We start from the raw sequence: 1,084,668 nt of genomic DNA, 5'->3' as shown, positions 1-1,084,668 counted from the left end.
ACTTTGGTTTTACCCACTGGCTAACCACAAGTCACACAAGCAATTCCCTTAGACACTCCAGTTGCCCAGTATCACCACCAGTGCCACTCGTTATGGGGACAAATGGTTATGAAAACCAATACCCCAGTAAAAGAAAAAAGGTTCTTTCAATCCCCAGTCGCAGGTCAATATACAAATCAGATCTTACCCACAAATCACACTGTTGCCAAAGGTTTATTCATAAAAGGAAAAAGATATAGATGAGAGCTTAGGATTGGTTAAATGGAATCAATTACATACAGTAATGGCAAAGTTCTTGGTTCAGGCTTGTAGCAGTGATGGAATAACCTGCAGGTTCAAATCAAGTCTCTGGGGTACATCCACAGCTGGGATGGGTCTTTCAGTCCTTGGTTCAAAGCTTCACTGTAGCAGGAAGCTCAATTTGAATGGGTTTTAAGGTTCAGTGTGAATATTTCTCATAGTTCTTATTAACACTTAATTAACCTATTCACCTATGGTATTTTTAGCTTCAGATTCCTGTAACAAAACCATTAATACCCCTACATTACAGTCTTGCTTTAAAAAACCTGGACAGCAGCTGCAAAAGAAAAGAAAGAAGAATGTTACATTTAAGAAAGAATTACACATTGAAATGTCACTGAAAATAGCCTTCAAATAGTCTCCTGCTTCTCTTATTCACTGGAGTTTTCAGTGAAATTTCGTTAGTTCTACCCTGTGCTACTTTCTACCGCGATGGCAATCTCCGAGTTCCTTTATTTTTTCATTGGCTTTTCTGTTAAACCACGTTTTTGTACAAGTTTCAGAGTAACAGCCGTGTTAGTCTGTATTCGCAAAAAGAAAAGGAGTATTTGTGGCACCTTAGAGACTAACCAATTTGAGCATGAGCTTTCGTGAGCTCCGATGAAGTGAGCTGTAGCTCACGAAAGCTCATGCTCAAATAAATTGGTTAGTCTCTAAGGTGCCACAAGTCCTCCTTTTCCTTTTGTTTTTGTACAAGTGATTTTGGAAATTTTCTTGGATGTTTCCCTTCATCAAATTTAAAATTAACACCTCAGTTATACTCCAATTTTTTTAAAAAGACTCATGGTGCATTAATTATTTGTATTGCACTAGTACCTGAGCCCCAATCCTGGACCAGGACCCTACTGTCTTAGGTGTTGTACAAACACAGAGCAACATGATGGTTCCTTTCCCAAAAAGCACCTCTCCCCACTTCCTTTTCCTGTCTTTATGTTGTCATCTGTCTAGGCACTACTTCTGCAATGAGCTCTGCACAGAAGAGCCCCAGCACTTAGCCAGAGCTCCCTGAAATCAATAGTGCTCCGCCTACACAGAGCTTCTTGTAGGATGAGGACTGTACTACCTAGCATAGCACTTACTACAGTAAGCAGTCCTACTGAAGTGATTGGGACAGTAGCAAGCACTACACTTGTGTTTGCAGCTCAGCCTATCCACCATGTATTTTTCCAGACACGGACTTGTCATCCTATATGTCTATAGGAAACACTTGACACACTTTTGGTTGCTATATTAATAAACAAACACAGATCATTTTAATCCTTCCCTGCAGCAGTAAATTCCCATCATTCTGAAGTGGAAGAGAGGCCCTGTTGGCTGACAAACTTGTCAATGTTTTGAAGCTTAAAGGCTTGTCTGCTTTCTGAGTTTGGCAGTTTCTTGAGTGTGTTTTTGATTAACATAGGTGAGAAGCTGCTGCACACTAGAGGTGAAGGCCTGACATCATTATTTATAGGTAATAAAGGCCTGTGTCTAGACTGAAGCAGCTACTGAGCTACTGCTCAGCATGTCTCAGGTCCACTTGATTACAGTGATAGGGAATTCATCTACACAGAGTGTGAAAGTGAATGAGAGTATGCTTTCAGTGCCTATCATCATTCATTTTTATCTGTCTCCCATTTGAAAGTCCATTGGGAAAATGTGGCTGCTGGCCAAACTTTCTCATTGACTCTGCCTCTTTTCAATTGAATGGGAATAGTAGGCATGTGGCTCCTGTCCAACTTTTCTTAAGCAGCCTGCTTACATCCCAGTGAAAATAAATGAGATTAAGAGACCATTGACTAGAATTTTCCAGTCTGCCCTCTCTCTAACACTGAAAATGAATGTGATCAAGGGTTAGTGCCTCTCAGATAGGTCTGGCTATATCCAAGTTGTTGGCCAGTGTTTCTCAGTTAGATTTGATGATCCTTAATATCCACTTAGAATGTATACCTTACATTTGTTATTAATAAGAATATGATTCTGTCACAGAAGTCACAGATTCTGTGACTTTCCAGGACCTCTGTGACTTCTTCTGGGGCAGGCTGGAGCAGCTGTCAGACCTGGGGCCGCTGGAGCAGCAGCCCCAGTGCTGAAGCAGCAGCTGGGTTTGGGTCAGCACCCCTGGGGCTGGAGCAGCAGTGGTCAGACCCTGCTACAGGAGCAGCAGCGTGGCTGAAGCAGCGGCCAGCAGTCAACCCTGGTGCCGCCAGAGGAGGAGGAGCAGCCTCTGGGCTGCTAGAACAGCTGGCCAGTGGTCAGCCTTGGGGTCACCAGAGCAGTGGCCGGGATTGGGTCAGTGCCTCTGTGGCTGGAGCAGCAGCGGTCAGCCCCTGCCACCAGAGCAGCAGCGGGGCTGGAGGAGCTGCAAGTACCCAGCAGCACTCTGTTTGTCCTCCCCCCAGGGTATTTTTAGACAAAGTCAGGGACAGGTTGTGGGGTTCCATTAATTTTTGTTTATTACCCGCAACCTGTCCCTGACTTTGACTAAAAATAACCCATAATAGAATCTTAACCTTAGTTATTAATAAATGTTAACGAGATTATGGAGAATATGTTTTGCCATACAAACTAGATAGCATTTTTTAAAATATAGGGTTACGATAAGTGTTGACAAAAGGAATGCCTGGGGGTAACCTATTTGTATTTTAGTAAAGCATTTCAAAGTATAGCTCATGAAAACTTACATGAAACATTAATTCAAGTAGGCTTGGAGAGGAGCGCAATCACATGGCCTGAAAGCTAACTATGTCTATAAACAAAAGGACAAGAATAAACAGCAATGTATCAAGCTGGGAAGACATGTACAGTTGTGTATTATATGGATCAATATTGGGTCCTCTCTTCAATAATGACCTGGAAGATAGCATGCTAATTAAATGTCCAGGTGATTCTAAATTCAGAGGAGTTGCAGATGCTGTGGAGGGCAGATAAATGATGCAAACGGACCCAAATAGTAATGGAATGAAATTTAGCATAGTATAGGCTAAATATATGGAAATACTTCTTGACAATCAGATGTAATGAGCTGTGGAATACTCTCTGTAAAGAAAGTGGTGGAAGCTTCACCATATGGGACATTTAAAATAGCAAACTGGGAAAATACTGTAGTTTATCTACACTTCATTGAAATATGTCAGTAAACCAGTTACCAGTAAAATAAAATAGACTATCCAAAACTCAAATAATTGTCCACCATATAATAAACACAAAACAATCAGACGAACTCTCCATTCACCATGAAAGACATCCTGATCCCATTGAAGTCAGTGGGAATTTTGTCATGGACTTCAGTGGGCAGGATTTCACCCCATATTCTTAGCTGTCGAGAAAAAGAGATCAGCTTTGTAGTATTCCAGCAGTTTAACTATTCCAAGATCTGGCAAACCAAAGGAGGATGTATGGTGATATGGGGTGAGGTGTTTGGTTGAAGTTAACACAAGGAAGAATCATAATTTACAATAATTAAGCTCACCTTGATTTTTGCTGTAAATATGCAGACATGGCAACTACAAATTGGGAAGGACACCTGAGGGCAGAATAGAGAAGGGAATATTTCAAGATTTAGCATTTTAGAAAACCTGCATCTTTACCAGAACACCATCAAAATGGGCTGGTGCTTTGTATTAGGGATCAGGGATGTTTTGTTTTTACAGTTACGTGCTAAGAATCCAAGTGATATGAAACAGCAAACAATGTCCTGACATCACCTATGCCTATCAGGTCCAAATCAACTCTCACCGACTTCAGTGGGAGATGGATCAGGCCCATCTCTAATATAGCACATTATAATACGTAACTGCAGGCATTTGTAAGATTTGATGTTGGTGAGGGGAAATTCCAACCCACCCCTGCCTTTAGGCAACTGACTTTTCTCCCTATTTCTTCCTAACGTTCTCGCCTTAGAATCATAGAAGAGTAGGGTTGGAAGAGACCTCAGGAGGTCATCTAATCCAACCCCTTGCTCAAAGCAGGACCAACACCAACTAAATCATCCCAGCCAGGGCTTTGTCAAGCCAGGCCTTATAAACCTCGAAGGATGGCGATTCCACCACCTCCCTAGGTAACCCATTCCAGTGCTTCATCACCCTCAGAGTGAAATAGCGTTTCCTAATATTCAACCTAGACCTCCCCCACGGCAACTTGAGACCATTGCTTCTTGTTCTGTCATCTGCCACCACTGAGAACAGCCAAGCTCCATCCTCTTTGGAACCCCCCTTCAGGTAGCTGAAAGCAGCTATCATATCCCTGCTCACTCTTCTCTTCTGCAGACTAAACAAGCCCAGTTCCCTCAGCCTCTCCTCATGAGTCATGTGCCCCAGCCCCCTGATCATTTTTGTTGCCCTCCGCTGGACTCTCTCCAATTTGTCCACATCCTTTCCGTAGTGGGGAGCCCAAAATTGGATGCAGTACTCCAGATGTGACTTCACCAGTGCCAAATAGAGGGGAATAATCACTTCCCTCAATCTGCTGGGAATGCTCCTGCTAATGCAGCCCAATATGCCGTTAGCCTTCTTGGCAACAAGGGCACACTGTTGACTCATATCCAGCTTCTCGTCCACTGTAATCCCCAGGTCCTTTTCTGCAGAACTGCCACTTAGCCAGTTAGTCCCAAGCCTATAGCAGTACATGGGATTCTTCCATCCTAAGTGCAGGACCTCATCAGATTTCTTTTGGCCCAATCCTCCAATTTGTCTAGGTCACTCTGAACCCTATTTCTACCCTCCAGCATATCTACCTCTTCCCCCATCTTAGTGTCATCCTCGAACTTGCTGAGGGTGCAATCTATCCCATCTTTCAGATCATTAATAAAGATGTTGAACAAAACTGGCCCCTGGACCAACCCCTTGATACCGGCTGCCAACTAGACATTGAGCCATTGATCACTACCCATTGAGCCTGACAATCTAGCCAGCTTTCTACCCACCTTACAGTCCATTCATCTAATCCATACTTTTTTTTTACTTGCTGGCAAGAGTACTGTGGGAGACCTTATCAAAAGCTTTGCTAAAATCAGGATATATCACATCCACTGCTTTTCCCATATCCACAGAGCCAGTTATCTCATCATAGAAAGCAATCAGGTTGGTCAGGCATGACTTGCACTTGGTGAATCCATGTTAACTGTTCCTGACCACCTTCCTCTCCTCCAAGTGCTTCAAAAGGGTTTCCTTGAGGACCTGCTCCATGATTTTTCCTTCTCTATCAACACTATCAATCTCAAGAGTCTTAAGATACTTTTGTGAGATAACCACATGCAGCATCTGCAAGGACTGAAGGAAGCATGGCAATGTACTCATCGAGCAGCGGTGCCCCAAGTAGAATCGCACCATCTGCGGATGGGGTTGCAATCTTCTGTGCAAAGAACACCATTTTTCTCTACAAAGTGGCATCCTCCATGCTATTTGTGATTGTGGGAAGCAGTAAGTCTGAAAATGGGATCATGCAGGTAAAAAGTTTGGGAACCGCTGCCTTGGAGAGTAAAACACCCTCAGAGAGAGGGGGAGGGTGTTCTAACAAAGATGGTTTGTCATGGTTTTAGCTAGCAGGAGGAGACTAGTTTTCACTCAGTGTGCCAAGATTGTAATAACTAACAATACCACCCCTGGGACATATGTATTATTATTCCTATTTTGCAGATAAGGAAACTGAGACACAGAAAGAGTAAGACACAAATTTTCAAAACTGGTCTCTTAATTTTGGTTGCCTTTATTTCTGGGCACCCAATGTTAGACTCCAGGGTGAACTCCTGGCTCCACTAAAGTCAATGGCAAAATTTCCATTCATTTCAGTGGGGTCATGGTCTACCCTGAGGTCTGATTTTGTTGCTGAGCACCCACAAGTCCAGTTGAAGTAAACTGCAGCTGTGGGTGCTCATCACCTGTGAAAACCAGACTCTAGCGCTCTAAAGTTGGGCACCCAAAAATTGGGGCACCCCAAATTGGAGGCCACTTTTGAAAAGTTGGCTATCAGTGACTTACCTCCAATCATATAGGAAATCAGTGATAAAGACAGGCATAATTTTTTATCTCCTAGCCCTAGGACCACCCTAATGTGCCAGTATCCAAAGTTCTTCCTTCATCTCTGAAGATGGTCAATATAGTGGTAAAACTGGCTTCACCATTCATGCAAAATCAGGAATTGAAAAAACAGGAAGTAAAAAAAATAGTTGGGTTCAGAACTACCATATAAACTCAAATACCAAAACTGACATCTGCTGTTTTCATGGCACTAAAAGTAGTGACAGAAACATGCCACTTTAATATATTTATTATTATATTGAGATTTATATTTGGCATTATTGTATAGGTCATAAAATGCCAAATACAGTTATGAATGTTGGTAGCTGTCCATCTGTTGTGCGTTGCTATTAAAGGATTTTGTGAGAAGTTAGTAAAGCCAAGGATCCATATTGCTCTAAAAAGTTCCCTAGAGGTTCATTTGAAGATGCTTTTCATTTGAAAGACAATAAAATTGCTGAAGCATGTAAGTTAACACTCACAGAGATGATGGAGTTTGCTGTAGTAGCAGGGCATGTTTAAAGCTTCATGTAATGTATGACCTAGGTTAGAGGTTCTGCTGTGGGCTAGGGGAATTAAACTGAATGTATTGTCTCAATTTGACTCATCCTGACAAGTTCATCCAATTGCCAACTTGTTATGAAAAAACAGAATCCAGCACAAAAGCCATTTCTGTATTTATTCTAATCATAAATACTGAATATTGCCCAGAAATGTGAATTATAAAAGGAATATTTTGAAAAGGCAGGAGCTAGATAAATAAATTCTTATGTTAGTGTGCATTGTTTATATTACTAATCATGTTCCCAAAAAGTACCTGATGCAGGGTATTTTTGGAGTGTGTGAATGGTGAAAGGAAAAGACATGGATGGACCTTGTAAGATTGCATGGATGACCTTGCTGTCATTACCACTGAAAAACTCTAGGGAAAAGATTATTTATTAACATTAAAATTCAAGATGATTGTGATTTTGGAGCATTTTACCTGCACTTTGCACTGATGTAAATGCCTTTTGTAGGTTCACAGTAGTGGAAACCCAGGCCCAGTGGATTTGCAATAGGTGTAAAGGAGAGCAGAATGTGGCCTGCAGAATCTTGATGGTTGGTGATGGTACATGAGCCAGAAAAAACACAGGCTGAATTTCAGAACTCAACCTCACTTTTCAAATTAGATGCAAACATTTTCTTTCTTGTAAATTCAGCTAGTTCATCCTGGAAATCATAAAAAGAGACAAATTTTAAAATGGACTCTCGTAATGCCCTTTTTACAGAGTCAAGCTGCACATTATTTATTATTCAATTTTCATCTTTCCTGTGCAGTGAAAAAGCAAGAGGGGAGTTTATGTTTCCATGATCAGTTTGGTTACATCTTCTCCAAAATTACAACATTCCAAATGTACTGTAAAAATTCAGACCTATGTAAACAAGTTTCACTTCAGAGTAGAAACAGTGTTAAATGGTGGGACCAAGCCTGCACTCTTTTCTCAGGAAAATTCCCATTACAGCCAGTGAAAATTTTAACAGAATAAAGACTACAGGATCTTGCCTATTATGTTATTGGCAACCACAACACTCAGTGCTAGATTTTCTGAAAGCTGGATGTAATCCTCTATGCAAAGCGGAGTAATGTGTACTTCCAAACTGTTCCTCAGGCAGTTCTTGAATATGAGCCAGCCATCATGATAATTTAGGCAGTGAGCCTGGCCGATGTCAGCCCCAGATTGTGCTTTTCCATGAACAGGATTGCACTTTGAAGATGGTCTCCTTCCCCTGTCTTTGCTGCAAGCTGTGGAATGATATGCAGAGTGATGTAGGATTAGCCTACTGCTAAGCCCTATTGCCCTTTTGGATGCCATATTTTTCACCAGCCAACATTCAAAAAATAGCAGGGGTAAAAAAGGCTGGCAGAATTTGTCCATCTGTTGTGATTTGATTGTGATATAGGGACTATTTTGTTCTTTAAAGCATGTGTAGAAATTTCAATGCCTCTGAAAGGTGCTGACCCAGCCCTGGAACCTGAAGTCTTCTCAGAATAGGCTGAGCAAGGGCAGCGGCAGTGTAAGTTTTCTCACAATCCCTATCAGTGTGCCTTGGCCCATGGCATTTCCCCACAGTCCTCATCAACTCCCCCAGTGGCCAACACAGCATTTTTTATGTATTTAAATGGCACCCTCAAAGAAAGGGCAAGTGCATGGCCATTTTCTCAACCATGTAATTGCATTATACTCATTTGCAGCAGTGCACCTGTATTTAATAAGTGTCTTTCAGAGATAATTAAACACTCTTGAGACAAATTAATTCCCAGTGAAGACTTTATTTCACTAGAGTTATACTAGGAATGAATCTGACCACTGTGTCCTTTTAAAATGAGGGTCCCAGTCCCACATTTGGGATTCACTCAGAGGAATACTTCTAAATAAATGCATAAGCGTGTGCAGGATCAAGGCCTCAGAATGACCCCTATTACAATTTAGAAAAACAAGTGTACTGTATCCCTAACAGGATGCCAGTCAAGCACATCCAAATATGTAGGAATTACAGTGATCTGGTCTTTGTAACACTTTCCTGTATATTTACACTGGAAACCTTAAAGAAAACAAATCAACCTTATTTACAGCCCGGAAGAACTGAATAGCAATTACTCTGAAAGGGCAAAGCATTACAAAAATATGAGCCTTTATCATCTGGGAAAGTGTTTTACGATTTGTTCACATGAAAGTGAGGTTTCTAGCAGATGGTGAAAATGTCAGTCAGTCTGAGGCAGAATATAGATCTTCCAACTAATGAATAATTAATGAAAACACCCTACTCTCTCCCTCCCCCATGATAGCCATTCTAACTGCACAACTGTTCTAATAATCTGTGTTTAATAATATTGCTGCTGTGCATCTCTACTAAAACTCACCTGTTATCATTAGTTACGTTTTCTGTTGTGTGTGATGTACTGAGTGCTGTACAGAGTTTATTACTATTGCTTTCCTCTCCAGCCCTTCCCACAAAACAAATTCTATGGTCCTTAATCAAGTTCCACTGAACTCACTTCAAGTTAGCTTGATTTAGAAATGCAGCGTTTGGTCTTTATGTGTGAAATCCTGGCTCCATTAAAGTTAATGGGAGTTTTGCCATTGACTTCAATGGGGCCAGGATTTCACCCTTTGTGTTTTTCCTGCTTATTTGCCTACATCCTTATCCATTTTTATACTGACTCATATGGGAGTTTGCCTGGCAAGGGCTTTAAGATGTAACCCATATTTAGTTATCTGGATGAATTATTTTAGAAAGATTTAAAATAATATTGAACTTGAGAAACAAAAGTCCTGTTAGCAGCTGATATTTTAAGGAGATTATTTTATCTTAACATTTACATTTCCTTATAGTAGTAACTGCAATGGATCAATAACTCTCCATCTTTTTTATATAGAGGGAGGACAACACTGGACTTAAAAGAAGCTGGACAAACGAGTCTGTGGGGTAAAAAGAGGTTATGTAAAATAATGATAATCAGGCAGGAGAACAGAACAAGGGGATGCACCCTAATTGGTCACAAGTGAAACACACTTATCAGGATAATGTGCTTGGCTGACAGTGGGTAGAAACTTAAAACCACCAGGTCAATATCTGGCTGCAGTGATAAGAGTAAGCAGAACACTGGAACACACAGGAAAACAGCATAAATTGAAAGGATCATTGTGGTTCAGTACAAAGGTCTAATATGGCTCTGCTTAGGCTACACTTTTAAACATAATATTACCCAACATGGACTGCTATCTTCATAGCGCACTCAACCTCTGCAAACCCGAGGAATGAGGGATACATATTTGGGCCTGAACTCCACCAGGCATTGGTTGACACTAGAACACGGTTTCTCAAATGCAGCCACCATGGCTGTATGTGGGCACCAGGGGGTTTCCCTGTGGCCAAGGCAGTTTCCTGGGCGGGGGAGGGGAAAGCAACAGCCCCTCCAAGTTCCCTGTAAGCTGCAGGGCCGCGCAGCAGCCTATTTAGCACCATGCAGGTGCTCAGGGAACCCGCCCGGGGACAGGCCGGGGGAGGGGCACCTCTCCCCCAAGCCCCAACCTAGCCCAGCCCCCAACCTGCCATGGCCAGGACGCCCCTCCACCGGCCCCAATACTGCTTTGGCCCAGACCCAACCACAGTCATGGCAGCGCTGTCCTAGGCCTGACCTGGGCGCCCCTCTCCCAGCCCAAACCTGTTGGGGCAAAGGAGCACCTATCCTGCAGCCCCAGCCCCAGAGTTGCCACAGCGGGGAGAGGCACCTCTCCACCCCAGCCCAGGTACTGCTGCGGGGAGAGAGAGCTGGGGGGAGTCCTCTCTCCCTGTCATAGTCCCGGACAACGCTCCTGCACCCCAAACCCCTCATCCCTGGCCCCACCCCAGAGCCCACACCCCCAGCCGGAGCGCTCACACCCTTGCACCTCAGCCCACTGCCCCAGCCCTGAGCCCCCTGCCACACTCCAAACCCCTCGGCCCCACCCCCACCATATGAATTTTGTTACATGCACCAATATTAAGGTGATGAGGAGGCAAGCAGTGGGGGGCAGGAGCAGGAGGAGGCAAGCGGCAAGGTGAGTGGCGGGGGGGCCTGGCGGGGAGTAAGGAAACGAGTGGCGAGCCAGCAGCAGGGTGAGGAGGCAGGTGGGGGGGGGCCAGCTGCGAGCGGGGGGGGCAAGCGACAGAGGGGGTGAGGAGGCAAGGTGCAAGGCGAGTGGCGGGGGGCCTGGCGGGGAGTAAGGAGACAAGCCAGCAGCAGGGTGGGGGGGGCCAGCTGCGAGCGGGGGGGGGCAAGCGACAGAGGGGGTGAGGAGGCAAGGTGCAAGGCGAGTGGCGGGGGGCCTGGCGGGGAGTAAGGAGACAAGCCAGCAGCAGGGTGGGGGGGGCCAGCTGCGAGCGGGGGGGGGGCAAGCGACAGAGGGGGTGAGGAGGCAAGGTGCAAGGCGAGTGGCGGGGGGCCTGGCGGGGAGTAAGGAGACAAGCCAGCAGCAGGGTGGGGGGGGCCAGCTGCGAGCGGGGGGGGGGGGGCAAGCGACAGAGGGGGTGAGGAGGCAAGGTGCAAGGCGAGTGGCGGGGGGCCTGGCGGGGAGTAAGGAGACAAGCCAGCAGCAGGGTGGGGGGGGCCAGCTGCGAGCGGGGGGGGGCAAGCGACAGAGGGGGTGAGGAGGCAAGGTGCAAGGCGAGTGGCGGGGGGCCTGGCGGGGAGTAAGGAGACAAGCCAGCAGCAGGGTGAGGAGGCAGGCAGGGGACGTCCGGCTGCAAGCGGGCGGTGAGCAGTAAGGAGGTGAGCAGTGAGCCACCAGTGAGCAGTTCTCGCGGTGGCAGGGGGGTGAGGAGGCGAGCGGCGGATGGGGGACTGAGGACGGATGCAGGAGGTGAGCGGTGGGCACATGGGCAGCAGGTGGAGCCCCCCTTTGGGGAGGCTAGCCCCTGACTCCACCCCTTCCACCCACCCCTACCCCCAGCAGCCGGAGCCCCGAGACCCCTCTGCCCTCCCCCCCGCAACTGGAGCCACAAGCCCCCCGCCCGGCGAAGCCCCAAGCGTGTGTGTCCCTCCCTCCCCACCATGGCTGGAGGAGCCCTGGCTGGCTGAAGCCCCGAGTGTCCCACACACACACACATACACACACACACACACACCCCTACCTCTCTACCTGCCCAGGGGAGCCCCAGGTTGTCTGAAGCCCAGAGCGCCCACCCACCCCTCAGTCAGAGGAGCTCAGGACCAGCTGAGACCCTGAGCCCTGCCATTTGCCTGGAGGAGCCCTGGGCTCCCCTCCCCAGACCCAAGCCGCCCAGATATGTAATTATTTGGACCTCTATTATGTCAAAGCGTTTTTAATTGTCAGAATTGTTGTACAACCACTTTTACCAAAAAAGCAAAAGAAACAATAATAAAAAAGACAAGAACATTCAAAGCACCTTATTTGTGTTTCTAGTCTGTTAGGTCCAGTAAAGACTAGAGATAACTATGCATTATTTCTATTATTGAGTCTGCAAAAAAAAAAAAAACCCCAAACTTTTACATAAATAAATTACAATGATTTGGATGTATATATGTGCATAGTACTTTATTAATTTAGGAAAAATAAATAATTTTAGGAAAAAGTGTCAGGGTGGCCACAAGCAAGATTTGTTGCAAGAACCCCTGCACTAGAATACCATGCTGGCCCTTAGCATTTTCAGTATTGCCAACCCCACCAAAAAAATTTTTTAAAATCATGAGTCAGGCCCCCAAAGCCCTAAGATCATCTTAAAAATCATGAGAATTTAAAAATATTATATTTGGAGTCTTGACATCCTTTTCAACCAGGCCCAGAATCCCTCATGAGAGTTTACCCAGTACTTAGAGGAGGCCATAGAAAAGTTAAAACAGATTTGGACTGCATTGATTTTTCCATATGTACTTACAGCAGCAGAGCCCTCGCAGTTGCCTCAAGGGATTTATGTCAATTGTATCAAGAGATATGAACATAAGAATGACCATACTAGGTCAGACCAATGGTCCTTCCCCGTCATCCACTCCCTCGTCATCCGCTTCTGTTAGTTAGAGGTTTAGGACACCCAGAACATCCCTGATCATCTTGGCTAATAGCCATTGATGGACCTATCCTTCACCAACTTTTCTAATTCTTTTTAGAACCCACTGAACTTTGGGTCTTCACAATATCCCCTAGCAACAAGTTTGTTTTTGTTTGTTTTAAACTGCTGCCTATTAATTTCATTGGGTGACCCCTGGTTCTTGTGTTATCTGAAGGTTTAAATATTCCTTCCCTATTCACTTTCTCCACACCATTCATGATTTTATACATCTCTATCATATCCTCCCTTAGTCATCTCTTTTCTAAAATGAGCAGTCCCAGTCTTTTTAATCTCTCCTCATACAAAAGTTGTTCCATACCCCTAATCATTTTTGTTACCCTTCTCTGTACTTTTCCAATTCTAATATATCATTTTTTAAATGGAGCAACCAGAACTGCACACAGTATTCCACGTGAGCGTACCATAGTTTTACACAGTGATATAATGATATTTTCTGTCTTATTATCTATCCCTTTCCTAATGGTTCCAAACGTTGTTAGCTTTTTTGACTGCAACTGTACATTGAGCAAATGTTTTCAGGGAACTCCACAATGACTCCAAGATCTCTTTCTTGAGTGCTAACAACTAATTTAGACCCCATCATTCTGCATGTATAGTTGGAATTATGTTTTCCAATGTGCATTACTTTGCATTTATCAACACTGAGTTTCATCTGCCATTTTGTTGACCAGTCACCTAGTTTTGTGAAATCCCTTAGTTAAGTCCAAAGCAGATTACAATCTTGAATAATTTTGTAACATCTGTAAATTTTGCTAACTCATTATTTACCCCTTTTTCCAGATAATTTATGAATAAGTTGAACAACACTCGTCCCAGTATAGATCCCTGGGGGGACACCACTATTTACATCTCTCCATTCTGAAAACTGACCATTTATTCCTACCCTTTGTTTCCTGTCTTTTAACCAGTTATTGATCCATGAGAGGACCTTCCCTTATCCCCATGACTGCTTACTTTGCTTAAGAGCTTTTGATGAGGGACCTTGTCAAAGGCTTTCTGAAAGTCCAAGTACACTATATACATTGGATCAGCCTTGTCCACACATTTGTTGACCCACCCCCAAAGAATTCTAATAGATTAGTTAGGCATGATTTTCCTTTACAAAAGCCATGTTGGCTCTTCCCCAACAAATCATGTTCATTTATGTGTCTGGTAATTCTGTTCTTTTGAATAGTTTCAACCAATTTGTGCGGTATTTAAGTTCGGCTCACTGGCCTCTACTTGCCAGGATCACCTCTGAAACCTTTTTTAAAAGCTTGATGTCACAGTAACTATCCTCCAGTCACCAGGTATTGAAGTTGATTTAAGTGATAGGTTACATACTACACTTAGTAGTTTTGCAATTTTTTATTTGAGTTCCTTCAGAACTCTTGGGTGAATACCATCTGGTCCTGGTGAGTTGTTACTGTACAATTTATCAACTGTTTCCAAACCCCTCCTCTAGTGACACCTCAATCCATGACAGTTCCTCAGATTTGTCATTGAAAAATACCTCATGTATGGGAATCTCCCTCACATTCTCTGCAGTGAAGACCTATGCAAATAATGCATTTAGCTTCTCCGCAATGGCCTTGTCTTCCTTGAGTGCTCCTTTAGCACTTTTATCATCCAGTGGCCCCACTGATTGTTTGACAGCCTTCCTGCTTCTGATATACTTAAAACATTTTTTGCTGCTAGTTTGTGTGTCTTTTGCTAGTTGCTCTTCAAATTCCTTTTTGGCCTGACAAATATACTGTTACACTTGACTTGCCACAGTTTATGTTCCTTTGTATTTTCCTCAGTAGGATACGACTTCCAGTTTTTAAAGGATGCCTTTTTGCCTCTAACTGCTTCTTTTACTCTGTTGTTTAGCCATGGTGGCACTTTTTTGATCCTCTTACTATGTTTTTTTAATTTGGGTATACATTTAATTTGAGCCTCTATTATGGTGGTTTTAAAAAGTTTCCATGCAGCTCACAGGCATTTCACTCTTGTGACTGTACCTTTTAATTTCCATTTAACTAGTTTCTTCATTTTTTTTGTATAGCTCCCCTTTGTGAAGTTAAATGCTACTGTGGTGGCCTTCTTTGGTATCTCCTGTCCCACAAGGATATTAAATTTAATTAGATTATGGTTGTTATTACCAGGCGATTCAACCATATTCACCTCTTGGACCAGATCCTGTGGTCTATTTAGCATTAAATCAGGAATTGCCTCTCCCCTGTGGATTCCAGAACTAGCTGCTCCAAGAAGTCATTAATGGTATCTAAGAACTTTATCTCAGCATAGGTCCTGAGTCAGTATATCTGACCATCACACATTCTATGCATTTGGGAAGTTATTCTGCCTTAACCCTGCTGAGGTCACTTAAGGTTTTCCATTAGAGCACAAGTTTGATGATGGTGGGGTAAATGTTGCTTTTGGATATCTGTGGGAGATGGCAGTAAAACTCTTATGGAGTGTATTATTGACAGTGTTGCCGGCAATATGAAGGTGGAGAGGATTGTCAAGTCTTTCCACTTAACTTCTTTCCACTTTGCTGCTGGACATAAAGCAAGTGCAGCATCAGGTTCTGGGATTAATGCTAAGAGGCAGCACCATGTGGCCAACCCGCTCTCTGGATCACCAGCAAGCGCTGTGCAGACCACAGTCCTAGAATGAGCTAGAGCAGCAAACATCTTTGCTGCTCAGACAAAGCCTCCATGTTTCCTTGGACATTTACTTTAGATGTCCTCACTTGAGAAGTTATTCCACCTTAGAGGAATGTTCATCAAGCTTCATAAATATGTAATAATAATTTTCAGTTCTGCTCAAACATGGCCATCCTGAAAAACTAAAACATAAGAACGGCCATACTGGGTCAGACCAAAGGTCCATCTAGCCCAGTATCCTGTCTTCCAACAGTGGCCAATGCCAGCTGTCCCAGAGAATGAACAGAACAGATAATCATCAAGAGATCCATCCTCTCTTGCCCATTCCCAGCTTCTGGCAAAAAAAAAAGTGATACAGGCTATGCTTTTCCTGGCTTTGGAAGCCCTGGAGACCATTATTTCAACCACACCACATTAACAATCTTCCCTGTTAACTGCTGGGTGCCTGATGCTGCAAAGAGCTGACTGTGAGGGTTTGTGGAAGATAGGTGCCAGTGACCCTAGTCATTCTGGATTGGTGGTCAGTACAATATTCAGGAACCAGAGGTCCATGGGCAGGTCCAGAGTCAGGTGGTCACTGCTGAAAGTCAGACCTGGGGTCAGACAGGAAACAGGAGTCAAAGCTAATGGTCAGCGCTGAGTCAGAGGCCAAAGAGCCATAATCTAGGGTCTGAGCCAGAGTTGTCAGAAACTAGAGTGACAGGGTTCAGGGACCAGAACAAGACTGAGGGCAGAAGCCAGGAATAGGGCAGGATCAAAGTCAGGAACTGTGGACAAGGCTGGGAGTCAGGCAGCAGCTGGCACAGTCCTTAGCACCATCAAGCCAGAATCCACCTTGCTGGATAGACAACTTCCTGTGTCTCTTTCTGGCTTAAATAGCACACCTGGCCCAATCAGAGACTCTGTAGATCTTCCAGTCATGTCTCTGAGGGCAGTAGCTTTAGTGGAGTGTAAAGCTTTAGGACTCCCAATTCTCCAGTCACTAGTAGAGCCACAATGGTGTTCTGGATGCAGCAGCAGCCTGAAAGCCAGCATGCCTGGGTTCAGGACCTACTGATCTTCTGCTAGGAGGTGCTGAGAGCCCATTAACTTCATGGGCAGTTGAGCGTGCTCAGCACTTGTTGAATGCCTTGAAAGATCAACCCATGTATTATTTAACTAGACACAGTGGACCAAGTACATCCCTTGTGTAACTTCATGTATATGTTCAAAGAACTGTCTTGGTGGCCACTCTTAAAAAGGTGGATGGCAGCAGCACACACTCAATGCCTGCCAGGGTATGCCACAGACAGACTATCTCCTTTTACTCGGGCATGTTACTGCTCCACACCACCCACATTCATGCCTGTCTTATTCATGCTAATAAGACACAATGGAGCCCCTCACACTGCAGAAACTGTGGTTGTCTATACTATAAAAAATAGTCACAGCATGTTTTAATGCTGTGGATCACATAAATGAGTTTGCAGAAGAAAATGCAGACTCCAGGTTAATTCACACTTGTCTTTACTTGTCAGTGATTTGATCATGTTCCTCCATGTTTGCCAGATTCTCTCATCTTTCCTGTGGTGCAAGAAATTTCTTGGCACTCTACAGATGAACAATATGTTTTGTCCAGAACAATCCCAAAGCTGCCCCAAATGGTGTTCACAGGTAATTGTGAGCAGCACAAGCACAAAACACTTATCACTGAATCTCTCTATATCTGACTATTTGTTACAGTGTGAGTGCATTCAGCTACGAGAGAAGCGAAAGCATTTGATATAAACTGCTTGAGGGGGATTATTACTTTTACTTTAAAATGTGCTTACTTCTTTTTTTAATTAAACATCCATTTGTTTAAAGTTATTTAAAGATAGCATTTTCTATGTGTGGGGATACTGTCACAGGAAGTATGTACCTCATCCTCAGCAAAGGCAGGAAAGAGTTATTTCTGGAGGGAAGGGAAGTATAATACCTGCTCCACCCACAGGAAGTTACTATTCCTGGAAGGAAGACTGGCAGCTGGTCTTCTTCAGGGAAGCAGGTCTGTAAACGGAGGAAGGCAGGGTACTTGGTTCCAGGAAGAAACAAACCAATCTGGATATTGGATCAAGAGGGTTACTGTTTATGACGAAGATGTATAGAGAGTAAGAGACTCTGGGCTACATTTATCCCTAGTGAATACGTCATTATTAATGGAATTATTCCAGAGATGAATTTGGCCCTCTGTTTATTTTGGGTGTGAACCTACAGTTATGTCAATCCTTGTTATGTGAACCTTCCACTCCTCTCAACTCCAGTAACTGCTGAGGCTGTTTCAGAAAATGGTTCCTCCTTAAAACAAATAAATACCTGCTTGAGTATTTTGCATTAAATTATTTATAAGCGTGAATGCCTTTAGGTGCTAAGAACTACTTTTAGAATCTGCAGCTGGGTCTTTTATGTTTTGCTTTGTTTTTCCAAGAAGGGGCAAACCAACCACTGTAGACTTGAGCTGGTAACCTAAATAACATTTTCCCCTCTTAGGTGCTGATTGCTGCTGTTCTTTCCAGTCTTCCTTTTTTACTCAATTATACACACTTCTATGGAACTGGAGGACAGATAGGCCAAAATAAGATATAGGACTGTTTTTAAAATATGTGCCTTTTAAAACCTTTTTCTACTCTCCTCTGTTGACTACTTCCAGGTAAAGAGGAAGTGCCCACCCACACCCTCTTCAGGCAAACAAACATTTCATTCTAATGAAACCCAATAATAGAAAGAACAAGTAAGAAAGTGGAATTTGAACACAGACAAGTGAAAAATTATGACTGTAATTTTTGAGACATCCCGGGATTTGGATGCCTCATTCCGAGTTGTTTCAGTGGGAACTGGTGGCCAAACCTCTTAGGTGACTTTGCAAATCTCAGCCTAAGTGTTCAAGAAGCCTCTACGATGCAGACTAAATAAGCAACAAAGTATGTGCTGTTTAAGAGCCTAACCCTTAAGTAAATTAGAGTTTTGCATCAGACTTCATTGGGAGCAAGATTGGGTCCTAATAAAGTCAGTGACTGAAAGTGACTAGCTGCCTATTTAATAATGAAGTGGTGAAGACAGACCAAAGACCCCTCAAAATAAATATAAAAATATTACATCTGGAATATGTATGAAAGGTGGGGATGGGACAGCTCTGAAGAGACTTCTACAGTTCTACATATATGAGTATGTTGAATTCAGGTAAATGGCCAATAGAATTATCAAAACATAATAATCCTGTAAAGTATGGGAGTGAAGTCAGCAGTAAGGAATTTTTATGCTATTTAAACCCCATGCAGTATGTACTGGTACAAGATACTGCAGGTCAGCAAGGAGCATATGGCATGAGATCTAGGGTCGACTGAAGCACCATTTAAAAGACCATGATTTGCTTGTATTAGAAGAACTGACCAGGCCATCAAATAGACTATTTTATATGCAGGAAGATTTTGAGAGTCCTTGAGAAGGTCTCATTGACTCTCTACTTTACAAATCTAACCTACAATATGTCTTTCTTCCGACTTCGTATTTCCTCAGTATCTCCATCTGCCATTATTTATTAATTAACAATGTAATTATATTGCTTAAATTTCCTAAGCCATTTGAAATGGAGGCCCAAAGTTTTCACACCTTGTACTCATAGCTCCAATTATGTCAGGTTTGGGTTAGCAGGCTCAGGCCCATATTTTGTGTGGAAGATGCTTCACGAAATGACGTTGTGTTTTTATCTATAGGAAGTACTGAAGAAACATGAATATGCAAAAAACTAAGGGTTGAATTATGCTTTGTGCTGTGTGGATGAGTGGGGTGAAGGAGAGATCACAGGAAGCTAATTTCTGCTACAACACAACCATCCCCACTGCAGCAAAGTTGGATTCATACTAGAGCACAAGAGAGGATTAGGAAGAATCTGCCTATTGCTTTTGTTGGCACAGTCCAATCCCAAAAGGATACAGCCTGCTAGCTATGGAACAGCAGGAATGGACTAAGTAAAGAACTATAGATCCAGGCCAGGAGGGAAGTCCATAGATCCACAAAGTTTGGATCATTATGAGAAGCCCATTACCAGAGAGAACTGGGGTCTGCTGCAAGGACTGGTAAGCAAGGAAGACCAGTGGAAGGATAAGGGACTAGAAGCAGTAGGGTACAATCAAGCTGTCAGCTGGTTGATATGCTGAAAATGGTATTGTTCTATGGTAGGCTGGGAGCACACACTACTCCTTTTTAATACAGCAGCAAAATGTGTCCAATCATCTATACTGAGCCATTGTACCCTGCACCAACAAGATAGTTATTGGATCATACGTACAGAGGTTCTGCTTTTCCTCTTCCCACCCCATCTCTCCCCATGTCCCACCCCCTGTGCATGGATTATATGGATTTTTTTTTCATCCTACAATATGCCAAGTTGACTACATCATTGACGCATGGGCCATTCAGGCTCTGAGTGACAGCCACCCCAGGGCTCCTTCCATCTGTTGCCAACACAGTGTGTTGCATTGTGCTACTGATACTGTGCATACCTGACAATTAGAGTCACTTTGGGGTGAAACACTCCACTATTTCTGTTTTGTCCTGAAGAGGTCTTCAGTTCTACTAGCAACAGTAGGAACAATGAAAGTAAATGATTATTAAGTTTGGTAGAATTCTTTTATTAAACTTGGTAGAATTCTTTATTTATTTAAAGTAGTTTTTTTAGATTTTTATCCATTTACATTTTCAGAAAAATGTGGGAGGGAGGGGTCAGACAAATTTCTAATTACTGTAAACATTCAGATTCAAAAAGTTAAAGCTTTATGAATGCCACAATTATCTTCAGTACCAGCTTGGTTAATGCCTGAGCTGGCTATTTTAGAATAGTTGTAAATACATGCTTTATGTATCAATAATTATATACAGTACATTTTATACACATTAAGGTGGGACTCTAACTTGTTTTTTTTTTAAACTTTGCCTATCCATATATTTTGATTATTATCGATGGAAATATCTTTTTCATCAGCTTGTGTGTGTATAGTGAAATCGACATTTACGGATAAAAATCAAATCCTTCCGAGCCTAATGATTGTACACTCAGCTGATACCAGCTCCTGCACAGCAGCTTGGTTACAGTGTATGTCAGAGGTGGGCAAACTACATCCGGCCCTTCAGACATTTTAATCCAGCCTTCGAGCTCCTGCTGGGGAGCGGGGTCCGGGGCTTGCCCTTCTCCAGGACTCCAGCCGGGAGCTTGCCCCGCTCCACACAGCTCCCAGAAGCAGCAGCATATCCCCCCTCTGGCTCCTATGCATAGGGTCGGCCAAGGGGCTCCGCAGCTTCCATTGGCCAGGAACCATGACCAATGGGAGCTGCGAGCAGTGCCTGCGGATGGGGCAGTGTGCGGAGCAGCCTGGCTGCGCCTCCGCATAGGAGCCGGAGCGGGGACATGCCGTTGCTTCTGGGAGCTGCTTGAGGTGAGCACCGTCTGGAGCCTGCACCCCAACTCCCTACCCCGATCCCCCTCCCACCCTCTGAACCCCTTGGTCCCAGCCCGGAGAACCCTCCTGCACCCCCAACCACTCATCCCCAGTCCCACCCCAGAGCCTGTACCCCCAGCCAGAGCCCTCACCCCCCTCCGCACTCCAACTCCCTACCCCATCCCAGAGCCCCCTCCTGCACCCTGAACGCCTCATTTCTGGCCCCACCCCACAGCCTGCACCCCCAGCCGAAGCCCTCAGCCCCTCCCGCATCCCAATCCCCAATTTCATGAGCATTCATGGCCTGCCATACAATTTCCATACCCAGATGTGGCCCTTGGGCCAAAAAGTTTGTCCACCCCTGGTGTATGTGAACATTTCAGTTGCAGTGCCAAAGATTTTTCTGAGACATATTAAAAACAGTTACAGGTCACTCATCTTTTACCAACCACTGTAAGTATTTTTTTAGTGTGCCATATGAACAAACTAGTGGAGATTTTGTCCATCCTGAAACTTACAAGTTATTATAAATTACTTCGAAAAATGGAGATAGTGTAACTGCTTGAAAGAGTTCAATTCCTGTCCCTTACAAATATATAAAATAGACTCAAGCTTGATCCCCAGTACTTGGCACCTTGGGTTGTGCACAGTGGGTCTCAAACACTACCACATCCAAATGATAGCACTTTATACTCCCTTTTTACAGGCACAGATAGCTACACAAAGTGCAAACGAGAAGAAAATCAGGCTCCTTGAGAACAGCACAGTCAAAACATTAAGGAGTGTAATGGCGTTCCCGCAGGGCCCTCCTGGCTCCTGCCCCCGCTGGGCTGAGAAAGTCACACAGAGACCTTGGTGCAGTGCTCACCCGGTGCTTTTATTTACAGGCTTTGCTCCTACCACCTTTCCACCATACACATAGTCCCCTCCTTACAGTCCACCAGCAGAAGAGAGGGGGCAAGCTATCGCTCTCTGCTTCCCCTCACTGCCTTTCCCCTACTGTAGCTTCCCTCTTTCCAGCTCCTCCCCCTGGCTTCTTCCCCCTGGGGCTTTAATCCAGCCCCAGCCTGATGAGGCAGCAGCTGTTCCAGCTTCCCCAATCAGGGCCAGATGATCTACCCAGCTCCAATTCACCTCCCTTAATTGGAGCTGGAGTGACAGAGGGTTGGCTAAGCAGTTTCCTGCTTAGCACCCTGTCACAAAGACATAGCGTATATCTGCCTTGAATCTGCCTAACATAGCTTGAATGGCTTGGTATTTGAATAGATCGACTGATGAACATAGAGGAAGTGCAGCCTCTGGGACGTCAGTGTTTACTTCATCTAAATTACCATCGGAAAATGTTTAAGTGCAGGAGGAAGAAAGATGACTACAAAGGAAATAGATGTACATTTGTATATTTTCCACACAGAAATAACCAAAGAGCTTTATAGCTTGCAACGAACTGGAGAGAGGAGCATGATGTGACTTCAGAAGCTACGGTGACCCCTTCACCAGCTAGTTTGTTAAAGACACTGTATATTGTGATACAGAGGGCATAAAAACATGTTGTTTTCCAAAGGCTTTTGATACTCCAATGTTTCTCTGACACTAACTGATTTAGAGGTAATGAGTCATTTTTACAGACAGACATTATCCATTTAAAATATCTTGGAGTCATGAGCAAATAGTAAAGTAGCACTATGTTGATTATGTTTACTAGCAGACTTTTTAATTATTCAGAGCAGACTTTTAATTAGGAATTATACACACTGACATAGTCTATCAAACATTACTAATACTATTACAACTAGTAATATTAATAACTTTAAGGAGATTAGTCTATCCTTGCACTGAATGCTGAGTTGTTTGTTATTTGCCAATCACAAAAGGTTTAATACCTTTAGGGTTTGGGTGGTTTTTTTTCCAGCTGACAATCTCAGACCCCATAGTTATCACCTTTTCTCTCTCCCACACTGAAACTCCTGCTGGCTTAAAAATAATTGCCATGAAGCTCTTGATTCCCCTAAAGACTGGGGACTCTACGATTATTTACACAATGCCTGAAGAGTACATGATGCTACACATAACAAGTACAAGACAGGTGCTTGCTTCAAGAAGCTGACAAACGCCGCAAACACTTACATATGCACTTAGCTTTAAACGTGACTAAACTCCCATTGGGACCAAGTGACTTCAGTGGAACTACTCACATGTTTAAAACTTACAATTAAGTTTTCAGTTTCTTTCCCCATCTAACCAGCTGCTGCATACACTGACTTGTCACATGGACTCACATCATTTCTGTGACTGGACCGCCCTTATAAAAAGTTCCTTTTATTTCCCAGAAAAATAAGAGACTTAATATTTAAAATATCAATAAGAAATTGGTGCACTTTCTCCATGTAAATCCCCAAACAACTCAGCACAGACAATATATGGAGGGAAGCATGAAAATGAAATGAAAAATGAATTATTTTTAATTAACATATTAATGTTCAGAATTTAATATAGCAGGTTTTATGCTATTTATATGTTATATTTCTGAAGTCTAAATTCCATTGTGGATGCTAGTACAAAAACTCTTTCCAGCGTGGTAACAGATGTGTCATCTCTTTGCATTACAAATGTCAAATGTGCACTTTTCACACATGGAAAATTTTGCCACCTAGACGTAATGTTAATGTGATCTCTGCCCTTGCATGAAGAGTGGTAACAAAACAGAAAACTAGTCAACTGTAACTTATCAGTAGTATGACCACTTGTGGAAATATAATTTTTTGCTCTAAACATTTGCTTGGTTATGCACAATTTAACATGTACACCATTCAGCTCTCAGCATAGTTAATAGATCCTTAAGTACAGCAATGCAACATCTGCATGAGGCTCACTTTAGTTTACTGTACTTCTAATCCTGTTTTACCTCTTCCAAAATTCTATCAATTGGTGATACAGTAATACAAACATATGCTCTAAATTCATCCCAATATTTAGAAAACAAAGAATATATACAGTAAATCTCAGTTTTACTTAAGTATCAAGGGGTAGCCATGTTAGTCTGTATCCACAAAAACAACAAGGAGTCCTGTGGCACCTTAAGACTAACAGATATATTTGAGCATAAGCTTTCGTGGGTAAAAACCTCACTTCTTCAGAAATATCTGTTAGTTTTACTTAAATCACTTTAATCACAAGTCCCCGTTTGCATGGCACTGTTGTAGCCAGGGATGCAAGGTACTTATGTGCTAGGTATGCAAACATTCAAGTGCCCATTCACACTTCGACTTGTAGGCTCTAAAGTTTTACATTGTTTTGTTTTTGAGTGAAGTTATTTAAAAAAAATAATTATAATAATTTGACATTTGTAAATTGCACTTTCACGATAAAGAGATTGCACTACAGTACTTGTATGAGGTGAATTGAAAAATACTATTTGTTTTATTTTTTTACAGTGCAAATATTTGTAATAAAAAATAATATAAAGTGAGAACTGTATAAAAACAATAACTTATTTTGAATAACAGGGACTCGTGGTTAAAGTGATTTAAGTAAAACTGGGATTTACTGTATACTTTGTTTTCTAAATATTGGGATGAATTTAGAGCATATGTTTGTATTACTGTATCACCAATTGATAGAATTTTAGAAGAGGTAAAACAAGATTAGAAGTACAGTAAACTAAAGTGAGCCTCAAGCAGATGTTGCATTGCTGTACTTAAGGATCTATTAACTATGTTGAGAGCTGAACGCTGTACATGTATTCTGTGTTGTAATTGAAATCAATATATTTGAAAATGTAGAATGTTGGCATTCATCTGGTTTTACCATTTTAAACTTGACATCACTATTACAACAATTTGCACAAATATATTAATTTTTATCTAAGACTATCAAAGTGCTCTATGATGAAGGGTGGGTATTGCTATCTCCATTTTATAAATGGGGAAACTGAAGTCCAGAGAGATACAAATGATAAATGCAATATCACATAAGGAGTGAGGGGCAGTTGGAAATGGAACCTAGGTATCCTAACTCCTAAAGCTTGTTTACACAGGGTCATCCAGGAAAATTAATCTGGATTAACTAAAGATGTGAATTTTAAGTGGATTGATTGAACTGCATTAAATCCTTATGTGAACACTTTCCTTCAGAATTTAAGTAGCCTTAATTTAGTTTAGTTTCCTTCAGTTGCAAAGTGAATGAAGTTAAACTGAAGTAAGGCACTTTAATTCTGAATAAGAGTGTTCACACAGGGATCTAATGCGGTTTAACTAATCTACTTTAATAGTTAATTTGGATTAATTTTCCAGAGATTTGTCTACATTTGAAAATTAGTTTGATCCAGCTACACTACTCAGGGGTGTGAAAAACCCACACCCCTGAGCAACATACTTAAGTGGACCTAATTCACTGAATAAACGTGAAAAAACATCACTAGGTTGACAGAAGAATTCTTCCATCAACCTAACTACCACCTCTCAGGGAGACAGATTACCTATGCTGATAGGAGAACCCCTCCCATTGGCATGGCAGTGTCAACACTGAAGCACTACAACAGTGTAACTGCAGAGATGCAGCTGTGCTGCTGTAGCGTTTCAAGTGAAGACAAGCCCTGACTGTCCCCGTGTAGACAAGGCCTCAATCTTCTTCTGTTGCCACTGGATAACACTGGCTGCCAAATTCAGAGTTTACACAAGATTCTGTTCTCACATTCTACAGATACAATGAGCACATTCCTGAAAACTAAAGTTAAATCAAAAGGAAATTGGGACATGGGAGGAAATCATAACCCAGACAGCTCATCAGCTGCTTCATCATGGCAAAGGCCCAGAAATATTTCAGAGCTGGCACTTAGCCATTCAGAGAAGAAAACGGCAAAGCCAGCCAATGAAGCAATCACAAACATCATCTAGTTACTAGATCTTTACCTCGTGTTGTTTTCCACTGCAGGAAAATATGATTCCAAAGCTCAGCCCTGATAGCTGCCCGCCACACTCCATGCTCAGCTTCTGCTTTCCCTACCAAGTAGGTAAAGAGACATGAAAGGAGCACAAGGAATATTGACAAAAGTCAGTTACATACCCTGTTGCTGTGTTCATAGTAATCACTACACTCTATTACATGTAGGATGGGGAGAGTGAGCTTTATTTATTTTTTCCTTATATTTTGGTCCTATGCCAACAAAAATAGTGCAAAGATCATACATGGATGATGCATGGATGTGTCACTCAAGTTTAATGCAATTAACATGCAAGGAGTACACCTAGTAAAGGACATTCTTGCATGATGTAAGGATCATGTGTGGAATATGCACATGATCCTTGTACTTTAGCCCATGGTGGGAGGTGGTTGGGAAGGGTGAAACCTCAGGTGAAAGTTCGCTTTCCAAGTTTTTAGCAACTCTCCACATCACAGCAAGTTTTTTTAAATTACTTTGACACATCATTTCATTGTGTGTTTTATATGAGGATGATGTGTATGTATTAATATCCAGAATAAGCGTTTCCAAAAGAGAGCTAGAGAGAGTGGGATTGTGGGGAAGACTCGACTGAAGAGTCCACAGCATGGTGTCAGTTCCTAGCTCAGCCACAGATTTCCTCTATGACTCTGGGTGAATCACTTGACTTCTTGAGCCTCAGTTCCTCATCTATAAAATGAGGATAAAAATATTTCCTTTCCCCACACTTAGTTTTGTTCATTTAGATTGTACGCTCCAAAGGCTTAACACTTAGTACAGAGGTCCCCTTAGTACAGAAGTTCAGGGAACAGGGTGGGTCGGATAGGTGTGGGAGTCCTGGGAGGCCTGTCAGGAGGTGGGGGTGTGGATAGGGGTTGGGACAGGGAGCGGGGGTGAGGGGGAGTAGATAGGGGATGGGGTTCCAGGGGGGGCAGTTAGAGGGTGGGGTCCTGGTGGGGGGAGGTTAGGGGACAAGGAGCATGGGGATGGATGGATGGTTCTGAGGGGAGTGGGAAGTGGGAGGGGGTGGGGGCCAGGCTCTTTGGGGAGGCACAGCCTTCCCTACTCGGCCCTCCATACAGTTTCAGAACCCTGATGGGGCCCTCAGGCCAAAAAGTTTGCCCACCCCTCATCTAGATAATATTTAGTCCTGCCTCAGTGCAGGAGACTAGACTAGAGACGTATGGAGGACGAGGGCTGGATTTACACCTTACGTGCACCTAGGCACAGCCTCATCAGTGCCCCCAACACCCCTTCTGCCCCCCCCCAACAGCTGACCTTTGTGTTTTCTGTAAAAAAGGAAACTTTTAATCCACTTTTAACTTTAAGGTGCCCCTAGAACACCGGCACTCCTAGGCATGTGCCTACTGTGCCTAATCGGAAATCCAGCCCTGTTGAGGACCTTTCCAGTCCTACTATGATTCTACATACGACCTCACTGGCAAGAAGCAGACAACAATAGCATCATATCCGTGTTTCATATGCAGTAATATCTCTGGAAGAAGGGCTTGCACATGTCTCCAAAGTAGTGACTCAGTCATTGGTGGGCTGATTTGAGTGGGATCCTTGAGGTTCTGGGGCCTGTTGCTGTTCCTCTTTAACTGAATGGAAAAACTCCTATTGACTTTAATAATTCAGACATCATTTATTTAATTACCCTATCATTTTGAACTGTTAAATTCCCCTTCCATTCTCAATCCTGCTCCCTCTCTCAAATTCATTTGCCCTTGGGAATCTAAATTTGACCCCAAAATTTCGCATATATTGATCATCCAAACATTATTAACCGACGCTATTTGTAAAATGACACCAGCCTAGCTGCTGTGTTGGGCAGTAAACAACAAAAAAACGCATATACACAATAAATAATTCAAACAAATCTTAATTACAAAATTACAAAGAATAGATGCACAGCAAAAGCATATATACATGTAGTAGATTAAAGTGCCCTTTTTCCCCATCCACACCCGTGAGTCATACTGACTTGGAAAACATTTTATGAATGCTAGTAATTGCACTCCACCTTTTTAATTAGACATGGCCTAATTAAAAAAGGATAAAGCCATTTATAGTTCATGCCTCCCCAGTGCGCAGCAGTGATCCCCATTGTCATGTTGTTTGGCAAACAGGAAGAGCATTTGTATTATTTAATAGGTATAAGGTCATCAGCAATGTTTTCGTACAGGATTGTTGGCATACACCCTATTTAGCAGACACTCAGATCTCTAAATGAGATCTCAAAGCATCTCTAAATGAAAACTACACATAAGGAATATGCTGTATTCTCTGGCTCTTTTTTTGGCCACCAGCAAACTGGTGGGCAAACTGGTTCAGATTAAGTGAGAATTGGCCTAAAATATCAAAGCTAAATTCAAAATTAACCAAATTCAAAACCTGTTTGAGGTTTTAGTTTTTAAACAAATGACAAGTTTGGAGCCCCCCCCACCGCCCTTTTCAATTTGAATTGCCCAGTTCTGTGGAAATAACTGACTCTTAAAGGAATAGAGTCTCTCTGAGGAACCCCTCAGAGGGGTTCCCTGTGAATCTCCTCTGTGTCAGGAATGGGAGAGGTAAGAATTTCTCGCCTTAGTGCATGTAGATTCCAAATACCTCAGGCTGATTAACTTTTCTGTAGGGTGTGGGTAGTGGGGAGAGGAGAGAAATATGTTTCCCCCACAGGCCAACCACGGCAGGCTCACAGTCTCTCTCTCTCTCTCTCTCTCTGCTTCCCCAGCCATAGATCCCTGATCCTGCAAAGAGCCCTCTACAATGTTGGAGCTAGGCAGCACTGCCAAACGACCGAACACCCCCTCTTCAGCCTACACAGGGGAGAGCCACAAAAAGGGGAAACTGCATGCTGTGACGGGAGACTGATAAGGCAGGCCCCTTTGTCATTTCACATGTTTGCTGTAACACCTCGGTTCTGTTGGGACGGGAAGTAGAAATGTTACCAGAAGAGCACTTTGTGTGATAGTTCTGAGCTGGTAAAACCCAGAAAGTACTGGAAAGTAGACGGATGTATGTGCTGTATTATTTATTTCTCAAGATTATTTCTATTTCTGTCTTTTCTTGTATTTTTCACTGGTATTTTTAAAGTCACGGAGATTTAAATCATGTTAGCTGACATATAGTAAAAACCTCTCTCTCTCTTATCAGTGCATTATTTCTTGCCTACAGAAGGAAAATGAATTTAAAATAACAATGCTGAATGCAATAAGCTTTAGTAAGCAGTAGCCATGCATTCCTCTTGATATGCCAATATGAACAGGGATTGGCTTATGGAAATAATATAGATTCTAGCTTAAACTATAGTGCTAGCCCAACTCATGGATTCCTGTTAATCTTGCCTCACAAAATTAATTAAGCCAAAGTCCTAAAACATCTCCCTGATGATCTGCTGCTTACAGCCTCACCCTGATTTGGTCACATTAAACACAGCTCCTTGAATCATCCTAAATGTGTCTTGTGTCATCAGTATTGACTAGAAATGAAGATTCTCAGACCTCCTACTTCCATGACCAGCAAGTTTTTATACTGCTGTACAATTTGAGTAAAATAACATATTTGATACGAGTCAAAAGCAGTGGAAAAGACATAAATTTTGTTCTCTGATAGACTGTCAAGCCATCTATGAAAATGCCAAGCAAAGATTTTAGCAAAAGACTGCACTCCTACTAGGATAGCTAATCTTAGGTGCTTGGAAACCACTGTGGTGGGCACAATACCTCACCTTAGAGGCGGCGGGTGGAAGCACACTGCCTAGCTGGGAGCTCCAACAAGCAATGTGCCTACATTAGGAACCACATACCCTTAGAACTCTGTGTGATTGCTGCTTACTTGAAGTGGCCTTGATTGGTTGTTTTTTTCCCTCCTCCATACCTGGGCAGTCCACTAGCCAGTGGGTGTGACCCTTTCCCAATCCTTTCTGCCACCTTTGGAAAGACTAGCACCAGAAACACACCAAGCAGTCGTTGAACTCTGTGTAAAATGTGTACTTACGCCCATTCCCATAATTACACACCCACAATCTACTTCTTAACTGCTAGTCTTCTATTTTAGCCAACAGAATACGAGTTTTAACCAGCACAATATGCATGACCTAGCTCAGATAAGCCTGCTGAAATCAAGAACTGTATGCTCAAATGGCCTCAGCAAATCTGCCTTTGTGATGCCACAGTGACTGTAAGAAAGAATTACCACCAGGTTTGTACTCAGCAGCCATGACATGAAGAGCTACTTTCTGCTGAAGTAATTATAATTGTTCCAACAAATAATACACTGTGCTCCAGTGAGCTTCAACATACCAAATCAGGCAATAACAAGGAACCTTCCTCTCCATTTGATAATGCAAAAGCTATTCATCTGGTTTGTTAGAAAGATGTAAATATGCACAGGATTCTCCAGAATCTCCCATACCAAACTATATTAGATTATTAGTGTGTGTGTGCAGTGCCTAATGGTCACATTCAGCTCTGGTGTAAGAGGCCAAAAGCCTGACTTCAGTGGAGTTCTTCCCTTCCCCGCCCACCAATCCTTCCCTTTATTTCAGGGTTGAATTTGGCCACAACACAGCAATGGATATCAACAGCAAAAATATTCAAACCTCAGTGCCTACATCAAGTTCCTAAATCAGTATTTAGCCACCCAAATAAAAATGACCAGACTTTCAGAAATGCTGCATGCCCAGAGTTTGTATTGAAGTAAGTGGGAGCTTCAGGTTCTCAGTGTCTTTGAAAACCAGGCCACTTCTATTTATGTGCCCATATGTGGATATAGGCACATAAATATATATATTACTTTAAATACCCAGGTTTGAACATTTTGCCAAGAATGGCCCTTGCTGCATTTTGAATTTTAGCTCCTTCTAATATTCTGAGAGCTGATTTTGTCTTCCTAAAGGTTGGAAGTTTTCTTCCAAAGCCAGAATTTATTCAACTAAATTAAAGATAATTCCCCTAAATGGCTGCTGGGTTTATTAAAATAAGTGTAGGGATTATTCCCCAGAAAAATGAAATTAATTAATGGAACTATTATCATCACCACCCAGTTTCACAAAGCTACAGTTCTTCCCTCAGTGTCCAACCACCTCATAAAAACAGCTGATGTTGCATGACAATAGACTTCAGGGGCTGAAGATGCCACAAGAACCAGCCTTCTCATGGTATTTCCTGGCTTACAACTAGACTTCTCTTCCTCTTTCTGTCTGAGGTTAAGACTGAGCATCTTTTCCTGGAGTCATGAAAATGACCTCAGAAACAGAAAGAGACCAGGCCATCCATTAGTTTGTCAAACTCCATAGGCTATACAGGTCCATATGATTCCTGCCATTGCAGGTTATACTCGAGTTTGTGCAGGACCCCAATTACCCACTCTATCAGAAAACATTGCCCAAACACCTGATTGCTAGACCAAACTTTAGGTTCCTCGTATGCTGTTCCCATATGTCAATAAATCCAACAGCAAACACTGCTGGCCTTTGTTGGTAAATACAAGGAAACTATCTGAATTAATAGTCAGTTTTCTTTCTGAGAGGTAGGGCTTCTTTTCATTGTTATATATCGTATCACATCGCTCTAGGCTGTCATGGGAAGTGACAACACATTAAAATCAAATCAGTTTATTTTAGAAGTTATTGCTTTGGAATGATGTTTACTCTAAAATGGGAGTACAATTGGCTACATCGAATAATTTGTAAATTGAACCTCAGAGAATTCCTGAGACGTCTTATAGGCTGCAGGAAATGTTTTGATAATTCCATGTTATCACTTTACATTGAAGATTGTGTGTGACAGATATGGCAATTTCCTGCAATATTCTTGAAAAAACTTTATTGTATTAAGTTTATGTATTACTGTGTGCTAGGGTTGTATGTAACATCTCTGGTGGGGAGATGTGATTGATGTAACAGAGACTTCAAAAGCCTATTGAAAATGTACCAGACAAGTATGCACTTTTGGGATAACAAGCGTTAACTGGATTTCTTGGAGATTCCCTAGGGAGAAGTTAATGCAAATTACCCAACTCTGGTTATGCAAAAACCAAGCCCATTGAAGCTATACTCTGAGGAGAGGGTCTTAGTTTTCTGATTACCTGTTACTGAAGGCCAAGATCAAAGGCACAAGCAGTATAAAGAAACACCTGCTCTACCGAGCCTGTGCTCTGAATAGAGACAGCAATGAACCTGTAACCCTGGGGAAAAGCCAGTTGAGGATTTTGAAGGACTGATACCTACCAGAGCCTGAGGTTGGAGTTGGGGTGACCTGTGGTAAGCTTTTTAGCATGCATGTAGATTCTTTTAGTGTTTTTATTATGATGCAATGCTTTCGCCTTAAGAATAAATGTGCTTGCTTATAACGAGTTGTGTGATAACTTATAACTGTGGGAAATATACTAGGCACAGCCTCTAGAGAGAAAGCAAAGCCCAGATACTGGCCTTTTAGGCAGTCTGGTACGCTGGGAATACCACAGTATAAGCACTGAACAGTGCAGCCTGAAAAACCTCTGGTCAGGAGAGAGTGGCAGGTATCCACATAGGCGAGGTGATGGCTGTGAGCCGGAAACCTCTAGGAGCATCCCCTTGGTGGACCACAAGGTGGGAATATAGGTACAGTTGTCCTGAACTATGACAACATGTTCAATAAAAATCCTGAAGTCTCTGCCATCACTTTCTTCATTCTAGAGGACTTTGCAAACAAATGTCTGTTTTCTCTCAGCATGCTGGGCTTGATCCTGTTCCCTTTGAAGTTGATTGGAAACTTTCCTTTAATTGTAGTGGGAGTTGTTTTGGGTTGTTACTTAGAATCTGTTACATGATTTTCGTCATTTCCTTGTTTTAGGGAAACAAACATTCATCTATTTTTTGATAAAGTGTCAGATGATGCTTAGTCATCTATTGCTCAAGATATTAAAGGAATGTATCATAGAAGTACACATCAATGTTTTTGGTATAAAGTTAGGAATACTGTCCTGTCTATAGCAATGCCATTTTGAGAACCTCATTTTTCTTCAGAAATGTGTTTTCAGAAACACTAGTTACAGTGCCATCAATTACAGCTTCAAAATTTCCTTTTAAGTACTGATTGTTATTTATTATTTCTTTTCCAGTAGGACCTAAGAACCCCAATCAAGGATCAGGGCCCTATTGTGCCAAGCCTGTACAGAAAAGTAAAGAGATTATCACTGCCCCAGAGAGCTCACATACTGCATGTCAGACAGGCCGTACCAGCTGGATGAAACAGATAAACTCTGTGGGGCTAGGACAGGGTGGATGACACAATGATAAAATGAACACAGAGTTAGTAGAAAAGCAGAACTCACAACTCACCACTTATTTAACCAATGCCATGCAGGAGCATGTTAACAGGCATAACAGGAGACGAAGTTTTTAAAGAAGGATTGAGCTGGTGGCTTTATTAATTATGATGAACTTTTTCCCGTGCAACCAGGTGGCAGGGGAGAACATGTGCTTGAGGGAAAAGCAGACTGGTGGGTGATTAAGGCTGCCATGATTGGCAGAGCAATGGTTGGAATCAATGACTCCACAAGGTTGTAGATCTGCATTATTCTCTGAAGCCTTGAAAGAACAGATTAAAACAGAGATTTTAAAAAGTGAAACCTTTCAATCATTTATTTTAGAAAGTTGCCTGTTACTTAAAAGCTAAACCAGGTTTTGTCAAGACAGTAAACAGATATACCGTACTTCTCTGAACTCACCCAAACTGAGAACTACTTGGCCACTGGCCTGCATTAGGTGAGTGCACCTCCAGGTGGGTCTGGGCTGCAAGAGGGTTTAGTCCTCAAGAGGTACAGTGTTGCCCCAAGTTTTGCAGTGCACTTGAGAATACAGGCTGCACCATCCATTAGGCTAGTACAGCTTGCATTACTCTCTGCACTTGCACAGCTCCATGAACTGGGGTGTCTGGAGGGTGAAAGGACCTGCCCTTCTCCCGTCCCCACTTGCCTTAGGGTAGATTGAGCACGTGAGGGCACTGGAGGGAGAGAGCAGTCTCTGCACTTATCCAAATGTAATGACTGCAACTGTCCCTCTGCTTTTTATTGGCAGCACAAGGGCAGGGGCAGCGAGTTGTTTGGGCCCATGGTGCCCCGCATCCAGCAAATTCAGGGCTGGGGAGGGGCCCCCACGCCCCTGGAGCTCGCTGCTGCCGGTGTGGAGAGGGCTGGGGGCGGGAAGGAGCCTGCCTGCTGCACTCCAAACTCCTCATCCCTGGCCCAGCCCCATGCCCTGCACCTCCTCCCATGCACCAACCCTCTGTCCCAGCCTTGAGCCCACACCCAGCACCCAAGCTCCCTCCCAGAGCCTGCACTCCACTCCCTCCCAGAGCCTTAGGCAGATGGGGGTGGGGGGTTGGACCTATTCTGGGCACCACCAAAAATTATACAAACCTGCTGCCCCTGCATAAGAAGAGTGTCCAGAGGGTCTTTGTATTCCACCTTCGCTTTTCCCTGCATGTGAAGATGACTAAACTTCCCCTGGGGCCTCATCTGTTCCCTCTTCCTGAGTGACCACTCCATCTCTTGTATCTCAGAAGGGATATAACAAACTATGCCTGCCATAAAGAATCCACTAAACTTCAAGAGCTCTTTGCAGGGTTCCAGCAGCTACTAACACATGAACTGGAAGAAAAGTGCCATCTTGTTGCACTACTCATCTGGCTTTCTCAAGCATTCAGCTCTATCTCTTCTTTATATTGCTCTCATTCCCTAACTCATTCCCTGCCAATTATTTATATCCCCTTCTCCCTTGGGATTCAGGGGCTAGCTGCAACATCAGCATTCTCCTAAGGAACTCCTGTGTTCCAGCTTTGTCTAGCTGCCAGGTAGATTGCATCCAGAGTATTAGATGGCCGACTCCCTTTGCAATTCTGACTGTGGCGGCAAGGGCATCTGGGTGTATAGGACAATGATTTAAACACCAACCCCTGCTGCTTTCCACAAACCATGTACAGTTCCTCTGCCCTACCACATCTATTTTAAAAACCCAAAATTATCCGAGTAATAAATATTGTATTTTTAAAATAGTTAAAAATTTATCTGCCACTTTAAAAGCTGTTTAACATCTATCAAATTCTTATATATTATTTAACATTTTGGAAATCTTCACGTAAAATATATATTTATGCACATTAAAATTTAATTGTACTCTTTTTATATTCGTTTATAATCTTTTCAGTCCATTATGACTATCAGCCAGGACCCTGCCACTACTATGAAATGTTGACTTCACGTGATTTATATTTCATGTCTAAATTACCTACTTCCAAGTAGACAAAGATGCCCTTGTCAAACGCAATACACTTTCTGATGTCAGCAGCATCATTTGCTTAAATTATGATGGACAGATGGGACTGATTTAAGTTTCTCATCTGGATCCTTTTTTCCAAAAGTGGAAGATCAGAAATATGAAATGTGGACACTTACTGTTATGCGATTATAGACAAAATCCATGATTTTATTGTAAAACTACAGGACATTACCTTTGGGATTCTACAAGGGTAAAAGGAGGGTCTTAGATAGTACCTTTATGAGGGAGCATGGTACCAATGCTAAGACCACAGAGGCTAGACCTAAAGGTATATATTGTTGAAGCTGCTTACTTAAGTCCAATTTATGCCATCCTTAACTATCTTGAGTATTGCCTTACTTTGCAAGTAGAGTCCCACTAAAATCAGGGAGACTACTCAAGGAGTAAGGTACAAATCATCTTGAGTAAGATGGCAGAACCTGGCCTACTAGTTATGGGAAGAAAGTGACAAATATGTTCATACCATCTTTCTTATTTACTGTTGTAAAGAATTTCCAACGACTGGATGGGAGCAGAATTACTTGGCTCTGGGCCACAAGCACTATACTGCTAGTAAGTAATGGAGATATTCCTTTAGCTCAAGTGGCAAGAGCCTGTGCTTTTGGTGCAAAAGGATCTGAGCTCTTTACCTGCTGCAGCCATGAAGTTCTGAGTGGCTGTGGGGTGCAGCACAGGGACACATTTTCAGGCCTGGTCTACACTACAAAGTTAGGTCGACATAAACCGCGTTTGGTCAATTTAATAATGTATGTGTCTACACTACTGAGTCCCTTCCATTGACCTAAAGGGCCTGTAAAGTCGACTTCTGTACTCCACCTCCACAAGAGGTGTAGCACTTGATTCGACATCAACGGGTCACCATAGGGCTAGTGTAGACACTGTGTTGTGTAATTCAAATGACTTGGCCTCCAGGAGGTGTCCCACAGTGACCACTCTGGAGAGCGCTTTCAACTCCACAGTATGTCAGCCAGGTACATAGGAAACAACCACCCCACGCTAAAGCTCCAGGAACTTTTGAATTTTCATTTCCTGTTCGATCAGCGTGGAGAGCTTGCCAGCAGAGCTGATCATGGATGCTTAATGCCACAAACGTGCTCCAGCATGGAGTACACAGGAGGTGCTGGAACTTATTGTTGCGTGGGGAGAAGAGTCTATGCAGGCAGATCTCCGATCCAGCAAAAGAAACACTAACACTATGCCAAAATCGCACAGGGCATGGAGGAGAAGGGGCTACATCAGGGACATGCAGCAGAGACACATGCTTGCTGTGCTATGGTGTCTGTGTAGGTAATCCAGGCTTAGGGAAAAAAGGTGTGAAAAAAGCGTGGTTTCTTTGCTGTTGATTTCAGGGAGGGAGGGACGCAAGTGTATCATGGGATGCTAACGCCATGTTCCCATAACCACCCGTGCAAATGTTTTGGTCCCATGAGACATTGCAAACCCAACCCAAAATTCCACTCATCTACAAGCACTGTGGAATAGCTACCCACAGTGCAGTGCTCTGTGTGTCAATGCAAGCCCTGCTAGCGAGGATGCACTCCGCCAACACAATGAGCATAGTGGAGACATGCAAGATCGACTTGCTTAAATCGGAGGCTCAATGTTGACTTACATAAAATCGACTTAACTTTGTAGTGTAGACATGGCCTCAGACTCCTGAGTGGCTGCAGAGTTGTTACAGTACTTCTGTAGAACAATCAGATCTGAATTAGATATTGTCATCTTCTTTATATTTACTTAGCAATTTCCCAGCCCTAACAACACACAGCAAAAACATTAGCCAATCCTGTCTCCTTCATGGAATTAATCTGAATACAGTCATATGTTATGCTCTTGAATAGAAAAAATGTCCTATTTAATTGATTTTTGTGCCCATCCTCTTCTCCCTTCACTTTGTCATAAACACTATAGCTGCAATATAAAATACTGCTTATGTATTGGCTAGCATGAAACTGGTCTTGGATGGTTGGGTTTGTGGGTGGTTTCTTCCATGTAATTAAGACTCTTTTTAAACACAAACACGAGGCCCAATTCTCCTCTCTCTGATACCGAAAGTTTAAGAGTAATGTCTATGGAGTTACACTATTGTAAACTGGGTATAAATGAGAGGAGAACTGAGCCCATTATTTGGTAAGAAAGAAAAAAGACAATTTAATGTAAATTTCCAATATACAATTATATTTGTTTTACAAGTTAATTCACATTTAATTCTTTTTAAATGTACTTTAAACAGACTTTTCTATTAACCAGTATCGGGATGTTAGTAGAAGTTGAACCACCATCTGTCACTAATTCTCCTAGTGGGTATACCTAAGATTAGGCAGATCTGATTAATTTAGATCTTTAGCAGTTTGGCCTTGGTTTTCTGCATACTGCACCTTTTAAAACTTAAAAGCTCAAAAGTCCACAGAGGCAGGAATCCATTGTGTGTCTACTTCAATGCAGCCATCACAAAGGAGATACAAACACTGTGAGCCGTGTCCTGGAGACTGTACTTCTGTGCTTTCTTGTTTGGTTATAAAGCAGCAATCATTCTGACTGAAAATATCAGTTTGCTTTCTGTATATGGAAAAGCAGATCAGGATAGGCTTTTCCCACACTGTTTAAGCTTGACGTTGATACAGTATGATCTTTACACAACAGTGTCAGTAAACTGAATATACACCAGCTCACTTTCATAGGTCACTAGCCTCCACTGAATTCTACCTTATTTAAAATATTTTTACAAGGATGGGTAAACATTTTTGTATTCACCCCAACATTAGTAGATATGAGTTCTGAGTGTATGATTCAGATCTGAATTTGAAGCACAGAAAATCAGTATAACAGTTGTTTGCCATTAATGACAGGATCCTGGAAGGATACAATATTATGCAAACACCAGAGCAACCCAAATAGCATTACAACTACTTCTGGGAAGGATAAAAGGGAAATAGGAGTTCACAATGTAAATTTGGTCTAACTGAAACACCCAAAGTCCCACCATTAGTCATTTAGCCTTTTAAACCATTAGTAATTACTTTAACTGTCATCCCATAGAAGAAGTTCTTTAATTTCTGATTTGCAGAGGATCACTCACCATACATAGATGTACAAAAATGCATGCCTATGCTGAGTTATTGCATCTGTCAAAAAGATTGTATATAGCTTGTCTGCATCTAATTATGTTGTAAGACCTTTTCATTAAAAGGAAATTGTCCGTTGAGTGGTTTTCATGGTTTGAAAGGTCAGATATATTTTAAAAGTGACAGAAAGAGCTTAACCAATATGTTATAGAAAGAGAGGAGACAGAATAAAATAAAATCAAGATCAAGCTCCATAAGGTGTCTTTCTGAAGAAATGGATCATTGCTCAATAGTAGCAGGAGACAATTAAAAAAACAAAAAGAAAAGCCAACAACCTGTTAAGGTTGAGCTGTCCCAAATACCCAAAGGAGGTCTGAATTATGATGTGGGGTACTAGGAGCAATCCAACAACTGAAACAGTTTGAAGATTCAGCACTATTCCACCAAGAATAGTCATGAGAAATGGATGTGTAAGTAGGAGGCAGCTGAATACCCATTCAGGAAAAAATAAGGTTCCCAGCAAGTTTTCAGTTTGGACTGTATGCCATTATATTGCCTATAGCAACAGAACAGGGCAAGAAAGATCCTTCACAACCACCACCCAAAAGAGAAACTTGCTACTCAGGAAAAGTACTTTTTGTCTGAAGTATATGGGCTGAGAAATGTGTTGATGTCTAGGCAAAATGGGTTGGTTGCACTATGTATGCGACTCTACCTTTTATGGTATTTAACATTTCTACTGAAGCAATTCAAATTCATGTCTGGTATCCTGCCAATTTGTCTGCTTTCTAAGATGAAGGTCTTGAGTGATCATACTGGATTTGCTATGATGTTAATGCATAACTGTTCAATATTGAAATTAGCTATGGCTTGAGTGTGTGACACTAGTTACGGCTAAATGATTCTGACTAGGTAATTAAATAATAGTGTTTTTTCCTACAACACATCACATCAGAAGTTTAAATATGTATGAACTGTGGGACAAAGGAAAAGAGTTCAACTGTTTTCTGTACTGAAAAATCTCATGGAAATTACTATTTTGTGTAACTTTTGTAAAAAATAAAAGATATTTGGGGAGAGGGGAAAATAAGCAGGATAACTATGGACAGTGAAATGCTTTATCCATAAAGAATATTGTTTTCTTTCACTTCCCTTCCTTCTAAACAGCTGGCTTCAAGGAACAAAACTTAGCAAGTCTGAGGTGTAGGAAACCAGATAGCACATTCTGTAGCAGAACAGGAAATATAAGGCTCAATGTGTTTGAGGTTAAGATTAATTCCCGACTTCCTCTGGGGCTATTTTAAGCAGTGGCAAATGATAGCATGCTTTCTTGGAAGAAAAATGACAGATGATCAAACATTGAATATGACCTGTATGTCAAGTATTTGTACCACTGTGATAGGTCTTTCCTTGAGGCATTGAGCAGGGAAGTATTTTGACATAGTGTCTCCTACTTACCCTCATCTGTGTTTATTCAAAACATACTGGTAACTGGGAAAAGCTGAAGCACTGCCTGAGGATAATTGGCTGAACTAGCACATGCCTGCAAAAGAAGGGCAGCTGGAGCTGGCTTTGTTTTGGACTGTCAAAGGTTAACCTCTTACTGTCACCTCTGCCTCTTCGGTGTGACAGCAGGCACCTCACTCACCTCCTGTGTCATTCTCTGGGCAGACCAGATGCAAAGGGGGATGTAAAGCAGTCTAAAAATAAAGAAAAATACTCTCCCAACCCACTTGCTCTTGTAAGGGTGAGGGAAGCACTCTCTCAGTCCCCACAGGCAGTCCCAGGCCGGTCTGCACTGGGAACTCACATCAGCGTAGCTACATCTCCTGGGCAGGTGGATTACCTATGCCGACAGGAGAACCTCTGCTGTTGGTATAGGCAGAACCTACACTGGCACTATAGTGGGGCAGTGGTTTGACCTTCAGTTCCTGCTCCTCAGTGCAAGGAAAGGTCAGGGCTTAATCAACTCCCACAAAAATCAACTCTCGACTTGTATGGCAGAAGATGCTCAGTATATTGCAGTCACATTTAGGGCCAGATTTTCAAAAGAGCGCACCGCTCACAACTGGAGTCATATTTTCAAGAGTTCTGCTTCCATTTAGACACCAAAGTTCAGCACCCATTAAGACTCCAACTTGTGGGGTGCTGAGCTCTTCTGAAAATCTGGCCCCAATTGTGAGCGCTGACCAACAGAAAACCTGGCCTTTGGGGTGTTATTCCCATACAGGTAAAGCCAGATGTCTTTGTTGCAGTGATCTAGTTAAGTCAATACTACTATTTTGTATGATTGTAAAGAGCATAATTAATGTGGTCTTATTTTTCCTCATATTACGTTTTAAAAGCCTCCTTGTAGAACTAATTTAATTAGAGTGTGAGAAGAGGAGGGTCAGGAGCCTGGCAATGAAATCACACAAATGAGGGTCATTCTTGTCAGTTGCCAGCTTGTGCAGATCAAGGAGTGACTGGTTCACATTCTTTTCCAGGTGCAAGACACACTCCATTGCTGTCAACCCATTCTCCCAATCATCACTATCTGGTTTCTTGATGTCCTGCAAAAAGATGCAACCGCCCCTCTGGTTCTGCAGCTTCATGAGTTTTTCAGCATGTTCACGCTCCTTGTGGGACTGGTGCAGGAAATACTTGGCAAAGTTCTTTAGAGCCACATCATCCCGGTCAAAATAGAAAGACATGCTGAGGTACACGTAGGAGGCATAGAGCTCCAGGTTGATCTGGCGGTTGACGGCCGCCTTGCAGTCCTGGTTGTAGTTCTGGCCAACCTGGGATGGAGACAAAGACATGGCGCTGCTGTTCCTGCTGCTACGGGAGCCGAGAGGATACAAGGGTCGGAGGCAGAGGTGGCGTACTATAGCAGCCCACAGAAAAGAACAGAGTTTCACAAGTGATTTATTAAGTTTGTTGTGTCATTTATACAATTATACCTCTCAGAATTTACAAGGGTTCTTGGTTACTAGTGAGCACAACAAAAAAACCCACAGATCATAAAAAGTTAGGAGGTATTTTCTATAGTAATTTTGTATCAGGTTTCTCTCTATTCTGAATCTCCTTAGCACATCTGGAAGTCTCTGTTATGGGAGGTAGGAGAGTGGGAAGACTACTTTTTAATCTACTTCCCACTCTTAGTATTTATGACTTTTTTTTTAACTGGACTGCGAACATCCACAAACATCCAGGCTGAATGTTGCCATGCCAATAGAAATGGACATTACCTACCTTCCAGGACTAGTTTACTATCAGTTGATAACCATAAACAGTATAAGATTTTTACATGTACATATACTAATCTTCACACCAGAAGTGGTTGTACGCTTATCTGAACAGAGAACAAAAGCAATATCATGTGACTTGGCTGGCCACTCATAATTCGGGTCTTACCAAATTCACGACCGTGAGAAATGCGTCACGAACCATGAAATCTGGTCTCCCCCTGTCAAATCTGGTCTTTTGTCCCTTTACCCTATACTGTACAGATTTCATAGGGGAGACCAGCATTTCTTAAATTGGGGTTCCTGATCCAAAAAGTAGTTGCAGGGGTCACAAGGTTATTTTAAGGGGGGGGGGTCGCAGTATTGCCACCCTTACTTCTGCGCTGCTGCCTTCAGAGCTGGGTGGCCAGAGAGTGGCAGCTGCTGAGGGCCCAGCTCTGCAGGCAGCAGCGCAGAAGTAAGGGTGGCAGTACCATACCATGCCATCCTTAGAGCAGCTGCCAGCAGCAGAAGTATCTTCAGAGCTGGGCTCCCGGCCAGCAGCCGCTGCTCTCCAGCTGCCCAGCTCTGAAGGCAGCACCACTCCCAGCAGCAGCACAGAAGTAAGGGTAGCAGCACCGCCGTCCAGAGGAGCATCACCCAGCATCATGAGTCAAAAAGGTCCTGCAAGTGATAGTCGAGCGCCTAGCAGTAGCAGTATCACTAACAGCCAGAAAACCATTCATTTGGGTACTAAATTAGACATTTTAAGGGGTTTTGATGCAGGTGAGCATGCAGTAGACATTGGCATCACTCTAGATCTTACTCCTACCACTGTGAGAACAATTCAGAGTATTGCTGAAAAGATCAGGGCTAGTGCTCGGTGTGTAACACCGCTTAGTGCTACTAGAATAAGTCTATCAAGAAGTAGTTTGCTGGAAAACATGGAGCATCTTCTCTCACTGTGAATCGAGGCCCAAAGCCAGCGGAACATACCTCTAAATTGGCTAGTGATACAAGCTAAGCAAAAAGTTTGCATGACAATTTGAAGAGAGTCCAAGGTGAAGGATCAGAGAGAGAGACTTTCACAGCAAGTCAGGGATGGTTTGATTGGTTCAGGAGGCACTTCCACATGCATAACATCCAGATGTCTGGTGAGGCGGCTAGTGCTGATACTGCAGCAGCTAAAAAATTCCCTGACTATCTCAAGAAAATAATTGAGGAAGGTGGCTATTCCCCTAAACAAGTCTTCAGTGTCGATGAAACGGGCCTGTACTGGAAGAGGATGCCTGAGCGGACGTACATTTCCCAAGAGGAAAAGACAGCACCCGGATTTAAAGACCCATCTAACCTGGCTTCTAGGTGGTAATGCTGCCAGAGACATGAAGATGAAGCCGCTGACAGTGTACCAATCCAAAACATCACGTGCTTTCAAGGGATTTTCAAAATATAGCATTCCATTAAACTTGGCATTTCTGAAGCTCATGCTAGCAGCAACTCTCTGATTTGTAATATCATGTGTAAGTCCAGCTCTGTGGATGCCATGCTGAGGCAGCATAAAGGCTGCTCCCATTGTGCTTTCATACTAGCTTAACACCGCACAGGAGAGAATTAGACTGCAGAACATTGAATATGTATTTGAATTGGAAAGTGTGGATTCTCCTGTTAAGCTGGTAGGGAATCAGGAGGCGATTTTTGTTTGTTTGTTTAGTAATATAATTTCCATACACTGGGTGCTGACACTGCTGGAGGCAAAAATCATTTCACTTTTCATCAGGGTGCTATCAGGAGCCTTGGAAATGTCAGTGTTAAGTGCCATTATAAAATTCATGTTACCATTTATATAGTAAGAGATGAGTATCACGTGAGCCTTCACTATGCTGCACTGAGCAAAATGGGTACCGTTTCTTTGTAAGCATTAAGTCTTCTGGGCCCCACTGCTGTGTATGTTTATGGGCGACAGTAGAATACATAGGTTTCTCCCTATGTGAATCGACCTTCACAGGGACCATGCTGTACAGCTATGGCACAAAACAAGCTAAATACACTGAACCTTCCAGTCCTCCCTCTAAGAATAGGAAGAAACCACTGAATATAAAGCACTCTCTCTCGCACTCATTTCTTGGCAGGGATCTCAACTTTAGGGATCTCAAGTTCCAACAAAAGAATCCATGGGTCAATCCAAAGCCATCACACAGAAGCAATTTGGCAAGAGCAATGTGTGGATATTTTATTCTTATTCTGAATCAGATGGGAGTCCATTACGAAAAAGGACAAGAGCAATCCTACACAGCTAAGGAAGGTAAACCTACAAGACGACCAGACAGTTGGATTCAGAATATTGACCAGGGTGAAATGGAGAAAATACCCTGACAAAATACTGTGCCTTACTCAGACCCACTCATCTCACATATTGCAAAATGACCAGAATGAGCAATCCATGCAGGCTGACACCATTTCATCCCATGACTTGCTTTGTCCACATTTCAGATTGTCAGCTATTGACATTTCGGCATATACCATTTAAGCCAATGCTAATGGTGATGCAATTGCAAGACAAGGCATGAATATCACTGCCTTCATGTTTAAAATCTCATTACAAAATAAATGAACGAATGTTCCAGCTGTGAATGTTCACACCCAGACAACAAAAGTTTAGGCAAGTCTATCAGATCAAAGGGGAGGTATACAACAGATCAGATGCTATTATAAAAGGTACTAATCCCGGTCAGGCTACATAGGGCTAACATCGCTGATCCACTGGAGCCCTTTTGCACTGACTCCACCAACATAAAGAAGACAAGATACCACTCTAACAACTCCCAAGGAATCCTGGCAGGGACAGAGCTGGTGTAGTCAGGCCTACACCATCTCCTGCAGGACCCTCCATCTCAGGGGACGCGGAGGACAGATACATCAGAGGAAGGAAGGGATGTGTTTGGGAATTCCTCTGTCCTTGCTATTTCCAGCTTTGGAATGGATTATATAGGCCATTGCTGCTGGAGTCCAAGTTTATGGTGTAACCTGAACCAGGGTCAAAGCAATTCCAGCATGTCCCAGGCTAGGCCTACTACAGTGTCACCTTTGTGCCTCCACCTCAATCCTTGTGTAAAGCATCACTCAGGTTCATGGACAAAGCAGCCCTGTAGAATCTTCATAAGGACAAGGATAAAGGTGAGTTTTGAGCAATATATCACTATGAAGGTCCAATAGAAGTGGACTTCATTGTATTCACTAGAATTATGTCTCCATCACTCAGACAATTGAGATAACTACGAACAGTGACAGACTCACTAATGGCAAAAGTAAAGAATTAATTGACTTCTTAGTTAGTGCAGCCAGAGATAGTATTGCTGGGCTTTAAATTTAAAAACTGGGGCTATATGCAAATAATTATGTGCCAGAACTGGGTCTCTCTTGTATTTATTTAGATATTTAGGATATTTTTAAATGAGAAAAGGAGATTTAAAAATTAATCCTTTCATTATGTAGACTCTTTTATTGTTTGTCGGTTTGGCTAATGCAGAAACTTGCCAAGAGCTTTTGGAGTCAGTTAAGAAAACTGGTGGTGATCCCTTTGGCAGAGTACAGAATGTAGAGGCCTCATGAAGAAATTACATGTTTGGCATTGAATTGGATAGAGGAAACATCATTTCTCCCAGAGAATAGGAAATAAAACTTATGCTCAAGATTTGTGGTTCTGGCATCAGAGACTTTCAAGCTAATCATAACATTTGGGGAGATTGCTGTCAGTACATGGAGGTACTCACGTGGGGGTGAGAGTTTTCACACTGCTTGGATTAATTCACAGTATTTAAACATATTGGTTCTTGATTCTTGTCTCATGTACACTGATGTAATTTCAATAAAGTTACTCACAATTTACACATGTGAATGAGAAGAGAATTTAGGTCCACTGTCTACAAGAGCTGGACTTACCAGTCTTTGGTATGTTGGCTTTGGATCAGCATCTAAATAAGTAACACTATGAAACAAAAACATTGTTCTCTAAGGGCAGATCTACACTATGGCAGGGATTGATGCTCAGATCGATCCACCAGCCAACGATTTAGCGGGTCTAGTAAAGAGCCACCAAATTGACTGCAGATTTCTCGTCGGGAGTAGCGTACAGGGATCGACTGGAGAGAGGAGTAAGGTAAGTCGACGGGAGATTTTCTTCTGTCAACACCCCATGGTGTAGATCCCATGGTAACTCAACCTAAGGTACATCGACTCCAGCTACGTTATTCACGTAGCTGGAGTTGCGTAGCGTACGCTGACTTACCACAGTAGTGTAGCCATAGCCTAAAGGTGGTTGGCAGGTACTCAAAGAGTCTCACTCAGGCATTATAATATGATTCAGAATGGTATGTAGAAACTGGGTGGTTCTAAATACAGGATAAGATAAATTTGTAAAAAGGCACAAAAGTAATTGTGCAGGCTAAAGAGGATAACTGTGTGAGGCTTTAACTCACACTGAGCCTGCATCAATTAGAAGACTAAGCATGGGCATTATAGCATGGAACTCCTGAATGCTATTGCTAGTTCTGCCACTAACTCTCTGGAAAGCCATGGGTAAGTCACTTAATCTTTCTACCTGGGTTTCCCCATTGCTAAAATGGGAATGTTAATATTGACCAACCAGCTCATGGACATATTGTGAAGATTAATTAGTTAATTGTAAAGTGTTTTGAGGAGATTAATGCTTAGCATTTTGCAGTGCTTTAACTAATATTAAGCTAAAGTCACAGATGGAAAAATGCCAATTTCCATCAGTTGCATCAAGGCTGACCCTGGATTTAATGCCACGGATATGTGCAGTCTAGTTAAAAAAAATTAATATGATTATGAATAGACAGAGGAAATAAAATTAACTCTTTCCCATTTATCCATTTGGAATAGAAGAGAAACCTAAGTAGCTGCACTTTGTTTGGCCTGATAAAACCACAACCATATTAATAACTATGGGCCATATTTTGAGAGTTGCCAAGTAACTCCCAAGAAGCCCTATGTTTTCAGGTCCTGATCCAAAGCCTAACTAAGCCAGTGGAAAGACTCCCATTGACATCAGTGGGTTTTCGATCAGGTCCTCTGTGGGTTCCAAGGCAATCAGCACTAGAGCTGGTTGGAAAAATTCAGCCCGAAACCCATTTTTGGATCAAATTTGCAAAATCTAAATGTGCTGTGGAGGAGGTTCAATTTTGACAAAGTTCTGTCACAACACAGGCAGAGGACTGGCAGAAGCCTACCTGCTAGGCAAGGTCCAACGGAAATCTACCTGTTTTCCTGCCAATTCACCAAACTGCCTTGGAGTCAGGGATTCCCAATCTTCCAAGTCCATGGCATTGGGGCAGCCCACCAGTCACGCTGTCCCTGAGCCAGAGCTCCATTCCCTTTCAAAATCCTCCATGAAACAGAATTACCTTTTTGACCCAGATCTACTTAGCACCTTTCAGGATTAGGCCCCAACGACCTAGTAGTTGGTATTATTAATCTAAAGTTTTTACTGGACAGGCAATTCCACACCCAAGTGGCAAACCAAATGGTTTTTATATTTTATAAAACTACATTTTCCCCTGTGGGTCCGGGGACAGAATAGGCTCTCTGCTCCTCCTGCATGTCGTAAGAGGCGACTAAAAGGGGGCTGCCTGGAAAGGGATGGGCTCTGCCAGGTTAGAAATGTGCCCAAGACACACCATATGATGAGCAAGTCAACCATGTCCATACCAGATTGATCGCAGCCCGGGTTGATGATGACTGCACCATCCATCTCCCACCAGGGCGGACACAACAAGTATACTACTGGTGTAACCCCAACAAAGAGGATCCGTGGAAGAGATTACATTCCATGCGGCTATGGTGATGTTAGGACATTGAGACGAATAGGGAGACTGAAAGAACTCATGTACGAAATGGAACAATACATCTGGCACCTCCTAAGAATCTCTAAGGTCAGATGGAAGAACTTTGGAGGGGTACTAACAGAAGGAGGCCATATACTCTATTACAGTGGAGAGGACAAACACGTCAACAGCATAGGATTTCTTGTGCATAAAGATATCAAGAATTCAGTATTAGGTTGCTGCCCAATGTCCAGCAGGTTTATTTCCATCCATCTAAAGACAGTACCGTTTAATATCACAGTGGTACAAATCTACTCCCCTACAATAGCCTAGAACTATGAGCAAATTGAAGATTTTTACAATCAGCTCCAAATCATCATCGATAAGGTACACAAGAAAGATATCCTGATTGTACAGGGAGGTTGAAATGCTAAAGTGGGTACTCACGCACAGGCAGATTGGTGAGATTATTGTGGCCCTTTCTGTAATGCAGTAACCAATGAGAGAGGATTGAGACTTTTGGAGTTTGCCAGCTATAACAATCTGGTTCTTGCAAACACATTAGGAGCACATAAAGCATCCAGACAATCAACATGGCACATACTCAATCGACTACATCATGGTGCAAAACTGATTTCGTTCTGGAATTAACAGATCTAAAACAAGGAGCTTCCCCACTGCTGATATTGGAAATGATCACAACCCTATGATGCTAAATTTTTGGCTGCAGCTAAGGAAAATGGTCAGGCCAAAGTTCACCAGAACCAAAGTTTGACTTAGAAAGACTCAGAGCCTGAAACATTTCAGAGTTATTCCAAGCAAAGATTGGTGGAAAATTTGCCCCGCTGCTTGCTCTAGAGGAAGATGTAGAAACAACGACCAACAATTTCGACACTGTAATGAATGAGGCAGCACTGGACATCCTTGGGAAATATCATAAGATAACAAAACAATGGGTTACAAATGAAATACTACAAATGTGTGTGACAATAGAAGAGAACTTGAGAGACAAGAACAGCAATCAGGGAACTGATACATACAGAGTGATTGGTAGAAAGATCAAGAAAGGAATGAGCATGGCCAAGAAGATATGGATTGAAAAACAATGCTCTCAAATTGAAGAGTGTTTCAATAATAAGAATAGCAAACGAGCCTTTCAGGTTGTAAAAGATCTGACAAAGGAAAGACGGACCAAAACTAATGCAATTCAAGACAAAGAAGGGAACAGTTTTACAGAAGAAAGGGACATCATCAATAAGAGGACAAACAACTGCTCTGATCTAAACAGCCACCAGACAAATAGAGATTCTAGTGTCTTAGCCCAGATTCGACAGAGGAGGATGACTTTCCAATACTGTACTGCATGAAGAAATGGAGACAGCTGTGAAATCACTCAAGAACAGAATGCCTGGGATGTTGTCAATACCTGTAGCCTAACTGACGAAATTCAGAGGAGAAATAGTAATAGATGTACTCAGCAAGATCTGCAACAAGATCTGGCAGACGGGTGAGTGGCCCTCCATGTGGACACAGTCTCTACTCATCATTCTGACAAAGAAAGGCAACCTGCAATTGTATCAAAATTACCGGACCATAAGCTTAATTAGCCATCCCAGCAAAGTGATGTTGAAAGTCATATTGAACAGATTGAAGCCACAAGCAGAGAATATCATTGCCGAAGAACAGGCTGGCTTTTGTGCTAGAAGAAGTACCACAGAACAGATTTTCAACCTTCGTGTTCTATATGAGAAGTACTTACAACAACATCTACCACACTTTTATTGACTTCAAGGTGGTGTTTGACAGAATATGGCATGAAGCTCTCTGGGCAACCATGAAGAAGTACAATGTTGGTCGTAAGCTTATTTTTACCATTAAACAACTTGTATGCCAAGGCCACCAGTGAAGTTCTCATCAATAGCACAATAGGAGAGTGGTTTTGCACCACTGGAGGAGTCCGGCAAGACTGCCTTCTTTCGCCCACACTGTTCAACATCTACTTGGAACGCATAATAACTGATGCCCGAGCAGATCACGTATGCACAGTCAGCATTGGGGCGAACAATCTCAAATCTTCAGTAAGCTGATGACATTGATGGCCTGGCAAGCAGCGAAAATGAACTTGCCAACCTTGTGAAATGATTGGATGAAACCTCCGCAAAATACAGCATGGAAATCAGTGCAGAGAAAACCAAGCTAATGACAAACAAACATGACAGGATCAGCTCACATATCATTATCAGTGGACAAGAGCTGGAGACAATGAAACAGTTTGGGCATTTGCGGGCAATCACTGATGAAGGATCCAAAGACAGAAATTCTGGCAAAACTGCACAAACAGCAGCAGCAGCAAAGCTAAAGCCAATTTGGAGAAATAAGAACATCTCCCTGGAATCCAAACTGAAACTACTGCACTCATTGGTCATCTCCATTTTTCTGTATGCGTGTGAGACATGGACCCTTATGGCAGAACTTGAACAGAAAATACAGATAGTAGAAATGAGATACTTCCGTAAAATCCTGGGCATCTCCTAAGAAGAGCAAGCTGAAGTGGTACGGTCATGTAACAAGATCATCTGGCCTATCCAAGATCCAAGGGTCAGTACAGGGGAAGAGGTAGGCAGAAGAAGAGATGGACTGACAACATAAGAATAGTCAGGAATGGAATTCGTGGAGACTCAAGCACTGACACCCAATTGTCAGGGGTGGAGACAATTGGTTTATTGCTCATCAGTGATGGTGCCCCAATGACCAATGTGGTTATGGGAGTGATGATGATGATGAACTCTACATTATACATTTACTATCAACTGTACTGGGTCTTTACTTGGTTTATCTGCTCTACTATTCAAAGAAATACAGTGGACCTAATTCTCTGGGGCCCTGTACCTTGGGTAATCATTTCCACCCATGTGCAAAGTACTACTACTCTGATTTGGTACCATTGTACACCCACTAGACTCACATAGCAGCTGTGTACAAGATGGCACATGATTTAAAACAGAGAGTCAGGGTCAACAAGTGTAGGAAAGGAAGGGTACACTAGGTACTGAAGAATCACAGGGCATTCACTTGTAGTTCTTTAACTTTTATTTAACACAGACAAAGGTTCCAAGTATTTAGGCTATGCTGCTTATACCAAGATTTAAAATCCTACTGGAGACAAGGCACAGTAGTTTTCACCTTGATGTACCATCACCCCTGCCCTCCTGGGGCAGACCTCATATCCATCAAGGTAAAAACTACCTGTGTCTTGTCTCCACTATGATTTTACAGTATGATAAATAAAATTGATGTAAAAAGACACCTATATTTCTGATTGATCAAGAGAGTAACTCCAATAGCTTCTGAGAATTCTTCTCTCCAAGCAGTGGCCAACATAGCTCTGCCAGAAAGACCAAGTGCAACCATCTAAGAGTTTGCAAAAAGAAAAGGAGTACTTGTGGCACCTTAGAGACTAACAAATTTATTTGAGCATAAGCTTTCGTGAGCTACAGCTCACTTCATCTAAGAGTTGTAAGCAATTTCCACCTTTTGACCTAAAGCACTTGTAGACAATAAGAAAAGACAGAAGTGCCACTTCCTGAAGTAATAAAATATTGTGCAATTACGATATCTAATATGTTTCAATGCATTCCGTTTCCAGGTATTGATACGGTCCTCATCTGTATAGTTTTCAGGTACTTTCCATTATTTAAAAGTTGATAGTGGTATTTTTCCTCTCTCTCTTCCCTCCCACTGCCCCCATTTCCTGCCACAAAGAAGCAGGCTTAGTTTGCAGGGAGGTAGGACATGATAGTACAGACACAAAGATTCTGTGATTAAAATAGGTTTTAATGGGAGATATTTTCCCCCTGAGAATACAGAGAGCTGCATCCAGTGAGCCTGATTCTCCTTGACTCTAAGGCCCCTGTACACCACTCTGGCACCATAGAAGGACTTTAGCCCATATTAAGGGTCATTTACAATGCCAGAGTGGCGTAAAGGGGCCTTCATGTATTTGAGAGTTAGGCCCTAGAAGATACTTAGTGCATTTAATCCAAAATTGGCGTTCTTCAAATTTTACAGCAGTATCACTTAACTCTTCAGACACCTATTTGTGGGAAAAAATAGTATATGATCATGTAATTAAAGACTAAATCATAATGCACATGCAGAAGGTGGACAAATTAATGTGGCATAGGCCACCTTAGTTCTGGCATTTCCTAACTTTTGAGTGTTTGACTTTGCAACCTTAATAATATTCTTTTACTGCAGCCAGTGTGTACACACACACACACACACTCACTCTGTGCACTCCTGCACAGGGCTGTTTTCACTAAAATGGCATTTTAAAATTCTAATACTGAATCTTTGTCATTATGAACTAGGGCTCTGTCAGCTACTTAGTTATTAAAGTTTTAATGATACAGCAATTAAAGTTATTTCTGTAGACTTGAATATCTGTGTGGGGGAATTGGGGGGATTATTTGATTGTTTTACTCAGAGATGGGTGTTTAATGGTACATCTGGTCTCAGATTTCACTGAGCAATCTTAACTGTAACTTCAAGATTTTTGTTTTGCTATAAAAAAACTATGTAAAATATGTAATATGCAGATACACTAGCTAGGATAAAAATATCTAAGAAACATCATCCCTCATGCTTAAGGATATCACCCAGCCACTAACCACTTGGGATTAGGGGGCGGGGAAAAACTTCCTTTACAAGCATGTTATTGCATAACTATTAATTTGTGAATTTCACACTTTCCATTGTAACTTCTGGCCAACATTGGAGGCAGAACCCTGGACTAGACAAACCAAATTTGATCCTCTATAGTAATTCCTATTTTTGTAAAAAGAAAAGGAGTACTTGTGGCACCTTAGCGACTAACCAATTTATTTGAGCATAAGCTTTCGTGAGCTACAGCTCACCTCAGCTGTAGCTCACAAAAGCTTATGCTCAAATAAATTGGTTAGTCTCTAAGGGGCCACAAGTACTCCTTTTCTTTTTGCAAATACAGACTAACACGGCTGTTACTCTGAATCCTATTTTTGTATCATTCATATGTCTCAGATATATCATCTATAGTTACTTTTATCTCATGTTAAACCAGGCAGGGCAAAGCATGGTCTCTGATTGACTTTAGAGGTGAGTCCATTACATTTTCCTGCTTTTTCAAATATCAAAAGCCAATCACAGGCCAGTGACAACCTTGTGGATTTGTTTTGAGACAGTATGAGCCCCCTTTCATTTATAGGGAGAGTGATGGGGGCCAGAAAACTTCCTAAAGGCAAAGTTGCACATTTCGCAGTACCTGCCTGACTACAGGGGTAATTATTTTTTTAAAAATTTTAACTTATGGTGAAGGGTAGACACAGCTGGCTCAGTACCTTTCTCCGAGTCTTCTGGGGAGGAGGAGGAATGCTTCATGTTTTATGCCAAGGCATTTTAAGGATGAAAAACAGGATACCAAAAACAAGGCTCAGGTGGCAACAAATCTGAAATCAATAAAACCCTCACTATTAGTGCTTGTCAAATAATGAAAATCATTATTGACTAATAACTTATTTAACAAATGATAGAAAGCATTTAAATATATTAGTTGCAAATACTGTATTACATGGTCAGTTCTACTTGGTATTCACAAACCTTTGAAGGATTAAAATGGCTTGTAACTATATAATTTCTCTACTGTTCTACAGGAATTACAATCTCATTAAAACCACTACAGTTTCTAGCAGGCTTTGCAGGGAAGGAGTACTCCTAATTTCAAGTATTGTACAGCACAAGTGAGCAAGAACAGCACACTAAATTATTCCGAGGAGGCCTGGTGTGACTTTTAGTGGCTTAGAAGGAGCTGTTATAGCACCAGTTGGAAGGACTTACAGTTTAGTTCACAGTGTATTGGGCACAGAAGCTCTGCAGACACAGTAAAATGCCAATAGAAGTGTCATTTTCTTTGAGAGCAGCTCCTGAAGCCAAAAGAACTGTACCATTTCTATTCACAGCACGCTGGATCTAAAAGAAACCCCCAAACAGACAGAATTTAAGACACTCCTCTTTTTCTCCCATTATTGACTTTGAAATAAAAAGCTAGGGTTAAACACCTATGTAAAGCTGGTCAGAACTGTTTGAGTTTCAGCATTTTTATAAGAAAAAGATGGGGCAAATTTTCTCTCACAAAAAAATTCCCATTTCCAACCAGCTGACGCTTAAATAATATTGTTATGGCTTTTGAGTGCAGTTCTTAAACAGAAGCAAGATATTTGTTTGAGCATATTCTGATGTTACAATGTGTACTTGGCACTGTCTCTTTCTCAGTATTATTGGTCTGAGAACACTGCTGGAATGTAGGTAAAGTTACTTAGTTTAAGGGCATCTGCCAATGTCGTACCACACCAGGTGGACACATTTTTCCAATTTTTTTTTTTAAACAAAAACACCCTCTGTGTTTTTCACCATGGTCAACACCCAAAGGAAGATAGGTACAATCAAAGTGATGGCACATTAGTGCTGTGCAAAGGGTTCAGGCAGAACCCAGAACTCAACCCAATAAGCCCTAAAACAAGCAGTTAGGTCTAACATTTTCACAGACATGAGCTCATGCTCAAGTCCTGGTTCTCACTCTGCTAGGCTCTTCACTTGGAGCCTTCCTTAGAGGTCCTGGGAAGCTGCCCATCCTACCCTCATTGATTTTGAGAAGCCAGTGACCTGATGCCCCATAGATCAGATGCCACTTTCTTCTTTAAGGGCCATCTTGTTTCTTCTGTGTCTGGCAAGTAGCCCATACCCCACTAAGCCACTGGCTCTTCAGTGGGAGTCAAGAAGTGACAACTTCCACACCTCTCCCCCACTCATAGAAGCAGCAGGAAAGTAGACACATTCCTTGTCCTTCTGGAGCCACTGCTAGGTGTAGAAGCAGGGTCAGACAGTGCCCCTTAAGGATTAGTACATGGTTGCTAAGCAACATGAATGCTGTGGGGTGATTTACTGAGTTGGCTGCAGGTTAAAACTCTGTAGAACCTTAACCTCAAAGTGAGCCATCAAGGGTTGGCCTACTCCTGCTAAATCCTAGGACAGTGGTCCCCAAACTTTTGAGGGTCATGCTCCCCATCTGCACCCCACCAGAACCAGGGCTGGGAGCAAGGCTGTAGCTTGCGGGGGTGGGGGAAGACATGGACAGAGGTAAGAGGGCCGAGGCTGGGGCCAGGTATGGATCCGGGAGCCGAGGGTAGGGGTGGGAGTGGAGCCACAGCTGGGCTGCAATGGGAGCTGGCCGTCGGGCCCACAGCCAGGGATTGGAGCTGCGGCCGGTGGCCGAGGCTGGGAGCAGGGGCAGGGGCAGGGCCAGGAGCCAAGCCATGCCAAGGCTAGGGACAGAGCTATGCACAGGGCCAGGAGCTGGGGGCAGTTGGGGTGGGGTGAAGCGGGGCTGGGTGGCGCTCCCTCCCTATCCACTATGGGGGCTGGCCCATGCCCCACCACATCCCCCTGGACATTCCTCCATGCCCCCCAGGAGGGGGGGGGAAGAGTGCCAAGTTTGGGGACCTCTGTCCTAGAAAGAGACCATGGAAGGTTTGGGTCATAAATTCACATAGTCTGGACCCTGCAGAGGTCAAACAAGCCCTAGTTCCAGTAATATTAGGGCATCTAACAAACTTAGGCCCAGATACTCAAAGGTATTCAGGCACCTAACTCCCATTGATTTCAATGGAAATTGGGTGCCTAAATACCTTTAAGGATCTGAGCATTAGTGCCAAGGCTGCTGCTGTCCCATAATCAATGTACTATCCTGAGCCTAGATACTGTGTTGCATTAGATATGTGTGCTGTTGTGAGACACACAGGAATAACAGTGCTAGGAAAGGCCAGATCTGCAGGTTTAGCTTGGAATTTCTTAGCCACATTCAGTTTGTCAAACTGAGATTCCATGAAATACATGCTATTTAATCATAGAATATCAGGGTTGGAAGGGACCTCAGGAGGACATCTAGTCCAACCCCCTGTTCAAAGCAGGACCAATCCTCAACTAAATCATCCCAGCCAGGGCTTTGTCAAGCCTGACTCTGAAAACCAGAAAGGAAGGAGATTCCACCTCCCTCCTAGGTAACCCATTCCAGTGCTTCACCACCCTCCTAGTGAAAAAGTTTTTCCTAACATCCAACCTAAACTTTCCCCACTGCAACTTGAGACCATTACTCCTTGTTTTGTCATCTGCTACCACTGAGAACAGTCCAGATCCATCCTCTTTGGCACCCCCCTTCAGGTAGTTGAAAGCAGCTATCAAATCCCCCCTCATTCTTCTCTTCTGCAGACTAAACAATCCCAGTTCCCTCAGTCTCTTCTCATAAGTCATGTGCTCCAGCCCCCTAATCATTTTTGTTACCCTCTAATAGACTCTTTCCAATTTTTCCACATCCTTCTTGTAGTGTGGGCCCCAAAACTGGACACAGTACTCCAGATGAGACCTCACCAATGTCGAATAGAGGGGAACGATCACGTCCCTCAATCTGCAGGCAATGCCCCTACTTATACAGCCCAAAATGCCATTGGCTTTCTTGGCAACAAGGGCACACTGCTGACTCATATCCAGCTTCTCGTCCACCGTAACCCCAGGTCCTTTTCTGCAGAACTGCTGCCTAGTCATTTGGTCCCTAGTCTGTAGCTGCGCATGGGATTCTTCTGTCTTAAGTGAAGGATTCTGCACTTGTGCTTGTTGAACCTCATCAGATATCTTTTGGCTCAATCCTCCAATTTGTCTAGGGCCCTCTGTATCCTATCCTTACCCTCCAGCATATCTACCACTCATCCCAGTTTAGTGTCATCTGCAAACTCGCTGAGGGTGCAGTCCACACCATCCTCCAGCTCATTAATGAAGATATTGAACAAAACTGGCCCAAGGACCGGCCCTAGGGACACTCCACTTGATACTGGCTGCCAACTAGACATGGAGCCATTGATCACTACCCGCTGAGCCCGATGATCTAGCCAGCTTTCTATCCACCTTATAGTCCATTTATCCAGCCCATACTTCTTTAACTTGCTGGCAAGAATACTATGGGAGACTGTATCAAAATTCAAGGAACAACACATCCACTGCTTTCCCCTCATGCACAGAGCCAGTTATCTCATCATAGAAGGCAATTAGATTAGTCAGGCATGATTTGCCCTTGGTGAATCCATGTTGACTGTTCCTGATCACTTTCCTCTCCTCTAAGTGCTTCAGAATTGATTCCTTGAGGACCTGCTCCATGATTTTTCCAGGGACTGAGGTGGGGCTGACTGGCCTGTAGTTCCCAGGATCCTTTTTCTTCCCTTTTTTAAAGATGGGCACTACATTAGCCTTTTTCCAGTCTTCCGGGACCTCCCCCGAACGCCATGAGTTTTCAAAGATAATGGCCAATGGCTCTGCAATCACATCCGCCAACTCCTTCAGCACCCTCGGATGTAGTGCATCCGGTCCCATGGACTTGTGGTCGTCCAGCTTTTCTAAATAGTCCCGAACCACTTTTTCCTCCACAGAGGGCTGGTCACCTCTTCCCCATGCTGTGCTGCCCAGTGCAGCAGTCTGGAAGCTGACCTTGTTCGTGAAGACAGAGGCAAAAAAAGCATTGAGTACATTAGCTTTTTCCACATCCTCTGTCACTAGGTTGCCTCTCTCATTCAGTAAGGGGCCCACACTTTCCTTGGCTTTCTTCTTGTTGCTAACATTCCTGAAGAAACCCTTCTCATTACTCTTAACATCTCTTGCTAGCTGGAACTCCAAGTGTAATTTGGCCTTCCTGATTTCACTCCTGCATGCCTGAGCAATATTTTTATACTGCTCCCTGGTCATTTGTCCAGTCTTCCACTTCTTGTGAGCTTCTTTTTTGTGTTTAAGATCAGCAAGGATTTCATTGTTATACCAAGCTGATTGCTTGCCATATTTACCATTCTTTCTACACATCAGGATGGTTTGTTCCTGCAACCTCAATAAGGATTCTTTAAAATACAGCCAGCTCTCCTGGACTCCTTTCCCCCTCATGTTATTCTCCCAGGAGATCCTGCCCATCAGTTTCCTGAGGGAGTCAAAGTCTGCTTTTCTGAAGTCCAGGGTCCGTATTCTGCTGCTCTCCTTTCTTCCTTGTGTCAGGATCCTGAACTGGACCATCTCATGGTCCCTGCCTCCCAGGTTCCCATCCACATTTGCTTCCCCAACTAATTCTTCTCAGTTTGTGAGCAGCAGGTCAAAAAGAGCTCTGCCCCTACTTGGTTCCTCCAGCACTTGCACCAGGAAATTGTCCCCTACACTTTCCAAAATCTTCCTGGATTGTCTGTGCACTGCTGTATTGCTCTCCCAGCAGATATTAGGGTGATTGAAAGTCTCTCATGAAAACCAGGGCCTGTGATCTAGTAACTTCTGTTAGTTGCCGGAAGAAAGCCTCGTCCACCTCATCCCCCTGGTCTTAGGTCATATGTGGCATGTAATATTTTCTGGGTTTTATTGACATTTTTCATTGGCATGCAAATAAAATCTTAGTTTCTGAGAAGACTTAATCTGCTCCTGTTACAGCTATTTGTGCACTTGAAAAATGGGTTTAGATGGAATCAAAGAGGTACGAAGGCTTTGTGATAACCCTCAGCACAGGGGTGATTTTCCCAAAAATGATTTATGTTGAGACGACTATGGAAATCATATTCCCAAATTGTCCAAATATCAAAAGATTCTGATTGCTGGTAGATAAAATTTTAAATTAATCTATTGTCTCTCTTACTTTAGTAAAGTGTTGCCCGGTTGTGCTACTTTATCTATGGTTATAAACTGCTAGAATTACTATTGCTGCAGACTGGAAAAAAAAGAATGCTCAGCACATGGCTTATGAAAATCTGGGAAGTCATAACAATGGAAAAAATGGCTAGCCTTAAGAACAGTTTGTACAAAAGATATCTGATCACATAGCTGCCTTTCATCACCCATGCTGAATATGGGAACTGGATTAAAAAGCCAACACTCAAGAACTTTTCTCCTTATTACAGTCTCATAGAATATATACTGTTTGTCCAGCTCTGACCCGTGTTCCAGAAGCAGGAGATTTGACCCCCAAACCAGTGACTCCCCCAGGATCCTTATCATTGATCACCATCACAAAGGTCTCATGCCTTCACACTTGCTCCCTGCCCCCCAGTTATCTGATACAGATTTTCCAATTATGGACCCAGAATGTAACTTAAAACTGGTGAAGTCCACAGTATGCAATGAAAGGTGATTTATTGTTAGTTCACTCACAGAAGGTTTGGGATTGGAGGGAAATAGACAAGAAGCCCTCGACAGTTTAGGAAAAATAGCTCTCTGTTAAGTACCCAAGAGAGACTGAATTACTAAATGAGGAGTAAATCAGGATTGTGCAGTCAATTCTTAATGTGAAAGACAAAACATCCTCCATACTGCTACTAAAAATGCCAGAATTACCAGAACAGCCTCTCCCAAACCAAAAGAAACACTATTACTTCTTCTTGATGACTCTCATTTGGTAAGCTGAGGTTAACGCACAAGACCAGGTCTCAGGATATATGGGTTCTATCGCTGGTTGTCACAGATTTCCCTATGACATTCGTCAAGTTACTTCTCTATACATTAGTATCCCCCTGTAATAAAATGGGATACAATAATACTACCCGGCCACCATATCACTGAAGACTTAACTAATGTTTGTAAACTGGTTTGAGACCCTTGATAGAAAGTGATAGAACAGTCAAAAGTTTTAATACTACAGTAGCATACAGGGTTCCCTGCAATGCAAAATACTAATCAACCTTGTTATATCTGGCTTAATCTGGATATGATCTGAAGGGAGTAAAAAGGGGATTGTTTAAAAGTTACTACTTCATACTTATCTATGGGTGGGGGGAGAGAGAAAGCCAAATAACCTAAGGATGCACTTCATCAATCTGTCATTGCTTCACCCGCAGAACAAAGGTTGTTGTTTTAAATAGAATTAAAACCGCACACTTGCTCTTGTAATCCTCATAAATCTTTCTGTGACATTCATATTTGTGAGGAACCCTGTTCTCAGCTAAATACATTAAACAGTGAAAAAACTATCTGATAGGACTGAATGAGATAGATGTTCATAAGATGTTGTTGTCATTATGCATAGCAGTAAAGATCTGACCACTATGTGAATTACAGTGTCCAGATGATACTGTGATGAGCCCTGTATAGATACACCTGTAATAATAACTTGCCCCTAATTCCCTTATCATAGGGACAGCTTATGGGCAGTACCTTAGGGAGGAGGGCAAACCAGCTGCACGGGGAGTCTATGCGCTCTCAGTATAGGGGAAGAGGGATCTTTGGACCAGCACTGAATAAGCTGACAGGGAAAGGAGAATTAGGGAGGGACCACTTCATTCAAATTCATGAGGTTAGTGAGTAGGAACACCTTCACAGAGCATGTGATATGGCAGCAATTTCTGGTGCAGTCCCTAAGCAGATGAGCTAGACTGGGCAAAGTCGCGGAGAATAACGAGAACAATCCTGCAGTGGATGTACTCAATAACTCAATAACCTAGCAGATCTTTTCTGACTCTAAAAATCTACCATGTCCAACAATACCAGATGTTTCAGCTAAAACAATAAAAGGCAAAACAGCTTAATGTTAATATGTAATTTATCATTAGGCTTCAGAGTTAATATCCCATGTTGAATGAGGCAATACATACAGCTACTTTTTCAGCCTGTCTGCAGACTGAGGAAGGCATTGGATCGCAGTGGAAGATTTTCTATTTTGTTTTAATGATAGCTTGAATTCTGTGGGGACTGACAGAGGCACCCAAGAAATGCTGGATTTACACACTGGCATCCTTAAAGTCATGCTTATATTCTTGACATGAGGTTAGATGGAGCGGCTATGTAAACAACAAGTAGGTACATTTCTTTGACTTAGACATTATAGAAAACTCCAGACTCAAACAAACAACAGGCAACTGCAAATTACAAACCTGTAATTACATTGAGAGTTTCTGGTCATGTCATAAATCCAAAGAGCAAAATTGGAATGGTTTATGTGATCTCCCAAGCCTAAAGATGGAATTACAGCTCCATTACTCAAAACAAGCTTTTTTAAAATAATGAAATAAATAAAATAATAATAAATGTTGCATGGATCTGCCCTTCTTTTCTCTTCCCTTTTCAAACTACCACCAGAGTTGTTAGATCTAAAAATTGCTCCTTTTTAAGGAATAAGTAAGGTCACTCAAGTGAATTTCAGGATTTTATTAGTCACTGCAATCTATGTACTACAATGGGGTTTCTTAGTGTCTCCATAGTTGAGTTCTCTGTAAATGGATTAGATCTACAGCAAACACAGATTTTATATTATAGCTTCCTTGATAGTACTAGAAAGGAGTTCTAAGGTTTTCTAGCTGAAACATCACATTTCTTCACATTGTGTAGGACTTTCCATTACAGTTATTCCATTCCATTCAACCACAATCCCTTTAGAATCTAGCCAGTTTATTTTTAGCACTGCTAATGCAGGAATTTTAATTATGACTCTACTCATTTCATTGTAGATACCATGAAAGTACCTGCATCTGCAAACCCTCGGTGCATGGATCTTTACCGACTACAACAAGAGGCTTCCATGTGGACAGTTGGCATGAGTAGGCCCAGAGTGTATAATCATAGAAATGTAGAGTTGGAAGGGACCTCAAGAGGTCATCTAGTCCAGCCCCCTGCATTGAAGCAGGACCAAGTATCCCTCCTAGAGCAGGGTTTCTCAACCCATGGGTCAGGACCCAAAACTGGGTACCAGAATGTTACAAAGGGTCACATGGCAGCTCCTGTGGCTCCTTTCCCTCAGGGCTGGCTGGGCTCACCTTCCTGCTCCAGGCACTGCAACTTCTGGGGTCCCAGTGCCACTCAGGTTTAACCCAGCTATCATGATAACAGGAGTCTGGGTAGGCCAAATTTGAGTGAGTGGCATTGCAACCCCATGAGCCAGGTCACAACTCCGCTCACACAAATTTGATCCAATCAGGGGAGCAGGGCCAAACCTAAGCAGTGCTGCAACCCCAGAGGTTGCAACTCCCAGAGCTGACAGCCAAGTCCAGCCAGTCCCACAGCACAGGACCTGCCACTGTGGGGTGAGTGCCAGGCAGGACCCAAGCCTCCTGGGGGGCAGGACCTAACCAAAGCCACCCCACAACCTTCATCCCCAGACTATTTACTAGATCATGACAGGCTATAAACATTTACATATGGGCCCTGAGCCCAAAATGGTTGAGAACCACTGCCCTAGACAATCCCTCATAGGTATTTGCCTAACCTGTTTTTACAAACCTTCCATGATGGGGATTCCACAATCTCCCTGGGTAACCTGTTCCTGTACTTAACTACCCTTATAGTTGGAAAGTTTTTCCTAACATCTGACCTAAATCTCCCTTGCTGCAGATTAATCCCATTACATCTTGTCCTACCTTCAGTGGACATGGAGAACCATCTACTTTATAACAGCCTTAACATATGAGAAGACTTATCAGGTAGCTCCTCAGTCTTCTTTTCTCAAAACTAAACATACCCAGGTTTTTAACCTTTCCTCATAGGTCAGGTTTTCTACACCTTTTATCATTTTTGTTGCTCTCCTCTGGACTCTCTCCAGTTTATCCACATCTTTCCTAAATCGTGGCACCCACATTTGGGCACAAAACACCTGCTGAGCCTCACCAGTGTGAAGTAGAATGGGACAGTTACAACCCGTGTCTTACATACAACACTCCTGTTAATATACCCCAGAATATCTGAATCTTTTGCCGGCGCGACATTTTAATTTGTGATCCACTGTAACCCCCGATCCTTTTCAGCAGCACTGCCACCTGCACAGTTATTCCCCACTTTGCATTTGATTTTTCCTTCCTTAGGGAAGTACTTTGTATTTGTCTTTATTTAATTTATTCTTGCTGATTTCAGACCCATTCTCCAACATGTTAGGCCATTTTGAATTCTAATTGCATCCTCTGGAACACTGTGTCCAAATGCTAGTCTTTAATTTTTAAAAACCCAGACAGGTGCCAACAAGGTGTGTAGGAAACAAGTAACCTTTGTTCCACACATGGCCTTTTCCCCTTTGTTATTTGCAGTCCCTAGCTTCCCACTTGGGTATCTATAGGGCACCCATCACCTTGGAATCTGAGCACCAACAACTCTGTGTTGGCAGCCAGACTTCCTCCTAGGTGCTGTTTTGTGCCAGGAGGGGCATCTTGAAATTATTTTTCCTTGGCTTTACACACACCCCTTTCCTTGTATTTCTTCCTTATTATTTGTAGTACTGACTAGAGATCAGGTCCCCTGTGTGTTAGGCACCATTCACCCTCTCATCTATCTCATTATGATAGATAGTAGAGGGACAGATCCTGCTTAGTTACCCTAGTGCAATCTGAAGTAATTCCACTGAAGTCAGAGTCGCTGCTCCAAATTTACCTGCCATGTACAAGAGATTGTTTGGGTCTCTGCCCTGAGGCGCTCACAAAGCCCCACCCACATCCCTGCAGCTCATACTACAATGTATTCAACAGCACTTCGTCTAATTTTGAATATCCGCATGGAGAGATTCTGCTACCCCCTGAAGGACTATCCCATAGTGTAACAGATATTGTTTTTGGAGACAGTAAAAGAAGGGGGCGAGGGACACATACCACTGAGTTGCCTTCACCGCTTGTTTTCTTTGGGTAGCCTGTCTACGCATCTCAGAGCTTGTGGGAAGGGACTGTGTTTCTATGTACTGCACAAAGGGGTGAAAGTAAAATTTCTCTCTTATCAGTAGGGGGTAGGGCTGGGTCCCCACATCCTCCCTGGAAGGGGTGGGGCCTCAGGCGAAAGGGGCAGAGCTGGGGATCAGCATCCCCCAGCCAGCCCTTCCACACTGCCTGGCTTGCGCCACCTGGGTCTCCTGGGGCAATTTAAAGGGCCTGGGGCTCTGGTCACTGCTGCAGTAGCAGCAGCAGCCAGAGACCCAGGCCCTTTTAAATCGCCGGCTCCATGGCAGCTTCTCCTTTTGCCCCAACCCACCCCCCATTGGCAGCCTGGGGGGGGGGTGGAGGGAGACAAAAGGGGCAACGATGTTAAAGTCAGCTGTAGGGGCTGGTACCGGTGGCCACTTTTTACCAGTACGCCATACTGGCCTGAACCACCTTACTTTCACCCATGACTGTACAGCACAGTGAAGGCTGTTAGCACTTAATAGAGGAATGACCACCAGGCTGGGAGCCAGGAACCCCTGAGCTGAAACAGATTCCACCACTGACTTGTTGTGTGAAACTGGAGCAAGTCACCACCTCTGCCTCAGTCCTCCCTGGTAGAAGAGGGCTAGCACCTCCCTCCTGGGGGACTACTGTTTACACAGCTCTTTGAAGCACTGGGTAAGGATTGAGTGGCCTTGGTCTCAGGGCCTTTTCATCCAAGTGAATTTGTCAGAATCAAGGCTGTCAATTAATCGCAGTTAACTCATGTGATTAACTCAAAAAAAATAACTGATTAAAAAAAATGAATCGCGATTAATCTCTCTGTTAAACAATAGAATACCAAATTGAAATTTATTAAATTTTGGATGTTCTTCCATGTTTTCAAATACATTGATTTCAATTAGAACACAGAATATAAAGTGTACAGTGTGCATTTTATATTTTTATTACAACCTAATACAAGTATTTAGTGCAATCTTTTTATAATGAAAGTTGAACTTACAAATGTAGAATTATGTACAAAATATAACTGCTTTCAAAAATAAAACAATGTAAAACTTTAGACCCTACAGGTCCATTCAGTCCTACTTCAGCCAATTGCTCAAACAAACAAGTTTGGTTACAATTTGCAGGAGATAATGCGGCTCCCGTCTTGTTTACAATGTCACCTGAAAGTGAGAACAGGTTTCCGCATGGCACTGTTGTCGCCGGCATTGCAAGATATTTAGGTGCCAGATGCACTAAAGATTCATACGTCCCTTCATGATTCAACCACCATTCCATGCATCCATGCTGATGATGGGTTCTGCTCAATAACGATCCAAAGCAGAGTGTACCGATGCATATTCATTTTCATCATCTGAGTCAGATGCCACCAGCAGAAGGTTGATTGTCTTTTTTGGTGGTTCGGGTCCTGCAGTTTCCACATTGGAGTGTTGCTCTTTTAAGACATCTGAAAGCATGCGCCACACCTCGTCTCTCTCAGATTTTGGAAGGGACTTCAGATTCTTAAACCTTGGGTCAAGTGCTGTATCTATCCTTAGAAATCTCACATTGGTACCTTCTTTGCATTTTGTCAAAGCTGCTGTGAAAGTGTTCTTAAAATAAACGTGGTGGGTCATCATCGGAGACTGCTATGACATGAAATACATGACAGCAAGTGGGTAAAACAGAACAGGAGACCCACAATTCTCCCCCAAGGTGTTCAGTCACAGAGTTAATTTAAAAAAATATGTTAATGAGCATCATAAGTAGGTCCTCCAGAATGGTAGCCGAAGCATGAAGGGGCATATGAATGTTTACCGTATCTGGCACGTAAATACCTTGCAATGCTGCCGCAAAAGTGCCATGCGAACGCCTGTTCTCACTTTCATTGTAAATAAGAAGCGGTCAGCAGTATCTCTTGTAAATGTACACAAATTTATTTGTCTTAGCAACTGGCTGAACAAGGAGGAGGACTGAGTGGACTTGTAGGCTCTAAAGTTTTACATTGTTTTGTTTGAGTGCAGTTAAGTAACAACAACAAAATCTAACGTTTGTAAGTTACATTTTCACAATAAAAAGATTGCACTACAGTACTTGTATTAGGTTGCAATAAAAAATATAAAATGGAGCACTGTACACTTTCTATTCCGTGTTCTAATTGAAATCAATATATTTGAAAATGTAGAAGAACATCTAAATATATTTAAATAAATGGTATTCTATTATTGTTTAGCAGTGCGATTAATCATGATTAATTCTTTTTTAATTGTTTGACAGCCCTAGTCAGAACTCATGTTTTGAAGTCATCCATTTGAGATCTACCAATTCAAACAAGAGTGTCCATAACAGCTAAGACAGAGAAAGCAACATACTCTAAGAACTGTGAGCTATAGTATTGATTTGCCAGCTCAGAGGATTCATATAGCTGAGTTATAACTCCATACAAAAACACCATCTGTAGTGTAAGTGCTGCCAAGCCCAATGGCAATTCAGCCCTGCTCCAATCCTGCATGGGTCTGTCTCTCAGCAGGCAGAACATGCCACCATAAGGGACTGGCCCACTTCTCCAGTCTAGATAAGTGAAAGGAAGCCAGTACTATAGACGTTATGTCGCATTAAAATATGAGTAATTCTCCATGATCTAAGTAGGTCCCCAGATAGGTCTTGGGCTATTCAAATCAGGGATCCTCAAATTTCAGCAATGCAACAAAAGAGATAGAAGGTACTATTTAGGAGATGCTGGATAAAGAAGGCATTTAAATAGCTTTGCATTCTCCTATTGCATCAGAATGGGAAAATTTAAGAGGCATTGGCAGGAAGTTTGGCCCCAAATGTACGGTTTTTTTAAAAACTAATTCCTTTTATCACCTCCAAAAACCCCACATGTGCTATCAATAGAAATGTTTTTGATGACATTCATTAATTTCAATGAAACCAGTTTTGTCTGGATCTGAACTTTCTCCTGCAGTGTTTGCATCCCAAACATCACAACACTGGGCATGTGAGAACCAAAAAGTGCTAGTAAATAAAAGTGAAAGAAACCAGCTGCTTTCCATTGTCGAAGCTCACAGACACCAACAGTAAACAAGAAGTCCTGAAAACCAATGTAGATTTTTAAAATTCGTTCAGCTTAATAACCTGGGGTATTATCAGCAACATAGGATAGCAATTTTTTAAACAATGTGATTTTAAACTTGATGGTGGTCCTTTAATTTTTGGAAGCACCAACTAGAGACTGAAGCCAGGAGCAAATATTGTAAATTTTTTTGCCAGTACCTAAATTCCTTCTCATTATCAATTCTGCGCTCACTCACTTTCAGCCCATCTGATCATCCTACCAAGAGGTTATGATTTCTACAAGGGCACAAGTGTGTATGAATTTAACATATACAGTAGTGGTTTGTTTAATCTTTAACATTTGCCATTAAATGAAAGGGAAATAATTATCCCAACTAAGCAGCATGCTCATTAATACAGTCTTTAGGGAAAGATTTAGCTCAGCATCCTCATTCATTTTATTATTTGAGAAACTTTCCAGCTAGCTTTAGGCTGGGTTCTGTTTAGTATGATATTTTCCCTCAAGTGAAGACTATTCATGAATAAAGACCCAAAATGGAAATTAAAGTGCATATGAGCTTTGGTTCACAGCTCTCTCTCTCTCTCTCTCTCCCTCCTCCTCAAACCCACACGCCTGCCCATCACAACCTTGGGAAACCAGAAACCTGAAACCAAATAATCATAAACAGAAACAAAGAAAAATCCCCTAATTTATATTTAGTTGAGCAAAACTTTTTAAAAATCCCCTAGTTAAAAAAGTCATTGTATGGTAATGAGTAGGGAGTGGGTCTCTATTCTGTAGAGGGAACATGCCTGAATGTATACAAGGCAGAGTATATTGAAACATTGGCTGCTGACTGAATTTCCCGACGTTTTAATTTAAATTCTCAGTCAGTGAGAACTGCATTTCATGAGGGAAAATTCAAATATTTTTCTTACACAAAGATAATCATCATGCAGAAACCATACAGACCTCCCTCCCTTGATGTGAGTCAGTCTGAACAGAGGGTTGGTTTGTAAACTAAAATGCTAAAGGGAAGAAGCACGGTCCAGTGGTTAAGGCACTAGCCAGACATGCAGGAGATATGGGTTCAATTTTCTGCTTTCCCATGGAAAATGATCTTGAGCAAGTTTTCAGGCTCTGTGCCTCAGTTTCCCCCCCCCATCAGTAAAATGGGAATAACAGCACTTTCCTACTCATAGGTTGTCTACACTCCATCTGGGAGCACGCTTCCCAGCATAGGTAGACAGACACATGCTAGCTCTGCTTGAGCTAGTGCACTAAAATAGTGTAGCCATGGGTAGCGGCTTGGGCTAGCTCCCCGAGTACAAACCTGCTGGGGATCCCTGGGTATGTATTTGGGTGGCTAGCCCAAGCTGCTGACCATGCTACCTCCAGTTACGCTATTTTTAGTGTGTTAGCTCATACAGAGCTAGTGTGTAACTGCACTACATGCTCTGGAAAGCATGGTCCCAGCTGCAGTGTAGACATACCCTGTTGTGAGGATAAATATGTTTAAGATTCTGAGGTGTTCAGACACTGGTAGTGGGGGCCATATAAATACCGAAAACAGAAATAAGACTAGCATTATTAGAGGCCTTGTGCTGGAAATTCAGTGAAATCTTGTTAAATCTGGTGGGTGTAACAGCCACCCTTTAATAGAGCTCAATCACTTTTTGCATTGATCTTGAATGTAGAGCAGATAACTGAACCAATAAGAGCCTCCAGCCCAACACAGGCTACATGTAAGGCTGGAAGAGGGGCTGGGCCATGTGGCCCAAGGGGTTTCCCAGACATCTAATATCCACTCAACCCCCTCACCCTTGCATTTGTTTGCAGCTGTGTGCGAGCGTATGCACACAAAAAATATGAGAAAAAAAATGAGAATCACCACAGAGACACAGATAATGCAACAGAAAGCCAAGGACAGCCAGAGAAGGACATGTATCATGACCCCAAGAAAAACTTGAGGGGGAACTTTTGGGGAGATTGCGAGCTGGCAAGATTTGGCACTGTGAGCAAAGAATCGGTCTCCTGCTATATTCAGGGAAACAGGGCTTTATGTACATTCTTGTAAACAAGATTGCATCAAACAAATACTGACGTCATCATTAGTATCTTCTATTAATGGAAACAACCCACAAGACCCTGACTGTTGGCTAATCGCCTAGATCAAAAGGGGTAACAAGGTTTTTCTGCAGGTAGTGGTACCTCCAGAAAAAGTAGTTTGAGACATTTAAAATGACTGAAATATTCCATTTAGAACAGCTGCTGTTAAATATGCACAATAAAGTCACAACCATTTCATGAGGACTAGATAAAGTGTGGACTTCAGGAAAGACTTGCGGCAATGCACTGTCAGAAGACTTGGTCGATTTTACAAAATATGTAGCTACTGAGTTGTCAGTTCTCATGTTATTATTGCAAGCCTTGCAATATCGGGGGTGGGGAGAAGGTTAAAGCTGCTCCTGGTTTCATGATCACTCTTACTCTTGTCTTCCATTCTCTTATATTACCCTTATTCAAAATGGCTACCTCCACCCATTCTTCTCAATGGGACTGAAGATTAGTTGCCTTCAAGTTTCCAGTGAAAAGGTCACAGACCTGGCTGAGCTTCCCCCAGGCTGATGAGATTAGATCCATACATTGGTCTGGGTAGGCTCCAGCCACTGTCTCTCCCTTTGGCCTCGAGGCTCTCCCCTAGAACTGTCCAGTACCACTTCAGTACCCTAGATGTGGGACCCTGCATCCAGCTGCCCTAGCCCAAGACCAGTGCTGAACCCCGCCCAAGATTCCCCAATAGCTTAAGCATACCCTCCCCAGAGCTCCAGCCTTGTGGGTAGTCTGATTTATAATTTAACCCTTCAGGAATATGTGATAGTTGAAGCAAATAAGATGCAGACTTTAAAAAGTGATTGGTTTTAGAAATCTCTCTTCACTTTAGACAGCACCAAGAGATCTACAAATTCAGGCAAAATAAGAAACATAATTCCCTGCCTCAATTTCCTCACAACTCAAGAGTTCTTTGGAAGTTGTCACTGCTTTCTGAGGTCTCCAGTTCCCCTCTCCTGGCCCTCACTCCTCTGGCTCAGTCTTCTTCTGGTTGGTAAGAGATTGCTATTTAGTGGAGACCTGGTTTTGTTAGAATTTCCAATCCCCTCTGTCATGTGACACTCCTGGCCAGCCTCAAAGACTCCCTCACATGAGCAAAATTCCCTATCAGGTGGTCTGCTCCTGTTACCACCCACCAGGAGTCCAAATACAAAAAACTGATTTTACCTAGGTTGCAGCCACCCCATCATTCTGCTGTGCAAAGGCTTATTCACTTGTTGATGATCTTTAACTACTGTCCCATTCAAAGGCTGTCACCCAGGCACCAGTCTCCCTCTTTGCCTCCGGAAGTATGATGCAAAAATACAATAAAGATAACCATAAGGCATAAACAGACAGAGTTCATTATATCAAACAGAATTTGTAAGTGCGAGATGCCTGAAATCTCCTTTTTAAAAATTAGTTACAAAATAATACAAATCAAAATTGTCTTTCTGGTTTAAATCACAATACACTAGATGCATAATTAGAAAACAAGCCACTAGAGATCAACAGGAGATGGATGAATGCACATTTTATAAACTCTCTAAAGACAAGTATTAAAAATTATCTAAATATACAGTATTTCTAGCTAAAAAGGCACCTTCAGTCACATTTCAACTCTTACATTCTGACAGATGTTTTCTCTTTGTTTTAAAATGAATATATTTTTAAAGGAAGTTAAGCAACAAACTATATAGGAAGCAAATATAGGGCTCTGCCTTAAGGTGACAAAAAGCAGGAAATTCATTCTATAGCCCTTCTTTGAACCTCTACTACAGCTGTTAAGATCCTTTATCAGTGGCCTCAGAACTGAGGAAGATACTACATATTGTATTACATACGTCACAAGACTGTGGCACAGCAACATGAGCTAAGGATGCAGTTTATCCTGGACACTGCATTTCCCAGCTTTGGTCAGTTTTATTCATATATTACTTTAAGTTACTTTAATAAAAATATTCCCAGCATGGCTATGCTCAGATGTCAGTCATGCAATTAATAGTAATACTTCAACAAAAGTATATAACTTATGAGAAATTAATGAATCTGTCACTTTTTAAAGAATAAAAAATTCCAGTGACCCGCAGTAAATCAAGAGTGTTCTACATTTATGATAAAAAACCAACAAGTGTGTCATCTTAACAAAACGTTCGCAAATATATTGTAATGATCTGATTAGCGTATGTTTATACCACTGATCTCTAATTATAGTTAAGATTACTATTACTGAAAGCAATCAAAACGATTCAGTTGTATATCAGACTCTATATCCTCTAGAAAATCTTTTTTGCTCAAGAGGTAGGGGTCCGCGCCTTTGGAGCAAGAGGATACAAGTTCTAGCCCTTCTGTTCTTACTTCTCTTCCACGTGCCCAGAGGGTGTGGGATAGTGACAACTGTAAAGTCCTAAGGTAGTGCCAATTCCTCACAGCCCCCACAGCCAGAGGTCCCAGCAGTGAGCGGAGTTTAAGAGACAATTTATGCACTTCTATCCTCCCAGCAACAGGGGCTTCTTGAGACCAATGCTTAATTTGTAATGAAAGAGGTACTGAGATTCAAGCAATTAGGTGCCAGGGTTCAAGCAATTTTTTAAAAAACTTTCACAACTGATGCAGAAACCAGACAGGTGCTATAAACTGCCAAGTCTTGAATTGCTGGAGCTCAGCCCTGGCAAGCCCTGGAACAAATTAAGCACTGAGAGAGACTGGTTCATTGCAGCAGGCTCTCTGCTCTCCCCATCTGAAGACAAACCCAAAGGAGACATGGAGCGTGACAAGCAAGGAAGACCCCCACAAGGAGAGAGAGCGCTTCTGACAAACTGTCCAACATAATAAAGCCTCAAGAGAAACATGAGTGCAGGGGCAGTGAGCTGGCCAAGGAGATCAGAGGAGCAAAGAGAACTCTCAGGAGAGAGTGAGATGCTCCCATTGGAGATACTACTGATTTACATTGGTGTGAGGAGACTTGGGCTCATGTTTCTAAGCTGTGCTACAGCCTTAGACCAGGAAGAGTTTTAAATGGTTGGTTCTCTTTATACACTGTATTCTTCTATGTGCATCTAAGGGGAAAATATGAGGGGGTTTGGAATCCTGATATTGTTGTGTTTGCTTTCTTCTATTTCCATCCAACAGTGATCCAAAGCCTCCCCTACTTCTGCTTGTTTAGCTGTGGGTCTCATCTTGACACAGAAGTTCTCATGCAAGTTTCGTGAAAGGCAGGTTGAGAGACTGAAGTTCTGTATTGCCAGTCTAAATAAAGCACCACAAGCATCCTCAAACCACCCTACTCACATGCCTCAATTCACACCTGGAGAGACCACTTTTTAAGGCAAGAGAGTAGCTCATGTTCCATACCCATTCCAACCTCAGTCTTCTGTTAAGGCTGTCAGCAAGCTGCTAGTTAGTACTCATTGTGATGATGGTTTCAGTCTCCTGACCTTTAGGAATTGGACTGCCATGAAACCGATTTCACAATAGCTACTGAAGAGCCATCAGACAAAATAACTTTGAGTCAGTCTAAAGCCTGAGAACTCAGAGACTGAGGCCTAGATATTCCAACAGGCCAGATTACTGGAAAATCCTAATACTGACAATAGATTCACCTCCAGAAAGCACCTTCCAAAAACAATTGAAAAGAATGTCATTTGTAGAAAGCCTTTGAAAGCGGAATCTCTCTTTTTCAAAGTATAAGGTCCATTCTCAACAGATCCATTCCATTACAAACCCACTGAATATCTAAACTTCAAATACTAACGAGATAGACTTGAAAGTTAAAAAAGTCTGTAATTACAAGTTTCAAATATTTCTAGTAAGCCACAGTTCCTGAAGATTAAGGTGGCACCAGAGCATTGGTTTCCTATTGTATCTTTTATGACAAACTCCAGCCCTGGATGTCTTTGATTGGTATAAATCACCTTAGAGACAACTGTTAGACTTTTTAAAATCCCATATCTTCCAGAACTTTTGCCATTTGGGATCACAGTCTTAGAAATAAATCAACTGGCTTCTTTTAAATACCACAATTGGAAAGTTAGAGAAGTAAAAGTCAGAATTCCTCAAAAAGAAATTATTAATATATCAAAAAAGATGAAGTATTTAAACATGACTGAAATCTCAAATTATTCTCTGTGCATTCTTATCAGAACATATGTGGGTAAGAGCACGAAGTTGGACACATGGAGCTTTTTAGATTTGGAGCGTGGGCATTTCGTATCCCATTTGTTTGTTTTAACAAGATGTGCCTTGTCAGCGTTTAGGCTCTGACACACCAATTCTCAAGAATCTAGGAGGAGAATGGTATAGATTCAAGGGAAGACAATAATAATTCTGCATGATGGAGAAAAACAGTAGTCATAGACAAAGGCAAGAGATCTCTTAGTTCAACTCTAGTCAAGACACAGGCAGTACAGGATTATACTCTATCGCATGTCCTAACAGGTCTGATTAATTCCATCTTTAAATAGCATCCCAAGCAATGAGAATCTCTTGGGAGATTATTTCACTACCAGGGAAATGTTCCTGATTTTCAGCCTAAAATTTCATTTGCTCACTTTGATACCATTTTCCCCTTAGCCAACTCCCACTACTGGTACCAGTGTTCACTTTTCCTCATCCAACTTGGTGTTTTCGCCCTTCATATACTCTAGAGCTGGCTGTTGTATACATTTTATTAATTCTTTGAAACTTTCTTCCTAAATCCCTTAACCATTTTTGGATCCCTCCCTTGAGGTCCCTTCAATTTGCTGACCTTCATCTGTTATTAGGATTCCCTATTCCATACATAGCACAAGAGGTGCTGTCTCACCTGAGCCATAATATAGTTTAAATGGGATTCCTTGTGTGAGCACATACTATTTACATGAATAAAGGTTTGAATGATCAGGCCCTAAATTAGCCTGTCAGACATGACAGTAGAAAAAGAAAGGGACGAAAGTAACAAAAGAGAAGATGAAGAAAAGCAAACGTTAGATACAAACACTGAAAGAACCTGTTACTAAAACTGAGAGGAAGGGAGAGCAGAAGAAGAGGTGTGAGGAGCAGGAGCTGAGGTGAAGATGTTAGCTGGGCTTTTCTAGTCAGATGTTGTAGACCAAAAAAAAAAAAAGTGTGACTTCTCACTGGCCCTCTAGCCAGTAAAACAGGGGCAGAGATGGGTGCCCCGCTAGGATTTTTATTCCATAAGGCAAAATAACCGTGTTACACCCCTCCCCCACATAATTATGGAAGATGGAGGATATTTATATCTGGCCTCAGAGGTGCAGTGGTTTTTCTAAGTCATGGGGAAACATTAACAGCTTTAACAAAATACCCTCCAAGACCAGAGAGCAGCGATACTCAGACTGAGGCTCACAAGTGGCTCTTTAAAGCGTCTCCTGCAGCTCTTTGCAGCACTTGATATTAAAACACTGATGTAATTATTAACCACTCTAAGTTATTACCCAATCAGGATGCTTTTATTATGTTATTAACCAACTGTAGTTTATAAAATAGTTTATTATTCTCATAGCAAAATGACTAAACCAAGTATTTTCCCTGTTATGCTGTTTAAATATGAATATATAGTACTATACTAAATGAAACAATAAATTCACACTACTGTGGCTCTTTTGGGTAATGTTGATTGCTAATTTTTCTCTGAACCACAGAGGTCTGAGAATCAGTGCTAGAGAGTATCTGTTTTGGCAATTGTCTGTAGTGCAGAGCACCTCTCAGCACTGAGAAAGGTGTGCCACCTACTGGAAATATTAGGTAACTGAAGGCTGATTTTTTGCAGGGTAGTTTTGGTCCCCAAGAACAAGAACCAGAAAACAAACAGCTGGATGCACGGTAAAAAACATTTCCTCTCTGTGGACAGAACCCAAACACCGCAATATATAGGGCCCAACACTCCTCTGGTCTGCACCTTGTTGTCCTGATTCTTCACTATGCCAGAATGCGGATCAGATATGTAGAATGACCGCCACAGAGACCCACTTGGGAGTCCCTGATCCTTGTCCACTTGGCCGTGCAAGAAGTTAGAGCAGCAGAAGGGCTATTCTAAGTTCCATTCTTGGACCTCCTAGCAGTGGAAGATCAGACAAAGTGTACCTCAGCTCCACCATGCCCCCAGCTCACCTCTTACACCAGAGATATAGACAAGAGCTGGTATAGAAGGCAGCTACACTTGCAGAGATTCTCCCTACACAGTGGGGATTCTCCTTTGGGAAGCTGCCTGGTTTAATCCCAGATGATGATACTTGCTTTGTGAACCACTTTGAGGATCATAGATGAAAAATTGATATAAGAGCTAAATATTGTTACTCCAAACTTGCATCAAGGCTCATTCTCTTATCACTCACCTTTCATGTCTTTGTCAGCAAGGTCTCTTCATTCAAGAGACGTTCTGAGGGGTAAAGGACAGAGTTTATAACAAGAAGATAAGGTAATTCAACTAAGCAGGATATCTAACAACCTGCATATTAGCACATTGCTGGCACTTAAAATTATAATTTTAAAATGCTACTAATAAATAGAACATTCCCTAGCTTTAAATTCATCCCAGTCCTGGAGTTTAGGCCTCTACCACCCAAAGCACTCTTTCCCTTTCCCCCCCACACCAGACAGTTTTACAGACCTTCTCATCAGTACCAGTAAGGGGATTGGGAAACTTGAGTGGGAGTTAACCACACCCTTCCCAGGAGCCCAGTAGGGCCCAGAATTTCTCCTGTTATCTATGGGGATAATTCCAGGGTGTGAAAGAGGAAGGGGAAAGCTCCACAAGTGTTTTGGTAGCAGTATTATTTAACTAAGGCATTCTAGACGGAAAACAGCTCTACTATCATCTCCATGTAGCTGGCTTTTTGCAGCTGGCAAGGAGAAAGGAAATAATGGAATATCTACCTTCGTTTTATAAATGCGATATAAGTACGTGGCATGTTTTGTTTGAATGGGGGGAGGGGTGAAGTTAAGTTGCAATTCCCTTATTCCCTTCCCTGCTGTTCTGTGCATGCTGAATTCTGAACACCAGCTTGAGTTCTAAAACTAAAGTCCCTCTTAGACAGTGAAGCTGAATTTACCAATCATGAGAACATTAAATCCTTCCTCTCCTCTCTCTGGATGCTGAACATTTTTCCGCTGCAAGTAAGGTTTGCAACTCCAGTTCTCAGCAGGCTGATATGCTCCATATTGGGGATTAGGGTACATGGTTGGTTTGCTGTCAAATTGTGAGGAGCACTGCCGGTGAATTAAACAAAAAGGCAGTGCTAAAATTACCGAACAGGAAGTCAAATTCCTTTCTCTAGGTACAGTCTATGTCTACACTACAGTTTATGTCAGCACAATTTGTGTGAATAAACCACTCCTGAATGACATAAGTTACACCGACCTAAGCACCAGTGTGGACAGCACGATAGCTACCGCTCCTCATGGGGGCTGGATTAATTAAACCGACAGAAGAGCTCTCTCCTGTCAGTTTAGAGCTGCTACATTAGAGATCTTTCGGTGGTGCAGCTGCACTGCTATAAGCTCTAACATTGTGATCTGGTGGGATAGGTGCTGTGACATTCTATACTTCAGGGGAGCACCCTGTAATCCCCATATTCATCATGTATATATAATTGTGATATTTCATATAAAACATGACATAAGGTATCATGGGAAAGGTATGATTTTCTGAAAGCCATTGTTCTATCTAAATATGTATATCATTAGTGCATATGAAGTTATGAGATTGTGTTATATGGTTGTCACTAAAATATGTTGTGGGTTGGGGAAATCACCCAGATATTAGCTCCCCAGAGACAACAAGGGAGGTAACCAATGCCTGGGCAGGTGCCAAACAACCATCAATAGTCATTGTCCAGCAAGAGAGCTACAACTCAATGATTCACTTGCACAAGGTCACACCAGGGGAATTTCTCAACCTTGCCTGGTGACTCAGCAATGCCCACCAGACATGCCTGGACTTCTGTTCTCCAAACACATGGAATGAGGATATAAAATAGAGGACAGACACCACATGGTTGGTCCTGTCTCTTGCCCCACCTATACTGAAGGCAACAAGAATGCTGGAACTGAAGAGACAGGTCCCCAGGCTAACAGGGAGAGTCTGCATATGAAAGACTGTAACCAACCTGTAGTATCCAGTGGGGAGAGGAAAACTGCTTAGTCCAGATATTGCATAGTCTAATAAGGTTGAGAATTTAGACTGTGTGCTTATCTTTTATTTTCCTTTGGTAACTACTGACTTTTGCCTATCAATACACTTACTGTAATGTTTATCCTTACCAGTGAGTTTGACTGAAGTGCTTGGTAAATCTGCTCAGGTTACACAGGCTAGTGCATGTCCACTTTCCATTGATGAAGTGGTGAACCAATTAATAAACTTGCCTTCTCAAAAAGGGTCTTGAGCAGTGCAAGACAACATATTCCTGTGGTACAAGGCTGGTGGGGGGCGGGATTTAACTGATGCCTTTCTCTGTGTGATTCGTGAGTGGCTCTGGGAGCATCCATGCAATCTAGCTGGGCATGGGGCTCGACATGCAGTTGTACTGAGTGGTAACAGCACCTCAAGGGGTTTGAGAGAGACAATCCAAATTAGTGAGTTAAGGAGGCACCAGAATATTATTTGTTATTTGTATTCTAGTAGCACCAAAAGTCTCCACCCAAGATCAGGGCCTGATTCTGCTAGGCAGTGATCAAACACAGTGTAGGATTGTCTCATCTGTTTACACTGTAATCTAGTTGAGGCAGGGACTGAGTTTATGAGGGGAAAACAGGCACAGAGAAGTGAAGTGACTTGACAAGGTCACTGTCACAGCTGAAACAAGAACCCACATCTCCTGGACTCCCAGTCTAATGCCCTAGCTATTGGGTTATATTCTCTCCTAACAAAGGTATCACCCTGTGACAATGATTAGTGGCACCGGAGCATTGTCCAACAAACTATATGTACAGCAAAGTGTAGGTATTAGCTACCCACTCCAAAAAAAAAACAAAACAAGTAATATTGATTAAATAAATCTGCCTCCATCCTTTCTTCTTCCTTAATATAGTGAATTTGACTAAAATTTTACTGGTCAAATCATAAACTAAAAGGCAGATGTTCCCAGTAGGGGCATTGAACATGAATTTATGTCAACTTTAACATAACAAAGGGGATACAGAGATGGGCAGAGAGTGATTTAAAGTCAAGAAGAAGAATAAAGCTGAAGTATAGGAGAAGCTCCCTAGGGAGAAATGCTATGCTGCACTAGCCTATTCTTCTGTGCTGCACTGGTATCTGATCCCTTCCCAAACCATGGCTGGCTGGCAAATGCAAAATGAAATATTTATGAGCCAGATATCAGATACGAGCTGTGTGCGCCATCATTGATCCATCTGTACAAGCTGCAGGCCAGCAGACAGCTTGGAATCAGAATGCCTTATGTTTAATAACTGGGCCTACAGATTTACCCAAATTATGAGTTCAACTGTAGAAAGTGTATAATAGCTTACCAAGTGTCACAATAATCTATAATAATAAATGCTGATGGGAGAAGGTAGAAAAGGGAGACAGACTAAACTAATTCAGTCCTACACTTTTTTTTTCTTTTTAAACTTACGGCGTGATCTGAACAAAGTCCTTCAATTATATTAGTAGGCCTTTGTTTAGATTAAAACAAAAAAGGCCGAATATAATTCAAGAACTGTGTTGAGATCATGCTTGGTAAATATGGAAAGTTAGGACCCAAAAAAAACCACCCCAATAAACCAAAATTGGTGTGTTGGAAATTAGGCCTATTGCTGGACAAAATAATGAGAGGATGGACTATTCTGCCCTACACTTCCTTTTGGGGTTCTTAAACACTAAAAACTTGTGGGGGGGAAATTACCAGAAAAAGCAGCTGTCTGCCAGCACCTGCTGTGGGAACCTTTCCCATCACGGCTGCCACCCTCCCCATAGCCTGGAACTCCCAAATCCAGCATAACTCCCTTATGCTTTCATCATCCTGATCACAAAAGATATCCTGACCAGGTTGGGCCAGAGAGAGAGAGATCCAAATGACATCACCAGCTTCACAAACCTGGCTAAATCCCAACCCCCACCAGGGTGTAACACTTAATCCCCCTGCCTGTCCTTTTTCTTTCCCACCTTATTTCTTCTCTTTTCTATCCCTCTTCCCTCACCACCCAACATCTAACAGAAGTCTGGCTTAGCTGGCAAAGACTGTATAATTTGAAGCACTGCTGTTAGCCTGTAATCAAAGTTACAGCTAAAAGTAGGGTTACCATAGGTTCGTATTTTCCCGGACATGTCTGGCTTTTTGGTTCTTAAATCGCTGTCAGGGAGGAATTTTTAAATATCTAAAAATGTCTGGGATTTTGCTATTATTATTTTTCCCCAAAGAAGAGTTGATCATTCAAGAAAGAGTGAATGTTGATCACACGCGAGAGTGCCCACTTTTTCTCCCTAGCTCCCAGCACTTGCACCGTGAAACAGCTGTTTCGCGTGGCTGGGAGGGAGGCGGGAGAGGAGCGGGAAAGCGGCGCACTCAGCGGAGGAGGCGGGGCCAGGGCAGGGATTTGGGGAAGGGGTCCAATGGGGCAGGGAGGGGACAGAGTTGGGGTGGGGACTTTGGGGAAGGGGCAGGAGGGGCACAAGCAAAATTCTCCCCCCCCACCCGCGTGGAGTGTCCTCTTTTTTGAATGTTCAGGTATGGTAACCCTAGCTAAAAGCAATACCCTAAACAGCCCACACTGCACTAGTTTGCCAGGTCTCAGACTGGCTGATAAGACAGCGTGCTAAGCTTGTATTTTCCAGCAATGAGTTTTCAAGCGAGAGAGTCAACACCAGAGACAGCAGCTGTATTTTCTATCTTTCTAGTCTTCTTTCCCCTCTTGTATGTGTCTTGTTTTTCTTTTTAGGAAATGAAATCAGACTTTAACAACAACAGATCCAATCCTTTTCAACTAACTTCTCTTTTTCTGCAAACAAGGGCCGTTACCACCATCTAAAGGCCTGTCAAATAAGGTTTGGGGTTCTCCCTCCACCACATCCCTTCTAAAAAAAACAAAAAACAAAAAACCCCAAAACTCTCACCAGCTAAAGGGAAAGAAGACAGGGAATGTTATTAAAATAAAACCCTTACTTAATATAGGTCAAATTTATAAGTCAAATGCTTTCACAGTTTTCCCTTCTTTTCTTATTGTTTGCTGTAGTCTCAGCAAATTCTGACTGAAAGCAGTTTCTATCTGTAGCAAAACCGGTTACTGAGGGCATATCATTTTTGCTACCCCATCAAAAATACCTCCTGTTGTCCAGAGATGGGGTAGTAAATTCTGACAGAGGCAAGCAAAAGTGGATGGGAACCTGGGAGGCAGTGACCATGAAATGGTCTAGTTGAGGATCCTAACACAAGGAAGAAAGGAGAGCAGCAGAATACAGACCCTGGATTTCAGAAAAGCAGACCTTGACTCCCTCAGGGAACTGATGGGCAGGATCCCCTGGGAGAACAACATGAGGGGGAAAGGAGTCCAGGAGAGCTGGCTGTATTTTAAAGAATCCTTATTGAGGTTACAGGGACAAACCATCCCAATGTGTAGAAAGAATAGTAAATATGGCAGGCGACCAGCTTGGCTTAACAGTGAAATCCTTGCTGATCTTGAACACAAAAAAGAAGCTTACAAGAAGTGGAAGGCTGGACAAATGACCAGGGAAGAGTATAAAAATATTGCTCGGGGATGCAGGAGTGAAATCAGGAAGGCTAAATCACACCTGGACTCACAGCTAGCAAGAGATGTTAAGAGTAATGAGAAGGGTTTCTTCAGGTATGTTAGCAACAAGAAGAAAGTCAAGGAAAGTGTGGGCCCCTTACTGAATGAGGGAGGCAACCTAGTGACAGAGGATGTGGAAAAAGCTAATGTACTCAATGCTTTTTTTGCCTCTGTCTTCAAGGTCAGCTCCCAGACTACTGCACTGGGCAGCACAGCATGGGGAGGAGGTGACCAGCCCTCTGTGGAGAAAGAAGTGGTTTGGGACTATTTAGAAAAGCTGGACGACCACAAGTCCATGGGGCCGGATGCATTGCATCCGAGAGTGCTAAAGGAGTTAGCGGATGTGATTGCAGAGCCATTGACCATTATCTTTGAAAATTCATGGCGATCGGGGGAGGTCCCATATGACTGGAAAAAGGCTAATGTAATGCCCATCTTTAAAAAAGGGAAGAAGAAGGATCCTGGGAACTACAGGCCAGTCAGCCTCACCTCAGTCCCTGGAAAAATAATGGAGCAGGTCCTCAAGGAATCAATTGTGAAGCACTTACATGAGAGGAAAGTGATCAGGAACAGTCAGCATGGATTCACCAAGGGCAAGTCATGCCTGACTAATCTAATTGCCTTCTATGACGAGATAACTGGCTCTGTGGATGAAGGGAAAGCAGTGGACGTGTTGTTCCTTGACTTTAGCAAAGCTTTTGACACTGTCTCCCACAGTATTCTTGCCAGCAAGTTAAAGAAGTATGGGCTGGATGAATGGACTATAAGGTGGATAGAAAGCTAACTAGATTGTCGGGCTCAACGGGTAGTGATCAATGGCTCCACGTCTAGTTGGCAGCCGGTATCAAGTGGAGTGCCCCAAGGGTCGGTCCTGGGGCCGGTTTTGTTCAATATCTTCATAAATGATCTGGAGGATGGTGTGGATTGCACCCTCAGCAAGTTTGCAGATGACACTAAACTGGGAGGAGTGGTAGATGTGCTGGAGGGTAGGGATAGGATACAGAGGGACCTAGACAAATTGGAGGACTGGGCCAAAAGAAATCTGATGAGGTTCAACAAGGACAAGTGCAGAGTCCTGCACTTAGGACGGAAGAATCCCATGCACCGCTACAGACTAGGGACCGAATGGCTCGGCAGCAATTCTGCAAAAAGGACCCAGGGGTTACAGTGGACGAGAAGCTGGATATGAGTCAGCAGTGTGCCCTTGTTGCCAAGAAGGCCAATGGCATTTTGGGCTGTATAAGTAGGGGCATTGCCAGCAGATCGAGGGACGTGATCATTCCCCTCTATTCGACATTGGTGAGGCCTCATCTGGAGTACTGTGTCCAGTTTTGGGCCCCACACTACAAGAAGGATGTGGAAAAATTGGAAAGAGTCCAGCGGAGGGCAACAAAAATGATTAGGGGACTGGAACACATGACTTATGAGGAGAGGCTAAGGGAACTGGGGATGTTTAGTCTTCAGAAGAGAAGAATGAGGGGGGATTTGATAGCTGCTTTCAACTACCTGAAATGGGGTTCCAAAGAGGATGGCTCTAGACTGTTCTCAGTGGTAGCCTATGACAGAACAAGGAGTAATGGTCTCAAGTTGCAGTGGGGGAGATTTAGGTTGGATATTAGGAAAAACTTTTTCACTAGGAGGGTGGTGAAACACTGGAATGCGTTACCTAGGGAGGTGGTGGAATCTTCTTCCCTAGAAGTTTTTAAGGTCAGGCTTGACAAAGCCCTGGCTGGGATGATTTAGTCGGGGATCGGTCCTGCTTTGAGCAGGGGGTTGGACTAGATGACCTCCTGAGGTCTCTTCCAACCCTGATATTCTATGATTCTGAGTCTCCCTGTCCGAATTTGCTGAGTTACAGCTTTCTTTCGCCAGCCACTGGTCTCAGGGGTAGCAAAATATGACAAATATGGAACCCACCTCAGAATTTAGTACTCTTCACTTTTCCACATCCCTGTGAAACTGATGTCGCAAAGACAAAATAAATTTGACTTAACTCTGCCCCCTGAACCAGAAACAGCCACTGAGTGTGGTTCAATAACAGAAGCGCCATAATAAGTAGACATGAGAAAGGACTGACTCTTGTGTTGTGTTCCACAGATTGGAATGCATGCAAATAAATGCTAGAATTCACATGACCATTTGCAACAATACTGCTACATGGATGTTTTCCTGTCCAGATGATTTATATACAAGTGGGAACATAACTAAGATAACATGATAAAAATATAGAGTTTAAATGTTATGAGTAAAATTTTTACAAGCTCATAAATGACTTATCGCCAAATTGTTAAAGGTATTTAGGCACCTTTTCATACAGCATTTGAAAAGCAACAGGCTGAGACCTATAACTGAATCTTGAGATCCGAAAGCCATAACAATGCTTCTAGGGTAGCTAGATGGATGCCCCTGGTGCCACCATGTAAGTGATTGCATGCAGGATGGTTTGGTGTTGATAACACTGGACATGGCCATTCCCATGACAGTGGCCAGGACAGGATACTTAAGGTCGTGTTTTACATGCATCATGAGTCCATATTTGAGTTGATGGCTTGCAGATATGAGGACATATCCTTTGATTGGTGGCTTTCACGCTCCAGACATTCCTTGTAGTGCAAGGACATCAATGTTTTAAGTCAGCAGGATAGTTGCGATGTAATCGCACTTTGCTTTAGATAGTCCCTCAGTGCTGAGCTGCATAATGCACAGCAATTGGCCTATTTGAAAGAAAGTTTGGCCAATAACATGGGCTGTTATTGCTATTGCTTTTCTGACCAGGAGATCCTTTAAAGATGTTCAGTTGTCAATAGGACATTCACTGTGCTTTCACTCATAACTGGGGAGACTGTGTGAAGATTGTCATCTCTTCCCTTGGCACCTTAAGATGCAGATAGGTGACTAGTGGAATTTTCAGTTGAAATTCATGGGAGTGAGGCACCTGAGTGCTTTTGAAAACCTCATTAGGCACCTATCTGCTTCTTTAGATGCTTAAGTACCTTTAAAAATCTGGCCCTTAATTTCTTTGTGCTTCAATTCCCCAGCTGTAAGGTGCGGCTAATCACACTTCCCTACCTCACGGGGCTGTTGTGAGGCTAAATACGTTAAAACGGTAAGGTGCGTAGATACCATGGTAATAGGGTGTGATGTTTTGGGGTCCACCCAGACCAGTAAGGGGGTCTGTTACCACCTGCCCTGTAACTTTGCAGCTATGGTTCACCGCAAAAGGCCCCCAAACCCCTTGACATCAGCAGCCTGCCCACATGCAGAAGGTCTTACCCTGGTTCTCACCAACCTAATTACTCTTTGTAGGGTGATACCAACAACCCCTCCAGATCCAAGTCTCCCCCAAAACATCCTTTCTGAGTTCTTCATTACTAGACATTAGAATCATTCCCCTCTAGTTCATCAGCACCTGAAGGCATGAAATCAGTCCCCCTCCCCCCCCAGTTATCAGCTCACTTTGGCATACACACTCTGCAGAGTCTGCACACCAGAGATTTGCTTGGAATGAAAATAGAGAGTTTAATAGAAAAACTACAGAGTCAAAGATGAAATAGTAAAGAGCAAACACGCACACACGTTACAAAGAAAAACAATAAAAGAATAAATGGACACAAATCAGGAATGGTAACGTACAAAAGCCAGTAGGAGAACACTTCAATCTCCCTGGACAATCAATAACAGATTTAAAAGTAGCCATCCTTCAACAAAAAACAACTTCAAAAACAGACTTCAAAGAGAAACTGCAGAGCTACAATTCATTTGCAAACTTAACACCATTCATTTGGGCTTGAATAGGGACTGGGAGTGGCTGGCTCACTACAAAAGCAATTTTCCCTCTCTTGGCATTGACACCTCCTCATCAATTATTGGGAGTGGACCACATGCACCTTGACTGAGTTGGCCTTGTCAGCACTGGTTCTCTACTTGTAAGGTAACTCCCTTCTCTTTATGTGCCAGTATATTTATACCTGTATCTGTAATTTTCACTCCACACATCTGAAGAAGTGGGGGGTTTTTTTACCCACAAAAGCTTATGCCCAAATAAATCTGTTAGTCTTTAAGGTGCCACCGGACTCCTCGTTGTTTTTAGAAGAAAAACAAACCAACAAAGACAACCTCAGGCTTTACACTTTCCCTTTCTTAGAAAAGAGATTTAATCTAATATGAAACTTATTGTCTTTAATCAGTTTAACCAGTATACCCTCTAGCTATATGAGTGTTCCATTGTTCACGGACAACCTCCCACCTTATGACTGTCCCCCTAGTTCTGGGTGCCCTTCAGTTCAAACCTCTTCCATTTTAAAAGAGGTTACAGGTATGGTGGGGGGGTGTAGTTTTCCTTTCAGTCACTATAGATATTCCAAGTGTGTCAAACACCCTCATTTCTTTAGTGTTTGACAACTTCTGTTTTCTTTTCAGTTTCAAGCTGTTCCAATTTGTTTTGATGATTCCTCATTGTTTCTTTCCTGGGCTGAACAATGGCTATGTGCTTGAAGTCAATCTCCTTTCATTGGGGAGGTAGCCCTTTCCTGGGGGATTGCTTCACCACTGGTTGTGAGGTGATGCTGAAGTCACACCAGAGTTACAATTACAACATACACACCCTGGACATCTCATCGTGACTATTAAGTTCAATGCTTTACAAGTTTTCATAAAAGATCTTACTCAATAGACTTACAGTAACATAGTATGCAATCAGTTTCTTTAACTGCTTTTTGGGGGGTGGGGAGAAAAGAAGGGTTTAAACCTTCTGTCCTCACCTTGCAGGTCTGGTACTAACATGCATACATGTCACAGTGTGACATACAAGTACCTTAGCTAGAATTCTCCCAAAATATGTACAAGATAGTTGTTATAACATTTATATGCCTAGGTCCCTATATTTAATTATGGATCTATCGTTCTGCACAATCTTATTTTTAAAAAAGTTGAACAGCCACTATTATTGACTGTAAAGGGCTCCACCCACCACAGTTACACCTCCTTGTGTCTAGGCCCAGGAAGTAGCTGTTGCCTCATATGGCAACCCCTGTTGTCAGTTGCTCATGCTGTGGGGTGTGTGTGTGTGTGAAGTACTCCCTCTTTGAGACTCAGCCCTGTAGCTCACTACACAGTCCCTACCCCCACTTCCAGAGTATCAAAGTCCTCACCAAGCAAGCTGTCCAGACGCCACCTCAGACAGTCTTCCACTCCACCTCTAGATCCTGTGCCACTTCCCCACAGCTAGAAGGTGAACCCAGGGCCCCCACACCCAACAACTCTGGGTTCCAAACAAGGACACTATGACTGGCCAGTCAAATCTGCTCAGTCTCAGTCAATGTTTTCCTGGGCTCCTGTCTACCCCGCCCCCCAAGTCATGGCCTATCTCAGAACTTTTTCTGCTCCCTGTAGCTATTTCACCCCTCTCAGCCCCTTGCTGGACCAGGACATATTTTCCACTGCCACCCTCCTAATCCTAAATTCCCTTTGCCTCTCAGGAAAGGCTTCCCTACAGCCACTGCTTAGGTCTCACTTCCTAGTTTTATAATCCTACCCCCACTGGCTTCAGCTGCAATTAATCCTTATCAAGCTCTGGCTTCCCTTCAGGTGCAGCCTATAAAGTTAATTGGCCCCTTCTGGCCCCCTCAGTAAACCAGGCAGGGCTGTGTGGAATGAATATTCCTCACATTGGCCGAGTTTGCAAAGGTCTTAATTTGATAGCATTTCTTTAAGTATGTAACAACTTTTGAACACTATGCAATTTCAAAAGCTTAGGCAATGTTCTAAGGATCAGTGGCCTGAACCTTGTTAAATTTGGGGAAAACTGGAAAACCGAAGGAGGGAAGGGGGGACACACAGATCTTCTACCATCTGTTTAGTACAGCTTCAATAGCTCAGACTATATAGCAGGGGTGGCTAACTTCTGGCTCCGGAGCCACATGTGGCTCTTCAGAAGTTAATATGTGGCTCTTTGTATAGGCACAGACTCCGCGGCTGGATCTGCAGACGCCAACTTTCTAATGTGCCAGGCGATGCTCACTGCTCAACCCCTGGTTCTGCCACAAGCCCTGCTCCCCACTCCATCCCTTCTTGCCCCCTCCCCTGAGCCTGCCGTGCTCTCGCTTCCCCTCCCAATCAGCTGTTTTGTGGCATGTGGGGGAGGAGGGTGAAGCGCTGATCAGTGAGGCTGCTGGTGGGTGAGAGGTGCTGGGAGCGGGGGAGCTGATGGGGGCAGCTGATGTATTACTATGGCTCTTTGGCAATGTACATTGGTAAATTCTGGCTCCTTCTCAGGCTCAGGTCGGCCACCCCTACGATATAGCTATAGGTGCCATTACATTACACATTTGGTAGAGGACACCTGGAAAGTTGTGAGCAGTTCACTTTTTTATTCCTATACTGCAGTGTACCAGTAGATGGCATTGCTGGGTTTAAAGTCTCCATACATGTATATTGTGCAATTTAAACTCTGAAAAAGGGTTACAGGGACTTACCATGTATACAGTGATTGGCTGTTTTAAATGAGTTATTGGAAATAAAAAATATTGTAGTTAACCTTTTTTTCTTTAGTACTCCTGTGCCTTAGATGGAGGTGTACTGACAAGAGCTGAAAGACAGGTCAGGTACTGTAACTAGAGAGCCTTCTTTTATATATATATATAGGTGCCATAGTAACATCTTGCATTATAACAGTACCCCATGTCATCTCTGCTTCTCCTCCCTGTAGAATTTAACAGTTTGACACCCTGAATACCAGATTAAAAATAATGGGAGTGTGAACATAGCCAAGCCATGAGGGACCCCTGAATGGGAGGTACACAGAGCACCAGCTATGAAAAAGAATGGGGGACCCTGGTAAATGGGGGCACACAACCCATGGCACAGGGGAGATTAGGGGGAGTTGTAGGGAGTCCTTGAAAAAGGGGGTTGGGAGGATGGCACACAGGGGGAGAGATGGAAATGGAGGAATGCAAGAAACCTCTGGTGTGTGCAATGAGCTTAGCTGACAGAAGCTACGAAGTGTGTGACCCTGCTATTGGTCACTGCATCACCTTTTCAGTTAGAAGAAGAGGAGTTTTTTCCCCCAAGAACTCATACAAGTCAGCTGCCTGTCTTGCCGCTAGAATCCAATGCCACTTTGGATCACTACACATTGGCACTACCAGAGCTGAATATAGGGCCCAAGCAGGTCTGTTGCTGTGCTGCTACAGGCTAGAGTCCCTTTATTTTAACAAAGGTGAAAGTTACCTCTGCTGCTGCTGACATTTTCCACTGATGGTGGAGACCTGCCAGCTTCTTTCCCATTGTACAGCCACTCAGCTAGCTGAACTCTGTAGAACACATTACACATTTGGCAGAGGACACCTGGAAAGTTGTGAGCACTTCACTTCTTTACTCCTATACTGCAGTGTACCAATAGATGGTACTGCTGGGTTTAAAGCCTAGATATATGTATATTATGCAATTTAAACTCTGAGAAAGGGTTACAGGGGCTTACTATGTATACAGTGATTGGCTGTTTTAAATGAGTTATTGGAAATAAAAAAATATTGTAGTTAACCTTTTTTTTCTTTAGTACTCCTGTGCCTTAGATGGAGGTGTACTGACAAGAGCTGAAAGACAGGTCAGATACTGTAACTGTAATAAAGTGTTGCCCTCCATCCTTAGATTATTTCTCATTTCCTACATATAACGTAGTGTGGTGGTGGATATGCTATATCACATAATATTGCAGTGGGTCTAAAACATTCTTGCCTTGGTTTCACAGGGCTGACTATGGTTTGGGTAGCATAGTCACGTACTACCATATAGACGACACTTGTCTGCATCTATTGTCTCTTGCAGAAGCAGTGCCTGTATAACACTGGCCCACTCAACCCATAGGTGAGAAGGGTAGGTGAACTACTGCATTACCTTGCAAAGCTCGCTAAAGAAGCATTGAGGTGTTAAAGGAAGAGTTCAGGAAGAAGGGATGAAATTTAATAGGGAGGCTGCCTTTGGATGACAGTGTACACTTGCAAAGGCATATAGCTTCGGACATCTGCCACCCTGCTAACAGTCATTATGTGTCTGCTATTCATTTGCGAGGGAGGTGGAGAATATTTACATTGATGGTATCCACATTTTCTGCATCTTACAAGACAACATAAGGTCTTAGAGCTTAGCTAGAACTGTCCATATGCAATATCACTGCAAGTATTGTTCTTCAATCCTGGTTCAGGGACCACTCTTGTAAGGTGCCAAGTGCCTTCAGCTCTCAGAGTTCAGCTTCTCACAGAACTGGGGCTCTTACAGTCTACATTTTTCTTGTATACTGTTTAGATCAAAATTTCATATTATGATGCAATGCTTGGCAATGGTAGTTATGCCTTTTCTAGCAGGACTTGGGATCATAGTTGCCTCAACTTTTCCATAAAATATCCCTGATGGTATTTTGAATATTAAGGGTAGAGACATGCTGATCCTTTATCCTATCTCCCTATCTTTGCTCATGTTTACAGAGGTGTTTCAATGAGGCTAGTTTTTCATTATACAGTGATGAAGAAATAAAGCCGTGGAAGGCCTTTTTTTAATTCCTGGGCAAAGGCTTGCTCAGTTCACTTGTTTGTATTGTGGTATCATACAATCTGATCAGGGCCCTATTGTGGTAGGTGCTGTACAAACACATAGGAAGATCCATGCCTTAAAGAGTTTATAATCTTAAAACAAGACACAGTAAATGAGTGCAAGAAATACTAGGAAGGGAGGATAACACAAGGGCTTGTCACCATGAGGAAACTGACCAGCATAGGTATGGTTGCATGTGTGATAGCTCTGCTGGTAAATTCCTCTGTGTAGAGGAGCCTTAATATTAATAGGAGCCTACAATTTACATTGGCTAACAATGTGCACAATTGGATAGTTCTGAATCAAATGAAACTGTGGGGAAAGGTCTATGAATACATAGTCAGCCATCCCTGACTCCTCTTCAGTGTGAGCAGTATCTTATGTCAGATTACCTTTCTGATAGTTCTTTGTTAGATGCTGAATGACCTGCTCACATTGAAAGGAGGCTGCTGTTCAGAAATGATTGTTAGGAATACCACTGTGCCGTGCTCCTCTCTCAGAGCACTTTGCAGGAGAGGGATAGGGCTTTTACACTCACCTGGCCTTTGGTTGGCAACAACCAGGCACTCTGCCACAGAGGTCAAGTGGTGAGAGATGAAACACTTTACCTGGGTCTAGGATAGTCCACCCCTTCTGGGTTGCCAATGAATCGTCACACAGACATGTAGAACTCTTTCCTCAGAGAGCCTCTCATAAACTGTAGCCCCAATTAGGCTTGAGCTAATCTGTAACAATAGTGATTCAGAGTCAGGCTATCCCTCCCTTCAAGGAGGAACCAGGGGCTGTCAGGCAGTAGCCATTTGCAAAGCTCCAGCCTTTATGTAACCCTTCTCTAGAAGCTGAGCACTGAAAGCCTACTCTCCTCTGGTCTGCTCCCAACTATGCAGCGGTCTCCTGTTTTAAACTCCTCCCTCCAGGCCTGACATTTCTCACAGGTGTGGTGCAGCAGATTGAGGCTATGACAGCTCATTAATCCTGTGTTACCTAGCGTGGGGTTGGTATACCCCAGCACAAAAGCTGTTCATTGGAATCCACCTCCAGGCTAAACTTCTAACTAGGCAAATTAAAGAGGGGCTGTGCAGGTGGGAGAATTGTGTGAAGAGAGTTCTGCTGCATGGAACTGCCACCAACCCAAGAGTCTGAAACAAAATGGTGAGTAAAGACAGGGGTCACAATGGAAGGGCTCAAGCTCTTGCATGATATGCAGTTAATGTCAGGCATAGAGACAAACACCTCACAGCTCCTGGGTGAGCAAGTTAGAAGCCCATTGAAAAGCTGTGCCTTACTGCATCATTGGAATAGTGGGTGCTACTCATTCTGTTGGAAAGAAAATAATTGGCAAGTTTTTGTTTCACTGCATCGTGCTCAGTGATACATTACACTTCACATTAGCAGGGCTATATGAATCAATAGGCTCAAAGAAGCCAGGGCTAGGCTGCAGCAGTTGTGGAAGCTCCATTTTGGAGAGAGCTCTGAGGGAAGCAATGTGGACAGACTAAGGAGTGAGCAGCTGGCCAACACTCCTATTGCAGCTGTGCTGGCTGTCTCAATGGAGCTGTACAGACACCTTTTGATCACTAAGCTGTTCCTTCAGTGCCAGTTTAATGGTGTAGCAGGGGTACAGGGTAATGGCCAGACTCTGCACAGGTGCTTGAAGAGGCAAGGATGCAGGGATCCTTTCTCTTCCCTCCCTTGTGTGGCTCCCACCTCTCCTTCCAATTGAAGGGGCAGGGCAGAACTGGAATCCTTTCGCTCAGAAACACAGGGGGTTGGCTCTGCTATAATCACTAGCTTTAGCAAAGGAAGTAGGGAATAGATGTGTGCATGAGCCTTCCTTCCTACAGCAGACCAGCCAGGCAGGGTGGGCACACTGCAACTATTACAAGCAGCGTGTGTCTCAAAAGCCCAGGGCTGTGACTATAGGTCCAGCACATAGGGCAGTAGACAAGGAATCAAGGATTCTATTCCTAGCCTTGCCATTGATTCACTGTGTGACTGAATAAGTCACTTACCCTCGCTGTCCCTCAATTTCTCCATGTGTAAGATGAGAATAGTTACATTTACCCTTTGAGATCCATGGATGAAAAATGTTAATTCCACACTTTGGCCCCATGGAAATTGTTTGTATGAGTTATAGATATTTCACTAAGTTAATCTAACTGCCTCCCACCAAAATGCCTTAAAACTGCAAAGTGAAGTAATATCAGACGTAGTATATTTAGCAAATGATAATGTAAATAGACGTAGGAAGGAAAAAACACATTTTCCTGCGCTGCAGAGTTTAACAAAAGTTTAGATCAAGACACAGATAATTTGAGGAGTGGGAAGGAGAAAGATGTGTGCAACAACTATACCACTAATAATTTCAGGACTGAACTCAGTTATGTTACTTGGATCGTACTTTCCTTTAATAAAGACCCTCTGATCACTGTGTCATCATCAGTGGTGTGGAGTACATTGAAAGTTATGGGAGCAGGTATGAATAAATGGTTCTTGATTTATCATCAGTGTTCTGCTTCTCTGCGAGTGCCAGACGGTTTTAATGGGAGATGCTGGTCCAAATGTTTCCCTCTTAGAGGGGTGTGAACTTTAGTGGGCACAGTCACTTCTGTCCTGTCACTTTCATCCTGCCATCCCAGTCTTCTCTTTTCCACATCCTCGTTCGTTGTTGCCTATCTTCATATTCTTAATGTGGGTTTGGGTTTTTCTGTGACTAGTATGGCACTGTTCGCATTGTGGATCACTGCTATCTCAAAATCAATCATCATAAGCAGTCGTGTTCTCTTAATTATGATAGCTGTGGTATATCTGAAAATATCCTATCAGGACTAGATACCAGTGAGAATATTGTAGAACTCAGCCTCTCAGGGTAGCAGATTTAAAGACAAACAATGTTTTAGTACTAGTTTTATTTATGTACATTTTATACTGACTTGGACAACATGATTTATACAGCTTCCAACATCACATCCCTACACACAACTACCTTCTCAATTAATATTCAATTTCACAGTAGCTAGCAGGACGGTCTCAGTACAGAAACTGTGCTGTACGTTTCTTGCCATTACCTCCAAACACATCAGAAGGCAGGTGGCTCTAGAACTTTTTTTTTTCCTTTTCTACATTTTGGGCTAAGTCTTTCCAACAACAGTTCTGCACATGCACATTCTCGCCTTCTCTGAATAAAGAACCGAGCAGCAGACATGTTTGTTCAGTCAGGAATCATACACCCCCCCTTAGCTCACCATTAGGTTAAGAGGGGAATTGTACAGAATCGCTGTTTAGGTATGTATGATCTACAGTACTTTAGGGATTGAGTGACATTCAAATTTTGGGAGGCTTCTTCCCATAGAATTTCAACCTTTAGAAGGAGAAGAGTGATGTGAAAGACTGCGGCATCAAAAGGAATTCTTTATGCTGGCTATTTGTTCCATGCTTAACTGGACAAACAAACCCTTAAGTGTACAGTGGAAATGAAGCCAGTTGTTCTGAAAATGCTGTAAATACTGATCCTTCACTTTCTAAGCTAGCTTTAAATTAAAGACGGACAAGCACAAAGTTTACAACAAGCATCAGCTACGTTAAGTCACTCTTACAAATATGGCTGTCCTTTGACAAGTAAAATGCTCTTCCATCTTGCAGAGTAGACCATACCAAATCATGGTTTTACAGTGTCCATTGAACTGTGCTAAGGATCAAGACTTTGGATACTTTGCTTTTTCCCCATCTACATTGCAAGATGGAACAGTGTTAATACTTCAGTTGGGACTCCTGACAGTTGATTCTGTAGTGTAGCCAGGACACAGCCTTTAAATGCTAAAATAGGTGTTCAAATACCATTGTAATGGGTACAGGGTACACTGATTTCAGTACTAATTTTTGGCTAGAGCTGCTTTGTCTTTCATTTGACATTAAAGCACACACACCGTTCTGGAGTTAAGGGAATTGTCACTTTTGGACATCTGTCTTTCAAACCATGAAAAACATAATACATCCCAGACAGATTAGGAAACAAACATTTATTATAAACTGGTAGTTTTACAGATCTATAGAAGTGATCATCAGCTTTTTTCAGTACATAGACTAAGAATACATAATTTGAACACATCCCGTCAGAGGCACATGGTGAAAAGTTAAAATTCAACTGGTCTCATGTTCTTTGGCAGTTGAAAGTGTCCCCACCACAACTGAACACTCATAATGGCACTTATACAAAATATTAACCAAATGGACTGACTCTGCTACACAACAGGCGCTGCTTAGGTCATCTTTACATTGCATAAAGAATATATCTGTTACAGTCAAAGGGATAATTGAAAAACAAAACTGGATCCCATGAATTATATGCAGGTACAAAGGGATTGGCAAAGACAAAAAGAACATGGACAATCAGATCATAAAGACATTGTACATAAGCACCATAATACCTGCTGTAAAGCGATAGATTCTGGCTTTTAAAAGAAGTGCATAAACTAGAGGGCAGGTTAACAAAGGTAAACCCAAAGAAAGCTGCCATTTTATAGTATCACCAGATTAACTCACTGGATTTATAAGATCAAGAATGAAAAATGGTTACCCCTTGTGTGTGTCTTACATAAAAGGCCAAATTCTGTCTGTTCTGTCTGCCCACCCATGGAATTAGTGCAAATTAACGCTACAAAAACAGTTATATTGTGCCAGCGTTCAGGCCAGCAAGCAACTGAAGTATACCTTAGTGGGGAAGCCATTTACGAAGTGTCTGTACATTAAAATATCCATCCCATATATGGGAGAAACTGTGAAATAAATGACTTATCAAAAATGAGTTCTTGGGCTCTTTGACTGCTTTGTTTGTATTTTTCCACATTAATATAAAAACCAAGTACCACTTCAATGTTCTGATTGTGGTGTCCTGCCTAGCCCCTTGGCAACCTCATCTCATTTTCTGGTCCCAGTCTGACTCCCTGAGCCAGTGCTCTCAGCCCTTCAGCTTCGGTAGGTGGGGAGAGAGAGTGCCCCACACTTCAACAGTAACTACCCCTCCAGTATTACAACTAGAAGGATGTTGTTGAACTGCAACCATTCTGAAAGGGAAACAAATGAGTCCTCAGACTCTAGTAGGAGGACGACAGCATTCCAAACCCCACTGAGAAAAATCATTCAAAAGCCTCCCAATAATCAGCCGTGTGACCTTTGCTAACTCGCTTGTTTTGCTACACTCCAATTATTACAGCCAAGACCTAATGCAGCATCAATTTTATATTAGATACTTCCTTTATCCTGGAACTGTAACCTGCGCTTACAGGGAGTTTAGTGATCCAGTAGTTCTTTTCTGTTGCTATTATGATCCTATAAAACTTGCATTAAGAACCAAGGCAATCTTGGCTAATGCTGCCAGCATTTATAAATTAAGTGGAAAGCAGCCCAGTGAAATGAGCTATGAAGGTCATTGTGACTGTACCATAAAAACGTAGCATTTAACTCAGTTTGAGGTATTCTGATGTCATAGAACAACATCCCCTTGCACTTTCATTTCTTTAGAGGAAAAACAGAGGAATAAAAGCCAAACATTTTGTCATCCTGAAAGAAAAACTATCAGGAGACAAAGTTTAATATGGTGTTCTAGTCTTACCTGCCTCTAAGGCAATGTTTTCCCAGGACTTATTTTAACAGTTTATCAAAAAATCAATATTGCCTTTACAGATAGTAAGTGCAAAAGGATAGCTGTGAATTGCTTGAGTACAAGATGGTGACACAAATCTACGTGTTTTAATACCAATGCAGTAAACACTTTTCCCAAATGTGGCTTCAGCCCAATCTAATGCATATTTAAGAGAGCAGTAATTACAAAAAAAAAAAAAAAAAAAAAAAGAGCCAAGAGCTAAACCACAGGTGGTTTCCTGATAGTCTTTTAACTTGTAGCTGATTTAAAGATGCTGTGTTTTTTTTATTTTTAAAATCCATACTATATTGATAGCAGTTTGGGGATGGGGTTTAGAAACTAAGGAAGTTCCTTCCAACTTGGGCAGAAAACAAAACCACAGCTTCTTTGCACAGTGATCTGTTCTCCAATTACAAACAAGAACAAATCATTTATTTGAGAAATCCTTTTGGTTTGAATATTCCTGAGAAGGCTAGAGGCTTATCAGCTTTTTCCTTCTTTTCATGCTATTCCCAAATTTTGTTTCATTTTTTCATAAACCACATAGCTGATGCTGACAGCCGGAAGCACTTTCATGAAGTTTGGGCCTATGCCCCTATAAAGTCCTAGGATTCCTTCGTTAGCAATTATCCTTTGAAAGAGTCCAACCATGTTTAGCTGTGGGGCTCCTTCCAACAGTGCTAGAAAAGAAAAGGAAGATAGCAATCTCCATCATTCAGCAGTTCTAGTGATGTTAATATTCTAATCATATAAAGCTCCTCACTACACAGATGCACAACTTATCACCTCTAACCCTATGGGCTTGGTACAGTCTCTTCTCAATACTATTTCCTAGCACAGCAAGGTCTGCTCTAAGTTGCTAAGTTTGGGGCAAGTCTCTTTCAGCTGCAGACGTGGGCCTTGGAACTCACTCCCATGAAAGGTCCACAAGAATATCTTGCTGGTTGCCTTAACAACATGCTGGAAGTTCTATCTGTCCTGTTGATCTATCCTCTCCTGTCTGAGACCTTGCACTTCCATGCAGCTTCTACTACCTTTCTACTCACTTATTTGCAACAGTTAGTAAAAGTGACCCTTTTTCAGTGGTAGATTTATTTTCCTTGAAGGTCACAGAGCTTTCCTCTACACCAAATTCCTTGGTCTCCTCTGGCCATGCATTTGCTCTGGTGGTTAGTGCTTTCTTTCTTTCTTTATTTATTTTAATTTCAGCTTTGTCCTTTGATTTTACAATATGGTCTTTGCATAGTTTGTGATGGGAACTCCATAAATGGGTTAAAATACATAAGGTGATTGACACAAATCTATAAAATATAAATATTAAAAACACAAAGAATCTGGAATCTGTAACATGAAGGTTGTGTCAACAACCAACAAAGCCAATCAAAAGTTTAGATGGGCAAGGTCAGTATGGTATTAGACACCTTAAAAACCGGCCTACTAAGTAGGGAGCATTCTCCAAATTATAAATACCTTTAAAAGATATTCTTCCCAAACCCAAATCCCAATTCTCACCTTGAGCCTGCATGCGAGTTCTGATGAGAGCAAGAGGGTAGCTGGCTAACTGACCACAAGTGCTGGAGACAGTACCACATCCGAGCAACACAAAGACACCAGGGTTAGCAGAGTCTGATGCATAATGATCTAGCCAAGCAGTCTTCAAAGCCTGTCAGGAAAACATAAATGGATATGAATAAGAGGTATATTAAAATTTACACTAGATGGTTAAGCAGACTTTATAGCTATCAATATTAAGATGCTCCTTTGCCTCCATAAAAATATTCCAAATGCATTCATGGGCTTGATCCTGCTATGTGTTGAGTGCTCTGCCTCAATCCAACAAACACTTAAGCATATGCCCCCCATTCTCACCCCCCGATCGGCTGCCTTCTCCACTCACCTGCCTCCTGGGAAGGGCAGCGATTCAGGATTGCTGCAGGAAGCAAGCAGAGCTTGCTCTCTCCCCACCCCTCAGGAGCCAAAGTGGTTCTCACAGGAATGGAGAGGGACACAAAAAGCTCAGCAGCTCAGGATACTTCTGCTCTCTCCTCCCCAGTGTCCTTCCTCTAAGCAATAGCATCACTCCTCTGCTCCTCTCCCCTCCTATCTCCCTCCCTGCAACACCAGGCCTGGGAAGGAGGAGGAGAGGACTCCATTGCTGCTGAGTCCCCACAGGCCTCAGAGAAGGGGTAATGAACCCCTGGAGTTGCAGAAGGAGCAGATGTGGGTGTGAGAGCTCCCACAGTGGGAGCCAAAATCATCACAAATCCAGACAGACCAAACCACAATATAAATTTAAAACAAAAACCACTCATGATTCTGGGGGAATCTCATGATTTTGGTGGGTCTGACTCATGATTTTTGAATCATAGGGTTGGCAATACTGTAACACAGTAAGGAAAAAGATGTGAAAAACCAGCCCTGAGCATACTACAGCGGATATTTTTTAAATTCTCAAACAAGTATAACTACAAGTTAGTTACAGATGTGAGTGAATGATACATATTTTAAGAAGGTAATGAAGAGGGCAGATTACATTTTTGTGTGTCTAAAGAAATAATACATGCATCAAGTAAACAAACTGACCTCATAGACAGCCAGGTCTATACCAGCATAAGGAATTATGCCCAGAATGTTGGGTACATAACCTTTGTAAAAGGCTGTCAACCCTTCTCTTTTTAAAATCTTCCTAGCACAGTCAAACATCCCAGAGTATTGTCCTGTTTTACCCACTGCCAGTCTGGTCTTTAAGACCTGAAGGTAGAAGAAATGTAGAATTAATTATTTGACAGGTCACGACCCAGCTTACATATAGGCACAACAAATCTTTGCGTACTCATAAGTTTCTATTTCCAAAAAGTGAACCTCTTTACATTTGCTACTTAAAGTCTCCTTTATAAACAACGAGAGTTAAGGTTTGGTTAGCATTAGTTTTTTCAGAGTTTTATCATTTGTAAGAGGAATAGTCCACCTAACAAGCTTATGGTTGTGAAGGAACAGGGTATATTTTTTTAGTCAAAATCAGAGTAAGATGAAAGTTGTGATTTGCCTTTTTTCCCCTTCTCATGTTCAAGAGAGACAATTTTTTAAAAACAAATTACAAGATATCTAGAGCCTTTCATTAGGGCTGGTGCTTAGCCTAAGAACAAATGCGAAATTAGCATTTAAAAAGCAAAGACTATGCAGGAACATGAACTAATTCCTTCTAAGGCTTCATTGGATCAAGCTTTTCAACTGAGGATTGCAAATCATATTACAAACATTAAAGAAGACTCATGACATCCTTTTGAGATAATTAAGGGATATACAGGGATCACTTCACTCACTACTGAAATGCAACACAACAGCTGTTTAACAGTGCCTGTGACTTTACACCAGCATTGCAAAATAGGGAGCGAAGAACACCATGTTCAAATGAAACTGCCAAGGGAATTCCCTGAGCAGGAATTTGGCCTGCTTGGAAGTCTCATAAGAGATGGCTCCCATATGTGATATCTGGCACGTCAGCATACAATCTTGGCCAGGAACACCGTAAAAACCAGCTTTACTGCAATACTCTGGCACCGTTAGGAAGATGAGAATATCTTAGGGCTTTTCTATGTGACGAGTGCTACAGCGGCACAGCTACAGACCTGTAGTTATACCACTGCAGCGCCACAGTGCAGACGCTCTCTACAGAGATGGAAGCGTTTTTCTGTCATTGTAAGTAATCCACCTCTCTGAGCACCAGTAGCTATGTCAATGAAGAAGGCTTCCACTGACCTAGCCACATCTACAGCAGGGTTACATCAGCATCATTATGGCGCTCAGGGATGTGAGATTTTTACACCCCTGAGCAATGTAGCTATGTCAATCTAAATTTTAAGTATAGACCAGGCCTTATTGTAGAACAGGGCCTACATACCTCCACATCCATTCTTGTGTAGTACGCCACTTGAATATAAAAGGACCAACACTGTAACATTTGGTTGCTTTATTCTATGTGCTTAGCAACCAGCTGTGACTTGATTTTCTAAGGACAATAATGACTTAACTAAAAAAAACAAACTCCACCACAGTGTGTAGAATGCCATTGTTTTTTTTATCCCCACAGAGGGACACTCCTTATCAGAAAGAGTTCAGGGTGAGTCACTATTTATATCAGTTTCAAATCTTGCTAAATCCTGGTCCCAGCACACAGCATGGGCAACCATGCTGTGTGCTACAAGAGTAATTAATCTTTTAGGGAGAGGGAATGGATCTTCTACCCAGGCTGCAGAATGAAAAATAGTCACTCTGGAGCTATTATTCTATTCTTGAGGCTGGAAAAATTGTCGCAATACTGTTCTGCAGGCCGCTACCTGTTGAATGGAGGAATAATAGCAGTGACTCCACAGAGGAGCAGATCAATCTGCCAACCCTGCCCATAGTGCAAGGAAATCCAACAGAGGTAGCTTAACTTCATCTGCACGGGCTACCTAAATCTAACCCCAACTCTGCACAGCAGAACTATATTGGTTCTGTTGCAGGCAAGGCCTGCTCACCCCATGCCAGGGTCTTGGACCCAGTAATGGCAGGTACTCACCAAAGGAGTTTCCCCTGGTGGTCTGGTGTAGAACTTCAGTTACATTTCTGCCTCAGTTCCCCCTAGTGGTTTTTCAATGAGTTCAGTGATACTTCTATACAATGAGCAATGCCCCTTCAGGGATTTTGTTTATTTAATCAACCACCAAACAGTGTGTAAACAAGCCTTCTCCTCCCCTAAGTTCCCAGTCTTCTCCTTTGCCTGGAGTTGTGCAGTCTCTCCCCTGTGATCTCATGGTATCTCCCAGGCCTCTCTGCCTCAAGAGCTTTGTAGTCTCTCCCCTCTGGAGCTGTCTCTCTATGTTTTGGGGACTGTTCCTCTCTCCAGGAGCCTCTGCTACCACTGCACGTAGCTTCCTACCCAGCTCCTCTGAAGAGTTCTCTTCCCAGGAGCTTCCTTTCTATGTTCTCGTCTCCTGCCTGACCCTCAGAACCATTTATAAACCAAGTGTTCCTTTATTAATTAATTACCCCACACAGCTGCTCATCCAATTAACTATCCACAGGTGGATCTGGATTGGCTTGTTTGCCTTAGCAAAGCCTGTCGGGCTAGATGCCTGCCCCTTAGAGGACCAGTCCCAGTGGCAGGGCCACATTTAGGGAAGTATTTAAGCACACACTTAACATTAAGCATATGCTTAAGTCTTTTACTTCATGGGACTTAAATATACACTGAAATGTTCTGCTGAACAAAGATAATTTCCAGACTTAGAGACTTAGCATGCAATCTGTGACAACCAAATTTCTAATATTTTAAAAGAGAAAGAACACAACCCCCAACATGTATGCACATGGTGGTTTGGGTTTGTTTTTTTAAATGACATAATTTAAATTAAAAAAAAATTCAGAAAATAGAAAAACCGCACATAACCCTAAACACCAGAAATTCTAAGTATAGAACATGCCGTGTTGTATCCCAGAAAGTGTCAGGTAGCATTATGGTGTGATTCTGAAGGAGTAAATCTACAGAATGCAAGTGAAAGTTGTGATGTCGGCAGAACTCCTTTAATGTTTCCACAAAAAGTCTTATCTTGCTCTTGGTGAAGTCAACAGGATTTTTGGCACTGACTTCAATGGGAGACCAGTCCTCTCTTGCTTACCTCCATAGGATAAATAGAGGTTTGTGCTGTTGCCCCAGCCAAAGAACCAGATACAAATCTTTCAACGGTCCCTATCTTTCCATCTTCATTAGCAAATAGCTTCTTATACTGTGTAGGTAAAATACATAAAGACAAATATATCACACATCTTTCTGAGGCAGGTAGAATCCCCCAGCAGAAGCAGAAATATGACATGAGGTTTTCCCATGAAGTTTGCATTATAGATGTCCAATTAACACAACTTAAAAATATTTACATTCCAATTCTGTGTGTAATGATTTATAAAAACATAGATCTTCCAGCCTGTAAAAGTCCTTTACATTTGGTCCCACTGAGTGGGATCAATTCTGCCCATACTATAGTGGCAGAGGAGCACCACTATAGTTAAATTTGCCCCAAGACATTGGTTTAAAGGTCAACCTTTCTAAATCCTCTAAAATTGACTTGATTAGTCTTTGAAATTTGGTATGCCTCAGGAGCGTACAGGGTAGGATTAGGGACCCACATTTAGAATCATTTGTGCCAGGGGGCCCGGACATACAAGCCTGAGAAAAAACAGCCTTTTTAAAAAAAAGTTTGGGGGGGGTTGGGAGGGAGGAGAGCTAGAGATCAAGCTATTGATGTGATGAGGGTCAAAATGATCTCGATCTCTCAAGTTTTACCCAAGGTAGTGCTTTGCGTGCACACAGTCTTTGAGGGACCCAAACTGACAATGGTGTTTAAGAAAATACACATTTTTACTACGCACATGTACCAATACAGAAAAGCAGCTAGAGGATTTTAATTCGCACCATTTTATATGCTTTAAAGCTCAAGTCTTCTAAGTACTCTGAAATTTGAATGGTTAGTCAGGTTGGTTTGAAAATCTGGTGTCTCTCATGAGGGCACAGGGTAGAGCTAGGGATTCAAATTTGGGGTCATTTGACAAAGAGGTTCCCAGGTTGTCTTAAAAAAAAGTTTCCTTCTGCTGCTCTGTACTGTTAAACTGAACGTTACTAATCACTGGATGAATCAGAGATCATTCTGTTTGACTGCTGCAAAGTCATACTTCAATTAACATAACTAAGGATAAGTTAATCACAAGCACCCACATACCACAAAAGGAATTTTGAACTGAGCGGATGTAGTGCTACCATTTGAGAGTCATGAGTGGCAGTTTTATTTTGGGGGGAATATACTCAAAGTGGAATTAGACATGTGAATCCTTAAGAACATAAGAACTGCCACACTAGGTCAGACCAAAGGTCCATTTAGCTCAGTATCCTGTCTTCCGACAGTAGCCAATGCCAGGTGCCCCAAAGGGAATGAACAGAACAGGTTATCATCAAGTGATCCATCCCCTGTTGCCCATTCCCAGCTTCTGGCAAACAGAGGCTAGGGACACCATCCCTGCCCATCCTGGCTAATAAACACTGATAGACCTATCCTCCATGAATGTATCTAGGAAAGGAGGCATTAGGGAAAGGAGGCGCGGTACATGTGTTAATGGGATGAATTGGGGAACTGCTGAAGGAGGGCAGACTTAAAGGTTGAACGCCTTAACTCTGCATTTCCGGGTTTTCAGAAGTTTCAGTTTCGATTCACTCAACATTCTGCAATGGGATGGCATATCACTAAGCAACCCTAACTCAGAAATGTTGGGTTTTGGTCATTCAATACCTATATGGTTGCACTTTTATAACAGATGAGAACCCCGCATTCCTTGCATAACCAGAACTCCAACTTAAGTGAATGGGTACCCAAGGAATGGAGAATTAGGCCTTATGTGCACCATATCACTTGCTGTAGGCAGCCAAATACAACTACTCAGGCAGAACAAAGACTAGACTGCAGTATCAGTTACAGATAAGCTGAAGTAAGAAGTAACGTACTGAGGGAGGTAAGCAATAACTGCACATTAGAGCAAACTACAACCTCTCATCAGAAGTTGTAAATCAGATATCCTATACTCAAAGGATAATTTTTTAAAACAGATTTTGGGTTTGGGGTTATTTGTTTACAGCATAGAAGAGTTTTGATGTATTGTACATTACTTTGCTCTTACTTCTGGCCCTAGCAAGACTCTGCCATCTTCACAGATGAGAAAGCAAAGATCAGTCACCGGGTGTTCTAGAATTTCAAACTAAAACTGTGACCGCAGGGAGATCTCTATTCCAAAGGAGGATCAGGCCTTTAATATGTTGTGTAAAGCTGATTCAGAGGTAAATATAATGCTGAAATCCATGCTGAGGGCATCTTACTGCAGCACATTGACATTTGACTTTAAAGAAATCCTGTACATGGGTATGTGTTAGGCTAATACAACATGCTAGATTTTTATGTGGTTACCATTTAGAAAGTACAACTGAAGTATTTACAATTAGAGCACCTCTCCACAAAAAGTTATATAGATAAGTAGGTAGCTTTAAACTCATATGATGTGAATTTGATTTCTTTCCTACATTGTTCACAGTACAACAGTAATAATCCACATTACTCAAATATTTTATTAACCAGTCATAAGACTATTTTAACTGTGATCAATAAAACCATTATATACATTTTCATCATCATTTGCATTCTGTTTGTTTTTCAGTATTTAGTGTTCATCACCTTGATGTGACACATTACCTGTTCATATGCCCAGAACTTAACAGCTGTTTCAGGTGCGATTTTAATGACATTCACACCATTTCCCCTCCAAAGGGAACGGATGCCTCCTTCTTTCACCATCTGCTTAAGGCCATTTGATATATTCATTTTATTTGACTTTGAACTATGAACCTATTAACCACAGTAAGAAAAAGAAATGCTTAGATTGAATATAGGACTCATTTTTAAGCAACAAAGGATAACTGTTTTAGTAAATACTTAAGTCAAAAATCCCTAGAAGACAGACAGTATAATTACTGGTCTCATAACTGAATAGCTGTAGTCAATCTGAGATGCTGCAATATGACTGTAAACTAAGGATTGTTTTCACATCATTAACATTATCTGTTGTATTTCTTGAAAGCTAACACTATAATAACAATATTCCAATCTTTCGTTTGTGATATTTCTTCCAAATTAGCTACTGGCTCAAAAGGGAATATAAATGCTCATTATCAAGAGAAATGCAATATATTCCTTAAAAGGCATACTATAGAAACACTACATAATGTGCTTTTTAGATTGAGTAGTACTTTCTATATGGCAGACTCAGAAAACATAAAGCAAGCTACTGTTTAAAATCCTGTGATTTTGAAAAATGTCTGGAAAGCATGTAAAAAGTGTGAAATTTATTGCTGATCTTAATACACTATTGTAGTTTATACCAGCACAACTGATTTTGATAGGGTAGATGTATTTTTCAGTATCCGCCTTTTATTAATCATTTTAGATATCAAAAGGGAACATATTTAATATAATATCTGTACCACAACACACCACAAAGCAAGTCTCCTTACAAAAATGCATCATTTGAATTCTTTAAAAAAGCAGCAAAATGCATAAAACAAACATGTAAGCATCAGGGTGCAAAAGATATCTACAAATTAGGGCCTAACCCTACAAACCACTATGCCCACAGGACTAGTTAGGTGTAGTTTATCTTTGCAGATCAGGACCTAAGTCAATACAAATTATGAAACAGTTTTAAAAGCACAATGAGAGCCTCTCTAGAAGTAAGATGATATATTCTGCTATTAGTTTGCAAGAACTCCCAGCCAGCTGGAACTCCTCTAAAAAACTGCCACAAGATGGCCCAGATTATTCTAAATGGGAAAAGTGATTTACCAGAATTTAAAGTTGCTTAAGTGTTGCAACTCACCTGCATCATGACTTTAAGGCGATCTAGTGGTGCTGTACCTGTTCGAGAAACAGCACCAGCCACTCCTCCTGATAACAGCTGTCTCCACCACTGCCCAGACTTTTTCTCTTCCTCTGTGAATTCATCTGGGATAGTCAAGCTATCTCCTATATCCAACACCTGTCACAATGCAAAGCAGAAAGGGGCAATGACTATATTTCCTATTTCATCTACTTAGTGATTTTACTGATAGTTCTGACACAGGCTTGACTACAAATAGATACCGTACCAAATGACAGTGTATAAAAAAGTTACGTTAAAGACATAAAAATAGCCATCAATAACCTGTAATGTACATACTGTAATTTCATTCCATTGTTATAAATTCAAGTAAGACCAATTCTATACAACAAAAATCAAAAGTGACCCTTTATTCCCTTTAAATGTATTTAGAACACCACCACCCAAAACCCACCATTTCAAAGACAGCACCATCATCATTAAAAATTATGACAAACTCCTTTCTTGAGCATGGCTGTAATGAAGACATTTTGTCAAGCTCAGTAAAGCTTTCCAGACAGTGTCCAAGTCCAAAATGCTTACATGCTACTAACCTTTCATCCAGGCAGCCTTTACGGATTAGTTTGATAATCTCTTAAAGATGTTGTCAAGAGATTAATCATTCAAGGTAATTTATTCATGTATTTTACAGACACACACATTTGAAAATAGCTTTCTATTGATAAATTAATATAGCACCTAATTATATGATTCATTTCACTAATCCATTATGATCTTTCTTGTTCCAACCAACAATTTTACTGATTGTTTTGAAGAGACATGATGACTATCCTTCAGTTGTGAAAGTCTGAAATCTCCCTGCCAGATGTGTGTTTAGTTTAAAATACTTACTGTTCAACTTGAACAACAATGAACATTACCAAAGGCGACAGGGGTAAGGTTTCCCATGACAGAAGGCTATGGATTTTTATAAATAAACTTAAATACACACCTTCATTTTCATCATATCATATATGTAATAATAAAAAATTAGAGGGACTGCACCATTTAATACTACAAATCCAGTTTCCCATGAGAGTTACATTTGCCATTAAAAAGAGAGAGCGAAAAATCTTTCCAATAAGAGAAAGCAATTACTGCCAAAGTAGCTGGGGAGTGGGAGGATTAATTTTTTTCCTTTAATAAAGTGAGTTATATTTATACTGTTGCTGAATTTAATTTTAGATGCTACCACTCTTAATGCCGCAAGTCCCCCCCCCCCAATCTGTAAAATGGAGATAGTACACTATGTAGCGTTTTGTCTTGTTTATTTAGACTGCAAAAGCTCTTCTGGGCAGGAACTCTCTCTCTGCATCTGGATAGTGCCTAGCATGTTGAGACATACATTTTTGAAAGTGATGAGTGATTTTGGGTGCCTAATTAGAGACCTCTTAAAAGGGCCTGATTCCCAAAGGGTGGGTGCTCAACACTCAGAGTATGCCTACACTAGAAACACTATAGCGGCACAGCTACAGCTGTGCCACTGTAGCATAGACACACTTACTACAGCAACAGAAAGAGTTCTTCCATTGCTGTAGAAAATCCACCTCTCCAACCGAATTCTGTCGACCTACCAATGTCTACACCGGGGCTTGGGTTGGCTTAATTACATTGCACAGGGCATGAAATTTTTCACAGCCCTAAGCAATGTAGTTAAGCCAAGCTAACTTTTAAGTGTAGACCAGCCATGAAAATCTGGCCCCTTTAAGGGGTTTCCAGTTGGACACCCAAAATGGAGCCCCCCCAAATCACCAGTCACTTTTGAAAATGTTGACTGGGTGTTCTAGTTTGTGCCTATATTAATAGCACCTGCCAGAATTTGGCCTTATATGCACTGGACATTAATATCACCTTACAACTAAGCCTAAGAAAAAGAAAAAGCTAAAGTCACCTTTTGGGATTTTACTGTATAAACATTACAACAATAGCCAGCCCACAACACTCCTATGCTATTTAGATTCCTGCTCACCAGAGTCCAATCACAACTAAGAGCCTTCAATTTTAAAATAAAAAGAGTTTTCAAAAGGCTGTTACCATGAGAAACTGAAACAAGATTTCAAACATTTTGGCTACGTAGGGCACCCCCTGTATTGCTGTGGTAACTGGTTCCAAGTTCTCACAGTAGGCCAACTGCAACAATTGTAGATCTTATGGAACACTTCTAAACTGAATATTTAGGATTAGATGAGGAGGTTCCATAATAACCAGAAAAAGAACTTGTAATTTTCAGCATTTAAGAAACAGAAAAAGTCTTGGGCATTTTTCACTAAATAGTATAGACTCAGAACTATCCAATTTCATATATTTGCCTCATGTTTTCTTTTGGCGAGTCATCTAAGAGGATAGCTGGATGTTATTAACCATGTGATACTCCCACTGTGAATTCAACCAGGGCAGGCATATACGTTTAGCCTGGTTTTAAAATAGAAAACTATGAATCGTTGTTTTCTTCTTACAGTTTCATAGCTTAATAAAGGTCAAAGACTATTCTCCTCCAACTTTTAACTATAAAATTATTCTCAGGTTGGGACTATGTACTGCAAATCAACCAAAACTGTAAACACCTATAAGCAAGTTTTTATCATGAAAAGGCTGACAGATCCTTCAGGATTCAAATGATCTCATTATATTTAAAGTAATTACAGTTTTTAGCCATGTGGTCTTACCCTGATCATTTACAGGAAAGTTCATTCTGTCAAATTATTTATCTGTGCACATGCAATATTTCACTGGAGGGTTACCTATAACTTCGCATTGCTTGCATATCAAAGAATTATTAATAAAATAAGATCTCAACTCTTGAGGAATTGGACTTACCAAGGCTGAGACAAATGTAGTGCATTACTTCCTGCCATTACGTATTCTATTCTTACTTAAAATTCTGGAGAGAGCATGCACATGTATGTGTGCAAACACTTATCTAGAGTCTACATTAAAATAGCAATTTTGTGAACTTTATGATAAAATTGCTAGTTAAATGAAACTGCTAACACAATACCAACATTTTGAAACAGCTAAAATACTTCTCCAACTTGTATGATCACATGAAAGCAACAGTCCGTTATAAAATGCACATAGTAACTAGAAAAAGGATTTACTATTGTGTGACATTGTTTTGTGAGGCCTCTCCAAAGGGACAAAATTCTTATTTCTAGTCCTAATGGTTGGCAAGATACTGGACCTTAGACTTTTCACTGATCCAGGACTAAATACTCATACACACACAAGGATACTTGGGGCAGGAAGATGGGATAAGAACACCACATCTGGGAGGAAAAAAAACAAACTATACCAGCTGTCTAAAGCCTCTCAGAAGGCTTGAAGTTCTAAAATTAGTTCTGGCAGAGATGGATTTGGAAGCAGAATCCAGGTGAGGAGTCAAAGATGCAGGATAATCTCTCTCTCTCTCACACACACACAGCTACATAAAATAGATCTCCTTTAAAATACAAGCTGAACTTACAGTAGAATGTTTCCAATAACGGATTATTTCCTCAATGTCTGTTGCTGGGTTAAATAAAAAGTGATCCCGCCATTCATTCCAGTCCACTGACATTGTCCCATCAGCATCGATGCTGAAAATAAAACAAAACAAAAGTATGCAAAATATTAAATTATGTCTGGAAAATAGTAAAAATAAATAAAATATCTGGTCACTCTACCTGCAAACTTTTTCAGACTTGAAGTCCTGTGAACCCATGCAAACCAGTCCTCACACAAGAGTGTGAAAATCCATGTACAGCAGTGGATACCAATCTTATGAATGGTCAGTAAAACGAACCATTTTTCCCAACTGAGGTGGGGGGAAGGGTAAGTGGACATAACAAAAGTCACGTTAATGAAGAACAAGTTGACATCCCTTCACATTTCCAATGCCTTCCATGAACTGGAAATCATACTCTGCAGGACAAGAAAACAATGCAGTGCACCATACTACAACTTATGCACCATACCTACTGTAAATTTGAGATGTTCTGTTTTATGAATCTTTCAATTTTATGAACTCAAATACTTAGTATAATAGGGATTCTACTATACTATCACCTTTGGAAGGGTATGCATGGCTCTTTAGTTCACTAAGAAAGGAAAATAGATCATGTTTCTATTCTTAAACTGGAGGCCAACTACTGTTGGTTATGCAGATAGGTGTGATACCTAAATATTAGCATAACTCAGATTCAGTCTTAAATGCATATGAAAATAAAAATTAGACAGTGTTTTACTTTGCCAATAAATAGTTATCTTTGATTTAAAAAATTATCCTTTTACATCTGATCTGGAATTATGTAAACATGTTTATGAACAATCATTTGAAGAATACACAAACTCACAAACACTGACTAGAAATAAGAATGGTTTCTGACCTTTGTAGAATCTTTTCTGCCTGTTGTTCTGAAATATTTATACCCAATAACTTGAGAGACTCTACAATCTCTGATGCTTCAATTTTTCCTTAAAGCATTAAAAGAAAATATGTACAAGTTAAAAGCTTCTTCAGATCTCGTTATGTAAACTCACATGACAATGATCTTTGTTCTACTTAAAGATTTGGAAAGTCTTTAAACTATCATTTAGTACAAACAAAGCAGCACAGACCATTTAATACACTTTTACACTGAAGTCCTAAATGATATATAATTGGATTATATCTGCTCAATATTTGTAATACATAAGTGCATCACAAACACCTAGTGAGTCAGTCTCCCTCTATCAAAGAGGGAAAATATATTTTCTAACTAGAGACCTCCTCACAGCTCCTCCAGCTGCGGAGCAAAATTCCTTAGTTCTACCATCTTGAAGGGGGTTAACTGGAGGAGAATAATTAGTCATTTGGCTATGATGTGGATACTCAATCAAAATTATGAGCCTGCTCCTACTCCAATTGAAATTAATGGGAGAAGATACAAGTTCCACATTAGCAATACAAGTTCCCTCTCAGCAAACTTTATACTCCATTTATTACATACAATATTTACATTACAAACAATATATTTAGGTCCTTGAATGTTTTGGGGAAATAACCATTTTATACTGAATTATTCTGAAATCTAGTTCAGTAATTGGTACCACACATTTTTCTTTCAAGGTCAGGGAAAATAAAGACATACCATCATTGTTTTTGTCCAGACTCTTAAAGGCTAGTTTCATTTTCTTCTCATGGTCTTTAAGATACTGCATAAATTCTTCGAAGTCCAGCTGCCCATCCTTGTTAGAATCTCCAGTTTTAAAAATTTTCTGTTGAGAGAAAAATAATTAAGGAAATATTACTGATCAAAGAATGAATGAAAGAAAAGTGCTTTGTAATATTAAGATCTGCACAATCAACTGTGACAGGCATCTCACACTGGCAGAATTTGGGAAAGAAACACTTTTCCTCGCTCACCAAAACTGACCCCCAATTGAACCTCAACCCACTCATTCTGGGTAGGAAAGTATTGCTACTTCCATTTTATACTAAAATGACTGTCTGTAAGACAGTCATTAGGAAGCAATGATAAGACACATTGAGACAAATAAAACACACTCTTAAATGTAGTTCTACCTATGAAATTAGCCAAGGGTTAAATACAGCCTATATGAATTATGCATCTGCAACTCCGACAGACTAGAAATACATCTTTGAGACAGGGATGAACTGGATTCAAGTTGTGATCTTGCTTACTAGACATTTAGTCTGCATTCAACACCTTGCCCTGTTTGTGTCTAAAGAAGTAACAAAAATGGGGAGTTATAGCATGCTAATCTCTTAGAGCGGAGGTTCCAAACTGTGATACACGAGCTTGATGTTGACTTCACAAAAAAAATTTGAAGGTTGAATGTGAATGAATAAAGTTTGGGAATCACTGATTAGAGTATAGCATTTAAGGTGAAGTTCTGCTCTCATACTTCAGGATGGATATGAAAGCCTATATTCCACTCTCCCTACTCATGTAGAGTTCCTATAAGACAGAATACACAGTTAGAGATGCACTGGATGGATCAGAGACTGATTTGAGAGCAGAATTTTGAAGAATATATTTTGAAGCACCGCATGGTACATTTGAAATCTCTGCTAAAAAAATTAATATGTTTTTAGTTTAAATATTTTCATACAAGTGTGATGAATCAGGGCTATATCTGTACAACTTATGAATTCAGATTGATTTATGAAACTGTATTATGAAGAACTGCTGTATTATGAGTGCCTATATGCATGTGGATCCACTATTGCTGATAGGGCCTGTAGCAGATACACACAAGACCGGGAAAGTGGGAAATACTTAAGGTTAACAATAGTACTCAAACTCACAAAGGTCATGATAAAAAGTAGCTGAAGTTTTAGAAATCCAGTTTTAGCTTAACACCTCCAAAGATAGTGGGGGTGGTAGAAGCAGTGGAACAAAAGAGATCAGGTGACCAAGAGAGGTTAAAATAAAGAAATACACAGGAATAGGGGAGTCAGACAAGAAGAGGAAGCATGAGGCAAGAGAAAGAAGGGGTCAGAAGCTGAGTAATGGGCTCCAGGAGAAGGAGGTCACCCAGCATGTAGGAGCCTCATAGGGCAAAGGAGCCCTACCTGCTTTCCTGCACCCAGATGGCCCCAAGGGACTACAATCCAGCCCCAAAGAATGCCCTGAAGTGGTGAGGAAACTGAGGTGGGGACATGCGTTTAGTGTTTGTGGTTTGTATAATCTGTACTCTATTGTACTTTAACCATAAAAGAACATGAAGTTGTTAGACTCTGTGCATAGTTTGTGTGTGTTGACTGCTTGACAACCGCTGTGTGCCCCTAAGAGAGTTAAACTATAACCAGAAATTTCACACCTTTGGGATAGAACTCTTGGAGACGTGTGTGTTTGAGTAACTGGGGTATCTCACAGGCCAGCACTAATCCTGGGAGCCTAGGACAGGTGGGCTGAGGAGCCCCATTTCTGAGGAGTGATAGCAGACTGAGGGTCAGTACCCAGGAAATGTGATAGAAAGGCCCAGGGAGGAGCCAGTGCTGCAGCCTGCTGAGGCTCCAGAAGCTTAATACACCCCAGGAGAGCCCAAGCACAGAGGCTTTTGATTCCTCTCACACTGGTTCTAGTGGGTGGCCAGGAAGAATTGCTTGCTAGGATCTGTGACAACCAGTTATATCCAAATGTACTCATTGTATAAATACAACATCCCTGCCAATTTATTGTTGGTCTGCACTCTGGCACTCCCCATTGCCACTCCTGCTCCTGAATAGGACTGGATTATAAAACAAATGAACCAAGAACCTAACATAACTCAAGTAATTGCAAATCAGGATTTACATACACTAAAACAAAAATGGTCTCCCAAGAACTTCCCCATCAGTTCCATTCTACTTACCTTAGCCACCCACTCATATACTAATGATGTGTTATCTGTATGAATTATATTAGCCACAGGATCTTATGCAGGCCTTGTCGTAAAATACCTTGCACACCTCTGGCACTTATATAGGTAGGTAATCAATCTCAGTACAATTTGTATGGCTATTCTGAACGATGACATTTTACTGAAACCAAAATTGCTTACTTTGATTTGGAGACAAGATCACTCAATATGCAATAAGTACTCATTCTGCTGTAACCGGTTACAACTTACTGAAATAAAAAACACATTCCAAGAATGAGTAGCCCAACAAGATTCAGCCAAAGAATCTACTGAGCTTAGAGAAAACTAAAAATTTATCATGTGCTGGGTGTACAAGTCAGGAGGAGATCTCTAACACTTCTTGGTATGTTAAATGTCTCTTTCTTCTTCCCCAACCCTTCCACTAAAGTAATGTATGCTCATATTTGAAGTTTTAAACATTTTTGATCTTGTGAACAAAATTCATGAGATAAGACAATTGTGACTAAATATTTAGAAGGGAAAGGTCACATGGCACTCAGCCCTGGTCTACACTAGGACTTTAGGTCGAATTTAGCAACGTTAAATCGATTTAAACCTGCACCCGTCCACACAGTGAAGCCCTTTATTTCGACTTAAAGGGCTCTTAAAATCGATTTCCTTACTCCACCCCTGACAAGTGGATTAGCGCTTAAATCGACGTTCCCAGCTCGAATTTGGGGTACTGTGGACACAATTCGATGGTATTGGCCTCCGGGAGCTATCCCAGAGTGCTCCATTCTGACCGCTCTGGACAGCACTCTCAACTCAGATGCACTGGCCAGGTAGACAGGAAAAGAACCGCGAACTTTTGAATCTCATTTCCTGTTTGGCCAGCGTGGCAAGCTGCAGGTGACCATGCAGAGCTCATCAGCACAGGTGACCATGATGGAGTCCCAGAATCGCAAAAGAGCTCCAGCATGGACCGAACGGGAGGTACGGGATCTGATCGCTGTTTGGGGAGAGGAATCCGTGCTATCAGAACTCCGTTCCAGTTTTCGAAATGCCAAAACCTTTGTGAAAATCTCCCAGGGCATGAAGGACAGAGGCCATAACAGGGACCCGAAGCAGTGCCGCGTGAAACTGAAGGAGCTGAGGCAAGCCTACCAGAAAACCAGAGAGGCGAACAGCCGCTCTGGGTCAGAGCCCCAAACATGCCGCTTCTATGATGAGCTGCATGCCATTTTAGGGGGTTCAGCCACCACTACCCCAGCCGTGTTGTTTGACTCCTTCAATGGAGATGGAGGCAATACGGAAGCAGGTTTTGGGGACGAAGATGATGATGAGGAGGAGGAGGTTGTAGATAGCTCACAGCAAGCGAGCGGAGAAACCGGTTTTCCCGACAGCCAGGAACTGTTTCTCACCCTAGACCTGGAGCCAGTACCCCCCGAACCCACCCAAGGCTGCCTCCTGGACCCAGCAGGCGGAGAAGGGACCTCTGGTGAGTGTACCTTTTAAAATGCTATACATGGTTTAAAAGCAAGCATGTGAAAGGATTACTTTGCCCTGGCATTTGCGGTTCTCCTAGATGTAGTCCTAAAGCCTTTGCAAAAGGTTTCTGGGGAGGGCAGCCTTATTTCGTCCTTCATGGTAGGACACTTTTATCACTCCAGGCCAGTAACACATACTCGGGAATCACTGTAGAACAAAGCATTGCAGTGTATGTTTGCTGGCATTCAACCAAAATCCGTTCTCTCTCTCTCTCTGTTATCCTCAGGAGAGTGAGATATAATTCATGGTCACCTGGTTGAAATAGGGTGCTTTTCTTCAGGGACACTCAGTATAGCCCATTCCTGCTGGGCTGTTTGCCTGTGGCTGAACAGAAATGTTCCCCGCTGTTAGCCACAGGGAGGGGGGAAGGTTGAGGGGGTAGTCACGCGGTGGGAGGAGGCAAAATGCGACCTTGTAACGAAAGCACATGTGCAATGTATGTAATGTTAACAGCAAGGTTTACCCTGAAAGAGTGTAGCGACTGTTTTATAAAATGTCTCTTTTTAAATACCGCTGTCCCTTTTTTTTTCTCCACCAGCTGCATGTGTTTCAATGATCACAGGATCTTCTCCTTCCCAGAAGCTAGTGAAGCTTAGAAAGAAAAAAAAAAAACGCACTCGCGATGAAATGTTCTCCGAGCTCATGCTGTCCTCCCACACTGACAGAGCACAGACGAATGCGTGGAGGCAAATAATGTCAGAGTGCAGGAAAGCACAAAATGACCGGGAGGAGAGGTGGCGGGCTGAAGAGAGTAAGTGGCGGGCTGAAGACAGGGCTGAAGCTCAAATGTGGCGGCAGCGTGATGAGAGGAGGCAGGATTCAATGCTGAGGCTGCTGCAGGACCAAACCAGAATGCTCCAGCGTATGGTTGAGCTGCAGCAAAGGCAGCTGGAGCACAGACTGCCACTGCTGCCCCTCTGTAACCAACCGCCCTCCTCCCCAAGTTCCATAGCCTCCACACCCAGACGCCCAAGAACGCGGTGGAGGGGCCTCCGGCCAACCAGCCACTCCACCACAGAGGATTGCCCAAAAAAAAGAAGGCTGTCATTCAATAAATTTTAAAGTTGTAAACTTTTAAAGTGCTGTGCTTAAAGTGCTGTGTGGCATTTTCCTTCCCTCCTCCACCACCCCTCCTGGGATACCTTGGTAGTCATCTCCCTATTTGTGTGATGAATGAATAACGAATGCATGACTGTGAAGCAGCAATGACTTTATTGCCTCTGCAAGCGGTGATTAAAGGGAGGAGGGGAGGGTGGTTAGCTTACAGGGAAGTAGAGTGAACCAAGGGGCGGGGGGTTTCATCAAGGAGAAACAAACAGAACTTTAACACTGTAGCCTGGCCAGTCATGAAACTGCTTTTCAAAGCTTCTCTGATGCGTACCGCGCCCTCCTGAGCTCTTCTAACCATCCTGGTGTCTGGCTGTGCGTAACCAGCAGCCAGGCAATTTGCCTCAATCTCCCACCCCGCCATAAACGTCTCCCCCTTACTCTCACAGATATTGTGGAGCACACAGCAAGCAGTAATAACAGTGGGAATATTGGTTTCGCTGAGGTCTAAGCGAGTCAGTAAACTGCGCCAGCGCGCCTTTAAACGTCCAAATGCACATTCTACCACCATTCTGCACTTGCTCAGCCTGTAGTTGAACAGCTCCTGACCACTGTCCAGGCTGCCTGTGTACGGCTTCATGAGCCATGGCATTAAGGGGTAGGCTGGGTCCCCAAGGATACATATAGGCATTTCAACATCCCCAACAGTTATTTTCTGGTCTGGGAAGAAAGTCCCTTCCTGCAGCTTTTGAAACAGACCAGAGTTCCTGAAGATGCGAGCATCATGCACCTTTCCCGGCCATCCCACGTTGATGTTGGTGAAACGTCCCTTGTGATCCACCAGAGCTTGCAGCACTATCGAAAAGTACCCCTTGCGGTTTATGTACTCGCCGGCTTGGTGCTCTGGTGCCAAGATAGGGATATGGGTTCCGTCTATAGCCCCACCACAGTTAGGGAATCCCATTGCAGCAAAGCCATCCACTATGACCTGCACATTTCCCAGGGTCACTACCCTTGATATCAGCAGATCTTTGATTGCGTGAGCTACTTGCATCACAGCAGCCCCCACAGTAGATTTGCCCACTCCAAATTGATTCCCAACTGACCGGTAGCTGTCTGGCGTTGCAAGCTTCCACAGGGCTATCGCCACTCGCTTCTCAACTGTGAGGGCTGCTCTCATCCTGGTATTCATGCGCTTCAGGGCAGGGGAAAGCAAGTCACAAAGTTCCATGAAAGTGCCCTTACGCATGCGAAAGTTTCGCAGCCACTGGGAATCGTCCCAGACCTGCAACACTATGTGGTCCCACCAGTCTGTGCTTGTTTCCCGAGCCCAGAATCGGCGTTCCACAGCATGAACCTGCCCCATTAGCACCATGATGCATGCATTGGCAGGGCCCATGCTTTTAGAGAAATCTGTGTCCATGTCCTGATCACTCACGGGACCGCGCTGACGTCGCCTCCTCGCCCGGTATCGCGTTGCCATGTTCTGGTGCTGCATATACTGCTGGATAATGCGTGTGGTGGTTGATGTGCTCCTAATTGCCAAAATGAGCTCAGCGGCCTCCATGCTTGCCTTGGTATGGCGTCCGCACAGAAAAAAGGCGCGGAACGATTGTCTGCCGTTGCTCTGACGGAGGGAGGGGCGACTGACGACACGGCTTACAGGATTGGCTTCAGGGAGCTAAAATCAACAAAGGGTGTGCCTGTACATCAAGGAGTATTTCAGGCAGGACTGCACGGAGGGTTCCAATAAGAAATGGTGCACCAAAGTTATCGTTGTTATTGGAACAAGGAGGTTAGCCTGGCCTCTGATTGATACATGGCTAGATTAACCTCGCTGCGCCTTCTCTGTGACTGACTGCAGTGTGATCTAGACAGAGGAGGAGGAAAATGAGTACAAAACAAATCTGGTCTATTTCTTGTTCTGACCCACTCCATCTATCCTTTACATCTTTGGCTGGCAGCAGACAAAAAAGGCGCGAAATGATTGTCTGCCCTTGCTTTCACGGGGGGAGGGAGGGTGGGAACGGGGTCCTGACGATATGTACCCAGAACCACCCGCGACAATGTTTTAGCCCCATCAGGCATTGGGATATCAACCCAGAATTCCAATGGGCAGCGGAGACTGCGGGAACTGTGGGATAGCTACCCACAGTGCAACGCTCCGGAAGTCGACGCTTGCCTCGGTACTGTGGAAGCGCTCCGCCGAGTTAATGCACTTAATGCACTTAGAGCATTTTCTGTGGGGACACACACACTCGAATATATAAAACCGATTTCAAAAAAACCGACTTCTATAAATTCGACCTAATTTCGTAGTGTAGACATACCCTCAGTTATGAAATAAATAAAAAGTGACTTACATGCCTTCCTCTAGCATGGCAAATTGTGCATAGTGCAAAATAAAATGTATAGTTTTTAAACTATCTCAACTATTCTTAACTGACTGCAGATACAACTTCAATATTACTGCTCTTAACGCACTATAGATTATGGCTAAAACTTCATTCCTTTTAGCAACAACTGGTTGATGAGGGACACCCAAGCCAAGCTCACTCAAACACCCTTATCACTGTGGTTGGTCCTTCCAGATTCTGTCATTTCTAATAACACCACTCAGAAGTTCATCAATAGATTTCCTGTCACTGACTTTCTTAGCTAGGAGATAAAAGTCTAATTTCTGGATTAGTCCTTTATAGAAAGAGGTTGTTACACTGAAGTTCTGGTCAGAAATGTGACTATCTAGAAGTGGTATGCAGTGTTTTTGTAGCCATGGTGGTCCCAGGATATTAGCGAGACAAGGTGGGTGAGGTACTATCTTTTATTAGACCAACAAGTGTTCAAGCTTGGCCTGAAGAAGAGCTCTGTGTAAGTGCAAAAGCTTGTCTCTCTCATCAACAGAAGTTGATCCAATAAAAGATATTACACCTCGCCCACCTTGTCTATCTAGAAGTGGCACCGTCTAAACCAATAAACATGTTTATATTCCAAGTGTTTCACTGACTAAAATAAATAGTTACTACTCCATACTTTTGTGTGCACCCCCCCACACACACACACATACACCCCCATACACCCACCCCTATGGGAAAATGAGCAAGATTTTGTTCTGGCTCATAGCTGCAACAAAATGCTAACTAAGTTCCAATTACAGAATCTCTATTACTGGAGAACAACAAGAGAATCCAAGAGAACAGAGATTTCTGGTTGAGTTTGTAGGGCTTGAAATTAGAAAACATAATTTTACCTATAAACTCAACACATTTTATATGGAAGTCACTAGTAAGTAATAAATGTGGACTCCCTAATTTTGTCTTTACAATCATTTGCCACAGTTCCAGTCTCTCCAAATCATTTTGACATGGCAGAGGTGGAAGGGCTTGTCGGGGGATGTGGGGGGATAGGAGAAGGTGTGTTCCAAAAGAAGGATCATCTATTTTGCTCACCCTAGAATTCTGGAAGTTCCTAGGATGAAAATCTTCTTTCAAACTATACAATCTACAAATTATTTTTGAGACAAAGTTTTGGATTGAAGCCAACATTTCTGAGTTTCCTGCTGGTGGACGTCTTACAGCACATACTTTATTTGTGACACCAACTGTTTGAAAATCTGGTGTCAGTGATAATCAACTAATTTGCTTCTAGTTATTGTAATTTGTCAATTCATTTGTCATATAAGAGGAGCAATCACTCATGAGTGCGAGAACAATAACTGAATTATTTTCATGATGCCAGAATATAGAGGTGTGTGTTATTTATACACATATACATGCTATCATTTTTATAAATAATGATAATAAAAGGAAATTTTTAAAGACAACATTTATTTAGATGAATTGTGGAAAAGTGTGCCAATCAGATAGCTGCATGACTGATCATTATTTACACATGAAAAAGATTTCCCAACCATAAGCTTTAAAAAGAAAATATAGATAACCTGGTTTTTGATAGGCTGACACACATAATAGGTCAATTTATCCTCAGATACTGGGGCAAAATTCTCATTGACCCATTTGATATGCTCTCTAGGCTAAGCTAATTGCCATGTAGCAGGCCAATATACATACAGTGAGCAATTTTCATTCTGGCACACCAAACATCAGATAAAGGGACTCCCTATTATCTTCAGTGGAAACTGGCTAGTGTCCTAAATAAAAATTTAATTGCAATGACTTTTTTCAGAATTCAAAGCATGTGTTTGAAAATAAATAGGTAGTGAATGCAGTTAATTTACATATTTTTAAAGTGTGTTTTTAATTATTTTAAATGTGAATTTTGTTGTGTTTTTTTTAAATGTGTCAGACTATGAAAATAGACAGGGTGCATAGCGCTCTATTCCCCCAACCTAGCACTGGGAACAGACCCAGATATTTGATTGTGAAACTATACCACAGAAAACAAAATGACTTGATTATGACAGAAACTGAAAAACAACCAGAATTTATATTCCAAAACTAAAAGCTTCTTTCTTCCCCTCTCTGCCCTAAATTTAAAAACAAAAAGAAGAGAGCAGCAATGCTTGGAAGATCAGAAATTCATTATAGGCTGCAGCCCACATATTTTGTGAGCATAGCCAATGCAGTGATGCCTGCTTGAGTCTGCAGAGAACCTGAAACAATAACTCTGAGATATGAATTGCCCCTTCACCTCAACAAGGGCCCTATGGACTCTGCTATTCTGTTGTTGCAGAATTTGGCATTTTTCTAAGACATGACAGATTTCAACACTTTTGCCACCAAATTTTCTATTTTGTTGCAGGTGCGGACTGGTGCCAGATATTGTTTTCTATCTCCCTGTCCTTTTGGAGCCTGCCTGCTGCTTCCTCTTGCTCTCCAGCTTTCTCCATAAGGGGTCATTAGATGAATTACAGTGCAGGCTCCCCCATGTTACTCCCCAGAACCAGAGAACAGAGACTTAGGGAGGCAAATGATGAGGCTGGCAGCCTGAGCTGCCAGGAGAGCTAGCATGCTATTTTCTGGTATAGACTTGCTCACCACACCCTTGGTTAGGTCCAACAGCAAGAGAAAAAAATGTTGTTTGCATGTTTCCCCAAGACAGGCCATTTCATGTCTCACTATCTGAAACTTTGAACCCAAGCAATAAAGATATTACACAAGACATAGCAACAAGGCATATATACAAAGAACTGATAACTACTAGTTGAGCACACCAGCAGATTTAATGATACAAAAACCTTTAAATTGCCTTTTGTCTATTTGTATTTTAATATCAAGGCCTTCCATTTTTTGACTGAACATCCAGGTCTGACATGTTATACTATTCAAGCTGTGGTTTCTAACAAATTAACAGTTTGTCGCTGTTCTTCTGCTCCTGGTGCCTTTTGTACAAACAGCCAACTCTGTCACACTAACGCAACATAAGCCAAAGCATTTGGAGGTGGAATGAAACACAAGAAAAAATTCAAACCTTGGGTTGGGGGAATAGGCAAGGATGCTGCAGTGTTTAATTTTTTCCAGTATTCTCAGGTACATCCGCAGCTATGATTTGTTGTTCATAAATAAACAATATTCATTGCCAAACAAGGGAAACCTGCAATAAGCCACTAAATATTTTGCACATGACAACTGACCTGGCACATTGCTAGATTACTAAGTGGTACAGTTATGACCCATGGATATTTTCAACATGATGGTACCTACAGAGTAGAAGAGGGTAGAAGTTATTTTATATTTGTATGTAGATTTTTCTTTTAAATTCCTGAAAATGTCACTATTAAAGTATTTTAACCATGATTTTTAAAAAAGTTAGGGAAACTTTTTCACATTCAGAATTTATCATTGTTCCAAAACAAAGAAGTGGTGGGTGAGGAGGTTCGTTTTGTTTTATAAAATAATTCTCAATCAAATTAGCTTGTTAATTTAACTGATTAATTAAATCTTATGAATGCTTAAAAGTCAGAAGTCACCAAGAGATTGCTGGGTGTTTCCAACTTCCTGCCTCTTCATCTTGAGGAGAAAATAAGGACAAAGGAACAGCATTTAAAGACTCTTAATTGGTGCAATTAGTGACTCATGATCATTCTGTAAACTATGACTAGTAAATAGAGTGCAGTGCTGCAAGTGCATTACAAAAAAGCCAAAATCAAAACAGCACCACAATAAGAACAAAAAGAAAAGGAGTACTTGTGGCACCTTAGAGACTAAGTACTCCTTTTCTTTTTGCGAATACAGACTAACACGGCTGTTACTCTGAAACCTGACAATAAGAACAGTAACTATCTGCCCAGCTATGACCAGAGGTTTTCACACTGCATATTAAAACCAGGCAGGTCACATAATGACCAGTTGTTTCACAGGTTTTCCCTAGTCTGAAGAGGGGGTATAGCTGAAGGAAAGCTTGCTTACTGAATATCCCTTCATATGGGATCATCTAACTTTGCATCCTACTCTAACGTTACCTCTGTATTAGACTGCAAGCTTCTTGGACCAAATTCAACCCTGCTTAAGTGAGTGCAACTCCACTGTCTTCAGTGAATGTGTACCCCTAACACCAAGGCTAACTTTGGCCCCTTGTCCTATTTATATCTGTAAAGAACAATGCACACTTATGGATGAAGTGAGCTGTAGCTCACGAAAGCTCAATCTCAAATAAACTGGTTAGTCTCTAAGGTGCCACAAGTACTCCTTTTCTTTTTATGGAACTCTGTAAATGACAATATTAAATACACTAAATACAACACTATAAATAAATCAGTATTTCCACATTGTAATGGCTGAAGGATAGTTCCACTACAGATCCTTTCAAATCCAAACGAACCTGAGCCTACCAGTATTTTGAATTATTTCCCCTCCTTCCCAGGAGTATTGCTGTCATTTAAAATATATGGAGTGGCCTCTTCCTGCTCCCAAAATTGACATCCATCCATCCAAGAAGCTTGAAGGAACCATGATATATAAATGTGTGATGCTGATCACTACATGACAGCTTTGTCTCTGTTAGTACTTTACACCATTTATTGACCTGAAGCTCACCCTTCTTACAGTACCAGGGAGCAAGAGATCTTCTTTTCACCAGTCCATTCCAAGCAACAAAACCCACAAAATGAGCCTAGCTGAACAGATGCCAACCCCATCAGTTTACTACCTATGGCATGCAGAAAAGGCTATCGTAAAGCCTGGATTAATGCTCTCAACTCAGGGCAGGTCTACACTACTGCTTAAGTTGATCTAACTTATATTGCCAGGGGTGTGAAAATGATACCCTCCTGAGCAATGCAATTCAAAGAAACCTAAGTACTGTCCACACTGGCGCTATGTCGGCAAAGGTTCCGCCTCTCACGGAAGTGGAGTAATTATGCCAATGGGAGAATGCTCTCCTGTTGGCATACAGCATCTTCACCAGACATGCTGCAGCTGCACCGATGTAGAGCTTCTAGTGTAGACCTGCCCTCAGTCTCAGGATTGGGAGTTAAAAGTTGCCAAGAATCTGAAGCAGCACAGGATATGAGTTGTCTTTGCATGAGCTCTCCATCTGCATTCTTTGCAACTCCGGCCATATTTGGCAGGGTGATCTGTCCATCGCGTACGATGGCCTGTCACGTGGGCTTGTCTACATGGAAACACTCAAAAAAATTAATCCAAACTAAGGTGTGAACTAAAACTGGTTTAGTTAAACTGAATTAAACCCCTGTGTGGACCCAGTCATTTTGAATTAAAACAGTTTTAATTCAGTTTAGCTTAATCCACTTTGGAAGTGAATTAAATAAAACTGAATGCAGTTTAACTAATCCAGTTTTAATTCACACCTTTAGCTAATTTGGATTAATTTTTCCTGAGTGTCCCCATGTAGACAAACCCAGAATCATCCTCACTTTACAAGTCTTGGATGGATTAGAATCAACAGTTTTCCAATGGATTGGGCCCATTTGTGCTGACTCAAAACCATGATTCAGCAAAGAAGTTAACCACATGTATAAGAGCTTTGCTGACTTGGGGTCCATGTGGCCCAATTTCTGTTGCTATGAGCTGGAGCAAGAGGAAGAGTTATAATCACTTATGACATTCTTTCATAAAATCCTGACCTTACCATCAAGCATTACTTAAACATAGAACCAAAAACCAATGAAACCCAAATGTACATAAAGATTAATTTTCACTTTTCTGAGGCTTAAGGATGATAAGCACACTTTATATATCTTTTTAATGGAGACTCGGGGCCTGCTGCATATGGCAGGCTTTGATGGTCATCAAAATTATTTCATTTTAATTAATCTGCATATCCTATGAAAACTAAAATCAGATTATTACTGAGGAAACATTTGTGATTTTGGATCACTGAAGTTTACAAAATAAGACATTGGTTATGGTAAGGTTTGGGACCTTCTATGCCCTCTGTTGCAGGTTTGAAGAGAATTAATGGTTGCAATTTCATTACTCATTAATCAATATTTAGTTACTAAAAAGAGTATCTATGAACAGAGAAGGGGAATGAGACAGCTGACATTCAGAGCAACAGAAGACTTATCTGGCTTGGAAGAAGGACGCAAGAATGGAAGAACTAAGGAAATAGATCACAGTCATACAATTTGAATGGAACATAGGGGAGAGGGATAGCTCAGTGGTTTGAGCATTGGCCTGCTAAACCCAAGGTTGTCAATTCAATCCTTGAGGGGGCCATTTAGGGATTTGGGGTAAGAATTGGGGATTGGTCCTGCTTTGAGCAGGGGGTTGGACTAGATGACCTCCTGAGGTCCCTTCCAACCCTGATATTTTATGATTCTATAGGGGGGAATTGAGAGAGAAATGTGTGAGGAACTTCATGGGTAAACTCTGTAATATATGGATTCAAAATGTAGTTACCGTCTGCTTTTGGAAAGCTGTCCAAATTTCTGTTCAAGCAGTTGCTGCAGCTACAGTCACTTCTGAAATGTTATTATCCAGGTTACATCATAATGAAGAGGCACTAATTTAGATTAATTTGGCCTAAAACGCTGCTTACTTCACCAAGAAAATTAAGAAATCAAGAAAATTAACTGAAATTAATAACAAAACTATGTGACATTTATGTGGCTTTTAGGGGCGGGGTAGGAGGTTGCTTTTTTAATAGCTGAAATAAAAGGGGGAAATGCTTTCTACACTAGAAACATCTATGACAAGTTTCAATCTGATTACACACACACACACACACACACTAGCTTTGTGGCATTTTAAGACACTTAAAATAGACAATTATCAGATTATATACAGACTTAGCTATGCATTAATAAATATGGAGCTATAATTATGCATTTAAACCTCCTCTCAGACAAAAGGAACAGAACTAAAGAAAATGCAAACCTCAAAATGTTTAGTTTAGCTGAAAATATTTCTAAATAATTTTTTGTTTTTGTACTTTTTATGTTATATACATTTCAATGTTCTGTAATGTTTTCAGGTCTAGGAAAGAGGTATTTAGAACTAAAACTGGACTTCGGGTCACTTGCTGGTTTATTTTCAGGGCATAAAAGAAAAATCATTTACTTGATAAAATGTGGATATTAGTGCAAACCAATTGCTGAGAGGTAAATATCATTGGGCCTGATTCTCATTTATACCAAAGCTCCTTTACATCACTTTGAAAGTGTAAAGGGGCCTTCATGTGGGTATAAATGTAATTTACTCCCACCTTAAGGCCCCGTTACACTGTCCCAGCTATGTAAAGGGGCCTTAGGCCAAGTCAAAAATAAAAAGTGAAGCTGATCCAGCTGTATCTCTTAGGAAAAATCCACACCCTTGAACAACATAGTTAAGCAGACCTAACTCCTGGTATAGATAGTGCTTAAGTCGACAGAAGAATTCTTCTGTTGACTTAGCTACTGCCTCTTGTGGAGATCAATTAACTTCTCCCATCACTGTAGAGAGTGGCTACACTGAAGTGCTACAGCAGGGTTAAGTGTAGATATACCCTTAGTGTAAATGAGTATCAGGCCCATTATGTCAAAATATGATTTTAAATAAAAGTACTTCAACCCAGACCATAAACTGTCACTGGAACTTTGAATATTCAATCTGATAACATCTCACTAGTCTTATCTAGATATATAACAAACATCCGAATAATCTGCTATCATTCTGAAAACTAACACCTGAAAATTCTTGTCCATCTTCAGCTTTATCACAAAGACTGATATGCAATATGATGAGATGAACAAAAATAGAACTCGACATGTAAATGCACTATTTATGGGTTGCTAGTTTAACACCTTCCGTGTATTCTGAATAGATCAGATCACTGGAGCTACACTAACTTAAACCAGCTGAGGATCTGGCCCAAGTTTCTCTCTCTCATTTAAAAAAGAAATAAGTAACTATTTTCCTTTTGCTACTCTGCAAAAGGATTTTTTCCACTATTCAGAATGACTGTGCATTAATGGTATTATTATAATTAATGCTGTCTATGGAAAGCCATATGATACTGTGGCCATATTGCATTTCCTCTTTGTTTGACTTGAAATAGTGTGTCCATTTGGCTTTTGTGCAACTTTGTAATGTGATCTGTGCCTCTACTTGATTCTGGGAAGAAGCATATACTACAAACTATAATCAGTGACATTCTGGCAGCCTTTTGTATATATGCACATTTCCAATTTTTAAGAAGTCTGGGTTTGGTCTGTTGCAAATTGACAAGATGAAGGACAAGCAGACCATCAACTCATCATGTTTTTATTAGTGTGATCTATGGGATCATTTTGTGAGATAGAATAATTTATCTTTAAGGGCTGTGCACATAAATACTCATATACCTACAATGTTATTTCACTTGCCAGAATGTTCGATCAAATATTGGAACTGAATAAAGTTGAATGAGAAGACAGGGAAAGAGGAAATACCAGAGCATACCATATAGTTCATTATCTCAAAATCGACAGTGACCTTTATCTGATGCTTCTTTAGAAGAATCCAGATACTCTATCACTCCTTTTATGCAAGAGGCCAATTACATAATGCTTTAATATAAAAGGGAAATTAACTACTTGAATGGTTCAAGAAGAAACTTACACCATGAACCATGAGATTTACCATCTTTTCATAGGCCCCAATCCAGCAAAGACTTATATGTGCACTTAATTTTATGCACTGAATTTAGTGCCATTTATTTCAGCAGAACTAAACACCCACAAAAGTCTTTGCAGAATTGCAAAGATTGCAAGACTGTAAGGGCAAGGACTACTTCCCCACATACATTTGGATAAAATTGAGTACATTGTGCACACCACTGAAATAATATTTATGTAGGTATAAAATTAGCCAGCACAGCTGCAAATAACCACACAGCCAGAGTTAGTTCACAGAGATAAAACAGCACTAAACTTGGGTCATGTTAGTATGTAATAGGACTTCTCTGCAGACAAGTAGTGTTAGTCAGGAATAACATTAGGATTTTTGTGCAAGGAGGAAGTAATAAAATTCAATGACAATCTGGTCCTTTAAATTTTTTCAAAGTTGTTGCGTCAAAGGCATTTGAATTATTTTCCTTTTTCAATAAATGTATCATGTCTCTAATACAATTAATCTATCCTCCAAGCAAAATTTGGAAATAATGAAGATAGCTGTCTTTTCAATATCGCATTAACATTTCCTTACTCAGCATTTCTGTCATCCTTTACTGAAGGATATTGTGAGTGTGTGTTTCTGTACCCACAGATACAGACCATTATCATTCAGACTTCTAATTTTACTAGCAAGATCCAGTTTCATGAAGAAATTTGCTAGTAAAAGAGTGTAAAAAAAATCGAACAATATTTTTATGGAAGACTTCAAAAACAGCACCAGGTTGGATGAAATTTGCAGTGCTGCTTGTAGTGTGACATATGCAGCATCAGATAGAAGGTTTGTCTACACCTTGGGCATATCTACACTACAAAATTATGTTGACCTAAATTACATCAGCATACAGCCGTCACATTAATTATATCGCTTTTGCACATCCACACTATGCTCTCCTTCTGTCGGCAGTGCATGTCCTCATCAGGAGTGCTTGTACAGACTATACTGTCACTGCAGTGCATTGTGGGACAGCTTCTGAAAGCCGGTAGAAGTCGCTATAAGCAATGCAGAGTCTACACTGATACTGCATCGACCTAATTACAGTAAAAGCTGTTTTATCCGGCACTTCACCAAACGGAAAGATCTATAAACCGACATTATTGAAATTCCAGTTTATACTCCGGTTGGAGCGGGGTCGGCAGGGGGTTGGGGTGCAAGAGTGGGTGTGGAGTGTGGGCTCTGGGAGAGAATTTGGGTGCAGGAGGGGGCTAGGGGCAGCAGGTTATGGTGCGGGAGGAGGTATAGGGTGCCGGATACAGGTGGCACTCAGCTCAGGCAGCTCCTATTACAATATAACTGTGCCCCCCCACCCACCCCTCGGGTAAGCAGTTTAGCACTGTATGTTGCTAGCGCTTGTATATGTAGTGAAGTGTATTGTGGGAAGGGTTGACCAGGCCTTAGAGCTTGTCTACATCAGTGCAGCTGTGCCTCCGTAGTGCTTAGAAAAGATGCTATCTACACGAATGGGAGAGCTTCTCCCATCAGCATAGGTACTCCACCTCCCTGAGAGGCAGTAGCTATGTTGACTGGAGAAGCCCTCCTGCTGACATAGCACTGTCTACACTGAGGGTTATGTCGGTATAACCATGTCCCTCAGGTTGGACTGGTACACATCCCTGAGGGACATAGTTATACCAACCTACATTTGTAGGGTAGACCAAGACTTGAAGTGAAGCAAGGCACCAGAACAAGACAATTCTACTTTGTTTAGACTCGGAAAAGGGCAGATGAAACTGAGTAGCTACCTAAACACAGGAAAAGAGCTGGAGGTGAGGCTGCCTGTGGCTCTCTGAAGATAGCCTTAAGCCATTTCTGATTCACGCTATTTGCAGAGTAAGGATCTGTCTATACAAACAGCACTGCAGCAGCAGAGCTGCACCACTACAGCTACACAGCTCTAGCGCATCTGGTGAAGACGCTCTATGCTGATGGGACAGAGATCTCCTGTAGGCATAAAAAAAAAATAACCACCTCTGTAAGCAGCATAAGCTATGTTGGTGAGAGAATGAGCGTAGGATGGGCTTGCAAATGCAATTTAATTACTGCGGCAGCTGTATGCTGACGTAACTTAGGTTGAAATAATTTTGTAGCCTAGACATGCCCAAGGTGTAGGGAGAAGCTCTCTCGCTGTGCCCATGAATGCTTATGTCAGTGTATCCTGTGTCACTCAGAGGGGTGGAATGTTCACACCCCTGAGCAACATACATTTTGCTGACATAGGCTGTACTGTAGAAGTAGCCTAAGTTTAAAACAATGAACATACAGGAAATTGAGTGCATTCCATATGTATTTCCAACCCTTGCATGCATGGCATGGCTCATGGAAGGTACAGTTTTTCTGGTTCTGTTTTGTTTTTTAATTTTGTAGCAACTAAAGGAAGGGAAGACAATTTCTGCTCTCAGTCACATCACTGTAAATCCAGGTAACTCCACTGATTTCAATGGATTTATTTCCAATTTACACTGATGTAACTGAGCAGTACTTAGCAGAGAGATTCTCAATCTCTACATTTGGTTCAGCTTTTCCATATGTAAAAGTTACCCAGCAAAATTGGAGAGACTGACACAATTATTAGGAGGTTGCCATGATAAAACTATTTTACTTATAACCTTAGAAATGGCATTTTGACTCCCAGGGTTTTCAGTGCAGTAGGTAGGTGTGATGGTGCCCCCCCATAAGGCTTTATGGAAATATGCTTATGAATGTATATATGACATAACTGGAATACATTTTATGCTATATATGCCATGTAACATATCTATGTAAAGGTTATGATCTACTGCATATATTCATCCTATTTGTATGTATGTGAAATTGTTGTATTCGGAGTTATGAATATTGGCTGTATACTTGTCTGATTTTAAATAACCTTAGTAAGGCATTTGGTCAGCTTCTTTAGAAAGGAATTTGCAAGTTCAGTGCCCAATCAAGAAGCATTTAACAAACAATGGATGTTGCAAGGCTCCAATCCACATAAGAAGTCTTCCTGGAGACATTCAAGATACCATGTGTGAAGAGAGTGGTCACTTTGGATGGGCTATTACCAGCAGGAGAGTGAGTTTGCGTGGGGGGGGGGGGGGCGCGGAGGGTGAGAAAACCTGGATTTGTGCTGGAAATGGCCCAACTTGATGATCACTTTAGATAAGCTATTACCAGCACGACAGTGGGGTGGGAGGGGGTATTGTTTCATGGTCTCTGTGTGTATATAATGTCTACTGCAGTTTCCACGGTATGCATTCGATGAAGTGAGCTGTAGCTCACGAAAGCTCATGCTCAAATAAATTGGTTAGTCTCTAAGGTGCCACAAGTACTCCTTTTCTTTTTGCAAAGACAGACTAACACGGCTGTTACTCTGAAACATGTGGGCAATGGCTGCTGCCTGTAAAAACTGAGTCATGCATTCACTTTGGTGAACCTGCTCTGGATCTGCACCCTCACAGCTGAAAACAAAATCAATCCCTCTGATTTGGAGGCCATATGACATGTTTCCGTCTCAAAAGTGCACTTCCTGTGTTTTTTTCCTGTATGAATATTAATATATGCCTTGGGTAATGACAATATAGAATATGAATGAATACCAAGGACAGTCAAGAAGCTAAAAGCTCCTTTAAGTAATCTTTTATTTATTCAAGATCAGCTTGAAAGTGATGAGTTTTAAGAATACATACTATATGTAACATCATCATTAGGCCACTTTGTCTTGGTTTCCCATCCCCTTTGTAGGATAAGTGTGCACGCGCGCACACACACCAGTTTATTTCCGTAAGTGGAGTCCAAATCAATAATGCATGGCATTATTAAAAAACAAAATATTTATTTCACATAATAAAAATGAGAGAAATGCACGTTACACTATGGTTATGTTACATCAGGGGTGGGCAAACTATTCGGCCCAAGGGCCACATCTGAGTGAGGAAATTGTATGCAGGGCCATGAATGTAGGGCTGGGGTAGGGGGTTGGGGTGCGGGAGGGAGTGCGGGGTGTGGGAGGGGGTGTGGTGTGTAGGAGGGGGCTCAGGGCAGGAGGTTGGGGTGCAGGAGGGGTGCAGCAGGGAGCTCAGGGCAGGGGGTTGGGGTGCAGGAGCAGTGCGGCAGGGGGCTCAAGGCAGGGGGTTGGCGTGTAGGAGGGGTTCGGACTCTGGCCCGACACCGCTTACCTCGAGCGACTCTGGGGTGGCAGTGGCGTGCAGTAGGGTTGAAGCAGGCTCCCTGCCTGCCCTGGCCCTGTGCCACTCCTGAAAGTGGCCTGCATGTCCAGTCATGGCTCCTGGTGGTGGGGTGGGGCAGACAGCTCTGCCGCATGCTGCCCTCGCCTGCAGGTACCACCCCCAAAGTTCCCATTGGCCACGGTTCCCTGTTCCCGGCCAAAGGGAGCTGCGGGAGGTGGTGCCTGCAGGTGAGGGCAGTTCACAGAGCCCTCTGCCCCGCCACTGCCACCAGGGGCTGCTTCCGGGAGCGGCGCGGGGCCAGGGCAGGCAGGGAGCCCTACTGAAAGCCCTGACGGGCCAGATCCAGCCCACAGGCCATAGTTTGCCCTCCCCGTGTTACATAGAAGTCTGAGATATATGGTAACTCCCTACTTAACGCCCTCTCGCTTAACATTGTTTCGATCTTACGTCCCTGCTCCATTACAGAAAAATGGTGAACCTTTTAAAGTTTAAAGTTGTGCAACGCTCCCCTATAACGTCATTTGGCCGCCTGCTTTGTCCACGGATGGCAGCCCCCGTACACGCCCCCCTCCCAGCGCCTACCACCCGCCGGCAGACCCTGCGGATGAACGCCGCTAACCAGCTGATTGCCGTGGCAGGAGGCAGGGGAGGGAGGGAGGGGGAGGCTCTGTGCTGCGTCCTTGCTCCTCCCCCCAGCCTCCTGAACCCCGCAAGACAGCTGATTGCCGCAGGCAGGAGGAGCAGGGGGAAGGCGCAGCTCCTCAGGGTCCACTGGCGGGTGGGAGGTGCCGGGTGAGAGGCTCCTCTCTCTCCCTGATGTTTATGCCTGATCAGTGCATTGTGGGTAGCTATCCCACTATGCAACTGCCTGCAGGGTGCTTTGGGAAAGGTTTGCAATGCCTCATGGGGCAGGTACATCACACGATGCAGGTTTCTTAATCCCATCGTTCCATGGGCATCCTATTAGATTGCCAGCCGCTTTTTCAACTGAAGTGGGTGGCGGGGAGGAGAGTGTGCGACAGGGAGTGGGTGAAGGGGACGAGATAAAGTATGTGTTGAGGGAGCGTGTAAGAATGGAGGTAGAGTGTATGTGAGAGTGTATGTGTTGGAGGAGAGTGAGCATGTCAGCATATGGTCTCTAAATTCGGACAGCCGCCGGATGCCGGGGGCATAGGAGAGCTGATAGCAGGGCTGCCAGCCTGTTTAATACCTGTATTAAATTGCTTGTTTAAAATTGTTTAAAATATAGATAATGCTTTTGTCTGGCCAAAAAAAAATTCCCTGGGACCAAAACACCCCCTCCTCCCCATTTACATTAATTCTTATGGGGAAATTGGATTCGCTTAACATCATTTTGCTTAAAGTCACATTTTTCAGGAACATAGCTACAACATTAAGTGAGGAGTTACTGTACTGTGTATGTGACAGTGTATAGAGCTATTTATCTTGCCAAACTAATCTCAGGTTTGATAGCAAATTTGGAAAGTCAATACAAATTGAAGATAATAAAAACAAATGCAAACTTTTAAGATTAGCTATTCTAGTAAGGCCAATCTCACCAGCTTTGGCTAACAAAGAGATCTAATTAAAAGTCTCATACTTTGGACCACATGTTGCCTTCTCAGAACAAAATCACCTTACCATAGATGATTCTTATCCATAGAATTATGTATGATAAGCCATTTCACAATATACCCCTAGCCATGGCTAAAAGAGAGTAATAAATAGGAGTTTCCTTTTTACATCTATATGGGACCAGATTACCACCTGGTGTAACTCCAAATAGCAATATGAAACTCAGTGCAGCTAGGGTGATTTTCACCAACCAAGAATCTGGCCCTGGTATTTCTGTAATATAGTCAGATTTTTATGTTCATAAATGAAATTATATCACTGACAGTAAAGGGCATGCAAGTGCAATGGGCCAACAAGAACACCATAACACAGTGAAGTATGAATGTTTTGGGGTTGTGTGTGTGTGGAGTCATGGAATGTGTCCTAAAAACATATAAACTAAAAAAAGTATTTTAACTCTCCATTGCCCAGGCCCAGGCCAATCATTTCTACTTGCATCTCCTCTTCAGTAGCCAGTGCTAATGTTACACCTCTCTGACACCGAGGCTGAAGTGCTAAAACTTTTCTTACCTGCTGCCCAAGAGGAACTTACACTGCCATGACTCAGATAATGCAAGCAGAGAGATGCAGATTGTGCAGCCAGGGCCAAAATCAGCAATTCATTCTCATTATTATGCTGGGCCTGGAATGTGCTACCAGATATCATGCAAGAAAGGCCTGCGAGATACCACTGTGAGCAAGACCAAGCCCAACTGCCCACAGAATTACCAACTGCCAAGCTATTAATTAAATTTTGACTCAGGACATTTAATCTATTTACAGCCTTACAGAGAGCCTACATGATAGTTCCTACTATAAAAGCTGTATACTAAGGAATTAAATACTCAGTCCTGAACTAGATGCACACAAGCATACCACTATGACAGCACAGAGTCCCACTGAAATGCAGATCCATTTGCAGGATTGGGGTTATAAAGAGCTAACAACTCGAGCAGTCCTGGCACTTTATTTAAAAATCTGTCTGGCCTAAGAGATCTAAATTAGACATATTAAAAGGAAAAACAAAATTGTTTCCCACTGGAACCCTGACAAAAAGGTTTGCATATTTTAAGCCCGTCTCTCCTTTCACCTAGACTATTGTAATTCCACTGACTTCAAATGAGTTACTCCTGATTTGCACTAACACAGATGGGAGGAGGATCTAGCCATTCTTATACAAGATATATCTAAATGTAGCAAAATTCCTTCTGAAATGTAGCTCCATTTTGGTTATATGGCCTGCTTCTTCTAATGGGTTCGGCCTTGTACCCCACTGCAGGGCAGAAGGGATCTGAAATGGGCAAGAGAGCAAACAAATCAGCTGGCTTTAAGAGCAGGGAGGAGGGATTGCCGGTGTACCTTGGTGCAGGGCATCAGAGTTCAAACTGCTGACCAGAGTGGTCAGGATGGGCATTGTAGGATACCTCCTGGAGGCCACTTACAGGATGGAAACCAAGCGTGGTGTCTACACTGACACTTTGTCCAACTAACTTTGCCGCAAAAAGCGCTACGCCTCTCATCAAGATGATTTTATTTTGTTGGCAAAGCAGGAGGGTTTTGCCCGCGGGAGGAGCCTTGCAGTGTGTACACCTTCATCCACTGGTTTGTTGACAAAAAGCTGCCTTTTGCCAACAAAACTCTGTAGCGTAGACAGTCTCCTGGGCACGCTGGGCCCCGTTCTGCACACCGGCCAGAGGCGAGTGGTCACTGGGGACATCGCACTCACTACTGCAAAGGCCAAAGCCTGCTGCTCACGGCCTCAAAGCCCAGCGTTTTTTCACAGGATTCACCTCCTCTCACACACATCCCGGCCCCAGCCCCACCCAGCCCCTACCTCTTCTGCATCTCTGCCCAGGGGGATGCCCAGGGCTTTAAGGCCCACATGGAGCTCGGCGATGTCCACTCTCCCGTCTTCATTGAGGTCCAGCTTCTTGAAGAGGTTCTCGTACCTGGAGCTATTATTGTTGGCTTCCTGGCAGGCAGCCCCGGGGAGCAGCGCGCCCCGCAGGAACCGAAACATGGTGGCGGCGGGAAGCGGGCCGGGGACGCAGCCAGGCAGGCGGAAGGAGAGACCAGAGCCGAGCGGGGAGGCAGAGCCTGGGCAAGCCCGGCAGGAGCAGCCAGTGAGCGCAGCGGGAAAGGGAAGGGCGGCTCCCCCTGGCCCGGGCGCCCTGGCCACGGGCTGGGCGGGGCGTCGCTCCCCTCCCTGAGCAACGGAGCCGGCCGCTGGGCTGGGCCAGGCGAGCGGGGGAAGCCGCCGCGGTGACGGGTGGGGGGTGGGAGAGCTGCCGCGGGCGGGGCTGCTCGCGGAGGGGAAGGACCAGCCCGTGCCGTGTCCCCCCCTCTCGCCTCAGGCGGCTCGTGGCCCCCGGTGGGGGCGGCGGCCGGTATGAGTGACACAGGGAAAAGCCGGAGAAGAAGGATCGCTAGGGGAAAGCTGCGCTGGGCGAGGCTCTCCTGTCCCTGGGAGCAGGCGCCAGGGCCGGAAACCAGAGAGTGCTTAACATCACCTGTAGGCAATACAGGGAAACCCAGTTTAACTAGTTTCAGAGTAACAGCCGTGTTAGTCTGTATTCGCAAAAAGAAAAGGAGTACTTGTGGCACCTTAGAGACTAACCAGTTTATTTGAGCATGAGCTTTCCTGAGCTACAGCTCACTTCATCGGATGCATGTTTAATGTTTTGCCAGTTTAACTAGAGTTCACTGACACCCAGCTACAGCCCCCAGTACAGTACCAGTGTGTGCGGCGGGTCAGTGCTTAGCAAGGTGGGACCCTGCAAATCTAGTGGTTACTTCAAACTTTATTCGTCCCCCTTTTCTGCTGTCCTTGGTCTTTCCATTTATGGTGACTCTTTTCTCTCTTTTCTTCTGCATAGGATTGGAGAGGAAGGATGGTCCGGTAATTAGGGTGTCTTGGGACTCAGTAGGCCAGCGTTTAATTCCCTGCACACTTCTGTGATCTTAGATTAGCCTTGTACCTCAGTTCCTTGTTTGTAAAATGGATATCATACTTCACAGGGTGTTGTGAAGAGAATACATTAAAGACTGTGAGGCACTTAGATACTGTGGCAACAGAGCACATACAGTACCTCAGATGCATAGGCTTTTACATACTACACACATCAACATTGAATCTGAGCACTTATGTGATACTAATTTAAAATAAATATTATAAAACACAATGGGAAATAAATGGTTAAAGGGAAACTGCCAGGTTGAAGTTAATGCTTTACATTACAAAAATAAAAATAATTTGCTATATCCAGTTTACTTTTACTTTTTGCACTTTATGTAACTTTGACAATTAAGATAGTCAGTTTCATTTTGTTTGTAGACTGTTTCTCAGGCAACAGCAATCCTGCAATAGTTGCAAAAACTGTAAGGCATTATATCCAACCAAAAAACACCTGTTTACATTTCTTTCTATGAGTAGTACGTTTTATTATTTTTCTTTTTTTAGCTAAACTCTACATTTTAGGTCTAAATTACCTGCCAATTGACCAAATTCTCTCTTGATACACTCACATACCCTACTAAGGTTCCATGGCTGTAACTGAGGGCAGAAAACTAGTGTAGTTTTAATTAATAGGATGTACCTGGTCCCAATATAAATGACAGTTTTTGTCATTGATTTCAATGAAAGCAGGCTCAGGACTTGAGATACTAACCCAGGCTTATTTTATTTGGAATTTTGCTACTGCCAAGAGGCTGCAATTTATAAGTTAATATAGAGGGAACGTTGTCACAAGTTATGGAAGATCCAAATGAAGAATGACCAATAAGATCAATACTCAAACATGGTGACATTTACTGTTAAGTGGAGTGGTATTGCTTTTCTTACTCTTACTACATGGAGCATTCATCAAAAGGTCTTTCTTATAATCATTGAGGCCCCAATCCTGTAAATTTGTGCTTAACTTTAAACACAGCTGCTCATGTGATTAAAGTCAACCTTATGGCCAAGCATAAGTGTTTGCAAGATTGGACTTTGGGTAAATGTAATTGCAATGCTGTATCAACTAAGTATACTGAAATGTGTACTTGAGGAAGTAGTGTTTTCTTCCCAATTATTTCATATCTCTATTATATTCAAAAGTCACTAATGATAATTTTCTTACAAATAATGTGGTTCTATTTTGTGATAAGAGAAAACCCTGTCCTTAAAATTCTTTAGTACATTGGAGAAAGAATGGAGTAAGAGTAGTCAAGCAGAGGATCCACAAGCCATCTTGCTTGCTTATTCTGGAAGCAACGGGTTCAGAAACACTCCTTATTGTTATTCCAAAAGGGAATAATTTGTACACATATATCTCCTGAACCTGCTGCCAAGGGCAGCATATGGACAGAATGGCCAAGAGTCTGGCCATGCCACCAAAATAGCAGACCATATCCCACATGGATCATTACTAAGTCTATTAGCCAGGTTACTCACCTAGCACTGAAGGAAACACTGTAAACATTCTGTCTAGCTGCTGCATATATGTAGGGAAGGGGATTCCTGTACTGTTATCCACCCTGCTCCCAAGTACCACATGCACAAGAGAGTGCAAGAGTTGGCCCAGAGACTTCATTCACTATATTTGTTTAGCTTATTTATAAACAGAATCTGAAAAATGTGTTTGAGATTATAAACTAGCTTTAAAATAGAATCTTAGTCTACTGCAGTCTGCCCTGACATATTTATCCAGTCTGACTTGCATTTTAAGGTCATTTTCTGATTTTCTAACCTATGTGTGTGTGTTCTAACTTAGCTGTGTATCTGAGTACACAGCATGAACCATGCATCTGCCTTTTGGAAATCTAAGACACATTAGACCATTGTAAGCTCTCAAAGGCAATTCACATGGGCCAATGGCAAAACAAAATGTAATCAATCAAGTTTTTTCCTCCAAAGCTTCTATTGTCCGGTGAGGAAAATTAATCAGCTTTAACAAATCAAAACCACAATCAGAGAGAGGGTGAAGGAGGATGTGCTAACAAGAAGCATGAGCAAACAGAAAAGCCAAAGTCCCTGCTCAAGCTAAAAAGTTCCTTTAACATCTGGTACAACTATCTGCCTTGTACAGTACAATGCAATCCAAAAATGACTACAACAACACTGCATACTAAGGAAATATAGAACTCCAGGTTTCAGGGCTGGTTCACTCAATTACTGTTATTTATTATTTATATTCTGGTAGTACTCAGAGTTTACCATCCAAACAGGGCCCCATGGTGCTAGGTGCTGTGTAAGCAGAGAAGACAAGGTCCCCAGTTCAAGGCTCTCTAGGGGTTAAAGAGATCATTGGAGCCTTACATTACTAGGGAAACATGTTGAAATCACAGTAGAACATTTAGTACTCATGCTCCAGCTGTGGAGTACAAGATGTTTTGTGCTGACTGAGAGCTCTGTGGAGAGAGCATGATACCCAAAGGGAAAAATACACACCCCAGTTCTGGTCACATTCCTTATTTGCCCCTATCTGCTGTGGCATCATAGCAGTCTGAGGAAAGCTGGGGAGAAGGTCATACACTAAATCTCGAATACTTGGGTCCAACTGATTGTTTCTGCAGGGGGCCCCACATTTGTTTGAGTTGGCTCTGTTGTAGTTTACCCCATTTCATTTAACAGGGTACTTCGGCCCTTTCATTTTATTCTATCGTTCCATGCCAGCAAGAGACATGCACAATGAGTCAGCTCCCTGCCTGTTACGGAGGCTTTAGAGGGCCTCTCTACCCTGCCACAACCATTTGAGGTTGCATTTCAGAATTTAGGAATGGTAACACTTGTTGGTTTTGCCATCATCATTAATTGATTCTTTTTATTTATTTTACTTTTATTGTATCGTAAAGGCCAAAACAAGGACTGGGTTTCTATTGCTATTCATTAAGGAACACATTTAATTAGTCCTTCCTTTGATTATTGTTAATGTGCCCAGGTGTCAGGCCAACACCATGCTGCTTTAGCAAGATATGACTTTATTTCTTGCAACATTTTGGAGTGCATTACCACAGAAAATATATTGTCATCCCCAAAGCTTATGTAATACAACAGCCACAACATGCATTAACCTTTAAATACAAGTTATATGTTATTTATTCCATATTATCTATCATTTATGCAAAGGCTAATTATTTTTTGCACGATCACAGAATGCTCTACATCAGGTGTGAAGAACTTTTTTTTTTTGAGCAGTGCTACTAAACAATTTTTCTAATATGACAGACTTGCATCTGACCTCTCACCAGTTTTATACTGGTGTAATTCCATTAACTTTCATGGACCTACACCTATTGATTTACGCCAATAAAGGTGAGACGGGATTCAATCCCTCTATGTTTTCACTGCAGCAACAGAAGACGTTATAAAGCTATAAAGTGTTTTGAAGCAAGGTCATTGTTAGTTATTTCTTCTGGTGTACTGTGTAAGATAATAGAACAAGTACTGTGCTATATAGTGTATGAATTAGAGTTGCCCCAAAGTGAACACAGAAACATCTGGATCATAAATTAAAGTTGACCTCAGGCAACTTTAACTTACAAGCTGAGCCAATAAGTCATTCCTGTGCTCAACATCACCTAATCATTTCCATATGAGTAATAAAATTGCATGTAAATACTCACAGGAATCTGTTGGCATTGTCATTTTCCTAACGGTACAAAAGTAGACACTACATTTTCTTAAATTACTACACTTAGGACATATCTACACTACAAAATTATGTCGATCTATGTAATGTTGGCATACAGCCGCCACAGTAATTCACTTTTCCGTGTCCCTACTATGTTCCTTGTGTTGGTAGTGTGTGTCCTCATCAGGAGTCCTTGCACTGATTGTACTGTCAGCATAGGGCATTATGGCATGGCTTCTGAAAGACAGTAACAGTCGATGTAAGCAATGCAGTGTCTACATTGACACTGCATCAACCTATCAATAATGACTCTATGCCTCTTGAGGAGGTGAAGTTATTAAGTCCGCGTAGTGGGGGAGTTACATTGGCAGGCATCAAATTTTAGTGTAGACACTTACATAGTTAGATCTAAAACTCTGCAGTGTAGACCAGGCCTTAGACACTGATTTTTACACATGAAATGTTTTCTCCTAATGTATATTAAATCAATCAAATAATACTGTAGCTAATGAAAATACATACAGGTTTGTGTAGTAACAGCACCTTGCTATAATTTATTTAAAGTCCCGGGAACATATGAGTTCAAAGACACTATGGCACAAAAAACAGCTTTTGATTAAATTAAGCCAAAGGAGTTGACTAATCATCCTTACAATGTGGAACTTGCAATGTGGAACTTGAGTCAGACTTGAGTATCTACACTGCATTTTAACCCCGAGTTAAGAAATTTCTGACCTGTGTTCAAACCTATAGCTCTGGTGTACACACTGCAGTGTACAGACCTGAGTCAAAGTAAACATATCCCTAACTGCCGAGGGCCCCCGTCACACTCTAGCCCTAGGAACATGGTACACTGTGGGGAAACTTTACTGCCCATCCTGTTTCCTAACTGTGCTGGTGCTGTTGATGGGACTCAGGTGCCCATAAGAAGCATAATTAGTTCCTTTGGTGGCTGGCTCAGTAGAATGACTGCAGTTGGAGAAGACTTTATAGTGAACTACCATCTAATCTGAGAATTGGTCTCTCCACCTCTAGGCTGTCACATTGTCAGGAAAATGCCCGTGTGCACCTATTCTGAGGATAATTAAGACATCAGCCTCCAGCCTATTAAAATGAAACTTTGCAATTCTTAATTTTTGAAATAGGATATTAAATATTTTTGTTTGGTTGTTTTTTATTTATTTTTGTCTGTTTGTTTTGAAGTTTGACATAAAATGTAGGTTTCAGAGGAAAAACACACATACACCCCAGCCTGGCTGCTACTTGCTGCAGAGGGTTAAAGTGCATCCCTAGGGCTTGGAGTGCAATATGCTCCAGTACCCTCTGGGGATCCCTTATCCCTGCCCCTGCTGCACCCCAGGAGGCAGGGATACGGGATCTGTGGGAGGCTGTGGGGAAGGTTTGGGACTGGCTCCCACTCACCACCCTGACAGTCCATGCAGCCTGGGTGCCCCTGCCCACGAATCCCTAGGGAGGAGTGGGGGGACCCAGGAGCAAGGACCAGAGAGCAGAGCTGGGACCAAGTGCTTCCCTGCAGGCAGGGGGGAGCAGCAGGGATCCCGGTTCAGCACAGCTGGGTGAGGGATGACTCACAACATTCCATGTCCTCCTGCATATAAGCTTTGCTCCCTACTCCTGGCAGGGTTGAACCGCGCTCAGCCAGGCGGCAATGGTGCTGCTGGCTGCCTGCAGTGCTGCTCCTCTGCCACTGGGAACTCTGGGATACATCTGGAGGACTTCCAGGACCCGAGTCAAGCCAGGGCCATGTGCACACAGGAAAGCAATAGGAGTCAGATCCTAGGTCCCTGCTTACCATGGGCTTAGACCCTCTAGACCTGCAGGGTCCTGAGACCCTGGATCTGAGCCCTAGGTTAGCACAATTGGTGTGTGGAGGCAAGGAGGGTTTGGCTTCAGTCCCGGTCCAAGCTGGGCTTACATTGCTATGTAGACATACTCGCAGGGGTGGAGAGGCTGAGGCTGAATAAAGCCAGGACCCAAAGTTCAAGCCCTATTGCTTTGCAGTATAGATGCAACCCCACTGGACTTATGCTCTGAGAGCTGCCAAAAGTATTCCACGATCCCATGGGTCAACTTTATTTGTCCTCTGGATAGCCAAGTTTGGTGGACAGTCAAGTTTTCCCACACTATACCACAAACAAAGGGCTACAGCAGCCACAGTTCGGGAGGATGCTAGGAGGAAGTCTGGCATATGGGTGGTTGGACTCAGGCCTGCATAATGAAGTGTAGTGATGGTGAACTGGACTGGGCAGCAGCTGAGATGGTATAGCTAACCAAGTGAATACAGGCTAGTGAGATGTATGTTACAACTGGATCTGGTGGTGTGGGCTTTGCTGAACTGGAACGGAGCCAACCTCTTCACCACCACTGAGTCTATTTGGATTCATGAAAAAGGCATTGAGGGGGTGGGCAGGGATTGTTTTGTGATTATGAGTTCTGCACTGCAATAAATCAGGTAATAAATAGTTAGGATTGTGGGCTAAGCCATACCCCAAATACTGTTTGGGGTCTGCTCTTTTTATATAAATATGATTGTTGTAACTTTCCCAAATAAAAAGTATTTTTGGTTTCACATTCCCAAGGGCTCCTGTATGCTTGCAAGTGGGGAAAAAAGCCTGTAAAGGTGTCCGTGGGATTTAAATTTTTAATTCCCTAAATCCTGGGAGACAGAGCAAGGTTTGGTGGGGGCTTGACATTTTATTTATTTATAGAAAGGGTCCCTTGAACCCAACTGTGATGGGGTTTACCTACCCCGCACCAGCCCCCAAAGGGTTAACTATGCTTTGCAGTCTGAGGAAGCCCTGCCCCTCTGATTCTGGTGGGCATGCTCAGCCTTGAGGCAGAGTATAAAAGGAAGCAGCCCAACTCAGTCTGGGTGGTTTACTGAAGAGGGAGGATGTAGACTCTTTTCAGTGAGCTGTTCAGGCCTGGACTACAGCACAATGGCATACAGCACTCCAGATGGACCCCAGGAGAAGAGACTGTGCTGGCAGGAGCTAGGCTACTTGAGGACTCCAGAGACTTGGGGGAACCATGGAGCATTACTGGGGGAGAAAGGATAAGAGGCAGCCCAGGGGACTTAGACTTTTCTCCAGTAAGTGAACCAGTTAGTGTGTTTTGGGAGGATCCCTGCTGACTCAGTGGTGAGCATTCCCACCAGGGCCCTGGACTGGGACTTGGAGGGGCAGGGAGGGCCTGAGTCACCTTACCCTTGGTGCCACACACCTCTAGGTAGTGCCCCACTTCCTCAATGAGCCAATAGGTTACATGGTACCCCAGAAGTAGGTGCTTTTATTGACTCTGGCCATTGGGCAGTGCTGCCCTATCGTTTTATAGTAAGGGTCATCAGCATAGGATCTAAAAGGCTGAGTATTGCCTCTGCCCTTTACTTTGACCACATGTGACTTGACACCCCATGACACCAACCCTAGTTACTGTCATTGACAGATGGCAGTAAGGTTAAGTGCATTTTACCTCCATTTTATATCCACTTTGCACAGGTGGAAATAACTACACAAGATAAAGTAGTAGAGAATTAAGCCTATAGCTGCAAATGGAGTGATTCCAGATTTTCACTAGTCTAACTCAGGGTATGTCTACACTACAGAGGCTATACTGGCATAGCTAAGTAACCATGGCTATGCCAGCATAACCCCATAGTGTAGATACAGCTTACGCTGATGGAAGTTGTTTTTCCATTGCTGTAGGAACACCACCTCCTTGAGTGACAGTAGCTATGTCAATGGACACATTCCTCCATCAACTTAGCTGTATCTACTCTGTGGATTGGATTGGCACTTTAGAAGATGTGTTTTTCACACACCTGACCAATGTAGCTATGTTGACCGAACTTCTAAGAGGGGAATTGATACCACAGATTAGTGCAGAATGTCATTGAACCAATACATTGTGGTTTAAAATATTAATGCAGAATGGTTCTGTGATGGAGTGTACCAGTGTCTGAGGCCTTAGGCTCTTACCACACCCCGTCCAAGAGAAGAGCAAAAGAAAAGTCCTCCAAGTGGCTTAGAGTGGTTGCAGGGAAGCAGCCAATGAGGGAGCCTACAGGGAGCAGCCAGTCAGGGCCCAGCAGACTCGCATAAAGGGAGCTGCAGGGCCAAAGTCACTCAATTGCTGTCTGAAGCTGGAGTAGTGAAGATTGTGGCTGGTGGAGCAGCAGAACGGTGCACAGATGAGTTGCTTGCAGGGACTGGGGAATGAGAGAAACTGTGTGGCTGGCAGGACTAAGGGGAGCAAAGGAGGAGCTCCTAGCTGGCTGCTGGGACTGACTAAAGACTGAGCCCAAGGAGGGCTTCAGGAAGATGGTCACTAGGGTGGAAGCCCTGGGGATATGGCCCCATACTAGAGTTAGGACTATTTAAAGACTGAGCCTGGGGAAGGCTACAGAGATACCAACAGAGGGGTACTGGGATAGGGCCCTGGAGGACTGTATAACCCAGAAGAGATCTGGTCTTTCATTTATAGACTGTGTGAGAGTCTTGGCTGGAAGGCTGAATCACATAGGTGCGCAGGAACAATTTTTATGCAGGGGGACTAAAAGCCATTAAACCAAACTGTAAACTCTCTAAATAATAGAAACCACTTCAAACCAGTGAGTGCTGCTCTAAGTTCCCTCTAAGCTGCTTGGCTGTGCAGCAGGCTATCAAGGGCTGCCATGGCCGGGGGAGAGGCACCCCTTGCCCTGCCCTGCCAGGGCTTCTGTGGGGAGAGTCCTCTCTCCCTGCCACAGCTCTGGGACAGCCTGGCCCCCTCCCAGAGCCTGCACCCCCAGCCAGAGCCCTCATCCCCCTGCACTGCAATCTCTGCCTGAGCCCCTTCCTGTACCCCAATCCCTTCATGCCTGACCCCCTCCCAGAGCCTGTACCCCTAGCCGGAGCCCTCATACCCCCTGAACCTCACCTTCAGCCCCAGTTAAGCCCACTCCAAACCCCTCAGTCCCAAACCCATCACACCACCTCCATATTGGTGCACATAACAAAATTAATTCCACAGATGGATCTAAAAAATTAGAGGGAACACTGGTGCTGCTGCACTCCTAGTTCCAGCACCTATGCTGAGTCACTGAAAACCCACCTGAGAAACCACTGACAGAGGTCACCACAGACTGAGAGGGTACAAGTACATGCACCTGACTGGGGTGCTTGCAAGAGGTTGATGCCCCACTGTTACAGGCTTGTGTTGATTTAGTAGTAATTTACACTTTTAATTGAAGGATCTGAAACACTTTACAAACACTGGGCTAAGCATCACCAATATCCCTTTTGTCCCCATTTTACAGATGGGACAGCTGAGACGCTAACTAGGTAAAAGTGTAAATGACTTCCCTAAATTACTTTGTAATGAGTCAGTGGGCATAAATACAATCCTGGCATTCTAACTCCATTTCCACCCCTAACAATGACTGACTAAACATCAAAGGATAGATCCCTATTAATTCAGTGGGAAATAAGAAAACCTAAAGGGGTGAAATAGAGTACACGTGAAGCTCCTGCCAGCTCTTTAGCACAGCCATAGCCTCAGCACTCTTGCAACTAATGGAAGATCAAAGAATTGGTGGTTGGCACCCTGAAAAAAGGGGATGGGAGGTGTAATACAGGCTGGAGGAAGATGTTGGGATGTAAGAAGCCCCCAGGGTGTGCAATAAGCTCTGCCTATGGAAACTACAAAGGCCCATGACCCCCTAGCTTGCAGTACTAATTATCTTATAGTAAACATTTCCTGAGTGCAGCTCTGGCTATATGATTTCTAGGGCCCTAGGCTGCCTGAGAAGACCATGAGAATCAACACACAACAGGAAATCCCAATAACACTTTCTGGGACTGACACAGAAGAGGTCTGATATTTCACATATCTTAGCAGCATTGTAAGTATATAGTGCAGGAAGTGAAGACATCATAGACATGAAACCCAGATATGCCTTCGTAACTCTAAATCTGATCTGGAGAAACAGAAAGCTTGCTCTCCAAACTGAACTCTGAATATTTAACACAATCGTTATATTATATGGTGCAGAAACTTGACGGCTTATTTAAATCTTATTACCTATACTCAAGATTTTCATAAACAGCTACCTTAGACAAATCCTCAATATCAGATGGCCAGAAAAAAATCAACTCTGGAAGAGGAAGATACCAAAACAGGTAGGACAGGAAATTACTGAACAAAAATGGAGATGGCACAGGCATACATGGAGGAAAGGTCTAAATAACAAGACAGGTGATGGACTGGAACCTCCAGGCAAGAAGCAATGAGAGAGACCAAGGATAACATGGAAACCCAATAGAAACAGAACTGAAAGCTTTCAAAATATGGGAAGAAGATAGGACTGCAGCAAGAGACCATCAAAGACGGCAGTGGTGAAGGCCCTCTGTTGTGTATGGAAGAGAAAAGCGTAAGTAGAGGGAAGCTCAAGCAGTGAAGTGCCTCCCTGTTTAGATCTGTTGTTAGGAAGGAGTAACTGGACTATAAGATGAATCTGTAACTTGAATAACTCCTTTACCAAGGATAATTTATTTTTAGATCTATCATTTTATGAAATGCTTAATTTGCTGTTTTGAATGTAACAGGGTTTTAACACTGGATAAAACAATGTATTTCGTATGAGTCTGGCAGAATATACATTTAATTTAGTAAAGTAAAAGCTTTTAATTAGTGACTCCCATGGGAATTAATAAATTTCAAGTACATCAATACCACCCACTTTAGTATATTTATAGCTCTTCATCTAAAGACAAGCCTTGTATATCTTTTTAATAGCCTGGTGGTGGGGAGACAACTCAGCTGAATTTTATGATTCCATGTCTGCACCAGGTATCATGGCTCTTGTTGGATATGTAGGTTTTCTTGGTGCACTTTTTTAAACAGTTATGAAATGTGCCTATGCCATGAGCCAAAATCAGTCCTAGCCTAAATTCACTGACTGTCATGAAGTTGTAGCCTGCTTACACCAGGACTAAATTTGGCCCCATCTCTTAATTCTGCATTAGGCAAGACCCATGTTAGTCAGTCATGTCTGTTTCTTTGAAAATGCTTTGTTTTGTAATTATCCTGAAAACAGAGGGTAATTATAGTATGCAAAAATATTTTACTCAAAGTTATTAATAGGGAAATATTTGATTTCCCTATCATACACTAAATTCTGTGGTTTAGTTCCATCCAGTTTTCACATTCTAACACTTGTCACTGGAGTGTTTTTTTTTTTTTTAAGTGAGAAAGTACATGGCATTGTTGGAGTCGGAAAGGGAGTACCATTGTACTCAATATTTTATTTAATCACAAATTATTAATTGTACCCTTCCCCAAACCTCACTGGTGCTTTGTCTCCAAAAAAAGTTACATTACAAAACTGTTAAGAGAGAAACCCATTCCCTGTTACAAACATTGATTAAAAGCCTGGTTGAACAAATAAGTCATACTGTTGTGGAGGCTCACCAAATTACAATTCATACATTCCAATCAGAGCAGAGGACAGTCTGGAGCTAGGCAGACAGTTATCAAAGCCATCAGTCCCACGGTATAGTCCCTGGTTTACCCACTTACGTAGTGATCGCAGTCCAGCTAAAATAGAAATAAACAAAAACCAGTAGGTAAATAGTAAAATTGAAATGTAAAATTCATATCATCCTTAGTTTATGGTATTATAGGCTGAGTGGACCTGATCTTGCTTCCACCAAAGTCAATGGCAAAACTCTCACAGGCTTAAATTGTGCAGGATCAGGCCCTTACGGATTTGGGAGTTCCTAATACAGAAGATGTTCCTCTTGCAAAGCACTGTGTGAGGACACCTAGAACCTTGCAAGATTAAACCCTTACACAATTTACTTTTTTTTTTAGAAATAACTGCAAAACATTAAGGTCCTGATACTTCGGAGATTACTCAGGTGCTTAAAGTTAAACATGCATAAATGTTTGCTGGGTTGGGGCTTAATAGTGTACCCTTTAAAATGAGCTAAGAAGTTCAGTTATTAAGGCATATTTTACTTCTGCATTTACATTCATGCTTTAAATGTAATGAGGTTGTCCCTTAGCCAGTTTTCTTAATTCTTAGCAATTTCTTCAGCTGTCTCAAACTAAACTTCATTTTTATGGGGAATAGTATACTTAAAATCCATTACTATGTGAATACTGTTCTGACTTGCAAAATGTGCATAAACTTAGAAACATAGGCATTAATATGCTGCATCACATCAGTGTTCATCTAGTCTGCTATCCTGTCTGACAGTTGCCAGTACTGTACTAAATGCTTCAGAGGAAGGTGTGAGAAACCGAATCATGGACAGTTATGGAATAGCCTGTTTATAGAGGAAACTTCTTCCTGGCTCCATCACTTAGTGATTGGTTTAGATCCTCATGCTTCAGGTATATCTTCTTCCCCCCTCCCCTCTCCCTTTTTTTTTTAAAATCCTATCTAATATGACTGTGGGACTCTGGAGCCATTACATTTTTCTGGATTAGCCACAATAAATACCTGCTTGAATCGCATCCAATATAGTAAGCACTCATAAGGCTTCCCTAAAATAAAACTTTTGAGCTCTAACTGTTACAGATTATTAGGTGAAGCTTTAAATCAAATGTACATTTATATTGATCAAGTTGCTACATTTTGCCTACAGTATTTTTTCTTTACTTCAGATAAAGATCTCTCTTGCTATTTTAAGAGATTTCCTCACAGTTAAAGGTTATAAATACACTAGAAATCCATAGTTCTGACACTTTTAATGTTGAGCCTTTTGGCTAAGGTCATACTATGGGTATGTCTGCAGTGTTGGTCCAAAGATGTTAGAGATAAGGCAGGTGCGGTGATATAGAAGTTGGTCCAATAAAAGATATGTTAAAGAGACAGGTTTTTGAGCTACACAGCGCTTTTCCAGACCTGCAAAAGAGCTCTGTGTAGCTTGAAAGCTTGTCTCTTTCACCAACAGAAGTGGGCCCAATAAAAGATATAACCTCACCCATCTTCTCTATACTAAGGAAATGAAAGACACTTTCTCCAAGTCACAAATCTGAGAACATAAACATATGCTAGCAGTAAAGAAGCTGATTTACTGAGCTATGCTAGGCCTTGATCCAAAGACGAATGAAGTCATGGGGACATTTTCCATCAACTTCAGTGGGCTTTACATCAGGCCCTAGGAGCTTCTATAATATGGGGAGAAAATAATTATACTGTAGTTCTAACAATATTGTAGATTACTCACATCAGACCTACATGTACATCATTCAATTACAATAGAATTTTCCTTATCTTAATTTGCATGGTTTTTAAACAGAAACCTTTTGACCTGTGTAGGCTGCTCATCCCTAGCGCAGGAAGAATTAAACAGCAGACCTAGAGTCTGTTCAGGACCTCTCTTCAAGGCACCATTTCTTGATTGCACCAATAATCTTTAGCAAACTCAGAAATAAAACCGTTCAACATAAATGCAACAGCTTTCTTTACTGTATACCAGGTGCTTCCTTGCCACAGCCTCCCTGCTCCTTGCAGCTTTTACTCGGTTGTCCTATAGCAGTGGTTCTCAAACTTTTTTACTGGTGACCCCTTTCACATAGCAAGCCTCTGAGTATGACCTCCCCCTATAAATTAAAAACACTTTTTTAATGTATTTAACACCATTATAAATGTTGGAGGCAAAGCGGGGTTTGGGGTGGAGGTCGACAGCTTGTGACCCCCCCCCATGTAATAACCTTATGCCCCCTGAGGGGTCCCAACCCCCGGTTTGAGAACCCCGGTCCTATAGACTATCTGACTAGGAAAGTCCCCCTGCTCTGTAAGCCAACCTGCTTCCTATAGCTTCCAAACATCTTTCCAGCCAACACTTTACCCAACAGCACTCTAACTTTTGTCTCAGGGTTACCTTCTCTGGCTGCCCTTGGCTCTCTACTGCTTTCACTGAGTTTGGGATGATTTTCCCGCACACGCACAGAACTCCAGTCCTATCAATCTATCACTCCTGTGTTTGTTACCAGACTCTTGGTAAACTCTTTGGTCTCCCTGACTCAATTTCTACTCTACCCTTACATGTGGCCTGAGTTTGTGGCAGAGGCTCCTATTGTTCCAGCTCTCTATTTCCTAAAGGTGCTCAATTGCTTTATACATTTATCCTGGATGATATTACACCCACCAGCTTCAACTAGGTTTTGTTCAGCATAACATATTACAGCAGGTGTCGCCAGATGGTGGTGTTACACCATCTTACAAGTTGCTCTTCCTAGTGAGCAAATGTTCAGTCTTAAGAAAAAATATTGTGTGGTACAATTCCCTTTGTGCAGGGACCGATGTATATGGGTGATCAAAACAAGTTACGTAGCTTATACCTAGACTCAAATGTCACTGATTTCTCTTCCACTGAGAAGCCAACCAGCAAAGCTCTGGTATGTGTTACTGGTAACTTACTGCAGGAAGATAGGTGGTAGAGTCAGAATGGGATATAGGGGTCAGAAATTGGGGCAAAAATATATGTAGTTGTAAAGTGCCAGCCTTACACAGAGTAAGCTGCTATAGAAAGATAAAGAACTGGACTCTGCCAAGATTTGAACCTAGAGCTCCAAGGAGTCTAGATGTTTCAGAGTTGAAGTTTCAACTGCTAATCTGCTCACAAGAATAAAGTAAAATTGTGAACAATTAAACCCTCTAACTCAGTGTTTCCCAAATGTTTTTGGCCATGGAACACTTATAAAATTATTTTGTAGTGGTTTGTTTTTCAAATAAAGAATTACGTTACTTATGCTCAAATATATTTTATTTTATAAAACAAAGCAAAAATACAAATTTAAAATAACGTGAACTAACAATTTCTAACTGGAAAGTGCCTATAAAGTAGTACAAAAATCAAGTGTAAGAGTCAAAATTAAATTCTAGATTCTTTCACGTGACACCTACTCGCATTGTGTGGAACACCAGTGTTCCACAGAACACAGTTTGGGAAACGCTGCTTTAACTGAACTCAAATCTGTTTTATTTTTCTATAACTTCTACAGAATATTACATTTAAGAATTGTCACCATTAGGAAAATAATGGGCTTTGTTTCTGTGGTGGGGTCAGTGAGCTGCACCACACCAACAAAATGCCCTGGGAAACACTGAAAGAGCACCAGCACGTAACAGCGTGCTTTATGCTACTGAAAGGGATACAACCTGCTGCTTCCTCTGCAGCTGGTCAACTCTGCTGAGTGGTGGGACCATGCTAAATAAGACTTCAGTGGGTCTACTCCCAGGCATAAAGTGCAAGCATAGCCTTTGTAGGATGGTGGCCTGCATTTGGAAACACCAATGTTGTCGATGTGGAAAGAACAAGGAGTACTTGTGGCACCTTAGAGACTAACAAATGTATTTGAGCATAAGCTTTCATGGGCTAAAGCCCACTTCATCGGATGCATGTAGTGGAAAATACAATATATATATATATCTACAGAGAACATGAAAAAATATGGGTTGCCCTACCAGCTCTAACGAGACCAATTGATTAAGGTGGGCTATTATCAGTAGGAGGGAAAAAAAACTTTTGTAGTGATAATTAGGATGGCCCATTTCAAACAGTTGACAAGATGTGAGTAACAGTAGGGGGAAAATTAGCATGGGGAAATAGTTTTTAGTTAGTGTAATGACTCATCCACTCCCAGTGTTTATTCAAGCCTAATTTAATGGTATTCAGTTTGCAGATTAATTCTAGTTCTGCTGTTTCTCATTGGAGTCTGTTTTTGAAGGTTTTTGTTGAATAATTGCGACTTTTAGGTCTGTAATTGAGCGTCCATGGCGGTTGAAGTGTTCTCCACCTGGTTTTTGAATGTTGTAATTCTTCATGTCTGATTTGTGTCCATTTATTCTTTTGTGTAGAGACTGTCAGGTCTGGCCAATGTACATGGCAGAGGAGCCGTGGTGGCACATGATGACATATCACATTGGTAGATGTGCAGGGGCATGAGTCTCTGATAGTGTGGCTGATGTGATGACCTATCCCAGGGTTCCCAGCAGTGGCCAGAGCCCCTGGCCCTTTAAATCACCATCCAAGCCCTGCCACCACTACCCCAGGGGCTCCGGCAGCAGGGCCCTGGTGGTGCTTTAAAGGGCCTGGGGCTCCAGCTGCTGTGGGGAGCCCCAAGACCTTTAAAGTGCCAACCTGAGGAAGCTGGTCAGTTCCGACATGGCGTACCGGCTTACTTTCACCTCTGCGTGCTAGGTCAGTAGTTCTCAAACTTTTGTAGGGGTGCCCCCTTTCACATAGCAAGCCTCGGAGTGCGACCCCCCCCCTTATAAATTAAAAACATTTGTTTATATATTTAACACCATTATAAATGCTGGAGCCAAAGCAGGGTTTGGGGTGGAGGCTGGCAGCTCGCGACCCCCCCTGTAATAACCTCGCGGCCACCTGAGGGGGCCCAGGCCCCAGTTTGAGAACCCCTGTGCTAGGTCAAGCAGCTGCCAGCACTTTAAGGTGTAGATAAACACCCCCCCCACACACACCCTATGCTTTCCATTGCATACATGAAGCGATCACGGGGGCTCTGCAGGGGCGGGGACGGTTTTCTGTGGATTGAAGATTTCGTTGACCTCACACCCCGCGGCAGGTGCCCCCAGGCAGGGCTTCAGGTGTTAGGGCCGCGCGCAGCAGCCCGGCGGCGGAGCGGCGCGCTGCAGGGAGCTGAGGACGCAGGGCGTCAGCCGCAGGTGGAGCCCTGGGCTCAGTCTGGGGACCCCGCCGCCGGCCCTAGGGCAGCGCAGCACGCTCGGGCGGTTCAGCCGCCGCCTCCATCGCTTCCCTCAGCCCCGCACCCCGCCGTGTGTTTCGTGCGTGGAGGCGCCCTCCCGCTCTCTTTCTCCCTCCTCCTCTCAGCTGGCTGCGCGGCCGGCCCGGGCCGCTGGGGGCGCCCGCCCGCCAAGGGAGCCTCGCCCGACGGCCGCGCGGCTATCGGCTCGGCAGCAGGGCCGGGCTTTGCAGCCCTGGCTGGGGCTCCGCGCGGCGCTGCCCCCTCCCCTCGGACAGCGGAGGCGGGTTGGTTTGAAAGGGAGGCGGTGGCTGCCATGTAAGCGGCTCGGGCGGGCGGCAGGAGGAGGCGCCGTTGGGAGCCGGGTGGGCAGCACCGTGGGCAGGGGGCGGGCGTGCCCGTCCCAGCAGCCATGAGCGTTGCAGGCGGGCGGCGGCCGGCCGGGGCGAGGCGCTGAGGGCCCGCCCGGCGGCTCCCCGGCCCCCGCCCATGGCCTTCATGATGATGGTGAAGAAGAAGAAGTTCAAGTTCCGCGTGGAGCTGGAGCTGGACGAGCTCTCCTCCGTGCCCTTCGTCAACGGCATCCTCTTCTGCAAGGTGCGGCTGCTGGACGGCGGCAGCTTCAGCGGGGAGTCCTCCCGGTAGGTGCCTGGCCCCCTGCGCGCCCCGGCCCCGGGCACCAGTCAGGCGAGCGGTGCATGCAGACCTCCCCCGTCGGCGTGCAAGCCCGTCCGCGCCACAGAGACCGGTGCAGCCGCCTTGCTCCGGAGCGCCTTGCAAACCCGCCTGTGCAGCCCTTCTGCCTCCAAATAGCCTTGCGCCTCGGATGCCGGCCCCCCGCCCCAGCAGCCTGGCAGCCCTCTGTCGCTGTAGCCTTGCGATAAAAGCAGTATCCTCTGCTCAGAATTAAAAGCTTATCACCCCCTTCACCCATCAGCCCGCGCTGTAAGTACATCACTTACGAGTTGTCACTTTGCTGCTTTATCTCCAGTGCATGCATCATGGTAACTGTACGTTTGCCAAGAAGGTAACAATTTCATCCATCTCATAGTGTCTTTCTGTTTGTTCTTAGCAAGCTTCTGAACTTAGAAACACGGAAGAGCAAGCAGTTGAGCCTTTTATTGAATATACTTGGTGATTACTAGAGTCCTGCGCGGGTACCGCATCCGATCGGCGATCCGCTTATCCGCAGATTTTCAGGGCTCTACTGATTACTGTGCGTGTTGGCTGGGTTATGGGGGTGTACAGTGCAAAGTACTAAACTTAAGCATGCAATATACTCCTTTCCTTGCGCAAAGGTGACAGCAGCACTTTACCGTTGGAGCGTCCTCATTGTGGACTTGCTCTTAAATTATTTATTGCTTATGATTGGATTACCCATTTTGAAATAGCGATTAATGAACCACTGCAGAAAGATTAGATGACTCAGAAGTGAGGTGTCCATCCCTGAAGCTCTTGAAAAAAATGTTTCTTGCAAGTTTTGCTGGCATTTTGCAGTGGGTTTTAGAGCATCTCTTCCCATATAGACATGGCATTTAGGGTGATGCAACAGCTTGGAAGAAGCTAGCATAGGCTTCAGCTAGATAAAGGCTTGGATAGGCTTCAGCTAGATAAAGTGATTTGCCATAAATGCTTACCCAAATTTCTGTTTATTTCCTAGGTTAGAAAGTAATAGTGTACACACATACAGAGACACACTGTCTCTCTAAATAAGAGTCATGCTGTTCTAAAGCATGGACTCTCCAGTAAGGGCAAAGTTGTATTGACTTTAAAAGCTCACAGGAATGTAGACTTATTTACTGTAGTCACATTAGTGGGTTTTTTTTTCTTCAGTCTCTTCCATATCGATCAACAAGAATGTTAATGTAATAAGAATATGGAAGTCTGTCTGTCTGCAGAAACGTTGTAGACAGAAAGCCAAGAAAATTAGCGCCTAGTGTAACGTGACTATGTACTGTTTTTTCCTGTGCAGACGTTTTTAAACTAAATTCTGACTTGCGTTCTCTTGTCAGTGAAATTGATATATTACATAACATAATATGACTAGAAAGGAAGGACAGTTTTATGTAGAAGAGTGGAAATAAGAATATTTAGGCCCTTGCAACCCAGTTAGTGCAACACATGGTTGCAGTCAGCAGTGTCCATTAATGGAAAGACAGCTGGATTCCTTTTTGCCTCATACGTCAGCAACAAAACTGTCAGCTCAGTTCTGACTGTAGAATATTTATTTGCTGCTGACGGTATGTGAGATGGAACATAACTTGATTTTTATCTTTCCAGATACCAGGTTGAAGTTGCAGTGTTGGCAGTTATAAACTCTTTCTATTTTGGCTTGTCAACTTGTTCAGTAAATTCTTGAGAGAATAAATATTCAACCCCAATATATTATTTGTCCACATCATGGATTACAGCTTTGCTTTAATGTCATTACCAAAATGATTACTTGCTGAATTATTTCAAGGCTGGACAGCTAGAAATTAGTGTAAAAAATTCTATTGCTATTCAATACTTGTTATTAAATTACAATATATGTGAGTCACAGACTTCACTGAATTATCTGTTTTGATTCTGTGGATGGAAGTATTTTATGAGGATGAAGTTACGTTACCTGGAGTGGCTCCTGAGTGAGAATACCAACCTCCAGGCAGACTCTTGAGAAGCAGGGCACAAACCCCAACCTGTTTGTGAGTTCTGTACTTAGATTTCACTAGCCCAGTAACAAGTGTAAACACCTCAAGCACTATACAGCCTTAACATGGAGTTACAGACAGTCCCCTTGGGCATTCCGATCTATCTTGCCACCCAGGCAAGCTTGACTCTATGATAAGATGGTCACTTTACACCAGAAATCACAATGTTCAGGTTACTTCCAGTCCCAAAGGACAGGTCACTTACCCCAGGTTAATTGTACTCCGATCTCAAATCCAAGAGATTTGTAGCCAATCCTGTAATAAATTAACTAAAGATTTATTAACTAAGAAAAGAAATAAGATCCTTATTTACAAGGTTAAAACAGGAAATGCACACACACAAATGAGATACAGCCTTAGATTTTAAAGGGTTATATAAGCTATACAGACGCCCCCCGACTTACACAATTGTTCCGTTCTGGAAAGGCTTGCGTAACTTGAAGTTTGCCTACGTCGGAAAAGTATACCCATACGTTACACAAATATTTCCGCAACTCAAAAATCCTATTTCTGGCTTATGGAACCTTTTCCATAGGTGTGAATGTGCGTAAGTCAGGTCTTGTGTAACCCAGGGAGCATCTGTATAATAAGCAGCTCTGTATATCCATTAGGGCTGATCCATGCCAAGCAGCATAAGGCTCTCTTGCTTATGTTTAAGAATCTTTGTCCCTCGGAGTCCAAATAGCATAAAGAGACCCCAATTCCTTCTGTTAAGGGATTTTTATGCCCCCCCGTCCCCCCTCCATAGAGTTCAAGCTGATGGGATGAGCAGTTCTGCATATAAGAGCAGTTCTCTTTGGGGTGGAGCAATTGACAGAGTCTTTGTTCTACAGTGGCCCATTTGGATTCAGTAATCCTTCCTGATGGTCAGCAGGTGACACCTTCTGTAGGGTCTTCTGCATTTTGTATTAGGTAAAGTGTGTTTTTTAATTTCCCACCCCACCCAGTTGAGTTTCAGAACAAACATTTTACAGTTATAGAATACACACACATAAGTATTACCTTTTATAGCATGGATACAGATCTTATAAGTAGGATTCATACATGCAGTCTCCTACTAGCATTCCATGAAGTCTAAATACATTTTTATTACACTAATATCTGTGTTTACTATACTAACCCCCAAGTAAACCAGACTGGTTTCCACCCATGCATTTAATGGTGTTCTGTTAGGCCTGGGGCCTTGGCATGAGCTGGCACCGGGTCTGTCAGCATCACAGATAATTCCACCAAAATGGAGTTTTGGACCGTGCACTTCTGAATCAACTGTAACCTTACACAGAAGTGTAGTCCCAAGTAACTGGGGTGAGGGTTTTTTTGATGGGAGGAGGGACTTCAGACCAGCAACACTTTACTCTCATCTCATTTCTGTTTAACACACTGCTGAATGATTTTGCTTTAGCAGTAAGATGATAATTTTCATGTGCTGATTACTTTAGGTGCTTATATCCCACTAGTCTTATAGGCAGACGCTACTGCCTTAGGCCTGGTCTACACTTAACATTTAGGTTGATGTAGCTAAGGCACTCAGAGGTGTACATGATCCACATCCCTGAGTGCCATAGCTATGCTGACCTAACCCTGTCACTCGGGGTAAGGGTGTTCCTACAATGACAGAAAAACCCCTTCCATCACGATAGGCAGCTTCTACACCATGCAATTTTGCCAGCATAGTTACAGCACCGTAGCTATGCTGCTATAGTCTCTGTAGTGCAGACATAGCCTTACTCACTTTCTCTAGTTGATGTACAGTATATCATCTGGGAAATCTCTTTATGTTAAAAGACAATAGACTACAACCAAACAGACGCATATGTTGTTGTAAGCCTTGTCCTTCCTTTACCTCACACCCTTATCACTATGTGATGTCAAAGTGAGGCCCCAATCCTGAAAACACACATTCTTAATTTTCATATGTGAGTTAAGAATGTGTCTAAGTGTTTTCAGAGTGAGGGGCCTTAGGTCTTGATCCTGCAATGTGATGTACTTGGGCAGCTCTTAAGGAACTTAGTGGGGCTCCCTGGTGGGAGCAGGGATCCACAAGTATGCACTGAATTGCAAGATTGGGACCTGAGAGGATGAGCCTCCTTAGTTTTTTTTTTTTTTTTTTTTTTTTTTTCCCCCTCTTTGGAGTGTGGTTTTTAAATGGTAATGAGCTGTAAGTTATGTGCTCATATTACAGGAAACCAGAATGCAGGTCTCTAAAAGTTTGGCCTGCAGAGTTGGATGAATGACAAATATGTTGCTGTACTTGTAGAGGAAGGTATAGAATTCCTCTGCAATAGTCCTTTTTATGCCAATTTAGGGAGTGTCAGTGCTATTGGCTCCAGAATGAATTGCTTTATTCCTACAGAGGTAAACTCAACAAATCTTTTCAATAAGAATATAAGAACTACCATACTGGGTCAGACCAATGGCCCACCTAGCTCAGTATCCTGTTTCTGACCGTGACAAGTACCAATAAAATGAAGGGGTTAGTATGTTCAGCAGACTTTTCAAACTAGCTTAGTCTTTATTTTTTTAAATGAGCATTCTATTTGCATTTATTGTTTAATGTAATAAAATGCAAACTGCACTAGTATTTTTTAAGAATTGGTAATTGTGCTGAAAGTAGTTAACTTTATAGCATTTTAAGATGTTCAGGGAAGCCTGTTAAATGTTTCAAGGAATGATATACAAAATTTTCCAAATGTGTGATAAATTAACCATATTGTCTCCTATGCAGCTTTTTTTTTAAGTGTTCACCCAATGTCTGGTAACATAATTGCTTTGGGAGAAACTTAATGGGGTTAGGTGCTCCATTCCCAATGACTGGGTGCTTAACTGCCATCTGTGTCTTTGGAAATCTTCCCTTTTAAGAACAGTAAAACAGCTTTGTCAATGCCTTTCACTTCCTTCCCAACACTTATTTCTTCAAACATGAGATTACAAAAGAGCCAAATATATATCAACACCTTAAGATAGCATCTACATTTGTCAGCAAAATGTGACCGTAAAATACAACGTATATGTGTTATAAGCCAAATGGATCCAACTGGTCTTATATCCACAAACTGTCTTGCTAAATTGTATTATGTGACTGATTAAATCCCTGATCCTGCAAACACTTTCATATGTCAATAGTCCCACTGAGCTCAAGGGGAAAATAGACATGTCAGGTAAAAGTTCAGGCTGTTGGAAAATATTTATTCTTCAGCACTGTTATCTCTTCATTGTATATTCCTGGAGGCATTCTGTGCCAAAAAATTAAAAATTCTGTACACAATATTTTAAAATTCTGCAAATGTAATTTGTCAAGTTAACACTACATAATCATGCTAGTTTCAATTATTTTGGTAATTTATTTCAAAATACCTGTCAGCAAGTATATCTGTAAAAATACAGATGCATGCACACACATTCCCCCAGGAGTAGAGAGTTAAAGAAACCCCTATGACAACCTAGTTCCTGTTTCTCTGCCCTCTTTGGCCCCCCAGCTGGGCTCTGTGGGGAGTCACCCACAATCCCTCCCCCCCAGAGCCCAGCTGCTGTTCTCCCTCCAGCCAATATACCTGCACCCTCTCTTCCTCCAAAGCCCAGCCGCAGGCCCCCATCCAGAGCCCAGACACCCCTCCTCCCCTCCAGAGACCAGGGATCCAAGCCTAAGTTAATTGTGTCCAGTTTGCAAATTAATTCCAATTCAGCAGTCTCTCCTTGGAGTCTGTTTCTGAAGTTTTTCTTGTTGAAGAATTGCCACTTTTAGGTCTGTAATCGAGTGACCAAAGAGATTGAAGTGTTCTCCAACGGAGACAGGCCAGTCCTTGCTTACATACAGCCCCCCAACCTGAAGCAAATACTCACCAGCAACCACACATTTGCAAACTTGATACAATTAACTTAGGCTTGAATAAAGACTGGGAGTGGATGGGTCATTACACAAAGTAAAACTATTTCCCCATGTTTATTCTTGGCACACCCCCCCCCACCCCCCCATTCCTCAGACATTCTTGTCAACTGCTGGAAATGGCCCACCTTGATTATCACTACAAAAGGTTCCCACCGACCCGCCCCGCTCTCCTGCTTGGAATAGCTCATCTTACCTGATCACTCTCCTTAGAGTGTGTATGGTAACACCCATTGTTTCATGTTCTCTGTGTATATATATCTCCCCTCTGTATTTTCCACTGAATGCATCCTATGAAGTGAGCTGTAGCTCACGAAAGCTTAAGCTCAAATAAATGTGTTAGTTTCTAAGCTGCCACAAGTCCTCCTTTTCTTTTTACTTAATTAGTTATGACCTGTGAACAGTTTTGGGTTAAGTGATTTGCATAGCATCATATAGGAACTCTGTGGCAGAAGCAGGAATAGAATCCAGTTCTCCAGGGCAGCATTCAATTGCTGTAACCACAAGTCCTCAGTTCTCTTTCTGCAGTCGCCTGCCTCCTTGACTACACATCTTCCAGTTTCTGCAACAAATGAAACAGGAGACCTACAGACAGCAGTCTTCTTCACTGCATAACCTTGATTTATCTCCAGATTAGGTCCATCCACTGCACTGAATGGAAAAAATAATACGTTATCATGTAATTAAAGATTATCATAATACTTATGCACAAGAGGGCTGGATTAAGATTGCACAGGCCATTTTAATTCTGTCATTTAATAATCTTTTAATGTAGCTTTCTTATGTGCAATTTCCTACGTCTTTAAAAAAGCAAACAAAAAAATTTAATCCTGCAGCATCATATTGACATTCAGATGGTTCATCAGGAGGGTAGAAAACTTTAAATCCACTGCATGGTCCACTTGAGCAAGCAGTCATAGATTGTTATATTCTGTGTGGACCAGCAGTAGAGCAGGATGAGAGATGCACTATACCTCCTGGTTTCAGTTATTTGTTGACAATATTGGAATGGTGAGACTCAGGGAATCTTGGGTTTGCTCCTCTCCAGGGCTTGGAATAATTCTCTAGTAAGCACAGACTCTTCTGCTAGTTCCCACCATCCTTCACCCCTTCTACCTCCTCCTCTCCAATTTGTTCCAGTCTGTCTTTTCCAGTCCCATTCTATCATAGAGGAAGAAATAAGGCAGCCATCCCTAAAAACACTCATGAAAGGATTGCAGACTATCTCTAGGAATGTTTCATCATGATCTCTCAGGAGGATACAAGGGACACCCCTATGTACATAAACTGCTCTGGATGCTGCGTCCCCACTTCTCTCCCCATAACCCTACAGATACCAAATTCTGTCTCTATTTTTGTACTGCTGTCTCTTGACACCTATATGAATTTTCTCTGGGGACTCAGTATACCCAAAATTTCTGTGTGGAACACTTGGAGTAAGAACCATTCAAGTCAAATTGTTCTTTTTTTTTTTGGTTTGTTTGTTTTGATTATCTTGTTACTGGAGTGTAATGGAATGTTAGTGGTTTTCTGAAATGGATAGGTGTAACTATCTGAGGGAAATAAATGGTGCTTTTTGTAAATCCCTTATGGTGGGAATCCACATTTTTGTAGCCTTTAAACCTTGTAAAATCATCAGTTTAATGATACATATGTGCAACTGATATGGCACCTTTACCCCATCCTTTTATAACAACTTAAAAGTCTGGCAACTAGAGCTGTCAGTTAATCACAGTGAACTCAATTTGTTTTGAGTTAATCGCTTAACTAGATTTTAAAAATTATTAATCATGATTAATCTCAGTTTTAATCACACTGTTAAACAATAATAGAATACCAATTTAAATGTATTCAATATTTTTGGATGTTTTTCCACATTTTCAAATACAGTGTATATTTTGATTACAACACAGAATACGAAGTGTACAGTACTCACTTTATATTTTAATTACAAATATTTGCACTAAAAAGATAAAAATAGTATTTTTAAATTCACCTCATACAAGTACTGTATGTAGTGCAATCTCTTTATCATGAAAGTGCAACTTAAAAATGTAGATTTTTTTTTTTACATAATTTCCCTCAAAAACAAACAAAATGTAAAATTTTAGAGTCTGTAAGTCCACTCAGTCCTACTTCTTGTTCAGCCAATTACTAAGACAAACAAGCTTGTTTACATTTACAGGAGATATTGCTGACCACTTCTTACTTACAGCGTCACCTGAAAGTGAGAGGAGGCAGTCGAATGGCACTGTTGTAGCTGGTGTTGCAAGGTATTTACATGCCAGATAAGCTAAACATTCCTATGCCCCTTCATGCTTCGACTTGTAGATTGTAGATGTATCTTTTTTACAGTGCAAATATTTATAATTAGCCCTGTATCTGGTCGAAGAGGTCTGCGTACAACGGCAGGTTGCTATTCTCACGGATCTTGGCAAGCAGCGTGACAGAGACCTTTTCGTGATGAATATGGGGCAGTGCTATGTTGCTAAGTATCGATACAGGCACCTTTTGTTGCCATGGCTAAAGTCAGAGTAACAATACACATAGTTTTGTTAAGCTCTACGTCCACCAGCCTCGAGTGAGACGAGACAGGAGCACAGTAATCCGCTGTTGAATAGCAGAGGGCAAGGGCTGATGATCTAAGCATCCAGGTGCTTTCACCCCAGGTTGAACTGGCCAACTTTCTGAGCAGGTTGTTCCGAGTGCTGACTTCGGCTGCTGTCTTCCTTAAATGGTTGTGATATGTTAATGATCTATCCAGTCACACTGATGTAAACTGGGTTTGGATCATAGTAGTGCACAGTACATTTCATTAGGGTGTGCGCCCAGGGAGTCCTGCCCCCCTCAGAACTCCCAACCCCCCTGCTCCTTGTCCCCCTCCTGGGACCCTGCCCCTAAGTGTCCCCGCAGGACCCCACCCCCTATCTAAGCCTCCCTGCTCCTTGTCCCCTGACTGCCCCCTCCTGAGACGACCCTCCCCCCACTATAACTGCCTCCCTAGGACCCTATGCCCTACCTGTCCCCTGACTGCCCCGACCCTTATCCACACTCCCGGCCCCAGACAGACCCCTGGGACTCCCACGCCTATCCAGCCGCTCCCTGCCTTCCCCGACAGGCCCCTCCAGAACCTCCGACGCATCCAACTCCCCTGCTCCTTGTCCCCTGACCGCTCCCTCCAGAGACAACCCCCCTCTCCCGACTGCCCTGCCCCCTAGCCACGCCCCTGCCCCCTGACAGACCCCCTGGGATTCCCGCGCCTTATCCAACGCCCCCATTCCCCATCCCCTGACTGCCCCATAGACTCTCTGGCCCATATCCAACCGGCCCAGCCTCCTTACCAAACCGCTGCTCAGAACAGAGTCCCCACCAAATCCCACCCTGTCATGGTTCTCTCCCCACTCTGAACTCTAGGGTACAGATGTGTGGACCCGCATGAAAGACCCCCTAAGCTTATTCTACCAGCTTAGGTTAAAAACTCCCCAGGCACAAATTCTCTCTTGTACCTTGGGTTTAAGTAATTCTGCCACCATCACATTCTTTTAACAAAGAACCAGGGAAAAGGACCACTTGGAGTTCCTCTTCCCCCAGCAATGCCCCCAAGCCCTTACACCCCCTTTCCTGAGGAGGCTTGAGAATAATATCCTAACCAGTTGGTTACAAACTGATCAAAGACCCAAACCCCTGGGTCTTGGAACAATGGAAAAATCAGTCTGGTTCTTAAAAGAAGCATTTTATTTAAAGAAAAAGTAAAAGAATCCCCTCCTGTAAAATCAGGATGGTAAATACTTTACAGGGTAATCAGATTCAAAACACAGAGGATTTCCCTCTAGGCAAAACTTTAAAGTTACAAAAAACCAGGATAAACCTCGCTCTAGCAAAGGGAAAATTCACAAGATGACAACAAAAGGGGAGGAGGTGCTCCCTAATGCGCCTTGCCTTATTTACTTACTCTTTTTGTAATATCAGAGACTTGTACAAGATGGTTTATAGGAGGAGTTTTTTTGACCTGATGCTTCTCTGCTTTCCCCAGAGAACACACCACAAAGCCTTTCCCCCCAAAGATTTGAAAGTATCTTCTTTCCCCATTGGTCCCTTTGTTCAGGTGCCAACCAGGTTATTTGAGCTTCTTAACCCCTTACAGATAAGGAGGAATTCTAGGCTACCCTTAGCTGTATGGTTATGACACACCCCCTGGACATCCCCTTGACCAGTGACATGATGGCACTCACGGGGCAGGTGCAAAGAGTGCCAACCAAGCTGGAGCGCAGTGCTGGAAGAGCACTATGACTGATGTAAGTCAACAAAGGTCACATGTAGCGCTGGAGAGGCGGCGATTGGCTAGGCGGGCCTGGGTGGGTGGGGGGCCAAGAGGGGTCATGGTAGCAGCATGGGGTTCGCTGTGTGACACAATTACAACAACTTTGTGTAGCTGCTGTGGAAGTTTGTACAGGCAACAAATACATCCTGCGTGGGTGGGAGGGAGGGACCCTGTCACCAGGGGTGGCAGGTTTGTAGGAATTTTGGTGGTGCCCAGAACCTGCCACCGCCCAAACTCCACCCCAACAAACTCCGCCTCCCACCTGCCCAAGGCTCTGGGAGGGAGAGGTCTGGAGTGCAGGCCCTAGGCTGGGACAGGGGATTGGGGTGCAGGCTCTGGGAGGGAGTTTGGAGATGGGAGGGGGTGCAGAGGTGAGGGCTGTGAGGTGTGGCTGCAGGTGAGGGATTTGGGTGTGGGGGGGGCTCAGGGTGAGAGTAGGGGTGTAAGGGGTGAGGACTCTGTCTGGGGCTGGGAATGAGGGGTGTGGGGTGTGGGAGGGGCTCAGGGCGAGAGTAGGAGTATGGGGGTGAGAGCTCTGCGGCTGGGGGGGTTTGGGGTGTTAGGCTCAGGGCTAAGGCAGAGGGTAGGAGTGCAGGGGGATGAAGGCTCTGGCTGGGACTGGGGATAAGGTCTTTGGGGTGTTGTAGGGGCTCAGGGCTGGGGTAGAGGGTTGAAGGGGTGGTGGGGGGGTGAGAGCTCTGGCTGGGGGTATCGGCTCTGGGGTTGGGCAGGAGTTTAGGGTGCAGGCAGGCTGCTCTGGGACAGGGGCCAGAGAGGAGGACTCCCCCCAGCCCTTTTCCTGCCGGCAGCAGCAAGCTCTGGGGGAGGAGCCCCCCTTTTTTTGCCCTCCCCCCGCAGCACACTCACCCCCACCACTATCACTGCATGTGCTCCTAGGGCCCCTCTCAGGTCCAGGAATCCCTCACTTTCCCCCCGTGGTTGGTGCCAGGGGGTGCTGTGTGCACCTCCTCCCCTGCTGTTGCTCCTGTCTGTAGCCTCGCTGCAGGTGAAGGATGGGGCTGCCTCCTTGTCCAGCATGGGGCAGGAGTGGTGACTGCGGGCGGGGGGGCCCCCTGTGCTGGTGGAGGGTCCCGCCGGAAAAGGGAAGGGTCTGAGGTGGAAGGACAGGCCCTGGCAGTGGAGATGGGGGGTACTAGGACCCTGCGGCAGCAGTTGCTGCAGGGAGGCAGCATGGAGCTGCACGGAAGAGGCAGGGATGCTCTGCTCAAGGGCCCAGGGAGGTGTGTGGGAGTAGCAAGAGGGAGCTGGGGGAGCCGTGGGGGGGGGCGGCAGGTGGGGACACCCGGCCCCAAATATTAATGGAGCTGGGCCCCTGGGCCGACTCCACTCACCGCGTGCCGCTGGGGCCAGCAGCGCAGCAGCAATGTAAACACGGCTCTGCTGCCATCACTGCCTGCAACTGCTGCAGCCTCCTCCCCCTGCCCCCCCCCCCCCGAGCCTCCAGTGGATGAGGAGGAGGAGCAGCCTTCCCAGCTGGAGCTCAGGGCATTAGGGTGTGCCTGGACACACCCGTGCGCATGCCTGTGGTTTGGATCATGCTGCAGGCATTGACCATTGAGGAAAACTTTCAACTCGTGGCTTGCGCTTGCATTATGCAGGTGGAATACTATTATGTAGTAATGGTCTTAGAAAAGCTCGGCTGCAGGCACCATTGACTACAATAGTCTGCCAGGAGCTTCATATCTTCATTCAAGGCCTTGTCAATTTCTGAGAAGGACTGTGCTTGGTAGCTGCAGCAGATGTCATGGCATAGATAAACTAGCGCGAGAGTGTAGCTGGCAGGTGGTTGATGTACACATTGAACAGTATGAGGGGAGCCACTCATCTGACACTTCCAAGAGCTACAGCAGTTGCCCATGTGTATTCTAAACTGCCTGTTTTAGAGAAAGAGCTCTATTATTTCAACCGCCTGAAGTGGGGCAACTCGAGAGAGTTTAAATAAAAGCCTTCTGTGCCAAACTGTGTCATAGACTGTGGTCAAATCTAAGAAGATGGCTTCTGTCTTTAGATTTTCTTGAAAACCATTTTTGATAAAGATGGTCGAGGCCAGGACTTGATCACAGGTGCTGTGTCCTTTCCTAGCCTGCTCAACTTGGAAGACATAGTTCAAATCTGGAGCAATTTGTTGGCAGATCAAATGCTCAAACACCTTGAAACACAGCAAGGATATTGGGCAGTAACTCGACATGTTGTAGGGGTCCTTTCTCGGCTCAAGAATGGCAATAATCTTTGCTTGACACCAAGTGCATGGTAACTTCTTCTCGTTGATGTCCCCTATGTAGAAGTTAGTAAGTCACTGTGACCTCTAGGTGCTTGAGGAATTCTGGCAAGATGTTATCATAGCCCACCTTTGTGCCTAGCTTGATGGAGGTAAGGGTCTTATCTAGCTTGTCAACCATGAATGGCTCTGGTTAACTTCTACCCACATTCTGATGTTGAAGTTGGCTCCATTCATCATATACTTTGCATTTGAGTCGCTTCTCCAGCGGGATGTTTGCTACCCACATAAGGTGGCTTGCAACCTGGCTGGACTTAACCAGAGGGCGATTTTGACCTGGAGGTTATTGAACAGTGCCCAGCTGCTGGAATAGGTGAAGTCAAGCTTCTCAGTAGAGTCCTTCCAGAGACTGTCAGGCGGTCAGTGATATCCAGGTCACCAGATAATTCAAATGTTCTGAGCAAGGCTTTGTGTTCAGCATTCAGACAAGGAGTGTAAATTGGATGACAGTCCTGTGGTATAGCTAAACATGTGGCTTTATAAATGGCTCCTTGAAATCAATGGTAGGCTTCATCGACTGGGATACAATGTGATGGAATGGTAACCACGCTACATTCCAGTGCGTCACAGAACTTTTCTCAGTCTGCCTTGCAGAAATTCCACTAATGCTTGATTGAGTTTCAAATGATGTGTAGCTGGAGCCATGGGTGGCTGGTGACCTGGCTGTTGGGGGAGACTAGCCTATGGCCCCTCCCCCTCATCTTCTGCTCCCCTCCCCTGCAGAAGCCAAGAGCACTCTCACCACGGCCCCCAGCCCCAGTGCTGGGCGGCTGGGGGGGTGAGGACCCAGCCCCGGTGTGCTGGGGGGCAAGGACCCAGCCCCGGCATCAGCCACCCTGAGTTCCTGCGGGAGGTAGACTGCCTAGCCCCAACCAGCCTGGACCAGCCAGGGCAGAGTGTTGGGAACTGCAGGAGGGGGCCTGGCCTGGGGGCAGAGCATAGGCGAGGCCACACTAGGCTGTTTGGGGAGGCACCCATTGCTGGAGCCCAATATGAATAAGTGATGGTCTATGCTGGCTATGAGGAAAGTTATCAAGTACTATACCGTTCACTGATTGTGAATGGCCGCCTAGCGAACTGACCGAGCAAAGATCGGGCGAGTACTTTTTTGACCATCTAGCAGAAAGAAATGTGTTATGTTGTTTTGCACTGTGAATCAACACAAAGTCGTTGTTAGTCACTGTTCACCATCGTCACCCAAATCAGCGTACCCCCCACCTGAGAATGGGGGCTATTAAAATCACCAACCAAGATTGCACCTATCTCTCTCACCAACTGAAGTTGGTCAAATAGAGAAGGTGGGTCAGGTAATATCTTTTATCTCATATCATTGGACCAAAATGGCTACAACAATACTGCAAACGAATTATTGGTGCTCACTTAAAACAGCCTGCCAAAGTTCTTGTTTTATCTAAATGGCTTTCACTTGGGTATGTAAAAGAAAGAGAAGTAAATGTGTCTAGAAGAGAAAGTTTATTCTGACTATACAATTAAAAAGAAAAGAACACATTTAATTATTCATTTACTTATCTTAATAGTAACTACATCAGTACAAATGTAAAAAGCATCGGTGTGTAGCAGAGAAATGTATAAAAGCCATAAATAACTTTTTAAACTCCATAACCACCTTCCCTTCCCCCTAAACAAACCAGCCCAAGAATTTTTAATAGTAGAAATCTTAACTATTGACTGTGACACTGCACTATAACTAGTTAATTCTGTTTTCACGAGCTAGTTTTCATTTTCTTTTAATGCTTTCAAATTACTTTCATGTAAAAAGCATCTGATGACCTATTTTACTGACTGACAAGTTTGATGTTTTTTCCATAGTACCCAGCCTTGGCAAGTTCAATTCAAATCGCTCTCTAGGTGTTAAAATCAAACTTTTGTTGGGAACTTTTTTAGGACGTTACTGGCTGTTCATACAGATGATAAATATAAATCAGGTCCTGCTGAAACTCAAGGGATCTTACATAAAATAGAACTTGAAGCGGTATTCAATAAAAGGCTTACTAATTTGTATTAGGTAAGCAATACTTTTCTAAGTCTTCGTAGGTCAAATGTAAGTAGAGCTTTCATGTTTCAGATAATACAAAGTTACTGTATTTCTGTTTTGTTTTGAGGCTGGATTGCTTAGCAGAGCTTTGATGCATCACTACTCTGTTTTTGCACAACAGTGGAAGAAAATTAAGTAGCAAGATAAAAGAAAGCAGTTAAAACAAAGTCTTATTTGTCTTTTCAAAAACTAAACTATTCAAATAGCTTTAAATAATATAAGATGAACATTAACAAGATAAAACAGGAGTACTTGTGGCACCTTTGAGACTAACAAATTTATTAGAGCATAAGCTTTCGTGGGCTACAGCCCACTTCATCGGATGCATAGACTGGAACATATAGTAGGAAGATATATAATTATATATATACACAGAGAGAGCGAGAGAAGGTGGAAGTTGCCATACAAACTGTAAGAGGCTAATTAATTAAGATGAGCTATTATCAGCAGGAGAAAAAAACTTTTGTAGTGATAATCAAGATGGCCCATTTAGACAGTTGACAAGAAGGTGTGAGGATATGGGGAACATAGATTCATTAACATGGGGAAATAGATTCAATATATGTAATGACCCATTACACAGGACAGGCCCAACAAAGAAAATAACAGAACTCCACCAGCTGTCACCTTCAGCCCCCAACTAAAACCTTTCCAGCGCATCATCAAAGATCGACAATCTATCCTGAAAAATGATCCCTCACTCTCCTAGATCTTGGGAGACAGACCAGTCCTTGCTTACAGACAGCCCCCCAACCAAAGCAAATACTCTCTAGCAACTACACAACAAAAACACTAACCCAGGAACCTATCCTTGCAACAAAGCCCGATCCCAACTCTGTCCACATATTTATTCAAGTGACACCATCGTAGGACCTAATCACATTAGCCACGCCATCAGGGGCTCGTTCATCTGCACATCTACCAAATGTGCTATATGCCATCATGTGCCAGCAATGTCCCTCTGCCATGTACATTGGCCAAACCGGACAGTCTCTGCGCAAAAGAATAAATGGACACAAATCTGACATCAGGAATCATAACATTCAAAAACCGGTAGGAGAACACTTCAACCTCTCTGACCACTCAGTAAAAGACTTAAGGGTGGCAATTCTGCAACAGAAAAGCTTCAAAAACAGACTCCAATGAGAAACTGCTGAGCTTGAATTAATATGCAAACTAGATACCATTAATTTCCGTTTGAATAGAGACTGGGTGTGGCTGGGTCATTACACATATTGAATCTATTTCCCCATGTTAAGTATCCTCACCTTCTTGTCAACTGTCTAAATGGGCCATCTTGATTATCACTACAAAAGTTTTTTTTTCTCCTGCTGATAATAGCTCATCTTAATTAATTAGCCGCTTACAGTTTGTATGGCAACTTCCGCTTTCTGTTTCTGTCTCTCTCTCTCTGTGTGCGTGTGTGTGTGTGTGTGTGTGTGTATTCTTACTCTATGTTCCATTTTCTGCATCCAGTGAAGTGGGCTGTAGCCCACGAAAGCTTATGCTCTAATAAATTTGTTAGTCTCTAAGGTGCCACAAGTACTCCTGTTCTTTTTGCGGATACAGACTAACATGGCTGCTACTCTGAAACCTGTCATTAACAAGATATTTCAACACAAGGGCCCTAGATTTATCCCCCTCTTCTCTTTGTGATTAGGAACAGGTGACTTGATTGAACAAATGGTCACTAAGGTAATCAGTGCCATGCCTCCTGGCTTTGTTTTTAATAGAAATATTAAAATAAATGTCCATCTCTTATGCTACAATATTTATTTTGTTCTTTTTTTTGTGACTTCATCCATATGCTCATTACTATTTTGAGAGAAATGTGTAAATTCCCTTTAACATAAAGAGTTTGGTATCAGTCTGCCACTGCTGGTGACCAGGAAAACTCTCCTAAAGGATGAGCTAGAAAGACTGCATCCTTCCTATTCACTCAGACATGAAATCCCTGGTATTGCACCTAGACAGAAAGCTCATGGTTGTAATTCTCTGTTTTGGTAAGAAGGAACTATATTTTCCCCTGGCCATGTCAGGAGTGATTCACACGGGCAGGAGAGTGTAGGGAAGCTTCTACTTCCACTTCCTGTGCTGTATTTGTTTTGAGGTTAAATGAAGGAACCTTCAACTAACTGACATATTTCAAAGTCTTTAAAAACAAAATCAAATAACACTTTAAAAAAAAAAGCAAGAAACATATGTAAATGTGTAAGAGTCTCAGGTGGGGCAGTGGGTGAATGCATTTGTCTTCTATCTTTGTAACATAAAGATAAGGATTGAAATTCTGCTCAGGTGTCATCAGAGCTCCATTTACTAACTTCTCCGTTTTGTCAAATGGAAAGAGTTGTTTTTAGAGGCCACCAGTCATGTTAGAGCCCTCAGTGGAATGGCAGGGATGTTACATGTCAGGATTAATTAGTCTTGCACAAAACCGTATGGGGAAGCTTGTACAATTCCTCCTTGTGTTATGCCTAACTTAAGCTAGTTGGCTTTAGCTCTTCACTTTTAGGCACAGTAAATGAACTAATTTACATAAAATCCTTTCCCTTACTGCTGACCTAACAATTAGTCCAGTCATCTTTCTTCTTAGTGTCAAGTCTGTATACTCTTGCATGGTTGAGATGCAGCTTTTCTATGAAAATGAAAACTTAGTGGTCATTTTTTTTTTCCCACGCAGCATGTTGCGCTGTGCCTATCACAAGAGCTGTACTAAACACTGGAAGTACTGAACATGGTTAGACTCCTTTTTCTTTTTTAAAAAGGAAAAAGAAGTTTGTTTAATTTTTCATCACATAAAGACATTTTAACAAAGATTTTGATAAGTAATTGAGTTGAAGTGGCACAAGCAAGAATGTTTACGCCAATTTGTCCAGTGGTCTTTTGTGGTTTTGACTGCCTATGTAGTTTTCTAGATGTTTGTTTATAATGGCTGTCTGTCTCCTTTTTTCTTTTTTCTTCCCCGCCTCCTTTTTGCAGGGAGGTAGTGCAGGCAAACTCTGTTCACTGGAAGAAGAAGTTCTTATTTATGTGTAAAATGAGTGCCAGTGCCACTACAGGCATTCTGGATCCTTCCATCTGCCGAGTATCTGTACGGAAGGTAAAAACAGCATTTTTCCTCTTCTAGACCATAATTTTTTTCCCACAGTAGCTCTCATCATTTGCTACTCTCCTGTGTATTTTTATAGAGCTAGCAGACATTAGGAAATGAATTGTACCTGTAGCCACGTAAAATACTCATTATTAGTAAACATAGTTTTGTCATCTGACCATTGGTTACTTAATTCTAATTCACATATTGTAATTTGAGGGGGCTGTAACAATTAACATAATTTATGCAAGCTAAATGGCATAACAGCCAGCTATGATTAATTTTAAAATTAGTTCTGAACTAAGAACCACCTCCTGTGTGCAAGATCTCCCCTCCCCTCCCCTCCTGGTGATCTCTCTTGGCTTCCTAATGGGGTCCCTGGGTAGCCCTGAGAAGAAGTTGGGAGAAGCACACAAGCATACTCTCTTTTTAAGTGGTTTTGCTGGTTCACAACTTAAGCAGCATAAGTACATTGCTACTTTTGTCATATGATTTTTCAAGTATGATGTTAATATATGAAGCCCAAAGAATTTGTATGATTTCAAACGGAACATTCATAGTGTTTTATATATGCACTGGTATTTTCAGATAGCTATCAAACAAGATAACTTTCTTTTAATAATTTATGTTGTAATATAACCAAGGTAGGTCAGTGCAGATGCAGTTTCAGCATAGTTACAGAAGGATTAAACTCTCTCACGTTATAAAACTTATCTTCAATTATATTAAGGTACTAAATGTAGCAGAAATTTTTAGGAGCCAGCAGATTGAATGTGTTCAGTTGTACCTCTGGCAGTTGTAACAAGGTGACTGCATCTTTCTACTCTGCCAGAGACAGATCTTCTCTACTGCTGTGGGAATTCAGAGTTTTTTGAAAAGATTAGAGTGAGGAAACAGTAATGCCTTCACTTTTAAACAAGAACTCAAGGACAAGTAATATATTTAAACTGCTTATTCTTTCATCCAGTAACAGCTGGCTTCACTTCCTGGGAAACGCCCAACTCTTCCTGGTCAGTGACTGATGCAGTGCATAGAAGTCCAGAGCAAGAAGCAGCAAGCTTAGGGTATGTGTACACTGGAGCTGGGAAATTGCCTCCCAGCTGGGGTAGACAGACTTGTGTTAGCAGGGCTGAAGGCACTATGCTAAAAATAGCTGTGTGGACATTGTGGCTCCAGTAAAGACACAGGCTAGCTTTCTGAGCTCAAATCTAGTGGCTCAGATGGGCTTGAGCTTGGGTGATTAGCCTGAGTCTCTGCCAGAATCAGTGTCCACACAGCAATTTTTAGCATGCTAGCTCAAGTCCCGCAACCACAAGTCTGTCTACCTGAGCTGGGAAACTCATTCACAGTTGTAGTGTAGACATACCATTAGAGGCCTGAACTTGTGCCATGTACTGGCTTGATTTTCCTGATCTCCAGAAGGGCATCTCCTGCATCTCTTACCCCAGCAGCAGAAACAAACTGGTGCTGTAGTACTGAACAGCTGGCTGTCTCTCCTGAGGTGACTTTGTGAAGGCAGCAGGGATTTTTTTGTTTTGTTTTGGGAGCCATCCGACTGTATGCACTAGAAAATAAATTGGATGACTTTTGTATTTTTATTTAATTACCAGCTGGTTCCTCAACGTTCAGGGGTAGGTGTTAGAAATTTTGTTTTTTTGCAAAAATGCTTATTTCACAAACCAGGGTATGTAGTTGGTGAGCCCCACAGTGATGGAGGTTATCCACACCCTTTCACCATTTGGATGGGGAGAAGTTGGGTTTCTTCAGTTTACTTCTCCCCTCCCCTCCTGGTGATCTCTTTTGGTTTCCTGCTGGGTCCCTGGGTAGCCCTGAGAAGAAGCTGGGAGAAGCACACAAGGTCTGTTCCTGTTACAATTAGCAATACAACAGACTAATACTATGGCAATATTGTGTTCAGATATCTCTTAAAATATGTGTACGTGTTGGGTTCCTTCAAAAAGGCAATACAGACGCTCCCCGACTTACGCCATCATTCCGTTCCGGAATGCCTTGCGTAACTCAAGTTTTGCGTAAGTCAGAAATGTATACCTGACCATTACATGCAAAAACAAACAAACAAAAACCCCAAAACCCTCCTATTTCTAGCTTATGGAGCTTTTTCTGTACATGCGGATTTGCATAAGTTGGGTCTTGCATAACTCAGGGAGCGTCCGTATTTTAAATTTTTATGACTTTTTTAGTTACTAGTGTGTGTTTCTTTTTGCAGGAGTTAAAAGGTGGAAAGGCATATGCAAAGGTAAATGGACATAATCTATTCCATAAACTGACACTTCCTTCTTGCTGTCTTATGCTCGTTATATAATTTATCTTAATAATAGGCTAGAATACCTATCATTCTAATACCAAAAATGATCTTCCAGCTCATCTATTTTTGTAGAGGTACTGATATTTGAGCGGTAGCTTGGACATACTTATTTTGTATAGTAATGTCCCCCCCACACCTCCACCTCTCTTGGAGTTTGTTTTTCTTTGCCTCTCAAGAATGATGGAAGTCTTTACTTCTATATTTTTTGCGTGTATGGGATTTTAAATATTTAGAAAGCCTTCCTAGGGTTTTTTTAGGTGAAAGTTGAAACTAAGAGTACAGCTGAGCAGCATTTGGCATTTAATCATATTAAACAGTATCAATTCTAACAATATTTACAAGGTTTTGTAGACCTGATTTTTTTGTGTTTGTTTTTCTTTTCTAATGTAACTTCTTTTCTTTTCTTTTCTTTTTTTTGAATCCATCCCTTCTGCATGAATCCTTCTCATTCAAGTGTGATTAAAGGCTAATAACTAGTACTAATTATTGTGCATACAGTAACTGGCCCTGGATTATATTATGATATCTAACTCTTCCTTCTCTCTTAATAGCTGGGCTTTGCAGACCTAAACCTTGCAGAGTTTGCTGGATCGGGAAATACCACTCGTCGCTGTTTATTGGAAGGTTATGATACCAAAAATACCAGACAAGATAATTCCATTCTCAAAGTAATTCATGGTTTTTTTTTTTTTTCCATCATACTATTTGAGGTAAAAGTGTATTTTTATTAACTGCATAAGGGAAAAACAGGAACTAATATGTTGTGGAACTGAAAACCATAAACATTACAGCCAAGCATTTAACAAGGTTTAAAATATATTTGCTGTTGCTGAAAATCCTCTCTGTCAGTAATCACTCTTACTGGAGGAAGACTGGACATGTAAGTAATATAATGCAGTGAAAATCTTAGCCTTATTTTTGAGAACCAAGTGACATCCACACAAGCAACAAATTGGTGGATTATTTTTGCCAGTTTTGGAACTCTGATTAGTGAGCTATATAGGAGAACTATTTTTAAGTATTAAATTAATTTTAGTTTCTGATTCCAATAGGAATTGGGCAATGCAAAGTAAATTCAATATAAGAAGACAATCAAAGAGTCTAGCGTAGACATAGTTTATATAAATAATGTAACAGTTATATGTTCTTGTAACTATACAGTTAGTTCTTTTCAGGGTAGTTTTCTTTAGTTGGCTTGCCTAATTCTGTAAAGAATGAGCCAGCTTTAACATTCAGTCATGGATTGTGATGGATTCTACTCACTCTCTAACCAGTGCCAAAGAATTTGTGGAAATATTTGAAATCTTGAACCCCTGAGAGTGATCTAGAACCACCATCCTTTTCTGTTCTAATCCATTTGGATCAGTAGAATTTGGGACAGCTTTGTGTAATTTGATTAAATTGTGATGTTGGGGCACTGGGATTGATCAGTCACACAGGTAACTATACAGTTTAGGTCTTCAGTTTTTGCTTGTTTGAGACAGTCGTAGGCTTCTCCAAAACATGTTTCTTTAGTCCAGAAAACATTCATGAAAACATGGTGCTCACTTTTTGGTCAAATGAGTCCTGACTCGCCGTGTTCATGGATGTTTGATGTCATTATTTGCCTTTGTGGTTGCCTTCACTTGTGACTTTCCCAATGAGGGTAGCACAACCACTTTTGACAATTTAATAAGCAACTCTTGATAAATGATGATTCGGTGAAGTAAAGTGCCTGCTGCTGGTGTATGTACAAATGGAATTCCTTGTACATCCACATTGCTGATCTAGGGGGACAGATGAGATCTCCTACAGTCCTTCTCTTTCTTGAACCCCCTACTGTTGATACTTATTTTTATTGTATTGTCTAGTGTCCTTTTATAGAATCCTAAGGTAGAAATGAGATAATGTAATTGATTTCAAACACTAGTTTGTAGCTTTTGCTTTGTTTAAAAAACTGTCATGTAAGATTTATAGTGGTTTAACTCTCTTCTGTACCAGTATTATTTTGGACACGATTAGTTTTCTTTACAGAACCATGTGGCCATTGTGTGTGTGTGTGTAACAGGATTCCTTTGCTGACTTACAGTGTTTTCTTTGTTTTGCTCATGTGTCTTATTTTTCCTGATTTGTAGGTATTGATCAGCATGCAGCTAATGTCCGGAGACCCATGTTTTAAAACGTAAGTTTATGAACGCTATGCAGTCTTGAATTTCAATTGTAATTTAGTGGCTCAACTCTTGTTTAAAGTTGTGCATGCACAAATCCTTATCTTCAAAGTGACAATATTAAAGAAACATGAAAAATTTAAATGGAAGATGGATATTGACTAATAGAATATAAATACTGGTAGTTGAGAGGCAGTTTTTTCATTGCCTTGAAATACTTTATTATTCTCTACTTGAATATTGTATCAAATTTTAAAGGTGTAAAGGTATAGAAATTCAGAAAAACACTTGAGGCAAATACTGTTCCCTGCATAAAGCCTAAGTAAACTTGCTTGGTGGAGAGGAACTCCATTGATGCCTGTGTTCAGAAAACGTATTACTACATCTTTCAGTAACTAAACCTTATAGGTTTATAAATGATTTCTTTAAAATTCAAAAGTTTGTGTGGTCTGATTTCATATAAGAAAGATTTGTTACCAAGGACATTGTGTAAGATAGCAAAAAATGGCATGCATGCTTTGGGAAGGGAGGTGGTAGTGAGGAAAATACACTGCTTTGTTACAAGGATTCTGTGGCCTCGTATTTGATTTGTAGCTAAGGGAATATAATAGCTCTACTTCACTGTGTGTTTACTTCTGCAGCTAACCACATAGCAGAAAATCATGTGCTGCACCTTAGGGAAAAATGTAGTTATGAGTAAGATCAATTTTGCCTCCTTTCCTTTTTATTCTGAGTCATACAAGCTTGGCAGGTGGCCTAACTGTAAAAGTGCAATTGGGAAAATTCCTGTTTCCAGCAAAGCCACAGTCTGCTAAACACAATTTAGATAACCTGGTCAGTAGGAATGGAGATACTATGCAGCGTTACCAACATAAATCATATTTGTAAGACTCTGGAGGTTAGTTTTTTATTTTTAAAATGTGCTTTTCTGAGACCACTTTCATTAACATTAAATGGAAAAGCTTTTAAATATTAGATGCATCATTGTAAGACATACCATATTACCAGAACAGCACAAAACCTAATGCTACTTTTCTGGCTTGTGAAGATGTACAAAGCACTTACAGTCTCTTCAAAATGACAAGCTATCTTCAATTCTAGTTCCAAATGGCTTTTTGAAATTTGTGGCAAGATTTTTCTAATTGCACTTAAAAGCTATTAATTAGGCTACATTTTAGTCACGGGTATTTTTAGTAAAAGTCATGGACAGGTCACAGGCAATAAACAAAAAGTCACAGCTCCATGACCTGTCCATGACTTTTACTAAAAATACATGTGACTAAATCTTACCTGCTGGAAAGGGGACGTTCCTGAAGACTGCTGCTGGGGGCAGGGCAGCCCGGGGCAATGCTTCTGCTGGGTGGGGCAGAGGGGCAGCCCAGTGCCCCTGCTGCTGGTCCGGGAGGGGAGGTGCCTGGGGCAGCACCAGGGACCAGGTGCCTGGGGCAGCACCAGGGACCAGGTGCCTGGGGCAGCACCAGGGACCAGGTGCCTGGGGCAGCACCAGGGACCAGGTGCCTGGGGCAGCACCAGGGACCAGGTGCCTGGGGCAGCACCAGGGACCAGGTGCCTGGGGCAGCACCAGGGACCAGGTGCCTGGGGCAGCACCAGGGACCAGGTGCCTGGGGCAGCACCAGGGACCAGGTGCCTGGGGCAGCACCAGGGACCAGGTGCCTGGGGCAGCACCAGGGACCAGGTGCCTGGGGCAGCACCAGGGACCAGGTGCCTGGGGCAGCACCAGGGACCAGGTGCCTGGGGCAGCACCAGGGACCAGGTGCCTGGGGCAGCACCAGGGACCAGGTGCCTGGGGCAGCACCAGGGACCAGGTGCCTGGGGCAGCACCAGGGACCAGGTGCCTGGGGCAGCACCAGGGACCAGGTGCCTGGGGCAGCACCAGGGACCAGGTGCCTGGGGCAGCACCAGGGACCAGGTGCCTGGGGCAGCACCAGGGACCAGGTGCCTGGGGCAGCACCAGGGACCTGGTGCCTGGGGCAGCACCAGGGACCTGGTGCCTGGGGCTGCCAGAGCAATGGCTGGTGCAGCTGGCCCCGGGGCTTCCCCTGCTGCTGGGGTGGTCCTGAGGTCAGCTGCACTACAACTGCAAAATTCACTGATTATACAGGAAGTCATGGAAGCCCTGACTTCCATGACCTCCATGAATGATTCACAGCCTTAGCTATTAAACACTTTTGTCTTATTCAACCAGACCTGTCAGGCTTATGTTTAAACCATTCAAGTAATTTGAACTTTATTTGTACTGAGGTTTTTGTTGAATCCAGGCTGCAGTTCAAATGAAATTACATCCTGTAAATGCAAGGTTCTAGATATGACTTTTAGTTTAAATTTGAACATGGTTTTGGGAAGTTAATGTTTGATTACATGTACATCTCTCAAAATATTTTGTTGTCAAAAAGTAAAAGCAACTGCAAATCAAAAAGATTTACATGTTTAAAATCATGACCCTTGAGCCAGTTTAGCAATTGTCCAAAATAAAGAGCTGCTGTTTAGGGATAGGCGGGAGAAACACTAATCCTTCGAAGTTCATATAAAGAAGTATCTTTCCTTCCCTCCCATAATGGTCTGCTGTCTGCTGCTTTCTTTTAATATTCATTAGTATTCTTTTCAATACAAAATTATACACTTGCCTTCATTTTAAAAAAAAGACAGTATTTGAACTGGTAAGACTTTTGGATGTCATGTACACATTTGTAACTTCAAAGTAGGTGAACTAGATGTTAGGATGATTTATAAATCCCCTCCTCTCTGAACTGAAATCTTAGATTGCCAGTTTTAGGCTCAACCACTGTTTACATACCAAGCTATAAATCCAGAATAATGGGCACTTAATGGGGGAAGAGAAAGACAGATAGTCTAACTAAACTAGTTAAGGATGGGGTGTGATTCTGTTACATGATATGTTTTTATTAACAGTATATTGTGCTGAGCACCAACTCAAAATATTGTATAGAATTCTTCCGTTTATATTGTTGGCTACTATTCTTTTAGTTCTTTCAAACAATATCCAATGGGACAAGATAGAAAAACCTTAGGTGACACTCAAAGATTAAAAACTAGTCTAGAATAAAGAGGAGAATAATAGTAATCTGAAAAAATTGCTGTCTTCCTTCTTATTTTGTCAGTGTATCTCAGATGTCTTCTCCTTGAAGATTTCTAATCTTATTTTCCTACTTTCTGAGCCTTAATCTGGATCAAAGTTCAGTCCCCTTGTGAATAAAGTAGGGTCTGTCGATTAATCACAGTTAACTCAGGCAATTAACTAAAAAAATTAACTGTGATTAAAAAAATTAATTGCTCTGTTAAACAATAGAATACCAATTGAAACTTATTCAATATTTTTGGATGTTCTTCTACATTTTCAAATATATTGATTTCTATTACAATACAGAATACAAAGTGCACAGTGCTCACTTTATATTATTTTTATTACAAATATTTGCACTATAAAAATGATAAAAGATAAACAAAAGAAATAGTATTTTTCAGTTCACCTCATACAAGTACTGTAGTGCAATCTCTTTATCATGAAAGTGTAACTTACAAATGTAGATTTTTTTGTTTGTTTTTGAGTGCAGTTATGTAACAATGTAAAACTTTAACGCCTAGAAATCCACTTGGTCCTACTTCTTGTTCAGACAATTGCTAAGACAAACAAGTTTGTTTACATTTACAGGACATATACTGCTGACTGCTTCTTATTTACAATGTCACCTGAAAGTGAGAACAGGCGTTCACATGGCACTTTTGTAGCCGGTGTTGCAAGGTATTTACGTGCCCGATATGCTAAACATTCATGTGCCCCTTCATGCTTCAGCCACCATTCCAGAGGACATGCTTCCATGCTGATAATGCGTTAATTAAATTTGTGACTGAACTCCTTGGGGGAGAATTATATGTCTCCTGTTCTGTTTCACCCACATTCTGCCATATATTTCATGTCATAGCACTCTCGGATGATGACCCAGCACATGTTCGTTTTAAGAACACTTTCACAGCAGATCTCACAAAACGCAAAGAAGGTATCAATCTGAGATTTCTTAGGATAGATACAGCACTTGACCCAAGGTTTAAGAATCTGAAGTGCCTTCCAAAATCTGAGAGGAACGAGGTGTGGAGCATGCTTTCAGATGTCTTAAAAGAGCAACACTCCGATGCGGAAACTACAGAACCCGAACCACCAAAAAAGAAAATCAACCTTCTGCATCTGACTCAGATGATGAAAATGAACATGCGTTGGTTTGCTCTGTTTTTGGATTGTTATCGAGCAGAACCAGTCATCAGCATGGACATATGTCTTCTGGAATGGTGGCTTAAGCATGAAAGGACATATGAATCTTTAGCGCACCTGGCACGTAAATATCTTGCGACGCCAGCTACAACAGTGCCATGCAAATACCTGTTCTCACTTTCAGGTGACATTGTAAATTAAGATGCGTGGACAGCATTATCTCCTGCAAATTGTAACCAGACTTGTTTGTCTGAGCGATTGGCTGAAGTAGGACTGAGTGGACTTGTAGGTTCTAAAGTTTTACATTGTTTTATTTTTGAATGCAGTTATTTTTTGTACATAATTCTACATTTGTAAGTTCAACTTTTATGATAAAGAGGAAAGGAGTACTTGTGGCATCTTAGAGACCAACCAATCTATTTGAGCATAAGCTTTCCTGAGCTACAGCTCACTTCATCGAATGCATACTGTGGAAAGTGTAGAAGATCTTTTATACACACAAAGCATGAAAAAATACCTCCCCCCACCCCACTCTCCTGCTGGCAATAGCTTATCTAAAGTGATCACTCTCCTTCCAATGTGTATGATAATCAAGTTGGGCCATTTCCAGCACAAATCCAGGTTTTCTCACCCCCCTCCCAACCCCCCCATACACACAAAAACCCACTTTCCTGCTGGCCCAACTTGATTATCATACACATTGGAAGGAGAAGTGATCACTTTAGATAAGCTATTACCAGCAGGAGAGTGGGGTGGGGGGAGGTATTTTTTCATGCTTTGTGTGTATAAAAGATCTTCTACACTTTCCACAGTATGCATCCAATGAAGTGAGCTGTAGCTCACGAAAGCTTATGCTCAAATAGATTGGTTGGTCTCTAAGGTGCCACAAGTACTCCTTTTCTTTTTGCAAATACAGACTAACACGGCTGTTACTCTGAAACCTATGATAAAGAGATTATTAGGTGAATTGAAATAAACTATTTCATTTTGTTTTTTACAGTGCAAATATTTGTAATAAAAAATATATAAAGTGAACATTGTACACTTTTTATTCTGTGTCGTAACTGAAATCAATATATTTAAAAATGTAGAAAACAACCAAAAAGATTTAAATAAATGGTATTTTATTATTGTTTAACTCTGCGATTAATCACACAATTAATTTTTTTTTAGTCACTTGACAGCCCTAGTTTATTTGTTGTGCAGAATATAAAATGAACTAATAAAAATTTAAATATTAAAATAAAATATACTGGGAGATATTCTGGACTGGATTCTAAAAGATGCAGCACAGTATTCTCAGCCTAATATGAGGTGTGGAGCTGATGTGGCTTTAAGGCTACCATTTGCACCCTCCAGATTCTGGGTTGCTCCAAGGTTCAAAGCAGACTCTGATGTAATGTAGACAGTAGAAAGGACTGTGTAAGTTATGGCAACCAGAATCTTTGCAGAGTTACATGCTGTGGCCATATCCCCTACACTAAGGCTTGTGAGGGTGTCCTCAGAGGATGCCCTGCCTGCAATCTTCCTTGGTTCCTACAGTGCGGGAGTTCTCCCCGGTCAGATCCAGGGCTAATAGAGCCACTGTACACTGCTCGGGCCCCTTTTTTAACCTGGTATAAATGGGCCAGAGTGGAAGGATGAGGATTTCACCAACTACATAGTGGACAGGAGATGAAAATGTATTATCTTAGTTTGTTTAGCAGGGCAGAGTTTGTTTTACCTCTGTTTATTGCACACTCCTATATTTACTTTTGGCACATGTCTACATATGTCACTGGCACTAATTGCATTAACCTGATATTACTCAGAGCAGTGATTCCCAACAGGCTACTAAATTCTAGCCTGTTTGCTAATAAAATAATGCATTCCTTTTCTCTGTACACTAGTACATATAAAGTTGAAATCAACATTTAAATTGAGTTTTCTGTTTTTTGCCATAAAAAGTGTATCTGGGATTTATGGATAACGTTATCTCCAGAAAAAAATTAATGATCAGGCTCTTTAAAGCCCTGTTATAGGACTACTATAAAGTCTATTTCTGTTGTATAATTGATGTTAGGGGCTTGTAATAAAAGCAAAAAGAATCTCTCGGTTATGTGTTAAAGCTTGTATTTTACTTCACGATGGCTTGACAAAATTATTCAGTCTTGATCTTCTCTTCCAAACTGATGATCTAATTCTTTCCTGGAATACTAAAGTTTCAAATCAAACCCGGCAAATATTGTAGCTGATTGTGGGGTTTTGTTTTTAGTTTTGTTTTGGTTAGCTGGCTATTTCCTTAGAAAATTTAAACTTTTTTCAAATTTTCTAATCAAATGAAAATCAGCTACTGCCTATCTGGCTGGCTCTGGGTGTGGAACTGGAAGCATTTCAGAGAATGCTACCATGGGGGTCCTGGACTTTAATCTTTTACCTACCAGCCTAAATTTGGCCTCCACGCTCTCTCTCCTATCTTTGTCATTTTTGCCTATCTGTACCACCACCACCACCACCACCACTGGCTCCTCCCTAGCACTGCATGTAAGCTTATCTAGATGCCTCGAGAGGTCCGCAACCTTCACACCCATCAGGCAGCTCATCACGTGCTTCTCCCAGTCATCACAAACCCTACTATCTGTATTGCTAATAATCACTTTTACTATTACCTATCTCTTCCTAATAACTTGGATACCCTCCCCCAGAGGGGTATCCTCAGTGTGAGAGGATAGCATGACATCTGAAAAGAGGTTCCCAACTATGGGATAGTTTCCTTCTGCTCGTGCTTGATTATCTCCTTCCCTGAGACTTTCCTCCTCCTCTCCAACTGCACAGAGGCTCTCCAACTCCATGATTTTGTGGTAGATACCCATCTGTAGTGAAACCAGTTTGTGTTCAATAAACTCTATCTCCCTGAGTATAGTTGGTTGAATATTTGGTATGGGGTAGCTCAGTTATGAAATTTTTATATTTTGAACCGTTTCTGGTTGTACGTATCTTTATCCCTATTACTTGTGAGGGAGAGGGTGTGTGTAACCAAACCTATTGCTTAGGTATGCATTTGACCTAAAAAAAAATCCTAGGGAAGGATTAAGATTTTAATAGGAAATACGCCTGCTACCCATTGTCATTGTCCATAGACCCCATGTACGTGGGTGAGGTCATTGAGGCAGTTGTTAAATTATTATTGCTGTTGCAGGCCACGAAAAGCATTTCCAACTGGAAATGCACCAAACAACTCAACTCAGCTATTGTTTGACTAGCCTGCTATCATGTAATCATAAGCTTAGTGCTGTGGTATTAAATATCACTCATTCCACTTTGGCTCTCTTTAAGTAAAACAAATTAATAATGTCTTATACATGTATATTTTAAGTCAGAATTGGAGTCAAGTGTCTGGCTTTATATCCCTGCAAACAAATTTACATTCTAGTAATGTAAAAGGTTATGGAAAGGGGACACTGGGCACTTGGTTTATTCTTACTGAACCTGTGTGTTCTGCCAAGGATAGAAACATTTTTATACACTCAAAATGCCTATCCTGGGCTCAGAGTACTTTAATTAAAAACTAAATCCAAACCAAACACCTCCCCTTCCAATTAAAAAAATAACAACCAACAGTCAACTCTCAACAAGATGTATCTGCATCTTTCCATGGATCCTCCAGAAGTTTCAGTCCTCCCCAGAAGGCTGAGTAAATGGATGAACTTTGCAAGGAACCCTGAATTTGAACAGTTTTGGACAAAGGGAACTGGGGGAGTGTGTTCCTAAATTTATTGATACTACAGTCTTATTAAGTGCCAGTGAAGTCCAATGCAAATTGAACCTATGATTCCCCACCCCCAAATCATGATGATGCTTCCAAAAAGACAGAAGCACAGGTAAAGCAAACCCTGATCTCTGTGCATTTGCTTACAGGCCTCCTTCCACAGGAATGTCCATTGCAGTTGCTGGAGAATCAGAATCTTTACATGAAGACAGGAAGGGTGGAGAGAACTTGAAAGTGGTACATCTGGGTGTATCAGGTATAAAATAATGCTATTGGTTTTACTGTTGTTTGAGACCTAAGCAGCAGCAAATACATTTCATGAAATATTCTGAATCTTAAACAGACATGGATATTTTATCCAAAATCCCCTTTCTGCTCTGTTTGTTGAGCAATATTGCTCTTGGTACCACTATGTACATGCAGAGTAATTCCTTTGATATGCTGGGTTTACACTGGTGTAATGGAGCAGTATTTCTATTGGAAGTGGGAAAGAAAAGGAAATCGGATCAATTGCTTATGTCCCTTTTTAATATTGTATGAGCGTATTTGCCGCTACTTAAGCAAATCTCAGTGCCATTACTCTGGATTTATACCAGTGTACTTAAGAGCAGAATCTGGCCCTTAATCTTTAATTTATGAATGATCGTGCTTTCATGGGTATATTGGCCCTTAATATTAGCTAAACTTTTTTGTGATTTGGTGCATTATGGATAGATATTGAATAAGATTTTGAATGGTACAAGTTTAAGAATCACTTAGCATTTGTCATACTGAAAGCTGATAGAAATCAGTTCACTTACTATTAAAATTCTGCAACTCTAGGGTGAGCCTCAATATATTTTACTATATCACACAATATGCACATCAATATTAGACAGAGATTAGGACAGGAAATGGTATTCTGTCAACTGAAACTACAGAGAATTTTATAAAAGTATCTGACTGAAAAGTTGCCAGCACATCTGGGTTAACACTGCTTTTCTGGGGAAAGTGCCATGGGCTCTTAACTCAACGCCCAGCTGCCTGTGTTCATTAATGTATTTCAACCAAAAGCTGTCCAATTGTGTACCCTCTGATACTCTCTCCTTTGAATCAGTAATTATTTATAGTCCAGGAGAGTGTCATGTACTTGAATGCTGACATTTTTTCTTGAAGAATCTGGATTTTCCTTAGAGGTTTCTTATCTAACTGGTATCAAGTCCCATTCTGCTTATCTTGTGAGATCTGACATCTCAGTCTGATAATGGCTGTAGGCCAAAAACTGAGTGGTGGATTCAGCAATATTTTCTGATTGCCATTTATTGTAGATCTCTCAGCAAAGAGTGCGTCACTCCCAGATGAACTTGGTGCATGTGGACATTCCAGAACATCAAGCTATGCAAGCCAGCAATCAAAATTGTCAGGTAGAAGTTGATGTTGAATTCCTTTGAGTTATTTTTATTAGCTTTGGTATTTCAGAAGCTTCACAAAGCATTTTGATGTAAATAGGCTGCTTGTGTGTGTAAAGAAACATTCTACCTAGTTCGGGCTTTTGAATTGTGAACCCTTTTAAAACCAAACTACCAACGGTTTTGTGTGGGTTTGTTTTTTAATCAAGAAAAACCCCACCTACTGGTTTTTGGGGGACTTATTTTTTTGGAAAAGGGGGAGGTTTGTTTTTTTTAACTCTGCCACTTGGAAATGTTTACATGGACATAGTGTATATGAAAACAAATAATTGACGTTAGAACCTGTTTCTAATTTGTGACTAAAAGCTTCAGGCGTTTTAAAAAGTAAAAAGGGAAATGATGATGAAAACACCAGGATTGTTATGTCTATTAGGAAATGAGAATTAAAAGCCTAGGAGGCAATGGGTGGAGTTACTGGTGATTGGAGGCAGGGTCATGGCTAATGCATGCAATCAGTTGAAGAGGGGATTGGGTAGTTTATAAAATCAAGCCCTTGAGTTTTTTAGACTCTAGTAATATCTGGAAGGGTATCTAATAACATGGTTCTGCAGAAAGCTGGCTAGCTCACCTTATTTCTCATTCTTCAAAGTATTGAATTCGCTAGATGGTAAATTCTACTTCTACTTCTAACTGTAGTAGACATTTAAGCTGCTGATCATACCACAAATGAATGACTAGTGATTACCAGCCATCATTGTAGGACTTTATCTGATTCCACCTGCCTAATGTTGAAAGAAGTGACAGGGAAGAAGCAACTGAATAAAATCAAGTAATAGAAACTAGGAATTCTTCTTCTAAAGTAAAATGAAAACATTTCTAAGAGTTGGTAAATATGCAAGATAGAAAGGATTCATGCTCATTCCAAAGGCTGAAAACTAGATTACTCTGAGTCAAGATCAAATGTGTAAGTTGAATTAAGTTGTCTGAAATGGTGGAGCAGAACAATGAGGAGACAAACCTCCAACAGGAACTTTATTTTTTTGCAAGTGCATTATGTTCCTTTTCCAGCAGCTCTTCAACATCAGACACTGCACCTGAAATTATTTGTCTTCAAAATTCACAAACTGGCAAAAATCAATCCATGATAATGCCATAAAATACTGAAAGGGAAAGACTTGAACTTGATCAATTTTCATCCTTCTTTTACATGAACAAAATTACCAAAGCATGTTTGCTCTGGATATATGTCTCCAGATGCAGGAAGTGAAGAAATAGAAGAAAAAAATTTAAAGGAAGACCTGAAAAAATCCAACACTGAAAGGCAAAATTAGTCAGTCAGATATGAAAAAGATCTGATGATAATAGCTACAGTCATCCACATGGAAAAATGCATTTCTACTTAATACACTTCTTTCTTAATCTGAAAAGAAACCCCAGAATGTGTCCAAGCTGATGAAGATACCATCCAAGAAGGCAGAGAAAAGAATGATAAAGACGCCAAAGGAAAATATACTAAGTGAATTGGATAGAGTGTGAGAGTGTATGTAGCTTCTTAAAACCTTTGTAGGCTCTCGTCGGAGAAAAAACAAACCAAATAGTGGGGGGAAAAGCACAGCCCTGGCCATTAATAATTTAACTAATGTAGCTCTCTTCTCTTCTCTATTTTCCAATAGGCTATAGCACATGCCACTCCAGATCATCCAGTTTTTCTGATCTCTGCCATAGGAGAAACACTTCAGTGGGAAGTACGTCTACAGGAATTGGAAGTATTCTAGAGCCATGTGAAGAGACTGAACCAAAAGTAACTGATGATAATTTTTATACTCCTGTTAAAGAGATATCTTCAGAAAAACTTGGCAGGTACACTTAACATAACTTGAAAGGCTTCTTATAGTGACAGTACTCTGAATTAAATGTATTGACAATTTTAGTTTTTAGAATCTCTACATGTATTTATCCTGACAGGCATCCAGTGAAGCAAGACTCTGTAGAGTCACAATTGAAGCGGGTTGATGCCACTAGAGTAGATGCAGATGATATCGTTGAAAAAATACTGCAGAGTCAAGACTTCAGTTTAGACTCCAGTGCAGAAGGTATATATGGGGAAAACAAGTAAAAACTTGAAAAGATGATGTACAGTAGAGGCCCAAATGCACTAATTTAATTAACACACCCCTAGCTCCCACTCCCAGTGCGAGTAGGGAGTGTTTATAGACCAATCCAGGAAAACTCCTGGCTGGTGCTGTCTCCTGAGAGGCGGGGAGGGTTGCTGGGCTTTGTGCCCCTGGGGCCCATCACTTTAACTAAGTCTGTGCAGCAAAGGGCAGAGGCAATCCTACAAGAAAACTGCCTTCCCTGAAGCACAGCTTATTATGATTGGGTCCCAGTTGTTTTCAGATGCAAACATTTTTAAATGTCATTTACAAAGTTCATGGATTTAAAATCTTTTTTTAGAAAGGTTCTTTAGAGAATATTTGTTTGTCAACATTGAAGGTGTCATATTTAAACACGTTAACTTCTTTCCTTTGTAGAAGAAGGGCTGAGATTATTTGTGGGCCCTGGGGGGAGTACTTCTTTTGGAAGTCATCATCTACCCAATAGGTATGTAGTTTGAACAATTAATACTTGTTAGGTACCAGTTAGCAAAGGCATATTGTACTAGGTTTTTATGAGTACTTTGTCTATGTTACATGCCAGTCCCATTTTTTCAATGACTCTGATGATATGGATAATACAAGGCAAAATTTTCAAACCTGGATGCTTAAAGTTAAGTTCCTAAATCCATATTTAACTGATCTAACTTTCAGAGGTACTGAACATTTGGGAGTTGGGGTTGCTCAGCATCTTGGAAGTGACTCGAGTTTCAGTCTGGGTATCTGAATATGGATTCAGAAACGTAGCTGTAAGCATCCAGGTTTCAAAATGTTGGCCTTATAGACTTCCTTTGGGTCTAATTATTCCATAGGCTAATTGCTCTTAGGAAGCTTTTTCCTGTCAGTCTTGACTATTTCTTTAGTATCTAAACTCTCTGATATTTTCCTGATATTCAATTTGTTTTTTCCCTTCAATTTAATCCCACAGCTGCTACTCTTATTTCCATATAATTAATCTTTTTTTCTTCATCCTTCAAATATTTGCAAACTCTGAGACATACCCTTCCCTCTTCTTTCATTTTTGATCTCTCAAGCAGACTATACAGATATAGATGTTCTTATGTCTTAAATCTTTCTAGCCTCCCAGATAATTGTTGTTCTCTGAAACCTCTCCTGATTTCTCAAAAAGAAAAGGAGTACTTGTGGCACCTTAGAAACTAACCAATTTATTTGAGCATGAGCTTTCGTGAGCTACAGCTCACTTCATCGGATGCATACCGTGGAAACTGCAGCAGACTTTATATACACACAGAGAATATGAAACAATACCTCCTCCCACCCCACTGTCCTGCTGGTAATAGCTTATCTCTGTGTGTATATAAAGTCTGCTGCAGTTTCCACGGTATGCATCCGATGAAGTGAGCTGTAGCTCACGCTCAAATAAATTGGTTAGTCTCTAAGGTGCCACAAGTACTCCTTTTCTTTTTGCGAATACAGACTAACACGGATGTTACTCTGAAACCTCTCCTGATTTCTGGCATTTATACTCAGAGCTGAATGCAGTATTCCAGGTTTGGCTGCACTTGAGCAATACAGAATGGGACTTGCAGTGAAATATAGCGTCAACAATCAATCCCTGAATACGTGTGGTACAGTCCTGATGTTCGATACAGAGGTAGCAGTGATACAGACTGATGTTAGATTTAGAGATAGCAGTTCATCTGCCTAAGGTGTTATAAAATGGCAAAGTAAGCATTTTGTAGTAGTGTAGGATGCTGCTACCGAAGAGTAATTTTGAAGAGGTAAACCAATTGCAGATAAGAGATCATGCTTTCTCTTTCTGGTTGTGACAGTGTGCTCTGTAAAGGGGGAAGGCAGCAAGAGACTTAATTCTGTGTCTAAGGGCTACCTGATCCTGCAGTTCAGAGCTGTGAATTGTAGTGCACACTAGCATGCTGCCTTCTACCTGCCCTGTTTGGACACTGGTGGCATGAACTGAAAGGTACCTAATTTGCATTAACATAGTCCTGTTTTGAAAGAGGTCTATGTTAATGTGAACTAGCTACTTTTTAGTTCATACCAGCAGCATCCACACAGGATAACTAGAGGTCAACAATTTGGTTCATGCTGCAGTTCGCACCCCCATAGTCTGCACTCTGGGGCTGTGTAGACATAGTCAAAAACTAATCCATGATACCATCCAATAATTGACTACAGGTGCCTCCTTGTAACCAGATTGAGGGAACTGATGCTTTTATTTCTTCTCTGGTAAATAATACAACTTTACTGGCTGTGTGAGACTTAAGTGTTTTAAACTACAGGCTATACATAACCACTGCATACTAGGGAAATTATTTAACTTCCCTATAGTAAATTATCATCTGTTGCACTTGCCTGAAAATATAAATATATTATAATATATAAATGAAAACAATTATTGATCAATGGCATAAGGCATTTTCTAACCTGCATGTTCTGCTGTTGTACTATAACAGTTTTACACATTCAAATAGACATCTAAAAACACTTTTCATTTTGTGTTTTCTCTGAATTTGTAAACAAGCAAAAATTCCATTGTTCTATATTCAGTATTAATTGGTATCTTCCATTTAAATTAGAACTGAAAACTTGTTTGTTTTGCAATATTTTTTCAGGGTAGGTTCCGGAGCATACGAGCAAGTGGTGATTAAACGCTAGGACAGCAGAACTTGAACAGAAGAATAGTGGTAGAGTTCCTCCATCGATCATTAAGATGTGTTCATTTAATCCCAACAGTTATCAAAATTGATGTGATGAGATAGACTCTTTCAAGAGGCCAACTCACATTTGGTCTGAATTGTCTGAGTATCTCCTGCTCATAAAAGATCCTTCACGTCTACAGTGGTATAAAGGCAATTTTTAGTATCTATGCCTTGTACAAGTTTATAACCATTGTTGTGACTGTTACCTGATGTTAGTGGATTACTTGCTTTTGTAATTTAAGTGTAAAACAGTTTGTGGAAAACTGATAAATGGTGTCTATTTGAACACAGTTTTATATGGAAGTTCACTAATGATGATGATGTGCTCTGTTTGCAACTTGGCTTTCAGAAGAAGCCCCTTAGAAAAAGATTAGTCTTAAATTAATCTAGTCCAAAACTTAAATTCTACCATTAGAAATAATTCTTCATAAGTAACTTTTAAAATATTACTTGCCATTTCAGTGCTATAATGGCTAATTCCTTCTATCAGGCCATAATTAATATAAAATGGGGATTAATGCTTCCAAGAAAACAGCTGAGTTGTGCTTTAAGATGTCATATTATCTGCTTCAGTAATATTAACTGTAAGGTTGAGTAGCAGATGGTAGAGACAAATATATAAAAGCAAAATACAAGTGACTAGGTCTAATAACACCAAACAATATGTGCTGCTACTTTTAAATAAAATCTGGTGTCTTAAGTGCATCAGTGTGACTTCTGGCCCTATGTAAACGACAAAATATATTTAAAATTTCACATCAGAATTACCAAGTCACAGTAAAGCACTCAACAAGCAGGCCTTGTATGCCTTAGGATAGTATGATTTTATGGTTTGGGGTATAAAACTTTTTTTAATCTCTGTAAGTGAGATTTGTCTGTCTAAACAAAAAGTAAAGCTTCTTCCAAATGTGATTTCAATAACGCATGAACCTGAAAGCTCAGTGGATGAGAGTGTATGGTGAAAAGTAGTCAGCAGCTTAACACCACAATGAACACATTTTTCTAGCTTAACCCTTCACAGTTGGATAGTACATCCCTTAAATCTGAAGGTGCCTTGTTCCTGTGGGTGGGAGATGGGGAGGGAAGGATAGATTACCAAATGAAGCTTTTAAGAATAAATGAACATCTAGACTAACTACTGCCAATACAATTTACTAACAGAAGCACTTTATAGTATACATGCACTCTGCAGTCTGAAAAATCAATCTCTGGGCAAAGACCTCACCTTTTTTGTGTAGAATCACTAACAGCTTCACTATCTGTCCATTGTTACACTTTGACCAAAATGTACTGTACTTTAACTTGCACAAATGGAATAGCTTGGGCTAAAATGTATTCGTTTTAGACAAAAGGTGAGAATTAAAGATCTTTTAACAAAAGAATTGTTTTGCTGACAGCTGTAAAAGTACTTGCTTATTTTTTTAAAAAAGATTTCTGGTGGGATGACAATCTTATCAGTTGAGGTTTAGATGTATTTTAGTACTAAATTGCAGTAGAAAACCTAGTTTTGCTGAAAATTAGCCATACAGTTTACAGATATGATCTGATAGGTTTGAATGAATCAAAACAATATTGCGGCCATTTTTTTCTTTAACAGTCTGAAGGTTTCACATTCTTCTCTGAACCAGTTGGTATTTAGGATCCTTCTCTGGAAGTAAAATTCGAAGTCTTAATTCTTAGGCTGTATTACGAAAACTTTGTTTTATATGGTTTTTAATTGGTTTTACTTTTTCATAAGTATATAGTATAAACTGTTCATTATTGAACTCAATGTTTTATTTATATTAGCTTCAAGGAAACCTTAGAGTTCAAATTTTGTTGAATACTGTTAGATAAGAGCTATTTCTTCTTAATTATGGTATTTAAAAGGAATATTTTTCTATTTCCCATTGCTTGTGTAATTTTTTTAATTTGGACTGTTCTAATGGGTAAAATGTATTAAGTACAATTTGTGCTTAATAACTGCAGTTAAAGAGTGAGACTGTGGGGGAGATGACAAAATGCTTACAAGAAATGTAAAAATGATCCTTTCATAAAAAAAAGTTGCCATTAGTGTGTTTACATCATACAGATAAAACATGCCAGTTTCTGTTTTCCAAATTTTTGAATAGAAAGTATTTGATAAGGTTACTGGGTTTAAGTTAAAGCTGAGAAACCTCAGCAATGAAGTATGAAGGGTATTTTTATGAAATAGACCAAACTTTTTGCAGTACTAAATTGTTTATGGAGAGTGGTGATGGTGCCTAATACTAGCTTTTATAGCTCATTATAAGGGGCACACGACTTCAGAAGGGGCCCCATTTTTTTCCCAAAATTTAAGGATGTTGGTTTTGTACATACTGATTTAAACTGACTTTTACTCCTATAAAACTATCCATAATTTGCTTGTTGCCACAAACCAGTAACTCTAATTGGTAAATGCTTCTAGTTTACATTTACAATCTCTAACTGCAAGCTGCCTAATATCACATCTTGCTATTTCATCCTCTTCAGCATATTGTGCTTTTTAAAAAAAAGTTAAATCAATGAATCCAGTTCTTCAGCTAATGTTATTTGATAGACATTTACCAGACTTTATTAAAAACGTACAACTGTAAAAGACCACTTTTTAAGTGCAAAAAGCAGAACTTGAAGTGTCCTTAAAGAATTTGAGGAATAGAAGTTGGCTGCTACTGATTCTTTTCTTCAAATATATGGATTACATTTTTAATAATATAAAATATATATTTACAATTCACAATTTATAAGGGCAGAAGCTAACCCCATAATGTTGAGATTTAGAGGAAAGCAAATTTGTGGTTCCAAAGAGCAGGTTGGTTTCAGATAATTTATTTAAAATACTCAGAGACATTTCTAGTTAATCTAGTCCTCAAAAATGCCCCTCATATCCCTCTGGCCTTCCTAATGTTATTTCAATAGAACTGCTTCGTTCAGCAATAAGTGCCATCCTCTGTTAGTTCAGAGGAATCTTGAACATTTGGAATTTTCCATAAAACCTAGAAAATTGTTGCAAAATGTAGTTTTGATTGCATTGACACCAAGGGGTCCAGCATCAGTTACTACATATTGGTTTGTTGATTCAGTGCCTGGGAGCTAAAATAACATTCAGCATCGTTAATCCTTTAATGTACAAAAGGCACAGGTTTTAGTTACAACATTTCAAGTATGTAAGCCCTTGGTATCCTCTGGTTTCCATACCTAATTTTGACAAGTATTCATGCAAAGTCCATTAAGTGAGAAATAAGCTATTTGTACTCTGTTTCAGTGTGAAGAAATTAAGCTGTAATTACCTCTCCCTTCGTGTTGCAAATTTTTGCATTTTTATGTAACTTATTACTATTGTAGCAAGCTGTGTAACTGAAAGCCAAACTGCATATATAACTTGCAAATGTGGTTTTATTTACTCCCAAGTTGGATCTTGGTGCATGTATTGACAAACTTGTCAAAAACAAGAAAGTAGTTAGATGGTGACAGGCTGAAATTATTTTTTTTTTTTTACTTGTGGAAAAATGGGTAATTAAAGGCTGCCTTGTAAAAAATGCATTGTACGAACACTTATGCAGTATCTTATCTGGTAAATTCAGCTTTTAATTCTGTTTAAGTTCACAGATAACTAAAGCCTATGCAGTAGGCAGTTTGTCCTCCGGACACATAAGATCTTGTGGGGGGGAAACGTTGGTATGTAAGTCAAAATTTGAATAAATCTGCATTGTATTTTGTTGGTTTATTATTCACTTAACAAAACTCTCCATGAAGTGATTCCTTAAGTATGTCCCTTGTACTTGGAAAATGACCTTCATATTTAGGTACAGTACTTATTGTGTAAACTGTATTATAGTGAAATCTAGGGAGACTGACATAGTAAAATCTGTTTTTCTAATAAAATGTAAAATTTGTAATGTAAAAATGGCCTCATGTAGACGATTAAAAATCATGTCTTCAGCTTGGAATGTGTTTTTTAAAAACAAATGCTTGTTGAGATTAAAAGAATCTGGTCTACTATAAAGTAAGGAAAAATATAGATTTTCCTTTTTGGGAAGGACTACTAGAAAACCTTCTTAATGGTTTTGGGATGGAGTCCAGGTGTTCCCTCTTCTGACCAGGAGTAGGTAGATAATTATTTTGCTTTCTCTCCTGACTGTTGGGGGAAATACACACGTACCACTTGCCCAGAAGAATTCTGTTTGAGGGAGATGGTTGTTCAAGTATAATCTAATAAGCAAATGAGCAATAGGCTCAATGAGCTGGCTAAATCTCCATCTTATTGGGGCACAGCAAGTTCATTTTAGTGCCAAGCACATCACATTAAAGATACATTGCCACAGGCTGCATTTCTTTTATGCATCCATTTGCCACCTTTAAAACTATATTTAAACTGACTATTACGATCCTGAATCCCAGTGCTCACTACAAAAAAGAGCAGCACCATCTCCACAAATGACTGGAAAAGCTAGAGCTGTAGAGCTGAATGATGACTAAAACTAAGCCCGACTGTTTATGCATAAGTAAGCAGAAATTTATAGTGGGAAACAACTCAAGTTCCCTTTCAAGTAAAGGTAAATCAGTAGTTCTTTACCCAGCACTTGACATTCTTCACGTGCACAACTCAATTTGCTGTTTTTTTAAAAACCCTGATACTTTTAAAATTCTTCACATACCGGGCAGAAATCTGTTAATTTACTACCTCATTTTCCCTTCTTGACAAAACTTTTTCCTTACTTTTTCCCTTTTCAGTATAACTTCTTGCCATTCATATTTAATTTAAACAGTTAATCTTTGCTGGATAGATGATAGCTTACTAAAAAAGAGGCAGTTTTAAGTCTAGTGTTTCTTTACCTCTTTATTACTCATTCTGACAGCACAGTAACACTATTCTTGAATGTAAAACTTTGGCCCAGTTATAGGACCATAGATAACTAGCACAAATGGCTCATGAAAATATGCCTGGCTATTTTAGCAATAGGGTCCATTCCGTGCTACCCTTGCACAGTGAGGAATTAAGTCACTGCACCATAGTTGGCTATACCAAAAAAATCAAAAACAAATACATCCATTTACTTGTGGATATTATTAGCAATAAGGAAACTCAAACTCAACTCCTGTTAAGTGTTCTCTCAAGACACATTTGTAAAAAAAACAAAAACAAAACTTGAGTATGGACAGGATTGGTAGTTTGTGTAGTGGGGGTCTGTGTGGTTTTTTTCTTTTTCTTTTTTTCCCCCTACTACCTCTGCTTCTGTCCCTTGTCTTATTTACTCTCTCTCTTCCTTGGTGTTTTTTGTGTGTGTGTGTGTATATGTATATATATATAATATGTGTGTGTATATATATAGTAGGATGTAAAATTATCACTACTACGGTAAGTTTAATTCTGGAGTTAGGGAGGAAGAGACCACCTGTAAGGAACAAGAAATATGAATAAGTGTAAACACATTAGTTTGGTGGTGGGTAGGGCAAGGAAAAGATGGCTATGGCTGCAGGGAGGGGGAATTTTCCTTCTAATGAAAAAAGTGGGGGGGAGAGGAGGGAGATGTAGGAGAGACATGAAATACCAGATCTTACACCTTAGTACAGAACGCTTACATTTTACTATGTTACTGCATTCTCAGGTCAGACATACCACAAATGGATAACATTTATCATGAAGAGTGGGAAATGATTTATTACTTAACTGGGTTTGTGTGTTAAACCACACATTCTCATGGCAGAGCCTAGAAAAATCTAGTGATAAAATAAATACCTACATACTAATCCTACCTCCTCTGGAATTTTTCACAGTTAGAGCTAGCAAATATGTAGAGGTTTGCACTGCATAGGGCAGAGGATTCTCATATACTGTTGCACCTTTCCGTATCAAAGGCAGTAATGAGTAGGATTAGTGAGGCTATCTACTTATATTGTAAGAATTTATCCTTTTGTGTAGACTATAGTTTCTTTTTTGCTGATGTTCTTCAAAAGCTACATGACTTTAAATATTGTGTACACATCCTCAGACCAGTGCATTTTTATATATTAACCAATTAAGGTTGGTCCAAAGTGGAAGTTACAACTGTACGTACACTTGGTGACTACAAAAAAGATTGTTCTTACATTTGGAAACAGCAATGTCGTGTTCAGGGCTCACAACACCTCTTCCTTGCAGACAGATACATCAGAGAGTAAAGGAGAATACTGACTAACACTATGTGCTAGCACAAATTTACTCTTTTTGGGAAGGAAAATGTTTTCCCATTTAAATACACAGCTTCCAGGATATTAGACTTAGATTTCTGTGGCAGTACAGAACTAAAGCTAAGGATAAAGCATGATTTTTTCCATCCATTAGCAGATTCAAAGCAGGTGTAAACTGAGTTTGTAATAGATTTAAATTAATTAAAAATAGGAAGAGACCTATTTTATGATGGCGTAATACTTCCCACAGTGATTGTCATAATAGGAATACTGTTTAGCTCATATGGTGCCTTCAATCTATAGACCTCATAGCACTTTAATAAAAGGTAAAGATAATAAGAATACAGTATCAAGACAAACTGTTTTAGAGTCTAACATGTGAGTCCCAAACAATGACTGCTAAGAGAAGTGTGCCATCTCCTGGTCTATGACCGTGTCACATGACTGAAATTTTTATTCTGTACACTCTCCCCTTTGGCTTCCTAATTTATAGTATTAGGATTGACCTTTTGTATGGCCCTGATTTTAAATTGGTAAAGATAAGGTAAGTTGTCTAACTGCCTATATTTAAAACATCTAAAATCAAACTGTTTATTATGAAGAGTCCTGTTTATCATTACAGAAAATTCTGAGGGAAGGCTTTACTATACTAGAGAACTACACTAGTTTAATTTTAAAATTGCTCTACTTAAACCAGTACAAACCCCATAATGTAGATGTACCTGAATCAGTTTAACCTTTGCTTATTTCAGTTTAACTCAAAGCAGTAAGTTACCAACTTAAACTAAATTAATATAAGACTATGGCTGCACTCCGATGAGAGCTCTGTTGATTTAATTAATCCACCCCTAACGAAGCAGAGAAGCTAACTCCGGTCACAGCAGAGATAAGAAGCTACATCTTACACATCCTGGGTGTCAGTGAGAGCAGATGGACGGGATCAGGAAGATTAACAGCCTTGGGAGAAACTTTGCTGTTTTCTGGACGGGATGAAGGACAACACCATGAAGGTGTTGCCATCCTTTTGAAGAAGGGAGTGGAGCATTCCCTGCTTGAATGGAAATCCAGCAGCAGCAGACTTATGAGAGCCAGACTGAAAGGGAAACATAATATCACCCTGATTCAGTATTATGCTCCGACAAATGACAGTGACGAAGAAGTAAAGGACAAATTCTACCTTACATTACAGGTGGAGTTAGAGAGAGTACCACGCCACAATCTAAGTATTGTCATGGGAGACCGAATGCCAAGATTGGTAAGGACAACACAAACAACAACAGAGCAGTGGGAAGACATGGGTGTGGCACTATGATGAAAATGGAGAAAGGCTTGTTGATTTCTGTAATATGAATGACCTAGTCATCCGGGGAACCCTATTTGAAATAGTGAAATTCACAAGCTGACATGGTGTTCTCCAAAAGGCAAAAATAAGAACCAGATTGACCATATCGTGACCAATGGCAAATGCTGAGGCTCACTGACAGATGTGAAAGTGAGAAGGGGTGCAGATGTTGGCAGCGACCACCACCTTGTGACAGTCTCCATCAAGCTAAAACTGAGGAGTGTGTGTCCACCAAACAAGGGACATAGACATTATGATATTGACAAGCTAAAGTCCCTTGATGAAGAGGAGGGGAATGCATATGAGGAGAACAAGATATGGCACAAAGTAAAAGCAATTTATAAACAGAGCAGTGAAGCCTGTCTAGGCTACAAGACAAGGAAGGAGTAGATTACACCCAGCACCTGGAATGCCATAGAAACCAGAGGAGCTCTGAAGAAAGAAGTTTTAGACACAAAAGCCCAGAAGCTAAAGGACAAATACCACAAGCAGTATAGCAAGGCACACGGGGAGGTCAAACACCTTGTGAGAACGGACAAACTGCATTATGTTGATAATAAGGCAACTCAATCACAGGATGCAGCTGCTTGTAGTGAACAAGGAACCATCTACAAAATGATGCGGCTTATCAGTGGTAAATGGCAGACACCAACAAACACTCTCATCAAGAACAAACAAGGAGACCTACTAACAACAGAAAAAGAAATAGAAATACACTGGACAGAGCATTTCAAAGAATTGCTGAACCGAGAGCAACTTAAAGAGGAAGCAAACATCCAGAAGGCAGAAGATGATCTTGATATCCGCACAGACACGCCAACTAAGGAAGAGATCATTCAAGCCATCCTTAAAAAATGGGAAAGCTCCTGGCAAGAATAACTTGAATGCAGAATTGTTCAAGGTAAATCCTAAATTAGCAGCATCTATTCTGGCCCCTCTATTTACTTCAGCCTGGGAAAGGGAAAAAGTGCCAGATGTGTGGACCAATGGGGTTATAGTGAAGATACCAAAGACAGGAACTCTCAGTGATTGTAACAACTGGCATGGTATCACACTTTTATCTGTGACAAGCAAAGTATTGTGTAAGATCATAGTCCAGCGTGTATCTCAGGCAATTGACAGCGTTCTCAGAAAAGAGCAAGCTGGTTTTCGGAAAGGGCGTGGATGCCCAGACCAGATCTTCACTCTATGAAACATAATAGAACAGTTAGAATGGCAACGGCAACTCTACATAAATTTCATAGACTTTGAGAAGGCTTTTGATAGCATTCACAGTACCAGCCTATGGCACATTCTGCAGGCATATGGAATTCTTTTCCGTATAATCAACGTCATCAAAAGTTTCTATTTCAACTTTACATGCAGTGTTGATCAGTGAGCTCAGTTTTGAAGTCAAAACAAGAGTTCGTCAGGGGTATGCAATGTCTGCAATCCTCTTCAACGTTGCCATCAACTGGATAATGCAGAGTACAACAGAAGACATGCCAAGAGGCATTAAATGGACACTCTTCTCATCCCTTGAAGACATGGACTTCCCAGATGATGTCACTCTCCTATCACATACCAAACACCACATACAAGAAAAAAAAACTTGACTCAATGCATTCTGCCAGCAAATTGGACTGAAAATCAAGTGCAATAAGACCGATATCATGACCTTTAATAGTGCTTCACCATCACCAATACACATAGAGGATGTTCTCACCAATGTAGAAACATTCACGTACTTGGGCAGCACCATCAGCCAGGACGGTGGAACAAGCCAGGACATCCGGAACAAAATCAGTAAAGCCAGAAACACCTTCAGGAGTTTAAATATAATCTGGAAATCATCAAAATACAACATCAAAACCAAACTCAAGATTTATCAGAGCTGCGTGCTTTCAACACTACTTTATAGTGTAAAATGCTGGGGAATGAGAGAGTAGGACATGTCCAAACTGTCTTCATTCCATACAACCTGCGTCAGAAAAATTCTCTATCCTTTTGGCTTAGAACAATCTCAAACCAAGATCTATTGACACAGTGCAGCCAAGAGGATCTGAGCACCATCATTGCCAGGAGGCGTTGGGGATGGATCAGTCATGTGCTTCGGATGGAAACTGATTCCATCACCAGAGTAGCAATAAGATGGACACCTGAAGGTAAGCGAAAACGAGGCCGAAAACAAGATGAAGAGCTATGGAAGCCGAGCTGAAAAACGTGGGACACAGCTGGGAAACCACTGAAAGACTTACCAAAAACAGACAAGACTGAAGATGTTTCATCACTGCACTAAACGCCAGAGGCGTAATAGGATGTGATGATGATGAACGCGCAGCGGTAGCATTGTCGGAGGGAGAAGCTCTCTTGCCAACATAGCACAGTCCACACCTATGTTTACATCCGTGTAAACTAAGCTACCCACCTGAGTGATGTATTACACCCCAAAGTTACATAAGTGGTATTGCAGACATAGAGCCGTGGCTTAGGCTATCACTGATTTGCTGTAATAGCTTGGGCAAGTCACATGACTTCACCATGACTGAACACCTTTTTTACAAAGAAGCTTACCTATCTACCTACCTCACTGGGATTTATATGTCTTAACATTAATGAGGTAGTTTGAGGTCTTCCTATGAAAGGCACCACAGAAACACAAATTATTTATTCTTGGATTCTTTCTTCTCCCTTTAAGATGTTAACATCCAGTACTATTCCTAAAAGTCCAAGATTATAGAAGGAAAAACTAATCAATCCTGCTATGTGGAAGTGGAGTTTTTTGGAGGATATTATAAATACTTTGGGATAAAGGCAGCCAACCCAATATTCACACTGACCAATTTCCAACTGGGTTTACAGAACAAAATGTTAGGGGTCTGATCTTTCCAAGAAAAGTAATGGTATTTCTATGGGCACCCCTATAATTAGATGTAATATGACATCATATTCAAGGCAAATATTGTTCCAATTCTGCCAGAACCACCTGTTCCTTATTTTAAAATGACCAGGCCACAACGTACACTAAATAAAGAAATAACAAGAAAAAACAGATTGGGAAAGAAAGGAGGAAGGGGGGGGACGGGATAAAAAACCCTAACAGACATAGTGCCTTACACCTCTGAGTTGCAGGGATATTTTCAAAAAATGGCCAAGCTAATGGTTCTCAACTCTGCAGTAATTAAATAGTTAGGCTCATTATTAGCCAAAGAACAGTTTATTTACAAGCTTTGAATTTCATAAGTGTAACGTTTAAGGCATTTTACAAATTAACTGTACAGCCAAAAAAAAAACAAATGAAAAACCACTGAGGAAATAGTTCTAAATAGTTTTGATTACAAGTTAACATTTAGTAAGCATAGCTGTTTAACAGTGATAGAAAAATTCCACACAAAACAAAGTAAAAAGTATCAAGAACTCATAAAAGCATTTGGAGGGAGGTGGAACGCTTCAAAACATTAGTCTCTTTCAGAGCATTCGTCTCATCCTACTTAGATTCTGACCTACCCTCTGCTCTAAGTTACTGCCCCCCCTTTCTGTCTGGACTTTCACCATGAATGATTTGAGAGTTGAAGGAGGGCCAAAAGAGGCAAAAGCCTCTCTACCCACAGATTCTGAAGATGGAGCAAAGGCCATTCTCTGTCATCCTCTACGACACTAGTTAGCCTTTATACAGAACTGCTTTACATTTTTGTAAATATCTCACAAACATTAGGCCTGATCCTGCAGCATTTGCCCCCCCCAAATCTGCCAGTGACATCAATGGGAGCATCCAAGGAGTGAGGCCTGTTCACTAGTTAAATGCTAAAATGTTTCTCTCAATTATCAGATATTAACAAAAGAAAACCATGTGCCTTGACCTAGTCACATCAAAAATATTACTTATCTTAGACAAAGGATAAACTGAGGGGAAAATTTTGCAACATGTGTGAACATGCTATTCTTGTGCATACATAACAGTTTTAGTTCTTAGAGATTAATAGTCAGGGGTTTGTTTACTACACATTTATGTGTGTGATATATCCTTGCCTAAGGCAGGTCGGTCCACTCTTTCTAATAGAATCATCTCCTTGGCCTAAATCACACAGCTCCACTATCCCTGGTATTGCACAGCCTTCTATTTCTATTGAGAGTATTTAGGACTAGCATGTAGTTTTAGGGAACAATTACTTATTACTTTGAGGGTAATTTTTCCTTAAAGCAGATATTATATTTTATTAAAGATTTTTAAACGAGTCAGAGATATTTAACACAGAACTGTGGGAACACATTTTATTTAGTAGTACAGTACTTTTACATATTAATGCCTGCAACTTTCCCATCAGATTATTCTCATTGAACTTCTTCTGCCACCACTAACTAGCAGTACCATTTTTCCCATTAGCCTAGAAGAAGCATTTAACTTGCTCCAAGACTGACACTGTGCGCTGGGTTGCAATGACATCCATCAAAAGTGTTTTTTGTCAATAAACACCACCTAGAGGTGTGAGACTCATGTTAATGGGCATTGCACAGGTCCAGAGGAGGACATATCCCTATGTTTCCATGAAGTTATGTCCATGAGATCAGTCCTGTTACAGTAAGATGACCAAAAAAGGGAAGGAGAAAGAAAACATACAAGAACTGGTACAATAGCTATGTCCATCTCTCCATTAGTGGCTGATCCTACAGGAATATTTTTACTTCTGTATTTAGTCCAAATTTATGCTTTCTTCCCCCCTCTTCCCCGCATCCTGCTACATGTCTTCTACCTGCTGCTTTTATTTCTCTTCCAGCTACACTATACAGTGATCAATAAGATAGGCTTTCTGAATTTCCATTTTTCTTGTCTTTACATTCACCCTTACAAGCAAAAAAAAAAAGTAGATAAGTTTTACCAAAAATATTAACATTTTGGTCCTCCTTACCCAACAACTTGTTTTATAGCTGACATATGATATAATTAGAACTGTTGTCTAGGTTTTAGCATTGGAATCAATATGTGAAACCTATCTGCATCACCATTCACATGACTAGTCTTGGGGGACTCACTCACAGCTAGTGAAATCTGTATATATACACTCCCAACATACCTAAAAGAGTAATTATGATACTTGAGAGATAAATAAGGGGAAAGCAAACAAAACATGGCAAAATAAACTATTACCCTTCAATGGCAGTTGGATGCCTAACTGCTCCCTTTTGTGCCTTTGAAAATCTGCCCAATAATCCTTAAAGAGTTGTGCTGCTTTTAACAAGAGCCATATAGCAAAAATTCTACGTCCCGATGGAAATATTTAAAACTAAAAAAATATGAGTGCTGTAACTCTAGTCACTATATAGAAATAACATCAGCATGAATCTACTAAAAATGTTTTCTTTGTCACCACACTTTGAAGGATTTTCTAATTCTCTTGTTCTTCATTTTCATATTCGATAGTGACTATCACAGCAGAACCATCATTGCTCAGTGCTACTTTGCCAGCAATAAGCTTGCTTAACTTCTCAAAGGTGCCACAAAGTTGATTCACTTTGGGAATAGAAAAGATTTTTGCCAGAGGTATATAGACTGTGTTTTCATCAATGAATGGCTCCATGCTTCTCTCAGCAGCAAGTTTTTCAGTTTCAGCTAGAGAAAGGTTCTTTGAACACCTCATGAAATATTTACATGGCTGAAATTTGAGTTCCATCTCAAGGCCATCACTAGGCGCCTTACCCTCGGACTTGAAATCGCCCAGTAGTCTTCTTTTAATGATGTCTGCTCCAAAAATAACTTCACTGACCACTGCATTCTGCAGGTACTTTTCATCTTTAAGACTTGGGTACACTGCCTTGAAAACCTTTACAATGTGCAAAAACCCAAAATATTTAACTTTATGACAGGCCCAGAAGCAACATAAGTCTCTAAAACAAAGCACACAAACGTCACTGCCCAAAACAAAGGCCACTCAATAATTTGAACTATAGGGGTGGGCGGCATTGCTGAGTACTGTTTTGGATAAGAGCATGTGGGAGAGACAAGCAGAAGGCAGACAGTAACAGAGTTGGGCCTTGTCTACACGACAAAAAGGTCAGCTTTTGTCAACAAAACAGCGGCGGTACACACTGAAATGCTTCTTCCGCCAATGTAACTCACCTGCTATGCCGACTACTAAAACAACCTCAACAAGAGGCGTAGGGCTTATATCATTATAATGAGGGTGATGCAGTATCTGTGTAGCCACTGCATTCCTTACATCCACTGTTGGGTGTCATAATTGTCAATTTCATGACTCTGCTGGAGTCGTGAAATTGACAAGAAAGCTGGCTGCAAGCCAGGGTGCTACCCAGTCTCCACTCCAAGGCGGGCTGCCACCTAGACTCCCGGCTCGGTCTGCTGCCTGGGCTTCCCACTACCTGCTGGGAGCCCTACTGCCTCCCAGGGTCCAACTCCCTGTCAGGACCATGGCAGCTGACCAGATTCGAGGCACGGATCTCCCTGACACAGGCAAGAAGCTGTCTCCCGCTCCTGGAGGGGAGAGCTAAGGCGAGAAGTCCTAGGGGACAGCTGGGCTCCCGATGGGGAGCTGCATGGAGCCGAGAGCTTTGGCTCTCAGTCCCCAACACTGCCTCTCTTCAGTCGGTGGAAGCACTCCTGATGAGGACATGCACCACTGACAGAAGGAGGGTAGCGTGTACATTAGCCACCGCAGTAATTAATACGGTGGCTGTAAGTGGACCTAACATACGTTGACTTATCTTTGTACTGTAGACATAGCTTTAAAAAGGTCAGAAGACCAATACAGCCTGGATAAGCTGGGTAAGAGAGGCTTGGGGCTGTAAGCAAAGGAATTATCTCCTGGGTTTTTTTTTGATTCCTCCTGTGTTCAGTGAAATAGTACTTTGTTCATTCCTTGTAAATAAATAAAATTACATCAAAGATACCCAACTCCTTCATCAATTTCTCCTCCTAACAGCTATAACCTGAAAGACCCCAAATTTTTAGCGAGGGTAACACTATTTTCGTTAGGGTAAATTTACAAGGACACAAGATTGCCATCGGTCTAAAACTTGATACCCATTTTTCCCCATATATATTTGCTAATTCCATGGTGTTCTTCAAAGTACACATTCCCTCTTAAAAATGCTTAAACCTGTAAGTATCAATGCCAGTAGCCAACACCATTAGCAACCAAACAATAATAAACTAGTGAATACAATGGAAGAGAGTGTGTGTTGACAATGAAAGATTTTAGTTCTAAGGATTATATATAGTAAATTAAAATAACCACTTTTGTACAAATTGCTTTTCCACTATAAAAAAAATAAACTGATCAGCTCCATATCACAAAAAATAATGCTCAATCATTACATTAAACACTAGAGCCACCAAAGACAAGTTATTTCTACTTTGCTCTGCCCTCCTCCCCCAACTTTAGGAGTTGATACCTAGACCACTGTCAATTTTTAGGATTAAAATTTTGTTTACAAAGCACTTTAAAAATATTAACTACCTTTTGGAAGCTAATTTTCCAAGAAATCTTTATGTATTTTAAAATGTGGTTCTACTCTGAAAATTGTGAGGACAAAATTCACTTTTCCGTGTCATAACGTCAGCCTGAATGTTTGGTATTTTTAAAAACAATCACAGGCTTATTCTTTTCTCAATGCTCTTGAGTCTGAGCTGGTCTACACTGGGAACTTACATCAACACAGCTATGTCTCAGGACTGTGAACCCCTCCCGTTGGCATAGGCAGTATCTATGCGGAAGCACTGCAGCTGAGCCACTGTAGCATGTAGCAATAGTCAACTCTGGTATACACATAACCCTTATGATTCTGTCTCTCAAAACTGTCCCTTTTTGTTATTTATTGATCCCTATACAAAGTAAACTAAATGGATATGTAGAGGGAGAGCAGGAGATACTTACAGTTTTGTAAGCATGTTCTGTGTGTTTCTCAGAGTTAACAGTTTCACCACTCTTTGGATATTTTCTCACAAACACACCTATTTGGGTACAAAATCCAACATCCTCACTTCCAGGTGGTGGGGTCCCAAGTCCAGTAAATTCAACTGTATAATCATAGCGAGTAGCTGCATCTATTGCCCTAAGAAAAAATAATTTAATCTTATTACATTGAATAGTCATATTTTTAACGTGACGAAGAAATATGAACGACAGTGCAAGAAATAAGATCCTGATCCTGCTAGCTCTTATGCACTTGTTTAACTTCAGGAATATTTATTTCAGCTACTCATGTGCTCGAAGTTAGGCAATACATAAGCACTGGCAGGATCAGAGCCTTATTCTGTAGTACTGTGAAATAAGATTAAATCGAGGTAGGCAAACTATGGCCCTACAGCTCGTGGTTCCCTGTTCCCGGCCAATGGGAGCTGCGGGGGGAGCAGTGCCTGAAGGCAAGGGCAGCATGCGGAGCCCTCTGCCCGCCCCGCCCCACCCCAGGGGCCCCAGGGATGTGGCGCCGGCCAGTTCCGGGAGCGGCACGGGGCCAGGGCAGGCAGCCTGCCTGAGCCCCACTGCTGCCACCCAGAGCTGCTCAAGGTAAGTGGCGCTGGGCCGGAGCCCGCACTCCAACCCTCTGCCCTGAGCCTCCTGCCTCACCCCTCCTGCACCTCAACCCCCTGCCCTGAGCTCCCAGCCACCTGCCCTGAACCCCCTCCTGCACTCCACACCCCTCCCTGCACCCCAACCTCTTCCCTGAGCCCCCCCCGCACTCCGTCCTGCGCCCCAGACCCCTGCCCTGAGCCTCCTTGTACACCCCGCACCCCAACCCCTTGCCCTGAGCCCCTTCCTGTACACTGCACCCCCTCCCACACCCCGCACTACCTCCCACACCCCAACCCCCTGCCCCAGCCCTATATTTATGGCCCTGCATACAATTTTCCCACCCAGATGTAGCCCTTGGGCCAAAAAGTTCACCCACCCCCAGATTAAATTGTTATCGCTGTATTTTTAAATAAACCAAAATTCCTTTAATATTTCGCAAGCATCTGCTGGAAAATATACATATTCATTATTATACCCTCTCTCTGTCTTAATAGAGCAAACAGAATGAATAAAAATACAACAGCTTGTGTAATACATCAGCTTCTTGTACTTTGTCAAGTTTTCAGAATTTAATCACACTATTATCTTTTGAGACGAGTGCATTTAAAAAAGGCAATACTGGCTAAATGATAGAAATATATGCATGAATCTGGAAGTCTGCAGGCCCAGTATAGCTTTACTAGTATCTGAAAACCCATGCTGTTGCAGAGGTGTAATTTATGAAGTCAAAATGGTTGAGAACTTAAAATTTGGATGGTACCAGACCATGAATCCCAGTGATTACTGAACCTGGTGATATTCTAAACAAAAGAATCTTTAGAGTCATGCTGGCAGCTGCTTCCTTGCATCATACTTACTCAACATTCTAGGCTTCAGAGTGATGTTTGGGGTTAGAGTGTGCTGGTTATGTTGTGTGGGTGGTTGTGTTATACTGCAAAATTTGTATTTATTTGTGTAATGTAAATAAAGGGTGTGTGCTGTGGTGAGGGACTGTGTGTGTTTGGGGCTACTGTGTATGGTGGCTGTGTTTTTGTGTAGGTGGTTGCATTGATTTGTGTCTGGGGGAGATGTGCTGGGAGATCTGTGTTGATTTGCACATGCAGTGAACGAGGGATGTATGCTGCAGTGAGGAGCTGTGTGTGGTTAAGGTTATTGTGTGTGCTGGTTGTGTTGCTGGGTGGGTGGGTTTGAAAAACTGGCAGTTGGGTCATGTCTCCATCATCTGTGCAGTTTCCCTTATACAACCAATTAAACTTCTACATGCAATATAGCTGTATAGGAGGGGTGGTGATTTGTTTAGTTACCCTGATATCATAATGGTCTTCTAGGGACTCTTGGCATGGCACAGATACATGCCTTGCTGTCTAATAGATGTAATTTGTTAAGTCAAAATGGCTAAGAACTTAAAAACTGGACAGTAACAGGTTGCAAAACCAACCTGGCGATATTCTGAACAAAAAGAGAAGCATAGAATGGTAAGTCAGTGTGATGCAAAGAAAAAAGCTGCAAGCAGGCTTATAGCGGTTCCCATCACTTCTCACTGACTCTGCAGACATAGTAAGGCTTCAGAGTGGCAGTCTTGGAATCTTATTATACAGATGAGGAGAACGGAGGCATCTCAGGTCCATAACAGTGTGCATGGGGATCATATTAAGGTGAGAAAGAGATCTAAAAGGGCCACCTCTCTTCCTCTGCACTATTCCAAGAACCAATAGGTATGATAAAACTGGCAGACCTCAGAAGCAGCTCACTGGAGACAAAGCACCCAGCTGTAGAATTCTCTGCCACAGAAGATCAGGAATGCAAGATTCACACCACAAAATTTAAATATTTTCCTATATTTATTACACCAAATACAAGACAGATGTTGTGACATAAGAACTCCTCAATGCCAACTGGCAAGGGAGTTACAGGAGTATCCTAATTCTAGTATGTACATTCTGGTTTACCAAAAAAGGTCATCTGAGCCCTTAAATGAAAGCCAGGGTCACACGAGTCGTTAATATTGTTGTGAAATGTAGGTACAAATATTATGTAAGGAGTTATAGGTGTATACTGAAAATAGGTTCTTAGTGTCTGTAACACAGCAGAGGCGAACAGTTTTCCTGACAGAAAAGACGTTTATTCCTCTGTCTCTCTGTTGGCATGTAAATTAAGCACTGAAAGCTAACACAATGGAGGCACATTTACATACAAAATCAACAGAAAGATATGAAATGAACCACAAAGAGCACGCAATGCGGGGGAAGAGAACCTTATCTTGAACCACACTTCAAAGGTTTGCTGGACTATATTTGGGGAACAGAGAAGACACCTCACCTTCCTGCACTTAGGAAGTAAACAGGCAGTGTGTTTAGATTTATGAAAATAGGATCTTAACCATCCTTGACTGAAATACTTCAGAGGACATTTGGGGTGACAGGAGATTAGCCTGTTAAATTAAGTTTAGTCTCTAGAAAGCATGTTATGATTTTGTTTTATATGTAACCTTTTGCTTCCAATATCCTTACTATTTCTTGAATCTTGGGTCATAAACCTATCCTTGATTTCACTATAAATATATTAAACTAGGTGAAAAGAAAAGGAGTACTTGGGGCACCTTAGAGACTAACCAATTTATTTGAGCATAAGCTTTTGTGAGCTACAGCTCACTTCATGGAATGCATCCGATGAAGTGAGCTGCAGCTCACGAAAGCTTATGCTCAAATAAATTGGTTAGTCTCTAAGGTGCCACAAGTACTCCTTTTCTTTTTGCGAATACAGACTAACACAGCTGCTATTCTGAAACCCATTAAACTAGGTGCTGATCCTGAGTTGAATCCTACAAGTTGCTGTGTATACTGTTTCCTTGGGGACAGCAGACCTAGTATTTCTGTGAATGTTCAGTGGATAAGGGGCTGGTACTACAGGGGAATGCTTCAAAGGGATTCCGGACTGAGTCACACCTATTATTAACCTGTAAGGCAAAGTAAGGCTGGCATACCCTGTTGGATCATATTAAAAAAGTTCTGTATTAAAATCACAAATGAGTTTGATTCCCCATAGTTTAAATTCCAGGCTATTACTAATTAAGAGGTCTCTTGGTTTTTGGTACTGTTTCTCTCCCTCTATGTGTGAAACTTGCAAGCTGCTAATTGTGTTAGAACATTCCAAGACAGAGTCTGTTCTCAAAGCAATCTTTGTAACAACAACTACTCACACAGAGAGAGGCTCAAAGCAATACTCTGTAACAATAGAAACAGCACCCAGAGACTCCCCGCCTTTTTGTTGTATTCATCTTGCTTTGTTAACAATTGTGATTAAAATAGAGATACAGGATGTATGTTGATGGATGCTTGGCGTGGATAATAACTGAATGATCAGGGAGGTGCCAGCCTAAGAATCCAGTGTCCATCGGCTGAAGAAGGCATCAAGTGGAAATAACCAGAGGACCCCCGGAGGGCAGACTGGAATCCACCCAACAGCCTCAAGAATGGGAGAACCAAAGAACACCACAACATCTGGCAGCACGGAGCCATCAGGAATGTGCCAAATCTGCTGATTGATTCAGCAACAGCATGATGAAGCAATTCCCATAGACTTGCATAGGAAGAAATTCCTATAAAAATGGACTCTAGAAAGTGAGAACTTTGGGGTCTGATTCTGCAAACCAACTTCCAGGAGCATCAGATGAGCATCTGACAAGGCCCTGCTCCCTCCTCATGTCCAGGCCACCTAGCCAGTGGCTTGGCATGAGCAACTCTAAGGCTGGTAACTATGATAACAACCTTGCAGAACCTGAGTGTGTGTGTGTGTGTATGAATGAATGTGTGAATAAATATGAAATTGAATAGAATGTTATAGCTATAACTAACTGCTTACTATGATTCTTTCTGTATTCACAATAAATGTGGCATTTTGCCATTTCCCCTTTAAAAAGATCCTGCTGGTTTTTACTTTTTATTGGTATAACAACCCCAGAAGAGAGAGCATGTGTGACTAACAGGCTGGTACTGTCAAGCAGATGATATCCAGTTAAACATAAGCAAGCCTCCCTCTCACTGGAGGCGAGGGTAACAAGAAGAAAAGGAGTACTTTTGGCACCTTAGAGACTAACCAATTTATTTGAGCATAAGCTTTCGTGAGCTACAGCTCACTTCATCAGATGCATACTGTGGAAAGTGTAGAAGATCTTTTTATACACACAAAGCATGAAAAAATACCCCCCCACCCCACTCTCCTGCTGGTAATAGCTTATCTAAAGTGACCACTTTCCTTACAATGTGTATGATAATCAAGGTGGGCCATTTCCAGCACAAATCCAGGGTTTAACAAGAACGTCTGGGGGGGGAGGGGTAGGAAAAAACAAGGGGAAATAGGTTACCTTGCATAATGACTTAGCCACTCCCAGTCTCTATTCAAGCCTAAGTTAATTGTATCCAATTTGCAAATGAATTCCAATTCAGCAGTCTCTCGCTGGAGTCTGGATTTGAACTTTTTTTGTTGTAATATCACAACTTTCATGTCTGTAATCGCGTGACCAGAGAGATTGAAGTGTTCTCTGACTGGTTTATGAAGGTTATAATTCTTGACATCTGATTTGTGTCCATTTATTCTTTTACGTAGAGACTGTCCAATTTGACCAATGTACATGGCAGAGGGGCATTGCTGGCACATCATGGCATATATCACATTGGTGGATGTGCAGGTGAACGAGCCTCTGATAGTGTGGCTGATGTGATTAGGCCCTCTGATGGTGTCCCCTGAATAGATATGTGGGCACAGTTGGCAACGGGCTTTGTTGCAAGGATAGGTTCCTGGGCTAGTGGTTCTGTTGTGTGGTATGTGGTTGCTGGTGAGTATTCGCTTCAGGTTGGGGGGCTGTCTGTAGGTGCAGTGAAACTTTGTCCTTACCGAACGCGATGAAATGGGGGAGTTGCTGTTAGAGGGCTTATCCGTTCACCCTCTCAGTTCCCTGGTCCTTCTCACGTGAACAGAGAGCAGTAATACCCGAAACCCGAAGGTGCAAACAATTCAATGTTTATTGGGGTGAACTTCCAGCAAGAAATTATTCCAGTTTCCTTCCTCAGTGTCCCCCTTCCTAGCTCTGACGCCACAGAGCCTTGCCTGTGACCTTGTTCCCATTCCCTACCTTAGCAAAACATGATTCTAATTCCCCCCCATTCCTGATTGACTAAAGACTATATAGTAAAACTTGAGTTCTTATTAGTTATACCTTAACCAATCATTTTACTGTAACATGATTATCTAACCAATTATATCCCACCACCTTAATTGGTTTACACCCAACAAAATTAATTATACGGCAGGCAGAAACAATCACAGAACCAGACAGAGATTATACATACAAACAACCACCTTCACACATAAACTGTATTTATAAAGTAAATCTCTACCATTGCTTTTTACTGTTTTGAGTACAAATAATGTAATGTACAGTAACTAGCAAACTCACCAACTCTGAAATTGTGTTTGGTCCCATTCAAATTTATGGTCTGAATGTCTGAACAGTGTCACTCCTGGGAGCAAAGGATTAAATTCTGAGTTTGGAGTGCTGATTACAATCATGGCTGGAGCCATAAAACCAAATACCACTTCTGGAAACTTTTCCAGTTCTGCTGCTTCCAGGTGCTCTATTCTGAAAAAGATAGGATTACATGGGTCCTTGAAGTCTTACAGGGTCTTTTGACTTTCTCTACAATCAATTCAACTAAACTATGTATGTCCTAATATTTCAGTCATGTGGTTAAAATTACACCACTGCTGCAAATAGAATAAATATAAGTTGTCCAAGGGGATTCTTTACTATTTTTCACAATCTCTCCCTCTTTCATACTTTTTTTCACGCTTCCATCGACACACATTGCCCAAAGTTCCAAATATGATTACCTTCACACATTAGAAAGGTCAGCCACATCCCGCTAATCTTCCATTTGAATTATGAAAGTGTTAAATGTACAGGATTGAACAAGTTTGCTAAGAGTAAAGGCTTTGAACTCTAATTTCAACCCTCCTGACCTCAATGAGTCTTGCCACATTACAAAGTACGATGCAAAGGAAAAACAGAATGAAACATGGAATTCTGCTCTATGAATATTTATATTTACTATGTGTTTGATAAGAAAAATTGGAGAACATAAGCTTAATACTCACAATTCAATGCATGTTACCAAGTCAAAACCAAGCATGCAAGAATCTTTATGAGCAACTGAGCCATGATGCAGGGTCACAGTTAGAGATCTTTCACTTGGTTGCAGGTAATCAGCAGGAAGGGGAGACAACATATGCCTAGGAAAACATTCAAAATTAAACAATTGTTGACCTAAAAACTCTATATCCTTATATAGCCTATTAGCTTGGCTTTGTGAGCAAGTGTACCCATTGCTATGTAGTTGTGCTAAGAGGAGAAAAATGCCAGCTTGCTAGAAATTATTACCTCAAGAATTGTTAAATAAGAATAAATATTGTTAGCAATATTCTTCACTAACCCCAACAAGTACCAGATATTTAGGTTAGCAAAATACAGTAAGTAAATAACAGATGTTTGATCATACAGTTGGAGAGTTATTGGAAAGTTTGTAAATATGCTAAAAATAAGTCTGTCTGTGAAAAAGAGGAAATTAAAAAAATGAAACTGTAAACAATTCCTGTATAAAATATGCCAAGTTGTAAGCAAAATTAGAACCAGACAAATAGGTCAAGCTAATCATCAGGCTGCAAAGAGCAGTTCTCACAGACTTGACAATAACCAATTTATCTGAGCATAAGCTTTCGTGAGCTACAGCTCACTTCATTGGAAGCATACTGTGGAAACTGAAGAAGACATTATATACACAGAGACCATGAAACAATACCTCCTCCCACCCCACTCTCCTGCTGGTAATAGCTTATCTAAAGTGATATTAGTTTCTGCAGTTTCCACAGTATGCATCCGATGAAGTGAGCTGTAGCTCACGAAAGCTTATGCTCAAATAAATTGGTTAGTCTCTAAGGTGCCACAAGTACTCCTTTTCTTTTTGCGAATACAGACTAACACGGCTGTTACTCTGAGACTTGACAATGTACCTTTCTGTTATGCTCTAACAAATTATTTAATAAAATCAAAGTGACTACTCTGAGGTTTTTTTAAGTACTGAGTAAATTGGAACCTCACTCAATTTGCAACACAATACAAGAAGAATCTGGTTGGGACAAGATTCTTGTCCTTAGTCTGTCCTTAATAAGGGCCTCCTGTAAGAAGCTGTACATGCTTAACTCCTGTTTATTTCAATGGGAGTTGAGCATGTTCAGCAACAAACAGGTACAGGAACATGCAAGACAAAAGAATAAGTACGCATTTGTAATTGTTTGGTGCTGAACAATTAATATGACTCAATCTTCCTAAAAAACATTAAAGTTAACTTTTTACCGAGGATAAGTACCTCTTAACAGACAAAACAGTTTTCAGTACAGTTCTGAAGTCTTTAATTAAGACTTAAGATTAAATTTAATTTAATCATCCAGGAGATGATTTTTGAGGTTCTCCTGGATAGTTGCTTAAGATGGGAATCACTGTGGTCCCTTACATAGAAAAATATCAATAAATCAATAATCTTCTGAGTATGTCAATAGACACCCAAGTCTTAAAGGAAGCAAACAAAAGAAAAACCTACTATATAAAGACTAAAGTTAATTGAAATCTATAAATAAGCACACAGGCTGAGGCTCCATCTTTAAATTATGATAATGTTTAAAATCTGAGAGACCAACAATAAGTCCCCGACTGGAAAAAAAATCAGCTTAGATGTTTCGCCTCAATGATTTTAAACCCAAAACTTATTTATACTTTGTTTTTCTTTTGAAATTATGAAGATTCTACATACATTGTTCCTTATAACCCAATCACTGAAGCCTGGAGATATTAAAAAGATTAAAACATAACCAAAATGTCCTGTGTGGACTGCACAGAACAATGGGGATTTGACAAATGGGCACTGGTTGCTGCAGTAGTTGACTGATACAGGAAAAAATGGCAGATGAACCCTCAGCTTCACAACTACACAGAAAAAGTAACATTTAAGTTAAATTTGGAGCCTGAAACCTTGACTGTAATAAAGCCTCAACTAAGAACTGATACAGAATAAAAATTAAAAAAAAAATCTGAGCTCTTTTATGGGCCTGACCTTAAAGGGTCTTTCACCATGTATACTGCAGAAGAGGACCCCTGGGCCAAATCTCAACCTTGAAGAGAAGACTACAGCACTGTACTCTCCTGATTGGTGATAAAGTTCACACCAAACCTATTCAAGTGTGGGGGAAGGAAGCTAGCTTTGTTTCCAACTAATATACTGTCTTTGAAGTTCTTTCTGTGTTAACCTGTCATATTTCTTGTGAATTGATGTGACATTAAAAAAAAATGGCCAAAAAAAGCTTGTGATTTCTTCCCTTCATCAAAGGCAGTTTGACCTGGACATAGGCAGAACCCAGTAATTGAAAAATGAAAGTATGTGGTGTGTTTTTGGAATCTACGAAGTGCCTCTTATTGTCCGGAAGGAGGAATTGGACTTCAGCAATAGTCCTCCAAGGTTGCAAAAATCCAACTTTGCTGCCAGATATCTTTGAAGATAAGAGATGCTATTGTCAGCTCTGATAGCAATAGAGTTCCAGAAACATAGCAAACTGAGATGCTTACAAAAACCAAACCAAAATTTAAAAAAATCCTTATAATTTCCAATAAGAAAGTTACTATGAATGCATATTAACCTCCTTTCAAAACAAAATAACTAAAATAAATTGGTTATTGAAGACATTTGTAAATTTCCTTTTAAACATTTTGTTTATACATTATAAAACAACATATACAGTAATAAAAAAATAAATATAAAGCTCCTTCACCCCAGGTAAATAACAACCACCACGAAAACTTGTGTGTGGTACAATCTATATCCTGCAGCTATCACTGGAGCAATGGTACTTTCAACTTCAACTTCTCTGTTCAGGAAACAGAGCTTTTTCACCAACCGGTGCATAAATTTGGAACTCAGTCCTGAAAGAGCTCACATAACCACAAACCCCAGTGCCTTCTCAGCAAAATACAAAACCCAATTCTCTAACCTCACCTTCCCACAATAAAAACAAAAACAACAAAGTCTAATCCATATTGATTGGAAGGAAAAGAGAGCAAAATACAACTTATGCAACTGTCAATTTTGGGAAGTGCTCAGCTAACCGTAGTGATGGGTGCCACATAAAAACAAACAGATTTGATGCCAACAACAGCATGTGGCATACCAGTAGTTTTACAAAACCACCATACCAATTCCCAATATACTCAATCTTTACATACCAAATAGTTCTCAACTTTACATTATCTTTATGCTGAATCTCTTCACAACTACCGCTGCAACATGCTGTTAGGCGGAACCAAATACTGAATTATTAAGAAAAATAATGCAAAAAGCATCTTACATTTTCTCCTTCATCACATTTTCCCTGATATCTAGCCCGGCTAGCACCTCAATGCATTTGCAGAATTTCAGCATCCAGAGTAGTGTACAGTCAGCACATCCCAAGTCTGCAACCTATAAAGTAGGTTTGAAAACAATGGCATCTTAATACCCCATATTCTTAAGTTATTTGTGTGACTCACAAAATATGTTCTGCATTGATATTAAACAAACTTTTTATGAAATAGGAATTAAATGCATGGCATTTCTATGAAATTTTATAATTTAGTTTTACAAGCGGTACATGAATTGAAAAGATTCTTTACAAAGAAGGACATTTAGGCCCCAGTCCTGCAAGCTGTTCTACACAGGTTGGCCTTTATGCAGTTAATAGGGCTCCACATGAGCATAAGGGTTCACTCACATGCAATAGTTTAGATCCTGAGCCAGCAAAGACTTACACACATGCTCATAGGTGCTGCAACTGGGGGTGCTGCTGCACCCCCTGTCCTGAAGTAGTAATAACAACCCAAATATATGGTTTCAGCCTTCAGTAGCCCCACTATAAAAATGGTTCCCGCACCACCGCACATGCTCAACTCTTCTCAATGAATAGCTCCATTTTTTTCACTGGGATTACTCACAATGCATAAAGTCAAGAACCTGCCCAGCACCATCCAGATAGCTAGGCAGGGCCCTATCAACAATGAATTAGTAGGCTTTATCCAGCTTTTTTTTTTTTTTTTGGGGGGGGGGGGGCATCCACTGTAATCTCAAGGACAGGATGAGCATGCAAACTAAACAATACTCTACACCCAATACTCCGTTCAGATCAGGATTGAAGCCCACTGAAGCTCAGCTGATGTGGGGAAGCCTAAACTGTTTCTACTCAGGCTAAATCTGACCTGTTGATGAACAGAGAACTCCAGTTTTTACACTAAATTAATTTATCAAATAAATAAATAAATAAATAAAATTTTGTATTGCCAAGCCAGAAGCATTAAAGTTTTATAGATACAGATGCAACAGAGCTACTGAACAGATCCTGTTCAAAACCAGATCAAAATGTCATGATCTCATACAGTGGAACAGAAAAGTGCTTTATAAAGCAATAAATTAGCTATTGGTAATGTGAATACATAAGAAACACAAATGTCATTATACAACTGCCAAAAGCTCACATATTCCCTGAGACATTAAAACCTGTGTCACAGAGACCCAATGTTGGGGAGAACATGGAGATTAACCCTAGATCCCTACACTTTTTTTATTTCAAAATTTAGAAAATTAAAAAGGTTAGCACTTTTCATTTTTCATCTTCAAATCTTTTTAAAACAGTAAGTGCCTTGGCATCTTCAATTTCCAGTGGAAAAAAAACAGGATTCTCTTTTATTTTTGCGCAGATGATTGCATACTAACACTATCCCAGATTTTTAATGTCTTTCTTTTGTGTAAGTGTGCATTTTTGCTTGGCTGAGAGAGAGGAGCCTGGCACTATATTGGCACTACAAAACAGAGAGACTGAAAGATGTCTAGGGCTTGTCTTCATTGCAACAGTTAGCTTAAGTGAGAACAACCACTCCGCTAAGCAACACTGTACATAGTTACACATTGCATAATTTTGATTAGGAGCACAGGGTACATCTACACTGCAGCTGGCAATGTGCCTCCCAATGCAAGGAGATTTAAGCATGCTAGCATGCTTAAAATAGCAGTATGGCCATTGCAACATGGGTGGCAGCTCAGGCTAACCATTCAAGCTTGGAGGAGCTTGGACTCAGGTGGCTACCCTAAGCTGCCATGTGTGCTGCAACATCCATCACATTTTTTTTTTAGCGTGCTAGCTTGAGCAAAGCTAGTGTGTGTCTTTCTACCCACTTTGGGAGTCATGTTTCCAATTGCACAGTAGACATATAGGCAGAGTGATTGGTTTAACTGCTTCTGTGTTGTTGTAACTTGAGCTGCTGCATCCCCACAGCATTACTAGCAAGCATCAGCAGCACTTGAGTTTCAACCCCACAAGCTACCTTGAGTTTAAAGCACCACTTAAAAATCTCTAGTTTGAGTTACGTGTGGACAGGAGTTGGGTTAGGGGCAAAACCTGAGTTGGTTCAAGCTAACATTGCAGTGAAGACAAACCTTTAGGGGAAGGAGCTCGGACTAAGCCCTTCAAAGAGTCTTTTCAAATATATTTTTCCTCTAAAAAGAAAACAATAAAATGTTCAGAAAATCACCCACTGCCCAGCAAGAGGCAAACATACTTTTATTTGTGTGTTTTAAGCCCCAAAAAACACTTGAGTTCCAGTGTTTTTTCTTCAGTTGACTAGTTATATGAGCCTGGAAAAAGCCAAACATGGCTGTCAAGAATAGTTTGCCAAGGTAACTCAGCTTTAACAAAACTCCCTGAAGTGCCGGTTCTTGGCATTGTAAGTCAGACAACACTAGTATTTCCTGTTTCTAGATGTCTTGTGCAAGCATTTACTGTATCTTTTAAAATGTAAGCTCTGAAAAAACAAACATACCAACCTTCTTAGGTTTGTATTTAATCACTAAATCTTTAATGAACTGGTAACGTTGTTTGTACAGGGGAGGTATGAACTTAATTGTTCCTCTGAGATCATCCTTTTGAAGATTTGTATCCATCACACTGTCCACACTAAAAATTAAAAATAAAGTTTTCTGAAATATTTTCACAACAAATTTTGTCAGTTTATTGTTCTCTGTGGTATTTAATTCATAATATAGATGTGATCCTGTTTTCATATTAAGTCAGTGACAAAATTCTTACTGATGTCAATGGGAACAAAATGAGGCTTTATACCCCTTTCACCATATTTGACAATGAAAATACCCTTTACACAATCATAATACAAATCAGTCATTTCCCAACAGCTTATCTTTGTCCATCCAAATGGGGGGAGCAAGAAGGAAAAGGTGTCAAGCACAATCCACTGTAGCCGGGTCGGCTAATTTTTCAACCAATTGCAAAAAAAAATTACCTAAAATATCATTTTCATACCTTTGCTATTGCAACTGCTTTGTTTTATATTTACTGTTTGTGTATTTGTTTGGCTCAATATACTTTATGTAAAGTGGCAAATAACAGGAAGTGTTTTTTGTGATTAATGTTCCTATATAACATGAAAGGTTCAGTCAGCCTTTAGCTTTAGATTTATTACAAATTAGAGGCATATAATCAGTGCCTGCAGTAAAATTTTACATTACATTGCTAATAAAATGCAATGTCTTGCTGGAAAGATAATCATTACTGCACTTTCAATCTCTGCATTTCCCCCATTACTTAAGTTACATCCTTGAACAAAAAAATGTTTGGAAAGAAATATCCTCCTAAACCTAAAAACAAGGGTTTCATAATATTAATAGCATGATAAATTATGAATGAAGTCAGCAGGAATAGGGTAAGCTAGGCAGTGCAAAGTCTTTTGAATAGGTGTCTTTCTAGTTCAATGCTCATAGTTTGCATCTGTGGTGAACAGGTCCCTGGCAGGTCTAATTAGAAAGAATTGCTATCAAACATGTTTGTGACAAGGCTACTGACAATTTTGCCTTTGCATGGCCTTCAAAGCCTTCTAGGGCTGTCTCATCACTGAAAGAAATGTGATTTAGGATCTCTCTCAAGAAATACGAGAAATGAAGGGAAATACAGCTCTTTGTGCCGTGGGCCAGGCTCCAGGGCCAATGCCCAGGCTTGGCAATAGGGCATCTTCCAGCCATTCCAAGCGAAATACAGGACTGTTTTTGGTGGTATCACCAACTACTGAATTTGGAATAAAAAACCCCACTCATGTCACATCTTCCTCTGGAGCCCCAAATTCCTGGGCTCCCACCCCTCAGTCTGCACTCACAACACCCCCCAAATACTAGGATACGCCCCCACCTCATTCTGCAGCCCCTGCACCCTCGGGCCCTTGCCTACACCTCATTCGCTGAGCTCCAGATCCTCCCCCGGCACCGACCCCTGCCCCCACTCCTAAACCCTAGGGCTCTTCACGCCGCCTCAGCCCCAGGAGCCTCTCCTCCCCCCACTGACGGATACCTGTGGTCGCCCTGCCGGAGTAAGATGCCTCACAGGACCCGTGGCCGCGCGGGGACGAAGGCAGAGAGCGAGGGGCTCTAGAGCAGCCGCTCACGCGAGGACGGTTAGCAAGTGGCAGAGAGCGGAACGCCCCGCCCCTCTGCGTCCCACGGAACACCCAGTTCCCTCCTCCCCTCGGCTTGGCTACCCCACATCGGCTCTGCTCTAATCCCCCTCCAGGCTTTCGGTATGCCCCGGGCCCCTTCGTCTCTCCCTAGCCCCCAGCACTGGTCTGTTCCCCGCTCTTCCTCACCTTGACCACCCCCAGCCAAAGCCACCCTCTGTCTCTGCCTGGCTCATCTCCCAGTCCTTTCTGTCCCAGCCTTACCCTGCATATTTCCTTTACATTAGGGTTTTCCCCTCTGGGGGAAGAGTGAAAAGAATTAAGCAGTCCTACTGCAGGTCAGGGAGGATCACCAATGCACAGCGACTGAGCAGCTGTCACTTTCTTCAACACAGCCCCATGATTAAAAGATTCTGGACTTGTAAGGCCTAGTACCATGGGATTTATTTGGCAATGAAAGAATGAGTTATCAAATCCAAGTCACCACTCAGGTGCTGATGAGCTCCTAAAAGACTAGGTCTATTACTCAGCCAAAACCAGAGTCAGGCTTCTTCTCTCTGTTGGAGCCAGGTCTCAGATCTGTCTCCTTCACTAAGGACTGTAAAATAAGCCATGTTTGAAGTTTCTTGCTTCAGCCATTTTTTACTTATATGGCCACAACATTTTACTTTAGAATTCATGGGAAAAGAGCAAGAATTAACTTATCACATAAAAATAGCAGAGCCTATTTTGCTCAAACTTTTTTTCAGCAAAATCTGTTTTTCAGTCTGGAAAGTTTCAGCCCCAAAAGATTTTTTTTTTTTTAGAAGTTATGAGCAGAGACTTGCAAATCTGCAGATACCTTCTTTGTATCTATGGATACATGCACCAGTGGATGCAGATATCCATGGACCATTTTTGTGACCTGCGAATCAGATGCAGATACAAATTTTGTATCTAGAGTCCTGCAAATCTGCAGACATCTGGTTTATATCCGTGGACCATTTTTGCGTATCATGAATCAGATGTGGATACAAATTTTGTATCCACGCAGGACTCTAGTTATGAGCAAGTGAAAAAGTGGTGTAAGAATGGAAACAGCATCTTGGCATTAATGCAATTACTACTAGCAAAGTCTATTTATTTACATCTGGTATTCAAACTTTTTCATAGTATGAACTACAACAGTGAGATTTTGCAGACTTTGTGTATGTGTGAGATAGAGAGAGAGAGAGAGATTTTAGGAACAGCATCAGCTTGAATTCTAGTCAACATCCAAATACAAATTAAACTTAGTTTCAGGTCAGACACCTGCTCAAGCATCCTGGGAATTTTATTTTACTGTTTTTTCTGTTTTAAAAACTTTTCTCTCCTGTTGCTATATGAAAAACCTGGACAAACAGTGAAAACTGACTTTGATTAAAATGATGACATGTAAAGGACCTGGATCCTGCAAGATCCTTTTCGGGGTTGGACCTTTGCATTTGTTTACTCTGACTGCATAGTTCTTCTTGTAAGATCAGGGCCAAAGTGCTGTCAAATACGCAAACTGAAAACAATAGAGAAAATGTTTTTCCTTGTAATATCTTTTAGTTGTAGTAATTTTTGTATTACTTTTAACCATAGTAGGTTTTAAACAGCCCTCAGACAGAAGTGTGATTATTTAATTAATGGCATCCTTTTAACATATACTTGTCCATTTTTAAACAAAATCTAAGTTAAAATTTGTATGAATTTTTAATTCAAAAATTAAAAATAGTGTTTTTTAATAGGTAGGTTGTTGTAGAAATGCATTGGGATTACGGGCCAGTCACCAAGGCTCAGATCCACACAGGGACTTCCTGTCTAGTCACCAATCCCCAGGAAATGGCTTGACCATCAATTACTTATTTCATTATAAAACGGTTTTGAAGTTAGAACAGACATCTTTTAATACAGTTGTCAGTAATGTTGGGACCCTGTCCATACTTTTAAAGTTTTTGGATATCACATTTTTAGGTTGTTAATAGTTCCTGCATGTCTTGTAAATAACTGAGATAAGGTGGGTGAGGAAATCTATTGGACCAACTTCTACTGGTGAAAGAGACAAGTTTTTGAGATGCATGGAACTCTTTTTCAGGCCTGGGAAAGTACTCAAAGTGTCACAGCAAAATAGGAGGTGGAACAGATTGTTTAGCATAAGTAGTTAACATATATTCTAAGGGAAGTGCCCTGTTACATCTCTGCAGACAGGCCAAAAAAGACAGGTAAGTGGGTTACGGGTTGTTGTAACAAACCACAAATCCAAGGTATTTATTAAGACCAATATTGTTAATGTGTAGCAAAATGATTAATTTAAGCTCCCACGCTAATTGTTTGAAGGTGTTGTGCATAGGGTTGCCAACCCTCCCGGTTTCGTTAGGAATCTCCCGGAATCAGCCTCCATCTCCCAGAGGCTGCTGAAGCCAACCCGGGAGACTTTAGGCCGCTAAAAGTCCGGCGACGTGGCAAGGCTAAGGCAGGCTCCCCGCCTGCCCTGCCCCCACGCCACTCCCGGAAGTGTCTGGCACGTCCCTGCGACCCCTGGGCATGGGGGAGTCAGGGAGGCTCTACGTGCTGCCCCCACCCAGAGCACTGACTCCGCAGCTCCCATTGGTCGGGAACTGCAGCCAATGAGAGTGGCAGGGGCAGTGCGCGGAGACCCCATCCCGTCCCGTCCTGTCCCATTCCTCCCCCCCGGGGCCGTAGGGACATACCGACTGCTTCCAGGAGTGGCGTAGGGCCAGGGCAGGCAGGGAGCCTGCCATAGCCCCACTGCACCACCACCCGGGAGCCACCTGAAGTAAGTGTCGCCCAGCTGGAGCCCGCACCTCTCACCCCCTCCCGCATCCCAAACCCCTGCCCCAGCCCTGAGCCCCTTCCAGCACCCAAACTCCATCCAGAGCTTGCACCCCACACTCCCACCTGCACTCCAACCCCCTTCCCCAGACTCAGCCCAGAGCCCCCTCCCACACTCCAAACCCCTCAACCCCAGCCCAGAGCCTGCACCCCCTCTCGCCCCCCAACCCTCTGTTCCGGCCTGGTGAAAGTGAATGAGGGTGGAGGAGAGCAAGTGACAGAGGGAGGGGAGATGGAGTGAGCAGGGGCGGGGCCTCAGAGAAGGGGTGGGGCAGAGGTAGGACCTCAGGAAAGGGCATGACGGGGCAAGGCAAGGGTGTTTGGGTTTGTGTGATTAGACAGTTGGCAACCCTAGTAGTGCAGGATTGCCTTGAGGACAAGGACTGAGAGGTCAGATATGGAGGGATCATTTTGTGAAAAGTGTTTGCCCACAGGTGATAGGGTGTTTTTGTCTTTTATGCTAAATAAGCTGTTCCACCTCATATTTAGCTGTGAAACTCAAAAGAGGTACTGTGAGATTTTATTAATATTTGTAAAACACTTTGAATTATTTGGATCAAAGGTTCTGTATTTCCTGTTTTGATTCATTATAGCCTGGTAGAATCATCACTGGATATAAGAGTCAGTATAGCATTTGTGAAGAGGGGAAAAGTGAACCCACACACCTAAAATGATATTTTTGTAAAGGGGACCTTCTCCACAATTACTAATTTTGAGGTCACTTCTCCCCTACAAAACAAAAGTCATCACAAGAAAACAAAAAAAGAAAAGGAGTACTTGTGGCACCTTAGAGACTAACCAATTTATTTGAGCATAAGCTTTCGTGAGCTACAGCTCACTTCATCGGATGCATACCGTGGAAAGTGCAGCAGACTTTATATATACACAGAGAATATGAAACAATACCTCCTCCCACCCCACTGTCCTGCTGGTAATAGCTTATCTAAAGTGATCATCAGGTGGGCCATTTCCAGCACAAATCCAGGTTTTCTCACATTTTTCTTGATTGTTAAATATTAGGTAGTGTGTATAGAGGTGGAGATGGGAACCTTTGAAGATTGTCAGAATGAAAGAAGTAGGAAGTGCTGTCAGCAATTTTCAACTTTAGTGTTTTGCTTTGAAGAATTCAAAAGTGAATGCTTGATCTGCAAGTTTTGAAAACCTTTTCTGATAAGAGGGGAAACAATTTATTTTAGTTCCTCACTTCATAAAAGCAGAGTTCCTCAGATTTAGTCTGTTATCTAAAATTTTTGTTTTATTTCTGTCATGCAGTGGCAGATCCAGCCATCCAAGAGGGTTGTTCATTATAAGGCTATTTACACATTATAATCAGTAATTTCAGGCAAGGTACTCCTGCTTCATTCAACTCTAATAGCATCTAAAGGTAAGTGTAATTGTTCAAAGAACTTTTAAATTACCATAATCTACAGAAAGCAATAAATTGAATTATAATACAGATTTTTTTGATATCAGCGTAATCCCATATTTTGCATGCTGCAGGGATTTTTCTGTTCAATCACCTCCATCCTAGCTAAGGAGGAAGACTCAGACTTATTGCCAATTTTAGCTATTCTGTCAAAACTAGAAATTTCTGAGTTAAAGTAGGAAAATTTGCCAAAATATCACATGAATCAAGAAAGTCTAAGACTATGTCCACACTGTCTCCCGCCGACATAGCTACCACCGCTCGTTGGATGGAGGTGGCTTAATTATCTTGATGGAAGGGCTCTCTCCCATCTTAGAACAGCTACACGAGCGATCGTACAGTGGCATAGCTTGATAAGCTCACCAGTGTAGACATGGCCTAAGTCACTGGAATTCCATAAGATGCTTCAGTAACTGGAACAAAAAGCAGGTAAGATAGGTTAGAATGATAACTATTGCCCAGATCCTCAATGGTATTAAGATTCCTAACTTCCATTAATTTTTGAGGAACTAGGTCTATGTCCTTTGAAATCTGACTGCAGATTTGTGTACTGTTCTCTATTAATTTAAGAGATAATGCATCTTGAAAACCAGGTGCTATCACTTGTCACATATCTTCTCTTTAAATGTGAAATACATGTAATTGAATGTGATTGCAAAGGAAACACAGGCAAAGCAACACTGTCAGAGGACATTACTCAAGAGTAAGTAACATTTGACAAGAAAATAAATATGGCACTATTGCTCAACTTAAAATTCAAAGGCAAATGGACATTCTTCTGTAACCAGACTCAAAGGATGCTATGGTGAACAAGGTACTAAAGACTGCCATTTTTCTTTTCTTTTTCAATTGACAGACTAAGCCTGTCTAGAAAAGGAGATCTGAGTCAGTCTGTATTATTGTGTAATGAGGCTTGCATTGAACCACAGCACGTTTCTTTTAATGCAACTCCTCACTTTTTGCAAGTTAAAATCACCTTTCTGATTGGTTGGATTTGATAGTTTGAAGACCAGCTGAGATCCCTGAAGGAAGAAATCTAATTTTAGACAGAGAAATTTATAGCTTGCAGTTGTACCAAAGGCCTCAGCATCACCACCAAGGAGGGCCTTTGTGGAAAGCCAAGGAGATGCCACTTACACAAAGGGAGAACTTTATAAAGATATCAACTAAAAAATCCTGACAAGGACAGACAAATGCATGAGTAAATAACTTAGAGAACAGACAATAAAGTAAGGGAAAAGACAGTATTTTGAAATGATTGTGAATGAAATGGAAAGAAGAGGGAAGGAACTCAGAGGATGGGGGACAATTTTAAAAATAAAACACTCACCTTCAAAGAGAAATCTCTGTTCACAGACTACATTTTTTAATTTGCATGGGAAATAAGACCCTTCACAATTGTATTAGGATTTTTTAAAAAAAGGATACAAATCCTCATGTTTCCAGGGTAAACTAGTCGCTAATTGGCAGGGGTTAGAAAAAAAATGTATCCTTTGGGAAGAAAGGATAGTCTTTGATGTTTATAGCACTAAACTTGGTCTCAGAGGTATAAGTTAAGTTCCTGTGTCATCTTGGGCATGTTATCTTTTCTGTGTGTCCCTCAATTCCCCACTTGTAAAATGGGAATATTACTAATTCCTTTCTCCCACTTTGTCTTGTCTATTTAGGCTGGGGTTTTCAAATGAGCCTAAGGGAATTAGGTGACTAACTTCCATTAGTCTCCTTTGAAAATTCTAGCTATAGATTACAAGCTTTTTGGGGCAGGGATCAAATCACAATGTGTGTGTATATACAATGCCTAGCACCCTAGAGCCCTGACTTTGGTTCAGGCCTTTAGGTGCTGCTGTGCTATAAATAATTAATTATAATACAAAGCTAAGCTAAAAGAGCTTAGCTGAGCAAACCAAAGAAGTTCCCAGGCTGCTAGGACTGCCACAAGGCAAAGAAGTTATGGTTCTATATTCTTTCTTAGAGCAGTGGGTTCTAGAAACTATTCATCACAAGGACAGACTTGTTAATGTGGAACAGACATGCCATGTGCCTGATGGACCTCCACAAGAGAACATGATGGTTTTAAGACTTCAGTCCTTTGAGAAAGACAATGCATATTAGGGGTACCGTGACAGAAAAATAAATTATTCTGGAAGTCCCTTGTATACCTTTTTTCCCTGGCCAATTAACATAAGCAAAACGGTGAGTATAGAATAAATATGAAATTAAAGAATTAGAGTTAGCTTAAGTTTCATGAAAAAAATAAATGTGTTGTAAAAAAAAGCCCGGACTAGCAAGCAGAAGAAAGGATTGAAAATAATGAGTTATAAGGCCAGAAGGAATGAAGTAAGGAGGATGTCTGGTTCAAAAAATAATTAAATGCATAAGGGAATTTCTGAAAAGAAGGCCTCTGACTAATGGGGTGACTGCAAATGATTTTAAATTAGATAAAAAAACTGTCTTAAAAGGAGCCAACATGGACCATACCACCCCTCATATCTTAAAAGTATAGCCTATGTGAACCTAAATGCAATGAAAAAGCTGTTGGTCAGCTGGAAGGGAAGAGATAAAATTTGCAACCACCTTTATCCCCTTATTAATAAATTCAAGCATACAATTCACCATGTTAACGACCACCACATGTTGGAAAGATATCTTTATAGACCTTTCCATGAGAATACCAGATTTTTTTTCTCAGAAATTTATGAATGCAGAGACCATCACTGTATACACATTGTGCAAATTATTTTGTCCCACTCTGCACAACCTTGCAATTATCTTATTAATAGGGCTGTCAATTAATCACAGTTAACTCATGTGGTTAACTCAAAAATATTAACTGTGATTAAAAAAATTAATCATGATTAATCGCACTGTTAAACAATAGAATACCAATTGAAATGTATTAAATATTTTGGATGTTTTTCTTCATTTTCAAATATATTGATTTCTATTACAACACAGAATACAAAGTGTACAGTTCTCATTTTACATTATTATTTTTATTACAAATATTTGCACTGTAAAAATGATTAAAGAAATAGTATTTCAATTCACCTCATACAAGTACTGCAGTGCAATCTCTTCATTGTAAAGTGTAACTTACAAATGTAGATTTTTTTTTGTTATCTTGCATAATGACTTAGCCACTCCCAGTCTCTATTCAAGCCTAAATTAATTGTATCCATTTATTCTTTTATTCTCTACCTAAAAGAATAAATGGACACAAATCAGATATCAAGAATTATAACATTCATAAACCAGTCGGAGAACATGTCAATCTCTCTGGTCACGCAATTAAAGACATGAAAGTTGCAATATTACAACAAAAAAAGTTCAAATCCAGACTCCAGTGAGAAACTGTTGAATTGGAATTCATTTGCAAATTGGATACAATTAACTTAGGCTTGAATAGAGACTGGGAGTGGCTAAGTCATTATGCAAGGTAACCTATTTCCCCTTATTTTTTCCTATTCCCCCCGACATTCTTGTTAAACCCTGGATTTGTGCTGGAAATGGCCCACCTTGATTATCATGCACATTGTAAGGAGAGTGATCACTTTAGATAAGCTATTACCACCAGGACAGTGGGGTGATGGGAGGTATTTTTTCATGCTTTGTGTGTATAAAAAGATCTTCTACACTTTCCACAGTATGCATCCGATGAAGTGAGCTGTAGCTCACGAAAGCTTATGCTCAAATAAATTGGTTAGTCTCTAAGGTGCCACAAGTACTTCTTTTCTTTTTGCGAATACAGACTAACATGGCTGTTACTCTGAAAAATGAGACCTTGGTATCCCAGTTCACTCAGATATAGCACAACACATAGATGCTGCAACTAGAGGTGCTGGGGGTGCAACAGCACTCTTTGGTTTGAAGGGGTTTCTATCATGTACAGGGTTTACAGTTTTGTTCAATGACTTTCAGCACCCCCAGTATAAAAACTGTTACAGCACCCATGGCACAAAGTTTTATATAGTCTTGCTTCTATACTAGCTTCTTTTATTTTCTATTTTTATGCTGGTAATTCCCAAAGGTGCTACACTATTCCAGTTTGCGGACCTAATTTATTAGAGGCTGCTGCTAACAGGAAGCTTTCAGCTTAAAAGGTTTGGGTTAGCAGGCCTTTTCATGGAATGATGTCCGAAACCCCACAAGAGGGAATTTATTTCCCATATTTGTAGTCCTTGACTTCAGCGTATGCTCTCCACTGGTGCCAGAACCAGGGGCTCATAGCTCTTCAGCTAGTTTGTTCTTGGGATAGGCCCAAGCGGCATGAGACACGTACTAGGCCGGATAAAATCATTTCCTGCCAAGTTGGTTTCAAGCAAACGAAATTATTGCACAGTTCCAAAAAAAAGCGACAGCTAAGTAGCGAGGAGAGGCTGCCTTACGGATCCTCTGCCCGCTGCGAAAATTAGGGGCCCGGGGAGTCACTCGTCTCCCGGAGCAGAAGGGGGGCCCTAACTCTCAGCACAGGGAAACGGCGCCATCCCAGCGCTCTCACAACCGAAGGCTTCTGGGGCCATCGCGGCCGGGCGGATGGGCGATTGGTCGGCCGCGCGGTCGGTCCCGGAAGACGAATTCGTCACTTCCGCAGGGCCCGCCATCTTGTTGGCAGTTAGCGGAGACAGCCCCCGGCTCGGCCCCTCGCGTTTCGCTACAGCGAGTCAGTCCCCCGCCCCGGCCGGAGCACTGAGCCGCTGTGGCGCTATGGCCAACAATAGCCCCGCGTTAGGCACCGGCAACTGCCAGCAGCAGCAGGCGGCCCAGCACCAGGCCGGATCCGTCCCGCCGGCTCAGCCGCCGCTACAGAGCGGGGCCCCCAAACCGGCGGCCTCGGGCAAGCAGGGCAACGTGCTGCCGCTGTGGGGGAACGAGAAGACCATGAACCTGAATCCCATGATCCTCACCAACATCCTCTCCTCGCCCTACTTCAAGGTGCAGCTCTACGAGCTCAAGACCTACCACGAGGTGGTGGACGAGATCTACTTCAAGGTGAGGCCAGCGGGGGCGGGGAGGGCCCATCGTGGGAGCGGCTGGGGGCCTGGGCCGGCTGGCTGGCTCCCCCCAAAGGCCTTCCCGCTCGTCTGCGTGCTGCCCATTTCTTTCGGGGGAGCGGGACTGGGGGCGCTTCCGGCCTGCGGGTTCCTCCCTGCTCGCCCTCGCTCCGGGTGGCGGGGTCCCCTTGTCCTCTATTTCGGCCCAGTAGCGAGCGGCATCCTCCTTCGCTGCGCGTGAGCAGGGGAGGGCCGGGGCTGCCTCCTGCGCCCAGCTGGGCTCAGGGGAGCGGCCCCGCGAGAACGAGTAGGGCTTTCCGGTGCTGAGCGGAATGGTGGGCGCGGGAGCTGTGTCAGCGCTGCGGGGAGGAAATGGCCGCTCACGGCCTCTCTTCAGGCCCCGGGCTTGGGGAGCGGGGATCCGTGGCCTTCCCGCACAAGGGCGCGTGAAGCCGAGTCCGTGAATGTGGTGAGTAGGAGGCTGTAAAAACCATGTGCAGCGGTTGAAGCACGAGCGTACGTCTCCGAAAGGGAGCTTGTCTGCTCAGTGCTTAGAGCATAGGAGTCTCCTCAACTTGTGTCCCTTTTCCAGGGGGCACGGCCACCCCCCACACCTAGCGATTGCTAGTACGTTGTACTGCTGGGGTGCAAAAGGGATCGCGGTGCCAGTAGGAGCTTGCATGTGGCCTTCCTCTCCAGTTAGAGATTGGGGCATCCAGGTATTGAAACGAGATCAAATAATAGTGCTGCTGTTGGCATTAGTCTGGCTGTGCTGGGGAGATAAATGAACTCCTCGGTGCATCCTTGTCTCAGTTCTTGTTTCGTTAGCAGGATTGAATCAGTCTTGCAGCGAGGCTTCCATCAAGCCAGGGTACCAGGTAGAGGTATGCAAAATTAATGCTCATCAACACAATTACATGCATTGTCCTGCTAATGTGTACAAGTTTAGGGTTATTTCGGCCATTGTTTTCAGTCACTTGTACTCTGGAAAATATTGACGCTCTTCTGGCATGTATTGATCTTACTCCTCAATTCCGTTGTCACTAAGTGGGTGTAATATATTTGGAAATAACCTTTATTACTTTCTTGCTTGGCTTAAAACATTATTGATGGGTAGCTCCATTGCTTAAAGAACAGTGTTCTCAAAAGTGATTCTGTAATAATGGCTCTGTGGGATTCCATGTTTGTGTCTTGATTATTACTGAATCAAGTTTGCTCAGTTTACTGGTTAAAAAGGATGGCATTTTCTCCTAAATGCTAGAGTGCTGTTAACTTCCACCTGGTCTCTTGAGTCAAGATGGACTCTTTTCTTATCATGCATAATTTCCAGTAACACAGATTCTTGAGGCTAGTGTATTGGTCTCAATTACCTGTGTTACTCATTACGTTCAGTGAGATTGCATAGGAATAATCAATTGGAATTCTATAAACAATCCTGTTGATGCTCAAGAAGTAACAGAGCCCATTTCACTTTTCTGGAGCTGTGTTGAAAGTGTAGGACTAATAGAAGTGAAAGGGTGTAAAGACTATTTTTGTCACCTAAATTGAGATGAAATACTGAATAGCATATCTGGAATGAGAAGATGTTGTTTTACATAGTCACATTTTAGATGCATTCCAAATATTTTAAAATTAGTACATATAAATTGTTTTATACTAAATTTAAATACTCTCTAAAGTTTAATTAACTAGGGTAGTTGAAATAGTTTGCATACTCATGTTGAAAAGCAGTGTGTTCTGTAGTGTTGGACTCTTAGTCGTTATTTAACTTCCAATTTGTGAAAACCTGTAAAGGAAATATATTTTCCATTCTTCTTTAAATAAAAATGTTGAGTAGATTAATTCGACACACAGAAATGGGGCTCTTGATATTTAAAAATATTTAGAGGTTTATGGCATAGAGGTTCTTAGTTGGATTGAAACTAACAGAATTCTTACCAGGCACTTGTGTGTAAAGTGGGTGTGATTAAAAAGGATGTTTTTTGTGGTTAAGGCACTAGATTGGGGTGCAGAAGATTTGGATTTAATTCCTGCTTTGACACACACTTATGGCTCCATTTCCTAAAAGAGTTCTATTCCCATTTTGTTGTCAAAATAGTCAGATTTTTAAGATTTCATCATGTTGGGTGCTGAGCTATGGGCAAAACTGACTTGGAGTCATGCTCAGAACTACTGGCTGTTGAGCACTACTCAAAATCTGGCCTCTGTTTGGATTCCTGAATTAGTTAATTTTAAAATCTATCCCCTAATCTGTGTGTGTTTCAGTTCCACTTAGTAAACTCGTGCTCTTCCTTTCTCCTACTGTTTTATACATTTAGGTACTGATCCTGCACCTCAACTTTAGGTATTCTGAGTGGTCCCATCAAGTTAAGTACATGCAGTTGGGATCTGGACTTTATATTTTAAGCTTTTCAGGCTGGGGACTGTCGCCTACTATGTGTTTGTACCATGCCTTGCACAACAGGGCCCTAGTTTTGGTTGGGGCCATTAGCCACTACTGTAATACAAATCAAATTTGAAGAACAGCTTTTTGTGTTCAGTGTTTATTATTTGGTTCTTGTCCTTTGACTGAAAAGGGAACTACTTTATTCAGCCCATTAGTGCCTTACTGTGTGAGGAAAAAGGTACAATTCACAATGAATAATATGAAATATACTTTCAGTATAATTTATCTGGTACTTGCTATTTCTGAGCTCTTCAAATGTGCCGCTGGTAATATGTACGATAAGTGTGATAAAGCAGGTTGAATGGGTTTCCATATTATTGGTATATGAGGCAAGTTCACATTTTTTAGCGAGATGGCTACTGTCAACGGTAATTTAGCTGTTTGTAAGATAAACCATGGACTACTTCATTGGATTTCAGCATGCTTTATGCATGTATTCAACATTTTATTTCATAGGTTCTCTTAAATAATTCTGAATAGGGCTGTCGATTAATTGCAGTTAACTCATGCAATTATCTCAAAGTTAATTTGATTAAAAAAAATTAATCATGATTAATCGCACTGTTAAACAATAGCATACCAATAGAAATTTATTAAATATTTTGGATGTTTTTCTACATTTTCAAATATATTGATTTCTATTACAACACAGAATACAAAGTGTACATTGATCACTTTATATTATTTTTTATTATAAATAAAAGAATAGAATTTTTCAGTTCACCTCATACAAGTACTGTAGTGCAATCTCTTTATCATGAAAATGCAACTTACGTATGTAGGGTTTTTTGTTCTGTTTTTGAGTGCAGTTATGTAACAATGTGAAACTTTAGAGCAGGGGCGGGCAAACATTTTGGCCTGAGGGCCACATCGGGTTTTTGAAGTTGTATGGAGGGCCAGTTAGGGGAGCCTGTGCCTCCCCAAACAGCGAGGCATGGCCCGGCCTCTGACACCACCCCCCTCCCACCCCCACCCCCCCGGACTCCTGACCTATCCACCACCCCGCACTCCTGCTCCCTGACCACCCTGACTGTCCCCTGCCATCCCATCAACTCCTCCTTTTGTTCATGCCTGCTCTCTTCCCCCCCCGCCCCCATCCAACCACCCCTTCTCCCTGTCTCCTGACCACCTCCAGAACCCCTGCCCCTGACTGCCCCCATTCAACCCCCCTGTTCCCCGCCCTCTGACCGCCCCGACCCCTATGCACGCTCCTGTCCCCTGCCTTCTATCCCACCCCCCTGCTCCCTGCCCCCTTACCGTGCTGCCTGGAACACTGGTGGCTGGCAGTGCTACAGCCGCGCCGCCTAGAGCCCCAGGACAGGCAGCTGTGCTGCCTGGCAGGAGCCAGCCTTGCCACTACACAGCACAGAGCACCAGGTCAGGCTGAGGCTCTGCAGCTGTGCTGCCTGGCAGGAGTGCGCTGCCCAGAGCATTGCGCTGGTGGCAGCTGAGGCTGCAGGGGAGGGGGAGCAGCAGGGGGCGGGCTGGGGGCTACCCTCCTGGGCCAGGAGCTCAGGGGCTGGGCAGGAGGGTCCCGTGGACCGGATGTGGCCCGCAGGCCGTAGTGTGCCCACCTCTGCTTTAGAGCCTACAAGTCCATTCAGTCCTACTTCTTGTTCAGCCAATCACTAAGAGAAACAAGTTTGTTTACATTTACGGGAGATAATGCTGCCCACTTCTTAATTACAGTGTCACCTGAAAGTAAGAACAGGTGTTCACATGGCACTGTTGTAGCTGGCGTCACAAGATATTTACGTGCCAGATGTGCTAAAGATTCATATGCCTTTTTGCTCTTCAGCCTTTGTTCCAGAGGACATGCTTCCATGCTGATGACGCTCCTTCAAAAAATAATGCATTTGTGACTGAACTCCTTGGGGGAGAATTGTACGTCTCCTGTTCTGTTTTACGTACATTCTGCCATATATTGCATGTTATAAGTGCCTCGGATGATGACTCAGCACGTTGTTCATTTTAAGAACACTTTCACTGCCAATTTGACAAAACGCAAAGAAGATATCAATGTGTAATTTCTAAAAATAGCTACAGTATTCGACCCAAGATTTAAGAATCTGAAGTGCCTTCCAAAATCTGAGAGGAATGAGGCGTGGAGTGTGCGTTCAGAAGTCTTAAAAGAGCAACACTGATGCGGAAACCATGGAACCTGAACCACCACCACCAAAAAAACCCAAACAAAAAAATGAACCTTCTGCTGGTGGTATCTGACTTAGATGATGAAAATGAACATGTGTTGGTCGGCAATGCTTTGGATCGTTATTGAGCAGAACCTGTCATCAGCATGGACGCATGTCCTCTGGAATGGTGGTTGAAGCATCAAGGGATATATGAATCTTTAGCGCATCTGGCATGTAAATATCTTGCAATAGTGCCATGCAAACGCCTGTTCTCGCTTTCAGGTTACATTGTAAACAAGAAGCAGGCAGCATTATCTTCTGAAAATGTAAACAAACTTGTTTGAGCGATTGGCTGAACAAGAAGCAGAACTTTGTGGACTTGTAGGCTCTAAAGTTTTACATTGTTTTGTTTTTGAATGCAGGTTTTTTTGTACATAACTCTACATTTTGTAGGTTCAACTTTCATGATAAAGAGATTGCACTTCAATACTTGAATTAGGTGAACTGAAAAATACTGTTTCTTTTTTACAGTGCAAATTCGTAATAAAAATAAATATAAATTGAGCACTGTACACTTTGTATTCTTTCTAATTGAAATTAATATATTTGAAATATAGAAAACATCCCAAAATATTGGTATTCTATTATTGTTTAAAAGTGCGATTAATTTTTTTAATCGCTTGATAGCCCTAATTCTGAAGTGTAAAGTAAAATGTTACCACTTTATACTTGGACTCAAGCATTACACAGTGTCCGTGTAAGACCAGTGGATTTTTGTCTTCCAGTTTCTGAACCAAGTAGTGAAACTGACCCATATTAAATTGATGAGTTTATAAAATTTACATACCTCTGTATCCAAGTGACTATTCCCTCCTCTATGGATTGCTCAATTTTTAATGTAGCTTGAGCAGATCTTTGTGTCTGACTCTCATTACAAGAGTCCAAGGATGGTATTGATCAACTTAGTTCTAGCACTGATCATCAAATCTTGTTTTAAGATGTACTTGAACTATGCTAAAACCCTTCATAAAACTAAACCTGCCATTATTGTTTAGGATGCAGAGCAGGTCATTATCTCAGAGTATCATCACAATCTACAAAAAAGCCATTAGCTTTTTAGATTAAAATATTACGGTTCATAGTTGTTTTTTCTCATTGTCTTAGATTTAGGTTATAATGAGGAGAGAATAAAAAAATATTAATCTCTTATTAATCTGCATAAGTAGTGGAGTATGTATCCCCCATAGTCATGTGCAGTAAGTACCACAGACTAAAATGCTCTATTAACAAGCATAATGCTAATAGTATGTTTAAGTGAAATTACTCAGCATTGACCATAGTAATGATTGTTTTTATCCCCAGATAAATACTTGGGGGAGACTGCAGTGTAATATAAAAACAGTTACTTACTTGGACAATTTTTTTTTAAGTTTTGAGGAAAGGTTATTAAAATCTTGGGTAACGTGGTCACAAAAAGACCAGATATTTTGTTGTTTTGCTGAAGTATCCAGCTTGCCTTAAAATTCATATGAGTTGATGAGCACTACTGAAAACTGGTTTAGGAAATTTTTTTATGAACTTAATTGTATTTGTTTGGGCACATGATGATTGTTTTAAGTACTTGTACATCATCTTTGAAGCTACGTGTGATGGGTGTGATAGTAATCTTTTTCACACTTTCAGGTTACACATGTTGAACCATGGGAGAAAGGGAGCAGAAAAACAGCAGGCCAGACAGGGATGTGCGGAGGGGTAAGTAGAAGTACGTGCCTTCTTAAATACTTTTGTGTGGTAAATAATCACCTGTAAAATATCCCAGTCTTGTCTACACTTGAGTATTGGATCATAATGTAGATGACAAATTTCGAAATTACAGAGGACTGAGATACCCCATTTGACCCTGAAGGATGTGAGTTTGAGGAGGCAAGCAGTATAATTCTTGCTTTTTTCCAATAGAAAAGCTTCATTCTTTTTACGTTCTTATTCTTCTGTCACTGAAAATCTGGAGTAATGTTTTAGCGACTGTCTGTTAAACATCTGGTATATCTTTTTTTTTCTGTCACTAAAGGTGCGAGGTGTTGGAACTGGTGGAATTGTGTCTACAGCTTTTTGCCTACTTTACAAATTATTTACTCTGAAACTCACTCGTAAGCAAGTGATGGGCCTCATAACACATACAGATTCTCCGTACATTAGGGCTCTTGGATTTATGTATATTAGGTGAGTAGCAATGTATTTAACTATAAACTAGTTTAATACACAGAAAATTTATTAAATTTACACATTTTTTTGTACTTCAAGGTACACACAGCCTCCTACTGATCTATGGGACTGGTTTGAATCGTTCCTTGATGATGAAGAGGTATGTCGGCGAGGGTAATAATTTGTTTTCTTTTGTTTCCTTTCATGCTGCTTTTTTAGATTAAGAATTTTGATACATTTTCCTGTAGTTTGAGCATCTTCATGTTGTGATTTTTTCTTTTAATTTAATTACACTAATAGATTAATGTGGGGAGTGGGTCTGATCTGGAAACCAACTTTGTTTTTTGTATTCAAAAGATTTAGTTGAGTTTTCCACTGGCTAAGATTAGTGATCATTTTAAACTTATGTCATATGTTAGAAACTGACGTGAAATAAGTTTAAATAAATTCTTTAAGGTGAGACGTTTGGACTGCATGGTGGTGTGTCTAATGGCTTTATACTCTATACTGTTACACCTTTTTTTTTTTTAAAGGGAGGGTGGTGGAAAGGGATATGCTAAACAGACCCCAATAAATAAAAGTTTATGGCCAGAACTTTCAAAAGTGTTTGAAATATTAGGCTTCTAAATGTATGAATTGTGTATTACTGAAAAATTTAATCATGTACTTCGGATGGAGAGAGGTGTGTGATTGAAATCAACAATTTTACAGCAAAACTTTATCTGCTCATTTCTGTGGCAGTTATATCTCAAGTGACTAGAAACTAAATGTCACTAACTAGAAGTGAGCAACTTAATTACTGGATAGGATGGTGCCACCTGTACTTGTCTGAACATTCCTGTTGATCCATGGAGTAACCAGGCAATTTTAAGTGCTAAGTTCTGAACTCCTTCAGTCAAACGGACTGCATTATTATGCAGTAGGGAGCGAGAATGAGAAAATAGCATCATGGGAATTATTGTTGTGCCTTATCCCAAAGTTCCTGGTTAGAGAAATTGAGTGGGGGAATACGTAACACATTTCTAGGGTTAGAGGATTGAAATACACAATCCTCAAATTGCAGTAATATGTAGTATTTATTGAGTTTGAGTCTTAAGTTATTTACTAGATTTAAGAACATATTTTCCTTGACTGGTTGAGACGAACACCCTGTATTACAAGAAATATCAAACTTCATGCTTACAGAGAAGCCCTATTTTTAATAAAAATGCAGTGTAATACATACGCGTGACTACAACACAGTATATTTATTTTACACAGCTACTTTCATACTAAGCATCAAATACAGTACAAAGGAGACATTTGTTAATCCAGGTAAACCTGTGTTATTGTATATTTGTAATGTGATCAAAATATTCCTTAATTAAGAATTCAGCTGTGGGGTAATTGCATAATTAATAGTTAGCATCCCTCCTTCCCCTTACCCCCCCAAGTGGGTGCTACTTTAATTCTTGGATATGAACATTAACTACATTTCTATGAAGTGCTGCCTTGTAACTTTTTTTGGGGAGGCTTCAATTCCAGTGTCCTACAAGCTATTTCCTTCATAGGACAAGTTGAACAAAAAAATGATTGAACTTGCAGGCCTTAATCGGTGTCATTACTATTAAAGGCCTTACTTTGAATTTATACATAAGACCTACTACACAATTTTGGCTCTAATATTTTTAATAGCAGTATACATTAATGTCTCCTATCTCTCCAAAACTGTATGTTAGAGGAAGTGTTAGAACCAGTCTTTCTCAGCTGCTTCCCCAGTACTTTTTTATGTAGGAGGAAGTGCTTATAGCTGGTTTGTATGCACTTTTTTGCCAATGTTGCACAAACTCATTTAAAGATATGGTAAACATTTATGATAAGGATAATTTTAACCTCTAAAGTTTTTTCTCAAGTCCAGAAATCTAATATGTTGAAACTGTTCAACATTGTCACACTTTTCTGTAACAGAAGGCCTCTTTCTGTTCCACACAGTTATTTTTCTAAGTGCTTCTAATGTTTGTTCTGTTTAACCATGTAGATACTCGCAAGGTGCTACATTTAAGCTAACTCATTGTTTTCTTCTTTAGATCTCTGTGAAACGATAATATTTGGAAATACTGTATATCTGAACACTTAAATGTGTGTGAGTGCAAGCAGTTTTACATTTAGATTTTCTCTTCATGTTTAGATAACAAATCTCACTTTCCTTGTGTGCTTGCACTATAGGTTTGGGACTTGACAATAGCTGACTAACATGTCCTGAGCTGTGAGAGGGCATAGCAAGAAGGCCTTCATGCGGTAATGACCCTTTTCAGAGACAATGGTCATCATGGATTATGCGTTTCCAATTATTTGTTCATTTATTTATTTTTTTACATATTTCTAAATTAGAAACCTCACTGCTTCATGGCAGTTGGTTTGCTATTGCTTCCAATTTTGTTAGGACGCCATTTTATATTACAACTTTCTATATGATCATTTATAGAGAGGAAATGGAGTAGTTCTTATGTGGATAGGCCACAGTGTTGGCTATCACTGTGTACAGTCATGCACCCATAAAATGAGGTATTAAATATAGCCTTACAAAGAAATTCTCAGTTTTGTTGCATTTAAATAAGATACAAGATCATACCATTCAACTAGACCGAGTAAGAGGATTACACCTTAATTTGTTCATTGAGACAATCCCTTAACATCCAGATGGCTGCAGGCTTACTATGGACCTGCATGCATGTGTATTAAGTCCCACTCCCTATCTGTAACATTTATTGCCAAATCCAAAGGGTACAAGAATTGGAATTTTTTCAAGAACATTTATTAAAGTGTGAAACAAGTAAATTTTCATAATTGAGACTTCAAGATGGCAATAAATATATCAGCATTTGTTTAAAATAAGCAATGAACTTTTTTGACGGTCAGGATATTTTTTCTTTGTGTTTTGTAGGACCTGGATGTGAAGGCAGGTGGGGGTTGTGTTATGACCATTGGGGAGATGCTTCGTTCCTTTCTTACTAAGCTCGAATGGTTTTCAACATTGTTTCCAAGAATTCCTGTGCCAGTGCAGAAAAATATTGATCAGCAAATAAAAACCAGACCTAGAAAAATCAAGAAGGATGCCAAGGAGGGAGTGGAAGAAATAGATCGACATGCAGAGCGTAGACGTTCAAGGTTATACATTATCTTTTCAAAATAGTGCAATTGTAAAAGCCAGTATCTAGTGCCTTACACTTCATATTATCAGAAAAAATAGTGTCCTACCTTTGCTGGGACAACAAATGTTTCTAAACTAACCAGTCAAAAGAGTGGATTGATGGTAATACTAATGAATAAAATAATTAAATGAGATTGAAATAGATGCATGTTTGGCAATTCATGTGGAACGTGAAGATTCATAAAACACAAACTGGAAAAATCCAGAGAGCTCATTGTTAAAATTTCAACTTGTAAATCCTTTATTTTTAACGTAGGTCTCCAAGAAGGTCTGTGAGCCCCAGGAGGTCTCCTAGAAGATCCAGAAGCAGAAGTCATCATCGGGAAGGTCATGGATCATCTAGTTTTGATAGAGAACTAGAAAGGGAGAGAGAACGGCAGAGATTAGAACGTGAAGCTAAGGAGAAAGAAAAAGAAAGGCGAAGATCACGAAGTACTGATCGTGCATTAGAGCGGAGGCGAAGCAGAAGCAGAGAGAGACACAGAAGCCGTAGTCGAAGTCGTGATAGAAAGGGAGATAGAAGAGACAGGGATAGAGAGCGGGAGAAAGAAAATGAACGAAGCAGGAAAAAAGATAGAGACTATGACAAGGAAAAGGGTAATGAAAGAGAGAGATCTAGGGAACGGTCAAAGGACAGGAAAAGTAAGGGTGAAATAGAAGAGAAAAGACACAAAGATGACAAGGATGAAAAGAAGCACAGGGATGATAAGAAAGATTCCAAAAAAGACAGAAAACATAGTAGAAGTCGAAGCAGGGAGAGGAAGCATAGGAGTAGGAGTATAAGTAAGAATACAGGTAAGCACAGTAGAAGCAGGAGCAAGGAGAAATTAAGTAAACATAAAAATGAAGGTAAAGATAAATCAAATAAACGAAGTAGAAGTGGAAGCAGAGGAAGAACCGATAGTGTTGAAAGGTCCAGAAAACGAGACCACAGTCCCAGCAAAGAGAGATCCCGAAAGCGTAGTAGAAGCAAAGAACGATCCCATAAACATGATCACAGTGATAGCAAGGACCATTCAGACAAACATGATCATCGAAGGAGCCAAAGTACAGAACGAGAGAGCCAAGAAAAGCAACATAAAAACAAAGATGAAACTGCGTGAACTCAGTGAAAAGTGGATCACATTGAATCCTATAAATCTTTGATTAAATCCTGCTTATTTTTTTCTTAAAGTTGAGATTGTGCAGTAGTTGAGCACTCTTTTTTCAACCTCCCTCTAGGCTGCAGATTGTCATTTCCTATGTTGGGTAGGGAAGTGCCTTTGTAATCCCATTTAATGCATTGATGGTTTCAACCCATGTGTTTAGTTTAATTCATGATGCAAAGATTGTTCTTGCGTTTTTATTGTTCAAATGTTTCTGAAATGTACAGTCTGTACATATGTCCTGAAAATGTTTTAATTCCTTTGGCATGGTTGCCATGTTGGTTAAATTTGTATAAGGCAATAAACTGCCACTAATTCTACTTTTGTTTTGTAGGTGTGGAATTATGGTTTATATCTAGAAATTAGCATGGCTGTGCTTTGCATAATAGTATGACAGAAGCTTTGGGGGTGGGTCTTGATTGTGTATTATAGCTCAAATATTTATGTGCATATGATGTACATAAGGGCTGAAGATTTAGAATTAACTTGTGTCCATTGTATCTACTGTCTTAGAAAGCTTTTTAAAATGTATTATGTTTTAATCCCCAACAAAGTGTTATATTCAGAGTAGGTTTTCAAGCAGGTAGCAATTTTTAATGCAGGGATTTAGATTATGCTGAGGCTTATTTAGTAACCCTCTTAAAAATGCTACCTCAGAGGGACACTGTTAAGGTTGGTAGGCCTGTACCATAACTACCTATGCATTTTTTCTTTCTTGTTTAAAAAGTCCATGTAAATTTGCTCTTCTTTTCAACACAATTTCTTCAGTTTTTCATTTTAAAAAAATCAGTGCTGTTAACCTGTCATTCATCATAATCCTAGGCTAACAATGGCGTGTGAGAATGGAGGAGGGAGGTAGGAAGGAGAATTTTTGCCAAGAAACAGATTTTAGTTTCAGACTTCCAAAGCATTTTTATAAATGAAAAACATATTTAAAATAAGAAATACCTTGATAGTGTCCTTTTTTTAATTCATAATGTTTTCTACAAATAGTAAAGATTGCTGTTCTGAGCTGAAAATTTCATCTCCAGCAGTGGGAAAAGTAAATAAGTTTTTAAAACAGATTAGCTAGTAGGAGGTAATACCAAAATGCACTATTGAAAAATCATATAATAAAAGTCCAGTTCTGCTTGGTAGGTTGTTCTGATGTCTTGTATATTGAGTGAGGAGAACCATCAGTCTGGAATAAACACTGGATTAACTCCTTTGTGCTGGGTGTCAGCTTTTCCCCGTATGTTCATTGCCAGTTGAAAAGATGTATGTGTGGATTTTTTTATGCCTTGCTCTAAAGGAAAATGATACTATGTATGGACTGGGACTTCAAAGTAATAGGTCAATGTATAAAGACTAATCTGGTTAACTCAGGGTTTAAGACTGTTGAAATGTGGATCATTGGTGGTTTGAGTGACCTGAAAGTGAAAGAAGAGGTTTGTGTCGTCCCCTCCCCTCCCTTTGCTTTTGTATGATGTAGCACTTCTAGGTATTAAGTTTAAACAAGTGTTTAATGCAGTCACTTTCCTTCTCCTGTTCTTTCTTTCATAGTATATGTCAATAAATCTAGTTAAATTAATTTACTGTAGTAAAACAACTTTCTAGTTGTCCCTGATCTTGCAGAATAAATAGCGAGTGCCTGAATTACTAAGGCAAAAAGAAAATATTTTGGAGGAAAAAAATCAGCTTGTTTCTGTATTAAAGAAGCAAAGGTAGCTCAAGCTCAATTTTTTTTTTCTTCTGGTCACCTTTAATTCTAAATGTATTGTTGTTCTTCCTGGTGTTCCCCCCAGCAGCAGAGAAACACTTTCTAGTATTGAGGTGCTACTCCCTTACGTGATTTTTTTAAACCGATAGGTAATTGAGCTTGAAATTGGAGTTTGGGGAGAAACTGCTGTTGCCCTCTATCTTTTCCTCTTGCTTTAAAAACAAACAAACAATAAGCCCCAAATGTGTTCTATCAGAAAATTAATGTATGATCAGCATTTATTTGCAATTTTGATTACTTTAGTTTCTGTTTGCTTTATGGGGTGGGAGGGGTTAGCAACACAAATGTAGAAGGTAGTTCAGATACTTGGTTTTAAATGATTGACTGTTACTCCTCATTTTTACTGATCTCAGTAGTTGCCTGGTTCTTTGCAAAAAGTTTTACTTCTCTTAGTGAATTGGATATGGGGCTTAGTAGATAAGTCTGTTAACACATCTTTCCATTTATTTTCCTCCTTGCCTGTGCTGATTGAGACCAGATTTCTGTTGTTAATATTTGGTTAAATAATGTGACTCTTCAAATTTCATTCAGTAATACAGACATATTATGGTGGGTACTTCTGACAAATAAGTAAATGTCCTGCCCTGTGGAGCTTACAGTCTGTCTGGAGATATGATGTAATGAATGAAAACAACAAGTGGATGAAGTTCGAAAATAAGGAGACTGAGAGTTGCAGGGTTACACAGTTTAGTGAAAAACTGGGTGATCAAGGAGCAGGTAGGTCTATGGTGCCTCTTCCACAACTCAGCCACTGCTGCCTTGCTCCTAATGTTATAGTCCTGTGATTCTTCTGTGTAGATTATCTCAATCATAGTGAACTGGATACTTTATATGGTGGATAAAAGTTTTGTGGATGGTTTGGCTGTAGCCAGAAGTAAATAGTGGCTTAAGTTTTCAGAGGTGAAAACCTATGCTGCTTTGTAACTTAACAATACTGCATGCTGATTCATTGCCAGAGAAATACTATATCCTTTGTAACCATCAGCAGTAACAATCTTCCATGTAAATGTGAATAAAATCCTCAACTTTTGCTTTCAAGCGAACATGCAAATATACCCAAACTTCTAAAAGTGCAGCCTCACGCGTTCTTTCATTTCTCAGATTTTGGATTCACATTTTAATAGAGATTCTTACAGATAATCTCCCCTTCCACATGTGATCATAATCATCTTGTGCCAACTAAAGTTTTCTTGCATGGAAAAAAATGTTAAGTGTATTTTAGTAGTCTTAATGATACTTAAGAGCTGTCGCCCTCTGAGTCTCCTCTGCAGACCACCAGCAAATGCAAGAAGACTATAGTTGGGCAATAGCTCTCAGCTGCCCTTTTGGTTGCTGAGCATATGAGAACAAGCATTACACTTAGATTCAGAATCTTGACCTGGCATGCCATACCATAGAACTTTTACTTTATTAATGCAAAAAGTGTGTATCTGGGAGGATGGAAGTGAAAGAGAAAGTGATGTCTGAGAAGCTTTCTGTTTTCATGACTTGATTCCCATGTGCTCAGAACCCTGTTTTTCAGTTGGCATCCCTCTGGCTGAAGAAAATTGGTAAGAATTCTCTTCTACGTCTGAGGTTGCTGTTTAACTGTCTAGTCTAGTGATTGGTGTCCAGTAATGATGGGAATTTTCTCCTCAGAATATCAGTACAGTGCTGTATACAATAAGCATAGTATTTTTCAGTTAAAAATTCAGTGATTAGTGTGGTCTAAATGCCTAGAGTTAAATCCCTTAATGCAGTAATTTCTTACGTTTGTGTGGCAAGTAGTAAATTTCAGGCAGTTCTTCGAGTAGATGAAATGCCTCCTAGTACAATGGTTAATGTAAATTGGGGAAAGGTATAGAAGTTGAACCCTTGCCAAACCTAGAACAGATAAACATACTACAGATAAATCCTGCCGTCTTTTATGCAGTATCATACCCTTCCCTGGTAAAACCTGTGGGAGAGAAAAGGAACAAGGGCAATACAATTCTGTAAAACAAATATGACACTGCTTCTGATTAATACCTCACTTAAAAGGGGAATGGTTTTGGAAAATGCAGGTTCTCCAAACCCAGCTGAACCTAAGGGAATCAAAATTACAAGCCCACATTAATACCCAGTTCTTATATAGCCATATACAGACATCTCTTTGTGCCACCTTACTGGCACCATGACTTCTCAAGGAACTGTGTTTCCATTGGCCACATTAGCTAAGCCTGGGTTGTCCTGCCATGTGTGGAAGGGACATAGCCAGTGTTAACTCCCACTACTTTTGTTTGTTGTATTTCAGCTGGCTTGGTAAATAGCTGGAATATAAATTCTTTGTTTTCACTGGAGGACTTCTTGGGACATCTCAGAAGCATGTAGTGGGAGCTTACTCAACATTTAGGGTGCGTGAGGGTTTGAAACCTTAACAAATCTTTTTTCTTTCTTTTTTTCCTCAAGTGTATTTTAAATTGCTGTTAAAGGCAACTGGTTTTAAGTGGCTTGAATAAAGATCGCTCCCATCGGGTTTCATTTTCTGTGTATTTATGATGCCCTAATCCTGTACTGGTTGTCCCATTATCAAAAAGTCTTCTAGACTCAACTAAATTTCTGCTGTAAAAAGGCAAGAAGAAAAACCTTGTATGTTTATACAGCATAAAGAACCACAAAGTGCAAGTAATGTGGAGCAACAAGGAGCCAACTGTTGTTTAACTTATTCATGTGAATAGTGCTAAGTGAGCAGGATTTGTCCCACTGTCTGTACTTCTGTACTCTATTCGTGGAAGATTTGGCAGACACGTTCAAATGCCTGGCTTCTTTAAACATCCCTCTTCCTCCCTCCCCCAAATCTAGGTTAATGGTTTGGTGAGCCCTGCCAATTTTGTCTTGAAAGGCCTAGATTTTAAAAAAATGAGTTGCACAGAACCCCACTGACTTCAGTGGGGCTCGGGTAATCTTTCAGTATTGGGGCCTACTCTAGCAAGAGGTTTTGCAGATATATATACTGCCCTTCTATAATAGATAGAAGCAACAGATAGAAAGGGACACAGTAGATGAGGAATCCATAGTGTATGCACCGGGTGAAAAAACCCCAAACCCAATGGTTATGTACAGTAGTTGTTAGAAATGGAATCTGCATATTTCCAGTCATAGGGTGTCTTGATGGTGGAACCTTTTAACAGTAGTACCTGAGTGCTTGCCCTCTCCCCCCTTTGGTATTCCTGAAAGTTCTGAAGGCAAGGCTATAAAAGGAAGCATTGTGCCCCAGCTGCCTCAAGTCTGATTTAATTAGGAGTTGACATGAGTGGGGAGTAAGACTCTACATATATTCAATCTTGAAAAACTCTGCTTACAGGTAAATAACCTTCATTTCTTAAAGAGTAAGTTTATACAACTGGGTGCAATTATGTTGCTGTTTGTAGCTATTCGAAACCTACATATTTAATTAAAGTTAGCTCATTTTCTCTTAAACAGTCTTTTATTAAGTATGCTTGAGTTTAATGAGGGCTGATATGTAATTAAGATATGCAAATCTTATGCAGCTGGTTGTTCTGATTCAATGTAATTAATTTGATTTTTATCAAGGACCACCATAAAGTTATTCACTTACAATTAGTGTACCAATTAGTTTACAATTAGTTGTTTGTATGCCAGATAAAAGCTACAGCCCATGTTTGGCCCTGACCTCATTAGAAATTGATTGCTTAGGACCTGAAAAGCAGGCTCAAGACCACCTATGTACATGACTAAGTTTAGGGACCCATGTTTGAAAATGCTGTTATGACTATAAAGAGAAACCTACTGCATTAAAACCTGTTTGGGGGGAGCTGCAAACAGAACAACGCTAATTTCTACATTCTCATACCTTTTCAAACCCTAAATTGGAAATAAAAACTAGCTGTTTCTTAGTAAGTAGTGCAATTCATTTATTTAAAAAAAAATTCCTAAAGAGGGAAACTTGTATTTAACAGTGAACAAAAATCCTTTTTATTAAGAGACAATATTGTAGTACTGGTGTTATGAAGTGTCAGAACGTTCCATCTGATTGCTTTGTGTAAGTGACCTGAAGTGATGATTCATGTGCCCGATGGAGTTGCATAGCTGTATTCTGTGAAGACAAACTTAAAGAAATGTATGGTCTGCTTTCCAGCTACATAAATTAGTTTAAAGAAAGTCCTATTTTGTTACTGGTTGTGCATCAGCTTTTCTGAAGTCAGAACATGTGCTCTGTTTTTCTGAGAAGTGATGGTTCTCTCCCTCTATTCCTCCCCACTAAATACTGTACCTGTTACTTACAGCTAGGTTTATTAAACCTGAAAGAATGCCTATAATGCACTCTCTTCCCCCATTATGTGGGTGTTTACTTTTTAAATGTCACTTAAGTTGTCCCGTGAAACTATATACACTACCAGTTTCACTCTTGTTTCTAGTCAGTTTCATTTTTCCAGTTGTTAAGAACTAAAATAATGGTGACCTGCTGGAGTTTCCACATTACATAGGAATGGTTATTTTATAAATAAAATAAAGCTCCAAGGTTTCTCCATAAAGCCTCCAGAGAGAAAAGGAAATTCCAAGTTCTCATTCACAAAGCTTCCACAGCATCCTTATCTAGGAATGTGGAGGGATGGCTTCCTAACCCTGTTAGTCCAAAAGCTATATAGATCTTGAGGGATCCAAAGAGGCTAAGGCTATCCACAATGGCTGCTTGTATTCCTAGCCCTCCATGGCTACCTGGAACCTGCAGGAATTGTTGCTCCATCACTTTCCAGGCTATTGCCCCCAAGTTACCTCTAAGATGAGATCACTTCATTCATAACCATGAATTAGGAGAGCAAGGCTCAGCATTATTTGTGTGCTCTCCAATGAGGCAATGCGTGGTATGGATAACAGCCACTACTCCTTCTCAGGCTGCCAAGCCTGGTCCTTGCCATAGGATTACAGCAAGGTTGGGGGGGAAACTATGGTATGGAGATGGCATGCCTGCTCACCTCCCAGCTCCACAAGCTGAACAGTCACCTCTGCTCAAAGAAGAGATTGCTAAGGGGATCTGGCCTTCTATTTTCGTTTTAATTGGGTCAATCATCAAACATTTTAACATTAGGCCTTGAACCTTTTTGAGAGGTGATGGTTAAACTCTATTTTGTGGGACTAAACTGCTGCCAAGTATTTAAATCCAAATAGTTCAAGAATTTTAATACTGCTTTTTTTATTTTTACAGCAGTTCACTGACAAACTATTTCCAGAACAACTGCTGATATTGCACATAGACCTACTACTTAACATTAGCAACCCACACTTAGCACCCTCGCACAGCTCCTATTATTGACTGTATTATAGGGAGACTTATGGCCCCAGATAGTTCTGTGCACATTTCTAATGAATGTGTGTCCAGGAGGAGATGTCAAAGGTTGGGGCTGCTCACAGGTTGGGGGTATGGTTCAGATCCACATCTAGCTGTTCTAGGGCTGCCAAGGGGAGTTGTATGGGAAGCAGGGAGGGTTTGTGGCCACTGGCAAGCAGGACTAGTCAAGACTGCTACCTACAGTGACTCCATTGCCTTCAGACCAAATGCAGCATGGAGTGATACAAAGCAGAGGTACTTGGGAGGTGCGGCTTCCTGATTCAATTCAGCAGAGGCAGTAAGCAGGTGAGTGTGTGATCCCAAGTCTCCTCACCGGCTTGGAGTTATGGGGCTCTCAATGTGAAAGCAGCATGATATTAAGAAAGGGCTAATGAGGTAGAGAATGGCTCTCATTGAAGTGGGGATAAGAGTAGAATTATGCAGGGCAGGAGAACAGACCTCATTAGATCTGTGGTTGGACACAATAGAAGGTATCTCTAATGAGTATACTGGTCCTCAGGATGTTAAATTCACTCATGCTTATTAAACTGCATTATCTCTAGGGTCCTAAGGATTCATAAATGTTAAACATTTTAATTCATTTAGTACATCCCAATTACAGTTGTCATTCAAGTATAACAAACTCTTTCTTACCTGCTTGTCTGAACCAATGATTCCATCCAGAAAAATGTTATTCTGGACTTCTCTTTCCTCTATAGATCACTACAACAAAAATTCAGAGGGTTAGATAAATTCAAGTGAGAAAAAAAATGACAAACACACACAAGAAATGTTTATTTGAATAAGTTGCTTATGCAGGTGTCCCCAGCAGTTTCAGTCAGGAAATTGAATGGAAAGATTGTATTCATTTGAAACCACACAAAAAACTTAGAATGGACCATACAATGTCACCAATTTGTTAGCGGAAAGTAAGTGGTGCTTCAAAAATCAGTGGAACAATATAGCTAAATTTAATTAATTTTAACTTGGCCAGGCTCTAAAAGATGGAACATACACTTTCAAAAAGTTCCATGGGCTCTTTGCTGACTGAGTGGTTCAGACCTCAGGTTTAGGTCTCATGCAAGAGTATAAAAGTCTCGTAGCACCATGCTGGGCCACTGGGACATTACAGATTCAGAGGGTATAATGTTCCTTACACCCCTCCAGTAGCACTCTGTTTTTCAAGGTCTTCCATCGAAGTGCTGACTAGGCCTCACACTGCTTGGCTTGTAAGAACTAGTGAGATAACAGCCTGATGTGGTATGGCTGCAGGCCAAAATATAGGTAATATCTGTAAAACACTCATAATCTAATTTTTCAAAATATATAGAGATAGCTATTTATCTGTGTAGGCGGTGATTAGAGTCCCACTTAAGTCTATTTTTAGTTTAAAAATACATGATTTTGTGCTGTGTTAACAAGGCTTTATCTGAATGAGTTTGGAATGGTCCCAATACACAAGAGGGGTGAAGCCACAGATGGGCACCATCCTCAACTAAACACCAGTAAAACCTTTATACCACACCACACCAATCACGAGTTCTGTATGTGCCACATATGTTGGAAAAAAAAAATATTTTGGGAATGTTTGTGAGTTTTACAAAATTAGGACCATTTTTTGGTAACCCTATGCCTGTAAAGCTAGCTGCCAAGAATCCAACTCTGCAAGGCTCAAAGGAAGCCATCTCCAAAAGTGGGGTAAAATAACTTTTCTGTATATAAAGGTGACACAACTTTAAAGCGTAATGTCTCTAACCCTGGAAGGGCAGAGGTAAGTGCTGGTTCTGATTAGAAAGGAGAAAATCTCCTTAATGATATAGAGCTCTTGTTTCTTCCTCTTAAGGCTGTGAGGGCACAAACTTCACAGCTGTGGCATTTAGAAAATGCTGTTAGTAGCTCAAAGCTGAATCTTGCCTCTCCTGGGCCTCAGAGAAGTATAATTTGGAGGTGTGAATTGCACATTTGGGGAACAACTATGAAATATTTCCCTGACATGTTTTTTTTTTGTTCGTGGCTGGTTGAAATGCCTCAGAATTTTGAAAAGTTAGACATCCAGTCTTGATTTAAAGACTTTAAGTGAGAGAATACCACAACCTCAGGTAAGATGTTCCAATAGTTTTTACTCGTTAAAAATTTGCATTTTATTGGGCACTGGACAAACAGATACAAGATAAATGTATGACGTGTCTGTGCTGTTATGTCTCCAGTTAATTTCATGGATCTCACTTGGACATATGTGTAAGGCCAGATTCTCTCACTGGTTTAAGTCATTTTTTGCACAGGGTGAATACCATATTCAGGAATCCTCTGGTTTTCTAGAGCTGACATACAGCTGCTTTGCCAACCTCCCTCTTACAACTGTAGTAGGGGCTGTGGCCAGGAGAAAATGGACATGGCTAGGATTCCCCTGGACCTCAGCAACCCCTGGCTGTTATAAGAGTCCTTTGGGGCCTTTGGCAGGCATTGTACTTAACAGCAGCCTTCTGGCTGTTCTAACTTACACTGGAGGACTGGATTGGCACAGAGCAGCCCCAACATGAGGGGACCAAATCCATCTTTGCACACTCCCTCCTGAGTCATACTGTGTGCTTCTTAGCTCTAGCTGAGGATCTATCTAGGCCATGGTATATATGTTTCATACAATGTAACTTACAGACGTTGTAATACATATTATGTTGGGAGTAAATGTTTTATCTTTGATAGAATTAAGGGAGTCCTCCTGCCAGAAAATGTTATTTTAAAGTAAAGTACTTTTCATTCTAAGAGAAACATATCTCACTAGAACCACCATTTTCATGAGAGGTGAAATGCTGACAGCATTCTCATACCCATTCCAACAGAACTTCCAGAGCAGGTCACTAGAATGAAATACAAAGAAGGGGCATGAAAGTTAAGTGTATAATTATAAGCTGAAAAACATTAGCAATTTGTATAGTAAGGGCCATATTATACAACAAGGCAATTTCATTAAAGTTTAGTATGATTAAAAATGTCATCATGGATTTGAATGTCTACCATGAAAAAATAAATCACTGTTTGGCTTTTTGTTCAGTGCTTCCAAGGTAATTCTGCTAATATGAAGCATCACTTTTACAGGAAGATTGTAGAGACAGTTTGTTTTTATAAGGGTGGCTCATCAGTATTGCTTCTGATTTTTTTTTAATTAAAAAAAGAGCATTAGGGTATTTGAAAACCAGTACATATGAAGAATTACATTTGCTTTTTTTCTTAGTCTGCTTTTAAATTAATCAGTTTGGTACCCAACAACTAAAACTGAAGCCCCAAAAGAGTAAATCATGCTGCAAAAAGCAGCCTTGCTGTGCATTTTATTGTCATTCCTTTCCATCTACATACTAACCATTAGTATCCAGACTCAACACCCACAGCCCTTTGTTCCAATATAGATTATTCATGGCAGAATCCAGAGAAATCCATGTGAATTGGGGTGTGTCATTTTACTGCCAAGTACATAAGCAGAAAATGTCCTATTTTCTAGGCCTTGACCCAGACTGTAGCGGTAGTCTTTTTGTGGGTTATGTGGTGAGCCAGCACTGGGATAGAAAACTTCTGCTCCGTGCTGTATCTTTGTTTCCTCTTATTCTGGAATATGACTATACCCAACTACGAGCCAGAATTTGGCCCTATATAGTCTATAAATTACACTGATATGCATTTAACAAAATATACATAGTTGAAAGGACTATAATTGAGTTTTACCTGAATATATTTTTTTAGGGCAAAATGTAAGCTTTGATCCTTTCTCAGGAACTGGAGAAACTACCACTGTATAGACATCCCCACAAGGTATCTCGGTGACATCACAATAACTCAAACCTGAAGTAGGGGTACAGGTGAAATTGCCTTTTGATCCATATAGATCTGTACTATACTTTATCAACCCTGCAGAAGCTCGCCAGTATATTCGGATACCATTATTGCGCAGTCTATATAATTTCACCCCAGAAGGACAGCAAGCACCTAATAAAGAAAATAAACAAGATTAAGTCTAAACTGCAGATTATGCTTGTTCTTGAAAGGAAATTATAAATTTTTGTAACAGGTTTCACACCTGATACCTAAAGTCGACCTACAAAGGTTCATCATCCCACACAAAGTCAGGGAAATTGTACGAGGCAATGGTGGGGAATAAAGGAATGAAAGTTGCCCTCCAAACTCCCAAACTGGCTGTGGTGCTGGAATACAGCCCCTCTGCAGACACTGTTTAGTATCATACATTAGAATACTGGTCACTATTGCCCCACACCCACTATGGGGAATGTTAGGGCTACTGGATCCACACAATTGTAGAACCTCTGGCCTCTCTGTGTCCCTAGCCTCTGTTTGGCAGAAGCTTGGAATGAGTGACAGGGAATGGAACACTTGATTACCTGTTCTGTTCATTCCCTCTGGGGCACCTGGAACTGGCCACTGTCGGAAGCCCAGATACTGGACTAGATGAGCCTTTGGTCTGACCCAGTATGGCCATTCTTATGTTCTCTCCCATCTCCAAACTTCAAGTAGATATTGGCCTGGCTGGGTCTGGTGTACGGCCCCCTTCCATAGTGCACAAAGGGTGCAAAAGTGCCCTTGCACAGTCAGTCTGCCTCAAACACACAGCAGCCCTACCATGAAGTTTCTGTGATACAGAGGGCCTTGCATGAATTTCATCCTATGTATATTTAACTATTTAAAATGGAACTGCAAGGGTTTTAGCAATTTCTTTAATCTCACACATAACCTTGATATGAAAATAAATCATCTGCCTACTATACTCTGATTTTTTTTCTTTTCAATTCCATTTATCATTTACATACTGGAAGAATAGTCTTGATATGTGCAGTCTGAGGCCAAACCAGTTTCACTAATCACTTTCAGAGACACTGTATAGGTGGTGCCACATGTAATGCATCCCAGGAGACAGTGGTTTTGAAGTGTGTGGCACTTGGCCGGTCCTTTTGGTGATTCCAGTATTGTTATGTATGTCTTTGCACCAGCCCCAACCGACCAGCTGATATTTGTTATAGACTGCATCACTTGAGTTACTGTCAGATCATTAGGGCAACAAGGAGCTTAAAAGGAAACAAAGAAAGGGAGATCAACTTTATTGTGTCCACTGAGGTTCTATGCAGATATTTTTGTCGATGATTTTGTTTTAGAAATAGTTTATTTAAAATCTATTCAAAAACTGCCAGTTTTGTCAACCACATTTTTACTGATCTTAAGGCTTGATCCAGTTCTTGTTGAAGTCTGGGGGAGTCTTTTCATTAACTTAAGTGCCTAACCCATCTCGCACTGAGGAAGAAAAATAATCTTAGTAGCAATTTTTAAAAAAGGAAAACTAAGTACTTTTTAGCTAATGTTACCAAAATAGTCAGATATTTAACTTCAGCATTCTACAATAGCTAACATCTAATATATATATAATAACAGCATAAGATAAATGATTTATTCCTTCTTCACCCATTGTGTGAGATAGTTATTACCGCAGGATTATTATGTGATCTTGTTATTAAAAAAAATGTCTACAATGCATCATCAGAATATCAGTGATTTTCTCAGCCACATTAAGGATCAAAGTGCTAAAAAGGAAGCCATGTATTGCATAAAAAGATTATGCCATTATAGCTTAATTAGCAATGACCCAGGAAACATAAGTGCCTGGATTTGGGTTTAGCAGGATGTAGCTACTAAAGAGTAACATGATCTCTCTTTCTCACACACACATGCGCGCGCGCAGATGCCATTTCATCCAACAGGAAAGAGTAATACATGTAGATACATTGTGGGGGAAAAAAAAACATGAACATAAAGACACACACATTTACCACAGTATTTATATATATATATATAATTTGAAAAAGGTTATATTTTCAATTACATATTAATTGCTACGTACCTGTCTCTAAAGGGACACTGTAACTAGGTAAGCTCTGTCCTGCTGTTGTAATTGCCACAGCACTAACTGAGAAAACTGATCCACAGGGAAGATCAGTTATGCTACAGGAATTTCCGGAACTTGTGCAACGCCACAATCCAGCCTCTCCTCTAGCAGTAACAGTGTATATAGTTTCATCATTATTGGCCTGCCAGTGTACACTAATTATGGAAAGATCATCCTGTGAGACGCTTTTTATTTCAGGACTGCATGGAGCTGAAATATTTTAGACAGAGGAGATTTGAGATGTGTTGTTATCAGCACATAACTTCCATTTTATATTGTATAGCTGTGTCAATAGCTGCAAATTATTGTAGATATTTGACAAACTCATTCTGACAGTGATATCCTAGTCAATAATCTTTGACTAATTTGGAACAGTTTATGAACATACAGACTTTAAATGAGTTTTACAGGCAAACTCTTGAAAAACTGACATGTTAAGGTTTTGCATACAAATATACATACTGGAATCATAAATCTCATTTTCAGAAGTGCTGATTACATAGCAGCTTCCAATCTGACCACTTATTGAGGTGCCTGGTTATGGATTTAGGACAAATCTTGACAAATTTTCTTTTCATTTGCAACTATGAATTATAATAACTTTTCTTAGCACTCACATTATGTTTTCCACCTTCAAAGCACTTTACAACTGCTAACTAATTATTTAACTAATTACAACAATGCAAACAGCTAATTATTCTGTGTGTTAAGAGAAGTGAGAAAAATAGCCATATACCTGTTGCCACATATTTAGATACACATGATGTATTGCTGCCCCTGATTTCACTGTAAGAATACACAGTGATGTTATATTGGGTGTTACATTGCAATGCAGACAGGATGCAAATTGTGGCAGTGTCATTACACAATACTACACCAACTCCATCAACAGCTTTTGTTTCATACATTTCAGCACCACGGACAGGAGACCAGACAATCTCAACTGTATCACTGGACACAAACACTGGGTAAAAGTCACTGGGGCAACAAGGTGCTGAAAAAGCCAAAACAGAGAGGGAAATGTCAACAGCGCTCATGAACTAAAAAATACTACATATTAAACAGGGTAGTGACTTGTTTACACAAACACCTCTTATATGAAACCTCCATTATCAAAAATTTAAAAATGAATTATGTTCCCCACATTGAAGTCCTTCATTTTTTGATAGATTAAGTTTTGGATAAAAGTGCCGTGTCCCTCATCTTATCTGGACAAAGAATTCTATTGCAGAATTTTTATCGTCAAAGTGTATTCTTACATCTCTTTAGCGTCCCTACAATAGCATTCAGTAATAATCCATTAATCTGAAATAATACTGTATACTTATGTTGCACCTTCCATTTTAGGTTCTCAGACATTTATGAATCACCAAACTAAGCCTCATAATCAGATATTTCCCCATTTTATACATTGTGAAACAGGCACAGGGAAGGTTAGGGACTTACCAAAGATTACACAGCAAAGCTATGGCAAAGCCAGGACTAGAATTCAGATATACTGACTCCTAGTCCTGTGCATCCATAACACCATCCTTCCCCATATTTTGAACATGTTTTAGAATGACTGAATGATCAACCCTTGTAATTTATAAACTGGTGGCATACTTGACTGATAAACTGGCTATTCAAATAAACATTGAATACAATTTAAAGTTTAACCCTTTTCCTTTAAAAAAATATTTACTAAAGCACTGATAATCGTTAATTAGGGCTGGTCAAAATTTTTCATCAAAAACTTTCTTTTTCAATGGAAAATTGGGTTTTTGACTAATTTTTTTGGTGACAAGTATCTGCTTCTGTAGAAAATTTTGACTTTCTGTTGAAAAACTGAACACCAAAATATTTGCATCTATAGGCCAAGTTCCACAGCCACCCTATATCTCCCATGACACATCATGGCCAGGGACTTTGAAGATGTACTGAAGTAAATCAGGAAGAGGAGAATGTGGTATATTATGGGAGATGTAGTCCACCCAGGGAGCCCAATCCATACAGGAAAATAGGAGCATGTGTCACTTGCATGACAACTCCCATGGAACATCACGGCAGCACTTCAAAATCTAAATGCTCTGTTTTAAACTGAAAGTTTTCTGCCCAAAATTTGGGGTAGCAGCCAAAAATGTTCACCTTTCAATTCCTCACCAAAAATTGATATTTTCTACAGGAAAAAAAAACATTTTCCAACTAGCTCTATTGTTAATACTACTAGGGGAATCACCAAATATGTTTGCATAAACATAGTGCTACTTACCAGTAGTATAATTGAGTACATCCCCTAAAGGACTCTGTCCTGCCTTGTTATATGCGAAGACACTAATGAAGTAAGTGAAACCACAATCTGATTGGAAGTGGCATTGGGTACGGGATGTGTTGCAGTGCACTTCCAAGCCATCATCGCTTTTCACAAAAACCACATAATAATCTCCAAGATCTACATTAGACCACGAGACTGACAATTTACCAGGGTTGTCCTCTTCTATTGTTATACTTCCTGGTGCACAAGGGACTGGGAAACCAGATTTAAAACAAAAATGGGGCGGGGGGGGGAGAGAATAGGTTACAACTGTATTCACAAGATTTTATTTAAGCAACATTTTTACTACACAAACATCAATGAAAGATATATAGAATTTGTTTGATATGTTTAGCTTGAATAGTTGACACATGTCCAGTTAAGAAAAGAGCAACTTATCTGGATTTGTAAGGATACTGGGATGACATGTATGTGATTATTTTAACATGGTGCTTGTTCACAACATAAAATATGTGTGTGAAAAGACTAAAAGTGTGTATAATTTATAGGGCTGTCAATTAATTGCAGTTAACTCACACGATTAACTCAAAAAAATTAATCGTGATTAATTGCACTTATAACAATAGAATACTAATTGAAATTTATTAAATATTTTTAGATATTTTTCTACATTTTCAATATTGATTTCAATTACAACACAGAATACAAAGTGCACAGTGCTCACTTTTATATTATATTTTATTACAAATATATCACTGTTTATCACTGTAAAAACGATAAACAAAAGAGTATTTTTCAATTCACCTCATACAAGTACTGAAGTGAAATCTCTTTATCATGAAAGTGTAACTTACAAATGCAGATTTTTTTTGGTTACATAACTGCACTCAAAAACAAAACAGTGTAAAACTTTAGAGCCTACAGGTCCACACAGTCCTACATCTTATTCTGCCAATCACTAAGACAAATAAGTTTGTTTACATTTACGGGAGATACTGCTGCCTGCTTCATATTTACAATGTCACCTGAAAGTGAGAACAGGTATTCATATGGCACTTTTGTAGCCGACGTTGCAAGGTATTTACATGCCAGATATGCTAAACATTTGTATGTAATTCAGTGTATTGGCATCACTCTAGCTGGAAATGGAGACTTGTCAATCTTGTCACCTACCAATTTTGTATTACCATTATTAATCATCATCCTCTGTATTTGAGGTAGCACCCAAAGACCCACTCAGCACCCTGACTCCATTGTGGTCGGCATTGCACAAACAGGAAAATGTGGTCTTTGATTTAAGAGTAACCCAGGACAAAAATAACAGGAGCACTGGAGGTCAGAACTGGGTATGGGTCAGAACTTCATAATATTTAGCATTTATACAGCATATTTTTTAAGAATTTCAGTCCACTTTTCTAATACGCTCACATTAAGTCTTACAAACACTCCTGTGCAGTAAGTTTTGGTAAGGTGGCAGGCACAAATAGGTTAAATTATTTTTCCAAGTTGCAGAGTCACTCTGGGGCAGAAACAGGGACGGAATACAGGTCTGCTGACTCATAGTTCTGTGCTTTAATCACCAGATTATCTTTTCTCACTCAGTATGGGGAAGCTTGCACACCATCTACTTATATTGGGCCTATACTCCTCTTACTTCGACCAGTTTTAGACTGGTGTAACTCTATTGACTTCACTGGAGTTGCTTCTGATTCTCACTGGTGTGAGAGAAAAATCAGGCCTGTTATATCTGCCAACTAAATATGCCATTCTCAAATTAATTCAAAGAATAAAGAAGTTAGCACAGGATTCAGAGGGTAAATGTGACGCTTCATGCATGAAGTACAACAAAAGTTTCAGAATACACACTGTTAAGTGCCATAATAACATGATAGCCACGGAAACAGAGGCTTTATTTCAACATAGGGATTAATTTTCTTATAAAAGAAACACAATATCTCAATATTTAACAGGAGCAACAGAAGCCCCAGTAGAAGTCACAAGGGTCCTCCTACCTCCCCATAAATGATGGTCCAAGTTCACCCAGGGTCTGCATAGTTTTCAATGGCACAGATCCTGGCATATGGCCTTGGAAGTGGAAATTCTGCAGGAGGAGGAAATGGTGAAGGTGCCTACAATATCCCCTTCACTGAGGGACATGAAACCAACCCCCAAAAGAGGATGGCAGTGCCTAAGAATGGGACATGGCCAGAGCAGCCAGGGGATGCACCTCTACTAATAAACCCATAAGGAAATTTAAATTGACCTTCCCTGGAATAATCCCTAGGGGACAATGGTGGTAAAACACTGCCTGCCCTCCTCTGGGAGAGAAATCCCCAAAGCATGCGAGAAGCCGGGCTGATGAAGACAGGCACAATTTGTATTACCCGTAAAGATAAAATTGGCCCAATGCTGATTTCCCCAAACTTTCAAATATATAATAATTAAAAAGTTAGATATAAAAATAATATGTTTATATGAACACAATGGACCAGATTCTTCTCAATGTTACTTGACTTCAGTTGAGCTACTTCAGATGTATATTGGTGTCACTGAGAGCAAAATATAGCTCAATTTCTTTAAAAAATATTTGTCCATAAAGTAAAATGCAGCAGCGAAACAGTTTTTCAGTGCACTGCTTTATGGAAACATCAGCACTTAAAAGAATGCTGCAATGGACAACCATGATGAGGCAGTTTATATACATAATAATGGAATCTTTTAAAATAAGGTGTGAGTGTAATACCATGTGAGGGCCAGGCATTGACAGTATTTAACTGTTCTGAAATATTTTAATGATTAGTATAGCAAATTCCCCTAGAACTATTTAATATTAAGCTAAAATTTGGGCAACTTTTGCTTTCTTCTTTCATTTTATGGCAAAAGAGAAACAATATTATGGGCCATACAAGGGTCACTATAGTTCACGTACCAGTTTTTAAACTCACTGCATCTGTAGGTTTACTGGATCCAGCACCATTATTTGCTATGACATAAACAGAGTATTCAGAACCACACTGGAGTGAAGACAAAGTGCAGGAAGTGGAAGATGTGCTACAGTTCAGTTCGGAGGCTCCACTGCTGGCTGTCACACTGTAATTTAAAGTTCCCTCTGTCGGTATCCAAGAAACAGTGGCCCTCAAAGTTCCACTATCAAAAGCAACTTGAACATCTGATGGTGCATGAGGACCTACATTAGTTAGAAACAACTGTAAATACACTTAGTATCTGGCGTAGAGATGATCCTCAACCAGACCCCTGAATCCGAACATCATCAAATTTTGGGAAACATTATATCCAAATGTAACTTTTGTGACATAGGTGTAAGAAGATGGCTGGGGCCTATTACAGTTACACAGAATATTTTAAACAATTACTCTAATTTTGCTCTGACACAAAAATTTCTGTTGAAATTTCAATATTTATATAAAGATTAATGGACATATCCTAAATTCCTTCACTCAGTTCTTGCTCAGGCAAACCTTTAATTGAAGTCAATGGTAGATCTGCCTAAGTAAAGTTTATAAAATTTGACCCATGTCCTCTAGAACTTTCCTGAACCTAGAACTGACATAAATTGTCATAGCTCCAGTTGGACAATTTACACCAGCTGAGGATATGCCCGCAATGTGTCTTGTCAAAAACACACATACTGCTATCAATATTATTTTAACTTATAATTTTACACTAACTTTGGTTTCAGAAGAGAAAACAGTTCTTACTTGTTATTTGGTTGTACGTGAAATCATCTCCAGGTATCCCATTAACATTCCAGGCATGTGCCTTGATGGTATAGAGTGTTCCTGGATCTAGACTGGTAAATACCAAGGAAGTATGGGTGGTGTTCTCTTTCATCATACTGCCTAAACCATCTGATCTCATGATGGACACAGAGAATCCAACTGCCATATATACAGCTCCCCAGCTCACCACTATGGAGTCGTAACTTGGAGAACTTACAGACAGGACCGGAGCAGCCAAGACTGTTAATTACAAATATACATTAACAATTGGGATTTCCATTAATAGCTATGCTGCCTAAAAGTTAGAATAGCCAAATTCAACACAGGGTAAACAGAATCAACTTTTGACATCTCTGGGCCAAATGCAGTGGTCATGTAAATAGTAGTAAAAATTGATCAGAGAATAAAATCGTAAAGTTAGCATAGTTTCACCAATTTACTATTTAGTAGACTTGCATAGTGAAAGTGACTGGCACACCAAAGGGTGAAAAGTGGATAAGTACAGCATGAAAAGCAACTAAAAGGAGTGCGTGAGGTCAGTTAGATTCCCTTACTTTGTCCTATTATCTTACACCCTCCTTTCAGTTGCTTCCCCAACCCTTCCACCCCCTAAGAATGTCAGAGTACATCTTCTATTAGAAGGTAAAGCCACAAGTTTACACTAACTCACTAAACAATATATAAAGAAAAACATATAAAGGTTTTACTGTCATGGGTTTGGACAGCTATGTTACTTATGCCATGTGTAAGTAATGCAGGTCACCCTGAATGGGTTCCAATAATTTTTTTATACCAAGGCCAACTGTCCAGGCCTTAGAGAAAAATTACAACTCACACACTTCAGAAATCTATAAAATTTAACCAGCATAATTTCTCTATTCATAAAAATGTCCTGATTTTAAGGTCCAGTCTCTCAGTGCTGCGTCCCACAGGCAGACTGGGAATCTCTCTTTCCTGGATGTATAAAACTCCCATTTCTAGTCTTGATGGGACACTGGATATTAGGTTTTATCATTGGTCCAGGCCTGAATACTGCTCATCTTGACAAATTCTGAGAACTGGTCAAATGTGAGTGATAAATGCAATGTATCATATGGCACAGTAATCTATCAGCTGGGTATCTCCACTACATGCATAGTCTACTTTTCACTTATATAGCACCTTCCACCCAAGGACGGTAAAGCTGTTTGAAAACATTAAGCCTTAATGTCATTATTCACATAATACAGATGAGAAATGAAAGTATAGAGATGTTAAGTACAGAAGCAGAGCTGAGAACTGAATTCAGAAATCCAGTCCTATGCACTGGCCATGAGGCCACTACATCTATATACCTATAATTATATTCTTGAACACTGCAATGGTGATACGTTCAATATTTAAAATATAAGATTGCACTAATTCATCACCAGTAAATGCTTGAACTATTTTTACTTTCTGTACTAGAATTTTAAAAGATAGTTAGAAAATTCCATGAGCCATATATGTTATGCACTTCAGTAATATGACAGTTGCTAAATAAAATCAAAAGCTACCTGTCTTTGCCTTCTTTGAAGGCGAAGGTAGGCTTCTTCCTCCAGAGTTTATAGATCTGATGGTGATTTTGTACAATGTAGCAGCCTTCAATCCTGTCACTGTGCCTGGTGAATTTATGACTATAGTTTCAATGAAAGACTCTCCATCCTGTGCAGTCAGTAAATAACTGGTAGCCCCAGGAACAGCTGCCCATTCCACTGTGATACTGTTGCTCAGTTTTGAATAAGCTTGGTCAATAGCAGGTATCTCAGGAGCTAAAAATGAAATTATGGTAAGTTCAAAATCCATAATCATGTTCAAATATAAGGACCTGCTGCTGTCAGGTGCTAAGTGCATTGAGCATTTTGCAGGAGGTGCTCAGGAAAACTGGGATATAATTTCTTTGATACTTCTAATTTTACTTCTCTAAATCAAATAGCAAATTTAAATTGAATACAAATATAATTGGTTTTATTTGTGCCATGAAATAAAAGAAATGTTTGTTCAGTGTCCACAGTTCAGTTAGCAATGAAAAACTGCATATAGTTAGCACTGATGATATGCAATTTATATATGTACTCAGATTGCTCTTTAAAGGGGAATGGTGGTACGTTAACCAATTCAGTTGGTCTTTTGACTTTGGAGAATGGTTGTTTTGTATAGTCACTTGGGTAGTCCCTATCCTGCAAATTTGTCATTCCTCTCTGTATCTTACTGAGTGATGGAGCTGGGTTTTGGTCTCCCTAACTCTGAGCTATGTCTACTTTATCTTAATCTAATCTAATCTAATCCAATCCATCATGTGCCTAATGACCAGCTGCCAGAAAATAACATGTTTAAAAAGCTGTAAAAAGTGGGCTAAATTCATCTTTAATGCATTGACTTCATTAGAATAGCATCAGGGATAAATTTGGCTCAGTATGGCTTCAATCACCAGAATATTGCAGGTCCCTAAAGTTATCATCTTCTAAACTGAGGAAGAGGAGATGCTAAATTACTCGGCATCTTTGGGGACACTTGTGCCCTTCTACAGTCTTTCAACAAGCACTGTGACTTACCTGTGTAAAATGTGGTACTACTGCAGGTTTTAAACCAGTTTAAATAGTACTAACAGTACATGCAAGATTGGATTTATTTTAGATCATTATTGAAGTTACTAATGACAATACCAATGTTTTGATCATGGTCACACTAGTAATCTAAGTGCATCTTTCCCATGTTGCTCTGTAGCCACATCCAGCTCTGTAGTTCTGGAAGGTGTCCGTATTATAATCAACAGGAAATAGCTTTTCTTTCTACAGAACAATCTAAAATGGGAAGACTGAATCCTAGATACTACATGTTAAATACTGCAACTCAAGGAACCTTTTTCTAACAGCCCTTACTGTGAGCCATTCAGAAAACTACATGTCATGTACTACAGTCAGAAAAATACCTAGCTATAACTCTCCCAACTAAATTTCAGTAATCAGGATTTTGGGCCTTGAATAAGCACATATAGCAGGTTTGATATGTTGTAAGGCTACAAAAGACCAAAAAGAGCAGGAAACCTTACAAAATGGATGCAAGTGATCCAATTGCACTAAATATAAAATAAAAATGTATCCAGAATGTAAGCATGTACCTTGGAGCATAACTACCAATTTCAAGGCAACTAAACCACGAGTTCAGAGCCTTTGGCAGCAATTACAGGCGTAATATTTTCACAAGTATAAACTCTTCAACAATATCTCTACTGTATTAGGCCCAAAGATGTTTTCATTCCACATTAGCGAGGCACGTCCCCTTTTCCACCATTTGTAAAACTTACAAAAAACAGTATTTTCTACATTTCTACATTTTTCTTTTAAAATATTGTACAAATTTAAATTTAAATTAAGTCTATGGGAGTTTGTCTGATAAATGACTGCAGGATTTCACCCTTAATCGGGGACCAATCCTGCAAACCTTCCACATAAGGAACTCTTATTCAAGTCAAAGGGAGCTGTGTGTCCACCGGCTTGCAGGAGTGGATCCACAGTATATTATTTATTTCAGAACTGCATTACAGAACATTAAAACATTATGCTATTTCTCCCATGACTGAGGTAACCAAGAGGTGAAAAAGAGGTAGATTATATTCTAAACTTTCTTGACTATAACCATGAATTTAATTTTAGTTATTTCCTCAATAAGATGAAAATTTTGAAATTTTTGAAAAGAAAACAAGGATATTTCTAAAGTTTTTCAATTAAAATAATTTTTAAAAGGAATTTCACATGACTGATTTTTTCTAAAACTAAATATCAGTTATGGAACAGAGAAGAGGGAATACTGTCTATCTAGGTTCTTCTATAATGCCCAAGACTGACTTAAACAGTACAGAATCAGGTTCTAAATGGAAATAAAATGTCAATTTTTCACATTTATATGATCTCACTTTTGTGTTCTTCAATTAAAAACAAGGCAGCTAATTTTGAAAGTTGTGATTAGGTGAGCACTGATGCAAGGGATGCATGCACACACACACGAGAGAGAGAAAGGGCTGATCATGCTTCCACTGAAGTCAGTGGGAAAACTTCCACGGACTTCAATATGAGTAGGAGTCAGCCCTAAAAGTCAAATAAAATATACAGGGTGAAATCTTGGCCCTACTGAAGTTAATGGAAAGCTTGCTTAGCAATCCATCCCATACTAACCTGTTAACTGCATAGTTTGTGCTTCTGCCAGGATAATTCCATTCTTATCAATGGCTTCCACTTTTACAGTGTGGACAGTGTTGGGAGTTAGTAAAGTAAGAACGCCTATAACAGGAACATCATTGAAGTGCGCCAGCAAAGGGTGGCCTACTGTGTTCATGGGGGTTGCTGTGATTCTGTAGGAAAAGGCTCCTGAAAACTTGGACCATCTGAGATATATGTTTCTTGATGTCACATTATATATGGATATAGAGAAACCTACAAAAAATACCAAACAAATTTTAGTCTTTGAAACCTGAAATACACTACTGGGCAAACTGTTTGGACAAGACTCTTTAAAATGTTTAAGTAGCCTGATTTTCAGAGAGCAAGTATTAAACACTTTTTTGGAAATCAGGCCCCGTTAAGGGGCCTCAAGAAGAGTACCCAAAATAATCTCTTTTGAAAATTAAACTTTGCATTAAACTATAACTGAAATAATTTTTTCTGCTCATTTCTATCACCCATTAAACACTGTAGTGTACAGTGTCGCCAGCTCTCATGATAATATTGCAAGTCTCATGATAATTGCTATTTTACTCAAGCCCCAGCTACTGGGACTTTCTGAATACTTGAAAAATCTCATCTTTCATTTTAAAAAGAGTTTCTAGGTCTCATGGTTGCAGAAAAAAAGGATGAAAATGTGACCCAAGTATATCCTAAGGCTTAAAAACCAGAGGGCAAATAAAAAGAAGCCAAAATTTGGTGGTTGTTTTTAAAATTTCATTATTTTTAGAGGGCTGCCTCATGATCTTTTAACATCTGAGGTTGGCAATACTGCTATTATTTACATATGGCTTTTGTAATCTTGCAAATAGTGGGACTAATCCTGTGCATGGAAACCCCTCTGAAATCAATGAGAGTTCCACACATGAAGAGCTTGCACAATCAGACCTGTGGTTTATAAAATCTCTGTGAAAAGAATATGGTATGCTGAAGTAATTGCCCAAATACTGTAGTAACTTTATGGTAATATGTAATGGTTAGAATTCTAGAATATTGAAATATATACTAATATGTACTGCCACAACATATACTAAATGGATGACTTGTAAGAGCCCAATCCTGCGTTTGTTGCTCAGCCAAAACTCAGACTGCAGTGCACAAAGAATGCAAGATTGAAGAAAAGGAAAAGGAAAATGGTGTGGCGTATTTATCTTTAATTTTTAAACTCAAATAAAAATTATGCTATTTTAAGAGGGGCAAAATATCACAGAAAAGCATGCACACACTGAATAGATTGTATAGACAATGGGTATAGTCTAAGAAGGTACTGTTCAGTGCAAATTGCGTGTAGGCTTAGGATAGTGTCATATTGTAAGAAGTATGTTAGAAAGTTTATGCAAATATATAGTAGCATAGGTTACTATTTTTCAAAGCAAGTTTTTTGTAATTATATCATATAAAGAAACATATGATTCTTTACATTTTCTGAGTCTGATTTCATTTTCGTTAAGAAACTTTTGTTTGTAACATTACTTTAAAAATCAATTTGGATTAGTAATCAGAGATTTCTCTGTTCTCTTAGCGTCCACCTAAAAATGAACTGGTAAAAATACCTTTTTAAGTCTTTACCTGTGTTAGCTGAAACAATCTGAAAAGAAAGATATAGAACATTAGAATCACAAACTGAAAAATTATTTTGGGAAAAGGGAAAACATTTAACTTTTAGCAGTAATAACAATGACTTCTTTAAAATTGTATTTTGTGAACACAGTTTACTAACGTGCAGCTTTACTTATTTGTTCGGTTTGAATGAATGTACAGTAGTGAGGTAAATCTACGAGGTTGTTATTAGTGAATTTAACATAGTTATGCAGCTCACATTACTATTTCATTATCCTCTCTGAATCTGGCCATTGATCCAGAAGGGAAAGTTTGCAATTGCTGACAGACTTTGAAAGACACTGTGTTCTAAAAGTATAATAGCGTAGTTTTTCTGTGGGTCTGTTATGAGTCTGGGGAAAAGTAATTGTATAACTCTTACCAAAAACATAATAATAAAAAATAAGAATAAAAATTTGATAAATAGGTTGCTTTTGTTTTTTTTTTAAAAGGACATGTCATTCTTAAAAATGTTTGAGAACAAAATTGAACTCACCATTTCAAGACTGATGAGGATAAATCCAATAAGTACCGAAGATTTACCTTTTCCACTGCACATCTTGTCAGACAAAGCTTTTATTTCACACTTTGTGTCTGGATGTGATCAGTAAGATACCCCATATAGAGCAGTAATCACCTCACTATAGTTGTTAAGACTAGTCTTTGAGACAGTGAAAAGAAATATTTGTCTGTAGCTCCTCCTCCCCTGTTCCGGATGGCCTATAAGCAGCTGCAAGGAATATTTAGTGAAATGAAGCACACTGCATCCAACTGAAAATGCAGAAAATGTTACATGGGAAGACTGTGCTGTAGCTCACGAAAGCTTATGCTCTAATAAATTGGTTAGTCTCTAAGGTGCCACAAGTACTCCTTTTTTTTTTTGGTTCTTTCCTCTGTTACACAGGTGCAATTCCTGTATTGCACATATGTAACAGATAGCAAAATTGAGCTCAGTTTAAATACCTCCATTGGAATTTGGTCTTACTGGTTGAAGTTCACTACATATTGTGATACTATTTCTAGCAAATGCCATCTCTTTCTTTTTGTTCAGAATTATGCTTGGGTTTTGTTCTCTATTTTAATAGGAAAATGTCATACTATAGTTGTTAATTTGAGGAAGTATGTTTCTTATACTTCTTTGTATGATGCACACTGAAGTAGAAATTACTTTCAGTTTTAATGTTTCTAGTGTGGTTGGCACAGATGTTCATCTTTGGATTTCCTTTGGTCTCCAGATTATTATTATAATTTGTGATACATGACTCTTTATTTGTTAAAAGTCTGCCCTGTATTTTTCATATTTCACTGTGGCAAAGAATATGCTTGGGTAATCTTCTGTGTAGAAATCTATAGCAGTTTATCTGACATCACCATGATATCCAGGCACTAACAAAACTACATAAAACAGTCCATCTAAAATACTGTATCCTCCACTCTTCATTATTCTTTTTTGTTCAGTTAAAGTATGCATAAATAGTTTTAAATTACATTATTTGTTATGTTCAGGGAAGCAATGCAGAGTCTTAAGGCTATTTTTATGGAAAGCAATTGCAAAGAGATGAATCTTACATTTGTGTCTGAAAGTTGCAAACCCCTGGTCATTACCATTTTTAATGGAAAGGCATTCCACAGCCATTAGTCAGCCTCTTGCTCCTGCAGCAAGTGTAATCCTTGCTACTGACCTCATCCCTTGTAAATGTAATTGCTGTAATAAATCACAGAGAAAAATGCCTGAGATCATCTGGGTTCCCTCACTCAGAGATTTGAAGATCAAGACCAGGATTTTGAACTGAATCTAGTTTTGGACAGGGAGTCACTGTAGGTTTTGGAGCATTGGATTGCTGTGCGTGTATCACCCATCCTATGTTAGTAGACAAGTCACTCCATGTTTGACCAGCTAGAGTGTAAAGCCTTTACTTTCAACCCCGGGTACAATGCATTGGAATACATCAGCATGGCCCAATTTCTATACAATAGGACTGAATGCATCCCCTGGGCAGCTGGAGCTAATAAGAGGCATTTCTAACCATTATAGTTATTTGTGTACCCAGAAGAAGCAGAGTCCAGAAGAATCCCCAAGCCATGAACTGCCTTTTTGATTACACTGAAGACTTCTTCAGGTGAGGATGCCTTTTGTAGTTATGGCCATTTCTTTTGAGTAAATTCCCACACTTACATAATTGTCCATCTTGCCAAAGACTAGTTTCAGTCGGCTGCTTCAGGCAGGTGCATTTTGTTGTCAGGCAACAGGAAAACTGGATAATAGGATGGTTTGTGTTTGAGGTGAAGGGGATGAGAGAAGACATCTGGCCTGGCACCACGTGTGGCTCATGGAGTTTGATGCATGCTTCTCAGCTGCTCCTCTATTGCCTTTAGGTTCTGCAGTAGTGTGGTGAGTGAGTGCTACTCGATATTGGGGGGCTACTGGTGCAGGTGAGTCTGTCTGCAAGACTGGGACAGCCCAGGCCCAAGGCTGATCGGATGTGGACCATGATTCTGGTGTTGGTCCGCCAGTACTCTGTGGTGGAGGGGAGCGTAATGTCCCTCTCCTATGACGCCGGGCACGGTCCCCATTGGTAACGCTTGGTTTCCGTCAGTAAACCTCTGCTCGGAGCCGTGCCCGGGGGAGCCACTCACACCCGCCCCTCTCCTCCGGCTCGCCTTCTACCCCGCGGCCCCAACCGGCGCCCAGCTCCTCTCCCGCCCGCCGGGGCGCACTCCGGCCGCGCTCGGCATACGTCACGGCGCAGGGCCGGAGGGGCGTGGCTCTCAGACAAAAGCGCAGTTTCGGCGGCTCACTGGGCGGACTTCGAGGGGGGTAGGATGGCATAGATGAAGCGTAAACGGGATGCGGCTTGCGTAGAAGTGACGTCAGGGGGAGGTGGAGTTTGGGGGCAAGATGGCGCCTGCGGCGGTGGGGGCCGTGTCCGGGGAGCGGGGCCTCAGGAGCCTGGTGTGGCAGAGTAAGTCCGGGGCACCCATGTTCCCTTCCCGTCCCTGCGGGCTCCCGCTGCTCCCTCCCTCTCCCTAGGGAAGGGCTGACATGGCTCCGGCGCCGAGTTAGCGAGTCCCGGCCCTGGGGCACCAGCAGCTGCCTTGCGGCTGCCCCAGTGAGGCGAGCCCGGGCTGCGGTCCTGCCCTCGCTGCTTTAGGGGCCTTCCTCCGTGTGCCCCCCAGCCCGGTGAGTCACTGCGTTCCGCCTCTGCGGTCCCGGAGCCCGCGGCCCGCTGGGCGCCGCCGAGAGGGTGCGGAGCGGCAGGGTCAAGGGCTGGTTGCTGCGGCGGCATGGACCGTGCCTCACTGAATGGGAGACAGCCGCCGGCTCCACCGGCCCTGAGCTGCTGCCTCTGCCTAGTGATTCGGAGGCTGTGTAACGCCCTGCCGCGGAGCCGCGCGCTTGTTCGTGAGCGCCGGGAAGGGTCCCCGGTCAGTGAAGGCACGGGGCCTGTTAGAAATGTGCTGCGGAAGCGCAGTATAGACTGATGTTGAAAAATGTGTTTTTGCTCCATGGGGTTCTGTCTTCACTGGCCTGGGAAATCCTGTTGGTCTCATTATAAACTTACGCCCTTACAGAAGTGCTACAGATGCTGGGAAGTAGCACTGACTTATTATGCTGACAACAGGTTTTTATTCTTAAGTTTTCGTCTATGCTCCAGTTTGCACCAGTTTAATTAGTTTAGTCTTTGTCTTGATCATTATTTTTCATGGGAACGTTATAAGGGAGTAGTTCTGTTACAAAAACTGCAGCATTGACACTGTTCTAAGCACAGCAATTTCTAATCTCCCCCCTATGATCAGTGGTGACAACAGTTGTCATGGTGTTGACAGGGCTCATCAAGTGGAGTACCCATTGCAGGAAAAATGTGATAATGACAAATGTTGAAGTTAGTTGGCACTGTGTACTCTAGCTGAACAATCATCTTCTTCAGTGGGTTTTGAGGGAAATGGGAGGTTGCCAGGCTCTGGACAGAGGACACCCACTGTCAAATGCAGCAGTTTTTATAGTATGGAGCCAATGCCCCTGAAAGGGGATTTTCATCATATTTCAAGATAATCGTCATTTTTTTACTGAATATATTCAAGTAAATGTTGCTCTTCAAGGACTTCCACAGACTCATTTTTTACTTATTCTCAAATGTTAATTACAGAGTATTTCATTTTTTTTAATTGTTATTAAATGACCACAAGGAACATAGTTAGCACTGTTTATTATTAACTGCATATGTGAGCAGAAGTGTAGTGTTCTTAGCACACTTACTTTTGTCAGAAAATTGCTGTTTAAAACACCTTGTACTACTTTTCATATGGGTGTAGTGAACATTTGTCTTCTGGCAACTTGATACTAGTAACACAATGTATTTGGGAAAGTAGAAGTCCAGTCAGAAAACTTATTAAAAAAAATTTTTAGCAGCTAAAGATTTTTCTGTATATGATCGTACAAATGGATGTGCATTTCAGAAAATGTGAATAAATGAGGGAGACAAAGCACTTATTACCAATGGTTATTGTCAAATTTGGCAGCACTGGGAGAGTTGCTATCACAGAAGTATGTAGAGATTGAAAATTGAGTCTGTCATCCAGAACTTGAAAGAGTTACTTGTTTTTTCCTCACTGGTGACTGGAAAGTTTTCCTGGAAAATGCAAGGGAATTAAGCCATTTCTGCAGAATGTAAACTTTCCTTTGGTGTTGCAAGATGGCAGCTGAGTTTCTAGCCTTTACGGTTGTGAAAGTAACCGTACCTATATATACCCATGTAGTGTGGCATTCCTGAATCTTTCTTCAGTGCTCCCTGTAGATTTTCCAAAGCAGCAAAAAAGTTAAAATATCAAGAGACTGAACACTTCTGCTGCTATTCTGAGTCCTCTGAGTTTCAGTGAAAATAGCAAAAATTCTCTGTCATTCTGAGCAGCAGTAGAGGCAGGTGGTACTGTTGCTGTCCAAGCAAAGGACTTTTCCCACCCTGAGAAAATGAGGCTGTATATAGTAGATATGTCCCTTTCAGGAGCCAGAGTGCTGGTGGAAAGGTAAAATATCAGAAAATCTGTCTTGTGTGGGAGATGGACAGGGTATTGGAGGACCCCCAAACAGAAAAATAAGGCTTTGAAGCTGTCAGAAGGACTGTTTCTCCCCTTCCTTCCTGTAACAGGCAGGAAGGATTAGAATTGGGTAGTGAGGAAGAGTTCTACCATTCCAGAGAAGTGTAGTAGTGGGAGCTTTATATTTATCAGACATGTACTAGTTACAGGTTGGCATAAAAAAAATGGAGCCCTGACAATGATCCAGGGGCAACACTCTTTCCCCCTCCGGGGAAAAAGTGTTGCCCCTGGATCATTGTCAGGGCTCCATTTTTTTTATGCCAACCTGTAACTAGTACAACACCCTTTTTTTAAGGAAAAGGGGAACCTGGGCTTCTTTACAGTTAACTATCTGCAGGACTCTATAGTAAATTCTCCAACATGTGCTCTCTCCCAATGTACAGTTTTCTCACTGAGGCCTTCTCTACGCTACTCAGTTTTGTTGGCAAAAGTTGCCTTTTGCTGATGAAAGTGGGGAGCTGTACAGACTACAAAGCGGGGATGAGCAAACTACAGGCCATATCTGGCCTGTCAGACCTTTTAATCTGGCCCTTGAGCTCCCACTGGGGAGCAGGGTTGGGGGCTTGGCCCGCTCTGGCGCTCCAGCCGGGGAGTAGGGTAGGGGGCTTGCCCTGCTCCGTGCCTGCTGTGTATCCTAGAAGTAGTGGTATTTCTTTCTTCCAGCTCCTAGGCATGGGGCAGCCAGTGGGCTCCGCATGCTGCCCCTGCCCCAGGCGGTTGCTTTGCAGCTCCCATTGGCTGGGAACCATGACCAATGGGAGCTGCAGGGGCGGTGCCTGCGGATGGGGCAGTGTGCAGAGCTGCCTGGCTGACACCGCACCTCCGGATAGGAGCCGGAGGGGGGACATGCCGCTACTTCTGGGAGCTGCCTGAGGTAAACGCCACTTGGAGCGTGCACCCCTGACCTCCTCCCATGCCCCAACCTCTTGCTGCAGCCCTGATTCCCCCTCCCACCCTACAAACCCCTCAGTCCCAGCCTGGAGCACCCTCCTGCACCCCAAACCCCTCATCCCCAGAGCCAACACCCCCAGCTGGAGCTCTCACCCCCTCCAACATCCCAACCCCCAATTTTGTGAGTATTCATGGCCTGCCATACAATTTCCATATCCAGATGTGGCCCTCAGACCAAAAAGTTTGCCTAGACCTGCTATTAAGCTACTTTTTGGCAGCAAAACTCTGCTCTTTTGCTGGCAAATTAGAACCACCTCAACAAGAGGCATAAAGCTTTTTGCTGCGTAGTTAAAGCCACAAAGCATCAGTGTAGATGCTGCCATTCGTTATGTCGACATAACTGGCCTCCTCTGGTATACCACAATACCTGCTGTGACTGCTCTGCTCACTGTTTTGAACTGGGCTGCCCTGCAGGCATATGTCCTTCCTCTTTCAAAGCTCTGGGAAATTCAGACAGCTGAGCATGCCTTCTGCTCCGGCAAATCGTTACAGTGGAATCTCCCTTGCTCTAGGAACACCATGGTAGGCAGACTGCTGGTGGGGGGTGGAACTGCTGTGTTGTGCTGTGGGGACTGTCACACCCCAATGGCCCCCTCCCTCAGGGGATCCCCTGGGAGAGGCAGATCAGCATTGTATATTGCTAATGCTGTTGAAAGCTTCGCAAGGCATTTTGGAAAGGGTCAAAGGTGAGAGTATGGAGTGGAAGATTCCTTTGCAGGCTGTGAGAAGTCAAAGGGGGTGAGAGGAAGAGAGCAGAGAATGGGTTAACTCAATACTTCAGCTAGCTCAGTCCGAAGATAAGATGCTGGCCCCAGTCCAAGGTCACGGAGCCTGATGAGAAGTCTGTAGCTGTATTCATATCTTAACCAACCCTGGCCAGCTGTGAAAAAAGAAGAACTAAGCTGAGCAGGACTACAGAGATTGCAAAAAGGAATAAGATGGCAAAGGCCAGCCTGGGGGGGGACAAAGTTTGGTGTCCCTGGAAATGGTGTGTTTTGGGAAAGCTGAGTAGGCCACAGAGACCCAGTTTGGACTGGTACAAAGAGCACGGGGAAAAGAGGTTGCTGAACGAAACACCCCCAAAAGATCCCAGGACTTAAAAACCCTTCTGAGAGCCGAAGCAAGTTGGAGATCAACAGCGAACCCTGGACGACCTGTGCACAGGACAAGAACTCCCATCCACTCCTCCCCCTCTTCTTCTTACATTACACTGAGGCTTGGCCAGCCTTAGGTAGTGCGGGTGTGAGCATGAAAGTGGGTTAGGGTTGGGGCACTAACGGTTTCTTCCTTCCTCTGAGTGATGTGGGGAGCCCCAAGCGCTCTCCGCTGTTTTATTTTATCAATAAAGTTTTAAAATTCAGACACTTGGTGTGCTCTTCATCTCCCCTAAAAATCCTGTGGCCTCAGCCTGATCACTTGATGCCTCAGGCAGATTGGTAACATAAATCTGTCACAACTGCTGTGCTGTTTTGACATTCCTCCATGTAGAGAGCTCACAGAGCTGCTGAGGATGCTGCTCCTGTCAGCTGAGGAGGCTGTGGGAGAACTCAGAAGGAATCATAGAACCATAGGCAGGCAGAGCAGGCTTCTGCTGTGGGGGAGAAGAAGCGGGAGAGACTGCTGTGAGGGTGGTGATATCCCCCTGCTTCAGGATAGGTTTGTCAGGAAGCTGTCTGAACTTAGAGACCGCATGCCAACACACTTGCTCTTCCCCAACACACATTCTGTTTCTCTCCCCCCACACACATGTCCTGTCACACAGTGTCCCCTCCTGTTCCCCACCTCAGTTGAAAGCAGCAGACAATCTATGCGGATGCTCATGGAATGATGGGGTTGAGAAACCTGCATCATGTGATGCTGTACCTCCCCCATGAGGCATTGCAAACACTTCCCTAAGTACCCTGCAGCCAGTTGCATAGTGGGATAGATACCCACAGTGCACTGCTCTGTGTTGATTCAAGAGCTGCTAGTGTGGATGCACTCTGCCGACACGAGTATAGTGTAGACATGCAACAGCGGTTTAAAGTGGCGTAACTTTTGTCAACAAAACTCTGTAATGTAGGCATAGCCTGAGTCATTTTGGCTCTCAGTATGGGGGTAAACAAGAAGTGCTATATATACATTCAGTACATTATATGTATATCTAGCTAAGTTCTTAAAATTATTTGCTGTTTATACAGCAGTGAGGCAATTAACGTTACAATTAAGTGAATTTAATGTAATAAATCTTACAAATAAGACCTGGGTCTGAGGAGGTTTTAGTCATATACATGAAACCGCAAGTGAGGGTAACTGTGTATGGGGACAACGGAAGGAAGCGTGAGGGTTGCAAGAACAACTTTGAGATTTGACTTAAATAGAAACAGACAGCAATACCATTATGTAAAACAAGAATGGCGGTACTGGGTCAGACCAGTGGTCCATCTAGCCCAGTATACTTTCTGACAGTGGTTGGTGCTAGATGTTTCAGAGAGAATGACAGAATAGGGCACTTTAACAAGTGACCCATCCCTTGTCATCTAGTCTTAGTTTATGGCAGTCTGAGATTTAGAGATCCAGAGCATGGGATTGCGTACCTGAACATCTTAGCTAACAGCTCTTGATGGACTATCCTCCATGAATTTATCTAATTCCTTTTTTTTTAACCAGTTATACTTTTGGCCTTCATAGCATCCCCTGGCAACAAGTTCCATAGGTTGACAGTGTGTTGTGCGAAAAAGTACTTCCTTATGTTTGTTTGAAACCTGCTACCTATTAATTTCATTGTGGGGGGCGTCTCACGGGGTGTGTCTGTTTGTTATTATGTGACGGGGTGAAGAAATCACTTTCTCCACAACGTTCATGATGTTAGCCTCTATTATGTCCTCCCCCACCCTCCCTTTAGTCCTCTCTCTTTTGTAAACTGAACAGTCCTAGTCGTCTTAATCTCTCCTCATCTGGAAGCTGTTCCATACACACACCGTTTTTGGTCCCCTTTTCTGTATGTGTCTTTTCCAGTTTTTTTTCTTAATATGGCACCACCAGAACTACATGCAGTATTCAAGGTGTGCGTGCACAATGGCTTTATATAATGACACATTTATTTATCTTATCTATCCCTTTCCTAATGGTTCCTAACATTGTTAGTGTGTTTGACTACTGCTGCACCTATGTTTTCAAAGAACTATCCACAATGACCCCAAGATCTTTCTTGAGTGGTAACAGCTAATTTAGACTCCCATCGTTTTGTATATGTAGATGGGATTATGTGCTTAATATTTGGATTTCTTATAATCTAATCCTTAGGATTGCTTCTCCTTCACTACTTTCCTTTCTCTCACATTAAGTGGAATTAATTGGTCTTTTCAATGATATGGGATTCTTCTAGTTCTTCTAGAAGAAAATGGATTTTTAGGAGGTGTCTGAGTGAAGAAAGTGAGGGGGAATCTGGCATGCTGGTAGTAGGGTGTTCTAGGCATAGGGATAGTATGGATGAAAACCTCAGGATGAGCTGAGGATATGAAGGTGGGGGCGGGTGTGAAGGTGGCATCCTTGTTGGAGCAAGAGAGAGCATAATCAGATTAAAGATGTAGGTGGAAGTGGAGTTCACACTGAATGGTTTTGCATATTGAACTTGTAAAAATGAAGTATGTGAAATGGCATTGTAGAAATAATGCTTCTTTAGATATATGGAGTAGAACTGGGCAGATAACTGACTTTTAGTTCACTTACAGCAGTAAAAAAAAAAAAGGAGGAAAAATCAGTTTGGCTTGAACCAAATCTGAAAATTAATTTAAAAAAAAATTTTTTTTTGAGAAATTGAAAATGCATTTTTTTGGTTTGAATGAAACAGTTGTTTATATCACTGACACCATTCTACCAGAGGGGTGTGTGTGTGTGTGTGTGTGTGGGTCCTCTTGATTATTTCACAGAATCAGGTAGTAGGAGAGAAAAATGTCCTAAAAGAACATTTATTTGAACATAAACCTCTATCCTGATATAACGCGACCCAATATAACACTGGTTCACATACAACATGGTAAAGCAGCGCTCTGGAGGCGGGGCTGCTTTAATAACGAAAATGCTTGAGGCCAAAGCAAGTTCCATTATAATGCAGTTTCACTTATAACGCGGTAAGATTTTTTTGGCTCCCGAGGACAGCGTTGTATCGGGGTAGAGGTGTATATGGGGCGATTAGAAGGAGAAAGAGCAGTTAGGACAAACACACTAGGTGCTACCTAATTTAAAAAAAAATGGAAAAGCGTTCAGGAAAGGAGTGTGGACAAGGGTGCAATACTAGACATGATTGCATTTATGATTGATGCCTAGATCCTATGATGATAGGTGCATTTGAAATGCCTAATATAGATAACTAGAAAGACCAGAAGGCTTTTAGAACAATTCATGGTGAAATACTCAACTGCCTTGGCAAGCTAAGCCAGTGAATTTGGTGAAAAGTTACAGATCCAGGATCAGGGGATGTGACAGCTAGAGTGCCACAGGGGGTGATGTTCACATGATCTGTTGATGATTTGGAAGAATTGCTCAGATGTCATGAGTGGGAATGCCAACTAATACCAATAATAGGTAGATGAGATTTAGGATGTGAGCTAGCAAGTGGATTTAACATTTACTTTAAACATTTTGTTCTAGTTTTTGGCCAAGAAACTAAAATATTTCATTGAAAATTGAGATGATAGTAGCAAACATTTGCCAGGAATAAGTTTATTTTTTACAATGTGGTCTTTATACAATGCAAGATCTAATTTAAAATTAGATCACTGGTTGAGCATTCTCAAGAATGAAAATAGAATTGTTTCAGGTTTCATTGCACTTCAGGAATTCCCATCTGATCTTAGGGCAACAAAAATGATTAGGGGACTGGAACACATGAGTTATGAGGAGAGGCTGAGGGAGCTGGGATTGTTTAGCCTGCAGAAGAGAAGAATGAGGGGGGATTTGATAGCTGCTTTCAACTACCTGAAAGGGGGTTCCAAAGAGGATGGCTCTAGACTGTTCTCAATGGTAGCAGATGACAGAACGAGGAGTAATGGTCTCAAGTTGCAGTGGGGGAGGTTTCGATTGGATATTAGGAAAAACTTTTTCACTAAGAGGGTGGTGAAACACTGGAATGCGTTACCTAGGGAGGTGGTAGAATCTCCTTCCTTAGAGGTTTTTAAGGTCAGGCTTGACAAAGCCCTGGCTGGGATGATTTAACTGGGAATTGGTCCTGCTTCGAGCAGGGGGTTGGACTAGATGACCTTCTGGGGTCCCTATCTTCTGAAACTGAGATCTAGAAGAATGTATGGTAATAGTATAGTGTTATAAAAATGATTGGTCTGATACAACAATATGTTAGTGTGCTAGGTGCTGACCAGGGAAGGTCTCCTCTTATGCTAATAGCTAACAAACTTAACTAGTAGTTATGTTTCTGGCAACAAATATAGGGATGAAATGGATATTGACACATTAATAAGAGAACAAATCCACAGAGATCACTGTGGTTCTGTACAAAAGTCTAAGGAGACCACACCTGGAGCATTATGCACAACTTTGGATTGTGTAGTATGGGAGGGGTGTTGAATTATTAGAATTGGAAACAACCCAGAAGGTGATAGCAAGGAATGATAAAGGGCTTTAGGGATTATATAAGTAGAGAACTTGAGTTTTTCTAAACTCTTTAGTTCTGTTCATTAATAGCATGAACACAACATGCCAGGTTATGTCCCCTCTGAAACAACTGTAAACATGACATTGGGTGATCTAACTGTGCAGTACAGTAAGAGCTAAATTATGCAGTGTGGCAGAGCTGAGTTGTGTGACAAAATCATTTCAATTTCAGTGAAATTCTAAAAAATTCACACAATGAAAATAGACGGAGGCCTGGGTAAGGAGGAGGCAGCATCTGGCGTCCTTAAGGGATGCAAGGGGGGAGCTTTACTCCTGTACTACTTACAGATTTCTGTCTTAGTGAAAAGAAGAAAAATAGTTGGGGTGGGGACAAATTATACAGCCATGTAATCATGGCAGACATTGGGTGGTTGGCTCTAGCAGGCATGGTATATGTACAAACACTAAATGGATGGCCTCTGAGGTGCATGTCTTCCTACTATCCTGAAACTTTACCATGCATTTTGCAGTACTTCTGCGATAATGTGGGTTGAGATGTTGGTTCATGTTTTCAGACAACTCTGATTTTTTTTTCTTGCTTTTTGTTTTATTTTGACACACTTCTTAGTGGTTTTAAACATAGTGGATATTTATGTGACTGAAATAGAGAACAGAATAGTTTAGTCAGACTTCTTTATTTAGCATTTATAAAGTGGTGGCACTACCAGACTGGATCCTATTGTGCTATGTAAACGTGCAAGGGGGTGAGTTTATGAATTTGCCAGAGCGCCAGTTAGATTTTAAAGCTAAGGACTAACAAACTACATTTGCCGGTATATAATAGAATCCAGTAGGCCGACCCCTTATTTATTGTGTCCAGAGACTGTTAGCTTACTAGTTCTAATACTGGGTTCTTTTAAAATCAACTTTTAACTTGTACAGTATTTCTCAAATCAGGACACTTGCTTATTCTTAACCAGCCAGCAATTATTCCACCAGAACAACATTTAATATATCAACAGTTACTACTCAAATGTAGATACAACCAGTTGTGTGTATTACACACATACTATAAAATTGTGCAAGCAATTCTCATAGACTAGAGTTGAGGCTTAGCAGTCATATCAAAGAATAATGGACATTACTAAGATTTATTATTACATTTACTCGGGGGGAGGGATAGCTCAGTGGTTTGAGCATTGGCCTGTTAAACCCAGGGTTGTGAGCTCAATCCTTGAGGGAGCCATTTAGGGATCTCGGGCAGAAATTGGGGATTGGTCCTCCTTTAAGCAGGGGATTGGACTAGATGACCTCATGAGGTCTCCTCCAACCCTGATATTCTATGATAATCCATTCTCAATACTTTAGTGCCTAACGCAATTATCACACTTCCAGCGTGGCACTTGTTTTTAAGGCACTTTGAAGAATGTAGTTAGTACAGTTTGAATGGATCGGTCTCAAAAGGAGAAATTTAGAATATTAAAAGCAGTTGCTTAAAACAGTTTTTTCAGGCCAATTTGCTTGGATTAATAAGGGAGTTAAAATCTAAAATATGGTTACTTGAGGTCTCACTAGAGAGTGGAGACTCAGCAAGATAACCTAGTTATTTGTATTTCCCCTTCTATTATGTAATAATCTTTGAATACTTCTTATCCTCTTAACTTTGGGATTGGGGAGAGTCCTTTCCACACAGTTGGTCCAGGTGTCTGTCACGCTCAGGATTCTTCAGCTTGTTGGGTTCAGTCAATTCTCATGAGCATGTGGTGACTTCAGTTTATATACCTAGTTTCAGGACTTGTAGGAAGGGGCCACCCTCTTATTCCCATTGGACATATGCCAAGTGAGTGCTTAGATTTTAGCTCTTTCAGTTTTTGTTGCTTTCATCAGTATCTAATAGATGGTGATGGTATATAACTAATTTCTTTAATCCTTTCCTTATCGGAGGTTTTTTAAGTTCGATTTGTTTCAAGGATTGTATTTCATTATTCGCTCCTGCTATCAACTAGGATCCTCTCCTTTAAGCAATTTCTCTTAATATCCTAAGTTATACACTGGTTTATATTTTTTTTATATTTTTTTCCTTGTGTCAGACAATTCCTATTACTTCTGGAGTGCAACAGTTGTTTACAATGAAAACCAACAAAATCCTCAATCTTTTAAATTTGGAGGACATACTCCATATAGCAGTTTACATTGTATTGGACTTGCTATAGAACAAGAGACATTTTTCACATATAGAAGGATGTAGATCTGACTCACAAGGCAAACAAATGGGCAGGTTCTGATATGGGGTGAAAGATTATTTACAGTATATTTGAGTTACAAAGAAAGCAATATATAGGTTGGGGTGAACATTTTGCTTGGATTTCTTGGTGTAACAGTTATTTTGTTCAATTTGACCTTCAGTCTTACAGCAACATTTCTAATTTGCTTGACATGCATCTTCCCCAACCGTTTCTTGATCCACTGATAATGTGCAATGGGTCTCTTTGCATAAGACAGCATATCACCCTTACATGGTAACTTGGAGTTCTTTTTAGGTAGGTTGGGAAGGAGAAAGAGGTTTTATCCATATACAAATTATGAGAGATTCTTGCCTAGATGTAACAATATTCTCATTTAATAATTTTAATTGGAATTACGGACTTTGACTGTGGGTCCTTAGACAAAGTGTCTCTCACATGATGTGAACCATTTTCTTATTGTCTTCCTAGGTGGATCTTATTTTGGGATAAACAGTGGTAGATAGCTTTTCCAATTTTTAAGGGCCAGAAGGAATCAGTAGTTACTAATCAATCAAGACATATTTGTTCCGTATATCCCTTGCAGCTAGGCTCTGTTTGCAGGATCATGGTAATCCATTTGGACAGATTATATGGATCTGTAAATTTTGAAACTAATTAGTTTAAGTGAAAACTACAGCTTCAAGTTTTGCACTAATTTTTGTAAAATAGAGCAAAGTACTAGTTGCAAAAATGATACTTCTGGAGACTCACCTAGCAGAATATTACATCTTGTGCTTTTTGACATCTCCATAAATGTAACTGTAACTGAATAAGTAGTTATGGTGTTTGTTCTTGTATGTCTTTTAATCGACAAGTGTTGTTTTTTGTTTTTGGTTTTTTTACAGAGCTAAAATTATCAGTATTTGATGATTGTAAGAAGGAAGAAGAATGGAAGGTATATTTCATTTTGCTTTTTGTTACACTTTAGAATTACTTAAAGCATATTCTGTTTCATTAAATACACTATTTCTTAGCTTGCTTGAAATTTCTTCGCAACACTTTCATTAAATGACCCGTAGTAGATGGACAAATGGATATGTCTTCTGGTTTCCTAGTGATGTAAAAAAAGACCTGAAAGGTGATTCTGTTGGTTTTTAAACTTTAGAAATTCAGGTCTTGTCTTACTCTATTTTCCTGAAAGACACAACAGCCTCCTCACTCATGTCTCTGTAACTTTCCATTGATTGATTTCCACTGGTGGGAATGGTGTGTTGGCTTTGTATAATATGCTTATGCTGCAGTTAAAACCCCCCAGCTGGCCTGTGTCAGCTCACTTGGGCTCAGGGTAAGGGGCTGCTTAATTGTGGTGCAGAAGTTTGGGCTTGGACTGCAGCTCGAGTTCTGAGACCTTCCCACCTTTCAGGGTCCTAGAGCCTGGTATCCAGCCTGAGCCCGAACATCTACACCACAATTCAACAACTCCTTAGCCCAAGCCCTATGAGTCTAAGTCAATTGGCACAAGCCAGACACTGTTTTTTAATTGCAGTGTAGACATACTCTTTAAGTCTGTTGTGTGTATCTGTTTTGAGCAGGGTTAGATAATATGGTGCTTTAAATGCTGGCAGCAGTCTAGATCCTTGTGTACATTAATATGTCTATCATCAGTGGGACTGTACTGGTGGTAGCTTTGTTGGGATATTTTTGGCAAAAAGTCTAGTGTCTTTTATTCCCTATGACAAGTGTAGAACTGATAGGATTGACATTGGAGATTGACTGGGAATTAGAAATTATTTTTATTTAGCCTATTAACACAATCTAATTTAAAAAAAAAAAAACCTTTTCAGGTTTTTTTATATTTAATATCGAAGTTAGACCCAAATGCAAATTCTTCCTTTTAAAAACTGGTAAAACAGTAAATCCTTTGGGGTTGGGTCATGTCTATTTGAAAACAGCCTCTATCTACAATGTCCCATAAGCTAATACTTTTTATTTAGAATTTGGGGGATTTTTTTTAAATCACAAAAAAAATCAGGGTTATTATACAGACAGTAAAAATGCTCCCCTTGTGGCTATGCAGCTGTTCTTGCCATGAAAAAAGATCTGTAGAATAAAATTTGCCCAGGCAGATAGGGAGAGGAAGCTTAAAATAATTCAGGATAAACTGATCTGAAGAGGAAAGTTTTACACTAAACCAAATGTAATGAAACAGCCACTGCAGGACTCAAACAGATTTTCTGACATAGCAAATTCTGCAGATAGCTCTCTGAGCCACAAAGTTCTCAACCCAAGCAAGATGAAAGTTTGGAATGTTGAGTAAGACCAGCCAGGCTGATCTCAACTGTCATGGAAGACCTATGATGAGAAATGGTTAGAGTATTTTAGGCACAAATTGGGAGTTTAATGGTCTACTGTACCCTTTTTATATTTATATATGTTGCTTTGCAAAATCCATGTTACTTTTAACTCCTTAAAATAAAAATCGCAACCTTGCAGTAATAAAGTGAGCGATTGGGGAAAATAAATTGGTAAGAAAATAAATTTCAGTTTTAAGCTTCCACAGCTGCTTATCAATGAAAGAGAATCAGAAACATGAAATATACCTTGTCTTACAGTAACTGTAGCTGATTCTGAATTATTTGTCTAAATGCTGCTTCATTCGTTTTTATACTTAGATAATTATTTTAGACGACTTTACCACTAAACTACTGTCGTCATGTGGCAAAATGACTGATTTACTGGCAGAAGGCATTACTGGTAAGTGTAAAATAGTTGTTAAAGGTGCTTTTTTTTAAAATCTGGGGCAGATGAAAATGTTAGGTTAATAAATAAGGCTACTTTTTAGTCACAGGTATTTTTAGTAAAAGTCATGGACCGTTAACAGAAATTCACTGCTGGTCACATGTCCATGACTTTTACTAAAAATACCCATGACTAAAACATGGGTAGGGGACTGTGGGTGTTCCACGGCATGGGGGGCAGGGGCACTGCAGGTGCTGGGGGAGGTGGCTTGCAGGAAGGGACTGGGCAGCATGGGGGGTAGGGGGGGCAAGCAGCATGGTCTGGGACCCCCACTGTTGCTGGCGCAGGGCCCAGAACCCTGCTGTTCCTGGGTGGTGGGGGAGAGGGTTGGCGGGGCTGGCAGGGGCTCCCTTCCCAGCTCTGCATCCTAGGTGGCAGAGGGGTCAGGGGGCAGCTCCTAGGTGGTGGAGGGGTCAGGGTGCTTTGCGCCCCGCTTCCGCCACAAGCGCTGCCTGCCGCAGCTCCCATTGGTCGGGAACCACAGCCAATGGGAGCTGTGGGGGTTGGGCCTGTGGGTGTGAGCAGCGTGTGGCGCAGCGCTCGCCCTTTGCTGCTTAGGAGCTGCAGGGCTGTGGGAGCTGGGGAGCCCCCTTCCCTAGCCTCCCACTCACCCAAACTGCTTCTGCTGGCCCAGGGGCTGCCTGGCTTGGGCAGCCCCTGAGCCAGCACCAGCGGCTGCAGAAGTCACAACGGTCACGGAATCTCTGACCTCCGGACAGACTCACAGCCTTACTAATAAATATATGCACTGTAGATGGTATTACTATTATAAATGAGAAAAAGGTCATGACTGTTTCTTTATTTACTTGTTTACTATTCCATGGTTTAATTGCAAGCCTGAAAAATAGCATTTAATGCTGCTTTCTTGAAAGAACCTTGCAGCACTGGTGTTGCAAAGTGGCATGTAGGCACATATAATATTTGCAAATGCAGAAACTGGTCTGCCATAGCTGACTGGCTGTTTACTATTGAAACTTTATGCTGTCAGTTCAGAGATGTGCCCTTTGCCTGTCTGCTGTCCTTAAAATCTGATATGTTTGATCCAATTTGAAGGTCCAGTGTAGAAAGACTTGCTTGAAAGAACTTTACAGTCGGCTATTAACTTTTCTTCACTTGGAGACTTCACTTTTGGACGAAGTCTTCTTCAGTGTTTTTCATGCTATATAAGTGATTAGACGCTCCCCTGTACTTTCAGGGAAGCATCAAATCCAGTATGTGGTCAGACACAAGACGAACTTCTTGAGAATATCTGTCTGTCTTTTCAGATGTAGTTAGCTCAGTGAAAATGTGTTTAGTGTAGTGGTGATCAAAAAGAAACAAAGCATTAGAATGTATGAAGAACAGGATATAGTATTCTCAGCATTTTCTAACCCCACATATAAATCAATGGAATGCCCTCATCTTGAATCCTGTATCCAGTCTTGAGAAAGCAGAAATAGAAGAGGCCCAGAGAAGGGAAACCAAAATTGCTGAAGGCATGGAAAGACTTTCCTATGGAAAAGACTGAATCTGAATCCTTCCCATGCCGCCAGACATTGTTTAAGGTGTGGACAAGGCTCTGCAAGCCCTGTCCATCGTGCCACTAGAGTAGAACCTCAGAGTTATGAACACCAGAGTTATGAACTGACCGGTCAACTACACACCTCATTTGGAACCAGAAGTATGCAATCAGGCAGCAGCAGAAACCCAAAAAAATGCCCAGGAAGGATATTACTGGGTTAAATGTAAGCTACTAAAAAAAAAAAGAAGAGAACTTTTTGTGCTTGCTTCATTTAAAGGAAGGCTAAAAAGTGCATTTTTCTTCTGGGTAGTAAAGTTTTAAAGCTGTATAAAATCAATGGTCAGTTGTAAATTTTTGAAAGAACACCCATAATGTTTTGTTCGGAGTTACGAACATTTTCAGAGTTATTGAACAACTTTAATTTTCAAGATTTTTGTAACTCTGAGGTTCTACTGTACTCCAAATATTTGGTTGTGTTTCTATAACTTTTGTACAAAGATGGGTTGTTGTTCCATTGCTCAGCCCAACACTGGAGGACCAGTACGCTGCTTTTACTCTGATCCCTACACTTTGACCTGTACAGTTTGCGTGGCCCTATCAGTAGTTAAAACTCCTGCAAGCGTAGCTGTCAGGGTCACGAACACACAAGCCTTCCCTCTGTATCAAGGTGCAGTCTCCAGGGAAGGATAGAAAGACTAAGAACTGTTTAAGTTTATAGTGGAGAGAAGAGGAGACATGATAGCTGTGAATAAAATAATGAATGATATAGAGAACGAAGGGACGTTCAATGAAACTAAAAGGTAATGTTTAAAAGGGAATCCTTCTGTACAATGCAGAATTAACCTATGGAACTGTTAAGGCTGATTCTCCACTCTGGCACTTTGTGTGCAGAAGGTGGGGGCGCGCAAGGACTTCAAAAATTAATACTTGCCACTCTAGGCTTGTATTAAACTCCCAAGGTTACAGCTTTTCTCTGACCTTGGATTGGTAGGTGCTGCCACCACCCCACTGCAAAACCCCTTTGGGAACCCAAGAAGGTGCACTTGGGAATTCCTTCCTCTGGGGTACCCTCAAGCCCTTTCACCCCCGCCCCCCTCTCTGGGGAAGAGCTGAGAAAGAAAGAAAAGAAGGAAGGGGAAAAAAAAGGAAATCAGCTGTTGCCAGCAGCTAATTAAACAATGTGCACAAGCCTCTTAAGACGCACACATCCAATTCTGTTAAAAAGGAAGAAAATACATCTGGGAACTTAAGCTTTTGCTAGATTTAAAAAAAACAAAAACCTACAAGAATTAAGCCTCAAGAATAGCTCTATGGAGGTCCAGCTTAAACGTTACAAGCAAAACAAAAGCACCTGGGGTTAGTACAGAGGAATTCACAAGCCATAAAGAAATAAAAGGGATAAACCTAATCACGTCTTCGTAGACATTTCCTGATCTATCTGGGGTTTTAGATAAGTAGTTTCTAGTATGATACTGATGTTTTTTTTCATACCTGCCTCGAGCTTTTCACAGCATAACTGCTCCCTGTCTGCCTCTCCCCGAGAACTACACAGACAGACAAAAGGGAGTCTTTGTTCAATTTTTAAAAAATTCTAGCCTTCCCATTGGCTCTTTTGGCCAGATGTCCACCCACTTCCTTTTACCTATGCATAGCAGTGAGACTTTTTAACCCTTTATAGGTAGAGCAATTAGAGAACAGCTACTAAGAGGGATTTTATAGCGGCTGGCTGGCTGGGCATCCATAAAATGGAGCTACCCCTCTTCCCCCCTCATTTATCACAGGAACTCATTGTCACAATATGTCAGTCCAAGAGCTTTCCAGAATTAAAAGGATTAAAAATGGATAATGAAAATATTCTTGGTTACATTAGCTAGAGTAAAAAATGAAGGCTATAACTCCACATTCTTCAGGCAGTCACTTTCTGCAGCTCTTTAAGGAAAAGGACCCTGATGGGGAGTTCAATATCTGTCCATTATGGAGTTTCTTGCACCTTCCTCTGAAGCATTTGGTATTGGCCTCTGTCAGAAGCAGAATATCAGATGAGATTTAATTTGATAATGTAATTCCTATATGATATATTTGAGACTAGATTTACCTATATTCTTGAAGATGAAACACTGCAAACAAAAATTTTATAGCCTATAACAACTATTTATTAAAGGGAACGCCTACATTTTCTTTGGCTCAGCAGTCTTAAAGTTCAAAAAGTAAGAAGTACTTTTTGCTATAAAAATTATGTGAAGTGTGTTTAAAGTTAGCATTTCTGTGATGCCTGATGCCTAAATCATCTTGGTGAAAATTAACATTGAAATTGGTGAATATATTAAACTTTATGAAAGCAGTTTTCTCTAACAGATTTTTTTTAATCAGTGTTTTATGGTGAGACAGTATTTAAGATCGTCACTTCACAATTCTTGCTCACTTGAGTAGTCAATAGGACTACTTAAAGTAAGGAAGAGATTGTATGATTAGACCCTTAATATGTAAATTTAAACATTGATTTTAAATTTATCCTGCTTTAAGACTTATTTACTCTGATACTGTATTTCCATATGTCCAGTATCACACATGCCACTTCAAAAAGAGCAATAAGCTCAAATCTCAACTGTAATTCACTTTTCAAGTGTATTTTACTCATAGTAAATTGCTTTGCTGTTTCCATCTGAAACATTTTCAGAACAAATGGGTATAACTTTTCTTAACCACTAAGTAAGTAAAGTGCTGCTTAAAGTGCCAGACTGACAGTCCTGGAAACTGAAGTTCTCTGTTTATTTACAAAAGTTGTGGCATGATCAGAAGCAAGGCAAGTTTTCCCACCAATGCACTGCAACCCTATCTCAGGAAATCCTCTATATGTAATATCTGTAGTGTAATGAATAAGCTAAACAGAGAAGCCAATGGAAGGACATGGGTTACATGAAATTGTTGGTTTTTAAAAAATGACCAACTTGTGCATGCAGTTACATGTCTAGTAGGTTAATTGCATAAGAAATGGCCAAAGGACAGAAAAGGCTAGAGTTGTAAAAGTACTCTGCATTGGTTTTTTTTTTTCCCCCTTCCGATGTTGAATATAAGCATAATTTTATTAAGGTGGTGATCCTGTAAGCTGCTGTTCTCATGTAGGCCCCATATATGGAGCTACATTGACTTTACTGACCCTCTACGTAAGGGCAGAGGGTCTATCTGTGTAGAACAACTTACAAGATTGGGCCTAGAGGTTTAGTTAGTATGTAACTCTGTTCTACTCTTTGTGTTAACCTCCAATGTAAAAAAAGGGGGATTCTTTATAGATAAGGTAGCATCTGGCCCCTGATTTTGTAGGCTCACCCACAGACTTTACTTAATCAATTAAAAGTGTAATTCAGCTCTCTCCATAGAATTAGTTTTACACCTATTTTAGCTTATGGAAATATTAATGTAAAATACAATCATTGGTCAAATGGAGCATTATTAGAGGATACAATCCAGAATGCTTTAGTTTTCTTTTTTGTTTTAAAAACCTTGGTGTTCAATGTAGTTTTCCAAACTTAATTTCTTAAGATATATTGAGTATTGCATTTTGAAATGAGTAACTTTATATATTTTAGCTGTGGAGAATGTTTATAAAAACCGTGAACCTGTCCCACACATGAAGGCAATTTATTTCATCACTCCAACCGAGAAGGTTAGTATTTTTAAGGAAAAACTTTTTAGTTTTTTTTTAATCCTTTTTTTTGGTAGTACACAAAGCATGAAGCACTAAACCATCGTAACAATTTAAACTGAGCTATTACAAAGCTGCCACTCAAAATAAAGGCTATAGAAAAGAGTTGGCTCTACTGGTACTATAGAAATGTTCGGAAGAGACTGAATCTCCAATTATTAAATCATTTTCAATCTATAACAATATAACATAAGATTTTCCTTCTCCCCTTTCCTTCTCTTTCTTTTTGTTTCATAATCATAAGATTATGATTTTGTTTCAAAATCATAAGATTTTCCTTCTCTTTCTTTGCTTCATTAAAGCAATCTTTTGTACAACTTCTCTAGATGAGAATATTACTGATCTTCTTGCATTGTTTTGTCATCCTTGGACTGGATATATGAATATTATAGTTCAGTGTTTACATTCCCATGTGACTGATTACAGTATTTCTGGTTTCATACTGATCAATAAAAACATGAACTTTTCAAAAATATAGTCCAAGAAAAGTTTGTTCTAAGGGCAGGCAAAATAGACACTAATAACAGTTATTTTCTTTATAGTAAATTACAATTTAGCATTTTTATCTTAAGTCTGTAGATGGGCTTATAAATGACTTTGTAAGTAAATCATCCAGCAAGTACAAAGCAGCATATGTCTACTTCACTGACTGTAAGTAATTTTTTTTTTGAGTTTGCTAATGATAAACTAATGATTGAGTTTAAGTGGTTGTCAGTCTTATCTTGTTACTAATATATTTTGATTTTCTAGTTGGTGCATATTGGAGATATTAACTACTGCACTAAGCTATGAGGGGAGTTTTGAGACTCGGCTTGTTTACCAGAGTTGAGAATTTAAGCTGAAGTGTTTAAAAAACAGCAACAACCCATAATTCTGTCTTTGCCTGTTAATTATTCTGTAAGGCATTGTAGACAGAAATGGAAAGCCACAGGATGTGGATTAGAGTTTCTGTCCAGTGTGGCACCGTGGCTTCTTATTTCCCAGAATAGGTATGACCTTTAGTTTCCAATGTTACATGTTTTGGTTTTATTTTTATAACATGCTAACTCTATTTGTATGCTATAGAATGTAAAGGAAGAAGCTTTTGAGCAAAATTATGGGGTACAGAAACATATAATCCTGTGCAGAAATAACACCAAAAAATGACTTTCTTGGGATGACAGTTTCTGCTGCAAGGACAATGGTTTGAAGTTTGATTATATTTCACTTATTCACTATGAACTCAGTTTTGAGCTGGGCTCCACATGACTGTAGGGGAGTAAGGAAGTATAAGGTGCCCTCTTAATTCCTCTGCATAGTCTTCTTGCATCATAAGTTGCATGCAAAGGAAAGAACAGCTGTCATTCCATAGGTACTCCCTCAGTCTGTGTGGGTGTGGGAACTAAGGCTGCGCCCCCTCCATTATCAGTCAGCACAGCTGAAAGAGTGTGGAGAGGGAAGTAAGCTGTGCTAGGAAAAGGACACCTGTACTCTGGGTGTCCCTAACCCTCTGACTGCCAGAAGCTGGGACTAGATGACAGGGGTGGATCACTCGCTAATTGCCCTGTTCTGTTTGTTCCCTCTGAAGCATCTGGCAGACCCACTATGACCATTCTTATGCCCTTATATTCCAGTTCAACTTACTTCCCCCATGGGAAGCAGACACTGAATTTTGGCTGCATCAGTTTGGTCCCTGGTCTACTCTTGGACTGTGCAGCTGCACGCTTCCCCAGTTCTGTTTGTTTCTCCTTGATGAAAACCCGCCCCCTTGGTTCACTCTACTTCCCTGTAAGTCAACCACCCTCCCCTCCCCTTTTTGATCATCGCTTGCAGAGGCAATAAAGTCACTGTTTCAAATTCATGCGTTCTTTATTTATTCATCACACAAAAGGGGGATAACTGCCAAGGTAGCACGGGGTGTGGGAGGAGGGAAGGACAAGGCCACACTACACTTCAAAACTTATTGAATGCCAGCCTTCAGTTGCTTGGGCAGTCCTCTGGGGTGGAGTGGTTGGGTGCCCGGAGCCACCACGCTCTTCTCTTCTACTCCCCCCCACGTTCTTGGGCGTCTGGGTGAGGAGGCTATGGAACTTGGGGAGGAGGGCAGCTGATTACACAGGGGCTGCAGTGGCGGTCTGTGCCTTTCCTGCACCTCAACTGTACGCCGGAGCATATCAGTTTGATCTTCCAGTAGCCTCAGCGTTGTATCCTGCCTCCTCTCATCACGCTGCCGCCACCTCTCCTATTGCTCCAACCATTTATCCTCTCACACGTCCCTCCTGTCCTCACATTCATTTTATGCTTTCCTGGACTCTGACATTGTCTGCCTCTACGCATTCTGCTGGGCTCTTTCAGTGCGGGAGGACTGCATGAGCTCAGAGAACATTTCATCGCAAGTGTAGTTTTTTTCGCCACCTTATCTGTGCTAGCCTCTGGGATGGAGATGCTAGTTGCAGTGTTGAAACATTTGCAGCTGCGGGAGGGGAAAAAAGGGAGAGTAAAACTGAAAAAGACACGTTGGCCATTTAAAAGTAGGGGCTAATGTTTTCGGGTTAATGTGCAGCACAAACCCAACTAACCCCCCTCCCCCCACACACCCAATTTTCTGGGATGATCGCTTCACCCCTCCCCCCACCACGTGGCTAACAGTGGGGATGATTTCTTTTCAGCCACAGGCAAACAGCCCAGCAGGAATGGCTACCTCTGAATGTCAATGAAATTGCCTTATTTCAGCCAGGTGACCATGAATGATATCACTCTCCTGAGGATAACTCAACGGATGTTGCTTGAATGCCAGCAAACACTGGGACCACACGCTGCCATGCTTTCTTTTGCAGTGATTCCAGACTATGTGCTACTGGCCTGGCGTGGTAAAGTTTCCTACCATGGTGGAGGCAATAAGGCTGCCCTCCCCAGAAACCTTTTGCTAAGGCTTTGGGAGTACCTCCAGGAGAGCTTCACTGAGATGTCCCTGGAGGATTTCCGCTCCATCCCCAGACACGTTAACAGACTTTTCCAGTAGCTGTGCTGGCCGCGAATGTATCCCAAGTCTTCAGGGCAAATTAATCATTAAACACACTTGCTTTTAAACCATGTATTATATTTAAAAAGGTACCCTCACCAGAGGTGCCTTCTCTGCCTTCAAGGTCCAGGAGCCCGGGTTGGGAGGGTATTGGCTCCAGGGTGATAAACAGTTCCTGGCTGTCGGGGAGAACAGTTTCTCCATTTGCCTGGTGTGTGGTATCTTCAACCTCCCCCTCATCATCATCATCTTCTTTGTCCCCAAAATTCTCATCCCTGTTGCGTGAGACTCCCTTGCAGGAGTCCACGTACAGGTGTGGGATAGCTGTAGGAGCACCCCCTAGAATTGCATACAGCTCCTCATAGAAGTGGCATGTCTGGGGCTCTGACCTCGAGCGGGCATTTGCCTCTTGGGTTTTTTGGTAGGCTTGCCTGAGCGCCTTAAGTTTCACACCGCACTGCTGCGGGTCCCTGTTATAGCCTCTGTCCTTCATGCCCTTGGAGATTTTTTTTTTTTTTTCAAATATTTTGGCATTTTGTCTTTTGGAACGGAGTTCTGATAGCATGGGTTCGTCTCCCGATACAGCAGTCAGATTCAGTACCTCCCGTTCGGTCCATGCTGGAGCTCTTTTGCGATTCTGGGACTCCATGGTCACCTGTGCTGATCAGCTTGCCACGGTGGCCAAACAGGAAATGAAATTCAAAAGTTTGCAGGGCTTTTCCTGTCTACCTGGCCAGTACGTCTTAGTTGAGAGCGCTGTCCAGAGCGGTCACAATGGAGCACTCTGGGATAGCTCCCAGAGGCCAATACCATTGAATAGCGTCCACACTACCCCAAATTCGACCTGGTGATGTCGATTTCAGTGCTAATCCCCTGGTTGAGGAGGAGTACAGAAATCTATTTTAAGAGTCCATTAAGTCAACAAAAATGGCTTCATTGTGTGGACGGGTTCAGGGTTGAATCGATCTAACGCTGCTAAATTTGACCTAAACTCATAGTGTAGACCAGGGCCTAGTTAAAATAGGCTATAGAGCCCTTAAAATCTACTTGGGTTTTTGTGTCCATACAACACTTCTACAATAGGTTCTGATGTTCCAAGAGAACCATGTCTGCATGGCTTTCTGTTTGTGTATCTCCCTATTAGAGATTTACAGAGCTGCAACTTAAAGGTTTGTTCATTTATTTCATTTAAGGAAAACCCATTTGGCTCTGTCTCAGATTTGTCTGTTCAAGGAATTTGCTAAGTATCCATATGGTCTTATCTGCATATATTTACCAATCATTGTTTAAATTCAGTTTCTAGAGAAGAATCCAAGTTTAACTTCAGTATTGCAGAATATATTTCTAAGATAGGTGCAACCAAACTCTTGTATCTGCTTTATATTTTGTTTGGGGGTGTGTATTGCCTATTTTGGGGGTGGAGGAGAGGGCTATCTTCTCCTTTTTTGTAATATTTAGGAGGTACCTTGCAACTCGTATGAAAGGGAGGAGAAAGAACATACACAACCCTCTTGTTGTTTGTTTTTTCACTATTCGGGATGTGGTACATTACTTTTTCTTCTCATTATCGTTCCAGTATCTCTCTTAAATTTGTTAGAAATCTTTCTCAAGCTTCAGTGTCCAAAAGTTGGAATCCGCTGGAAAGTAAAGTACCTGTAACTCTTCTCTGAAGAGAGATTCTCAAACCTAGTGGATTAGCACTACTTATCTTTCCCTTTGGGAGAGTTCTATAATACTTTTTATCCATTAATAGTGATTGACTCTTGTTTCAGCCTTTCTCTTGAAAGGACCTGCTGCTGGAATTCTGTAAGCCATGGGCATGTTTCTGGTTTCAGAAAGTTCAGAATTTTCTAGCTGGGAGAGTTCCTGTCTGATCACATGCTGGCGCCACAGACTAATGTAGTAATTCTCTAAAACAAATCTGACTTTTAAAGAACAAGATTTATGAATGTGAATGAATTAACTGAAAGGAATAAATATAAAATGGCTTCATAACCTCTAATCTCTTTCCCCAGTTTGCCCTGACATTCTCTTTAATAAAATGAAGTCCTCCTGCTCATGGGCTATAAGAAGGTGCAAAGAAATAAATGTTTCCTTCTTGCCATATGAATCTCAGGTAAACTTCAGTCTTTATATTAGCATAACTCCAGAAATTATACTGCATTTTATATTTCTAAGTGTTGATTTATCCACTATAAAGTCTTGAAATGTAGCTGCTTTTTTTATTTTAAACATATTTTTCAGACATTGTGACAAACGGTACACAAAGCCTACCACCATTTTGGCTTATTTACAATATATTTGCAAGATGAAAACAAATTGCTATTGCTATCAAAGTTTATTTTCACTGTCTTCATTGCATGACTGGGTTCAGTTGACAAGGAAAGCTTTTGTCATTCAGTGCAGCAAATGAGTTTTGGCTCATCTTAAGCAATGCCAAACTGCACTACTCACTATTTTGTAATACTGTTCTTCTTACTTGTAACTGGATAGGATTAGTTAAGACCCCAGAATCAACTAGTCATAGGGATATGGGAAGTCAGCAAGAGCAAACAATTCAGAGAATTTAGGATTCTAAAAGCAAAAAAAGACATGGTTAAATCTTACATTTAAGAGTAGTAGTATGAAGACACTGGTGAGGATAATCACCAGCTAGTTTCCAGCCTCTTTCATTGGTGGTTTTCGCTCTATCTGCAATAGTAGATTTGTCACTCACGCACTTCATATCAAAGGGGAAAAAAAAAATTAAATACTACATCAATACTGGCCAATATAGGGAAGCACACAAGGCCAAGAATCCTTGCTCCACTGTAGGAAATTGTAGAAATGTCTGAGAGTTACTCTTCTCACATTACTTTTCCTTGTTTTTCTGTGTACCTTCCCTTTCTCTGTTTTGCACACTGCTAGGGTGTCAAACTCTTGTACCCCAACTGATATGTGAGTATAGGAGTGTAGTGCCTCCTATTATTTTCTGGTAAGGGAGCTTCGTAACTGAAGGACTCCTTTCCCTCTCCTCACTACTTTTTTTATTGGGTGAGTCATGGGGTTGTAGTCATGGAAAGAGAATCTTGTTCCTCATGTCGACTTACACAAAGGGCTTTCATCACAACTGTTTGTCAGAGGGTTGTTTTTATTAAACTGCTTTTACCAAAAAAAGTTTTTGATGAAACATCTGCAGCCAAAGTCAACTTAGGGCTGTGAAAGCTTCAGTCTATTGTGGGATTTCACTATCCTGATCCTTCAGAGAACCTCTATCTGAAACTGAGAAATTGATCATTGGTTTTCTAATGTAAAAAGTAAGCAGAATCTGTACCTCTCTTCCTTTTGCTTTTTTTTTTTTTTTTCCTATGCCTTGGGATCAGGGAACCCTTCAGGTCTTTGTGAATCATAAAAATGCTCTTTACTGCATATTTGCTTGCTTGGCTGGCAGATAAGAATCTCCTGATGACATTCACTTAAGCCCAGTTTGCATGGTGATAGAACTGGGTAGAGTCAGACTTCATTCTGAGACAGGTTTGAATGGCCATGTTTTGCAAGAAGGAAATAAGCATTTTGCGCCTTTATCTGCAGAGGGAATTCTTATTTGGAATTTGGCGAGAGAGCCTGTTGATACAAAGATTGTGTGAATCTCTGGCAGCAACTTGCTTAACTGGGGAGCAGCCAGAAGAGTGGTTTTTAATAGTGTCAGAAACAAGTAAAATCTTTTGCTGAAGTTCTACAATTGTATGTGTGTAGTTCCCACAGGAGGGGCCCCCTGCCCCGACTATAATTTCTTAAATGTATGTCAGATTGTGGGCCTAAGCAGGTTTAACTGTGTCTCTTATTATAATCACTTTGGCATTGCACTGTATTGCTCCATGCCAGACATTGGATGGTATTTAGTTCTGACTGCCTCAGGTTCCTCCATCTGTACAGTAGTGAGCAGGTTGAAACATACAGTAAAGTCTATAAGGGAGAAGAGATAATGGAGGAAAGTAATAGAGGAAAGGAGTGTGAGAACAAGAAACAAAGATGAGCTCAAGAGGACAGAGAAAATGAAAGAGGATTGAAGTAAAAATAAAATGGTATCATTAGGCAATGTTAGCTTAGATATGTATTTTCTTGTGCATGCCTTTTTTGTTACAAAATGAGGTCCTAATCCCTCTGACTGTTCTTACACCAGATGTTATTTCTAAAGAAATGTACAATGCTAAGCTCTTTCATGGCTATGCTTTACTTAGGTATTTACTCTCGATGTCCCAGATGCATTCTTCTGCTGTTACTGTCCAACTGTGGAAAAGGCAAAGGGTAAAGATGCCATCATGGAAGCAATGGCTGAACAAATTGTTACATTATGTGCAACTTTAGATGAAAACCCAGGAGTAAGATATAAAAGGTAGGGCAGAAAATAGTGTTAAATATATGTAGGATTTTCATCGTTGACTTCCTACTTGTGGTGCTGTTTTGAAAAAACAATGTTCCATCTTCTGATATGCTTTTAATAAAAACATAATATTTGATCCTTAACGATAATTAAATAGGTTGGTATGAGTCCACATAGAGTAAGTGTAGTGCAGGTTGTTTTTGCTTCCCTTGAGCATTTGTCAACTTTTAGTAAATAGTCAGTCTCAGTGCTTTTGTTGCTGGTCACTTGCACTTACTGTCTCATTTGCTAGTGTGACATTTTCAGTACTGCTTTTTTTGGTGGGGGGGCACTTGCATGCATCCTGTTCCTCAGGTTCTGCATGTGTTTTACTAGTAACCCAGCAACAGAACTTCTGTTATTGAATTTGAGCCTAGGAGAATGTCTCCTTTTTTTGGGGTCCCTGCATGGATTTGGGACGCAACAGGAGCCAGAGGAGAGGGGAAACAACTAAGGTCTGAGGTGGGGGGGGGGGCCGTGCGGCGGCTAAGGAGCAATTGGAGTGGAGTTGAGAGTCCCCTTCCCTTTCTGAACCTCTCCAGAGAGCACCGAACAGTTGATCCTTGGGGGTCCAAGAAAGCTCCCAACTTCCATTCTCCTGGAGTCCTTTGTGGGTCAAGGGGAAGGATTTACACAATTGCTGTTGGGGTGGGAAATAGAGAGGCATGCCTGAGCACATTTGTGTTTCAAGCTGCCCATTCTCCTTAGCTGAAAAGATGATTAAAAAAATAAACAGGAGCAGAAAAAAATCTTTTAAAAATTAAAATGTGAAAGTTTAAAGATAACACTTTTTAAAAGGGTACTATACAGAAACTCAATCTTAAAAAAATAAATAAAGTTGTCCCTTTAGTTTTCATTCTTTTCATTGTGCCCAGTTTGGTGTAGTGAGTAGATACTCTGAGCTCTAGCATTGAATTTTTTAGCTTTTTATGGATGTCCGTCTCACCGGTAATTTTAAATCCATTTTGGTTTTGTTCTAATGTTGGTTGGTCTGCTCAGAGATAATTACAGTACAAGCACAGACTGGTTGGAATGATGCCATTTATTTAGATAGTATTTCATTCTCTGGTAAAATAGTTAAGCAAAAACTGCCTGCCTGCTGGTTAGCTGCTTAGATCTAAAGAAGAGCTCTGTGTAAGCTTGAAAGCAGAAGTTGGTCCAATAAAAGATATTACCTCACCTACCTTCTCTTTAGTATCTACTTACTCTTTCTGGAGAAAGGAGAGCCAGGAGGTCTGACTTTTATTCCTGGATCTGCCATAGACTTGGTCTATATAACCTAAGACTATTCTTTTAACTTTTCTGTCTGTCTCCTTGGCTGTAAAATTGGTAACATTACACTCACAGGAGTGTTTAGGACTTGGATCAATTCAAGAAAGTATTTAAGAACATGTTTTAAGTGCATCCCTATTCAGTAAAGTACTTTAAGCATATGTTTAAGTGTTTTGAGTAAGGATGCTCTTCTGAATCAGGGCCTAAATGCATAAAAACTTCTCAAGCATCTTTGATATTTTCTGGTCAAAGGCATAATAGAAATGCAGATCCTTAAATTTCTCTGCCACTTCAGCATACAGTCTAAAAAGCTATAATTTCCTATAATATAGTGGGAACAAAGTACTAAACGAGTTTGTGTTTTAAATAGTAAATTAAAAGTAGAAAAAGTTTCCTGGTTTTTTGTGTGTGTGATGAGCACATAACTTTTTACACACATTTTCAACAAGCAGCATTCTTTTACAGTTAAATGCCTAAAGGATTTTGACAGTTGAACCATAAAACTAAAAGCTGTTTATTTTATAGCATCTAAGCTAAAAATTACTATAAATCTGAATATTGTATTGTGGAACAAATTGTTTGTGGTTAGCTTTGCAACTAGAATTATGGGGAGAAACACTGAAATTTTTCACTCAGTATTTCTGCAACCAGAACTGAATAACCATCCATTTTTGTTCTTTCGCTCTTCTTTTTGACTATTGGGTATGCAGGTGAGACTTGCTGTCCATTTTTTTTTTTTTTTTTTAGCTGTCCATTTTGGTCTTGCTTTTTTCTTTAAAAAAACACCTGTGTACTTTTGTTTTGAGTACAAGATCATTTACGGCTTGATCATACAGATATGTGGTCTTGATAGGAGAATAGGAATGAAATTATTCACGTTGCTTAAGTGTGTTTAGGATTAAGCTCTTAAGCTGTTTTATGTCATAGTTGAGGGAAAGTACTGTAAATATGCATTTTGGCAAAAATGTGTTTTGAAATGTTTTAAAATTAAGTAGGAGTTCTGAAACTACAGATGTTTGAAGATAAGTAGTTGCATTATAGAACACTGACACTAAAATGTCTTATAACAGAAATTTAATAAACAATATTTGACTTTTTTTATTTTTTTCCTCCAGCAAGCCATTGGATAATGCCAGCAAACTTGCAGAGCTAGTTGAAAAGAAGCTTGAAAACTACTATAAAATTGATGAGAGAAGCCAGATAAAGGTAGAGTGAAAACTACATCCCATGTTTGCTTTATTTTTGTAAACAAAGGAAATTGTTAAAGGATGTTAGAAGACAGAATGCTGTTTTTAAAAAAAGATTTGGTTACTAAATACTGTATAGAAAACTGTCACCTCAATTGCTTTTTGTGTAATTTAAAAACAGGTTGGAAGAGTGGAAGATAACTTGTGCAGTGAGAAAACAGAATTGATGCTCTATGTTCATATAACAAGACATGGAGACATCCCACCTGGAGGAGGGTTGCCAGACTAGTAAATGGGTGGTGCAGATCAGGGAGAAAATGCATGATTTTGACTCATCCCACCTTTTAGGGCACTGGGTAAAGCAGAGGATTATTTCAGGGGCACAGTTTTCCCACTTCGGGATTCATGGAACTCCCATTGATGTGGGAGAACAGGGCTCTTAAAAATATGCCTACCATCCTTCATTTCTCCCACAGTAGCACCTAATAGTTTGTTATATGGGGTAGGTCATGTGTACAGGTGGCTGCATCCTTAGGCAGTAGCCCACTGACCCAAGCATTTCTGATTCCATTGCATTCAGCTCAGCCACAAGAACAAATGCAATTGAGTCCCTTTTGCCCACCAGTAGATACTCTAGTGTTTGGGGCAATGAGGTGGGCACAACCACCAAGAGACTGGGAGCACAAACAAGAATATAAGAGAAAATGGAGGGGGAGGGGAAGAAACTACTGATCTATTGGGGGGAAGGAAGAGCCTCTGATAAAAGGGTTGGGAATCAGTCATACATTCTGGGACCTCTGGTGCCACCCTGAATGCTCAGTCAGTTTGGTCCTGTGTCTTTCTGACTTGATCAAAGCCCTGAGGTTTTGTGATGCTGGTCTTCTAGTGACTCCTAAAGAACTTAGTTTTGAATCCACATCAAGATCAGCTGATGATCACATTTAAAACTGTAAGTTCTCTTGCTTGGTCTAGGATTCAGATAATATCTGTTTGTGTGTCAAGCCTAAGACATGCTTGTTTTCTGTTGCATCCAGTTCAACAGGGACTTTTGCTTTTGAAGTGAAAAATTAAAGGATTGTATTGTGCCTGAAAACACACTACATAAAAAACATCCAATATGAACTCATATGGTCTTTAAACAGAAAGCTGCCTCTACTTCATGGCTGAGAAGTAGCTGGGCCAGTTTGGTATAGCTAAAGACAACTTAACTGTAATGGGGTTTTGAATTACAAAAAAAAAAAACCTTGCTCTTGATCAGAGAATAAACCAGTCTGGCACTCTCTAGGATTTTCCAAGAAGGCTTAGAATGTGATTTGGTTGCTTCAAATAGATTTGGAGTGTTGTAGCTTTGTACAGTATGTCTTAAGTTTTTCTTCCCTTACGTTTTTAGGGTAAAACCCATTCCCAGCTGTTAATAATCGATCGTGGCTTTGACCCTGTGTCTACTGTACTCCATGAACTTACCTTCCAAGCAATGGCGTATGATCTGCTACCAATTGAAAATGATACATACAAGCAAGTATAACTTTTTGTATCTAAGTACTTCATTCTGACTTGAGTTTAGGACCTGTCTTTGATATCTGTTTTATTTGTAGTTATTAAAGGTGAACTACAAAGGGAATTATTTGTTGTTTTACTACTTTATGCTATGTAAAGATGGCTTCAGTTTATTTAAAAACTTTTTTCTTCCATCCTCTCTTTGCCAGAGATATTTGATTGGTTACATTGTCTTGCTAACTGAAGCTTCTGAGTGGACCTTCAAAGATACAGCCCCAGTAGTAAGACTAATGTGGCAATGGGAGTGTGTCACAGACGTATGGATAACTATGGCAGGAGGGGAAAACGTCCATAGCAGCAACAATTTTTGGCTTATCCTGTGATCAGAAAAATTAAGACATCCTATCTGATGTAGCTATATTTACTACCCTAATCTAAAAGTTTAATTGGTGACTAGCAGAGCTGAATTTTTTTATATTTATTGAAGTTGAGATCCAGGTATGAGCTCTGGAACTTGGATCTAATTTAGTTCGAGTCTCTTCCATAAAAAGACTGTCTCCACATTATAGCATAAGTCTCATAAATCTTGAATCTGCTTCCAAATTTGTTTGTCACAAACAAGTCGTCATACTTCTGCCATGCTATCAGGCAACCTTTGTGGGATGCATTTCAGATACATAGTTCTTTAGCAGATTCTCAGATATCAAATGGAAATTTACAAGAGTTTCAGAAATAATGCTAAGCTTGCAACATATATTTATATTCTTACGAGTCTGAAACTTATTGGTTAGATTTTTTTTATCCAGTCGGTAGAGCCACTATTTGATTTTTTTTAAATTAAGTTTGTATTTTTCTGTTATTTCTACTGGCTTCTGGTTTAACCACTATTTGTGAGTTTCTTCAACTATATCCAAATATAAATGAAAGTGTTGTGTCGCGAGATACCCAATATGCATCATATTCCTTCTGTTCACAGAAAACTACTTAATAATTGAAGTCTGTGATGTTAAGCATGTTAGCTGTCAATTTGTGGAGTAATTAGTCCACAAAAGTCTGTTCTGTAGCTCTACATAGTTTGTAGACAGAAGTCCTTCTGCACTTCAAGAGGTATATAGACTTCCAATGCTATCTAGATTTTGTCACCTCCAAAGTGTTTGACTTTGCACTCAACTTCAATTCAAAAGGGAAAAATCAAAAACCTAGAGAAATGAAAGTGCATGTAAATCTGTGTGTGGGGGGTGGGGTTTTTTGTTTTTGTTTGATTTTGTGGGGTTTTTTGTTTAAACCAACAACCTACAGAATATTCAAAGGATAAGCCGGGATGGATTTCCAACCTTAGCTGAAATTACTGCAGAAGAAAATTATTCTAAAATGGATGTAATTTTGCCTTAATTATTAAGGACTTCAGATCAGCCTTAACTTTTCCTGAGTATTATGCATAAAATATGGTTAAAACAGTACCTATTGTTTCAGAACCACATTTCTTTTTTTAAAAAAGAAATAATCTTTGTGCATTACCTGCCAATGTTAAAAATAGTTATTTTAACTTTTTTATTCTACGTGTTCAGTTGCTTTATGTAAAACATGCATTGGAAATATCTAATTTCACAACCTGATTTCCTGTCTGTAGATATAAAACAGATGGACCCAGTGGAAAGGAAAGGGAGGCAATTCTGGAGGAGGAGGATGAGCTCTGGGTGAAAATTCGGCACAAGCATATTGCAGATGTGTTAGAGTATGTGACTACGTTCTTGATGTTTGATATTTTATACATTTCGGGGATATTATTTAATTGGAAAATACTACAGTAATAGAATTGACAAAGGTATAAAGACAGAATAATTATAGAAAGATTACAGATTTGTAAGGGGAAAAGATTAGCTGGTTTGGCCAGCTAGTAAGGGAGAATAGTCAGTATGTACAGCCCTCTCAGTGGTGTACACATTAAATTCTAGTATCCAAAAACTGATGTTTGCAAAATAACGCAAATGTACGTTAAGCATATACCAATATTTATTGAAATCCTTTATAAAAATAATTTTAATTTCTATCTTTCAAAGATGATGAGACTCCACAATCTTCATCTAAATTTTGAGGAGGAAATTTAGAATACAAGAAGCACTTAGCTTTGCCATAAATGGAGAAAAGAGACTTCATTCCCATCCAAAATGAGTATTTTTGCAGAATGGAATACCAAAATACCTCATTTTTCACTAAAAACAGTTATGATAATTGGAAACCATAAATCTCTTGAGTTTACTACTTCATCATACTGTTAACTTAATAATTTTAATTTATAAATTACTTGTTTCAGATTTTAAAGCATTCCTTTACTTTCTCCTAATCTGACAGGGAAATTCCAAAACTTTTGAAAGAAGTTTCATCAAAGAGAAAAGCAACAGAAGAAAAAGTAAGAAATAGTTACTTATTACTGACTTATTGTTAAAATATATATATATATTTTTAATATTATTTGCCTGCCCAGTGTATTTTTCAACTAGGTCAGTTAAAAGTTCTGTTTGGCTATTGGTTCTTAACCTGCCTGAGAAATTGATATGAGTTTCTCAGTTGTGAAGTTGGGAAATCCCAGCCTCCAGCAGTAAGGGAAATAAAATTTATTGAATGAGAAACATCAGTTGAGTTTAAACTGTGTCCTCTTTTCACAGTTATCACTAAGTAATCTGGCCCAGCTAATGAAAAAGATGCCCCACTTCCGTAAACAGATTACCAAGGTAAGCAGCATCCTGTACATTGCTATGCTTTTCTTGTCAACTGTTCTCACCAAATAGTATCTCTGGTTTTACAGGCTATATTTTTATGATTTTAATTCAAGAACCCAAGGGTGGAAAAATCTGTTTTTTATATTGAGCTTTTGTCGTGCATGTTTTCATGTTCGGTGCTTCATATTTTTCTCAGTGAATACATTTTTTGAGGAGTAAGTCCACTTCCAAGTGTGACGGCTTTTTTTGTCAATATGAAATGTTTAAGCCTTCTGTTGGATGCATTCATACTCTTTAAGTAAACTAATGCACTTGGATTATGATTGTAGATACCTGTCTGAACAGCTAATGCTTCATAGTATTGCTTTTACTTTCTCTTTATATAGCAATAATGAATGGAAGAAATGTTTCAAATTAATAGGATCAATACACAATTAGTATATTGTCAAACTGAACTTTACACAATGGTATTTTATTTACTTAGTAAAGATTCTAAAGTTAAGTAGTGTAAAATGCAGCAATTAAAACTGAAATGAAACCCCTATCTGCAAAAATACACATCTAAAGGAAACGACTGAAGCATGATCATGTTCTCACTTGACCTGTAACCATAAATTAACAGGTGTGGTTAATCACAAACCCACTGCAGAATCTTCATGCATTATGGAAATGAAAAACAAAGACTGAAAAAGATGTACTGCTGTTGCACACATTTCCCTTTAAAATGTTCTGGACTCCTGAGTGAGATCAGGTTCCAGCCAGTTGCATGTCACGACTTTATCACGTAAGCTGGTTGAGGGAAAGAGGTCTCGTATAGATGAATCATAGTACCTAGAAGTCGGATAAACCATCTTTCTTTGTGAATGGCACTCTCCTGGTGCAGACTTTGTTTTTCACTCCATGGAATAGAGTAGTGACATTGCAGATAGAGACTAGCAGATGATAGAACTTGAAATTCTCAAGTGAAATTATCTAATCAAAAACACCTAAAAAAGAACCTTCGGTTGTGGTTATAAAGCTTCTTCATCTTCTATTTTTGGTAATGCCTTCAGTCAAAAAACAGCAACATCCAGGGTCATAACTTGCATTTGATAAATTTTATTATTTCTAATATTTAGAAAATCATATTTTGTATCTTAGTTATTTGTGAGAAGACATTCTAATGGGCTAGAGTTTGAGATAATCCAGATGAATTTAATGCTCTGTAATGATCTCACAGCATTGAAATAGTCAAATTACTGGGAAAGATTGGTTTTGGTAAAGGCATCTTTCAAAATTCATAATCATAGAGTGGCCTTATACAAAAGCCTAATGGAATGGCATCAGCTTGTAATCAGTCACATTGTGCTTTTCTGGAAGGATGTAAGGGATTAGTCAAGTAGGGTGAAGCAGTCACCGGAAGCTAGCAAAATATAGAATCCTAAACTAATTCCCATATCCTAAGCGAAGGTCATAAGTCAACACTTCCCTATTTTAGGCCACAAGGTTTTTCACTTATTGTAGGCTGATAGACATTTTTCGAGAAATGAGAAATTAGTAAAGGGGGATGGGGAACCTCCGATTCCAATAATTTCATTGTAGACTTTGTAACTAGAATTTGATCATCAACATTAATTTAGACAGTCTCTTCCTCCTTGCACCTTAATCGGACTGATGGATGTTATGGAGATATGTGAAGACTAGGCTTCCTAAATTCCATGTCTTTGGGACTGATCTCCACCTTGTCAGGACACCGCAATTTCTGCTTAGTGTTTTACTGCCAAGACAGGTCATCTAAACTGTATTTGGCTGTAGCTACCAATCACACAGATTACCACCTTCCTTAACCTGAAGCTGTCATTTATAGTCTTAACAAAACAAACAAAAAAACCCACATGCAAAAATGTTTCTGCCTTTGAAAACCTGGAATTTGATCCTTACTGCATAACCCATCACTTGTTCTAAGTGAGGGGTAAAACACAAGCACAAGGTGGTTACAAAATTAAACTCAGCTAGTCAAAAGATGACTCTGTAACTAGTAAAAATGAACTAAATTGTACTCCTGCTAGGACTGAACTATGTGAAAAGAAGTAAGTTACGATGTTTGTTCTCTTACAGCAAGTAGTCCATCTTAACATAGCAGAAGATTGCATGAGTAAGTTTAAATCCAGTATAGAAAAACTGTGCAAAACTGAACAGGTATGTGAAAGTCATTTGTGTAAATAAAATCTAATGTTTGCAGACTATGCAGAAATAGTCATTTTCATAACACTAATTTTGTAGCTTGTATCTGCCTTTTTCATGGTGGATTTTTTTAAATTTTCTACTCTGAGTAATCATACTGTAAGACTTCATCCCCAAGGTTTCTATCCTGTCAATATTTAAGTCTCTGTTAAAAGACCTACTTTTGCCTATGAGTAATCTAGTTGACCTTCACATTTTAAAAAAAATCCCAATTTGTTTTTCACTTTCCCTAATTTCTTGTCCAGTTATGTCTCACCTTATATTATGAGCGCCTCAGAGCTGGTACTTTCCCTTTCTGAATGTCTAGAAAGCATGTTGTATACTGTGGGCACTACCATAAACAAACAAGCTAATGCTGTTAACCTGAAGTATGAAGTACAAAATCATATTTAAAATGTTGTTTAAGCTTATTCTTTAATATTATGAACATAAAGACTCTCTTACAATAGCAAAATATAACATGGATATGATGATTAACTTTTCTTATAGTGGTCTTTGGTCTGGAACTTGGTAATACAACATTAAACAAAATCTGACCAAACATTTACAATAGTTACAATGTAAAAGCTCTTTAGTTTTGAAAATGTTGATACTCAGGCTGTTAGTTTCATCTGTACAGACAGGGCCCTTACTGACAACTGTGTTTAATTATAGCTGAAATTCTTTGGCAGAGCTGTTTTCTATCAGGATTTGACTGGCCAGCGTGGACTGTCAAAATTGTTTTGCTACAGGGTTTAAAAAATACAAGCTCTGATACCACAGTTGCAATACACAACTATAATAGTTGTTTCAATTGTATAGACAAAGGACCTTTGGTTTAAGTTCAGTGTGAATAGTCATTAGTGAAACTCTTCCATCACAACCACTATGATGATGATGTTTGTAAAGTTAGTGGTAACTAGCTTTTTGCTGGAACTAAATACAGAAACACACACTGATGCTATTTGTTTTAATGACTGGTCAGTAAGACCACTTTGTTTTCTTTTAACTTAGGATTTAGCTCTTGGAACTGATGCAGAGGGCCAAAAAGTGAAAGACTCAATGAGAGTCCTCCTTCCAGTTCTACTCAACAAAAGCCATGACTCTTATGATAAAATAAGAGCTATCCTCCTTTATATCTTCAGCACAAATGGTATGATAAGTTGCTTTGTTTTTCAATATGTTATAGATTTCAATACTAGGTTTTAGTGCAGCGGCCAACACTGGGTATGGACCAGTCGTACTAGGCCATGGCAGGGTTAAAAGGAAATGCTGCCCATAACTTGTAGCCTCTTTCTCCCAGATGCCTCTTGAAGAGGTTGCTCATACAGGGCTAGAAGTGATCCAGCACAACGAGCAAGCACATTTATTTTTTACAATAGATTATCTGAGCAGCATCTCAGTACTTGGGATGTGGGATATTTTCTTGAATTCTTCCTTCCTTACCCAGGTCAGTGTTTAGAGGATTTGGGATGGGATTTGCTGTTAGGTGCATCCTGGGAATTGGAGTGGATGGGGAAGAGTGGTGACAGAAACTGGAGAGGAGAATGCATTCCTGAGCTCTCAATCATAAGCATTGAGTAGCAGAAACTTAGATAATGAGGTTTGACTTGCCTTTGCTTCCACCTCCATTTCCCCAAAAGTGAATTATTTTTCCAAATGGGACCTTGGAGCATCAAGATCTGCTGTACTGGACCCAGAAATGTACTAATTGCTGTTGGAGTAAAGGAAATAGAGGCTCCTATAGAAATTTGAATGTATTATCAAAGATTGGCGTGAAGTGACGACATTTGAATTTCCAAGTACACCTCTATCCCAATATAACGCGGTCCACAGGAGCCAAAAAATCTTACTGTTATATGTGAAACCGCGTTATATCGAACTTGCTTTGGCCCCCCTGCTCCTTGTCCCCTGACTGCCCCCTCCAGAGACCTCTCCCTACCCAACCCCTCTGTCCCCTGACTGCCCCGACTTCTATTTCCTCCTCCCTCCCTCCCTCCCCCCCTCCCCCCGACAGGCACTCACTGGCAGTGGCGGGAAGCGGAGCAACGTGGCCCTAGCCGCGGCGTTCCGCTTCTCGCTGCCAGTGAGTGCGGAGAGGTTGGGGAAAGGATGCTCGTCGGTGGCGGGAAGCAGAGCGCTGCGGCTGGGAGCTGGTGGAGTGGAGCGGGCTGAGGCCGGGCTGCTCTGGTTCTGCTGCTGCCGGTGGGGGGGGGGGGGGGGGGGTTGGGGGAGAGATCCCTTCCCCCGAGCAACAGGGCTGGGGTGAGGGAAGTGGAGCGGGCTGCTCCTGACCCCCCGCTAATCACCAGGGCCACTCTGGGTCTGCAGGGCCCCCAAAAGTTCCCACCCACAGCTCCTGCCTACCAGGCCCTGGAAGCCTGCTTTACTGCGTTGTGTGCGAACCCATGTTATATCTCCTTCAGATTCTGAAATAATGATAAATTTAAAAGGATGGATTTATTATGAACTATCAAAGAAATATATCCTAGTTTTAAATAATCAAAAATCGTATCATGTCTGGGACCAAGAGCTAATTTATCTTAAGTATCAGATGGACTTTTTAATTCAAAATCTAACTTACTCATTTTTTCTTTGTGGCAAAAGGAACTACACAAGAGAATTTGGACAAACTGATCCAGAATGTACAAATAGAAAGTGACAGTGACATGATAAAAAATTGGGAATACCTTGGTGTACCTGTTGTGGTCTCGGTAAGTGTTAAGTGCTGAAGGCTGGAATGTTGTTGCTGTGGTAATGCTATTTAGGGGCCACTTAGCTGTTCCAGGTACTTAGTGCTGCTTTTCTTGGAACTCTGATGATATTAGCCCTAGCAGACAATTCAGCCTGCTAATTCAGCAGGCCTTGGTGTTACTCATAAAGAAAGATCACAGGCATGGTTTGGTGACAGAGGCACTCGGTTTAGTACCTTCAGGCACAGTACTAGCATCTCATAGGAGCTATGGGTACACTAACACGAGTGCCCAGTGGCAAGGAATGGCTCAGTCAGCAGCAGGAATTTCTGCTGTCCCCTTGGCTGCACAAAGGGATAAGGCAGGGGTGGGCAAACTTTTTGGCCCGAGGGCCACATCTGGGTGGGGGAATTGTATGCAGGGCCGTGAATGTAGGGCTGGATCAGGGGGTTGGGGTGTGGAATGGGGTGCAGGAAAGGGCTCAGGGCAAGGGGTAGGGGTGCAGCAGCAGATTGGGGGCTCACGGCAGAGGGTGCGGGAAGGGGCTTAGGGCAGAGGGTTGGGGTGCAGGAGGGGTTTGGGGTGCAAGCTCGAGCCTGGCACTGCTTACCTCGAGTGGCTCCAGGGTGGCAGGGGTGCGCAGCGGGGCTAAGGCAGGCTCCCTGCCTGCCCTGGCCCAGCGCTGCTCCCAGAAGTGGCCAGCATGTCCAGCAGTGGCTCCTGGGGGTGGAGTAGAGCAGGCGGTTCCACCATGTGCTGCCCTCGCCTGTGGGTACCACCCCCGAACCTCCCATTGGCCGCAGTTCCCCGTTCCTGGCCAATGGGAGCTGCGGGGGGTGGTGCCTGCAGGCAAGGGCAGTGCACAGAGCCCTCTGCCCACCTCACCTCCTCCAGGGGCCACAGGGATGTAGTGCCAGTGGCTTCCGGGAACAGTGTGGAGCCAGGGCAGGCAGGGAGCCTGCCTTAGCCTCACTGTGTCACAGGGCTGGCAATCTCGTGGGCCGGATTGAAAGCCCTGATGGGCTAGATGTGGGCCGTAGTTTGCCCTCCCCTGGGTTAAGGCAAGGTTCCCCGACGTTTATAGACCTGAGACAACTTATGTACCACCTTACATGTTTCATGACAACTGCTTGTTACCTCCCCCTGTACTTTGCTCTAGATGTCTCAGGAAAAACATCCTTATTCATCACTTGTGTCAAACCCTCTTATCTGGTGTTAGACAGGATGCACCTGGGCTAAGTTTTTGGAATGTGTTTGTACACACTCACTCACTCAATCTGTTGCTTCTTAGGAATGCCTGCGTTTTAGCAACACTAACAGTATTTTTGTCAAGGTCACATATCCGTGAGTGTACTTGTAAGCATCTACTTTAATACATGGCTCGACTTTGGTTCACAGCCTCTAGTTCAGGCCTCAGGTCTTGCACCAGGTCGAGTGCTTCAGGCTCTCGCTCTCCCCTACAGTAAGAAATACTGCATTTTTTTCATTTAGCTCTAAGGCTTTTTCTGCAACTCTTAATGTGGCATTCCACACTTTTCTTGGGAGAATCCAGAAGTTACAGAAGTTAATTATTTTGTTAGGAATTCTTGAGAAATTCCCACTGCTAAAATTTGTGACATATGTAACTTTTAAAACAGAGTGCTGGTTTTACACTCGATAGTTTTCAAAGTAGTATCTAACATTTCTGCAAAAATCATCTTATTTTGATGCAAGTTGTTTATTCCATAACTCATCAAAGTTATGCAGGCTTTGAGTATCTAATGTCTGAACTCTACAGTTTTCTTACTTTAAATGATTAGATTCTTAAAATTAAGTATATGACAGGCAGTCCTAATAGTAACCAAAAAATGCAATTTTTTTGTTTTGTAACTTAATCATACTTCCTGGAAAACGCTCTTTATTCCTGTTTCACTGTTCTATCAAAGTATATAGGTGCCTTACAATAAAATCTAGTACAGGGAGGCAGACAGGAGGTAAAGAGTTTGGGGACCACTGCTATAAATCCTAGGCTCCAGCAGCTGGGCAAGAATGATATGTGGAGATCCATTAGCTTAGCAATTGTATTATATACACTTCAGTATTCAAACAATCACTTTTTTGGGTAAATATCAATATATCCAGCTCTTTTCTTCTGAAATAGAAGTTTTCAGTACTTAATTTTGAACATAGTTTGATACACATGGTGCAATATTTCCTTAGAACTTTCTATTTTGTTGGGATTGATTTAAAAGAAATAGTATAATAAAACTATAGCCTCTTTTAAAATAAATAAATAAATCTTTTTATTTAGTCTGCTTCTCAGCAACGTAGACAATCAAGGAAGGACCGCTCTTCAGAAGAAACATTTCAGCTTTCTAGATGGACACCTGTTATCAAAGATGTTATGGAGGTAAACTAAGAACATGGTTGTTTCCTAGGTGTAATATAGAAATACTCTTAAGTACTTTGTAAGCTAACAGTTTATCCAAGATCTTTTGAAATGGCAGTTTAGAAGTTGAGTTAATTACATTTTATGTTCCATAAAATTTTCTTAAGAGGAAAGTTCTTCAGACATGTGCACATAACCACTAAATTTCTAGTTAGTATATTAAAATAGAAAATTAAATTTATAAGGTAAACTTAGTTTTAAGTATAACTGGAAAATAGTTTAAAGCTAGCTGAAGCAAATTAAGGTAGAGAGAGACATTTGATTTTCCTCTCCAGTGGCTGATAGTTTTGATATTGGGTTCTTTAAATTAAACGTGTGTGTGGTGGATCTTTAGACTATAGTTTAAATGTTAAATTCATGTAATGGATGCCATTAGTGACCTGGGAAATCCATGCAAAGTCAGTAATGTACTTTGTATGTCCCAGGTTTCTAAAGACATACATAATTTCTTTGTGGAGAAATTAAGTAGGTTAATGCAGCTATAAATAAAAAATCAAAGTTGAAATCTGAACAATTAAATCAATGTGTTAAAAATTAGTTAGAAATTACTTCCTTCTGTTTTTCTTTCTCATCATGATACATGGAGTCTGTCACAAATTACTTTCAGCACTACAGTAATTAAATATAGATCTGGTGTGGTGCTTAGTCTTTTTCACAGTAGGAGCACTGGTTCTTGTGAAATCTGTTTTGACTTGATTGAAGTTTTAAACCAGACAGCCTTGTCAGGAGTTGAAACACTATACATATACAAAACCCCATAAATTTCAAGTTAACATAACTGGTTAAAATGAATGTTTTTTTTCCCTTCCAGGATGCTATAGAAAACAAACTAGATTCAAAAGAATGGCCTTACTTTTCCCAGTGCCCTGCAGCCTGGAATGGTTCAGGGGCAGTAAGGTAAATTGTTACAATTTACGTTCAGAATAATAATTTACTATTCTCACTGTATTTTCTTGCGTGCATTGTATAATTTTCATTTTGAGAAATAATGCACGCTAGGGGCCAAAGTAACTATTTAGTATAAAATCTACTGAAAAGCATTTCAGTTCATCTGAAATGATCTGTGGAGCTTAGCTGTTTGACCAGGGGTTCTCAAACTGGGGGTCAGGATCCCTCAGGGGGTTGCGAGCTGTCAGCCTCCACCCCAAACTGCGCTTTGCCTCCAGCATTTATAATGGTGTCAAGTATATAAAAAGGTGGTTTTAATGTATAAGGGAGGTCTCACTCAGAGGCTTGCTGTGTGAAAGGGATCACCAGTACAAAAGTCTGAGAACCCCTCTGTTTGACCTTCAAGCTAGTTACTTATATAGCTCATAATTGTAGTTTGAGTGCCTCTAACATATTTAAAATAAAACTAACCTCTTTCTCTTACTAGAATTAAGTCACCTTTTTGGAGAGTTAGCTTGAGTAGTTTATAAGTGGTGGTTTGTATATGAATTGTGTGTTGTGTGTGTCTGTATTAGGCTGAAGAAATGGTTTTTTTGCATTTAGTGACCACTCCCATCATTTTTTTTCTGAAAAGAGTGAAGTCTGTAGGCTAGGTCTGAGTTTTGTGAAAGTTCTGTCTCCTGTACTCACAAGCCTCTCCTTACTGAACAATTTAGTTATCCTAGTGGAATTTAACTCTTGTGGAAATTGGTGGCTCTCTAGAGAGAGAGAGAGGTGATCACTGGTAGCTAGGTCCAGTCCCATGGAAGTCTTCAAATAGCAGTGACCTTCAGATTAATTCTGTATTCAATGGACAGCTAGCATTGGGAGTATAGTGGAGGGGGGTGGTGCTGTTTATATGTTCAGTGAATCTTTGCATAGTACTGGTTAAAGCTATTTTCAATGTGTGGAGTCAGCCAACATTGATTATTGCAGCTCACATCTATCACAAATGTTGATCATTGTAGGCAGGGTCTTTGTCTGTAGGATAGGTAGGGGCACAATTTTCTGGCTAGTCACAGATTTGAAGTTGGGTGTCTGTTGGGGCATTAGTAGTTTGCTGACCTATTGAGGTCAATGCAGGGCAAATGTAGAGACTGAGACCTAATAGTCCTCCAGCAGCTGTCCCACAATGTCAGCAGTCTTTTTCAGTATTGGCCAGACACCCTTCATCATGGTGCTATTTATAGCTAGGTATTGAGAAGGCTAGAATGGTGATGTTTGTCTGACTTAAAGGAGATGAACCTTTTTTGGGGAAAGGTGTAATTGGATCATTTGGATTCAGAATTTTCAAGCTTCTCTCTGAGAAGTGTGTGTATGTATATATAAAAAACATTCTCACTTGTATTTACTTTTTCCTTTTGTGATAACTGTAGTTTTAGACTTGTATTTATGGTGTAGAACACTTTTTGTCAAAAAAAAAAAAATTAAGTAATGGCGACTTCCCTTTGTAAGTCCTCCAATTGTAATTTGAGTCAAAAGATATTTTACTACACAGCTGTGAAAAATACTTGTCTAATTTTCTTAAGTTTTCCTGAAATGGTTAATTGGTCAGACTTGCATGGAAATTTTCTGAGACCAAGTGGGTAAGATGGTATCATCTTGTTGGACAAGCCTCTGTTAGTGAAAGAGACAAGCTTTTGAACTGCAGAGTTCTTCTTCAGGTTTTGGAAAGGTAGTCAGTATCACAGCTAAATATGAGATGAACAGATTTGTTTAGCATAAGTAACTAATACACATTCTAAGGGACCATGGAAGGTGACATAGCCCATTAACACCTCTGCTGTCATAGGGCCAAAAAGGGGTTAGTGGCTTACAGATTGTTGTAATAATGAAGACCCTGGATTTATGGCTTAAGACCATGATTTTTTGTGTCCAACAAAGTTATGAATTTAAGCTCCCAGTCTCATCTTTTGAAAGCTATAGCAATACTGCAAACATGGAAATTTTCTGTCATTTTTTACTAGTACATTACACTATGTGGGTGATGAAACTAGATGCAATATATCACTGTGCTTTTATGTGCTCAGTTTTTTTTATGAACTATTTTACAGTGCTCGCCAGAAGTCCAGGACTAGTTACCTGGATGACCGAAAGAGTGGTTCAAAGCTGATCGTTTTTGTAATTGGAGGCATCACATACTCTGAGATGCGCAGTGCTTATGAAGTTTCTCAAGCCTACAAATCTTGTGAAGTTGTTATTGGTAAGCCTGTCTAGGGAAGAGGACATAGTAGATGAGGTGCTTCATTTGAGGCTAATGATGTTTAGTTAAGTGCATATTTGAAAAACAGAAGCATATTTTTCTGTGTCCCCTAGGTCAGGCTAAAAAAAGCATCAGATGGCTACTATGCTCTTTTGAAACTGCATCCAGTATCCCTAGATCTGAATTGGTCCTTTATGGCTGTTGTCCTTAGTTTCTTGGTCTAAAAAGACATGTTCCCTCAATTACCCTGAAAATCCCTAAAGAAAAATTTGTAACCAATGTGAGACAATTCAGACCTCAGTCTTGCTGCTGAAATGTAGTATCCGAATTTCTAAATTACTGAATCAGATGTATGACTCACAGGAGTCATGCCACTGAATCGCTAAAGGTATGCATTACAGTGAATCTCCTAACTACTATTTTTTCATATTTGCATTCACTTGCATCTAGCCCATTACTGAACTTGTTGCAGTTACTGTTACCAGCTGAAACTGGAAAACACAAACCAGAGTAGTGCAAAAATATTACTGACTTAGAAAACTTTTCTGCAGTAATAACTGAAATGGCTTCAGTTTGGCCCAGAATTTTTGGCAGCATTCTTCTAGTTCTAGCGAGGGGTCAATCATTTACTTCTGATGAAGTCCACATAACGCTGAGAATTGTAGTGGGTCCTGGCTGTTTCAAGACACATGCCAAGAATTGATCTTACCAGTATAGATGCTGCAGGAATTATTGGAGATAGTCCATCTACCAGCTGCTGTTACTCTGTCTAGATAGCCATTAAAAATCTTATCATATGCATCAGAGGAGTAAAACTTCACAGTTTTAAAATAAAAAGTCTGATGTCCAGAGCTGACTGAGCTGTTGCTCAGAGAGGGCATAATGGTGGCTGCTATTGTCCCAGACATCACAAGAAGGAAGACAGGACACCAGGAATGTGATTTAACTAGGCTGCAACTTTAAGTAACACATCAGGAAACCATCCAGCAGCAACTCATCCAGTGCAGGTCATTTGTCGTCTGTAATCTGTTCTACTTGATGAATGGCTGCCATCAGCTCCCCTCCCCCACACTCTGTTTAACCTGATCCTAGCACAGCTTCTGGGACTCCATCACCTCGCATGAGGGTTAAGGGAGTGGGGAAAAGGCATCTCCTTACTGTTCCAGACAGTAGAAGCCCAGCCCCATTCCCTACCTTCTTTAGGAGATATCTCCTAATTTGCTTCCAACTCGGGTTTATCAGAGAATCCTGTTGAACAATAACCTGCATTGGGCACCTGCAACATTGTGACAAAATGCGTTTTACAACCTAGCCAACCTGTTGCCTCCCTGGGCTACTGGGAGGCAGGCAAAAAAACTACTCCTCACTGCCCAGGCCACTCCTTCCTAGCCCTTAAAAGGGGACTAGCAAGGTACCCAGAGCACAGCCCCAAACCCTGGTCGTCCTCTAATACCAAAAGTGGGGGAGGGAGGAGGAGATCTTTTCTTCCTGGTGCTCAGATTATGGCAGCTGTGGGTATGTGGAAGCAAATAAGCTGTACAGAAGAGCACAGCCTATTGAGTACTGATTCTCCACTTCTCAAACCTATATGGCGGGGGGGGAGGCGTGGAATCCTTGAAAGGCCCCCAAGGTTTTGGTCTCCTGCTGACAGTCAAAGCCACCCCTACCTTGGGGTGGGAGGAGCATTTGCTTCCATAATCACTGCATGTGCAGCATCAAAATCATTAAAGTAAAGCATTTTAAACTACTTTAACGTATGAAAGGTGCAATAAAAATACTTAACATGCAATTTTGATTTGGTAGTGAGTCATGCTGATGTCTGCAAATCATACATAGTTAGCTGCATCCATCTAAAAGTGTGTTCTGTTTTACCAGGCTCCACTCATATTTTGACACCCAGAAGACTGCTGGATGATGTAAAGACGCTTAATAAACCAAAGGATACATTTTGCATTAAGGATGAAGAGAAACTGTAATGTTCACGCAGTACTATTTCAGTAATGATTAACTAAAAATTTATTAAGAGATCACATAATATAAATAGCATGTAAATATTTTAATGGAATTAACTTTTCTGGTGATGTATTTGGGACAGTACACACCCTCAACTAATGGAGTATCTTTTTATAATTTAAATTTGCTGCTTTTCTTTTGGGAGTTAAGGGCAGGAAGAAGAGGGGAAAAGTGTCTAACACTTTGTTTTTATATTGTATTGGGTATGGACACCATTTCATGGTAAAGTGCTTTCTGAAACTGGCATTTTTACCACTGCAACAAATCATTGTAGAATTTAAGAAATCCTCATGTTTGTGTGTATATGTACTAATGGTTTTTTCAGTAATTATGATAGCTTTCTATGCTGGAAACCGGAGAGGTTTTCTGAAACTGCCATAAAAGTACCTAGACTTAGAAGTTTCAGAGGCAAAAGCTGTAAATATAAGCATATGGTAAGATAAGTGCAATGTCTCTTGCAATATGTAAAATTCAATTAAAACAATTTATATTAAAAATGGAAATTTATATTGTCTTGTGAAAAATCCTCGGGTAAAATATGACTGACTGACTGGTGCTTTCAGATGGTAGATTGTGAGGGGAGGGGAATTAATTATGGAAGTACTAAAAGAAATGGTTTTACTTTCAATAAAGAACTCCGGAGAACGTGCTTGTCCATCTTATATGAAATGTTTCAGTGCATGAACACTACTGTTTAAGACTTTCCCCATGTTGTTCACAAAAAAAATAAGCAGCTTTGATTTATTAAAAAATTTCCCCACTATTGTGTGTGCATGGTACATCTATTTTGTAAATTGAGTTGCTTGTGAACTAATCTAATGAAGATTTCCTGGTGACAATTCAGATACTTCTAAGCCAAGTTTTGGGGGAAATCTCACTTTTTCTACCTTTTTATTGCCACTGCATTGCAAAGTACCCCCCTCTTGTTTGTTCGTGTCATGTGGGCAGTGAAATACTCCAGTGTATTTTTTTTAAATAAAAGAGTGGTTGTGAGTAGTTCGTCAGGGTGGAGAAAAATCATTGTTTGTCAATTTCAAAATTTAATTTTAAACAGGTTTATTTTTAAAAAGGAAAAGTATTTGAAGTGTAAACTTACTGTAATTAACCATTTGAATAAAAATATGCAGAAAAGCTTTTACTTTTGGTCTCCATTTAGTTGGCAGATGCAGAAGGAATACTTGTCTTTATTTGGTTTAGTTCATTCAAAGTTGAAAAAGTAGAAATGCCTATTTTTCCTTTTCCAGTCTATGAATGAAAACAAGGTTGGAGAGGATAAGATCTAACTTTTCAAGATTTAAGGACATGGGGCCAGATTTTCAACCTAATTCCCATTGGTTTAAATAGGAGTTAGGTCAGAGGTGGGCAAACTTGGGCCCACGGGACCCTCCTGCCTGGCCCTCGAGCTCCTGGCTGGGGAGGCTTGCCCTCAGCCCCTCCCCTGCTGTCCTCCCACCCCCGCAGCCTCAGCTTGCTCTGCTGCCAATGCTCTGGGTGGTGGGGCTCCGAGCTCCTGATGGGGAGTAGGGAGTGGTGGGGTTGGATAAGGGGCAGGGGACTCTGGGGGGAAGTCAGGGGGTTGGAGTCCCGGGGGGGCAGTTAGGGGTGCAGGGTTCCAGGAGGGGGCAGTCAGGGACAAGGAGCAGGGGGCGTAGGATGGGTCAGGGGTTCTGATGGGGGCAGGAAGTGGGAGGGAGTGGACAGAGGGTGGTGGCCGGGTTCTTTGGGGAGGCACAGCCTTCCCTACCCAGCCCCCCATACAGTTTCAGAACCCCGATGAGGCCCTCAAGTCAAAAAGTTTGCCCACCCCTGAGTTAGGCACTGGACATGCTTGGGCACTTTTAAAAATCCCACAAGGTGCCTATCTGCATTCTTTAGGAACCTAAATACCTTTGAAAACCTGGCTCACAGTGACCAGAGACAGTCTTGTCAATTCACTAGCTACAGTTAATGCTGCCTTTGCCTTTAAAGCTTTTTTTTAAACAAAACATGTTTGGATACACTTTCTTCTCCCTTATGTATCCAGCAGAAAGGTAGTTTTTATTTAACTAACACCAGTGTGTTTGTACTTTTTTAATTGAATTGTTTCCCTCCAATTACAGCTTGACATAAAATCTAGAGTAAAATAAAGCTAGTAAAAATCATTCACCATTTTCTATCAATGTAAAAGTTAAGAATCTGAATAAATGTGTATCGGTATAGTGCAGTCTCCAAATATAATATAATGTTTTGCAACTAATTTCAATGGTAATGAACTTTTCTTTAGAACAACTAATTTAAGTACAAATGCAAAATGTGATTAAAATCAATTTGAATCAAAATTTCCTGCTCCCTGACTTAAATCATGATAAAAGTTGATGTTTTAAAATAACTGCTGGAACAACTTGTATAGTGGGGGTGCTGAGAGCCATTGAACCAAACTGTTAAACCCCATATATGATGGAAATCGCTTTAAGCCAGGGGTGCAGCAGCACCGCTAGTTCCAGCACCTGTGTTTTAAAATGCTAATGTGAATCTGTCCTCTTGGGTTTGTTTAAATGATCTGCACATAACAAAACCAAGTGGTTTTAATAACCTAAATCTAGCATTCTGCTCTTAGAATCCTAGACTGTCAGGGTTGGAAGGGACCTCAGGAGGTAATCTAGTCCAACTCCCTGCTCAAAGCAGGACCAATCTTGCAAAAAAACCTAATCCAAACAGTGGCTAATAAGGATGATTGCCAGTTAACTGGCTGTATAGAGATGCTTGACAACAAGAAATCTGATTACTACACTATAGTCCAAAAATAATTATTGTAGTTTCTCATGTTTGAGTTGCTGCATGCTATGTAAACTAAACATTTACCTTTTTAAAAAAAGAATTGCTCAGCTTTACTGCTTCCTCTAGTCACTATCAGTGGCTAGTTTTAACTAATGGAGAAAATAGTTATGCTGCAGTTAAATTAAAAAAAAAAAACACACACAAAAAAACTCGCATATAAACCATAAACTGTTAGTGGCTCACTCCAAAGGCAAAGTAGGGGGTGTAAAACTTACATGAATTGTGACCATCTCCCTATCTAATGGGACATGGAATCATGGGACTGCAAGGGACCTGGAGAAGTCAGTCCAGTGCCCTGCACTCAGGGCAGGACTAAGTATTATCCAGACCATTCCTGACAGGTGTTTGTCTAACCTGCTCTTAAAAATCTCCAGTGACTAGGCAATTTATTCCAGTGCTTAATCACCCAGACAGGAAGTTTTTCCTAATGTCCAACCTAAACCTCTTTTGATCCAATTTTAAGCCCATTGCTTCTTGTCCTATCCTCAGAGGTTAAGGAGAACAATTCTCCCTCCTCCTTGTAACACCTTTTATATGCTTGAAAACTGTTTTCATGTCCCCTCTCAGTCTTCTCTTTTCCAGACTAAACACAATTTTTTTCAATCTTCCCTCATAGGTCATGTTTTTTAGACCTTTAATTACTTTTCTTCTCTGGACTTTCTCCAGTTTGTCCACATCTTTCCTGAAACATCACCCAGAACTGGACATAATACTCTAGTTGAGGCCTAATCAGCACAGAGAAGAGCATAAGAATTACTACTTGTGTCTTGCTTGCAAAACTCCTTCTAATACATCCCATAATGATGTTAGTTTTACTTGGCAACAGTGTTACTCTGACTCATATTTAGCTTGTGGTCCACTATGACCCCCAGATCCCTTTCTGCAGTACTCCTTTCTAGGCAGTTATTTCCCATTTTGTATGTGTGCAACTGATTGTGATTGTTCCTTCCTAAGTGGACTATGCATTTGTCCTTATTGAATTTTGTCCTATTTACTTCAGGCCATTTCTCCAGTCTGTCCAGATCGTTTTGAATTTTAATCCTATCCTCCAAAACACTTGCAACACATCCCAACTTGGTATCGTCCACAAACTTTAAGTATACTCTACTCTCTATGCTGTTGTCTAAATAATTGATGAAGATATTGATGTTGATGAACAGAACCAGATCCAAAACTGATCCCTGCAGGACCCCATGCATTATGCCCTTCCAGCATGACTGAACTACTGATAACTACTCTCTGGGAAAGGTTTTCCAACCAGTTTTGCACTTACCTTACAGTAGTTCAATCTATGTTGCATTTCCCTAGTTTGTGTATGAGAAGGTCATGTAAGGCTGTATTAAAAGCTTTACTAAAGGTAAGATATATTACATCTACCATTTTCCCCCCATCCACAAAGGCTTGTTACCCTGTCAAAGAAAGCTATCGCGTTGGTTTGATGCAATTTGTTTTTGACAATCCATGCTGTTACTTATCACCTTATTATCTTTTCGGATATAGAAGTTAAGATGACTGGTCTGTAATTCCCTTTTTATAGATTCGCACTATATTTGCCCTTTTCCAGTCTTCTGAAATCTCTCCTGTCTTCTATGACTTTTCAAAGATAATCACAAATGGCTCAGGTATCTCCTCTGTCTGTTCCTTGAGTATTCTAGGATGTGTTTCATCAGGCCCTGGTGACCTGAAGACATCTAATTTGTCTTGTTCTTTCCCTATTTTAGCCTCTGATCCTGCCTCATATTCACTGTTAGACATCCAATTGCCACCAACCTTCTTGGTGAAAATCAAAACAAAGCAATCATTAAGCACCTCTGCCATTTCCACATTTTCTGTTATTTTTCCTCCTTCATTGAGTAACAGGCCTACCCTGTCCTTGATCTTTCTCTTGCTTCAAATGTATTTGTAGAATGTTTTCTTGTTACCCTTTGTCTCTAGCTAGTTTGATTTTGTTTTGTCCCTTGACCTTTCTATTTTTTTCCCTACATACTTGTTTGTTTATATTCATGCTTTGTAATTTGACATAGTTTCCACTTTTTGTAGGATTCTCTTTTGATTTAATTGAAGATCTCCTGGTTAAGCCAAGGTGTTCTCTTGCCATACTTCCTATCTTTTCTATGCAGTGGGACAGTTTGCTCTTGTGCCCTTAACAGTTTTTCAAAGAGACATTATTAAGTGTCTTCAATTGTTTTTCCCCTTAGACTTGCTTCCCAGGGGATCTTACCTACCAACTCCCTGAGTTTGCTCAAGTCTACCTTCTTGAAATCCATTGTCTTTATTTTGCTGTTCTCCCTCCTACCACTCCTTAGAATCATGAACTCTACCACTTCATGATCACTTTGACCCAACCTGCCTTCTACTTTCAAATTCTCAACTAGTTTCTATTTGTCAAAATCAAATCTAGACACGGTATAGATCAACATTGTTCAGACATCTAACCCACCCCTAGACGGGGAAAAGTAAGAGCAATCTTCTTCCAAGTATTACTCAGTATACTTGACCTTTGTTTCTTTTAACTATGGTCACAATCTTTGAGGCCAGTTATGAGACCCCTTCCCCTTTACCCATGAATATTTGGGAGTTAACTTCACACAGTAGGGAGACTATATTTTGTTATTAAAAAGAATGCTAGTAGTATCTTTGTGTGATTAGTCCTTAATCGCCAAGCTTCATGCACTAAATCACTCTCACTGCATTTCAGAATACATATACAATCAGTTTACTAGTGACAAATTTCTGTACAGGCATAGGAGAAGCTTATCCCCTTTGTAATTTTTTTATTCATAATGCTGAAATAGCTGAAGATTTGTATTTGCTGTTTTATGAAAGCTAAATCCAACAGATACTAATGTCACTGTACAGATACTGACATTTTGGAATATAAACAGGAGTGATGAAAGAGCATTTATTGAGACACACAAAAGCGGATGCTTAACAATACAGCCTATTCTTTGTCAATTTTTGAAGGACATATTCAATGTCACAGCTAAAACTCATTTTTAAAAGATTATCCAGAAACAAAGGGTTTCAGTTATTTCCCTCTGTGATGTTCAGTAACAAGCAGGATACAGAGCTGGGCTGTGATACTGCTGAGAACACACTGATGAATGAGATGTTCTCCTCCTGGCCCCAAATTACACATGTTAGAAACTACAGCTAAGCTTGGTTACCTAGAGCAATTCTATAAAGAACTACCATTATTGAAGGCTGAGGGAAGTCAGCTCTATGGCCATTCTTCACTAACAGATGTGACAGCTTTCAAGGGCTCTTGGTTTATAAACCTGGCACTCTGTTTTTCTGCTCTTAACCTGTTGCTAATACCACACATAAGGGCAGCTGCTCTCCTAACTTTTGTACTATTTGTTAATCCAATTTTTCACAACTCAGAGTTCTGTCTCTACATTTCAGCTGACAAATTCAAATGTTTGAAACAGGCCAGCTAAAAAACTGCTTAGTTCGATGAGTTTTGACTTTAGCTAGATCTTCTGCAATTACTTGTACCATTCGTTCTGTAGTTTCCTTCAAACTGGTTGCAGTCTGTATTGCATGATCCAAAGTAGAGTTTAAAATCTGTTAGGCATAAAACAGTCAAATTGTAGGATACTTACTATCTACTTTATCCGATAATACACAGGCTTAAAGATAAATGTTCCCAAACACAAAAAAACAGAAGGGGAAGGAATGTTCAATCTGGGATCTATGTAACCTTTTCAACAAGTCTACCTTATAGTATTTGGAAAAGTGCTGCAGGTAGGGTTTTGGGTTGTTTTGGCAGGGCAGGTGCTTGTATTCTTCTGTGTGCAGCCTATTCAATGGCCACATATAAAGCTGTGTACGTAAGAAATCTATGCAGAGTTGGGGAGGAGGATGTGTACTGGAGCGTACCAGGTCTGCTATATGTCATTCTCTTCTACAAGTACAAAGAAACTCTTTTAGCATAGAGAAGGGTGGCCCTCAGCCATTAATCAAAATAAGGGGAAGAAATAGCAGAAAGGGCTAATGTAGCCTGCTGATGCAATGGGTGCACTATACTAAACTGAGGGGACACCAACCACCCACAGCATCACCCTCTGCCCCAGTCTCCAGGGGGGTGGGAGGTGGCTGGAGAGCTTGCGCCACAGCAACAGCTCCTGGCCCGCAGGACCAGACCTGAGTGTGCTGCGACCCCACATGCCACGACCCCACGTGCCACGTTGCAACACCCAGAGAGGGGAGCCGGGCAGAGTTCCACGCAACAGGAATTGCCACTATGGAGTAAGCTTGTTCTATAATCCACCACCGTGCCTCCCCTCAGCCCTGGACTTGGAGAAGCGTACGTCTGGTTGTTTTTGGATATTTGGTTTCATGATTTCTGTGTCTGCAAATGCACTCATGAATCCACACTAAAGCCACCCGAAGTAATGCACACAATCTTAATTGTAGTAAACATTAAACGTTTGAGAATGAATCTATTCCCTGCTGTTGGTTAAAAAAGTATGGTATGATACACCCACAAATAAGACATTGAGCATATCTAAAATAATACTTTAGGTAGTCGTGCAGTAAAAAGGTTAGCAAAGTATATCCTCAAATGACATTTTTAAAGTCTGAAACATCAATTATATTTTGCCAATAAATCTTGATGAAATAAATTCCTCAACTGAACCATAATGAAACTGCTTGTCCATGAGTGGGGATCCTTTTCTCCTCTGATAGGAACTGGAAGAAAAGGATTGGGGGGGCTGTAAGCTATTTTCGAAGGAATAGGGACCTAGTTAAGCATCTGGGCAGTAAGAGAGCTCTCTGAGGAACAGGAAAAAGAAGCAACAACCTGAGGGCTTGTGGGTATCAGGCTCAAGAAGAAAGCCCGATGACAGCCTGACAGCGAGAGCAAGCTGGAGGTAGCAGCTTAGGACTTGACTGTGAAAAGCTGAGTAGGAACACAAGCTATTGATAACAGGGAACCAGCAGTACCCTGTAGTTAAGAAGTGTGATGCAACTGCATGTACAGACAATAGACAGGACAACAGACAGGGGTCCTGAATGAGATCCGACAACAACACAACTGAATTCTGGCACCAGGAAAGGGGTGGACTGGAAGGACTAGGACTGAGAAGCCCTTCAGGTTACTCTGACGCTGGAGTCCCGTGGTGGACTGCCACAGGGCTGAGTTAGCTAATACTTTATATTTTTTAACTGTTTAAGCCATTGCACCCATGGGATTTCCACACTTCCATAGTGCTAGCCCTAAAGTATCCTTTTCCCACTGCATTAGTGTGGCATTTAGGAGCCACCTAGGACTACAGTCTGGTGCATGAAGTGCCTAGAGTGTGACTGCTTCTTAGCTTGTGGTATGTAAAGTGTAACAGCCCAAACTTTAGCCCCAGATCTCTGCCCCAGCTTTAGCCCCTTTACTCTGTAAAAGGACCCCTAAAATCCCTGTATCCACCCAAGGGAGGATTCGATTCCCCCAGTGCAGGTGCTGTAGGCAATAGCCATAAGACTGCCTTCCAAGGATCCTCTCCCAAGTTCTGGTGTAAGGGGCATACAGCAGGAGGGAGAGGTGTGTTGAGGGAGAAGCTCTAGATATAGCACTGTGGAGGTTCTGGGAATCCCAGGGAGACTGCTGTAGTATAGACAGGCCTCCAGGGCTGTCTAAATTACACCATAGGCAACAAAGCAGCCCCAGATCAGGAAAGTGTCTACCTCCTGTCTATCTAAGCTGCAAGTTCTGTACTGTGGATTTTAGAGGCATAGCACAGAATCTCACTCCAGATCTCTAAGAGTGACTGATGTATCTCAACTTCCTCACTGGCACCCTGCAGCTGGGTCAATGACAATACTTATGCCTTGTGCTGAAGTTTATTTAGGGATATATTGGTTTTATTGGAGTAAAATGGAACCTACTATTCTTCTTTGAGTGCTTGTTCATGTCCATTGGAACCAGGTGTGTGCGCACCACGTGCACACCAGCCAGAAGATTTTTCCCTTAGTAGAGTCCGTAGGGTCGGCCTGGCCGCCCCCTGGAGTCGTGCCAACCCCCCACCCCCTCAGTTCCTTCTTACCACCAGTGGCGGCTAGCTGGAACATTGCTCACTGTTGCTTGCAAGTGCTTTGGCAGGGTCCCCTGTAGTTAATTGTACAATAGTGTAAATAGTTAGTTAGAAATAGTTCTTGGAGTAGTTTAGTTTTGTTTGGGGGGTTCCCCTCCCAACAATGTCTTCCCCGCCTCTGGGGTATGCCCGGATCCCCAGGGTTCAAATTCTGTGAGGACTGTGCAAGTTTATGCCCAAGAGTGACCCACACTTCTTGTGTGCGATGCCTCGGGGAGAGTCACCAAAAGGACACATGCAGGATCTGCAAGAGTTTTTGACCTAGGACCATCAAAGACCGGGAGCAGAGACTTAAGATCCTGCTGATGGAAGCAGCACTGCGACCCCATTCTGACCCCGGATCCGCAGAACCCACGCTGAGTACTTCATCGTCAGTCCGCAGTGCTCCGGCGCCGACGGTGTGCGAACCAGCACCAAACAAGGACCCTAAGGACCCTACTTTGTCCCTTCTAAGGGATATGAACATTTATATACCCACCCATCCCCCGACTCACTGGTGGTTGATGCGGCCAATCAGTGGGAGCTTCCAGGGCCCCTCCCCTAAGAATAGGGAGGTGAAAAGACTCGACCTGTTCAGCAGGAAGGTCTATTCTACTGGGGAACTACAGCTCCGCATCGCGAACCAACAGGCCATCGTGAGCAGATATGCACACAACACCTGCGCTGCGATAGCCAAGTTTGTGGAGCTCCTGCCACAGGACTCTCGCACTGAGTTCTCTGCATTAGTGGAGGAGAGAAAGCTGGTCTCCCGAGCTTCCCTACAGGCGGCATTGGACACAGCAGATGCAGCCTCACATATGACCACCACGGGGGTTGTATGAGAAGGGGCTCCTGGTTGCAGGTCTCTGATCTGGCCCACGAGATCCAGCAAACAATCTGGACCTCCCCTTCGAGGGTCCGGCCCTCTTTTCCAACAAAACGCATAAGAGACTCCATAGTCTGAAGGATTCAAGGGTCACCCTAAGATCTTTGGGGCTCCATACACCAGCCACCCAGTTTAGGCATTTCCGGCCACAGCCTCCCTCCACGTTCTGCCAACCCCAGAACCACCAAGATGCTCCTCACAGGAGGAATAGGAACGGTAGGAGGTGGCAGCACCCCTCCTCGGGGCAGAGCTCTGGCCAGCCCAAGCCTCCACCCAGCCCCTGAATCCCTTTTAAAGGTGCGGTCGAGGATGGCACACCAGTACCACAACTGGATCCAACCCCTCTTACCTTCTCGTCCCATCTATCCCCTTTCTACCATGCTTGGTCCCATATCACCTCGGACCGCTGGGTGCTCCGCACGGTAGAGAGGGGATACTCCATCCAATTCTGGGCCCTCCCACCCTTCCACCCCCCTTCCCTGTCCCTCTTCAGAAACCCCTCTCACGAGCAACTTCTAATACAGGAAGTTCACACCCTTCTGTTGGTAGTGGCAGTGGAAGAAGTTCCTCAGGAGCAAAGGGGCAAGGGCTTCTATTCCCAGTATTTCCTAATACTGAAAGCCAAGGGTGGCCTCAAACCCATCCTGGACCTGTGGGAGCTCAACAAGTTTGTCAAGAAACTCAGGTTCCGCATGGTCTCCTTGACCTCCATTATCCCTTCATTGGATCCAGGAGACTGGTATGCCGCCCTCGACTTGAAGGACGTGTATTTTCACATAGCAATAGTTCCACCTCACAGATGATACCTCAGGTTTATGGTGAACAACAGCCACTATCAGTTTACTGTTCTCCCTTGTGGCCTGTCAGCAGCACCTCATGTTTTCACCAATTGCATGGCAGTCATCGTGGCGTTCCTGCGCAAGCGGCAGATACAGATTTTCCCGTACCTCGATGACTGGCTGATCAAAGGCCACTCCAGATCTCAAGTGGAGGAGCAGGTCGGCTTCATAAGAAGGACCTTCCTCAAACTAGGTCTCCTTCTCAACGAGGCCAAATCCACACTGTCCCCAGTGCAGAGGATACAGTTTATAGGCGCAGCGCTAGACTCGACTCAATCCAGGGTGTACCTCCCAGAAGCTAGGTTTCAGTCTCTGGGGGACATCATACAAGGCCTCAGACAGTTCCCTACGACCACAGCAAGAAACTGCCTGAAACTGCTGGGGCATATGGCCGCTTGTACCTATGTAGTACAGCATATCAGACTCAGACTTCGCCCACTCCAGTCATGGCTAGCATCGGTTTATTGACTGGCTTGAGACACTTTGGACAGCATTGTAACCCTGCCCTGCCCAATATTAGACTCCTTCCTGTGGTAGCTTGACCCACAGGTAGTTTGTGCAGGAGTGCCCTTCACCAGCCCCCAGCCAGTCCTCTCGTTAGTGACAGATGCCTCGGATCTGGGATTGGAAACACATTTGGGAGACCTCAGGACACAAAGTCTCTGGTCTCAGGCGGACCTAGCTCAGCATATCAGCATTGGAGAACTGAGAGTGGTGCGCCTGGAGTGCCAGGTTTTCAGAGCCCACATATCAGGCAGATGTGTATCAGTCTTTACGGACAACACCACGGCAATGTTTTATATCAACAAACGGGGGTGCACATTCCTCTCCCCTGTGCCAGGAAGCCCTCATGCTGTGGGACTTCTGTGTGGAGCACTCGATACACATGCAGGCATCATACCGCCCTGGGATACCGAATGAGCTGGCGGACCGTCTCAGTCGATTTTTTCATGGCCACGAGTGGTCCCTCTGGCTGGATATAGTGAGCTCAAATTTTCCATCTCTGGGGCTTTCCCCAAATAGACCTGTTAGCCACGTGCAGCAATAGGAAGTGTCAACTATTTTGCTCCTTTCTGAATCACAGCCCGGGTTCCATCATGGATGTGTTCCTTCTTCCATGAGGGGGCCGTCTGCTTTACGCGTTCCCACCAGTCCTGTTGGTCCACGAGGTGCTCCTCAAGAGCCACAGGGACCGAGCCCTAATCATATTGATCGCTCCGGCCTGGCCATGCCAGCACTGGTTCACATCACTCCTAGAAATGTCCGTGGAGACTCCGGTCACCCTAACGCTTGTCCTGGACCTGATCACGCAGGATCACGGCCGCCTCCGGCACCCGAACCTTGAGTCGCTCACAGCATGGATGCTCCATGGCTAAATGCCGTGGAACTGTTCTGTTCCGATCAAGTCAGACAAGTTCTCCTTGGCAGCAGAAAGCCCTCCACAAGAGCACTGTACCTTGCCAAGAGGAAGAGGTTCTCTCTCTGGTTGGAGCAGCACCATCAGTCACCGACGCTTGCCTCGGTGCCATTTATACTGGACTACCTCCTCCATCTTAAACAATAGGCTCTGTCTATGTCGTCAATAAGGGTTCACTTGGCCGCCATCTCCGCGTTCCATCAGGGCGCAGATGGCCACTAGTCTTTGCGAACCCTGAGGTTAGCCATTTTCTTAAAGGTCTTGATAGACTCTACCCGCAAACACGACAGCCTATCCCTGCTTGGGACCTTAATCTGGTCCTTTCCAGACTTACGGTCCACCATTAGAGCCACTGGCAACGTGCTCCCTGCTTTATCTTTCATACAAGGTGGCATTTCTGGTGGTGATAACCTTAGCTAGGAGGGTGTTAGAGCTCAGGGCCCCCTTACACGGTATTCCATAAGGACAAGGTTCAGTTCAGGCCTCACCCGGCTTTTCTCCCTAAGGTTGTCTCCCAGTTTCACATCAACCAGGACAACTTCCTCCCAGTGTTCTATCCTAAGCCACATTCCTGCCGTAGGAAGCAGAGGCTTCACTCATTGGATGTCCGCAGAGCGATGGCCTTCTATATAGAGAATTAAGCCGTTCCGAAAGTCCATCCAGTTATTCGTAGCAGTGACAGACAGGATGAAAGGTCTCCCTATATCATCCCAACCCATCTCGTCGTGGATCACGTGCATTCGGGAGTGCGAAGGTGCCCGCTCCGCTAATCACCACACACTCCACCAGAGTTCAGGCCTCCTCAGCAGGTCCCCTGGCGCAGGTCCCCACTCAGGAAATCTGCAGAGTGGCAACGTGGTCCTCAATTCACACTTTTATGTCGCACTATGTGATCACGCAACAGGCCAGAGACAATGTGGCCTTCGGAAGAGCCATACTCCAATCAGTGGATGACTCCAACCCCACCTCCTGAACTCTGGCTTGCAAGTCACCTGATTGGAATGGACATGAACAAGCACTTGAAGAAGAAAAAATGGGTACTCACCTTCTCATAACTGTTGTTCTTCGAGATGTGTTGTTCATGTACATTCCAATACCTGCCCTCCTACCCCTCTGTCGGAACAGCCAGCAAGAAGGAACTGAGGAGGTGGGGGGGTTGGCAAGGCGCTATATTGGGTGCCATGAAGACGCGACTCCAGGGAGTGCCCAGGCCGACCATATGGATGCTACTAAGGGAAAAATCTTCCGGCTGGTGTGCACAAAACGCGCACACACCTGATTGAATGTACATGAACACCACATCTCGAAGAACAACAGTTACGAGAAGGTGAGTAACCGTTTTTTTACCAAAGAAAAAAAAAAGTTAAGAATAAGCCAGTTTCAACATGACAAGTTAATAAATAACACACTTTCCTATTTAAAAGCCAACAAGACACCTTTAGCACCCCAGAAGGCACTGAACGCAAGACAAGTTGGATTATAATCATTAGCATTTATAGGTGAGATTTTCAAAAGTGCTACTGAAAGTCAGTGGGACTTGTTGCTCCTGAGTCACTTAGGCATTTTTTAAAATCACACTCTAAATTCTTACCTTTGTGTCAGTATCACTGATGTGTTTGTTTCTAATATTGATCATTGATTTACTTCCATAAACCTTCCTGCTGGCTAGGTATTGAGGTGAAAAGATAATTGTATCATGCATCCTTGAGTAGCAGGTTTTGGGAGCCTCTAAATTGTCTCTAGAAGATAATACATAAAATATACACAAAAACATTTTATAGTTACAAAACAAACAAAACGTATTTAAACAATGTGTATTCAATGTCTATTACTTTTTAGCATCCTTGCATCATAATTTCAGTAGAGTTCTTCATTTGTTTAATCATAAAATGCAACTGCATAGTTAGTGTTACATTTATAACATACATCTTATAGTCACAGACAGACAAACCTTCAGGGAAGGGGCAGGGAATCTGGCATCACTGAATTATCCTCATTAGAATTTTCAGCACTGCCTGCTCTGGAAGCAGGAGAGAAGCCCCAAAAGGTTTTCATTTATTTAATTTCTTTGCCAATCTTCCCTACCTCCCCACACATTGTCAACACTATAATTAAGAATCTGTCCTACTTCATATTCTCCAGATATAATTTAATGTTAGTAACAAGCAAAAATAGGAAAAGACATTTCTGAGATGGATAAACAGTACTGCAATATCATTATTCCTACAGACAACGTGGCTGTCACTACCAGGCTTGTTATCTGGAATGATAATGACACATTTAGTTAATGAAAAGAGACCTCTTGGGTGGATACTATACTAAAAGAATTAGCAAATTTTCTAGTTCTTCCATGTAATTGAAAAGTTTCAGAAAAAAATCTAGTTAAATCTGTTCAAGTTTGCATTTACATTATATATTTTACTTTCATTAGTGACCACTATTCTAATATATAGTACATATTGCACAGGTATGGAGTTGTGCCACTTATGACAATAGTGAATTTGGCCCACACTATATATCTTCAATAGTCACATCTTCTGTGGTACTAATTTATATAAAGCTACGGGTAACACTTACTTGTCAGAAAGTCTGTATACAAATGGATCTGGCTGCTTACTTGTAAAAACACTATCGGCGGCAATTCTTTTCTTCTGTGAAGAAGCTGAAATTTTGGAGACCATAATTAGAGTAAACAAAATAACACAAATATATAGAAAACTATACTTTCTTATATTTAGCACCAATGACAGAATAGGCTGTTTTTTACAAGTGTGTGCACTCAGTTACCCTGGCCAACTGCAGTAATGGAACAGACAAATTAGGCATGGAATTACGTGCACACAACGGTAAAAGATCAGAGCCAGTTGTCTGTTTTCAGGTATGTTACCAGAGAGCATCATACAGTCTTGACGCTGTACCTCTTTCACCCCTATGAATTGCAGTTAAATACTAATTGTTCATCAATACAAAGTGGATTTTAACAAGTTTACTATTCCACAGCCTTGGCTCTTAGAATCCTTGTGTGACCTGACATTTGCTAACTCAGCAGCTCCAGCCAATGGAATCCCTGCAAAAACGTCTCCAATGGAAATGCCCACTCTAGTTCTAATTTTCATTAGAAAAATACCAACAAAAATATCCAAAAGATGTATTTCTTTACTAAATCAATTTAATAATTAAACCCAACATTCTTTAAACATGCACTGTGTTGCCAACTCGCATGATTTTATCATGTCTTTATCATGACTGCTGTTTGGCTTAAAGCCCCAGTTGCAGAAGTTTTTTGAATACGTGAGAATCTCAGATTTCATTTAAAAAATTACCTTTCTAGCCCTTATAATTGTGGAGAAAGGAATGAAATTGTGGCCTAAGTGCACCCAAAATGCTTCAAAATGAGAAGAATTCAAAATTGTATAATTTTTTAAAATCTTAAGCTTTTTGTGGGGGCCTGACTCATAATTTTTAAATATTTGAGGCTGGAAAAACTGCATGCAAATGCATCAACATAATCTATAGGAATAAGCCCTGTAGGGCATGATGGTTCAAAAAAACTGATATGAGAAGGATAATAAATCCCGAAAAGGCAAAAGACAAAGGAGGAGGAGGAACACAGTAAAAAGATTAAATGAAATTGAAGTAAATGGCAGGGAAAGAAGGGGTAAAGGTGAAATATCTTGATCTGCCTCTCATCTTTTTTCCTTGCCCCCTCTCCTGTACCGAACATATTTCATTCATCTCTTCCACCTTTTATTATGTGTGCTATGTATAAGCTGTGGAAGTCAAGCCACTTTCTTTAACAGCTCCCCTCTCCCATGCTCTGTACAGACATTTAAGAGGTCCCCTAAATATCAAACAGGAAAATGGAAAGGAGCACCCATATTTTAGTTATAAATAAGTTAATAATGTTCTGAGGCACCCACTAACTGGAAGTCAAGACAGAAAGAGAAAACAGTCCTAGATTGTTCCTGGGGATCACTGTGCCATTCTTTTCCAATGTACTATGCAATTCCAAAGTGCATTTCATTGGTGCTCTATGTACATAGTTTGTGAAGCACTTTAGAATCCTGAATTAGGATAAAAAATAGCCCAGCCCTAGATGCATTTCTCGAATTCCCTGAGTACAATGTTTGCTTCTCATATAATCATTCCAGCAGTGTTTCAAAATGCTGGGCTCTCTTCCTTGTCCTTCCCTCTTTAGCCAAATCCATTTCTTGATCAGATCAGACTTCAGTTTGTTATTGTACATTTCATTATACTATCTATACAACATGTCTTTAAAAAGTTTACACATGATCTATAAGGCACAACTGCAAAATATTTTTAACATAATTAAGACCGACAGTCTGGGATCATTTACCAATATTATTCTTGTCAGATTCCCTGCTGCATTTGTTTCTTTGACAACTAGTGCAGAAATTTATATTCCAATCCCTGTATTGTAAGGCTGTTGAGAGAACATACTGTAATGACAACTTAGCATTATCATAATAAATGCATTAATACGATGTAGACTTACATAACACTTTACATTTCCAACCAACATGTAGAAACATTAGCTAATTTATATTCACTCTGGCCCTGTAAAACAGATAACTAACCTCATTTCCACTGTACAGATGGGGAAACTGAGGCAGAGATTTAAGAGACTTCAAAGGTTGCCGCGGGTGCTGGACATTTCTGAAAACCAGGCTCTCATTGACTTGCTGAAGTTAACACAAGTCAGTGGCAGAGGTAGCATAAGAACTGAGGAATTCCTGTTCATTGCTCTAGACCAGGGGTCGGCAACCATTCAGAAGTGCTGTGCCGAGTCTTCATTTATTCATCCTAATTTAAGGTTTCGCGTGCCAGTAATACATTTTAATGTGTTTAGAAGGTCTCTTTCTATAAGTCTATGATATATAACTAAACTATTGTTGTATGTAAAGTAAATAAGGTTTTTAAAATGTTTAAGAAGCTTTATTTAAAATTAAATTAAAATGCAGAGCCCCCCGGATCTGTGGCCAGGACCTGGGCAGTGTGAGTGCCACTGAAAATCAGCTCGCATGCCACCGTTGACACGCGTGCCATAGGTTGCCTACCCCTGCTCTAGACCATACTGCCTGGGGGGCCAACAGCAAATGACAGCTGGTATAGGGTGGTGCCTGTGACCGGCATTTTGAAGACGTTGGTGGAAAACTGGAAATGTTATCGCTCCCACCAAGTGAAAAATAGATAGTTCCACTGTGGTTGTGGAAGAGCTGAGGTGAGGCTAGAGTTGGGTTACTGCTCCTTATGTAGCTTTGGAACTAAATATTTAGTTCTTCTTCGAGTGCTGGTCCCTATGTGTATTCCACTCACAGATTTGTGCCATGTAAAGCTTAGCTTGTGGTTTGTAACCTTTTTGGCAGCACACTATACTCACGAGTTGAACTGAGGTTTTTATTTCTACATAAGGTGCAGGACTGAACAAATTCTTTATAATTCCCAAGTTTAAACCAATCTCTGTTTCGCCTATTGCACCTCCAGCTGAGACCTGCAAACAAGTGATATAGGTAAAATATTACACTGCAGACAACATTTCCACACAAACATGTTTTAGGAGCTATGAAACCACTATACCTTTGCTTTGTTCTTTTAATCCGGCTCTATGTGTTTTATAATTTTTAGTCCTTTGTTCCAGAAATTCATCACTGTGTGACTCATGAAAGGAATCACAGAATGAGATGTCTTCTGAATCACTGCCTAAAAAAAATTGTATCAAAGAGGTCTTACATAAATATTACAGCTCATAAGCTGGGTGCTGCAGCTTTATATCTAGGTACCCACATGGCTTCCAGCACTCTAGGATCTGAGTGCCTCACAAACATTAATGAATTTCTCCTCACAACATCCCTGTGATGCAGAGAAGTATTATCATCTCCATTTTACAGATGGGGAACTGAGGTACAGAGAGATGCAGTGACTTGCACAAAGTCACACAGGAGGCCTGTGTCGAAGCTAGGAACTGAACTCAGATCTCACCAGTGTCAGGCCTGTGCCTTTACACAAGACAAGCCTCCCTTGCCTAAGGTTGGACCCTGCCTCTCCAAAACCAGTGGAAACCAAGGGGACCACAAAAGAGAGTTGTCAAGGTTCCTTCCCCACTCTGAACTGTAGGGTACAGATGTGGGGACCTGCATGAAAGACCCCCTAAGCTTATTTTTTACCAGCTTAGGTTAAAAACTTCCCCAAGGTACAAACTTTGCCTTGCCCTTGAACAGTATGCTGCCACCACCAAGCGTTGTAAACAAAGAACAGGGAAAGAGACCACTTGGAGACGTCCCCCCCCAAAATATCTCCCAAGCCCTACACCCCCTTTCCTGGGGAAGGCTTGATAATAATATCCCCACCAATTGGTACAGATGAACACAGACCCAAACCCTTGGATCTTAAGAACAATGAAAAATCAATCAGGTTCTTAAAAGAAGAATTTTATTTAAAGAAAAGGTTAAAGAATCACCTCTGTAAAATCAGGATGGTAAATACTTTACAGGTAATCAGATTCAAAACATAAGAGAATCCCTCTAGGCAAAACCTTAAGTTACAAAAAGACACAAAAACAGGAATATACATTCCCTCCAGCATAGCTTATTTTACAAGCCATTAAACAAAAGAAAATCTAATGCATTTTCTAGCTAAAAGAAAAGGAGTACTTGTGGCACCTTAGAGACTAACAAATTTATTTGAGCATAAGCTTTCGTGAGCTACAGCTCACTTCATCGGATGCATACAGTGGAAAATACAGAGGGGAGATTTATATACATAGAGAACATGAAACAATCAATGGGTGTTACCATACACACTGTAAGGAGAGTGATCACTTAAGGTGAGCTATTACCAGCAGGAGAGCGGGGGGGCAGGAAGGAAACCTTTTGTAGTGATAATCAAGCTCACAAAAGCTTATGCTCAAATAAATTGGTTAGTCTCTAAGGTGCCACAAGTACTCCTTTTATTTTTGTGAGTACAGACTAACACGGCTGCTACTCTGAAACCTGTTATTTTCTAGCTAGATTACTTACTAACTTTACAGGAATTGTAAGGCTTGCATTCCTGATCTGTTCCTGGCAAAATCATCACACAGACAGACAGAACCCTTTGTTCCCCCCCCTCCAGATTTGAAAGTATCTTGTCCCCTAATTGGTCATTTTGGGTCAGGTGACAGCTAGGTTACCTTAGCTTCCTAACCCTTTACAGGTGAAAGGGTTTTGCCTCTGGCCAGGAGGGATTTTATAGCACTGTATACAGAAAGGTGGTTATCCTTCCCTTTATTTATGACAAGAGTAGAGGAGAGTGTTGAGTGTGCCACTCATATAACGCCTTGTACTAGCTGATCCATATAACAGCACTGGTAACAGAGTTAAAGTACCAGTTACCAATGTGTGTCTAAATGGAAAGGCATCATAGAGAAAAGAGGAGCAAAAGGCATCCCAGAACTCAGGTGGGACAACAAGCCCATATACTCTGATCATAGAATCATAGAATATCAGGGTTGGAAGGGACCTCAGGGGGTCATCTAGTCCAACCCCCTGTTCAAAGCAGGACCAATCCCCAATTTTTGCCCCGAACCCTAAATGGCCCCCTCAAGGATTGAACTCACAACCCTGGGTTTAGCAGGCCAGTGCTCAAACCACTGAGCTATCCCTCCCCTAATCTGAAATCAAAGCCAGAAACAGCTCATGCCTTCCAATTCACACATGGAGTACACCCACCTTCACAGTACCATCCTCGACCCAAGACAGTGCAGTGGGAAGGTGTGGAGTCAGGGTTGGCTGGAAGAAAGACTGCCTGTTGTCATTCCTCTGCCCCCAGAAAAGTTAACTGAACTTCTGAGGGACCTGGGAGTTGCCCTGCCCAATGGGGCAGGGGACATCCTTGGCAGTGTGACTCCATTGGAATGCGGCTATTAAGGAGTTGGGGAGGCCACAAGGGGTGTATGAAGGATCCATGAGGTTTAAGATGGCATTTCCACCCTCCTTCCCATCAGCAGAATGATGGGGAATAATCTCTACAAGGGATGCCAGGCAGATATTTTCTCATAAAAATCTCCACTTATTTTGATGGGGGAGGAAATAATCTGGCCCAGAAATTTTGAAACACTTTATGGGCCAACTTTTCAAACTACCCTCAAAGATATGCTGAAATTGGGAGTGCACTAGTTAGCATATACAAATTCCTGCACATGCATGAGCAAAATGGAATTTTGTACACATCAGTGCCCTTCTACACATGGAAGTGTCATGGGTGCTTTTTTGAAAGCCTGTTTGAAAATGGGATCCTAGTAGCTTAGCCAGTAAAGTTTGATAGAAGTCCATTAAAATCTTCATACTCTGCAGGTGTTGTGAGATGACATCAAATTACTACAAGGACTCAGTAGTAGTTAAATATAGTTCTGGCCACTGTAGACAATCTCTACTTACAAAGGTTAGTGCCTGACAAATCTAGCGCCACTGCTTTTTCTTGAATGAAGACTGAATACTGTCCACATTTTGACTTTTCACTATCAGTTTTTCTGTCCTCTGTGTTTTTATTTCTATGTGTTAAAAAAAAAAATAGTACAAGATCTGAATTAAATGTTACCAATTGTATGAAAAGTTTTTGAGCATATTAATACCTATGCTATTAATGTTGCCAAATTATTAATTCAGAAAAAATAGATTTATTCATAATATGAAATATATCCATACTAAATGGTCTAATCTTGGGGAAAAATCATATTACACCTTGAATTATAGTATGGATCATGGCATTAAGACCCTGATTCAGCAGAGCACTTAAACACGTGTTTAAAGTTAAGCCTGTGAGTAACCCCACCTCTATTCAGCAAAGCACTTAAGAAATTTTAGGTGTGTGTATTTATATATATGTGCACACATGAACACAGACAGGCACAAAGGTTTGAAAGAGACAGTTACTCTAATAACACCCTCTGGACTATTTTTGAAGTTTGTTAATGTTTTGTGTTGTTTTAGAGCTTAGGGTGATAGTCAGCACATGCTCACCTATTGACAGAACAGGAACAAAGTTCTTTGTTTGCATTTTTTGACCAGTCTATTTTCCATTTGGGATATAGAGCATCATCATGTGCATTTGAACAGTTTTCTACCCTTCCACAAAAACAATGATCTGATGGATGTGCTAAATTGCCTAAAATGATCGGGGGGGTGGGGGGAAAGAAAGAATTGGAAAGTGGGTGAGTTTTACCAGAGTTATGAAATGATACAAATTATTGAATAAAAGCATTTTCCTCTTGCTCCTACCTTGCTCTTGCCGCACATTTAGATTAATAATTTTGTGTTCCAAATTGCACATATTGTAAGGCTTGGTTTTGGGTGGAGATGTCATTTGCCAGAAGTTTAAATTCCTGAATAAACAAGACAGCATACAGAAGTATTGATGTGACAAAAGTAAGTAAAACAACCAAACTTAATGCTGAACGTCTACACAAATGTATCTTTTTGACTTGTATTTGTCACTGTTCAGCCAAGTCCCTTTTTTAATCTGGATGTTGGATTTTGTCTCCAATATTTTTAATATGATTGTAGAACTAATTTATTACTTAACTTTTAGTTACCAGGGGTGAAAATTCACTTCCGTGCAGAAGGCCAACACAAGACCTATGCTCTACTTGAGCCCTCAAAATAATGTGTAAGTGGAACTTAAGAGATTTAGAAGGCCTTGTGCTGGTCCTCTGGATAGGGTTGTATTTCACTGAGTGAAATGCTGTCATTGAAGTCACAGGGAGTTTTGCCATTTTTTAGTGGGGTCAGGATTTCATCCTGTGTGATTTATTGTCTGTGTAAAATGTAAAGACACAATAATCGTTTCCAACCAGATCTTCCCATGTTCAAAAACAACCAGCTTTACTTTGAGTTGAGCCTACCACAATGTATTAAATTTCAGACATCGTCAAACAGCAAAACTTGTATCCATGAATGCATACACTCATTTTGGCTGTTTACAAATATTTTTAATCAGCCAAAATACATAAAGCACTTACCCTTTTGGGTTTTCTTGATCAGCGTTAAATTTTTGACTTAATATAAGCTGCCTGTGGGATTCCAGGCCTCCAGACCCATTGTCTGCCTCAGGTGGAAGGAAGCACTGCTGTACCACAAACCAGAACGTAATTTATACATTTATTCACATTACCGTGTATTTCTCAAGAAATACAGTGTGAGCAACACAAATATTTGGATATAATTTTTCTATGGTTTTGACAATGCTTTTTCTTGCTTTATCATCCACTCACAATTCTAGGCTATGTAAAATGGACTGCACAGAGTCTGCACATTATCCCCATTCATTATCCCCATTCTATAGATAAGAAAAGTGAGACACAGAGGTGAAATGACTTTGTTAGTGTAGGTTTCAGTGGATCTGGCATGGATTCATGTTTTTTTCCTCACTTCCTAAACAAGCACAAATGATACTATTTAAAATCCAATAGTCGCCTGTGCAACTTCTTCCAGAACAGTTCCCCTCAGAATCAAAGCACATTATGAATGTTTCACAAGTTTTGACAGCAACATTCCTAAACCTGAATCATCTTACTTGGCATTTGTGCAGCAGTGTTCTGATGTACTGTAGTACCTCAACAATGACAACGGTTGAGTTGCTTTGTTGTGCAAATTTAACATTGGGACAGTAGAATATAATCTCATATAAATTATCCCATTGGATAAAATAAACAAAAACGCTCATCCAAAAAATGTAATTATGTATGAAAATAGACCTTGTACCATTACATCTGAAGAGTGCTTATTTGCTAGCAGTCCTGCTTTTTCCAGGGGCTCCATTCCTTTTACATAGACAGATGCATCTCTTTTTTGTAATCCCAATTGGCTAAGGGAAAAAAATATTTTTATTTTAAAATACTGTTTTTTCGAACACATTTAAAACACTGTTTTTTAGCAAGATGATCATCATATGATTCTCCAACAGGGCAGGACTCAACAGAGATATAACTCACAGAAATACTAATACTCTGCTGAGTCACCAAAAAATGGAATAGGTAGTGATTTTGGATATTGACATACCTTCAACCTGTTTTTAAAAAAATTACTGAAGGGAATAATTGTGCACTGGCAGGATGGTTGGATTAGGTCTCCCAATATGTCTTTTCCATCTTGAATATCAATGGTGACAATCGAGGCCATGCAGTGGCGTGATCTAACACTCAGCCAAATTAATGAGATTCTTTTGACTTCAGCGGACATTTGATCATATATGCTCAATAAATGTCTTCATATTTAGTAAGCAATTATAAATCTATTTTAGTAAATGACTTCAATACCTATCACAAAGTTCAACACTTACATTTCAGGAAAAGGATCACAATTGTCATCTTGTAAAGAAAGCTGACTGTTTTTCTTTGGGACCACATCAATAGCATGACTTCTCTTATCTCCCTCGGTCCTTTCATTATTATGAAAATTCACTTCAGTAGCAGACCTTTCTGGAGGATCGCTAATGCTTGAAACCACAGGGCTCTGTACAAAGTAACCATATTGTAGATAGCATAAAGACACTTACAATAGATTATCATTTACTGTATTCCCTAAAAATCTTGCCTCCTGCAACCCAAGATTTCCTGAATATCTATGCAATTCAGGATTCAAAGGAGGACTCATCAGAATTCATATGGTACGTCAAACAATTAGTACAGTTAGAAAGCATTTAGCAATCTATTGCTTGGTCACATGTACAACAGTGGGAAACCACCAATTTCCATTTTGCAAGCATATGATCCAGGACTTAACATTACCACTTCCACCAGCTTTCTGTGACACACAAGAATTTGATCCTTTGAGCCAAACTGTGATTTTTATGAATCTCACTGAAGCAGAAAGTAACCATTTTAATAATTTTTTTCTATTAAATGACAGTGATTCACTTGCAAAAACTGCTTTTCAATTTTTGCATAGATTAGAATATTTTGATTTTCTGAATACAAATGTTATTTTTTTTCCACTGAGACTGGGAATCTTTTCCCCCAACACAGCTGTAGTCATATATTTAGGTTTTGATCAACATGGCTAATGAGATATCTTAAAGTTTAAATTCAGGAATAAAATATATTACTTTCTTGAATTAACATTCTGCATTGTAGCAAGAAATTCACACTTAGAAACATAAGGGCAAATTCTCCTCTTGGGTATACTTGCACAACCCTATTTTAATTAATGGGGTTTGCATCAGTGTAACTGAAAGAAGAATTTGGTCTGTAGATTATAGAATTTGATGAGTTACCTCACGAAGATGAGAACAAGATGAACACGCAGATTCACATGGAGTGAGCGAAGGAGACGTAGGAAATGTTGTAAATGAAGATGGACATGGACTATATATATTGTCATCAATTTTCTCTTTGACATCTTCAAGTAGCATACCAAGCCTAAATATTTCCCCCTCCACCTTTCTAAATCCAAATACAAAACACAGAGTTATATAATCAGCCTTTTAATAAACTTTTGGCTTTTTGTATCTCACTGCAGTATCAAAGTTGCAGCACTGTCCAAAAATAAAACAATACCATTACAAAATTAAATAGATTAAATGAAACCACAGTTACCTGCTTGAATCTACAAAAAGGGAAATAAGGACAATGCGGGGAATTATAAACCAGTCAGCTTAACTTCAATAACCGGAAATATAATAGAGCAAATAATTAAGCAATTGGCAAACACCTAGAAGATAATAGGGTGATAACTAACAGTCAGCATGGATTTGTCAAGACCAAATTGTGTCAAACCAACTTAATAGCTTTCTTTGACAGGGTAACAGGCCTTGTGGATGGGGTGAAGTGGTAGATGTAGTATATCTTGACTTTACTAAGGCTTTTCATACAATCTCGCATGACCTTCTCTTAAACCAGTGGCCCCCAAATTATGGGGCACGCCCCTCGGGGGGGGGAGAGGAATGTTTGGGGGGGTGCACTCCCCATGGAAAGCAGGGAGGGAGTGCAACCCAGCACCGCTCCACCCCCAGCTCTGCTCCTGGCCCCAGCCTCAGCCTCGGCCCCCTTGCCCCTGCCCATGTCCGAACCATCCCCTGCTGGGAGCCATGGCCCTGCTCCTGGCCTGGTTCCCAGTGTGTGTGTGTGTTTGTGTGGACTGGGGTAAAAGGGGCATGACCCTGAAAAGGTTGGGGACCACTGTCATAAACAAACTAAGGAAATACAACCTAGATGGAGCTACTATAAAGTGGGTGCATAACTGGCTGGAAAACCATTCCCAGAGTGTAGTTATCAGTGGTTCATAGAATCATAGAATATCAGGGTTGGAAGGGACCTCGGCAGGTCATCTAGTCCAACCCCCTGCTCAAAGCAGGACCAATCCCCAACTAAATCATCCCAGCCAGGGCTTTGTCAAGCCTGACCTTAAAAACCTCAAAGGAAGGAGATTCCACCACCTCCCTAGGTAACACATTCCAGTGCTTCACCACCCTCCTAGTGAAAAAGTTTTTCCTAATATCCAACCTAAATCTCCCCCACTGCAACTTGAGACCATTACTCCTTGTTCTGTCAGTTGCTACCACTGAGAACAGTCTAGATCCATCCTCTTTGGAACCCCATTTCAGGTAGTTGAAAGCAGCTATCAAATCCCCCCTCATTCTTCTCTTCAGTAGACTAAACAATCCCAGTTCCCTCAGCCTCTCCTCATAAGTCATGTATTCCAGTCCCCTAATCATTTTTGTTGCCCTCTGCTGAACGCTTTCCAATTTTTCCACATCCTTCTTGTAGTGTGGGGCCCAAAACTGGACACAGTACTCCAGACGAGGCCTCACCAATGTCGAATAGAGGGGAACGATCACGTCCCTCGATCTGCTGGCAATGCCCTTACTTATACAGCCCAAAATGCCGTTAGCCTTCTTGGCAACAAAGGCACACTGTTGACTCATATCCAGCTTCTTGTCCACTGTAACCCCAGGTCCTTTTCTGAAGAACTGCTGTCTAGCCATTCGGTCCCTAGTCTGTAGCGGTGCATGGGATTCTTCCGTCCTAAGTGCAGGACTCTGCACTTGTCCTTGTTGAACCTCACCAGATTTCTTTTGACCCAATCCTCTAATTTGTCTAGGTCCCGCTGTATCCTATCCCTACCCTCCAGCGTATCTACCACTCCTCCCAGTTTAGTATCATCTGCAAACTTGCTGAGGGTGCAGTCCACGCCATCCTCCAGATCATTAATGAAGATATTGAACAAAACCATCCCCAGCACCGACCCTTGGGGTACTCCGCTTGATACCGGCTGCCAACTAGACTTGGAGCCATTGATCACTACCCGTTGAGCCCGACAATCTAGCCAGCTTTCTATCCACCATTCAACCAGCCCATACTTCTTTAACTTGTTGGCAAGAATACTGTGGGAGACCATATCAAAAGCTTTGCTGAAGTCAAGGAATAACACGTCCACTGCTTTCCCCTCATCCACAGAGCCAGTTATCTCGTCATAGAAGGCAATTAGATTAGTCAGGCATGACTTGCCCTTGGTGAATCCATGCTGACTGTTCCTGATCACTTTCCTCTCCTCAAAGTGCTTCAGGATTGATTCCTTGAGGACCTGCTCCATGATTTTTCCAAGGACTGAGGTGAGGCTGACTGGCCTGTAGTTCCCAGGAACCTCCTTCTTCCCTTTTTTAAAGATGGGCACTACATTAGCCTTTTTCCAGTCGTCCAGGATCTCCCCCAATCGCCATGAGTTTTCAAAGATAATGGACAATGGCTCTGCAATCACATCCGCCAACTCCCTTAGCTCTCTCGGATGCAGCGCGTCCGGCCGGCCCCATGGACTTGTGCTGGTCCAGCTTTTCTAAATAGTCCCGAACCACTTCTTTCTCCACAGAGGGTTGGTTACCTCCTCCCCATGTTGTGCTGCCCAGTGCAGTAGTCTGGGTGCTGACCTTGTTTGTGAAGACAGAGGCAAAAAAAGCATTGAGCACATTAGCTTTTTCCACATCCTCTCCTACTAGGTTGCCTCCCTCATTCAGTAAGAGGCCCACACTTTCCTTGACTTTCTTCTTGTTGCTAACATACCTGAAGAAACCCTTCTTGTTACTCTTAACATCTCTTGCTAGCTGCAACTCCAAGTGTGATTTGGCCTTCCTGATTTCACTCCTGCAAGCCCGAGCAATATTTTTATACTCATCCCTGGTCATTTGTCCAATCTTCCACTTCTTGTAAGCTTCTTTTTTTGTGTTTAAGATCAGCAAGGATTTCACTTTTAAGCCAAGCTGGTCGCCTGCCATATTTACTATTCTTTCTACACATCGGGATGGTTTGTTCCTGTAACATCAATAAGGATTCTTTAAAATACAGCCAGCTCTCCTGGACTCCTTTCCCCCTCATGTTATTCTCCCAGGGGATCCTGTCCATCAGTTCCCTGAGGGAATCAAAGTCTGCTTTTCTGAAGTCCAGGGTCCATATTCTGCTGCTCTCCTTTCTTCCTTGTGTCAGGATCCTGAACTCGACCGTCTCATGGTCACTGCCTCCCAGGTTCCCATCCACTTTAGCTTCCTCTACTAATTCTTCCTGGTTTGTGAGCAGCAGGTCAAGAAGAGCTCTGCCCCTAGTTGGTTCCTCCAGCACTTGCACCAGGAAATTGTCCCCTACATTTTCCAAAAACTTCCTGGATTGGTTCACAGTCAAGCTGGAAAGGCGTATTGCGTAGGGTCCCACAAGGATCAATTCTGGGTCTGATTCTGTTCAATATCTTCATCAATGATTTAGAAAATGGCATAGAGAGTACACTTATAAAGTTTGTGGAGGATACCAGACTAGGAGGTGTTGCAAGTACTTTAGAGGATAGGATTAAAATTCAAAATGATCTGGACAAACTGGAGAAATGGTCTGAAGCAAATAGGATGAAATTCAATGAGGATAAATGCAAAGTACTCCATTTAGGAAAGAACAATCAGTTGCATACATACAAAATGGGAAATGACTACCCAGGAAGAAGTACTGTGGAAAGGGATCTGGGGGTCATAGTGGATCACAAGCTAAATATGAGTCAAAAGAGTAACACTGTTGCCAAGTAAAGCAAACATCATTCTGGGATGTATTAAAATAAGTGGTGTAAGCAAGACACAAGAAGTAATTCTTATGCTCTACTCCATGCTGATTAGTCCTCAACTAGAGTATTGTGTCCCGTTCTTGGCACCACATTTCAGGAAAGATGTGGACAAACTGGAGAAAGTCCAGAGAAGAGAAACAAAAAATGATTAAAGATCTAGAAAACATAACCCATGAGGGAAGATTGAAAAAATTGGGTTTATTTAGTCTGGAGAAGAGAAAACCAAGAGGGGACATGATAACAGTTTTCAAGTATATAAAAGGTTGTTACAAGGAGGAAGGAGAAAAATTATTCTCCTTAACCGCTAGGGATAGGACAAAAAGCAATGGGCTTACATTGAAGCAAGAGCGGTTTAGGTTGGACATGTAGTCGCCTGTGAGCACAGTGTGACCCTGGGAAAAAGTGGAGAGCACTTTTAGGTCTGTTGTCTGAAGAAGCTTTGCTGTAAGCTACGAAACTGCTTCTTTTGTTCTGAGCTCCTCCTGTGTTTGGAGAAGCAGACTCCTTGCACATTCCTTGTAACTAAACAAGACTGCATCAAAGTTAATACCAGACTCCATCAATTTCTACATCCAACTGGAACATCCTCAGGGCCCCAAAATTTAACTAAGGTCGAAAATGTGCAACAATGAAGTGAGCTGTAGCTCACAAAAGCTTATGCTCAAATAAATTGGTTAGTCTCTAAGGTGCCACAAGTACTCCTTTTCTTTTTGCGAATACAGACTAACACGGCTGCTACTCTGAAACCTGTCAATATTACTTCTGTACCTCTCAGGGATACTGTGAGGATAAATAAATTAATGACTGCCAAATACTCATATACTATGGGAGCATAGACATGCTATTTAGCAGGCAGCTCTGACCTGTCGGGATCAAACTCGCCAACGCTTACGGCTTTGCGATTGTAGTTCTGTAGCAGTAAACCACGATGCTCCTCCTTAGTGGCTAAATATTTCCGTTCCAATGTTTCAAGGTATCCTCTTAGTTCCTTTAATACCTTCACCAATAAAAGAGATTTAAATAATGAATGACTTTGCTATTTAATTGGACAGAACAATTATTAACACTCTGTAGTCCACAGCAGATGTACAAATAGAGGGTTAAATTGTGGGGTCTTGATTCAGGTCTTGCTCAAACAAAACTCATAATAACTTCAATGGCAATTTCCCTGAGTAAGGGCTGCCTTCATAAATAGTTTGGGTTAAGATTTTCAAAGGAGTCATGGAGATTCAGACACATATTGTCAATCTCAAACTTGGCCTTTTTCATGCCTATAACTTAATTCTGGAACGGAGGAAAGGGTTTAATTTGTTATTAAATATATCTTTCTGAAGAACACTGAAAATTTCACTACAATAAATACAGGTCCAATGTCATTTAAAGCACATTTCAATTCCCTGCAATAGATGTGAAAAATATAATTTACCAAACAGCGATCTTGCAAAGGTAAGGCCTCCTGTATTACACATTTAGAAAATTCTTCCACCTTCAATAGAAAATTGGTAGATTTTATTTGGGATTTTAGATTTCATAAAAAGAAACAAGAGCATCAAAATTAAGTAGGTAGTGAAAAAAATCTCTTTCATATTACTTTAGCTTTCAGTTGCTCTGCCTGCTCCTTTAGCATTTGAGACATCTTTTCTCCTTTTGTTGTATTTTCCATCAAGTTATGATTTAAACAGCGTATTTCTGCTTCTGCACTGGCTGACAGTAATGATGAAATCATTCTCCCAGATTGTAATCCTATATAACATAATGAAAATAAAGAATAAAGTACCAACGGGAATTTCTGTATACAGTTTTCCAGATTATTATTCCATTAATCCAGGGGGACTGAACTAGATGACCTCTCAAGGTCCCTTCCAGTCCTATGATTCTATGATTATGGAACAGAATAACAAAGGGCACAATTATGTAAAATAAGGAACCTCTGTTATCTGTATAACCACTGTAATTTCAACTACCTGCAAAAGATGCTTGGGACAAATCAAGCATAGGCTGGATAGGAACAGTAAGGGGATGAAATATAAACTCTTCAGAAGCTGCACCCATACATCTTGAGTGACTGGAAAGGTTTGGATTAGAAGAAGCTGAATGAGGATATATCTGTTAAAAATATACAAAACAATATTTAAAAATAAAACAACAGCTTTATATATAAAATATTCACTTGGAATGCTAAAAGGAAACTATTTTAATACTGTATATCCTTACAGAAGTTGGTTAGAGTTATTTAAATTATACATAAAGAATAAGTTATTTTTCACTTTTTATTAACATATTAAAAAGTGTCAGAATATCCATGTTTATTTCCCATAAAGACACCAAGTTATGAACATGTATGTTTCTAGTTTGCCTATTCTCCCTGTATGTGTTTTAGACATCTAAATGTCTCAAGTTACTTAGCCAAATCTATCTTTAGAGAAGTTCTAAAAATAGGAACAACAATATAAAAGGTTGTTTAGTAGAATATATGCTTCATATCAGACCCTTCGAGAGAAAATATACTGTACTAAGAAAAAGATCTCCTAAACAATTTATCTGATTTTATAATATTCTGGTAGATTTACCTTAGGATCAAACCTCAAATGATCAATACGATTCTGAGCCTCAGCATGTTTTGTCAGCAACTTGCATTAATCCAGAAATAATAAAGAAAAAAGTATTAATGTGTTGTAATAAGTCTTCCTTATATACTAATGCCCTGATCCTACAAAGATTTAAGCATGTGCTTAGCTTTATACATGTGAGTAGTCCCAATGACTGAGTCTAAATATGAAAAGTGACTGTTAAGTGATCTAGTTACAACCAGAATAAAGGAAACCCTAAAATATTGGAACAAATCATTTAACGGAATCAGTCAGGTAGCACAGGTGATCCTCAAAGACGTTATAAATCTTAAAGATCCATTGGCAACATCACTATTGATGTAAATGGGATCTGGGTCAAACACAATATGAAAACAAACCTTTAATGATTTCTTTAAGATATTAAACATTTAAATTAAAATAATTTTGGTGGGATTTAAACATTTTCCTACAGTGTTAGAAACAACATTTTGCAAGTATGTGAGAATTAAAAAATGAAATTGACTATAGCCAATTTCATAATATTTTGAAGGGAAACTTTTAAATTATTAGTAATGAAGGTATCACTCCATAACATTATAAAATATGTCTGTTTATGGAAGTGAAAGCCCAATCCTACAAACCTTTACTCATGTAAGTAATTCTTAATTAAATTAGTAGAACCGCTGACTTCAGTGGAACCACTTTCATATAGGACTACACCTGTTAGGCTTTTCTGGACTCTCTCTTTCACTTCCATTGGCATTAATATTTTATTAAATCCTGAACGGATATCTGAAAAGATCTCATTTACCTCTAGCTGTTGTAAAAGTTCAGGAATTCTCATTTCTTCTTCTTGATTCTTTACTTCAACAGAATCAAAATAATTCATAGTTTCTAAAACATCGTTCACAATTGCTGATTTACCAATCAAATTAGGCGAGAATTTGGTTCTTTTCATTATGGGAGCTGATTTATCACTGCTATTTCTTTTTGGTATTTTGACTTTTGGAGCAACTTTAGAGAAGTCAGGAAGACAATAATTAACTTGGCCTTGGCCATATTTGAGTTCATGAGAGGAACCTGTTCTTTCAAACAAACCTTTTTGATGACTGTGATTTTTTCTTATGTTTTGGAAATTATTTGTATCTTCATTTTCAGCTATCAACTGTGAATTTTCTTGTATGCAGTCTTTCTCATCACCATAAGAAGTAGCTCTGTCATCTATAACAAATTTATTTTCATCTAGCAAATTTTTATCTTTGTAATCATCTTCAGATGTTTCTTCTTGTCTGTTCAAATAATAGTCTTCAAAATACTTTGCCCATTGTTCTGTTAGTAAAGTGGGCTTGGTGCATTCTGAAATCCTAGGTTTAGTGAGGACAGTTTCATCAACACTTTCAGTAAAGGATGTCTCTGGGATAGTCTCACAATCAATTAATTGGCTTGCGTTTGATAACTCTTCTTTGGAAAAATGACGCAAAAGAACATCAGAAATTTTTGAGTTGGTGAAATGTTCCTTCCTATCTGGGCTGCTAAAAGCTCCAACTGATAATTCTGTCTCGAAAGACATGCCACTCACAGGAGCTTCCATTGCCATTTCAATCATTATTCCATTTGTTCTTGTGGCAGGTGTACGGTGGCCGAAGACCTTTCCTTGAGATAGCTGTTGTCTTTCATCATTTATTTCTTCTTTTAAACTTTTGTTAATTTCAGAACAGGTCAAATTTAAGAAATTATCAGAAATGCTTTCTACAGAAGCACAGGCTTTCAAATTCTTTGATTCATTATTGTGGTGATACGTTTTTTCTAGGTCTCCATCATAAGGTAAGTCTTCTTGCTCCTCATCAGTTGCATCCTCAGGACAGTCAAAGTTATCTAATAATATGTTATTCACTTTGTTTTTCAGTCGGTCAGGTTGTCTGCTTTTACTTGTCCTAATCTGTACGTCTTGATTATACTCCATTAACATGTCATTAGTCCTCAGCTTTCATGTAGAGCTTTTACTATTGTATGTATTAAGTTCTGTAATACATGAGAAAACTAGCTCACATTTAAATATATCTAACAATATATTAAATAAAAGCATAAGCATATCTCTTAGATCTGATCCTGCAGTCCTTCTCCACACAAACTTCCACAGTCTTCAGTGGGAGACATGTACATAAAGGGCCTGATTTTCCTCTCGGTTACATTGGTACAAATCAGGATCAACTCTGTTTCAGTCAAGAGTTACCCAAATATCAAATTACTTGGGAAAGGATGTGGCCCACAGTCTATAGTACCAGGTTATGAGCCTTTATTAGTTTGTAAACTGCAGTGTTTACAAACTAAATAAAAATGAATGAAGTTAGTAATGGAGCCAAGAACAGTAAAAGCACCTATATTTTATGCACAACAAGGGCCAAGATCAGCATAACATGAAGCTGGATTTTTCTACACACATGGTTAGAGTCTGTCCCCACTAAAGCAGTAAAGGCATCTTACCCAGCCAACTACCCATATAGCAGCATTGGGAGAAGAAACAGCAATCTTCACATGATGAAATTGCATCTTGCTGGTCATTGTAGACAGCACAACTCAGAGCAGTTTAAGTGCAATGCGGTTTGCTATTGGTTACCTTAAGAAACATAGCTTTCCTAATGAGCTGGAATTCAAAAATTCCTTTAATTGCACGCTGAACACTTCATATGAGAATTTATGTGGTTGCTTTCACTTTTACAGGTATTATTTTATAGGTATTATTTCAGTGCTGACAGTGTGTTGTACAAACAGGTACAGAGATATTGAGTAATAAAAACTTCAGGTGCTGGAAAGGAAGAGAGGAAGTTAGGAGCCATCCCCCACCTTTATAGCCTCACATAAGTGTTCTAAATGTGTGAGGCTTATAATTCTCAATCACTTATTCTGAAAGGATTCTGGGCACATGCTGACTCCTCTATTGACTTCTCAAATCATAAAATGACTCTCTCTTCCCTGTCTCAGTGGGACTGGCACAGGAGGAGGTAACTCATCAAGTAATCCTCCCCTCTTCCTCTAGCAGCTTGGCCCCTCCAATTCTAAGGCCAAGCCTGACTATGGGTGGAACTTTAAAGGTACTCAGTGTTGGCATACTTTTACTCCAAAGGTAAAATTTCCAAGACCTTGGACTATAAACTCTTTGGGCCAAGGACCATCTTTTCATTATATGTGCGTATGGAGCCCAGCACAATGGGGACCTAATCTTAATAAGAGCCCCTAGCCATTACTGCTATCATGATACTTTACTAGGAAAGCACTCTTCCACATGCCTCTATAAATAGCAGAATAATGTATACACCAGAATAATACAATGCAAAACATATGTGTCTTCGGCTCCCTTCACACCAAGAACTGTTACTGCTGCTTTAAGGAAGGTTTCCAAAGATATTTTGAACCTTTGGGGGCACATATATCATCTATCTGCTAGAAACAAGACAAACATGGGGATTTAAACAGATAACTTTTCTTTAGACAAAATGAAATTTACTGTGCAATACAATTTCATTTCTCATCCTTCACCTCACAGAGCATAACGCGTTTCTCACACATCTGTACTCACGGATGATTCCAACAAAGCCTCTTTCTTTTTATCCATTCCTGTTCTCTTGTACTTTGCCACATAAAGTACTGTAGATTCTTTCAGTACACTACCCAGCAATCTTCTTAGCCTCACAAAGTGAGGAACGGTATTGTATAACTAATTCTCACACCTTATTTGAAAGCAACAGAAACTTCAGCAGAAACAGAAGCAAACTTACTTCAGTCATTAAAAATGTTGACTTGAACAGAATTGCTGCAATAAGTGGACAAAATCTGAAAAAGCTACAGTATAAATACTCCCTAATACCAATTGTAAATGAATGGTTACATTTCCTAGACCACTGCTAGAGTTATAGTAGATGCTCTGGAAATTTATACCTAAGGTAGGTATTAAATTTTCCAGTTCTAAATGCTTTAGTCTACACATGTGACATAGCTCTCTGTTTCACAGTGGGTGCATTTGGTTACATCGGTTGTAACCCTATCTCTAAGGCAGCCAGGTGAGTACAAGTGCAGTTTCTCAATAAGTGTAACCATATACCTTGCTATTTAATATTATTGTTCCATTCAGTTATGGTTCAGTGGTTTCAAAAAGGTTTCCTGCAACACAGCAAACAAACATTTTCCAGTTCTTGGTGGGGACAGCAATTTAGATATATTATTTCTATTTGTTTTGTAGATGTTATTTACTTTATTTTATATATTAAAATATATAAAGTGTTTTTAATTTATATTATCTCATTCTTAGGCCCCAGCCTATGGTGACCCAAGACCAGGAACAAATGTTTGTGGGGGTGGCTAGATTAGCATTTATAATAATTTTAATTAAGAGAAAAAAATAATTTGGATAACAGCAGGACCAAAACTCTAGCCCAGGCAGGTCTATGGAGGTTTGGTTCTGAGCCCGTGGAGTCAGCAGAAAACGGAAAGATTATAAATGTCATAGGGCTAGTCTACAGTGGGAATTTACATCAGCATAGCTAGTCTCTCAGGGGTGTGAAAAATCTACACCTATCAGATGTAGCTATGCCAATCTACCCCCCTGGTGTAGAAGACCCTAGGTTGATATACAAATTCTTCCTTCGACCTACCCACCTGCTCTCAGCCCTGGTCTATACTACAAATTTATGTCGGTATAACATCACTCAGGAGTGTGACAAATCCACACCCTTGAGAGACACAATTACACCAACCTAACTCCTGGTGTATACAGTGCTATGTCAACAGGAGGGCTTCTCTCTTTGACATAGCTACCGTGTCTCAGGGTGGTGGAGTACCTTTGCCAACAGGAGTAGCTCTCCCCATCTGCATAGGTAGCATGAGCATCTTCAATGATGCAGCTGTGCCACTGCGGTAGACAACTCTCACGAAAGCTTATGCTCAAATAAATTTATTAGTCTCTAAGGTGCCACAAATACTCCTTTTCTTTTTGAGAATACAGGCGAACAGGGCTGCTACTCTGAAACCTGTCAGAGAGGTGGAGTAACTGCAGCAACAGAACCCCTCCTATTGGCCTAGGTAGCAGCTACACTGAAGGCTACAGCAGTGCAGCAAACCTCCCTCCCTAGAGGGAGAGACATGGGGCCTAAACGATCCCACCCCCCGGCAAGCTCCTCACCTCACCCATGGCTAGAGCGTGGAGCAGGACTTCCCCCCAAATCCACTCAGGAACGGGCTCTTCCCCTCAACCCTTCCTCCCCCACGGAGGGAGGCTCCCCACTCCAACCCCTCCCACTGGCCTCCTGGCTCCCACACCCATCCCTGGCTGCCCCACACGAGACATCTTCCCCTCCCCACCGCACACTGACCCTAATCCCCACGTGACCTCCCATCCTAGAACAGGATCACACCGCCCCACTCAAACCCCGGGCTCCCATTGGTCAGCGTGAATGACGCAGGGCTCCGCGGGGCGTAAGAATAAGAACTGTGAGGGAACCCTCAGCGCACGCGCAGAATGTGCCAGTGGCGGAGGTGGGGAGAGCCGTTGGGTTTCTCAGCCACAGGGGGAGGGAGACGATATTTGTGTAAGAGCTGCAGCAGCAGGGCACCGGCTATTGGCGGGTTCGAAGTGTGGAGTGCGCGGGGGGCGGGGCAGCGTTTGTTGGCAGCGTCGGGCTTTCCCCTCCCTTCTCGCGTTGCGGCGGTCGCTCTAGGGCTGGCCCATCAGCGAGGGGGGCGGGGGGTGAGGCGGGAGCGAGGCCAGCGACCGGACCAGAAGGAGGCCGGCGGCTGCAGGCGGCCCCGGTGCTGAGGTGAAGTCCGGCAGACGGGAGAGTGGGGCCGCCCTCGGTAGAGCGGCCGTATGGGTGAGGGAGGGGGCAGGCCGGGAGCGTTGCTGGGGCAAGGCGGTGGTCTCGCGTAGAGGGTAGGAGTATATCGACTGAGGAGGCAGCAATATTGGGGGCGCCAGAGGCGCGGTGGGTGACTGAGGGGAACTCGCTGAAGGCGAGGGCAGCTGTGGGGTTGGCTGGAGGGGGGCGATGACCCGTGGGGGGGGATGAATTACTGAGGGTGGAGGGAGATGCTGACCTGAGGAGGTCGATCGGGGAAGGTGATGAGTTGTTTCTTGAGGGCGATGTATGCAAAGACATGCATGTGATGCTCTTGGGGCAGGATGCCCCCCAGTATTCTGACGTTCGTACCGGGGGTTGCGCGCATGGCGGCTGCTGTTCCCCTGTGGGTTTTCTCTAAGCCCAGCGACCTGAAGATGGTCCATGCCTCGCTGAGAGAAGCGTGCTGGGCTCTTGCTCCCAAAGAAATAATAACTGCAGTTAACTTCGCTGCACCAACCTTGCTGTTTTGCATCAGTCCTTTCCCAATCGCAACGTGAAATCAAACCCTGCTCTAGTGGTTGATGAAGAGTCCTCTGCAGTGCAAAGAGATAAAATGTCAAGGCAAAGCAATTTGTTTGGTGCTTTAAAATGATGATTGTGCTTACTAGCACTGCAGTGTTACTTGTTTGAATAATCTAACCCATGAAATGTCTTGTTTGTTGACTGTGTCTGGTTTACAATTAATGTGAAAAAATGATAGTGTTTAATTCCCAAATCCAAAGGATAGTGCAGTTGTTTTAAAGTGCTTTCAGTGTTTTGTGCAGTTGTTTAATATTATATTCTGCCTTACAGAACTATAGCTGCAATCAATTTCTTATAGTCTAGACCGCAAAACAAATGCAGCAAGGGATTATGGTAGTTTCATTGCTTGGGAGGGAAAATAGTCATTTGCTGTCACCAAACCAGCCCTTTAAAAAAAAAAAAATTGTTGAGGGATTAACTTCTTGATTTCTCCATTATGAGACAATAACACGATGACATCACATTAAGTATCTTGAGTCCTTACTCTTACTGGTTGTTTGAATGACAAATAGACATTAGGTCAAGGGAGAAATGAAACAACCAAGATTGTTGTTAAATATATCCTAAAACTAAAGAGAAGTGAACTATATGGACTTTGCTCCTTATGTAGTTTTTAAATTTGTTTCATAAATACATTTGAATAAATAGAAATGGAAACTTATGCTAGTTCAGGTTGTAGCAAATGTCTCTGACCTAGTCCCTCGCCCCTTAAAAAGGAGATACAGGTACTTTGGTATCCTTGCTTTTTGTTTACTCTTCTTTACCTCTTTGGCAATATAGAGCCAAACTTAGACTCCCACCTTCAAGTTGCAGTCCTCCTACTCCTAGAAGTTTCCGGCTCCTGACTGTTTGTTAGCTTTTAGCCCTCAAAGATACATAGATCAGGTATCTTGGGGTTGCCATGGAGAGCCAGGCAACCATTTCAGAGTTCTGATGGACCTGCCAACTCTTACATCACAAAAAGACTTTTAAAGGGACACTATAAGATTACCCTAATTTAAAAAGTTGGTAAGGAAACATGTTGCGCATGCTCTGGCCTTCTCATGTCTCCATGGATCCTTAGGCTTTTCCCCTTATGTGTCTCCATGGTAGTCCTTTCCTGAACACCTCACTGGGAGAGGACACCACTACCTATAGGCTCCAGAAACACCTTTTGTATTTCTTAAAGAGAAGGCTTTCACTCTCTCCAGAGGTGTTGCATGATACACCCACACAACTGTATTCTTAAAAACAAGATCTATTAAATATAGAGAATCAGATACAAATAAGTTCATAAAATCATAGAACTGGATGGGACCTCGAGAGGTCATCTAATCCAGTCCCCTGCACTCAAGGCAGGACTAAGTATTATCTAGACCATCCCTGACAGGTGTTTGTCCAACCTGCTCTTAAAAATCCCCAATGATGGAGATTCCACAACCTCCCTAGGCAACTTATTCCAGTGCTTAACCACTCTGACAGTTAGGAAGTTTTTCCTAATGTCTGACCTAAACCGCCCTTGCTGCAATTTAAGCCCATTGCTTCTTGTCCTATCCTCAGAGGTTAAGAAGAACAATAACAGTGGTGAAGAAGAATGAAATATGTTAGGTAAAAACTTTTTGCAAATGCCCAAACAGGCTTCTCTCTTCTTTGTTACAGAGAAGAAAAGACTCTACATTCCTAAAAAGCAGGTCTCATCTCATGCACTCCTCCCCACTACAGTCAGTGACAGCTTCTTGCTGCTGTGTCCAGAATGATCTCTAGTGTCAGTCTTGAACCCACTCATTATTTCCTGTTGATCCAGTACAGCACACCCCATTTTCTTAACTAGTTTTTTTCCAGATATGTATACACACCGTAGAAGTTGGGAGAGCAGCTGCATTCCCAACCCTTCAGGAAATGGCCTACTGGGGAGAAGAGAGCCTCTTCAGATGATTACTACTTGCCTTTAAAATGCTTCACTACTGAACTCTAGTACAGCTTTCCACAGATCCTTGTGTCTGGCTGCATCCAGTTTATCCAGTTCTTTGTTTCTTAAACATTTTGTTTCAGTTTCCTTTGCCATGAAATATAAATTATGGACAGACTCTAGGCCCTCTATCACAATATTTTTCCCTTTTAGTCAATTTTACTTTGTGCACTTGACAGCAGTTGTGGTTCAGTCAGTTTCACTCTTTCCTCTATATAATTTTGTAGGCCCTGATCCTAAAATCTCACACGTATTTATCTTTAAGTACCTGAATAGCATCAGTGTTTTTAATTGGACTACTTGTATTCTTAAAGTTAAGTATGTGTAAATATTTGCAAGACTGGTACCTTTGTCATTTTTTTTTCTTTGCTAGAAAGATGATTGTAAACATAAAAATTCCTGACACAACTTCTAAAGAAAAATAAAATTCAAGATATATTTTTAAAAGTTCAAGTTCAGTGTCACTGTTAAGGGACACTATCTTTCAGAAAGAAATATGATTTTTAAATTGACATTTACCTATTATTCTTATGAGTAACACACAGGATTCCTATAAATGAAAGATTAGAGACAGTATTTCTGAGGTGTTTTTTCCTGTTTTTGTCTGTGCATTTGACACTACTTCTATATTTGTGTGTACTGTTTTCTCTGTATAGTCATTCTATTTATGAAAGACCTATATAAACAGGAAGAAAATATTTTAAAAAGATAAACAAAGTCCCACAAAAACTTGGGAACAGGCATAATATCTGAAAAAAAATTTTTTAACGGATTAGCTTGATGGTGTCCTTCCCTTACAAACTAGTGTTTTCTTTTTTATTTTTTTCCCCCAATTTTTCCTTTTAGTTGATAAACTTGTAAGTAATAGTAGTGGCAGAATATAGTTTTATTTCCTTGTTTTTGTTCTAAATTAGTACCCTTTAAGTTTCTGGGTTCTAAGGGTCCAGATTTCCAGCATATAAAATCTGAATACTGACAATATTTTGCTTAATAAAGGCTGTGTTTCTGCTCAACTGAAGTATCCTACTCTTGCTTAAGCTGATCAAGCTTTGAAAACTTATTTTGGCATATCTGGGTGAGAACTGGCTACAATTCCCCTTCTGTTGCTTCTGTTTGGGCCAAAATCTAGTCTTGCTTTATCACTAGTGCCGGGGGAAGAAAATACCAGTGCCTACTTATTAAGTAACATTTTACAGTTATTCAGTATGATGTGAAGGTTCCTGAGATATACTTCACTTGATCACCTTCAGCTCTAATGATGTTCTCAAAACAACTTTGGAGTACTTCTGAGGAGTTTGGTAGCCTATCAAGTGACTTGGTGTGTGTGTGTGTGAATTGGAACTAATGGATCTGTCCCTCTATCACCTTGGAAAGATTGAGACAAACTTGGTCTCCCAACTTAATCTCCTACAACACTTATCTACATTTCTCTTCATACAGCTGCAAAAACATTCCTCTATCACCTTTGTGTTATAGCTGCATGAGCAATGGCATATTACCTTAACTATTGGTTTATGATTTTTGATAGGAAGCTGTTTAACACTTCTAGCAGCTCAGCCTAGGCTACTGTTAACAACACTTTGTGATTGTGTCCTAACACTTAACTCTGATCATGTTTGGAGATTATGGTTCTTTCTCACAGGTTGGGTGGTACCCTTAAAAGTAGATGTAGACGTACAATAAAGTTTATGTGCATGGCCTATGAACCTTCATCCGGTATTATGTTCTTAATAAAGAACCTACTTATAGCCATGTACATTTTCAAAAAGTTTCTCAAAATCCTTTTTGGCTGTCTCCTATTTATTGCATTCCACTCCTCAGTACCTACAGTGTGTTATGCTGCTTTTTTGTTTTGTTCTAATGCTCCAGAGTTTCTCCATCTTACCCTGCAAGCAAGGGTTTATTGTAGGAGAGGACAGATGATCCTATTGTGACCAAGCAGTATTTGTACAGTGATAAATACTAGAATGAATCTGATATATCAGATGGAAGGGGGAATGGAGGCAGAATGCAGGCCATACTATCACTTTGCTCTACAAGGAGGCCATGAGGGAAAGTAATTAGGTACTCTGTGGACAGATGTGCATCTGCTTCCCCAACATCATTGGAGTACACAGTTATTGAAAGCAAAGTATAATTCAACTGTATAATAAACTGTTTCATACATATCTCAAATATTTATTATTTATTATTTGCATAATCATAGGAGCCCCAGTCATGGACCAAGACCCTGTTGTATTATTATGTGCTGTACAAATGCAGAACAAAAAGACAATCCCTGCCCAAAAGAGCTTAGAATCTAAGTATAAGAAAAGAAACAACAGAGGGATACCGACAGGCTGAGGAGGGAGTACACAAGGAAACAGTCAGACTTTTTCCCCACACTCTATGTGGCAAGGCAGTTTAAATAAATGTTTTTTCCCTTTAAGTAAATTAGCACTAACTATTCTTGTGGAAAGCAAACAATTCCCGAATGTTTTCACTTACTTCAGTACATGTTCATCCTGTCCTTGCTAGTTCACCCTGTTCAACTGACCGTCTCATTGATGGATCTATCATCCATGAACTTGTGTAGTTCTTTTTTGAACCCTGTTACAGTCTTGATCTTCACAACGCCTCTGGCAAGGAGTTCCACAGGTTGACTGTGTGTTGTGTGAAGAAATACTTCCTTTTGTTTGTTTTAAACCTGCTGCCTATTAATTTCATTTGGCGACCCCTAGTACTTGTGTTATGAGAAGGAGTAAATAATTTCTTTATTTACTTTCTCCACACCTGTCATGATTTTATAGACCTCTATCATAGCCCCCTTAGTCATCTCTTTTCCAAGCTGAAAAGTCCCAGTCTTATTAATCTCTTCTCATATGAAAGCTGTTCCATACCTCTAATCATTTTTGTTGCCCTTTTCTGAACCTTTTCCAATTCCAATATATCTGTTTTTGAAATGGAGCAAGCACATCTGCATGCAGTATTCAAGATGTGGTCGTACCATGGATTTTTACAGAGGCAATACATTTTCTGTCTTATTATCTGTCCCTTTCTTAATGATTCCCAACATTCTATTAGCTTTTTTGACTGCCGCAGCACATTGAGTGGATGTTTTCAGAGAACTATCCACAATGATTCCAAGATCTTTCTTGAGTTGTAACAGCTAATTTGGACCCCATAATTTTATATGTATAGTTGGGATTATGTTTTCCCATGTGCATTAGTTTGCATTTATCAATGTATTTGTGGTTACTACTTGTCCTCTTGGCTATGCCCAGTTCTCTGCACTAACTTGATCACAGGATGATAAAGAGCTACAAAAGTAGTTAGCTGTCTCTGAGCTAAACATTGATTCTGCTGTAATACTGTATGTAAAGAGCAGTTCTGCTCTGAAAAGTTACTCTGTAGTAAAGGCATTGTGAGGTTTAGCGTTGATCCTCACAATGACTTCTATATTAAATATGCTTAATTAACAAGTAATAAGATGGCTCTTAGAACTACCAGTTGTGTATATTCAGCCTTGGATCTGAGAGTTTGATTGGGTTCCTTCCATGTGGATTATTGTTGTTGTTGTTAAAGGTTATACAGGCTAAATTGTGTCTTCAGTGAGTGTAGTTCTACGTTTTCAAGTCACTGTGTGGCCTGTAAATCTTGCCACATGCCTTAACTAAGCATTTTTAGTTAAATATCTAACATTAGAGAATACTGCAGCTAAGATTCAATCCATCTCATTGCAGTAAATGTCAATGGGAGTTGAATCAAGGTTATAATGAGGTTACCATACTTAATATCATATGTAAACTTGGCAAAATTTAAAGTTCCATTCCAAATGTATGTTAAATGACACTTGTATTGCACCATTCTCTTCAAGGTCCCTGAACTCTTCCTGTCCCCAACCTTGTTTTGCAGTACTAGCTGAATACTACTTTACTCCAGAAGCGATCCCATTGTTCATAATCTTTTCACATTGCAATGGAACTACCTTGTGAAATAGGGTATTACTCAATGTGAGTGAAGTCAGATTCTGGCTCTAAATTTGGAGTATTAAATGAACTGAAAGGTCCCCCCCCTTCCTCTCAGTTCTCCACCGTGACACTAACTGTCTCCACAATTTTGGTATATATGCATACTTTATTTTTCCTACTTGGGTGTTGGTTTTAGACATCTTACAGAAGTGAAAAGAAAGCAGTCCTTTTAAGAGCACTGGTGAGTTTCTTTCTGACAAGGTGGTTTCTGAGTCGGGAATTGCTTGTTTGTGAGGTGGATAAAATAACTTGATCTCGTTGTGTAGATAGGAGTGAATCAGTATATTAATTAATGTTGAGAGTAGGTCATGTATGACTAATACTAAGAATAATACTTGGCACTTGCATTAGCATTCTCTGTCATCAAAGTGCTGTACAAACATGAATCCTTAACAGGTGAGGGAGGGAGAAAAGGAAGCATTATCCAAATTTGGTAAAATGGGTATACAGAGGTTAAATGATTTGGTGTACAGCCAGGATTACAGTTTGGTAGTTCTTGGTTTCCAGTGCTTGTCTAGAAGACTGAGGACCACTTTTCCTCTTGTGGGATAGGGGAAGCTATAAAAGGAATGGTTTTGGCTCCCATATCTTGAATGAAATGGAACCTATACTGCAGCATCAGAGGGACACTCTGTATCTTTGATGGTGTGTTTTAAGCTATTTGTAATAGCCTTTGAATACCTATTCAAGAATAAAATCTTTCTTAATGGAGTGTGATGTCATATCCATGAATTATGACAATCCACTAATTAGTGGAAGGAGCCGACTTCCTTCAGCTCCCCACTGCTCAGCCATTGGGGATGGTGCAAGAGATCTTGTAAATGTAAGAGGAAAAGGGAAGGCAGCTATGGGAGTGAGTTGATTGAGACTCAAATTAATGTATTATTAAAAATTGTTTATGTATTCATTATTTTTCTGTCAAAAATGATATTTAAAAATATATTCTTTTAAAGGGGAGCTTATCTGTGGTGCAGCTACTACCTTTTCCCTTCTGTTGGGAATCTCCACTGTTCTGTGGGCTGTCAGAGAAGACACTACTAACTAAATAAAAGCACTTCAAAGGTCTGAAGAGTCCTGGATGCTGATAGGCTGTGAGGAGGTAAGAACTCAGAACTGTAATGCATCTTTATAGTGAGCTTTGCAAACTGGTTTTGGCTATTAATTTTGGTGTCTGCAGGTTCAGAAAAAACTAACCAGGATGAGGTGTAGAAATAGCTAATAACAATGTGCTTGCCTAGCCTTATTCTGTCAAGATGCTTTGTTTCTATTCCCAGAAGGAAAAGTTGTTCAGGGATTCTTACACATCAGTGGTCCTTTCCAAAAAATTTTTTCAGACCTATAATCATACACTGATGGAAATTCTATCCTTGTAAAGTGGCTGGTTGATGGAAACCCCTGTTTTGTTCAAGGAATAGGTAGTCAAAGTTAACATATTCAGAGTGTTTGAGAATCTTAGTGTGTCAGTCTTAGCTGAGACGTAGGTCTTTTCTTTCTTTTTTTGATTGTCTGCAGTGTTCCATAAAGTACACATTACTTACTTTAAAAATGTGTCCATCTAAAGCTGTGAGTGATTGTGTTTTAAAAAAAAAAAATGCTGGGGGAAAAAGCATGCAAGTTAAGATCCGTGTACAAAACATTTACACTAGCAATAGTCTACATGTAGGTTGGGCTGATGGTCCAGTGATAGCACAGTGCACCATTGGGCTGGGGCTTCTCTTCCATGTTCACAGTGGCTAGAAGATCTGTGCAACCTGCTTTCTCACACCTTGTGAAGGGGGAGTGCCTTGTGCAGTTGTCTAGTAAACCTCTGTCCCCTGCCCTTTCCTTCAAGCAAATCTGAAAATAATTTATTAGACTCTGGAGAGATCTGCTTCCTACCTGTTTGCTGGAAGAATAGTTATCACAAAATGAGTTTCTTCACAGTTAGCCTGTTTTTTCTCAAGATATCTTTCACCCTGGAGACATTTCATAGAATCATAAAATATCAGGGTTGGAAGGGACCTCGGCAGGTCATCTAGTCCAACCCCCTGCTCAAAGCAGGACCAATCCCCAACTAAATCATCCCAGCCAGGGCTTTGTCAAGCCTGACCTTAAAAACCTCAAAGGAAGGAGATTCCACCACCTCCCTAGGTAACACATTCCAGTGCTTCACCACCCTCCTAGTGAAAAAGTTTTTCCTAGTATCCAACCTAAATCTCCCCCACTGCAACTTGAGACCATTACTCCTTGTTCTGTCATCTGCTACCACTGAGAACAGTCTAGATTCATCCTCTTTGGAACCCCATTTCAGGTAGCTGAAAGCAGCTATCAAATCCCCCCTCATTCTTCTCTTCTTCAGACTAAACGATCCCAGTTCCCTCAGCCTCTCCTCATAAGTCATGTGTTCCAGTCCCCTTATCATTTTTGTTGCCCTCTGATGGACTCTTTCCAATTTTTCCACATCCTTCTTGTAGTGTGGGGCCCAAAACTGGACACAGTACTCCAGATGAGGCCTCACCAATGTCAAATAGAGGGGAACGATCACGTCCCTCGATCTGCTGGCAATGCCCTTACTTATACAGCCCAAAATGCTATTGGCCTTCTTGGCAACAAGGGCACACTATTGACTCATACCCAGCTTCTTGTCCACTGTCACCCCTAGGTCCTTTTCTGAAGAACTGCTGCCTAGCCATTCGGTCCCTAGTCTGTAGCGGTGCATGGGATTCTTCTGTCCTAAGTGCAGGACTCTGCACTTGTCCTTGTTGAACCTCATCAGATTTCTTTTGGCCCAATCCTCTAATTTGTCTAGGTCCCTCTGTATCCTATCCCTACCCTCCAGCGTATCTACCTCTCCTCCCTGTTTAGTGTCATCTGCAAACTTGCTGAGGGTGCAATCCACACCATCCTCCAGATCATTTATGAAGATATTGAACAAAACCGGCTCGAGAACCAACCCTTGGGGCACTCCACTTGATACCGGCTGCCAACTAGAAATGGAGCTATTGATCACTACCCATTGAGCCCGACAATCTAGCCAACTTTCTATCCACCTTATAGTCCATTCATCCAGTAAATACTTTAACTTGCTGGCAAGAATACTGTGGGAGACCGTGTCAAAAGCTTTGCTAAAGTCAAGGAACAACATGTCCCTTTAAAAAAGGGAAGAAGGAGGATCCTGGGAACTACAGGCCAGTCAGCCTCACTTCAGTCCCTGGAAAAATCATGGAGCATGTCCTCAAAGAATCAATCCTGAAGCACTTACATGAGAGGAAAGTGATCAGGAACAGTCAGCATGGATTCACCAAGGGAAGGTCATGCCTGACTAATCTAATCGCCTTCTATGATGAGATTACTGGTTCTGTGGATGAAGGGAAAGCAGTGGATGTATTGTTTCTTGACTTTAGCAAAGCTTTTGACACGGTCTCTCACAGTATTCTTGTCAGCAAGTTAAGGAAGTATGGGCTGGATGAATGCACTACAAGGTGGATAGAAAGCTGGCTAGATTGTCGGGCTCAATGGGTAGTGATCAATGGCTCCATATCTAGTTGGCAGCCCGTATCAAGTGGAGTACCCCAAGGGTCGGTCCTGGGGCCAGTTTTGTTCAATATCTTCATAAATGATCTGGAGGATGGTGTGGATTGCACTCTCAGCAAATTTGCGGATGATACTAAACTGGGAGGAGTGGTAGATACGCTGGAGGGGAGGGATAGAATACAGAAAGACCTAGACAAATTGGAGGATTGGGCCAAAAGAAATCTGATGAGGTTCAACAAGGACAAGTGCAGAGTCCTGCACTTAGGACGGAAGAACCCAATGCACAGCTACAGACTAGGGACCGAATGGCTAGGCAGCAGTTCTGCGGAAAAGGACCTAGGGGTGACAGTGGACGAGAAGCTGGATATGAGTCAGCAGTGTGCCCTTGTTGCCAAGAAGGGCAATGGCATTTTGGGATGTATAAGTAGGGGCATAGCGAGCAGATCGAGGGACGTGATCGTTCCCCTCTATTCGACATTGGTGAGGCCTCATCTGGAGTACTGTGTCCAGTTTTGGGCCCCACACTTCAAGAAGGATGTGGATAAATTGGAGCGAGTCCAGCGAAGGGCAACAAAAATGATTAGGGGACTGGAACACATGAGTTATGAGGAGAGGCTGAGGGAGCTGGGATTGTTTAGCCTGCAGAAGAGAAGAATGAGGGGGGATTTGATAGCTGCTTTCAACTACCTGAAAGGGGGTTCCAAAGAGGATGGCTCTAGACTGTTCTCAATGGTAGCAGATGACAGAACGAGGAGTAATGGTCTCAAGTTGCAGTGGGGGAGGTTTCGATTGGATATTAGGAAAAACTTTTTCACTAAGAGGGTGGTGAAACACTGGAATGCGTTACCTAGGGAGGTGGTAGAATCTCCTTCCTTTGAGGTTTTTAAGGTCAGGCTTGACAAAGCCCTGGCTGGGATGATTTAACTGGGAATTGGTCCTGCTTCGAGCAGGGGGTTGGACTAGATGACCTTTTGGGGTCCCTTCCAACCCTGATATTCTATGATTCTATGTCCACTGCTTTCCCCTCATCCACAGAGCCAGCTATCTCATCATAGAAGGCAATTAGATTAGTCAGGCATGACTTGCCCTTGGTGAATCCATGCTGACAGTTCCTGATCACTTTCCTCTCCTCAAAGTGCTTCAGAATTGATTCCTTGAGGACCTGCTCCATGTGGAATTAAGCCAAGAGATAGGGAAGATGATTATTATAAACAACAAACCAAAAAGAATCATTAGACTTCAAATCTACACTGTCCCAATTTAAATCCCAAAAGGATCAGATCATTAGTAAAAGTACCTCTCTTATTCTCTCTCAACCTACCAGCTGAGGAGAGCAAACCTGGAACTCTTAAACTGGTGCAGAGAAATTTATAAGAAATGAAAATTCCAGGAGAAATCATATTTCCTTTCTTAGTGTGGTGTTTTCTTTTACCCGGAATCCATAAAGCAGTGCAGAATTGTATCTACCTCACCCACCTTCTCTCTGTCAAAGCTAATATCTTTTATTAGACCAGCTTCTGTTGATGAAAGAAATGAGTTTTTGAGTTCAACGGAGAATTTCAAAAGCTTGTCCATTTCACCAACAGAAGTTGATCTAATAAAAGATATTCTCACCCACTTTCTCTCTCTCATTCTGGGACCGACACAGCTGCAACACCATCATAAATAACTGAGTCATGTGTAACCACCATGTGCCATTTTATGTTAATGGTTCAGAAAATCTGTGTTTTCCCAACACATTATTAACAGCTGTTTGAGTCCCAGTCATGGAATATCAGAAATGAAGAATGAATAGTGGATACTATTTTTCCGTTAGTTATTATACAAATATTTATATTACACTCAATGTGATGATGCTTCAAATGTACTGCACTATGCCTTTGGTTTAGTGAGCCCATTGTCTGCTTCATGTATTGGGATATGATTTATTAATTCAGGTGAACTTATTAAAAATACTTTGAAATTGAATTAAAAGCCAAAATCAAGCTTCTTCTAGTTCTGCTCTTTGTTATTCACACCATGGCCCATATTATGTGGAATTTTGTGTGTGCACAGGTCTGAAAATCTGGGCCTATGCTAACATCTAGATTGAAGAAAGAAACCTGTCAGTATATTTTATTACTCTATTTGGTATGGTTTTATCTAACTTTAAATTCGACAGTGCTTGCCAAAGATCCGTTTTTAGATTATCTGCTTCAAGCCTGCCCTTTCTCTTTTCTCTCCATTGTTACAACCCAAATATTCCATTTCTAGAGGAAAAATTTCTGTACTTAATTTTTTTTGCTTTGAAGAAAACGGTCTTGATTTAAGTGATCATTACACTGAAATATTTTAAACAAACATTTCCATCATTCCATCATCTTATGACTGTTGGTCTTCCATATTCTGCTAATAAATTAATTTCATAATAATCATATCTGCTGAATCATTCCACTAAAAATTGTGTGGAAATTGTTCTTCTGTATAGTTAGAATAAATGCAATTGATCCCAATTAGCTAGTATCTCCTTTTAAAATAAGCATTTTTGGTTTTCTTTTGATGTATATTTTAGGTAAGTACCTCTATTACTGCATACTGTCTACACCAGCCATATCAATCTGTTGTTCTATCCAAAGAATATCTCAGACCTGAAGAGATCTGTTAGAATCCACAGTTTACTGAAAATTTCACGGAGATGTCTACTTTAGTCATATAAGTTTGTACTGTCTCCTAGCCTGGGCAACTAAATCTTTGTGGTAGAAGATGCTGTATAGCATCAGAAACTCGAGTCTGGAAGATCTTGACAACCAGGTCAGTTTATAACTTAGCAGGCTTTTGGGAAAGAGCTGCATTTATTGTTATACGGTTCTCAGAGAATGTAGTATGTACTACTGGTTAAAGTGGAGGATTGGTAGTCAGAAGACTTGGATCTTCTTTCTTGCTTTTCCTTGGACTTGCCTTATAACCTCACCCAAATCAGTTGGAGTCTGATTTTTTTCAGAGTTGCTAATACACACAAGTCATTTGAAGTAAATGGAAGCTGGAGGTGTTCAGTGCCTCTGAAAATGAAGCCCTAAACCTAATTTTTCTCCTCATTATCCGTAGGGCAATACTTATACCTACCTCGCACCAAGCAAGCCCCAAGCTTCTATGCCCAATACTTAAATTTCAGTATAGTGCTGAGGAGGCAGAGGTGATCCTCCAGGAGAGTTCCCATCCTCCAGTGACAAGTTCAATTGAAGTAACTTCTTGTTTCAATTGACTGCCCAGGTAGAAGTTAAAGATCTTGTGGTCCTTAGGGAATAACTGGCATCAGATCAGCATTCTCTCTCAATAAGAAAGTTTGGTAAGACATTGTTCTTTTTGTTGTGGAGCACATACTGGCTGCTACACTTAATTATAGAACATAAGAACCACCATACTGGGTCAGACCAAAGGTCCATCAAGCCCAGTATCCTGTCCTCTGACAGTGACCAATGGCAAAAGGAATGAACAGACAGGTTATTATCAAGTGATCCATGCCCTGTTACCCAATCCCAGCTTCTGGCAAACAGAGGCTAGGGACACCATCACTGCCCATCCTGGCTAATAGCCATTCCTATCTTCCATGAATCTTTCTAGCTCCCTTTTGAACCCTATTATAGTATTGGCCTTCACAACACCCTTTGGCAAGGAGTTCCAGAGGTTGACAATGTGTTGCGTGAAAAAATACTTGTTTGTTTTTGAACCTGCTACCTATTAATTTCATTTGGTGGCCCCTTGTTCTTGTATTATGAGAAGGAGTAAATAACACTTCCTTATTTACTTTCTCTATACCGCTTATGATTTTATAGACCTCTATCATATCCCCCCTTAGTCGCCTCTTTTCCAAGCTGAAAACTCCCAGTCTTATTAATCTCTCCTCATACGGAAGCCGTTCCATACCCGTAATCATTTTTGTTGCCCTTTTCTGAACCTTTTCCAATTCCAATATATCTTTTTTGAGATGGGGCGACCACATCTGCATGCAGTATTCAAGGTGTGGGAATACCATGGATTTATATAAAGGCAATATGTTATTTTCTGTCTTATCTATCCTTTTTTTGATGATTCCCAACATTCTGTTCGCTTTTTGGACTGCCACTGCACATTGAATCTCTAAATCATCCTAGAAAATCTAAACCCATATGAGCATCTAAGGGTATATTTACACTGCACACCAAGCCTGGGCTCTGACTCAAGGTTTGAACCCAAGCCCCCCTTCCATGCACACACAAATCGGTCTAACTTGGGTCAGCAAGCACTCAAGGCCCAGGTCCTAGTACCCTGCCACGGGCGGTGCAGGTCAGAGCCCAAGTCCTGCTGACACTCTGGTCCAAGCCCTGTTATTTTGCAGTGTGGACGCAGGTCAAGCCACAAACCCGAGTCAGAAGGTTTGCGTAGTGCAGTGTAGATGTGAGACCTGGGTCCAGTAATTGTAAACCAACGTTTATAATGCAGTACAAGCATGGGCTTGGAAACAGAGTCCACAACCCCGGGTCCTGCAGACCTGGGCTTCATGTGCAGTGCAAACATATCCTTTGGGTTTCTTTTGTTTTTCCTTTATACATTTAGACTGCATTATGAACACAAAATTGTGTTTATTGGAATATGTGATCATTGATGTATGTTCAAAAATGCACTGATTTCTAGTTTACTTCTGCCTCTCTTTCAAAGCTTCAGTACACAAAATGCTATGATTCAGACATAAATGTAAAAATTAGATAATTTACAGTTGTGGGAAATCACAGGAACTATAAATTGGCCCCTTATGCATTGCTTGTAACTTTGTTAATCACTTTAATTTTTATGCCATTATACAAAAGCGTAGTGTGCATATACTGTGTAGGTTGAGAGGGTTCAGTTACCACTTCCGTGGAAGCTATAACTCCCTCATTCCTGTGCATTCAAAATCTTTAATCATATTGTTGCATTAGTAGGGCAGAGCTTTTTTGGCACTTGTAATATGTAGGTCGTAACTTAAGTCCTTCCCAATCCATGAAGACTGCAATTGAATCTTGAAATGTGTGTGTGTCACACCCATGTATTATTAAAAAAAATTCACACCCACTTATTGAGAGTGAGGCAGTTGTAACCAGTTGCATGGAAGGGTGAAAGAACTGTTTTACTAGAAGAGGGTTGATACTTTGGTTATGGGGTGCTGGCCAGAGAGGAAGTCTTGGCAGGCCTGGGTAGGGGAAAAAGCACTGTTGGAGGCAAATGGGAGCATTATGTTGGAATTGCAGGGTATAGAAGTGGTTGATGCTGGAAGCAGAAATGAGAAAAAATTTGGAGTAGAGCGAAGGGAGGATGCTATGTGGAAAATGTGGGTCCAAGACTAAATCTATGAATTAAATAAAGGTAGATTGAATTAGAGCTTCAGAATTTCCTCTTGGTGTTCTGGTGACTGTATAAAATGCTTGAGTTTTGCTGTCATGTTCTGACATCTCTAAAATCTCTTGCTGGAATGCATAGCCATGTAATTCACAAGTGCATGTTTATATGTAAATCATATTGACATGAAAGATGCTATATTAAAACCAAACCCATATATATTTATCCTTTAAGCTTGTCACTTGGAATTATACCCAGGACAAAAGACTAGCAACACAATGATAGCTGATTCAAAATCTAGCTGAACACAGAGTACTGATTTCTGTTGACACTTCTTTTTTTTCAGCTGCTTGCATGCAAAAATTCCCATGGTTACAGTGAAACTCTTTGCCTCTCTCACTTTAAGTGATTGATAAGATTTACCACTCGGCAGGGATAGCTTTGCGTTTTGCATCAGCCCAAGGTGGTTATGAGTTCTTTGAAAATGAGACTTCAAGCCAAGCATCTTGTGTTCCCTTTGCAGAAATGCAGCTGAATGGAACTGAAAGGGCCACAGACACAAGAACTCGGGACATGTTTATGGAAAGCTGTGTTTGGCACTGCTCTCTTTTACTTATTAAGAAAGAAGAGTATTTCAGCAGGAGCTTAGGATGTATTAACTCTAACTTGTTAATATAGTAACTGGGATAATGTGCTGACAACAATTTTCCATATTAAGGTACTTGTCCTGCCTGCAGAACACTTTTCTCTACTGATAATGCAATTCAATGGAGGAAAGTAATGTTTTGATAAGCATGCGTGAAGATCATTCCTTTCATGTTCGCTACAGGTAAGACTATGTACTGTTTTGGATAAAGCTTTAAGTACTATATTAACAATAGAAACCTTATGTGAATGTTCAGTACTGTTCTTTTTAAAGAGAAATAGCAACATTAAACATCATTTCAACAGGAACCCGTTTCTTAACCTGTGTTACTAGTGGCACTGTACCTTAAAACTGAAAGAAATTTTAAAATACCACTTACTTCTTACTGTTGAAAAGTTTTGCTCTTTTTTTGGCTTGAACAGTGAAAATAGACTAGTCAGTTGCCTAGTTGATTTCATTTCCTCCCCCCCACCCCCACTTACATTAGTACAGTGCAAACTTTGATGGAAAATATTTCCACTGGATGCGGGAACTTTCCATTAGAAACATTTCTAATGGTCTTAGGTTTTGTCAAAGCTTATTTTGCAAAACCTAAAATTTGGTTCAGATTTGACCTGACAGTGTCTCTTCTGGTGCTGAACCCAAGAATTGTGTAAGATGAGAAAATAATTTAAAAAAACCTGTCATTCCACACTTCTGTAAGTTTAGTACTGTTCTTTCAAGAAGTTCCACTTTTTATACCTTCCATACCTGTGCTCTGAGCTCACTTAAGCTTATGCTCAAATAAATTGGTTAGTCGCTATGGTGCCACAAGTACTCCTTTTCTTTTTGTGAATACAGACTAACAGGGCTGCTACTCTGAAACCTGTCACTGTACTGGAACTGTGTGCTGTTGCCAAATGAACTGGTGTATGTGATTTACTACAAAAATATTGCAGTGTTTATGAGGGTTTAGCATGCCAATTTGATGTGACTTTTTGTTATGTTCTAAGAAGGAAGTGGAGCATAATCCCAGTAGTGTAATTCATGTGTACCTCCCTTCATTGACTTCCAGTTAATTTCCTGAAATGGTCCACAGTATTTGACAGTCTTCTGCTGTATTGTGTTATCTTGCTGTACCCCCTTGACCGTACCCCCAGCACCCCCACAAACTATGCGTATTTTCACAATCTACTGACTATATGAGCTAGGGAGGGTGTGCCTGAGAGGTACTTCTTGCATAAATCTGGATGACAGTGCTTAAAGGTGTAAATGTGTAAAGGAGGAATGTTGGCTTGGAGGTGAAGTTGCTATATCTTGATATAATTTGACATACTAAACACTTAAAATCTGTTAAAGGTAAACTTGTTTGATATGCTGTTATTGAGGCAAATGCCAACTTCATTAAATGAGGATATTCACCTTCCTCGTGTAGATGTTGAAATTTGGTTATAAAGCACATTAAAGGTGAAGGACTATAGAAATACTTAGTGCTCTTGCTGTTGGGTGGTGGCAGGTCAGCATGATCACACCTTTTCTTCCCAGAACCTGTATTATCTGTTCTGTGGTGCCCCTTCAGCAAGGCTAATAGCAATGTTGTCTGCCACTGTACCACGCTACACAGGAGTAGTGCTAGTGTAGATGCCAATCAGGGACCTGACAACTGCACTGATGCAGTTGGTTCTCCCAGTGCAATTCTGGAATACCCCGCCCCACCCTTTTGTGACAGCAGAGGGTGAAAATTGTATTTAATCGTGATGGTTCTTAAATAATGGTCAGATTACTCTGTGCCTAAGGATCGTTGTGGCAATTATCCTAAAAGGTGGTTGGTTTTGGTGAGGTAATAGCTACACATTTTTAATTTCCAAGGAACTAGTATAAAGAAAAAGCTCATAAGTAACATTTAGATATTGAACTGATCTGAGGCTTTTATTTAAATGGATGTAGTTTAGAGTAGAGTTTAGTTCTTGAGTCAGTTAATTGTAGAGTGTAGAATTTAGAAGGTTTAAAAAAAAACCTCCCCCCCCCCATAACTTTATGTTCAGGTCATCTATTATTTGTGTGTCAGTATTTGTATATGCAGAAGGTGATCTCTCTTGCCTTTTGTCTCTTGAGCAGAATTCCCTTTCCAAAAAGATTCCTATAGCAAGGGTTCTCAAACAATTTGAATGGCGGGGCCCACATTTTAGTACAGAGATATGATTGTGGATCTGTTTTTGATTGTGTGGGCCATCACTTTTCGCACTCTATAGTCAGACAATATCTCTGTGGCAGCTACATCAATTGCCTACATGGAGAAACATATAATATATTTTGGGTTGTCTTCTATTGCTATTCACTGGCTGGAAATAAGGATGATGCCAATACCAGTGACTGCCCAGCTCTCCAGAGACCACCAGCAAATGCTCCTTGGAGCAACTACTGGCAAACTACCCCCACCACAGAACACTAAATTAGTGCACCAAACATCCCACAACTAAGGGGTTATCTTGAGTAGGATTTTTTTTAACTTGATGTAAGCATGTTTATAAAGTTCTAGTATAAACAAGGCAAGCTGTACTCTAGCATGTACTAGGTCAGGGGTGGCCAAACTGTGGCTCATGAGCCCAACGTGGCTCTTTTACAGTTAAAGTGTGGCACACAGAGCTCCCCATGCCAGCCAGACTAGGAGGGAGCTCGGGACTTCTGCCTTGCAGTGGGGTAGTGGGATAGGGCCTTCAACCTTGCAGGGTGTGCCTGCCAGGGCTGGGAGTTTCAGCAGGAGCGAGGCTGAAGCCCCAAGCCTCGGTAGGCACCTCCTGCGGGGCTGAAGCTCCAAGCCCCAGCAGGTGCGCCCCGTCTGTCGAACTTCTGAAGATTGTCGTATGCAGCTCAGAGGGCCAGTAAGTTTGGCCACCCCTGTACTGGGTGGTCAAGTTGAAACTGAGACTCCCATCAGGCTTCAACTCAGCCAGCTAGTATGTGCTAAGGTACAGTTTGCCTTGTTAAAACTACAATTTTACAACATGCTAGTTAACACATACATTGCTGGGAGGCACTAGTCCAGTAAAGGGATGTGTATGGAAAGGAAGGTTAAGGGACAGAGTTAAGGTGGTGTATAACACTTTTGTGTTAGTATAACATTTGTGCTTTTGATGGAGATTACCTTTCTTACATTTTTAATTTTTTTGTGTCAGATGTTCTGTGTAGCAGTTTCACAACAAACTTGTGTGTGTATTTAGTAGTAGTATAAATCTGATCAGGAGCCTTCAGAAATCCCATTCACAGGAATGAACAGGTTGAGTTTTGGTTGATAGTATTTCTGGACGCAGGTATGACTTCTGGTCTTGTTTTGTTCTTCTAACTTCTGGTTCCTTATAACAGTTTTCTGCAGCTTCACTGTTTGCAGACTGCAGTTAAAGTAAAAGTTTAAAGCAAAGATCCCAAATAGTGGGTAGGGGGGCGAAGGTTTATTTTATTAGTAGTAGAGAAAATTCAAAGGAGAAGGTTAAGAAAAAAGATTTTAAAAAGGAGCCAGATGAGATGAATTACTTTGAGTGACAAATGAGGGTAAGGTAGTTTTACAAATGAGAATTTATACAGAACAAAAACCTTTGGGAGAAAAGCAGGACCAGGCGAATAAGTAGAATAACAAAATGAAGCACTTGTGTGAATATTTCCACAAAAACATCTTAAAGAGCATTATCCTGTTTAGCTGGAACAGAATTTCCCTAGAATTACACAAATGAATGAAGCTTGTTCTCTCTTGGTCTCTACTGCTTCAATGCATCCTTTGTTATGCACTTGGTTAGTGAATAATGAAGTAATTCAAGTTAGACAATATAACAGACAGGAAGAATATGAAATTACTTTCTTGTAACTATTTAATTACTTCCTAAAAAATTGATAACCCAACCTCATCTTGTCTGCGTGCTTACAATTTATCCATGTTAGCAGCAGTAATTTAAACCTGATTTGAGAGCATTCAAAAAAAGGGGATGTTTTTGAAACTGAGAATAGTGTGTGTTCAGTAGCTCAGGCTGTTCCTGTCACTAACTTTGAAGGTTATGTGTAATTCCTTTTTTAATTACCAGATTTTAGACCCAGAGCAGAAGTCTGTAATCAGCCTGTTTGTCCAAAACTACATTGGCAAAATCTGAGAGCTGGGTAGCGATCTATAATATGGTATGACTAAAAATATGGAAAAATTGGTCAGTGCAGGCATCTGCAGTTAGTCTGAGACACGTACTTCCTTCTCTTCCTTCCTTTCTCACAATTAAGCTAGACCCCAAACTTGAAATAAGTCAATAAGAGAGTGATCCAAAGGGAAAGTAGTTCTTAGATTTTTTGGCATCCACTGGTTCCTAAAAACAGCTTTTATAAATCAATAGACTGTTTATATAAGACCAATTCAGACTGGAAATAAGGTGCACATTTTTAACAGGGAGGGTAATTAACTATTGGAACAATTTACCAAGAGTTGTGGTGGATTCTCCATCACTGGCAATTTTTAAACCAAGATTGGAAGTTTTTCTAAGAAGATATGTTCTACTTCTACCAGGAATTAATTCATGGAAATCCTATTGCCTGCATTGTACAGGCGGTCAGATTCTATCACAGAGGCCCATTCTGGACTTATAATATATGAATCAATATAGCTATGCTTGTGGTGGTAGTTTTTTTTTTTTAATCTTTAGTTTCCTGTGGTTTTCCCCTTTAATTGAAACTTTTATAGTTCCCTATCCTCACTTACCATAACTAGGGCCCTACCAAATTCACCGCCATGAAAAACGTGTCACTGACCATGAAATCTGGTCTCCCCCTGTGAAATCTGGTTTATTGCATGCTTTTACCCTATACCATACCTATTTCACAGGGGAGACCAGAGTTTCTCAAACTGGGGGTCCTGACCCAAAAGGGAGTTGCAGGGGTCAAAAGGTTATTTTACGGGGGATCGTGGTATTTCCACCCTTATTTCTGTGCTACCTTTGGAGCTGGGCAGCCGGAGAGCAGCAGCTGTTGGCAAGGCACCCAGCTCTGAAGGCAGTGCCCCGCCATCAGCAGCTCAGAAGTAAGAGCGGCAATGCCATACCATAACACCCTTACTTCTGCTCTGCTGCCTTCAAAACTGGGTGGCTGGAGAGTGGTGGCTGCTGACTGAGGGCTCAGCTCTCCAGACAGCAGTGCAGAAATAAGGGTGGCAATACCATTCCATGCCATCCTTACTTCCGCATTGCTGCTGGCAGCGGCTTGGCCTTCAGAGCTGTGCTCCTGGTCAGCAGCCGCTGCTCTCCAGCTGCCCAGCTCTGAAGGTAGCGCTGCTGGCTGCAGCAGTGCAGAAGTAAGAGTAGCAGCACCACAGCCCCCTGTACAATAATCTTGTGACTTCCCCATAACTCCTTTTTGGGTCAGGACCCCTAAAATTACAACACTGTGAAATTTTACATTTAAATAGCTGAAATCATGAAATTTACTATTTTAAAAATCTTATGACCGTGAAATTAACCAAAATGGACCATTAGTTTGGTAGGGCCCTAACCATAACTGACAGAGCTGAACTGAAATCTAACAAAAATTCTAGATTATTTTTAGTGTATTTCAATAAGCTATTCACTGCTCTTGCATTTTGATGAACTTTGACCAAAGAGAGAACTTAAATATACTTCAGCATTTCTTATCTTTTGCATGGTAAGAATAATTCTTCTTTGAGTGATTGCACATGTCCATTCCACTGTAGGTGTGTGCATGCCCTGAGCACAGTCGCAAGAAAATTTTCCCTTAGTGGTACCTGTCAGCTCAGCTCTGGCACCCCATTGTGCTGTGTGCTCATAGTGCCGGTATAAAGGTTCTGACCAACCCTGCGCCCCTCAGGTTCTTCTTACCACCCAGGACAGTTGCTGGAACTGCTCTCCTTGCTTCGGCAAGCTGTTCTCAGTGGTCTTTGTGGTTTCTTCTTTTCTTCATATTGTGTGTATATATAGTGAACGTATAAATAGTTCTTTGAGTGCTTGCACATGACCTTTCCATTGTAGGTGTGTGCGCGTGCCCTGTGCACAGCTGCTGGAAATTTTCCCCATAGTGGTATCCATTGGGTTGGCTCTGGCACCCTCTGGTGCTGCACACTCGTAGTGCCGGGATAAGGGGCGGGGACATGCTGAGCCCACACTCCTCAGTTTCTTCTGATCACCCACGACGGCTGTTGGAACTTCCCTCCTTGCTTCAGCAAGACTCTGTAGTGCAGTGGTTGTCAAACTTATGTACTGGTGACCCCTTTCACATAGCAAGCCCCTGAGTGCAACCCCTCCCCCCCCATAAATTAAAAACACTTTAAAATATGTTTAACACCATTATAAATGCTAGAGGCAAAGCGGGGTTTGGGGTAGAGGCTGACAGCTCGTGACCCCCCGTGTAATAACCTCGCGGTCCCAACCCCCAGTTTGAGAACCCCTGCTCTAGTGGTTCCTCTAGCCGCGGGACCGACACTCGCAGCAGGGGTCAGGCTGATCCCCGTACTCACCAGCGGTGGCAGGAAGCAGAGCAACCCAGCCCTAGCCCGCTCCACTCTGCTGGCTCCCTGCTGTGTCAGTGAGTGCCGGGGGGGGCGGACCTCTTCCCCCAAGTCCTCTCCCCCCGAGACACACGGCTGGGGCGAGGGGAGCGGAGCGGAGCGGGCTGGGGCTGCATTGTTCCGCTTCCTGCTGCCAGCGCCAGGTCCTCTGCTAATCCCCAAAGCGGCCCCCCACAGCTCCTGCCTCTGCAGGCCTTGCGCGCAGCCCAGACCCTCTGCAGGGTGGGGAGCTTGGGCTGTGTAGGGCACCATAATTCGTAGGGGTGGGGCTGCAAGTACAGTCATGAGATACACTGGAACCCAGTACCAACTGTGGGGAGAAGCCTGGTACCGACCACGGAGCCGAACCTGGCGCTGGACAGCAGGAGCAGACCCCTCTGGCAGAGAGAGGGGTGGACATTGCGCTAGCACTGCATGCTTCCTCCTCCTCCTCGCCTGATGAAGCGCTGTTGGCGAAGGAGTTGTTCCCAGTATGGGATGATTATAAGGCCCACCAGGACTTATTAAAGCGGGTGGCGTCCAACCTAAATATCCAGGCAGAGGAAGTAAGGGAAACTATTGACTGCTTCCTGGACATCTTAGGGACGGGAGGTCCCTCTAGGGTGGCCTTTCCCATACATGGCCAAGTGGACTGAGCTAAAATATTTTGTACCAGCCAAGGACTTTCTGTGAGTTCTTATTTTCTCACCCTCCCCCAGGGTCCCTCATAGTGGTGGCTGCCAGAGAGAGAGAGAGACTGTCAAGGCCAGGCAGGACTGATGCCTAAGGCAAAAGACCCTAAAAAATTAGACCTCCTGGGGAGAAAGGCTTATTCTATAGGAGAATTGCAGTTCCAAATAGTGAACCAGCAAGCCATGTTGTCTTGCTATGATTTTAATATGTGGGGGGGTCAATGGACAAATTTCTCGGCAAATTTCCCCAGGATGATAAGGGTTCTTGGCCCTCGTGGAAGAGGGCAAGACAGTGGTGAGGACTTTGTTGCAGGTAGCCCTGGATTCTGCGGCTAGGTAAATGGCCACGGCTGTCACTATATGTTGAGCTTCATGGTTGCAATGGTCAGGTTTTCCTCAGGACATGCTACAGACAATCCAAGACCTGCCCTTTGAGGGATCCTCTCTCTTTTCTGAACTAACGGATGTGAGGCTACATGGCCTTAAAGATTCTAGGGCGCCACTGAAATTGCTGGGTCTGCATATGCCCGCCCAGTCAAGAAGGTCCTATAGACCTCAGCAGTATGGATGTTATTACTCCCAACTGCCCAGGCAGGATCAGAGGAGGAGGAGAAACGGAGGGTTTGGGCACAGACCACCTCCGCCCTCATCCTCCATGGGACCTTCTCAGGTGGCTCCGAGCCAATCTGGCATCTTGAGATATTCGTTTTGACGAGGCACTTGACGATGGACTACCAACCCCCCTCCTCCAGGATCCAGTCAACCCTATCTTTTCCAACTGCCTTTCCCATTTACTCTAAGCCTGGGAACACATTACTTCGGACTGCTAGGTTCTAAGCTCTGTGGAATCCAGATATACCCTCCAGTTTGTTTCTACCCCACCTTCCCACCCTCCTACCCTGTTCCTCTTCAGGGACCCTTCTCACGAGCTTTTTCTGCAACAAGAGGTTCAATCCTCCTTCGGATGGGAGCCGTGGAAGAGGTTCCACTACATCTAAGGGGAAGAGGGTACTATCCCGGTATTTTCTTATACCCAAGGCTAAGGCAGGTCTCAGGCCCTTCCTAGACCTGTATGGACTCAACCATATGCACGGTCTCGTTGGCCTCAATCATCCTGTCACTGGATTCAGGGATTGGTATGCTGCCCTCGACTTGAAAGATGCCTATTTCCATGAATTGATATTCCAGGGCCAAAGGAGGTACCAAAGGTTTGTGATGAACCAGGCCCATTACCAATTTGCATCCCTGCCTTTTGGAAAGTCCATGGCCCCAAGAGTATTCACCAAATGCATGGCAGTGGAAGTTAGCTTTTCTGAGAAAGAAAGGGGTCCAAGTCTTCCCATAATTCAACGACTGGCTGATCAAAGGTCGGTCCCAAGTGTAGGTGGAGCTGGACATTGCTCTGATACAAATGACCTTTCAGTCCTTGGGTCTACCAATAAACATCCAGAAGTCGACCCTCATACCGGTGCAACACATAGAATTTATAGGGGCAGTTCTCAACTCCCTACAAGCAAAAGCTCTTCTACCCAAGGACCACTTCTGGGAGATTTCATCTCAAATAAGCTCCCTGCAGTCACAGCTGATCACGACAGTTCAAGTTTGTTTAAGCCTCCTCGGACACATGCATCGTGTACCTACATGGTTCGACATGCAAGTCTGAGACTCCATCCACCTCTCCAAGTTTGGTTAGCCTCTGTCTATTCCCCGTCCAGGCACCACCTGGACAGGGTTCTCCCGATACCTCTGCAAGTTCTGGACTCGGTAACGTGGTGGTTAGACTGCAATACAGTCTGTGCTGGGGTACCTTTTGCGAGGCCCTGACCATCAGCACATCTGGTCACTGACCTCTCAGTGCTAGGATTTGGTCTGTGGTCTCGAGAGGAGTTCACGCTCTATATCGATATCAGGAAACTGAGGGCTGTCCACCTGGCTTGCCAGGCATTCTTGCCTCACATCACAAACACCATGATCTCTGTTTTTATGGGCAATACCTCAGCCATGTTCTATATCAACAGATGGAGGAACTCTGTCAAGAGGCAATCTGTCTGGGAATTATGCATAGCAAATTCGATAGGCCTCGAAGTGTCTTACATTCCAGGGGTGCAAAATCTTCTTGCAGATCACCTGAGCAGGTCCTTCTCAGCTCACCACGAGTGCTCTCTCCGCCCGGATGTCACGAGGGACATTTTCTGCAGGTGGGGAGTTCCCCACATAGACCTGTTTGCCACCTGTACCAACAGGAAGTGTCAGCAGTTCTGCTCCCTGAGGGGCCACAGTCAAGGGTCTCTCATCAGCACTTTTCTCCTGTTATGGTCGAATCACCTACTGTACATTTTTCCACCCATCCCATTGATTCACAAGTTTCTGATGAAGATCAAGCAGGACCAAGCTTGGGTCATCCTAATAGCTCCACCGGGGCCCAGGAAACATTGGTACTCCCTGCTACTTTGGCTGTCCATAGAGCCTCTGAACAGTCTCTAGTTATTCCCAGACCTGATCACACAAGACTACGGGCCACTATAGGCAGCGAGTTATATGGGTCCGTGGTGTCCATGCTCCATCAGTATTCAGGAACGTGGGCCCGGCTCCATCAATGTTTGGGCTTATATTTTCAGAGCTGTCCCATACATAGGACGGACTGGGGCAACCACCCTGGGTCCTGCACTTTGGGGGGCGCTGTGCTTCAGGGGGACACAGAGTCCAGGGTGGCCTGGAAGGTTAGCAGAGGGGCTTGGCCTTCCCGCCCCTGCTCCACCCTGCCCCCGCTTCCACCTCTTTATGGCTTCCACCCCCTCCCCCAAGCAATGCAGGCAAAGCGGGGTGGGCTGAGACCAGGTCGCTCGCTGCTGGTGGTGCCAGGCTCCCCGGGCTGCCCTGGATCCTGTGTCCCCCTGAAGTGCGGGGCCCTCCAAAGCATGGGGCCTAAGGCGGTTGCCCCGGTCTGTCCTATCAACAGGATAGCTCTGCTTGGACCTGTTCTGGGCACCAACAAAAATTATACAAACCTGGCACCCATGCGGGTCACTGCTTCATCCAAACCTCAGCGCATTGCATCTGAAGGCCTGGAATCTTTATGGCTAAATCCTGAGGAACTAGCTTGCTCCAAACAAGTGCATAAAGTTCTGTTGGGCAGCAGGAAGCCCTCCACGAGGATAACTTACTGGGAAAAATGGAAGTGATTTTATGTGCAGTCATGACAGCAAGGAGTTCCACCGGAGTGCACATCCCTGCAAATAGTTTTGGATTACCTTTTATCCTTGACAGGTTTCAGAGTAACAGCCATGTTAGTCTGTATTCGCAAAAGAAAAGGAGTACTTGTGGCACCTTAGAGACTAACCAATTTATTTGAGCATAAGCTTTCGTGAGCTACAGCTCACTTCATCGGAGGCATACTGCGGAAAATACAGAAGATGTTCTTTTATCCTTGAAAGACCAAGGCCTTTCCCTATCTTCAGTCAAGGTTCATCTGATAGCTATCTCCGCGTTCCATCCCAAAGTTGACAATAAGTCCCTCTCTTCTCATGAGAAGGTAAGCTGTTTTCTGAAAGGCCTGGAGAAGGCATTTCCCCAAGTAAGAGACCCATTTTCTCCCTGGGATTTGAACCTTATCATCTCAAAGCTGACAAACTCGTACTTCGAGCCACTAGCAAAGTGCTCATTATTACAGCTCTTTTGGGAGGTTGCCTTTCTGGTGGTCATTACATTGGCCAGGAGAGTATCAGAGATTTGGGCCCTCACCGCAGAGCTTCCATACACATATTTTCTTTAAAAATAAGGTCCAGCTACATCCACGTCCAAAATTTCTTCTGAAAGTGGTGTCCCAGTTCCACTGTAACCAACCAGTCTTTTTCCCAGTCTTTTACTCGGCGACTCATGTGAACAGAGGAGAGCAGTGCCTGCAATCTTTGGACGAGGTGCGCTTTGGCATTCTACATTGAAAGGACTAAGCTATTCTGTAGATTCTGCTATTGCTATGAAGAGCTGAGGCAAAGGATGAAAGGCCTCCCTGTATCTGCACAGAGGATTTTGTCTTAGATCACATCATGATCCGAGCGTGTTATGACCTGGCAGGGACTTCCCCTTCACCAAACCTGACAGCTCATTCCACAAGATCTCAGGCCTGTTCTGCAGCTTTTCTGTCTCAAGTTCCAATTCAAGACATCTGTCGAGCCACCACCTGGTCTTCAGTACACACGTTCTCGATGCATTATGCCATCGCTCAGCAGGCCAGAGATGATTCACACTTTGGCCGCGCAGTACTACAGTTGGCTTGTCCTTGATCTCTGAGCCCACCTCCAACGCAATTGCTTGTGAGTTACCTACAATGAAATGGACATGGGCAAACACTCCAACAAAAAGAAAAAACGGTTAACTAACATTTCCGTAACTGTTGTTCTTTGAGATGTATTGCACATGTCCATTCCAAGACCCACCCGACGGCCCCACTCTTGGAGTGGTCAGTAAGAAGAAAATGAGGAGTGCAGGCTCAGCATAGCCCCTTATACTGGCGCTATGAGCATGTGGCACCAGGGGGCTCCAGAGCTGACCTGATGGATACCACTAGAGGAAAAATTTCCGGCAGCTGTGCACGGGGTGCACACACACCTACAGCGGAATGAACATGTGCAACACATCTCGAAGAACAGTTACGAAAAGGTTAGTAACAGTTTTTTAGTTTAGATAGCATAATTGGCGCTTCTCCATCAGTTAGCGGAGTTTCGTCCGTTCCTGGTGCCGAGGCATGCCTCGGTAACCAGGCTTCAAGCCCTGTGCCTCCTGCAACAAGGCTATGCCTTTGAGTGACCTGCACTCTAGCTGTCTAAAGTGCTTTGATGAGGCTCACATCAGGGATCGCTGTCGGATCTGCAGCAAGTTTAAATTTCATATGAAGAAAGATTTGGAGTCCAGGTTAAAGTTTCTATTGATGAAAACGGTGCTCAGACCTTCCTCTGAGCCAAGCTGGTTGAACTCAGCACCGAGCACATCAGCTTTGATGCAGAGTGCTCCTCCCACTGTATTGGAGTCCTGGCACCATTCGCCATCCTCAGTGCCGAGAAAGAGATACAAGGAGCAGCTGACCGAGATGGGTCATTCCCCGACACCAAAGAAGTCCAAGAATGGGGAGCAGCGTGCAGTGCAACCTAAGTCAGGCCACTCCTCTGCGTCGGCATTGCAGGTGGCACCGTTGACTTCAACCCCCTATGCAGGCAGTGCTGAACCATGTGCACTGGAGGGACAGTGTGGCATCAGCATTGTTGTGGTTCTGTCCACTCTGGAGGCATTCGCTGTGGCCAGAGACCTGGTGGCCCTCTTGGTACTGCCGTCGCTGGCAGTACAAGAGTCGGCAGTGCCGGGGCCTGCGGGCAGGAGGGATCACGTAGCACCCAGCTGCCATCCGGTTCTGGGCCCCATGGTACCGTCGAGAGCTGGCCCTGATGCATGCCTCCCCGCCCTGGCAGTAATCTCCAGCACCAGTGGGAGTCTCACCTCCACGGTCCCCAGAAGAAGGCTTGTTTTCGGAGTCGGAAATTGGGTTGTATTCTTCTCATCCGAGGAGTAGACTCTGCCACGCCTCCACGCATCCCTACCCCACCATGGTCCCTGGCACAGGAGTACCATGGCGCACTTGGCCTAGTGGTCACTTACCTATTCCAATGCAGTGGCCCTTTTGGAACCTGTGGAGATTCCCCCTGATGCCAAAACTCCATTTGAGATGCTCTTACTCGGTGATGTCCAAGAGTAGGGTGCCAGAGCTGACTTGACGGTACCACTGAGGGAAAAATTTCCAGCAACTGTACTCAGGGCACACATCTACAGTGGAATAGACATGTGCATCTCAAAGAACAACGCTTATGGAAAGGTTAATAACCGTTTTATCTTTCACTTGGTACATACTAAAAAAAGTCAAAAGTTTGTATTTTGTTTCTTGACGAGGTGATGTTTCATCAAATAATATTTTATTTGCTAAGGAACCTATATAGTGTAAAATTACTTGGATGTATGACAGCAGAGAAAAAATAGTTTAAGAAAATGTGATATAAAACAGAAAAACCATTTAAAATATCTCCCTTGTATGCCTCAGGCCTCTTTGTGCCTTTTTCTGTGGCTTTAATGCATAATTCCCGAATACATCACAGTATCCAAGCTAAATGTTCATTTACTGTGAAGGTAGTGATAGCTAGATTTCAGTTTATAGAACTGAAGTCAAGCAGTACACATTGCTTATTTCTCAAGAATATGAAACTCTAGTACAAAGTCCATTGCAAGTTAAAATCTAAAGAAACTTAAGTGATTGTGTAAGTCTTAGTACTGAGGAGCACCATATTTTCTACACGTCAAGTTAATTGGATGTGTCAGTTAACATGAGGTGCCCGGAGAGAACCTCTTGGGATAGGATTAGTTAAGATTACCCAATGAAGTGTGTTAAATCTTAAATCTTTTGTTGCTGATGGTATGACATACTGTACATAATCATTTCTGGCGTTTCCCAAACAACGTTTAACACGTACACTGTGCAATAAATTGAAAGAAGATGGCTCTGTGGAACAAATAGCAGTTCTTCAACTTCTCAAAACATAAAAGTACTGTGGGTTATGGATATCCAGTCTGGAAAGTTGGGCCTGGGAAGAACTCCATGGTTGACATACCTTTTTTCTTCTTCATCTTTGCCAGCTACCAGGCATAGGTTGTATTTAATTACAAAAGTTAAGTATGTCTATTATGTCACTCTGCTTAAGTTGTGGAATGTCAAAGACTACCAGGTACAGTACAATTTAGTTAACTCATTTTACTTATGGCCTACACTACTCTGGTTCTCCTGAAAAGCAATCCAGTGGAGCTTTCAAAATACTTTGTTCCTGCTCAGATTTTATAAAATGTTTTGTTACCTACTAATTCCTTAATCAGTGTTTCATAATATAAAAGTTACATTAACTGTTCTTCAGCTCAGTGTTTTGCCTTGATATCTATCTGCACTTTAGTAATGCCAGTGAAATAGCTGTTGGTGTTGGGGGATATTTTTAATTGCCAGTGTTAGTGATTTTGCTTTTCAGTGTTTTGACGTATTAATTCTCATTGTACTGGAGATTTGCCTGAGTGTTAAATGTTTTCTGCGTCACTAGGGTGTGAACATATAATAAACTGTACTAGCTGCTGTATGCAATTTCCATGCTTAAACTCTCCTCCCAGATTAGGTAAAATGTTATCTAATATTTTTGAGCTTTTATAGTACTGTGTACTAATTTCCTCAGATCTAGTTTTGACGTTTAATTAGGTCAGTGTCCTACCCAATAAAAACTTTAAATAATTCAGGTTTCAGAGTAGCAGCCGTGTTAGTCTGTATTCACAAAAAGAAAAGGAGTTCTTGTGGCACCTTAGAGACTAACAAATTTATTTGAGCGTAAGCTCTGAAGTGAGCTGTAGCTCACAAAAGTTTATGCTCAAATTTGTTAGTCTCTAAGGTGCCACAAGTACTCCTTTTTAAATAACTCGGAGGCCAAAGAGTTTTCCTTTTAGCCTAGAAATGCATGATGTTGCAGTTGTGCAGAATACTAAAAAATAGAGAACATCGGATGAAGAGTTATAAATGGTTGTCCTAGTGATGGAAAGGAACACTAATAATAGAAAATGTTTTAATTGCATTTAAAATGTTATGCTGAGAATAAGCAATTATTAGATTCTGAAAGATAGTTTTGGGGATGAAAGGCAGTTTGGTGTTGAGTAGCTGTTGTATCTACTTTGTAAACCAAGTTAAAGAACAATTTTTAGAAGTTATGGGTATATTTTAGTGAGTGGTTTTCCAGAATAAGACTTCAGGTTGTCAGATTTTTTTTCCCAAAGTATGGAATTCTATTTTATTTTTGGAATTTGTTAGCATATTACCTTTTTTAATGCTTATATAAATGTCTATACTTTTGAAAATAATGTGGTTATACTACTTTAGATGGAGAATCCTGACATTCTTGTTTGGGTATGGGTCTTTTGAGGAACAGTAGAAAATGTTCATGTGTAATTACTAACAATTCAGCAGTTTATAAGATTGAATGCACAAGGAGGGGGTCTTTGATTATTGCAGCTCTCCTAACAAAGCTGCTTTGTGCATGGCCTAAGCTCAAAATGTACTCTTGTTGCAACTTCACTTTGTACTACTTTATAAATTGATAGCAGTGCTATATTGTAAACAATGCAGAAAATATCTGTAACTATTCACATTCTTGGCTCACATTAGTGAAACATCTTCCAAGTATCTGACTGCTTCTTCTGAGTAAAACAACCTTAACTGAAATACATACTATTGTTGTTGTCTGTTTGTCGGGTAGTTGATTCACTTTGTTCTTTACAGTGCCGTTTAGTTTCCATAGAGTTGTATTGACATTACAAGGCCATCTAATGGCAAGTACCACTGAAGTGAGTCGGAAAATATTGTACCTAAAACATTAGAAAAAGTAGTGAATGTACTTGTTCAATAGTTAATTTAAATGTTTCTCTGTTAACTTTTTTTTTTAAAAAAAAGGCATGACATTTTGCAGGCAATTATGGTATCTAACTTTAAAATTAAACATCGTCTTTTTGGGACAGAACCTCAACTGGGGAAGTTATTGTAGTTCCACTGACTAACTACTAGCATACATCAGATGAGCGAGCACATGTTAAACTGGATCCTTTTTAATTTCTTAGCTACTGTAAACCATAAATCTATTAAAATTGAAACCATCAGTTTATATTTTGCCCAAACCAAATGTCAGCTGATACTTTTGACAGTACTGTAGAATTTTTTAGCTCACCTAAATATTGGAACTTTTATAACCTTTGTAAAGCATTTTAGAGTCCTTAAGGTTTTATATAAGGCCAAAATATCATAAATCTCTGGAAAATCAGTCTGTATAAAAAAGGCTAACACTTCTTTATCTCTTCAGAGCACATTCTGCATGGTAGCAATATTGATGTGGAAATAGGTTTCAGTATAATCAGGATATTTTAAAAATCCTTATTCCATGTTGAACAAATCCGCTTCTCTTCTCTTCACTTTGTTACATTTTCTAAGCAAACTTAGACTTCTGAGCTCTAAAGAGGGACTTGTTTGTTTGTTTGTTTGTTTTTTGTTTATTTGTGCTATAGTAGTGGCAGGAGGCATAAATGAGAAGAGAAAACACCCTGCCTCATCTATTATATTCTTCTGAGAGAAAGGTTTCAGAGTAACAGCCGTGTTAGTCTGTATTCGCAAAAAGAAAAGGAGTACTTCTGGCACCTTAGAGACTAACCAATTTATTTGAGTATAAGCTTTCGTGAGCTACAGCTCACTTCATCGGATGCATACTGTGGAAAGTGTAGAAGATCCTATTATATACACACACAGCATGAAAAAATACCTCCTCCCACCCCACTCTCCAGCAGGAGAGTGGGGTGGGAGGAGGTATTGTTTCATGGTCTCTGTGTATATAATGTCTTCTGCAGTTTCCACAGTATGCATCCGATGAAGTGAGCTGTAGCTCATGAAAGCTTATGCTCAAATAAATTGGTTAGTCTCTAAGGTGCCACAAATACTCCTTTTCTTTTTTCGGGTATATACTGTTAGTTTCTGAATTTACTGACAAAAACAGTTGTGCATTACTGTAATATTTACTCAGAACATGTTGGTCTACAGGACCTTAGTTTAAAATTTGATTTAAAAATATTTCATTAGTGAGTTGAAGATTATAAAATCACATCTCTAAAACATTCTTGCATAGATTTTTAGATGCACAAACATCTTTAGCCTTAAATGCTTGGCTCTTCAGAAAAATAGTTTTTAAAAGAAATCCTTCAAAAGACCACCCTTATCTAAAATACACATTTTAATTTTAATTACTGTAGTACAAAAAACTTGCTTCCAAAGTCGTCTTGTCCTTTCTGTCCATCCCTTTCTCCAGTTGAAGAGAGCCCTTAAAGGGACAACACCCCTTTCCTTCTAGATAGCTGGACAAAGTGTTTCCCTTTCTTTACTTTTGACTAGCTGATGAACTAGTTTTAAGAGAACCCTCCAACAAAATCGATACCTAGTGAGATATAAAATCCTTTGTTATGCCTAAAATCTTTGGAAACACATTTTTCAAAATTGGTGAAATTTCATAAACATGTCTGTTATGGAGGTCACACAAAGTAAATTAGTGTTCCCTTTTTCTAAAACCAATGAACATTGTTATAAACACATTAAACCTCTGTGACTGATTAATTTAAAATAACATCTTTGTTTCAGTGAGTTAAATATGTAGTAATCTGGAATGATAAGTTTATGAAGGCTTAAGAGTACATTTAAAATGTAAAATCAGTTTAGAAATACTGATTAAGAGAATGTAAAACAGAGAAGAGCTGCATCATGTATTCCATAATATTTAATGTTGTATTCAGCAAGACAGCTGACTCACCCTTCCTACAAAGTTTTTGCAACTAAATCTCTGACAAACTTCAGGGCATATCAAAAAACTTGTGACTGACATTTTTTATTTCCCAGTTTAGTGCTTTTAATTAGGTACCTTCTGCATATCCAGTCTTCACCATCTGGCATCAATGGAAAACGTGCTTTATTTTCTTTAGAAAGAAATTGCAGAAGTGTGTTTCTTCCAAATGTCATTTTGCTTCATTTTGGTTCAGGGATTTGGCTGGAAGGGGGTGAGCAGGGTGTGGGAGGGAAAAGAGGAAGGAGACAGTGGGGAGAGGGAGGGCCCTGGGTGGAGTGGGACAGGGCCTGGGACGGAGCAGGTGTATGCGAGCCTCCCCAAGCAGCAGCTTCACCCACTGCCCATGACAGCAGGTAAGAGCGGGTCGGCTCCCGCACACCCAGTGTGCACTGCAGTCTCCTTAGGCATGGGCCATATTCACAGAGCCAAATGCACCAGCGCCGCGCATTCTGCATGAGAGAGGGTACAGGGGTCTCTGCGGAGAACTGAGTGTCTCCGCTGCCGTGAGGCTGGCTGGGCGTCTCAGTATCCTTTCCTGCCTCGTCCCTCCCCCGCCCTGGGCTGCAAGCCTGGACTGCCATCGGGCATAAGGGCACCAGTTTAATAATACTGCGTAGGGCCCCATAACTCCTAAGGACGGCCCTGATTGGCTGAGACCTAGCCCAATATACAAATTTTTGGTTTTAGATATTGAGAGAGGATTTTTCTCTCTTGACTTTGTGTAGAACATTCTACATTCGTTACCAGCACCAGTTTATATAATGTAATAGTAGTAAACTTAATGCTTGCTTTGTGATAAGGAAACCTTGTTCCAAACAAACGTAGAGAGTTTTTAATGTGTATTTGTAGGTTTCTAGTATTCAGAGAAACTTCCTGTGCATAAATGTCTTCAGAATTCAGGCTCTTATGGAAAGAACTATATTTAGACTGAACGTTACCTTTTTCCCCCTCAAATTGTGCAGAATGGAAGCTTCCTGTCTGGAGCTGGCCTTGGAAGGCGAGCGACTGTGTAAAGCAGGAGATTGTCGAGCTGGCGTGTCTTTCTTTGAAGCTGCAGTTCAGGTTGGAACAGAAGATCTAAAAACACTTAGTGCTATTTACAGTCAGCTAGGCAATGCTTATTTCTACCTGCATGAATATGCAAAAGCCCTGGAATACCACCACCATGATTTAACCCTTGCAAGGTAATTTTGTATTCCATTAGGTACATCCTCAATCTCCGTTCTGTTCTTGTGAAGATGAGCAATGGTTTGTTCAGTGAAACATTCATTGTTAATGCTTGTTAGAGACATTGATGTGCTAGTGGTGGGAGATTGGGTGGCGGTTAGTATTCTGGCAAATAATTTGGCTATCACTTTACTGGGGAGATGTAGGGTTGCCAGATTTGTGACGGCTTCCTCTTTAAATCCATCAGTTCTTCACCCTTTCCTGTTTCTAAAGCTAACTCTACCTGACTTTCCAAAAATTAAGCTGCCATTATTGTTTAATAGACACAACTCACTAGTATATTTCTCTTTAAAACTAATAATGTGATGTGATTAAAATATACGAAGTATGTACATTTCATGTGGTGTTTCTACAGGTATCTTTTAATGTTTTAAGCTTTTCATTACATATATTTGATTCTTTTTTCCAAGCCCTTCTAGTTTTCAGACTTCCATGTTTAAATTTTAAGTTTTCAGCAGTATAATCTAAAGAAGCTGTTCCTATACAACAGTGAGAAAAAAATTATACCTTAAGGGCAGGAGGTCTGGATAATTATGTTTGACTGTTGCATTTGAAATTTTTCCTCCCTCATGAAGACAAATGTTCTAATAGACCTTAATTTAGGTTCCGGGGAAGGTGTGAACATAGTGCTATTACACCAAGTTGTGACACCTAACTATTCATTGCCAGCTTTGCATAGTAAAGATATCTAGAATTGACACATTAATTTGTATTGATTTTATCCTTGTCCCCCCAAAGACAAATTACAGCAGACAACAACTGTAGATTCAAGCCAGAGATTTCACATTTCCAGAAGAAAAATAGCTTCTTGCATTGACATTTTTCCCCTCTTTCTTTAGAGTACTATCACAATTATCTTCCAGGGTCCTGGGTTTTTTGGTGTAACATACCAATAAGTAAGCTGTGGCATATGTGACTGGTCCCCTCCAGGGTACCAACAGGAACCGGGTTACCAATGTGCCCTCCTGACCCACAAGCCTGGGCTTCCTTTTACACTGTATTGCTGTGACAAGCTGCAGAATCCTCTCTAGCCTGCTCTTTCACCAGCATACATACACAAAGGGATACATCCAGCTATAATTAAATGCAGGCAGGCTCTCTGACCAGCCCCTGTATGGGAAGGCTCCAGCTAGGGTACCTACCAGCTCCACAGGCAGACACCCCCTCTGGAGTATAAACCCAGAATTATTCCATTTTGTGCTGCACAGGGAACGGTATAGTGTAAGCTCATAAAATGCGCCCTCTCCCACAGTGTGGAGAGGAATATGCAGCAGCCTTTCACCCCAAGTTATGATTCTCACACCCTGGATTAGAGAAAGTAAAAAAAAATTTATTACCTACAGAAGATAAATTTTTTAATTGATTATAAGGGATAGCAAATAGATCAAAGCAGATTATGTAGCAAATAAACAAAATACGCGAACTAAGCTTAATATACTAAATAGATTGGATATGAATAGCAGATTCTCACCCTAAGTGATGATACAAGCAGGCTGCAGATTCTTAAGAGGCAAGCTGCACTTGCTTACAGCTTGGAATCCCCAGGTGTTCCATTCACAGGCTAAAAATCTCTTTAGTCTGGGTCCAGCACTTCTGCAAGTTCAGTCTTTGTTTCGTAGGTGTTTCCAGGAGTCTTCTTGGGTGGGAGTCAGTAAAGAACCTCAATAATGTCACTCCCCTGCATTATATAGCTTTTACATATGGTGGGAATCCTGTGTTTCAAAGCTTGGTTCCCACGCCAGTCAATGGGAAAAATACTAAAATCCCACGATGGAGTCCAGCACCAGGTGACCTGGTCACATGTCCCTATAGAGTCACAACATCCATCCCCCACTGTTTTTGGCAGGTTCACAGGAAGGCTCACCAGGTGGGAGACAAGCTTCTCCTAAATCCTATTGTTTCTTCTGAATGGCTCATTAACCTGAATGGGCCCTTCCCAGCCAGCCGTCTAGACCAGGGGTGGCCAACCTGTGGCTCTGGAGCCACAGGCAGCTCTTCAGAAGTGAATATGCAGCTCCTTGTACAGGCACCAACTCCGGGGCTGCAGCTGCAGGCGCCAACTTTCCACTGTGCCAGGGGATGCTCACTGCTCAACCCCTGGCTCTGCCACAGGCCCTGCCTCCACTTCACCCCTTCCCGTCCCTCCCCTGAGCCTGCTGCATGCCACAAAACAGCTGATTGGGAGGGAAAGGGAGGTACTGATCAGTGGGGCTGCCGGTGGGTGGGAGGCACTGGGAGTGGTGGGGGGGAGCTAATGGGGGGCTGCTGACTTATTACTGTGGCTCTTTGGCAATGTACATTGGTAAACTGTGGCTCCTTCTCAGGCTCAGGTTGGCCACCCTTGATCTAGACTGAGAGCATTTTGCCTAGTGGGCGTTGCCCAGGAATAGCTACCTGTGAAATAGATAAATAGTCAATATTCATAACTTCGGATACAAAAATGATCCATGCATACAAATAGGATAATCATATTCAGCAACCCATAACCTTTCCAGTGATACCTCACATGCCTTATCTTGCATAAAATACATCATAATATAATGATATAATTATATCCTACTAATATCACTATGAAGAATATGGGGTGCAGTGTCACACCATACACAAAGGTAGTAAATAGCAGTTCTAATAAAATTAAAATAAATGTCCCCCAGTTTCTGCTAAGCTGAATTCTACAATTGAACTGTGTGTGTGCATATAATTTATTTATAAAAGAAAAATAAACATATAACCTTATAAATTGTGAACGAAATGTGCACTTTATACTAGTGTAGATGTTATGAAGAGAAATAACCTTCCATGTAATTCTGTTTACAGTGCATTGAACATATATCTATTGCAAATGTACAGGATTTACTGGATTATTGTATTCTTTTAATTTCAGGACCATTGGAGATCAACTAGGTGAAGCTAAAGCTAGTGGTAATTTGGGAAACACCTTAAAGGTGCTTGGGAATTTTGAAGATGCTATTGTTTGTTGTCAAAGGCACCTAGATATTTCCAGAGAGCTTAATGACAAGGTAAGAATGGTGAACATTCAGTTACTGTCAATCTGGCTGTAATTTTATAGAACAATAATTATAGAAGTACTAGCACATACTGATGAGTCTTTGTATAGTGGTCTTGAGTGGTTTGTCATGTAACCACTTACATTATGAAGATACCTGCACGTTTGAGTGCTCCTACTTAGGATATTACAGGTGGAAGCACCAGAGGCACAGGCACAACTGCTTTGTTGGGATGCTCTGGGGGTGTAACTCTCCAAAATGATCATAGCTCCCCATTAATAGTTGAGAAACTTACTTTCTCTGCCTGATGGTTCTAATAGTTGATACAGCACAGAGCTGCACAGGATTTCAGAATCTTTCCAACATACTGATATTGTGTTCTAGGTTGGAGAAGCAAGAGCACTTTATAATCTTGGAAATGTGTATCACTCCAAAGGGAAAAATGTAGCCTGTGCTGGGACTCATGATCCAGGGGAACTTCCAGATGAAGTAAAGGCTGCATTACAAAAAGCTGCAGGTTATTATGAGTAAGTAATGATTTCAAAAGGCTGTGACTGAAAAGAGAAAAATCACTAGCTCAAGAAGCTTAGGAGCATATAAATAGCTTAAAATATTAAGAAACCTTCAGTGTTGTGAACTAAAGTATAGAGTAGCACCATTTAATGGTACCAGCAACAATATGTTGGCTTTTGGGATAAGATAATAAAACATGAAAGGAGTCATACCTGGGGATTTTTTTTAGGGTGGCTTTGGTTTCATTCCTGCTATTTGCTTCTCTGTAATACCACACAACTGTATCTATCTCTACCTATTATAAGTTTCAGAGGGATAGCCATGTTAGTCTGTATCAGTAAAAACAACGAGGAGGCCTTGTGGCACCTTAGAGACTAACAGATTTATTTGGGCATAGGCTTTTGTGGGATATAACCCACTTCATTAGATGCATGGAGTGGAAAATACAGTAAGCAGGTATAAATATACAGCACATGAAAAGATGGGAGTTGCCGTACCAAATGGCAGGTCAGTGCTAACGAGGTCAATTCAATTAGGGTGGATGTAGCTCATTCCCAACAGTTGACAAGAAGGAGTGAATATCAACAGGGGGAAAATTACTTTTTGTAGTGCTAACAAGCCCTCTGTTGATACTCACCCCTTCTTGTCAACTGTTGGGAATGGGCTACATCCACCCTAATTGAATTGGCCTCGTTAACACTGTCCCCCCCACTTGGTAAGGCAACTCCCATCTTTTTATGTGCTGTATATTTATACCTGCTTACTGTATTTTCCACTCCATGCATCTAATGAAGTGGGTTATATCCCACAAAAGCTTATGCCTAAATAAATTTGTTAGTCTCTAAGGTGCCACAAGGACTTCTCGTTGTTTTTACCTGTTATAAGTCACTCCAACATCTTGGGGCCCTGCCATCTGCTCAGAAACCAGGGTAAGAGATGAAAAGGTAAGACCTGTGCATCAGCAGATCTGAGTCGGCATTTGGTCTTTCCTTAAGTAACCTTTACCCACTTTGTGCTGGAAACGCCACAACTGTCACAGGAGAATGGATGTACTTTGAGTCTGGCTAGCAGGTTCTGAGCAGATGATCTTCCCCTGTTCCAAGAGTTGAGCCCACCAGCCTGCGGAGGATAAAACAGTCTAGTATCTGCTGGTATCAGACTAGATAATGCTTAGTGCTATGTCAAGGCCACTTAGCCAGTAAAGGGAAAATAATCTTTTCCTTTGTAGTAATGGGAAGACCAATTATTTTATGGCTTGTAGTTTCCTATGAACAACTTATTAGGTCTCTCTTTTTATTTTTTTTTCTTTCTTTCCCCCTCATCAGGGAAAACTTGACAATAGTGACAGAGTTGGGTGATAGAGCAGCCCAGGGACGTGCGTATGGAAATCTGGGGAATACACATTACCTTCTAGGCAACTTCAGGAATGCTGTTATAGCCCATGAACAGGTACAAGACTGTACTTCTATGGAATTTTGTTTATTTTAGCAGAACATTTTTCAGCTGTTGATTGATTGATCCTTTGTATGCATGTATTGTCTCTGTAGGCTTTTAAAATGCTAACTTACCATGCTTCATTGATACTTAATAGTACGGATTCAAGCACTTGTACAATCTTTTCAAGAGTTGTTTGCTTGAAGAACAAACAAATGTTGATATGAAGTGGTAAAGCCCTATAAATGTGTTCTTGCAGATAAATTTTGTGAAGTACAATAACTGAGTACATCAGTAAGATTCTGTGTTTTTCAGCGTCTCCTAATTGCAAAAGAATTTGGTGATAGAGCTGCTGAAAGAAGAGCATACAGCAATCTTGGAAATGCCTACATATTCTTGGGTGAATTTGAAACAGCTTCTGAATACTACAAGTTAGTTAATTTATTTCTTATATATAAACATAGTACCAATCCTTTTTTACATAATCAAAGTAGGCAAGTCTTTACCGCTGTTTAGTAATAATAATGTTTAGCATTTGATATACTGCTTTATAATAATCCTTACAACACAAATTGGGAGAGAATTAATTATGCAGTGCTTAACAGAATTTTTAAATTAATTTTCTAGTCATTTGACTGTTCAGCCTTTCCTAAAGTCTGGATTTTTGTAGTATGTCTTCTCTACCTTTTCTAGTAAGAGGGAATATTTAAAGGGGCACTTCTCCATAGTACAGGTTATTGCTTTCTGTTGACATGCTTTTACTAGCTTTCTCCTGTGTCCTAAGCATGTTGCCTTGATACCCACCAAATTCTAGGATGACGATCCACAGACTTTAAGTACTTGTATTGAGATCTGTAGTGCATTAGGAAATAACTGAAACATGCCAAAGGCAGTCTTGCATAGTGGGCTGTATACTCATGCTTTATTCATGAACATCCCTTTATCTGCTAATCTTCTGCACAGCAAGGCAAATATAGTTGCTGCACAGAGTTCAGGAAAATTAAGCTAAAGTATCTGCATTCGGTAGATTAGGTACATGGGCTACATATGAGTTCAGATTTCAGCTCTGAAGCCCAAGCCTCCTAATGTTTTCAAAACTGAGCAGAACTGACCTGAACATTGCTGACTCAGTTAACTGTTTGACCAATCAAGTCAATGCTTGTTGAGCATTAGGGATTGGCTGCCTTGATAGCTACAGAAGTATCTTAACACTACCTACTCCTATTGATTAAACATTTACTGTTTCTGTTATTTTCTAAAGTTGGCAGCAGACTTTGTAAATTGTACTCTGGATTTTTTTTTATACAGTGAAGAAAATCAGCATAAATAATGCAGTAATGAAGCAGCTGGCTAAAGTTAGAATATGCAGTTTAAGGGTCCAGTCCTCCTCCCATTGAAATCAGTGGGACTTTCCCCCATTTTAAGGTTTGAGATAAATGGGAAGTGGAAAAACTGTAATTATTCTCTTGTGGGATGATTATTAGCAGCTAATTTGCAAAACCAAGATTGGATTTTACCATTTTACCCAGACAAGTGTATTGATTTCAGTGGGGTTGCACAGGTATAGTGACAGATCTGAGAACAGAATTTTTCCTATAGTGATTTTGTGAGGCTAATAATCCACTCTCTTAGGAAGACACTACAACTGGCTCGACAGCTTAAAGACAGAGCTGTGGAAGCACAGGCTTGTTACAGTCTTGGAAATACATACACTTTGCTCCAAGACTATGAAAAAGCAATTGACTATCATCTGAAGCACCTTACAATCGCTCAGGAACTGAATGATAGGTAAGTCCTTTGGAGCCAATATTGTATATTTAACTTAAGGGATAATAGGATACCCTTCGTCTCCTATAGTTGTTCTGTATATGGAACTTGCATTGAAATCAATACGAGTTCCCAGCATGGATTGGCTATAGGATTACACCCTTCAGAGGAAAAAGTGGTAGTCTTAAAGGTATCACATTAGTGAATCCTGAGATGAAAGGTAGACTTTGTGCAGGTGCATTGAGATGAAGAGTAGCCTGTGACTTATGGAATCACTGTTACTGTTAGACTGACTTCCACCTCTGTCGGTCTTTTGGTTGGTTGTTAAGGGAAGACGCAGCAGCTCTCAATCTTTACTTTGAAACTAATGATTGCTATAATTTTGCAGCCTACTCATACCAATAGATACGCTTTTGTGCCTTCACTGGGGAGGAATGAATTGGAAAGAAAAGGACAAGTCCACTAAAACGATATAGTTTTTAAATGCAGATAATTTTTAAGCCCTGTATTTTAATATTCAGGGCAACTAAAATTGCTTTGTAATTTTTAAATGTTATGCTTATTGATTTGTAGAGAAAGACAAGTGTTAAAGAGAATACAATTCAAGCAAAAAATGCTTATGAACTGGGTTACAAAATGTGGTCCCTATGCACTTTTAAACTCTTGGGTCCTTTGTATCATTATCCGCATTTTGTCATTTGAGTCATAATGTTCACAACACTGAAGGAGGGATTTGTCCGTTCTGTAATGTAAAAAATCAAACATCTCACCTTCACAAAATTCCTAATTTAAATAGTAAATGTTTTAAATGAACACTGAATAGATGGTTTAAATACTTGGTTAAATGTCTTTCAGTAGTGACTATAATGTACTTAATATTTTGGTGTTTGAAATGGGAGTTTCCTATGCTTACTGGGCCCAGCAACAGATTCTGTCCCAGAAGTTACAGCATGAAATTCTGACCACCTGGGATTACAACTGAATATGTGCTTAAATGTATTACAGAATTGGTGAAGGAAGAGCATGCTGGAGTTTAGGAAATGCGTACACAGCATTAGGAAATCATGATCAAGCTATGCACTTTGCAGAAAAGCATTTAGAAATTTCAAGAGAGGTATGACTTGCGCATTCTTATGACTTGGCTGTTGGCTTTTCCTCTTGAAGATCTTTCTCATGTCACACATCCAGACTGCATGACACGCTGTGTTTGGAGGAAGAAAATAAAAAATCTGTGTCAAAGTAGTGTCATCTGGGCAGGGTTAGTTTACAGGGGCCCCAGTAAATCTGTGTGAAGAGGAAAAATAGTTGTGGCTTTGTGCATGTTTGCACCTAATGCATTAGTAAAAAGATTCAGGAACAATCTTTCTATATGGAAATGTCACCACTATGGTGGTGTCAAGGCCATAAACCCAAAGTAATCGTGTAATATTCTTGGAAAGCAAAAGGTACGGCATTCGTAGATTTTTCTTAAATATCAACAAAAATTGGCAAAAATAGCAACATATAAGTTGTCAGTAGACTAATTCTTCACTTTCTATTTTCTGTCACCTTATGAAATGCTGTTTCGCTTTCTCTGGTGCATCAGTCAACTTTGCCTAAATGCACACCAGATTTTAAGATGCTGAACAGAAACTTTAAATCCATAAGCAGTGTGTTCTCATTTTGCAGTTGTGGGTTGAGATGTATATATCCACCTCAGCCCACAATTGCAAAATGAGAACACACGCGCACGCATATGTATACACACACACATGCTTGCCATGTGTTTGATTTTGATTCATGGGATAGGTGCTCAGAGCATGCGACTGATACCAATAGTTACATTTTTAGAAATTGGAGGAAATAAATAATCAAATAAATATATTCAAATGTACTTGGTTGCAGGTAGGGGATAGAAGTGGAGAATTAACAGCTAGACTTAACCTCTCAGATCTTCAAATGGTGCTTGGTCTAAGCTACAGCACAAACAACTCCGTGATGTCAGAAATCCATGCTGTAGATAATAGTTTGAATGGTAAGTGATTCCTTCCAGCATATTTTTTTAGCTGAAGTTAAGAGGAAAAAATGATTGCTCCTTTATTGTGTACAGAGGCTTTTGAATTTGTGTTTCTCACTCCCCCATCCCCCTTCCTCCTCCCCGCATCCAAGTATCTGCTTGTTCCATTTGGAATATTGGGCCTTTCTGCTTTGATAAAGGGACCTTTGTATGTCTGGAAGATTTGCATCATGGTATCGGACAGCCTGTGTTGCAGGCCTGTCTCTCTCCTCTCCACAAGTTGAATGGTCTAAATCTGAATGTTCCCCAACCACTTCATTTATGGGGAGAAGAGAGGATGATGTTGCTATGCAGATCCTCCAAAAATGTCAGCCCTCTAATAAAGAGAGACATTTGAAGACCTGACTTTTTTCCAAATTAGAGGGAAAAAACGCTTAATATAATCCCTTTTTTAAAAAAATTAAAAGCAACATTTATATGCATCTTAATAGAGCTGGAAAGGATGCAAACAGTTTGATTTTTGCTTTATAGTCCATTGTTTTAATTTGTCTTTGTGGCTAATTTTTTTAAATGAGAGCAAATATATAACAGCTTTTTTTTTTTTTTTTTTTTAATTTGAGATACGACTGATTTTATGCACCAGCTTACAGGTTTTGCCTTGCCTCCTTTCTCCATAGCAGTCTTACTGGCACTGGGGAGCTGACGACAAAAATTGTGGGCTCTTCTGATGTCCCTTTTCCTCTGTCTAAGCTCCTTAATCAAACCTTTCTCTTCCTGCTCCCATCCACGGTTGTGTAGCCTCTTCAAAACTCAGCTGATTTTCTGTGACTTTGTAGTGTAGTGTAGTGTCAATTCTGTTTAGAAAGTGTGTGGTATTTTGATGCCAGAGCATAGCATTCCTGGATCAAAGAATCTTTATTACAAGGAGACAGTCTATATTTGTGTTTTAAGGTAAGTAGCCTTCAACTCTGAAGTGCAAAGCCAAGTGTTTTCAGCCTGGGTAATCTACAGATGTTTACTTCATGCTAATATTTTTTATTACATCATTTTGGAACTTAGAATTACCGTGTCTTAAACCTTAGATGGTATATACCACAACATAGCTTTGAAATGTAGAAAATGTATCCTTCCCCTTCATAGGCAACCAACTTATTTAGTCTTATTTCATCTCTTCCCAAAGGTGCAAGATCCAGAGTAGGACGCCGTCACAGTATGGAAAACATGGAACTTATGAAATTAACACCTGAAAAGGTTGGCACTTCCTTTCTTTTCTTTCTGTTCGGAGTAATAGAATTGCAGTAATGTTTCATAGCTTTCAGTGCACCAGTGCTGTGAAATGCCTAACGTGGATCATTCCAAATAAATTCTTCATTTAAATGATAGGAGCATGGGTTTTAGGGCAAGATCATCAGAAATTGTATACAAACCCCTTTAAAAGTGGCTAGTAAAATCTTGATCAATGAAAGGAAGTGTCAGGTACAAATCTAGAGAAGTCAGAGACGTTCAATAACTAGTTGTGGCAAAGAGTATTCATGGTCAAAAGCACAATGGTAGCAAAGTCAGTCCTGTGTAATGGTTTACTGGAGGATGTTTTCTCAGGGTTGTACAATTTATTTTCTGCAGTACACATCAGAAGCATGTAGGGAGTAGGTATTTGCCCTAAGAGCTTCAGTTTACCTGCGTAGTCAAGAAGTGATTCAGAATAAAATGAAAGGGAAGCTGTCCAGAGATTAGTAGAGCAATCATTCCTTGGCTATGAAACAATTCCATATTTTTATTTATGTATCACGTTTTTATAGTGTGTTTTGTTTGAGGCTCTCGGAACACTTTGCAAACAATCAAGCCTTTCATATCCATGTTAAGTAGATATATTTTAGAAATGTAAAAGCTGAGGCACTGGAAGGTTCACTGCAAGGTCACACAGGAAGTCTATCAGAGCTGGGAATAGAACAGAGGTCTCCTGACGAGGAGTGATGTACCTTAACCTCAAGGCAAGAGTTATCTAAAATGAACCTGTTTGCCTCACAAACCAAGTTGACAATTTTGTATAAATCCATGTTTCCCAAAGGATTTTAATGGGAGGTTGGAACTTCTACTTCAGTCTCCATCGTGGGATACTATTCATTCCCATCTCCTCCAATAGTACAAACCTGTTCTCTAGTTTTGCAGATAAGAGGGTTAAATCTCTTCCAGGATGGACATGTTGGGCGGCTGATGGTGCTGAAGTTTGTCACTTCTTGCACTCTGAGCCCCTGCTGGGACTGATATGCAAGATCCTAAGTTTGGCCTCCAACCTGCATCTCCCACAATGTACTGCTGAACATTCAGCTAGTTCCAGCTGAAGTTTTTTATCCTGTACAAGTGCGCTGATCACTTAAACCGTTGCTTAGGTGATACCTTTTAAAAATATAGATTCTGTATGTGACAGTATAGCCTGGGGTCCTGTGTAATGAGAGTTTTCCAAGGTGCCTTTATAATAAACCAAAACTAAATATCATAGCATAGCTGTAACAAAGGACTCCTTTCAAAATACTACTCTTACAAACTCAAGAGAAGGAGTTGAGGGATGAGGTTCCAAAGGCATAATGGGGGGAAAGCCCAGCTAAGGAGCCTGCTCTTTGGAGTTTAGATAAGGCCTAAACCAGAGGATCTGAAAGACCTTAAGATATGGCTAGAATATCCAACATGAAGAGACTGTACAAATAAGAAGGGGTTAGTGCCAGCCAATGAATGGCTTTGTCAGAACCAGAATATTTGTTTAGTCTTTATAAGCTTTTAATGCAGCTGTACATAATTATGTCAAGAGGGCAAAAAATATTGGCACACTAATCTCTGAGTAGGAGTCTGCCTTACAGCATTAACCAGACTTAGGTCCCTGATATCCTTCTGTTTTGGCAGCCACCTTTGCTTTCACAGCCATGCTGCTGCTGTTGTCTGGCATCTATGCAACAAGGAAGAAGTTTGATTTTAAAATTCAACTGCATAGCTTCCCTATGAAAAAGCTCTAAAAGGCTCCTATGTCACAAATATCAAGTGTCTTTTGGAAGCTGCCATTGATTTGTAATTATCACTGAATTTTTGTTTTAGAAAAGCATTTTGAGGGGAATTTGTTAGAGACACAAATGTGTTTTGTATTTTATTCTGTTATGTGAGGATGAAATCAATGAGCACTTAATTCCTTTTTTGTTGTTGCTTTTGTGTGGGACCACTTGGAGCTGCTCCCTTATCCACAATTCCTTTTCCAAGCCCTACTTCTGGGGGCTTTCTGTGTTCCCAGAGGAGGACTCAGTGTAAAACTGGCTGGGTATATGTTGAGTTGTCATTGTTGTTTTGCCAGACCATTGGGCTAGGCTGGGAATTTTTAATGACGAAGTGTGGAAAATGCCAGCAAAGTCTGCCAAATCTTCCTGCACACTTCAAGCACGCAAAGTAACAGCTTTCCTGCCTATTGCTATGTAGGAAATCCTTCCTGTTAGTTTCTAATGCAAATGTAATCAAATGGTATGTTTTGTCAACCAGGTGTCAAATTGTGATTCATATATATTAAGTATAGTGTGTCCTCTTGCTGATCGGCAACTGTGTTCTTCTGGGGAGACAGGATTTCAGGCTGGGGATTCCCAATGTCAAAGGTTGAACCAGACATCTAAATTCATCCCAGTGAAGCCAGTGGAGTTGCATGTGATGAATTCAGCCCATAAGGTTTGATACAGATTATCAAGCGTTCATTTCATAATCATCTACCATGTAGAATTGCTACGCTGTGTAAAAGGACCTTGTTCAAGGTCCTGGCATTGCTGGATATAATTATGATTTATTAGGGTTTTTATGAACATAAGTTTTGGGTGATTTATAACACTGCCAATACTCTAATCTGAAAAACACGTCAATGTCAAACTTGGTGTTAGTGGGACTGGTTTATGTGCACATTGAGGAGGAAGAGAGAAGGTACTGGTCTCCCTTTCAGGAGTCCATCCTTCTGCGGGGAACGAAGAAGAGCGGCCAGTTCTGGCTTGAGGAGCAGGTTCTCTAGGTGCTCGTGGCTCAATAGTACAGAAGACTCCCTGACAGCACATCCAATAAGGTCCTCGCTTGCAGTTCACACAGATTCTAGAAGTAGAGCCCTGCAAATCAGTGGATATCCGCTTTATATCCACAAATATCCACATGCGCGGACCATTTTTGCGGATCGTGACTGGATGCAGATACAAAATTTAATTTCTAAAGGCCTGCGGATATCTGCAGATTATTTTTGTGGATAGTGGATCAGATGCGGATACAAATTTTGTGTCCGCGCAGGGCTCTACGTAGAAGTGTGAAACCAATTTAGATGCCAGACGTGGGAATACCAATCTGTAACCTCAGTTTCGAAATACTAGGGGAGAGGAGAGTTTATATGTAGGTTTTTTTAAAAAACAAGAGACTAGTTTAAGGGGAAATCTGAATTGCTTTACAAAATACAAGAACTTGGAGTCACCAAATTAAATTAACGGGCAGCAGGTTTAAAACAAACAAAAGGAAATATTTCTTCACAAAATGTACAGTCAACCTGTGGAACTCTGCAAGAGGATGTTGTGAAGGCCAAGACTATAATAGGGTTAAAAAAAGAATGAAATAAGTTAATGGAGGATAGGTTCATTAATGGCTATTAGCCAGGATGGGCAGGGATGCAAAACCATGTGCTGAAGTGTCCCCTAGCCTCTGTTTGCCAGAAGCAGGGAATGGGCAACATAAGGTAATCATTAAGTGATCCATCCTTTCTATTCATTCCCTCTGAAGCACCTGTCTGAAGGCAGGATACTGGGCTAGATGGACCATTGGTCTGACCCAGTATGGCCATTCTTATGTTTCTTATGTTAAGGGGTTTGACTTTGAGGAAAAGACAAGTTTACTTAAAAAAATGCTCTAGCATTTTAATTTACAACTTACGTTACAGTTCTAAATTTCACTGACAATATTGAAAGATTTTAATTCTTTTCCAAGCCCTACTGCTGGGGGCTTTCTGTGTTCCCAGGGGAGGACTCAGTGTAAAACTGGTTGGGTATATGTTGAGTCTCTCTCTCTCTCTCTCTTACTTTTGCAGGCATCATCTGTATTTTGCAGCACTCTCTGAATGGAATGTTCTTTCTTTGATTCACTGACTTTGAGCTCATTTCTATTGTGCAGTATCACTACTGTATGTTAGAGATAATAGAGGACTTCATAGTCACAAGTCAGGTGATGTGACCTAGCAGTTAAATTTTGTTCATCCATCTACTGAAAAGGAAATATAACCTAGAGATTCTTCACTGATGGGGAGTGAAGCTAATTAGATGATAGGCAGCAGCATATGTAAAGAAGGGTTGTTTCATCTGACTCTTGTTTTCTTAGATTCAGAACTGGAACAGTGACATTCTTGCGAAGCAGAAACCCCTGGTTGCCAAACCTTCAGCAAAGCTGCACTTTGTAAATCGATTAAAAGGCAAAAAGTACAAAAATGGCACATCCTCCAAAGTTCTGCAGGATGCTAGTAATTCTATTGATCATCGACTTCCAAGCTCTCAGAGGGTATGTTTGGAGAACTAAAGCCTAAACAGGTTAAATTGTTTGTTTGGTGAAAATTTCTATAGCACAAATGAGTGCTCATTTCTGGAGTGTGTTAATTTCAGTTCTTATTGTTTACTTGATCAGAAAAAAGTGATTAAAGTACAGTAATTCCTCGCTTAACGTTGTAGTTATGTTCCTGGAAAATGCTACTTTAAGCGAAACGATGTTAAGCAAATCCAGTTTCCCCATAAGAATTAATGTAAATAGGGGGGATTAGGTTCCAGGGAAATTTTTTCACCAGACAACTTTTTTTTTTTTAATCACACACACACACACACACACACACACACACACACACACACACACACAGTATAAGTTTTAAACAAACATTTTAATACTGTACACAGCGATGATGATTGTGAAGCTTAGTTGAGGTGGTGGTAAAAGGATGGGATATTTCCCAGGGAATGCCTTACTGCTAAATGGTGAACCAGCACTTGGCTGAGCCCTCAAGGGTTAACACATTGTTGTTAATGTAGCCTCACACTCTACAAGGCAGCATGAATGGAGAGAGGATACGCAGCATGCCAGAGACACGGTGGGTCTCTGTGTGTGAGAGAGAGATGGGGGGGGTGAGAGAGAGAGAGAGACGCACATTGCCCCTTTAAGTACGCTGAGCCCACTGTAAGTACACTACCTTTTTAAGTAGATCAGCAAGTTGAGACAGCAGCTGCTGCCAGCAAGCTCCCTCTGTGTATTCCTCCGCCCCCGCTCTGTGGAGATGAGGTATGGGGAGGAGGGAGACAAACACCCTGACATAGCACCCCTCTTCCCCCCTGTCTCCCCCATGCTGCACAGAAAGCAGGAGGCTCCTGGGAGCAGCTCCAAGGCAGAGGGCAGGAGCAACACATGGCAGTGGGGGGAGGGACAGCTGAACTGCCTGGCAATTGACAGCCTGCTGGGCAGCTGCTGCAGAGGGAACTTAGGGGAGCTGATGTGGGGCTGCCAGTCCACCCTGGTTCCAAGCTCCCACCAGCTAGCTCCAACGGGCTGCTCTTTCTGCAAGCAGTGGACAAAGTAGGCTGCTGCCAAACAATGTTATAAGGGAGCATTGCGCAACTTTAAATGAGCATGTTCTCTAATAGATCAGCAACGAAATGACGCTAACCGGGACGATGTTAAGTGAGGAGTTACTGTACAGAACTAGCTTTGTCTAGATTAATATATGTTCAATTTCGTATTAAATTTGAAAGAAGTGAAGTAAAAAAAATTAACTTGATCAAGCTCAGAGGAGAGAATCTATTTGTGATAATGAGAACTAGAGCAGCCACTGGAAACACGTCTCTGACTTATACCTGGCAGTTTTAGTTTCCTGGTGACTACTAACTCTGCCATGTAATGCTCACATTTCAATTGTTTTAAAAAATCTTCCACAAGCAGACTTGTTTTGTTGACTTGATCTCCTTCCATTGTAACGTGTTTAAACAATATCCAAGTATCAAACATGAACAGATTCAACTGCCACAGCTTCTGCATTAGTTCAGTAGGAGACAATCATAACCCAAAGTTTCCCTGACTCTCTTGCCTATCTTTTCAGAAAAACAGTCCTGATATGACTGGAGATGAAGGGTTCTTTGACTTGCTGAGCCGGTTTCAAAGCAACAGGATGGATGATCAGCGATGCTGTTTCCAGGAGAAGAGCAGAATGACAGCTGCAGCATCCTCCTCCACCCCATCTAAAACAATGAGAAAATGTACGTGTTTTTTTTTATTGTTTGAAAAGATCTACCCAAATAATGTGCCTCTGGTTTGGGTTGATGTCAGTCTTTTAAACTGTTCTAACACACAAGATTTACTGTTCCAAGAGATTTCCAGACTAACTTGTTTGCTTTCTCCTTCCACCTTTAGCCTTCTCTACTTCCATGGTCTCACCACACACTGATGAATTTTTAGATCTACTTGCAAGCTCACAGAGCCGCCGCCTAGATGATCAACGAGCCAACTTTAGCAATTTACCTGGGCTTCGTCTCAATCAGCACAACAGTCAGTCAGTCCTTGGCCACCTAATGGCTAGCAACAACAGAGAATCAGATGATGACTTCTTTGATATATTAATAAAATGTCAAGTAAGTCAACAAGAACGGTATGTGGAAAAAATTCTGCTCAGTTATATGGGAGGGTCAAAAGAACTGGGTGTTCATGTAATTTGCCCCCACAAGGCCTCATTTACCTCATCTCAAAAATGGGGATAATGCCTATATCTGTAGAGCACTTCGAAATTGATATATGAAAAGCACTCAAAGTGCTGGGTGCTGTAATATGTGCAGAGTTGGAGAGAGAATTCAGTGAGTTTTTTTCATGTTTTTAACTTATGTCACTGCAATATTTACACTCAACATCAGTAAGACTCTTGATACTAGAAATATTAGGCTCTAATTTCAATCTGTGAATGAAACCTTCTAGAATATATTGAAATGATGCGTACGTTGACATTCTTCGACTGCTTGCTCATGTCAGTTCCATGGTAGGTGTGCATGCGCAACATGCCCAGTTGCTGGATGTTTTTTCCTTAATGGTAGCGATAGGGGCTGGCCCATCACCTCCTGGAGCCCGTGATTATGCGCCAGTATCAGGGGCACTGCTAGTCCCCTGCTCTCTGTTCCTTCTTATTGCCCGGGATGGTTGCTGGAATATTTCTTGCCTTGCAGGCTTTCCAGTGGGTTTTGGACTTTGTTGTTCTGTATATAGTTAAAAGTTTCGTTGTTAGCTGTAGTTAGTTAAAGTAGATAGCAGTCCCATATCGGGACATTGTCATAAGGATGGGGCATGCCTGGTCCCCAGGTTTCAGACCGTCTGCTGCCTATGTTAAGTCCATGCCAGTGAACAACCCCTATTCAAGCTGCTTAAAGTGCCTAGGGGAAGCCCACATTAAGGACAGGTGCAAAATCTGCAGGGCTTCAGGACATGCACACAAAAGGACAGGGACATTCGTTTGAAGGCCCTGTTACTGGAAGCAGCACTTAGACTGACCTTGGAGTTGTGCCGCTCTGATTTTGCACTGAGCAATCAGCTGTGGTACGGAGCACTCCCCTGGCACCATTCACAGTCTTCGATGCCAAGGAAGAGGCACAAGAAACTGCGCACCAAAAGAGGGCGCTCCGCAGTGCCAAAGAGGATAGGTGGAGAGTGACTGATGAGGTGATACCTGTGCCGGGCCATTTGTCCTCCCCAGAGCTGCGCTCTGTAGTGGCAACTCCACCCAGGGCAACAAGCCCAGTCCGGGACTCAACGCTGACTCCTGGGAGCACCCTACACCTATGAGTCCCATCAACACTGGAAGCATTGCAGGCAGCAATGGACCTAATGTCCCTCCTGGTGCTGCCCATGCTTTGAGATCCTCTCAACCGGCTTCCTCAGAGTTGTCGAAGGTGGCGCCCACCAGAGAGAGACCCTCCATGGGCCCACCTCAGTGGTCTCTGACATGCCACTGATCTGCTTCACAGCACCGATCCCTACTTTGTGACACACATCCACGGTCCCATGTCACTGGCTCCACAGCACCAGTCTCCAGCTCCCCCATCATAGCTGACAGGTGGAAGTGGTAATGGCTCCACCATAGTCTCCGCAGAAGGAGTTCTCTTCGGAGGCCAGGGATGAATCCATCCTGAGGAGACACCAGCATCAGCCTTACGCATCAGACTTTGGCGCCAGACCTTCTGCAGATGCTTGGCGACTGGGGCAGTGGTTGGTGTAATGGCAATCGGTTCCCTCAGATGCCAGAATCCTACTCCCAGCTGTCACCTTTGGTTGTATCCAAGAGGCAAACCACTGTGCCACCCCAGCTGGTGCTGGACGCAGGCTGCAACCCCAGTCCCAGTGGAGGCAACCCCAGTAGTGGAGGAGGAACTAGTCCCTCCTATGGTAATAGCCCCTTCTTCATCATCCCTAGATGTGGAGGTCACAGGTCCTGCCAACCCACTGCCACCATCTGACTTCAGGGTTCATCAAGAGCTCCTTTAAACAGGTTCCCACGAGCTGGAGGTGGAGGAGCCAAAGGAGCCCATGGACAGCCTGTTCAACATTTTAGCTGCAGCAGCCCCCTCCCCAGAGGCCCTCCCAGTCTATGAAGGGGTGTTGAAGGTGGCTAGGGCGCAGTGGCAGATCCTTCATAAGGACAAAACTTTAATACAGAGAAGCTATGAAGTATTTCTACTACTTAGTTAACATGAGTGATCTGAAACGTCAGGCTGGGTCCAGAACAGAAAGAGGATTAAATGAAATGTAATCATTAGTTCCTTTTCTTAACACTGAAGATCCTGAATTCTACCCTAAATCTGTTGCCGTAGCCACAGAAGTGCCACACTTTGCATCAGACTGATGGCAAATTGTGGAAATAAAGTTAGAGAATATTGTGTAGACTTCTATTCAGTTTTAAAAATAACTGCACACTCCTGTGCAGTCAGTACAGCATTAACAGTGTAGTTTACTGTTAATGTACTGTAACAGTACAGCACATTGCTGTAGTTTAAACCATTGCAATAGGTTAGATGCTTTAAAATAAGTTGGTAAAAATGTGCCTGTATCCAAAGGAAGGAAGACGTATAATAGGTAGCTGCTAGCGTGGTGACTCTTACTGATGATGTGTGTGTGTTTTGTAGAATTGCCTGCTTTCCATTCTGTATAATGTGTACTTTCATGTTGGAAAGGCAGATACATTTAAGGTGGTGCAGGTGTTTTTCTTATCAGGCCTTTGTGGGGTCTTACACTTAGTCCAGAAAAATGAGTTGGGTTTATCCAGTGTGAGGAAAATATTTACACTCCCTATTGGAGATAATAGGGATTGCACAGGCTGAAGTCCACAGCAGAATTTGGTGCTAGGAAAATTACTACTATTTAGTCCAGCACTACTAGGACACATTTTAAGTGTGTTACTGCCAGAGAGGGAGGGATGTAAAACAGTGTCCTCAGAATCATAAAAGGTTGGAAGGGATGGCAAGGGTCATCTAGATGCAGGATTTGTTGGGTCTAAACCATCCAAGACAGATGGCTATCCAGCCTCCTTTTGAAAACCTACAGTGAAGGAGCTTCTACACCCTCCCTAGGTAGAATGTGAAATCTGTTGTGATGAGAAGATTGCTGTAAGGAATTACTAAAGGGCATGGCAGCAGACCATACAGATATACTTACAGAAACTACTGTGAAGCCAGATAAGCTTTACCTCTTCAGTTTGCTCAATGTTTTACTGTGCTTTTAAGTGAATATAGCAAAACAAGAGAATCTGTAACCGAAAAAAGCTTAAACTAGAGGGTTCCACCCACCTTTCCATTGCTAGCAGTGGAGTTGGATCAGAGCCAGAATTAACTGGTTCTTCATCTTTTATGTTTATGCAAGTGTGCATAAACTAATCCTATTTAGGGATCCTGCTACAGGTTTGTTCATGGTATTTAATTTAATGTTTTTAAAATAAATGTCTCTTCTTCCATTCCTCTCCTGTTTGATTTTCCATTTTATTCCTGAGTTGCAGAGTTAAACACATACCTGAAGCCTTTTGCAATTGTATCCTATTTTATTAACTACAGGAGTGATGTCAGATACAGAAATCAAATTGGGAATGGAAATTAACTCTTTCTTACATGCCCTCATGTAATGGCACTAATAAGGTTGAGGGAGAGTCTAGTGTCCATATAGATAGAAAATAGGAATACAAAACCAAAATATTGTAAGGTTATTGCTCACCTTTCCTTGTCACCAACATATTCCCCTACGAAAAAGGTTATTCTTTTCATACTTACCACTCACACCTCAACGGGCTTACAAGAAACTAAACTAAATCACATTCTTAACTTCACACACAACTCTAATACAGGATGTTTTTGATGAGACATCTTCAATGGGTATGTTATAGTATTTCCCATTCAACTGCTAGAGGGGAGGGAAGGGTTTGAGTTGCCTGCACACCTGGTAAGCGGATGAGGCATTATACCCTTAGTATTAATCGTGCCAGTATTCTAGAGGCAGTATTACTATAATTTTATTAAAACCCTGTGGTTTTACTAATAAGAAATCCTGATGGCTTTTAATGAATCTGTTCCTGTGCATAAAAATAAACTTTCTGCAGTGAGAAAATACAGAATATTAGCAATGAAATAGTAATCGTATTATTGTATGAGCTTTTGCACTTCTGACAGGCACTGGTTAAATTTTTAACCCTTCTTAAATCTTTAGGGTTCCAGATTAGATGATCAAAGATGTGCTCCACCATCAACTGCCACAAAAGGACCAACTGTACCTGATGAAGATTTCTTCAGCCTTATTTTGAGATCACAGGCCAAGAGAATGGATGAACAGAGAGTCCCTTTACCCTCGAGTACAAAGAGACCAAATCCTATCAAAGACTTTTAGAAAGAGAAGCCTGGTTGGAATTTCAACTATAGAACAAAGATTAGGGGATCAGATTGTACTGTAATTTTCAACAAAGAGTCTATCACTTTCCTTTGTTTGCAGGGAAAACAATAATATACCTTTAAAGGAAAATGGGTTTTGTAGCACTAACAACATTTGGATATTCCGTTCAAAGTGTATTAGTTTTACTTTTTTAAAATAGTGCTAGTAAACTGACAGTTGTACACTCTTGTGATCAGTGTTCTGCAAAAGGTACAGTCTACAGTTACTACTACTGCTAGAGATTAACTGTATGTCAAGTTTAAATGAGTCACTGAGTACTTTAGATAGTTAAAAGAAAGTGGATAGCATTGTTATCAATAAGATGTAGTGTTTAAGGTACTCTGCTTCATTGATTAAAACACTACAAGTTTATAGCAGTTTAAATTAACAGTAATACAATTTTCATAGTTATATATGTCCTTTTAAAAAAATTTTTTATACCAGTTTTTTTTTTAAACCCACAAACTGAGGAATAAATTACCTCTGATTGTTCTCATTTGTGTGCCTGGAATCTACTGAAAATCTAACGGGGATTGGGAAAAGTCGTTCTCTGCAGAACTCAGGTCAGTAAAAGTCTTGTTATGATGAGCTATCTTGGTACCTGAATTCAGAAAAAGACCATTTCCTATTTAGCTTAGGACACAGTTTCTATTCAAAGTTATCTCCTAAACATCAAGATTGCTGGTTTCTCATAGCTCAAATTGAACATATCACACCTTGGCCACTTTTTTCTTAAAAAGCTACTTTATTTAAATTCAAAAATAAGCTCTTGCTTTACAACCAGGCTTGGTTTACTTTGAAATACATACAGTTGGCTAGTTCTCCATCACAAGACTTATAAACCGTTTCATGGGGGTAGCATTGATCCATAAGGAGCAAAAATCTGAACGATGAGAATTCACTTGGAATCCAGTCTTCTGGATTAAGGGACAAGCCACAGGTAGTGTCACTTGCCAACTGGCATTGATAAATTACTGTTTCTTTAATTGCTGCACTTTCACCTCCACTGGGGTTCCATTGCATCAGGAAGATAAAACCAGGGACCTAAGGGGTTTCTGGAAGATCTTCAGTAGTAGGCTGCTGACTTTGTTCCTGCAATGAGAAGGTTAAAATGTTTATTAAACAGCAAATGGATCCTGCAGTTCAAAACATTCAACTCTCCTCCCAAAACAATGTCATTACTCCAGTGAAGTGACCACCGTATCAGTACAGGGGCCCCATGGATAATGCATTTTTGAGCCATGTTAGATGGCACATTTTATTTGTTTTGCAAAATAGAAATTGATGTACTGGGTTAGATCAGAGGCTTCAAAACAATCCACAAATCCCACCTCGACAGCTCTAGAATAACCTGCTCATCACAAAGTAGCTGGAATTATGCTCTGAAACAGTTTTTAATCCTGTTGAATAACTGCTGGTGTCTATCTATAAATCCTCTTGCCTCCTAATTTCTGCAACTCACTGTCACTAGATTATGTAGCACAAAACCCATTCCCTGTTTAGCACTGAAGTTAGTTTCATTGTGTCCCCTTAATATTACAATAAGGGCCACAGTTATAGCTCCTGGCTCCAAAGAGCTTACTTTTGTATTGTAAGAGAGCAAACCACGCATTTTTAGAAAGGGGGCATGGCAACACCCTCTATATAAGTCAGTCAACTAGAAAGGGAAACTATCTGTCCCCCTTCTATTTCTAGATGAAGTGACCACAAATATATACAGTAGTCTAAAGGCTGTACCACTGGCTTATAATATGGCACTGTATTGTTTCTAGAACATTCTGAGCTGCAAAACAGGCTAATTCCACCCAACTTTTTTCTTGACAGCAGTATATGAGGAGTTCAAATTATGCCTTAACGTGATAGCTAACATTTGTCAGTTTTATCTATTGTGCTGTTACCCCTTTCCCTGAGTTTGTTAGGCAAACCCAATGTCTCTGGAACCTAAGTATTTTGTGGTATCTGCAGATTTTCTCAACTTCGTTACCCCCTTTTTCATATGTTAGAGAACCTTGCTGGGCCCCACATAACATTTCACAATGCTGAAAACTGGCCTATTCAAATCTTAGCCAATACTTGGCCCTCTTCCCATGACAAAGTTGCCCTAGTGACCTCCTGTAAAGGACTTTATCAAATGTTCTCTGAAAGTCAAAATAAATTATACTAAAGTGGATGAGTTTAAATCTAACCAATTTTGATCTTGTTTTGCATGTGTAGTTATAGTAATTTCCCTATAGATGAGTGGGTGAATTTTTTTGCCTGAGGGCCACATCTGGGTATGGAAATTGTACAGCAGGCCATGAATGCCCACAAAAATGGGGGTTGGGCTGTGGGCTCCACCTGGGGGGTACAAACTCTGGGCTGGGACATAGGGAGGGTTTGGCATGCAGGAGTGGGATCAAGGCTAGGTCAGGGTGCAGGTTCTGCACGCTGCCCATCTGCAGGTGCAGCTCCCAGTGGTGGGGAACTGCAGCCAAGGGGAATTACAGAGCTGGTGCTTGGGGTGGGGGCAACATGTGGAGCCCCCTGGCTGCCCCTATGCATAGGAACCGGAGGGGAGACATGTCCACCATGCCTCTGGGAGCAGTGTGGAAAGCCCTCAACTTTGCTCACCAGTAGGTGCTTGAGGGCCAGATTAAAAGTTCTAGATCTCCCTGCTGTAGATTGAGTCTCATCCGCATTAATCTACATACTGCCTTTTCATATAGGAATTTATTGTGTCTGAACACCTGGAGGGGGACAAAACACTGGTTTTTCAGATAACTGCTCTGGAGAGAGCACTTAAAGTGCACTACCTTTTTAAACATGAAAATTATAAAAACCTATACAATTAAGTTAAATAGCAAAAATTAAATTGTTCTAGGCTTAGCTATAATAGGTATTAAAACACACAATTTTTAACATACACTGGATGCTACCTTGTAATGCTCTTCTCTTTGTGGATCTGGTATATCACCGGCTGGCAGAACTTCAGGACTGCTGCTGCCATTTTGAAGTCTCATGTGAGCATCTCCTCTGTCATAAGGTCCTCTACTGAGGGGACTAACATTCCCTCTGTAACTGGCATCTGAATCACCTGCACTATAATGTATTTGTTCCCGGGGCTGTCTGTCACTTGGAGGAAGTGAAGGAGATGGTTGCTGCTCAGGACTTTTAAAATCTCTTAATGTAGCAAGTGATTTTCCTGCACCATAGCACAAACCCTAAAGAGAAGACACTGTCTCCTTAAGTATTCACTTTTGCAAACTGCCGTTTTCTTCTTACTTTCTACAGAGATACGTCAATAGCTCTGCATTTCAACACAATAGTGTGTAAAGGGAAAACTTCAGTATATGATTTACCATTCTCTCATGAGCTTTCCTACCTTAGAAAGTTACTCTTAAATTGACAAAGTGGTTTTTTAAAAGTACACAATTTCATTACTTTGGAACAGTTTAGGAACAAACTTCATGTGTCTGAACAAATTTACCTATTTTTGTTACAACCCCTAAGATTACTGTAATTGAAAGATTTTAAAAAATGGGATGGTAAACCTGTAAGTATTTTTTTCAAATCAATGGGACTTCACAGTGGCCTGCTCTCCACTAGTCAGTCAGTATGAGCATGAGCTGGTTGGAGGGTGGGTATGTTTTTTGGTGCAAGCCTCTCCAACACTCCCTGCTAATTCTAGCTCTGTCCTCTCAAGTACAAAGTGCCAGTTTCTGCAGAGGTTCTATTACGTGGTCCAACCAGAGCTGGTGTGAAACTAAACCCATTTTCATTGTAGTTTTAGTTATTTTCCTGAAGACTGATTTGCAATTATGTTGCAAATCAACATGTTTTAGTCAAGACAAGCCATTAGTGTATCTATACACAATGTAATTTCAAACTATATAGTTTTTTTTTTTTTACTTAATTTATGGTAAGCTCTATTTGGATGGGGATTGAAAAGCAGCATTTAAAAATTGTTTTAAATAGAACTACCTTAAATGTGCTAGCCTCCCATCTAGTTTACTTCAGCTGACTGTGGCAAACACAACCCTCAAACTATGCTATAGAAGAAGTTACATTTGAGCCTAAATCAAATCTGTGATACCAGCACAAAGTGGGTCATTACCTGGCCCTGAAGGGCTGGGTCACACACAGCATTTCAGTGCTTACCCAGGACAGGTTTTAAGAGAACCAAGTTTTATTTTGAAATTCTAGTTGAAACATTCTGGAACTTTATGTATTTAATCTCTACCTTCAAAACAAAAGTAAAAGTTTAAATTTGAGAGGGAGGGGGGCCCAAAGACCATGAACTGGAAGCTAAATTTCACCTGTGTAAAAAATGTACACAGTTTGCATTAGTTCAGAGCAAGTTCTTGGCCATTTAAAAGACAGCAATAGGATTATTATCCTTATTTAACAGATGTGGAAACTGGAGAACCTCCAAATCTGTAATGGTAACAGGCTCCACTATAAAAACAGCTCTGAGAAGTACAGCTTGTCAGTACTAGATATTATCAGATGGAATCTAAAAGCACAGGTGCCTGCGTATGGGGACCTATGTCCAACAAAGTAGTGTTGATTTTGGCTCAAAATGAGCTCACTCATATAGTTTGGTTTAGGAAGATTAGATTTATCATCAGTAAATGTCAAACATCAATTTCACTACAAACTGATGAAAAAGTATTTCCATCAATAATTGAAATTTACACATAGGCAAAGGAAGAAAATGCTGCTTGAGAACCTATATAAGGCTATTTTGACATGTTTATTTGTCTTAATGATTATAAAACTAACTTTAAATCTCAAGGTCTGTCAATCAAGAATTGTCTGACATTCCCATAACTTCCCACAACTGTGAAAATTTAAACTGATCATGAAAAAAGATAACTTCAGATATTGATTATTTTTAATCAAATTCTGCCAAGCCTACATCTAGTTCAGTGATTGTAACTGTAAAAATATAAACACAAAGGAAAAGCACACATGAATCAAAATTTAGACAAAACTTACAGCAGAGTTCAAAGATTCTTTAGTTTCCTCTGTGCCTTCCATTAATTGAGGTGGACTGCCCTTTTCCATCTTTTCAAGATCTCCTGTTTTATCAATTGAGTTTTGCTTATTTGTTTTCTCCTTTTTTGAGCTACAACTTGCTTGAGGTTCACAATTCTTTTCAGACTCTTGTTCAACTCCAAGCGTGCGCAGTTTATGTTTTTCAGGTGCAATCTCTTTATCACGGTTTTGATCTGCATTGGTTTTCACTCTAAAAATAGTTTGATCTTGAGACACAGGGTGCAATCTACACTGTAAAATAGATAATCTGTGTTATTCGGACAATTAATTGGATATATTAAGTGATTTAACCTGAGCAGGCAGCCTAAGACCTGCTGGTATTTTATGCAGTGGTCTAAGTTATCAGACTGAGAAGCAGGACTCCCCAAACCTATGAAGAATATCATAATTTGCATTTTTTGAAGAGTGTGAATAAATCTCTAATTTCAGGAAACGTTCATGAACTGAACTTGTTTCATGTACAATACACATTAAATCTGACATACAATTTACAGATTGGTCTAAATTCTTTTTTTCCAGTTCCTTTCATTTGCAATCCTCATTCATAGGCTGACTTGGGAGTGAACTCAGAAACCACATATGAAGAGTTATTTAGATCTACAGATACTGAAATCTTGCTAAGGTTTCAACTTTCAAAAACTTTTAAGCCACTTCAGCTCATTATCATTAAATAAGGTTAATACTCCATGGTGTTTGTTCTTTCAGAATTCTATATATTACCAGAAATATTAATCTACATACCATCCTTTCATATAGGAATTTATTCTCTCTGAACATCTGTAGGGGAACGGAATTAAGGTGTTTTTTCAGATGACCGGGTAACTGCTCTAGAGGAGCACTTAGTTAAACTACACCATCTTTTTAAACATGAAAAATCTGTACAGTTAAGTTAAATAGCAAATAGGCTTAGCTTGAATAGCTATTAAAATGCTCAATTGTTAATGTACATTAGATGGTACCTTGTGATGCTCTTCTCTTCGTGCATTTAGTGTACCACCTGGCAGCAGAACTTCAGAGCTTCTGTTGCCATTTTGAAGTCTCATGTGATCATCTCTTCTGTCATGAGGTTCTCCAGTGAGGGAACCAACATTCCTTCTGTAATTGGCATCTGAATCACCTGCACTATAATGTATTTGTTCCTGTTGTTGTCTGTCACTTGGAGGAAGTGAAGGAGATGGTTTCCGCTCAGGACCTGTTAAATGTATTAGTGTAGCAACTGATCTTCCTGCACCATAGCAGAAACCCTAAAGAAAAAACACTGTCTCCTTAAGTATAACAGACATTCACTTTCACAACTTGTATGGTTTTCTTCTTTTTCTACAGAGATACTTTTACATCTCTACATTTCCACACAATAGTGTTTAAAGGGAAAATTTCAGTGTATGATTTATCATTTTCTCAAGAGCTTTCCTACTTTAGAAAATTACTCAAGTTGACAAAGTGGTTTTTAAAAAGTACACAATTTCATTACTTTGGAATAGAGTTTAGGAACAAAGTTAAATTGATGCATCTGAACAAATTTACCTACTTTTGTTACAACCCTTAAGGTTACTAAAAAAAATATTTTCAGATTTTTACTGTCTCATTTTTTAAAGTCAATGGGAATTCACAATGTCCTGCTCTCCAATAGTCGGTCTGTATGGGTATGAGCTGGCTGCAGTATTGGTATGTTTTTTGGTGCAAGCCTCCGCAACACTACCTGCTAATTCTAGCTCAGTCCTCAAATACAAAGTACCACTTTCTGCAGAGGTTCTATTATGTGGTCCAACCAGAGCTGGTGAGAAACTAAACCCATTTTCATTTATCATGCAGCCTGGGATTTTGAACTATTTTAAATCAAATAATTTTTGTGCTTATACCAGTTGAGAAATAATCTTTAAAAATATAACAGCTTTTTTTTTTTTTTTTGCACTTTTATAGTTAACATATCTTGAATATGGAGAAAAATTCACATTGCTATGTTTTAAGTCAGGAGATCAACAAATAAATCACAGAAAAAATAAAATATCCAAGAAATAACAACTTTAAAATTTTAGCCTCAATGTTACCAAACTGTTATTGAGATCTATATACACAAATGCTTCTAAAACTTTAGATCAGTGATTTTTTTTGCTTTTAGTAATCTTGTGTATCATGGATATTTGAACTATTCATTTTGTTTTAGGTTTCACTAATGTGATCGAGAACATATACTGACCAGAACCGCCACAGCTAGGATGATTAACACTGGAATCTGTAGCATCATTGGTATCTCCTTCATAAGGGCTTTAATAAATTCACCAATTCCTTGCCCAATATGTTTCAATGGTTCTGTTACAAAATTGGTAAATGTAACAGCCAATGCCTAAAATAAGAAATAGTAACAAGACATGAGGATTCTTCTTCAGTTTCCAAATACAAAATGGAAGGGTGAATGGTTTCTTTACGAACTGCATATACCTTTGTTGGGGGGACTAGCCAAATGGGATTTACTAGTATTGTTTCATAGTACTTCTGACAAGGATCATCCTGGAATGTCCATGAACTTCTAAACCATTCTACAGTTAAAAGAAAGCAAAAGTAATACAAATATATGCAAATGTATTTTATAATGATGTAATTAAGCATTAGGTGGCATTTACATTTTATATCCAATAGAAAAATTCACTGAAATTTTTCATGCCTGGTTTCAGCTCAGAAGTTAATTATATTTTTTAAAAAGTCATCAATCTAGTTGAAAATTAAAGTTATCCAAGCAAAGAAGAGGGCTGGGGGAAGAAAAACTTTTCTTAACATTAAATCCTTCCTAGCCCTCTTTTAGACTTCAACACTTGGCACTAAATAGTCCTGAAAGAGGAAATGAGGTCTGCCAATTTTTACATTGTCTAAAGCAGTGGTTCCCAAACTTGTTCTGCCGCTTGTGCAGGGAAAGCCCCTGGCGGGCCAGGCCCGTTTGTTTACCTGCTGCGTTCGCAGGTTCGGCTGATCACGGCTCCCAGTGTCCGCTGTTAGCTGCTCCAGGCCAATGGGAGCTGCTGGAAGCGTCGCAGGCCGAGGGACATACTGGCTGCCACTCCCAGCAACTCCCATTGGCCTGGAGCAGCGAACCGCAGCCACTGGGAGCCGTGATCGGCCGAACCTGCGGACCCGGCAGGTAAATAAACCGGCGTGGGCTGCCAGGGGCTTTCCCTGCACAAGCAGCAGAACAAGTTTGGGAACCACTGATCTAAAGAGATGATGAAATATCTGGCACATGTTGCACACTGTCACTGGAGTTTGGGACATTTTCAGTGTTATTTCTTGCATATCCGTGCTGAACTGGGATTTGTGAGGGGTGCTTTAAAATGTAGTTTGTAGTTTTGTAATTGTTAGAAGGTTGGCTCTGTCTTCAGCCAGCTACTGGGCAAGGGTGATAGTGGAGGAGCATAAGTGTACAAGAAGGTAGCATTTGCCTAGTTCAGTACCTTAACGCAGTGGTTCCCAAAGTTGGGTCCCTGTAGTTCTGTGAGTCCACCCTGGGTTCTGCAGAGGTCGGTCCCCGAGTCAAAGCTGAAACATGCTGGAACGGTGTTCCAGAACTTTTGTCACACAGAGGATACCATTTTGTCCTCTGCTCACTGTGACCTCACACACACTATGCATGAAAGGTCATGCTGGACCGGGGAGTTCCCATGCAGGCGCAGGTGTTTCTGTAGTACCTAGTTTGCATTGGCACAGCCCTGTTTGAAAGAGGACTACATTAACCAAACTAGGCATCTTTTAGTTTGCACCAGCAGTAGCCATGCAGGGCAGTTAGTGTATAACACTTTGATGCGCTCTAAATTCTGACCCTTATAGTCTGTACTGTAGCACAATGTACACATACCCCTAGTCTCCGTATTAGTTTCCTACATGTTTTCAGGTGCAATTCCAGGGGTTGATAATTATCTTTTAAACTTTACATTATCTGCAACCAAACTTTCACCCTCACTCCACAATAACAATTCAGATCTCTTAGAGGCTACTGATGTTTGTTACTGAACTCCCCAGGACAAGTGGCAAGGCTTTGGAGTGCATTTTCCTCCCCTTAATAATCCATCACTGCTGTGCCTAGCAAGTTGCAGAGCTGGATGGACGCTGCTTTATTCCTAACAAAAAGATATGGTTGCTAACATTTCTGTAGGCAGCAAAAGTAATTCTTTCTTGCTATCCATCATGGATGGTTTTACAAAAGTGTATGCAATATTTTAAACTTGTAAGGTTTCTCAAGATAAATAAGCTCAGCCATTTACTATGTAAAGTAACTGGATGCATGCTGCAAAAATATCTAGTTATAGTTTGAAATAAAGAGAATATTTTTGTATGATTGTGTTGGTGAGTTACTGCAGCCCATGTATTCACATAGAGTGATATAACTGGAGTATAGAAAAGTGGAATCCAAGCCAAGAGGATTTTCCTTTCCTTAGTTTAAGATACTGTATACTGAACCGTACAGGACAGCTGTGGAACTTTCATGGGACAGAGAGAGATATTTCAGACACAGATTCTACTAGTCAGTGCAAGGAGAAGTTTAAACGCAGGAGGAGGTGACATACCATAAAATAGCTTGTGATAAGCCTGTATCTAATAATTTTAAAGACCCAATACAATAGCATGCTAATTATGTGTTAGATAAAGCAGTGGCTGGCTTACCTAGTTATAGGATAAGAGAATTTGTAATGCAAGATTAGTAAAAAATGAAATAAAAAAGCTACTTCTAGGGTGATGCCAGCACTGGCTTGTGTCTCATTTAATCATGGTTTGCTAGTTTTTCTTTAGATAAAAAGTATTAGAAGGGAAACGTAACTACAAACATCTCACCAAAAAGACTCTCACTCCAGTCCAGCTTCTCATCACATACTTTGTCATAATTTCCCATTTTGGCCACTTCAGCTTGATGCTGTGCAAAGGCTATCTGCAACAGAACCAGAATTAACCTTTGTAAAAGCGGTTTACACTGAATAAAAGACTATTATTTTAACTTTCTGCCATCAACCAAAAAGTTGCCTAAAATGTATTAAAAATAAAAGAATCTGCAAATGCAAAACACCACAGCAAATCAAATTCAGCAAAAGCCTATGATTCCTGAATAGGGAGAATAATAATAATTTTTAGCTAGTCAAAAGGCACTGACTGCTTCCTTCACAATAAGGAAGCGTTAGTTAAATATAACACAATTTCTGAAACTGGGCCAAACACTCACCACCCACACCAATATTACTGGATTAAGAGGCAGGTACAGAAAGAACTGAAACACCAAGAACTTCTTACCATTTTCAGAAACAAAACCAGGCACATTTCTATTGTTTCCAGAGAAACAATCAGTTTTTTAAATTATTTTCAAATTTTAGATGTTAACACTGCTCACATAATTATAGTTACAGTAAAAACTGTAACTCTGAAAGAAAGTCCCCCTAAGCTCCTGCATAAAGCAATGGGTTACCATACTGGATTGCAACACCGAAGTTGGTGAAACTGCATTTTGGGGTTTCTGGAGTGTTCTGCAGAATGTACACTTCATTAAAAAAAGTTTCTAGCTCCTCTGGCTGCAAGAGATCATTCTACTGTAAATAACTTTAATCTGGATGAAAGGTACATACACTGAATGGAAATTTCTATTTGTGATTATATGACCATGAATTTTACAAAACCATTATTTGGTATTACAACATTGGGGGGTTGGTGAAGATAGCACAAAGGATTCTGAGATAATAGTGTCACAGAAGGAAAGTAAGTTGCAGAAGCAAAAAAGGTTGAGAACCCATATTCTACTACATCTGGCTACACACGATAAAATAAGTTATAAACTAATTTAAGCTCCCAATTGTACCCAACATGCAGCACTGTTCTAGCAGAAAGATTTGTCAATGCATGCAGCATTCGGTTGGCTCAGTTCAAAATAAGCAACATCCTAATTGAGGCAGCTATATCTTCAAAAAGACATTACCCCAACAATATTTCTGAACGGAAGTGTACTAATCATACTTGTGCTAATTTTCATTGCAGTTTTAGTCTGCAACAATCCATACAATATTTCAATAAACGCAGTCTATTTTGAGATCTACCCTTTGTTGCTACATGTGATCAAATATAAGATTTTCAAAGTGTTATGGATATTAGCTACTTGAAATAATGGATACAATGCATAGTTTATTTTAAGAGAGATCAACAAAAGATTACTGAACATTGGTAGAAAGTGGACTGTGTTTTTCACCGTAGAATTAAACTCGTAATAAATAATAATAGTAGTACCCACTAAGTAATGGGCACTATTAGGGAATAAAAATATATTTTCTCTTTACTTCCACCCTCCTTTGGATCTATGGAAGGCCCCTCTACTGGTCAATTATCTGCAACATAGATTATACAGAAAATATGGAGACCCGTAACACACGTGAAAGAGCAGTGAAACACTTCTATGGAGAGGAGTCTGCAGCAAGCAGTAACCCTATTCATTTAGTGTGCTTTTCAAAGTATCCTTATAGCAAATTTGTTCCTTTCATAGGTCAACATAAATGGAAAAGTAGTTTATTTTCTTAACTGACTTCAGTTCAAAGAGTTTCATTACATTATTTTTAACTCTAGATTGGTGCAAAGAATTTTATTAGACATTAATTTAAAGGGATAGTTTAAGAGTGAAAAAAGTGTCTCAACTGCCCTGACTAGCCCAATTTTTGTGGTCTTATAACCATATTTTCCAATTTTAAAAATGTTTTTCTCCCTCTGCTGATGTGTAAAAGACCACATAAAATCCCAGAGAAATTGACTATACAGGGAAACATGCATAAAATGAACAAACTGGACAATGGGAGAATTTCCCTCTCCGATGAAGTGAGCTGTAGCTCATGAAAGCCTATGCTCAAATAAATTTGTTAATCTCTAAGGTGCCACAAGTACTCCTTTTCTTTTTCCTCTCCCTCAAACCTCTATTATAATAAATGTAGATGTAATTTGTAACAAGAGCAGGTAAAAATCTTTTGAATAAAGTGTAATTTTTAAATTGATGGGGTACCTCTAAAATGCGCATCTGCATGAGACTTTTCTTGACCAAAGACGCCAAAGCACATCAGAGATCGGACCATTTTGTTTTAAATTGACCTAACGATAAACTAAACTCTCAAAATCATATTAAGGATCAAAGCCTCATACCTGGGCAGAGCCGAAGTAAATGTGCTTTGTGCGGGGATTTTTAGGTAGGAGCTGAAGAAATAGAATCCTTACCCTAACACAACCCAAGGTACAATCGGCTGCTCTATGACAATTACTGAAGCTCTGGGCTTTAGCAGCAGCTGCTGTATAGTATACACCCACTATATAAGGTTTTAGCCAGTGAATCAATGTAGTACTCAGATCAATTAGCCACTTCCTAAATCCCTCCCACCATGATGCTTTGGAGAGTCACATACAGTCTTCAAATCCTCTGTAGTGGAATTATGATGGTGCCACTGCCTTTTGAACTCTGTGTTCCATTGCAGCGAGGAGAAGCAAGGATTTTAATCTAAATGTCATAATTTGTGCAATCTGAAGTCTCCATTACAGTATTCACTTTGGCAAACAAAAATAATCCCCAAACTCTCTGGATTATCATGGTTTAAAAGTTTACTATTAAAAAACAGAGCCAGGATTTCTGATTAATTTACCTTATATAAGTAGATCCAGTTCCATCCACAACTGATGAGAAAACTGATGAATAAAATGCGTTTTACCTGAGTACACCAACCAATGTGTGTCCATAGCTCAGTAGCTACAGTTACTGTAATGCACACCAAACACAAGAGTACCTGAAAAGGAAATGAGAGGGGAAAAGTCATGAACCAGATTTGGAGTTTTTCAAGCCTATTGCCAGTAAAATGAGAGAATTACAAACTTCTCTTTTTCAGCTTCATTTACCTAACTAGCTTGAAGACTAAGCTTGATAAGTTTATGGAGGGGATGGTACAATGAGACTGCCTACAATGGAATGTAGCCAATTTGAAACTGCTAGCAGCAAACATCTCCAACGGCCAGTGATGGGACACTAGATGGGGAGGGCTCTGAGTTACTGCAGATAATTCCCAGGTATCAGGCTGGTGGGTCTTGCCCACATGCTCAGGGTATAACTGATCACCATATTTGGGGTCAGGAAGGAATTTTCCCCTGGGTCAGATTGGCAGAGACCATGGGATTTTTTTGCACAGGTCACTTGCAGGTTTAAAATAGCAGATTCTCTGTAACCCGAAGTCTTTAAATTATGATTTGAGGACTTCAATAACTCAGCGAGATGTTAGGGGTCTATTACAGGAGTGGGTGGGTTAGATTCTGTGGCCTGAAATGTGCAGGTCAGACTAGATGATCATGATGGTCTCTTTTGACCTTAATGTCTACGTGTCTATGAGTTTAATTTAAAAGAAAAAAGAAAAAAGAGCAGAACAGCACTTTGAAAAACCAGGCCCCACAGGAAATGATATAAGCTGTCAGGGACCAATGTGGAATTTGCTAAAATGAAATTGCTGGATCTGGACACTACAGTGGATTTATATTGTAAAGGGGAAAGTGATGAGAGGATGAGAACAGGAATGAATGAGGAAAAAAAGAAAAAGGCACTGAGAAAGGAATGGATAGATGCCTTATGGGACTGAACAAAAAGGAAGGAACATCAGAAGGAACAGAAATCTTGAGAAAACAGGGAACAGATCCAATTCATCCAAATACATTCATGTTACGAGACTGTTGCCTCTTTTTCAGAGCACATCCTCTGCACTGTGGGAAAAGGAATTTTTTTCCTGACTTTAAAGGTCATTCCATCATATCGTCACAAGATCTTTTATATTTGCACAAAATCTCTCACTATTTTCAATTACATTTAACATTTTCAGTGTGATGGAATTGTTACAATGGCAAAGTACAAGAGTTAAAAAAAAAAAATCAGTGCTGGAGCAGCAAAATGTCTGGTGGTTATTAACAGATAATCACCACTCCAGCATCTGCAGCAGGGCAGTGAGGCAAACCTATTCTGCCAGTGGTTTAAGCAGAATAAGAAAGCAGCAGCAAGACTCCTCTATGGGACTTTGCAGGGGGAAAAAGAGAGGCATCGCAGGAAAAGACCATTGAAGAGGGAGGTTAAAGCACCACCGGGACATGATGAGTGGGATAAAGAATAATTAACAATCCAATACATGGATTTTTATTTTAAATTTATGGTTTATTAATTCACCACAGACCTTTAGTGGAATTATACCTCTCTATTCATGATTAACTCAAAATCTACATTTTAAAATTTCATATATGATTAAATCTAAAGATACAGAACTACTAAAAGTGGCAACATTTAAACTAATATTTCTCCTCTCTCACCAGGAGCAAGCACATTATATAGCTCAATCCCAAGGGCTGCATCAACAGAGTCCAAACTACTGCCCCTAAAGGTGTGTCTGAAACCCTATAGCTTAAGATCCAATATCTGGACCTGGAAATCTAGGACTAAGAAAGATGCCCAACTCAATGGGCCAATCCACATACAGATCCAAAAGATGGAGAATAAAGAGAAACAACTGTGAGGCCAAGTGATAATTTCAAGCAGAAAAAAGTTATAAGAAAAAGGTAGGAGGAAAAACAAAGTTAAAGATGCCTAATTTGGGCAGATATGTCATCTTCACCTGCTGAGATGGAAGAAGTGAGGAATGCTCAGGCAGCACTTTAGGAGGAGAAGAGCATCATAAATTTAATTTATTTTGATCCCCATCTACTGGTAGAAGGCTATACTCAGCGACTGGGCTGGCCTATTAAAGAACACTGGAGAATAAAAAAGTACAGGGAATCCCTTTTTTCTTACCATAAGCAAATTATATGGATCAACTCCAAAAGTGTCCTCAAACCTCCATTTCCAAACTTCATAATCATGATGTTTAAAATTAATCAGAATATCACTAACTGCATCATCCAAAGCGCCTGATTTCCAGTCCTCCTCATTCAGAAATCTGTTGATCGCCAAAAGAGCCTGACTTGTAAGGATGATCTCAGCATCATAATGCACATCACCAATGTTTTCATCAGGCTAAATGAAAGCAACACAAAACAACAGTTAAACAGTCGACCTGCAATACGAAATCTATCAGAAAGACAAAAGTATGGAGAATTACCTGATTTTCCTCAAACCTGCAGTATACCTCATCTATGCAAAGAGACCCATATTACCATATGGAGTCCTAAGGATGAGCCCTAATTATGCATGGTCATAAGTATCTTTCTGTATGGGTCAGTCTGCAAGATCAGAGTCACATTTGCTATCTGCAAAAAGAAAAGGAGTACTTGTGGCACCTTAGAGACTAACCAATTTATTTGAGCATAAGCTTTCGTGAGCTACAGCTCACTTGCATCCGATGAAGTGAGCTGTAGCTCACGAAAGCTTATGATCAAATAAATTGGTTAGTCTCTAAGGTGCCACAAGTACTCCTTTTCTTTTTGCGAATACAGACTAACACGGCTGTTACTCTGAAACATGTTAAATAATGTTTTATTAGGATTTCAAAATACCTCTCCACTTGCAGGTATTAACAGCTAATCTATTCTCAAACAGACTAGAAAGTCCAATTTGTAGCTGGAAGGATTGAGAGAGAAAAATGGCATTGTTCACTGGTGAATACTTTAGTACAAAAAGGCAGAAGCGCTCACTGCTCCTTAAGAAACGTTATCATGTGCTTCTTTCTGGTAATGCTTGGTGACTTTGCACTCCATATGATTTTATGAAAATATGATAATAAGGGTGAATATAATGTCACTGGAATATGCTTTATACAAAAGGTCTCTTGTAAGGTATCATTACAAAGTTTATAACCTATTGAGTATTGTCATTCTATTTGTATAAATGTATCATTCTTGTACCTGAAACTAGAAATACGAAATATAACTCTGAGGTCCTATTGTAATTATGCAAAGTGTGGCCATTAATGGTAGTTTGGAATCTTGATGGCTCCCATTAACCAGGACAATTGACTATGATGGCTTTGTTTACTTGCAACCCTTCCTGTGAGTCAGGCCAGGAAGAATGAAGCCTTGGGGTCTCACAGGACATGTGACCATGTCACTTGGTACTGGAATCCATCTTAAACTTGGTGCTTTTTCATTTAGAAAGAGGGGTGGGGACCCAGAGAAACAAAAGATTCCCGCCTGGTGCAAAAGCTATATAAGGGGGGTAGAACAGAACAAAGGAGGCTACAGAAATCCCCTAGCTACCACCTGAGCTGGAACAAGGGCTGTACCAGGGGAAAGACTGGGCCCAGACTAAAAAGGAATCTCGTCTTTGAAAGAAGCTTATTGGAACATCTCTGAGGATCAGATTGATCTGTAATCAGTTTCTTAATGTACGAGGCTTAGACTTGGGTGTTTTTGTTTTATTTTTCTTGGTAACTTACTTTGTTCTGTCTGTTATTACTTGGAACCAATTAAATCCTACTTTTTATACTTAATAAAATCACTTTTTGCTTATAAATTAACCCAAAGTAAGTAATTAATTCCTGGGGAAGCAAACAGCTGTGCATCTCTCTCTATCAGTGTTATAGGGGGCGGACAATTTAGGAGTTTACCCTGTATAAGCTTTATACAGAGTAAAACGGATTTATTTGGGGTTTGGATCCCATTGGGAGCTGGGTGCCAGAGACAGGAGCACTTCTTAAACTGTTTTTAGTTAAGTCTGCAGCTTTTGGGGGACATGGTTCAGACCTGGGTCTGTGTTTGTAGCAGGCTAGAGTGTCTGGCTCACAAGACAGGGTACTGAAGTCCCAAGCTGGCAGGAAAAATGGGCTCAGAGGTAGTCTCAGCACTTCAGGTGGCAGTCTCAGGGGGTCTCTGTGACCCAACCCGTCACAATGCTGTTAACTGATTGTTTTGCTTATACTTAAGAAAAAATTCTCTCTCTGCCTCAGAAGAAGGTAAAAGTTACATCCAAAAACATCAAAATGAAATGATCACTAATTGAGTGACCTTGTTTTATGCAAGCTCCTGTAAACAAGTGAGTTAATGTCCTGGAATTGTCAAACGACAAAAAGACTGAACAGAACTTGTCTCTTAAACCGCAGGGAACATGTGCATTGTCTCAGCAGTGGCTGCATCATAGCAGTGGCTGCATCATATCAGTGGACTGATACATAAGTATTCTGAACGTCAATCATCTCCTTTTGAATACTTTATAAATTATGTCGGCTATATTCTCTTCTCCATATGGCAAATCTTGCTCACATCTCCACAGGTGTAGAGGGCTCTCTGTTCATTGAAAGGCTTCAGTTCTGTTTCCAAACAGGAGGGCAGCACTTAGGAAGGCTGCATGGGGAGTGCACACCTTCAATTAGCATGCAGCCCAGCTTCATGTGGGCTCCCTCTGCAGCTGTGGACAAACTGGGCACGAGAGGGCTAGGGTTGCAGGTACATTATTTTACTGTATGTATTTTAATTTAATGTAGCGTAATTTAATCTGTAAAATGTCTTTTCACTATGATTCCCTTTATCTTATTTGTCTTAGTTTGGAGTAACTGGAATACTTAAATCACCATGTAGTTTTGATTTGTAATAATGAAAAATATATACAGTAGCAGTTAAAATTCTACCATATTTTCACTAACATTTGAATACTCACAAGGCCAAGTCTTCCAGCTTCAATTAAAATCTTATTCAAGTATCTCCTAAAAACATGAATGCTATGGCTTTCACTTAACTTGGTCTTCTCTTTCTTCTCATACTCTTCAATCTGGAGCAATAAAGCAAATTCTAAATTACGATCTTCCACTCATGACTCATTAGTTAAGCAAAGGATGAATACAGTTTCCAGTGAATGAAACAACTTCCTATAGCCTAATATAAACTTGTTACCGCTAATGTATCACATAAAATCATAGTAAAGTACTTAAGAACAACAGTTGGCACGCTACTTTCCATGGCACTTGTTTCAAAGTCATAAATGTTGTAGACTTTTAATCCTCTGATGATGTGGTCTGAATCTTAACCTCAGTATATCCCTTGGACTAGAAAAACTAAATATTTGTTCATCCCTCAATAGTCTGAAGTTTAAATCAGAAGAAAATCTGTATCAGTTTAGTTATAAAAATCAGTTATGTATTAAGTGAGATCTAAAAGGGCACAGCACAGAACTCTCAACCTGGGGTGAGATGGGTTGGGGAAGCATTTACATGGCCAACGTGGCTTTAAGCCATATTTGCAATTCCTGATGATCCTGAGCTACTCTGGATGGAAAGGCTCCCCGCATAATTTAGACAGCCCTGTGAGCTAGCCTAAGTTACAGCAGTCTTCTGGGGCTGCCCTAAGGGCTGCAACGTTGCCTAGAACCTCCACAAGCCTATGTGTTGTGACCCTGCTCCTGACAAACCGCTCACACCACTAGTCCTCTCCCCATTTTTCATATTACACACAGACACAGTGAAAGAGAGGTAGCTCAATTTTCCTTATTTTTAGTCAGTTTAACTTTTTAGTTCCCATAACTAACAATGCTCCAACTGTTTAGTTGCCAGCACTGATGGGAAGAAGATTTAATTCCAACCAAAAAATCTATTCTCCCATTAAAGTTTAAAATTTCATGTACATATTTCTATTAGGATTGTCAAAGTGTGTGTGTGTTCTGGGCTTTGTTTTGTTTTTTTAAAATAGGGCAATCACACACAAAGCATACATTTTGAGTGTTGCTTTCCTGTCAATACCTTTCTAAAATAAGCAAAAATACAACAGACAGTACATGGATATCCAGAGACGTAGCAGATGAGTCAAATTAAAACGCTGAAATATCAAATATGACTGCACAAAAAATTAATTGAATGGCTTTAATCAGCACCCCAACCCCCCCCCAAAAAACAGACTGATCCTCTGCTAATTCACCTTTTCCAAGCAAACATTTCTGATGATTATAGAAAAACATGTAAATGATGTAAAAAGATAGGAAATATTTTAGATTTCCTGATAGTGTTCTGAATGAATATAAAGCTATAAGCCAACCTTCTGAATTAAGGATTCTAATTTCCTATGGCACTCTGATACTGCTGCAATGCTTGGCAAGTTCATAACAGCATCTGGTACCTCCCTCTCCTCAGAGTCGTCATAATTTACCTGCAGATAAAGAAAAAATTATTCATATTATAGTTCTAGGCAAGATTTTGGTTAATGCAGGCTGATGTTATCTTTTAATCAATCAGGTCATCTTATCCAATACAACAAAATGTAAAAAGAAAAGAAGCCTAACTGAAGAATTGAAACCAACTGAATTTTAGTCCACACAGCCTTCCTATAAATCCCCTCAAACAAGAGCAGCAGAGACATGCTGAAAAAAGAGCAGATGGATGGGGTCGCAGGATAATCCTCTGTGATGTGTTCTGCCTCCCACTGAAGTAAGTAGCAAAACTCCCACTGACTTTAATACAAGTAGGAGCTCAGATTCTCCAATGCTTGACACACTTGCCAATATTACTTTAATTAAAAGGAATTTCACTGTAAAAATTTAAAGGCAAAATGGCAAATGTCCCCAAGATGTATATTCAGAACTAATAGCATCCTTGATTAAATACCATATTAGCTTACTAACGGCAGTTTGTATAAATATTTTCTGAAGTATTCGGATTACATTATACACTTTACAACATGAAGCTTCCCCAAACATAATTTTTCATGCCCAAAGAAATCTCTCATTTCTCAGTGTAAAGTAGCAGCAAAACATATTGCTGTTTCGTGTAAATCCAATGTCCTTGTTTGGAAACAGACTTACCCCCTCCAGTGGAAAAACATAGCCCTGGTCTACACTACGAGTGTAGGTTGAATTTAGCAGTGTTAGATCAATTTCACCCTGCACCCATCCACACAACGAAGCCATTTTTGTCGACTTAACGGGCTCTTAAAATCGATTTCTGTACTCCTCCCCAACGAGGAGATTAGTGCTGAAATCAACATTGCCGGGTCGAATTTGGGTTAGTGTGGATGCAATTCGATGGTATTGGCCCCTGGGAGCTATCGCAGACTACTCCATTGTGACCGCTCTGGACAGCACTCTCAACTCAGATGCACTGGCCAGATAGACAGGAAAATCCCCGCAAACTTTGGAATTTCATTTCCTGTTTGGCCAGTGTGACAAGCTGATCAGCACAGGTGACCATGCAGATGTCCTCAGCAGAGGTGACCATGGAGTCCCAGAATCGCAAGAGAGACCCAGCATGGACCGAATGGGAAGTACTTGATCTGATTGCTGTATGGGGAGACGAATCCGTGCTATCAGAACTCCGTTCCAAAAGACAAAATGCCAAAATATTTGAAAAAATCTCCAAGGGCACCAAGGACAGAGGCTATAACAGGGACCTGCAGCAGTGCCATGTGAAACTTAAGGAGCTTAGGCAAGCCTACCAAAAAACCCAAGAGGCAAACGCCCGCTCGGGGTCGGAGCTCCAGACATGCCGTTTCTATGATGAGCTGCATGCAATTCTAGGGGGTGTCCTACCACTGCCCCACCCCTGTACATGGACTCCTGCAAGGGGGGAGTCTCACGCAACAGGGATGAGGATTTTGGGGACGAGGAAGATGATGATGAGGAGGGGGAGGTTGAACATAGAACACACCAGGCAAGTGGAGAAATCATTCTCCCCGACAGCCAGGAACTGTTTATCACCATGATCCAATACCTTCCCAACTCGGGCTCCCGGACCTTGAAGGCGGAAAAGGCAGCTCTGGTGAGTGTACCTTTGTAAATACAATACACGGTTTAAAAGCAAGCATGTTTAATGATTACTTTGCCCTGAAGATTTGGGATGCATTCACAGCCAGTACAGCTACTGGCAAAAAGTCTGTTAACATGTCTGAGGGTGGGGCAGAAATCCTCCAGGGACATTATTAAGGGGACATTCAGAGGTGGCTGTTCCTGCTGGGCTGTTTGCCTGTGGCTGAAAAGAAATTAGCCCTGCTGTTAGCCACGTGGTGGGAGGGAGGGATGAAGCGATCATTCCAGAGAATTGGGTATGTGTGTGTGTGTGGGGGGGTTAGTGCTGCATGTTAGTGCTAACCCGAAAACATCAGCCCCTCCTTTTAAATGGCCAATGTGTCTTTTTCAATTTTACTCTCCCTTTTTTTCCTCCCACAGCTGCAAATGTTTCAACGCTGCGACTAGCATCTCCGTCCCAGAGGCTAGCGCAGATAAGAAGGCGAAAAAAACGCACTCACGACGAAATGTTCTCTGAGCTCATGCAGTCCACCCAAACTGAAAGAGCTCAGCAGAACGCGTGGAGGCAGACAATGGCAGAGTCCAGGAAAGCACAAAATGAATGCGAGGACAGGAGGGACACATGAGAGGACAGGTGGCGGGAGCAACAGGAGAGGCGGCGGGATCAAGAGGAAAGTTAGCAGCAGCATGATGAGAGGAGGCAGGATACAATTCTTAGGCTACTGGAGGAGCAAACTGATATGCTCCGGCGTACGGCTGAGGTGCAGGAAAGGCAAAGACCACCACTGAAGCTTTTGTGTAATCAACCGCCGTCCTCCCCAAGTTCCATAGCCTCCTCGCTCAGATGCCCAAGAACATGCCGGGGGGGCGCACGCACGCTCCGGGCACCCAACCACTCCACCCCAGAGGACTGCCCAAGCAACAGAAGACTGGCATTCAATAAGTTTTGAAGTACAGTGGGACCCTGTCCTTCCCTCCTACCCCACCCCTCCCAGGCTACCTGGGCAGTTATCCCCCTATTTGCGTGACGAATTAATAAAGAATGCATGAATTTGAAACAATGACTTTATTGCCTCTGCAAGCGGTGATCGAAGGGGGGAAGGGAGGGCGGTTGGCTTACAGGGAAGTAGAATGAACCAAGGGGGCAGGTTTTCATCCAGGAGAAACAAACAGAACTGCCACACTGTAGCCTGGTCAGCCATGAAACTGTTTTTCAAAGCTTCTCTGATGTGCAGCACGCCCTGCTGTGCTCTTCTAACCCCCTTGGTGTCTGGCTGCGCGTAATCAGTGGCCAGGCGATTTGCCTCAACTTCCCATCCCGCCGTAAACGTCTCTCCCTTACTCTCACAGATATTGTGGAGCACACAGCAAACAGTAATAACAATGGGAATATTGGTTTCGCTGAGGTCTAAGCGAGTCAGTAAACTTCACCAGCGCGCTTTTAAATGTCCAAACGCACATTCTACCAGCATTCTGCACTTGCTCAGCCTATAGTTGAACAGCTCCTGACTACTGTCCAAGGTGCCTGTGTATGGCTTCATAAGCCATGGCATTAAGGGGTAGGCTGGGTCCCCAAGGATAACTATAGACATTTCAACATCCCCAACGGTTATTTTCTGGTCTGGAAAGTAAGTCCCTTGCTGCAGCTGTTCATACAGACCAGAGTTCCTGAAGATGTAAGCGTCATGTACCTTTCCTGGCCACCCCAAGTTGATGTTGGTGAAATGTCCCTTGTGATTCACCAGTGCTTGCAGCAACATTGAAAAGTACCCCTTTCGGTTCATGTACTGACTGCCTTGGTGCTCCAAGAGAGGGATATGTGTTCCGTCTATCGCCTCACCAGTTAGGGAATCCCACTGCAGCAAAGCCATCCACTGTAATCTGAACATTTCCCAGAGTCACTTCCCTTGATAGAAGCAGCTCAGTGATTGCGTTGGCTACTTGGATCACAGCAGCCCGCACAATAGATTTGCCCACTCCAAATTGATTCCCGACTGACCGATAGCTGTCTAGTGTTGCAAGCTTCCAGAGGCCTATCGCCAGTCACTTGTGAACTGTGAAGGCTGCTCTCATCTTGGTATTCTTGCGCTTCAGGGCAGGGGAAAAAAAGCGACAAAGTTCCATGAAAGTGCCCTTATGCATGCGAAAGTTTCGCAGCCACTGGGAATATCCCAGACCTGCAACACTATGTGGTCCCACCAGTCTGTGCTTGTTTCACAGGCCCAGAATCGGCGTTCCATGGCATGAGCCTGCCCCATTGCCACCAAGATGGCCAAATTGCCAGGGCCCGTGCTTTGAGAGAAATCTATGTCCATGTCCTCATCACTCTCATCACCGTGCAGCCATCGCCTCCTTGCCTGCTTTTGCCGGTTCTGGTTCTGCATATACTGCATGATAATGTGCAAGGTGTTTACAATGCTCATAACTGCCGCGGTGATCTGAGCAGGCTCCTGCACACACCATACACGGCAAGCATGGAGAGCAGAGTGGCAGTGGAAGCGGTCATTCAATGACGATGGTTTGCAGACCTACTGCACCGTCTACTGCCAGGACACAACAGCTGAGCGGGCTGCACGCTTGCTGTGTTATGGCGAGACAAGAGCAGCTGAGCAGAGCTGCAGTGGAAGCAGCCCTGTGAGACCACCAGGAGAGCAGAGCTGTAGCGGAAGTGGTGGCTGACGACGTGACGGTGGATTCATGAGAGCAGGAGAGCAGAGTTGTAGTGGAAGTGGGAGCCCATGAGAGACAACATGGAGAAATCTGCTATTGAGACAAAAGCAGGAGAGCAGAGTGGCAGCGGAAGCGGTGGTTCGATGACGACGGTTACAAGTCCTACTGCACCGTCTGCTGAAAGCAGTATGGCACCCGCACAGAAAAAAGGTGCAAAATGATTGTCTGCTGTTGCTTTCACGGAGGGAGGGGTGACTGACGACATGTACCCAAAACCACCCGCGACAATGTTTTTGCCTCATCAGGCATTGAGAGCTTAACCCAGGATTCCACTGGGTGGCAGAGACTACGGGAACTGTAGCATAGCTACCCACAATGCAACACTCTGAAAGTCGACACTAGCCTTGGTACTGTGGACGCACTCCACCGACCTAATGTGCTTAGTGGAGACACACACAATCAACTGTATAAAACTGCTTTCTAAAAATCAACTTCTATAAATTCGACCTAATTTCGTAGTGTAGACATACCCATAGAGATCAGGAGGAGGAAAACTTTGCAGAGATTTGCTGAGATTATTCTATCATAAGTAACAGAGATGAAACAGACAAGGTTGTTCGGCCCTACCAAAACCCAGAGATCCCACCCCTCACTGGCCCCTTCCAACTCTTCTGTTCCTGCCTGCAAACTTGGTTCCAATGAAGTGTCTGCCTCAAACTGAGTTTTTTGGGAAATTTCAACTAAAACAGTTGCCCCATTTCTGAGAATGAGGCTAGGGAAAAATATGTTGTTTTACCCCTGTTAAGTCCTGACATCCTGTTCTCTGAGATCCCCTAGTGAACCCATGCTCTGGAGCAGGGACTTGAAATTTGGCAGGGAGGTGTCCTTTGTATCTGTGAAGTACCTTTTGCTGTGCCCATGAAAATCCACCCCAATTTGGCCAAGTTATAAGATGTTGAAAAATCACAGTTAGCACATGCTCAGCACACTTGCTAGAACTTTGCAGCTAAATCCCCCAAAGCTTCCTTTCTCAGTGGGCATGCTCCAGCCAGGGCATTTGCAATAGTCAGCTGTTGCAGGCTGGGCTGGGCACCAGAACTGAGAATAGCGGTCCTGTGGAAAAAAACAGTACGTAATCATGAGCATAATGCATACTCATAATGGTGCTGAATTAATCATGTTCTTCTGACATACATTCTTATGAGTAATATACAGAGACACAGACTCTTTTTTTAACCTTGGCAGGTCTTCTCATTGTTCCTGAAGCTGCATCATAATTGAGCATATCTGTGGGGTCAATCCATTCATCACCTTGAATTTCACCACTTCCTGTCATGAGAGCTGCACACAGTATCAAGGGAACCAGCATCCTGAGTACAACAACAAAATCCACAAATTTGATTAAAACTGCAAACTGCGGTTAGAAGTTGAATAATGTTATAAGACATCAACCTTTTCCCAAAGTAGTGTATAAACTTGTTTCCTATAAAACAGATTTGTCTAAATAACTGTTTTGGCCAAAAGAAAATAACTAATAATTTATACTGAGCATTCAACAGTGTTATCTCACCACAATGTTCTAACAGGTAAGAATTACTGGCTAAAAACACAGAGATTAGCATACATAAGAGTCCAAATTTGACAGATACAGGCAAAGAGTGTTAAAAAAAAATCAATACATTTTACTTAATTTATGGAATACAAAACTCCCTTTGACTTCAATGGGAGCAGGATTCGGACCATTATCAGTGAGCAAATATATGGATGAAGTCACAATAACTGAGAAAGGACTAAGATTCTACTGGAGTCCAGCTCAAAATATCTGCATTTAAATCCAGATGTCTCCTTATTTGTTAAAACATGGATTCAGCTGTATCACGAAGCTTTGTCTGATCCTGCAAACTCCAACTCTCATAAATGAACTTCACTCACTTAAGAAGCCTTGTTTTCAATAAGACTATTGCTATGAATAAGACTCTGCAGGATTGAACCCCAATTTTGCCTAGTTTTTCTCCTTAATTATATGGCATTGGCTTTACCCATGTTCTTTCAATGATTATGACATGAACATAGGAAAAAATCTATATTTTCACCTTGCCAACTACATAGATTTAACAAGATTTTTGGTTTTAAAGTAAAAGTGTTTCATTCAAGTGAATGAAAAAGATCCAACATTCACCATTTCCTTTTGTAAATATTAGTATTTCTAATAATTTAAAATCTTAATAAATTGCACCTTGTACAGTATGTATAACATATTGTAAATTTTGCATTAAACACATATTAAAAGGTAACAGGATATCCTACATAACCTCCTACAAAAGAAAGCACTCTGAAGATTAAATTAAGCCAATAAATGCTGATTTATGATCAGACCTTTATTTACTGAACAATGGCACAATATAGATCCCAGAGACCTGCAAGAGGATCCATATGCTTGGATAAAATTGCACGATTGCAACAACAATTTGTTAAAGTAAATTATCAAAAGGATTAAAATGTTACAAATCCTATTGAACAGAAAAATACTAGAAAGTCTCATAACTACACATTTTGAACAGTATCCATATAATATTTTCACTTTTCCAAATTCTAACCATGATAAGCACATCAAAGTGAGAAGTCAAGTAGTGAGAGTGGGATTTTTATTTTATAAATATACATGTGTAAAATAACTGGTTATGGATAAATATTGGTTGTACTATTATCCATATAGTGTCTTTGTGTGCCAATTTCTATCTACATTTGCTACTACTAATTAAGAAAACCTATTACTGAACAACAGACAAAGAACAAAACAGGAACGTCACTTATAACTGTTAAAATCTGGAAGGAAATAAAGCCTCCCCCTATTAGTCTTTTGATGAATCCAGCCACATTCTGCAAACAAGGTTAAGCCTAGGACTTGAGTTGTGCTACATCCAGCTACCCTCTTGTGCATGCTACAAATTGTAACCGTGTTGTAGCACCACCTAGTGGGTTAGTTTCCTGCAGTGCCACGGCCTTCAGGGAATCCCCCCCACCACCCACGGGAGCCTCCAAATCCCACAACCCCCGGCCAGGGAACCATCCCCCTGACTCCGAGTCCCACTAGCCAGAGACCCGCCCCCAGCAACCCCCAACGTGGGAGCCTCCCCCCCGGATCCCACAACCCCCGCGAGGGAGCCCCCCGCCCTCGAGGCGCAACCGCCCTCCACAACTCACCCCCCGCCCCCAACCAAGGAGCCAGCCCCTCCCCTCGACTCCCCGAATCCCACAACCCCCCGCGAGGGAGCCCCCACATACGCCCCAACCCCCTACAAATCCTCCCCAAATCCCCGCGGCGACGGCCCCGCCAGCCCGCCCAGCGAGCGCCCCAGCCCACCTGCCCTCTCCCTCGCTTGGCCCCCGGCCCCGCTCCGGCAGCCTCGAGCCAGGCCCAGCTCCCGCTCCGAGCCCTCCCCAGCCCCCCTGCCAGCGAAGAGTGAACCGAGCGGGTCAGCCTAGCCGCACGGAGAAGACGGGATCCCAATCCATGCGCTCGGCGCTCCTCTCCATCCGGGACAAAAACGACGCGGGCGGCAACGGAAACCAAGCTAAACAGGCCCTTCAAAACGGCGGGCCGCGGGCGGGCAATGTAGGACACGTCTCAAGCCTGACCTGAAAATACCATTTGCCTCCTTGCTGAAGCGAACAGCAAGGGTGCCATTACAGGGGCTTGCAGCATAACTACTGTAATGGACTGAGAGCAGACTAATTTCACAAAGACCGCTGAACAAGCAGCTGAATATTTCTACCAATATCAGATGGATTTAAAAATCAGAAAAGGTGAAAGGTTGTGTAGCCAGTCCTTGAGTGATCTAATTCTCTCCCCTACACCTTCCCGCCTACTGCGACATGTCATGCTGCAGGTTTCTGTATGGTTTCTCTTGTACCAGAATAACGGATTAGAATGTTTTACCTTTTCGAATAATTTGTGTGGAGCTGCGGACGAGACACCATTTTGGGAGGAAATATGTTGTGTGGGTATTCTCAGAAGCACACCGAAGATAAGCTTGGAATCTCTCAAGCGTTAAAAATCAGAATCTGTACAGCTGCAGTGCTAATACGAATCACAACAGGGAAGCAGTGATTAGGACACAGAAATAAAGAATGGAAGAGAAACTGAAGTTTTGTGGTAGTCAGGAATTCAGTTGAAATAAGATGCTCAAATTTTGAATAAGATCTATTGCAGGGAAATTGCTAGAATTTAACGTGCAATCAGTGTGTTACAATATTGTGTGACTGAGACCATAGATCACCAACCAGCTATACGTATGGAAACAAGACAGGACAGAAGAACTAAAATTCAGACTTAACTTCAAAATTGCATGGGGGGGGGTCTATATGTAGAACAAGAACAGGCTTCTATAACCAAGTAATTTACTGGTTTCAGAGTAACAGCCGTGTTAGTCTGTATTCGCAAAAAGAAAAGGAGTACTTGTGGCACCTTAGAGACTAACCAATTTATTAGAGCATAAGCTTTCGTGAGCTACAGCTCATGAAAGCTTATGCTCTAATAAATTGGTTAGTCTCTAAGGTGCCACAAGTACTCCTTTTCTTTTTGCAAGTAATTTACTATAATACATTAGCTCTGCTAAATCAGCTACTAAAAAGGATATGGAAGGTATAAAGTCTTCATCTTTTAATAACATGTAAACCTAGAGTTGAAACTTGGAGATTTATAGAAGTAGTATAAGAGAGACCAGACTATGAGTGAAATAAGTAGGAGTTGTGCTTTCAGGTGTCAGAGGTCTTTATTGAGATTATAGCAGAGATACACTTCCATAATAATCTTTTCACTTTTATACAATTAGTTAAAAAATGCTTGCTAGAGTGAACCGATAATTTAGTCGTTATTAAAACCAAATAACTGCATTTCAAATAAATAAATAACCTAAAATGTAAGGTTTTAATTTAAAAGGAACTGTACAATATGAAAATATAACAATACTTAAACATTAGAATCTAAATTTTCATAGAAATAAAACTGCAATTCTGCATTACATAAACAGTGCAAGAAAGAAAAATCCAAATATGCTTCTAGACTGGGAAGTTAAATGTTTTAATTTAAATTATCATGCAAACAGCATTTTAAGCCATGCTGTTGTCTAAGTGTTAATGGTACCATTTTTCTTTAAGAGTACAGCTAACCATTTAGCTCACTGTGATAACTGATGCCAATCCATGCTCTTTTCTACAGTACATTATACACAGAGGTATTCTGTTGCATTCAAAATGAAACATTACATGGTTTCTGGAGCAAACCCAACATTTTACTTTTTGTTTTCAACGTCAGCATGTTGAAAACAATATCACCTAGTAAAAACAGCAACACTTCCCCCAGTTTAGGTGAAAAGCAAAACACACTATATAGTGGACTATAATCAAGAAGCACTTACTGCCTAGTCACCTTTAAATTTTACAATTATATGTACTAAAAAAAAAAACAACACACAAACAATGCTGAAAGCGTGGAAAGGAAAAAAAAAAGTCTGACCTCTGGTTGACAAGTGATGCATACAATAGAAGTGTGAAACAGCAGAAGTAAATTTTTATCTTCTACATTTATGTGGAACTAGTTACTGAGTTGATTAAAAGTGTAATTCGGTTTAAGTTTCTATATAAAATTGTCATTGAGGCAAAGACCAAGGAATGCAATTAATACTAAACTGTAAACACATCATTAATCTTACTTTGAGTGCACATTGACAACATAAGAGCTCTTCCAACAGACTTTGGCAACAAGACTACAATAGGTCACAGCAGCAAGAGTTCACATGGAAGACTGAAAGCACTGCAAAATAATACTAACACACCAAGACCTCCTACCAATCAGAAAATCTGTGACAAGCGCCTCTTCTTGCTAAGACACTCTCCTGGTCAGATGCTGCTCTTTGAATCCCTAAATTATTATTTTTACAGTCCAGTAGTCTTATTTCTCTGTGCTTTATCTACATACATTGCCTTTAGTTGCACTCTACCCATTGTAGGTCCAAAGTGTTACAGTTCTGTCTGCAGAAGATGACAAGAAGGATAGATCTTGCGTATGCCATCTACACTGAATCACTTTGTCCTTATGTTCCCCTACCACCATAATAGGAAGTTGCTTAGTAAGGTCCCCTAGGAGAGAGGAATAGAAATAATTACTTGTTTCGTGAACACTTAAAATAATTTTCTTGAATAAACTCTACATATCTATTTCACTTGCTGAACAACAAATTACTTCATTAGGTGATAATTTAAAGATACCTCAAGAATATGCTTACAGGAAGAATGCACACAAACCTTTTCATTCACATTAAAGGGGGAAAAGTCTATTTTGGTTTGGAAGGCCCATGACAGTCTCCTTTCAAATTCTATAATCAATAAAACTGACTGCTATAAATAATTTTAACATTTATACTGTAGCAGTGTCTAGAGGCCAACCAGGCTGGGACTCTATTGTGTTAGGTACAATACAACTGTTTGCAACACTGGTATTTCCATAAACTACAGTTTAAATACAAATTAATGGTCCATAAAAATCAGGTTAATTGAAGGACTTTTGACTAATCCCTCCCACTCCCCCCCCACCAAAAAGGTAAGCCAAGCATGATTTTTTTCTTTGTGGGTTTGAGTTTTCTGCACACCACCTCAAAGCAGAGGTCCAGTGATTAAACAGCTGCAAGTTGTTTCCCATACTGCAATTATATTCCTTAATCATATTTATATGTCAGACTATAGTCTTGACTGCAATAAGAGCAATCTGTTGTGAGCTGACAAGAAACAATAGTCGTGTATTCTAAACCTTTTAAATTTCACTTTATAGCCTTAATAGATTTCAGATTTCTACATTTTCAGAAATGAATCTCTTTTGATCCAAACTTTCTTAAAACCGCTATTAACAAAACACACTTCACTGCTCAATTTTGCTTAAAACACTTCACATCTGATGAATTACCTTGCAAGTCTGTCACCTTTATTTTCATATCATAAGATCCTGTGAGCAAGTAGTGAGCCCCAGGAGAGAAGCGAACAGAACGAACATCACTGGAATGAGGATGATAGCTCTGTACCATTCGTCCTCCTCGAATATCATACAACATGCAACTGGAGTCTTCTTGCCCTGTAGCTAGGAGGCGACCACTAGGATCAACAGCTACAGATGCTACAGCACTACCTATAAGAAGAAAATGCCGACCATAAACTAATATAGACTTATGGATATGTTCTGCATTCTTTTGAACATAGAAAGGTTTGAGAGATGTTTGTAGAACTGTTAATATTAAAAAAGGTAAAGAACATATCTAGCCAAGTTAAATGTACTTTCAGCCAATTTTGTCTATATTAAAAGACAAGTCTTATGTTGTATTGCCCCCATTGTATAGTTTGCCTTGTAGCATATGTTGATTTCTAATTGTGGAGTGGTAGCAAAGTCACAGTTAAAGCTGCATCAGAGAATTGTGTTTAACAGTGGAAAAAGATTAGGAATATTTGCTCAATGTTTCATCACAGAAAAAGGGAATATCCAAGAGTGTTGGCGGGCTTTTAATTTTCTGCATAGTTAGAATCCATAGCAGAATAATTCATTTAGAAATATATTGGCAATAAAGAGATTGTTTTGAAAACAAGTTCTGTACCTGACTCACTTTTTTTCAAAACACTTCTTGTGTAGATTACTGTACATCTGTAGTTTAGACAAACACCATCCTTTGTACATTTGCATTTTGGAGTTTGAGAAAACATGTTATTATTTCTTGACTTGAGCTGTATCAGTTTGGAAGTGTTGCATTAACTATATATGGACATTTGCTAGGTAGAGTCCTATGTCCTTTACACGACAGTAGATTTGCCAAATTCCAGAAGCCACATTTAACTCCAAGGTTGACTTTTTTAACAGCCTAATATTCCTTGCAGCCACCATGTTTACATTTGTTATCAATAAAATAATATCACTGTTACAAAGCGTGTCATTCTTTGTAAGGCAGTTTGTCAGTCTAAAGTGTTGATTTTTTGGGGGTAAGGTTGTACGTTTTCTCTGTTTTAGAGCATCATGTAAGCTTATGGTGCTGTATAAATAGCTAATAATATCAAAAGGTCACAAAGCAAAGAACTAACCAGTTTTTGAATGAATACACCAAGTTTTTGTTGTTTTTTTAAAACGAGCAACTGGGGATTGTTTTGAACAAGCCATAAGTCCTCATTTTACAATGCAAGATCCCTGTTTTCAGCAAACCAATGACAAGAACAATCTTTAAAATATGTAATTGTGCAAGAAGTTTTTTAGTTGGTGCGAAAAGAGCAATAGTCTTACCAGTTCCATGAAATGTTGTTCCAACTACACGAACACAACTCGGTACTCTAAGATCCCAGAATCTTACAGTCTTGTCTTGGGAACCAGATGCAATCATCCACCCACTCCAGGTATAAAGTGCTAAAATATGACCTGTAGATAAGAACATGTTTTACTTTACTAGTATTACTCATTGTTTAAAGATCACTACTGAATTCTCTACATATTATTGTTCTGAATATGCACTTACACATTAAGTAGGGTCATCAGCAGCATACAATTAGTAGATTAAATGTTATATTTTGGTTTGAAGAAAGTAGTAGTCTTGGATGGATCAGAGAGTTGGAGATAATCAACTAGGTCTCTTCAGAGAGCCTTTGTTAGCAGATTTCTGTAGGTCTCACTTCATTATCTGTTACTCCAAATATATGCATCTCTTGGGAAAGGTTTCAATGTGGCAGGGACTGAAGAAGTGCCACCAGTACAATGGCAAGACCCTGCTCTACATCTTCCCTAGCATTCACAGGGAAACAAAGGGCTTAAAATACGTAATGGTCTAGATTAATGAAATAAAATCTCTCCTAAGCTCACTTTTGATAGGACAGAGGTGCTGTCCATAAGAAGAGCATGATTTGGTCGCTTGTTACCAGTGCATAGAACAGATTGTTACTGTTGCATTTTTATAAACATACCAGTATGGCCACTCAGAGCATGCAGGCCTTGACCTCGCTGGCAGTCTGTTGTGTAAATATTACAGTCTCCTGCTCCAGCGCTAATTAAAATAGCGCCACCACTTTCTGGGCCTTCCATAAAAGCAAGATCTCTAATTGTCCCATCATGCATACTGAACTCCAAGTCTGGTCCTGAAAAAATTTAAAATAAACCAAGAACAGAGTGAGATATACATTGTTTAGTATAAATTAATTATGTAATCGTTCAAGCCGTTATTGTGATAGTGCATTAGTATTAATTAAAAAGCTTGAGTTTGATACATGTAATAATTTCAAGGGGGAGAATATAACTTCATAAAATAGGATAAAATTTTACACTGAACGGGCAAACTGACAGGTTTCTGTGTATCAGAATATATTAACTTTCTGTTTCTTCAATATTAGTTAATCCCTCTGTGAGAGGTTCACATCTTATTAGGTATGTCTACACAGCAAAGACAAACCCATGCATGGCCTATGCCAGCTGACTTGGGCTCACAGGTCGGCCATGGGGCTGTTTCCATTGCTGTGTAGACTTCTGGGCTTGGGCTGTAGTCTAAGCTCTGGGACCCTCCCACCTCACAGGGTCCTAGGGCTGGAGCCTGGAAGTCTACAGAGCAATGTAACAGCCCTGCAGCCCAAGCCTCTTGAATCTGAGTCAGCTGGCACAGGCCAACCATCGGTTTTTTCTTTGGTGTGCAGACATACCCTTGATGTTCAACCAATAGTTGATTCTCAGTTCTGGAGCTAGACTTCAATATGTTTGTTCATGGTATTTTATTTCAGTTAACAAAAAAATCCCACACAGTTATCTAACTGAAATAATATTGTAATATTAAACCAGTGACATCAAAATAAGAAGCATATTTATGCTTGTGCTGAAAGACCAAGTCCCATAAGGTTATCTGTACTTCAGTGACTGGATTATCCTGGAATACATTTACCAAAGTTAAAAATAGGCTAATTATCTTGAAATTCCTTACCAAAACCTTCAGTCAGATTCTGATTATTTATTAATATTTTTCTTAAAGAAACCAAAAAAGTATGCCAGGTACCTCAAAATAAACTTTCTTTGATCTCACCTGCATACTAGTCATTAATCTGTTGCTGCTGAATATCTTCTAGTACTTCAAACTTCCAAGCAGCATTTCGCTTTCCCCCAAAATATGAGTAAGTACAAATCAGGTACTTAAAGTTACTGATCTGGAGCCCAGGTTTGGCAGCATTCTAATCTACAATTGGTTCAGGACTAGGTGTGATACTCTAAGGGTATGTATACACTGCCCATGTTACAGCGCGGAAGTGCTGTGATGTGAGCAGTGTAGACACGCTTTATCGCTGGGGGAGAGCTCTCTTGGTGATACAAAAAACAAAACAAAAAGCACCCCGAACAACGGGCAGTAGGTTTATCGCCGGGAGCACTGTCTATACTGGCGCTTTTCAGTGCTAAAACTTTTGTCACTCAGGGGGATGTTTTTTCACACCCCTGAGCGACTAAAGTTTTAGCGCTGAAAGAGGCAGTGTAGACACAGCCTAATACATCTCGTTACCATAATGACAGGCATAACTCAAGTTACTTTGCCATTTGTCACTAATATGACCATCCCAAATAAATGATAACATGATATACCAGTATATATACATACACCCTACCTGTTGCATTACAAGTTTCTGCATTAAAAGGTAGTACTTTAACATATTTATCATTAGAACCAGTAGCCAACAACTGTCCACAGGGACTCCATGCCACACAGTAGATTGACCCTTTGTGATGTTTGTTCCTTTTGAAACGAATATCAGGTTGTTTAGGAGTGTTATAAGCACTTGAAAAAAAAAAGAGAGAGAGATAAGTATTTCTATGTAAATATAGAATATGTAATCTAAAATGCAAGTCAACTGTATTATTTAATGTAATAAGAAATCCAAAGTAGGCAAGAAAGTTAATTTCTACTTATTTTTCAGTTTTCTAACGGTAGGCAATTAAAGTTAAACTAAAGTGTGAAAATATAGTGTTTTGTTGCCACACAGGAACTATGTTTCCCAAACACATTTTAGCTTCCATGCATTATGCAAACATCTTCCATACCAGACTTATTGTGGTCTGATTCCTTGCAAGCATAAGCAAGTGCTCTAAAGGGCAATGAAAATGGACAAGTGTGGGTGGCAATTTAAACTTTTGCTTTAAAAAAAGTGTTTGGTTTTAATGCTGGAAGGCAACTAAGGTAGAATATTAGGATAACAGAGAAACCACAAAAAAAGCTCCTCCTTGTTCTCCAATATTTCACTACAGAAACATTTGAAGTGTGACCTGAAACGATTTCTACAACACACACTAATTAAGTATTCTTGATGGGGGAAAAAACCCCAACAACCTTGAAACAAAATTCAGAAATGTCTGCCAGAGGTACCTGGTCTGACAAAGACAACACTTAGCTACTATTAAAAAGGCATTGTCTTAAAAAAACAAAACTCAAAACCCAACAACTAAACAAAAAGGCCCACCAAAATACCTTATTTTCAGAGTCCAAAACAAGTGAAAACCAGGAAGAAGTATTCCTTTTTGTATCCAACACTTTATACATGTGCTTGACTTCAGTGGGACTACTTGTGTACTTAAAGTTAAGCATTTATGTAAGTGTTTGCAGAGGCCTAGGAAGGAAGTGAGCCTTGGTTTTCTTAGGTCACCTTAAAGACCTATTCATATCAACATACCACTCAACCTCCATGTATTGGACATTAAAAAGTAAGTAAGAGGAGCAATATGACACTAAGAACATCTCACCCATTAACAAGAAACGAGATTGAATGAGGCAGTCTGTGGAAAAAGCACAGCTAGTGCACTTTCTCAAAACTTATTCAGTTATATATTATAGTCATAACCTTCCAAGCATTATTCCTGAAAATCCTAAATCAGCCTTTACTTACATCTGACTGAGGAGAAATTCCTAATTCCCTTTCTCTGATTATTTCTATGGGTTATTTAGACATGAGTAAATAAAATGCTTGTAGGAAATTAATGGGAAGTTACAAAGTATTTAAGATACAATTCAGCATCGAGAATAAAGCTCATTCTAATAAAGGCAAGAAGCTAATAGGGCAGCAACTAAGTATCTGACTCCTAATGCATTTTAAAAACTTGCCACAGAAACTGGAAAATGAGGATGACAAGAATGATAAGAGGGAAAAAAGCACAAAAAATGATAAGATCTCAAAGGATTTTAAATAGATATGCAACAGGGAAAGCAAATAATGTGGCCACTTTAAAGTTACAGAAGACAGGTCATAAAAGGAAATAAAGTTACTAGTTACTCTGTTGCCATCTTTACAGAGGAAGAAAGTGAAGATCTGCCTAGGTCAGGTATCAGTTTTCGAGGGACGACAGACGAGGAACTGCGTAACATATAAACACACAATTATAAAAAGGCTAAATGCACTTAAACTAGACAGAGTACTATGTGTACTATGGCGTTTTAAAAATGAGAAAGCAAATCTTAACTTTTAATGGGCCATTTTAGAATTTCATTAGATTCAGGAGATATTTCTCAAGATTAAGAATATGAACAATCTTTCACTATGTTTACAGCCTGACAAGACAATGGGTAAGGAGATGTACAGACAGACCTCAGGAAGAGGAGTGGAAAGCTCAGAACATTCCCTTTAGAAAATTACAGCACAGCAAGAAACTATCTTATCAAGTCAATAGTCACATCAAATTCACCAAATCAAATTACACACACTAACTAGGGTGTTAAAGGCTACAGGGATAATCTGTTTATAAATTAAAAAAAAACAAAACAGATTTTTCTAACTTCCAGCATAACAAGCCAAACCAATCAGGTGGGCGAGGGGGAGTGGGAGAGGAGAACACACTCCACATCTCCCCAACCCATGTCCTTTCTGCTTCATACATCAACATCAAACATTTTGGAACAACACCTTCAGTGGCTCCTTTGTTTATTATCTTTGAGGGAAAACAGAATGCATATTAGGCAAGGACATTAGAGGCTAAAGCATGCTTTTTGGCCAAACTGGGAAGATGTCCTGGACTCATCAGGAGCAGATACACACAAAAAGAATGCCATTTTAGAGTAATTTTTCTGAAAACTCTCCAACTTTTAAAAAAGTAATGGAATTGAAGCAATAACTAGAAAGTGAGTTTGACACCAAGATTTATTTCTGAAGAAAGAAGGAAATAATGGATATGAAAATTCAAGTAGCTGGAATTAAGACAAAAGAGGAAGAGGCCAGAAGCATTCTGCCATAACATCTTTTTCTGTTCCTGAATGTATATTCTCAGACACAAAAGATTCTTTTACAATGCCAGTGTGTCCAAGACTCTAGGGGAAGAATACTACCAAAAGGAAAAGTTGTAGTACTGACGTCAAAACAGCTTGGCAGTAGGGGAAAGAACTAGTCAAACTAGTCACAAACACAAAAATACCGCAGCTGGTCTTGGTAGTTACTATGTTCTCAAAGCAACATTGTAACAGTTCATTGTTGACAGGTTTAATCAACAAACAAAATGAAAGGGTAAAAGACAAGAACAGACTTGAAATATCTACAGACAGCTTTGGATATCCAGTGATCGGTAGTGGAACAGAAATGATTATGGTAGGACTGTATGTTCATTTATTTTTCTTCTTACCTTGGGTCAATTACTTCTGGATAGGCACACACCCTCAAAGTTTTGGAATTTGAGCCAACAGCATACAAACTCCCACTTGGATGAAAAGCCACAGCTCTGACAGCTTGTGTATCTTCTAGAGTATTAATACAAATGAACTGTTTTTTTGATTTATCATCCTGTTGTGTAAAAGTTTGACAGTCACAATAGGTTCACAAACATAACTACATTTTTAATAGCTTACACACATTTCCAAGGCTGAGAGAAGTTAAAATCCATCCCCATTAAAAAAATAATGTATTCAAATGTAAAGCTTATAGGGGAAAAGACTGGGAGGAACACTCCTTGACTGTTTGTGATACGGAGAGTAAAGATATCACAGCATCTTGATCTTAACAAAATCATGTAAGGAACAGTTTTTCAAAGATTCTTCTAAAAGACCTAAAAAAATGCTTACACAAAATCAAATTAAAACAAAGGTGGCATGACGTCACATTTTTCTGAGCAAAGAACTTGAAAACCTTTCAATATTTTAGTTGATAAAATATGAAGTGTTCTTCTTTGCAAGAGCTTGTTCCTATTTCTTCTACTTCCAAATTAGGCACCAGTAAAATGCTTCTCTTTCCTTCCTCAAAGACATCCAACTATTGTAGTTTTTTAAAATTCATCTTAATATTTTACATACAGCTGTAAAATAGTCAAGAGGGAAGACTCGTGGGTTAAGGGAAAGCCACCTAATACTGAACAGATGAAGTGACATTTCACAACCTCTGGTGCTATTTGTATTAGACTAAGGAGAAACTAAAATACACAGTAAAAGATATTACAGTGTAATGTTGCATGTTACAAGCATATAATTTTCTCTGCAGAATACTTGTACCAATTTATTTTCCAATTTAAATATATAGGAAAATATGAGAACTAAACAGAAAGACTTCAAGACTCTTGAGTAACGGATGGACAAAACTTTTAAAAGTTATATATTATGCAGTATTTGCTAGCATATACAAGCTGTTAATAAATAGTTTACTTTTTGTCTTTTTATTTAATTTTTAATTTTCATAATCACAAAAAATTACAAGTTACATTTTGAAGAGTCCTGTAACTCCACCTGCTTTCACAACTTACTTTAAAGACAAAATCCCCAAACATCTCCACCAAGATAACCTTCCAACCAAAAACCCTCTTTGAAATGACATTAAGTTCAAAAATTTTCAGACAAAAGGTAGTTTATGGTGAAAGTTAGAAGGCATTCAAAGTTGTGCTTATAATGGAACCAGTTCAAGCCACTCCCGTAATCCATAATATGGGGCTGTACATCTTAAGTCACTGATAAACGTGACCACTTTTAAGATTGATGGGAAAATTAAAACAGTTACTCACCTTCTCATAACTGTTGTTCTCCGAGATGTGTTGTTCATGTCCATTCCAATCAGGTATGTGCGCATGCGCGTGCATGGCAGCCGGAAGACTTTTCCCCTAGCAATATCCATCAGGTCGGTCCGGGCACCCCCTGGAGTGGCGCCTTCATGACGCTCACTATAGGGCTCAGTTTCTTCTTGCCAGCTACTCCGACTGAGGGGTAGGTGGGTGGGTATTGGAATGGGCATGAACAACACATCTCTAAGAACAACAGTTACGAGAGAGCGAATAACCTTTTTTTCTTCTTCAAGTGCTTGTTCATGTCAATTCCAATCAGGTGACTCCCAAGCCTAAGTTCCAGAGGTGGGGTCGGAGTTCAGATGTCCACTGACTGGAGCTCTGCTCTACCAAAGGCTGCGTCGTCTCTGGCCTGTTGGGTGATAGCATAATGTGATGTGAAGGTATGTATTGAGGACCACGTCGCTGCTCTACATATTTCCTGGGTGGGAACATGCTCCTGGAAGGCTGTTGAAGAAGCCTGAGCCCTGGTGGAGTGCACTGTGAGCAGGGATGGGGTGGGGTGGAAAGCAGACACCTTCGCCAGGTTCTAGCACTCACGGATGCAGGATGTGATTCATGACGAAATTCGTTGAGAGGAGATTGGAAGACCTTTCATCCTGTCTGCCACAGCCACAAACAGTTGAATGGACTTCCGGAATGGTTTCATTCTTTCAATGTAAAAGGCTTGTGCTCTGCGGATGTCCAACGAGTGAAGCCTCTGCTCTCTGCCTCTTGCGTGGAGCTTAGGATAGAACATTGGGAGGAAGATGTCCTGGTTGATGTGAAATTGGGAGACAACCTTCGGGAAGAAAGCTAGATGTGGCCTGAGCTGAACCTTGTCCTTACAGAACACGGTGTAAGGGGGCTCTGATGTTAGGGCCTTGAGCTCAGACACCCTTTTGGCTGAGGTTATCGCTACCAGAAACACCAACTTGTACGAGAGGTAGAGCAGGGAACAAGTCACCAGCGGTTCGAAGGGAGGACCCATCAATTTGGAAAGGATCAGATTGAGGTCCCAGGTCAGGACCAGTTGTCAGACATGCAGATATAGCCTGTCGAGACCTTTCAGGAAATGGCTGACCATAGGGTTGGCAAAGACCGACTGGTCCTCTGCACCTGTATGGAAGGCAGAGATGGCAGCCAAGTGAACCCTTACTGATGACATGGACGGTCCCTGCTGCTTAAGATGGAGAAGATAGTCCGTATAAGGGCTATGGACACAAGCGAAGGAGACTGACAATGTTGCACTAACCAGATCGAAAACCTCTTCCATTTGGCTAGGTATATAGGCCTGGTGGAGCGTTTCCTACTGCCAAGGAGGACTTGTTTGACCAGGTCCAAATAGGAGAGCTCCATTGGGTTCAGCCAGGGAGTTTCCACGCAGTGAGGTGCAACGACTCGATGTTCAGGTGCTGGAAATGGCTGTGATCCTGAGTTATTAAGTCTGGGAAGAGCAGCAAGGTGACTGGGGCTTCCACGGACATTTCCAGGAGTGATGTGTACCAATATTGGTGGGGCCAGGCTGGAGCTATAAAGATCACTGAAGCTTGTTCCCTCCAAATCTTGAGGAGCACCTTGTGAACGAGAGGGATAGGCAGAAGCATGTACAGGAGATGGCCTCCCCATCGGAGGAGGAACGCATCTGCGATGGAGCCCAGGCTCTGATTCAGGAAGGAGCAAAACCGCTGGAACTTCCTGTTGTGTCACATAGCAAAGAGATCTATTTGGGGAAAGCCCCACCATTGGAAGATGTCGTTTGTGACATCTGGGCATAGGGACCACTCATAGCCATGGAACAACATGCTGAGATAGTCCACCAACTCGTTCTGCACTCCAGGGAGGTACGATGCTTGTAGGTGTATTGACTGTTCTACACAAAAAAGTCCCACAGCCTGAGGGCATTCTGAAACAGGGGAGAGGAGCATGCTCCCCCATTTGTTGATATAAAACATTGCCATGGTGTTGTCTGTCGTAACTGATACACATCTCCCTGTCAAGTGGGCTCGGAAAGTTTTGCATGTCAGGCGTACCACTCTCAGCTCTCGGACATTGATGTGGAGAGCGAGTTCTGCCTGAGACTAGAGGCCTTGCATCCTGAGGTCTCCCAGATGAGTTCCCCAGCCCAGGGCTAACGCATCTGTCACTAGTGAGAGGGATGGCTGAGGACCGGTGAAGGGGGCCCCTGCACACACTACCTGCGGGTCGAGCCACCACTGGAGGGAGTTGAGGACCGAGTGAGGCTGAGTCACGACCCTGTCCAAATTGTTCCGAGCCGGCCAATACACCGAGATTAGCCATGATTGGAGAGGCCAGAGTCTGAATATGGCATTTTGTACCAAATAGGTACAAGCGGCCATGTATCCTAGAAGTTTCGGGCAATTTCCTGCTGTGGTAGTGGGGAACTGCCTGAGACTTCGAATGATGTCACCCATGGCCCAAAACCTCACTTCCGGGAGGTATCCCTTGGCTTGTGTCGAGTCTAGTACCGCCCCTATGATCTCTATTAGCTGAACAGGGGACAGAGTTGATTTTTCCGTGTTCAGGAGAAGGCCCAGTTTGTCAAACGTCATTCTTATGAAGTCAGCTTGTGCCTCCACTTGAGCCCTGGAGTGGCCCTTGATCAGCCAATCGTTGAGGTTACGGAAACACCCGTACCTGCTGCCTGCGTAGGAATGTGGCCACGACTGCCATGCACTTTACAAATACATGAGACACTGCTGACAGGTCAAACAGAAGAACTGTGAACTGGTAGTGGTTATTGCTCACCACAAACCTGAGGTACCTTCTGTGGGACAGTGCAATTGCTATACGAAAGTACAAGTCCTTTAAGTCAAGGGCAGCATATCAGTCCCCTGGATCCAAGGAAGGGATGATAGATGCCAAGGAGACCATGCAGAACTTGAGTTTCTTCATGAACTTGTTGAGCTCTTACAGGTCTAGGATGGGCCTGAGCCTGCCTTTGGCTTTCCGTATTAGGAAATACCAGGAATAGAAGCCCTTGCCCTTCAGCTCCTGAGGAGCCTCTTCCACTGCTCCCAGCGACTGGTGTTGCTTGTGAGAAGGGCCCTGAAGAGGGACGGGGAAGGGGGTTAGAAGGGTGGGAGGGCCGAGAATTGGAGGGAGTATCTTCTTTCTACCATGTGGAGCACCCAACAGCCCGATGTGATATGGGACCAAGCAGGGTAGAAAGGGGATAGTCGGGACAAGAAGGTAAGGCGGGTTGGATCCAGTTCGTTCACTGGTGCGCCATCCTCATGCACACCTTCAAAAGGCCTGTTTCTGGCCTGAAGGTGGCTTGGATTGGCCAGAGCCCTGGCTTGAGGATGGATGCGGTCTCTTTCTGCGTATTCCTTCTCAGGGAACCATCTTGACAGTTCTGTTGATAAAACCGCGGAGGAGGTTGCAGCCTGAAGTGCTTCCGCTGCATGGCGTGAGTGTGGAGGCCCAGTGACTTGAGGGTGGCTCTCGAGTCCTTTAGGCTATGTAGCCTTTTATCTGTCTTTTTAGAGAAGAGAGCCAAACCCTCAAAGGGGAGGTCCTGAATAGTCTGCTGGACTTCGTACTGCAGGCCCAAGACCTGTAGCCAGGAACCCCTTTTCATGGCTATCCCCACAGCCATAACCCAAGTCACTGCATCAGCTCTGTCCAGTGTGGCTTGCAGTATACCAAACCTTCTACCTTGTAAGGAAGATAGCTATGTGCTGCCTGACTCCATTCAGAATACTCCAAATATTACTTTATGAAGGTAATGGACAAAGTCCCATAAGCAGTATTTTGGGGGCCAGCATAGGAGAGCACCGATGGCAAGGACTTAAAAGCAAGTTGCAGTCTGAGTAGATTTCCATGGAGTAGGAATGGTTTTGGGGTGGATATGAGGGGAGCCTGAAATTTCACTAAATCCAGCCCCCTTGCACCCCCATTTAGTCTTAACCCTCATCTGCATTTTCTTAATTTTGAAACTTGGCATGTATTAGAAACTCATTACAAATACTGTTGCTCTTAACATCTAATATTATTAAGATATTATATAGTCAGATTCAAAGGTTGTGTCCTGTAAGGATAATGTAAATACCCTTTAAAAAAGTCTCACCTCATCACCTCTTGTCCTAGTTAGATTCCCTGAAGAATCTTCAAGTTGTGGCTGAATGATAGTGTGTTCTGACATACTGTTTGGTTTTTAAAAAATTAAAAAAAAAAAAATTCAGTGCAATACACAAAATAAGCAGATCTTTCTCATTTGTCTGTTTGATGAATGTATTCTGACTGGAACAACAATATCCAACCTGGCACTCAGAATTAACTCATTAATTTATAGGAGCAACACTAGCACTTATGACTGACACATTAACAATAAGCCATCGTTTTACAGAATTTTTAAAAATATTTTTGCAAAGTAAAATAAAATGTTAAATATATAACTAACATCGTCATCTTGAAAATTAACTTGTCTGGAAGTGTTGTTTTACTACTGCTACAAGCAACATCTAAAAAAAAGGAAAGAGTACGTCTCCCTCTCCCTGCCCCATTACTTTCTGCATTATACAGAAGGCGTATAGTCAGTTTTACTGTTTCCCTGTGTAGGCAGTCACTCAGTAAAACAGAAAATAACTGGTAAGACTTATACAAACTGGGAGCAAAAAAATATCAGGATATATTGTTTACAGGGTGGTCTATGAAAAGCAGAAATCTAAGTGAACTGAAAAAAAAAATAGAGTTTACATTGACCATTTAGCAGGAACTGTATATCACTGAAGGTCTGCTAGAACCTAATTTTTCAACCCAAGCCCATCAGACCTGACCTTGAGAGAGTTCAGTCATTTTACGGCCCAGCCCGGCCCCTTCTCCTCAAACCCGATACAGCCTGCTGCTGCTGGAGTGGGCTCTCTTCCTCCTGCTCATGGTGGCAGCATGGTGGCAGCTCCACGTGGTGGTGGCTGTGTGCGCTGCTCCTGTCATTCACCGCCCCCAGCTTCACTGTATGTGCTATAGCGTGAGGCCTTGTCCAAACTAAACGTGAATAACATAGCTAGAGTCAACTTAGCTTCGGTCAACTTACTGCGGTGTCTATACTACGCTGCGTTGACGGGACACGCTCTCCTGTTGACTTACCTTACTCCTTCTGTTCCGTTGGAGTATCGGAGTCAACCAGAGAGCGTTCTGCGGTCGATTTAGCAAGTCCGCTAAATCAACCCCAGCTGCTGCATTGATTGCAGCAGCGTTGATCCCCAGGGAAGCGTAGACGTGGCCTGAGAGGGCTACAACTCCTCGGCACATTCACTTCGCAGCATGCACAGTGCAACAAGGTGGCAGCAGACAACAGGAACGGGGCACGCTGCCTCCACTTCAATAACTCCACAGCAGGAGGAGGAGAGTCAAGCTAACCCACCTGTTTTCCCACCCGATCTGGACCTAACACTTTTAGTCAGGTCCTGTCGGATTCAGGTCGGGTCATAGGACTCTATACATCATCACAAATACATGAATTTTCTAGTTTTCAAAATACAATACCCATCCCCATAGTATTAACTGAAGATCAGCAACATTTCCAGCTCTGAACAATCTCTAGTGCTTACATTTTACTTCCATGGACAGGCGACTCTTCAAGAAAGGGTATCTGATTTGTTGATCCACGCTTTTGAGGAGTGCTCGTATTAACGCTTTGGCTATCAGTACCTATTCTCTGACTGACATCTGGAGGTGGTGATACGAAGCTAGTTGCTGGTGTGTTAGATGCATGCCCTTGGCTCCCATTACATTGCTGGCTGAGCGTCTGCACATCATTTCCAAGAGTGTCTATACCTATGTTTAACTCTCCCAACTTTTGAATAGACCTGCACAGGGTTGATGAAAACAGACAATAAAAGTTAAAGAAACAGTTTATAATATGGGAACTTGAAAAGGTTAAAAAAAAAAGTGAAGTTGTAACCACGTTGCCCTGTAGCATGATAGGTATAATAACTAATCTATGAAAAGTTTGATTATATTTAATTACAATGATGTTTGACCCAAAGATTTTTAGCAGTCCATTCACTTAAAGAGTGATATTTTTGACATGCTTTAACCCCACCCTGTCAACATGAAAGGAAGAGTATTTTCATATGAACAAACTGACAAGATGTCAAAATAAAACAATAAGTTTTCCTTTAATTTAATATCTATTTCTCCCACCATAAAATAATCACAAAAAATACTCCTTTACACTTTGTTACCAGAGTGACAACCTAATATCACACCCATAAGAGAACTGTAGAAAGTAACAAAGATAACTAGAATCAAACATTGAGCACCTTATTTTAGGTTATGTATTTACTACATAACTGAAATAATTACATTTTGGGGATTTCAAGCTTATGAGGTTTCTAGAGTGAATCTATTATGTGACAAAGTCAGACCAGACAACTGCAAGAGAGTGGTCTTCTTGGGGTCCAGGAAGTGGGCGGGCAGAAGCCCACCCATGGCAAAAGGCCCCACCCCCAGCCTAAGGGGAAGACCCGCTGAGCACGCGACTCAAATAAATACAGGGGACAACAGAAGAAAAAACAAGGACAAGTGTGAGGGCAAAGGGTCGAAAGCAGGGAACCTGAAGGGGACAAGCAGAGAACCCTGGACAGTGCCCATTGCTCCTCAAAGCTGTCAAGGGAGCCAGCGGACACAGCCCAAAGGGACTCTGCTTGGATACGTGAACGGAGAGAGGAACGGAAATAGGCTGCACAGTCGCAGAGCTCCCCCTCAGCCAACTTCCTCTCCCTGGTGTTATGGATGGCCACTTTGGCCATTGCTAGGAGGCGGCTGATGAAGAGCTTTGCTCAGCCCTAGAATGGTAAAGGTCCTCCCTTATGAGCTGAAAAGAGGTTACCTCAGGTCAATGAGGGACACTTGAGTCCAATTAAGGGCTGCCTGTGATCTTTAAAAAACCCTCCCTCTATCTCACCAGAAAAGGAGATAAACTGCGGCAGGGCTAGTGACCACAAGGAAAAAGGATTCTCCTAAGTGGAGGGCTGCACTCCTCCCTATAGGAAAAGCAACTATGCAAATGGACTATTTGGGGAAGTACTGGCACCCAGAGGCGAGCATAATGAGGCAACACCCCAGAGATGGGGAAGAGAAAAAAAGTATTTCCTCTTTTATGTTATTACCTTTTCTTTTTTGTTTGGCTAAAAGGTACTCACTCAGGCCTACCCTGAGGTCCACATTGGGACTGTTTTACTCCATGTCTCCATTGCCAGAGGGGGGAACAATGTGTCCAGCAAGGTGAAGGAGGTACCTTGCCACAGTTGTTTTATGACAGAATTGTGTGTTTGATAACAGTTCATACATGGTGCAGGTTATTTAGCATAGACCTAACAAACATTAAGAGTTTTCCTTTTAAAGGGCTAAATTCTGTCCATTTGGATTTTCACGGGTTTCTGATTATTGGGCTATACACTAGACACGTGCATAAGATTTCCATTAACATCAACAGGAATCCTCCATAAAAAGACAAAGTAACACTTGGTCTTAAAGGACACAAAATACTAGAACTGGGTAATAATACTTAATAGACTTAGTTGATGAATTTTGCCTCTGAACTGAATTTCGTCTCTTTGCTACCAGAGTTCAAATAGTATTCACACATTCATTCAAATAAGTCTTGGTCTTATGAACTAACGAAAATAAAAAAAAAAAATCCAGTTACACAAGTGTGATATTCCCTATTATGCCATGAGTTTAAAAAAAGACAAAGTCTATTTTACATGGCCAGAAAACGAATCTATAAGAATTTCACTTTTCTCCAGGAGGGCTAAAATTTAAACAGACATGAAACAGTTTAACATGAAGAGCCTGATTGAACAATACTTTCCATATGAAAAGCACAGCCAATTAATATAAATATTTCAAGGATGTATGTAGAATATTTTATTTGCCTGATGGCCATATTCAAGTCTAGTTTAAAATTCCCAAATGCTAGTTATCAGTAGTCTAAGTTACTATTTTTAAAATTATTTGGGTCTATAATTTTATTCCTTAAATTGAATAATCCTTGAGCCAGGTCAAATCATTTAGAGCAAAGCAAGGTGGGTTTATGCATCAGAACTGGGTACACAGCAGACTTGGTCAAAATATACCACAAGGAGTTAAATTCCCCCCCCCCAAAGAATTAATTATAAAAATGGCTGTACAATAAGGTTTCTTAAAACTTTCCTCAAATATATCCAGTTCTTCAGGTTCCAGAAGAACAGAGGCCCTGGTCCAAAGTACAGCACCTAGACCCATGCTTAAAGTTGACATACTTGAATTTAGGTGTGCTCAAGTGCTTTTCTGGAAAAAAGTCAGATTATAAACTGTAGTCAGCAGACATCAAGAAGTTAGTAAAATCCTTTTTGAGTGGAGGTGCAGGAGGAGGGGAGGAGGAGGAGGAGGATGGATGTATGACTTACAAAGTACCAAGATTGTCTTTGCAAAACTTATGTTTATTTACTCAAATTTAGACCAGTTAGAGGATACTGTATTTGAAGAGGGATTTGTAGCTTTAGAATACCAACACAATGAGAACGGTAATTATTTTTAGACCAAAATACCCAAACCCAGTTTTTTAGTTGCTGCTTGGTTTGAATTAAGTTCATTATAAAACCTAGGAAAAATGAAAAGTGAGCCAGTTGCCTATTTGACCTTCCAAAGAATATGACTATTAAAGCAAATTTGTTCTTGTTAGAAGTTAGTTGGCTTTCCTCATGATTTTCATATCAGTACCCAAATCTTAGTAATGAATTGTCTAAATATAAGCCAATATGGAGAAAAGCTCTCCCAATTACAGAGTTATCTTAGTATAAAAGATTTAAAGAAAGACCACAAACAACTTCAAATATCTGTATATAAGTTCACTGCTATTTCACTAAATTGTTTAGTGAGTTATTTTTCATTTCTGTTCATGACAGAGGAGTTTATTCTTCAGAAAAATGTATTGGCAAACATAATTTTAGTCCAGAAAATTATTTCTGGGAAAAGAAGTGATTCCATATTTGGCATTCTGACTATCTAAGCAGATTAGGATATAGGAGGCAATTTAGTACTGAAGCGCATAAGATGACACCAGTGGAACAGTCAACTAAAGCCAACCTGTTAAGAAACTGTTCAGTAAGATTCTGTTGCTGGTCTGTCCCATCTTCCTGGTTTACTCCTCCTTCAAGCAACATTTGCTGGTACAGTTGTCGTTGTTGTTCTTTCTGTTCTAAATGCTGCTGGTAACGTAATCTTTGTCTATAATATTCTTGAAACTGCTCCGTTGAATCACGAAGCTTAAAGAAATAAGGATTAAAAGGATTTGAATTTTAATGGTAAATTTCACGTACACACAAAAATCAATTTTTTTTATCAATAATAATTAAAATGTACAGATAGGCAAAGAAAATGCTCCTTGAGAACAGTTTGATTTAAGGATGTTTGCTTTGTATATTTTGACATGTGATGTTGACAGTTTGTGCTTTAATGGTTATAAAGCTTTAACTTTTTGAATCTGGCTTTGCAAGACTGAAGAATGAAAGTTGTTTTGTCACTACAGTAAGCAAGTAAAACTGAATATACATAAGAAATTGATCTGCTGCTAAAAGATGCCATTTCTGCCATCAGTTTTTAGAGGAGATTTTTACTTTAGTAATACAAGCAAAAAGCTATACCAATCCTACGGGACAAAGTTTAAACACCGGAATACCACAATTTAAGGTAAAAATAATTACTCAGCAGCAGAAAAAAGATTTCATTCTCTTTTTTTCAGAAGCATTACAAGTAGGACTTCTTTTGTCAACTAATATGTACACTTATATGAAACCCAAGGCAAAACACCCTCATAACCCTTGAAATTGTAGGTTAGAAGGAGATGTCTCAGCACAACTAGACAAGCTGGTGGATCTTCTATTGATACAGTAGGAACAAGAATCTGTACCTTGTACAATTAGTGTCATGGAACACAATCATACTGTAAAGTCTAAACCTTGTTTTCTTTTTTAAAAAAAAGTTTCTAACAGGTGTGAGTAAAACGTTGTATGCAATAATACAAGGGTGTCATCACAAATCTACAGACAGCTTAAAATAATAGCTTTGAAAGATGTGAACTATCCCCACTCACCTCATCCAGAGGTTAACTGTGATGCATGAGTTAAGTACAAATGGAAACAATGTTGTCTATCACCACCTGACCCAGTCACCCTTTCTGGACAGATCCCAGTCAACTGTGATTTTGATTCAACTGCTGAATCCCACGTGTTTCTAAGCCCCCTTGGTGTGGGCAAAACAAGATTCAAAAGCATCTGTGTCATATACATGATGAATTTCCCATCATAGCAGGCAAATTGTTTTGCAATTTATCAGAACAGGCAGCTCAAAAGGCCTTTTTATATGGAAATAATAAAACGTTACCTCATTTTTTTCTGGTTTGGCTGGTCCTTGATTCTGTGCTCCATTTATTGGCTCATTTTCTGGAACTGAACTCTGGCACACAGTCTCACTGCCAATGGAATGCTGCGGCTCCACAGGAGTATCACTTCTTTCAGTGATATGGAAAACCGAAGAGGTTATTTGAGAAATCTAATAGAAAATCCTCTAATAAGTAAAGAAATATATATTTATAGAATAAATCCTGAAATGATTATGTACAAGGCACTCCATTATATGAAGCCTAGAGATATTACTGGCAGAGCAGACAAAAATATCCCATTTTAACCTATTACACTAACAGCTGCTAGCCCTAAAATAGAGCTAATGTACTTTGTTCTCAGGTTTTTCCAAAAAGCCTTATATTTTGGAAGTCCCATTATGCTTTTATTTTCTATTTTTATGCCTTCCATGAAAGGCTGTCCATTCCTCCAACAATCCAAAATACCATCAACAAATTACTCAAGCTCTTTGTTAAATTTTCAGATCTCTCCCACTTTTGAGGAACACTAATTAGATCTGTTGGCTTCTCCCACTGTTCCCTAAAATCCTGGGAGGGGAGGAAGCCTCCATTCATCACAAGGCACCTCCGCAACTGCCTCCCATTCTGTATATGACAATATTTCTTTAAGCTACATTTAAATGACATTCAACATTGGGAAGCTAGAAAATTCCTGTTTTAGCTATATAGGAAAAAGAGTGCAACTAAAATCTGTTCCCACTTAATGTTGTGCTTTATAGGGGACTTACAAAATTAGGGTAAGAGAAGTATTTCCATCTGGAATTATTTTGGAAAACATTTCAGTAGCCAGTAAATATGCAAAATACATTAGAAAATGTTTGACTCTTTAAAGAGTACTCTAACCTCACAAAATTACAAATACTTAATGGTTTGGAGCAGCGATTTGTTGAAATGATTTTTGAGTTACTGGTGCATGTGTGCATTAGCAAAAACAATTTAATCTGATTAACAGACATTTAAGGATCTTTCTTTTGTCTACTGAACACAAGAGGAAATATCTTCTTTGCAGGTTAGGAGAGAACGGTAAGATAAGGGGTGCTGAGCTCTTGTGAAAAACGCCAAAAGCTCCCATTCTCAAAAATCTGGTCAGTTAATTTAGGTACCTAAATGGAAGCTGAACTCTTGAAAAAAATCTAACCTCAACTGGGGGTTCGGAGCATTTTTTAAAGTCTGGTCCTCAGCCTACTTCCAGCTTTCATAAGGTACGATAACTATATTAAATAAAAAAATAAAAGATTTTCATATTACTTGTCTGTTACTTTTTACGTCAAATCAAAAGCCTGATCCTTCAAATCCCTGTACAAAGTGTTTGCAAAATAGTACAAAGATAACTCATGCTAATTATTGCGATTTATAGCCTAGAAGTATAATTCACATAATAAATTCATTAAGTATAGAATCAATGACAGTAGCATATTAAAACAGAAAAATAAATAAAGTTATTCAAGTATGAAATCCTTAGTAAAGTATTTCACATTCTAGGATCAGTTTTAAAACATAGGGATATGGCAGATGTCCAAATGCCAACCTTTAGATATACAGGTGACCATACTTGGAAAAGTATTCAAATTTTTCTAAGGTTACTTCTACACTACACACTGCTGGTGGTGGCAGGTAGGCTATATGTAGCTACATGCAGCAGTAAAAAGCAGATTGCATCCACACAGTGGTGTGTAGCTACACGTCACTGAAAGGCTATGGCAGGGGAGAGGCAGTGGGGAGAAGTTTCAGCAGCTCCCTGATGGCAAGCATTTCACTGAGTCCAGGAAAAGCTCTGGCAGGGATCGGCAGTGGGGAAAGGCTTAGCCTTTCCCCACTGCCGGAGCCTTTTCCTATGGCAGGGGAAGGCTCCAGCAGTGCGAAGGGAACACAGCCTTTCCCTGTTCTACTCGCCTAAGTCATACCTCACCATCTACACTGCTTTTTATCCCCATGCTAGAGGGGCGATCAGAGTATGTACTCTGCATGCAGCTGAAAGAAGTGTGCAGTATAGACATACTCTAAATGTCTTAAACAGGTTTACTGTGCAAGTTATAAGAGCACTAAGTATATAAAATTTAGAGTTCATAAGCCATAAACCCTGATTTTAATAAGGATTAGAAAGGAAAAAGTTTAATATCATGAAGGTACCGGGGGGGGGAGGGGAGAAGCAAGTTTCCATAAGAGTTTTAATTCTTAATATGAGAAAAATCAGTTTTGCATACTACTGTGTACTAACACAAGGTATTAATTAACTCCTATAGCCATCAAAACCTGATTAGCTGGAATTTAAATAGAAATATAAGCAAATCTGAAAGTCTTGCTGAGATTTTGTCCGAAGATCAATTAGGTACACTATATCTAAGTGCAACTGTGGTTATAGTTGCACAAGTCTCTAATATTGGTGAATTTTTTTTCAGGCTCTGCTCCTGCAGATTTACACATGGGCACAGTTCCAGTGACTTCAGTGAGATTACTCATGAATACGAAGTTTAACGTTTACTTAATTCTTTGCAGGATCAGGATCTAAATTTGAAATAATAGTTGGTGTGGTATAGTGCCATTCTGTGGGCATTCCATTTATCTACAAGGAAGTGTGGAGACAGGGTTATTACACAGGTGAGAGAAAAGAAACAGAGTTTAGGAATTCTCCAAGACAGACACTGAATCTAGTTTTATTTGCTACATTGCTGACGTAATCATTTAAAAAAAATTCACAGAAACCTCAGAATTTCTGCTTCTTCAAGAATACAAAGAGTTGGAATGCTGTTATTTACAGTTTGATAAAAGGCATTCAGAATATTTTAAATCAACCACTGAAATATTTTACACTGCCAATGCATGCCACTATATACCTACATACATAGCAAGTTCCAATAAGAACTTCAGTAACTAGAATCTAGTGTATTAGATTTAGATTTAAGGTATTAGATTTAAGCCAGAACTTCATCTTTCTGCTACATTTTGGGTAAACTATAGATGGGCTTGAATAAAAGTGTCAGATTTGAACAACCCTGAACTTTGGGGAAGACTGAATTAAACTCTTGTGGGTCTCATACCCATTTTTAGTTTAAAAGTCAAAATTTCTTAGGGGCTTGAGGAGAGAAAAAAGAAACAGTTTGAACTGCAATAGGGTTTACACATCCAACTTTAATTACCATTCATGTAAGTCACAAGTGCACCTGGAAGAACATATGTTTAACATGGTCAGTTACCCTTCAGTATTAACAACTCTCTCTCAAAAAAAAATGTGGAGTTAAATGAAACTTACCGCTCAGGTGACTCTTCATAAATGCTATGGCAATCTGTATTTTCAAGCATGAGACTTCTGCTAAGATTCTGCACTCCTGGGTAATGGAAATTGGCAAAGGAGTGTGACATTGGAGAGGTTTTATTACCAAGGTCTGTGATTCGCTTATCATGATTCGTTAATCCACATGACAGCCCATCTAAGGCAGGGTTTAAGGAACGAGTCATGTAAGCATCAGCTGACTGAGGCCGTCTCATTGGGGATGATGGATAAGGAGAAAGTTTGCTGATAAGAGGTGTCAAAAGATCAGCATATGCAGCTTTTGTGGGCTTCAAGAGTTTATCAACATGAATATTAAGCATCTTTTGTTCAAAAGCACAAGAGAAAACAGAAGCTGGCAGATTCTGAAGCCATGACAATAAACTCAGGTCCAAGTCATCACACCCATTACCACATAAAAGATCAATGCCAAGCAATACTTCACTCTCTGTAATTTCTTCTCCTGTTGCTTTACTCTGACAGAATTCCACACAACATTCATAAAGCAATCCCTTCATTATGAGCTGAAATAAACGATTATTACTTGCTTTGAAACCAGCCTCACTCAGTTTCCTGTCGGCAGGAATAAACTCTGCAACCATTATGCAAGCTTCTTCGAAACAGTGAACTCGAGCAGTGCTAGGGTTCCAGTCTTTGAATTCTGCATGGTTGGTCAGACGGGGCAATGTGAGTAACAAACACAGTTTACTATAGTCTTCTTTAGAAGGACAGTATTCTTCCAGGGCATGTAGGCACTGTACAGCCTCTTGCATTGTAAACTCCAGCTATAGAAGAAATATTAAATACAAACAGGACACAGTTGACTTTAAAGTTACCAATTTATTCTTCACAAGCAGAGTTAGCTGCATTAGAACATGCAATAGGATTTCCCTCATTTTTCCTTTGTTGTTACTATTGTTTTCATTTTAATTAAATTAGCGTACACGGAGTCTGCAACAGCTTTCATGTCAGCAGTTCTAAGACCAAATTCTTCTTAAGGGACTCCAATTTCAAATCACTTGATCAATACAATGAAGGTCATGCTGATGTGGCTGTTTTCACAGAAGCCACTACATGTTTTAAGGTCTCAGAAGTTTAATATCTATAGTTAAACATATTTGCTACAACTGTAGGCTGAGAAGGCATTTCCACTTTAGGAGTCGGATTCTCTTTTCAGAGCCATAAAGAGGAGAAACTCCATTTAAGTTAAAAGTATCAAACTGGTGTAAGAGAATCAAGTCCTAAGTTTCTGTAATTTTCAGTCACTGGAAACTGAGAAAGTTACTTTTTGTGTTGAAGTTTTTCATGCTTATTCTCAGACTATACGTGATGTGTGTGTGTAAAAACAAGCAATGAAAATCTCCACAGCTCTTTGCAGATCACATATTCAAATACACACAGATGTGTTTGATAGAATTTGTTAAAAATTAAAAAAAGAAGGTAAGCTTAAATGCAATACTAAAATTGAGATGTTGGTGGAAATTTCAAAGTTTTTCCATTTTCTGCAGCTAACTGTCCCTCCTCACATGTGCATTATGATGACCTTTCATTAACCTATCATACAACAATATTCAGCATGTAAAATATCAAGAAATTGCACCTTTTTCTAAAGTGTTCTCCAGTAAGATTATATAAATACTATGACTAGAGTGCTATATGTTTTAACTACGTCCTTCTTCTAACCTTAAATGTTGAACTTTTTACTTCTCTCTGCATGCGGTCAGGTAAAGACCCTGCCGTAGAATATATGGCAATGGGACAGAGAATTAAAGTCACCACAGCAACGTTAATTTTTTATTTGAGTAATTAATATTTTTGTTTGAAATGTATTTTTATGTAAAAGTTTTATAATGCTTTTGTAGTTGTAATTTAATGTTCATATATGAGCAATATAAAGTAAAATATTTTACAATGAATAAGCCTACAGCCTATAAGCCTTATCATGCTACAGCTCTGGTTACCATTTAAAACCTTTTGCACACTAAAAACCTTATTCATAACTCCTCCTCCCTGCTTTTCACACATTCAATGAACCCAATCCTCTGTGACATCATTTATTCTCTACTAGCGAAGGAACATTGAACAGCATTGCATCTTTGTCTATAAAAGCTGCCATAGGCAAAATGCACTGAAGAATTTAAATTGCACACTAACATCTGAACGATCAATTTAAGCTTGAAATTGGAAGTTTAATTCACAGGTTCAGGTTCTATAACACTTCAAAAATATTAATCAAAGTTTCCTCTTTTAGGAGATAATGAAAACAAATAAATATATTTAGGGAGCCTAATAAGATTATTAAATATATTTACATATTCCAAGTTGTTATTCTAAAACAGAATGCTAGATGGTCCAATGGGCAGAGGTAAAAACTAACCTTTCACCTCTGAAGTCCTCTGTTAGGTCATAAGCATACACTAATTTAGAGGTTTCGGTTTAGTTTTGATATTTACTCACATCATGTAAACACTGCACTGTTTGGCACCACTGGATCAAGTAATGGCAAGGGCATTTTACGGCCAATTTGAAGTGCACAGTTAGAATTACATGGGCAAAAACTGCCCAGAATCTATCCAATACTATTCCCAACTGTAGTCCTTCACTTTCAGAAAAGGTTGGTAGTTCTTATGTAATACGTGAGAACTTTTAGCTAAACAAATGACTACCATAAGCCTTCCGGAACAACAATACTGTACTATGGACTTCCATAGTGTCTAATCAATAAGAGGATTTTAAAGCATTTAATTAATGTAGCCAAGTATAAAATCTTACGTGCTGAGGCTCATCTTCTGCTGACATTGCATTGTTCACACATAAGGCTTCTAAAAATTTCTGCTTCAGTATAATATAGCGAAATCTGCACAAAAGAAGTGAAGTATAAGACACTAAAGATCTTAAAGCAGTAGCTAAGTAGTACATTCCACAGATAACTACAGTGCAAAGTTTTTGCTCTCAAAATGTAACAAGCCAGGCAATAAAATAATTGGTTCTTTTCAGAAAAGATGTCTTTTTCCAATGATTTACTTCCAGAAATATTACATGTTAAAATAATTGCTGGTTCATAAGAGAAAGATATACAGCCAGTATCCTCCTTTCTTGAATACCTGGGTTACTCTGATATGATCTTAAAGAAAATAAATTTTAATTTTTTAAAATCGAGCACAATTCTTATAATATAAAGCATTTTAACCAGGCCAAGACACGTTACAGAATACTTTAAAGTCTGTAGTAAGTTCTAAAATACTTTCAAATAATTTTATACTGGATGTATAGATTGAAAAAAATCTATTAAGCCATACAACTGAAATTGTAAACTATTGTTCTCAGATTCAGTAGTTACAGTTTATTTTTCTAAAGACTTGAAAAAGTCTTATTCCAGAGATTTTCCACCTTGCCACATGACTTACGATGCTACTACCTCAAAGTTCATAATTTTACCTTTTCTTGTCAAATTTTTCCATACACTCAAGAGGCTGAATGAACTGAAGAACCTCATCCCACTGTCCATCAAGGATCAACTGTCTATACAAAAAGAAAGCCACTCATTAAATTTAGCTGGACATTTTTTACTTAACATTTTTACAAATGTAATTTACATATAGCTTGACGTACAGCTGATCAGCGAGCTTTGTAAAGTTAATGCTTTGCAAAGCAGACAAGATCGGATTTAAACAGAGATAAACGTAAAACCTAAATCCTTTCTCAATACTATCTTTGTAGCTACATACTCTAACACCAAGAGGACAAATGGTAGATATGTATGTATTTGTTAAGAAGTACAAGACTCTCTCTTCAGGTATCTGCTGCTTTTTATGTTTTTAGGGATTTCTTCCAAGATGCTTCATTCTTTCTCCACAAGTGAGATTTTAAAAGTCACCATACAAAACATGATTGAAGACATCCTGAAAAACACTGAAAATAAGCCTAAAAGAATTAACTGCCTACAGGGGTTGTGTGTGAACAGAGCAGTTGAGCAGCAGGGCTCCACATCTGCGCAGCAGGGCTCCGCATCTGCTTACAGTATTTATAGTATAGCACAATCAACTTTTCTATTGTGCTAGGCCCTGTACAAATACAAAGTGGACACAGTCCCAATGCTAGGGAGCAACGTATAAGGGAAGCATTTGTGAGAGAGCTCAGTTGGATCCGGTGGCTCAAAACTCCCAGGCAAGCAGAAGAGCCACTACTCCATCCAATAAGCTGGAATAGCAGGCAGGGCTGCATTTCAGCCTCATCCCCTGTTGGATGGGTAAATACCATTTCTTCATGCCCTCACAGTGTTTTCCTCAGAAAGCCTATTAACTTTGGTAGGGAGAGGAAAATTTCACCTTAATGAATACTTCTGCTATCACTAAGAACACACCCAAATTAAGGATGAAGAACCTCAATCCAGAATTTGTCAATTTACGTACCTATTTTTCATTATGCTTACTCAGCTTTAGCAGTATGTGCCAAAAACCCACAAGAACATCGCAATTGGGGGTGGGCAGGAAATGTTGTTAAGCAGATTTTAAAGATCACATTTAATGTTATTTAAATATAGTTGTATAAATAGTTTCCTATGCTTCCGGTAAGCTGTAAAATCCCTTAGTACGTATATTATAAATCTCATTTGTGCTTAATGATTTCATCATGCAAATACCTATTTAGTAAATGTGAGATATTAGAAGTCTATTTATTGTGCCTCAACAGTAGCCACTTTTCCAACTGGAGGGTAATACTATGGGAATGGTGACAGCCTCAAAAGGAGTGCTAGAAGTATAACTACAATACTGGTGAGGGCTGGTCTACACTAGGAAGTTTTACTAGAAAAACTTGCCTTTTTGTCAGCACGGCAAAACTCCCAACTTAATCATCACAAATGTTAGGTCTATACTAAAACTGGTAGTCAGCCCTATATTAAGTTTTAGCCTGAGGGAAGCTGCTCAAGAGCAAGGCTGGAATATCTGTTCAGCTACAGATGAAAAAAAGAGCCCCATTGGTCCAAGTCCAAACTACCAACATCCCCAACCTCACCCTCTCCCTTCCCCCTCACCAACCAAAACAAACAAAAACTCCTCCCTGTATGAACTTCTTCCCTACATCTGTTGTAGGGTTTAGTAACCTATCTTCATACTTGTAGTCACCCAGGTCCTTTCAGTAAACATTTTGCTGTACAACATATGCCATCAACCCTGTAGAGTCCACTTCCACAGTTTAATGTTAGAGAAAATCTGAGCATCTTTTTGAAAGGCAGATGACATCTTCTGGAAAACATTTGATTTAGAGACCTAGTCAATCACAGGGTTAGAAGGGACTGCAAAGGTCATCCAGTCTACCGCCCTGCCAAGATTCAGGATTTGTTGTGTCTAAACCATCCACGACAGATGCTCGCTCAGACAGTTACCAGAATATTTTATCAAAATATTTTTTGACATTTTTCATGAGTGTCTCAGGATGTTTTGAAAGCCGACCGACATCCTAAGTGCTTAAATGCTACACACAGGACAATTCACAATGGAGAAGCAATACCTGAAGAGAGAAAATGGTTATGGCAAAAATGACTCAATGCTTTTCATGGCAGTCAGCAATCAATTGGTTTGGCTAGTGAACACATGGCCAGCAGATATTAAGTTAGTTTCTATTGTACTAATTATATAATAATTTCTACCTCAGAAAAAGCATGTCATCTGAGAACAGGCCATTAATGACTCCACTTTCTTTCTCAAGAGCCAGCATACTGATATGAAGTTTCTTCGAGTTCAGGAAATCTAAGATTAGTTTAATTATTTCAACTTCTTTTACATTCACTGTTTCTTCAGCAGTCATGATGGTGGCCTAGAGAGAAAAAACAAAGTAAGTAATATGGTCAATATCTTGTCTTATGCCTTGTCATCAAATGCTGTTGACCAGAGATTGCAAATAAACGTTTGTTTTGACAATACTGAATATTGTAGTATTCCAAAATTGGTTAGTGGAATTTAGAAAATCAATCTCATGCATTTGAGCATGCAGCCATAACTCCGACTTGATCCTGAAACTGTGACTACCCATTTGTACCCTGAGTTCATGAAGTGGACCACTGAAATGAGCTGATCAAGAAGTTTTCAACTATATTTTTACCCTGGAATAAAATTTCCATTTGCAAGACTGCAGTCTCTTTCTCTCAGAAAAGGAAATACAAGATAACAGAATAGTATTTGAGTATTTAAGGTATGCATGAGATACTTGTAAGATTTTATAATTATACAAAAGATACATGAAGAACAATTTTATGAGAGATAAGAAGCACTATCTTGATTTGTTTTGCCATTCTGAAACAGTACATGGTAAGTAAGCCAGGACTTTCCATCCTTACTTTGTAAGGAGGCCTATTTCCATTGCAATGTTTTATGGGGAATCTAAATGTCAAACTTGACTCAACATATTTTACTGGGGTTTCCTCCAATATGTCAAGACCCCTCCACAGAAGCATGGGCAAGCAAAGGCATACATCTCTATTTGGAAATCTGGGATAGCTTCCTAGTTCACTGGCTCATTCCTGCAAGATGTTAATGCCTCAACTCTCTGATATCAGTTAGGGGTGAGGGTGCGCAACATCTTGGAAACTCTACTCTAGAGCAATGGCTCCCATACCATGTTCCACTGGGAACTTGCTGGTGGTCTGTAGAAAGCTTGCAGATCACACAGTACCATCTTTTCAGGAGCTCTTCATTGCAAAGAGGAGCCCAGGGTGAGCTGTATCGGTATTTCTACATTGCAGTGGCAATGAACCTTCCAGCCTGAGGGGATGGAGCTAGAGTACTAAAAATAGCGACATGGACATTGCACCTCAGGTGCTCAAGCCCACGTGACCCGCTGGATCTCTGCCAAGTCTCTGCAAAAGCCTCAACATCAAGACTACTATTTTCAGTGTGCCATTAGCACAAGTCTATCTAATCAGGCTCGGAGGCTCACTCCCTGGTGTAGTATAGACCAGGGGTTCTCAAACTGTGGGTCATGACCCCAAAATGGGTTGCTGAGGCTGGTGTTAGACTTGCTTGGGCCCAGGGCTGAAGCCCAAGCCCCACCCACCCGGGGCTGAAGCTGAAGCCTGAGCCCCACTGAGCGGGGCTAAGGTTACATGACCCCCAGTCAGGGCGGAAGCGTTTGGGCTTCAGCTTTGGCCCCTTCACCTGGGATGGCGGAGCTCAGGCGGGCTCAGTCTTTAGTCCCCCCTCCTGGGGTTGCATAGAAATTTTTGTTGCCAGAAGGCGGTCACTGTGCAATGAAGTTTGAGAACCACTGGTATAGACATACCCTAAAAGCAGCTGGCAACAACAGAGGAAAGTGAAGCTATTCTCAAGGACTGGAGCCATCAGTAGGAAAGAATGTCCAGGAAAACAGGGGACAAGAGAGCCAGGTGGCTAGTCTGCAGAGGACAAGGGGGTGATGAAGAGAAAAAGAAATATGAGTAAGGGAAGAAAAACAACCACAGAGAGTAAAATGAAAAATGTTGTCTGAAGTAGGGAGAGTTGTACTTTTTTCTCATTTCAAGAATGACAAAAAATATATTAGGCATATCTAAAATATACACTTTTCTAATATTACTTTTCTACATAAGTAAGTAATTGCAACTGGGATGTTAAATGACTGCTAACGGGAAAGGATGTGGTTCCCAAGTCAACTTCAAGATGTGGTGCATACTCTAGCGGTCCTCCACTTAGGGGCAGGTAATTACTAATCTACTTCCAATTTGGAAAGTATTGAAAATAGTAATCAAAAAGCAAGAGACAGAAATAAAAAGAAGTTTGCCATATCAAGTTTAAATAATCAGTTTAGCTTGATTTTCCAGGTAAAATGTGTTATGAGGGATTAGTGAACAGATGAACTATTTACCAGGCACAGTCAACAGGAAAAATGAAAGAATAAATACTTGAATCTGAAAGTTCTCGTTGTTCACAGTAAACTTATGCTGCTGAATTCTAACAGATATGAAAACTCAGACTTTTTTTTATATTATACCAGTTAAATCATAGTATTTTCCATATTCTTCCTTTAGCTGTATGCCAGTTTTCTTTAATTGTCCTCCCCTCCCCCCCAGAACACTTGACTGGAAAAATTATTCAGTTAGATCAGCCTTTTTTATTTTGGAGCAGTGTACATTTGGCTGTGCCACCTAGAATAGCCTGCCTTCTGTTAATATGACTAGTTTTAATTCATGTTTTAGTCACAGAAGGCTCTAGTCATCATTAAATATTCTAGTGGCTCCAATGGCAGGCACAACCATTATTTGGGCCTATGCTCTCAGCTGGCAAGTTTTTTTTTCTATTTAAGAGTCAGCTGGCTCACAGAACATTTTATGTAAATAATTACTCCTGGGAAAATTCTGCATCACTACATGTGCACAGAATTCATGTCCCCTGCAGATTTCTTTGCTTCCCCGCAGAAATATGACTTCTGACAGGGGAGCAAAGGAAAGCCACAAGAGCAGTCACACTCCCCTCTCTGGCAGCACAGGCAGGTCAGTTTGGGCACCTGAAGAAGCAAATAGGGACAAATAACCACTAGGGGTGTGTGAAGGGGTGGTCAGTCATGCGTGAAAGAGAGAGAGAGAGAGAGAGACTCTGTCCCTCTCACTCACTATTGCGGCACGCTCGGCATGGAGGAGAAGTGCTTCTGGGTGTGTCTGAGGAGGTAGGTGTGGCACAGGCTGTTCCCTCAGGCAGAGCAGAACGTAGCAGCCTGCCCGCTTAGTGAATTGTTCCTATTCTCTTTGTGAATTCCCCCAGTAGTATAAAACAGATGTAAAAGTTTTAAGGCTCCTTTACATGGCCAGAGTGGTGTAAAGTGCTTTAGTGATTAGAACTGGTCTAAATTTTTGGACTGAAAAAATTTCTTATCAAAATTTGCTCCATGAACTGTTTATTACTGACCTTTCCGGTGATGGTCAGTAGCCAATATAAATTGTGAGTTTGGTTCCCCAGCCCTCACTTGCTCTTCAGTAGCCTATGATGTAACACTGAGCATATGGCTGGATATATCTGTGGACTAATAACTAGAAATAAAAGGTCAAACCTAGTTACATTATTATTAGGCAAGGGGGTTTGGGGATTTCCTTCAATGCTCCCCACTCCCATTCTCTATCCATTGTATTTTAATTTAAATAAATTACCTACATAATTGAAACCAGTATGATTATATTGTGATATTTTGACAAATAAAATATGCAGAATTTTAAAATATTGTGTGCAGAATTCCCCCTGGAATAAAATAATGAAAGGAAACAGAGTTGCATAGTTTTGTGTTTACTTCAAAAAGCTGTTGAATGGTGAAATGTCATTCCCTCCCTAATGCTGACAGATGCTCTTCTTTCATCATTATCCTAATTCTCTTTCTACAACTGGGAAAGGGTTTTTTTGGTCCTAGAAGATAATCCAGTCATACCTTTAAGAGGGAAGGAGGAAACTAACAACCGTATCAGAACATATACTGTAATACTGAAGTGTCAACACCTTAATCCCCAACCTCATCTTCCGAGGTAGGTCTCTAGACTTCAGATTTGCCTTTTACTATGTTTTATGATATTAGGGCTTTTATTGAACTTCAAGTAATTTCCTAGCAGACAGGTAAAACTAGTACCCAACCTTAAAATGAATCTCTTTAGTAGGATATTACTAGTACAGTTCATGCAGAATAAGACCTCCAACTGAGCAATGGAACATTTAGCTTGGACTTTTGTTTGGATTGGATGGCACCACAGATCAAAGCTAAATAGGAGTACAGGCTCTACGTGCCTTCCACGATTGCATTAAAGTTAAATATTTACACACCTTACTGATGCAGAAACCAATGTGATATACAATACCATTCTTGGAAGTACAATTACATTAAGTGAAAGATCTAACAGCTGTGACAGTAAAAGAAGTTATCAGCACAAAAGACAACCACCACGTCTTTAAACCAGGAACAGTCCTGCTTCTGCAAACTTATTCTAGGAGAATTCTATGGCACTGCAACATGTAAAAGCAGCACTCATCTTCCACACAAGTAACTTCGATCTTTGAGGTGTAAATGCAGGTGTAAAGTTCTACAGCTATACAATTTTTTTAGATAGGGACTACAGAGGAATATTCATTCTGTATACCTTTAGAGGTAAGAGAACTAACAATTTCAGTGGACCAACAACAGCTGAGCCCCATTTTGCAAACAAAATTGTCACTGACAACAAAAACGCCACCATATAGTAATAAACTAAGCTACTGCATGAGAAATTTACATCTTATTACAGTATGCAAAGAGAAAATCTGAGGTTTCATATAATCCTAGTCAGTACTTTAGAGTGTCAATGGTTTGGTAAGCGTTTGACACCAAAATAACTAAAATAAATTTATAATTAAAATAAATCAATCATATCTGGAACTAAAATGAGGAGCTCAGAGTGTCTTCCTTTTGAGCCAGCTTCCATTGGAACCAAAACGAATTTTGCCAGTGACTTCAGTGGAAGCAGGATTAGGTCCAAAACAGTCCAGTCCTGCAAGAGGACAAGTATCATCTGTTTCCAGATTTCATGGTACTTTCTTCAAGAGTAGGTGCGTGCTCATTTAGTGTTCTTGCCAAATTCCAACATGGATAATTACATTTTGACTACTTACATTCTGCCTGCAATTGAAATAAAGACCACTCAGTACAATCCAGGACATCCTGAACATCTTGCAGGACAGGACCTAAAGACCGTTTATTGATTCATTATCAGTTATGGCAACATTTTTTGGGCCCCATTTTAAAAAAAACCCACTGTTGTGGGACATTGAATTTCTGACGAAAAGATACACCATGCTGGGAATTCATTAACATGACTCTGAAGAGACTGACTGAAAATGCAGATGATAGGGATACTGCACAATTGCTAGTCTAATGGCAATGAGCCAGAATAAATGGGAGGTCTACTACAGAAAAAAATTTCATTTAATTGAAGGTTTTTAAGGATATCAAGAAAAAAAAAACCCTCAGATTTACTACACTCATATGCATTATACAGTCAAGTTATGCACTGGAACAATGAGCTGTAAAGTATGCAATATGAAAAATCCAGAAGTTTGCACACAGGATCTTGTGAAATGTGTGTTTATATATTAGTTTTTGAAAACATTATAGGTATTAAACACAGAGTAGCAGGAAAACTCATAGTTAGAGCTCAAGCTGCATCTTCAAACCATCCCCCTGTGACACTGTATTGCCAGCACATATGGCACATAACGTCACCAATGATCTGATCAAGCACTAATACTCAAGAATGACTGAGGGGCAGTGTTAGGTTTAAAATTCCTTTCTTTGCATTTATATCCCAAGCTTTCAGATTTCTGTGCTGGTTTTCCTTTAAAAAATGTAAAACCAAAAAACAAAAAGAGTATTATAAGTATTGGTAGGGCAACAGAATCAGGAAATATCTATTCTTGGGGGCATAATTTAAACTTAACATTCTACACAAGGTGTTTGCCGATAAATGGAATGATAACTCCAATTGTGCAAACTTGCATCTATGGCCTTTTAGTAGAGGTTACATAAAGAACTTTGTAAGGGAGTTTTAAAAACACCAGATTTGTTCACATTTTAGATAGTGATGCATTTCTAAAATAAAATGTTAGTGCCCTCAGATAATGATCAATGACTGAGGGGCAATCATACTGGGAATTTATTTAGACTTTTGAAAGTCTAAAATAATGGATGTTTGTACTAGTTCTAAGCAACAGTTATTAAGGGATAAATAGACAATTAAAGAGAACATATTCTTAATTTTGTTTTGGTTTTTTAAAGACAATATTCACCCCTTAATTTGTGTAAGATGTTTTAACTTCTGGCCTAAAAATATCTCTGCCATACTCCTTTTATATTTTTTCATCATATTACAAATATTCCCAGAGTCTCTTCATATATCTCTGTACACAGAAGAGCAAAATGCATTCAGAAGTCTCGTTTTCCTAACTGGTGTAAATAACAAGCTGTAAAACTATAAGCCTTTTAAAATGCAGACACTTCTGAAGAGACTCTCTCACAATAATAACCGTTGCAGCATAAACAACTTCACAGAAAAGAGCTCTGTAAGTAGTATTAAGGGAAAAAAAGAAAATAAAAAAAATAATAAAAAAGTGTTTATTTCTTGGTGTGAAATATTAGACACATTTTTATTCATTCATTCTAGAGTAACCTAGCCCCTGATTCTGCACTGATAATCTCCATGTGAGCATAGGAGTCTGTCCATGCAGAGAGTTCATTGCAGGATCTGGGCCCAAGATATCAACTTGTGGATCCATTTTCACTCTGTCCTCAATTATTCTAAGATGCCCTAAACAAAAGAGGAAATATTTAAAAATTCATTCTACATTCTCTGAGCCAAGTTTTTATCTGAATTAATCCCCATGAAATAGGGATATATAGGGTGAAAATCACTGGAAATCACTTAGCCCTTAGCAACAGTGTAATATAAAAATTCATACAAACTACATTACAACACAGGTACTACGATTTTAATTAAAAAAAACAAACTTGTGTATAAGGAGGAATTATACAACGCATTTTCCCATACCTGGCCCCCAAATGAACAGCGTTAACTCAATGGCTCAACTTTTTTCCATTCCACTGATCAGTTGTTAAAATAAAGATTCTATCATGCACCATCCTCTCTCTCTTTCTCCACACCCCCATTGCTCAGCATCCAAGTGTTTCATATAGCAGACCACAAGGAGGTGCTCCAAGGCCCAGTTTAGAGAGACACAATATTACATACTTCATTAACATTTAAACTACTGTATTTGAAAACTAACTGGCAGATTTCCTTGCTTTTAATCAGTTTCTTTTACAACCTGAATGCTCTTTGTCTAGATTATACATGCACGTCACACAGAGAAGTGTATGATGGATGCCAAAAAAAAAAAAAGAAGTGAAATTAAACCACACAATACTTGTATGTTGGTATAAAGAGGAAAAAGGAAACAATTTTTACTAAGAAAAATAATTGACAATCTAGCAACTAGCTAATGTGTTTTGACTAAGTAGTCGCTGGCACGCCACTTTTACATATCAGCATACTTCATTAGTTTTTTCTCATGTGTATTTAAGAGTATTTTCTCCTTTTTGCTACTCAAAACCCTGAAACAATAAGGTACAGGTACTTAATGATACAGCATCAAGATACAGAAAATATTTCCAGAATGTTTACTCAGAAGAACTAAGAACACATAGGACTTCATAGTGAAATTACTATACTTAAATATTAAGTCTTAATGCACCATATTTATACATCCCATTTGTCAGCAGTAAAGGCACAAAAGAAACAGCATCTCGTTTATGTAAACACAAGTATGCTAAGAGTCGACACATTTTTATGTCCAAGGCACCTAATTATAGGAGACTTGCCCTGTGACGCTACAACAAAGGGAAATCCGTACTTAGATGCCAGGATCACAACAGAGGAATCAGGCTAGAACCACACTGTCCCTTTGCTATTCACGGGGGAAATGAACCGGGGCTGCAGGCCACAGAACAGGAACACGCACCACATTTAGACTGGAGGATACCGGGGTGTGGGGCGGGGTAGGAGAGAATGCCAAGATGAATGGGCTTTCGCCAAACCAGCATCAAAGCAGCCAGGCTGTTGTCTCGCCTGGTCCCTTCAGCACCACCCTCCGCTCCACTGTCTAGCAGGAGACCTCCTCCCCATGATAGGGGGTCCTGTCATCCCCTGGGGCTTCCCCGCTCCAGAGCTCCCGCTGTCACACACACACCCAGACTCTCTTCTACCCCCCACCCTTTCTCTGACAGGCCCGCCGCCACCCCACCCCGGCTCCTGCTCCCACTCCCCTCCTCCCGCCCCTCCACGGTTTCCTCCCTCCCAGACACTCCCCTCCCCCGTTGCCTTCCATCACCCCATCTCGGGAGGTGCCAGCCTGGCCCCCGCAGGAAGGGGTCCCCAGCAGGCCGGGACTCTCCCTAGGCAGCCCGAGGCTGCTCCCCACGACGCCACCGGGGACCCACCTGAGGGGGGTCCGGGGGGCCCGGACGCACAGATACGCACGGAACGGATGGGAAGGACGCAAAATGGCGGCGGGTCCCTGGCCCAGGAATAAGGGGGTCCAGTTCAGCGTCTGCCCCGACCCTACGGCTCCGCTTCTGGCTGCTCCGGCTCCCTGACTGCGGTTGTCAAGCGGCTCCGCCAATCGGGGCCCGGCAGCGCTGCCCCTCAGGCCCCGCCCCGCGCTGCCCCTCAGGCCCCGCCCCGCGCCGGTGCGGGGTGACCGCGCAGCCGCTGGAATGGAAACGGGGAGGGGGAGGGGGAGGGGCGGCTGCTGCGTGGGGAGGGGACAGGGCTGGAGGGGGCGGGGGGAGCCGGGTGCATCGGTTGCCTGCTGTCCTAGGAAGTTCTGAGGAGGGGCTGAGGCTGCTGGGCGCCCGCCTGGGGCCGTGACAGGAGCGTTGGGCGGGCCCCGGCCGGGCCCCTCTGACACCCGCTGCTGGTCCGGACAGAACCGATGGGGAAGGCGGAAAGAAGCGGGCCCCGCTGCAGGCGGCTGCGGTGGGGAAGGAGCGTTACCTGCACCCGCGGGCCCCCCGGAGTACGGACGTTGCGGCTGGAAACACGAGCTCGCCTTGAAGGCAGCTGCGAAAACGGTTCACGTTTTAGGGCAACGCAGAAGGAAAAGTTCTTCTGAAGTGGTCACCCGGCCTGGAGCTGGGAGAGAGCCGGGCAGCCCCAGAAACTAACCCTGGCTAGCAGGGACGTGTGCATGTTAATGAAGGAAACTCTGCCGGGTAAATTACTTAATGTGTCTGCCTACGCTTCACCACCTTGTAAAAGATGGTTCATTTTCCTAAATGGTTTGCCATGGCTCTGCCTGGATTCTGCGCTGCTGCACAGTTCACCTGCTCCTGGCACACCGCAGAGCGTCTCTGTAGCACTGATTGTCACCTTGAACATTTCCCATCCCTTGCATTAGTCTGGGTGTGCACCGACCGAGCAGGTTTAGCTGAGCCCAGACTTGTAGGTAGGAGTTGGAGACTAGTGTATCTGGAGGAGAGGCAGGTCTGCAGAGGTTTTGTGGCTAAGGTACTGGACTGGGGCTTAGGAACTCTGGATTCTGTTTTCAACTCTGCGATAGCTAGTAAGGGGTAGCTTTGGGCAAGTCAGTGTGTCTGTGCCTCACTTTCCCATCTGTAAAATGGTGATAAAAAAGAGTTTCCTGCTTTAGAGGGGTGTTGTATGAATAACTTCATTCATGTTTATGAGGTGCTCAGGTATGTGGTGAATCACATGGAAAAATATATAAATAACCTAGCAGCCAGGAACAAAAGATTCCTCCCATGTCAGACCCACTGCAATCAGCAAAGGGCAGGTGGATCACAAATAATGAGCTATCTTGCTCATAATTAAAAGTTGCTGGCACTTGGATTTGTTTTGATCTTCCTTGTAAAGTATCTTGTTATAAGACAAAGACCGGAAAGTGTCAAAAGGAGGGTATGATCAAAGCACAAGGCCTCTTAGCTAACTGTCCTTAAATATTCAATGAGTTGAACACCAGCCAGTCTGTGGGTGTAAATTGTTAGCAAAGCAGAGCAGTTTCTACGTAGAATACTGTGGTTTTTTTAATGTGTTGGCCTGGAGGCAGTGAACATCGGCAAAAATTAGGGCAGGGCCCATGGCATAAGCAAATTGCAATAAGGGATTGACAAGGAAGATAGATTTCAGGTCCAGTGACTGCCAGGAAAGCTCAACGTTATTAGACTATTTTATTTATTTATTTCTGTGCTGCATATCACCATAGTATTCTTTTTCACTGTCCACATATATAGAGTAAATATGTATACACTGATAGCATATGTATGCCTCCAAATACACATCATGAAAATCTAGTCTTTACTAGTTTTGAATGTATTTGCGTTGGGGATGAGTAAAGTATTGCCAGCTGCATGGTGAGTTCCTGGACCTCTCTGCCATCGCAGTAAGAGGTGGGGAATCACTTGCCTTTTCCAGAAAAGAACAATGCTCCCTACTACAATATACATATGTAGGGTTGGGAACCCTAGATGTCCACCAGTGCTCCACAGCTTTAAAGGCATGTGGTCTGCCAGGTTATCCATCCCACCTCCTTTGCGCTTGCTGTTGTATAAGAAGAAGAATGGCTGCATGCATGTGCAGGGGATGTGGGAATTAAGATGCACTCTATGTGTCCTCTTTTTTCACCCCCCCCTCGATAATGGCTCCATAAAAATGTGCCTTGAAACCTTTGTTTTATTACTATATAGCTCCTTAATCTTTTTGTGGTTTGGCTATATTACTGTAACACTGTTTTGTATGTATAATACTTGCTTAAATACCTTTCATACTACTGAAAAATCACCTACCATTAATATAGAACAGATGCACTTGTTTCCCTTGGGATAACACATTATGAACACCAAACAGTGACAGGGTGTGCTTACAATCATATTTCCCTTGCTCATGCAGTGGAGACTTATGGCTTATTGGCAATATATTTAATTACTAGATGTGAGCCCCTCGGTTTTCGGGTTAGTCTTGGAATGTTGTTCTACTGTCTTCTCACATTTTCTTGTGTGCTACAGCAAATGTGAATTATGAATTATGGTAATGATCTTTAAAATCTTGAACTGAGGCAGACCATTCTTGAGACTTTTAATTGGATGAAATAAATAAGTGTTTCCATTTATTAGAGATTTTCATTTTTCAGTGCCTCTTATGTATATTTCAATTTCTTAGTATTAAATTAATCAGTCACATGAGATGGGGTGCAGAAGGGAGTGCTTTAGAGTATTTAGTGCAGCATTTAAAAAACACAAACCACAAAATGTATCGACACCACATGAATAGTAATAGATATTTCTTACATCTAAGCCTTACAAAACGGACATGTATAACAACTCTGTGGTGAAGAGGGTAGAAGAATGGGAAAATATGACCATCTAAGAGTTTCATTGGAGTACTGGAAGGATTACCACTGATTTCAGTATAGTAGGATTGAGGCCTCCCTGGGTCGCTGATTCTGTGAGGCGCTCAATAGCGCACCGAGTCATACCCTGAAAGAAACAATTTGTTTCTGTTTTATTTAGAAACAGCCAAAATGTACAAGAAAAAATAATAAGTCTTTCAACCCTCTTATCCTATTCTCTTTATTTTCTAGAAAGGAATACATAAAAGGATGCCAAACTCCTTGTCCTGTGAAGAGTGATGCGGACAAAGTGCCAGCTACTCAGCAGTGACTTTGCAATTGAAGGGCTATGAATACACGACTTTCAGGTCCTGGAAGAAAAGGAGTACTTGTGGCACCTTAGAGACTAACCAATTTATTAGAGCATAAGTTTCGTGAGCTACAGCTCACTTCCTCAGATGCATATCGTGGAAACTGCAGCAGGCTTTATATATACACAGAGAATATGAAACAATACCTATTCCCACCCCACTGTCCTGCTGGTAATAGCTTATCTAAAGTGATCATCAGGTGGGCCATTTCCAGCACAAATCCAGGTTTTCTCACCCTCCACCCCCCCACACAAATTCACTCTCCTGCTGGTGATAGCCCATCCAAAGTGACAACTCTTTACACAATGTGCATGACAATCGAGTTGGGCTATTTCCTGCACAAATCCAGGTTTTCTCACATCCCCCCCACCCCCATACACACACAAACTCACTCTCCTGCTGGTAATAGCTCATCCAAACTGACCACTCTTCAAGTTAAAATCCAAGTTAAACCAGAACATCTGGGGGAGGGGGGTAGGAAAAAACAAGAGGAAACAGGCTACCTTGCATAATGACTTAGCCACTCCAAGTCTCTATTTAAGCCTAAATTAATAGTATCCAATTTGCAAATGAATTCCAATTCAGCAGTTTCTCGCTGGAGTCTGGATTTGAAGTTTTTTTGTTTTAAGATAGCGACCTTCATGTCTGTGATCGCGTGACCAGAGAGATTGAAGTGTTCTCCGACTGGTTTATGAATGTTATAATTCTTGACATCTGATTTGTGTCCATTTATTCTTTTACGTAGAGACTGTCCAGTTTGACCAATGTACATGGCAGAGGGGCATTGCTGGCACATGATGGCATATATCACATTGGTGGATGTGCAGGTGAACGAGCCTCTGATAGTGTGGCTGATGTTATTAGGCCCTGTGATGGTGTCCCCTGAATAGATATGTGGGCACAATTGGCAACGGGCTTTGTTGCAAGGATAAGTTCCTGGGTTAGTGGTTCTGTTGTGTGGTATGTGGTTGTTGGTGAGTATTTGCTTCAGGTTGCGGGGCTGTCTGTAGGCAAGGACTGGCCTGTCTCCCAAGATTTGTGAGAGTGTTGGGTCATCCTTTAGGATAGGTTGTAGATCCTTAATAATGTGTTGGAGGGGTTTTAGTTGGGGGCTGAAGGTGACGGCTAGTGGCGTTCTGTTATTTTCTTTGTTAGGCCTGTCCTGTAGTAGGTGACTTCTGGGAACTCTTCTGGCTCTATCAATCTGTTTCTTTACTTCTGCAGGTGGGTATTGTAGTTGTAAGAAAGCTTGACAGAGATCTTGTAGGTGTTTGTCTCTGTCTGAGGGGTTGGAGCAAATGCGGTTGTATCGCAGAGCTTGGCTGTAGACGATGGATCGTGTGGTGTGGTCAGGGTGAAAGCTGGAGGCATGCAGGTAGGAATAGCGGTCAGTAGGTTTCCGGTATAGGGTGGTGTTTATGTGACCATTGTTTATTAGCACTGTAGTGTCCAGGAAGTGGATCTCTTGTGTGGACTGGACCAGGCTGAGGTTGGTGGTGGGATGGAAATTGTTGAAATCATGGTGGAATTCCTCAAGGGCTTCTTTTCCATGGGTCCAGATGATGAAGATGTCATCAATATAGCGCAAGTAGAGTAGGGGCTTTAGGGGACAAGAGCTGAGGAAGCGTTGTTCTAAATCAGCCATAAAAATGTTGGCATACTGTGGGGCCATGCGGGTACCCATAGCAGTGCCGCTGATCTGAAGGTATACATTGTCCCCAAATGTGAAGTAGTTATGGGTAAGGACAAAGTCACAAAGTTCAGCCACCAGGTTAGCAGTGACATTATCGGGGATAGTGTTCTTGACGGCTGGTCCTGGAAGGAAGCCCTTCTGTATGATTACAGTTCTGATATCACATCGCATGTAACTTGACTCTCAGGTAAGATAATGAATGTGTCCATTTACATGTAAAAATATCACTCAGATTCAGAGCTCCCTCATCTCTCATTGGAGTGAATGGGCATTGCAGGTGTTTATCAGAAAATATAATGATTTTTAAAAGAATTAAATGCACCATTTAAAAGAAATGTACATATTCTGCAATACATCGTCAACCTGATAGTGCATAAGAAAATGAAAGTGACTATAAACAAATGGGAACTGGATCTGTTTAGTTTCACTGGCCAAGCTGAGAAAAATGCAAAAAGGTATCTATCAGCATAAATTTTGAAAAATACATTAATTTTAAATGTTATTTCAGTTTTAATCAGTCAAAGCATTAGCAAAAACACATATGAATTAAAGGAAAAGTCTATCTTGATTTTGTTTGTGGCTAATCCACTAATACTTCGGTGGAGTATGTGGAGGCACAGGTCCTTAGTGCAGATGATTTGTCTCCAGTGGAACCCCTGAGACTCAGTCTTTTGCATTGGGAATAAGCCTCCCCACCACGCACACAGAGGATGATGAAGAAATTCTGAGTTCAAAGTGGTTACACTTCTATGTGTGGGAATTACCCCTGTGTGGAGAATACAGGGTCCTTAGTCGGGATAGACCAAATCCCTGCAGACTTCTGTTCTTAGAGAAGGTGCAGTTAGCTTCCTTTGAGAGGTCAGCCTCGAAGAACAACAGAGCCTGGATTTGCAGTGTTGTTGTAGCTGTGTTGGTCCCAAGATAGTAGAAAGACAAGGTGGGTGGGGTGATTGGACCCACAGATATTGGTCCAATAAAAGACTTTCTCACTTACCTTCTCTTCCGCAAAGGAGGTAGAATTGCTTAGAGAGCCTTCAATGAAACTAGACAACCTTTAGTTCATCTTTGTATTAACAATTCCAGTTTCGAGGTAGATCAAACAACAAAAAATATTGAGCCAACAAAAGATAATCTGCATCCAGATCATTTTAATAACTGTTGACTTGTGTGCTCTTGTCAGGTCTTGTCATACCAGGAGTTAGGTCTGTGATGTTGTGGGAAGGATGAGGCAAACGCTGTTTGATGCATAAAGATTAAGAGCTAATAAAGTACATATTGAGCTTTGAAAGACTCCATTATCAGATTAGCAGTGACATAAAAACATATGTAGCTATTACTTCTTATTTTTGTCAGACTATGTATACATAAAGCTCATGTACCATAGACATAGTACTTTGTGATGCATCTTATGCGGGTCACAGAAATTCCTTTCAGGATATTTGCTGCCTTCTTGCAGATCCAAGTAATGACAATTTAAGGCTTGTCTACATGGGAAGTCATTCCAGAGTAGCTATTCCTGATCAACTGTATCTGTGGATGCTCATATTCTAGAATAAAGTGCTTTATTCTGAATTAGCTTAATCCACAAAATAGATAAAGCGCTCTTATTCCAGAATAAGAACATCTGCAGTTGGAGTTAATCAGGAATAGCTGATGTATTTTAAATTCACCCACTACCTTATTCCATATTAACTTTCATTTGTAGACGAGGTCTTATTCTTAAATATATATCACATCCACATGTTTAGTGAGTTTTGGGAAGAGCTTGGAGGGATTTCTTTTTGTAAAATTTCTTAGTAGAACTGTTTCAGAGTAGCAACTGTGTTAATCTGTATCCGCAGAAAGAAAAGGATTTAAATATTGTTAGTCTCTAAGATGCCACAAATACTCCTTTTCTTTTAGTAGAACTGTTAATTCCACTTTCCTGCCCTCTATCTCAAGGTCCCATAGCTTGATCAGTCTTTCTGGCCTATCATTATGTCCAGGGATCTTAGAAATCCATTTGCCACAGAAGAACGCACAATTTGCGTCTTTACAGAGAATCTTTAGTTTTTACATTTTGTGAAAAAATAAAAACATGTATTAACTAAATTTTACTAAAAGTACCAATGTCCCTTATTTAATGCATGCAACCTCCCCCTCTTGTGGTTGATTTTTGAATGTGCTTTAAATTTACATAGCTAAACATATAATAAACTGCTTCTGATATATACAGCTTAGTGTTTTAGCCAAGTGCAAACAGCCCAGCATGAATGGGGTCCTTTTACTGTTCCCTTACAAAAATTCTCCTATTTCAACCAGGTGACCACAAATGATATCACTCTCCTGAGGCTAACACAGAAAGATAAAGACTGAATGTTGCTTGAATGCAACTGAAACCCAGGACCATTTGCTGCCATGCTTTGTGCTGCAATGATTCCAGACTACTTGCTACTGGCTTGGTGTGGTAAAGTGTCCTACCATGGAGGACGAAATAAGGCAGCCCTCCCCAGAAACCTTCTGCAAAGGCTTTCAGAGTACCTCCAGGAAAGCTTCATGGAGATGTCCCTGGAGGATTCCTGCTCCATCTCCAGACACGTTAACAGACTTTTTCAGTAGCTGTACTGGCCGCGAATGCATCCCAAGTCTTTAAGCCAAATCAAACATTAAACACTATTGCTTTTAAACCCTGTACTGTAGTTACAAATGTGCACTCACCAGAGGTGCCTTCTCCATCTTCAGGGTTGGGGATCCTGTCTTGGGAGGGTATTGGCTCCAGGGTGATGAAAAGGTCCTGGCTGCCGGGGAGAACAGATTCACCGCTTGCCTGCTGCGCGTTCTCCTCCTCCTCTTCCTCATCCACAAAATTCTTCTCCCTGTTGCGTGAGACTCCCCCCTTGCAGGTGCCCATGGACAGTGGTGGGGTAGTGGTGGGTCCTCCCCCCCCCCCCCCGAATGCCATGCAGCTGATCATGGAAGCAGCATTTATGGGGCTCTGATCCAGAGCAATCGTTTGCCTCCTTTGTCTTTTGGTAGGCTTGCCTGAGCTCCTTGACTTTCACACGGCACTGCTGTGTGTCCCTGTTGTAGCCTCTGTCCATCATGCCCTGTGTGATTTTGGCATATATATTAGCATTTCTTCTTTTTGATCAGAGTTCTGTCTGCACAGATTCTTCTCCCCATACAGCAATCAGATCTAGAGTCTCCTGTTTGCTCCATGCTGGAGCTCATTTGCGATTCTGGGGGAACTGTATGGTCACCTGTACTGCTGTGCTCACCACGCTGACCAAACAGGAAATGAAATTCAAAAGTTCCTGGGGCTTTTCCTGTGTACCTGGCAAGTGCATCGGAGTTGAAAGCACTGGCCAGAGCGGTCACATTGGAGTGCTCTGGGATAGCTCCCGGAGGCCAGTAACATTGATTTGCATCCACACTACCCCAAATTCGACCTAGCAAAGTCGATTTTAACACTACTCCCCTCGCCGGGGAGGAGTACAGAAGTCAATTTTAAGAGCCCTTTAGGTCAGTGGAATGGGGTTGCTTGTGTAGACGCATTCATTATAAAATCGACTTTACGTGGCTAAATTCGACCTAACCCTGTAGTGTAGACCAGGGCTTAGATTCTCGCTTATTGTCAACATGTAACTTACACAGCCCAATGACAATGACTGTGAGGGAATCTTAGCTGGTGTAATTCACAAGAAGATAGGAATGTAGTTGCTTTTCTTTCTAGCAGGAAGGTGTAAGTTTAAAGTAGCCCCATCACTAATTGTAACTTACCTCTTCTTCTGGCTCCTCTACATGTGAGAAGCCCTCTTTAAACTACCTTTTACATCAGTAAGTGTAGGTGAGCAGGTCTAAGAGTCTGCATGTACCTCACTTTACCCATCAGCTTTGATTCCACAATGGTAATGTTTTGATCTTTTCCTAGAATTGCTGTGTTTAGCTATAGAAAAACTAAATTGTGATTTCTTTATAAGAAAAGAGAGAGAAGCTGTGGAGGTATAGAATGGTTTCCTTTAAATTGTTGGGCTTCTATAAAGTCCAAATTTAGAATAAGATAATTTGAAGTCTTGTTTAAAATGCAGGATACTTGGAATGTCACAGTTTGAAAAGCTTAGCTAACTAACCATAAGCTGACAGTACACTCGGAAGGGGTTATGGATCTCAAGATCACACTTTATGACCACACTTCTTTAAGGACTGCTTGCTCAGCTCTCAAAAACACTAGAAAGTGGCAAAGAAATGCTGTTTTAGTATCAGAGATGATACAACTAGATAGCTCTGCAAGGGCCAAGGTTTTAACATCTTTATTAAATAAAAATAATACAGTAATTGGAAAAAGGTATCTGCAGATAGCTAGGGCTAGATCCTCATCTACAGGCAAGATATGCTCTGCATAGCTGTGGGTCGGGAAATAAAGGTAGTTCTAAATCACCATGTGTTTCCCTTGATCCCAGGGCTGGTCCTCTCCCTGGTATAACTTAGAGCTGAGCCACAGTGGTGCGCTAAGTTACACTTAGCTGCCTATCAACCAAAAGGGTCATTCTGTCTGCTGAGGATCAGTGAGGTGTAGAGATGTAAGAATGGCCATACTGGGTCAGACCAAAGGTCCATCCAGCCCAGTATCCTGTCTGCCGACAGTGGCCAATGCCAAGTGCCCCGGAGGGAGTGAACCTAACATGTAATGATCAAGTGATCTCTCTCTTGCCATCCATCTCCACCCTCTGACAAACAAAGGCTAGGGACACCATTCCTTACCAATCCTGGCTAATAGCCCTTAATGGACTTAACCTCCATTAATTTATCTAGTTCTCATTTAAAGCCTGTTATAGTCCTAGCCTTCACAACCTCCTCAGGCAAGGAGTTCCACAGGTTGACTGTGCACTGTGTGAAGAAGAAAACCTGCTGTCCATTAATTTAATTTAGTGGCCCCCAGTTCTTATATTATGGGAACAAGTAAATAACTTTTCCTTATTAACTTTCTCCACACCACTTATGATTTTATATACCTCTATCATATCCCCCCTTAGTCTCCTCTTTTCCAAGCTGAAAAGTCCTAGTCTCTTTAATCTCTCTTCATATGGGACCCATTCCAAACCCCTAATCATTTTAGTTGCCCTTTTATGGACCTTTTCTAATGCCAGTATATCTTTTTTGAGATGTGGGGACCACATCTGTACGCAGTATTCAAGATGTGGGCGTACCATGGATTTATATAAGGGCACTAAGATATTCACCGTCTTATTCTCTATCCCTTTTTGAATGATTCCTAACATCCTATCCTCTTTTTTGACTGCCACAGCACACTGCGTGGACGTCTTCAGAGAACTATCCATGACGACTCCAAGATCTCTTTCCTGATTAGCTGAAGCTAAATTAGCCCCCATCATATTGTATGTATAATTGGGATTATTCTTTCCAATGTGCATTACTTTACATTTATCCACATTAAATTTCATTTGCTATTTTGTTGCCTAATCACTTAATTTTGTGAGATCTTTTTGAAGTTCTTCACAGTCTGCTTTGGTCTTAACTATCTTGAGCTGTTTAGTATCATCTACAAACTTTGCCACCTCACTGTTTACCCCTTTCTCCAGATCATTTATGAATAAGTTGAATAGGATTGGTCTTAGGACTGACCCTAGGGGGAACATCACTAGTTACCCCTCTCCATTCTGAAAATTTACCGTTTATTCCTACCCTTTATTCCCTGTCTTTTAACCAGTTCTCAATCCATAAAAGGATCTTCCCTCTTATCCCAGGACAACTTAATTTACGTAATATTCTGCCCCTTTCTTGCAGGAATTCCCTCTGCTGCAGGCAGTGGGGTTAGTGGGTGGCATAAAGCTGCTATGCCATCTGTGAAATCTCTGTGATGCTGGTGCGCATGACAGCTGCCCTTCACACAGGATAAATGCAAGAAGCAGTTAAGCGCCTTTTTGGAGTAGGATAGCTGAAAAAATAATTGCCATCCCCCAACACACATGCCTCATGCAAGGCTGGTGAGAAACTGAACTATGGGGGAAGAAGGGTTTTGCTGGGCATTGTTTGATGGAAGTGTTTCTAGGAGTAGGACTGCATCAAAGAAATATCTTTTGTATTAATCAATTTCTCCTCCTAACAGAAACAACCCATAGGATTCTGAATATTGTGTAACTGCTGGCTAACTGTTCAGGCCACAAAAAGCAACATCCCCCACCTAAAGGGACTATTTAGGAGGCCAGTTAAGATGGCTTCCTGGGTACTTGAGTGGAGCTAAGAATGAGGCTCATAGAATCTCTCTGTATTTAATCAAATTGTGAGGAGAGTAAGAAATTTTAACAGTGTAAGTACACTCTGAGAGCTACCAAGCATCCCATTTGCCCTTTATAGCCAATGAGATTTTCAGGGTGTTCAACATCTATGAAATTCAGGTATTTACAGTAGTTCTGCCAATTTAAAAGAAAAAAATTGACTTCAAACTTTTGGGAACAGTGATGTTCTTATTAAAATAACTTTATAGTGTTTAATTGTCTTCATTTTTTATGTTCTCAGGCTTCAAGAACTATCCAAATTGTATTAGTAGAGTTTCATGGTGGAATTAGAATTCCTATGAAACATGTTGAAATATATGAATGAGCATCCATTTGACCTGATTTAAGACCATTAAATAGATCAAATAAAAATTTGCCTATTTTAGAATTCATGTTTTTATGTGGGAATGTTCTCTGAATTCTAAGTTATAAAATTAAAATTTCAGTCATGAGAAATAAAAATTGTTTTTCAATTCTTTGAAAGTCATTGACAGACTGTCTGCTGGTAGTTAGCTAACAATTTGTCCCCCAGATTTGCAGATATGGCGGAGAACAAAAATATCCCAGGGCCCATTTATCTCCTCCACAGATTATTCCTTTGTATAAAATGAATTTCCTGGGTTTGTACTCAGTAGGCTTTTTTACCTCACTGTTGTGTTTAGAGAGTGGAGTGTGCTATCTTGAAGAACGAGTAGATGCCTCAGGCCAAGGAACCAAAATATCTCTTATGATTTTCCAGGACCATCATGCAGAGGTGATTTTGCTCTTTTTTGTAAAGATAATGGTCCCTGAAGAAAGGTTTTTATAGTGCATATTTATAGAAATAATTTCCGACAGACCAAAGATTAAATCTAAATTTCAATTTAGAATGTAAAAGGTCTATCATGGGCTGTGTGATTAAAATGTAATTGTGTTGGATAGGAAGTTTCTGACTCTTTGGTTATATGGTCAGTCATGCTGACAATTATTGTATGCAGTATGTAAGCATAGATACATTATTTCACCTGACGTGGCAGCCTGGCCCCATAATCAAGATCACGGGGATTTACCTTACTTTCATCTGCTGTAGTGAGAGAAGAAAATTATAAATGAATAAAAAGGATACAAGCACTGTAAATAAAAAAAATCCACAAATCACATGCTAACAGAAATGCATCCAAGTATTCTAGAGATGATTTGGCCATCACTATTATCATGTTAGGGTTTAATAAGCCTGGACAAGGAATCCACTGGCGGTAGGTTTAACAGTTGTCTTGATGATTCAATAGCAGTGACTTCACTTCCCATGGAATTGAATTTTCTGGAATATAATCACCACTTCTGCTTATTTTAAAGTCTTGTTTGAATGAGGCCAAGCATCACCTTTTAACTTTGTGTGGTAGGCCTCAGATCTGGAAAAAGGGGATGTGTGTGTGTCCCTTTATTCCAGTTCCTTATCTTCTTGCAGAATTCACTTTTTAGTCCATTAGATTGGTAAAAAGATGCTGTCCTATGGTGGTGAACCAGCAGGCTCTTTCTGCCATGACCAGATTATCTGCATATTTTGTTGGAATATCTCTGGTGTCTATTTCTCCAAGAATAAGATTAGATCATCTTTGTTTTTGTTTGCAATGCAAGAATTTGAATGTGATCCTGCAACTGGTTTTCAAGTTGTTGTAATCAAAGTTAAACAATTTATTTTCTGCATTTACAGTTTTATCATACTTTTCTTCTGCTTATAGCTTTGTCATCTTGAAGCACTGCTTGATCAAGGTGGTTTAGGTACCTTCTTACAACATTCATGCAGGAACTTCAGCCCTGATTCAGTGATGGACCAGAACATTTTTAAGTGCTTTTCTGAACCAGTGCCTTATTTTCCAATGTCTTATCTAGTGATGTAACAGCCATTAGATTTCCTGACTTCTCATATTTTTAGCAGCTCCATAAGCAGTTTCCTCTTGCTTTTTATGAACAGGTGACCTGAGGTATGATATATCTTGGTCAACAGGAGGGAGTTGGAACCTCAGTTGAGTCTCTAAATGTGGCTAGAAAAATCCATCAGAGAGTTCTAAATTTTGTAAATTTGGCAGCCTAGCCCCAAAACCAAGATCACTGGGATTCCAGAAAAGTATGTAGAACAAAGACCATAAAGCTAAAAAACAAATGCAAGATTCCATCAAATGGGCATAGGTTAGCTCAAAATATTTAAATTGCTAATTTACATATCTGGAAAAAGTTAACTTAATTTTTTGAAACTTCTTCTGACCAAGATATACACCACAGTTGGGAAGTACAAGGGATTTCACAAAAAGCGGACAACTTTTAAGAAGCCTTAGTTCATTCAAAAGGCAGCAGGCTTTCTGTGTTGCAACACAGATAACCGGGAACACTTCACCTCATGTTCTGCCCTTTGTACCATTTCCCCTTTAAACAGCAATCAAGTACAAGGCTTCATTTTATATTGAAAAACCCTCCACAGGCTGAACTAAAGCTATTGACATGAACACATTATGCTGAATGATAACCTCCCAAAATTAGACCAATCCTTTGGAACAGTGAAAGTTAACCATAAGACTGGGACTAGTGTGCCTGGGAGATGCAATTATTTTGGCAACTGGCCTGCAACTGTGAATTTACTTTTGGAAGAGATTAGGATTACATTTCATTCTTGAAGGCAAAGAGTTGTTAAATCCAGTTCTTTAACAGCCTTCTTCTGATAATAGAACACTGAGTTGCATGTTAAATAAAATAAACATAAATGGGGGATGAAGAGAAAATAGAAATCTCTATGTATTTTTTCTAAAATTTGTAAGGTGTTCAGCTACCATGATGAGCATGCTTTGAACAGATAAATTGATTAATCACACTTTCAGTTTATATTTAAACATAATACGAGAGAGCGCGAGAAAATGTATGGTTTTTGGTGCCATGCTTTTATTTAACTGAAAGGAAAAACTACACTGTACCACATAAGTAGCAATATGACAATATTTTACAGCACACTATTTGAAAAAATATGGAAGCAATGATCCACAGAAGTGGACAAGTAAGCACACAATACACTGTACATTTCTCAACAGTGCCCATTAAATCATAATTAAATAGCTGTATTTGGCTTTAAACAGCCAAACAATAAAAACAAACAGTCATACTAAAATTTTAAAAATGGTTTCAGTAGCAATTATGACTGTTAGAATTTGAAGTTTTGCTCTGGAAATTAAGATGAGTGTTTGGCAAATTCAGTCATAGCAACAATAATAATAATACCCCTGATGAAAGCACCAGTGTGTTCTGAAAAGATCAGTGATAAATGTTGGCCTTTATGAAAAGCTTTTTTCCTTTTTTATTTTTTTAAACATGACCCCAACCAAAGATACACTGTAATTAGAAAATTTGAAGGCTTAAAAAAGAAAAAGCATCTGTCTTCACTTTTCCTGTATTAAGAAAAATTTTAGACTGTGAGCAATGGACTTTTCAACTGCATTATTCATATTCTTCCTTTAGACACTACACATTTTTTTAACCTGTAGACAAATATGAACATAATATATTCAGTCATATTTTAAATGATTCAAAGAATCCCTATGGCATGTATTTTAACTCACTTTGTTTAGATGGATGTGCATGTACTAGTGAGTATTGCAAGTGTTCAGTCAAATCCTAGGTCAGTTTTAGAAAGAAAAAGGCTTCCCATGATTAACCTTTATAAACTTATTCACCATATCCACGTCTGTTAATTCCATCCACCCGCTCCCTACTCCAGCACTGACTTTTCTTGAACTCATTTTTACTATACACAAGTTCATATAACAGTAGTTGTAGGAGCTATCTAACAGGCAGAATGTGCAAACCCTCTTTCCCCTCTATATTTTTTATATAATATATATACACTTGAAATATAAGAGTTACATATCCTGATCATATACATGCAAACAGTAGGAATCAGCTAGCGACAAGTAGTTTTGAGCCACATACATTTTAAACATATATTTTAAAGTGTTTTTTCTTTTTTTTTTACAGTTTTAACAAATATACATAAATATAAGAACATAAATTATAGTAAAATATTGACAGCATTTGAGAAAATGTTGATAAACAACCCAATGCATTTATGCCTAAGGCCTTATAATAATTAAAAAAGTACTGTTCTAAACTGTTTAAGGACATCTCATTCCTGTGAATCTTTTATATAAGTAAATGAGTACATCATAGTAGTGAGGCATTATTTCTCTCGAAGCAGTTCAATGAGAGAAATGTACATAATTTTAGTCTCTACTCCCCATGAAACAGAATGAACTACATAGTTATAGCATAATACTGTCCTTATGTTTACACAGTTGTCACAACACAAACAGAACAGGATCATAAATCTTTCAAATCTTTTCCTGAGAATGAGTTTGCCCCCCCTCCCACCAACTAATCCTCTTGTACACGTTGCCAAAAAAACCACAGATTTGGGGGAGGTTTCAAGTTTGTAGTTTTTTCAGAACAGTGCCACACTGAAAATAATTATACAAAAGAAAAACACTAAGAACAATAGTGATAGAAACACTGTTATGAAATCAAAATGCAGCCCTTTGTAAATAATACTGAAATATGTTCCAATGGCTCTTTTCAAAAATGTTTATATTTGTTATAAAGATTGAAATGTCAACCAGGTTCTTTGCCATACTTATTTTAAATGGATAAGAGATTCTCAAAATGTCATTTGTCAGGGTATGTAAAAAAAGTGATTTACTTTTTAAAAAGCTGGACAGACTGAAACCCATAGCAGATGTCTATCCACAACAAAACTTGTTTAAGGCTGAATTGCGTAGAACTCAGGTGAAAAAAACAGATTTAGTTAGTGAATACTGTGACTCTCCTGAATATTTTAGTTGCTAAATAATAATTTAATCTGAAGGAAACCTCCCTTTAAGCAGCTCAAAGAATTCCTTTAATATTTAAAAAAAATAAACCAGTATTACAGAGTTGAAATGGAACTGGAAATACTCAGTGGGATGGGTCTTTCAGTAATGATTAGAACATACAATGAGGGTCTTTCAGAACAAGACCAGTATGTCTTAGAATAACCATAGAGTGTTCTGTACCTCATAATAGACAACTTTTTTTGTTTGTATTTCATGATGGGATTCATTAAGTAAAATTCAATGACACTGAAAATAATAAGAAAAGCGAAGGAAAAAACAGCAAGAAATTTAAATTTCAAGACAAGCACAAACACAAAAGCATAAGGCAAGAAATGTAAAAAATGTAATTGCAGTCACTGCAGATGAACAACATTCAGTGCTTATGTATCTAATCAAAATACAGAGCAAATGTACCCTATAGTCTGTATTAGCACATACAAATCTCCACACATGAATCAGATATTTCCAATATCACTTGTAGTTGTATCACCTAAGTGACAATCTTCTGTACTCCTAAATACTGTGTTTACATTCCAGTTGTATATGATAAAAGAACTTGTCCAATTTCAAGTTCTATAAGTCTTGTTGGCAACTAGAAACCTATTTTCTATAGGCAGTAAAGATGAAGTGCAAGTTTATCACATTGTCTGAAACAAATATTTTCCCCACTATGCCTTGGTAGGTAAGAGTTTTTTAGGAGTTACTGGTCTCTTGGTTTGCCACAAATGGCTGTGAATGGTAATTGCATCAACACTGGCAGACATAGTTTTAGCAGGTATGTGGCTAAATTGTTTCCTGTCAGAGTTGTATTTATATAGCCCCTCTATCATTTTCTTTGTGATTGACTTGGGGCCTATCCCAGTCAGCTTATTGATTTCTTCAGTGTCAGGGCAGTATGTATACAAAGATCTGAACTGGCAGCCAGAATCCCGGAATAGGATTAAGAAGTTATTAGCATCAGATTTCTCCATTTCCTTTAAAAGAAAAAGAAAAAAAAATGTTTACAATGTGAAATTTATATTACGTGTAGGAAACCCTCAACTCTAAGTTGTAGGGGGTTTTATTTTAAACACATTATAGGCTGATCTATAGTTCAAGTTGTATAACACTTTCCCTAAGACCCTGTTTTCAGTTAATTACAATTTTCCCAAACTTCAACTATTAGAGCTAAATTTTTGCATGCTGGATGTCTGCCTCAGGAAGAATTTTCATTTTTTTATAAAAATAAATAAGCAAAAACAGTGCAGTTGTTCCTAAGAAGGAGGTAAGGGGAATTTTTTTTTTTCTGCCCAGGTTAAAAATTATTACAGCTGTTTAATTAAGAAACTCTAGCACCTCCATACTTGGGAGCAGGGGTTTGCAATTTGCAAGGGAGGTTGCCTTAGTACTGAAGGTGTGCTTGTTGCCATTCCCTAAAAATCCACCCAAATTTGGCCAATCTATAAGTTTCTGAAAAATTGCAGTTAGCACACGTTCAGTAGAGGCTTCTTGGAGACTGTAAGCATTATGGTCTAAAGATTCCAGTTGCACAGATCATGATCCATCTGAATCAGCTCCTACATGCTGACTAGACTGAGCATGCGCAGTCCCCGACAAGTGACTGAGCCTGCTCCATTCTAGGGCTGCAGGAGCGGAGCATGACCTTCTCTGCAATTGCTCCTTCGTACTGCTGGGAGCTGTTATGGTGCCAGGCACCAACACTGCCAGCAGAGACACTGTTTTTCCTGTGCTCTTGGAGCCCCTTCTGCTTTCACCCAGATAGTATGGAGGAGAAGGAAGCATTCTGACATGAATAAAGAGCGGTGAAGAGCAGAGGGAGAGGTTGGGGCAGAAGGCCTTACCTACTAGAGCACACACACCTCCAGAATCTGGAATTGAACCCAGCACTCTTAAATCTTGACATTGCTCTGCTCTCAGCAAACAGCTGTAAACCTACTGGCAAAGCGTGTGTCTCATACCACTCTGGTGGCTATTGTACATTGAGGATAACAGTTTACTATTACTACCAATTACTCCATTAGGTTAAACAGTAGAGATCTGTGCTATGGATCTAAAGATCCCAACTCTGCTGATGATCCATATAGGTTCCACAAAATGGAATTGCTTTTTTTCAGTTTGCTTTTTAAAAAAAAACTTGGAAAATAATGTTTTCAAAACCTGTTAAAAGAAAAGAATGGTAGGTTGCTAAATCAAGCATTTAAAAGTTAGCACATGCCAGAATTAAGATTGCCTGTGCATATAATTAATTCAGTCACCTTCAGCATATGTATTATGATACTCTTTAATTACATGAGGCTATACAATTGTTTTCATAATACCCCTTGCTCTTTTGGTCCTTTACTCATAGAGGGGACAGGCTCAGGATCACTGAGACTACTCTAGCCATCCACAAAGCATTTACACAGCCTTGGGAGGAAGATTCCTTTACACTGTTCCCTCCACCCTGGCACGTCTCCCTAATGTTCAAAGGAGGCTGGATTTAATGTTTTTTTTTTTAATCATCAGAGGGAAAATATCCTTACCTCCAATATTTTTTTCTTCTGACCTTCGTTTACTTTTCCAGCCAAGCAACAATGAGCCAGAGCATTCTGAATAATATGCTTATTGGATTTTGCACTGGGTTCTTTGTAGAGCTTTGGACCTATGAAACAGAATCGACAAATCAGCTAAGTGATTCAATAAGCTATACAGAAAGCAGTCTCGAACACCATGAAACACTTTTTCCATGTTTCTTTTGTGTATGTAACAATACAATCCTAGCACCCACAAAGGAATTAAGTAGAAATCAGACCTGTTACACACATACATTGATTGACTGCTATTCTTCTGTTACTGTATCACAGGATTATATATGAATATAATGTGGTACAACTGTCAAAACTGAAAAAAGATTTTTTTTAAATATTGCTAGATCACTCAATGATATGTCCTTCAGCATTAGAGCATCAGAGGGCAGTTTAGGGGAACTACCTTGAATATGCCTCATAAACTGTTCACATGATAATCTACTCAAATACTTTGTATTTAAAAAAAAAATCCTTTGACCAACTAAGAGGAGGATGATTTTCATTTCTTCCTCTGCCCCTAGTTTTAAAGGGTGAAACAGAGAACAGTGAGTTGCTGCAGTGTTTAGAATTACTGGTCTCCTGCCTGCCTTCTGGGATTGGAGGTCTTGTGGAATCCCAACTGCGACTTGCCCACAATGAAGGCAGAAAGGCTTGGTGCTGATTCTGACAAGTCATTCAAGGCTGCCTGAAGGGCTTGTTCCATCAGGAATGATTAGAAACTGTCTCTGCTTTGGTTTCTGACAAGTGTGCAGTGTAGGGTTGTGAGCTGTAGAGAGGTTGATGGTATCCCCCCTCTTGCTGACTCTAATTGGTGACCCAGTCCTGTGGAAATGCCATTCACTAGAAGAAAATTTTACTGCAAAAAGTTTAACCAAAAACCTCTTCCCCCAGATGAAAAATGTATCAAGTATATTTTTGAATAAACTGTTCTTTGTGGTGGGGATATAACCTAATGGCATCAAAGCACCACGTGAAGCTTAAGAATCAGAGGCCCTCTAGAAGATGTTTGGCTCTTCACCCTCACAATTTTGAGGGATTGGGCAATGGAAAATAGATTCAGCAATTTATCTTCCTGTTTGAGTCAAGACACTTCGAAAGGAGGCATAGTTATGATGACTAATAAAAGGGAACATAATCTTAAAGGCCACCAATGATTTAAAGTCAAGATTAACTTTCACTGTCTCAGACTAACTAATTGACTGTTTGGATGGAAGAACAGAATCAATGGGAAAAGATGTAAGAAATCTGATTTATAAACCACAGAGTATTCAAAATTATGTGGCAAAAGACCCTGAGTTCCTTAAAAAAAATCACATTGCTTTAAAAACAAAGTCTGAAAAGTTAAAAAACAAACAAACAAAAAAAACCCCCACCAAACAAACCCCTCCCCCCCCTTTAGGCAATGGGTCTTATTGAGAGAACTAACGGAGACAACCTAAGTCCAGTGTTAGTACCTGTATTAGACTTAATCCTGAGGAGATGCGAGGAAGCGATTAAGTTGGTTGAAAGTGCTCTCAAAGATTGGTAGATAAATACTGTGCAGTATCCAGATTGTAAATTTGGCCTCTTCTGTAGTTATTGCAGTAGTGTTGAAGAGGAAAATAGTTTATTTTCAGAACATACAAATTTCCCAGCATAGCTAGAGCTGCACAGCCTCATAGATCAAAATTAACCTCCTTAAAAGCTTGTTTATCTACAATACCTGTTGATACTTCAGAGCTATTCTTTGCCAGACTGAGCGATATTACATGGACAAAAACACAGATTTTATTATTATAATGATGCAAGACATTTTGTAATATCACACGCTACACACACGGAAAAAGAGGATGAAGATGATGTCACTATTGTTAGACTCATAGGCCACTGAAATATTAGAAGTAAGGCAGTTGAGAGTTTTTAATAAGTCTTTAGTTTTTAAAGAGTGGTCTGTTTTGAAACAAGATGTAAACTATGGTGTATTGTTGGCTTTCAAACAATTCTTCAATTCTTTTATATTTAAACTTATATTACTGAATAGATTTTTTTCTCCTATGGCACTTACATTTTTCTCTTTGAAGCTTTTGGTTACAGACTGATCCTGTATTTTCTACACTCTTTCCTTCCCTTGCTATGGAAACAATTTTAATAGGACCTGCATAAAATTACTTATGTGTTTGTGGGATTTGGCCTAAATTTGTAGTTTAGTATGTTTATTTAATATACCACATTTCCTATTTTACCAATATTTTTTATTTTATATATTAAATTACGCCATTTTTAGACAGTCTAGACATTTGCTTCTTTATTATAGAAGATTAATTTCAAGTCTTTAAGGAAGAGTCCTTAGTCACGTTGTAGGAATTGCAAATAAAGGAGAACCAAAACTCTGCATACACAGACCCTTTTTATACCCAAACATTTCCCTGAGAACATTACCAACACTGACCTGTGTATTCTGTAGCAGAGGCCACTGAAGAAGTTGTAGATGCATTTTCCCAATCTTTTTCCCCATTGCGACTACCACAACGACTGGGAGATAAGAATCCTTCCACAGACTCAGACCTAAAAATGTACAAAAATATGTTTTCCTTTCAGAACTGAGTAGAACATATCTATGAAAAAGTCCCCTTATTTTCAGCAGAATGGCCTTTTAACATCAAAAGAAAACTTAGAATCAGATGTACCAAACCCACGAAAAAAATGCAGAAATTGGGCTTGTTTTTGGCTTGTAGCTTGTTTGGCTTGCAGCTTGTTGCTTCTTCTTTTTTGATTGGCTCCCGGCAAGGGGGGGCAAGCATGGGGAGAGAGTCAGAGTGCACAGTAGGCCCACCCCAGTCCCGGACTAAATGCTGCGGGGATCTAGTCACAGAGAGTATTGGGGTTCTTAGGGATTGTTTTGGCCTTGTTTTGAAATGGGATTAGCTTGATTTATGGCTTACTGTGAAAGTTGGGGTGCTTATTTACCACGTGAAAGTTGGCAACTGTGCTTAGAATATTTTACTGTGATAGAAGATAGCAGGATATGAAATGTAGACTAAAAGCCCAAAGCTGTAATGCTACCAGAAGAATTAGAGGAGCAACTCTGTACATTTACCTTCTGTCGCATGTATTATTTAAGGTGTTCCAAAAGCTATTACAAAGAGTAATAATAGTATGAAATTGTAGACTATATCAAGGAAACAGTTCTAATAAAATCTATTAGGCTGTAGAACAGTCTTACTGAATTTTGCTTGAATCATTTAAAACTACACTGAACAAACATTTGAGAATTTTCCATAGGGAGAAAGCCTGCTCTTGACAGGATGATTAACTAGAAGTACAAGGTTTGTTTTCCCATTTCTACTGATGATGGCATTATTATAGCAGCTGCCAGTAAGGACTGCTATAGTTAAGGTTGCAAAACAGTTTTCATTATAACCTTTTGTTTTCACAAACATTAACCATTGGGGCTGAAATAATAATGCTTTGTCCTTAAAATCATGGAGGTCATTTGCTATGGGGCAAGGAAGGGAGTTCTCCCCCTTGACCTTTATTTGCTTCCCCTGACTTTTCCTAGGCCTATAGGTCTTCCACTTTTTGCCCTCCCCAGACTTTGCAGGATATAATGTAATCACATATAATGTTCTATATGCTGATACCACCTTATCCTCTCCCTCAGTCCCCCTTGAATTTTTATGAAATGACACTCTGCTCCAAATGTGAATATTTTTATGTGTGGAAAGTGTGAGCAAAATCCCTTCAGCTATATTTTTTCAGTTAAATTCTAAATTTCTTTGAATGGGACTACTACAAAAATTGGTCAAGTTTGAAACTTGGCATGGATATGGTCCTGAACAAGCCTTGCTTGTTTGAAGAAATTAAGAAAAAAAGTGATTTTAAAAACACTTTCTAAGCACATTCAATTAACATCTGGTAAAATCTTAGCAGCTAATTAAGCTTCATTTCACTTGTAATATCACTGTACGTTTACTCTACTCAGCCTGTGCATGAGGGAGATTTCAAAATATCTTTATGAAATTCAAACAATAAAATCCTCGAAAGAAAACCCCTTTAACTCTCTGACATGAGGAAAAAGGAGAAAATTATGGCAATTCACCCCTTTCCTACCAAAAATAAAATAAAATCAATGATCCTGAAAATTCCATGCCTCATCAATTTTTACTGGATTCTACAACATTCTGAAAACTCAAGCTCTGAATCACATCTGAAGCCACAATAAGATGCATGCGTTCCAGTCATTGTTACTTCAGTGCAGCACATCTGCACTAAGGTTTTGCACAAGTACAGATATATCCATGTGGCTAACCTGGTGTAAATAAAACCATTGTAGACGAGGCTTTATTTTTTTCTGTAGAATAGCTAAATATAGTTACAGTACACCTCCTCTCAAATAAAACCGATAGTTTAAAGAGATGCCAAATACACAATACATTTAATTAAAAGAATTTATGCACTACTGTGACAAGCAATTAGCCAATGCTCAAACCATTGTGACAGGGTCAGGCCAGATGGCTACAGGAGAGTGATAGAAGGCAGATATATTTGCTCCAGATTAAGCAGGTCCTTTTTCCCTGGATAAGGTAACAGGAGCAGTCGCTGGTCTGTCCCCCGACCCACTAGGTGGACTGGCAGAGACTGCGGGGATTGTTCTCCTTCCTTTTCCCCCTGCTGGCCAGTGATGAGGTTAGCTGAGTGAATGGCAGGTTTGAGCCACTAGCAAAAGTGGCCACACTGAGGGCTGCCGTGAATCTCTGAGGTGAGCAAATCCTCCAATAAGCACAGGACCCACCAAGGCAGAGGAGGAACTTTGTCACAGCATGAAGAACAGTGAGGCAGTAGCTCATTAAAGCTACAGGGCTGCTCACAGTTGAGAAGTAAAGCATGGTGGCAGTAAATACAGGATGGAGTTGGGTTAAGTCTGATCTGAGCCTCAGAATAACTACCTTTCCTTTTCCTTCACTCCTCTCTTCTTGAATGTAATTGTATGAACTTCTATTTATTTAATTCAATCTTTCATAATATTATTTTCAAGTGAAAACACCACACTGGCTTTTAACTCACAATAAATTCTGGTATTCAGCCAAGGCTGGTGAAAAAAATGCCAGTTAAGTTCTGGTTAGCTCCTGGCTACTTTTGTGCAGCCACTAAGAAAAACAAAAAACACAACAATTCTATCAAATCAGCAAAAAAGTACTTTGGCATATAAACTGACAGCATGTGAACAAAGAATCTACAGGTTGAGCCCAAAGCTCAAGGAGTGAATTAAAGAGATAGCACTGATAAAAATCCAGTGGATGTGCTCTTTTGCACACATTCACAGCTGCACAATCAGCAGCATTTGTGAAAATTAACGCACATAATTCAGTTCTTCATCAGCCGACAGTGTGAAGGATCAGTGTTGCAGATCAGGAAAGAGTATCAGTTGTCAGAATACAAAATATACAACTTGCGTTCTTTAAGCATTTTAGTACGTATGCCAGTTTTCTGAAGATAAACACCAATTTATATTAAATAAAGGTGTTATTGCAGCTTTACCTTGGCGTTCTCTTGCCTGATTGCACGCTGTCATTGTCTCCCGTGTTCAGTGATGCCAATGAAAGACTAGATACTGAAAAAACACGATAAAGTTGTGAACCTGGATAAAAACAAAGTTAAAATTTATGAAAAAGCAGGCAAATAGCAAAGAGTCTGTTCATTAGACACAACACCAGCAGAAGGAAATTGATAAGTGTTCTTATTTCTATATACAGTATGCCTGCATGCATATGTTGCAAGGTTAATCCATGTATTTATAGACACAATAACAATGGAACTTACTTGAATCTGGAGTTTTCTGAGGCTAAGCATTAATGTGAAATGTAGAGCTGAAATCTGGGCACTAGATTAAAGTTGCAAAATCAGCAAACCAGATCTAGCTACAGTGGAATTAATTTCCCACTAGAATTTTGAATGGATTGTTATAGAGCATTTTAAATTGCACTGAAATAAGGTGGAGGGTAACAACCAGCCATGACAAAGCACACATGGCACGACAGCGAAGGATGTGGAAAACTTACTGCTAAAAACACAAATAAGGACACTGCACTTTCCTCTAACTGTAAATTGTTAATAGTTTCTTTGAAATCATTATTCTACATTCTTAAATAATTAATGACATGCTACACTTTTCCATAGGACTGTTCTCACAGGGATCACAAGTACACTTGCACTAAGTCAGGCGAGTGGGTGAAGTATTCATAATAAAAGAACACCAGAACATAAAGGTAACTTTTCAGATGTACTTTAGTTTTTGTCTATGATGAAGCAGCAGCTTAAGGACTCTTACCTTATAGTCACCATTTTATTTATTAATCGCACATCTCCCAAATGTTCTACTCATTGTTAGCTCTACAGGTGCAAGGAAGAGGTTAGTGAGTGGAAAGAATACAGAGCGTACACAAAATCATGCCAGACATTAGTGCTTTTGCTGGTGTTCATCGAGCAAACCTTTGCGTTTCTTCTTATATGCATGCATGCATAATATATCAGCAACATTTGTTATCATTAACTTCCATTTGTAAATTCTACTTTTTCCAATTCAGTGACATGCAGCTTCAAAAATTGTACATCAGTTTAGCGTGAGGCTAATCTATGAACATTTTGGTTAGTACCACAATTCAAGCTGGTGTTTTATCATGAACAGACTCTTTCTACATTGATATTTGTTACCTGGTGGACCTTTAACTGGAGTTTTGGGTGATTCAATATGATCTCTATGAATAGATTTTGGACGTGGCTTTTTTTGTTTGGATGAGTGTGGGCGTGGCTTTATTACAGTATCCATTTCTTCCATGAGCTTCAGCTGTTTCCGTCTCATATATTCTTGCTTAATAAATTCTCTACGTGCTCTCTCATCTTCTTTCTTTTGACGTTCTTCCTCTGTCTTGCGCCTAAGAAATCATGAAATAAAGTTTTAGTAGAAAACTTTCCCTCGGAAAGACTAGCAGTTGTAACCACCATAATACTGGTAACAGGGGAAAAAATGGCTATTCCAGAATTTTCCAGTTCTCATATACAAGTAAGATAAACTGATCTATTCTCAGTTTTCAAACAGCTGAAAACTTAACACACTTGAATGTTGTACTGGAAAAATTAGAACCATACTTCAGATTGTGGAATTTTTGGATTTAATGTTTTTTTAAAAAGTTTTCCATTTATCTACTGAGAGCTTGTCTTTCTTTTCACCCTAGATTTTGGACGTGTTTTTAATTGTGTCAGGGAAATCAGAAGATATGGGTCCAGATCTTCAGCTGATATAAATTTGCCAGTTTACATCAAAAGAGAAGCTAAACTCCTCACCCCCATTGTAAATGTAAATAACGGGAATAAAAAGGTTATCTACTTTTATAGTATAGTTCAAACCCTACCCTCAAATACATATGAAAAATTATTCTTTCATTCAAGTGGAATTGTGAATTGATATGACAGAATATACTCTTAGTCTTTAACTCAGTTTGCCAGTACCAGAACTCCCTGAAATCAATTTAGGTAAAAGGTTTAAATAAAGTATTGGGCTCACAGTGGGAAAAGGATTTGTTGCGGAAAACAAAGAAGGATGACCTAATTGCATTATGATTACAATTTTTATAATTTTAGCCATAGCAAAGGCTCATGTATATTATTTTTGCTTATGTTGCAATTAGCATATGCAATTAGCTTTACCTTGTCTCTTCCTTCTTATGTTCTAGCTCTGCTTCCAGTTGCTGCTTTCGAAGTAGAGTCTCTCTTTCCCTTCTCAACCGTTTCTCCAGTAATGCTGCCCGTTTCACTGCCATATCATTTTCTGCCTTTTGATCATCCTAGCAGCAACAATATTTAGGAAGAAATAGATCAGGAGATTTTAAGATAATTTGATTCTGCATATGGTGTACTTCAGGTCACTAAAAGTCTACATTTTTTAGATTGTGTTGGTATAATCTATTAAATATCCTTATTGAAAATCTTCCAATATCTTTCCCCTACCCTATGGAAAACAAACCAAACCAAACCTCCAAAACCAACCCCCAAAACCTTACCAGTACACACTTGGAGATTATTTAGGTATGTCCAAGAAGAATTTATACTTCACTTATATCAACAATGGTGGTAACGACTAAAGTGGTAAAACCTATACAGATCTAACTATCAAACCATAGCAGGAGGAAACGTCCACTTGAGGAGTACCACATGGAGACACAAACAGCTGCCTCCAACTTAAGCCACTGGGACCTGTTTATGAGGGCACCCCCCAGCTAGATCAACAGCACATCGCTCTGCCCTTGAAGACAAAAAAGCTTCAAAGATCTCATTCCATTCCAAAACAAAGGGGAAAAGAGCAACCAGGGGTTGATGGGGGGAGAGGGGGCATTACAAAGTTTATCCCAACATTAATTCAAAAAACTTGTTACCACCATTTATATCACATATCCTTACAAGAAAGCCAGTTAAGAAATTTTATTAATGTTCCTACAATGCATTGTCAAGTGCTGCACAGCTAAAGTGACAGTCTTGGTTATTTTTATGATGTATTGGTGCCTTAGGAACTTCTTTCATCATATTTCAGATGTGCCAGATTTTCAGTTCATCAATGTGAAAGTGGCTGTCTACTCAAAATTCACTGAAAGCTGCTCTGGGGTTTTGCATGGAAGCAAAGATGGTCAACAGGCTTAGAATGCAGGTGAGGAAGACTAAGGCATAAAATAAAGCACCAATCCTGAAAACGTGCTTATCTTAAGTTTATGCACTGAGTAGTCACACTGAACTCAGGAGTCTGGATCCAAAGCCCTTTGAAGTCAATGGGAATATTTTCATTAATTCAGTGGGTGAATCAGGTCCTTAGTGCCTGTTTGCAGGATTGAGGCCCAACTGATTTATTTCTATCATAACAAAAATCTAAACATTTGCAAAAGAATACCACAAAAAGGAAATAAGAAATAACTCACTATTACTTTTTCTGACATTCTACAGGGGGTTTATATTTGTTAAATTAAAGTCCATCTCACATTATCCCCTGCAATTACAGAAGTTAGTTTTCTTTACTTTTTGTTTTAATTTAACAATTTGCTGTAATAGAGTTTCTGTTTCTCAGTTAAAACATCAAAGATGATACTGAAGTTAGACAATGCATACAGTTAAGATGTTAGAGTTGTAGACCATAATCCTATTCAGATCCAACAGCATAAACCCTTGCACACTTGCAGAGTCCCATTAGCTTCAATGAGACTCTGAGTGGAGGTGTCCATATTAGTGGACCATAGTGCAGGACTGGTGTCTTACATTGCACTCTACACACTCACAGACTCTTAAAAAAAACAAACAAAAACAGAACAGGATTTGTAATGGGAAAGATCTTGATGCATGTGCACAAATTGCTGCTCGTCAGATGGATGCAAATAATTCTATTTTCTTTCCAAATGGCGGATTCAGAGCAGATTAAAACAGAAGATACAAAGGTCTGCCATTATTACTCTAAGTTAGCTTGTATAGTTGTACTATAGCAGTAACAAGGCACTATCATATGAAATTCAAGGGGTTCAGGAATGAACACAGTTAACTGTAGGCTGTGCACGTGGAGAGGATGACAGTTTTCCAGGAGGAGCATGTGACTATGCAATATATAAAGCAACCTCTGCTGGCCAGTTCAGTATATTTTGTTAGCACCATGGATTGGTTTCCAGAGGGAGATAGGGTATGCATATTGTGGATGCAGCAGTTTCAGTGATGAACGAAAAAGGGAATAAAATATGCTAAAACTGTGTTCCTGGGCCATGAGAAGGCAGTCTCAATTCGGTATCACTTTAAATATATGGTATTCAAACAGTGCAGTGCAAGATTTTGTGCACTCCAAGAAAAATTTTGAAGACTACATTCAAAACAGTAGTGGCTTTCAGCATCCAAACTGCCTTTTTAAAATGTACATTTTGATTAAAAGATTCTGCCTACACATGGGCATTTTAGTATACAATATATTAATTTTTTAACTACACATATAAAATGTGACACTTTTAAAATATGCAGAGTACTCTAAGGAGATGAAATTTCCGAAATCTTATAAAACTTTGTCAGGAAGTAAAGAACATGAAAGAAATTGGTTTGTGTGGGCACTAAAGCTTGTGTTAAAAGAAAAAAAATGTACCTATATTCAATATGCTTCTTCTTTACTCCCCCCTCCCCAAATCCCCAAACATCTTTTAAACTTTATGAATTGAAAGAGGTGGTGAAAACTGCTGGCAGATATTGACAATCCCTATGATCCCAAATCAATTAAGAGTCACAATGGCGGAGAGGTTTCAGAGTAGCAGCCATGTTAGTCTGTATTTGCAAAAAGAAAAGGAGGACTTGTGGCACCTTAGAGACTAACAAATTTATTTGAGACACACTTTTAATCACTATATGCAGTTGGCCTCAGTGGAAAGTGGTTATTGAAAAGTCATCTATGAAATAAAAGCCTCCCTTTGAAAAAGTAAAATGTTTCCAATAGACTCATGCATTGTTCTAGTTCACCTACCTTAAAAAAGAATCCACAACACACTTTTTGGTCATCCTCGAATTGTTCTCTATCACTCTCACCTTCATATTTCTCAACAGACACTTCAGCCTTTTCTGGTGGTTTCAAATCTGAGAGGGAAACTTCAATTAGGTTAGCTGTTTTAGGAATCAGTGTTGGCAAAACAGGTTGGCTTAGCTGATCTTCATTTGGGGTGAGGCAGACAGTTTCTGTGATGGGCTGAGATAATACTTCAGAAACCTTAGATTCAAAAGGCTTGATCTCCTTTTCCTTCACTTTTTGTTCACATTCTTCCAAAGTACCTTTTTGTTGTTGTTGTTCTTTTGCTACATCCTCTGTAGGTTTGACTTCTTTCAAAAGATTTCTTTTTAATTGAGGTTCAGATATACGTTCTCCATCATCTCCAAAACATACAAATGATCTAGTCTGAATGGGAACCTGACTTGGAGAAAATCTTCTCAAACGAGGAAGACTATCCACAGACCGTGGAGCAGTTAAGGTGCGATTAAAAGGTATTATTTTCAGTTCATTTGGCCTGGGAGTCCTTTGTATTTTAACAGGGAAAGAGGCATTCTTCCTATTAGAAGACTGTGGTGATTGATGAGTAGGGCGAGGAGGTTCCAAAGCAAATGCTGCAATGGGAGATGACAGTCCTGTTTGCCTCATTGAAGATTTAAGCTCTCGGATTTGTTTCTGAGGTGAAGGCTGAGGAGGTGAAATAACCCAGGCCTGCTGCTCCCTCATTTGCATCAACATCTCTTGCTGAAGGGATAGGCGTTGCATTTCCTGCTGTAGGAAATGTAGAGAAGCATTTAGCTTTTCAATAGATTTTGTATATTCTAAAATATCCCCTTCATTTAAGGTTTCTTCTGTGGGGCTTACTAAGTTCCATTGCTTTTCAGCATCCATAGGTGTATTAGGGGACTTTAACCACTTGGCCTGAGAATTTTCAGCACTTTCCTTTATTACCTCTGCAGTCTTATTAATTTCTTCAACTGGTTTTTGTATGTCTTTTTCTTTCAATCTGTTACTATCAGTGAATACTTTTTCATCTTCAGCTCCAGCTGCTTCTTCTCGAAGAGGTGATATTCCATCACCTTTCTTTTTCACTACATTAAGAAATGCTGTCCTTCCCATTTTCTGTCTCTGCTTAGTAAAAGCAGCTTCCACTTTCTTCTTCTGTGCTTCAATGGCTCGCCTCTTTTCCTCCAGCTTCATCCTAAGATGAACCATTTCTGAAGCAAGCAACTGTGTAGTGTCTCTTCCTTGAGGGAGAGGTGTTTCCTCAGGTATATGAGTCCAAGCAACAACATGAGGAATATTCAACTCAGAGCCTTCTGGGGTAGTTTTCTGAGAACTGCTTCCACTACTTCTGCTATCTGTGTGATTCAGTTTCCTGAATTTCTGCTCTGCAAAGCTGGTCATTTTGACTCCCGAGCTTGAAGAAGCACTGCTGCCAGCTTGCGATTTGGTACTTATTGAGCTTGGACAGGGACTTAATAGCTCTCTGTGGTTGCTAGCTCGTATATCATAATCCTGAAGACATTTAGGTGGGTCTTCCATGTCAGAGTCCATGCTTACAGTATAATCTCTCAAAGAAGAATCCTCATCCATAGTTTCTGGAATATCTTCTGAAGGAACATGTATTCCAGTGTCCACTTCAGTATTGTCAGTCACAGGACTTAGGGCAATTTTTGTGTCTGTAATGACATCAGGATTAGGTTGATTTAGTTTAATATTTGAATTCAAGATGCTAATTTCCTGATTATGAAGAAAGAACCCATTTGTAATTTGGTCTGGCTGGATAACACTTGGAGATTTTTCAGTATCATGAATTATTTGCAAAGCCTCTTCAATGCTTGGAGTCTCAATCTGATTGCCAAAATCATCCATAACTACCCTGTTTTGCAAAGCTCCATTTGGAAGCTTGTATTGGCAGTTTTCATTGGCATTCCTTTCATTTGTGTTAAGAGATGCACTGGCCTTTGGGTCGATATGAGATACTATGTCCTTTTCTTCTTCAATATCTTGAGTTTCCTCTTCTCCATTTACTGGCTTGAAGGACAGGTTTTTCCTAATGTGTTTGGGCATGCGGTTGATATTTAGCATAAGGCCCTCATTACTAACAGATCTAGTAATTCCTCTGTTTGGAGTAGATATCTGAATACTGTTTTCATTATCAAAAGAAATGTCAAATGAAACTCCATGCATCGAAGATCTAAATGGGATTAAAATAAACAAAGCTGTTAAACAATTCATATTTAATACAATAAACAAACTTACATTACTGTGAAAAAACAATCTAAAATTGTAGTACACTATGTGTACTAATGAGATATGATTAGCTTCATTTGCTAGCATTACGAAAATACAAAATTAAATAGAATATAACATCTTATTCAGTCTCATGCTTTTATTGTTTGTTCTAATTACTTGTATTAAATTATAACCACACATATGCTTGTATTTTCATATGAAAAATATGCTTATTCATTTTGGGTAACTTCAGAGAGAAAAAAAAATATTCCTGCCAATCTGTAATACACTTAAGCAATTTTAGGAATATAGGAACTGGTCATACTGAATCACATTAGCGGTCCATCTAATCCAGCATCCTTCCTTTCTGACAGTAGCCAGTACCAGATACGTCAAAGGAAAGTAAAAGAAGCCAAACAGTGATGGTTTATACCTACAACATAGGAGTTTATAGCCCTTCTATTTTGTTCTAAAATCCTCTCTCATCAGCCTATTCTCATTATCCATAGAAAAGTACCTTTTTTTTTTTTAATCCTACTCCTGATCTTGATGACTTCTATTGGCACTTCAAGTATATTGCGTGCAGACAAATATATTTAACACCACCAGTCATAATATGAAATATTGGAGTACCCAATGTTAACCTTTCACCAGGTTGAAAAACTGATCAATTATTCCTATGTTTTCTTTTCTATGAGCTAGTTTCTACTCAATAATATTTCTTTACCTCTTACTCTGTGACGACTTGGTTTTACTTAAAAGCCTCCTGTTAAAGGCTTTTTGAAAGTCCAAATTATGTTAAATATAGTTCAATACTGTTTAGTGGCTGATCCACAGTTACTTCTTAAACCAGCTTCTATGTAATGATAACTTACCTTTTCTCTTTGGGCCAAGTCCCTACATATCCATCCACATAAGACATAGATGAGGACCTTCTAATGGCTCCTAATTGGAATTAAAATAGAATACAATGTAACTAAGTTACAATGTATGGAAATACTTGGAAAATCATTTAAAAATAAACAAGTTAGTACAGCAAATCAGTTGCTTTCATTGTTTCAAATATTTCAATGGTAAATTATCAAATTTTTGGAGGTTTTTTGGTTTTTATGTAAAATGATCTTTATTTTAATGTAAACAAAAGTATGGCAATCATATACATGAATTATATCATGTGCACACAGTACCCATCACTCAGTAAAGAGATAAAGGTAAATTTATTACTGAATACAATATTAATTATTTTATAAATAACTGTTGAAAGCCATATTCTACTTAGAGTGGAAACCAAACTTCATAAAATGTGTACAGCCAGTAATTCCTCACAAAAACCACTGTCTTGAGTGTGTGCTTATCACAAGAAGTTATAGGTCCAACCTTGTAAGCTATCCACGTGTGGATCTCCCACGGAAGTCAATGGGAGTTCTGCATCAAGATATCGTGCAAGAGTATCAACAAAACAAGATAGATAATATTTTATCCAAAAAACCCAGTACTATGCTGTTACCTGGAGCAGCTGAGTAAGGCTGATGGTGAGTATGCCTAACAGGCAGAAGTTGATGGGATGGTGTAAAGGTTGGACCCTCCACACTGTAAAGCAAAACAAAGTAATAGATAGAGGCCACATTAGAAGAATGCAGCCAAACTTTGTATATTGGTACAGTACAAGAAGTAGTTTATTTCTGTGTGAGGGAACACAGCCAAATGTAATTTTGCTCTTGAAACATTATGAATTTATTAAATAAAAAAGTACAAGCATCTTAATTACCACCACTAAAGCAAAAAGAAACCTGCACAGAAATTAAAATAGAAAGCTTCTCTGTAGTTTTCAAAAAATGTCTACTGAAAATGTTTGTTTATTGGTAAAACATCTGTCTTTGCAGTTATTCCATGCTAATGTTCTTTTCATGAAAGTCACTTTAGGTTTGATCTTGGCAACACACACCACAGCACATAATGTAAAGAAACAAAGGCAGAGGTTTCCTGCTGTCCACAGCAGACAGTGGCCTGGTCTACACTGCAAACTTAGGCAAACATAAGCCATGTTAAGCTGATCTAATAATGTATGTATCTACACTACTGAGACCCTTCCGCCGACCTAAGTGGCCTGTAAAGTTGACTTCTGTATTCCACCTCTGCAAGAGGTGTAGCACTTGATTCCACATCCACAGGTTGACATGGGGATAGTGTAGACACTGCACTGTGGAATTTGAATGAATTGGCCTCCAGGTGTCCCACAGTGCTTCACTGTGACCACTCTGGAGAGCACTTTCAACATCATTGAACATCAGCCAGGTACACAGGAAAGAACCACTCCCCTGTTAAAGCCCCAGGAACTTTTGAATGTTCATTTCCCATTTGATCAGCATGGAGAGCTTGCCAGCACAGCTGATCATGGAGACTCAAGGCAGCAAATGCGCTCCAGTATGGAGTACACAGGAGGTGGTGGATCTTATTGCTGTGTGGGGAGAAAAGTCTGTGCAGGCAGAGCTCCGATCCAGCAGAAGAAATGCTGATATCTATGCCAAGATTGTGCAGGGCATAGGGGAGAAGGGCTATACTAGGGACACGCAGCAGTGCCGCATGAAAATAAAGGAGCTTTGGGAAGCGTACCAGAAGACAAGGGAGGCCCCACACACATGCTGCTTTTATGAGGAGCTGCACATAATCCTCAGTGGTGACCCGCCACTACCCCAAAACGCTCTGTGGATACTTCCTGGGAGCCCCGGGTGGCATGTCTGTGGAGCAACAATGAGGAGGACATTGTTGAGGAGGAGGAGAAGCAAAAGAATGTTAAGCAGGCAAGTGGACAGCCAAGAACTGTTTTTAACTCTGGAGCCCATCCCCTCACAGGACCAGTTGGCGGCAGAGCGGGATGCCGGGGAAGGCACCTCTGGTGAATACACATTCCCAATCAAACTGTAGGAGTTACATACTACTATTTTTTATGTTTAATCTGAACAAAAAAGCATACTTCAAAAAACATTTTTCATTGTGTTGTGTCAGTTCAATAGAGCTGACATGTAATCTAATTTATTTATATAATGTCCAGGGGCGGCTCTACCAATGTGATATATGCCATCATGTGCCAGCAATGCCCCTCTGCCATTTACATTGGTCAAACTGGACAGTCTCTACGTAAAAGAATAAATGGACACAAATCAGATGTCAAGAATTATAACATTCATAAACCAGTCGGAGAACACTTCAATCTCTCTGGTCACGCAATCACAGACATGAAGGTCGCTATCTTAATACAAAAAAACTTCAAATCCAGACTCCAGCGAGAAACTGCTGAATTGGAATTCATTTGCAAATTGGATACTATTAATTTAGGCTTAAATAGAGACTGGGAGTGGCTAAGTCATTATGCAAGGTAGCCTATTTCCCCTTGTTTTTTCCTACCCCCCCCCCCCAGACGTTCTGGTTAAACTTGGATTTAAACTTGGAGAGTGGTCAGTTTGGATGAGCTATTGCCAGCAGGAGAGTGAGTTTGTGTATGTGTGTGTGTCCCCGGGAAAAAAAGGGGGGGCGGTGAGAAAGCCTGGATTTGTGCTGGACATGGCCCACCTTGATTACCATGCACATTGTAGGGAGAGTGGTCACTTTGGATGAGCTATTACCAGCAGGAGAGTGAGTTTGTGTGTGTGGTTTTTGGAGGAGGGTGAGGGGGTGAGAGAACCTGGATTTGTGCAGGAAATGGCCCACTTTGATTATCATGCACATTGTGAAGAGAGTTGTCACTTTGGATGGGCTATTACCAGCAGGAGAGTGAGTCTGTGTGTGGGGGGGTAGAGGGTTAGAAAACCTGGATTTGTGCTGGAAATGGCCCAATTTGATGATCACTTTAGATAAGCTATTACCAGCAGGACAGTGGGGTGGGAGGAGGTATTGTTTCATGATCTCTGTGTGTATATAATGTCTGCTGCAGTTTCCACGGTATGCATCCGATGAAGTGAGCTGTAGCTCACGAAAGCTCATGCTCAAATAAATTGGCTAGTCTCTAAGGTGCCACAAGTACTCCTTTTCTTTTTGCGAATACAGACTAACATGGCTGTTACTCTGAAATCTACCAATTTTGCCGCCCCAAGCAGTCACTGCTGAATTGCCGCCCCCGCAATAGCGGCGGAGTTGCCGCCAAATTGCCGCCCGGCCCAGAACAGCAACAGAGCTGCAGCCCAAAAGCCACGGCAGTGGGAAGAGCGGTGGAGCTGCCGCCGAATTGCCGCTGCGGGACACGGATTGCCGCCCCATTTTAAATGCCGCCCCAAGTACCTGCTTGCAAAGCCGGTGCCTGGAGCCGGCCCTGATAATGTCTTATTTCCTAGGTACTATAGTGATAGGCTCTTTACAAATACCTCTGTAGATTTTTGCAACTTGCTTTTTAATGTAATGCGATACAACAAAGGTTACAACTACTTTTTCATTATTTAATTAAAAAACACATGACTAGCAATCAGACAAAGAGAACCCTGAACCGCAGGCACAATCTGCCGCTCTCATGTGATTTTTGCCTAATGTGTAGTGTATACCGGCATCTAAAGAACCTTCATGAGAAGGACATTACTGTGAGCTAATGGAAAATACGGATGAATGAATAAAGCATTTTCCATGGGTACATACAAAAATTGAATAAAAATTCCTGTTTGATTATTTCTGCAGATTTCTCTAAGCAGTGGATAACTGGCATAGAGGTTTATACCCTTATTTTAGATTTCAGTTAAAAAATGCCTATTCCATACGCCAATGTCTATATATTATTTTAAAAGAAAATGTCATTGGGAAAAGATCTGTAAAATATTCTGTCCATCAGAAAGAAAATCCACCTGCTTAAATCCCAATCACATCATCCACTCAGGAAAAGCCTGACAGTGGCATGAGCTATTAATTTTCTAGCATTATAAACCCAACTCCTTGGGTAGATGCCATCTATTTATTTGCCATGAAGTGCTGTGCACTATTACCAGACTGTACAAAGAACTGCATTTGATGATAAAAACAAGAGACCCTACAATTAGATAATCAGTTAGTGGGCTCATAATATTCCAACACAAAAACTATACTTAATCCTTATAGAGACAATAAAACTATTATTGCAATGATGAACCAGTACAATATGCTACCCCATATACAATATTGATGATGGTTTGTACTACAGTTCTGAACAGGTCTCAAGAAACAGATCCTACTACAAGTTCAGCATATGTGTCAAAGCATATAATTGGGGCAGCTTACAGACAATACTTAACTCTGAAGTCCTAATGATTGTAATAAAAGTAGAACCCTTTAAGATCTGAGATCTCTAGGGGCCTTCTACAAATGGAATTCAAATGTCTGTCTTAGAGCTTCCTATCTATCCTCTTCACTCTGGAAGCCAAAATCATCTACACAGACAGAGTCTCTTTTTATTCAATGTGGGGAATTCTGTTTGGTGTAACAAAGGTGCTTATGTCATTGAAGGACTCTGTCAGACCGGAGATAAATCCCTTATGAAGGGCTTCAACTCTGTTTTTTTATAACTGCAAGCTATATACTTCCTTCTCTTGTACTACTGATTCAGTTTTAAGCTAACATTTTCTTTAAAATATAAGGTAAATACAGTTGCCTCCATAAAAGCTCAATACTTTAAGTATAAGTGAAGCCATTTGCTGTCTTTTATGAAACTTATAAAGGACATCCCTGACCAGGGCTCCAATTCTTATCTCACTTATAATGGATATACACTGGTGTAGCCCCATTGTCTTTAGGGGAATAGCTCCTGACTTACATCAGTGTGAAAGGAGAATCAGGCCCTACCTAATGGTAGTAAGAAATATCATTCCCTGCTTGACAGGTGTAGTGTTTAGATGCTGCTTGTAATTATTAGAACTGGGAGCACTGGCTATAAGGAGTCTGAAAGGACAGGAAACAGGAAGGAGGGGGGAGGAGTTGAGGAGGCCGAGTGAGACCTACCGAGGGTCCAGCAGCAGCTTGGTAAAGAGGTTACCACTTTAAAAATAAAGTCCTGTTGAAGTTTGTTAGTACCTTGCCTGGTTGCTACAACATTTTGGTGATGAGGGTGGATCTTCTGCCTCTGAATCCACCTGTACCCTTTCTGCAAAGCCCAGGTGAGCCTCCAATTGTTTTTACTGCCTGGATCCATATGTCTGAGACTTATCTGCTTGCAATCACTGCTACAGAGATTTCTGAAGTAAGAAAGCATGCTCTGCTAATCCACTGTTTGGAGCAGAAGGGCAGCGTATATTTTACACTTTTCCCCTTGCAGATGATAAATATGAGACTGCACTCACTGCGTTAAAGAACATTTTTGTGCCAAAAATGAATGTAGTAGCTAATCGCTACAGATTTCGCCAGCGTGAGCAGAAAACAGGGGAGACAATAATGCAGTATACTGCTTCCCTGAGGAGTCTGATTGTAACTTGTGACTTTGGGAATATGGCAGATGAGATGATTAGAGACCAGCTCATTGAGAAAACAACCATGCTTCGTGTCAGAGAACGCTTACTTCTAGAACCACAGCTTACACTAGAAAAAGCAATAACCATTGCTATTCAGATTGAGTCAGCTACAGCTGAAGCCAAAATAATGAGCGTGGATACAGGAGGCATAGTCCAGGCTGTGACTCCTTTGCAGAAAAGTTCACCATCACTGCAGACAAATCATAGAATTATAGAATATCAGGGTTGGAAGGGACCTCAGAAGGTCATCAAGTCCAACCCCCTGCTCAAAAGCAGGACCAATCCCCAATTAAATCATCCCAGCCAGGGCTTTGTCAAGCCTGACCTTAAAAACTTCTAAGGAAGGAGATTCTACCACCTCCCTAGGTAACGCATTCCAGTGTTTCACCACCCTCCTAGTGAAAAAGTTTTTCCTAATATCCAACCTAAACCTCCCCCACTGCAACTTGAGACCATTACTCCTTGTCCTGTCCTCTTCTACCACTGAGAATAGTCTAGAACCATCCTCTCTGGAACCACCTCTCAGGTAGTTGAAAGCAGCTATCAAATCCCCCCTCATTCTTCTCTTCTGCAGACTAAACAATCCCAGTTCCCTCAGCCTCTCCTCATAAGTCATGTGTTCCAGACCCCTAATCATTTTTGTTGCCCTTCGCTGGACTCTTTCCAATTTATCCACATCCTTCTTGTAGTGTGGGGCCCAAAACTGGACACAGTACTCCAGATGAGGCCTCACCAATGTCGAATAGAGGGGGACGATCACGTCCCTCGATCTGCTTGCTATGCCCCTACTTATACATCCCAAAATGCCATTGGCCTTCTTGGCAACAAGGGCACACTGCTGACAAATGATTGATTACAAGAGGAAACCTAATGAAAAACTACTGAATCAGAAAATTAAAAATACAGTAAAAGCATGCTTTTGCTGTGGATCCCCACAACAGCTTGTAAGCTACACAGGATGAATGGCAAAAGTAGCTCAGTGCAATTATTGCAAAAAGATTGGGCATTTTGCTAAAGTATGTTGCAGCAGCCAGTTCAATCAACAAGTGCATGCAGTTACAATACCAGACGTTACTGTGCTGAGCGTGGACAAAATCACTACTGTACATATTCCAGAACAAATAAAGTGCACAATAAATGATTCCGCCATACCCTCAGGCAAACCACACTCTATTCAGCTAATGTTGGACACTGGCTCAGCATTATCTATACTACCTGATTCCATCTATTTGCATTACTTTAAAGATGTGCCTCTTACTGAACCCAAACTTCTCTTGGTGTGCTATTTGAAAAACCATAGTCAAGTACATGGCTGCCTGCCAACGATGGTTACTTTTGGTGATTGCTGTGTAACTGCAGAGTTCTACATTGTCCACAAAGGCACTCCTATCCTTGGCAGAGATTTATTGGCTGCTTTAAATCTCAGGGTAGTTAATGGATGAATTGATCTTCCACAGCAAAGCACTCTTGTGGTACACACACCAGTTTCAGCTGGGACCCAGCACCAGGTTGAGGAGAAACTCGGCTGTGCTTATGGGCTTCTGCATAAAGTTAAAATGCAGAATAATGTGATGCCTGTACGACAGAAGTTACGGTGCTTACCATTTTCAGTCAGGGAAGTTGCTTCAGAGGAACTTAGAAAACTTGTTCAAAAGGACATTATTGAAGAGACTGACTCCTCGGAATAGGTTTCACCTATAGTAGTGACGCAGAAGAAGGGTGGAGGCATTCGCCTTTGTGTGGACTTAAGGGAGCCACATAAAGCTATTGTGATTGACAGCCATCCTCTTCCTCACATAGAAGTATTTGCAGACCTCTATGGAGAAAAGATGCTTTCTACTCTTGATTTGCAGACTGCATACTACCAGGTTATGTTGCATGAAGATAGCAGAGACCTCACAGCATTTATTACACATGAGGGACTATTTCATTTTAAACGTGTTCCATACCGTCTCACATCTGCCCCAAGTGCCTTCCAAAAAATGATGTAATTGATTCTGAAGAATCAACATGGAGTTCAGTGCTATCTGGATGATAGTATTGTGTTTGGAAATAATTCTGAGGAGCATGACAATAACCTGCAGTCTGTACTAAACTGCATCAACAAAGCAGGACTCAAGCTCAATAGATCCAAATGCAAATTTAGACAAATTGAATTTTCCTTTCTGGGGCATACAATTTCACAGGCTGGACTAAAACCTGATCCAGATCATATCCTGGCAATTTCAAATGCTCCTCCTCCAACAGATTTGCAAACCTTACGTTCTTTCTTGGGTCTTACCTCCTGGTATGCAAAATTCATTCCCAATTATGCTTCTGTCATTGAACCGTTACGAGAATTACTATGGAGAAGTTCACCCTTAATGTGGACAATGGATGCACAAGCTAGTTTCGAAACGGTGAAAGACTTGATTGTACATAGTCCAGTACTTGCACTATTGAGTCCTGCATTGCCCACAATTGTAACTACTGATGCTTCTGATTATGGACTTGGGGCTTTCCTCACACAACTTCATGAGGGCAACACAGAGAGGACTGTTGCATTTGCTTCAAGGACACTAAGTAATGCTGAGAGAAAATATTCTACAGTTGAAAAAGAAGCACTTGCTTGTGTCTGGGCGACTGAAAAATGGAGAACTTACCTGTGGGGCTGCATGTTCAAGTTGCGCACAGACCACAGTCCTTTGATGACGTTGCTCACCATGAAAGGACTGGGAAGAGCACGATATCATATTGCTAGATGGTCTGCAAGACTACTCTCTGTCAATTATGAACTGGAATATAAGCCAGGAAACCAAAATGTGGTAGCTGATTGCCTTTCTCGCCTTCCTTTGCCGTCACCAGATGGTCCACCGGAGGATGAGGATGCAGTAGTTGTGCTTATTATAAGCACTCTTACTACAGTTACAAAAGAATAATTTCAAGCTGCTTGTTCAGTGCGTCCAAATCAACAAAAACTACGGGAATTTCTGACAAAGAGACGGCCCAGTAACCCTAAAAACCTTGACCCAGTTTTGCTGCCTTATTTTAGAGTTCGGGATGAACTTTCTTTGCTTGATGGCTGTGTGCTATGAGGTACACACTGGCTACTTGTGCCAGAAGATTTACAGTCAAAACTCATACACCTGGCACATGATACTCATCAAGGAATTGTCAGAACCAAACAACGACTACGGGATCTGTATTGGTGGCCAGGGATGGACTCTGAAACTGAAGCACTCATAAAGTCCTGTGTCACTTGCCAAATGCATGATAAAACAGCAGTGACATGTACCCCTCCATTACAGCCTGTTCCTCTTCCTGAATCTTCATGGGAAAAAGTGGTGATTGACATTGTAGGACCCTTTGATACTGCTCCAAGTGACTGCCGTTATGCCATCACTTTAATAGACTATTTCAGTAAATGGCCTGAGGTAGTGTTTACATCGCAAATCTCTTCTGCTACAGTAATTAAGTTCCTCTCTTCAGTTTTTAGCAGGGAAGGTAACCCCAAAGAACTGGTTTCAGATAATGGTAGACAATTTACTTCCCTGGATTTTGAAACTTTTCTAGCAGAGAGAAACATTTTACACAGAAGATCATCCCTATATTACCCTCAAGCCAATGGGGAAATCGAATGGTTTAACAGAAGTTTGAAAGAGAGTCTGCAAACGGCTGAACTGGAAGGGCAATTGTGGATACCCTTCACTACTGATTTCTTGCAAGCATACCAGGTTACACGACATGCCACAATGCAAAGATCACCCGCAGAGTTACTGCATGGGAAACAGATGAATACTAAACTGAACATTGCTGGATTGTTAAAGGCACGACCTGATGCCCCAACCGAGGATGATGTGAAAAAAACAGTTGAACAGAACCAAGCAAAGTATAAGGCTTTCACAGACAAGCGGCGGGGTGCTAAGGAACCAAAGTTTGAGTGTGGTTCCTTTGTTAGAATACGAAAACCTGGAATTTTATGCAAAGGGGACCATAAATTCACAGCTCCTCTTAAAATGATAGAGAAGAAGGGACCTTACACCTATGGACTTTCTGATGGGCAGGTATGGAATGCTTCTTATCTTGCATCTGCCTATGCACCAAGAGGAGATTATGCCAACACCCAGCCTGCATTAGATGACTTCACTGTAGTATCAACACACCAAGACAGCTGTAGTGGAACCTGGGCTTGAGAGATGGCCTGTCAGACCCAGATGACCACCTGTCTGGACTAGAGACTATGTTATGTAGTATCTACAGTGTTTTCAGTATAATATTTCTTCCAACAGTATAGTGTCTTATTTCATATTGGTTCGTGTGGTTAGAACAACAATGTTTATTTTAATTGGGAGAGTTTCTTAAGAGAGGAGGGAATGTGGTATTTAGATGCTGCTTGTAATTGTTAGAACTGGGAGCACTGGCTGTTGGGTGTCTGAAAGGACAGGAAACAGAAAAGAGGGGAGAGGAGTAGAGGAGGCTGAGTGAGAGCTACCGAGGGTCCAGCAGCAGCTTGGTAAAGAGGTTTCCACTTTAAAAATAAAGTCCTGTTGAAGTTTGTTGGTACCTTGCCTGGTTGCTACAACAACAGGTTTCTCTATTCTATCACTCAGAAGAGACTGAGCATGATTAACCAGGTTAGCTAAATAAAAATAATATGACAAATAGCCAATTACAATGCTAATTTTATCTTCCTTCTGTGCCCCGAAGTCATAATCAATAAACCTATTGCCCATATTGAAATGTGACAGTCATACAACACATGTTCCACTTCTGGTCAACTGAAGGCCTTCTCTGGCTCCATCAAACAAAAGATTAAGCAGAGATAAGGTAAACTTCTCCACAATCTCTACTGTACTGTGAGCAAGAGAACAAAATGAAAAGAAGACATACACTGACTCCACAACTGTAACGCAACTTAACTGGGAGACTAAAGTCAAAATGAATTTAAAGTTTTTAATTAGGGCTGTCAAGCGATTAAAAAAATTAATCATGATTAATCACGCTGTTAAACAATAGAATACCATTTATTTTATATATTTTTGGATTTTACTACATTTTCAAATATATTAATTTCAATTACAACACAGAATACAAAGTGTACAGTGCTCACTTTATATATATTTTTGATTACAAATATTTGCACTGTAAAAAACAAAAAAAATTTATTTTTCAATTCACCTCGTACAAGTATTGTACTGCAATCTCTTTATCATGAAAGTTGAACTTACAAATGTAGAATTATGTACAAAAAGCCCAACTGCATTAAAAAATAAAACAATGTAAAATTTTAGAGCCTACAAGTCCACTCAGTCCTACTTTCTGGTCAACCAATCATTCAGACAAACAGGGTTGGTTACAATTTGCAGGAGATAATGCTGTCTGCTTCTTGTTTACGATATCACCTGAAAGTGAGAACAGGCATGCACATGGTTGGCATTGCAAGATATTTACATGTCAGATGTGCTAAAGATTCATATGTCCCTTCATGCTTCAACCACCATTACAGAGGACATGCTTCCATGCTGGTGATGGGTTCTGCTTGATAATGATGCAAAGCAGTGCAAACTGATAGATGTTCATTTTCATCATCTGAGTCAGATGCCACCAGCAGAAGGTTGATTTTCTTTTTTGGTGGTTTGAGTTGTGTAGTTTCCACATTAGAATGCTGCTCTTTTAAGACTTCTAAAAGCATGCTCCACACATCGTCCCTCTCAGATTTTGGAAGGCACTTCAGATTCTTAAACCTTGGGTCGAGTACTGTAGCTATTTTTAGAAATCTCACATCAGTACCTTCTTTGCGTTTTGTCAAATCTGCTGTGAAAATGTTCTTAAAACGAACACGTGCTGGGTCATCATCCAAGACTGCAATAACATGAAAATATGCAGAATGCGGGTAAAACAGAGCAGGAGACATACAATTCTCCCCTGAAGGAGTACAGTTACAAATTTAATTGATGCATTTTTTTTTAAATGAGCATCATCAACATGGAAGCATGTCCTCTGGAATGGTGGCCGAAGCTGGAAGGGGCATATGAATGTTTAGCATATCTGGCATGTAAATACCTTGCAACGCCGGCTACAAAAGTGCCATGCAAACACCTGTTCTCACTTTCAGGTGACGTTGTAAATAAGAAGCATTCTCCCGTCAATGTAAACAAACTTGTTTGTTTTAGCAATTGGCAGAATAAGACTTAGGATTGAGCGGGCATGTAGGCTCTAAGTTTTACACTGTTATGTTTTCGAGTGCAGTTATGTAACCAAAAAAAAATCTGCGTTTGTAAGTTACACTTTCACGATAAAGAGATTGCACTTCAGTACTTCTATGGGGTGAACTGAAAAAAACTATTTCTTTTGTTTATCATTTTTACAGTGCATATATTTGTAATAAAAAATAATAATATAAAGTGAGCACTGTGCACTTTGTATTCTGTGTTGTAATTGAAATCAATATTGAAAATGTAGAAAAACATCAAAATATCGTGATTAATTTTTAAAATCACGATTAATTTTTTTGAGTTAATCGCGTGAGTTAACTGCAATTAATTGACAGCCCTATTTTTAATATCAACAAAAGCAAAACATATTTAGTGAACACACTACTCTGGACTCCCACTCTTTCACAATGTTAGGATTTCCTCATAATAAACTATGCCACATTTTGATTTTGCCTCAGTTAAGAATTCATGACTAACAGCTAGTATAAAGATGTGCCACTGTGAGACCAGCATTTGGTCTTTTCTGTATTTTTCCTTTCACTTCACTTTCTTCATAATGTTTAGAAATAACCACTTTGGATTTCAGGAAAACAAGCTCTTTTCTTGGCCTCATATATGCTGAACAAAGTTTAACATAGTTCAACGATGGCTGCCAGGCAGAAAAAGTCATGCCTGAGATTTTCTCCCTATTTCTTCAGTCATCATAATTTCTCTGTGTTAGTCTGTCTAAATTCCCTTCTGCTATAATTAATCTACCTGTTACCACCAGAAGTAGCATTATAAATGGTTTTCTAAAGGCACCCATCACACCAATATATAGGTGCACTACCAGTATGACAAGGAAAAGGCTTTATCCTTTTTCCATCTCCAAGAATGTGATCTCTAGTACTTCAAGAGGCTCTTCCATTGAAGCATTCATTCCTCTTCTTTGAATGGCTAGTTCTAAGGGCAAGTTTACACTACAGCGGGGATCGATGCTCTGAGACTGATCCAACAGCGGTTGACTTAGTGGGTCTAGTAAAGACCCACCAAATCGACTGCAGATTGCTCTCCAGTCGACCCCTGTACTCTACCCCTGATGAGAAGAGTAAGGTAAGTCGACGGGAGATTTACTCCTGTTGACTCACCACGATGTAGACCCAGTGGTAGGTAACTCGACCTGAAGTACGTCGACTCCAGCTGTGGTATTCATGTAGCTGAAGTTGTGTAGCATAGGTCGACTTACAGCGGTAGTGTAGACATAGCCTAAGTAACTATTTTAAGTGCAAATATTGCAAGAACACTAAAAAGCAACAAAAACAATTGGTTATTTTACATAGCATCTTACTGGGACAAGCTGTGAAGCCTGATAACATACATGCAAGTTTTGGGGCTGCTGGAGTTGAACACACTGACTGGTTTGCATGTTGAATCTCCAGATTCAAGGGTTCCTTGTGGTACAGTATGTTAGCGCACTGGTGACAGAGTTCAAATCCTCTATATTGTAGATCACAAGCAAATCAGAGTTTATTATTTCCATTCTGGTCTCCACTGTACAGAAGATGATGAATTGCAAACTCTCTGAATGGGCCCAATCCTATGAGGTGCTAAGTAGATTCAGTTCCCGCTGACTTAAATGAGAGTTGAGTACCTTCATGACTTGCAGGACTGAGAGATTATGAAAAAGTGAAGCCCAGAACCGGAAATGCAGATAATGAATCTCATTGATGAGGCACCCGTTCAGAGCTATGTGGGGCAGGCTTCCATATTACAAGCAATTCTGGTTCTAGTCAGAACTATTAGTCTGCACTTTCATAACTAAATTTATTTTCAGAATTTAACAAGGTTTCTCAATCTTTTCATATGTATTCTTACACAGAATGAAAAGGAATCAGTGGGACCAGGTTCAGAAAATTCTGTAATAGTTGCTAGCAGTCTTTTGCTTTATGTTTACAGAATCATGTATAAGAAATTTGGCTTCACCTATTATTTGGTAATAGACCCTCTGGACATTTCAAGAAAGGACATCAGAAAATAATCAAATATTTGTGCTTGATTTGAGTGGAAGGGAGAGAAATATAAAACGGTACAAAAGAAACTGATATTACCTGGTTATAAAGTCAGAACCACGTGAACTATCCATATAGTTTCTTCTATTAGCATTCAAAATAGGAACAGAAGATGCATCTTTCACAGGTTCAGCTGAAAAATAGAAGACAAAACCTCCACATTATTTTAGTTTATCATGCAGTTCAAAACCTTATCAACAAAGCTGGCTGAAATATTCTGAAGTAATTTTTATTCCATAAGCTTACACAAGTAAGTTTTAATTTTTTCAATTTTTTAAATGAAAAGTGTTCTTTTTTTTTTCTTAGCCCCTCTCCTCTCCCCTTTTCCCCATTTTGCCACTGAAAAGGGAGAGAGGAAGAATAGGAGGCACAAAGAAATGCTGATAAATCAAAAAACTGAAAAAGCCACCAAGTATTTTGTTTTCTGAGGAAAATTTCAAGAGGAAAAAAATGATTTTTGCAAGTTTTTCATTTTGAAATATTTGGGCTACATCATAACTTAGTTAGCACCATTTAAAATTATTTTTTCCAGATGTTTTGTTTATTATACAATATATGCATAAAAATATTAAGGCAGTAAAAGCCTACACAACAGAACTGTGATCCCAGGTGCCAGTGCTGAGACCATGGTACTATAGCACATAATTCTTGCCTTGCCTCCACAGTCTCTAAAAGGTCTGCCTGAGAGGCAGATTTATCAATCTGAAAAATTGCTGAAGAAAGATTGTGCCTGAAATGATTTTTGCTATGCAGGTGCAGAGTTTTGTCATTCCTCCCTGTAGTTGTTTGATCTGTTCACCACTCTGCTCTGAGTACTTTCACTTTTGTGTCTCTTTCTCACCAATAAAATATTATATGGGTCAAATTCTGCACTCAGGTATGTCTACAAAATCCCACTGCGTTTACAGGGTTTTCACAGATTATAAATGAGTGGAATTTAAGGCTTATCTAGATTACACCAATGTATTTACAGCTAAGCAAATTTTCCTGGTCTAGGGAAGACTTTAATCATCATGTCTGTTGATGATGTATGAGAAGGAAGAGGAATCTGCCTCTCAGCTTTGTTGAGAAATACATTCAAATTTCATACAAGGAAGGTTTCCTGTTTACAGTGTCACTTTTCAGCTCTTTAAGGGGCTGGTCTGTAGCCAAGCTCTGTGAACTGAATTGTAGATTAAATCTGTTTACACTATAGAAACCTGAACTCTATAGGGCTTGTACAGCACTGGTTAACATGAAATCAAAAACAAATACTTTGTTACCTTGGGGATTAATGACAACACGAGGCTGTACAAATGATGGCTTCACCACTTCAAACCACCAGAAAAGTTCTGCCATGAACACCAAATAATTACTCTACAAGAAATCAAGGAAATTTAGGTAAAGATAAAACCATACAAATCTTAATCCTAAATATAATAATCATATAACATTCAGAAAATGTCTCTGTATTTTGTCCAGTCTTCATTAGCAAATCTGTTAAACTACTTAGATGGTCAGATCAGCAGTGTATATATGTATAATAGGCTGGCAGCACAACCTATTATTAAGGTTGCCTGACAGTTCCCATTATAAGACCCTGCTTATAACTTTACCAAACTCTGTCTGGATTGAATTTTTCCATGCTGAATTTTCCTCAGGCTGAATTTTCCTGGAAAGTTTTAGCCAAAACAGTTCTCAGACATTTCTGAGAATGAGACTATTGAAAAATATTTTGTTTTGCCCATGTTAAAAAATTCTGGTGACCTTTTTTTTAGACCTCTCTAGCGCTTTCGTTCTTGAAGCAAGGACTTGAAAATTTGCAGGTGGTGGTCTTTGTGTCAGGGATGTGCCTTTTGGTTTCTCCTTGGAATTCCACTCAACTGTGGCGAAGTTACAGGCTTCTTGAAAAATCAGTTAGCATATGCTCATTAGAGACTTGCTAGAGTGTTGCAGCTAAAAGCTGTGAAGATTCCATCTACACTGGGGAATGCTGCAGTTCAGGGATGAGCAGAATATTCCCTGCAACTGCAGATTGGGCCTGCTGCAAGTATGTGCTTCAACTGGGCACTGGAACATTGAGCAAAGAGCTTGTCGATTTTGTGCTCTCAGTGTCCCCCCCCTCCCCCACCCCTTGCTGGAGCATGGAAGAGGAAACTGCCTGAATCGAATATGGAAGGGACAAGAGCCACACTGGAGAGAGCAGTGGAGGGACAAGGAAGGACACATGGCTGGTGTGGTGGAGAGACTGGGACTGGCTAGGGAAGGAGACTGGGATTGCAAGACAGTTGGATTGAAACTGGGACTGGGAAATGGAGGGGCAGCAGATTCATAGATTTCAAGTCTAGAAATCACCATTACATAATGTAGTCTGATCTCAGGGGAGACTGGGAACCCAGGAGGGAAATGGGGGTGGAGGTTCTGGGAGCCAGAGATGAGTGGTTTCAGAGTAGCAGCCGTGTTAGTCTGTATCCATAAAGAGAAAAGGAGTACTTGTGGCACCTTAGAGACTAACAAATTTATTAGAGCATAAACTTTCATGAGCTACAGCTCACTTCAGATTGAGATTGGATGAGTAGCTGGTGGGAAAGGCTGGGAACCAGTGGGGCAAAAGGAAGAGGAAGTGGACAGGGAGGGGGACAACTGGGACTTATCTAGACTGGAGAAAGAGATTGGGACAAAGAGCTGGGGGAAAGACGACTGGATGAGGAGCCCAGGGCGGGAGACTGGGAGCCAGTTTGGACAGGGAATGTACTTGGGCAGGCAGGCAGGCAAAGAGAAACAGACTGGACAAGGAGCTGGGATGGGGGCAAACTAGGACTGACAGACAAGGAGACTGGGGACAAAGAGCTGGGGAGAGGAGAAATGAAACTGGGAATAGCTAGACAAAAAGCTCATGGAATTGTGGGTGGAGGGCAGTCAAGCTTGGCAAGGGGAGAGGGAACAAGCAGAAGTGTCTCCTCCAGCGTCTGGAATGGAATCCATGATTTCTGAGTCTGACCATTCCTTTGCTACCAGCAAATCGTGAAACACACTGGCAAAGTATCTTATCTTCCCCACTCCGCAATGCTGCTCTACACAGATTATGACAACCCACTATTGCTGTAAGCTATTCCATTCGTGGCAGATGTCTGTGCAGTGAATCTAAAGGTTCCAACCTGATGACCCACCTGACACCTGATGGAATATGTTTTCAGTTTGCTTTGTTGAAAAGCTAGGAAATCACACAGACACACCTCTATGTTAAAAGAAATTAAGGTTGTGAAGTCAAACACTCAAAAGTTAGGAAATGCCAGAACTAAGATTATAGAGAAAATAATTTAAAAATAGTTAAAAATTCCATGTTTTCCTTTTAATTGCAGTGGTAGGATTGTTTATTATAATTTTACAAATGAAACTAAAAAGCAGCAGGACCACTCACTGTATTATAGAAATAATAAAAGTGGTACATCTATTAATGAGATCAACATTTTACCATAGACATAAGGCCACTTCACACACAAACCACATACATGTAATGAGTTTTCAGAGCTTAAAAGGATGCTTTGGGTGTAAATCAGCAAAATTATTTTTTTGAAAGTTTTGTTTTGTAAACATTTACATTGTTTTATCTACAGGCAACTTTCAGATAATTTGTACAAATAGATTTATAGAGCACGCTTTGCAAAAAGACTTGGCAAATGTCAATTCATGCATTGCTTTTCTTTTTTCACAAGCAATTAATCCATGCCTCATATATACATATATATCTGTCATCATATAAACTGACCACAAGATGTCAGTGTAGGGAAAAGCGAAGCCATCATCTTAGTATTTGGGTGCTCTGTGAATCTGTAATTTGGGATGATTATTCTTATGTTCTTCTGGTTATTAATTTCTGAGAAGCATCACAGCGCACTGGTTGCAACCCTGCTAGCACATCACATGATAGTGTACCTAATTTCTTCTTTGGGACTTTTTTTGCGTTTTTTTGGTTAATACCTACTGCAGAGTGAAGATAAAGAGGAGCACTATATTCTTGGTTGATAACTTTCAGACATGACACTGGATTATTATTTTTAACTATTATAGCTAAAAGGAGTTGTGTGCCCAAATGCTCAATCCAGCACCACTGGGGTCAATGGGAGTTCAGTGCCAGGGGTATTTTAATTTATTATTATTAATAGCACCAAGTGCCCCTTCTTTGGCCTCAAATCCTCAATTCTCTAGAAAACTTTTCATTTGAGTTTTATCCTTGCATTTTTGCTACCACTCCAACTTTCCGAGTCAGGCATATAAGCCTACTCTGCTGATTCCCAAGCCCTTGACAGAAACATTTTACAGACCACAGTGCGAGTTCCACTACAATAAATTGTACTTTTGGGAATATAACTGTAGTATCAGACACTATGAGTAACTATTTCTACTGTGTCTTTTGTACCACATTCCACGGACAGTACTTTTACCATGGCTGGCTGTTTGTATGTAAGTAAACCAAAGGTTAAGATAGGTTCAAAAGCACGTTGTTCTTTACAGGTAATGTATAGCCTATAAATCCTGGATAAAATTTTCAAAAGTGCCTAGGTCCTATTTTCTAAAGAAATTTAAGACACTTAGGAGCCTAAATTGCATTGAAAGCCAATGGGACTCAGGCTCCTAAGTGCTTCAATTATATTTGAAAATGGGGCTTAGGCACCTCTGAAAATGTTTACCCCTTAAAGCCATTGAAGTAATTGCAAACACTGTTCAAAAGATTGAGGATATTTTCATTATTCAAACAAGAACAGTTTGGTTATTTGTCTTGAAATTAATACAACAAAAATTTAAAGCAATGCTAATGAAACAAAGGATTTGTGTATTGATCATAGTCTGATATGAAAGTATTCATAAACATCTGAGTGAGTATATTTTGATCTTTAAGCAAATACTCAGCTTAAAAGGAAGAATCTGTAGTCTACCCTGTATTCATTAATAAAGACATCCAAAATGCAGGGCTTTTTGTCAAGGAATGGACAACCTCAGGAGGAATGTTGAATTCAAATTTAGATACAGAGTGTCCTTGTTATTTGACTGTGTATTTAACTATGGAGAGACAAGGTGGGCGAGGTTATATTTTTGGTTGGACCAACTTCTGTCGGTGAAAGAGACAAGCTTTCGAGCCCCTGATAGCTCTTTAAGACTTCAGTCTTCTTCAGCCTTGAAGAAGAGCTCTGTGTGGCTCGAAAGCTTGTCTCTCTCACCAACAGAAGTTGGTCCAATAAAAGATATTTCCTTGCCCACCTTGTCTTTCTAATATCCTGGGACCGACATGGCTACCACTACACTGCATTCAAACTCTGATGTCTAACAGCTCACTTGAGCACACAATATTTGGATTTATGCATGCAAATTAGGGACCCAAATTAAAAATGATGCCCCATAGTATGACTCACATCCTTGTATCACCATTTCACTAGCAAGTTGCTAATTTTATATAGCCTTTAAAATATCATATTCTGAGGAAGCCATGATTCTTGTCTCATTGAAAAATTTATTAGTTAAATTGTGGGGAGGGAGGGGGAATCAGAAAAAAAAAACAGTCAATTAGGACAGAAGTCTAAATAGAATATCATTTTAATTCACAAAGAAATGTGCTCACACTACACAATGACTGCAAACGTTCAAATAACATGAGAATATCTTAAAGAAAACAATTCAAATACAAAATCATCTAACAGCATATGGGACAGCCTATTTCTCCACCTGGCAGTTGACTTTAAAAAGACTGGTAGCTTGATTTTTCAATTTTGAATACCCTTGGCTTCATGGTTTTGGGGATCAATGTGAAAATCTCATGCGGTGACCCCATGGCTTCTTTATATTGGGTTGTGGTAAAGTGAATGAGAAGGAGAACATCACAAGTGATCTGGTGCGGCATGTAGAAGAATGCACATATTGATATTTGAGATTCTTCTCTGAGAGTTCCCGGTATTAAGACAGTCTGATGACAAATCATGCTTAATAAACAGTCAGTTTTTTGTACAGCATATTAACAAAAGTGAAGGCAGTCTGTTAGTATAGAACTACATCAGGAAAATATGGAATTATAGCTGCTGCCTTATCTTCCAGCACCTGGGACAAAATATGACTTCCGGTGCTTATTAACATAAAAATAAGCAGCATCCTCATACTCTCCCAGATACAGTTTAATAACTGCAGTTGAAAGTTGACACATCATTCAAACCATATGGAGAAAGACATGTTAACTTAATGGTACATTCAAACTCTTTAAAGTTGTTTCAGGATATATCTTCACTGCAGAATTAACTTGGGCTCTTATTTGGGTGTTGTCTCTAATTTGGCTCCCACCCACACATAAAAACCTCTGTCCTGAGTTTGGGGTGATTTTAATCCAGGCTAGCCATTTTATCTGGGGCTATAGGCTAACGCCCAAGTGCTGGTTTCATTCAAACTAGTAACCTGCACACTTTGCGGTGGGGATGCAGGCTAAATCACTTGAATGTTGACAGTCCTCTGATGTATCCCACAATTCCCCCAATGAGTGCAGAAGGGCACACAAGTTATTCCATTGTTTACTGGGAATAAATTATACAATGGCTCACCTTATTGAAGCACTAAAAACCACTGGATCTATCCAGAAGTCCTAGCAACACACACAAGTGCAACTATTAATAGTAAGAACAGAGTAACTAGTGGCTGCTCACAACCCGGGTTAGGAAAACCCAATGCTCAGATTTGGGAGCTGATCACAAGTGTTAAACTGAAAGCTGTTCACACACCTCACCACAGAATAAAAAGGTTCAGTGGCCAACAGCTGAGCCAGATGTTGTCATAGTTATGTACAAACTACAAATATTATTAGAAAAAAGCCCTGTCTTTCCATTCAGCATGATAATTAAATGAAGGAAAAATTATACTGAAAAATCTTTTCCATTGAAGAAAAGTGTTCTATTCAGCAATTCTGGGTTAGTATAGGGTATCTTTTGGACTCTAACACACACTAGAGGAAAAATCAGACCTAAAGTTTCAAAATAAATATGATTTTCTTACTTGGATAATTTCTGCACCAGGGATAAAACCCCAACTCCTACCTTGCAGATACACATTTTTACGGTAAATTAAAATGTCAGTTATTTTCCTAGTGATAGTTTTGCCCTCATTTGGAAGAGCCTTATAAGTTAAGTACTTACATTTTTATATACTGAAATATTGTATGAACATATTGTGAAGAACTCAAATGTTATGTCTGTAAATATTTTCTGTTGTGGGGGGGTTGCAGTACTGCTACCCTTACTTCTGCATGGCTGCTGGCAGCGGCACTGCCTTTAGAGTTGAGCAGCTGGAGAGTGGCGGCTGCTGGCCAGGAGCCCAGTTCTGAGGGCAGAGCCGCTGCCAGCAGAAGCAAGGATGGCATGGTATGGAATTGCCACCCTTACTTCTGTGCTACTGCTGGTGGGGCACCACATTCAAAGCCAGGTGCCCAGCCACCAGCCGCTGGTCTCCAGCTGCCCAGATCTGAAGGCAGTGCAGAAGTAAGGGTGGCAATACCGCGCCCCCCCTAAAATAACCTTGTGACCCCCCACCTCTACTCCCCCGCAACTCCCTTTTGGGTCAGGGTCCCCAATTTGAGAAATGCTGGTCTCCACTGTGAAATCTGTATAGTATAGGGTAAGAGCACACAAAAGACCAGATTTCACAGGTCCGTGATGTATTTTTATTGGCCAAGAATTTGGTAGGGCCTTAGCTATGGGTGAATCTTACAACTGGGAACTCTAGCCATCTGCACTGAGGAATCGTCAACAAAAGGACTCAAGACTCTTCATGTTCTGCTCTCTTCTCCAGGAAAATGAGTGATGCAAATGGATTCCTCCCATAAGCTGAGTTTGTAGCTCAGAACACATGGCAGGAGGGGGAAAAAACCTGAACCAAAGCAACTAGGTATCTCTATGCTGCTTGGACTCTCGGTGGGGAAGAGAGGTGGAGGACAGGGCCAAGGTTTTGCTAGGCAGAAGCAAGATATCCTCAGCTGCTAAGCCTGTGTTAACCCTAAAGGCCAAATAGAGCTTGCTGATTTATAGAAACCTAAATTACCTTTTGAAACCCAAGACTAAAGCCTCATCTACACTATTTGGTTAGATGTCCGAACTGTGGAAGCGTCTTCACTTAAATTTGGCTCCCACCAACATAAGTGCCTCTCGATGCTGATTTAGTAACACCATCTCCCTGAGCAGCGAAGAGTCACAGTTGACATAATTAAGTCGACAGAGTGTCTGTGTGCACACTAAGGTTGCCAGCCCTCCCAGATTGGCCATGACTCTCCCGGAATTGGAATCGATCTCCTGGTAGCTGCTGAAACCAATCTGGGAAATTTTAATAGGCCACTAAAAGTCTGGTTGGTGGCACAGTGGGGCTACAGCAGGCTCCCTACCTGTCCTGGCTCTGCGCAGCTCCTGGAAGCGACTGGCATATCCAGCTCCTAGGCGCAGGGGCAGCCTGGGGTCTCCACGCACTGCCCCTGCCCTGTGTACCGACTTTGCAGCTCCCATTGGCCAGGAACCGCGGCCAATTAAAGCTGCATAGGTGGTGCCTGAAGGCAGGGGCAGTGCACAGAGCCATCTGGCCGTCCCTGAGCCTAGGAGCCGGACATGCCGATCGCTTCTGAGAGCCACCCGAGGTAAGAGTGGCCCTGCCAGAGCTTGCACCCCTTACCCTCTCCCACATCCCAACCCCCTACCCCATTCTCCTCCCTCACCCGAACTCCCTCTCAGAGCCCGCACCCTCAGCCCCCTCCCGCACCCCAATCCCTGGCCCCAGTCCTGAGCTGCTGCCCACACCCAAACTCTCTCCCAGAGCCCACACCCCCTCCTACATCCCAACCCCCAGACCCAGGCTCAGCCCAGAGTCCCCTCCCTCACCCCAAACTCCTCAGCCCAAAGGCCGCACTCCCACCCCCTGCCCCGGCCCTGTGAAAATGAGCGAGTGAGTGAGGGTGGGGGAGAGCGAGCGACAGAGGGAGGGGGGATGGAGGGGACAGGGGAAGGGGCAGGGAAGGGCAGGGCAAGGATGTTTGGGTTTCTGCGATTAGACAGTTGGCAACCCTAGTGGACACTGCATTGCTTACATCAACTGTTACTGGCCTCCAGGAGCAATCCCCCAATCCTCCACACTGACAATACAAATCGATACAAGCACTCCTGGTGAGAACACGCACCACCGACACAAGGAGCCAAATGTGCACAGACACAAACACTTTAATAACTGTGGTGGCTGTACGCCAATGTAAGTTAGGTCGACATAATTTAGTAGAGAAGACATGGCCTAAGTCATTTGTTTGCTCTGTCTGCTTGCTTTAATCTTGTAATTAACTCTCTATTTCTTTTCCTATGTAATAAGTCTTCATATAGTTTACTATAGGATTGGCTACAAGCAGTGGCTTTGGTGTGAGACCTAAAGTGCAATTGACCTGGGGTGATTGGCCCTTTGGGATCAGAAGTAATCTGAATATTGGTGTGATTCTTGATGTAAGGGACCATCTATCACAGAGATAAGCTCACGTGGGTGGCAAGACACGCCCGAGTACCCAAGGGGGCTGTCTTTGACTCTGTGTGAAGGCTGTTATAGTGCCTGAGGAATTTGCACTTGATGCAGTTGGTTGACAAAATCTAAGTTTAGAACTCACAACCAATCAGGGATTTGTACCCTTGTTTCTAACAGTCTGCCCTGAGGTGAGCTGTAGCTCACGAAAGCTTATGCTCAAATAAATTTGTTAGTCTCTAAGGTGCCACAAGTACTCCTTTTCTTTTTGCGGATACAGACTAACACGGCTGCTACTCTTAAACCTGCCCTGAGGTTGTCACTCATGCTCTTGCCTCACTGCTGAGAGCATTACTCCCACAACCAAGCTTTTGGCTGCTTTTTATCATCTGCATGCTAATCTACAGTTAGTGCAGAAGCATGACATCATCTTAATGATGATTCATAACTGTGCTCTGAACACATTTCAGACTGGTTCAAAAATTACTTAACACTAGATGGTAGACTTGCAGCTGTAAACATTTGGGTTGATAGCTCTACTCTCTCATTTTCTAAACGATTCTGACCTTAGTTACTTCTTTTCCCTTCTTGACATTTCATGCCTACCTAAAGGCTATTAATTAACTTGATGATATAAAAATTAGTTTATTTTTAACTTTTGATAGAGTACAATGAAATAATCCTACTGTTCAGATATAGTAGTCAGCGTAAATGAGTACAAGTTTCTATACAAAAATCTACTAATTGCATTTCCTGCTTCTGTATAAAAGGCAAATAATGTAACGGTGGTTTTTATGGTTCAGCAAAATTTACATAAACAATCCTTTATGTTTCCTTTAGAATCTCTTTATTTCCCACACACAGTTTTAGGATTAAGATTAATTTTAAAGAATCCATATACTTAAGGCATTACATGTCAGTAAATTTCACATATTGCCCAGAAATAGTTTGACTAATCTTAATGTTTATAGAGAATCTTGGATGTCTTAATATTTATTAATTTTGGAATTACATATTTAAAAATTAAATATTTTAAATTGCACATTTCTTTTATAACCAAGCTTCAATCAACTTGTGTTCCGGAGGGAAAGTAGCCAGATGCAAACATAATCAGTCTTTCAAAAGCTATTCATGTAAAAATACATATTAACGAGCAGCCTCAAATTCAAGTAGATAGTTAATATGATCATACAACAGAGAGATTCAAAAACAGAGTGAAAGGGGTGAGAGTTGAGGTGTTTCAAACATTCTGTGGAGAAGGCCAAATTACATTTTTAATTATGGACTGTGGGCTTGGACTACAATGTTAGGCCCAATATACCACTTAGATCAGGGGTGGGCAAACTTTTTGGCCTGAGGGCCACATTGGGGTTACAAAACTGTATAAAGGGCCAGGTAGGGAAGGCTGTACCTCCCCAAACAGCCTGGCCCCCGTCCTCTATACACCCCTACCACTTCCCACCCCTGACTGCCTACCTCAGAACCCTCCACCCATCCAATCCCCCTGCTCCTTGTCTCCTGACCGCCCCATCCTGGGACCCCCCGCCCCATGACAGGCCCCCCCGGGACTCCCACCCCCTATCCAACCCCCCTGCTCCCTGACTGCTCCAACCCCTATCCATACCCCCATCCCCTGACAGGCCCCCCGGGACTCCCACGCCTTTCCAACCCCCACCCCCCATTCCCCGTCCCCTGACCACTCCCCCAGAACCTCCGCCCCATCCAACTGCCCCCTGACAGGCCCCCCGGGACTCCCACACCTATCCAACCACGCCCTGCTCCCTGCCCCCTGACTATCCCCCGGGACCTGCCGGCCCCGACCTCGGCCCCCTTACCATGCCACTCAGAGCAGCATGTTTGGAGCTGCGCCGCCCAGGCAGAGCCAGACACGCTGCCACGCAGCCCTGCAAGAGCGCGTGGCAGCATGGCTGTAGGGGAGGAGGGACAGCAGGGGGAAAGCTGGGGGCTAGCCTCCCCAGCCAGGAGCTCAAGGGCCAAGCAGGACGGTCCCGCGGGCCGCTGTAGTTTGCCCACCTCTGACGTAGATCAACAGTAGTTCTCCCACTGACATCAGAAGGAGAGTTGTACTAAGACAGAGGATAGAACATGGCCCTTATGTAGCAACACAACTATTAGGATTCATCTACACTGCAAACTTTTAAAGTATGAACATGATTTTGAGCCACTGAGGGCATGTGCATATGGAGACTTAGCGCATGGCAAACCAGGGCATGACTGTACAAGGCTCTAGCTTGCTGCACAGTATGTCACAGCAGGGTCCTCACAGCGACTTAGCATGTAGCAAGCTAGTGTGCGATAGATTTACATTCATGTGCCACCCACTATGTCTCTGTATGGACAAGCCCTGAGTTAGATGACATGATGCTGAACATGTTTTTTTTACTGGTTAGCAAGTCAGTCAGCATTACGTCAGGAAACTCAATTATTCAAAACTGTATTCAAATACAAATGAGCCCTTAGATACGGTTACTGCTGCATTTAACATTGCTTAGTGGGAAAAACTGATTCCACGACTGCTATTTCTGCCCTTTGCTTATCTGGCCTTTTGTGCATGCAATTACTCACTTTGCATGCTTAATTTAGTAATTACATGCAGAAATAAGGCATCCATTTCATGTGTGCGACTTCACATCTAAATTATTTGAAGATCTGCTCCATATTAGATTTCAGACCTAATATCCTGTTTAGATGACTGAGAGGAGTTCAGACCTTTCATAACTGTTCCAGGCTAAGACAATGTTAAATCATTTCACATTCAGAAGGTTGACTTCACAACATAAAGCTTCCACTCTGTTGGATCTGAACAAGTCAAGTAGGTCAGAAACATTTAAGATTCCCGATTTAAGAATATATTCTCTAAGGCCTGGTCTACACTAGGAAATTAGGTTGGTATAACTACATTGCTCAAGGGTGTGAAAAATCCACACTCCTGAACAACCCAGTTAAACCAACCTAATCCCTAGAGTAGCAGTGATACGTAGACAAGTGAATTCTCCCATCAACCTAGCTGCTGCCTCTCAGGGAGGTGGATTACTGGCGCTGACAGGAGAAGCCCTCCCGTTGGCGTGGTAGTGTCTTCACTGAAGCACTACAGTGGTGCACTAAGTGGTGCAGCTTACGTGTAGATAAGCCCTAAGACTCTACTAGAAGGAACAACAGTAGTAAAGGAAATAGGCTTCATATAATGCCAAAAACTAGACTAGTTGACCCAAAATGTCTTTTCCACTCATACTATGTACAAATATGATTCTTTTAGTAATACCTTTAACATGTCTCACCTGCCAGATGGGACATGTGATCTTTCGTAAGAGATCAAACATGTCTCCACTGATATATTCTTAGTATTAATTAGGCTAGGAAGCGCAAATTGTAGGATGCCTTAAACTCAACCAAGTTGACAACACTACATGGTAAGTAGAGATTTTTCTGTGACAGTTTAAGCGTTACCTGTAAAGGTTTTCTGTAAATTTTCACACCTGCATGGAATCATTCTTCTACCAGGTGGAACATGTGTCTGTGAGAAGACATAATGAGAGCTTCTCCTTTTTGCCTCTTTTCCAGATCAAAGTGATTTCCCAGATAAGAGTAAAGAAAAATATGAGAAAACCATCACAGGAGAAAACAGCTTGTAGGAGGTGGGGGGAGGGGGAGAGAGAAAAAGGGCAACCTGACATAATCAAACTTTGCTAAGAAGAAAAGAGACCCAAACACTGCTATTCTTGCTGGTTTCTTGTTTGATGGAAGGGTTGATCCTGACTAGGATAGGAATTTTTAGGAAAAAATACTTATTCCACTATCTGATTATTTTTTATTCCTCACCACTTCACCAGATTTTACCTACTATCTTTGTGTCTCAAAGTAAATCACCAGTACCTACTGGTCCACTGTGTAGTGCCTTAAACATCCATGGAACATACTCAGATATCTTCTGCAACATCACTAGCCATTACCTTTGTGAGTGTGCTGTGATGATCTTTTGGAATGGGGGAGGGAAAAGGATGTCTTTTTTCTTGGCTTCATATGCTCCAACTACTTCATAATTAATCCATCTGGAAATGGTGTCTTTAGAAGCCAACGTGCCTTTTATACTGTAAGTAAGCTAAACAAATAACTATCTGCTGAATCACTTGAAATGCAGTACAATGTGTACACACCATAAAACACTTTGGATGTTTAGTCACTGATGCCTACTATTTGTTTGACTTGGTTTCTATGATTGTTGATATCAGAGACAGAAGTGGTCACTACCTTCTTGGTTAAGTCAGACTCTGAATTCTTATTTCACACATATTCATGATCCACCTTGTCTTTGTGTAACTGAAGGATGCAATGTGCACACTAATGTAACCCAAAGTACACAGTTTCGACCTGACAAGCTTCAAGAGAAATAGGGTATAAGCTACTCCCTGTGCTCCTTTATTTATTTTAAATTAGAGATCATTTTCCATTGTTCTCAGCCAACCAGCTAGAGGGACTGCAGTCTTATGGGATAGGAACTTGATGACGGTGACTCTGATGCCCCTTAGGTAAGCAGTGAAGTTATCTGAGAACTGTTTGGGCAGACTGTAAGTCTGGCATGTGTTAGAAGTGGGTGGTGGGAATCTTTGAAATCAGTTAACTCTCAGGATATGTCTTCACTGCAATATAAGTCCAGGCTTAGTACGACTCAAGTCAGCTGACCTGTGTTAGAGAACCCTGGACTTGAGCATCCACATTGCATTTTAACCCTACGTTAAGACTTTTCCAATCCTTGCTTGAACTTAGGGCTCTAGTGTCCACACTGCAATGAGCAAACCCAAGCCAAAGTAATCTTATCCCAGAGACCCTAGTGCTCCTCCGCCAACCCTGAAATGTGGCCACTCTAGCCTAAACCGTGGTGCACTGTGGGAAAACTTTACTGCCTGCCCTGTACCTTGCCAGGAAGGCAGTTTGCTTTGCAAAAGGTTTGATCAATTTGCTCTCCGTTGCAAATCCAGGAGGCTGTCTGATAATGTGCTTGCAGATTGTTGATCAGAAGAGACTGGGTTAATGCTGACCTGAGCTGCTGCCATTTGCCAAGGGGAGGGGAACGGCTTCCGTTTTCATTACAGTGGATTGAAGACTTTTGAGAGAGAGAGAATAAAGGAAGTTGTCCCAGGGAATTGTGGAATACTTCCAGGTGACTCCCGGGACCTCAGGCAAGCGGAGCTGCATCTCTACTGCAAAGCAATAGGGCTTGGATCCTGATTCTTGGATTAACTCAAGCTCAGACCCTCCAGTCCTGCAGGGCCCTGGGACCCTGGATTAGCGCAACTGCAGTGTAGATACAAGGGGAGTTAGGCTTGAGCCCAGGCTCAAGCACAGGCTCACACTGCAGTGTAGACATACCTTCAGTAACTGAACATGACACAATTCTGAGTCCTCAGGCTTCATGGGGTATCACAGAAAAAGTCAGCCACAAGGGAGAACTGTTCTGGCGTCCAAAATGTAAATTAAGCACAAGGCTCTTCTACTTAGTTCTTCTCCAGATTTAGGCCGGATCTACACTAAAAAGTTAGGTCAAGCCAGCTATGTTGCTCAGGACTATGTAAAATCCACACACCTGAGCAACATAGTGAAGATGAACTAACCTCTGGTGTAGACAGTGTGAAATCATGCAAGAATTCTTGCATCAACCTTGCTTATGCCTCTTGGGGAAGTGGATTAACTACAGCAACAGAATAACCCCTCCTGTCGCTGTAGTGAGTGTCTACATGGAAGTGCTACAGTGACGCAGCTTCAGCACAGCAGCGGTTCTGCTGTTGCGTTTTAAGTGTACATAAAGCCTTACTCACTGGAATCTTGTTGATCAGACCTGCCCTGAATCTCCTGTTAAACTGTGAAGCCTCAGACTGTAACAGGATGGGTTGGAAAGGTGGATATATTTAATCACAACAGAGCACAGGAAGTCAGAGTAGAGTACTTTGCTTCCTTTCAAGGGCTGCACTAGAAACTCCATGTCCATCCTGGAGGCTCAACTGTGATTTGTGCCACTGCTTTCCCCTAAAATGCACTTTCTGTTGGCAGCTTGGTTCTTTTTGTTACTTATGGCAGAAATATCAGAGATTAACTGATTTCTGATAAGATAATATCACTACCTGCTGTGCAGTCTTATCCACTTGACGAGTTGCAACAGCTAGGCCATACACATCGAGGCCAGGAAATATAGTGAACCTTCTGCCCAACCTTCTGCCCTTTCACAAAGAAAGGTGTAAGCATGTTAGAAATCCTAATTTACTGCATTAATGATCGCTACTAAGCCCAAGGAGTGAAGTTCAACAAGTACAAGGAAATTATTTGCTGCTTCTGCAACTGATGGATGATGAAATCGGGAGGAAGCAGACTGCTGGATTGCATTAAGTCCTCTGAAGATATGTACTGTGACAGGGCAAGGCCAGATGGCTACAGAAAAGTAGTGGGAGATAGATATATTAGCTCCAGGCTAAACAAATCCCTGGTACCAGGTTAAGTGAAATGGAAGCTGCTTCAGGTCAATTAAGACACCTGGGGCCAATTAAGAACTTTCCAGAAGGCAGGGAGAATGCTAGGTTGATTGGGACACCTGAAGCCAATCAGGGACTGGCTGAAACTAGTTAAAAGCCTCCCAGTCAGTCAGATGGGTGTGCATGTCAGGAGCTGTGAGAGGAAGTTGTGCTGTTGGAGAGGCTGAGTAGTACACACCATATCAGGCACAAGGAAAGAGGCCCTGAGGTAAGGGTGAAGTGGAGCTTGAGGAAGTGAGGACTGCTGTGGGGGAAGTAGCCCAGGGAATTGTACATGTCATGTTTCTAAAAGGTCAGCTACCATAGCTGATACTATTAGGGTCCCTGGGCTGGAGCCCAGAGTAGAGGGTGGGCCCGGGCTCCCCCTCACCTTTGCCCCCTGATTAATCACTGAGACTGGGAGACAACAGAGACTATGCAAGGAAGGATAACTTCTCCTCACCTCCCTTGCTGGCTTATGATGAAAATGGCTCAGTAGACTGTGACTCTTGTCTCTAGAGAAAGAAGGGTTACGTGGAGGGTCACAGTGAGCCTTTGAGGCTAGCGAAATCTGCCAGGAAACGTGGGACCGACGGAGGCGAGGACAGAGCTTTGTCACAGTACATTACACATATATTAATGGTATACTTCACCTGTTAGCAAATTTTAAAATAACTATTCTAAAATGTATTATAATGAAGCATTTAATCCTGCCCTTAACATATATAATTTGTTTTTAAATCACTTTGCTTCTTATACAGAAAAGGGATCAAAACTACAAGCTAAAAGATAATCAATTTACGATAGTTTCCCTGAAGTACAAAGAAACCACACTGCATTTTATAAGCTAGAGGCAGAAATACATCAGCCTGGTGATCTGCAGGCTCTGTATACTACAGAAATGATGCAAACCATCCTCCTGCTGGCAAGTGGCAGTGCATTACTCAAAGCTCTAGCAGAAAGGAAACAGCATATTCCATTATACCCTTCTAGTCAAAGAGATACAATAAGGAAAACAAGCTGTATGAGCAGGACAGGGGCTAGGATACATTGATAAAATCAGAGCAAAAAGCTGCAAAAGTAGGCTATTATTTTAAATTTATACATTAATTTATACTATCATGTGGCAGTTAAATTTAAAAACTACTTTTTTCCACGAAAATTCTCTTTGGAAGAGTCAGCAAATAGAAAATAATTGTATAGGTTTGCATCACACACTGATATCATTCCTAGTCAGTTTCTAGAATGAGAAAACAATTTTCTGTACTATATAGCATTTTAATATGTTGTGCAATATTTAAGGTTTCTGCTCACAACATGAGCTTTTTCAAAGGGGTTCGTCAAGGGAGCATATATTCTTATTAGAAGTTACTCCCAATGGATGTCCTGGGAAACTTGGAAAGCCCTCGTCTTAACTGTGGATTTATTTTTAAATCAGATGTCTTTTCCACACATGCAGAACAGAGCCTACAGCACCAGCTAGTGTTTCCCTGCCAAGGCTTAGGAGGAAAACTTGGCAGCTTTTCTGTGTAGCATTTACATCTAAATAGGTATTTGTGCCACAAGAAGCTCGTGAAAGCATGGTCACAATGAGCTTTTTCAATTTACAAATGTCCTAAACCTATGAAAGACCTAAATCCACTCTAAACAAATTATTCAGAAGCAGGAAAATTACTTAGTCTGTAGCATTTTTAAAGTGTACAATATAAGAAATTAATTTATAAAGAAAATATTTATATTCAAATACTTGTTCTCAAAGCATTATATTGGATACTTATTTGAATCATTATACACTATGCACCTACTGTACAAAAATAGCATTACTCATTGTCATGGATTAGCTTAGCACAGCAATAAGGAGTCATGGATTCCATATATTCCAGATAGCCAGGGCTGGGGGAAAGAGATCAAAATATGGAAGAAGTTCAACTCAAGATGGGATGAGCAGAAATTTGACGTGGTGGGCAAGCCTGTTGTCCACATCCTTTTGTCTGCTCCCACAACACAAGCAAATAGATATTCTAAGCAATAAGAGATAACAGTATAACAAGCATGTCGATAGGGAGTAGTCTGTGATGTGGAAATTTGAAAATGCCAAAAGCTGACTCAAGCAGATGAAACTGGCTGCCTCGAGCAGCAACTGATGAAGTTTCAGTATGTGAAGTAACAGAATAATCAGCAAGAGATGACCATACTTATACATTAGGGGACTGATTCTGCAGCTCTTACTGACACAGGCAGTCTCATTAAAGTCAGTGTGACTACCCATATAAGTAAGGTTCCAGCAGAACAATATGCAGGCTTCCAGCCTTTTTGACTCAGCTTGAGAAACTGCTAGAGATCATAAGAACAGCAGTGAAGATGACCCAGTTATTCAGAAAACTGATTACATCCCATCTGCAATGGCTATGCTGATGCCACAAAAAGAACATTTAATTCTTTGAAGACATTCAAAGAAGAATCTTAAGCAAAAAAGGGAAATATTTTAAATAGAGTCTTTAAAAAAAGAACAAAACACAAAAAGGAGAGTTACATTTAGGGAAGAAACCATTTCAGCAGTTGTCTCCAATTCTCTACATTGACCTTAAAGAAGACACCTGACTAGGAAAATGAGGCACATTTTTTTCTCTTACTCTTGTCTCTTGAGAAGAGGAGAGTTCATTGTAAGAAAGCAGAGGTACCAAAGGAGTACCAAAAGCTCTGCTCAGTCTGTGAGATACCTCACTATGTTCAAAGGATAAGCCTGAAAATATCTATTATAGAATCACACTGGTCACACTATCATTACAATCACAATAGAACATAAGTCTCTGTTTTAAGCATATAACTTTCTGGAAAAAGACAGGTTTTGCCCTGATATGCGTTTTCATTTTATAACTTGAAGAAAATCTGTTCAGCTATTTTAATCACCCAAGCACAGGGAAAATGTTTTACAGTCACAGAAAATATTGCTGAGATACTTTTTGGCACTTGTAAACTAAAGAACAGTTTCATATTAAAAGTTCGAACTTGGGATTTATGTAGTCCTGCAAGAATTAGTGTTTTGCCAAGTTAAGAAGAAGCTGTTAAGAAATAAATCTATAAAATGAATAAAAACAGTACTCTGTATGCACATATCTATTTTCCTTAGTGCAATGGTTTAGCTAAATCAGTGTAGTTAGTCCAGTGCAATCCCCTGTATTGATATTCTAAGGGCAGAGAGAGGTGGTAGCTATGTAGCTCTCCCGTCAACATTGTGCTGTCTACGTGGGGGGGCTAAGGTTGGTATAACTATGTTGCTCAGGGGTGTGGATTTTTCACACCCCTGAGCCACATAGTTATACCAAACTAAGTGTGTAGTGGTGACCTGGCCTGAGGCTACTATGTCAGCGTAGCTATGCCGGCATAAAGCTGTAGAGTAGATGCAGCCTACCTGACAAAAGGTGTTTTTCTGTTGGCGTATGAACACCATCCTCCTAAGCAAAGTTAGCTATGTCGACAGAAGCACATTTCCGTTGACACAACTGGGTACACCAGGGAAAAGGTCAGGATAGCTATTTAGGTCAGGGTGTTGTTTTTTTCACATCTCAGACTGACACAGCTATGTCAACCTAACTTTTAAGTGTAGACCAAGTCTTATTTTGATTTAAGAGTAGCTTATTTCGATTTAGCTTAAATCTGTTTTTAATTTTCTTAGCCCTGGCCTACACTACGAGTTTAGGTCGAATTTAGCAGCGTTAGATAGATTTCACCCTGCACCCGTCCACACAACAAAGCCATTTTTGTCGACTTAATGGGCTCTTAAAATCAATTTCTGTACTCCTCTCTGACGAGGGAATTAGTGCTGAAATTGACATCGCCGGGTCGAATTTGGGGTAGTGTGCATGTAATTTGACGGTATTGGCCTCCAGGAGCTATCCCAGAGTGCTCCATTGTGACCGCTCTGGACAGCACTCTCAACTCGGATGCACTGGCCAGGTAGACAGAAAAAGCCCCGCAAACTTTGGAATTTCATTTCCTGTTTGGCCAGCAGGGCACGCTGATCAGCAGAGGTGACCGTGGAGATCTCATCAGCAGAGGTGACCATGGAGTCCCAGAATCGCAAAAGAGCTCCAGCATGGACCGAACGGGAGGTACTGGATCTGATTGTTATTGAATCTGTGCTTTGAAAAAAATCTCCAAGGGCATAAAGGACAGAGGCTATAACAGGGACCCACAACAGTGCCGCGTGAAACGTAAGGAGCTCAGGCAAGCCTATCAAAAAACCCAAGAGGCAAACGCCCTCTCGGGTCAGAGCCCCAGACATGCCACTTCTATGAGGAGCTGCATGCAATTCTAGGGGGTGCCCTACAACTACCTCACACCTGTACGTGGACTCCTGCAAGGGATTTTGGGGACGAGGAAGATGATGAGGAGGGGGAGGTTGAAGATAGCGCACACCAGGCAAGCAGAGAAACTGTTCTCCCTGACAGCCAGGAATTGTTTATCACCATGATCCAATACTCTCCCAACCCGGGCTCCGGACCTGGAAGGCAGAGAAGGCACCTCTGGTGAGCATACCTTTTTAAATATAATACACAGTTTAAAAGCAAGCGTGTTTAATGATTAATTTGCCCTGAAGACTGGGGATGCATTCGCGGCCAATACAGCCACTGGAAAAGTCTGTTAACGTGTCTGGGGATGGAGCGGAAATCCTCCAGGGACATCTCAGTGAAGCTCTCCTGGAAGTACTCCCAAAGCCTTTGCAAAAGGTTTCTGGGGAGGGCAGTCTTATTGAATCCTCCAAGGTAGGACACTTTACTACGCCAGGCCAGTAGCACGTAGTCTAGAATCATTGCATAAGAAAGCATGGCAGCATGTGGTCCCAGTGTTTGCTGGCATTCAAGCAACATCCATTCTTTATCTCTCTGTGTTATCCTCAGGAGAGTGATATTGTTCATGGTCACCTGGTTAAAATAGGGTAATTTTATTAAGGGGACATTCAGAGGTGGCCATTCCTACTGAGCTGTTCGCCTGTGGCTGAAAACAAATCATCCCCGCTGTTAGCCATGTGGTGGTGGTGGGGGGGTGATGCGATCATTCCAGAGAACTGGGTGGTGGGGGGGCTTAGTTGGGTTTGTGCTGCACGTTAACCCGAAAACATCAGCCCCTCCTTTTAAATGGCCAATGTGTCTTTTTCAATTTTACTCTCCCCTTTTTTCCCTCCCGCAGCTGCAAATGTTTCAACGCTGCCACTAGCATCTCCATCCTAGAGGCTAGCACAGATAAGAAAGCGAAAAAAAACGCACTCGTGATTAAATGTTCTCTGAGCTCATGCAGTCCTCCCGCACTGAAAGAGCCCAGCAGAATGCATGGAGGCAGACAATGTCAGAGTCCAGGAAAGCACAAAATGAACACAAGGACAGGAGGGATGCGTGAGAGGACAGAAGGCTGGAGCAATAGGAGAGGTGGCAGCAGCGTGATGAGGACGAGGCAGGATGCAATGCTGAGGCTACTGGAAGATCAAACTGATATGCTCCGGTGTATGCCTGAGGTGGAGAAAAGGCACAGACCGCCACTGCAGCCCCTGTGTAACCAACTGCCCTCCTCCCCAAGTTCCATAGCCTCCTCACCCAGACACCCAAGAACGCGTGGGGGAAGGGGGTTGGGGGCTCCGGGCACCCAACCACTCCACCCCAGAGGACTGCCCAAGCAACAGAAGGCTGGCATTCAGTAAGTTTTGAAGGGCAGTGTGGCCTTGTCCTTCCCTCCTCCCCCACCCAATCCATTGCTTCCCTCCTACTCCACCCCTCCCCAAGCTACCTTGGCAGTTATCCCCCTATTTGTGTGATGAATTAATAAAGAATGCATGAATTTGAAACAACAATGACTTTATTGCCTCTGCAAGCGGTGATCGAAGGGGGGAGGGGAGGGCGGTTGGCTTACAGGGAAGTAGAGTGAACCAAGGGGGCGGGTTTTCATCGAGGAGAAACAAACAGAACTGTCACACCGTAGCCTGATCAGCCATGAAACTGGTTTTCAAAGTTTCTCTGATGCGCAGCGCGCCCTGCTGTGCTCTTCTAATCGCCCTGGTGTCTGGCTGCGTGTGATCAGAGGCCAGGTGATTTGCCTCAACTTCCCATCCTGCCATAAACTTCTCCCCCTTACTCTCACAAATATTGTGTAGCACACAGCAAGCAGTAATAACAATGGGAATATTGGTTTCACTGAGGTCTAACCGAGTCAGTAAACTGCACCAGCGTGCTTTTAAACGTCCAAATGCACATTCTACCACCATTCTGCACTTGCTCAGCCTATAGTTGAACAGCTCCTGACTACTGTCCAGGGTGACTGTGTATGGCTTCATGAGCCATGGCGTTAAGGGGTAGGCTGGGTCCCCAAGGATAACTATAGGCATTTCAACATCCCCAACGGTTATTTTCTGGTCTGGAAAGTAAGTCCCTTGCTGCAGCTGTTCATACAGACCAGAGTTCCTGAAAATGTGAGCATCATGTACCTTTCCCGGCCATCCCATGTTGATGTTGGTGAAACATCTCTTGTGATCCACCAGTGCTTGCAGCACCATTGAAAAGTACCCCTTGCAGTTTATGTACTGGCTGCCTTGGTGCTCCGGTCCCAAGATAGATGGAACGCATATCCCTATCGCCCCACCACAGTTAGGGAATCCCATTGCAGCAAAGCCAACCACTATAATCTGCACATTTCCCAGAGTCACTACCCTTGATAGCAGAACATCAGTGATTGCATTGGTGACTTGGATCACAGTAGATTTGCCCACTCCAAATTGATTCCTGACTGACTGATAGCTGTGTGGTGTTGCAAGCTTCCAGAGGGGTATTGCCACTTACTTGTGTACTGTGAGGGCTGCTCTCATCTTGGTATTCTTGCGCTTCAGGGCAGGGGAAAGCAAGTGACAAAGTTCCATGAAAGTGCCCTTACGCATGCGAAAGTTTCGCAGCCACTGAGAATCATCCCAGACCTGCAACACTATGCGGTCCCACCAGTCTGTGCTGGTTTTCTGGGCCCAGAATTGGTGTTCCATGGCATTAGCCTGCCCCATTGCTACCAGGATGGCCAAATTGCCAAAGCCCGTGCTTTGAAAGAAGTCTGTGTCCATGTTCATGTCCTCATCACTCTAGTTACCACGCTGCCGTTGCCTCCTCGCCTGCTTTTGCAGGTTCTGGTTCTGCATATACTGCATGATAATGCATGAGGTGTTTACAAAGCTCATAACTGCCGCGGTGATCTGAGCAGGCTCCATGCTTGCCATGGTATGGCATCTGCAGGAGAGCAGAGTTGCAGGGGAAGTGGTGGTTGGATGACCAATTTTGCAGACCTACTGCACCGTCTGCTGCCAGGACACAACAGCTGAGCGGGTTGCACGCTTGCCGTGGTATGATGAGACAAGAGCAGCCAAGCACAGTTGCAGCAGAAGCGGCAGATGATGACGGTCATATAGAGGACCTATGAGACGACCAGGAGAGCAGAGTGGCAGTGGAAGCAGTCGTTCTATGAGGATGGTTTGCAGTCCTACTGCACCGTCTGCTGAAAGCAGTATGGCACCCGCAAGAAAAAAGGCACAAAATGATTGTCTGCTGTTGCTTTCACGGAGGGAGGGGCGACTGACGACATGTACCCAAAACCACCCACGACAATGTTTTTGCCCCATCAGGCATTTGGAGCTCAACCCAGGATTCCAATGAGCGGTGGAGACTGCAGGAACTGTGGGATAGCTACCTAAAGTGCAACGCTCCGAAAGTCGACACTAGCCTCGGTACTGTGGACGCACTCTGCCGACATAATGCGCTTAGTGGGGACACACACAATTGCCTGTATAAAATCGTTTTCTAAAAAATCAGCTTCTATAAATTTGACCTAATTTCGTAGTGTAGACATACCCTTAGTTAAACTGAAATAAGCCTGGGTTTAAACCAAAATAAGAGTGTCCACACAGCCTTTTGCACTGGCTTAACTGAAAAGGTTTAAAATCACACCTTAAGTTAAACTGGTGTAATGCTGTATGTAAACAAGCCCTTAGTGACTAAGGCAGGGGTGGGCAAACTTTTTGGCCCGAGGGCCACATCGGGGTTGCGAAACTGTATGGAGGGCCAGGTAGGGAAGGCTGTGCCTCTCCAAAACAGCCTGGCCCCCGCCCTATCCGCCCCCTCCCACTTCCTGCCCCCTGACTGCCCCCATCAAAACCACCAACCCATCCAACCCCCCCTGCTCCGTGTCCCCTGACCGCCCCCTCCTAGGACCCCTGCCCCTAACCACCCCCTAGGATCCTACCTCCTATCCTACCCTCCCTGCTCCCTGCCCCCTGACTGCCCTGTCCCCTGTCCACACCCCTGCCCCCTGACAGCCTCCCCCGGACTCCCACGCCAATCCAACTGCCGCTGCTCCCTGTCCCCTGACCACCACCCCCAAAATCCTCAATCCATCCAACCCCCCTGCTCCATGTCCCCTGACCACCCCCTCCTGGGACCCCCCGCCCCAACTGCCCCCTGGGACCCCACCCCCTATCCAACACCCACTGCTCCCTGTCCCCTGACTGCCCCGACCCCTGTCCACACCCCCACCCCCTGACAGCTCCCCCGGGATTCCTATGCCTATCCAACCGCCCCCTGCTCCCTGTCCTGACTTCCCCCCCGGGACCCCTTATCCAACCCCTGCCCCCTTACCACGCTGCACAGAGCAGCAGGAGCTCGCAGCCCCGCCAGACCCAGCCCGCACTGCCAGGCAGAAGCGGTGGGCCAGAGTGCTGGGGGCGTGGGGACAGCGGGGGAGGGGCTGGGGGCTAGCCTCCTCAGCCGGGAGCTCAGGGGCCAGGCAGGACAGTCCTGCCGGTCAGATGTGGCCCACGGGCCGTAGTTTGCCCACCTCTGGACTAAGGCCTGGTCCAGTCACAGATTTTGTGCTAGTATAACTATGTTGACTAGGGATGTGATGTTTTAGCATTACAGTTATGTCAGTACGACTCCTAGTGTGAACACAGGTATATTGGTACAAAGGTGCTTTATAGCTGTATAGTTTATTCCCTTTCCTCTAATGGAACAAGCCAAACCTATTAAAAGCATATTTATGCCAATATCAGTGCATCCACAATTGGGGCCATGGGGAAGGCACTGCCTCACGTTAACTACAATGTGTGTGTGTGCAGATGAGGCCTGAAGTAGACAGCAACAGCTCAAATCTGGAAGATGCTAAGTGCTCCTGTGAACTGCTAAACATCTTCATCTGGGTGAAGTCAGTGGGCGTTGAAGGTTCTCAACAATTAGCAGAAATGAGCCCTAAATGCAGTTATTGGGCCGGTTTTGTTCAATATCTTCATTAATGATCTGGAGGATGGTGTGGATTGCACCCTCAGAAAGTTTGCAGATGACACTAAACTGGGAGGAGAGATAGATACGCTGGAGGGTAGGGATAGGATACAGAGGGACCTAGACAAATTAGAGGATTGGGCCAAAAGAAATCTGATGAGGTTCAACAAGGACAAGTGCAGAGTCCTGCACTTAGGACCGAAGAATCCCATGCACTGCTACAGACTAGGGACCAAATGACTAGGCAGCAGTTCTGCAGAAAAGGACCTGGGGTTACAGTGGATGAGAATATGGATATGGGTCAACAGTGTGCCGTTGTTGCCAAGAAGGCCAATGGCATTTTGTGATGTATAAATAGGGGCATTGCCAGCAGATCGAGGGACGTGATCGTTCCCCTCTATTCGACATTGGTGAGGCCTCATCTGGAGTACTGTGTCCAGTTTTGGGCCACACACTACAAGAAGGATGTGGAAAAATTGGAAAACGTCCAGTGGAGGGCAACAAAAATGATTAGGGGACTGGAACACATGACTTATGAGGAGAGGCTAAGGGAACTGGGATTGTTTAGTCTGCGGAAGAGAAGAATGAGGGGAGATTTGATAGCTGCTTTCAACTACCTGAAAGGGGGTTCCAAAGAGGATGGATCTAGACTGTTCTCAGTGATAGCAGATGACAAAACGAGGAGTAATGGTCTCAAGTTGCAGTGGGGGAGGTTTAGGTTGGATATTAGGAAAAACTTTTTCACTAGGAGGGTGGTGAAACACTGGAATGCGTTACCTAGGGAGGTGGTGGAATCTCCTTCCTTAGAAGTTTTAAGGTCAGGCTTGACAAAGACCTGGCTGGGATGATTTAGTTGGAGATTGGTCCTGCTTTGAGCAGGGGGTTGGACTAGATGACCTCCTGAGGTCCCTTCCAACCCTGATATTCTATGATTCAGATGACAACACACACAGTAATTGCACTAATACATAGAATTCTGTATACCTGTGAAAAGACTCAAACACTTATTTGAATCTCATAGCATATGTTACAATGAACATACATACTGTGAAATTCAGTACAGTTTTCGGTTTTAAGGTAAGGAAATGAAATGCACACAACTACATATTATATGCATAAGTGTTATATTTAACTTTAATTCAGGAAATTCAAAGTTATGGTTTGCAGAGCAACCATAGCGTATCAAATAAATATAGCACATACACATGTAAAACACAGAATTTAACACTGTATATATTTTATATTTCTGTACAGATGGACAAGGGTAGATGAGTTAGTTATTCTAGAAACTATAACTTTAAATTACACTATGGTTTGAAAAACTTAGGAAGTCACAGCCATCATAACTCTCAATTACATTTTTAAAGAAATATTGCAGATTGTGTGTTTTTAATTAAGAGAGAACAAAGTTATGACAGTCTGCCCAAAAACTAAAGTTTTACGTGTTCTCCCTTTAAAAATATATTTACATTTCAAGTTTAATAATAACCATCAAAAATGAGGTGATAAGTGCAGCTCAAACATGCATTTTATATTCACATTATAATTTAATCACTGTGTTCCAACAAATGCAGTATCCTTTTTCGCTGAACCATATAGCAATAGACCTAAAAGCAGTTAAAATAGCATTACTAAAGCAGATCAGAAGAAATCACATGTTCAAAAAAAACACTTTTTTTTTTTTTTACCTTTACTGAAGCAGCAGCATAGAGCATATCTTCAAGAGCGAAATGGCAACACTGGTTCAAATATTCCTGACAAAATTCTTGGATGAGCTGTAGATTATATAGGCTATCAGCTAATGACATGGTCTCTTTCAAACAAATATCTAAAATGAAAGCGGAAACGGAAAAGGTTAGGCATAGCTACAGATCTGAAAATAAAAGCCTTACATATAATAAGTGCCAAGCATTTTGGAGGCAGATTAAAAAATGAAAATATTTTCTCAAAAGGAATTTTTTAAAAATCCAGTTTTGAATTAGATTTTAATTTCAGAATCTTGAGTTATGTCATCTTACATTTTATTCCATTGCATTTTTATAGGTTTGTTTTTATTCTATCAAAGTAGATTAACATCTTGAATACTTTCTAAAACACACTATGATTGGGCTTTTTTTGTAAATGGTAATTATAAATTATGATTTTTAATGACCCTTGATGAAAATAAATTATAATCTAACTCTTGACCCATTTATTATTTTGAGACCATCACAAACATTACTGTATAACTTAAATATATTTCACTGATTACAGTATCCCTCTTGCAACTAGGTTTTAAATGCTCAGATACTAGTAGTAAGTGAAATGGAATTGATCTTGTGCTTCACATATGAACATTCAAATCTAATAAGTGTCAAGAATAATACTGTTAGATAGAGTAAGCCTCAATAAAAACGTTATATTTTTAATGTTTTCCATGGTTCTCACAGTAGTACCTGATCACCTCTGACTTTATTTTAGAGACAAAAGGGGAAACTTTACATGCATATTTTAAAAAGGTAAATGGGATATTACGGTGAGGAGATCCAAACAATAAAACTGGTGATATTAAGCTAGGGATTCAAGGATAACATGAGCCCTGTCTTGCTTCACTGTTCTGAAAAACAGAGAGTGGAGGAATCTGTGGGAAAGCATACATGAGATTCCAACTCCAGGCCTATTCTGAATTCTGAAATTCTGAATCTCTGTCTGTTCTCAAACAGTAAGAGGGCAAGGTGTTAGCACTGGAAGCAAAGATCCAAGGAGTCAACATCCATGGCAGCCCTGGTTTCAACCCTTCTCTGATCAGACACACTAGACAGTAACAGCACATGCCTGGATTTGACACTTACATAACTTGAAAGCCAACTTTTTTCATCTCATAAGCCCAAGAGCAACTGGAATTTTGCTTTCTTAAATCTGGGGGCCTGTGCTACTGGAGGCATTCTGTGGAATAGTTTTGCATAGGGATTTCACACTTCATATCTGAGCAACCCTGAGATCCATGTGCATGATCCCAACAAGGCTGAAGCTTTCATGGGGAGAACAGAAGGCCAGAGAATGACCAAGGAAGGCTGGATGCCAAGACACTTTAGTCACTGAAGGATGTGCTCTCAAGAGTGAGGAATCTACCAAGACAGTTCCTTATTGAATTATCTTTACAAACTTATATTTGCTTGGTGATTTATAGATAGTAATGGTAAACATAATATTGGGAGATACCCTGGTAAGTGGTGCTCTCTCTTTAAAAAATGAAATTTTATGCAAGTGAGAGCTTTTAAGAAACTCAAATTTTACCTCTTATGTATTTATGCTATTCAATGCCACCATTTTAATGTACACTGAAGAAAAAGCCATTTAACTTGCATCACCATCTTTTGAATGGCAGAGAGTCCTCTAACATACACACTCACCCTCCAGTTTGACAATATCAGGACAGTAGAAGTGGATCAGAGCAGCTAAAGCACAACCATCTGTACCATCCTTCAGCAGATTTTCGACCAGTGGAATGCAAGGCAGCTGCTTAAGCAGTGTTTGCTCCTTCCTGTAACGAGCCTACCATGTAGAAAGAGGAGATTAAAATAGACATATGCTCAGAAACATATGTGAAAACAGATTTGTACTGTAGATTCTGTGTTCCATTAGTGAAAAGGCATTAAGTAATATCAAGTCAGTCACCATTTTGTCAGAGGTTACTTTCTGTAGATTAATATTTATGCTAAACAAATAGGCAAAATGTAAATCGATTTAAAAGGAAATAAGTCCATATGATAATATTGCAACTTTCATTCAAAACTACTGTGCTGTCAAAGTTTGATCAAATACATACAATATTCTGGTTTCAGAGTAGAAAGCCGTGTTAGTCTGTATCCGCAAAAAGAAAGGGAGTACTTGTGGCACCTTAGAGACTAACAAATTTATTTGAGCATGCAAATAAATTTGTTAGTCTCTAAGGTGCCACAAGTACTCCTTTTCTTTATACAATATTCTAATTCACTCTGAAATCAGACAATTCATTTATCACTATTAGGAGAATAACTTACAAATAGTGGCATTCAGTTTCATGAGCATTTAAAAATTACTTATTTGTCTAACATAATGGGCCAAATCCTCAGCTCGTGTAACTCTGCATTGCTCTTTGAAAGTGAGCTGAGCTAAGTCAATATGCGCCACATGAGGATCTGGGCCAATACGTGCTTCAGTTATAACAGACCTGACGCCAAATTCAAAAGTAGAGAAATCTGGATTTGATCAGCTCCATTTTCATTATTACTCTGTGTCATACAGACAACAGGGCATTTAGAAAAGGATTCATGGTCAAGATTACCAGGGTAAAAGAATTTTACAAAAGGAAAACATTTTGAAAAGAAACTTTTTTTTTGCTCTAATTTCATATTGGTCATTCTTAATGTCTCTTCTCACATCCCCTGGAGTGCCATATTGGGAGGGGGGAAAAAAAAGGACATATACGATGACGTATTTCCTAACTTGTTGATATGACTTATTGTGTAACTGACCTTTTAATTTTCAAATACTGCAGAAAGTTTACAATCTGTCTTAATACCTCAGTGCTAATTATGATGCTAATTATGATGTCAAGAATATCCCTGAGCTAACTAATTTTATGTTTAAGTTATGTATATATTTAGATGGATTCAGAGGGCTCTCTTTTGAGGTTCTGAGAATTCACTCACTGTAACCCTGAAAATTATACTTTTGGTGAGAACTGGATGGGATTCCATTCAGTGCATCTCAGTGTCTCTCTTAAATTGGCCAAAATGGTGGCTTGAGAAATGTAGAACTCCCAGAATATATTACCTTGTGGAGAGACACCAGTACTGTGAACTGAAGACAAGTCTTTCTTATAGCACACCAGAATGGCCCAGATAACTTTTAACCAGTTAATATTTTAATATTTAAAGAGTAAGATTTAAAGCTTTACTTCAAGCTTGAAATGTGGTGACACTATTGCATGAAGTATGTTGTATGAAGATACAAATGGCAGAAGACAGTGTCCCCTTGCTATGATAGACATCTGAAAATGCTTAACAAAATGTGTTAATCTTTCATGTATTATTAATATTTGATTTGCATATGTTAGTAACACTTTAAATTACCTATATTTAAGCAAGACATTTTTCATACTGTCAGAGCTTTTTCCTCCCCAGCCAAATTGCAATTCTTTACTCGTGACAATCTAATCTATTGTCATGGAAATCACAATACTGTCACAAATATAGAATTATGCTTTTCCTCCATGGAAATGGTTTAGAAATGAAGTGTGAGGAGAAATGTTTTACTTACATTTTATTTTATTATTCGACAACAATAGCAGAGAAGATATGGTAACACATAATATACAGATTGGCTCAAAAATCATAATTAAAAATTTCTCTCAAAAATTTAATATATTGTTTTAAGAACAGTCTCTCAATTTTGTTTAAAGAACATTTTAAAGTTGTTTTAAATATAGAGTACGATGGCTAGCTTAGCAGCATCTCACAATATGCCACCACACAATGACTTTCTGGGAGAAAGCTTCCTGTCATTTAAATGATGATTCAGGCTGCCTTAGGAACATTGTCTACAGACTTCTCTTGGGAACTACAGTATGTCAAACCTTTAAGGTAGACCTGGAAGAAGATGGTTGTTTGAGAGAGTAGAAATATCCAACTTGAGGAAAAAATAAAGTTAAAATATAGTCAAATCTACTAGGTTGCTCAAGGTATATTTTGTATCATGTTTTAATAGGAATTTACTCAGCATTTGATAAAGAAGGCAACATATGTTATGCTACTTCAAGTTACTGTATAGCCACCAGTGACTATTTTTTACTTTTAATTTGGAAGAAAATCTCTTTTAATCATTTAGAAAGTGTGATGATAAACATGGTCATAACAAAATATAACACCTCAACATGCTAGTACCATATTTATCGAAAGATTGGTACAGCACTGCTTTTAATAACTGCACTGCAAATATATATGATATTTCTAATATACTGGTGGGGAACTATCGGTAAACAAATACCTCATACAAAAACAGCAATAACAAAAGCTGTTTTATTCTGAAACAGCTCTTCACAAACTTTCTGGTTTAATGGAAATACTGTATGTCAGATTATGATGAGAAATGTACTTTATTTTCGTAGGTCTGTAATGACCATACACAGCCCACTTGTGGCTTTACTCCTCTCCCCTATGTTAGTTAGATTGTTGTCCTTTCATTCCTGAAATAAGAACATTTAAATGGTACTACATAGTCCAGAACTGAATATTCTCTTTAAATATACATAGATTGAAATGCAGAGGGGAAAAAAGACAACACTGCAGAGGAATTACTTTTATACTCAGACTCTTATGAAATTGGGTTCAATCAGCTAGGAATAGAACAGCTGTAATCGCTATTACAAATTGTTTTTTAATGCTGTTCTTTAGGCAATGGCCAAACTTCATTTACAGTAAGCAGTTGCCTAAGCTTATTTTTCTCTCTTTGCAATATATATGAACCATCTCTTATTAGTTAAAACAAAACTAGCTGAGGGCCTGCACAAGTGCTACATGTGTGATTTGATTGAAAAATCAAAAGTACATTTTTGGAAAACAGAACAAAATGCAATACAGCCTTTACTTGAACATCTACAGACTACAGTAAATCTCAAAGCAGCTCCATATCTATAGTATGGATTTACTGATGACAGAGAAAAGAGCATATTATCTTTATTGTTGAAGTGTAGCAGGGGATATGTTAATTAAACTACATACAATTTTAGTGCAAATTACAATATGTTATTAATTAAGCACAGAGTTACATTATTATGCTTTTATAATTTTAACAATAGGGGGACAGCCAATGTTTTGCTCCCCTCAATACTCATCACTAATTGAAAAGAGAGAAACTAGGATAAATGGTGTATGTGTGATACACACTTTTCAATAAGTGTCTAAAAACTTCAAGTGCCACAAAGGTTGGCTTCTGTGGATCAACTTTCTTAAGAAAGTACACAAGCAGCTCTGATTCACACTGAATAGGAGTTTGCATATGAACCAAGCAAAGAACCTTACCAGAGAGAGTACAGAGAGGGTATTTTATATACTGAGGTGAGGTAAGAGAAGACAACACGCTTCACTATAAAAAGTAAAATATCATAACCACTACAGATGCATGTCAACTGTTCTTAAAGCAACTTTTGATCCAATATCATACCTTAAATTTTAATTTTCTCCAGATTACCTTGAACGACTGGATTCTAAACTATGTGAACCCTATGGACAGCGATCTACTATACTATAATCTAATCTAGCCGAGATAAATTAAATGAATTGAGTACACCAGCATGACATGGACAAAACGATTCTCATTTTAAGCTATTAGATCAAAGGTGAAGCAGTCAGGCAAACTTACAGGAACCAGTTTCCAAAACCATTTGGTAGGAGACTTCAGAGGAAGCAGTAGAAAAAAGAAAAAACAAAAGCAAAAAAAATTTTTAAATCAGATTTTATAGTTTATCCTTACATAGCAATTTTGCTTTAAACTTCTCTCAGTTTTGTACAATAGCGTATTATAATTTCATAATAAATGCTATTGGCACTGTAACCTTCGTACAGAATAAAATGAAATTCTTTAATAGTAAAACTAATAACGGAAATGATAGTTTTCAGTCTCTGTCGATCAACAGAATAATTTTCCCATACTAAAAAGACACAGGTTTTTAAATCACTATTATTTTATTTGATGTCCTCACATATCTAATTGCACCCAGGATATGCAATCAATTTTGCCAACTGAGGAATTCATCTGAGACTATGATCAAAATGAAGTGACTCAGAACATAGAATATGCAAGCAAGCAAAAAAGGTAACGCAATGTATAATAACAGGTCTAAACATGCTTGTAATATTACAAATTCCAATGAGGTTTATAAAAGTTAATTCCAATGCCAGCCAGTAATGTTTCATACAAGTTTAAAAATATTTTGTAAATACAGTCCTATGACAATCTTCAGAAAAATGAAGGGTGCGGGCAATCATGTATTTACAAATACAAGTCACATTAGCATCAGCTACATGATGGGCAATGACCTGAATGTACAACCTAGTTTTCATGTGTGTAGTTTTCTTTCAGTTACTTCTAGGGAAGGGGTGAAAAAATCAGAATTGGTGGATTTAATCATAATCAAATAGTCTATAAAATATATATGATAAAAAAGAGAGACCAAATGATTAGATTTGCAAAGAATCAGAGAAACTCATTCTAAATGCTTAATCCCAAACTCATTGAAAAAAACCAATTGAAATTATTTCATTAAGTTCAAAGGGTTTTAGATTAGTCTTTAATTGTGCTTATAGGTTTCAGAAAAATATTTATTACAAAAAACCAGTTACCTACCTGTACTGTAACTATTTTTTTGAGATGTGGGTGCAGATGTGTATTCCACTCAGATGCGTGAGCACCCAGTGTATCAACACTGGAAACTTTTCCTAATAGTACCGGCAGGGAGGGCGCTTATGCCCTCTGGCCCTTAACCCCTTCCCTGGCTATTTAAGGGCAGTGCTGCCCCAAACTCTCTCAGTTCCTTTGCTCCAAATGTCAAGACAAGACACTCCGATGCAGAGGGGCTGGAGGTTGGGTTGTGGAATACATGTCTCCACCCGCATCTAGAAGGACAACAGTTACAGTACAAGTAAAAAGAAAAGGAGTACTTGTGGCACCTTAGAGACTAACCAATTTATTTGAGCATAAGCTTTCGTGAGCTACAGCTCACTTCATCGGATGCATAATGTGGAAAGTGTAGAAGATCTTTTTATACACACAAAGCATGAAAAAATACCTCCCCCCACCCCACTCTCCTGCTGGTAATAGCTTATCTATTATCTTATCTATCAGTACAAGTAATAATTTTTCCATTGAGTGGTTATAGATGGGTATTCCATTCAGTTAATTCACAAGCAGTACTTTAAGGTGGTGGGACATGGAGTCTACTTCAACAACTGCAAAACTGCCTTTCCAAAGTTTGCATGTGACCTAGACACAGTGCTAACAGCATAGTGCTTGATAAAAATATATAAAGAAGATTGGGCAGCAGCCCTGCCAATGTCCAATATCAACATGATAGATACGGCTAGATTCTCACTGGAACGTATGAAGGAAGACTATGCTAGGCTGGGGAAGATGCTTAAGGAAATCGAGACTCAGGTGATCTTTAGTGGGATTATGCCTGTTCCTAGAGAAGGGCAACAAAGGTGTGACAAGATTATGACTATCAACAGATGGCTTAGGCAGTGGTGCTATAAGGAGGGCTTTGGGATGTATGGCCACTGGGAGGCATTCATGGAAAGAGGACAGTTCTCTTGGGATGAACTTCATCTGAGTAGGAAAGGAAATAGACTTCTAGGATGGAGGCTAGCACAACGGATTAAGAGAGCTTTAAACTAGGGATTTGGGGAAGATGGTTGGGAGATGTCCAGGTAATCTCCACGCCGGATTTTAGCATTGAGAGGGAAGAAAACACAGTAAGAAAGGATACAGCCGTGGGTAGGAGAATGTATATAAGGACGAAGGGCAGTGTGGATACCAGTCTAATAGGTTATACTGGCTGTAGAATGACCGTGCCAAAAAGGGTACAGAATGTGAGCGAGGCCAAACAGCAAAAATTAAGATGTTTGTACACCAATGTGAGGAGCCTAGCTAACAAAATGGAGGAACTAGAGCTACTGGTGCAGGAAGTGAAACCAGATATTATAGGGATAACAGAAAGATGGTGGAATAGTTGTCATGACTGAACTACAGGTATTGAAGGGTATGTGCTGTTTAGGAAAGACAGAAATAAAGGTAAAGGTGGTGAAGTAGCATTGTATATCAATGATGTGGTAGAATGTAAAGAAATAAGAAGCGATGGAATAGATAAGACAGAGTCCATCCGGGCAAAAATTACACTGGGGAAGAAAACTACTAGAGCCTCCCCTGGGATAGTGCTTGGGGTGTGCTATAGACCACCGGGATCTAATTTGGATATGGATAGAGCCCTCTTTAATGTTTTTAATGAAGTAAATACTAATGGAAACTGCATGATCATGGGAGACTTTAATTTCCCAGATATAGACTGGAGGACTAGTGCTAGTAATAATAATAAGGCTCAGATTTTCCTAGATGTGACAGCTGATGGATTCCTTCATCAAGTAGTTGCTGAACTGACTAGAGGGGATGCCATTTTAGATTTGGTTTTAGTGAGTAGTGAGGACCTCATAGAAGAAATGGTTGTAGGGGACAATCTTGGTTCAAGTGATCATGAGCTAATTCAGTTCAAACTGAACGGAAGGATTAACAAAAATAAATCTGCAACAAGGGTTTTTGATTTCAAAAGGGCTGACTTTCAAAAATTAAGGAAATCAGTTAGGGAAGTGGATTGGACTGAAGAATTTATGGATCTAAAGGCAGAGGAGGCCTGGGATTACTTTAAATCAAAGCTGCAGAAGCTATCGGAAGCCTGCATCCCAAGAAAGGGGAAAAAATTCATAGGCAGGAGTTGTAGACCAAGCTGGATGAGTAAGCATCTCAGAGAGGTGATTAAGAAAAAGCAGAAAGCATACAGGGAGTGGAAGATGTGAGGGATCAGCAAGGAAAGCTACTTTATTGAGGTCAGAACATGTAGGGATAAAGTAAGACAGGCTAAAAGTCAAGTAGAGTTGGACCTTGCAAAGGGAATTAAAACCAATAGTAAAAGGTTCTATAGCCACATAAATAAGAAGAAAACAAAAAAAAGAAGAAGTGGGACCGCTAAACACTGAGGATGGAGTGGAGGTCAAGGATAATCTAGGCATGGCCCAATATCTAAACAAATACTTTGCTTCAGTCTTTAATAAGGCTAAAGAGGATCTTAGGGATAATGGTAGCATGACAAATGGGAATGAGGATATGGAGGAAGATATTACCATATCTGAGGTAGAAGCAAAACTCAAACAGCTTAATGGGACTAAATCGGGGGGCCCAGATAATCTTCATCAAAGAACATTAAAGCAATTGGCACATGAAATTGCAAGCCCATTAGCAAGAATTTTTAATGAATCTGTAAACTCAGGGGTTCTACCATATGATTGGAGAATTGCTAACATAGTTCCTATTTTTAAGAAGGAAAAAAAGTGATCCAGGTAACTACAAGCCTGTTAGTTTGACATCTGTAGTATGCAAGGTCTTGGGAAAAATTTTTGAAGGAGAAAGTAGTTAAGGACATTGAAGTCAATGGTAAATGGGACAAAATACAACATGGTTTTACAAAAGGTAGATCGTGCCAAACCAACCTGATCTCCTTCTTTGAGAAAGTAACAGATTTTTTAGACAAAGGAAACACAATGGATCTAATTTACTTAGATTTCAGTAAGGCATTTGGTACAGTGCCACATGGGGAATTATTAGTTAAATTGGAAAAGTTGGGGATCAATATGAAAATTAAAAGGTGGAAAAGGAATTGGTTAACAGGGAGACTACAGTGGGTCCTATTGAAAGGTGAACTGTCAGGCTGGAGGGAGGTTATCAGTGGAGTTCCTCAGGGACCAATTTTGGGACCAATCTTATTTAATCTTTTTATTACTGACCTTGGCACAAAAAGTGGGAGTGTGCTAATAAAGTCTGCGGATGATACAAAGCTGGGAGGTATTGCCAATTTAGAGAGAGACCGGGATATCATACAGGAAGATTTGGATGACCCTGTAAACTGGAGTAATAGTAATAGGATGAAATTTAATAGTGAGAAGTGTAAGGTTATGCATTTAGGGATTAATAACAAGAATTTTAGTTATAAGCTAGGGACGCATCAATTAGAAGTAACGGAGGAGGAAAAGGACCTTGGAGTATTGGTTGATCATAGGATGACTATGAGCCGCCAATGTGATATGGCCGTGAAAAAAGCTAATGCGGTCTTGGGATGCATTAGGAGAGGTATTTCCAGTAGAGATAAGAAGGTTTTAGTACCATTATACAAGGCTCTGGTGAGACCTCACCTGGAATACTGTGTGCAGTTCTGGTCTCCCATGTTTAAGAAGGATGAATTCAAACTGGAACAGATACAGAGAAGGGCTACTAGGATGATCCGAGGAATGGAAAACCTGTCTTATGAAAGGAGACTCAAGAAGCTTGGCTTGTTTAGCCAAACCAAAAGAAGGAGATATGATTGCTCTCTATAAATATATCAGAGAGATAAATACCAGAGAGGGAGAGGAATTATTGAAGCTCAATACCAATGTGGACACAAGAACAAATGGATATAAACTGGTCATTGGGAAGTTTAGACTTGAAATTAGACGAAGGTTTCTAACCATCAGAGGAGTGAAGTTTTGGAATAGCCTTCCAACGGAAGCAGTGGGGGTAAAAGACCTATCTGTCTTTAAGATTAGACTCGATACATTTATGGTGGAGATGGTATGATGGGATAACATGATTTTGGCAATTAATTGATCTTTAAATATTCATGGTAAATAGGCCCAGTGGCCTGTGATGGGAGTTAGATGGGGTGGGATCTGAGTTACTACAAAGAATTCTTTCCTGGGTATCTGGCTGGTGAATCTTGCCCATATGCTCAGAGTTTAGCTGATTGCCATATTGGGGGTCAGGAAGGAATTTTCCTCCAGGGCAGATTGGAAGAGGCCCTGGAAGTTTTTCGCCTTCCTCTGTAGCATGGGGCACGGGGTCACTTGCTGGAGGATTCTCTGCTCCTTGAAGTCTTTAAACCATGATCTGAGGACTTCAATAGCTCAGACATAGGTGAGAAGTTTTTCGCAGGAGTGGGTGGGTGAGATTCTGTGACCTGCGTTGTGCAGGAGGTCGGACTAGATGATCATAATGGTCCCTTCTGACCTTAATATCTATCAATCTATGAATCTAAAACAGCAATTAAGAACGCTATCGATCTTGGTTGTGCCCTCATCAAATAAGTCCATAATCTCTGAGGAAGCATGGTCTGAGGAACAGCTACTTTATATGCTATTGTAATGCAGGAAGTTATCCACCTGGAAATCTGCCTAGAGTCTGCCTGACCCTTCCTTTGATCTGCATAGGAGATAAAAAATGAGGTGATGAATGAAAAAGTGTAGTCCTCTCTAGGTAAAACGCCAAGCATTGTCTCACATCCAATGAATGAAGTTGCTGTTCATATGTATTTGAGTGTGGTTTAGGAAAGAATAGCAAAAATATTACTTGGTTAAGGTGAAATTGGGAAACCACTTCCAACAAAAATTTTGAATGTGGCCATAGGGCCACTTTGTCTTTGAAAAACTGCATATGTCATTATGGCCTGCAGTTCACTTTCTTTTTGCTGTAACATCTGCAAGGAGAGTAAGGTTGTCTTCTGGCACAGGGGGACAGAGAACAGGTTGCTAGGGACTCAAGTGAAGGCCCGATAAGAGCAGTTAACACAGTACACAGTATTAAGGTCTCACAAGGGAACCGGCTCTTTCACTGGTGGGTGGAGACTAATGACTCCTCCTAGAAATCTTGCTACCATGATATTAGAGAAAATTTACTTCATTTGGATCAAAGGATGAAATGCCAAGATCACCTGTTACTGGACTGTAAAGGAGCTGAGAGACAGATCAGCGGACTGAAGGTGTAGCAGATACTTCAAAATGTTCCAAATGCAGGTTAGCCTTGGTCGAATCCCCGGGCTAGCAATCACATCAAAAGCCACTTCCACTTGGTTGAATAGGTAGCTCTTGTGGACAGTTTTCTATTATTGAGTAGCACTTGCTTAACACCACTTGTGATTCTGGGAGAAATTCCTGCTGAGATGATTGGAGTAGTGATTCTGGACCCCAAGTAAATGAGCGGCTTTCCTTGATGCAGAACTGCCAAAATTTATTGCATCCTAAGCTCATAATACATTGCGGTGTCGTTGTTGGTGAGTATATGAACTGCTGCACCCCAATGTGATTCTGAAAGGCTGGGCAGGCATTGTAAATGGATTGAAGCTCCAGGATGTTGATATGAAAGGAAGTCTCCTTTTCAACCAAAAGCCCTGAATTTTCAATGTTTCTAGATGAACTCCCCAACCTATTGAGGAGGCACTGGTGACTAAAATCCTGTTGTTGGAAAACAACTGAAGGGAATACCCTAACATACATTGCTCAGAACTGTCCACCACTGTAAGAAATCCAGGATCACTGAAAGCACTTGGACAAGCTTGTCCAACAACTGACAACTCGGGCAATAAACCAACTTCAACCATGTTTGAAGAGGATGAAGGCACAATCTCATAGGCTGGACTACATAAGTGCACGCAGTCATATGGTGTAGAACTTCAAGCACACGTAGACTGTAGTTGAAGGTTAGGACTGAAGTGCCAGATACAGGTGACAAATTACTTGAAACTGTTTGTTTGGCAGAAACACTCTCAAATTTATGAGTCTAGTAGGGCCCTAATTTATCAGTTTGTTCAGTTAGCATTAATGTCAACTTTCCTTTGTTCAAAATAAGACCCAGATGATCAAAGAGACATTGTGTGAATTGGTGTTACAGAGGACTTGTTCTTTGGACTTGCCTCTCACTAACCAATTGTCCAGGTTTGGGCAGACAAGAATTCCTCTTTTTCTGAGATATGCTGCTACTACATGCATTTGGTAAATACCCATGGAGCGGAGGAAAAGCCAAAGGGAAGCACAGTGTACTGATAATGCTGACCTCCACTACACATCTCAGAAACCTCCTGTGCCTTGGGAAGATCGCCACATGGAAGTAAGCATCCTGAAGATTGAGGGCTGCAAACTGGCTGTTGTGATTCAAAGTGGGAGAATAGTCCCTAGGATACCCATGCACAGTCTCATGTATTTGATGTACTTGTTGAGACCACAGAGATTGAGGCTAGGTCTCATCCCTCCCTTGGACTTGGGGATCAGGAAGTACCCTTAGTAGAAATGCTTTCCCCGATTTTGAAGTGAAAACTCCTCTATGGCCCCCAAAGCCTGAAGAGTCTGCACATGCTGAAGGAGCAGAGACGAGTGAGAAGGGTCCCTGAAAAGGGAAAGAGTAGTTGAGTGGGAAGGGTGAACAAACTGGAACTGAATGGCATAACCCAGTCTCACAATGCTTAGTGCCCACTTGTCCATAGTTATTGACTCCCAAACCCTGTAGAAGAGGGATAGCCAGTTTCCAAACGAAAGGGAAATGGTATGAAGCTTGAGAACTGGAATGCCAACCTCAGGGAGAGTGTCGAGTAGGCTGCTTGCCCAAAATAGAAAAAGGACAGGCTGATGGGTTAAAATTGGGACCAGAAGACCTACTTCTATGAGACACATGCCCTTTTCTGGAGAAGTCCTGCTGTCTAGCAGGACAATTGGAACTAAAGAACTGCTGAGGGTGTTATTGCTGCTATTGTTGTTGCTCTGGGAAGCGATGATCTTTACCACTGGGGTAAAATCCCCCAACAAACACAACATACCTTGAGTCTTTAAGGGAATGTAATGTTTCATCAGTTTTCTCTGAAAATAAAGATTGACCATCAAAGGATAGGTCCTCAATTGTCAGTTGGACCTCAGGAGTGATACCAGCGTTCTGCAACCATGAAGTCCTTCTCATTGTTACAGCAGAGGCCATAACTCTAGAGGAAGCATCAGCCATGTCTCAAACTAACTGTAATTTTTGCCACTCGACAGCCCTCTGCAATGAAAGCCTTAAACTCTTCACTACAGGATTCTGGGCAACTTATCTGTTAATTTTGTCATTGCTTCCCAATTTACAAAAGTCGTACTTTGATAAAAGTGCCTGCTGATTGGCAACATGCATTTGTAAGGAAGAAGTAGAATACATTTTCCTCCCAAACACATACAGTTTTTTAAAATCCTTGTTCTTTTGTGTAAATTTATACCTCCCTGTCTTAACGTCTCATTAGCAGCCATTACAACAAGAAGTTGTCTCCAGGAGGAGAGGCTCCCAGCAGAATAGGAGACCTTGCTCTGGACTGCACCATGGATGAGAACCTAACTGACTGTGGAACATCCCAGGGATTCCAACAAGGCCATTGTGGGTAAGGGTACGGCATAAATGGCCAGTAGTAACTGGGCCAAGAAGTCCTCTCTCAACTATGAAAGCATTCACAATATCAGTACCAATGGTGATCCCCAGGAAGTCTCAGTGTCTTTCAAAAGCGATATCTAGAAGGCAACAGAGAGGAGGACGATGTCTCCAACCCTGAGGAATCTTCCAAATTGTCAACAGAGGCAACAGAATAGCCATCCCCAGTGGGGTCAGCAAACATCCCGCCTCATCTGAAGTTTAGCTCATCAGTACTGAGAAAGGTAAAGCACTCAGTACTTTAAGCATTGATATGGACCTTACACTCAGTACCAGAGCAGATATCTGCACTGAAGTTGAAGCCATTCCCATTCCTGCAGAAGCAGTGTGCTCTGCAATTGTCACTGGTATGGAAGGTAGTACTTGCGCTTACTCGCTTCTCAGTACCAAAAGGGTGGGTGACCTCAACCCTGCACTGGAAAAGGCACAGAAGACAGTGCCGACAACAATGAGGGGGTCTAAAACCGGTCCCGTTGGTGCCAAGGATACTGACAAAGAAAGCACTACAGCTGAGCATTCTTGAATCAGAGGAGAGTCAGGAACAGACAGGCAAAGGAAGGCCAATCCTCCATGATATGCCACCAGTGTGGACACACCTGTGCTGACATAGAAAAAGTTCTCCAGCTTTGGCACACTGGGCACACACACCTGAGTGGAATACATGTCTGCAAACACTCGAAGAACCACCATTGTTATTGTAGTATAGCAAATACACAGAGCAAGTTCTACCAAAGGGTAAATTAACTTGATTACGCAAATTAAAAAATTTAAGGAATGGTTATTTATAAGTGCAGATGAAGCTAATTTTCATATGTTTTATCCTGAAGCAGAAAATATACTCCAAAGGAAGTATATATTTTGTATGCTTATGTACTTTTTAAAAAGATCTAGACATGCTGCATTATTATAAAAGGTTTACTCACTGAAAGATTGTAAAAAAGTCTAAATATGTGAAAGTTCATTGTTATTTTACATAGTTTTTGCTGTACAGTACATTGTCTTTTCTACATACTTTTTAAACTGTGGAAAGTAACTGTAGCAAGGAAACAGATTTCATTTAGTCTGAATATGAAATAATTTTTTACTGGAGGAAAGGTTGTGTACCAGGAGTGGGAGTACTAAATGTATTTCCTCTGCAAAGCCACCGTGTGAGATTGGGCTTCTGTATTTGGAGAATCCCACAACCATTTAGAAGTGGTTAAGTTTTAGGTGGTACATGCATAACCACCCCTGGATCTGAACATTCCAACCATTCTTATTAAAACATCCCCTTCCAACTGGGTCCAGTTCCTTCCCGCCTCACTGAAATCTAATAAAACCCAAAGATGAGGGAAATGCACATGGATTTGCAAAGGCATTACATTCAAAGAACTCCCAGTTATATGTAATTTATGCTTACTGTTGGGTTTGTCTAGATTAGGGAATGAGGCAGAAGTTAGGTCTGGGCTGTTAGCTAATCGAGACTTAATCAAATTATTACCGTAATTCATAATAAATAATCATTTTAATGTTTTTTTCAACAAAACACTAATTTAGTTGTTTGCTCTCTAAAGATTTATTGTAGCATTTCTAAATGAACTAAAGTAAAACTGTCAGGCAGGGTTTGAGGGTTATATGCTCAGTTTTCTTCTGTTTCTGGCTGGAATGAAATTTATTGGAGTAGGAAATAGAAGAGAATTATAAAGTTTACTGAATAACTTTGCCTGTTTCTAGCATAATCAATCTTGCTTCTGTTTGGCCAGAAACTAAAATGAAAAATAGGTCTTCAGGTCCTTGAAATCTTTATAAAGTTCTTTTCTTCCCAGGCCTGCTTAGCTATTTGTGCTTATTGGGGAGATAGAAACATTCTCGCTCCCTGCTCCTTTTCCAGTTCAAACTCCAGAGAAAAACAGGTTTCCAAGATCATGCCCATCCCTGAGAGCTACAGCTTAAAAAACCTCAGGAAATTTGAAGTCTCAGCAGTATGTGGCTGGAGTAGCAGCCCACACAAACAGGAAGAACCTTCAATGATGCTTAAAGCTATAGAACAAGGTACTTTTGAACTTCAAACTATGCCAGTCACATGGAGAACCCACATTACAGCACAGGGCCTCAGTCTGGAAAGGGTGATGGAAAGAAGCAGAAGAGGTACAATGGAAATATTAACCCCCTGTTTTGTTAGGTTTCCAAGTCCTAATGGAAGCAACATGCTGAAGGATATAAGAAGCATCAAGAAAGGAGGGTAGTGATGGGCTCCAGATGTAAGCATAGAGCTAGAACTGCATATGAACACTAAGGCCAACATTTTCAAAATTTAGGTGCTTAAATTAAGGTCACTGAATAAGTGGCCTCATTTTAAAATGGTGATCATCCTGAGCTCTCAGTCCAATAGAGTCTGGGTGGTCAGCATTTCTGAAAATCATGCCACTTACATTTAGGTGCCTAACTTCAGTGTAAATGTGGAGTTCTTTCTATTTTTTATTTTGTTTGTTTAAGTATTTGGAACATTGCTTATTTAGAAAGGGTATTACAACAGCAGAATTCAATCTTGGGTGTTTGACCTAATTACAATGTCTACTGACACCAGTAACTTAGTTCCCAGGCAGGGAATGAAAATGACAGAAAAAAGTAACATCACACAGAGTAGTCACTAGTAACAGCTGCAATTGTATGTCAGCAGCTGTAGGATAGTGGCCCAAGAGAATAATTGAGTCTGTTGCGCAGCTGTCAGTATTAGATGTTGGGGGTCAACAAAGATATATACTGTAAATGACATCTCACTGGCACTGAGCTGTGAAAAAAGAAATGGAGTACAGGGATGACGAGTCAGAACCTGGAAAAAGATAAACAGTATGCTGCACCGAAGTGTGTGTGTGAATACTGAAAGACATTTGATAGTAGCAGCATTATACTGAACAGGTAAGCTGATCATAGCACCTTAATAGAAAGCTGATGGAAATTCCAGTCAACTTGATTAAAAGGGTGGCTTGAGTTACAATTTAAAAAAAATTAACTAAAAAAAAACACATTAGTATTCTGTAGAGTTGTTCAATATGTTCCATGTGACGAAAATATAATTTCTACCTGAGATTGTGATGAGTTTCAAAATCTCAGCAGCAGTGTCTACATGTGAGAGCTATTAACTTTAGTAATAAGTGATAGTCACAGCATAGTATGTGAGACACACTGTATTTAAGGAGTATGTTTCTAGTAGAAATGGGATATAACAGGACTAATGAATGGCAAAGACTCAAGTGTGGCAGCTTGGCCACTGGTCTAGGAGATCAGTGAGAGCTCAAGAGGTGGCGATATTTAAGTAACAAGCAATGGGTTTCGATAACTTGGGTAAAATGTGATACAAATGAGTACAAAATATACTATACTTTATCTTTCTGCATTTTACGTAAAAAAATAACCTTTAGATACTGCTCATAAATAGAGCTGGTTGAATGCCATTTTTTTTTCAAATAAATTGTTCAATTTTTTTAATTCTTTGCCCAGATTTACACATAAATGAAGCTAGCAGGCTCTTATACATTATAAAACTCAGGAAATACTTCAGGTGAATATAAATACACTGTAAAATGCTTTTATGTGAAACTTTTTAGGTACAAGCAATATTATAAAGCTCTGAACCTCATGATTAAAATTGCCAAAGCACTTCTATAAAGTGTGAAAAAGCTTTAGTTCTTCCATAAACGGATTTATGGGTCTCATGCAACACATTTGGAAGATCATGTCTTTAAACATTTATGAAAATCTAATTTGTGAGGTTTGTTCTGTGAATCTATGTTAGCGTTCAAGCAATGTATTGTGGGTAGATTTATCTGTGTAATCTGTGCTAAAACTCTCATATTTAGGTGCAAGGTTTATTTTTCCAGAAGCTGATTTAATTTTTCATAACAAATTGAGGCTTTAACATGTAATTAATATTTTAAACTCATTTTCCATATAATTTTACTGTCATTTCTCTTCATGCCTTTAAGTGTGAAGGATAGCACTTTAGTACAACAAGTGTTGCAGTGTCCCCCAGCAATCTCTAAAAGGTTAAAAAAATATCCAGGAGTATGCTGGAGCCATAGAGCTTGCCTGCACTGATGTAAACACCTAACATAAAGGCATTTACACTTTTACACTTACATTTACACTTACAATTTATACCAAAATAAATCATGTTACGCCTGCGCTGGTTCAATGGTGTCTAAAATTCCAGCGTAGACAAGGCTTTAGTTACAAAACCTTCCCCTTCCCCAATGAAGTATATGACAATTGGTAAAGAGTTTTGACGCATGTGACTGTTTGTTATTTTTTTCTACAGTGCCTACCACAATGGGGCCCAGATCCATCATTGGGTCCCTGAATGCTATCACAATGTAAATAATAATAATAAATAAAATAAATAAATATAAATAAATAAAATATAAAATAAATATAAATTTATAAATAAATATAAAATATTTTATACAAAATATTATTTCCACCATGCACATTTATATGATCAAATCTGCAGACAACAGTATCTTTAAATAGTTAACAATAACATCAAATATTTCTCCTGGTAAGACAAATTTCTGTTTCTATGCATCTTTTAGTCTATTCATTATTTAAAAAATCTCAACCACATTGGCCCCCCTCAGTATTTCAAGAAAGCTTAAGTCATGCAGTCCTTCCTGCTATTTAATTTCCTTTTTGTGACTATAATGGAAGACAACAATATATACAAATATTCAGCTTGTTTTAACTCAATCTGATGAGTGAGCTTTTCTATGGCAAGGACATCCCATACTCTAGAGCAGGGGTAGGCAACCTATGGCACGCGTGCCAAAGGTGGCACGCGAGCTGACTTTCAGTGGAACTCATACTGCCCGGGTCCTGGCCACCGGTCCAGGGGGCTCTGCATTTTAATTTAATTTTAAATGAAACTTCTTAAATGTTTTGAAAACCTTATTTACTTTACATACAACAATAGTTTAGTTATATATTATAGACTTATAGAAAGAGACCTTCTAAAAACGTTAAAATCTATTACTGGCATGCGAAACCTTAAATTAGAGTGAATAAATGAAGACGCAGCACAGCACTTCTGAAAGGTTGCCAACCCCTGCTCTAGCGCACTATGCAAAGAAAGCAGGGGAATAATTTAAGTCAAGATCAGATATGCTACCAGGCTACTTTTACTGTTGTAAGAGATCTCTCAGTTGTAAGAGGTCTCTCTTTCAGGGAGGCCTAATATCATTGTTAAGTTATATTATTTTTAGTAATTAGCCATAATTGTTCTCTAATTTTGGACCAGAAGCTATGAATATGGGCACAATGATTATATGTTGATAAAAAGTTCCTTTTACTCCATATTCCCTCCAGCATGCTGTTCCTACTATGAAAATATTGCATTTCAGTTAGCTAAGTGCATACCACTGCTAAGAATCTTAAGCAGTTTTCCATATTGGTAATACAAATACGAGATGACTGACCTTTCTACTACATTTTCAGCCATTTTTCCTATGCTATTTCCTATTAATATCTTTAATCCATTTGCTCATAAAACTTATACATTCCTGTATGTCAATTTCAATCAGTATTTTGTAGATGTTAGAAATTAATCCTTTATTATTTCACTGTTTTATTGCTATTGCTATAAATTTAAGCTGTTCCTGGGATAGCGCCTTATTTGCAGATATTGATAAAAGTGAGGGGCAGTTAGAATTATTTTTGACCTCATCAACAACACCACCCTTTTAAAGCATGAAAATGTCAAAGAATTTCTCTACCTGACATATCTTACATTATTTGAATGAAAAAATAAACAAGAGCCCTTCTCTCATATGCCAGAAAATTTTCTGTGCTAAACACTAATTTAATTTTACTATTTTTAAAAGCACATTTTCAATTTTTTTAAAACCAAATAATTCACACAGCTAGGCATCCTTATGACTCCTTCAAAACAGGGTGGGAAGGAAAATTACCCCTTACATTAAAAGAGAATGGGGAGGAAAGTAGGATTGGAGTTGTATGGTATCTATACTAGCCTCTTTTACGTCAATATCAAAGCAAGTCTAGGAATAAGAAAGAATCCTTCCCTCAATAATAAGCATTTCTCCACAGGGTGAATTGTGTCATTCAGAAGCAAGCTCCCAAACCAGCTTCCAGACTCGGGAATCCCACATAATCCTTCCTTTGTATCATGAGTTTGACTAAGATGCTTTTTAACTGAGTCAGTGCCAGGAACATCAGAGAAAACTCCTGACAGAAAAAAGTATAGAATACCATGTATTTGACTGTATTCATGTTTAGGCTAGTAACCAACTATTATTATGGACTGTAACCAAAGTGATGCTTCTTGCTATTCCACACTATTTGAATCTTTCAAAAAAACCTATGTAATAAAAGGGTGATATCTAAAAGCTAAGCCAAAAAGAACTTCTAAAAACGTATGTTACTTTTTAAGAGTTAGATCTGTTTGTAGCCTTTTTTTTTTTAACGTAGTATTTATTATATACTGTTCTTAGGACTAATGTGTCATATATATATATTGCCACAAAGATCTTTCCACATTGTCAAACTTTGCTTTGGCAAAAAGGACAACAGGGAATGCAAAGTATAAAACTCATTTTTAAAATGATTTAACTGAAGAAGTGAAACTTTCATAGCTTGTTGCAATTTTGAACTAAAAGCCTTCTCTCTTACTTTAACATACTCTACACCCTGGTCTCAGCAGACATATCAAGACTACAGCAGTGTTCATATGTGCTTGTTTGTCTTGTTAAAAAATAAAATGCTCCTAAGATCACCAGGAATCCCCAGAAACATTTGGTGTTCGGTACTGAGCACCATTAGAGTGCTCGATTCAACTGTAGTGTCTGCTAGATTTAATAAAGAATTTACAATGTAACTTTACATGTTATACAGAAGTAAGTCTTGTTCACATATATATGAGTATCCTCACATTTAAATATTTAAACTTGTATACCTACCTTTTGACCTCCTGGAGTTTCTACACTAGGATGCTCCTTTAGTTTTTGTTCCTGTTCCATAATGTCTTTCAAATGTTCATTTACCTAAAGAGACAAATTTTTCAAATGACCTATTCTGTTTTTAAAAGAAGCAGTCCTCTGACTGGGTTTACAACTGAAACGTGATAGTCAGTACGATCAGGGTCTGTTGAAGCCAACCTATGGCCCAAATCAAAGACACTAAATTGGACCACCTGGCTGCAAGGCTCGAGATTCAGGGTGTAACTTTATCCAACCCCATTTCCCCCCAGCCTCATCTGCCCCAAACTCCTAAGATGGTGGTGCTCTGTCCTAGAATCAGTGTATGTTTATGGAGAGAGTTAGGGCTCTGTTCCCCAACCACTGAGTCAAGGGAAGATTCTCAGTGGGTTGTGGACCCAGTGTAGAGGGGAGGCCCCAAAGGGCGTTTGTGCACGTGTGCGTGTGCTGGAGAGTGAGCCTGCCCCACCCACACTCACCCTGCAGTAGTGGCTCCTGTTCCACTGGACTGAGCCTGGCTTTCTGTGCTCCGAATATTACAACCTGGCAGAGGAGCAACCAGGCCAACCCTAAGTGGTGCTATGATCCCATGCACCACATTGCGACACCCAGGGAGGGGAGCTGGGCCCAAACCCACAGGACAGGAGCTGCTGCAGCAGCACGAGTGTAAGGCAGGCTCACTTTCCATTCCTCCCTGTCCCATTCCCTCTTCCCCTCCACACCCCCTCCCCCCCGGGTCTCTCTGCTGCAGCGGGCTGGCATTAGGGTCGCGATGCCAGGGTGGAGGGCGCTGCTGTGGTTGGTCTGTGCCCCCTCAGTGAGGTAAGGAGAAGGATGCTGGCCTATGATTTTGACCTTTCCCACAATTTTGGACCCTGGGTGGGTTGCAGAAAAAGACAAAATGCAGTTGGTGGGGCTCCTTAGTAAAAAGTTTGGGAATCCCTGATTTAGGGAATGCTGGGTTGAGGTTTCCAGTTAAACATGCTGAGGAGGAACCTGTGATATGCCCCAGCTATGATCAATATGGAAGGGAAAAATAATTTTTCAGGGGCCTCTAAATTATCATCATCATAGGACTCACCGAAAACATGAGAAATGTTTACTTCACATCAGACAAAACTGAAACAGAAATCTGGGTCCACCTGTACCAGCAGATCTGGCAATGGTGTGTGATCTGTTTCTGAATATGCTGGATGCTGATAGGTACATTTTATTACAGTAGGCTACTATTATATCTGTACATTTTGTTTATTATGTAATAAGTAAACAGGTTGAAAATCTCATACTCAAGATATGCTTAGGTACAGCAGAGACCCCAGTTTCAAACTGAGTTTCGTTACACTAGAGAAAGACAAGGACATCTATAGGTTCTGCAAAATGATTTATCAACAACTTTATCACATCATCAAAATTCATCAGTAACTGGTCAGGTTTCATCTCTCTCTTACATTCTTTTCTTTTCTTCATACTATACACTGCAGTCAAAATTTTGATTTCAATAACATGTTTTAATTGATTATGAAAACTTACTTTTTTCTTATCCTTGCTTAAAGGACAATGAACATGTTATCTTAGATGAAGTCTGGAATACATATAATTTACATTCATGGCTGCTGAATCATGTTGATTGTCTTTTCAATCTAAGCATACATTTGCTTTGTTCTTACCTTATTTATCCAGTACATGACAGCATCCTCAATCTCATAGGGCAGGTCTGTGGCTTGGAAGAAGGCAGAATACTGCTGAGCACATGCAATCACTTTTTCAACACTGACCATCTCTACAGTATATGCCATCATCAGGGTATCAATCATGGCCAAATGAGCACTCTACAAGAAAAAAGTTAAAGTTATTTTATAAGAGACCATTTGTTTATTTTACAAAATTAAACACTCTATTCTTTCTCTATTTTTCATTATATTTCTACTAGATGTATATGCACCTACAAAACCACCAAAAAAACTAACCTCCACAAGAAGCCTGATAACTGACTGCCAGCTTTAGGCCAAAGGATAATGCTGGAAACATGCATAACAGTTTTAACAAGGACAACACAAAGCACAAGGACATATGCTTGAAAAAATATGCTTTTTAAAAAATAAATGATCTGTACAACCAGATAATGAACATAGCAACAACAACAACAAAAAATATGAATGTGAGATAAGATGTAAAAGCAATGAAAAAAATATAGGAATCCTCACTAAGTTTTAATGTCACCACAATTATACATGCAATCATTTTAAAGTTCGTTATATCCTTAATAAAATAAATACCCATAAGTAAAAAATCTGTTAACCAATTTTATCTGTACTGGAAAAGGGTAGAGCTGGACAATAAACTCACTTTGATTACCTCCAAGATATAATTTAGAAATGGAAATTCTATTTTTGTATATGTTAAAATGCGTTTAAAATATCAAAAATACACAATTAAAATAAACCTTTCACTATAACCTAGTGCATTGTGAGAGAAAAGATTCAAGATGTCAGAATAAAATTATAGTAGAAATATCATTACATAGGTTACAATTAGGCTTAAACTTGAACATATGTGGACATAAACTAAAAGATAGCCTTCTGTGTTAATATGGAAGGGATCAATTTCTCCTCACTTTATGGGCTACAAGTTGAGAGAGTGGCAGTTTCATTATCAGTAACTATTAAAAAAAACAACAAAAAAACGAAAAAACAAACAAACATGCAAACAAACAAGAAAACTGCAGAGATTTTCATCTGACTCTTTTGATTAATGTGGGAGTTCTGGGAGTTGGTGGCAGCAGCGCTCATAATAAAACAGATTAATTTATGCCTTTTGTTGTAAAAAGACAGTAATCGTTTTCTAGAATTAGAACTGACATTTCTCACAAACTGGAATAAGTTCCAAATGATAATCTTTTTGCAGGCACATTACGGTATGTTAGATTTTGTATGATGTATGGTAAATTTTATTAAAAATACCATGGGGATCTGAAGCCCACACCCCTCCTGCGGCTTCCAAGTCAGAGCTTTAGCCCATGCCATAACTACAAAATGCTGTCTACACAGCTATTTTTAGAGTGCTAGCATGAGCTCTGATAGCCCAAGTCTGTAGATTAGGGTTGCTAACGAGACCTTTCCTAGATGGGCAGGGGTGGCAGACAACAAAGAGCCTTTTTCTGTGGTGGAACACCAGCAGGAAGGTGCTGGGAATTATGCACCCAGGCCTAACTGAGCAGCACCTAGTTATTGGGTCAGATTCCCAGCTGGAGGATATAAATCAAGATCCCAACTCCGTAAGGGGGCCGGGAACCAGGAGTGTGCTGAAAGCAAACTCTCTTGTGGCTGCAGCAGAAGGCTGCAAGAGGGCAAGGAGGCCCTCCAGATCACCCTTCCCCCCGCTAGGCTAGGGAGGTCCAGAGTCTTCAGTTACCAGAGGCCAGAAGTGGCCCCATAGCCTCAGTCAAGAGCAGAGCTGATGCTTTTGTTTTGTGCTGGAGAATAAACTGAGCCCTGGGGAAAGGGCTACAAACGTGTCTGTTTGTCCCAGGCTGGGGAGCTGATCCACCAGTTTACAACCGTATTTTAAAGTAATATCTCAGGATGAAAATGAAGATTCCGAGCACTCGGTACTGTTACCACTGTAACTCAGTTCTACAGTGCAGCATTCATACAAACATTTCATGAAGCACAGCAGTTAATATCTTGGCAACACTGATGAATAACAAGCCACAGAGAAAGATACTATGTAATATTTAAGAGCTATAGTATAGAGTAGCATATGTAAATCATTCCACATCTTATTACCATCTGTAGTATGAGAATGATGAATAAGTTTGCATTGTGCTGTTCTTTCCTCATGTACTTACTGCCTACTTCCTCAGATGAACATGTATATTATTTTCACACCAAAAGCATTATGCGTTTACAGTAATAGTGGCAGAAGAATATTTCTTTTCAATGCAAACACTACAAATCTAGAAATTCATGTTATTAAAATATTAATATCCAGACCAACTACAGTCACATGCTTTATCCCTCAAATGTCATGGCTAGGGCCCTACCAAATTCACAGTCCATTTTAGTAAATTTCATGGTCACAGGATTTTAAAAGTTCTAAATTTCATTATTTCAGATATTTAAATGTAAAATTTCAGAGTGTTGTAGTTGTAGGGGTCCTGACCCAAAAAGGAGTTGTGGGGGAATCGCAGTATCGCTACCCTTACTTCTGTGCTGCTGCTGCTAGCAGCGCTACCTTCAGAGCTGGGTGGCCAGAGAGCAGCAGCTGCTGGCTGGGAGTCCAGCTGTGAAGGCAGGGCTGCTGCATGCAGCAGCACAGAAGTAAGGATGGCCTGGTATGGTATTGCCACCCTTACTTCTGTGCTGCTGCCTGCAGAGCTGGGCTCTCAGTCAGCAGCCACCACTCTCCAGCTGCCCAGCTCTGAAGGCAGCACAGAAGTAAGGAGGGCAATACCATGACCCCCTGAAAATAACCTTGCAACCCCCACCCCCACAACTCCCTTTTGGGTCAGGACCCCCAGTTTGAGAAATGCTGGTCTCCCCAGTGACATCTGTGTAGTATAGGGTAGAAGCACACACTCAGAGGCTTGCTATGTGAAAGGGGTCACCAGTACAAAAGTTTGAAAATCACTGTACTAGACCCCAAAGCAGTCCCACAACAGAAAAAACAACTGTTCTAGTTGAGGGACTAAAAAGTGCTAAATCAGCTGCTGACTGAGAAGTGAGTTGTTATATATGTGCAAAAAGAAAAGGAGTACTTGTGGCACCTTAGAGATTAACAAATTTATTTGAGCATAAGCTTTCGTGAGCTACAGCTCACTTCATCGGAGCTGTAGCTCACAAAAGCTTATGCTCAAATAAATTTGTTAGTCTCTAAGGTGCCACAAATACTCCTTTTCTTTTTGTGGATACAGACTAACACGGCTGCTACTCTGAAACCTGTTATATATGTGGATTTTTTGGCACTGTCAAATGTGTCAGAATAGGTTTTGGTTTTATTTTCCTGGGTACCAGCTGAAGTTACTGAAGAGTCTAGATGGGTAAAACAATTACCTTATCTGGAACTTAGCCAGGAAACTGGAAATAACCCAAAATTCTGCAAGAGTTCCATGGGATTACATACCACATTTCTACTGGACAGAGGTCATCAAATAGGTCTTCACTATTGTAGTGGCGCATTGCTAAAACACTGACTCTAATGCAAAAACTGGTAGAAAAGTAAGTTAACTTCAGGCTTCTAAGATGGTACTAGGAAATATGGAACGTAAAAACTATAAATTAGTTGACAATATTCACAGAAGTACAGAAGTATCAGGCAAAAGTAGGGAAATTTAATTGTTAATTTTAATGTTAATTTTCTATATACTTTAAGCTAAGTTATTTGTATGGCCTTCATCACCATCGTATCTGAGCACCTCACAATCTTTTAATGGATTTATCCTCAGCACCCCTGTGAGGTAGGGAAGTACTATCATCCCCATTTTACAGATGGGAAACTGAGGCGCAGACAGATTAAGTGACTTGCTCATGGTCACACAGGAGGTCTGTGGCAGAGTAGAGACTTGAAACCAGGTCTCCAAAGTTCTAGGTTAGAGCTTTGATCACTAGACTACTTTTCCTACTTCAGTTAAGGGAAAACCATAGTGGTCTAACATCAATCTGTCAGACCTCTAGGCAACTCTCTCCTGTAGTATTATCAAGTGTCACAGTATGACGCTCCATTACCAATGTCTCACCACAGAACTTCTTCCAACACAAAAAATTTAGCGATGGGAAGAAAAAGTTATCAATCAGGCTCAACTTCAAATCCATTGCCTGTTTCTATCAAGACCATACTGTTAAGCAATGACACTTCTTATTTTGTGCAGCGAGGAAGGGGTTTTCCCCATTTTTCATTGGAAAGGTGAAACAGCCACATGAAGCCATTTGTTTTCATTTTCTTCTGACAAGAAACAGTTTTCCTCCCCATGCACCCCCCAAAAGAGAGAGAAGAGAGATGCAGCCTTAGAATCAAATCTTGCTTTTGTTCTCCATTGTAATTCTGTAATAACTCACCTGATTTACAAAAAGAAAAGGAGTACTTGTGGCACCTTAGAGACTAACCAATTTATCTGAGCATAAGCTTTCGTGAGCACGAAAGCTTATGCTCAAATAAATTGGTTAGTCTCTAAGGTGCCACAAGTACTCCTTTTCTTTTTGCGAATACAGACTAACATGGCTGTTACTCTGTCACCTGATTTAGTTATTCTTGATTTACACCAGTATGACAAAGCAGAATTTGGGCTTATTTCATTTTAATGAAGAACCAGCAACTCTGACAACTTACTTGTTCAGCAAGAATGGATGTTACTGAGTCATTCCAAACACACCACTACCATTACTATAACTAAGGCTACGTTTTAGTCACAGGTATTTTTATTAAGTCATGGACAGGTCACAGGCAGTAAACAAAAATTCACGGCCCGTGACCTGTCCATGACTTGTACTATATACCCCTAAACCTTCGGTGCTTGGGGGGGGAGGGACTACACGCCGCGGGTGCTCCATGGGGAGCAGCCTGGGACCCCTGCTGGTGCTCGGAGGGAAGTGGGTTGGTGGGGCTGGAAGGCTCCCTATCCAGCTCCATGTGGCTCCCTGGTACTGCATTTGCCTCTGTGTGTGTCTCTCTCTCTCTCTGCTGGTACCTGATTGCATTTGCCTGTGTGTGTGTGTGTCTCTCTCTCTCTCTCTGCTGGTGCCTGATTGCATACTTCCAGTTCCAAATGAGGTATGGGGTTGAACGGTCAGTTCATAACTTTGGTGTTTGTAACGCTGAGGTTATACTGTAATTTTATCTGAAAAGTTACTAAAAATCTATAGCCTAGAAAAACAAGAAATGGGAGGCCAAATCTTAATAACGGTCTTTCTCAATACCAGTTCAGGATGTGACTCCAACTATTTTAGTTACATGGGGTTCTTTCCCAAACACGTGACTAAAAATACAGTACAGTGTTAAACGTAAACTACTAAAAAAGTAAAGGGAAAGTTTAAAAAAGATTTGACAAAGCAAGGAAACTGTTTCTGTGCTTGTTTCATTTAAATTAAGATGGTTAAAAGCAGTATTTTTCTTCTGAACAGTAAAGTTTCAAAGCTGTATTAAGTCAATGTTCAATTGTAAACTTTTGAAAGAACAATCATATTTTTTTGTTCAGTTATGAATGACCTCCATTCCCAAGGTGTTTGTAATTAGTGATCAATTTAAAAACAGCCCTTTCTATCTCACACCGGTCTTGGGTCCTGCTTAAGTGTTTCTCTTCCAATAATGAGTCTTGTTGCTACACATGGTATAATGGGGGTGGTGAGAGAATAGATGCTTTAATTGCAATGCTGAATGCAACATATGGTGGAGGATTGCCCAGTTACTAGGTCTGATACAAGATAGCCTTGGAGATTGACTACTGGATGCAATTTTTTATCAGATTCTCCTCTATCTAAGACATAAGCTAAATATTTCACACAAAGGCCAGTGATTTTCTCCTTATAGTACCAATTTCAGATTAATTGAATACTGAATCTTACCTTATCATTAAAAGCTAAATTATAACTGTTAAAAGTTGAATTTCAAAACCCATGAGCAATGAGTAGTGGGAGAGACTACTCACTGCTACTCACTGTTCCTGTGATCTGTGAAATGATGCATTGAAATGTTAATGTACACATTAACATCAAAAGAGAAGTCCCATAAACTATAGCTTGTTCAGGCTCCATTTGAAGACACTACTTCATCTTCTGTTTAGCTGAAAAAGATACAGGTCATTTAAAAATCCTGTCCATTAAACTTGTTTTCAAATAGCTTAATCTGGAAAACAACCAGAATTTAGGAGAATTCTGTGGCAATTTGGCATATTATTTTCAAAGGTTCATAATTGTTGCTGGCAATTATTACAGTGCTTTACAATAACTTTTGAAAATTCGAAGTGATTTTTGTTTCATCTTAAAAACTCAGGTTAAGTTACACATGTGAATTAAAATAAGATAACATTTTAATGGCTAATATTTGTTATTTATACTGACACAACAAAGATGACCTGCAAAGGTTTTTCAAGTTTTTTTTCATTTTATGAAACTTACAGTCCAAGATTCCCTTCTACTTTACTTATTTTTGTCAAAAGCTCTTAATTATGATTTTTTTAAATTAAAAAAAAAAAGTAGCTCTGACCCCACCCTGCTCATTTAAAAACTTGAGGGAGAGGGACTTCAGCTTTTCCTCTCCTAACATCCTGGCTATCAGCATGCCAAGCAGATACCAATAGCTTTTCCCCTTTCTTTCCTTCTCTTTCTCTTGCTACATTGTTTTAGTAAAATTTGTTACATTGCTGCTTTCCAGTAGCGCGGAAAGGGAAAAGACTCAGAACTGGATTAGTCAGGGATGAACACATCCATGGGATTTGTGATGTCATTTCACAGAAAACAGGGTTACATGAGTTGCTGGTGGCAAAACAACGTGTCCAAGAGACAAACCGCAAGAAGGACAATTTCTTTCTAAAATTAGGATAGTTTAAAAACATGTGACTATGAATGCTGTTTACATTTTTTGTAAAAGCTAAAAAGCTTTGCAAGTCACGTTTAAACAGTAAGCATAAATAGGGCTGTTTAAATATAACAAGCTGTCATAAATATAAAGGGAAGGGTAAACCCCTTTGAAATCCCTCCTGGCCAGGGGAAAGCTCCTCTCACCTGTAAAGGGTTAAGAAGCTAAAGGTAACCTCGCTGGCACCTGACCAAAATGACCAATGAGGAGACAAGATACTTTCAAAAGCTGGGAGGAGGGAGAGAAACAAAGGGTCTGTCTGTAGTCGTCTTGGCCGGGGACAGAACAGGAATGGAGTCTTAGAACTTTTAGTAAGTAATCTAGCTAGGTATGTGTTAGATTATGATTTCTTTAAATGGCTGAGAAAAGAATTGTGCTGAATAGAATAACTATTTCTGTCTGTGTATCTTTTTTGTAACTTAAGGTTTTGCCTAGAGGGGTTCTCTATGTTTTTGAATCTAATTACCCTGTAAGATATATACCATCCTGATTTTACCGGGGGAATTTCTTTATTTCTATTTACTTCTATTTTTTATTAAAAGTCTTCTTGTAAAACACTGAATGCTTTTTCATTGTTCTCAGATCCAAGGGTTTGGGTTTGTGGTCACCTATGCAAATTGGTGAGGCTTTTTATCCAACATTTCCCAGGAAAGGGGGGGTGCAAGTGTTGGGAGGATTGTTCATTGTTCTTAAGATCCAAGGGTCTGGGTCTGTAGTCACCTAGACAAATTGGTGAGGCTTTTTACCAAACCTTGTCCAGGAAGTGGGGTGCAAGGTTTTGGGAAGTATTTTGGGGGGAAGGACGCGTCCAAACAGCTCTTCCCCAGTAACCAGTATTAGTTTGGTGGTGGTAGCGGCCATTCCAAGGATAACGGGGGTAATATTTTGTACCTTGGGGAAGTTTTGACCTAAGCTGGTAAAGATAAGCTTAGGAGGTTTTTCATGCAGGTCCCCACATCTGTACCCTAGAGTTCAGAGTGGGGGAGGAACCTTGACATGGTGGCACAGTGGTGGGATTAACCTGAAATCATTTTGAGATCCAGTTGAGATTTTTTGAACTAGAAATACAGATTTTAAAAAGGAATTTTTAGGAAGTCCAGAAAGCAGCTTTGAAACTGAAAGCAGCTTGGTTTCTCTCTGCTTTGTGGCCAAGCAGAGACAAAAGGGGATTATCTTGTGAATTGCAGGTTTTCTTGCCTGGAGGCAGGGTACTTAACTCCTGCAGGGAAATTCAGTCTTCCAACCCAGAGGTTTTTTTTTTTTTCTTTTCTTCCTAAAAGTAAATAGGGGGTGTGTGCTCTACCCATTTGCCTGGAGACAAAAGTGGCAGGGTTTTTTTTTAGGATTTTGATTTTTTTTTTTTTTTTGTTTTACAAGGAGCACAGGTTTGAAAAGAAATTTTTTTTTTCTTTGGGCTGGGTAAGCAGTTTTCCAAGTAGTTGGAGGTTTTTTGCTTTAATTTGGGCCCAGAGCAGAGACAAGGGAATTGTCTTTTTCTGTAGGCTGACAATCACTATCAGAGAATAGGTATTCTATTCCAGCACAGCAAAATTTTACAGCCAAGTTTTGTTTGTTTATTTCTAAACCTCGGGTGTAAAGTTAGTTAAAAACAGAGAGGTTAGAATGGCCAAATCCTCAGCTCGACTACAGCTGGAATTAGCCAAATTTCAGGCTGAGGAAAAACAAAGGGAACATGAAAGACAGATAGAACTCATGCGGCTGAAGGAGGAGGAGAAGGAAAAAGAGAGGAAGCATGTGGAGGAGATGGAGAGGATAAAGGCCCAGCAGAATATACCAACAAACCCTAGCAATCCTTCTCCAGGTACCACTTCCCATCCCAGAAAGTTCCCCACCTACAAGGCAGGTGATGACACTGAGGCCTTCTTAGAAAACTTCGAAAGGGCCTGCCTTGGGTACAACATCTCTACTGACCAATACATGGTAGAGCTGAGGCCGCAGCTCAGTGGACCCTTAGCTGAGGTGGCAGCTGAAATGCCTAAAGAACACATGAACAAGTATGAACTGTTTAAATCCAAGGCGAGAGTCAGAATGGGGATAACACCCGAGCAGTCTCGTCGGAGGTTCAGAGCCCTAAGGTGGAAACCAGACATGTCATTTACCCGACATGCCTACCACATTGTAAAACATTGGGATGCCTGGATATCAGGAGCAAGTGTTGAATCTCCAGTAAATTTGCCCTTCCTAATGCAAATGGAACAATTCTTAGAGGGTGTTCCTGAGGAAATAGAAAGATACATCCTAGATGGGAAACCCAAAACTGTAATTGAGGCAGGAGAGATTGGAGCCAGATGGGTGGAGGTGGCAGAGAAGAAGAAAACTGGTCGCAGTTGGAGCGGAGACCAGAAGGGACCACCCCAGACCACACCCTATTACCGGGGGCCGCCCAAAGCCCCACCTACCTCCCAAAGAACCCTCCAGACCCCTTATCGTCCCACCACCCCGTTCTCCAGCAACCCTTCTCGCCCCAGTGACCCGTCAGCTGGACGATGTTTTAAGTGTAACGAGCTGGGGCATGTAAAGGCCAACTGCCCCAAGAACCCCAACAGATTACAGTTCATTGCACCGGAATCACACCAGAGGTCCACAGGCCCAGATACCTCCCAGATACCCTTGGAGCGGAGGGAAACTGTGAGTGTGGGTGGGAAGAAGGTCACCGCGTGGAGGGACACCGGAGCTCAAGTGTCAGCTATCCATGCTTCCTTAGTGGACCCCAATTTAATCAACCCAGAGATCCAAGTGACGATTCAACCCTTCAAGTCCAACTCTTTCAATTTGCCTACAGCCAAGTTGCCTGTCCAGTACAAGGGCTGGTCAGGAATGTGGACTTTTGCAGTCTATGATGATTATCCCATCTCCATGCTGTTGGGGGAAGACTTGGCCAATCATGTGAAGCAGGCCAAGAGGGTGGGAATGGTCACCCGCAACCAGGCTAAACAAGCCGTGAGGCCTAGCTCTGTTCCGGAAACTTCTATCAGGACCCAGTCAGAGGTGATGGACCTGGACCCCAGGCCAATGTCTGCAACAGCAGTAGTGGATCCAGTCCCAGAGACCCAGACGGAACCAGTCCCAGAACCGGAACCAGCCAAACAACCAACACCAGACCCCGTGCCAGCACTGAATCCAGTACTTGCAACCTCAACACCAGAGGGCCCCACCGAACCTGAACTGGCAGCAGCCGATAACCCTACACAAGAGGCTCAGCCGGAGCCTGAATCCCAACATAGTGCACCAGCGGAGAGCGGTTCACAGTCAACAGAAACAGCTCCATCCCCTATATCGCTTCCAGAGGGACCAAGCCTATGTCCCCAATCCAATGAGGAACTGATGTCTCCAGCATCAAGGGAACAGTTCCAGACCGAACAGGAAGCAGATGAAAGCCTCCAGAGAGCTTGGACGGCGGCACGGAGCAACCCACCGCCTCTCAGCTCTTCTAATCGATCCAGGTTTGTTGTAGAAAGAGGACTTTTATACAAGGAAACTCTTTCTGGGGGACACCAGGAAGACTGGCATCCTCAGAGACAGTTGGTAGTTCCAACTAAATACCGGGCCAAGCTCTTGAGCTTAGCCCATGATCACCCTAGTGGCCATGCTGGGGTGAACAGGACCAAAGACCGTTTGGGGGGGTCATTCCACTGGGAGGGAATGGGCAAGGATGTTTCTACCTATGTCCAGTCTTGTGAGGTGTGCCAAAGAGTGGGAAAACCCCAAGACCAGGTCAAAGCTCCTCTCCAGCCACTCCCCATCATTGAAGTTCCATTTCAGCGAGTAGCTGTGGATATTCTGGGTCCTTTTCCGAAAAAGACACCCAGAGGAAAGCAGTACATACTGACTTTCATGGATTTTGCCACCCGATGGCCGGAAGCAGTAGCTCTAAGCAACACCAGGGCTAAAAGTGTGTGCCAGGCACTAGCAGACATTTTTGCCAGGGTAGGTTGGCCCTCCGACATCCTCACAGATGCAGGGACTAATTTCCTGGCAGGAACTATGAAAAACCTTTGGGAAGCTCATGGGGTAAATCACTTGGTTGCCACTCCTTACCATCATCAAACAAATGGCATGGTGGAGAAGTTTAATGGAACTTTGGGGGCCATGATACGTAAATTCGTAAATGAGCACTCTAATGATTGGGACCTAGTATTGCAGCAGTTGCTCTTTGCCTACAGAGCTGTACCACATCCCAGTTTAGGGTTTTCTCCATTTGAACTTGTATATGGCCGTGAGGTTAAGGGGCCATTGCAGTTGGTGAAGCAGCAATGGGAGGGATTTACACCTTCTCCAGGAACTAACATTCTGGACTTTGTAACCAACCTACAAAACACCCTCCGAACCTCTTTAGCCCTTGCTAGAGAAAACTTACAGGATGCTCAAAAAGAGCAAAAAGCCTGGTATGATAAACATGCCAGAGAGCGTTCCTTCAAAGTAGGAGACCAGGTCATGGTCTTAAAGGCGCTCCAGGCCCATAAAATGGAAGCATCGTGGGAAGGGCCATTCGTGGTCCAGGAGCGCCTGGGAGCTGTTAATTATCTCATAGCATTCCCCACCTCCAACCGAAAGCCTAAGGTGTATCATATTAATTCTCTAAAGCCCTTTTATTCCAGAGAATTAAAGGTTTGTCAGTTTACAGCCCAGGGAGGAGACGACGCTGAGTGGCCTGAAGGTGTCTACTACGAAGGGAAATGTGCTGGTGGTGTGGAAGAGGTGAACCTCTCCATGACCCTTGGGCGTATGCAGCGACAGCAGATCCAGGAGCTGTGCACTAGCTACGCGCCAACGTTCTCAGCCACCCCAGGACTGACTGAACGGGCATACCACTCCATTGACACAGGTAATGCTCACCCAATTAGGGTCCAACCTTACCGGGTGTCTCCTCAAGCTAAAACTGCTATAGAACGGGAGATCCAGGATATGTTACAGATGGGTGTAATCCGCCCCTCTGAAAGTGCATGGGCATCTCCAGTGGTTCTAGTTCCCAAACCAGATGGGGAAATACGTTTTTGCGTGGACTACCGTAAGCTAAATGCTGTAACTCGCCCAGACAACTATCCCATGCCACGCACAGATGAACTATTAGAGAAACTGGGAAGGGCCCAGTTCATCTCTACCTTGGACTTAACCAAGGGGTACTGGCAGGTACCGCTAGATGAATCTGCCAAGGAAAGGTCAGCCTTCATCACACATCTCGGGCTGTATGAATTTAATGTACTCCCTTTCGGGCTGCGAAATGCACCCGCCACTTTCCAAAGACTTGTAGATGGTCTCCTAGCGGGATTAGGAGAATATGCAGTCGCCTACCTTGACGATGTGGCCATATTTTCGGATTCCTGGGCAGACCACCTGGAACATCTACAAAAAGTCCTTGAGCGCATAAGGGAGGCAGGACTAACTGTTAAGGCTAAGAAGTGTCAAATAGGCCTAAACAGAGTGACTTACCTTGGACACCAGGTGGGTCAAGGAACTATCAGCCCCCTACAGGCCAAAGTGGATGCTATCCAAAAGTGGCCTGTCCCAAAGTCAAAGAAACAGGTTCAATCCTTCTTAGGCTTGGCCGGTTATTACAGACGATTTGTACCGCACTACAGCCAAATCGCTGCCCCACTGACAGACCTAACCAAAAAGACACAGCCAAATGCTGTTCAGTGGACCGGAAAGTGTCAGAAGGCCTTTAACAAGCTTAAAGCGACACTCATGTCTGACCCTGTACTAAGGGCCCCAGACTTTGACAAACCGTTCCTAGTAACCACAGATGCATCCGAGCGTGGTGTGGGAGCAGTTTTAATGCAGAAAGGACCTGATCAAGAATTCCACCCTGTAGTGTTTCTCAGCAAAAAACTGTCTGAGAGGGAAAGCAACTGGTCAGTCACTGAAAAAGAATGTTATGCCATTGTCTACGCTCTGGAAAAGCTACGCCCATATGTTTGGGGACGGCGTTTCCACCTGCAAACCGACCATGCTGCACTAAAGTGGCTTCACACCGTCAAAGAAACTAACAGAAAACTTCTTCGGTGGAGTTTAGCTCTCCAAGATTTTGATTTCGACATCCAACACATCTCAGGAGCTTCTAATAAAGTAGCTGATGCACTCTCCCGTGAAAGTTTCCCAGAATCAACTGGTTAAAATCGTCCTTGAGATGTGGAAAATATTGTTAGTCTTTATGTACTTGGTAGTATATTTAGAGATGCATGTGTCTTATTAACTCTGTTTTCCTAGAGCTCCAGGAAGAAATCCCAGCCAGTGTTTCACCCTAGCTGAGATTTGGGGGGCGTGTCATAAATATAAAGGGAAGGGTAAACCCCTTTGAAATCCCTCCTGGCCAGGGGAAAGCTCCTCTCACCTGTAAAGGGTTAAGAAGCTAAAGGTAACCTCGCTGGCACCTGACCAAAATGACCAATGAGGAGACAAGATACTTTCAAAAGCTGGGAGGAGGGAGAGAAACAAAGGGTCTGTCTGTAGTCGTCTTGGCCGGGGACAGAACAGGAATGGAGTCTTAGAACTTTTAGTAAGTAATCTAGCTAGGTATGTGTTAGATTATGATTTCTTTAAATGGCTGAGAAAAGAATTGTGCTGAATAGAATAACTATTTCTGTCTGTGTATCTTTTTTGTAACTTAAGGTTTTGCCTAGAGGGGTTCTCTATGTTTTTGAATCTAATTACCCTGTAAGATATATACCATCCTGATTTTACCGGGGGAATTTCTTTATTTCTATTTACTTCTATTTTTTATTAAAAGTCTTCTTGTAAAACACTGAATGCTTTTTCATTGTTCTCAGATCCAAGGGTTTGGGTTTGTGGTCACCTATGCAAATTGGTGAGGCTTTTTATCCAACATTTCCCAGGAAAGGGGGGGTGCAAGTGTTGGGAGGATTGTTCATTGTTCTTAAGATCCAAGGGTCTGGGTCTGTAGTCACCTAGACAAATTGGTGAGGCTTTTTACCAAACCTTGTCCAGGAAGTGGGGTGCAAGGTTTTGGGAAGTATTTTGGGGGGAAGGACGCGTCCAAACAGCTCTTCCCCAGTAACCAGTATTAGTTTGGTGGTGGTAGCGGCCATTCCAAGGATAACGGGGGTAATATTTTGTACCTTGGGGAAGTTTTGACCTAAGCTGGTAAAGATAAGCTTAGGAGGTTTTTCATGCAGGTCCCCACATCTGTACCCTAGAGTTCAGAGTGGGGGAGGAACCTTGACACAAGCAATATTATCCTTATTCTAAAAAAGTGTGCTAATATGCTGTGCTGTTCGTGGGGTGACCAGAACTGAGAGTCACCTTTGTTATCCCACTGCCTCCAGCCTGTGTTTAACTGGGAGTCAGCTCCCTGACACAACCAACCTGTTAGCCTCTCAAAAATGCTTCTCTGGGCTATGCCAGCTCTTACTTTGCCTTTCACATTAGTAATGTGTGTCCCCCAGTCCCCAAGTCCCTTTGAAGAGTTCCCCTGCAGCATCCAGCCCCATCCACTGACCACTCACAGAAATGTCTGCTGTCCCCAAGGAAAGAGTGTACACACCAGCTTGTATGATTCAACTCAGGATCTGCACCTCACTTAACACCACAGCACTGAGATACATTTATAGTGAAAACAACAATACATTTATTATCAAAGATTCAACAGATAGTGAGTAAGAATAATGGAAACAAAAAGGTTACATATAAAACAAAATCCTAACATGCTTTCCAGAGACTAAACTTAACAGGTTAACCTCCTGTCTAAAGGGGTCTTATATCACCCATAATATTTCGCAAGGTAGACAGAGATCCTAGAATGTAAATGTGTTGTCCATTTACTTTCTAAGTGCAGGATAAAGGGGTGTTTTTGCCTTCCTCTTATATCCCCAAGGTTCATTGGCTATACTGAGTCAAGATAACATCCGTTGTTTATTTTCCTGTGTATGGCTGCCCTGTTGAATTCACATCCACTGAGTTAGCGTACAATGCTTAATTTACATGCTGACAGAAAGCAAGGTGAATAAACACCTTTTGTCTGACAGAAATCCTGTTTGTCAACTCTGCCATGAAACATTTTAAAACACATTTTCAGTATACATACATAACTCCTTACATAGCATCTGTACATTCATTTCACCAGTGTGACCCTGGCTTTCATTTAAGACCTCACATGACATTATTTGATGAACCCACAATGTACATACCAAGATCAGGATAATCTTGGGGTGGTTATAGGATAATCAGTGAGGGGTTTTTGAGTCACATATGCTCACTAAAATGGCCCAATGCGTAAGATACTAAAATTCGGGCTGGGTGGGTAGATCTTTTTGTTTCAACAAACCAGTAGGAGTCTCAGAATGGCTATGTGAATGCAGTAACTTTTTGAATTTCATACTTTTTCTATAGGGATACATTTGAGTGGTAGGAGTTTCCACAAGGAGAGGAGAAATACTGATCTGGCACAGTTCTGATTCTTGGAACAACTCTTTCTATGTCCCAAACTAAACTGGAATGAATGTTGTTTAGCAGTGACTACAGACAACAGTTACAAGCTAATTTCTCTCTCTAGACATTGATGTATAGTTTGTTGGCTCTGTAATCAAGACTAGAAATAATGGGTACATGGGGTGGAGGATGGGAAAAGAAATCACCTCAAAGGAGTACCATTGTCAAAATAAATTAAACCACTTGCTGTGTTGGACAACTGGATACAACAGTAGAATATGACAAAAAACTCCTTTGTTTCATTAATATGGTTGGATTGCTTATATTTAAACTCCTAACACTGACCTTTAATATTCCAACAGCATATCAAAGATCAGTCACTAACATTTTCAGCAAATATTGCTGCGAGCTCTTAAAGCCATTATTTCAATGCTGGCAGGTTTTCTTCTCACCTCCAAAGCCCATCTCCATGGAAACTAAATGATTCTATGATGTGTTTATAACATCAGACAGCATAGCTGTCATTCCCTACGATAAAGGACTACATGTATTGAGCCTTCACTTTTATTACCATTCACATCATATGATTTTATCTCAGTGATATTAAGCTTAAAATAGCTAATAACAGAAGGTACTTAAGAGGAAGATTCACCTTTCCACAAATACGTGATTGAATTGTTTCCACACTGTTCCAGTTTTTTAAATGCTGCTCAATACTAACCAAGTTTTTGATCATTTCAGAATTTATTTAATTCTAAACTCACAGAAAAAGTGTAATGTTAAAAGGTAAAATAGTACATTCCCTAAAAGAGAAATCTACTTTTGAAAAACAGGAAATCTGTTTTCCTGCAGCTCCAACACTTTAGGCTGTGATCTCATCAGCTCTCCAACTAAAATATACCAAGTTAAGGTCAGTGCTTAAATATGAAACTTACAAGAAAAATCTAGGATGAAGCTAATACTCCTCTGATAGTGTCCGTACCCCAGCCTGGTGTAAAGGTGCACAGTGCTGCTTGCAGCTACAAAGTCCTGCTCTCTGCAACACTGTAATTCCAGACAGTGCATCCAATGAAGATAGGAGCAAATACAACAGAATTTGTCCAACTATAATTCAGTTGTCATATAAAACTGAGATCCTACCAACGGGTGGCCAAAGATCATTGAGTACTATCAAAAAGTGGGGATGTCAAAATCTGATGACCTGTCTCAAGGCCCCTGGAGTTTTGCCATTAACTTTAGTGGTAATAGGATCAGGCCCTAAATCCCAATTTGGGTAATTACCTTCTGTTAGACTAAATTCCCCCTGCAATTTTAATTGGATATAGTACTTTTCCGCTCCCTCTCTTAAGTAATTGTGTTCTGTTGCCGTGCACTGTTACGCAGCTGCTGTGTTCCACATATTTTTCACAGACACACATTTTGGGATCAAAGGGAATTTACAAATATTTTGTAGAACTCAAAATTTTTATTGTAAACTTGCTTTTGCAGATTTGAAACATTATAACCAATGCTCCATAGGGCACAATGAATGTGCAGAACAAAACACATATAAACAGTTCCAGAGCAATAATTAGTCACAAGATTGGAATGAAAAGCTGATACACTTGGGGGAAAAAAAATTGCTTTCTTTACTTTTTCTATTATATATACACGTCATTTTAAACATGTTTAATTTACTAACATTATGGTGAGGTGGCAGTGTGTCCATAGCTCTGTGACTAGCTTTCCATGGAAAGATTTTAACAACTGAATTCCACCCAACTTCCTCAGGAAACATGCTTCCAGTTGAAATTTTTCTCCTCTTGCCAAAGGAGAATATTGGAGAGAAGGTTCAGGTTAATCAGGCAAGGCAGTTTAAAAATAAGAATTTTAAACATAAGTGGATTTTACTTTTGCAAAAGTCATCTTAATTTTTTGGAGCATCATGTCCAAAAGCCCTGGAATAACTTCAGATTAGAGTTATTCATTCGGGTGAGCATTTATGCCTTTTAGTTGATAGAGAGCTTTAGTTTTAGAGTTACTGGTCTCAAAAATTTGAGCATCTCAGAACTATGAAGAACATCATTCCTTTATATACTAACTGTGACTAGGTAAAAATTTTAAAAAGCTGCTGTTCAAGGATATATGAAGAGTTATATTCATTTTTCTTTAACTGTTGATTCAGGAACTACTACTGTTAGGACAGGAAGACCAGAATCCCTTTTTAGGTTTAGCTTTCTTTGTTGCTCTAGGAAAATATTAGCTAAAGGAATTCAGAGTATATCTTTTCTGATTATGCCAAGGTACTGTCTTTAAAAAAGGGGAAAACTACCTTGAAGTATTTTTACTCCAAATTTTCAAATGAATCGACTTCTTAGGATTTTCTTATTTGCTCTTTTTAACAGCATGCACAGAAAAATGAAAAAAAAAAAATGAAAAAAGCTATCCCATTCATTGATGCAATGGCAATCATGTAAGCCATGATGATTATTTGGTTTTCTATATTTTTGGAGGCACAGGACCACACAGAATGATATAGCACTAGGAAGGGACGACAAGGAGACAACCTCCTCAAAGAAGAGTTTCCTCTTATAATGTGCTAGTCAGGAAACATTTCCCAGCCTCCTACTTAAAGGAAATGTATCAGTAGAATGAGAGAAATGAAAATGGACACTCAAAATTATACCAATCACAATAAGCTTGTTTCCCTTTTGTCATTACTGTAATAAAAACCTTGGCAGCAATAAGCTGCTGACTAAGAGAATTACTAAATCAGACAGCTGACCTATTCATTTCCATCTCGGAAATAAAGGGCTGTGACAGGCCAGCCAGAACAGAGGATGTTAGACAAAAGGAAACACTCTAAGACTGGGATACAGTTCAAGTAGTGGGGGGTAGAGTTGGTCTGTTTTATAAATATATTAAAATATCTTTCCCCTTTCTGGCCCATTAGTCCAAGCCTCCTAAGTAAAAAGCTTTTCTCAGCCAGAGACCAAACGTCAAACATAAATAAAATAGGCTTTCCTCAGCTATAATAATCCTCAAAGAGCAAGACATAACAGTTTGTGAGCCTTTCGACTTCACGTGCACCTTCCCCCATTCCTCCCACTCCCCCTCAAAAAATAGACTCCCTGGATGCTCTAGCGTAGTTGAAGGAAGAGGGACTTAGATTCCTCCATGGAGATCCTGCTGTACCACTAACGCTTTTTAATAGAGTACAGGCACGCTGGGGGCTCAATTTCATTTGCAAACATGCAGCGCCTCTGCTTATATGGGACAAAGTGTTAACTCCATCCCTGCAAGCTCCTATTTGAAGTCTGTTCACCTCATCACAGGAACATTTACTGTACTAGATAGAGATTGCTCAAACCTGTCAACAACATTTATTAAAATCTGGAAGGCTATGTAAAAGAGTAACTTAACAGTATTCAAAAATTCCAGTGTCAGACTGCAGCAGATGTAAGTGCCAATGGACTTACTAGAAAAATATATTAAGATCTTTTCCATGATTACAGACTTGATATACAGTTTCCAAGAGAACAAAATTTAGCTGGTCTCAATACTCTGCTTTCCTATGATGTAGAGTTCAGTTTATGCAATGGATAAGGGCAAACTACTTAAACAATCAAAAATAATCGAGGGATTTTTGCTTGTTTATTTTTAAACAAAATTATTATGCAGATTTATAAAAAGAAAAGGAGTACTTGTGGCACCTTAGAGACTAACCAATTTATTTGAGCATGAGCTTTCGTGAGCTACAGCTGACTTCATCGGTTGCATACTGTGGAAAGTGTAGAAGATCTTTTTATACACACAAAGCATGAAAAAATACCTCCCCCCACCCCACTCTCCTGCTGGTAATAGCTTATCTAAAGTGATCACTCTCCTCACAATGTGTATGATAATCAAGTTGGGTCATTTCCAGCACAAATCCAGCTTTTCTCACTCCCCACCTCCCCCCCCCCCCAAACCCACTCTCCTGTTGGTAATAGCTTATCTAAAGTGACCACTCTCCTTACAATGTGTATGATAATCAAGGTGGGCCATTTCCAGCACAAATCCAAGGTTTAACAAGAACGTCTGAGGAAGGGGGGTTGGGGGGGGGCGAGGAAAACAAGGGGAAATAGGTTACCTTGCATAATGACTTAGCCACTCCCCGTCTCTATTCAAGCCTAAGTTAATTGTATCCAATTTGCAAATGAATTCCAATTCAACAGTTTCTCGCTGGAGTCTGGATTTGAAGTTTTTTTGTTGTAATATTGCAACTTTCATGTCTGTAATCGCGTGACCAGAGAGATTGAAGTGTTCTCCGACTGGTTTATGAATGTTATAATTCTTGACATCTGATTTGTGTCCATTTATTCTTTTACGTAGAGACTGTCCAGTTTGACCAATGTACATGGCAGAGGGGCATTGCTGGCACATGGCATTGCTGTAGCTCACGAAAGCTTATGCTCAAATAAATTGGTTAGTCTCTAAGGTGCCACAAGTACACCTTTTCTTTTTGCGAATACAGACTAACACGGCTGTTACTCTGAAACCTATGCAGATTTATGTTCACAAGAGTCTCTTCCCTCCCTTTTAATTATGCTGAAATTTATATAATTTATCCTTCTGTCATTGATGGAAGCTTATTCTGATAAATAATTTTTTCCAAAAAAGTTTAACACAAAATTCTATTTTTTTAAATTAATTTTTTAAAATTATTTTAATAAAGGCATTAAATTCTGAAGTGATTAGTTCATTTAATACCATCTTCAGTAAGCACATTTTTTCCCTGAAGCCTTTCTTTGTTGAAAATGAAGGGGATAATTAGTTTGGGTCCACATGTTGTTTAAAAGATCATTTAAAAGAAGGCCTAAAACAACTAGAAGGCCTTTCTATTGTCTACGTAAGCAAAATAGAATTGAAGGAGATCTTAAGAAGTGGAGAAGGCTCCTTAATTAATTGGCCAACAAGGTGAAGCAGATGCCAGAGATCACACTTTGCCAATAGGAAGAATATGTAAAGTCTGTTTCTAAATAAATACTTTTTTGGCATCAGAATGAATCTGAAGAATCTAATTTTTCTTCTCTCTTCAGCAGGTGATATAATTGCCAATCTACCTATCTAGGACATGTATTTTCAAGATGAAAACATTAAAAAATAAAAATGAAGTCTTCCAGCCCCTTAAGATGCAGGTTATTCCTATGAGAGGTATTGTATGGAAAAAAACCATAAAATTACCATTGATAAAGTCTACCCCATGAAAAAAACAAAATAATCACTGATAAAGATGGTAAAGGACACAAAAAGTATGGAAGTAGTAAAAATGAAGAGGACAGGTCAATAATCCAGAGCAATCTGGATGTTTTGGTAAGATGGGTGCAAGCAAACAATAGGTGTTTTAATATGACTAAATGTAAATGTATGCATCTAGGAACAAAGAATGTAGGCCACACTTACAGGATGAAGGACTGTATCCTGGGAAGCCATGACTAAAAAAAGATTTGGGGGTCACAGTGGGTAGTCAGCTGAACAGGAGGTCCCAATTTTACACTGTGGTCAAAAAGACTAACACGATACCTGGATGCATAAACAGGGGAATCTCAACTAGGTGTAGGAAGGTGATTTTATCTCTGTATTTGGCAGTCATGTAACTGCTGCTGGAATAGTGTGTCCAATTCCAATGTCCACAATTCAAGAAAGATTTTGATAAATTGGAAAGGGTTCAGAGAAGAGACACACAATGACTAAATGATTAGAAAACACGCCTTATAGTGATAGACTCAGGGAGCTCAATCTATTTACCTTAATAAACTGAAGGTTAAGGGGTGACTTTATTACAATCTGTAAGTAACTACATGTGGAGGAATAAATATTTGATAATGGATTCTTCAATCTAGCAGAGAAAAGTATAACACAGTCCAACCACTGGAAGTTGAAGCTAGACAAATTCATACCAAAAATAAGTCATACATTTTTAACAGTGAAAGTAATTAACCATTGGAACAATTTACCAAGCATTGTGGTAGATTCTCCAACACTGGCAATTTTTAAATCACGAATGGATTTTTTTCTAAAAGATATGCTTTAGGAATAATTTTGGGAAAGTTCTATGGCCTGTGTTATACAGGAAGTCAGATTAGATTATCACTGTGATGCTAGCAGACCAGGTGTCAGGTCACACCAAGGCCTCTGCCTCACTGCACACTGACAAATGCACAGTTGGAAACGAGTCGAGTTTATCTGGCGGTTAGAATAGTTAAAATAAGTATTAGTGTTATAAGAATGTGTGGTGGGGTGGCTGCCCCACACGGGCAGGAGAAGGATTAAGGCAGCCTTGGAGAGGCTGTGCAGAACCCAGCCAATCAGGAAAGGGTTTATTGGGAGAGCCATCAGGAGAAGGCTTGCTGGAGCAGCCAATATATAAAGGGCTGCTCAGCAGAGCAAGGGGAAGGGGTTTTTTTGGAGGGCAAAGGTGAAGGACTATCTGCTGAAGAGCACTGGAGATACTGCAGTGCTGGGTAGGGTAGTGGAGCAATAGGGGAGCTCTTGGCTGACCATAGCCAGACTGAAGCCTTGAAGCAAGGGCAAGGAAGGTGCTAGGGCTACAGGGGAAGTGGTCCAGGGAAAGTAGACAGCGGGAATAGGAGGGGCAATAAGTGGCTGCCAGCTATAGCATCCCTGGGCCAGGACCCAGAGTAGAGGGCAAGCCTGGGTCGTCCCCTGCCACCCCTTTACCCCTACTTGCCAATGAGGAGCGTGGCCTAAATCCAGACTGCAGTTTACCCCTAAAGCCAGGGGCTAGACTAGAGACTGCAGTTGGCCACTGAGGCAAGTGGAAGGATTGAGGACCACCTGTCTCCTGAAAGTGTGGAGACAGCGGGCTGGGGATGGTGGAGACGGTGGAGGAAGTGGAACTAACAGCGAGTGAGACACTGCTAGTAAAAGGCACCCTGGCAGTCCAAGACAGCTAATTCCCAGCACGACCAGCAGGAGGCACCACAGTGGTGGGTCTGCTTATAGGATGCTGCATGTATTCGATTGGAATACTCAAAGGGAATGTCTGTGACTCTACTTTAAGGCTGTATAGAGCCTGAGGAGTTTACACTTGTTACTTGGTTGGTGAAATTTAAGTATAGAACTCACAACCAGTTTGGGGTTTGTGCCCTGCTTCTTCACAGTCTGCCCTGAGGTTGGTACTCATGCTAGTGAGCCACTCTAGACAAGGTAATAATCACAATGGTCCTTTATGGTCCCTAAAATTTCAGTGTTCTCCTGTGTCCCAAGTCACACTGTTTCTAATGCAAGTAATTATATGGTGTTTATATGTGTTATGCTGTATTATCTCAATGCTCCTAGGATTACAGGAGTCTTTTGAAACACAGGCTTTTGCAAATGTTCAAATTCTTACTTTCTATATCAGCTGCTGAATATTTATTCCGAACAGAGTAAGATACTATACTTTAACAGCTTTCAATTCATTTTTAGGCTTATCTCTTGGCTGCATCAAATTATAAATAGCTACTCATAGCAATTGCGTCCTTACCCAGTTGTCTGCAGTAATTTCTAGAAATATCTTGCCATGCCATGAGTCACAGGGAAAACTACTGATATCTTCCATTGCTTCAAAGATACTACATCCTCTGCTTCTGCAAAAAGGTTGATTGGAAGTAATGCAGCATCACAGAAAAAGTTAGTTCTCACCAGAATTTCTCAATTCCCCATCCCTGTGGTCACAGTTTGGGATGACAATCTATACCTGGCAGATATTTATACTGCTAAGACAATCCTATTTTTCTGCATGAGTTCCAATAAGATATTTTCAACCTTAATACTTAGCATTCGCTATGCTTGTTTGGCAACAGACAACAATATCCTCTAAGTGGCTAGCTACAAAAACTAACATAAAATTACTATCACTGCTTAATACCATTAAGTGAAGACCATCTCCCTGGTTGAAACACATCTTTCTTGCAGTAGTTTAACTCTTTTCCTCATCATACAAAGAACCTGTTCAGAACCTGGCAAATTATCTCAGTGCATGAAGTCCTGAGATCTGTCCAACTGTCTTTTCTCAGTAGTTACACATTATTCAGTAACTAAGTCTACATTATTTGGAAGGGACAAGACCAGGGGGATTACACTGATTCTCTCATTTTGTTACAACTCTATCTTTCATCTTGCACCTATAGAAGGACTACATTATCAGATTTTCACATTTTTAACACAGGTGTAATCAATGACATTCTTATCTTTGAGTCACATTTAAATGGGCTATTATATAGAAAAGGCATTATACTGTTTACAGAGTTTAGGAATATTCATCTTTGGTGTAACTACTGAAATCAATGTAACTGCATCATGATTGAATTTCTCTCTTAGTGCTCGCTTCTCAAATTGTTACTACTTATGTGGACATTCATTTCATTTCATTCATGCTGTTAAGTGTAGACAAGGCACTATTTTGAGAAAAATACTGCTTGAAAATTCTGATATATAGCTTTCTCTAAAATTACATTTTGAATGAATATATACATCGTTGGCTCCAAGAGTAGGCAAAGAGGACTTAATAAACAACTAAGCAGACTAAACAAGAGCCAAGTTTACCAGAGAAAGTGTGAAAAGTATTTTTTGTTTCCTCTTTCAGAATAGAGGAGCTCCCATTCTACATATTTCTTACTGGAAAATAGGTAATTTGGAATATATCTCGATTTGCTAGAACTGAATTATTCCTCTACAGCAATATTTCATAATTATACTGTAGATTCAAGAGGAAGTAGTTCAAGAGTGAGAATGTGCAACTCCCTAGAAAAGAGGAAGAGATTAATAGCTTTTTCAGGTCAGTTTCTAATCAAACCAGTCTACAAAACCATAGCAATTAATTGATAGAGTTAAGCTCTTATCCTAGAGGAGCAACTCCTGATCCTTTTAAATAGACGCCCTTCTTTTCTAGTGCACAGGAACAGTGATGTAGGGCATGCAGGGAAACACAAATTACTACAGCAGAAAAATACTCATACCCATTTTCTACTAATATTTTGGTCACTGGTTCAAACAGCTCAGGACCCCGGGCAAAAGTCATAGTCCAACAGCTGTTTTGTGGCCCATGCAAAATAAATTGGTCATCTCAGTATATTTCCTAGTGAATGGATATCCACCTCATAAAAACTGCCACTTCAATTCCCTTCTTGAAAATCGAAGCCAAATGGCCAATGACTGAATGGGCACAGAAAGCAGATTACTTTAGTAGCTAAGTCAAGGTTGAGATACATGGGCAGGGCAGTGTGAGGAAATAGTTACTGACTATGCTGTATTGGTTTTGTGACTAAACAGATGACTTCCACTTCCAGCAATTTCATATGCACTAAATTCATATCTTTTTTTAAAATACGTCATATAGTTGAACATACGGAGGCACAGAATTTAACTAGGTTCAGGTATACCACCTGCTGAATCCCATTTTAAACACAGAATATAACTCATTCCCTTCTTCTGAATGACCCCTCATTGAGAATCACTGTTTTACAGGACCAGACTGATGAAAGTCAGGAAGACAGATGGTTAAACTGGAGGAAGACAGTAGTCAAGACAGAGGAGGAAGCAGTGGGCTTCTGAAGAGGGTTGAAGAAGGATGCACAGATTCTATCTGGAACACAGGCGTCAACTGATAATCGAACACTCTGGAGGCCAACAAGGAACAGTGCAAGATACAGGAAAAACAGAGAAAAAGAAAGAAGTAAAGATGAGATACAGGCAAGACAGAAATGTCTGAGTTCAGGAGAAGGCTGCAGAGGCAGATGCAGCTGCAGAAGAAAGACTTCAAGCAGCTCTACAGAATAGTGAAAGACCTCTCAGGAAGAACTAGACCATCACAGGTGATGCTGATCAGGGACTCTGATGGACAAATGTTGAAAACTCATTAACAACATGCCAAATGATGGAAAAAACATTTCCATTCCATATCAAACTGACCAGAACTGATGATCACGAACTGGTTCAAGAGAAATGCCAATGCTAAGTAAGAAAGAGAAGAGGGACTGATAACACTCAGTGAAATTAAAACAGCCATCGAAGGCCTCAAACAAGAGAAAGCTCCTGGGGTTGACAGAATTCATAAAAGGTACTAAAGGTGGAAAGTGAAATTCTGATTAAGCAGCTAACAAAACTCTATAATGAAATATGGGTGAAAGAACAAGTGCCACAAGGCTGAAAAGATTGTATCACTGTGGCCTTGTCAAAAAATGGTGATCTTACTCTATGCATGAACTGGAGAGGTACTGTACTACTATCACTCCTGGGCAAAGTATTGGTTACCATTATGCTGAATGGAATGAAAAAGGTAGGGGTATGGAATATTATGAGAAGAACAGGCTGGGTTCTTTCCAGGTGGATAATATTATCAACAGATATTCACTTTTTGACAGATCATCCAAAAAGCTACTGGTTGGCAAAAACTCATTCTAACATTATCAACTTCAGGAACATATTTGAGAGTGTCCACAAACAGACTCTGTGGAATGTGGCTGGAAACTATGGGATATCAGACAAGCTGATCCATCATATGAACTCTTTATTATGTTGAAGTAGATGAGATACAGTAAGATCAGATATAGGTCTAGGTGAGTGATTCAATACTGTGACTGGAGTTACACAAGGGTGTGTGTTATCACCCATCCTCAAAGCATTAGCAATAGACTAGGTGATGAACTGGGTAACAAGAGACAGTATGGATGGTGTAAAATGAGTTAGTGGAGATGAGTTACATGACCTCATCAATGCTTTACTACATATGACATGGAATAGAATGATTACCTTTACATCAGAGGTAGAATAGGAAGCAACAAAAACTGGACTGAAAGTAAATGCAGAGAAAACCAAGATTATGAAAATAGAAAAATGGACAACAGATGCAAAGGTGTATGTGGATGGGAAAGAAATTGAATGGGAAGAAGAGTTCTGCTATCTTGGAAGGGATATTACTTTGAAAATGGCTGCTATTAAGATACTCATAAACAACTGGGAAAAGGAAATACCACTTTTGGAAGAATGAACAACATCTGGTCAAACAGAGGCCTCCACATAGTGGCACCAGAACAAGGGGGGCCATAGCCCTCCCACTTTTTGAAAGTGGATGTGCCTGGCAGCTCCCTTCCCCCGAGGCCCCGGCCAGGCAAGCATGGAGACCGGGAAGTTGTGGGAGCCTCACGGACCCTCCACCTGCCTGCGGTGCGGGGGTCCAGGGGGTGTTGAGAGCAGTCTCAGGTCCGTAGCCCCTGGCTCATGTCCCCACCTCCCAGGCTCCCTGCCCAGCTGGCAGGTGGAGGGTCCGCAACCACTTGCTGGCTTACCACAGCTCCCCTGTGCATCTCTCCCCAACCTGGCTCTGGCCGGCGTCGGGAGGGGTCTTGGAGCTGCAACCCAGCCATAGTAAGAGCTGCGAGGACAGCTGTGGGGAGCCGCGGATCCTCCACCTGCCCTTGGCAGGGAGCCTGGGGGGCGATGACATGGGCCAGGGGTTGCTCTTGGCAGCCGCCTGCATCACAGGCAGGTGGAAGGTCTGCCGCGGTTCCCCACAGCTGTTTGTGTGGTTCTTACACAGCAAAGCCAGGTCAGGGAGAGCTACACACAGCTATGGTGAATCTGGGTCCCTCCACCGACCCTGGGCAGGGGACTTGGGCGGTGGGGACACGGGCAGCAGCTGCTTTTGGGCTCCCTTCCCTCACTCCAGCTTCTGGCTTGGCTGGGGGTTAGGCCTTGGGGGAAGAGGACGGAAAAGGACGGGCCCCTGGGGGAAGAGAAAGGGTGTTGTGGGGGCAGGGCCTCAGGGGACCGTGGCTCCCCCACTTTTGGGAAGGCTCCAACACCTTTGTCTCCACACCAAATTAAAGGTCAGATTATACCATCCAATTGTGCTGAGCGTGCTACTGTACAGAGCAGAGACTTGGCCAAGAACAGGGGCTAACAAAAAGAGACTGGAAGCTGCTCATTACATATGGCTGAAGAAGATATTACACATTTCATGGAAAGACAAAATAACAAACGTGAGAGTAAGGGAGCTGACAGAGCAGGACATGTTAGAAAATATCATTGAAGCAAGAAGGCTAAGAGGTTGGGGCATGTACACTGTATAGGAGATGGAAGGCATGCTAAGCAAGCATTGAATTGGGTACCCCAAGGAGGAAAATGAAAGCAAGAAAGGCTAACAAAAAACTGGCAGAAGACAATAACAGAGGATATTGAATGTGCTGGAAACACCTGGGAAGAAGCACCACAACTAACAAGTGATCTTGATCAGCGGAGGAACTGGACTGCCCGATGTGTCAATGGCACAGGACGAACTAAGGTCTTAGGTCAGGTTGTAAAGTCAAGCGCTAAAAAATTAGACAATGCTTACTACAGCCCCCTTCTGCATATGCTTTATGATACAGTCTTTAATTTTATGATCACATACTATTTTTCCACAATTATTTTTTTTCTGTTACACTGATGTAGTAAATCGACCTCCCCTAATGGCATGGAACCATGGTCATCCTGCTGAGGTTAACATAATGCAAGTATACACAGTGAATGAACTATGCTGACCCTAACAGTCCTCTAAGCAGCTGACTGGCAATGCCCCATTCCCTACAACAGGGACTTCCCTGGTCACAATTGTAAACTCAACTGCCCTACGGATACAGAAACTGGACTTCCCAAAACCTCCCACGTTTTTGAAATGCCTTTTCCTGATTGCCCACCTTAGGGAGTACACCTACCAGCTCACCCTTGTTGCGTGCAACTGCCCCACTGACAATGCCAGCTCTATGCACTAGATGGGCTCCTGCATGGAGTAGACAGGAGGTATTGGATCTCCTAAGCCTGTGGAGAGAAGAAGAGGCCATGCAAGCACAGCTATGGACCAGCCACAGAAACATGCACATCTATGAACAGATTTCACTTGCTTATCTCTGCATCTTTCAAGCAAGAACCCTTCCTTTTCTATTGCTACCCTGAGATACCAGATGAGAGTACCTCCCTGCACTTTTTGTATTGATCATTATGGTGACATGATTCATTATGCCTGAAAAAGGACTACTTTAATTCTGAATGTAGTGTGCAATTTGATACACAGTTCCAATGTGCCATTTATGAGCTCTTACAAACTAAAAAAAAAAACAAACAAAAAACTTAAAAGGAAAAAAATGTGTCTAATCTTTTAATCTGCAAGTTAAATGAGCGACACACATACAACATACCAAGCCTGAAGAGAATCAGTGTAATGGTATTCCGTTTAATCACTATGTTCTTCAACTATGAAATTATTGCAAGAAATGACACCACACTTCTCTCTATTTCCTGGTATAAAACAAATGTAATTAGCTCACAAACTGGAAAATAAATCAAACCAAACATTATCCTCTTATCCCAATTTGGTCTTTAAATTTTACATCGACACTTAAAACTGCAGCTAAATACGTTCATCTGGACTGTGTAAGGTAGCACTACTTTAAATGCCAGCTATGGCATACAATTAAATTTACAGCATAGTAATTATCAGTAAAATTATTTAAAAGGCCAATATTTCAAATGGTATCTCAACCTATCCTTTAATTTTCTATGCACAAGAATTTCCATGTTTAAATTGCTTATGCAAATTCAGCCGACAGCAGCCGTTGAAAAGTATGAGTTACGACATATGCAAAAGGTTGCAAAAATGCTTCCGCAGACAGATACCATATTAGTCTAGGCCTGGGTAGAGTCTACTGTGATATCATTTTTCACTGCAGCAAGTATAAGACAAAACTCCTGGTGACTGAGTAATGAATGTCTTTCTACTCTAGAAAAAATATGTTTGAAATATAATATTAATGGTGCTATAATCTCAAAAACAAACACATTTTGCATAATGAGTTCAATTAAAAAATACTAAACCACAATCAAATACAACAAATAAATATAGTAGAAGATGAACAGCAAATCTTTGTTCTTACTGCCTAGCCCTCTTCATCCTAATTTACTCCCTAAACTAGAAACAAGCTACATACTGAGATAAATTTATTGGGAGCCAGGAACATTATGCTGCAACTAAAATGAGGTAGAATAGTAAATGTTTCACCTTTAAACAAACAAGTTAAAACACAAAGAAAGTAGGATCTACTTTTTCATGTTACAATACTAAAATAAAACTATTTAGACCACTCTATTAGCAAACAATTATAGCAGTATTTGAATTGTGCCAAGTTCAAAACTTTTTTTTTTAAAAGGCATTTCTGCAGGTGTATGGTGTTTTCATTTGGTTTGAGAAATCAATCCTGAGGTCAGTAATGAGGAATGAGGCTGAGGGCTCAAGTTAAAGCTACTCCAAACCACCAAAGAAACAATGCAGCAATATAGAAAATCTAAACCCCATTCTTTCTACTCATAGGACAGATTTGATTTAAGCTGTAAAGAAGAAAAGTAGTCCAAAGAAAATAGTCATTTTATAACAAAATTATTCCACTGCAGTGTTTGGATTTGAGACACTGTACAACTATGAACCTGAAAGAAAAAAAAGAAAGAAAAATGAAATCAACTTCACTGAGCATAAAGCAACAAGTTGTCTCAACCTCCCTCTTCCTGGGCACACACCTTGTTCAACACCTTATCTCTGGGTCACTACTATGGTCCTTTACGCCTCTAAGCTTCCTCTCAGGACATCTGCCTGTGAACATCTGATGATCTTGGCTGCTTTTCCTAACTCTATTTTGGAGGTTCTTCAGATCTCTTCATTTTAGTACATATCCAACTTCAGGGGTGGAAAAAACCACTAAATATTTGGTAACCAGTGTGAAAATTAAAACTTTCAGCGACCCTTCTACTTATTAGGCTTTTCCTCAGGGAGTAACCTTATAAAGCCCAGTAGTGTTGTGTCAGCTATGTATGCAACACATGTATTGCATGCCAAGAATTCACAAAAAAAAGTGTATTCTACAAAAATATAGAAGTCCTACATGTAATCAATTTGTTCATGTTGGCTATCTTCTTGTTTTGCTAGAAAAGTGTGCAACGCTCCAAGTTGCATCACATTGCCTAGGCAACAAGGCTCTGCAGGCAGTTGACTTCCTGACTGGCTGTGTGTTGGAAAAAGAAACTAAGACATGCAAGTGTAGATTTGAATTGCCCATGATAGAACAGAGCTAGAGGCACAACTTCTTCATGAGGATGGAAAGTTTAGTGCAAAATTTGTTCACTAATTCATTTAGTACAAGAGACTAGGCAATAAAAAACAGAAATAAGGAACTGAAGGCCAAAACTAAAAACGTAATTAGTGAGTACTTACAGAAAAGTAGGAGAAGAGCTGAAATGAGGTATACAAATGTGAATGAATCTATAGGTGTATTGGAAACAAGCAAGCTATATTGCTGGCCCTGTCTACTTTTCATCAGTGAAAAGAATTTGTGGAATAAAGCAGGATACAATGACCTAAATAACCTGCACAATTTCTGCAGATGTCAGGAAACTGGCCAACATCATCTAACAGCCTGTATGAAGTTACAAAGTTTTGGGCAAGATCCTATTTATCTTCAGTTAGGTGAGCAATAGAGAACTGCTGTGAAAAACACAATGAAAAAGTTTGCCAAAATATGGATATTTTGCAAAGACTAATTTGTGTTCTTTCTCATCTCTGAGAACAAGAGTTGGTATTTCATAGGCATAACAAATCAGATGATGCTCTGTTATACACTGGTGAGACCTCATCTGGAATATTGTGTGCAGTTCTGGTCTCCCATGTTTAAGAAGGATGAATTCAAACTGGAACAGGTACAGAGAAGGGCTACTAGGATGATCCGAGGAATGGAAAACTGTCTTATGAAAGAGACTCAAGGAGCTTGGCTTGTTTAGCCTAACCAAAAGAAGGCTGAGGGGAAATATGATTGCTCTCTATAAATATATCAGAGGGATAAATACCAGGGAGGGAGAGGATTTATTTAAACTCAGTGCCAATGTGGACAAAAGAACAAATGGATATAAACTGGCCATTGGAAGTTTAGACTTGAAATTAGACAACGGTTTCTAACCATCAGAAGTTCTGGAATAGCCTTCCAAGGGGAGGGAGCAGTATAGGTGCTGACTCCGTGGGTACTCTGGGGCTGGAGCACCCACAGGGAAAAATTGGTGAGTGCTCTGCACCCACCGGCAGCTCCCCGCCCCTCTTCCCCCCACCCCAGCTCCGCTCCGCCTCCTCCCCTGAGCGCGCTGGGCTCCGCTTCTCCGCCCAGCTCCCAGTATTTGCACTGCGAAACAGCTGTTTGGCTGGGAGGGAGGGAGGGAGGGAGGGAGGAGGGGGAACGTGGCACGCTCAGGGAAGAGGCAGGGCTGGGATTTGAGGAAGGAGTCCAATAGGGGCAGGGAGGGGGCGGAGTTGGGTGGGGACTTTGGGAAAGGGGTTGTAATGGGGGCAGGGCAGGGGGTGGGCCAGAGGGGTGAGAGCACCCACTGGCGCCGGGGAAAGTTGGCGCCTATGGGGAGCAGTGGAGGCAAAAGACATATCTGGCTTCAAGACTAAGTTTGATAAGTTTATGGCAGGGATGGTATGATTGGATAGCCTAATTTTGGCAATTAATTGATCTTTGACTATTAGCGGTAAATATGCCAAATGGCCTGTGATGGAATGGTGGGATCTGAGTTACTACAGAGAATTCTTTTCTGGGTGTCTGATTGGTGAGTCTCGCCCACATGCTCAGGGTTTAGCTGATCGCCATATTTGGGGTTGGGAAGGAATTTTCCTCCAGGGCAGATTGACAGAGGCTCTGGGGGGTTTTTGCCTTCCTCTGCAGCATGGGGCACGGGTCACTTGCTGAAGGATTCTCTGCACCTTTAAGTCTTTAAACCAGGATTTGAGAACTTCAATAGCTCAGACATAGGTCAGTGGTTTGTTACAGGAGTGGGTGGGTGAGATTCTGTGGCCTGCATTGTGCAGGAGGTCAGACTAGAGGATCATAATCGTCCCTTCTGACCTTAAAGTCTATAATTCGAGAGCAATTATATAGAAACCTTAGAATTAGTCAGAAAGTTCGATCCTTTACTCAATCAGCATTTGGAAACCTCTACTCTTTTTTTCTGGAACATCTAGCAGAATTCAGAATGACCTCACTGAAGCAGTATAATGCCCAACTTAATGTCATTGCCAAAGAAGTTGAGGAAACACCCTTTGTTGCTATTTTATTTGACAAAACCTCAGATATTGCCCAAAGTCTCAGCTTTCAATTGTACTGCGTTATATGATCAAGAATGGTAATGTTGCAGAACACTGCTGCTTTTACTGAGGTTAGTAACAATCTAACAACATCATCCTTTGCCAGCATGTTGTACCAGAAGTTTAAATTAAGTGACAAGTTGGCAGCTGAGACATATGATGGTAGAGTGGTAATGACAGATGATGTAAGTGGGCTTCAGAAACGTGTTCATTAAAAGTTCCCTGTGCACTTTTTGTTCATTGCTATGCTTACATTTTAAATCTTGTCCTTGGTTCCGCAGCAAACTGTATCAGAGATTTTCTTCAAAAATTTAGAAGGAATATCTGCATTTTTCTCTCAATCTCCGAAGTAGGCTGAACTTCTTCAAAACATAGTTAAACAAAGACTGCCTTCTCTTTGTGCCACATGGGGGAATTTTCATTCAAGGCTTGTGAAGCAGAGTAGAGAAATTCTGATTGAACTTCTCAAAGTGTGCAAAATCCAGTGTGGTAAAAAATCCAGCAGACTAGGACATTCAGGCTTTTTCCTCAGTCCAGGGTTTTCTGATCATACTTGATGATTGTCAGTTTCTATTTCTCCTTTGCCTCTACAGCAACATTTCTGAAGTGACAGAAGTGTTGTTTGACATTCTTCAAAGATGTATGATACTAGGTTTTGAATTCAGCAGATCTGAGACACAATAGAGCAAATTTGCTGAAAACAACATATTTTTGATGAGTTTTGGAAAGAGGTGTTCTGAGCTAGGTTACATGAACCTTGGGGAGAAAAAAAAAATCAGGAGAAGGCCAAACATAAGTGACTCTTCTTTGAGGTTATCGACAATATCAGCAAACAGCTATTAGTATGCTTTGAAGGTATGAACTTGAATTTGTCCAGATGCTGAATCCAAAAAGATTCAACAAGTTCCAGACACATTTTTGGTTGATGCTCTTGAATATCTGGAAGCATCTTAGCTGAATAATTTTGATATTAGTTGCTTTCTGAACTGGTGTGCTGTGTACAACTGAGAACATCTGCAAAGAGAAAGTGCATTTCACTTGCACAGAACTATTCATATGCTGTATTAACATATATGCCTTTCTGAGATCAACAAGTTGGCTGCCTTAATTCTGATTATCCCCTACTCTATGGCCATGGAGGAAAGATCTTTTTCAGCCTTAGAGCACATTAAGACAATCGCGGACACAGGGCAACAACTGACTTTCCAACTTGGCTTTACTAACCATCTCAAAAGGAACTGCTGCAGTATCTGCGCAGGTTACCAGATTTCTATGACCTAGTCACCAAGCAGATTTTTAAAAAAAAAATAGAAGAATGGATTTGTTATTTCAGTAGAAAGATTAGGTAATCAAATTGTGACAATAAACATCCCTATACTCACACCCTACACACTACGGTAATAATCTTTGTACAAAATATGCTTTGAATGGAAGCCCCATTTACATAGAAATCACATAGGGGGATGGGAAGCACACAGGAACAGAACAACATAAGGACATCCAGCCTCTTGAAACAAGGTAATTGAACTTTGCAAGATACAGGCAAGAACAGACGCCATCTTTGGCATCCATCACTAGACAGACACATGAAGCCAGAGCTCTTGCAAACTGAGAAAGATGGGTCCTTCAACCCAGGATGGAGGGGTTGAAGTCTCTGAAACTGAATATAAGTGAGGAACTTGCATAGGCAAAGATCTTTCACCTAAGACGACAAAGAAAGCCAGCACCTTGTACTTCTGTGGAAGGTCCAGAACTAGGAAAAAGTCAGCCATGGCTGGGCACTGGAGAGGGAAACCATCTTGAACAAAGCCTGTATCTTGGCAGATTACGTTTTAGATCTTAAAAGTGTATTTAGTTCTGTTTATTTAGTTCTGTTTTACTTGTACCCCTTTCTATCTTCATTCTTTATACCTGAAAGCATTTAATCCTATGTATAGTTTGTTAATAAATTTATTTCATTTTTACCATAAACAAATTTTCAGTGTGGCATTTAAAGGGAAGGGTGTATTTACCCCCAGTTAACAACCTGTGATGTGTTTTGTGTCTTTAGAGGAACAAAAACCTTACTATCTCTATGAACAGTCCAGGAGAGGGCTGGACATTGCAGAGCACAGGGTTTTGGGAAAATATGGGACGGGGAGTGTGCCGGTATCACCCTACAAGTAGTACAAGCTGCAGGGCTGCAGACAGGCTGCTGGGGTCGGAGCTGCAGAACCAGGGCTGTCTAGCATACAGACACTCTGAGTGTGACCTGCATGCTGGTAGGCTGGTTGAGAGTGGTCCAGGTTGCAAGCTACAACAGCAAAGCAATGTGAGGCACCAAAGGCTACCCCTCAGTGGTCTGGACTGAAACAGAATATTAATGATCAGTGAGTTATTAGTTTTCAAATGATACCTCACGAAGCATATTTTGTACGAAGATTATTACAATGGTGTGTAGGGAGTGACTAGAGAGGTGCTTAGTATCTCACACTTATTTGTATATTCTTAGCTTTCATTATATTTGACTACTAGCATTTGCCAAAAAAAAATTATTTGGTTTATCAATCACTATGTCTACATAAGAAAAAAAGATTTTTTTCTGTCATCTAAAAAGTCATTGCATGCCTTACGAAAAATGCCACAGCACACCACTGCTAACATAGCTTCCCTTTTTGATCACAGTCTAGCTCTCCAACCTGTTCTGTGGATCTGCCCCCTCTCTCCTCAGGAGCCAACCGATAACACTCAAATTCAAAACCCCCAAAGTCCAAGCAAACAGTCTGGGTGGAGCGCAAGTTTCTGTGTCTCTGTGCACCTAGTGACATATGTTCTTTTAGTTTTCACCCAATAACATATCCATCATACTATTCCACTTAACAATATTTATCTTATAGCATCATCTCTTATCATACAATTTCAAATTCACATAGTCCATTCTCTAAACAAGTGTACTTCTAATAATCTAAAGTTGTATTAGTAACAAAGAAATGTGTTTGTATCATGTGATTTTTAAACTGACAGTGTCCCTTTAAATGCAAAGTCACATAAGAACATAGGAAAACAATTTAGATGGTTAGACACCCAACTTTGTGCTTTAATCGTAAGAGTATCCTTCCTTGATATGTAACCAGAAAGATCTGAGTATAAATTCCTGATTTTTTTTATTAATTCCAATTTTGCAACAGTTGTATGATTTACAAATGTAGATATTTACATATGGAAAGTGAGATAGAGCAATGCTTTGAAAACCAGGGCTCAAACATCTTATCTTGAGAAAGTATATATGTAAATCTGCATTCACAACCTTTTAATATTCAATGACTCATTAGTATGTGTCATAAACATAATTATAAAGGGAAGGGTAAACACTTTTAAAATCCCACCTGGCTAGAGGAAAAACCCTTTCACCTGTAAAGGGTTAAGAAGCTAAGGTAACCTCGCTGGAACCTGACCAAAATGATTAATCAGGAGACAAGTAAGTACAGTACAGTAAGCTGTACTGAACAGGATGGTAAATACCTTACAGGGTAATCAGATTCAAAACATAGAGAATCCCTCTAGGCAAAACCTTAAGTTACAAAAAGACACAAAAACAGGAATCTACATCCCATTCAGTACAGCTTATTTTCTCAGCCATTTAAAGAAATCACAATCACATAAGACTCCATTCCTGTTCTGTCGTGTCTCCCCATCTCCTCCCCCCCTCCCCCCCCAAAAAAAGCATCACACAGACAGAGAGAGAGGCTTTGTTTCTCCCTCCCCCCAGCTTTTGAAAGTATCTTGTCTCCTCATTGGTCATTTTGGTCAGGTGCCAGCGAGGTTATCCTAGCTTCTTAACCCTTTACAGGTGAAAGGGTTTTTCCTCTGGCCAGGAAGGATTTTAAAGGTGTTTACCCTTCCCTTTATATTTATGACAGTATGTTATTAAGAAAGTAACCACTTTTTTTATTCACATTTACTCAACTGGAAAGGAAGGCATTTTCAGATATTAAAAACTTCAGATGAAAATGTATTAACTCTTGAGCAAACATTTGAAAACAAAGGGCAACCACAGATAATCCACAGTGTGAACAGAAATCTCTCTTAAGTGTTATCCACACAGCAAAGGAGATGATTTTCCTTTTAGTGTGTATGTGTGAAGTATTAGATATTCAATCCTCTTTGAATAAGTGTTGCAAGACTGAGCTTAAACTGATATATCAACTATATAAAGGGATCACCTCAACTCACCACTGAACTGCAGCCAGCCCTGCAGTGAAAACAAGTTTTTCAATTCACAACAACTCAATGTCAAAGATTAGGACATAAAGCAATGAACAGTTTATTTACATGAAACTGTAGAGTGAATTTTGTAAGGCAGAATACTATCCATTATAATCTGGTTAGAAAATAGGGTTCAACATCACCACCCATCCTGCAAGAAGTGCTGTAGAATCTTTGCTGATCACAAGCTAGGAAAATATTTAAGTATACAGCAAGTGCCTTCAATGTGAACATAATCCTTATAAACTGCAAATTCTCTGCTGGCACAGCTCAACTGAAGTCAATGGAGCTACATCAGTTTACAGAAGCAGAGTATTTGGCATATTTTTAGAAGAATCATTGATTTAAAAATATACACTACACTTCAATTGAATGAAATAGGCAAAAGGAAAAATCTTATACCAATGAACTCAAACATCTCCATAAGAATGGCCATACTGGGTCAGACCAAAGGTCCATCCAGCCCAGTATCCTGTCTACCGACAGTGACCAATGCCAGGTGCCCCAGAGGGAGTGAACCTAACAGGGAATGATCTAGTGATCTCTCTCCTGCCATCCATCTCCACCCTCTGACAAACAGAGGCTAGGGAAACCATTCCTTACCCATCCTGGCTAATAGCCATTAATGGACTTAATTTCCATGAATTTATCCAGTTCTCTTTTAAACCCTGTTATAGTCCTAGCCTTCACAACCTCCTCAGGCAAGGAGTTCCACAGTCTGACTGTGCGCTGAGTGAAGAACTTCCTTTTATTTGTTTTAAACCTGCTACCCATTAACTTCATTTGGTGGCCCCTAGTTCTTATATTATGGGAACAAGTAAGTAACTTTTCCTTATTCACTTTCTCCACACCACTCATGATTTTTATATACCTCTATCATATCTCCCCTTAGTCTCCTCTTTTCCAAACTGAAAAGTCCTAGCCTCTTTAATCTCTCCTCATATGGGACCCGTTCCAAACCCCTACTCATTTTAGTTGCCCTTTTCTGAACCTTTTCTAATGCCAGTATATCCTTTTTGAGATGAGGGGACCACATCTGTACACAGTATTCAAGATGTGGGCGTACCATGGATTTATATAAGGGCAATAAGATATTGTCCATTTTATTCTCTATCCCTTTTTTAATGATTCCTAACATCCCGTTTGCTCTTTTGACTGCCGTGTCATATACATGTTGCATATTTTCTACATGTTGCATATATTTTCTCTGCACAGCATAGAACTATATTAATCGTGGAATAACTATTTTAACTGATTACAAATATTGTGAGGTTATATTAAAGTAATACAGGTTTTGTAGTCACTCTATTGCTATGGTCGAGTTAACTTTCCATTATATGTCCTAATTTGAGAAGTTTAATCTTGGTTGTTGCAAATTAAATGGAGCAGATACCTGGAATATAAATTGCCTTGTTATATTATCTTTAAAAGAGTTTGAAAATTTCAAGCTACTAATTATTACAGCGAAAAAATGGTAATATTTTTTATTTGCAAAAATAGGTTCTGAGATGGTGTTAATTCTACTTCTGGACCAATCTTCAAGCAATTGTCAATGAGTAACTAACATTACAAAAACAACTCACGCTTCACTTTCCTAGTTTTTTCAAAAAGTTATGAAAATGGTACACTCTCTTCAAGGACACCCTCTCTCTAAACACAAACTCCTCCCTAGGAAAAGATACACATTATAAAGCAGGGAGAGTCCTCCAAGTTAGTAGATGCAAGTTACAGAAGCCATATATCCAAGTTAAGATGATAGCCAAAGCATTTCAATATGTTTCTCAGCCTGTCTGGGTGGACAGGTTTTGTGTGTCAGCTTTTCACTAAAAGTAGGTTGTTCAGGGAAAAAACCCACACAGAAGTAATCAGATTAACAATAGTATGTGGTACTGTGTATAGATGAATGAGCACATGCTTGGGAGTTGAAAGGTCTTGAGTTCTAATCCTGCCTCTGTTCCTCATTCACTACATGACCCTGAACTAGTCACTTTTGTCTTAGTTTTCCCATCTGTTCAATGGAGATCACAATATTGACCCTCTTACCCTGGGGTGTTGTGACAATTAATTAGTTAATGTTGAACATATAAAGTGCTATGTAAGTGCATACTATATAATCTAGACTAATGTCATTAACAAGTGACAGGCAGTGGAAGAAGTAGAATAAGTATTTGCATGCATATATACATCAGCTTTCATTTGTTTTGTATATGAAAAGATACCTATTTGAGCTCTGTTGTCCCTTTAAATACTTGGATGTATGCCTTTCTAGGCAGGGCAATGCAAGCAGCTCCCTTGGAACTGGAGACAGATCAGTATAGGGACACTTGGACTACTGCCACTTGATTATCCTAACCCTGAGTGAGTTTGGTGGATGAGTGAGGTGGTGTGATCAAAGGACCATTACCACTGTCCTGGCAGGTAGGAAGGGAATTAGATGGACTACTGCCAAAGTGACTGGGAGGGGAGAGGTATTTTATTTTTTTGTTTGCGTATACATTCTGTTGTTGTGTTTTCCTACGTTTATGACCATGCTGCCATTCCCCTAATAAAAATTTCCTTGCTTCTATTTTGCAGTGTTGGTCGCAGGATATTAGAGAGACAAGGTGAGGTAATATTTTGTACACAGTCTGAGAGCACTTCCAGGGGAGGAAGTTCTGCCTATTAAGGACACTCAGAGAATGCTTCCTTTTCCTAGGTTTCTGGGTGGGAGCTCCAGCTTATTTAGTTATTTGTCAAGAAGGACCTTAAATATATTGAACCTGACCCATTTTGTTGCCCAAAAGATTACATAAAAACAGATCTATTTCTCCTGTGTGAGGATATATTTAATATTTGTACAGTGCCATGTGTATGCAGGACATAGTCCCTGCCGCAAAACATCTTACACTCTGTGCTTAATTTGTGCCAGGGCTAAGCCCTGGTATCTCTAGGCTTGGCAGATCATAGCCCTGGCACCTCTGGGCAGTGCCTGATTTGTTCCAGGGCTTGCCGGGGCTGAGCCCTAGCATTTCTGGGCTTGCCATGTCAGTTACTGGTCCAGGCGCAGGCAGCAGGAGGCTCATGCTGTCCACAAAGTGCCCTTCCTCCACTGGGGCTCCAGCTGCTTCACCCATAGGTTAGAGCACTGCTGCTTCACTGACACCCCTGCACAAGGCCAGCAGCACGCTGAGTCTGCCCGATGCCCAGTGGGTGTACCTGTGGCTAAATCGGTGCAAGCTGAGCTCTGCGCCCTGGGCAACAAGTCCTTCAAGGGCAGGGATGACACCTCCCAGCAACGCTTCCACCAGTGCCCTTTTGCCTTCCTGGGGGACTCCTGCAAGGAGACTGCTGCCCCCGGGAGGCCCTGGAGAGACAGAGACTCCCCAGTGCTGGCAATCAGGAGAGAGGTACAGCGTCAGGGACTGGAGAGGTGACTGTGTAGCTGGGGCGCAGTGCGGGGCAGGAGAAGCTAGGCACCAGGGCAGGAGGGGGCAAAGGCTGCCCATCCCCTCCACCCCCCCCCACTGGGAGAAGGTGAAAGCTGGTCCTGATTCTGGACCCCCTTACATGAGGGGTGGGCTGCTCTTCCCTCCCAGGCGATTCCAGCCGAGCACATGCCCCGATCCAGGATGAGAGCACAGTGATAGGGGTTCAGGTGGTGGTCCCGTAGCCCTTTTATACAGGAGTGATGGAAAATTAACACCCTCCCCCAGGCATTGAGAGAGCAATGGGGATGGGGGTGGTTGGTGGGGTAGCGCTGCTCTCCCACATCCTCTGCCCCATTTGGAAACCAAAGCTCCCCCCCACCCCGGACAATAGCGCAGGGTGTGGGGGTACGTTCGGCATGGGTGTTTGTGATGGGGTGCAGGTTGCATGGAAGATAGGTGGGGCTGGGGGTGCGCAGGGAATGGGGGGTTGCATGCAAGGTGTTCAGAATGGGGGGTGCATGGGGGATAGACACAGTTGGGTGAATACACTGTGTGTGATAGCTGGTGCATCAGAGCTTAATTTGTGCTGGGGCTTGCCAAGGCTGAGCCCCGGCACCTCTTTCATTACAAATTAAGCACTACTTAAAACTATACCTACTCCTGTGGACAATGACAAAATGTCCTCTTTTAGTTTAAAAAATGTATCTGAACAGAAGAAATAGCCAACAAAAAGTGGGTGAGACACAGGTTGGACCAGGATTTTGATAAATAAAAGATGACATGACTAGTATTGCTATGTTGTATAAAGCTTGTAATTTCAGATCTATCACGGATCCACAGGATCTGTGCTATGCCGCAACTTTTCAACAGTCTGTTGGAGGAACCCCTTCTGTATGGCAGATCCTCGCCCCCCACAGGTATTACTCTTCCTTCAGGGTAGGCCACGCTGCCTCTGAAACTGAGCCTTTGGGCATTAGCACTCCTGCTGCACATTGAGCTCTCTCCAGCAGGTCCAACTGGGATAGACTCCTGGTCAGAGACTTGTACTCTTTTCAGAGACTCATGCAACTCATTCAAGTATATGTAGTGCCAGCTGGCAGCCTTTTCAAAATAGACACGGGTTTATTAGTCAACTGAAACAAAGCATCAGAAGACCTTAGGTTAGCAGAGAGAAATAAGGCTAAAACTTAATCCAGCGGTTCTCAAATTGTGGGTCGGGACCCAAAAGTGGGTCACAACCCCATTTTAATGGGGTCACCAGGACTGGCTTAGACTTGCTGGTGCCCAGGACCAAAGCCCGAAGGCTTCAACCCCAGGCAGCAGGGCTCAGGTTACAGGCCCCCTCTGCATGAGGCTGAAGCCCTTGGGCTTTGGCTTTGGCCACCCCACCCAGGGCAGTGGGATTCAGGCTTTGGCCCCTGCAGCTGGGGTAGCGGGGCTTGGGTGGGCTCAGGCTTTGGCCCCCTCTCCTGGGATTGTGCAGTAATTTTTGCTGTCAGAAGGGGGTCACAGGGAAGGAAGTTTGAGAACTCCGACTTAGTCCATCTGGCCAAGTCAGTGCCATTAGCTAGCCCAGCTGCTATGAATTCAATTTCCAGCTCTCTTCCCCTTTCTCAGTCCCAGGTGAGAGCTGTTGAGTCCCTCCCAAAAGCGTACTCTTAACCCCTTCTATCACCTCTATGTCCTTTATCTTTATTAGAGCCATGCAGAGTTCACATAACAGCAAGAAGTGCCAGCAGGTGGCTAAGTGTGGATTGTTCAGTGGTTGAGGTTTCCATTGTCAGATGTTCTGTTGATTTGGATCCCTTTCAACCAGTTCTTTAACGACCCATTCAGTCTGCCCCAGACAATGAGGTGACATACACTTGTTCTGTTCTGGTGTCTCCTGTTCTGCCCCTAAGCAGTTTCATCCTCTTTGCACCCACTGGGTAGCAATGAAAGGTACAGAGAGAAACAGACACGCATAAGAATCAAAAATATTACAAAAAATATTTCATCACACGTTTTTCTTAAATTGAGATAAGGGTAGAGAAAGATAGGAGGAGCAGAAGCACTGGAACAAAGACCAGCAGTGGAAAGCTAAACTCAAGTCAGAGTTCTCATGAGGGTTTGGAGGAGAGTGTGGCAGGGATACAAGGATACTCTCCTTGTGATCTGCTAGGTCACTCCAATCCTTGACTTTCCTTGTGTCCCTGCCTTGTGTCCCTGTACTGGGACAAGAGGTTATTCCAGGTGGTATTGGCAGCAAGGAGGACAGGGAACCAAAAACACAAAGGTGCAGTTTGGAGAAAGAGACAAAAGGAATAAAAACATTTTAAAAAAAATAAAAAAAAAATAAAAAAAATTAAAAAAAATAAAAAAAAATAAAAAAAAATAAAAAAAAATAGGGAGCATCAGTCTTTTCGAAACAGTATGAAACCACTGCTGTATTGTTTGGACATTTTGTCAACTTGAACACAGGGATCTGAGTTACTACAGAGAATTCTTTCCTGAGTGTCTGGCTGGTGAGTCTTGCCCACACATGCCAAAACTGACTAAGCTCTGTAAGGTGGAATTTCAAGAGGATGGTGTGTCAGACCATTCTATGTATCACAGAGTTTTGTAACTCTTGTGTAGAGACGAATGAATTATATTTTTAATTGCATCAATCCACAATGGCTTTCCCACTGTGACGTTCCCCTCTGGTGTTATCTGGACCGGTGATCTGCTAGGTCACTCCAATCCTTGACTCTGGGAGCCAGCCTTACCCTGCTCTGCTGTGAGAACCCCCACTCCTTGTCTGTTCATGCACAGCCTTTGGCATGTAAGCAGCTCCTTGGATTGTGCAACCGAATGACACTAGCCAATATCTCGGGTCCCAGACACAACCCTAGGAAACCTCTGTCTTGTAGCGTCCAGTTATGCCTGCTGCATGCTGCAAGCTTATGTGAGTTCATCAATGTAACAAAGAAATTGATATGTACCAGGCTTGTTATCCCAAGGGGAGTCTCTGACATACTTCAAACCAAACTCACTGCTTCAGATATAACAAATGAACAGATTTATTAACTATAAAGTTTGATTTATAATCACTTCAAATCTAAGCATAACAAGTCAGATTTGGTCAAATGAAATAAAAGCAAAATGCATTCTAAGCTGATCCTAACACTTCCAATGCCCTTACAAACTTCTCACCACAGGGTGGCCGGTTGCTCTTCAGCCAGGCTCTCCCCTTTGTCAGCCCTTCAGCTGTTTGGTGTGGTGTCTGTAGATGTAGGTGGAAGAGCATGGCAAATGTCTCTCCCTTTTATCATGTTCTTTCTTCCCTCTTGGCTTCACCCCCTCCTCCCCCCGACTTCAGAGTCAGTCCCAAACTGACCAAAAGAAGGGGGGTGAGTCACTCGAGAGTCCAACAGAGCCTTTTGTTGCCGCCTAGGCCAGCATTCTTTGTTCCTGTGACGCTGGACTGGGTTTGACCCATACATGCCCTGATGAGGTGTGAACTGCCTCTTAGCTCTTGGAGAGTTTTTGCCTGGGCTTATTTTAAGCCATGAAGACACATTTTCAGCCTCATAACCATCTACATGAAATTATAAACTATAACATTACTGTAACAACAGTTACTATTACATCACTATATGCGTCATGACTCAATGCATCATGAGCCTTCTGAAGACACCCGACATGACAAACTTTGCATTGGATACCACACAATCATTTTATAAGGAAGAATATAGGGGTGTAAGGTGTTCCCATGAGGTATAGAACATCACACCCACCAACTATGATGGGAGGTTTGCACAAAGTTTGAGGCTAGATTAAGGCAACTAGATAACTAAATTTACTGTTGAATCAAGCACCACTCACAGGGGCTGTAGGGGGAAGGAGTTGGTAAGACATTTGTTTTTTTAGGTACTTTTATGGTCCCTTTCATGACAGTGAAACCTTCATCAATTTTTCCTCAAAACATGCTTGCAAGCCAGGGAAGTATTATTATTCCATTTTCCACTCAGGCACAAGGAGATTTAATGATGGTCTCAGAGAAGCATGTGACAGAACCAGGAACTGAACCCAGATCTGAATCCTGTGTTTACAGCACAAAAGCCACCATTCCTCTCTCAAGAAATATGGCAAAGCCAATGCAGACAATGGGAAGAGGAGGGGGCTTTTAGACCAAAGATGTTTTTTCCCTTGGTCTGGCCATTTGTGCTTGCAACTTGCCATACTTATAGTAGTAGCATGTTTAAAATATGTGCGTAATGGCAAATCTAAAATTTTATATCTGCCTATTGAAAGGTGTCTTCATTTTGGCTAAGAATAAACGCTTCATTGAGATGAATGGGGCAATTCACGTCTCTATGTCAAGCTATCTAAAACAAAGCTACATAGTGATTTTATCCTAAGTACTGTGATTTTCCCCCCCTTAAAATTCCATTTCCTGGAGTCATTTGTTATATGAGACTCTCAGCTGTCATCTGGGGCAGGGGAGGACAAGTTTCTAGCCCTCATGGTTGCTGAGAACATCTTGAAATCATGAACTCTAAAGACTCAGAAAACAGAAAGTAACAGAACAAGGATGTAGGCACTAGTGGTGAGAGTGCTAACTTCCAAACATGAAAGTGGGAACTAAATGAAAGTTTCCATTCTGTCCAATATGCATCCGACAAGGAGGAACAGGGGTTTGACACTACTGCTTTATCAGCAATAAGAACACATATTCAAACCAAACCCTTGAAACTCAAAGCACAGTACATTCAGGATATTGCTACAGCTGCTAACATCAAGAGCCATGGCAAATACCAGAGCAGACACACGGAGTACAGAGTAGACTATGGAAAATACATTTCTAGAGGCCAGCAAGGTCCATACTATCCTGGGGAAAATGACAATAGTTGATAAGTAGTCCATTTCTACTGTGAAGTACTTGGGCTTTAGTACATTAAAGGGACTTAGGAACTGTAAGTTTTCCCCTCAGATAGAGTCAGAAATCTATTATGATTTCGTGCACGCATGCACGTGTGCACACACACACACACACACACACACATTCACCTGCAAGCTGTACTAGAATGCAAGACATTGAGCTGTTGCGCATTCACAACAGACATGTGGATTCAGACCATGACCACAATGTCTTTCCTGAGTCTCAGAAACCGCTCAGTCACAGAAGATTTTAACAGAAAAATTAGTGGATCTGTATTATAAGATATGAGACCAAAGGCACATAGTTCCCATCATACTGATTGGGTATCTGGGCATGATTAATAAGTGACAGATTTCCATGTGAATGGCACAGTAATCGTGAAAAACTATCAATTAAATAGCAACATTTGAGATGGCTCTCTCTCATCCTGCAACTTTCTACTAATGATGCATTATTAAAAGAAGTTTTAGTGAGGCATGCTTATGGTCATCCAGAAGCAACCATTAAAATGTATTTTGGTCTTGCTTGCAGACCAAACAGGAACTAGAAATGGACCTTGCCGTTAAACAGCTACTTCAACACATAGCCACAAGATGGAACTCTACATACAATGATGAAAAATGTGGTGGAGAACAAATGAGCTCTGATAGTTGCCTGCTACGAGGTGAAAACAGAGACAGACACAGACACAATGAAATATTGCAAAAATAAGCTTCCACATTTGAGCCCTCTGAGGAGTTAAATGGCCAGCTAAGCTCTTTAAATGTTTGCATATCTGCGGTGGTGCCAGCTATCAGGACTAACAGTCTGCCTCAGCACAGAAGTGCCAACTGATGACATCACAGTCAGAAAACAGAAATGTTAACTTCTGCATAGGAGCAAAAAGAAAAGGAGTACTTGTGGCACCTTAGAGACTAACCAATTTATTTGAGCATGAGCTTTCATGAGCTACAGCTCACTTCATCAGATGCATGCCGTGGAAACTGCAGCAGACTTTATATATACACAGAGAATATGAAAAAATACCTCCTCCCACCCCATTGTCCAGCTGGTAATAGCTTATCTAAAGTGATCATCAGGTGGGCCATTTCCAGCACAAATCCAGGTTTTCTCACCCTCCACCCCCCCCCCACAAATTCACTCTCCTGCTGGTGATAGCCCATCCAAAGTGACAACTCTTTACACAATGTGAATGATAATAAAGTTGGGCCATTTCCTGCACAAATCCAGGTTCTCTCATCCCCTCACCCCCCTCCCAAAAACCACACACACAAACTCACTATCCTGCTGGTAATAGCTCATCCAAAGTGACCATTCTCCCTACAATGTGCATAATTAAGGTGGGCCATTTCCAGCACAAATCCAGGTTTTCTCACATCCCCCCACCCCCATACACACACAAACTCACTCTCCTGCTGGTAATAGCTCATCCAAACTGACCACTCTCCAAGTTTAAATCCAAGTTAAACCAGAACATCTGGGGGCGGGGGGTAGGAAAAAACAAGAGGAAATAGGCTACCTTGCATAATGACTTAGCCACTCCCAGTCTCTATTTAAGCCTAAATTAATAGTATCCAATTTGCAAATGAATTCCAATTCAGCAGTTTCTCCCTGGAGTCTGGATTTGAAGTTTTTTGTTGTAAGATAGCGACCTTCATGTCTGTGATTGCGTGACCAGAGAGATTGAAGTGTTCTCCGACTGGTTTATGAATGTTATAATTCTTGACATCTGATTTGTGTCCATTTATTCTTTTACGTAGAGACTGTCCAGTTTGACCAATGTGCATGGCAGAGGGGCATTGCTGGCACATGATGGCATATATCACATTGGTGGATGTGCAGGTATACGAGCCTCTGATAGTGTGGCTGATGTTATTAGGCCCTGTGATGGTGTCCCCTGAATAGATATGTGGGCACAATTGGCAACGGGCTTTGTTGCAAGGATAAGTTCCTGGGTTAGTGGTTCTGTTGTGTGGTATGTGGTTGTTGGTGAGTATTTGCTTCAGGTTGCGGGGCTGTCTGTAGGCAAGGACTGGCCTGTCTCCCAAGATTTGTGAGAGTGTTGGGTCATCCTTTAGGATAGGTTGTAGATCCTTAATAATGCGTTGGAGGGGTTTTAGATGGGGGCTGAAGGTGACGGCTAGTGGCGTTCTGTTATTTTCTTTGTTAGGCCTCTCCTGTAGTAGGTAACTTCTGGGAACTCTTCTGGCTCTATCAATCTGTTTCTTTACTTCTGCAGGTGGGTATTGTAGTTGTAAGAAAGCTTGAGAGAGATCTTGTAGGTGTTTGTCTCTGTCTGAGGGGTTGGAGCAAATGCGGTTGTATCGCAGAGCTTGGCTGTAGACGATGGATCGTGTGGTGTGGTCAGGGTGAAAGCTGGAGGCATACAGGTAGGAATAGCGGTCAGTAGGTTTCCGGTATAGGGTGGTGTTTATGTGACCATTGTTTATTAGCACTGTAGTGTCCAGGAAGTGGATCTCTTGTGTGGACTGGACCAGGCTGAGGTTGGTGGTGGGATGGAAATTGTTGAAATCATGGTGGAATTCCTCAAGGGTTTCTTTTCCATGGGTCCAGATGATGAAGATGTCATCAATATAGCGCAAGTAGAGTAGGGGTGTTAGGGGACGAGAGCTGAGGAAGCGTTGTTCTAAATCAGCCATAAAAATGTTGGCATACTGTGGGGCCATGCGGGTACCCATAGCAGTGCCGCTGATCTGAAGGTATACATTGTCCCCAAATGTGAAATAGTTATGGGTAAGGACAAAGTCACAAAGTTCAGCCACCAGGTTAGCCGTGACATTATCGGGGATAGTGTTCCTGACGGCTTGTAGTCCATCTTTGTGTGGAATGTTGGTGTAGAGGGCTTCTACATCCATAGTGGCCAGGATGGTGTTAACAGGAAGATCACCGATGGATTGAAGTTTCCTTAGGAAGTCAGTGGTGTCTCGAAGGTAGCTGGGAGTGCTGGTAGCGTAGGGCCTGAGGAGGGAGTCTACATAGCCAGAGAATCCTGCTGTCAGGGTGCCAATGCCTGAGATGATGGGGCGCCCAGGATTTCCAGGTTTATGGATCTTGGGTAGTAGATAGAATATCCCAGGTCAGGGTTCCAGGGGTGTGTCTGTGCGGATTTGATCTTGTGCTTTTTCAGGAAGTTTCTTGAGCAAATGCTGTAGTTGCTTTTGGTAACTCTCAGTGGGATCATAGGGTAATGGCTTGTAGAAACTCGTGTTGGAGAGCTGCCGAGCAGCCTCTTGTTCATATTCCGACCTATTCATGATGACAACAGCACCTCCTTTGTCAGCCTTTTTGATTATGATGTCAGAGTTGTTTCTGAGGCTGTGGATGGCATTGTGTTCTGCACGGCTGAGGTTATGGGGCAAGTGATGCTGCTTTTCCACAATTTCAGCCCGTGCACGTCGGCGGAAGCACTCTATGTAGAAGTCCAGTCTGCTGTTTCGACCTTCAGGAGGAGTCCACCTAGAATCCCTCTTTCTGTAGTGTTGGTAGGGAGGTCTCTGTGGATTAGTATGTTGTTCAGGGGTATTTTGGAAATATTCCTTGAGTCGGAGACATCGAAAATAGGATTCTAGGTCACCACAGAACTGTATCATGTTCGTGGGGGTGAAGGGGCAGAAGGAAAGGCCCCGAGATAGAACAGCTGCTTCTGCTGGGCTGAGAGTATAGTTGGATAGGTTAACAATATTGCTAGGTGGGTTGAGGGAACCATTGCTGTGGCCCCTTGTAGCATGTAGTAGTTTAGAAAGTTTAGTGTCCTTTTTCTTTTGTAGAGAAGCAAAGTGTGCGTTGTAAATGGCTTGTCTAGTTTTAGTAAAATCCAGCGACGAGGAAGTTTGTGTGGAAGACTGGAGCATAGGAGCACTTCATTAAGAAAGTGAGGAAGCATACAGAGCAACTTGTGTATTGATATCCCTTTATCTCTCTTACCCATCAACAAAGAATTTTCTCCTGAACTATAATGAAGCCAAAAGAAAAGGAGTACTTGTGGCACCTTAGAGACTAACCAATTTATTTGAGCATAAGCGTTCGTGAGCTACAGCTCACTTCATCGGATGCATACTGTGGAAAATACAGGAGATGTTTGTTTTTATACACACAAATCATGAAAAAATGGGTGTTTATCACTACAAAAGATTTTCTCTCACCCCACCCCACTCGCCTGCTGGTAATAGCTTATCTAAAGTGATCACTCTCCTTACAATGTGTATGATAATCAAGGTGGGCCATTTCCAGCACAAATCCAGGTTTTCTCCCCACACCCTCTCCCAAACAAACCCACTCTCCTGTTGGTAATAGCTTATCTAAAGTGATCACTCTCCTTACAATGTGTATGATAATCAAGGTGGGCCATTTCCAGCACAAATCCAGGTTTTCTCCCCACACCCTCTCCCAAACAAACCCACTCTCCAGTTGGTAATAGCTTATCTAAAGTGATCACTCTCCTTACAATGTGTATGATAATCAAGGTGGGCCATTTCCAGCACAAATCCAGAGTTTAACAGGAACGTCTGAGGAAAGGCGGGGGGGAGGGAGGAGAAACAAGGGGAAATAGGTTACCTTGCATAATGACTTAGCCACTCCCTGTCTCTATTCAAGCCTAAGTTAATTGTATCCAATTTGCAAATGAATTCCAATTCAGCAGTCTCTCGCTGGAGTCTGGATTTGAAGTTTTTCTGTTGTAATATCGCAACTTTCATGTCTGTAATCGCATGACCAGAGAGATTGAAGTGAAGTGTTCTCCGATTGGTTTATGAATGTTATAATTCTTGACATCTGATTTGTGTCCATTTACTCTTTTACGTAGAGACTGTCCAGTTTGACCAATGTACATGGCAGAGGGGCATTGCTGGCACATGATGGCATATATCACATTGGTGGATGTGCAGGTGAACGAGCCTCTGATAGTGTGGCTGATGTTATTAGGCCCTGTGATGGTGTCCCCTGAATAGATATGTGGGCACAGCTGGCAACAGGCTTTGTTGCAAGGATAGGTTCCTGGGTTAGTGGTTCTGTTGTGTGGTATGTGGTTGCTGGTGAGTATTGGCTTCAGGTTGGGGGACTGTCTGTAGGCAAGGACTGGCCTGTCTCCCAAGATTTGTGAGAGTGTTGGGTCATCCTTTAGGATAGGTTGTAGATCCTTAATAATGCGTTGGAGGGGTTTTAGTTGGGGGCTGAAGGTGACGGCTAGTGGCGTTCTGTTATTTTCTTTGTTAGGCCTCTCCTGTAGTAGGTGACTTCTGGGAACTCTTCTGGCTCTATCAATCTGTTTCTTCACTTCTGCAGGTGGGTATTGTAGTTGTAAGAATGCTTGAGAGAGATCTTGTAGGTGTTTGCCTCTGTCTGAGGGGTTGGAGCAAATGAGGTTGTATCGCAGAGCTTGGCTGTAGACAATGGATCGTGTGGTGTGGTCAGTGTGAAAGCTGGAGGCATGTAGGTAGGAGTAGTGGTCAGTAGGTTTCCGGTATAGGGTGGTGTTTATGTGACCATTGTTTATTAGCACTGTAGTGCCCAGGAAGTGGATCTCTTGTGTGGACTGGACCAGGCTGAGGTTGATGGTGGGATGGAAATTGTTGAAATCATGGTGGAATTCCTCAAAGGCTTCTTTTCCATGGGTCCAGATGATGAAGATGTCATCAATATAGCGCAAGTAGAGTAGGGGCGTTAGGGGACGAGAGCTGAGGAAGCATTGTTCTAAGTCAGCCATAAAAATGTAGGCATACTGTGGGGCCATGCGGGTACCCATAGCAGTGCCACTGATTTGAAGGTGTACATTGTCCCCAAATGTAAAATAGTTATGGGTAAGGACAAAGTCACAAAGTTCAGCCACCAGGTTAGCCATGACAATATCGGGGATAGTGTTCTTGACGGCTTGTAGTCCATCTTTGTGTCCAATGTTGGTGTAGAGGGCTTCTACATGCATAGTGGCCAGGATGGTGTTATCAGGAAGATCACCGATGGATTGTAGCTTCCTCAGGAAGTCAGTGGTGTCTCGAAGGTAGCTGGGAGTGGGGTGGGGAGAGAGAAAACCTTTTGTAGTGGTAAACACCCATTTTTTCATGGTTTGTATGTATAAGAACATCTTCTGTATTTTCCACAGTATGCATCCGATAAAGTGAGCTGTAGCTCACGAAAGCTTATGCTCAAATAAATTGGTTAGTCTCTAAGGTGCCACAAGTACTCCTTTTCTTTAGGCTTGAATAGAGACTGGGAGTGGCTAAGTCATTATGCAAGGTAACCTATTTCCCCTTGTTTTCCTAAGGTTATAGTTTCTTGGTATACAAACTGAAATTATGTATTTCACTTTCAGAAAGAAGTAATAAGTTTTAGGCCTTGCATTTAACATACATTGCTAGCTATTTTTTTTGATGACACTTACTTTAAAGATTTCATCCTTTTTCAAAATAGGTCTTAACTATGAAACAACTTAAAAAACAGAAAAATTTAATACAAAACAATTACAGCAAGTACTGTACATTGGAAAACAGAAACAATCTTAAAAGAAGCGTGAGATTTTCATTTATCTTTTCTTTTTTAAATATTGGGACTACTAACTAATCCTCTATAATTCATTATTTTTATAGATTCAGTTGATGTTTTGGGAAAGGTTAGGAGTTGTTTGAAGGAAATTATCTAAAATATACATTATTTTCCACACTAAGATCTTGTGTACAATATAAGCATAATTGAGTTTATTTAAGTCATCTGAAGCGGTTACAACAGACTTGGTTGAGTTGTGTCCACACAAGATTTTTTCCCCATACAATAGACATGAGTCAATTATGTATAACCATACCTCCCATGCCACCTATCAGTAAATTCTGGGAAAATCTGGGCAGCTATCCCATAGTGCCTCAGCAGGTATAGAGCGACTAGAGGATATGCACAGAGTACCACCAGCAACAATGGCTCCTCTTCCCACCTCCCCCACCCCACATAGTGAACATTTGCCAAATGTATAAATTTCCTGACTTAGAGGATTCAGGCTTCACAGCTCTGACCAACAATAAGAAAACACTGGGGATAACCTGAGACAAGCTGAATGGTTTGACAGCTCATTTAGTCTGAGGCCTTCCACTGTCTGATGCAGTTACTAACTAGAGACTGCTTAAGCAATACTTGCTAGTTTTAATACAGTTTTCAGTAACTGGATTTAGCAGGCAAAGTGTGTCATGTGAACACTGGAATTTCTTTCTAACATTTTTTTTGTTGGTCTCTCACCATCTCTCTCCTTTTCCCCCCCCTTTTCCCTCAATTTTTCTTTTCCTTTCATTATTATGTCCTTTTCCATACTTTTTAATTTGTTTCCTCTCCATTAGCCTACTTTTATAGCTTATAGAGTCATCAATTCCAAGGCCAGAAGGGACTATTGCGATCTTATAGTCCGATCTCCTGTATAAACACAGGCCACAAAACTTCCCCACAATACTTACTGGAGCATATCTTTTAGAAAAACATCTAATCTTGATTTAAAAATTACCTGGGATCAAAATTCCTCTCTGACCCTTGGTAAATTGTTTCAATGGTTAATTACTTTCACTGTTAAAAATATATGCCTTATCTTCAGTCTGAATTTGTCTAGCATCAGCTTCCAGTCATTGGACTCTGTTATACCTTCCTCGGCTGAAAAGCCCCTTATCTAATATTTGTTCTCAGTGTTGGTACTTATAGACTAATCATAAAACTTGTTGGGTCTGGAATCTCATCATGTTTCTTTACACATGAAGTAAATGGCAGTGGACTAATTTTGTTCAATTACTCACATCAGCAGCATCTCAAAGTCAGTCACCTGTTGCACATCTTTTGCCCAGAGCCCTTCCATTTAAACTCATGCACAAGCTGAGCAGATTTTGTTAATCTCAACTTAATTATGGGGGACTCACTTCAACCTCTATTTTTTTCACTCTGTTTATACAGGCTCTCTTTCTACTTCTTTATCACACACATACATATGTAAAGGGACACTGGCCCCACCTTTGAAAAAAAGGATTTAAGTTATGTTTTGTTACAAAATGTGCTAGAAATTGTAAAATAGCATTTCTTTCCCAAACAGTTGTGTCCTTTATACGTAGGAATTGGATATTTTTCTTTCTGTGTCTATTAGAATAAAACTCTATATGGTCCTGCACTCCATTTGTTAATCTCTATTTGCCCAAACCATCCAGTATGTCACAGTCCTAGAAAATTGTGTTGGTTAATTAAACTGAGCTGCTTCTGTAAGCAGGTTACTTTCTCGAACAATAACAACACTACAGAAGTGTGCTATAAGAATTGCTATTGTTTACAGAAATATAATTTCTCTGTGACAGAGTAGGGGAACTCTAAAAGTATTAATTATATTTTAGGACCCATAAAATATGCCCAATCTAAGATTTTTCTAACATGGATATAATTATGTCTAAGAACTGCATTTTGGGATCTAAAACGACCAGATTAGGGTAATTTTGAGGTAAATTGTCTTTAGAGGTCTGAGAGAAAAGCAAGTCACTAGATGAAACAAGAATGGAAAAGCACAAACTAATTAAAATACTGTAAACTGAAGTTTTAATTCTTTCAGAAAGGAATAAATCAAAGTATCTAAAAGGATGACAGAACTCAAGTTTTTTGATATACAAAACAAATGAAAGCTGATGCATGTATGCATGCAAATACTTCTACTGCATGTCAGTTGTTAGTGACATCAGTCTAAGTGACACAATATGAACGTATTCAACATACTGCCTCCTTGTAAGTTTATAGGTGGCATTGAAGAAGCTCCTTTTAACCTTTAAAGTTCTAAATGGTTTGGAACCTGCTCACCCAATGGACTGAATCTCTCCCCATGCCATATTGCTTGATGGAGGGTTCAAGATTCAGCACACTCATTTTAAAAAAGAGATGGAGTTACTGGCAGGATATTTTCCACAAGAGGAATTTGACTCCGGAACGTGCTGCACTGTTTGGTCCAACAGTACTCAGATATGTTAAGTGACCAGGAAGGTTTTTTTCTGTCTTCATCAGTCCAGTAGGTTGCAATAATTTCTTTCAGATATAGACCTTGCTACCATATCTTTGTCAGACTTTTGAGGAAGACAGGAGTGTACTGAGGACTGAAATGTGTGTGCCAGGGCTGTGAATTGCAGCTGGAATGATTCTCATCTTGATTTTGGGAAGGCTGGTGGTCTTAATTATTTTTGTACAAATACAAGTGCACTGTAAATACACAACAAAGGTGCAGAGAGCCCTAGCTTTTTCCACCTATCCAAATGAAACACACACACACTTTTTTTATATATAAATTATATCGTTTTTTTAAACTAAGACAAATTGATTAAGATTTAGTTTATTCACGTAAGAAACTTAAGATAGTTGTTTTACTGTTGGAATGCAAAGAGAGAGAGCTGCCCCTTCATAAAAAAAAATTATGGTATTTTTATATTTGGAGAACAAAGCCAACAGTTTTCACAGAACAGTGACAGAAAAAGTTGCTAATAATTTTCAGGAAACAAATTTCAAGAGACCTATACTCCTACCTGCTACCACTTATTTGTATAGCAGCTCTGTTTAGACTGTATGCTTACTTTCAGTGCTATAAGGTTCCAAAACGATGCTGACAAGCATCAAACAAATGGTGACAGAGTACCTTATCTCAGTTTTATACACCTTTCAAAACTTCCAACTTCCTAACCAATGTTCTTCTGGAATTAATACAAATGTAAACACCAACTGACCATCAAGCATTGTAAGAGACATTAAAGTACTTCTCTTTAGATCTGTAACCATTAAGTTAATACAAACAGAGGGAGAGAGAAAGCAATATGGTCAAAATGGAGGAATCAGATATATGAGAAAGCAACTCTATTTTAAAAAGTCTTCCGATATAAACTTATGCACACTTTCATAAATGATCTGTATGTAACTCAGAAGACAATCCTTCTCGGTCAGAGGAAAGATTGCTACACTCAAATCATGACTTAAATGGTTTAAAAGAATCATTTAACAACCGTGGGAAATAAAATGATACATTGATGACTTTTGTATGTGTAGAAAAGACAAACACGCCACTACTGTGTTTGATTTTGGGGTAATTTACAAATCTGTTTACAACTATATTTTTAAAAGATGGTCAAGGATGCCCAAAGTATTGGGCCTTTTTATTGAGTATGCCCTTTTATTGTATGCCCTTTTATTGAACAGTAGTAAAAATTCAAATAAAATACTGTTTAAAACTTCACTAGCTCACATCAATGACTTGGAAGCCCATTACAATTTATTGCATTTTGTTAATTACCAAACAATGGAGCAAACAAAACACATCTCATAAAATTTACTCTAAAAAAAAGCTGTTTTAATTACTTATTGAACTATCTGCAACAGAGTTTGTAAAAAATGAGTTAATTCTATGAGATCTCATTAGAACGCTCTGGGCTACCACAGTAAACCTTTGCTGACAGGTGAGGACAAACTGCCAGGTTTGTGTTCGCAGATTAGCAAAGTGCAGATTAGCAGTATTCCATTGTGCAACTAATGAAGCAGCTGCTCCCGCCTAGATGCTATGTATTGTATTCCTTAAGCATTCAATATGGTTTTGACCCTTTACTGCTATGTGTACACATTACACAAAGCTGGAAGTGAAGCTCTGAACGTTTATATTATAGTTCCATACCTCTTACTAAATAAAGTTCATGATTTCCCATAATAGGAAGAAACCACTGCTCTTTTAACAAAGTCACTGCCAGTTACAAACGTTCAGGATTTTTAGCTTATTGATATTCATCAAAATTGCATAAAGCAGGGTTTCCACCAGAATTTTAGGAAAGAGTAGCATGCCAGCGTGAATACTGAAGGCACAAAGTAACACTGAAAAGGTCTTTTTAGATATGGTACAGGACAACCCAGGAATTTTTCTTTTAGAACAGCTATCACAGAATCACAGAATATCAGGGTTGGAAGGGACCTCAGGAGGTCATCTAGTCCAACCCCCTGTTCAAAGCAGGACCAATCCCCAACTAAATCATCCCAGGCAGGGCTTTGTCAAGCCTGACCTTAAAAACCTCTAAGGAAGGAGATTCCACCACCTCCCTAGGTAACGCATTCCAGTGTTTCACCACCCTCCTAGTGAAAAAGTTTTTCCTAATATCCAACCTAAACCTCCCCCACTGCAACTTGAGACCATTACTCCTTGTTCTGTCATCTGCTACCACTGAGAACAGTCTAGATCCATCCTCTTTGGAACCCCCTTTCAGGTAGTTGAAAGCAGCTATCAAATCCCCCCTCATTCTTCTCTTCCGCAGACTAAACAATCCCAGTTCCCTCAGCCTCTCCTCGTAAGTCCCCTAATCACTTTTGTTGCCCTCTGCTGGACTCTTTCCAATTTTTCCACATCCTTCTTGTAGTGTGTGGCCCAAAACTGGACACAGTACTCCAGATGAGGCCTCACCAATGTCGAATAGAGGGGAACGATCACTTCCCTCGATCTGCTGGCAATGCCCCTACTCATACAGCCCAAAATGCCATTGGCCTTCTTGGCAATAATGACACACTGTTGACTCATATCCAGCTTCTCGTCCACTGTAACCCCTGGGTCCTTTTCTGCAGAACTGCTGCCGAGCCATTCGGTCCCTAGTCTGTAGCGGTGCATGGGATTCTTCTGTCCTAAGTGCAGGACTCTGCACTTGTCCTTGTTGAACCTCATCAGATTTCTTTTGGCCCAATCCTCTAATTTGTCTAGGGCCCTCGGTATCCTATCCCTACTCTCCAGTGTATCTACCACTCCTCCCAGTTTAGTGTCATCTGCAAACTTTCTGAGGGTGCAATCCACACCATCATCCAGGTCATTAATGAAGATATTGAACAAAACCAGCCCCAGGACTGACCCTTGGGGCACTCCACTTGATACTGGCTGCCAACTAGACATGGAGCCATTGATCACTAGCTGTTGAGCCTGACAATCTAGCCAACTTTCTAACCAGCTTATAGTCCATTCATCCAGGCCATACTTCTTTAACTTGCTGGCAAGAATACTGTGGGAGACCGTGTCAAAAGTTTTGCTAAAGTCAAGGAACACCACATCCACTCCTTTCCCCTCATTCACAGAGCCAGTTATCTCATCATAGAAGGCAATTAGATTAGTCAGGCATGACTTGCCCTTGGTGAATCCATGCTGACTGTTCCTGATCACTTTCCTCTCGTCTAAGTGCTTCAGAATTGATTCCTTGAGGACCTGCTCCATGATTTTTCCAAGGACTGAGGTGAAGCTGACTGGCCTGTAGTTCCCAGGATCCTCCTTCTTCCCTTTTTTAAAGATGGGCACTACATTAGCCTTTTTCCAGTCGTCTGGGACTTCCCCCGATTGCTATGAGTTTTCAAAGATAATGGCCAATGGCTCTGCAATCACATCCGCCAACTCCTTTTGCACTCTCGGATGCAGTGCATCCGGCCGGCTCCATGGACTTGTGCTCGTCCAGCTTTTCTAAATAGTCCCGAACCACTTCTTTCTCCACAGAGGGCTGGTCACTTCCTCCCCATGCTGTGCTGCCCAGTGCAGTAGTCTGGAAGCTGACCTTGTTCGTGAAGACAGAGGCAAAAAAAGCATTGAGTACATTAGCTTTTTCCACATCCTCTGTCACGAGGTTGCCTCCCTCATTCAGTAAGGGGCCCACACTTTCCTTGACTTTCTTCTTGTTGCTAACATACCTGAAGAAACCCTTCTTGTTACTCTTAACATCTCTTCCTAGCTGCAACTCCAGGTGTGATTTGGCCTTCCTGATTTCACTCCTGCATGCCCGAGCAATATTTTTATACTCCTCCCTGGTCATTTGTCCAATTTTCCACTTCTTGTAAGCTTCTCTTTTGTGTTTAAGATCAGCAAGGATTTCACTGTTAAGCCAAGCTGGTCGCCTGCCATATTTACTATTCTTTCTACACATCGGGATGGTTTGTCCCTGTAACCTCAATAAGGATGCTTTAAAATACAGCCAGCTCTCCTGGACTCCTTTCCCCCTCATGTTATTCTCCCAGGGGATCCTGCCCATCAGTTCCCTGAGGGAGTGAATGTCTACTTTTCTGAAGTCCAGAGTCTGGATTCTGCTGCTCTCCTTTCTTCCCTGTGTCAGGATCCTGAACTCGACTATCTCATGGTCACTGCTTCCCAGGTTCTCATCCACTTTTGCTTCCTCTACTAATTCTTCCCGGTTTGTGAGCAGCAGGTCAAGAAAAGTTCTGCCCCAGTTGGTTCCTCCAGTACTTGCACCAGGAATCTGTCCCCTACACTTTCGAAAAACTTTCTGGATTGTCTGTGCACCGCTGTATTGCTCTCCCAGCAGATATCAGGGTGATTGAAGTCTCCCATGAGAACCAGGGCCTGCGATCTAGTAACTTCTGTGAATTGCCGGAAAAAGCCTCGTCCATCTCATCCCCCTGATCCGGTGGTCTATAGCAGACTCCCACCACGACATCACGCTTGTTGCTCACACTTCTAAACTTAACCCAGAGACTCTCAGGTTTTTCTGCAGTTTCATACTTGAGCTCTGAGCAGTCATACTGCTCTCTTACATACAATGCAACTCCCCCACCTTTTCTGCCCTGCCTGTCCTTCCTGAACAGTTTATATCCATTCATGACAGTACTCCAGTCATGTGAGTTATCCCACCAAGTCTCTGTTATTCCAATCACAATATAATTCCTTGACTGTGCCAGAACTTCCAGTTCTCCCTGCTTGTTTCCCAGGCTTCTTGCATTTGTGTATAGGCACTTGAGATAACTTGCTGATCGTCCCTCTTTCTCAGTATGAGGCAGGAGCCCTCCCCTAGTTTAAAGCCCTCCTCAATAGGTTAGCCAGCCTGCTTGCGAAGATGCTCTTCCCTCTCTTCATTAGGTGGAGCCCGTCTCTGCCTAGCACTCTTCCTTCTTGGAACACCATCCCGTGGTCAAAGAATCCAAAGCCTTCTCTTTGACACCACCTGCGTAGCCATTCGTTGACTTCCACGATTCAACGGTCTCTACCCAGGCCTTTTCCTTCCATGGGGAGGATGGACGAGAACACCACTTGCACCTCAAACTCTTTTATTCTTCTTCCCAGAGCCACATAGTCTGCAGTGATCCGCTCAAGGTCATTCTTGGCAGTATCATTGGTGCCCACGTGGAGAAGCAGGAAGGGGTAGCGATCCGAGGGCTTGATGAGTCTCGGCATCCCTATATCCAAAAATATTTTAGATTTCACGAGGTATTGAGAGGATTGATGTTTGTATACCATATTGAAAATGTAAAGCTGAATATACTGTCAGTAATAAGTATTATCAAGGTTGCACATACTATGCATTTATGCAGCCAAAGACGAGGGAAGTAAAAGACTTAGATACATTACTGTGTATATTTTCCAATGCTGCAGCTTCCCTGTGTGTGCTTTTTAAATGAGTGTCCACAGGGTTTGAGAGAAGAGGAAGTTAGGCGGCATCTGAGGAGGCAGAAGTAAATAAACAATCTGAGGGAGGTTTTTGGAGGATGCTCTTACCCTCAGGAGCTCTACTGAAGTACAGCCCTTGCTGCAGCAGGGTTTAGGAACCTGACAGGACAAATAGATTTCTCTACTTGTGGAGCTCCTATGTGATACAACAGTGGCTCTCAACTAGGGGTCCAGGGCCCCCTGGATGGCTGCCAAGCAAGGCCGGGTGTTAGACTCGCTGGGGCCCAGGGCAGAAAGCTGAAGCTCCGCCAGGCAGGGCTGAAGCCTGGGTCCCCACCACCTGGGGCTGAAGCCAAAGCCTGAGCAACTTAGCTTCACAGGGCCCCCTGTGGCATGGGGCCCCAAGCAATTGTCCTGCTTGCTGCCCCTTAATGGCAGACCTGGCTTTTATATGCAGAAACACCAGTTATTGTGGCACAGGTAGGCCAAGGAGTTTTTATAGCATGTTGGGGGTGCCTCAGAAAGAAAAAGGTTGAGAACCCCCTGCTCTCCTGGGAAGGTGCTCTAGTCCATGAACCATAAGAACTCTACCAGAGACAAGGCAAAATGGGCTATCAGGTCTCTCTTCTGCACATCTTCATTACTCCATGCTGAAGATGTGCTTACCCTGTAGAAATCCTTTGCTGCTTAGGCGCTCAGCAGGCAAGCATATCCTTTCGTAAGCCTTCCCAACTGATTAGTTTTAACAGCTCTTTTGCTGCAGCTCTCAGGACTCTTGTACCTTACCCCCATTTCAGTGGATCAGTCTCCCTACTGGCTGCTCCTATATTCTCCTGGAGAAGAAAGGACATTAGAGAAGACCTGTGGTGGCAGGTTAGGTTAGAATGTAGTGATGAATAGTGGCTTTCTTGGCTGCATTACTGAAAGGAGATTTTTAATAGCCAACTGACACTGGAAGATTTACCACACTAACGGGCCTTGCTGGTAAACCCAGGGACCCTGCTCTCTATATATGAGCTTCTTGACACAATCTCCAGGATACTACATTACTTATTAAGGCCCTACTTAATTCATGACATTGCAGATCCTGCAGTATTAGGCTTCCACTGCAATGGGTGGCAGATAGCTGGAGCCCTGAGCGGCCAAGGCAGGGGCTCCTGCTGTCAGTCCCTTCAAAATTGCCACAGATAATTAAGATCCATTATTACATTTCCATGATTTTCCATGTCTTGTCCGCAACTCAGTCACAATTATTTGACAATCATCCCACGATTCAGGTAGGGCCTTACTTATTATTCTTTTTTCTCCCCACCATTTGTCTCTCTGCTCTACCCAGTCTTTCTCCTTTTATTCCACCATTTTGACAGTCAATTTTGTCTCCTCCCTCATCTGCTCTGTCATTTATGCTCTTGTTCTCCATCTTACTTTTGGTTCTTTGCAAAGTTTTGCAGCATGCAGCATATGGAAGCATGCAAAGAGAAAGTGACTAGATTAGGATTCATCTGCAACTCTTCCATATGCAAAACACTGCTATGTTTGATGCAGACGTAAACTGACTTTCCCTGGCTAGACTAGTTTGGTTACTCCTGCATCACACACACAGCTGCAGAGGGGCTTTGATAAGGAATGAAAGATCTTATTTCTTGTCCTTTTTCCACTGGCTTACGGTGTAAAGAAATTCTGTGCTGGAACACTGCTGCAGATGTTGCCCAGGGTGTGTTTGGGTGAAGACTAGACAACTGATCAGATGCTACAGTGATGGAGGCCATATACAGAAGCATGGTAAAATGCAACATAAGAACCACTAGTGTCTTTATGCTATGGCAGACCACCAAATGCATGGCAGACATATGCCTAAGTGCCTTGAGAGAAGAGCTGCATGGATTAGTTTCTGGACTGTTACGCCCCCATACCTCCTTCCCCTTCCACCCAGGATGTAAGGTAAACTCTGCAGATGAACTTCTGAACTCTGGGGCTGCACTGACCAAGGACAGAAACTGTGGATGGGGTGACTGTTGGGTTGCTGGACTTTAGACCCTGCGGGGAAAAAGACACTGCCAAACTTACTTGGGGGTGGGTCTTTTGCACATGGTTTGTGTTATGAATCCTGTTTGTGGTGTTTCCCCAACATAATGCCACATAGTTTCCCTCCTTTATTAAAAGGCTTTTGCTACACCCAGACTCTGTGCTTGTGAGAGGGGAAGTATTGCCTCTTAGAGGTGCTCAGGGGAGTGGTATGTAACTGCCCCAGGTCACTGGTTGGGGACTCGAGCTGGTTTTGCATTGCGTTATTGAAAAGGAACCCCTAAATACCGAACACGGCCCTTGTTGCTTCCGACTCTGATGGGCAGAAGGGTTACAAATATTTTACATTAGCATTCCAGTAAATATATCTTAGTGCCCTTACTAAAGAAAAGAAACATAACACAATGGAATAATAATTGTATCATACCCAGGTTGTCGTGAATTAGAGAGCTGCAACCAGTTTCCTGCACCCCCTCCTGCATGCTACAATTTGGGCATAGTGAAGAATCATGACCAAATTACTGAAAGGCACAGCAGACCGAGTGGAATCATTTAGCTCACCCTTGAAAAATTCTAACAGATTTATCGAAGATAAATTAATTTTTTTTCCAGCACATGAATAAAAGTAATCGTCTCCCCTTCACTCCCCTCCCCATCATCATCATAGTAAACGGCAACAGAGTAGATTCTGTGCCTGGTCTGATAAGGTTGGTGTAGTGGGGTGGTCACCCCGCTCTGGCCCTGAAGGGGTTAAAACAGCCCTGGGAGAGGGCTGCTTAGGGAAGCCAATAGTTAAAGCAGCCCTGGAGAGGGCTGCGGCCGAGGGAAAAGGAGTTAAAACAGCAAAGCTAGGCTGATTTGGAGGAAGTAGCCACAGCTGGCCCTAAGCTCTAGCCCTGGAGTGGAAAAGGCTAGCTGCCTGAGAGTGAGGTACCTTAAGTGGAGCAGTGCAAGGGCAAAGGGAGCTCCAGCCTGGTAAACTCCCAGGCTGCAGGCCTTGGTAAAGGCCCAGAAAGGTATTGGGGCTGCAGAGGGGCAGCCTGGGAATAGGCCAAGGCAGCAGGTCCTAACCCCTTGTCAATGATGAGTGGCCATTACACTGCAGTCTGCCCCAGTGAGCAGGGGCTAGCTGATGACTGGCAGTAGCCACTGAGGCAAGGTGGGTTTAGAGGGTTGGGGGTTCCCCTGGGAGGGAAGACCCTGAGTGTGGGGATACTGTTGGGGCAGAACCCCAGGGTAAAGGGCACTGGAAGGGACATGGGGCCAGCTGTAGGCAAGACATTGGCCTGCAGAGGGTGCTCTGTAAGCTGGAAAGAGCTAATTCCCAGACCACCAGCAGGAGGCACCGCACTGGTGAGTCATCGCCTTGCTACAGTTGGTAACACTTTAGCTCGTACAGACTGGTGATGTACAGCTGCATATGTTGCGCACTTCAAGTTGTGAATTTTGTTTAGCCTTCATTTGCTTTTACACCCGCCAGCTAGCCCTAGTAATCCTCAAAACGCTACTATAAGGGTAACAAGTTTGAAGACAATATGGAAAATTCTCTATATGCTGCTAAGGCAGTTCTTAAACTTTTTATTTGTATGATGTTTCTTAGTCTTCATTCACTTTCAGTTCTACCATCTTCTGCTCATGTTAGTCTTAAAGTACTCAACCTACTACTGTCTGTCTGTGATACCTTTGCTGGAAACAAATCAATGCTGCAAGCCTTCCAACTCCTGTAAAGGTAGTAAGTAATTTAGCTAAAAAATGCGTTACATTTTATTTTGTTTTTTGGCTTGTAAAATTAGCTGTGCTGGAGGGAATATGTATTCCTGTTTTTGTGTCTTTTTGTAACTTAAGGGTTTGCCTAAAGGGATTCTCTGTTTTAAATCTAACTACCCTGTAAAATATTTACCATCCTGATTTTACAGAGGTGATTCTTTTACCTTTTTCTTTAAATAAAATTCTTTTAAGAACCTGATTGATTTTTCATTGTTAAGATCCAAGGGTTTGGGTCTGTGTTCACCTGTACCAATTGGTAAGGATATTATTATCAAGCCTTCCCAGGAAAGGGGGTGTAGGACTTGGGGGGGGGGGGGTTTGGGGGACGACATCTCCAAGTGGTCTCTTTCCCGGTTCTTTGTTTAAATCGCTTGGTGGTGGCAGCATACTGTTCAAGAACAAGGCAAAGTTTGTACCTTGGGGAAGCTTTTAACCTAAGCTTGTAAGAATAAGCTTAGGGGATCTTTCATGCAGGTCCCAACATCTGTACCCTAAAGTTCAGAGTGGGGAAGGAACCTTAACAGGAGCCTAGGATTCACCTCTACGAGCTAAATCAAGTAGCAATACAATTTGCCCATGCGACATTAGGGTTTTTATAATCGTTAAAAACTTGTATCCAACAAATTTAAATCCCTCCAGCACAACTCACTTTTTTTGTCCTCCTCTAGACAAAGCCTTAGGGTGTGTTAGATGTTGGAATGTATTTACTAATATCCTAGTTTAGAGACAAGGCAGGGTAGACTAATATATGCTGACCTGGTTGAGTTATGCCTGTCATAAGTTAGTTTTCACTTTCTGGTTCAATACTGCTTTGCTTGCCCATTTACAAGAAGGTTAGAAAAATAACTATTTTCATTGAAATTTTAATTTCTTATAAAATCTTAAGACAAATCAATTTAGACACATGGCTCAATCTGTTCAGCAGCATCCAAGTAAAGAGGAAAGTATTACAGTACTGCAAAGTGTCTAAACATCTACACAACTGTATTTCTAAGCCAATTTCTCCAAGAAAGGCTCATTCACAATTTATATAAATTTCAAATTCAGACTTTCTGGAGATGCAATGTATTTCATATAAATGAAATTATTTTGGAACAGTTCCATTGTAATGCTATAATTTTATTTGAGTTTTTCCCTTCAAAGTAGACTGTCAAACACACAAAATCTTCTTCATTGAATTTGTACATGGCAGTATTTACAGTGCAGAAAAAAATATTTAGTTTAATCATTTTGTTCAGTGAGTATACAATGCATAACTTCAGCAAGAAACAGACCAAGAATATTCTGCTCTTCAAGTCCTTCTTCAGCATAATATAGAGACTTCAATATCCAAACTGATCTGTTTGACTGTTCATTTGAATATATATTATAGATGTTGAATTCTAATTAGATATTACTGCAACATTCATCCTAAATCAACTACTCACATTTACACATGACAGAAAACTGCAACACATTTTCTATACAAGACACAGACACATTCAGAACCATGCAGCAATGTCACACGGTAAAACGCCCGGGGGAGGGAGGGGCACAGAGGGCACTGCTCCCTTGAGGCAGAGGGCACCACCCCTTGCAGCTCCCATTGGCCAGGAACAGGGAACCACGGGATCAAAGTGAAAGCAGGCTAAGGGAGCAGCCTGACACACTGCCCTTTAGGATGTTCATTCACTTTACAAAAAGGAGACTGACTGCATTCCTAAATTAGGTGAGATGACGTTTAAGTGACACTGCAAAGTCAGCAGAATTATACATGCTTGCTTACTATCCTTTTCAATCAAATAAGGATCTGACATGAAACATCTGTACTAAACAAAGAAACTACACGGAGAGAGGTAACAGCAGACTGAATTATCAGTGGTTAAGGTGGTGGATTCAACTCTGGAGAATCTAGCATGGGGTGGGCAAACTACGGGCCGAGGCCCGGATCTGGCCCATCAGGTGTCTAAAATAGAAACTAAGCAAAATGTGTAACAAATGCATTTTTTCAGCCTCAAAATATAATCCACTATCTTTAGCTATTCGAACGTGTGGTACATTAACTTCAGACACAGACTAGATCGACAGAACTCAAGTCTATTTTCACACACTAATCCTAGTTCATCGATCCACCATCTACCCCTTATTCTAATCCTTCCCTAAAAGCATTTCTCCCAAGATTGCCATACATGGTGAGTCAATAAGAAACAACCAGCTAGATTAACTAAGCCGTGAAGCATGTACACATCTTCAACTGAGTAACTTCACATTCTTGTGTGAGCCTTCATTCTTTCTCACCCCATTCAATCCCTCTAGTCAGAGACCTTTACTTGTCACATCACACTTAAAACTAGATTGTAAACTCTTCAAGCAGGAACCATGCCTTATTTTTCACTCCGTCAAATATCTGTTATGCTTTTTGATGCTGTAAAAATGAAACAAATTCAACAGCAATTTACACTGTTATATGAAACTCCAGGATCTGCAGCATGTAATTGCAAACTTACTGGGTGAGGGGTATATAACCCTTAGTGTCCTTTCCCAGGGAATGAGAAACAGATTCCTCTGACGAGGGGGAGAAAAGGGATGTCATTTCAAATGGAAACATTCTGTGAAGAGACCAAAATCTGCATTGGGCATAAATTTTCTTATTGGATTAGAGAGTTATAGACCCTAGCTACAGATACCAATACTGGCACATTCAAAGTTCCATTCCAGTTGGTAAACAAATGTAGTAATTTCTACATTGAAGTCTCCAGTGGTCAACATTTTAGCATACCAAAAGATAGTCTTAAATAAATCTAGATGGACTGTGTTGGGAGAATGGTTTTAAGCAGTTTTCTTCACAGAATGCACTTTTTAAAAAGGGTATTAAAAGAAGGTACGCGGCAACTAAATGGAGGATAACAAATATTAGAATGGTTGTTACAAAGCCTATTTATTTTAAAATCCAGCCTTGGTAAAACCAGCAGTATAGTATACAAATTGTGTGTGTTAATATCTTGCTTGGAGCTCAAAAGTATGCTAATTCAGAGAGAACCTTACCACCTTTTCCTAGCTATTAAAACACATTAAAAATGTAAAAATGATGGTTCTGTCTACTCTAGACATAAACAACCAATTTAAAAAATGAACAGTAGGTTAACAGGGGTTTGAATTGTTTTAATAGTATACAACCACTTACAAAATATAAAAAACTATGAACTAAATCTTATCATGAAAGGTAGTATAGAACACTGGAAATCAGGGAGTCCGGAGTTCTTATCCCAAGGCTTCAGCTCACTTGCTGTTGGTACCTTGTTTGATTCATTTAACCTCTACTTAGTTTTACAACTGCAAAAGTGGGACTACCCTTATAAGGATGTTGTGAGGATTAATGTTTGCAGAAGTGTTTACAGTTTTAAGTTAAAATATTTTATAAATCACTGTGCATATGTGAAAATTTGAGATTACTGTTGCAGTAAATAAAGAGCTGAGTAACTAAACAGTATCTTCCCAGATAAGGTCAAAATGTAGCCACCTTGTAAATACACTTATTAGAAGATACTTAATATGTTCTTCACATTCTTCGCTCCCATCTTCCTGTGTTTGAATGACTATACATAGAAACATTTGGAGACATGGCTCATTTTTTCTGAAGATAGGTGAAGTTAGATGCAGAGTATACTCTGGTCACAATTTTCTAGACTCCAGAATTTATTTTGAAGCCAAAATTGTCCACATTTCCCTATGCAGGAGGAAGACAGGTGGGAGGTGTTTCGAGATGATCCACTCTGTGTGGATCCTTTACTCCCTCCCCTGCAAAATGCCAGGCCTGCAGTAGTGGCACTTTGGGCTCTTTAACCTTTAACAAAACACATGCAATCTTGTCTCCCCTCTCTCCAGTGCATCTGCCCTGCACCTGGATGGACAATGGTTTAAGAATTTTTCTCTAAATCAGATACATGGGCAGATTCATATGAAAATTTTGCATTTTAAAAGTATTTGAAAACTCTCTTTCTATTTACCTGAGGAGATACACTATTATTTGACAGAACTGTAGAAAGTTACTAAGTCACATCGAGATGATTTGTAATACTGTAATATTGCATTATCACTTAATTATGTTGTCACAAAAATGGCATCATATAATGATGCCACATCATGCTAGAATATCTTTTTCACATCCCTAGAACTCCTTCCTGGATGCAGAGAGCAAAGGAAGGGATCCTTACTATAGTCCCACCCAATGGTGTTCAATCCCTTCTCACCTAAAGGAAAGAGGTTAGTCAAATGAATCCAAATGGTTCCCATGCTACAATTCTGCTTTCTCACATTGCTCATTTTGCTCCAAACATGTAAACTGGATAATTTAGAGATTGTTCATGTCTAGGATCAGACACAGCAAGCGGAGGACCAGTCAAATATGTGAACCTGTAAAGGACTGCCCTGAGGTTTTTTCTCCCAGATGATGGGAGAACCTGACCACAACCCAGTTACTTGCAGTGGGTGGCTTCACCTGGTTCCTTACTACTTAGAATCATACTGTTACAAGGGACTGCAGGGGTCATCTAGTTCAATCCCCTTCCAAAATGCAGAACTTGTTGTGGGTAAGCAAGCCAAGACAGATCGCTACCCAACCTCCTTTTGAGAGCCTCTAGTGAAGGAGCTTCCATAACCTCCCTAGGCAGTCTGTTCCATTGTCCTACTGCTCTTAAAGTTAGGAAGTTTTTCCTGAGATTTAATCTACATCTGCTATAATTTAATTTGAACCCATTGCCCTTTGTCCTGCCCTCTGTGCAAGAGATGACAACTTTTCCATTTTTTTTATGGAAGCCTTTCAAATTTTTGAAGACCACTATCCTGTCCCTCCTTAATCTCCTCTTTTCCAAACTAAATATACCCAGTTCCTTCAGCCTTTGCTCATATGACTTGCATTCCATCCCTCTTTGTTGCTCACTTCTGGATCCTTTCCAGTTTCTCTACATCCTTTCCATACATTGGAGACACTATAGCCCAGCTGAGGCCTAACCAGGGGCAAACAGAGCAGTACTATCACTTCCTGTGACCTGCATGCTATGCCTAAGTAAATGCAACCTAAAATTGCCTTTGCTTTTTTTGCAACAGCATTGCATTGCTGACTCCTGTGATACACCACCACTCCCAGATACTTCTCAACTGTGCTGCTGCCAAGCCAGTTATTCCTCCATTCTATATTTATGCATTTGGTTTTTCTTCCCGAAGTGTAGCACCTTACATTTGTCTTTGTTGAATTTCATTTTGTTGTCTATAGCCCAGTTTTCCAATTTATCAAAAATCCTCTGAATTTTAGCTTTATCCTCCAAAGTAGATTTCATCAGCATGCTCTCTATTCCTAAATCCAAGTAATCTGCTCCCGGGCCACTGCAGGTGGCAAGAGGGACCCCCTATGCTCCCAGGCCACTGTGGTCAGCAGGGGGACCCCAGCAGCTCCCAGCTGTGGTGGGTGGCAGGGAGGGGACCCCAGCAGCTTGGAGCCGCCAGCGGAGGGGGACCCTGGAGCTCCCAGCCCCTACCCCCCAGATTAAAGGGAAACAACTGAGAAAGCCCTTTTTTAAAACAATGGCAGCATTGGTGAGGCAAAAATGCAGCTCAATAAAGTTGTAGCCTACTACAGTACAAGAAAATATGTAGCTATTGTAAAGCAAAAACATCTAGAAAAAAAATTATGTATAACAAAGTTCCCATAGTCTACAATTATGAAATGTGGCATGCTTTCTGAAACCAGAAGAAAGGAAAAAATTCACTGAAGTTTAATATGACACGTTTCCTCAAACAAAACAAAATATACCCCTGACATGATCTCTCTGTGGAATAAAAAAAATCCCCTTACAAGTATTGTATTAATATAGACCTGAAGAATACTATGTTTTTCCTAGGAAAAAAATAAAGGCAAATACTATACATGTAAATAAACCAACCATTAAAGGGATCAAAACTAGAGAAAAGTCATGCTTAAGACTTTTTTGCAGAAGGCATTAAAAACAAAATGTCAATTTTCCTGTGATTTGTTCAACCAGTGGCTCTGCTTCCTGCTTTTAGTTCAACTGGTCAAAGACGATCATATAAATTAAACAAATGAACAAAAAAACTCCACTACATACAACAGAAGGCTCAGTTGGGTTTTAACTTCTTCCCTTTCTGCAGCTGTTCCCCCAATTAATTCTTTCTACCGTTGAAAACTGAACCAGGTCTAGCCTATTCTAACCTCTTCTGACTCAAATAGAGAAGAGCAACCACCACATGACTATTTCAAACACTTTTTGCACTAGAGCCCCTCTATCCTGGTGGAGGTGCATCACAGAAAACTGTTAAGAGAGAGGTGTTCTGAATTAAAGTCCAAGTTTATGGTGAGAGGTGACACAAAGAGTGTTGTAACAAGGAAAAAAGATTCCCATGCTCTCAAGCCTCCCACAGTTGAATTAGTCTACTGCTCTAAGCACACATAGCTGAACATCTACCACTTTATACATTTCCTAGACACAAGCCCTTCCCTGCTTCTCATTAACATGAAAGCCTTATACCTATTTGGGACTTCAAAACAAAACCATTAAAACCTTAAAGTACTGACAAGATTTTTTTTCCCTAAGATTTGAAGAATCCAGGTAGGTGACCAGATAGATTTTTCTGTCCTCCAGGCTCCAGTCACTATGTCTGTAAACTGAACATTTATGGTGCTGAGATTACATTGAATGGGAGGGAGAGGATAGGAAGCACCATTCATGTAGAATGAACAAAGGCCACTGACAATTAGTTTAAACACTAATATTTATGTAAGCTCCCTCAAGACTGTTAAGACCCCTATCTTTGGCTACTAGAGTGGTTCTCAGAGGCTCTATCAAGCTGTGGACATTACAAATGTCTTGAATCATGTCAGTTGCATGGCAGGGTTCATTCTTTATTAGTTTGTTTACTATATGGAGGTGGTGTTCATTCCTTTTGTCCAGAATACTGGAGGTGTCTGAAATAACCATCTTTGGACTTTGTGGGAGTTCCAGAATTCCATGACATGATCTTCCCTTGCTACTATCAGTGCACTGTTCAAAACAGCCTGTTGTCTTGCACCACATAACTCACTCCTTACTTCAGAGGAAGTTACCCTGAGCAGGAAGAGAATGTCAGAACTATTTTCCGCCATAGTATTAAAGGGTTGAGGATGATTCCTTTAATTCAATGTTTGCAAAAAGGACAGATGAGTTTATTTGTTTTCAGGTCTCCGTTAGATAGAAAACTAGCCAACATAAAAATTACCTTTTTGATTTCTGAGAGAAGGAGGTTTCAAGTACCTTGTCTGTATCTATGGCTATTTTATTTATGTACTGATTTTTACAAATACATCTGCCACACTTTTATGTAATTTTAGAAGTACAAAATATAATAAACCCAATCCATAGAGCCCTGCAAATCTGCAGGGAGCAGTTTTATATCCGTGGACCATTTCTGAGGATAGCAGGGCAGATGCAGATAACAATTTTGTATCCGTGCAGGGCTCTGACTTGGGTAAGAGCCAGGCATGCAGCTGTGAGGAATCACAGTGCAGACCCTCCACCTGCCCTGGGTGGGAAGCCTAGTGGGCAGGGACATGGGCTGGGGGCTGCTCAGGTCCCCTGATCAGGACAGGTGGAGGGTCTGCTACACAGCTCCCCACAGCTGCCTGCCCAGCTCTTACTGTGGCTGGGCTGTGGCTCCAAGCCCCCTCCCCACCGGAGCGTCACACTGGCAGCTATGGGCGAGCTTGGGTCCCTCCACCTGCCCAGGGCATGGGGCCCGAGCAACCCCAGCCTGTGTCCCTGCCTCCCAGCAGTGCAGAATTTTGAGCACAGGTATTGTGTGCTTGTTGTGATCCAGGTCACTGAGAAAGCAGGCAGTAGGCTTCTACAATAAAGTCTCTAGGTTGCTTTCAATATAGAACTCCTGGACCATCTAGTCCAGTATCCTGTCCAAAGGTGACCAGCACCAGATTTTTCTGAATGGACAAAACACTCCATAATGAGTGAACTGCACAAAAGGAGAAGTCTGTTGCTTATCCCAGTCAGATAGTTGCTCATGTATGCTCTAGGGAAGGGGTTCTCAACCTTTTTCTTTCTGAGGCCCCCCCGTCCCATGCTATAAAAACTCCATGGCTCACCAACTGTTTTTCTCTATATAAAAGCCAGGGCTGGCATTACGGGGTAGGAAGCAGGGAAATTACCTAGGCCCCCTGCTACAGGAGGCACTGGGAAACTAAGTTGGTCAGGCTTCAGCTTCAGCCCCAGGTGTTGGAGCTTCAGCTTTCTGCCCTAGGCCCAAGCAAGTCTAATGCTGGCCCTCCTTGGAAGACCTCCTGAAACCTGCTCACAGCCCTCCAGGGGGCCCCAAAGCCCTGGTTGAGAATCACTGCTCTAAGGTATGAGGGTTTACATCCCTTGTATGTTCTGTCATGAAATTTTGAATGTTCTCATTATCCATATACAGGTCTACAATCTGTCACCCTAAACTCCTCTTGGCCTCAGCAATATCTTGCTATGTATACATTGCGTTAAAAAAAGTAGTTTTAAATGTGTTGCCTTTCATTTCATTGAGATGCCCCCTTGTTCTTTGATTAGCCTTTGTTTTTTATTTTATTAAGAGAAATCAACAATGTCAACATGGAGTGAAGAAAACAAATCAACTGCATTCAATGTTCATTTTGTTCAGGAAAAAACCTGGCTAAATCCTTATCTTACTACAACCTGTGGAACACTGGTGTCTTCAAAACAGAGCGCTCTACAAGGTTGAAGGGAGTTATCCATTTTTTTTAAAAAAAACCCCTGAAGCCGCTTTGAGGAATTTAGTTCTGTGCATTTTTTAAAATAAGTAATAGGCCTAAATATTTGCTAGCAATATAAACATGATGCAGATTAAGTCATGTTAACTGCTTGCTCATAATCTCACACTTTAGAATAAAATTTTTTTTTAGCAACTTGGGTTTCTAACAAATTTATTGTGTAGATTTATTTCTATTCCCAGACCAGTGCTGCTCAGACCACAACAACTACCAAATGTAGTGCTGAGCAGATTTCAGAAAGTAGATTCCAAGTGAAAGAGATCCAGGAAAAATTGAAGCTGTAGGTTCAGCTATTGGGCTGATGACTTAAGTCATTTTCTTCACTATGCATCTAGAAATAGGAATTATGAAAAACAAAAGAGAAGGTTCCTTGTAGCAAATCTGCTCTATAAGTAGAGGGAGAGAAACAGAACCAACCTGTAGATTATCTTCGCTAGATCTATGGGCTGGAGGCAAAATCCTAGTCCCAGTGAAGTTAAGGGGAGTTTTGCAATGGACTTCACAGGGGCCAGGATTTCATTTAGGGAGTCCACAAATCCTACAAGGCATGGGCTGTGTTTACTCATTTATATAGCTTCTAGCACACTGATTGGGGCATGGTCACTAGTGGAATACAAATAAAGCAAAATGTCTCCAGCAGCTCAACTTTATGTATTGAAGTCACATTGTGATTATTTCTTTAATAGAGTTGCTTCTAAATTATCTTTTGTAGTGGACAGCCATGCTTCATCTCTCATTACTGTATTTTTAATATGTTGCATAACCAACCAACAGCAACTCCTTTCTCTCAGTCATATGTAAACAAATCCAGTGACAGAATAAGGTTTTAATATAATTATCTAAATGTATCCATTCTCCACAGGTGAGTGTATATACAAACACAGTTCTCACAAATCAAATTTTTTAAAAAAGGCTGTCTTCAGACTATAGTAACTGTTGGAACCAAAAGCCTTTGGTGAGCCTGGCTTTAATTAGTATTGTAGTTTGTATTAGGTACAGAACTAAATATTGACAATATCTGTTAACAGTTGTACCGTTGGTTTGTTCACTGGAATGTTTTATACAGATTAAATAACTGATAGGAATACTATGTATTGTTGTATTGGACTATGACATTCTGTTATGTCATTGAGAATTTTCTTTTTAAAAGGATCTCAATACTGTTTTAAAAACCACTAAAGAAAAACAGAGGAAAATTCCACTTGTTCAGGGCAGATTAGTAAAATTGATATCAGGGTGAACCTACTGGATTTAATCCAAACTCTGAACTTTGCCCTTCAAGACACTAGAGGTTGAAGAGTTGGAAAAAGGCAGTATTTCCTTTCATACACAAAATCACAGTAACATACCTACAAAGGCAGCTGTGACAAGGTACAAAGCACACCAGCTTCTTCTCCCCTTCCAAAGATAACTATTTAAATTGTAGCTCTTAAGCCTGATTAGGTGTCACTCAACATCCCTAAAAAAATCATCTTTATGTTACAAGTTAGTCTATAGGAATATTTTCCCAGAGTCATCCAGTCACAGATGTTCCTGAGAAATCCCTTATGCTAGCTGCTGAAGCACTTCCAGTATTGCTTGTACTTTCTACTGCAGTATTTTTTGGAACACCTCTGTAATAGGAAGGTCTAGGGTACACCCAACTCAGAGGAATTTGACAGACTAATGGTAACATTTACATTTACATTTTCATCTTATTTCCTCTATTTCAGAAATGACTAAGAGATAAAAGCCCAAGACCAGAAGTTATTCTTGACAAAAACTTTTTGTAGTACTCAGAGAATAAGCCACTCTGGGTGGAATCCTCACCCAGTGAAGTCAATGGCAAAACTGCCATGGACTTCAATAAAGGAAAGATTTCACCTTCTGCCTTTAAAGTCAACTTCCCATTTTAAGCTATATCAAGCTGTATTTCAATATATTTTTACAAAGTGAAAAGTTACAGCTGACCATGTTAATAAAGTTAAAATTTATATAAAACCTACAAATGTATAGAACTATTAAGTATTCCACAGTCAATAAGTTATGAGCTATTCTTTAGAGGTATAGAGAACTGGTGAAGAGGAAAGGGAATGCACAGACACAGAAAAGTCCTATTAGAACAGAAACACAGATGAAATGACACTTGAATTGTAGGAGGAAAATGTGTTTTGTTTTGGTATCTGAAAGAATTTCAAAGATGTGATCTCAAAATTTTGGAATCCTCCCTTACTCCCCATTTTGAAAGGGAGAGGCGGGGGGGGCAAGGGGGAGTCTTTAACCCTCCCACAAGTTAACTGAATATAGTTCTTGAGATAAAAGTAATGATGAGACTTAAGTCAAACATAAATAATTATACTGCTATTAGGAGCACCAAGGAAAAAAATACAGAAGCCACACTCACCATCTGAATGGGTTTCTTGTGCAGATCTCTTTCTGTTACCAACTTCTCTTGATCAGTGACATAAAGACCTTTCTGTGCCAAGGCCTGTATAACAGCATCATGACCCAAAAGTGGTTTTGCAGCGTCACTCTTGAGAATAAGACTTCCAGCACGACAGTAGAGTTCAGCAGATAGCAGTAAGTTAACAACAGGTGGTTTAATGTGTTCCTGGTCATACTGGTCTGTGTAAAATGGTTCTCGCAATTCCTCTGGAACATTTTCTGCAAGAATCAAAAGATATAATCAGATAAACAACACTTCACAGTACTAGGAAAGGTACCGAATCCATACACACTTTACATAAAAGTTGTTAGCTAGGAAGTATCCCTTTTTATATAATTATTTCTACATTATTTTAAACACATCTATGGGGAACCCCATTACAGAATAAGAATTGAACAATACAGTGAGAAGTGAAAGTTACTTATAAATGTAATATTGTTAAACAAAATTTGGCCACAGGTATTAGCATGGGGAGAAAACCCAGTGGTTTTACATTGCAAAGCACAACATGGCCAAGATGTGGTTTTAAAGCAGCATTAATTCAAAATGTCTTGGCTTTTCCAAGTTTATGGCCAAACCTTCTTTCTTTTCGTGTCATATTTCATAGCTCAAGCCACAAAGTCAAAATGATGTCAGTCAGCTGTGATTCAACACAATCTGTCTCATTCCAGAATTTTATGGAAATAGAATAATAATACATTCTAGTGTACATAAAACTTCTGGAGAATAAAGAGCCATACCCTTTTGCTGAAATATGTAAACGCTGTCTCAGGAAGTGTGTGTAACTGACTTCCTTTTAACAGAGTGCATTTCTCTTGCCAATGAATGGCTGCAGAGCCAACAAAAAGCTACACAAGAATTTGTCAAACTATGCTGAGATTTTCACACAAAATTGGCACAATGCTGTCTATCACAAGCTTTACAGGAAAAGCCATGACAACTTTCCCAAGTACCATACACCAGTTATTACAGATGCATCATTCATGAAAGACATAAGATGTACGAATCAAAAAATAGCCCATTTAGAAGTATACCTGAACAGCTATAAAAATTCAAAACGACATTACATCAAATAAAATAATATTGGCACTAATGTCAGATAGGACTTAGATCTTGCCTCAGGATTTCCACTCCCATACGTAAAAAAGCATTACAATGGCATTTGGTGATCGTCTATTCTTAGAAGTGCAATCTCAGTCACCCCAAAGCATGCTAGACTGGTATCATTTGTGGGACAAGACACCATATGTCCAGTCTTTGGGCTGGAGTTTCAGTGCCCATTCACTTGTGACAGGGAAGGGAGAAACAAGAGCCAAGGGCCAAGAAGAAACAGCAAGGAAAACTGAAGGCTCTTTCTAGCTTATGTGACAGGATAGGAAAGACCTGACTAGGAGTCTGAAGCACCTGTCATTATCCACTGTTGGAAGACAGGATACTGGTCTGGTTGTCTGGCTATGCCGAAAGAATGACACGAGACATTAGATATGGGTTTAATCAGGCCGCACCTTAACTATTAGATGTCTGGGACTAACCTGGTGGATAAAATGTGCAGTGCAAGTGAAAACCCCCACAATTCACCAGGGAAGGGGGGCGTGAGTGCTTTTTTCAGCCCCACCCCACCTTTCCGTTCATGTCCCTCCAGCAGATCCTCTACCAGGACACTCCAATTCCAGCCAATTCCACTTAAAGTCCAGGGTGGTGAATGGACCACTGGTCTGACCCAATATGGCCATACTTCTATTCTTAATCCACACAGAGGATGGGAGGGAGGTGGGAACAGAATATCATGGGATCATCTTTTCATTGATAACATCAAGTCAAAGTGCTTCCTTAATTTAGCTTTTAAAGAACTACCTTTCTTTTATCAATTGGTTGTGGGAGGAGATAAGGGGAATAGAAGCCTGATGTTTTTTCTAGGTTTTTAAACAAAATGTGTACCTAAATGCCTCCCTCAGTCCCCCACCAAGATAAAGGTAATGTTGGATGAGATGTTGCTTCTGATTTGCAGATTCAATATATCAAGAAGGAAGAGAGACTTTTCTAATTTAATAAATAGAAAAAAGTTACCATTAGCCTAAGTTTGGCTAGGAGTCTGACATCTTAGGCTTAAAATGCAGATCATAATGTTTTGTCTGCAAAACTAATTGATGCCCTTTAAATCCACTGGCAAACAAAAGTTACCTCTTCACAATTAAACAATTTATCTGCTGGCTTTCCCAATTTTAATCTAACTATTATCTTGCCAAAAAAAAAAAGTGTTTTTTATGCCTTAAAAGATAAGTCTCAGACCTACACTTATAGAAATGATTTTGTACAATACTGATGTCTGAACATTTCATACATAGCACAATGAATCCTATTTGACTGAAGCCTCAGTTTAACTGTATACATTAGTTTAGTGGATTTTGAGCCATAAGTTTCAAACATGAAACAATATAAAAAGGGTCCTTACTACTCGTGCTGTGACTAGTTTGACGTGTTAGTGGACAAATACTGTAAGATAATCAAAAACCAAAACTGAAGTTCATCACATCTTCAACTAAAACCCTCTACAGGAAAATGAGAGGATGCCATATGCATTTCTAGCTGGTTTGCTACTCTTTTTATCAAATGAAGGAAGTTTAGTTGCTATGTCATACATTTCTACTGATTATTCTCTGATCACGTGCCCTAAAATGAATCTTAATATATTTAAGCTGTCAAGGAACTTATCACCTTTACAAAATACCAAGTGAACTGTAAACTTTTACAGTTACTCTGATACCAATCTGAAATTTTAGGAATATTCATAGTTCAACACACACTGACAAACTATGTATGTTGATATGTGACAAACACTTCAGTAGCCATTTTGTAAAATAACTGCAATAACATTTCCTATCTCTTACCTCCACAAGCATGTGTTCTACTCCTATACTGCCACATACACCAGGAAATCCTTCCCTTGGACCCTCTACACATGGGTTCTCAGCTTAGATAACTTGTGAGGGAGGCAGAGGTGGTTGTCACAAATACCATGCCCTTCTTGTATTGCTAACTGGATAGACAGTCCCAGCATGGAACATGTTGAGAGCCACTACTGTACACCATGAAGCCTCCCTCACCACCTACAGATACATCAAACACTTGTTTCCTCACAGTCCTACACAGGACCTTCCAATTTGCTATTAAAAAAGCATTTACTCTACAACTAAGCAACCGAATAACCAGTTCCATTTATTCCTTCCACATGCCTCCTGCCTCCAGCTCTCTCGTCGTAATCCTTCTTTCCGTGTCTGTATATAGCCCATTTAAACTTTAAGCTCTTCTGAGAGAGAAACCTGTCCCATTCTGTGTCAGCAGAACACCTAACATTTTGGGCACTGTACAAATAAGGCAATAAAATAGTAACACAGTAATAAGCAAGAACATAATTCAAGATATCCTCTAGACTGGTGCATGCAAGAGACCATTACACATGGCAAAAGGAACAAGACTGTCATAAGTTTTATGCTTCTATCCAGGCATCAGTCTGGAGTCACTACTGGAGATTAACTAACAGGAGAAGCCAGAATATGCAAGGATGACAGAACTTGAAATACGGGATACAGAAGATTATTATGTTACTATACCAACCTTTGTACTTTTGTAATACTGAAAATCTTGAAGTGTTTTACAAATACCCAAGACCAATGAAATTTATCTATTGTATCCATTTTATTGAGATATATATAAAAAGAGAGCTACATTTCCAAAGTAGTCTAATTTTAGGGAAGAAACTTTAGCAACTACAGTCTGATTTTGAGAAGAAAATCCCTGCCAGTTGAAGTCAGTGGGTACACTGGGCATTGAGCTACTCTGGGAGAGCAGGGATGGGGTGGTGACACTATGGATGAAATTCTGACCTCACTGAAGTCAACAGCAAAACTCTTATTGACTTCAGTGGGCCAGGATTTTACTCCAGATGTTGAAAGCTGGACTCTGTGTGCTGCCTCCGCAGCTCCATTGGCCAGGAACCACAGCCAATGGGAGCTGCAGGGGCAGTGCCTGCAGGCGGAGGCAGTGCGCAGAGGTGCCTGGCTATGCCTCTGCCTAGGATCTGAGAGATGGGGATGTTACCGCTTCCGGGGAGCCCCACAGGTAAGCACTGCTCAGAGCCTGCCCCACCCCCACCCCATACCCTTGCCCCATTCCACTCCCAAAGTCTGCTGCAGTGGCCCAAGACTGCCCCAAGGGCTACCTGAGCTGCCCCTGAGCAAGGCGCACCAGCCACTGCAGAAATCAAGAAAAGTCACTGAATCCGTGACTTCTGTGACAAACTTGCACCCTTACCTAGAACAATAAATGATAGGAAAAGGTGAAAAAGGGAGACAGACTGAATTAGTCTACATGAAAAGACCTACTGATATAACTCAAGGACTGTATGGAGATCATGTCTGGTAAACAAGAGAAGTGTGCAGACCAGAAATCAGTGAACCACAGCTGGTGCATCAGAAGTCAGACTTAATTGGTGGACAAAATAAGGAGGGGATGGGCTATTCCACCCATCATTCCCTTTTGAGGTTCCAAAACACAAACAAACAAAAAACCTTGGGGAGAAAACATGTAGGGACAGATGCAAACACTGGGCAAACTCGACAAGACAAGGTGGAGGACCAAGCTTCACCATCATGGCTGCCACCTCCACCAACTCCTAGGACCCTGAAATCCAATCCCTGATCCTGAAAAATATCCTGGCCACACCAGGCATAAGAGGAAGGACCTAAATGACACCTCCAGCAACTCCAGCTAAATCTCAGCCACTATCTGGGATGTAAGACTGTCTCCCCTTCTCCCTCACTCCTATGTGGTCTTTTTCCTACCCCACCTTATTTTGTCTCCTTCCTCTCACTTTTTTTTTTTACCCCTTTCTGTCTAATAAAAGTCTGGTTTAGCCAGTCAACCCAGAATAATTTGCAACACTGCTATAAACCTGTCACCGAAGAGCAGCTAAAACCAATGCCCTACAAAGCTCACTGCTAGTAAAAGTTAGCCAGATCTTGGACAGGTTTCAGAGTAGCAGCTGTGTTAGTCTGTATTCGCAAAAAGAAAAGGAGTACTTGTGGCACCTTAGAGACTCACAAATTTATTTGAGCATAAGCTTTTGTGAGCTACAGCTCACTTCATCAGATGCATTCCAGATCTTGGAGTGACTGATAAGACTATGTGCTGTGCCTGTATTTTCCCCAGCAGTGAGGTTGTAAGGTGAGTCAACACCAGAGACAGAAACTGTATTTTCTACCTTTGCTGGTCTTCTCTTTCCCTTCATGTGTTTGCCTTGTTTTTCCTTTTAGGAAATGGAATAGGACTTTAACAACAACAGCTCCAGCCCATCTTAGCTTACTTCTTCCCCCCCACAAACAAGGACAGTTATTTAAAAGACTGTCAGGATTTTTTTCTTTGCCTTCGTCTAAAAACTTTCACCAGGGAAAGGGAACAAGGAATGTTGTTAAAATAAAGATCTTACTTAATATTTTACATTTCAAAGGTTTTCTCTGTTTTTCCTTTTTTTCTGTACCTTAAATATTCTTATAATCTTTTAATAAAAGGTGTGTTTGCCATGGTACTAAGCAGGCAGAGATCTCTGTATACCAAACCTCGAACCTTGTTTAAAACTGTTTAATGTTGGACAGTAACGTGGTCACGTTAATATCTTTGACCCCACATGCTCCATTTAAATTAATGCAACACAATTTTGAGGCTTACGGCTAAATTATTCCACAGGAACTCTGTCTAATCTAGATTTTCCTCATTTGTTTCTGTCTACAACAGAACTAGTTGCAATAAAAAAGAAAAAGAAACCAAATCACACACACCCCAACCACATTTTCCCCTGGCATAACAACAGTGTCTTGACACGAAGACCTGTTCAAAATTTTGGTTGGTTTAGTGCTCGCTCATTTGCTTTCTATAACAAAATGTTGAAGAGCTTTTCCATCTACTTTACTGACAAGGTTGACTGGATCAGACTTTTGTTCAGAGCCATGAGTTCACTGTCCGATAAAGAGGTAGGAATCCATCGAGCTCTCTGGTGGAATTTCATCCACTGAGCTCTTCAGCATCTTAGGTCTTTGGGGAATTGCACTTAGAGATCTGTGAATTGGACCCTTACTATTCATGGCATGAGAAACTCATTATTGATAGTACTTATGAGTACTTCTTTCCAAGTCAGGATGCTAGCCACATAGTAACATGGCCACTTACTGTTACCCTCACAACTTATTGCTTCCAACCTAAGGAAGAAGAAAAGGAGTACTTGTGGCACCTTAGAGACTAATCTATTTATTTGACCATGAGCTTTCGTGAGCTACAGCTCACTTCATCGGATGCATACCGTGGAAACTGCAGCAGACATTATATACACACAGAGATCATGAAACAATACCTCCTCCCACCCCACTGTCCTGCTGGTAATAGCTTATCTAAAGTGATCATCAAGTTGGGCCATATCCAGCACAAATCCAGGTTTTCTCAACCCCCCCCATACCCCATATGGGGGTGGGGGGTTGAGAAAACCTGGATTTGTGCTGGAAATGGCCCACCTTGATTATCATGCACATTGTAGGGAGAGCGGTCACTTTGGATGAGCTATTACCAGCAGGATAGTGAGTTGTGTGTGTGGTTTTTGGAGGGGGGTGAGGGGGTGAGAGAACCTGGATTTGTGCAGGAAATGGCTCACCTTGATTATCATGCACATTGTGAAGAGAGTTGTCACTTTGGATGGGCTATTACCAGCAGGAGAGTGAGTTTGTGTGTGGGGGGGGTGGAGGGTGAGAAAACCTGGATTTGTGCTGGAAATGGCCCAACTTGATGATCACTTTAGATAAGCTATTACCAGCAGGACAGTGGGGTGGGAGGAGGTATTGTTTCATGATCTCTGTGTGTATATAATGTCTGCTGCAGTTTCCATAGTATGCATCCGATCAAGTGAGCTGTAGCTCACGAAAGCTCATGCTCAAATAAATAGGTTAGTCTCTAAGGTGCCACAAGTACTCCTTTTCTTTTTGCGAATACAGACTAACACGGCTGTTACTCTGAAACCTAAGGAAGGTTACTGAAAGAGTGAAGTTAAAAACAGCTGTACTCATGTCACCTCACGTCAATCCGTTTTCAAGCGAGGGCATCATACAGAAAAAAGATGATTCTATGAACTCTTTTTAATGACTATATCCTTGTTGATTACTAGACAATCAGTCTTCAGTAGAAATGACCATCTTGCTTGTGGACTTTTGTGATAGTGGCCCTTTAGTAAATCAATCCTTTCTAAGAGAAATCCTACACCTTTACATGACCGTGAAGTAGAAAAGCATGTATTGGTTTCTACTGGCCTCTGTGCTGTCCCTGTTGCTGTTCAGGTATATAATTACAGCTGCTAGGAAAGACTATGAAATGTTGTGACCTTCATCATCACCAATATATAAATGACACTCAGATTTTTATCTCCCTTTTGTCAAACTTATATGGCAGTTTCTGCACCTTCTAAGAACTAACAGAGGTGAGAAAGCAGATGGAGGGAAACTAGCTCAGACTCAGTTCTGATAAGACAGAAGTGAAACAATCGAGGGAAGCATCTGGAGGAGTGGGCCAGACCGGCAAGTTTACTTTCCCAAAACATTTGTAGTTTCAAGGTCATACTGGATCCACTGCCTTTTATTTATGGTTGGTCAAGAGACTAAGATCACGGTCTCTGACAAGAACCTCTAAATAGTGAGCCATGGCTTTCAATCAATTCAGCCTTCAGGTTACAATACTGTACAATCAAAAGAGGTTATCCTTGAAAGAGTACCCTGAAGCTGCAACTAGTATAAACCTGACTGATGCAAGCTACTATATGCCCACAATATCAATATTCTGTACTCTGCATGGCTTCTTATTCAACTATGAGGGCAATTTAATATATTGATTAGAATCTATGAAGCGCTGAATGGCCTGGGAGCCAGTTATCTAAGAGATCAACTCCTGTGTTTTGATGCAGAAGTTACTTGTCCTTGTCCACTAGGATCAATCTCACCCTTCACTCTTTAGGTTAAACTTTAAGGCTGGGGGCAAAGTGGATATAGTGTACTTAGATTTTCAGAAAGCCTTTGACAAGATCCCTCACCAAAGGCTCTTACACAAAGTAAGCTGTCACGGGATAAGAGGGAAGGTGCTCTCATGGATTGGTAACTGGTTAAAAGATAGGAAACAAAGGGTAGGTGTCTCTGGTCAGTTTTCAGAATCGAGAGAGGTAAAGAGTGGTGTCCCCCAAGGGTCTGTTCTGGGACCAGTCCTATTGGACATATTCATAAATGATCTGGAAAAAGGGGTAAACAGTGAGGTGGCAAAATTTGCAGATGATACAAAATTACTAAAGATAGTTAAGACCCAGGCAGACTGTGAAGAGCTACAAAAGGATCTCTCAAAACAGGGTAACTGGGCAACAAAATGGCAGAAGAAATTTAATGCTGATAAATGCAAAGTAATGAACATTGGAAAGCATAATCCCAACTATACATATAAGATGATGGGGTCTAAATTAACTGTTACCTCTCAAGAAAGAGATCTTGGAGTCATTGTGGATAGTTCTCTGAAAACATCCACTCAATGTGCATTGGCAGTCAAAAAAGCAAACAATGCTGGGAATAATTAAGAAAGGGATAGATAATAGGACAGAAAATATCATGTTGCCTCTATATAAATCCATGGTATGCCCACATCTTGAATACTGTGTGCAGATGTGGGCCATCTCAAAATTTTATTTTTATATACATATATATATATATAGGAATTGGAAAAGGTTCAGAAAAGGGCAACCAAAATTATTTGGGGTATGGAATGGCTTCCATATGGAGGAGAGAGAAGACTGGGACTTTTCATCTTGGAAAAGAGGCAACTAAGGGGAGATATGATTGAGGTCTATAAAATCATGATTGGTATAGAGAAAGTAGATAAAGTGTTTACTATTTCTCATAACAAAAGAACTAGGGGCCACGAAACGAAATTAATAGGCAGCAGGTTTAAAACAAATAAAAGGAAATATTTCTTCACACAAGGCAGTCAACCTGTGGAACTCCTTGCCAGAGGATGTTGTGAAGGCCAAGACCATAACAGGGTTCCAAAAAGAACGAGATAAATTCATGGAGGATAGGTCCATCAAAGGCTATTAGCTAGGATGGGCAGGAATGGTGTCCCTAGCCTCTGTTTGCCAGAAGCTAGCAATGAGTGACAGGGAATGGATCACTTGATGATTAACTGTTCTGTTCATTCCCTCTGGAGCACCTGGCACTGGCCACTGTCCAAAGACAGGATACTGGGCTAGATGGACCTTTGGTCTGACCCAGTAGGGCCATTTATATGTTCTTAAAGAATTTGCAGTGAGGATCTCTCTGGAATTTATTCAGTGCACAGTATATACATTTAACTTGCAAACTGAGCAGGCTCTACCTGCTTTCCCAACTTTGTATGGAAGTCACTTGTATTTGGTTTAATGCTCTCCTAAACTGCACCACACTCAATGGTTTTTGGGTTGAGGAACCTGTAAGCTGCACTGAAGCTGGTAGATGTTCAAAATTTACACACACTTGAACTCAGAGCCTAGTAGATGCAAATCTTGGTGCACCTTACAAACTCCATTACATCAAGAGTTCCAGTTCAAGCATCAATGTGTTTCACATTAGTTCTTCTAAACCGTCTTACAGAAACTTAACCAAAAATAAACACACCACCACAGAAACTAGAAAACTAGGAGAACCTAAGTTAACATTACACTTAAATCATTTACAGGATTATTTCCATACCTGCCATTGGGATATTTTAGCTCAAACAATTTCAATTCTATAACCATAACGCCACATAACTTCTGCTCAGATGTATCAGAAAACTTTACACCAAGATACTTCACATCTTCTGCACTGACAACAAAGCCTCATAGCATACCTACTCTTAACACAGAAGTGTGTCCACTAGACATCTGGTACATATGTGCAACCCCACCCAACCAAAATCTGTACTCTTATACATAGTGTCATTCTTGTGTGGTTTCTTCATCTAAACCAAAGCTTTCAGTTATTTTACTGTATTAACTTTAACCCTTTTAAAATGTCTCCCATGGGAATAGTAGATTCTAGAATCTCCAACAAAGACCCAGACTGTTTATATTGACTCCCACCACATATTAGTAGAGCATCTGCAGCATAATTCTGAGAAAGTGAATTATCAGGTAAAAACTTTTCAGAACTCCTGCTTAATGCAAGCTCAAGAATAAAGTGCTTTGTAGTCTATTACTTCAATATTATAACAGCATGAATGAATTTGACCCAAAATTTTATACTGTATCTAATTTGTTTTTGCAACTTAGAGCTTAAAAAAAATCAGTCTGATTCCCCTTAATTGTGAAAAGGATTCCCCGCCCCAAATCTGTACTGTGTAGACCTGTTTTCACTACAGAGTTGCCTTTTAAAATTCTCTCAGAATAGTTCACTTTCTAATGTGACTATGGTTCTAAGAGAGAAAGAACACAAACTCTTGAGATGTCTTCAAAAGATTGGCAAAGATCTTAAGGGCGTAAGTCTCTTGTACACTGTCATAAATATAAAGGGAAGGGTAAACCCCTTTAAAATTCCTCCTGGCCAGAGGAAAAATCCTCTCACCTGTAAAGGGTTAAGAAGCAAAAGGTAACCTCGCTGGCACCTGACCAAAATGACCAATGAGGAGACAAGATACTTTCAAAAGCTGGGAGGAGGGAAAAAAACAAAGGGTCTATGTCTGTCTGTATGCTGTTTTTGCCGGGGACAGAACAGGAATGGAGTCTTAGAACTTTTAGTAAATAATCTAGCTAGGTATGTGTTAGATTATGATTTCTTTAAATGGCTGAGAAAAGAACTGTGCTGAATAGAATGACTATTCCTGTCTGTGTGTCTTTTTTGTAACTTAAGGTTTTTGCCTAGAGGGATTCTCTATGTTTTGAATCTAATTACCCTGTAAGGTATCTACCATTCTGATTTTATAAAGGTGATTCCTTTACTTCTATTAAAAGTCTTCTTGTAAGAAAACTGAATGCTTTTTCGTTGTTCTAAGATCCAAGGGTTTGGGTCTATAGTCACTTACGCAAATTGGTGAGGATTTTTACCAAAATCCCCAGGAAGTGGGGTGCAAGGGTTGGGAGGATTTTGGGGGGGGAAAGATGTGTTCAAACTATGTTTCCCAGTAAACCCAGTTAAAGTTTGGTGGTGGCAGTGGAAATTCCAAGGGCAAAGAGTAAAATTAATTTGTACCTTGGGGAAGTTTTAACCTAAGCTGGTAAAAGTAAGCTTAGGAGATTTTCATGCAGGTCCCCACATCTGTACCCTAGAGTTCAGAGTGGGGGAGGAACCTTGACCTACACCGTGTTACAATGTATTTCAATTCTTTTCACTAGTCAGGCCTACCCTCCTTTAAGGTACATAAGGAATATAATATCAGCAGATTTCAGCCATTTGGTATGGAAAGCAGATTTTCTAAACTAAAGGCAAGTTCTTGTTTTCTTCCAAATCACTAATCTCATGAGTAGTTTGTTGAATTAAATAGACTTTAGCATACATGGTAATTCTTTGTGGATTTAAACCCAAAGATTGCCCTTCCAAAATCTCAATCAAACTTCACTCCCACTCCCAAGATTTTGGAAGTCTTACTTTTCGTGATCATATCCCCTTTGAAATATTAGAAGAATAAAGCTACTTCTAAATCTCTTAAATTGTTTGACAGTTAAAACACCTCTGCTTCCCAGCACCTTGAACTTTTTAAGAAGCTTCCTTTCATTATGTTAGATGAAAATGCATCTCTAGTGCAGATTCTCTCCAAAAGAAAGTCATTTCATAAAGGTCTTTCTAGGGAAGAGTAGTTTTAAGTACAAACATAATGCAACAAATCAATATTAATATTTCCAAGTCTCTAAAACAAACACAAGAAGAAATCAAGCTCTCACTGCATTATGCTTATGTTAGGAAAGAAATTGAGCTAAATACATTAAACAAAATGTATTAAGTTCATTTGACCAACACATACTGACCGCTAGATTAGAACCATATTAAATCCTGAATAATCACTGTAAATATGGCTCATAAAAATAAGAAATACATATAATCTCAAAGACCATTGTCTGGGACATAAAGTTTCTGTATTTATGACTCAATTGTGATATTACCTGAATTCCACAACAGTGTCCCAAAATTTTAAGAACCAAAATATATCATATACAGTTATGTTAGAGAAATATCTTTTCCATTTGTCTGAGTCTAGTTACATAGTACTAGTACTTGCAGTTAAACAGTAGCCAGAAGCTAAAAGAATAGTTTATTTGCATTCATTTAAATTTGAATCTTGAACTTAACTCTCTCAAACAACGAGTACTTGTGGCACCTTAGAGACTAACAAATTTATTTGGGCATAAGCTTTCATGGGCTAAAACCCACTTCATCTGATGCCTGGAGTGGAAAATACAGTAGGAAGATATTTATACACAGTACATGAAAAGATGGGAGTTGCCTTACCAAGTGGGGGGTCAGGTCTAATGAGACAATTCAATTAAAGTGGGCTATTATCAACAGGAGGAAAAAAATCACTTTTGTAGCAGTAATTAGGGTGGCCCATTTCAAACAGCTGACAAGAAGGTCTGAGTAACATTCAAAAACCAGTTGGAGAACACTTCAACCTCCCTGGACACTCAATAACAGACTTAAAAGTGGCAATTCTTCAACACAAAAACCTTCAAAAACAGACTCCAATGAGAAACTGCAGAACTGGAATTAATTTGCAAACTGCATACCAAATTAGGCATGAATAAAGACTGGGAGCGAATGGGTCACTACAAAAACTAAATTTCCCCATGCTAATTTCCCCCTATTGCTACTCACACCTTCTTGTCAACTGTTTGAAATGGGCCACCTTGATTACCACTACAAAAGTGATTTTTCCTCCTGTTGATAATAGCCCACTTTAATTGAATTGCCTCGTTAGAACTGACTCCTCTCCCTCCCCCCACTTGGTAAGGCAACTCCATCTTTTCATGTACTGTGTGTGTGTGTGTGTGTGTGTGTGTGTATATATATATATATATATATATATATATAATCTCTTCCTACTGTATTTTTCACTCCATGCATCGGATGAAGTGGGTTTTAGCCCACGAAAGCTTATGCCCAAATAAATTTGTTAGTCTCTAAGGTGCCACAAGTACTCCTTGTTTTTGCTGATACAGATTCATACGGCTACCACTCTGAAACCTTAAATCTCTCAAGTACCATCAGGGCAACATAGGCTTAGGACTTATCTGCTTGCAGTTATATTATGTTGAATTAAGACTATGCATTGATGTACCCAGTTAAATTTCAGCTATGGTTCATAGGAGAAGATTGTGTTTCTTCCTAACTCTGAAAGAACTGAAAATGGATGCTACAGGAGATGGAATAAGACTGAAAGGAAACATAAATTCCTAGCATTATTTTTATATTCAAAGTTATTTCAATCTCATTCATGCTTCATATATGATGTTTTTAAATGACTATTTCCCCCATACATCTTCTGTTCTTGTGCTGTATGTTTGGCTCATATCATATGCAAATACACGGTTAAACAAAGTCTACTCTTATCCCTTCCCAACCTCATTAAAGTCCATGACATTGCACAGATGTAACAGAGCTGAATCTGGAACTGTATGTTTGTTTATTATCAGTCCCATAGACACCACTCCAACAAGGATAGCACTGACTCCTTGATTTTGGTAAAGCATAACTGCCCCCCACAGAATACTTCAGAAGTCCTCTTGGAGAGGACAGGTTTCTCTTCTATAGCACAACCAAGTTGTTAAGAGTCACCCACATTTTTGTTTGTGTTGCACCATGCATTTAAAACAAGGCACATCTATCAGACCCCAAATGTACATTTTTACATATTGCATGTGTGTACAATATGTCTAAAGAAGAAACTGAAGATGCTTTTTATATCACAAAAGAAACCATGTGAACTCGTCCAAAATGGACAGATGGTGGAGGGATAGGACTTTTCTCCAAGATAAGGAATTATCTGATGGAGAAAACAGTATTTTAACTTGGGAAAGCAGAATGAAGGGAGAAATGCAAGATAGTTATTGATCAGTATTTTCTGTGAATTTAGGACAAAGTTTTGAAACCCCTTATTTCATTAGTGATCACTTCAAAATCTGTCACTTCAAGGTTTTTTATATTTATATATATATATATATATATATATATATATATATAGGGAATGAGATATTCACACACACTCTAAGCATCCTTTGTAGTTCCTTTTGGGTAAACATATGACAGCAGGTAGGAGAAATATGGCTTTCTTTGAAGAAAAAGTTGTAATCTATTCCAGGGAGAGCTTTAAAAATATGAAAAGGAGATGGTCAATCCTCCAATTCTGCTTCTGTTTCATGTCTAAAGGTAATGTATGCATTTCAAACATACAAGTTTTATGTATACTTCCATGCTCTCACCCTCAAATTCTAATATACCACGTGGTAGTAGTTCCTGGAGTTGAACACTGACTTGAAATTAGTCACAAAATTATGATCTGGAATACTTTAATGCTGTATACAATTCTATTTGACATTATTTCCATTAGTTGCATTAAGTGGGTCAAATACTAACAGAGAATTTAAAAGGCAAAAGCAGAGAATATCTGCTCTTAACTGATTACTTGTTGCATTTGCTTGTGTATCTCTCAGAATGAAAACCATAGGGAGGGACAAGGAAAGTAAAGGAATTTGGTTTGGATTGGACTTTTACAGAAAGCTAAGTAGAAAGAACCCTACAGGTTGCTTTCCACATTCAGTCCAAACTCAGCTAATAAAAACCAAAATAGCTCAATCGCCTAAAGAATTTGCAAAGCTACACCAGAATAAAACTCTACCATATCTGAATCTACAGCCACAGTGCATATTCTATACCTCATATGATCATTGGGGGGGGGGGGGGAAGAAAGACCTGTTTAGTTCATATACATGCAAGCCTACAGAACTGAATCACCTAAGGACATTAAATTACATCACCTCTGAAGACCCCAAAGCAAATTATTCTAAGAATTTTCACTGCCTTAGCATTTTAGTGCTCAAATTTGCATTGATTAAAAAGAGATCATGAATCTGAGCTCTACAAAATATAAAAGTATTGTACAAAATAAATTGCTTTGCAATAACCAGAAATGGTTATTTCATACAGAAACGGCTAATATATAGCACAGCCAGTAGTCATGGATTTTTTTTTTTTTTAAAATATAAAGAGAAAGGCTGTTGTCGGGTATTACCAGCTCCTAATTACATCAAAAAGATACATCTTTTAGCCCTATTACAATATGCAACAGTACTCTGGCTACATATGCAACTGTTGCAGAATTCCAAAAGGAGAAACCTTTTCCTGTTATTCTACAGAGGACAGGGGGGAAATGATTGATTGTTCCTGCACACTCTTTCTTTCAAAAATATCAACAAAACTGTTTTATAAATTGAAAATTAAATAATGATATAGTTAAATCACACATTTTTTGTATTTTTTAAATGTTTGCCCTCAAAAGATATTCTTAGTAATATTTCTGATATAAGTCTGATATTCCTGAAGGCCCTGGTTTTTCGAAGCATAGAACTAATACTTTTCAGAAGCATTAAAATAAACGAATGTTATACAGTCAGACAGAGAGAATTCTATACAGGGTTGGGTGACAATTGACATTAAATGCTCTTTCTCCTGGAATCCAGGTTATTGCTTAATCTTTACCCATCTGAGTGACTATAGGCTTACCATCACACATATCAAAACTAACAGTGCACATCCATATCCCCCTCTACCTCCCAGCTCTTCAACGGAAAACAACTATTTTTGTATTACAACAAAAAATGTGAATGGAAAAACAATACACAGAGTTTTGTAAGGCTGAATACCCCCAAATAAACGCAATTAGACACACAAACATGACACTCAGTGACGGAAATAGCGTTGATACACGTAAGAAAAAAAGACAACAGGTATTCGAAAATAAAAACCACATGATCAAGCAACAGATCAAGATGATTTTCTCCTCTGCAATTCCCTTGGGAATGGCTCACGTCCGCAGTAGTGAAGCGACCAGGCAGGAACCAGCATCAAAGAAAGGGAAGAAGACGCCACCTACCTGTCCCAAAGGCTTTGGCCACCAGCCACGCTAGATTACAGGCGATTTTTGCTCTGGTGAAATCATAATGGTCAAAAGGTTTGACGGCAGGAACAATGAACGTCTTTCTCATTTCCTTGATGTCTGCAGCATCCCCCATCTTTTTACAGCACCTTCTCTTTTATTTACATGATTATTCTTCCCAAGTCCTCCCCCACAAAATAATAATAATAATAAAAAAAAAACCGTATACAAAATAGACGCAGCAGCAGCCGCCGCCGCCTCCGGTGATGATGAACTCAGCTGGCCCTATGGGGTGATGCCTCCTCTGCCCAGGAACGTAGCAGAGCCTCTGCTTTCTCCTTCCCTCGCTCTTTGTCTCAATTCATCCAGGCAAGGCCCCCGCCCCCCAAAATGACAAGTTGATAACCCCCGCTCCCTTTGCTAGGGAAACACCCCCCCCCAGCGAGGGCTGAGCCCGCGGGGATCCCCCCGCCCTCCGCCGGCAGGGACGGAGCCCCCGCGGGAGCTGGCCGTGATTTCCCCGCAGCGGCAGGAAGCGGGGACCTGGCCCTTCCCGGCCGCCGCTGAGACACAAGAGATGTCAAAATTCCCAGCGCAGGCTCCGGGCGCGGCGCGGCCCCCGCGCCTTCGCCTCCCCGCAGCGGAGACCCCCGGTGGGCGGGGGCGGCGGCGGCTGCCCTTGCTAGCGCCCCGGCTCCCTTTGGGGCTGCCGCAAATTAACGCCTCTCGGCTCCTGTCCTGTCTCGCCCAGCCGCTGCGGCTTTCCCCAGCCGCTGCCGCACTGGATGGCAGAGCAAATCCGCGCACGGCGCATGCGCCCCGCGCCCCCTCCTCCGCGTGAAAGGGCCCTGGCCTGGGCTGGGCGCAGCGACTGGCTAGGGGCGGGGCCTCCCCAGCCCTGGCGGGGAATGGCGTCACGTGGCCGGCCGGACAATGGGGCATTCTTGACGCCAGGCCAAGGCCGGGCAGCTCCCAGGCGCAGCCAGGCCTCGGGGGCCCAGTGCCAGGGGAGCGAGGGCGCTTCCCGCCGCGGGGAGGCAAGGAGCGCGTGCAGTGCTCCATGGACGTACCGAGAGGGACTGGAGCAGCGGCCGCACGAACCCTCCCTCTGCATAGGCCAGTCGCCAGGTGGGACCTTCCACAGGGGACACTAGGAAATCCACACGCTTGTCGACCCTGGTTGTTAACGTTTCTAGGGCACTTCCTGTCGTTGTGGGTTGTCCCAATGTCCTTGGCTTAAATCATTCCTCCCTATTATATTAGTAGCATTCAAGTGGTGCCTGAGAACCCCCTCCATTGACCAGTACCTCAGCGTGCTAAGCGCTGTACAAACCCATCAAAAAGATAGTCCCTGCCTCAAAGAGTTTACAATTCACGTAAGTTTACAACTCCTTTTGCTAGTGGGTGGTTGTTCTCAAGGAGGCTGCATTTGGGTAGGGTCAGCTGTCTGTAACTTGTAAAATGTTTTGGGGTGAAAAGGGATTATGATGGAGAAAATCTTATGCCAAGGAGTCTATAACTTTTTTTATTGTGTAGATTACATTTTAATTAAGAGATTCTCATGGACCATCTCCTGTCCAACTCATAAATGCATGGACCACCTTCCCTCATGACTGCATGAAATCTTTGGGACAATTTGCTTACATGGAACAGTAGTACCAGTAATGTTATTGTATTATTAAAATAAAATACACTATTGCATGTCTTTTAGTATGAATTATCAGATGGAAACAAGGAGCAAGCATTATTAGCCAGCTTTAGGTACAATAATAGCAAAAGATCTACAGATCAACACAACATACACAATTTGAGAACTGTATTATGCAATAAGAAAAATTTTACATCTGTATATATTTAAAGAAACAAGTGAGGACTCTCTGACCAACGTGTGTGTGTAGGCATACAATTTTTAATATTTTCTGTGCTGTGTTTTGTCAAAATATTTTTTATTGTTCTCTATCAGACCTTTTAACATTTAAATGCCAACAAACTGAAGAAGGCAAGAACTAGTTATATATAAATATATATTCCATAAAATAGAATTCCATACAAAAACATGCTACAGCTCCATTGTTTAACATCTAGAAGTCCAAAAATGCTATATTAAGGTTGCACACTAGCTGGGATGGGGATTATTGATGAGAAAGTAAACACAAAAAGTACTTACTTTTAAATAATTAAATCTGTCATTCCAATTTTATATATAACAGTTTTGATGTAATTCAACATTTGTGACATGTACTTGATAATGTTCCTGTATTGACGTACTGCCCCCTAGGCTTGGAATAGCCTCCCATCTCTGTCCACCAACCATTTTATCTTAATTCCTCTTTAAAATCAACTTATTTTTTAAATTCTTCCTCACTTAATGTTGCGTCCACACTCTCTACGTGAACTACTGTCCTGCGTTTCTTTTTATGCGAGAGTTAGATTCTAATACTGTTTTGGACTGGAACAGATTACTGTTTCATTATTTGCCCTGTGAGGCACCTTGTTTGCTTCTGATACAATTGCCTACATATCCATATTATGTATATATGATGGCATGGTGAAGTTTAAATTTGTATTGACATGAGTTTGGGATTATTAGTAATTGAGTGGAGAAGCCCTGAGTGAGTTATATAGCAATTCCAAAACAAATATCAAGAGATCATCACTTCCTTGTGTACATACAGTTCCTAACATAGTGGGTCCCGGATCCTGATTTCTGCTATATGAATTATTATTATTAGTAATAATGCCAAACCAACACAGAGACCCTGACTCAGGAGAGCAATCCCTATTCAGGAAGGGTTATTAAGCACAAGCTTAACTTTAAGACTTACTGAACAGAGATTATTATTTTTATGTTTTCATTATTATTTGTATTATTGTAGTGCCTAGGAGCCCTTTCGACATAAGCAGTTAGCTAATATTCAGGGTCTGATAGGGAGGGAAGTTGGTGATGGGGCCATGTATTTCTTTGATGCAGTCCTACTTATTAACAAATAATGTACATAAAGTCCTATTTCCCTGAACACAGCAGGGCTCAAACAGCAGAAGACCGTTTCTTTGCTCATGATTCTAAAGCCACTTTCCATCCAGGACTCTACCCAAAAACTCACTCTCTTAGCTTTTTCTCAGAAGCCCAAATACTGTAGCCATGATATAGCCCAAACTGGCTATACCATAATCCTTTTCACTTATGCTAAGTATCCCATAATTCCTTGCATTTGCTGAAGTAAGCATTTGTCATAAGCAGATAGAACAAATGTATCTTGATTCTGACAAGTATTCTATGTAATAATACAAGCTAGGGAAGTACCTTCAAAGACCAGTACCTAGAATGCTCGTATCCTAACAAAGGTAAGGGTGTGGCATGGCCCCACAGTACGCCAACATTTTTATGGCTGCCTTAGAACAGCGCTTCCTCAGCTCTCACCCTAACACTCCTACTCTACTTGCACTACATTAGTGACATCTTCATCATCTGGACCCATGGAAAAGAAGCCCTTGAGGAATTCCACCAGGATTTCAACAATTTCCATCCCACCGTCAACCTCAGTCCGGACCAGTCCACACAGGAGATCCACTTCCTGGACACTATGGTGCTAATAAGCGATGGTCACATAAACACCACCCTATACCCGAAACCTACTGACCACTATACTTACCTACATGCCTCCAGCTTTCATACAGACCACATCACACAATCCACTGTCTACAGCCAAGCTCTAAGATACAATCGCATTTGCTCCAATCCCTCAGACAGAGACAAACACTTTCAAGATCTCTATCAAGCGTTCTTAAAACTACAGTACCCACCTGCTGAAGTGAAGAAACAGATTGACAGAGCCAGAAGAGTACACAGAAGTCACCTACTACAGGACAGGCCCAACAAAGAAAGTAATAGAATGGCACTAGCCGTCACCTTCATCCCGCAACTAAAACCTCTCCAGCACATCATCAAGGATTTACAACCTATCCTGAAGGATGATCCCTCATTCTCACAAACCTTGGGAGACAGGCCAGTCCTCGCTTAAAGACAGCCCCTCAACCTGAAGCAAATACTCACCAGCAACCACACAACAAAAACACTAACCCTAACCCTATCCTTACAACAAACCCCGTTGCCAACTGTGTCCACATATCTATTCAAGGAACACCATCATAGGACCTAATCACATCAGGGGCTCGTTCACCTGCACATCTATCAATGTGATGTATGCCATCATGTGCCAGCAATGCCCCTCTGCCATGTACATTGGCCAAACCTGACAGTCTCTACACAAAAGAATAAATGGACACAAATCAGATGTCAAGAATTATAACATTCAAAAACCAGTCGGAGAACACTTCAGCCTCCCTGGACACTCTTCCTACTGTATTTTCCACTGTATGCATCCAATGAAGTAGGCTTTAGCCCACAAAAGCTTATGCTCAAATAAATTTGTTAGTCTCTCTAAGGTGCCACAAGTACTTGTTCTTTTTGACCTAAAAGTGGCAATTCTTCAATAAAAAAATCTTCAAAAACAGACTCCAACAAGAAACTGCAGAACTGGAATTAATTTGCAAACTGGATACCATCAAATTAGGCTTGAATAAAGACTGGGAGTGGATGGGTCATTACACAAACTAAAAACTATTTCCCCATGCTAATTTTTGCCCCTACTATTACTCGCACCTTCTTGTCAACTGTTTGAAATGGGCCATTCTGATTATCACTACAAAAGTTTTTTTTCTCCTGCTGATAATAGCCCACCTTAATTGATTTGTCTCATTAGAGTTGGTATGGCAACCCCATCTTTTCATGTTTGTGTGTGTGTGTGTGTGTGTGTGTGTCTTCCTACTATATTTTCCACTCCGTGCATCTGATGAAGTGAGTTTTAGCCCACAAAACGTTATGCCCAAATAAATTTGTTAGTCTCTAAGGTGCCACAAGTACTTCTCGTTCTTCTTGTTGATACAGACTAACACGGCTCCCACTCTGAAACCAGCAGCTGAAATGTATAACTTTGGGAGCAGACCTGCATAAGGTGAATGTAATATCACTGTACGAGACGGCTTCTCGGAGACTGGTATCATATAGAATCTTGTTCCTGTACTATATTAATCAACCTGACTGATATTGATTATTTGCTCTCTTGAGTATATTTTATAATCATCCAAAGTGTGGTCAAGCAATTGACTATACAAATTGTCAACATTTATCCTGAAAGAAGGGCAGTTGTTACACCCACAGCTTCAATAAGATTTCATCCAACCCCTAGCCTCACACCTGCACACACCATCTGAAATCAGCAGAGCAGCAAAATGTACATCAGCTGAGTATATACTATGGCACATAATTTTCTTGTGCTACGTACCGCAGTTATTAATCAAGCAAAACTCCTACTTAAGTTGATGGTGACTTCAATGAGAGGTTTGCTTAATTAAGGATGGCAGAATTTAGCTCTTTGTCCAGTATATTACTGTCAGTAATTATGCTTATCTACCTGACATTCTTTATCATTCCAGTAAATTAGGAGTGAATAAGTCTGCTTGAAATCAGCTATTCTTACTGCAGCTGTACTTGTGTTAATTTATTAAAGTTATAAAAAGAGCCCATCTGTTGGCAACTTTTGGTAAAGACAGACTTAATAAGCTGCATTATTAGTTCAGAAAACATTTAACTCGTTTAACGGATTACTGCTTTATGACCAAATTGTGGCTTGGTTTGTCAATGTGTGCAAGGGTATGTGAGAAGAAACCTCCTCTCCTACCCCCAATTGTGTTCCTATGCAGGGGCTAGCCATAATCCCAGTCCTTAACATCCAGAAAACATTAGAAAGGGGTTCCCAGACATGGTTGGCTTTTTTTTTTTTTTTTTACGCTTTACAAATTACACCTGTAAAACGGCACAGGCTTTCACCTACCCACATAATATTATATATCACTTTTTTTTCCCTATGACTTCAAAGCACTTTACAAAGGTGGTTAAATATTAGTATCTCCATTTAAAATATGAGGAAATTTAGGCAGAGAGAGCATAAGGCTGGTTTTTTCAGTGACTTCAACTAGAATTGTGAGTGTAAAGCACCTTTTAAAAATCTTGAGTTGAGCACTCATGAGCTAAGGCATACAAAATTAGTGGGCACATCTGAAAATTTGGATCTAAATGACTTGCTCAAGGTCACACAGTAAATCAGTTTCAAAGTGGGATAAGAAACAGGGTCGTCTGTCTATTAATGTCCTACTCTAATCATGACACCACACTGTGTAATGGGGTACACATGGAATACTATTCTTTTGCTTTACTGAGAGAGAAACCTCTGAAATATTTATTTCAGAAGACCTGTTTCATATTTTATTCCTAACAAAGTGCCTCCTGCTCTGTTTCTAGCTATACTGCATCTTGCTATGTTAGGTGTATCCAATTGTATGTTTCATTTAGATGACTGACTCAGAGAAGTGTTGGGATAGTGGAATAGCAGCAGCAATGGATCCCTCTTTTGCTAGGGGTCCATGAGTAGGGATTGAAGAAGGGGGAAAAAAAGTAGTGATACTTTCCCAAGCATCAAGTTCCACCCTCTTAAGAAGGCAACATGAGATTCCACTCTCGGTAAATTTTCATAACATAAAACTCTTTTCTTGTGTGTTTTGATGAGTAGTGAAACAGATAATGACATTTAATTTATCATTAGACTTCAGAACTAACAACCTCTTGATATTAATAGGGCAATCAGCAGCTCACAACTCTTTCGGAGTTGTTTTGAGGCTAACATCACTGCATTATAGTCTGTTCACATTTCATTCTCAACCATGTTTGTTTTAAATGATAGCTTAAATTCTGGAGCACAAGATGGCAGCCTCCAGAATATAGTATGTGTTCACCAAATCACTATGAAGTGACCCTCTCCACAGGCTTTTGAACTGGAAGGCAAAGAGACTTGTAGATAAAATATGAAATGAATTCATGGTAAATGTAACTGAACTACTATTAGTAGTAAAATAGCAAGAAGACAGCCTGAATGACATGATGGCTTTCAGCCTTTTTAAAACAGAAGACCAATAGAGTAAGGAGGAAAAAAGCATTCTAAGAAGCAAGAAGAGAGGTGCTCAAATGGTACAGGATAGATAGTTTTGTTTGATAAAATAACCATTGGGAGATTATTCCTCTAGACACAGGACATTGATGGAATTCTGTAGTGTGTAATGCATGGCCACATTACTGCCAGACAGCATTATCTGCCAGAATCAGGAGTGCAAGTAGACCCTGGATCAGAGAAGGTGAAAACAAGCTAAGAAGGCAACTGGGGTCATGCTGACTCAATTAGAGAAAGAGCTCTGTAACCAAGGCAGAGAGCTTATACCAAGTTCCCCACTCCTTTGCACCAGGGACTTCAGTTTGGTTGCATGGGTGTGACTGAGAGGAGAATCTGACTGCCTGGAACCAGAAGATAAACGAGGGGAGGGGATGCTTGACAGAAAACAGATAAGCAGTAAGGATTTAGAGTATTTATTCATTTGTTTGTGTTGTGGTAGCACCGAGAGGTCCCAGTCACATATCAGGGCCCCACTGTGCTAAGCACGGTGCAGACACATACAGAGTAACAATGACAGTGTTATGACATTGTATGGCTAGGTAAGTAGTTATAAGCAAGATTCTGATTCCATTACTTGCTCTCATTTCATTTCTTAAAAAGGAGGGCCCAGTCACCATCTTGGAACAGGCCTTCACACCTTGCAGATCCTGAGGCATCAGCGGAAGGTCAGGGTTGTCTACAGGGAGACCCAAGCCTCTATGCTGCTGTTGCATCTTTGGTAACCCTCCTTGCTCCAGTGGACCCATCCTGTAACAGCTTCCAACACACACCCCACTTAGAGGAAGAGGGCTCAGTGGCAGAGCAGGGAGCAGCAGAAATGTAGTTCAGCTTTTCACTGCATTACATTTCTGCCCTGAGCTCTATTGGTTGGTAGGGGGCTGAAGTGTGTTCCTCTTAGTCCCACTACTAACCAGCCCACTCTTTCTCCGGCCCACTCACTGCCTGCCTTCTCCCTCCATACTGATCTAGAGGAAGTGGGGAAATACTGCTGCAGAGGTAGTTAAAACCTCTTTTCTGGAAGTAGAGAGACATGAGAGGAGAGCCTCTTATTCACAGATCATGGGGAATAGCTGGATCCAGGCTGTGTGATGGTGGTGGTGATGATGAGGATGTTAAAAGGCTCCTGACAATTATATGGGAGTTGCAAGACTGTTTCAGTGTTGAATTGCTCAAGCATGTTTCTCCAGATTCATTCTGAATCCACAAATGACTTCTATGGGACTATTCATATAAGTAAAACTATGCGTATAGTTAAATGTTTTAAGGATCAGGGTCCTAAATTCAGAAGTGACTCAACAAGAGAGTGTCATTTTAAAAAAAGGGAGGGGAATGGGAGGGATAGTGGTAGGACAGTTATATAGTAAGGCATATATTGTACAAATTGTGATCACCCTATTACTAGAGCCCTGCATGGATACAAATATCCACAGGTATCCACAGATTTGCAGGGCTCTACCTATTACATTCAATTTAAAATAAATATTATTTTACCTTTCCCTTTTTTATAAGCTAATGGAATAGCATAGTTTCAACTGACGATTAGCCTATGACAGATGCAATATGTGTACTGTAGCGCACAGTCAATTTAAAGCTGTGCTGGAGAAAGCACTCTAGAATATTGCAGGGAACAATATTGCCACGGGAAAGAGCTTTACAAGGTGCCTCCTGACCTAACAGGTCTTTCCCATCTATGTTTTGAGATCCAGTCAACTGTTAGTGCTGTTCACAGCCTCAATCAACTTTGTTTAGACAATGAATGTGCATAGAAAATGAACTATATGATAAGCTGAAACAGTTTTGAATTAGAGTTAGGCCCTGATGCTCTAGACCAGTGGTTCCCAAACTTGTTCCGCTGCTTGCGCAGGGAAAGCCCCTGGCGGGCTGGGCCAGTTCGTTTACTTGCCGCGTCTGCAGGTTTGGCCGATCGCGGCTCCCAGTGGCCGCGGTTCACTGCTCCAGGCCAATGGGAGCTGCTGGAAGCGGTGGCCAGTACGTCTCTTGGCCCACGCTGCTTCTAGCAGCTCCCATTGGCCTGGAGCAGTGAACCGCGGCTGCTGGGAGCTGCGATCTGCCGAACCTGCAGATGCGGCAGGTAAACAAACTGGCCCAGCCCAGCCCACCAGGGGCTCTTCCTGCACAAGCAGCAGAACAAGTTTGGGAACCACTGCTCTAGAAGTTTAGGGTATTTCTAAACTGCAGCTGGACACATGCTCACAGCCGGTGTAGACAGACTTGCTGTAGATGTGCTTGAGTTAGCATGCTAAAAATAGTAGCATAGACATTGTGGCATGGGGGTCAGCACAGGCTAGCCACCTGAGTATGGACCCAGGGAGCTGGGCAGTCTTGTACTCAGGTGGCTAACCTTGCTGTAACATTCACACTTCTAATTTTAGCATGCTAGCTTGAGCAGAGCTAATGTGAGTCTGTTTACTTGAGCAGGGAGGCTCTACCCAGCAGCAGAGTAGATGTACCCTTATGTATATGCTTAACTTTATGCATGTGAGTACTCACACTGACCTCACTAGGACTACTCACATGTAAATTTAAGTATGTGTTTTCAAGAAACAGTGCCTAAGTTTGTAAAAACAATTGGCTATATTTATCTTTGCTGTAGCTTTACTCAAATCAGCGGAGTTATAGCAGGAATAGATTTAGTCCACTGAATTGTTTTAATGTTGGTGTCTTCTGAGCTGTTCATACTTTATAAAAAAAAATTCTCATGAAAATGTGCAGGGGTGGGGGGGGAATCCTGTGCTGTGTATACACAACACTCTCCTTTCAATCTTTAATACTTTAGGCTTTTTTAATCCCAAAGGGATTAGATGCCATATAATGGGATAATGGAATACAAAATTATTTTTTATCAAAGTTGTCTTAAAGTGACAAAACCACAAAAGACCATCTAAAACTGGCAAACATTTTACACTTATTTAACCCAAACATACATAATCTGTTTTAAATTTTGCAAAGAAAAATACTTTTGGTTTGGCTTTCTTAGAGTCAAGTTTGATCATGAAGCAAATTGTTGCAGCTGAGTTATAAATCCCTGTAAACCTCCCAGTGCTTGTTAGGATCCTGTTCTTTAGCAACACAAACAAAACTGCTGTAACAAGTACTCCTGAGAGGATTCTGCACCAAAAAATTAAAAATTCTGCGTACATTATTTTAAGATTATGCAAAATTATCCACATTTTATTTGTCAGATAAAGCATGGCACTGGGGAGCACAGGCCATTGGCTGCACAGAGATGGGAGATCACTGTGCAGCTCCCTCCTCCTCCTCCCTCCCCCCGACACAGTGCAAGGACCGGGCCTGCCCCAGAAACACCCCAGGGCCCTCCCCCTCCATTCCAGATGCACCAAGTGTGGGCAGGCTGGATCCAAGAGTGGAGGGGCTTAGTGTGGGGGAATCCAGGTGTGGGTTGAAAGAATTCTATGTGGGGCAATCTGGGTGAGAGTAGCTCAGTGGGGGATCTAGGTGCGGGGGGACCTGGATGCACAGGGGCTTGTTGAGTTCTTGGTGCAATGGTAATGGGACTCTCAGTGGGGGATCCAGATTCTGGGGGAGCGGGGCTCAGTGTGGTGGGGATCCAGGTGCAGCTGATTGGGGCTCAGTAGGGTGGGGGTCCGGGTGGGGGTGGCTTGTTGTGGTGGTCCAGGTGCAGGCGGAGTGGGGTTCATGTGTGGAGTTCTGAGTGCAGGAGGGGTGAGGCTTGACGGGAGGGTCTGGTCATAAGGGGGTCTAGATGCACAGGGGTTGGACAGATGGGAGAGCAGCTCCCTGTACAATGATTCCTCCTCTTGCAGCTGAGGAGCAATGGTTGCAGGAAGCATGGGGGCGGGGGGCATTTGCAGAGCTTCGTACAGCTGGGGGAGGAATCTGGGGATGAGTCTGACATGGTCCTGGATGCCGTGCAGGGGAAGAGGAAGTCCCATCTTCCCCCGTCCAGCTGGCACTAGCAGCTGAGCCTAGCGCAGAGTAGGAGCCACCAGTGGGGTCTTCCCCAGTCCAGGCCCCTGCCACACAGTGATTTACCTCTCTGCCGTCTTCCCTGGGCATACGAAACATACAGCTGGCGAAGGTTGCGTGACCGTTCTTGTGACTTCCATTTGCTTCCCTGTCAAAAAGTCATTTTTCTGTGGGGAAGCAAAGAAATCTGTGGGGAACGTAAATTCTGTGCATGTGCAGTGGTGCTAAATTCCCCCTGGAGTAAACAAGGAGGCATTCATGATTTTGGCTGCACTCTCTTTTATTACAGAGTCACCACCTAACTATAAGGCTGCTGGTGTTGCATCTTATTGAAAATATTCAAAGGCATTAGGGGTAATCAGGGGGGAAAAATACACATGGCACACTCTGTGATGAAGTGGGAATGTTCTTAATGTTTTCTCTGAATACTGTGTAGCTGCCTCAGTTTCCCCTATGCCTTTCTTAAGTATCTAGGTGGTGGGATAAGGGTTTGTGATTGTTGCAGAGCCCTAGAGGGCCAGTGTGATGCTCTCTGCACAGAGAAGGCCGACACTCTGTCTTCTGGCAACTGATGGCCTGGGCCCCTCCCCTGCAAGGTGCCAACTGAAGGTGTTGGAGAACAAAGAGATTAGGTAGCTTCCTGGCCCGGGAAAGAGACAAAGGCTAGAGGAGGGGCTGGAGGGGGTTTAAGTTTGGAGCTGACTGGGGAAACGGAGGAGGCCCAGAACCGGGTTCTGGGCTCACTACCCCCCAAGATGGACCTGATTGAGGGATCCTGTTTTCTGTAACTACAAGCTCTGTTTCAGACTGTGTTCCTGTCATCTAATAAACCTTCTGTTTTACTGGCTGGCTGAGAGTCAAGGTCAATCACAGGAAGTGGGGGGTTCAGGGCCCTGACTCCCGCACACTCCGTAACACACTCCTGTCACATTTTTTGTAGACTCAGGTCTCTTGTCATTAAATGATTTGATAACTACTGTGCTTCACTAAACTGAATGAATGACATGCCTACACACACCCACAACAAACCAAGAGAGTTTAGGGAACAGGCTGAAGTTCATAAGGACAAATGTGTTGTTCCAACTTCAGAGCTTCGGAGTCTGGAAGCATGTAACTAAAACACAGACTGACAATTTAGAGCCACCATGTCATGAGAAACTGGGGTTTGTCTTCTCAGCATTTGTAACAACTAATTGAAAAAATACCATATAGGAATCTGAGAAGGAAAAGCCTCAACAGAAAGTAAAGTACCTACATTTTTGGAATGTTTTCAGTGATCTGTTTATATCTGTTGCTTAGTTATATTGAATAGTGCAGTCTTCGGGTATTTTAAGGGCTGCAGTTTTATCCCACATAGGAAGATTGCAGTTATTGATTATTTCATATTTAGATTATTGGTGTTAAATAATAAAGAGCATACAAAGCAGAAAATTAGCAGAGAAGTGCTTTGCTTTACATAGTACATACTGTATAGTAAAAAAGGAGTTAAAGGCCATGGTCCTCCTAAATATACTCTCATACTGAGCTGCAAAAATACCCATGCCATCCAATCATGAGAATAAACATTTATAGCAATCATTATTTGGTATGATGAGCTATACTAACTGGCTGTCAAGAAGCTGTGGATACTGTGTTAGGAAAAGGAAGAGCATAGTTCTACTACACATGCTGCAACATTTGTAAATAAGGCCAATTTTCATTGCTGGCCAGAACTCTGCATGGGTATGGTTACCCTTATACTTTGAGAATATAATGAAAAAGCACCAATGATGAGTGTTGTAAAAATACTGCAGTGATGAGCATTATTAAAATGCTTAAGGTTATGGAGAGAGTGAGATATCCCTTCGTAGTTTTGGTTGAGGCAAACCTCCAATTGTAAAGCAGATTTTAATCTTTCCACTCTCCAACTTGATAGAAACAAAAACAAACCACATAGTGTATGACAGAATTTTTCATGAGCTTTCGGGAAATCAGAAATTTACATATGTTCCAACTTAGTTTGGTTAGCTGTGTTTATGCCATTCTCTGCAAACTCAAAAATACTCATTCTCTTTAGGTGAGATCAGGGCCATCCCTAGGGAGGTGTGGGGCCTAGGACATAGGCACTGAGTTTCTATCTGCTGGAGGGTGCTCCTGCCAGCTCCGCCCAGGCCCTGCCCCCACTCCACCCCTTCCCCCTGTGCCCCACCTCTTCCCACCCCTGCTCCGCCCCGCTTCTTCACTCTCTGCCCTGCCTCTTCCCTGCCCAGTTCTGTCCCCTTCCCAGAGCGTGCTCTGCCCCTCGCTCCTCTCCCCTCCCCCCCAGCACTCCCAGATGCCGCGAAACAGCTGATTGTCAGTAGGCGCTGGGAGGGAGGAGGAGATTGGTAAGGGGGCTCCTCCTTGCCCCACACACCCACCTGTCTTACCTCCCTGCCTGCCACCTCACAAAGCATGGGGCCTGGGGTGGTTGCCCTGATTAGCAGTACCCTAGGGACGGCTCTGGGTGAGATTCATCCCTGTACAGATGACCCAGACAAGCCTGTGTACCACTTAAACCTTAAAAGACAGCATAAGGGTATGTCTACACTGCAATTAAAACCTCACGGCTTGCCCTTACCAGTGACTTGGGCTTGCGGGGCTCAGGCTGCAGGGCTGTTTCACTGTGGTGTAGATGTTTGTGCTAAGGCTACAGCCCAAGCTTTGGGACCCTCTCACCTTGCAGGGTCCAGGCTTCAGCCCAAGCCCAGGCATCTACACCACAGTTAAACAGCCCCTTAACCAGAGCCCTGCAGGGATCAGTTCTTGGCCCTACAGTATTTAACTTTTTTTTTTTCAAGGAAGAAAACAAAATCACTGATAAACTTTGCAGATGACGAAGAGATTGGGGGATTAGTAAATAATGGAGAGGACAGGTCAGAGAGAGAGAGTGTTCTGGGTCATTTGGTAAGATGGGAATAAGCAAACAATGTCCATTTTAATATGACCAACTGTAAAGTTATGTCTAGGAACAAAGAATGTAGGCCATACTTCCAGGATAGGTGACTCTACAGGGGAAAGCAGTGACTCTGAAAAAGATTTGAGGAGTCATGGTGGATAATTAAGTGAACATGAGCACCCTTTATGGCGGTATAGCCAAAAGGGCTAACACAGTAGTTGGATTATAAATGGGAATCTTGAATAGGAGTAGGTAATATAAATACACTCTTTATTGATACTATTCCACTGCTACTGGAATACTGAGTCCAGTTCTGGTGTCCCCAGTTCAAGAAGGATGTTGATCTATTGGAGTGGTTTCAGAGGAAAACATTCCTTACAGTGATAGAGACAAAGAGCTCAATCTATTCAGTTTAGCACAGAAGGTTACGGGGAGACTTGATTACAGCCTGTAAGTACCTACACAGGGAACACAAGTTTGATAATGAGCACTTCGGTCTAGCAGACAAAGGTATAACATGATCCAACGGCTGAAAATTGAAGCTAGACAAATTCAGATGGGAAGGCACTAATATTTAACAGTGAGAGTAATTAGTCACTGGGACAGCTTACACAAGGTTGTGGTGGATTTTCCATCACTGGCAGTTTTTAAATCAAGATAGGATGTTGTAATGAAATACATGCTCTATTTCAAATAGGAATTAATTCAGGGAAGTTCTGTATGGTATGTGTTATGCAGGAGGTCATACTAGATGATCATAGTGATTCCTTCTGACCTCATAACTAGGGCCCTAAGAACATTGGGACTTCATGGATTTTTGTGAAATTAGCCCATTGCCCTGATTTTTCCAACAGCAAGACAGTGGAAGTGGGCATCTGCATGCAGAGTAGCCAATAAGCATGTGGTGTCCCTTAGGGGCAGCCCCCTGTTGGCTGCACATCTGCCTCCCTGGGCTTTGTCCGTTGCTACAATATTAATGAGCCCAGAGTGGGTGCATTGCAGGGAGAATTTAAAGCAGCTGCTTATGCCTGGCTGATCCATTCCACTCTGACCCATGCTGAGCTGGCTACTGTCTCTCACATTGTCAAGGTTCCTCCCCCACGCTGAACTCTAGGGTACAGATGTGGGGACCTGCATGAAAAACCTCCTAAGCTTATCTTTACCAGCTTAGGTCAAAACTTCCCCAAGGTACAAAATATTCCACCCGTCGTCCTTGGATTGGCCGCTACCACCACCAAACTAATACTGGTTACTGGGGAAGAGCTGTTTGGACACTTCTTTCCCCCCAAAATACTTCCCAAAACCTTGCACCCCACTTCTTGGACAAGGTTTGGTAAAAAGCCTCACCACTTTGCCTAGGTGACTACAGACCCAGACCCTTGGATCTTAAGAACAATGAACAATCCTCCCAACACTTGCACCCCCCCTTTCCTCGGAAATGTTGGATAAAAAGCCTCACCAATTTGCATAGGTGACCACAGACCCAAACCCTTGGATCTGAGAACAATGAAAAAGCATTCAGTTTTCTTACAAGAAGACTTTTAATAAAAATAGAAGTAAATAGAAATAAAGAAATCCCCCCTGTAAAATCAGGATGGTAGATACCTTACAGGGTAACTAGATTCAAAAACATAGAGAACCCCTCTAGGCAAAACCTTAAGTTACAAAAAAGATACACAGACAGAAATAGTTATTCTATTCAGCACAGTTCTTTTCTCAGCCATTTAAAGAAATCATAATCTAACACATACCTAGCTAGATTACTTACTAAAAGTTCTAAGACTCCATTCGTGGTCTATCCCCGGCAAAGACAGAATATGGACAGACCCACAGACCCTTTGTTTCTCTCCCTCCTCCCAGCTTTTGAAAATATCTTGTCTCCTCATTGGTCATTTTGGTCAGGTGCCAGTGAGGTTACCTTTAGCTTCTTAACCCTTTACGTGTGAGAGGAGTTTTTCCCTGGCCAGGAGGGATTTCAAAGGGGTTTACCCTTCCCTTTATATTTATGACACACATAAAACTGGCCATCAGGTCTCCCTGAACTGCTGTGATTTTTCCAAAAGCAGGGAGGTGGAAGTAGGCATCTTGCTCCAGTGGCCTATCTTTGGAAACATTGCAGCATTTGCGGTACAGGGTGGACCAGAGGGAGTCAGTGGCTGGTTTTCTGCAAAGGAATGCAGCGGTGACCTTTCAATGACTGCATTCTGTCACTATCCCATGAAAATCGCCACTTTATCTGTGACACTGCTGTGAATTAAAAAAAATCTGCTATTTTCTCAGGGCTTACTTTCAATCTATGAATCAATGTTATTTTGTAGTGAATAATGCTGGGTACTGTATTATTGATTTGCTGTATTTAACATTTATTCATTACATTGAATATATGGTTTTCATGTTTAGAAACTAGGTTTGTTATCTCTGTATGGGAGTTATTTTTGAAGATTTAAAGGAGCAGAATTAAGGCTGAGTGGGTGATAGTGAATGGTCAAGCCTTGTATGGTGATGAGGAATTGTCAGGGAAACCTTAGCTGTGCAATTCCAGGGTTTCTAGTGTTTAGAGTTTCTTCGAGTGTATAAAAGGGAAGTTAAAAATAATTGGTCGGGTGTGAAGTGCAGTAAGTGTTAACATCTTTTCAGTCTTAATTATCCCATAATTAATTTTTTGGTGTAGGGAAGACAGACAACCTTTTTACCTTAAACATAGTAACTTCTTGTTAAGGTAAAAGCCCACAAGCTTGCATGATTGTTCCAATGATACCATGAAAAACAAGAGTAAGATCTGTTTATGTAACATCAACTAGAGTAATCTCTTGAGGAACCACATGATGATGATTACTGATATCTGTAGCACTGATGGTGGTGGTGGGGAAAGCAATAATTTGTCACAGAGGTAATGGAAGTAACAATAAAACAGATAAATCTATTTTGAAAACAGAAGGCAATAAGCATTTGAACTGAAATTTATAGTACTCCTGGTATCTGATAAAACCTTGTCCTAACTTTATGTAGGTATTCCATATTAATGGAGCCTGAACAGAACTGGAACAACAATGGATTGAAGTATCCGTATCAGACAAATTGATATTATGTAGCCTATTTTGATTTCTCAGATACATTGCGTGAATCTGTTCTATACACCAGGCACAGCTACTCTTAGGTCTTTAAAGGTTCTCTTATGAAAACATTTAATAGATTTTTAATAGAAATGAAACCAGCAGGTTTCTATAGAAAAGGCTTCTTAATACTGTGTAAAATTTAGTAGGGAATTATCTCTGTTCAGGTTTATGTCCCCTCCATACATAGAAGTGGAAGGGATTAAATGTTTCTTTATTTTTCCTGTGTAGGATATATAGCACTGGATATATATTTCCTGTGTAGGATATATAGCACTGGATATATATTTGCCCTGATTCATCCCACATTTTTTATATCAGTACCCCTTTTTTTGTAGTCTGCATGTCTTTTGCAGATCTTGGACGAAAGCAATTCCTGCTGAAACTCAATTCACATCAGTGAAATTGCACTAGAGATAATTTGGCCCCTTCAGCATAAGATCATTTTTGTGTTGGAGCCTGATATGGCACGATGCCAAATAAGAGATTTTATCTTGTGTGTAGATTCTGGTGTCAGGGTTTGAAAAAGTAGCTACACTCTTCAGCACGCAAGTTATGTGAGCATATGGCCCCATAGGATGATTTTGTAATTATATGACAATATAAATACATTGAGCCAGCTTCTTACATAATCCTTTGGAAAGAACTTTGGTTGAAATTAAGTTATATGGGTACGTTGTTAAGGGCAAAAGTAGTTATATGGGTATGCTGTTAAGGGCAAACATTCTCTCTTATATCTTTATTCCATATTCATGTAAATCACGTACAGAACTCTCATTAATGTGGGAGTTCTTCACATTAAATTAATGCAGAATATGCAATAGATATCCAAAGTGAAGATCAGAGATCCATATTGTAACTCAGTGGAAAGAATTTTGTGCTGAAGGAGATTATTTTGGAAAGCTCTATTACGAGGTTTTACACTGAACACTCTACATACCAAGGGTGAAATTGGTGTATTATTTGAAGTCAATGGGCTAGATAATCACCTGTGTTCAAGTAGCACTCATCACAGAGAGACAGCACAAAGGACACCTTTGTGACCTCAGTCCTAGGGCTGTCTGGCCATCAGGGCAGTCCCTGGTAGAAAGGGGAGCCTGAAGGTTGCTCTATTTTATGACAGCTGCTGATACCCTCCAGGGGGAAATTTTGGCAGCTGGAGATAGCTGTAGGAACACCTTGGTCTTGCCCCCAACACAAAAAGGAGAATTACATAGCAGCTGCTATGACTTCTGTATGCCACCCCAGGACTATTTTATGCAGGGGATAGATTGGCCACACATAATAGTTCTAAATCTGCCCCGAGTAGTGCAAATTAGTCTTAACTCAGGGCAGAATCTAGTCTGAAGATTGATATCAGGGAAGAATTTGGCACCATGATTCTTAGAGAGTCAAGTGTAGGACACCTCCCACACATTTCTCCCAGATCAAACCACTCATTGAGTTTCAAGCCAGAAGGGACTACTAGATCATCTAGTCTGACCTAAGTACTGTGGTTTTCTGCCATTGCTGTTAAAGAAAAAAATTTACCCATCCCCTTCAAAGGTGTGCAATGTAAACCTTTCATTTGTCTGTCACACCAATAAATCATAACTCTGGGCTGCTTCTACCAGTCTCCATCTAATGCAGCTGAGATGGAGTAGATCATTAACTGCTAAATTAAATATGTTCACTGACTAATTAGAAATATTTTGCTCTCCTAAACACCAATAAGATTGGAAAGAGAGAGAAGGTTATTGGGGGGCAGTGGGGGATCACAAATCAAGCAAAGAGGTAATCTGCCACAATAGCACTAGTGATTGCTACTCTCTCATTTTTTCCTTCTGCTGTCCTAGTCTTAAGTGGAAAGATTTAACAAGTAAGAAATATATAAGAAATCTAATTTTTGTAAGAAAAAATAATTTCAGTAAGTGTCATTTTGGAATGTGTCATTCTTGTTTATGCCTCCAAATCAATTACACGGGCTATTGAGTTTGAATCTAAATGGCAAGCTATTGTGAAACATTTGAATGTAATGAACTTTATACAATTCCAGTGAAAAGAATAAGGCAACATGGAGATTTTGGAGTCCATTCATTTCCAAAATATCCACTACTTGCTGTTAAATATGAACCTACAGACTTGCATGATTGTGCTAATGATAACACGAAAAACAAAGGAAAGATCTGTTTATGTAACATCTAGAGTAATCTCTTGTTGAACCATATGATGATCTATTATTGATATCTGTAGCACTGATGGAAAAAAGTAATAGTTTGTCACAGAAGACTTATAGCCATGATTATGGGGCTGATAGATCTTGAAGCATGGTGTTTGCCATTACATGAGCATTTAACACTAGATGCAGTAAAAGAAAAAGCCTACAACTTGGTAAAAATAGCATAAGTAGGTGTCGGCCAGTTCATTTACTGTGCAGGTCATTGGCTCTGTGCGCTGCCCACAGGCACTGCCTCTGCAGCTCCCATTGCCCATGGTTCCCGGCCAATGGGAGCTGCAGAGCCGGTGCTTGGGGTGGGGCCAGTGTGCAGAGCCTCCCTGCGCCTAGAAGTGGACATGCTGGCTGCTTCCAGGAGCCAGGCGGAGCAAGGGCAGGTAGAGAGCCTGCCTTAGCCCCACTGTGCTGCCAACCAGACTTTTAATGGTACTGTCCGGAGCCGGCAGGGTCCCTTTTCGACCAGGTGTTCTGGTTGAAAACCGGATGCCTGGCAACCCTCGGTCAAGGGGACACTTTTTTTGTACCAAATATGAGGAATGCATAAGATGCCTGTGTGCTTTAAGCTACATATAATTCTGGTATATAGACATTTGCATCCTATGATTTTTTAAAACTGGATTTATATCTTTGGAGGATGCCTCCAAATGCATGACTGCCCATGGCTACTGTCTTCTACTATCAGGGTGCCCATGATTACAAGATACTTAGTCTAACATTACAGTAACTGCATCGTTTAAGTGCTTGTTTTTAACATATGCACACAAAAATACAATCTAAGACCTAAACCTATAAATGAAATGTCTAAGAATAGCTTACTCAAGTTAGCCATTTTGATGTAAAAACCCTTAAAAAAAATAGTTGAGACAAAGGATTTGGGGCCATTGATTCCACACAGATGTGGCTCTACTAGGACTCTTTACCATAGCTTTCCCTCAATGGCATCCTCCATAGTTGCCTACTTAAAAGTGATAAGGCATGGGCCATCATGGAGTGTTGGGTTTTTTTGGTAGAGGGAACTATAGACATTTACATAGAGGAGAACAGAAATGTGTGATGGAATTTACCTTCTAAGGCCTCAACTTATATTTTGAAAAATAGCACCGTAGGATTTCCTAATGCATGTAAGAAAAATCCTACTCACAGTGTAAGTTCTGACCTATGTGCCATTCTGTACTTAAAATTGGCCGATATGCAAATCCATGGATGTCTGTGGGAGTGGTTTGTGAACATTGCTGGAGGAACTAGCAGTCAGGAGAGAGATGATTCCTCTGCATGTGGAGCTTATTGCAATGATCAGCTGCTCCAGATTTTGGAATGATAGTAAGGAGCAGTGAGTAGTTGTTTAGTAACTTGGGGGAAGGGAGTAGTTTGCTTTGTTTATTAGTTTAATGATTATTAAGCTCTACCAATATTTTTTTATTGTTTGTTGCTAGCTAATTATAAACATTATTAAAAGTAACATGAGTCTAGAGGAATGAATACAGGGGTGAGAATTAACCCCCCCGCCCCCGCCCGAGGTCTAACTTTGCCACTGGGCAGTTGCCCAGTCAGGTTGCCTCAGTATTCCCTATGTAAAATAGGGGTAATAATAACTTACCTATCTGACAGTGGTGTTGTGAAGATGAATTAGTAAAGCTGGACAAATAATAAAATCTGGAACATTTATTTGGCCCTTTTTGTGTTTGCTTTCTGCCAACATCACAGCAATTGAGTTTGCCTAGTATGAATTAGCATGAAAGGTACATTCTAAACTTGCAAGGTTGAATACTCACAGTAAACAAATATTAAATTCACTTTCCAGGAGTGAAAACCTGTCTATATGAATTATATTTATCAAATCCAGGAAGAGGAAAGATATCAGGTAAGGCCAGGTTAAACTGAAATTTACACAACTAAGGCCAACTATTTCCCTTGCTGTAGGGGTGTGCTAGAGGGAAGTGAAAAGGATGTAAGAGCCTCTTCTTCTAGTGCAGTTGTGTAGTCTCTCTTAGCAAGCAACATTGTTTGTATATTCTTTATCCTATTTGTGGACTGTCTTGTATGGAGTGGGGACGATTGTCCTGTGTTCCAAAATAGAAATGGGACAAAATTGCATTCAGTTTATCTGAAACTGAGTACGGACCATGTTGTGCCACAAACTCACAGTTCGCCTATTCATGCGCCTAGAGAGCAGTTATGGTACAGGAAAATATCGCTGATAATAAAAACATAAAAGTTCTGACACAAAAATCCTCTGCACTGACCATGTGGTCAAGGTTTCTGTTCCCTGGCATATTTAAGCATGCCAGAAATGAAATTAATTGGCGAATTGAGATCAGTGATATAATATGTATATTTACCTACCAGTTATTGGCCAACAACAGATTTTATTAGCAATGTCTGTATTGTGCTGTGTCAGTGACTGAATGACTGTTGCAAGCATATCCAGCTCTGAGATCTTATTCTAAGTCCATGAATGAGTGTCCAGTGTCCTTAGAAAAACTTGATTTACAGGACAAGTTCTGGTGTACTGCAATCACAAAATTGAAACAGCTTCATTAAGAAGCAAGTGCAGGAATAATCCATCAGTTTATATCGATGTATACTGCTGAGTTTTATGATTTATATGAACAAAAGCATAAACCTAAAAAAAGTAATCAAATTGTCTCTAACTACTTGACTACTATTCTTATTAAATAATCAGTGGCATTTAACGTCATCTCATTTTGGCAGTCTTCGCCCTTTGGGTTCTTTTTTTTTTATTAGGCTTTAAGAATTTTACATCCATATTCTTGAAAGGATGAATTATTAAAATGACTGTGGAAGAGTCCTAAGAGTCTACAATATCATAATTACATTCTATATAGCTCTGGCCTGGGAATCAGAAAAATCTGGAATTTTCCATATTTGACAGATGAATTACATGTATTTTTTTAAATGACCACTTCATCATGTCCATTTGTGTACAAAAATGCAAATAAAATAGCCAATGATTTAATTTATTTTAAATTATATGTAAGCAAATGAATTTATATCCTATGTATGTATCTGTATTTAAAACACAAGAAACAAGACATTTTTCAAATTTTCATAAGTTCCATAGTGTAACTGTGTAAATGCTGAAGGCACCAATGATAAGGGGCCCAACAAGCCCTTAAATGTTAGAAAATCTAGAGGAATCCAGTTAATTATCTGCTGCCATGTAACAATTACCCATTCATTATCACCCAAACCAATTTCTACCACCCAGTCAATCTTACATTTGCCCCAGTCCCACAATCCTTTGGCCCCGATCTTGCAATCTATGAAGTATGAGTGGTTTCAGAGTAGCAGTCATGTTAGTCTGTATCCGCAAAAAGAAAAGGAGTACTCGTGGCACCTAAGAGACTAACAAATGTATTTGAGCATAAGCTTTCGTGAGCTACAGCTCTGTCCTGTCCCATTTAGTGGCGCCGAGACTACTTAGAGAGCAATTAACGAGTCTGCTCTACAGCCTTAGCTAACAGCCTGTTAGCTCATGCGGTAGAGGCTCATGCACTAAGCTCCGGAGGTCTCCAGTTCTATCCTGATGATCGGGGTCTCTCAGCATTACATGAGCAGATGCTTGACTAGGCTGCATGTGGGCACGGAGTCAGCCTACACTCTCTCAAGTCAGGATTAGGCTCTTTTGTTTGGGTATTGAATTGAATCATGTGTTGGATGCATCTGAATATGTAAGCTGTTTGTGGGGGAACTGGGTGGCTGAATCCTTAATGATGCATTTGCAGATTTTTCTGGTGTTCCATGTGGTAAGATTGTTATATGTATCTGACAGGGAGGGTAAAAAATATTTGGTTGGGTGTTAGCTATACTGCATGTCAACACCCTTTCAACCATAATTATATTTTATGGATGTTTCCTTGTGGGGGAAGATATTTGTGTACATCACTTGGGTGTTTTGAAACTTAATTAATGTTTCTAAAGTACCTTGATATTCTGTGATATGGAGGCATGATAGAAGTACACAGTATTACTGTTATCTCCACGGGTTATCCATTTCTGCTGAATAAGTCTTTTGAGCTGAAACGAGGGCAGTTTATTAGCTGCCCGGTGAAATTATAACCAAGAGAATTAGTTTGACTAAGCTCCTGCACATTGCGACCTCTTTCCAATGAATGTGACATTGACCTCAACTGGGCAAAGATTGCTACTGCTTAGAGCAATTAGGATTTGCAGAGAGTATTGTAATATCTACAGTATCTTGCAGGGGAATTATGAGGCTAATTTAATGTTTGTAAAGATTTAGCACCTCAGAGGTTGAAATGCTAGGTGCGTGCTATTATAAAGAATAATTAAAATTCAAAAATAAGGAATAATGACAAATCAAAGAGGTGCTCTGGGGGGAAAAGATGTTACTGGGTCTATCATATTGCATGGAAATTATTTATGTGTTGATCAAATTTCTACAAACATTTTAAAAGCTTGCTATTCTTTCTGTGGAAGGGATTTTTCTATCATATATAGGGATCTGAATCAGATTAGTTAATCTAAAGGTACACCTATAAAGGTAGATAAGTATAATTAAAGATAAGATTACAGTACTGGTGTCATGATTAAACATAATCTCAGTTATAGTGAATGTTCTTCATCTATTAATTTTGAAGAAAATTTCACACTTTTGAAAGGGGCAGCCAGCATGTGATGAAACAACTGCACATCACCTGTATTCTCCAAAATATTACAAGAAAAGTTACAAAACAGTGAAATATAAAAATAAATTCTTTGGGGTTGTGAAAACATTGCCTAGTTTTTCCGTTTCTGCAATGTGAAGAACTGATTAAATTAAACCCTTTTCGAAGTTCATTGGCTAAGAGTACCCCAAGCATGTGAGGTACATTCTAATTGGAAAGTTCTCACCATAGTTCAGGACAAATTGCACTTCCACGCAATCCAGCTATGAGATCCTATGTTAAGTTAATTATTTGTTAACAGTTTCCTATGATAACCTCTGAAACAGAGTGGAGGAAAGGTTATATAGTACACTGCAAAGTTGAAAGTCCTTCATTCATAACAAGGTGAAAAAGTCCTCTCCATCTCACTCATCTTATCCACCACTTCCTTACCAACCACCACTGCTGGGTGTCGGAGATGGCTCCCTGCCAGGTCCATGGTCCTCACTGCCACATCCCTCTTGACAGTCTCTACCCTAGCCTGGTTCTCAGACATGCCTTTTCTATCCTGCTTTTTCCAAAGGGGGCAATGTCTTTTTATATGGCCCACCTCATGGCATTGAAAGCAACCTCTTTGCCTCCCTTTGGCCATAGGCCTCCCATTGTCCTCCCTTTGCTCAGCTCTTTACCTGGGCTAGCCTTGACTCTACAACTCATGTGCGGGCACTCCGCTGCAGGTGCCCCGGTTGCTCACAGGCCCAACATGCCCATCTCCTCCCTGTTTCCTCACATGTGGGACTCTCCTGGGCTCTTTCTTCCTCCCATCCTCTGGGTAAGGCTTCTGTTCCCCTTCCTGGTAGGGGCTGTCTCCCTTCCAGGGTCATTGTCGCCCACAGGCATAACATGGCCCTGTTCCAGCACCAGCCTCCTGCCCTGATGCCTTGCTTCCCACTCACTCTGTGGCCTCTAGTGACCTGTTACCACAGGAGCCTGAATATATATAGCTGCTGCTCAGCTAGCTGGGCCATAGAGGGCTGCAAGTACTCCTGTGTCTCCCACTATCTGTTGGGTTTCGAGTACCTGCTGCAGCAGGGCCTGGAGTCACCCTTGCTGACTGTCAGCCCCTTTCTGCAAGGTCAGCGATTCTGGAATTCATCCTGGGAGGGTGTATGATCCCTCAGCAAAATATGCTTCCGCATATTGAGGTTCCATTGTCTCTCCACCTTCACAGTCTTTCAAATAGTCTATCATCCCCACAGTCCTCTAGCCTCCCCTTATAGTGGGGTGACCATATGCCAGCATTCTCCACCAAATTGTCACAGTGTTCATCACTCGATTGGCACCTCTAAGTCACTCTTGAAATTAGCTCAAGGTCAACATCCCCATCCAAATCTGCACAACATCACTTGATCTCCACCATCTGCCTGCAGCCCTGCTTGCCGCCTGAGGATCCACAGCATCCTCTTCATGGCTCCACCCTCCAGCCACATCACTCTCTGTCTTCCCCTGTTCCATTTGAGGTTTAGCTCTTCAGTAGTCCTTCCATTTCCCCAGTGGCAACTGCAGTCAGTTGTCCTTCCCCAGTGGCAAATGGGAGAAAACCCACGCCCACCCACTACTCCAGGTCCCAGCCCAAGGACCTTCTGAACCACAGTCACATTCTTTCCTTTTTCTCTACTGTCACTGCATTTCCTGGACCACTTCTGCATGGCCAAAGCACCTTTCTTGGTCTCAGGAACCTGTCCAGAGCTCCTTCTCCCCTCCCTGGCTTCCTGCCTGCACTACTCTGTCTAAGGTGCTCCATGAATGCAACCTACTTCAGACATAGTACTCCCTCCTCAAGCTCCAAACAGCTACTGACCATGCTCTGTCATGCAACTCTTCTTATATGGGCCTGCTGGTGCCTGATTGGCCACTTCTCACAGCCCCTCTCCTATTGACTGCTTTTCAGGCGGTCTCCCTAGGGCTCTGTTAACCCCTTACTGGCCAGTGTGAGGCAGATGCCCCATCACACCCTTCCAGATATTTTTGTCCCCTGCAGAAAATACATTCTGCTGGAGAGGCACTGAAATTATACCTTTTGCCCATCAGGGGTTACTGTGGCACCAGAAGAGAGGACAGCCAGCTCACAGGCCAGAGAGGGAGGGGGCAGAGGCCAGGTGAGGAGGCACAGGATATGGGGGGGATGGACAGAGCGGGGCACATGGGGCTGCTGGGGGGGTAACACAGACTGGGGTTCAGAAGGGCTAATGGAAGGGACAGACTGGGATGGGGGCACAGGAACCAGTGGGGTGACAGCATTGATCCAGGGGCTGAATGGAAGGAGTTGCAGGTCCACATGGGGATGTCGAGGAGAATGTGTCTGAGTGGAGGTGCAGGGACACAGGGGGAGGGGAGAGCAGGGACACAGGTGGGGGAGTGCAGGGACACACGGTGAGGGGGCAGATGTGCCTGCCTGAATGGGAGAGGCTGGGGGTCAGCCAGGGTCTGCATGGGGGAGGCTTCCCAATTCTCTAACAGTCCCTCCCTGCAAAAAACAAAACAACACAAACAAACCTGTTCCATACTTCTCCCACCCACAACCAACAACCCTCCAGGTCCCCTCCCATGCTCCTTCCCAGCAATTACTTCCCTGTCCCCTGTTACCTCTGGCTCCCCGAGTCTTTGCACTACTTCTGAGGAATGTGGGAAATACATATCTGTATTGTAGTTTAAATATGGCTAATAAGGAATTTATTTGTCAAAAAACATTTCTTGAATCTTTTTTGTTGTCTCTATTGTTACAGACACACGTGTTGACAGGTATTTGAAATAAATTACCAAAATAATTGAAAATGATGGGATTATATTGTGTTATTTTGACAAATAAAATATGCAGAGTTTTGCAGAATTTTAAAATATTGTGCGCAGAATTTTTAATTCTTTAGCACAACGGTTTTTTTTTTTTGGTGCATAATTCCCCCAGGAGTAATAATAAACTGCAAGTAGAGAAAATTAAGAAGCAGTATTGATGATTAAAAGTGCAGTTTGTGTGTACTTAAACTTAATGAGTCTGATACTCTTTTCACTTCTGATGGTTTTGCCCTGGGATAACTCTGTTGATTTTAATAGAGTAACTCCTGATTTACATCGGTATGAGGGGAATTCAAACCCTAAATTTTCTTACTGTAACTTCTGAAAGAGATGTATTAATGACTCAAAAGTACTGAAGGGAACAAAAAGATGGAACCACTGTATACACATTTTGTTTATTATTATACTGGCAAAGTAAAACCTACAAAATTTTCAAGAATACCATAATATAGAGCAGGGCTGAGTTGATTGATCCTCTTTTGAGGCTTTGAGAATTTCTTAGCTCTAAGAACTAAAGGTCATTTTGAACACTTCTTTAATTCAATGGTTTATGCTGTTTCATAAGCAGGAACAGTAACTAGCAGGTGTTGTGAAATGTTCTGAGACTGCATATTTGATGGAGATAGAAAAGCTTTGCTAGATATAGATTACAGGGAAACACTGTTAAGAGATTTGTTACCAAGTTCACTGCTTCATTAAGTGGATGAAAATCCGTAACAGTTGTGCTCTCTTATGCCAATAATAAATTTGGTCTTTACATTTTAAATTAGTATCTGATATAGTGGCAGTTTTCTCAACACTAGATTTTGGATTTGTTGTACTTAAACAAAAATAACGTAGGCATTGAAACTCTCTTAAAGGGTAAAATCCTGATTGACTTTCCCCATTTTTCCTTTCTTTAGCTGCACCCATTGGTTTTGGTCTGAAGAAGGACCCCAGGTTTTGGCCAGAAGTTAAATTTGGGCCCTGTTCTTCTGTATATAGAGTGTGTATTTCATTATAAATACAGATGATGCCTCATAATTTACACATAGTGAAATGTATGCAAAGTGCTATCCTCCAAAATGTAATAAGTGCTTGTAAGTAAGTTTGCAGGATTATCTCATGTTCTGTGTAATTTGTGCAAATACCATAGACTTTCAGTTTTCCAGTGAACCGGATGACTTGTGTAAGCCAGTAATATGCAGTTTGTGTCTGTGATATTTTTTGAAGCTACTTGAGGTATAAATATTAGCTGCCTTAGGCATAAGTTATTTATGCAGCTGCACAGAGCTTTATGCTTCCAGGGACACTGCTCGATCTGCTCTCAAGAGACAGCACCATCCCTAACTTTCCAGCTGCAGTACCATCTGACCCTGGTGCCAGCAAGCCATAACAGAATCAATCTCTTAACTTCCCTCCCTCACTTGGACAATTGCACTTTAGCACTACATCGTGGCTTCCTGAGCTATGTAAGGGGAGTAGGTGTGACAAGAGGACATGGGGCATTGCAAACAGACAAGAATGGTTTGTTACCATTTGAAGATGGTTGGAACAGGAAGGAAATTGTGTGTTGTGAGTGTACAGAAGTGGAGTGGCCTGGTCTCAGGAAGCTGGACGGAGCTTCATAATTAAAGAATTGTAGACATGTAGGACTGAAGGGAACATGAGAGGCCATCTAGTCCAGCCCCTGCACTTAGACCATCCCTGACAGGTGTTTGTCTAACCTGTTCTTCAAAACCTTCAGTGATGGAAATTCCACAACCTCACTTGGAAACCTGTTCCAGAGCTTAACAAGCCTTGTAGTAGAAAGGTTTTCCTAACATCTAACCTAAATCTCTATTGCTGCTGACTGAGCCAGATACTTCTTGTCCTACTTTCAGTAGACATGGAGATCAATCGATCACCTTCCACTTTATAACATCCCTTAATGTAATTGAAGACTGTTATCAGGTGCTCCCCTCAGTCGTCTTTTCTCAAAACTAAACATACACAGGATTTTTAAGCTTTCCTCATAGGTCAGGTTTTCTAAACCTTTTATCATTTTTGTTGCTCTCCTCTGGACTTTCTCCCGTTTGTCTGCATCTTTCTTAAAGTGTGACACCCAAAACTGGACATAGTAGCCCAGTTAAGGCTTTACCAGTGCTGAGTACAGCGGGACCGTTACCTCCTGTGTGATATATATGACACTCCACCCCAAAATGATATTAGCCTTGTTTGCAACTGCATCACGTTGTTGCCTCATGTTCAATTTGTGATCCACTCTAACTCCCAAATCCTCTTCTGTAGTACTACCACCTAGCCAATTATTTCCCATTTTGTATTTTTTTGCCTTTATTTTTTTCGTTACTAACTATAGCACTTCGTGCTTGTCTTTATTGAATTTCATGTTGCTGATTTCAGACCTTTCCAATTTATCAATTTACCATTTTGAATTCTAATCCTGCCCTTCAAAGTGTTTGCAACCCTTTCCATCTTGGTGTCATCTGCAAATTTTATAAGCATACTGTGCACTCCATTATCCAACGCATTAATGGAAATATTGAATAGTACCAGACCCAGGACAGACCTTGTGGGTCCCCACCAGATTCATCCTCCCAGTTTGACAGCAAACCAATGTTAATTACTTTTTTAATATGGTTTTTCAACCCGGGATTTGTGCACTCATCTTACAGTAATTTCACCTAGACCACATTTCTGTAGTTTGCTTGTGAGGATGTCATAGGGGACTGTGTCAAAAGACTTACTAAAATCAAGATATATCTGCTTCTTTCACTCTACTCCACTAGGCCAGTAACCCTGTCATAAAGGGAAATTAGGTGGTCTAGCATGATTTGTTCTTGACAGATTCATGTTGGATATTACTTATAACCCTATTATCTTCTAGGTGCTTACAAATTGATTGCTTAATAATGTGTTCCAGTATCTTTCCAGGTGTTGCAGTTAGGCTGGCTGATCTGTAATTCCCTGGGTTCTCTTAGTATCTGTGTGTAAAAAGGGGACCAATGTTTGCTCTTCTGTCCTCTGGGATCTCACCCATCCTCCATGAATTCCCAAAGATAATTGACAGGTTTCAGAGTAGCAGCCGTGTTAGTCTGTATTCGCAAAAAGAAAAGGAGAACTTGTGGCACCTTAGAGACTAACAAATTTATTTGAGCAGAAGCTTTTGTGAGCTACAGCTCACTTCATCGGATGCTAATGCTTCTGATAGCGCTGCAGCTAGTTCCTTAAGTAACCTAGGGTGAATTTCATCAGGCCTTGATGACTTGAATACATCTAACTTATCTTACTCTTTAACCTGTTCTTTCTTTGCTCTAATTTATCTTTTAAATTATGTTAATATTTGTTAATATTATGTTAAGCATCTGGTCACAATTAATCTTTTTAGTGAAGACTGAAGCAAAATAGGCCTTAAGCACTTTAGTCTTCTTGATTTTGTCTGTTATTAGCGATCCTTCCTGATTTAGTAATGATTCCACATATTCCTGTAACTTTCTCTCGCTCCAAATGTATTTACAGAACAACTTCTTACAGCCATTTATGTCCCATGCTAGGTGTAATTCATTTTGTGCCTTACCTTTTCTGATTTTTTCCCATACTTGTTTATCAGTTTGTCCATGTTTCCACTTTTTCTAGGATTCCTTTTTGATTTTCACTAAAGAGAGGCCACATTGGCCTCTTACCTTTCTTCCTACCTTTCCTTTATGTTGGGCTAGTTTGCTATTGTGCCTTTAATGTTGTCACTTTGAGAAACTGCCAGCTTTCCTGAGCAAATTTTTCCCTTAGATTTTCTTACCAGGGATCCTACCTCCAGTTCTTTGATTTGTTAAAGTGTTTTGTTTTGTTTTTTAATTGTTGTCTTTACTCTGCTGCTTCCTTTCTTCAGAATCATGAAATGTATCATTTCATGATCACTCTTATGCAAATTGCTTTCTACCTATGGATTCACCACCAATTCCTCCTTATTGGTCAGAATAAAGTTTAAAATGGCTGTGCCTGGTTACTTTCTCCACCTTGTGAAAGAACAAATGGTCGCCAACACATTTGAAGAATTATTTGAGATTTTTACTTCCTTACTTCCCGTAGAGTTTTGCCAAATTTGGAGTTACCCAAGTACAAAACAATCCAATATAATCTCCTGCCCTTCTGTAGTAGAATTTTTAATAGAGTGAAATTTTACCATAGGATTTCACTGTTTTCATGTTGTTAGAACTTGTGCACTGGAAAGTGTCTGAGTTTATTCCAAACAGGATCAATTATAAAAAGTGGTAATACAATTAGGTAGGGGACAATTCCCCAAATTAATATAATTTCTACATGAATTCATTCAAATTTGACTGCTTCCTCTCTTTGTACACACATGTAATTTGAATATTGGATAACAAAAATAACAAGATATCAGAAAATGTAGTTACATATGTGATTAAAACAGATAAAAGCAAACAGACCATATCTAAAAAAAAATAGAATGCCAAACTATATTGGAAATATCCAGCTGTCCATTTTTTGTGAGATACTCCCACTGCCTTCTTCATACTCTCCCCTCGTCCAAATGTTTTAATTGAGATATGAAGGGTGGGGCTTTACTCAGAAGAGAAGCAGTTCTGTACTGCAGGGCTGTTAGCCCAGCAAGAAGGGAAAACCCAGCTAATTCAAAATGCCTACGTGGAACCCACTCCCTTCAATAGAATTTTTAATGTGATGGAAATGCAGTTGAGGGGTCCCTGTTCTCCATCTGTTATTCAGGATATTTGGTGGAGGGGGGCCATTGGTTGTTCCCAAAAGATGAGCAGTTCTGCACTGTGTAGTTCTTGGCCTGGTGAACGCAGCTGTAGCCTCTCATACTCTTTCTCCCAACACCTCTGTTTCTGTAGACGGAAAAGCAGAGGGAGCAGCAGCTACTAGGGTCTTATCATAGTGTGGAAAAGATAGCCTTCAGTGTGACTTGTTATAGATTTAATTCTTCAAAATGGAGATTAGCATTTTACCTGGATGATTCTTTGTGAGAATCTGGGGCCTGAGCCAAAGCTCATTGAAGACAATGGAAAGACCCCTGTTGACTTTGATAGGCTTTTGATCATGTCCCTATTCAGGGAAGTTTTAAGTAGCTGAAGAGACTAGTAGATCTTTGTGGGTTGGTTAAGATGTCTTCCACAACTCAACAAGGAAGACAACGTCATGCTTTGCATGATGTACCATTTTAACTTAAGTTATTGGTAGTTATAGTAAGATCTTAACATGTTGCTATTAGACAGAAAAAAACAGTTATAATTCAGTTATAATTCAGTATCCACTCTTTCTCAAAAAGTAAATTTGCCACATTCTTAGATTCTATATTCCTAGATATATTGTCTTTATAATTTGTGTACAAAATAATATCTGCAGTTATCTAATGTCAATGGAGTTAGTAGCCTTTAAAGAGAGAACCACAGGATAAAGCTGATGTTTGCTCTTTTTGGAGCTCACAAATTCTATATAATACAGAAAAATGTATTATTTTTTGTTGTTTGCAAAAAAGATATGGCCACTTTTTTTATATCTATGAATGCTTCTGTCAAGGGGTAGGTACAGGACGTCACAGGGTGTCAGACTGTGGGGGTTATCAAAATGGCTATTTGGTTTTAGCTGGGGACTGTACACGATGGCTAAAACCTCTCCAGCACATTATCAACGATCTACAACCTATCCTGGAAAACGATCCCGCACTCTCGCAGACCTTGGGAGGCAGGCCAGTCCTCGCTTACAGACAGCCCCTCAACCTGAAGCAAATACTCACCAGCAACTACACACCACACCACAGAAACACTAACCCAGAAACCAATCTCTGTAGCAAACCTCGTTGCCTACTCTGTCCCCATATCTACTCTAGCGACACCATCAGAGGACCCAGCCACATCAGCCACACCATCAGAGGCTCATTCACCTGCACATCTACTAAAGTTATATATGCCATTATGTGCCAGCAGTGCCCCTCTGCCATGTATATTGACCAAACCGGACAGTCCCTACGTAAAAGAATAAATGGACACAAATCGGACATCAGGAATGGTAACGGAGAACACTTCTTTTTTCCTGGACATTCTATAACAGATTTGAAAGTAGCTATACTTGAACAAAAAAACTTCAGAACAGACTTCAAAGAGAAACAGCAGAACTAAAATTCATTTGCAAATTTAACACCATTAATTTGGGCTTGAATAGGGACTGGGAGTGGCTGGCTCATTACAAAAGCAGCTTTGCCTCTCCTGGAATTGACATCTCCTCATCTATTATTGGGAGTGGACTACATCCACCCGAATCAAATTGGCCCTGTCAACACTGGTTCTCCACTTGTAAGGAAACTCCCTTCTCTTCATGTGCCAGTATATTTATGTCTGCATCTGTAATTTTCACTCTATGCATCTGAAGAAGTGGGGTTTTTACCCACAAAAGCTTATGCTCAAATAAATCTGTTACTCTTTAAGGTGCCACCGGGCTCCTTGTTGTTTTTTTTAGCATATTGTGGTCACTAGTGAAAACAAATAATAAAATAGTAGTAGGGCAAAAAAGTGTTTTTCCCTCCCTCCTAATGATTTCATGTTCATCCTAAGTGTAAATGTGATATATCCCCAGTTCTGTGTGAATTCTGCTATGCATCATGTTACCCTACAAATTCTAGTTAGAAATTATATAGTTCATAAATTCTGGTATAGACACAGAGGAAACAATTAGGTATATGGATTCATGGTTTCTCATCTTCCTTCTACAGGCAGTAAAAAAGTTTTCAGCTCAGGAAAGATGAACAATTATGACTTCATAATCAAATCTAACATTCTAATATTGAACAATTTAAAACAGGTTTTTAGATAATTAAGCATGCTGTGAGAGCTAGGGGTATTTTACAGTTCCTTTTCGGATTAGTAATATAATCCCCCAGATTGGTCTCTGAGTACTCAGTTTCTTTTAGTCTCTAACTAGATTGAATAATATCTCTAACAAAGCTTATTAAAATGTTTAGATTTGAAATATTTCTGTAACCTGCTTTTATCTCTTGATGTAGTATATCACTGTGAGGGAAAAGTATGAACTCATCTACTAATTCATTAAACACTGAAGAAAAGAAAGCTGCTAAATGGATAAAGATATAGTTCTAGGCAGGATTTTTGATGGGGGAATCTCAATGTGTGCTATTATGTTGCATTTATAACTAACAAATGATGATCAAAAATGTCAAATCTAATCAAAGGACACTCATTACAAATGCATTAGTGTTCTCATGGAACAGCGTACAATACAGAGTCAAAAATGGAAAGGCATGCAACCAAAAATGAATCATTGCATAATATAAGAAGAATAGAAATACCCACTGATTAAATTATTCTTTCCATAGAAAGACACATATTAGACAAAGAAATTTCCTGTACTTTGCAGCTCAGAACAGCAAGATAATGTTGTGTGACAACAAAAACATATAATTTCTTTATCCTGTAGACAAGCAGTCAACAAGTCGATCCTGTAGCCTCTGACAGTCAATTGCGATCTCCGGCCACTAAAAGTCTGGTGGCACAGCGGGGCTAAGCAGGCTCCCTGCCTGTCCTGGCCCTGCGCTGTGCCCGGAAGCAGCCAGCATGCCCCAAGGCCCCTGGGGGTGGAGAGGCAGGGGTCCCTGCATGCTGCTCCTGCCTGCAAGCACCACCTCTGCAGCTCCCATTGGCTGGGAATGGGAAACTGTAACCAATGGGAGCTGCGGGGCTGCTGCCTGCAGAGAGGGGCAGCATGCAGAGCCATGTGCACCCCCCAGGGGCCACAGGGACATGATGGCCGCTTCTGGGAGTGGTGTGGGGCAGGGACGGGCAGAGAGCCTCCCTTAGCCCCACTGCACTGCTGATCAGGAGCCACCTGAGGTGAGTGCCACCCAGCGGGAGCCCGCACCCTAGCCCTGAGCCCCCTCCCGGAGCCAGCACTCAGTACCTCCTACCCCAGCCCTGAGCCTCCTCCTAGAGCCTGCACCCTGAACCCCCTCGTGCCCCCCAAACCTCCTGTCCCAGCCCTGAGCTCCCTTCTGGAGCTAGCACCATGTACCCCCTCCTGCCTGCCAACATTCTGCCACAGCTGAGAGCCCCCTCCTGCAACCCCACCCCCTGCCCAGCCAGGAGCTCCCTCCCACACTCCAAACCCCTCAGCCCCAGTCCAGAGCTTGCACCCCCTCCTGCATCCTAATCCCCTGCCCCAGCCCGGTGAAACTGAGGGAGGGAGAGCGAGCGACAGAGGAGAGGTGCATGTGAGTGGGGTGGGGCCTCGGGAGTAGGGCAGGGTAGATCCTAGGTTGCGCTTAAATTCAAAAAGTGATAGTGTGCATAAAAAGGGTGGAGACCACTGCTATAGACAGTATTATTCAAGCTTCTGAGTTTGAACCGAAAACTATCATTGACATCCAAAGACTCAACAACAAAGAATGCTGCTGCTGTTATATTGGATTTGTTCAAAGCTCAGTTTTCTGTAAAACAGTTATCAAACTCAGTCCTATGATATATTTGGCAATTTTCATGTTAGATGCTGTGATACATATTTTACTCTAGACTAGGAGCCATTATAATTGTTATCATGCCCTTCCTTTCCCTTTTCAAAGTCTATTACTGTTTTGACACCGGTACAGTGATCAAAGATCACCACTGTGTTTATGTCTCCCATTAGGATCTACAAGCATGATTCTCAGTCCTTATGAATTTCACAGATGCACAGCCTTTGTATTTCAGTGCCCCACACTCTGTCTGTGTTCTGGAAAGGTGCATTCCTCAGCATTACAGGACAACTGCAGAGATCCTAGAATTCTGAAAAGTGAAATATTTGAAAATTCTGTGAACTAGTAAACATTCTAAGTAAATCCTGGAAGAAACAAGAAACTTGAATTTGTTCATGAAGCATAATTTTGGACTCAATAATTTGAGTAAAAAAATATACTGGGCCATTACATTTTCAAGTCTGAAGTTCTGCCAAGATATTCAATTACAGAATATTTTTGTGGTCTTCCATACCATGATCATATGCACAGTTTGAGTGGATTGTCCTACTTCTACAGTGATAAGGTTCTTAGCTGTGAACGTTATCTATTGTAGTACACATGATTTCTAGTCTAATTTTGTAGTCATTTTATTATGTTCATTATACAATATTTGGTATCTTTGAAAATACATTTAAACAAAAAAACACAGGTGTGTTGTGTCCAAATATAGGAAATCTGAGCCAAGGGTTTCTGCATCAGTTAAAAAACATAACACATACACATCATGGTTATCCCACATTGTTACATTTTCTATTCCAAGACTTAGTCATCATAAAGGCACAGTTGTTGTGGCTATAGAACAGACAAATTCAACAATTCTTGTATTAATGAGTTCATCCTGAATACACTGTGGGCAACATATTCCCCCATTCTTCCCTCCAAATATAACAATCAACAGAATAGCCTTCTAAATATGCAGGTCACTGGTCATGTCAGCATGACCTCCCAGCTGACGAGAGTTGCTGGATCACCAGAAAATTAGTAGCAATAGGAAGTGGCCAGCATCTCCAATTACTTTGGTGAATTTCTGAGGTCAGCAGCAATAGGTACCAGGAACAGCTGTCCAATGAAGCTGATTATAGAGCCACCAAATGATATGCAAATCACAGCTATAGCTTGTTAGACTCTGTAGTTTAGTTTTGGTGCAGATTGGGACCAACAGATAAAATAATTTTAACTGGAGGAAGTTTCAGCTAGCCTCTTGCCAAACACAAAACGTTTGCAATATTGAATGTAGCAACAATGGTAGAGCCTTGCCTGTTGCAGTAAAGATATATATCTGTATATGCAGATTTCTGTAGAAAATGGGGATGCAGGTGTAGCAGATCCTAACCTGTTTTTTCTTAACCAATGTCTGTTTCTGATTTGCTTTTTCTAATATTATAGCCTCTTGGATTAAAAAGAAACTCCCAAATTTGAGGGAGAATTTTTATGAATGGATACTAAGAAAATTTGTTAATCTCCAATTTTGTAGTGGTCTGTTAACATAGAAAGCTGAAATACTGTATAATAGGCTTAGGCAGTTCCTGACCCCTTTAACAGAATGTCACTGCACCAGGCTGTTGTAGCATGGCATCAAAACTTGACTACTGCATCTTCAAATGACTCTACTGAGCTCAGGACCACAAGGATCTTCCAAATCCAATTAATGAAAGAGGAAAAGCTCTTCCTGGGAGAATTTATATTCTAAAAGTCTAATATAATTAACTATGCATGGATTGGATTACTGCATTCAGGGAGGGCACTGCAGAAAAAGATGCAGAATTGCTGAAACTAGATGGCAAGAAATGGTAGCAGAGCTTTTGATAATAATTCATAAGAACAACCATACTGGGTCAGACCTGTAGTCCATCTAGCCCAGTATGCTGTCTTCCAGTAGTGGCTAATGCCAGATGCTTCAGAGGGAATGAACAGAATGGGCAATCATTGAGTGATCCATCCCATCATCCACCCCCAGCTTCTGGCAATCAGAGAAGAGGGATACACCAGGGCATGGAGTTGTACCTCTGACCATTTGAGCAAATAGCCATTGATGGACCTATGCTCTTATCTATGAACCTATGAACTTATCTAATTGCTTTTTGAACTCCCTTATAGTTTTGGCCTTCATAGGTTGACTCTGTTGTGTGAAGAAGTACTTCTGTTTGTTTTAAACCTGATGCTTATTAATTTCATTGGGTGCTCCTTGTTCTTGTGTTATGTGAGGGGGTAAATAACACTTCCTTATTCTCTTTTTCCACACAATTCACAATTTTATAGATCTCTATCATATCTTCTCTTTGTCATCTCTTTTCCAAGATGAAAATTGATAGAAAATACCATATCGCATATATACCACGTGTCATCTAGGTACACCCCCATTGTATTTATTCAGTGACAAACTCACTTGGGAGCATACAGCTACCTGGTTATCCATACTCCATTTTTTTCTATTCCATTGTTTCCCCCTCAGCAAAGGCATGCGTTTCTCACTGAGGAGTGCATGCACATGCCATGTGTGAAATTTCAGTCCCATTTAAATTATTCCAGAGGAAAGAAGAAGAAAAAAAAAAAAAGCACCCCCCCACCCTTGTTTTTGAAACCCTGCAAAACAGTAATTAAGCATCAGCGAAATGTTGTAGAAAAGATGGAGGCCCAGGAGAAATTTCAGGCACAAGAAAGCTTTTCTATAGAAAGTTGTAAGGGCCTGTGAGGAAGGGCTGAGACTGCAGGAGCTGCCTCCTCCGCTGTAACTGCAGCTCTGCTGTACAACCGCCACCTGTCCGTCCACTCTCCTTTCCCCTCCTGGGCCGTGTGCTGCAATGGAGCCCGCTGTCTCTGTTTAATCGCCTTGCTGGGGTATTTTTGGGACGGGGACCGCGGCGTTGGGCGTCGCCGTCTCCCGTTCCCTAAGCGCTCTGCTTTTCGACATTTGATTCTTGCATGTCCCTCCCGGGGCTTTTCAACAGAACCCCCCGTACATTGGCCTCTCTTCGCTTTGCTGCCTGCTCCGCCGCCCCCCTCTGTCCTCAGGCCCTGTCAGGTTCTCCCTCCTCTCCCGCCGCCCTAGTCGATATCGTCCCTCTCCATCCCCATTCTCTCCTTTCCCGCCCACGTCACCCTACTCCTCACCCCCTGCCCCCGCCCTCTGTGATTCGCGGCTCCGGCGCATGCACTCTGGTTGCCGTCCCCGCGCGCACCGCCGGGGTGGGGACTGAGAGGCCGCCTGGCTTGGTCGCTGGCCGCTGGATTTTCTCGCTGCTTGTGGTGTCGCCATTTTCTACGGGAAGGTCGGGCCGGTGTCGAGGCGCATGGCAGGGAGGTACCAGTAAGTTACGTTACCCAGCAACTCCTCGCCCCAGGGGCGCGCTGGCCCCAAAGCAGGGGCGCCGGCGGGGCTGTGGGTCCCGTCTGCAGCGAGGCAGGCGGCGGGGAGCTGCGCAGCGCCGGGGGACGGGCCGGTGAGTGTCTGCACCGGGCAGCCCAAGCCCTGCAGCAGGGGGTCCCCTGGGCGGGGGCTGCATCCACCTTGCCGTGGGGAGCGCTATGAACGAGACCCTGCGCCGGTGGGCTCTGGAGAGGCGGGATGGCTGAGCGCGCTCAGACCCCTCCTGTGTCCCCGGGGAGAACGTAGGGGCTGGGCTGAGGCCTTGGCCACCCTAGCCGGGGTTTGCCCCATGGCTACGCAGCAAGTGAGCGCTTCTGCCAGACTGGTTCCGCTCCCTGGCCAGAGTAGTGGTTCGGCAGGGGCCTTCTTTGCCATTGTCACGGCACCTGCACTAGGGCTTTTGCCGGTATAGAAATGTCTCAAAAAGACAACCGCACCCCATAAGTGATGTTATCTAGACAGGCGAGTTACTAGTGTAGATCAAGCCCCAGTTTCTAGCTGCGCTGCCCCACCATCTCCTGTCCAGAACCGTGTCTCCACAGCAAACAACTTCTGTTGGCATAGCTAGGCCAGGGGTGTGATCCCTGGTTGACATAGGTATGCTGTCATAAGCCCCACGGTAGGTTTATTTTGGAGTGTGTGGGGTACGGGATGGTTGGCAAAAGCTCGGTTTTACCAATTTGTTGCCTGTGTGAGGAGCACTTTGTCATTATAGTTTAGGATCCTTCCAAATTCACTGTCCATTTTGGTCAAGATCACTGCCAGGGATTTTTTAAATTAGTCAATTTCATGTTTTCAGATATTTACACTTGAAATTTCAGTGTTGTAACTTTTGGGGTCCTGACCTAAAAGGCCGTCAGGGTGGGATGGTTGCAAGGCTATATTGTGTGTGTGCGTGCAGGGGTGGGGGATGTCATGGGATTGCCACCCTTACTTCTTCCCTGCTGCTGACAGTGTGCTGCCTTCAGTATAGGGCAGCCAGAGAGGAAGGCTGCTGGCCAGGCACCCAGCTCTAAAGCCAGTGCCTCCACCAGCAGAAGTGAGGGTCACAGGGTATGGGCTGTGTGTATGCGTTTTCCTGGAAGTTTGCTGCCCAAGAAGGGGGCTGACAGCTGGAGGTGCAACCTCTGTGCACTGGAAGGTGTGTGTGACAGCTGGCACCGCGGCCTCTCTACGGGGTGGTGTGTGTGACAGCTGGAGCCGCGGCCTCTCCACGGGGTGTGTGTGTGACAGCTGGAGCGGCAGCATCTCTGTGCGCGGTAGTAACAGCTGGAGCTGCCCAACCTTCTTCCACCCCGGGGAGATCCCAGAGGTGGGTCTGACCCACTCTGGGAGCAGCACCTGAAGGGGAAGAGTAAGTCTCATGCCTCCACATCCCCAGCTGGGAACAGGGGCTTGTCTACACCAGCCCCCAGATCAGCGGGCAGTGATTGATCCAGCAGGGTTCAATTTATCGCGTCGATGCGATAAATCGATCGCTGAGCACTCTCCAGTCAACTCCGGTACTCCACCAGAACAAGAAGCACAAGCGGAGTCGACGAGAGAGTGTCAACTGTAGACTTACCACGGTGAAGACACCGCAGTAAGTAGATCGAAGAACATCGACTTCAGCTACGCTATTCGCATAGCTGAAGTTGCGTATCTTAGATTGACCCTGTGCGGTGGTGTAGACAAGCCCTGGAGTCCTGCACAGGTTAGGAGCGCCCAGCTGCATGCCAGATTTCACGGGGGAGATCAGATTTCACAGTTTATGATGTGTTTTTTCACTGCCATGAATTTGGTAGGGCCCTAATTATACGATACCTTTAGGGGCAAAGCACCCCTCGTGTAGACATGGCCCAAGTCTATGTCTTCATTTGCATTTTTAGTTGTGTTTTAACACAGCTTGATTAATAACACAATTGTAAATTCTAATGTAGACAGGACAGCCTGGTGTTAAACATCACTAGCAACAAATGTTTGTGATGTGGAACATACTTGCTGCAAGTACTCAAAAATAATGAGTAAGGCCCCAAAAATATATGAGATTAATAAAAAAGAATGCAAATTTTATTATTTTTCCTAGTCTTCTGGGTGGGCATGTTTAGGGTTTACGTTTTTAAGCTCCTCACTGTTGTGCACAGCTGGGAGATGCAGTTTGAGTGGGGAGTCCAGCCCTTAGAGGAGAATGTAGATATGAGGAAACTGAACTACAGCTCCCAGAGGCACCACAGCAGGAGTATGTTTGGATTTTTGGATTTTTTTATATGTTTATTTTTTTGACAAAAAATTTAAAGTTTCTACAGAAAGCAGACACTTCATGAAAAATGTCATTGGGTTGAAAATCCAACTTTCAACTGAGAAACAATTTTGACTGAAAAATTTTGACCAGTGTTATATACCATTATAAACTACTGCAAATATCAGTGCACTCCTTGGATATTATCGTAATGCTGTTCTAAAGGAATCTTACAGTGGGAAAGAAGGGTTTGTTTAAATGTGAGTAAATATCTAGTAATCATGAGTTCTGATTCACTGAATGATTGACCTTTCTACTTAAACTATCGGTGCATACATTTCCCTATATGTAAAATTCAGATAATAGTGTTTTGCTTTATGTAGGTATTGTAAGGTTTACTTAATGTTTTGAAAGTGCTTTGAAATATGTGGACAAAAGGGTCTACATATATGTAAAATATTTTTACAATAAGAAAATATTATGTTATAAAAGGAGTGCGGAGAGAATAGAATCGTAGGACTGGAAGGGTTGAGAGGTCTTCTAGTCCAGTCCCCTACACCCAAGGCAAGACTAAGTATTACCTAGACCATCCCTGGCAGGTGTTTGTCTAATCTGCTCTTAGAAATCTCCAATGACAGAGATTCTACAACCTGCCTAGGCAATTTATGCCAGTGCTTAACTACCCAGACAGATAGGAAGTTTTTCCTAAAGTCCAGCCTAAACCATCCTTGCTGCAATTTAAGCCCATTGCTTCTTGTCCTATCCTCTGAGGTTAAGGAGAACAGTTTTTCTCCCTCCTCCTTGTAATGACCTTTTATGTCCTTGAAAAATCTTTTCATGTCCTCTCTGTTTTCTCTTCTCCAGACTAAACATATCTATATTTTTCAGTCTTTCCTCATAGGACATATTTTCTAGACCTTTAATCATTTTTGTTGCTCTTCTCTGGACTTCCTCCAATTTGTCCACATCTTTCCTGAAATGTGGTGCCCAGACTGGACACAATGTTCCAGCTGAGGCCTAATCAGCGCAGAGTAGAGTGGAAGAATTACTTCAGTGGTTCTCAAACTGTTGCACTGGTGACCCCTTTCACGTAGTAAGCCTCCGTGTGCGACCCCCCTTTTAAATTAAAAACACTTCTTTACGTATTTAACACCATTATAAATGCTGGAGGAAAAGTGGGGTTTGGGGTGGAGGCTGACAGTTTGCAACCCCCCCTCCCATGTAATAACCTCATGACCCGCTGAGGGGTCCCGACCCCCAGTTTGAGAACTCCTGAATTACTACTTGTCTTGCTTATAACACTCCTGCCTAATACATCCCAGAATGATGTTTGCTTTTTTTTTTTTTGGCAACAGTATTACACTGTTGACTCATATTTAGCTTGTGATGCACTATGATTCCTAGATCCCTTTCCGCGGTACTCCTTCCTAGGCATTCATCTCCCACTTTATATGTGTGCAACTGATTGTTCCTTCCTAAGTGGAGTACTTTGCTGAACGCCCGCTGCCGGTCTGGGGTCCCAGCCCTGCCCACATAGAGTGGGTACCTGCCTTCTTCCTGGTTCTAGCCATTCTCTTCCTCTCTCTGCACTGAGATGAGGGCGAGAGTGCGCTGAGAACAGGGCTGGGGGTGAAGGAGTAGGCTGGGGGTTAGGGTGCAGGGTCTGGCCAGGAGCTAGAATGAGGGAGGGGGCTCAGGGTTGGGTGTGGTTTGGTGTGGAGCGCTTACCTGGGCAGCTCCCATTTGGTGCGAGGGGTGCAGGTGGGAATGTGTGTGTGGGGTGTGTGTGTGCAAGAGCCCCAATTTGGTGCTCAGGGTGGGGGTGGGGATGTGGGGGGTGCAAAAGTCAGGGCATGGGGTGTGGGGGGCTGGGTATGTGTGGGGGGTGCAGGAGTCAGGGCAGGGGGCTGGGTATGTGTGTGGGTGCCGGAGTCTGGGCTGGGGTTGGGGGGGGGGTTCAGAAGTCAGGGCAGAGGGCTGGGGTATGTAAAGGGAGTGCATGGGTCAGGGCGGTGGGCTGGGGTCGTGGAGGTGCTCCCAGCCCCCTGCCCTGAGTGACTCACGGCAGGGGGCTGGAGGGGATATGCCGATTCCACCCCCTTCCCCAAAGTCCCTGGGGTTCTGGCTGCCAGCCCCTTGCCAGCCGGCGTCCCGGCCACAGGCCCCACTCAGCCCGCTGCCGGCCCAGGTGAATGGAACCCCAAGCCTGCAGTGGGCTGAGAAGGCCCGCGTTGTAAGATCAGCATTTTAATTTAATTTTAAATGAAGTTTCTTAAACATTTTGAAAACCTTGTTTACATACGACAACAGTTTAGTTATATTATATATAGACTTATAGAGAGAGACCTTCTAAAAAACGTTAAAATGTATTATTGGCACGTGAAACCTTAAATTAAAGTGAATAAATGAAGACTTGGCACACAACTTCTAAAAGGTTGCCGACCTGTGGTATAAACATTTTCAATATTGTTTAGAGAAAAGGAAGATACTGTCATTGTGTGTGGGTCCCAACAGTCTTGAGCTGTGCTGTATGAACCAAAACCTCTGTTAATTAACTCCTAGGTACTTCTGAATGTTGATTCAGTCTCTTGCCTTGAAAACACATTTCACTGTTTGTAATGTTTCATGGTAAAAATAAACCATGACAATTATTATTAATCATGTTTATTATAGTGGAGCCTAAGGGCCAACCGAGAGTGGGGTCCCACTGTACTATACAAAGTCTCCTCTGAAGAGCATACAATCTACATAGACGAGACAGACCCGAAATAGACAAAGGTGGGGGAAGAGGTATAATAAACGGCGTGAACAATGTGAATATATATATATATATATATACACACACACACACATACACATCTTTTGAGTGGATTTACTTAGAATGGGATAAGCTAAATGGAAAGAAAAGGGAGGTGGGAGACAGGCCAGGCCTCAAGAGCGTAAGAGGCCCAGGTGTTGAGTGAAACTGAGGTGAACAGACTAGGAAGGAAGGTGACAGAGAGGGTTGGAGCAAACAGCCAATCAGCACAGGGCAGAGAAAGTCCAGTCAATACTGCAGAAAATTCACTGATTGTCTAAAAGTCCATGCTTTGGCTGCTACTTCTACTGGCTGGAATCTTGGGTTGGCTGCTCTCTGCACTTTTTCTCCAAGGTCACATGGTGGGGTAGGCACCCCTGGAGTTGGGGTCAGTGGTCTCCCCTCCACACTTCTGTGTGCTGTGGGAGGGGTGACTCTGGCTGGACCCTATTTTACCCCTTGCTTCCTTGCTGCAGTGCAATAGTCCCTGCTTTGGCTACCAGCTGGAGTCTCTGGCTGGCTCCTCTCTGCAGCTTTTCCCCAAGGCCACATTAAAATACCTTCTAATAATTGTAATTATTTTCTTCACAGAATATTGAAGCATGTTTGTTCCAAGGTCTCTTAAAGTGAAGAGGAATGCTGATGATGACCTAAGCTGTACAGCAAAAATAAAAAAGTTGTCTTCTGGAGAACCCTCATTAGTGGAGGCCACAGACTTCAGAGATGTCAAGCCAGCTATAAAAGACGCTTCTGCTTCAGGATGTAATTTATATAAAGCAGTACAAGAATGTACAGAGCGACACACTTTTCCAGATTCAGACTTCCCCTTTGCTGATGAATCTTTGGGAAGTGACAACCAAAATGTTGATGAAGACAGCTCCTCTGTAGACGAACCCATTAAATCTTTCAGCAAATTCCAGCGCTGGGCAGAACCTGGAGAACCTATATGTGTTGTTTGTGGTCGTTATGGTGAATATATTTGTGATAAAACAGATGAAGATGTTTGTAGTTTAGAATGTAAAGCCAAACATCTTTTACAAGCTAAAGAAAAGGAAGAAGGGTTAAACTCTGACAGTCTTGTGAAAGTAGAATCAAAACCAGAAACTCTTTTGCCTGTCACGCTTTATACTTATAAAGAACATTCCTTTATTTTAAGCCTGCAAGATGACCAGATCAAGAACCTTAAATTACAGTTAGGTATTGTTGTCCAGGGCGAAGGAGTTACAAGACCTATTATAGAGTTTGAACACTGTGGTTTTCCTGAAACTTTAAACTATAATTTAAAGAATTCAGGCTATGAAGTTCCAACCCCTGTCCAGATGCAGATGATTCCTGTTGGACTTTTGGGAAGGGATATCGTGGCCAGTGCAGACACGGGCTCAGGAAAAACTGCAGCCTTCCTGCTTCCAGTTATTATTAAAGCCTTAGAAGAGGTAATTAAAGTTTAGGGAGGTAATTAAAGTTTACGTATATATTCAGAAAGAGGTGAGAAGCTTAATGAGTCCAGAGTTCTTAATATAATTAAGAATGGCAGTGATTTTGTATTGAAGCTCATTAGTTTATTTTTTTTAAAGAGCTTTTCCCCTTAATACTATGAATATTTTCTAGTTGGGTGGGCAGGAAATATAGTCTCTTAATTGACATTATTGTACTTGCAGTTTCATTTTGTTCACAAAAAGTGACCTATTGAAAGGACACTTTTGGTGTTTTTTCTCCCAGTAATTATGTAGTTTTCCCAGTAACTTAGGAGTTAGTTGCTAATGTTCCAGCATGCATCATTCTGTGACATCACAAATACTATGAGGGCTGTAAAGACATTCCTGGTATTCATGTGATTTCACAGATGAATTCAGGCTGTGATGTCTTCAGCCAACCAGCAAATATCCAGAGGAATTCAGAGGGTAAAATAATTTTTAAAGGGTAGGTAAAACTTATTTCTGTGCTGACTGCTCCCCACAACCTCATCAAAAGGGGCCCATCAGTGCATATTTTAATACTTAACTTCAATACCATTTGAAGTAAGGAAAAAGAAACTAACATGAATGCTTACATTTCATAGTGCAAGTTTTCAAGCAATGGGTGATCTTGCATACTATTCTGTACTTCAGTTTCAGGATACAGTTTGGTGACTTTTCAGTCCAGATTCTCATTTGAACATTGAAATTTTTTTTGGTGGGTTTAAATCAAAGTGTCTCTAATTTAGGAGGGTCTACCCCATCCCCCTTTTAATACACTATGGCTTATTTATATCCTGGTGACATCTGAAAAACTTTAGTTTGTCTCTATAACTTGTTAATTTTTAGGATAATAATTATTGGTTATTATGGGTGGGAGGGAAATAGCTTTACTTTTCCAAGTAATTAGTGGCAGTTTAGGATGATCCAAAATACAGTAGAATCACTATAGTTCTTTGAGTAGTATCCTTATGGGTGCTCCACTTCAGCGGCGCATGTGCCTCTCAATCAAAGATTTTCAGTTAGTAATGTGCTTTCATGTGCGTTATGCCTCCTTGTGTTGGACACTAAGTCCATATAGGTGAGTATGAACAAACTGCCCTTCAGTTCCTTCTCAACCGCCTCAGCCTGAGAGGGAGCCTTAGTGTGTCTGTCTCGAGCATGCTTCGTCTTTTCTATTTTTCTATAGTTGATTGATTAATTAGTATAGTTATAGTTAGTTAAGAAGTGAGAGGATTATTTTTCTCCTCTCCCCCCCGACAGTCACAGGGAAGATTCTTATTATTATCAAGGGTGATGGAGGGGCATGTAGGGTTGGTTCCAACTTCCATATGGGCTCCCTTAGTGGCCAGACTGGGACCCCTAGGATGCTTCTTGGCAGCAATTTGCCAGACCACCTATACTGCTCATAGGGAGGCTAGAGTTGCACAGCTCTCCTCCCCAATGAGCTCCCTCCCCACACACAAAGAGATGTTTGAAGACCAGGAAACCAGGGCGGATAAAGAGGCCACCCCTCAAACACTTATTTCATCCTCTTCTCTGGATGAAGTGGTTATGCCTCCACCACCATCCATTGCCAGAGATTTTCAGCAATTTCAAGAAGTCATAAAGTGGGTAGCAAATTTCTCTTGAAGTCAAGGATTCACAGCACAAACTGTTGGATATCCTATCGTCCGCAACAACCTCCAGGGTGGTGTTACCCATTAACGAGATACTCCTACATCCATCTAAGACTGTATGGCAGACACCTTCCACTGTTCGGACCACATCTAAACAGGCAGATAACCCCTTAAGGATTCTGACCTTTTGTGCTCCCCTGCTCCACCTAACTCCCTGGTGGTGATGTGTGGGGAGTAAATGAGCATGATAGACGGTACTTCTCTAAGTCTACCCTGTAAGACAAAGACACTGGATCTCTGGAAAAAAGAGCAGTGGCAGCAGTGGCGACTTACCCCTGACAAGAAGCAATTGTAGTTTTTCCATATCTCGATGACTGATTACTTAAGGGCAGCTCCTATGAAGCAGTGCTGTCTTCCACTCAGACAGCCCTTGTTCTGTCCCATGTTAACCCCTGCAGTTTTGCCTGAAACTGAATGTAAAAAAAATCTACTTTAACCCTGTACAGAAGATAGTTTATAGGGGTATATTTGGACTTGTTGGCAGCCAGGGACTACCTTCTCTTAGACAGATTTGTAACTTTGGCAGTTCTGGTACAGGCAATGCAGTGTAGCCCTCTACAATAAGGAACAGTTCCTGGGGCACATGACAACTTGTACCTTTGACCAGTCATGCAGGGCTACACCTCCACTGCTTCTGGGGTTGGCTCAGAATGATCCATTCTCCAGTCAGACACATTGGACAGACAGGAGAGTAATTCCCTACACTGGTGGAAGGATCAACTCCGTGTCTTTTCAGGGATTCCTTTCTGTCGCTTTGCTCCATTAGTGACTTTAATAACAGGTGGATCTCTGTTGGGATTGGGAGCGCACCTCAATATCCTCACAACTCAGGGAAGATGAACAACTCCAGAAAACAGTCTCCACATCAATCTGTTGGTGCTTTGGGCTGTCAGGAACGGTTACCTTTATTTTCTGCCCCTCATCGGGGGTACATCAATCAGGGTCATGACGGACAATGTATCTTGCATGTTCTGTTTCAATGAGCAAGAAGGAACAGGATCGTCCTTCTGTGTGCCAAGGCCATGAAACTATGGAACTGGTGGATAGATCATCAGACCCAAATTTCAGCAGTCTGTTTCCCAGGTATTCAGAACAACACATCTGATGATGTTGGTACTGCTCTCAAGACTACGAATGGGAGCTAAATGCACAAGTTCTCCACAGCATGTTCAAAAAATGGGGACTGCTGGGGATCTCTTTGCCAGAAGGGTGCCCTCTTCTCTGCTCAAGAAGAGGTCTGGGCCATCAATCCTGGGGGACACCTCTTTTCTGTCTTGTAAGAAGGGTCTGTTCTGTGCCTTCCCACAACACTGCTGATACTAAGGGTGATGAGCAAAATCAGACAGGAGAGGGCCAAAGTTATCCATATAGTGCTGACATGGCTGAGACAAGCTTGGTACCCTTACCTGCTTCATCTGTGTCCAAACACAGCTCAAGCTCCTGTCCACTCCTCATCTCCTCTCATTGAGTGTGGGCCATGTGCTTCATCCTAACCTAGCAGTTCTTGCCTCAGGGTGTGGTTCAGAGTTAGAATCCTCCTGCTCTATAGAAATACAACAGGTACAAGAGGTATAACAGATGTTACTGAATAGTGGAAAGAGGTCAACTTGTACTACTTACCTGCAGAAATGGAAGAGTTTCTTCCATGGTGGTGGTGTCACTCCTTCCTGCCAGAATTTCTGCCATCCTGCATTACCTGTTGGATCTGAAAAAATTGGGGTTATCAGTTAGTTTGATTAAGGTCCAAATACCAGCCTTTCATCCTTCATTAAAAGTATTTTCCATTTTTGCTCCCTTGATATTGACTAGGTTTATTAAGGGTTTGGGGAATCTCTACCCTCAGATTAGAGACCCCACCCCAACCTGGAACCTCAGTTTGGTACTCAGTTACCTTATGAGACCTCTATCTGAACCTATGGCAACCAGCTCTCTGCTCCATTTATCTATGAAGACAGTCTTTTTTACTAGCCATCATGTCAGTTCAAAGGGTTGGGGAGATTGGAGTCTTGGCAGATTCTCACCTCCCCCCCCACCCCCGAGCTCTGGAACCCCCACACTTTGCAGGTCCTAGAGCCTGGGTTCCAGCCCAAACCCAGAAGTCTACACAGCAGTGAAACAACCCTGCAGCCCAAACCCCTCAAGCCTGACTTGGCTGGCACAGGCCAGCCGCAGGTTATTCTTTGCTGTGTAGGCATATCTTAAAGGCTCTTTACACTGCTCTGGCGCGTAAAGGAGCTTTGAAGTTGGTATACATTACATTGCAGTCACTGCCAGAGCAGTGTAAAGGGACCTAAATGTCAATTAGAATCCTTTATCTTTCAGCTGAATATTAGAGTTGGCTCCATGAATGATTTTAGTAGGCTGTTTACTAGCTAATTAATCAAAATGACTGCACTACATAACTATGTCTCTGTAGAAAGATTTATGTTAGGTTTTCACCAAAGAATGAAAATTCGATGGTGGATAGAAATATTTTTTTTTTCTTTTTAGACTAAAACTCCGTCTGCACTTATTGTGACACCAACGAGAGAGTTAGCCATTCAAATAGAGAGACAAGCTAAAGAGCTGATGATTGGTCTGCCAAACATGAGAACAGTTCTTCTTGTAGGAGGTTTACCACTGCCACCCCAACTTCATCGTCTAAAACAAACTGTTAAGGTAAGAACCATTGTGTGAAAGAGTTCCTTGAAGAAAGATGTTTTTATGGCATGTGTAGGAAATAAAAACTGATGACTTAACCTTTGACTTGAATTTGCATGTTTTACATCAGTGGTGCCCAACCTCGTTACACAGGAGGGTCTTATAAATCTAAGCCACAACCTTGTGTGGGTCAAACAGATTATACATATTTTAATCAGATTTATAGTCCCCTGTACTGATATATATTTTAAGTTCAGCTTGTTTTGTATGTATTTAGATGGGTTGTTTCTACGTATAGCATTGTCTATTTAAAAACAAAGAAATCAGTGCATAAAATGTGTATCAGAATTACAGAAAATGGGGAAAAAACAGTGAAGAACACAAAACACGAATTAATCTGCTGTTGAAGCAGGCTGTGGGCGTTATGAAATGCTCTGGTGGGCTGTAGGTTGGGCACCCTTGCTCTACACAATGAGTCTAGACCCTTAGCAGTAAAGATTAGCTCCTGAATTTTTATAGTAACTAGAGCTGTCAATTAATCACAGTTAACTCACGCAATTATCTCAAAAGAATTAACTGCGATTAAAAAAAAATCACAATCACAGTGTTAAACAATAGAATACCAATTGAAATTTATTAAATATTTTTGTATGTTTTTCTACATTTTCAAATATATTGATTTCTTTTACAACACGGAATACAAAGTGTACAGTGCTCATTTTATATTATTATTTTGATTACAAATTTTTGTACTATAAAAGTGATAAAATAGTATTTTTCAATTCAGCTCATACAAGTACTGTAGTCCAATCTTTATTATGAAAGTGTAATTTACAAATTTAGATTTTTTTGTTACATAACTGCACTCAAAAACAAAACAATGTAAAACGTTTAGCGCCTATAAGTCCACTAAGTCCTACTTCTTGTTCAGCCAGTTGCTAAGACGAACAGGTTTGTTTACATTTACAGAAGATACTGCTGACTTATTTACAATGTCACCTGAAAGTGAGAACAGGCACTTTTGTAGCTGGCATTCCAAGGCATTTACTTGCCAGATATGCTAAACATTCATATGTCCCTTCATGCTTCCGCCACCATTCCAGAGGACATGCGTCCATGGTGATGATGCTCATTAAAAAAATGCATTAATTAAATTTGTGACTGAACTCCTTGGGGGAGAATTGTATATCTCCTGTTCTGTTTTACCCACATTCTGCCATATATTTCATGTTATAGCAGTCTCGGATGGTGACCCAGCACATGTTCATTTTAAGAACACACTCACAGCAGAGTTGACAAAATGCAAAGAAGGTATCAATGTGAGATTTCTAAGGATAGATACAGCACTCGACCCAAGGTTTAAGAATCTGAAGTGTCTTCCAAAATCTGAGAGGGACGAGGTGTGGAGAATGCTTTCAGATGTCTTAAAAGAGCAACACTCCGATGCAGAAACTACAGAACCCAAACTACCAAAAAAAGAAAATCAGCCTTCTGCTGGTGGCATCTAACTCAGATGATGAAAATGAACATGCATCGGTCCGCACTGCTTTGGATTGTTGAAGGGTTAAAATTCATTGCTGATGTAATAACCCGGTATATGGATTTATGTACAGGCCCAAAGTCCAGAGTTTGGTCAAGAGGTCAGAGGCCTAGCAAATAGTGATTAGCTAAGAGAAAGCAGAATAACCAAAGATAACTTGCTTTTGCTAGATATGCCTGGTCAGCAGAACGCCAGATGTTGGGGGCAATAATTGTGTCTTATTTAAAGTTACAAATAGAATCTGTTAGTCTCTAAGGTGCCACAAGTACTCCTTTTCTTTTTGTAAATAGAACAAAGAAGCCCTGTTTCTGTTGTTAGTTTCTTCTGTAGGGAGATGTTCTTCCCACACATCCAACCTTGAGTTTATGAAAGGTTCAAGCATGTCAGTATAAGATATGGCCTCCTCCCTTTCCCAGGGATCAGTGCCTGTCTTAAAACACAAATGAACAACTTGAAAGACAATCTTTATTGCCTTATACTTTCACTGTTTCTTTGCTTTTACACCTAGATATGTATCTGTTGGACAATCAAAGGAGCTACTTCATTCCTATGGATCCCAAAGCAGAATTCAACATACATATTTTATACTAATAATATTTATTAAAGTACTAATTAAATGTTAAATGTTAATTTGTTAACTTGAGACCATGGGCGGAGACATTATGTAACCTTGACCATTGGCTACTGTGCTATCATGTCTTGCAGCTAAACTTATCTGGGGGTGTGGGACTGCGTACCCTGTCACTTTCCCCTGCCCATGAAAATCCATATATTCCATTGTAATCAATTGATTGACAGTGTCTCTGAGCCTAATAAGTGAGGTGACACTCCCGTCAGCACTGTACGTAATAAACTCCTGTTCTTGATCTCTACACAATGTGGATTTATGTCCTTCAGTCGTTATCAAGCAGAACCCATCATCAGCATGAATGCATGTCTTCTGGAATGGTGGTTGAAGCATGAAGGGACATATGAATCTTTAGCACATTTGGCATGTAAATATCTTGTGATTCCGGCTACAACAGTGCCATGCGAACACCTGTTCTGACTTTCAGGTGACATTGTAAACAAGATGTGGGCAGCGTTATCTCCTGCAAATTGTAACCAAACTTGTTTGCCTGAGTGATTGGCAGAAGTAGGACTGAGTGGACTTGTAGGTTCTATAGTTTTACATTGTTTTATTTTTTAATACGGTTATTTTTTGTACGTAATTCTACATTTGTAAGTTCAACTTTCATTATAAAGAGATTGTACTACAGTACTTGTATTAAGTGAATTGAAATATACTATTTCTTTTTTACAGTGCAAATATTTGTAATCAAAAATAAATATAAAGTGAGCACTGTACACTTTGTATTCTGTGTTGTAATTGAAATGAATATATTTGAAAATGTAGAAAACATCCAAATATATTTAAATAAAAGGTATTCTATTATTGTTTAACAGTGTGAGTAATTACGATTAATTTTTTTAATTGCTTGACAGCCCTAATAGTAATATACATTTCTTTACAGATATGAAACATTTATATGTATCCTTCTGAATTTTACATATAAAGAATAAGATTTCAAAATGATTTCTTGTCTTTATAAGTTTGCTGCTTTCAAAGGGTATAATTTGCCACTTAAGTGAGGAATTATAATTTACAACAGGAAACACTTTAGTTCCTTGACTTTAGGATTTAGATTTTTGTGGCACGGAACACACTGCAGGCATTCATAAATTCCAGGTATCATCTTCAGAGGGCTAATTATTCCATTTGTTTTCAGGTACACACAGCTTTGGAGAATCATGTACAGGAATGTCAAGTCTCTTTGCATTTGAACGTGAATAATTACATAAATACAGATAATTGGTACAAATGTGCTGTAACTGTAACGTACCCTTGATAGTCACCCACCTTTTTCTGTCCCTACTAAAAACAAAAACAGAAAGCTTGCATTTTTGTAGTCCAATGCTTGCAAGTGCTAATGTCAAACATATTATTTTTCAAGGACTGCATACAATTTTCATATAGCTTTAACTCATATTAGCTTGCTTTTCTAATGTTTTGCTTTCTTCTGATAGGTTATAATAGCAACACCTGGAAGACTATTAGATATTTTAAAACAAAGCTCTGTTCAGCTCCATGGTATTAAAATCGTAGTTGTGGATGAAGTAAGTTCATATAAAGTTAAATACTGTAATTAGAAACAAGTGTTATCAAAATACAGTGATAATGGCCACTGTTAGAGCTCTCATATTTCTGACTGTTAAATAAAAGGTGGCTGCCTAATATAGGTCCTGATCAAGCAAAGCACTTACGCAAGTCCTAAACTTTAAGTTTGTGTGTAGTCCCACTGACTTCCTTGGAATTTAGCATATGCTTTAAAGTTAAGCACGTCGTTGAATGCTTTGCTGGATTAGGTCCATAGTGTCTAATAAGTGGTTTAACTGGAGTCCCAGGCGAGGTGGTTGATTGTCAACTAAACACAATGTTTATTAAAATATAGTTTATACTTCTCAGGGTTAAAAAGTGAATTTAGTATTATGTAAAAGATGCTTGAGTGGCTGTAGTCATGTCAGTTTACATCACTGATAGGAGCGCAAGCTCCGCCACAGCGCCCCACGAGTGTCAACAGAAGAAGTGTGTCTATCCCTCTTCATAGCTTTTCTTCTGACTACTCAAATCAGAACTGATTTTAATGTGGTGACAATGTCGCTACACTAGTGTTGATTATGTCAATTAAAGAATAGTGCATGATTGTCAGAGCTTCCCTGTGTCTTTTTGTATACTATACTTAAAATTATTAGGAAAAACATCATACTGTCTTAAATTAATATTTTCATTTAGGCTGATACCATGTTAAAGATGGGCTTCCAGCAACAAGTGCTGGATATTTTGGAAAACACCTCCAGTGATCGTCAGACCATATTGGTTTCAGCCACAATACCAGTTGGCATTGAGCAGCTGGCAAATCAACTTCTGCAGAATCCTGTGAGAATAACCATTGGAGAAAAGAATCTGCCATGTTCCAATGTTCGCCAGATTATCTTGTGGGTAGAAGAACCATCTAAAAAGAAAAAACTATTTGAAATATTAAATGTTAGTATAGTGTTTTATTTAGCAAATTATTTCTATGCTTGTAGTGAATAAAGTTTAATTTAGTTTAATTTAGCTCTTGCCTATCTAGTGCAAATGTGTGTGAGGCAAACGAGCAGTAATGGACAGTACGTTATCTGCCCCACCACATTCAAGAATGTCTCCGTGGGGGTTCCCTGATAAAACAAAAAGACGTGAGGGCCTTAATCCTCACAATAATTCTAGGTTTATTTTATGAGCATTCTGAAGTAATCTTAGCTGCAGTTATGTAAGAGATTAATATGTGCATTTAAGTGAAACTCAGATCTATTTCACATTTTAAAAACTCACCATTTTTGTATTTAAAATACATCTTCAAAAAGATTATTTCTGAAGTTGTTTCAAGGCAAACTAGGGACCTGATTTTACAAACCCTTATGCATGTGTTTAATTTGACTCATAAGTAACATTACACATGTGTGCAAGTATTTTCAGGATTAGGGCTTAAATCTTGTCCTTTTTTTATTAGGCGTTGGAGGATTTTTAAAAAAAATAAATATGCTTGTTTCAAAAAAAGTATAAAATCTACTGAAGAGAAAATGAGCAATTGAAAATAAATAGCTGTGGTTGACCAGAAATAAACTATGCTGATACAGTAGGTTTTACACAACTATTTTAATTTTACAGGATAAGAAACTCTTCAAACCTCCAGTATTGGTATTTGTGGACTGCAAGCTTGGAGCAGATCTTCTGAGTGATGCTGTTCATAAAATCACAGGATTACAATGCATATCGATGCATTCTGATAAATCACAAACTGAAAGAACAAATATACTGCAGGTTTGTACTTCCTAAAATAGAGATCTCTACGTCACTATGAAACATTCCATCTTATTTTTAAAAAGATAATTTAGTTTTAATGAGTTAGTAAAGTAGGCATCTTGTCGTTGTCTGTCACTTACATAAAAGCTGACTAATGCAATTCCAGAGACCACTGGATTTAATGTTTGTTTTTAAACTTCAGGCATAATTTTTATTCTTCAGAATATTGTTCTTTGGGGTGAAGTAAATGCATAGTGAAAGTACTTACATCTGTCTTGTATTACTGAGTTTTCACAATGAATGCTAGAGTTTATGGAAAACTGAAATGAGAGCACAGATTGTATTTCTACTAATACTTCAAGAAAGTGGCTATTTTAAATACTCTAGATTACTCTATTATTATTATTATTTATTTTAAATGGGAATTGACTTGAACATTAGTTAGTCTGTGACTGGTTTTGTGCCTTGCTGAATTGGTGTTTTGTATCATTTTAAGCAGGACTCACTGAATCACAAAATTTTATTTCTGTGTGTGCTACATAAATCAAGAGTACAGTAGGGCACTATTTTTCTTCTTTTTTCAGCAGCAGAATAGTCTGTTGTGCAAATTATGACACTGCCCTTTATTTGAACCAACAGTATCTTGCCCTTTTACAGCAGATCTCAAAAGGGGAATTGCAAGGAAATAAAGCATACATAGAAAGTAATTATAATTTATTTTGTTTCCCACCCTTCAGGGATTATTTCAGGAAAAATATGAAGTCGTAGTAAGCACTGGAGTCCTTGGGCGAGGGCTTGACCTTGTCAATGTCAAACTGGTTGTAAATTTTGATATGCCCTCAAGCATGGACGAATACGTACATCAGGTAAAGAGATACGTGTATCTTAAACATACATGAGATACTTGCTAAAACATTGTTGGAAAAATAAAACAAGACCATACATGATTTGAATTGAAAGATGCACGCATAGGGATGGACGTACCTCCGGAAAAGTTCCCTTTAGGAGGGCAGGGAGAAGGGAATTCTGAAGAATCTCTCCTCCATCCTATGCAAGAAACACCAAACCTTCAGTCTGAATTAATGGAGGAACACTAAAAAATAATGCCTCTATTTGCCAGTGGTGTTTATATAGCTCTCCCTCTCCACCTCAGTGTGAAGGAGTATCTCAGTTCCTATACCTTTTTAAAGCATATGTGTATACTAAACATTATTAGTTCTTTCATTTTTTGTTGGAAAAAACTGAAATGTCAATGAAATAATGAATGGGAACTCTGCTTACCCATATAGCAATATTTGATGTTTTGCTTAGTTCCAACCTATTAGACCTCGCTACTTTTGTGAAACAACTAAGAGCTAGTAGAGCATTCAGAGTACTCACTTGCCCATGACAATACTATATATTAGGGCTGTGGATTAATTGCAGTTACCTCATGTGATTAACTCAAAAAAATTAATCACGATTAAAAAATTGTGATCAATCACACTGTTAAACAATAGCATACCAACTTATTCAATATTTTTGATTTTTCTACATTTTCAAATTTATCCATTTCAATTACAACACAGAATACAAAGTGTACAGTGCTCAATTTATATTATTTTTTTATTACAAATATTTGCACTGCAAAAATGATAAATCGTGTTTTTCAATTCACCTCATACAAGGACTGTAGAGCAATCTCTTTGTCATGAAAGTGCAACTTACAAATGTAGGTTTTTTTATTACATAACTGCACTCAAAAACAAAACAATGTAAAACTTTAGAGCCTACAAGACCATGCTACATTGCCATGCAAATGCCCGTCTCACTTTCAGGTGACATTGTAAACAAGAAGCGGGCAGCATTATCTTCTGCAAATGTAAACAAACTTGTTTGAACAATTGTCTGAACAAGAAGTAGGACCAATTGGACTTGTGGGCTCTAAAGTTTTACATAGTTTTATTTTTGAATGCAGGCTTTTTGTACATAATTCTACATTTTTAAGTTCAACTTTCATGGCAGAGATTGGACTACACTACTTGTATTAGGTGAGTTGAAAAATACTATTTGTTTTGTTTTTTATAGTGCAAATATTTGTAATCAAAAATAAAGTGAGCACTCTAAACTTTGTATTCTGTGTTGTTATTGAAATCAATGTATTTGAAAATGTAGAAAATGTCCAAAAATAGTTAAATAAATGATATTCTATTGTTTAACAGCGCAATTAATGATGCAATTAATCGTGATTAATTTTTTTCATCACGCATTCATCACAATTAATTTTTTAATCGCTTGACAGTCCTACTATATATCCAGTTTCATGTAAGAACACCCAATGTACAGTATTGCTGCAACAAAAATACATTTTTAAACTATCACACAATGGAGTTTAAGCAGTCTTCTTTTATTCTGAAGGGAGATAGATTACTAATGCCAATTTAAAATAAACTTTGTTTTCATTTGCAGGTTGGAAGAGCAGGAAGGCTGGGTCACAGTGGAACTGCAATTACTTTTATCAATAACAACAGCAAGAAGCTTTTTTGGGATGTTGTAAAGAGAGTAAAACCAACAGGCACGATTCTTCCTCCACAGTTGCTAAACTCCCCTTATCTTCATGACCAAAAGAGAAAAGAACAACAGAAAGTTACACAATCACAGAACAGTCTTGTAACAGGTGATAATCTTATGGACATTATTAGAAAACATGACAAAAGTAATTCTCAGAAGTGATTAATGGTATTATATTTATAAATGTGTAAATATAATGAAAGCACTGTATTTCAGTAATAATTAAACATGAATTTATATCATTGGTATAAGATCGTTCGAAGTTATTTTTTAAAACGTGTAACCTTTTTTCTGGAGAAATCCTGAGTCTGATTTTCATCTCCATCCCCAAATAGTGCCTGATCTAAAAGGACATTCCAAATTTAAAAAGTGCACTTCAGTCTAAAAGTACAGTAACATCTAAAAGCATTTTTTCAGTTTGTTTACTTTGTGTAGGTGACATCTTCTTATATAGTTATTTTCTTATATAGTTATTTTCACTGTTCTTTCCTTGTTGTTTCTGTGGGGTTTTTGCACCGCAGTGGAGGAGAGAGGAATATTTTTAAAACAGAAAAATTTGGTTGTAAAACTAATTGGCATGGACATGTTTACTATCTGCAAATATTTTTAACTCTTGTTAAATTAACAATGTTTAAGTTAAGAATGTCCCTTTAACCCTCAAATCAATAACTAATTATCCTCAATACTGGGCACCCCCACAATTTTCATTTATGGGTCACAATGAATTATTAAAAATGATTGGTTTCTTCTTGCCATCACATGTCTGAAACCAGTAAAAAAAAAATCCTGCTCCAGTACTCTACAACATAAAGAAGATTTTTTTCCCGGTTGTCATTTGGGCTAGCAAGGACTGTGGTTTCTTCAACTTCATATTAGAGAAGTGAGAAAAATTAGATCTAGTAATTAAAACATGAAATTGTGATCTCATTCTGTTAATGGGGGCATGATTGGGCTGTTAGGGTGGAATGTTATACTATAAAAAAAAAATAGGGCTGTCAATGTACTGACATGATTAACTCAAAAAAATGAATCGCAGTTTTAATTGCACTGTTAAACAATAGAATACCAACTGAAATTTATTTAATATTTTGGATGTTTTTCTACATTTTCACATCTATTGTATTCCGTGTTGTAATTGAAATCAAAGTGTATATTATTTTTTATTACAAATATTTGCACTGTAAAAATGATAAAAGAAATAGTAGTTTTCACTTCACCTCATACAAGTACTATAGTGCACTCTTTGTTGTGAAAGTGCAATTTAAACAAATGTAGATTTTTTTTGTTACATATCTGTACTCAAAAACAAAACAACGTAAAACTTCAGAGCCTACAAGTCCACTCAGTCCTACTTGTTCAGCCAATTGCTAAGACAAATAAGTTTGTTTACATTTACAGGAGATAATGCTGCCCTCTTCTTATTAACAATGTCACCAGAAAGTGAGAACAGGCATTTGCATGGCACTTTTGTAGCAAGCATTGCAATGTATTTATATGCCAGACATGGTAAACATTCATATGCCTCTTCATACTTCGAGCATTCCAGAGGACATGCTTCCATGCTGATGATACTAGTTAAAAAAAAATGTTAATTCAGTTTGTGACTGAACTCCCTGGGGGAGAATTGTATGTCCCCTGCTCTGTTTTACCCACATTCTGCCATATGTTTCATGTTATAGCAGTCTTGGATGAAGACCCAGCACATGTTGTTCATTTTAAGAACACTTCCGCTGCAGATCTGACAAAACGCAAAGAAGGTACCAATGTGAGATTTCTAAAGATAGCTACGGCACTGGACCCAAGGTTTAAGAATCTGAAGTGCCTTCCAAAATCTGAGAGGGACGGGGTGTGGAGCATGCTTTCAGAAGTCTTAAAAGAGCAACACTCAGATGCAGAAACTTCCGAACCTCAACCACCATAAAAGAAAACCTTCTGCTGGTGGCATCTGACTCAGAGGATGAAAATGAACATGCGTTGGTCCACGCTGCTTTGGATTGTTATTGAGCAGAACCAGTCATCAGCATGGACATATGTCCCCTGGAATGGTGGTTGAAGCATGAAGGGACATATGAATCTTTAGCGCATCTGGCACGTAAATATCTTGTGACGCCAGCTACAATAGTGCCCGGAGAATGCCTGTTCTCACTTTCAGGTGACATTGTAAACAAGAAGTGGGAGGCATTTTCTCCTGCAAATGTAAACCAACTTGTTTGTCTGAGTGATTGGCTGAACAAGAAGTAGGACTGAGTGGACTTGTAGGCTCTTAAGTTTTACACTGTTTTATTTTTGAATGCATTTTTTTGTACATAATTCTACATTTGTAAGTTTAATGTTCATGATAAAGAGATTGCATTACAGTACTTGTATTAGTTTAATTGAAAAATACTATATGTTTTGGTTTTTTACAGTGCAAATACTTGTAATCAAAAATAAATACAAAGTGTACACTGCTCACTTTATATTCTGTTTTGTAATTGAAATCAATATATTTGGAAATGTAGAAGACATCCAAAAATATTTAAATAAATGGTATTCTATTATTATTTAACAGTGCGATTAATCACAATCAGTTTTTTTTTAAATGCTTGACAGCCCTAAAAAAACCCCAACAGAATCAGATAGATCATGCAGGGAAGCAGTTTTCAAATGCTCTTGACCTCAACAGGATTGAATCTGGTTCTCTAGGCTCTGATCCTGCAATCTCTTAAAGAAATGCTTACATTTAAGCACAGTAGTCTCATTGGGCCAGATCCTTAATTTGTTTAAATTTTTGTAGTTGCATTAAAGCAATGGAGTTTGACAATTTACATCAGCTGGGGATGTGGCCCAATCTTCAAGAGCACTACATATGAACTTAAATTTAGCGTGTGCATAGCTGTTTGCCGGCGTGTGGTCCTATATGCTAAAACTATTGCAAGAGATTCTGTCAACAAAGCCTTTTAATTCCCTTCAATAAAAACCCATCAATTAATATTTTAAATTTATTTTGTGTATATTGCCCAAACCCTGCAGTGTCTTTTAAAAACCAAGTTCATTACAGAATAAAGTACCATCTTCCCATCATTAATGAAACTTCAGGAGAGAACAGTCCATTTTTATCCATCCTATTTTAAAAAAACACAACTCTTATCCTACTCAGGCATTTTTTCTGAGTGAGTCAGACTACAGAATGAATGCTGAATAAGTACAGGAAAATTGAAGTCTTATGTAAACTTGTATAGGCATGTGGATGGGTGTGGAATTATACAGTACATGAAAACAGAGGTTTATGGAAACATGCCTTTTTCCTCTGGAAAGACAACACATATTTGCTATGTAGGCAGATCTTTATTTAGTGTCTGCATTCGTACTAAAGTAACCCGCTGGTTGAAGATAGCTCAAAAGTAAGTTGTTTTGTGTTAGATATATATAATATATATATATCTTTTGGTTTATAAAAATGCATCCTTTGCAAGCGTCTGGACACATGTAAAAACACAATTAAAACTAATGTTGATAAAAGCAAAAAAACAAACATAAAACCTATTTCACACCGACCACAGCTCACTCCGTGTCATCGCAGCAGCCCACGAATGGAATAAATAGAGCTTTGTACTATACCCTGAATCTCAAAAGATTGGCTTTTTCAGACCTATCCTGGAAACAAATTTAAATACAGCCTTCCCTCCAGGCCACTGCAATTCAAATCTAAGATCTTTTAGCAGAAAGTGCACCCACTTATCTCAACTGAGATGATAAAGAGGGAGAGAGTAATCTCAGAAATTATCAGCAGCTACATTATATAGTGCTTTATTGAGAACACAGCACCTTTAAATTGCAGCTGGAGACTAATTGGAAGCCATTGCAATCTCTGGTGATAAAGTGACACATGTTCCATGTCCATCCTAATGCATTATCTAAAACTTCCGGATGGTCTTCAAGGAAATCTCAGACAATAATCCAATATGGAATTCACAAAGACATCGGTTCCTTTTTATGTGGTATGCAAAAAAACAGAGGAACATGTCTTCCCCAATCCTGCATCCCCTGAAATACTGTAAAGAACCTTTTCTTAGTGGACCTCTAAAACTGGAGTTATGGAGTGGCATAATGGAGGTAAGGGGTTATTGTCCACATGTTTCACCAGCTGGCCACCTTGACCTGCTATAGATGTTGCTCCTAGGCACTGCTACTGTGCTATTTATTCCTACTTATATATCAGTAGTTCTCTAATTTATAGTATGAACCGCTTCTTAGCAGTTGTCTTGCAGACACCTACCCTCCCAGTCATAACATAACATCCCTGTGGCAACAAGAGTATCATTAGGAAATTATGTAGTTTTAGCTCTCTTTAGTGCATTAAATATTTTGTCCTTTTTGAAGAAAGTTGTCATTCTCTGTTTGTGCTCTATTTCATTTCCCCCCACTAATCTATTCCATTTGTCTCATTTCAAAACAAAAACAGCTGTTATATGATCACCAGTGGTCCATGGGCCACAGTTTAGGAACTTCAGAAGGGGTGCCCTCTTCAGGTTAACAGCCAGAATACCAATACATTATCAATACTGCTTTTGTCTTGTATGAGGTTGTTTATATGAGGACATGCAGGAAAATTAATCCAAATTAACTAAATGTGTGAATTTGAAGTGGATTAGTGAAACCACATTAACCCAGTCTGAACATCCTCATTCAGAATTAAAGTGACCTTAATTCAATTCCAGAGTCAATTAAACTACACCAAATTAAGGGCACTAATTCTGAATAACAGAGAATGTTTAATTAACCCATTTCAAATTAACATCTTTAGTTAATTCAAATTAAGTTTCCTGGATGTTCTCATGTAGACAAGATTTGTGTGAATGTGCATATGCACGTACTGGAAATGACACAGCACTGTCTGCACTTACCAGAATTTAACCCTTCCAAGTTTGAATGCTATGTTTACATTTTAAATTATTTTTCATTTGATCAGTGCCAAATACTAATATTTATGCTAAAATATTGTATTTAATATTTCATCCTGATTTGTACCGTGTTCCAGATACTGCTTTGTTAACATAGTTTGATTAAGATTAGGAAAACAGTCATGTCTTGTTTTACTGTGCTGCTGCTTTTGAACTTTATCCTTCCTTTTGTCTCCCTCTGCTGGCATATTTTTACCTTGTCTTGTATTTTAGTTTGGCCGATGTACAATATTTCTGAATACCAGCTGTTTTGTTTTACCTGCCCTATAACAGAGCTGAATGCTTTAAGACCAACTGGAAAACTACTCAGAACATATAAGATTATGCAACTGATGAATATTCTGATAACCGAAACAGCTAACAGTATTTTTCTAGTAAAGAACGTGGGTGGGATATTGTATTTGCATATAGTATGTATAGAACACAGCTTTACTGTCCTGTTTTTAGGATTATTTTCTGTGGAAATTTTGTGGGAGAATAATTGGTAATTTTGCTCAATATGAAGCAATAACTAAATTAAAAAAAACCCTGGATTATAATGTTTTCTTAATGTAGAGAAAGAGTAGAGTAGTGGAAGGGTTATTATTCTTAATTGAGATAGATTATATGATTTGTTTTGTCCCCCAATTGTCGGCCAGACACCAGATCAGACATAAACAATTAGACAAGCGCCGTACTGCATCTGGTGGCTTATCCTAAAGCCAAGTCTTAAACAAAGATCCTTGTGGTCTGAAGGAAGCAGCTCTATTTATCTGAGCCAAAAGAAATCTTTGGACAATTGATTCAGTTTGAGCTGAACTAGGTTTGCTTCAGATGGAAGTTGCCTCTTCATCTCTTGTGGGATGTAACTGATATATGACAATGACTTTATATTGTCAAAATGATTTCACTGGAGCCCTCTGAAGAAAATGTTATGGAGTTGATCACGCCTGGCAAAGGCATATCAGTTTGAATTGTATGGCACTTAAGAAAAGGGAATTTGCAAACAATAATAGGATTATTGATTAATAGGATTATTTCCCAGATATGGGAAAAAGCAAAAACAAACCACTGAGTTCATTTGGAAGGGAAGGATAGAATCTTTCAACAGAGAAGGTATCAGTTAAATTGGTACACTATATACTATACTAAATGTTAAGGGTATGACATTAACTCACAAAAAGAAAAGGAGTACTTGTGGCACCTTGGAGACTAATCAATTTATTTGAGCATGAGCTTTCGTGAGCTACAGCTCACTTCATCGGATGCATACCGTGGAAACTGCAGCAGACTTTATATACACACAGAGAATATGAAACAATACCTCCTCCCACCCCACTGTCCTGCTGGTAATAGCTTATCTAAAGTGATCATCAGGTTGGGCCATTTCCAGCATAAATCCAGGTTTTCTCACCCTCCACCCCCCCACACACAAATTCACTCTCCTGCTGGTAATAGCCCATCCAAAGTGACAACTCTCTACACAATGTGCATGATAATCAAGTTGGGCCATTTCCTGCACAAATCCAGGTTCTCTCACCCCCTCACCCCCCTCCAAAAACCACACACACAAACTCACTATCCTGCTGGTAATAGCTCATCCAAAGTGACCACTCTCCCTACAATGTGCATGATAATCAAGGTGGGCCATTTCCAGCGCAAATTCAGGTTTTCTCACCCCCCCACCCCCATACACACACAAACTCACTCTCCTGCTGGTAATAGCTCATCCAAAGTGACCACTCTCCCTACAATGTGCATGGTAATCAAGGTGGGCCATGTCCAGCACAAATCCAGGCTTTCTCACCCCCCCCCCTTTTTTTTTTTCTTCCCCAGGGACACACACACACACACAAACTCACTCTCCTGCTGGCAATAGCTTATCCAAACTGACCACTCTCCAAGTTTAAATCCAAGTTAAAATCCAAGTTAAACCAGAACATCTGGGGGGGGGGGGGGGGTTGGAAAAAACAAGGGGAAATAGGCTACCTTGCATAATGACTTAGCCACTCCCAGTCTCTATTTAAGCCTAAATTAATAGTATCCAATTTGCAAATGAATTCCAATTCAGCAGTTTCTCGCTGCTACATTAACTCAGAAAGCCCTTCCTTTTGTGGATTAATATCTTGTCATCCATAATTTCAATGTGTGTGTGTATATATATATATATATACACTTTTAAAAAAAAAGTATGACTCAAATCTAACTACTTTTTATCTCATAGGTACTGCAAAATCTTAGTAATGTTTATATTTTTCTTAAAATCAGATGCAAGGTAGCAGAAGTAATCTTTGACCATTCAAAAAAGATTTATTGCCTAACCATTTGTACATGCTCTGAATACTCTTCACCACTAGTTTTAAGGTCTCTGCCATTTGCAGGTTTTTTTTTTACACACACGGCTTTATGAATCACAGTGGGGTAACAGCACAGGCTTTCAGTAGCTAGTTATAAATGAAGTATCAACTATCTTAATCAGCAGCTCAACCTAGCAACTAGTAATAGATTGATTTATTATAGGATTTGTAGCACAGGGAGGTCCTGAGCACAGATCTGAAAGAGAAGGCTCTGGCCTTAGGGGGCCAGCTCAGAGAGGGTATTTGTGTATGGAGCAGCCTGGAAGCAGGTGCTAACGTTTGTGTGAGTTGCTGAAAATGGTGCAGAGCAGGGGAGATGGGATAAGAGCCAAGAATGGCAGGTTTCAGAGTAGCAGCCCTGTTAGTCTGTATTTGCAAAAAGAAAAGGAGTACTTGTGGCACCTAAGAGACTAACCAATGTATTTGAGCATAAGCTTTCGTGAGCTACAGCTCACTAGCTCACGAAAGCTCATGCTCAAATAAATTGGTTAGTCTCTAAGGTGCCACAAGTACTCCTTTTCTTTTTGTGAATACAGACTAACAGGGCTGTTACTCTGAAACCAGTGGGGAGATATGTATACATAGAGAACATGAAACAATGGGTGTTACCATACACACTGTAACCACAGTGATCACTTAAGATGAGTTATTACCAGCAAGGGGGGGGGGGGGGAGGGAAGAAAACCTTTTGTAGTGATAATCAAGGTGGGCCATTTCCAGCAGTTGACAAGAATGCTTGAGGGAACAGTGGGGGGCAAAGGAGGGATAAATATGGAGAAATCGGGTTTTACTTTGTGAAATGACCCATCCGCTGCCAGTCTCTATTCAAGCCTAAATTAATTGTATCCAGTTTGCAAATTAATTCCAATTCAGTAGTCTCTCCTTGGAGTCTGTTTTTGAAGTTTTTTTGTTGAAGTATTGCCACTTTTAGGTCTGTAATCGAGTGACCGGAGAGACTGAAGTGTTCTCCAACTGGTTTTTGAATGTTATAATTCTTGACGTCTGATTTGTGTCCATAAAAGACACCCCCCCGCCCCCCCTTCCTTAGACGTTCTTGTCAACTGCTGGAAAGGGGGCCCACCTTGATTATCACTACAAAAGGGTCCCCCGCCCCCCCTCCCCGCTGGTAATAGTTCACCTTAAGTGATCGCTCTGGTTACAGAGCTGTAGCTCAGGAAAGCTTATGCTTAAATAAATTGGTTAGTCTCTAAGGTGCCACAAGTCCTCCTTTTCAAGACTGGCAGGGACACTTTCAGGTGGGGAGCTTTCTCCCAGCTTCCAAACGGCTCGTTAAAAAGAAAAGTGAGAACAAATATTCAAAGGAAATTCTTAGCGGTTGCTTGAGGGTGCCCTGCCTCTCTTGCTCCTAAACCTTGCACGGTGCGAAGGAGGGTTTCACCTGCTTTCCCACGGAAGGCCAATTGCTTCAGCGCGCAAGGTCATTCTATCACAAAGCCCTTGGGAGGAGCAGGACATTCGGGCAGGGGGTTCCCTGGGGGCAGACTCCGGCGCGCTGGGGAGCCCCCCGCCCTGGGGCCGGCAGCGATCTCCCGGCTCCCCAGAGCATGAGCGCCCAGGCCGCAGCAGGGAAGACCGTTCCCCAGACAACTGCTAGGGCCCGCCCCGGCCGTGCTGCGTATGACGCGACCAGGGCTGTAGCCAATCGCGGGCGGCGCGGCGCATTCGAACAGGGCGCCGGAGGGCGGCGGCCGCTGGCGCGCTTGCCTGGGGGCAGGTAAGTGAGGTAGCTGTGCGGAGGCCGGGGGTGGGCTAGTCTCCCAGTGGAGGAGCCCTCCTCTCATTCCCCCCGCAGATGGGGTTTGGTACCCCGGGAGCTGTCCGCTCTCCCTCCCTAAGCCGGGGCCCTTCTCTAGTGGTGCGGGGGCTACGAGTGGGCTAGTGGAATAGACTCTTCCCCCTGTTGATATGGGGAAGTACGGTCATTTGTGCCTGCTTTGAATGCCTCGGGGCCTTGCTAACGGCCCCCTGACGCACCCGGCCAGGTGCAGGGCAACTGCCTTGAGGCCCTAGTGGGGCCCTGTTTTGCCGAGCCCAGGGAGCCCGCGCTTAGTGCACAGACTACCCCGTTAGCCACCGGCAGCCGCAGCGTCTACAAGTGGCTGGAGTCAGCCCCGAGCTGCTGCCTTAGGGCCTGCCCTTCCAGGGAGCTCTGCCTTCTAAAAGAGGGCCCCAAACGGACCCACCTCAGATCTCGCCGTGCCTCGCAATGCGGTTGGCTAATGGGTTACCTTCTCCGGAAAAACAGGAATGCATGAAAGTTGCTGTTCCGTGGGCGAGAGGCTGTTGACTCCATTGAGACAGCTGTGAAGGGGGAAAGGAATGGTTGCCTGGCCTTCCCAAACCAAGCACTCTCAGCCAACAGAGTATTGCATCTGTTGCCAGTATTGGGATCTTTATTTTGTTAAAATTACATTTGGGGAAATACGGTAGTCTTGACTTGTTATGGCCAAACGTATCTTTACAAAATGCGTACTAGTACTGGCGATAGTTCATAGGCTTGCACCACTGCATTTGTGCAGGGCTGGGGATGCAGTTGAATTTGGGGCATAAAAGTGAAAGTTTGTGACTATACAAAAATTGTAACCTTATCTGACAGGCTTTTTCTGAAGAGAATAGATTTGGTGAATATAGTAATAGCTCATTGATCTGTTTAAGCTTTAACCTAATTTTGAACACTTGAATTTTATATCTAAACAAATAGCTCAGTTACAAATGTATATTTTCTTTATTACTTATTTTGTCAAAAATTCATAAAATGAAAGCAGCAATAAACTGAGAGATTAATCTTGCTGCAGAAGTAATATTCCTTAAGTAGTTACAAATTATATTGGAACAAGAAAGATCATGTATCTTCAATCTTAAGCATTTTTAAAGCCAAATCAAAATGAAATAAGGATAATTTAGAGACCATAGTAGTAAATGATCCAAAAGCATATAACATAAATCATTGCTCAAAGGGGACACTCTCAAATCTCTTTGTTGTGCAAACTCCAAATACTATAGAAGTAGTTTCTCACATCAAGCTGATGGCTGGCTAATAGGTTTTGTTTTGGCATTTTACTCTCTTTGCAGCATTTGAGCTATGTAAACTTTGTCCTGTAATGAAAAGTGCAGAACTGGAGAGAGCAATTAACTATAGGAAGAAAATTAAGGTTTTTCTCACTATCAAATTCAAAAACAAAAACCACAGTTAAAAAGGGATGGATTTTAAACTTTTAGTCTTAACCAACCCTGCTATCATGTCAACCTTCCTCACTCTCTGTATACAGCCCATCCACCTCAAAGATATATTAGCAATATATTTAGATAGAATACAAAATACATGTTGATAAAATACTCTTTGGCCTGTGTTGCTAGGTAAAATATCTGCAATTTTCAAAGGGACCTAAGGGAGTTAGGCATCCAGCTCATATTGACTTTTAATAGCAGTTGGACACCTAAGGTGGTTGTGCCTCTTTGAAATTCCAGGTGATACATCTGGATGATTGAAGGCACTATATAATCAGATCACACCTAAAATGTTGCATAATCAGGAGTGACACACATCTGAGTGTGTCTGATCTGTCAAATCTATGTGGTAACTTACATCATGGACCCCAACACTATAGTGCTTGAGTGCCTCCTGAGTCTTTTAAAAAATAGAAAAAACAAAAATTGTCTACCTTTGCCATCCTAGGAGACATAGCTTGATTAATTGGAGGCGTTTTTTCCCCCTTCTCTGTTGTGTATGTGTGTGGGACATAGGGAGGGGGAAATAAGCTATATAGATCTGCATTTGATTCTGAACATAGTATAGTTACTAGTCATTCTTATTTTTTCTGGTTGTGAATTGCCTCAAGTACTCCTTTTCTTTCAGTCTAGGTACAGTTCCTGTAAAAGATCTACTTCCTACATTCACAGGCTTCCTCCTTTTGATTGATAGTGCCAGTGGAATTTAGATGTGGGAAAATATCATGATAGCGGGAGAGGCAGTTTCTTAGGTTGCTAGAGGTCATTCCATGGAGGACTTTGACTATCAGGAGAAGAGCCCTTAAATTGGATTTTCTTCAACTGGGAACTGGTGTAAAGAGTAGAGCAACAGGGTGACATGCCCATGGTGACCAGTGTTACTAAGTTGGACTACTGCATTTTGTACCATCTGGACCTTGTTTAGGATCTGTGTTTAATTTTTAGGATACATCTACACTACTCTAAGAGGTGTGATTGTAGCTCATGTAGTCGTACCCACAATAGCTTTAATCTAGCTAACACGGCTAAGAGCAGCTGTGAAGAAGTGGTGCTATTGGCTTCAGAATGGGCTGTCTAAACCTGCCCAGAACCCTGGGTACCTACTTGTGTTCCTAGCCTGTGCTGAAGCCTGCATCACTGCATCTTCCCTGCTATTTTTAGTGAACTAGCTAGATGAGTAGCTCTCAACCTTTCCAGATAACTGTACCACTTTCAGGCATCTGATTTGTTACACCTCACTTAAAACCTCCTTGCTTACAAAATCAGACATAAAAATACTAAGTGTCACAGCACATGATTACTGAAAAATTGCTTACTTTCTCCTTTTTACCATATAATTATAAAAAAATCAATTGGACTATAAATATTTTACTTACATTTCAGTGTATAGTATATAGAGCAGTAGAAACAAGTCATATGAAAGTTTAGTTTGTACTGACTTCGCTAGTGGTTTTTATGTCATCTGTTGTAAAACTAGGCAAATATCTAGATGTGTTGATGTACACCCTGGAAGACCTCTGCGTACCCCCAAGTGTACACGTACCCCTGGTTGAGAACCATTGAGCTAAATTAAAGCTGATACAGGTATGCCTACTTGAGCTTCAAATTATACCTCCGATTGCAGTGTAGACATTCTCTTAGACGTGAATTGCAAAAATCACAATTTGTCACAAATGTGTGACTCACTCTAGCCAAACCTGCATCCAATAGGGCAGGAGTTCTCAAACTGGGGGTTGGGACCCCTCAGGAGGTCATAAGGTTATTATGAGGGGGTCGCGAGCTGTCAGCCTCCACCCCAAACCCTGCTTTGCCTTGAGCATTTATAATGGTGTTAAATATATAAAAAAGTGGTTTTAATTCATAAGGGGGGGTTGCACTCAGAGGCTTGCTATGTGAAAGGGGTCACCAGTATAAAAGTTTGCACCTCACCCTATTGCAATGATTCTCAATGTTGTGGCCAGTAGCATTTTAATCAAATGTGTGTTTTGTGTGTGAGGTAGAAGGGGGGGATATCATTTACTTTAAACATTAGACTGAATATATATTACCCAACAAAGGACTTGAATACATTGTAGTAAAAATAACTTGCATTCTTCAGGATAAAAATAAATGTTTGCTTTACTTTTACAGATTCCATGTAAAAGCTGGATGGTGGCTCACTTGATTGTAGAGAAGATAAAATTAAAAATCAAGTTAATCTCTCAGGAAATGCTTGGGTGTATATTTTAAATCCTAAAATTAAAACGTGCTTGAAGCCAAAATGCCCATATACACAGTTCCTACTAGAAACCACACGGATGTGCTTGGTGTTTCTTCTTTCCAAAACAATCCTCCACAAAATACCTTTCCTAAAAGCAACAGGTTTGGACAGCAGCTTAAATCACAGGGACCAGAAAATGAAAAAGATAATTCTCTCTCTCTCTCTCTGACTAAGACCAAAGAAATAAATAGGACCTATGTGATTTCTGCCTGTAAAAATGCAGGTGATACTTCAGTTACATTTAAACCTGAAGGTAGGTTAACTCTCCAGAGAAGAACTGGAGCAAGCAAAATATCCACTTCTATTGATAAACAGTTGGAGAAGAACACAGCACAAGACGTTGAAAATACCCAAACAGATGGAAGACTTACCCTGCAGCGACGTATGCGGACTGGATCAATAGAGAAACATAAAACCAATAAGAACAGTGAACCTGGGACAGAAAATAGTGATTTTGTTGTTGCACAGACAAACAACAAAAATGTATTTCCACCAGGCATTAGTACTAACAACACCCATTACATTAAATCTAGTACTCAGTTAGTTGAAGGTCAGATGAATGGAAAGAGATGCTCTGATCTGAAAAATAAAGATTCCCTTGCTAATCTTAATGGTTCAAGTGGAAATGAGAATAGTAAATGTTTGAAATATAGGACAACTATTGCTGATGCCAAAATTCAAAATGATGTTCCTAGATCAGCACATTTAATAGCAACAAAACTTGTTAACAGGACCCCAGGTGTAAAGCTGAATGAAAAAGATAATTTTAATGAACTGACTGGAAAGGAAAGGATAGGAAATTCAGTTGCTAAATATGGCAGTTTGGAAAGACAAAGAACACCTAGGAACGGTGGTACAACAGAAGGAATAAAGGCTACACCAATGCGTGGCACTCTTCAGGATGCCAAAAGTCCAGCTTCGTCTACTCTTAAGAACAGGACTCCTTGTCTTCAAGTTACACAGAAAAAGAACACCAATGCATCCAACTCTTTGTCCATAAGTAGAAGTGCCAGGGCAGAAGAGAGTCAAATATTTATGCAACCTGCTGCACTTAAAATAAAAACTGTAGCTCAGAACACTTGCACAGACGAAAATCCTCTCAAAGTAGAAAACAGTAAAGTGACTGTGGCTGTGCGAGTAAGGCCCTTCAGTGACAGGTTAGTAATCAACTGTTTTCAGAGATTGATTTGGACAGTTTAAAATAGTTTCTACAGTATATGTTCAAAAGAATCGTTATTATCTTGGTAGAAGCAATGTAATATAATTTTTAATTTGTTAGTTATGTTTAACTGCTAAAGTTTCCTGAATCATTTCAGTTGATCTACTAGGCAAACAGTTACAGTGCATAGTTAGAAAGGATGTAGCAAGTATTTTATTTAACCATATTAAAAATCTTCAGCTTTATTTTAAAGTCAATCTTTCATTTTAGCGTAGGTCTATTTTATACACTGAGCTGAATTAAATGTGTGGTATCATAAACAACCTTTTTATACATATCAGGTAGGCAGTATGGTCCTTCTATTAAAGATGTTCATTCGATTGACACATAATGTATGTGAAAAGATCTGATTTCTTTCTAAATAAAGAAAAAAAAATTAAAAAGCACATTAATGTAGTTCAGGCTAGGATGGGCAACCACTGGTAGAAAATGTTATAGGTCACTGCTCCATGTAAAAGACTTGTTTATTTTTTTTCTGCAAAATTAAACAGTTCTTTCTTAGATGATAATGTTCTACATAAAGGTAAAACACCTTGGCTCTTTAGAAAATAATTGATCACAAAATAGATTGAGTTGACCACCATAACATACTTTGTTTTTAATGTTACATTTATCTGTAAAGTTTGTTTTTGTGTCTTATGCAGAGAGAGAAAAGAAAAAGCATCCCAAGTGGTCTCAATGAGTGGCCAGGAGACAGTCGTGCGACATCCAGAAACAAAACAAGTGTACGACTTCATTTATGACTTTTCATTCTGGTCTTTTGACCACTGTCATCCTAACTTTGCCAGCCAGAAGACGATATATAAGGCATTGGCAGTACCGCTCCTAGAAAGAGCCTTTGAGGGATACAACACCTGTCTTTTTGCTTATGGACAGACTGGTTCTGGAAAATCATATACGTAAGTTTCATTGCAAGTGTTATAATTTGGAAATGTTTCTGTTGGAGCCGAATTTATAAATCACCTGGGTTTGCTAAAAGAGGCCTAATTTAAATAGGCTTGTAAATGATTGAGTTGTTAAGCTTTTGAAAATCTGCTATTTAACACTTATAATAGAAATTAAGATAATCAGAGCTGGACAAATACTATTAATTGAATATGTTATTATGCTATTATTTCAAGGGCTATGTTACTTCCATTTTTTGATCTAATGAATTCAAGTCTGGGGCACTTGGTTCAGCTAAAGCAGAATTAATATTGTTTGGCTGGGCAATATTGAGAAAACCATACTGAAAAAAATGTTATCTTAAAAGCAGTAACAAACATTTGCCAGAAGCTGTGAATGAGCGACAGGGGATGGATCACTTGATGATTACCTGTTGTGTTCATTCCCTCTGGGGCACCTGGCACTGGCCACTATCGGAAGACAGGATACTGGGCTAAATGGACCTTTGGTCTGACCCAGTAGGGCCATTCGTATGTTCTTAAATGTATGTCTTCTAAGGATCTTCAATTTGAATTCCAGCGTTGTATGTGTAATAAAATCAAACATGTATCAATGTGCCTAGAGGATATTAATAGCACTTGGCAGGCAGCTTTATCAAACCCACAGAGGCTTTAGTCCAGAAATGCCTCAAACCCCAAAAGATTCTTCTTTACATAGTAAAGTAATGTGGGATTATCAGAAGAGGTCAGCACTGGCTTAACTTGGCTCCCAGTGAAGTTAATGGGAACTTTTAGGTTAAGGTTAAGGCTGAGTGCTTCTGAAAATCCCACCCTTTTTGTTTGTTGTAGTTTAACAATTTTTTGTGAAATGGACATCATAGCGAGCATGCTGCTTACTAAAGAAGCCCTATAAGCAGAAATAGTTACGTCTATAGTTTCTCAGGAATGAAAGGAAGGAATGTTGTAAGGTGATCCTGATCTTCTTTTTAAAAAACACACACTCCCTCACCCCCCAATATTTAATCTAAAGGAAGTCAATGGGAATTTTATTTTAAAGAGACCTTTTCAACTGGAAATCTAGTAAATTTTTTTTAAAAAAGTTTCACATATGTATCTCCCACTGACTTCCTCAGCCCATTTTTGTGGTTTTACAGTCAAATGTTAGGCTGTCTTCACTAGAAATGCTGCAACAGCGCCACAATAGTACTTCAGTGTAGACACTTGCTACAGCGACGGGAGGGGTTCTTCTGTCACTTCAGTTAATCGACCTCCCAGAGAGATGATAGCTTGGTGAACAGAAGAATTCTTCTGTTGACCTAGCGCTGTCTATAATGGGGGTTAGGTCAGCTTAACTTTTAGTGCAGTCTTAGTCTATGCAAAGTTTTGGCAACATAGTTATATTGGCTAGGGGCTGTTTTTTGTTTTTCAATACTTTTAGACCGGCAAAACCCCCGATGTAGATGCAACTCGGTGTAGATGCAAAAAAACTACAACTGTTGGCACATGCTGCACCTACAGTAGAGGTTCTTCTGAGATAGCTGTGCCAGTATAGCTAGATCAGCCAAGCATTTGTAGTGTAGACAAGCCTCAAGTTTGCCTAACTCTTTTTCTTTTTTTGTAAAGTATTTTTACTGTCTTTAACACCCAAATCTTCTCCAAACACCCACGCATCAATCCAGAGAAATGGACTACAAGGGAAGAGTAAAAATGACTACATGCGAAATACTGCCAAATGCACAAAGTAAACAAATGGGGGGGGGGGGGGAGATTATTTTTCCGCTAAACTTTTCCTGTTATAATTGTCTTGAGCTGTTGTTTGCAGAAGTTGTAACTGAAAATATTTAGACAGAAGTGTGTTGTTTTTTTTTAATTTTTGTCATTCTTTTGAAAACCCAATTTTGACTTGCAGTATTTAGTAAAGGTGGACTAAAACAGACACATTCAGTACTTTCTATAGTATAAAATTGTCATATTTCTAGCATCCTTCTTAAAAGCTTAAAAATGACTTGTTCTCTCCCAACTGTCATTTTTCTCTCTGGCAAACATTGATTTGTACCTCTCTGTACTAGGCTTCACAGTTCTCAGATGTTGGCACAACACTTGTGCGGGACTTCGATTAATTTATGATTCCTCTATTGCATAGCTCTTCAGTAGAAGTATACAAGATGCTGTACTTCCTACTTGAACAATAACTATTCTATGTGATTTTTTTTTAAACAAGTTTTTCAGTAGCTATGTAGGGGAGGAGAATGAAGAGGACAGTACTCATTTTCATGTTAAACAAGGTCACATTTTACAGCGTTTTAATGTTTGACATAAACTAGTACTGTGCTGGGATTGTAGTTTCAGAACAGATTTCTTTTTACTACTGCAGCTATGAATGTAAACATTTACTAGCTGAGTTAATGGCTGTTTTTTTCAAATTGAAACTGAAATTAAATTGAACTAAAGATGAAAAACTCAAATCAAGAAGGGTATGAACTGGAGATAATGAGGTGATTAGTATCGGAACAACTATGCCAGATTTATTTTTGAACAAACTTGTGATTTTCAAGTGAATTGGCCTCTATGCATTGATTTTTATAAATGTTGGTATACTTTGAAATGTGTTAAGTATGACTTTTTCATAAAATTAGTAGTAATGAGTTCAAGAAGTTGGACTGGTAGACAGGACTTTAAAGGGAGGCCCATAAACTTCAATTTGGAATCTGAGGATAAATTGGTTTGTATACACCAGGTCAGGTATCGATAACTTTTTTTCATGAGAAAAAAAAAGTCTTTGATTTGTTTCTATAATTAAGTATTTGTATAATTTAGAAATGCATCTGGGATTTGAACTGTAATATGGTCTTAACTACAACATAATTAATATTTACATTAGGCAGATAAATGTAAACATCATCTTTTAAAAAACTACGTGTGTGTGTGTGTGTGTATACATTCTTTTGTAATTACAGGATGATGGGATTTGGTGAAGAACTAGGAATAATTCCAAGATTTTGTGAAGATCTTTTTACTCAAATAGCACAAATGGACACACAACAGGTATTGTGTCAGAAAGCTTATTTCTATTGTGGATGTATTGTATTAGAGTATATTGTTATCAAGGATTTTGATATTAATTCCTATCATTCTACTCTTTAGTGCTATTTTACTTCCTCCTAGTTTCTGTACTCTGCTGCTGCTTTAAATTTTGTTTTTGCTAAAACTGACAAGTAACGTTCTCTAGACAATCCAAATAATATATTTTGCTATAGTCCCATATCAGGAATAATGCAAAAAGAAATTTATACATACTATTGGTACCGTACCAAAAGGCTAGGTATTATTTTATATATACTTTTTGTATGTAAAAGATAAAAATTTACAGAAAAAGGGGTAAATAAAAATCCTAGCAGATCTGGTGTTGATGTATAAAAATGAAACTCAGTAATAACTGTTAACGATATAGCCTAATGGTAACTATTTTTACTCTATTTAAAAACAAACATTCCTCCTCTCAACTTTTCTGATTCTGAAATTTTGAGAGATTTAAGAGATCCGCAGTGTAAATGGCAGAGGTTATTCTGGGTTTCCCTCTCCCTAGTCTTGGCAATGTCTTACTATTGGACAAGTCCGCACTGTATAGCGGCCTTCTTGTTTACTCAGAGCATAGCTTATTTAATGTCAAGACCTCCGTTTTCTTGCTATGGTATGTGCCATTGAAAAGACAAATATGCAATCCTTTCCTAACTTAATGAATGTAAGCCCTTCTTCATTAATATTACTTTTGGGATAAACACAGGTGAGCATAATATGAAAAAAGGAAACCATGAAAAAGAACCAAAGTTTGAACAATTAGATGAACTGTCTCTGGTTATATTAGTTATTGTGAAGTCATCTTTTAATTCACATAAAGCTCCGTGATTACTTAAGAACAATCTTTTAGGCCTGATCTACGCACACTTTTTGTATCAGTCTCTTTTACAAAAATAGTTATACTGACACAACCCCTAGAGTGGCTGTAGTTATCAGTGTAAAGGTTTCAGAGTGATAGCCATGTTAGTCTGTAACAGCAAAAAAAACTAGGAGTACTTCTGGCACCTTAGAGACTAACAAATTTATTTGGCTTGCCCTCTAAGGTGTCAGAAGTAGTCCTAGTTTTTTTTTAATCAGTGTAAAGGTGTCTCATACTGGAGTATAACTTATTCCCCTTCCCATATGGGAATAGCTGTACCATTATAAGCACCTTTATACTGATAAAATTGCATGCCCACTAATGGGGTTGTACCATTTTAGCTATTTGTATTATCATAGTGCCTAAGGGCCCTAGTTATCAACCATTGTGCTAGGGCCTGTGCAAATGCAAAACATAAAGACAGAGAGCTTGCAACCTAAATATAAGACATCCGATGGATAAAGACATACTAGCAGAGGAGTACAAGGAAACAGTGAGACAATACTAGCCGAATGATAGGCAGTGGTGTTGGTACACCAGCATCTTAACTCTTGTCAAGATTTTTGTAGGTATCAAGACAAAAGAACATTTAAAGGAGGTATTTCAAGGAGGATAATTAGATAGCTTTGTGGATGGGGGTGGGTTGGCTGTGAAGGGCCTTCAAAGTGAAAACAAGTAGCTTATGTCTGATGTGATAGAGGAGAAGGGAAGACAGTGAAAGGATGTAAAAAGAGAGGTGACAGTTTCAAAGTGCTGAACTAGGAAAGTGATCTTTGCAGCAGAATTCTAAATGGATATCAGTGCGGCAAGATTGCATTTGTCATATCCAGAGAAAAGGATGTTGTACTAATTGAGATGCAAGTTGACAGCCTGGATGAATGTTTTAGCTTTGTGGATGGATGAGAAGCTATACCTTAGATGTTATGTAGAAAGAATTGGCAAGATTGAGACACAGCCTGGTTGTGAAGATCTGAGAGAGGTCCAAGTCGAAGATGACACCTGGAGCATGGGCCTGATCGATAGGACAGGCAAGCTGGTGGTGGTGTCTACAGTGATTGTAAAAGAAAATCATGTGTGGTGGGAGATTAAGAGCTCTTTTAGCCATGTTGAACTTGATCTGACAGCTGGATATCCATGAGGAGATATCAGAGACAGGCTAAGATTTTAGTTTGGACAGAAGGAGACAGGCCTGTGGTTGAGAGACCTGAGGGTCATCAGCACAAAGATGCTGATAGAACTTGTATTTACAGATGAGATTATACAAAGATAAGATTTAGAGGGAGCAAAGGGGACCAAGGACAGAGCCCCGTGGGAACACGGAAGGGGGGATGAGGGGCATACTTTAAAGAACACACAGAAGGCGCAAATAGAAAGGTAGGAGAATAACAGGGAGAGTAAAGTTTCATAGAAGCCAAGGCAGGACAAGACTGCAAGAAGAGCCTGGTTGACTATTTCAAAGTCGGCTGACAGGTCAAGGAGAATGAGGATGGTGTACTGGTTCTGAGATTTGGCTAAGAAGAGGTAACTGGAGACTTCGGTGAGAGCAAGGTCAGCGGAGTTTTGAGGGCAGAAGCTGGATTGAAGGTGGTATAAGATGGAATTGGAGAAGAGGAACTCCAGGCAGTGATTGTAGACAGTGTGTTCAATGAATTTACAGATGAAAGGAATGGTAGTTGGAAAGACAAGTAGGATTAAAGGTGGTGGTTTTTTTTTTTTTTTTAAGATGGGAAAGACTAAAGCATGCTTGTATAACTTTTGTGTTTAGGCAAGCACTTACTTTTAGTTGATCTACTGAATCCACAGTTGGAAGAGCATTCCATAAAGTCTCTAGGCCCTCAAGCATGGATTCATTATCCAAAGAAAAAGTGGCAAAAAGTAGAGTCCCAGAGCGCAGATAGAAACTTGGAGGACAAAGATAAAATGCAAGCTTTGTCCCAAAGTTTCTCTCAATACTCAGGTACATCATATATGTTTGGTACAGTAACTTGCATGGTCAAATGGAGACAGCCTTTCAGTTGTTTGAAGTTCAGCACCTCAAATGTGTTTTATCATACAGTTTATATGGGTGATATCCTTCAGTATAATAACCTTTTCGATTTCTCAGGACAACAAATGGCTGTTTGTTGTTTTGTTTTTGTTCCTCTATGATACCTTGTTTGCTTCTTTCAGGAAAGGATCAATTATAATTTAGCGGGAAGTTTTTTCAATACTCCATATTGGAGCCTATGTTATAAACCTAGAAGGCAACATTGTTACATCTGTTGCATTGGTGCTACCTAGAGTAATGTATCGGGGTGGCCATGTTAGTCTGCATCCGCAAAAACAACAAGGAGTCCGGTGGCACCTTAAAGACTAACAGATTTATTTGGGCATAAGCTTTTGTGGGTAAAAAACCCACTTCTTCAGACGCATGGATTGAAAATTACAGATGCAGGTATTATTATACATTTGTAAGGTAACTCCCTTCTCTTCATGTGTAATAATGCCTGCATCTGTAATTTTCACTCCATGCATCTGAAGAAGTGGGTTTTTTACCCATGAAAGCTTATGCCCAAATAAATCTTAGTCTTTAAGGTGCCACCAGATTCTTCGTTGTTTTTCTAGAGTAATGTAGGTCATGCCGGCTGAAGAAAGCAGTTGCATATGCTGGAGTTTGTGGAAGAGCAGGACAGTCCCATTATTCCAAGTTAGCATGTTGGAAATGATGCTAAAGCTGAATTGTTTGGTGAGCCAAAAACCATTTCAAGGAGAAAAATTGTGGTGCTCATGTGGAGAGGAACATTTATCAGATGGAGAGATCAACAAGCAAGAAATGAGCCAAACTGAAGCATCTGCAATTAGTTGGAAACACGTACTACAGCTTCTATAATTTTGCTTTGGAATCTTTGTAAGGAAGTCTAGCAGAAGGGTCACCAGGGTTGTTGAGCAGGTTAAGATGCATTCAGACAATGGCTAATCTGTATGTGGTTGTGATGGCAACTTGGTATGTATACACCGTGTATACCTATGCTTTCTAGAGAGAAGGATGGTTTGGGGTTTTGTTGAGTGATTCTTATCACAAGAAGTTCCTCCAGAGATGTGCTTTTCTTGTTTTTATGGTTACTGGGATTCAGGCTTTGCTAAGATTGAATTCCTAATAATTTGGTAGAGAGCGCTGGTTTTTGGTATTGTACTTCTTTTTTACCTAGACCAGAGAGCCTGAGAGAGGACTGAGACAACTAAATCTTACATTGCTACAAATACAAGATACTGTCCTTGGTAAGAATGGTATGGATGCTCCCTAGAAAGAATGTTTTGAATCTTTTTCTTCAATTTATAAATCTGATTTTTAAAAGTTTATTGAAGGAGATATTAAATGTAAAACAGAGGGACATCTTGCTTATTTCACATCTTATTTGATGTTATTGTCCACATATGTAAAGATAAATTAGAGATCAAGAACATGTAATTGCTTTCTTATAGGACAGAAAAGGCTGCATACAAGTGTTTGGTGACTAAATTTTGCTGATTATAAAATAGTGAGGGTAATTTTGAGTGAAGTTTATACAGGAAGGTTTCTTTGTTTTAACTTGCTTAAATTTCTTTATCTATTGCCAAAGTATTCACATCAGCATACATAAATATATTGGTATTCACAACTACGAAGCTTATAAATCATTTTGCTTTACTGTGAGGCACAGAAGTTATAAAAGTTTTGTTAGGCATTGAGGAATCTAAGTAGTATACGGCTGAATTTAGCAATAAAGAGTATCAAATTATAGTTTCTAATGAATGCCAATAGAGTGGATATAAGTGACTGTCTATGCTTATGTGCTGTGAATAAGTGATTCTGTTGCCATAAATCATCTAAGTTCTATTTTTCTCTGTATTGTCATTGTTTTACTTCAGTCTTCTTTGCTCCTTAAACAATACATTTCAATTTTATAAATACTATAGGAGTCTGGGAAGGGGTGAGTACTGTCATGGAAAAATCCTCATTCAATAAATTAAGATAATTGTGGATACCAGTTATGACAATGCATGTCCTTTTTCTGAGGCAAGGTAAAAAATCACCTAAGTGTGCCAGCTCCACCAGTCAGAATCTTTATTTCATGTATTGTATTTATCATATTGTGGAAGCTTAGTCCATAAAAGAATATGGGACTCCTGCAGGAGTGAATAAAACTTTTTTTAATGTATTAGAAGCACAATGCTGACATGTCATTTTTTTTATTATTTTTTTTTAAATCTCAGAAATTTCACAGCTGTGGAAAGCAGTGGATAGAATTGTAATAAGTTTGTATACTTAAGATTTCTTGTCTAGGATCTTGCTGCTGTTGGAAGAGGACTTCAAAATGAAAGCTTGCACCAGTGGTGTAGAATACCTGCAGCTTCCATTAAATGTGTTGGCTGGAAATGACAAAAGAAGTCTGGGAGAATATCTGACTCATATTTATTTTTTTTTTAAATTAGATTTTGTACCATTTTGAAATGAGCTATTTTGAAGTCTACAATGAGAAAATTCATGATTTGCTCATCTTTAAAGCTGAAAATGGACAGAAGAAACAACCTGTAAGTTACTACTCATAATATAGACACTTAATATATCTGTCAATATACAAGATGTAGTGGCACCTGTCTCCTAACTGGAAGGATATGGTAAGCTTCCTGTCAGGCAAGCTTGGAAGTTGTTGTATAGGTAGATTATGTAGCAATATTGTTGTGTGATAAGCAAGAAGAAAGAAATGAGCACATCTCCTAATATTTTACCTTTGTTATAAATGCTCCTACTAAATAAGAGTTACAGAGAAGATGGTACACACATTGGACTGCTATGAAGCATCTTTAGCTATGTACTCAGTGCCTAGAATTTATACTGGTACGAATTTTAAAAATACATTGTTATGCCAGTTTCAATAAAATATTGTCAAATTATAAGGTAGTTTTTAGATTTAAGGTTGTTAAATATTAACTGAGTAATATTTTGCAGACTAAATTTTATTTTTCTCCACTACTGCATGACCAAAAAGTTTTCAGCGATAAAATGAAGAAACATACACTGATTTTGGGAGTCTTGGTTCACCCAAATGCTTTTACTAATCTGTCCACCTTTCTGCTACTGATATTGATGATGCCCCTGCATAGAAGAAGTTAAAAACAGAGCCAGGGTTATTTCTAATTAAAGTAACATTGTGAGAAAGCTGGAATCTGCAGATAGGGCTTTAATTTAATTTTGCCCATCAGTCTTCCTCCAAGTGGAGGAATTTACTTTTTTGAGGATTGCTCTCGGAATGCCTTCTTTGTAGGGAGGGTTGCCATCCCTCTAGGATTAATACCTGGAGACTCTAGGACAAAGATTAATCATTAATTAAAGATTGTCATGTGATGAAACTTCCAGGAGTACGTCCAATCAGAATTGGCAACCCTACTTCATACCAAATTAGTTGAAGCTGTTAGCATCTGAAAGAAACAGACAATTAATCCCTTCCCCAAAATTGTGATTTGATACATTGATTTTTCTATCTATCATTTCCCTAACTCCAATTCTAGGATTTTGGGGGTTTTTCTCTTTTTTTGGTCCTTGTCTACATTTACATTTTGGGGTTTCTCATGTATACCTTCCCCTGCCCCCCTGCTTTGGAGGAGCAGAGCAGAGGTCTCTGCTTGATACAGACTTCAGCCCTAAAGCTGTGTTTTAAGTAGGATTTAAAGGTGTGACTTTAGATTGAGTAGCTAATTAATTCCTTTTGAAACTCTATGGAGGCAAGGCAAGTTGCTAAATTACTAAATTGTGTTAAAGAACAACTTGTCCTAGAAGGCATTTGTTAGATTGGTTTAGCTAATATGATCTAATAACACACCTTTAAATCCTAGTGTACATAAACCCTAAGGCTTTGTCTTAACTAAAAAAAAATGTGTTTTACGTTGAGAGAGATCTTGGTGTAAAATCTTAGTGGAGACAAGGTACAGGTAATTTTCACATTGATGTAGCTGGTCAAGATCAGTCTTATTTTTCCCCTACCTAATATTGACTTTGACCAGCTACACTGGCATAAAAACGACAATGCCTTGCTTCCACTAGGATTTTACATCAAGATAGTTACCTTGATGTAAAAACACACCTCTTTGCAGTGAAGATGTAGCACTATGGAGTGGGGCTGGGGAAAGCAGAACGGTGAAAGAAAGTTTAGAAGGAAGCATTGAACAAATTGAGATCAAAGGGGAAAAACAAACATGAAAGAGGACAATTCAGGTTCTTGTGCTGCCAGTAAAAGCAGAAGATCATAAACAGATAAGAGAGAGAGAGTAAATTAAATGACAGGAGTGGGGGGAAAACAAAACAAAGAGGAGAGGGAGATTACTAAACCAAGAAATGCTGAAGAGAAGAAGAGCCCACTACCCCCCCCCCCAATACACAGCACTTATTAGTGAAATGCATTCATTTATATGCAGCACTTTTTTATTCTAGTTCTCTGCAGAGCACCCTACGGCTCTATTAAATTGGGAGGGTTAGGTTGGATGGTGATTTTGGCAGAATACGTTTGCTGATGGACTTGGGCTAAATTTCTGTTAAGTCTTGGGCAGGTAATTAAGTGTGCAGGTATTTTTAAAACTTCAGTGTAAAAGTAGTAAAGAGAGTTTATAGCAAATCCCAGTTATGAATTTTCCTCAATTTTATTTTGTCCACACATTGTTACATCTTCGGTTCTATCTGGTAAGTAACAGTATATTCCAGTTTGTAACCTATTTTGGCCTGGTTATTTTTGTAATTGAGAACTCATTTTCAGTTATCCTGGTAAAATAAAGGTTTTATTATTCTTGTAATGATGTTACTCTGGAGCATTTATTGAATTTTTTTTGTAAGACCTCCCACCCACCCACCCCCCAAAAAAACCCTTCATACCATGCCATGTAGAAAAATCATTTTTCACTTATATTTTCATTAGTTTTTTTTTTTTACTTTTAAGAGATGGTTGCATAATGGTTATGACAAATTCATATATTTGAATCGCTTTTTCTTTTACAATTATTCTCAACAGCTCCGTGTTAGAGAACATCCAGTATTGGGGCCATATGTGGAAGACTTGACAGCGTAAGCCTTAACTATTGTAATTCTAGTAAATACATTGGCCTCATATGGCAATATGCTAGTTATTGTTCTTATGCCCTTGTGCAGTACCATTGACTTAATAAAGGCTCTGCAGATGTAAAGGTCAACCCTAGCAGGATTGGGCAGGACCCTTTATTTTGCAAAGACTTGCACACATGCTTAACTTTATGAACTGTAAATAATCTCATGGAGGCCATGGAAACTGCTCAGTGAGTAAAGTTAAGCACATGTAAATCTTTGCCGAATCAAGGCCTAAGATCCTGCCCAATCTCGCTGGGGTAGACACTTAGGCTTGTATGGTGCCTCGATGAAGTTCAGCTTTAGTGTATGTATTTGTCTATAACTCAGTAAATTTTTTCAAAAATTAAACCATTAATGACTTTTGTAGAAACAAAATGAACTGGTTTGAACTAGAACTATTTATTTGTTTTATAGGAACATGGTCAGTTCTTATTCTGATATCCAGGTAAGATGATGATGATGATGAAGTTTTTAAGTAATAAAAATCAGTCTTCTAATAGCTGTAAGTAAAAATCTTTCTCTTGCCTCATGATTGCTCCTTTCTTCACTCCTGAATGCTTGTTTTCAGTGATGATAAACATGAGCTTACAAAGCCTAGTCTGTTAGCCTATGACATCTTATCTGATCTTGCAGCTGATTACGTGTGGGCAGACCCTTGTGCCCAGGTGAAATTACTTGCAGGATCGGGGCCTAAACTTCTCATTTTAATTTCTCATTTAAGTTTAGACAAAAGTAGTAGTGGTTCCATTTTTCCTTGTGGTAACACCAAGGTCTCAAAAAGTTTGCCCCATTTTGACCCCTGTGTTCAGAGGAGGAAAAAAAGTATCAATAATGCTCAAAACATTGATTAATGTTGGCATCCTACATAATTTACATCCCCAAAGTATTTTGTGGGCTACCAAAATTTTCCTTTTAGTGGCCCACGCTACTGCTAATACCAGCATGTAGATACAGTATATTTGTTCATTTTTGCAGAGCTCTTTAAACTTTTGTTAGCTGTTCACAGAATCCTTTCGCTTAATATCCTGTCTCTTATCTCTATTATCAGAGTTGGCTCGAGCTAGGAAATAAACAGAGAGCAACTGCTGCCACAGGCATGAATGACAAGAGCTCTAGATCTCATTCTGTCTTCTCCCTCGTGATGACACAGACAAAGGTATAGAGTACCTTTTTTTTTCTTTTTAATCATTGCAATAATGTAGTGGTAGAAAATTCAATTATTGTGTGCTGCCTAGAAAAGAATGAAGTAGGGGAGGGTTGTGTTAAATATACTGGGCTGAATAAAGAAGTAGTAGTCCTGCTTTCTAAGTAGCCAGGTCTGGTTTATTTTATATACTCACAGTAGTATTTTTTTTTTAAATGCACATTGTAAACATGTCTGAGTCATACTGTAAACTTTTCAGGACACTGCTTTTCTAATGTTTCTGCACTATATATACTTATTGCACTATAGAAATATGTTCATGGTTCAGTTATAGCAAGGGGAGAAAATTCTATAATACACAGTTTTGAATGTTTATGTCCCAGTGATGTCTCCAACATACCTGACCTGGGTCAGAGATAGGATAATGCAAAGTGTTCCAGGGACTGTTAAACGAGAAGCTACTGAAACACACCTGTGCACTCAGGTCAGTGGCACCTATCCCTAGCAGACATGAGTCTGCTCTTCCACCCTATCAGTTTGTATATAGGAGACAGAGACCCTCCACAAAGAGACGAGGGTGGAGAAGAAGGCGAAGTAGAGCTCTTCCCAAGTCTATGGGCCTCCAATTTTTCCTCCCACAGATTTTTTTTCCCCTGATTTTCCTCAGTTGCTGCCATCACCATGCTTTGCTCTGTCTTCCCCATCAGGGCATGTAGGTCAGTGTCCTTTTCATTCACCAGTGGTTTAGTCTTGCACCAGTGGAAGTCAAAGACAACTTCTAGTGATTTCGATGGGTGCTGGATTGAAGCCCAAGTGAGTAGTAGTCCTGATACGCTCCTGAGCTGAGGTACCAAAATGTACTTCTAGGCTGCCTTTCACTTTTTACGAATTTTCCTTGTGCAGGTGTGCTACTGGAAATCCTCAGGTGTTTGTCTCTGATACTATTTACTATCCTCGCCTTACTCCTTTTCTTGTTGCAAGTTATACTATATCTTAAATGACGCTCTCATTAAAAAAATAAAATGAGAAAATGTTTAACATATTGTTTAAAAGTGAATAGTGTGATAGATTTGACTCTTCACGGGGTTTTTATTTTGGTGATGAGTCATAGAAAAACATTTAATTTTGCAGACTAAGTACAGTAATCTCTTTTTTTCTCTAGACGGAATTTGTGGAAGGAGAAGAGCATGATCATAGGATTACCAGTCGCATAAATCTAATAGATCTAGCAGGCAGTGAACGCTGCTCTCCAACTCAGATCAGTGAAGAGAGGCTGAAGGTAAACTGCATTTACAGTTTTGTGACATATGGTTTGTCCCAAAGAGTACAGTGTTGTGAGGCCATGAAATGAAAATGCTTTAGGTCTACACTTGTAAGAGAAGATCTATTGGTCTCAATGTTGAATGAATCTTGATGTAACGGTGTCTTTTGCATTGCTGCTCTGGTCTTTTCACAAGACTGGAAAAAAATGTCTGTAGTGTCTGCTGAATATTCTGTACTATTCATAGTTAAATTTAACTTCTTGCTTTAGTTGCTTAGCAGTTTCACTGTTTAAAATGTATATGTATGTAAATTATTATCAATCTGAGTCTCAATCACAGGTTCAGTTCAGTTCACAGGAGAATGCTGCTAGCCTGCTAGCAATTTGCCCATTTAAAAAAAAAATCTAAGTTGTAATATTTTATGTTCAGAATGAGGCTGTGCATTTATTTTTATTTCTGCTTTTATATAGGAGGGTGTGAGTATTAATAAATCACTGCTGACTCTGGGGAAAGTTATTTCTGCGCTTTCTGAGCAATCGCAGAACAGAAAGAGAGCTTTCATTCCTTATCGGGAATCTGTCCTTACGTGGTATGTATATTTCATGAAGAGCTACTATAAAGTAATCTTGGTTCTGTGGAAAACAAAAAAATGAGACTTTTAGCAGACTGTAGATTCATGCATCCGTAGACTCTCACTTCTATAAATTGTATGAAATAACTATTGGATGAAGTAACGTAAACTTGAAAAATATTTTTATTTTCATGTTCTGCTAATTGTGGGTGCGTTTGAGGACTGGTATATTCTTCCTCGGTGGTTCTGTACTGTATATGAAGAAATGTGTTTCTGATGCCTTTTCTTCTCTTAACAGTGCCCTCATCTCTCTGCTGTTCCCTTTTTCTTCTGACTCTGAAGAGACTGCTTTCACATTTTTAGCATCTGTTGAATACTAAAATTCCACAAGAGAGGAAACAATCTCCTATTCCCTGCCTATATTCTGTTATTTGCTGGCCTTGCCTTTTTGGCTCCATGATGGTTCTTTCTCTCCTAAAGACAGATTTTTCAGCAGGTTGCTGGCCTGATCGAACTAGTGACGGGTGGACATGTCACACTAGGCACAGAGTGCATGAGAGGAGGCATGGGTGGGACTCTGTGGTCTTGATCCCATCTCTGCCTCCCAGCAGCCAGAATCCGTCCTCTCTCCTTGACACAGCTCTCTCTCAGCCCTCATCACTGGCACTGAACTATTCCACAGTGTCATGCACCTGGGAATCGGCTAATTTTTTTAAGATTAAGGACAAACCCTAAAACTATGAATTCCTGGTCAGCTGAGTAGTTCTTACAATACCATTCATCTGTCTCCTATAGATCAGCGGTAGAGGCAAGTGGCCTGGGGGCTTATGCATGCCTGACACCTGAGTTTATTTTAGTCAGAATAGGGCTTTCTGTAAATAAAGGACTTTAGTTTCCATTTCTTCATTCTGGCAACTGTCATAAATACTAAATGTGGAGTGGGAAAAATGTAAAAAGGCACAGGGAGAGAAGCTTTTTTTAATTCAGGAATGGAAAAGAACTTGGGCAAAGTAAAAACTATTTCTCCTTCCGCATTCCCCTCTCATTGTCCACTCTGTAGCTAGGTGTACTGTCTTGCAAATTACTCTAAGAACTAGAATTCGTTGGCAAATTTAGATGAGAAGGCAACAAGGATTGTGTAATTTGGTATGAGATCATCATGAGATAGAAAGTTAATGCTATTAGAACTTGCTGGGGAATGTCATCTGAATTATAGACTATTTAAATCCATTTTAATGCAGTTTTGTCACTAAAAAATGAAAGCATCATGTTGATTGCACCAAAAATTGATTTATGACCTATTCCCATAACTCTTAAAACATATTCATCTAAAATCTTCCATAGTGTTGGTACACCAGTGAAAATATAAACAAAGGCAGGCATGTTTTTTCTGCTATATTTAGGCATTTGCGATCGATGCTTTCCAAAAAAAAGGAGGGCATAAATGGAAAGCAAAGAAATGCTTGTATGTAAGAGTGTCTATGGTTTGTAAGAGTCTTAAAGTATAATAGGGTGAAGTTATTTAGGTGTATAAGTAGTTGATTGAATTTTCTCTAAGTATAAGAAAAACTTGTTGTGTATCTATAAGCAGGAACAGGCTCATGTTCTGGATTTGGATATCTGGTTGAAAATCATCTTGAAATAAATAGTAAATCACACAGGATTTTTTTGTATTTAATCCCTTATGAACTCTGAGAAGTTAATTTGGTTTTTATGGTGGAAATAATTGTTTCATTTTCTTATCAATGAAGGTTATTAAAAGAAAGTCTTGGTGGAAATTCAAAAACGACCATGATTGCCACAGTAAGCCCTGCTGCCAGCAATGTAGAGGAAACCCTTAGCACTCTTAGATATGCTAAACAAGCTCGTTTGATAATCAACACTGCCAAAGTAAATGAAGATGTGAATGCTAAATTAATTAGAGGTAAGGTGGGATTTTTTTATTTGCAAGCATTTTTAACTTAATTGTTTGATAGATGTTGATATTAATACCCTCTTGTAATGACTGACAGCATATTTGAGGTTTATTCATTTTAACATTAAGAGTTTTCTAAATAACTGGCTTTAAACAATTTACAGGCCTACTCATACTTTTAAACTGGAGATACTCTTTTCTTTGATACAGTTTCAAAAACTTTTACATATCAGTGTTTTTTATAGGTTGTTTTGTTTCTGAGCTTGAACCTATACCCTGTTTACAGTAATTAGGTACCGTATATATATTTGAATGTACACAATCGTATAGATATCACAGCATCCAGTTAAATGTGTTAATTTCAGTTGTGCATTCAAGCAAACCTAAGTTTTCCTTCCGTTTATTTTTGTTTATGAAACAAGGAAATTAACCTTAGTTTTTTTTACATGTAATTCAACATTATGGTTGTGATTTTAAATAAGAGTCAGGAAATTCAGTACGATTCCTACAGCGATACACACTATAGTACATGAGTGAAAGGTGGTCAAATTAAAGATGGATTTCCTAAGGTCTGTACACTTAAAAATCTTAGCTATAATGTTGCTTTTACATAGTCAGATTGTGATATACTCACACATGATAAAGAGCACCGTACTGCACTAGTAGTCATTGAAATCAATGGTACTACTAAATTGCTATGCTGTGTGAACAAGGAGATAAAATTCTGGACCTTAATTCTCCACACAAAATAGTTTTATTGTTCCAGCTGAGTGGGGTCAGTAGCAACCTGCTTAGACACATGCTATTGTACTCTTTTATTTAGGACATTGTTGTATTTTGTAGACTGTAAGTGTTCATTCAACCTGAAGTTTCCCTTTTGAAGAGAAATAGCTTCTCTGGCATTTAGTCGTATAGTGCTAACTGAAAATGGAAGAGGAAAGTCTCTTCTTGCAGAAAAGTGGAGTCAGACAGATTTACTATTATAATTCAGACTGACTGAAGATCATGAAATAATTTAGAGCTGCATATATAATCATTGTATTACCTGTGGGGAACATTAGTACTGCAGCCAATAGGCAAGTGCAGATTAACTTGCAGTCGTACTAGAGATGAGTACTAAGAGTAGTGTTGTAGTAACTGGGGTGTAAAAACTGGCATTACCCTCATATTGCTACTCTGTCTCCTTCTTGTTAGGTTTACTGAGGGGATTGGGTTACTACCACCTCCAGTGGTGTGTGGTATTCATGCTGATGTGGTTTTATGTAGAGATATAATGGGATTGATTCACAAAGTAGCATTTGTTTTACTTATTAAATTAGAGTACTTGTTTATTTTGTTTATATTTAAAAATAAAAACAAAAGTAGGTGATAATTCAGCAGGTGTTGCACAGAGGAAATAATATAAATGAAAAAGTGCTTAGATGGAATGGCAAACAAAAGAACCATCGTGTAATATGAGAGAGCAAACCAGTTGTTGTGTTTTAAATTAGCAGCTTCCTGAAAAACATTGTATGCAGATTGAAAGATTGAAAATCTGGCAGTACTTAACTGGAATCTGTCTGTGCTGTATAATCAAATGAAATCAGATGTATAGTGCAATAAGCTATTGTCAGCACTCTAGTTGATCAGTTAATTTAGCTAATGCTTCCTTGGTGTGACCTGTGTGTTTCAGAGAATAGCATGATCTAAAAGTGACCTGTAGACTTTAGCCAAAAACAATCGGTTTGCCATATATAAAAGCACAATTCAGTGTGCAGTTCAGCAGATTATTTAATGTCTCACATTTCAAGAGTAGTGAAATAAAATTATTTTCTCTATTCTTAAAAGTAACAAATGCAGACTTTTGTAGCTAGATGGGTGTGTTAAAGCTTAGATGCAATGCTTTCTATTTAACATAAATTCAACTGGATATTGCCAAAGTTAGGAGAAAATCCTCAGACTTTACTGTTCAAAAAGAATGTTTTTTATTTATTAAATACCTGCTTAATGTAGGATCCTATGTTTAGTGTAAAAGCTGAGTTATGTTTTTTTTCAAATGTAGAACTGAAAGCAGAAATTGAGAAACTGAAAGCAGCTCGCAAAAGTGCTCTAAATACAGATCCTGAGAAATATAGACAGTATCTGCAAGAAATAACATCCCTAAGGGTAAAACTCCACCAACAGGAGAGGGATATGGCAGAGATGCAAAGGTGGGATAGTCATTAATGTCTTCCGAATAGTAAGTAGTAGTCTTTTATAAATACTGGAATAAAGTATCCTTAAAGTAATTATTTTGATTTTTTCCCCTAATATGCTAAGGGCCTGGAAAGAAAAATTTGAACAAGCAGAACAAAGGAAATTTGAAGAAACAAAGGAGTTACAGGTGCCCTTTATTCATAAGAATTAAAGTAGTATAGAAAATGCTTAACACCAATAAACCCCTTAATGCACAGAATTGGGGTTGTCCTAAGAATCCTCTTTCCTAGTCTACGTTCCTCTTTTGCAAGAAGCAGTTAATATTGTTCATTCTCTTCAGGTCAGTGCTTTCAAATAAATTACTTATGGCAGCGGTTCTCAAACTTTTTAGCAACCCGTGGACTCCCATTTTGGTTTAAAAGTTTTTGTGGACCTCCAAATCCCCCACTCCACATCTTCCCCGAAGATCCCACCTCTTCCCACCCCCGCCCCTCCTCTTCCCTGCCTCTGTCTGCCCCCTCCCCCGAGTGCACCCCATTCCCTCTTTCCCAGTGCCTCCTGCATGCCGGAGAACAGCTGTTCTGTGGCAACCACAGGGCTGGCCTTAGGGAAAATGGCACCCTGGCAAACTTGCATTTTGGTGCTCCTGGCCCCATGGGCATGGTGCACCCCCCTGCACCATTGACCCTGGCGCCCATAGCCTGCCCACCCTCCCTTCATCCCAACCCCTACACTGTGCCCCTAACCCCTGCACTGTGCCCTCTTTACCCCAACCCCTGCACTCCCCTCCTGTGCCACTAATCCCTGCACCCACTTCACTTCTACCCCTGCACCTGCTTTCTGCTCACCAACCTCTGCACTGTGCCCCAACCTCTGCATTCCCATCCTGCACCCACATGGGAAAACTGACGTGGATGCAATGACTGAGCAGCTGGCAGTGCTGCTCGCTCCCCCACTGGACTGATGCTCATCTGAGCCTTGCACTCCCAGGGGGCTTTGAGGGGCGAGCAAGGAGTGACATCAGGGCTCCCTGCATCCAGGTCACTTTCCCCACCTGGGCTGTGTAAGGAGAGGGCGGGAGAGCAGCAGCTCCTTGTGCTCACCTCTCAGCACAGCCCAGGTGGTGAAACTGACCTAGATGCAGGGAGCCCTGGTGTGTGTGTTTGGGGGGGACTGTGTGAGGGAGACTGGTGTGTGTGTTTGTGTGTGTGCGCACGCGCACCTGAGTGAGTGTTGAACACACTCTTTTTAATAAAGCACTCAGGTTCAGGGGCCTGAAGGCTTGTTCAGACACAAGCAGCTGCCAGCAGCTTCTGACCCAGAGAAGCAGCAACACACACAGATTTCCCCCTGTCCCATCACCCCAGCTCAATGGAGACCGGGTACATGGGTGGGGGACACCCAACATCAGCCTCCTTCTCGTCTTCCTTCTTTCCCGCCCCCCACCTCGGGCTCCAGGGGGGCTAGAAGCAGCGATGGCTGCATACGGCAGTGGATCGGGGGCAGGATGGGCACCCCTGCTTCAGAGAAGAGACCTGGCTTGGCTTTTCATCAAACTGCCCCCCTGCAGCTCAGGTCCTCCCTCTCCCCCCTCCCCTCCAAATGCTGCTGCTTGGCCTGCTTGCTGCCTCTGCCAGCCCAACTGGCTCTTGGCAGACCAGGTAGGAATCAGGCAAACATTATATATGGTGCTCCCTTTGGCGAGCCACCCTGGGCTGTCCCCTGTACCATCCACCTGCTGCTGCGCAGGAGGCACTGGGAAGGATGGGGAGGAGTTGAGGGAGGGAGGGAGAGGAGTTAATCAGCATGGCCTATGGACCTCCTGGAGTATCCTTGCGGAACCACAGCGGTCCACGGACCCCAGGTTGAGAAACACTGACCTATTGTACAGTAGGCAGACTTTAATGATGTATTTTTGATAAATGCATACAAATAAATCTCTGTTTTCTTTCTGAATCCATCACCTAGAAAGCAGGAATTACATTCAAGATGGACAATCGTTTACCAAACCTTGTCAATCTCAATGAAGATCCCCAGCTCTCTGAGATGCTTCTGTATATGATAAAAGAAGGACAAACTACAGTTGGAAAGTACAAACCAAATTCTCGTCATGATATCCAGCTCTCTGGGGTGCTAATTGCTGATGATCACTGGTATGTGATACCCTAAAATGAAAGATCCTTCGTGTGGCTATGTGAGAATGGGCTACCACCTTTCTCTCTCTCTCTCTCTCTCTCTCCCCTCCCGTCCACCGAGCCTGCATTTTTCCAGTTTAATTATCAGACTGTCATGTGGGACTGTGTCAAAAGCCTTGCTGAAGTCCAGGTGTATTAAGTTCACCGAATTCCCCCTATCCACCAAACCAGTTACCTGTCAAAGAAGGAAATCGAGCTGGTTTATCATGATTTGTTCTTAGTACATTCATGCTGGCTGCTAGTGATTACCCTGTCATCTTCCAGGTATTCGCAAATTGGATGTTTTATACATTGCTCTAGTAGCTTTCCAGGTATCGAAGTCAGCTGACTGGTCTATAGTTCCCCAGCTCCTCCTTTTTCCTCTTTTTAAAGATGGGTACTACATTAGCCCTTCTCCAATCTTCTGGGACCTCTCCTGTCAATTATGAGTTTGCAAATATTATTGCCAGTGGCTCTGAGATTTCTTTGGCTAATTCCTTCAGCATCCTGGGGTGAATAGCATCGGGCCCCGTTGACTTGAATTAATTCAGATTTGTCAGAAGTGTTCTTTACTTATCCCGATCTGTCTCCCTTCCCCTTTATTGTCTATGGTAGCTTCGCTAGTTGTCCGGTCACATTATATTTTGTGAGAAGACTGAAGTAAAGTAGGCGTTGAGTAGCTCTGCCTTCCTGTCATCTTCTGTTACCAGCTCGCCTTCTCCATTGAGCAGCAGACCCACACCAACTCTGATCTTTCTTTTTTGTCTGTCATATTTGAAGAACCCCTTCTTGTTCTCTCTAGTATTCCTTGCCTGCTGTAACTCGTTCTTTGCCTTGGCGTTCCTGATTTTGTCCCTACACACTCACGCTATTCCCATGTATACTTTCTTTGTGACATTACTTGTATGTATCCCTTTAGCTTTTTAGATAGCTAAAAAGCTCCTTGTGCAACCACATTGACCTCTTGTGACTGTTCTTATCTTACCTCTATTCATCAATCCAATCACAACAGCCCTTCTTATGGTCTGATGTACTAACTTAAAGCTCAAAACTAAACATAAAGCTTTCCCTTCAGCCAGGTGCAGCCCAAATGCTCCTGATCTGGTCAGAGTCCTTACTGCCTTAGCAGGCTACACCCTGCCCTTCTTAGCTGCAGCAATTCCCCCTTGCCTGAGGGTCTTCCCTGCAGGAGCCTCTCTCAATCTCTGCCATTTTACTGCAGCCACCTTCTGCTTTTTATAGATTAATAGATTCCAAGGCCAAAAGAGACCATTGTGATAATCTAGTCTGACTTCCTGTGTGACACAGGCCACAGAATTTACCTTTAAAAAACATCCAATCTTGATTTAATTATTGTCAGTGATGAAGAATCCACCATAACCTTGGTAAATTGTTCCAATGGTTAATTACTCTCACCGTTAATTTACACCTTATTCCCAGCCTGAATTTGTCTAACTCAACTTCCAACCATTGGATCATGTTATATCTTTCTCTGATAGACTGAAGAGCCTATTTATTAAATGTGTTTCCCCCTGTGGATACTGATACTGTAATCAAGTCACCCCCTCACCACCTTCTCTTTGTTCAGCTAAATAGATTGAGTCTATCACTATAAGGCAGGTTTTCTAATCCTTTAATCATTCTTGTGGCTCTTTCCTGAACCCTCTTCAATTTATCAATGTCCTTCTTGAAGAGGAAATTGCCTGATTCCTCTCAGGTGGGGTTCATTCTGTAGTCAGGATAGGCTTGGGCGGGGGAGGAAAGAGATTCAAAGTCACATTATCTAAGTCATGAATTTCATGGATAGCCGGAGTTAAGTTACATAACTTGGTTTTTTGTTCATGATTAGCTATTGCTGTCACATCTGATGTTTCTCACTTTCAGTGTTATCAAAAATGTTGATGGTAGAGTGAGTATTACGCCACTCAGAGAAGCAAAGACATATGTTAATGGGAAACACATTTCAGAGCCAACAGTTATGCATCACGTAAGTTATCCATCACTGATACAAAAATAAATATATTTATGCATGGCTTTGAAAACACCTGGCATGAACGGTAAATTATCTGTTGACTGCAGATTTTGAGAAGGCTCTTGAATCGTTCATCCTGACAGAACACTGGATATTTTGATGTATTATATATATATTTGATTGTAAGATTAGAGACTGATAGTGTCTGTATTTTGCAGGGTGATCGTGTGATTCTTGGTGGAGACCATTATTTCAGGTTTAATCATCCAGTAGAGGTTCAGAAAGTAAAAAAGCCATCTTGTGGGACTACCCTTTCATGTGATGGGCCAAAAGATTTCGAATTTGCAAAAAATGAACTGTTGGTTGCACAGAGGTCACAGTAAGTATTGTGGCACCTTCCAAGTTAAAAATAAACTGCTCATCTGCTAATGCAGCATGCTGTCTTCTAGAAATGTATAGGCATATAAACTGCATAAGAATAAGTGAAAGTGTGTGTAAAAAAAAAAAAAAAAAAGTCAGGCTTTACTTCTCATAAAATCCAAAATTTTAATAAAGTTGAATACACACACAATGATATTGGAATGTTTTTATAACCATGAAACATTTATTTTTGTAATCTCTGTGCACTCTTTTGATTAACTGTTTGGAATTCACATAATTCTTATTATGACATATTTCCATCATAAGCCTGAATTCTGCTAAAATTGTCTTCTCACATGGAATCTTCTTGCTTGCCAAAAGATTAAATTGAAAGTTTATTCCACTACAAAAATCCAACACAATATTGCAAAATTCTTCATATTTTATTTGTCAGAATAACACAATATTATCACACCAGTTTAAATTATTTTGGTAACTTATTTCAAAATACCTGTCAACGAGTATTTCTGTAACAATACAGACAACAAAAAAGATTCGGGAAACGTTTTTTGACAAATAGATTCCTTACTAGGCATATTAATACAGAACTCTGAGTAATAATTGATTTAAACCATATTTCCCACACCCCTCTCGAAAGCAGTGCAAAGGCTTGGGGGAGTCAGGGGTAATGGAGAAGCTGAAGGAGAGGAAAGTAGTTGCTGGGAAGGAGCTTGGGTATGAACTTGAACAGTTGTTGGGAATGGGTGGGAAAAGTATAGAACAAGTGTTTTTGTGGGGGGAGTGGAAGGTGGTGTTAGGGAGCGTCCCCCATGCAGACCCTGCCTGACTCCTAGCCTCTCTCATTCAATTAGGCACATTTGTCCCCATGTGGTCCTGCACGCCCTCCCCCTCTGCCCATGTGGCCCTGCACCTCCACTCCCATTCAGCCCCTGCCCTAGTCTGTCATCACCCACTAGCCCTTATGAGCCCCTGTCTGACCCCCCTCAGCAGCCCCACACTGTCTGTCTCCCCATATCTCCTGTCTCCTGACATGGCCCGACAAACGCTGTGAAGAAGGCAGACTTTCTCTTCCCTATCCTAACTGGGGCTGGCAGGAGCAGCTGCTGTGTTCTAGCACCACAGCACCCTCTGGTGTGCAAAAGGCAGCACTGCATCAACTTTTCAGTAGAAGCTATTTTCTGCAAACATTAAATAAATAAATTTTTTAATTAAAATATATATGCGGCACATGAAATATGCATGCACAGTGGTGCAGAATTCCCCCAGGAGTAATAGTTTTCTGTGCCTGGGCTCTATGTCATGGGAAGCACACATGAGGAACAGTGGTGACTCTTCCAGGATCTGCAGCTAGACAGGAAGGATGCAGCTATTCTAAAGCTCCCTATGCCTAACCCCCAATATAGTTTTGGCTGCAGGCTTTCTCTTCCCACTCTGATTAGATCAGTGTAGGAGCACAGAGTACCTTACCTTTTATAGAGCAGCAGCAACAACACAGAGGATGGTGAACAACATTTGTATCCAGCTGTAAGTGGTAGTATAGGTGCTAAGGGACTAGTGTGTGTGATGTGGCACCCTGTTGGCCCATAGAAAGCATGCTATCAGCCCACTAGGGCCACCCATGGCACTTGGAAATCTGCAGTCCTCACTGACTTAAAGTTTGGCTCTTCTAATCCACGTGACTGTAGATTTGTGAGTTTCTACAGCAGATACTATTTGTGAAAGATTCTCAAAACAGTTCTTGAAATCAAATGTAATAAAATAGACATAAAATGTAGCAGCTGTGGCTAAAAAGTCTCAGTCTCTCTCTCTCTCTCTCTCTCGATTTTTTTCCATTGGGGGACGTGAGAACCAATAATCAATAAACTACAAAACACTTAGCACACCCACCACAATTAAAATGAGAGGTTTTTAGACCTAAATTTCACTTTTGACAGAAGCAATAAAGTAATTAATATAGCATTTGTTAGTCTTTTTAACTCATATACAACATACTAAAAAAGGTTAAAAGCTAACATTTTAATTTAAGTTACTCACTACTTCCAGACTTGAATCAGAAATTGAAGAGGCACGACTGAAAGCCAAGGAAGAAATGATGCAAGGTATAAAGGTTGCAAAAGAGATGGCTCAACAAGAACTTATTTCTCAAAAAAAAGTATATGAAAGCAAGATAAAATCACTGGAAGCAGAACTGGTAAATTGCTTTGTATAATTAAACCAAAACGTGGATTGTGTAATCTTTCATGCTGTCTCGCGTGCCTGAACAGCTGAATCCCTGGCTCTATCTCTCCTCTCCTTTGAAACACTTATAAAAGTCCACCTATTGTATGAAGTATTCCAGCTATAATGCATTCTTTTTGCACGGCGTTTTCATTCTTTCTTGCATTTGCTGTTCTGCTAGCTTGCATGTTCTTTGGGGCAAGGACTGTTACAAGCAGGATAAAATTTTCACAGTGTGCTGGCTTGATATAATTAACAGAGAATAATATATGGTGGCAAAGTGATAAATTTATGATACTTTACTTCTCTGCAAATGTACTACAGGGTATAATAGTTGATGTTCATTGACTGGGATATAACCTCCCATTGCTGCAAAAGTGAATTTATCTCTGTAATCTATAGTGGTAATAAATCTCTTATGGACTGAAAGAAGAACCGACTCTAATATCTATCTTCACCGAATGGGTTGGATGAGCTGAAGCATGTGATGTTTTTCCTATATCCCATACATTCTGTCCTTTGTTTTTTTAGAGAGAAGAATCTCATAAGAAACAAATTCAGGAAATGAATAACCAGCAGACTACTAACAAAATAAAAGAACTGGAAAAAGCAAAGCAACATCTTGAGTTGGAAGTACATTTCAGCAAGAAGCGTCTGGAAATGGAGACATTCGCCACCAGACAGGTAATTTTAAAATGTGTTTTGTCTGATCAAACATCTATTTAAACACACCATTATAGTATTATTTAACTTCATTGGCTCTCTTAAAAATAGTCCTCTCCAAAATGATTTTAAGATAGACACGTCTCATTTACTGTCCTCCTATTAAATCAGCTGCTATTTGGGGAATCAGAAATAACAAGCTATAATTTTATGTAATGAGGGCTGGGTTGCTGATATTCCAAACTTAGGGGAATGTTGAGCTCACCAAAAATGATGGACTCAGGCATAAGTGCAAGCAATGTCTAGAATGTTAAGTATTTGGGGAAATATCTGAGGGAGCCAGAATACTTTCAAAATTTGTTTCATCAGATAAAAACATGAAAGGAGACTTGACAGCACCCCTGAAAACGAGGAATTATTCCTAAAGAGTATTAATAGATGTAATACCTTACATTTTGACCTAGATTAGGTTTCTACATTTGCTGACTGCAGTAGACACCAAAACTTCATTATTTTCCATGACTGCTAGTGCACATTTTTTTCATCTTTAAATTTCTATGATAGAGATTTTTTCTTTTTAAAATAATTGATAGAAAATTCTGTTCCCTTTTTCTTGAATTCAGCAGTCCCATCTAAATAATAAATGCTCCAACATATACATGTGAGAATTTAAGCAAGCAATAAAAATTGGTAGAATTTGTGTCTTCTTAACTGATGTAGTAGAGGGATCAGATCAAAAAGAAGTTTATTGTAAAGCTTTTACCCTCAAAAGATAAAATAACCTCTCGCCCTGTTTTATCCTTTTGCTTTTTGTAAAAACATTGTCATGGATGGATCTATATGTCTTTTCTTTAGGCTTTAGAAGATCATACTATTCGTCATGCAAAGATTCTTGAAGCTCTGGAGGCTGAGAAGCAGAAAATTGCTAAAGAAATAGAAATTCTCCAACAGAATCGTGGAAATGGGAATAAAACAATAACTAGTATGTGGGGAGGAGGGAGGTTGTGTACAGTATAACTTTCAATTCATTATTTCCTCTGCCATCAGGCAATGGAGAGCCTTTCTCCCCTTCTCTTCCCGCTTGCTGGGATGTTTACTTTCTGACAGACACACCTCTTTAGTCTCTGTTTTCACCATTCTTCTTGTGAGAAAATTGCTGCATTTCTAGCTGAGATGGGATCCTAGTAGCTTAATCTCTTACCCCAACATGTTATCTTGGTGGAATTGAAGTTATATGATCTTCATCTTTACTGTTTGGATGCAATCCTTGCCCTTCTTGAGACATGCACATCAGGCAGCGCTAGAGTGATACTTTGTTCACATTTAGTTGATCTGGGTGAACAAACATGTAGATTAGCATGCTTCCTCAGCAGACCCAAAGGTTCTCCCATTATCAGGTGGTCTAGGCTTTGTGGGAAAGAGCAGGAAACACAGTTGTGGAGACTGGAGGACCAGAGCAGGAAGGTAAAATGTATTTGTTTCTGAAACCATTCAAATGTGATACCTGCCATGATTTAAATGGCATTCCAGTTTTGAAATATCCTTTGAAAGTGTTATCTGTCTTTTAGTGTTTTCAGTAAATTGGAAGTCCGTGTGACTGCCTTGCCCACCAAACTCCTTTAAAGGTCTCCTTTTTTGGTCTGGGATCATTTCAGTATGTTTGATCCAGTCAATCATGATCTTATGTGTTTTTTATTTAGTTAAGCCTAACTGGAATTCTATGAAACTCTCTCTGATGATCCAGGAGGCCAATACCATTAGTAGTAAATTAGGAAAGCACACAGTCTTCTGCAGGTGAGTTTCCTAATTCACACACAAGGCACGTGTAAAAAATAACTGAACTTGATGTTAGATGTGGAATGAGCTTTTTCTTAGAAAACTTTTGCTTATTACTCTTAACTCAAAACTGTTGGTTTGCAAGCTATTTTGAGTAAACTCACTTATAATAAATACACAACAGAGAAACTTCTATTTAAGGCTTCTCAAGAGCCAGGATCTTGTATACTATTTTGGAATTTCTCCCTTGAATCTGACTGTATTACAAGAAAATTTTACCGAACCAACCTGATTACTCCTGTATTAGTAGGAGTTGTAAGCAAGACACGAGAAGTAATTCTTCTGCTCTACTCCGCACTGATTAGGCCTCAACTGGAGTATTGTGTCCAGTTCTGGGCGCCAGATTTCAAGAAGGATGTGGACAAATTGGAGAGAGTCCAGAGAAGAGTGACAAAAATGATTAAAGGTCTAGAAAACATGACCTTTGAGGGAAGATGGGAAAATTGGGTTTGTTTAGTCTGGAAAAGAGGACTGAGAGGGGGACATAACAGTTTTCAAGTATGTAAAAGGTTGTTACAAGGAGGAGGAAGAAAAAATTTGTTTCTTAACCTCCTGAGGATAGGATAAAAAGCAGTGGGCTTAAATTGCAGCAAGGGAGGTTTAGGTTGGACATTAGGAAAAACTTCCTAACTGTTAGGGTGGTTAAGCACTGGAATAAATTGCCTAGGGAGGTTGTGGAATCTCCATCATCGGAGATTTTTAAGAGCAGGTTAGACAAACACCTGTCAGGAATGGTCTAGATAATATTTAGTCTTGCCATCTAGTGCAGAGGACTGGACTAGATGACCTCTAGAGGTCCCTTCCAGTTCTATGGTTCTATTATTTTAATTATCCCCTTGATATTATTTGTTACTTAAGCAAGCCAAATTTCTCAAAACTAATCTTTGTCTACTATTGGCAAACTATTAGCCTCATAGTGTTCCACTAGTGCACTCTTTTGTTAATTTTGGTGATCATAGCTTTTCTATTTTTTTTAAAATTAGACATGATATATCAGAACAAGGAAATGGCACTGGACCTTCTGTTAAAGTGCTGGTTCGTAACCTCAAGCTGGAAATTGCAACTTTCTGGAGCCTGGAGAAGTTTGAATATAAGCTAGCAGCAATGAAAGAACTCTATGAGGTCTGTAAGAATTGAAGAAAAACTTCACTAATTGTAAACATTTAATTTACGCTATATCGATGAAATCAAACAGGAGTTAGAGTCCAGATTTTGACAGATTTTTAATGAACTAAACATCTGTGCTTTTTATGTAGGTAGGGGAAATCCTAGTTTTTACTCAGTTTTATGCATTTTACATTTACTCCATCCTTCCTCAGGTAAAGCTCTCATTTACTTAGCAAAAACTGAGTGATGCCTTCTGGACCTGGACTATGTTTGTAACTGGGTGTGTGCGTGCATGCGCGTGTGCTCACACATTTGGAGAAAATATCGATTTTAAAAGTTTTATGGATTTTTTTTTTCAAATTTTCACTAGTTTTTGGATCTTGCTAGTCAAACACACAATTTGACATTCAGCTAGATCCTTGTTTTCAAGTGCAATCTTAGATGTTGAAGGGTTGGAGAAGGGTTTAAAGACCTTTTTTCAATGTAAAGCATCTGTCTCCTAATAAACTGTTCTTTAAACTATATTAGTGAAATGCAGCAAAAATTTCCATCACTCTAATTACATCTCCTTTAGACAAACTATAGAATTTATACCTTGTTCCCTTTGTACATGCAGTGTTTTGTATTAGGGTAGATGGTGTTAACATTAATGCTTTGTACATAACAAGAGCACGTGCAAAGGAAGGGGTGGGGGGGCAGGAAAAAAGAAGAAAGGTATCTGTATTTGACTCCACAGTTGTACATTATTTAAAAAAAAACTTTTAAAATTTGAAATTTCATGAATGCAGACAACACCTTCATAATTATATTGCCCTTTTTATTTAGTCTTGTATGTATGCAACTTCTTTTCCCACGGCGTATCAAAGTTAAAATGGTAGGCCTTGGTCTGTGCAGGAGGAAAATGTGTCAGAGGAAATAAACCCATCTTTGTACAATTCTTTATAAACATATAAGCACAGTGTAAATTGCCCATGTTCTAGGACAATATGTCCTAAAGAGCACCATGGATTTATACATTGTGTGAAGTTTTAGAACTGGTAGCTTACAAAGCCTAGTAAAAAGTTCACCCAATCTGCTGGGCCTCTTCAGATTCCTTCCATTTTTAGGAGGGCACAAAGAGTGGTCTTTCTGCTGCATTCCCGTTCTCATTTCAGGAGCTTTGCAGAGTGCAGTATCTTTTCTTCAGTGTGTGCAATATGTGAGGGTGCAATCTAATTGCATACTAAAACAAACATAGTAGATGGTATTCAGAGGTGAGAGCTGGCTGCAGTGCAGGAAGGGTCCAAAGCTATCAAGTGGGACCATAAAACAGTTTGTCTTAATTAGTTTTTATGTACTTCAGTGTGTATATTCAGATGGTGTGGATATATGCACACTTGTTCTTTTTTCCTTTCAGCATTTATTTTGTGCACAGCCTCATGCATTGTTGAAAAATTAATAGAAAACAATGTGCTATGTCAAGGTTATAATCAAACATTTTGATTTTTGCTGTTTCTAAACTAAATTCCTTCAAACATTTCAAAAACACTAATTCTGATGGAGCATTCAGGCTGTGTCTACACTACAAAGTTTTGCTGACACAACTTATGTCAGCATACAGCCACTACGGTTAGTATATCTCTTGTGCATGTGCATACTTGGCTCCTTGTGTCGGTGCTGCGTGTATTCACCGGGAGTGCTTGTGTCACTGTGCAGTGCACCATAGGGAGGTATCCCAAAGTGCAACACACTCAGTGTGCTCTCTTTTGGGTAGTTTTGGCAATGCAAGGTGGGGCAGAAATGGATAGCATAGAAGTGACTAAGAGCAAGGGGTCAACTTCCCATAATGCAGTGTACTCCATTCCATAATATCTGTATCCTATCATTTTTATTGCCTATTTTCAATTTCCATGAATGTGTGTGAGACTTGTCACTGTCTGTCATCTCTGACAGAACAGGGTGTCTGAACAGCTCTGCACTGTTGTCCTGGGTGTTGCAAGCACAGGACGCATGATTCTCTGGTATTTGCAGAGCTGCAAAGAAGAACCGTGGGGATGATTTCCTGGCAGTCACTTTGCTGTGAGACATAGCAAGAACCAATTCAAGGTTGTTGGTGGCATTCACAGAACTGCTGCAAATGGTGGAGTGCCACTACTGGGACCAAGAAATGAGCACTGAGTGGTGGGATTGCATCATAATGCAGATTTGGGATGATGAGCAGTGGCTGCAGAACTTTTGGATGTCCAAGGCCACATTCCTGGATCTGTGTGCTGAGCTCGCTGAAGCCGTCTGATGCAGGGGCACCAAACTGAGAGCTGCACTGACAGTAGAGAAACAAGTGGTGAACACACTGTGGAAATTTACAATGCTGGATTGCTACCAGTCAGTAGGAAAATCCACTGTGGGGGGCCATTGTCATGCAAAAGTGCAGGGCCATTAATCATGCTGTGCAGGACTGTGACTCTCTGCTATGTGCAGGGTATAGTGGATGTCTTTTCAGTTATGGGGTTCCCAAACTGCGGTGGAGCAATAGACAGCATGCACGTTCCTGTTTTGGCCCTAGTTCACCTTATTATAGAGTACATCAACAGAAAGGGAGGCTACTTCTTTGAGCGGTTGCTCATGTGCATTCCATATTAGGTGTGTGTGCTCGCCACATGCACCGGTGCCAGAAGTTTTTCTCTTAGCGGTATCTGCAGGGGACTGGCTCTGTTGCCCTCTGGAGTGGTGCCCACACGGCGCAGTATAAGGGGTGCCACCAGCTCCCTCCACCCTCAGTTCCTTCTTGCAGTCAGTGGTGGTGCTGGAACTTCTGCTTCGGCTAGCATTGTTTCGTTCTTAGTTCTTGCAAACTTTGAAAACCTGTAATGTTGTGTATTTAGTTAGTAGTTCTTAGTTATCCTTAGTAGTATTTCCCAACTCTTTGATAGTCCTGAATGGGACTTGGCCAGGGGACGGGGATTGCCCCAGTCCCCAGGCTTTAAGCCCTGCGAACGCTGTAAATGGCCTATGCCCATCAGTGATCCACATACCAGCTGCCTAAGGTGCTTAGGTGAAGGGCACAAAAGTGACAAGAGCCGTATCTGCAAGTCCTTCAAACCTAGGACGAAGAAGGAGCGCGATATCTGTCTGAAAGTGTTCCTGATGGAGTCAGGACTCACTCTGGCACCGGAGCAGTGCGGCCTCTGTGTGCTCTGCTGGTGCCATCCAGGAGCCAGCACCGGTCCCCCTCCACTGCTCCAGTGAAGAAACCGAAAAAGATTGTGAGCGGAAGATCTCCTACGTCCCATAAGGGAAAGGAGAGGGCTGGGGGAGAGCCACAACCTGTGCCAGGTAGCTCAAAGCCCCTGTTGGGAACTCGGGTCCCAGCTCAGGTAGAGCGGTGCAGCCTACCCCAGATAGCCGTGCAGGCTGCAGCCAGCTTCAGGTGCTGTTCACGCCCAAAGGCCTTCAAGCAGCTCAGGAGGTCCTGATCCTCAGTGTCATGCTCACCAGCTCCAGCGGTATCCCAGTCTCGGGGAAAACCCGCGTTGGGATCCATACACGTGTCCCTGCCTCAGCGGCACCATTCCCCATAGAGAGGGACATCTCACCATTGCTCACCTGCCCGAAGCAGTCACACCTCAGGACTAGAGAGGCAGGCTCAGCTGAGCCCTCTTCGGTCCCTGCATGGGGGCACTAATCAAGGGACTCAAGGTGTACCTCGCCCGTGGATTGATGCAGACTCTCTGGGGCACACACCACCCAGCAGGAACTCTAGGACCAACCCCAATTGTCTCCAAGTGCCCGGTAATGATCCCGGGGCTGATCAGACACCAGAGACTGTGAATTGCAGGGCCGTCATGACCCGTCTCCAAGAAGGATATTGCCCTACTGAGGACGGTCCTCCTGGCAACCGGCCCATAGTAGCTCACAGTCCTGTTCGGTTTCCCGGTACCAGTCGAGTAGCATGAGGCATGGATTTCTGGGTATCCGACGCAGATACTCTGAACATCATCAGTCCCCAAGACCCAGACCAAGACAATGTCGCTTGGACAGGTTGGCTTCGGGATGCAGCAACAGGCACCGGTCGGACAAGAGCCACCACTCAGCCCAATCCTGGTCGCCTGGTACCGACTGCTCCGCTGGTAGCTCTGGCTCAGAGCGAGGTTCCCTGACCGCGGGACAAGCCCCAGTAGTGGCAGTGCTGACTATATTATCAGCACCAAAACCTGCCCCAGTGGTCGGCAGTATATTATCAGCACCAAAACCAAGCGCAGTGGCCAGCACCCTGGGGGTTCACTCAACCTTCCCAGGATGCCCAATTGGTGTGGAGAGCCTCGGAGAGGCTAGCAGCCTCAGTATCCCATCCCCCTCCGATGCTCGAGGCTTCAGGGGGTAAGACCCTGCGTGTCCAGGAGAGCAAGCTGCTGGACCACCAATGGGCATGGAGATTCCTGCAGCACTGGCATCCTTGCCAGATGAGGCTATCATGGGGGCCCCCCTCACCCAGTTCCTCAGGATGACACCAAAGCGCACCAGGAACTTTTGAAGAGGGTCGCTTCTAACCTTGGGCTTCAGGCAGAGGAATTGGAAGAGCCCTCGGACTCTCTGTTTTGACGTCCTCTGTTCCTCTGCTCCCACCAGGGTGGCCCTATCCCTTCATGAAGGGGTCTCCAAAATCAGTAATGCCCTGTGGCAGACCCCCTCTTCCCTGGCCTCTATCTCTAAAAGGGCCAAACCTAAGTACTTCATGCCAAGACAAGGGCACGAATACCTATACTCCCACTCAGCCCCCAATTCCCTTGTGATCAAGGTGGTTTACCACAAGGAGAGGCAGGGACAACCCGGGGCCACCCCCAAAAATAAAGACTTGAGGAGGCTGGATCTTTTCGGACATAAAGTTTTAGTCTTCCAGCCTTCAGGTGAGAGTAGCCAACCACCAAGCCCTCCTTGACCGATATGACTTCAGTATTTGGCAAGCAATGGCCAAGTTCGAAGGGTCGCTCCCCATGGCTTCTAAGAAGGAGTTCCGAGTGATCCTCTATGAGGGCACGACTGTGGCTGAGGCGGCCCTCCAGGCAACATCAGATGCTGCTGCCTGCACCAGGGCTTCTGCTATCTCCATGCGGCGAGTCTCTTGGTTGCTCCTCTCTGGGTTGTCCACTGAGGCCCAGCAGTCATTGCAAGACCTGCCCTTCGACCGGGGGGGGGCCCTATTTGCAGAGCAAACAGACAGCAAGTTGCATGGCCAGAAGGACTTCCGCACCACCCTGAAAATCCTGTGTCTCTACATGTCAGCCCCGGCACATAAGCAGTTCAAACGGCAGTAGCCACAAGTACTCCTGTTCTTTTTGTTCATAGATGTGGACACTTCTACAGCTGGTTCAGAGCTGTGCCTGCACAGTCTTTTTCCCCGCAGCCCCAGGAGATCCAATAGCTCCTGTCTACTCCAGGCAGGAGTGCATCTGAAGTGTGTAGCTGACATAGTCAGCTGGGAAGTTGCATACAGCAAGGGAGAGCAGATGGAGTTGTGCTCACCCAGCTGGACAACTAGGAAAAGCCATTTCAAAATACATGAGGGGTTTTAAACATGGAGGGACTTCTGATATGCATGACCCCTGGAGTTAACAATTGTGACCAGAGCAGTCAGCGTTAGGCATTGTGGGGCAGCTGCTGGCGGACTTTTCGGGTCGACATGGGTAACTCATGTCTTCACTTGAGCTGTGTCGATTTCTACACGTTGACCATAGCGCAATGCTGCTCAGGGAGCTGGTGTTTCTATGTCAGTGTAATGGGGCACACACATCAGTGGCAGAGACATTTAAGTGTACAACCAGGTTGACACAGCGACCTAACTTTTTGTAGTGTAGAACAGGCCTAACTCAAGCTTGGAATTTGAAAAGACAGTTTGAGCCCCTGGAGCCCCAAAAATACCATTTGAAAAAAATTTTCTCAATGGAAAAAATACTGGCTTTTCATGTTTGGAAAATGTTATTCTGTAATATTTATCAAACCTTTAAAAGAAAATTGCCCCTCAAATGGTGAAACATGAAACCCTTTCATCTGAAAGAATAATTTCTTCAGACAAATGTGGGTATCTGAAATCAGAAATTTAAAAAGAAAGCTCCAGAATTCTTCTTTCAGTATTATCTGGTTCAAATTTTGTAAACGGATGTGTGGGGAGGGAGTTGGGGGAAATTCTGTTTCTATGTATGTATATCAAATAAAAAAAGTGAATTTAGGTATATTTACTGTTAGGAACTGCTTTGGTCTTAGCACCTAACCTCTAGTTTTGCCATTACATATGGAAAAATATGGCTAGAATTGTTATGTAATTCTAAATGTTGTTATAATGCAAGAAACTTTAGTGAAATCTAAATGCATTGAGTCTTTATTGTTCTGCTTTAGGGAGTGAGCTGTAAAGTAGTTTTGTCCTTGGCTTCCCCAAATCCAGGAGGCTGGACATTGTCTTCCCTAAACTTTTATCTCGTTTGTAAAGGCTAGTGTGGACACTCAATAAAAGTTTGTAGCCTGCAACAAGTCTGTGGAGATGTTTCTGCATTAGCAGTTACAAATATATTAAGTACTTCAAGTTAATTACGATCAGTTAACTTGAGACACAGAGGTCTAATGTAGACATAACCTTAACAAGCAAGCCAACAAACATTTATTTCAAAGGCAAATGCTAATGTTAAAGACCAGCCTATTTTCTTTACAAATAAATTGTAAGCTTTTATTACACCATTCCTCTTTTTAACATAGCTAAAAGAACTGGATTTTCTTCTCCTTTCAGAGTAATGGTAGTAACAAAGCTGATGTATTTTATGATCCTGCTGATGAGTGGGAACCTGACCTTACAACTACATCCATTTCTTCCTTTTCCAGAAGGAGGTAAATAATTTATTATTCTAATTTTTTATATTACAAATTACATTTTCAGAAACTTGTTGATTGGTATAATTAAATGTCTCAATAAATTTACATTTATTTTATTTGCCTTATTACAGTGCTGACACGTTAAAAATTATTCGCCATTCAACTTGCGTATTGGCAAGGAGGGTGGAATTGTACTAATACAATACCTTAGAAAGCTCTGAGGCTCTTTTGTACACATTATGCCAATAGTGATAAAATAAATATAATTTCATGTATTTTTGGAATGGCTGAAGTATGCTCTTCATGCATATTAATGACTTTCCTGTTGTGAATGTGATGCACTTAGCAGTGATTTTTTTCTATCTTTTCTTAAGTGACCTTTTTAAAAAAAAAAAATATATTCCCCATCTTGTTACTTTATGATGTACCTAGGAGGCCTGAAAGGTGTGGGTTTTTCTAATACCTTTTTTTCCTTATGTTTTCCCTTGGAGATATCAAGAATGTTGAATTTTTTGCAGTACTTTTGCTGGAGGTCTATTTTAAGGCTTGTCTGCAGTAAATTTTGTACCTAATTGGTTGTCAATTAACTTAAGATAGTTTGGAGAGTGTCTCGACTTACCTTTATAAACTAGCAATCAATTTAATTCCTGAGATTTAAAAAAAAAAAAAAAAATCCTCTAGATAAATGGTCAGAGGACCCAGTCACATGGACTTGACAGTGGCTATACTAACAGTGGTTTGCCAGTATATCTATTAAATGTCCAAAAAAACCCTTGTACTTTAATGCAGAGTTAAGGTTGCCTGATGATAGCTGACACCCTTCCAGAACATCGAGTTGAGCAAAGCTCAAACTAGTGAAAACCAGGAAATACAGAGTTACAGTAAATGCCAGTGCAGTCTTAAGTCAGCCCCAATAAGCCCATAACAGATATTCTCACTTGCCTTTGCTATGTATTGCACAGGAGCTCCCTACACTTTCATGCTTTTCTTATTCCACAGAGAGAACTCCACATATACTAAATTTTACAACTCCTTCAAACCCTTTCACAACTTCTTCACCGTAGGCACACTAGATCGTCAAACATTATCCTTTCACTTACCCTTCCTTAAAATCACAGACCATGTTCTTTGCCCACCTAACTGCTGACCATCCCCATGGCAAGCCCCCAGGCCCTGCTAGTGACACAGTCTACACAGCGCAGTGATGCAATGAGGCATACTGGGTCTGTCAAGGGACAAAGGCAACTTTTTTTTTTCCCCTTCCTTGCACCTCTTTTATGTGATTACACACCCAGGCTCACACCACCCCCAGAGGGCCACAGTCTCCCAGGTTACCTTGTATCACAATCACAGCTCTTCCAAGCTACTACAGCTTCCTCCACCATTCAGTACAGTTATACCTAATACAGTGAATAAAGCTGGAGTTACATGCAGATAATTCCCCGTGGCTATTGCCAGCTCTGAAGGGCAGAGTTACGGTTGTGTGGACATGAATTTGTACCTGAACTTCAAAAAAAAAAAATCCCCCCCCCCACCCACCTCAGGCCACATTCATACATCATGGGGAGAACTAAAAAAAAAAAAGGGTAACTTTAAAGGCAGATTTAGTGTATATAGGTACAGTATAGTTTTTATGGCTTTTTCAGTGTGCATTGTAAAGCTATAATATCCAACATTGTGGACTATCATCAAGTAAGCAGTAAATTTAACTAAAGAGAGTAGTTATCTAAAGAGAATAGTTATCTTTCATTCATAGCAGTTACTTTATAATCCTAAATTAGGGCTGTCGATTAATCGCAGTTAACACACATGATTAACTCAAAAAAATCACTATTAAAAAAATTAATCGCACTGTTAAATTGAAATTTATTAAATATTTTGGATGTTTTTCTCTTTCAAATATATCGATTTCATTTACAACACAGAATACAAAGTGTACAGTGCTCACTTTTATTATTTTTATTACAAATATTTGCACTGTAAAAATAAGACAGTATTTTTCAGTTCACCTCATACAAATACTGTAGTGCAATCTCTTTATCATGAAAGTGCAATTTGCTAAAGTAGGGGGTTTTTGTTACCTAACTGCTCTCAAACATAACAATGTAAAACTTTAGATCCTACAAGTCTGTTCAGTCCTGCTTCTTGTTCAGCCAGTCACTAAGAGAAACAAATTTGTTTACGTTTAAGGGAGATAACGCTGCCCACTTCTTAATTACAATGTCACCTGAAAGTGAGAACAGGCATTCGCATGGCACTGTTGTAGCTGGCGTCGCAAGATATTTACATTCCACATGCACTAAAGATTCATGTGCCTCTTCATGCCTCGGCCATCGTTCCAGAGGACATGCTTCCATGCTGATGACGCTCATTTAAAAAAAAAAATGCGTTAATTAAATTAGTGACTGAACTCCTTGGGGGAGAATTGTAGGTCTCCTGCTCTGCTTTACCCGTATTCTGCCATATATTTCATGTTCTAGCAGTCTCGAATGATGACCCAGCAAATTTTGTTCGTTTTAAGACCACTTTCACTGCAAATTCGACAAAATGCAAAGAAGATACCAATGTGAAATTTCTAAAGATAGTTACAGCATTTGACCCAAGATTTAAGAATCTGAAATGTCTTCCAAAATCTGAGGGATGAGGCGTGGAACATGCTTTCAGAAGTCTTAAAAGAGCAACACTCTTATGCGGAAACTACAGAACCCAAACCATCATAAAAGAAAATCAACCTTCTGCTGGGGGCATCTGACTCAGATGATGAAAATGAACATGTGTCGGTCTGCGCTGCTTTGGATTGTTATCGAGCAGAACCTGTCATCAGCATGGACATATGTGGTTGAAGCATGAAGGGACATATGAATCTTAAGCGCATCGGGCATGTAAATATCTTGCAATGCTGGCTACAACAGTGTCATGCGAATGCCTGTTCCCACTTTCAGGTAACATTGTAATTAAGAAGCGGGCAGCATTATCTCCTGTAAATGTAAACAAACTTGTTTCTCTTAGCGGTTGGCTGAACAAGAAGTAGGACTGAGTGGACTTGTAGGCACTAAAGTTTTACATAGTTTTATTTTTGAATGCAGATTTTTATTGTACTTAATTCTACATTTGTAAGTTCTCTTTTCATGATAAAGAGATTGCACTACAATACTTGGAGTAGGTGAATTGAAAAATACTGTTTCTTTTGTTTTTTAAAGTGCAAATATTTGTAATAAAAAATGAACACTACACTTTGTATTGTGTTGTAATTGAAATCAATATATTTGAAAATGTAGAAAACATCAAAAATATTAAATAAATCATTATATTGTTTAACAGTGCGATTAATCACAATTAATTTTTTTAATTGCTTGACAGCCCTATTCGAAATCTTGAAGCTGTGGGGGAGGGGGGGTGTTAGGGAAAAAATACCAAAAATGTATTAGGATCTAAAACAGATTTTTTTTTTCAAATGTTTGTAGGTATCAGCAATACAAAATAGTGTCTGGTTCGGAAGGTTTTATTTACACTTCTATAATTTAAAAGCATCATACTTAAAAAAATAAATTGCAGCTGAGCCAAGACCTTGTACATGAAGTTTTAGCCTTGTAACAGTGTTTACGGCTGAATTGCAAACTCCTGCAAATAGTAGCTTATAATGGAAATGCTGACAGATCCTTAATTATGGCTTTGCTACGGGGCACAGATATGATACTGTTATTCTGCAGTAAAGCAGTTTGGTTCAGCTGATTGTAAATCTTTATATGCGTTGTTGACAGCCCAAAGTAAATTCTACCCTGGGGTTAAATAAAAGTTCTTTAAAAGGAATCTGACAGGCAGTTTCTTTATTTCTAGTCTAAATATTAGTTTAACAATAGAATAATGTTGGAATGGCAACAGCTTTCCTGGTCTGTTGCTTGCTGGGCAGTAATTGGAATTCTATTTCTGTGCACTGTCAGAGTCTCAGTTGTGTATTTAATCTGCCTAATTTAAACAATGTCCTGTATAAAAGTGAATTGAAAGAAAAAGCTTTTGAACTGTCAACACCTGAGTTCAAGGTTCTTTGTTTCTTCTGTAACACTTGGTGACATCATTAATTGTGAAGGAAATTGAATTTAATATGCTTTGTAGGAGTTTGTGATGTTGATTATAGCAGGGCAAAAAGAAAATACTGAACCTCATGGAATGGAGTAGGGTGAACAGACAGCAAATGTGAAAAATCGGGATGGGGTGAGGGGCAATAGGAGCCTGTATAACAGAGGTGGGTAAACTACAGCCCGTGGGCCACATCCGGCCCGTGGGACCCTCCGGCCCGGCCCCTGAGCTCTTGGCCCAGGAGGCTAGTCCCTGGCCCCTCCCTTGCTGTTCCCCCTCCCCCGCAGTCTCCGCATGCCACTGGCGCAACACTCTGGGTGGCCGGGCAGCGCAGTTGCAGAGCTGCGGCCTGACCCCATGCTCTGGTGGCGCAGTATGGGACGGGTGGGGGTTGGATAGAGGGCAGGGGAGTTGGGGGTGGTGGTCAGGGGGCGGGAGTGTGGCTAGGGGGCAGGGTGATCAGAGCGGGGAACGGGGGGGTTGGATGGGGCTGCAGGGAGTGGGTTGGGTGGATGGGGCAGGAGTCCACGGGGAGCCGTCAGGGGACGGAGTTGGATGGGGCAGGAGTCCCCGGGGAGCTGTCGGGGGGGAGAAGCTGGAGGGTTGGATAGGAGGCAGGGCCAGGCCACGCCTGTCTGTTTGGGGAGACACAGCCTATCACCAGCAGGAGAGTGAATTTGTGTGTGGGGGGTGGAGGGCGAGAAAACCTGGATTTGTGCTGGAAATGGCCCAACTTGATGATCACTTTAGATAAGCTATTACCAGCAGGACAGTGGGGTGGGAGGAGGTATTGTTTCATATTCTCTGTGTGTATATAAAGTCTGCTGCAGTTTCCACGGTATGCATCCGATGAAGTGAGCTGTAGCTCACGAAAGCTCATGCTCAAATAAATTGGTTAGTCTCTCAGGTGCCACAAGTACTCCTTTTCTTTTAGCCTCCCCTAACCGGCCCTCCATACAATTTTGGAAACCCAATGTGGCCCTCAAGCCAAAAGGTTTTCCTGCCCCTGCTATATAAGAAAAAGACCCAAAAATCGGGACAGTCCCTATAAAATCAGGACATCTGGTCACCCTAGCGTGGAGAGCGAGTAAGAGTTCATTTTAAAATGTGTGGATTTGGGTAATTAGCAGTTTCTGTTTTTGAAAAAGCATTGTGTGTCCTTGGATGCCACCCCTGACACGTGGTGTTAGATTGTTCAACCAGCAAATAGATACCGAGAAAAGGAAAGCTATTGTCACTTATTCCCTTAAAAAGGGTGGGTGGCTGACTGTATGAAGTTATTTTCTTCTGACAGGGTCCAAAAATCAGCCTTTTCTCTAAAGGGGCAGGCCCAGGTTTCATGTTCATAAACCCTATGAACCGGGGAGGAAGCAGTCCTTTGTTTTCTCCAGGTTTTAGAAAGGAAGGATAGTCCAGGGATTAGGGCACTAGCCTAGTACTGGGGAGACCTGGGTTGAAGTCTCTGCTCTGCCACAATCTTCGTGTGTGACCTTGGGCAGGTCACAGTCTCTGCCTCAGTTCCCCATTTGTAATATATGGCTAATAGTACTACCATACCTCACAGAAGTGTTGAGAAGAGAAATACATTAAAGACTGTTAGATGCTTAGATAGTAAAGTAATGGGGGCCTTACAAGTTATTGAAATAGATAAATTGAGCATCACTTCGTCTAGTTTCTGTTCAAGAATTTCCATCTCAGTCAGCGGCTCCTCCAGAGGAAGAGCTTTGAGTCTGACAGCTATTCATCAGGTATGGCTACTGGGCTTTGTTCTGTTGCAAATCCCCTTAGCTTGAGATTTTCAGGTACTGTCTATATCTCAAGTTTACTTAATTGAATTTACCCCAATCTAAGGTCAGCTAAACTGACCACCTTCAAGATATGCAGGTGTTTCCTCATAAACTCTGATAACACTATGGTGGTAGTATATTTGATCTGTCTGGATAGCACCGGGAACCTCACATAGCTAAGGGAGGGCATACTACTGTTTTAAGAGAATGTAAGGAAATCTGCTATCAATAAGTCTGACGCATCTGCTAAGCAGAATGTCTACGTAGGTGGGAGTTTTTACCTAGTCAGGAGGGACTCGGACCAAATGAGCATGGTGCTTAGAGTTGCCCTCCCTTAGGGAGCTGTCTGGTAGAGGGATAAGTAGAAGAACATGGCATCCCATTTGTGTCCATGCCACTATGGTCCTATATCTTTTCAGGGTATGCCCACTGTAGGAAACAGAAGGTGGAAGGTTTTTTGCGGCGTGTTAGCTAGGAGGTAGCCTGTGGTTTATATTGCCTAGCAAACGGTTGTGAAAATTACAACTCCCTTGTTGGCACTAGGATTTTACCTCATGGTAGATACCATGTGTTAGTTAATATTTGGTTTTGGGGGGGTGATTTTTTTACTGAAGAAAAGATCTCAGTGGTTAGTCTAGTCTCTTCCCTGGATGTCTGCTGAGGTACCACTGTTCTGAACCTAAGGTCTGTGCTGTTCAGGCACAGAAAGAGAATTTATATTCCCATTTTCTGTGGCTGAGTCAAGACAGCCCACCCTCTCAGAGGATTCTAGGATTGAGGGTGAGACTTGTAGATAGGGTGATGTGTAGGCTAATGCACGTGGTCTCAACCTTTTTCTTTCTGAGGCCCGCCCCCCCAATGTGATTAAAAACTCAGTGGCCCACCTGTGCCACGACAACTTGTTTTCTGCATATAAAAGCCAGGGCCAGCATTAAGGAGTAGCAAGCAGGGCAATTGTCCGGGGGTCCACACCACAGATAGCCCTGTGAAGCTAAGTTGCTCAGGCTTCTGCTTCGGCCCCGGGTGGTGGGGCTCAGACCCCAGGCTTCATCCCTGCATGGCAGGGCTTAGGCTTTCTGCCCTGGCCCCCTGTGAGTCTAACATTGGTCCTGCTTGACGGACCCCCTGAAACCTGGTTGAGAACCACTGGGAGAATGCATTGTTCATTCATGTTGGAAGGAACTGAACTTGGAGGAAGCAGATACTTGAGGAGGGTAAATTCTGTTATATTAATTGGTCATCGTTCCTGCTTATATAATCAAATTGAAGAGGGTCCAGTGTTATAAGAGTGAGTCACACAGGAGTTCTAGTTGAAGAGTAGGGGCAGATCGTCAGCTCATGTAAACTGTCATAATTCCATTGACTCAAATGGAAGTATGACACTTTACATTACCTGAGGATCTCCCCTGATCTTTATTTCGGGGCTCATATGTAAGGGGACAGTGATGACTGGTACACCTATGGTCTGTGCTGTTTTGATCCAGTCACTGAAAAATAAGTGGGATTCTCACTAATCTTTCTGAGGGCAAATGTCTTCAATTTTCCACTGACCTTCTGGAATAAATATAAATAAAGACCTGTCTCTCTTGTGTTTCCCCGCCATGCCCTCATATTCTAGGAGCAGAAGTCTCATGAAGAACAGGAGAATTTCTGGATGTTTGTCTGACATAAAATTGCAGCCAATCCAGGATCTACATATGTCACACTTATCAGGTGGTTTTTCTTTTGTATGGCAATTACCTTTTTTATTTCATACTGAGAAGCTGGAAACGTATAGCTTATTATTATTAATAGTAATTTATGCCTGTGTAATAATTTGAGAATTTATTGTAAAGAAAATGAGGAGCACGACATTTTACAAGTAAAATATTCATATTTGTTGTTGGTGTTCCTGTGCCTGCTTGTAGACTTTACAACATTTCTTTGCCTAATTCGGTGTCCTCCTTCTTGAGGGTAAAACCCTCTTGAACAAAGCTCCTGCCGATCATGCTGAGGGTTTTGGCTTGAAACTTGCTACACTTAGCCATTGAAGGTTAACTAGGATTATGCTGTCACCCGGCGCCTAGTGTTGGCTGTACCAGAGACTATTAATTCCAATACAGTCACTGAGTAATTCTTTGCTTGAGATGTTGCTAGTTACTCAACTTCTCTGATATTGTCTCTGGTTTGTTGGTTACAAATTTCATAAATTAAAATTTTAAAACATGTTTTTCAGATATAAGAAGTTACTTGAGTCTCCCAAATATTTATACTTATATTTATTGCTCATTTTAGATCAGCTGTGTTTTTATTTTATCATAGCTACTGATAAGTGCAATTGGAAAGAATAGTTTTGTGATGGCGTATATTACTATCTATGTCACTTTAAAATATGCTTATTTTCTTTTTGTGCTTTTTTCATTTAACTAATAGAAACTTTTATGTGTATTAACTTTTCTCATCAGAAGGATGTCTAATTTATTTTTCCTAATTCTTTTCATCCTTCAAGTTAGATCATAGAAACAGAAGGAACCAAAATTAAACTAACAGACCTATTACTTTTGTAAGGAACTTTTAATTCATGTTGCTCTTCTATTAATACAGGTTCAGTCAATAAATCCGGCAGCATATGTTCAAGTTCTTCTGAATCATTTCTACCTGGAATTTGCAAAGAATTAATTGGTTCAGCTTTGGATTTACTAGGACAGAATCATGAAGAAAAGAGTATAGCAGATAGTCTCCTAACTAATTTGTTTACTATTTATACTGGAGTAACTGCCATTTCAAATGCCTATGAACAACAAGATGAAGAAAGTCAAGAGAATTGTAAGCTTAATTGTTACTAACATAAACAAAATATTCTACACTGTTTATTCTGTCATGTCTTACACATAATAAGTATAAATGTTCCTGTTTTCATTTGCAGACCTGAGATTCTGATTAATATTCCTTTTTTTTGTAGTTTTCTCTCTTGATCGTGCTACTCAGTCCTGCAGCATAAGAATTACCTCTGCCTTTGAACAACTTGTGGTTCTAACAAAACATTGGCTTAATAGTTTCCAAAAGTGCACTGATTCCCTAAAAATTGATGAAGAATTGAGACAGGGTGTAAAAAACTTGGGAGGTTATTTACAATTACTATTGCAGGTAAATTATATCCCCTATATTTTCATGTAAATAATTGAAAGAAAAAATAATCTAGAGCTGTGTAATGTATATACTCTTATTATATTATTGGCCATAGACTTTGTAACAACACTCTGGCACACAATGCATATGATCACAAGCTGACTTGGTAAGATGTATGATAAAGATGCCTACAGCAATTTTAATTAATCATCTTCTCCGTGAATACTTTGCTGGATGAATAAGTATATTGCACTTTCCACAACTATGCTCCGTAGTTATTTTCTTTTAAATGGTTCTGTCTCTTTAGATATTTTTTAATTTGATAGACTTGTTGTTTTCTGTTCAGTGCCATTTTATATAAACTTATTGATTATGAGTTTTTTAAACCCATTTATTATTTCTTCTATTCTAGTCTAAGATGTATTTGCAGTCATGGTTTTTAATCCTGCAGTGTAATTGTAATAATTTTTCTGTATGTGGTTGCGAGGTTGGCTCCCTTTTTATTTGAGACAGTGACTGAGCCACTTATTAGTAATATAAGGATATGATATTGGTAATGCTTCAGGATAGTTTAAACACTGTTTTATATGTGCAGTTGAAAACATTTACACTTTCATTGCAGAAGTTTTCTAACTAAATTATTATTTTCATTTCTCAGGGTTGTTGTTCAGATATATCCTCAATGGTAACAGAAGCACACAACAAAATAATCCAAATAGTGAAACAAGCAGGAAAACATGTAGGACATTTGACAGCACTTACAGGATCTGACCTACACCTTTCTGAAGACACCAAAGAAGATGCAACTATTTCACAGGTAAAAACAATTTAGTTGAATACAACACCTTTAAAGATTAATATCAGAATTTTTTATGGACTGTGACTATTCCACTGGATCAAAATAAAGGTATCTTCTCAATACTATAAAAGTATATTCTTCACAGTAGTAGTGTGAAGGAAAGATTTAAAATAATTAAAATGTCTACACTCAGATTTTCATAGTTGCACATTTAATACACTAACACAGTGTATCTTTGTCACATCAATGTAATATCTGTAACATAAAATTTGGTCCTACATAGCACCTTTGGAATGTAACAGAGTGTTTCTCAAGTCATTGACTTAAACCCTGAAACCCTGTTTATAACCCTAAGTCATATAAGTATACTGATATAGTTAAAGTGGAACAACCTCCCTAGCGTGGCTGAAATTATACTGATATAAGGCATCTTTATGTTTGTATAACTTATTGCCATATGGGATGAGGAATAAACTGTCCCAGTATAAGGTACCTTTATACTGATATAATTATCCACACTAGGGTTGTATCACTAGAGCTATTGTGGTAAAAATCTTACCTCTAATCAAATAGATGTACCAATACAAAATGTGTGCATAGACCAGGCCTCAAGGCAGTGATATAGCAGGTTTTATATGTTTACACTGAGTCCTGAATATTAAAAATTGTTTTACCATGAAAAGATAAAACATGTCAATAGAGCTAAGTTTAAAAAAAAAAAAAAAAAAGTTGAATCCTGTGCTGACAGCCTGTATGCAGAGTTTGAAATTAAAATAATTTGTTCTGTGTGTGTTTTTTGCCACTAATATTCTCACTGTAAAAGTCTGTAACAAAAAAGAATTCTCAGAAATCTGAATTAGAGCTGAAGATACAGATTTCTCAAAGGGAAAGCATTATCAGAGCCCTATTGACTACATTAGGTCTAATTTGGGCGTAAGGGTTGGTCTGTCTGTGTTGGTCAATTTGCCTAATATAACAAAATGTTACAAATTCATTGATGCAAATGTCAGTTTTTTAAACCATTATTTGAACATTAAAAATATTGAATATTTTTTAGGAAGATTTTATACTTGCCATTTATGATGGAGTAGGTTCAGGACTGAAGAGTCTCTTGGATTCTGTACAGAAAAAAACAAGAGAGATGCAGAAAGAACTTTTGAAACAGTATCAACAAAATGAGGTGAGAGAGAGAGTTTGTGGCTTGAGGGTCAGTTTTTAGTGATAGCTGCTAATACTTTTATGCTGTAACACATATGGGTTGGAAACTTATACCTTGCTTTGTGAAATCCTGGAGTTCATGCAATAATAATATATGATATGGTAGTATAGACTGTATATGCATCTGTATTTGTTATAGATAAAACCTCTGCAAGGTGTATCTTTGTTACTATAATTGGACCCTTTTAAAGATACAATATCAACTTAACAAAATCTTGTCTGAAAATGTTTTGCCTACTATTATGAAAAAATTTTCAATTACTGTTAACTTGACATAATGGAGGGGAGAAAATATTGATTTAATCCTTCAATTAGTTCTCCAAAGTTGGTCCCTTTTGCTCAAATGGATTCCACTGAAGTATTCGGTGTATTTTCAGTTTACTTTGTGCATTTGACAGTGCTAATTGTATGGAGTCTCACTGTATCCCCTGAGTATCCACTCAGCTTCCCTTGTTGTTTGTGGGGATCTTTCACACACCAAGAGGGAGAGAGAAACTTAGTGGAAAAAGGGAAAATATCATAAGACTTCAAAAATTGGCAGGGACACTCAAGGGCTGGTATGATGCATGAAACTATTTTTAACTTATTTTTTGAAACTGACTACCTTTCATTGTACTAATAGCAAGCACATCTGCTATTACTGCACTTGCTGTTAGTGTTACAAAATCCTCTCTCTATGCATCTTTAGAGGGGTAAGATAACTGTATTTCCTACTTTCTGCTGTTATAATTTTAGCTCCATTCAGCATTTTTAAGCTTGTACATAAATGTGAGTAAGTTTAGTATAGTCCAAGACTACTCACATGTTTAAAGTTAGGCATGCACTTAAGCACTATGCTGAATTGGGGCCTGTAAAAGGATAGTGGCTTATTCCAAGTAAGCATCTAAAAGCATGAATGCCAGAATGTTGTTGTTCATTTTCATGGTAGCAACTGGAATCAGGAATAACCTTCAAAAGTTTTCTGGGTTGCTAAGCAGCATTGGTACTTCCATTTTAGCAGCTGCTTTATTAAGTTATAGAATAAATACAGCAAATATATTTGACATTTCAATGAGTTGACCCTGCCACCTCCCCAGACACACTGAAACGTAAAAAGAAGTGACACCAGTGTTCTGTTTAACTTTACATAAGACCTCTGAGTTTGTTTAATCTTTATAATATAAAAGAGAATTTTCATATTCACTTAGAGCAATTGGGGTAGTAGTTTTTTTTCTGGTGGCAGCTGTGATATTTTAATTATACATTAGGCAATAAAAGTTTTGCATGAAAGCATATGTAACAGTATTCACACTTTTTTCAGAGCAATGTTAAAAAGTTGGGGTTTGTATCTATTTTTTTTAATTAAGGCTTTTTGATTAAGATTTGTAGCAGAAAATCATAGGCTGACGATTTTAATTTAAGATAGACACAGTTGTCTGGGAAATGGTAGAAACAGTGTTTTGTCACTTCAGTTAAAATAGTTCAAGCCCTTCTTGCATGCAGAGATTATTTTTAAAGCAAATTGAAGAGAGCCCACCTAACAAATTTCTCTAAAATAAGGTGCATGGTCTTGGTATTCCCCTATTATATATATTGGTTAGGTAAGTCGAAGGAGATACATGGTAGGGAGAGTTACATAAAAAGGAAGACAGAAACAAAGACTAGACTCTGCAGCTAATTTTTTTCCCTAAAATATGTACCCAGAAAAGAGTCTGAAAATTCAGGAATGCAAGTTACAGTAGCCCTGGGAAAGATGCCACTTACACAGTGGGTAATTCATGTTGACAGTGAGTCTGGTAGCATTACAGGTAACGTTTTAAAAGGATGAAAAGTTATTTTAAAAAGTATTAGGCTGCACATAGTGTACATATCTCTTTTCAGCCTCAGGGTATACCTGCATTCTTCTTCTACCTCTTTTCTTCTGAGAATAAAAACTTGTATCTTGGACAGATAGTGTGCAAGGCAAATCCTACTCTTCATTTGTGTTTGAAGCTCTCTTGTCTTTTGTTTACTTTGTATGGGTCTTTCCAGAGTACGACAGAGCTTGTATAATCTATTTGCTAGTAGAAAGTAAGAGAACTTCTTTGGCAAATTTGGGACATCTAGAGCATACAATTCTGCAAAACTTAAGTTTCCATTTTAATCAAAATGTACGATTCCTTATGCTTGTGCAGTAAACCTTCCAAATGTGACGCAGAGCAGTGCTCAATGGCTCTTTGAGCCACCAGAGAAAGCTCTTAGCTCTTGTTAGTTCCACTGCTGCTATTCTTAACTCTCTGGACAGCAGTAAAACTGGACCAGTGTCTTTTCAGTTTCATCGTTGTTGCTTGAGAAACGTGAGAAGAATGGTAAAAATAGCCGTTGGAGCTATTCCCAGTGCAGGAGAAATAAAAAATGAAGACTAAGGTTGAGAAGTGAAGAAACCCACCCTTGCTCACCTAGGACCAACTCCCAACATCTCATCCACAACACTCTCCCTTCTTTCTTCCTTTCTTTCCCCCTTATTCTTTCCTCTTTTTCACTATGTTCCTGTAACCAATCCCTTTGTGTTCGTGTGCCCTACATTCTTTATCCTGCCCTTCTCCTCAAAATTTCACTCATCTGTAATCCTCTTCCCAGCTTTGCATCCTCTTTCTGAGTGCACACTCAAGCCAAAAGAGGGAATGAAGTGGGGGCCAAGCCTCTGTTATGCCATAGGGAGTCAGTGGCCATGGGAACAGGCTCCAGGGCTGCAATGAGTGCTATACAGCAGACCACCCCCGGAGCTACGGATGCATTTTGGAAACCTCTGTGATAGCCTTTGTGGAAGGAGCACTACTATATTGATAAGAAATTGGATAGTTAAATTGTTTAGCCCATGGCATAACTGGGGCTTGAAAACAAACCTTTTGCCCAAAATATGCAAATACTTACAATAATTGAATCTATTTTTACACTAATTGGTGCTATCGTGCCTGTGTTTTCCCTCACAACCAGCCCTGCTCCCAGAGATAAGGATTCACTCTGCCTGCCTCTTCCTCTCCACGACCCAATGTTACACTGGACCTCCCACAACTGGCACTGTTCCCAGGGAACTCAAATTCTCCCTATTCCCAGCAAATTAAATTTGTATTTTTAGTTTTTTGCCAAGGGTGGGGATTGAACAGCCAACCTGGTAAATGCTATTGTGTTTGCTTGTAGCAGAGACCTATGGAACCATAAGGGTCTTAGCTTCACTGGAGGGCAGTGCATATAACAGGAAGCATCAGAGAGAAGCCAAATGGCATTGCCATAATCCTACTACTGAGAGTTATGATGGTGGTGGTACAATTAAAGTGGTCACTTCCTTTAGAAAAAGTTGAAAGAATAGTGTCTTCTTACTTGCACCTAGAATAAAGTCTACTGTAGATTTATTCAAATTTTTGCATATGCAGTATGAACACTATAAAGTGATAACTTTTTTATGAAATGGTTGAGAATTATGATAGAAAATTCACCTTCCAACTATTGCTTGTGCTGTAATTCTCTTCTGAACACTTTCCTCCTTAATCACATGTGCTCATTGTCCTGTCTCTGGGATATAGGTTTACACATTTTTCTTTCTCAGTGCTTTGAATAATGCATGGAAAATAATAATTAAAATTCCCTTTTTGTAGATTCAAAATCAAATAAAGAATAATGCAGTGGCTTTTGCCAGATGCCTTGAAAATACAATATCTGACTACAAAAAGGTAAGGGAACCCATTCACAAAATTACATTGTTTAAATGTTAACTTCAAAGGGTTTCTTGTTTAAAAGTTTAGCAAGGAAGAGGGATAAAAATTAGTACCTGTATGCATTGTGGCCAAGTTAATCTTGCTATAAGAACTTTACATTTTGCATTTCTTTACTTAATTATCTTAACTATCTTATGATTGTATAAATATAATTTTTGTGTTTATTAGAACAGAATTTGGTTCATTCTTCTGCTTTACAGTTTTTTAAAATAACCCTCCATGCTACTTGAATTCTTTGTATGTGTCATCAAAATGGTGAGGAACAAGATATAATGTATTCTGACTTTTTAAAAGCCTTGACAAAGTCCCTAACAAGAAGCTAGTAAGGAAACGAGGCGGTTGTGTGATCAGAAATATAGTATTATCATGGCTTAGAAGCTGGTTCAATGACAAAGGAAAACTAGGAATAAATTGTCACTTTTAAAAATGGCCAAATTAAGTGAGGTGACCTAAGGTTCTGGGGGTGCCTGTTAATAATCTGATAAAATGGATGATGTAGAGATGGCAGAATTTGTTGGCAGAATTTTTGAGGCCATTTCTGGCTAGAAATGAGTGAGCATCTCCAGAGGGACTTAGTTTTAGATGTTTGATTATTGTGTTGTGGATTGAAATTCAGTATTGACAAATGAAAGATAATATACATTAGATGGTATAATTTGAATTGCTCATAGATTTTTTTTTGGTTCTAAATTGACTGTAATAACTCAAGGAAAAGACCTGCAGAGACTTTCGAAGGGCAGATAGGCGCCTAACTACTATATGTGCCTTTGAAAATCACCCCCTGACCCCATGTCACTCTGGACAGCCCAGTGAATACATCTGCTTGTTGTTCTGGTCGTCTCATCTCTGAAATTATACAGCAGAAATACAAGTGGTTCAGAGACCAACAAAACACTGTCAATTATAAATTAAAGATTATATTCATTTTATTTTCTATTTGATCTATCTGAAATCGTTGATTTACATAAATTTAACTTATCAAACACATTTTTATTTATTTCAAAATGTCGTGTTAGATACTAGTAGAACATTCACTGTGTACGCAATAGCTTACAGCCTTGACTATTAGCACCGGGATTTACTTTGAATCGGGAATGGAATATTGACCAATTTATTGGTGTTATCTATCCCTTGAATGTCAAAAATGTTCTAGGATCTTACAGCTCCAGCTGGTGATTTTAAGACTGGCAGAAATTGCAAATCTTGCCAAAATTGTATTTTGAAACATAACATCTTCAACAACCCAACATCCCCATAATACATTGCAATAGTGAAGTGCAAAACTATGAACGCTGGTGTGACATTTGAACCCATGACCACATTTGCTATCAGAACGCAAACCACTAAGCATTACAGATGTCTCATAGCTTTCAAATAAATTGCTCTTTATTAATACAGAGAGAAATGGGAACTCAATTAACAAAAGAAGAATCTGCCCACCAGGAACTAAAGAAGGCAACTAATCTTGCTTCTGAATACTTGGAATTAGAGCAGTGCATAGATAAAGTCTGTCAGATTATTACTACTTCATTACAAGGTATGTAGCTCAGCTTCTGTGTGTGTTGTACCAGAAAATTGTACACTAAAGGAGACCGGTGAAGTTAGAGGTTTGTGCTTTTTTTTTTTGCTTCTTTATTTGATGTATGTTGGAGGTTAGAAAAACTGATGGTTATTTTTAATCTGCCTGGTTTTTTTAGGTGGTTCTTCGAGTAGATGTAGACATGTATTCCACTTAGGTGGGTGCATGCCCAACGCAACAGAGCTAGAGAAATTTGCCTAGCAGCACCCATAGAAGGTTGGCATTTGCGCCTTGTGGCCATAGCCCCTCCACTGGCGACATGAGGCAGTGCTGCCCCAACCGTCTCACAGTTCCTTCTTCCTGCCTGTGCCTGGAGTCACAATTCTGCGTGATCTTAACTTCACAACATATCAACTGGTTTTGTTTTTCCCCTTGTATATAGTTAGTAGTGCCATTAGTGTCAGAGTAGCGTTCGTTGTAGTAGTTTGTTTCCCTCGGTGTTGTCCTCGCTGGGGTTTAAACATTATCCTTTGTGTGGGGGGTAATCCCCACATGTGGTTCTTCCTCTGCCTTGGTGCTGCATGACCTGCAGATCGTTTAAGGCAGGGGTGGGCAAACTTTTTGGCCCAGGGGCCACATCGGGGTTGTGAAACGGTATGGAGGGCTGGGTAGGGAAGGCTATGCCTCCGCAAACAGCCTGGCCCCTGCCCCCTATCCATTCTGTCCCATTTCCTGCCCCCTGACTGCCCCCCCTCAGAACCCCCGACCCATCCAACCCTCCCTGTCCCTTGACTGCCCTGACCCCTATCCACACCCCCTCCCTCTGACAGGCTCCCCTGGGACCCCCAACCAATCCAACCCTTCCCCTCCCCCACTCCTGGTCCCCTGAGTGCCCCCTCCCAGGACCCCTGTGCCTAACTGGCCCCCACCCCCCACTCCTGGTCCCCTGAGTGCCCCCTCCCAGGACCTCCTGCCCCTTATCCAGCCACCCCTGCTCCCTTACCATGCCACTCAGAGTGGCAGGACAGGCTTCTTGGAAAGACTGGGAGGTGGGCAGGCGCAAGCTGCGCTGTCCACACAGCGGCATGGCGGTGGGGGGACAGCAGGAGAGGGGCCAGGCAGGACAGTCCCGCGGGCTGGATGTGGCCTGCGGGCTGTAGTTTGCCCAACTCTGGTTTAAGAAATGGACTCAAGTGTCTTGCGACCTTCGCCTGAAGCAGCATCTGCTCGAACAGGCCATGTGGCCTGCTTCAGTATCGAGGTCTTCATTGGGTCGGAGATCACGTTCAGGTTCCAAGAGTGCTGCAGCTTCACATTCCAGAGCAGGCTTTTCTTCAGAGACACAGATGAGCCATTCCCTGTCGACTGCGCTGAGGAAAAGTTTGCATAAGATCAATCAAGACCTCTCCAGGTGAATCTTCTGCTCCCCCAGGAAAATGTGGACTGGCATGGAGTTGGTGCTGGTGCACCTAATGAAGCAGATACTTCTAATCCTTCCCTGGTACCAAACAGAAAGATTAAAAGCCATGTACTGTTGACTCCAGTTCTGGCCTCCGGACATCCATTGAGTACAGTACCAAAGAGGCAGATGCAAGTACTGACTGTTTCTATGTCGGCAGCATACCAGGCAGTTACAGACTTCCTCCACCTTTTGGTTGCGATCTCTCCTCTGGTCCAGGACTGTCATCTATAGCTCTGTTGACTGAATGAGCCGCTGAACCCTCGGGTCTGTCTGCATTGCACCCCAATGTTCACCCCTCACAGGTTATATAAGCAGGGCTGGTACCGGCTTCAGTATGGGGGACGTCAGTATCAGGAATCTCCTTGGCACTGCTGTATTCAGCACTGCAAATGCTTCTGTGGTGCCTTTCACCACCCTCAACATCAGTACTGTCAGACACTCCAGTACTGCTTCTCGCTTCCAGCACTGGCATGCTTTGTATTGATGGTACCACTTCCATCGGCACTGCCACTTCCTGCCTCGTTCTGGGCAATGAACAAATCGGACCAGATACTTGCACTCTCTGGTCTCACTCTGCCTTGATCTCAAGCCTCCTCTGCATCTGAATTGGGATCATTATCCTCCTGTTCTCCATCACCTGACCAGCACTGGGAGTCGTTGATGGACCACTATGGGTACCAAGATTGGCACACGTCCTGTGGTTGGGATGGAGGCATCTGGCCTAGCGTCTACTGGCCACCAGTGCCTTATCCATGTCTGTAGCCTACATGGAATCCGTGGGATACCCCTCAGTTGCAGAGGTCCTGCTATTTGTCTTGCTTAAAGGTGAGCTCACTGGTCAGGTCTATGGTGGTGACCGTTGACCTGCCACAGGCCCAGGCACTGGCGGTCCTTCTCCCTGTTGACATCCAGGGCCTCATCTTCATCTCTGCACAGTTCTGTGCTGGCCAGCTCATCCTTCCCTTCGTACACTGCAGTCCTTGGGGGTGGCCATGCCAGTATTGTGGGACAGATTCCACAGGAGAATGTAGTCAGGCTTGGAGTTCAGCCAGTCCACATGCCCTCCCCTCAGTGCTCTCCAAGTACCCATTTGGTCTCCTTGGTGCAGAGCTCTGTTCCTGTTGTTGCTCCTCTCCTCATCTTCCCCCCTTTGCGGGACAGGCTGGCCTGCTTTCACAATGCTTGGGGCTCGATCACCACTGACAGCTGAGTCCTAAGTGCTCTCAGATCAGGTTATGCCATCCAGTTCCTCTCCACACTTCCACCCCATCCATCCTCCCCATTCCTCTTCAGGGTCCCCCTCACAAAACAGTGCTCCTTGAGCAGGTCTGCTCTCTACTGGCTTTGGGAGTGGTGGAAGAGGTTCAGCTGGAATACCAGCGTCACGGCTTCTACTCCCAGTACTTTCTGGTACCCAAATTCAAGGGAGGGGTAAGACCTTGACCTTCATGGCCTCAACAAATATATCAGGTCTATGTCACTCTTATCGACTATTCTCCCTGCATAGTCTCAGAACGACTGGTGGTGTGCTCCGAACCTTCAGGATGCCTACTTCCATGTGGCAATTTTGCCAACCACAGAAAGTTTCTTCAGTTTATCGTGGCGGAAGGCTACTGTCACTACACAGTGCTTTCATTTGACCTCTCTTCTGTACACCAGGTTTTTACCAAGTGCATGGTCATTGTTACAGCATATCTCAGGAAGAAGGGAATTCACATCTTCCCATATGCGGACGACTGGTTACTTAGGTGCAGATCCAGAGAGGAAGTTCTTGCTCACATCAGCACCACACACTGTTTGCTCGACTGTCTGGGTCTCATAATAAACACCTGGAAATCAACCTTTGTTCCCACTCAGAAAACAAAGTTCATTGGGGCTCTGTTAGATTCTGTGATGTTGAAAGCATTTCTGCTGACCAACCGTTTTCAAACAGTTCTCTGTCTTTGCCTCATTCTGCAGTCTCAGCCTTCCATGACCGTTCAGATGTATCTGAGGCTTTGGGCCATATTTCCACTTGTACACAGGTGGTCCAGTTTGCAAGGCTGTGCCTTCACTCCCCTTCAAATGTGACTAAGAGTGATTTACTATCCCAGTCTTCACCCTCTAGACAGACAGGTCAGTCTTCCTTTACAGTGCTAGACTCCTTGCAGTGGTGGATGTGTCCAGAGAACATTTGCCAAGGTGTTCCCTTTGTCCGGTCTTTGCCAACCAGATTGTTTTTTACTGATGCCATGCTGATGACTTGTGGGTGGTGCACCTGGGGGCCCCTAAAAGTGAAAAGGCTGTGGTCGGAGTAGGAGGCCTCACTCCATATCTACTTGCTGGAGCTTCAGGCCATCTACAATTCATGTCATGCTTTGTGAGACTGTATTAGAGACTTGGTGTGCATATTTACATCATGATGCTATTGTCTTTATTATGTGCAGCAAGCAAAGGGGAGCATGCTGCAGGTTGCTCTGATTAGAGGCAATCAGGCTGTGACTGTTCTGCGTCGAGGAGAACGTTGCTTTGATAGTTTTCACTTGCTGGGGGTTCAGAATGATCTTGCAGACCATCTCAGCAGGCATTTTTCCCTGAAGACACATGTCCTGGGTCATCTTCACAGCTTGGGACATTCCAATAATTGACCTGTTCGCTACAAGGAACAACAGGAAACATCATCTGTTCTGCTCTCTAGAGGGCATCAGTCCAAGCTCCCTGCCAGCGCTTTCCACCTCATCTGGCAATTGGCTCTCCTGTATGCTTTTCTCCTGGTCATCCTTTAGGCTTGCTCAAGATCAGGCCAGGCTCATTCTCAAAGCCCCAGCATGGCACGACCAGTGTTTGGTTCTTCTTCGAGTGTTTACTCATGTCGATCCCAATGAGGTGTGTGCGTGCCACATGCACAGAAGCCAAAGGTTTTTCCCCTAGTGGTACCCGTCGGGTCTTTTCAGGCGCCCCCTGGAGTGTCACCTCCACGGTGCCATATATAGGGTCCTGCCAACCAGCCGCCACTTCGGTTCTTCTTACCTCCTGTGACAGTTAGCTGGAACACTCATTTTCTCTTGCTTCAGCAAGCCCTCTCCCTAGTAGTCCTCAATTGTTCTTTGTAAATAGTTAAATTAATTAGTAGTTTTAGTTAGTTTAGTCACAGTATAGTTAGAATTCCAGTAAGGAATTGTTCTGGGGGTTACCCCCTCCTCTTTTTTCTCTACCCTCTCCCACCACCGGTCCCTAGGGTTTAAACCCTGCTTAGCTTGTAACAAGCATATGCCCAGGAGTAACCCTCACACTTCCTGCTTGAAGTGTCTGGGGGAATTTCATCAGAAGGACAGTTGCAAGATCTGTAGGGGATTCCACCCCAGGTCTCAAAAAGAAAGACCAGTGGTGAAAAATCCTTCTGATGGAAGCTGCCCTCCATCCTCACTCGAAGCAGAGTTTGGCCGAACCTCAACATTGATGTGCAGTGCCCCGGCATCAACATGGGAGACTTCGGTGCCGAGAAAAGACTCTCATAGAGACACTCAACACCAGCAGGGCACTCTGAACAAAGGCTCCATACATGGTAGCACGTGGCACCACTTCCAGTCCCCAGTGCTCTGCAAGAAGACAAAGCCAAATAGGGGACATTCACCCACACTAAGACCAGGACGGAAAGACTCAAGCGCAATGAGACCCGTGTCCCAACAAGGGGTCAGTCGAGTTCAGCTCTGCAGGACTCCCCTCCTGGGAGAGTCGCAGAGAGGCTTTGGAGCTGCCCTCCATGCCATAGACCTTTTGAGGCAGCAAGAGACCTCATTGCCTTCACGGCAACACTTCCACGCCCAGGCAAGATCGGGCACCAAGCTCAAAAGCAACAGCTCCCCAAGACCCTCGGTGCCATCCAGAGGCAAATCACGTTGGTCACAATCATCTCAGCACTGATCCCCGTTACCTTCAGGCAGCAGACTGGCAGTGGAATCGCACTGGTTCCCAATGTCCTGGCACTGCTCCCCTGCACCGGTGGCACTGCTTCCCCATGGTCCTCTCAGAGCAAGTCCTCACAATTGGAGGTGGAGTCCTTTTGTGTCCAGGCAGAGCCGGCACAAATTGGAGCGCAGACGCTCGAGGTCAGACAGGGAGAGACAGCAATTTTCCCCCATGCCATAGCCTGCGCAGTGGCAGGCTCCAGCCCAATGGTCGTTTTGGACCCCCTGGCCATTCTATTAAAGCCAGGGGTCCTATTCCAGGAGTTCGGTGTCGGTGGCTTTGGAAACCCTCATATCTTCTCCACCTCCCTTGGTGCAGGACTAGCCACCCCATGCTGCACTGGAAGACCCAGTACCGTGCAATCCTCTCGGCATTATAGAAAGAGCTGGTCCCCGTTAGAGCCTCATCATCGCCAGACAAAGCAGTGGCCGGAACCTCCACAGCTCCTGTACTCAAGGAAGGTAGGGTCCACCAACAACTCCTGAAGAGAGTGGCCCAGAACCTGAGGCTTCAGCTTGAGGAGGGGTCTGAGTCCTCGGACCCCATGATAGACATCCTGGCCCCCTGGGAACCCTCCTGAGTAGCCCTGCCACTCATAGAGACCACACAGGATACCACCAAAACGTTGTGGCAGACCCCCACCTCCATGCCCCCAATAGCGAAAAGGACAGAGAGGAAGTACTTTGCCCCCTCTAAAGAGTTTGAACATTTTTATTCACACCCACCACTGGACTCCTTAGTGGTGGCAGCAGTGAACAAATGTGAACGTCAAAGGCACCAAGGATCCTCACCTAAAGCCTGAGACATGAAAAAACTGGATCTCTTCGGGAGGAAAGTCTGTTCTACTGGGAGGCTCCAGCTTCAGATTTCGAGCCAACAGGCGATCCTCAGCAGGTGTAGCTTCAATTCCTATGGGGCTATGTCAAAGTTCATGGAGCTTCTGCCAGAGGACTCAATGGCAGCGTTTTCTGCCGTAGTGGTAGAGGGTAGGCTTGTGGCACAGGCTTCACTACAGGCAGTCCTGGATGTTGCCAATTCAGCCACTTGGACCATGGCTTCAGCAGTGGCCATGAGAAGGAGCTCCTGGCTGCAAGCATCAGGGCTCCCATATGAGGTCCAACAGACCATCTCTGAGCAAATGGACTTGTGGCTTCGTAGCCTTAAGGACTCAAGAGCCACTCTCAGTTCCCTTGACCTTCACACCCTGGCAAGGACCATTTTAAGCCCCCGCCTTGATTCTACTAACCTCAGAATAGGCAGGACTATTCTAAAATGTATAATAGAAACCACAGGAGGAGGCCTCCTCCTTCATCTCAGGGCTCTGGGCAGGTGAAACAGCCCTCTGGACAAAAATAAACCTTTTGAACTGGTGCACCCGAGGGCAATGCACCAGTTCAAACACCATATCCAATGATCCAATCCTTTTTGTGCTGACTGTCCAACTTCTACCATGTGTGGGCCCAGATCACGTCAAATCGCTGGGTGCTCCACATGGTAGAACTGTGATATTCTCTCCAGTTCAGCTCCCTCCCATCCTCTTTCTCCGGACCCTCTTCAGGGACCTCTCTCATGATCATCTTCAAATTCAGGAGGTGCAGTTGCTCCTAAGAGCAGGAGTGGTGGAGGAGGTTCCTCGGGAGCTAAGGGGCAAGGGATTCTACGCCTGTTATTTCCTAATCCCGAAAGCCAAAGGTGGTCTCAGACGTCTCCTAGACCTGCCAAACCTCAACAAGTTTATGAAGAAGCTGAAGTTCCACATGGTTTCTTTGGCCTCCATTATCCCTTCTCTGGATCTGGGGACTGGTATGCAGTCCTTGACTTGAAGGACGCATACTTTCATATATCCATAACCTTGTCTCCCAGAAGGTTTCTCAGGTTTGTGGTGAACCACAATCACTATCTGTTCACGGTACTCCCTGTCAGCAGCATCTTGGGTGTTGACCCAGTGCATGGCAGTTGTGGCCACTTTCTTGCAGAAGCACCAGGTGCAGGTACCTCAATGACTGGCTGATCAAGGACCACTCCAGAACACAAGTGGAGGCGCATGTAAACCTGATAAGATCAACTTTCAATGAGCTTGGCCTACTAATGAATGTGCAGAACTCAACACTATCCTCCACACAGATGACAGAGTTCATAGGGGCAGTGTTGGACTCCAGACAGGCTAGAGCATTCCCAATGGAATCACGGTTTCAGAGCCTATGCAACATCTTACAAGATCTCAGACAATTTCCTACCACTACAGTAAGGAATTGCCTGAAGCTCCTTGGTCACATGGCCACCTGTACTTACGTAGCGTAGCATGCCAGACGGAGACTCCAACCCCTTCAGGTGTGGCTAGCCATCGGTGTATTGACCAAACCAGGACAGTCTAGCAATGTAGTCAACTTTCCTGGACGGTTCTCAAGTCTTTCCTATGGTGGCTCAACCTGCAAGTTCTGTGTGCGGGGATTCTCTTCTCCGGACCTCAACCATCACTTTCCCTGGTCGTGGACGTGTCAATGATGGGGTGGGGAGCGCATCTGGGGGACCTCAGGGCCTCTGGTCCTAAGCAGAGCTCTCACTTCACCGCAATGTCAGAGAGCTGAGGGCAGTCCGTCTGGCATGCCAGACCTTCCAAGCAGGTATCTTCAGCGGCATTCCTGGTCCAGGTTCTGACCCAGGAAATCTGCAAGGCTGCAACATGGTCCTCAATCCACACTCTTACTTCTCACTACGCCATTACCTAGCAGACTAGGGACGATGCAGACTTCAGCAGAGCGGTGCTTCAACCAGTGAACCCATGAGCTCCGCTGCTGCCTCCATGTTCCTGATTGGGAGTCAACATGACCAAGCACTTGAAGAAGAAAAACAGTTACCTGTCTTTCGTAATCGACATTCCAAGACCCACCCACCTACCCTTCTGTCAGAGCAAGAAGGAACTGAAGAGGCAGCAGGTCGGCAGGACCCTATATATGGCGCCATGGAAGTGCAACTCTAGGGAGCACCTGAACCAACCCCACAGGTACCACAAGGGGGAAAACCTTCTGGCTATTGTACATGTGGAAAACTCTCACATAATTGGAATGGACATAAGCAACACATCTTGAAGAACAACAGTTACGAAAGGTAGGTAACCATTTTTTCTCTGGCCTTCTTGCACTGTTTAGTCAGCCTCCTATTCTGCTTCTTCTCCATCCCAACTTACTCACTCAAAACCAAGTCTGTGCCTTGCATCCTGCACTCAAGTCCCTGCATCACGTGGCATGGATGAATGAGGAGGAAGAGCAGTGTTCAGTGGCTGTTCAAAAAGTTGTCCTCAACAGTAGAAAACCCTCCACCAGGATGGCCTGTTGCTGAAAATCACTTCCATTTCACTGTGGTCACTAGCCTGAGGAGGCCAGCATTGCTTGGATTCTATCCAGGACATTTTGGAGTACCTGCTGCACCTTCAGCTGGGGCTTGTGTTTAGTTCATTGAAAGCGCATCTGGTAGCAATTTTTGGCATTTTATTCCCCCCCCATTCAGAGAAGATCAGTCTTCTCCAGTGCCATGGTATCAAAATTCTTAAAAGGGCTCCTTCATCTACATCCCTCCAGCCCGGGAGCCAATTCCTCTGTGGGACCTTAACTCAATCCTTGCAGCCTTAATATAATCTCCATTTGACCCTCTGGCATGTTGTCCCTTTTTGCCATTGTGTTAGAAAATTTCATTCCTGGTAGCAATAACATCCACACAGAGAATGAGAGTTGCAGTCTCTGAGGGCAGAGCCTCCTTATACACAGTTCTCCAAAGACAAAGTGACTTTACAGCCACACCCAAAATCTTTATCTAAAGTGGTTTCTCAATTTCATTTGAACAAGGTGGTCTATTTACCAGTATTCTTTCCTAAGCAGCATTCATCTATAGATAAGCAGCATCTACACACCTTAGGTGTCAGGCAATGTCTAGCCTTCGATGTGGACAGGACTAAACTGTTTTGTGCTTTGCCTCATTTGTTTGCATCATATGCAGATTACATGAAGGGTCAAACAGAATCTTCACAGAGGACGTCCAAATGGGTAATATCCGGTATCAGGACTGCATATGAAATAGCTTACTTTATGCCCCAACAGCACGTGCAAGCAACGTCTGTAGCATTCCTCAGTGACATTTCCATATTGGACGTAGGGCTGCTATGTGGTTGTCGATACATTCATGAACCATTATGCCACAACCATTATGCCTTCCAGGGTGGATGCAGGCTTTGGTAAGTCCTTTTTTCCCTGCAGTCCTTGTTTAGGTAGACTTTGAGCCCTGCTTCCAGGGCAGTGGGAGGTGTACTGCTTGTGAGTCACCTAAGTAGAATGCATGTCTGCATCTACTAGAAGAAACAGTTACTTACCATAACTGTGGTTCTTTGAGATGTGATGCAGACTTGTATTCCTCAATCCACCTTCCATCCCCTCTGCATCAGAATCTTGTTTCTGGGTATTCGGTGCAAAGGAACTGAGGAGGGTCGGGGCAGTGCTGCTTCGTGTAGCTAGGGGAAGGGCTACGGCCATGAGGTAGAAGCGCTTCCCCTTTAAGGGCGCTGCTAGGCAAACTCCAGCTGTGGTGAGCTCGGTGTGCACATACTTAAGTGGAATAAATGTCTGAATCACCTCTCAAAGAACCATACTTACAGTAAGTAACCGTTTCCTGTGCCTATCAGTATCTTCCTTGTTTCTCGTGTCTTCTGGAAGTGATTTGGGGTCTTCCTCAGCCCTTACCTGGAGGAACACAGTGTTGAATCTTTAATGAAATCTTCTCTTCCCACTCTTTGTTAGGCATTCAAGTTAAATAGGTTTTAACAATAACAATATTTTAAACTGTCTGATTAATATCTCACCCTTCCCCCCCAACACCCCCGAACAAAATTTTTTCTTTTAATAACAAGGGTGTCATAAATGTACTAGTTCTCCAGTCACCAATATAATTTTTTTAGGAAAAGGGTAAACTAGAGTTGAATTTGTAAGGTGATGACAAGTAGGAGAAAAACTTTTTGTTGAAAAAACAGTTCCAGGCATAAAGAAGCAGGTCACCTTTAACAGAATTTAAAGTATTTGTTCCATCACTTCAACATTAATAAGAAAGAGAATTTACAAGTTTTAAGTCATTTACAACTGCTGACATAGTTAATTACTGTGTTTTCACATTCCTGGTTTCACGTGACCTGATAATCCTAAGGTAACTTTCCTTTGCATCCAGCCTTCCTTATGTTTAATTTTCTGTCATATAAGTTACAGGGTAAGGGACCAGGCACAAATAAGCAAATTAAAACCATTGTTCCCATGATACTCTAGGTTGATCTGGTGGACTATATCAGCATTTCTTTGGTGGCTCTTGAAGAATTTAAAGATTCATATGAAAAAAAATAAGTTTTGTTACTACACATGGTTGAGGAAAGAACTTTACAAATAGTGAACCAATAGGATGCTATCCTACTGAGTCTAGAGACAGACTAAAACAATATCTTTATTCCATTCATATCAATTCATTGTTGATTCTGAAGCCTAATTAAAAAAAACGAAATGTCAAATTTTAACCATTTCACTGCTGATCATGTTACAGAAAACTCCCACTAGCTTCTTTTGGATTATAGGAATACCTGCTGATTGCGTCAGCCTGAGACTATAGGCAAAGTCTTGAGCCTTTTTTTTCCCCAACTGACTCCTCATGTTAACGTCATAGTCTCACAATAGATTTACTAACATACTTTCAAAATACGGTATTGTTTCTAACAGAAATGAAAGAAAAGATGTGCATGGAAGTCACATGCTGCTTAGCAAAGTAGTAGCATTGGTTCTTTTTGCTTTTGTACTCCACAGGATCATACAGAAATACAACTCAACTCAGAAGCTATACAGAAAAGATTTGCATCTTAGTTGGGCATTTTAATAATTACTGCACTTTATTTAGCTTGCCTTCTGCTTCAGCAAACAGTCCTCACAGAACAACCAAGTCTTTTATGGTCACTTCTGAATTGGATTCTCTCGCCAAGTCACTCATTATAAGTTTTGAACTTGAACAAGGACATAATTCATTGGCATCTCAGACCATTTGTATGCAAAATAGCAAGACTGAAGAAAAACAGCTTGAAACTGGTGAATCTACTTGGAAACAGAAAGGGGTTCCAAAATGCGAATATAAACCTCAGCCTTCAGCTACAAGTTCAGAGAAACTTTCATCCAGTGGGATACAGTGGGTATAAAATTAAGGCATTAAATATAGTAGACTCCTGCATGTAGGAAAAAGTAAACATTATGAGCTATCTTTTTTTAATGAAAGAGAGACAAGGAGGGCATCTGTTTTTGGGGGGGGGGGGGTTGAGAAGGAAAAATAATATATCTCGGAAGGTTGAAATGTGTTGGTAATTTTATCAAGAGCATGGACAGTGTTGTGTGAAAGTAGAGGACTTGGGGTACAAGAAGATATGGTACATTGAATTGCACAGGAACAAATGTAAATCCAGAAGACTTTACATTAGACTTACACTTAAGAAAAGTACAAACATGTGAGTATTTTTATTCAAACCTATATCTAACTGTAGTAAATTATAGAGCAACGTACAAGAAGTAACCAGACAGTGGGTTAAAATCTAGTCCAAGAATAATATGTAAATAAAACAAAATTATTGAGAAAAGCTAGGAAATTCAGTGTTAAAAATGGGCACTTTATCCTCCATTCATAATGTAGCCTCACTTTAATGCATGATGATTTATTAAGGGTGCAGTGTCATCCTTACCACTATATTTCCTGGCTTTTTTATTTTTGGTTTGCCAGCTTTAGTATTTTTGAGAGAGGTTTTTGGTATCTGTTTTCTTAGGAAAGATGTGAAAGGCTACAAAAATTATTGGGTAAACACACATTTAAGGGGATAATAGGTTTATAATCCCTCGGAGTAACGGCGGGGGTTACAGAGCTCAGATAACATTAATGCAGATTGACTATAATGATTCATGTTTCAAAGTATATAACAAAAAACAATTTTCCTTGGTTTTAAATCATTTTTAGTGCTATGCATAGAAGTTTAGAGGCATAACACTTTTCAAATATACAAATAAGTCACCATGTGAGGCAGCTGAGAATTATGTTGACATGCAGCCTACACTTAATATGTTCATACTGAAATCTTAAGGCCAGGTTGAGCCTAGCTCTTTGCAGGTGCACAAAGGAGAGGGAAGGATACAAGGCATCTTTCCCAGAACCTCATGCTCCTGCATAGGTACAGGGCAGAATCTCAGACTTCAGGAAAAGCAAGGATTCTGGGTGAAATCCTGATTCCATTGACTTCAGTGGGGCGAGGGTCTTTCCCTCTCAGTCCAATGCTGGCAATGGGCTTACCAAAGTGGTTGAGGACATGGCTATCTTCTCCTCTACACCAGTCACTAGACTAGCCCACTGCATCCCAACTGATATTGGCTGCTTCTGGGAGCTTTGGCTAGCTACAGTCTGGCCCTAGTTGTACTAATGTTGAAAGATTTATAAGAATATCTTGGTGACTTGTTCTCAGATCACTTATTATAGTGTTTACTTCCTTGTTCCTTTGTGAAATATACTCAGTTGTGATTCTCTGCAAGGATAAAAGCAGATACCTTTGAGACTATTTCATTTTTTATAATAGCTAGAGTAATAGAAGCAAACGTGGACTAAATCTAGGCTACAATGTGTCAAACTGATAAGCAGCTTTTCTCCTTTCCACACCCCTTTTGAGTTGGCTGTAGTTTAAAAAAGCTATAGTACTCCTAGGTAGAGCTAATGATTGCTGTGAAAATCAAGGATAATGGTGCATTTGAGAAGTGTTTGTTCTTGAACACTTGGAACTGAGAGATCATAACACAACATGTTCTAATCAGAGCAACTGATTTGCTCAGTGGTGTTGTCCATCCTAGTAATGAGTGACATTTACTGCCTGTTGTCAAACCTTTCAACCAAGTATTCAGGGATAGCGTGTCTCTTGATAGATTCCCCCCACACTCCCTTTTGGAATGTAAAACTTCCTCTCAAAGATAATTACCTCTCTTGATTAAATTCAGTCACCAGATCCATGCCATTTTTGTTCTTTGTTCCTTTCTCAGCATTTCACCTGGTCTTGTTAGTCAATGCTTTATTTGGTTATAGTGTGATGGAGCAGAAATGGTGCTATCCAACTTTGGACAGAGCAGGTGAAATCCTGGCCCCATTAAAGTCAATGGCAAAATTCCAATTGACTTAAGTGAGGCTAGAATTTCACACAGCAAGTAGTAAAGTCTGAGTACACCAGAAATTATCCTCATTTAAGTGATATAAGTGAACAAAAAGACAATAACAATATAAAAAACTTATCCCCTGTGACTTTAGTAATTGGATGTTAAGAATTATTATAGGATGAGGTTTTTGTATTTGGGAAGCTGTAGTTATATAATAAGCAAGCAAATATACTATATGCCAGTAAAAGGATAAAATGCACTCCTTTTGCAGTCATTTCTTGAAGTCCTCTTGAATGAAGTAAAAGATCTGCAAAATGTGATTTTATACTACAGCAACTGGAACACTAAGTGACCTGAAAAATTGGCTGTAAGTTAAGTGACTAGAAAATCAATCACCTGTTTTGTCAACTAGAAATTTTTGTTTTCCACTTTAAATTTTGTCCAAATATTTTGTGAACAGTAATTCAGTGATTTTGGCAACCACTGTATAAACTGTATTTCTCTGGTCTTTGCTATTGGGGAAATAAAAGCTTTGCTTCAGTTTGTAGTGCACATACAGTACTCTCCTTAAAATTCATATAATTTAATATCTTTTCCAGAAATGTTTTGCAGTGCAGTTATGTTTTGTCAATGTGTTTTTCAGAAACATTAACAGAACATTTTTATTGCTAGGAGCATTTGTCATTGTATCACATAAAATGTGATATTGACTCAGTTAATCACTTTCCATTTTCATTGAGAAGAAATGTAAAAGTTTATTCATAGTTTGACATAATCTGCTATTAGGAACCTTTGTGTGGCTTTAAAAAATCAAAAAGCGGAATCAAACATATGTTTACACCTTGTGAAAAAGTGCTATTTTGTATTTGACTGAACTTTTAAAAATGTAATTTGCTGTTCAGAATCATGTACTGTGTATATAACTGTAAACTATTGTAAACAGTAGAATCAGATTGTTGAACTGAGATCAAAATTGCTATAATTTAAGACACTAGTAAACATCCTATTAGTTTCCATTTTTATAGTTGCTTTGAGACCTATCTATGGTACACCTGCTGAGAACATAATAGTGTGTTGCAAAATGATAAAATATTCCACAGAAAGCTAAACAAATCAAATGTCTGGGGTGTTTTTTTAGGGGGACTATTTCACACTGAAACAAGGTTCTTTAGTTTTGTCTCTGTTAACACACAGTATCGTTACACAGATGCGGGTTGGGGAGACAGAGTTCGAAGTAATACTGTAAGTTAGTGTATGATGAAATCAGATCTCAGTTCAATGTAATAATACACAAGCTTTTTACTTTTTGAGCCAAGATTGGTGGCTTTATTGTAGTCTCAAGTTCACATGGCAAAACCTTCCTGGAAGGTTTTCCATGGCACGTCTGGGAAGCTAATTAAATCCTTGTTTGTTTGACAGCTCGATAATAGATTCCTTTCTCTGGGAAAAGTTTCTTATCTTGTCAGAAATTCTATAGCTAGGACAGGGCATTTTGAGCACCCACAATTCCCACTAAAGTCAAGGGGAGCTACAAGTGCTTAGCATCTCTGAAAATCAGGCCCAGTATGTCTGTACTGGAGTTATCCTTTTGCAAACCTAATATGTAGCATTTCTAAAATGCAGTCACCAATGGTATGAGAGGACAGCAATCATGTAGACAACTGACACAGCAAATTTTGCTATGGTGGGGAAAGTGAAACTTTGGCCAATATGCTGATGCTAGGCAAAAAAAACAACACAGTGCGTTAGTGCTGTGTTTGGTTTAGCCCATTATCTTAACTAAATCTCTTGTTACAGTTATACATCACCAAACTGCTTTACTTTTAGGTTATATATTGCAATTATACTGTATGTCATCAGGGTGAACTAGTGTTCTCAGGACATATTGCATTTATACATCATCAAGGTAGCTGTGACTCTAGTAATGTATTGGTGTAATATATCATCAGGGAGAGGGGTTTAGGGTCAATCTATGGATGTTAAGGAGTTTGGATCCTGGCAGGCAGATTTTGGGATGGACTGATGTAGCTATGAATGGTGTCTTATTAAACAGCGGTAAACCTAGAGGGTGGGTAAGGTTTAGGTCAAGAGAGATGTCTATATGGGTATAGCCTGCCTGATATATCGCAGGAATGAAGTAGAGACCGCTATTTTCTCCTTTGTTTCTGTGATGCAGAAGGTAACATAATGCACCAGGCCTTTGTAAGATCAGCTACATGTAAAGCAAAATAGGCATATAAGTGACAGCCGTGTTAGTCTGTATTCGCAAAAAGAAAAGGAGTACTTGTGGCACCTTAGAGACTAACCAATTTATTTGAGCATAAGCTTTCATGAGCTACAGCTTATGCTCAAATAGGCATAGTTAGTCTTGTTTTTGTGATTGTGTTGTCCTCTGAGATCCCTGGCTGGGTTGGGCCTTGAATCTACCTGACCAATTTTCTGTTTCTCTCTCAGCTCTGGGTGAGGGGGCAGAGGGACAGGGTAGTATATGAGAGAGAGTAATGAACGGCTGTATCATCAGCTGGGAATATTGTTTGCAGTCTAGTGATGCAGCTGTTTACATCAGCATCCTTATTGTCTTAACGTTCCCTGCCGGATGCATGTAGATCACAAAACCACCTTATAGTTCAGTGCAGTTGCTGTTCTCTAGGTAGGCTCAATACTATGGGTGATGCAGATGAAGACAAAAAGGGACTAGCAGAGCTGTGTGAGCAATCCTGCACCATGCTAATACCCTGGTTCTAATGTATACTGGTAGGTTCTCATCTTAAATACTACCAAATCCACATAGGCATGGGGTGAGGTTGACCGCTCTGCAGTAGGCCCCTACAAGGCCCTGTGCATCACTTTTAAGGGTGTGAGGCATAAGTGGTGCATAGGGCCTTGTGTATGCTGTTTGCTCAAGGATGAATTTCACCTTAAATTTTTTTTAAATTATACATGTCTATAGTACCTGGCCTAGCTGCAGATTATAAAACTATTGTTAATCAAGACTCACTCTTCCTTCTCCACCCAACACTATATGACTATGAAGGGCTTAGTAGACTCACCCACATCACACTGGACGTGGTATAATCAGGGAACTTAAGTACCTCCATATGTCCATGCATTAATAAAAGCATTAATAGTTTGAGTCCCTTGTGGCAGAAAAAGGACAGTATTTGGCTGTACTGAATACAAAGATTATTCATTTCTGGTCCTGTAGTTCTCCCTTGCTTTTGTATTTCCAAACCTAAAGTCTGTGCTGAAACATATTGGCACATACAGGGCCTTCCTAAATCATGGCCCACAGTCAGGGAAGGCACTGCTATGTTCCTTGGATGCAGGCGAAAGAACCATTAATATAAACAAAGGGGAGTTTTGTTTGTTTTTTTTTGAATTTTGCACAGAAATGAGAAGTGGAGTATTATTTTTGCAACATTGTTTAGATTGGAATTTCTCTCACCTTGAGACTGTAACTGCTCTTTTTACAGGGGTAGCTGTTAGTCTATATCAGCAAAAAGAACGAGGAGTACTTGTTGCACCTTAGAGACTAACAAATTTATTTGGGCATAAGCTTTCATGGGCTAAAACCCACTTCATCAGATACATGCAGTGGAAAATACAGTAGGAAGATAGATCTATATACACAGAGAACATGAAAAAATGGAGGTTACCATACCAACTCTAACAAGACTAATCAATTAAGGTGGGCTATTATCAGCAGGAGGAAAAAAAAACTTTTGTAGTGATAATCAGGATGACCCATTTCAAACAGTTGACAAGTAGGTATGAGTAACAGTAGGGGGAAAAAAGAAAAGGAGTACTTGTGGCACCTTAGAGACTAACCAATGTATTTGAGCATAAGCCATCCGATGAAGTGAGCTGTAGCTCACGAAAGCTTATGCTCAAATACATTGGTTAGTCTCTAAGGTGCCACAAGTACTCCTTTTCTTTTTGCGAATGCAGACTAACACGGCTGTTACTCTGAAACTTGTTAGTAGGGGGAAAATTAGCATGGGGAAATAGTTTTTAGTTTGTGTAATGACCCATCCACTCCCAGTCTTTATTCAAGCCTAATTTAATGGTGTCCAGTTTGCAAATTAATTCCAGTTCTGCCGTTTCTCATTGGAGTCTGTTTCTGATGTTTTTTTTATTGAAGAATTGCCCCTTTTAGGACTGTAATTGAGTGTCCAGGGAGGTTGAAGTGTTCTCCAACTGGTTTTTGAATGTTATAATTCTTGATGTCTGATTTGTGTCCATTTATTCTTTTGAGTAGACTGTCCAGTTTGGTCAATGTACATGGCAGAGGGGCATTGCTGGCACATGATGCCATATATCAGATTGGTAGATGTGCAGGTGAATGAGCCCCTGATGGTGTGGCTGATGTGATTAGGTCCTATAATGGTGTCCCTTGAACAGATATGTGGACAGAGTTGGCAACAGGCTTTGTTGCAAGGATAGGTTCCTGGGTTAGTGTTTTAGTTGTGTGGCTGCTGGTGAGTATTTGCTTCAAGTTGGGGGGGCTGCATGTAAGCGAGGACTGGCCTGTCTCCCAAGATCTGTGAGAGTGAGGGATCGTCCTTTAGGATAGGCTGTAGATCCTTGATGATGCGCTGGAGAGGTTTTAGCTGGGGGATGAAGGTGATGGCTAGTGGCATTCTGTTACTTTCTTTGTTGGGCCTGTCCTGTAGTAGGTGATTTCTGGGTACTCTTCTGTCTCTGTCAGTCTGTTTCTTCACTTCAGCAGGTGGGTATTGTAGTTTTAAGAACGAGATCTTGTTTGTAGGTAAGCAGAGCGGTTAGTAGGTTTCTGGTATAGGGTGGTGTTTATGTGACCGTCGCTTATTAGCACTGTAGTGTCCAGGAAGTGGATCTCTTGTGTGGACTGAGGTTGATGGTGGGATGGCAATTGTTGAAATCCTGGTGGAATTCCTCAAAGGCTTCTTTTTCATGGGTCCAGATAATGAAGATGTCATCAATGTAGCGCAAGTAGAGTAGGGGCGTTAGAGGATGAGAGCTGAGAAAGCGTTGTTCTAAGTTAGCCATAAAAATTTTGGCATACTGTGGGGCCATGAGGGTACCCATAGCAGTGTTGCTGACTTGAAGGTATACATTGTCCCCAAATGTGAAATAGTTGTGGGTGAGAACAAAGTCACAAAGTTCAGCCACCCTGTTTGTAATGACATTATCGGGGATACTGTTCCTGATGGCTTGTAGTCCATCTTTGTGTGGAATGTTGGTGTAGAGGGCTTGTACATCCATAGTGGCCAGGGGGGTGTTTTCTGGTAGATCACCAATGGATTGTAGTTTCCTCAGGAAGTCAGTGGTGTCTCGAAGGTAGCTGGGAGTGCTGGTAGTGTAGGGCCTGAGGAGGGAGTCTACATAGCCAGACAGTCCTGCTGTCAGGGTGCCAATGTCTGAGATAATGGGGCATCCAGGATTACCAAGTTAATGGATCTTGGGTAGCAGAATACCACTGGTCAGAGTTCTAGGGGTGTGTCTGTGCAGATTTGTTCCTGTGCTTTTTCAGGGAGTTTCTTGAGCAGATGTAGTTTCTTTTGGTAACCCTCAGTGGGATCAGAGGATAATGGCCTGTAGAATGTGGTGGTAGAGAGCTGCCTAGCAGCCTCTCGTTCATATTCCGAACTATTCATGATGGTGACAGCACCTTCTTTATCAGCCTTTTTGATTATGATGTCAGAGTTGTTCCTGAGGCTGTGGATGGTGTTTTGTTCTGCACGGCTGAGGTTGTGGGGCAAGTGATGCTGCTTTTCCACAATTTCAAAAACCACATAAATAACATTCAAAAACCAGTCGGAGAACACTTGAACTTCCCTGGACACAATTACAGACTTAAAAGTCACAATTCTTCAACAAAAAACTTCAAAAACAGACTCCAACGAGAAACTGCAGATCTGGAATTAATTTGCAAACTGGACACCATTAAATTAGGCTTGAATAAAGACTGGGAGTGGATGGGTCATTACACAAACTAAAAACTATTTCCCCATGCTAATTTTTCCCCTGCTGCTACTCATACCTTCTTGTCAACTGTTTGAAATGGGCCATCCTGATTATCACTACAAGTTTTTTTTCTCCTGCTGATAATAGCCCACCTTAATTGATTAGTCTTGTTAGAGTTGGTATGGCAACCCCCATTTTTTCATTCTCTCTCTCTCTGTATCTATATCTATTTTCCTCCTGTATTTTCCACTGCATGTATCTGATGAAGTGGGTTTTTGCCCATGAAATCTTATGCCCAAATAAATCTGTTAGTCTCTAAGGTGCCACAGGTACTCCTCATTCTTTTTGCTCTTTTTATAATTCTGCTAACGGTAGTACTAATACTTTCCCTTTAACTTCAAGAAAACCTTATTAAAATTACAGACCCTGACATCATCTTAGCTGGTAATAACATGACCTGAGCTGAACTACAGCAAAAAGACATCAAGGGACAAATTAATCTCTGGTGTAACTCCAAAGAAATCAGGGGAGTTAAACCAATCATGATTCTGGCCTACTGTGCCTGAAAAGGCCACTTAAAATTTTTTGACATGTGGACTGTATTTCTGAAGTCAAGTGTTGTGATCTCTCAGGTGTCGATTCATTTTAGCTGGAAGAGAACTCTGAGCATCAACACCAGATTGGTTTCAGGTGACTCCATATGTATCTTAAAATATTTTGCTTTTTCTCTGTAAAAGTACAGCACGCAAACACATTTATAAAAAGACCAGTTATAATCACACCTTTTATAGAACACTCAGCAAGGTTTTCAAATTAGGGCAAACCATTAATGCACTCATTGATCCCTAAGAATATTGAAGATGAGGTGAATCAGCAAGTTGCAGCTTTACTTTCCTTTGGTTCAGTAATAGCACCCACAGGTAAAAGAGGAGATTACAGCTACTTCATCTCGCCAAATACAACACTAAGCTTTTGTGGACTGGGCTCTGCCTCTTTTTCATTTCATAATATACTGTAAATAGGACTGTTCTATTACTTTTAAAGGCTGTCTTTTTCTTTTTTTCTTTCTAAATCAGTAATTCATTGTACCAGCAGCTTCCAGTAAGGACTGTAAGATCATGATGCTAGAAATGGTTGTGTGGGTTTTTTTTAAACAATAGATTGTTCCTGCCACAATGTGTTTGGCACAAAAGGTTCATATTGTGTGTAGTCTCTCATTTGTTATTTTCAGCCTTGTCCTCAGAATCAATTCAGTTTTGTTGTTACTGTCAGCCATTTTTAGAAAATGTTACTTTGCGCTCTGTTATATATATTCTCATGAGAGCATTGGAAGCTAGAATGGGAAATGGCATAAAATCCAGTCCATGTTCACATCAATTTGACTTGCAATGAAAAGAGAAGAGAGCCAAAAAGGCATCCATTCTCCTGAGAGGCTGGCATTTAATGAGCAGAGAGCACCATAAGAAGTGAATCTATTCCTGTGACAAGATAAAGATTGAAATATTACATATATTTTTTTGAATGTGATGCCTTTATTCTGAATTACCTGTAATGATTAGATAAGCCCAGGTGAAACCCCAATCAGACTGGTGTTCAGGTAGAGGGGAAGATGTGAAATGGGGAATATCTGAAAAAAGAAATGTTGCTTTTAGAGGGCATTATAAATTTTGTGGCATTTACCTGTAATAAGAAAAGTGTTATATGTTGTATTGCAGTATAGTGTGTCCCTTCCAGATATCTCAAGCATGTCACAAATATTACCTAATGAATCTTTACATGGCTTCTATGAGGTATGTATGGTAAATGGTAGGCAACCACTGAGAGTAAATTGAGTTTAATTCTAATATATGGGGGTGGCCAAACTTACTGACCCTCTGAGCTGCATACAACAATTTTCAGAAGTTTTGAGAGCCGGCGTGTGCCTGCCAGGGCTCACGGCTTCAGCCCCACTCCTGCTGAAGCCCCAGGCCCCAGCATCATGTGCACCCCGCAGAAGCCCCAAGACCCTCCTCCTGCTGGGCAGAAGCCCCTATCCCACCACCCTGCTGCAAGTCAGGGATCCGAGCTCCCCCCACCCAGTCTGGGAGGTGGAGAATCATGGGATTGTGGGGGGCTCTACGAGCTGCACTTTAATGGTAAAAGAGCCCCATGTGCCTCACAAGTCAGTTTGGCTACCCCTGTAATATATAATGTATAAATACCATTTTAAGAAGAACCTAAGTGAATTAGACTCATAAGACCCATTTTAAAAATGACACAGGTATTTAGGATCCTAAGGGCTTGTCTACGCAAGAAAATTGTGCTGCTTCCAACTATACCGGTACTGTTAAAGTGGTACAAAGTGCCCCTAGTGTGGACATTGTTATAGTAGTATCAAGCTGCTTTATATTGATATGATTATCCCTGTACGAGAAGGGGGAATAAGTTATATCAGTATAAAGCACCCTTATACCATTATTATTGTGTCCATACCAGGGTTTAGAGTGGAATAACTATATTGTTAAATAAATTACTCCTATCGGACCCAGTTATATCAGCATAAACCAGGGCTGTGTAGACCAGGCCTAAATTTGACAAACTAAATCAATTTAAGCCAGGTTTAAACTGAATTGGAGTGTTCACACACAAAGTTGCTGGAGTTTCATGAATTCAGTTTAACATCACACCTTTATTTAAATTGGTGCAACTTTGTGTGTAGACCAGGCCATAGTTATAAAGTAGAATTTCTTTTGCTTTCTTAAAGCTCAAGAAATATTCTTTTGCCTGCTCCTTTGGACCTCCCCAAAAGAAATGCAATAACAAATATATCTAACTTCTTTGACATTCATGTTCTTGTATCTTCAAATCAGCTAGTCCATTGTTGTTAAGTACCAGGCCCATGGGACAGATTTGCTTGCTGTAAGATATTTACCCACTATCTGGGATGGGTTCTACAGAATGAAACGTCCATTAAAAATACATTTTTCCCACTAAGGTCTGTTCGGTTTTTAACTTATCCCCACCCTCTATCTTCTTGTCTACCTGCCTAGGCTATAAAACTCCTTGGGCAGGAACAGTTCCTTTTATTTGTCCGTATGCTGCCTAGCACAATGGGAGTTGGATCCTTGTTTAGGGTTCCTAACTGCTACTATAACAGCCCTGAAGACAGCGAAGATGTGAGAGTAGCAATCGTGCAACCCCCTACAACAGCTTTGACACCTTTTGGGGTTGGGACCACCACAGTTACAACACCATGAACTTTCAGATGTAAACATTTGAAAAGGTTAAATTGACCAATTTTAAAGTAGTCTGGCTGTGAAATTGATAAAAATGGACCGTGAATTTGGTAAGGCCCTATATGGACAATAAATGATCCGAAGATGAAATGTGAGGCTGTGAGACTACAACCACATAGAGCTTTGACTCCAGCCACGGGTGGTGAGGACAGAGGGGGTTGGGGTAGTACTGCCTCATATAGCTAGGGAAGGGGCCACAGCCACAAGGCTAGAGCACTGCCCCTCTACAGATACTGCTAGGCAAAAGTGTCTGGCTCACGGGCTCTGGGTGTGCACACACCCAAGTGGAATACACCTCTGCATCACTTCTCAAAAAAACACAGTTACAGTAAGTACCCTTTTCTTCATAGTGCTTCAGCCCCTTTACCGTAATGAGACTGGTCAGAGTGAAATCCAGAATGGACTATAGGGAGCCTTTGGCTCTTTTCCCATACAGGATTAAAGAAAGCTCTGCTGGGTAGGCTGGGGTTTTTTGGGAGGGTAGAGAAAGGGTGGCTGATGATGTGGCTATTCATATTATGGTTATGGATGTGGAAAAGCTTGATCAAATAGCAAATGCTCTAGTAAGTCAGTATGATGGACTGAAATCTTGGCCATCTGTACTCTCAATTTCAGTAGTGTGTAGTTCTCATATTAGCCACTAGATGGAGGTGTTTCACAAGTCTATGCTAATTACAAGGCCTGTTAAGAAGTGTCTGTATTAACCTCCCTCATGGAAGGGAATCTAACGACAACTAAAAGTTAACATTTGTAACATACCTGAAAGCAGCTTCTGTAAAAACCTGTATTTTTATTTTTTATTAGGATGGTTCTTTTCTGTGTATAGTTTTCAAGTAATTACATGGACTAGCAGGGTATACATGGAACAGTCAACTATTAGATGGAAAAATATACTGTATAGAATTTATACTCTGACTACAACAATACGAAAAAAATCCTAGTGCTCTTGCTTTCTATTTTGTTTCTATCATAATTACTTGACTGTGTATGTCTATAATAATTATGAGAAAAGACTGTTCACCAGTATCACATCTTGTATCAGATTTCAAAATGTTAAGCACTCAATTCAGTAAAGTATTTAAGCACATGCTTAGCTTTAAGCTCTTGCTTAAGTCATCCTTGTTCAATAAAGTGCTTAAGTATGTCCTTCAGTAGTTTGCTATACTGGGGGGTCTAGGTTTTACCCGCTCACACAGTAAATCAGTGACAGCTGGAAACAGAACCCAAGAATTCTGGTGACAAATCCATGTTCTAACCACTAGATAACATCCCCCCTGCTAAGAAATAACATAGAGGAGTTTGTGAGCAGTCTTGGACAGGTCACTACTGTAAACAAGAACTTGTTCTAAATGTTTTTTTTTCCTGGTGAAATAAAAGTTTATAAATGATTGAGTAACACAGAAATATTATGAGCAGAGACAACGGTGTATAAGTCTCACAAGAAAGATTATTACATAGATCTGTATCTTTAGTAACCTTTCCTTTATTCTTTACCTAAACGTAAATTAAGACATCCATTAATTTAACTTTGCATCATAATTAAATAGTCTATCCTTTGGAGCTACAAACGTTTGAGATAAACTGTATGGATCTCTTCCCAGCCTCAGCTATTCTCCTCAGGAGATTGAGACTATAAATGGGAAGCAGTCTGCGTAGTTGAAGAGAGCGAGATTCCTCGATTAGTGAGCAATCTGCATTTATCCACATTCTGCCCCTTGAATAAAAGTGGGCCAGAAGTAATCCAACGTGTCAATTACTGTGCTTGCAAAAATTTAGACCAGGGGTTCAGAACCTGAGTTGTTAATTGTATTGTGGTAGTATGGGATTGTTCAAGTATTTTTTGTCTGCATTTAACATCAGTCCTATGAGATGAAAGGGTTAACCAAAGACAGAAATGAAATGAGATTGACATAAAAAGGTGAATGGCGTTGTGGAATTTCTCTTCTTGAAGGGTCTATTTGCCACTTAATTTGCAGAGTGTTTTGCAGACAGATCAGTAACATGCACAAGTAGATACATGTGTGCACGTCTGGTCCACAAGAACTTTGTCCTGTATTTGTTACTAAATCAAGAGCAGGCACGCTTTTTGGCGCTGATGGTGTACGGAGAGAATTTCCCACAATTTTTACAGATTATGAATATACTCTGGTCATTCTTCTACACAGATGGAATGACCTAACCATACATTAAGTGGTGAGGGCTGTTGTCCGGCTTGTAGGAAAAGAACCCCCCTTCAGGGTTAGATGGCCAGAGACTACCTTGCTGAAGTGACTTCAGACCAGGTGAGCGTGGGGATGCTGACCCATCTTCCTCCCGGAAGAGAGCAGAGACTGTTTAGGTCCACACTGGCGCTGGAAAAAGCCATCTTTTACCTGGACCAGACAGAGCAGCACCCACCTCCCGCTCATGGGTGTAGTTAAATACCAGATTTTGTCATGATCTGCTGGTTGTTACCCTAGTTGCTCCTTTCTCAAGGGGCTGGGAAGGACTTTTCCCATCACTGACAGACTGGCCAAGATGAAGTGGGGTTTTCTGCATTCCTCACAATGAGTTGGAGGCTTAGTTGGGGTGGACATGAAACGGGGTTTAGGCTGTGATTGTCAAACTCTTTGTAAATGTGGGGCAGATGTTCAATGCAGGTACACTGTAGGGAAGGGATACGTGATCAGATAAAATGGATTGGTAAAGGATTTAAAGAAGGTATTCTTTAAGGTAATGGAAATGTGGGGGAGGGTGTTGGGGTTACTATGACTGGTTTGGCAGTAAAAGCCCCCTTAACCGTCATTCAACGGTGGGGGTGAGGTCCCAGCAGTGGGTGGGCTGGGGATGAGGATGGGTAAAGGGCAGCAGCCTCCCCGTTCTTGCTATATGTACATGATTATGAAATTACCTGTGCTGTATGCTTTTTTCTGCTGGGTACTCCCAGACATTTAGGAATAAGGTTGCGGCCTAATTAAACCACATCTAGTGTCTCTGGTCTTCCTTCCAGAATAGCCAGAGAATGCTCCAACTTTGTGTCCCTCAGTCAGCATCAGATTGTCTCCCTTTCTCCACAACAGGGTGGGAGGTTGCTACAGTGGGAATCAGACAAATAAAAAAAAGTGTAGCATTTTTCATCTGTAGATCTCAAAGTGCTATACAAAGATGTGTAACTATCTCCATTTTGTAAATGGAGACACGGAGACAGAGACATTAACTGACTTGCACACAGTTACACACTGAATCAATGGAAGAACTGGGAATAGAATCCAGGGCTAATGACATCTTTATGAACAGCCCCTGTTACAGGCACAGGTTCTTTAGTTCACTTTTACTCTACAACATCTTCTGATCTTCACTAGGACAATTCTTATGTTGTATCCTCATAAGGCTGGTCTATATGTGGTTTTTGTACCAATTTAACAATATCCATTTAGAAACTGATACAAGTTAAACTATTGCAATCCACCTAGTTTAGACATGATTATATTGGTACAAAGGTGCTTAAATCAGTATAGCTTATTTCCAGAATCTGTGTATAGAACAGCCCTTAGCTACTATGGTGATGGGTGAAGTAGAAATTATTTATTATATGTATTACCATATTGCCTATGAATCCTTCACATAGATTAGCCCTGCAGTTTAGTTCGAGAGTGGTCTAGTAGTAAGACTAGCACTGGTCCTGGAATTCTGCTATTACAGTACCAGGAACTCCAACACACTATTGTGAACTTCTTTTTGATGGCCCTTTTTTCACTGTATCTGAGACTAGACTTTATTCCATACTATTAGCTTTCAGCAATGGTCCAGGAAAGATGAGACTTCAGTGAGATATACAATACATAAAACACATTTATGACACATTGCAGTGGCAATGCTGTGGTGGTAGGTTTTGATGTCCAAAGAATAAAGATAGTTCTATGTTACGTGATATAGGCAACCAATGCTGGGTCCTCAAGGAGCATCTACGCGTCCACAGGAGCCATCTACATCCAGAAGTCTACACATCAATGATCCACTTTTCTCAAATGCGCGCACACATATGCAAAACATCTCTTTAGAGTGCTTTTCTTCTTCCTTCTCATTTCTCTGCAGTCAGATAACTCAGGCTTTCAGAGAGAAAAATCCTCTGGCCTTTTAATATTCATAAAGAAATCCTTAAACATTTTATATTCTCATTAAAGTAAAATGTATTAGCAGACATAATGAAAGTTCACAGCATTGGATAAATATTAAATAATATTAAAATAGTTGCTTGGGGGACAGGATCTTGTAGATACACTAAATAACAAAGAAAGTTGGTTAGGACATCAGGGAATAATGTGATTTTTTTGCTGAAAGGCTTCTCTCGTGTTTAGGCTTCTGGATATGAAACCTATGTAATACCAGTATGCTGGCAGTTGGTACTGTCACACAATAATGACCCTAAATATGGATAACAGAAATTCCCTGTTGTGGGAGGTCTGCGTATTCTTATATCTGTTGTGGGGAAGGACTCAGTTGCAAGGAATATTCAATGGGAACTTAACAATTCTGTTGATGATGCTTGAGTCAAATAAGAATCCATTGCTTTCCCATAGCTGCATTGGCTTTGCAGTCACAGCAGGAATAAGAAGTAGTAAAACTTATTTTTGCCGCTAAAAATGCAAGATAGACTGAATACGCACAGGGAGCTGACGTGTTGAGTAAAAGTGCCATTTTTACAGTCACTTTTCTGTTCATAACAGCACTTGAACAGGTCTGCGTTTCCGTAAATCAAAATGTATCAACATTTCCCTTAGGAGCATAGTGCTGTTCTTTTTATAGCCAAAAATGAGGTCAATAAAAGCCATATTCATACTGCATAGTAGTTTATGACTGAGTTATTAGACCCTTGTTAGATTCATCCAATCCTGGAATGCAATGGATCCCCAGTGGCATTATGTTTCTTTGTAAATAAAAAATAAAAAGCATATATTCCTCTGTGTGTGTGTGTACACAAGTGTGCACATTTGTACATCTGATCTCCTTTCTATTACTTCCATATTTCCAAATGTCACAATGTTCAGAGCATATTGTTGTACCCTATATTCCCAAGAAGCAAATATCTAGGTTCACATTATCTGTTGTTTTTAGTCTGTGATTCATCTGCTGGAAGCAATATTCTTTGAGGTTTTTCATATTTTTTTTATATCATAAATGTATAAGAATTCCTATTTTAGCCAAAAAGCAAGATCAGCTCTTATATTTGGGTCAGGAGGGGGTGTCCTTTAGTGTGCTAAGGAATGTCACATGCCACTGCGACAGCTCTGTTAACACAATTCCTTCAGACTGAGGATATTTTTATTAATTATTTAAATTGAATTAGTGCCCACCATGTGCTATGTATTTTCCAAATACAGAGGAAGATATCATCTCTGCCACAGAGTGCCCAAATTTAAAAAAGATGGGAAAGTGGTGTGAGAGCAGAGTTGAAACTCCTTGGCTTTTCTTCCCAGATCTGCTTCTGATATGATTTTATTCCTAGAAATACCAGCCTCAGGAATGATGATAACCTGAATCGCATCAGCTACCAGTTTGGAGATGGGTTAAGGAGGCAAAATCTCCCAAACAGTTTGCAGTTTGGTTCTGGAATGTTACTTGCCTATCTGCTCACCATAGCCATTCATTTCATTTTTAACGTCTTTTTCAGATTCGTCAGACACCATATTATTATCATTTGTTATTTTTATTATGGTAGCACCCAGAGGCCTCAACTGAGATCAGGACCCTATTGTACTAGTTCACGTGTGCCCCCGTAGTAGAAGACAGTCCCTGGTCCAAAGAATTTATAATCTAAATAGACTAAGGAGGAGGAAATAGTAGTATTGTTATCCCCATTTTACGGATGAGGAACTGAGGCACAGATTAACTAAGAATTGTTTCCAGGTTTCCTGTTCCAAGTGCAGTGCTTTAATTTCAAGATAATCTTTCCTCTTTGCTATGATGATGTTTCCTAGGTAGTCAGATGGAGGTGCAGAAACTACTTCTCATTCAAATTTTATAGCTAAAGAGGTTGCCTAATTTATTGTACTCCTGGTTAGCCCAGCTCTTCACCTCCCCCTATAACACTTACTTTCTAAACCCTTGTCAGCAATTACTCTGAGATATTCACAAGCGTAATTCTCTTCAAAGATACTGGTTAAATGCCAAAATTGAGATCAGATACTTGAGTGCATCTTGAGAGCAGTAATAATACTTAGAGTGCCAGGAGCGTGCTGTACATGACATGGAAGAAGACACAAAGGGATAAATGCATTAGACAGAACAATACTTAAAGTTGAACCTATGGCTTATTACAGCAGAGACCCAATTCTATTTTCAGTTTGAATATAAGGGTGCAACTCCAATTCTGGGCTCTGTCTTAAGCAGCTGGGACTGAATAGATGACTGCAGCTCTCACCTTGGCTAGGAGAGGAAACTAGTGAGTTAGAGGTGATCACTTGTTGTTCTGGGTCCCTCTTGCCATCATACATGCTCTCTCTAATTGTTCCTCTCTCCATGCTTTAAGTGCTTCACAGCAGGGAGAGGAAGATGTAACCTCAGTTCCTGTCCCCAAAACTGGCCTTCTAACCAGACCACAGAGGTACAGCAAGTCATGACAGAAGTGGATTTTAACAGGGTAAACTTGAGACAGATGGAGATGGCCTGCAAAGATGCCAGATGGGAGAAGCAGAGCTGCCATCCATATCCCAGAGACAGACACTAAAGGGAGGAAGAAAGCGTATTGTCTAGGTCCCCCCACGACACATGGATGAGCAAACAGGCCATAGAGCCGAGAGTGTGACAAAAGGTAAGGCGGTGCCAATGTTTTTTGTGGTGATGGTTGTGCTACCTGACGAGTCTTCAACAGGACCCACAGAAGTGCCTGCAAATATTACACTGTGTATTTGAGTAGATCCCAAACTCTGAAATTTGGGGGTTCTCCTTGCTACCATGTAATGTGTATCTTCACAATGCAGAGGTATGTACTGTGCGCTTCTGATATATTTCTTGCCACTATTATTGTGATAAATCAACATTACATACTGAGATGACATTGCGTATTGCATGTTGGATCTAATGGAGTTTTGGCCTGGTAGGAGAGATGGATTAGCCTGAAAACTGGGTCAGTTCTGAGGTCCTGATAATTTGAGACATTTGTATTAATAAAAACCTAAAATTCACTAGGATGCATAAACAACTCTCCAGTGCCTGGCTCTTATGTGGCGTATTGTTCCTGTGTAAATGGTACAAATGTTGCTGACCATGATCTGTGCTATTTTACAGTAATTATTTCACCATCTTCAATTTGCTGGTGTATCAGAACATGCTGTATACAGTGCTAGTGTTGATGCTATGTAAATAATAGGAATTATCAGCTAAAGCATGTGTTGAAGTTCTATAAATTGCAGGAATATTGGAAAGTACCCATGCAGTTTTGTGGAAACCAGGGCAATCCTCCAAATACTGCCACAAGACTCTACGCCATTACAACATATGTACTCGTTTACTCATATAAGGAATGATAGCTGAATAAAGGAGGACATGGTAAGTTACAGACTTATTATAGATGGGGGAGATTTTTAAAAGTAGCAAAGGTATTTAGGACCACAAGTCACATCAAAAGTTAACGGGACTTGTGCTTCAAAATCCCTTTTGTGCTTTTGGAAAATCTCCCTCTGTTTTAAACATGACACTTCAGAGATATTCATAAAGTGCATTTAATCCTTCCACGTGTGATCTCAAGCATCCAGGCTTCTGCCTAAGTGCTTTCCTTGATACTCAACATCAAGTTTGTCAACACAAGGCTGAAATCTGTTCCGTGCAGCACAGCGGCAGAGGGCACAGGGGCTCTGAGTTTATAACAGTCTCTATTCCTTACTCTGAGTTCTGAGCCCATTCTAACTCTTATTACAGTTCATGGAAGTCTTTACCTTATTGTCCTGGAACTACATGAAGAACTTATGTCCACATTGCATCAGTGTATGGCCCAATGGTTGCAAGATAGAAATATGTTTACAATAATTTTCTTTTGGGTCTCTGATTTATAACATTAGAACATCATTAAGGTCCTGATGCTGCAATTGGCCTGGCATGGGCAGACCCTGGGTCAGCATAGGAAGGGCCTAAATCACATTAATGATGGGGAAATTAAGGAGCAAGCCAACAAAAGATGGGGCTGCCTGCATGAATGGTACTTAAAGTGAACAAGTGTGCCGTAATTGGGTACTGAGTAAACATCAGGCAGTTAGTTCAAAACCTGCTTACGTATCAGTGTTGAGCCTAGTATGTGTATGGTCACTGAGGATGGGTGTCCTTTTATTTCCTTGGTGCAGAACGTAATTCCCATTCATATCAGCGTTAACATTAATGGGAAGTACACGCACATGTTAAGGAGAAAACAGACCCACCATTATCTAACACATTCAGTTATGATTTGGTTGATACCGTTGGTAGGTAATTCTGTATATTTTGTGGCATAATTTTCATAGCATGATTCTAGTGTGTTAATGTTTTACATAGTTCTAGGAGGGTGGGTTTTTTCAATGACGCTGTCAGAGCTTAACTATTGCATTGGCTACACTAAAGGTTAGATTGCATTTCAATAGCAATAAATAGATGAGAAGTTTGGTTGTCTAAAATGAGTATCTGTAGATTGGCTTACAACAGAAAGCAGAGGTAGAATATGATCCTTTCATTTAGAATGATACAAAACATTTTAGTAAGTGAAATTTTAACAGAAAATAAGATATCCAAAAAGAAAAGCCTGTGGCTGTTTTAACTGTTACTTCTATTATTTTTATATTCCCAACTAATTTTAATTTTAATAAAGTAAACACACTGTCCCTCTGACATTTTCCTCAGATGAACAATTTTTCAAGAGGATTATAGGGCTGAGTAGTCCGTTTTTGAGAGGTGGAGTATGGTTTAGTTGGTGGGCCTGCTGTGATTGGAATTGATTAATGGGTGTTGTGATAAGCATGGAAACAGATCAGTGGCAGCTTATCCTGCTTTCAGCTGTCACAGCTGTGCCTCTTCACTCTTCTTCTAGCCCTATAACACTCCCTGGCAGCCTTTAAAGTACCTCCTTCCCTGTGGAATTTCTGCAAATCATTTACTCAGATGCCAAGATACCACAGAAGCAGCTGGTTCTGAGAAAAATTTGTTCAGGCTTACATATTTGTTGTGGATAAGAATATTACTTAGGAGAATCTCTTCCTATAGAAATAGAAAACATGAAGTGTCATACCCTTCAGAGCAGGTCAAACTATATTTCTAGTGGGCTGATGCACTCCTAGTCCAACAATTTTCAACCTTGCCACACTGTGAGTTTACTAGCAAGTTGACTAAATAATGTCACTGTTCCTGCTTGACAGGCACTGTAAAAAATCACTGAAAGTTAATTTTATTGTTAATGGCTTGATAGAAATAACATTACAACCTTATTAAATCCTTCTAGTTGCCATTTCTGAAGCAATGTTCAGTAAGTTTTATAACTTCTTCACAACTTGACATTTTGAAGGTAGTGGGACAATATTTGCTTGATTTATTTGTTGTGAACATTGGCCAGTAAAACCATCATATAAGTTCCGGTAGATGGCTAAGTTTATTGTGGCGTACGAAAAGGCAGAATTAGGTGAGTGAGAGCTACAAATCAGGGTAAGGACCTGAGTCTGCAATATGCAGATGCTTATCTTTACTCATGTGAGTAGTCCCATTGACTTCACTGGGACTACTTAGGTGACTAAAGCATGCATAAGTGTTTGCAGGAATGGGGCCTAAGAGTCTCAGTGAGCCTTTCTTATTGGCCTTACCCCCAAAAAGGATTGAGGAGCATGAATAAAATATGTAACTGAATAAGCATCAAATATGAGAGTAATTGTAGCATTGTTCTGTATTCGTTACACTTCAGCCTTGTTAGTATTTACATAGTAAATAATAAATAGTTTGCAGGTGAAATACTTGGGAGTGATGCAATAATTTGATTTAATATTTTAAATTGCTGAGCTCTTGTGATCCTTCCCTTGTGGATTCAAATTTACCAAGAAATGCACACTTTTTAAACAGGAATGCTTTTGCAGAAATCTGGGTAGGTTAAAATTTGATTTAAAAGCAAATGATGCAAAATAAAAAGGCATTAATTTTTGAATGAATGGATTTTGATATTCAGTCTGTAACTAATTTATCTACTCAGAGTTTGGGATAGTCATGTATATGAGTACATATAAGGGACTTCTTGCAAATCTATTTATTTAAGAGATATTTGGTAATTTTCCATTGCATGTGCGTGTTCTGGTTGTACTTGGATTGGCTGTTTATAAATGACCAACACACATTCAGTGGAAAACTCTTTCTCCAACAAACAAATACATTTTGTTAACTTTTTCATTTTAAAAAAATTACTGAGAGGAGCATATTTAAGGATCTTTTGTTTTAAATTCATACTATTTATTTATTCTGCAATTTTACCGTGTGTTAGCTATATCTTGTAATGCCTCGTGTCATACAAAAGCAAACAAAGTCATGTTACATTAATGACTTGTCTGAGATCATATGACTGACTGGCTATAATTCCATGCCCCTTTGCTATAAAAAACATGACCCTGAATCTTAAACAGCTTTTGAATAAAAGCACCTAAAATTATGATATGGTAACAAAGTTCACGGTATTTATAAATTTGCTATTTCAGTTATTTTCATTTACTGGTTTGAACTTCAATTGTCATTTGATTTTTACCTGATATTTTTAATACATGTTTAAAGTCGCACACAGTTTTTTTTTCCGGAGTTTACACATGATTAAAATAGCAGACAGAATTATTTTTCCTAGCTTAAATATAAACAACAGCAAAAACTTATTTTACTGTAAAAGGAATTAAATATTTGTAAAGAATTGCTTAATTTGTTAGGTACTCGATTTCAGGTCCATTCAGGAACACCTTGTTTGCACGACAACCTAGTGTTGCTAAAGAATGTGTTAAATGAAGATTTTAGTCAAAATGTGACACAAGTGATAGAGTGAATTTGATCAAATGTTATTCACATGAAATGTGAATGTGTGGTTTTCTACATTTTGATCCCTTGATGGGGGACAGGTTCTTTATGGCTTCAGCATGCACTTTTGTCCTTCCTGTGATTTCTTATTTCAGGCTTGATAGAGAAAGCCTCCACTGTTGTATCATTTCCTTCAGTGCTAACAACTTTTATTCTCTTCAACAAGTGTTTACAGAAAAGTGTTGATGCTTATTAATCTGTTTCTTGTCTTACAAATGTGCTTATGCATGATTTGTGGTAAAATTGGCATTTCTGACAGCTCTCAATGTAATCTGCACAGCACTACAAGATTGTTACATTGAGCAGATGTGGCTTGGAGTTGTTATTCTTTGTAATTACCATCATTAAGTGAAAGCATGTGTCAATCAACTTTGTACTTTAAACATACCAATCATTTGCAAGAATCTTGCATCTGTATTTCAAATATAAATATATTCTGTTGGTTTTAATTTTAATGTGATATTGTATTAAACATACAAATACTCGAAAGAATGCTACAGTAACAAATCAACAGGTTCAATAAAAGGCCTCATTTTGGGGTCATTTGATCATTATTATTATTATTATTATTTATTTATTATATACACATGTCCTGCCTTTGCTGCAATAGAAGTGGGTATTTGCATCTAATTTTAACTGCTGTTGTTTACTCTCTGCTACATATCCTCAAATTTACTGTGTTTCTCCAACTATAGAATTTGACTGCTCATTTTTTTTCAGGGTCCTCTCAATGAGTCTCTCACCCAATATCTTCTAGAATTTTTTTTCAAAGTCTGATGGGGGCGGGGGGAGGGAGAAGTAGTAGTATCCGTAGATTAAGATACTGTATTTTGGGCACTAATGCCTAATTCATTACCATTGCTCAGTGCCCTCTCTCAGCTTTTTAGGTGCGATCTTTCTCCCACTGAACTCACTAGGAAAGCCTTGTTTGTAAGCCGGATCAAGGCATGAAACTACAATTTGAGTGGCTGAAAGCAAACATCTCTCTTATGATGACACAACAAATGACATTAAAGGTTTGATTTAAAACTCCTTTGCTTTTGTGAGTTTGATTTTCTCTTGTCCTTTGCCCTTACCACATTCTACCTACTATATGTATGGCAAGGGCCTGAGGTCAGTACATCATGCTATCCACCATGAGCCTTATCCTGTGCTGAGCACCTTCAGCTCAGGACCAAGCACGATCAAGTTGTGCATGAGCAACCATACCTAGTTTAACATGAAGTGGGATGGTGCTAAATTTGTAAGGGACACTTTAGCCTGTAGGTTTCTAATAGAGTAGTTATTCTGCATTTGTATTTTAATGATATCACTCAAAATACTGATTTCATTAATGTGTGTTCCATATACTGCAAGGTATAAAATAACATAACACATTACATAACATCTTACAGCGGAGTATGTAACCCATTATAGAAGCTTAATTTTATTATTTATTTGTTGAAAGGTTATCCTGTTGCAGAAAGAAAGAAGACCAATACTGTACTAAGGCAAACAGCTTTTCTTTCATCTCAGAGAGAGATATCAATAACCTTTCAATAGAGACAGAATATACTGTGGCTCTGCAAAGGAGGATATATCCATAGATAAAAGGTATCCTACAGTGAATGGTCCATATTAGGCTGAAATTCAAGGGATACAATAGCTAAGCCAAAGAAGTTTAGTCACTGGAGAATTGTGGACAAAATATTCTGTATGAATAGATTTTTAAGGTCATAAGAGACCATTATGATCAGCCAGTCTGACTTTCTGCTTAACACAGGCCATAGCTTCTGCTTGAATTAGAACATATCTTTTTATAAAGACATCTAATTTTGATTTAAAGACTTCAAGTGAGAGAGAACCTTACTAAGGGATGGTGGTTCTAGTGATTAACTCCCCTTACAGTTAAAACTTTGAATTTTATTTCCAGTTTGAATTGGTCTAGCTTCAACTTTTGCTCCTTAGATCTTGTTATGCCTTTATCTGATAAGTTAAAGAGCCCTCTATTATCAGCCCTTCTCTGCTTTATCTGTATCTGTCTTATTACCACTGTTGAACATTGTGTAACTACTGTCTTGGGTCCTTCAGTGAATAATGTTACGTATGTTTAGCCATTAGGAGTCTGGAGCTTCATCTGAACACTGATTGTTCATTGGATATTGATATTCTAAATCTTAGGGAGTGAAGAGCCAGGGCCGTTGCAGCTGAAATCATTGACTAGGAAGTCCATTCAGAATTCGAAAGCTAGAATGAGGCACATTGGAAGAACAAATGCTTAAGAGCTAGCAAATGGCTATTTGGTTTCTCAAGGAAAATACTCTGAGAAAGAAAACCTGCCCTTCACCCAATCTACTGGCACAAACTCTCTAAGAAGCAAACTCAGAAAACCCCAGAGCTGACCTAGGTACTAGCCTACATGAAAGTACTGATGCATGTGGCTGCAGGCTTCCTGATTTGGTGGACATAGAAATGTATGTGCTAGCCACAGCTAGCCCTCCTTCTGGTGGAGAAAGCCTTGAAAATAAATTGAACAATAGATTCTGAATTATTTTTACTGGGATGCATGAAAGCCATGTCCAAATGTCACTTGATCTTCATTCCGGATCAGTTTGTGGCTGTGGGGGAGCAATGGTAGTAGGGCTGTGGAGTGCTTTCGGCCTGCTACTGGCTGATGAGCCACGTCTGCTTAGCAGACACTGTGATCTCTGATCCCTAGGATGGGCATTGTAACAGAGGTGAGCACGGACTGAGTACAAGGCTCCTGTGTCTTAATTCTGGCTCTAACCTCCTCCGTGACTTGAATCAATTTAACCTTGCTGCCTTAATTTCCTAATCTGTGAATGCAGTTAATACTTATCTGCCTCACTCGGGGGTTATGACAGTGTTTGAAAAGTGCCTTAGAAGTGCTGAAATTCACCAAAATGCACATTACAATTTTGGTGACGTGGGACCTAGCAACCCTAATGTCTCTGGCTTATTTGGATAACTGTCCGTTGCACAAGCTATTTTTCAACTCTGCACAGACCCCAACATGAACAGCTAGGCGCCCTTTCTTCTGCAGCAAAGGACAGTGAGGGGAGGTGGTAGTAGGAATTAAATTTGGCTGTACCCCAATGAATTATCTTCCTAAACCATCCCCAAATTCTATGGCCAGCTCATCACACAGTGCAGAATCATGGTGCAGAATAAATGGTTATGTTGATAAGTGATTTTTTTTCCCCACCGGCCCACCCAAAAGTCCTAACACGAGCACCAAATACTGCCTTCGTGCCAAATGGATATCTGAAGACTTTAGCTCCTAGATATTAAGTTGTATCTAATGAGCGAATGGCACATCCTTAAGGCAATGGTGCACATTAGGGACATTCACATTTTTAAACTGAAGCTGCTTTGGGTAATGGGAGAGCAGAAGAGAGTCTCATACCCCCAACACTACTACAGTTTGTACTCAAAGGACCAAATCCTGCCTGGGTTCACTTTTAGAGGTATGCCAGGGCTGAATTTGGTCTTGTTTCAAATTAATTTAAATCAAATTTAGTGAAAATTTTCCTTCATTCTTGAACTCAGACCATCTTCTGGTTGCATTTTAAGTCCTTGTAAGCAAGCTTCTTTAATGGAAATGCTGGTGACTCTTTAACCATAGAGGAAACAGTACAATAGCTGGTGTAAGTGGGGAAAGGACCCCTGCCCCCCCCACCCAAATTGGGATATGGAGATGTCCAATTTGTAGAATCAGTGTGTCACTTCATTTGATACTTTAAAATTTTCCAGCATCAGAATCTAATGTGGATGAAGTACAGCAAGGAAAAATTTCATTCCTAAGTTGCTTTATAAAGTGCCATAGAAACTGGAGTCTGAAAACACCTATTGAGCTAGATTTTCTAAGCAGGATACACCTGTTGGGCCTACAAAACATTAAAAAACAAAAATCACTTAGATGTGTGGAAAGGTTCTTGCCCATGCAGCTCGGGTACTTGGGCTCACTGCTGTTTGTTTATTAGTATTGTAGTCGTGCTTAGGAAGCCAAGTCAAGGGCCAGGACTCCATTGTGCTAGGTGCACAGATCAAAAAAACTTATCCCTGCTCCAAAGCGCTTATAAGCTAAGTACCAGTTGGGCATGCAGAAATGCCTGTTTGGACATTTGCATTTTTGTAGAGGCCTGCTTTGAGAAGTTAGCCCATTTGTCTATCTTACCCATTCCAAGGAGGCTAGTTTCAGATGTTTTTAACTAGTCCAGTTTTAAGTGACATAGAAATGGGTTTCCAGTCTGTAAGAGATTACATTGCCTCTGTGGTCAAAGTAGGGAGGGGTGTGATTGAATAGGGTTGGGCACCAGTCCTGTAGTTGCAAGACCTGGATTCTATTCCTGGCACTTGCATTGACTTGTTCTGTTCTATTAAGGTTTCAGAGTAACAGCCGTGTTAGTCTGTATTCGCAAAAAGAAAAGGAGTACTTGTGGAACCTTAGAGACTAACCAATTTATTTGAGCATAAGCGTTCGTGAGCTACAGCTCACTTCATCGGATGCATACTGTGGAAAATACAGAAGATGTTCTTATACATACAAACCATGAAAAAATCGGTGTTTACCACTACAAAAGGTTTTCTCTCCCCCCACCCCACTCTCCTGCTGGTAATAGCTTATCTAAAGTGATCACTCTCCTTACAATGTGTATGATAATCAAGGTGGGCCATTTCCAGCACAAATCCAGGGTTTAACAAGAACGTTTGAGGAACTGGGGAGGGGGGGGGGTAGGAAAAAACAAGGGGAAATAGGTTACCTTGCATAATGGCTTAGCCACTCCCAGTCTCTATGCAAGCCTAAGTTAATTGTATCCAATTTGCAAATGATTTCCAATTCAACAGTCTCTCGCTGGAGTCTGGTTTTGAAGTTTTTCTGTTGTAATATCGCAACTTTCATGTCTGTAATCGCATGACCAGAGAGATTGAAGTGTTCTCCGACTGGTTTATGAATGTTATAATTCTTGACATCTGATTTGTGTCCATTTATTCTTTTACGTAGAGACTGTCCAGTTTGACCAATGTACGTGGCAGAGGGGCATTGCTGGCACATAATGGCATATATCACATTGGTACATGTGCAGGTGAACGAGCCTCTGATAGTGTGGCTGATGTTATTAGGTCCTGTGATGGTGTCCCCTGAATAGATATGTGGGCACAGTTGGCAACGGGCTTTGTTGCAAGGATAGGTTCCTGGGTTAGTGGTTCTGTTGTGTGGTATGTGGTTGCTGGTGAGTATTTGCTTCAGGTTGGGGGGCTGTCTGTAAGCAAGGACTGACCTGTCTCCCAAGATCTGTGAGAGTGTTGGGTCATCCTTCAGGATAGGTTGTAGATCCTTAATAATGCGTTGGAGGGGTTTTCGTTGGGGGCTGAAGGTGACGGCTAGTGGCGTTCTGTTATTTTCTTTGTTAGGCCTGTCCTGTAGTAGGTGGCTTCTGGGAACTCTTCTGGCTCTATCAATCTGTTTCTTCCGCAGGTGGGTATTGTAATTGTAAGAATGCTTGATAGAGATCTTGTAGGTGTTTGCCTCTGTCTGAGGGGTTGGAGCAAATACGATTGTATCGCAGAGTTGGCTGTAGACAATGGATCGTGTGGTCTGGTCAGGGTGAAAACTGGAGGCATGTAGGTAGGAATAGCGGTCAGTAGGTTTCCGGTATAGGGTGGTGTTTATGTGACCATCGTTTATTAGCACTGTAGTGTCCAGGAAGTGGATCTCTTGTGTGGACTGGACCAGGCTGAGGTTGATGGTGGCATGGAAATTGTTGAAATCATGGTGGAATTCCTCAAGGGCTTCTTTTCCATGGGTCCAGATGATGAAGATGTCATCAATATAGCGCAAGTAGAGTAGGGGCGTTAGGGGACAAGAGTTGAGGAAGTGTTGTTCTAAGTCAGCCATAAAAATGTAGGCATACTGTGGGGCGATGCGGGTACCCATAGCAGTGCCGCTGATTTGAAGGTATACATTGTCCCCAAATGTAAAATAGTTATGGGTAAGGACAAAGTCACAAAGTTCAGCCACCAGGTTAGCCGTGACATTACCGGGGATAGTGTTCTTGACGGCTTGTAGTCCATCTTTGTGTGGAATGTTGGTGTACAGGGCTTCTACATCCATAGTGGCCAGGATGGTGTTATCAGGAAGATCACCGATGGATTGTAGTTTCCTCAGGAAGTCAGTGGTGTCTCGAAGGTAGCTGGGAGTGCTGGTAGCATAGGGCCTGAGGAGGGAGTCTACATAGCCAGACAATCCTGCTGTCAGGGTGCCAATGCCTGAGATGATGGGGCACCCAGGATTTCCAGGTTTATGGATCTTGGGTAGTAGATAGAATATCCCAGCTCAAGGTTCCAGGGGTGTGTCTGTGCAGATTTGATCTTGTGCTTTTTCAGGGAGTTTCTTGAGCAAATGCTGTAGTTTCTTTTGGTAACTCTCAGTGGGATCAGAGGGTAATGGCTTGTAGAAAGTGGTGTTGGAGCGCTGCCGAGCAGCCTCTTGTTCATATTCTGACCTATTCACGATGACAGCACCTCCTTTGTCAGCCTTTTTGATTATGATGTCAGAGTTGTTTCTGAGGCTGTGGATGGCATTGTGTTCTGCACGGCTGAGGTTGTGGGGCAAGTGATGCCGCTTTTCCACAATTTCAGCCCGTGCACGTCGGCGGAAGCACTCTATGTAGAAGTCCAGTCTGCTGCCTCGACCTTCAGGAGGAGTCCACCTAGAATCCTTCTTTTTGTAGTGTTGGTAGGGAGGTCTCTGTGGATTAGTATATTGTTCAGAAGTGTGTTGGAAATATTCCTTGAGTCGGAGACTTCGAAAATAGGATGCTAGGTCACCACAGAACTGTATGTTCGTGGGGGTGGAGGGGCAGAAGGAGAGGCCCCGAGATAGGACAGCTGCTTCTGCAAATCATTTCAATCATGCTGTGCCTCAGTTTTCCCATATGTAAGATGTGAATAATAAGTTATCCATCTTTCTGTCAAGTTCACTGAGGAGGTTGTGAAGGCTAGGACTATAACAGGATTTAAAACAGAACTGGATAAATTCATGGAGGTTAAGTCCATTAAGGGCTATTAGCCAGGATGGGTAAGGAATGGTGTTCCTAGCCTGTTTGTCAGAGGGTGGAGATGGATGGCAGGAGAGAGATGTCTTGATCATTCCCTGTTAGGTTCACTCCCTCTGGGGCACCTGGCATTGGCCACTGTCGGCAGACAGGATACTGGGCTGGATGGACCTTTGGTCTGACCCAGTATGGCCATTCTTATGTTCTTATGTTATGTTCTTTGATCTACAGTTGAAAAGTGCTATTTAAATTTCAAGTGCCTATTTATTGATTTATTTATTACTCTCCAGTAAGGAAATCTCATTTAACTTTCAAAAGTTTCTAGACCTGTACTATTCCAGATCAGTAAGCTTTTTTTAAATTTATTTTAGCAGGAAGATAACTTTTTAAAAATTTTGGGGGGTTTGAATATTTTTTAAATGAGTTTTTGTAAACTCTTTTGTTGGATTAGTTTGTTTTTTAGAGCAGCTACAATAAATACCCTATAAACAAAGCCCCGATTCTGCAATGAACAGCACGTGGGCAAGGAGCTGTGCCAACATGGAGCTATCCCTGATGCCAATACGGCTCCAGGCAGGCCCAGCTGTCCACCCACATGTAATCAATTTTAGTTTTGGGGCCTTAAAACAATTCAACATCTGGCCTCTTGTAAGAGAGATGGTAACTTCATGTTAGTCATTTCTAGTCAGTGCTTTCTAGCAAGAGACACTGAGTCCTCTGTCTGCATTATTTGAACTTTATAAAAGTTGCTGAATGCAAATGAAAAAGATGCTTAGCTTTGAGCAGTGGTACCTTACAAGTAAATTGTTTATTTTTTGTTTTGATGGTGTATGTGTTCTCAGAAGTTAGTTTACTTTGTTTTAGACTCTGCTTTATATTTGGATGTCTTGCTTTTTAAAACTGTTATTAAAAATGAAAAAATATTGAACAGATATTTTTCCTCTGAAGTAACCCTATTTTCAAATTGATGAATCTGAAAGATCGACAGAAGAAAAGAAATTGAGTTACATGTTAATACAGCAGGTGACTTATTCACTACAAGTTTTAATATACGATATTAAAAAATTTTAATGTTAGAGACTTTATGACAACATTAAAGAACATGCTATTTCCTAAAATGACTGAAATAAAATACTAAATTTATTTTCATGTAGAAGAAGGCAGGTAAATTGTTACACATTTGGTTACTGAGTCCCTTTCGAAGTAGAAGCAGCAGCATGGAAAAGCCTTTTCTTTTTACAGGTGTTACAAAAATTAAAAGACATACAAACCTATATTGTTTGTGGTTGCTTAAATCAAGCAGAGGGCCAGTTTCAGAGACACTGAAAACAAGGTTGGCTTTTAGTTCATAAGAAGTGATGTAACACAAAGCTTAATTTGACAATGATTTATAATGGTTAAACTTTGTAAATTGCCTTGAGATATAGAAAGGACGTGTATCATTAAGTGGGCTTGACAAGTTAGAACTCATGGGAGTGAGTTCAGAAGGGAAAAAGAGACACATACTCCACCCTTGAGTTTGCATAGACCAGAGGAATCCACACTGATTATTTCCAATTTTCCTGGGAAAGAGTCCTAATAGATTCCATAGTGAAGGTTTTGGTTTCATGTGCTTCTCCTCATTTTGCATTCATGGTATTACTTCCGGAAAGCAAGTGAAAATATTGTTTTCAAAGACCTCATACAGAAGCTTTTTTTAATATATATAAATACCCAATTAGGGTAATTTATTGAACTCCTCTACCTCCACTGTAAGTGATTTTAAAAAGAATTAGTTGTGGACTTTTTGTTTTGTTTTGTTTTTATTTTGCTTTTCAAAAATATTTGGGAGTCCCCAAGGTTAGCAACTCTTCAGCTTTGCTGCATAAGAAAATGGTGCCATTTAACTTCTTTTCAATAAAACACACAGGTAATTGACAGATTGAAAGGAAATGATTTACTCTGCTCCCCTCCCCAAATATGTACATTTCTTGGGTTCTACTCCAGTGTAAGAAAAAGCTGCTAGTAAAAGATGTTGCTGTTCTCTAGTCTTTGTTGTATTCAAAGATAGAATGATGTGTGGAATCACTTTTTCTCATACACATTTTGTTTATTCTATTTTTAATGTATAACCACAGACAAATTTAGCTACAACCAGATAGGACTGTTGTGTGCCCCTAAAAGGGGTGTGCTTGAAATGTGTGGACCAGACAAGTGTTTATGGTGTAAAAATCAACACAGTGGGGCATTTTCTCCTCCTGAGGTGCATATATAACTGCCATTAACATTAATGAGAATTATGGAAATGTAGCTAAAGAAGGCTATAGCCCAATGTATATACTGCATACAGGATATTAACATCCCAGAGGACCTATGCACATTCCTCTACACATTAGAGTCCAGAGATACACAAAAGACTATCCAGGACCATGACACTTCTTTTGTTAAATCTGAGAGAACTCTGCTTTGACTGTAATTAGAGCCTTTTGACAAGCCAGTCTTTATGCCCTTGTTGCAGTAGGTTAGATGCTTGTTGATAGGAGTACATGGTAATCAGCAGTAGTTGCTAAACATGAATTGAAAGTTTAAAAAAAAAATTTCTGATGTGATGTTTTACCTTCTATGTTAAATTTAATATTAGCAAGTATTTTAACTTTGGGGTGGAATTTTTTTTTGTTTTTCCGGGATCTGAATTTTGGCCTCATTTTGCTTATACGCTGAAATTATCTTCAGAAAATCAATTGAGTGCTCTGAATTCTTTATTTAGTATCTATCACTTAGACAGCTACTTGGTTTAAGATATATTCCAAAACGTGAAGGAAGTATTTTAGCTGGAGATAATGATACTTGACAATATCTGTGCTGCAGGAGGAGATGAAATCACTATATTTAGAAAATAATATTTTTGCTACATATTCAGGTTAAGTGTGTGCACATCCTGGTAGCTGGAACATCTGTTTCTATAGCTTGTTGTTCCTCTTGGCTGCTTTTCAATTGGATTTCCTCAAGCAGGTCCAAAGCTTGTCACCTTAGCCAGGGTCTGTTAACTATCACCACTGGCCCCACATTAAGTAGGAGGTTCAGGGCTAAGCTAATAACTCTCCTGCCTTTCTGACTGATCACAGTGATTCTCACTGTGGATACTTATCATGCTGGGCTCCTTTGGGAGGATTATCTTCTTTGTCTATACTTCTGGGTGGAATTGTTTTTGTTTTCCCTCATTCCTAGGGTTACATATGAAAATATTGAGAGCATTATTGCTTTTATGAAGCAGCTGTTTGATTGTTGTCCATTGTTTTTCCCATCACGAGGATCTAAAATAACACTGTATTTTACATCTACATTGCTTATTTCTTTTTATCCTGGGCACAGGTATAGCTGCTTATTCTGAGAGGAGAGACTGTAACCAGAAGCACATTGCAGGGTGGCATCATGAGCAGTCCTTCGTAACTCTCATTTCATAGAAACCCTGACTCCAATTTCATGGTAAGTTTACAGGTGAACTGACTTTGATGGTCTTGGCTTAAGTAGACAATGGCACACGTTATTTTATTAAGTCTTGCATAATTTGGCGGGCTTGACTTTGTCAATGCTCCCTGTTTCACTAGTTAACAGAGCTCAAATCTGAAGGCTGAGGGAGAAAAACTGATGCATGAAGAAATGGAGACTTTTCACCAATGCATGAAGGAAGACTATGAATCAGGCGCCCTGGTCCTTCCAAGCTATAGGGCTGATCCAAAGCCCTTTGAAGTCAATGGAACAACTCCATTGGAACAGGTCCAAAGCGAACAGGTTACTCTTGTCATTCCCCAAGTGACTTCTCAGAAGCCGCTCTTGCCACTCTTGCAGCACTGCTCTGTGGAGTGACCAACCAGTGGTGCTGGTTAGTCCATGCGTCTTCTAGAGCAGATGCGCATCATCAGGAAAGAACAAAACACATGAGGAACAAATCTTATGTAGTTCCCCTCTGTTGTGTTTATTTTTTTAAGACTTATCTGTGTGTTTGGTCATATAAGTTGGGGCAAAGACCTGTCCTTTTTCTTTTTTTAATGTGTTTGCAAAATGCTATGCACACCTATAGCAACAGAGAAATAATAAATCTGACATTCACCCAGACAAGCAGACTATGTCAATTAGCGAGTTTTCAAACAGAATAAACAAAGACTTTCTTAAAAAAAAAAAAAAATCCCAGATCCCACAAAACTTCTTTCTGCTTAAAGATTATAACAAGTTAGAAACAAAAGAGCTAATTAGTGTTGTGGTCTGTCAAGGCAATTTGTTGACTATATTACTCCTTTTGGTAACTCTCTGCCTTCTGTTAATTTACAATGTTAATTATATCCCTCCATCTTATGAGTCTGATAGAGAAGTAGTTCTGCCAAAGGGGTTGAAGTGTACTGTGCATCGGCCTGCAGCAGATTATAACCTGTGCTTGAAGGTAGTGATAAACTGAGTGTGCTATCTCACTGTTACCATCTTCAAGGGGGAGGAGATTCTGTGTCTGAGCAGGGCAAATGAAACAGGCTTTCTAGTCAACCTTCAGAGTGAAGTGGAAAATATCCTAATGTGAAATTGGTCCAGAGAAGATTGGGTGTATGAGGGAAGAAATTTGGGAGACATTAATTTGATGAGGAGTACTTGTGGCACCTTAGAGACTAACCAATTTATTTGAGCATGAGCTTTCGTGAGCTACAGCTCACTTCATCGGATGCATTCAGTGGAAAATACAGTGAGGAGATTTATATACACAGAGAACATGAAAAAATGGGTGTTTATCATGCTCACTGTAAGGAGAGTGATCACTTAAGATGAGCTATTACCAGCAGGAGAGTGGGGGGGGGAGGGGAGAAAACCCTTTGTAGTGATAATCAAGGTGGGCCATTTCCAGCTGTTAACAAGAACGTCTGAGGAACATTGGGGGGGGGGGAGGGAAATAAACAAGGGGAAATAGTACTTTGTGTAATGACTCAACCACTCCCAGTCTCTATTCAAGCCTAAGTTAATTGTATCCAATTTGCAAATGAATTCCAATTCAGCGGTCTCTCCTTGGAGTCTGTTTCTGAAGTCTTTTTTGTTGAAGAATAGCCACTTTTAAGTCAGAAATTGAGTGACCAGAGAGATTGAAGTGTTCTCCGACTGGTTTTTGAATGTTATAATTCTTGACATCTGATTTGTGTCCATTTATTCTTTTACGTAGAGACTGTCCAGTTTGACCAATGTACACGGCAGAGGGGCATTGCTGGCACATGATGGCATATATCACATTGGTAGATGTGCAGGTTAATGAGCCTCTGATAGTGTGGCTGATGTGATTAGGCCCTGTGATTTTGTCCCCTGAATAGATATTCACAGTTGGCAACGGGCTTTGTTGCAAGGATAGGTTCCTGGAAGCCCGTTTGAAATGAACATTTTGACATTTTCAGAACTTTTACCTAGTTTTCTTCAAAAATGAAATTCTGGACAAATCTACCCAATTTCACAACATGTTTAGATTTTAATGGAACTGCATATTCCAATGGAATTTGTTTCAGTTGAAGTTTCTCCAGCCAGAATGTTACAATTGCAGTCAGTGTCTCTGAACATATTTGGTGTTTCATTGCGCTAAAGGCTTTAATAAGACATGGTCCTGGCCCCAATCCTGCAACTGCTTAACCATATGTGTAACTTCCCACATGGGAGTAGCCCCGTTGACTTCAATTGGAGATGAAACAGCATCTTCCACATGTTTGTACAGCCCTTGGCACAATGGAACTACTTCCTTGAGTAATGTTGCTCACAGACTTAAGTATTTACAGGACTGGGGCCTAAGAAATGCAGTAGTGCCCATGAGAGTCTACAGAAGCACTTTTCTCCCCCTCTTCTTTCAGTTTTACTCTCCTAACATGTTACTTTGGGATAAGGCCCTAAATGTAACCCAAAACTCAGTATAAACAATGACACTGAAACGTGGCAGCAAAGTGGATAGCGCTAGGGCTCAATCCTGCCTGTTGCTGAGTGCCTCCTATCTCTCTCTCTCCAATAGGCCAATCACTGTGGTGCCTCAGCACTGAGGAATTTTGTGCTCTGAGGGCTTCTGTAAGATTTAAAGCTGGGAGCATTACCATCTCCTAAGTGACAATTACAGCCTTGGACCAAGAAGCCAACCCTGCTCACTTCCCTCAACTCCCATTGGCTTCAATAAGAGGCAAAGTTGCTTGGCACCTTGCAGGATTGTTTCCCTGGTGCACAGCTATGGGGAGAATGGAAATTTTGGCCAAGGACTCTGGGGCAAACCCAGCTCTGAACAGAATACCATGGGATCTTTAATGTATATGCAAAGGAGATACGCCCATAGTATTTTGAGGATTTCTCTGAGAGCCACCCATAGAAAACTCAGTTTGTCTGTCTTGGGGAAAACAAAGAGCTGAGGAGACCCTCCTGGGGTTTGACCTCTGGCCCTTGGGCAGGCACTCCCAACCTGTAGGGCACACCTGCTTCTCTGTGCCATCCCAAGCCCTGTGTCCTCTCCCTTCCACTACATGGTGCTACGTGGCATAGCTCCCTGAACACTCTATGGCTATTGCTGGGAAGGAGAGGGACAAAAGGCTGTACAGCAGCTTGCCAGAAGCTGGGAATGGGCAACGGGATGGATCACTTGATCATTACCTGTTCTGTTCATTCGCTCTGAGGCACCTGGCATTGGCCACTGCTGGAAGACAAGATGCTGGGCTAGATGGACCTTTGGTCTGACCCAATATGGCCATTGTTATGTTCCTATGTTATGTAACAGCTATGCTTCTAAAAGGGAAGCTGCAGGAGAGAAGAGCATCCCCATTGGAGTGGGGCAATATTGATGGGGATAACAGCCAAATTCTGAGTGGGAGGAGTGGCCCGACAAATAAATGTCTCTGAAGTGGGGGAGATACAGCAGGGGGCAATAGTAGACTGCCAGGACAGCACGGGACATGGACAGTGAGAGAAGGGGCGGGAATAATGGAGAGAAGAGTGCTCAGGGGAAGAGGCTATTGGAGAGAAAGCAAGAATAGAATATGGAGAGCAACATTTAAGAAATGAGACAGGTAAAAAGAAAAATGAGAAGGGGAGGGGGGGAAAGCTGTGAAAAAATGGGCAAAATACCCCCAGCATGTGAGACATGGCAACTGTGTTAGTGCAGCCCAGCTGCTGCTATGTAATATGGCACAAGTGGAGAGTGGGAGCTGTTGTTCTAAGGAGCCAGATTCTAGTGCTGACTGAAACAAAGTAGAATTTAAGGGGCAGGGGGTGGGTAAGAGGGAAATCCTATTTAATTTTTTCCTTTAAATTAGAAGACTAAAAATGAAGAAATATTGTGCAGAGTATTAAAAAGTTGCAACCCATATCAGAAAAGAAATCAAGTTCTATTTTAACTCTTTCTGAGCCTGTTCTGAATCCTTTTGAATCAGGATAACAATCTATTTGGATCGGGCACTGCACAGAAATAGAATTTTTTTTTTTTCCTTTTAGAAACTTGCTGGAGAGTTGGGGCCAAACTCAGACTTGGTGCAATGGGTGCATCTCCATTTAAATCACTGGGATTTCACCATCTAATATTGGGTTTGGATTTGGATGTTTGAGGCTGGGAAGCTTGTATTTCTTTTGCATCCTCTTAGGTGATCTATGGACTTAAAATAAATCTAGTTTAGTGGGCTAGATAGTACATTTAAAAACTAATAATAATGAAAACTAAGTGAATGGAATATGCTCTTACTGATGCTATTTCCTTTGTGCAATTGTTTGTCTTTTAATTTAAACATACAAAATACTGAAAATATGTTCAGAATAAAATACTAGGTTTATTTGTACCTACTCTATAGATGTCTATGCATTTGTGTCTCTGATCATGTAGAGGAAAGAAAGGAAGGGGAATAGGGATGAAAAGAAAAGAGAGAGCAAGAAAAGTTATTAATAGGTCTGTAATGGTATGAAGTTTATTCTAGGGGTGAGGTAAAACTTAATGGTTCATAAATAGCAAATTCATTATGTTTTTAATACTCAGGTTATATTAACACCATATAACATCTTTATGGTACCATTAGTACCGTTTAATCCCAACCTCAATTTGGAAATAAATATTTCCAAATCTTTTTCATGGAACAATTGGCCAAATAAATTTGAAAAAAAAATTATTTGATTAGTGCATGGTTGGTTAGATCATAAACAGACTTATAAATGTTTTATGTCAGCTGTTACACAGAGTTCTTAAATGTTAACAAATTAATTTATTTTAAAGGCCATATCAAGGTGAAAACACCCAGGGCCCTAGGCAGCAGGACAATACATCACACAGCCATTTCTCATTCAGTCACAGTAATGGCAGAGGATATGTTAAGACATAAAACGTGATATGGTTTGTTAAATATTCATTTATAATTTGCATTCATTATTAAATCATGTGTTAGAACTAATCTTTAATCTTAAATACATAATATGTCGTAAAGCTTATTTGAAAACATAACTATAAATATTTAATGTTGTTCATGTTGCTTTTTAAAGGTTGACTAGAATACACCAAAATACTTGTTTGTTAATGCTATTTAATTATTCCAAAGAGATTTGATCTGCATTGATGTTGATTTCAATAATTCATTTCCGCCTTTAGGTCAATATAAAATAAATACCTGTTTGGGGAGACAACCTACTCTATGATTAATGGTAATTTAGCTCCCCAAACACTCCATAGCAATACTGTCACTCACTGCAGTACACTGAGAAGGCTTCAGACAATATTTCCAAGGCTCATTTCATACTGGTCTGTAATAGTTTGCATGATGACAACAAGCAAGCATGCTTTTCTAAACATATTGTTGTGGATGTTGGAGGTTTTCAGTTTAAATTATTAAAACTGTGCTGTTGAGATGGGATGGATTACAAAGTCATTTTCACTATTAGGAAGTACACCTGTGTAACCTAATACTTGCTGAGGTCTCTTAGAACTGCTATTCAATTTGTTTTTTGTAAACTAAAAAGTAAAGGCTGCATGAGAAAACTGAATGTGACAGAGCAGTGATTTGTATTATAGGAGACTGGGAGCTACCCAATGATCCATGTAAAAACAGTTCATTAAAATGTTTATGTGCTTGGCTGGTTAATGCAAAGAAAGCTTTACTGCAGTCTTATAAAACCTTGGTAACTTCAGGTTGAAGTCAAATCAATGCATTCGTAATCATTCAGAGACATGCTCAATCTGGGGTAAGAATTTTTGAGAAAGGTACAAGAGACCGTGCATCATCTTTGCTTTGTGTCATTTTTCTTTTTCCAAATTAAAATGTGCATGAGTATTTTCTTTCTCACAAATAGCTGTTTTCAGCTCTTCACCAGAGCTTCAAATTCTGATGAACAAGCCCCCAAGCTAGCTGTTGTTTGTCCAATAGGTTGATCCCAAAGAGTGACTTGAAAGTCACATCAATGAGCTGTTGAACCAGTTGAAAGTATCATACCTGCTTTTGGCAAAGGAGCTGCTAAAACCATAAGATAACCTCAGCACTATCCTACAATTTATTTATTGCGATGAGAGGTTCAAATCCAACAGGGAAAAGGCAACAATAGCACAGCATGGTTACATTCTGCCAAAATAAGCTAAACAGATACTGCAGCAATCCATCCTGGATTACAAAGGCACCAGCCATGCAAAAATGTCAAATGCCCAGTTCCAGAATGGATCATATTAACTCTACTGCCCAAGTTACAGTACACAAACAAAAAGTCAGTCCTGGGATTTCAAGTACAATAGTAAGAGAGTTTCCTAGCTTGCAATCAAAACAATTCTGGTGAGGGAAGGTGGGGGTCTGATTTCAGTGCTGGCCCCCAAAATTTGACACTTAAGCTGATTTTTACAATTTGCGATCATTTGCTCTGCAGCACGAGCTGAAATTGAGGTTGCATGAAATAGAGGAAATAGGACATCCTCTTTCAAATACCTCAGCAGAAAAGCAGTAAAATTGAAACTTATCAGTAATCTCCAAGGCATTTGGCATAATAAGTGAGAAAAGAGACCTCTAAAAAGGTCTTTGGTCAGAAAAAACATAGTTTCTAACTGGCTGCCATCTCTCCTCATCATTTTGAAGAACATGAACTACCAATTTCCCTATAAGATGAAGGGGATGTAAAGAAGTGCTTTAGCATCCTATACATTATCTCATCTCTATGATTACAAATAGAGCACTTATGTGTATTGACCCGTATCTCATACCAGCCATCAGTAGCCAGATCCAGACTTATCCCATTGTTCCAGCATTGGATTAGGCCCTAAAGTGAGATCAGGACCAAATTTATCTAATGTGATCACTTGATTGTGACATTTTTGTTATTGGCACTTGTATGTATGCATGGGCAAGGCTTGAATATCTGAGAGAATGGGAGATAACAGTGGAGTATCTTGGAGCACCAACTGAGCAAATGTCAATACTTTTTCATAAGTGTGGGCTGAGGGAACTCTCTCTATTGAATTTAATTGTCTCCTCTTTACTTGCAAGCTTAAAAAAAGAAAACAGTTTGCTCCCCATATGGGTTTCCCCAACTTTCAGCTATAATTGTTAAGTTTAAATGACCCTCAGTTCTGCAGCATATCAACTTGATGTGTATAATTGATAACCAAACATTTTTTACAGCCTGTTAAATGGTGAGGCTAAAATATAATATATATAATGTTGATTAAAGTGCTTTTGTAAAAAGGGGTCAGAGACATTAGCTAGTTAAAAGAAAGTGTGAGCTCTGTTGTTGTACTTTTAACCTGTATGCTTTTAGTTTCCATAATTGATACCACATGTCCACTCTAAGCACTTCTTGTCAAGTTTCAGACTGCAAATGTTAAATACATTTGGAATACAACACACTTATGGTGAGGACACTGTGCAGAGTGCTCAGCAATGTAGATTGCTGGTATTATAATAGTGACTATGAAAAAATAATTTAAATGACCATAGTAATTTGTAATTGTATGGTAAAATATAAAAATTTTAGGTGTAAAACAGTGCAGAGTAACAGCAAATCTGAAATGGATTAAAACAGACATTCAAATGATAATTGCCATGTAATTTTATTTTGGTTATAATTTGTGGTGTTATTTTTATAACTGACATGATACATAATATGTTTTTCAGGGTTCTGTGATAGCGAACCAACAAATGGAATCTGTCACAAAGTATTTGCAACTCCCCTTAGTGAAGAAAGTTGTAATGTTGTTAAAGTACAAGCACAGACTGAAAAATTTTCAGCATATACATTGATGAAATATTTTCCGAACAATGTAATGACTACAGACATCTGCAGTATAACAACTTCTTTTGCCGTCTTCTAAAAAAATATCCTTTTGTTCTCATAACTAGTGGATGCAGTGCTCAAGGATTTTTTCAGTAAATCTTTTTTTAATATGCTGAAAGCTGCTAAAGACTCATTTAAAAAAAAAATCTATACAACTCATACAACATGGGCTCTAACAGTGCCAGCCTCCCCATGGTGCCCTGTCAAGGTAACTCAGCCCTAAACTAGAGGGACCAACTAAAATATTAGTTTAGCCATTGGTCTTTCTGGGTCCAGTTAAGAAGGATGATTACTGTGATGTGTACACATGTCTGTTGGGAACTGGACATAAACCAACAAATTATTTAATGTAGACTACGGAAGAGCCATCAGATTAGTAACAACTTTCAGTCACTGCCAGTCTGGACTGAATTTGAAATAGTGGTATGGGGTGAAAAGGTCCATATTTCATTTTAACAATTCCTTGATGCATCCAGTTCCTCTGTTAGACCACTCGAGTCAGTATCCCAAACAGAAAAGCTTTAAGACCTTGAATACAAGGATAAGAGTTTACTAGTTAGTATAGCAGCATCATTGTGTTGGGTCGCTAAAAATACATGGTTTCTTAGAACATATCTTTCCTTTAAAATTGCACATTTGCATAAGATTTTTTTTAATTTTTAATTCTTTGGAGAAATACTGATTCAAGTTATATTTCCATGTACCTATACAATTTTGAGTACAGATTTCTTTTATTTCCATATATAAATTGTTGTAAACAGGATTAGAATATTTTTGGTGAGAGGAGTTTTGTGATTAGTATGACTGGTTGGCCATTTTTTAATTGATAAAGTCATTTAACAAAAATATATACCCTGGACCTAATATCCCATATTTAGATAGTCAATACTAGATTAGGACTATTGATTTAAAACTTTAACAGGAAAGATTTAAGTTCACTTTTGTAATGCTAGGTAACCTATTTTCCATGTAGAGGAAATTAAAATTCTGATTACTTAATGTGGTTCCAGTGTTTTCTCCCCATATCTGCATCTTTAACACAGTATGGAAAACAATTTTTATAGATAAACAGATGTAATTCAAAATAAAACATTCACTATTCACCTATTAATTACTATATAGAGAGTGCCATAGGTGTGCCTGGCACTTTACAGATGTATAAAAAGGAAAAATTAGATAAATAACCCAGTAAATAATTCCCCTTATGGTAAGAATATGGCAGGAAGTCTGACAACAGTAAATGATAGGTAGTGAATACTTCTCTTGGAGGGGTGTCTTTTTTATTATTATTTTTTTAATTTCACAGAAAACTGATCATGTAGGTCCCAGATCACTTTTCTCCTTTGTTTATTCTGTGTTATTTTGGCACTCTCACTCACTGGAAATTAGCTGTGATTCTGTCTGAATAATTTTCATCTCAGAAGCTTATTAACTCAGAAATGTTTGAGAGAAATTTTATTTAAGAATGCACAACAACGCTGAAGTTAGAAATGGTTTGTCTTTTTTTTCTCTTCACGACTAGCCCATGTCTATTCTCTATGAAATTGATGTCAAAAAAGTATTATATATTTTCAGTGGGAAATAGAAGGCTGCCCTCTACTATCCTTGTCAGGACGTCGTATCCCTTTAATCATACTTTTCATTTCAGTACATTGAAATTTCCGTTACCAAGGACAACATCATAAATAAAAGTGTTTGAGAAATTTTTACCTGCAGCTTCCTAACTTTGTGCATTAAGCATGAGACTAGCAGAGAGGTGGTCAAATGTGAAAATTTATAATCATTTATTACGTACGGCTGAAGCGAGAAGGGAATAAAAGCGTGAAGGCATACATCTATAAACTGGAGCAGAAAAGCTTAAATGAAAAGTAAAGTGAATTTCTGTGTCTTGTCATAAAGTAATGAGAAGCTAGAGCTTTTATTCATAGCAACCCAAGATGCATTTACTCTCAATCTAGCTTTAGCAGTAAATGCTTCCCTGATGTATTGCTTTGGATTTACAAAGAAATATTTGTGCTCTACATAATAGTATAGTTAGGAGAATTACTGCATGGTTGAGAAGATTCTATAAAGGTTTATAGCTGGTGGTGTTACTGTAATTTAATCACAATGTAGCTAATGTAGTACTTTAATATCACAGGTTACTTTTTTATTTAACGTTTATTAGTTACTGGCAGAGTCAATCATCACTACATCATAAACAAATCACAGAGAATTCCATAGGACCTCTAAAATTCCAGAACAGACATACTGTAGCTGTTTTATACAACATGTCCATAATGAGTTAACCATCAAATTATTATTTAACTGGGTAATCATAAAAGTCAAGGTTCTTGTTCTCAGTCCATCAGCCAAAGATGATGCTGTGGACATTTCATGTCATGAATACAATTAGTATTGCATATTGTGTACACATACAAGAAATAAGTCATCAATCCATTACCAGTAACACTGGGAGATGAGTTCCCAAGAATATTCAGAGCACTCAGGTAAAGATTGCTATGTACACTACAGTCTCATTGTACCCTGTTTACCTACACAGGTCAACAATTATGCTTCCTCACTCTAGCATACTTTCTTTCAACACTATGCTAGGTTTATATTTCAAGGAGGGTAAATGTAAGTACAATAATAAGTAATAAGGTAATAAGTACACAACATCCATCTTTGATGTTCCAAAGGGAATATAATTTTGTGCTGCAAATGCTAGAATTTGGATATCTAATAACAAAATGCTGCATGTACCCATAGATCAGGCAGTTAAATGTCTAAATTCAAATTTAGGCAGAAATAATGAGTCACAATATTGTACCTACAGTTGATCAGGGATCCAAAATTAGAAGCCGGTTTGAAGACCCTTTGAAAATGTTGCCCTTTTTGTGTAAATATTGCATGAGAAAGGAAGGATTGAGAATTCTATCACCACCCTAAAAGGTTAAATTTTATTCCTCTCAGACAATCGGATTATTTAATTTTAATTTTTTTATTAGCTTTTCAGTACTTTCTAGCTGTAGCAGAATGACTAATCACCATCACCAGAATTCCTTATGGATTAACATACAGTAGCAGTAAACCACACAAAGACCCACAGGCTGTTGGCATATATCCTGGTTTCATTGTCAAGAAAAAACCTGAAGACCAAGTGGCTTCAGCTGCCTGAAAGGTTTATCAATAAGTCTACTGGTACACATCCTAGTATGGCTGATTGCTATTAGAATATGTCTCTTCAAATTAAAATTTCATGCAGTATAGCCTTCCACTATAAAAAATGGTTCACAGAAGAAAGATTAGAGAAAATAGTAGTGGAAAGGATATGAATGCTATTTGCCTACTGTTTTAAAAATATATTTTTTTCTTTAGAGGTCCTCTGGCCTACTTGGACCCTTTTTTTGATTAAATCAAATTTGGCTTTAAAGGGATACTGTCAACTTTATTTTTTTTAATTGACTAGTTTTTTTTTAAATCCAGTTTGATAGAGTACCTTTTAAATACTATTCCCGAAAACTATTTTTTAAAAAACACCCTACTTTAAAAAATGCATAAGGGTTTTTCCGCTTCTTTGATGTTTATAGGGGTCTGTCAGCACGAGAGAACTGGAATCACTAATATTTGGATCGTGTACCTACTCCACTCCTGTGCCCATGTGGATCCCAATGGGAAAAGGGCTAGAGACTCTTTAAAATACAGTAACAAGTAATAACTTGAATTACGATAACCAAAAAGTCAGTGAGAAACCATGTTTGTCTTTTTTTGGTTTTACTTTGTACGTTTGACAGCACTTTGTGTGTAGTCAGTTTCAGTGCTCCCCTGCATAGTCATCTAAGCCCCAGTACAGCAAGTCATACTGCATGGGTTGACTTCTATGGCTGTGTGGAGCGCCACTTACTTTTAGACAGAAGTGTGATTTCTTTTTTCAAGCTGTCATTGTCCTTTTTAAGTGTATTTTTCTCTTTTAGTTAGGCTAACAATGGCAGAGCTGCAATCACAAACCACTACCTCAAGCTGAGGGTTTAATATTTACCACATGAAGTCAACCAATACCTTACTTTTTCAAATTTCCTATTGATAGCTAATACTTCCTTTTGGACAGTGTAGAATCATTTTCTTTTCATGATCGGCCTTTTAACATTCATCTTGTTGTCTGGGTCTAAGACTGATAACATTTCTGACATCTTAACCCAGCTGTGATCTATCCCTTTTATACTGCACCCATCTGAGCACCCTGATGCAGTTCCCTACTTCACCATCATCACCTTTCTTCCTCTCTTGTCGTCTGACCATCTTCTTTACCTTTGTCTCCTCCTTTCTCCTCCTGTCTTCTGAGCTCTCCCTTGTACTCCTTAGTATGTGAGGTCTCTTAATGTTGCCCCTGCTACAAGGCACCCATGGAGTGATGATTTTTCCCTCTTGCTAACCGTGAGAAGACTATTTTGGGTGGTGTCCTTGTACCGGGCGATGAGATAGACTGTTGGAAACAATGTTCCATGACAGTTGTCCAAGGATGGGGTTGTTCAGTTGTGGTGATAAGGGCTCAATGGGGAAAAGAAAAATAGAGAGAGAGGATCCCAGCAGAGAAATAGGCAGAATGTGAAACCCACTGAACTCCAGCTTTCTCTCTCTCTCTCTCTCTCTCTCATTCCGTACTGAGCATGAAATACTACCTGACTTGTCTCTTTTTTTAAATATAAAAAGAGTAATGAGGTCTCCAACTTGTACTATTTTTTTATCTCCAGATAATTTTGGTACCTTTCTCCTTGCTCCAAATGCAGCAGATTCCTGTCCACTTTCATGCATGGGTCCAAAATAAGGATTTTCAGGAGAGTTAGTGAGATGATTCTTTAGTATATGCCTGAAACTTAGCTGACAAATTTTACATTAAAATCATGGTGGAGCTGAGGAGTTTTAAGTCTCTTCCGTCCCCCACCCCACAACTTTCTGCTGTGCTGGCACTTATAAGAACTTTATCTGTAAACTGAATACATTCGTATGGAAGAGACTTTGAGAACGTAAACATGGAACCCCAGAAAACCATTTTCAGATTAGAATCTCATTTTAAGACTAAAGTGAACACATCAAATATCTGTTTAAGAACATTGTAGTGTAAATTTTACCCTTAGAGAAAGCTTTGGGATCATCAGTTTTCATGTGCTACTGGAATTATTGTCCTTTACAAAATATAAATGCCAAGTCTCCACAGAAGTGTAATATTGGGGTTTGTAATTATGACTTTATAGTAGTTATGAAAAATAGGGCCCACTCTTGTAAGGAGGATTCTGCTCATGCTGCCGGTCACAGTCACGTGGTGAGTGCAGCTTTTCAAAGCTCAGGCTCATTAAAACACACCTTCAGTCGACGATGGCCAATGAGAGACTGACATTTGCTATTTTATTGTTTGAAAATGGCATTGGCCAGTCTTTCGATCTCTCTTCAGTGAGATTGCTCGTGTCAGTAAGTGTTGGAGAACTGGCCCAATAATGTAATAGAAGAAAATTACTGAAAGGTTTTTAGGGATTTGATGAAAATAGTATACCAATATAGGCCTGCCAAATATTAGGAAAAGTGTCCTTCAGCTCTGAATCATGAATGAACTGGAGAACTTGGAGTGGAGAGTCTTCCCATGTTGCAAAATGTGATGGATGTTGTCCAATTCGACACAGAGGTCTTTATCATTGATGTCCAAACATTCCCATGAGTCAGTGTCTGGTGAAGGTCTATACAATTATTCAAGAGTGTTTTCCTGTCTGCTGGTAGCTTACTAAACTCGTACAAAAAAAAAAAAACACCCAGGTTTTTTCATGGTGCTTCATTTGTCCAAACCTTTCTTCGATGGACACTCAAGCATGGTGTCCACAAGTAAGCAAAAAAACTCCCTCGTGAATTTTTTTCTGAGCTTCCCATCACCTCATCTCTGCCCTTGAAACCAAACTCTCTCTTCTACCAATGCATATGAGTTTCCTTGAAGACAGGCTCAACTCCTAAGTTTTCCATCATTTCTTTGGCAGCAGTGATGGCATCTTTAAATCCTTTGTCTCTGTAGGCCACAATGAAATCAAGGCAGCTCCTCATCAAGTAGTAGTGGTCGCAGTGTCCATTGACTGAGTGTGTAATGCCTTGATTACAATGTTTACTTGGAACAGGATATTGTGCTAAACCATTATTGAGACCAGAAATTTGAAGTCAGTGATCTGGTTTGCCAGGCTTTCGGCCTTGTCGGATTCTGGCCTCAGCTTTACTGACTGCGCCAGTTCCATCAGAGTGTCGTAAATCTCAGTCACTTGGTACCTCTCTGGCCTTTTGCTGTCAATGCAGCTCTGCCAGTGAGTGTCACTTAGCAGCTTCATGGTCAGATTTGTAACATTGTCCATGAGGTTCTTCCAACTGATAGCTGATGCTGAAAACAGGACTTACATCCTTTCCCATACTCCAAAGACAGATACTGAATCTAAAGAAGATGACACTGCATCTGACACAACGAGGTTGAGGGAATGGCAGCCACAAGGCACAAAAAAAGCTCTTGGATTCAGTGCAAGGATCATTGCCTGGATGCCACTGTTTCAACGTTCACACCATTATCGTAGTCTTGGCAGTCCTAAAGCTTTGTTTTATTCTCATTCAAAACATTCATAAAGAGTTCTGGTAGGCCTTTTCCAGTAGAGTTATCCACAGACTGGAAACAGAGAGTGTTCCTTTACTTGGATACAGCCATCATCATTGTCAACAAATCTTACTGTTAATGACATCTTTTCATTGCGACTAGTGTCGGGACTGCAGTCCGTTATTACAGTGTAGTACTTTCCTTTGCCAAGCTGCATCAATATGTTATCAAACACCTTCCTTGCCATAAGGTCAGTCAATTCATTTTGATTGACTGTAATGATCCATAGCTTCTTTACGAACTACTCCATGTAGGTGCTCACACATGATGTTGTCTATTTCCCAAGGAGTTCTACCAAACCAAGGAAAGTACCATTATGTCGAGTGACTCTGGGAAGCCAAATTGTTGTTTGTAATTGAAATCAGACGCTTGAGCACATTCTTCCAATGCTGGGTTTCCACATTAATAATGTGCTGGTTTTCTGCAACTATGCATTTATTCAGCTTGAGCCTGGACTCGACCTCCATCCATTTGGAGTAGGCCATAAAATGGCTGGGTGACTTTTCATGTTGCTTCAGAGCATCAGCTAAGTTATTCCAGTAACTGTACCCAGAAAGCGCAAGCAATGATTTGGCATTCTTGTTAAATATTTTGCAACAAAAACAGAACACTTTTTCACTTGAATTCAAGGAAACTAGCCAACACCGGGTCAGTTTCTCACCATTCTTGAGCACTCTTTTGCAGTGTGACTTTGAAAACTCTCTCTTCTTATTTACTGGAAAGTCATATCCTCGATTTTCCCCAGCCTGTTCAAAATTATACGATCAATATCAGCAGAGTTTAGGACTGCTCACCATAAAGCAGGATCCGACATATCGATTTGTGATACGCAATTTTTTTCACTGCTGTTTCTGTTATCATGCAAGGCTGATTCTTCTTTATCATTTCTCTCCTTTTCACGTAAACCAGACATTTCTTTCTTGTTACTCTCCTTTTCATGTGAGCCATGTTCTTCTTTATTATCACTCTCCTTTATGTCACCAGAAAAACTGGACAATTCTCCATCACTTTCCTCAAGTTTCCATTCCTTATGTTCAGGTAAATCTGCTAATTACTCAGTAGGATGTCCATCATTTACACTTCGCTCCTCAATTTCTTCTGCACTGGGACAATTACAACTGCCTAAAGCCCAGTCTGTGTTCTGTTTCAGTATTTTCCCATCAAATTTGCCTCTTCCTGCAACCTTGATTGCAATGGAGCTTTTGACTTCCTATACTGAGGTCCTGAAGGGTTCTTCGGGTTCTTTTATTTTCTATGGGGGAAAACAGACAGTATTAAGGAGAGCAAAAGTCTATGTTTTGCAGTCTTAGGAAGTCATCAAATATTACGTGTTAAGCCTGAGAAAAAAAGTAACAGTATTTCTAATGACAGGTTTCAGAGTAACAGCCGTGTTAGTCTGTATTTGCAAAAAGAAAAGGAGTACTTGTGGCACCTTAGAGACTAACCAATTTATTTGAGCATGAGCTTTCGTGAGCTACAGCTCACTTCATCGGATGCATACCGTGGAAACTGCAGCAGACTTTATATATACACAGAGAATATGAAACAATACCTCCTCCCACCCCACTGTCCTGCTGGTAATAGCTTATCTAAAGTGATCATCAGGTTGGGCCATTTCCAGCACAAATCCAGGTTTTCTCACCCTCCACCCCTCCACACAAATTCACTCTCCTGCTGGTGATAGCCCATCCAAAGTGACAACTCTTTACACAATGTGCATGATAATCAAGTTGGGCTATTTCCTGCACAAATCCAGGTTTTCTCACATCCCCCCACCCCATACACACACAAACTCACTCTCCTGCTGGTAATAGCACATCCAAACTGACCACTCTCCAAGTTTAAATCCAAGTTAAACCAGAACTTCGGGGGGGGGGGTAGGAAAAAACAAGAGGAAATAGGCTACCTTGCATAATGACTTAGCCACTCCCAGTCTTTATTTAAGCCTAAATTAATAGTATCCAATTTGCAAATGAATTCCAATTCAGCAGTTTCTCGCTGGAGTCTGGATTTGAAGTTTTTTTGTTTTAAGATAGCGACCTTCATGTCTGTGATTGCGTGACCAGAAAGATTGAAGTGTTCTCCGACTGGTTTATGAATGTTATAATTCTTGACATCTGATTTGTGTCCATTTATTCTTTTACGTAGAGACTGTCCAGTTTGACCAATGTACATGGCAGAGGGGCATTGCTGGCACATGATGGCATATATCACATTGGTGGATGTGCAGGTGAACGAGCCTCTGATAGGTTTCAGAGTAACAGCCGTGTTAGTCTGTATTCGCAAAAAGAAAAGGAGTACTTGTGGCACCTTAGAGACTAACCAATTTATTTGAGCATGAGCTTTCGTGAGCTACAGCTCACTTCATCGGATTCCGATGAAGTGAGCTGTAGCTCACGAAAGCTCATGCTCAAATAAATTGGTTAGTCTCTAAGGTGCCACAAGTACTCCTTTTCTTTTTGCGAGCCTCTGATAGTGTGGCTGATGTTATTAGGCCCTGTGATGGTGTCCCCTGAATAGATATGTGGGCACAATTGGCAACGGGCTTTGTTGCAAGGATAAGTTCCTGGGTTAGTGGTTCTGTTGTGTGGTATGTGGTTGTTGGTGAGTATTTGCTTCAGGTTGCGGGGCTGTCTGTAGGCAAGGACTGGCCTGTCTCCCAAGATTTGTGAGAGTGTTGGGTCATCCTTTAGGATAGGTTGTAGATCCTTAATAATGCGTTGGAGGGGTTTTAGTTGGGGGCTGAAGGTGACGGCTAGTGGCGTTCTGTTATTTTCTTTGTTAGGCCTGTCCTGTAGTAGGTAACTTCTGGGAACTCTTCTGGCTCTATCAATCTGTTTCTTTACTTCTGCAGGTGGGTATTGTAGTTGTAAGAAAGCTTGACAGAGATCTTGTAGGTGTTTGTCTCTGTCTGAGGGGTTGGAGCAAATGCGGTTGTATCGCAGAGCTTGGCTGTAGACGATGGATCGTGTGGTGTGGTCAGGGTGAAAGCTGGAGGCATGCAAGTAGGAATAGCGGTCAGTAGGTTTCCGGTATAGGGTGGTGTTTATGTGACCATTGTTTATTAGCACTGTATTGTTGCATAGATAGGGGTTCGATAGATATCTTTGGTGTCTCAGTAAATATGTCCTTTATTAGTTGCTACTTACACCCTTCAAGTCTTAAAATACAAGTACACTTTCACAATTACACAATAAAACAAAGGTTCACAATATCATAGCTGGACTCTCACTTCACTTCACTTTGTTCTTGTATCTCATGGACCTACTGGCAATGCCCTGCCTCTTATATACCTGCAAGGGCACGGCTGACAACATTCCAAGAAGTTCAGGGGAAATGTAGTCCCCATAAGGTCTGGAAGGTTCCGTGAGATTCCACAAAGGTCCAGAACATTCTAGGAGGTTAGTGATATCCACATATGGAATACCTGAAACATTTTACTGCACAAATTCTATTTTCCCTTTTGTTGCAAAGAACGAAAACAGCACCCTGAGCCTGGTGCCTGCCCCAATAAGCCTGGTAGCCCAGACAGTCTTCTGGGTCGCCTGCCCCTAAATCCAGTGCTGACTGCTTCTAATCCAACGAAAGTCTATCTGATTTGTGAAAAATGAGGAAAAGAATGTGGCAGAACTGTTGACTCACATGACATTAGCTCTACAGGCAACATCTAGCATGAATTCAGTGACTGGGTAGAAATTAGATGGAAAGCTTTCATAGGTTATATCTATAACTCACTAATAAAACATAGGATAGATAACTCCCTGTATGATTTGTTAGACAGTAAATTCATATTTCTAGATCTTCAAGGGATGTTTTAAACCATCTGAATTCTGACCAAAATCACTAAATTATATTTCAGACAATGTAGTTATACAATTTGCACTAGATCCAATTTACTGTCTCATCAGTCCTCTAACCCTTTAGTTAGTCTTTGCAACATTTTTGTTATAGTAGAATGAAAGTTCTTATATTAAATTAGTTTAATCCAACCTCTAGAGATTAAGGACCTAATCCAAAAAAACATTCAAATCAATGGAAAAACTCCCATTGACTTGAATTGGCCCTGGATCAAGCCCTAAATTATTAGGCAACAAAAGGAAGGGCAATAAGATATATAAAACTATGCTAAAGATCATGGTAAATGTACACATAGACATTTTGAAATGGCTGCTGCAACTTGATATCTTGTCAGAACCTATTGCAGAAAGTAAATTTATCTGTAGGTCCAATGTAAACGAATACCTGAAAATGTAGAATTGTACCTGACAGAAACACTTGGATCACATTTTGATTGCATCCCTGTTTGCTTACAATGTTACATCTGTATCTCTAGGTAATAATTTTAAACCTTCCATTTCCAATGAGCCAAAATTTGTCTCCCTTACACACATTAAGCAGTACTTACTTCAGGAATTGTCTCATTGAAATTAATGGCGTTAATTCTGCTGTAAGGTACTACTAAACATGAGCAAGAATAGTAGAATTTGGCTGTATGTGGTATTTATGTTAATAGCCTGGCAAATGTGCTTACCCCTCATTTATAAATATCTCAATTATTTCTACTGGAATTTCTATGAGGCTCCTTAGCAGCACTTGTTCCTGAGGAAGATGTTTGCTACAGCAGCCTAGAGAATTGTTTTTGTTTAACTTTGAGTGGTATGGTAGTAGATCACTCCCTGCCTCGGTTATAACTCAGGTCTCTTCAACAGTTGCTACCTCTTTTCCTTTGGATGGCTTCAATCAACCTTTAGTGAAGAATCATGGACTGAAGTTGTCCTTTGTTGTAGGCAAGGCTCTTTAAAGTTATTTGTTCTGCTTTAGATCTTCTTGAGTACGAGGTAGATTTGTCCCCACAGCAATATGCACAGGACAGAGTTTGGAGGGGGGAGGAAAAAAAAGTGGCCTTATTCTTCCAGTGGGAAAATGAGCCAGAATGCCTATTTTACTTCGGATATTAAATCTTTAATAATGTTTAAAAGTTTCTAGTATTTATGGTTATGAAGAAAACCTTCTGAATATGAACCAAAGCCATGCTATCTCCCTGCATTTTCACAGAATGCAGATAGATTTGAACAATAGCTAAGAGACGTGAACCGTTCCTATGCATGTCTGAGGCGCTAAATTTGAAGCTTTTTAATGTAATTTTAAATGGCAACATGGTTCTGTCAAAACAAATACTTTGGACAAGCTAATGGAAATAGTTCTTTGAGTGATAAAAGCCTGTACTTTTGGAGTTGAGGGTACTTAGTTCTATCCCTGATGCTGCAAGGCAATATACAAGCTGGTGTCTATGAAGCCTTTGAATGGTAAAAATTTTCTATACCCTTGTCAAGGACAAGAGTTGATGTAATTCATCTATTATTTTCGGGAGATTGCTCAGTCTCACCATGTAATTTTTGCAATCCATACATGCCTACTGCCACAAAACATGCACCCATTTCTTACACATGGAATAAATAAGCATAATTAATTCTGTGTCTGTAGGTGAAGTGTTCTCTCTGTTTCCCCACTGTATATATATTATAGAATGTATTTTACAACACAGAGACTTATTTCTGTAAAGAAAGGTTTTAATAAGTTAATACTAGATGCATGTGTTAAAATATTTGTGGTCATGTCAGGAATTTACATAGTAAAATGACAATTCAGGTATTTTAATTCCTTTACACTGCATCAAAGTGATAAACTTAAATTTACAATTTATTTTCCAATATAGTTAATTGATCCACTGAAGTATCTCAGGCTGTATTTTTAGTACTTGGGAATTTTTAGCTGTTCATTTTTATGTTGAGCAAATGAAAGTGCAAGAGCCTCAAAAATGTAACTATTGAAGGTAAACAGGATTAAATAATGCTATACATTCTGAAGGATGATGATCCAAAAAGAAAAGTCCTGATACAGGGAATATTTAAAACAATGTTGACATAAACATACTTCATATTCATTTTTTGATACGCAATGTTTAACAGATGTTGATACACTGCATATTTTCTTTCAAATCTTACAAATATATTGTCAATAAAAAAAAAGCTTTTAGCAAATTTCAAATAGCAGCAGATTGAAGGAACAAATGATAAATCATGGGGTGAATGTTCTGATAAAGGAACTGGGCCTCAGGGCTTTCTTGCTCTAACTCCAAATGGACTTTTAATACGTCAACTGTTACTAACCAAGGTAGAACAGATTTTGAGGAATAGTTAAAGGTTAAAACTGTCCATGGGCTGTCTTATAAATGGTAGGAAGGACAATTTTGATGAGAACAGTTGAGGTTTAAAGATAAACAACTGATTTACACCCAAGAGAGAGCCCCAGTTAAAGAGGTTTTCTGAGTAAACACTAGACAGAGCAACAATGGTTGTGTTTTTCAAAGTCCAAAAGGCAGAGTAGTAGCCCCTAGCTGATCTGAAGGACTGGTGGGAACTTCTAGGTAAAACAACAGAGGAGAGGTGTCAAACATTTCTGTTGAACTCTTGGAAAATGAGACTCAGCTCCGCTTGTATGTTCTACCCTTTCCCCTACCCTTTGTCTGTCTTGTCCATTTAGACTGTGAACTTTTCAAGGGAGGGACTCTTATTCCGTATTTGTACCGTACTTAGCAGAATGGGATCCCAACCTCACTTGGGGTCATTAGGTGCTATTGTAATACAAATAATAAAATAAGTGTGTCTTCTATGCCTATTAATGAAGGGACTTTTTAGATGAGTATCTGTACTAAGAGAGGCACAATTCCTTCCCTGTTCCCATGGAGTAGTAATCTATTTGTTCTTACCAATAACAGCTTACTGCTTTCCCTGTGTCAACTCATCTTTCCTGCCCCGCCCCACCCACTCCCTGTCCACCTATCTGGAAAGAGAAGTCCCAAGAGTTCAGCTCCTGCTTTTACACCTGCAACAGAGATGTGAGGAGGCCATACAGGTGTGTATCTTACTCCTCCTCTTAGTCCTGTGCAGTTGCATATGTTCAGTCCATATGTGGCCATAAATAATAATGTTCAAATTTATTTAAATTTATAACTTTTATCTTAATGTTAATTGTCAATGTCAGTCTTCAATACTAATTGGCATAAGCTTGATTGACCTTCAGGTCTGTATAAAGGATCCATGTTTATACAATAATTCTCTGTACAGAATATTAGAAAAAAGTCACATAGTATTTCAGCTTTGTAATAACAATTGTGCTACTGCTTGGATTACTGTGTATCATACTAACTTCATTTGATTATTGGTTAGTAAAGTTTGAACATTCAATTTAAATTTCATACATTATTATTTATTTCTTATTACTACCTATCATATAACCATAATTATTTTACTTTCTGTAACTATATTTCATGCATCTCTGAATTTTATTTCAGTTACTGAAATATGTAAATTTAGGCTAATCTACTCCTGTAGTCTAAGCAACATGGATTTCAAATTCTTCTCTGAGAGAAGCTAATGATATACTAAAATTAATTAATCCTTGTGTTTTACACTATATGTTCCCCATAAGAAATTTTATGCTCCCCCTTATTTGAAAGCAAAATTAGGACCCAATTTTGCAAACACTTATGCACGTAAGTAACTTCACTTACATGAATTGCCATGTTTGCAGAATTTTATTATTTTGCAAACAAGAAGCACAATATAAAAGTGCAGAATGTTCAATACTAAGTGTACAATATAGCCCGAACCAGATGTCTGTCCTTTGTATCAGTCTATGTATCATTAAATAAACTGCTTTCATTATGAAAAAAACACCCCAGAAAGGTGAACTGGAGTTTAATATTTCTTAATTATTTTATTATAAATTAATTAATCTTATTCTCCCCCTCAAGAGTTTAACTTCCATGCTGTGTAACCTGGGGAAATACTAAATGTGCATAATCTCCCTTATAGTTCAATATTTCTTGATACAGTAATTCTGATGATGTAACAACTGCAAGAATACCCTAGCTGTGTTTAAATAATTTTTATATAGAACTTAAAATCTGTAACTTCAGAAAACCCCAGGTGTCATAGTGTTACAGGCAGCTTGTATATGCCAATGGAAAAAACAAAACAAAGTTCTTACAACGTAGGGTAGGCCCACATATGAATTCAAAATTCTGGGTGCAAATATGAGACTCCTTTTTTATTTCTTCAGGGTAATTATACCAGAGGTGTTGAACTCAAGTTACTGAAAAGTTTCCCTAAGAAAGTACTTCTACAACTTTATAACGTTTTTCTGATTTGCTTTGTTCCTAATTGATGTATTTTGCTCATATTTTGAAGGATCTTGCCTGTAATTGGTCTTTGGAAGAATTAACAGTATATTAACTCAGCCCTTGATATTGCAAATAGATCCCTGTGAAAAGACTGCACAGAGCCCCCACAGAAGTCCAGAATGTCTTTTTGCTTGTTTGTCTGATGCTAGTCAGATTTGAAGAAGCTTATAAATATATTGGCTTTGATAAATCATGGTTAGAATCTACTGTTCTGTAATATTTTGTATTGTCTAAGTCTGCCTTGAGAGTTCATACTCCCTACTGTCAAGACAGAGATCTCTGATTAATGAAATATTGAACAATTTAGCTATTTCATTTAATTGTTGTTACTTTTCTCTATACTTTTCCTTATAATCCTACATCTCTCACTTTATTGCTATTTTAGTTTCATTTTAAAAGTTGAATATTTGTGATTTTAGGTGTGTATGTATCTATATATCAAACACAAACATATGTATGCATGCATACATATATTTTTATTATAGAACATGGTAATAAACGATAAACTTTTTACTGATTGCATTTTAAAAGATATTTAGAAATATAAATATTTGCTCTTTTCTTAGTTTGTTTTAATAGCATTTTTGATGTTTTTTTATTTCATGTTCAAAAGACCATTCAGGTGTGACATAAATTTTTCTAATTTACATTTTAGATTCTTTAGTCCTGAATATTTTATTGCCAAACAGTTGAATAGCACAAATATTGTAGGCAATGTACTCCCACATTATCAAATAAATGCTCAAGGTACAGCTTATAATGTTGAAAAATAGAAAAATAAATTGACCTTGATGAAGTGTGTCTTCTTTTGTCTGTTCCCAGGAAAGTTTATTTCAGGTATTTCTACTGCTGAAATGATTAGAGTTAACAGCTTTTTCCCTCCATTTTATTTTACAGGGTCTCTTCATCTTCCTGATATATGGGGTGTACAACACAGAGGTAAGTCTGCTTAGAGTATCTCAAGGCTGACAGAGTGAATGAGAGAAATGACAGGTTTCTTATCTTGATAACTGAGGGACAAAGTTGGCTTTCCATATGAGTGTCCTACTGCCCTTCATGCTTGGACTAGCTTATATGCATCCCATCTTACCATTAAACATAGACACCCTGAATAAAGGGACAGACTCATTTCTCATAGGCATTGACTAATATTTTACTGCTGCTTTTAAGTTTTTGAATTCCTAGTCTTTTTTTTAACACTTAGTTACACTTGACAGTCTTAAACTTTCACAATTCAAGTTGGTTTTTATATATAACTAAGTTTTAGTTTGCATGCTGTTTAAATGGAATTGCATTTAGAGTTACATGAAATGTAGCAAGAACTAGTCTATCTTAATAACTGACTTCAAAATTCTGTAGGGTATAGAAACATCTTATATCCCAGGTTTAATATTTACATCTTTTATATATTTTGGAAGACTTTTAAAATCTACTGCAAGACTTTCTAATAGCTGCAAATAGGCCTCTGGAAATTACTTCATGATCTTTAAAGGTGATAAAATATATATCATAAATATATATATATATATGTGTGTATGTGTGTGTGTATATATATACACATAGCAAATGGAATGTAAAAAAATCCAAATGTTGTTGTTATAGTTTGTGCCCTTACAGTTCCATTCATGGGAAAAAAAAGTTTTAATCAGTTCAGTAGGAAGTTACTAATACACCTGGGTGCATATTATATTTGGGATGCCATATTAAAAACCCATCGAAATAAATAAATAAATAAGCTTTGGGAATCAATGGTTGGAAATTAAACATAATTTTATTCAAAAGTTAGTAGTAGTCAAGGCTGCATATCTAGTTTAACACTAGTGAAAATGAAGAAAAATGTCAGCTGTAATCTTTCATGGAGAGGTTTTTTTAAAAAAATTAAAGTGGTGTGATTGTGAATGTGTTTCTGGAGTTGCATCAGTCCATTATAATTACATTTGGAAGGATTAGATTTTTACTAGTAAATGTCAGTTAACATTGATTTCACCGAATACACACACACTGACAAAATCTCCATCAATAATAATAGAAATGTACAGATAGGCAAAGAGAAATGCTGCTTGAGAACTTCTTAGTTTAGTTTAATATTTACTTTGTAGATGCTGATGTGATGTTGACAATTTGTGTTTTAATAGTTATAAGGCTTTAACTTTGTATACCTGTGTGTACTGTCATTAATGGTAATTTTCTGCAACTGTGAAAATTTAAATAGATAAAAGTTGAAAAAAATGCTTGAAATATACATTTATATATGTCAAAATTACAAAAAAAATTAAAATCAAATTCTGCCAAAGCTAGTAATAGTGAAGGGATTTTCATCTATGCAACTAAAATGGCAAGCAGCACCATTAATCAGGCATGTGCATATCTGTTACAACTGTGTGCTTAAAGTGTGTTGCAATTGGGCTGTACTGATCTGAGAGGAATTATGTAGTGGTCTTCAGGTATATTAATGATCAGTTCTCTAAATGTACAATTAATTTGCTTGCACAGTTTTCTTTAACTGCGCTCTCTTACTCTGTGCTAATTTTTTTCGAAAGAAAGGGTGAACTATCTGGCTGTGCTTTCCAATTTGCACTTTTCAGATTTCAGAGGAAATGCCCACAAGCAAGTATGCATGTTATGAATGTATACACATATACAATCAATACGCCAAATTTGGATATCCTTACTCTTAAGTAATATTTCAGGAGCGGTTCTATTAATGTCCATGAAGTCAGTGCAATATGATGCTAACGTGCTAAGGATATCGGAATCTGGTTTCTTATAAATACATAAACTATTAATTTCTTCGTGTGTAGAAGGGGATTAATAAATGCACGCATGTCAAAGTAATTATTTTTGAGTCTGACGACAAAAACAATACGCATTTAGATCTCTATCCCAATCCTACAGATACGTTGCAGGAGTGAAGATGCACACGTGGTTTTACTTGGATTAGGCCTAGTGTTTGTTGGTGGGAGAAAAGCGGTGCGTGTCGTCGTCCCCCGCCGCCTCGTATCAGTTCGGCTGAGTTGGCTGAACACGCCTGAGGCTCCCGAGGGAGACCTGTCACACCCCGCCACACGTGGGTTACACGAACAGGTCTGAAACACCGTTAGCTGCCTGTGTTCTACCCTGGGCTACGTAACGGGGCACTTCGGCCACAACACACAGGGGCAACGTCACACATGCTCGCTTGTGTCTTCACGGGGCTTCTCCAGCGGGCTCGGCTCCCTGCACTGCGAAGCGCAGCCTGCGGGCTCGCGCTGGGACCAGCGCCGGCGGCGACGCACAGGTGCAGGACCGCGTGCTCTGGAGGGTGGCACCCGGCTGCGTGTGGCCACGGCGAGCGCCCAGTCCGTTACCCGTACTGGCTGCAGAGCAGGGCTGGGGCAACGGCAACCCCTGCCCCGCTCTGTGTCACTCCGCGAGCCCAGGGAGGGCAGCTGCACCCGGGCCTCCCCCAGCAACGAGGTGCAATCCCCTCCCCCTCGGCCTCTGCCCCCGGGCGCAGCCCAGGCGGCCTGAGGGGCTGCAGGGCAGAGATGGCTGATGGGTGCGAAGGGGGGCAGGGTGGTGGGGTTCTGTTACGCCTGCGCACTGGCTGCCCAGCGCTGCCCGCCCAGCGCGGCCCTCTTGACTGGGTCGTTCCCAGCATGCCGCGCGCCGCACATGCGCAGTGTCGCGCTCGGGGGCTGCTAATTCCATTGTGGAGCGGACGCGGCGTTATTTTTGACTGGAGGCGGCGGCGGGAGCCGTAAGTGCAGCCAGGGCCGGGTGCTGCCCGTCGGCGCGGGTGGGGCGGTGACGATGCGCCCGGGCGGGGCCGGCTCGGTGAACCGGCGCTGAGCAGCACCCTGAGCGAGCGGCGTCCGGCTGCGGGCGAGCGGCGGGTCCCGCAGCCCCTCTGGGCCGCGCCTCCTCCCCGGCCCGGCTTCCTGGGGGATGAAACTCGGCAGCGGCTTCCTCGGTGGCGGCAGCAAGAGGGCGGCGGCCATGGAGCCCACCTTCCCCCCCAGCATGGTCATGTTCAACCACCGGCTCCCGCCGGTCACCAGCTTCACTCGGGCGGCCGCGCCCCCGCCGGCGGCCCAGCACCCCTCGCAGTGCGTCTTGCCGCCGCCCCCCTCCGCCGCCGGCGCCTCCGCCTCCTCCTCTGCGGCGGCCGAGCCTCCCGCGCCGCCCCCGCCTCAGGACGTGACTTTCAAGAAGGAGCCGGCTGGGGCTTTCCCTTCCTCTTCCTCGCAGAGGAGCCACTGGGGCTTCCTCCAGTCGCTGGTGAGCATCAAGCAGGAGAAACCCAGCGAAGAGGAACAGCAGCAGCACTATGGGGGGCTGTTTGGAGGGGCTGGGGAGGAGAGGCACCCAGCCCTGAGCAGTGGCAGTGGGGAAGGAGCCAGCCAGAGTGTGATTCAGGACCTAAGCCTCCTCCACCACCTGCACCACCATCCCCACCGGGACCTGTTACTGAGCGGCAGGAGCGAGAGCACCCCTGGGGGCTCCGATGAGCCAAAGCACGACACCCATGGCAAGAAGGCAAAGAGGCCAAAGCCAGAATCTCAGGGAATCAAAGCCAAGCGCAAGCAGAGCGCCTCATCCAAACCCCCACTGGTGGGAGACGCAGAAGCTGCCATCTTGTCCTCAAGTCAGAAACCTCATGTCTGTGAACACTGCAGCGCTGCCTTCAGGAGCTCCTATCACTTGCGCAGACATGTGCTCATTCACACTGGGGAAAGGCCTTTCCAGTGCAGCCAGTGCAGCATGGGTTTCATCCAGAAGTACTTGCTCCAGAGACACGAGAAGATCCACAGTAGGGAGAAGCCATTTGGATGTGACCAGTGCAGCATGAAATTCATCCAGAAGTACCATATGGAGAGACACAAGAGAACACATAGTGGAGAAAAGCCATACAAATGTGACACTTGTCAGCAGTATTTTTCAAGGACTGATAGACTGTTGAAGCACAGACGAACATGCGGTGAAGCCATAGGTAAAGCAGGTGCTGGAATGGAACCTGGATCATCAAATCATAACATGGGGAGCCTGGCTGTGTTGTCTCAGGGAAGTACAAGTTCTTCAAGGAGAAAAAGTAAAACAAAAAGTATATCCATTGAAAACAAAGGACATAAGTCTAGTAATAAAGTAACTGAATCACAAGTTGCAAGTAATATGACCATGCAGAATTATGCAGTAGAGATTCCTGTTGTGTCTTCCAGTGGTAGCTTAGTTGGTGCTGGCATGGAAGAATTACAAAAAAAGGTGCCAAAGTTGGTCTTCAAAAAAGGAAACAGAAAAAATGCAGACAAAAGTTACCTTAATTTTGTGTCACCATTACCAGATATTATTGGGCAAAAGCCATTGCCTGGGAAACAAAGTGGCTCTCTTGGTATAGTAACCAATACTGGTGTAGAAGCTATTGGTCTTCTCCAAAATGCAGGTGGAAAACCAGGTCAAATAAGTAGCAATTATGATGATGCCATGCAATTTTCAAAGAAAAGAAGATATTTACAAACTGCCAGCAGTAACAGTGCCTTTTCTATAAATGTTGGACATATGGCCTCCCAACAGTCTGTCATCCAGTCTGCAGGTGTCAGCGTTATGGATAATGAAGCCCCATTATCTCTCATTGATTCAACATCTCTAAATACTGAAATGAAGTCTTGCCATGACAAGTCTGGAATTCCTGATGAAGTCTTGCAGAGTCTCTTGGACCAGTACTCTCACAAGTCAGAAGGCCAGAAGGAAGATCCTTTCAGTATAACTGAACAACGTGTAGACTTGCACACCTCGGGAGAACATTCAGAGATGGTTCAAGAAGAAAATTTGAGCCCAAACTCTCAAACAGCTTCAAATGATAAGGCAAGCATGTTGCAAGAATACTCTAAATACCTCCAACAAGCTTTTGAAAGAACGACCAATAGCACTGGTTTTGCTTTTGGACCCAGTTTCCAGTTTGTTAGTTTGTCTTCAACTCTCCATAACCACAGTTTGTTTCAAGACAAACAGATATACACTACATCTCCTCTTGAGTGTGGCTTCAGCCAGTCTGTTACCTCAGTGTTGCCAACTGCATTGCCAAAGCCTCCTTTTGGGATGTTGCTTGGATCTCAACCAGGTTTTTATTTATCTGCTTTGGAGGCTACTCATCAACAGTTGACTCCTTCTCAAGAGCTGGATGATCTGATAGATTCACAGAAAAATTTAGAGACTTCATCAAACTACCAGTCTACATCTCAGAAATTGAGTAGCCAGAAGGAACAGAAAAATTTAGAATCTTCAACAAGCTTTCAGATTCCACCTCAGGAGTTAGCTAGCCAGATAGATCCCCAGAAGGATGTAGAGCCTAGAGCAACATACCAGATTGAGAACTTTGCACAAGCGTTTGGTTCTCAATTTAAATTGGGTAGCAGGGTGCCAATGACTTTTATCACTAACTCTAATGGAGAAGTGGACCATAGAATAAGGACTTCAGTGTCAGATTTCTCAGGGTATACAAATATGATGTCTGATGTAAATGAGCCATGTAGTACAAGAGTAAAGACCCCTACCAGCCAAAGTTACAGGTAAGGTCCCAAGTGTGACCAGGCTGTGGGGTCTTTTTAATGTAATTTTGTTTTATTTTGATAACACTGCCATTGGAATGTTTCTACATGGTCCTGTTAAGAATAATGTAACATGCCCTTTCAATGCAACTTTTCATATTTAGTTTATTTTGTTAGTGTGATTTTTTTTTTTTAAGGTCTGTTTATTATGGGTTTTAATAAAAAAAATCAATAGCTTAAAATAGTTCTTTTTGCTCAAATGACAATGTTTAGCAATCCAATTTACATATATAGAGTGTCAGGGAATAGCCCAAAAGTTTAAAATGCAAAAAATTAACTTTGTTCCTAGGATTAAGGTTTATTCTAATTGCTTTACTCTCAGGAAAGTGTAACGAAGCATGGAAATTCTATGCACCATTAGTGTACTGGAACTTCCAATTTACAGATCGTGGCAAATATACTTCAACATTTAAGGAAGGGATCTAAAACATTTTCAGACTGCTGTCTTATATCTAGGGTGATCCAAAATTCTGAGAATTTTGCTACCTACATCTTGCTGTAGCTTTTAATATACTCTTCTTCCAGGTGATTCATTCCAGATTGGTGGGGCAAATGTTCTTGGATCCATGGTAAATGCCTGGAATGATAGCTTTAATATAAACAATAATGTCCCCCGAACTCCTGTACAAGGCTGTAATTCCATAAAGAGATTCTAGTGACATAAGCCCTGAGAACAAAACTTAAGTGGCTTGTTCATGTTATTAGAACCCCAACTTGAAGCTACAGTCATAACTTATATACACTTTTGGGATACATTATTTATTATACATGGTTTAAAACAGATCAGTGTTTTGCCCTTCCTCTGTTAGTATGCTGGGTCCTCTTTCTGCATATTTTGTCGTCCTCTCTGGTTCAATCCTACATGGTTTGTGGTCCTTCCCTGGTTATTTCCCATCTTAACAGTTGGAATTTGAAAAGATTTACATTCCAGAAAGTGCATAATTTATTATGTACTTACTGATGTCTTATGATATCAAGTACAGAAAAATAAAAATGTAAACACCCATGTATTTTATAATTCTATTAAGGTTTCCATGTACAATAAGAAATAATATACTCCCAATTGTACATAGTAAGGCCCTGATGCTGCCTTGGGATTTGCTAACATGGACATCTGTGTCCAGCAGATCCCAGTAACTTCAGTGGGTCTCCATATAGGTGCCCGGGTCCACAACATCATCTCACTGCAGGCTTGGGGCCTATGGCTGCAATTCCATTAAAGGTTTCTGGCGATGACAGACACCACAAGGGTGGAGCTTGAGTGGTCTGTTAATGTCACCATAACCCTTTAATGGAATTATTGCCATACTTTATGTATATTTTGTGGTACATTATTTATTATATGTGAATCCTGATTAATGCCTGTGGAGCTACGGAAACCCAGAATTGTTCGTGGCCATTTGAAGCTGCTGAAAGGCAGTGGCACTGCTCTAAACCACTTTTTTGAAAATGTTTTTTTCTGCTTAGTTTTTTTTATGTAATTTTTGGTGATGTTTATGCTGATGGTTTTTTATGTACTCTTGGTGATGTTTCAGTCTTACGTACTTTTCTAGTGTCAGAAAAGTACCAGTGGTTGTTTGCAGTCTTCTTGTGTAATCAGCCTATTACAGGTTTCCATGTATAATAAAGTAATTAACATTGTGCAAGTGTAAAACACTTCTGATATGAAAGTCGTGTTTTGAAAACTATGGAATTATTAAACAAATTGTTAAAAAAAAATTGGGTAATTTATCTCCCATTATCCACCCTCCCAAAAAACCCAAACCTAAACCCTATTTCTCTAAGTGAACTATCACCTTTTTACTGTTAGCAGGCTTGCTTCCACAGAATTAATCTAATCTCATTAACTTTTTCTCTAAACTTGATTATGTATTTCATCCTTATTTCAATTTAGTGAGGTAAGCTTCCTCTGATCACCAGGCATGAAGCCCAGTCTGTCATCAAGGGATGGAGTAGACCATAACTTTTGTAGGCCTCGTACTTTTTATCATCTCTTGTTTTGCAGAGGTTATGATTTACTTTCTTTATATTGTGTGTACTGGATATTGCATATGTATTCTGATTGTTTGCTTTAGCTTAATAATAAAAAACTATTATTCACAAAATCATAAAGAAGATATCACTTATATTATCCAGTCACACTTCTGAGACATTTTTATTAAGAAAATTCCATAAAATGTTTTAAATAGCATTGCAGAAGCAACATTATAGCTTGATGGTATATTTTAAGGTATTTTTATTGTAAGTTTATGTTCTTTTAGATCAATAAAAATACTCTTGGTATTTTAAGTATGCAGACTTAAATAGATTATTTTTTACTTTTAGATTATTTTTTGGTTTGGAAATTCTTATTTGAATACACTATTAAAAAAATTGAGCCACATAACACCTTTAATGTTTAACTTTCCATTGAGATTAGTTAGATTTTGCTTAAACTAGTTGACCAACATGATCCTCTATGTTGCGTATGGCTCTGCACAGTGGTAGTGCACGTACTGTAATTTGACAGGTTTCAGAGTAACAGCCGTGTTAGTCTGTATTCGCAAAAAGAAAAGGAGTACTTGTGGCACCTGAGAGACTAACCAGTTTATTTGAGCATGAGCTTTCGTGAGCTACAGCATCCAAGCTCTAAGTCTCTAAGGTGCCACAAGTACTCCTTTTCTTTTTACTGTAATTTGAATATTTTGTAATTTACTTGTTGAAAATTGAGAGCTGGAGTTTCTGTAGATATTATGCAGAGATAATTTTGTTCTAAGATTTTAAACATTTTCTGTTAACTGGTTTTTGCTTTGAACCCATTGCTTTTATTTGCGTTTAAAGAAGGACCTACCAAAAGTAAGGTTGTATCAAAACCATTATTCAGACAAGCAGTAGGTAGCATTCGGGTATGTCTATACTTAAACTCCCACAGCGGCACAGCTGAGCCGCTGTAGCGCCTCAGTGTAGATGCTCCCTATGCTGATGGGAGGGGTTCTCCTGTCAGCGAAGGTAATCCGTCTCTCAGGGAGGTGGTAGCTTTTTTTCCATTGACCTAAGGCTGTCTACACTCGGAGTTAGGTTGACATAGCCACCTCTCTTGGGGGTGTGGATTTTTCACACTCTGTAGAGACATAGCTATGCTGATGTAAGTTCCTAGTGTGGACCAGTCCTAAGTATATGTTCTGTGCTTCCTTAGTAGGTTTATCTAGTGTTTCGTAAACTTGTAGAAAATAAGTGCAGTTGTGCTAAAAGTCCCCAAAACAGTTTGAAAAGGGAAGTAGGGAAGTTGAGTAGTTTTTAGGTACAGACTATAGTTCCGTTTGCCTACATGAATTTATCTGAAAGTCAAGGAAGAAGATACCTGTATGCCAAAAAGAAACAGAATGGTAACTGGCAAAAAACAAACAGTTACATAAACACAAAGTACTTAAGGAATTAATGTAGATAGTATCCAGGGGATTGACAGGAGCCCTTGTGGAAGATTGGGAGATGCAGACTGTTACACTTCACACTCTGGTAATTGTGCAATCACTTGAAAATGTGTTTCTAAGTAGAACACAAACAGATATTTTTCCCAGCTAACCACTGACTTCAAATTATTTGTATCCAGGACAGTACTCAGTGTGCCACATCTATTTGCTTTGGGTGCTTAATGTTGAGCACCTGGTAAATATAGGAAGCTGGTCTTTCTGCTATGTGCTGGAAAGAACTACATACTGCAAATATAGATTTTCCTTAATGTGTATGAAGCAGTAGTATAAATATAGCAAACGAACAATCCTATGGGTAATTTGGGAGTATAGGGAGGGGAAGGAACATAGTTCTCAAGGTTAAATTAACTTTCTCATGTGTCATAACTTTTAGTGTCTGGAAGTATATTTTAAAAAGGGGAATGGAAGGGAATTAAATTCTGTTTCCGAACCCGAAATGTAGAGTCTAGATTGAAGGTACTGAAGGGGAATTATTTACAAGGAAGTGGCCATTAAGAAATAATATACATGATAAGAAGTTGGACATACGTAAATTGAAGCATTTATATTACCATGATATGTAGCTCCCATCTCAGAACTGATGTTGAATCAGACAAAACAATGTGGTTCTTCCTCCAGATTATGGGTGGGTGACTGTAAACCAGCAAAAACTCTGTGTGTACTCCAGAGCTGTTTGAAAACTGGAAATTAACACAGGTGGAAATGATATTTGAATGTAAATTAAAGCAGGAGGCACTTTTGGAGCAGCAAATTGAGGGGGAGACTTAAGAAAATGAAAATATAATAGTTTCAGGCTTTTATGGAATCCTGAAGAAAGCTTGTACTTTCCAAAAGATTTTCCCCACTGTGCAAGAGCAAATTTATTGTATTAGCTGCCTATAGTTCTCAGCCCCTGGTAAGTGGAATCGTCATCTAATTCTAGGTGAAGTAATGAAGTGCTCAATGTTAAGTATCCCATCACACATATTTAAATCAAGAGCAGACAAGTTGGCACAAAAGGCACAATTTTGTGCTGCCTTGAGGATTTTGTCTTTTCTGGCACTTAAACAGAGAACCCCTGCTACAAACATAGTACCTCTTAATCAGGCTGGAGGGAGGGTTCCCTTATAATAATTCTAGTCTCAGGATATTTGATAATGTAAAATAGAAATTCAGTTACTGCTTGATCAACTTAGTATATTTTTTCATATTTACTTTTGTAGTAATGCCTTGGTTTTTAAAAAATCTGTGTGATAATGCTATAATGGGGCACTCTGGTATGTCAAAAAGTCTTTATTTTTGTTATAGACGATCCCTTGGCTTTGTAAAAGGGAAATATGGCAACTCACCAATTAGCTTTTGCTCCCATGAGATGATAAAAAACTGATGATGCCTCATGAAAACCTTGAAAAGATTTTGAAACAATTCAGCTTGTCATATTTTCTTTAGTCTTATCTCTCTTTTTGTTACTAACATTTGCATGAAAACAATTTTTGTTTGGTTGCACTCTGCTTTTAATATCCTTCCCACTAGAAATGAGTCTTCTAATTGTAATGTTACAGTTGATGATTGTGGAAATCTGTGTTGTGAATAGAGGGCATGCTTTTAATAGTGTAAAAGGTATTGCAGCCTTTACTTCCTGCATTCTCTACTTTACTTTTTATTAGAGGCATGCAGTTAGCCAGATACTTTTCATTATAAGACACTCTTTTCAATTTCTTATAAATTCACCAAACTTTAACCATTTGGGCTGAAATTTTTCTGCTGGGTGCCTGACTCGGGCTGAATTTTTCTGGAAAATTTAAGCAAAAACAGTTTAACTATTTCCTAGACCAAAAAATAGGGGAAAATGGTCTCTTTACCCACATTTAAAAAAAAAAAAAATCTTACAACCATTTCATTGAAAAATTGTAGTACTTCCATGCTTTATAGCTGGGGCTCTACATTTATTGGGGGATTGCTCTGATGTCAGGGATGTTCCTGTTGTCATCCTTGTAAAATCTGCCTGAATTTGGCCTAGTTACGAGCCTTTGAAATCTGTTTGCACATGCTCAGTAGAGACTTGGGAGTTTGGCAGCTAAGCTCTCGAGATGATTCCAACTGTGCTGGATGTGATCTAGCATGAGACTGCAGGGGCTGAACAGGACTTTTCACTGCAATTTGTTCTTTGGCTGCAAGGAGATGCTGTGACACATCACAAGAACTGTGAGAGCAGGGAGACTTGTTCTCCTCTAATCGGTGTTCCTGCTGCTAACACAGGCAGTGAGGAGGAGGCAGCCTGACTGAAATGCAGAGGAATGGGGAGCTGGGCCTTGAGGTCTGGACTGGAGGCTGGGCTGAAGAGCCAACTGCAGGCAGTCTGGGACAAGGAGAGGCTGGAGGTCCAGGGGCAAAAGGAGAAGTCTGTATCCACTAGAGTATGTTCTCCTCAGAACCTGGAATAGAACCCAGCATTCCTGAGTCTCAACGTTCTTCAGCTGTCAGGAAATAAGCTGTGAAACCCTCTGGCAATGTGTATGCTTCATCTTCCTCTAATGGCTCGCCCGCATAGCACATAGTAACCTACTATTGCTATCAGTTCTTCTTAGCTCAGGTGGCAGAAGTCTGTGCTGTTGATCTAAAGGTTCTAGTCCTGCTGAAGAATCATGGGATAGTCAGCATGGTATGATGTGATGGAATTTGTGTTTTTCAGTTTGCTTTTATATAAACAAGAACATTGCACCTTTAACATTGCTAATATAGTTGGTTTTGTATGTAAAGTTGTACTTTAAAGTTAGGAAATGACAGTATTAAGGTTGCCTCTGCAACCTTAATTTGATCCATTTGTGCAGATGCATTATGATGTAGTATTTAATTACATGATCACATACTTTTTTTTTTGGTTCTACCAGGGTCCCTGTCTTTCAGTGCACGGAATAGATAGTGCTGAATGAGCAACTAGTCAGTATTTTGTTTTATCCTCATTGTTCAGTTTGTGGTCTCATGCCTTATTTATTGCACACCATTCAAATCCTGCTCTGAATACGGAGTTCTTGATTTCATTGCGGGCTTTTCTGTGGTGTTCATCACTGTAGCATCTTTGTGCTTCACAACCATTAATGTATCTTGACAGCACCCTTGTGAGGTAGAGTAATAGTATCCCCATTTTACAGGTGGGGAACTGAGGCACAGCGAGACTCAAAAGTGTAGACTAATTTTGAGGTCCATTTGGATATGCTTATGGCGTGATTTTTTAGACAATACAGTATTATATAGTACTTCATATGTTCACAGCTCAGCTCTTCCTGAGTCGCAGGTCCAAGGTCTCAACACTTACCAGACCCAGAAGTTGGGTACCCGGAAAATGAGGAAACATGAGGAATATGGCTGCCTGTGAAAAGTTTAGTTCATGTGGCTTGTCCATAATCACAAAGGAACTTTGTTTGCAGTGTTGTTGCAGCCATTTTGGTCCTAGAATATTAGAGAGACAAGGTGGGTGAGTTAATATCTTTTATTGGACCAACTTCTGTTGGTGAAAGAGACAAGTTTTCGAGCTACACAGAGCTCTTCTTCAAGGTGGCAAAGCCAGGGATAGAATCCAATCTCCCAATGTGACATTCAGCTGCCTAAACTTCAAAATCATCCTTTCTCTTCCTACACCCCTTCCATCTTCTGCAGCAAATGAGGTAGGGGTCCTATAGACAACCTGGATTAATTCCATGAGCATTGTACATCCTGTGCACTGACAGATGGGTCCCATGGAAAAAATAGCATGTAATTGCATAACTAGAGACTGTCATAATGCATATGCACAAGGCAGCTGAATGGAGATTCTACAGGCAATCTTAATTCTGGCATTTTCTAACTTCTGAGTACTTTGCAGCCTTACGTCCTTTCAGTGTAACTCTGTGTAATATAATGCTTAGATATCTAATTTTTGGTGTGTCTAGATTGCGAGTTTATTTTTTTATTACATTTACTACAAGTTTGTTTAATTTACACTTAGTCTTTAGCCTGTCTTCCATAGTAAATGTTTTTCTAATGGTACGTTAGAGGGCTGCCTACTTATATAGTAATTAGGTTTTAAATTTGATCAGATATCCAGTATGTAATCAAATGGATAAGAATTAGGATAGAATTGGGGAAATATAACTTTGGAATATTTTTCTGTGTGATCCATATAACTTTGGACTTTCCAATTAAGTTTTTTGTAGCCCCTCACTTAGTCCCAGGTATCTCAAAACACTTTGTGAACTAATGAGCTAAGTAGGGGTAGTACAGTTTACTGTTAAGGCAATTTCAGCAGCTGTTAGGTTCACACACAGCCTTTGACATTAAAGCATGTTTTACAGAGAGCTGTATTAGCTTTTAGGGTTATCTCTGGTGCTTATGAAAAGTTCCCCAAGATCTTTAATTTCTATGTAGACCATCAACAGCAATTGGCAAAAGGATCCTCATTTTGATGTCTCCTCCCAGGCCAAAGAATAGTCTGTCTAGGTTAGCATTCTCAAAATTTCTCCCTGTCACATGCACTTTTCTGCCCACCTATGTTACATTTCGATTCAGTGGATCTGGGTCTGGAGCTAAGTATCCTGTAAGCTGTGTGGCTACACAGCAGCCTATTGAGCTCTGCGTAGACGCTCAGGCAACTTGCCTGGCCAGGAGGTGGGTGCCTTGGCTCCAACTCAGCCTTGGACCTGCTGCGGTCAGGGGAGGGGGGCCCCGCCCCCCCCCAGCCTGAACCCAGCCTCAGCCCCGACCTGGACCTGCTGTGGCTGGGGCACCCCTCTCCTGGCCCAAACCTAGCGTTGGACCAGCTGGGGGAGCAATGCCTATCCCATGGCCCCACCCCTGGAGAAATAAAAATAAACAATCCCCTCCCCGATAAATAGATTTGCTTGTACAAAGTTAAAAGGATAATAGATTATAAGCACTTGGGGGCAAGGACTCTATTCTCTAGAAATAGGTGTTTTTTAAGTAACATGAGGTAAAATTATAGGGAAGACATGTTGGTTACCAGGGCACAGATCCACAAAGGGACCTAGGTGTTGCTCAGGTGCCCTTAATTCTGGGATTTCCTGACTTTTGAGTGCTTGACTTTGCAGTCTTAACATTCTTTTAATGTGGTTTTTTTAATGTAATTTTCTAGGTTTTTGACAAAATTGAAAAAGGGAAATTTCATACTGACACCGTCTTGGGCTATCAACAGGGTTGGAATTTTTAGATCCACTGCCACTTGAACTAAAAGAATAACTGATAACAGTAGTAAGATATCATACTCTATGTGGACCAGCACTACAGGGGGATGAGGCACACTTTGTCTGTGGATTTCACAGATATTTGCTGACAGCAGAAAAATGGTGAGACTCAGGAATCTGGTGCAGAGTGTGCTCCAGTGGACACGGACTCTTCTGCCTGTTTTTACCAAGTTTGACATTTTCTGCCCCATCACCTCCAATGTATCACTGTGCCAGTCCTGTCTCTTACCTCCCTTGGTTCCTTGTCCCAGCGCTATTGTCCTTGCCTACTCAGTCCCAGTCTCCGCTTCTCATGTTCTCATCTCAGTCCCAGTCTTCTTGCCCAGCCATTCCCACTCTCCCTGTCTTTCTTCCCTCCCCATACCTAGTTTCTGTCTCCTAGCCCAGCCAGTACCAGTCCACTATCCCAACTCCTGGCCCCAATCTCTTTGGCTAGCCAGTTCCAGTTTTCCTCTTCTGTTTTCTCATCTAATCTTTCTCTTCTCCTCTCCCCTCCCACTGGCTCCCAGTTCATGCCTCCATCTCCAGACACCTTACCGAATCTCAGACCTTTCCCATTCTTTTTGCCTAACCAGCCCCAGTTCTTTCCCTACACCCAGCTCCTTGCCAGAAGTGTCTCTCCCTACCAGCAAGTCCCAGTGTCCTCCTTACCCTCCCCCACCCAGTCATCATCCAAACTCAGTGTTAGTCATCCTCCCCTGCCAATTGGCTTCCTGTTCCCCCTCTGTTTCCATAGCGGCTCCCAGTCTCCTTGCCAAACCCGTACCAGCCCCCTGCTTCCTCCAGTTCCCAATCTTCATCCCCCATTCCCAGTCATGCTTTCTCTCCAGTCCCAGTCTCAGTAGATTCCTTGTCCCAGTCAACTCCTTTCCTCCCATCATGTCTGGGTTTTGTCTCCTCAGCATTCAAATCAGTTGGCTTCCTGCTTCAGGCTGCCTAAGTGCCTACAGTGGGGTCATTGAGAGGAATGAGAGCACAGGAGAGACAGGCTGGTAGCAGCCATTACTGGGGAAGTCTGGCTTTCTCCCTGCATCCCTGGGCTGTAGGGAGCACGTTCCCTCACTCTGTAGGGGCACTGCATGTGCAGCCAGCTGGGAGGGGCAAGAGTAACCTCAGATGGGATGGAATCTTTGGAGATTTAACTGCTAAAATCTAAGAACAGAGTGTGTATGAGCTAAGATCTTTCAAAGACTTGGCCAAATTTGGGCAGATTTTTACAGTGACCACAAAAGGCACATCCCTGGCCATCTGCCAATTTTAAAGTCCCTGCACCAAAGCATGGGAGTGATAGAGTTGTTGAAAGAAAATGTCTCAAGCATTTTTAACATGGGCAAAATGACATATTTTTCTCTTGTTCTTGTAAATAACAGAACAGTTTTGGCTGAAATTTTTCAACAACATTCAGCCTGAGGCAGCCATCTGACATGGAAAAATTTAGCACAAATGGTTAAAGTTTGGCACAGTGATAAGCAACTGAAAACAGGGTCTTATAATGGGGAAATGACAGGCAACCCTACCATATGTGTGCTGCCAGCCTGGCCTAGAATATACAGTATATTAGCTAACGTAGTACTAGATAGGTGTGTTGGGTTTTTTCAGTTCTCTTTGAAGCATCTGGAATTCCACTGCCAGAGGCAAGTTATGTGCCTAGAAGGACCATTCATTTTATCTGGTGTGGCAAGTGCTATATTCCTTTAGATGAGCTATTACTACAAATTATCTATTTACAATAGAATAATCCCTCAGACATCTGCTCTTAGTGAAGGTTGTTACTAAATAGAATGAGATTTAGCATAAAATAATTGTATAGTTGCAGTATATATATGTCATGAGGAAGACTAGCCTTGGAAATTTCTGGTGAGACTATATCTCAGTGCAATAGATGGGTTACTATATATAAAGATGGGAGAGCTTTTAGCAGAAAGTTTCATTCTAGGAGCCATTTGACTCTTCTAGGTTCATTTAATTTCTATAAAATAAAAGGCTAAAATCTATTTTTGACCACTTGTGATGGGTGGGAAAGGTCGTCTTTCCCCTTAGCATTAAATGGACAAGGGGAACCAGAATTTAGTGCTAATTGTAGTTTTACTCTCTTTTTTTAATCTTCATTGATGTCCTTATTCAACAGGGCTCAAATTGGGCTGGTACTAGAGGAAAAAAAAACTAGATCTCTTATTAGGAGCCAGATCCTGTGTTGGTGGAAATTTGTGTAACTATTTTGATTTAAAAGGAATCGCATCATGTCCAATATGACGACTGCTTACTTTGTACAGTTTAGTGAATTTCATAAAGAACAAAGGAGGTTGTTCTAAATGTTCACATGCCTCTGTAAATGGAGACCTCACCAGAGGTTTCTTACATATTTGTGGATCATGTGGCACAGACTCTGTCTCTATGCGAGCCGTCCATTTATTTTCATGGAGAGACCTGTAGGGCCTTATCCTGCAAATCCTACTTTGCACATGCATAAGTGTTTGCAGGAAAGGGCCTTGTACTGAAAGGGTTTGTACTCCTAAAATTCTGAAATGTCTGTAGTTAGTATAGTGATGGAAGAGTAGTGAATAAATAAATACTATTCTTTTCAAAATCAAACTGTCTATCCCTATTGTTTTCAGTGAATGTTCTGTTGTCTAAAAGTTTAATTGCCTTTATTAGAACACAAAGGTTTCTAATTGTTTTAAGTATGATCCAATTTAAAATTATATATGTAAAATGGATATAAAAACCAAATATCCTTACCTGTTTTACAAGTAACACCTTAAATTACTAAACTGAAAGATTATTTAATGTGCTTTACACTGTTAATTCTATTTGCTAACTTTGCACAATACATTGCACTTTGGGTTATCACAGTTGATTAAGTTTCACTTTCTTTTAATGTTCAGTTTCATTTTCTGGTTGTCATGCACTAGCACACTATGATATTTGGGATTGCAAGCATGGGAATATTTAAATTCAAATAAACTGTTTACACTGAAATTAGGAAAAAAACATTTTTAATGTTAAGTTTTGTAAAACTTTTTTTTTTGTTTTTGTTTAAACAAAAAGTAATTTTGGGACCTAAAGCACCTGAAAGAACTTCTTTCATCCAAAAATCATAAATAGCAGCAATGAATTGTTTTCCAATCTGATTTTTTGTAGTATGCAATATTTTTTCCCAAAAGATTGTTTCTTGTTAAATACTAGACTCTCTTGGCCATTAGTATTCTTTTCTTTGTATGAAAGTATCACATCCTCTCTCTGATTGTGCAGTCATAGCTGAGGTGAAGATCCAACTTTAAACAGTGCAAGATAAATCATTTCCACATTCTTGCTTAACAGGCTATTTTAGTGTAGAATTGTGTAGGGAAGCACATTTTCTGTTGAGAGCTAATGCCACTGTCTCCTTGACCCAAGGTCTTAACAATTTTTGAGCAAGGTAGGTATGGTGATTAGTCTAGGAAATTGTTTTGTAAACAAAACAAAATTGTCCTGTAGAAATTTCTCTACCTTGCAGGGTTGTTGAGTGACAAAAGCTTTGACTAGGTGTAGTGTTTTATGCATGGTATTAACAAACTTATGTTCTTGTCCTTTCTTATTTATAGAAATACTGGCTCAATATTTAGGCTTCACACTGAGGATCTGGCAAAAGGAAACCTGTTTCTCACCCCTGTATTGTGCGCAACTGCTTTACTATTGTGGCCACTAGGGCCTTATTCACTAGGGAAAAAGAGTATATTGTTAACCCTGCGTTGCAATCCTAGTGGAGACAAGGCCATTTTGGTTTTAAGATGTGTTATCTGGATGAGGTAAGCTCTAGGGATTCACTTATTATGATCAGCAAAATGTTTACCTGAATCAGTGAATGCGGGTTAAAACTTTAACAGTCTCCTCTAGGATCATAACATGGGGTTAGCTAAAATGAGTTAGTTTAGCATGGATTAAAGCTATGTGTTTTCCTAGTTGAAGGCACAGCATCATGGGCCTTCTATGCTAGGACTTGGGCCTTCTGGATATGTCCAGTACATCCCTTGCCTCTCCCTAGCTTGCCCCCATAATGCTCCCAAATACTTCTCCACATTGTCACTATTCTGCTCCAGAGCATATGGGGATTGCTGAATCCCCCTGAGAGGCCTCTCCTTGGTCTTCTCGCTCATGCAGCAGGCCATGACAGTTCCACTGTGTTTAGAGTCTTCTGGTGGGTCCACAGAGAAGTGACAGCATTTCCCCTTATTACTGTTTTTTATAAAAAGGCATAAGGAGGCCTTGAACACCTGAAAATCCCCCTTTTAGCTTAAAAACACAGGGAATTAATGTACATTTTAAAAGAGAGAAACATTTATACATAGTTACTTTAATAAAGTTTCTAATCTGTTTTAGGTATTTCAGATGCACTCAGTGCTGGATTGTCTAGGTGCCAATTGTTATGCACTAATATATGAATTTTATGCAGTACTATGAATTCACACTTTTAAATTACTCCCTGCCCCTCAGAATTGAGGCAAGCTAATTGTTCTCGTCATAGATAGCTAGATAATTTTCATACTCTCTTCAGCTGGTCCCCCTGAATTGTTTATTACATGATCCTTGTTCTCTGAGGGCCTCATCTTGCACCATTGACATCGGTGAGAGATTTGCCATTAACTTCAATGGAGGATCTATGAGAAAAATTCCTTTGGGAACAGCTCAGACAACATACTGATGGGGTTTGAAACTGTCTAGTTTAGCAGGTTGAAAAATGGAGAGAAAAATTCCACCAAAAATATTGATTTGTTTCTCTTTTTCTCATAGAAACTTGAAATTTTTCAGCCAACTTTATTTATAACCTGGTTTGAGTCAATTCCTGTATGTTTTATAATACAATTATGTGTTGCTCGGGAAGGATTAACCCAGTGAAGTCCTGCTGTTACTTGGCTCTACAGTTGGGATGACAAACACAAGGAGATAAATTATCAAGTTTTGTTCATTCTATGTTGGATATTAGCTAGTTAATGTTAACTTGCCTTTTGTTGTTCAGAGGTGTATGTTATCACTGCTTTTAGGGCTTATTGACATTGTTTGCTTTTTTCCCCCCTCTGAAGTAGCTACATTCCCACTAACCTTATTGTAGACGTATTGCAGCATATGCCAGTTGAGTAAGCTTTACTGATGCAAGACAAATATCTGTGTGCAGCAAGAAGCGGATTCTCTGGGATTCTGAACTCTTGGGAGAAGACTAAAAAGGATATGCAGGATAAAGAGATTCTTGTCTGATTGACTTGCTTTTGGAATGTATGTATCACTCATTTTAATAACTGTAAGTTAATTCTAAAGACTAAGGTTGCCAACTAGGCACAATCCTGAGACGTGGGAGTGTGGAGCTACAATACCGTAGGCGAAGAATTGGAGGCATCTTGCCTCGGTGATGCAGAATACCTCTCAATGTGCAGCCAGAGTGCACACACTGCTGCATCCCTTTACTGTGTGCAGCAGCTTCTCTCTCCCCTCCCCCATGAGGCAGCCTGGCTCTGCTGACCAGAATGCAGGGAGGGTGAAAGGAGGTGTCTGTGCCCCATCTCACCTCTGGGAGAGTACTGGGGGAGCAGTCTCTTCAAATCCTGGAATGCAGGACCTGCAGTTCTGCTTAGCCCTTGGAGTCATGCAGGGAGTATTGAGAGAAGCATCTTATTCCCTTCCCCTCCGTGTTGTGCACCCATTTTTAAGAGTTAAGCAGAATTCAGCCCTAAGCGAATTCCACCTTCTTACCTCAAGCATCAGCGTTAAGGAATGCTTGTCAAAGTGTCGGACATGAAGACATTTAAAATGAGGCAATCAACAAACATAACGTCAAAGAGCACACCTACAGGAAAACCTGTTATTAAAGATGGGTAAGAAATAACATGGGGATGTGTGTGTATGCCACTTGGACTCAAATATTCCTAAGTAAAAGAGTTACAGTTGAACTGGAGGGCTAGAAAATTAGTTCATGTTGGAAGAAGCTGGTGTACCTCTAAGTATAATTGAGCCTAGTTACTGTTGTTATAGACATTTTAGTAATGTTAATAGTAAAAATATGTGCAGCAATGACAAAGATTAGCAAGCCCAGAAACATTTTCCAGCTGTGGGAACTGAAGGACAGACAAACTGTGGAATAACCATAAAGTATTGTTCGTGAATCCTTATCTCTTACTTCCTTCAAGCTGTCTGTCAATCAGTTACCTGTACAACCTGATCTTTGATGCCTACAGTTATGAGGTTTCTTTTCAAAGCAACGCACTGGGCACACAGCCACATAAGATTCCACCAGTGTTAATACAGATAAATACCCATGCATTGGTTTCAAAAATTTCCCCATTAGCTTTCCAGAATCATCAAAGTGAACAAAATTTCTTATTTCAGAGTAACAGCCGTGTTAGTCTGTATTCTCAAAAAGAAAAGGAGTACTTTGTGGATGTTGGACTAGGTATGCTATACAGCAGCAGAAAACATGAGGGCATTGTGGTACTTGGTTGTTGATTCCCAGCCCTAAAGTAAAAGCAGGTATTGCACATACCATATGCACAATATAATTGAGTATTACTTCGGGTGAAGGATCTGTAGCAAAATCACCCAAGGCTTTTTTTTTTTTCTTTTTGCATGAATTGCAGTTCAATGGTAGGTGAGGAAAAAATAATGAATTATTACTTGGAAACGTGTTCAGTGACAACTGCATATTTAATTGTTTCGTATTTCTATTCCTCCTTTCTTTGCCTGAATGGCAAATCTTTACAAAACGTCTATTCATACTAAATTAAACAAATTCAGAATATCAGACACTGGCCTTGATGAGCACTAAATGCAGTGATTGATCTGTACATAACTGGAAAATGTTTTTAAATTTTGTATGACAATATGAGACTGATTGCATTTGACAAGAAATTAAGGTTTGCAAATTCTACTGACTAACAGGTAAAGATCTGACATTACTTGTATTACCTATTTATTTCTAAATCAGAAAAGCTGCTTTGTATAGTTGATAGACAAAGCAAGACTGTCTAACACTTAAAATAATTTTTGTGTACTAAGGTACTTATTAGATTTTTTTGAAAAGGGGGTGATCAAATACAATGCACTACAGTACTTATCTAATTACATGGAGTCCGGTGGCACCTTAAAGACTAACAGATTAGTCTTTAAGGTGCCACCGGACTCCTTGTTGTTTTTGTGGATACAGACTCACACGGCTACCCCCTGATATCTAATTACGTGAATTATATAAGTGAAAACAAAATGTACGTGGTTGGCTCATGTCCTTAAAAGATTTAAGCTTTTTTCTACAAGTGATTCATAGCAATTAAATATTTTTTCCACACTGGACATACAATACTATTGACTCACATCAGACAAATATAGCCAAATTCAGTGTTAGTGAAAATTAGGTTATTAAATTGAAAGTAAATGTGTAAGCCAAAGGTTTTTTGGTTTTTTTTGTGTGAATAGATCATTGAGGATAGTATAGTGCAGTGGCTCCTAATCTGTAAGCTGTGGAGCATTTACTGGCATGTAATATGCATCCGATGAAGTGAGCTATAGCTCACAAAAGCTTATGCTCAAATAAATTTTAGTCTCTAAGGTACCACAAGTCCTCCTTTTCTTTTTGCGAATACAGAGTAACACAGCTGCTACTCTGAAACCTGTATGCTTATTGTTTCTTTAGGTATCTGGATGCTTCTTTGCACAGGGGTCTGGTACTGTTTTTGCCAGTATTTCAGTTAAACATGCTGAAAGTAATTCTAAGTGAAATGATGGTAAAAACAGGTCCAGTTGCAGGAGGAGTTTACATTAAGGCTTTCAACATTGCTGGACAGGGTCTCAGATGGACAGGGGTCAGTACCAGTGGGAATATTTTTGTAAATGTTCTCAGTGTAGAGAAGAGTTAATAGGGGAACAGCAAAACTAACTATCCACAAAGTGCTGTTGAATGCTCAAAGAAAAACTGAAAAAATAGAGAATTACTTTTTCCTAACACTTTAAGCTAGAGTAATTTTGGGTGTTAACTTGCAACTCGAGTAGGTACTGAATTTTCGGATACAAGTGCAATATTTTAAAAAGTGGACTGTGTTGTTTAACCAGTGCTTTATAAAGGGTATTTCTTTGAACTAAACTGGCAACATTAAAATCTGAGTTAGGGTACGTCTACACTGCAGTTAGACACCTGAGGCTAGCCCAAGCCAGCTGACTCGGGCTTGCGGGGCTTGGCCTGAGGGGTTTAACTGTGATGTAGATGTTTGGGCAAGCTCTGGGACCCTCCCACCTCACAGGGTCCTTTTAATTGCAGTGCAGACATAGAACTCAGCAATCTTTAGTGGTGGTAGTTACTTAGCCCTCAGGAGCACAGATAGTTCTAGTAATAATTAGTGGTAGCAAAATACAAAATGTTTTCTGTCAAACTTCTTTCTTACTATAACACTAGGTTTTGATCTATTTAAAAATTAAGCATGGGATTTACAAAAGGCAGACATCCTCCAAAATATGAAGTAACCTTTTGTATTTATTTCAAAGAACAAAATATAGACACTTTGCTAATTAGAATATTATGAAAGCTATTTAGCATATTTAAGAACCCTTGAGACTGCCTAAGTCCTTATTCAGTTTTAAAAAAATTTTGTGCAGTATATGCTACAGTTTCCTGGCAGAATTTTATTACAGATTCAGGTGGCATGCAATGATCTTGATACAAATCTAGAAGTTGAGATTTTTCCCTCGGCCTTCTCCCTGTTTAACTTTTTGTCTCCTTACCATACTTTTGCTATCTCTTCCACCCCATCTGCTTCTTTCTTTTCTGAACCCTTCCCTGTTAATAGCCTCAGCTCTGCTTTGATTCCTTTGCTGGTCCAACAGATCACTCGTATGATGACTTTTAGTGTGTACAGTATAAGGGCCATCTCTTTTCTCCTGTTTTTACCTGTGGGTCTAGGCATTTCATTCCATTTATTTTGGGAGAGGAGCAAGCTTTTCCCTTTGCTGACTTTAGTCATTAAGAGCTATGTATTGTTTTTAAACATTGCAGATAAGCTCTGAGACTTTTATAATTAGACATCTTAATAAATGAAATAATAAATAACCACTAGCATTGCTAAACCTTACTGCTACCTGCTGATACAGCTGTCTCATTTTGCCTGCACCATAGAAATCTTATATTCTGTAAAGCTTTCACTATTGGAGGTGACTCTGATTACATTTCAGAGTAGCAGCCGTGTTAGTCTGTATTCGCAAAAAGAAAAAAAAGGAGTACTTGTGGCACCGAGCTGTAGCTCACGAAAGCTTATGCTTAAATAAATTGGTTAGTCGCTAAGGTGCCACAAGTACTCCTTTACATTGCATGCCAAAGGGGGAAGCATTATGGAGCATAGCATCTCGTCCGTGCTGGTGGGTTTTAAAGCAAAATCAACTGTGGTGGACTACAGCAGCTGGCACTGGTGATTATTAATATTTTATTAGAGGTAAGAAATGTTGGAGGAGGATCTGGGGAGGAGATGGTAACTGGTGAGGGGGATATCTTATCTGAAGTGATCTGGAGACATAGTTGAATGACTAAAGTAGATATTTGTTTAATAGGTCATGGAGCCAGTATGACCCCCACCTTAATTAAGGCGAAAATGCAGATAATGCAGTTTACCAGAAATGAAATAAACGTGCTTGGATAGACTGAAGGGCCAGAGAGGCATTCAGCTTCTCCTATTTTAAAAAAGTATTTTTAAAAAATCAGAGTACTTCTGGCTAGCTCTTGATTGTTGGGATGCCCCAGAATGTGTCATTCAATGTGGGTAACTGATATCAGAAATGGGACAAGTGGAGCTGGCTTCTTATTTCAATAGACAGTTTTGAAACATTTATTATTTTACATAGCCTAATCTATCTCAGTACGGATGGACCAGCTCTGCTGGAATTGCTCCTATATGTGATATCAGAGTTCTGGTCTGTCAGCACGTTTGGGAGCTGAATGGAATGCTTGTTTAAAATAAAGGTTACAGTGAAATTAGTTTTGTGTTGAATTCTCCTATGCACTTTACAACTGGGGAAATCAACATGTAGTTTGAGCTTCTAGCTGCAGTTCACCACTGAAGTCTTGCAAATACTGTGTAGAAAATAGTTTAGATTTTGATGTATTTAAGGACTGAGGGCTTGTGTACACACTGGGTTAACTTTGGTGTGATTTTAAACTGATTTAATTACACCAGTGCAAAAGGCTGTGTTGCTATTCGTATTTCAGCTTTAATGAGTTTGTCAGATAGAAAGAGGTTTAAGTCAAATTGAAAAAAGCAATTCAAACAGAAAGAAGGGTGCCCACACATGGGTTTCCACTGATTTTAACTGACACAGTTTAATTAGATCAGTGCAGGTTTGTGTATAGACAAGGCCTTAAGATAAGGTTACACACAAAGGATGTTGGAAAATGGCTGCTGAGTATAAGAAAATTAGCCCCTTTTTAATTTCAGGATTTTTCTAAATAATCTTTTTCTGAGAGATTATTTGCTTTTCCCATTGTGACAACAGACTTTACAATGCAAACCTTGCTTAAGCTTCAGTTTTGCTTTTGTTTAACCAGCGTTGCTGAAAAGCCAAACAATAGTTACAGCAAAAGTGTAAATTATTCTCTCAGCCTGGACAGATTCTGATCTAAATTATACCACTGTAAATCAGGAAAAAGAAACACGGCTGCTACTCTGAAACCTGTAAATCAGGAGTAATTCTGTGGGTTTCAGTGGGATTTCTCCTGATTTACACAGCAGTATGTGAGATCAGAATCTGGACCCTTGCATGCCACTGGGAAGTGCTAAGTGAAGCGATTAAGTGAACAAGCACTCCTATTAGAATACAAAAACCAAAAAAACCAGCCACTCTGAAGTGTTTCCTGAGAACACTCTCCTTGAAGTAACAGGCAGTTTTTCCTGATTGAGACATTCTCCCTCCACTTTTTTCCATGTATAGGCTCTCTACTTGTGTGTGTTTTCCAAGAGATTGGAAAAAATTCAGTCACATTCTTTCGCAATTCTGTAAGGATTGCAAGAGAGGACACAAACCCGTTTATCTCTACAAGCTGCTGCATCAACCACATAGGAGTTTGTGCATTAGAGATTAAAAGTTACCTCTGGTGATTCAGCAGATAATTCTGCAATGACCGATCTCATTAGAGATCAGCAACGTTGAAGAAAAAATGGGCTTGTGTCTTCCACTTTGCTGCCTGCTGTTGCATCATTTGAATTGCTTCAGGAATGATTAGGTGTACTTACTAATGAAGCAACATTGTTAGAGCCACCTTTGTGTCATTTTTCACTTATCTTCATTCAGAAGCATACCTGCAAGAGAGGTTAAAAATTGGTCCATTCTTTGAGGTTAATCATCTGCAGAATTTCGCAGATTTTGAATGAAAATCTCGAAGGAATTTCCCAAAGCGTTCAACAGATAACAGTTGTCCCTACAGTAAGACACAAACATGTTTAATAATTTAATAAAAAAATCAAATATATATTAGGTGAGAGATGCCCCCAGAAATGTCTTGGGGAAAAGGGAGAAATTTCTTGCAGTCCTCCCCCCCCCCCACTCCCCCAAGAGGAATTTAGGGGCTTGTCTAAACTTAAAACTCTACAGAGCTGCAGCTTCAGTGAAGACAGGAGGGGTTCCCTTGTCAGTGCAGGTAATCCATCTCCCTCAGAGACATTAGCTAGGTTAATGGGAAAATTCTCCTGTTGACGTAGTGCTGTCTATACTGGGGATTAGGTCGGTTTAATGGTGTTGCTCAGGGGTGTGGAATTTTCATACCCCTGAGCGACGTAGTTATACCAACCTAATTTCCTAGTGTAGACCAGACCTAAGTAGTAATATATTGCTAAAGTGAGTCTCTAGTCATTTCTTCAAAGTGCTTTCCCCTGCCAACCAGCTTGACTTCTGACTGAAACTTGTACCAGCTACTTTTCATCCAAGTCCTCACTTTATTTGGACATGCTGTCATCAGGGAGACTGCATCAGCCCCATTTGTTAAAGAGGCATATGGCTTGGTGATACGGTGTTATGTATTGGTGATGTTGAATGCATTAGCATCACACAGTGTTTCACTGTGTGCTACATAAAAAAAGCTGAAAAGATTGAGCCCCAAGGGACACAATAAGCTTCATGGAAGATCCAGGGAAATTCCTACAATACAGCTTATTATTTACTGGAATTGTAGTTCATTGTTTCAGATTATCATCATCATCCCTATATTCTCACACATCATATCTGATGCAATTCTTACTATGTCAGACTAATTTAGATCATAGTGCAGGGGTTCTCAAACTGGGGGTCTCGAGGTTATTACTTAGGGGTTCGCGAGCTGTCAGCCTACACCCCAAACCCTGCTTTGCCTCCAGCATTTATAATGGTGTTAAATATATTAAAAAGTGTTTTTAATTTATAAGCGGGGTCTCACTCAGAGGCTTGTTCTGTACTGGTGACCCCTTTCACATAAGTTTGAGAACCGCTGTCAGTGTTATCAGTTCAAGGATTTCTTGGGGTTTTTTGGGTCTTCTGATTGCTTCAGTGATTTCTTCCATATGAATGATGACATAATTGTATCTGTAGTACAAACGAATCATTAGATCCAAATAAGGTAAAAATGTAGTTTGTTTTTCCAATACAACTATCACGTTAAGCATTACTATTTATACTATTAACATGTTACTACCGCAGAATAAAAAAAACACACCTTGCAACTTTTAGGGGGTGTGGTGATGGTTTGTGAGGATTCCAGGCTTTGTAATTAAACTGAAATAATGAAATTTTACAAGTTTTATAAAAAAAAAGAATAGATTGCTATAAATTCTGCTCTTTTTTTTTTTAAACCAGTATTTATACTAGTTTCTGGAAAATGTATAGGAAATTATATCCATAATTACTTGCTTAAATATATGGATGATAGGATATTTTGTAGGAGGAATTGAGGGAGCAGCTAAGTATCAGAGCCTTCCACTTTCCTGCTCATTGGTAGGAGAAAGGAAACTAAGCCACAATATCATCCTACATCTAAATTAAACAAGCTTCTTAGGAAATGGAGCACAACAGCTGGAGGAATGAAGAAATGAACTTTTTTTAAATATACAAAGAAGACTAAGACTTGATTTTTTTTTTTTTTTTAAAGTGCAAGAAACAACCCTCTGGTACAGTTGAATCTTGTTTAGCCAGTAGTTAGCTCTGTGATTCCCATCCTGTTTGTTGAAGCCCTTGTGATACAAAACGTGGACTGGTAGATGCTTTGTGAGCCTTTATCCTTATGCATGATCGGCTCCTTTGCCTAATGTCTTAGGGATCACTGCAGAAGTAGAGAGGAAAGGTGAGTTTTAAGAAGCTGTTGACTACTTTATCCTCAGCAGCAGGTTTGCAATTGGAAGTTAGAGGTGATCCATGATCTGTCTGTCTCCAAGTTTTTATGATGTCATCTCTCCCTGTGGGTATTTGAGCCTTTACCAAAGGGCTAACAACCTCATTAGCAAATAACAACCTCATTTTTCTTCCTACTGTCTCCTAGAAAGATGGGCAGTTTTATTTAGTGATTTAGTTCTCACTTTTCCCACTTTCTTTCACTTCTTTTCTACACCTCTCTTTGCTCCTCTGCTGGATCCAAAGGTTGGGAACCAGCAATATAAGCCGTAAATTGTTTCATGTTTTACTGCTTGTAGTTCTAAAATAGTTGCAACCGTTTAAAATAATTGTTCATTACTGTTTGCAAAATAATGCATCCTGAAGTCCTAAGTATGTGTTTCAAAATCCTATAGTCCTTAGTTTTATTTTTCTTGAGTGAGGAGTGCAGAATTGACCCAGTGTTTGTGACATTGTTGTTCTATTTATTAAAGAGGCAAATATTTTATTGTGTTCTACACTCTGGTAAATGTATTCTTTCAAAAAGCATTCATTCACATTTTTAAAAGTATAAGTTTTGTTGTTTATTATGTATATGCATTGGACATACAGAAAGTGCGTTAATTGAAGCCTCATGTTTCTTTAGCGTTTACTGATTTGATTTGAATTTCTGTGTGTCCTAGAGTGGATACTGCATCAGAATTGTCTATTTCCAGGCCAAGCATGCTTAATATATTGAAATCAAAGAAGTTATGCTGCATAGGATTAGGTGTAGCAAACACCAAGGAACTGAAATTTGTATAAGGCTTGGAAAATTGTTTACGTGGCAAAATCATTAGTCTAAAGCACAATCAAGAAGAGTAAAATCAACAAGAGCTTACACTGAAAGACTTGTATCTAATTATCTACAGTATGTTGACAATTGTGTGTGTGTTTTTGTAAACTTAAAAAGATTTTGTTGGAGCTTCCATAGTATTCTAGTTGGAGTACTTTGCACTGTCATGCCTTGGGTTTCATTTCTAGTCCTAGTCATGCTTTCTGGAAGGAAAATGATGTGTAGCAAACACCTTGTGTCTTTTAAACAGCCATCTCTCTGGCTAAATGACAAACTGCAAAAGGCATCCTCTTCCATCCTCTTTGGTCAAAAGGATGATGGATGCTATGCAAGGCCACTGCAAAGGGGGAGTAAAAAGTGTGTAAATTTGGGGGGTCCTTTAGTCTACCCTGAGGGCTTGGAGGGAAAAAAGAGGAGGTTTTAGGCATTTGTAGACTGAACCCAGAATGTGGTCTTAAAACTCAATTTGTGTTCTATCTGTGCATGTTTGGATTTGATTGAATGTTAGAAAATGGTCTGCATTGCTTTCACCTTCATAAAATGTTTGTAGATGCCAGTATTCAAGAATCTCCTCTAATAGTGTTGTTTTTTTTCTTTGTCATGTTGCTATCAGGTATTACATATCTAAAATACCTGGAGAGACAAGGTGGGTGAGGTAATATCTTTTACTGGATCAACTTCTGTTGGTGAGAGAGACCTGAAGAAGAGGCGTGGGGGTGTGTGTGTGTGTGTGTAAGCTCGAAAACTTGTCTGTCTCACCAACAGATGTTGGTCCAATAAAAGCTATTACCTCACTTACCTCGTCTCTCTAATAACCTGGGACTGACATGTATTTAAATACAGTGTCATAATGCATATGCACAAGGGGACAGAATTAAGGTTGCACAGGCAACTTTAATCTTGGCATTTTCTAACTTCAGAGTGCTTGACTTTGCAATGTTAATAATGTTCTTTTAACATGTGTGGGTGGGTGTGTATAATAGTAATCTCTGAGTCCCCATGTGGCATTCACATTGTACATATGATAGTCTTGTGGTTTCCATTGGGTCCCTTGCTATTTCCTGCATTATCCTTTCAGGCTTCTTTAGATCAAAAGACTTATCTGGTGGGCAAAACCATGCAGCCCTTACACAGATGAAAATTTTACAGTGAAGTCAATGGGCGTATTACCTGACTAAGACTTGTCGGATTTGGACCAAAGTTTTTAAGGGTATGCCCAATAAATTTCTTCTTCTAATTTTGACACATGTAGTGTTCTGTCTTTCTGAACAGCGGCCTAACATCTGTGAAATTGATGACATTTGGGATGTGAATTTAATATTCACAGAAGCATCTGCAGCCCTTAACTGATCAAAATTATAAATATCATTATTATTTTGGTGCAGTAGCTGTGTTTTGCTTTCCTGCATGCTGCTTCAGTAAGTTTGTATGCAATGCTAGCTTTTTTTTCCTCTGCATTTTAATTATGTTTGCTGTATTAGCATTGTCTTCAGTTCACTATAACTGTCTGCCTTTTGTGGGGAAAAGTCAGTCAGCCCTAATCATTATTTAAAACTGCTACTTTATGTCAGCTCCCTAAATTGTAATTCTTTCTCTGTAGGGTTTCAGGAATAGTATATATCCTAAGGTATTCCTGTTAGTCTGCATGTTAGTTCATTGTATGACTAGATTAATGCAAAGAATACAGCTGCCGTGGAAAGCTCAACTTCTCTGAAGATCTCTGTGGATGTTACTGTGGGGCCACAGGTCTGATTGTTAGTACAGAATGTGACTCAAACTTCAGTTATTTCACTCAAGAATCCTTCACACATATGCTACTGCTGAAGCGTTCTTCCCAGAGACATCACCTCTCAGGCTTTATTTGAATGTAAAATAACTGTAAGTCTATTTGGGGGCAAGAATGCTACTTGAAATGAAACATAAGGGGTTTTCTATACTTCATTTTGAACTTCAGTAGTTATCAAGAATACTTTTCAAGGTAGTGCACATAGCTGCAGTTTAGCATGATAACATCCAAAATTGACCAATTTATATATTCCATATAAGATTGAATTGACTATATCAAACATCTTCCAGAAGTCCTTCATCCTTAATTAATTTTTCAATCATTTATCATATTAAACTCATTTGAAAAATACTCTGTAAAGGTCCTCATTGGTAAGAATTACTTTGACCCTTCTGACTATTGCAAGTTACTGTTCATTCTGGTGGCACGTTTGCAGTGCTTTCTTCGGTTTTAGCCCCCAAATGTCCATGAGGTTCTTTGCGAATGATCTCAGTATCAGCATGGTTCTACTGAGTGCCAGGGACTCACCATAAAAGTGTTTTAACACTGATATAAAACCAAACATACATTTGTTTACCCTTTTCCAAATGCCGAGCACCCATCTGCAAATAGAGGTGTGGTTTGGAAATCAAATATGTTGTAGCTTTTATTTAAATAACCAATAGAACTGGATAAAACAAAGTTAAAGGCAGGTAGGAAGCCCTTAATGAATTTGAATCTTATTCACTAGCATCCAGCACTGTAGAGGGAACCTGCAAGTTATGTTAGGTTTGAAATGCTTGGATAGAAGCTGCCGTAAAAGGGCAAAGTGGTAGTGTTTCTATTCACCTTTTAATATCTCTTGATATTTTGTTTTTAATGACATTTGTCTTCACATCTTAGTTGCAGACAGGTCTAATGACTCCTCTTTAGATGAAGTGGCAGTGTCCAGTTTAAGGGAGCATGTTCAGCTTTCTTCCTCTTCCTGGGATCTAGCTCAGGAAGGTTGATAGGACCAAAGTTTCCCAAGGGCTGAATGGGTGTGTTTATGTGAAGGGTGGTTGATGGTCCTGGGTGGCTGCTTCGATGGTCATGGGTGGTTGGGAGGGATTGCGTAGTAGTCCATTTGACCATTGATCATATAGCCTGGTGCATGATTAGTTGCTGCAACATATTTATGTGCTTAGACCCGCAGTATTCTCTCATGTGTTGGTCAGTTTCACAAGGACAGAAGGAGACCGTCTGAGAATGCTTACTTAGAAGATCTCAAGTATTTGAACACCAAGAGGCTGGAGTTATTTTAATATTTTCAGGGAGTCTGTTACAAAGCAATTTATACAGCTGCATTCTGGGTCTGATATCTAAATTACATACAAAACACATGCAAAGTCTTGCCTCTGAGAAACAGTCCCAAAGTACCTTAATCCTTATATCGACAACTGCACTATTGGGTTACACAGTTTTAATCCCAGAGGAGTTGTCTCTTGACATTAAACTGTCCAAATAGTATTTATATCTGCTGCTGCCCTGCAAGATCACTTAACCCTGCACAGCAGTTTAAAAGTAGTTAATGACAGACCCAGCATGACTTGCCCCTTATGAATGATCACATAAGTTCGACCTGTGCTGTCATGGTTTATGGAGGAAGGCAGTTTGTCCATAGCCTGCTTCAGCCACAGCAGGTAATTTGAAATGAAATGAGACAGTTCCTACAAGCAGATTGATTTGGGAATCTTGCCTGTTCTTCCCTTTGACCCTTGACAAGTTGACACTACAAAGATTGTGACTTTAAAAAATGATTGGGTGCAAATACATTTAGGTAGATGATTTACTGTGTGTTAAAGCAAGGACAGTGCATTTAGAGTGAAGCTGTGAGGGAAGGTAATTGTAAACTTTAACAACTCATGTTTTATATTTCTGTATCTTATTAATTATCTGACTAGGTGAATCTAGTGATAACAGTGGATCAAGTACTTCATCTAACAGAGTCCATATAAGAGATCATGGTTACCAAAATTCAGGTATTGGTTTTTTTAAAAGTCAATTAAAAATACTTAACCTTTGTTTTCCAATCAAAGTAAGTCTAAAGATAATGAATATGAGTCTTTATTTGAATATATAACCTTTCCATCCCACAGATGTCCTATTTTTGTTCCTCTTTTATAAATGCAGTTATGCAAACATAGATCTTACATTTTCAATATTTAACATATGATAGGTTAGGGCACAGGGAAATACCACAACAATCAAATTATGCCAGAAAAACAGATAAAATCACAATTATGTATCAATAAATATTTTCTTCTGGCCTCAGAAAACACATCCTTTTCAGTTAAAATATTCATGCAATATCTTGTAAAGTCCACACATTCCTCATTATTTAGAGTTCATTCTTTTGATATACATTACTGAATTATTTCCAAAGCTAGGATGTGATCGCTTTTAGTGTCATTCTAAAACAAATAACTACAAATAGGTTGTTTCCTAAAAATTATCCCATGATGTTTCAGTCTAGTAGTTAGTAAGCTGACATGCAGGTAGCTTTGAAGGAAAGTATTATACAAAATTTGATGATGATTTTAAATTTAACACATATTAAAGCACAGTCCTAGAGAGCATAAATGTAGCTTGATTTAGTCACTTAGAGACATAATTGTAAATGTCGATACCTTGAAAATGCGGCAGTAAATGCACTGTACAAAACAAATGTTTGCACAGAGTAAGTTGATCTTTGTGAAGGTTTTTCTATTTCTCTTCTTTCTAACTATTGTATTTGAAGCATAATTTTGAAGATGCTTGCAAAACAACAATAATTCCTTATTGGTTTCGGTTTAAATTATTTACTATCCTTTTGACTCATATCTTCCACTGAACTATGTTAAAAGTATTTTGCTGAAATGTTTCTTTATACTGTCCATAGGGTTTAATAGACGTGCCATTTAATAAGCTCTACCTGTAAGGATAGACTGTTTGACCTTTGTGACCTGCCACTGGTAGACATAGTATAAGATTGCTTTGTGAAATAAAGCTGTCGGTAACATCAACAAAATAAAAAATGATCGTATTCCAATACTCTCTGCTGAGTACTATGACAGCACTGAAATATGGAATAAAATTGAAAGTAGATTAGTTTTGGGTCCTAAGTCATGTTTTGACAAGATATAAGAGAGGCGAACATATCTTTGAACTTTTAGTTTTAAAGTTTTTTAATGAAAATATTTATCATTTTGTAAGGTTCCTTCTTTTTTTATCACAACTGGGCTGTATAACCTTAAAACAATCCATTCTCTTATTGTGAGGGGTATAAATACTGTACTCTCTTTTATATTAAACATCTTAAAGGATACATGCACAGTAAGGAGTTGCTTGACACTTGTAAGTAACGGACTGTCATGTTAATAAAATAGCTTATTGGGAAGGTTGAAAAACCAGTCATTAATAAGCCACATATTTTTAAAGTATGTAAAGCATGTAAATACTGTAGACAAGAAGGCTGCTTTTGCCGTATTTTCTGTTCAGTTTTTGAAGTGTTTTGGATCTGAAGCAATAGTGAAAATAGGTGCCTTCAGATTAAGTCTTTTCTGTGAATGTTTTCAACTTTAAATAAATTGAAAATCTGTATTATTTTAATCATCCCTGATGAATTCATTAATCAGATCAAGAGGATATGAAGAGGTAACACTGATGTGATTGCGAATGGCAATGAATTTTATAATTTTGGCAATCTTTTCTTTGAACTTGGCACAACAGTCACCATCCTTCCTTTTCTTTATTTTACTATGTAAGTTAAAATGATGTAGCTTTCTTGCTTGCATTAAAATGCATAATGAATTGAAAGTTGTTGACATTAAATTAAGTAGACCTCTTTATCCAAGGTTAACTTCAATGGCATTTTTCTTTCCTCAAATGTTTTTAGTAACTAACCTTTTTTTTTAAAGTTAAACTAAATTATTAACAGAAACAATTTCGCCCCCCCCCCCAATAAGTGTTACAAAAGAAGGTGATAAATACCAAAGGTAAGAGAATACAGCAGAGCTGGGACAAGATAATAAGCTACAGTAGATATAGAAATTGTTTTCAGAAAATTTATGTCAATGCTTTTTTTAAAATCAGTTCATCCCATTGGGCTCATCTTTCTTCTAACAGTTCAATTGTTAAGCTAATACAGATGTATGAAAGTCACTCCTCCAGAAAACATTTAGGTACAAACTGAGCAGCAAATTTTATAAGATATCTGGGAATTCAAATCTCAAACAACCTAGAACTCTGATTTAAATGTCAAACCATTACTTCAGCAAATGAACTGGAATGCTGGGGGAAGTATGCAATTTCTTGGTTGGGAAGAATAGCCACAGAAGTTGATCCAATAAAATATATTACCTCAAAATCAAAATAAAATATTCTGCTAAGGATATCTATCTTGTTTCCAAATCTTTTTGGGATTATCCTAGATAAAACCCTAGCAGGCATACAGAGGCTGTTCTTAGAATTTAGGTGGAATAAGAAAAGATCAAGACTGAGAGCAGATACTTTGTACAGACCCATTAAACAGGGTGGACTAGCTGTTCCAAATATTCTATGGAACCATCAAAGCCAGCCAGCTCAAAGCAGTAGTGGATTGTGGGCACTCTAACCCAGCCAAACACTGGGTCTTTATTGAACAAGAACACTGTAAACATCACTGGGCTACCACGAATTTAAAAAACAATAAAAAATCAGACCCTCCAGAAATTGACACACATCCTTTAGCAAAGGCTACTCTATAGGTTTGGAATAGAACTAGAGATAAACTTTTTTCCCTCGCCAATGACACCCATTGCAAATAAGCCAGATCTTAACCTAAATCTTGAACCAGAGAGCTTCAAAGATAGTGAGAGCCATGCAATACACGTGGTTGGCTAGCTATTCAAGTAAAGAATTTTTTCTAACTTATTTAGAGATCAAAAGTAACTTTAACTGGCCCACTCTCTGCTGGTACCAGTACTTTCATTTCGGGCATTATATTTCTCAACTTTCTAGAAAACCTGTTTTATATAGAAAACTAATTTGAATAGAAGTGATGCCATCTGATCAATTGGGAAACAAAAAATTATGACTAATTGATATCAATCTTAGCAGACAATTTTCCTAACATCTCCCTCCCCCCCCCCAAAAAAAACCAACAACCCATGCTGGGAAAAGGACCTGTATAGACAAATTAGCCCAGAGGAATGGAGTTTGAACTGAAAAAGAGGACCAGAAACCTCAGTGTGTAACAATAAAATAAAATTTCTTAAAGATACTGCTTCAATGGTACCTCATTACCAGACAGGTTCAATATATGTAATATACACACTGATTCAACAGGGATAAATGTTGGATAAATTGTGGTAAGGGGAGATTTTATGCATATATGGGGGACTTGTCCAGTCATTAGAGAATATTGGAATCCTTAACCAAATACCATAAATTGTTGGATATTTTATGACAGGGGTGGCCAACCTGAGCCTGAGAAGGACTCAGAATTTGGCAATGTACGTTGCCAAAGAGCCACAGTAATACGTCAGCAGCCCCACATCAGCTTCCCCACCCTGCTCCCAGTGCCTCCCACCCACCAGCAGCTCTGCCGGTCAACACCTCCCTTTCCCTCCCTATCAGCTGTTTCGTGGTGTGCAGGAGGCTCTCTGTGGGAGTAGTGAGGACATGGCAGGGGAAGGGGTGGAGTGGGGGCAGGTCCTGTGGAAGAGCAGTGAGCACCCCCCCAGCACATTGGGAAGTTGGTGCCTGTAGCACCAGCCCCGGAGTCAGTCCCTATACAAGGAGCTGCATATTAAGTCTGAAGAGCCGCATGTGGCTCCGAAGCCACAGGTTGGCCACCCCTGTTTTATGATATAAAATGATCCTCTGGTAATCCTGCTGGGGCTTCATAGAGGAAACCCTCATACAAGAGGAAACGAAGAATTAATCTCTCATCTGCTCGGCTATTGGTAGGCTATCGATGGTAAAAGAAAAATAACCCCACCATAGAGGAATGGTTGAAAAAGATTGGAGGTTATGGCAAAATTAATACACCAGTTACATACCCAGCAAAATAGAGGGCAGATAGATGCTTAGATATTTGGTTACTTTTTATTCCACACTCTCATAAAGTACATTCACCTGCAAAAAACCAAAACAAAACAAAAAAAACCCCACGCCAGCACAGTTGTCCAATTTTCTTGAATATTGACATTTTGATAGACGCATCAGGTCTGTTCAGTATATATATAGAGAGAGATTTCACTCAATTTAATAAAATCCCTAGACACAACATATTATAGACATTGTAATGATGCTCACTCTGTAATATGGTAATACCCTGTTAAATAAAATATATGATTATAGTCCTGTATTATGTCTCTTTAAACAAAAGCTAACTGTTATAATGATTCTTTTACAGGCAGTCCTCGGACTTACGACACAATTGGTTTCTGAAAATTGCATCGTAAGTCGTAACGTCCTAACTCGGAACTGCAATCTACTCCATTGCAGGACCACGTATCGTAATGTCGAAACCAATTGTCATAAGTAGAATCAGGGTGTCAATTCAGAAGTGATGTAAGTGCCATTCATCATAAGTCAAACCATAAGTTAAGCCATTCGTCATAAGTCGTAAATTCGAGGACTGCCTGTACTTCTGATATTTACATGACAAGGATTTGTTAGCTTGTTAAACTTAGTAAATAAATAGTTTAAAAAAGTGGAGGCCTAATACAGATGCATGTGGTTCCATTTCTTTCAATACTTTTGTTCTGGTCAACCACATTTCCAGAGTTTGAGTTTGTTTTTGCAAATGATGAGAATGATGGTGACTGCAATGATGAGAATTCTAAGCAGGTATTGGTCTTTGTTTAATTTGAGCAAATAAGGACATATTCATAATGCTGTAGGAAATGGATGCATGTTCTGTGTTTATCTCATAAAAAATCATTAGTTTTCATGTGAGAGTGGACTGAGATGCATGGACTTCAAATGTACCCTTAGTCGTCAGCGACATTTACTTATGGGAATGGAGGGCACCTTCCTGTGCTCTCTGATACTGCAGGACCAAGACATAAGGTCTATGGATTTTCTTCTAGCCCCGCACACACTTTGAGATGTCAGGACACAAAGGGGAAGTTATAGTGTCTTACTCAATGGGTCAGATTCTCTCCTATTTAACAATAGCTTCTGTGGCTGTAAACAAGCATGCAATGGCCCCGGCAGCAAAAAGTTTGCCCTAAGGGAGGTTTTGGTGGCTCAAGACGTTGTGTTTTGTTGAAGGCAGGAAAAATGGCTGAATTATTTTAAAGCAGGGAGCAAATGTGGCCCAAAAGGTGAAACAATATGTTGATCCAGTCAATTCACTTGGCAGATTCTTCCATGGCTCCTCTGGAGGCCCCAGCAATATCTATGGAATAGCCCACCCAAGAGAGGGCAATGACGAAAACTTCACCTGCCTCTCTCAGTATGAATGCCCTCTGAAACATGGCACAGCTCTTAGGCACAAGCAGGTGCAATTTACTTCCCTGTGCCACCTGGAGTGAATCTAGTCCAATGTGCCTATGCAAGCATATGGTTATTGAACAGAGTATCGCACCTCAGAATTTACCTGATATGGCAAAATCCTTTGCAAGAGAAATGTTTTGTTTTCCAAGGCTAAGCCCAGACTCTTTATAGCAGGTCAGATCCAGTTCCTCCAAAAATGCCAGTCATTTACCCGATTGCTCAAAATAATGCAACACCCCCACCCAATATTTGTGCTGTTGATTGCAACACTGTCACATAATTTGGTCTAATAGACAGTAGTAACCTTGGCCTTGTTAAATAATCTCCTCAAATGTGACAGTGAATAACTATGGTCATTACTTGCTGTTATTTGTCATTATTTGTGCTGTTCTGACACATAGATACGAGTGGTTATAGGCCAACTTGTTTCCTCCACAGCTGTGATGAGGGGATGAAAACTGGATAGATCTAAGCATGAGAGAGGGTTATATTGATTTTGGGTTATCTTCCCGCCCCCTTTCCCCTGACTCTACAGAAGTCTGTCCCACTGGAGCTGTGGAGGGAGAGGGGAGCTGGGGCAGCAGCATAAAGAGTCACTTTCTGTTGCTCATCTGATGGTTCCCTTCCCAGGTACTTCCCACCTGTGTTACTGCAATACCGATGTGACACCCAGGAGAGCTAGGAAGAGTTGGATCTTTATTTGCTGGTTCTCCTTCACCTAGCAAAACATTATGGCTAGTATTCATTCTGCTAAGATATGCTTGTTTTACTGTGGCCGCCTCCCTGTTTGTTTAGTTTGTGCATCTGGTTGGCTTTATTTTGTAACGTAAATTTCAATCTCTTTTGGGGTAGGGACAGTCTTGAGAAGAGTTTGCACGATGTTTAGTGCAAAGGGGCTGTCAAGGCTGATTCCCCACTCTGGCACTTTGAGTGAAGAAGGTGGGGGCTCAAAAGGATTCTAACAATTAATACTGGCCTCTCCAGGCTTGTGTTAAACTCCGAAGGTTTCAGCTTTTCTCTGACCTTGGATGGGTAGATGTTGCCACCACCCAAGTGGAAAAACCCCTTTGAGAACCCAGGAAGGTGCACTTGGGAATTCCTTCCTGTGGGGTACCCTCAAACCCTTTCACGCCCCCTCCGGGGAGGAGCTGAGAAAGAAAAAAACGAAATCAATTGTTGCCACCAGCTAATTAAACATGTGCACAAACCTCTTAGGACACAAAAATCCACTCCTGTTCTTCAAACAGGTAAATTTTATTAAAACAAAATGAAAGAAAATACATTGGAAACTCAGGCTATTGCTAGATTTAAAAAGAGCAAATACAAAGATTAAACATCAAGAATAGTTCTTCGAGTGATTGCTCATGTGAATTCCACAATAGGTATGCGTGCTCGCCATGTGCACCGGTGCTGGAAGTTTTTCCCCTAGCAGTACCCGTAGGGGAGAGCGCCCCACCGCACAGTGCCTGCCTGGCGCGGTATAAGGGGGCTGCGCTCTTCCCCCCCCCCCCGCCACCCGGTTCCTTCTTGTCGCCAATGAAGGTGCATCAGAACTGCTCAGCTCCAGCTTTGCTGCAGCTCGTTTCCAGAACTCTCCCTTTATTCAGTAGTACCTGTAGTTAGTTAGCTTATTCAGTTAGTTTAGTCAGTCATTGAGCCCGGGTCAGGGCATGCCCCAAGCCCCAGGCTTTAAGTTGTGCGGCTCTTGTGGGTTCTCTATGCCAAGGAGCGACCTGCACGCGGATTGTCTGCACTGCTTGGGAGAAACCCATATCAGCAAAAGGTGCAAGATCTACAAGTCTTTCAATCCCCGGACTAAAAAAGAAAAGGACATTAGGCTCTAGGCCATCCTGATGGAGTCAGTGCTGGCCCCGACCCCGGCAAGCCACTTCAAACCGGTACCCAGCACCGTGGTGTCGGTATGTGGAGACCCTCCAGTACCATCATGCAGTCAGCACCACTCCCCGTCCACAGGGCATGCCAAGAGGACCGGAAAGACTTCCTATTCACAACGGCACCGAGGGAAGTCTGGGACAGAGGCTAGGCCCATGTCAGGTAGTCCTCAATCCCCATTAGGGATAGGCCTCCGATTCACATTGAACGGAGTAGCCTGACCCCTTCGGAGCATGCCTCTCCGGATGTCGGGATGCCATCTACACTCGAAGCCCTCCAGGCAGCCAGGGATGTCATGTCCGTGCCAGTGCCCGGAGCTCCGCCGATGTCGGCCCCACACTCCAGAGGCAAGTCACCGCTGGGATCACCGCAGTCGCCACCAGCCCAGTACCAGTCTCGGTCGAGGGAACGTTCCCGACACTGCTCACCACCCAGTGACTGTTCAGGGCTCAGTCCATGTGGATCACCCTCGACGCTGGCCAGACTGTCCGGATGGGTGCCGTGTGACCAGGACTCCCAGCACCACTTGTCTGAGCGAAGAAAATATCAATGGGACCATGGCGGATGTCACCAACGGTCCTCGTCTCGCAAGAGATACCGCAGTTGGTCGCAGCACGATTGTCGACGCTGTTCCTGCTCTGACTCCCGTTCCAAGTCTCCGCCAAGGCACCGTAGTCCTGGGCATCAATCACTGGCATCTCGCTGACATGGGTCCGCCTGTTGAGGCCATTCGCAGAGCAGCTACTACCGTCGGTGCCACTCCTCTGTGTCGAGATCATGGTCCCGTGGCCAACGTAGGTCCCGGTACCGTTGATACTCCAGGTCCAGAGGCGGCAGCGGATCATACGCCAGCCTGGCCTCCCCTTGCAGCCGCCCGTCTACAAGCCAAGCTAGCCAGCCTGAACAGCCGGCCCCACCGGCACCTCAGCAAGCGCAATGGCACCAAGCGTTGTGGCCGGCCCAGTGGGCACCGTTGCCTCCGGCGCAGCCCCCAGTGGGGGCTCGCTTGGTGGCCGGGGCCTTGGAAGCACTGTCGATGTCCATCTTTAGACCGCCAGAAAAAAGGTCGGTGGGACTTGTGTCCTTGGTACCGTGCCGGAGTCCAACCAGGTGGTGGATCCTCCAGTGCCGGGATGACACCCAAAGCACTGCACCATCTTCGTCCCGTCCAGAGGAGCTGATTTTTGGCTGCCTTCGTGGCCCACGTCCCCATCCAGGACATTTGTAGGGCTGCCACGTGGTCTTCGGTTCACATGTTCAACTCGCACTATGCGATCGTCTCCCAGGCCAGGGATTATGCCGGGTTCGCCAGGGCGGTACTCCATCCTGAGAACTTGTGGACTCCTACCCACCTCCAACAGATATAGCTTGGAATCACCTATTGTGGAATACACATAAGCAATCACTCGAAGAAGAAAAGACTGTTACCTTTTCCGTAACTGGTGGTCTTCAAGATGTGTTGCTCATGTCATTCCACATCCCACCCTCCTTCCCCTCTGTCAGAATTGTCTGGCAAGAAGGAACTGAGGGTGGGGGGAACGCCAGGCAGGTGTCACAGGGGGGTGCTCCCCCCTACGGGTACTGCTAGGGGAAAAACTTCTGGCACCAGTGCACGTGGCGAGCACGCACACCTATTGTGGAATAGACATGAGCAACACATCTCAGAGAAGACTAGTTACAGAAAAGGTAACTGTCTTTTCTTGAGGTCCAGCTTAAAGGTTACAAGCAAAACAAAAGCACCTGGGGTTAGCACAGAGGAGTCAACAAGCCATAAAGAAATAAAAAAGAGAGAAACCTAATCACGTCTTCCTAGACATTCCCTGATCTACTTACATATCTGGGGTTTCAAATGAGTAGTTTCTAGGTATGATTCAGATGATTTTTCATACCTGGCCCCAAGCTTCTTATAGCATAGTTCCAGCCCTGTCTCTGCTTCTCCCTGAGAACAATAACAGACAGACAAAGGGGAAGTTTTTTCCCCAATTTTAAAAAGTTCTAGCCTTCCCATTGGCTCTTTTGGTCAGGTGCCCACTCCCTTCCTTTTACCTATGCATCACAGGGAGACTTTTTAACCCTTTACAGGTAAAGCAAGTAGAGAACAGCTACTAAGAGGGATTTTACATCTAACTGGCTAGCTGGGTCCATAAAAGGGAGGTACCCCCCCCTTTTCATTTATCACAGGGGCCATGATGCTTGACTGAGACCACTGGATATTGCCATATCACAAACAAATATCATCAGTAATATCAGATGACGGGTCAGTATCCATTGACTCCAGTAGCTACTGTTACAAGGCAAGTGACTGCAAATTCTGTGAGGTGAAATTTATGGAGTTTTCAGAGCCTTGTGTTCGCCTCTCAGGGCTGTCCTTACCCATACGCAAAATATGCAGCTGCGTAGGGCACCGGGAAATTTGGGGCACCAAATTGCCCCAAATTTCCTCATGCCCTACGCAGCTGTGCGCTGCTCCAGTGGCCAGCCTGATTCCCTGCTGGCTGATCTGCCCAGGAACATTGCCCCCGCCCCTGCTCCGCCTCTTCCCCATGGCCTCCACTGCTACTCCACCCCAGCCCTGCCTCTTCCCACCCCCACTCCAACCCAGCTCTGCCCCCGCCCCACCCCTTCTCCAAAGCCCCCGCCCCACCTCTTCCTGCCCCTGCTCCTCCCCAGCCCCGCCCCACTCCACCCTTTCCCCTGAGTAACGTCCCGGGGGACTGCAGCAGGGGTTGGGTGTGCCCTGCACTCGCCGGGCAGTGAGAAATGGAGTGACCTAGCCCACTTTGCTCTGCTGGCTCCCAGCCACGCCGCCAGTGAGTGCTGGGGGCAGTTCCCCCCCCGCCCTTCCCCCAAGGCCCAAGGCTGGGAGCCAGTGGAATGGAGCAGGCTGGGTCTGGGTCACTCCACTTCCCGCTGCCGCATGAGTGTGAGATCGGGCCTGCCCTGCACTCACCGGGTGGCAGGAAGTGGAGCGACCCAGTCCCAACCCGCTCTGCTCTGCTGGCTCATTCTGGGGGGTGGCTGCCCTCCTGCCCTCCCACGGAGGCCTGAGACCAGCTCCCTCCACCCCCCCCCCCGCAGGGGGCGGGCTGCGTAGGGCACCAAACTGTCTAGGGACGGCCCTGCCCCCTTTCATTGTTTTTTCTGACCCATTTCTTTTTCTGACTCATTTTTTTTGACATTGTTTTTTCTGATTACTAATGAACAAGGGAGGTTTCACACATTATGAGAGAGATTTTCCAAAAGTGCCTAAGATATTTAGATGCACATACCCCATTGAAAGTGAATAGGACTTCTGCTCCTAAATCTCTTAGGTGCTTTTGAAAATCTCCTTCTCCATCTACTTTAATTCAATGTTTTTTAACATCAAATTTCAGGATGCCAGATGAGGGAAAGGGCCCCAGATTTTCCAGAAGAGATCAGAATAACTTTGACTCACAGGTGGAGAAGGGTTGGAAGAGTAAGCTGTGTGAAACCTGATCTTGAGCAAAGTTGTGAAGACAGAACGAAGAGAAGAGCTGGGTGGGGTTAGGAACAAGAAAAGGAAAGGGCAACTGCATGGCTCAAGGGATTTTTGAATAGTCTATAGAACCTTTCACCTCTAGGTTACTGGTAATGATTGAAAGTTACCAGATGATGATTGTTTTGGTGGCATGTTTGAAATGAATGTTGGCGTCAGTCCAGTTCTCAGTCAGTACAAATCACAGAAACCAGGCCAGTTGTCCTACTGGCTGCACAGACTTAGCAGTAATGCTAGAGACTTAATAGATGTGGCAAATGGACCATTTATTCACATCTAGACACCGAGCTTCTAGTTCAGGGGATAGGTATGTTGGTAGGAAGGTATGGAGAAGCTTGAACTGTTGCTGCATGTACTTTATCTTTTCTAATAATAAAATGAGCTCAGTATCAAACTAGCACCTTATATGAGCGCTAAAGTCATATGTATGCACAACGTGGAACAGCCATGCAAAACAGATAGATGAACTCTGAACTATTCCATGGGCCATCCACTGCTTACAGGCAGTTAAATTATTTCAGTAGGATGGGAGGGAGTCCTAAGGAGCAGACTCATCCTGCCTAATTTCAAACTCATGTATATTGTGAATTTGAAAGTTCAGTTCAGTCTTGAGTGTTTGGTTCATATTTCACTTAGGAGAGGCTGACAAAAATAGCATAGATTGGAGTGTGGGTTTGGGAGAGGCAATATGTCAGTCACTCACTTGTGCTGGCTTAGCTTTTTGGTGGTTGTTCTATCCTTAATACATAGTACAGACTTTCTGTTTGCTAGGAAGACTTTTTTTTTTTTTTTTTTTTAAAAATGGATCCTCTTCTGAAAAAAGTGCTTGAAAAACAAACCCCCTCCTCCTGAACTTAACATAGTTTTCTGAATGCAAAAATAGTTTGATGGGTTTCTGTGAAAGTGACTTTCCCCAAAATATGCCAGCCCCTAGTCCCAAAACACTTATATTGTTAGGAATAATTCTTTTTTCTATTAAAACTACTTCCCCAGAAAGGTCTGGTATGTCTTCTTGTAGGAACTGAAACAAGGGAAAGTATAGCCTTGTTTATCATTTTTATCCATTTTGCCAGCAAGCCTCTGATGTAAAAAAACAAAAAACAAAACCCTGCCTTTCAGCCATAATAATTGCACTCATTATGTTCTGGCTTTCAGAAATGGTAGTGTAGTGCTTTTGTTACTCTGGAGGTAGTCTACCACTATCCCATGTCTAGGTCAGATATTGGTGAACTCTGATTTCTCAGCACTCTGAAGACTTTATAGCTCTATCTATTTACTTAATTCAAAATCTTTCCTTTACATCATGTGAACTAAAATCATTGATATACAGTATTGAGACAAGTAGCATAAAAGCATCATTGACTCATTGAAATGTTGTTGTTATTAATAATCATTTATCTTTGGTATCATCCAGAGCCCACAATCAGCATTGGGACACATCATAATGCTTACAAAATAAAACTAGTTTCCAATACGGATTATTTTAATGGGGAAAAATATTGCTGTCTTTTCTATGGCGCTGTTTATAGAGATGACCAAAAGGTGGCAGCAGTCTCTCCATTGTCATAGTCCTAACTGTTTATATCCACTTTTGTACATGTATGTTTTTAAAAAAAGTGATAAAATGAAGAACATGTCATTAGTGACCATTTTTTAAAAAGAAAATAGATAAAATGGAGAACATATTGTTAGTCGCACTGAATTTTATTCCACTTAACATAACACTAGGACTATCATGGTGTTTTTAATTGTGCAAATAAAAAGACAAGAATCATGTTGCAGATTCTGTCTGTTATGCACAGAATCTAGACACACAAATGTAATGATTAGCTGAATGAGTGTATGTCTGGCAGTATAAAATAGAATATTTTTTCCCCCATATGTAAGATGGGTTGCTTATTATAGAAGTTTAAATCAGCTACCTTAACCCAGAATTTTACTTTGGACAGATAAACACTGTAGCTTCTGTTAACCAGAGACAGAGAGATGAGTCTGTGGAATTTTTCATTGGCTGTCTGCCATTCTCTGGAGGGCTGTTGATTAATAACTTGAAGGGAAAAAACAAACTATTTTGTAGTGATGGTTCATCTTCAGTTATTTTCAAATGATTTTTTGTGTGAGAATATGACACATTTGAGAAAATGTTCTACATTTTGAATGGTCCAGATCACTTTAGAGGATGGCCTTTTTAATAACTGTTATTGCTACATATCACTTTTATGACCACTGTAAAATCAACTGAAATACAACATATTTATGTAGTATAGGGTTTATTTGATGCTATATCTTGATCTGTACATTTTTCCTTTCTGGGAAAACCTGTGTGTTTCTGTCTGAATGCTGAGGCTCTGTTCCTTTCTCCTCCATATTAGCCCACTTCTTCCCCTCCGTTCTTGAGTCCTCTATATTATGAATACCATCTTTTTTGAGGAAGAAGCTTTAGACATGATTCTATTCAAAGCCCCCCCCCCCCCATCACCAGTTCTTAATTTTCCATTGGCAATGTATAATACAGTAAATCTACTGCAGAGTGCATGTAACTCCATCCTAGCTAACTCCACAGTTTGCTCCACTGTTTAACTTGCCACCCAGATGGACTGTGCTAGTGCTCAGAGAAGTTTGTTAGCAAGTTGGAAAGTAACTGCTCTTGTGGGTTCCTAATAAAAAGTCTTCACAGCTCTCTTGTTTTCTAAGAGTTATGAGAAAGGGATTATACTTGCCAATGAGAACCATAGGACATTCGTCAGCAGCGAGAAGCAAGCTGTCCCACCCGGGCTGAATGACTTATTTTCCACTGTGGTTTGAGCCCCAATTGACTTGGAGGGGGAGACGATGATGAATGAACCTGGGTATCCTAAATGGCCGTGCAGAGCACTACTGCTGAGCTGCCAGGTTGCTCACTTATAAAGTACTATATATTATTTATTAATTTAGGTTACATCAGTGTATTATAAACTACTTCTCACACATCTGACCTACAGACACCGTAGCACAGGTCAGTGGTTCTCGGGTCCAGGGCCCGCTGTTGGGGCTGTGAGTAGGTTTCAGGGGGCCACCAAGCAGGGCCAGCATTAGACTCACTGGGGCACATGGCAGAAAGCTGAAGCCCAACTGCATGGGGCTGAAGCCCAGGGCCATGAGCCCCGCCACCCTGGGCTGAAGCCGAAGCGCATGGTGCCCCTGGCAATTACCCTGCTTGCTATCTGCTAATGCTGGCCCTGGCTTTGACATGCAAACAAAAACCCAGTTGTTGTGACACAGGTGGACAGTGGAGTTTTTATAGCATGGTTGGGGGGCCGCAGAAAGAAAAAGGTTGAGAACCCCTGGCATAGGTCACTTTAGAAGTCACTCTCTTATGGCTTTCCTCCTCCCGCTGCCTTAATTGAAAAATCGTGTTTGGAGGTGATGACAAAAGGCATCTATCTGACCAGTACTAGATATGCTTGCACAGCTCTGTGTATGCTCCCATAATGTACAAAGCAGCAATTGTGTGTCAGCTCCAAAACGAAGTTTACGATGTTTTTGAAGACTCTGTTAGTGCCTGTCAATGTTAATCTAGAAATGGCAATTGCAGTACAGCATGTTGAGAAGTTAGTTTATAGATCTGGTGGAGCTTGCCAAGAGGACTATATCCCAGAAGTGGTGATATCCTAGACGAGAGGAATCAAAAGCGAGGGAGGGTTTTTTGATTGATTTTAAAGAGCTGCAATATTGCATTGTGTCGTCACTAGGAAAGTGGCCATGGAACTGCTGCCTAATGCTACCAGTAAGCCATCAGGGAAGTATATCTTTATTAAAATACAAATACATATGGAATAGTTAATCCTGTGACACATGTCTACATAGACTTGCTAAATCTCGCTATTCTCAAAGTGATTTCTTCAGGATGAATTTTAAAAGGATTTTAAGAATCTCATTTAATGATGAATTTCCAATATGTTTCAATGAAACATTTATCCCTAATTTATTTTTTTAACCTCAAGCTTTTTTTCAAATTATTACAGCTCTATTTGTCACTTTTGTATTATTCCAGTAAGTGAGAAACCAAGAAATGGGTTGGAATCCTCAATCTGAGCATGTACAGTATTTGTCTAGGCCCATATGTGGCCTCATCATCAGAGTATATTGAACATCTGATGATAATGAATGGACCCTGTGAGGTTAGAGAAGTATTATCCTGACTTCACAGAAGAGGAACTGAGGTGCAGGGTAGATTGTCACTTATATAAGATCATTTAGGGAGTCTGTGGCTGAGCCTGGAATTGAACGTAGGTGTCCTGAGTCTAAGTCCAGTGCCCAATAGACCATCCTTACTCCCTCTACAATACTGCCATGAAGGATCAGTTTTTGAAAGGAACTCCAAACATGCATGCGCAAAATTTGCATGCAAGCATTTGGACTAGGGTGACCACACAGCAAATGTGAAAAAATCGGGACGGGGTAGGGGATAATAGGAACCTGTATAAGAAAAAGACCCAAAAATTGGGACTGGGGACATCTGGTCACCCTAATTTGGACATTTCCACTTGCAAGTTATGTGAATAAGAAAAGATTTGTCTGCAAACAGGTACTGGTATACAGATAGTCCAAGCTGTGTGTGCAAGTGCAGAACTATTTGCATGCAAACAAGTGTATGGACAAAAATATTTGGTGCATTTTTAAAGTCTCTTTGGAATTTGTTTCTGAGTCTAATCCTTTGAAGGGAATGTGCCGGGTGCTGCATAGTAGAACTGGTGTGGAGACTCAATAGGACCATGTTACCCTTTACTTACTCTGTAGAAACATCTGTAGTATCAAATGGCACTATTGCTTGTTGCAAGAGCCGTTTGTTCGTGCAGTTGTTCATCTTGTCCATACTTAACCCTGACTTTTGTAGAATGGTTCAGTGTGACCGCACCTAATAGTCCACTGTAACTCTTTCAAGCGTGCTGAATGTTCTTCTGAAATGAGTAAGTTATTGCAGTACCTTAACAGGCTATTTGCAAATATTCTGCTATTCAGATCCTATTAAAACTCCAGATTTCTTGCAAGAATTGTTTCTATTGTTGGGCTGTCCTTTGTGTGATCTGTGCTTCCCTAACTCTGCTGTCCTACCATCATTTGTGCAGAAATGAGAGAAGGAGAAACACTGGTACTCCCCTGGACTAAGTGTGGGCCTTTATTTTGATGAACCCTCTCCCACTGGGTGCTGGGGGAGGCAAGTCACTTGCTTCTAATTGTTTTGGAATGTTTTAAACTCTCAAACCCCCCACCCCCACCTGTTTTGTAGCTGAACAGTTTCATTCTCTCATATTTTCCTCCCTAGGATCCAGTGACAGATGTTGGCAGGATTGTTGTCTGGAAGGGATGGGTGTATGAAGGAGAGGTGCTCTGATTCAACTAGATTTCCCCCCTACCTGCTGCTGCATGACATTTAGTTGCCTGCCCTGGAAATGATCTGGGGGATAGCTGATTGCAGGTGTATCCATTGCTGTTACCCTATGCTAAACTCTGTCTGACTGATCTATCTTGCGTTCATCATCATGGCATCTGACTACATTTGCCATGGGTTATGTTGGGAAGTGGATAGGCAAATGAGGTGTTTGGAGAGTGCCACGGAGTAGTGAGTATATTTGAACTGGAATGTAAGAGTGCATAGTGTGTGTGTTTGTAATTTGGATGTCACTTTCGGCCAAATTTTGCAGCCCCTAATCAAGTAAAACTTCCTATTTACTTCAATCAGAGCGTTGATTGATATAAAGGCTGCAGAATCTGGTGCAACATTCCTTCTTGTTGTTTTCCTTGCAGATATCCACCATGTAGGAGCTGCTGCTAAAGAAGTTCTTTGAGGAATCTGTCAGCCCTAGCTCCCAGTAAGTAAGTGGCTGTGGTACAGTATCCAGCCCCTCTTCTCCCCTCCCTGTTGTTCCTTTTTGGTGTGTGGCATCTAAATGGGGTTTTGTTTTTCATTTCACAGGAGAAGATAAAGGAGAGGTTCCTACTGGGAGGAAGGGTTGGCCTTACAATTTAAGTGCTGCTCTGGGACTCAGGAGCTCTGTGTTCAATATCTGGCTTTGCCACAGGCTTCCGTGTGACTGGCCAAGTCACTAAATCTCTTTGTGCCTCAGTTCTTCATCTATAAAATGGCAATAATAGTACTGCCCAACCTCCAAAGAGGTGTTATAAGGTTAAATCCATAAATACTTGGTAGGTGTTCATATACTACAGTGATGAGAACCATACAAATACCTAGGTAGATAAAATGTTGTTTTAATTAGTTTGATTTTATTAAAAAGTATTTAAATAGTTTGTATTGCATTCAGTAACTCCAATTTTTTATAAAAAAGCACTTCTCAAGTATAACCAAGACCTGCTGATGGCCCTGGTTGTGGTATGCCTGCTTGAATCAGGGCAGGGAACTCAGTTGCTGACTGCACCAGGGAGATAAAATGACCACAGTGTTCTGTGGGATGGAGCTAGAAGGACCACCTGTAATAGTGCAGCTACAATGCTTGTTGTTACTGTGCACACACGGTGGTATCACACTATTGTGTGACGAGCGAGGGCAGGTGGAGGCATTGTGAAGATCTGTGACAAGAAGGTAGGCTTACAGTGATGCTCGTGAAACCCGTGGAAGATATAGTTACATACTCAGTTCTGGCCCAGCACCCCTCTGTCCTGAATAGAACAGAGTATTGTCACCCGCCCTAAATGTTCAAAGCTTAGCCACCCCAAAAAATTATGAGGTTGACTTAAAAATCATGAGATTTTTTTAAAAAAGCATTTTGGGTTTTTTTAATTTGCCCTCTGGTTTTTGAGCCTTCTGGATACACTTGGGCCTTGTTTTCAAGATTTTCTCCACAATCATGAGAGCTAGAAACTTACTTTAGTTTTAAAATAAAAGCTGAGGGCTTGTCTACACATGGAACTTTCTGGAATCTTTGAAGATGGATTAAATTAAACAGGAACAAGGCTCTCATTTCAGAATAAGAGTATCCACACATTGAGTTACTCTGAAATAGTTCTTTTGATTTTATATTCACACCCTGCTTAATCAGAATTTTCAGGTGTAGACAAGCCCTGAAATTCTCCTCTCATTATGTGACTACAGGAGTGGGGACTTTAAGTAAAACATCATATATCACAAGATTCACAATAATATTGTGAGAATTGGCCACATTGGAAGCGCACAGCTGGATTTGTAACCTGCCTTAAAGGGCCAGTACAGCTGGTGACAGTAAGCAGGAGCTTGAAAATATGAAAAATAAATCAACTAGTTGAATTGTTAAAGATTTTCTATAGTCAGACCCCCAACTCTGACACAGAAACAAAACATAATTCTTCTGTCTGCCCCTCGAGCCAGGTAGAGCTGAAATGCCACATTACAATTTTAACCCTTTACCACTTTTTACTTCAGCAGGCTTTGTCTGAGTCTCTAACAGTCCCAAACTGCTTCCAAACACAGAGGCATTGGCCACCAGGTAACCTAGCAAATGATCTTTGCCCCCACAAAAACACTGTCCTTTAGTGATTAGCAGAGGGAAATGATAAACACTTGACACGGGTTTGACATTCTATCCAATAGAATAGGTCAACAGCAGATGGACAGGGGTACATGCACTCCATTACAAATACATTATTCCAAGAAAAGCAGGCAAGCTTGAACTGCCTAAAAGTATGTTTCATATGATTATATTTTTTAACCTCCAGTGGCAGGATGTGGGGTTGTAAGATAAAAGCAGATGCTTTGAATATATTGCCTGAAACAAGAAATGGGCTGTCTGCTTCAACGTGATATTTTATTAGAAAAGTTCCTTCACCCATGTATATATGTATGTATCCTGTCTATAAAATATCTAAAGAAACTCATGGAAGATATAGTTACATATTCAGTTCTGTAGATTTACAAAAGCTGAATGAGTAGAGTCTCCATAGATTTTCACAGTATTTTCCAAAAGTGTGGGTGTTCTAGCTGTTAAATAATTGTTTTCTGATTCTGTATTTTGAATTGGAATTATTTTTCTGCCCTACTTATACAGAATTGTACATATGTCTGTATTTTATTAAGCAAATTTACAGATAAAAATTTTTGCCTTTGGAAAGGGGAAAAAAAAAACAACCTTTGCTAATATCTGAGAAAAGAGAGTTGTAGATAATTGGGAAGAACAGGCTGCTCACTTCCTTATTCCCTTTATCAGCAGGCTAAATTACAATGTGTTGCAAAATATTTTTCTACTGAAGTAGAAATTCACCTTCTGTGTTTAGGGGCCCAATCCCATTTTTTACTGAAGTCAGTGGCAAAACTCGCTACAACTCCAACAGGAACAGGATCGGGCCCTAGGATGCATCATGGCATTTTTATTCTCCTTGACAGAATAAAATGAGAGAGGATATTTTAGATTCTGTCAGTTATATATTTTGTAAATGATGTGACTTCACTAGAGACAAGAGAAATTTATAGGAATTTCCTTCCCAAATGTATGGAATTCTGTTCTCCCTGGGTATAGAGAATTAGCCTTTCTATAGAGTTTTTGGAGTAGCAGCCGGGTTAGTCTGTATCCGTAAAAAGAAAAGGAGTACTTGTGGCACCTTAGAGACTAACAAATTTATTAGAGCTTTGAAAGCTTATGCTCTAATAAATTTGTTAGTTTCTAAGGTGCCACAAGTACTCCTTTTCTTTTTATAGAGTTTTGGCATTTGAATGTTCCTTTTCATGTCCGGTCTACCTAGCCCTACTCTGATATTTTGATAGCAGTATTCTAAGACAAAACAAGAGACCATTCAACAGTATCTATTGATGCTGGACCAAGTTGTATAGAAAACCCATTGTACTGCACACTGCACTTCGGGAGTTACACTTCGTAGCACACTTGGTATATCCCACCTTTCTCCTGAACCATTGTTATGGGCTGTCCTTTCTAATCACTGGGCCATCAGGATGTCACAGACATACTCAGTTCCTCTGAATACACAGTAGTGGGTTAGTTGGAACAAGGAGCTTTCTTCCTCAGTCCATCTCTTTTTATTTTCCCCATTCTTGTGCTTTTGCTTTTTAGGCTCTCCCCCCAGCCCCGCCCCACTCACTTATATTATAGCTGCCCTCTGTCATAGTTAATTCATCATTATTCCTGGCAGCATAGACAGGACCTAACTAACTGTGTAGTCTATCCATGCTACAGCTTTGTTTATAAAAAATCCTCTATTATGCTTTCACATCTATATGCAGTTTTCTTGAGCTAGGGTGAGCAGCAATGTGGCTGGGCATTTGCGAATAGCCTCTGCTCAATCAGGTGTGCTGATAGTGTCAAACAGGAAAGCCATTCCAGTTTTTTTCTGGATGAGGATACAGCGTGTTTGTCTCAAGAGACCTTTATTTTGCTAGTTAGGGTCGTGCTAACTTGACATCTTGCTCAGGTTAGCTTGCTTCCTGAAAATGGTTTTAATAAGTGTTACTCATCATACCAGAAGCACAAAAGATGCAGAATGTTTAGACTAAATTCCAGTTCACCTGTACAGTGGGCGTGCAGCCTGGCAACAAGCTCCATGCCCTAGTTAGGCTCCTAACCTATAGAGCAATGCTGCATGCTGAAGGGGAGGGGCTGCTCACCAGGGGCCATGGAGCTGCTCTTGTGGCCATTTAGCCCTGCCCCCTTTCCTCAGAGGCAAAGTCCCTCCCAGACTCTACCTTCCTTGTCACATATGACAGTGGGGGTGCACTGGAGTGATGGTGAGGAGGTGGTGCCTCCTTTGATATCTTTGGCTTCCCTGGCTGACTGACAAGTTGGAAAATGGCGATAAAGGCCAGTGGTCTTCTCTCCCTCTTTCCACTCAGCATCAGAGCTGGCTGACTGGTCCAAAACACAGCTGTTGACTAGGAGGGTGGCCCGTCAGCACCAAACATGCACCCTACCGTGGGAAAAGGAAGAGTGGGTTGCCAGCACAGGCTTCCATTCTTTACCAGCCTCTCAAGTGCTGTTCTTGGGGGAGACATACTGGGACCTGCCCCTGATGCCCTCTCTATCCTCTGAGCAGGGCACCCTGTGGAAGCTACTGCTGCCCCTAGACAGGAATAGCTTTCTGGGCTACCAGGCGAGGTAAAAAGGGGTTGGGATAGCATGAGCACTCTGCCCTGTCCTGGTTATAGATCAGCCCCTCTTCCCTTCCTGCGCTCTCTGACTATCCTTAAGATCAGTTAGGACAGCACAGGCCTCCCCTGTTTCAAGTAGGGTACTGCATGCCCCTTAACCCCTAAAATGTAATCAGTGAATTCTCACTAAGTATAATAGCTTTAATAGCTTGGTGATAATGTGTGAGGGACAAATGAGGTGTCTGCTGCACTGAACAGAATACTGTAGAATCCCGGACAGTGCTACCCAAGCTGGGAATTGTAATTGAGGTCCTGTAGTAGCAAGTTTCTGGATCTTGTCATGCCAGGGAAATAGACTGATTCTCTAGGCCCAAAGGGAGCAAAACCTGGAGGAAGATGTTCCAGATGGCTGAACATGGTTCATTTGGCTCACTTTGTTGGAATTACACTGAGCAAATGACTGAACTCTAATAAAAGGCTTCAGTGGCAGCTGGAACAAAGGAGCTGAAGAGCGTATAAGGTAGGACAAAACAATTAAAACCAGGACTACTTAACCACTTACAGCCTCCAGGAATAATCACGTCGTTTGCTGCATCTGGGATATATCGCTTCCGCATTTGTCAGAGGCTTGTGATTTAAATAAGTAAATCGTAGATTAGGTTACAAATAAATATAGTTTATTTGCTTGTGGGATACTTTTTCAAGAATGAAGCGGAGATGATGCATATGCAGAATTCAAGTAATCACTGGATCAGTCAGGTGTATTCATGTCACTGGAATTGGAGATGGATCAGGAGTTTTGAAATGCACTGCAGCTCCTATAGGTCCCTATTCTACAACCCTTACTCACATGGAGCATTATTTACCTGCATGAATAGCCTAATTGTACTTATTTGCAGGGGTAATTGCTACTCAGTATACGCAAAGGTAGCAAAATCAATCCTTAATTTAAACAGCTAGAACTTATGTGAGAGATTTTCACTTTGCTGCATGTAAATAAAAAGTCTTCAAAGAACTGAGTAGGCAAATTTGACTTTTCCTATTTTTGGCATCTTCTGTCTGCTTCTATGGTACTAGAGTAAAGAGTTTCTAGGATAACATTTCTATGATATATATGTTTATTTGTCTAGCTTGTTTAAGAAGAATATATTTATTTCTCCTTTGGTAAGAAGCAAACTTTAGTTTCTGTTCGTTGCTGTGTTTTGAAACTATTTCAGGTCTTAAAAAGACTGATTAAAAGGAGAAATGGAAGACTCAAGCACAGATTTATTCTATAGTTTTTCAATAATTAGGTTAGAGTTCCACTCAATATTAAATAAATGCCAAAGCTACAAACACATAGTGGGTCACATCAGTGGTCCATTTTGGCTTCCAACAGTGGCCAGGGCCAGATGCTTCAGAGGGAATGAACAGAACAGGGCAATTATTGATTGATTCGTCCACTGTCATCCAGTCCTATCTTCTGGCAGTCAGAGGTTTAGGGACACCCAGAGCATTGGGTTTCGTCCCTGACCATCTTGTCTAGTAGCCATTGATGGACCTATCCTCCATGAATTTATCTAATTCTTTTTTGAGCCCAGTTATATTTTTGACCTTTGTCACATCCCCTAGCAATGAGTTCCACAGGTTGACCGTGTGTTGTGTGAAGAAGTACTTCCTTATGTTAGTTTTAAACCTGCTGCCTATTAATTTCATTGGGTGACCACCTGATTCTTGTGTTTATGTGAAGGGGTAAATAACACTTCCCTATTCACTTTCTCCACACCATTAATGATTTTACAGACCTCTATCATACCCACCTGTAGTCGTCTCTTTTCTAAGATGAAAAGAGACAACTTTTTAATCTCTCCTCGTATGGAAGCAGTTCCATACCCCTAATGATTTTTGTTGCCCTTCTCTGTACCTTTTTCAATTGTAATATATCATTTGTGAGATGGGCTGACCACAGCTGCACACAGTATTTAAGGTGTGGGCGTACCATGGATTTATATAGTGATATTATGATATTTTCTGTTTCCTTATCTATCCCTTTCCTAATGGTTCCTAACATTCTGTTAGCTTTTTTGATAACCGCTGCACATTGAGCAGATGTTTTCAGACATTTTTCGTGACTACAAGATTTCTTTCTTGAGTGATAACAGCTAATTTAGACCCCATCATTTTGTATGTATAGTTGGGATTATGTTTTCTAATATGGATTACTTTGCATTTATCAAATTTCATCTGCCATTTTGTTGCCCAGTCATCCAGTTTTGTGAGATCGCTTTGTAACTCTTTGCAGTGAGCTTTAGACTTAATTATGAGTAATTTTGTAACATCTGTAAATGTTGCCATCTCATTGTTCACCCCCTTTTCCAGATCATTTATACATCCGTTGAACAGCACAGGTCCCAGTACAGATCATTGGGGGACCCTGCTATTTACCTCTCTCCCCTGTGAAAACTGACCATTTCTTTCTACACTTTGCTCCTGGAACCTTAACAGAATCTCCTTAAGCATTGTCATATAGTCTTTATCACATATTGCTTCTCAAATAATAATGTAATGTCATACCATTTTTGTCTCTTTATCTTCCATAGTATGTGTAACATCTTCCAGCTATGTCTGGTGAGCTTAATTTCCACTCCCTCTTTGCTCTGGATGTTTATGAATACACCAAATAGTGAAAGGCACATTTTTGTTTCTTTTTATTCTTTGTAATATTTCGCACATTTTTCCTGAAGGAGCCCTAAATACTTCATAAGCTTTCAGGACCACTGCAATGCAGTCACCTGTATGAGGGTGATGGCAGCCAGCTAGTACTCAGTTTATCTACCTTCCAAAGCAGGGGCGGGCAAACTTTTTGGCCTGAGGGCCACATCGGGTTTCTGAAATTGTATGGAGGGCTGGTTGCCAGGCGTGGCCCGGCCCCTGCCCCCTATCCGACCCCCACTGCTTCTCACCCATGGACTGCCCCCCTGGAACTCCTGCCCCATGCACCTCTCCCTACCTGCCCCCCGCCGCTCCATCCCACCCCCCCTTCCTAACTGCACCCCCCCGGGACCCCTGCCCCATCTAACCAACCCTTCTCCCTGACCGCCACCCCATCCAATCCCCCCCTTCCTGACTGCCCCCCGGGGACCCTGCCTATATTCAACCCCCCTGTTCCACACCCCTGCCCCCTGACCACCACCCTGAACTCCCCTGCCCTCTATCCAGCCTCCCCCGCCCTGCTCCCTCTCCACTTACCCCACTGCCTGGAGCACCGATGCATGGCGGCGCTACAACCGTGCCACCCAGAGCACCAGGACAGGCAGCCGCGCCGGCCAGCTGGAGCCAGCCATGCCACCGCACAGCACAGAACTGGCGGCGCAGTGAGCTGAGGCTGCGGAGGACGGGAAACAGCAGGTGAGGGGCTGGGGGGTGAGCCTCCCGGGCCAGGAGCTCAGGGGCAGGGCAGGAGGGTCCCATGGGCCATACTTTGCCCATCTCTGTACCAAAGGATGGAATTGGCCTTGCCAAAATTTGGACCTTTGATGCCAGGGCCTCTGTGTATTTCAAACCTGATACTTATAGCTACTTCCCTTGGCTATAGAGCACATTTGAAAGAGGACAAATAGCTTTGAATTTTAAAGAATTCCGTAGACAGAGAATTTTTTATAAAGCTCCCAGGAGGGAACAAAGACCTGCATTTAGTTTTGAACAATCCTTTCCAAAGCAGCCAAGTGTATGGGAAAACCAAACGCCTGTACTCGAAACAAGCAGGTGAGATGATAAATGATGAGGGTAAGAATGTGACACATTTTGTCCTGGAGTCCTGTGATAGGGTGTATCAGGCCCTTTGAGTCCCCCGGCTGGAGGCCCTGTGGTCCTACCACACCCTGCCTCAGGAAAAAAAGCATTGAAGGCAGGTCCTCCAGGCCTACCTGGAAAAGATGCAGGGAAGCAGCCAATCACAGCCCAGCAGACTCAGTTCAAAGGGGCTACAGGGTCTGAGCAGGGCAGTTGCTGGCTGGGACTAGAAGGGTGAAGAAGGGCTGGAAGGCTGAGACACTCCACAGGTAAAGAGACTGGGCAGAAACTAGGGTTGCCAACTTTCTATTTGCAGAAAACCAAACACCCTTGCTTTGCCTGGCCCCTTCCCTTCGCTGTGGCCCCGCCCTCACTCACTCCATCCCCCCTCCCTCTGTTGCTCGCTCTCCCCACCCTCGCTCATTTTCACTGGACTGGGGCAGAGGTTGGAGTGTGAGAGTGGGTGAGGGCTCTGGATGGAGGTGTGGGCTCTGGGGTCGGGCCAGACTTGAGGGGTTTGGGGTACAGGAGGGGACTCCGGGCTGGGGGTTGGGGCCAAGGGGTTTGGAGTGTGGGAGGGGGTTCTGGGCTGGGGAAGGGGTTGAGATGCGGGTGGGGGCTCCAGCTGAGGGTGGTGGGCCCTCGGCTGGGGCCGGGGATGAGAGGTTTGGGGTGCAGGAGGGGGTTCAGGGCTGGGGTTGGGATGTGGAAAGGGGTGCAGGCTGGGGGTGTGGGCTCTGGGGTGGGGCAAGACAAGGGGTTTGTGATGTAGGAAGGGGCTCTGGGCTGGGGGTTGGGGCCAAGGGGTTTGGAATGTGGAAGGGGGCTCCCGGCTGGGGCAGGGGTTGCGGGTATGGGTGCAGGCTCTGGCTGGGTGTGTGGGCTCTGGTGTGGGGATTGGGATGAGGAGTTTGGGGTGCAGGAGGAGGCTCTGGGCTGGGTCAGGGGGTTGGGGTGTAGGAGGGCGTGAGGGCTGCAGGCTCCAGGCCATGCTTACCTCAGGCAGCTCCCAGAAAGCTGTCAGCATTTCCTTCCATCTCCTAGGCTCTGCGCACTGCCCCCCCCTGCAGGCACCGCCCCACCGCCTCCCCCTGCAGGCACCGCCTCCGCAGCTCCCTTTGGCTGCAGTTCCTGGCCAATGGGAGCTGCAGAGCTGGCACCAAGAGCGGGGAGCAGCATGTGGAGCCTCCATGGCCACGCCTAAACTTAGGAGCCAGAGGGAGATGCCAGTAGCTTTCTGGGAGCCATGTGCGGCCGGGCAGGCACCCTGCCTTCCCCACTGCGAGCAGCCAACCGGACTTTTAATGGCCCGATCAGCAGTTCTTACTGAAACCGCCAGGGTCCCTTTTCAACCAGGTTTTCTACTTGAAAACCAGAGGCCTGGCAACCCTAGGAGAAACACTGCTCAAGCAGAGATAGGACTGTGAAGCTTTCCAGGTGCAGAGACCTGGGAGAGAGAACCCTGTCTAAAAAGGGGGCATAGCCAGTTACAAGCTCTCCAAGCAAATGAGGCCTGAGAAAGACCCTGCTCAGCGAGGGAACAGAGAACCCAAGACGGTGGTGGGACAGAGTGGGAAACCACCCAGGAATGCAGCAGTAGCAACAAGCAAAGAAAGCAGCATGTGGCTGCTACTTGGAGGGTCCCTGGGTTGGGACTCGGAGTAGTAGACGGGCCTGGTTCCCCCCATGAGCCACTGGTGAATTGGTCAAAGCCCTGAGAAGGGGACATGTTTTGTTTTGAAGCCTGAGAAAGGAGCTAGAGTTTAAACAGGCCCAGAGACTGGGCTGAAGACCCTGGAGAAGGCCAACCCTTTGTTGGACTGCATTACCACAGAAGAAGTTTCTTCATACATTTAGTCTATATGTGGTTTAGCCAGAGGGCTGAGCCACTGAAGACCCTGCTGATGAGGGCAACAGCCGACAAGGGGCAGCGCAAGCAGAGAGCGTGCAGGTTCGCACGCAACCGACAGCAGGAGCTCATAAGAGGTGAGTGCGCACTGTCACAGGTCCTCAGGAGAACTATAAGGACTATAACAACTGTAATGGTGTCGCTATCATATTTAATTAGGTGAAAGCTTTTCATGGCAGGGACTGTCTTTCACTCTGTGAAATATCCATTGGTAGCTTACACCATTCTTATGTGTCACCTCTGAAAGGGGCCTCCTATGTTTACAGAGGTATAAGATGGAATGATATAGATGGCGAAGCATATTTTCCACAAATAAAACAGGCTTGTCATTGTCCTCATTATGCTCAAGACTTAATACTAAAGCAACAGGGCAGTTTGCACAAGGCCTGCATACGTTCACATCAACTCTTAAAGATAAACTAGAAAGAAAAACAAGGTAATTGTACCTTTTTATTCCTTCTTTATGACCAATAGAGATAACTTCAAAGGTTTGCAGTTTAAAATGTTTATAGATTAGAAATATCTGGTCCTGAATTTTCTGTTTTTGTGGGAGAGCCGAGTGGAGGCTAGTGAAATAATGACATCACCTTGAAATAAAACCTTAGCTGCAACTTTTGCATACCTAAACTGAGAGGGGAGGGATGCTTAGACTGTTCAGACTGTTATAAATGTTGTTTGGTTCTTTTTGCTAAGACCTGCTTAATGACAAACAGAATAAAATGCACTTTGTGAAAGTTTCACTGTCCCCTTCCCTTTGCAAAGTGCAAAGGAATGTTGTAGACCAGCTTTTAGTCTATTGTGAGGTCACCATCCCATTTGAGCCATCCAGCCCGCCAAAGGCCATCCAGCAGAAAAAGAGGAGCCCAGATTTGAAGGTCTTGATTTTTCTAAGGTAAAAAATAGAACCCACCCTCTCCTCCCAATTTTCTTGTGTAGAGTTTGTTTTATCCTGATTGAGAAACAAACAAAAATAATAACCCACTTGGATTGCTAGTGTTGTAATTTCCCTGCAGTCAATGGAGTTACACCTCCTGAGAATTTGGCCTATTTCTTTTCCTGTGCAGTTCACCTGTTAAGAAATAAACATTCAATTTGCATGTGAATGTGCTTAGTATTAAAGAATAAGGTACAAGAAATGCACAAAAATAGATAAGTGTAGGCCTGTTTCTAAATAAAATATTTTCCAAAGTTTTCCTTGAGGCATCAGCAGCTCTTTGACACGGAATCTGATAAAAATACAGAAAGTAACTGCAGTGATCCAGCTCCCATTGCCCTCGACTTGTGGTATTTATTCATTTAATAAAATATAGTGTATATATTGTATCCTAAGTTGGAATGAATTATTTTAATTGTAAATGTCTGAATGTTTGAATAGACTGGGATACAGCGAGACAATGGTATCCATGACAGAGGGAGCCAGTCAATTTAAAAAAGAAGTTGTGCTCTTGAAAACTGTTAGGTTCCCAGTAATTGAATTGCTCCATTCTCATGGCAGGTACAGTGCAGTAGCAGCAGTGGTGGCTTCCCCATGGGCTTTATTGATAAGTTTTTAAATACAGCTGTGCATAATGCTCACATAAAACCCAGAACCCAGCCTGAATCAGGATTGTTTCAGGTTCTGTTATGTTTGTTGCCTAATCTGGATTGATTCTACCCATTGCACAGAATTTCTTCTTCCATAGGCAGCTCCAAGGCTCCACTTCACCTGTTGATACATTTAGAGGTGGGCTGCTTACTTGGCTTCTGAGGCTGGGTGACTTCTTTTGCTCTGTTTCAGTTCTTCAAGGGGCTCTGGAATTTTCATGGCTGTGTTCCTTCTCTTAAGACAGTGGTGTACCTGTTGTGATGTGAACGTTTGTTCACTGGGAACTGAACTGTATTGAAACCACCAATTCATTTCCACAGAGGTCACCAAAATTCCATCAGATGGTAATGACAGTCACTACTGATGTGGGCTGGATATGAGCCAGTGATCTAGAAGTGAAAGGCAGTGTCACCCATTACCAATTCCCCTGAGCCATCGAGTCCCCCTGCTTTTCACTCATCTTTCTGCTCCTACAGCTCTCATAAGTTAATCTTTCTTCTTCTATGTCTAATGTGATCATTTTTCTTCTCCTACTCATCTGCTTTTGACTTTCCTGACAGTAGGGCTGACAAACACCTTTAGCATTTTTCCTTCTGTTGCCGTAAAGCATTAGTCAGTAGTACAGTGTGTAGCAGGGATTTAAATAAAAATGGGAGCAGGGAACTCCTTATATTAACCTTTCACACCTATAATAGTCCAGTAACTGTTATGTTTTTAAAACTCTGAGATCTTCTGATAATGAGTGCTGGCTGGCAGGCTGCAGCCTATAAACTGTACAGGGACAAAAAAAGGATTCATCTGATACAGGATCCCCAGAAGGGGACCTGAATCTCATCAGTGGGACTACAGATGATAATATCCTGCTCTACTGTAACTACCTCAGTTTCTTTTTAATGAAATAAAAACAGCCAAATATAGAGTCAAGTCCCTTGGGGAGTTGTTCTTTCTGGCCTCTAGTTTTCTGCCTTTTTTGGGGGTAAATCTATGGATAAGATCAAGTTTTGGGCCAAACATGGGGCCCAGTCTGCACAGTCAAATCTGCCGTGTTGTGGGGGATCATAATGTTCCCCAAAGGTGTCATAATGTGGCTTGGTCTTGCCTGTGTAGATGGGACTAGTCTGGGGCGCTGTGTGTGCAGGGGGGTAGCATGGATTATAACTGCATGTCACTGAGCCATGTAATAAAAATTCAGACTAGGACCTAGGACTGGACCTGGGTGAATATTGCAGACCCTGTTAGAATTCATTCTTCTGACAAGGTACAGATCCCTTTTACTTGTGTTTTGTATACATTTGTTCAAGTGGATATTTGCAAATATGTATTCACATGAATATTTACTGTGGAAAGGAGTTTGGATGGCCATTTTGAGATTGCTTTGTGGCTGCAGAAGTTTTCCAGTTAGGGAAAAGAAGCAGAACCATGTGACTAAGTTAACCAGTTTACAGTAATAAATTATGAATAGCATCTACTCACAGCAGTAGTTGCAGTAAATCAATTGAGAGTGATCTATCTGTCTGAAATATGTTCTCATAATTTATCTGTTGAATAAAAACTTTGCTAGAGTTTGGCTAGCTTGACATTGGTCAGTTTAATGTTGCCCTTTAATGTGTGGTGTTTGTATGAACTAATACTATAGGGAAACCTCTTCTTCTACCCTATGCCGCTTCTCCACCCGCAAAATTAGAGAGACTAGGGCCTACTGTTTCTATTTAACATTTTTATTTAAGTTAGCCAGGAGGTGTGATTTCTTCTATAATCCAGTGCTTGTAGGCGTATGATCCTGCCAATAGAACAGTGCAACAGATATGAAACAGAGATGTGCCAGGAATCATATTGTCTATAGCACAAAGTAAGAATAATTGAAAGGTCATATTTCAATGTCATAAATTTGTTTTCTTCACCTCGCTTTTAAATTAACCTTGAAATAGATGGCATGCTTTCTATTCTTCCAAAAGAAAACTGGAAATTTTAGGAATTGTAACTAAAGCAAATAGAGTAAACCTTCTCTTACTGCATAAGTGGACTGTAGTTGGGAATCCCCTATAATTTATATATGAAGTCTTAATATTACTGTAAATTAGCTGGTGTAAAAATCTAATATTGTTCTGCTGCTTCCTTCCATGTATTTTATTACATGCTGTATCTTTTCAGAAACAGTTTGCACTTATCTTAGAGTTTTAAATACTGCCCTGGAGAATAAACATTTCATTTCAGTAAACAATCCTCAGCAGTAGATTTTTACCACAAGTAGTTTGTTTTCAATAACACGTGCTGGTTCTTGGAGTCAGATTCCTAATGGAACCATAAAACCTATGTCTATCCCCACATCTCACTTCCCCTCTGTCAACTTTGTAACAGATGTGTCGTATTTTCTGTAGTTACAGGTCAGCTTCTGTAAATAAAATATGTTTAACTATCATTGGTTCTGGAATTGTAAACTGACATTTACAGTTCCAGGGCAATTTTTTCTGGCAGCAGTGCCTGCTCATTAACTTACATGCCACTGATTTTAAATTGTAGAAGTTCTGAGTAAAGATTGCTTTTAGTGTAGTCAGCATTACAATACTGTTTGGTATTGTTATAGTTAATCAACAGCTAGCATTTCCATTATGAACCTTTTTTATTTTTTTCAGAAAACAACCCACATTTTTTGTAAGAGGCTGATTTAAAATATTTGCTTCTGCATCAACCATCCGACACGCCCTTACTATACAGGACTATTGATGTGTACGGCTTATGCTAGTCATGTTTGATTCACATGTGCAAGGCATACAGGTATCATGATGATGTGAACAGTGTAAGAATCTGAATAGAATATGCTGTCTTATGTGCAGCACTTTACCTTATGATATAGACTGTACCCATGGCATATTAGAGGAAGGTGATGTAGGAGCATTAGGGACCAGAATCAAAGTCCATTCAAGTCAATGGAAAGATTCAGTTCAATGTACTTTGGATTTGGCCGTAGATGTGGGCCCATTAGAGGGCTGTGCAACACCTAGGGTCTTCAGAAAGAATTCTGGTTGATTTAGTAGTCAGTTAAGCTACTTGAGATTTGGGGGTCAGATTTTTTTTAACAGTGCCTCTCTTACTGAAACTACGTTATGAGTATGTCTAAATAGCAAAGAAAACCCTGTGGCTGGCCTGTGAGGCTCGGTTTGCAGAGTACTTTCATTGCTGTGTAGACTTCCAGATTTGAGCGGCAGTCTGGGCTCTGGGACCCTTCCACCTCACAGGGTCCTCCAGCCTGAGCTCGGAAATCTACACAACAATGAAGCAGCCTCACAGCTTGAGCCCCACAAGGCTGAGACGATTGGCATAGGCCAGCCACGTTTTTTTCTTTGTATGTAGACACACCCTTATAGGTGCTGGAACTAGAGGTGTGAGGGGAACTGCACCCCTAGTTTGAAGCGGTTTCCATTATACACTCAGTTTACAGTTGATTCAATGGCTGTCAGCACCCCCACTATAAAAATTGTTCCAATGCCCCTGCATACCCTATGTGTGCCCAAGTAATTTCAGCTTTTGCACTCAAAATTAATTGTGGGTGTCATTTAGGCCATTTAGATGTTTACGTACTTGACTCTTAGAGCTGGTTGAAAAATAGGAACTTTTTTTTAAACAAAAATGTCCCCTTCTTTTGTCTAACTCTACTGATTTTGCCTGCATAATAGAAATATATATGACTAAATGATCTAAATTGCACCACAATCAGTTGTGAATGCAAAATTGTGCCCACTGTTGTTTATACCTGCAAAATTGAGGGTGCATAAAGGAATTCCTGGTTTAGGCTAAACTGAAGATCAGGCATTTACACCAGTGTAACTGAGAACAGAATTTGGTCTCCAGTATTTTATATTTCAGTATTTAGTTTCTTTTTATATACATTTACTGTTCTGCCACAACTTCTATTTATGTTACTAAGTACTTGTTGTTGTACTTAGATAGTAGGTTGTATTCTAATGTCAGTTACACAAGTGCAAATCACAGCAGAATGTAGCTGTATGTGCGTTAATTGGTATATGACCTAGGGTTGCCAGGTGTCTGATTTTCAGCACTGCTGGCTGGGCTGTTAAAAGGCCGATTGGTGGCACAAGCAGGCTCCCTACCCGGCTCCCTGCAGCGGCCGGCATGTCCCTCCAGCTCCTAGCCGTAAAATGAGGTGAAAATGAGCGAGTGAGCGATGAAGGGGGAGAGCAAACGATGGAGGGATGGGAGGAGGAGTGAGTGGGGATGGGGCATTGGAGAAGGGGCGAGGTAGTTCATTTTTCTGCAATTAGAAAGTTGGCAACCCTAATATGACGCTGAATGGGCATCTGGGAATTTTCAAACACCTGTTCAATGATGATTCCCACATTGTATTCTAATGCTTCTCCGGCGAAGTTACTCTTGTGTTGTGAGGGCCAATTCTATGACCTGTGATTTGAGTGTCAAGCTAACTAAAATATTTAGTGTTGCTGATATGCCTGCAACCTGTCATGTCTACATGTCTACCTGATCTGTGGGTGGAAAAATTAGGGGCAGGCTATGAACACTTTGGGCCTATAAAGGTATTTTCTTAAAGAGAGATAGAATAGATATGGGCACAATAGTCCTGGTCCTGCAGTCCCCATTCATGCCAAAGTCCCATTGAAGCAAATGGAGTTATGTGTAGGGACTGAGGATTAGGCCCTATGAAAGGTATATATTCATATCAGGTATTCCCAAAACAAAACAAACACCTTCAGCCTGCAGTTGTGTTAAAGGATATGGTTCTCGGAAAATATGTTGGCTAGTCATTAATTTCTTCTCACAAAAATTTTAGCTACATTGTTTTTATGAAGGGGGGAAAATCATCAATTTTACATGGGTGCCTAATGCTTGTAGATGAGGATTAGGTGAACATTGGTTTATGCATGTAAATCTCCCTGGGCTTCAGAAATCCCTTTTTGCTAAGGATAAGGTCTGATTACACAGTTCACAGACTCAGTTTTATATCTCTTTTATAAAAGAATACTGGTGTCTGCATCATCAACACAAAAACAAAACAAATTAAAATAAATAAAACCCGACAAAAACTCTCTGAACCAACCAACCAATCAAAAAACCCTCCAAAACACTGCAAACAAATGAACAAGCAAGTTAAAGCAAACAAACACAAAATCTCAATGTAACTTTCACCCTATACTACTTTTATCCTTAAGGGAAAAAATAGCAACAAAACAAGAAAAACTCTAAAAGTAATTTGCCTGGAAAAGAATTAATAACAATGTCAGTTCGCTTAAACATTTATTGCTCAAAATAATCCTAATGCATAGAATTTCCCAGTACACATCACTAACCATTAACAGTTTAAATTAAATCAAGAGTATTTCAAAGGCAGCATGTTGTACAGACATTACAATGGTGGGTAGTAGATGTTAACTATTGTCTATAGTAATCAGTGTTATCTCCCTGTTTTTATGTTGATTAATATTGCAGAGCCCTCCTAATCTAAAGTGTTAATGTTTCTCTAGAGGAACAAAGGGCCCATTTTTAAAAGATGGTAGATTGTTTGAAATCCTCCACCTCCCTTCTGTAGTTACAGAGGGACATAAATACAGAGGGACATACACGCATGGTTAGACAATGCCAGGAAATGAAAAGACTGAGCTAGAGGGCTTCACGGTTCCCTATGTGCTTCAGAGCTCTTCAGCAGTGCTCTCTGTGAGAACATAGGGTTTGTGGTCAGTATAAGAGTGGCAGTGGTGTGACTAGTGGGTCCATGAACTGAACAGATCCTCTGGATGCAAATCTTGTGTGTGGGGAGTGGGGTATGCCAAGCCATAACAACCAATTCAGCTAGGGGGCTGGAGCAGTCACTGAGGCCTGTCTATGCAGGTCTATGCTCTGCCTCCAGATTAGGAAGGAGGACTCTATCCTCTCTCAACAGTTATCACTGTTCCCCCTACAAAGCTAATTCTTGTGAGCATTGTACAGAGGATGTGTAGTTCACCTGACGTGTACCAGGTTTTTAGCAGTATATGCTATGAGGAATCTCATGTTTTATAGCCATTTAAAGTCCTGTGCTGCCTTGTGAAAAGAGCTACTACTGTAAAAATGGGAACAAACTACGTTGCTAAAGGGTGCAGTTCCTTCCAATGAGCAGATCTGGTTCCTGTCCCTGCTCCCCCCCTCTCCCCCACACAGAGGCAAAGCATAATCAGTCTAGATTATTTTAATTACAAATTAAGGTAAACAAACAAAGAACACGGAAAAGATAAGAATGGGCCTTTCCTTCTGTAAGAGCTTCCATCTCAAATCCCCTCACAGCCCTGATACCTGGTTGACTGGCAGGCAAACTTCTTATGTCTAATGTTGCACTTACACAGAAACAGAATCACACCTGTGTGCCCAATGCAAATTCATAAACATGCAAGAAAATGTTCATGAATGTGTTTGCCAACAAAAGGGTATATAGGCTGACCTTGATTGGGACAAACCTGGTTTGTGCTTGTAGTCGTTAACCACAGTTCATGCTGTGGTCGATAGCCCACTGCTTGTCAGAAGAGTCATTGTTGGTAGTGTGCAGGTAGCTGGGTGTTTTTATGGTTTTGGTTTTCCTTTTGTTCTTGAATGGCAGTGGGGAATGTCCACAAACATGCTCACTATTAAGATGTGGTCCAGACCAGTGGCTCACAACCTTTCCAGACTACTGTACCCCTTTCAAGAGTCTGATTTGTTTTGCATACCCCCAAGTTTCACTTCACTTAAAAACTACTTGCTTATAAACTCAGACATAAAAATACAAAAAAGTGTCACAGCACACTGTTACTGAAAAATTGCTTACTTTCTCATTTATACCATATTATTATAAAATAAATAAATTGGAACATAAATATTGTACTTATATTTCAGTGTATAGTAAATAGAGCAGTATAAAAAAGCCATTGTCGGTATAAAATTTTAGTTTGTACTGATTTCGCTAGTGGTTTTTATGTAGCCTGTTATAAAACTAGGCAAATATCTAGATGAGTTGATTACCCTCTGGAAGACCTCTATGTACCCCAGGTTGAGAACCACTGGCCCAGACTATCAAACAGTTTGTGAACCTCTGTGTTGCTAATCTCAGCAGTTTTACCAAATCATCATCTGCTTTTGATATTATGGATCTTTTCCAGGTGCACATGAAAGAAAGCACCTGTAGGGGGAATGTCTTGTACTTTGTACTGTCTTTAAGAGGAACAGTAAGTCGTCTTAGTTTCATGCAAATAATTCCTTTCTATCTTTTTCTAAATGAACACATTTTGTGAGAAGAAATGCTATGATTAGTTATATTTGACTAGAGTTAGGACTTTTAAACTATTGATGCATTAATACCCTTCCTTTGCTGGATTAAGGAAAAAGGCCCCATTTTAATTCCCGCTGTGATCATATAATTTTCTGTGAGATACAAAGGCTGATGAGAAATGGATTTAGAATGTGGGATTTGATTTTATGACTTTGATATTCCCCTTAAAAGAGAGTTTTTTAAATTGTGTTTTTTGTAGAGGTTCTGAATGGACTAGTGTTGTAATGGTAAAGCAATTGGACACAGCTTTATTGGTTAGGATCATTATCTTGAGGATGCTGTACCACATGACTGTGTGGGGTAAAGAAAAATATAATTTATTAGCTGTTTGTAGTAATTGAAATTAACCAATTAGGGATGAAATTGTCACATTGAGATGTAATGTATTTATAACCTGGAAAATGAGAGAGAAGATCTAACTCCCAAACAAGACCTAGGGATGATGATGATGAAATTCAGCAGGTGGAGCTTCATCCCAAGGGCAGAAATTTGGTGTTGCCACAGACTGCTTTGAAACCAGAATTAATTTGCCTCTTGTACCCTGAGGTGGAGTGGCTGAAATATTGGTATTTTAGAAGTAAATTAATAAGTGATCTCTGGTTATTGTCAGTAGTTCTGTTCCTTTCAATTGTATTCAATAGTTTATAGTGGAAGACAAAGGAGATTTTTGTGGAGAATAAAAATCTGCAAGATTAGGGTCTTCCTAACAGATATTATGGTAATCTCTAGAGTCTAAATTTCCATGGGCCTTCAAACATGCTCTAGTATCTTCAGTATTAAAAATCCTATCCCTTGACTTCAGCTGTCTCTTCAACTACTTCCCCATCTCCTCCTTTCAGGCTCAAACATTGGCCGATCTCCTTGGCCACATCTTCTCAATCTGTTGATGCCTTTGGCACAGCTGACATGCTTTCTTCTGGCCTTTTTTTGTCCTTTGACTTCCAAGACTCTGTGCTCTCCTACTTTTCTTCTTTCTTCTCCTACTGCTCCTCCATTTTCTTCTTTGGTGGCTCCTCTCCTGCCCCGTCTACCAGTATTCTTCAAGGTTCTGACCCTTGCCCCTCTTTCTATGCTATGTTCCCCATGGGCAAAAAAAGCTTGTAAAGCTTCAAATGATACCTCTGTGCCGCTGACTCCCAAATCTCTGTGAACTATCCCTTCATCTCCAGCTGCCTTTCCAATGTCTCATACTGGATATTCTGTCACTAACTCAAACCCAACACCATCACTGTTAACATCACTAGTCTCCCTGTCACCTATTGGAACTTCAGTATTCATCTTGACTCCTTTCTTTGTTACCAAATCCTTTTGGTGGTGGTTCTGCATTTCACAAACTCCTCTTCCTTCCCATCCCCAATTATACAATGCTTGTCTTTGTCTTGTTAACCTGCCATTGTGACTAATATAACCTCCTCTCTTCTCCAGCCTGCTTGCTTCTCCCTTTACGCCATTCAAATCCATACAAAATGCTGCTCCGATAATGCTCTACCTATGCCTCTTCTCTTGCTTTGGATACACTACCTCCCACCTCTTCATTTCCCTGTACTGGCTTCCTTTACTGTCCTCATCAGTTACATGCTTATTGTCTTTACCTTCAGGCTATGAGCAAGTCTACTCTTGCTTACATTTCTGCTCTCATTTCTTCCTAACTTCCTTTTGTTTCCACCAGTCTTCTCATGTAATTATTCCATTGTTGTTTCCTTTCCTCCATTCTCAATTCTTGTTTTTGATTGCATCTTCTTCCATTCTGACCTTTATGCCTGCCTTGTGGGAGGTTGGACCAAAGGATGCATGCAGTAATCTATGAAGTAAATGTCTTATTACCAACAAAGGACGTCTATGTTATTTTAAGTTATGGATGGGCTGTACATTTCAGGAACCAGAAGTTATATTTCAGAGTTGAACCCAGATATTATAGTTGGGAAATGGTGGATAAACTGGAGAATACATGTGAATGATAATGTAAACTCCAACTGTTTAAATATTATTCTGGTTGTATATAAAAGAATAGATGAATAGCACTGAGAATACTTTATCAGCTTGCTGGAGGTCATTAGTGCTGGGACCTGTTCTCCATTATTTAGAATGCATTTAATGTTGATTTCCCTAGGTTTAAAGGGTTTTATACACTTGGTTTAGAACTAAGAGCCTTTTCAGTCATTCCTTTCCATCCTTGATAATGCCATTTCTCTGGAATGCATGTTAAAAAATTGAAACTACTTTGGATCTAAGTGCCTCTGTGGTATATTGACCATTTCTGGTTGCTGGTTAAAATATAAAATAGGTTTATTTTGCGGTTTACTTCTATATTGGAACCTTTCTTGCTATCATTTGGTACCATTGTTTGGCATTGCCTGGGCCCTCCTCTAGTGTTTACCTTGATTTACTAACACATGTGTGAACTGTAAACTGCTTTGTCCACACTTGTTTGTGAGGAGTTGTAGCCATGTTTGTCTCAGGATATTAGAGAGACCAAGTGGGTGAGTTAATATTTTTACTGGACCAACTCCTGTTGGTGAAAGAGACAGGCTTTTGAGCTATACCAAGTTCTTCTTCAAATCCACAATAGCATTTTGCTACATGTTCTACTACTCCACTTTGGCACAGGAAAAAAAGTGAGAAAGTGCATAGATATTCCTAGCTGATTCCCTTACTGTCATTTATACAGCTTTACATCACTCTGGCAATGTAGGGGCCCTAAAACTTTTACAGGTTTTTATGCTCATGAGGGAATTGACTGAGAATGGAAACAGTTAACTAACAATAGAATAATTAACAATGCTACTATGCAGACAGGTCGCTACATTTCTGCCTCAGAGAATGCGATCAATTAACTATCAACAGCAACATTAACAAAATGTGTTTTTTTAACAAAAGCTATTTTCTTTAACTTAAAAACAAACAATTTTCAGTAACATGATACTAATATTTAATTAAGTGTTTTTTCAATTCTCAAGAAATTACATTTTACTAAGCAGGCAGGCTGCTACATTTCTGCCTCGAGGATAGAGCCTTCCTCCTGCATAACAAAAAGACCTACCCTCCTCCACACCCCTCAAGCCACAGTATCAAGAAATATGGAGCGAGTCTTTCTCGCTTGTTGGCCAGCCTCGCCCCCTGACAGTGATCAACATCTCCCCCGCAGGTACGCATGCACATGGAGCCCTCCTTCCCCCGCAGTGATTTGCGTCTCTGGAGTTGCTCCAGGCACACTGGAACAGATGTGCTGCCTGGACTGCCGGGAAAGATGCGTGTCTCTCTGCAGATTTCTTTTGCATTTTTCTGTGTGGGGGGCACAGAAATATGTGGGCCACATGAATTCTGTGCTCCTGCATGGGTGCAGAATTCTGCCAGGAGTAATGTTCTTTACCATGTGTGTATTAGCTCATGGTTAAAAAAAACCACCCTTTTCCTAGTGAGGGTTAGGAACTATTTTTTTTTAAAATCAAATAATTGCTTGATTCTCAGAGCTGGACCTTTAAGAAAAGAGACAATATATCATGAGAATTGCCTATAAGCTGTGCAAATTGGCAACCCTGTTAAAGCATCATGATTTTTCTCAGCAATCATATTTCCTAAGTAACCCTGATTTTTAGGCTATGTTGATGGCCCTCATTTCAGAGCAGCTATTTTCATGTTAAGCAATATGAAGCAACAAGGGTGGCAGCTTGGAACAAGTGACAATTACTAGAAAGATCTGGGAGTGCATCTATTGAAAAAAAGATTAACTCCTGTGTGACCAATGCAGGAAAGTACTCTTACCAAGGCCAGCCACCACCAAAGCTAGGAGATCCCTTAGTTCACCCAGCGCTAGTTTAATCATCCATCCAACATATTTTGATCCAATGAGTCATATACAGTGCAATTATCCACCTGGTAGGTATCCATGATAATTGGGGAATAACTGGCTCACTGATGTGTGTGCTAATGGGCCAAGAAGCAACAGTTTTAGTGCAATGTTTAGTACAATGTTCAGCAAATGAATTCAAAATATCCCAGCACATCATTTTAACAGATAATCAGGAAAACCCAATATTGTCTGTTCACTGTTGATTAAACTGAAATATTGCTAAAAGGTTGGATTTGTCTCACCTTCTCATCTCTGCAATTTTTAGTAGATAATGTTTTTATTGACACTTATGCTTATTCCATTTTTTTCTGGCTTATGTTCACTTTTTATGTATTTATACTGGAACTAACTGTGCAAATTGCACAGCTGCCAAATGCTATTCCTATCCATTTGCTTTTTTAAATACAATTTTATCTTGCTTAAGAAATAAAAGTGAAATATTCAGTAAATAACATTTATTATTCACCTCAACACATTTTTTAAAGGGAAGTGTTAGATTCAAACAACCCATACATACTTCAGCTGCTATCATGCACTTTTTCACAAAGATATGAGGCTAGATTATTCTTGATCTCTATTTGGGCGCATAGGAAGTTTCCCCATGTGTGAAACTTGACTCATAATATCTACCCCAATTGGAGTGAGGATTAATTCATTAACTTTTTTTTAATGATTTGAGAAGTTGAGATGAAAGATGCTAAACAAGTGTAAAGTATTTATAATTATAAGTAGGGCCTTACCAAATTCATGTCCATTTTGGTCAATTTCATGGTCATTGGATTTTAAAAATTGTAAATGTCATGATTTCAGCTATTTAAATCTGAAATTTCATGGCATTGTAATTGTAGGGGTCTTGATGCAAAAATGAGTTGTGGAGGGGTCACAAGGTTATTGTAGGAGGGATTGTGGTACTGTTGCCCTTACTTCTGCACTGTTGCTGGTGGAGCGCTGCCTTCAGAGCTGGGCACCTAGGCAACAGCCATTGCTCTCTGTCTGCCCAGCTCTGAAGGCAGCGCAGAAGTAAGGGTGGCAATACTGCGACACCACTAAAATAACCTTGTGACCCCCCTGCAACTCCCTTTTGGGTCAGGACCCCCAATTTTAAAAAATGCTGGTCTTCCCCATGAAACCTGGTCTTGTGTGCTTTTACCCTATACTATACAGATTTCATGGGGGAAGACCAGATTTCACAGTCCGTGATGCTTTTTTCGTGGCCGTGAATTTGGTAATTATAAGGTCTATCCATGAATCCTTGTCTGATGATTAGCAATTGGCTCTTACTTAATATAAAAGTCAGCAAAAAAATAAGATTTCATAGTCATTGTTCATTTCCATTCAGTTAGATCTGTTAAACTGTGCTGCTCTTTCTATATTTGTGGTGGCTTTGAAAATGGTGTGGCTAAGAAATGACACTGTAATAGTCCTAAATGGTACCCTGTGATTATGTCGGTGTGAAGATATCGTGTGTGTACTTAACAAGTCAGAGAATTTAAGAATTCTTCAGGGCATGGAGTACACCAGCAACATACCCATAAGAAACATTGGCATGACTTAATATGGGAGAGGAAAGGGAAGTCTTGTGGATATTTAATCCCATATGCCAGTGATTTCTTAACTGCATTTAAAAACAAGAATGCCTGTAGGTTTCAAACTGTGGGGACAATCCTGCATTGGCCCAAACAAAGCAGAAATATGTGGATGGTGGAGGGGAAGATACACATCTGAGCACCTGGCACTGTTGTTCTTCATCAGTGTCATTTGGCTCAGGTGAATGTTTTTGGTTACTCTTGTGGTGAAGAGGGAATAAATTAGATAAGACCACAAAATGGTCCCTGTGCACTCCTGCTTGGGGGACAAGATTTGTCATAAGGAGATCTGCCTATGGTCACCCTAAAAAGATTCCTACAAAAAGTAGAAACATGGAAGAATTGCTTAGAAGACGTATAGAAGTACAGCACAATCATGTAGGGACAAAATCAAAAAGTTTAAGGCACTGAATAGGTTACACCTTGCAAAGAATATAAAAGGCAATAAGAAGAGGTTTTTGAAATACATTAGGAGTAAGAGAAAGATGAAGGGAAATGTAGGTCCTTTTTATAGACTAGAGGTGCACAGGGGAAGTTCCAGAAGACTGGAAGAAAGCTAATGTGTCAATTTTTAAAAGGGAAAACTGGATAACCTGGATGATTATAGGTCGTTCAGCCTGATGTTAAACCTGGGCAAGATAATGGAAAGGCTGATATGGGACTTGATTAATAAATAATTAAAGGAAGGTAATATAATTAGTGCAAATCAACATGGATTTATGGAAAATAGATCCTGTTAAACTAACTTGATATCTATTTTTAACAAGAGTACAAGTTTGTTTGATAAAGATAATAGTGTTGATGTAATATACTTAGACTTCTGTATGGCATATGACTTGGTACCAGACAACATTTTGATTAAAAAAAACCTAGAATGATATAAAATTAACAAAGCGCACATTAAATGGATTAAAAACTGGCTAACTGATAAGTCTCAAAATGTAACTGTAAATGAGGAATCATCATTGGGTAGCTGTGTTTCCAGTGGGATCCTGCAGGGGTCAGTTCTTGGTCTTATGCTATTTAAAATTTTTATCATTGATATGGAAGAAAACATAAAATCATCACTGATGAAGTTTGCAGGTGACACAAAAATTGAGGGAGTGATAAATAATGACAAAGATAGGCCACTGATTCTGAGTGACCTAGATCACTTGGTAAACTGGACGCAAGCAAACTATAAGCATTTTAATACCTGTAATGTGAATGTATATTCTAGGAACAAAAAGAATGCAGGCTATACTTACAGGATGGGGGACTCTATCCTGGGAAGCAGTGAGACTGAGATTTGGTGGTTGTGGTGGATAATCACCTGAAAATGAGCTCCCAGTGTGATGCTGTGGCCAAAAAAGCTAGTGCCATTCTGGGGATTCATAAACAGGAATCTTGAGTGGGATTAGAAAGGTTTATTTTACCTGTATTTGGCACTGGTATGACTGCTGCTGGAATACTGCATCTAGTTCTGGTGACTACAATTGAAGAAAGATGTTGATAAATTGGAGCTGGTTCAGAGAAGAGTCACAAGAATGATTAAAGGATTAGAAAACCTACCTTAGAGTGAGACTCAAGGACCTCAATTTATGTAGCTTGACAAAGAGAAGGTTAAGCAATGACTTGATTACAGTCTATAAGTATCTTAAGGGGGAACAAATATTTAATAATGGGTTCTTCAGTCTAGTGGAGAAAGATGTAACATGATCCAATGGCTGGAAATTGAAGCTAGACAAATTCAGATGGAAAATAAAGTGTAAATTTTTAACAGTGAGAGTAATTAACCATTGGAACAATTTACCCAGGGTCATGATGGATTCTTCATCACTGACCATTTTAAAATGAAAATTGGATGTTTTTCTAAAAGCTATGCACTAGTAATTATTTTGGGGAAGGTCTGTGGCCTGTGTTATACAGGAAGTCAGACTAAAGGATCACAGTGGTTCCTTCTCGGTTTGGAAACTATTAATCTTTGTGCACCAACTCACCAACCTAGCGAGGAGGTGTTTAAACTAGATTCAAAGGGGGCAGGTGACAAAGCCCCACAGGTAAGCATAAAAATGGCAACTGTAACAGAGGTCTTGATGTTGGCGGGATATGGAAAAGTCCAGTAGGGTCCTAGGAGCAACAAAAAGGAAATCAGTGTGGAATCTGCTCTATGTTAGAGCCGATATTAGAGCAGGCTGTGGCAAAACTCCTTACTGTGTGGGTTGTACCCCAAAGCAGCACAGGGAGATTTAGGTTAGAAATTAGGAAAAACTTTCTAACTATAAGGGTAATTAAGTTCTGGAATAGGCTTCCAAAAGAGATAGTGGAATGCCCATCATTGGAGGTTTTAAGAAGAGGTTGGACAAATGCTTGCTGGGGCTGGACTAGGTTTATTTGGTCCTGCCTCAGTGAAGGAGGCTGAACTTGATGATCTCTTTCAGTCATGCATTTCTATGATTCTATGAATAGATTATATCAATAATACAGAAGATGAAAGATTAGTTATTTAAAACAGCATTGAAAAAGGTATTAAACGTCTGAATCTTTTACATTAAAGATTTTGTTGCGCTCCTTTCCTTTAAATAAGCTCTGTCTTATTGAATAAATTATGTACAAGCAGTTTTTATGTTACAAACTACTGGATAATTTTCCAGTAATACTCTTCTAGTTACAGTCTGAATTGGAGTATAGAGGTCTGTGTCTTGGTGTATCACAAGCAAACGTACACACTTTGCAAAGGATATTTCACTCTGGTATGTACCCAGGAAGAAATGCTGTGCAGTGTTTTTCTAGAATTTTTTGGTCTAACTCCTGTGACTGTAAGTGTCATTCTGGCTCCAGTAAGTAATGCCAGTAGCACAGGTAGATGGATCTGACAGGACTGAGAACTAACAGCATGTCAGACGCTTTTCTCCAATGAAGTCTATAGATCAGAGCTAGGAATCTGCTGGAGCCGAAGAGGGTGACAGGGGAATAACATCCCTTTCTCTTCCATCGACAGGAGTAATAACTCCTGGCTCTCTAGGGACAGATTGTAAAAGCCAATAGCCAGAAGCTGTGAAGCAGGGAGGGTAGAAGAATGGAAAATTAAAGAGGGAGTGAAAATTTTGTGTAAGGCTTTAGTGAAGTGTTGGAATAAACCATCAAATGTCATTCTTTTAATAGCCTTATTGTTGATATAAAGGGTTCTTGAAATTTTAATTTTTATTACTTTAAGATGTTAAAATGTTAGTAAAATATTAGTTAAAATGCTTAAGTAGCAGATGCTATGAATGTATTTCTGTATGGCTGTTTTCATGTATTCTGTAATAGCTTGAAAAAAATTTTAAAAGAGAAAATGTTTAACTAATAGCTCTTTAAGATTAAAGGTCTACTAAACAGTGGTAAGTTTGTTAGTTTAGTTGTTGTACCCAGGCACATCCGAGTTTATGTAGGACACACTGTGTATATAAATACTTTATTATAGTCGAATGACTATGTATGAAATATGCATATATTAATCTACTTCCATATGCGGACGTTCACATTTTTCAATCTCTAAGACCACTTATTTTTAGAGCGTTTCATAGCTTCAGAAGCATTTAAAATTTACCTTTTTATGTATCTGATGGGAAGTTTTCACAGTGTTAAATTCAGACATACGCTAATTTTTATGGTATCTGCATTTTACAATGAGTCTTGCATTCACTTCTTCATAAAGTGTCTTTTAAGAGTTCAGTAATTTACCAACAAACATTTAAACAAGCAGAAGCATAATAAAAGGTATAACTTAGGGAGTTTAGATAGGCTTTTAAGAAACTGGTGTGCGCTATCTTCTTATGAGATGTACTTATTTAGTTTTTAAACTGTGACTGGTGTTTAGTTAAATCTTTTACAGACTCAGTTCACTGAAGGTGACAGAAGTACTCACTTGAGCTCAATGAAAAGTAGACATGACAATAAATTTTTCAGTCAGAGACAGGAGATCTTGTTATAGGAGTCAGTATGAGGGTCAGGGCAGAGCCTGTTGATGATTGAGGAAAAGAGAAGTAAATTCATTCTGCTTCAGGCACTTTGTCAAGTGCCAGTAGCTTACCATTGAGAACTAGTCACCCGTTCTAGTCTTACGGCCCTAGAGGTCACTCATTTGATATAAATCATAGCACTGCATAGGCTCAGCAACCTATTGCCATTCCAGATGAAATAAAAAAGAGGAATGCTTCATTCTGCATTGAAATGACTGTGAATACCCCACCACATGTTGCTGTTTAATGCAATATGTAGTTAGATATTGATCTCCAGAATCAAGTCATTAAAATGTGCAGTTTTTGTTTATTGGAATGGAGCAATTAAATGGTTCAGTTATGCCAGACCTTACCTTTTCTGATGAAAAGTATTGATTTCTTGCCACAGCTTTATAAGCGACAATGTTTTTGATTACTCTTGACAAACCTCCTTGGAGTGTTAATTAAAATTGTACCAGATGAGCAGGTGTGGGAGATCATTAGATCGCTCGGATCACACACTACACTTCATATTCTGCAGCCTTGCATAATGAATAGGGCACAAGAGGGGAAAAACAATATCTTCATCAGCAGAATTAGCATCTTCACTTTTTTTAACTAGGTGACGTTAAATTGTACAGTACACACATTTATCTATTGAATAACTTCTGCATTTGATTGTTCACTTTCTTTGTTAACATATTCTTTTTTAGTGAAAGACCAGCTGTTTTCATTTTTAAGATTTAAAATGTTTTGAAATGTAATATTACAATATACATTTAAGAGATGAAGTATTAGGCTGTTTACACAAGAATGCAAATAAACTCATGAATACCAACATTTAACCCTCCCCCCCAAACCTATTTGTGTTTCCCAAATAAGAAATATATATAAATATTTTCCCCATATCTTTCTTTTGCTTAATGACCTAGAAATATAAATATAGTATGAGAGCTATTGATTTTGTTGGCTAAACTATGTAATGAGATTATTAATTTACAAAAAATATTTTGTCTTGTACAATATTAATCAGTTGATAATTTTTAAAAACCTCCACTGTATTAAGACAATTATTCTGTATAGTGTTAGTAGCACCGGCATTATGTGTAGCAAAAATGTAAACTAGGGTGCTGCTGGTTTTGAAGTTTGTTGTGACAGGCATTTTTGTTTAAAGAACATGTAGAAAACAAATTAACATTTATTTTGGAAGGGAAAGAAATAAAATAAAGGTGTAATCAAAGTAAAGCTAGGATTTGTGTTTAGAGCAGTGTAGAGAAATGTGTAAAACATCTGCTTACAAAATACCTGGCTTGTAAGTAAATAGAAAGCTTCAGTTTCCATTAATGTGATCTGCGAGCAGTAGTCAACAGTAACTAAAAGCTTGAGTGCTTACTGTTCAGCCCAAGTCACACTGGAACAGGCAATTTGGGACTTGGCTGTTTAATTTATTTTAAACGTACTATTTTACAATGCAAATATCAACATAGGAAAAAGTAGGTGAGTGAGGATTTGCAATATTTGAAATGTGTTCTACTGCCTAGAGCGAAGAACTAGTTTCAAGTTGCAGATGTGCCACTGAATTGCTGTGTGGTTTTGAGCAAGTTGCCCTGTACGTATCTTAGTTTACCCTTCTGTAAAGTGAGTATGATACTTACCTGCCTTTCAGGGATGTTGTGGGATTTAATTAACATTTATAATGTTCTTTGAAGTCCTATAATGAAAAGTGCTAGAGAAATTCAAATTATTCTTATTTTATTATGTACACCCCTCCCACGCCCCAAAGAAGAAATAGTGGGTTGAAAAAGGAAGATCCTACATTAATTGGTTCAGCTACAGGTTTTTAAAAAACTGGACTCTTTATTACAAATATTTTTAGGTATAGTGCTTAGATAGAAGAAACTAATTAAAGACTACCTACACAATGGAAATAGATATATTGCTATTCTCCAGGGCCAAATCCTTGTGACCGATCTCATGTGAGGAATCCCATTGACTTCAACAGGACTACTCATATGAGGCAGGATTTTACTTTTAAGTTGGTTTCAAAGCTCTAACTGAATACTGATTCCAAAGAGTACGACCTAATGACTCCTATGCAGTCTTAACTTCTGTTTCAATATGGCAATATTTAGCACTTTATATTATGCTTTATTGGCCTGATTCCACAATACACTGAGCACCCTTTCAGTGTATTGTGGAATCACCCTTTAGATTCAGTTGATTCCAAAGGGAATTGAAGGCACTCACTGCAATTTAGGATCAGGTGCTATATCTTTTAAAAAGTGGTATACAAACTTACCTCCTGCTGACTTCAGTGAGAGCAGAAGCAGGTCCGTAAAGAATCACCTTGTAGAAAGTGTAGTTGAAAAGGACCATGTTGGTTCAAATTCTTACGTTTAATTTGAGGGGAGTCTTTCTAGGGGTCAAAGATAATTCATTCAGAGGCGTCTATCTCTAACCTTTGAGGAAGTGGAGATTCTCCTTTTTGGAGTGTTACTTCTTCCACTCTAGCTCTTTTTAAAAAGATGATTACCAATCAGGGGACTAGATAGCTCAGGGATTGGGATATAGAGGCTCTAGGTTTCCAGTTCAAATGAGTTTGATATTCTCAGGCCAATTCCCTGTGGTTAAATGTCCACATTATAGAACCTCCATCACAGATCTACTGATTGGTACCCTTTTAGCTCTCTCAACAAAGGCACCAAGGACTGAAATGGCATGGAAACTGACCTATCGTCTCACCTCTAAAGATGGTCTGACTATTTCAAGCCTGATGTACTAGATTTTGGAGGGCATAGATGGAAAGCGCCTGTTCCGTAGATAAAGAGATTACTAGAATAGTTTCTCAATAAGCCATTGTGAATATCTAAGGCTGCTCAGACATCAAAATGATCTATGAGAAGCATATTAAATGTTCTAATGACTATAATTAGAAGAGGAAAAAGGGGAAGGCATGTACTCTGTGGGTATGTCTACACAGCAAAAACAAAACAAACAAAAAACCACTCCTGTGGCTGTGCAGACTCTTGCTTGTGGTGTTTCTGCTATGGTGCTAAAAATAGCTGTGTAGACATTCAAGCCTGTGCTGAAGTTTGGACTCTGAAGCCCTGGAAGGGGAGTGGTTTTCAGAGCCTGAGCCCAAACATCTCCACAGCTATTTTTAGTGCCATAGTCTGAGCCTGTGAGACTGAGTCTGTAGACCTGGGCTCTGAGACTTGCTGCTGTGGGTTTTTTTTTGCAGTGTACACGTACCCCTCCCCCCCCGTCTAATACGTTTTATTCTATGTCATGCAGTACTTTGTTACTGCTGATTTTAAAATACAGCAAAAAATGGCTGGTGATACATGACTAAGACCCATCTAAATTTCTGCTGTGATATGAAATTTATTATATAATTATCTCCTATTTATAGACTCGTGTGTAGCAAAAGCCAGTGTGTCTCCATTAAGTTTTCCAGTTCTGCTTTAAAATGAAGCACTTAATGACCAAAAATCCCAAGGTAGTGATGATCAAAATTATTCAAGTTATGTACAATAAGTCTGACTGTTTTTTGTGTTTCTATATGTAAGCTTGGATTTCTATCTGTTCTGTTTTTTGAAAAGATTTGAATGCATAAAACACTGTCCTTAACTGGTTATTTGAAGCTGTATATGATAATGTTTTGTGTTTATGTAGTGCTTTCATTCAAGGATCTCAGAGCTTGACAAACATTAATTACGCTTCAAGTGGCCGACACTTCTGAAAGGTAGGTCTGAGTTTCATGGGCGTGCATAGCTCACCGCCTAAAATTTAATAAAGAAATAATATACCACATAGATTTTTCCAGTTGCACAAAGCAACGTGCTTTTAAATGTTAATTTCCTATCTTTTTTCAGAACAATAACATCATGTTTGTGGTAACTTTTTCTTTTGTTGCGTTCTAAAGGCTTGTTTGTTCAACACATTGCATGTTAAGTGAGTGAAACCTGGACTCTCTCAGGATTTAGTGGTTCTCTTTATTCTTTGCTCCATATTGAAAATCATTCCTGTCAGCTGATGCTCTCCAAGCTGCCTGGAAGAACTTTGGCATAGTTTTCTTAACCTTTCAAACAGTAAAAGCAAAACTCTCCTTTGATAAAAAAAGCCGGAGGACTTTGGCACAGAGCCATTAAGGATGTAGGTGACTCTGCTGTGATCTGACAGAATATTCCACAAAACACTGAAAAGCTCTCCTAAGAGTCCCTGGAGTGGGCCGCGGCACTTTGCTTGTACTTAACATATATCAACTGTCACCCGACGGCAGTCAGTGTTGAACTGAACACAATGGAACATCCAGATGGTCTAAACAAAGCGAACAAATGTTCACTGCTATTAAAAGCTGTTTACATCAACTTCCAGTATTTCATGTACTGAAGTTTATATTGTGTCACTACTGAGGTGCTTAGCTCCATTCTAAGCTCATATCAGGCTTTTATAAACTATTGTTGCTTATGTGTTAAAATAGCATTATTAAATATCTTAAATACGTGCCATTGAGCATTAAAACAAAGTAAGAAATCGGTCATTGTATGCTAATCATACATTTTCATATATTTTAATTGATTGTCCATTCTAATTTCCCTTTGTTGTTCCCCCCCATGCAACCCTTCCTTCCAAAGCCTCCCCCCACCAAACACACATACAGTGTGTACAACTCCATGCTGTCTTCTCTGATTGTGGTGCGTAATGAATAGCTGCTTAACTGCCTATCTGCCTTTGCACACTGTGCCAAGAATTCTCATTGGCCATTTGATGGGGATGTTTGTGCAGGGAATAGTTTGTTTTCTTCTCCAGCAGGCTCCGAGATATCTACTGCTGTCTTATTAGTGATTAAGATGCATGAGTGACAAATGGACATTTTACATCTCCTTCCTCTGACCCTTGTTCCTGGTATCCACTTTGCAAATTTCCAGGTCCCTGCCTTCTACTTGTTAAATAAATTCATTGATGGGAGAAATGCCCAACTCACTGTATTGTTTTCAAGAAGCTACAATGAAATTCTTCGGAAGGGAGAGGGGGAGGAAGACTCTTTAAAAGCTGTTCTATATTTTGCAAATATCTGATTTATGGTTTATTGCATAATATGCCTGAAACAGTAGAAAAATGAAGTAGTAAAAATCATTAACTGCACTCATTTTATTTTTATATTTAACTGAGAGAAGTAAAAATTTGTAAGATATATGAGCACAAAGATGGCATCAAATCAAAATTTTATAAATGGGCAGAATGTTGCTGTTTGCTAAATATAGATCAGCTATTTCCCCCTCCACCTTGTTTTAAAGGTGAAGCAAAGTGATTTAAAAGTAAATATATACAAAAAACTGCTTCAGGTCCTAAATCAGTAAATCAACTGGATTGTCAATTCTTCGGGAGAGGGACCACATTTTTGTGCAGTGCCTGTAGCGTGTGGTCCTGGTCCAGGGCTGGAACTCGTAGGCACTACCATGTTATAAATAATAAAATGAGAAGAATGAAATGATACACAAATACATATTAAAATAAAATATTTGAAAATGGTTTCTGATCTATCAGGATCTATTTTTGGACTTTTTTCTCCTTACGATGTCACTAGCACCTAAACCAGCATATGGCATGCAGCTTCATGTTGTTGGTGTTAATGATGTCATTTCACATTCAGAAAAAATAGAACCCTGAACTCACATTCCTCCTATGAAACAAATTGTATAAAGTTTTATAGGGACTAAATCTATAGAATTCTGCAGCATCTAAATAGAGGGTTCTATGGAAATGCTCTAAAACCCTGTATAGAATTTTATAGGAAGTGATCGTCTTTCTGAAGTGTTTTTACTATGCAGAAGAATGCTATAGCAGGATTATAATTCTCTATTAAATTCTATTGCATGATTTAAAAAAAACTGTAGAATTATTTATTTTTTGTGTTAAATTGACAGGATTTTTTCAATAAGTGTTGTTTGTTTGTTAACCTGCTAAGAACTCTGAGTCATGTTTAAAATGCATTGAAAAACTATTCTACACGTGTATTATGTTAATTGTACTGCAGTTTAAAAAACACACACTAAATAGTTCAGTTAATCTTTAAACCCAGTAATTGGAACTTTAAATGCAAAATCTAGATATACAGGTACTTTATTTATATTGGAGTTTCAAGGAATACAATGTGACTTGTTATTTTGCAAGTGCAATTTAAACTACCTATTTTTAAACATAAGAATGAGTGGTCCATGCTCTCTCTGACTTGCTTAATATAAGTTTAAAAAATACTATATCGGCAGCTTTATTTTATAATGTCTTGTTTTGGGGAGCAGCTTTCTTCTTGGACAGCAAACTTTGACATTACATACTGTATAACATTGTTTTTAAAATTTTAAATGTTTTAATAAGTATTAGTAGTAGTAAGAATCACGATGATTCAATATCCCCTTTGTCCTGCAGTAGATGTCTGACTGATAAATTTTTGTGCTAAATCCAAGTCCAAGATTTTAAAAAACAGGCGTCTAAAGCTAGGTTCCCAAATCCATATTTAGGCACCTAAATAAGTGACCTGACTTTCGAAAGTGCTGAGCAACCAACAGCCACTATTGAAGTCAGTTCCATTTACTGGATGCTTGGTACTTTTGAAATGGAAACCAGTTATATAGGTCCCTAATTATGGATCGAGGAGCTTAACTTTAGGCTGCTGATGTTGAAAATCTTGACCCCATTTTTTTTTTCAGGAATATATTGTGGAGAGTGGATGATAATTGTTCTTGTGTTGTATGGAACTCTTTTTACAGTGTTCTATCTATTCTTTATATTATGTGGTAAGATCACCTGAGTGTGCTGTATAAGGGCCAAATCCTTAACTCGTCACACAACCCTAGTGATCTCCTTTGTGCTCTGCAGCCTGTGCTGCAGCCTTAGGGTTGAAATTGCTCCTGGGCTCCTGCATGCCTCTTCCATGGGGTCGGATGAGGGGTAACGCCCAGTGCATCTGAATAACTAAGGACCTGTGGCCCACCTCCTGCTCCTGTGCTACCCTGCCACTTCCTTACTCCCAAAATCTCCTGCCCCCGATACAGAGCACTACACTGTTCCCATTGAAACTGGTGGTGTAGGCTTAGGTCCTGCAGGCTCTTTGTAGGAAGCCAAGCTATTCCCTACACTACAGTATGTTGGAACATGGCAATAAGAGAGTCAGATGTTATTTCTATATGACAGAAAGATTAATTGCTGACCTTTCCAATCTTCTGGTGTTATCACATGGACTGTATGGCGAGCTGGGATGAGAAAATATTTAAAATAAAATGTGATTTTGTTACCGTAAACAATTCCCTGATTTAACAAGTCCCATTTTCCTTAGTCATTCAGAGTAACGGAGAAGGAAAGATTTCTTTTATATGGAGGAGCTTAGAGGTGTCAGGACATAAAACTGTTACAAAACCTTAGTTTTCGTGTTTGACAGGGGTCAAGCTTCGTGCCCGCTTTAGATGAGCCATTTGGAGCCAGATTGTCAATCCAAATGCAAGCTGCTCCATTTCCTGTTTATGCCTGTGCAGAGTTACACATCCTGACTCGCTTGCCTTCAGCTGCAGGTTTTTCCGCACTCCCCGGGAGATTTCTTCCTTAAAATGGCTCATTATTTATCATTTAAGTAAGCCATTGGAATTTTGTTAATTCCTGTTTTACTTAACACATGCAAAATGCTATCATTAGCTAAAGGAAGATAATGTTAAGGTAGTAACTGTTACTGATAGTACTAATTAAATGACCTTTGCAAAACAAAACCTGATCAGAGAGTGCATGAAATGAAGAGAATTGATGCCAAGTTTACTGCCTCACAGAGACCCTGCCTATTGTATATCTGACCTGAGGTTATCAGCAATTAAAACCTGGTCTACTAACTTAAAAATAAGCTTTAGGGAAATTCATATATTTCGTTCATTACAGTTTTAGAACTTTTTACGTAATCTGGTGTACTTTGAATTAAGTCTTTTCTATTTAGAAGAGGAAATTAACAGTGAAAAGTAGTTCTGATGTATTCATTTAAATACAGGGTGTATATATACTGTTGCTGAAATTGCTTGGGATTTTTCTGTTTTTCACTAATAACTTTTCTGGGTCATTATCCTTTTTAGTGAGCTGAAAAATGAACAAATCTGGTTAATTGTGATTTTCTCCGTCCCTTTTAATCAAATCTTATTTTAAAAAAAATTCACAAACAACCATGTCACCATTGTAAGCTTTTGTTATTTGTACATATTCTACAACATGAGGTACTCTGTGTCTTTCTTTACAAGCCAAGATTTTTCTAAATATAGCGCTAATGGCTGGAAATTTGGCTTGAATGTTCTTCAAAATAGCCATTACATGCAGTCAAGTTTATTGCCTAAGTACTGTCAAAGTCAAATGGGTAGTCATAGTCTGCATGCACAATTCCTTTCCATCCATTCCCTGGTTTCTTGAGAATTTTATTTGATAATAGCTGGTGCGATTATTTATATTTTGAGTACAGGAAAGTATTGTTTGATTATCATCTAATTTCATTTTTCCTTATTGTTTGCTTCCTATAGAAGATCTTGATTTAAAATGCAGAAAGTAGCAATTTAAGCCATTTTCCTCAGTCAGCCCTTCAATAAGCATAACCTCATACAAATATTGTTCTGTACCCAGGTTAACTATAGAATGACTATGCAACTAATTCCCTTGATGATCATGTTCAGTGTAAGATGTATTAGCACACATTTTGTTTATCAGACCAAAAGAACATCCCATTTAGGGGTTTTCCCCATAGTAATCAAGGTTAAAGAGAGAGCACGACAGCATTCCCTTCAGGGGATACATGAATAAAATGAACTCAACAGATGTTTAAGGCTAACCTGTAGAACCAATTCATTTCTATGATATACTTCTAACATGATCTGACTTTGTCAGTGTAGCTAGACAAAATGAATATTTGTTCAAAACCTGTAGTTTAATTTGCCACAAGATCGTTCCTCCACATAATGTTCTCAAGGGTCAGATCTTTGCCTGGGGTAAATTAGTGATACTCATTTACTCTACCTGAGGATCTGGCCTATATTGTATACCTATGTTGATATGCATGGGAAGCATTTAACTTCTCATGTTCTAATATATAGAGTATGCTTTTACTTACTTTCTTTCTTGCTGTGTCAATAAGTGTTACATCACAGTGTGAATCTTTTTTTTATTTTACTTACTTCTTGGGTAAAAGGTTGATTGAGTCCAAATCCAGAAAGGACCATTGTAATCATGTAGTCTAACACGGGCCATAGGACTCTCCCAAAAACAATTCCTAGAACATATCTGTTAGAAAAACATCCAATTTTGATTTTTAAATGGCCAGTGATGGAGAATCCAGCACAACCTATGGTAAGTTGTTCCAATGGTTAATTATTCTTACTGTTAAAAATTCCTTATTTCCCGTCTGAATTTGTCTAGCTTCAACTTCCAGCCAATGGATCATGTTACACCTTTCTCTACTAGATTGAAGAGCCCATTTTTAAATTTGTTCCCCAAATAGGAACTAATAAACTGTAATCAAGTCTCCTCTTAACCTTCTCTTTGTTAAGCTAAATAGATAGTGCTCCTTGAGTCTATCACTATAAGGCACGCTGTCTAATCCTTTAATCTTTCTTGTGGTTCTTCTCCAAACCCTCTCTAATTTATCAACGTATTTCTTGAATTGTGGACACCAGGTCTGTGACCACAAAAATGTCTAACATTCCAGATATTTTTCTTTACAATTACAGTGAATGCTGCTTGATAGCATCCCTGATATTAACAAGTTCCAGTTAATAGCAACACTTTACTGGGACCCAATCCTGTCCCGTTGACTTTCACAGTAATGGGATTTGGATACTGGTAACAATGTGCCACAAACTGAGAACTCTTTTTGGGAGAAAGGCCCCTGCCTCAGGCAGGTCTGTGGGGCTGTATATGGCGAAGGAAACACTGGGACGTGCCTTCCTTGGCTGCAGCTCTGCAAACCTACCTGCACCTGGGGACTGCAGAAGAGTTAAGGGGTTGGGGCACCTGTATCCCCTCCTAATGGGGGAGCCCCTGTTGGAGTCTTGGTGCCATGGCCTTGGGGAGGGGAGAGGGAAGGCTATGGGCAGGGTACCAGTGGGGACAGGTCTGTAGCCTGGATGCCAGGCTTTCTGCAGGGAACAGGGACGCTGAGGGTTGCAGAGTTGCATAGTCGCTCTCCCTGCTGCTGCCCTGCCCACAGGCAGGTTTGTGGGGCTGCAGCCAGGGAAGATAGGTCCCAGTGCTTCCTTCCCTGGCTGCAGCGCCTCATATCTGCTGTCGGCTCATTGGTAAATGCCAGATAATGGCAATTCTTTGCTGGCAACTGAGGGGTTGCTAATCAGCAGAATGTACGGTGTTATTTCCCCCTTGTTTATTAGAATTCTCATTCTTGCCACAATGAGGATGTACCCTGCTATGCCCTGGTACAACTGACTGGAATGGAAATGAGCATTCCACCCAATTTGGCAAGCAGGTGAGCACAGAGAAATTAGTTGTTGTTAGCCTCAAGGGATTCCTGATAAATGCTGTCATTGATGATGGAGCATCAGAGTATACCTATAGCTGAGAACTGTGGGTTATACTCTCACCGTGGGGCAGCATGTGGGGGATAGATGGAACCCACTAATGATATTTGTGGGGTGGGTGTGCGCGCGCACACACATCTGCATGTATTTATAGTTCTATTAAAAAAAATCCCCTTATACAAGGTGGCAGGTATGGAGAGGAAGGGTGGTCCAGTGGTTAGGGCACTGGTCTAGGATGGGAGCGACTCAGACTCAATTCCCTGCTTCAGCCAGCTTGGCACCATCCACCTTTCCATATTTTCTAATAGGGTATTTTTAAATTATTGAAAAAAATGCCGTTCTTTTCCCTGCTGCTTTACGTCCTCTGGCTAACAGGAAGTCAAAAGGATAACAATACCACCTATCACTGGAGAGAAAAGACAACAAAAGGAAAATAAAGAAATTGAACAAACATGAGTCGATATCCTTCTATAAATGACTACAGCGTTGTGCAGTGATTGTTCAAAGTCCTACAGCTAACATAGTTTAAGGCAATTTCTACAGAAATGTCTGTGGAATACTTCATCTCAGAGCGCCTCAATACCACTCTGAGGCGCTGTAGGAGGCTATAGGTCAGCAATACTCCTAGTCCTGCTCATATGATTCCAAAATGGCATTCTGTAATTGTGACCATGACCCAGATGATTATGTGTGCCTGAAAACTGTAACTGGATCAGCATTCAAGGCTTGTCCTGGTGTCCCTGATTGTTTTACAAACATGGATATTTTGTCCCTGTTTTTGTAATCCCTGCAGACCCCGGTCACCTGTCGGGTGGCTGAGCACGTATGTATGAGCAATCAATATATATTGCTACTTTTCCTCTGTACAAAGCCAACCAGTGAGTTCCCTACTCCTCTCCTATCAAAACTCTTCCCCGAGTTGCCCGTACAATGCTATGCTCCTATTCCCAAACCTCTATCAGAACTGTCCCCTGAACTGGGTAGGGGAAGGACATTTATGGAGTTCGTGCATGGGTTGAGTTTTCTCTACTGCCCGGAGTATGGTAACAGTTTTTGGCTGTTTTTGATAGTTGTGAACAATTGTGGTGACTGCTTCTCATTATTCAGATGCAGCATGTATTGTTGCTTATGTTATTCAAAATGTGGCTTGTTTTATTTTTAAAAAGTGAGTCCATCATTTTTGTCCTCTCTCCTGGTGACATTAGTAATGTATTACATAACAGTTATGCCTGTGTATTTATCCTTGAATAAAAGCATGCTTTCTCTAGTATATATCTGAAACATTTTTTGTGGGGTAAAGTTTCTTAATTTATAATGTGATGGTCCTCAAAAAGCCATTGATTCTCAGTTCTCTGTTTTCCTCTTTTTCTCAAAATTGAATTTCTTTATTTTATTTTCTTAAACTCTCTATTTTAAGTTCACAGCCATGACAGATGAAGATACAATCAGAGACTTCTATCAGTACTAACATCTTCACTCTAGACTTTGGGGATAAATAGACTTCTCCATTTACCACTGAAGTGTGTGAAGAACAGCCTATAACATGATTGAACTCCATTGATTTTTCATAAAAATTTAATAAGATGATACAGGTCAAAAGCTTTGCAAAATTTGTAATAAATCTCTGTGGCAATCTGTACAACGGGGGGAGGGATAGCTCAGGGATGAGCATTGGCTTGCTAAACCCAGGGTTGTGAGTTCAATCCTTGAGGGGTCATTTAGGGATCTGGGGCAAAAATTGGGGATTGGTCCTACTTTGAGCAGGGGGTTGGACTAGATGACCTCCTGAGGTCCCTTCTAACCCTGATATTCTATGATTCTAAGATTTAGTTGGGAAAGCTGGCATAAAAGGAGTGTAAATACAAGTTGAGTTATATTGAGGGAAATGAGGACTATGAAACTTTTTGTTTAATCATTTTGAGCCTTGTATATCAGATGCTGCCAAAATAACATTGTGTTGATTTCAGTATATTTTTAGGTGTCTAATTTTTATAGGGGATTTTTGTATTTTTTCCGTACATTATTTATCCTAACTGTCCATCCACCCAGGCTTTTATAATTGCACCCACTGCTATAGTATCTGAGCACCACACTTAGGTTAAAAACCAAATGTACAAATTGCCTGAGACCTTGTTTTCTTCCCTATTTTCCCCTGAGGCAATTGTTCAAACTTGAACACTTGAGTTTACTAAAATCATGTTGGGTTCCAACCACAGAACAACTTTTAAGCCTGTTGCAACCATGTCAGGATACAACTCTGTTGTATTGAGTTCCATGCACTGGTGATAGTTGTAGTATAGATGTGACCTAAGAGTTGCAAATTGTCTATGTGAGGAGCAGCATCAGTGGTAACCTTTTGCATGTGTCCTTCTGTATATACAGCAGAAAATCTCTCTGTGAAGGGTACTTGTAGCTCCCCCTAGAGGTGGTAAGTGTTCATAGACCCTCGCCTTCTCACTGCGTGAGAAGTCACAACTGTCCATGGGGATAAACAGTGGGCTACTTCTGCTACTCATCTTCTTTGTTTGTGTTTGTGGCTGCAGCTCAGATTCACAGACTGAAGACTGGCCAAGTTGGTCTGAGGATTCTGTCCTTCAGCACCTGAGTTTGTTGCGTGCCGCAAAACCCTTTTTTGGTTTTATTTTGTTCCCTAAACATTCATGCTATACAGAAACAGGATGTTTACTAACTGCCCCAGTTAAGAGGGGCTGCCTCTATTTTTCTTTTTACTAATAGAATTAAAAGGTGTTTCCCTATTTTCTCCCTCACTCTCAGTACTTAAAGCTTTTCAATGTTGGCAGATATGTTAATTACTAAACTCTCCTTGCCGAGCTCCATAAACATAGGGTCCTTGGTGTATAGGCCAGGAATTCAGAGTTCAGTTCTTGACACTGCCAGTGAAATACTGTGAGATCTTGGGCAAATCACTCACCCCCTCGATTAACTCCTTTGTAAAATGGGGATAACGTTTACCCACTAATCCAAAGACTCCCACTGATGTCAGAAATCTTTGGATTAGGCCCAGTGTGAGATTTCACTGATAAATAACTGCACTGCGATTGTGGTTGCATAGAATTTTCCAGAAACTTTTACGTTGTTTTATTTGTGAATAAAATAAAATGCTAGTTTTAGTGCTACTTTATGTAAGTGTCACTATTTTTAATCAAATCTGAGCTCAGTGCCAGATGCTGTTTCAGATGTCTGGTTTTGCAAAAAAACTCTGTTCCTACTAATAGCTTCGTATCATATGCACTATTTACAGTAACTTCAGAATAAGATGCAGAATTTTCTTTTATGATCATATGAACAACATAGTTTAGTAGAAATTGCAATAATTTTTTTGTCATAGTTTTTGCAACCTTTTTATATTAAAGATAAAAAGGCTTGGTAGAATTTGATTTTTATTATTTTAGAATTTCAACAGATATCTGTTTTTAAAACAATTATTTTTATTAATTTAAAATTTTTCACAATTATGGGAAATTATGGAGGGGCCAGACAACTATTTAATGATACTAGATGTTAAGATTCAAAAAGTTAAGTTTTATAAATTGTTTAAACACAAATTGTCACATAATATGTCAAAATATACAAAATATCCTTAAATCAACAAATCATACCTGTTTCTACTATTCATTCACTTGTCCATTTGTAAAAAGCCTAATTCAAAAGTATAAATCACTGGATTTTGACTCTAAAAAGTTTTCAAGCAGAACTTGATATGCCTATCTGTAAATTTTGGTTATTGATGAAAATATTTATTCATTGCTTTGTGTGTGTATGGTGAAAATGATATTTACTGACATTTACTGACAAAAATCTAATCCTTCCAAGCCTAAAGATAACCTAGAAAGGAAACCTTCACATTGAGCCAAGCACAGAAAAATGAGCTCACTATCTCCTTACTGGCCAGGCAGTGTGGGGAGAGGAGAATTCAATACATAAAATAAGTCTAAACAATCCTCTTAAAAAGTTCTTTATAGCTCCAGTAAAATCAGTGTTTGCTACTGACATCACAGATACCAGAACACTCCTCAGAAAACTGAGGTGGCCCATAAGGGCACCAGAAAGACTTGAATGTTTTCCTGCACAGGGCAGAGTTTTCAAAGGTTTTTGTTTGTCATCTTCATGACTGCTTTATGTATGAAACAATAAGCATTTTCCTCTGGGCTTTATGGGCTGACGCAGCTGAGCTGTGCTGTCCTACAATGGTGCACTCTGGGTTGTCAACAGTGAATCCAGAAGAAGCAGGAGTAATAAATTGCCTCCTTCCGAAAGGTTATTTCTGGGTTGATTTTTTTTCCATATGCACCCTGGGCACTTAGAACTTCTTTCTGTGCTTGGCTCAGTGTTTAGGTTTTCTTTGCAGGTTGCCATCTATTCTAAAAACTCAATTGAAATCCTTCTGGTCACCTATTAAATGTGATGGTCTTGTGGATTATACAATATTTGTTTTCTTTGGAATTATAGTTTGCTAAGAGAAACAGCTATTTCCATTCTAGCTTTCTGTTCCTCCCTATCATATGCACAGATAGTCATAGACTTGAAAAAGAAAGTCCAAATAAGGTTGATGTGCTGGAGACTTAGGCTTAATTTATAAGCACTAACTGAAAATGGAGCCCATCTTGTCAGGAGAAGGTTGGGGCTTGTATAAAGCCAGGAAGTGAGAGCAGAAGGGGCTGCAGTGTAGAGGTCTGCAGTCATTCTCTGGGCCTACTGAGGAGAGAGGGAGGAAACCTGGGGAAAAGAGGGGAGCAGAAACCTGACCTGGAGGGAAGGGCTCATCCACAGGCATGGTGGAGAAGAAAGCCTCTGGAGGGTGGAGTAGGAAGAATCCCAGGGGAAACAGCTGCAAAGGTTGAGACTGTGCCAACCAAGGCTGCTGATTGTAGGGTTCTTGGGCTGGAACCCAGAGTAGTGGGCAGGTCCGGGTTTGTGTACCAACCATGAGGAAAGTGGCAGTCTTGAATGGGAAGACTGCCTAGAATGGCACCTGGACAGCTAGTCCAGTGAGACTTTGTTACCCTGGAAGGGGAAAACTTTATAGTGACCTGGCTGAAGAGCTGAGTCACAAAGGGGAAGCATTGTGACCCCTAGAGAGCAAGAGGGGCCATAGTATGAGAGAAGGAAGGGGGCATCAGACCAGGCAGAGCTACTCCCCAGATGCAGCCACAAAGGGGTCCCTGACCCGTGAGTAAACCCTGGTACATTGCTATTAAGAACAGTCGCTGCTGGCGTAGTTTCATTTTATGAAAACGACGTGTTGGTCCCTTAAGGAACTTTGGACAACATCTGTTATTGCTTCAGGTTCCTTACTTGACAGTGCAGTCTGGAGGTAGCATTTGTACACTTAGTAAGAGGTTTCAGAGTGGTAGGCGTGTTAGTCTTATCAGCAAAAAAACCGAGGAGTACTTGTGGCACCTTAGAGACTAACACATTTATTTGGGCATAAGCTTTCGTGGGCTAAAACCCACTTCATCGGATGCATGCAGTGGAAAATACAGTAGGAAGATTATATATATACAGAGAACGTGAAAAAATGGGGGTTGCCCTACCAACGGTAACAAGACCAATTAATAAAGGTGGGCTATTATCAGCAGGAGAAAAAAACCCTTTTGTAGTGATAATCAGGATGGCCTATTTCAAACAGTTGACAAGAAGGTGTGATTAACGGTAGGGGGGAAAATTAGCATGGGGAAATAGTTTTTACTTTGTGTAATGACCCATCCACTCCCAGTCTTTAGTCAAGCCTAATTTAATGGTGTCCATTACCATTGGCCAAACTGGACAATCTCTACGTAAAAGAATAAATGGGCACAAATCAGATATCAAGAATTATAACATTCAAAAACCAGTCAGAAAACACTTCAACCTCCCTGGTCACTCAATTACAGACCTAAAAGTTGCAATTCTCCAACAAAAAATCTTCAAAAACAGACTTCAACGAGAAACTGCAGAACTGGAATTAATTCTGCTAATTTTAACTGCAAATTTCCCTCTCCCACACACACACTGTTACTCACACCTTCTTGTCAACTGTTTGAAATGGGCCATCCTGATTATCACTACAAAAGGGTTTTTTTTCCCCTGCTGATAATAGCCCACCTTAATGAATTGGTCTCATTACAGTTGGTATGGCAATACCAATTTTTCATGTTCTCTGTGTATATAGATCTATCTTCCTACTGTATTTTCCATTGCATGCATCTGATAAAGTGGGTTTTAGCCCATGAAAGCTTATGCCCAAATAAATGTGTTAGTCTCCAAGGTGCCACAAGCACTCCTTGTTTTTTTTGTACACTTAGTAGTATAAGTAGTTTATATCTCCTGTGTAGATATGCTGTTTGGAGATTATATGGTTTCCATTATCTCTGTTTATTCTGATAGAATGTACTTATTGTAGGACCAAGTCCTGACTGCTTATGCAGGGTGTCAAAGGGCCTAACACCTGAGAAACTATAAGCTTCCATTTTGTAGGTGAGACAAAGCATCTGCATAGGATGACTCAGCATCCTCTGTGGGCTCCAGATGGACACAGAGGAACATGCAGTGGAGGAGGGGGTGTATTGCCTCCAAATGAGGGTGTAGCTGCTGGGTCTTCACACGATGTGGATCCATGTGAAACAGGTGGGAAGCAGAGTGCTGCCTTCAGTGCTCCCTCCACCTCTGTCTCCAAGAGTAGCTGGAAATGGAATGGTTGTGTGGGTGCCCTGCCACTACAACATGTGCCAAGGCTGTGATTTTGTTCCAGGATTTTGGTTCCAGGGTGTGGGTCCAGGATTCCAGGATGTGGTCCTATGTACAGAATATGAAACCAGGAGACCTTGGTACTATTCCCTATTCTGCCACTGGCTGGCTCACTGTGTGACTTTAGCCAAGGCACTTAACTTTTATTTGCCTTAGGTGCTCCAGCTGTAAAATGGGAATAATGACATGTACCCAGCTTTGTACAGTACTTGGAGATCTACAGGTGAAAGGTGCTACATAAGAATTATTATTATTCCTTCAGCCCCATGGTGGGGCAGTTGATTTTTGTGCAAACAAAGTCCTTTTCATTAGGCCTTTTCTCATCTTTTCAAAATGGGGTTCATGGTTCATTTGCCTTTGCTACATTTTTAGGTGAGGAGCTGAATCATTCTCTCTGGTTACATTATGAGAGATCTCTGTGCATGGTTTTTTTACTAAAATTCGTGATTTTCAAATGGGCCTAATGCATCCCTTATGTGCAATAACGGTTTTACTTTGTTTGATTTATGCTTCTGAAGGAAGCAGCCCTACAGGAATATATGGAATGCTGTATGCCAAAAACAACACAAAAATATTCATGTATTTAAAGGAAGAACACCCCCCCGAACAATAAACAAATTCAAATCCAGACCTATGTTTGCCAGTAAATTATTAGGAAGTTATGTAACAGCAGTTTAATACAGAGTAACTTACTGTAGCTCAGTAGAAGTACACTGCATCCTGTGGGCATACAATAGATTGTTTCCTTGAGAAATACAGTTATTAATGTGTCATGCTAAAGGACGTCCTCTTACGGGTTATGCCAAACACAGTTGGAGATGTCAAGGTAGGGAATCTTACAATTAGCACACAGCAGTAACAGGTTGGTATGCATATTTCCCCCACTCTTTTTGTCCCACCTCATCACCTCAGGAGTCAGTGTTCACCCAGAGGTTCCCTATAAAAGTCCCCCTGCAAATTAGATGGCTACATTTTAAAAATTAAGAACAGGGACACTTCTATAGCAATAGACCCTGCTACCCTGGCACACTTACTCCCAGCAGCTTCACTTCCCCACACAGCTCAGCACCAGACTCTTCAGATGGCTTTAAAGGCCCAAACAACTACTGGAAGCCACAGCTACAGCATAAGCTGGGGAAGTACTGTTAACCCACCAATTGGTTAAATCATGAAGCACTAACCACCTCCTGCCTCTAAGTCCCCTTTCCCTCTGTATCTTTCTTTGCCAGCCCTTTGTCTCCATCTCTTCTTCCTGCCTCCCTTCTTTCTCACTTTCTTCCCTCAAATGCTCTTCTTGCCCCCTTCCTGTTGCCTCAGAGCTACTCATTTACCTGTTCTGATAGATTAAAGGGCCATCCAATGGTATTGACTTTCTACAGAGATTGAGCTCAGCTGCAAAGGGTCTTCCAAATATAGCAGTTTGTTAATGTTGAGCTGAGGGTGCCCACCACCAGCAGACTTTGGTCCTCATCTTTCAGACATAGTCACTGGCCCAAAATAATGTTAATTCTCCTGAACAGAACTGTAATCATACCACAAAGACAGTCAGAGATCACAGGAACCTTTGGCCTACTGAAAATCATGATACTGGCGAGAGATGCTTTTCTAACATGTACCAGAGAAAGTGTGTGAGGTCTTTGCAGTAACCTGTGCGTTACATAAAGTGACCTGTAAACAAGCAAAGGATACAGGATCACCAGGAAGGAAGGCCAAGAAGAGGCTGGAGCTGTTGGGAATCAGCTTTGTCAATAGATGTAGAGACTGTTTTCTGGTTTCAGAGAAATGTTTGCATACAGTACAAAGATACACTTTGGATGGGCTATCACCAGCAGGAGAGTGAATTTGTGTGGGGGGGTGGAGGGTGAGAAAACCTGGATTTGTGCTGGAAATGGCCCACCTGATGATCACTTTAGATAAGCTATTACCAGCTGGACAATGGGGTGGGAGGAGGTATTTTTTCATATTCTCTGTGTATATATAAAGTCTGCTGCAGTTTCCACGGCATACATCTGACGAAGTGAGCTGTAGCTCACGAAAGCTCATGCTCAAATAAATTGGTTAGTCTCTAAGGTGCCACAAGTACTCCTTTTCTTAGTACAAAGATATGTGGCCTTAGAAACATCATGCTACTGCCCCTGTGTCTGTAACTTCACTCCTGAAAATAACGAAAGGTTTTGATGTAGTAAAATCACCTAGGAGAGACCTATGTAGTCTACATAGACAGTGGAATGCAGTTTGTTTTACAAGAGGAACTGTAAAGTGACTTATTTATATAATTGTTAGCCACGTTATCAGGTAGACCCTGGCAATCTGTGTTACTGTCTGCATCCACAAAGGTGCTATAGCATTTGATTAGCCTAATCCAATATCTGAAAAGTTGTAACATAGGTGAAGCGAAAGAGAGCAGTTAACTGCAGAAGAAGGGAGGAGAGAATAACAACCCTCCCCCCCAATCTCTCCATATCCAAACCACCCCCCTTCCCCCAACCAAACTAAAAAACACACAGTTTTCAGAGCTTTTGCTTGGGACAGTTCTTTTTTTTTTTTCTAAACTGGCTCATACCTTTCTAGTTGGCTTTGTGAAGGTGAGCTCTGCAAATCTGTTACTGGCAATTTAACATGTAGTCCACTCTTTGGGCTATATTCTATTATACTGCCATGAAGATGAATAGATAGCTAATTAATGTTTATTTCATTAAGAAAAGGAGTACTTGTGGCACCTTAGAGACTAACAAATTTATTAGAGCATGAGCTTTCATGAGTTACAGCTCACTTCATTAAGGTTATTTGTAAATTGCAAGCATAAAGGAGGGACTAGTGGATTGTGTACTTTATGGGTGTGAATTATACTTTGATGGTTCCACACATCTTCACTAAATTTTGTATGTGCACTGTAACCAGGGGGGACAAACAGAGGTTTTAAACTGGGCATGATCTGAATCATATCGTTCCCCCCTTTTTAGAAAAATAAGAGTTAGGAGGAGTGGATCTTTAGGCAATCCTAATAAAATGTATTTTAAATCTGGTATACATTTCCCATTTGTTTTAAGATACTTCAGATTAGGAGTTATTTACTGATCATAATGGTCTTATGTTTCATATTTCATTAGAAAAGACTATGATCAATAGTAGACTTAGATTCCTTCATGTTATATTCTAGTCTAGGGATCGGCAACTTTTGGCCCACGGCCCACCACGGTAAGCCCCCCAGCGGGCTGGGCTGGTTTGTTTACCTGCCGCTTCTGCAAGTTTGGCCGATTGCAGCTCCCATTGGCCATGGTTTGCCACTCCAGGCCAATGGGGGCTGCAAGAAGCCATGGCCAGCACATCACTTGGACCGCGCCGCTTCCCACAGCCCCCATTGGCTTGGAACAGCAAACCGCAGCCAGTGGGAGCCGTGATCGCCAGAACCGGCGGAAGCGGCAGGTAAACAAACCGGCCTAGCCTGCCGGGGGGCTTACCCTGGCGTGCCGTGTGCTGACGGTTGCCGATCCCTGTTCTAATCTATAGAGGTGCTCATCAGCACGGTGTCTGAGCAGCTTCCAGTAGTGTCTTAAGCAATGTGACTAACATCTGCCATGCATTTGTTCTCTCATCCTCTCCCCAAGGAAGAGAAGTGGGTGCAATGGAATGTTTTGTTTTGGAATGTTTAATATATAGATACACACACAGAACCTATACAAATGTTAAGGGATACTGAGAGATTCCAGAGAGAATTTCTAGTTCCAGAGAATGGTGGGAAGTTCTGGTCATCGTTATTCTACTGGGATTTTCAAATAAACTAAGGAATTTAAGCTAGGTGCCCAACTCTCCCTGAATTATTGGAACAATTAGAACAGAAGAACATAAGAATGGCCATACTGTGTCAGACCAAAGGTCCATTTAGCTCAGTATCCTGTCTTCCCACAGTGGCCAATGCCAGGTGCCCCAGAGGGAGTGACCAGAACAGGTCGTCATCAAGTGATCCATCCTGTTGCAAGCTTTTGGTAAACAAAGGTGAGGGACACCATCCCTGCCCATCCTGGCTAATAGCTACTGATGGACCTATCCTCCATGAATGTATCTAATTCTTTTTTGAACCCTCTTATAGTTTTGGCCTTCACAACATCCTCTGGCAAGGAGTTCCACAGGTTGACTGTGCATTGTGTGAAAAAATACTTTTTTGTTTGTTTTAAACCTGTTGCCTATTAATTTCATTTGGTGGCCCCTACTTCTTGTGTTATGAGGAGGAGTAAATAACACTTCCTTATTTACTTTCTCCACACCAGTCATGACTTTATAGACTTCTATTCCTGCTTCTGCCACTCATGTGCTGTATGATTTTGGGCAAATCAGTTTCCCATTTTGTAAAGTGGGCATAATGATCACCTACGTTTGTGAAGTGCATTAAGCTTCTCAGATGAGAAAACACTATAGACTAGTTTGTGGCTTATCCTCCGTGCCAGCGTAAAGAAGTAAGGGGGCTAAGTGCCCTGCCTTGCACAAGTGGGTGTGGGGTGTAGAAAGGATGGCTGTGCCAGTGCATTGGGGAGTGAGAGGCAATGAATTGTTGGAGGAGGAGGGAAGACTCTGAGTTGAGGAGTCACAGAGCCCTTTTGGGCTGTTTTTGCTCCAACAGTGTGTTATCTCTCACAACAGTCTAGACTGCAGTCTGATAATCTCACCCTGAATTAGCACTAAGTATTATTAGTTATTTTTATAACAAAAGAATGAAATGAAAAATAACCCAAACCCATATGCTATGAATGTGTAAAAACATGGCTGACTGTAAAAGGGATAGAATATGACATCAAAGTGAAGAGCTCTGGCAAACTGTCAGAACTGTTCCTTGAGCAGCTGGAGGTGTCTTTGCTCATTTATGCTGTAAAGATTTTGGGGGTGTGTGTGTGTGTGGGGGGGGTGAATTGGGCAGAGAAATGTGAAGGGGATTCTAGGGAACCTCCACATTTATCAGGTGGCACTAGCAATCTCCTGTCCACAGGGAACACTTATTTTATTTCTGAAACTTAAAAAAACCCTCATTGTGTAAATAAATTGAAAAAAAATACAAAACTTATCTTGATCTTTCTAGCCATTGCTATGTTTTTGAGTAATATATTGTCTAAGCTATGGCACTGCTGTGATGTATTAAACTAATATATCATAAGAATGCCATAGCTTTGATGATGTATTCATGTAATACATCATTAAGGCGCCATTGCTCTTGCGACGTATTATTCCAAATATTACCAAATGCTTGGGTCAATGCACAGGGATCTATGTATGTGGGACAGAAAAACAGGAAGTGTTTCTAAGTACGAAAATACAATAGAACTTAACAAAAATGCTTCACATGCAGAAACAGTTTAACAGGATTTGGAACCACCTGGCTTGTGCAGGAATGTTTGAGTTGAATAGGAACTTAAGGACCAAAACTTTGATTTGAATGGCAAAATTTATGTTTGAAACATAAATATAACATTTAGGAAGATGGAGCCTGGTCCTACTCCTGTTAAAGTCAATGGCAAAATTCTCTTTGACTTTAAAGGTGAAGGATCAAACCAGTAGTCTCTAGGGATGGGCAAAATGATTTGGAATATCTATGAACCTACCTGAACACCTCTTCAGAACTTGAATTCAACATGCAAAAGTGAAGGAATTTTTTGAATTTTTTGTACAGACTCTTTACAGGACACAGTTTTGCACTCCACTGTGTACACCTAGCTCCCATTGACCTCAGTGGGAGTTTCATGGGTGTGTCTGAGAGCAGAATATTTCCCTTGCCTTTTACTTATTTTTTTCATTGCTTCTGCAGTTACTGGTTTCAGCTGGATGCAGAAGTGAAAGTACTACAGTATGCGAGAGAGGTTGTTGCTGTCACAGCCTGACAGACATTGGGAAGTAGGGAGTGTCTTTCATGACAATATGATCTCACAAAATTTCCAGCCTTTGCATAAGTTTCTGAGACGCATCCAAACCATTAATGTGCCTGAGGTCCAGCCCAATCTAATATTCTCCTCAACAAGTCCTGGGAGTTAGGTACACATGGAGATGAATGTACTCAACAGCATCTGAAAAGCTTAAAAAACTAACCTAATTATGTGATAACTACGAATTTGACAGTAGCACGTCATAAAATGTATTAATATAGTGATGTAAAATCTTACTCTGGTAAAAAAACAAAACAAAACAAAACCCAATCCACAATGTTTTTCTGCCAACAAATTTTTTTTGTGTGAAATTTGCAGCCATCTTTGTTACTCTTCTATTAGAGAAATAAAATTTATTTCTGTGGTATTGTCATGGGCTTTACAGACTCCATCCTCTCCAAGCCTCTAAAAGGTTGACAGGGGGCCTCCTCAGCGGGGGCTGAATGGAGACCCTGTACCACCTTGGGAGATGTCATAAATATAAAGGGAAGGGTAAACCCCTTTGAAATCCCTCCTGGCCAGGGGAAAGCTCCTCTCACCTGTAAAGGGTTAAGAAGCTAAAGGTAACCTCGCTGGCACCTGACCAAAATGACCAATGAGGAGACAAGATACTTTCAAAAGCTGGGAGGAGGGAGAGAAACAAAGGGTCTGTGTCTGTCTGTAGTCGTCTTGGCCGGGGACAGAACAGGAATGGAGTCTTAGAACTTTTAGTAAGTAATCTAGCTAGGTATGTGTTAGATTATGATTTCTTTAAATGGCTGAGAAAAGAATTGTGCTGAATAGAATAACTATTTCTGTCTGTGTATCTTTTTTGTAACTTAAGGTTTTGCCTAGAGGGGTTCTCTATGTTTTTGAATCTAATTACCCTGTAAGATATATACCATCCTGATTTTACAGGGGGGATTTCTTTATTTCTATTTACTTCTATTTTTTATTAAAAGTCTTCTTGTAAGAAAACTGAATGCTTTTTCATTGTTCTTAAGATCCAAGGGTCTGGCTCTGTTGTCACCTAGGCAAATTGGTGAGGCTTTTTACCAAACCTTGTCCAGGAAGTGGGGTGCAAGGTTTTGGGAAGTATTTTGGGGGGAAAGACACGTCCAAACAGCTCTTTCCCAGTAACCAGTATTAGTTTGGTGGTGGTAGCGGCCAATCCAAGGACGACGGGTGGAATATTTTGTACCTTGGGGAAGTTTTGACCTAAGCTGGTAAAGATAAGCTTAGGAGGTTTTTCATGCAGGTCCCCACATCTGTACCCTAGAGTTCAGCATGGGGGAGGAACCTTGACAGGAGACCAAAAGGCTGCAGGTTGGAAAGGAGGGGTGGCTGCCAGAGCAGGTGAGGAACCACTGAGAGCAGGGGCCTTCAGCAACAGACTGGTCAGAAACCTCCCAGATAGTTTGACTTTCAGAGGAAGAGGATCACAGAGTGTGCACCTGGGAAACAGTCTACATGAGAGGCGTAGTGGGAAACAATAAGAGATGAGGTGGGAGGGGAAACTGCTTTATACAGGATCTCTAGATTCAGGGGCTGCAGAGCACCATTTAAAGTGGAAAGGCCATAGATTTGCCTTTGATCCTCCTGTTCCCTTCTCAGATGCCCTCTCCACCAACAGCCTGATCCCCTGGTTCATGAGCCCCTACACCCACTGCCTCCAAATTCCATTCTTATATAGGTTTTTATACCACGCATATCACCATAGTATCCAGGTGCCTTCCAGTTGTGCATTAAGCAACATGACTACGCATCTGTCACGTTTGTTCTCTCATCATCTCCCCAGAAGCAGCAGCATGTGCAGTGGAGTGTCCTGTTTTGCTATGCTGTTTTTTTTAAATATACCTGTTTGCGATGGATTTACATTAGAGAAGGCAAGGTCAAAGGAATTCGCCTTGAATTTGGAGAAAAAACAAGTAAGGTTTGTGATAGTCCTTAATTCCTGGGGGAGCTCATTCCATACTCTTGAGCCATCCCTGGAGAAGACTGTGTCCTGCAGAGACCAGCTTTACTTTTATTGTTGAGATTTCCATTGTGCCAGAGGAGCAAAGTTGTCGAACACAGTCTTTGTTCTGGAGCATTGAATGGTCTTTTAGGTATACTGGGCCCAGGACAAAGAGCACTTTGAAGATAAAGATTGAGATCCAAAACTTGATTCCAAATTGTATGGGAAGCCAGCATAGAGTGCAAAGAACAAGTGTGATGTCTTCATGGTAGTCTGTGTTGCTGAGGAGATGTCCTGCAGTGTTTTGTACTAGCTGGAGTTTCCTAAGTGCTGAAGGTTTCATGCTCAGGTATATTGCACTGCAGTTGTCCAGCTGAGGGGTGACAAAGGCATGAATAAGTGAGGCCAAGTCTTCATCTGCTAGGATGGGACGGAGTGTCCTAGCCAAGCGGAGATGGTAAAAAGCATTATTTGTGGCTATTGCTGTAGCATCAGTGAGGAATCCAAGAGTACTCCTGGACTACAGACTGCATTGACCAATTGTGGATGTGAACCTTCAAACAAAGGAGACTGCACTGTGGTTGCAAATTCCTCTGCCCAACAGTGTTTTGCTTCGGTTCAGCTTCAGGCAGCTGTCCTTAACCCATGAGCTTATCTAATCCTAGCACTGGACCATCTTGATGGTGGTGATTGTGTTGTATGTGATGGATAAGTAGAGCTGTGTGTCATTTGCATATTGCTGGCCCTTCAGTCCATATCATCTAATCACTTCACCTAGTGATTGCATGTAGATATTGAAAAGGACCAGAGAGAGAATTGATCTTTGTGGAACCCCACAAGTGAGGGATCTAGTGGTTAAGTTAGCATATTCATAAACTATCTGGAAAAAGGGGTAAACAGTGAGGTGGTAAAATTTGCAGATGATACAAAACTACTCAAGATAGTTAAGTCCCCAGCAGACCGTGAAGAGCTACAAAAGGATGTCACTAAACTGGGTGACTGGGCAACAAAATGGCAGATTAAATTTAATGTTGATAAATGCAAAGTAATGCACATTGGAAAACATAATCCTAACTGTACATACACGATGGGGTCTAAATTAGCTATTACCACTCAAGAAAGGGATCTTGAAGTCATTGTGGATAGTTCTTTGAAATCATCCACTCAATGTGCAGCAGCAGTCAAAAAAAAGGAACAGAATGTTGGGAATCCTCAAGAAAGGGATAGGTAAGACAGAAAATATCATATTGCCTCTATATAAATCCATGGTACACCCACTTCTTGAATACTGCGTGCACATGTGGTCGCCCCAGCTCAAAAAAGATATATTGGAATTGGAAAAGGTTCAGAAAAGGGCAACAAAAATGATTAGGGGTATATAATGACTTCCGTATGGACCTTTGGTCTGACCCAGTAAGGCTCTTCTTATGTAAAGTTGCAGTTTCCCATCACCTCTCCTTGTGTGCGTCACTCTCAGACCATGTTGGCACTTTACCTTGGGCTCCTTCCTCCACTCAGGTGATACAGCAGTACCTCCTGGTCAATGGTGTCCTCATAGAAGTCCAGGAGAATGAGAACAGATACCTGCTCTCTGCCCATTGACGGGGGGAGGTCATCCATCAATGTCACTAAAGAGGTTTCAGTTCTGTGCCTAAATGCAGATTTTGCCAGGTCTAGAATGTGGTTAATAGGTCTTTGGCGAGAGCCGCTATGAGCTTGCTCAGAAATGACAGGTTTGACACTGGGCAATAGTTGGCTAGGACTGTAGTATCCAGGGTGGGTTTCTTCAGTGTTGGCTGGATGATTGTGTATTTGAAGGAGAAAGGGAATATTCCTTCTCTGAATGAAGCATTGGCTATTTTAGTGAGGACTGAGTAAGTAGCATTACAATCTGGTACATGGGGTTGCAACGCCACTCAACTCTGGCCCAGCCAAAAAGGTTGGCACGATGGCCCAAGTGGTTCCCTCCCTCCAGTTCTGTAGCCTATGGGATTGGAGCCCAGAGGAGTGGGTGTGTCTGGGTTTCCATACCAACTCCAGCAAGGAGCTATTAAAGCCTGCTGAGCAAAGTCTGGACACCTAGATGGAGATACTAGGGTTACCAGCCTGTTGACTCACTAGAGGGTAGAGACTATTAACTTTACTGCCCTGAGAGGGTGGAGACTATTAACAATACTGTTGGAGGGCTGGAGTTACTTTGAGGACCTACCAGACAAGTGGCTGAACTGTGATTGGCTGAACAAAAGGGAAACCGAGGCAGAATTGACATAATACTTGTTTGACTGCAGAGGGTGCCACTGGCTGAAAGCAGCCCCAGACCAGCATATATCATAAAGACAAAAACAAAGTACAATTCCTTGCGAAGTCTGAGAGGGACTCATAAGAAAGTCTACAGGGAATAAGCAATAACATTTTAATTACAAATCACTGTATTTCTTGCACTCAGGGACTTATGAACCTACTGGAAGCATTTCTCTTTTCAGTTCTTGCCACTGTAATATCTGCAAGAAGATCTTACACCTTTTAGTCAATTTCTTACATCATATTACCCTCACCTCTAGGTGGTATTGGTAATGTACTTTGGTGAGTAACACAATTTGCATACCATCTCCCCTCTTTAACCCCCAATCCAAAATGTATGGAATTGATGCTATTACAAATTCTTGACTACTAGGACTTCACAGTTGTCTCTTTGCAGCATGGTCACTTCGCACTTCACAGCAGCTGCAGGGATAGAACCCAGACACTCCTATTCCTAGAGAGCAAACTCTGTTCCTTGAGCTTAAGACAAATCCTGCTGTCTGTGAGCAGTGAAAGGGCTATGATATACAGTTGCGCAGTCCTGCTTCTAACTAGTAGAAAACCTGTATGTTTACTACTGGTTTATTCATACCAATATACTCCATAGATTACTTTTTCACCAGATAGTCTGTATTCTGATACCACTCCATCTACAGTCTTTGTTTGAGAACTCTTTTGTATTGTATCATATGATCTCACGAGGTGGTGGTGGAGGATATAGTCAGAGTTGTTGGATGAGGCAGTCACTTGAAAAGTGTCATTTCCCTGGAAGTATCTTGCACGTTCCCTGGATTTTCATAAGAAGAGTGAAAAGAGGGCTTCGGTTTTGAAGCTAATAGCCTAGCGTATGTTAATTTCATCCTGCAAACACAGAAATGACCAACATTCTATTAAAAGATTCTGGGTACCGTAGTCAAAAGGCATTTCCTGTACTAAGTAGAATTTAATTGGAACTACCATTAGAGGGCAATAAATCAAAATGCAGTGCTATGTGCATATATTATAGCATTGTTTTTCCAACCCGATAGAACTGAGCAGTGTTTTGCGCAGTCATGTGCCCATGGGAGTAGGAGCTGTAAAAACTTGGCTGCCATCTTTATCATTGCTGTTTCTAATCTTGGACACCTTTACGCTGTTTTCTTTTACAAAATTATGTTTGAACATATATTAGGGCTAGGTCGGTGGCTGGTTGGCTTCAACTCCAGGTGACTGTGGCCTAGCCAGCAGTGGGATCTTCATCCAGCCTGGGTGATGTCAGGCTGAGGGTAGAGAATAGAGGTCTGGAAGACTGAAAAGACAGACCTGTGGAGAAAAAAATGCCAATGGGGGATGAAGAACTAGAGGAGAATTCCAAGGGCAGTAAAGGAATTTTCATTATAAGAAACACCTATGGACATAGTCATGTTCTGGATAACAAATAATTTTGTGTAGCTGAGGTTTGATTAGTTGAGGTACGACTATAGTAAAAATGAAATTTCTAAACTATTTCCAGAAATACTTGCCACTGTTTCTCCATTTCTGTTGCTGTGGATGCTACTGTTGTGCCATTTTACTGATATTTCCCAGCAGCAGACCCAGTGTGGTGGAAGGAGAGTTTAATAATTTTCAATTAAGCTGCATGTGACTAATAGCTCCGAGAGCACACTGCTAAAATGGTGCACTAATCATTGCTGAGGGTCACAGTAAACATACAGAAATCCGAACTGGGCATATATCCTTCAAACTCATTTTGCAGTTTTCACTACATTTTTCTGAGCGTAAGTGGATGCACATATGTTAACTGTGAAGCTAAATTATTTGCCTTGATTTTGTCAAAAATCTAGCTCACTATTGCCCTGATCCTGCAAAACCTTAAGTTTACTAACTTTAACTTCTAGGGTAGTTCCACTGAAGTCAAGATCCCATTGATCCCATTTGCAGGACTGGGACCTAAGTCAGTTATAGATTCACGAGGCTCATATTTTCTGACTTGTGCATCTAGAAATGGAAAACGCAGCTAAGTTTCTTGGTAGCTGAAAGATGGCAAACCTTATTTGTGCTTAGGTTGGAAGACAATAGTAATCCTCTGCTGATTTTTGCAATACAGGGAGACTGTTGTACTGAGGCAGAAAAATGTATAAGCTGTTTTTTGCTGTTTGGGGTTATAGGTCTTGTTTTCTAAGTGCTACACCTTTATTGATGTAGATTTTTTTTTAAAATAAATGCACCTCTCTGCCAATAGGCTTTTCTTATATGATGGTTCCTGAGATACTTGTTTGTTTTGACAGCAACTCAAATCGGGTGGGTATGTTACAAATGGTTGCTGTAATAGGTCACAGACAGCTTGACAGTTTGGCACATTTTGTGACAAGAAGCAGTTCTCAGACCTAACAGATGCTACTTCACTATTCTCTTTGATCACTACATGCCTTCTTAAGAGGTACTGCTGCTGTAAGTATGTCATTTTCAGTTCAGAGCTTGCTTACTGATATCAAGTGACTGCTGCTGGGACTGAGACTGTAGTCTGCATTACATGGGAACTTAGTGTCTCCTTGGGTATACGCTAGACATAATAAAAATTTCTTTCCATCAGCCGATACAATTTCTTCTGGGATGTTGGTGTTAAAAAGGGATTTAAAAGCTATCCAGATCTGGTGACTGGCTAGGAGGAGATCACTAGTAAAAAAACATACTGCTTTAAATATACTAGGTGGCTTTTTTCCTCCTTAGATTATCTCATAATTTGCATTATTGATGGAATTTACATATCATAAATAGCAAATGAATTGTTTATGAAACAATGGCGTGTACTTCCTTTTAATACAGCCCTATTTATTGCTGTAGTAAATGTGTCTTGGAGTGGGAAACCATTCATAACCAGCCATTAATGGAAATTATTTTAATGGTCGTTTAGTAATATGACATCTTACTTAGCGCTACAGGGAAATGCATTTCAAGAAAAGTCCATCTTATAATTCTTAATTGTTATCCAACTTTTTAATAATTAAAAATTATGAATAAAGAGTATGCATAGAAATGAGAGCAACAAAAAGTGAAAAATTGCAATGAGTCTAGGAACTCTGCAATGCTGCTTGATACGAGTGGAAGAGTGGGGATTTAATGCCACTGCCATCTCTTACACTCCATTCCTTTAATTAAACAGCCACATTATTTAACGTTCTCACTTGTATTATTCCTGAGGGAATTCTGTGCCAAAAAATTAAAAATTCTGCACACAATATTTTAAAATTCTGCAAAATTCTGCATATTTTATTTGTTAAAATAATGCAATATAATTATTTTGGTAATTTATTTAAACTACAATACAATGGATGAAGAATGGGAGTGGGGAGCATTGGAGGAAATCCCCAACCCCCCTCTGTCTAATAGTAACGTAGCTAGTATTGACCCCTCACTGCTGGTTATTAGTCAATAAATATATACAGCCATATGCTCAGTGTTACATCATAGGCAACTGAAGAGCAAGCAAGGGCTGAGGACTCAAACTCTCAATTTATATTGGCTACTGACCATCTCTAGGAAGGTCAGTAGCAAACAGTTCATGGAGCACATTTTGATAGGATATTTTTTCAGTCCAAAAATTTAGACCAGCACCATTAGTATTTATAAGGCTACACTGGCCTTTACAATAAGGCTCGTTTACACCACTCTGGTAATGTAAAGGAAACTTAAAATTTTTACACCTGTTTTATACTTCTGGGGGAATTCACTAAGAACAATGGGAACAATTCACTAAGCAGGCAAGCTGCTACATTCTGTTCTGCCTGAGAAGACCGAGCCTGCCCTATGCCTACCTCCCCAGAAACACCCCAAAGCTCTGCCGCTCCACACCGAGCGTGCCGCAATAGTGAGTGACAGGAACAGAGTGGTGTTTCTCTCTCACATACATGACTGCCCAGCCCTCCCATCCCAGCAGTGATTTATGTCTCTGCTGGCTGCTCCAGGCACCCAAACTGATCTGCCTGCACTGCCAGAGTGGGGAGCATAACCGCTCTCGCAGCTTCCCTTTGCTTCCCAATCAGAAGCCATTTTTCTGCAAAGAAATCTGTGGGGGCCATGAATTCTGCTCATGAGCAGTGACGCAGAATTCCCCCAGGAGTAAAAATTAATATTGTAGTAGTGCCCACAGGCTTCTGGCAGATCAGGATTCCATTGTGTCAGATGCTGTATAAATACTTATCACATTCTTCACGATGGACCAAATTTGGTCCAACACTCTTTCCGTTAGTATATAGAGAAAATCAGTGATGTTACAAGAGGAAAATGTCCCCCCAAATTCGGAATGACATCCTTTTTCAACCTGCCTGGCCCAAAGTGAATAACTTTCTTTGCCGTGGAAAGGTGGTACAGTAACCTTTTCTTACTATGTTTCGAATTAGGCACTCTCTTCATCATTAATATTTCCTGGGGTGTAAGTTCAGCCTGATTTCTCGGCGTGCTAAAACACCTCCATTCCTTGACACGTTGCTTTCTTCATTCCAAAGAACCCTAATACCCACAGCTTATACTGGGTGGCTTTACCCCCACACTAAACTACTTAGCATCTGGGTCACAGTTGCATTCACTTTATATCTGCGCATTTGAAATGCCAAGTATCCCATCTTAGGCTACAATCTTCCTACAGATTCCTGTCATATTCCTTGTAGATATTTTGATCTTGCAGGACTTGGGCACCTTTGAGATCTACTGAAAGAACCACATAAGAGCTAGATATTATTAATACCTAGGTATTATTAATGATTATTTATTGTAATTTTGTGGGCTTTTCTAATTGCCTGCAGCTTTGCTCCCCAGAAACCCACAAATAGCCAGCCCTAAACACAGAAAGAAGGAAGGATTAGCTAATTTTTGCCTCTAACTGAACAGAGCTAAAAAGCCCAGAGGTGGGGTGGAGCCTTTCATTAGCCTTGACTTTCTGGCTTTGTCTCCTTACTATGAAAGTGAAAGAAAAATTATACCAGTAAAATGACTTATTTCATTCTTCTGTCTCTTCTCCCACAGTCAAGCTGGGTTTGGTTACAGTATTGTGAAACATACATACATTGCCCTTCTCTCCATGTTTTCAGAGTTCTTAATGTTTCTGAACAGCTACTGGTCATTCCTAAAAGCTGTGCATTGTGCTGTGATTCTTCTTCTTATACCCAGGCTTTAGATCAAATTGTAGCTTAATTGTTACCTGTTAACTTTTCCAAATGTGATTCAAAAGGGTGCAGAAAAAGTGGGGAGCTTTCTCAGATCCTCTTCATGTGCAAGTCTCAGTTGGGTAGCAGAGGACAGTAGGATATGGAAATACAGGAGTGGGCTCCTCCAGGACCAAAGCGCAGCCGTTCTGTGTGCCTGCTTATTTTGAACAATAAGTAACCACAATAATGCAGTACTTAACAAAGTTAGGTTAAAGCCTGATAAAAGCAGAGTAATGAAACAGATTATTGGTTGGCTAATGTGTGCTAAATCATCTGCTGTTGGCCATGTTCTTGGTTCTTATGTCAGAATTATGATTCACCAATCCAGGGGCATTTATACTCTAAACATAAACATCAAACCAGAAATCTACTACTTAGAACAGAGTTAGTCCCATTGGCTTTAAGGTATGAAGTGCATGTGGGATCCTAAGAGGAAACAGATTGGGATTGGCTGGCTAGAAAGACAATAGGAAAACCAGGAAGCATGGGTCTCTAGTAACTTTATATGGGGGTAAGAATCTCACTTTTGGGAAAATGTAATATGTGCCTAATAGTTTTGCTCAGCCTTTCAGCAATCTTCAATGAAGTTTGGAGGGATGATTCTTGAAAATCAGCTAGAGCCTGAGAGCAGTTGCCGTAATCTCAAACTACTAGGAAAAGTAGGAGAGTGGTAGTAAAGTTTTATTTTAACAAATTCATTGATGGCAACAGTGGCTGTAAATGTTCTTTGTTACTGGCCTAAATATTATTGAATCTCTTGCAGTAGCAGTTTGTACTCTACTTAAGTGTCAGAACTACTTATATGCATTACAATAAACTGTCAAGTACCCCACTCTAAAAAGAGAGGCTGGTCTTTGAAATCAAAATAGCTAATTTTTTTATCTATTAGCTTCACAAGGAGTTGCTTATGACTATAACCACTGACCCAATGAGCCAAGCACCTCCATCAAATACTTCACTTAATGGTGTCTTTTATTACAGTTCAGCGACCCAGTAGACTACATATTTGGTTGGTGTGCTAAGTACCTCTGAGAGCTCAGCATAAAACTTGCTGCACATCAACTGCTGCAAAATGTTCTCTTGTGACTCTGAGCAGGTATTTCTTTTTACTTTTGCTTAGAAATATCAAATGACAGGAAAATAAATCAGGAAAATCAGTGCTTGCAAACCTCCCATTTATAGTCTGAGATCCCTATTCTGGTCAATAACTTGATAAGGTATAAAATTTATAGAATAAATGAAGAAAAAATGAAATTGTCTTTCTGATTCTCTTCTTGCTTACGTTGTTGTAAATCAGGAGTAACTTCATTAAGTCACAGCCATGTAAAACTGGTATAGGCAAGGGGCAAATCAGATGCTTAGTTTTCAGTGTAAATTGTCGTTAGGCTAAGTCCATCACAGCAATACAACAGTGAAGATTTCTTTGTGTGTGTGGGCGGCACCTCTATTCTGTTATGTTTAAAAGTGCGGTATCATCACTTGTTTATCACAAAGTTCTGTTGTTGTTATAGGTTCATCCAAAATTAAATTTAAAAATAATTAGTGAACTTCCTGATAGAAGAAAGGAATAAGGATAAATCAAACAATAATTAGTAATTTAATATTCAACATACCGTGTCCTCATGCAGGATCATACACCCCCCAAAGTCATCATCCAACAAATACATGATGAGATCAAATTTCTGAACTAATGAGTGGGATTTTATTTCCAAAGAGGCTATCACTTTGAACTCTAAATTCTGGCTGGCTGGCTTTTTTTTTTTTAATGGCACCATAAAGTATATATCTGTACCTTTCAATGCTGTGCTGTCTTGGATTGATTTTCTTGGACCTAAGATTTTGCAGCCGTGGGATTGACCAGCAAGCAAATAAGATATATTATGCATATTAATTCTGGCTTTGTAAGATAGTGAAGTGCACAATACTCCCCCAGCAGAGTCATCTTCAGATTGTTTTGTACAGAGTTGAAGGAATTGCTTTGGTTGGACTTAGATCGGTAATGAAGCTATCATAGTGTTTGATAGGTTGGCATGTAACAACTGCTCCATGTATTTCAGTTCATATTATCTCTGCAACATGTCTTGGTCTTTTAACAGTTCATTCAGTAAAGGAGAGAGAGGATGTTAATCAACAGTATATCATTGGTATTCTCTGTGGAAGGGCTGCTTGTAAACAGTTTCTGAAAGGGCACATACTGTAGTTTCCAAGGTGAAATAGTATTTAACATTAGAACGTGTATTTACCATTGGAATTAGACATGGGTAGTATCCAAAACCCAAGATCCCCAAAAATCAGAGACATATGGAAGTTCAGATCTGAATTTTGAAGCTTGAGATTAGTTGCTGGGAGATGACACTGTCTAATTTCTAATGCTAAAGACTAACCCACTGAAGGAAAAAAAAACCTAAAGTGCTGGGTTGACAGGAGTTCTGCAAGATAAGGAAAGAAAGAAGATAAAGATATTTTTTCCTAATAGGTTATACTATTAAGGGCAAAAATGTCAAATTCTTTGTGTTGTATCTGATTGAAATTTTGTTGTCATTACATTTTGTAAGTGTATAACCAGGGTGCTGAAACAATTTATAAAGTGAGGGTGCTGAGAGCCAACCAAACTGTAAACCCTGTACATGATGGAAACCACTGCAAACCAGGAGGTGAAGCAGCACCCCTATTTCCCACACCTATGCAGATTACCCTCCCCAAATAAAACAACAAAACCCACCTTTCAAACAAAAACAAAGAGATGTTGTCATTATTTTGGTTGCCTATTGGAAGATGTGCTTACTTCTTTGGTCCTTACTCTTTCTTGTTCAGTAGCACATCAGAAAAGAGGGAGTTAATCAGAGACATGTCCAAAAAACTCAACTTCTCTGGGGTCACAAAGGAGTTGGTGACAGAAGAGGGAGTGGAATTTAAGACATAGTGGCTCCCAGTCCTGTGAGAAGGACCATTAGACCACATCTCTTTCTTGAAGAGTGTCCTAGATTTTAGCCTCTTGACTAATAGAACTGGTGGAAATGATTCAAAATGTTAACACATTCCCCTCTACACCCCAATTTCTGTTTTTCATACACCTTATGAAACTGGTCAATTTTTTTCTCTGAAAAATGATTAAATTGTTTTTTGAAAAAAATCTTCACTATATTTTGACTAGCTATGTTGGTTAGTATGACCCTTCTTATAGCTTTGAAACTTGGAAAGAGTTAAATTACAAAGCAACTATTGGGAAGATCAGCCTAGCTTTCACAATATCCTTGGCCTTAATTCTATCACCCTTGCAAATCTGACTTCGCTTCCTCTTTGGAATTTTGTTCTTGTTTTGCATAATTACTTTTTATGCAACTGTAGCCTTCAACCCCCTGAGTTCTCTTTATTGAACTTCATTTTGCATATGTAAATATACTATGAATTTATTTAAGAACCATGTGCTTCATGATACATTCTGTGTCTATTGAAGAAATAAGTAAAATGTGATACAATTAAATGAATTCCGTAGTAGTTTTTAAAACTCTGCTTGATGGTAGGGTTTCATATATGCTGCTTTCTCAGTTGACCATAGTGTTGAAAACATTTGTGTAGATGAGTCTTTGAATGCTCCTAGGGCTAAATTCTGTTCTGGGCTATTTGTGCATGTGTCCTGTTGCTTTCTTTTTAAGGTCTGATTTACTAGTGTAGGAACCACTCACGTGAGTATGATTTGCACTGCAAGAAATCATGTGACTTTTTTTCTGCAAGACACACGATAAGTGTCGTTATAACAAAGTTTAGGAAAGCAAACAAAAATCCATATTAATATTTCCTCACCTCTAGATGTCCCATCTGTCCTTATTGTAAACTCTTTGGGGAAAAGTCTGTCCTCATTTGTGGGAACTGGAGAAAGCTAAGCACATTGTTGGTGCTAAATGAATTAATTATGATAGTAATAAAGTGGTCTCAGTGTTACTTCTGAGGACCAATAACCGTTCATCCTGAGATCCAGTTCATGAACTAAAATTCTCAGCTGTCATTTTTTCTGAAAACAAATTTACTAAATACAGATAGTTATTTGATTCTGTAAAATAGTTTCACTTGAGCCAAGATGCAGCAGGCTGACCAATGACCTTGTCTTTGCTGTTGGCCGGATGATTCTTCAGGCTGATCTGACCAGGGCCAGCTGTTGCTTTTCCTGTTTTGACATGTTTTGGTCATTTTGCTGCTTTATAAACACAGCAGGCATGTTATTTTGAATCCTTGAAACTATTTTCAGGTCACATAGGTAACATTCATGACACCTTTCACACATTTTGTTCAGTTGATTTGTAAGCTTTCTTTGAGACACAGAAAAAAGAGGTTACAAAGAGAGAAATGATGTAGAGATTAGATAGAGAACAGATTTAGGGGGAAGACTGAGGGGAGAGAGAAGGAGGTGAGAAGGCAGCAAACAGGAGACAGAAACAGAAGTGTGTTCATGTTAAAAAGGACTTTGGTCTGAGTAGGAGAGCCTGAGTGAATTAATCATTGGAATTAGAGTGGAATAGATGGGCAGAGATGAATGATGAACAGAACTGGAAGTTAAAAACAAGCAAACAAATTTTCCAAAAGGAATAGAAACAAAATAAAATCATTGCATTGATGAGTGAGGTGTCAGGAAACTAAGTAATGAGAGAGTTAAGAACTTGAGGTAGATGTCCCATCTAGTACTGTGACAGGGTTGGGCCAGATGGCTACAGGAGAGTAACAGAAGGCAGATATATTAGCCCCAGGTTAAGTAGGTCCCTTTCCCCTGGGTAATGTAACAGGGAAGGTTCCAGAACAATCAGGAACCTTCTGGAGACAAGACAGACAGGCTGATTAGAACATCTGCAGCCAATCAAGAAGCTGTTAGAATCAATTAAGGCAGGCTAATCAGGGCACCTGGGTTTAAAAAGGAGCTCATTTCAGTTTATGGTGTGCGTGTGAGGAGTGGGGAGCAAGAGGCACTAGGAGCTGAGAGTGAGAACACGGACTGTTGGAGGACTGAGGAGTAAAAGCATTATCAGACACCAGGAGGAAGGTCCTATGGTGAGAATAAAGAATGTATTGGGAGGAAGCCATGGGGAAGTAGCCAAGGGAGTTGTAGCTGTCGCACAGCTGTTCCAGGAGGCACTCTAGATGGCTGCATTCCACAGGGCCCTGGGCTGGAACCCGGAGTAGAGGGCGGGCCCGGGTTCCCCCCAACCTCCAAACTCCTGGTTAGACACAGGAGTCCACCTTGACTGTGGGTTCAGAAAAACGGTCAAGCTGAGGGCTGCCGTGAAGCTCCAAGGTGAGCAAATCCTCCAATAAGCGCAAGACCCACCAAGGTAGAGGAGAAACTTTGTCACAGTACATATGTCTTGGTGGTAAGTCATGCAAGGGGCCATGGATGGGGTCTCCACAACTGGTGAGTTTCTCCCTTAGGCCACAATCCAGCAAAGCTCTTAAACCCGTGCTTAACTTTAAGAACACAAGTAGTCCCATTGACATCAACAGAACTATTCATCGACTCAAAGTTAAAGATATGCTTCAATGTTTTGCTGGGTCATGACCTTAATGAACTTGAATTTATGAAGTTCTATTTACAATGAAGCAGAACAAGAGTTCCGTGCTTTGCAAAATGTGAACTATACATCCAGTTACAGTGAACTTTTACTCACAGAGAAATTGTTCTGTAGAAAAAATGACTTCACTGTCTTTTGATCATACTTTGGGGGCTTATATTCTAAATGGAAAACAATCCTTTTACAGTTTGCATTTTCTTAATAGTCTGTGAGACAATCATACTATATGATTTTAAATAAAAAACGGTCTAATTTAATCAGAGGCTTCAGTTTTCACAGCATGATCTGAACGAATTGATTGAACGTATTTAATCAATTATGCAATGCTCTGGTTTTCTTCATCATCAGTTTGTATTGATTGGGTAAAACAAAGCTTAGATGTATTAGATGTAAATTAATAATGTCACTTTATATAGCAGCTCCCCGAAATACATAAACAATAATTTATACAAGACTTGTTAACACTTCAAAGCAATAGTAATAATCCAGCATTTTATTTAGTTTTATTTCTTCTAGATTAAAAGTGAATTAAGTTTAAATATTTATGAAACATATATGTCATATTCAGCATCTGTGCTTCCTTCTAATTGTATTGTATTTTTATTCTAAGTTCTTTCTCTGCTCTTCCCTTACCCCATCCCCTTCCTGTTACATTTTATGGGTTGTGTTCACAATAACATAGACATGGACACAACTGCATATTTCTTAATATGGAATGCTAATGCAAATAGTACTCCAGCTCATCTGTTAGCTCAAGTAATTTGAGAGTACCCAACTGGAGACGAGATGATCAGTACCTCTGAAATTAGACTGCACCAATAGTTATCTCAAGATAGGGAGATTAAATTAAATTTTAATTTAATTTAGGGAAATTAAATCCTCTAAATTAGAAGACACTTGAAACTTTGTCCCTTTTATTTCTTTCTGTCTCAATTTCCCCATATATAAAATGGGGATAATACTTATCTACTTTAATAAAAATACTTTTGAGCCTTGCATAAAAGATGCTACAGAACTGCAGAGTATTAATTTCATCAGTCTGTAGTGTGCATTGAAGAACTTCTTTCATCCTTTGCTGCATGTAGATCTAGACAGAATCATGAAGTTCCACAAGGTTGTGATCTTCCAAAGGAACGTGGCACCAGGTGCAGTTGGTTGTATATGTTATACATGTATGGTAATAAGGAATCAAGAACTGACAAATTACAGTCCTGAACTAGCTTGGGCCCATGACACACGCTACAAGTCTGAGATCCTTTGCTCTTGAGGACCACAGTGCTACTTTTGCGCTGTTTATGAGGCTACGTTGAATGACTGACTTGTGTTCTTATGCTCTGTTGAATTTTGGAAATTCAATTATTTGGAAAACTTTTCCTCAGTACTTGAAAAACAGGAAACTGGCATGAGGGAATGTAAATCACAGAGCAAGTGGAAATCTCCATCTTCTCACTTTTGCAGTACTTCAAAAGCAAAGTCTAAAGGCTTGGTGGATCTGAGCTCAAAGGAAGAGAAGTCCCACTCTGAAAGCACGCTCACATGGGAAATTAACATCTATCCTACAATGAACCACTGAAATAAAACAAATAACCCAAATTTAAACCAAATTAAATATAACAAAGAGAAACTAGTTTTCTTTAAATTCTGCATAAGGAATTTCTCCCAAGCTGAGATGGCATCATATCAAACTTTATCTCTGAAAGAATTTATTATAATTGTCTGAAAACAGGAGTTTAATAATGAAAATGCCACTTTAACTTCACCTGTAAGATACCTACCACTTCACTCTTATATGGCTTCTGAGAATGATGAGTGGCAAGGAAAACAGCTTGTCACCTGGAATTGCATGATGGGAGCCTTTCAACTTTACCTATGGAATTGCAATATTTTGTGCTAGGTACTATAATATCTAGAATCTGCACTGGAAATCTCCAGATCTAGTTTTTAGGTCTATCTGTGACCTTTTACAAGTCAGAATATGACGTGCTTGTATGGCCGTCAGTTTAAAGAAATATGCAATAGCCACCTATTAATAGTAGGTTAATTTAATAAGATTCTGGACCCTCCTGGAGCCGTGGGGTGGAATGAAAACTCTGAAACTACTTTTATGTTGCGATGGATTACAGCCTACCTGACAGCTGGAGAAGAGAATCCCCCCCCAGTCTGTATTTCTGGCAACTAAGGCAAGAAAACACACATTTTACCAGAACAGCCAGTTCTTCTTCTGTCGAATCTCTTTACTTCTAGGTTGATGCTGAATGACTTCCATCAATGTTGCTTATGTTTCTGAAGACTATACTGAAGGAAGATGGGAGAACACTAGTTAACTCTCCAGGAAACTGACCTCACTTCATTATATCCAGTGGTCACAAGAACATTCTCCCCCACTCTAGTGATGCAGGGCTATGGGAGTAGAAGAATGTACTGGTCAGTAAAAGCACTGGTTAACAACACTTGGGGGCTTTTATCATGTTTTCATCTTTAAAATACTTACACCACTCCTGTAAAGCGCTGCTGAAATTTCCATTTTATTTCTTTTGAAAATATTAAAGGCAATATATACAACAAATAGTCAGTCTGGAAATGTCCTACAAATAATTAAAAGAAAGTGATGATGCATATTACAAATACTGTGCGTTATTGCCGACATTCTCAAAATGCTTTCCAAATGTTAAACAAGGGAGCGTATGGACCATGGGTAAAGCCAATTTGCGGCTCTTCCATTCACCCCTCCTTAATAGAACCTCATCAGAATCTGGCCTGGGTGTGAAGCTGCATGCTAGGGGTGGAGTCTTTCCATACAAAAGTAATATTGACTGATATCACTAGGGAGGTGTTGATGGATAATGTCTCAATGCTAGCAGCATGTTAAATATAATTATTGATAACTAACAGATTAGACCTGTTATCAAAGGAGAAGGTATCTATTTTGGAAAGAAGACAAAGTACTCCATCTTTGGGACAGCCATTTCTAAACACATTGTGAAGCTGACAGTTTAGCACTCAGTTTATGAATATGCACTTAGCTCTCACATGGACGCTGGCTGCTAAACAGAAGATAATGTGGTAAACCTTTTCTGCCACTGCAACTCTACTCTAAACATTTAATTTGATGCCAATGGTTCTCTTTCAGTTTTATGCTAACTATATATTATTGATGGAAATTAGTAATAACAGCTCTCTGTACATGACATAAAAATTGCCATTTGTGGCATTTGGGGTGTGTGCATGTATGTATACAGTTACTGGGTGACATCTAGAAATGTATAACACACCGACTGCAACTTCTTCTGGGCCCTTCACACAATTTTACTTTCATCTCTCTAGTGCAGGTTACTATTTGCTATGTTATTACAAATGACATTGTGGATTAATACCATCCAGGGAAACATTCTGAAGCAACGGTTACTGTGTGACTGACATCAGCTCTACCAGAAAGTTCCTGTTTCGTTAAGGCTTCAACTGAGGCTCCTGAACTCTGAGATCTATCATGCACTGCACTGAATGACTCAACTTCTTTTGAGTGGCTGCAACAACATAACAATGCTCATTAGTGTTGCTGGGAGCATTCTGAGAAATGTTCTGAGCCTCAGTTTGAGAATTGTTTCCCTCCTTTAGAGTGTGAATTTAGTAATCACAAAAGTAAAAGAGGGGGAGCAGATACTGATGTGCAGCATTTCCCCATGTTGCCTTGCTAACGTGTGTCAACCTGTGTGGCGTTATGGAGACAATTCCTGCTGTCCCTTTGCTGTTCTGACTCAGGGAAAGTGCCCACTAATTTCAATGTGCCACTATTGCCTTTGGCCTATGACAGCAAGATTGAGACACAGGATTGGTAAAGAGCTTTTATAACGCCGACAGATCCCGGTTGTCGGCATTGAACTTGGGGCCTTTGGAGCTTAGTGTATGAGCTTCTACTGCATGAGCTAAAAGCCAACTGGCTGTTAGCTAAGGCTGTAGAGCAGACTCATTTAACTCTCTTTAAGTAGTCTCAGTGCCACTAGATGGGACAGAACACCACACGCAGAAGGTGTGTGGGTAACACTTGCATACTACCACCCTGTTGCTTTTGCTTTGTGACTTCTTCATTATACCCAGAGTGTAATAGCTGGAGGGCCCCTTGAAGCTGATGGTTACTCTGCAGCTGGCTCTGTTAGTAAACCTGGGACAGGTCCTCAGCTGGAGTAAACTGACATAGTTCCATTGACATTAATGGAGTTGCATCAGTTTACGCCTGGTTGTCCCAAGACTGCCAGTTAGCGCATCTCTCTTATATTAATGGCAAATTGCTATACTTAAACTAATATGAAAGCCAGGGTCTGAGTGAGCTCTCCCCTGCCATCTATTGATGAACTGGGGGAAAAGACCTACCCACAGACATCACTAAGAGCTGAAACCACTAAGAACTGGGCTAAGTGGTGGAACTGCTGAACACAGCATTGCAGTTAGAAGCAGAGGTGGCACTGAGCAGCAGCAAAGATGGCAGTGACAAAGGCAAGCAGTGGCAGAGACCACAGCGACAGTAATGAACAGGAGCAGAGGCATTGCTCAAACCATCTTCCTCCTTCTCCCATTCAGGGGTAGGAGGTGAGCTTACATGCAGATCCCTGAATTCTGGGACTTCACTGACCTCAGACAATCAACTGTGAGTGGGGTGTGGTGGAGGGAAAGAGGCATGGCATTTTAAAGGGACATTTGTCAGACTTTGACACCACAATGTGAGAAACTGAGGCAAAGGTCTATTGCCCATGATACTAAAGGGTGGGTGTTTACTTATGGTTTGCATACTTTTGAATAAGTGGTGCAGTAGTTTCCCAAATTAATCCTGAGTTCCTCCTGTTCTTAATACGTTTCCTTTTGTTACACACAGACTCAATGCTTGCGAGTGGGGAAGTATTGCCTCTTAGAGGCACCCGGGGTGGTGGTTAGTTTTCCCAGCTTTCTGGGTGAAGGTTTAAGCTAGTTCTGTTTTGTAATGTTAAAAGTAACCCCTCAATATTGGACTTGGCCCTTGTTGTTGAGGACACCACCTGGCAGAAGGATTACAAATATTTTTTTTATCCAGCATATATGCAAATAGCAGAGTGCTGCTTTGACACACAGGTGATCTGAATCATTCCAGCATCACTAGGGTACCTCTATAAAACTGTCTTAATACTTGTCCCTAATGCTGTTGTAACTTGGCTGAACCACGCTTTGATCATTGTTACTTTAACACTCTTGGACCTACAAATATTGCCAGCTTAGATATTAGCATCTAGTTTCTACACAACAACTTTTCCTATGAAAGGTAGTAGCTCATTGTGTAATGCTGCACACAGCAAATGCTTTGGTGAGAGTGAAAATATTGTTACTATATCTTATGTTAGAGATTGAACTTCATGCTTCCAGTGAAGAGTTAAAAAAAACTGTTTTTTAGCATGCCAGGAAATTGTCAAGATCACTAAGTGTTGAACTCCGTTGACCTGAATTACATTGAACTCTCTCTTTGCATGTTTCCAATAAAAACATACATCAGCTTGCTTCAGAACCAATGTCAAACTTAGTTAAAGCTAAAATCCCCTCCTAGTTTGTGTGTACTGTGGATACTAAATACATAACTCATATATATTAGGAAGTTTTTTCTTAAGTGATGCTAACTTGATAAACTTGACATCTTCTTTGCGGGCTGATCCAAAAGTTTCTTGTAATATGTGTGCCTTCAAAATAAAAACATATTCCTCCAACATTTAAGCCACACAATATTATCTTTAATTTTTGTGTCTCTTTTGTGAATTTGTGTTTCTTTTAAGCAAAATATTTGTACACAACTAATTCTAGACTTAACATTGACTTCAGTGGGAGCCTGATCAGGGCCGAAGAGGAAAAAACACTTTAAGCTAGAAAAGGTGTGTTTGATCTCATAGTGGGATTCTACTGACAAATCATAGTGTACCACTATTCCTCATGTTCTTGAAATGGCAGGCAAAATAATTTTTCTAGTAGCAGCAACATCTGTCTCTTTGGCAGAGTCCTCTGGCAGTTGTGTTGGAAGCTCTGGCCTTGTCATGTATTTACATTGCTGACAGGTTAGTCTGAGCTCTGCTGTCCTCCTGAATGCTGTTAATTGATTCTCTTTTGTCTTTGTAGGTAACACTGAATATCAAACTGCTATTCGAAGACTAAGAATGCTGTTAAAGAATACATATAAAACCATGTATCTATAAATATGCTATTTTGAAAGGAGATTTATCTTACCCACTCTTTCAAGTCATGTGTATTGCTTTCAGCATATGCATCTACACCGTGTTCATCATGATATCTGAGGTTCTGAACGTAATGTTTCATACATGCAAATTTATATTCCTTTCTGCATCAAATTTTCTTTGGCCTCATCTTCAGTATTTTTTAACTCCTGCTTGAGTAACTGACTTTTCTTTGACTAGGACTTAATTTCCAATGCAATGGGATTATTATAAAAACAATTTTAAAATAATCAGGATGGGCATATCAATATTTATTGAAATACTGAAAAAAAATCCATTGGTGATGCATAACTCCTGGCAAGAACTGACATGACAATAGGTATTTCACTGATACAGTAAGAGAACTTCAACTTCAACAAGTAACTAACTGCACATTCTAAAAGTTGCATGGATTTAAATCCGAGGCAGCTGCAGAACGTCTGTAATACAAATATTCAGACATTACAGATCGTCTGCTTACAAATACAGAACTATAATAAACCAGGCAAAGCCAAAACCTTTGTATTTCAGTCTGCTTTTACTAATATGTCCTGCAATCAATAAGGCAGTCACAAGTAAATGTCTGGTTACAAAGTGGTTAACAATTAACTTAGGGAGATTTTTGTTTAGAAACTTTGGGCAATCTGGAGGGATTCTTGGAACCACAGATACTGCTAATATATGTTATAGTTTATCTGAAACTGTTTCCATTAAATTGTATGCAAATTGTTGCTTGTCTTTTACATCCTTATATTAGTACTCTTGTCCTGTACATAGATAATGGTGCTGTGCATTCAGTTAGCAACACATTTTTATTTATTTTTTAAGCTTTAATATTCACTGAGGTTCACTGTAGAGTTTCCATAAAAACAAATCAAGAATTTACAGAATCTGAACACTTGAAAAAGAAAAAAGAAATATTATACCCATGTTGTACATATGTGACCACAGCAACTTCACTACCACCCTCAAATGCCATTCACATCTTACTTTCTGTAAGTTTAGTTGTTTTGTTTTTTTCAAGTGATACTTCCATCCCTATTGATTATACAAGATACTCAGGTGAAATATTTTCATATTAACATTTGATCTGTAAAACAGCGTGAGTGGTGTTCCATGATGTGAGACAGACATCTACGTGCTGCTGACACTAGGCTTAGCTAGGTTTGTACCCTACACATGGACAGAATATTAGAGATTATTAATACAGGTGATTAAAATAATCTGTTTTATACTAATGCAGAAATAACTGATGTCTTTGGTATACAATGTACAATGTTTGGAAAAGAATTTAAGATAAGAATGCACCTTGTTAAATTCACATAAACCAGAAGAAGCTACAAGTCACATAATTTACAATAGATTTAAATAAACTACATTTAGGATTATGAAGATTTACAGACATTTATCAAGTGAATGGTTTTAATTTGTAAAGACCCTTGTATGTCCCTGAACTATGTTCCACTAACTTGAAGACATGCTACAGTAAACACATATATTTGGCTTCTTCATTCTGGCTATATCTTATATAAAGATGAAACCAAGGACCAATAAATTAGCATCATAATTGTCTACAGTGGAAACTATGATATACAATATAAATAAACTATTCAAAAGCCAGCAACTGTCATGAAAAAAAATTAAGGGATTAGGAGTTTATACAGTTTCTACAAGTGATTGTGCAGCCGATAATCTCAAAAAATTAAAGTTTAAATGAGATTCCCTTTTTGATTTTAGTGTCTCACGACATACAGTAATTCAGTACTGGTAAAATAATTACCAATCAGAAAGCAACACTAAGGGAATCACTTCTTTGCAATCTTATCACAGATTTTTTTCCCACAGGACCTAAAGAATGTAAACACTAGGGTTCTTTTTAACGTAAAGTATTAATACTCTTATTTTAAACATACGTCGATCCACATTTGCCCAGTTACCTTTTAGGATAATGAAATAAGGCAAGACTTTCATAACTGGGGCACTACATGTTATAATACTGATATCTTCATTTGGATAGAGATGTAATTATTTGTCCTTCTCCAATATTTGTTCTGCAGCAGACTTTGGTCTACATAGACATGGCAGTATCACTCTTCTTTACCCATGGAGAATATTTTAATTACCTAACTTTTTTTTTAAAAAAAATATTTGTTTTATTTAAATTATGTGTTTAAAACTTACTTTCTTTTCTTGATAATTTTAAAGATCACTTCTTAGCAAGCAGTTTTACTTCATCAGCTCATACATTTTGATTGTTGGTTTTTTTCCATCGCTAAATGCACTTTAGATGTTGACTTGCATTATTTAGCAATGTTACCATTTGAAATCTGAGAAGATTTTATTTATTTTTAAAAGAAACTAACTTTAAACAGGATGGCTAAAAGACTGAAAAACTTCAGCAAGCTTATTTAGCATGAAAATCTTAGACAATGCCAGAGCCATGTTTTTGACACTGTAATTGAAACATGGTTGAATTGGCAAATTTACTTTGGAGCAACTATTTGTGATGTTTTATATCCATCTCATGTGATACTAGTAGAAGAGGGATACTGCCTGATTTAATTACATGAACACACAAAAAACAAACTTCAGAACATATTAAGAATGTCAAGCTAACTTATTAACAGACTCTTCATATTATCTATTTGCAGGCCTGAGACACAGACATTCAAAACCAGGCTTTTATGATTTGGTGGAGTTACTATACAGTATGTGGCCTACTCCAGACCTTTATTACAGATTGAATAGGTGTCACAACATTTATCACAGGCAAAGTAAGTGTTGGGTCCTTGGAAGGATGATAGAAGATGTTGATGGTGCAGTTTTGCATCCTTTAGAGTTGTTTTAGAAGTCCTGCTGTACAGTGAAGGATTTTAGTGCACTCAATTTCTCCGCTATATTAGCTTAATAACACAGATCAGTTTGTTTCTAAATTTCTTCATAGTGGCGATCAGAAAAGTTAAATATACAAGAATTGTTCCGGTTTTTTTCATGTTGACATTGGTGATAGATCCACTTGTAAGCTTGTTTCATTCCAGTACAAAGTCCTGTAAAGATTCCTTTGGGGATGTGTAGCATTTGATTCACAGTTTGCAATACAAATACCCTGATACATCACTTATTTACTATTAAGTATTTGATTATTATACCATTTTGCAAAGTCTTAAAACCAAGTTTTTAATTAGCATTGCTTGGAGCTGTTCAGAGTATTTTTTTTTCTTGAAAGCAGAAGCTCTAGTGGGTATAATTTATGCTCTCTTTGCATGCAGCATTTCAATGAGAAGGTTATTACATGGCACATCCCCATTCAGGTGTTTGTAGTAGAGGTATTCTTCGGCCTGCATACTGATGGCCCGGATTTCTGGTAGCCGCAGGAGAAGCTGCCCAAATTTGTCTGTCTGTTGTGGATAGTTGCACATTGTATAGTCCAGCAGAGCAGCATTCACTTGTTCCTGAACACCTTCCACAAGCTGGAAGTTCTCAAGGTTTTTGACATCTGAGGGGGGGAAAAAGAAAGTAACATTTCAATTGCATCTGAATTCCTGTTTACTAATGCAATGTTTTACTTAAAAGATGTTTTTTTCTCTTGACAAAAGCATACTTTACATGCTGCTGAATATTCAGCAAATCCATTCCCCAACTTTCCTGGGAAAATGATCACAAAAGAACTCTAGCAGAGTGTCTTGTTGAAATTTTGCATACACCTCAAATCAATTAGACACCAATGGATTTTGAGCAAGGTCAACTCTTTTCATAGCTTACAAAAGGAAAGGTTGAAGATTTCTGAAGTAGATGACCATAATATATTGCCAGCAAATGAGTCCCCAGAGGGAGACCTATCTTTAACCCAGTATATTAAACAATTCATATAATTCTGTATTAATTTTTCTGACCCAAGGTGAAATCTTTGTCCAGGGTATGATGTAGTTAATTCTAATAAAAAGTGACAGGGTTCTTGTTTCTGTTTGACATTTTCTAAATGATTCTGAAAGCCTTTGACTTGTCTAGCCTATGCTAATGAGCCATCTGGTACACTCCAGTGACTGCCAAAATAATCTTACCTACTAGAAACTCTCTAAAATATATATTTCAATGACTAATGATCTTTATAAAATAAAACCCATGTCCTTTGGACAGAATAAAAGATAAGAAAAGTGCCCTTTAACCTGAATATGGTTTATAAATTCTGATACATTGATCTTCTTTGCTATTGGACAACTGTCATTCACACTGGTGAGGTGGGCACTGACAAATTGTTCATTCTAACAACATACCATTATCTATAAAGCACCTCTGAGCTCTCTAGGAATGTTGAAGTAGATGGTTTACTAAAAGGTAGTTTGGTGGCATACTTATTTTGATGTGTCTATATTGCAGTATTATATAGTCCTTAACATGAGATGCTGAACTTTTTTTATTATTCAAAAGAGTGTAAATTAAAGTTCTGTTCAATGCAAAAGACAACACTATTGGAAAGCTTAGTTAGAAACTAAAACACAAAAAGATCTAGAAATTCAAAATTTCAGGATAACTAAAATCATCCTGCATACATGTATACACCAGATGCTGTTAAATTAACAACTTTAAATATATGTATGCAGTGATCAAGGTACAGTTGCTGTGAGAACGTGTCTTGGTTGTCAGCATAACATTATGACACAAATGAATGTTAGCAAGAAACACAATAACAATGTTAATTAACATGAACGTAGAGGCCAAATTTTCTCCTGTGCAGATTTTTCCAGCATAGTAGGCAGGGAACTTGCTGAATTCCCACCTGTGGAGTCTCCTTCAAATTTTATTGGTGAAGGGAGGTGAATGGAGTTTTTCATTATGAAGAGCAAGAATGGGTTTTGGCCTGGGATACAAGTGGCACTCACTTGAGCCCAAGCTTTGACCTAATTTATTTTAAGCTTTAGGCTATTAATGCTAGAATGTGTTTTAATGCTTTTAATAGGTAAGAGGATAAGAGTGCTTGAAACGCAAGTAGATGAACACACGGTATAAATTACAGGCTTGGCAAAAAGGTGAGACCTAGTAAGGCCTATTACAAAGTTGGCATAACTAAATCAGGAGTAAGCATTAATAAGTCACCTAGGGTCACCAGTTCTGGGGACTTTTTGTGATTTGTATCTTGTGACAAGCAAGTTAGCCACACAAGTGAAAAACAAGTTATATAGTAGCTTTTGGGGGGATTTGGGGTACATCTATCCATGGAGCTGACTACACTGATGTATCAAAAGTAGTGGGAAAGGGGTTGACCTAACAGTGAGGCCAACTGTAGAAAGTTAATTATGGGTAGCCAGCATACCAAAAAAGGTTTCCCAGAATATCACAAATGGGTTGGGGCTGAACCATTGTCAGATATGGTCCCAGTCATGTGTAGATATAAGGAAAGAAAGGGGTATAAAGAAGGCATGTATCTGATCTTTGGTGAGCACCTGAGAAGCTGATGTAAACTGGACCGTCACTTCCAGATTATGGTGGACTCCACTGACTATATCTATTTTTATCTGTTTCCTATGTTTTCAGAAGTTTTAGTATGACAACACTAGGACTGGCTGTTTCTATGCATCTGATTTTTGTTCAGTTGCATGAATGATTTGTGTGCTTTGGTTATTAAATAAAAACTCTATTAATGTGATTCACCAATCTCATTTATTAAATAATAATGTATGTAGCTGGTAGAGAGGGAACCTGCTATCTGTGATTGGTATACTTTGCACCCCAAATCAATTTTTCAGCCTATATGCCAGAGATCAGGTCCATCGGCACCTATTCCTAAAAGTACTTCTGATGGAGCAAAGCCTGGTTCCTGCACAGAGCCCAAATAAATTCTGCTGTGTGCAGGAAGACGTTGGAGGTGATTGAAGGACAGAATTTTCCCATTCCAACCTGGCAACAAGGTCTGAACCACTCTGAAGTTTCTGCATGGCCATTAATGCAGACTTGGGACTACAGTAGCATACGCAGCTCTTTGCATGGGTTGTCCCATAGCCACAAATCCCTACTATGTATGCCTGCTGTAGAGACTGACATGCAGCAGCTGCACTCTTCAGCATGCTGAAAATATGAGGTTTCCCTCCATGGTTACTCTGCACCTTGCTCCTTCAAAGTGCTAGTTTGACTGTGTGTGTGTGTGAGGCCTCCTGTGACCAAGGTGTATTTGGCCCTTACACTCTCTGTCTGAAGAGAGGAACAGCCTATGCCTCTACATTGAGCTGAGTTCATGAATCAACCCTGGGCAATCCACTTGCCTCCTTTTTATTGTGCTGCAGTCCTGAGCAACTGGGAGCACAACCTCCTCATGAATTGCTCGCTGGCTTTAAGGAAGCCAGTGGGAAATCCCTAAAATTGGAGCAGGTTCTATTCATAGCTAGGGGTTCCAGAAACTAGACTTCAAAGCCTGATCAGCCACCTCCCCTAGTTATCCAAACCCTCAGTTATCCAAAGTTTTCTGGTGTTCCCAGAGATCTTTGGATAATCAGGTTTGCATTATATTATAAAAATATACCATGCATTGTTTTTAAAGACATTGTTTCAATGCTCATAATTGCAAACTATGTGGCTGTAATTAGTCCTCCAGGAGGCTGTAATTAGTCACTTTTGCTCTTTGCAATGTCTTGTGTGGGAAATGGCATAATTTCATTTTCTCTAGTCTACAGAAAACAAAGTGCACAGAATTAAATGTGAAAAGTTGTACTGCTCTGCATAAATTACCACTGCCATTTGCTTTTTAGAAGAATAATGACACTCACAAGGTATTTTGCAATTCTGCAATGGTTTAAAAATCTGTCTAAAATATGTTTCTGGGAGGTTGTTAAGAATACTAACATTACTAACTATCACAATTATTTAAAATGGGTTACTTTCAAATGTGAAATATAATCACTAGTTTGCTGCTATAATGTAAGAAATTCCCACAGACACTGCAGGTGAAGTAAAAGACAAACAGATAAACAGGGAGTATACAGTTTAGACTATATTAAATGAACAATGATATGTTACAAAATCAGTATGTCAAACATCATCTTATAAATGTAACTTTTGAACTGCTTTCAGCTACTGTGGACCTGATCCAAAACCTATTAAAATTGATGGGCATCTTTCGACTTCAATAGATTTTGGATTAGGCCCTATTTTAGGTTAAATTATTATAATATTTTTATAATAAGTTTAATCCTGACTTCTGCTCTATGTTCTTAAATATTACTCATGTTTTCAACTGTAACTTCACAAAACCACTCAATTCTTAGCAGAGATGAAGAACAGCCAAAGTCTGAAAATACACATACTTCTTAAGTTGGTGTTTTTTCTTCTTGTTTTTTGTTTAAGATATGGAGGCAAAGTATGTGCTGTTGAGAGACATATTCTGCTGTCAGATGTGCTGGTATCATATTGGAGTCAGCTATATACTGCCCTCAGTTAAACTTGTGCTACCTGTGACCTATGACATTAGTTAGGCCTGTGTGACCCTTTGTGAGTTCAGTGGCTCGATTTGATTTAATGGAGGATGCATGGAGGTGAGGACAGAATCTGTCTCTGTGATATTTTCTCACTTCAGTGCACAGAGCTTTAAGCATTCCTATAGAACAGTGATGACCACTCTAGGAATGCCATATAAATAACTTCAATTAACAATGACATTAAATACCAATGCTAGTATTGTGGCTAAAATGCAACATATTCAAGTTGAAAATACACTTCTTAATGCATTTGCTTTAGAGAGGTATTCTTAATAAAGTATTACCATTGCCTGTGGTCTCGGAAAACCCGCTGGGTCTCACAAATTATGCACAAAACAAATGTAGAAAAACACAGGAGATAATTATGAGGCATTGATATAATGGGAACACATGATTTTAGGCTTCATTGTGAGGCCCAGTACCCCTATAAAATATAACATTTACTTCATAATTTTTTTTTCTTGGAACCCTTATGGATTTACTTAAAAGTAGTCACAGTAATAAATGTAAATACTTTTAAAGAGATAGACAAGGTGGGGAGAGGTCCACCTCTGACGAGGATGAGTAACAAGGAAAAATAGAAAATGTAAGGTATTTTTGTTGGCTTCTTCAGCTTTGCAGGTTAGAGCAAAGGAGATTATAACACTATTGGGCCCACTGCTGCTTCCTGATGCTTGTGTATTTAGCTGATTATTCATAATGTGGTACTTAACAGTAATTTTGATTTTCTTTTATTTTAGCTATTCTAGGATTTTTTTTTAACATTTGTGGTTGTACCTCTGGGTAAAGCGATTTGATTTCATTATAAAAATATTTATCTTCTGACTAAAGATTCTATGACCACTAATGTTTTATGTGGACAAAGCACCAGTCAACATATTGAGATCAGTTGGGATGAAATTCACCTGACAAGTATAGTAAGAAAATCTGTAGTGCTTTTTATAAAATTATTCAACCTATTCCAGTTTTTTTTGCAGTCTATATGTCTGTCTATCTTTGTATCTCTTAGTGAGATTTTAAAGTACATATGTTTAAGCTTAAAGTAATAAATTCGTTTAGAAGATTTAAAAACTTGTAAAATAAAATGAGCAGAAATAGCCCCCCCCCCCCGCACCCATACACCCTTTAAATTCTAGCAACTAGAAAACGCATGTTGTGTTGCTACAGTAAGTCCAATCTCTTATCTCATCTACTTTATTCACTCAGGGACTAATTACCAACTTTTTACATGAAACAGCCTTACTGTGAGCTCACAGTGGGGCGCACATCTTTTTCCATCCTTATTGGAGAGTACACCCTTAGGTCTTCTGGAATATATTACATGTTTTACAAGAACTAGCAATAGCTGTTCTGTCAAACATAGACTTTGTGTTCTCTATAGTTTACTTCTGAAGATGAAGACAAAAAAATTATTATAGTGGTGCCAGTAGCAGCCCTATAGTCACAGTAAAGGTCTGTCAGTATTCTCACTAAATCCTCAATTTTCACGGGTTCATACCTCTGTCATCAAATTGTGCTCTAAGCTGAAATTTTGCATACAAGATGAGCACACTTGGGTTTTGAAGAAAACACTTTTGCATATTTTCCAAAAAATGGGTCTGGCCTTTAGAGGGGGGAAATATTTAGGTTTCAGAGAGATTTCCTCCCCTCATGTTCCAAACTTGAAACACTGAAATTTGGTGTGCTATTAATCTATAGAGAGCTCTCACTGGTTTGGGAATTTTGAAAAGAAAAATGAAAGGGAATGAGAGATTTAACTTTGAAAAATGGTTACTGTGCAGGAGCTGTGTAAATACTTTTCAAAGAATGTTAATTAATTTTTAGTACTTCATTTCACCAGCCACTCCTGTCTGTATTGCATGAACCAACTGGCCATGCACATGCACAGAACCCATAATTCCACTCCCTCCTCTCTGGACTTTGGAGTTCTCAGCTCCTAATCTAGTTCCACAAATGAGAATGCTAATGTTCTCAATATTTTAAGGTATGAGAGGAGAATTTTTCCAGAAGATGTCAAAAAGTGAAGTACTTTAGAGATGAAAATTCTGAAATGGTTCCTTTTTTAAATGTTTACATTTTCCCCAATGTTTCCTTGCCTCTCTGCTCTTAGACTCCCAAAAATCACATTGGGCTGCAAAATTTGAAAGAGAGAGATTTCGACAACATTTTGTAGTAATAGGTTTTGTGCTGTATTTACAATACTTTAAAGTAACTTGCTATTCTAAAAGACCATGATCCATACTTCCGCAACAGATCTGCTCCCTATAAGTGTTCAGAATCATATCTACTTACTTTTGTGTCAAAATATTTTATAACTGCTTCATACTTCTGTTAAGTTCTGGAGATAAATATGACTAGGAGAGAGTGAGCTGGATTCTGTTCCTTCCTTCCTTTGTGCATCAGCATATTTACTAAGTTCCTATCACATCTGCTTGTGCAACCCCAGAAGACAAGGAGCTTTGTACAGATTCACCTAGGCCTAATTTGACCTCCAGAATCTTTATTACTGGTGATGATACATGAAAAGAAATGAAGCCAGCTTGACTCTCAGATCCCAGGTTGAATTTGCAGGGCTGGCAGATAAAACAAAAACCATTACTACTTTTAAACTGAGGACATTTATCATTGAAATAATTGAGACACAATAAAAATGGAATCCCACAGCAGCATATTTACCAAGTCACTTTTCAAAGTAGAGATTAATTTAAGTCCTGCTCCAATCCCTATTGACTTCAGTGGGCCATAGATAAAATTCTTAAATTTATTATATATTAAACTCTGTTTCTCAAAGGACTCAGCTGTAGGGAAAACATATGGACAAATACAGTAGTATACTTGATGTATACAAACTGCTTGGGTGCCCTATTAAAGACCTTTGTTCTCCTCTGCCTCCTCACCACATTTGCAGCAGCTGAAGCACCCTTCAGCCTCAGCCTCCTGAGGTCACAACTGACATTTACACTTGGACTTTTTTGGCCTATCAGCTGTCAGATGCCTGAATCTCCCACTCTCTCCTCCTTCTTTCCTCTTCTCTTTTCTCCTCATGCCTTCATTTCTTCCTTCCCTTCCTTCTGTCCAATTTATTTCTTCATTATTCTTCTACCTGCCCATCCAAAGAATAAAAAAAGCAACTCTGGAACTAATAAATCATGTGCCATCCATTCCGGTGACCACATGCTTGTAATTTGCATCCTTTCCCTACATTATTTATTTTTGTCTTTTTAAACTATATATCCTTCAAAAGAGGGACTGTGTCTTTCCATATGCAAGGTTGAATAGCAACTATGATATTTTGGGGTCTATCAAAAATAAGACTCCTCATAGGTTTCTAAAGTTGAACACGCAAAATTATAGGATATTTTGGACAATTTGGGCAGAAGTGACTTGCTGAAGGTCATATAAGGAGTCTATGGCAGGGAATAGACTATATCTACACTTATGGTGGCGTGTACACTACAGGCAGTACACATGTCACTACCTGCCACAAGGAAAGAAGGCAGGCAGGGTCCATACTTGTCACTGCAGTGTGTAGCTACGTGCTACAGTGAAAGGCTCTGGCAGTGGGGGAAGGATCTGGGAGCAGGGAGGTAGTGGGGAAAGGCTCCGGCAGCAGGGAGCTGCTGCCAGAACCTTTCCTCACTGTCTTCCGGCTGCCAGAGCCGTTTACTGTGGTGGGGAAAGGGTCTGGCAGCAAGGCTCTACACTGCTAAAAATAGATGTGGGAGGCTCTACTTTGGCATGTAGAGAGCTGTGTGGACAGTGTCAGGTATGTACACTGGGGGTTCAGGCATGTGGGGCACACTACTCGTGTAAGTTGTGTCTCGCTGTCTGCACTGATATTTATAGTGCTGGCTGGGTGTGCATTGTCTGTACTCTACATGTTGCCATAAGTGTAGAACATAGATTAGAACCCATATTACTTGACTCCTAGTCAAGTCCCCTGTCCACAGTATGACTAATGGCTAGAAATATTCAGCTTACCAAATATGGCAAATACTTGTACTTCTAAGCGAGCTAAGGATTTCATTGGCCTAATAATTCTTTCTTCTCAGAGCCTCTTTGTTTCAAGAGTTGTTGACTGAACTAACCGTAGTCATAGGAACCTGATTTGTCAACATATAATGTTTACAATTTGTAGGTTATGAATATTCAAAATCAGTGTAATTTTATATGAAATTCCTGGAAATGGTGGGTGGGGCAATCTTTCAAAAGACTTGAAGCTGAGAACAAAGGTAAATAAGGTGTTATATTTAGATAATGACAAATCACAATAAAAGAGGAATGTGGAAATACACATTCCTTGGATGGGAAGGTACTGAAAGTCTGGAATAAAGAAACAGGGGTTTTTAGATAGGCATTTTAGGGGGGGAAGTTGGAATATTATGTTTCCCCTTTACTAATTAAACCCTGTTTATTAGAGGAATAATGGGCAGATTAATTTCAGGTGTAGTTCCACTTTAGTCAGTGAAATTACACCAGGAATGAATATGACCAAATAGAAGTACAAATATTTTTTGAAAATATAGCCTATATAAATGTCTACTGTGGTTAAAACACAGAAGTGCAGCTGTCACTGAAACCCTCTTGAGTAGCAGGCTGTATCCTTTTATAAAGCCCATCTGTCTCTATGAAAAATGCATGATCATAAAAAGCAGTGTTCCTTAGGGAAAAACCTCTCTGTGCTAATCTTGTAGACACTTTACAAAACACTTTTTTAAAACTTAAGTTTGCTTTTGATTTTCATTCTGGAACTTTTGTGTTTTTGCGAAGTTTTCTTATTCTAATAGAATAAGATATGAGGTTCAGTTTGTTCAGGTGGCAAGTCCAGACTATGAATAAGCTATGTTATAATATGAAAGAGAATTAAACAGGCAGATCCAAGTGGGGATATATTAAGCCAAATTTAAGCTCCAGTTGTTGAATTTAGCCTGTACTGGATGTCTGGTTTGCCTCGGGATAAATTCAGCTTTTCAGCTAATCGAATGAGGAAAACTGCCTCCGGTATGATAAAATTTACAAGAGAGCTCAGTCAAACAGTTCTTGTTATAAATATTAGCTTAAAGGCATTCTTCTGGTTTTTGGATCAGGAGTGTATGTAAATTTAATTATTACATTTAAAACTTTTATCAACTTGGCTAAAATGTTAGGTCAGCCAGTTATATTATGATGCTCTATAGGTAAGAGAAGAGCTTCATACTCCTTTTACTTTTGTATTATTCTGTGAATCTTGTTTGGCTACACAACACCATTTGGTTTCAGTGTAACCAAGTCCCAGCAAGAACAAGAATTGTAACGTCTTTTCTTTAAAATGAGAAAATATAGCTTACAGTAAAGATGTTTTAGTGATTTACTAATTTCAGAGACCCTGTACAGTGCCATGTTTTTCTGCCAACATAATAGATATGTTGGCAGAAAAATTACCTAATTTAGTAATTAAAACAAAACAAATACAGATGAAGAACATAAATATTTAGCAAAAAAAAAAGGAGGACTTGTGGCACCTTAGACATCTGATGAAGTGAGCTGTAGCTCACGAAAGCTTATGCTCAAATAAATTTGTTCGTCTCTAAGGTGCCACAAGTACTCCTTTTCTTTTTGCGAATACAGACTAACACGGCTGCTACTCTGAAATAAATATTTAGGTGTACTGTGGAATCTAGTTGATAGGTAGCTGTAAGTTTGTATAAGTTTTAAGTGCTAACCATAGCAACATGTTCTGTATGGTATGGTAACACACAGCCCTCTCCTAATGGAACACAGTCATAGACCGTTTGTACTTTTTTGAAGTTTTGCACACTCTACAATGTGAGTGGAAATTCTTTTTCCATTAAGCAAATGACTTTTCTTGTTTAGTTTTTTTGTTTGTATTCACTTGAACATTTTAGCTCTTACCTTAAAGGGCTCAATCCTGCAAGAGGCTGAGCACTCTGGTCTCAACCCAGCAAAGCAGTTAAGTGTGTGCTTTACTTAATGTGTGTGCGAAGCGCTTTGCTGAATCTGGACCAGAGTGCTCAGCAGGATGGAGCCCACTGTGGCAACAAAACAGTGCAGACACACTCACTATGATCACAATTCACTTTCCTGGGCCCAATCCTACACCACTGAAATGAGTGGCACTTTTGCCATCAGTTTCAATGGGATGAGGGGTCAGGCCCTGACATTTCCATATGGCAAGATTACAAAACCAGGGGCCAAAATGAAGGAAAATAATCCAGAGTCCAACCAGCATCTTATTTCTGGGGGGAAAATATCCATTGTCAAAGTGATTTCCTAACAAGGTCATTAAAGCCAAGTTCTTATCAATAATTTTTTGACATTGTTTAAATTATTAATTCATCCAAGTGCTTGGGGAAATGTATTTTGTGTATGACGGACAGTAAATCCATAGTGTGATTTTTGTCTTCTGCACTCCAAAGCATGTGGCAGAGGGAGCAACAGGGATACTGACCAAAGGAATCTCAAAGTACATTAGCCATTGTAGCTCTTACTTTATATATATATTATATAGGTACAATGAGGTGTGTTAAGAATAGAATGACAGCCTCACTCTTTTCCATGCATTCAGTGCTAACAGTAAGGGGTTTTGTTGTTCATAATATCTATTTTGCTATATCTGGCAAGTAGTTACCATAATGAGAATAAAGATTTGTATAATTGTTATGGTTCAGTAATGTGCTGTGCAGTATGGTATGATAACAATAGTGGTAATAAAGTTTGACTATTTTTACATAATATCAATGAAAAACTTGAGCTTTACTATTATTACATATGGGATAGTCTTTATTGGGAGCATCTGCGTTTTTCACAATGTAGACTTTACAACTACAAAGATGGTTGGAGATTGGTAATGAAATATGGGGTCTTCCCATCTAGGCGACTGGTTCAAATCCATCCAAAATTAGAGCTGATCAAAAGTCATCTGATGCCAGTTTGGTGGAACTATGTAAAATGAAGGGGTGGGAAGTGCCATTCCTCACTGGCAGATGTGGATGTCACAAAATCCACCATCAGGGCCGAGTGTGAGAATCTGTATCTGTGCAGATAATAGGTACTGCTGTTGGCATTCTTGGCAGAGAGGCCAAGGAATGAATGGGCATGGAGACTTTTCACCTTTCCCCCCTTAAAGTGGTCCCTCCAGGTCAAGGCAAGGCACTGCTGCTTCTTGTTCCATAGATAAAAAGCAGGCTTCACTTTCAGAATCCTTGACCTTTCACTACCATTAAGTGCAGTTTAACTATGTGATTTACTACTAGAATATTTCAAACCATCTTTCTTTTTACATAGCCTTGTTACTTGCCTGAAAAGTGGTAACATAATTTTTCTACCAAGACTTTTTGTCTACGCTTGGATATAGAAGTGGTTTGGATACTTAAATTACAGAGAGAGATTTCATCCTGTGGCTTCCACATGTGCAAAGGCACTTTGCAGGTACAAATGCTTGCATATGTACTTTAAAAAGGTTATATACCTGTGCACATGCAAATGTTAAAATCTGTATTAATTATTTCCCCCCATTGGGTCTTCTGTATCAGTTGCTAACTTGCATATGCAGATATTTACAATTTCATGCACACACGGGTAGTGGATGGGTAAAGACTCCACTGAAATTTTACCCCACAGTGTGATGCTTTCCATAGCACAACTTAACTGTAGATTCATGTCTGTAAATTATATTATTTATTTGTATTCCGGTAGTGCCTGTGGGCCCCAGTGGAGATCAAGCCCTACTGTTCTAGATACTGTGTAAATAAATAGCGAGAAGCAGTCCCCGCCCCCAAGCACTCACAGTTTCGACAAGGCAGGGATGGGGGGAAATGAAGTATTATTCTCCCTATTTTACTGATGGGGAATTGAGGCATAGAGAGATGAAACTGACCTATCTAAGTCAGTGGCAGAGCCAGGACTTGAACTCAGATTCTTTGAGTCCCAGTTCAGTGTCTTAACCAAAATCCCATCCTTCCTTTCTAAATATTATTTTATTTTATGCTTGGTGGCCATTCTGTTTTGAACACATGACATTCTCATGAAGTGAGCTTTAATTCTCAGTCACCACCTTCATTTTCCTAGTCACAAATCTATTCAGAAAGGCTTCTATAGTGTAGCAGCAGAGCACATTTTAAAAGTTTTCCCTGGTGTAAATATGAGGGCTAATTAGGGATGGGTGGGCCAGGTTAAGTAAATCCCAGATCTCAAATCAAATTTGAACCATTGCTGTGGATAAACAGCTTGATCCTGTTTGTTGCTGAATGCCCTCAAGTAAGTCAATGTGAGTAAAGGGTGCTCAACACTCCAGAGGATCAGACCCTTAATTCTGCCTCCACTATCAAATCTCTGTAAAGACTTCTAATCCTAGTTCCATCTCCCACTACTGTTTCCTCTTCCACAGGGCTCTGGTGGGCACTAGGCTGAGCTCAGGTGCACCACTTACTGTCACCTACTGCTTCCCCTTTAGGGGCCCAATCCAACTCCCACTGAAATCAATGGGAGTATTTCTATTGAATTGACTGGTATTTGGACAAGGTCCTACTTGAAAGTAAGTGTCCCAATGCACCTCAGAGCATGTGAATTTTTCCAGCTGTGAGTTACAGGAGTGTTTACTTGTGGACAGGGTTACATTTCCCATTCCCATTTTATTTTCAAGAGTGGAATTTATAACTTCATTTTAATTTTTTTTTACAGATTCTCATTAATCTTTCTAAATTAACAGTAGAAGTTACACTGGCTGTAGCTACAGAAATCTTTAAAGAAGCTTGAGTTTCTTACTTTTAAATGTGAGGTCATGACCGCGAAATATTGCTTTTCCATTAAATCACAGTACTGAAACAAGGGGGATATATGTTTTGTGGGATATAATTTAAGTAAGTATATACCCGCACCCTTGTGGTATATATTTATATAAACATGCAGACTTTCAAGTTCAAAGGTATTCAGCAGCAAACACTGGATTCTCTGGTTATACATGATCATATCCTAGAAATGCCAGAGGAACTGGTAAAATTTGCTGCAGCATTCTCCCACCCTTGCTGCAGAAAACAATACTTCACTGCTGGAGAAATCCAAGGGCCCTGATCATATCCCAGGCTATCAGCTCATAAATTTTCTTTTGTTTCTCTGCATTCTTGATTTACATTCACTAATTGGAAGTTAATGTGCTCCCAGAGGCACATAAATCATATTTAATCTAAAAATCATACGACTTTCTTCCAAGGTGTGCTTCAGAAGGCCACTGAACATGTTAAATATTCTAAATGCCATCACTGTATCTACTATGTCTTTGGTAATATTATGGTGAACCTTTTTTAGTAGGTAGTGGTGACTGGGTGTTTAACACAGAGGTTATTGTACCGTTTGCTTTAATCAGAGGAAGTTTTCTGAATGTGGACTAGTGAACATTAAAGCAACCCTCACTATATCTGTCCGGCTGAATTTAATTAAATTATTTCAAAACAAAGCAGTGAAAGATTTCATCTTGATATTAATTTTCGTAGTTCAGCTTTTGGGGTAAACAAACAAACAGTTCCCAGTGTAGAAAAGACAAATCAGCCTTGGCACCTACCCTGCAAAAGAATTACCAGCTAGAGTAACATGACATTGGATCCAGTTGCGTCAAAAATCCCAGATGTTTGATGTTTCAAATTCAGACATCCTTCATTTAGACCGAAATAACAGACATTTATTGTGTACCTTGCAGTTGGTGACTATTTAACAGCAAGGTGCTCTCACAGTATGGTACTCTTTACTTTATGTGCACAGTAATGAAAGTTCACTATTGATTTTTCTGTAGCTGCTTGTAACTATTATAGTTGATACATCAATAGAAAAGGAAAGCACAATGTTTCACAGGAGGCAGAAAATCAGAGAATACATGATGCTGTGATAGTAAATCATGGCATAATCTCAGGAATTGATAGATGGTTACTGCTCACTTGAAACCCATGGCTTTCTCTCAAAAGACTACCCTATAATCGCCCAATATGTTCTAACAGACTGACTGCCTGTAATAGTGCTAACGGACACAACACAATGTTTCATCTTCAAAGTAATAGTTTCCACAAGCTCAGTTGTTTTGTTGTGGCAGAGTCCATTTTGCATCTTATTGCAAAGGGAGACAGAGAGATAATATGGGTAGGACTTGAACTTTGTAAGAGATTATTTCCAGAAAAGAGCACAGAGGATTTAAGTAAGTTGTCATTAATTCTCAACTTGCAGAAGTCTGCAGGTCTCAGTAAAGGAAATGCCTAAGAATTGGTTATTGTTGGTGTCAAAATATTTGAGCTGTTTTGTCAGAAAAGACAACTGCACAGAAAATAAGTTTACCACAACCACTTCCGGTTCCAGTGTTCTGAAAGGGTGCCAGAAGTCATGTGAATAATTGGTGGTGCTCTTAAGTGTCTGCTGCTGTGTCTGCAGAATGTTTTCAGGGCACAAATATGTCTGAATTGTACAGTATGCCTTGTGAGGTTTTTACCAGGAATGTGCTCAGCTGCTCCATTCCCTTTTCATCCCTGTCCCAGCTATGGTAGTTTTACTTGTGGTTTTATTAACTGTATGGTCCCATCTCACTGCTAAACTTTTAAAATGTAAAGATCTGTGGTAAAGAAATGGGATATTACTGGGGGCAAAACTCCAGATAACATAGCTGGCTGGATGAAGCTTTATGTATTATTTATGCTCTCACAGTAGCTATTTACCCATGTTCCTGCACTTGTAGAATTCCCTTCTAGTTATTTTTTTGAAGAGTTCAGGGTTTGACTTTTGGCCCTCTCAGCCCTCCAAAAGGCAGCAGATGATTCCATCTCTGCAAGACATCTGCCAGAAAAAAATGGGTATCCACAAAGGGAACAGACATCCTCAGAAAATCACCTGCCTCCCTACCGAACTTGGACAGCAGCTGCCCTTTGAGGAAGAGTCTGTCTACAGTAATTTATTCTGTTTTGGTCCATGGGTATTTTTGGAGAGGAATCATCAGGAGGAGGCCCAGAGTCCTTGCCTTTCCTGTCCCCAAGCAATCCACTCCCATGAAGGGTTCTCCTGCAGTTGGGAGAATGGAGAGGGTGCTGTTGAGGTGCCACGCCCCATTTTGGCATCCTACCCCTTCTGTAGCTCAACAGCAGCAAGTGGAGGGGTATACTGGGACCCACATTTCCAAAGGGCACTGAAAGTCACTGTCTGGTGATGATGGTCAAAGTATATTTTCCGCATAAACTCTTGAGTGTAGTTTATAAAAGCAAGTTAAGAATATCCTTAATAATTAAGGACAGTGAGTGAATCTTGTGCAGACTGAGGTTTTGGAAACTGCATTGAGTATTTTGGGGGCTTCTAAAGCTAGTTCACCCTGCTCACTTTCTGCTGCATGCTCCACCATTGTGGTAGGCATTGTACAAACAGATACAGACATAGGGCCTCTTCCCTTAAGAGCTCATGTACATAATTATGTATCTGTATTGTTGTAGTGTCTAGGAGTCCCAGACATGAACCAAGACCCATGGGGTGAGGTGCTGTAAACACAGTACAAAAAGACAGTGCCTGCACCAAAGAAATTGCATCTAACTACCGAAGCCTGTTTCTGCACTTTCTTCCATTGCTCTTTTCCTGTTCATTTATTTATTTCATTCTCCCTCCATCTCTCACTTTTACTCTTAGTTCTATTACATTTTTCTTTCCTTTCTGCCAATTTTCTCCTCCCCACCTTTTAATATTTTTACTTCTTTCTCATGACCCTCCATTCTCTTGCCATCTTTTCCTCTGACCCCCATACCATACTATTCTTACCCTTCATCTTTTACACTTTCACCACTTCCTCTTTTGTCCTGACATGCTCTTTTTCCTCCCATCTGTTTTCCTTCCTGAACTTCCTTCTCTCTTGTTGACCTGCTCTTGCCTCCATTTTCCTTTCTCTCCTGCAGATCCACTCATTATTTTTCGTTCCTCCTTTGCTAGGAAGCCACTCAAACTGCCCCAGTTGTTCCTTCTACTCCACCCAGCATCCATATTCCTTCCTTTTCTCCACTTTCAGGTCTCTCCCCCTTCTCTCTCTCTTTCCAAGTTGTCCCCCCTTCGCTCTCTCCCAGGTCCTCTATTACATGTCTTCATTAACCACCTCAGTCCCCACAGTTACAAGAGTGCTCTCTAAACGAGATGTCTGTATATATATAGCTAGTTAAATAATGTACTAGAAGATGGTGCTTAAGAATATGCAGCATTGCACACAGGTTTTCTAGGAGCAGTAAAAGTTATTGTTGTGCCTTGCAAATGGATTCCTTTGTGCAGCTCTTTACTTCAGTTCTTAACGGCTTTCCTGTCTCCACCATGGCTAATTCCAGCTGTGTGTTTTTGGCTGTAAGTAGGATAGGCCCAAGAATCTCTTCAGCCTGGCTGCAAAGATTCTTTTGATGCAGAGCCAGGATGAATCAGGAGCTACTGCTACTATGTATTTGCATAGCCCTCCACATCAGACCTCTCAGCAGTAGGAAGCAGAGGTCATGTCCACTCTTGCTGCACAGCAAAGAGGCAGGCAAGTGTACATTTGGTTGGCCAGCAGGTGACAGGAATAAAAGCTCCCATTTGGCACTGGAGAAGGCACTGCTCTGCTCGCAACCTGGCAGGGCTGCTACAGCCATCGTCGGGCATCAATGGGATGAGAGAAGTATGACGGGGATTTTTGGCACACACTGCAGCGTGTGTTCCCTTAGAGGCTGACTATCAAGTTTATGTTGGCTTTCAGGTGACCATCTTATGTTCATGCTGTGTTTAAACATGTTTGTAGCCAACAGCTCTGATCCCAGTGTGGAATGGGCCTCTGTTGGGGTAGATTGTTCCATATTTCAGATTTAGCTCATAGTTATTTACAGCACTTCATTGTTCCCTTCTACACCTCATCATAAATTAATGTTTGTAAACAAACTCTCGAGATGTTAGAAATTGGCTGGGAAAATCACTGTTAAGATTTTTAAATATATTTAGTACTGCAAACTCCTACAAGTTAGATATTATGGCCAGATCCTGCCAATCCTTACTTATGTAACTAGACACATTGCTTACTTACAGCAGTAAGGATTTGCAAGAACCTCTTAGTTTTACTCTGGCGGGAGGGAGTGATGGGGGAATTATCAGTTCTATAATGATCACTTCTACATAAAAATATTTAACTCTCAGCCTGCTACAATTACTTTCAGAATCTATCCATACATTCAGAATATTACCATATGTCTCAATTCAACAAAGCACTTAAGATCATGCTTACCTTTAAAAATGTGGGGTGGGCCTATTGAATTCAAAATTAATCAAATGGATAAGTTTTGCTGGATAGGGGGCCTAGGACACCAAAACTGAGGAACTGGTCTAAGGAGTTTACTGCTTCTGCTTACAGTACTTGAAAATTGTGTATGTATGCTCATTCGCTCCCTCCCCCCAAACACATGCAATCCAGTGCCATACAAACATTGAACATATGTAATCTACATTAAAGACATATATGGTGCACAAATTCCAAAGTGACCTATCAGACCCAACTGTTGATATGTGCTGTTTTCAGTATAGATGTTAGCAATGGGGGAAGCATCTAATACTACAGTGACTGACATTCTATAAATTCATTAGATAGATAAAGTCCCTTGGTGTTATGATTGCAGAAGATACTGGTAGGCTTATTCTGAAATCCCCACTGAATGCATATAAAGGCAGTATAGAATATAAACATCACTTGGATACCCATGTTTCTAATTACTGACAAAATTGTGTCTAACAAATATGTGACCTAATTTTCTCTTCAGCATCTGATCCTTTTGTTGTTTAAAAAATTGCATTTTTAAAAACCCAGTGAAAGAAACTGCCGGCTTTTTTTGGTCTGTAACATTCCCCCTTCCCCAAAGGTATAGTGACCATATCGAAAGTAGTTCATGCCTGGTGTAACTCCATTGAACTCAGTGGAGATACACCAAGGTGAATCTGCACCATTCATTGTGTTTTATCAAATAAAACCAATGCAAATGAATGATGATTATTTAATTTCTACATAATTTTGGCTTAGTGCAGTTGTTAAAACACAATCCATGTAACCATAAAACAGAAGGGTAACTGTGCTTCCTTTTGAGGAGTTTATTAACCATGACTCTAACATCCAGAGCTGAGGTGAATTATAAAGGATTAAAAACCAAAATGGCTGGTTTAATTCCTCCTCATAATTTATTAATCCCCCACCTCTGTTCATTTTACTCCTTTAAAATAATTTACTTTTTTCATAGACACTGAACAGATATAGATTGAGAAACTCTTTGAAGAAAGAAAAGGAGTACTTGTGTCACCTTAGAGACTAACCAATTTATTTGAGCATAAGCTTTCATGAGCTACAGCTCACTTCGTCGGAGGCATCCAATGAAGTGAGCTGTAGCTCACGAAAGCTCATGCTCAAATAAATTGGTTAGTCTCTAAGGTGCCACAAGTACTCCTTTTCTCTTTGCAAATACAGACTAACACGGCTGTTACTCTGAAACCTGTCTTTGAAGAAAGGAAAGTAGAAAACAAATGTTAGCTGTCTGTTTTTCTTCTGAGCTGATTGTACAGTGTTTGGAAACCAGCATGGAAGGCTGGACTAAAAAATTGTCAGCTTGCCGAATAAGTGTTGTCCAAGAAGCAAAGAGTAGTCTTGCATGGTCAACTCAGTTTATCAAAAGCGGCAAAGAGTCCTGTGGCACCTTATAGACTAACAGACGTATTGGAGCATAAGCTTTTGTGGGTGAATACCAGTTTATCAAAATCCTCACTCCACCCATCATCATTTAGCATCTGTAACAACTTCAGGAATCAGGACTCATTTTCCATTATTTGGCTTTTTGTTGCTGGTTATGATGGATGAAGTGAAAGGAAGACAGCTTGATTTCTTTCCCTATATTGAATTTAGAAGGGCCAGAGTAGCAAAGGAATATGGTTTTGATATAAGGTTGCAAAGGAAAGTCAAGTACGTGTCATTTTGTGCCATACAATATATGGAATGTAAGTGTTTGGGTGTGAAAATTGACCTTTGAAAGGATTCATTTCAAAGGGTTCCACACAGTTTTAGCCCCTTAATTCCCACCAACATGAAAATGTAGAAGGTAACTCCTTCAGGACAATATGTTACACAATTTATAAAGAAAAAAGACTTCCCCCAACATCCATAAAGGTTCTTTAATCAGAGGCCTTTAGCTGTGACTTTTATGGAGTCTGTCATAAGGCAGCCCTGCCTAGAGTGTCCGCCTGTGACAGACTGCAGTATAACAGTCATGCTTGCCTCAGTTTCCCCTTTCAGAGGCCCCAGTAACTCTATGCAAGCTGTCTAGACCTACTTCACTCACAGGGTCTAGTCACCCTGTCTCAGTGCCAGATGATATTTTGGTTACGATACTTTCAATTATATAGCATCTTTTATTCAAGCATCTCATTATAACTTACAAAGGTGGATAGATACTATTACCATTTTACAGATAAGGAGATTTAGGCATCATTTGAATAATCCAAAGCCACATTGTGAATTTGTGACAGTCAATAATAGAAAACAATTCTCCTGACACCCATCCCCTTCGGAAAATCCTTCATAACATGAGTTAATCCTAAATGTGTTCAAATCTAAAGCAATTAGGATCAAAGACATAGAAAATAAACAAAAGCAATATGTGAAATATCTTTATTGGGCCAACCCAGTTCAACCGAAGTCTACTTTAATAGATTTTAAGGCCAGAAAGGACCATTATGATCATCTAGTCACAGGTCAAAGAACCCCACTCCCCCAGTAATTCTTCCATCAAGCCCATAACTTCTATTTAAGCTATAGCATATATTTTAGAAACCCATCCAGGCATGATTTAAAATCTTCAGGTGACACAGAATCCACCATGTTCCTAGGTGGTGGTTCAATAATTAATTATCCTCACTATTAAAACTACACCTACTTACTATGACCTGCCTAAAAAATATTTATTAGCTATCTCACCAGTTCCATTAGGGCACACTTAGGGCTTGATCCTAGAAATGTGAATAATCCCATTGACTGCAGTGGGATTACTCACACTAGTAAATATTTGCAGGACTAAACTTTTATCTGATAACCAGGGCAACTCTACACTAATAAGCAACCAACTCAATGAATTTAAAGGTGTCTCCTTGCTTGTGCAAGTCATTCTTAGGCTGGGAGTAAAGAACAGGGAATGTAAATGATCTTGTTCATTTCCAAAAGTAATCTACGCTAAATACCATCAGTTAAGTAAACAACACTATTAATGTAACAAGCATCACATGGGATAAATATATTGTCAAACTGCTGTTTGAAAAAATATACTTAAATTCATGGCGTTTTTAGCTATTGCAGCCAGCTGCCATCTCATAATAAATGAAATTCACTCCTTCCCTTGATATAAATACATATTGATTAGGTTTAAACTCTGAACTTCAAAATGAGTTATATCTGCCCATGGCTCAACTGCTTTGTTCACTAGACAGAGAAAAAAACCCCAACAACTCCAACACCTATTATACTGCGTTTAATTAAGACAAGCATCAGCTTTATGTACAATTATTTGCTTCTGCCAAGTCTCTATGGTGCAAATATTGAACGGTCACATCTCCTGAATGCTAATCAATCCTTTCTGAATTCCAAATGATTACATAAATTTAAGGAAATGTTTATTTGCCAGTATTATCCTCCGATGCATACATTAGTTAGACATTAGGATCAAGATATGTGCATCTATTTGACAAGTGTACAGTAAGTATTTTTTCAAAATTAGGCTATCATATGGGGAAAGTTAAAACTACGGCTGCATGCTAATAAAGCTGAGAACCCCAGGATATTTCTCTTGCTTATCTGAGTTCACTAGATACAATTTTTCTAATGCACTCGGGTAACAGTATGTGATGAATACATTACAAAGACCTCCAATGGTTATCACTTAAAACCATCATAATATTAGACCAGTTATAAAGAGGCATATTTTATAAGCTGTCAAAGGTAAAACAATAAATCTGGCGTGACCACGATGCTCATTCTGAATAAGATTAAATTAAACCATAAGTACTGTCTGATACTTTCAATAAGAATCAAGCATATTTAAGGCAACAATTCTATCTTTGCATGCATGTGTGCAGTCAGCTTTTACAGAACTCAACTAGAGATCTGCATTAGCTACTGGGGGCAGAATTTGTCCCACATAATACTTCACTTCCACCTTGTAAAATCTGTTTTGAGATCTTTGAATGAAACATGCTATATAAATGCAAAGTATTAGGAATATTATCTATGAGCCTCACAACAGCCTTTAAGATAAAGAACTATTATTGTTCCAATTTTACAGACTGTGAAATAGAGACACAGAAAGTCTTAAGTAACTTGCACATGTGAACTGGAAATAGAACTTCTGGGAATAACTTTGTCTGACCTAATCCTTCCTCTTGTTATTTTATGTTCCCAAATTTATAGCACCTTTAGTGAACTGTGTCTTTAACAAACCCAATAGCAGCCCAAACCAGAAAATCCAAGTGGCTGGGTTCAGGTGTGGTAGATGCAGAATGATCTCTGAGGAAGCTGCATTAAAGGTCTGTTTGTTGGGTTGTGTCTCTGTGTGTGATGATAAATTGAGGATCATATACCCCTGCACTGATTAGTTTCTGTCTAGCTCTCTGATATTGTCCTCTGTTCACTCCTCAGACCCCTTTGCCCTGCTCAAGCCACATGACTCACTTTGTTCCATCTCACACTCACCAGATCTGTGCATCCCTAAGCCTTGAAACTCCACCACAAACCAGTCCCCGTGCCCCCTTCACATCCCGCTTTAAAACATAGTGCTTCCAAATGATATCCTAGTGTTCCTCACCTAAGAAGGGCTAACTAACCATGTGATAAAAAAATAAACCCTCAGCAAAAACTGTGGAAGTGACAAGTTACATGTGAACCACAAAGCTTTAGTAGTATTTGTTGCTAGCTTTTGTCTGTTTAGATAGTAAGTTCTTTGGAGCAAGGGACCATTCCTTGTCTGTATATCACCCAGCACACTGTGGATGCTATATAAGTAAATAATAGTAATAATTAATAACAAAATGCTTTTCCAGCTTCAGGCTGCTGCTGAGCTCTTGGAACCAACTGAAAAGTGTTGCGGCACAGATTTCTCTGTGTGCTTTCCAAGAAGCAAATGATGGAGCACAATAATGAGAGCTGTCCTCTCCCATCTGTGCTTGAGTACTATAGAGAATACACAGACATAAGTACAGGTTTCTTTGCTAATATTGCTCCTATCTGGCAGAAAAGGGGCACATCCATAATGGACAATATAACATCCAGGGAGCGTGAATCACAATTGTCACCCCATGTGACATGGTGGCCTGCTTGAAAACTAAGGCTTTCTTTGCTTTGTTTAATAGCCCATTGTTTGCCATACATAATGATTAAACGTTTATTGTTTGTACAAGTCCCTGTTGCCTCATGTTAAGTGAGATGCAAGATCAATAGTTGCTCTGCAATTATTTGCCCATTGATAAAGCCTTCATTTCTTAAATGAAGTACATTTATCTCTGTTCTGACAGAGATGAGAGAAGTACCAGTCAGTTGCTGCCTATTCTAGCAGTAAGCTCTGCAGGCAGACAAGTGGCTGGACATGGGTCAAATGATGTCTAACTTTCTTCCTATTGGCATTTCACTTTACAAACTGTTCTGATGGAAGCGTTGACAAATCCTTGCTGAGTTCTAATGGTGAAAGCTAGCAGGACAAATAGGAAGTTTTGGTAAAGGGAAAACAGTGGCTGGATTTCAGTTTAAATGACTTGACTGTAAAAATACTGGACAGCAATAAAGAAAAGATCTGTTGCACTGAAAACTCAAGATGATAGAAAATATCCCAATGAGAAACCTGCTTGGTTGTTAAAATGTCCATCTTAAATTAGTCATTTAGGTAATGAAAAATTAATCTGAACTCTTTTTCTTTTGTAGAAAGGGGACCTAATTTAGAGCTAAAGTGTGAAATCCTGGCCTCGCTGAAGTCAGTGGCAAAATTCCTATTTGCTTCAAGGGAGCGAGGATTTCACCCAAGTTATGCTGTGTATCTGTTTCTGCTTTAGGGTTGCAGAATGTTAGTGCTAATCAGTGAAGCAGGAAGGTGATGATGCTGTTCTGCTGCTAAAATACATGCACTTTTCTGTTTGTGTGTGTATGTGAAGAGGAATATTTTTGACATTGTTGGATCTGTAAATAATTCGTACGTTTGTAGCTTTGTTTATATTAGCTGTTATGATCAAGCAGTCTGCAACTAGTATTTTAATTGTTAGATGTTTAATTTTGTTGGGGGAATTGATAGCTGTTTCTGTGTGTGCTGATTATTTTATTTAGATATTAATTTTCAAGGTTTGGGTGCTAGTATAATAAGCAGTTAGTACCTGTGGCTACTTTGCTTTCTAGGTCCAGCGTTTGGAGATGGAAAATCTGTGCATGGAATGTTAATACATTGGGGACTTGGTCCTGTGAGATGCTGAACTACATGTGAGAGATGCTGAGCACTCCCAAGTTCCACTGATTCCAAGGGGGAACTGAAAGCTCTGAACCCATTGGTGAAGCAGGACCTGTAGGTAGAACTATTCTGAGGAATTATGTATTAGGATATTAAAGCCTGTATTTTCTACTATTTTGACCCATCTTGGTCTTCAGTTCCCTGTAAAATGAGATCAAGTGGTATCTGGCTATTTTTGAATATAGGGGTATAGAATTCCAGACCGTAGTTTGCTGCTCTGTTTGGAAATGCCCTATAAAGTTTAATAGAAAAATAATTTTTCTGTAGGTTTTGGACCATCTTAAAGAAAATTATACTCCTGCTGTAGAATTTTATTGGATGTTTCTAAAATCCCACTGGAAGGATCCCATTCCTTGTTAACTTCTATAAATGTTGAAGGTAATTTCCACAGAACTCTGTTTAATCCCCATAAAATTCCATGGGATTTTCCATAAAAGGCTCGCTGAGAGTGATCCTGCTCCCATTGAAGACAAATACAAAACTCCCATTGACTTCAATGGGAGTAGGATCAATCCCATGAAGAGCTCAGGCTTCAGTGGACTGTTACATTTTGTCAATGTCTGGAATAATTTCTCGGAGGTGGGGTGGGAGGGGAATTGAATCGGTAACAATTTAGTTATATTTTGGTGAGACTTGATTTAATTGTGGCAGAGAAGGGGTGTTTATTGATTTCGGTCTAATTTATTTTGGTCTTATGATCTCTGTGGGTCCCATCCTGCTTCCTTAAAGGGGATGCTGTTTCCAGATACCTGGGCTTGCTGACTCTCTCCTGATATGCTCTGCTCCAGCTCCTCTGCTCTCCATTCCTTGTGAGTTAGGCTATGGACTTAGATCAAAGCTGTGATTTGTAATTGGCATAGGCATATTTTTGCTAGCTTTAATGTAATTAGCATAGTTAAAAATAGCAGTGAAGACAAGGTGGAATGGACCACAGAGTGGGCTAGCAATGTGAATACCTACCCAGGGGGACTGGGCTTGGAGAGGGGTCTTCAGTGAGAAGAGAAGAAACAATGGGATAGGAGTGGGAGGCACCAGAAAACAGATGCCAAAAGGGGCAAGGGAAAAAATGGAACAAGGAAAATCTGTAAAACTCTCTCTCTTTTCTAGTTCCTAGCTAATTTTGGGATTGGCTGGACTTTGGGACTACAATACAAATCTTCTCATTTAAGCTTCAACATCCTTTTATCATCTCTGGAATCAATCAAAAGCATTTTTCTGCACAAGCCCCTTGGATCGCTTTACTAGCAGATACTAACAGTCTACGTCTCGAATTTTATATCTAGACCAACAGTTCTCAAACTATGGGGCGGGCCTCCCAAGGGAGGCGTGGGAATGTGCCAAGGGAGGTGCTGTGTGCTTGTGCTTTTTTTGTGTGTGTGTGAAGAGCTCTGGCTGTCAGCCCTGGGTGGCTGGGCTGGGGCTTGTGCAGAAGGGCTATGGACACCTGGGAGGTGGGGATATGGGGACAACCGGAGCCCCACCACCCAGGATTGGACTCTCCTTCCCTCTCCACCCCCCCTACTCAATGCTTCATTGGGAGGCAGCCTGAGCTCAGACTCTCCTTCTCCCCCACCCCCAATCCCTCACCTGGAGGCGACGGGGCTCTAGCTGTCAGCCTTGGGGTGGCAGTGGCAGGGCAGAAGTAAGGATGGCAATGGCATGCTAAGTCTGTGGTGAAAAGTGATATTGACAATATCACTAGGCAACTATCTGCATCTTTATGTGCCTAAATAGGTTCAAAAACCTGGCCCTTAAACACATACTTGGCTTTAAGCCTGTGAGCAACATCATTAACTTCAGGGGGATTATTCATCTGCTTAAAGTTAAATATGTGCTTAAGTGCTTTGCTGGAAAGGACATCTGTGTTTACTATATTAATTGTCTCATAATTCTACTTAAAATTTCTGCCTTAGTTCCAGTGAAAACTTCAGATGAGGATGATGATGATTAATATATTTACATTTTACTCTTAGTAGGATAACATGTAGCTTTAAATATTGGGCCAAATTCAAGCATGCAGTAAGTAGGAGACATTCTATTGAAGTCAATTATGTTGTACTTGGATGTGCTAGGCCTGAATTTGGCCCTGTGAGTTAATCTGTTTTCAGATGCACTGGTCCTCTCTCAGGTACACCGCTTTAAACATGCTGATACATAACTCCTTTGATTTCAGCAGAGTTGGCCCTAATTTACACTAGTGTAAGTGAGAGGAGAATCAGACCCTCTGTCTCTGCAAAGGGATGGGCACCATTGCAAGATGCTGTATACCCTCAACTCCTTTGAAGCCAAGCTCATCACCTTGCAGAATCAGGCCAAGAGCCAAAAATATAAAGGCAGGGAGCAGAATACTTCCTAACTGAATGGCAAGTATTTGAGGAGCTGATGATAATGATCAGACATAAAGACCGCTTAAAGTAAACTTGAGTGTTTTCCAAATGTAATTCATTTTTTCAGCTAATTTGAAATACCACTGAAGTGAGATGAATTTCTCAAAATATTTTATCAGGGAAAAGCTGTAAGTCTCCTCAGACCTTTCTATAACATTGTCTAATGACTACAAAAATATACTGTACTAGAACTAAAGAAGCAGATGCCTTGCTTTACACCACGTTAATTCATAAGACAATACAACTCCTGCCAAGAAAGCTTTTCCTTCTCTGCACTTAACATATGGGAAGAGACAGATCTCCAAATACAGAATGTTAGTATGTTGCGGACAGTAGATAAATTACACCTCATTTGTTTTTGGGATTGAGCATGCACAAGCCTTGCAATCACCCAGAAGGCCTGCCAATGCTGACATCTTCAGGTTTTTTCCAATAACATTTCTGGTTATGTTATTTCACTACACGTTCTATGTCAGAAATTATTTTTTCTTCTTTAAGATGCCTATATTTAAAATGAGTTTCCTTCACAAACACTCTAGTTTTCAACTAATGCTGGGTGGCAAGTCCAAGAAGAGTGCAAGGCACTAGGAGACAACTTTGAACATTAGGACGTAGCTCTCGGATTTATGCTGCTGCCCAGTCATTTCACTCCTGCAGTTTATTTAAAGATGTGTTGCAATGATTCTTTATTTTTAAGGTTTTATTCCTTTGCACAAGAGCTTGTAACTTGAAATTAAAGAAAAAATATCAGTATATTTCAGCACTACTGGTATTTATTTGTTTTTATTACATTTGGTTCAGTCCCGCACCTTCTATTTGGACAAAATGCCCTTTGATATAAATGGGACTTTTGTCTATGGAGGGATGGCTGGATCTGGCCCTATTTATGTTTTTCAAGTCTCCTCCTTCAGCTGTCTATCAGCATATAATAAATTCACCTGGCAAAGCTGTATTTGCTGGCTTTATTAAGTCAACAAAATGCAAACCTAAAACAGACGACAGGCAGAAAAATCTGGTCTCCGGAAATCAATAAGAATCCATCTCCCTAATCCCTTTTTTTATTCCTGGCAATAGTGATTTTTCTTGACTGATTCATTGGGAGCACTGATTTAACTAATTTGTCTTGCATAGGTATCTTTTCCATTCTAAGGCCTTTCCACTAGTACAAAATAATCTCCCCCTTAAAGTCTATTTCCTGGATAGATCTTTCATAAAATGACGACCATTTATTTACACTTTACTAGTGCCTTTCATTGTACTTTTAAAAACTATTAGTTACGTTGTTGGTTTATGTGTTGCAATACTGACACCAAAATGCTAACAAGACTGTGTGTACTTACCATGCACGCTCTTTCAAAATACATGTATATTTCAACCTTACTACTTCTCCATCTCTTACAGAATTGCTTTATAGAATTCAACACAAAATTATGCCTTTCTATAGTTTTTCTGCACCCTCCTTTAGAATTTAGTAAAGAACTATATACCTGGTTTAAAATTTTATAGCATGTTAAAGTAAACGTTGAAAGCATATCATACCCTTTTAAATCCCATAGAATCATTTCCTTAGAACCTTATTTTGAAAATCCCTCCTACATTGTATAGCATTGCTCCAAATGTGATAATTCAAGAATAATTTCCAGGTTACTGTGAACATCATAAAATATGTTTCAAAGTCTTACTTCATTTTTCAAGAAAAAAATAAAAAACATTTTATAAAGCCAAAGATTTTCAATTAAAAGATATCAATATTAAATAATGCACAAATAACAGGATTTACCTACCTAAACTAAAGAGCACCAAGAATTTGAGACACACAAACTCCCGTAGATCAAACTGCAGGGAACGAAGCTTTGCTACTAGCTCCTGTGCGTGGCTCATAAGGTTGTTGAGGGTGGCTCCCGCTTGAGATGCTATTACTGAATAATCCATCTGTAAAAGAAGGTCACATTTTTGTCTGATTATCATTGCCAGATATTGTGTCCAGTTGGAGAGTCTCAAGAAATCTTATGCATGTGAGATACCCCAGGAAGTAAAACATTTTACTTTAATGTCAAAATAATTATGGAATCAAATCAAGAAGATTTTGTTTAGAAACCTATTCTTGCACGGCATTGTACTTTTCAAATGTTATTGGTGTAAAGCATTATGGTATGTAACAACATTTTTGAGTACTGGTTTGTACTAAATTAAAGGATAAAATATTTTTGATATGACACTATGCATTACCAAAACTGTCTCCTCTATCTGTTAGTTGTATCCAACTGTTGTGTCTCATCCTATACCTAGATTGTAATTGTAAGATCCTTCAGGCAGGGACCATCTTTTCACTGTGTGTGTGTACAGTGCATATCTGACCCTTGATTGGGAACATTTGGTGCCATTACAAACTGGAGCATGAAAATAGTTTGATTCAAGGGGCTGAAATCCTGCCCCTACTAAAGTCAATGGGAATTTTGCTATTGACTTTAATGGGGGCCAGGCTTTCACCATAGGACTTTATTTTGAGGATCAAAAAGGTTACTGTATTTAAAATATAAAGAGCCATATCTGGGCCTCATTTACACACCCCTGATTTCAGTTGGGTTGCTCAGGTTCAAATGAAGGCAGAATCTAGCCTGACTTGTCTGCTCTGCAGTTGAATCCTGTACTTTAAAAAAGGAATTTACAATGGAAAGCACTTTTAAATTTGTTTGAGAAGGGCTATATAGGAGCTAATTATTATTATTATTTATAACAAGATGAAATCCACCCTCAACTTTAGATAACACTTCACTGTAACCGAGCTGACTGAGTGAAATTTACCCATTGGAAGAGGTCTTGTACAAGGCCCTCTGTACTAAGGAAACACTGTGGTACCCTTGCTTGGAGGGCACTGGTTGAGGAGCCTCATAGGCTGGTCTTTGCTCCTGTTGTGTACCAAGGAAGTGGGCTCCGTGCCTGCTGTGAGTACACTGATCCAGAGGAGACTGGTGCCAGGTGTTTGAGAGGAGTGATGCAGCCTCTGGCAACCTCCATAAATGAGACAGTTGGGGCAGTGTCCTCTCTTCCAGCCCATAAACTGGAGTCCCATAGAAATTCCTAGGGCTGTGGGAGTGGTTTCTCTCTCTCTCAACCCCTGTCAATCCAACAAAGTCCCATTTGCTTTAGTGAATTCCAGTGGACTTTAATTCCTCTTAGAGGAGTGAAGCAGGAGTGCTATAGACAGCAGCCTCATCCACAACACACCATTCCACTGCTGCAATGAATGTAGCAGATTTCTTTATATAGGGAAGAAAGCAGGACTGCTTTTAGGGTTTGCCTTCATTGGTATGTACCCCATTTACTCTGTAGAGGAGCTAGGACTGCCTATGAACTTTCCTACACTATCCTCACATGCAGAAAGAATTGAATGTTGGAATTCATACCCTGAATTACAAAACTTGGTGTGCATGCACAACGAACATTTTTTTTAAAAAGTAGCTTTGATCAATAAAAGCCAATTTTCACCTACCTACTTATTTGCAAGAGGGAGACATTCTGTCTGCTAAATTTCAAGTTTCAACATCATGCATTAGAACTGTTTAAAAAAAATCAGTGACAAAGCCAGGATTTAGAACCCAGGAGTCTGACTTGCAACCCTGTGTTCTTGTCTCTGGCCCAAGCTGCATCCCACAAACCACCTTAATCACCAAAATAAGTTAATTGTTTCAGTAAATAATTTTTTTCAGTGTTAACATATCTGTCAGAACAGCAATTTTCTAGTAGTGACATGATGCTACGTACTGCTGTGAAACTATTCACAGCAAAATCATCTCATTCACAACTTAATTTCCCTTTTTGTAATTGTACTGCTTTGTTAGGGGAAAAACATCTCTCAATGCTGTACCAATTTCAGAATCTTCATGGGTGAAAATATGATCTTCACTTCCTAATAATAAGTTAAGATGTTTGGATGGATTTCAGGAATATTACTGGCCTACTGCCGTGATTATACTATAATGGAAAAACCTAATAGGTGTCTGAATGTCCCACCTTCCCTCTACTGGAAAGCTCTCGGGCAACCAGCTACTCTTTCAGGTGCATTTAATATTTGCAGCACCAACAAATTTGTCTGGGAGGCAAGTCCTCATCTGCCACTCACCAAGAGCAGACTGTATTAAATTTTTATATTTATTGACATTTCATTACCATAATTGACTGCACTTGGTTCTCTAGTAGAAGGCACAGGGCTGCCTCCTAAGCAGGAGAATTGGTCCCTTGAGGAGGATTTGCAATTAAAAACAAGACAGAATGGATTTTTTTATTGTGTAAATATGATGAGTTGAATTTTCAGCTTTAACTAGAGAATACTGGGTGTACAGAAGCCTTTTTCAAGAGTGAGAAAAATTATGAGTCAGTGGAAAGACGACCCCCAAAGGTGTCAATCAGTTTATATAAAGTCAACTGTGCATGAAAAAGCCTCAGTTAATGTCTATTCTGAAAAAAAGTGTTCATGTTAAACAGCATGGTGTCCTATTTGCTGTGTCTGTGTGCACCGTACACAACTAGAGGTGTATAGTCAGAGTGGGTTTTATTTCTGTATCGAAGCAACTAAATGCTAGACACTCACAGATAACCACAATTACTTTCACAGATCCAGTAACTATCCAAAATGCACCAAGCAATCTGTTATCTACAGCCAGGCACTCAGAGACCACAGAATATGCTCTGAGGAGAAAGACTAGGACATACATCTTAACACACAACCACCTTCACCAAACAAGGACACTCCACCAAAAAAGTAGACTCCATCATGGAATGGGCTACTCAGAGTCCCATGAGAACCTGCTTCAGTACAGAAATACCTCCCCTCAACCGTACACATCTAGTTGTCACCTACCACCACACATTGGAGCCCATATTGGGTATCATCAAACAATTACAACCCATACTTGATGGGGATCATCCTGAAAGAAATCTTTCCTGAACCCTCTCTTCCGGTCTTCAAACAACCCTCCAACTTCTCCAAGCTCATCATCAGAAGCTCCCCCAGACCAGGACTCACCAACTCAAAGCACCAGACCCTGCCAGAACAACAGATGCAAAATCTGTGAGTATATCTCCACTGCTATAATGATTAACACATCTTTCAAGATCCATGGGTTCTTCACATGCCTATCACAACATATGGTGTACCTCATCCAGTGCACTAAATGGCCCAATAACAACTGTGTGGGTGAAATTACGTAACCACTACACTTTCAAATGAACTCACACAGAAAAATTATGTAAGACAAAAACACCATATCACCAGTGTGTGAATACTTTTTACAAAGCACTCACTCTGTATCTAACCTCTCAGTTCTCATCCTCAAAGGAAATCTGCACACCACTTTCAAAAGACGAGCCTGGGAGCTTAAATTCATAACTTTGCCTAGATATTAAAAATCATGGACTGAATAGAGAGATGGATTTATGACTTATTACAACAATCTATAACCCACTTAACTTACCCAGGTTTTTTCCTTTCCCCTCTATGACTGGAGAGATGTTAAAGGGGACACTTCACCTAGAATGGTCCTTTGAAATGTGTAAACTACTTATGCTAAACAATCTCTTCAACCTTGTATTTAGCTGTGATGCTCTGGGTACATTCCCCAGACCGGAAGAAGAGCTCTGTGTAAACTCAAAAGCTTGTCTCTCTCACCAGCAGAAGTTGGTCCAATAAAATATATTACCTCAAATACCACCTCTCTCTAAAAAACCCCAAATAAACTACAGTACTTGTAACTTGAGCTGCAAATTCACATCATATGCAATTGCATACTGAAGAGCATAACTTTTACCTAATAGTGAGTCATACTGTGCCATCAATGCTGGTTAATTAACCAAATTAACCAAAAACCCGTTTGAAATTAAATGATGATTTGCATCCGATGAAGTGAGCTGTAGCTCACGAAAGCTTACGCTCAAATAAATTGGTTAGTCTCTAAGGTGCCACAAGTACTCCTTTTCTTTTTGCGGATACAGACTAACACGGCTGCTACTCTTAAACCTGCCTTAAGATTGATGGTCTGATATTGCACAATAGATTTTAATGCAGAAGAAGATGGTTCAACATGATGATTGACACTTTCAAAAATAAGAGCTTAAAACTAAGCGCCTAAATCCCTATTTAGGTGCCTGAGGGTGGGATTTTCAAAAGTGCCTAAGTAACTTAGGAACACAAGTCACAATGAATTCAATGGGAGCAATGTTAGGCCAAAGCTGAGTACATTTGAAAATCCCATCTTAAAACTGTGAAAAGTGATGTATTTGGGAAAACTTATACCGGAAACCAGATCAAGTAATCTCTAGTTGATCAATACAGTTGTAAGGTATTTACTTAGATGAGGCCAAATTCTGCGATCCTTACCCACAAAGATCTCTCTGAAGTCAATGAGAGGTTTTGCCTAAGTAAGAATTTAAGGCAAATCTTGTTTACAAGGGAAAACTATATTCTGGGCTAAATAAGCTTTGAGCCTGAAAGCCAAGATATGAATACGACTGAGTTAACAGGGACCATCAAATTGATTGGTGCTCTTATGATTTAGTATAATAATTGTGCTCTCCATCTCACGGGTGCTCTGACCGGCTACTGCCCAGGACTGCCTGAATTTCTCCCCAGCCTGTCACTTGACTTGTGGCTGGCCTTGTCCACAAGCAAAAGGGGTTGTGGCAGTGGCACAATGAATCTTTTGTGCCCTGAACAGGTGCCAGCAAGCATTTGGGGGCAGAAGGCCTAGCTAGGACTACTTCTTCAAGACCTAGCCGAACAGTTGGTCGTAGCAGTCGTTCGCCATTTGGTCTGTTCCTGCGCGGCTGCAAGGGCTTGACGGCCTGAGAGTCCAACATCAGAACAGATTTGATGAACCTATGTAATAGGGGATCTGCCTCTTGGCTGCTTCCACCCCTCGGTTGGTGGAATTTTATCCCAGATGTTACAAGCCACCCAGAGAACGGCGTTCGCTGCAATGTCTTGTGGTATTCTCGCTAGGACTAGTAGCCTCTTAAACATAGATTAGGAAAGATGAGGTCCTCATCCCTTTCACTGGACAGCAGAGCAGCACTGGTCTGAAGGGGAGAGTATGCTGCACCCTCTTGTGGGGCAGCAGAGATCCTGCTGCAGTGGGCTCCTCAGGAGGAATTCTGGTTGAGCCAGCCAGAATGCCACAAAGGATTCCGCTGCTATAGAACTCTTTCATACAGATCCTAATACAAATCCTAAAACGTAAAAGCACAATCTGGCTCCTTCCCTGCACTAAAATTAATTCTTTTTTTTAAGTTAAATTGTATTTAACATCTAGGATCAGGTGGAGAAATAGAGGGTTGGTGGGGGAAGCATGTGAGTGGGGAGATTGAAGCTGAGTGGTCATATTTGCTGAATGCTTATGGATGGGGTGCAATAGCCAGTCATAGTGTAGCGATTTGCATAATCACTGTATTGTCCTTTTTCAATAATTAATCCTTTAGTTGGCTAATAATTGTCCCCAGACTAGTAGATTACAGTGACTTTCACAGTGTATAGTTATAAAATACCAACTGTACCACTGAATTTTACATCCTCTTCAACCAGTGCCAGGAACTGCATAACTGAGGAATAAAGCTACAGTTACAGATCAATAACTGGACAGCAACTGGACATTCTGACTGGCTGAGATAATGTAATTTCAGTTTAGTGACATTTAATTCATATATAATTTAGTAAATTAATTTACTGTTTGTGGATAAGCGGGTGTGTTTGGGAGAAGGGGGTGGACAGGCAGGTGACTTAACATAAGTTAGCTTCATACCTGAAACTTTCTCATAAGGATGTGATACTATAGTGACAAGCATGGTTTGTAGAGAAGGATTATTTAATATCACAAGCATAATTATGTTTCTATTGTTTGCTGAAGCGTGAGACTGTATACCTTTCACTGGCAACTACATTTCACTTTTCACTACATTTTTACATAGCTATTAAAGCTCATTTAGAACTTTTCATATATAATTTAGCTCAGTAACTTAATGTTGTTCATAAATATTTGCTTCAGATTTTTAGATCTGCCTTTGTTTTATATAAATTGAGATGGGCTCATATTGGACAAAGACAGAAGGTATAGTTAAATCAGTTTTAGTTATATTAATTAAAATTGTGATGACTTGTACAGTGTAAGATGTCTGACATTTTAACATGGTACACAATAATAGAAGATAATGAATTAAGTTGCCAGTGGACCTTTCCCTTAGAATGATGTTATTGTGGTTGCTAATTAGCTATAATATGCAAATAGTAAAACTGATAACACTTCAAAGTACTGTATTTGTTTTGTCTAACTTACATTATAAAGACCACTAGTACCTCAAGATAGGAATAGATTGCAATTTCCTGTATTGGGCCATATATCTATTATCTACAGTGACTGATTTGACTTTGTTATAAAACCTATCATTGTAAAAGTATTCTCAAGGTGCTGTACAGAGAGCAGTTTTAATCAATTACTTATTTTTTTTTATAGAAGTAATGACCAAGATCAGGTTCTTCAAATTAACGACACTATAAACATTATGTTAAAGTAACATGCAGGACCTGGCTAACTCAGTTACCACAATACATTGTTAAAGAGCCCACTCCATCCTTTGCTCACCTTATCTTGATTAATACTATCACATCTGCTCAGAGACCTCTACAAAATTACTACAGAAATTACTATAACAAATGACCCTCCCCTTGGAGTACAACCTACATAGAGATGGCCTGGAACCAAATCCCTGAGTCTGAACATGCCAGAACTTCAGGGAAGTTTAGATCTGAGATCAGAACTTTCTACTTTTGTGAATGATTACATAGATGCCTTAGTGTCATACTAATTCACTGTTTTCCCACTGATAGGTAGTGAGGAGGTGCTTTTAACTCCAAGGATTTAACATTTCCCTTTGTACTCCCCCCTATTCTCAAAGATTTTCAAATCTCCTTCCACTGGAGGAGGACTGTCTATGCTCACTCTGGAGACCATCAGTGTCACTATTGCAATTGCCCTGAGGGGTTGCTAGAAATGATATAGTGTCCACTCCCTCCAGGGATACTGCTTCTGAAATGCTCCCATTGCTTGTTGGTTCTAGAGCTTGAAATCTAATATGGGACCTATACTGGCACCATCCTTGTGGTGCTGCTACCAGACTGCCAGTCCATTAGCTCATGGTTTGGCAATGACCCTCTTTGTCTTTCTGGAAACACTGTATTAAAGAATGAGAAAGGAAAACATTTCCCAAGGAAGGGTCTAGGTGTTAAAACTGCGTGAAACAGCAATTTTGGTTCACAGGGATTAATAGAAGGTGTTCTCCTTGCTGTGGGGATCCTCATCCCTATATATTTTTTTGAGTTTTAGATGTTGGATCATATTAAAGAAGTTCTGTATTAAAATCACAAATGAGTTCGATTCCCCATAGTTTAAATTCCAGGCTATTACTAATTAAGAGATCTCTTGGTTTTTGGTACTGTTTCTCTCCCTCTGTGTGAAACTTGCAAGCTGCTAATTGTGTTCTCCAAGCAATTCTTTGTAACAACAACTACTCACACAGAGAAAGGCTCAAAGCAATACTCTGTAAAATAGAAACAGCACCCAGAGACTCCCCACCCTTTTCTTGTATTCATCTCGCTTTGTTAACAATTGTGATTAAAATAGAGATAGAGGATGTATGTGGATGGATGCTTGGTGTGGATAATAACTGAATGATCAGGGAGGTGCCAGCCTAAGAATCCAGTGTCCATCGGCTGAAGAAGGCGTCAAGTGGAAATAACCAGAGGACCCCCAGAGGGCAGACTGGAATCCACCCAACAGCCTCAAGAATGGGAGAACCAAAGAACAAAATAACAACTGGCAGCACAGAGCCATCAGGAATGTGACATCTGCTGATTGATTCAGCAACAGCATGATGAAGCAATTCCCATAGACTGGCATAGAAAGAAATTCCTATAAAAATGGACTCTAGAAAGTGAGAACTTTGGGGTCTGATTCTGCAAACCAACTTCCAGGAGCATCAGATGAGCATCTGACAAGTCCCTGCTCCCTCTTCATGTCCAGGCCACCTGGCCAGTGGCTTGGCATGAGCAACTCTAAGGCTGGTAACTATGATGATAACCTTGCAGAACCTGTGTGTGTGTGTGTATGAATGAATGTGTGAATAAATATGAAATTGAATGGAATGTTATAGCTGTAACTAACTGTTTACTATGATTCTTTCTGTATTCACAATAAATGTGGTATTTTGCCTTTCCCCCTTTAATAAGATCCTGCTGGTTTTTATTTTATTGGTATAACATTTATTCAAACTCAAAATCTCAGTAGTAAACTGGTTTTGTATTGAATGCATAACATAGCAAAGCCTCCTAAGCAAACACTAATCATGGCAAGATTGCTGAAAATCTTGGCCCAGGGTTACTTAAAAGGTTCAGGATCCTTAGCAAACCTTTAGACGGACCTGAATTTGGCATTTGTAATTAAGCCTACAGTCTGGTGAGTTTTGTGTAATTTGAGGTGTCACTGTAAACTTTTAGCACAGATGGAATGAACACACCATTTTATCATCAGAGATGAGAGACTGTTAAGGACAAACCTAACACTGTTTTAAATATGTGGGTTAAGGTTCTGTTTTTTCCTTCCCTTTTGGTCAGAGATAGCTAGATCAGATGAGACTTGGGCAAACCTGAACACAAGAGGACAATAAACCGAACACAAAACAATCATTGCTGTACACTGTTTGTATTCACCTTGTCCCAAATCCTGCAGCCCATTGCCTGTGTAATGACTTCAGGATTTGGCCGCTTGTGCACAAATTAGTACTGGATGCTCTGTGCGCTGATGCTCTTTTTAAATTTACACCACCACGAGCTGCACTGACTGCAATGTGGTCTTGTCACAAAGTTAGTAAGAAAGCAAAAAGAAATACCATTTTTTTTTCAGAACAATTTCATGCAAAAGTTAACGTCATTACCATATGCCTCCTTTATAAAAATCAAGGGTAATCATCATTTTGTTGTTAAGTATTGCAATATACTGGCTGTGGATTCCATTTCACTAATAGACTAGGGGTGAAATTCACCTCTGTATAGAGGACTAACATAAGGTCTATTTACCATTTAGTTCCTACTTCAGTCCTTAAAATTTCTTCCAATAATATTGGCTGAGTGCAAAACAAAATCTCATATCCTTAACATGCAGCAAGTTGGAAAGTTTGAAAGTTCTGCCTAAACACATGGGATGGACAAATTCAGAAATTGCACTTTAAGAAAAGTTGAACAACTGTAACACCAAGTATATATCAGATATTTATTGAATGGAACTGGGGTTTATAGTTGAAATATTTTTTCATTCCTTCTTTACAAAATGGAGAAAGAGAAGAACAATTCACTTATGTCCCTTCTTTAACAGCCTCTTTTTTCTCTCTCACTACAACTCTTTCTCCTGTTCCTCCTGTAGTTTTATTTAGGTGTTGCTGCCATGGGACTGCTTCTGAAATGGATTCCTCTTTCTCATGAAGTTGTGTGTAGCCAGCACCTAGGAAGCTCAGCTGTGCCCCCAGATTCTCTCCATCAACTATGTGCTATCAGGGTGGATCTTGAGGCACATTTGGTCTCCAAAGGCCTTGGCTAATACGATTGAGGTGAGTAAGTGTCCACCAGAGATTATGGCAGCGCATAAAAAAGCCCACCCACTCCCCACCCTGCCAACATCTGATAGTAATGGGGAATTAAAAGAAAGCTGCAAAGTATTCCACCAAGAGATGGGTTCAAACCACAATATTCAGATGTAGGTTGAGATTCAGATCTTAACCTGCTTCAAAACTAGACGTTGTTTAGATCTTCGATTTCAATTACAGCCCATCCTCATAAACCCAATTGGGGATAGAAAATCATGTGACCTGTTTCAGTCAATTGGCCAGCCAGTCAAAAATTTTAAAAAATATCTCAAAGAAGTCTGAGTTTTAGGCAAAGTTGTGAGTCATTGTTTTTTATCTGAATTGATTTGACCAAATGTGGTGATCTGTGGTAATCTGTCTGTACAATTTTATGAATTAAGACTGGTGCTCTGAAGTTGTTCTTATGAAAATACTGTATTCTGGAATACCTCTATGTAAATGTGGAATTCACCATGTGCTGACAGGGCCTGTAGCACATACAGACCAGACTAGGGATGATGGAGGGTAGATAACTATAATGATTGTACTCTGCCCACATAATAGGTATGCTAAGAAGGTTGGCTGATGCAAGGAGAACCAGTATTTTCCAACCCCTCCACTGGGGACTGACATTTAGAGCAGTGGAAAATCCCCAGAAGCAGAACAAAGGACATATTGTTGTTGGTGGGACATATAAACTAAAGGTACTCAGAATGAGAGAGGCAGGAAGGTTTAGGTAGGAAGAGATGAGTCAGGCATGCTTTCATAGCTGCGGGATGTGCGTGCTCTCTGTTTAGTTGCTAGAACAACTAACGTCAGAGAAAGCGAGAGACTCCCTGGTTCAGCAGTAAAGCCATGAGCTGCAGCAGAAGTATCCTGGATATGCCTAGAGGATACCTCAGCCCAAAGGCTGCCCTAGAGTGGTGAAGAAATCGAGGCAGGGAAATGTGTGTAGAATTCATTATTTTTATATAGATCTGTGCATTTCTTGTGGTTTTTAAAGGAAGAATGATGGTTTTAGAAATCTGTGCAAAATCTGTCTGTGTTGTGTTATGCCTCTCACGTGCCTAGAAGAGTTAACCTGTGGACCCAGAACACCCACACAACTGGAGTTCTGGGAGACAGTGTGTTTAAGCTACAGGAGAATCGGGGGGAATGGTCAGTATTGGTCCCAGGGTCTTGGCAGTTGGATCACAAGGTCTCCGCTCTCAGGATGGGCTGCTAGACAGATCTGCATCACAAGAGTGTGTCTGAAGACCCCAGCCTGCACCTCAGAAGGAGCCAGAATTTACCTATGAACATTGCCAAAGAGCCACAGTAATACATCAGCAGCCCCGCATCAGCTCCCCCGCCGCCTGCCAGCAGCCCTGCTGATCAGCACCTCACCCTCCTTCCCCATGCCTCCAGTGGCATGCAGGAGGCTCTGGGGGGAAGGGGAGGAGCGAGGGCATGGCAGGCTCAGGGAACGGGGCAGGAAGGAGTGGGAGCCTTGGGGGAAGGGGTGAAGTAGGGACAAGGCCTGTGGCAGAGTCAGGGGTTGAGCAGTGAGCAAACCCCTGACCTCACCCAGCTCATTGGAAAGTTGGCGCCTGTAGCTACAGCCTCAGAGTTGGTGCCTATGGAAGGAGCCAGATATTAACTTCTGAAGAGCCACATGCAGATCTGGAGCCACAGGTTGGCCACCCATGCTCCAGAGGCTTAAAGCACACAGGATACAGTGGTTGGATTCCCTCACAGCTGTCTGATGAATGTCCAGTAGGGGGAGTTCAACTAGATTTATAATACCATACTAAGAAAGCAGAGGATTTTACTGCAACTATAAGGGGAGCATGGGTAAGATCAAAATGAATAACTCATGTCCTGGCAGCCTGGGCAATATATCTCATGTTGCACATTAACTACTGCAGCAAAATGCATGAACAATGAATAATATTCTGTTGTAATGTCTACTCTTGAGTTCTGAGAACAAGAAAAATGACAGCAGCTTGTTATGTAGAGAATTCAGTAGGATAGCACATAACCCTGGAGGAACTAAAGTTTCTCTTTAATGGGAAATGGTTTGTTACCATCACATACCACGCGGTTAGCCTGTGAAACCTGGAACATGGAAAGCAATGTGGCAATGATTTACAATTAACGAATACAGTGCAACTCATTCCTTGGTTGTTTTGTGTTATGAAATTTGAAGAGATGTAAAATGCACCTGTGCTAGTTTATGTCCTTTTGAAATGGTAATTACTGTTGCTGAGGGGCAGCATTTAGTACAGAAAATGAAACGTGCACAGAAAGGAACTCATCCATGAGGAACTGCTGAGGGACCGTAATGATCTGAAAAAGTGCTTTCTTGCAACACCCCCCCCCCGCATTATTTATGAAACTCCAGCCAAATAAATAAATAAAACAAAGCCTTTCTGTGCAAGCTCCAGGGCTTGCTGCTTTGCCACTGACTGCTCTTTCCTATCAAGGGTCGGCATGTGGCTGGAAAGAGGGCAGTACAGCTGTGCAGAACTCCAACCAGAGCCCCTAGACATCCTGTACTTGATTCGAAGCCTTTGAAAGGGTACAGAGTGTGCTTCATGCAACTGGCCCAGTTCTGCTGGCTGGGGTGGAGTAGGTGAAGTTTATGACACTTATTTATCCTGCTCTTCCCATGGCCTTAGAGAAGGTTGGCATCACTAGCCACGAGTGGTCCTTCCCCTATGAGAGCATAATGGCTATGATTATAACCAGCTCATGGGCAAAGGTGCAAGGAGGAAGGCTTTCTGGGCTCTCTTAACTTTATTACCTTGCAGGGCTAGTCACAATCTAGCTCTTAATGTCTCCAAGTTAACAAAGCAGACTATATAGGACTCCATTTACAAAAAATGATGGGCTTGTACTCAAAGATAGTGACAGCCAGAACCACAAACATTTCTCCTGAAAGCTTGTATGTTGCCCTATAATCTTGCTTATAGTGAGGATGATAATGACAAATAATATCCATAGCGCTTCTCAGTCAAATGACTCAAGTACTTTCCAGACATTGAGCAATTTAATGTCATGACAATTACTTAATATAGGCATTATTGATGTGATGCAGGCATTATCTGCATTTTACTGTTGGGGAAACTGAGGCACACCGTTACATCTTGGGTGCCGGGCAGCAGTCAACAAGCACACAGCACGCTGCACAATAGCAGAGGTTGGAAGTATTTTGGTCTAGGACATTGGTGCCCCAGAATTACTAAAAACACAGTGGGATCTTTAGCATCAGTGTAAAGCCGACAGTTTCTAAGCTTTCTATCAAAAATTCTCCCTGCGTAGTAAGCCATAGTTTCAGTTTATCTCTCTCAGATATAAATGGGATGAGTTTATCCTGCCAGGATTTGAACTTGTGGTTCTAGTAAGTCTGGATATTTAAAGCCTGATCCTTGGAACACTCAGCTAGCCTCTCTGTAAAATAGTTTCTGTTAGTCCTGAATGGCCTTTTAAACTGAGTGTTTTAAAATTACAAGTGGCAAATTACTTATACTGGCATAGTTAGAGCAATCCCATAGTTCCCTGCTAATGTTCCAGTGGATAGGCCACTAGCATAAACAGGCACAGTCAATGGAGTAGTGTGCACTTCCACTAGCAATGAATTTGATTCCATATTGATGGTGATCAGAGTAGGATGAGACTGCATACCTAGAATCTACCAGATGTGTGTTTGATTTCAGACTATTTACTGTCTTATTACCAGCAGTCAGTCTCAGACTGCTGTTATTTTTGGATAGCCTATTTGATCCGGCTGCTGTTCATCTCTACTTCTCAGTGAAAGTCTGTAGGAGATTAGCTGGAGACTAAGTTAGTTCTCAGCACGAGTGAAGTGAGCAGTAGCCCATCCATAAGGAGAGGCACTGAAATTGGTTTTTGTTGTTGTTCTTGCAGGGTGGGTCCCTCTATTCTCTGAACATTTCAAGTTGAAGGAAGAGTGCTCAATGGATGAGGAGAAACTCTTTGAAGGGGATGCTGAGAGTGCCTGCACCAACTAATGCAGCACTAATGCTGGAAGAGACGTAGGTGAAATTGGGTCTGAAAAGAGGACATATTAGACCAGCTTGTCAGTGGTGGGGCAAAAATGGATGCAACCAGTCCAATTTAGTCATATTTTGAGACTCTAGTTTTGCCTGGAAAAATAAATTTTCCAAGCAACTCTGATCATTTGTAAGCAGTGCAATTATTATGCAGCCTGCTGTGCATTATTGCCCAATAGTCATGAAATCTTCTGCTTTGTCTTTGTATCACAAGCACCTTTCTTTTTTTTTTTTTTTTTTTTTTAAGTACAGGCTAAAAGTGCACAAGGCAATAAGAAATTACTATTGCATATAAATGGCTGCAATGCAAGGGAATAAGTTAATCATAAAATAAATTAGACATTAATTTACTACAACCCTCAGGAATAGAAAACTGCCAATGTGTCATCGTGACAGATAGTATTTTCCATTTTGAAAGGGAATTATAAACATAAAAATCATAAGCATCCTTGTGTGGTAGGTAAGCCGCTACTATTATCTTCATTTTGCAGATGGGGAAACAGAGGATCGACTTTGCTTTCACTGACACCAATATAAACCCAGAGTAATTCCACTCCTTTCAGCTGATCTCAGTGTGGGGCAGAATCTTGGCCTAGGGACATTAAGTTATTTGCCAAATGCTGCAAAGGGCATCAGGATTAGCCAAGATTAGAATGTGGGAGTAGTGTGGCTGCCCAGTCCTGGTCTAGCACCACTAGACCATGTCTGTGATGATAAACTTTCTAATAGCAAGCAGAACACTTCTTCTGAGCATAGGGAAATGGCCTCCATTCATAAAATTATGACTAAGTTGCTAAGCAAATTCTGCACAGCATAGACCCATGCATGATGTATTTCTGTAGTTGGAAAAAAGAGTTGTTTCCCATTGTGCATATCAATCTAGGCAGCTTAGTTTTACTCCTGAGGGCATTCTGCGCCAAAAAATTAAAAATTCTGCACACAGTATTTTAAAATTCTGCAAAATTCTGCAAATGTTATTTGTCAAATAAATGTGGAGGCTCCATAATGGCTCCACTGGCTGCGCTGGCTGGATATTAGGGGGTCTGGATGCATGCGGGTTGGGCAGATGGGGGAGCAGCTCCCTGTAGAGGGATCCCTCCCACTGTAGCTGAGGAGTGATGGGTGCAGGAAGCAGGGGGTAGAGGGCAGAATTTTCAGAGCTTCCTGCAGCTGGGAAAGAAATTGGGGGATGGGTCTGACCCAGCCCTGGATGCCATGCAGGGGAAGAGGAAGCCCAGTCCTTCTCAGCCCAGCCGGGACTAGCAGCTGAGCCCAGTGCAAGAGTAGGAGCCACCAGCCGGGTCTTCCCCAGTCCTGCCCCCTGCCCCACAGTGATTTACCTCTCTGCAAGCTGCTGGGGCACCGGAAGCATACTGCTGGGGAGGGTCACATGACTGCTCTTTTGTCATTCCTTTGCTTCCCTGTCAGAAAGTCATTTTTCTGCAGGGAAGCAAAGAAATCTGTGGTGGACATAAATTCTGCACATGCGCAATAGCGCAGAATTCCCCCAGGAATATAGTTTGCAGTTACTTAAATACCAGTGGACCATCATTTGTTTTCACTTTGAATCAGGAACCAAATGTACAGGCACACTCTACCTCTCACTGATACTGTACATTTTGTTCCATTAAAGTCTGAATATGTATTCTATTAATAGGTTCTCATTTTCATTGTCAAGCCCGTTGTGCTTTTGGAAATTATAAATGATTCAAAGCTTTCTATATTATTTTGATTTTCCCACAATTTTCCTCATTTCATAATTTAGCCTGTTTTTTGCTGTGTCAGACAGACTATACCTCTGATGCCTGGAGACAATCAACTTTTTTAGAAGCTGTTTAGCAACACTGGGTAATAGCTGCAGGGAACTTCTGAGCTGACCAGTGATTATTCTGAGTAAACCAGAATTCTCAAAGAAAAATAAACTTTTATTGCTCAGGTCTAAACCCTAGTTTTTGTCAGAAACCATCTTAGCCCTAGGAAATAAAACTTCTTGAGAGACACTTCAGGTCTACTCTCTTTCAATCATGGTGGTATACAAGTAGATTGGAAAAGCAAAGTGCTTATAATTATATCTGCTTTTATAAGTTTAACTGTAATCATTGGACTAGGAACAGAGTACACAAGTCATTTTATCTACATTATTTGTAGCCAATCTCTCTATTTCAGAACACAAGTGCTTCTGATCTAGTTAAGCTCCTGCTATTCTGAAGATGATTAATAAAAAAACAACACCTCTTGGAGTCTGAACACTCACTTGTTGCCCAGTAACCAGAAGGATAGAGCCTTCTTTCCCATGTACCACTTGCCGGAAAATGTGATCTAGAATTAAGAGTTCACTCCAGCAATTCTGAAGCAGCTTCATTTGGTCATCAACCTGTAAAACAAACAGAAAAATTGATAATATTTCTTTGGTAATAACTTTTACAGAACTCATACTGCACAGATTGCTGAAGGAGAAGAAGGTAGCATACCACCCTTTTTAGTTGTCTAGTTAAGTTTCAGATATTCAGATTTAACGTTTTGAGAACTGAAGTGATGTCAATAATTATGGGTGTCAGAACACTGATATCGCAGCTGATAGGCCTTTGTCATTAGATGGCACAATCTATGGTTAAGTAGAATATTTACAATTGATTAACTGCTAGAATAAGGTGATCCATGAGCATAATAACCAAATTATACTGGACACCTGGTGAAATGCCAATGACTGAGCAATTAATTTTATTTTTCCACCTTATTAGGTGCTTATCTCAGGAGATCAGCATTCTTTTCCTTTCTCAACCACTAGCCTGCTGTGTGACCTCATGCCTCAATTTCCTTATCTGCAAAATGTAGATGATACTCACTTTCCTTTAGACTGCTTTGAGATCTATGAGAGAAAAGCTCTGGAGAAGAGCTGAATATTATTATATGCCTATTATGCTCTTATGGCGATGTTCTTTTAAACTGCAACTTTCACCATGGATTAATATAAATTGAATAACTGAGCGTGACACACACTTTAAAAGAAGTAATTAAAGAATTTTAGGCCTTCTGAAACCCCCCCCCCCCAGCTTTGGGGAGTGGATCTTATTTGACTCACAGAACAGGCATAGAAAAGACAGTGCTAGTGCAGCCATCTCCCTGCCACTGAGCCTCACTCTTTAGAAGTACTGGAGAATCAGCAGAAAAGTATCAAAAACCCAGTTGCCTTGACAAGCCCAGGTCCAGGATTAATCCCGTGACAAGGAGCAGGCTCAGGAAGAAGTAAATACTGCCTCCAGCAGTGGTGGTGTTACACTGAAAAAGGAAGGATGCTTCCTCTCCACGGTTTACTTCTAGAAACAAAATGGAGCAGGGTGACTCCAGGCAGGAGAAGAAAATGTATGTACAAGCAGGTGTCAGAGAATTTGTACAGTAGTAAGAGCTGTATCACTGACTGCATCTGGTAATAGCAGAAGCATATCTGACACTAGTCCTGATTCTGACCACCTAGAATATTGTCCAGGCTTTGAAACATAGCAATTATAATCTGAGTCAGAGACAGACTGGAAGAGGCTGAGATTAAAGGAGTCTGTCTTCTCCCAAAAGGGAGGAGAAGAAAAAACATGCAAAATAAAGGGTAAATTTCCTGTGAGTAGTACACCTTCCTGAATACAGAGAGTAAACAGTGCCAGAATGAACCTAGAGGATTCTGGTGCTACTGTATACTGAAACCAAGATTTTCAAAATGCATTCCTGAATTTAGGTTCCTAATTGATTTAGGCAACTTAATCCAAACGTGCTGAACATTTGAAATCAATGGCTGTTGCTATGTGCTCAGCACTTTTGAAATTCAGGCTATGGATTTAGGAGCACTCATTTTTTAAAAACTTAGTCTGAATAAATAGGCATGACAAAAACTAAACCAATGCTATGGCATTAGGTAGTGGGACCAGTGAAAAATAATCTTTTTGAGAGAAAAATGCAGGTAAAGTGCACAATGTCAATGTTTTTCTTACAGAAAATGGCCCAGATGACATAGATGATACAACATGAACAGCCACAGACGTGCAATTTTAATGACTGTATAATAGTCATAGATGAAGCTTCAAAAAAAATGAGTGATCATTTCTTATTGCCACATTGTTAATCTTATTTCTATACTTAGAACATATTGAGAAACATATTGTAAAACATCTAGAGAATAGTGGAACCATATTTAATATCTTTATTAATGCTCAAAAACTGGGGGCATAATATTGCACAGTACTGAAATTTGAATAATACAAAAGGCTTGCTCCAACTATCATTAAAATTAAGGGAAAACAGCATTTGCTAGAAGTGGTTTGCCAGAATGAGTGATAATAGCGAATAGCAAATTAGATAGAAAACTTTAAAATATGATATGGCTGCAAAGAAGTGGCTTGCAGTACAATGTATATACGTGCAATGCAGTTTGGGTTGGTTATGTAAAGAGGCACCGCGTTGCAGACAAGGATGGTTCCAGCAACTGAATTTCTCAGTGAAAATGTGTGTGACTGCAATTGGAATATTGTTTTTAGTTTTGGACTTTCTTTTCCTGGCCAAAAAGAAAAATAAAAAAGAGACAAATTGCAGGGGAATCATATAAAAGCAGCACAATTGTTGGGGGGGGGGGGTGTGAGTCTGACTTTTAAGGAATGATTAAAGGCATGACCCTACAGTCTCATTACAAGTAGTAGTCCTACCAACACCAAGTGAAGTTTTGCTTGCTTAGGATACTGCATGATTTTGCCCTAAAAAAATACATATTTGTACAGTGGCTTTGCTGGGCAACAGTTAAATGGGAAGCATGATAAGGTTCAACAAATATTTAAAGGCTGTAAACACCACTGATGGATAGGAACTGAGGATAATTAAAATATTTATAATTCAGAGAAATAAAACAAAATTACAGATGGGAAAATTTAAGCTGAATATCTACCTAAAACAATTTCTGAGAGACAGACCTATTAGGCTGCAAAAGAGCCTCCCAAAGGAAGCGGTGGACACTGCACAATTTGATACATTTAAAACTAGACTGGACAAAGCACTAGAAAAATGTATTTCAGGGAACAATCCTGCATAACTGGAGAGCTGGAATAGGTGATGTAATAGGTCTTTTCAATTTTTAACTTCTAGGACTCAATGAACTTTTTATCAGTTGCACCCTTTCAGACTTAGGCTACAGCCAACAGGGTGGTACTAATTGTATGGTTTGCTTAGCCTAAGAAACTGAAAGCTTTTATTATAAGCTTGGCTAGTAGTGCCGCCTATTATTAAGGCTGCCTGACACCTCCCATTATAAGTTCCTGTTTTCAGTTGCTTATAATTTTGTGAAACTTTATCCATTTGGGCTGAAATTTTCCATGGTGGTTGTCTGCCTCAGCCTAAATTGTTGTGGAAAGTTTCAGCCAAAACAGTTCAACCACTTTCCAAGAAAGAAACATGGGAAAAGTGCTTTGTTCTTCCCCTGTTAAAAAAAATCCTGGTGACCTTTTCATTGAGAACCTCTAGCTCTCCCATGCTTTGGAGCAGGGACTTTGGACTTTGTATGAGGGATGTATCTTTTTCCAGCCCCGGGAAAATCTGCCCAAATTTGGTCAAGTTAGAAGCCTTTGAAAAATTGCAGTTCACATATGCTCAGTACAGACCTTTCAGATTTTTAGCAGCTAAATTTCCTGAAGATTCTGTCTGTACTTGGCATGTTCCAGCCTACTGCTGAGCAGGGCTTCTGCTGCAATTGCAGTGCTGTCAACCAATACCTGTAAAACTCACTCTCATCTCCTGCTATCCTCCTCACAGAGGATGACAGCCTACTACTGTTATCAGTTAACTCCATTAGTTTAAGTGGTAGAGATATGTGGTAGAGATTCCAGCCCTGCTGATGACCTATATAGGTATCAATTTGATGCCACATGATGGAATTTTGTGGGTTTTTTAAAAACCTAAGAAATTACACACAACATCTACAATAAAAGAATATTATTAAAATTGCAAAGTCAACCACCCAAAAGTTAGGTAACGCCAGAAGTCAGGTTACCTGTGCAACCTTAATTTGGCCTTGTTGTGCATATGCATTATGATACGGCTTTTAACTGCGTAATCACATACTATTTTTTCCACAGAACCCTGTCTCATTCAGTGTGCAAGATGGACCTGTTCTGGGGATGAGTGAGGGTTTTGTAGTGAAGAAATTGCTGACTGTAGGATACCTGCTTCTACCTTGCAGAATTTGGAAGGTACATACTATTTGTAATACTGGGGCCGGCGGGTCTAGGCCTGCTCATAACTAAAGGCCCACCTCCTCAATTAAAGGGGGGAGACACTAAGTCCAGGTTACAATTGATTGTTGGGGACAACAAAGGAGAAAACAGGAACGGGAGTGAGGTTAAAGGTTGAATATTAGGAACCAGAAGGGGACACTGGGCAGAGAGCCCCGAACAGTACACCCTGCTTCCCAAAGGAGCTCAGGAGTCAGTGGACACTGCCCAGAGGAACTCTGCCTGGAGATGTGGCAGACAAGGGACTGGAAATAGGCTCCACAGTTGCAGAACACCCCTGCCCTATCCAGCTTTCTCCTCCTGGTATGACTGATGGCCATCTTGGCCAATGCCAGAAGGAGGTTGATGAGGAGGTCTCGTGACGCAGGGTGGTGGATGGGGTGCGAGGATCAGGAGATGTGGGGAGAAATGCAGAGAGAACTCAGTAAGAGGTTCTGGAGGAGCTGGAAGAAGAGCTGCAACCTGACACATTATGTAGATTTGTACCAGGGACAAATGTTGGAGGAGTTTGGGAGCTGTGCCATGTACATATCCATGCTCACAGGTCCATGGAGGAGCTGTCAACTAATATCCCCAGTGGGCCATATATTGGCAGGTATGTAGTGAATGAGGTGGGAGATTGTGGGAAGAGAAGAGTTGGTCTCACGGTTAAGGCAAATGAATGCTACCCTAGAAATTTGGAGTCTATCCCTGCCTCTGTTACAGAGTTCTTATGTGATGCTAGCCAAGTCACTTGAACCAGACTTTTTACAGTTGTTTAGTAATAGTGTATTCCTCATTATCTGTGTGCCTGAATTGAGATTCTGGGGTCTCATTTGTAGAAGTGCTAAGTATTCATAGCTGCAGATGAAGTCAGTGGGAGCTGTGCTTTGAACACATAAAGTGCTATATTATGGTAAGTACTCTAAAAAATCAGGTCCTAGGTGTCTCAACGTGTGCACCAAAATTAGTGGATATTTTTGACCTTAATCTCTCTGTGCCTCAGTTCCACATCTGTAAAATGTTCCTTCATCTCACAGGCATGTTGTGAAAGTAAATTCTTTAATATTTGTAAAGTACTCAGATACTATAGTGGTGACCACCACAGAAAACACCACAAGGAAATTAATACTTCTGTCTTCAGAGAAGACTTTGAATAAATGTACAATAAATAAGGCCTGGGGCCACATATTGAACAACATGTAGAAAAAATATTGAATAGTTTCTTATTCAGTAGCACCATCCATTCTGTGCACTGCACAAGGCAGTGGTCCTGTGGAAAAAATAGTATGTGATCAGGTAATTAAAGACTGTGTCATGATTCATATGCACAAGGGGGACAAACTAGGGTTGCACAGACCACCTTTATTCTGGCATTCCCTAACTTTTGAGTGCTTGACTTAGCAAAAATGTTCTTCTAACGTGTTTTTATGTGAATAATTTTAAATGGGTTAAAAACCCCCTTGCTGTATTTATTACAATCACAGTGTGCAAACCAAGTTAATATATGTACGCTCAAATATCAGCTACAATTCACATATCCATTGGCAACAGCGACGGAGGAGAGAAAGAGGAGCGGGCTTAGTAGATGGATATATTTCTGATCAAAGTGAAGCTGGAGCTATCACTAACTCAGCTCTGTCCCGATGTTGTGTGTGGCCACGATAACTCATTTCTGTTCAGATCACAGAGCAAGGCTGAGTGTGTATTAAAAATGTTTCTTTTCCTCTGCCCACAACGTGTATTTGACACCCCTTGCCATTTCAACCAAGCAACATGTTAGCTGGAGAGAGGATTGTAAATTACAACATTCATACACACCCTGAAAAGACTGTGGGTATGTCTACGCAGCAACCCACCCTCCGCCCCCGGCAGCAGTGAGTCTCAGAGCCTGGGACAATTGATTTGGGCTTATGGGGCTCATGCTATGGAGATAAAAATAGCGCCTGGGATCCAGCCCAAGTCTGAATGTCTACGTGGCTATTTTTAGCCCCACAGCTCAGGTCCCATGAGCTTGAGTCAATTGATTTGGGCCGTGAGATTCGGTGCCGTGAGTGGTTTTTTTGCTGTGTAGATGTACCCTATGGGCCAGATTTTAAGTAAATGGAATTACTTGGAATTTACAATAGCATAACTGTATTCAGAATCTGCCACTATAATTTGAATACCTGAAACTCTGCTTTGTGGTCATTTTGCTGTAGTCTACGCTGCACAACAAGGATTATAAAACCATTTAAACCATGCTCTACATATAATAACCTCCAACATAAATTGCAATTCGCACATTATTGTGTCTCTAACTCTGTTTACCGCATAATAAAACAAGCTCTGAAACAAAGTTTAATCATACAGTCTTCATGAGTAACAACTCATACCTGGAAAAGAGGCCAAAATACGTGACTCCATTCATGCAATTGCTCATAGAATATATTTTTAAAAAATCTACCTCAGCTACAGGCAACAACTTTTGTGAACAAACTACTTTACATTTCTGGTTTTAGAAGGATCCAACAGCAGCTAACATTATCAAAGCTCACCTCCCAAGTTTTTATCATCTCATTACAAAATCAGTGCTGGGAGAGCGCTGGGAGATGACAAATTCACAATCCCCCCCCACCATGTTTTCACATAATCTGCTCCTGCTGTTGTACAAGATTCATAAAACTAGCAACAGTGAACACCTGCCAGTGGCTCACAAACTTTGCACCTATTTTAATTTAATGAGCAAGAGCCCATAAAAGTAGTAGAGAAAAAGCAAAATACACATGCACAAATTAGTGCGTTCTTGAGAGAACTTAACTGATGCATCTCTTTTGACACAGAATCATAGAATCATAGAATATCAGGATTGGAAGGGACCTCAGGAGGTCATCTAGTCCAATCCCCTACTCAAAGCAGGGCCAATCCCCAACTAAATCATCCCAGGCAGGGCTTTGTCAAGCCTGACCTTAAAAACCTCAAAGGAAGGAGATTCCACCACCTCCCTAGGTAACGTATTCCAGTGTTTCACCACCCTTCTAGTGAAAAAGTTTTTCCTATTATTCAACCTAAATCTCCCCCACTGCAACTTGAGACTATTACTCCTTGTTCTGTCATCTGCTACCACTGAGAACAGCCTGGATCCATCGTCTTTGGAACCCCCTTTCAGGTAGTTGAACGCAGCTCTCAAAACCCCCCTCGTTCTTCTCTTCCGCAGACTAAACAATCCCTCAGTTCCCTCAGTTTCTCCTCATAAGCCATGTGTTCCAGTCCCCTAATCGTTTTTGTTGCCCTCTGCTGGACGCTTTCCAATTTTTCCACATCCTTCTTGTAGTGTGGGGCCCAAAACTGGACACAGTACTCCAGATGAGGCCTCACCAATGTCGAATAGAGGGGAGCGATCACGTCCCTCGATCTGCTGGCAGTGCCCCTACTTATACAGCCCAAAATGCCATTAGTCTTCTTGGCAACAAGGGCACACTGTTGTCTCATATCCAGCTTCTCATCCACTGTCACCCCTAGGTCCTTTTCTGCAGAACTGCTGCCTAGCCATTCGGTCCCTAGTCTGTAGCAGTGCATGGGATTCTTGCATCTATCAGAGAGGCTGGTAGAGCAGCAGAATGCTATACAGTTTGCATTAGAAGGACACAGAGATGAATTTAAAGGTGGTGGTGTTCTACATCTTACGGGATGTGATCGTTTATGGAATATTCCTGTAAGCTTTTGTAAACTGGGAGGAGCCACATAAGATATTGGTGTTAGTGAAGTATAAGTGAAATAAACTTAGCCCCACAGTCCACCACTGGAAAAAACATGGTAAGACAAGATGATTGATTGATCAATGATGTGTATAAAGCCTATAAATAAATTAACGAGGTGCTGGTATATAAAGATTTTTTTAAAATTGCACAGCTAAACCACAAGGACCTCACTACCTCCATGGGTATGTTAATAGCCAAATTACATGTACATACACCATAACCAACATCAACTCCGGGCTAAAGTAAGTAAGTGTCACTAGCATTGTTTCCTGATGGCTACTCGTCTCATATTCTGGTCGCCCAATAAGTAGAATGGATTCCCAAGATGAGGGAAGCCTTCTGCTGAAAAAGCCATACTGCTCATCCTGCCAACTTTAATCCTATGAACCAACAGTAAGATCATGCCAGCAAATGTTAACAGGGTCAGTGGGCTGAAAGGTAAGAGGTTGTCTCTTGGTTAACTGGGTCCCAGACTGTTCAAGACGTTATATATTATCAACATCATCTTGAATCACACTAAGAAGTGAACTGGAAACCAGTGCATAGACTTTCACTATTAGATGAGAGGAGAGAAGACATACAGAAGAAGGTAGAAGTAAGGTAAAACCTTGAAAGCAAGGATGATAAACCTGGACTTGATGTAGACTTGAAGGATTCAAGTGTAAGGGTGTGTGTGATGTGATTGGACTGATGAGTGAGCAAGATGATCTGGCCATAGAGGAGGTTACACATAATTAGACTGAGAGGTGGCCAAAGCACGGACCTGTGCAGTGTCTTCTCTCCTTGACTTGGAAGTGGACACACACAGGTTGTGGAAGAGACTAGAATGGAGACTGGAACATCATCCTTCTAACAGTGCAAGTTTATGCATTGGTTTAGAATCATAGCATATCAGCGTTGGAAGGGACCTCAGGAGGTCATCTAGTCCAACTCTCTGCTCAAAGCAGGACCAGCTCCAACTAAATCATCCCAACCAGGGCTTTGTCAAGCCTGACCTTAACCTCTAAGGAAGGAGATTCCACCACGTCCCTAGGTAACCCATTCCAGTGCTTCACCACCTTCCTAGTGAAAAAGTTATTCCTAATATCCAATCTAAACCTCCCCCACTGCAACTTGAGACCATTACTCCTCGTTCTGTCATTACTCCTTGTTTAGGTGGGGGAGGAAAAGAGAGCCAGCTACCCTCTAACTCCGGCTTAGAGTTAAGGGGAAGAGAGAATACCCTCGTGTAGTCCTTGGCGTCTACCTTCTGGTGAGTGGGTGCCTGGGAATGAAGCATGGCAACAGGAGTTCAAAGGGAGTAAAGAGATCTAGGATTTAAAGCTCAAAAAAATTCAGCTCAACCCCTGTCCATGTGATGTCCTTGGAAGCCAGTTTAGAAGGGGAGACTTAGAGTGAGAGAACTGGGAGCTAGATGTAAGCTTGTGTCTCATGCTGCTTGGACTATTTGTATCATCTCCTTCTGTAAGTAGAGAGAAATACATAGTTGTCACAAACACCCAGCAGAAAACATCCATAATGCTGCCTATCAGTTGCTTTTCCAGTGGGAGTCTCTGCATTTAACAACCAAATATCAGCCTTATGAGGAAAGTGCCTGGCATGTAAAATACTAAACAAAAAACATGGCCAGCTTAATGGTGGGCTATGGCTGACTATTGATTTGTACACGGAGCTTCTACTGATGGGTGTTCTGCATAGGGTTACCAGATAGCAACTGTGAAAAAAACGGGATGGGGGTGTGGGGTAATAGAGGCCTATATAAGAAAAAGTCCCAAAAAACAGGACTGTCCCTTTAAAAACGGGACATCTGGTCACCCTAGTTCTGCATGCTGGCTGATGGCAGGACACAAACCTGTATTTGCTGATGAGGATTTAAGAGTTTTTCATTTCAGAACTGGCTCAGAATGTGTCCAGTAAAATTAAGATTGTTGTTAATTACCCAAATGCAAGTATGAAGATAGGACTCTTTGGTTCTATGCCTGAGTTCCTCCACTGACTCACTGTGGAACCTTGGGCAAATTACTTATGACTCAAAGTTATTTTTAAAGAAAAGTTTGGCACTCTTTATGAGATAACTATGAGCTATGCATGAGAAATATATTAAATATATACTCATTTTGGCTGATTTCTCTTACACAGTATAAAGCACATAAAAGGATCCAGTATAGGATATTTTTGTGTGTGAGGTAAACACATCTGTCAAAAATGCAAGATCTGATTCTGAGTATTGTGTCATCACAGTACCTCCAGGATCAAATCTATCTGAGGAGTCCTGCCTAATTTGGGCCCAATCCTTTCCCAAAGAAATCAACAGAAATTTGTCATTGACTTCAGTAGAGCAGGAGCAGGTCCTTGTTGACACTGCAATACAGAACACATGCTTATCAAGTCTAGTTAAAGGAAGGACTTATCTCAAAAATGTTGGCTACTCATCGTAAAAACGATCTATGCTGGTGTTATAGATGAGGGAGGCTAGTGCAATACAACGGTAGTATTGTTGGACAGTGTATACTTCCCACAGCACAGAATGTTAATCATTAGAAACTTTTGTTTTCTTTGAAGAAGAACGCTGAAACTGGCAAACAGTAAAATGAAGAAAAATGTGTATGTTTTGCTGAAATGTACTATAACCTTATCAAAACCATACTGTATGTATCAAAACCTTCTTTTTTAGAATAGCGCTTCACAATACTTATCGTATTGTAATCAACAACTGCAGCTCTATTTCTGTTTTCCTCTTGAAGAAGTGTTTTCCAACTGGAACTTGATGAATTACCTTTGAGTTTTCAGGGATTACACATTTTTGTGCACTGCATAAAGATATATATTTTACTTATTATTGTTGAAGTTTTTTCGAAAGAACGCAACCTGCATTCCAGTTTTACAGCTCCTTTGTTGAGGATCCTATTTCATGCAAACATAAGTTGCTTTTTAAGTTGCTTCAACTGCCAATATATTTTTGTGATCTATTGCTAGTAAAAATTCAGGAGGGTATCTAATTACTGAAATTAAAATCTAAAACTGACATGATAAAAAAGTTGTAAGTGTTGGCTTTGGTTGAATTGGTTTTACTTATGTTTCTCAAAGTCAAGAAGTAACTTGAAGCATTCACATCAAAATGTTGCTTTTTAATTCCTAGGCAATTGAATAGCCATTTCCCAGTGAATCTGAAGTGATTAAACATCTGTCTGAACTGTTCAGCCTGAAGCACAGAAATTCAAGGGATGCTGGAACTTTCTTTCAAGCGTGGTTTGGAGATCACTCAAAAGTCATTGCAGGTCTATAGCTAAAGCAGTTATTACATTTTCTTATGCTATGGTGAAGCAAATCCCCCCATATCAAAGTTTTATAAGACAAGTGCACTTGAAGGGCCAATTTCTGCCCTGGAATGCAAGTGTAGCTCACAAATTGTTACATAGGTGGGGAGGGGTTTGGTACATCTTGATATGTCGCTGGTAACAATGAAAAATTCTTGCACACAGCATTGTCTTCTGAATGCAGGGTATAGCTGTCTATGTGGTTTTAAATGACAATGCATATAACTCGCTGAATCAGTGAACACTATTATAAAGTTTGATGATTATCTGTATGCTCAGCAATAAAGTGCTACAAAGTCCAAGAAAAAATGATTTAATATTAACTCTGATTGTTCCAGCCATCCACTGGTACTGTAGTAGAAACCTATCTGCCAATAAAAGTGCCCCCCCCTAATTAAGGGAGAGGAAATATGTTTACAAACTAGGGGGCCAATTCACCATTGCCCTGCACCTGTTGTACTTGTGCAGAGTGAGTATCAGATCCATTCTGATTTGGTAGCATTTTACATCCACTTGGTGCTTCTGTGCACGACTCTAGCAGGTGCAGGGCAATGGTGAATCTGGCCCAGGATAGCCTTAGGTGGGCAATGGCTAGTCCAGTGTATTTCAGCGCTAATAGATATACTAGTTAACTGTACGTTTTATCATGATTTGTGTATGCTGGGTGCTGCTCATTTATGGTCTGTATAGGTGGCCTTTTAAAAAGTTTTAAAGATATTTTAAACGTCTGGAATATCAAGCCCTGGCTTCCCCCTTTCAGTCTGTGGAGGACTTGGAGAGTGACACCTACTTTATATCTTCCCCTCAGCTAACAGTAAGGGGAACATGAGGCTAACATCCCCTCCAAAGTCACCCTTGCTCCAGGGTGATGTATGATGTCTTTTGTTTAGCGAGGCCTGAACACGTTGAATCCACTGTGCTCCCAACCACTACCAACCTCCTGGAATGAGATGCAGGACTAAGGAATAGACTTTAGGACTAGAGCTGTGGGGGTGAGGGAGGGAATGTCAGCTGAAACGTTGCAGATTCGACAACAGCAAAAAGTTTTGCAAATTCATGTCAGTTTTGCCAGATTATTCACATCAAAAAAATTCTGAAGTCTAACTATTTCATTTCAACATTTAAAATGAAACATTTTCATTTAAAATTATTTTTCTTTCAAAATTTCCTGCAGTTTTATTTAAAACATTTGAAAATGCTCAAAATAAAAAAAAACACATGTTTTGTTTGGGGTCAAATCAGTTTTTTGACTTTTCAATATGCTGAGAATTTTAAAAAAAATTGGGGTTGACCTGAAATGATTTTTTTTCAGAATTCCCAGCAAACCAATTCACAGCTCTACCTAGGACTCTGACATGCAATGCAGGGCTCTTGCTGCTGACTATTCCACTAACCATTGTCTTTTGATAATTCAAACTCCTGCCACTGTTCTGAAAAAGTACGGAAAAATGTGTACTGTATAGTCAGCTGCAACATACTGGGCTCTTGTACAGTAGCTGTGTTTTGACTTTGCATTTTATAAAGCTGCACTTGAGGATCAAATACTCACTTTAGTAATCTAGGGTTGGTTTCCTCCACTTACACAGGCAGAAAGGAAGAAATTGTGTGGTAGGAGCTGTGCAAACGGAGAGCAATGGCTCTGTGGCATGCTCCCTTCTGATATGCCCATCAACACCTACACATAAGATCGCTGCAAAGTAGGGACAGGCCAACAGTCAGGCACCGAGAGACTCCCAAGGTGTGGCAATTTCTAAACTGCATGCTTATCTCCCAAACTTGCAGAAATACCGGCATTAACAGCACCCTGTTCATGTGGTTCCCTCTTCCCGTAAGAGTACAGCACAGGGATATATGTGTAAGGACACCATACTGCCAGAACGGGCCCTGGAGAGCAGCAAATGGCAACCAGACTGCAGATCTGGCACTTCTATTCCTCATGGATGCTTAGAATCTACACAATTTGGAGATTGTACCCCCAAGGAAAAGGTAAACAAAAGCTCTCATCATGCAGAGGAAGACTCAAATGATTTGAAAGTTAAAATGAGGTCATAGCTGTATATTTATATGTGTTATATAATCCAACAAATGCAACACTTAAAATACTAGCATGAGCTTTTCAGAAAAATAGATTTCTGTCTCTGTAATCAATGTTAGCGTATATGTAGATTATTCAGTATCTTGTAGCCAGCATTATTTTTGATGAATTATAAATGTGTGTTTCTTGGGTTCTTTTATTTTTTTCTTTTACCAAAAAAAAAAAGTTATTTTGCGTTTCAATTGGAAATTCTGCTTACACTGCAGGGACTTCTCTGTATCAGAGTGGATACAACGACAGGTATAGAGAAACACTATACTTTCCAGCACATATTTTACTAGGAGGCAAGAAGATGCCTTCTACAGGATCTGGCCCATAGGACCCTGCTCCTGCAAGCTTACTTCTGTAAGTAATCCTTACTCCAATAAGTGGCTCCACTAAAGTGAGTAAAGCTATGCAGAGATGAGCCCATAGTTAGTAAAATTTTGCTAAAGGTACATACTTTGCATATTAGTTTCTGGTAATGAAAGTATTCTCTTCCCTTCAGTAGATCTACTTCTATTTCCAATATGCCAAATACGAAAACACGATGGGTCTGATTCTTATCACACTTACACTAGTAGACTGGTGTAACTACATTGACTTCAGTACAAATGAAATCAGAATTAAGCCCAGTGGGTTCTCTGTTGGGAATCAGAAGACAGGACAAAGCCGGGTGAATTTTAAAACGCTGTTGGTGATTTTATTTAAGAACATAAGAATGGTCATACTGGGACAGACCAAAGGTCCATCTAGCCCAGTATCCTGTCTTCTGACAGTGGCCAGTGCCAGGTGTCCCAGAGGGAATGAACAGAACAGGTAATCATCAAGTGATCCATCTCCTGTTGCTCATTCACAGCTTCTGGCAAACAGAGGCTAGGGACACCATTTCTGCCCATCCTGGCTATTAGCCATTGATGGACCTATCCTCATGAATTTATCTAGTTCTTTTTTGAACCCTGTTATGGTCTTGGCCTACACAACATCCTCTGGCAAGGAGTTCCACAGGTTGACTGTGTGTTGTGTGAAGAAATACTTCCTTTTATTTGTTTTTAAATCTGCTGCCTATTAATTTAATTTCATGACCCCTAGTTCTTGTGTTATGAGAAGTAGTAAACCACACTTTATCATCTACTTTCTCTACACCAGTCATGATTTTATGGACCTCAATCATATCTCCCCTTAGCCATCTCTTTTCCAAGCTGAAAAGTCCCAGTCATATTTTTGAATATATTGAATCAGCAATTATAAAATATGTTACAACAGCCTTTGATTAAAGTCCTTATTGACATCTTTGAGTCACAAGTGTTTTAGCATTATGTAAAATGATTTCTAATATTTAAAGTTCATCTCCTGCTTGGTGATTTATTGGATATTTATTGCATCATTTTTCTCACACCTACCCCATTTTTGCAGCTGACACTTATTTCAGTAGTCTATATATAAAGTTTACCACTGTATTAGCTCTCATTTGTGAAATTTATTAGAAAACAGCAACATCAAAACCTGAGAGAAATGAATACAGCACATACAGATGCATTGCTAAAAGAAAGATGAAGGAGGACCTTCATCCTAGTGAGAATGGAATTTATTTTTTGCAATAAGAAATAGTCTATTAACAATCAACTAAATATAAGATGGAGAACATATTTATTTCTTATGCAACAGAGACATGCTAATTTCAGAAAGAACCACTGTCGTCATAATGGACAACTAGAATAACCTCTCTATGCACATAGGGTTCTGTACTTCCATGTGCTGCATATCCCATAGTGCCGATTTTTGCATACGTTAAAATACACAAAATGCTTAAATTGGCTCTAATTTAAATTTTGCTATGTGTATATTCTCCTGTCTATCAAGCTCTGCATCTCTTGATTTCCATTATTGCTACTTAAGGAGGTGTAGATAATAGGAAAGAGCCAGGGAATAAGGGAAAGGAGGTGTAACCTTTCTCACTAAACAAGTGACACCTACAGTACCTTCCAAGAACTGGTTTGTACACAAGATTCTGCCAGATTCTGTTCTCAATTATACCAGTGCTATTCTACAATTACTCCACTGACTTCAACTGTAGTTATAATTGTAGTACAATCTCTTTATCATGAAAGTTGAACTTACAAATGTAGAATTAAGTACAAAAAAACCTGCATTCAAAAATAAAACAATGTAAAATTTTAGAACCTACAAGTCCATGCAGTCCTACTTCTTGGTCAGCCAATCACTCAGACAAACAAGGTTGGTTTCAATTTGCAGGAATTTGCTGCCTGCTTCTTGTTTACAATGTCACCTGAAAGTGAGAACAGATGTTCACATGGCACTGTTGTAGCTGGCATTGCAAGATATTTACGTGCCAGATGCACTAAAGATTCATATGTCCCTTCATACTTCAACCACCATTCCAGAGGACATGCTTCCATGCTGATGATGGGTTCTGCTTGATAACGATCCAAAGCAGTGCATACTGACACATGTTCATTTTCATCATCTGAGTCAGATGCCACCAGCAGAAGGTTGATTTTCTTTTTTGGTGGTTTGGGTTCTGTAGTTTCCGCATCAGAATGTTGCTCTTTTAAGACTTCTAAAAGCATGCTCCACACCTTGTCCCTCTCAGATTTTGGATGGCACTTCACATTCTTAAACCTTGGGTCAAGTGCTCACATCGGTACCTTCTTTGTGTTTTGTCAAATCTGCTGTGAAAGTGTTCTTAAAATAAACATGTGCTGGGTCATCATCTGAGACTGCTATAACATGAAATATGTGCAGAATGCAGGTAAAACAGAGCAGGAGACATACAATTCTCCCCCCAAGAAGTAGTCACAACTTTAATTGACCCATTATTTTTTTAATGAACATCATCAGCATGGAAGCATGTCTTCTGGAATGGTGGCCGAAGCATGAAGGGGCATACAAATGTTTAGCATATCTGGCATGTAGATACCTTGCAATGCTGGCTACAATAGTGCCATGCAAATGCCTGTTCTCACTTTCAGGTGACACTGTAAATAAGAAGTAGGCAGCAGTATCTCCCATCAATGTAAACAAACCTGTTTGTTTTAGCAATTGGCAGAATAAGAAGTAGGACTGAGTGGACTTGTAGGCTCTAAAGTTTTACACTGTTTTGTTTTTGAGTGCAGTTATGTAACCGAAAAAAAATCTGCATTTGTAAGTTACACTTTCACGATAGAGATTTCACTTCAGCACTTGTATGAGGTGAACTGAAAAATACTATTTCTTTTGTTTATCATTTTTACAGTGCATATATTTGTAATAAAAAATAATATAAAGTGAGCACTGTGCACTTTGTATTCTGTGTTGTAATTGAAATCAATATTGAAAATGTAGAAAAACACCCACAAATATTTAATAAATTTCAATTGGTATTCTATTGTTATAAGTGCGATTAATCGCGATTAATTTTTTTGACTTAAGCGCATGAGTTAACTGTGATTAATTGACAGCCCTAATTAAAATGTTTTTCCAGTAAGGGACTTGGTGCTTGTTCAAGGCACAAAATGAACATGGACCTTACAACAAAGTGAGTATGGAATGCTGAAGCAGTGGTCAACTCACTCAATTGGACACAGCCTTGTGAGAACACCTCTAAATGTTGCTCAGTGAGTTCCTAAATGCCTATATCCAAGAGCAAGTTCTTCCTTAGTCTGGGAAGAAGTTTAAGAGGCTGTTCCACCCCAACTTATTAGGTTTTCTCTGCTCACTTCTGGGTGTCAGCCAGGGGATGAGGAAAGGAGCTATGTTGCCTGTGGTTCACTCCCCTTCATCCAATGTGTGCCTTGCATGCAGTAATTTGTCAATGAATTAGACCTAACTAGATGGTTCAAGAGCTCACCCAATATTTATTCTTTATTCACTGGGAAGTTATATGATCTTGTAATAGAGAATGCAAGGAATGCATAGAAAATTAAGTTTTCCCTATGTTGTAGGATCTGGCAATCCACAATTAATCTGAGAAATTTGTGTGCTTGTAACTTGAACTGATCTAGAAACACATTCATTGTGATCTAATAGACAGCGCATTGGACTGGGAGACAGGAATTTTTTGGGTCTGCTATTAACCTGCTGTATGACCTGGGCAAGTCTCTGTCTTTGTTTTCTTTCCCACCCTTTGTTTGTCCTGTCTATTTAGATGGTAAGCTCTCCAGGGCAAAACTGTCTCTCATTATGTGTTTATACAATACCTAGCATAATGGATCCCTGTCTCAGCGGAGGTCTCTGTGCTATTATAAAAATAATAATAGTAAAGGGCTGCTTCACTGTGTGGAACATGCATGGGAACTTCTATGTAAATAAAAAAAATCTACCATTCCCCATAAATGGACAGTCCCCCAAATAAAGCCAGAATGTCTAGGGAAATAATGCAGCAGGATATTATTAGCAATTTGCTGTCTTATTCCATATACAAGAATACAGTGAGAATGTCTAACTCCATGTCCTTTATAATGTTGCATAGCTGTGTATCCTGCAATCAGACATATCTGAAATTGGGCTGTATTACATTTTATTATAAATACTTTAGAGCCTGATCCAGTAGCCAATTTTCAGACAAAACTTCTTGACTTAAAAAATGATCAGGCCCTCAGTTTATACTGCTTTATATTTGTAAAGACTCTATGACAATGCACACATTTTAAAACTCAATCCACCATTAGCGAATTTTAAATTTGTCTTCTGGCTGCGGTTTATTTTGTATCACAGATTTTCTGTCTCATATGTAGGACCCTACCAAATTCACAGTCATAACAAACACATCACGGACAGTGAAATCTGGTCTCCCCCTGTGAAATCTGGTCTTTTGTGTGCTTTTCCCCAATACTATACTGACTTCATGAGGGAGACCAGTGTTTCTAAATTGGGGGTTCTGACCCAAAAGGAAGTTGCTTCACTTGGGTCAGAACAGTTGCTGCAGGGGTGTTGCAAGGTTATTTTAGGGGCACTGTGGTATTGCCACCCTTACTTCTGCGCTGCCTTCAGAGCTGGGTAGCCGGAGAGTGGCAGCTGGTGGCTGGGAACCCAGCTCTGAAGGCGGCGCCACACCAGCAGCAGCCCAGGAGTAAGGATGGCCATACCATGCCCTGCCACTCTTACTTCTGCGCTGCTGCCTTCAGAGCTGGGTGGCCGTGGAGTGGTGGCTGCTGACTGAGGGCTCAGTTCTGCAGGCGGCAGCACAGAACTAAGGATGGTAATACCTACCATGCCATCCTTACTTCTGCACTTTTGCTGGAGGCAGCTCTGCCTTCAGAGTTGGGCTCCTAGCCAGCAGCCGCTGCTCTTCAGCTGCCGAGCTCTGAAGGCAGCGCTGCTGCCAGCAGCAGCAGCAACGCAGAAGTAAGGGTAGCAATACCACAACTCCCCCTACAATAACCTTTGCGATCCCCCCACAACTCATTTTTGGGTCAGGACCCCTAACAATTACAACACCATGAAATTTCAGATTTAAATAGCTGAAATCATGAAATTGACCAAAAATGGGCTGCTAATTTGGTAGGGCCCTTCTCATATGCGATAACACAGCATTAAAATCCAGTGTTCTGTATCAGATATATGCATTTTGCAAATATGTGACTGGCTGATGAACTAGGTTGAAACTGGGGTCCTGCAAATGATCTTTAAAGATGGAAAAAATTGCATTTTTTATATTTTAACTCAAATTTTGCATGCAACTTGTCACTTAAAAGTCTGAGCTGGACAGACAATACTAGTACTACATGAATATATATATATATATATATATACACACACACACACATACACACACACATATATATACTTGGATATATATATATATCATCAGTATCCTGTCATGATATAGAGGTTTGGACTACATGACCCATGAAGTCCTTTCTAAATCTAATATCTATTATTACTTTGCATTGGAAAAATAACATTATAAAGTCACTAATATGTGGTTGTTGAAGGTAGTCATGCTTAGCATTCAGGTTATTCATGGCTACTTTTTATGTCCTGGTTGGAAAAGATTCAGTATAGTAATAGTATAAATCAAAACTGAAAAAAACCCTGATGTCTTGTTCTGAATAATTGATAAAACAATTATATAACCTTTATTCCCTTATTATGTGAGTCATGCACATAATGAGCCACCCAAATGAAGTGGTGAAAACATCTAATTCTCCTGTCATGGGTGGTACCCTGATAGAATCCTCAGGGTCAGAAACCCATCAATCTCTTTTCACACATGAGCTAATCAGTTCAAGGAGGGAAGTGCCAATGAGCTATTAGGTCAATATGATGAAGTATGGAGATTGATCTTATCCCAGAGTGACTGCATTAACAGACTCATCAGTGTGACCTCTGCCCTATAGTGCAAATTATACTGTACCGCAAACCTCATATCTGAATGAAGACCTCAGGTTGTTGCTTTTAATAAATCTCCTTTGCTACAGAGAAAAGAACATAAAGCTGAAAAGAGATGACTAATGAAAATACAGTGTGCTTTTACTTTCCTCTTGCTTTTTAGTTCTTATAGAAATTACACCAGCCTTGCACAATTGTCATGGAAATTTTCCAGCCCAGGTACAATTCTACTTACTCACTTTTACCATAATCAATTAAGATTATGGATAAAGTACAACTAATGATACTTTACTGGCCTGTCAACAAAAAATTACTAGCCTTGGCAAAGTGGATAATAGAATTCTTGAAAGACTGAATTACTGTAACCAGTGGTTTTCAATCTCTGGTCCGCAGTTCCCCAGGCAGTGGCATTGGAACAATTTGTATAGTAGGGGTGCTTAAAGCCATTGAACAAAACTGTAAACCCTGTTTATGATGGGTGGGAGGTGCTGCCATATCCCCAGCACCCTTAGTTCCAGCGTCACTGCCTAGTGTCTGCAGACTATGTCTAAGGGGTCCGTGAATGGGGTTGTCGTTACCATAGAACAGTGGTTTTCAACTGTTTTCAACTGTCTACGATTGCCAAAGGGGTCTGCATCTCTTTCAAAATTTGTAGGGGTCCACAAATGAGAAAAGGTTGAAAACCACAGCTGTAACTGATTAATCTAAGCAACAAAACTAACAGCTATGCTTAAATTTTGGAGGTCATGGCTAGTGTACTTTCTTTAACATAAAATTGTAACAGCTGCCATTGCTGCTAAATTTGCTAATAAAATTGCCACGTTCTGCAATTACTGTGTAGCAAGCATAACCCTCATAATATTTCCTGTTAACTCTGAACAAATCCTGAGGGTCTTACTTAGCTATCATTCAAACCAAACGCTACTGACTTCAGTGGGAATTTGTCTGAGCAAGGACTGAGTCAAAAGTTGTGGGTAAGTTCCTCAAAAGGTAGCCCTTACTATTACCACTTTAGGAACTGATCCTGCAATGGGATCCTAGTAGGCAGACTCAAGTCAATGCACTCCATTAGAGCTTAAGTGTTCACCTGCTGCTCAGAACCTTTTGGATGCTTGGGGCTTTGTAGTATTAAGGACTACTACATGCATACTTCTTATTATGGTGCCTGGCTCTTTTACGAATTAGCTCTCATATTGGCATTGACTTTCGTGTGAGTTCTACATGGGAAATTATTGCAGAACTGATTTCAGAGTAACAGCCGTGTTAGTCTGTATTCGCAAAAAGAAAAGGAGTACTTGTGGCACCTTAGAGACTAACCAATTTATTAGAGCATTGCAGAACTGAGTGTAATCTATACGTGATGTCTCATGGAATCATTTCAGCCTTTCTTTTTTTAAACACCAAATTTTTGTCTAGTACCTGGTTTCAAAAATGTTCAACAAACCATACTTAGTAGCCCAAAATCTTGACGTTTCTATGTTAATACATACATATTTAAAACCCTGTATAATCTGACTGTAATACAGTATTTATATATAAAGCACATTTTAGTACTGTATTTTTATTATACTAAACATTTTTATTGTTCAGTGTATAATTGAATCAATGAATTAGAAGAAGGTTACTAAAAAAGGATTAATGCATTTTTAATGAAACTGAATGATATAACTTCTGTTATTCACTAAGAATAATGGCAGATCTATCAGGCTTGTATAGATAAGAGCTTTGTGAGCTTATCTGAAAGCCTACATAATGACTCTCATTTAACTGTAACCTAGAAAAACAGACTGAGATCCTATTCAGCTTTAAAATTCATTGTTTATTTATATGATCTCTAGTCCTCTTTGTAATCAGTTCACCTGTCTAAGCATGAAATTGTAAATCATTTTAACAAATATATTCATTTTTCTTAATAATACACTTTTTTGAACAACACGGTTTCAAAATCTAGATGGAAGAACTAAGATAACCATACAATACCACTGGGAAATATTTTGAAACCCTTAAGTTAATAGACAAGAGAACTGGTGAGAACTTTGTTTGGTAATAATGAGAACGTGGATATTTCAATGTTCGCACAGCTCTAATCTTTAATTATCCCAACAGACTAAATTATAAATGCTTTCCAGGTAATTACTGATGCTTTTAAACTCATTTCCCATTTAAAAAAAACCCTACATTAATATAACATTACATTTGAGATTTTAACAATACACAAATCAGTAAATTTATAGTTAAGATTGCCACAGTAACCTTAACACTGACTCTTTATAGACACAGCCCATATTGCAATATGATCTTGCAATTACTATAACACTTGGGAATGAGAAATACTATTAATCTAATAATACAAAATGATAATACAAGGCAAGATGAACTTTCCCTTACAACTTTAAAAGTATATTTGCCTTTTGCATTAGGAGGTGCATTATTAGGCTTCAGTTTGAGGCATATTACACATAGATGCATCTATCTGTCTCTCTCAATATACATCTGTGTATATGCCTACAGAATATCTATCTTCTATATATTCAGATGTATTACATATATACAATGTATAGATATATACTAAAATACATGTTATATACATTATGCTGTGGTATAGGATGAAAGTTTTGTGGCATGAATTTGTGGGACCACGTAACCTGCAGTGGTGAAACCATGTGACAAGTCACTAAAATGGGTAGCAAAAAAATCTCTAGACAGCACTATGATATAGTTTTTACAGCACATATTTGCTGTATAACTTTATTAAAAATGTTTTAGATTTGCATTTTGAAGAAGTTCTAGTGGTCCTGATGTTTGTATTCTCCCGCCCATAAAGCTAGGAGCTTGAGCCCAAGCTCACAGGCCTCAGAGGGGCTCTGATACAGAAAAACACCTGTGCACTTGTTTAACTTTTAAGCATGTGCTTCAGTCCCATTAAGTACCTGCTCAAGTACTTTTGTGAATAGGGATGCTTTCCTGAATTGGTGCCAGAGAGAAAAACGTATATCCAATAATTTTCAGAGACCCTGAATAACAGCTAAAATACCTTTTCTGTAAATCATAATGTCCTTTTAAAATCCAGTATTTCACAATCTACTTGTGCTAGAAACAAGTGTTCTCTCCTAATGGAAAGTGGGGGATTGTTAGCTCTCCAGTTGGATAAAGCACCCATTTCTAGCCCGGATAGTTTATCATACATAGGACCTTAAACTTCTTATTATGGGTTTATAACTGAATATTTTTTCGCTTAGCCCTCACACTGAAGTAGTTTTGTAGGGAAATTCCACACTGGCAGGTAAATAAGGAAACATTTTTGCAGCAAGTTGCTTTTTTAAAAATGGCAGCTGCTTGGAAGCTGCTGAAAGGTTTGGAATCTGAGGCAGCAGAGATGGATTAGTGGGCAGAGTTCAGGTGAGGCAATCAAAGTGCATGATAAATTATTTATCATATAAATCTGCAATTTATCATATAGTTCCCCAATTTATAACTTGGATACCACTACTACATGTGTTGTACCAACAGATCTGTTTATCTATTCATAGTATCTATTGATAATGTTACTACTGATAGATATTACTACCTATACATCTAAATGATGGTTATTTATACAACTACAAATAAATTGTATGCATAGTTTCTTAATCAATTAAACATACCACTTTTCCACCTTTGGATAATTCAGAAATGATTTAATAGAATTTTATAAAACTTTCAAAAAGCGGTTGCTTATAGACAGAAAACAACCATGAAAACTTTCAGCAGAAAAAGATAGTTTTCTGGGAAAGTTACAATAGATTGAAAATAGTATTTCTGTTCTATACATGTATCTCAGCCTCCAAAGAATAAATAATAAATGCTTTCCAGGTAACTACTGCTGCTCTTTTGATAACATATATATTAATAAATTAAAAATATTTGTAGACTGACAGCAACTGTTTTGTGGGCTTATACTGGAAAGCCAACAACTAATTATGAAAGCCTGACTTGACTAATCAATTATTCAGATGAACATTAGGTGCCTATTATATACATAAACATGGGAATTGTATTTCCCTTAAGTAACTTACTAAAATAACAAATCCAAAACATGCAAATTTGAAATAGAAAGAAATGGCAGATATAATCTGACACCCTTATGCACTCATTGCACGTACAAAACTTGAATTATTCAGGGAGTGCAGAATCAGGCCTGTTGGTATTTTGACTCTAAGCAACACAGCAATAGTTGCACATGCCAGCTGTATTTGTTATGTTACAATATAGATTTAGCTTATCCTTGCTGGTAGTGTTTTAGATTTGTTCCATGTTGAAGGGGTGGAGGAGAGAGGGAGGAAGTATCACTGGATTGATTTTTGCATCATATGTTTTACATCTATTGTACACTCAATTATCTTGTAAATGAATAAAACTACAATTTCTATTGTGAAGAAAGGCATGAGCATTGTAAAGGAGAACATTTCAGGTACTGGATTGTGTTTTGACAAGGTTTACAGTTACTCTTCCTGAATTTAAAGATCCAGTGAGTGCTAATACATAAGAAAATTACTGAGTGGATTCATCGGCATTTCATTTAATTTGTCACAAAATAAACACAATAAGCTAACACATAATTGTCCTTTGCATTTAAAAAAGACCAAGCTCTGAAAACAGATTGCAGCAGTAGGGAAACCAGAAATAGATGTGACCAGACACCTGCTGACAAATAGTGACAAATCCCACTGACACTGCAGTGACCCCCAGTTAGTCAAGATTTAATTAAGGAGTATAATTAAGTCACTGGAACAGAACAGTAATGAGTGTTTTTTTTAATACAGGTAATTACACATAAGAATACAAAGTAAGATGAGGCCCTAAATATATCATTAAAATGAACAGTATAGAATGACAAACAGGGCATTAAGTATGCCTTTTGCTTTGGCTGGAAGAATGCAAGTTGAAATAACTCAGATCCACTAAAGCATTTACTGTTTGATGAGCCCAATCCTTTTAGTTCTTTCTTGGTCAAAACTCATTAACCTCAGTGGTGGTTTTGCCAGAGGAAGAACTGCAGTATCATGCCCTGCCAACATTTAGTACCAGCTATACTGCTTATTGGTATAAGTAAGCACTATACCTGATCTCATTGACCACTCACCATAGAAAATGCTATGGGCACAATCCTGCAAATGTTTAAGCATGTCAGTAACTTGCAGTCAAAGAGAGTATTCACGAGTAAAGTGGATCATATTTGCAGGATTGGGCCCTACGCCTGTTGTCATGTTTGCACTTGTTTGTTTCATGCAGGGATCACTCGTTCTAACACATGATATTGCTAATGTAATTCCCATTCCAGGTATAGAACCCATTGATTTTAAAGTGTCAAACATTTTGCCTACAAGAAAACAGCTAAGCAACTGATTACAAGCAAGTTATTCCTCCCAGGGCATGCGTATGATTATCTGAGTCCTAGGTGCAATCTCTTCATGTTCAGAACAAACGAGAGATCTACCAAGGCAGCAGAATTTTATATTTGATCTAGTTCTTTGGTATTCTGGGATTCCTCGTTCAGTTAAATGAAATATCTGAAGTATTTTTGTCTATTTAATGATAGACAAATAACACAGAGAAGATAAATAAAAATAAATTTTAAAATAAACTTAGATGACAAACATTTTAAACATGGACAGAAGATACCTACATCAACACTGATGACGATGACAAAAACAACTTCTCTGTATTCTCTATAATTTAAAAGAATGCCTGTGTAGTCTGGGAGCAGCCCTCTGCCAGGAATATTCTATTTGCTCCCAGCTGGTATCTTCTAGTTCATGACAGCCTTTTATCCATTATCAAAGCAACAAGTGGAAAAGCAGATCCTCCTGACTGCTAACACCCTCTGTTCAGTTCTCTCTGTAGAATTTCTGATTCTAAATCTTTCCTTTTAACAAGTTCTCAGATTTCCTTCCTACTGCTGCAGTCGGTACTAAATACATCTCTCAAGTCTTTAACTCGCTTGTCTAACCTAAACTCTGCTGGATTCTAAAGGAATCCATAATTGCTTTACAAAAGTGCATTATCTACAGAGACTGACTGAAATACAAGATGATCTTAATCCTGTTCCCACTGAAGTCTGTGGTGGTATTGCCTCCAATTTTCGTGACAGCAGAATCAGGCCCTAAATCCATAGGCTACCCACGTAGCAATACTTCTGTTCAACGTTAATTTCAGATTGAACCTCCCATGATTCTAAGTTTAGTTTTTAACGTAACAACCATTCTATAAAAATCAAACAATTATTTCTATAAACACAAACTCTTAAAGACAGCACAAACAAACAAAAACTACATGGTGACTTCATACATAGATATATATGTCATGATTTTGTTTGTTTGCCTGTTTTATCCAATATATCTGGAGCAAAAATGTCAATAATAAAAATGTGGCAGATTTGAAAATAATTGATATGAACTATTTTAAATAAAATCTACTGTAAGTATGGTGAAGTCTATTAGAAAATAATTTTTAAATGAATAATATTTTATGTAGCTAAATTATAGACCCAACTTTTCCTTGCTTCATGTTGTCAAAGTATACGAATAAGTTATCTCCAAAATAAAGTCTTATAATAGTTATCAGGAAATAGAGACACAAACATTATACGTGTATTTAAACATCCTAAGGATCAAAAGAAAAACTTGTTAACAATCTGCTAACTATCCAGAGGCACTTTAAACAAAATGCTAGATGATAATTTATCATGGCCATACAGCCAAAGGAAAGCCAATGGGAATTCTGGGTGTGCAATGAATGCAGAATCAAGCTCTTTGCTGAATTGAGAGCTTTATCGAAAGGTATTTAAGCATATGCTTGTGACACTTAAGCGTGTGTTGCTGAATCAGGGCCCAAATGAATGTATAAATTAACTTTCAGAGCAGGGGCCTGATCCTGCAAACACTTACTGTTGGTTGTGGTGCTTACCACTAAGCATAGTTCTATTTAATCAACAGGATTATGTTTAGTATTAAGCGCTAATCTAAGCAGTACATTTTTGCATGATCATGCCCTATTGGCCTAATCCTGACTGTTCAACTCAATCATATATTACTGATATCAATGAAAGCAGGATTGGGCCCTAACTGTACAATAGCTTAATTAAAATGTGGTCAGTAAGGACCTGATACTACAAGGTATCGACTTTAGGATTTTTACTTAACTGGTTAGAGCACTCATCCAGGATGTGGGATTCATCAAAGGGGAGACTAAGGTTCAAGGTACTGAGCACCTCATAGTAAGTGTACAGCAATTCCCAGTAGGCATTCAGCACTGTGCTGGATAGGCCCCCCCTAATAAAGCATCTTTGGCTATGGATTGGGTAATTTATTGCATCACCAAATACTCAAGCACATTTGAAAATAATTAGTAAAAATGAAATATTATAAATCAAAATGACAGGGGACTGTGAGAAGTTCTCTAAATTGTTACATTACTCTGTGTATCCTTACATAGGTAAAATGTCAATACAGAAATATTGCATTTGAAGATTTAAGCTCATCTTAGGACCCTGACACACACATTCATAATTGATTCCTGACATCTATTTTTTTTGTTGTTGTTGCAAGGCCACCCTTATCAAGTTATGTATGAATGAACAGAAGTGTCTTTCATCCCCCACTTGCCTCCTGGTTCAAAAGGAACTACTAAAATAGCAGCCACAAAAATTCAACAGCCTGCCAAACGGCCTGCACACGTCCCATTCTTAAAGGCATGTGAAAGGTTGGAGAGCTCAGCAAAATTTTTATGTACGGGAGCAGGCCCAAGGAAAACTCACACGCCATAACCAATTGTGGACAGAGGATCATCTATCAGCAGACAAATGCAGGAACTCCAGAATGTCTCTCCTCAAATGAAATAATATATCTTTGAAAGCCAATGCCCGTTTTAGGCCTGAGGCCCATATATCAAGCCTGAGAGGCTTGTGGATACGCTCCAGGGCCATTAACCTTCCACCTGTTTCCCCTTGTCCTTCAGGATGAGACCCTGCCCTTGATTTTACTCCCTTCCCCTGTTCATCTTCCGACAGAGTGTAAATGTAAAGCAGAGGGCCTGTGAAATAATTCAAAGGCAATGGACCAGGGACATGGTTACAAATCTCTGCCACTGGCACTGTGACTTATGCAGGCAGTTTGTCACACATGAGCCAGGTGACCTCTGTGACATAACAGGGAAAAAATATTGCCTGAGATCAAAAGATGAGATTCAGAGCACTCTAACTAACTCTGGTTTACAAAGTGACATTATACAGTGTCCAAGGATTTCCTCTTTTCCAAACAATATTTGTTCAAGTTAATAAAACGTAGGGCAGGTTCTTTCTAATTTAAGTTCTCTCTGATCTTCTTTGAAATCCTTCCTGTAACATAAAGATTGAAATTTGTTTCCAGGTTAAGTTTCTCTTTTTTTAACACCTAAATGTGGCCTGGCAGGAAGGTACAACCAGAAATTATTCAGTGGACATTTAATATATTAACATCAACAAAATTTTCAAAATGGACTAGCTACTTTTACAAAGAAAAGACTTAACCACCCCCCCTATAATTATTGAAATGCTAAGTAACAGCAAAACTTTAAGATAACCACATTCTAGAGACAGTATTACAATTAAAGGTCTTAAAAGTCCCAAAGTGTTTATTAGAATTCAATCTGCATGATGGCTAAAACAAGATTAATATTAATATTGAAAAAGACAATGCACCAAGACAACACAACAGCTATAAATCTGTATTTTACAAAGACAAGGACTACAGGGCCAGGAAATAGGGTTTGTTTCATTTGACTATTTAGAATTAATTTCTCACTTGGATTCATTATTCAAGTTATATACTACACATGAAGTTTCCCAGCTGTTTTGTGCATTCAGGGCTTCTTCTCTGTTGGGTGCAAGGTCTAATACAGTCTTTCCCCTCTACCCCCTTAACCTAATGGGATGTCTGGTATGAACGTTTAATTTTGTCATTTTCATAAATTAAAGATCTGTCTGTAGAATCCAAGGCATGATGATGAAGTGAGAAATGTAACTGCTGCTCGATTAGTCTAAACTCCTGGTCAAATACAGATTCAACTCTAAGCCTAAATCATTTTTGGCACATGCCAACTCCTATGTGATGAAAACCTTAATTTAATCCATGCACAAATATACACATGCACACACTCAAAAATATACATATAATTTATGGGTTTCAGAGTAGCAGCCGTGTTAGTCTGTATCTGCAAAAAGAACAGGAGTACTTGTGGCACCTTAGAGACTAACAAATTTATTAGAGCATAAGCTTTCGTGGGCTACAGCCCACTTCATTGGATGCATAGAATGGAACATATAGTAAGAAGATATCTGGTCAGCTAATTTGTTTCATTCGTATCACATGATGAATTTGGAAGTCAGGCATGGAATTTAACCTTTTAAAGGAAATCATCTGAGGAAATAGTGCTCCTCCATTACAACTATTCTTTTATAGTAAGTTTAAAACCATTAAAGTTGTGGGATCATAACGGGAATCTTAATGTTCAGTGTTCTGATAGTTTAACCCGCCCCACCCCACAAAGTTGAGGATCAGCTCATGTTTTCCGCTGATAAAAATATTTCATGCAAACAGTACTAAAGTAGTTTGTTGCAGGATACGTGAAGCAATGAGAGCAAAATTACTATTACAGAAATTCTGTCAAATACTACCCCATGTCTTTGTAAAAATGAATCAACACTTTGGCTTTATAGTTTTAAAATAATTTCACTCCTGGTTGGACCCTATCATGAATATAGTCTTCTTTTTCTTTATTTTCCTATTGAAGCATGCTCACATAGTTGATTTTTGTAGCTTCAATTTGTCACCGGATCGGAGGTTTGCCATTGTCTTCACTGGGCACAGAATCAGAGCTAAGATGTCTTAATTTTTAAATGTATCTTGAACATTATATCACAGATTTGCAGTGTAAGAATACAGTAGGAATGCCCCCTGAGTTATGACAATCATGTCTTTAACTTTCATTATGGCTCATATTGAGAAGAAATTGTTTTCATAAATATAGTCACATGGTAGGCTTGATTTCAAGTAGCTTTTCTGCATTCAGTATATTGTTAAATATGGTTGATGCATCTCTAAAAAATTAATATTTAATTTAAAAAGCACCTAGGCTAATCCATTGTCTCTTACAGTAAGTATGATCTAGTGCTTTTGCTTTTGTAATATTCATGATATTTTCAAATCAAGGCTAGGCATTCTATTCTATTCTCATGAGAAAATTTTACTATTTTGAGTGTTTGATAATTTTTGAATGATTCAAAAATCCTGAAAAAATTGCTAAGAAACAGAGAAGCCATTAAAATAAATTAACTGTTTTATGTACGAGAATGCTAATTTGTAACTTTTACAGAAGAAAACTGCTGAGTCTCTAGGAAAATAGATAGATACTATGGACCAGATTCTCTGCTAGCATAAATGAGTGCAGCACCGTTGACATAAGTAGAGTTTTATCCATTTTATAACTGAAGTGAATTTGACCCTATGTGCTTAACATTTTCATAATAATAATGAGAATAGTCATGACTCTGGGGAAAATGTTGTAAACACTCCTCAGTAAAGTATTACATAGATGCATCAGCATACTGTATTTTGATTGTTTAGTTCCCTATTGTTCTGTCATTTAGATGTGTAGCACCTAGCAAATGAAAAAAATAATCATTTGGGGCATGAATCACTCCTTACATTCTTTTCCATCCACAAACAATTTCAGTTGGGAAAAGTGCCACATAGTATCGACAGTGACAACAAATTGTATTGTCCAGTGAACATCTGTTTCCGACTCCCACACTGATATTGCAGGTTGGGTACTTATGAGTGAGTTAGTCTTCACAAGCTGCCTGGCCACAAAGGAACTGGAAATTACTGGTACGTTCAGCTTTTATTATTGGAACACAGGAAAACTTTATCATCATGCTGGGAAGTTCTGTATCTTTTGAAATATTGGAACAGGGGTTATGTGAGCACATAAAACCACATGGAATACTACTTCTAAAGAGAGAAAAATGCCTCTTGTTCAATATGTCTTTGGGTATATGTGGGCATGCAAGCTTGAGATCAAAATCCCAAAGCAGAAGAATATTTTTTGTTCTCAAGATGTTAACAACAGTTACAGAAATTTTGTTGCTTAAAAAAAAAAAAGTCAGGAAGCAGTGCAAACTAAGGGACAGATTCTGCCTGTCTTACTCAAGTTGAGTAGCATCTTATCACAGAGAGTCCTATTGAAATCCATGGGATTGTTTGCATAGTATAGTACTATTCAAGGTGAGTACGGGTGGCAGAATCTGGCCCTAAATTTGGTAGAGAGAATTTTGGTCCCCTACACAGAAAATGTAATTTTTCTAGTTTATGTACAGGGTGCTAAGATTAGCATCAGGATAATTAAAAATATTTAGCTAGCTAGATACATATGTTGCTGTTTTAAAACAAAACAAGATAATTTGAATAATTTATATAATTATATGAATTTGCCAGGGTGCTGAGGTTTAATTTTTCTTCATTGGTATGATACAGTTATTTGTGTGGTCTACGGAAAGGCAGGTCATGTTCCATAGTGACTGTGGTAGTAAAAGAAAGAACAGAAAGGATGGTCCTGGTAGACAAGGAAATATGCTAGGCACTGTAAAACATATAACAAAAAGATGGTCTCTTTGATGTCATTTTCTGCAGCAATTTAACTTTTCCAAAGAGTAACAGTATTGGCAGCGTGGGTTTGATTCATATTAAAAATTACTGCTAAAAGATTTTAAGCCTCAACGCTTTGGGCATAAAATAGTCTGGTCATGCTTTTTATGAGGAGTTGTTCTACTGCATAAGTTATAGTTATTAATGATCTCTTCCAAGCTGCACAGAAGGGGGAGACAAGGAGTTCTACATCTGTGGCACTGTTTCCCCCTCTCTAGCACCCTATGAAGTCCCTCTGCATGGAAGGGACTCTACCAATTGTGGGAGTGGATACCAAGTTAAGTGGGAATGGAGCACAAGACAGGCTACTCTGCACAGCATCATCATCTGTTAACAGCTGGATTTCTTTGTTGAAACCTGGGGGAAGCTAATAGAGTTCGGATTGGCTACCTCTGGGCCATCTTTGTGGCTGTTCCTGAGCTCCAGAAAGAAGGCCACTGGAATATCACAGAGGCTGAGTTTATCCATGCAGAAGATTCTCTTCCCATAGATTTGAGGCTTCAAGAGGGATGGGAAGCCTTATCCCCTTCCTCACCTCACAACCCCACAAATTCCTCTCCCCTGAGAGGATGATTCACAGAGATGTCTCTGGGGGAATCTCACAGAATTTTTCTGGCCCCCGCTGTGGGTTTTTCTGTGGAGGGATGCAAACTGGCCCATAGATATAAAGGGGCTAAAAATGCTACTCCAGGTGGCAAAGCTGGTGCTAATACAGTTTTCAAGAGGCAGAGAAATGAAAGGAAAAAGGGGTGAATATCTGGGAAGTTGGAAACAGGTGAATAATGTCTTAGAAAAATATAATAGTGAGCGATTTAACAAGGGAACTCCTACCAAAGAAACCAGGCAGACACTTCACACTAAATTCTAAATATACATATGTAGGACCTAAGACTGCACTCGTTATTCAGACAAACTCCCATTGACTTCCATGCAAGTTTTCTCCCAGTAAGATATGTTAGACAGAGTTACTCACATTGATAATCAGTAAGGGAAAGGTTGTTACTTTCTCAATCACCCGCCTAGGGAGCAAGGGGGTATAGATGCCTCTCAACATCCTTGCACCGCATACCACAGGGGTACGCTTCCCTCCCGAGTCCCCATCCTCACCCCCTCCCTCTGCAAGGGGGGAATCAGAGAATGAATGATGACAAAAGGCTTGTCTTCACTGCTTTAAAAAAAAAAAGCTGTGTTTTTAATCTCAGGGTAACTAATGTACATGGGCTATCTTGAGGTAAATCATAATGAAGACCAGACACTTCAATTTTACTGTGGGGTTAACTTGCCATAGTCAGACTTATACTTCCACCTGGGTTTACCCTTGGTGAATTTACCTCCTGGTAAAACTAATGTGCCTGTGTTTTTACCTCAGGCTAGCTCACATTCATTACTTACCCTGAGGTTAAAAAAAACACACATCCTTTTTAGCAGCGAAGACAAGCCCTCAGAGCCACAATTCAGAGCACTGTCCCTTACTTAGGGCAGATTGTGAGGTTACAGTAAGACCCTAAATATTCACGAATAAATACATAAAGGTAATCAGTTGAGACGAGTAGACCATGCTCATTGTAGCACTAGAATGAAGATATAATTCTTCGTCTCATCCAATGTCACTTAGGAAGGATGATATTTCCTGTATATAGGAAACATGCCAGTAAAAGAATTTTCTTGGCAAAGAGACAACATGGAAATGTCCTTTTAAAATCAGTTAATAGCCACAGAACTCTTGAGCTAGCTAGAACCATTTCCTATGCTATGGAAAGAACACTTGAATAAGGTTAGCCAAGACATTTCACCCTCCCCCCATATCTATTTCTGGATATCTTCTTTTGTTCACCCTTTGCTAATTATAGTGGCCTAGCTTAGGTGATATTTATAGTCTTAAAAGATTTGCCTGACTTTCTGAACACTTTATTCATGTATATTTCCTGTGTTTATTGTTGCTTTAGCACATTATTAATTAAATTTATTTGATCCAAGATTTTATTTAGCAACAAACTTTTCTAAGCTACTTTTCTTTCTACAAACGAAAGAGCTGTATTTAGATGTAAACAAAGCATTTTTCTATTTCTGTATTAATGAAGACAGATTTTTGTTTCTTTCCAAATACAAGAGTGAGGACCACTATAGGAATCTTTAGAAATAGAGAAAACAAATATTCGTTTTTTCAGTAATGTGTTTATTCAGTGTCTTACCAAACATTTACTTGAACTTTTCTTGTAAATTGCAAATTTTTTAACTATTGGTACTTTATCAGAACACAAGTATTCAATAGTTTTAAAATTATTCAGTGTGATTTGATTTTACCAGCAGTGTATCCATCTATAATGCTTCTAAGTCACTCATCACCATAATATCCATGAGAAATACAAATCTTTCTTTCTTTCGTTCTTTTTCTATTTGCCCTATACTTGTCCTGACAACCTAATAGTAGTGACTCCAGTTGCAACTGCTTATGACCAATATTTAAAATGTATAAATAAGGTACATTTGGGGGCAAAACTTGTACCATGCCTTTTAACTCTATTGAAATCAATAGGGTTAAGAAAAGTTTTGGAGGAAAGCGTGAGAAAATTATCAATGATTTGCTATTCAATAGGTAGCATTAACTCAAATCTACCACTGGTCAGAAACAAGGGGAATTGCACTTGTGTGGAATACAAACCTGAACAGGTGGTAGCCTAACTCCTTATCCTATTTATCATATGCTGTCTTGAGTCTGTATCCCAGTTATCTTGCAACTGGGCAGATGTAATGGACTTTGTCCAAAATGGCTGCTGTGCACTGCAAGATCAGGAGCAGGAAATTCAACCCAAACCACTCCTCAATCTATTCTGAAGCCTTACATATTCCCTTCTCCTGCCTTTGTGCCAACGTGGAAAATGGAGGCGAGATGGGGGCAAAGGGAATGGGTCAGAGTGGGGTTAAATTCACCCTTCTGCAGGAGAGCAGCACTAGGCTTATACACCACCTCAGTCCTATTTAAATCCAGTTTGGAGGGTTTATGTAGTGCATAGGCCTTGGTCTGGCCTTCTGTACAAGGGTGAATTTCATGCAGGGTGCAGAAGCTTGTGCAAGTTACAGATTATCTGACAGGTTTGCACTTGCAGTATCTCTGTGCTCTTGTGGTATACAAAGTCCTTCCCCTGCCCCCTTTTGCACTGCATAAGATTGACCCTATGCTGTGAACGTCAGTGAAATGGAAACAGACCTGCCGTCAAACAGCTAGATTTGAGATTTTAATCTGTAAACTAGTTGCTGTTAGGCTAATGCTTCCCTGAAGTATGTTGCTTTTGTTCAGCAAATAATTGACATTTTTTTTTTCATTTCAAGATGAAGTCATTTCAACAACTAGGCCACAGTTCTGTACTCCCTTACTTAGGCAAAATTCCTATTGATGTCTATGGGGGTTTTGTCTGAGTGAGGGTTGCATGTCTATTTCTGTTCGACACACAAGGTAGTGCAATCCTACATCCTGCTGCCAAGCTGAATTGACAGAGCAGTACATCAAGAGACTATAAAGTACAAATGTAATGATAGTTTAAGAGTACTTTTTAAAAAAAATTAGTCATTTTTGCAGAAGTACAAATGAAAGAGCCATTTCAAATGAATGTTACGATATGGAAAGCCCACAAGTAAGCAAAATGTACTCAAATTTACTATTAACTCCTCTTCATTCTCTGAATATAAACGGTGCTTTTTTATAAACAGTACTTACTTATAAACCTTAAAACCACTAGAACAAGGTAATTAGATGGGTTTTTCATTAGAAAATCAATCAGAAACCAAACAGGAAGTTAGAACATTCAATTCCCAAGAGCTTTCTTTTAACAAAAATATTTTTTACTATTTTGCTTTTTAAAAACTGATCATACTAGAAGGTTCAGGGGAAAAGGGAATAATTAATAGAAGCGAGCAAATTGATTTTTCAGTTCAATGGCTGAACAGAAAAAATCAGAAAAATAATTCGATTTGTTTTGAACTGAAACTAAATTTTTTTAAAGGTCTTTCTTGCCAAAACAAAAAATATTTTTTTGTTTGGGTCAAATGAAACATTTCCAATGTTGATTTGAAACAACATTTTGAAATGGAATGGAATATTGATTCAAACTGACATGTCATTTTGAAAATGTTATTTCAAAGCTAAATGTCAATACAAAATGTTTCAGTGTTTCCAACTTTTTTTTTTCAGGTTTCTTTTCTGACTGAAACTAATTGTCAGATTCGACCCAAAGTCATGAATAGTTTTGGTGCTGCAACAAATTAAATATTCACCAGAAGGTTTGCCTGCTTTAGTAATTACATAGCCATGTTATTCATCATGACTCACTGCAGGATTTGTCTTACCCCTATGTTAACAGAACAACAAATTCTGGACATAGTTATTGTATTAAGTGCTACTCTCCAGTTTGGCTGATTGTTTTGTGTTAATAGAGTTAACACTGGGAAAAATTACATAGACACTGTAAAGTCCACTCAGATATAACCTAATTATTGAAACTATCACGCCTCCACCTTGTGTAATGAAACTATGATGGATTTCACATCAAAATTGAAACTTGCTCTGTGGAGGTTGTTTTTGCTCCTGAGAAAATAGGTAGAGTAGTTAGCATGAAAAATAATTAAGCAACTGAATTCACTTTCCACTGCCTGACTTTACCTCCTGCTTGAGTTTGCAAGTAAAGCTGGCAATAATTTGAATGCTCAGATATTGAGGCTGGGTAATGGAGCAAACCTTGATGGATTCAATAAATGCCAACAATAATTTTAAAAATCTAGGGATCAGATCTTTGGCTAGTGTGAAATGGTACAGCTCCAGTGAAGTAAATGGACCCATGCCATTTATGGACCAGTAAATGGACCCCAATGAATGATCTGCTCCCTAATTTATATTCACTAAAACTAAGAACTTCAGTCTACATCTTTGTTACTTCCTGCCTGTGGGGCTTAAACTGATTTTTACAGTGCAATCTTAAAACCAAAGATGGAAAAGACATAGTAAGTCATCTAGTTCACTCCTCTGCATATGTTGGACAGTTCTCTGTAGTATACAGTTGTATACTTTGTGAAGACCAGTTTTAAATTACTCAAGCAATAGGACTTTCACCGCTTCCCCTAGGAGACTATTGCGTAGTTTGATAGCTCTTGTTGTTAGGGAATGTTTCCTGACAGTCAGCCTAAATTTTCCATTTCTTAGTATCACTCTATTACTCCTAGTGCAGTTAGAACACAGTTCTTCACTGTCCTTGGTGTTTGCTCCATTCAGATACAGCACTTCTATGTGCTTATGTGGTTCCTAAGGTGGTTGTTTGACCAAGCTCTGCATATGCAGTTCTTTTAATCTATCTTTAAAGTCAATTTCTCCAATCTCAATTACTACTACCGCTCTTCCCATAGTTACCTCCAGTTTGTCAATATTTTTCTGCCCCAAGAATTTAATGCATTATTCTAGGGGTTGCCTCCAAACTGTATATATTGTATACAGAAAGATAATCCTCTCCCTACTCTGTAACAACATGATACCTCTACATATGAAGCATAAAATTACATTGGCTAGTCCCATAGGGACGGAACCCCCACACCTTTGAACTTAGTAAGGGTTTTGACATTGGCATCTATGAGGCCAGGATTTTACCTAGATGTAGCAGTTGCTAGCTGCAATGGGTTAAATTAAAGATGCCCTTAAATCTACATCTCCTTGATAGAACTGGATGAGAAAACTTTCAATGTAACTGAAAACAGCCTTCCCTCCAATTCTTTTCATTGTTTGCAAAAAGCAGGGCATTTTGTTCTCACACAGAACTTTTTGCAAAGATGAAAGAACTTTTTACAAGGAGAAACCTTCCACCATGAAACTGTAACATTCCTCTGTGAATGGACAAATCTGTGATTTTCCCCAGGACTGGAATTTCTTCCTTTTTTCACGGTTATAAAAGTTGTGTCATTTAACAGAGAATGAAATTGCACCCTACATCAGCACAGCAAATAATAGTCCAAATAATAGTTTGGAAGATTGTGGACCATATCATATCCTTCTCTAGCAGCACCCAGTGCAAGGGGTGTAGAGGTGGTGAGTGCTGCCTCTGTGGCACGCCCGAACATCTGTGTGTGAAATGGGGCAGGCAGTGGGTGCAGAAATTGTTACATCTCCCTACCCACCCCATGGGTCTTTAGTAGATAACTTGATGCTGATCTAGTCAGCATCAAACTTAATACAGCTTTCCACCTCCATGAGGAGGAACATTCCCCAGCTGGGAGAATCTGGGTTAAGCAGCCAGTACAGAAGCGCTAGAATGTACCCTTGAGGGGAGTACCATTCTCTCCTCAATTTTACTCATAATGGGGCAGATTTTCAAAGGTATTTGGGAGCCTAAAGATGAAGAGAGGTGCTACTGGGATTTTTCAGAAGCACCTAAGCAGCCTCGATAAAAACAAAGGGAACTAGGCACCTAACCTGTGTACCTGTTTTTGAAAACTCTACTAGGTGCCTATCTGCATCTTTAGGCACCTAAATACCTTTGAAAATCTGGCCCATTATTCATTGGGGCCCACTTTCTGATCAAGGGCCCAATCCTTGCTTGGATTGACTTTAATATAGTTTTTGCTTGACCAAAGCCTACAGAATGAGGCCCCTAAAGAGCAGCATCTTTTCATTCTAATCTGGACGGATAAACGTCTCCCATGTAACAGTTCAAAGTTCAGTGCAAATAGTTGCCTTGAGCTTCTGATTTTGCACCTCGGTTTTGAAAGGGAAAGTTAAACAAATGGAAATTCTGAAATTCCTTTACCTGTCATGTTTCCAGCTAATTGTTGTACTGCATGCCTTTGCTTATCACATCAGACCCTAGTTCTAGGGTGGACTGGATGCCTCATGGCATCATCAGTAGTTCAAGTCCTGCTCAGTTCATAAATGACTAAACATCATTATTACCTGCTGGCTATTCACTAAGGTGGGTTGGTGAGTCTGTCTACTCTAGTGGAAAGTGTCTATCTCAAACATATACCCCCTTAAGTGGCATGTTTATGGGCTGCCTCAGCACAAGCCCTGTAGTAATTGGGCATGGAAGGTCAGCTTTCTTATCATCCCAAGAAGGCTTGGGATCAGGACTGAATATAGTGTTCAAGAAGGATGTCAGAATAATGGCCCTAGATACTGAAATCCTGTATTTATCCTTAGAACAGATACAGCAAAGACAGTGGCAAAGTAAACTTCCACACACACCACACTGACTGAGAAGGCTCACCTGTAGATGGTGTGTGTAGCTTAGTCTCCATGCTCCATCCATCCTTGTCCTCTCTCGAGGCTTTTCCTTTTGTAATATTGATTTTACCACTGCCTTCCAAATCTTCTCAGATAAAAATGTCAGTATGAACAATTGTTTTTCATCAAAGTACACTCAGCGTTTGTCAATTTAAAGTTTTTTTTAAATGAGTAATTCTTTTTGTTGTACAAGATTAATACTTTCACCCAATATTTCTTCCACACAGTTTGAGAAACAGACTAAGAATGAAGGCAATTCCTATTTCCATATCATGGAATACATTTCCTAAGCGTGACCAGAAATCCACGACTATACGTGACAGCTAATATAACCATTGATACTAAGGGAAATCCTGAACCTAAATGTTTTAAACAGCAGAGCTGTTCTCTCCTTATTTGCTCTGGAAGATCCCTGATTGAAAGAACACTGCAAAAGATTCCTTTCATCAGCTCTGTTAGTTACATTTCCTGCTTTGATAAATGTAAATACAAGAAAAATCTAAAGCACTTCAAGCTACCCAGTTGCATTTGATTAGTTAGTCTGAATAATGTAACAGTCTTTCAGCACCCAAAGGAAAATTTTGAGTTCCACTGCTAATATTTTTCTCCACAAACAAATATAGATTTCCTACTCTATATAATTATCTTATAAGAGATAACTTAATATTTCCTGGACTTCTGTAATTCAATTCCCTCTTTTTTATGGGTTCTGTTTTAAGATGTTTGATTTATTTGTTTGGAATTAGAAATTTGGAATTAAAGGTGATGTACGAAGTATTATCTGTAATACTTTTGGATGGAAGATGTAGCCGAGTAATTTTGTTGATTCTGTCCACACTATACTTTTTATCATATTTAGAACCCATTTTAGTTTCTGCTAACTGTTGTGCTGATGGTGAGCATGGGATCTAAATTTATTTAAATGGCTTTTGCCCAGTTGCCATCTGTCTCTGACACCAGGGTAAACAAATTTCCAAGTATTTATACAGCAGAAGTAGCAGAGTAGATTGAGTCCTATGGAACATAAATTGTCAAAGCTGTAACTCATGAAAGCTTAAGCTCAAATAAATTGGTTAGTCTCTAAGGTGCCACAAGTACTCCTTTTCTTTTTGCATGGTGTCTTAGAGAATTTAAAACCTTGGAAGAAATATATTTTAAGTCAAAGGGCCAAATGCAGTTTTGGTGCAAGTGTGGGCATCTTCACTGACTTAGATGAAATTAGATCCATTTACAGCAAGGAGGATTCTGGCTCTGAACTGATACAGTCAGAAATCACTGGATTGTCCAACTCAGTCTACAAACTCTGGATCCATGGTTGTGCAGGAATAAAGGACACAGTATCCTTAACCCAGCTCTGCGCTGCCCTGACCAACCCTGAAGACAGTAAATATATTGGAAAATGGACTAGCACCTTCTCCAAGGGTGCAAAGCCACTTAACGGGGAGGCCTCCATAAATCTGGTTTCCCCTTTTCCCCTGCACAGGAGAAACAACGGCTCCTGTAGCCCCAGGTGAGCATTAACTCCAGTGGGGTTGCCACACAAAAGTTGAAGAGGTCCAAAAACATCATTGTTAGAGGGGTTAACTAAGAAAGCAGTTTCTGGAGTGTCCTCTTGGGGGTCTCTCCTGTACCAGCCAGGAGGGGAGAAAAGAACTTTGTCCTAATAAATGTGTCCTTTCAATGTGTTTTAAAACTGGGTATGTTCAAGATACTCATTCCAACTTTAAATTGCATGCTCACCTTGTAAGAATCTCACTTCCTCGCTATTATCCTGTCTTGACTACATTACCAAATTGTCATCAACATAATAAAAATGATCATCTTAATGACAAAGAATGTATGGGTTGTGGCTGGGAGAGGACTTACCCCATTGTGACAACAATACATAGATTAAACTCCTCTCATTTCAGCCCCTGCTCCTCAAAGGTCAGTTAAATGACATATTAATATCATTTCTTTCCAGCAACGTAATGAAGGAAAAGCAGTCTAAAACAGGAAAAAATGGGGCAATACTTGAAGTTGCAAAAGTCACAAAGAGGAGCACCCCAGACAAGGAGAGGGGATTTATGTAAATGTGGCTTTGTATACTCTGTGTAAGCATGGTTTACATACCAGAATCCTCCTTGCTGTAAGTGGGTGTAATTTCATCCAAGTCAGTGAAGCTGCCCACACTTGCAACCATTTGCTAAATGACCTCACCACACATTAAATGATAGGGGCCGATGTCTGGCTTATAGGAAAAATGTGCAACTTGTGGAGTGGGGGGACTACTTAAGTCCACCCTGGTGCAGGAAAAGCCCTCTCTAACAGCTGCACCAACCCTCCCCTCGTACCCCATTGGAAGTAGTTAAATGCCAGGTTCTGTCATGATCTGCTGTGGTCATTATGCTAGTTATTCCATTCTTAAAGGGCTGGGAAGGACTTTTTCCCTCACTGCCAGATTGGCCATGGCAAGGTGGGTTGTTTTCTTCTTCCCACAGCAGGATGGGGGCTTAGTTGGGGTGGACATGAAATGGAGGTTAGGCTATGATGTCACAACTCATTATGTAAACATGAGGCGGATGTCCACTGCAGGTACTCCATAGGGAAGGGATACAGTGTTCAGATAGCATGGATTGGTAAAGAATTTAAAGGAGATGAAACAGGTTTTGGGACTCCTATGACTGGTACAGCTGGCAGCCAACCCCTCCTCCTTTATAGCCTCCCCTTTTAACCCTTTTTTGAGGTGGGTGGGGGGCCCAGCAGCAGGTTATCTGGGGACCAGAATGAGTAAAGGGGAGAGCTGACATCACTCCCCTAACCTTTAGTATATATAAATTATTATGGGATTACCTGCACTGTATGCTTTTACATGCTGGGTACTCCCTAACATTTAGGAATAAAGTTGCAGCCTAATTAAACCACATCCAGTGCCTCCTATCCTTCTTCTAGCACAGCTGGATATTGGGATTTTGTGGCCATATAGTATTTTGACCTATAATATCCACACTCCAAATTATGGGAATAAATTGAGCTAAATATTACATGATTCTTGCCTTTTAGGTACTACCAACCTCAGTTAATTTTTGGAGCCCAGGGCCCTTGCTACTTTCCAGGATATTATGCCACAGCGTAATCAGGACTGCATCAAGATGAAAGCAATTTGATGGCTACTGCGTCATGGAAGTGTTATTGTCTTCCTGAGTTATGCAGCAACAGAGATTGTTCCCCATTATGGAGTGGGGAATATGTTAGCTTTGATAGCAGTAGGTGAATTCTTTTGTGGCTGACTAACATTTTGATCAGGGAAGATGGAGGCCACTGGAACTTTCTGTATCCAGTCTTGGGGCCATGCAGTTTTTGGACTGAAGAAACTCTTGCAGTGTTTTCTTTTGAGCCTTGCAAAGACCTTTCTCCTGGATAGCACAGCCTGCTATACAGCCATCATCTAGGGCTACACACAAGATATATTTAAGTTTGAGATATTAGCAAGATGTTGAAATCAAAGTTTCCAGACTGCAGCTAGTCACTTGGAGACAGTTTTTGATATCCATATTCCCTGATGCATAGTACTTTACTTCATGTGGTTTTATTAATTTCAGATAGGACAACTTTCAGAATAAGGTGCCACTCATTGTAAAAACTGGCAGAATCTGGCCCTTAATAAGTAAGATTATCAGTCTTAAAACATTACATTTTCTTAATATCATTTCACTACCAAGCTTGAAAAGTATTTGTTATGCATACTTTATAGTTCATTGCTGCAAATGATAACGAACATCATTTGAAGACTAATGATTCCTTTCTCTCCTTCTCCAACATGAAAAGGATGATCCCCAAAATTTAACTCATACATGGATTGAAAAGATCTTTAACTTCATTCCAAAGCTCTGAAGAGTCCAGTACAATGCAGAGAGCATGCTACAATATATCATTTAACTGACCTTTAAGGAGCAGGGTCCAAAATGAGGAGTTTAATCTATGTACTGTTGTCACAACAGGATAAGTTCTCTCTCGCTCTCTTTTTTTTCCCTGGTGTAAGTCTACTACTCTAGTGGTAGGTGTTTCCTGTTGTATGTATGTCATGGACCACAGAAGAGATGTTGCGTTTTGATAGAGCAGATATACTCAGAGGAAGATGATCATGGATAAACTGAATGGAAACTTCAAGACATAACCATTTAAGAAGTAAATATGCATTTATTATCATGTGAGTTGATTTTAAAATAATAATTATAAAGGGAAAACTTAAAATAATGAACAAAATTCAGTGCCATTTCCCCAAGGATGAATTTTTCCTAATCCATTTATGAACTAAGGCAGCACGTTGTCATATATGTCCTTTTCAGTCCCGAGTTAAAGGATGTTTAAGCTTTCTGGCTCCAAATCGGTAGGGTTGGGACAAAAGAAAAGGTTCCCCTTTCTTGTGCATGGAAGAGATGAGCATGTAACAATGGGTTTGGAAGGAACTGAATGGCTTGCAAACACCCTGTTTAATAATTTGCACCCATTTGTGTAAGATGTGATCTATATGCATTGGATCATTATGAATTTGTTACTAGTCACTATTTATGCAGATTTTTTTGTTACATCATTTGTGATTCACTCATCCAAGGGAAACTCTTATTCCCAGATCTCTTTTTATGCAGCTGTCTAACCTGCAATGGATGTTCAAGATTCATACTTTAAACTTGGAGAAGTAGGAATAAAAAGAGATACATTTTTCTCATTCTTTTTACATACTTCTCATGCTTCTCAGCTGTGACTACTGATTTGAATCAGTTGAGACTGGCAAGACGAGGGCTAGTTCATTTGGCGATCTAGTCCCTCTTTCCTCACAAACACCTCTCACTCCCATACTGCACTTGAGTTCTCCCAGTCATATCCACAGGCCAAATATGCTTCCTTCAGTATCCATGCTCTGTGGAGCATTCTGAGATGTCTGCTCCTTTTGTACTGACCAGGAATGGACACCTGAAACTGATGCAAAAGGTGATAGGAAGGGGGGACCTGGGAAGGAATCCATGCGCAGATAGGAATGTAAGTCCTGCTTTAGTGCTGTTTCTCTCATCTTCTTTCAGCAGCAAAGGGATATGCTGTTGTCTTTCACTCTAGGACCTGATCCACGGAAGTGCTGAGCACTTACAATTCCCACTGAAGTCACTGGGAGTTGAACATGCTCAGCATTTTGCAGGACCTGGGCCATAAAATCCATCAGATCTATATGTGCTAGTGTGCTTCATTTTCTTGTGATTTTCCAGGGATGCTCTGTGGTTTAGTAGCTCATTGTCCAAGAGGAAGATCTCTGTCAGTAGACATTAAACTGTCTGAAGTATAAGGTCCTATGGTGTAAAAGGTACAAATATTAAGATGAAAAAAGTGCCTTAAAAAGCCTATTTTAAAAAAACCTGCTTGCTGGGTACAGAATGTATGTAGTCCCCATACTTCTGTAGCCTGGAAAAGTTGGCGCTCTCTTGTATGGAACACATTCCTGCATCTTGTGTGTTTACTGTAGTGGATGGAAGGGATAAAGAGACTCTACAAGGCTGATGCTGGAGGTAATGGCTGTCTCCTATAACTGTCCTCATACAGCCATCTGAGTGGTTAGTCTTCATACGCACTGGGTTTTGGGACACCAAAAGATGAATGTTTAAGGAACATCTGTTAAAGATGTTTTCAGATTATCATTTTATCACATAACTCCATAATAATTTTAGGCCAGATCCTGCCATTTTTGCTCACATTGAGTAGTACCTTACTCTGTGAATAGTCTCAGTGATTTCAGTGGGTATTCCTCAGTGTAAGAGCAGCAGGGTCTGGTCCTTTATAAATAAATTTGACTTTTAGGAAATGGTTTGCTAAAAGTTTGTTTCTGCATTTTGTAGCTTAAAGTTATTTAAAATAGAGCACATGGCTCATTATAAAATCTTAAATAATTTATATTTGCAAATAAATCAGAAGAAATTATACATTTATTTTTCCTTTTTAAATCACCTTCCCTCTAAATGACCTTCCTCATCATTCAGGCTTAGTATGCACTGCTCCTGCAACTACTCTCATGAATGGAGTGGGAACAGACATCTGAGGTCAGAGTCACCCATACTTCAGCTGCCTAGGTAGCACGAGGTTCCTTTAGCTTCCTTTGAACTGGCCTTCAGAGATCACTCCAAATGTGTCTTAGCATCGTCATGCTTATAACAGCCAGCAACTCTGATGCAGCGAGCGTCCTATTGTGTACCTGTGCCTTTTTTAACAGGGTCCCCCATCAGTGCTCCTGATTCACAATGGAGGTTTCAGTGCTCAGTGAAACTCTGCAGCAGCAGTTCTATCAGCATACTGGGTTACCTTCCATTGGCTACAGAGTCAGCCTGCAAGGAACCAATGACTGTCACAAGGCTGTATAACAAATGATGTTGAAGCAACAGCATCTCCCTGAGTAGCAGAAGGAAATGCAGAAACAGGAACTAGAGCAGGAAGTTTCAGAGGTGGATTCCAATGCATCTTCTCTTTTGGGGACAGAAAGAGACCATTTGGTCATTCAAGAGCGATCCCCCTATTAAGCTAGTGGGTAGAGAATGCTCTTGTTTACCCCTCTAACATTCTGGGCCTGATGTTTGCCCCCCACCCCACTTCCCCAGTTCTTCTATGCCAGACCAATTGCACAATTGGGCCATAAAGCTGCCCTAACAAATCAACTGGGGAATCCCTTGCTGTGAGGGAATTCCTGGCTATCATAGAGCTGTCATTCATGTGTGTTAGGGGTTCCAGCTGTTTAGTGCTCTGGCAAACCTTGGCCTGAGTAACAGCCTCTAAGGGGCTGCTGCAGCCAGCATGGGTTAAAGCAGTCCATTGGTACCTCTAGGATCAGGGGAGTGCAAAGGAGAACTTAAGCCACCATTGCTTGCTCTTCATCAGGTCCCATGCTCCAGTGGTACACAGTAATTTTGGGGCTGTATATACATAAGTGTATAAAGTGTTTTTTCCCCATATGTGACTACAGTAACAGGACCAATTAGGTAAATGCTACCTATAGTGGTGTAACTTGCATACAGTATACTCAATGGATGTATTTAGAAGAGTAAATGATTTCTGATCAGAGGGAGAGCGAGAGAGAGAGGGAGATGCATTAAATATAAAAAAGGCGGAACAGTGTCTAGTCTTTCTTATATCCCACATAATAGGCTAAAATAGCAAAATCAATTGAAAGTTTATTCTCATTATAGTAAACCTACATGAAGCCGAAGTAAAGTAAGCAAGTGTGATGCATTTTAACAAAATAAATCATATTCTCTTGCTTAAAAACCTGTATCTAAAATAATACGAGCTTTTTACCTACCTTAAGTTCTCTAAAAAAGATGCTACTCCTTGCCCACTCAACAATGGAGAAGAGGGTTTGGTCAGCCATTTTACACATAAGCCCAAATGTGTTGAGCTTTTCATGTTTGCTTCTGTTAGCTTGCTCCTGCTGCAAATATGCCATGATCTTAGCCTGGACTTGTGGCTCATCTGGCTCGCACTTCAAGAGTTCCAATATCAGATGTGGAATACTTGCTGGTGAGCTTGTCTGATAACTATCCATGTATGAGTAGCCCATTATTGACTCTGGAGAGCTAGTGTAAGGGTCAGGATACTCAGACTTGATAGCACGGCTTGGAAAGTGGCCATAGGTTTGGTAACCTTGTAGGCTGCCATGAGGCGGCATTGTCATGCTAATTGGAGAGGTTACAAAGGGACTTCTGTCATAGTCTGTAGGAGGCAAGGCAGTATGGTTCAGAGGTAGGCCTTTGGAAGCAGAGTGGATATTCTGGATTGCAGAGGATATTGTCAGGTCAGTGGGCATTGCTTGGATCACTTGAGTCATGGCTTCCAGTTTAAGTCCATTTGCTCGGATAAGGGCTTTCTTCTGCTGCTTCAGTGCCCTGTCTCTCTTGTACATTGGTCCAAATTTGTTTCTACCCCCACGCATTCGGTCAGCTCTCACAGCTGTTGGGGAAAAGAGAAGGAAGTAAGATATTCGTTAAAACTTAAGCAGGTAACTAACATTCTTGAGTTGAACACACGTTTAGGAAAGAGTGGCAAGACAGCAGCACTCCCTTAATTTACTTTGATCAAAATATCATGATTATTCCAAAAGGAAAAAAAATCTTTTGATTTAATGAATTTTAATTGTCTTAGTTACCTATTGGACAAATATTCTTAACATGTATGAACTCATTGTTTAGGTCATTTAAAATGTAATAATTAGGGACAAACACAGTGGTTGGCTGAACAAATTTCACACATGATGAGATAACGTGATTCCTGTTGAGATCTCATACTTTTTTTTAACTGCAACCCACGGTATCATTGGGAAAAAAATGGCTTCTGTCCTGAACTCATCTGAGAAGTATCCTGAGGGCCATGTTATCTCATGATAATCATTCCATTATTGCATACCACCATTACACAAAAATTGTCTGAAATGTAAGCTGTAAAATGCTCAATAGGCATAAAGGTGAATCTGGTTTCTTTGGCAAAAATTAAAGATTATTTCCTTTATGGTTTATGTATATTGTTGCAAATGTTTAAGGAACATTCCTCATTTTCTAGAGATGTTTCAAATGCAATTTGAATAGGCATAGAGAAAGCTGCCCGCTTGCCATATTCCACACAGAAGGTTGAACTGACTCAGAAACTACTGACAATGTTATAGCTTGTAATATCTCTGGAATCAGAAATAATTAAAACAAATCTACTTCAACAGCTGCCTCAGGAATCATATTGGTGGTCTCTGTCACAGCAGTATCTGTCACTATGGCATATATCTAATGGACTAGCGAGTAGTTCTCGCCAAGCCCACCTTGCCCAATGGCAATTAGATAGAAACAGGAACCTCTGACAGCTTGGTGACATGATGAGACTACTGAGATTGCTGGAGGTTAAGTTCTTGAGCTTTTTATCTTAGGGATTAGTGTAACATTAAAAATTTATTATGAATCCTAGGTACACAATACTGTAAATTATCATGAAGACTTTAACAATTAATGATTTTTGGTATACACGGTAATTTATTAACTAGAATTCAAGTCCACATATCACTATCAGGGAAATAGATATATAAATGTTACAGGCATTTATAATTATGAAAGCATGTGTTCTTCCAATTTTCCAGATAGAGAAAGAGAAGTTGTACAGATGTGACAGAAGGATATAAAGATAAATCTTTTATAGTCTCTCTCAGTTTTAGTTAATGCTGTAGTTAAAGCATTTTTTGCTGCTAACACTATTCCTTATGAATATTACAGGAAACTGAAAAGTCTTGTACAATATTTTGCTGATAAATGTAACATATATAAGCATCCTTCTCAAAACAGTTGCAACATGCTGCACAATTAAATATTATAGGTCAAATTCCACCCTGAGATACTTTGATTTCAGTAGGAGTTGCACAAAAGTGAGTTGTATGTAATCATACGATTACAGAATTTGGCCCTGTATGATTATCTATCATTAAAAACAGTTAGAAGTAGCAGTTATGCAATATATTTTCAACCTGATAAATGTCCATACTGACAAAAACATTAAATGACTTATTTTACCACTAGTTTTCAGAGGGATATACTGCAACCCAAGATGTTTAGCTCATTGCAATATACCAGTTTTATCTGTGCACTGTGGGCAAATGTAATGAGTGTTGTATTTACTAAATTGTGGGAGGGTGTCTGTATATTTGAATGCATATTTGCATTTATATCTACATATTTCCATTGTAATACTGGCATGATCCTGCAGTCTTAACTCAGGCAAAACTTATTCATTACAATAAGAGTTTTGCATGAGTAAAGAATGTTCAATTCTGATCCTGCATTTCTTACTCAGGCAAAATTCCCATTGACTGTAGAATCTGGGCCTAAGTGTAAATGATATGTTTAGAATGTGTTGTGTTGAACTGCCAAGATTCTCTTACTAATCTCTTGACAGTAATTTTGCGTTCTATTATTTCAATAGACTCTTGTAGTATTACCATTCTTCTCTGTATGTGAATGATCTTTCTGAACTCTAAAATCTTGTATTTCCTTTAAATTTTTCAAGAAATCTCATTGTGAAAGTATACCTATTCATAATAGCTTTACGACATACTTTTGGAGATTATTTTACCCCTATTTTTAGCTCAATTCTTTAGTCACTCTGTGTACTGAACTCCCATTGAAATCCGTTGCAATTTTGCATGAGGAAAGACTCTTAATTTTTCTTTATTTCACATTCTCTTTAAGATGGATATTGCAAAACAAAACCACAACAAAAACAAAATACTCTATAAAATATAAATTAAATAAAATAATCCCTGATACTAAAGACCAGAAATTAGTTGCAATTATTAATTCCCCATTCTGTATTCTGTTTTTATTCTGAATTAATTCTGTTTGTTCCTATAAAGTTTAAAAAGTAATTTCCATGCTATTCTTACTCTTTCATCCAAGTACTCCTAAATGCATCAAGCTATCTATAAATCAAATGTTTTCAATTTTTTCTTGTGGTTTTAACTAGCTTTAACTTATAATTGACCTGCTACTACTTATGAATAGATTAAAAATATCCTTTATTTAAAACATACAAGAGCAGCATATAGTAAGTTACTAGCAAGTATTTTTAAATGGGTATGGTAAATTATATGCAACATAATTTGTATAAAACTAAAATGTATGTAATATTTTCAATAGTTTGTATAGATTATAAATATACAATAACAGTAATAATTCTTACCTTCTAACTTCATTCCAACACTTAGGCATTTTTGAAATCGACAGTAAGGGCAGCGCTTTCTCTGTGTTTTGTCAATCTGGCAGTTCTGATTTTCTATACACGTGTACCTTTTGTTATTCTGGACCGTTCGTTTAAAGAATCCCTGTATGATAGACAAAGAGTCAGCCCGTTTCACTTTAACAGTAGGTTTCAGCATTTTATTTTATGGAAATTTGTCAGAAACTTGTCATATACCACTCAAACACTTATGAGGTTACGTGGTTTATTTTAGATTTCAGCAAGATATACCCTGGAGAAAACTGCTAGACTAGAGAGGAGTTTTTCTGGTAGTAGTACTGTGTTTTTTGTAGACTTCCGTCAAAGACTGGTGAGACTTGTCTGTATGCCACTGCATCCCTGACAATATGACCATAAACACTGATGCTGACCAGTATCTCTTTTGTCTGCTCTTTAATATTCATAAAATGACTGAAGCCTGCCTTATTCAAGTATTCTTATATGGAATACATGATGCAAAATGTAAGAGAAACATAAGATACATTGGCTCTTTGTATATTGTTATGGTGTATACCAGAGGCATAATAAATATTTCACTTTTATTGTCTCGATACAATTTTTTTAAAACAAAAATGCGATTTGCTAGGTTTATTCTGCTTTCCATACAGTGAAATGTTTAAAATTGCATTGTTCTGGTGTAGAGGGTAAGAGATTCTGCTCTTAGAAAACCGATTTAAATGGTTGTATATAACTTTAAAAGGTTTATTCATGACAAATTATTGCCTTCACTTACAAGGCTCAACTATATTTAATAGTTGGTTTCATTAGATATGGATTTAGTTTCCAAATATGTGCACAGGATAAATTACATGTGTGACTATTCTTTATTTAATATACTGCAAGAAATTATTTGCTTGACTTTAATTGTGTACATGTCCAAGTAAATACTAAAATAAAATACTTTGTAGGAAAAATAAGCATGAAGTTGTGATGACAACAGAAATTTACATTTTTATATTGAAAGGGAAAACCTTGGAACAGTGGCATTAGATTTTGTAAAACTGAAATGTATTGAGGATACCAGTTTGTCACTTTATCCTACAGGAACAATAGTACTCTAAATGTATATAAATCACCTAAAATCAATAGTTGAGTCACTTAGGACTGAAAGTTCTACAACTCTATCACTTCACAACAACAAAATATTTAAAAGCAGTGGACACAGACATACAACAAAACAATCTAACTTCTTGTTTTTTTCCATTTGGGCAAATGAGGTTTTTCAAAATTTTGGGTGTGAATCTAACAATAAATGGAATCAGAAAGAAGCCAAACCCCTGTTTGTTTATTTTTACCAGCACTTTCCTTTAACATTTTAAAACATTTTAAACCATTTTGATTTGCATTCTATTAAGTAATTTGTACTAAACCTTGCAGCTTTCACAGGTGAGAAGTCCATAATGGTAACCAGACACTTTATCTCCACAAACTGGACACAGTTCTTCCAGGTCTTCATCGTAAGAGTAATTCACCATTTTAAACTGAGACACTGGAAAAAACAGAAATAACACATTCAATGAGCATTTACATTAGTAGTTCAAAAATGCTTTCCTCAGCTCCAACTATCAGACATTAATTTTGACCTGAGGAAACAATTCATTAAACACCTTCTGCAAATTAAATAAAAAGACTTTAAAAAAATCCAAACAAACAAAACATCCCACCATCACAACTCACACAGAAACATGGAATTTTTCATTCAACAGCAAAACAATATGGACTCTTCACAAGTAAACAAAAGTATAAACTTCAAAGTTTTGTGTTGTAAGAAAAAATTCTAGAGTTATTCAGAATTCCAGTGCTCTTAAACCATCTACAGTCCATCAAACCAGAAACTATGTTAAATAATTTAATTTCACCACTTATCAGGAAAGTGCTTTGAAAAGTCAGAACCAAAATTGACAAGGTTAAATCTCACTGATGTATGTAAACTAACTTTAACTAGGTTTGCTTCCTTTAAAGTTTTGTTAAAATAATACCAATCTGTAAATATTTACTTTATCTAAACTTGAAACCCACATAACCAGCACTCTCCTAGTGTGTTGAATGTAAATTACTTACAGCACCAAGTTAAAATGCTGTCCTGACCCCCAAAACCTTGTGTGCTTGATTCTGATCAGGCTCATCTTTAACAAAAGCCTGCTTCCTGTAATACCTAAATCGATCAGTTTTAATATTAAGTGTTCACATTTCTTATTGTTTCCCATTTTATTTACTTTTGCCTCCAAACATTTTTAACCCCCGGAAACTAGAGAACAGCAAAGAAGGAGACAAGCAGAAGGCACTGGGATTGTTTTTTTGGAGAGATGAGGTGGTAAAGTACCTAAACCTAATTAATTTTATATAATCGCCATGCTAAATTAAACCCAAATCAAACCCCAACGATCCAGGATGAAGGTCCCAGGCGCAAGTAACCAACTTCCTCGGACAAAAGTAATCAGTGTTTGCGGGAGATCTAAAAGATGTACAGAATGTAAACAGGAAACGCAGCAGTTCCTCTACCCTGATTTTCCCAAATACCCCTATGCCATTTAGACAAAACCCTGAAGGAAAAAAACTGTCTGTAGGAATCTAATGCGGCCTCTGCCACTCCGAGGAAAGGTGGAGGAGGAGCTGGGAGATGAGGGGGTGCGAAAGGACCTGAATGAAAGAGAGAGAGAATTGATCCGGATTCACCCCACAACCAGCGCACCCAGCAGGTCTGATTATCCTCCCCCCCCCAAAAAAAACCCCTCCCATCGCTCACCGCAGAGCCAATTTCCTTCTCTTTTCCTGCTGCAAAATACACCAGGCAGCTGCCTGGTTTGTAATGTAATCAATGATCTCTGTAAGGGGGTGATGGACACAGCAGCGGCAGAAGTTATTATTTTGTTCCCCTAGAATCAAACCGCTATCACGTTTTTGAGTCATCTAAGGGAGTTACATCTAAGTAGTTGTAGCAAGGGAGAGATCCCCCAGAAAGCGGCTGAGGATGTCTTGGAGTTAAGAGTCTCTGGGTTAAGAAAAAGATGTGCTAAGACTTAAGTAACTAACAGCAGCCGTGTCCCCTAAGGAAAGAACCCCCAGGCTCTCTCTGGGAACTAGAGAGGGAACTGGAGTGAAATTAACACGGCGTGAAATAGCCGAGAGAAAATATTTTCAGAACGACTTCTTCACGGTTTATGAATCAGGGCCAATCTGATCAGAGAGTAGTGTGTGTGTGTTATACGCTATGGGCTCTCCAGCTACCATCTCCACGCTTGTTGATTTCTTTTATATACCTGACCTTAGGTGGACGATTCTTTAAGATTAAAGAGCGGATGAATGCAGTTTCTCTGCTCACGGTATGCAAGCAATAAATACACAAGAGGAGAGAGAGAACGACCAGTCCCTTCCTTCTCCTCACTTTGTCTGGGCTGCAGGGGCCGACGCAAGAACAAAGTTCCCGGTGTCACAAGAGAAAATAAACGGTCAAAGGGGTCAGTAGGGAAAACAAGGATTTTTTCCCAAGCGCTGTCCGGGAGCGTTGCAGGATAACACAGTGTTGAGCGAGACACATCCAAAGAAAAAGTCTGAATTACCCTGACACCCCAATCCCCTTACAATTTCTGCGTCCCATTAGCCTCAAGACAGAAAAGGGCCCCTTGAAATCGAACAATTTAGGCTGAAACAAGCGACCGGTAGAGAAGTTTCTGCTAAAGGGTCGCCCAGAGCCCTCAATCCTACCCCCTTCAGGAGTTGAGGAGCACATTGTGTTAAAATGGGGCATTTCTACAGTGAAGAATTACCGCTGTGTCTCTGGCCAGCTAGCCCCACCAGACACCTGGGACTATAGGATGTGGAGAATGCCCGAAATGGAGACCCAGCATTTAGGGGATCCTCTCTGCTCCTCCATTTAGGGGTGTGAATGGGGTGCAACTCCAGCGCTGATGCCGAATCTCTCTGTGACACAGCGAAAGCCCCCTGCCTTTAGCATGGCAAATAAGGACCACCTTTAACTGAGCTCGGGAGCGAGCTGAAAATCACTGGTTCCCGTGCCGCTCACAGTCACTTCTCGGAAAGAGCGTTCAAATCTCCTGTCCCGAGCTCAAAATTCACGCAGGTTAAAGCGAAAGTCTCTGGGTTTCAGACAGAAAGTTTCCAGCTCCGCTCTGGAGTTAGGACTTTAAAAAGATCTTCCTGCTAAACTATGGTACCCAACGCCTCAGCTCCAACGCCTGCATTCTCTGCCCACCCAGGAATGAAATTCAGAGGCATAAATACGCCGTCAGTTTCAGGACTTGCTGAATCAAAGTTTCCCAACGCATCTGGTTGATCACCTGTGTTATTTGAACTGAAAGACAAGCTGCCCTTATTACCACACTTACTCTCACACAAAGCCATAAATGCAATTAGCAAACCGACAGGAACAGCCCAGAAAACGACCGCTAATAACGCATCAGAATGGCTAAAACCCTGCTTGGAAATGGTCCCCTGACAGCTGTGTATTTCGGATGCCTTCGAGGCGTCAGTCTCCAAGCCTTATTCCTTCGAGTCTATGCCAGGTAAAGTTGTAAAGGGGTGGCGAGGAGCATTTCGAGAGCAGAGACAGAATCTGGGTCGTGCAAAGGGCGAGTATGGAATTGCTGTAGGGATTTTCCTGATGTCACCCCCTCGTTTGCTTGAGAGAAACTTCAGAGGCTCTCTCACGCGCGCCAGAATCTGGAGCTGCCTTTTTTTTTTTTTTTTTTAATAAAACACTTTTAAAATAGAGCCAGTGGGATGGATATGTTTTCTTGCGAGCAATCAGGAGCTAGGAAAATAAAGGGGAACTGCAAATCCCCGCTCCCATAGGCCCCATTCCCCCCTTAAAATACTAGACAGCGGGTCCGAGTTTCCCTTAACAGCTCAACCCTGCGTCTGATGCTTTGAGGATACGACTGCACCGTGTCACGTCTCCCATGCACCGGGGGCAGAGGGTAGATTCGGATCGTTACACGTAGCTCTCCCTCCCATTCATTGCTTTCGTGCTGAATTTCCGAAGGCTTTAACCCCACCCCCGCGCCCCCCAAGCTTTTAGTAACTCGGTTCTGGAAGTTCAGCGAACTTCCCAATTGTCAGGCTCAGCTGCCCGGCTCAGCCCGGCTCCAGCGGGCGGTGCCGCTAAGCCCTGCCGGCTCGAAGTGGCTAACTGGCAATCGCTTTAGAAACCTCCGCAACCGCTTGCTCAGGAGCCCCCAACTTTTTATGGAGGGAGCCGCGGAGCTCTGCCCCCGGGGCTCGGAGCCCTGCCCGGCAGGTACCGCAGGAGCGAGCCCCCCTGTGCTTACCTTGCATGTTTTCCGGCATCTGCCCCTGCTCCCCATTCGCTCGGGCGAGTCCCAGGGCTTCCGTCTCCACTTTGGGCAGCATGACAAGGCGGCTGCGGGCCGGGATGGGGGCTCCGTGTCCGTCCGGGAGAGCGGCACCTGGGCACGGCAGCACAGATTTAGCTCGGAGAGGGGGCGAGCGGCGGCGCCGGCGTCCACCCCCTACTCCGGCCCGTGCCCCGCGCGCCCCGCTGCTGCCCACACCTAGCGCCGCCGCCCGCTAGGGCCGCGCGCGTGGGGCGCTGGGGCTCGGCGCGCGCCAGGGGGCAGCCCGGGAGCCCGCGGCGCAGCTCGGGCGGAGAGCGGCGGCAGCCAGGCTGAGCGCCAGCCCGGGGAAGCCGCGCTGCGGCGGGGCTGGTGAGCTGCTGGCCGGGTTCCCCGCCCCGCTTCTTCTCCTCCCCTCGGCCTGGCAGGGGCTCCCTCCAGCCGCGGCTCTCGCCCTCTCACAAGTGTGGAGTTGCGAAGTTCAGACCTTGCGGTCCTGCCTTGTTTACTCCACATGCACCGTGAAGAGGCGCTTCCCAGCCGGCTGGGGTTGGGGGAGGGGGGCTGGGGAGATAGCGAGTGTGAGGGCTCCCGGGGGGGAGGCTGACACTGCCGCTCCAGCCAATGAGGAAGAGGCACAATCTGCAACCAACCCTTCCCCCTTCACTAAAGCCCCCCCTCCCCCCGTTACAGTTGTTAAATCACCCTGATATTACAGGGCTAGTAAAACAGGCACGGGCCGCCTAAGGGAGCGAGGAGCACCGGCCAGCAGCTTGCAAACACCCCTAGCAAGCCAGGTGATCTCTGCATCCAGGGGAACTAAGACATGAAGGTGCCGTGCAAGGAAGGAGCCGGGCAATGCATTATTCCTGCTCCGTGGAAGGCAGGGCTAAGGGGTCTTCTTTAGTCATCGCAGGCTGTTTCCTAACTGTGCAGCCGCGCTCTTGCCTTACACTCTCACCCAGCCATTGTGCGGGCACAGGGGGTATGTGCAGGACTGATAAGAGACGTTTTTGTCTCTCCCATTTTCACCCATCAGGGCTATTCCCCGCCCCACAGCAGCGACAGCTGGAGTTGAACTCTCTCCAGTAGAGAGTACGTTGTCGCACATGGTCCTAGGCTCGCCGCCTGTACATGGACTCAGGTGGGAAGCTATCACCCCCCGCCCCACTATTATGAAGGAATTGTATATCTTTGCAAACACTGCCTCGATCCCCCTTGTTTACATTTCCTTCTTACAGTCCGATGGAGACCTAATGGAGGTACAGTTGGGTTTTCTGTATTAATTCTACATTTTCTAGCGTCTTGTGAGACGTATCAAGACGAGCTACATAACTTAAATAAAGCAAACGTCCTAAAGAGCAATCTGTCAAACAACAGCCAACCTGCCGACTAAAAGTGCAGTAAATGGCACCAACCTAAACGTTACCAGAAAGACCTCGTTCAAATAGTATTTTTTAAATGCTAGAATATTTAATTATCGGTGCCAGCTTTTGCAATCCCACAGTTATTGCAGCCATTCGCAGTCCATTCTAGTGAATGGGATTTCAAAGATTTTAATGTATTCTATTTGAGTAGCACGAGGAGCAGAAATATTTCAATCAAAACTCACCGTCCACTAGTCGAGGTAATACAATTGCTGTGATATTCAAATTAGTTGTATTAACATATATCTATTTTGTTGACATTAGATGAGCAAGCATTATTTCCATCTTCAAAACAATCAAAACCTCCTCTATCTGACAGTTAATATGATTATTTTTCTATGGCTTGTTAATCATGTTCACGTTTATTGAAAAATATAAATATTTGGAAAATAAAAATCCCTTTGAACTGTAAGTATTACATGCTATTGACTATAATAGTGTATGGAAAATAAAGGTTCATGACTGTTAATCCAGATTCTATAAAAGGTAATTATTGCTCTAACTTTATTAAACAATTTTGATCACCAAAGTGCTGATGGAAAAGTGGCAAAAAGTCATTTAAGAGCGATAACGGAGTCGGTTGTGCTCTGTGCTTAGTTAGTTTGAACTTTTCCCATCAAGCAGTTAAAAGTTAAAACTCTAAACTTAATTTCCTGGAGATCTGGATATCTCCAAACGACAGTGTTACTGAAAAATAGGTTTCTTTCTTTCTCTCTTTCTTTTATGAGACTTCCGGACTTGATATTCTTGGGACGGGTTAAATGTGGGGAGGGAATCAGACCTGTAAGTGTTGCAACTTAAAAATATTGAAATAGCCAATTTGGGGAAAAAAAATCCTGCTCAATATTAACATGATTTCCAAACCTGGAATTCTATCTCTCCAATTCTCTTGTGGACAGGTTTTAAAAATAAATACCGGCGCAGCTATCTTACTATGGAGGGCTGTTTGAGTGTCCCCTGAAAGATGCCTTCCTCTCAGGGGAGCAGACGAGTATGAGATGAGACCATACCATCTTGGCATTTGTAGATGTATTATTTACTTATTTTTTCAAACCTATAGACTTTGCTTCTATAAAATTGTTGTAAGCTCAGGTTGAATGGGCTCAGCAGTTGTAATACCTTCAGAATAGAGGCAAAGGGTCACAAAAGTGGATCTGATGGAAGTTGCTTTTGGTTCAGCTATGGATTAGAGGAGAACACTTTGGGCTTCCTGTCTCCGCAGCAAAGAGGAGCAGATCAATGGATAAAAACACAGAGGTGTTTTCGAAGAGCCGGTCTTAGACGGAAAATTCTGATTTGGAGACATGTAACAGGATAGACTGACGCTGCTTCTCTCCCTACATGCCCACTCGTTCCAAAGGGAGCAAAGGTAGCTATCTGTGTCCTATTTTAAAAGCACCTCGTTCTCTGTTAGAGGGATCTGTGCCCTGTCCCTCCCACCCCACTTTACCTCCCCGCAGGACATAAATTATGAAAGGCACAGCCTATGACAATATTTACAACAGACCTTGGAAAGTTAGATTAATACCTATATACAGATCCTCAGTCCTACAGCTCTCTAAGGTTTCCTCGGCAAATAAGAAGGGCCGTTCTCTATCCCTCTCTGCAGTATATTGTTCCGGGGAAAGTGATTTCATGTTGTTTGTCCGATAAACTCGCAGCGAGACAATCCATTTAGTTTCTCCCGCTCTTTCTGGTGAGTAAAGAAGATCAACATTTTAGCCCACCAAGGCAAAAGCAGAAAAAGATCATGCCAACTAGGACAGTATAGCTCAGTCTCATAGTTCGTCTGGGACCAGATTATGCATTGAAATCAATGGGAGTTTTGAGCGCTCAAATCTACTCTGGTTAAGATCGAGCCCTTAATGTTCAGATTTTCCCCATTACTTATTTTCACATCAATACGAGCCAGTCTTCTTTGTGAAGATTCTACCTATTGCTTCATTTATAGCTCTCTATGTCTATCTCTACTCTCTACAACCCCATCACCCCCCCAGTGGTTTACTCCCACTCAGGTATAAACAGAATCCACCCTCTAAATGACTCTTTAGTGCTTAAGTCTCTGTTTAACTAGGACTTGTGGAGTCAATGTTACAGGCAGTATCACTCCACAGGGGCCTGACTTGGAAGGAGTTCAAATGGTACATTGCAAAGCTACTCCAGGAGTTATTAGTGTCGATGAAAATACTTTGGAGTGGTTATTAAACATCTACATTTCTCCGAAGTAACACTTTAGGGCAGTAACCATTATAAATTATACCTGCTCCCTCGTGGCTACGTTAAATTTAACATGGAGCTTTAGCTCTCACAATTGCCTTGAGCAACCTTAATTACCCTCTCTTCTAATCCCTTCGCCATTCCTTACCAAGTTCTCCAAACTTTTTAATGTGACTTCTCTCCAGAGTTTGCCTGGCTTGTTCTGATGTAGCCTGAAGGTCTTGATTGACGCGTGTAATTATAATAATAAAAGATGATGGCTTGGGGAGCCTCTAGCAGCCTTGATTAGTGCAAGGAGCACAGCTCTGGAATATTTATGTTTTCCCGTTTAAATGTATGTACAATTCCATTAAAAACACGGGCTGATTATTTATCTTTTTATTTTTTTAATCGGGAACTTCCTCTGCTCTTTTTGTTTTCACAGTGCAGGGCTCCATGGTCGTGGAAGTTCAAGGCCAGCTCCAATTCTTGGGAACTTGAAAGAGGCCCAAAGCTGGGCGCTCCTAAAGGCTTTCCAGCTAAGCAGGAACATTTCGAACTTTGATGGGCGTTCCTGTGAGCAACAAATGCGAGGCTACCTTCCTTCTGCTTTGCTTAGGGTAAAGTGTCCTGCAGGGGAGAGGGTTTGCTTTATCTGACCACAAAGGCAGGCAGCTCTAGCAGAAGAACCCCCCCACTCCCCCAGATCCCATTAAGAAATAAATGAGAGCAAATTGTAACTTTGCTGTTGGCAAGAGTCCTCTTACTTCTATACTAATGTTTAGGGTGGAGAGGATTTGCACTCTCTTTTTTGCCTCTGCTGAAAGTTCACATTGCAAAGATCAGCATGACAAACTGTGTCTGTAGATGGAAGGCAAAGAGCCACAAACGCGCAGCCTGTCCATAGCCCACTCACTTGATACGTCCCCTCACAAAATACAGCAGAGGAGCCAGTGTTTAGCTGCTCGTGTCAACTTCGGAGAGCATGAAACGCAAGGGATCTCTTTACAATGGGAGACATGCTCTCTTCCTGAACAATTCATGCGCTTTATACTTCATCTCCCCGACCACATGCGCACACATTTCTTTTCCGTGCTTGCTTTCTGTCAATCAGAATGTGAAGCATACCCACGTCTCTCAGACAGAGAAAGGGAAGAGTGACATGAAGTCACTGCAAGTCCCTTAAGAGAAGGAGTTGGTTGTTTTTTCCCATTAGACTGGAAGTCTTGTATTTAATACCTTGGGTTTGAGGCGCTAGGGATTGTTAGTGCTCTAATCCAAATCTCGCAGAAGGAGGCGTTAGAAAGTAAACTGCCCGGTCTAGAGAAGTGAAAACCAAAACCACACCTTTCTGATCCGATGTAAAACGCAATACACAGTGAGTGAGTCAGGCTGTAAAATATACGTCGCAGGTGATCAACCTTTTCAAAAGTCTATTACATTTACGAGCTTGAGTGATTCACAGTTACCTTACTGAGGGTGTCGATCCCCTCCACTCCGAAATACACAACTATTTCGACACAATCAATTATTGACTGCAGTGCTATTTTTAAAGAACAATAAAACTTACTGCTGCACACTGGAACGCACCCATGCCTTATAAACACCTTGCAGCGTAGAGTGAAACTTGCAGGACATGTTATATGACGAATAAACCTGGTCAGGTAAGTGGTAAAGTATCTCTGTGATTGTATTTTTTTTTTATTGCGAAATGAGTCATCACCAGTGAGTTGTAATGACTTCACCTCCTACTAGTTGATGTACCTTCCAGCCCATGCAGGTAGGGACACGACACAATACCCAGCTGATCCCTGCTTAATTCTCTTACAAATCTCAATACAAATATTATGCAATAAGGTGTTTTACAAGCAAATTTCACGTTTGCAATTTATGGTTTGGGAGTAAAATATTCCCACCTTCAATAGTCATACCAAAACTCGAGTTTATAATTTCCCATTAGCTTTAGGTTGCAATGTAACTTTCTTACAGCAAACAAACTGGGAGTATGGATATTGAGGTTTAAAAGAGATGAGGGTGAGGTGTGTATAAGGGGGTGGTGGTGGACGTTTAGGGTGGGACAAAGTGGTTGTAACTCTGCAATCCAATTTGAAATTAAACAATGACAACCTTTGGTACATTTTAATATGTGAACAACACGTGCCCAAAGGTTGCTGTGAGGAATTTCCTGAACTAACAGCATCAATAGCAAACTGCAATCTATTCCAGGCTGCAGTTTTCACCCAATCCCATTAGGCCACCTTGAGAGCCAAACGTTCAGGCAGAAATGGTGTTCGGGTTTTTTTCCCCCTTGCGATTCACTGTTTGCCTTTCAGATGGAAAATCTGATCTAATGGAGAAGGATTAAATACAGCTCAGACCTGTTGCCATTAGCAGTCGGGAGAGGGGGGAGGGAATTTGTTCAGCTTTGATAATTTTTTGAAGTTGAGGACATTTTTAGTTTTTATCATATAGACAAAGAAGAGTTGAATACAAAGAAGAGCCCCATCCTTAACCCCTTACACAAACAGACATTTCTCATGGTGTGCCAACGGCGTTATTTAGGACAGTAAATACTATTCATGTGAGTAAGGATTTGCAAGATCGGAGCTTTAGCTTTTACTACTTTATTTTATTAACGTTTGTCTAGTTACTATTTATTAATTATCACATTCACCTACTTTTACTGTTGCAAATCTATAGCATGTTTACTGCAGTGTTATTGAAATCACTATACTGTTCTAGTTAGGTTCCTCTGTCCATATTTCTGCTTCACTATTTGAGGTTTAGCTCACTCTGTAAAAGGTTTCCACGATGAAGTGAGCTGTAGCTCACAAAAGCTCATGCTCAAATAAATTGGTTAGTCTCTAAGGTGCCACAAGTACTCCTTTTCTTTTTTCTGTAAAAGAAAAGCTGTAGCTTGGAGTACACATACAACTCTACATCTGTTTTTATTAAGAAAGTAAGAATTGTATTCGAACTAAACCCAAGTCTCTATATCATAAGAGATAACTGATTTCTATACTGTACAGCCAGATTTTAAAAAAGTCTTTATTATTTCTGGGACAAGTAACCTTGATTCAATAGCAAAAAAGTTTTCTTGGGTCTCCTCCCCCCGCCCTTACCAGTTATGTGCTGAAGCTTGCAAAACTTTATTTAAACAACTAATCTTTGTAATTAATACAGTTTATGCTCATACATCTATATATCAATATATACATATACTTTATATATAATTTCTCTCACACATATAGTCTTAAAATAAACCTTAAAAATTTATACTTGAAAAATGTGTGTCTCTCTCTCTGTGTATATATATATATATTACCATAGGAAATTATAATTATTCCCCCACCCATCCATCCTGTACTGGTGACCATAACAGCAGATTCTCCCCCTTCACTCTATATAAGGAACAGTTTAAGAGCTGATTCCTAACCTACCCACATGGCCAGGTGCCTGGTAGAGATCTGTGAACACTGCAATCCTTTCCTCTTAGACACTGAAGACATCATCTCTGTTACTTTGTCTCAGCTATTCTGGAATCTAGAATCAGACTGAATGCATGTGTAATGTGTAATGTGTAATGTAGGTGTAAATGTGTTAATGCTTGTAACACTAGATTTGGCAAGTTAAATATAATGTCTAATTACTCCATTACATCAAAATGAAAAAAAAGTTGAGTATTTAGTCACTCAGGAGCCAAATTTTCAAAAGTATCTTGAAACGAGATTGACATAATACATTTAAAAATGACAGACTCAAAAACTTACTGTTGTAAACAAGTACAGAATTTAACTTGTGTCCTGACAGTATTGGGGCATGCCCTGAATCAGGCAAAACTACATTTGTTAGTGGAAACTTTGCTGGAGTAAGAAATTAAGGAGGGGACCCTATTTTGAAAAAGTACAGTGAAACTTGAGTTTACAGCTATCTGCAAATGCTGAGATTCTCATCCAAATTTCTCAAAAACCTAATTCCCCACAATACAGATCCACAGTACAAAGGACACACACATATCAAGGTTCAACTTTTTAATATAATCTTGCTGTTTTGTCAGTCAATTAATATTGCACTATACATTGGAAACTATACCTTATCAATTACCTCATTAAACCCTAAAAACACTTTAGTAAATATAATACAATATAGTATGAAATATAGATGTTACCTCGGGGACTACAGAAAATTTGGATGGCAGTAAGTATTATGCAAATTGGAAAATTTCATAGGTGGAAGTTACAAATAGATTATTTTTTCCTTCCACTTAACCAGTTTTTCAAGTTAATGGCAAGTTAAATAATCATAACTCAAGTGTCTACAAATTGTATATTGGTTCTCTGAGGAACCCTGAGACAAGAGGCTGAGTAAAGAAAAGTAAAACCATTAAAAATGTGAAGCCCTGGATGAATATTTTCCAAAGTCTATTTAATGACATGGTCTGATCCTGTGAATGCTGAACACCATCAGCTCACTGAATCCCAGTTGCCTACCATGACCTTTGTTGGGGTGAGGGGAAGGAAAAGATAAAAGGCAGGAAGTGAGGAAAAACGAGGGGGCTGCTTATGTTCCAAGGTTGATTCACCTTTTAAGGGCAAGATAGAACTTCTCCAGAAATCAATAGAAAGACTCCCACTGGGAGCTGGATCAGGCCCTTAATGCTAAGTAAAAGCTAGGTTTTGATTTAATCACCGATATTCATTCCTGGTCCAATTCTAGTAACTGATGTACACAAAGTATAAATTTGAATAAATGGACAAAGCACATGGGTGCTCTGAATGGAAGTGTGAATCACATGTTGTTCATCAGTTGGCCAGAAACTGTGAATGGCAAAATATTGTGATTTTTATTGTTGAGTGAGCATACAAAGTGAAGGCTATCTTTGAAGACCAAAATCAGCTGTGGTTTTAAGAAGGCGATATGCCCATTGAAGTCAATTGCCCTTATTCACCTCTCACACAAGTATAAACTAGAAATAATTCCACTGAAGTTAGTGGAGATACACTGCTGTAAAGCTAGAATAACAGATATCAGAATCCAGCCCACTCAGTGCCTGTTATACCAAGGGCAAATGAGGCCCTGAGAGTAAGGCAAAATAGACCAGAGTGATTTATCTTTAAGAATTCTGGATCTGACTTTGTTCTTGCTTATACTGGTTTTACACCAATGAAATTAATTTAACTTCAGTAGAGTTATTCCTGGTTTACATTGGTGCAAGTGAGAGCAGAAGCCATTTAGTTTACTTCTACACCACTTCCAAACAATAGTGTGCAAGCTGGACACAGATCTATTGAATGAATACCAAATTGGTGCAAGGTTACAGTGCTTTGCCACCTACATTCACTTACAACTCTTTTATGACGCCTTGACATCCAGATTCTGTTCTCATTTGTACTGCCATAAACTGAAGTAACTCCATTTACTTTAATTGCATTACTCCAGGTTTACACCAATATAAGTGACAGCAAAATCTGGCCAAGTGCATTGATCACCACTGAATTTAGCCCAGAGACTCTCCTGGGAGTTACACTGGCTTTTTCCAGGGTTCAGCATTTGTCTGAATTTGTTCCAGTGTCTCAGAGATACAATGCACATAATATAGTCACTTTGAAAGTGCATGCTGTCAGTAGAGCTATACTAATTTACACCAGCTGAGGGTATGGCCCCTATGTAAACAAAATGTAAGTGAATAAGGTATTCTGCAGCATCATTATATTTCTGTAAGGGACATACTTTTTGCAGCTGCCACTTGATGAACAGGAAGCTTAAACTGAGTTGGGGATAAATGTGATACATGCTAATATATTATTAATGATTATTGTTACTGTTGTTGCAGTACCTAGGAGGCCTAGTGATGGACTAGGACTCACTGTGCTAGGTACTACACTTCTCTTTATGATATGGCCTAGAACCTTCCCCTGATGGACCATTCTCTTTCATTTTTTCCTACTCCTGAGATGCACTCAACAATTTATTATACAACAGTTTTAAGAAAAGAAGACAGACATTTTATATCATACTCTGAGCCACATTGTACAGTTCTTACTCAGGCAAAAATCACACTAATGTCCTGGGAGTTAGGCTAACTGGAGTAAGGGCTGCTGGATTTGGCCCTATTATAATTATTTAAAATACATTTGGTATTTAAATTGTTCAGCAACAGGGCCATATTTTATTCCCACTTAAACTAGTGTATGTTTGGCCTGTAAACTGTAGAAGTACACACCACACACACACCCACACGCTGGACCTGGTTCTGATCTCATATTGGTTTTACACTGAGGTCATTAACCCAATTGAGGACAGTGGAGTTCTGGTTCACCTCTGTCTGAATGAGATCAGAATCAGACTATCTCTTTTCATATTTTCCTCTACTAACAACTCTCTTGTTTTTCTTAAGCTTGTAGAATTGTGGTTTAAAGGAGCACAGGTATACACACACAGTAGCAGTTTGGGTTGATCCTTTCTCTGCTAACCATGTCGGGGAGCAGCAGTCTTCAGATGGACCTAAGTTTACCTCTTGTGGTGTCTTTAGCCTCATTCCAACCGATGACTATTAAGGCTACCTGAGAACGTCTGCCTAAAAATCTCCCAAAGGGTCCTGAGACAAGTGGGTCAGAACTTGCAATATTTGGAACACATATGGAATCCCTGGGCCAGAGCCCGCCCTCACTAAATCTGGAGTAACCCCTCTGAAGAAATGAGAGCAGCATGCGGCCCTTCATCACAGCGGAACACACAATTTAGAGAGCTGCTTTGACGCAGTACAAATCTCCTGAAGCAGAGCGGGCCGCAAGGTGCCTCTCACACCGCGCTAGCTGAGCAATGAAAAGCAATGGATTTATACCCCCAACTGGCATGGGAAGCGAACGAAACCCACTTCGTTGTGCCGAACAGCCCGTGGCTGGGATGGCGAGAGAAAAGGCGTGGCTCGAGTTTGGGAAGATGCATCAAGGCTATTAGTGGAGAGCCTTCCGCTACTCAAAGCGATCACAGGGGACTAGTCCCCCAAGAGCCCCATGGGCCTACTCACCTTGATCTGGGGCATTTTACGCAGGTCTATACTCTTTGGCTAGTAGATAGGGACGCTGACCCACATAACCTGCCGCTTTGCACTTGAAAGGAGACACAGTCACGCTCTAGAAGTACACCTGTGCCAGGCCAAGTTTAAACAGCAAGGCTTAGGCGCTGAAGGTGATTGTTTCAGAGGTTCATTGCGAGCAGAACACGCTGAGTAGCCACCAGTCGTTCGCTGAAAGATGGACCCAGGAGAATGGGAGAGCGAAGCGAAAGGGAAAGGCCCCCCGCAGAACTGGAGCCTGGCCTGGGGACGACTCTGGAGTCACTGGGCGCTGGCTGGCTAACCCACCTCGGGAAGCCGAGCTAAGTTCTTCCGTGGGGTTCAGTGAAAGGAAAAGCAGCGGCCCGTCCCAAGAGATAAAGATCACGTTTCAGCTGCAGTTGCTCGTCTTTAGACTGCCGGCAAACTAAGATCTCGAAGCCATTCCCCAGCCCGCTAGCAGCACCCGCTAAAGAGGGTCCTCAGATCGCTCTGCTCCCAGCCCACCCGGGGCAGAGGTCTCCATCCCGGAGGCTTTCCGCCAGGCGTACCCCTTCTTTCAAGGGCACGGGTTCGAATTCGTCCTTGCAAAAGTCCAGCCTCAAATTCGCGCCTGCCATAGTTCTCACAAAGCCAAGCCCCAGAAGTGAAACACAAGAGGACACAACGTCGGTGTATTTCAACGCTGCCGGGGGGCTGAGAAACCTCCTGCCTGGGGCTGCGCTCAGCCGGGGTGTCGCACTCGCCCACTGTAACTTTCACGCGAGCCCTGGTTGGGCATCTATGTACAACCCAGACGGCGCAACTGGAGACCCTTTGCAAGCAAATCCGGGACTGTCAACTGAACAACGATCAACACCTGGCTAGCTCAAGGCACGGAAAGGACACGCTCAGGCCACGGGACACAAACGGGATTCGCAAGAGATTTGGAAAACCATTTAAAAGTAAAATTCCTCCACCTCCAAGCCTGGCACAATCACGTCCCGGTCTAACCCCAGCGCCCAGCATTTGAGTGATTCTCTGCTGTTCTGTCTATGCACTTCCTACTTTTCCAGGCGTTCAGCAGGCATTTCATTCTTCCCTCCGCTGACATGCAGTAAGATGTCTCCTTACGGAAAAAGAATCCCGACTCTAGATCTAATTTGTACCAACTCCGAGGAACGAATAAACAGAATAATTCGAGATTTGGCATTTTTATGAAGGTCAAAGCGAAGTATAAATGAAAGGGAAGAACTATTCAGAGAGAATTTCAGAGAGACTGGACAAGGCTTAAAACACAGAAGCATACCCCTCCCCCCCTAAAACAGCCAAAACCACGCCTGAGAAACAACATCAAGAACAAGACACACCATGCAACATTCAGTAAGAGCTTGGATGCAGTAAAATAAATGCCTTCCAGTTTTCCAGTGGAGTGGATGATTCCAGAGGCTAGCTGAATGCACTCGAGCTTTATAAAGATACTTTAAAATATTAAATGCATTGTCTTATTTACAGCCCTGCTCACACTCAATGAATATTTAACTTCATTTGTACAGTATCTAAATAAATATGTATTAGATGTCGGTATGATAAGACTAGAAAATGCTTCTGAGGTTTTATTGACTTCAAATCATGCAATAGACTTAGGCCTGATTTTTATGTATTTATGCCTTTTATATATTTAATGACAATTGCACAAGTATTAGTAATTGTAACAAATAATTACATTAACTATGTTATGCATACCTCTTTTAGACTAGAGTGATGACAGATTATGTATTTAGTGATTATAGTATACCGGGAGAAGAGAGAGCTATTCAATTAAATCATCAACTGTTTACTTAACATTTTAAACAGGGATTTTAATGCATTCATATTCTTGCTGATAAAATCAAAGTGCAAATTAAACAGTTGTTAAGTTATTTTCAGTTTGGCATGGATGATACGGCTCATGGTTAACAGATTTAAGCAGTTACCATAACAGAAAAGCTTTTACTTACCAACTGGTGTAAGTCCATGTTTTATAGATTCCTGTATGTTGCCATTGTCAGAACTAGAAGACATTATTAGGTATAAATATACAGTGTCCTTGAGTATAGGGTGTACAGCATTGAGTTTGGCAAAAGGTGTGGTTTGTAAACTTTTCTGGCCTTGAGACCCAGGCTACAATAACCTTCAGTGAAAGTCAGCAAGATGAACAACAACAACACAAATCCAAGAATTCAGAAAGTAGCAAGTATGTCTTTCAATGGACTCTGTACTTTTTCCAACATTAGTGGCCTGCCCTAAACCATGTATCCCATTTCATGATATTCTCTAATCAGAAGAATTGAAACTTGTGATAGGTTCGGCATGGTCACATGACTCTGCACAGGTTGATAAGAGGACTCTGTTATAAAGTGACAGCAAAAGAGATAAGAACTCTTGGCAGATAATGGCAGAGAAATGATTAACTTAGCTGTGCTATGAAGCACAGAGAGTGGAAGGTTGTAAAATTGCGGGGTCAGAAGATCATACTGAGTGGATAAAACCCAGTACCAATGTAAGTGTAATGACAATAAACTCAGGCTTGTGACCTGTCCTCTCGATGTCATCACCTCTTTGCACAGCGGCCAACAAGTATGGCTGTTTTGTCTTCTGTAAATACTCTTTGGATGGCAAAACAAGCAAACGTTAATTTCTTAAACTCGGACTATGTAGCTGCTTAGGACTGTATTCCCTGGGTAAGAGCATTAGCAAACCTATGGCGATTTTTTGTCAGACAAACCCATTTTATTGCACCTACTCATTAGACAGGTGACTATCTCCCAACTTGTTTGGATGACAGCCATTTGGTTAAAAGCATACACTATATTTTCAATAAAGCAAGAGCTTTATGCCATAGTTAAACATTATTATCCTAGGAAAATAATGTATAGGCAATATTGTATTCACAATTAAAGCTGCTTTAATGCAAAAACTTTTCCTAATGTGTAGAATTGCTTTGAACAATGCTTTGCTGAAAATAAATGTTACAAGGGCGTGTAGTGCAAATGATCACTACATGTCATTTTGAGCATGTCTGTCAATGAGACAAAGTTCTGTTCTCAGCTACACTGGGAGTAAATGCAATGTAACTCAATTTACTTTAATAGAGTTAGGCTGCATGTACATCCATGTAACTGAGTGCAGAATTTGGCTCATGGAGCTTGTTTCTCCTCTTATACCAGTGTAGATCAGGAATAACTTCACTGAAGCCAATGGAATTTCATCAGTGTAAAACTTTTGTGAGCTCAGAATCAGGCCTGTCATATCCAGTTTACATTAATTCTATATTTCCAGTCTATTCCAAAATAGAGAAAATTGACTGTGCTGTGGGCCAGATCTAAAGCCCTCTGAAGTCAGCGAGAGTCTTTCTAAGGACTTCAGTGAAATGTGCATCAGGCCCTAAAGCAACACACACATCCTTTTATACATTTTGGCATGGCAGTTGGCTCAATTTAAATAGTGCACAGATTGAACTGCTTTTCACTCCTGTTCTTCTGGTCAGGACTGAAGCTAGAGCAGGGCATTGGGGTAGGAGATTATCTGTATTTGTTTTCTAATGGTCTGGACTGGGAATCTTGAACTGGAGTTATAATTTGGGCTATAACACTGTCTCCCCCTATGACCTTTGCAAGTA

General features: G+C 40.7%; 15 protein-coding genes and 3 long non-coding RNA genes across 59 annotated transcripts; 10 read left to right on the top strand and 8 right to left on the bottom strand.

Moving 5' to 3' along the window:
- Positions 1 to 92,525: 92,525 nt before the first annotated feature.
- On the bottom strand, positions 92,526 to 132,657 carry SLC25A24 (solute carrier family 25 member 24). The gene is made up of 10 exons (XM_084637566.1): positions 132,237 to 132,657; positions 108,762 to 108,888; positions 108,018 to 108,105; positions 107,117 to 107,228; positions 103,615 to 103,773; positions 102,435 to 102,587; positions 99,825 to 99,932; positions 96,748 to 96,915; positions 95,677 to 95,827; positions 92,526 to 94,844 (listed from the first exon to the last, which is right to left on the bottom strand). The coding sequence occupies exons 1-10, from the start codon at positions 132,420 to 132,422 to the stop codon at positions 94,666 to 94,668; spliced, it is 1,431 nt and encodes a 476-aa protein (XP_084493692.1). The 5' UTR covers positions 132,423 to 132,657; the 3' UTR covers positions 92,526 to 94,665.
- Positions 132,658 to 149,923: 17,266 nt separating this feature from the next.
- On the top strand, positions 149,924 to 190,697 carry EEIG2 (EEIG family member 2). 3 transcript variants are annotated; one of them, XM_084636098.1, is made up of 11 exons: positions 149,924 to 150,395; positions 167,983 to 168,103; positions 170,322 to 170,351; positions 170,972 to 171,088; positions 172,535 to 172,581; positions 180,711 to 180,817; positions 181,869 to 181,964; positions 183,623 to 183,809; positions 183,915 to 184,042; positions 184,481 to 184,550; positions 186,697 to 190,697. In XM_084636098.1, the coding sequence occupies exons 1-11, from the start codon at positions 150,244 to 150,246 to the stop codon at positions 186,737 to 186,739; spliced, it is 1,098 nt and encodes a 365-aa protein (XP_084492224.1). In that variant the 5' UTR covers positions 149,924 to 150,243; the 3' UTR covers positions 186,740 to 190,697. The 3 variants fall into 3 exon arrangements, with proteins under 3 accessions (XP_084492224.1, XP_084492223.1, XP_084492225.1); XM_084636097.1 differs by having other exon boundaries at positions 183,888 to 184,042; XM_084636099.1 differs by lacking the exon at positions 149,924 to 150,395 and adding an exon at positions 150,428 to 150,699 and having other exon boundaries at positions 183,888 to 184,042.
- Positions 190,698 to 197,589: 6,892 nt separating this feature from the next.
- On the bottom strand, positions 197,590 to 225,765 carry HENMT1 (HEN methyltransferase 1). Of its 5 annotated transcripts, none has more exons than XM_084636092.1 (7): positions 225,630 to 225,765; positions 214,755 to 214,884; positions 212,251 to 212,363; positions 208,957 to 209,091; positions 208,259 to 208,441; positions 202,165 to 202,342; positions 197,590 to 200,094 (listed from the first exon to the last, which is right to left on the bottom strand). In XM_084636092.1, the coding sequence occupies exons 2-7, from the start codon at positions 214,869 to 214,871 to the stop codon at positions 199,660 to 199,662; spliced, it is 1,161 nt and encodes a 386-aa protein (XP_084492218.1). In that variant the 5' UTR covers positions 214,872 to 214,884; positions 225,630 to 225,765; the 3' UTR covers positions 197,590 to 199,659. The 5 variants fall into 5 exon arrangements, with proteins under 5 accessions (XP_084492218.1, XP_084492219.1, XP_084492222.1 ...); XM_084636093.1 differs by lacking the exon at positions 225,630 to 225,765 and adding an exon at positions 216,286 to 216,393; XM_084636096.1 differs by lacking the exon at positions 208,259 to 208,441.
- Positions 225,267 to 237,992, top strand: PRPF38B (pre-mRNA processing factor 38B). Of its 7 annotated transcripts, none has more exons than XM_084636085.1 (7): positions 225,532 to 225,659; positions 226,493 to 226,545; positions 231,923 to 232,001; positions 232,308 to 232,459; positions 232,541 to 232,601; positions 235,365 to 235,588; positions 235,888 to 237,992. In XM_084636085.1, exons 4-7 carry the CDS (start codon positions 232,398 to 232,400, stop codon positions 236,732 to 236,734), a joined length of 1,194 nt encoding a protein of 397 aa, XP_084492211.1. In that variant the 5' UTR covers positions 225,532 to 225,659; positions 226,493 to 226,545; positions 231,923 to 232,001; positions 232,308 to 232,397; the 3' UTR covers positions 236,735 to 237,992. The 7 variants fall into 7 exon arrangements, with proteins under 7 accessions (XP_084492208.1, XP_084492211.1, XP_084492210.1 ...); XM_084636084.1 differs by having other exon boundaries at positions 225,538 to 225,659; positions 231,923 to 231,991; XM_084636082.1 differs by lacking the exon at positions 226,493 to 226,545 and having other exon boundaries at positions 225,267 to 225,659; positions 231,923 to 231,991.
- A 399-nt stretch (positions 237,993 to 238,391) lies between these two features.
- On the bottom strand, positions 238,392 to 262,631 carry FNDC7 (fibronectin type III domain containing 7). 2 transcript variants are annotated; one of them, XM_084636078.1, is made up of 14 exons: positions 262,112 to 262,631; positions 261,586 to 261,604; positions 259,972 to 260,229; positions 257,314 to 257,568; positions 255,758 to 256,018; positions 254,968 to 255,225; positions 252,036 to 252,290; positions 250,521 to 250,778; positions 249,740 to 249,994; positions 248,658 to 248,912; positions 247,561 to 247,821; positions 246,672 to 246,701; positions 244,498 to 244,566; positions 238,392 to 242,610 (listed from the first exon to the last, which is right to left on the bottom strand). In XM_084636078.1, exons 1-13 carry the CDS (start codon positions 262,172 to 262,174, stop codon positions 244,535 to 244,537), a joined length of 2,460 nt encoding a protein of 819 aa, XP_084492204.1. In that variant the 5' UTR covers positions 262,175 to 262,631; the 3' UTR covers positions 238,392 to 242,610; positions 244,498 to 244,534. The 2 variants fall into 2 exon arrangements, with proteins under 2 accessions (XP_084492204.1, XP_084492205.1); XM_084636079.1 differs by having other exon boundaries at positions 238,392 to 240,398.
- A 1,857-nt stretch (positions 262,632 to 264,488) lies between these two features.
- On the top strand, positions 264,489 to 311,156 carry STXBP3 (syntaxin binding protein 3). Of its 2 annotated transcripts, none has more exons than XM_084636080.1 (19): positions 264,489 to 264,578; positions 276,383 to 276,432; positions 278,150 to 278,231; positions 283,365 to 283,441; positions 284,053 to 284,131; positions 288,497 to 288,597; positions 290,702 to 290,856; positions 293,271 to 293,361; positions 294,733 to 294,857; positions 296,470 to 296,574; positions 297,192 to 297,249; positions 297,506 to 297,571; positions 299,657 to 299,737; positions 300,776 to 300,914; positions 302,369 to 302,475; positions 304,745 to 304,843; positions 305,694 to 305,779; positions 307,864 to 308,012; positions 309,888 to 311,156. In XM_084636080.1, the coding sequence occupies exons 1-19, from the start codon at positions 264,515 to 264,517 to the stop codon at positions 309,986 to 309,988; spliced, it is 1,815 nt and encodes a 604-aa protein (XP_084492206.1). In that variant the 5' UTR covers positions 264,489 to 264,514; the 3' UTR covers positions 309,989 to 311,156. The 2 variants fall into 2 exon arrangements, with proteins under 2 accessions (XP_084492206.1, XP_084492207.1); XM_084636081.1 differs by lacking the exon at positions 264,489 to 264,578 and adding an exon at positions 264,620 to 264,796.
- A 4,506-nt stretch (positions 311,157 to 315,662) lies between these two features.
- AKNAD1 (AKNA domain containing 1) lies at positions 315,663 to 345,941 on the bottom strand. Its single transcript, XM_084636100.1, has 20 exons — positions 345,884 to 345,941; positions 341,519 to 342,729; positions 340,708 to 340,767; positions 340,102 to 340,243; positions 339,729 to 339,880; positions 339,564 to 339,623; positions 339,001 to 339,134; positions 334,320 to 334,488; positions 333,387 to 333,559; positions 332,810 to 332,912; positions 332,068 to 332,174; positions 331,328 to 331,431; positions 331,070 to 331,214; positions 330,484 to 330,600; positions 327,651 to 327,769; positions 327,454 to 327,564; positions 326,410 to 326,496; positions 324,630 to 324,714; positions 323,644 to 323,791; positions 315,663 to 316,409 (listed from the first exon to the last, which is right to left on the bottom strand). Exons 2-20 carry the CDS (start codon positions 342,674 to 342,676, stop codon positions 316,257 to 316,259), a joined length of 3,327 nt encoding a protein of 1,108 aa, XP_084492226.1. The 5' UTR covers positions 342,677 to 342,729; positions 345,884 to 345,941; the 3' UTR covers positions 315,663 to 316,256.
- Positions 345,942 to 346,376: 435 nt separating this feature from the next.
- GPSM2 (G protein signaling modulator 2) lies at positions 346,377 to 402,532 on the top strand. 5 transcript variants are annotated; one of them, XM_084638033.1, is made up of 17 exons: positions 346,377 to 346,517; positions 354,032 to 354,177; positions 362,641 to 362,751; positions 381,167 to 381,388; positions 384,316 to 384,451; positions 384,824 to 384,966; positions 386,278 to 386,401; positions 386,702 to 386,817; positions 388,019 to 388,174; positions 389,159 to 389,267; positions 390,038 to 390,167; positions 391,330 to 391,400; positions 393,669 to 393,848; positions 395,517 to 395,693; positions 397,270 to 397,426; positions 397,581 to 397,798; positions 401,898 to 402,532. In XM_084638033.1, the coding sequence occupies exons 3-17, from the start codon at positions 362,690 to 362,692 to the stop codon at positions 402,072 to 402,074; spliced, it is 2,178 nt and encodes a 725-aa protein (XP_084494159.1). In that variant the 5' UTR covers positions 346,377 to 346,517; positions 354,032 to 354,177; positions 362,641 to 362,689; the 3' UTR covers positions 402,075 to 402,532. The 5 variants fall into 5 exon arrangements, with proteins under 5 accessions (XP_084494159.1, XP_084494161.1, XP_084494163.1 ...); XM_084638034.1 differs by having other exon boundaries at positions 346,499 to 346,571; XM_084638035.1 differs by lacking the exon at positions 362,641 to 362,751.
- A 309-nt stretch (positions 402,533 to 402,841) lies between these two features.
- On the bottom strand, positions 402,842 to 429,492 carry CLCC1 (chloride channel CLIC like 1). 7 transcript variants are annotated; one of them, XM_084638038.1, is made up of 13 exons: positions 429,437 to 429,492; positions 426,722 to 426,866; positions 421,125 to 421,235; positions 419,758 to 419,868; positions 416,962 to 417,183; positions 414,791 to 414,931; positions 411,972 to 412,065; positions 409,593 to 409,690; positions 409,351 to 409,497; positions 408,113 to 408,397; positions 407,094 to 407,384; positions 405,020 to 405,316; positions 402,842 to 403,208 (listed from the first exon to the last, which is right to left on the bottom strand). In XM_084638038.1, exons 1-13 carry the CDS (start codon positions 429,475 to 429,477, stop codon positions 403,161 to 403,163), a joined length of 2,031 nt encoding a protein of 676 aa, XP_084494164.1. In that variant the 5' UTR covers positions 429,478 to 429,492; the 3' UTR covers positions 402,842 to 403,160. The 7 variants fall into 7 exon arrangements, with proteins under 7 accessions (XP_084494164.1, XP_084494166.1, XP_084494168.1 ...); XM_084638040.1 differs by having other exon boundaries at positions 405,032 to 405,316; XM_084638042.1 differs by having other exon boundaries at positions 417,061 to 417,183.
- A 1,018-nt stretch (positions 429,493 to 430,510) lies between these two features.
- On the bottom strand, positions 430,511 to 468,437 carry WDR47 (WD repeat domain 47). Of its 5 annotated transcripts, none has more exons than XM_084635935.1 (16): positions 468,235 to 468,437; positions 459,893 to 460,059; positions 457,681 to 457,764; positions 457,015 to 457,099; positions 454,225 to 455,027; positions 450,938 to 451,064; positions 449,642 to 449,820; positions 446,119 to 446,376; positions 444,636 to 444,711; positions 439,145 to 439,302; positions 437,809 to 437,889; positions 436,153 to 436,322; positions 434,482 to 434,652; positions 433,811 to 433,942; positions 432,458 to 432,676; positions 430,511 to 431,637 (listed from the first exon to the last, which is right to left on the bottom strand). In XM_084635935.1, exons 2-16 carry the CDS (start codon positions 460,048 to 460,050, stop codon positions 431,495 to 431,497), a joined length of 2,844 nt encoding a protein of 947 aa, XP_084492061.1. In that variant the 5' UTR covers positions 460,051 to 460,059; positions 468,235 to 468,437; the 3' UTR covers positions 430,511 to 431,494. The 5 variants fall into 5 exon arrangements, with proteins under 5 accessions (XP_084492061.1, XP_084492063.1, XP_084492062.1 ...); XM_084635937.1 differs by having other exon boundaries at positions 450,938 to 451,061; XM_084635936.1 differs by lacking the exon at positions 468,235 to 468,437 and adding an exon at positions 461,521 to 461,535.
- A 157-nt stretch (positions 468,438 to 468,594) lies between these two features.
- On the top strand, positions 468,595 to 475,870 carry LOC311524921. 2 transcript variants are annotated; one of them, XR_014712647.1, is made up of 3 exons: positions 468,595 to 469,008; positions 471,393 to 471,508; positions 475,506 to 475,870. It is a non-coding gene; the product is annotated as an uncharacterized lncRNA (long non-coding RNA). The 2 variants fall into 2 exon arrangements; XR_014712648.1 differs by having other exon boundaries at positions 471,393 to 471,710.
- A 6,516-nt stretch (positions 475,871 to 482,386) lies between these two features.
- CAMSAP2 (calmodulin regulated spectrin associated protein family member 2) lies at positions 482,387 to 655,380 on the bottom strand. Of its 5 annotated transcripts, XM_084636076.1 has the most exons (19): positions 655,001 to 655,380; positions 638,798 to 639,057; positions 564,381 to 564,542; positions 562,696 to 562,779; positions 547,094 to 547,126; positions 543,103 to 543,244; positions 541,399 to 541,538; positions 515,661 to 515,754; positions 514,438 to 514,531; positions 501,206 to 501,288; positions 500,574 to 500,643; positions 497,745 to 499,660; positions 497,443 to 497,552; positions 494,619 to 494,755; positions 493,626 to 493,846; positions 492,453 to 492,552; positions 489,364 to 489,479; positions 486,891 to 487,009; positions 482,387 to 485,342 (listed from the first exon to the last, which is right to left on the bottom strand). In XM_084636076.1, the coding sequence occupies exons 1-19, from the start codon at positions 655,137 to 655,139 to the stop codon at positions 485,037 to 485,039; spliced, it is 4,326 nt and encodes a 1,441-aa protein (XP_084492202.1). In that variant the 5' UTR covers positions 655,140 to 655,380; the 3' UTR covers positions 482,387 to 485,036. The 5 variants fall into 5 exon arrangements, with proteins under 5 accessions (XP_084492202.1, XP_084492199.1, XP_084492200.1 ...); XM_084636073.1 differs by having other exon boundaries at positions 497,443 to 499,660; XM_084636074.1 differs by having other exon boundaries at positions 492,453 to 492,525; positions 497,443 to 499,660.
- Positions 655,381 to 655,900: 520 nt separating this feature from the next.
- DDX59 (DEAD-box helicase 59) lies at positions 655,901 to 714,763 on the top strand. Of its 5 annotated transcripts, none has more exons than XM_084637450.1 (9): positions 655,901 to 656,131; positions 699,257 to 700,098; positions 704,289 to 704,456; positions 708,046 to 708,135; positions 708,812 to 709,063; positions 709,727 to 709,879; positions 710,599 to 710,727; positions 712,310 to 712,517; positions 714,091 to 714,763. In XM_084637450.1, exons 2-9 carry the CDS (start codon positions 699,268 to 699,270, stop codon positions 714,330 to 714,332), a joined length of 2,073 nt encoding a protein of 690 aa, XP_084493576.1. In that variant the 5' UTR covers positions 655,901 to 656,131; positions 699,257 to 699,267; the 3' UTR covers positions 714,333 to 714,763. The 5 variants fall into 5 exon arrangements, with proteins under 5 accessions (XP_084493576.1, XP_084493574.1, XP_084493577.1 ...); XM_084637448.1 differs by lacking the exon at positions 655,901 to 656,131 and adding an exon at positions 693,422 to 693,584; XM_084637451.1 differs by lacking the exon at positions 655,901 to 656,131 and adding an exon at positions 693,423 to 693,590 and having other exon boundaries at positions 714,094 to 714,762.
- A 9,659-nt stretch (positions 714,764 to 724,422) lies between these two features.
- Positions 724,423 to 793,755, top strand: KIF14 (kinesin family member 14). The gene is made up of 30 exons (XM_084636438.1): positions 724,423 to 724,523; positions 725,070 to 726,356; positions 727,063 to 727,317; positions 730,260 to 730,347; positions 735,692 to 735,790; positions 738,259 to 738,311; positions 738,765 to 738,795; positions 739,399 to 739,506; positions 740,657 to 740,773; positions 741,227 to 741,345; positions 743,079 to 743,251; positions 745,284 to 745,431; positions 745,541 to 745,604; positions 747,386 to 747,570; positions 749,476 to 749,578; positions 749,782 to 749,942; positions 751,988 to 752,135; positions 752,693 to 752,845; positions 753,680 to 753,806; positions 754,525 to 754,618; positions 755,644 to 755,782; positions 762,522 to 762,619; positions 770,087 to 770,181; positions 771,052 to 771,273; positions 771,410 to 771,594; positions 772,235 to 772,393; positions 773,433 to 773,555; positions 777,208 to 777,282; positions 778,726 to 778,864; positions 790,085 to 793,755. Exons 2-30 carry the CDS (start codon positions 725,200 to 725,202, stop codon positions 790,465 to 790,467), a joined length of 5,001 nt encoding a protein of 1,666 aa, XP_084492564.1. The 5' UTR covers positions 724,423 to 724,523; positions 725,070 to 725,199; the 3' UTR covers positions 790,468 to 793,755.
- Positions 793,756 to 848,134: 54,379 nt separating this feature from the next.
- Positions 848,135 to 854,643, top strand: ZNF281 (zinc finger protein 281). The gene has a single exon (XM_084636571.1). It carries the CDS (start codon positions 849,842 to 849,844, stop codon positions 852,461 to 852,463), a length of 2,622 nt encoding a protein of 873 aa, XP_084492697.1. The 5' UTR covers positions 848,135 to 849,841; the 3' UTR covers positions 852,464 to 854,643.
- Positions 854,644 to 866,333: 11,690 nt separating this feature from the next.
- Positions 866,334 to 896,259, top strand: LOC311525110. Its single transcript, XR_014712687.1, has 3 exons — positions 866,334 to 866,434; positions 895,820 to 895,884; positions 895,989 to 896,259. It is a non-coding gene; the product is annotated as an uncharacterized lncRNA (long non-coding RNA).
- Positions 896,260 to 968,754: 72,495 nt separating this feature from the next.
- NR5A2 (nuclear receptor subfamily 5 group A member 2) lies at positions 968,755 to 1,083,882 on the bottom strand. 5 transcript variants are annotated; one of them, XM_084637319.1, is made up of 8 exons: positions 1,083,008 to 1,083,882; positions 1,070,325 to 1,070,462; positions 1,066,407 to 1,066,525; positions 1,064,980 to 1,065,121; positions 1,061,573 to 1,062,219; positions 1,015,828 to 1,015,947; positions 999,642 to 999,789; positions 968,755 to 971,974 (listed from the first exon to the last, which is right to left on the bottom strand). In XM_084637319.1, the coding sequence occupies exons 1-8, from the start codon at positions 1,083,069 to 1,083,071 to the stop codon at positions 971,727 to 971,729; spliced, it is 1,626 nt and encodes a 541-aa protein (XP_084493445.1). In that variant the 5' UTR covers positions 1,083,072 to 1,083,882; the 3' UTR covers positions 968,755 to 971,726. The 5 variants fall into 5 exon arrangements, with proteins under 5 accessions (XP_084493445.1, XP_084493446.1, XP_084493448.1 ...); XM_084637320.1 differs by lacking the exon at positions 1,083,008 to 1,083,882 and adding an exon at positions 1,081,002 to 1,082,649; XM_084637322.1 differs by lacking the exon at positions 1,083,008 to 1,083,882 and adding an exon at positions 1,071,065 to 1,071,342.
- Positions 1,071,693 to 1,074,625, top strand: LOC311525293. The gene is made up of 3 exons (XR_014712740.1): positions 1,071,693 to 1,071,975; positions 1,072,998 to 1,073,144; positions 1,074,417 to 1,074,625. It is a non-coding gene; the product is annotated as an uncharacterized lncRNA (long non-coding RNA).
- Positions 1,083,883 to 1,084,668: the final 786 nt, after the last annotated feature.

The sequence above is a fragment of the Lepidochelys olivacea genome, assembly GCF_965140295.1.
Source record: "Lepidochelys olivacea isolate rLepOli2 genome assembly, chromosome: 8".
Taxonomy (NCBI): domain Eukaryota; kingdom Metazoa; phylum Chordata; order Testudines; family Cheloniidae; genus Lepidochelys; species Lepidochelys olivacea.
Note: the sequence above shows the minus strand (reverse complement) of the source record. Positions and strands in the feature narration are given on the sequence as shown.

Excerpts from the sequence above, each read along its gene's own strand:
- GPSM2 (XM_084638033.1), top strand. The coding sequence starts at position 362,690 with ATGGAGGAAAGTAATGTTTTGATAAGCATGCGTGAAGATCATTCCTTT. Across the intron at positions 386,818-388,018 it reads ACAGCTTCTGAATACTACAA|GAAGACACTACAACTGGCTC; the intron begins GTTAGTTAATTT and ends CCACTCTCTTAG. Across the intron at positions 397,427-397,580 it reads ATCTAAAACAATGAGAAAAT|CCTTCTCTACTTCCATGGTC; the intron begins GTACGTGTTTTT and ends TTCCACCTTTAG.
- CAMSAP2 (XM_084636073.1), bottom strand. The coding sequence starts at position 655,139 with ATGGGGGATGCTGCAGACATCAAGGAAATGAGAAAGACGTTCATTGTT. Across the intron at positions 514,532-515,660 it reads TGTTGTCATTAATCCCCAAG|CTGAACCTGTGAAAGATGCA; the intron begins GTAACAAAGTAT and ends TCTATTTTTCAG. Across the intron at positions 487,010-489,363 it reads CTCTGCTACAGAATACACAG|GTCCAAAGCTCTACAAAGAA; the intron begins GTCAGTGTTGGT and ends TCTGTTTCATAG.
- KIF14 (XM_084636438.1), top strand. The coding sequence starts at position 725,200 with ATGCCCATATACACAGTTCCTACTAGAAACCACACGGATGTGCTTGGT. Across the intron at positions 738,312-738,764 it reads TATGTGGAAGACTTGACAGC|GAACATGGTCAGTTCTTATT; the intron begins GTAAGCCTTAAC and ends TTTGTTTTATAG. Across the intron at positions 778,865-790,084 it reads TATTACTACTTCATTACAAG|GATCATACAGAAATACAACT; the intron begins GTATGTAGCTCA and ends TGTACTCCACAG.
- NR5A2 (XM_084637319.1), bottom strand. The coding sequence starts at position 1,083,071 with ATGTCTTCTAGTTCTGACAATGGCAACATACAGGAATCTATAAAACAT. Across the intron at positions 999,790-1,015,827 it reads TTCTGGTTACTGGGCAACAA|ATGGATTATTCAGTAATAGC; the intron begins GTGAGTGTTCAG and ends CTTCTTTTACAG. Across the intron at positions 971,975-999,641 it reads CTTGGTGCTCTTTAGTTTAG|ATGTCAAAAACCTTGAGAAC; the intron begins GTAGGTAAATCC and ends TCCCCCCCTCAG.
- STXBP3 (XM_084636080.1), top strand. The coding sequence starts at position 264,515 with ATGGCGCCTGCGGCGGTGGGGGCCGTGTCCGGGGAGCGGGGCCTCAGG. Across the intron at positions 276,433-278,149 it reads AGAAGGAAGAAGAATGGAAG|ATAATTATTTTAGACGACTT; the intron begins GTATATTTCATT and ends TTTTATACTTAG. Across the intron at positions 290,857-293,270 it reads CCAGGAGTAAGATATAAAAG|CAAGCCATTGGATAATGCCA; the intron begins GTAGGGCAGAAA and ends TTTTTCCTCCAG.
- PRPF38B (XM_084636082.1), top strand. The coding sequence starts at position 225,375 with ATGGCCAACAATAGCCCCGCGTTAGGCACCGGCAACTGCCAGCAGCAG. Across the intron at positions 231,992-232,307 it reads AGACAGGGATGTGCGGAGGG|GTGCGAGGTGTTGGAACTGG; the intron begins GTAAGTAGAAGT and ends CTGTCACTAAAG. Across the intron at positions 235,589-235,887 it reads GCAGAGCGTAGACGTTCAAG|GTCTCCAAGAAGGTCTGTGA; the intron begins GTTATACATTAT and ends TTTTTAACGTAG.
- DDX59 (XM_084637450.1), top strand. The coding sequence starts at position 699,268 with ATGTTTGTTCCAAGGTCTCTTAAAGTGAAGAGGAATGCTGATGATGAC. Across the intron at positions 704,457-708,045 it reads GTCTAAAACAAACTGTTAAG|GTTATAATAGCAACACCTGG; the intron begins GTAAGAACCATT and ends TTCTTCTGATAG. Across the intron at positions 709,064-709,726 it reads AACTATTTGAAATATTAAAT|GATAAGAAACTCTTCAAACC; the intron begins GTTAGTATAGTG and ends TTAATTTTACAG.
- CLCC1 (XM_084638038.1), bottom strand. The coding sequence starts at position 429,477 with ATGGTGTCTCGTCCGCAGCTCCACACAAATTATTCGAAAAG. Across the intron at positions 408,398-409,350 it reads TCCTAGCTGTGGCGGTTCTG|GGTTTCTGCTATGGTGCAGG; the intron begins GTCAGTATATGT and ends TTTTTTCTTTAG. Across the intron at positions 405,317-407,093 it reads AAGAATCTTTGAACTCTGCT|GGTTTGTGCTATGGTGCAGG; the intron begins GTAAGTTTTGTC and ends TCTTCTCTTTAG.
- EEIG2 (XM_084636097.1), top strand. The coding sequence starts at position 150,244 with ATGGCCTTCATGATGATGGTGAAGAAGAAGAAGTTCAAGTTCCGCGTG. Across the intron at positions 180,818-181,868 it reads GGTACATCTGGGTGTATCAG|ATCTCTCAGCAAAGAGTGCG; the intron begins GTATAAAATAAT and ends CATTTATTGTAG. Across the intron at positions 181,965-183,622 it reads CCAGCAATCAAAATTGTCAG|GCTATAGCACATGCCACTCC; the intron begins GTAGAAGTTGAT and ends ATTTTCCAATAG.
- ZNF281 (XM_084636571.1), top strand. The coding sequence starts at position 849,842 with ATGAAACTCGGCAGCGGCTTCCTCGGTGGCGGCAGCAAGAGGGCGGCG.
- FNDC7 (XM_084636078.1), bottom strand. The coding sequence starts at position 262,174 with ATGTGCAGTGGAAAAGGTAAATCTTCGGTACTTATTGGATTTATCCTC. Across the intron at positions 255,226-255,757 it reads CACGTACAACCAAATAACAA|GTCCTCATGCACCATCAGAT; the intron begins GTAAGAACTGTT and ends TAACTAATGTAG. Across the intron at positions 252,291-254,967 it reads TGCAGTGAGTTTAAAAACTG|TCCCTTGTGCACCAGGAAGT; the intron begins GTACGTGAACTA and ends CTGGTTTCCCAG.
- WDR47 (XM_084635935.1), bottom strand. The coding sequence starts at position 460,050 with ATGACTGCTGAAGAAACAGTGAATGTAAAAGAAGTTGAAATAATTAAA. Across the intron at positions 451,065-454,224 it reads TATGAAGAGTCACCTGAGCG|AAGTGATACTCCTGTGGAGC; the intron begins GTAAGTTTCATT and ends TATCACTGAAAG. Across the intron at positions 431,638-432,457 it reads AAAGGTGACAGACTTGCAAG|GGGACCTTACTAAGCAACTT; the intron begins GTAATTCATCAG and ends CCTCTCTCCTAG.
- HENMT1 (XM_084636092.1), bottom strand. The coding sequence starts at position 214,871 with ATGGATACAAATCTTCAAAAGGATGATCTCAGAGGAACAATTAAGTTC. Across the intron at positions 209,092-212,250 it reads AATGTGATGAAGGAGAAAAT|GCATATGTTGTCTCCCCTTC; the intron begins GTAAGATGCTTT and ends ATGTTTTCCTAG. Across the intron at positions 202,343-208,258 it reads CAAACACAATTTCAGAGTTG|GGCAATAGATGCAGCTACTC; the intron begins GTGAGTTTGCTA and ends ATTTTTTCTTAG.
- SLC25A24 (XM_084637566.1), bottom strand. The coding sequence starts at position 132,422 with ATGTTTCGGTTCCTGCGGGGCGCGCTGCTCCCCGGGGCTGCCTGCCAG. Across the intron at positions 99,933-102,434 it reads AGTTCTGGGCATATGAACAG|TATAAGAAGCTATTTGCTAA; the intron begins GTAATGTGTCAC and ends TTACCTACACAG. Across the intron at positions 95,828-96,747 it reads TAGACCTGGCTGTCTATGAG|GCTTTGAAGACTGCTTGGCT; the intron begins GTCAGTTTGTTT and ends TTTTCCTGACAG.
- AKNAD1 (XM_084636100.1), bottom strand. The coding sequence starts at position 342,676 with ATGTTAATGGAGTATAATCAAGACGTACAGATTAGGACAAGTAAAAGC. Across the intron at positions 331,215-331,327 it reads AAATGTGCGGCAAGAGCAAG|GCAATTTAGCACATCCATCA; the intron begins GTAGGAGCAAGA and ends CGATCATTTTAG. Across the intron at positions 327,770-330,483 it reads TCAGGCACTAACCTTTGTAA|TGATTCAGAAGACATCTCAT; the intron begins GTAGAGATTGTC and ends TTTTTTAGGCAG.